General features: G+C 37.3%; 6 protein-coding genes, 8 long non-coding RNA genes and 1 other non-coding gene across 35 annotated transcripts; 6 read left to right on the plus strand and 9 right to left on the minus strand.

Annotated features, from left to right (window-relative positions):
* Positions 1-59,620: 59,620 nt before the first annotated feature.
* Positions 59,621-71,569, minus strand: LOC146405636 (uncharacterized). The gene is made up of 4 exons (XR_014838281.1): positions 66,985-71,569; positions 64,407-64,463; positions 60,607-60,659; positions 59,621-59,868 (listed from the first exon to the last, which is right to left on the minus strand). It is a non-coding gene; the product is annotated as an uncharacterized LOC146405636 (long non-coding RNA).
* Positions 71,570-93,505: 21,936 nt separating this feature from the next.
* Positions 93,506-94,163, minus strand: LOC146405637 (uncharacterized). The gene is made up of 2 exons (XR_014838375.1): positions 94,050-94,163; positions 93,506-93,553 (listed from the first exon to the last, which is right to left on the minus strand). It is a non-coding gene; the product is annotated as an uncharacterized LOC146405637 (long non-coding RNA).
* Positions 94,164-94,598: 435 nt separating this feature from the next.
* On the minus strand, positions 94,599-113,917 carry CETN3 (centrin 3). 2 transcript variants are annotated; one of them, XM_003123777.4, is made up of 5 exons: positions 113,811-113,917; positions 111,855-111,990; positions 110,190-110,304; positions 103,524-103,715; positions 94,599-95,006 (listed from the first exon to the last, which is right to left on the minus strand). In XM_003123777.4, the coding sequence occupies exons 1-5, from the start codon at positions 113,825-113,827 to the stop codon at positions 94,963-94,965; spliced, it is 504 nt and encodes a 167-aa protein (XP_003123825.1). In that variant the 5' UTR covers positions 113,828-113,917; the 3' UTR covers positions 94,599-94,962. The 2 variants fall into 2 exon arrangements, 1 of the variants encoding a protein (XP_003123825.1); XR_014838356.1 differs by lacking the exon at positions 94,599-95,006 and adding an exon at positions 98,842-101,828 and having other exon boundaries at positions 102,932-103,715.
* Positions 113,583-157,323, plus strand: LOC102167126 (uncharacterized). Its single transcript, XR_002342050.2, has 2 exons — positions 113,583-113,947; positions 150,871-157,323. It is a non-coding gene; the product is annotated as an uncharacterized LOC102167126 (long non-coding RNA).
* MBLAC2 (metallo-beta-lactamase domain containing 2) lies at positions 153,025-168,730 on the minus strand. Its single transcript, XM_003123780.5, has 2 exons — positions 167,851-168,730; positions 153,025-156,564 (listed from the first exon to the last, which is right to left on the minus strand). Exons 1-2 carry the CDS (start codon positions 168,302-168,304, stop codon positions 156,179-156,181), a joined length of 840 nt encoding a protein of 279 aa, XP_003123828.1. The 5' UTR covers positions 168,305-168,730; the 3' UTR covers positions 153,025-156,178.
* On the plus strand, positions 168,506-209,566 carry POLR3G (RNA polymerase III subunit G). 15 transcript variants are annotated; one of them, XR_014838305.1, is made up of 9 exons: positions 168,506-169,007; positions 178,768-178,872; positions 179,099-179,248; positions 182,368-182,497; positions 188,058-188,114; positions 190,495-190,574; positions 198,659-198,738; positions 203,194-203,340; positions 206,612-209,566. XR_014838305.1 is itself a non-coding variant. In XM_085014075.1 (9 exons), the coding sequence occupies exons 3-9, from the start codon at positions 179,132-179,134 to the stop codon at positions 206,696-206,698; spliced, it is 669 nt and encodes a 222-aa protein (XP_084870201.1). In that variant the 5' UTR covers positions 168,506-169,007; positions 178,768-178,876; positions 179,099-179,131; the 3' UTR covers positions 206,699-209,566. The 15 variants fall into 15 exon arrangements, 11 of the variants coding, with proteins under 11 accessions (XP_084870201.1, XP_084870195.1, XP_084870202.1 ...); XM_085014075.1 differs by having other exon boundaries at positions 178,768-178,876; positions 190,495-190,545; XM_085014069.1 differs by having other exon boundaries at positions 190,495-190,545; positions 198,656-198,738.
* Positions 174,394-175,607, minus strand: LOC146405638 (uncharacterized). The gene is made up of 2 exons (XR_014838373.1): positions 175,315-175,607; positions 174,394-174,748 (listed from the first exon to the last, which is right to left on the minus strand). It is a non-coding gene; the product is annotated as an uncharacterized LOC146405638 (long non-coding RNA).
* A 666-nt stretch (positions 209,567-210,232) lies between the features above and the next one.
* On the minus strand, positions 210,233-224,605 carry LYSMD3 (LysM domain containing 3). Its single transcript, XM_003123779.6, has 3 exons — positions 224,456-224,605; positions 219,234-219,499; positions 210,233-214,298 (listed from the first exon to the last, which is right to left on the minus strand). The coding sequence occupies exons 2-3, from the start codon at positions 219,486-219,488 to the stop codon at positions 213,633-213,635; spliced, it is 921 nt and encodes a 306-aa protein (XP_003123827.1). The 5' UTR covers positions 219,489-219,499; positions 224,456-224,605; the 3' UTR covers positions 210,233-213,632.
* On the plus strand, positions 221,104-242,510 carry LOC146405639 (uncharacterized). Its single transcript, XM_085011720.1, has 4 exons — positions 221,104-221,170; positions 223,966-224,771; positions 241,948-242,009; positions 242,335-242,510. The coding sequence occupies exons 1-4, from the start codon at positions 221,104-221,106 to the stop codon at positions 242,372-242,374; spliced, it is 975 nt and encodes a 324-aa protein (XP_084867846.1). The 3' UTR covers positions 242,375-242,510.
* A 13,384-nt stretch (positions 242,511-255,894) lies between these two features.
* On the plus strand, positions 255,895-792,574 carry ADGRV1 (adhesion G protein-coupled receptor V1). Of its 6 annotated transcripts, none has more exons than XM_085014024.1 (90): positions 255,895-256,314; positions 296,656-296,840; positions 298,825-298,974; positions 300,044-300,139; positions 304,173-304,277; positions 306,440-306,553; positions 309,479-310,044; positions 310,993-311,263; positions 311,797-312,126; positions 319,249-319,425; positions 321,930-322,153; positions 326,741-326,867; positions 327,821-328,006; positions 328,752-328,932; positions 329,908-330,071; positions 331,351-331,474; positions 332,474-332,740; positions 337,714-337,840; positions 338,793-339,010; positions 339,530-340,273; positions 341,114-341,487; positions 350,466-350,642; positions 354,417-354,597; positions 355,841-356,043; positions 364,523-364,652; positions 367,530-367,610; positions 368,982-369,121; positions 371,083-371,692; positions 375,270-375,485; positions 377,443-377,658; positions 378,351-378,595; positions 380,073-380,254; positions 381,052-381,863; positions 384,601-384,810; positions 391,543-391,673; positions 392,729-392,828; positions 393,448-393,627; positions 394,749-394,912; positions 397,827-397,920; positions 400,168-400,246; positions 400,351-400,489; positions 401,309-401,450; positions 403,137-403,399; positions 406,755-406,930; positions 407,732-407,856; positions 411,063-411,220; positions 411,311-411,457; positions 411,790-411,897; positions 415,105-415,369; positions 416,089-416,211; positions 420,402-420,624; positions 421,043-421,247; positions 426,644-426,790; positions 429,288-429,543; positions 431,029-431,231; positions 432,871-433,047; positions 433,408-433,590; positions 435,482-435,661; positions 439,219-439,383; positions 445,256-445,373; positions 446,802-446,925; positions 447,840-447,978; positions 448,174-448,359; positions 448,690-448,922; positions 451,185-451,333; positions 453,186-453,387; positions 453,883-454,102; positions 456,248-456,487; positions 458,068-458,217; positions 459,712-460,185; positions 464,841-464,984; positions 468,906-469,080; positions 469,782-469,917; positions 471,690-472,807; positions 476,155-476,272; positions 477,141-477,312; positions 484,407-484,652; positions 490,868-491,275; positions 497,729-497,913; positions 501,726-501,975; positions 502,560-502,699; positions 504,155-504,315; positions 514,606-514,706; positions 616,103-616,219; positions 631,310-631,488; positions 707,854-708,011; positions 731,037-731,158; positions 780,102-780,293; positions 782,431-782,608; positions 792,113-792,574. In XM_085014024.1, exons 2-90 carry the CDS (start codon positions 296,658-296,660, stop codon positions 792,229-792,231), a joined length of 18,918 nt encoding a protein of 6,305 aa, XP_084870150.1. In that variant the 5' UTR covers positions 255,895-256,314; positions 296,656-296,657; the 3' UTR covers positions 792,232-792,574. The 6 variants fall into 6 exon arrangements, with proteins under 6 accessions (XP_084870150.1, XP_020941035.2, XP_084870149.1 ...); XM_021085376.2 differs by having other exon boundaries at positions 255,895-256,083; XM_085014023.1 differs by lacking the exon at positions 255,895-256,314 and adding an exon at positions 287,430-287,536.
* LOC146405640 (uncharacterized) lies at positions 490,829-497,402 on the minus strand. Its single transcript, XR_014838376.1, has 2 exons — positions 497,197-497,402; positions 490,829-494,295 (listed from the first exon to the last, which is right to left on the minus strand). It is a non-coding gene; the product is annotated as an uncharacterized LOC146405640 (long non-coding RNA).
* On the plus strand, positions 761,099-761,205 carry LOC146405641 (U6 spliceosomal RNA). Its single transcript, XR_014839269.1, has one exon. It is a non-coding gene; the product is annotated as a U6 spliceosomal RNA (small nuclear RNA).
* Positions 792,575-811,557: 18,983 nt separating the features above from the next.
* Positions 811,558-830,636, plus strand: LOC106508521 (uncharacterized). Its single transcript, XR_002341817.2, has 3 exons — positions 811,558-811,707; positions 818,658-818,818; positions 827,799-830,636. It is a non-coding gene; the product is annotated as an uncharacterized LOC106508521 (long non-coding RNA).
* A 16,091-nt stretch (positions 830,637-846,727) lies between these two features.
* Positions 846,728-858,581, minus strand: LOC146405642 (uncharacterized). The gene is made up of 3 exons (XR_014838363.1): positions 858,326-858,581; positions 855,799-855,883; positions 846,728-849,269 (listed from the first exon to the last, which is right to left on the minus strand). It is a non-coding gene; the product is annotated as an uncharacterized LOC146405642 (long non-coding RNA).
* Positions 858,582-884,740: 26,159 nt separating this feature from the next.
* LOC106508640 (uncharacterized) lies at positions 884,741-889,087 on the minus strand. The gene is made up of 3 exons (XR_002341818.2): positions 888,874-889,087; positions 886,243-886,333; positions 884,741-885,270 (listed from the first exon to the last, which is right to left on the minus strand). It is a non-coding gene; the product is annotated as an uncharacterized LOC106508640 (long non-coding RNA).
* Positions 889,088-942,292: the final 53,205 nt, after the last annotated feature.

Raw genomic sequence — 942,292 nt, forward strand, 5'->3', positions numbered from 1 at the left:
CAAGGTCAGATGTATCTGAAGCAGTGAAGGAGTTCTACCTCACAAATTCTGTTGAGAAGATTAAAGAAATTAAATGAGATAATTCTGGTAAAACACATAATACCTTGTCTGACACAAAATTAAGCAGCTTGTGTTTTCTATTATTACTAACAGGAAAGATTAAATAAAATGAAGTCACTTGTGTCAAGGGGTTTTTAAATGGAGCCAGGAGCAATTAAGGAAGTGGGTATTATGCCTGTCCTCACTGGTGAAACATGAACTGCAAAACTGGGCCAAACTGCAAATATTCCAAATATTCCAAGAACTCTGTGAGAATACCTGCAACTTGTTCCAGTAAGACTTTCACTTAGTGATAGTCATAACAGCAAATCGTGTTTAGCCATGACTAGCTTTCTGTTGCCAACACCAATCAAAATTCTTTGTAAGCAAATTATGCGGACATTTCCTTTTTCACCTTTTAAAACCCATGACTTTTGTTCCCTAGAGAAACACTATTTGCATTGCTACCCAAATCTTTGTACTATGAATCGTAATTCTTTGATCCTACATAAATGCTTTTGCTTGATTATTGTCTCTTACATTGTTGAGGTGGCATTAACATCATTTGGTCTTACCATGTCCACTGTCTAATGCTAGCATCCCGGGGAGGTCAACCCAACATATACCTCGATGGCATATTGATTATTTTGAATTAAAGTTACTTTAGAAAGAGTCAATATAAGAGGGATACTCTGACTCTCCTTTCTGTCTCCCTGAAAGCAGGAAATACTTCTGCCATATGAAAAGTACACTCCCTACATCTGGAGATAGAAGGACTCTCATCACCAAAGATATGGAATTTGAGGCCAGGAAACCAATATATAAACAAGCCTTGTTACTTCTTTAATTTATTTCCCCAAGCCCAAACTCTGTTTTAGAGTCTTCACTAATTGGACATGAGAGCTTAAAAACATTTATGTTGGTAATAACATTAATTTATTTTATGGTTATTTAAAAGTATATTCAATACAGAAAATTTGGGGGGGGAAACATGAAGAAGCAAAAAGAAAATCTGAAGACATACATAAAACCTTTATTAATATTTTGATGTATTTCCTTACAGTATGCTTCTGTGTATGTGTACATGTACTGGTGTATACTTATTTAACAGCTTTATTGAGATATAATTTAAATATCAGGTAATTCACCCATTTCAAATGTACAATTCATGTTTTTTAGTAAGTTCACAGGGAGTGCAACCATTACCACGATCTAACTTCAGAACATTTTCTTCCTCCCCAACCTCCTCTCTTCCCTCCCCCAACCACCATCGTTTAATTAGCAACAACTCCCTATTTTCTCCAGTGGCTCATGCTCCAACCCCAGGTAACCACTAATCTACTTTCTGTCACTATGGATTTGCCTAGTCTAGGCATTTCATATAAATGAAATTATACAATATGTAGTTTTTGTGACTTGCTTCTCAGTATAACATTTTCAAAGTTCATCCATGTTGTAGTGTGTATTAGTACTTCAGGTCTTTTTTTTTTCTTTTTTTCTTTTTTTTTTTCTTTTTAGGGCCTAACCCATGGCATATGGAAGTTCCCAGGCTAGGGGTCCAATCAGAGTTGCGCCTGCCAGCCTACACCACAACCAAAACAGCAATGAGGGATCTGTGTGCTGCATCAGCAACCTACACCACAGATCATGGGCAACACCGGATCCTTAAGAACTGAGTGAGGCCAGAAATCAAAATCTCATCCTCGTGGATATTAGTTGGGTTCATTACCGCTGAGTCACAGCAGGAACTCCTCAAGACTTTCTATAGTTGAATAATATTTCATTGTATGGATATACCATATTTTATTTATCTATTCATCAATTGATGGATATTTGAATTTGTACTTTTTGTCTGTTAAAAATAATGCTGTTATAAACATTAATGTACAAGTTTTATGTAGATGTTTGTTTCCATTTCCCTTGGGTATATAGAGAGTAGAATTACTGAGTTATATGATAACTCAATGTTTAAAATTTTGAGCAACTGCTGAACTGTTTTCTTTTTTCATTAAAGTATAGTTGATTTCAAATGTTGTACCAATTCCTGCTGTATAGCAAAGTGACTCAGATGTGTGTGTGTGTGTGTGTGTGTGTGTGTGTGTGTGTGTGTGTTATTTTTCTCATATTATCTTCCATCATGTTCTATCCCAAGAGATTGGATATAGTCCCTGTTCTATACAGTAGGATCTCATTGCTTATTCATTCTAAATCTAATAGTTTACATCTACTAGCCCTAAACTCTCAGTCCATCCCACACCCTCCCTCTTCCCCCTTAGCAACTACAAGTCTATTCTCTGTCTGTGAGTCTGTTTCTGTTTTGTAGATAGGTTCATTTGTGCCATATTTTAGATTCCACATATAAGTGATATCATATGGTAATTGTCTTTTTCTGACTTTGAATCTCTGTTTTTGCAAATGATATTTTGTTCTTTATATGACTGAGTAGTATTCCATTGTTTATATGTACCATATCTTCTTAATCTACTCATCTGTTGATGCACATTTAGGTTGTTTCCATGTCTTGGCTATTGTGCATAGTGCTACAATGAACATAAGGGTGCATGTATCTTTGTGAATTACAGTTTTGTCCAGGTTTATGCCCAGGTGTGGGATTGCTAAATCATATGGTAATTCCATATTTAGTTTTCTGAGGAATTTCTATACTGTTTCCATAGTGGCTGTATCAATTTACATTCCCACCAACCAGGTAGGAGGGTTTCCTTTCCTTCACACCCTCTCCAGCATTTATTATTTGTAGACTTATTAATGACAGCCATTCTGACTGGTGTGAGGTGGTACCTCATTGTAGTTTTGATTCACATTTCTCTAATAATTAGTGATGTTGAGTGTGTCTTTTTGTGCGCCTACTGGCCATCTCTATGTCTTCTTTGGAGAAACGTCTATTTAGATCTTTCACCCATTTTCTGACTGGGTTGTTTGTTTTCTGTTGAACTGTTTTTGAAGTGACTATACCATTTTATATTCCCATCAGCAACATATGAGAGTTACAATTTCTCCCATACTCTTTGAATTAAGATACTAATATATTTAGTTTTGTGCAGTGCTTTACAAACTACTTTATTCTTTTTAAAGTCAGCCTTTAAAAGAATTACTTTTAATGGCTGCATTAGTCTGCTTAGGTACGATAGCAAAATACCATAGACTGAATAGCTTAAACAACAGAAATTTATTTTCTTGCAGATCTGGAAGCAGCAAAGCTTAGGCACAGTTCTGGGTTCAGTTTCTGATAAGAACTCTCTTCCTGACTTGCAAATGTCCTCCTTTCACCTTGTCCTCATGTGGTCTTTCCTCAGAGCACACAGAGAGACTTCTTTTCCTCTTTATAAGTACAACAAGCCTATCCATTTGGGACCCCACCCCTATGATCTCATTTAGCTTTATTATGCCCTTGTAAGCCTTCTGTCAAACACAGTCACACTTAGGACTTCAACATATGAATTTGGGGGAGTACAGAATTCAGTCCATAACAAAGTCTAGACAGTCTACTGAGAAATTCTATATGAAAATAATGCTCCAGAAGCAAGATGCTAAAGTTAAGAAACTTTTTCCTTAAAATATATTATTTGCAAATTTCCTTTAAAATTCATTTTGTTGTGTTAGCTACATACCCTTCACGTCCAAGTGTGGATAAAAGTGTCTTTCTGAAATTTCTCACCTGCATCTACTTGCAATCTGGAAGAACAGACTTCACACTCTTTCAAAAGATATTTAAATTTTCTGTGTAGCTCAACTGTTGTTGTCTCTAACTCCATTTCTATGCTAGAGAAAATGATGCCTTTTACACCACTGAGAGCCTGAATAATCTTGAAAGTTTTCATGTGAACTGATGAAGGAAAAGAGGCCATCCTAGAGTTAGCCTCACTGGAAGATTCTAAGCCAAAAAAAAACAAAAAACAAAACAAAACAAAAAAAAACTTTAGAATTCCAAAGAAAACTAATTGGAACCCTGAAGCAGATGGGAAAAGGAGAAATTTCAGAACACCTCTGTGACCTCATTACAAGCATAATGAAGGAGGCAACGATGGAGTTAATTAGAAAAGAGGCAAGAAAAAAGATTAAATGAGAGTACAAGAACAACAAAATGTAACTCAGAGAAAGGAAGGCATTCAGCAAGAAATAGAATATGCTGATCTCTGCAAAACTATTCAGAACCATGGGAGATGAGAGCTAGGATCAAACAAAAGGAATATAAACCAGGTGGCCACTGAGGATGAAAAGTCTGTAAAAAACACAAAGAGTAGACACCTGGGAAAGAAAGCAGAAAATACAGGCCTGGTAGCCAGAGGATTTAGCTGGTTATACAGGAGTCATTCTTAGCTGGGCAGCACTAATTGTGTGCTGTGTATGTGATGGATAAAATTCATGGCTTTCTGTCATAGTCACAAATAGACACTGGTCCAAATTTGCCCCTTGCCATTTAAGACTACCTTAAATTTTTTACACTTTTACCACTTTATAACGGGGGATATTATCCTATCAACTATGTGTAGAGACTGAAAATCACCTCTAAAGATCAATGATTATTTTCACAAGCAATATTTGTCCTCCAGATATAGGCTATAGACAGTAAATTTTAAAACTTATAAAACAGCATTTCAGACATGCAGTTTGTTCATTTATCTATGCCTCACACTTGTTTCCACAATAAAATATGGTGTCAACAAAGTTTGTGACCAAGAGTATCATGCTTTCTAATCCAAATATAATTATGCTCTTTGTATGAACTTATGGTTGAGATTATAAGAAATAAGTGAAAAGGGATCAGGAAATTATTCAGCTGATATAAATCAAATTCTAGCAACTCCAGCCCCAAATCAAGTTTCTGAACTATATAGCTGAACTAGTTACAGTAAGCACAGACTAGAAATTTTCTACAAACTTTTTTTTTTTTTGTCTATTTGTCCTTTTAGGGCCACACCAGCGGCATATGGAGGTTCCCAGGCTAGGGGTTGAATCGGAGCTGTTGCTGCTGGCCTAAAGCCACAGCCACAGCAACGCCAGATCCAAGCTGCATCTTCAGCCTACACCATAGCTCATGGCAACACCGGATCCTTAACCCACTGAGCGGGGCCAGGGATCGAATCCACAACCTCATGGTTCCTTAATCGGATTAGTTTCCACTGCCCCACAACGGGTACTCCTCCACATACTTTTTAAATTTATATTTAAAATCATCCATGTCTATATCTTGTAGTTGAATTAAATATAAAGTCATAAAATATGACTTGCTATGGTTCACATTAATACCACAATGCTGATAAATGCAGGGCTCCAATTTCCCACTCATGCCCTGCCCCAGGGATGTAACCAAGCCAGCATCAAATCAGACTGACCAGTACCTTTTGCTCTATTCACATAGCTGTCTGTGTATCAAGAATGAAAGATTTCTTCTAGCTCATGATTGTTACATGAATAATGTAGAAGGTACATTTTCCACATGTACCTTATTTTTAAACCTCTCACAGAGCTACATTACATTGTAAAGGTAAATGAAAAGTTAATGCTGCAAACTTCCTTGATGGTAAAAAGGAAGAACTGAAAAGTTGAAATAAAACAGAGGGAAGGGTCAAATTACTTTGAACGTGATTTTTGGAGGGTAGATTCCAAATGAGAGGAGGGTAGTATCTTATTAGAAGTTATTTAAGAATTTATACCATGGCAGCCTACATCATTTACCCACCTCATGAGAATTATTTTCTAGCAATTAGTCTCTCCCAGAAAGTCAGAACTTCATTTTATCAACCAAGGTCTTTCTAGTCCACTAATCTCAATTGCTCCAACTCAAACCCTTCCAGTTATCTGCCAGGACAATTTGAAAGCCTGAAATTCCTGACTGTTCTCTTCTGTTTGTTTTACCCTGAGACTATACACCATTTCTGAAAGAAGTCAGATAGCCAAGTGGGCTAGATTGTACAAACTCTTACCACACATTATTTTCCCCAGGGTTTTTTGGGGGTTTAAGGAGGGGGAGGTGTTTGTTTGTTTTAGGACCACACCCACAGAAGTTCTCAGGCTAGGGGTCCAATCAGAGCTGTAGCTGCTGGCCTACACCACAGCCACAGCAACACCAGATCTGAGCCACCCCTGCCTCTGTGACTCACACTGTGCAGCTCACAGCAACGCTGTACCCTTAACCCACTGAGCAAGGCCAGGGATGGAACCCACACCCTCAAGGATACTAGTTGGGTTCGTTACCATTGAGCCATGATAGGAACTCCCTCCTCAGTTGTTTTTAACTTCCAAGATTACTGTTAATGAGTGAAAAACAGCAGCTCTTCACCTGTCAGCAATGGAGTCATTCCTGCCCCATCTTTTTATAGCTCCCCCCCCGCCCCTCTTTCTTCATGATAATTTGTGTTTGTTAATAATCTTGACTCCTTATGTAGATTCCTTCTCTTACCTACCCATTTGGGTTTGAATTGTGTTTTGAACTGTAGCTTTTATACTTGGCCTTCCTTTTTGAAGATGCTCATTCAGTGCCAAATACAACACTACTCTTTAAGGACAAGTCTTGATCACCTTTGATTGTCACACACAAAGATACAATAGCAGCCACTCAAGTAACCTGTCCCTATCGCCTACCTAAAAGTTACTTCCTAACCAGGAACCCTTTCTTCTTGACTCCTTCCAGATACAGGTAAATTGTGAACATTTTTCAAACTTATTTAAGCCTCAGCACTGTTTGATAATCTTTTTTCTAAATCCTGGTTTAATTGTTATCATGTTTCCTTCCGTGTTCTTCCCAAAGCTTCTACAAGTCTCCAGAAAGGTGCTCAACCCTTCACACCTCATTTGCAATAGACGTTCTATTCTATCAGTCAGTCCAAAGTCATTCAACAATGTCAAAGTCCTTGAGATCTTAACATCCAGGGGCAAGTACCAGTATCTTAAGAGCTAAGTTTGGAAATTCTCTTAGTTTAAAATCTCCATCTGTAGCTCTAACACTAGAGACCACTGAAAGGATCCTTGCAAATATGGAGAGTTGTCTCCAAACCTAAGACCCCATCTGGAGATCTGATAGCTAAATTGGTTTTATTTGAAATAGATGGGAAAACTTATTAAAGAAAAGGGTATAAATATTCAAAGAGTAAAAAGGGTTACTGATATCAAATTGAGCTCACAAGGATCCTGAAAAATGTTTTAAGTACCCATCAGGAAAGGTGTACATCAAGGAAAGCCAGCATCAATCACTAGGAAAAGCATCAGCAGCAGGAAGCAGAAGGCATATACCAGGATGGCTGAGCAAATAGAGCAGGATGGTAGTGAAGACACACCTGTGCCTAGATGGAGCTGAGCTGTGGTCCACAGCAACACCATGTGATGACACAGGTAGAATGGAGGATTGACCAAGCTGAGGCCTATGCTCTCACAGAAGAGAGGAAGAGTGGAAATAACACCACGTTAATAAATCATGCTTTTCTTTTAAAACAAGTTCAGAACTTCATTGTTATAGATTGGCACACACTCTTACACACCTCATTCTTATCCTATTTTAAATAAGAACCACATGCATGGAGCAAGTATATTCTATATGAAAGTTTTCTGAGCATATCTGGCAGCAGTGGAGAAGTGTAAGAATGCAATAATAATACAAACATTTTGTCTATATTGTATTTTATCATAATGCTTTTTAACAAAATACTTAATTTTATAAAAATGAGTTGTATATAATATATAATATGCTATTATTATTATATAGTCTAATAACAGAGACTACATAATTCATAGTATAATAAAATGTAGTTATCAATACTATAAAGTGGTATTTGTCTCCAAGCCTTTTACCAAAGCACCTACTTCTTCTCTCCACTTCTGGCTAGCTCCTAATTTACTCACACTCCTCTGATCGAATTGTAAGAGTACTTTCCTTCCACCCAGTGAAGGTCTTGCTTTGTGGCTGCTCTATGCACTGCTCAGAAAAGAAGTCAAGCCTATAGCTACTGAGGGTCCTACTGCCTTTCATTTCTCCAACCCCATTATTATCCAAGCATGATTATCCTATCTTCTCATTTATCAGATCTTCTCCCAAAACTTTTCTAATAGAACTAAAGCTTCTATTTCAGAGTTTCCTGAAAGTATCCAGGTAAGTGCCAGTTCACATTTTCAACCTCAAAATTTATGGAAAGGCCAAGTAAATAGAGACTAAAGACCTGCTCACTCCAGCTCCCCCAGAGAACTATAGCAAAAAACATAGGTTTCTGAGCCACCTCCATTAAGTAACTGGGAGACGGTTCATCACAGGGGGAAATTTTGTTAAAGGGTTGTTGGCAAGCAAAGGCCATGGAATAGCCTACTGGGGGGTAGACTACCAGGATCAAACCTTGTGGAAGACAGACAAGCATGAAGATGGAGGAGGTGGTGAGAGACAAAGAGGGGCAAAGAGGAGAAAGAAACAGAAAATGGTATTCTTATTCAGAAACACAAATGATACCACCACTTTTACGAGATGAGTGCATTTGGGAAAGGACCACTGCTCAGTTAGACCTAGATAACCACTTATCTTGATGGCTTACTTCATTCCCACAGCTGTCAGTTTTCTCTGAGCCCTGGAAATCTACACTGTCAATTAGTAGATAGTGTAAGTTTACCTAGGTGTCATGTAAGCTTTCAGCCATGTAAAAATTCTTACAATGTTGTACTTCTCCTACAAGACTATACTGTTTAATTAAACTCTGTTTTTCTGAAGAAAACTGGTGTTTAACAAAAGTTCAAAGGTTAGAGTCAGTGATCCCTCAGGATCAGAAATAACACAAGTATTGTTTTTTAAATGGCTCTACCCTCCTCTGAGACTACAGAATATAATTTCACTTCTGAAAAATGTTTATAGTACATGTATATATACATACATATATAAGTTTTGAAACACAATTGCTTGCTATTTAAAATTTCCTAATACTAAGTATGAATTAATTTTAAATAATATAGTTCTTTTGTTTCGGTGACGCTTTTGTCTGTTTTTAACACCTGAGTGCAATGTAATAAGCGTAATTCAAACTGGAAAAGAGCTAGAAAACATAATATGATATAATTAGAAAACACTTGTCTCATACGGATTTGGCATCGATGTCTCTGAAGGAGTTAATATAACTTCCAAAAATACCAAACCAGGGACAATGGGAGAGCAGTGAGAAAACTGGTTCAATATGATATTGATTTTTGGAATTCTTGAGTTCAGAGCATGAGTTCCCCACTTGGTCTATAGACTAAATCTAGGTATTCCCGGAACCAATACCCATAGTTTAAGAGGAGACCTCAGGAGAGATCTAGCAATATAAATAAGGTTTGACCATATTAATTCCAAGATGGTTTAGCTACAGGGCTGCAAACAACCACGCCTATGTGCTTATGTGAACCCTTAGAACCTTCCCATATTATCCATCTTGCTGTGAAATGCCCAGCTACACTCTAGCAGCCAGGTAAATAATGGATGGCATTTAATAAAAGCAAATCAAAGTTAACATTTGAATCAATTTCTTTTCCTAATATAGCAGCAGAGATTTAAAGCAAATGCTTTAATTGTGCATTTCTTCTGGCCAATCTCATTCTATCATTAAAACAGTGCCTCCTACAAATGTGTCACTCCCACCTGCCAGTACTAATGTTGTAGTTGTGTAGGCATAACCCATGTGCATTTAGGCCCAAATTTAAAATATTCTGGAAGTTGGTGCTCCTTTTCAGTGTTCTTTTCTATATACAAACAGGAAGAAGTTAAGTCTAGGCAAAATCTGTACCTCTTAGGACATTTTGTCTTAAGCGTTTTCCTCGCACTTTTTAATCTCTACAAAACTGCTTTGTCAGATAATAGCAGTTAAAGTCTTAAACAAAAATAGCAAAGAATTGTAAATAAAGAACAGTATAAGCAGCTCCTTGCTCCAAATTAATACATTTCCCATTATTTTCTGTCAGTGTAGTTACAGCTTAAAAGATATAAAAGGAATGTCCTAGGCAGTCATGTAAACAATAAATATTATCTAAAAATGAAACACCCTTTATTAGCTTTCTAGGACTTTCTATTTCTTTTGGTTAATAAAGTGAATAATTCAAATATACATTTGAAGCTGAATCATAAATCTCTCAAAGAGTTTATTTTTCCTAGATCCCAACTTTCAAAACATATGGAAAACTGCCATAAGATAAAGAAAGTTGTTGCTTTTATCACACTGTGAATCTAAATTCCCAAGATGATTGATTTAACGAGGTTCGCGCATTAGAAGCCTTTTCCATTGTTACAATAAGAGGAAATCAGGAGAAAGATTAATGCCCTCCACATGGTGCCACTGTATTAAAATGTCTTTGAAATGTCTTCGCTCCAGGAGCACTTCCTATCGATGCCTGTGTTTAGTAAAGTTGGTCTCAGTGTAAAGAATTTATTAGTTATGGCCGATGAAGCTGTTGTGCTGGAAATAAACAGCTATGACATGCTTACTTTCAAAGAGATGTATAAGCCAGTCAGTTTGCAAACAAAATTTGATTTCATGGCTTGGTGACAAGGACTGTACATCTCCAAGGTGCTTTCAAGTGAGGCCACCTGAAAGTCTGCCTCGGTATCTAAGACCTTGTCACAACATGGCCATGTTAGCAAACTGGAAGCAAAGCTACATATCTTCCTATCACTTAGAATAATTTCTCACACTTAGAAGCTTAAGGTGTTTTGTCTAAAGTGATAGAATATTTTCTTGCCCTCACCTTCCCTACTCTCCACAAACACTGAGGAAAAGAAAACATTTCAACCCACTCTCACAAATCACTGGGCTCCTGATACCTACCTGAGTCTGTCCCTTCTTCCACCCACTCGGAGTACACAAAAGAGGTGAATTTAGAAGAATGATTTTTTTTAACCTGATTCAGCTCAGGTACATATTCTACATGCAATCAATCAAACCACTAATAACATTAACTGGGCAACAATCATATGCCTGGTAAAGAGCCACATGCTGGGATATAGCATATGAATAAAAAAAAAAATATTGGAGTTCCCATCGTGACACAGAGGAAATGAATCCGACTAGGAACCTTGAGGTTGCTGGTTCGATCCCTGGCCTCGCTCAGCAGGTTAAGGATCTGGTGTTGCCATGAGCTGTGGTGTAGGTCGCAGACATGGCTCGGATCTGGCATTGCTGTGGCTGTGGCATAGGCCAGCAGCAACAGCTCTGATTCGACCCCTAGCCTGGGAACCTCCATATACCTTGGGTGCGGCCCTAAAAAGCAAGAGAACTATGGCTGACAGATAGCAAAATGTACATGGCATAAAAAGACAATGGTAGGCACACATCAAACATTAGACCACAAGCATGGAAACAGAAATCCTCACATCAATATTAATCCTTGGGATTATGGATTTTTGCTCCTTAACCCTGACTATGTTACTGTGGTCTGAAGTGTTTTGTCTCCTTTCCATCTATCAAAGGGAGGCTTTCCATAAATACCCAAATGAAACCCCACTTCTCACCTGGCAACTCCAAACCCCAGCCTCTCATTTCTGCAAACTCTACAGTTTTGTTTCAAATCTCCATCTCAGACTTCAGCAAATACTGTTCTATAATGCTTGATATTGTTTCTTCTTGGTTACTTTTATAATTCTATCTAGCTTGCAAGCTTCCTAAGGGTAGGAAACACGTCTTCTCTAACTTCCACCTCCCCACAATACTCATTTTAGGAGTGAGCACATTGTTATTTGCACTTAATAAATACTTGACGATTTGATTTGTTCTGGGATGGACCATTTCCAAAAAGGCTTAATGTAGTTCTAAAAAAAGTTGACAAATACAGAATGTATTTATTCTCTACTTTAAAGTAAAAAATGAAAGTTATCAAAATGTATAGAAAGCAAGGACACCAGGATATAAATAACAAAACCAAAGTTTTAATTAGTTCATTAGTTTAAAAGAGTAAAGGTTAGAATCATTGGAAAATCCATAAGCAAAAATAATAGGAATAAACATTAATGTAAGAAAATTCAAAGCCTCTTTGCCTTACTCTGAAAAATCCTGGTTTTGCTTCTTCAGCATCCCCTAAATTTAAAGAGAAGATAAGGAAAAAAGCTGTTGAGGCAGTGGCTGGTGAGAGAAATAGGCATGAAAATACAGACAGGGGTCCCAGTTCTACTCAGATATTAACCAGCAGAAAGATTTGGGAAGATTATTTAAACTCTTTAAATTACAGATTTCAGGAGTTCTCATTGTGGCACAGTGGGTTGAGAATCCAGCATTGCCTCAACTATGGTGCAAGTCGCAACTGTGGCTTAGATTTGATCCCTGGCCTGGGAACTTTCACAATGCCTCAAGTGCAGCTGAAAAAAGAAAAAAAAAAAAATACAGATCTCATACCTGTACAATCAGAGTAATAAAACCTAGCACACTGGATTGTTGGGAGGATTAAGTGAGTTCTTAGCCTATGGTTAATTCTCAGTAAATGGAGTAAATGTAACTATATTATTATCCATAGGCTTTGAAATTTTTACTGATAATTAGAAGAAAAAGAGTATCATTTATCTCTACTTGAAAATATGTTTCCTCTTAGAAATTTGTATATTCATAGGCAAATTTGAAGAACTGGACTCTATAAGAGGAGATCACTAATGTAGAGACTTAACAGCCAGCTGGTAGTGCAGAGAGAGGCCAGGTAAGGCTGGCAGACAGTGAAATTTTTACATGTCTTTTCTCTCCATTTTGCACTTCACCCTTCCCCTTCTTTTGGCTATTTCTTCAAGAATGCTTGACCTCTTCCTACCAAATCCTAACTTTGCCTTTTCTTCTTTTCCTATATTTTCACAAGTTCCCTATCATCCATTCTGGTGCCTATACATATTGTTCCTGAGAACACAGAAATTTTAAAAATGAAAGCAAAAAGAAAATATTGATTCTTTCATGTGTGTAATTAGTTGAACCACATGAAATTGTCATTTTGTAGGTAAGATCTATATTCACATAAATGTACAGTATATTTGTAACAGTATATCTACCTATAAATATTACAAATATCTTCTAATGTTTTTATTGTTTTGAGTTTATAAAGAGTGAAGGTAACTTCACTTTGGTAATACTGCAAAGTCATTTTCAAAGTCTGTTGAAATTTCAATTGGTTTTGAAGAACCTTAAAAATTCCTTGCATTTGGCCAAGATATGACTACAATTTGTAAGTCAAATTCTTTTTTAAAATGAGCCATAAAACATGAAATTGTGTGTGGATATGCAGCTAGAGTTCTTTGGTTGCAAGCAATACAAGCTCTCTCTGGTTAACTTAAGCACAAAAATAATTTAATAAAATGTAAAAGATAATTCATAGAACTTTTAAAAATCTGTACAGTCAGGTCTTGGGAAAAATAGAAGGCCAACCATGAGCTGTCAAGAGCAGGAATTAATGTTATGAAAAATTAGGAAGCTCCCAAAAAATGACAAAGTTCTCTTTTAAATAAATACATACATACATATGTATGTAAAGACTATTTTTTTTTTTAGGGAACTTTTAAGTTCATAGCAAAATTGAGTAGAAGGTGAAGATATTTCCTGTATAACCCTTGTCCCAATATATGGATAGCCTCCTCCTTTATCAAGGTCTTTCACCAGAATGGTGTATTTGTTACAATTGATGAACCTACACGGACACATCATTATCACCCAAGGTATATAGTTTAGGTTCACCCTTGGTGCTACACATTCTATAGGTTTTGACAGATGTATAACATGTATCCACCATTATGTACCATACAGAGTATTTTCACTGCCCTAAAAATCCTCTGTGCTCCACTATTCATCACTTCCTCACCATAACCTCTAGAAACCACCAACTTTTTTTTACTGTGTCCACAGTTTCGCCTTCTTCAGAAAGTCATATAGTTGGAGTCTACAGTGTTTGTCCAAAAACTTATCTGAAAAAAAGTGGTAATAATACTCTTATAAGTTAATATAAGTAGAGTGCTTAGAACATGGCTTGTGTTCAATAAAAATTAGCTGGAAGTTATTCTCCCAACTTTTCTGGCATACAACTGTTATTAATTCTGCCATTACAGTCACCCCTCACTCTTCCAGCTTGTATTGATACCAGACTCTCTGGAATATGATCTTGGAAAGCCATTGAAGGAGAGGGAAGGAAATAGACTAGCCATTAAAAGTTGTAGTGGATTTTGTTAAGATTTAAAAATAAAAATTCAAAGAAACTGAAGAGTACTCAGAGTACACAGGTAAAGGGTAAGGTTTATTTTAGTAAATTCAGTTTGCTTGTTAGTGATCCAAAAATAAGGAGGTGACAATCACATGCATATACACGGTTATGTCCCCACATAGTTGACTGCCCACTAGCAATTTTTCTGCTTTTTCATTACTAACAGCACTCAATTCATTCAAATATAAGTTAGCATCTTCTTCTCAAATGACTGAGCTTGTATTCAACCCCAAGAAGGTAAGCTTGTCTGATCCAAGTCAATTATGGTAATTCTACTTCCCCTGAAAATGATTACTTTGGGAATAGACATGTGCTACAAAAGTGGCCAGTAAGAAGTAAGGGGAAATTTCTGACAGATTGATGAACAAATTTTATCATACTTAAAATAGACCAGCAGAAAATAAAAAATAAGAGAAAGGAAGTATCAAGCATTTATTCTTTTTTTCCTGTATTTTGAGTAATGAATGTTGAGGAAAAAAATTTTATTCAAAAATTCCAATTAATAAATAAAGCCCCGAAGAGAAAAATGAACAGAGGCAACAAGCATCAATAGATGCCAAAATGTTATGCAGAAATTCCTGTGGAACTTTATAAAGAATGTATCATATTGACAACTTTTGAGTCCAGATGAATCATAATATCACTAAAAGCAGAATAACCAGATACTACCTGTCTTCTGATTTGAACTTTTAGGAAGTACACAGTATCACTTAACGAACTATTCTTGTAAAATAAAACAAAAATGAATCTGAATCTGTTCAAGTCTTTGTATTTAAACATCTTAAATATATGGAAGAAAATCAAGTTTAATGCATCGCAAAGAAGCAATCAGTCAAATTCAGCATGTGGATAGTCTACAGGATAAATGATCCAGTTTTTTCAGTAAAACAAATGGAGAGAGACTGTTATAGATTAAAAGAGACTTAGAAAAATATAACAACCAAATTTAGTGTATGGATCATATTTGGATTTTTTTTCTTTAGATATTTGGGGAAAACTGAACATGGATTAGTGTGTAAATGATTTTAAGGAACTATTATTACTTTTATATGTGATAAAGGGATATGGTTACATGAAAAAGTCCATATTTGCTAAATGCAGGCTGAAATATTTATGAGTAAAATATGTGATGTTTGTTTTAATACAGTCGAGTAAAAAAAAATAAGTAGAGGCAAAGAATAAATGAAACAGACAGGCAAAATGTTGATAGTCATTGAAGCTAGGTGAAGGATGTATGCTTGAAATTTTCCAAAATTGAAAGGTTTTTTTTTGGGGGGGGTTGTTTGTTTATTTACTTGCTTGCTTGTTTTTTAGGGCTGCACCCGCAGCAAATGGAAGTTCCCAGGCTAGGGGTCAAATCTGAGCTACAGCTGCCAGCGTACACCACAGCCACAGCAACACCAGATTCCAGCCGCACCTGCCACCTACACCACAGCTCATGGCAATGCTGAATCCTTAACCCACTGAGCAAGGCCAGGGATTGAACCTGCGTCCTCATGGACACTAGTCAGGTTCGTTTCAGCTGAGCCATGAAGGGAACTCCCAAAATTGAATGATTTTAGAGACAGGAAAATTCTAACACAGAAGGATGCACCCGCTTCCTGTTTCCAGCTTCTGAGCATTATTATGACCCTGATGGGGCGCCTCTTCTTACAGCAGAGAAAGGGACAGAAATTGAGACACCGCTGGCATTATTAAGCCACTGGATGAACACCAGCCTTCACACCATCCTACTCTGTGATTTTCCTATGTCAAGTAATAAATGCTTTGTTATTTCAGCTAATTTCAAGATAGGTTTTCAATAACTTGCAGCCAAGATTATCCTAATTGACACAATGTTATATAAAATTATTTTATTGCTGTTTTTTAAATTATTTATCTTAAATTTAACAAGGCATTGCATGCTCAATGAAACAGGTTACTACACACTCATTGAAAAAGCAAATAAAAAATAGAGAAGAATACAGGACACAAAGTTATTCTTCTTCTTCACGCTTCCTCCCATTGCTCACTTCTTATCAGATACATCCACTATTAACATACTTTTATTTAACTGGATTATTTGCACCTATGTTTGCCCAAATGATACTGTTTGTGAGTATTCCTTTGTGAATCTATGTGCCTATATATCTACGTGTATCCTAATATGAGACCTAATCCTCTGGGGACAAAGAACTTGTCTTTTCATTCAGCTATGATTATCTCCCTAAGTAGCTAATGTAGCACTAAAATTTCACCAGGCACTCAGTAAACATTTGTTTGTAGGTGATAATGATGCTAAGAAGAATAACTGGGCTCACAAGAATCATTCCCAAACGGCACACAAACTGAACTCCAAGGCTGCAAATGCAATATTGTACCTCCCCCACCCCCACAGAAAAATAACAATAGATCACAACCAAAGATACCAGCAGGTGTGCAACATGCAAATGGCAAGCATGAAAACTGAAGTGACTGACATTCTGAAGACATTTTCCAGCAAGATAAATTGTCAAAGCTGAGAACATTTGAACAGCAGGGCACAGCAAAGAGGCATTACATCTTCACATTTCAAGTCATTTGGCTGTGCACAGCAGAGTTACTTATAAAACTTAGTAAAGAGAAATCTACATTAACTGTTGAGCCATCCATAGGACTGCATTTGGTAAGGAGAGAGGGCATATGTGCCCATCTGTTCCGGATCTAGCTACCTTCCCAACCTTCCCTCTCTTGTCATTTTTAGAATGTAAACATTTTGAATGTAGGGAGGAACTGGGTTCTGTGGTACGTTCTGAACAGTTTCCAGCACTTTGAGCACTTAGAACATTTTTAAGGAATAACAACATTTTGCATTGGACTGGAGGGAATAGAACTTCCCCTTCATTTGCTAAAATGAGAATATCTTTTATTCACCAAAAGCTGTTCTTTGGCTGACCAATTTAGTAAAAGAATAAAGAACTCTTCCTCTCATGCTTAGACGAGACCTGTTCTTAAACAATGAAATGGTAATTCAAGAAGACATGTAGCATCAGAGTCAGTTTGTAAAAGTAGTACTTGTCAGAACAAGAAAGATAGTTTCAGAATGTAGACGCTCAATTAGACCCAGCCAGGGGTTCTTCCTTGGGAGGCCCAGGCTCTAGAGCAGATATAGAAGAAAAGTATGCAAGATTAGGCCTGGCATTTATAAAAATGGACAGAAAACCTTTTGATTCCACATACTCGAGTTGCAAAAGAGAGGAGGAGCTAGTATCAAAATGTAGAATCTTTAAGAAACAATAGTATCCCATTTCTTAAAAAGAAAATCAAAATTTTTAAAAATCCTATTTGGAATTCTACAAATATCATTGCCCAAGTATGAAATGGGTGTGAAATTAAACTGAGTCATTTTGTACTGTAATAATGAAAGATTGGAAACAATATAAACATCCATCAACAGAGGACTAGTTAAGTCATTTATAGAATATCATTGCAATGGAATACTATGTAGCTATTAAAAAAAGAGGTGCTACATAGTTAGAAAGACCTGAGTTTTTAAAAATACAGAATAGAGGAGTTCCCACTATGGCTCAATGGAAATGAACCCGACTAGTATCCCTGAGGACTCAGGTTAGATCCCTGGTCTCTCTCAGTGGGTTAAGGATCCAACGTTGCCGTGAGCTATAGTGTAGGTCGTAGGTCACAGATGCAGCTCGGATCCCGTGTTGCTGTGGCTGTGGTGGAGGCCAGCAGCTGCAGCTCCAATTCGAGCCCTAGCCTGGGAACTTCCATATGCCTCAGATGCGGCCCTAAAAAGACAAAAATACAAAATAGTTTATATGATATAATGTCAGATTTAGAATAAATGAAAGATAAATATCTGTATTTGTAGCAAGTACAGACATAAACAAAACTCTGTAAGGGTATATCTTAAAATTTTACATTAGCTACCTAGGGAAAGTGGGAGCATGTATGAGAAGAGAATTGATGGACTGCTTTTCACTGTGTAGTTTTTCATAATTTCTATTTTGAATTAACTATTAAAAACATTTTAAATTAAATTCCCTTTAAATCTTTATTGCAACTTAAAAAAAAAGGCCAAATTTCTTCTTTAGGATGATTTTTTAAGTGTATTCTTCCAAATATTACAAAAGCAATCCTGCTGCTTGCCCTGATTGCCTCAAAAACTAAAAAATAAATAAAAAATTGGAGCAGGTAAGAAGGATATAAGTATACAACACACTATTTTTCCCTAGACAGCTGTTAACCTGAATATATAAATATTTGAAATGGTGAGTTGCTAATGCAAAATGAAAGATGTAACCTCAGGGGTAGAACTGAATGCACAGGGGAATGACTACAATTTAGAGAAAGGAAAATACAGAGAGTCAGACTAATGCTAAAACCTCAATTTTGTCCACAGAGACTGTAAACAAGAAGTCTAGGTGAATGACAAACATTATAAGATCTTCAGCAATGAATGCTAGTTTATATTCTCCACTCCATTTATGTCAATAACAGTTATATTTATGGAATATATAGATGGCCTCACCCAAAGGCCCTATTACCATAGAAAATAAAAGTGTGGATAAAGGGCAACCCTGCCCATTGCCCCTGGTGAAAATAAATTGTTAGGGATACAATCTAGTCAAAGAATGAATGCCTATAGGCCTCTGTTAAAAGTTTTAACTTAATTCCTGAAACCTTTTGTTGTATCTTTATTTTCTGTTATTTCTCAATTGTTTTGAAAATAAGCACTTAGAGATGTAGGGGAAATAAATGCTCTACTAGCTTTTCTGCCAAGGTAATATGGGTCCTTTTCCCTCAGTAATAATACAGAACAAAATAAAACAAAAAATTCAGATGCTACCATTGCTTTCATTTTAGTCTTTTTTCTTATTAAAAAAGTGTTTAAAGAAAATGGCCACTTCTTTTTAAGGTCGATTAAATGAAAACTAAGCCAATATTATTCTAAAAAATGCATGAACATAAATGATAAACAAGCTAACATTATTATATTTGCTATTTAATTTATAGATATTAATTATAAATATAAATCAATATAATATAGGCATAATGTTCTCCGATAGTGATAAACAATTCCACCTTATAATTTACAGAAAAATATTCTATTTGACAATGAAGTCACTTTTTAAAATCAGTGAAAATTCACTTGGGAAGATTGGAACCTCTCTAAACAAGCCACAGAAGCCCAAATAGGAGTTAATAATCTGAACATCACTTCAGCTCAGTGTTTGTGAAGTATCACATGTATGAAAAACTATGGTGAAAAAAACAAGAGGGAAAATATGTCTCAACAAATTATTATGTTTTATTTCTATACATGATTTTTAGGTTTGTTTTAAATCAGTTGTCTTTCCTAAAATTTAGACCGCAGTATACCATAGATGACATTATTTCATTTGTCTAACATTATTAAAATTAATACCCAAGTAGCTAACTTAAAAAAAATCATAAGAGACCCTGTTTTACAATTTGGGTATGTCATACTGTGACCAAAAATCAATCAATCAAATCAATGTAAATGCAAAAGTAAAAGTGCAGTCACTCATCTTGAAAGTTTGCCTAAGTCATTACGGATCCAAAAGTAGAAGTGAACACTCTTAAGGACTGGAAGTCCCTATGAGGCTTTTAGTAATAGAGGGGACTTCTTCCACAGCAATCCTTGACAATCCAATCCTCATTCACACTGGATAATTGGGTAAGTACAATCAGAAATGAGGAATAAATGGTGAGCGGTTACTTACTGAATAGTTCTAATTCTTACTGGAAAGGTTTTCCTTAGTCCAACAACTTTAGCCCCCATACCTTACAGCTTATTCCAAAGCAAACAAACAAACAAAAAAGTCTCTTTCCCCAACATGGCAGCCCTTCAAATAATCAAACACTGCTGCCATGTACCCAGGTCCTTTTTGGTTCCAAACCAAATATCCCCACACCGTGCAAGTGTTTTCTTATAACATACTTTCCAGACTCTCTACCTTCTACCTTTCCCAATTCTCTTTGATACTCTCATATGTCACTGGCCCTCTTGGAGTGTAACACCTAGAACTGAGTATAATACAAGCATATTCTAACCAGCAGACAGTGCCCCAGGTAAAGTCCCTCTTGATGTGAACAACGCCAAGCTTCAACTCTAACTGTTGCCTTAACAGTCACATCGCCTTTTTTATGGTCTCATTTTGCACTTAGGATTGACCATAATGCTAAGGTCTTTGTGGTATTATAATTTATGATATCTTTTATATTATTTTAATAATCTTAAGATTTGAATATCTACAACATTATATCTAACTGGTTTTATTCCATCTTTCCAATGAGTATGATTCTGTTATCTAATATATTCACTATAAAGTTCATATTAATTGTAATTTTTAGAAGCTTGAGTACAGTTTCCAAGGCATTTAAAAGAAAGTTCAATAAGGAGACTAGCTAAAGAAAGCCTTAAAAATTGACATTGGTGCATGAATTAACCAATGTCTTTGCATTTAGTTCACAGTCACACACGATTGCAGTTAATTATGTTAGCACCAGTTCTACATTTTATAACTTGTTCAAAAAGTACATGAAGAGGGGTTATCAAATGACCTAGCCATTCTGTACCATGGAATATGGCTGACCCATCAATTTTACAATTCATTTTAAAAAAAGGAAATAACATTACTTAAGAACTTTTTGCTGCCACCCAGAGATTACATGTCACATTTCCATGTAGCATGTATAAATTTATTTCCTCATCAAAATTTTTTTATTCATGTGGATGACCTTAGAATTTGGAATTATATACATATGATCCAGCAATTCCACTCCTGGGCATATAAACAGATCAAACTATAATTCAAAAAGATACATGCATCCCTATGTTCATAGCAGCACTATTTATAATAACCAAGACATGGAAAAAACCTAAGTATTCTTTAACAGAATAAAGAAGATGTGGCATACATACATACATACATACATACATACACACACACAAAGAAATATACTACTCAGCCATTAAAAAAAAAGAATGAAATAACACCATTTGCAGCAAAATGGTTGGACCTAGAGATTATCACACTAGTGTGAAATAAATCAGAAAGAGAAAGACAAATACAATATGATATCACTTATATGTAGAACCTAAAATATGACACAAATGAATTTATCTACAAAACATAAATAGACTCATAGACATAGGGAACAGATTTGTGGTTGCCAGGGAGAGGAAGATGGGAGAGGGATGGATTAGGAGTTTGGGATTAGCAGATCCACACTATTATATATACATGTATAACTGAATCACTCTGCTGTGCAACAGAAATTCACACAAACTGAAAATCAACTATACTTCAATAAAATAAATTTTTAGAAATAATAATTGTGTTGTGATGATCATTGTCCAACTATAAATGTAATTGAGTAATAAAAATGCTATAAAAATAACTGAAAAAAGAAAAATAAAAAAAATAATAAGCTACTAAATTTATTAAATTAAAAAAGAATTTGGAATTCAATTATTATGAAGTGTGAAATTTTAAAAACACAAGTGAAATTACTAAGAGTGGTAAAGGGGAAAAAATAGAAATCTGATATGATTACTTAGTACCAGGTGAATCTAGATGTTTTCTTACAGAGATGAGTTCTATCCAGTTTTACCCCCCAGTGTCGTAATAACATAAGATAGTTTGAAGAAAACGGTATTTTTTTTGGGGGGGGAAACTGAAAAAAGTCTTTTTTAAAAAATAGTCATCTTTTAAACATGACCTTATTTATTATTAATATCACCCAAAGTTACATGTGTATTTGTTTTAAACAGCTTCTCTTCTATCAACATTTGTTACCTTCTAGGCAGAGAGGAAGAGTCTAGGAACAGGATACTCCTTTGTTATTATAGTATCTAGTGTGAGAAAATGAATGAACTAATGAATAAAAGGTAGTTGAGGGAGGAGTGAGAATTTTGTCTACTAACAAATTGACCTTAAAATTCTCTTTGTTAGGGTATAAATGCTTTTCTTAAGTGACTTACATTGGGAAAGCAAATTCACTAAGTACAGGGGCACAGAAGCAGTAGCAAAGAAGTACACTAATGACTTGAGACATACAACTCAAATCTTTCACACAAGGTCCTTGAATGGACTTTGCTTACTTATTCCAAAAGAATTTTTCATTTTTAATAGGGAGAGATAAACGCCTCAAAATCCAATCTGTAGGAGTTCCCGTCATGGCGCAGTGGTTAACAAATCTGACTAGGAACCATGAGGTTGAGGGTTCGATTCCTGGCCTTGCTCAGTGGGTTAAGGATCTGGCATTGCCGTGAGCTGTGGTGTAGGTTGCGGACAAGGCTTGGATCCCTCGTTGCTGTGGCTCTGACGTAGGCCAGTGGCTACAGCTCCGATTAGACCCCTAGCCTGGGAATCTCCATATGCCTCGGATGCGGCCCTAGAAAAACCAAAAAGACAAAAAGCCAAAAAAAAAAAAAAAATCCAATCTGTAGACTAATACAGAAACACAAGCCAGTTAAGAGACTGTGGTCGGTCTATATGCAACATTTTGGAAGGCTTAATTAGAATTGTAAGAATGATATAAATTATTTCTTCAATTATTTTAAAAATATTATTTTCATAACAGATTAGTCTAATGTAAAACACTTTTTCCCCCCAAGGGAACAAAATAAACTTGAGATGAAGAGACTTCTAGAAAAAACTAATTGAGTTGATGTAACCTTAAAAGAAAACACTAATTATAATATAAATAGACTATAGAGATTAACCGATCTAAAATGCTATTAGTTGTGAAGGTAAGGAACTTGGTTTCACAAAGCAACATTAAATTTTCAGGTAATAGGGCAATCCAAAAGTTTTAAAGAATATTCTCAATTTTTGAACAGTAGTTTATTCTATGAGATTTCTCATTAATGTGCATTCTCTTCTTGGATCATTTCACTTGACATTAAGAAAATTATTTGATTTTTTTAAACTTCTACTGTTCTGCCAACTACAAATTTGAATGGCAATATTATTTGTTCTTCTTCCCTCTTATTAAAGATCGTAAGCATAAAAAAAATTTATTCCTATTTATGTTTTGTGCCAATTTGGACAAAGTGTCTAAGATGTTAATTGTGTAACAGAGAAGGGTGATTCTTCTTGGCTTAACTCTCCCCTTGACATCATGTCAGCATGATATTTTGTGGGTCCAGGGATGGCCAGGAGGCAGGCAGGTGCATGGGCATATTGAGCCACACTGGCTCTAAGCTCTCTCAATCCTCAAAGCTGGAAAAACTGCCTTTTTAATACTCTGAGCCACTTTATGTCCTCCAAGATGTGAAATCACACACCACTTTTTCTTTGGTTCTTAGAAAAATACCACAATGAGTCCTTTTGTTATACAGATATAAAGTAAGCAATGTTTGGGAAGTTGTGACTCCTAGGAGCTAAACTGTTGATTGAGATCATGGAAAGGCTGAGTTCAATCTCTGCGGACATTTTCCTTTGAAGAGGAAAAATTCCTTTTTCATATACGGTTTTCATTGCAGCATACCTCCACACTGCTGCTTTCCTTGTGGGTAAGGATGTGTCATAAATCTAATCACTGCTCACAGGATAGCAGGAACTAAGATTTAGGAATACTGAAAAGATATGTGACATTATACTGGTTTCAAGGATAGAGGAGTGAACAGGAGTCAGAATCTCTGGGGATGGAGCCTATACCTTTACATTTTAGAAAGCTCCACACATGCTTCTAAAGCTCAGTCAGGTTTGAAAAGCTTTCTACAACAAAGTATAGGAAACCCACTCATGATCTGATTTAACATTAAACAACCAGATCTTGAAAATAATCTGATGTTGGGCTATGATGTTCAAATGTGACTAGAGGAAAGACACACCAGGAATGTTCTAAGAGTGGGGGGTGGGGGTTAAGAATGAAGTGGAAATGAGAAGAAGCAGGGACAAGACTGAGAGAGTGTGTGTGGGACTAGGATAGTAAAAATTTCTCAGTTCATGTGACCTTGGATTATTGAGACATATTAGAAGGTACTCCTGGGTAAATTTAGCTTCACTTGTGGAAGCAGACTAGGAGCCAGATTAGAAAGCACATGGGTGAATGGTATTCCATTGTGTATATATACCACATCTTCCTAATCCAATCATCTATCAATGAACATTTGGGTTTATTCCATGTCTTGGCTATTGTGAACAGTACTGCAATGAACAGGCAGGTGCATGTGACTTTTTTACGGAAAGTTTTGTCTGGATCTATGCCCAAGAGTGGGATCATTGGGTCATATGGTAGTTCTATGTATAGATTTCTAAGGTACCTCCATACTGTTCTCCATAGTGGTTGTACCAGCTTACATTCCCAGCAAGAGTGCAGGAGGGTTCCCTTTTCTCCACACCCCCTCCAGCATTTGTTATTTGTGGACTTATTAGTGATGGCCATTCTGACTGGTGTGAGGTAGTATCTCATCGTAGTTTTCGTTTGCATTTCTCTAATAATCAGTCATGTTGAGCAATTTTTCATGTGCTTGTTGGCCGTCTGTACATCTTCCTTGGAAAAATGTCTATGCAGGTCTTTTGTTTGTTTTGGTTTTGGTTTTGGTTTGGTTTGGTTTGGTTTTTGGTTTTTGGTGGGGTTTTTTTGTTTTTTGTGTGTTTTTTTGTTTTGTTTTGTTTTGTTTTTGTCTTTTCAGGGCCACACCCACGGCATATGAAGGTTCCCAGGCTAGGTGTCTGATCAGAGCTGTTGCTGCCAGCCTACGCCAGAGGCATAGCAACGCCAGATCCAAGCCATGTCTGTGACCTACACCACAGCTCACAGCAACGCTGGATCCTTACTCCACTGAATGAGGCCAAGGATCGAACCTGCAACCTCATGGTTCCTAGTCGGATTTGCTTCTGCTGCGCCATAACGGGAACTCCCCTATTCAGGTCTTTTGCCCATTTTTCACTTGGGTTGTTGGCTTTTTTGCTGTTGAGTTGTATAAATTGCTTGTATATTCTAGAGATTAAGCCCTTGTCAGTTGCATCATTTGAAACTATTTTCTCCCATTTCTATAAGTTTTCTCTTTGTTTTCTTTTTGGTTTCCTTTGCTGTGCAAAAGCTTGTCAGTTTGATTAAGTCCCATTGGTTTATTTTTGCATTTATTTCTGTTGCTTTAGGAGACTGACCTGAGAAAACATTTGTAAGGTTGATGTCAGAGAATGTGTCATTTGCAGCAATATGGATGGAACTAGAAACTCTCTCCTGAGTGAAGTAAGTCAGAAAGAGAAAGACAAGTACCATATGATATCACTTATATCTGGAATCACATATACGGCACAAAGGAAACTTTCCACAGAAAAGAAAATCATGGACTTGGAGAATAAACTTGTGGTTGCCAAGGGGGAAGGGGAGGGAGAGGGAGGGACTGGGAGCTTGGGGTAAATAGATGCAGAATGTCGCCTTCAGGATGGATTAGCAATGGGATCCTGCTGTGAAGCACTGGGAACCCTGTCTAGTTACTTACGATGGAATATGTAATGTGAGAAAAAAGAATGTATACAATGTAAGTGTAACTGGGTCACCATGCTGTACAGTAGGAAAAAAATATATATACATATATATATATATATATATAAATAATAAAAAAATAAGAAAGCACATGGGAATGGCAAGTGCCAAGGGAATACAGGCAGAGCATTGACACTTTCATCTAAACTCAGGAACTAGGTTACTTATGCACCGAGTCCACACAAGATTGTCAAGTTACCCATCTCTTTCTCATTTTGCCTGTGTTGGATTTTGTTAAATTTGGTTCTGCACTGAAGTACAAAGGTCAGTCCATTTAAGATACTACAAAGTGTCACTTCTTCAAAACATCCTCTGCCTCTAGGACAAACAAATGGAGCAGAAAAGTTTTATCTGGCATTCTTGGCATGCAACTTCTCCATCAGCAGCTCAAGATGAAATCTAAATGCTAGCACATGCTCCAGGCCCTGACAGAGACAAATATGTTGCAACAACAATTGCTGCTACTATGTTCAGATTCACATGGATAATGGATATGACTTTGCAGGTTGCCTAGCATTCAGTGATGAGTCTGTATTTCATGTAAGTAAAAAGTGTAACACCATAATATCTGCATGTGGGCTCAGAAAACTAATATGTTACAATGAAACGTGCAGGACTTATATTTAATAACTTTTGTGCCATATAATGCACAAGGATCCCTGGACTCTTTTTTTTTTTTTTTTTTTTTTTTGCTGAAAGATCTCATAGCCTAACATGCTGATACTGTGGACTCTCCCATAGCTAAAGGAAGATTCTAAGAATTCATACAGACACATACACATAGGATTCCTATTGCTGGGTAAAAAGTGAAAAAAATCACCTATTATTTGGTAAAAACTCCCAAATTCCTTCCAGAGGAGGTGGGCATTTTATACTCACTTCTCCGGCAATGTAAGAAAGTGCCTATTTCCACAAACATATCAACAGGAGAATATTACCAAAATCTTGGGTGATGATAATCTGATAAATAAGAAAGACATCTGGTGGAGTTCCTGCTGTGGAGCAGCGGAAATGAATCCAATTAGTTTCCATGAGGATGTGACCCTCGCGCAGTGGGTCAGGATCCTGCTTTGCCATGAGCTGTGGTGTAGGTCACAGATATGGCTTGTATCCTGCATTGCTGCGGCTGTGGTATAGACCAGCAGCTATAGATCCGATGTAACCCCAGGCCTGGGAACTTTCATATGCCACAGGGGTGGCCCTAAAAAACAAAAGAAGTAAAAAAGAGCAGAACAGAACAGAAAAGAACTTGAGTTTGCTTTAAATGTATAGAATAACTTATAAGATTTATATATTTCTTGTTAACTTTTATCTAAGCACCATATTCTTTTGGTTACTATTGTAAATGGGGTCTTATCCTCAATTATATATTATAACTCATTTTTTTTTCCAGGGCTGCAGCCTCAGCATGTGGAAGTCCCAGGCTACGGGTTGAATTGGAGCTACAGCTGCCAGCCTACACCACAGCCACAGCAACACCATATCCCAGCTGCATCTGCAACCTACACCACAACTCACCACAATGCCGGACCCCAGATTCACTGAGCAAGGACAGTGACCGAACCCTGAATCTCATGGACACTAGTCGGATTCATTTCCACTGCACCACAATAGGGAGGGACTCCCTAACTCATTTTTTGTGTCTATAAATGCTATTTTTTGTATATGTTAATTTCATATTCTGTTACCCTTCTCAGTTTGATTGTAATCACTTTAACAGATTTTTTTTTTTTTTTTGTCTTTTTTTGCCTTTTCTAGGGCTGCTCCCATGGCATATGGAGATTCCCAGGCTAGGGGTCCAATCAGAGCTGTAGCCGCCGGCCTACACCACAGCCACAGCAACATTGGATCCAAGCCTCATCTGCAACCTACATCACAGCTCATGGCAACGCCGGATCTTTAACCCACTGAGCGAGGCCAGGGATCGAACCCGCAACCTCATGGTTCCTAGTCAGATTTGTTAACCACTGAGCCACGATGGGAACTCCTTAACAGATTTTCTTGGAATTTTCCAGTTATTCCTTCATAGATTGCCTTTTCTTTTCCTATTCTTACCATTTCAATTTTTTGTCTTATTTAACAGTGCTTGCTAACACTGCCAATATAACTTTAAATAGTATCGTTAAAAACAAGTGTCATTGTCTTATTCCTGACTTCACTGAGAATGTCTCTGACATTTGCTTTATTGTGTAGATATTGTTGGGGAGATAATGATACACAAATATGCATATATGTGTGTATGCATGTGTATATATATCTAAACACATGTGCATTTCTACATTTAGATTGATAGAGAGTTAATCTATCAATTGCTATTTTACTGTTTTTTAATAAATTAGAAATGGAGACTGAATTTTGACAAATGCCTTCTCAGCATCTACAGATATAGAAAGTGTAAAGGAGTTCTTCTGGCCTAAGGTTGGTCAGCCATGCCACCTGAGACTTGAGAAATTATTTTGCACATAAGAAGGCTAAAGTCAGAGTGTATTTGCAATGTGTAAACTGCCAAAACAACACATGATGTGTTATTTATGAAACTAGTAAGCACATTCAAGAACACCCACAAGTTTTTGTCAAGGAGAATAATAATAACAACAATGACAATAACAGTAGTAACAGCTCCCATTTCCCAGGCACTGCTCTAAGTGCTCCATATTTGTCAACTCATTCATCTCTCACAAGAACACTATGAGATGGTTACTACTCTTCTCCCTTTTTTACAGATTAGAAAACTGAGGCACAGAAAGTATGAGAAATTTACCAAAGGTCACACAGCTAGTGAATGGTAGAGGTGAAATTCAAACCCATTCTGTTCTAAATGTCATGCTCTTTACTAGTGTGTGATCTGCATCTATCACTCTTTTTGAAAACAGAAAAAAGAAAAAAAAAGCATCTTCAGAAAAGCTGATTTTTAAGGTGTCCAAAATGTAGTACTCCCTTTAGTTTCTTAAGACATATGTCCAAAGCCACCATAATTTGAGCAATAATGTCAATATGACTACATATAATCCATTAGCCAACAAAATAGGTCAGGGAAATTTTGATTTGCACATATATATTAATAACCAATACCACTCTGGTACTTTAGAAACCAATGGGCAAAAATTCAAATATGGAAGATAGTTATTAAGTGAGAAAATAAATGGTTTACTTCAAAATGGCAATGATTTGATCTGTTCCACATTTTAAATGGAAAACCCAATTAATTTTATTTCATTTTAAAATCAAATTAATATTAAAAAATAAAATTCCTTCAAATTAAAAGCCACACCTGCTCTGTATGCTAAATGATAACTTTCATTTACATTCTATGTATGGCCTAAAATCTTGTTTCCTTGAAAGTGGTCCCATGACTAAAAAAAAAGAATTTTGGAGGTTTTTTTGGCCACACCCACAGCATGTGGAAATTCCCAGGCCAGGAATCAAACCCAAGCCACGGCAGTAACCTAAGCCACAGCAGTGACAATGCTGAGTCCTTAACCACTAAGCCACCAGGGAACTTCAAAAGAGAACTTGTAACAGCCACCAGTTGTAACAAACACTACTGGGAAATTACTGTCACAATTACAAGAGAATATAGATATCACACAGACAACTCATATTCTTGATCCCAAACTGAAGTCTACCATTTTGAGAAAGAAAAGGTATTTTTATGAAAGCAGATTTTCCTGAAATATTTTACTCAGAGATGCCTAAAAATGATTATTCTGATTCATATAATAAACTGTCTGAAAAAAATTTTGAAGAGCACTCACAATCTCAAAATTTTAAATTTCTGCTCAAATGCTTTCAAAAAAATTAAGAAAAAGAATAAATAGATTAATTGACCATAGGTGTCTGGGTTTATTTCTGGGTTCTCTATTCTGTTCCATTGGTATGCATGTCTGTTTTGATAGCAGTACCACACTGTCTTGATTACAGCAGCTTTGTAATATTGTCTTAAGTTTGACAGAGTTATGCCTCCTGCTTGGTGTTTGTTCCTAGGATTGAGGAAAACAGTATAATGGAAAAAATAAAAGTCATAAAAAAGAACATGAATAAGTAAACCAATGACTAGGAAAAATATATTTACAATATGTATATCTGAAAAGGACTCAGGGTATATAAAAAGTCTGGTAAATAAACAATAAAAAGATAAGTAATCTAATAAAAAATGCACAAAGGATTTAAATACTTCACAGAAGATTTGTGAAGGGTCACTAAAAAGATTTTTTAAGTGTACAACATTTTGAATTTTTAGGCAAATGCAAGTGAAAACCACTTGCATATCATTCCAAGCATATACTAAGATGAAGGAAATTTTTTTTTAATGAAAAGAAGATGTGAGATACATACACTCACACACACATATATATAATGGAATATTAAGGGCCATAAAAAACAATGAAATCTTGCCATCTGGGACAAAATGGTAGACCATGAAGGTATTAAGTTAAATAAAATAACTTAGACACAGAAAGACAAATAACATATGATTTCACTCCTGTGTGGAATCTGAAAAAAAACCAAACCAAACAAACAGAACAAAAACAAAGCCATAGATTCAGGGAACAGATTAATGGTTACCTGAGGGGAAAGGGGTCAGTGGTGGATGAAATGGGTGAATGGGTCATTTGTATGGTGATGTATATCACTTTGGTGGTGATCACTTTGTAGTGTATACAGATGTCAAAAATAATGTTGTACACCTGAAATTTTTTAATATTACATGCCAATTTTACCCCATTAAAAAAAAAATGACAACGCAAAATGTGGCAGATATAGAGCAAGAGGAATGCTGATTCCCTGCTCAGAGGGGTGTAGATTATAGAACCACCTTGAGAAACAGGTTGATAGTTGCAGTTGCTTGCAAAAGTAAACCTACATCTATACTGTCATCCAAGGATTTCTTTCCTAGCTATTTACTCAAGGGAAATTAAAACATATGTACACAAAAAGACTTACATAGTCCCAAAATGGGAAACAAATCAAATATCCATCAACAGGAAAAGAACAAATAAATTATGTTGTATTTATACAATGGAATGCTAACATAGCAATAAAAAGGAATCATTTCTGAAGCACACCCAGCATGCATGAATCTCAAGAACATTATGTTGAACAAACGAAACAGAATACATAAGAATATCTGTTGTATAATTTCTTTTATCTGAAGTCTGAGAATAGGTAATCTGTGGTGATAATTATAAGAAAGTGATCATCTCTTAAGGTTGGGAGAGTGACTGAAAAGGGGGCAGAGGAAATTCCTGGAGATGATGGAAATTTGTGTGTGTGTGTGTGTGTGTGTGTGTGTGTGTGTGTGTTTTGTCTTTTTAGGGCTACACCTATGGCATATGGAGATTCCCAGGCTAGGGGTTGAACTGGAGCTGTAGCCACTGGCCTACACCACAGCCACAGATCCGAGCTGCATCTGTCACCTACACCACAGCTCATGGTAATGCCAGATCCTTAACCCACTGAGCAAGGCCAGGGATCGAACCAAAACCTCATAGTTCCTAGTCGGATTCATCTCTGCTGTGCCATGACAGGAACTCCGGAAATGTTTTTTTACTTATCTCTCTTTTTTTTTTTCCATCTTTTTAGGGCCGCACCCAAGGCATATAGAAGTTCCTAGGCTAGGGTCTAATTGGAGCTATAGCTGCCAGCTTTCACCACAGCCACAGTAACACAAGATCCAATCTACACCACAGCTCATAGCAAGGCCGGATGCATAATCCACTGAGCAAGGCCAGGGATCAAACCTGCGTCCTCATAGATATTAATTGGATTCGTTTCAACTGAGCCATGATGGGAACTCCTTTTTTTTTATCTTGATTATGGTGGTGTGTGTGTGAACCCAAATATCAAACTCATCAAACAAATACTTAAAATATGCATATTTAATTGTATGAGAAATATACCTCAATAAATAAAAAGGGGGAAATTAGCAATAGTCATTTTTCACCTATCTATTCAAAAACATTTCTTTAGCAAAGTTACTGTAACTATATATTTGATTTAAAATTTGGACTTGTAATGCTAAGTCCAAAGGCCATATAGCCTGCCATCAGGATCTGAAATTTCATTATTTTTTCCCTGTATAAATAAAGGAGACACGATAGCTTCTGAAGTGATCCTTGAGTTCTTTGGCTGGTAAAGAGATCTCATTCAAATTACCTCAGATAATAAGGATATTTTGTAAGCATGCACACTGACATAATCTCAAGAAAACCCAGAGTCAACCATGATGTGGACCTCTGGAATTTGAAACAAGTCAAAAATTGAAGGACTCAAAGCAGTTGGGGAGTTTATTAGCCTATCATCCCTTTAACAGAAGGACTTTGTTGATCTCCCTCTGCTTCTGCTGTAGCCGCTACAAAGCCAGCTATCTCACTCTCTGCTGTAGTATGTCTTTTGCCTTCTGCTTATGCATGATTTCTGTTTGTTCATAGCTTACTCTCTAAGTAATGACTGCTTACTCATCACTTCAGCTCATTTAACTTTAATGCTGCTGATAAATAACTCTTGTTTCTCTACATATCTTCAATAACATATACCCCAGTAGAACATCTGAGTTGGCCTAAATAAATAAAAATCCACATTCTAATAGAACTTACTTGGAAAATCACCTCCTAAGCCTTTCACTGGACAGCTTATACACCAGCCACACTGAGTCTGTTTTCCTCCCTTGAGTCAACCAACAGTGACAATAAAGATGGGATAGATGATACCATCATAGCAAGATATGTATAAGAAATTACATACGGCTCTTACTTCAACAGGGGGCTGCTTTAAGCAGAGCAATCACCCTTAGATGGTGTAATAATTGCTAAGAACTGTGACTTACTGTCCTGCATGTTATTACTCCTAAATAATCCAAAAATACACCTGAAGTCCATGGTGGATTTTTCCGAGGAGAGGAAAGCCTGGCAGGGGTACCACTCCCTCAAGATAATACTCAATTTGCATGTGTCCTAAAGCTCATGGAAGTGAAATGAAGCATAGTCATTGGTGGATCTTTACAAAAAGAATACCAGAAACCAGGCCTGAAGTGAGGCCAAAGTCACCCCATCTGAGTGCAGGGTCAGATTAACATGATAATAGTAACATAATAAAAATTACATAACATCCCTTACATATCAGAAGCTATTCTTCTAAGCACTTTGTGTTATTAACTCTTTTAATTCTCATACATACTGTGAGGTAGAGGAGACCAAGATACATATGGATTAAGTCATTTGTTCAATACCAAATATCTTGCAAATGGCAAAGGTGGGATTTAATCATAAGCAGCTTAGCTCCAGAGTCCATTTTAACCACCATATTATTTGGCCTCTTTGTGGCTATTCATCAACTTACAAAGATAGACTCTACTTTGAAAATGGAGTACTGATGCTTATTTTAAAGGAAAAAAAAATTGCTCCCAGTGGGTGACCTGCATCTATAACAGTGAGTTGATTAAACCTGGTAAGAAGCCACTAGAAGAGCTCCCTAATGAAGTCATGAGACTTCATTAATGAAGTAATGAGAGTCACTTAGTAGTCCTTAAGTGACTCTTTAGATCTAAAGGGGAAAATGCAGGCTCCAATCCTGATACTATCTGAATCACTGGTGAGAGAGAGAACCTTCATCATGAGGTAAAGGAAAAGTATGAGCCAAGAGCCACCCATCCAGCAGTGGCTGCTCAATCACCTGCAACACATGCAACCAGGAGAACACCTCTCCTTTCATCTTACCTCAACTTACATTGTTACACAGCACCTAATGATTTCCAAAGCATCACCACTCCTATTTTGAGTTCATACCAACCTGGCAAGGTAGGTAGGCCTTTACCATCCTCGTTTAACATATTAAGAGGTTCAAGTTCCAAGAGATTAAGTGATCATGCAAGGCCACACGGAAAGTCAGATGGTAAAAAGGGATGAGGACCCAGGGTTTGTGCACCCAGATTCAATGTTCTCCCCATAGCACTTCACCAATATGGACGTGTGAGGGACAATGAAGATGCTTTCAGATAATAGAGCAATGGGACAGCTTGGCCAGGCTTTCCACATTAGATCTAAGGTCAGTAGTCAGACACCCAAGAATGCTATCCCAAGTATATGGCAGCTCATGACTTCTGATTTCTTGTTCAGTAGAGAGATTATAATTCATGTGGTTTTCTTTATATTGGCCTTTTGAAGTCATCCATCCAGTCAATAATAACTGAATATTAAGAAAAGAATGTTTCAGAGTTCCCATGTGGCTCAGTGGGTTAAGGATTTGGCATTGTCACTGCAGTGGCTTGAATTGCTGCTGAGGCACAATTAAACATACACCTAAGTTTTCATGAAAGCAAATGAGAGACTTCCATGAGTTAAAATTAATTGAATTTCCATTACAAGTATATTCCAATATATTAAACTTAGTGGACCTAAACCCGCACAAATGATCCACCAACATATTTAAGTGTAATACTACATTCTATAGTCTATTTTTACAAAATATTTATTTGTTTATTTACTTTTGCTTTTTCAGGATGCACCTACAGCATATGGAAGTTATCAGGCTAGGGGTCTAATTGAAGCTACAGCCACAGCTGCTGGCCTACCACGGCCACAACAACTAGGGATCTGAGCCACATCTGTGACTTACACCACAGCTCACAGCAACACCGAATCCTTAACCCACTGAGCAAGGCCAGGGATTGAACCCGCATCCTCATGGTTACTAGCCAGATTCATTCCACTGAGCCACGACAGGAACTCCCAAAAAATTTATTTTAAAAACAAATTAAATAACTTTTTAATTTTAAATTATGAAAAAAAAATTGCTTCAATTTCTCTAGAAATGTATCACTCATTATGAAGCAATGCATTTATTTTGTGAGTCAAATTACATCAGACCAAAGCTTTATGGATTCAATCATTCATTCACAAAATATATTCCCAACATAGTTGCTTCGTATCTGGTTTGCTTTCTAAAATTCTCATTAATTCATTTATTTACTCATTCAAAAACAGTTACTAAGTGCCTACTTTGAGCCATTCTGGCTGTGAAGGACATATCAGGGAAAGGAAAAAAAAAAACAAATTTTAAAAAATCTTTGCCCTCGTGGAGATAGCACTGGGGGAGAAGGCAAAGCAATTGATAAAAAATAAGTAGATAGAATGTATAGTATAATATATGGTGATAAATGCTAAGAAAAAACAGTAAAGGAAGGGAGCCTGATAGAAAGAGCTGCAATTTAAATAGGGCAACCAAGGCATCCACATTTTCCTGGGACTGACCAGGTTTTAAAACTAGAAGTCCCATGTCCTAGGAATCTCCAGTCACAGGCAAAACAGGGTACTTTTCACTCTAAATCTAAACTGAGTGACCAGTAAAAGCATATGATGAAAATATTATTTGAGTAAAAAAAATTCCCGATAGAGTAAACAAGAAGTGCAAAGACTGAGCCAGGAACATGCCTGGCTTATTTGAGCAAAAGTAAGCACCAGTGTGATTGGAGCTGGTATGAGCAAGATGGGAGATAAAAGGATGACCCAACAAGGTGTTTCAGGGAAATGTTCAATGTCCGCAGCAGGAGGAAGGAACATCATTAATACTGCTACCCCTACCAGGAAAAAAACTGTCCCAGATGCTGGTTGCCCAGTTCTGACTTCTGGTACTTGGGAGAAACCAAGAAGCAAAAGGGGGACAAGCATAGCAGTTGGGAGAGGGAAGAGAAAGAAATGAGCCCAGCCTCAAGGAAAGGATCCCTCCCACAAAGTCATCTTCCTCAAGGAAGTTTGAGGTTAAATCCTTGGATGTGGCTGCATATTTATCCCATCTCTCCATTCCTTGCTCTCTAATCCTGTTCAGCTAGGCTCCTTCTGTTTGTTGACAACTCAGGATTTTAAAGTTAGTACTACCACCAGGCATTCCTGCTAATGGAAGAAGTCCAAATTCTATTTGGCCACGAATACAATTACACCCACAGAAGTATATTTTTGCTCCCAGCTTCAGTCTTCTTTTTGCCAGGTAGATAATTTATACAGAGCTAGAAAAAGATTGCTTGGGGGCAAATGACACAATACACTTGCCACAGACAGACACAGCCTCCGTTTCTGAGACTGAGACATTAGGCAGTTCACTTCACTTTCCAACTCCCATTTCAGCATTCTTTTTAATTTAAATGGAGTCGATATTTCTTTACCATCTACTAGCACCAGAAGGGTGTCATGAGGACACTTTTAAAATGCTTTCAACTACCCAAGATGAAAGATACTTTATGAGCTTTATGTGATGCTGTCACTGAATCTTCATTCTCTCTAGGCCTATTTATGTGTGTCTCTCTTTTATTTTCAACAAACATAATCATGCAGCACACCCATTGTCTGCATACTTGGCAAATTTGCTAACTAGGCATTCGTGTGCTCCTTCAGGTGTTTCATCCATATTTATTGTTATTCATCAAATAAGCAGTAGTAGTGATGTAACCTGTTTGCTTTTTATTTTCTGCTGCTCCAGTTGAAGACGAATTAAATTGTCTCTCAGATGTTATCTACAGCTGTCAAAAAAGCATACCTTACTCAAAGACCTATTTTGTATTCAGAAAGCACAAAATCATGCAACACAGTCACCCCAGCAGCAAACCCAATAGTTATCTATAGCTGTTTATTGAGAGGCAACTAAATGTCAATCATCAAATTCTTTTTTTTTTATTTTTTATTTTTTATTTTTAGGGCCACACCTGTAGCATATGGAGGTTCCCAGGCTAGGGGTCAAATAGGAGCTGTAGCTGCTGGCCAATACCATAGCTACAGCAATGTGGGATCTGAGCCGTGTCTGTGACCTACACCACAGTTCACGGCAACACCTGATCCTTAACCCACTGAGCAAGGCCCACTGAGCAAGGCCAGGGATCAAACCCACAACCTCATGGTTCCTACTCGGTTCTTTTCCACTGCACCCCAACAGGAACTCCAATCATCAAATTCTTAATACTGTATCTAGGAGCACTCCCAGAAATGGGTAACCACTATGTGATATTGTGATTTTAAAGACTTCCAGCAACAACCTTTCCCCTGAATGTATCTTCCTAAACAGATGCCTCTAAATAATCTGACAGGGCCCATTTATGGTCTCCAGGCTTCAAGTGGAGGTTACTCAAATAATCTGAGCCACAAACACCATAAGAGGGGTGAGTTTAGGTTTGGGGGAGTGGGAAACAAGAGAATAAGGAGATAAGCATAAAAAAAAAAAAAACTTGAGATTAAACTTGTTATGTGAGACCTCTGCCTGATATAAAAATAAAGAGCAAAAATTTAAATCCTAAAGGGTGTTTTTAAAAGTATTTTAAGTAATACAATTTTTAGAACTAATTTACAATTGCTACCTTGTAAAGAGCTCACAATCTAGCAAATGTGTATCCTTTAAAAATTGATCATTATGTATGTTTAACATAGCAAGGTTTTTTTTGTTGAACTCTCCTTTTTCCCTTTTGCTTTCCTTGTATATTTTTTGTTGTTGTTGTTCTCTTTCTTGAAGAAAAAAAGAGGGGGAGTAAAATATTTTACTAGATAACACATACACACACAAAAAAACACGCATGATAAAGAAAGAAACGTTTAAATTCCTGAACCTTATTCTTAAACTTGAGATTACTGACGATTCATTTAACCTTCATCTATGTTGATTTCCTAATCTGCAAAATGGCTATACTTTTACCATCCTTCTCTTATTACAGGGGTATTCTATTATATAAGATAACATATACAAAAACGCTCGGAAAAATATGTAACTATTCAAATGTTAGATGGAAATTATGTTTTTTCTACTTTTAACCTATTAATTTTATTCTCCCTTCTGTCCATCAAAGGTTACCCTGAAAGAACCTGCACCTGCAAAAAACAAAACAAAACAAAACACCTTTCTCATTTTCTTGTTTTGTTGCATTCTGCAACTTGCATAGGAGAATATGTTTATCTTTGCCCAGCCTCTGGCAAACACATCACTCCACCCTGTGTAGCCAGAGGGAAAGAATAGTTCTGAATAAAAAATAAGGGTCATTCAATAGACATAAACTCCTTCTGTTTCAGTTATCTATTTGTCATGATGAGAAGTCACAAAACTATACTTGCATAGAAAGTACAAAAGCAAAATAAAGGTTGTGGGGGGGGTGGTGGAGCCTGAGCAATTATCACATATTTTTCCTTTGAGGGAACATTCCTCAGTCTGTGTTTCAAGAAGGTATTTTTGTGAAGGATTTTTTTTGTAGATTTCCCAATATATAACCTTATAATGATGTAACCTGTGTCTCTATAAATTATATAGCATGTGTCAGAATCAAATGCTCTTAAAATATTATAAAAGGTTGCTAAATATATTTTGCACATTCCTTCCTAACTCTATGTTATACAGTAATTGATACACAGCCCACAAAACATCTAAAAATACTTTTACAGCAAAATAAATGCCTGCAATTTCTTTCTACTCTATGGTAAATGTGGACCACAAAAACCAATGTAGAAATTCAAAAGTACAATTCAGGAAGCAAAGGAAAGGAAAGATAAAATAGCAGTCTCCACAGCTCAACATTTACTTCATCTCTGTCTAATTACCAATCCATGCGTAGTTCAAAGAGTTAGAATCCATTAGAATCATGCCCTTTTTTTCCCAATGATATAAAAGTATTTTTTTCTTTGGTCAGGAGACTGAATTTAAATTAAACAAATATGAAGAAGCAGCAACAATTTGGACACACATTTGTTTGTTTATCCTATATCCAGTCTCCCTTCATCCTTCCTAACAATGATTTTCCTTAAGTACCTGTGTCTCCTCTCCATGACTCAGGAGAAGATCTCCTGACTCCTCAGCCTCACTAAGTATACCTCTCCACTGAGCAAATAGAAAATTGTGTAACCCTCAAAACTTCTTGGGTCTAAGGTATAATGTGTCCTAAATTACATAAAGTAGACTGAAGGAAATGATTTGATTCCACATTTGAGGTGGAGGATCTCACTCTCTCCTATTGAATATGAACAAGAAATCATGTAGCCCTGAGGGCCCTGATGGAAACCACAGGGAGAGGAAGAAGAATGGGATGAAGCTGATGTTGTGTTTGTTAGAACACAGAGGCAGAAAATACCTGGATCCTCAATGACTACACCAGCAATTGCCTGCCTTATTTTTGACTTATCAGTAACATAAAATAAATTTCACAATTTTTTAACCGATTTAGGTTGGATTTTTGTTGCTGTTGTTGTTGTTACTTGTGACCAGACACTTTGTTACTGTTAACAGCCATATTCCTTCCAGATATTCTTTCATTTTGTGCAGCTTATTAATGAGCAGACCTGTTAGGAAGGTACAAGCAAGCTCTTACATGTATACTTGCATTCACTGTTTTGTATGCAAGTGATTAGTCCAGCTATTTGCTATTACTAAGAGGGTGAGGGGGTAGTCAACAGTGAAAAGCCTTCATGCATCCCCATACAAAGGAATCAAAAGTCACTACAAAACAAGTAGTGACTCTTCCCTGCCAGTAGTTGTTTTAAAAAACATTCTCATCACTCAAAAACTATTTATGAAAAGAAAACCTTGTCAGTTTAAGAGCCTCCATGCTATCTCATCTTCCTGATGGAGTCTTTCCACTCTTCCTCTCCAGCTGATCTAGCTGATTCTTACTCTTCACAGTTCAGTTTAATGGCATCTTCTGGTTAGCCCTTTTTGACCCATGAAGACTAGACTAGATGCTTTTCTGATGTTTCCATAGCATTCTCTTTTTACCCCAATCTCATCTCTCTATGGCAATTTCTTTTCTGTTTGTACTCGCTCCTAGCATGTAAGTTCCCCTGGGGCTGGGAAGGTGTCAAATTCGCTTCTGTATTCGTAGTATCTAACACAATGCCTCCTCATCATACATGCTCAATAAACACCTGCAGAATGAATCCAAGCCCAGAATGCTTTGAATAGAATAAGACCTAGAGTTGAAGCATAAAACAGCCATTCCTTTTTGAAAATTGAATAGGAAATATTTTGGAAAAACAAAATTTCCAGAATAAGACTTTCTTTGAGGTGGATTTTGAGCGTTTGTAATTTCACATTTCAAAAAACTTGATAAACTTGCCCTGATGCAAGAAGTAGATTTTTTTTATGCTATATGATACATATAAATATGTATATTTTAAAACCATGTAAACTAGAGAAGAAAAAATGGGGGCTTACAGCAGAGACTATTATACCCTTAGCCACATTGTTCAGAGTTACCATCAATTCCTTAATGAGCAAAAACTGAACATGGAAATTAGAATTCTATGTCCTTTATCATTTATTGTTCTTAAAAACAGTTATGCAGTTCAGTCATTCTCAACAATTTTGTAGTATTCAAAAAGGTCCAGATTAAAAAGTCCTTTCAAGAAGTTTTGAAGCAGGAAAATCCTACTTGACTGTTTTCCCTAAAGATTCTGTTGCCCAGAAATGATAATTTCTACCATGTGTGAAGCTTTTAATAATTATCTTTTAACTTTAATCACTAATCATGTTATTCTGGGCACATGTAATTCCAGAGATCAATTACTATTTGAAATGGGTCTAGAGACTACCAAAATTATTTTATTATAGCAGAACTTTTTTACCTTTTTTTTTAATGGCCATACCAATGGCATATGGAAGTTCCCAGGCCAGGGATTGATTCTGAGCCACAGCTGTGAGATCCATGCTGCAGCTGCAGCAATGCCAGACAGATCCTTTAGCCCACTGCACCGGGCCAGAGGTTGAAATCACACCTCTGCAGCAACCCAGGCTGCTGGAGTAGGATTCTTACCCCACTGCACCACAGTGGAAACTCCTTATTACACCACAATTTGAGGTATCAAATAATTGCAAAATCTCAAGCTTCACTAGAACTTGGAAATATCCTCAAGCATTTTTCTAATATAGGACTTTGTTAAAAATAGAACCTGTTTTATGCCATTACAAAATGTCAAAATTTTAATAATATAAATTATAACAGAAGGCTTTCATTTTGCCTAATTAGAGGAAAGAAATTTGTTTTGTTTTTTAAAGTAATATTTTTATTCATGAATACCAACACCCCAAAGAGGCCATAAAGAGTGTGAAGAGCAGATTTTATGGGAGATAAAACAGAATAGTCACAGTATATCTCCAAAGTATTTGCATTTGGTTTTTATTTGATGTATGTTTTCACTTATTTCTAGTTTTCTGGTGATAACAGGATTTTCCAATTGCATTTCTGTTAAAAGATAGTGATTTCAGATGCATACCTCAAGACAATACCTAAGGAAGTTTTCAGATTTAATTTTTTTTTTCTTTTTAAGGCCACACCCTCTGCATATGGAGGTTCCCAGGTTAGGGGTCCAATCAGAGTTACAGCTGCCAACCTATGCTGCAGCCGCAGCAATGCTGTATCTGAGCCACATGTGTGATCCACAGCACAGCTCACAGCAATGCTGGATCCCTGACCCACTGATTGAGGCCAGGGATCTAACCCACATCATTATGGATTCTAGTCAGATTCGTTTCTGCTGCGTCACGACGGGAACTCCTCTAAGGAAGATTTTAAAGGCCAGTAAAGATGTCCCTAATAAGAATTCCCCTGGGGGGTGAGGGGAATGTGCTTGGGCTGTGGGATGGAAATCCTGTGAAATCAGATTGTTATGATCATTATACAACTACAGATGTGATAAATTCATTTGAGTAATAAAAAATAAAAATAAAAAAAAAGAATTCCGGAGTTCCCATCGTGGCGCAGTGGTTAACGAATCCGACTAGGAACCATGAGGTTGAGGGTTCGGTCCCTGCCCTTGCTCAGTGGGTTAACGATCCAGCATTGCTGTGAGCTGTGGTGTAGGTTGCAGACACGGCTCGGATCCCGCGTTGATGTGGCTCTGGCGTAGGCCGGCGGCTACAGCTCTGATTCAACCCTTATCCTGGGAACCTCCATATGCCGAGGGAGCGGCCCAAGAAATAGCAAAAAAGACAAAAAAAAAAAAAAAAGAATTCCCCAAGTATAATTCATTACAAATAAGCAAGCAAAGCAAGAATAAGACTAGGTTAACTGAATTTCTTCTCCAAGTTACAATTCCTATGTATAAATATTTTTTTGAAAATCCATTATGGCTATAACTCAGCCCCTGAAATGGTTAGAGGTAGGAAGCTGAGGAATTGGTAGTTAAAGATTTTCACTTTCCATCCCAGCATTTGGATACTTGGCTTGTGGCATTTGAAAGAAACAGTAAGAAATCTAAGGAGAGATGACAGATTTGGTGACAAAGTTAGCTTAGTAAACTCTCTGAGCTTTCTGTAACCACCATGAAGAGTCTTGGTTCACCTTTACTGAGTATGTACCTACTTAAATCCAAGCATGTTAAGTGAGACAGCCCATTCCGTTACTGCAAGGTTGGTTGGTTGACTGCGTGATTTTTGTTGATAAGGGAGGGAGTATTTCCCCATACTACTACTGCTTAGACTACTACATATACTGCCAGTTTGTTGCTTTACAAGTATTTACTATTAAATAGTGACTGTTCTTGTATGCCATATTAATGCTCCTCCCTATTTATCCTATTTGTGGAGTCCTATCATGGCTCAGTGCTACTGAGCCCGACTAGTATCCATGAGGATGGGGGTTCAATCCCTGGCCTAGCTCAGTGGGTTACAGATCCAGCAATACCTTGAGCTGTGGTATAGGTCACAGACACAGCTTGGATCCTGCATTGCTATGGCCGTGGCATAGGCTGGCAGCTGGAGCTCCAATTTGACCCCTAACCTGGGAACTTCCATAGGCTGAAAGTGTGGCCATAGAAAGCAAAAATTAAAATACATCCTATTTGTGTCTCTGTCTCGTGCTTTATCTAATTCTGTCTCTCCTCTCTACCTCAATCATACTCTCCCATAGGTAAGTCATTTAGGAAAAAAAAAAACTCTAAGAATATTAAATAACAAGTAATATAGCCTATAATTATATGCATACCATTTTAGAAAAGAAGTCCAGAAATAATAAATATTCAAAAGCAGCCAATAGATTTTACACATATAACCCAGTAGGAAGAGGAGATGTAAGATTATCAAGCTGGCCAATTTGAGAGAGAGACTATCTGTGATTCTAAGATACAACCTATTTGAAGCCTAAATATTGTAAAACTACATCTCGCAGTGCACCACACAGACTAAAAACCTCACGTTAAGAGAAAAGAATGGAAGGCGTAGAAACCTGACGGTTTTAAAGGAGAAAGGTAAAAATTGGTTACAATCCAGAGATGAACTAGGAAGAAGGTGGCATTGAGAGTAGAGGAAAAGGAATCTGAGAACTCAGAAATGCCAACAAATCCCGTCGCTTCTACAAAAGATGAATAAAGGAGAAGTGAATGGCAAAATGGGACCATAAAAAGAAGAATTTACCTTAGAAAGAAAAATGTCATCATCAAAAATAGAAACAATGAAGGGAAAAGCTAAATAGATTGGGAGTGTAAATAATAAAAATAATTGAGATTTTGAATATTTACATGTACATACATATACAAAAATGTTGATTTAACAAATTGAATTCAGAACAATGGAGAACAGGTTCACCTTGGAGCCTCTTTGTTGAGTGGAAATGAGTCTTGAGATCTCGCCTCCCTATGCTTGCTAAGATATTAATGTCAAAACCTAATATTGATATTAAATAAATCACTAAATCTTTGCTGAAGTCTATAATATGTAACTAGAAATAATTCTCTAAAGATGTGTGGATAAATGTGAAGACTCATAATAGTGTGCTGCAAGTACTACTATAAGCACTTTTTCCTTTTTTTTTTTTGATATTTCAATATCCAGCAGTGTGTAATTATATAATGTCAACCTGTTATGTTTGGAAATAATACCCCCACAGGGGTTGGCTTATATCACAAGATCTTTGAATATGAATGTGCTTATACAAATTTTCCTTTTGATTATACCTATGTTGAGGTAGTTTGTTGTTACAGGTTGTAGTAATAATACTTCACATTTTATAGCCCTTTCATCCAAGGAGTTGGAGAGATGTTACTAAAAATAGGAGAGTTAAAATTCAATAACTAGAAAGCCTAAAGTTATGGTTCTTACTCTACCTATTGTGGAGTATTTTAAAGGTAAGGTTTTTTTGGATTATTTCTCAAATTTTTCTATGGTAACATGGAGGAGGATTATGCTAATATAAATACAGAGGCAATTACAAGAAACATAGAATTGCATAATGAACTAGATATATATAATTGAAGAAACAAATTGTATCTAGAGCAAAGAAAAGACAAGCAGTTAAAGACTGCTTTGAATGCTAATGAAAACATGCTATATTTAAAAATAAGATGACATTAGTAAGCTTCTTTTTGAATTGCTTTCTTGGGAATATAACTGGACTCATGTTGGCAGAACAGCAGACTATGTCTAGCGTGTTAGGCTACTTTACCACTTAGAATGGAATCTACAACTAGTTCATAAGTATAATCCACTGAGCTAATCTATGATGCACAAAGGGAGCTCATCATCTTCAATACAAAGGGTAGACCAAAGAAAGCAAAGCCTTTGAAACCAACAGAGGAAAAATATGATCTAACCTGTCAAGACACAAAAACTACTGTACAAATGTTGGTTAGTATATTTTATTTGTAATGAAAATAATGATTTAATATTACTGCTTGAAACTTCTGTGCATCTCAGCTTGAAACTGATAATATATTTTCTTCTCTTCTCAACTATCAACCTAAAACATCTCATGTAAACCCCATATGTTGAAGGTTCTATTTTGGTGGTTGTTTTGTTTTAATAATATATTCCACTGGTAGCAAATTCAGAGTAACTCAGGGTGGTTCAAAATTGAATTTATGTTTCCAATTCCATTAACCATTCGATAAATATTTAAAGAGGCCATAATATGACCCAGCACTGGACTAACGGCTGGGGAGAAAGCCGTAGGTTGGACAGATAAAAGACCCTGCCTTCAGAGGCCTGACAGTCCAGAGGGAAAGACAGAACCCAAGAAATTAAGTACTGAAAGTGCCATGAAAAGAAGTACAGAAACTCTGAGAATATTGAACAGGATGACTGTGGGGGCAGGCTCTGTAAAATAAACCCTGAAGAATGAGTAGGAGGTAAGGCTTAGCTAGGCAGAAGAGCAAAGCAGGGGAGGAGGGAGCAAGTACCTTCCTGAGAGAGGGACTATCATTTTTAAAGGTCCTAAGGCAAGAAATAACATGGCAAATTCAAGCGAGGCCAGGAGGCTTCAAATGCATAGTCAGCAGCATAAGGCGAGAGCCACGTTTATTTTTTTTTTTTGGTTCATTGATGTATTGTCCTAGTGCCTAGCACATAGTAGTTGTTAGGGGCTACATGGGGGCTCATTGTTAACATGGCTTTTTATGCTGACCCATGACACTGACCTCCTTGCTCAAGTGACATCCTGTTTTAGCCGCTGGTAAATATTTGTTGGATGAATGTGCCTAAAGGACAGATAATCAGAAGATTAGCACAAAATGATTCTACAGAGGTAAACAAAGGCCAGGCATACAAGATATCATAGGCATGTTAAGAATGTTGGATTTTATCTTAAGGACAATGGGAGGGAGTTCCCTGGTAGCTCAGCAGGTGGGGGCCCAGCATTGTCACTGCTGTAGCTCTAGTTACTACTGTGGTGAGGGTGTGTTTCCTGGCCTGAGAACATGCCATGGTAAGGCCAAAAAAAAGGGACAATGGGAAATCATTGAAGGTTCTATATAGGACACTAGTATATCAGAAAGATGTTTTTTCCAATTATATTTCATCAACTCTAAGATGCCACTGAATGTAAACTGCACTATCATTTTATATATATATATATATTTAAAATTCTGCTAATTAAACTATAGATAATAAATCAATTGTAAGACATATCCTGATTTTAGAGAAGTTAAAACGTAAAAGAAAAAAGCATGTGTTACAGTTGATGAAATATAATATGTGTGGAGAATGAATTAAAAGTGGGAAACCATGGATACAGAGTGACTAGTTAAAAGGGTAATGTCATGGCTGCTGCTGTGACTCAGGCTATTGCAGAAGTACAAGATTAGACCATAATAATGGCAGTCAGGATGGAGGAAAGTACCAGAAAAGAAAGTGATTCAGGAACTTGAAACCAATAAATATTAGAATGAGAATGTTAGAGGCATTGGGTGGATGGGCACATTATTTACTGAGTTGGAAATATTAGTATGGAAGCTCTGACAAGAAATTTGGGCTGGAGATATAAATTTGTGATTTATCAACATACAGATGGTGAGTGAAGTCCTGGGAGCAAAGAGATTTTTTTTTCCCCCTAGGGTAGCAGTTTTTAATCAGGGGCAATGACTCTAGCTGCAGGCTAAGTAAGAGATAGCCACAATGGGAGGCAGGAAAACAAATCAAAAGCTTCCTGAAGCAGAACAAGTGAGGAAAATGAGGGACTGACAAAGGTATCAGCAAAGGTATATAAAGAGGGTTCAGATGCCATAGATACTGTAGAGGTGAAAGCCCAGGACTTGGTGACAAAATTGGCTGTGGAGGCTGTGAAAGCAGAATCATTTAGTTTCCTGAGTAGATTACTGTGCCATTAAGTATAATGAAGGAAGGAAGATGAAGGAGAAGAAGGGGAAGAGGAAGAGGAGGAGGAGAGGAAGGAGGAGGGGAGAGGAGGAAATCAGCTTTGGGCCCTTTAGTCATTAACTATGGCCTATGGAATATCCAACTAAAGATATCCCTCAGGCAATTTTACAGTGTTAAACAGCAACAAAAACTCTGTACCATGCTATAATGGAAATTAGTTCTTCCAATAAGCAACAGGGGGAACATCACGGCCTTACTCATTTTGTTCAGAGAGAAGAGGTATCATCATGGTATCTGACAGCTCAAGCTCAGTGGTTTGATGGTCTTGAATTCCGGTCATGTCTGCAGGCTGAGAGAACTTAATATCTCTAAGCCTGGTTTCCTGATCAGCAAATTGAAGATATTTAGCTTCTAAAGGTGTTTTACAAGTTAAATAAAATACAGAAATATTTAGAACAGCATTTGACATGTGAAAAGCGCTTGATAAATTGTAGCTATTTTTATTATCTGTTTTAGTATGGGAAAATTTCTTCCAATGTTCACAACTGTATTATTCTTTTCCTTTCTTACATCAAATATTTCTTGGACCCTGCTATGTGGGAGGTACTGATACCCATCTACTTCAATCATCTCTCTCCATCTCTTATTTTAATCACCTGAGTTACTAGCTGCTGATCCTCAGTTTTTCCTGTTTTCCCTGTATTCTTTGCTACCTCAACTCCAGTATGCTAGGCTAAAACGTCAGCACAGCTTCACATGCATATTAGTACAATCATCCCAGCTTTATTTCTTTCTTTTCAATTTTTTTTTTTTTTTTTTTTTTTTTTTTTTTGGCTTTTTAGGGCCATACCCATGGCATATGGAAGGTCCCAGGCTAGGGGGTTGAATCAGAGCTTCAGCTGCTGGCCTGTGCCACAGCCACAGCAAACACAGGATCCGAGCTGCATCTGCAACCTACACCACAGCTCACGGCAACACCAGATCCTTAACCCACTGAGATCAAACCCTCATCCTCATGGATACTAGTCCGGATTCATTCCCACCGCACCACAATGGGAACTCCCCAGCTTTATTTCTAATAGACCAAATAAAAGGATTTGAGGAAGGCAGACATAAGGCAAGGATGAGAGGATCTAAGTTTGAACACAAAACTTATATTTTTGCATAACTTACATGTTAAAAGAGAAAAATGATTTTTTTTTTTTTTTTTTTTTTTTTTAGGGCCGCACCCACAGCATAAGGAAGTTCCAGACAAGGGGTTGAATCAGAGCTGTAGCCGCCAGCCTGCACCACAGCCACAGCAATGTTGAATTCAAGCTGTATCTGAGACCTACGCCACAGCTCACGGCAATGCTGGATCCTTAACCTACTGAGCAAGGCCAGGAATCAAACCTGTGTCCTCATGGATCCTCAGGTTCTCTTAACTGCTGAGCCACGAAGGGAACTCCCAAAAATGATTTTTACATCAGCAAGTCAATTCCTCAAAATGATTTAAATCTCTTTTTTTCTGCTACACTTGAGGGGAAAATTGCATCATTAATTTGTGATTCTCCTTTTCTAACATTTGTAATTTCAATCTTTATTGGTACCTTTCTTCCTTTAAGAATTTTTCCTCTTTGCTGCTCTTTTGTTATCATTAAAAGGCTTTGAAACAGTAATTTTCAAGCTATTCTAGCTTACAATTTTGTTTTTTTCCACTCGGCTTTAATATTAACTTTTAAATTCTTATCCAGAGTTGCCTGTTGGAAACAGCCCTTGTTACAGAGGAGGTCCCATGATTTATAATAGATCTAAATATGTACTCTTTTTTGATTTATAGATTTCCCTTCATTGATTTGTTTTGGAAAATTCTTCAATCTGCTTCTATCTGCTAATTGATCACTTACTCAGCTAGGATTTCACTCCTTTAAACTGTTTCCCTGTCATTATTTAATTTTATCTTCCTCTGGTCTGTGTATGTCCATAGATATCTCTACCCTGGTTTGGAAAGTCTTCAGTATCAGAACCACCTGCTGCTCCCTTGCTCATGGCAAACCACTCAGGATCCACTGTGGAAATGGAGATACTTCATCAGTTTCTTCACTAAGAACACACACTACTGGATTAAAACAAACATATATCTTCTCTATCTAGGGAGACAATATTTATTGAGCATATTTTTATGTAATGTCAGTATGGCACTCCTTTGTTAACTCTAACAGTTTGCAATCTAGTTAGGAGAGACAGAAGACCATGAAATGGTTCAGGGAGCACCACAAAAAATTAATTAATTAATTAACTAATTAATTAAATATTTGGAGGAAAAGTAGATAAACTAAACATACAAATCACTCAAAGAGGATACAGAGCAAGTGAGTATTTCTTATCTAATAGGCTCAAAGATAATTCCTAAGGAGCAGAAATTTTTTTAAATAAGTGAAAATTTTTGTTAGGCATTTAACAAAGAAAGCAATTTTGTTTCTTTCAAAACAGGCAATAACATGGAGATTTCAGAATGCCAAGAGACTTAGAAACCAATAAAAGAGTTTGAGACTCAATTTATTTTAAGTTCAAACAGTATTAAGCATCAGATGCTTCCACACTGGCTTCAGTTCTTTGATTATCTGGATATTTTTCCCACAAATGTTTAGCAGATATAACTGCCCTACCTCTTGAACATATGGAAGCAAGAGCAGAAAAAGCGTTTTTGCCTGAAAGTGACAACTTCAAAATGAAAATTACACTTGACCCTTGAACAACACAGGGGTTAAGGTAGAAGTCAAATACCCGTGTATAACTTATAGTGGTGCCTCCATATCTACAGTTCCTCCAATACACAGTTCCTTTGTGTCTGTAATTCTACATCAGTGATTCAACCAACCGCAAACCATATAGTACTGCAGTATTTACTACTGAAAAAAAAAATTTGCCTGTATGTGAGCCCTTGCAGTTCAAACCCAGTTGTTCAAGAGTCACCTGTATGTTCCTCTGTAACTGCCATGGACCAAAAATGTTTGGAAGTGATGACAGCCCCTTAAAATTTAATTTCCTCACGTAAAATGTCCGATAGCCAGGGTCCTCTCCATTCTTTAGCAGAAATATTAAAGTGAAACCAGCACAATTTTTACTTATTTATTTATTTTCATTTTTGTGGCCACACCTGCAACATAAGGAAGTTCCCTGGCTAAGGGCTGAATCAGAGCTGCAGCTGATGGCCTATGCCACAGCCACAACAAACACAGGATGCGAGCCACATCTGCAACCTATGCCACAGCTTGCAGCAACCCACTGAATGAGGCCAGAGATCAAACCCACATCCTCACAGACACTATGTTGGGTGCTTAACCCAATGAGCCACAGTGGGAACTCCCAGCACAATTTCTAGATAGAGATTTCTTACAGAAACCTTCCAGACATTATATGTTCCATTCATTACAAAACTGTCTTTTGAAAAAGATCTTACAGAGTTCCTGCTGTGGCAAAGTGGCAGTGGGCTAAGAATCCAACTGCAGCAGCTTGGGTGGATGTGGAGGTAAAGGTTTGATCCCCAACACAAAGCAGAGGGTTAAAGATCTGGTATTGCCACAGTGGCAGCATAGGTTGTAGGTCAGAGCTGTAGTCCAGATTCCATCGATCTCTGGCCCAGGAACTTCCATATGCCCTAGGTGAAGCCACACAAACACACACACACACACACACACACACACACACACACTAATAATAATAATAATAATGAGGAGGAGGAGGAAAGAAAAAAGAAAAGAAAAAGATCTTAACTTATTTCCCAGAAGAAATATAAAGTATTAACTGTGTGATGAATACATGGGGAAATTTTTACCACAAGTCTTCAAGGTCAAAGACCTGCTAAGAGGAAGAAGAGTAGCCCAAAAGGAAAAGAATAAGAAACTTCCCAGAAATTTTCAGACTTTGAGAAAAATGTGAAACAATGGTTAAAAAAAAAAAAAAGAAGCTTTATTTTCTATGAAAGAAAGTAGGCATAGTCTGCTGAAGAGAATAATCTTGACTTAGAGGAAAGTCTCAATTATAGAATGATTTCTCCAGAGGTAAGTTTTACTAATTAATTTCAAGCACAAAATAAAATCTTTAATGAGAAAGATATTAGTAAAAGTACATTTGATTTTGAAAATTTATAATTCATAGTGTGATAAGAATATAAGAATTTAATGTTAAATAGAGAAGGTGAGTGCATGTTGCAAAAATCTCTTATTCATGAATCACTTGATTTCAAATAGGATTGGATTTCCTCACACTTGTGAGTAAAGTCTGAATTTCAAAGTAAAAAACAAACACAAAAATTTTTTTAATCTCATTCTAAAATAAGGGCTTTGGTGACAGACTGATTTTAACTCCAATTTTGTCACTTACTATATTCCTTCAGCACTTTCTTTATATATATTAATACCTGCTATGGAAATATGTTGTGATGTATATAAAGCACCTAAAATTTCCCAGTAAGTATGGTGGATTAAACACACCTGTTCTCTGGTCCGTCCCCAAAGCTCTAGATTTAAAAAAGAACAAGAGCAATAGAAACTAGAGCAAAAATAAAACCATGGGACCTCATCAAACTGAAAAGCTTTTGCACAGCAAAGGAAACCCAAAAGAAAACAAAAAGACAACTTACAGAATGGGAGAAAATAGTTTCAAATGATGCAACCGACAAGGGCTTAATCTCTAGAATATATAAGCAACTTATACAACTCAACAGCAAAAAAACCAATCAATCAATGGAAAAAAGGGCAAAAGACCTGAATAGACATTTCTCCAAAGAAGATATACAGATGGCCAACAAACACATGAAAAAATGCTCAACATCGCTGATTATAAGAGAAATGCAAATCAAAACCACCATGAGATACCACCTCACACCAGTCAGAATGGCCATCATTAATAAATCCACAAATAACAAGTGCTGGAGGGGCTGTGGAGAAAAGGGAACCCTCCTGCACTGCTGGTGGGAATGTCAACTGGTACAGCCACTATGGAGAACAGTTTGGAGATACCTTAGACATCTATCCATAGAACTTCCATATGACCCCGCAATCCCACTCTTGGGCATCTATCCGGACAAAGCTCTACTTAAAAGAGACACATGCACCCGCATGTTCATTGCAGCACTATTCACAATAGCCAGGACATGGAAACAACCCAAATGTCCATCGACTGGATTCGGAAGAGGTGGTATATATACACAATGGAATACTACTCAGCCATAAAAAAGGATGACATAATGCCATTTGCAGCAACATGGATGGAACTAGAGAATCTCATACTGAGTGAAATGAGCCAGAAAGACAAAGACAAATACCATATGATATCACTTATAACTGGAATCTAATATCCAGCACAAATGAACATCTCCTCAGAAAAGAAAATCATGGACTTGGAGAAGAGACTTGTGGTTGCCTGATGGGAGGGGGAGGGAGTGGGAGGGATCGGGAGCTTGGGCTTATCAGACACAACCTAGAATAGATTCACAAGGAGATCCTGCTGAATAGCATTGAGAACTATGTCTAGATACTCATGTCGCAACAGAAGAAAGGGTGGGGGAAAAAACTGTAACTGCAATGTATACATCTAAGGATAACCTGACCCCCTTGCTGTACAGTGGGAAAATAAAAAAAAAAAAGAACAAGAAAAGAAAAAAAAAAAAACTTCAAGTATAAATGCACAAGGACAACAAAAATGAGAGAAGAATATGAGACAAGATTTGACAAGATAATTTAAAAGATGGAAAGTAAATGGGTGAAAGGTAAGTATTTTAACATACCAGAGAAAGCTGAAACCTAAATCTATAATCTACTTGTGCCACAGAGCCTGGGAAGTTCAAGAATGCGCAGCACCAAGTATTTCTGAAACTACATGTAGAGTGGGACTGAAAACAAAATTATAGACAAATCTCTCCTCCATCTGTGCTAAAGATTAAAGTTTAATATCTGGAGAGGATGAACCAGAGAAGTGTGGAACCAGGGACAGAAGTTATAGCTGAAGGCATTGGCAAAGTACCAAGTTGAAAACAGAGACACTGAGTGCAAGTTTACATTTAAAACAATCTTTCTCCTTAACCCCTACTTAGATTTCAGAATACCAGTAGCCATTCTTACCCCACACTCCAAGCCATAAGAGTAAAGATTCCGCTCTGAATTAACTGACCTAAGGGAAAAGACAGAGAACTGAAAATAAGAGGGAAAGAAGTTAAAATTAAGGGATCCTTCTAGGAAGTCCAATATCAAAATGTCAGGGCTTTGGGGAGGGGAAAATAAAAAAGGAAAAATGGGAGTTTCTGTCGTGGCTCAGGGGTTAACGAATCCAACTAGGAACCATGAGGTTGTAGGTTTGATTCCTGGCCTCGCTTAGTGGGTTAAGGATCCAGTGTTGCCATGAGCTGTGGTGAAGGCCGGCAGCTACAGTTCCAATTAGACTCCTAGCCTGGGAACCTCCATATGCCACGGGTGCAGCCCTGGAAAAGACAAAAAATTAAAGAATTAAAAAATTAAAAATTAAAAATAAAAAGGAAAGATGGAAGGACATAAATTGTTATAGAACTAATACAAAAAAAAAAAAAATTGAGTTCCTGCTGTGGCACAATGGATCCGTGGTATCTTTGGAGCACCAGGACACAGGTTTAATCCCCAGCCTAGAGCAATGGGTTAAGGATCTGGTGTTGCCACAACTGCACCTCAGATCTGGGAATTCTGCATGCTGCAGGGTGGCCAAAAAATAACAATAATTTTTTTATTTTAAAAAAGGAAGCATTTCAATTAGAAAAAAAAGAAGTTAAAAAAGAAAAAAAAATTCAAGCCCTGGAAGTCATAAGTTCCAAATTAAAAGCTGGATAAAAATAGATTTTTTTTTTTGTAATGCACTAGAAAGAACTTAGGCAGCCTGGACTTGAAGAGTCAAAATCACAGAGAAAGGGGAAACTCACTGAGGTGAGCTTTATATTCAATGATGCTTTCTACCCTCAGAATATTTGCTGATTTGCATTGTGGGGCACTAAGGTTGAACAAAGGGTTGACCTAAAGTTTGCGTCATTCTCCACGGTTTGGGGAGACCCAAATTGAAGTTCAGAGATACCTAGGTTTCCAGAATTTGAAGATCTCATTTCCTAAAGAAAAGAGGATCACAGGAAGAAGTAAACCTAATATTCCTTGGAACTTTCTTTCCTCAAGGCATTTGCAGATTCTGAAGTTGTGCAAGATTAGAAGCCAAAAAACCAAGCAGAAGTCTGCAATTTGAAGCTAAAAATGAAGCAGAGTCTTCTACTGACCATAGCGTCAGGAAGACAAAAATTGGAGTTCAAAGCCTGCCAAGGATAAGAGGTCTTGGTAAACACCTCCAGACTTCACTGAGGTTCCCCGAAGAGAAGCACGGTAAGAGTAAGAAGACTGGAAATAACTACCTACAGATATATGAAGGTGATCCATCCTACCTCTAATTGTCTGCTGGGGGGTTGAGGAATCTTTCTAGAAAATAATAAAACCATCCAGAGCCTCTATAATTTTTAATTTATAATGTCCAGCATTAAGTCAATAATCAGGCAGCCAAAAGACAAAAATGACTAAAACTGAGAGGAAAAACAGAAAAAAGAATCACATTCCTACTATTACAGTTATCAATAAGAACTTCAAAATAGCTATAATAATATATTCAGGAAAATAAATGGCAAGATGAGGAATTTCATGGAAACTGCAGTCTATATGAAAAAAGAATCCAATGAAAATTCTAGAACTGAAAAAGAAAATAACAATTTAAGAAATCAATAGATGGGTGTAATAAAAGATTAGACAAGCAAAAGAAAGAAAGTATCAATGAATTGGAAAACAGTTCATTTAAAAAAAATTCCAAAACTGAAATATAAAGTGACTAAAAGAATGGAAAGTCAGAAATAGCATTAGAGTCAAATGGGGCACAGTAAAAATGTATAACAGACATATCAGTAGAACCCTCAGGATGACAGCTACGGGGTGGGCCTGAAAAGCAACCAATGCAGACTGAAACAGGAGAACAAAGGCCTCTAGAAGGGATACCTCTCACACATAATGAATGTGACAGTTACCCAAATGCTTAAGATTTCAGTTTGGTCAGAGAATTGGGGATGAATTCATGTTATTTATCTACACAGAAAAATAAGAAGCAAAAAAAGATTTTTTTTAATTTCAAAGGAAATATGTTATATCTGAAAGAAAATGAAATAAAGAATAATAAAGAATAATATATGGCTCACTATCTGTAATAACATTTACATGATCATAAAAATGTTAACAAAAATATTGACTTTAAAAATGATTACATAATTTTACTGGAAGGGTGAGGAAGGGGAAATATGTCTATATTGAAGGGATGGGCATATAAGATAGCTAAACCATAACCTTCTAGAGCAGAAAGTCAATAAATAATATTCAAAACTGATGAATTAAGAAATAGCAATAAAAGCCATTTAGATAGATGAAAACAAATATAAGAATAAATAATTTTTTTTTTTTTTTTTTTTTTTTGTCTTTTTGCTATCTCTTGGGCCGCTCCCGTGGCATACGGAGGTTCCCAGGCTAGGGGTCCAATCGGAGCTGTAGCCACCGGCCTACGCCAGAGCCACAGCAATGCGGGATCCGAGCCGCGTCTGCAACCTACACCACAGCTCACGGCAACGCCGGATCGTTAACCCACTGAGCAAGGCCAGGGATCGAACCCGCAACCTCATGGTTCTTAGTCGAATTCGTTAACCACTGCGCCACGACGGGAACTCCCAAAAATAAATAATTTAAAGTAATTGCCTCTAGAGAAGGAATTAGAAGAAGAGAAAAATGAATCAAGAACCAGGTGTTTCCTTTTTGGTTTTTTTGTTTTGTTCTGTTCTGTTTCAGTCTTTTTAGTGCCGCACTCATGGCCTATGGAAGTTCCCAGTCTGGGGTCGAACTGGAGCTGTAGCTGCTAGCCTACACCACAGCCACAGCAACGCCAGATCTGAGCGGCAGTTGTGACCTACTGCAATACAGGATCCTTAACCCACTGAGTCAGGCCAGGGATTGAACCCAAGTCATCATGGATAATAGTTGGATTCATTACCGTTGAGCCACAACGGGAACTCCCAGGAGCCAGCTATTTTTTGAATCTTGAAGTATTGTTTGATTTCTTAAACATGTGCCTATATGACTTTAATAAGAAAATAATTACATTAGGATAAAAACATAAAAATACCTAACAAAATAGTATGTGGAAACTATTCCATAAATGTTTATTATGTAAATTGTATGACTTTAGAGAATATGGTGAAAATCTACATTTGCTAAGCTCAAGATCCTTCTGGAGGAATGATGTTTTGCCTGAAATTATACTCATGTATCTTTCCTGAAGTGTTTGCTGAAGTCTCTGTTGACCACTGTCCAGCAGAACTATCCCTCCTCAGAGCAGAGTGGGTAGTTGATAACACTATTTGATAACACTAAATAGCCACATGCCTTTAGGTAATATTTCCCACTGTCCTGACATAGGTCTAGATTTATTCAATTCTTCCAAGTACACAGAGTCTGACTACTACCTAATGGTCAGGTCAGTTGGCTTTCTTCAGCTGATTGCTAAATCCTGGGGAAATTTTAAGTCTTGGTTTGATCATGTTAAGTAGTCAAGATTTTGGTGGGAGGCAATAAATCCTCTATGTCAAAAAGCTGGAATAGTTTACCCCTACTCATCCCACCACAAAAATAAACAGACAAATAAAAGTAACACTCACATTTCATCTCCAGGTAATAATCATATCTGCTTAGGTGATCATATATCTGAGAAATGACATATATAGAGAGTATGGCTATTTACAGTTTCAAATAGCACAGCAAAACTGATAAGTACCTGGAGAAACAAAGCTAATGGAGAGCAGAGGCTCAGTATTTGTTATTATCATGGATGGACAGTTGGATGGATACAATGATAAGTATTGATTCAGAACAAAATGTAATCATAGCACGCAGCAACTTAATCTTAGACATGCAGGGTCTGAAAATAAAAGAGCGAGGCTATATACCTCATGCACCCCTCTGTCACAATTTTGGGTCTAGTTAGGGTTACTGTATAAAGTCACAGATCTTAGAATTGGAAAGGATATTAGGAGATGGTTTAGTTCTCTTTATTCCAACCAATGCAGAAACAAACGCTTTAGAATTCAAGGTAGGGAGAATTTCTGGGAAGAGAGTGGTAGCAGTAGAATAGTTTTGAATCTCCCCCAAATTTTGTCATAAAATCAGAAAACAGTTATAACACCAAAACCCAAACCCACAGACCAACATCTAAAACAAAATAGGTAATAAGGTATCATGCTGAACCCCCAAATCAAGCAGATAGGAACGAAACATCAAGAGCTTCGTGACCTGTGCAGAGTTGACATTCTTGTATAAGGAGGTGGTGAGGTGCCTGACTGACCTGAGGGTGGCAAAACCCTGAATCAATGCAGTGTTGCAGGCTAAGACTTAAGGCTTCTTTCTAATAAAAATAAAATTGCTGTTTCAGAGGTAAATGTTGATATAACTGATATCACAAAAGATCAGTGAGCTATTATGCTTTGCAGATTAGGTCACAGAAATTTTGAAAATTTGAATATTGAAAAGTCATCAGGTTATAATAGTCCATTAGTTGGCAAATTTAAAAACTGGTAGGAAAATAAGATAGTTTGAATGACTCTTCATGTATGTTTGTGTGAACTTATATGAATCAATCTATCGGTATTTTTAGATAATCTTTCCTTCAAACTATTAATTTTGTACTTATTTTTTGGCACTAAAGCAAATATTCTAGAAAATTACCATATTTTAAATTTAAAATTGTTTGGAAGCAATTTTTTAATTGGCCTTTAAAAATACTATTGTTTCAGCTAAGTGTTCAAGTAACCCTTTAGCAGCAGGAATACTTGCTCTTATCTTGGGGATATCAAATTTGCTATTTTCCCCTCAAAATGCATGAGAAGACCCTCCAGTATACATTGATATGGTGCCCTGAGGATGTCTCTATTTATAAGGTGGGGTATCTCATGAACAATTCTGGTTCGAGGCAATAGTGCTCTAAGGCAGAACAGAGTGGTCTGTCCCCGGTGAGTTTCTTAGGTGGCGCCCTACAATGCAAATTGGGCTGCCCTCCAGGCACCCTATAAATTTATTATAAAAATCTAAAACACAAAATACACAAAATAACAAAAAAGTTTGCCTTACTAAAACAAAAACTGCTCCCCTGAACTAAAATGTAACTTTAAAATAGAGCAACAGTTGTCATAAGAAACAATGGAAGCTAGCTAGCTAGCACTTCAAAAAACACTCTCTTGTATATTACTTTGAAAGAAATTTTGTGGTTATTTGGGGGTTTTTTTGGGGGGCTGCACCCGCAGCCTATGGAAGTTCCCAGGCTAGGGGTCAAATTGGAGCTGTAGCGGCCAGCCTACCGTACAGCCACAGCAACACAGGATCCAAGCCATGTCTACGACCTACACTATAGCTCATGGCAACGCCAGATCCTTAACCCACTGAACAAGGCCAAGGATTGAACCCACGTCTTCATGGATGCTAATCAGTTTCCTTAACCACTGACCCACAATGGGAACTCCTAAAAGAAGTTTCTTAAAATATCTATTTAAGTTGCTGAGGTGATTATAGTGTCTTATGGGCTTTGCAACCATTACATTGTGTGTTGACAGTGAACACTAACAATTGTTACAGTTTATTGTGACCAATTCAGTATTTGTACTAATAACCTTCCTACTTTGATGTCTCCAGAAATGTATCCTAGCAAGAACTGCTGAACAAATACTTGAATAAAAATATTGAGCTACCTATTAAACTCCAGTTATTTGAGACATCACTTCTGACCATGATAGAGTAAAAGGGAAACTTCCACCTTTAACAATTAGAAAACTTGACAAAAATATAGGAAAGAATTGTTTACAGACATTAAACAATAGGTGACACAAGAGCGTGGTTCCTAAGGAAAAGGAAACTACAAGTTCTATCACCGTTTCAGCATACTACCTGAAGAGGGAAGAGAACCCAAATTGAGCCTTGTGGTCTTGCTGAGTTGAAGTGACAGAAGTTGGAATTCAGAAAGGCCAAGACAGGTAGACTTTCTCGGGCAAAGCAGCAGAGGGGAGAGAGATTTCCTGAGTTCAGTGGAGTGTTTTCCATATATCTTTGGCTGGGTACTGATCTGTATATTCAAGAGAAGATAGTACCTCTGATGTCAAATAAAGAAGCAGCACAGGAGTTCTCTTGTGGTGTAGCAGGTTAAGGATCTGGCATTGTCACTGCAGTGGCTTGGGTGGCTGTTGTGGCGCAAATTGGATCTCCGGCCCGAGAACTTGCACATGCTGGTGCAGCCAAAAAAATAAAAATAAAAATAAGCAGTAAGCTGACCAATTCTCACATCTACAGAGATGGAAATAGTCCATGTTCTTACCAGGCCGAGTGAGAAGACCTATAATACAATAAGCAAGAGAAAGAGTCTTGTGCCTTAGCCACAGGCCAAATCAGCCCTAGAATAAAGGCTATTCTGGATCAGCCAACCAAAGCTTAAAAACTCAGTCTCAAATACCAAATATGAATAACAGCAAATTAGGCACTACGGGGGGATAAAAGAGGGATTTGAAGACATGCAGTAGAAACTACCCAAAAGGAAGCACAGAGAGAAAAGGAAAGACTGGGCAAGGAAAGAATCACTGACTTCTGAAATAATATAAAGTCATCTAATTTGCATGTATTCAAAATCCAGAGGAAAGCCAAGAGAGAGGAGGGAATAAAAATATTTAAAAAAAATAATGGTTAAAAATCTCCAAAATTTGGTAAATTATAATTAGTTTTTAAATTCATAATATCTTTGAGAAAATTCCATTCTCTAGTGATTGATAAGTGTAATATTTAACTTGAGGAGACAAAAAGCCAAAAATTCACAGCTACTACTGAGAAATTCAACATCGCATCTGAACTTTTTATCAAGAGAGAGAGAGACAGAGAAAGAAAAAGAAAATAACAGCCATAGGAAGTGAATTAAGGTTGAAATGTCATGTGGTATTTTACCCTTAATTCTGAATTTCCTTGTTCTCATCTATCTAAATCAGGCCCTAATGATATTTAAATGAAGCTACTTGTAATTCCCATAATAGGCAAACAGAAGGGAGGTTAAAATAATTCTATTATTTCACAATGATGAAACAGATTGAATATTTCAATTATTCTACTTATTATAGTACACATAGAACAATGCTCTGTAATCTGCTTGGATATATATAGGCTCTTTACCCACACCACAGTGGGACTAACGCCGTCAATTTGGTTGAGCCTCACTGGCTGATTCAGTGTTGGAATAAAGTACTTCACAGATTAGCTTAGTCTGCAGCACTTAAAGGTCAGGATTTATTGTAATGTAAATCACAAAGCAATTTTATCTTGACAGAGATTACATACTGTTACAATATTTCTCGCTGAATCTAGTGATGCGTTTGCTTTTTCTTTGCAACTGCTGTGCAAATTGGACCGTAGCCCAGAAAAGAAAAGGAGATGGCAGGCTGCTTTGGCTTTTTAGAAACAACTTAATTCTCTTCATTTTTCAAAGTTCCACAAGGAAAAAAAAAATCTGAAAATACACATAAAACCATACATAAATACTTGTAAACCTTTACCAATCCTGAGCTGGAGGCTACACAGATATCTGTGAATGACCATCTCTCAAATATTTTGACGTGTTTTAGGAAAGAGTATAATTGCTAATGGCTGACCTCTTATCATTCAAACTAAAGTGTCTTGATACATTATCTGAATTGTCTCCCTCCGAAGCAAACAAACAAAAGCAGTAAGAAGCATTCATGCTTTGTATTGTCAGAAGTCCCAAACCCAAAAACTGAGTGCAAAGTAAGGTGAGTATTAGCAAGTCCACTGCTGTCAGCATCTTGGAGACAAATTCAGAAGCAGAATAGCAACATCTTCCCATTTTTTCTCTTTCTTAAGAGAATGCACTTAAAAATACAAGGGATTATGGCTAGATATCAGAAAGACCTTTTTGTTACCAGAGAATCTAATGAACTACTCAAAGAGTTTGAAGAGTATTTATTCCTGCAATTCTCAAGACAAGACCAACTAAATCCTAAATCATCTCTTTCTTAAATCATGTCTCTCAAAGAATAAACAAGAGTAAAATGTCCCCACAAAGTTTAAGCCAGTGTATGTAATAAATGTTGCCAAAATTTATCAATTCTTCATACATAGTTTACATTAATAATGTTCAAAAATAGTGGCAAGGCCCAGGACTGACTTACCTGGAAATGTAACCAAGGCTAATCTTCAGCTGCAAATACTTCATTTCTGTTCCACTCACCTGAGCCACAATGGAGTGTCTGTCTAATCTCCAACTCTTGCAAAGCACTTTTCCTGGAATGAAAGGTGATGTATTACAATACTGTTTCTTCAAATACTGAGTAGTTTATTCTTTCCTTCTACTGGCTGTATACTGTCAATCAGGGCCTTCCCCTTATCAATCATTCTATGATTCAACTGTAATATTCTTTACTTAATTGTTTTCTTTAAATAAATTCAAAATTTGGTCTAAATAAGTTTCTTTTAAAATAAAATATTTTACCTTCAAAAGTATAAGTGTGACACAATAGTTTAAAAAATTTAATGTTGGCTACATAACTCTTGAAATGGTCTCAGGTGCTACCTATTGTTCATGTAGCACACTTTGAGAAATACAAGATATACAAGGAGTTGTGAAAATAAAAATAAGTGGTACAGGTTCAACTTATATGTGGGAAATAAATTATAATCTTATTCATAAAATGAGTGCACCTCTATCCACAATAGTATATAAAATTAAGCGTAGGCACAGTCCCCCTGAAAGTTCCCTAGAGATTGATCGGACATCCTGGTTTGCTTGGGACAGTACCAGTTTCTGCCTGTTGTTGTCCAGGAGCTCCCTCTTTCACTCTCAAAAATGTCCTGGAGTTCACATCGTGGCTCAGAGTTAACGAACCCCATTAGTAACCATGCAGACACATGTTCAATCCCTGGCCTCACTCAGTGGGTTAAGGATCCAGCATTGCCATGAGCTGTGGTATAGGTCACAGAGGCAGCTCAGATTCCACATGTTTATGGCTGTGGCATATGCTGGCAGCAACAGCTCCGGTTCAACCCCTACCCTGGGAATTTCCAGATGCCATGGGTGCAGCGCTAAAAAGACAGGGAAAAAAAAAAGTCCTGGTTTAAATAATACCCAAAGAAGTGGAACAAACCACCCCCAGCAAACTGGATAGTCAAATTGTTCTGACTAACCTTATTCTTATCTGCTGGAGAGCAGTTCAGTTCTTCCATACACATTGTCTTATTTAATCTTCACAACAAACCGTAAATTAGGTAGTATGGATAAATTATAAATGGGGGGAAAGGCTCAAGGAGGTTAAACACCCCAGGGTTCATACAGCTATTCTAGAACACAGCTAGAAGTCACATCCAGTCTCTGTTCCATATCAAGAGATCTTTTCTAGGAAATTGCAAAGTGTGGGGGTTTAGGAAAGAACGGTGGAATTTGGAAGGCAGAAGTACTCTGAAAAAGAGCCCATTCCCTTTCACAGTGGATTTGGAGAGTTTAGAGCAAGAAACGGCAGGGCATATCTGCAATGTTGCCACATTCCCATGTCATAAGAACTCATTTTCCATTAAAACTGTAAGTACTGGTTAGATTGCCAGGATTATGATCAACAGGCCTTGTGAGTTATATGGATTTTTTGTTCTATTCTGAAAATCTAAACAGGGCTCTTAATCACAGTTAAATTTTATAACTCAGTCTTCTTCTTTGATGCTGAAGAGAAAAGAATTAGACGGAGAAAAAGGGGGTACCCCTGTGTGGAGATATGGAGAAAAGGAGAGGACGTATAACAAAATAGTCAGCCTGCCTTTCCCCAAGACCTTCCTTTCCTCCTGTGCCTCTATGTGCTGCCAAGCACATCTCCCCTCCCAGCTCACGTGGGGGAGGGCCAAAAGCTTTACATTACACCACTGGTTTACACCCTGAGAAACGTCGTGTGAGCTGCAAAATACACTTTGAAGCAACTTTCTAAAAGGCACATCTATATTTACCAATGTGTTCCACATGATTAAACTGTGAAATTTGCCTCCAGTTTGGCAATACCTTAGAGAGATGTTGTGAGGTTTAGAAAGAAAATGCCTGTGAAGTGCCTTAAGTTCCATGGAAGGAAAGTACTATATACATCCAAGGTGCTGATACATGCCTTGATGCTATATTGGTACAACAGCAAATAAAATAACGTAAGTTATGATGTCACAATGTTGTCACGCAACATCATCCACAGTGAGAGCAAGAAAAATCTGTTTTTCAAATGCCTCTTCTCCCCCTCCTCTTCAGCATGTTAAAGCATATGGTATCCAAAAGTAGTTCACAGTGAACTTCATTTCTGCCACTGCTGTAAATGAAGTTTCTTCTCAGGCAGATGTCAGTGCTAAAAGTTTGGTGTTCATAAATACCAAATTTACATAAAATCTATATAGCTTTTTTCAAAAGTCTTCCATGGTTGATGTAGGCTGATTGAATAGAACACACAGTTCACTTATTTATTCCTGAAGCCCTAATGCATTTCCAGATTCACTAATTTGAAAAACAATAATTATGACTGAACCACAAGTGATATTCCCTGAGACCTCTCTGTAAATGTCATATGTCAAAAAAAGAGAAAAAAACTAGAAAGGTAACACATATTCTTGAACTGTTAATTTAGACTTAAGGTTCCAAACTATGAATCATCACTTATACAAAAAGCATTTGTAGATGGAATAAGAAATAAATTCTGTATGTACTTTACTCCCTGAAAACACCACCAAAATAACCCATTAATAAAGCAAACCTGAATTCATTGCTTACCACTGTATAAGATGCCAACTATGTCTTGATAAGAATCATGATAGTGTTTCAGAAGAGGAAGGGCAAAGACAGGATATAAAGAGGACTTGAGGATTCTGGTTTAAGATGGATCTTTTGGTGTGAGAAGAAGGGCTTTGATACGATTACCCAAATTTGTGATCTCATAGTACAGGACAGGTAGATGGAAGGGAAAATTATGGGGAAAAAAAAGGGTGTCAAAGCATATTTTGAAGAGTAAATAGCTGTTCAATTCTGCTTTGAGTTGTCTAATATTGGTTTTAGTGAATTTCTAGGAATTTTCTGAAATAAACAATAGTTATTGGCAAATTTATCCCTCTGGGCAAGAATTTTCTGAAATAGTTAAGGCAAGTCATGTCAATGCAGACCATAAGCTGTTATGGGTAGAGATAGAAATTGTTGCACTTCTCAAAACATATAATTACTACTGTTATTCAGCTGGAAAAGCCCAGCATATCAACAGCAGCTCCTGTTCTGAGAAAAGGACTCACTTTAAATCACCAGAACAGACAATGGTCTCCTCTCAGATACCACTTCCCTTAAAACCTGTCATTGCTGACCAAATTCAGCTGGTCCATTCTTTCCTAGAGAAGTTACTACTTTAAAATCAGTCCGTTCTTGGCCCAGGGATCATTCCTTTTCTTTTATGTGACATAACATATCTTTATATATGCAACATAGTTTAATACTTTGAGGACAAACCTCAAATTTTTTGGAAATACTTCATTGTCATTTCCACAATAAAAATCCTGATCATATCTCTACTCTGTTTAAAACTTTTGAGCAAGTCTGTCCTGTCCTCTGGATGAAGTCTAAACTTCTCAACATGCTTCTTGAACTGTATTTCCCTCTGTTCCTCTCTCACTTCACCACATTTATTATGACTGCACACATGAATTCTACATACCAACCACAGTTACTTGCAATTCCAGGATACATTTGGCTCTCTCTTCCCTCACTGAAAGTTCTCTCCTGCACAGAGCTGTGGCTTTCTGGAAAGCTCACCAAAACTCTTTCCCTCCTCTTTCCACTGGTTAATTTCTACTCATGTTAAATATTCACTCAGCTAAGAAATTACTTTATCCAGGAAGCTTCTTGCAAATATAAAGGAAATGCTCCACTATAGTGCTCCCTAAATACTTTGTACTTACTTTTATCATCCCTCTGGATCCCCAATAATAAGGTTTTTATTACATTGTACTGTAATGGTCCATTTATTTACTTACCCCATCCTCCCTGTCAGTAGACAACTTGAGGGCAAGTACTGTGTCTTACCACATTTTCTGAAAAATAGAAGTCACTCAGGATGTTTTTTGAATAAGTAGTGAGAGAATGGATAGTTAAAACTTTATGATTATAACCAAAAAATTATAAACCTCGGCAGAATCTCAAAAAAAAATCACCTGAGAGATCCTAAAAAGTAAAAAGGGATTCTCAAAGTGTTAGTTCCAAATCAACAGAAAAGGTAAGAGAATTAAAATTTGTACAAGCCAGATTAATAAAAATTTTAAAACATGGGAATGCATTCTTGTTAGTGAGGCTGTGGGGAGGCAGGCACTTTTATATCTTATTGTTACACTCTTTTGAAGGTGAATTTGACAATACTAACAAAATGACATATGCATGTGCCTTTTGGTCCAACAACTACACTTCTAGGAATTTAACCTGAAGATTCACTTACAACAATAGAAAAATGCATATGCATAAAGTTGTTCATTGCAGTATTATTTATAATTGCAAAATATTAGAAATAACCTAAATGCTCATAAAAAGAATAATGATGAATAAATCATGCTACACCCACAACAGAAGAATTATGCAACTATAGAAAAAAAGAATAAGAAAGATCTCTATGAACTGATGTGGAGTGATTCCTAGGATATTTATTTAAGAGAAAATAGCAAAATGCAAAAGACTATCTACGGTATTCTGCAATTTGTGTTAAAAAAAGAAAAGGGAAATATAAGAAGATATACACATAACTGATAAACAAAAAAACTAATAAAATTGGCTACCAACAAAGATGAGAACAGAATAAATGGAAGGAAGAATAAGAACAGGAGAGAATGAACTCAGCAAAAGCGATCCCTACTAGTATCCATGAGGATGTGGGTTCGATTCCTGGCTCCACTCAGTGGGTTAAGGATCCAGCATTGCTGTGAGCTGTGGTTTGGGTTGCAGACACAGCTTGGATCTGGCATGGCTGGGGCTGTGGTGCAGGCCAGCAGCTGCAGCTCCAATTCAACCTTTAGCCTGGGAACTTCCATATGCCGCGGGTGGGGCCTTAAAAAGACAAAAAAAAAAAAAAAAAAGAAAAAGAAAGAAAGAAAGAAAGAAAGAACTGGAGAGAACGGATAAGAGGAAATATCTCTTAATATATCTTCTTGTATAATTCTGATTTTTAGAACAAAGACATTGTCTCACATGTAAAAAATATAAATAAATGATTAAAAGCAAACAGGATTTGGGAGTTCCTACTGTGGTGCAGAGAGTTAAGAATCTGGCATTGCCACAGCTGTGGTGTAGATTGCAACTGCAGCTTGACTTTGATCCCTGGCCCAGGAACTTCCATATGTCATGGGCACAGTTGAAAAAGAAAAAAAAAAATATATATCAACTAGGATTTGTAGAAAGCCCCAAATGGAATATAAACAGTAACAGATGAACTAACTGTATTATAAAAAGAATAACATGACCCTACTTAAGAGAAAAAAGAAGAAAAGGACTAACATAAGTAACTTTGTAAAAAAAAAAATTTTTTTTTTTTTTTTTGCTTTTTAGGGCTGCACCTACAGCATAGGAAGTTCCCAGACTAGGGAGCTGCAGCTGCCAGCCTATGCCACAGCCACAGCCACAGCAACACAGGATCTGAAACTCATCTGCAACCTACATCACAGCTCACAGCAATGTCGTATACTTTACCCACTGAGCTAGGTCCAGAACCGAACCCACATCCTCATGGATGCTAGTCAGGTTCATAACCCACTGAGCCATTACACGAACTCCCCCCCAAAATTTTTTAATATGTCTTTTAAGTCTAAAGACAAAAAACTTCATAACTACTATACCCTAAGTAATAAACTATTCTAAAACTATACACCTACTAGGATTGAGCAAGTAAATACATTATGAATAATAAAATTCAGGTATCTCTTCCTCTGTTGGATAAAGGACTTACAAATAATGAAGGGGAAGGCTAAAATGAATCCTATGCTATTGGATTGAAATTAGACAGCATGAAACTGTAGTTTCTTTTTTCATTCATTCTTTTTTTTTTTTTTTTTGGCCCCACAAGGGATTGAACCTGAGCCACAGCAGTGACTACCAAGTCCTTAACCATTATGGCACCAGGGAACTCCTCATGTAATTTTTGAAGGGTATTTAGAATCAAAGCATAAGTAATTATTTTATATTGTGTGCTCTAATACCACAAGTGAGAAAAAAATTCCACCTCTTGAGAATTTCAATCCATCTTCTCTTCACCTATTATTGTCATTAAAAAATAAAGATTAAATACTGCATACTTCAGTGCTATTCTCAAGAATAATTTCCAACACTAGGAAGAAAAGTCCACTTTTATTTCTCATGACCTTATAATAGAGGTTGATAGATAATTATAGATAGTATTTTTCTGACCTCCCTGGGTTGCCCTGGAAATAGAAAAGAGGAAAATGTAATTCTAGTTGCCAGTATCACTTCAGATGAATGCTTTCATTTCATATGAAAATTGACCATTCCTCAGAGAGTTGAATTAGCACATATTCATGCTAATCGTGAGTGTTCTGACAATTACTCAGGTACTACCTGGAGCAGCTCTTCTAAAGTTTTCAATACTATTTAAATCTTCTATTTTTGTTTACTTTTCCACTTGTTTCTGATGTCTCTCCACTGGTGAATCCAAGATACTTGAGAGCACAGATCATATCTCATAATTCTCTTCTTTACATCTCCTATGGCATGTAGCACAGCACTTGCTTAACAAAAAAAGACAGGGTTTGAGTAAGAGGGTGCTCATTACCTTGCAATTTTGATACATGCTCCCCTTTACAAAGTAAGATAATCAATATTACATACTATGAATAGAAAGGACAACCAATTAATCAGAAAAAAATACCTTTAATCATCTTCAAACTGCCTATTAGAAAAATGTAAATACAAATGTGAATTTGAAAATGATAAATATCTTTAGTCAAGTTAAATTAATTTAAGCACTTCTTTAAGTGGCCAAAAGTTCTTTCAGAAAAAGGTAAAGGAGAATTTCCATTGTGGCACAACAGATTAAGTATCCCGCGATGTCACTGCAGCAGTCTGGGTCACTGCTGGGGCATGGGTTCAATCCCTGGCCCTGGAACTTCCTCATGCCTCAGGTGCACCCCCAACTCAAAAAAAAAGAAAGAAAGAAAGTGAAAAAAGAAAAAGGTAAAGGAAATAGAAATGTAAGCATCTACTTATTTCATCCTTATAATAACCTTATAATACAGGAATTATTATCCCTATTTAACAGATGAGGAAATTGAAGCTTAGAGAACTTATTAAATTTGCTTACATTCATTCATCTAGTAATTGGCAGAACTAGAATTCACAGTTCAGTTTGATTTCAAAACAAATAATGTTTCTACCATACCACAAAAGGAAACAATTCTAGTAAAGTCCAAAAAGATAATATCAAAATAGTCAAATGAAGTTTTAATTATATTAAAACTAAAAACAGCATGAGAGGCAAAATCAATCTCAAAAAGATAAAACCAACTCAAACAGCACTGGACTATAACTAAGGAGACCTGGGTTCTAGACTTTCTCCTACTATACCTTTTTACTCTTCTAATATTAGCTGATCAAAACCAGTCATTAAATATCCATGGCTTCATGCACTGGCAAAAAGGCACAAATAAAATCCTTAAAATCAATCAACAAACTATATTATAATACATCTTCAATTAGTCAGAACAATTAGGAGATTTTCTCCTGTTTTGTTTTGGCCCTGCCTACATCATGTTTAAGTTCCCGGGCCAGGGATCAAACCTGTGCCAGAGCAGTGATCTGAGCTGCTACAGTGACAACACTGGATCCCTAACCTGCTGCACCACAAGGGAACTCCCAAGGAGACTATTAATTTTACTATAATCCTTGGTTAACTAATCATGAATGAAAAAATACTTTTTGCAGACTTAAGGTTGCTACTGAAAATCTTTCCAACTGTTTTACTAAACAGAGCAAATTTTATTGTATAGAAGAAGCACTAGAGAATTTGTTACAATGCAGATTCCCAGGTTACATTCTGGGATTAGACTCTAATTCCCAAATTATGGTCTAATTTGTTATGTGTGTCTGGAGTGATTCTTATTCACATCTTAAGATGAAACTAAGAAGCATTATGTAAAGGATAAAAAAATAATAAAACCTCTTTTGATGGCAAGACTTGACAGCACCTCAGCCATCATCCTGACCACTAATCATTTTTCCAAACCTGTGAAATTAGATGGTGAAGGCACAAAATCCTGGAAAAGAATCTAAGAGCCACTAGCCCTGGCTTTTACCTTTGTCCTCTAAGGAAACTACATTCAAAAACTTTAAATTTAGGTTAATTGTCTTCTAGTAAACTGAGATTTTGAAATTTTTATTTGATTTATGTGATGTGGAATACAAAGTGATATTTGGGATTATTTAAAACAATGTTCATGATACATCATACCTCAGGAATTATTAATATGCCAGTGTCATACCAATGGTGTGCATCAGACCTACTACTTCACACCTACCTATTTGAGTAGATCACAGGCTCAGTGTATTCATAGTTAGAACACAAAATGCATGGTCAATAGCCATGGGTTATTAATGGATATTATAGGAATTATCCTATAAGCAGCAGGACTTAAAATTTATGTTAAACAGGGAGTTCCCCTTGAGGCACAATGGAAACAAATCCGATTAGGAACCACGAGGTTATGGGTTCGATCCCTGGCCTCGCTCAGTAGGTTAAGGATCCAGCGTTGCCATGAGCTGTGGTGTAGGTCGCAGTCACGGCGGCTGGGATCTGGTGTTGCTGTGGCTGTGGTGTAGGCCAGCAGCAACAGCTCTGATTCGACCCCTAGCCTGAGAACCTCCATGTACCACAGGTGCGGCCCTAAAAAGACAAGACAAAAGCAAAAACAAAAACATTCATCTTAAATAGCTGGCACCAGAATTCTTCTTAAAGAGAGAAAGAACTATATTTGTTTAGGAAAACATCCTGATAAGCCATCTGGACGGAAAATTATAGGTCAGAAGAAAACAGAAGAACAAAGGGAGGATTAAATTGCTCTGGATGAAAAATGTAAGAAATTTGGGAAAGAAAGTATTTCTATAGAGTGGAGGAAGAATGGAGAGGGATAATGGTAAGCAGTATGGCAGGAGGCTAGAGTACAACCTGCACGAAATAGGTAAAGCTTTTCATTGTCTTTAAGCATAGCAATATTTAATACAATTTAAAATTATCTGTTTGGCTAAGAGATAAACTTGATCTAAATCTCCAAACATTCATTTAAGTTTGCTACATTCTGTGTTTACCTTATACTTTTCATTTTAATCCCTCCTGAATTATTCTATTTTTATGTATACATACATGTTTTCATAAAAATTAAATAACAATATTTGGGCACAAAGCTCTTTAACATTTATCATTTAATTTAATATTCACACCAATTCTATAAAGTATGTTATATTATCAAATCTATTTTACATATGAGAAAACTGAGTTCTAGAGAGGTTAAATAACTTACTCAAGATCACAAAGCTACCAAGTGATGGAACTGGGATTCAAACCATTACAAGATCAAACTTATATTCAGAGCTATATAGTTACATATATACATACACACGTACATACACAAAATAGACACATCCTAATATCTACATTTAAGCAAAGTATATTTTTATAAAATAGGAATATTTAATATGAGTAATATTCAAAGTATCAGCAATAATGTTATATTACTATTCTTTTCAAAATATTTTAAAACCACAAATAGTTATAATAATGAATTCTACGTATTTAACTCTGGCTATTCAGTATTTCTGCTTTATTCTTTTATCATCATATCATCTTGGAAGAGTTAATAATCACTAATTAATTGCTATGTTTAATAATCAATAACTAACAAGTGGTCAAATACTAATTATAGAGTATATTCTCACATGGGTTCTAAAAATACAATCACAGATTTTTTGACACTCCTCCCTCTAAAAGGTGGATTCTAATTCACTTTCCATTAAGTGTAAGCTGGACTCAGTGACTCACTTTTAATGAATAACATGTGGTAAAAGTGATGGTATATAACTAGGTCATAAAAGTCTGGAGCAACGAAGACACTGCTCTCTATTTTGGATCACTTGCTAGTGGGGGGAAGCCTGCCACCACGACATAAGGACACTCAAGCAGTCCAATGAAGAGATACAGATAACAAGAAATGGAGTTCTCCTGCCAACAGCCAGTGAGGAATTGAGGCTTCCTGCCAACAGTCAGGTAAGCGAGCCACATAGGAAGTGGATCCTCCAGCCCCAGGCTGGCCTTCAGATGACTGCGGCCTTGGCTGATGTCTTGAATGAAACCCTCTGAGAGATCCAAAGCCAGAACCACCCATCTAAAGTACTCCCAGAAGATCTGGGCCCACAGAAATTGTGCAAGATAATAAAAAATTGTGTTAAGACAATAAGCTTTGGACCAATTTGTTATAGCAGCAATACATTCCGTGTTAGTGATTCCCAAAGTATGTTCCCATCTCCCAGGTACTTGTTAGAAATGCAAATTCTCAGGCTCTACCCAAGACTTACTGGATTAGGTACTCTAGAGTTGCAGGGCAGCAATTTGTGTTTTATCAAGCCCTCTAGGTGATTCCAATGTACACTAAAGTTTGGGAACCAGTAAGCTAAGTCTTCAATAATTTGGCTAACAGTTAACAAACCTCAAGCCTCCTTAATACCATCCCTCACTTTTCACCTCCAGGAAAACTTGGAATGATTCCTGGAATATAGTATAATATTTCAGCATTAGATTACAGACAAGCGTCATTCTCATGACAAAATGTCAACTGTGAAAGGACAGAGGCCCTCCTTATTCCCACATTGTGCTTGGCACATAGTCAATGTTACGTAAATATTAGCTGGATAAATACATGAATGACTAAATACACAACCAATGTTTAATGAAGATTAAAATGAAGTCTTATTTTGTTTTCCTTTTCCATTTATCATCACTGGAACTTGAACTCTTCTAAAGTGACTTCGGCCAAGATCATCTGTTTGTTATGGTATCCATGGAGATGAGATGCTCCTAGTATATAAATTAGAGATTAAAATGACTAAGCCTGAGTTCACAACAGATACTCTGGTGACTTGTGGAATTGTCAAATACAAAATGAAGTCCATCAATGATAAATAATGTACAATATGTCCCCTAGGTCTTTATTATGGGTTGTTTGAACACCAAAAGTAGAGTTTGAGGAACCTGGCAAATATTAACATTTGCATGCTATTTGCTCTTATCATTTCTTTTAAAAATACACATTCTTAGACTATAACTCCAACTGACTGTGAAAGCTAACAGGTAGTGATATGAGATCCTCAAAATCAGCCAACTTGCTGAGTTTATAACACTAATTCTACAGCTTTTTTTTTTTTTTTTTTTTTTTTTGTCTTTTTGCCTTTTCTAGGGCCACTTCCCACAGCATATGGAGGTTCCCAGGCTAGGGGTTGAATCGGAGCTGTAGCTGCTTGCCTACGCCAGAGCCACAGCAACACAGAATTCGAGCCACATCTGTAACCCACACCACAGCTCACGGCAACGCCAAATCCCCAACCCACTGAGCAAGGCCAGGGATTGAACCCAAAACCTCATGGTTCCTAGTTGGATTCGTTAACCACTGCACCACGACGGGAACTCCCTAATTCTATAGCATTGTTAACTAATTAAAAAATCTGTATTGAAATAATTTGGGGTTATAAGGTTAAACAACTTTCTTTTCTAGAGGGCATATTCAGAGCCTTTGACATACTAATATAAAAATATGAAATCTTTTAGAGGAAGAACTTGTAAAGCTTACACTTTAGTAAATACCAGTGTATTGTAAACTTTTTAATTTTGAATTTGTCGTTTTGAATTTTAAGTAAATTGTTTGATTTATAAAATATATCTCTTCTAGCGATATTAAAATCATTAAATCATTGTTTCATATAATTTCTATAAATTTACCTCCATATACATTCCCTTTTCCATGTTATTATTCATGCATTACTATTATTATATACAAGTTAATTCTTTTTATAATAAAGTACTACTTATTAAAGTGATATGACCAAAATCTGATCAATATTTCTCCCCTACTGTTATTAATTTAAATAAAAACCATATAGAAATATTTTTAACAACTATAACAGCTCAAGGGAGTGATTTTTATAAACTGACTGTAATAGTCAAATCCTTTGAGAATATACTAATAATGTACATAAGTATACTGACAATACTCTAGGGCAATGATTTCCAACTATTCTATGTTCCATATGCTCTCTGCAGCATACACGTTCTAGGCTGTCAACCTCCTTCTATGAGAACAAATATTCCACCCCATTCAGAGATGGGCCCTGGTAGCCAAGTGTTACTCCCTAGTGTTGTAAACCAGAAGTAATCGGGCCAGATTCAGATACAAAATCTTGTCCATTCAAATTTTCTTTCCAGGAAGTTGTCCTTAAGAATAAGAAACTCTAGTTTGTCTCTGCTAGTGTTAAAAACAGCCCACGGACTGCCTGTCATGGCTCAGGGGTAACTAACCCGATTAGTATCTATGAGGACACAGAGTCCATCCCTTGCCTTGTTCAGTGGGTTAAGGATCTGGTGTTGCTGTGAGCTGTGGTGTAGGTCACAGCTGGGGCTCAGATCCTGTGTTGCTGTGGCTGTGGTACAGGCTGGCAGCTACAATTCTGATTTCCCTATCCTGGGAACTTCCATATGCTGTGGGTGTGGCCCTAAACACACAAAAAAATTAAAATTAAAATTAAAAAATTGAATCCATATAAATTTGAGGATTTGGGGGTAACTATTTATACAGAAAAGAAAAATCAATCTACAAAGAAAACCAATAAAACATACGCACAAAGGAAAGTGTGTATGACATTAGAAATGTGCTTCATGGAGTTCCCATCATGGCACAGTGGTTAATGAATCCGACTAGGAACCATGAGGTTGTGGGTTCAGTCCCTGCCCTTGCTCAGTGGGTTAATGATCCGGCGTTGCCCTGAGCTGTGGTGTAGGTTGCAGACACGGCTCAGATCCCACATTGCTGTGGCTCTGGCGTAGGCGGGAGGCTACAGCTCCGATTCCACCCCTAGCCTGGGAACCTCCATATGCTACGGGAGCAGCCCTAGAAATGGCAAAAAAGACAAAAAAAAAAAAAAAAAAAAGACAAAAAAAAGAAATGTGCTTCATAATTATTCATTTTGCAAAAGTATGGCATTTCTTTATAATGGATGCTTTACAGACTTAACAAAGAAAAGTCCCTGCAGTTTGTCACAACTTACCTGAAATATATACAAAAGGATGGTTATGAAATAGTGGATAAATTGTCAGTCACAGAATCACACTCAGAAACTTCTAGTTTAAGCTCCATTTTTAAAAAGAAGACAAACTAATAAAAACACTAAGCATTCTCCATTCTCCAAGGTCAAGCTTTCAAAGATTTTTAACCCACATGTAAAGCAGTAGCTCTCCCACCCTCCCACTTTTTTTAAATAAATGGCACAGGCTGCTCTCTGTTCCTCTCTCAGCATATTTGTTTCTAGGTAATAGGCCCTTGTAAGGAAAAACTTGTGTGTTTTGCCTTTGATCTCACACTAATACCACACTCTCAACACTTCTGACACCATATTTGTGGTTATTTTTCTCACACCAAGCAATTTTCTGTGACACCGGGTGGGTGTCCTACAATTCAATTTAATTATGACACTAACCAGAGTAAGTGAAGACCTCACAGGTTAAGGACTCAGTCCTACAATACCATCCCCAACTTTAGATACCAATTATAAGTAGTAGGACCTCTGGTCACCTACACCTTCTGTTCACCTTGGTATAAATTAGAGGTTCCCATGACTCTCCATCCTTGGATTCTATCATTTACTGGAACATCTCACAGAACTCAAGAAAACATTCACTGACATCTACCAGTTTACTATAAAGGAGATGATAAATGATATGGCTGAACAGTCAGATTAAAGAGACACATAGAGATCTGGGAAGATGTTAACACAGGAACTTCAGTCTCTATGGAGTTGGGATGCACCACCTTCCAGGTACATGGATGTGTTTGCCAACCCAGAAGCTCCCTAAACCCTGTACTATGCTTTATCATACAGGCATAATGGAATATTAACTCTGTTACCTGTCCCTCTCTTGTCTCTGGAGAATGCAGAGTGGGGCCGAAAGTTTCAAGCTTTTAACCATGGCTTTGTCTTTCTGCTGACTGACCTATCCAGGAGTCCACTTAGAGTCACCTCTTTAGAACAAAACACATTCCTATTACCCAGAATTTCCAAGGACCTCTCAAAGAGTTCATTGTCAGGCATTCTTTTTGGTCAGGAAATTACAAAGGTCTTAGGAGCTCTGTGTCAGGAAACATTTTTTTCTTAATTTCACAGCTGTGCTGCAACAACTTCTAGTGTCTTGTGAACCACTTACCTATGACTGACATGACCCACAGAGAAAGCTAAAGGTAAAACTCCTTGCCCAAGAAGGGGTGGGTATTGAAAATAAAAGCTATTCAATGTCTAAGATTTAAACTTTTCCTGACTCATTAGTGTATGATGGCCATCTGGTTTTAAAAGAAAAAAAAAAAAACTATTCATTTGAAAAACCAACTCTTCAGTGAATGACCTGTGGATGGAAATCTGTGTTAAGATACTGAAAAATAATATTTTTGTTTAGTTTTTTATCCATCCAACAAAACAGGACTATGATGTGATAAGAAACAGCCTCCAAAACATAGTAACTTGACAAAACCAGTTTAATTTTTTCCATGTTAAATCTTAAAGATGGATCATAGGAGATTTCAATATTGTCACTTAGAAACCCAGGCTATGGAAATTCCATCTTAACACATAACTTCATGATCATCACAGCAAGGGAATGCCAGACTATACACAGGCTCTTAACATTCCCACCTCAGGTTGACACATATCATTTCTGCTCCAATTTTATTAGCCAAAACAAATAATACAGTCCACCTAACTTCACTCCTTTCGAATGCCTAGAAGTAGGAAGTAATACTTGTGAATACATTATGACACGTTTTGTATTTGAGCAGCTGACAATTCACATTTCTGGGTAAGAAGTAGAAAACACTCCTACTCAATTCTATAGCCTCTTTTTACTTAAAGTTCAAGTCTGACCCAAACATTTCAACACTTATTTTTTATTTCATTATTTAATTTTTCTAAATGATTTTTATTTTTTCCGTTACAGCTGGTCTACAGTGTTCTGTCAATTTTCTACTATACAGCAAAGTGACCCGGTCACATCTACATATATACATTCTATCAACACTTACCTTTTTAGATTAAAAGGACCTTAAAATCATTTTAAGTTTTAAAAGCAATGGATGCTCTGAAATTTCAGAAAGAGTAGGAAAGAACCATTGCAATTAAAAGTACTCATTTTCATTAGCTAGAGATATCTATTTCTTATTATCAAGAACTTCAAAACATATTCAAAAGCATCTAGATATTTGACACATGGCATTATATTGCTGAGCATATAAGGCTTATGGCTTTCTGCATGATAAGTAGTGATGCAATAGGAATTTGTATGCATCAATCTTTGCATAACTCTCTAAGTATCAGATTAGATAAAAATATAATAACTAAATCAAAAAGTGTGGACATTTTTAAAGTTCTTAGTGTATATTGCTCACCTGTAAAATCCAGGTCAGGAATTCTTGTCTCATTTGCCTTTGGATCAGCTGAATCAGAAAAGTGACTGCCGCATAGTAGGTCTTCACTAAGAATGTGCTAAATAAATCAACCTACTGCACAGACTTTCCAAAATTGTACTTTCAAATATAATTTTTTCCACAGAAGGTTAAGTCTATCACCTGTTGCCATCTTGGTCTGATTCATTATTTACCTAGTTTATTTCTTCCTGATACTCAATAAAGGAATAGGTATATTTAATGAGAGCCATTTCCTGGGAAGTAATGGTCGAGAGAAGGATTTAAATTTACTTTTCCCTCCAATTCTCCACCCCCCCCATATTTCCATGATACCTCAGGATTTAATAATTTGATAATCTTACAGCAAGAAAAATAAATATAATCAGTAGGCTGAAAATACTTACATCTTCCTAAAGCCTGGGTGCAGAATAGATGTTTGTTTATAGGTAAATAAATATAGGTAATATAAGTTACTGAGGTTTTGTGTGTGACCGACCAAACGACATATTAACGTCAATTGCATTTTGCCTCAGTTAAAAATTGTTCATGTTCTTCAAATTAATCCACATCCAAAATGTATATACTGTTTCCCATTTCTACACAGTACTATGATTCCAGATCAGTCTTTGACAAATTATTTAGCTTGCCTGGCTCACTTTTCTCAAATAATACAAACGAAGTATACATGTAGTAGTTTGATAGAGAGCCTCTATAGATCTTTTTTTTAAGAGCTTCTACATCTTAATTCCTAAATTAAGACATTTCACATAGCTTTTAATAATACAGTCCCACACTCCTGGAATTACAAAGTTAAAATTCATTCCTTCTTTTACCTTTCAACAAATTTCAGTTCTCTCATCTGTGTGCATGTAAATTCTATTAATGCTAATGGAGGCAATGCACGTGCTTACAGAGTGGAATATATCTCTAAATCACACTTTAATCTTTAGCTACATAACTCTGGCGTCTGTTCAAATGATACATGTGCCTCAAGTACACACTGTATGTCTGTTATTTCCTGTCTGGTATTAAAATTTATTCATGTATTTTTAGTAGCTATTACAACATTTTGGCCAACAAATTTTCTTATTATTATACATGTGTTGAGTTTTAACTGGGTGCTAGATGCGACTGTAAACATTCCTGATTTATTATAATGTAATTAGAATGTAAATTCGATTCCTGACCAGGTTATATTTGTTTTAAAAAAATGGAAATTTTCTGTTGTTTTCCACCTGGTTTAACATATGTAGTAAAGAGAAAACATAATGCAAACAAAATAAATATAAGTAACCTGGTTGCTTATTTCTGTACTGAATCATGGTTATCCTTATATAATTTAAACAAACATTTTAATACATACAGTTTTAAAAATCCAGTTAAATGACATCGTATTAGGTTTACTAAAAATATTAAAAATATTTTAACAATATTAACTTTTAGGAGGAAAGTGGTTAGCTAAATAATTTTGCATTATTTTTACATAATCCTAATTGATGTTCTGTAAAACTGCTTAGCTATTTCTTAAGAGAGCCCTATGCATCTCCATTTTCACATTTCTTCTTGCCTTTTCTACTTTTTATAATGTGGCCTCAAAAGGTTAAAAAAAAGAAGATGATCCTGAAATATTTAAAATATAGCATGGCCAAAATTTATATAATTTGAGGTGAAGAAAAGTGTTAATTTTTCTCTATAACTGATCTCTATTTTAAAACCCCATTCCAGTAAGAAAAAATTCCAAATTAAATATAATTTAGTCTATTTGTGTTTTAAACTGTGAATATTCAGTCAATGCAGAATTTGAAAATCTCTGTCAGAACAGTTTTTTCCCCTTCTTTCCCCTTTCCTCTTCCAGAAAGAATACAGGGAGTGTGAAGCTTTCATACTCTCAGGCAGTGATATAGGGAATTCTCCCGTGATCCATGCAGTTTCGTCGATTCTTTTTGTTGTAGCCCAGAAACCAGAGTCTTCAGGTATAAAATTCACCTTCTCAGCAAACACATGAAAAAATGCTCAACATCGCTGATTGTAAGAGAAATGCAAATCAAAAATACTATGAGATACCACCTCACACCAGTCAGAATGGCCATCATTAATAAATCCACAAATAACAAGTGCTGGAGGGGCTGTGGAGAAAAGGGAACCCTCCTGCACTGCTGGTGGGAATGTCAACTGGTACAGCCACTATGGAGAACAGTTTGGAGATACCTTAGACATCTATCCATAGAACTTCCATATGACCCCGCAATCCCACTCTTGGGCATCTATCCGGACAAAACTCTACTTAAAAGAGACACGTGCACCCGCATGTTCATTGCAGCACTATTCACAATAGCCAGGACATGGAAACAACCTAAACGTCCATCGACAGATGATTGGATTCGGAAGAGGTGGTATATATACACAATGGAATACTACTCAGCCATAAAAAAGAATGACATAATGCCATTTGCAGCAACATGGATGGAACTAGAGAATCTCATCCTGAGTGAAATGAGCCAGAAAGACAAAGACAAATACCATATGATATCACTTATAACTGGAATTTAATATCCAGCACAAATGAACATCTCCTCAGAAAAGAAAATTATGGACTTGGAGAAAAAACTTGTGGCTGCCTGATGGGAGCGGGAGGGAATGGGAGGTATTGGGAGCTTGGGCTTATCAGACACAACTTAGAATAGATTCACAAGGAGATCCTGCTGAACAGCATTGAGAACTTTGTCTAGATACTCATATTGCAACAGAACAAAGGGTGGGGGAAAAAATGTAATTGTAATGTATACATGTAAGGATAACTTGATCCCCTTGCTGTACAGTGGGAAAAAAAAATTCACCTTCTACAGGAACTTTGGATCATATAGCACCCACACATTCTCAGACCCTTCACCTAGCCCTATTCTTCAGCCATCTAATCTCTTACATGGTGACATGTTGGATGTGGCTTTATTCCCATTTCAAGACTTCTGTTAGAGAGTTGAAATACTGGGAACTCCCTGGTGGCCTAGCAGTTAAAGGATCCAGCATCATCACTGCTGTGAGGGCAGAGCTATTAACTAATAATTTTAAAACGTTTGCAATTTCCTAAACCATGCTTAAGAAGCCAGGACTTAGGATCCCTTCACTAGAACCTGTGTGTTTTCATTACTCTTAACTTCTGCCTACAAGGCCCCTCCCCATGTTTAAACACCCAAGTGGGAAGCCAGGACATTCATCTCTAACCTTTCACTGCCTTTCTCTTTCTCCTCTTCTCAGTGAAAGAATTTTATACTTTCCCTTCCTATCTCACCAGAATTGAGGCTAAAATGTGTATTTCTTTTTTCTTTTCCATGGCATTTGCCCTCTTCCTCCCTTATTTCTTACTAACATAACCCAGACTTTTTCCAGGTATGAGTCAGAGATGTGTTTCAGAGGGGCCTGAACCCTTTCCCAACTCCAGAGTGTATAATTTGGATTAAGCCATCCATGGTAATTCCATTACTCTGGTTACTTAGTTTAGGAATGACATGTGATGCAGTTATTTTCATTGAGATATGAGAAAAGACACACTGGAGGCTTCTGGCAAAATGTTCCTTCTTTAAAGAGAGACAAGAATGTGAATGTCCTCTTCTCCCATGCAGCCTTTGGATATTATTTATGAGGACATAAGGTAGAATCAGTGAAGTCCATTATCTTGCACCAATGTTACAAGAGTAGCCACCATGCTAAGATTGGTAAACAGAATAAAGATTAAAAAAAAAAGTGGTCCTTAATAATGTCATTGAGCCATCAAGCTAGACACCCTACCTAGAATCAATCATCTCAAGATTGCCTTTTACATGAGAAAATATTTCCTTATTGTTAAACAGTTCTAGCTGGTTATTACTTGGAGCCAAATGCACACTAACTGATTATTTCTTTCTTGGGGTAAAAAAGTTGGAAGGGTCATAGGGACAGAAGTCAGAGATGAGACTGGAAAAACTATATAGAAATACATTTTTTAAAAAAGTATACCATAAGAAATACACTCTTTAAAGTGAGATGAGAGATACGGAGTATCATTTCACAATTCTCTGAGGGGGCTCAGCTGCAAAAGATTTATTGGTGAATTCAGGTTCCTACCCAGGAGCAGTGAGTCACGACTAGCTACCTGGATATTACTGAGGCTAGATTTAATTCAGCCTGCATTTTAAAAGAGTGACCAAAGTTCTACTAGTCCCTATTTGGTGGCATCTTTGACAGAGTCCCAAATGTCTACAGTACTTAAAAGAGAACTCCAGAGAGTTCTTAATAACTCAGATAAAAAAAAAAAAATACAAGTGACAACTCTTACTTATCAGATGCTGCCTTCTATTATTTTTGTTTTTTTAAGTTATAAATTCACATAGTTTATGCAGTCAATGAGTTCTTGCAAAATTTTCATTAAGAGAAAAAAAAATCAGTCTCTCTTCCTTACTATCATATTATGCTTCCAGACAATCATCTTAGCTCCTTAATATTAATCTTTTGGAATATGGTAATGTATTAGTTTGCTAGGGCTGCCATAACAAAATACCATAGATTGTGCCTTAAATAACAGAAATTTATTTTCTCACAGTTCTGGAGGCTACAAGTCTAAGAACAAAGTGTCAGCAAGTTTGGTTTCTCCCAAGGAATTTCTCCTTGGCTTTAGATGAAAACCTGTGTGCCATCTATGAAGAAGACACACTTGTCCTCCATATCCTTTTCTCTGTGCCCAGGTATTCCTGGTGTCTCTCTGTGCATCCTAGTCTTTTCTTATAAGGATACCAGTCAGATTAGATTAAGCCAACCATGGTAATTCCAACCTAATGGTGTCATTTTAATTTAATTACCTCTTTAGCAGCCCTAGCTCCAAGCACACTTGAAGGTACTGGAGGTTAAGTCTTCCAACAAATGAATTTGGTGGGGAGCACATTTCAGTTAATAAAAAAGAACTTAAATTTAAAATATGTATATAGAAGTTACTATATAGCAGTGCAGTGGTGGTTTAAGCTCACATATATATTAACCTCACAATAACCCTGTGTGATGTGTATTATCATTATCCCCCTTTTATAGATGGGCACTGATATAAAGAGAAGTCAAGTAACTTCCCCAAGGCCCAGTAGCAGAGTTATTATTCAAAACTAGTCGGTCTGGACACGAAGTTCATGGGGGTTTTTTTTGGGGGGGGGGTTCTTTTTTTTTTTTCTTTTTTGTCTTTTGCCTTTTCTAGGGCCACTCCCCCGGCATATGAAGGTTCCCAGGCCAGGGGTGGAATCGGAGCTGTAGTCACTGGCCTACGAGCCAGAGCCATAGCAACGCGGGATCCGAGCCACGTCTGCGACCTACACCACAGCTCAGGGCAACTCGGGATTCTTAACCCACCGAGCAAGGCCAGGGATCGAACCCACAACCTCCTGGTTCCTAGTTGGATTCATTAACCACTGAGCCACGACGGGAACTCCTCGAGGTTCATGTTCTTAACACTAAAGTATGCTCTATTCTTATAGTGCTACTTTTCTCTATAGAAGATAAGCAATTAGTTCTTTTTCTAACCCCGACAAATACAGACATAAGAACACATGCATATACACATCTATTTTCCCATCATTCTCTCAATATTATTGCATTAATTTTATCAGTATTCAATGTTTACCCTTTATGGTTATGTATGTGTTTTTTACAGCTAGGCAGTAAAGATAATAACTTTTTCTTTCTTTTTTTTTCTTTTTCGGGCCACACCCCATGGCATAAGGAAGTCCCCAGGCTAGGGGTCGAATCAGAGTTACAGCTGCCTGCCTAAGCCACAGCCACGGCAACAGAGAACCCAAGCCACATCTGCGACCTACACCGCAGCTCAGAGCAACACTGGATGCTTAACCTGCTGAGCCAGGCCAGGGATGGAACCCACATCCTCACAGATACTAGATTCTTAACCTACTAAACTCCTACTTTTTATTTCTTGAATAAGTTTTCATTTTCCTGAAGTTGGTAACAATCTTGTTTTTACATTTGCTTAGTTTTCAGTGTAGTTTTCACCAATTTAATTCCACACTCTGAAAATTATTAAATCTCTTCTCAATCTTTTATTCATTGTAAGGTATGATTTCATCTTGGAAATTTCTACCAGTGCTTTCAGACTTGCTCCAATCTGGATGGTTTATGCTCTGAAGCCTAGGACACAGTCAACATCTTGATATTTCCCTTAACCATTGTCATTATTTTGCTTTCCCTTTGCATTGTTCTTTCATGGATACTACATCTTGAAGTTTATTAAACAAAGATTTCATTTTGGGGAGTATATCTTCCAGGAGTTCCAAAAAAGACAAATGGGAGGTAAATAAGAGAACTTGCAGGTTTCCAAATGTCTTTATTCCATCTCACAATTAATAGTTTGGTTGGATATGGAATATTAGCTTGGAAGTAATTTTTCCACTTCCAGTGTGCTAAGAAATCATCCTGATTCTTATTACTTTGTATGTGACCTATCTATTCTCTCTGGAAATTTACAGAATCTTCTTTTTGTCCCACAGTGATCTGAAATTTTGCTGAGGTACCCTATCTTTATAATTGAGCCAAGCACTCAACCTGGAAACTCATACCCTAAAATCTAAGAATATTATTTTGCTGATGATTGCTTTCCCCTTATTCCCCCATGACACCCATTTCCTCAGCTGTTTTTTTCTGAAACATTTTTTATTCAGATGCCAGATATTTAGATTGACCTTCAGAACATCTTGTTCTTTCCTCTTCCTTTTGCTCTATTTTGAGATTTCCCAAACTTTATCTTTCAACTTATCTATTGAGTTTTTCATTTTTGCCATCATATATTTTTTTAACTTTCAGAAGCTCTTTTACATTCTTTCAAATTTTCTTCTGTGGTCTTGCTTTTTTATCATAGATGTAATGTCTTCTCATATTTATCTGAGGTTATTAATCTTTTTATTCCCACATTTTTCTATTTATTTGTTTTGGATTCTGTTGTAGATAGGGTTCCCCTAAACTCGATATTTAGAGAAGGTTATTTGGGGAATGTCTTCAGGAACAAAATATTAAAGCAAATAAGGAAGGCAGGATTGGGCCATTGAGAAGATGACTTGTGATAGTTTCAACAGCCAATCCCACAGGGAGCTCTGAAACTTGGATGGTCCTTTAGAGTTGTTTCTTTTTCATTCTCAGTGGAGGAAAGGGAACCAGGTCTTTGTGATGCCAGTTCACACCCTACATCTCAAACAGACTGGATGTTGGCTGCTCTGAGGACAGAATGCAACCATGGGCAAAGTAACACTTCTCAGCCACTCAGTAGTCAACATTATCAGCAGCTGGAGGAAGGAATGCTTCAGTCCTTGTAAGTCCAATCTGAACAGTGCAATACAGCATCCACTACAGTCTTCATTGTTCATATTAAAAGCTTTCCTGAGTTAATTAGGGATGTTTTGTTTTTCATACTTAAGAATGAGATACTAAAAAGTTGCTTGAAAACTCTAAGTTCATGCTAGGACTAGTCACCTGAGCTTTACTGTATAGTGTTTGGTCATTTCACTGGATTCCCCAATGTCTTTCCTCCTGAATAGTCAGATTTCATAAAAAAAGCATTTTCAGCCTAGACTGGATTGTCAACACTCTGGACACCAAATGAGGAAAGAGAGAGATGAGAGGAAAGGTCTTGGTATTCAGTAAGCAAATGATCAATTAATCACTTTGTTATCAGCAAGTTCCTTACCAGCTCCTACCTCTTCGGGGTACATCTTTAGTGTGTGTGTGTGTGTGTGTGTGTGTGTGTGTGTGTGTGTGTGTGTGTGTTTTAACCCATTCCTGGTACATCTTTTGTGTGTGTGTGTGTGTGTGTGTGTGTGTGTGTTTTAACCCATTCCTGGTACATCTTTTGTGTGTGTGTGTGTGTGTGTGTTTTAACCCATTCCTGGTACATCTTTTGTGTGTGTGTGTGTGTGTGTGTGTGTGTGTGTGTGTGTGTGTGTGTTTTAACCCATTCCAGACACTGAAGTCTGAAGACTGGGGAAGGGAATATACCTGGCTGTGCAATTGGGATTTAACTGCTTAAAGACATTTTCAACGCTTTTCCTATTTTTAGCCCTACCTATAATCTCATTTCCAGAGGTAAATGGAGAAGCCAATTCCTGAGCCTTTAGAATATCCTACAACGTGAAAGTTTGTTTTTCCCACTGTCAGCAAAGAATATGGCTTTCTTGGACTGCTGATTCATTACCATTCGTTCATCTGCTTTCCAGCTTCCAGAAATTTGTCTTCCTCTTCCATTTTCTCTGTCCTTGTGGGTATATGCCTTTTTAAAAATACTCCTTTACTGTCATTTTAGAAAATAAAAGTATATATGCATCTACTTAATCTGACTTACATATTCTTTTTTTCTCTTTCAAACATACACATTTTAAAAAATAGGTAGAACAGTCTCATGGTTCTACAGAAAATGTCTTTTTAACTCATCTCTCAGCTACCCAGTTGCCTCTTTTGTCTCTAATCCCAACCAAGCAATCATTTGTATTATTCCTTTGTGTATCCTCCAAGAGTTTATAAATATTTTACATATATATATGTGTATATATATACACTTACTGATTTTTACAGAAAAGTTAGCTAAGACTGTTCGGTACCTTGAAGTTTTCATTATATATTGCTTAAAGCGCTTGCATATCACTGTAAAGCTTGGTCACATTCTTTTTAACAGCTATATAGTATTCTATTCAATCAACCTATCAAGGGACATCTATTTTCAATTTTTACTATAATAAACCTATTAATAATCTTAAACACATATAATTTTGCATGTGCACAAGTATATCCATGAGCTAAATTCCAAAAAACAAGTTTCTTAGCCAAGTGATGTCTATCATTTATAATGTTGTTAGACATTATCAACTGCCCTCCATGGAGGTTGCACCAGTTTTTAATCCCAGCAGTGGAAAAATGTCTGTTTATTTACACTCCCCCAACAGAGTGCATTACAAAAATAAATGAATAAGTGAAAATAGTGTATCAGTGTACCTTGTCATTTCTCTTTGTACGAGTGTATCAGTGTATCTTGTCATTTCTCTTTGTACGTGTCTCATATATCTGAGACACGTTTTCATTTCATTTTGCTTGAGTTGCTTTCAATTCTTCATAATGCAGTGTTAAAACTTTTCTTTGGGGAGGAAAACTCTGTGTTTGCGTGTGTGTGTGTGTGTGTGTGTGTGTGTGTGTAAACAAAAATTCAAAGGCATCATGACTACACTGTTAAGCCAAATGTATTATGATAGTATACAAAAAATATCTCTTGCTTTATCTAAAACATCACATGTTGGTATTTTCTAATGACAAGAGAAGTTATCTATAGCAAGGCATTTCTCCAACAGAAGAACATATGGTCAGAAGGTACATTATATTAACTGAAATTTTGAGTTGACTAGTCTAGATTGAGGAAATATGTTTGGAAAAATAGTTAGTCCACATCTGGGATACGTTAAATCAACCATGGGTATTGCAGAGAAAATATTGGGCTTAGAATCAGAAGGCAGAGTACATTACATTAGTTAGGTAATGTAATCATTCTTAGCCTCAATTTCCTCATCTGAAAACTAGAGACAGTAATATCTGTTCCACAGAATTTGCAAACTGTTCACCTCTAAGAACCACTAATATAAATTACTTCTAATCAATAATATCAGGAAAGTGGTAAGTAACATGAGCCAGGTTAAAACATCTAGAATATAGAAACAGAATTACTTAACCCATAAAAAATTGCGGAATATTAAGAGATACAAAGTATAAACAAAAATAGTACCTGACACTCTAAGAAAGCATGTATAATCTAAAGACACAAAAGAGAATGCCCTCACAACTAGAACTGAGGCAAAAAGATTCAACAATTTTGTAGTTACAGAACTTACCTATTTTATAGTTATAAATACTATAGTACATGTGAAAATGTTTCGTAAAATCTATAAGCCTTTAAATCTCAGACAGAAGCCAGTAGAGTAGGGAATAAAATATATTGAATTGGCAAAACTCAGAAATGTGTTTTGTGGAGTTCCCGTCGTGGCACAGTGGTTAACAAATCCGACTAGGAACCATGAGGTTGCAGTTTTGATCCCTGGCCTTGCTCAGCGGGTTAAGGATCCAGCGTTGCCGTGAGCTGTGGTGTAGGTTGCAGACGTGGCTTGGATCCCGCATTGCCATGGTTCTGGCATAGGTCGGTGGCTACGGCTCTGATCAGACCCCTAGCCTGGGAATCTCCATATGCCACAAAAGCGGCCCAAGGAAAAAAGGAAAAAAGACCAAAAAAAAAAAAAAAAGTGTTTTGTGAAAAAGATTTTTTTCTGTTTTATGTAGGTCATCCTATACATATTTTAAATACAAATTATTCTCAAATAAAGACTGAATCTATATTTTCATCTTTAGATTTACTAAAAAAAAGTTTGTCCACAAATCAAGAAAACCTAGTATCTTATTTCTCTGTTCTTATATTTTAATTTAAACTTATAAGAAATACTTATATGGAATACAGAGGCTTTTAAAATGCTTCAAAAAAAATAAAAATTAATATCATGTATCTGTCATGTGAAATGCATGTTCTTCCTCAGATTTAATTCTTTAGTTGCAGCAATAGGTCCCCCTGGTGGAGGTTGAAAGTATATTTTGTCCTATTTTTCTCTCTTTCCAAATCATTACGCTAATTTGAAGTCAGATTACATACATTTACATTCTTCCTTGAAGAAATGTATAGGCGAAGGTTTAAGAGAAGAATTGGCTGGTTAAAGAAATCAGAAGACCTGTGGATCGACTGTCAACTATTGTACATGTAAATTTGTTCTTAGCATACTCAGAACGACAAGAATCAGAACCCCTTCCCCTAAAAAGTACATCCTCAAAACATAAAGATTTAGTTAATAGAGATAAACAAAAATGAATATTAAACAAGACAAAGATTTTAAAAATTAGACCCACAGATTGTAAGAATCTAGCTAAATAACTCCTCTTATTGGCTTATATCTGTTAACATATACAAGGCAAATAAATGGCTCCTTAGACACAAAAGCACAATCACTATTTACTGAAAACTCACAAAAATATTACCAAATTGAAGTACCAAGAATTACACTTTTCATCTTTAGGTTACATGGGATGATACCCTAAGTGATATAAAATGGAAGAAATAAGTATGCCAACTTCTCCTATGTATGAATGCAACAGAAGTTTTTGAAATGAAACCAGAACACCTGGTTCAGGTGTTCCCATTCAATTCCATCAGTGGACATCTACCCACCATCACCTTAGAACAGTATGTAACTTAGATTTCATTCTGTGCTCCTTTGAAAACCCAGGTCGAGTCAGTCCAGGACAAAAACAGAAATTTAGGACACTGTTTTCCATACCCTAGAAGTCCTGGAGACCCCAGAACATCAATATCAGATTGTAAATGCACAAACCAATAACTACTCAGCAGTCCTTTGCCAGCAGCATCTCTCTGCCACTTACCCTTTCCTTAAAACTGTCAGCTTCTCCCATAGTACCCTTAAATCGCTGGTTTATTTGAGGCCTATGAGCCCCTGAGCAGCTATTGAAATGGTTAGTGTATTCATCTATGCCCAATTCATCAGAATACTGAACTACTTTTTTAATCACTGGGCCATATATTATAGCAATCCTAACTGATTTTAATTTCATGTTTCTAGACTTTATTTAGAAAATAGTGTATGGGGTATGACAAAGGGCAAATAAAAGAGTCCATGAATTAACTTTCACTTCAGACACTTCTACACTGACACAGCTAAGTCTCAAACTCTCTCTTTTCTTCCACTTCGCCCACCAACCTTCAACCACAGATGCTTCTTGGTTAACTCGAGACTTCTCCAATCCCAGGGAGACAAAAGGAAGGCGAGAACAAAAGTAAGCAGCTATTTTTGACAGGAAGATAAGGCTTATGCCAGGTCTTTGCTAGCCAGTTCATTTGAAAACTCTTTCAAATTAACCCTGAATAACTGAAGTTGTCTTATATGTCTCATCTTCCTTCCATATTGTTTATAATTTATTGCTTCTAATTTAATAAACTTACTGTATTTGTGCTGGGGAAGTTTGCTATAAATCTTTCTTTGGAAAAAGATGATACAAATTATCAATAAAATAGAAACAGAGAACTCTTTTTAAAAATTGCCTTTTTCTTTCTTTTTCATATGAACTAATCCTTTAGAAGTAAAGACTCTAATAGCTGTGGAAACCAAGATTAGCATTTTTATGATAATTAAAAAAAAAAAATCTTTTGAGGAGTTCCAGTAGTGGCTCAGTAGTTAGAGAACCCAACTAGTATCCATGAGGAAGAGGCCTCGATACTTGGCCTTGCTCAATGGATTAAGGATCCGGCATTGCCATGAACTGTGGTGTGGGTTGCAGACATGGCTCAGATTCCACATTGCTGTGGCTATGGCATAGGCCGGCAGCTGCAGCTCTGATTAGACCCTTAGCCTGGGAACCTCTGTAAGCTTCAGGTGCAGCCCTAAAAAAAAAAAACAAACTTTTGATCATAATAACTTGAGTAGAAATATCAATTCTTAGGATTTTAAACTTATTTTCACCAAACGGAAATAGTTAACATTATTCCTGTTTTGACCAAATGTAAACAGTATATGATTTATATAATCCTCTTCTCTGAGATAGCCCAGTGCCCTAAGAAAATACTCTCTTCACATTGACTGAACACTTGGCTTACTTGTTACTCATTTGCTTATGAACATTCCAAAGAAAAAAACAGTAACTACTAATAACAAATGTAGGTTTAAAATTTTCCTCAGAGAAGTATCTTTGCTACCCAGGTACGGTGCATCTGAAAGTCTCCTGGAGGCTTTGGAGATCCCAGAATTTCCAGGATCAGACTATTGAACACTAAGTCACCTGTGCCCACAGACCAAAAATTCCAACTATAGTTCATGTCTAATTATGACAATTCATATTTTAATAAAATTTTGCTATTCACAAAGCATCTTTACAAGCATAATCCAATTTATTTTTTCCCAAAGCCAAATAAGGTAGTTATATAAAATTTTATTTTACATTAAAGTTTCTAGTTTTTTAAAATCTTTCCTTTTTCTTTTCATCTTTGCTATAGCAATGAAACCAACAAATTAGATTTGAACAAAGTTTTCTTTCATAACAAAAAATCTTTAGAATCTGAATCTTGCTGATTATTTTTGCCTTTGAGGTAGTTATTTTGTTTTTATCGCCAATGTTGAAAAACATCACACCATCTCTTAGGACTTAGGTTGGCAATAATTATCTCCCAGCAGTAATGGTATATAAAAAGTCTCCTGGAAAGTTTAGTTTTGGCCAGCTATTTCAGATTTAATTGAATATTGTCTTAAGAGAAAATGAAAGAGGAAAATGCAGAGCTTGCTTAAAGTATGATTAAGTCTACCAGCTTAGCAATGATTTTAAATGCCTGAATTTTCAACACAAGCAAATGCATATTTTCTAACAAAAGATTCCTCCTCAGTAGGCCAAACACAAGTTTTTAACCTGCTGTTAAATTTAAGGAGGTCATCCATGATAGAGAATGATTTGGAAATGTTTTTATCTTTTAGCATTTAGCTGATATATGCAGAATGATTTTTACTCTGAAGACATATCCATCAGGAGTAGACTTGCATCAATAAGTCACCAGAATTTATGTTCTACAACAGTACACGTTTCCTAGCTGTCAGGCTTACACAGACCTTTAGGAAGACCTTGGGGATAGACAGTCTGTAGTAATGCCATACAGAGAAAATGACTGCTTCTTTATAGAACACAGTAGTGTGTGGGCCAAATGCTACAAGCACATAAAATTAGAAATATTTAACTCCAGGGATTCTATTAAGTATCCCTGATTTCTCTTATTATGGGATAAAGAAAACCCATTTAAAAATATTTTTAATTAAGTATAAAATAGAAGTAACCATGCTGACCTTTGATTCTATAAAATATTAGTAATCTTCTTAAAATTATCATATAGTGAAAAAATATTTTAAATGTTCTCAGAACAGCACAAGACATACAGGTTGTCAAAGTCCTAAAGAAAAGTATAATTTGGATTTTTATAGATAATACTATTAATAATTGTATTTAAGATTTACGGTATACCTCACAAAGGTAACTCTGACATAAACATACTACCTCAGAAAAACCAGAGATTTCATTTCACTAGTGTTAAATTATACTTGGCAATCTTTCATTAGAGTCTTAGATAAAGTTTTCAATAAATGGTTTAACTACAGGATGACAGATAACTGAACTCAGAATCAGGAAATATAGCAAATTCCACCTATTTCAACTGAATGGGGGGAGCCTAGGCTCTTTAACTAAGATCTCCAAGACCCAACTAAGCTGCCATCCAGATGACTGCCATATTTCATCCCAAGAATTCTGTTTGTAACCCAAACACTAAACAAGCATCACTGTTACATTAAAATGCCCCTCACTGATCCCCTTCCCAAGGCACCTCCAATGAGACCTACAAGAGCTTTGCTTCAGACAATCGGTTCCATAAACCTTCCTCCCCTTCGGCTAGATGCCTCCAAAACCCTCCCACACATCTTTTTACCAAAACACTCCAAATCCAGAGGTTCCTTCATTCCCTACCAAGAATTTGATTTCTTTCTTCATTTAAGAAGCCCCTAAAAAAAAAAAAAAAATCTTCTCCACAAAGGTTAATTGGAATAAATGTTTACTAAATTTTACGCTCAAAATGAAAATCTTTTGAGTCTTTACTACTCAATATTATGCATTTTCGCAATCAGTATTTGCTTAAGTATTTGTATTTTTAATTATTTCTTTCCATTTACTTTTTCAATGTGCTATCTCTGTGATTTTATTTAAAGACATATAATCTATCTAAGCTTATTAGCTTCCAAACATCTAGCACCAGATATTAACTCACATGGAATAAGACAATGAATGTCATGCTAGATTAAGTACAATATTTAATGACTTTTGCTGCTGAGCTTCTGATTTGCAGGTCCTATCTCTTTAGTTTTGCAGTTTTTTAAAATTCTGATCTTTATACCTTGAGGTGGTCTATAAAAGTAACTGTGAGGAGACAATGTAATCTAGTGGCTATGAGTGAGCTCTGGAGTTAGAAAGCTTAGGATCAAGTTTCAATTCCAATTTGTACTACCTTAATCAAGTTACTTAAACCCTCTAAGTTTTGGTTTTCTTGTGTGTAAAATAAAGACAACCTAACAGTTATCTACCCCAGGTTATTAAATTAAGATATATAATGTATGTAAATACCCTATGTGTGCCTGGAACACAGCAGCACTAAATTTTTAAAAAGATATTTCCTTTATAAAACTTGGTTGCAGAATGGATAAAATATTCATGTGAAAAAAAACTACTTATATAATTTCATGTAAGTATAAAGGAAACAGGTTGAAAGAATCCTCTCTAAAATAACAATGGTTACTATTCCCAGAGATCAAGTGACAGTATGTCCTAGTTTGCCTAGGCTTGTTCTGAATTACACCTGTTGTCCCAATATATAGTCTCCTCCAAACTACTTCACTCTCAAATAACATGGTTCAAATGCTAAAGTATATAGTCATCTGTGCTGGTTATTAAACCAGCCACTTGCACCCCCAGCTCCAAACCACTATTCTATACTCAAATGTGTAATACTGGGGTAAACATTTCCCCTTTGCCAGCTGAATTTTTGTTAGGCTCCACTAAAAAGTGAACCAGAAGAATAGAACAGGAAGGCAGAAGGGGGAAAGAATCTTGCTATTTCCTGTTTGCCTACAGTTGCTGTCAGCATCCCCAAAACAATTCTTTCAGGAGCAGCACTCCATTCTCCAGCTTTTTCTCAAGATTCCCCAACTTAGCTTCATCATTCCCCATCAATAATAGCAACACCCACCAGTGCCCCCCTCCTCAAGAGTCTCTGAGACCCTGCTCTATAGTACCTCTCCTCTAAGCTTTTAGTTTCTAGTAACTACAATCTCTACTCTCAGCTATTTCAGTGGTCCTTTTCTAATTTTTTGGTTCTCCAGCAGCAATTTAACCTAACCCCTTATAACACTCTGAAAAATATCCAGTTGTGCTCTTCCTCCTGTCTGAAGTCCAAATGAAACTGATACTATTCAGAGGAATGGGAATGGGATTGGGGATTAAAATTTTTTTTCATTTTGCTTTCATTTCACTGTCTTTATATATTACTTATGTAATTTAATTACATACTTTATTTTTTGGCAATTATTTTGCCTTCTTTGCGTTGGTCTTGGAACATTACAAATCATTTTTTTAAGAACACATCACTAGTAATTCCTGAGAGAATTTACTTCCAGAGATCAGCATCAGATAGATGGCTTAGGGAGCTGAGGCAATCAGCAACTCAACTGGGTCTACTCATCATATTTGCTAACCCAAGGCCATTAACACTGGCACAACTAAATTTGAAAGGCTTCCATTAGAAGTGCTGTAGGAATTTTCTGTAATAAAGGATTAAATAAGCCTAGCACAGTAACTACACCACACGTTAAGTGCATTAACAAATATATTTTTGATTTCCTCCCCATCCCAACTACTTACCACCAGACCCTAATCTAGGAACTACTGATAAGACACAAAACCTTTTTAGAAAGCAGGCTTTGTTGGCTATAAGAAAAGATCTTAGCTGACACATCCCAAACTATCAAAAGTGTACCAAGACACTAGAACAGCAAATGCACTAGCTAAGCTTAGCAAAAAAGTTATTTTTTTTAATATCATGAAATGCCATTCCATAATAAATATAACTATAATGATAAATGACTGATACCTACCTTCACTTCCCTCTTTTTTAAAGCAAATTCACTCCTTTCTTCTCATTACCACCTTCACTCAATTGTATCAGCCTTTTGACTCCACAATTACTGATGATGATTATTATTTTTTTTTTTGTCTTTTTGCCATTTTCTAGGGCCGCACCCACAGCATATGGAGGTCCTCAGGCTAGGGGTCAAATCGGAGCTGTAGCTGCCGGCCTACACCAGAGCCACAGCAATGCAGGATCCGAGCTGAGTCTGCAACCTACACCACAGCTCACAGCAACCCTAATCCGAGCGAAGCCAGGGATTGAACCCGCAACCTCATGGTTCCTAGTCGGATTCATTAACCACTGAGCCACAATGGGAACTCCCATTACTGATGATTATTAACACTGGAAAAAACTTGAGAATAATCCACATTCTTCTATAGGAGAAAACTTTCATGAACATAAAGAACTGAGGTGAGCACTCTTCCCTCAACCCACAGTAAGAAGAAACAAAACTCTGGCATCCTAAGAACTGTATTAAGAATAAAAAAGTTATCTCTGTGGCAAATGTACCTTGTGTTATTTACTCCAAAAAAGTGGCAGAAGACTAGCACCTGGATTTATTTTTTTTTTGTTTTATTCTTCTTTTTCTTTATTCTTCAATTTCCTGGAAATCAAAATATTTTGTGATTGAAAAACAGAAGGCAATTCATCAGTAAAATTGATAAAAAAATTCTTCAATTTTACAGTCTATTTGTTGCTCTGAATACTGGTACTACTGTGAACACTGACATCATATTTAAAATTATATTTTAGTATGGTGAACAATTAACTTGCTTTCTAGGTAACTGTTGGAAATGTCACCAGTTATATTATTCTCTATTGATTTTTGGTAAATTTCTAGTGGATAACTCTTTCTGTTATACTCTAGGAGGCTCAGGACACTTAAAGTGCCTCAAATTATTACTATACTTTAGATTTAAAACAAGAAACTTAAAGGAAACCCACTGAAAAAGACAAATGAACTTTCTTCCTGAACAGTTCATATACAACCAGGAACCAGATTATTAGTGAAAGACTCTTCCTCCCTATGACCTGCCTCCCATAAATCAAGGGTGTCCCCCCAACACACACCTCTACAAGGAACAAAAACCCACCAATACCTGGAAAATTTGTCTCCACTGTTTCCTGGTGAATCACAGAATGTTCCTTTATACAGGTAAAACAGAGCCTTAAATGATTTCTGTGGCTTAGTTTTCTATTTTCATCACTGTGACGTTTGAGTGATGATTATCTTAACAGATCAAAATTCCAAAATTTAAACCTTTCACTTTGTCAAGAAGTTAGATGATTCAAACTGTATTCAATTAGTTTAAGAAGGAAATATCCAGATTTAACTGTCATAACTTATGTTAAGACACCCAAAGTGTTATAGAACATAATACATGAGGATAAATCAGTCTATAAGCACAATACTTTTTTCCCTCCAAAGTAAAAGACATGACTTGAAAAAGGAATCATGCCAATACTGAGTCATCATTTTGTACTGAAACATCAAATGTCAAAATTGTAATGGAAAAATGTGGTGATCTATTGCTATTTGTGCTTCAATTTTTGTTTCTGAAACCAATAGTGTAATAAAAAGACTTAATAAAGATACTGTTGAGGGTTAACAGACACTTGGAATCAAAATAAAAGAAAAAACTTACCAATTTTAAAATACTAAAAACTAACCATTTTATTAATGAACGTCTACAAAACAGGTACACCAAAAGTGACTACTAATGCTGAAAAAAAAAAACCTTCAAAAAATGTGTACCACATGATTCAATTTTTTAAAACTTTATATATATAAAAGCTATATTATAAATACAAAGCTGAACTATTAAGAGTACTAACAATACTGTTCATACAAAGAAACTTGACAGTAGTAAAATATGAATACATAAGATGCTTCTTTTTGGTCCTTTAGGGAAAAAAGAACTAATTTTTTTTTTTCTTTAACATGGCTCCAGGCACAAAAATAGAATATAAGACGATAACTTCAACATTCTTAGTGTTTATCCATGTAATTCTTTAAATGTCACCAGTCATAATAGCAATGAATTCCTCTTGATTTACTGTGGTAAGAAAGAAAAATATAAGTCAGAAATACAATTTTTTTCAGAGAACAATATTACTATTTTACAATAAGTATCTTTAAATTTCATAGTACACAAAATTTTTAATAAACCAAGATACAGTTTTTGCTTTTACTTCTTTGCTAGGAAGTTGACTATATTAATTAAACTGAACTTCATGAATAAAAAAACATATAAAATGTAATACAGTATTATATAATATTAATTAGGAAAAAGACATAATAGTAAGTTACAAAAAGTTCATCATAATCATAATATTTATACACAATAAACAGTTCTAAAAACTTGAAATCTAAAATTTCTTAGATGGTTAAACTCTCTTTATAACCTTTACTGTACTAGCACATTTGGCAAACCCTTTCTTAACAAATAAGCTTACATACATCATATATGTAGATTAGAATGCTAAAGGATAAAAAAATATTAGAATTAGAAAAAAAGTCAAATTGTTTTTTGAACTTTTATGTATTTAAAAGCCTATTTTAAAGAAACACTAATTGAAACCAGGTCACCATACCTCAAAAGTATCCAGAAAAATAGTAATTTTTAAAGATACAGATTTGATTTTCATCACCAAGGTAATAATGCAACTATAAAATAAGGACAGCAATGCAAGAAATAATCACTGATAGATTGTCAGTTTATCAAAAACATAAATAAAATTCATAAGAACCTCTAATTTATAAAGCATGTTTAAGAAAGCAATCTAGAAATAAATTAATGATAATCTTATTTAACATAATTAAAAAAAAAAAAGGAGTTCCCATTGTGGCTCAGTGGTTAACAAATCCAACTAGGAACCATGAGGTTGCGGGTTCAATCCCTGGCTTCGCTCAGTGGGTTAAGGATCTGGCATTGCTGTGAGTTGTGGTGTAGGTCGCCGATGCAGCTCAGATCCCACCATTGCTGTGGCTCTGGCGTAGGCTGGTGCTACAGCTCTGATTAGACCCCTAGCCTGGGAACCTCTACATGCCACGGTAGCGGCCCTAGAAAAGACAAAAAAATAAAATAAAATAAAATAATAAAATAAACATTTTTAAAAAACCAACATACACATGAACTGGCAATAGAAATGTTCAGAAAGGAATGCTTCAAATTTGTGAAACAGGTGAGTTCATGGGCCCAAGACTTAACACATATCTTAACAAGACACAAGTTATGAATGATAATTTTGATAATAAGAACACTATAATGAGAAAAGAGACCTGAATTCTAGTCATAGCTCTGAAACACAACAATTCTGCATCTCAGTTTTTTTCAAATGAAAATAATGAACTACGAGATGATCTTTTAGGTGTTTTTAACTCTTAAAACACCTTAGATAGTGACATATGAAAACACTCCAATGAATCAAACATTTTTGTCTAGTGAATGCCACACCATACTAAGAGTTGCATGTGAAAACACACATGGGAATTCCTATCTAGAATATCTTGAACCTGAAGTAAAGAAAATATTAGGTGATATTACAAAATTATTATCTTATGAGTAAAGATGGCATCATAGTTATGAAAAAAATACTATTTTTATTCTTAAGAGATGCATACCAAAAGTTTAGGGAGGTGTTAAGTTCACGATTTATTTTTCAAATGACTCAGAAAGAATATACACACTAAAGCAAATATAGTAAAATGCTAATTTAGTATTCATTTCACTAGTCTAACATTTTTTTCCTCCATGTCTGAGAAGATTCATAATGAAAAGTTAGAAAAAAATTAACCAATTAAAAAAGTTGAAGAGATCAAATATATATATTGTGAATGAAAAAAGTATACTGACTCCAGAAACCACTCAAAACACAAGTTTCGATAATTATATTAGCCATGTTTTATATGTGAGACAGAGAACAAATGTCTAATACAAAATATGATCTGGAAGTTCCCGTCATGGCACAGTGGTTAACAAATCCAACCAGGAACCATGAGGTTGCGGGTTCGATCCCTGGCCTTGCTCAGTGGGTTAAGAATCCGGCATTGCGTGAGTTGTGGTGTAGGTTGCAGACTCGGCTCGGATTCCGCATTGCTGTGGCTCTGGCGTAGGCCGGTGGCTACAGCTCTGATTAGACCCCTAGCCTGGGAACCTCCAAATGCTGCGGGAAACAGCCCTGGAAAAGGCAAAAAGACAAAAAAAAAAAAAAAAAAGATCTGTTTCTGGTTTTTTGTTTTTTGGGGTTTTTTTGAGGCATGCAGAAGTTCCCGGGCCAGGGATGGTACATCCACCGCAGCAGAGACCAAAGCTGCTGTAATGACAAGGCCAGATACTTAACTGGCTGCACTACAAAAGAATTCCCAAGACAAAACATGATCTATTATTAAAATAAAAGCCACATATCAGTGTTGAAAAAAAAAATCCAACAAAATGGGAAAAATTATTACTAATGAGAAAAATTTAGATAAAAATAAATCTTGATTTGGGATCCAAAATAAAAACAAAGAATTTGGTTTAACAGGAGGTGGAAGGAAGGCTAAGGTAGGAGAACACCATTGAAAACATAGTTAAAGAAAAAAATAGTGCAAAAATAAGCTATAAGGCATTAAGAATGAGCTGTCCAAAAGCCTTTAAAGACCTAAATTCATGCATTCAATATTAAACATCTACAAGACGGTATGCTAGACACAACTGAACAGAATATAAAACCTGTAGTATTCAAAATACTTTCAATGATTTTATAAGTTATAGCACTGATCTTTAACCTTTGTAGCTAAATGAATACATTTCAGTATCTTAAGAAAGGTTATGACTGCTCGCTCTCTAGTTAAAAAAAAAAAACAATCAAGATATACAACAATTTTAAACAATTGCATCTATCTGTACCTTCATTTAAAAACTCCTAATTTAATCAATCTAGAAAGAGGCATCTAGACCAAAATAGGAAACAAGAATATATTTTTAAGAAAAACAACATAAGGAAAGCAGACTTAGAATGATTTGACTACAAATCATTTTAACAGCATAACAGAACCATGATTAAAATATTCAAAATCTAAGAAGTACTTGCTTTGTTACTTAAAGATCTAAAATTTTCTTCTCTCAAATTGAAATTTCAAGACTCAAATTTCTTTTTTTTTTTTTTTTTAGAGCCTTACCTGTGGCATTTGGAGGTTCCCTAGGGGTTGAATTGGAGCTACAGCTGCTGGCCTACACTACAGCCACAGCCACAGCCACAGCCACATCAGATCCAAGCTGCGTCTGCGACCTACACCACAGCTCACAGCAAAGCTAGATCCTTAACCCACTGAGCAAGGCCAAGGATCAAACAGCAACCTCAAGGTTCCTAGTTAGATTCATTTCTGCTGTGCCTCAACAGGAACTCAAGACTCAAATTTCAAGTAAGCGTCATACAGTTCTAAAACAACAACTTAATTTTTATATTACTTGTGTATAAACACTTTAAAGTACTGTAGCATTTCAAAAGTACTTTTAACTATTTCATAATTTCACACCTAAAACCAGAATACATAAATCCAAAAAAGTGAACATAAAAGCTCACTTTTACGGAAAAAAGTGGTTACGGAAATTAACTAGTTCCTTTATCATCAGTGAGATTTTCAGACAATTACGAGAATAGGTGATGCCCTTAATCATATGGTTTTACTACCTTCCACATCAATCATATATATATATATATATATATATATATATATATTTTTTTTTTTTTTTTTTTTTGCCACACCTGCAGCAATGTGGAAGTTCCCAGGCCAGGGATCAAACCCAAACCACAGCAGCAACCTGAGCCATTGCAATGACAATGCCAGATCCTTAATCTGCTGTGCCACAAGAGACCTCCAATCATATCTTATACCAAGTTCCTATATTTAATAATGCACAATGCCTACCTTAAAATAGGCATGTGTTAAAATATAATGAAATATAATGAATCAAATAAATATGGCATTTCACTTTTTCCTACACTGTCTTTTTAAATAAAAATTTCATAAATCAATCATTAAACAGAGTAAATCGTATTATATGCCATTAAAACAAAGAATTTTAGAGAAATTAAATAGATTAAGTACCTCAGAGACCATCTGGCTCCAGAGGGGAAAAAACAAATTTTAACATTCAAAGTGCCAGTTGAATATTTTACTAATACACTGTTTCCTATAACAGTATTCAAGTTAAAAAAATTCCATGAACACAGAAATCTAATTAATATTTTACTTTATAGCACAAGAGGCAATTCAGTGTCATGGTTAAAAGTATATTCTTTGTCATTATGGAGAGATGAGTTTAACCTCTGGCTCTGCCATGTATTAGCTTTGTAATAATATCAGACAGGTTATTAAACTCTCAGAGCTTCAGTTTCCTCATCTACACTATGCAAAAATAGGTATATACATTGGTTTCACAAAAGCTATTATGAAAATCAAGTGACATAATCCATAACATGCTATGGGATTAGCATGTGATGCTTAATAACCACAACACGCTATACATAGAATCTAACATACATTAACATTCATCTCAGTTACTCAGAAGATGGTCCACTTTGGCTTTTTAAATGTTACTTCCAGAGTTCCCGTTGTGACTCAGCGGTAACAAGAACCAGACTAGTACCCATGAGGACGGAGGAGTACCCACTGGCCTCGTTCAGTGGGTTAAGGATCTGGCATTGCTGTGAGCTGCCAGGTAGGTAGCAGACACAGCTCGGATCCTGTGTTGCTGTGGCTCAGGCTGGCAGCTACAGCTCCAATTAGACCCATAGCCTGGAAACTTCCATATGCCTCAGGTACAGCCCTAAAAAGACAAAATAAATAAATATATAAATAAATAATGTTACTTCCATTTACTCAAAAAGATTTACTCTGTTTTATATATCTTGGGGGGGGATTCTTTCTATATCATTACCATAGCTTTATTTATACTTCATATTGTCTTCTTTTCCTTTAATTCTTCATTCATCACATTTATTATTCTACATATACAATAAAAACACTTTCATTGCTCTGAAAAACTGAACAGTATGAAAAATTCATAAATATAGAACAACTACTAAAGTCCACAAAAAAGGCAGCAAAGTATTATGATTATTAATAGTTTAAAATATACAAAGAAAGAGGTTCTATCTAGGCAAAACTTTGCCTGCAGCCAAAAATAGCAAACAAACAAACAAAAAGATTAAGTGATCAGATTAACATTATGATAAAATCTAACTTGTTACTTTTTCAAAACTGGGCAGATTTTCAGGTAGCTGCAGAGACCCAATATAAGTTAAGGCAGTATTCCTAGTCCCACTAAATAGATTTGAGTTGTAGTTCTCATTGTTTCTGAATATGAAAATGACCTCAGCAATAATTATCAGGACTTGCTACAACAGCTGTCTTCAGTAAATCTTGAGAAGTAGATAATGTCAAACAGGTACTATAAATTTTACACAATAAGTGTATTTATCAATCACAATAGCATTTAGATAAATAACTGAAAAATAACAGCTTAAATATGCATGTACATCAATACTATTATTCATAAGGTCTACAGACAATATTTGATGCATACATGAACTCCCAGCCCTGTGCAATACTTCAGAAGGTCCCCACCCCTAGACACCCACACCCTGTCTTGGAAACTACAAACTTAGGCTATTTTAATATGATATGACCCACTCTCTTCTCCTCCACAAAAACATGTATCTTAACAATAAAAGATTATGTGTCAGGTAGATTTTATTTGTAATCAACCACTAGGGAAAAAAGGAGAAAAAAATGTTATTTGCCTCTTAGTCATTTGAATAAAGGACAGGAGGATTGCCAAGCAATAGTTGTACAGTGACTTAAAGCAGAGTAAGACAAGCAGTGAAGATTGAAGAAATGTTTTAAGGATCCACTAAAATAAAATTTTCTAGCAATGGAGCACAGGTGTGAACTCAGACTCTAAAGCAACAGTAGGTAGAGCAGTCTAACAAGGAATACAAGAAATGGACACATTGTCTAAGCAAACACTCATATCAAGTTTGAATTTAAGAGCAGCTTCCTAATTGATATTTTCTACTAATATCAAATGAAGCTAATAACTAAAATCTGTATTGCATGTGCCTCCTACAGGAAAAAGAAACTTTATAACTCTGATCTTCTGACACGCATAGTAGCTATTATTAAAGATTTAGAAAATAGACATACCATGATTTGCTCTACCACTGAAGAAAGTACTTTTACATAAAGGACTCCTTTAAAGCTAATTTAGGGTAATAATCAACAGCTAGGGAGGATACAAGAATTTTTTAAATATGAAGGCAGTGGATGCAAAGTCCAAATATTAGAATAACAGCTAAATAAATCCTTTAAATTTTCTCAAGTTTTAATCATTTCTGTTTTAAAATATAAGTAACTATATCAGTACTCTTCATAGAGCTAGCATCAGAAAAAGAAATGTTGTATAATGCTTAAATAATAGTCACATAAATATGAGAAAGCACAATAGAGCACAATTCTAATGGACAATCTACAAACCTAAACTGATAACTAGTTGCTACAGTCTTATCTCCTTATTAAAGCATGACAGTATTTTCAAGATAATATAAGTAAAAATATATAGTTAGGACTATATCAACATGTATCTCCTGTAACACACACTCCTGCTTGCTGCTTAAGTCGGCAAACATCAAAGTACTCACCATGTTAAAAAAAAATGAAGACTACAAAGACGGAAAAAAAGGAAAATAAGCTTGTATTTAAAGCTAGGCATCTTCTGGAGTTCCTGTCGTGGCGCAGTGGAAACGAATCTGACTAGGTTTCTATCCTGGCCTCGCTCAGTGGGTTAAAGGTGTGGCCTTGCCGTGAGTTGTGGTGTAGGTCACAGACGCAGCTCGGATCTGGCATTGCTGTGGCTATGGCGTAGACCAGCAGCTACAGCTCCAATTAGACCCCTAGCCTGGGAACCTCCATGTGCTGCAGGTGCAGTCCTAAAAAGACAAAAGACAAAAAATAAATAAATAAATAAATAAAAATAAAGCTAGGTATCTTCAATTATTTTCATTTAATGCCCATAACCATCCTGGAAGGTATTACCATTCTTATTGATATAAATAGGAAAAATGAGACTCAGAAAACTTGCACAAAATTAGGGCAATTAAGTAAGTGGTAGAGATTCAATGCAAATCCAGGTCTCCCTGAGTCCAAAACCTTAGGTCTTTCACATTATATGATTGTCTGCCCTTTACAGGCTCACAATATTACTGGAGAGACACACATGTATATACCTAAGAGAAGGCAGAATATAGAAGTGTCAAAATAGCTTGTTTCTCTAAATGCTATGGGCCCTCAATGGGCTCTCATAATTTTTAAACAGAGATCACTGAGAGAGGATTTTGAGGAAAAAAAAAAAAACAGAGTTTAAAAAGAACCTCAGAATGTACATTTTAGCCAACAAATTGGCAAACAGAACATTCTAGGATTAAAGAATAGCATGAAAGGCAAAACATAAAAAGACAGGATAGAGTGTATTCTGTGACAGTGTGCATACTATATGGAGGCGAGGGTTAAAGTAGAAAGCAGAAAAATAATGTGGGGAATAAAACTAGATACTTATGGTAGGACAGATCACAGAAGGCTTTGGATTTTACTCTGTAGGCACTGAGTAATCATTTTAAGCATTAGAACAGGAAAATGAAATCACTAAAAATGTATTTTAGGGAAAAAAATGCTTTAGAATAAATTAGTAAGAGAGTAGAGGCTTACAGGCATAGAGTGCAGAGCAGGGACAACATAAGCCTTTGTCACTGGGTAGCATCAGTTAACAAACAGAACAGTGTACGCAGCAGGCATTCAAGAAAATAAGAGTTCCTGCCATGGATCAGCAGAAACGAATCTGACTAGTATCTATGAGGACGCAGGTTCAACCCCTGGCCTCAATCAGTGGGTTAAGGATTGTCTGGCATTGCCATGAGCTGTGGTGTAGGTCGCAGACACGGCTCAGATTTCCCATTGCTGTGGCTGTGGCACAGGCCAGCAGTTACAGCTACAACTCAACCCCTAGCCTAGGAATCTCCACATGCTACAGGTGTGGCCCTAAAAAGACACACACACACACAAAAAAAGGAAAAAACAAATGAAACTATGATAACATTCCAACAAAGAAATCAGAGCCTAAGTTAGGACAGCAGCAATAAAGAAATAAAACAGATTCAAAAACTCTGAAAGGTAGATGCAAAGAACTTAGTTACAATTTAGATGCACATGCAGCTTGAGGAAGAAGGTATTAAAGCTGAAATTTTACTGAGTGGCTGAAATTTTGGAGATATTTCATCCTCAAAGAAAAGTACTTTCTTAAAGTATGGAACTTCATATTATAATCTACACAGTAGATTTTAAAGGTCTGCTTCACTCTAAACTGAGTACGTGTAGTATTTATAGTAGTATTTATACAAAAAGCCCATTACAGGATAAACGACATTTACATTAAATAGTTTGCAAAGAATCTTGAAAATAATTTGGTTTTAGAAAAATTTACTATATGCATATATTAGGAATATTTGGAATATATGTTTTACTTGAAACTTACTTTCTCCATCACCATCTTTATCAAATTCTTCTATCATAGCCCGAAGTTCTTCATCACTCATGTTTTCACCCAATTCTCTGGCAACACGTCGCAAATTCCTCAAGCTTATTTTACCTGAATCATCATCATCAAATAATTTAAATGCCTTCAATATTTCTTCATGTGGATCTCTTTCCAATATCCAGTCTGTCACTATAGTTAAAAAAAGGTGAAAACCAAAACTTTATAGTCACTATAGCACTCATTTGTGAAATCAACTAAGTATTAGATAAGAATTAAAGCTGTGAATGTGTCAATATTTAGTTTGACAATAAAAATGCCATACTGGAGCCCAAAGCTCCAGAGATAAAATTATAAAGACCAAATCAATATATTAAAATTTAACCTTTATATTATTAACAATTTATCCCATTATAAGATAAACATAACTGTATCACAGAAGCAAAAATTTTAAAACTATGTACCATATTTATTTAAGATCTACTATTATCAAGAATTGTACTAGGCTACATTAGCATCAGAAACACAAGCCTAGGAGTTTAGAAATGAGTTGCAGAGATGTTATAAAAATCAAACAATAAAAACCAACTAGGTAAAAGTTGTTTGCTTAATAGTAATATTGGCTGTTCCTCAAATTTAAAAGAAAACACCTCTGACAAATTAACAAAGTAACTACCATCATTGATACAGACACACTCTTAGACAATAGATGAAAATTCCACTGGTATCTTCATGATTAGAAGAACCTCTTGGTTTCCCAAAAGCAGTTATAAAAAGGATTGAATCTGATTGCAGTGGGCGGGGGGGAAAGGTCTGGGAAGGAGACCTCTCTAAAGTCAAAGCGATTTTGTTCAGCAAGATAGTAACTCTCAGACAGCCAAATTAAAATTACACGCAATTTCAGACTTTAATAGTAATAAGTATTTTAATATACTAAATGTAATAGTAAATAAAAATTTAGTAAACTTAAACAATATTTTCATTATTACCACAGTCTTTAATCAACAATCACAATAACAAAAATTTTTAAATCTGTGGTATAAATTTTTTTAAGTTACTAGATAGAATTCTGAAAATAGCAAACATCTCTGAGTTAGTTCTATATGCTAGTCTACCACTACCACAGAAGATATTTATGACCTTCACTGTGCCATTAAAAATAAGTCAGTCCAGAGTTCCCATTGTGGCTCTGCGAAAACAAATCCGACTAGGAACCATGAGGTTGCAGGTTTGATCCCTGGCCTCGCTCAGTGGGTTAAGGATCTGGCATTGCTGTTAGCTGTGGTTTAGGTCGCAGATGTGGCGGATCCGGTGTTGCTGTGGCTCTTATGTAGGCCGGCAACAACAGCTTTGATTAGACCCCTAGCCTGGGAACCTCCATACGCCACAAGCGTGGCCCTTAAAAAAAAGAAAGAAAAAAAAAAGTCAGTCCTACTGAGGTTTATAGAATTAAAAATTTTTAAATGCTTGTAGATGGAAAGTACTAGAACGTTTAATGTACCAAAAAAGAAAAATATAATTCAAGACCCCTACAAATTGCTGTTTTACTGGTTTCATTGTATCTAGTTGAGTACCCTTTAGAATAAGCACCTATTCAAGCTAATGTTACATACATTCAATGGTTTTCTCTTATCCATTAACTTTATCCAAAAAGTCTTCCAAGTAACTAATTGAAGTATATTACTATAAGTATGCAAATCATCAAAGCTCATAAATATTCAGTTAAAAAGGAGTTGGCATATATACAGCCATAACACCAAAATAAAATACCACACTTAACTCTATGGCTCATACTCAACTTATTTTGAATTTAGTCCCAACAAAAAAGCAGGACAAGGAAAAAAAAAAGTGTTAAGAAATTTTCTTCACCAATTAAATAATTTACATGACAGGTGAACCAAAAAAGCAGCTTGCTGAAAATATTAATGTACTTAAAGAAACAACAGGGTGATCTGGAGAACAGATGGGGCTCCAAGATGTATAAATTCATATCCCACTGGTGCTTTAATTGTGTTAGTAACTTTAGACTATGTGTCTATATAATCTTTTATCAATACTTTGCCTTAGAATGCAACTTTCTTGGGAACTATAAATATCCATCATTCCGGACAACTAAAACATTACAAATTTATAGTGACTCTCCTCCAAGCTTTCATGTTCTATTCCTGTTCTACAAAGTAGAATTTAATTACAAGAAATACATTTTTTCCAATGAAAATAAATCAACTGACATACAGGCAATAAAGGTGTGTTCAATCTATTTCACAAATTTCTGTCCCTGTAGCTCTATTTCCAAATGATTTTTACACTATCAGAAATGTACTTACTCAAAAGTTAGGCCTATACCTTATAAAAATCATTAAGAACAGGGTAAATTCAAAAATAAAACTTTAAAGCAAATCAGTGATTAGATCCTAGAGTACAAAGGATACCATTTTTTTCGCTTTTAAATGTACCCCTTTTCTTTTCATTCTTAGAACCTTCAGCACAAAAAGTTTATTACAATTGTCCCTCATGGAGTTCCCATCATGGCACAGTGGAAAGGAATCCAACTAGGAACCATGAGGTTGCAGGTTCAATCCCTGGCCTCACTCAGCGGGTTAAGGATCTGGCATTGCCGTAAGCTGTGCTGTAGGTCACAGACACAGCTTGGATCCTGTGTTGCTATGGCTGTGGTGTAGGCCAACAGCTCTATCTCCGACTGGACCCCTAGCCTGGGCATCTCAGTATGCACAGGTGCGGCCCTAAAAAGCAAAAACAAACAAACAAACAAAAAAAAAAAACAAAAAAAGACAACAACAAAAAAACAGTCCCTCTGTATCCATAGGGGATTGGTTCCAGGAATCCCCCAAGGATACGTAATCGGACACACAGTATTTACATATAATCTATGCACATCCTCCTGTCATCTCTAGATTATTTACAATACCTAATACAATGTAAATGCTATGTAAATCACTGTAAAACAATCTAAATGCTATGTCAATAGTTGCCAGGCACTCGGTAAATTTAAGTTTTGCTTTTTGCAACTTTCTGAAACTTTTTCCAGTAAGACTTTCAATACACAGTTGGTACAACCCAGGGATAGAGAGGACCAACTATATCTTCTGTATATTCTGCCTGCAGTATCTCTTCCCTCCAACCCATCTTTAATACTCTCAACAGTTACCTCTTTAAAACATATCATCTCCTCTTCTTTAAAAACTGACATAGATCTGCTGTTTAGAGTACAAATTCTATTTTATACAAGATTCTATCTGTCTGGCCCAATCCTACTTTTCCAGTCATTTCCCTCTTATCCCCTAGAAGAGGAGATAAAGTGAAGTTTTCCAAACATGCTATACTTCTGCTATGTTTGTTGTTGCTGTTTTCTCTGCTCATACCTTTTGCTACTCCTCCCATAATTTTCTCCTTGAGATGAAATTCCATTCCCATCCCTAAAGCCTAAATTAAAAATCCTCTCTGCAAAGTCTTTTTTAATTGATCTAGAACAGGAACTGACAAACTTTCTTCTCAAAGGCCAGATAGTGAATATTTTAGGCTTGTTTGGAGAGAGAGGGGAGCATGAAGTCTTTGTCCCAACTACTCACTCTGCCATGGTATCACAAGAGCAGCATAAAAAAATGATATGGCAGCATAAAGACAACAGCTGAATTTAGCTCAAGGGCTGCAGTTTCCCAGTGCCTGCCCTACACAAAATTGTAATTCTCCAAAGAGCACCATGTCTTGCTGTCACCTGCATTTAAATAATAAACTCCTTGAAAGAAGAACCTCTTAGTAATTTTTGATTAATTCCCTTCTCTCATCCCAGCACAGTATCAAATGCCAAAAAAAAAAAAAAAAAAAATTCAGCAGATGTTTGCTATATAAGCAAAACAAAAAAATAACACAATATTCTATTCCACATAGACAATAAAATAATAATACTTGCCAAAAATAGATGAGTACAAATATCTGACTTAAGTAGCAATTCCTAAAATACCTATTAGTTGCTGGTCTCAGATGTTCTAAACTCTAAACTTACACTAAATATATTTTAATACTTTTTTCTAACAATGGGAAGAATTCAAAGTGCCAAACTTTATAGAGAAATACCTGTGAATATCTGTGAAACAATATCCTTAGACAGTAATAGACAGGAGATAGAATCAAATGTCCTGACTTAGAGTTATTTGTACCAAAATATAAAACATATAGTCAGGGATTTCAAGTTGTGGCTCAGTGGGTTATGAAACTGACAAGTACCCTTGAGGATGTGGGTTTCATCCCTGGCCTCACTCAATAGGTTAAGGATCTGGCATCGTAGTGAGTTGTAGTATAGGTCACACACATGGCTCAGATCCTACGTTGCTGTGGCTGTGGCACAGGCCGGCAGCTGCAGCTCCAATTTGATTTCTGGTCTGGGAACTTCCATATGCCTCAGGCGCAGCACTAAAAAGCAAAAAACAAAACACATATTCATCTGTGCTCATCTATTATATTAAAATAATCAAAAAGTGAGGATTAACAAAATTCTCGACCATGTGATTCCCAAACAGCGATATAAAGTTCTATTTGATAGTTGGTATTCTCAATAGGTAGTCATAGGATAGCTAAAGTATCTACTGAGCCTGTCAAAGGTTGATCTTTGAAAGTCAGACTGAAGTTTACTCATGGCCATTCATTCTAGAAAGAACCCAGTATTTCTGCTCTGTTAATAACAAAGAAAAGGGTCAGGAAAGGTAGAGACTCGCCAGCATGGGACTCTCGCCTCAACTGCTAATTATCAAAATTTTTAAAACTGTATTCACTTAAGATGAAACAATGTGTTGTATAAAATTATTAGAGACAATTATATAGTGCTTAAAGTAGCCAGCAACCACAGAAAAAAATGAAATTCGAAAAAATATAAATACATGGAGTGTAATACTTTTATATTCCAGTGGTATATATATGTTATTTTCCAGCTACTGAAACAAAGACTAATTTTTAAATAATAACAAAAATACTTAATATGACTTACTATATACTAAGCCCTTTGCTAAACATTTCACGTATTTTTAACTTATTTATTATTCATAAAGTATAGTACAACTATGAGATAGTAAAACTGTCCCCATTTTATAGTTGAAAATGAAGCGCAAAGAAGTAAAAGGTAGTAAGTGGCAAAACCAAGACCTAAACCCAAGCAATTGGTACCAGGATGTCCATGCTAAACCACTACACTGACCAAATGTGCCTGACTTATAGCTCTTTCCTAGTAGTATCATTTCCACTGTACTTAAACCAGGTTGAAGTTTCAATTTAAGTTGAAATTTGAAGTAAGTTTATAAACCCCAGAAAAGCTTCCATACTGGGAAAATAAAGGTGACTCTCTCTCTCAAGTAAATAATTCTACAAATTAGAGGGAAAAAAAGGATATGATCCCCAAAGGGAGAAGCTGCCTCTCTAAATATTTAGTCATCTATTAGTTCACAAACTGGGGGATCTTCTGTACTGTGCTTTTTTTCTTGTTTGGGTTTATTCTTTAATTTCCCTTTTCCTCATGTCCTCATTTGAATTTTCAGATTAGAAGAAAATTACGAATAAATCTATTTTTTCCACATATTCTAATTGCCATTTCTTTCTGTTTTTCTGTATTACTTACTGACTATTTAAAACAGTTCATGTGCATATGTGCATATAAATTTTTTCTAGATTTTTTAAATATGTAAAAATAACTAAATTATGCTTATATTATGACCCAGTCAGTTGTTCTAAAATGTTTTCTCCTGTTCCCAGTCTGTCAACTATCTCCCTTACTACAATCTTCTCCCCACCTGCAGCTTTAAAGAGATGACATTATTCTCTGAGATCAAGGTCATCCAGGGTAGGCAGCCCCTCACAAGCTCTGTAAACCTGAGGGCAGGAACTTCATCAACAGCCAAAGATACCAACTGGTGCCAATTTCCTCTCCTCTCACTGTGCCAACAAAAATCATATTTAAGAATGGTCTCAGGAAATATTTTCCAAACAAAAATACCATATTTTACCTTTTACTGTAACAAAATAATTTTTTTTTTTTTGTCTTTTTAGGGCGACGCCCACAGCAGATGGAAGTTCTCAGGCTAAGGGTTGAATCAGGCTAAGGGTTGAATCGGAGCTGTAGCTGCTGGCCTACACCATAGCCGGAGCAACTCAGGATCCGAACCACATCTGCAACCTACATCACAGCTCACCTCAATTCCAGATCCTTGACGCAGTAAGCGAGTCCAGGGATCAAACTGGTGTCCTCATGGATACTAGTCAGGTTCCTTACCACTGAACCATGACAGGAACTTGGGTTCCTTACCACTGAGCCATGAGGGAATTCCAAGAAAATAATTTTTTGATGATTTTTTTTAGTTTTATCACAAAATATAGGCACACATTACATGGAAAGATATCCTTCCATAAGAAGCTATACAATAGTTCCTTGGTTAAAATCTTCAGAACAGAACAAAAGACAAAATGATAAATCCCATTTACAATGAAGCAATAAATCTTATTTTTTTCTTTGAAAATCAGCAAAAAATACCAAAAAAAAACCCAAAATTAAGATCCATATCATATATACTCGGTAACAAAATTCCACAACCGAGAGAATTTTTAAAATAGTTAGGTAATTTTCTAACAATTGATGATTACAAAGACTATTAAAATACACACCAACTTCATTAAAATCTTCAAAGGTGATTTTCCCCGTGGCTTCTCTGTCATAATCTTTAAGAATCTTCAGTATATCAGCTTTTTTTACATCAAACCCCAAGGCTCTCATTGCCACCTTTTGGATTAAAAGAGAAAAGCAAATTATAATGCATTTTTTACAAAAGTGATTTCCCATTCTCAAATAAGTTTTTAGTACTTAAAAGTTACAATACATCAATAAAACATATATTCTTTCGCATATTTTATGTCTCTAAAATAATAGTGATAGTTTTTCTTCAGTACTAAAATTAGATGGCAATTTTTTCATCTATATATCCCTTTTTTAATATGACAAACTAATCAATGAGTTTAGACAATACACTATACAATGCACTGACTTTTGTGAAAGATAATTTTAATGGCTTATTCATTTTCAAACTATTAACAATCAAAATGGAAAGAAGGTATAATATAAATATTAAAAAGTTATACAGAAGAAGAGATTAAAAAATTAAAATAAGAATTTTCATCAGATTCTCTATGACTAGTTATCAAGTAAGTAATCTAGGACCCTGAGCTTAGAGAAAGAAGAGATCTAGATACTAGTTACAAGTAATAAGAGATGGTTAAAGAAGTCTAATTTAGAAGATTATAGTTGTTCCTTAAATGGTGCACGAATGAAGTAGAGCAGAAGGGCATTTAGAAAAAAATGACTAGTATTAAAATACACACTAAAATAAAGAATAAGCTTGAAGACAGGGAATAGAGCAGTTCACCTTACCTGAATAGGAAGAGATTAGGTAGAAGAAAACAGTTAGCAAATGAGAAAAAAAGTAGGTCGTAGCAAAAGTGTGGAGGGCATTCAATAAAAATTTTTAAAAATGTGAACTTTACGGAGTATACAAAATAAAGCTTATGAGCAATGAATAATATGATGAAAGAATTTTAGAAAGATGAATTTAATGAGAGTGTACAGGAAAAAGAGAAACCAATTAGGAAGTTTCAGATATGAACTAAGATCCCAAACCAATATAATAACAATAGCAACAAATAGAAGAAACATTATTAAAAAAAAGAATTGATCAAAACTGGGTAACTAAAAGAAACTGTGAGTACAGAGCTATAAGAATACTATCTTCCTCATTGTGCTGAGTGTAAGATCCAACCTACCTTAAATACCAATTCCCCTTGATTCTTTATAAATATTTCTAGAACCTAAAATTGACACTTTCCCCATTAGCATTGTGTCAACATCAGATATCACTTATGTTTCCTGCACCAGAGAAAACAGGATGAGACTGTTACCAACATGTTCAAATTAAAAAACGAGTAACACTCCCTCAATCTGAAAAATATGTCACCAAAAAAGAAGAAACACCAAAGTGGGAAGAGGAATACGGTAAGTATAGTTTAAATACCATAGCTTTATTTTTTTTAACTACGTGAATGAAAAATAAGCCCCTCCATAGGAATGTATTTTTACATTATACTATTCATTTTACCATATGAGAAGGAGTTTCTAAAAAGATATGCTACAAGTACTATTCAATTTTATTAAAAGCACTTAATGGTAAATGTTTAAAATGATTTCATATTTCCAAAACCAAATTAAAATATTTATAAATATATTTTTAATCAACTGTCAATATGCAAATCATTTTAACAGATAGAGGTCGAGTATATTACCTTTAATTCATGGTAATCTATTGCTTCATCTTTGTCCGTGTCAAATAGTTCAAAAGCATCTTTAATTTCTTGTTTCTGTTCTTCAGAGAGTTCTCTTCTTTTTTTCCTTTTTGTTTTGTCTACTACAAGCTCATTTCTACGAAATGAAGACAGAAAACCCTATTTATTGCACTTTAATCCCATTCTCCTATGCTTCTAAATGACTCAAATAAGAATCCAAAAATACAAAAAATTAGCCAATTAATAAATACCTAAATTTCTAAAAAGGAAGTATTTTCCTTACATGAAAGGAAGAGATTTTCCTTACATGAGTCAAAGCCCTGCTCTTCCCATCGACTAAGGTGCTATAAACTTGTGCTTCCTAAAACTGAAAAGTGTTAAGTTATTAAAGAAATGAGGACCTTACTTCCCTTCCTCCTGGCTTTTTATTTATTTCCACTAATATTACTATGGAAGAAACAAGAAATGTGAATAAGAAACATTAGTTTTATATCAGAACCCCCCCAAAAAAACAAAGCACCCATAGTTACTCGTTTTACAATGTCTGTTAAAAAAAAAAAAAGTAGAATTCACAATTGATGATCACTACATATTAGGCTTACTTTTATAGTGTTAATAACTATCAAAATTACTACAAAAAGACATCTAACTCATCAATTAACATAAACTCTTTTGGCATTGTGGATCAAAAGTGTTTTTAGATTACACATTTTTAAGTTTGGCATTTTATTTGCAATTTCTCCCACTGATATTATTAACAATCACCCAAAAAACTTAGCCTAAGCATACTATTAAACACCAGAAAAGTACATATTTGTGCTAACGCTATATAATAATGTGGAGTCAACTGTCTTGTAAATCTCACTTAACATATACATTTGGATTTAATTTTTCATAAACCCTGAAAAAGGCTGAAGAAAAAAAGGAATTTATTGTAAAAGCCAGAAATATCTTGAGATGTTCCAAATTTTCAAATAGGGTTGCAAGTTTGAAGCAGAAGAATTCTGTAAAACTTAGAAAATGTAAAAACCCAGTTGATTTTATTAGACACGTTATCTGTTTGCATTTTAAGTTGCTTTGTTCTCTGAAATCTACCACACACACACACACACACACACACACACACACACACACACACACAAAAGGCAAGAGATGACTAGAAAGTGACCAAAAGAGATATGATAAAGCTGAGGTAGATCTTGCTTTCACAGGAGACCCCACTTCACACAAGCCTGGACGTTCTGGGGGTCGGCCATTCTTTTCCCAAGATTTTGAGAGGGCAAGTTCGCAAACCACCGACAACTGACCCCAGCCAAGGATACCACGATTATGCCTTATCAGAACTCGGTACCTTTTTAGTTAGGTGTAACTCTATAGGTATTTTTACGGTAACACGCCTAGTCGGAGTTGGGAAGTAGGCAACAAATGGTAGGTTAGTGGTTGGAAATGAGCGAAAAATAAACTCAGGGAATCTAAGAGATTACCAACTAAAAGCACTAAAATGGGTCTACTATTACATAGTGAAGCAAGGAGGGCTTTACGTTATTTCTAAAATCTACGGGTTAGATGTTAGCAGGAAGGGAGCTGCGGTGGAGGCCATAAGCGAAGGAATGACGGGAACTTTACTAAGGATGCTCCAAGGCCTGGTTTCCTAGTTCACATAAACAAGAGCGTAGAAACCTCGCGATATTTCACTGCCTCCTCGAGACTATAACAACCCAGGTTGTTGGGGTCCAAAGCCCAGTGGCCTGACAGAAATGACCGTCTAACTGCACGGAGCTCACCCGGGCCCCGAAAATGAGGAGTCTGGCCCAGGAAAGGTGGCCAAGGCTCCCTTCCCTCGTCCCAAACTGCATTCCCTTCCTTGCCTCGCCCCAAGCTGCCTCCCTTCCACACACACCCACCCTGGGGCCCGCTGCGTGGTGTGGAGAGCATTGCCGCCTCCTCATTACCGACCTCAGAGCTAAACTCATTTTCTCTTCGGCCAGAGACTTTCCTCTCGAGAACGACTTTAACCCCCTACTCAAAGCCGAACGACTTCCACAAGCGGTTCAACAGACAACGACCTAAGCAGCCTCAAGACCTCCCACAAGGTAGACATTTCTGAGCTGGATTGGTTGAAATAGCTAATGCCTTGCCCATTAGGGCGGAAGCGTCACTAGTCCTCTTCTCTCATTGGGCATTTTTCGCGTCAATCAAAGAGCTCTCCCTTTCGGCTCTCTTGCTGCCCCTCCCGCCTTTTAGGTTGACCTGTAGCGTAGCCCCCACCCCCTCCAATCCTTTGCGGAGCGAGGGTCTGAGTGTCCGCTGGGCTTTTCGGACTGAGGGTGACTGACCAAAGCCTCAGGCGAGAAGGCCTGCGGCATGTGGACGACGTCTGGAAACGGCGCAGGAAGGGAAGAGACACCCCGCAGGTTGTCCTGCTAGGAGGAGGAAGTAGCTTGTGAATGAGATCTGCGAAATTTGGCTCCACTCTATTCTTAAATTTTGGATGATTTAAATACATGGGGAGTTTGTTTAAAACTCAGATTTAAGTGTCACTTTCCTTCATTCTGATTCCAGTAGATGTGAATCTGCCTTTTTTCTTTTTCCTTACAAAATCCAAATGATTCTGAGGCAGGAGCTGTTAATTATACCTTTATAATCACTGGGTTGAATTATTAGGCTATTTACGGTGAAGCTGTGCCTAGATGGCAATTGCTCCCCTATACCTCCTTTGAGGTGCTTTGGTACTTCACTACCGAACCAAGTCTCTTGAAGCTCACTGGGGTATTTAATGTGTTTACCTGTTCGTCTCTCCTACTAATCTTGAAGGCCGGGGTTTCATTTAACGCTATTCCTAAGGCCTAGTACAATGTCTGATGCATAGGTGCTCAATAAATATTGCTGTATTGAATGGAATCTTGCTATGGAAACTCACAAAGTACTGAGCTAAACTGCAAATCTCATAAAATAGCCTGAAAGTGTCCAACAGGGGAAGGGGGAAGATATATATAGAAGGGAAAGAACACAGCAGGATAGAAGAAAGACTTCTTGAAGGAGATGGCATTTATGTTAGGCCTAGAAGTTTGAACTAAATTTAGATAAGTAAAGAATGTGTTGACTTAAAAAAAAAAAATGCACAACCTAAAAGTTAAGTTTTGTTTGGGGCAAAATCGGGGCTTAAGCCCAGGAGGAAACATCTGAAGTAACCCAGAAAAAAACATTCTGCAGCGGGAGTGGGGGGGAATAAGGATATAGAGGAAGTTTTTTATTGTCATTGGGGTTTGGGGTTTTTTTTTGTTGTTGTTGTTTTTTGAACAAAGGGCAGGTAGTAGGAACAAAAGATTACGGAAAACTAGGTATCTCAAGTTACAGAATTAAGCCCTTTTCTTTGGGAAGACCCAGAGGTCTGGCCTCACTAAAATCATTCCTTTGATATGCACTTTAGCTATCTGGGCCAGTATCCCGTGTTTTCACAGCCTGAATTTCCTCACACTTTGCTGTTAGGAGTGGCTGTAGTCTGATGGCTGCAAAATGACAGGTATTCTTTCTTTCCTGAGTTCCCTCAGGGCTCAGCAGCTTAACCTTGGAGGTGGCTGCATTCACACAGCTCTAATAAATATAGCCTCAGAGAGGAAAGGGGAAATACCAGGATATAACTGGTGATAAAGGTAAAGGGGGAGGTGCATGCAGTCATGCATACAGTTTACAAAAATTTGCTACTGGCCTCATGAAGGTTACTACTAGTCATTAGAAGCAGACATCACCATGAAGGATTTCAGTGTTTTGCTTGATATGAGGAGATGCAAGAATTGGGCACATAAAATCTTTTCCTAAAAACGTTTGACTGTCTGAAGATCTGTTCTTCTGGTTTTCCCAGAGCGCAGAGTGCCTCACTTCTGGTCTCTGCCCTGAGCTCCACTCCACTGCTGGTTGGCAGCTGCAGTGGCTCATGATTTAATGCATGTAGAGGTAGACAGCAAGTGCCAAACTCCAGTTCACAGTGGTATAATGGAATAAAGCTAAAAATTAATATCTCCTCCCCCCAAAAAAGTAGAAAACTTTAAATTTTAAGGTACTTTTATAAATCACATTTGAGTGTAAAAGGACACTAATATTGCAATTACATAATTACATACAATAATGTAATGACAGGGAAAAAACTATATATTAAAATTGTAAGATATAGACTAAGCTATAGGGAAAAATTATTTTATTATTAGATAAAAACAAAAATAAGAAAAACATTTATTTGAATATTTTTACAAGTGATCAAAATTATTTGAAGTTAGGAAGAACTAAAGATAAAACAACTTTTACTAAAGATAAAAGAACAACAACAAAGGAATTAGAAAACAGGTTTTAAAAAGAAAATTGTTTAATAAATTGGTATAATATTCTCATACTGTAGTAATAAACTGGTTTTTGGCAGTACCAATAAAAATGGCAGAGTTAAGGAAGTGTAACAAGAAAGGGAATATTGCCACTAATAAGGGTAGTAGTTTAAGAGAGATTTAAAAATTATTAAAATATTTTATACAGCTCTATATTTTCAACAAATATTAATACCAAAATGAAATAGTCACTTTTCAAGGAAAACGGAGATAAAGACTCAAAGAAGGTAGAAAACTGAATTAGGTTAATAACTGTAGACAGGACTTTAAAAAATGATGCCAGAGTTCTGCATCACAAAATAAAAAGGCATTCAGCTGACTCAGACTTAGGAGTGAGTTTTAAAAATCTTTTTTTTTTTTTTTTGTCTTTTGTAGCACCGCACCCGTGGCATATGGAGGTTCCCAGGCTAGGGGTCGAATCAGAGCTGTTGCTGCTGGCCACAGCCACAGCCACAGCAATGCCAGATCCGAGTCGTGTCTTCGACCTACACCACAGCTCATGGCAACGCTGGATCCTTAAGCCACTGAGCGAGGCCAGGGATCAAACCTGAAACCTCATAGTTCCTAGTCTGATTTGTTTTCTGCGCCACAACGGGAACTCTGAGTTTTAAAAATTCTTGAAGAGCTAATTCTTGTGCTTTAAACTCAAAGCATGATGGAGACCTTCTTAGCTTAATTTTTGAAGCTAGCACAATCCTTAGCATCCTAAAAAGCATTTAAAATTACTGAATTCATGCTCTGTGATGAGAGGGTATGCATGTTGCTCACTATTGTTATGTGCCCACCTCATATTTGATACACATTAGTGAATGTATGTGCAAAAGTCCTAGACAGTGGCAAAATCGATTTGGTATTGTCTGAAGGAACATTTCATTAAAACCAAATTTGGTGAACCAAACCAAATATACTTTATTTTAAAAATTAAAGATACGGAGTTCTCTTGCGTAGGGAGTTCTCTTGTATAGAGAGAACTATACAAGAGTTCAGCGCTGTCACTGCAGGGGCCTGGACCACTGCTGTGGCACAGGTTCAGTCCCTGGCCCAGGAACTTCCACATGCCACACGGAGAAGCCAAAAATAAATAAATAAATAAAAATGTAAAGATAGTTCAAAACAATCCTGTATTAATTAATCTTAATTAATGATACTAATTATGATTAATATCATAATTCTAGGTCAAGGTGATAGTCTCAAATGTCCAAAATGGCACTGGAAAATACTCAACACCCATTCCTGATAAATATACACATTAATTAACGAAGTATAAAAGGTACTTTTTTAAAAACATGGTGCCTATTGTACCTAATAAAATGTTAGTGTTTCTCACACCTGGTCTTGAGACACCAGAATTTTGTGGAATGTTTACAGTCATTTGTGAAGAATGGATTTTTTGAGCAAATAATATGGGAAAATAGAATATGGTAATGAGAATGTAAGTCTAGAACCAGAGCCAAAAGTACATAAAACTTCAGGTTTAAGAAAATAGTGGCATTAATATTTGTTTAGTCTTCCTCCTGAAACCTTAATAAAGCAATAATGAAGAAATTAAGTTCTAATACTGAAGTGACCTGGAAATGTATTATCAGCAGACAAGTTATTTCAAAAAATATCTGAAAGAGCAAAAGAGATATGGAAGCCTGTTAACAAAATAATGCCATCAGAATGGCATCTCTGTAGGAGGTGATTTTGTAAGAGGTGACTAAAAGTTCAGAGAGAGTTCATCTCCTTGGCAGAGTCCCAGAGAGATCCTAGGATTAGTGTTACGCTGTAGAGGGTAAAAATGAGAAGCCGGCTAAATAAAAAATGTCAATTTGAAAGCTCTTTAGGGAGTTCTCTTGTGGCATAGTGGGTTAAGGGTCCAGCATTGTATCTGCAGAGCCTCAGGTCACTCCTGTGGCGTAGGTTAGATCCCTGGCCTGGGAACTTCCACCTGCTGCATCATGACCAAAAATAATAAAAATAAATAACGAGAGCAAGAGTTCCCAATATGGCACAGTGGGTTAAGAATCCAACTGCAGTGGCTTAAGTCACTACAGACATTCAGATTTCATCCCCATCCCAGCACAGAGGGTTAAAGGATCCAGCATTCCCACAGTTGTGGCTCAGATTCAATCCATGGCCCAGAAAATTTCATATGCTGCAGGGCAGGGAAAGAAAATTTAAAAAATATATAAAATAATAAAAGCTCTTTAGGAAACCACTGCACTTCAGTTTCTCCAGATTCCCCTCCTCATTTTCCCTCTCTTCACCTCTATCTAGAACCCCACTCTTAAAAATGAATGAGAAATCAAACACCGTCAGAGACATGAAGAAAATCAAAGGCATGAAAGATAAAACTAAGGAAAACAAAGCTATCTTGGAAGACTGAGATTAGGAACCAAAAGAAATTCATAATAAATTAATTATATTAAGCTTTCAAAGAAGCAGTCAAGAAAATACTGTATTGGAGTTCCCGTTGTGGCTCAGTGGTTAGCAAATCCAACTGGGAACCATGAGATTCCGGGTTCGATCCCTGGCTTTGCTCAGTGGGTTAAGGATACGGCGTTGCCCTGAGCTGTGGTGTATAGGTTGCAGATGCGGCTTGGATCCGGCATTGCTGTGGCTGTGGCGTAGGCTGGTGGCTACAGCTCCGATTCGACCCCTAGCCTGGGAACCTCCATATGTCGTGGGAGCGGCCCAAGAAATGGAAAAAAGACAAAAAAAAAAAAATACTGTATTGGAGAATAGGATATTTTGAAAAAGGAATATTATGGCGTTCCCATTATGGCTAAGCAGCTTAAGAACCCAGGTAGTATCCGTGAGGCTGTGGGTTCGATCCCTGGCCTCCTTCAATGGGTTAAAGACCTGGCATTGCTGCAAGCTGTAGTGTAGGTAGCAGATGCAGCTCAGATATGGCATTGCTGTGGCTATGGTTTAGGCTTCCAATTTGACCCCACCCCAGGAACTTCCATATGCCACAGGTGTAGCCATAAAAAGAAAAAAACAAATTTTTTTAATACGATGGTGAGTTGATTTAATTGAAATATTTCAGAACATAGAGACAAAAACAAGGAAAATTTGAAAAACAAAATGGAGGTCCATCATATGACTAATAGGAATTCTAGAAAGTAAAAGCAACAAATGAAGGAGAGGCAGAAAACTATCAAAGTAATAAATAATTGAAGAAAAATTTCAAGGAACTGAAGAGAAGCATGTCTCCAGATTGACAGATATTCCTAGTGCTAAGAAAAATAAATGGTTAAAAAAAAAAACATACATACCCACATCAAGAAGACATTTCAGAACATCAGAAAGAAAAGAAAAAGGCCTAAAAGCTTTCAGAGACAAGAATCTGATCTAGAAAAGAAAACCAATTGGGGAGTTCCCTTGTGGCACAGCAGGTTAATGATCCCTCATTGTCACAGAAGAAGAATTATTTTTTTAAATGTAATTTCTGTTGTTTGACACTTTTTTTTTTTTTTGGTCTTTTTGCTATTTCTTTGGGCCACTCCCGAGGCATATGGAGGTTCCCAGGCTAGGGGTCGAATTGGAGCCACAGCCCCCGGCCTACGCCTGAGCCACAGCAACGCGGGATCCGAGCCCCGAGCCGCGTCTGCAACCTGCACCACAGCTCACGGCAACGCCAGATCCTTAACCCACTGAGCAAGGGCAGGGACCGAACCTGCAACCTCATGGTTCCTAGTCGGATTCATTAGCCACTGCGCCACGACAGAAACTCCAGAAGAAGAATTATAATACTTGAATTAGCATTCGATTTCTTATTAGAGACATTAGATAAACAATACTTTCAAAATTGTAAGGGGAAATTATTTTGAACTTAGGATTCTATTCCCTGTCAAGACAAAAATCAAGTGTGAGAACATAAGGATTTCAGAAAATTCAATCATCATATATGCTTTTTGAGAGGTGTACTTCTGAAAAATGAGTAAAATAAAAATATAAAAGACAAGAATTATAATCTAGTGTTTTGAGGGAGAATGACTCACCAAAGCTGTCCATGCCCTAATTACTGAAACTTGTGAATATGTATATTCACATGTATGTTACATGACAAAAGGAAATTTGTGGGTGTAATTAAGGTTACCAACCTTAAAATAGGGAGATTATCCAGTAGGCTCAATCTAATCATATCAGCCCTAAAAAGCAGGGAACTTGCTCCATATTTTGTTTTTTGTTTGTCTGTTTGTTTTGGCATCACCTGCAGCATATGGAAGTTCCCAGGCCACAGTAGTGGCCCAGGCCACTGCAGTGACAATGCAGGATCCTTAACCTGCTACACCACAAGGGAACTCCAGGGAACTTGCCTGAGGCAGAAGAGGTCAGAGAGATGTGGAGAATGAGGACACAATCCACCATTGCTCACGTTAAAATGAAGAAGTCAAGGAATATGGGCAGCTTCTAGAAGTTGAGACAGTCCCCAGCCAACAAGCAGCAAGGACATAGGGACCTCAGTCCTACAAAAGCATGGGACTGACAGGAACCTGATAAACCTTGGAAGTAGATTCATCCTCAGAGCCTCCAGAAGGGAGCATATCACCACTGCAACCATGATTTAGTCCTTGTGAGATCCTAAGCAGATGTCTCACTGTACCTAGACTGCTGACCTATAAAATTTAGACATAATGAGCAAGTGTTTAAGCCATTCAATTTGTAGTAATCTGTTATGATAGGAAGAGAAAACTAATACATTTTATAATTCAATGAAAAGAGAACAAGTGAGGAGTTCTTATTGTGACTCAGTGGGTTAAAGATCCAGCATTGCCACAAGCTGTTGTGTAGGCTTCAGCTGCAGCTCCAATTCGACCCCTAGCTCAAAAAAGAACCCCTGGAACTGATACCATCAACATAGAAAAATATAAATTTCTACCATCTTTCCCTAAACACCAGTTTTTAACAATCACCCGTGGACAAGAGGGATTTTGTGGAAGTACCAGGAGAAGTCCCAGCACACCAGTGGAGAAAAAAAAAAAAAAAAATGGAGGTGGGACACATTGAAGAGGTTAAGAGGAACAGTTTCACCTTTCCCACATCACCCCTCCCTGTGGACAGTACACTTCAATGTTAAGAGAGATCTTCTCAGCCTGTGATTTCTCCTATAAGAAAAGTAAGAAAGTGTGAGCAAGCACCTGGCTTTCTAGCCCTGACCCAGGAACTTCCATATGCCACAGGTGAAAATATAAAAAAAGAAAAGAAAAAAAAAATGGAGTTCCCTCTGTGGTGCAATGGGTTCCACAGCATTTTGGGAGCGCTGGGACGCAGGTCTGATCCCCCACCCCGGCACAGTGGGTTAAGGATCTGGTATTGCCTCCCTTGCAGCTTAGGTAGCAACTGCAGCTCAGATCTGATCACTGACCGAGGAACTCCAAATGCTTTGGGGTGGCCAAAAAAGAAAAGAGAAAAGGTGAGACGCAAAAGGCTTAGAAAGCAATTAGTTAAAGTAAATAGATGGACACCTAGAATGATTTCAAGAAAAACTGAATGGATTATAAGCCATAGATAGGGGGGAAAAATATATATATACATATATAATAAAGACAAGTATAATAAAACCAATAAAGACCCCAAAATATAAAGATTAAAAAATTAAAAGGCAATTAATGAAGTAGGAAAAATATTTTCAAAATATGTGAAGGACAAGGGAGTATTATTTTTCATTAATATAACTGAAACCTGTTTATTATACAATCTCACCTTGACCTGTTCCAAACCAGAAAGAAGTTTATTGTCTTGTTCTCCATTTATTGATTTCAAGTATATTATACCCAGTCTCTCTTCTTATTGCTTTACATCTAGGGTATATCTTGATTATAAGCCCCATTCCTATAATTATGATTTCCCTTCTGGTATTAAAAGGTCCGGTCTAGTCTAGGGCAAAACTACATCTAGTTCATTGCTCCTTCCTAATAGATAAGTTGTAACAATTGAGTAGCTATATGGAAAAAAGTTAAAGGTGGGTTCATACCACATACTTAATACTAGGATAAAGTTAAATGGGTGAATAATTTAATTAAAAAACGAAGTCTAAAAAGTACTACAAGAGAGAAAGTGCTTTTATAATATTAAGAATGATGGAGTCCTGCCTAAATATGACGCAAACGTCAGCTGCTGTATAAATGCGTTATGGACTGAACTGGGTCTCCCCAAAATTCATATATTGAAGCCCTATCCCCAAATGTATCTACATTTCATGGTAGGTTCTTTAAAGTGTTAATTAAGGTTAAATGAGGGCACAAGAGTGGAGCCCTAATCCAACAGGACTGATGTCCTTATAAGAGGAAGAAAAACAACAGAGGACACAGTGAGGAGGCAGTCATTTGCAAGCCAGGAGAGAGGCCCCCAGAGAAATCAACCCTGCTAGCACCATAATCTTAAACTTCCAGTCTTCAGAACTGGGAGAAAATAAATTCCTGTTATTTAAGCCACCTAGTCTGTTGTAATTTGTTATGGCAGCCCTAGAAAACTATAATATAATAAGCAAAGATTGACAGATTCTATTATATGATAATGAAACATTTCTGTATGGCAAAAACTCCATTAAGTAAAATAAACAACCAAACATTAAAAGTATGGCATGTGAGGTAAGATAACTGCATAAAAAGATTAGTTTGTGATGGAGAACTATGTTTCCATATATTTACTTAGTAACACCACATAGATGACTTTCTGGTCCCAAGGGGAAAATAATTTTATCACAGGATGTCACCAGTCTAATCTAATGGTCTACATTAGCTTCACCAATTAGAGTATCACCAGATATCAGATATCTGCTAATATAATTCAATATGAAGTACCCAACCCAACCTCTTTCATCTTTTAGCCAATAATACTTAACTTGAATTTAATTAAACTGCAATGTCTAATTTTCCATTTATAGGAAATATAGTAAATAGAGAAACCTCTTTAAAAAAAAAAAAAAAAAAAAAGGTGCTATGAGGAAACCAATCAGACCAGCCCAGAAAGTAAAACATTCTATAAGACAGCTGGTGATTCTCTTCAACAAGTCAATGCTTGAAAAAAAGGGACCAACCTAGATGAAAGGATCTTAAAAGATATCACAACCAGATAGAACATTTTGTCCTGAATTAGATACTGGTTTGGACAAAGCAGCTATAAAAGACATTATGTAGATAACTGAGGAAATTTGAATATGGAGAAGGAATTAGATTTTATAAACAAATTATTTTGTCAGGCATTCTAATAATATTCTGTGCAACTATAAAAATGTTCCCTTTTTTAGAGATGCAAACTAAAGTGTTTAGAGGTGAAATGTTCAAAATGTTTGTAACTTTTTTTTTCACAGCCACACTCAGGGCATATGGAAGTTCCTGGGCCAGGCATTGAATCCAAGCTGCAGCTTCGCCCAACCTCAGTAATGCCGTATCCTTTAAACCACTGCACTGGGCCAGAAATCAAACCTGCATCTCTGCAGTGACCTGAGCCACTGCAATTGGATTCTTAACTACTGTACCACAGGGGGAGCTCTGTTTGTAGCTTGCTTTAAAATAGCATACATCGAGTTCCCGTCGTGGTGCAGTGGTTAACAAATCCGACTAGGAACCATGAGGTTGTGGGTTCGGTCCCTGCCCTTGCTTAGTGGGTTAACGATCCGGCGTTGCCGTGAGCTGTGGTGTAGGTTGCAGACGCGGCTTGGATCCTGCGTGGCTGCAGCTCCAATTCGACCCCTAGCCTGGGAACCTCCATGTGCCATGGGAGTGGCCCAAGAAATAGCAAAAAAAAAAAAAAAGACAAAATAGAATAAGATAAAAAAAAATAATAAAATAAAATAAAATAGCATACATAAAACACTTTAAAAAATTTTTAAGTTCCATGGTAAATTCTATGAAGAAAATAAGACAGGAGAGTGAGATAAGAGGTGAGCTGAAGGTTCAGAGGTCAAGCACTATAGATTTAAGAAGGTCTCTGAGAAAGTGATTTTCAACTTGAGATACTAAATGGATTGCCAGCTATGTCACCTTAGGTCTTCTAAAATCCAAAAGAGAAGATAGGATCAATTGTGACATCTATGAAGGGTAAAAGATGACAAGAAGAAGGCAATACCGTCTTCAAACTACAGTCTAGTTGTGACACCTGGGCAAAGAGACCAGGAAGGAAGGTTAGGTAGGAAAGTAAAATGCAGTTGTGAGAAAATCTTAGGCCAATGAGGAGCCACAAAACAAGAATTGCCCTTTCCAGGAGTCCTGTGTTAGGCAGGAGTAGCTTAACACTAGCTCTAGCATCCCTGCTATGCTCGTTGGCAGGTGCAGCTCAGGGTAAGTGTGGCCTCAGTGTTGGGGGGTCTGAAGATATGGCAGCAGGAAGGTGTTAACTGTACTCCTCACAGTAGGTTCTTTTAAAGGGAGATCTGACCAGGATGCCTTCATTACTGTCGCACAAGCCTTGTAAACGTCTGGAGGGAGAATATATCAAAAAGAGGAAATAGCAAAGGCCCTAAGATATGACAAGGTTGGAATTTGCAAGATAAAAAAGGATTCAATAAGTTTGAAGCATAATGAGAGTGTCAAAGTGGTACAAGAGGGCAGGTTGATAAACAGAGTCCTAATCACATAGAACTAACTGTGATGAGGGGATGAATTTTACTTCAGGTGCAATGAAAACCCATCGGCATGTTTTAAGCAATGAATTATTATGATCTGATTTAGGTGTTAGAGACAGACTTCCTGAAACAATCTATATTTACAGCATCCATTTCCTCATATCTCATTTTCTTCCAACCCACAGCAAATCTGACTTACATCCTTACCTCTCTACTGGAAGAGCTTTTACTAAGTCACCAAAGACTTCTTAAACGCTAAGTTCAATTGCTTCTTTTCAATTCCCGTCCTTGTTGTCCCCTGGGTCGAGTGTGTACATTGACCACTCACTCCTTAAAACTGCTCTCATGGCTGCTTTTTACTGCTCCTTCGTTGTTTTCTTTGATGGCTTTTCTTCACTCACTCCCTAAATGTTTATTTTTTACAGAATTATATCCTTAATATTTCCATGCTATCTCTAGGCCCTCTCATCTCCTAAATGCCAGCAATCACCTAACATACAAATAAATTCTCAATTTTTTTTCTCTAGTCCTGTACACTCAGTCTTCAAACCTAGATTTCCGTTTGTGTGTTATGCTTGTCCACCTTAACGGAAAAGAATAAACCAAAACAAAAATCATTTTCTCCTAAAAACCTTATGTATTCGTTACCTTGCATAATGGCATCACCAGTCACCCCGTTCACATAACTCATTGGAATAACATTTAACTCCTGACTTTTGTTAAAGTATAATTTTCAAAATTTAAAGATATGACTCTTGTACAAATGTAAAATGGTATGTCTCCAAGATATATTTAACTCTTTAATCAAGAAACCAATAGGATAATAAAGCTGGTTTACAAGAAAATTAGAGAAACTGAGTGTACACAGACGGTCACAAAAGGTGTGTTAAAATAAATATGCTAATTTAATTTACTATGTCCTTCAGGTTAATGTTTTTACAGGTCAAAATAAACTGCAGCTGGAGTTCTCATAGGGGCTTTGGATGCAATTTTTGTAGAATTAAGGAAAATAGATTGTAGAGGATTAAAGAATGATGAAGCAGTGAGGATTAATTTCACTTTGAAGAAATTTGTCAGAATTCCCATTGTGGCTCAGTGGGTTAAGAACCCAACATGGTGTCCATGAGGATGCAGGTTCAATCTCTACCCCAGCTCAGTGGGTTAAGGATACAGCGTTGTTGCAAGCTGTAGCGTAGCTTGCAGATGCGGCTTGGATCTGGTGTTGCTGTGGCTGTGGTGTGGGCCTGCAGCTGCAGCTCCAATTTGACCCCTAGCCTGAGAACTTCCATATGCCACAGTGGCCCTAAAAAGAAAAGAAAGGAAGGAAGGAACGAAGGAAGGAACGAAGGAAGGAAGGGAAGAAAGAGAAAGGGAAAAAGGTAGGCAGAAAGAAAGAAATTTGGCTCTGAAGAGGAGGAGAAAACTAAGGAATTAATAAAGATACCAAGAAGTCAAAGAAAGTTTTAAAAATTTCTTTAGAATTGGGAATACTTTACTAGTGAAGAAGCCAGATGAGAGGTACAGGTCACAAAGATAGGACTGAGGGATGAGAAGAGAATGTTAATAAGGCATGGTGTCTTGGAGTCAAAAGTAGAGGATTATCTAAATAAAGAGAAGGAAGATAGAGCAAAAATAAAAATAAAAAGGTAGGGTGAAGATATTCAGATTGTGAGGTGGAAGTAACTTAAGGACTTTCACTATATCTGTTCTTCACCTCCATTTTTTTTGTTTGTTTTCTCCTTTTTAGGGCCGTGCTCAATCTTCTTAGTAAAATAGGAAGTCAGGACAACTAAAAGTCAAGAGGTGGGGTGAAAAGATGACTGGAGGTAGAGTAGAGGTTTGATGAAGTCAGTTAGCAATTTCATTACCTGTGAAGGGCTAGTTATTTGAGTTTCTTCATCCCTACGATGGGAATTACATTTCACAGGGTTGCTATGAAAATATTAATACATATGAAGTATCCATATAGACAATCAATAGATGTTAGTTCCCCTTTAAAAAGGACCAGAGTTGCTGAAAATTATTTTCCATGAATAGTTTGAAAAACAAATCGAGGAGTTCCCGTCGTGGCGCAGTGGTTAACGAATCCGACTAGGAACCATGAGGTTGCGGGTTCGGTCCCTGCCCTTGCTCAGTGGGTTAATGATCCGGCGTTGCCGTGAGCTGTGGTGTAGGTTGCAGACGCGGCTCGGATCCCGCGTTGCTGTGGCTCTGGCGTAGGCTGGTGGCTACAGCTCCGATTCAACCCCTAGCCTGGGAACCTCCATATGCCGTGGGAGCGGCCCAAGAAATAGCAACAACAACAACAACAAAAAGACAAAAGACAAAAAAAAATAATAATAATAAAATAAACTATGATTTAAAAAAAAAAAAAACAAATCGAATAATCTGGAGTCAGGATAAAAGACCTAGTGGAGGAAAAGGGACGTGGTCCCCAGCACTTCTTTAAAATTTGTGAGGGCTAGTGCAGATGAGACTCCAAATACCTTTTTATAAATATCTTAAAGTTATAAATCAAGCCGACAAGCTGTTAAATAAAGTATGTTCTATCCTCCTACTTTGACAAATATAGCTTCTTAATGACCTGAAGTCCAGGATCAAAGTTAGAATTCCGATTCCTTAGCATTTCATACTGAATCCTGGTAATGTGGAAAGATCAGACCAACTCAACTTTTTCTTCCTTCTTCCAACTCCACCTCACACTGTGAAGGGGTGCTATTTTACCTGTGAACTTTTAACACGTTTACCCTTATGTACATGCGAGATACCCAGGGGAAAATGAGTGATTCCAAAAAGTGGCTTAGAAGTCCAGCTTACATAGCATCTTCAACAAAGAACAATAGCTTTGTAGAGAAATAATAGGATAAAGAAAAACAATTTTAAATTTTCAAGGCTAGCAAACTGGGAAAGTGACTATATGGGAGGAAACTAATGAAAGAAAGTTTATTTGCAGATTCCTCTGGTGCTGTCTCTGGACTAATAAGGGTCTATCTCCAGGAAAGGGAGAATTTGTATCCTTCTAAGGGGGAGGTTAGAGAGACCTTTTCCTGCATTTACTGTTTCTTTGTTGCCTTCAGTTCAAAATATGTTTTTTTGTTAGAGGCACATTTTAAGGTAGCATATTCTGCTATTCCTCAGATGGGTATATCTTCTTAGGCTCCTGAGACTCCTCACTTCATGTGAAATACAGCTGAAGAAAGGCCAGAGTGGGTTCCAAAGTGTAGGGCCCTGAGCGATGGCCTCTTGTGCCCAGAGCAAAGGGCAATATTTAGGCCTAATGTGACTAAAGGTCAATATTTAGTCACATTTAGGTCTAGGATTATCTACACTTCCTACTTCCAGCAGTGAATACAGGTAGATTCTAATACTATTGATTAGAAAGAACAAAACACCTAAGACAAAAATATGGCAAAAAATATAATGAGAATGAAGTAGAATATATAAATCCTTATTAAGAAGTTGCTTTCCACTTAAAAAATAAGCCATTTAGCCTTTTGAGTTATTATGATGGATTGAAAACTTCCCTATGAAGCATTGCATAAATTGAAAATGTTTTATTCATCTCAGGTTGACTCTTCAAATCAGAGTATTTAGTCTCTAGCAGTAGTCTGGTAACCAGCTTTGAGGAGTTTTGACTAAAAAGAGAAGTTTCATGTCTTCTTTGTCTGACTTTACCTTTCTTAAAACCAAATACTTTGTATTTAGATATTCTTATTTGTTAGATTCATAGAATGTCTTCAAACCCAAATGGTGTTCTTATCACAACAATCAGAAATAAAGGATTTTGCATTTTTTTGGATGAATTCTCATTAGTAACAAGGCACTAAACATGCTGCTGAATACAATATGGAGGAGATTAATAGGGTTATTTTTAGTTACCACCTCCATACTACAGGCAGACAACATTTAGAGCAGGAGGGAAATAATGGTTCTTTTAGTTTAATAAATCATAATGTTCCTGAAAAATTCTTCTCTTTCCTCCTCATCTAATTATATAAAGTGATTACTGTGGCAACAGCTAAAATATGCAGAGAAAGAAAAAAGGGGGGGAAGAGCAGGAGAAGGGAGAGAGAGAATTAGGCTATTCAACCAAAGCATGATTAAAAGAAAAAAGTATTTTGACAGAAGAGTAAAGTGTGGTAGCTAGTAACCAGAAGAGAAAGCAAACACTGAAATAATTGTTTAGGGGTTAAACCAGTCAATACCTGAGTATCAAAGTAAATTTTCTGAAAGTAGCTAAAAGAAGCCCAGAATCACAATAGTAGCTTGCAAACGATAGAGGGAGGAAATATACTCATGTCTCCAAATAAACCCTGCAAGTAAATTTTTTTATGGCAATACCTGTGGCATATGGAAGTTCCCCGACTGGGGTTGAATCAGAGCTGCAGCTGCAGGTCTACACCACAGCCACAGCAACACTGGATCAGAGCCACATCTTCGACCTACACTGCAGCTTGCAATGACACCGGATCCTTAACCCAGTGAGAGAGACCGGGGATTGAATCTGCTCCTCATGGAAACTACATCAGGTCCTTAGCCTGTTGAGCCACAACGGGAAATCCCTGTACCAAAATTTTAAATGCACATACCATTTGAACTAGCATTTATACTTCCCAGAAATTATCCTGTAGATATAATTGTGCAAAACGTATGTACAAAACTATTCATTGCAGTGTAGAAAACAATTGGAAAATCACAAAATATCCATGAATAGAAGGCAGGTTAAACATATTAATTTACATCCATAGCATGGAATTATTATGCACTTATTTAAAAGGATAAGACAGGAGTTCCCATCCTGGCTCCGCGGAAACGAATCTGACTAGTACCCATGAGGACGCAGGTTCAATCCCTGCCCTCACTCAGTGGGTTAAGGATCCAGCAGTGCTGTGAGTGGTGGTGTAGGTCACAGATGCAGCTTGGATCTGGCGTTGCTGTGGCTGAGATATAGACTGGCAGCTGCAGCTCTGTTTCAACTCCTAGCCTGAAACCTCCATATGTTTAGGGCCATGGGTACAGCCCTAAAAAGACAAAAATAAAATAAAGCAAAATAAAAAATTAAAAAGGGTAAGGCAGATCTGTGTATATTAATATGTGTTATATTTGAAATATATCCTTAAGTGAAATAAAAGAAAGTATAGACTAATGTATGTTACATAATATCATTTGAGTTAAAATAATAATAGCAATAATAATAGAGATTAAGGCCTCGTCATAATGTCAACGCTCTTCAGCCATAGATTACCAAAAATAACTATAGTTGAACTAGTAAGTTTATTTATTTGTTTATTTATTTTTGCTGCAAACATCACGAAAGAACTGTGAGTTGTCTCAGAAAAAGATTATAATAAAGGACTTCGCTCTTGTTGGGTAATTTGAGGAAGTTCAAAGAAGCAGGGGAAACTCTATGATTGAGTAGCTGAACAAATTTCATTTCTAAAGAGGAAAGCCTATAAGAGTATAAAGATATACTTGACTTTTTTTGGCATGGATAAGGATTAGGCCGTAGTTTCTTGTGTGATAAACTGATTATTTTCTAAAAGTTTCCTGTCTTGCTGGGCTGCCCTTTTCTTGTCCTTTGGCTCCAGGGAGTAGGCTTTGGCTGGGCCTTTGTCAGTGCCTATTGGCATTTTCAGGTTGCCAGCTGCTTCAGTACTCATTCTAGAATTATGTGTATCAAAAAGAACTCACCACCATGTTGTTTGTTCTTTGGATCCTGAAGTCCTTAGCCATTCAGCTTTCTCTTTAACTGTTAGAATCTTCATAAGTTGTTTTATATGTTATGCCCAGAGTTTTTTTTGCTTTGTTTTGTTTTGTTTTTTATCTTTTCTAGGGCCTCACCCACAGCATATGGAGATTCCCAGGCTAGGGGTTGCCAGAGCTGCAGCCACCGGCCTACTCCAGAGCCACGCCAACTCGGGATCCGAGCTGCGTCTGCAACCTACACCACAGCTCACGGCAACGCCAGATCCTTAACCCACTGAGCAAGGCCAGGGGTGGAACCCGCAATCTCATGGTTCCTAGTCGGATTCATAAACCACTGAGCCACGGCGGGAACTCCATACCCAGAGTTTTTAATTGTAATTGGAAAAGTACAAGTACTCTATCTTCCTAGAAGTGGAAGTCTCCTGGATATATTTTTGCACTGTTTGAACTGTGAATATGCTGAAAGCCTGCGTCCTCCATTCAAATAGTAAATACCTACGTGGATACATACCTTGCTTTTACTTTTTTTTTTTCTGGCTGTGCCTGTAGCATGCAGAAGTTCCCTGGCCAGGGATTGAACCTGCACCACAGTGGTGACAATACCAGATCCTTAATTGCTAGGCCACCAGGGAACTCCATGCCTTGCTTTTTTAGAAGTGATAATTGCTAAATCTCTATGAAGAAAATAAAGGAGAACAATATGACAGAAAGTAGATGAAGTATGTAAAGCTGCAAGGCTAGGGCAGTCAGGGAAGATCTCTCTATGACACTTGAGCTGAGATCAGAATCTAGTCTAGTGAAGAGTTGAGACAGAGCAGAGGAAGAGTCAATGCAAAAGTACTGTGGTGGAAATAAGCTTGGAATAATCCAGAAACAGAGGAATTCTAGTATCAGTGGAGTACTGGAGCTGGCTAATGTCATCTTATTGACATAATGAAAAGAATTAGTGAACATTCATATTGGAACTAAATTTGTTTATTAGTTGCAGTCATAGGTTGAATATAGATACAAATGTTTGGCAACATCAATGAGAGAATTCTGAATGAATTCGTATGCTATATAGAATTTATAATGAAAAATATTTCCTATTTTTATTAATATTTACAAATTTGTGCAACATATCCTTCCTTAATTTTTTATTATAGTTGATTTACAATCTTCTGTCAATTTCTTCTGCATAGCAAAGTGACTCATTTATACATATATATACATTCTTTTTCTTGTATTATCCCCCATCGTGTTACATCACAAGTGATTAGATATAGTTCCCTGTGCTACACAGCAGGATCTCATTGCTTATCCACTCCAAATGCACTAGTTTACATCTACTAACCCCAAACTCCCAGTCAATCCCACTCCATCCCCCTCCTCCCCCTTGGCAACCACAAGACTGTTCTCCAAGTCCATGAGTTTCTTTTCTGTAGACAGTTTCATTTGTGCCATATATTAGATTTCAGATATAAATGATATCATATGGTATTTGTCTTTCTCTTTCTGACTTCACTCAGCATGAGAGTCTCTAGTTCCATCCATGTTGCCACAAATAGCATTATTTTGTTTTTTTTTTTTAATGGCTGAGTAGTACTCCATTGTGTATATGTACCACATCTTCTTTTTTTTTTGTTTTTTTTGTTTTTTTGTCTTTTTGCCTTTTCTTGAGCCGCTCCTGCAGTATATGGAAGTTCCCAGGCTAGGGGTCGAATCAGAGCTACAGCTGCCAGCCTATGCCAGAGCCATAGCAATGTGGGCATCCAAGCCGCGTCTGCGACCTATACCACAGCTCACGGCAACACTGGATCCTTAATCCACTGAGCAAGACCAGGGGTGGAACCCGCAACCTCATGGTTCCTAGTCGGATTCGTTAACCACTGCGCCATGACGGGAACTCCTGTACCACATCTTCTTAATCCATTCATCTGTTCATGGACATTTAGGTTGTTTCCATGTCTTGGCCATTGTGCATAGTGCTGCAGTGAACATAGGGATGCATGTATCTTTTTCAATGAAAGTTTTGTCTAGATATATGCCCAAGAGTGGGATTGGGATTTCTAGATCATTCTGGTGTTTCTATATTTAGTTTTCTGAGGTTCCTCCACACTGTTTTCCATAGTTGTTGTACCAATTTACATTGCTACCAACAGTGTAGGAGGGTTCCCTTTTCTCTGCACCCTCTCCAGCATTTGATTTTTGTAGAGCATATTCTTTTTTTTTTTTTTTTTTTTTTTGGCCATGCCCACAGTACGTGAAAGTGTCCAGGCCAAGGTTCGAACCAGCACCACAGTAGTTAACACCCTAATTCCTTAACTGCTAGACCACCAGGGACCAATATAATCTTTTTTTTTTTTTTTTTTTTTTGTGTCTTTTTGCCTTTTCTTGAGCCGCTCCCACGGCATATGGAGATTCCCAGGCTAGGGGTCAAATCGGAGCTGTAGCTGCTGGCCTACACCAGAGCCACAGCAACATGGGATCCGAGCCATGTCTGCGACCTGCACCACAGCTCACAACACCAGATCCTTAACCCCCTGAGCAAGGCCAGGGACCCGAACCCACAACCTCATGGTTCCTAGTCAGATTCGGTAACCACTGAGCCACGATGGGAACTCCTAATATAATCTTTATATCAGTAAAATCTACTCTAAAATGTATGTGTGTTTGTATAAAATGTGTCTGTGTGTGTGTGTGTGTGTGTGTGTGAAGTTTCAGAAAAAAGGAAGGCTAGGAATAAATTTAAGAGTCATCAATATTTAAATTATAGTTAAAGCCATATAACTAGTCAAAATCAACTGGAAAAAGTAATGTGTTTTTTTTTTTTTTTTTTAAATAAAGTTCAAGACAAATCTAGGCATGTGAAAGGAATGGTCAATGTGAAAAAGAAGGAAAGCCAGGAGTAAATGTCATGCTGGAAACCAAGCAGGAGGAAGTGGTCAACTCAGTTGGACTTGGCTAAGTTGGTAATTTCAGCAAGATCACATTTAGTGGAAAGTTGTTGGAAGCCAGATTGTATTAATTTAAAATAGTCGTAATCTTTCTATTGTCCATCAAGATTTATGTAAAAGGTATTTATGCAAAATCAGATTCAAAATATATGTTGAAATTTTCTTCTAATTATGAGAACAATAAGGTAGAAAACTATTTAAATGCATAGGTTTACCCGGTGATTGGAGAAAGAATTTCTTCCTTTAACCTGACTCTGTCATGAGACCATCCCTTCTTGCTTGCCGTCCCCGTCATCACCAAGAATCTTTCCACAAAACCATTGTTTCTTACACATTCCTTAGAAAACTGTATAAATATTGAGGTATTTACAAATGAGGTGAAGTGATGTCTACAGGTGGCTTCAAAATAACCCAATATGTCTGTAGGGTAGGAGGGTAGGAATTTGATAAGGGTATAGATGAAACAAAACTGGTCAGGTATTGAAAATTGTTGAGATAGATAAGTACTCAGGGGTTGATTATACTATTATTTTTCTACATTTGTGTATGATTGAAGTTTTCCAGAATAAAAGGATTTTTTTAAATGTTGGTGGGGGAGGGAGCAGGAATTGGGATAGTCTTTACCATTAAAAAACTTGCACACAATTTGAGAAGCACCTTATTCAAAGAGTTAAAACTGAGACGGTCAAGGGGAAGATTGTGCACTGGCAGAAGAAGAGATAGCCCATGGGTGTTTAAAGCTATAACAAGTTGATGGAAGAAGCCAGATTGCAGTGTGGTTTGAGCATAGTAGGAACAAACATTCATGGAATGCTTATTTCTATGTGCTAGGTCTTATAAGGTGTTTTCTCCTTTAATGCTCACACATCCTGTGAGGTCAATATCATATGCAAAAAAAAATCTAATACTGCGACATGTTAAATTACTTTTCTTAGGTCACAAAGCTGTTGTAACTTCGGGATGAGTAATCTCACTGGAAACATCATAGTGAGGAAGTAATGGGCTAAGGAGGAGGTGACCAGAGACCAGAAACCACATACTAGCTAAGTAAGACCTACAGAAAGTATGTTTAAAATGTTTGATTTTGCTGCTAACATTTAAAAACTAGGAACAAAGAAAAACGTTCAATTTCCAGCTCAAAGAATCAAAGATTAGCATTACAGATGCCACACCTTTCTCACTGCCAAGGCACTGCTGCCCCCTTTGTTTGGGACTTGAGTGCTCTTCTTTTTACCAGAGACCTCCTGACTTTTTTTTATTGCAAATGAACTGCTTCACTTTGTGTGTTATGGCCTGTATAAATATTTGAGTTCATTTATATACTAATTATATTCAACCTGGAGGGTTATGACACACCAGTGTGGATCTAACTGGAATAGAGTTATAGAAACTCAATGTGATTTGTCCACGTTGAGAACTCCAGTCCAGACAACTTCTCTAGCAATTAATCCCATATTCTCTGCCACTTCTGCAATGTCTCTTGCAGAGTTTTTCTTGTGATGTAAATGGGAAGTGCCACATGAATGAGTGGTATGATAATAAATGCTTAAAGATTCAGAAGAGGGCACAATTATTCTGCAATCATTAAGGCAAATAATTTTTAAAGTTGGGTTGAAATTTTATAAGAGAAGCAAAAGCATTCTTTTTTTTTTTTTGTCTTTTTGCTATTTCTTGGGTCGCTCCTGCGGCATATGGAGGTTCCCAGGCTAGGGGTCTAATCGGAGCTGTAGCCACTGGCCTATGCCAGAGCCACAGCAATGCCGGATCCGAGCCGCGTCTGCAACCTACACCACAGCTCACGGCAACGCCAGATCCTTAACCCACTGAGCAAGGCCAGGAATCGAACCCGCAACCTCATCGTTCCTAGTCGGATTCGTTAACCACTGCGCCACGATGGGAACTCCACAAAAGCATTCTAGATGGAAGGAAAATCAAAGGGAAAAAGCATGCATTTAGGAAAGTGCGAAATATGTGGCAGGAATAGGAAAGTCGACTAACATATTTAAAGTTGAGACTCCTTCATCCAATAACTCTAGTATTCCATTAGAATTGGATAGAATCACAGAAATGTTCAAACTAGAAGCAAATTTACAGATCAGCCATACTTGAAACCCTTCTTTTTATGGATAACAACCATGATTTTGATTTGTGTGACTGGCTTAATGTCACCCAGCTAATTGGTAAAGGAATTGAAGTTAGATCTTCTAATTTCTAATATTCTTCCACCATACTTTGTTTCAATGTGGGTTGTCAGACATTATAGGCAAGAAGAGGAAAATATGAGCTTAGTTCTGGATATATCACTTTTTTAATAACTTCAAGTACCAGTTTCCCCTTTCCTTTGATCACTCACTTCCACTTCAAATACTTAACCAGGAACAAAACCATGAAAACATGGGGAACTAGAGAAATAGAGCAAAGCGTTAAGAGTAATTAATGTAGGAGTCCCCGTGTGGCTCAGTGGAAACAAACCCAACTAGTATCCATGAGGATGTAAGATTCAATTTCTGGCCTTGCTCAGTGGGTTAAGGATCTGGCATTGCCGTGAGCTTCGATGTAGGTCCCAGATACAGCTCAGACACCACATTGCTGTGGCTGTGGTATTGGCAGGCAGCTGCAGCTCCAATTTGACCCCCAGCCTGGAAACTTCCATACGCCACGGGTGTGGCCCTAAAAAGAAAAAAAAATGTGTGTAATTGATATAACATACCACTTTCTGTCATTACACTGTTACATTTACCTCATTCAAAATGAATTGCTCAGCTTCTGAATTCTACATGACTACCATTCCTAGCAAGGGAAAGAAACTATGTGATGGATTTTCAATCCTCTAAAGTGGGCATGAAGAGAGGAAATATGCTGGCAGGTAAATCTCAGGCTCAGCCTTGGTAACAGTAAGGATCAGAATCTGAAAATAGTAATCAGTCTCAATGTTGCCCATTAGAGACTGACAGGCTGCCTCTGGATTTCACTCCACAGTTGGTGATGACTGGTTTGCATCTTGGAATTAGGGACTGGCAATATAGCATAGTCTTGAGATCACAGGTTTGGGATTTGAATTCACATTCTAGCATTTACCAGCTAAATAAGGACAATTTATTTAACCTCTCCAAGCGTCAGACAGCACACATATAGAATAGCGATAGTAATAGTTGGTGGGAGGATTGAGTACCTTAGTTTGGGTCCAAGGACTTGGGTTCAAGTCATTTATTTGGGAAGTGATCCCAGGAAACATGATGAGGATGTGATAAAGTGAGACATGGAAGGGAATCCTACTAGGCATCATCCACCAAGAGGCTAGGAAGCTTGGAAGGGTACTTATCCGCAATCTCTATTCCCCATTGGTTGACAGTTGCTCCTGGGGCATTAACTGTCAGACACTTCTGACTTATCCTGAGCACAGGTCAGGCACACTCCAGGGTGAGAGAAAGCCTTCAATGAGAAATATCCAGGGTGTAAAGTAAGAAGCTTTGGGTTTTTCTAGGAACTGTTCACCAAGGTTACAGGTGACTTCTGGAGAGGTCTGAGAGGATATGGCCAGGGCCTTGACAGCATCTTCTGCAGTGAGACAGTGTGTTTGTCAGGGTAGCATTTGGACATAGCATGCAGTCACAAATGATATTAGCTACTTAGAATACAAAATACTAAAATGGCAAAGGGAATGTCTCAGCAATTAAAAAGAAAAAAACAGTATTACCAATGAGATGAGATGAATAGACTCAACCCAAAACCTTGAAGACATTCTTCATACTACCTTCTTCTTCTCATCCCATCAATTTAATCACTTTAACCCTTCTCCCTTCTCTTTTCTCTATCCCAGCAACATTCACATTTCTTGCTACAATTATCAGGTAACCTTCTAACTGGCTTATACACCACTTATTTGGTGATAAAAATAAAACTCTTTAGCTTTGGATACCACTATTTTCCTTATGCCTCACTTTTAACTCCTAAATTCCAGATACTAGAAACCTTCCTTGGTTCCTCATATGTGCCATACTTTCTCACAATTCAATGCCACTTTTCATACTCTTCACCACCTTTCTTCATCTAGAAAACGGCTAGTTTTTATTCAGGAATTCAAGTTGGTATCACTTTTTATGAAAAACTATCGCTGACATTTACCCTTCCCTCTTGGTCTAGATCAGTGACCAGATAATACTTCTGTATATCTCTTAAAATTTACCATTTGTATTATAGATGTCTGTTTACTGTGTGACTTACTAATTAGGCCAATATTCTTCATAATCAGATAGTGAGCATATGTATTCTTAACAAGCACCCAAGGTGATTTTTATTTCTACTGAAGTCTAAGAATCATTTTATTATACTAAGAACTTCCTGAGGGGAAAAACTTTCTGATTCTATTGCCTATTATAGCACCTGAAATGCAGTTGGTATTCAATAAATAACTCTTGTATTAATAAATACTACTATTTACATTTTGAGTATTTCCACTCTTTCACAGCAGTTTTATTAGGTTTCTACCTATGGTAATATGATTCATTAAAAAATTATTCCCTGTACCAATGGTATTGTAAATCAGACATCTCATTGGTGATCTGCCAGTCCTCCAGCTAAGTGGCTATTACATTTTTCCTGCTGTCCCACTTTTTCACTCTTGATTGCCTTTAGATCTTTTTAATGAAAATTATTCAGTCTCATTGGTTTTGTGGATGGCATCTAGAAGAATAGTTCTCAACTAAGATATATCATAAAGACTTGGAGAGTTTGTTAAAAATTGAGATGGCTGAGCCCCAATCTCATTGATTCTAACTCAGTAGTATTGGGGGGGGGCAAGGCTCTATATTTTTTAATAAGATCTTGAAGAAGAAACTATCCCTTATAATAAGGACATCTAGATATTATATAGACAGAGAAAAGTCTGAAATTTCTGCAAACTGACAGACACTTCTGTTTTATTTCTTCTAGACAAATAACGTGACCTGTTTCAATAAAAGTTATCAGCATACTTTACAAATGGCTCTTGAAGTTTAGCAGTGCTATAATATTTTGCCTTATTTGAATTGCCTGCTAACTTAATGTTCCTAAAGAAAATACATTGTCTAATTTTTGCCCCTCGTTCTTGGTAAATATAAAAGTAGATTTCCATGGCTTTTATTAAATAGCTGACAGGAAAATTGGGAATGTGGTCAAGAATTTGGAACGTGGCCATCCAACTTTGGCTTGTTTATAATCACATGGCTTCCTTCCTTCATGCAGCCTTCTTTCTAGATGCCAGAATCAAATCTTACTCCAAACTTTGAGTCTGTGCTTATTTTCCATAAAAACCACAAGAGGCTCTGTAGTTACCTGAACTCTGACAACAATTGTTGGGGTTGGGGTTGCTGCAGGATGAGAATGAGTATACACAGTAACACTCCTTCCCTCTCCTTACTTCTAAATACCACCCAGGGGCACATGGCCATCTGGGCCTCTGAACTATTTTCAGAACAGACTTCATCATTTCACAAGGGATCATAAATGGAGCCTATCTGTCCCTCTACCTAGTTTCTGTCTCTCTCCCTCTACATTTTTATATCTACCCCCAGAAGATGTCATGAAAAGACATTTTTTCTCTTGTTTGTCCCAGGCTGGATGGATTCCATCATGGCACTTTCCTGGCCAAGAATGAGAAGGTTGTGCTAGGTTCAGTATAAGCATTATGGTTCCCAGAGTGTAAAGTTTGCTTTAAAAGTGGAATCAGAATGCTCAGATATTTTTATTAAAAATTTTGCTTCGAAGGAATCTGGGTACATAATGATCTAAAAATCCAGTGGGAACCTGGTAAAATCCCTATCGCAGCCAGATGGAGTCAGAATATCTGCAGGAGCTACTGTCTCTCATGCTGTTATTAGAAATGAAATAGTTATATGGTAAAACAGAGTAATTCTTTTTTACGTAGGACTATAAAAATTTATATCAATGCAGAAAATAAATGATAGTATCTGTGAATTTTCTGTTTACCTCTAAATAAAATTTTGATGGACTTTTAAATATATATATATATATATATATATACACACACACACACACACACACACACATATAGGTGTATTTTGGCAGTGCCTGTAGCATGAAACCATTCCCAGGACAGGGATGGAACTTGAGCCATAGCAGTAACCTGAGCCACAGCAATGACAATGCCAGTCCTTAATCACTGGGCTATCAGGAACTCCTTAAATATACTTTTTATGTTTAAATGTCAAAATGTTGGGGTTGGAGAGTTTTATATAGATACATTTCTTATTTTATAATCACAGTGAATGATAATATTTTATTTAATGGAATATTCTTTTGTAGCCAATTTGCTGTAATGGAGCCGTTCAGTAAAAGCAAAGGATCCTGGTATAAGAGCCTAGATTTAGACCATACTTTAGAGAACTTTGCTATTATTTTTTAAAATGATTTTTATTTTTTCCATTATAGTTGGTTTACAGTGTTCTGTAAATTTTCTACTATTCAGCAAAGTGATCCAGTCACACATATAAATATATACATTCTTTTTCTCACTTTAACCTCCGTCATGCTCCATCACAAGTGACCAGATATAAGAACTTTGCTTTTATAATTGTATGTAATGTAAACCTATTTATTTCATACAGTTCCTTTTTAAAATTTGATATGAACTATTAATTTGATCATTAACTTGATTTTATATTTTGTTTAACATTATATCTGTAGTTTAACATCTGACAATTTATTCGGTGGAACATTATCTTTTATTAATATTTTCTTCAAATTATGAAAACATCTTTTCCTGTTCTAATTCATATTCTACAGAGCTTAATAGTTAGGTAATGTAAATTGAAAAAAAAGTGACAAAATCTGAAATATTAATTTTTAAAAATATATTAATAACTTCTTTGTAAAAGCAAGTTGTTTTTTAATTTAGAGCCATGTAAAGAAACTATTTATTAATATGAACCACCATGAGAAAAATTATTTCACTGAATTTCTTCGATTAAACCACTAGATGGCAATATCTTTGTTTCTTTATGAATCCAGAAGACAAATGGCTCTGGAAGAAAATGCTCAATTACCATATTTTTTAAAGCTCTGACCTCAGCTACCAAATTGCTATTCCTCATTTCTTTCTCATTTCTTTTTTTTCTCTTTTCCTTTTTTTTTTTTTTTTTTTTTTGTCTTTCTAGGGCTGCACCAGCGACATGTGGAGGTTCCCAGGCTAAGTGTCGAATCAGAGCTGTAGCAGCTGGCCTAGACCACAGGCACAGTAATGCCAGATCCGAGCCACATCGGTGACCTACACCACAGTTCTCAGCAATTCGGGCTCCTTAACCCACAGAGCAAGGCCAGGGATCAAGCCTTCATTCTCATGGATACTAGTCAGATTCGTTTCCTCTGAGCCTCCATGGGAACTCCCTATTCCTCATTTCTAAAGAAAGAAAACTACAGAGGAGAAAGCTCCAGTCCAATTAAAGAGGGCTCTATTGTACTTGGGATAGTAAATCAATGTTCTTCCATAATAATCAGAGGTGTCACTGGATCACTGAGGTGAAAACTCACTTTGGAATTTGGCTTCACTTTGAAGCACACAAATTTCTAAGACCTTAGGCCTATGAGGATACTCTATACACAAAGACAGCTGGAACAGTGTTCTTGAATTTGTCTTCATTTCTTATCACTAATTTTTTTTTGCTTTCTTATCAAATTTCACTGTTCCTAAAATTTCTTTTTCACTCTTATAGATTTAAAAATACAACCAAGGGTAGAAGAAAGGGTTTGAGAACAAATCATTTTTGTGGAATAGATCCCTTTACTACAGAAAAGTTTACATACTGCATGTAAAAACTATAGTCACTATACCCAAAATGTTCTTTTTACCTGAAGATTATTACAACTAATTTTTGTGTAATGTAGTAGGTTCAGTGGGTTACTAAACCTGCTGAGCTTCTTTTTCAGTTTGAGCTATTGAAATATAATAATCAAAACATCAGTTATTTAACTGCTAAGTTATTATGTTCAAAAAGAAAAAAATATTTTTACTTTCATACGTATATAAAATGAACACACATGAAAGATTTCATTCATAATAATGGGAGAATCAGTTTTAAAAATTTTCAAAAACATACATACATGCATACAATTAGAAATGCTGAAAAGAATCTGCTAATAGGTGCAAAACTGTTTAATAACCCACAGGGCAATAAAATTTAATGTTTGGGGTAATCTTTCCTATGTGACAGAAATAAATTTTAAATCTATGATCCAAAATTAATTAATTTGAATTGCTGTGTACAAGAATTATTTGCTTTAACATTAGTTTTGTTCAAGTTAATTTCTACAATATTGAGATGTAAAATAGCCTCAGTAGAAAGTTGATCAAGGAAACATAACCATATACAACCAGGTAATCCCCGGAAGGTCTGCTAAATTTAATCTCTTTTGCCCATTTCTAAGTAGTAGACAATTTTTCCTAATATTACTGTCTTTTAAAATAATTATGTTGAGATGAACAATATGGTTGCAGAAAAGCCTTATTCTAAATGCTGCAATATTAGGGCAAACCACAAGGAGGCAGTTTTTACACTACATTTGCTGCACAGATGGCAACCAGGACCAATGATAAAATCAGGGACACTGTCGTTAAGTTTTGAGGTATACTAAGCAGGCAGTGGACTTTCTTAGCTCTAGAAGTAGATGTCAGAGGAGGTAAGCAAAAAATTGTCACTAAAAGAGAATAGAAATTACCTGTCTCTGACTTGGCTCACTATTTGGAGTGTAATGTGGCACCACAAAATATTCTCGAATCTGGAGATGTGTCCCAGTTTCTCCAGAGGTTATATTTGGAACAGAAATAATACAGTCCATCTCATGAACTGTGAAAGATCAAGATTTGCAAACGCAAATGCCTACAAGGGCAAGGCATTTAAGTTAAGCAAAGCAGGCTGGATGTAAAATAGCACACAGTATGAGAACGGGGAATTATGACTTATTGGGAAATTCATGCCCCTGCTAAAGAGGGAGATGACTATTCAGGTCCAACTGTATGGAAATACAGATCCCAAAATGCCAGATTTTCAGATTTTTCAAGAGAAATAAGAAAACCATATTTTTATATGAATTCTCCAGATTTTTGTTGTTTGATTGTCTTTTTAAGATGTTGGCCACTTAACAAAAATAGATAAATAAATAAGTATAAGCATACTGTCTTCTCTCATGTGAAGCCTGTTGAAGAGGCAAGTTCTGAGAAGTGAGAGTGTGATTGTAGAAGTAGTAGCAAGAATTGAGCAGCAGAAATTAGCAGATCAACAATAAGTATGTGTAGACTATATACCTGTGAGTCAACTGGGAGTTACCAGAAATGGAGGGTCCTTTGGGGGTTTGGACGTTTCATAACTTAGAAAAAACTAGAAGCTCAAAAACCACTTGTATCATTTATTATCCTCCTTAACCCTCCTACCCCCATGTTGTCCAGTGCTCAGCTCACTGAAGAGAATCAATAAGTATTTCCTCATTGAATTGTCATTCAAATAACAAGTCAAGCAGAAGGATCAATATAACTGCCTTAGTTTTTTGTCAGCTGTTTTGTAACTGTGTGTGTGTGTGTGTGTGTGTGTGTGTGTGTGTGTGTTTTGTCTCAATTTCTTAAAATCAGTGGGGAGGAAAAAGTGTGAATAAGTTAACAGTAAGAGTCCAAAATGGAGCAGGGAATATTTTATCACCACAGCCCTCTTTACCCCTTAAGGATTTCACAAAACTATGGATGTGTATTTTAACTGATCACAGCCCCTGCAAGGATATAGACTAAGGCCTCCACACCCACTATAGTCTATTGCCCCACCTAGAGACCCTTGACTTAAACTGAACAAATCAAATTCTTTTTCTCAGGACTTTTGAATACAGTACTCGGCTAGTGAGTCAGAAGGTGCTAAATACTTAAACCTAAAAGGTAGGGCAAGCCATGACAAAGGATAAGTGAGAGCCAAGTACAAGATGATTTAGAGAGGAGCAGCGATGCTGCCAGTAAACCCAGAAGCACAGAGAAAAGCAGAGTCCATAACTCTCTGAGGGAGATGAAAGGAAGTTGTTGGGTGTATTAACAGTCTTTTTCCATTTTCCAGGTGGCCCAACTGTGTTTTATTCAAGTGTTTTTGAAATGACAAGTTTTATCCCTTTGATAAAGCCCCTCGTTATTGATGTTAATTTGAGTGTATGTATGTTTGTTACTTGCAACCACACAATTCCCTGTTAACTAGCTGCAGCACTGCAGATCCAAGAAACTCTCTTCCTTGGCAGAATGGAGAAACCTCATTAATGTGACCTGAGAACACTGTGTGGTCTCCATGGTGATTCTCACAGCGTTCTCAAGTGCTTTTTATCGTTTTGACTCTGAGGGTTATAGCCTTACTGAGAAGACATGAAATAGAATCACAGGGTCCAATTGAGTCTTCCTCGGCATTTCTTCTGTAACTCTCTCAACATCATATATTTCTGTTAAAAATATAATGATGACTGCTACACTTAAATTTAAAGGCTATAGTTTTTGCAGTTTTTGCCATAAGAAACATCATTTAAATAACTAAAAATTGTTCATTTTATTGTCTATTTAATGGCCAGGTATTTTTAAAAACTTGAAATAATCTAAATAAGTGAATAGAAACAAATTACCCCCAAAAATGTATTTCTCCTTGATTCCTTGACCAATGATTCAATGACTATTTTTCCCTTTCCCCATTGTGTCTCATTTTTCTCAATACCTTACCAGAATTTCTTTCTAGCTTGACAGTAGAGAATACACTCCCAATATTTTCTATTTGGTGTATTCATTTATTCCCAGAATAGTTAGTTTAGTACTATGTATCTTGTAAGTGTTAAGTGAGAATTGGCATGAATTATAGAGGATGCATATATAGGTATAAAACATAGTTCTTTAGAAACATCTTTTTTCAAGTCTTTACTGGCAAGTAGCTTTCTAATTACATCTAATTATACCAACTATTTGGACAAGTATGTTATGGATAATTAAATTTCATTATTATTACTTTTGCTGTGATTATAGTATGGCAATAGGAACAAATAGACTGCTTGGCTTCTTTACCTCTAGTAACAGGCTTCACTGCATCTTAGTTTTTACCATTTATATAAATATTAAATGGTACTGATCTGGAGAGGAGCTAGTAAAACCAGTCTCTTAGGGAATTTATTCTAATGGTAGTATGCACGATAAGAGAGATGATAGGAGCACAGTAGGAGGTTCCTGGGTAATCCATTTATTAGATGATAGAGCCTTGACATAGATGGAAGGCAAAAAGGATGAAAAGTAAGAGACCAGCTTGAGAGATATAGCTGATGGCATTTTTTTGGTAGGAAAGAGTCAGGATAACTGAGTATTTGAGTCTGAGTACCTGTGAGAGAAATGGGGAAATCAAGAGAGTTGGTTTTATGCGAACATTGTCTAAATTAGATCATCTAAGATGCAATAGCTCTTTCTCTCATGATCACTGAAACCTTTTATTATTTTCTACCCTATTAACACCATAAATATTTTATCGATTTCATGAATTTTACACATAAGAATCCAATCATTGGGAATAATCAAGTTTATCCACATTGAATAATTCCAGCCTTGAGCAAAAGTTGACCTGAAATGCCCTTCTATTTTCTTCCTCATCTATTCATTTGATAAATATATTACTGAACACATACTTTGAGCCTGTTTGTCATATTTAAAGAGCAATAAGAGGGCAGACGGGAAAGGAATTGAGTAAGATGGGGTTGAGTGGGGAAGAAATCAGAGATAAGGGGATAGAATGGTAGCCATTGAGTAAGATGGGGTTGAGTGGGGAAGAAATCAGAGATAAAGGGATAGAATGGTAGCCACTTTTTTTTTTTTTTTTTTTTTTTTTTTTGGTCTTTTTAGGGCAGCACCCATGGCACATGGAGGTTCCCAGGCTAGGGGTCTAATCGGAGCTGTTGCTGCTGGCCTACGCCACAGCCACAGCCACAGCCATGCCAGATCTGAGCCGTGTCTGCGACCTACACCACAGCTCATGGCAATGCCAGATCCTTAACCCACTGAGCGAGGCCAGGGATCAAACCCTCAACCTCATGGTTCCTAGTTGGATTTGTTAACCATTGAGCCACAATGGGAACTCCATTGGTAGCCTCTTGTAAAACTACATAGGCCATCATTAGGACCTAACTTTTCTTTCTTTCTTTCCTTCCTTCCTTTCTCCCTCCCTCCCTACCTCCCTCCCTCCTTCCTTCCTTTCTTCCTTCCTTTCTATTTTTGCTTTTTAAGGGCAGCACTCACGGCACATAGAAGTTCCTGGGCTAGGGCTCGAATTGGAGCCACAAGCACCACTCAGATCCTGGCTGCGTCTGAGACCTGTGCCACAGCTCATGACAACACCAGATCCTCAACCCTTGAGTGAGGTCAGGGATTGAACCCACAACCTCATGGACACTAGTCGGGTTTGTTACCACTGAGCCACAATGGGAATTCCCAGGACTTAACTTTCATTTGGAAAGAGAAGAAACTGTTGAAGGTTTGGGGCAGAGGAGTCATGTGATCCACCTTATGAATTTTAAAATATCACTCTGGATCCTTATTGAGAAAACACTGTGGGGAGCCAGGCAGGAGAAGGGGAAACCAGTTAGAATTTGTTACTGCAGTAATGCAGTGAAATTTGATGGGAGCTGGGACAAGGGTAACAGTAGTGGAGACAGTGAGAAGTACTCGAACTCTGAATTTGAAATTAGAATTTGAAGCAGAACCAATAAGATTTGTTAAAAAGTAGGACATATCAGTTAGAATTTAGGAATTGTTTGTATTCAGCAATTAGGAGAGGAAATCTACCTACAGTGTTTATTTTTTAATGTAAAATAATTCCAAGAGTTCCCACTGTGGTGCAATGAGTTAACAACTCGGCTGCAGCGGCTTGGGTGGCTGTGGAGGTCTGGGTTTGAATCCCAGCTGGGCTCAGTGGGTTAAGGATCTGGCATTGCTGCCGCTGCAGCTGCAGCTCAGATTCAATCTCTGACCCTGGAATTTCCATATACCACTGGTGTGGCAAATAAAAAAAAGAAAAAAAAAAGAAAATTCCAGAAGTAGGTTATCCAATGACAGTGTGGTGGCTCTCTGTGTCTTCTACCCAGCTAAGTCAGACCTTTTAAACAACCTTTCCGGAAATCCTACAAAACATTTTGACGTATAAATCCTTATCACAAAGCTATGCTTTAGTACAGGGAGTGACTGGGAAATGAAGTCTCTCAGGTGAGAATATTATCACTCCCTGCCAAAAAAGCCTGAGGTTCTGATATTAAGGAAATAGGAAGCATGGATACTGGCGGAAACTAGCACCCTCTGCCATGTGGGTATGAGATAAACTGGGAGGTCAAGGATGACCAGAAGGCAAGGGATTTTTATCCTTCCTATGCCTTGGACCCTTTAGCCCTTGTTGAAGATAATGAACTGCCCTCTCAGAACAATGTTTTATTGTATGAAATGAAATACATAAGATTACAAAGGAAGCCAATTATATAGATGTATTATTATTAAAATATTAGAAAATATGCAATAAGTCTATGTGCTTCTTCATAATTCTGCCTATGTTGAATTCATAATAACTATTAAAGATATTTTGAAATTTCTGCAACAACTATAATATGAAATAAATGTATTTATGATTTTTATTGGTGGTAGCCACTGATACTACTAACACGGTTGTGGTTTATTGCTTATGATCATAAATGGAAGAAATATTAACTTTCAGTTACAGGTTCATGGTACTATAGGTGTAAATTTTCCCCATCCAAGTTTATAGACTCTTTCACCCCTTGAACCTTCATGAGCCCAAAATTAAAGACCCCTTGGAGTTTCCTTTGTGGCCCAGCGATAACAAACCCAACTAGTATCCCTGAGGATATGGGTTTGATCCCTGGCCTTACTCAGTGGGTTAAGGATCTGGCATTGCTGTGAGCTGTAGTGTAGGTATGGGTCACAGATATGGCTTGGATCTGGTGTTGCTGTGGCTGTAGTATAGGCTGGCAACTGCAGCTCCGATTGGATCCCTAGCCTGGGAACTTTCGTATATCGTGGGTGTGGCCCTGAAAAGAAAAAAAAAATTAAAAACAAAACAAGACAAAATTAAAAATCCCTTTCCAAAAAGATTTCAGCCTGTGCCAGTGGGAGGATATAAGATAACATTACTGGGGTTTGAGAAAAAATTCAAAGTCTATTTTGGACGTATTAAATTTGAGAGGTCTATTTTATTAGTTAGGATTAGATTCAGTTAAGGTAATGAAAATTTCAAACTATCAGTGACTTACATAACATTAACATATAAAAGTCTGAGACAGGAAGTGTAGAGTTGGCATAATGGCCCCACAATATCAATAACCCAGGATCCTCTTTTAAGGTTTTTAAAGAAGAGAAATAGTTATGTGTATGTATACACATGAACATATATGTATATATAAAAGACTATGTACTTGACTCTTTCCTTAAAAATCTAATTTTTTCTACAAAAGTGTGTGTGTGTATACATTCACATGCAACACACATACATATATACACATGTGTGGAAGGGCCTGTGTTTAGAAGGGTTCTATACTCAGTTTAATGTTCTGCTTTTGCTGTCTTGAAATTCTTCATAATTTCTCAACAAGAGACCCCACATTTTCATTTTGCACTGGGCCCCATAAATTAGGTAGGTAGCTGATCCCATGAACAGACTTTTCCTTTTGCTGATTCAAAACCTTAGGTCAGTTTTGAAATTATGCTTTATCTGATGGAGAAAACAAAACCATGATCTTGAGAGAATGGTCCTAGAATATCAATGGTGAGTCACATGTTTTAATTCCCATATAAAGTCTTAATTCCCAACAATAATACCTACGCTAAGATACAAATTTAGAATTATTCAATGTAGCCAAACAAGCACATATAGTGACTTGGTGGAATTGAAAATTCATATAGCTTTACTTTACTCATAATTTGCAATACAGGACAAAGAAATTCAACTCCCTTTCTTGTCAGAAAAGCCTCTTAAGTGGAATTCCAAGTTTTGAGACTATTCAGTCTTTAATGGATGACACTAAAAAATAAAGTTAAAAAAAAAAATCTTGGCATTAGGACAAAGAGGCTAATGGCAGATAAGTTTTTAAAAAATTCTTGAGACAATATTCTCAGAAATGCAGCTGGTTCTAATCTGCATTCATCAGCAACTTTTTCATTCAAGCATAAGTTGCTCTTGGAGTTCTCTTGTGGTGCAGCAGGTTAAGAATCAGAGGGCATTGTCACTATAGCAGTGCGGGTCACATCCCTGGCCTGGGAAATTCCACATGCCATGGGTAAGGCATGGTATATAAATTATACCTCAATAATAAACATTTTTTTTAAAAAGACAGTGTGGAACAAATGCAGTCAGTTCTTCTGTTTGCCAGATGTGCAGAAACATGAGATACTCTTGGAGAATTGTCTTCCAATATTTCTCTCCAAGTACATAGTATTTTTTAAAACATTGTTTTCCCATATTGTTTTCATGTGTATGTTCAAATATATATCCCCTGTGTATGTTTCCTTGTATATTTTTACATTTGTACCTAAGGTTTTTTGGGGGTTTTTTTTTGGCCACCCTTTAGCACATGGAGTTCCTGGGCCAGGGATCAGATCTGATCCACATTGCGACCTAAGCCACAGCTGTGGCAACACTAGATTCTTGACCCACAGTGCTGGGCTGGGGATCAAACCTACATCCCAGCGCTCCAGAGACACAGACAATCCCTTTGAGCCATGGTGGGAACTCCTGTACCTAAGTGTTTTAAAATTATTTAGTATAAATACATATGTATTTTATATTATAAATTATATCTTTGGACTCATTTTTGTTTATATAAATGAAGACAATTTTGAAGACATTTTTAAGAGTAGTTTTATGATTGCAGCAAAACTGAAAGGAAGGTGTCAAGATTGCCCATAGCCTCCCCTATTACCAACATCCCCCATCAGAGTGGTGCATTTGTTACAGTTGATAAATCTATATTGACACATCATAATCATGCAAAGTTCAGAGTTTACCTTAGTGTTTCCTCTTGGTGTTGTACATTCTGCGGATTTGAACAAATGTATTATGACTTGTATCCATCATGATAGTATTATGTACAGTGCATTTTCACAATGCTAAAAATCCTTTGAGCTCCACCTATCCATCCCTGCCTCTAACCCCAACCCCAACCCCTGGCAACCACTGATCTTTTTACTGTTTCTATAGCTTTGCCTTTTCCAGAATGTGGCATAAACTGAAACCATACACTATGTTACCTTTTCAGATTGCCTTCTTTCATGAGGTAACATGCATTTGGGTTTTGTCCATATCTTTCATGGCTTGAGTTCTTCCAGTTTTATTGAGATATTGGACTTGCTGTGTGGCTCACAACAGTTTTATCGCGATATCATTGATATATAGCACTGTATATGTCTAAGGTTGTACAGTATCATGCTTTAACTTTCATACATCATGAAATGATTATCACAATAAATGTAGTGAATCCATCAATTTACATAGATTAGAAAATTAAAGAAATAGAAAAAAATTTTCCTTGTGATGAGAACTCTTAGGATTTACTTTCCTAACAACTTTGATATGTAATGTATAGCAGCATCAATTATATTTATCATGTTGTACATTACATCCCTAGTAATCACTTATCTTGTAAATGGGAGTTTGTACATTTCGACTGCCTTCATCTAATCTCCCCTCCCCCCACTCCTTGACTCTGGTAGCCATAAATCTGATCTCTTTTTCTATAAATGTTTTTGATGTATAATTGACCTAAAACACTATATTAGTTCCTGTTACACAACATGGTAATTTGATATTTCTATACATTTCAAAAGGATTATCACAATACATCTAGCCATAATACATTATCATACAAATATATTACCCAGTTGTTGACTATATTCTCCATGCTATACATTTCATACCCTTGACTCATTTATTCTAACAACTGGAAGTTTGTGCCTCAATCTCCCTCACCTATTTCTTCCCTCCCGACACGCCCCTCCTCTCTGGAAGCTCCTGTTTGTTCTCTGTATCTATGCCTGTTTCTGTTTTGTGGTTTGTTTGTTTTTGCTGTTGTTTTGCCTTTTCTAGGGCCACACCCACAGTGTATGGAGGTTCCCAGGCTAGGGGTCCAATTGGAGCTGTAGCCACTGGCCTACACCAGAGCCATAGTAACACGAAATCCAAGCCCCCTCTGGGACCCACACCACAGCTAAGGGCAACACTGGATCCTTAACCTACCAAGCGAGGCCAGGGATCAAACCCACAACCTCATGGTTCCTAGTCAGATTTGTTAACCACGGAGCTACGATGGGAACTCCCTGTTTTGTGCTTTTATTTATTTTGTTGTTTAGATTCCACATGTAAGTGAAATCATACAATATTTGTCCTTTTCTATTTTGACTTTTTCAGGTTTTGGTATCAAGGTGATGCGGGCCTCGTATAAGGAGTTCAGAAGTCTTCCTTCCTCTGCAATTTCTTGGAATGGTTTGAGAAGGATAAGTGTTAACTTTTCTTTAAATGTTTGGTAGAATTCATCTGTGAGGGCATCTGTTTCTGAATTTTTATTTGCCGGGATTTTTTTTGTTAATGATTCAATTTCATTACTGTAGTTGGTCTATTCATATTTTATGTTTCTTCCTGGTTCAGTGTTATAAGACTGTACATTTCTAGGAATTTGTACATTTCTTATAGGTTGTTCTTCTTATTGCTATATAGTTGTTTGTAGTAATCTCTTACGATCCTTAGTATTTCTATAATGTCAGTTGTTAACTTCTTTTTCATTTCTGATTTTATTTATCTGGGCCTTCTCTTTTTTCCTTGATGAGTCTGGCTGAAGAATTATATTTTCAAAGAAATAGGTCTTTGAAATATTTCCATGTGTGAAAATGCTATGGAAGGGAGGCTCAGCAATTGTGCACTGCAGTGTAGGGTGATCTCACAGGGACCTTTCTTTGGAGACTCCAGATTCAGTATCATTGTCTTTTCTTTGGGTAGTCAATTTTTAAAGAAATGGCTTTTTCAATCTACTGCCTGGAGGTTATAATTCTAGTAGTCATCATTCTTTAAACTAGGTGAGAGGAGTCTGGGAATGTGAATTTTAGTATACAAACTTCACTGTACATAAAACTTTGCTCAGTCGCTCTCTTTTCACTTAGAAGACTGTGGCTTAACAAGGTCTGGTTTCTTTTGAGTAGAGATCCTATTTTATCCTCTTCACATAATTCAAGGAAGGAGCAGATCCCAGTTTTGCAGGGCCTGAAACTCCATAAAATTTGGAGGCTTTGGGGCAGAGAATAAAAAATAACTTAGTTTTACAAATTGAAACAGAAAAAAAATGACTATTTGTGCACATTTCTTGGGCCCCTCCTAGGGCCTTGGAGGGACACATGCCAGTGCTAAGCCCGGAGGCTAAAGATTACCTAATTTCATGATAAATCTAAACTAGTCTTCAACCTATTGCTTAATAGCATAGAAAAGCAACCATGCTTTAATAAAAAAAAAAAAAATAGAATAGTATAGAATTAGAGGGGGTTTTGATGGTCTAAACTGCAAACAAAATTTGAAACTAGAAGACTTTTACTCCGAATCCTAGAGGTGCCTGCTACTATCAATTTTTAAGCCTTTTAGGAGGAAGTTGTGCTATAATGGGATTGCTTCTTTGTTTTCCTTATTCCTGTTTTCAGCTTTCTTGTGTTTGCCAAGTTCTCACTTCTCTATCAGCTTTCTGGTGTCCAAATGTTGATGCTGTTGTTTTCTTTACATTACTGTTCTTGTTTGTTTATACTATTATAAAAAAAAAATTGCCTTTCTTGTCATTTTACTGAGTTTCACAAAGGAGCAGAAGTTAAGGTGTTCTCAACCTGCCATTCTTAACCCCAAATCAGAATGCGCCATATCACACTCCAGTACTGCCCCCCAAAATGGCTGGAGAACGTTACACAAGTAGCAACAGAGCATGAAAATATCACTTACCTTACCCTTGCCAATACTCCATATTCTCAAAATTTCCCATTCTGGGAGTTCCTGTCAGGCTCAGCGGAAACGAATCTGACTAGCATCTATGAGGACGCAGGTTCAATCCCTGGCCTTGCTCAGTGGGTTAAGGATCTGATACCGCCCTGAGCTGTGGTGTAGGTCTTAGACGTGGCTCGGATCTGGTGTTGCTGTGGCTGTGGTGTTGGCTGGCAGCTACAGCTCCAATTCGACCCCTAGCCTGGGAACCTCCATGTGCTGCAGGTGCGGCCCTAAAAATAAATAAATAAAATAAAATAAAATAAAATACATTCTGAATCTTTCCCCTTTTATTAACACCTTTGTCCACTGGAAAGTTAGTATCAGAATCACCTGGAAACTTGCTGGACAGTTCTTAGGCCCCATCCCAGGTGTACTGGCTCTGACATCAGGTGGAATGGACAGAGGGAAGGCCTTAATCTGTGGTTTAACAGGCCCTCCAGTGGCTACAGCTCTGATTCCACACTAGCCTGGGAACCTCCATATGCCATGAGTGTAGCCCTAAAAAGACCAAAAAAAAAAAAAGGAAAAAAATATCAACTATACCAACTATAGGTTGAAATAAAATATTCACTTTTAATAGTTATCACACAAATGTTTACTTACACTTATCTGAAAATTAAAAGAGGACAATTTGTGCATGTCACATTCATGTTACTATCTATATAAGAACAACTACACATAATCATTTATTCAACTACATCAGAATAACACACAAGGGTTTGTTTGTTTTGGACTTCTCAGTTAAAATAAACACCAAAGAAGGAAACTGAATTTCCAAAAATTAAGTTATTAACAAAATAAATACTACAACTTATTTCTAAATGGCTTATATTTTGACAACTTTGAATTATACTTACATACTATTATTTCCCAAAACCATAAATTACAACAAGGGTCACTGTCAGGGTGAAAATACATATTTCTAAAGCTTTTTTAAAATATGCTATTATTATGCTTTAACATCACTTGATTTATTCTTGGCACATGTGGCATCTTGTAAAGTAAAAATAGACTTTGCCAATTTTATGTTATTGTGCAGGTATAAGAGAGCACAGTTTGGAAGGCAGACAGACCTGTGTTCGGTTACCAGCTTTGTCCACAGTTGTGTTGTTAGGCTGGTCAATTACTTCATGGCACTGAGGCCAGGATTAAATAAAATAATGCCTTTTTTTAAATGCGTAGCATGGGTTCTAAATGAATGATACAGCCTTTCCCCAGTTTACTCACATTGAAGCAATAACAAAATATCACAGTTTTATATTTTGGTACAATTTGAAAAAACTAGAAAATAATTAGGAAATTTAAAAATAAAATAATGCGTTTTGAAGAATCACACTTTTAAGAAATAAGGAAAGCCTTCATCAGGTTCAAATATTTTCCAATAAAACTTAGTGCCTACTATACCCTGATTAAAAAAAAAAGTCCTAAAAAATGATAAAATGGTCAGTGGTTAAGGGCTTTTGGTTTTCTTTTGTGCTATTGTTATAAAAATAATGGCTATATTTAAGGCTCATTAAGTGATTGTAGTTGCCCTGAACCAAATCTATCCTCTTGATGTTGCACCATCAATTAAAACAGACCCACTGCCTTGAGTGACTATCACAGAGAAACCCGCATGATATTCTACATTTGAACACCTTACTTATGGCCTCATTACTGCTTTTAAGTAAAGGTTCATTTGGTGACATGTGGCAGTATAGCCTGTCAGTCATTAAGGATGATTCTTACATACACAATCACAAACCCATCTTTGTCAAGCTAAATACTTGGTGTTTAGAAGACTTAAGACTCCTGAAAATTAAACTGTCACAAGGAACTGCCTACTCTAGAGAGCAATGCTTCCATCCCTACTCGTAGCACTGAAGATGCAGAAACAACCCTATTCTTGTTGCCTATCCCTATCACCAAACAAATCATCCTTCCAAATCTGACTTAAAAACTCCTCCCCCAGGAACCTTTCCCTAACCAAGCTTCACACCCCTCCATTTATGTCCTGACACTCATGTATAATTTATATTAACTTCAACCTCCATATATTATTACTCATGTTTTGCATGTCTTCTAATTCCAGCTACAACACAGTCTCTGACTTTTTAAGCTTCCACAGTGTTTAGCACAATATATGCATGTATGTATGTGATTATGTATATGCATGTGGCGGGGGGGGTTGAATGAATAAAAGACTAAAGAACCTGAGTGGGGTGTAGGGGAGAAAACATTTCATAATTTTTCAGAAATCAAACTGGACCTTCCTAATACTAAAAAATCTGATTTCCAAAGCTATCTAAGTTTGGTTTTGGACATGTCAATAATAAAAAGGCATTGAAAAATTGTTTGAAAAACCTTTATGAAATATTCCAAAAAGCTTTTTAATAAATTATTAAGAGCACCAAACCAAAACATTTTACTAAATAGTGGGATAACCTTTCCTATAACTTTATAAATGTAGACTTCTTTTCATTTAAGACAAAGAATACTGAACAGGAATAGGTGTTGTGAATCAGGATAAAAAAGGCAATTCACTCTAAGTCCATATCTAATGCACATTTTGCAATTAATTTGAAAAGCCTGCTGTGGTTCATATGTATGTTATGCTAAGTAAAAGAATGGTTTATATCAGGATGTTGTAGATCTCTGTACTTGTTTTGGTACTATAAAATATGACACATATACTGAAGCTGCTATTTAACAAAAAATTTTTGTTTATAATAGCTATTATTATTAAAATAGGATATAATTTAAAAATTATTCTCAATGTGTATATTTTCAAATTTGCCTGACAGTGTCCTTTTGAGAAATTTGACAATTCGTAGAGGACAGACATTTGAATTTCACTTTTATCATTAAAAATATTACACTTACATAACAACAAACAACAATATATAGTAGCTTTTTTACTGAAGCACTCTGCAATTTATATTTAAAGCTTTGCAATAAAACAAAACTCATTGTACTTTTTGTAAGTAAATTACACAACACATAATGTACACTATAATTACATTAAAAATAAATAAAATTAAACATGAAAATTCCGTACCATAACAATGGATTGTTTTACCTGTCATTCCAAATATTAGTTTAAATATTTGTTTTGAGTTCTAATGTATTTTAAACCCAAAGCCTTTATCTTTAAATAATATACTAAAAATATTAAGTTTGTAATATAAACATAAAACCCTTTATGCCCTTTTTCCTAGGACATCTAGGAAATAAAATAAATTAGAGGCAAGGATAGTTCTTTCTCTCTTTTTTAAATTTTTGGCCATGTCTGTGGCATGTGGACGTTCCTGGGCCAGGGATCAAACCCATACCATAGCAGCAACCCAAGTTGCTGAGTGAAAAAGCTGGATCCTTAACTTGTTGCGCCACAAGAGAACTTCTGGATGGTTCTTTCTTGTACTATAAAATGCTTCTCGTTTCCCCATATACTTCTATGTCATTTCTAGAGCAAACATTACAACATGATGTCAAATTATAAGCTTTGGCAAATTATAAGCTTATTTAAGTGGTTTCTTATTTGGAAAAAAGAAAAAAAAAATTAAACTAAGAAGTTCCTTTTTTGGCTTATTCATTCTCAACCTTTTTTCCTCTAATATACAATAGTAGTATAAAAGCACTTCTTGAAATGCTCACTACTTTAAACAACACAAAATGAACTGGATTAATTTACAGAATTAATCAAAAGGGATTACCAGTACAGATACTAGGCTGAGGTCCTAGAATTTGTTACACGTAGGGCTAAACTTGCAAGAGATCGCATGGCAAAGGTAGAAACTTTGTGACATATCCCAGCTTTTGAAATATAGTTAGAAGCCAATCGAAAAAGCCTTTCAGCACCAAAGGTATTGAAATGCCCAGGAAGCACCTTCTCTACCAGACCTCGGTCCACTAATTCTATCAGACGTTCACAGGTTCCAATATAGTCACTTATCCGGCTGTAGGGGAGCCAATCAATCAGTGATCCATCGTACACGACATCTCCACTGAAGAGAATCTTTCGGTCTTTGTCATGTAAGCAAATACTGCCCCTGGAATGACCAGGCATGTGCATAACAGTGAGTTGTCTGTCACCAAGGTTAATTACATCCCCTATAAATGGAAACAAAATTTACAGATAAACATGTTATATATTTGCCTTTAATCACTTAAATCATAGTACCCTAAATGGTTTCAAAGATGTTGGGAAGGATGATAGCTAGTGTACATTTAATATACTAATGTACATTGTGTATATACCCAAGGGAGATACGGCTGTATAGTTTCTCAAATTTATTTCACCACAAAACTTCAAAACAAAAATCTTTTCAGAATATCCACTGTACTAGTATCCTAGTGACATAATTCATGAACGGTGTGAATGGTGCTCTAGTGCACAGTATTATATTTTTGCTTTTGGGGGGGGTCACATTATGGGAATTAAGCCTTAAGGAATCAGTACAAATGATGATGCTCTAGCTACTGCTATTGCTGTAATAAACTGTTCTTCATCTCTGACCAGGAACCTCATGTCCTCTGTCAAAATCCATTAAACTGTGGCAGGCTAACTTGCTAACTTGCAAATAGGGTAAAATCTCAAACTCTTCCCAGATATTTGACAGTAGGGAGGAAACTGAGCTATATTAATACAAAATTGCTCTTTTGCTGGATTTAAAAATTAGTACTAACTTAAGTAAATCATAATAAGTTAAAAGAGTCATACTGTTATCACTAGTGCAAAAATACAAAAACAGAAAAAAAATCAATGAAATATAGCTAAAAATAGCAAAATTAAAATGTATAATGTAATAATCAGAATTTGCTAAACATAAAAAAAGACAAAAAAGGAAAAATAAAGGGATAAACAAGAAATGAGACATAGAAAACAAATAACAAAATGGCAAACCTAAATATAGTTATAGCAATAATTACATTAAATATTAAAGGGATAAACATTCTAATCAAAAGCAGAGATTGCCCAACCACCTAGAAAAGCAAGATGTATACGCAGTCTACAAAAGAGGAATTACAAAGTTAAAGACAAAAATAGGTTGAAGAGTTATACCATATATTAAATATTAATGATAAGAGATCTAGAGTGGCTATATTATCAGACAAAAATAGATTTTTATATAAGGAATATCACTAAAGAAAAGAGGTACATTTTATGATATACAGTAGGTCAATGCATGAAAAAAAATCTAAAATAAATTTGTGTATGTACCTAAAACAGAGACTAAAAATTCATAAAGTAAAATTGACAAGATTGAAAAAAGAATCAACGGTTCAACAATTATGCCTAGGGATTTAAATATTCTTCTCTGAATAATGCATAATATAAATATATAGAAAATCATTAAGGATACAGACAATCTGAACATTACTATCAACTTGACCTACCTGACATATATAAAATAGTTTACCCCGAAATAACTAAGTATACATACTTTTCAATTGCACATGAAATTTGCCAGGCTATAAGGCTAGGCCATAAAACTCAATAAATGTAAAAGGAATAAAATCATACAAGGTATGTTCGCTGATGGCAACATAATTAAATTAGAAATCAATATTTAAAAAAATAGGAAATATCCAAATAAGTAAACTCACATTTATACACTACTTATGGATCCAAGAAGAAATCATAAGGGAGATCAGAGAATCACTTGAACTAAATGAAAATTGAAACATATCAAAATATATAGACTTTAGCTAAAGCATACTTAGAAGAAAATTTTTTTTTGCTTAAAATGCTTATTTAGGGAGTTCCCTTGTGGCACAGTGAGTTAAGTATCCAGTTGTGTTACTGCAACAGCCTGGGTTGCTGCTGTGGTGTACGTTCAATCCCTGGCCTGGGAACTAGTGCATGCTACATATGTGGCCAAAATGAAAAAGGCTTATTTATAAAGCAGTAAATGTTTAAAATCAACAACTAAAGTTTCTATCTTAAGAAGTCAGTTAAAGAAGAACAAATCAATCACAAAAATAAGTATTAAGGAAAAAAAAATAATGGCCAGAGAAGAAATAAATGAAACAGAGAGCAAACATCAACAGAGAAAATCACGGAAAACAATAAATGGTTCTTTGAAAAAATCAGCAAAATTGATAAACCTTTTGCTAGACAAAGTTAGAGAAAACACAAATTGCAAAAGTCAAGAATAAAAGTGGAGATATTACTATAGACCCTAAAGAAATTAAAGGGAGTATAAAGGCATGTTAGAAATAACTTTAAGCCAAGAAACTTGACAACTTAGTTGAAACAAATTCTTAGAGACAAATGAGCAGAAATGATCAAAGAAATACACTCTAACTAGACCTATATCTAGCAATGAGACTGATCAATAATTAAATCTCCCCACAAAGAAGATCTGGGCTGAAAGATGGCTTCATTGATCGATTCTGTCAATGTTTAAGACAGAGAAAATATCAATCTTATATAAAGAATTTCAGAATATAGATGAGGAGGGGAAACTTTCTAATTCACTTTCACCCTGATAAAAGCCAGACAATGTAAAAAGAAAACTACAAACAAATACTGCTAATGAATGTAGTAACAAAATCTTAATAATTAAAATATTGGCAAATTAAATACAGCAATTTATAAACAGGATAATGACAAAATGGGGTTTATCACAGCAATGTAAGTTTGGATTGACTTCTGAAAATCTATTAATATATTATGCCATATTAAAAAAAAAAGGAGAAAAGCCATACATTCATTTCAACAGATTGAGAAAAGGTATATGACAAACATCAATCTTTATTTGTAATTTTAAAAACTTTCAGGAAACTAGAAATAGAACTGATAAAGAGCATCTAAGAAAAACCTACACCTAACCTCTCACCAAATAGAAATAGTAAATGCCTTCCTCCTAAGATATAAGATAGGAAGGCAAGGACATCAGTTCTTATCACTTCTATTTAACATTGTACTGCAGATCCTAGCCAGTGCATTAAGCCAAGAAAAAGAGAATAAAGTCACATAGATTTCCAAAGAGGTAAATCTGTCGTTATTCACAGACAATGTGATCTTTACATGCAGAAAAATTCCAAGAAATATACGAAAAAACTAGAGAATTAAAAACCAGGTTTAGTACTATCACAGGTTACAAGATCAACATAAAAAATCAATTTTATTTTTATATGCTAGCAGTAAATGATCAAAAATGAATTTAAAAAATATTCTATTTACAGTAGCAACAAAAGAATATTTAGATACTTAGGAAAAAACAAAAGATGTTTTGTTATATCTGTACACTGAAAACTATAATAACACTTTCAAGAGAAATTAAAAACCTAAGCAAAAGGAGAAATAAGCTATAATATTCATTGACTGGAAGACTCAAAATTGTTAAGATGGTAATTAAATCCAGTTTTTCCTATAGCTGCACTCTCTAATAGTACTTTCTGAGATTATGGAAATGTTCTGTATCAACGCTGTCCAGTATGGTAGCCACTAGCTACATATGGCTAATGACACTCAAAATAAAGCTAGTGCAACTAAGGAACTACCTTTTTTTTTAGGCCACACCTGCATATCAAAAATTCCCAGGCTAGGGGTCGAATTGGAGGTATAGCCACCAGCCTACACCACAGCCACAGTAACACAGGATCCAAGTGAGGCCAGGGATCGAACCTTCATCCTCATGAATACCAGTCAGGTTCTTAATCCACCAAGCCACAATGGGAACTCCAGGAACTAAATTTTTAATTTTAAAATCAGTCCTAAACTAAATTTGTATTAGATAGCTACATGTGGCTAGTGACTACTGGTTAGTAAAGATCTATAGATTCAACAATCTCAATCAAAACCATGACATGCTTTTTTTGTTTTTCGGCTGCACTTGCAGCATATGGACGTTCCCAGGCCAGGAATCAAATCTAAACTACAGCTGTGGCAACACCAGATCTTTAACCCACTGTGCTGGGCCAGGGATTAAACCCATGCTGCCAAAGAGACAACACAGGATCCTTAACCTGCTGTGCTACAACAGAACTCCAACATGCTTTTTTTATAGAATCTGAAAATATGGTTCTAAAATTTATAGGGAAATGCAAACGACCTAGAAGAGCCAAACAATTTTGAAAAACAGGTACAAGGTTGGAGGACTTACACAATCTAATTTCAAGAATTATAATAAAGTTACAATAACCAAGAGAGGGTGGTGCTAGCTAAATGACAATCAACAAAAGATACTAGAGTCCACAAGGAAACACTCACATATATAGTGGATTTTTGAGAAAGATATCAACCAACATAATTTAATGGGTAAAAGGATAGTCTCTTCAACAAATTAGACCAAATTAGACTGAGATTCTTTAGATATCTGTATGCAGAATAACCAAAAATAACCTCTCAATCCTTAATTTGCAATATTAACAAAAATGAACTCCAAAATGGATCATAAACCTAAATGTGAGAACTACAGAAGAAAATCTTTATAATTCTGAGCTATCACAGAGCTCTCAAACATGACACAAAGAGCATAAAATATAAGGAAAAATGACTAACTGGAGTATACTCAAGTTGTAAACTTTCTTGCTTGAAAAGATACCATTAAGAAAATGAAAAGGCAGGCCACACACTGGAAGAAAATATCTGCAAAATGTATATCTGATAAAGGACTTGAATTCAGAATATACGAAGAACTCCTACAACTCAATAACAATTAAACAAAAATTCAATTTTTAAAAAAAGAGAAGATTTTGATAGACCTTTTAACAAAGAAGAAATTTAAATAGCAAACAAATATCTGAAAAGATGCTCAACATCCTTAGTCATTAAGGAAATGCAAATTAAACCTCAGTAAAATATCACTACCCATTTATTAGAACATCAGTCAAAAGAACTAACAAAATCAAGCACTGGCAGAGATGTGAAGAAACTGGAAATCTTATATACTGCAGCTAGGAATATAAAATGGTTGGACACCTTCTTAAACTTTTTTACATAGATTTACCATGCAACCCAGAAAATCCATTTCTAGGTCTCTATCAAGGAAATGAAAACATGCATCCATACAAAGACTTAACATGCAAGTGTTCATGCTGCATTATTCATAACAATTCCAAAATAGAAAATCCAAATTGCCTTCAACAGGTGAATATACAAATGTGTTATATCCATAAATGAGTTATTTCTCAGTATTAGAAAAGAATTATTTATAGATAACATGGATGAATCTCCAAAACATTACGCCAAGTGGAAGAGACATAAAAGACTATGTATTATAGAATTATGTTTTTAGAAAATTTTTAGAAAAACAAAACTGTAGTAACACAAAACAGATTGGTGGGGCCCACCCAGGCTGGGAGCAGGGATTGTCCTGGTCCTGTATTGAATCCAAGTAATTACATTAAGATGCACTCAGGTGCTCCCAAATTTCCCTACATTCCAATCCTAAGAGGCCAGATTCCTTCACAGGATACTTGTTCCAGACTGAAGGTGCTTCTGGGGATCACAGACCATTGCCATTTCCTGTTGATTAGCAAGTAAGGTAAAAGAAATTTCAGCTAAGTTGGTTGATTTAATAATAGAGCTGTTGGAACCAGACTGTTTTATACCTGTACAGAGAGGAGAGGAATGAGAGAAGTCTGATGCTAAAAAAGAAGCTGTAGAGAATGACCGATGGAGAGGTAGAGGGTTACAGGTCTTTTATATTCAAGGCTGGGTGATATTAAAAATATTTAGCAATAGATAAGATATAAGCACCCCTGCATCAAAATGAACAACTATAAGCAACTGCTAAGGCCATAGTGACTGAACATTATTAGATCTGTCATTACCCTGTAGCTTTATATAAATGTGCCTTATGATAATGCTCATATGTAATTTCAAGACCTCTCTTACAAGAACCAAAACTCTATGAAATGTATCATATGTAAAAATAAATATCACATATAAATATACATAAAAGATATATATACACACAACTATCCTTCCACGCTCTCAGCCTAACCCAGCTGTCACCAGATTCCAATCATAGCAGACATCTTTTGGCTTCTCAAATACCCTTTCCCATCTTGGAATCTCTATATTTTATTTCATTTTCAATCAAAGAATTAGAGGTACAAATTTCAAATAAAATATTTCAGGAGGGCTTAAAATGTAAGAAACAGTTATTTGCCCTATTCTGGCTCTATCTCCAATCCAGCTTCCCAGAGGGGAGCTTTTAACAATTTTACCTACTTCGTCTGGTAGTTGCTTCTACTGGATATAGTTAACCTGTAAATAATATTTATAGTCCATTTCTTGGTTTGCCAATTAGATATACTCTGATTTTATTCATGCATGACCACTTCTTGGTTTTTCATTTTAGATGTTATCCATTGACTTCCACTCTGAAATATAAGGATCTTTAGTAGCTCTTTTTACTCCTCTCTCCACTTACCATCCCACAGTGTATACATTTCACATCCTCTCATCCCGTCAAGAGTAATGATTCAACTGCCCAGATCTGGAACCGTCCAAGCCTGAGGTTCTAACACTGTCAGTGTCATCCTTTGCCATCATCCTGATGATTCCTTTTAACTTTCTCTTGCATTAGAACATCTATTTACTATATTCCATGTCTTCCTCTTGGTTTATTCCCTTATTTTGAAGGAAGTAAATAGATAAAGATCTATCTAAGTAACAGAATGTGGGCAATAATACTTTGAGAACTTGATTGATAGTGGAATGGGTTCTAGAAGTCTCAGTTGGAAAAGTTTTATTCAAATAAGACACAGCTGGAGTTCCCGTCGTGGCTCAGTGGAAACAAATCTGACTAGTATCCATGAGGACTCAGGTTCAATCCCTGGCTTTGCTCAGCAGGTTAAGGATTTGATGTTGCTGCGAGCTGTGGTGGAGGCCAGCAGCTACAGCTCTGATTCGACCCCTAGCCTGGGAACCTCCATATGCCACAGGTGCGGCCCTAAAATTATAAGAAAGAAAGAAAATAAAAACAAAACAAATAAGGCACAGCTCTTCTTTTCTAGCTCCAAAGTCATTGTGATCTGTATAGATGACCCCTTCTGTTTAAATCTGTAACTGTAGACTCTTCTTTGACCCCAGTGTTCTTAAACTTTATAATAATGTGCCCTGGGTTGGATGTGTTTTCATCCATTGTACTGAGAATTCTGGGGGCTCTTTCAATCTGGAAATTTATATCCCTTAATTATGGGATATTTTCTTGAATTACCTCTACTATGCTTTCTTTTCTTCTACTTTCTCTATTTGCTCCATCTGTGCTCATACAATAATATACCAGTGTCTCATTTTTCATTCTGGTCCTTTACTGGTTCTTTCCTAGTTTTGATTTTGCATATCTGCTCCTTTTTTAAGTTTTTCAACTTTATTTTCTGGATATTCTACTGAATAATTTCTGACATTTTAAATTCCAAGAGCTCTTTTATGAGTCTGAATACTGTTCTATTGCTTATTTTTAAGGCATCCTGTTACCTCTTAGATATCTTGAATGCAATAGCTACCAATATCCCTTGATGGTATTATGACTGTCCTCTCCTCTCAAGTTGCTTTATGGTTTAGTATTTGACTTCACCTGAGAGGATTTTCTTGGATTTTTCATAATGCTTGAGTGCCTGTTTAAGAGTGCAGGAATAATAAAAAGCTTGTATGAAGCACATGCATGGAGCCTGGTGACCTAGGCTCCACTGTAAAAAGTTCAAGCAAAGGAATTCTGTTGTGGCTCAGTAGATTAAAGATGCGGCATTGTCACTCCTGTGGCCCTGGTTACTGCAGTGGCCTGGGTTTGATTCCTGGCCCAGGAACTTCATGCTGTGGTGTGGCAAAAAAAAAAAAAAAGCCAGTTTTGGTGTTCCCATGTGCCTCAGGGGGTTAAGGTTCTGGCATTGTGGCTGCAATGGCTTGGGTTGCTGCTATAGCATGGGTTCGACCCCTAGCCCAGGAACTTCCAATAACAAAAAAGTTCAAGCCAAGGATTACTTAAGAATTAGCACTTTAGTCTTTTTTTTCTAGGGCTGGGCAGATTTTCCAAAAAGATTCTTTTAATTTCCTACCTGGGGAGTAAAGGCCGGATTTTCATCCTTCCAGGAAACTAGTAAAAAACATATGCATTCTCTCTTTTTTCTTTATATACATGTACATACACTTACCCCTCCTCTATTTTCCATCTAAACCCCTGAGCTCAGTAGTACCTGGTACCCCCCTCAATCAAGAAACCCCTTTGTTTTATTCTCTCTAGAGAACAAACTAACTGGGTGGGAGATGAGAGTTTTATTAGGAAGAGTTCCAGCGTTTTATTAACAGCTTCTTAAATGGCTTTCAACCAATTCTACTTATTTTAGTATGCTTCCCTTAACCTCTACTAAAGTACCAGCTAGTGCTAATTCCTGAGCCTTTTAGGTCTCCTGCAGTGCAAACCTGAATGGTTCTGAATTTTCCATTGCCAGCATAGGATAAGACAGCTAACCCAGGAGTTCCCATTGTGGCTCAGCGGAAACGAATCCCACTAGGAACCATGAGGCTGTGGGTTTGATCCCTGGCCTCGCTCACTGACTTAAAGATCCAACTTGCTGTGAGCTGTGGTGTAGGTTGCAGACGCGGCTTGGATCTGGTGTTGCTGTGGCTCTGGTGTAGGCCGACAGGAACAGCTCTGATTAGACCCCAAGCCTGGGAACCTCCATATGCTGTGGGTACGGCCCTTAAAAAGACAAACAAACAAACACAAACCTGCTAACTCGATCACCATATTTATTCTCCAGTATCCAAAATAGAACCTCAGTCAATGTGAATTTATACATAAAATAGACAAATCATGGTTCACTTGCAGTAATCTTAGTGTGGTTTTGAGAAGGAATCACATTAGATGTGCTTGTTCAAATTGCTGCTTCCTTTCTGGAATCTGTTTTTTGTTTTTAACCTCTTCACATGATTTAAGTTCACCTGAAAAACTGTTCTAATATGTTGGTGACTCTGGGAAAATTATTTAAACATGGACAATAGAGGTCAAAATGCCTGCACTTCATATTACTTGAATATTATGAAAAATAGTCCAAATGATGTGTGCCCACTCAAGAATGTGCTGTATAACCTAAGGTTTATTGCTATCTTCTTAAAGGAAGATACAACTTTACTATTAGTAGGAAGAGTTGTTTTTTTCATTAAAGATGATTTTCCATCAAAGATGATGCACAGAATGATGATCTCTCCTTGTCCCTCACATCCAACTCAGCTTTTGGGTTAGTGAAACAGTACACAGATTTGTATCTTTCCATGACAAGAGGTCATCAAAACACTAAATGAAATGACATAAGCTGATGAATTCAGTCTTACGTTCTAACCAAAACAATAAAGATGTTATGCTGTTAGTTAGGTATGTTCTGTTCATGTATGTGGAACTGTGTATGAGTTTTTCTAGATCTCCTTCCAGACATCTGCATTAATGATAATATCAAGTTAGCAAGCCACACCATTCAGAAGAGACAGGAAATTAATATTCCTGAGAAAAGAGGAAATTAGATACTATTTGAGGGCATGAGGCATCCAGCTTCTAATGAAAAACAACTTTTAATTTACATAGAATTACCACCTTCAAAGTGTGTAGTAAATACTGAGCTTTCTTTTCACACTTTCAAAGGCTTAAAGCACTGCACAGGTGACTTGCAAGCTACTTGCAATTCCAAAATACTATAATTTTACCATCAACTGGGATTTAGGAAACCTGGATTCTAGTCCCAGTTCTTTCCTTAACTTGGCTATGTGACCCCAGGCATGATATTCAAGCTTGCTTGGATTCCATCTATAAAACAATAATTTCTATCATTCTTTCATCATTGATTTCCTATTTCTGGTAAAGGAGCAAAAAGTAAATAAATAAAAATTTATTCATTTAGATAATTTAAATATATTTTAAATACTTATGTAAAGACTTTTTGTCCTGGGTGTCAGAGTTTAGTCTGAATACCAATCAACAGCATGGAAATCCTACCTTTAAATGTGTCAGTTTAATCAAGAAATACAGTAACTAAAAGCACATTTAATGTAAATGTAGTTTTCTTTCATCTGAAATTGTCAGGTAAAGTAGGACTCCCATCTAAACCCATGGGTTTTTTTTTTTTTAATTTTTAGATTTAAAATTTTAATGAAGACTTTTTAAGCAGGGTGTGAGATATACAATCTTGCTTTCTATTTTTTATATCTCATGTGATCAAGATCTCATTTTTGTAAAATATTTCATTATTGCATACTGGTTGGTCATAAAATGAACCTTACTGTACTGCAGCAACTAGATTTTTCCACCTCTTAGAGGAAGGATTTAATAGATTAAATTGGCAAATAAAATGGTTTCACGATAGAAATGAAAGGGACTTTCACATCCTACTCAGAATTACCAGTTTTATGGAGGATTAACGTGAGAGCTGCATGCTTTGATCTTATTGCACCTGGGTTCAAATCCTAGCTCTTGTTACTATCTTGTTCTGTAAATTCTAGGCAAGCCATTTAATTAGGGGTCAGCAACCTCGCTTCCAATGAGTTGTCAGGATTAAATGAAATCATCAAAAGCATCCTAAAAAGAAAATATACAAACAGCACTGCTATGACTGGTTCAATTATTTAAGTGCCTGTGTAGAGCTGGAAGGGCAGGAACCCTATCCTATTTTATTCTTTCTGAACCCCATCTTGTTTTTTCAGAGCCAAGAAGCCCAAGGTGATTTATGCATCAGTCCACATACTTCACCATCATCGGAAACAGCCTCCTCATTCATTAATCTTTCTCAGGCCTTGCTTTCAACCAGAACAGAGAGCTGCCATACTCTAAGATTCAGACATACTCTACTTTTTATGTTCACTATCAAGCTTCTTCTCTTGTGAGGCAACATCAAGAACAGAAACCTATCTGGAAGATAAGGATGAATGAACAGTTTGAAACCACTGACTGCTCTCTAATGGCTTTCTAAGCCTACAGGTGTGAACCGGGCAGATGAAGTCAGCAGTTCTCAAAAGCATAGAGCATGACATGCACTCTCCATGAGGCGTCATTCCTTTTAAGGAAGACTTTTCGCTAGAAAAGTGCCTGAAAATGTCGGACAGATGTTTGGGGAAAGAATGGAAATCCTAGATATAAGACTCTGTTGGTGTTATTGCTGTACGTTACACAGGAAACTGACTAGGGGGTGGGGCCGGCTCTCATTTGAGTACTCTGCATTGCTACCCGGTGCCAGAGCTGGTCTCCGGTAAGGAGGACTAAGACGGCCTTCCATCGACCTGATGTCGACTGGGGTTTTGAATCAGGAAGGGTGAAACAGAAGTAGTGTTTCTGCGATGGGACAAAATAAGGCCCCTTACAGCCACGCACGTCTGCAACAAGCACTCCTCGGACAGTTTCTCCCCAATCCCTTCCCTTAATGAGAGAGCGCGCGCTCGTGAAGGGCCATTACCATCCTGCAGGATGAGGGTGGGCTGCACCGCCTGCACTCGAAACTGCCTGGCCCTCCAGCCGGGGCTCGGAGCCCGGACCACCTCACTGTCGGACAGCCAGGTCACGGTTTCAAAGTTGTCCCCGCGAGCCAGCGCCTCGGCCTCGGCGTGGTGCACTGCCACCCGGTCGAACTGGTAGAGGCCGCCGGAGTGGTCGAAATGCACGTGAGTGGCCACAGCCAGCAGTGGCCGGCATGCCGCATCCTCTTTGGCCTCGCGGTCCTGCAAAAGGCCAGAAGAGTACAGGTACTCCGGGAGGCTGCGCAGGCCCAGGCCTGTGTCGATCACAACGTCTTGCTCCGAGCCTCGCACTAGCCAGATGTTGGCGCGGTTGCCTGACTCATAGAAGCGTTCCTGAATCCAGAAGATACCGTCGCCCAGAGACTTGTGGGCGTACCACTCGAGCGCCGACATGCTGAGTAGGGATGCGGCCAGGCGGAGTGGGTGTGGGCGTGTGTGCCTCCTGCAGGCTGCCCAGACTCCGGCGCTGCGGCGGGATAGACTGGTCTGCCTGCAGTCGGGAAGAAGGCGCAGAGCAAGAAGGGGGCGGGGGATGCAAAAGGAGTGGGAGGAGAACTGGGAGGAGGAAGGACTCTCGGAGACGCTGCCTTCCGCACCCTCCCTCCCGGTCCGCAAAGAACAGAGACCTATCTCCTTGCACCCCGGTGCAGAAACAATCGCAGCATCAGAGGCCACAGCAGAAAGTAGCGTCAATTCAGTAGACAAGGGATTCAGAAAGCGACACTCTTCCTACCGCCAGGTGTTTGACTGTAGAGGGCAGGGGCCAGGTTTGGAAGGCCCCAGGGCCGCCCACACACCGCGCACCGTGATGCGCACTTCCAGCCGGCGCAGAAAGAGTCAGGCCAAGGAGGTTGGACCGGTACGGTTCCCGCCAAGGGATAAAAAGCTCTCTCCCCAGAGGGCGGGGCTTACCTAGCGAGTGGGCGGAGCTAACTGGTGCGATCGGAACGCGATTCTGAGGCCTCGTGGAGGGCGGAGCGCGTTTTTCCAGAGGTGGAACCAGCACTCGGCGTCGGAACCTTCTGTCCGCACCCCTTCCTTGCCGGCCGGCACTTCGGCCGCACAGTTTTCTCAAGCTTCGAGACTTAGTAAGCAGGTAACAGAGGAGGCAATTGAGGGGTTGGGAGGAGATGGAATGAGTAGGGGGGGGAGTTAAAGGGGCACGTGGAAAAGACCGGGGAAGGCAGGAGTGGAGATTCATTAAAGAGCCTCTGGATTGAGGGACGTAGCGAGATCTCTTAATCCCTTCACAATCTTTTGAAATCGTCGTTCCAGATTTTATCTTGTCTCCACTTATTAGGACTGTTTTCAGTGAGTTCGAAGGGAATTTATGCTTTTACTGATGGTTGATTTTCAATTCCGATGGTATGATTGCTTCAAACACGAGTCATTGCCGCAGACTTGCTGCTAAGGACGCACTATTCAGTACGTTTTTTGTTTTTTGTTTTTTACCGTTAGCACTTTACCCTGTACTGTGAGGAGAGGTGTTGTTGATAAGGTTTTACTTCTCTTCTGAAAAATTAAATTATATATTCCTTCCCCTCCCCTTCCTTGTTTTGGTTACTTTGCCCGCTGTTGGAAGAGAGCAAAGAAAGTTGGTAGAAAGGCTCAACTAAGGAAGGGTGGAGGCAGCTGCACCTTGTGAGGGCAGGAAAAGTGGATAATGATTGGGTGTGGCCCCATCAGCTGAAAAAATCATCCCTAGTATTAACATAAGGTCCCTGTCCCCATCCCTCAGCTCCTCGCTGTTGGTATATCCATTCAGACTTAAACAATTCCCTTGAGAACTCGACTAACCTCCCTATCCAGCCAGGAAAAATTATAAAGAGACCCATGAGACAGCATTATAAAAGATAATTATGAAAATCCTTATTGTCTCAGCTACTAATAAGCCTTCATAGAGGGAGAGGTGTTCTCTCCTTCCCTATAAACCTTAAGTCTTTGAGGGGGATGCAACTTTTCTGAATGTTTACCTAACCTAGTTAGAATTTATCCAGACACTCTGTTCAGGGCTATCCTTATGTACAAGTCCCTCAGCTAAATGATGTGTGAAAAACAGAATTGTGTTTTTTTTTTTTTTTTTTAAAGTCATGATCTGGGTTCTCAGGAATTTGAGGGAAGCAATATCTTCACAAAAATGTTTGCAGTAAAAAGCAAATGAGATATGTACCCCAGAGGAAGTAAAAACCAGGTGCTATGAGAATATGCATGGAAGGGACTGATGAGTAGAGGCATTTGAGCTGGCCTTAAAAGACCACTGTTGTTAGGATGTTCTCAGCACGAAAGTAGAGAGCTCTCTATAGTTTTATTTTTCCTCTAGGTAAAGGGAGGTGAATTGGAGTGATATTCTTACTAAGCCATGAGCTCAGCAATAATTCATCCAATTTTTATTGGACTTTTGCCAGGCTCTAGTTGGTGATGGGGCAGGAAGAGGTGAATAAATCTTCAAAGAGGCCTTCACACTTACAGATCCTTCTGCTTGTATTACACTTTCCCTTGTATATCCTTTCCTGATTCTCAGCATGGCCTTTTCCTTCTGTCAGTTTTGTGCTCAAATATTACAGAATACAGGACCTCTTCAACCACTCTTTCTGTAATAGCACCCATGTTTCCTGCTTTTTTTTTCCACATCACTGATCACTACCTGACATTTTCTATGAAATATTTTTTCCCTTTCCTGTAGTAGACTCTAAGCACCATGAAAACAGGGGTTTTGTTTTATTCACTATTATATTCCCAATTCATAGAAGATGGCCTGACCTAAGAGTGCTTAATTAATACTTGAAGAAGGATAACTGAAGAACTTATGGGGAGACAGACAAGAACTGATGATTACAACATGCTTTTTAAATGGTAATAAAACAGGGTAGTATTTGGGAGACAGAAAAGAGAGAGGCCTAGCTCCACTTAGGGTGGAGGAAATGGTCTCAGAGAAGTGGCATTTGCATGGTATCTTAAATGATGATGGGGCTTGCTCAGGTGGATGTGGCATCCCAGCAGAAAGAACACTACAAGCAAGAGCTGATGTAGCAGATTTGGGAGTGGTCAGGAAAGGAGAAGGTGCCAGATGCACAAAGTCAGACTCCAAAGCTCTGTTGCTTAAGAAGGAGAGTGAAACATCAAGGTTTATGTTCTAGAGGGATGTCTGGAGAGTGGTTTGAAAGAGGAAGTCTGGCTATGGGAAGGTTGGTCCGGGTCAGGGATGGTGAAGAAAGGCAGATATGTGAAAGGGGACACAGAACTGATAGTCTTCTACCATTAAATGAGGATATCAAGGGAGTCGAGGACAAGGTCAACAGGACCAGCTTCTGAATAGGGCAATTTAAGTGTCATTCATCAGGAAGGATACTGTGACCAGAGTTTCAGTGCCTCTCTCAGAATCCATACCTGCTTATATGTTTATTCACTTAGCAAATTTGTGCAAGAGACTGTGAGAAGTGGAAGACAATACATTTAAGCCACAATTATAACTCACAAGGTTAGAGCTAGGAGGAATTTCGGGCATGAGCGCAACCTCTGCCACAAGATTGTTTCCATGCTTTTGCATTTCAGCTCTTGGATGCTTGAACTGCACTTGTCAAACTATTTTAGAACACTTCTGAACAGAAATTTTCAGAAAGCATCCCAGAATGGAAGGGTGGTGCCTCTGATTTTATATTTTTAAATCCAATCCATTTGGTCATTACTATTCCACTTCATTGTAAAGATTAAAGACATCTCTGCGATTTAAAAGGTCTTCAGCTAACCTGGTAGTGTGCTGCAGGCAGCATAATATAAATGCTAAGGACAATGGAAGGGTATCCTGACACTTTAATGCAGTCTTATCTTTGTTAGGAATTAATTCTTTGTCTCTAGGCACTCAATGGACTTCGGACTTCATAGTCTCACTTTCCTCTTCTATATAACAGGAAATTTAGTCTGGAGCAGTGGTTCTTAACTTAGGTTACACGTAATCTCCTGGGATGCCTTAAAAAGTGCTAGGGAGTTCCTGTCGTGGCTCAGCATTAATGAACCCCACTGGTATCCATGAGGATGCAGGTTCGATCCCTGGCCTCGATCAGTGGGTAAAGGATCTGCTGTTGCCAGTGAACTGTGGTGTAGGTCTCAGTCACAGCTCCGATCTCAAGATGCTGTGGATCTGGCATAGGTGGGCAGCTGTAGCTCTGATTTGACCCCTAGCCTGAGAACCTCCATATGCTGCGGATGTGGCCCTAAAAAGACAAAAAAAAAAAAAAAAAAAAGGTCCTATTGCCTAAATCCTATCTTCAGAGATTCTGAGGTGAATGCGTTGTTCCAGCGTGATGCTTGAGAGCTTTTTGTTTGTTGGTTGGTTGGTTTATTTTAACTCTCCTGATGATTCTAGTGTACAGCTGGGTCCCAAACTTATTCTAGAAGTTAAAAACCAAAAACCTTAATAAGTGAGCAGACTGAATTGTATTTCTGTAGGGAGATTTGCTCATAAAATCACAATAAGTAAACAAATAAGGAAAGCTTAACATTGATTATAGAGCTGTTGCTGTATAGAGAGCACTCTTCTAGGTAGTAGGTATATGAAATCTCTGCTGTTAATACAGTGGAAGAAACAAACAAATAAACAAAAATGGAATTGAAACTCCTTCTCTTTGGAAAAGGCCCATTTCCCAAAAGGGGCATTGTCTGTATTTCTTCCAGAATTGAAGAGTGGAACAATATGTATCACCTCAATTTTTAAAAATCCATTTAATTTAACAGGAGGATCTTTCCAGGAGCAAGGTGGAATGAAATGACAGTTGTGAATGTTGAGGGACTTAAGCTGGATCTTAATGTGAAAATGGATGCAGTCAGATAGAGAAGAAGAGGTTTCTCTATTGGAGCAAATGGTAGTTAAGACATGATTACAGGCAAGTGAGTCAGGAGGATCAGTGCAGCCATTTTAAAAGGGCTCTGAATACCTGGCTACGGAGCTGGGATTTAATCTCTAGCCGAGAGGGAAAATGACAAGAGAAGCATAATCAGAATGATGCTTTAGGATGAATAATGTGAGAGAATAAATTAAATAGGAAGAACAGGAGATACCACAAAATTTGCAGCTAGTCAAAAGTGAAGTAGAGAGAGTTCCCATCGTGGTTCAGTGGTTAACAAATCCGACTAGGAACTATAAGTTGCGGGTTTGATCCCTGGCGTTGCTCAGTGGGTCAAGGACCCGGCGTTACGGTGAGTTGTGGTGTAGGTCGCAGACACGGCTCAGATCCCGCGTTGCTGTGGTTCCGGCGTAGGCCGGCAGCTTCAGCTCCGATTTGACCCCTAGCCTGGGAACCTCCATATGCTGCAAGTGCGGCCCTACAAAAAAAAAAAAAAAAAAAAAAAAAAAAAAAAAAAAGGGAAGTAGAAAAGAGCTGAACTGGATTATGGTAGAAAAAATGGAAAGGAAGAGACTTTTTTTTTTTTTGGCTTTTTGCCTTTTCTAGGGCCGCTCCAGCGGCATATGGAGGTTCCCAGGCTAGGGGTCCAATCGGAGCTGTAGCTGCCGGCCTTCGCCAGAACCACAGCAACACCAGATCCAAGCCGCCTCTGCAACCTGCACCACAGTTCACGGCAACGCCGGATCCACTGAGCAAGGGCAGGGACCAAACCCGCAACCTCATGGTTCCTAGTCGGATTCGTTAACCACTGCGCCACGACGGCAACTCCAGAAAGGAAGGGACATTTTGAAGGAACAATTAGATGATTGATTTCTTAGGAGGTGTGGAACAGAATGAGGAATCAATACTGACTCACTCCAAATCTTCAAATATTGGTCACTGGGAAAATAAAATACCATGGATAGAAATAGGGACATTATACATGAAAGGCAAGCTAGTTAGTATAGAGAGAAGATGATCTCCGTATTTTAAGTTTACGGTACTGTCCAAATATTCTTTTGGTAGTAAGAAAATGGACTAAAACTCAGGACAAAGATCACTATCATTGCTAGAGGTAATGGTGTGGGAAAGATCATCAAACCCTGAGACCGAGTGCTTTTTCCAAAGATAAAAAAAGAGCACAACCGGAGTTCCTGTCGTGGCTCAGTGGTTAACGAATCTGACTAGGAACTATGAGGTTTCGGGTTCAATCCCTAGCCTTGCTCAGTGGGTTAAGGATCTGGTGTTGCCGTGAGCTGTGGTGTAGGTTGCAGACGCGGCTCGGATCCCGCGTTGCTGTGGCTCTGGCGTAGGCCAGCGGCTACAGCTCCAATTAGACCCCCTAGCCTGGGAACCTCCATATGCCGTGGGAGTGGCCCTAGAAATGACAAAAAGACCAAAAAAAAAAAAAAAAAAAAAAGGCACAACCAAAGATTGAACCTTAAGAAATCCAGGAGTTCCCGTCCTAGCTCGGTGGTTAACGAACCCAGATAGTATCCATGAGGATGCAGGTTGGATCCCTTTTTTTTTTTTTTTGCTTTTTAGCAAAAGAGGGACCTTGCTTTTTTAATCAACTTGAAGACTATTAGCAGCCATACATACTTTGAATTTTTAATGATTTATTTACCCTAAATTTTGACTGTGAGAAAGAATCTTTGAGATCTAGTCTACTGTCCTCCTTTTAGAAATGGGAATGGGCTCAATAAGACTTTGAAGAGGTCAGAGTTCCTGTCGTGGCTCAGTGGTTAATGAACCCATCTAGTATCCATGAAGACGAAGGTTCGATCCTTGGCTTTGCTCAGTGGGTTAAGAATCCGACATTGCCATAAGCGGTGGTGTAGGTCACAGACGCAGCGTGGATATGGCATGGCTGTGGTGTGGCTGTGGCATAGGCCAGTGGTTACAGCTTCTATTGGACCCCCTAGTCTGGGAATATCCATATATCATGGGTTCAATCCTAAAAAGACCAAAAAAAAAAAAAAATCCATATTTAGGAGGTTTAACAAGAGAAGCAGACAAAAATGGTCATGGGATAGAAGACTCTGGAATTTTATTGAAGCCTGAAGACAAGACATTTGCAAAAAAGAAAGGAGGCAATAGTGAGCGGTGTCCTTTGGAAGTCCAAGAGCATGACCAAGGGAAAAAGGCTTGAGGACCTGACCATTGAGAACCATTAGAGACCTCACCCTTCAGCTTTTGCCTGAGTAGAGTTCCCATCACAAGTGAATAAAAGCCAAAGCCTTCACTATAAGCTCACACAGAACTACACAAGATCTGGTCTTAACCAGCCTTTCCTTGCTCTTTACCAGCTACGGGGGCTCCTTGTTCCTCAGACACATCCAGCTTGTGGCTTCCTTCTCTGCCTTGTCCTTCCTTCTGTCTGAAGCTACCTTCACCTCATTCTTCTGTCTTGTAGCTCACAGCCCTTCTGCAGCACACTGTTCAGATCTATCCTCCCCAGAAAGACTTACCTTGTGTGAAAAAGCCACTACCATACATCTTTGTTATTCTCTACCCACTTACCATGATTTATTTTTCTTCAGAGCTGTATTGATTTCCTAGGGCTGCCATAGCATAGCACCACAAATTGAGTGGCTTAGCACAACAGAAATTTCTTCCCTTCCAGTTCTAGAGGCCTGAAGTCTGAAGTCAAGATAGCAGCAGCGTTTGTTCCTTCTGGAGGCTCCCATCTGTTCCATGCCGATCTTCCAGCTTCTGGTGATTCCTGGCACTCCTTGTCATTTCTGGGTTGCTCCTATACCACTCCAGTCTGTGCCTCCATCTTTCCGTGGTGTTTTCCCTGTGGGTGTCTCTCTCTGTCCAAATTTTGTAAGGATACCAGTCATTAGAACAGGGCTCACCCCTATGTAATATAATCTCATCTTAATTCAGTTACATCCTCAAAGACTTTATTTCCAAATATGAAAGGTCACATTCACAGGTACCAGGGATTAGAACTTAAAACATATTTTTTTGGGGGAGGGCATAGTTCAACCCAGAATTGGAGCACATAATGTTACATACTTGTTTACTCATTTGTGTTCTTTCATCCACTGAAATATAAGCTCCGAGGGCAGGGACCTAGTTTTATTTTGGGCTTTCACTCCTACCACTGTGTCTGGAACGCCCAATATTAGTTGGATGAAGTTGGCTTACATGAAGTAGAGGAAGATTTGGATCATGTGGAAATGGAGAAAGCTGGTTTAAAAACTATTCATTCAAGAAGTTGAGCAGGGTGAAAAAGGACCAAAGTAATGGTTGAGTCAACTTAAAGGATTTCAAACAGCAAAGCTTAGGGTACACTGTGAGTTGCTTTTACCATAAGACAGTTACTAGAGTCCCAGGAGTCCTTCTCTGCAAGAGAAGAAAAAGAATTTAGCAGCTTCTTCAGGTACAGGAGAATTGATTCAGGATAACGAAGCTGAAAAGAAATAGACTTGCAGACCAGAAAGCCATGTAATGTGGGTTTTTTTTATTTTTATTTTTTGCTTTTTTTAGAGCTGCACCTTTGGCATGTGGAGGTTCCCAGGCTAGGGGTCGAATCGGAGCTACAGAGCCACAGCAATGCAGGATCCAAGCCGAGTCTGCAACCCACACCACAGCTCACAGCAACGCCGGATCCTTGACCCACTAAGCAAGGCCCGGGATCAAACCTTCCGGTTCCTAGACAGATTCATTTCTGCTGTGCCATGACAGGAACTCCCCATGTAATTATTAAGAGTGTCTGAAGAGCTAGGGTAGTGCATTCACTAATGATAATCAATTTATACACCCAAAGGTTTCTTGATAAATATGGAAGTTTAGTGTCAGCAGAGTTTGATGTTTCTCAAGGGATATTCTGTCAAGCAATGGAAGCTGATATGCTGTCTTTTTTAGGGTGAGTTTTCCAAACTTCTTCCCAGGGTTCACTTCCAGGGTTTCTATTGAAGTTTGAGGACTTGAAGATCATTTGGAATTCCTTATCTTTAGCAGGTCCTCTAGGGAGTTCTCATGAGCAGGCAAGTTTGGAAAATGTTATCTACAGTTGTCCTTAATCTTTAACTAGTGGCAAATCCTGCATTGGAATTTAGCCCAATGGTCTCAGCCATGCCTACTGAGCTTCTGCAGTTCTTTCCTTTGAGTGAAAGTGTGAACTCTTCTGCTCAGCAATTTTCATGCTTGGGAGATGTGCTTTCTGTAGGCTCAGCATGTATGCGTTAGTGACTTAGCAATTGAAATGAGGCCATTTGGATATTTTCTCACTCTTTTCTGTATGAATTGTGTTTCATAGTAACAAAGTAGTGGGTGAGGGGTTCCAGGTCATAAAGAAAGAATGATAAAATTTGTATATCACCACATTACAATCCATAATGGAATAGTGAATCTAGGCTATGATCATCAATGGCTACAATTTTATTTTATTTTATTTTTTTGTCTTTTTTTTGCCTTTTCTAGGGCCACTCCCACAGCATGTGGAGTTCCCAGGCTCGGAGTCTAATTGGAGCTGTAGCCACCGGCCTATACCAGAGCCACAGCAACACAGGATCCGAGCGGCGTCTGCAACCTACACCACAGCTCAGGGCAACGCTGGATCGTGAACCCACTGAGCAAGGCCAGGGATCGAACCCGCAACCTCATGGTTCCTAGTCGGATTCGTTAACCACTGCACCGTGATGGGAACTCCAATGGCTACAATTTTAAAACCATTAGGTGAAAACTGATAGGAACTTCGTACTGGATGAAAAAGACTGACAGCACCTGAACTCATTGACCAGAGAACATTGCTGAGAGAGACTTCATGTGCATCCAGACACCATGTCTTATGTATGTGGTTACTCAAATCCAGAATATAGAAAATTGCACATGCTTCCTATACTCAAAGTGTGGTCTCCAAACATTGATATATTCAGAGAGCTTGTTAGAAATGCAGATTATCAGGCCCCACCCTTGGCCAGCTGGTTCAGATTCTGCCTTTTAAGGAGATTCTTAGGTAATTTGCATGTGTGTTAAAGTTGGAGAAGCATTGTAAAGGACAATGACCTTGTTTTGTCAACAAATAAATGGTTAGAGAGAAAAGGGAGGGAACCGTTACAGTGGTGTGAGGGGCATATTATTACTTTTAATCTTCACTACAGTCCAGTGCAGAGTAGTAGTGAAAGAGCCCTAGTGTAGAAATCCCATTCTCACATTACAGTTGACTCTTGAACAGCATGAGTTTGAGCTGCATAGGTCTACTTGTATGTTAATTTTTTTTTCAATAATACTAAAACTATACAGTCTGAAGTTGGTTGAATCCAAGAATGAAGAATCAAAGGGCTGACTGTAAAATTATACACAGATTTTAAACTGCATACATAAGTCATGGTGTCTGGATGCATGTGCCCTAACCCCATGTTGTTCAGGTGTCAAGTGTAGGGTGTAATAATCATGTTTCAGACAATTCAGAAATTCAGTGCAGGAGAGGGACGACATTATTATCTGTAAAGAGTACAAATTTATCTCACCTTTAACTTAACTATTTCAGCTGTTTTTCTCTGAACTTGAAAACTTCTTTTTTTGCTTGGACAGACCTTCAAAGTCTTTTTTTGTCTTTTTAGGTCCACACCTGGGGCATATGGAGGTTCCTACACCACAGGCACGGTGATGCCATATCCGAGCCACATCTACAACCTACAGCACAGCTTATGGCAACACCAGATCCTTAACCCACTGAGCAAGGCATCCTTATGGATACTAGTCAGGTTCATTAACCACTGAGCCACGACGGGAGCTCTGACCTCTTCAAAGTCTTACTGAGCCCATTCCCATTTCTAAAAGGAGGACATTAGACTAGATCTTAAAGATTCTTTCTAATACTCAAAATTTAGGGTAAATAAATCATTAAAAATTGAAAATATGTATGGCTGCTAATAGTCTTCAAGTTGATTAAAAAAGCAAGGTGTCCTCTCTTCATCAGCCCAACCATTCAATTTTTTTTTTTTTTTTAATGCATCTTAGATCTTGTTGCCATGCCACAGAGAGGTGGAGAGAATTGCACCAGCTGTACTGTGTGGTTGGGGCAGCATCGCAAAGGAGACCCAGGGTCAGCCCTCTACCCAGGATGTAGGTGAAGTAGTTGAGTCCATCATCATCTTACCTACCAAACATGACTAGATGTGACAGGATCAGGGATCAGCATATCACATATTTATGCCTTTACAAGGTGTGCTTTCCAGAAATGTTTCAAATGGGCCATGCTGTTTAAGGAGTGAAGTGTATTTTGTTTTAAGATGTTGGTTTCATTTTTCATGTGATCCATCAAATCTTAATCATTGATAATGTCTTTCAGAATTTGCCTACTTTTCTGGTATAACAATTTCCAATGGCTGGGAATAAAGGAAGAGGACGTGCTGCTTATACGTTTAACATCGAGGCAGTTGGATTTAGCAGAGGTGAAAAGTTACCCGATGTTGTATTGAAACCACCTCCACTATTTCCTGTAAGTACATTAACAGCGAAATTCTCAGAATGTCTTTTCATGTTTCAGACAAAATTTAAATTGTATATAGGACTTGAATGTATATCGTTATGTTATCTTCTTACCCTCTTACAAGGAAAAGAAGAGAATATAAAAGAGTAAAGGAGGATATGTTTCACTTACCTTTGAATTTATTAACTGTTTTCTGAACCTTTCCTTTTTCTTTCTTTCTTCCTTTTTTTTTTTTTTTTAAAAGCATGCCCAGGCCAAGGATGGATCCCACACCATAGCAACAATTGAGCCATGGCAGTGACAGTGCTGAATCCTTAACCCACTAAGCCACCAGGGAACTCCTTTATTTATTGCATTTAATTTTTTTAAATTGAGGTATAGTTGATTTACAGTGTATTCTGCTGTACAGCAGAGTGATTCAGTTATACATATATGCACTCTTTTTTAGAAAATACTCTTTTCTATTATGGTTTATCATAGGACATTGAATATAGTTCTCTGTGCTCTATAGCAGGATCTTCTTGTTTATCCCCTCCATGTATAATAGTTTACATTTGCTACCACCGATCTTCCACTCCATCCTTCTCCCAGCCCCCTCCTGGCAGCCACAAGTCTACTGAACCACTTCAAATTATCAGCATGCTTTCTTAAAATACAAAAAACTGGAGTTCCCATCTTGGCTCAGTGGTTAACGAATCCGACTAGGAACCATGAGGTTGTGGGTTTGATCCCTGGCCTTCCTTAGTGGGTTCATGATCCGGCATTGGCCGTGAGCTGTGGTGTAGGTCGCAGACGCAGCTCAGATCCTGCATTGCTGTGGCTCTGGCATAGGCTGGAGGCTACAGCTCTGATTAGACCCCTAGCCTGGGAACCTCCATATGCCGCAGGAGAGGCCCTAGAAAAGGCAAAGACAAAAAAAAAAAAAAATTCAAAAACCTATATATACCTTTCCCTGAATATATTCAGTATTTTGTGAATTAAGAAAGAATTTGTTTCTCAATTCTTATATCTTCTAGTGCTATTAATGATACATTCCAATGTCAGAATATTTTTAAAAATACAGTTAGATCTTACAGTGGTCCTTACTTCCCATTATGTCTGACCTTCATTTAATGATTTTTCTTCTCATCTTGTATCCATAAATTTAACTTTGTTTCCTAGTATACCACTTGGCCTTTTTTCCCCACTGAACTTTTTTTTTTTTTCTTCCTTATTTTATTAAAGTCAGTTTGAATTTTATTACTGTTTATCAAAACATAAGCACATCTATTACATTTAGTAATGAGTATACTGCATACTTAATTGGCATCATTTTTAATCTAGTGCTTTCACTTTAGTTTAAAATGTAAGCTTACAGGGAGTTTCCTTGTGGTGCAATGGGTTAAGCATCTGACATTGTCACTGTAGCAGTTTGGGTCACTGCTATGGTGTGAGTTTGATCCCTGGCTTGGGAACTTCCACATACCATAGGCGCAGCAAAAAAAAAAGTAAGCTTATCTTATTAGATGCATATTTGCTATAGTATAAAATATGAAAAAAATCATAAATAACCCAGTACTCCCTCCAAGAATCTTTTCCCTCTTTCAAAAGGAAACATCCTTTATTGAAAGATTTATGTAAGTAGAGGACCCTGGACAAACATATTAGGGATCTAGATGTTTCACATAGGGAGTGTATACTTTTTGCTCTTGATATTTTGCCTTTTTGATATTCAGTACAGCCTAAAAACAAAGATAATTACCTCAGGTATAGACATAATGTCAGTTTACACTGACTTCTTTTAAAATAAGTTCCTTTTCATGTGGGAGATTACTTCTAAAGCCTGGGAATGTTGGTGCATATTGTCATTTTATATATGGAGTAAAATTGAAATTCCTTATTACTGGCTTAAAGGGCTTTATCTGCTCTGGCCTTTCTGATTTTTCTCTGACCCTTTTCCTACCACTGTCCTTCTCTCCTTAGCCATCCTAGTCTCTTCGTCCCCTTAGGCATTTTCCTCTGCTGGTTTCCCTGGCTGGAACCACTGGTTTCGCATTTCTTAATTTTATCCAGATCTCTGCTCGAGCATGACTTCCCCAAGAGGATGGGTGCTTACTCTGCCTAGACCAGCCTCTTCCATGTACTCTGTCAGTCGCTCTTTCCTCTTCCTGGCTTCAGTCCTTTTATGCCACTTAGCACTATCTGAAGTTATGTATGACCTCATTTGTTTACTTCCTACTGTGTTTTTCTTCCCTAGAATGTAAATTTCATGCAGGCAAGAACTTTGAGGAGTTCATCGTGGTGTCTCCTGTTGTCCAGCCATGTGTGGCTTATAGTAGGAACTCAGTAAATAATTGTAGAATGAATGAATAAATTCAGAGTGAAATTTTTAAATGTACCCTATACTTAGCCTTTAAAACCAGAAATGTTTTCATTATGTACCCTGAAGACCCACTTTTTTATGAATGTATATTATGAGTATATATACATACATGTATACATATGCGTGCATGAATGTAATTTTTTAAAATTGAAGATACAGATTCAAATTTCTCCTTTGCCATTTATGTGTTATGTGAGCTTATGGATTATTCAGTTCTCATTTTTCTCACTGTAAAAGGGGAAATATTGATGATACTTTACATGAGAACATGAATTTTGAATATTAAGTATATCCAGGTTGTAGTAACCACTGGTTAAATGGTATCTGCTACTATTTCTTTCTTTCTTTCTTTTTTTCTTTTTTTTTTAATGCTATTGCTTCTCCCAGTAGCACTACTACTGATTGAGATTAATAGGACTCTACAGCAGTTGCTCTTATTTGGGTGCCTTGATTTTTAAATATAGAAGCACAGTCAAAAGACTATATAACAGAATGGTTATTGGTGTGATCAGGAAGAAAACTAGGGGAGATAGAAAACTAAGTATCTTTCCTACTTCTAAAATAAGCAGAAAGTAGGAAATGGGTGAAAAGATTACAAAATTAAATAGATTATAGATTATAAAAGCTCAAAATCTTTTAGGTTGGCTGAAGAACTTACTACCTGTAAAATGTGATTTTTCAATAAAACTGACATTTTTTAAATATAGACAAAAGAGATATTAAAATAGTTAATTAATTTTTAAAATTTGCCTCTTCATTTAAACAGGATACAGATTATAAACCAGTGCCACTGAAAACAGGAGAGGGTGAAGATTATGTACTGGCCTTAAAACAGGAGTTGAGAGAAACAATGAAAAGAATGCCTTATTTTGTAGAAACACCTGAAGAAAAACAAGGTGTGTATTGAACTCTTTGATTATGTGGTTCACTGTCTGCAGATGAAACAGAGTTTCAGTATAAGATGTATGATGTTTAATGCTGATTGATTTGATTCAGTCAGAAGTTATCAACTACATTGAGAAAGCATATTTAATGTTGATTTAACAGAAAATGTTTTTTAAACTTCTTGATATTTTATTTTTAAAATTACCTTTCACAATAGATGTTTTATGTGTTCAGTGAAACTTATGAAAAAAAAATACTAAGAAAGTAAAAAAAATTTTTTTTTTGTCTTTTTAGGGCCACACCCATGACATATGGAGGTTCCCAGGCTGGGGTCGAATTGGAGCTGTAGCCGCCCGCCTTTGCCACAGCCACAGCAACAGCCACAGCAAAGCGGGATCTGAGCCACATCTGTGACCTTTACCACAGCTCACGACAACGCCAGATTCCTGACCCACTGAGAAAGGCCAGGGATTGAACGTGTGTACTCATGGATGCTAGTCAGAATCTCTTCTGCTGAGCCATGACGGGAACTCAAAAGAAAGTAAAAATTATCTATACTCCTTATGTTTAGAGAACAACTTATTAATGTATTATTATATATTCTAGATTTTTCTTCTGTATGTATGTTCCTTTTACAAAATTGGATTCACATTGCTTTGTATTTTCCTTTTTCACTCAATAGCATATTATTAGCATTTAATAATAATAATAACACTAGGAAGACATTCCTAGTGTCTTGGAAAACATGATTTTTAATGGCTATGTGGTATTCCATTATGTGGATATAATGTTAATTGTAACTAGTTCCCTACTATTAGATTTAAGGTGGTTTCTAGTTTTTTGCTCATATATAATACTACGATTACTGCCCTTGTACATCACTTTTTAAGTGGTTCTCTGATTAAATTTTTGTTAAAAATTTTAAAAGCCTTGACCATATTTTGGCATACCATTCATATATGTGATGTAAAATACAAAATATGTATTAATTGGTTATGCCAAGGACAGAGAGGAAAAATTGCCGTTGGAGAAGTCTTAGCAGTCTCACTAGAAGTGGGAAGTAGTCTTAGAGGAAAGGAACCCATTCCTGAGTACTTAGCTCGGTTGAGTATTGATTTTCAGTTCCTGTCCTTGAATGTTGAAATTAGAGAGGTCGATATCATCCTTGAGCTCTCAAAACAACATCATTAAAACATGAGAAATTCATATCGTATCATCTCATTCCATTAGTATTAAAAATGCATACCATTTTCCCTCTCTCTAAAAGGCTTAGAATTGGATAAGAATCAAAAAGGAAGTCTTATGTAGTAATATTACCTGTGTTTATAATTCTAAGAAGCATTTTAGACAAGTTCATTTAATTTTTCAAAACATAGCTGCTTAAAGTTATATAATAAATGGTTAGATATTTTAACCTCAAAAGTACGGAATTTTTTTACTTTTAAGATTATGTTCTATGCTTTTATCTATTCGAGTTTGAAAATGAAATTAAAGCTTTAACTAATGATAAGTGAACTAAATAAATAATCACTATTACTGGAAAAAATAATAATGTAGGATATACTTTAGTCTTCTAAAAGTTAGTCTCTTCTCTAGACTATGGGATGTACTTACTTAACTAAATGTGGTTGTTATTAAAACTCATGTCTCATTTGAAAGTTTATCATACCATGAAAGCATTTATGTTGAGTCTTTCAGATTGGGACATTTAGAACATAATTTTGTTGCTTGTTTCTGGGAATAGCTGGTTTATACCTGGATCAAGAGGCTCTTTATCTTTGGTAACTGCATAATAAAATATTTAAAAATATAAGGTATCTTTTGGGAGTTCCTTTGTGGCTTAGCAGTTAACAAACCTGACTAGTATCCATGAGGATGCAGGTTCGATCCCTGGCCTCACTCAGTGGGTTAAGGATCCAGGGTTGCCATGAGCTGTGGTGAAGGTCACAGACACAGTTCAGATCCCGCATTGCTGTGGCTGTGGTGTAGGCCGGCAGCCATAGCTCCAATTTGACCCCTAGTTTGGAAACTTCCATATGCTGCTAGTGTGGCCCTAAAAAGCAAAATAAATAAATAAATAAATAAATAAATAAATAAATAAAGGAATCTTTTGCTACTGTTTCCTTCAGAGGAAAACTTGCATAGACTTTTCCAAATTGATACAAATAAATTCTCTTTGAATATACTCATGTTTATCTCTCTTTCCAAATGGAATGTAAACACGTTCTATTTATGATTGAAAATAAAGATTTTAAAGAAAAATACAATATATATGTATGAATACAGGTTAATATAATATATACTGTTAAGTATACACTGATGTAAAGAACTAAATCCCTAGAGACTTAGACAGTATGGTGGGAAGAGGTCTTGTCCTGATAACCTGGTGGCTGGTCGCTCAGGGCATTAAGGTGTGTTGCAAAGAACTGAGGGCACAAAATAAACATATTTCCTGTTGTGATGTCTTCAAGGTTTGTTTGTAGTGTTTTCAAGTAGAATTACAGCAGTGGTTGGTATTTTCTCTACAGTAAAATTTGTTATTTTTATAATAAAGAAAAAACATCAATGAATATTATTTTCTTAATGGATTTTAGCTGCAAAGGTACACAGAGAGCATCTGGTGCACTGGTTCCCAGCTCAGGTTCCTGAACCACTGGGGTCCTCTTAGTTAGAAACAGGAGTGACAATGGTGATGGTTCTGTAAGCCATTTTCAGCACTTCTAAAGCTTAGTGGAAATCATACATTTACCTCCATTATTACCACAAGATAGTATTTTTGAAAAAATGGAGTTTGGTGTATTAACTCTTAATATACTATAAAGGTCTATAAGATCTCATTTTAATTTTTGAATTTATTTTTGAGCGGTTCTTACTATATGTAATGATTGATGTTCATAGTTCTTATTTAGAAATCTTCCAAAGAACTAAGAGAATTTACTTTAAAACAAGAGGAAAACTCATTTTATCTTAGCATTACCATATTGGCCCAATGGAGTCTTTCATAAATCTAAAATATAGTTTGGAATCTTAGTGATCTTATTTTTCTTGCATCTTGAAATATTTTTTCTGTTTTATTAACAAAGACATTATTTCATCATTTTTTAAAATTATTCCCTACTATGTTGAAAAATGTAAGATAAAGACTAAAATAGAAAAAATGAAAGAATGGTGAAATTACATAGAAAGATCATGCCATTTTGAAATAAATCATTTCTATTACATTATCCTTTAATTTTCCTATTGTGTTGCCCAAAGTATTACATTAATTTTTAAGAAGATATAAAAGTCTGGAGAGACTCTTGTCTGTGTAGGTGTTTTGTTTTTGTTTTAGCTTTTGTAGAATATAATTTAGAATTCAGAACTTTTCATTTTCTACTATATGACAAAAAAGAAGAAACTTGACAGAAAGATGTTTCACAATTACTAGACGAGTCAGAAGATGAATGCAAAAAGATAAAGATAGTAGCTCCCTGAATGCCAATGATGTTGGTGAAAATGAGTGTACAAGTGAAGTCTCAGAGTCTTCAGATGCCAGTGTCCTAGGTAAAATTTCTCAAACTCATGAATCAGTAGGGTAAACAGTACATCTCTAAGAATGAAAAGGAAATAGGACACTTTCATACAGTTAATCTTTGAAACGGACCTTATCACATAATACTTGGGATACAAACCGGGAAAATTTCACTTGCTAAAATGACATGTGACTATATTTTTTTCTTTTTTTATGGTATTTATTCACCAAATTTTATTTGATATTGTTTGTAACTGGACAAATGCTGAAAGCAAAGGCAAAGATATTCTGTTTGATTCTGTGGAAATGAAAGAATTTTTTTTTTTTTTTTCACGGCCGCACCTGCAGCATATTGAGGTTCCCAGGCTAGGGCTCGAATCGGAGCTATAGCCGCTGGTCTACACCACAGCCACAGCAAAGTGGGATCTGAGCCGTGTCTCTGACCTATACCACAGCTCACAGCAACGCCAGATCCTGAACCCACCGAGCGAGACCAGGGATCGAACCTGAGTCCTCACGGATACTAGTCAGATTTGTTTCTGTTGAGCCACAATGGGAACTCTGAAAGATTTTTTTTTCTTGCTTTTTTAGGGCCACATTCTCAGCATGGAGGTTCCCAGACTAGGGATTGAATCCGAGCTACAGCTGCCAGCCTATGCCACAGCCATAGCACTGCAGATTTTTTTTTTTTTCTTGCTTTTTTAGGGCCACATTCTCAGCATGGAGGTTCCCAGATTAGGGGTTGGATCCAAGCTACAGCTGCCAGCCTATGCCACAGCCGTAGTAGCACTGCAGGATCCGAGCCGCGTCTGCAGCTACACCACAGCTCACGGCAACACAGATCCCTAACCCACTGAGCAAGGCCAGGGATTGAACCTGCAACCTCATGGTTCCTAGTTGGATTCGTTTTCGCTGCACCACAACGGGAACTCCAGAAATGAAAGAATTTATTGGCTTTATCATGTTAATTGGTAATTTTAAATTTAATAATGAAAATGTTTACAATTATAGACCAAAGAAGATGGCTGGGCCATCCTCTCTTCAACAAAAGTGTGAGCCATAAAAATTTTTTTGAAGTGTTCCATTTTGATGGTGCAAGTAGAAAAATAATTTGTAGTAATGATAAGCTAGAATCTATTGATAGAAATGTGTTTGTAATTTAGAATCATTTGGGTGGTGCAAGTGCAAGAAGAACCAGAAGTAATGTTAGAATTTCTTAAAGATGTATCTGAAATCTGGGAGTTCCTGTCATGGCTCAGTGGTTAACAAATCCGATAGGAACCATGAAGTTGAGGGTTTGATCCCTGGCCTTGCTCAGCGGGTTAAGGATCCGGTGTGGCTGTGGCTGTGGCATAGGTCAGCGACTACAGCTCCGATTAGACCCCTGTGCCGTGGAAGTGGCCCTAGAAAAGGCAAAAAGATAAAAAGACAAAAAAAAAATGTATCTGAAATCTGGAATCAAGATTATGAAAAGCTTATATTCAGGTTTTGTATGTGACAAACCCATGATGCGTGGTTGATGTGCAGTTAGCTGCATTCAAAGGATGTTTCCCACTTGGGGTAAATATACCTTCAAAACCAGGAAAGTAATGGAATATAAATTTGAGTTTACTGTGCTTAATTTCTTATTAAAATTCCCATTAATTAATTTTCTTCCTTTTCAAATAAGAGCTTTATTGAGATAAAATTCACATATCTAAAATTTACTTTTTCAAGTATACAATTCAGCGCCCTTATGTTATGTGGTAACCTGGCTTTAGGCTTTTGTGAATATTCTCAGAGATGAGTCAGATGGTCTGATTCTAACAACCATAATTAGAGTTTGGGTCTCTGTTCACCCCCAACCATTCATACCCAGCTGCTTCTTGGCACTTCCTTGAACATGTCATACTCACTGAACCATTCATTGTGTGTCCAGGAACACACTGTGTACAAATGTGGGAAACTCTCTGTATGTGAAATAAAAGGTGTTATCTGGTGTTTCAGTTATCTTAAAGGAATGGTTTCAATTCAGATTTATTCTCAATTTCTCTAGTGAATACTTTTTTCTTTTTTTCTAGATATTGAAAGATATAGTAAAAGATATATGAAGGTGGACAAAGAAGAGTGGATACCAGGTAATTATAAAACTGAAAATGTTAAAATAATCTTTAAGGGCTATCTCTCTGCCCCATATTTTTTAAGACAAATTTTCTTTCTTCCTTCTTCCCTTCCTCCCTTTTTTCCTTTCGTCGTTTTTTTTTTTTTTTTTTTTTTTTTTTTAACTGCCAGGCTGTACCACAACTACAGCAATGCAGAATCCGAGCCATGTCTGCGACCCACACCACAGATCACGGCAATGCCGGATCCTTAACCCCCTGAGTGAGGCCAAAGATCAAACACGCATCCTTGTGGACACTAGTCAGGTTCATTACTGCTGAACCATGCCAGGAACTGCCAGGAGAAATTTTCTATTTTCACCATTTGAAACAGAGTCTGATTCTTTTCCTGTAATTAATTAGTAACATATATCTTTTGAAAACTTAGACGAAAAGATTTTTATATTGTAACAAGGAAGTGTTTTTTTGTGGCAGTTCTTAGAATACTTTTTTCCTTATAAAATAGGGCTTGCCAATCCATTGAGTCTTTGACTTTCATTGGCCACAAGCATAATTTTAACCTTTAATACCAGTAGTACTCACTTACTTGCTCCTGAGTGATTTTATAACTTCTGAGGAGAAAACACAGTTAGTTTTAAGGATATTTTAAGCCAAGCTGTGGCTTTCCAGCAGGCATAGACTACTTTTGGTTGTTAAGATGGCTTTTCAACAGAACTACACCTAAGAGAGTTTTTTCTTCAACATTCACAAAATTACCTTGGATACAGACAGTATAGAAGAGGCTGCAGAGATTTCATCCAGTTGATTCATTTTGTGGAAAAGTAACAGTTGCTATGGAAATGAAGTGACCTGTCAGGGCAACTTGGACAGGACTATTAGAACCCAGGTTTCCTCATTTTAACTCACTTTGCTTTGACACTGTCCTTGGTATGTTATAGAAGCTGTATGTAAAAGCATAAATGGCATTGCCGGCACTACTGCTTTCCCGGCTGATCATTGCTAAGGCGTGTCCCTCTGGAGACACTCTTAGGTCTCACATTTATTCTACTTCATAAACATTTGTCTCTTAAGTGATTCTCTTTAAATACTATCTCATGATAATCTGTGGATCATTTATAAAAACAAACATATTCAAAGCAAAATTTATGAGTTCAAGTAAAATAGCTTGAGAGATAAAATAGTTTTCTACAAAAGACACTGAGTTTTTTTATTAGCAGATAGCATTTTCTAATCCATTTATATGTTGCTTCATATTTCTGATTAACTCTGCTTAAAAATGTGAAGGAAGTGACAAATTAGAGGAATTGTGTAGCTAATGCAGGCAAAATCATTTATTGGAGGGAATTTACTTTTCTATAGCTATTTGTGTTTTTAATTTTAAGATTTTTATGTTACGTTTTCAGATAATTATTAGAATTGTTAAACTTTGCATGTGTTCAACTAGAGAAAACTTACAAAATATAGAGTAGTTAAATAACACTTAAGAAAAGCACTTGTAGTTTTAACACTTACAAAGAATTACCTGAAATCTTTTTTTTTTTTGGTCTTTCTGCCTTTTCTAGAGCCACTCCCGTGGCATTTGGAGGTTCCCAAGCTAGGGGTCTGATTGAGCTGTAGCCACTGGCCTACGCCAGAGCCACAGCAACACGGGATCCGAGCCGCGTCTGCAACCTACACCACAGCTCATGGCAATGCTGGATCGTGAACCCACTGAGCAAGGCCAGGGACCGAACCCGCAACCTCATGGTTCCTAGTCAGATTTGTTAACCGCGGAGCCACCATGGGAACTACTAAATCTTTTTTTAAGGTCCACACCAGAGACATAAGGAGGTTCCCAGCCTAGGGGTCGAATCAGAGCTGTAGCTTTCCAGCCTGCACCACAGCCACAGCAAACACAGAATCCGAGCCACATCTGCGAGCTATGCCTCAGCTTGCAGCAACCCACTGAGTGAGGCCAGCGATCGAACCTGCGTCCTGATGGATCCTAGATCCTAGTCAGATTTGTTTCCACTTTGCCACGACGGGAACTCCTAGGTTTATTTTTTCAAATGGGATTCTGTACATATTTTTAAGAAGCTTTTTAATTGAATAATTTGTCATAAATAATTTTTCATGTCCATAAATATTTTTCTATATTTTTCTTGTTATGAAAATTTCTGTTTTTAAAACTAATTATATGAATATAATATAGGTATTAAAAGACTATTGTGAAAATTGTGTATTTCAAAGCTCTTTTAATAAACTTAAAAATATATCAATGTTATAATTTTATTTCCAGGCAGTACAGTCAAATATTAAGAAATTTTATTTTCATTGTATAAACAGCCATCATGTTTTTTAAATTATTATATCCAGTGCCAATGATTCCTAGAGAAAATTTCTCCTTTTGTACATACAGATTGGAGAAGACTTCCCAGAGAGTTGATGCCAAGAAAAAAATGCAAAAAAGGTACATTAACTAATGTAATAATAATCCAGGTAGGAAAAGGTTATTCCTTAACTTCTATTTAATATGGAATTGTCAACCTAAAGTTACACTTATGTTCCGAATGCCTTTCCTTAAAATATGTTCGACATTTTATTTTGTTAGAGCTTTTTGTTGTTGTCTGTTTTTTTGTTTTGTTTTTGTTTATTTAGTTGCTTTTCCTTTCTTTATACGATTTGTATATGCTTAGGAAGACTTTTCAGTTATGTGAATGTTCTCATTTGCATGTTTGAAAAATTTTAAATATGTACTGGCTATATTTTAAGGGTTTTTTTTTTTTGTCTTTTTCTGTCTTTTTTTAGGGCCGCAGGTGGGGCATATGGAAGTTCCCAGGCTAGGGGTCACATCGGAGCTATAGCTGCCAGCCTATGCCACAGCCACAGCAACATGGGATCCGAGCCACATCTGTGACGTACACCACAGCTCACAACAATGCTGTATCCTAACCCACTGAGCAAGGCCAAGGATCAAACCCCCTTCCTCATGGATACTAATCAGATTTCATTTCCACTGTGGCACAATAGGAACTCCCAATATATTTTAAGTTTTTAATAAAACCTTCAGAACTGGTAATATTTGGGAACTGGTAGAGTAGAACTTTATGGTATACATAAAATACCAAAGTGAAACTTTCTGTTGTGTTGTTCTTCTACAGTTCCACTGAATAAGTAGTTGTTGAGCATCTACTGTTGCCAGACACTGTGCTAAGAGGAAGAAGATGGTGATCAGAATGGGAATAATTTTTGCCCTCACAGAGCTTACTGTCAGATGGAGTAAAAACATTAAACAAAACACACTGTCCTCTTGGGAAGGTCAGGGACGGGTTCTTTGAGGAGATGCACTTGAATTCCAGATTAAAAATGAATACAAGTTTACTACAATGAGGTTGGGAGAGAGACATTGAAGAAATTAGGAGGTTTTTTTTGGCTGCACCTGCAGCAGGCAGAAATGCCCAGATAAGGGATCAAGATCAAACCCGAGCTACAGCAATGAATGGCAGCACCAAATCGTTAATCACTAGGCTGCCAGGGAATGCTGAGAAATTGATTTTTTTAATGTGTTCTTGTTGAATTTTAAGAGTTCTTTGTATATTTTGGGTAATAGTAGGAAAAACACTTGTGCTGTGTTTCTCTTTTCCTCTTGTATTACTATCACATTCACAGCATTTCTGATGATGGATGTGAGTTTTCTCCCTGTATATCAGACAATTCTCTGAAGCACCAGCTGGATATCCTACAATTCAATTCAATTCTGACACTAAGTGGAGTTAGCACATACCTCACAGGTTAGGTGCTCGTCCCAGGAGACTACTCCCTACCACAGATGACCGTCCAAAGTATAGTATGTGCCCAGTTTACCCACAACTTCTGTCTGAGCTGGCTACAAATCTGAGGTTCCTATGACCCCCCAACCTCGCCCCCAACACACTTTGGATTTGATTTGCTGGAGCCGATTACAAAACTCGAAAATGTTTCCTTACCTTGACCAGCTTATTATATAATACAGGTTATGATAAAGGATACAGATGAGCAGTCAGATGAAGAGATACATGAAGTGTGGAAGTTTCCCAGTTCAGGAACTTCTCTGTGGAATTGAGATGTGCCACCTTCCAGTATGCGGATGTGTTCACCAACCCAGAAACTCTTGGAACCACATGCTCTGAATTTTTAATGGAGGCTTCATTATATAGACATGATCAATCAAACTCAGTTCCCAGTCCCTCTTCCCTTTTCTACGGGAGGAGAGATGGGGCCAGAAGTTCCAATCATGGCTTGATATATCTGGTGGCCAGCCCCATCCTGAAGCTACCTAGGAGCCTACCATGAGTTACCCTAGAACAAAAAAACCACTTGGTTCTAAGTTCTTTAATCACCCAGTAAATTCCAAGGGATTTAGACACTTACTAGATAAAAAAAAAAAAAAAATACTCATAACACATAGAAGTTATTAGGGTTTTAGCAGTTCTGTGCACGGAACCAGGAGCCAAGACCACTTTATATTTTTTCTATTTCACACAGTCCTTGATTAAATATGTCTTTTGCAAATATTTTCTCCTGGTCTATATCTGTCTTATTCTCTCAACACTGTTTTGCAGAGCAGGAGTTTTTAATTTTAATGTAGTCCAGCTTATCAGTTCTTTTTTGCATGGATTGTATGTATGTTTGGTTTGCATCTCAAAAGTAATCACCAAACTCAAGGTCATTTAAATTTTCTGTTATCTTTTAGGAGTTGTATAGTTTTGTGTTTTACATTTAAGTCCATGATCCATTTTCAGTTAATTTTTGTGGCAGGTGTAAAAAAAGAAATCTATGTAAATTCTTTTTTTTTTTTTTTTTTTTGCACATGGAAGTCCAATTGTTTCAGTACCATTTGTCGAAAGGACTGTCTTTTGTCCATTGTATTGCTTTTGCTCTTTTTTTCCGTATTTATGTGAGTTTTTTTTCTGGGCTATTTTGTTTCATTGATCTATATTTTTATTCTTTCACCAATAACACACTGTCTTGATTACTATAGCTTTATAGTGTGTTTTAAAGTCAGGTGGTGCAAGTCATCTAACCTTGTTATTTTTATTCAGTATTGTGTTGGCTACTCTGGGTCATTTGCCTCTCCATATAAACATTAGAGTCAGTTTTGATACCTGCAAAATAATTTACTAGGATTTTGAGTGAGATTACATTGAACATGTAAATGAAATTGGGAAAAAAAATGACATCTTGATGATATTACGTCTTCCTATCCATGAACATCGACTATCTGTCCATTTATTTAGTTCTTTGATTGAATTAATCAGAGTTCTGTAGTTTTCCTCATATAAATCATGTACATATTTTATTAGGTTTATATCTAAGTATTTCATTTTGGGAGGTGCTAATGTAAAGAGTACTGTGTTTTAAATTTCAAATTCCACTTGAATTTGAAGTGAACGTTCATATATAGGAAAGCTATTGAATTTTGTGTATTAACCTTATATCCTATAAAACTACTGTAACTACTTACTAGTTCCAGGAGTTTTTTAACCAGTTCTCTCAGATTTTCTGCATGTCATCTGTGAACAAAGAAAGTTTTATTTCTTTCTTTCAACCTATATACCTTTGAATCCTTTTCTTACCTTACTGCATTAGCTAAGACTTGCAGTACAATGTTGAAAAGCTGTGATGAGAGGGAACTTACTTGCCTTGTTTCTGATCTTAGCGGGAGAGTGTCAAATTTTTCATTATTAAGTATGACATCAAATTTTTCACCACTAAGTATGATGCACCTGTAGGGTGTTTTTTAGATATTCTTTATTAAGTTGAGGCAGCTCTCCTCTGTTCCTAATTTACTAAGAGGTTTTTTCCTGGCATAAATGACTGTTTGATTTTGTCATATGCTTTTTTTGTATCTATTATATGATCATGTGATTTTTCTTCTTTAACTTGTAGAGGTAACAGATTAATTGATTTTTAAGCCAACCTTATGTCCCTGGGATAAATCCCACTGATTGTAATGTATAATTCCTTCCATATATTGTTGGATTGGATTTAAAGTATTTTGTTGAGGATTTTTGCATCATTATTCATGAGAGAGATTGATCTTTAGTCTTCTTTCTTGTAAAATGTGTCTGACCTTGTTATTAGGGTAAATTTGACCTCATAGTATGAGTTAGAAAGTATTCCCTCTGCTTCTGTCCTCTAAAAGAGATCCCCCTCCCCTTTTTAACAGCTTTATTGAAGTATAATTGACATATAATAAAATGGGCATATTCAAAATTAAGATAAATTTTGACATATGTATTTAAAAATTTTTTATTTTAACTGTAATTGAAAAAATTAAGTATAGTTGATTTAAATGCTGTGTTAATTTCTGCTGTACAGCAAAATTTCAGTTATACATATATACACACTTATGTTTTCATGTTCTTTTCCATTATGGTTTATCACAGGATATTGAATATAGTTTCCAGTGCTACAGTAGGACCTTATTATTGTGTATCCATCCTGTATGTAGTAGTTTGCATATGCAAATCCCAAACTCCCAGTCCTTTCCTCCCCAACCCCTCTCCCCCTTGGCAAGGACAAGTCTGTTCTCTGTATCTGTGAGTCTGTTTCTGTTTTATAGATATGTTGATTTGTGGCCTGTTTGAGATTGCATATAGAAGTGATATCATGTGGTATTTGTCTTTCTTTTTCTGACTTACTTTACTTACTCTGATAATCTCTTGGTCTATCTGTGCTGCTGCAAATGGTATTATTTCATTCTTTTCATGGCTGTGTAATATTCCATTGTGTGCACATCTTCTTTATTCATTCATCTGTTGATGGACATTTAGGTTATTTCCATGTTTTGGCTATTGTAAATAGTGCTGCAGTGAACATAAGTGTGCATGTATCTTTTCAAATTATAGTTTGGTTTGGATATATGCCCAGGAGTGGGATTGTTGGATCATATGGCAACATTGTTTTTAGTTTTTTGAGGAGCCTCCATAGTATTTTCCATAGTGGCTGTACCAACTTACATTCCTACCAACATTGTAGGAGGGTTCCCTTTTCTCCACACCCCGCTCCAGTATTTGTTATTTGTAGAATGTTTATGATGGCCATTCTGACCACTGTGAGGTGGTACCTCATAGTTTTGATTTGCCTTTCTCCAGTAATTTGTGTTTATGTGTTTATTGGCCATCTGTATGTCTTTGAAGAAATATCTATTTAGGTCTTCTGCCCATTTCTCAGTTGGGTTTGTTCTTTTGTTATTGAGATATATGAGCTGTTTGTATATTTTGGAAATTAAGCATTTATTGGTTGTATCATTTGCAGATATTTTCACCCAATCTGTAGGTTGTCTTTTCATTTTGTTTATGGTTTCCTTTGCTGTGCGAAAGCTTATAAGTTTGATTAGGTTCCATTTGTTTATTTTTGGTTTTATTTTTATTTTATTTTATTATTTCCTTGCGAGACTGACCAAAGGAAACATTGGTATGGTTTATGTTAGAGAATGTTTTGCCTGTATTCTCTTTTATGGTGTCATGTCTTTTATGGTGTCATGTCTCTAAGCCATTTTGAGTTTATTTTTATGTGTGGTGTGAAGGTGTGGTCTGACTTCATTAATTTGCATGTGGCTGTCCAACTTTCCCAGCACCACTTGCTAAAAAGACTATCTTTTTTTTTTTTTTTTTTTTTTGTCTTTGTTGTTGTTGCTATTTCTTGGGCCGCTCCCGCGGTATATGGAGCTTCCCAGGCTAGGGGTCGAATCGGAGCTGTAGCCACCGGCCCACGCCAGAGCCACAGCAACTCGGGATCCGAGCCGCGGCTGTGACCTACACCACAGCTCACGGCAACGCCGGGATCGTTAACCCACTGAGCAAGGGCAGGGACCGAACCCGCAACCTCATGGTTCCTAGTCGGATTCGTTAACCACTGCGCCACGACGGGAACTCCTAAAAAGACTATCTTTTTTACATTGCATATTTTTGCTTTTGTTGTCATGGATTAATTAACTGTAGGTGTGTGGGTTTATTTCTGGGCTCCCTTTCTGGTTTCATTGATCCATATGTTTGTTTTCTGCCAATATAGTGCTATTTTGATTATGATTACTGTAGCTTTGTAGTATTGTGTGAAGCCTGGAAGAGGTGTGCCTCTTGCTTTGTTCTTTTTCCTAAGGATTGCCTTGGCAATTCTGAGTCTTTTATGGTTCCATTTATATATATTAGGATTATCTGCTCTAGTTCTGTGAAAAATGTTATGGGTAATTTGATACGGATTACATTCAATCTTTAGATGGCTTTGAGTAATATGGCCATTTTAACAATATTAATGACAAATATTTTAAATGGAAGTATTTTTATTTTATTTCAAAGACTATTTAGGTTGATTGAAAACAGAATATTGTATGTTAGATATGATAGTTTATCTACCGTCTTTTATAACCATGGCTTTTATTGAGCAAATATATTACTTTCATAATAAAATAACATTTGCATGGATGATATTGGTCATGTCCTAGTGAATCACAAATTTGTAGCAAACTTTAAAAAGCTGAAAAGAATGTATCTGATTTGGAGGAATTAATGTTCAAATATATCCCACCAACTGCTCATCTCTGGGATCACACATACATTAGTAAAAGTTTCCAGTGCATCAAGATTTTCATTTGTTGAAAACAAAACAACGAAACTTTCTTTCTCTATTCTTCTCTAACATTTTTATTGCGTATTATATAATTTTTGTGTTTCATTTTTGGTAAGCTTATACTCTCTCTTTTGTTAAAATGGCCTCCCCTGATGTACATGAAAATGAACGATACCAAAAAGAGCCAAAGACTGAAAAAGTTTGTTTCCTGAAGAACCAACTACTGGCAGGTGTTAAAAGGAAAAAATTCAAATATATGCAAATATTTGGCCAAAGATTAAAACAAAATCATATAAAGCTTTTGGAATTAAAACAGTCTTAACAAATTTTGGTAAATGGACATTTCTTTCCCAATTACAAATAAAAGATTAGCCCTTAAGAATAACTAGAATAATACATAGCAAAAATTGCTTAGTGGAGTTGAATATGCAGCTGACTTTCTTAGCTAAGAGATTAATAATTTTTATAAGCTTATTTACCCTATTGTGTTCTGTAACATCCATTTAATAAATTTGTGTTATGAAATTTAAGTAATTTGATAAAAGCTCCTTAGAGAAAAAGACTTCATGACGTGAGTAAATTAGTTTTTAAGCTGATGTTTTCTGGCATCAATATTAGAATATATATTGAGAGCTTGTTCATATATGATAGGATATTGTATATGGTACAATTCCTATTAAATAGTCTTTGATGTCAAAGGGAGTAGAGAAATTTACCCATCATTAAATCAAACTATTTTTTATAATTTTCGTTTGAGCAAAACCTTACTAATATGTATGTTTGAGAATTCTGAGCTCAGTCATTCCCTGAGGGACAATTTGGTATAACACACTAAGTTATAAATTCCATCTATTATGGGTCATGTGCCACAATCTTAAAATTTCTTCTTCTGGAGGTTAAATGTTAATCTTTAACAAAAATTACAACTTTCTGAGCCATATTTTCCTTTGTTACTAAGCAATTTCTAGGTGTTTAGTTTGACTTTGGGAAAGAACTGTAATACTTTTTGATCACAGTGGGACATCCCATAATGTTTTGGTAACAAACTAGCGGAATCTACATGTGAAACAATTCTCTATTCCCTGCAGTTTCAGAGTACCCTCAAAAGGCAGTATTTTTGATATGCCTTAAAAAATTATGTATCCCAAAACCATGAAAACATTTTACTTATATTACTTTGAGTTTTCATATTCATATGATGGGTATGTTTAGTTTAACTGTTTTACTCTTCATTCAAAAGGTGATACTGGGATGCCCTGAATATAACCTCTTTTTCTCATCTCTTGAGCCACTGGCAGATGCATATTTATTCTGCACTTGTTTGTTTTTAGTTGAAGTATAGTTGACTTACGTATCATATTAATTTCTATTGTAAAACACTGTGATTTGATATTTTTATGCATTATGAAGTGATCACCACTGTGAGTCTAGTTACCACCTATCACCATACAACGTTATTATAATATTATTGGCCCTATTCCCTACCCTGTACATTATATCTTTGTGATTACATTATTTTATAACTGGAAGTTTGTTTTTTATTTTTCCAAATCTGGTAAGACTGCCATATTTAAAATTCGTGATCAGTGAACAGAAAGCCAGTGCAAATGATAAGTTTGTGAGAGCCTTTCACTGGCCCTCTTGTGCTCCTGCCTGAAGAACATTGTTAGGCAGTTTTGGCCCTGATGACATTAATTGCCAGTTCACAATTTCAGTACTACTATCAAGATACCTGGTTGCAGCCTTAGAAAATATTCTATTAAGTAATAATCATCCCTCATAATGGAAAATTGGTGACATGTGCTGATTTATTATTTTGTTTATTCTTTAAGAAAACTAATTCAGCGTGCAAATTATGTGACTGCCTGGTATGACATACTACCATGCTAGATGGCATCTTAAAAGATGAAGAAATGTAATACACAGTTACTGTCATAGAAGAATGTGTTAATGTTGGTTTTTTGCTTCAGCAGGCCCCAAATCCAAAAAGACAAAAGATCCAGGCAAAGGCACTTCACTCACTAATACTGCAGATGTACTGAAAAAAATTGAGGTAAGATTTTCTTCTTACTAAAAGAACATACTGGAAAAATGTCATGCCTCTTTTTTGCCTTCAACCTTTCCACTTTCTCTTACTTTTTAATATCATGTGCATTTGGCAGAACCAAGACCACATAGGGTATATATGGTAATTAGAGAGATTTGCACATTGTTGGTGGAGAAATGTGGGGCTCCATCCTGTCCTTTCTCCCATTCACCTATCAGCCTGCCTCCTTTTCCACCATATTCCTCTTTCCCCTGGCTTTTTTTTTTTTTTTTTTTTTTTGCTTTTTAGGGCCGCACCTGCACCATATGGAAATTCCCAGGCTAGGGGCCAAATTGGAGTTGCAGCTGCCGGCCTGAGCCACAGCCACAGCAATGCCAGATCTGAGCCATGTCTGCAACCTACACCATGGCTCACTGCAGTGCCAGATCCTTGACCCACTGAGCAAGGACAGGGATCCTACACATATCCTCATGGTTACTAGTCGGAGTTCATTACCACCGAGCCACAATGGAAACTCCCCCCCTCACCCCCCTGCATTTGAATTATATGTGGGAAAGAAAAATGAATGTGTATCTTTTAAAAAATCTCTCATTTTTTTTTCTATTTGTGTATATATATATGTAATGCTTTTTTCCCTGTCTTATATTAAATATAGAAGATTCTATTCAGGGAAAATCCTGTTTATGGAACTTAAATATTTATATGTTTATTTTTAAATATTTCAAAAACAAAAAGATGTAAAATTCATAAGATTAATAAATTGGTAATATGCCCTCCCATCCCTGTCCCTAGTCATCCATCCAGTTCCCCTCCTGGAGACAACCAGTGTTACCGGTTTCTTATATATCCTTCCAGAAACATTTTATGCATAGAAAATAGAGATTCTTTTTTTTTTTTTAATGACACAAGGTAGACTAATATACTCCTTTGCCTTTTTATTTTATCACATAAAATATCTTGGAGATATTTCTGTCAGTCTGTATAGAGTTGCCTCATCTTTGTTTTTCTAAATCTATACTACAAGAATGAACCATAATTTGTTTAATCAATAGCCTATTGATGGACATTATGTTTCATCTAGTGTTTCACTGTCATAAACAGTGCTGCGGTAGATCCATGTTAAGTTTGTCATTTCACATGTGTAGGGTAGATTACTAGAAGTGGATTTATGAGATTGGTTGTTGTGTATACTGTATTATATGGCAAATATGGATAATATGGATAAAGATTGACAGATCATTCTTCATAAAGGTTATACCAATTTATTCCCACTGTGAATATATGTAGTACCTTGCATTGACAGTGATGATGATGATGATGATAAGGATAATAGCTAGCACTTTTGGAGAACTTTTTATATAGCAGGCTCTTCGGTGAGCTATTTACATATATTATGTCCTTAAGATTTCATAATACAAAGAGAAATGGGTATTATTATTCCTTACTTACCAATGAGGAAGTCAAGGCTTTAAAATTTTTACTTGCATAGCCAAGTTGGCATAGCTGCATGGTAACAGAAACTCATTAAATTTTATTTTTGACCAGTACTTGAGCTAGAGATGGCATGTCTGAAAATCAAGCCAGAAGGATTATTGAAGGAATAGCAATAACTCTCAGGTTTAACTGTGGTGGAATGATGGATGGGTGTGCCATTTTATATTGATTGAACACAGATTCTGATTATTCTTAAAACTTCCTGGAAAGAAGTTGCTAAGATGACATGTGCTATAAGGAAGATTGATCTGGACCATTGGATGTGGTTTCTCAGCAGAACAAATTGTGTCTCCTTATTCCTACATTAAAACACCTTATTTTCAGTATACACATTGTTAAAACTGGAATTTTTAAGTCTAGAAATCCCCAGGAGTTAGTGGCTAAAATAGAGCAAAGTTAGCTTCCAGATGACTATTATTGTTTATTTCTTCAGCAAAAGTAGTTGTAAGTTTGTTTGTTTGTTTGTTTGTTTGTTTCTTTCCTTCTTTTTATCTGCTTTTTAAAGGGTGGTACTTGTGGCATATGGAGGTTCCCAGCCTAGGGGTTAAATCAGAGCTGCAGCCACCAGCCTATGCCATAGCCACAGCAATGCCAGATCCTTAACCCACTGAGCAAGGCCAGGGATCGAACCCACATCTTCATGGTTCCTAGCTGGGTTTCTTAACCACTGAGCCACAAAGGGAACTCCCAGTTGTAAGTTTTCTTTAATAAGGCTTCTGTGAGGAGAGGGAATGACATATAGTCAGATCTCATGATTAATGTGTGAATAATCAAACAGCAGTAAACTAATATTTGAGCTTTTTATTCTGCATGATACAAATGTAGGTGGCTCTCTCTAGGGTGGTCTATAGTATTTAAACCAGAAGAACTATTTCCTATTCATAAATTAACTGTTTTTGAAGTATTTTAATATTGTATTGCTCACATTATTAGTGAAACACATGTAAAGTAGTAGCAGTAAGTAGTTACATCTATGGCGACTACTAAGTAGATGAATCAAAACTAATAGCTTGGAGTTCCATGGTTGCTCAGCAGGATCCGGCACTGCCACTGCTGTAGCTCAGGTTCTATCCGCAGCCCAGGAACTTCCACATGCCTCTAGTGGAGCCGAAAATAAAAATAAAAAACCAATAGCTTAACACAAAAAGAATGACACAATGAGACAATGTGTGTGCCTCTGCAGTCTTTTTTCTAAATTTCATAAATATGATAATTGTTAACTGATTTAGGTATTTTATTGGTTTGATTTGGAGGTATGTGGTAGTAACAAAGTTGAGGTTATTTAAAGATATTTGCGGAGATCCCGTCATGGCTCAGTGGAAATGAATCTGACCAGCATCCATGAGGACGCAGGTTCAATCCCTGGCCTTGCTCAGTGGGTTAAGGATCTGGCATTGGCATTAGCTGTGATGTAGGTGACAGACGCAGCTTGGATCCTGCATTGTTATGGCTGTGGCATAGGCTGACAGTTACAGCTCCCATTTGACCCCTAGCCAAGGAACCTCCATATACTGTGGGTGCAGCCCTAAAAAGGCAAAAAGAAAAAAGATATTTGAGGTGGCAGTAGTGGAAATAAAAATCTCCTAGTCCCTATGTAGCACTGAATGAATTCTCTATCTAAAAAATATTATACGTAACTGGTTTAAAAATCCTATTGCTAATTATGAAGTAATAGCTAATAGCATGATTTTTTAGACATAGCATATTCCTTGTACAGAGTTAAGTAAATATAGTATCATAGTTGCCTTTGAACAACACAAACTTGCAGGTTGTAGGCCTTTTTACTATAGTTTGATTAAAAAAGAAAAACGTTTTGTGTATTAATTAATGTTAACATAGCATCATTATGTGTGTATGTGTGTGTGTTTATAGACACTTCAAAAAAATCGATAAATACCATTTTGTTTACTTCCAAAGGATGGCCAGTTGGAAAAAATTGCACACAGTATATTGTAGTAATAACTTATATAAAATAATATGTGTCAGTATGAAGATAAATCATCTTATGTCTATTACTTCGGTCTCAGTTTTTCTATCTTAGTAGGGAGGGTGACAGGAAAGTGGAGTTTGAATTTTTATTAAAAATTGAGTCTTTCTGATACAGTCTTTCATTGTCTTTGATTTCCTTAAATTCAAATTTGAATGTACTTAAAGGAATTTTTAAAAAATAAATATTTAAGAATCAATAATAGAATAGTTAAATTGTAGTCACTGCAAATGCAAAATATGTTTTCTTTTTTCTTTTTACGGATGCACCCATGGCAGAAGTTCCTGGGCTAGGGGTCAAATCAGAGCTGCAGCTACAGGCCTATGCCACAGCCATGGCAACATCAGATCCTAGCCGCATCTGTGACCTAGCCCACAGCTTGTGGCAACGCCAGATCCTTAACCCACTGGGTAAGGCCAGGGATTTGACCTGCATCTTTAGGACACTATGTCAGGTTCTTAACCTGCTGAGCTGCGATGGCAACTCTTGTTTTCTCTTTATATCTAATCTACAGAGCAAATATCTTGTAGAGTATTTATAGATTTATAAAATAGTGTTCTGATTACTGATTAAGAATAGTCATATTTTAGTTAAATGTTATCATTACATTCTTTTTTTCTCTTTATGTCAGGAGGAAAACAAAATAACACTTTGAAAGTTCTTCTGTATAAACCAAATCAACTCTATTTTAGAAGGAGTTAGCATAGAAATCATAAAAATAAAGCATTGTACATCTAGAGCCAAAATCCCAGCATTACCTAAGACCCACTTTTGAAGTATCAAAATCATAGAAAGTACCAGGGTAATGACAGGCCAGTATCTCCTTTCTTGAATTAACTCACAGAGTCCTAAGTGGTGGTCTGGAGGTGTTGGGAAGGGAAGATTAGATTAAGGTGATAGGTAACTCTTTACCTGAGGTTGAGCAGGGAAATCAGAGTCTAGTGGTTTCCATTTAAATTAATTAAATGCATTTATGCCAGGAATTGGAAAAGAGAGGTGATGGTGAAAAATCAGATGAGGAAAATGAAGAAAAGGAAGGAAGCAAAGAGAAAAGTAAAGAAGGTGATGATGATGATGACGATGATGCTGCAGAAGAGGAGGAATATGATGAAGAAGAGCAAGAAGAGGTAAGGGTCTATTTGGGGAGGGTAACAAAGTTACTAGGCTTAAAGATGATCAAATACAGAATCAGATATATGGTAAATACTTAAACAAAAACCAAGTTGATGGGAATCAGGGGTACATTATCATCACTGGCATCAATCCTTGGTATCAAGAGAATTATAGCATTGGAATTGTAATGATACCAATTGAGATGTAGGAGGCATAACTTGATGGCAGCTTTGTAAGTGGAAGTCCACCAGTTAAGGAAATTGATCAGATTAGTGTAACTAAGATTTATCTACATATAATTTTAAGTGGGCAGTTCAGATAATTAAGGGTTTAGTCATGTAGTTCTGGAGGGGAATCTCTTCAGTACATCAGGTTTCAAGTCCCAAAGTGCCTAAGGACATACAGAGAACTTTTATAATTCAACCTAAAGGATCTGACTTGAGTCAGACTCAGTGTTTTGGTTTTGGGATTTCCAACCTTCAGAAACATGAAGCATTTCAAAAAATAAGTTTGTTGCTGTGGCCTCTTTGAGACTTTATAGATGCCTTTATAGACGCCTTGTGCAGTAACCCTAGGCTGAGAGTCTTCTACATTCTTGTAACCACTGTCTTCATTTCACCTGCTCACACAACACCCTGAATCTTTCCTTCCCCTGAATTGCTCCAAGAAATCTTTTTTTTCCCTTTTTTTAGGGCCGCACCCATGGCATAAGGAGGTTCCCAGGCTAGGGGTTGAATTGGAGCCACAGCTGCCAGCCTACGCTGGAACCACAGCAACGTGAGAACCGAGCCCCATCTGCGACCTATACCACAGTTCACAGCAATGCCAGATCCTTAACCCACTGAGCAAGGCTAGGGATCGAACCCGCATCATCATGGATCCTAGTTGGGTTCGTTAACTGCTGAGCCATGAAGGGAACTCCAGAAATCTTTCTTAAATGCTGCAATATCTGTGCATTAAATTTTAATTCTTGTGAAATTTATATTAGTGTGCAGGGAGGGATATAGATCCATTTTTATCAGTTTCCAAATGGCTAGCCAGTTGCCTACCTCATATACTAAGTAATGTTCTTTTTGCATTGATTGAAATTCTCCTTTATCAGCTGTTAGATTCCTACATCTGCTTAGATATATTTCTGGACTTTGTTCATCAGTCTATTTCTGAATCATCACTAAGGTATTCCAGTTAATAGAAGCATCTGGTTATTTGTTAATATTTTTAGAGCATGTTACCCTTCTTTTGGAATTTTCCTGAATATTCTTTGACTTTTGAAATGCCCTGTTTATAAAGTCTACTTGGGTTGAGCTGTGTTGAAATTAAGATCCATCCTGACAAGAACAGCAAACATCAGAATTCTGGTAACTTCAGAATTCTGTATTGGGTCTTAACAGAATCCTAAACACCACCAGTGGTATTAAATATTTCATTTAAAAAACAACTATCTACTTTAGTAAAGAAATTACATATGTTTTGAGTATGAGGCTGGGTGAGGGATGAAAAGAGGAGCTTGATTAAAGCCTTTCTAGATTTGAAGTTATTCTCTTTGCTCTTTTTAGCAATTAACTAATTAATGAAAAATTATGGCTAATTAACTCACCTGATATATTGAGGATTTGATAAGCATTTTTTTGTTTTGTTTTGAAGAATAAAATGGAGCAACTTATCTGTGTAACACCCACATGTAAAAGTGAGAAAATGTAGACTTTTTTCTTTCTTCAGTCTTTTGAATATTATAACTAAAGAAAAAAGCAGGGGCTCATATAAAAGCCAAGAACCATTTAAGCCATCAGTTTCAACAAGTTCTTACTTTGTACCTGTATCAAGATTACTAATCTCACAAAATTACCTAATGCTCTCAGCCATGCCACCTGTCCCTGGTACACTGGCCCCAGGATCCAGCCAGATTTTCAGACTGTTAGATTCCTCGGCCCCAGAGAACCCAGGCCAACTTCCTGGAAATGGGAAGGGTCTTAGCTGGGTATGGAAAACTTAAGTGTTTAGGGAGGACAAACTGTACAAGTTATCTCTCTTACTTATATAAATTTATATATAAAATCCCACCATTCAGATAGTAAAAAAGCTGATTTCCAGGAGACTTTGAGAATAGTCTGTATTTCTTACTCTATCATAATTCCTGCTATAGACAGTAGAGATGTGGAGATTAATTTTTTATGGCAAATTTCAATCATATACAAAAACTAGTGACTAGCAATATAAACACCTGTGGATTTAACACCTAGCTTTAACAATGCTCAACTCATCGCCAGTCTTCCCATCACTCTTTCATCCACCCAATTCACTCCAGTCCCCCCACTTCAATCCCCCAGCTGCCTTGGATTATTTTAAAGCAAATCCCAGGCATTGTATCCTTTCATCCATAAATATTTCAGTATGTACTCAAAAATAAGGGCTCTTTAACAAAATTACAATACCATTATCATACCTAACACAATAAAATATATAATTCTTTAATACCGTCATATTTTAAAACAGTGTTCAAATTTTGTCTGGAAGAAAATGTTTTGCTTGTTCCAGTTGGAATTCAGAAACAGGCCATACACTGCAATTTGTTAAGAACTCTATTTCTTTTCATCTATATCTAAAAAGGAGTTTTGAATTTTTGATAGAAAGCAGAGATACCTTGAGTCATTTACATGGATATTAGTCTTAGCTATAAGAATTGGAGTATTCCCAGGGGCTTAATCTCTCTTAACTTAAAGGAAGATGAGGGGCCCTAGATGGAATGTAATATGGCATCTTCTATATTTGATTTAGTATCCTGAGGTCTTTGATAGGAAGCAAAGATCTCTGTGCTTCTGCTCAGCTATGCATTCTGTGAAAATCTGTTCTGGTGTAGTTGAATGAATGAATGTTGATGTAAATTGGCTTCATTTCTTGAGTGTTTAAACATTTGTTTGGAGTAAGTGTTTAGTGGTTTAGCTAACTAAACCATGTATCCTCCCACTAGGGTGTAAAGATTTAGATACATCATTCTACTAAGGTATAATGGGCATCCGTTTTATCTTCCTTTAGCTAGATGGTGCCTGAGAATAGTTAGTAGGAGATGGTGGCCTAGAGGAAGAAAGCACCACAGGTATATGTGTGAAGTTAATATGTGTTTAAAGCATTGAAATAGCAGAGATTTCTTTTAAGCCTAGCATTATTTTCTCATTACCTAAATTTGGTATTTATAAAGTTATAGTAAAGGGACAGCCTGCAATTATGTTCTTTAATGTTACTACTCATTCTTTTAATGTGTACTGAGGAATATATTATTTCACTTAGGAAAATGACTACATTAATTCATACTTTGAAGATGGAGATGATTTTGGTGCAGACAGTGATGACAACATGGATGAAGCAACCTACTAGCTGTGAAATTCCCCCCCCCAAATTTTTATGATCAGCTTTTGAACATTTGTACAGATTTGTATTTCTGTTTTATTTCTGATAAGGAATGAGTTTTTTTGTTCGTGATTGGTTGGACAAATACTTGTTACTGAAACACTGAGAACTACTTTATGTTTACATGCTAGTTACCTTACCAATTAATCCCTGACACTGGGACATTCCTTCTTAACTCTTCTGTCATCCTTCTTGTGTATTCAAATGGATTTTTTAAATATTATTTGGATTAGAATGTGCCTAAATAGTTTTTGCATCTTTTAGTCTATGTATTCATACCTGAACAAATTATTCCTGTTTAACTGCTAGTCTTTTCTAAAACTACTACTAGTCATCAGAATGGAGTTCTCTAATCTGAAAGTCGGTTTAATACTGCACATGGAGCACTTTAAAAACAAAGAAACTTGAACATAATTTTATTGTTTACTTTTACATGGTATGTTCTGTGCTACTATGTTACGACCACATAAACCTACCTGAGCGCTTCTAAGTGTGTATTTTATGAGATTAAAAGTTTTGTGACTGGAAGCATGTGCACAAGGAAAAATGGCAATCTGAGCTAAATAAATTTCACAGCTTACATCTCAACCAGTACAAAGACCTGGGGTGAATATTAAAGATGCCTGAATTGGGAATTCCCTCTGTAGTGCAGCAGGTTAGAGATCTAGCATTGCTGCAGCTGTGGCTTAGGTCCCAGTTGCACCTTGGATTCAGTCCCTGGCCCAGGAACTTAAGTATGCCACAGGTGTGGCCAAAAAAACAAAAAACAAAAATGTGAATTGGGGCTAACTTCATACCATGTAATATATGAATTCATCATCCCACTGTAGTAAGTTTGATATTTTTGAGTAGTTGGCTTATGAAAAACTAGACTAAGACATCTTAATTTTGTACTTAAATGTGGAGTAAGTTCTAGTCATATAAATCTTATTGCAGAACTCATGTATATGAAATCTCTGAGGTGTAGTGGTCTCTGTTATGTTTCACGGGACTTAGCTGTCCAATTGATTTATATAACACCACAGGATAAAATTCAGGTCATTTTGAAACTAAGATTAATCTTTTTTTGCTACAGTTAAAAACTAGTTCCCCTGCCTTTTAGGGAGGTAGGGGAGGATAGCTAAAACTTCAGCCTCCAACGACTCACAAATGCCAAAGATTTTCAAGGAAAGTCTTATATTTAAAAATGATTTATTAACATTATCCACCAAAAGAAATAAATAATTTTTCCCTCTTGGGAAGATAACACCCATTACCCTCTAACCTGAGAGTAAGAGCCCTAGATTCCATTTCTACCTTTACTATTAAAAACTCAACCTTGAAATTGAGCTTGGCTAAGTTTTCTGTGCCTTAAAACAGTTTTCTATAAAAACAAAAACTCAAAAACTCTCACCTTGTAGAACGATCATTCTTAAATTGGTTCTCACCCTCTAAAAAGATTTTAGCTGGGAAAGTGGTTGAACACAGTTTTCTTTGCAAACACGTTTTCCTTACAAAATAACATTGTGATTTGATTTTCTTGTATTCTGGTGGGGAAAATTGGAGAAAATGTGTATTGTCTTGTGCCATTTTCTATCACGGCTTTCTCAGGAAAAAAGATCACTCTTCACTCTCAATTGTAATACCTGCTCAGATAATTCAGTATGCGTGTGAGGGCCATTTTTAGTTCAGTATTGTGTTGATCATTGATCATAAGTTGTGATTTATTTAAAGAAGCTTATCAAAAGTTTTAAAGATTCTAAATGGAAAACATGAATAAAACACTTTCAAGTAGCAATCTACTCAAGAGTAGAATCCTGTTTTCAGTTGTAATGAGCAAATAGTTATTTAGAATTGATAATTAACCTAAGTTTCTTATTCTCTCACCTTAGTACTGTAGCCAAATACCATGTAATTTATAGGAACATTATCTCTATGGTTCTGTTTACTTAATTATAAATCTGCAGATAAAACTTGAATCAGGCGAATATACCAAAGATAGAGGAATCTTTTCTCCTTGCTTTCAGTTTGTCTCCACCACTTTAGTCCTGCAGATGGTAAGGCATCTTTTCGGGCAAGGATTTGCCCAGGGAGGTCCCAGCCATCCCTATCAAGTGCACTGTCTTCTCCCATTGGAAGATCATTTTATAAGTTTAAAGTAGAATAATTGTGGGAACAGGCAGGAAGTATTTGCAGATTGTTTTACCAGCATGAATCTTGTTTTTCTGGCTTAAAATCTCAAATACTGTGAAATTATTCTATAAGAAGGTAAACTTTAATGCAGTGATTAGCTTCTTAAATACTTGGTGAAATAACTTTAAAAATTCTATATAAGATGCAAAACTGTTTTGTTGCTATAATGTTTATTTTTCTGTATTTGTTTACACATTAAATTCTTAAAAAATTGTGTCCTTTTTGTCTTATATTAAGATGTTTTATATTGACCCTGAATTATGTTTCATAGAGAAAGCTCATTTGTTAATACTAATTTTACCTGGTAAAACAACTGTTTAATTATTGAGCAGGGAAGCCAGTATCAAATGTTCTTGAGCAAACCACCATCAACAACAGAACTCCAGGTGATTAAAGTTGTGATAACAAAGTAATGGCTTTTGAGACAATGCTGAGAAATTCAGAAGACTTTGTTCACTTTTCCTTCCCCACTGCCTTCAAATGTACAGTATTGATGGTGTTGCCTTAATATGGTTAAAGACTCTGGAGTTAGTAAAAACTTTTTATAAGAAAAACTGTCAATACAATTAAGATCGATAGTTTTAAAATGAAAACAAAACAAAACAAAGATTACATCACAAATTCCTTCATTAAATAAATAAAAACTCCTCGTAACATTCTCAATTCCTTTTGTTTTGTTTTTTTTTTTTTGTTTTTTTTTTGTTTGTTTGTTTGTTTTTTGGTCTTTTGTATGGCCTCACTTGCAGCACATAGAAGTTTCCAGGGTAGGGGTCAAATCTAAGCTGTAGCTGCCGGTCTACACCACAGCCACAGCAACTTGGGATCCAGCTGTGTCTGTGACCTACACCACAGGTCAAGCAACACCAGATCCTTAACCAGCTGAGCGAGGCCAAGGATCAAGCAAGCCTTCATCCTCATGGATGTTAGTTGGGTTTATTTCCACTGCACCACCACAGGAACTCCTGCTACTGGCATTTTATAAAAATAATACTTTGAAAAGGGTTGTTTCATAATAGAATTTACATAGAAATAGAGCATACTGTTATATGACTGATGCACAACTTGCTAAGAAGGTGTGGACCATACCTCATGAGAACTTCTTCACTGAGAATGAAAATTCTGCCCCCAAAGAACATTAATCTGAAATTTGTTTTCATTTCCTTTCACTTACATACTATGAATAATCTAGTTGATTTTGTTTCAGTATAAAAAGGGGGAAATCTGAATTGGTCAGTCTTTGGCAATTCAGTCTATCCTACATAGTATCTCTATGTCAAATAGTTCTAAAAGTAAAGGTTTGCTTTATTCAATTAAATTAACCAGCTTCCATTTTAGATTGAATAATAAAATAGAAACTTTATTACAATTTGAAGATCTTTTAAAATATGAAAAATAAGGGGAAAAGTTTTAAAAACCAGTTTTACAGACGTACATGCCAACATAATGTTCTACAATTCCATGTTGCATTTGTATAAAACACATTATACAAAAATTTATATAATTTGCATACATAAAAAGAATTAAATAAAGCATTCAGATTTCTATGATCTAATGGTGCAATATGCACATACTTGGAAGAAAAATACTGATTTCCTGAGCAACACTGTTGTAATTCAAAATAAGAATGATTCCCATCATAATGTACCATTTAAATACAGACCTGTAATACAGACTTGTAAATACCTCCACCTTTACCCTGTAACACGCTAAATGGATTTTTGCTTCACGGTATTTCTTAAACTCTTAACTATATCCTTCATATTTCCAAGTAGGTAACTTTAGAAGTAGACATCTTTAAAAAGAACTAATAATTAAATAGTGGTTCATTTAAAGAACGTTTCGGGCCACTCAACAAGTAGAGTCCAGAAAAAGATAAGCTTTAAAAAAAAAAAGTCCTCTGCAGAAGTTGACTTAGCACTACAGTCTTCTCTTTTTTTTCTTTTTAGAGCTGCACCTGCTGCATATGGAAGTTCTCAGGCTAGGAATTTAAATCATTTCCACAGACTTTACATCGGGTTCCTAACCTGATGGGCCACAATAGAAACTCCGAGTCTTCGAATTCTTAATATGGCCAGCAGACTTTATAAATTGATTTTAATTTATCTCGACATAAATCTCGTCAATTTTCTAGGAGTAGGATGGCAAAAATTATTTAATTTAAATAGCACCCGTTAGTTTGAAACCACCTTAACCATTTTACCCAGACTTGAAGAAAAAAGAATCTGTCCTTTTTAAAAAGCAGATTTGTCTTCACTTGCAACTTTTTAAGTGAATTAAATACAAAGATTCACAACTTGTTACTTTTATATCAGCATATGTGTGTATCTTTTAATGTAAAGCCTCAAAGTAAATTCAATTGAGGTTTCAACACAAAAGCTACAGTATCAAATAACTTTTTTGTTTTATTAAGTTTTACAAAGTAATCTGCATTTGCTACAAATTTTGATACATTACTTAGTACTTTTTAAAAGCTAAAATTATTCTATACCATTACATGCTTTGGAAATTTTTTTTCTTTTATAAATGACACTTAAGAATTAGAATTCTATATTATAACATATAGAATTCTATATGTAGAATGTATATTGAATTACATATAATTCAAATTATATTTGATTAAGATAAAAATGTATAATTCAAATGTATGGACAAAGAAAATGCCTGATTGTATCATAAGGATATGTTATTCCTTCAAGGAATAGGACACTCTGCAAGACAGAAATGTTTTTTAATCAACAAGTATATAGTACACATCATTATTTGAAAAGTTACTTATTTTGGAAATCAGACCTCTTTATCAATTTCAAAGTACCACTAGCAAAAAGGAATGGCTGACTCTATTTCATCAGTCTGATGTAAACAAAGTTTTTCTAAGGACACCTATAGCCATTCAACACTAAAACAATCCATATTTTCATCCCCAAAACTTGATTTTCAGCAGGCTAAACAAAATGTAAACTGACCAAGTTAACACTGAGCATAAATTAGGAAGATCATACTTCTCTCAAGATGCCCAAGGCATGTTAAAACAATTTTTAAGTCTTAAACTAAAAGAGTTACTCAAATCCATTTGCTACAACTTCCATATTAATACTTTTTGGTTAACTGAGGCCCTCTAATATATTCAAGGGCTTTAATGCTTGACTTATTTGTTCTATGATAATTTTTTCCTGAAAGTAAATTAAGCCTCATTAAGCAAATAATTTTTTCACCCCACTTTGTATTAAGATTGAAGTCTGAAATATAGAACGACTGGTCAAAAAGCTGAAACATTAATAATTAGAAAATAATGCCCAGAAAATGAGGTGGTATTACATACCTTAAGGTATATACTTTATTATAGACAAAACAAGCAATCCAGACTCGACCAAATCTTGCTTATACTGAATCAGTTTGATGACATTTTAAAAACACATACTTTTTAAAAAATCAAATGACGGAATCAGTATGCAAAAGCTTATTTAGCCAGATTCTGATTCACAGTAGATCTTAAAAAGAGGCACCATTAAGCCCTTTCAACCAATCCATACACCTTTTGCTTCTGTTCCCCAATTTGATGCTCTTAGTTAAGGGGAAAAAAAGGCCTAAGTTGAACATTTTCTCTGTGAAAGGGATCAATAAATAAAACAATTTGTCTGTTACTGCTAAGGCAAAAGGTTTCTTTTCCCTTGCTTTTTTGCAACAGACCTCAGAGGCAGACAGTGAAAATCTGTTTTGATCCCATTAACTTGTGTTTGATAGTGAAGGTGGAGACAAATTTATATACCTTATGTTATGACTCCTACTGGACCATCTGAAATAATGCTTAGTTTTAATTCTAAAATTTATATTAGCTTACACAGAATAATAATATAAGGCATTAAATGTAATTAAGGCATGTTACTACATGTAACATTAACACAGCAACAACTTACCACAGTATATAACGAGATACTTCCTAAATAATGATAATCTGTACAACACTTTTCATCAAAAACAACAAAAGTGCTTTAAATATCAGAGGCAAATATAATCACCTTAAAAACAGAAGCAGAGGCAGCATTCTTTAAGAGACAAAGACTACTCTTAAGTCCTGATATAATCCAGTGTTTCAGTGACCAAACGGCAACTTCCCAACACTATCATTATTTTGGGGGCTTAACAATAATATCTCAGCCTCTTTTACAGAATTATACATTTCTTTTCTTTCCCATTTCTGTTCTACTATGTTTTCATTCCATATATACTAGAAGTGTTTTTTAAAAGTTTCAAAATGGCATATTAAGTAACTATCATAAATAATTTTAGAATCAAACAACTCTTTTGTAACTATTTTGATGCTTCACAATAAACAAATTTTCTTCAGTTGCAGAATCTGATGCTATCATTATTCTGCTTAATGAATTTAATATTAATAACCTCAAACCAAAAATAATTACTTAAAAATTTAACCAGCCCTGAAGAAAAATGATGCATTTTCCAAGAATTTCCTAGACACAAAAATTCATCTCTGCTTTAAGTATCAACACAACAGATACACAGACTTACTACTTTCAGTATCAACAAGTAGCAACAGTAGGGTTTTATGTTCAATCCAATTTAAACAGCTCCAAAAAAACAGAAAAAAGGTGAAAAACAAAGCATCTTCAATCTCCCTAACTTCTGCCTTTGAAGTGGTTATTGAATATAACTGATTGACCACAGTCCAGATGCACATGTGATTGCTAACACTGTAATTGTGAGCTAACTGCTATGTTTTGTGTTGAGCAGCAGGTAACTGAGCATCTTGACTATACAGCTTAGGGTCATCTTGTGGACCAAAGGGTATTCCTTTCGTTGGAGCAATTCCATTTTCCATTTCTCTCTGCTGCGATGGGGGTGTGACTCCTGAATGCAAATGTGAAGAATCCACTGTGGAATGGTGACTAACATCCACCTTGGCTAAAATTTCATAATATAGTAAATAAAATACTGGCGTTATTATACCTACTATCAACATTATCGCTACAGCTGTCCACCACCCTATTCCCCAGTCTGCTCCATAGTAAGGATCCTTACGTTGAATGTTTTTGTTATCAGGTTCAAAACGTACTTGTTGCGTTGTTAAGGCAGACACCACCTCATTAAGGTTCTCTCGTTTGGTGTCTGTGCATTTTACTATTTGTTCTATATCTCGATCTACTTCTTTTAAAAAGCTACCAGCTGACTCACTGGAAGAAAGAGAATCATTAGCAGACTGAAGTTCCTGTTGTTCTGGAAGGTAATGAACAGATGAAGGACGTGAAGCCTGTCTCCCTTTTGGAGGATAAAGTGTTTCAGTCAATGAACTAAACTTTTTTACTGGAATTTTAATAGACCTAAGGGCAAAAAAGTCTTGATCACTGATGAGATTGTTAACTCTCTTGATATCTGCTACCTGTTAAAAAAACAAAAAACAACAACAAAAAAAACATTGAACTAAATTTTAAAATAGAGGTAGTAATATTCATTCATCCCACTTACTTCTGGAGGGAAAAATTAAAATTGAACTTAATTATTATTAGAAGTATTAAGTTACCACACCCAGAGAGATTTTATTTGTGAATAATAGTTCTATACCACTCTTGATTTACCAGTCTTAAGAAATCACCAATTACATTCCACTCTCACACATACATCATTAATACTAATGCTGGCTATTTAAGTAGTTACTAGGACTTTTTGATATTTGTCTTTGTCATGCACAAATACGATTCTGCTGCTTGTAAACAATTTGTGAAAGAAAGGATTACAGATACTTACGTTCTTTCTTCCAATTTGGCAATTAGAGTACATGCAAATATCAATTTACCCAACTAAAACTACCATATTTTATCAAAAGCAAGATGCCATCAACTCTAAGATGCACCATTATTTTTTTGTATCAAGATTAAAAAAAAAAAAAAACCCACCAAATACTGAAGATGCCATCATTCTAATTTCAAAAATGTTAAAACTGTTTAAAAAATATATCTTAAGAGTTTGCTTATGGTGCAGTAGGTTAAGGCTCTGGCATTGTCACTGCAGTGGCTTGGGTGGCTACTGTGGCATAGGTTTGATCCCTGCCTCAGAAACTTTCACATGGTAGGAGTGAAGCAAAAAAAAAGAAAAAAGAAAAAAAAATTGAATAGAATGGAAAAAATATGGTAATTGGTCTCCACTTGTCTTCTGAAGCCATTTAGTCCCAGACTTCTCAGGGTAAATGTATTATTTAACTATCCCCAAGATGAGTCCTATTTATAAGCTTTCCTTGTATATATTTATACAGTCCTCAACCTGTCTGTATTGTAAAGGTGCAGGAGAGTGTTTCTCAGGTTACCAGTTACTATGCCAGACTTTCCAACTACTTTATTAGTCCCATTCATCACTTCCACCACTGCTGTAACCTAAGCCCTGATCATTTATCATCTGATTGATGTCAGAGAGGTAATGTGAGTCTAGGCTAAAACTTAGATTTCTGGTTTGGTCAAGTCAGTGGATAATGCTGTCATTCTCTGAGCTATGAAGACTAGAGAAGGGATAAAAGAGAATGAATACAGATTTCATACATGTTGACTTCGAGGTGCTTGAAATATAAAAGTGGAAGATGTCTAAAATGCAGTTACAGATGTCTGAAATTAGAAAAATGATCTTGGCTAGAGATATAAACCTGTGGATTACCAGCAAAATAGGTAACTGAAGTCAAAAGAGTAGATAGATTCAGTAGAAAAAGACAGAAAAAAGTCACATAGGAAAGACCCGAGGAATGCAAACATTTGAGGGATATGCTGAGTAAGAGAAATCCACAAAGAGGATTAAGAAAGAGGGCCAGGAAAGCACTATATGATGTTGGTTAAAAGCATGGACTATCTAGGTTTGAAGCATGGTCCTGACACTACCAGCTGTATATTTGGGGAGAGTAGTTTAACCTCTCTGCAATTCAGTTTCACATATGTAAGATGACAGTAATACTACCTACCACATAAGGTTGCTGTAAAGATTAATGTATTAAAATGTCCAAAGAACATTTACAATAGTGATACACAGCATCTTATGCAAATGCTGGTGGTTTAAAATTTTAATAGTAGGAAAATCAGAAACCTGCAGAATCAAGGTTGTCAAACAAGAGAGTTTTTAAGAGGTAGCCGTGGCCTGGATTAACTGCATATTATTGATCAAGTCTGATGAAAAATCAGAGCTCTTATTAGAAAAATCAATTCCTTTGAAGTATACATGTGGGGAGCTAAAGGGAGAGGGGCCTGAAGAGTAACAAGGAGATGAGAGTGTAATGATGAAGGGTGCTTTGTCATTTTATTACCTTGAGACTCTTCTTCTCAAGGCAAATGAAGATTCATCAACAAATCCCAAAACCTGACTCTAGTCTTTGGGTTTTTGTTTGGTAATATATATTTTGACTAATAACTAGTTTCTGAACCAGGGTTCAAGGTTTAGTATCTACCTAGGTTACCTCTCTAAATATCCCTATAATATTTTCTCTGTAATTCTAACTTCCTCGGTTACATTTAGGATTCCAACCTTGGACTTTTTATTCCTCTTACCACTGTTTTATAACAGGCATGTTTTCAATAACTCCCAAGATTGAATATTTATAAGTGGAATATAACACTAATTACCATATTTTTAAATGAAAATTCCACCTTTTGTGAATCTTTTTTTTGGGGGGGGGGGGCCTAGTTTAGCCCCTGTCAAAAGAGAGCACTGCTTAACTCTCTAACTCTGTTTTATCAATTTTCCCACTACTGTGGCCACTGCCATCTTTCTGCAAATATTAAGCTAAATGCCTTTTATCATTCTTCATTTTAATTAAGGAAACAGCAGATACACCCTGATTTCCCCCCAATACATTTTCTATCGTCTTCTTCTCTATCCTTATTATAAATGTCAGCCTAAGCCCTGATCATCTTCATTGGATCATCTTTCAATAACCTCTTTCTTGGATTCCCCTTAATTCACCAGCAACTTCCCCATTTTGCAGCACTCTTTGTTTTTTTTTTTGTTTTTTTTTGGCCACACCTGTGGCATGCAGAAATTCCCAGGCCATGGATGGAACCTGAGCCACAGCAGTGACAACAAGCCATAGCAGTGATAAAACCCAATCCTTAACCAAGCAGTGTTCTTGTTAAAACTTTACAATGATGTCTTCATACTATGGATCAAACTTTAGCTATCTCAAAGTACTTTATCCTGGTCTGTGTCATTCATTTCTGAAACACTAAACTTTCTCTGTTGTCCACCTTATTTATTTCCTCCTTGAAATCTTCTCCACATCACTGATATATACCTGAAATACTTTCTCCTTTTCACTTCATTGGAAATATGACCTACTTTTTCCTTTTTGCTAAGAAAACTTTCTAGGAGTTCCCTGGTGGCCTAGCACTTAAAGATTTAGTGTCGCTGCTGTGCCTCAAATTTGATCCCTGGCCCAGGAACTTCTGCATGACGCAGGTGCAGCCAGGAGGAAGGGAGGAAGGGAAAGAAGGATGGAAGGAAGGAAGGGGGGGGGGAGGGAGGGAAGGAGGGAGGAAGGAAGGAAGGAAACTTTCTAAGTTCATTAAAAGAAAACTAATGTCCTTCTCTAAAAAAGCTACCTGACCACACTCTTGTTGGATCTCCACCTTGATATTTTTAGCCTTGCCCCTAATTTTAAGATCTTGATTACTTCTCATTACCAAACTTCTGTAATTATTTCTCAGTGGTCTTATTTCTCTACAAACACACATTCACAATTTTATTTCCATTAAAGAATGGAATCAGATACTTTCTGATTGAACAATACATGGTGTTGACTTAGAGGACAAGTTACAACCTCCTCAACCCAAACCCAGTTTTTCTTACCTCATCAAGAGATTTATTTCAAAAAATACTATTTTGTTTAAATTTTGAATTAAAATTTTTAATATTTATTTAGATCATTTAATCAATAGTGAATAATTGCAATAATTATTCAGATAAAAATACATATAACCTCATGGTCACAGGCAACTTTTTTAAAATTAAATTTAATTTATATATATTTACAAATATATATGTGTATTTCTACTGCAGAGAACTATGTAACAGATAATCAATAAAAGGTTTTCAAGTATAAAAATATTTTACACTGTGAAAGATTTCAGGGGTAGAATGAAAGTATTAATTAAGGAGAAAAAGGAATGATATAAAATTTCATACTACTAAAAAAGCTCATTTATATGTATTTTAAATGAATTATTTCAGGTAGCAAATCCTGGTAGTATTTAGGATTCCATGCATATATTTAAAGAGTATTTTAATTGTCTTCTCTTTAAATGTCAAAATTGACAACATTCTGGAACTTAAACACTAACTCTCAAATACTTCCTATCTTAAAATAATTAGAAAGGATAAATCAAGGTGGATAAATTCTTTCTATTTTAAGATAGGAAGTATTTAAGAAGTTCACTTTAAAATGTGCAAGGAGGTACACCAAACATACATTTCAAAATTCTTTTGGGAGAAGGAGAATAAAAAGTTTGAAAACCAATGTTATAAACAGTTTCCATATCAGTATGTTTACATGAAAACAGATTTCATGCTATGGATACAAGATGTACACAAAACAGATATAAAATGGGTTCAAACAGAATTTAATACCTAGTTAAAAAAAATATATACTCTTCACCTATAAATCCCCACTTTTGCAAATCTATTCCACATGAATAAAGGTACCATCATTTAAAAACACAGTTGTGATGACATTCACTGCACAGTGCAAAACATGGAGAAAATCCTGACTATCCATAAGTAAGAGAATAACTTAATTATGGTACATCCACACTATGGTGTATTATATAGCTACATAAGCTAATGAGTTAGATCTATAAGGCTATGAGGGATGTCTATGATATACTATGAAATGAAAAAGTCGAAGGCAAGTTGCAGAGTGAAAGGTATAGTATAAACCAATTTAAAAAATACAAAAATCACCACACATATATTTCCCACCCCTCCCCCCAAAAAAAGTATGGAAAGAAATACACTAAAGGGCGTTATCTCAGGAAATAGGGTCAGGAAAAAACTTTTCCTTATATATTTCTATATTCTCTTGTAACTTGAACGAATAAGTAAAAAAATATATTTAAGTGTTTTGCAATCTAAAAATAGAATCATGATTTAGAAATAAACAGGAATTCAAGTATTCATATAAAAATTTTAAAAGTTAACATCCACAAACATGATACAGATTTCTATGGAAAGATGAGAAAAGAGGTAGGGGGGAGGAAAATACAAGCTAAAAGGGCACAGAATTTCAATTTGTGTTATGAACAAATAATTCATTAGGGGCTATATTATGCAAAATCAAATTAAAACTTACCGTACAACAGTACTGAAGTGCTATTGCATTTAAAGTGTCTCCTTCCTGTATATCTTTTGTTAACACTATTATGTCATCAAGTCTATCTCTTGATGTACTTCTTCGGATTTTTTCTTTTCCTCTGGATCGAAGCTCATACACTTCAGCATCCTCCTCCAATATATCACTGTCTGTACAATTTCCAAATGCATGTACTTGACCACTTGAATGAACTCCTGGAAGAGGATAACTACGATTCTGATGCCTCCCTGCCATAATGTCAAAATCTGGGGGGGAAAGAAGGCAGAGAAAACCTTGGAATGCAGCTGATTCATTTGACTGATTTACATGAATCATATTCAGGACACTTTATCTTTTGCTTTGTTTTGTTTTTAATGGTTTTAGTTATTTAAAATTTTAGGTTCAAGTTTTATAGTTACTGATGTACAATGAACATATTTGGCAATGTAGAAACTAAGATGGGAGGGAGAGCTAATCCATTCATATAGACCATATATAACAAAACATGGAGATGACTACTTTTTTTTTGGGGGGGGTCTTTTTAGTGCCACACCCAGGGTATACAGAAGTTCCCAGGCTAGGGATTGAATCAGAGCTGTAGCTGCCAGCTTATGCCACAGCCACAGCAGCTTGGACTCTGAGCTCCATCTGCAACCCATACCACAGCATGCAGTAATACCGGATCCTTAACCCACTGAATGGGGCCAGGGATCAAACCCACATCCTCATGGATATTAGTCAGGTTACCACTGAGCCACAACGGGAACTCCTGGTTACATTTTAACAAGGGCGGATTGCTATATTTTTCCCTACAAAAAATTAAATTTCCCTATTCTGAGTATGTTAAAAAAACTAGAGAAATAATTTTGTATTATGTCTTAAAAAGTGTGATCACATATACAATTTATAGATCTGATGGAAGCAAAGTATGTTTTTTATGTACACATAACACATTTATGAAACTCAAACTTTCCTGTGTTGTTCTGCATTTTAAATTCCATGGGATTAAACTATTTTTTGTTTTTGTATGGGGGGGGTGCTGTTGTTGTTGTTTTGTTTTATGGCTGCATCTGAGGCATATGGAAGTTCCTGGACCAGGGAGGTATTGTGACCTACGCAGCAGCTGCGGCAACATCAGATCCTTTAACTCCCTGTGCCAGGTGGGGATCAAACCTCTGCAGTGACCAGAGCCATTGCAGTCAGATTAAGTCACTGTGCCACAACGGGAACTCCTGAACTATCTTTTGAACCACATACCTCCTTCCCTGGATCATGCTGACGTCAGTATTTACAATCAGTACAGTATGTGCCTTCTATACAGGTCATGACTTTGCTCTCAACCAAGGACTTTTCATTCCTGGCAGCTTTTCACCAAAGCTTGAATTTACCAAAGTACTACTGAAACTCAGTTTACGGTCCATAAAGATTAACAGATTAGAAGTCACCATGTTCATTCCTACTTCAGGAAAGGCATTTAAAGACTGACTTGAGATGAGAGCTCACCTAAGTATACTATCAACTCACGTTCATCAAACTAATCTATTCTTGTTGAATAATAAGTGGGCGGAGTTCCAGTCATGGCTCAGCAGAAACGAATCTGACTAGTACCCATGAGGAAGCAGGTTCAATACCTGGCCTCGCTCAGTGGGTTAAGGATCAGGCCTTGCCGTGACCTGTGATGCAGGTCACAGACGCAGCTCGGATCTGAATGTTGCTGTGACTGTGGTGTAGGCCAGAGGCTAGAGCTCCAATTCGACTCCTAGCTTGGAAACTTCTATATGCCACCAGTGCAGGCCTAAAAAAGACAAAATAATAACAATAATCATAATAATAGAAGAAATTCTACTATGGGAAGAGCTATATGTTCCAAATGGACGGCTCTGACATGGGGTATGCCAAGATGCATGTCAATGCCACCTGCTTCATCAACCACTTCTGTGAGTCCAACTTATTCTCTGGGAGTCATCTACCTAGAGGGCCATAAGCAGCTTATCATCTTCACTGTACCCTGCACTATTGCATCCTGCATGATGAGGAGCTCACCTATGACTTACAAGTTATCACTGACGATGCCAGCTTAAAGACACCCTGCAACTGTGGTGCCAAGTACTGCTGAAGCTGTGGCTATATGCCATAGCTCCTCCTGCCAACTTGGTCCTAGCCTGGGGACTCCCTCTTCCTTCCCAGAGCATCTCATCCAACCCTCATGTTAAGAGTGAAATGCGGGCATACAGGTGGCAAGGGCGCTGCCTCCACCCCTCCAGCCTACCTACCAATCACCTGCTTCTAGCCCTGAGAGTCCAGGAAATGGATATTGTGCAAGAGTTTCTAAATCCCTTCTTTTCTATGTACTTTTTTATTTAAGGGGATGGGATCCCAGGGAGGAACCAGACCTCCCCTCCCCTATGAAGTCTGTCAACGACTTAAAAAAAAAAAAAAAAACATAAAAAATTAATTCCACATTCACAGTTTTAGCTTCATGTTAACTGCTCACACAAGAAAGGAGAGACTGTTTTCAATTATTGTGAAAGATGGAAAGAAAACAGGTAGTAAGAGGAATTTGGGGAGATAAAATACTTAGTGCTTAATAATGTGGCTCAAATATGAAGAGAAGAAATTAGCTACAGATCATACCAAGATTTCTTGTTTGCATCCCTGAGTAAATGGTGGTGCCATTCTAAGACTTGGAACACTGGAAGAACTTGGGGGTCAGCAGGAAGTCAATGACTGAAACTACAAATTCCTCTATGACAACCAAAAGGAATGTCAAGTAGTCAAGTGAGCTATATAGTCAAATTCAGAAAGGTCTGGTTTAGAGATAAAATTTCCTGACTCATTTGTACATAGGAGGAAACTGAAGCTGTATACATAAGCTTACTGAGAAAGAGAGCACAGAATAAAAAAAGAGGGTCCAAGACAGATCCTTTAAGAACTGCTACATTTAGTAACTAGATGAAGGAAAATCAGCCTGCAAAGATAGAAAAGGAGTGTTCAAAGGAGGAGGAAACCATGAAAATGTTGTGCCATGGAAGCCAAGACAAAATGACATCTCCAAGGACTTAGTTCTGATATCAATACCATGGATAAGCACCAAGTGAAAAGGAAAAAAAAATTAGAAAAGACCAACTCCGAAAGTGTGAATTTGTAATATACATGACAACGGATTACATACTCTCTATGTAGGAACATACCTGTAAAATTTGGGCAACTATTTCATATAATCGATCCAACTCCTGAAAGAAATTTCTTTCTTTTTTTGTCTTTTTAGGGCTGCACCTGCAGCACATGGAGGTTCCCAGGCTAGGGCCCACGCCACAGCAGCACCAGATCCAAGCCGCATCTGCAACCTACACCACAGTTCACGGCAATGACAAATCCTTAACCCACGGAGCAAGGCCAGGGATTGAACCTGCAACCTCATGGTTCCTAGTAGGATTCATTAACCACTGAGCCAGACAGGAACTCCCTGAAAACCAATTTCTGGCCCTGCTCTATGGCAACACTGTAACACTTTAAAAATTCAATAGTTTCTATTCAGAGAACATAAATATCTAATAGCTATATACTAAGTAGGTCATTTCACCTGCTGCCCCAAGAGCTACATTATTTATTACCATGAACTGGGATTCCTAACTGGACAGCAACCAAACTAAAGACAGCTACCCATATTTTACATGTCAAAAACAGTTTTAAAGTCACACCTATTCCCTCAAGGAATTCTAACAAGTGACAGCTCTAACAAGTTTAAAGACTAAACTTTTAACACTTTTAAATTAATATTTTAAAATTTTTATTATGTTTAATTCTAATTAACATTTAATAAACTAAGGATGCTTTGTTTTTATTTTGTTCTCAAAAAAAGCTGAAAGTATTTCACCTTCACCTAAAATGGATTAACAGTTTTATTTCCACTTACTTAACAGTCTTTTCTATCCTGTCTTTAATCAAGGGAGGCTATGAATCCTGTGGATTCCTAGGCAAAATTTTATACATATGTATATATTTCTGGGGATAAAATTTATTGTTTCCACATTCTCAGAAAGTTTAAAAAGAGCCATTAATATACAGCAATATACACATTAACTACACTGACTCAGTTATGCTTGCCCTTTAGACTTTTTCTCTGATAATTTGTTCCTGGAACAGCTGAAATGCAGCTCACTGAGCAATGCCCCAAAATCGCTTTAGATGTTTATATCAATGTCTCTCCAATAAATACTGCTAAATAATATTTAAAGACTAGGATGTCATCTGTCTCACGATCTCTTCATTCCCCTTGGACTGAAAGGCAGCAGAATACATAAACTAGGTATTCTGTTTCTAAGTAATCAAGAATTGGTTGTGTCCTTAATTCAAGTGAAAAGCCAGACTCCAGCCCAGGCATATAATAATTATCTGAGCCAACTATACAAAGTTTAGAAAATACACACTAGTCATGTGGTTCAATTTTCTTCGCCTGTCATAATTCTCTTCAGGTAGGGCAAAAAGCACAAACGGCCCCTTCAGAAAACTGAGACAAGCCCGCAGGCTAAGGAGATGACAAGAGGTGCTAAAAAGTTATTAAAATGGACACCGTGTTAAAGCACTCATCACCTCACTCTAACCGAAAATGATTTTCTAAACGCCTTCATACTATATAACACAACTGCTGCTGGGTATTTCGCTTTGACATTCTCTAAGCAGGAAGCAATAAAAAGGCCACAGGGCACAAGCTAGTTCAGCACCGGGACAGTATCACAGAGACAGTGTCGGCTAGGGCCAATTCAATTTTCAAAAACTTCCCTCCTCCTCCATTCCACACATCTAGTTGTTTCTTCCCCTTTATCCTCTGCAAGGATTAAATCTCTATGTTACAACATCTCACTTGGACGATGTGAACGAGATGCCTTCAACGAATATTCATCGCAAACACGAAGTTGTGGGAGAAATGCAGCGTGTTTATGTGGAAAATGCAATGCTCCGGGATTCAGGCAGGTAGGAATCCTTCCTCTGAGCCTTAGTTTCCCCAACAGTGTGACAAGGGGGTTCGGTGGGGCTGGTCTCAAACGTCTCCCCTGCCTCGGAGGACGCCCGGGTCCAAGCGGGCCCGGTCCAAGTCCAACTAGCCACCCCCGCCACATCTGCGGCCGAGACGACCGCGCCGCCTCTACTGACCATGCAGCTGGGGCCCAACGCCTCCGGCCGGAACCGTGGAACCCACCACCTTTCCCGGCCATCTTTACCTGTCCCGTTAGGACGGGGGACTCAACGAAGAGACCGCTACCAGGTCCGCCACCACTGCCCTCCCGGCACAGTTCATGGCCGAGGTTCTGTTTTCGGCTGCCCGGGTCCACCGTTGCCGCTGCCGCCGCCAACGTCTCCGCCTTTCGTTCCGTGCGCCGCCGCCACGTCCGCAAACCTGCCGTGCGTCATCGCGTCAAGTGGGCGGAGGTGGGAAGGGACTGGGAGAAGGGGGAGAGCGGGTGCGCAAGGGCGAGCCCAGAACCAAGTCTCCGCAACCACAGGCCTGCACGAGCGCGCAGGCGCCGGAATCCGTGGGTGAGTCCCAGCTCCAGCCCCGCCCCTGACTACTCCCCTCCGCCCCGCCCCTCCACTCCCAGTAGCTCCCCGGCCAAGTCCGCGGGCTAACCCTGCGACCCCGGCGGACCTGCAGGCTTCGCCTTTGCCTTTTGTTCTCACTGGTCTGGCAAAGAAGAAAACGTCGAAGGGGGGAGGTGCTAAGGACTTATCGAACATTTCACCTTGCTCTGCTTCTGGAAATTTCTGTGGGGTGGGGAAGGACGCCCGAAAGCATAGTATTGACATTCTCTGTTTTAGATTGGTTCTGTGCTCCTTACGCTTCATGCTGAATCCCCTAGACTCCTTCAGAAGAGACAATATAGACAAAAAAACCTTTGGGAAGGGAGGACGGTTGTTTCAGCCTTTTGTGTTTTTAGGTGAGGAAAGTGAGCCATCTAGAGTTAGGCCCAGGGAAGTAGTTGCCCTTGAGCCCTGATTCTCGGGCTTCTTATTCTCAATGAGGCTAGGCTGTCCATAAATTGTAACTTCTTTTTGTTTTGAAAATGAACTGAAAGTCTCCCGATTCACTGTTGGGGTCAATGACATATTTGTTAAATGACCAACGAATGACTTCGGATGTGGTTTTTCTCAGAAATTTTCTAAATGAGTATGATAATGTGTTTGAATTTATGTAAATGAGTGTAAAGGATTTTAATGATGTGCCCGATGTTTCCCAGTGTTGACCAGTAGAATTTGCACTTTGATAACCATGTAGTCTTATGACAATATACATTTTAGACCCAAACAGGCAGGGTGCAGAGCACTTCTTTTCCAGGCTGTCTGAAAATTTATGCATTGTGAAGTCTTTGAAGCTTTGTTTTGAATTATTTTCAAAGAGTATGTTTTCTGTTTTCTGGGAAGTGCCTCAGTAAAAATTAGGAATTCTGCATTGCAATGTTTTTCTTGTTTGAGAGGCTAGGCACTGCGCTCCCCAATGCTACAAAAAGAACTGCAGGAGAAGACTTTGAAAAAAAATGTTTTTTAAGTTTGTTGGAGCTGTTCTGTGTGCTGTTGCCCTTGTGACACCCCTGTCTGTAACCATTTATCACTGAGACATTTTCTCATCAGTAGACAAAGGATATATTCCCTACTTGATGTGTAGGGCTTCGGTTGCTCAGCCTTCATGAATGTTAATGTGAATACAACCTTCTTTCTGCATATGGGTTACTTTTCTTATTTTAATGTCAATAGGCAATGGAATCCATGTGAAAGCCCAAGTAGTAGAATTTCAAGCTTTTCTACATGACTGCTACCTGTTCCTTTGTATAAATACTTTCTCAGTGATGTGTGCATGCTCTTGAATCCTTACTTACATTTAACAAAGTGCTGTTATTGAACTTTTTTACAAAAAGAAAATAATAGAATTGTATTTTATTATTAGAATACACAAAAGAAGCAGTTAGCCATGAATTTTGGCCAAGTTCCAAAAAGCTGGCCAGTAGGACTGCGTACTTTGTGTTTGCAAAAAGGATGTCCCCAGTACCGAACGGGGCCACAAGGATTTTCAGGGGTTTTTTAGTGTCACATTTGACACAGTTTTCGTTAAAAAGCTGTAGATAAAACATTTTGCAGTTTCTAGGAATGTGTCATTAAACGTTTAGTTTTTGTGGTTTTCCCCAGAATAAAAATTATATTTCCATAGAGTGTAAATTGATGCAACCGTTTAGGAGTATTACTTGGAAATATCAAAGTTAAAAATGCAATTGACTGAACTGTTACATTGTTAAGTAATTACCTTGGATTAATTTACAGATGTATAAGCTTTACCTATTATATTCAGGAATGTTTACTACAGTAATAGGCAAAAATCTGAAAATATTCTAAATGTTCATCAGTAACAGATTGGATACTTCTGGGTCATTTAAATAATGTAAGATTATGCTTTTGTTCAAAACAAATTTTCTGTATTTTCTGATTTACTCATTCATTTACATAATATCTTTTTTCTGGAGAAAAAATGTATGTGAGACCTTTGTTCTAGGTGTTAGGAGTACAGTGCTTAAAAAGACAGAGCTTCCCTACTAATGGAGCTTCTGTGACTTGGCACACAGAAAGATCACCAAAATGTATTTTAAAAAGTAAATTGCCACATAGTAGGAATGATGTTATTCCTTTGGAATAAAACTTTAAATGCACATACCTCATCCCCCCCCACACACATTCATATATATACACACAGGAAAATGCATTTAATTTTTGTAGAAAATCACTACTAGGAGTTCCTATCATGACACAGCAGAAGCGACTAGGCAGCAGTTCCAACTAGGAACTATGAGGTTTCAGGTTTGGTCCCTGGCCTTGATCAGTGGATTAAGAATGCAGCGATGCTGTGAGCTGTGGTGTAGATCTCAGACACGTCGTGGATCCTGCATTGCTGTGGCTATGGTATAGGCCAGCAGCTGTAGCTCAGATTAGACCCCTAGCCTGGGAACCTCCATATGCTGGGGGGTGCAGCCCTAAAAAGACAAAAAGCCAAAAAAAGAAAAGAAAAGAAAAGAAAATCACTAATAGAAATTTTAGCAGTGGTTGAAAGGATTAGATGTGGCAGGAAACCTTGCCTTTTTTCTTAGCCCTCTTTATATAGATTGAATGTTTATTACCTTGTGCTTTTATTACTATTTTAAAAAGATTAAGACTGAACACATTGTTGAATAACTAAACTTGTTTTATCCAGTTAACCAATGCATAGTCAACCATGCTTCCCTTAATCATTCCTGAGTGTGTTTGTACTTAGCGTTTGAGTGGTGAGTGCCTAGAAAAGAACCAGGCTAAATCCCTTGGAAATAAAAAATGAAAGAGTAATGGAACATTGATTTCTTTTTATATTTCTTCTTTATTTCCCTCAGCCAGATTTCTTTCATCCCTGCTTTTTTACTCTCTGTTCCTTCTTGTATCATTTTATCAGCCTTTCCTTCACATTCTGCTTTCTAGAAGCAAAACTGGAAAAGACTGTTGTACACTAAGGAAATACTGAAACTCAAATGAATTTAAAACTCAATTATGGGATGAAATCTAAAAAAACCTCCCCTTATCTCTGATCTTCAAACGATCTATATATAGTAAAACTATTTTGTCTCATCGTTAGAAGTCTTGGGGAAAAAAACCAGACTGAATGATTTAGATATGTTCTGCTAGAGATAAACCAGATGAGCTTCCTAGCTGCTGTTCATCCTGTGATTTTAAAAAATAGTGATTAGCATAATCACAGCTCTGCCGTAGTGGGGATAAAGGAAGAATCAAGCATGCTTCAGGAATCCAAAGTTGCTTGTAAATCAGGGATATTTAACTGTGACTCAAAGGGCTTCCAATGTCTGTATCTAGCCTCACTAATTTTTTTTTACCTTTTATTTATTTTTTCTACTGTTCAGCGTGGTGACCCAGTTATACATACATATATATTCTTTTTTCTCACATTATTATGCTCCATCGTAAGTGACTAGACATAGTTTCCAGTGCCATAGCCTCACTAATTTTAAAATTCTTTAGCTAGGTAGTTGTTCCATATAGAACTAGTTATGTGTTTATAATTAAGTAAAGTATAACTTGAAATTCCATGTTTCCCATGATCTTTACAATTACTGTGGCCACATAAGTAAAGCCGGGCAGGTGAACGCCCTAGACCTTCTAACCTTCTTGCTATTGTGCCTACCCTTCCAAAGACCTATGATGGTCAGACAGAATTAATCAATCTACTTCACCAAAGGAAAACACGATAGACGACCCAGTCAGTGGAATTGGAGAGCAAGTCAAAATAAAGTCCAGAGAGGGAACATCCAGTTAGATTTCTTACATATTCAATAATGTGCTCATGGAGTCAGGAAAATCAGACAGACAGGAGGGAAGCATAAAGAAAAAAATGAAGGGATACATGGAAAGATCTCCAAAATGGAGACACAAAAGTGTTTTCTTATTCTTGTCTAGGTCTTTCCAGGTAGTTAGGGACGATGTCCACAACAATCCTCAGGTTAACCAATAGTATTCAAAAAAACAAGACAGAAATTCAAAGCAAAGTTTCCATGCCCAGATTAAGAAAGCATAGAACAGCAATATGTACATAAGATAGTACTTACCTGACAAAATATAGACAGAAATTAGATCTATTCATTTGACAAATATTAATTAAGCTCCTGCTGTGTTTCAGGCTCTGTTTTCAGCACTGGGGATAAGCAGTAAACAATCAGGCTCAAATCCTTGTCCTCATGGAGCTTGTATTCTTGTGGTGGAAGAGAGATAAAATAAATAAGCAAAACATAAGTATGTTAAATGATTGTAATTTAATGGAGGAAAATGAAGCAGTGAAGGAGATTGAAGTGTTTTGGGTGAGGGGAGTTTGTATTTGCAATCAGGTGGGTAAGAAAAGTCCTGATGGAAAAGTTGATGGATAGACACAGGCCTGAAAACAGTATTTGTGAGCCATGTTGGCTCTTGGGAGGAGAGTTTGCCAGGCAGAAGTAACAGCCAAATGCCAGGTCTAGAGGAATCGTGCCTAGAGTATTGAAGGGATGGCAAGAAGGCTGGCATGGCTGGAGTTGACTGCCCCAAGTAGGAGAGCAGTAAGACTCAAGGTTAGAGTCAAATCAGATAGCCTTTGTAGGTCATTAACAGGATGTGGGCTTTTACGCAGCACGATGGGAAACCCTGGGAGGGTTTTGAGCAAAGGAGGATGTTATCTACCATTTAAAATCATTCAGGAGTGCTCAAGTAGAAGCATGTAGATCAGTTAGGAGGCGATTGCAGTAACTCAGGCAGAAAAGAGATTGGCTTGAATCAGACAACATAAAATATCAGATTAATTTGTATTACAAATACTTGGTTTAAAAATATCTTTTCAGAGTTCCCATTGTGGTTCAGAGGAAATGAATCTGACTGGTGTCCATGAGGATGCAGGTTCAATCCCTGGCCTTGCTCAGTGGGTTAAGGATCTGGCATTGCTGTGAGCTGTGGTATAGGCCAGCAGCTACAGCTTCAATTTGATCCCTAGTCTAGGAACCTCAATATGCTGTGGGCGTGGCCCTAAAAAGACAAAAAATAAAAATATCTTTTCACCACATGACCCAGCAATTCCAATCCTGGGAATCTATCCAGAGAACACCATAATTCAAAGAGACAGGCACCCCAATGCTCTTTGCAGCACTATTTATGTAGGCTAGATATAAAAGCAACCAAAATGTCCCTTGACAGAGGAATGGATAAAGAAGATGTGGTACATATATACAATGGAATATTATTCAGCTATAAAAAAGAATGAAATAATGCCATTTGTATCAACATGAATGGACATAGAGATTATCCTACTAAGTCAGACAGAGAAAGGAAAATACCACATGATATCAGTTATATGTGGAATCTAGTAAAAATGAAACAAAACAACTTATTTATAGAACAAAAACAAACTCACAGATTTCAAAACCAATCTTATGGTTACCAAAACCCCTGAGAGGGAAGAATTGGGAGGGTGGAAATGACATATACCTACTACAATATAAAATAGGTGATTAATGAGAACATATTGTAGAGCACAGGAAACTCTACTCAATAGTTTGTAGTAACCTATATGGGAAAAAAGATGGCTATGTTGATGGACTGATGGACTGATTCATTTTGCTGTACACCTGAAACTAATACAACATTGTAAGTCAACCATATTCCGATAAAATTAAAAAATATATTTTTCAAAGCACCCAAATTTGTGAGGTTGCTCCCTTTTGGTTTTAAAGATATTTTTCACCAGTTCCTTCTTACGTACCTTCATTAATGAGACTCTTTCCCTTGTTCTAAATAAGCCAGATTTTCCACTGTAGCAATTATTGGAGCTAAGTAAATTTCCCTTCTCCCCCCTCACCATGTTTTCTTTAATTTACAGATAATGTTGAACTCATTTACCCCCCTTTTTTTTCAAGCTTTAATCCTATCTGGCTTCTAAATCCCTTCAGAATTATTTGAAGCAAAGAATGCCTGCTGACTTCAAAGAACATTTCACACTTGGATTTACTCGGTGGAGCATATAGCAAGAGCAGTGGAACCTTCCTTTCCACAGAACAGTATGTTTGGCAATGGTATATGTTGATCTGTGAGCAGTCTGTTAAGAAGAAACAGGCTGAAATTCTTTTTTTTTTTTTAATCTGTTATTATGAAAAGGACTTATTTTCCTTTGGAGTATTCGCCATCTAATCTCTTGCTCTATAGGAGAATCAATTTACATTAATAGAAACTTGATTAATTTCCCTTTCATTACCTTATCCTAAAGGTTACATTATAAATTTGATTACCTACAGCATAACATGATATAAATGAATACTTAGTTTGTAAAGATTTCTAAATCTTATTGCTTCAGTTGTTTCATTGAAAGATAAATGTTTTACTGCACCAGTCCTCAAAAGAAAATTCCTTGTGTGTTACTCTTGGCTTTGTGAAAGGTAATTTATATAGGCCTTATAGTTAATGCTGATGCAAAAGAAGGCAACAGCTTGAAAAAGAATGCTTTGTATAAAATATGGTTATTCATAAGACAAAAGGCATTAAAACACGTGCACCTGCATGTTCATTGCAGCACTATTCACAATAGCCAAGACATGGAAACAACCCAAATGTCCATCGACAGAGGATTGGATTCGGAAGATGTGGTATATATACACAATGGAATACTACTCAGCCATAAAAAAGAATGACATAATGCCATTTGCAGCAACATGGATGGAGCTAGAGAATCTCATACTGGGTGAAATGAGCCAGAAAGACAAAGACAAATACCATATGATATCACTTATAACTGGAATCTAATATCCAGCACAAATGAACATCTCCTCAGAAAAGAAAATCATGGACTTGGAGAAGAGACTTGTGGCTGCCTGATGGGAGGGGGAGGGAGTGGGAGGGATCGGGAGCTTGGGCTTATCAGACACAACTTAGAATAGATTTACAAGGAGATCCTGCTGAATAGCATTGAGAACTTTGTCTAGATACTCATATTGCAACAGAAAAAAAGGCTGGGGGAAAAATGTAATGTATACATGTAAGGATAACCTGACCCCCTTGCTGTACAGTGGGAAAAAAAAAAAAAGGCATTAAAACTATTAAATAATCTAGCCCGGTAAAATAGATATGCTAGCTCTTCTACTTCATTTGGTTTTAGCAACTGGATGGGAGAGAGTTTGCAGGTAAATGTGATGTGAATACACAAAAGGGTTTGTAAACCTTTTTTCTTCCTCCCATGCCTTACCTTCCATGAGCCATATTCACCTTTCTCTAAATATCTGTTCTTGACCCACTAAAATTCTAGTTTTATGACAGCTGGAAGTAGGGACTTCTATTGCTGATTGGCTGTGTGTAATGAGAGCACCCAAATACATTGCTAAGGTGCTGGAAAGCTTCAGTAAGGGTGTTATGATAAGAATGATAATATCTACTTCTTTCAATATTTGTGAAGTTAAGGCAGTCTAGGCAAAATTGACATTTCAATAGCTATACCAACTTTTGTCAAAGTTTAGTCTGCCACACTTGTTATGTAAGTGTGGTCTTGCCAATGCCCAAGACTCCTTCATAGAGTTCTCAAGGTCAACAGGATTTTTGCACTAATTCTAAGAAATTATTTGCCTTGCACACTGTGTTATCATTTGTGTTTATGTTAATTCCTAGCATGAAAAAGGCAGTGACATCAAACTATATTAGTCATTATATTGCCCACTGCTCCATATTTATTTTTTTTTAAAGTTTACTGAGAATGTTCATTATTATTAAATCTCAACCCTTGACCACATGGTTTTGTAATTATACTTTCTGATGAAATGGGAAATATGCACAAAACTCTTCTACTGCATACCAAAGTACAGTGGTCATTTGAAGGAAAATCTTTTGTGCCCTTGTTTGAATTGGGAGCTGAACAAGCCATTTTTATCATAGGACACAATTTTTTTTTTTTTTTTGTCTTTTTATTGGCCAGACCCACAGCATATGGAGGTTCCCAGGCTAGGGACTGAATTGGAGCTGTAGCCACTGGCCTATGCCACAGCTACAGCAATGCCAGATCCGAACCGCAGCTGTTATCTACACCACAGCTCACAGCAATGCCAGATCATCCTTAACACACTGAACAGGGCCAGGGATCAGACCTGCATCCTCATGGATAGTCAGGTTCATTACTACTGAGCCACAGCAAGAACTCCATCACACTTTTTTTTTTTTCTTTTTTTTTAGGGCCACACTTGGGGCACATGAAGGTTCTTAGGCTAGGGGGTCGAATCGGAGCTACAGGGGCTGGCCGACACCACAGCCACAGCAATGCCAGATCCTTAACCCACTGAGTGAGGCCAGGGATCAAACTTGAAACCTCATCATTCCTAGCTCGATTCATTTCCACTGCACCACGATGGGGACTCCCCCATCATACTTCTTAATTTCAACACCTAAAATAGAGCTACATTAATCCAGTGTTGTATTGACCTAAGAATAGACATAATCAGTGGACTACAGTTGTAAAATGTAGTGTTTCACAATTTTTAAAGGTCATACTCCACTTATAGTCATTATAAAATATTGGTTATATTACCTGTGTTGTACAATATATCCTTGTAGCTTGTTTTATACATAATAATTTGTACCTTCTAATCCCCTAGCCCTTCCTTCTCCTCACTGGTAATTATTAGTTTGTTCTCTATATCTGTATGTCTACTCTTTTTTGTTATATTTACTAATACATTATAGCTTTTAGATTACATATACGTGATGTCATACAGTATTTTTCTTTCTCTCTCTGGCTTATTTCACTCAGCATAATACCTTCCAAGTCCATCCATGTTGCTGCAAATGACAAAATTTCATTCTATTTTATGGATGAGTAGTATTCCATTGTGTGTGGATATTTGCATGTGTACCACATCTTGTTTATCCATTCATCTGTTGACAGACACTTAGGTTGTTTCCATATCTTGGCAGTTGTAAATAATGCTGCTATGAATATGGGGGTGCACATATCTCTTTGAATTTGTGCTTTTATTTTTTCTGATCAATATCCAGGAGTGGAATTGATGAATCATATAGTAGCTCTATTTTTAGTTTCTTCAGAAGCCTCCGTATTATTTTCCACAGTGGCTGTGCCAGTTTCCATTCCCAGTAACAGTGTACAGGGCTCTTTTTTCTCTACATCCTTACCAATGTTTGTTATTTGTATTCTTTTTGATGATAGCCATTCTGACAGGTATGAGGTGATATCTCATTGTAGTTCTGATTTTCCTTTCCTTGATGGTTAGTGATGTTGAACATCTTTTCATGTGCCTATTGGTCATCTGCATTTCCTGCTTGGAAAAATGTCTGTTCAGATCTTCTGCCTACTTTTAAATTGGATTGTTTTTTAAATTTATCTTGAATTGTATGAAGTGCTTTTATATTGTGGATATTAACCCCTTATCATTCATATCATTTACAAATTTTTCTCCCATTTAATAGATTGTCTTTTTATTTTCTCAATGTTTTCCTTTTGCTGTGTGAAAGAAATAAACCTACCTAAGAAGGAAAAGACCTGTACTCCAAAAACTATAAGATATTGAAGATGACACAAATAGATAGAAAGATATACCACATTCTTGGATTGGAAGAATTAACAATGTTAAAATGGCCGTACTACCCAAGGCAATTCTACAGATTTAATGCAATCCTTATCAAAATACTAATGGCATTTTTCACTGACTTAGAAAAAAATAATTTAAAAATTTGTATAAAGACACAAAAGAGCCTGAATAGCAAAAATAGTCTTGAGAAAGAAGAACGGAGCTGGAGGAATCATGTACCCTGACTTCAGACTATACTACAAAGCTACAGTTATTAGAACAATATTATACTGGCACAAAAACAGACGCATAGACCAATGGAACAGGATAGAAAGCCCAGAAGTAAACCCATATACTTATGGTCAATTAATCTACAACAAAGGAGACTAGAATGTAAAATATAGAAAGGATGGTATTGTAAAAAAATGATTCTGGGAAAACTGCAGAGCTACATGTAAAAGGATGAAATTAGAACATTCTCTAACACAAAATGGATTAAAAATCTAAATTTAAGACTAGAAACCATAAAACTCCTACAGGACAATATAGACAGAAAACTCTTTGACTTAAATCATAATTTTTTTTTGGTTCTGTCTCCTAAAGCAAAGGAAATAGGAGAAAAAATAAACAAATGAGACCTAGTTAAATTTATAATCAATTGATTTTCGACAAAGGTGTTAAGACCATTCTATAAAGAAAGAATCTCTTCATCAAATGGTGATGGGACAGCTGGATATCCATATACAAAAGAATGAAGCTATACCTTTGCCTCATACTATGTATAAAAACTAATTCGAGGAGTTCCCGTCGTGGCGCAGTGGTTAACGAATCCGACTAGGAACCATGAGGTTGCGGGTTCGGTCCCTGCCCTTGCTCAGTGGGTTAACGATCCGGCGTTGCCGTGAGCTGTGGTGTAGGTTGCAGACGCGACTCGGATCCCGCGTTGCTGTGGGTCTGGCGTAGGCCGGTGGCTACAGCTCCGATTCAACTCCTAGCCTGGGAACCTCCATATGCCGCTGGAGCGGCCCAAGAAATAGCAACAACAACAACAACAACAACAACAAAAAAGACAAAAACTAATTCGACATGGATCAATATAATGTGTAAGAGCTAAAGCAATAGAAAATCCTAGAAAAAGACATAAGCATAAATCTTCACGTTTTCAATTTGGTGATAGTTTTTAAAGATATGACACAAAAGCACAAGCAACAAAGGAAAAATAGATAAGTTGGACTTTATTAAAATTAAAAACTTTTGGGCATCAAGACACTATCAAGAGAGTGAAAAGACACCCTATAGAATAAGAGAAAATATTTGTAAATCATACAGCTGGTCTAGTATGTAAAATATATAACGAACTCTTACAGTTTAACAACAAAAAGAGAAACAGTCAATTTAAAAATGGGGATTTGAATACATATTTCTCAAAAGAAGATATACAAATAGTCAAATGCATGCGAAAAGGTGCTCAACATCGTTAGTCATTTGAGAAATGCAAGTAAAAAACCACAAGATGTACTACATAAGCACTAGGTTGGCCATGATTTTCAAAACAGAAAATAACAAATATTGGCAAAGATGCAGAGAAATTGGAATCTTCATAAATTGCTGGGGAGAATGTAAATGGAAACTCCTATGGGAAGCAATATGGTAATTCTTCAAAAAGTGAAAAATAGCGTTAATGTATGACTCAGCAATTTTACTCCTAATTATATACTCAGGAGAACTGAAAACAGGTATTCAAACAAAAACTTGTAAATGAATGTTCATTACAGCATGATTCATGATAACCAAAAGGTAGAAACAACCCATATGTCCATCAACAGGTAAATGAAGAAACAAATGTGGTATACATATACAACTGAATATTATTCAGCCAGAAAAAGAAATGAAGTACTGAATATATGCTACAACATGGATGAATCTTGAAAACATGTCTGGCTTCCATCATTTAAGCATAGTGTATGATTCTGTATGTAATATCCAAAATAGACAAATATATAGCGACATAAACAGATTGCTTGTTGTCAGGACCTAGGAGAAGCGAGTCACAGGAAGTGCCTGCTTAATGGGTATAGATTTTCCTACTGGGGTCCTCAAAATGTTCTGGAACTAGATAGTGACAATGGTTGCACAACACTGTGAAAGTACTAAATGTCACTAAATCATACACTTGAAAACATTTAAAATAGTAAATTATATGTTATGTCTATTTACCACAACAATTATTATTGTGTGTGTGTGTGTGTGTGTGTGTGTGTGTGTGTGTGGCTTTTCAGGGCCATACCCATGACATATGGATGTTCCCAGGCTAGGGGTCGAATCCGAGCTATGCCTTAGCCATAGCCACAGTGAATCTGAGCTATGCCATTGCCACAGCACCTGCAACTTATACTACAGCCCATGGCAACGCTGGATCCTTAACCTGCTTGCTGAGCAAGGCCAGGGATCAAACCCACGTCCTCAAGGAGACTAGTCAAATTCATTTCCATTGAGCCACGAGGGGAACTCCTTACCACAATTATCAAGAAAAAGAGTACAACTATCTTCTATTAAGCCAACTATTAAAGAGATAGTAAAATGGTAAATGATGCCACTGATCTCACTAAAAATTTTTTGGGTGATTTCCCTTGTGGTGCAGTGGGTTATGGCTCCAGCGTTCTCATTGCAGTAGCTCAAGTCACTGCTGTGGTATGGGTTTGACCTCTGGCCTGGGAATTTCCACACGCTGCTGGTGCAGCCAAAAAAATTTTTTTTGGTTGAACTACATTTTTCATAAAAATAAACATTTATGTTAATGTGAAATGAGTTTATTTTTAATTGAATTAATATATATTTTTAATTGTTCTTAGTTTTAATTTTTAATTTTATAAATATTTGTACCTATAATCACAATAATTAAAAGCCTGAATCCTCATTTATTCTTTCCTTTATAGGGCCACACCTGCAGCATATGGAAGTTTCTGGGCTAGGGGTCAGATTAGAGCTGCAGTTGCAGGCCTACCCCACAGCCACAGCAAAGCCTGTGGTGATGCCAATCATTAACCCACTGAGGAAGGCCAGGAATTGAATGGGCATCCTCATGGACACTGTGTCAAGTTCTTAACCTGCTGAGCCACAAGGGGAACTCCTTAAATCCTCAATTTTTAAGAGAGTAAAGGAGTTATGACTCTAAAAGATTTGAAAATCAAAAGTATCTAAGTCAAGTTACTATGTGAATTTTAAGGTACAAAGTTTTTCTAATATAAATCAGTTGTGAATCTAAATATTACAGATTAAAGCATATGGAATTCCCCTTGTGATTCAGCAGAAATGAACCCAACTAGTATCCATGAGAATCCAGGTTCAATCCCTGGTGTTGCTCAGCGGGTTAAGAATCTGGCATTGCTATGAGCTGTGTGTATGTCGAAGATGCAGCTCGGATCCCTCATTGCTGTGGCTATGGTGTAGGCTGGCAGCTATAGCTCCAATTTGACCTCTAGACTGGGAACTTCCATATGCCGAAGGTGTGGCCTGAAAAGCAAAAACAAAAAACAAAAACAGATTAAAGCATAACTGAAAAAAATTCTTCTGATTACATTAACTACCAAAACGTACTTTATATTATATTATTAGAAGTTAAGCATGGTCTGAAGAGAGAAGAGTAGTTAAAGATGACTGTTGGGCTAAGGAATAGTGAGTGGTAGGTATAGAAGGTATAAGGAAATTCACAATTCAGTACATTAATTCATTTTGATAAATGTATAATAATTTTAAATGTGATTTCTTCCTGTTGTCTAGGTATCTATGCTAATAATACATAATTTATGGATTGCTCATTAGCCAGGTATTATTCTAAGAGATTCATTATGTGTATGGCACTATTATTTTTTAATTTCAATTAATTAATTAATTAATTAATCTGGCCATGCCCTGACATGTGGAAGTTCCCAGGGCAGGGTCTGAACCCAGACCACATTTGCAGCCTGTACCACAGCTATGGCAACCTCAGATCCTTAACCTGCTTCCACAAGGGAACTTCCTATTTTTTAAAAATTTAATTTAATTATTTATTTTTTTAGGGCCACATCTGTGGCCTATGGAAATTCACAGGCTAGGAGTTGAATCAGAGCTGCAAGTGCCAGCCTACGCCACAGCCACAGCAGTGCCAAATCTAAGCTGGGTCTGTGACCTACATAGCAGTTTGTGGCAATGCCAGATCCTTACCCCACTCTGTGAGGCCAGCGATTGAACCCACATCCTCCTGGGTACTAGTTAGGTTTGTAACCTGCTGAGCCACAATGGAAACTCCCTATTATTTTTATTTTTAATATAACGTTTTGAAGAACAATTTGAGAATAAGTTACAGATTTAATGGTACTTCATCCCTTACATACCTCAGCATACGTCTCCTAAGAACAAAGATATTCTTCTGTATAACCACACCATAACTATCACTCAAGAAATCTAATACTGATACAATCTTATTCTCTAATATTCAGTTTATACTTAGACATCCAAGATTGTCCTGATTCTGTCTTTTATCTGATTTTCTTTTTGTGTTTATTTATTTATTTCAGAATGAGATCCAAGATTTAATCAAGGTTCATACTTTGCATTTAGTTCTCATGTCTCTTCTGTTTCTTTTAATTCTATGAATTCTCCGGCTCTCCTCCCCTATCTCAATTTTTTTAAATCTTACATGACTTTGATATTTTTGAAAAAAGTGAGATATAATTGTTTTACAGACTATATCGCACTTTGGATTTGTTTGATTGTTTTCTCATGATTAGATTCAGCTCAAATGTTGAGCAGTAAGGGTCCTACATGGGTGATGTTGGGTATTTCTCAGTGCATAGCATCAGAAGGCATATGATGTTGGTTTGCCTCATTATTCGTGATCAGGTACTTTTCTAAGTACTTAACACACTGAATTTTAAAACAATTTATGCTGTAGGTATTTCTTGTATTTCTTATGGGTTTCAGTACTTTGTACATAAGGATGCTGAAAGATTAAGTATTTTGTCTAAGGTCATATTGCTAGTAAATAGTAGAGCAGAGTTCCGAACTCAGTTCTAGAATCTACAAGATTAATCGCTAATTAACATTGTGACTGATTTTGTGGTTCTTATCAGGTACCTTCAGGGTATGTAAGTGGAGGCCAGGAGATGAATCTTGAGGTCTGTGGTAAGAATTCCTTTAGAGAGCACTGCTATACGTTCCACTTCTACCACCTCAGGCAAAAGTGGTAGAGAGTCAGAGAATCACTTAGAGAACTGGACATGGAGTTTGAGGGAAATAGAGACTGGTATTTGACTCATTCTGAAAAAGTCAAAAGGTGAGCTTGACCCTGGTCTGAAGTCAGAGTAATGGCAAGGGTATGGTGTTCTGAGGGCTAGTTGTGAACAGGAGAGAGTCTCCATTGTTTAAAGATACCATACCTCAGAGTTTCTGCTGTGGTGCAACTGTAATTGGCTCCCACTGTAGGGGCAGGATTTGGATGGTTCTACCAAAAAATATCATGTTGTCATGATAGTCTACTCCATCCAACAACTGAAAAAGTTCTGTTTGCAGGCCACACTGTTTGCAGTTCAGAAAACTGCTCAGCACACAGTTGTGGACATTTCCCAGGAGAAGAATAACCATTAAACAATTCCTCCTAACTTAAAGTCAAAGATCAGAGGCAGCCTGAAAGTGACTGAGAATGAAGTTGTTTTCCAGACTCCAGTGTAAGATTAACCTAAGGGGAAATACTGAAAAGGGGCTCAATACCAATATAGCCAGTTTATTGAATTAACTGAATTCTGTTCTTTCTTACCACTGAGACTTGTTAAAGCTGCACTGTTAATCATTCTTTTTGTCCCAGGATGAAATCTTGGGTGGATCCCGTTTTACATTCATTTTCAATTACTAACAAATGGTCTTATTCTCAGACAGTATAAGCAAAGCTTAACCTGCCTCTCATTTTAGCCTTGCAAGCCAATCTGTGCCTTCTTAAGTCTGGTTAAGGTTGTAAAGCCTACAATGGAGAAAGAGGGCATGGTCATTCTTTTTCCTGATTCCTCCCAACTCCCAGACTTAACCCTTTTCACTGTCCTCCTTTATGGCCCCTTGAGGGTTGAAAAGCAGACAAAGAGATATACAGAGGTAAAGAAAGTTTCTTTCAAACTGAATGAGTTCTTTGAAGATTCTCTTCTCATCTACGGGGATCCCCAGCATGGGTGGGCTGTGTTTCCCCAGGCAGGCCACTGATAATTAACCTTCCATCCTTGCCTTCTCCTATGTCATCGAAAATCGTCTTGCTAGGGGTCACTTCATCCTTCTAGCTATATCTCTTCAGTGTGGTAGCTTTTTTCCTTTTTGCCACGCATGTGCCATGTGAATGTTCCTGGCCCAGGGATCAAACTCACACCACAGCAGTGACCTGAGCTGCTTCAATGACAATGCTGGATCTTTAACCTGCTGCATCACAAGGGAACTTCCAGTGTGGTATCTTTTTTTTTTTTTTTTTTTTTTCAGCTATCGCCTGCAGCATATGGAAGTTCCCAGGCCAAAGATTGAATCTGAGCTGGAGCACCTTCACAAAGTCAAGCTGGAGTGACCAGTGGAAAATTTTAAGTATGTAGTTGAGTGTATCCTACTTTTAAAATATTTATTAATTAAAGGACGAAAGGGAACATTAATTGATTCATGTATTTAGGGAATCTTTCCATAGAAAAAGACTAAAAATGTTAAATAATTTAAAATTAAATAAATTATGTAAAATTAAATGCATGGTCCTTTATTCTCTCAAATGATGGTGATAAAGAACAGAATAAACTGCCATTTTAAAGTAGGAGGAGAACTGTGTATTAGATTGAATTATATAAAATTACTATTATGCAATGATTTTGTCATTGACTGTTTTAACATAAGAAAATATCAATTTCATGCGGTTCAGCCTAATACTGAAGCTTTAAAGACATTTGCTATTTCCCTTCTGTAAGTGAATGGTAATGTGTGTTAGTCTAAATTTTTTCTTTTATATTATTTTCAATTACTTTACACTACTAGTAGAGTGTGTTGGGTGCCTGGTGATATCAAAGGAAATTTTTATAATAAAATCGTATGCATAGACACATCTGGTTATGATTTGCTTTTCCTTTTGTCTCATTGCATAATTCAAGTTGATGCTACATAATTTTTTCTTCTTTTATTTCCTTCCATATGGTGGCAGAACAACTACCAAAAGATGAATACTTTCAGTACCTTTCATATCAAAGCTGCAGCTTTCACATTCTGTTCTATTGATACTGAATTTTGGCAGTGGATAAAGGGACACAGTTAAAGTCTCTGCTCATAATTGGTTTTATTTGGGAAAGATTTTCTTTGAACTTGTGACCACCCGTGATTTTATAATTAGCAAAAATTAACCAGCTCAGCATTTCTTGTACAAAATACTCACAATTCACTTCTTTGCTTTTATAAGAGAAAAAGAAAAGAAAAAAGAAAAGAAAGACTAAGGAGTATTAGAGACTTCCATTTTGTTTGGGAGTATTCCATGTGGGATTACTCTAATACAATGCTGAGGCTGGTTTTGTCTGCATAGTATCTTTCAAGTACAATCTTAAGAAAATTTTCTGTTTCTTTCTCAGAACCCTACAAAGAGAAAACCTCAAAAGAATTTAGAGTTTGCAAAAAGTGAGACAATTCCAGGGTAAGTTTTCTGATATGACCTGACTTACATACAAGCTACAGACAAAGCGCCGAAGCTTTCTACAGAGTATACTTTTTTAACTTTCCTTTCTTTAAAGCTGTTTCTTGAGATACAATTCACATACCATACAATCTATCCATTTAAAATATACAATTCAATGGCTTTTGATATATAACTTTATTAATGTTGAAAAGTTGTGGTAAAATAAATATAACATAAACGTTGCCATTTTAATCTTTTTGACATATATAATCCAGCAGCATTAAGTATACGCACAATGTTCCATAGCATCATGATCTACTTCAAAAACTTTTTCATTACCCAGCCAGAAACTGCAGAGAATACTCACGTGCATTTCAGGATGAGCTGAAATGCCTACGGCTATTATGAAATTGTTGAAGTTAAGAAAGCTGACTGGATGTTTGCAAGGTAAAGCACTCTAAACTTAAGTTCGAAGCTGTTAGCATCGATGTCTGTGTTAAGTAGACCAGACACCCCCACATATAGACACTTTGCAAGGCCCTGCATGATCCCCAAGCATTCCATCAGTCAAACCTCTCTTTCCCCTGGGCTTGATTTTCCCACCCATGTGGGAAGTGGACAGTGGCAGCTTTGTTTGCAGTGGCTTTGTTTGCTTGCAGCCATTGGTAAAACAAACATTACCTCAGTTTGGAGTCATCCTTGGGGGTAGAACTTGGAGGTCCTGAGAGAGCAGATCCTATGACCCATCACAGATGACTTCATCAGATTATCTGGTGTAGACTCACCCCACTGAGGATAATCACATCACAGCATCCCTTGTGGATCCTAGTGGGACTGGCCTAGGTCATAAGATGTTCAGGGGGAGACTCCTATGCCCTGGGAAGAGATGGGATAGGAGGAATAATGAAGACAAGCTTGCCCACTCTCATGTTAGCCTGCCCTATAAATCAATAAAGCCTCAGAGACATTTCGGGGTTTGCCAGGCTGATCCATACTTATAAAAATTTCTCATAATTTCATCATTAGACAGTACTGATGAGCTCTACACGGAGTTTAGCCCAGTGATAAATGAAAATGCACATGGTGAGTGTTTACATTGAGAATTCAGACTCATTTTGTGACCCTATCCACTAGAACTTAGGCAATTATAAAAAAAATGAAGAAAACTCAGTATCTTAAAATCAAAAAGATCAGTTTTATAATTTGATATTTGCTGAAGGGGAAAGTGGGCATTAGTAAATAGAAAGACTTAGTAGATAACATGCTTATCTTCGTTCTTCTTAATTATGCTTCTAGATGGGCTATATAAAAATGGAGTTTAAGGAATCTTAAATCAAAGATTTAAAGATTTTTCTAGCAAAAGAAAATCTCTCTTTCCACCCTCCTCCACCATACCACCCAGGAAATTTGCTATTTGAATTCAGCATTCGATAAGTTTACTGCAGTCCACACAATGTTTTTAGAAACTTTAAATTCTTTTTCACTGTACCATCAGGCATGTAAATGCAAGCTTATTACAAGATAATTATGCGGAGTGGAAAACTTAGTCTATCCTCATAAGTAAAGTGTCCACAAAGATCATAGTCTTGGTCCAACTAGAACTTGATATTAGGAATGAAGGATTTGTTTGCCTCGCCTGCTCCAAAACCTCAAGTAATAAATCTCAAAAGCTTCAATATTGATTCAACAAAATGAATGGCTGAGGCACTTCAGAACGACTCTGACAAGTGGACAAATGCTGCCATGGTGACATTTTGATATGCAGTGTGGTTACTGAGCTGTGCTCGTTTCTTCCCCCTGCTATTAAAGCAAAATGACAAACCACGGGAGTGCCACACACAGCGTGCCTAAACCAGAGGCAACTAGAAAAAAAGATTTAATTAGCTGTTCTTAAGGGATTAAAAATTCCATACACATTTGTATCTGATTTATGGGGAAATTCCTTTTAAAATATGAGAAAAGCTGTTCTCAGACATGCTTCTTGTTAAGAAATATAAACTATTATTAATCTTTAAAAAAGTTACAGACAGCATTTTCTGTAAATGTTTTGTAAACAGATTTCTTGGGGAAAAATACTTTTAAATTGGCAAGATAAGGATTTAAAATATTTTCCACAAGATATAAAATTGTACTTAATTTACCCCTTGCTAAATAATGTAATAGGTATTACATGTGACCATAATAAAAATAAAAACCGATATATATAGCCAAATACTACTGTGTGTATTTAGAGTTTTAAGGAGAGGAGACTATTTGTTAGAAAGTAATGTATACACTTGGCTATTGCTTGATCTTAATATTCATTTGATAGAGGGTTTTAGCAGTTACATTTATTCTTTTTTTTTCTTTCTTTTCTTTTCTTTTTTTTTTTTTTTTTTTTTTTCTATTTTAGGGCTGCACCTGCAGCATATGGAGGTTTGCAGGCTAGGGGTCCAATCAGAGCTATAGATGCTGGCCTACACCACAGTCACAGCAACTCCGGATCTGAACTGCATCTGTGACCTACACCACAGCTCATGGCAACACTGGATCCTTAACCCACTGAGTGAGGATCGAACCCACATCCTCATGGATCCTAGTTGGGTTCGCTAACTGCTGAGCCACAAAGGGAATTACTATCCTTTTCTTTATGGGTATAAAATATACCCAGATATATTAAAGAGAGATACAATTACATTATAGCAATGAAAAGAAATTATTTAAACATTTTAATGGGAAAATGCTTTTAAATATGTAATTATAATTTGTAAAATTGTTTACATATAATTACCATCATAATGTTTTCAATATTGGATTGGTTAACTCACAAGATAAACTTCCTCAAATGCATCTGAAATACAGCTAGAGTAGGAAATTGTTGTTTTATTTTATTTATTTTTTCTGTCAGTTATTGAAAACTTACTATGCACCAGACTTCACTTTCTTATTCCATCCATACACAAGTCTGTGCAGTAGGTGTTATAAAAATCTCCTCCAGATAAGGAAAGCAAACACATGAAAGATTAATAAATTTATCTGTTTGCTCAACCCAGCTATGCTACACTATCTCTTGGCATCATCTGGACCTAACTATGAGAGATGCTTTTTTGTTCTCTTATGCCTTTAGAAATAGAAACTGTGTTACTGATCTTACAAAGTTTTACATACCAGCCTCTGTAAATGGACTTTGGGGGGAAGAAGAATATTTAACTTAGGAAGATAAAGGTTTAAAAAATTCATAGCTTGAGTTGCCGTTGTGGTGCAGCAGAAATGAATCCGACTAGTAACCATGAGTTGTGGGTTTGATCTCTGGCCTCTCTCAGTGGGTTAAGGATCTGGCGTTGCTGTGAACTGTGGTGTAGGTCACCGATGCTGCTTGGATCCTGCCTTGCTGTGGCTGTGGCATCGGCTGGCAGCTGTAGCTCTGATTTGACCCCTAGCCTGGGAACCTCCATATGCTGTGGGTGAGGCCCTAAAAAGCAAAAAAAAAAAAAAATTGTAGTAGAACATAAAAATTAGACTTAATTCATCCTTTACTGTTTAGTCATTAATCTTAGAAAAATTAAATACTGAGATTATGAGAAACAGAAATGGGAGATATAAACAAGCACAGAAAAAGTGATAGATTATTTTCACATGATAAAAGAGAAAAGGTTTTGGGAGTTCCTGTCGTGGTGCAGTGGTTAACGAATCCGACTAGGAACCATGAGGTTGCAGGTTCGGTCCCTGCCCTTGCTCAGTGGGTTAACGATCTGGCCTTGCCGTGAGCTGTGGTGTACGTTGCAGACGCGGCTCAGATCCTGCGTTGCTATGGCTCTGGCGTAGGCTGGCAGCTACAGCTCCAATTCGACCCTTAGCCTGGGAACCTCCATATGCCTCAGGAGTGGCCCAAAGAAATAGCAAAAAGACAAAAAAAAAAAAAAAAAAAAAAAAAAAAGAGAGAGAGAAAAGGTTTTGATGTTTTATATATATACACAACACAACAAATATATACATATATATATATGTATTTGCAACACATTTCTGGTTTAAAATTCTAAAATGCCACCTCAACCTCTATTACCTGTGATGGTCTGGGTTCATTGCTACCTTGTCAAACATCTCAGTCCTAACAACTACCCTTTGTACATTTCGTCTATATAGGAACCAGATCATTTACAGAGAAGGCTCTGACATGGCTCATTAGAGATTTCAAAGTAATTGTGATAAATTATCACAAATTAGTCACTTCTAGACAACTGATAAATAGGTAAGAGCCAGTGTAACCAAAGGCTTTGGCAAGACAGGAAAATATGGGGACCATGGCTCCTGCTAGCTCTTTAGCCTATTGCTGTTGGCCCTCCTCAGTTGGCTATTGAGCAGTAGCTTTCAGCAGCCCCAACTTGCCCAACTAGAACCAACTAGGGCTCAAAACTCAGCCTTTGCTGAGGCCATGAACCCTTTCTGCCACACGCCTTTGTCCGGGCTCCTCTCTCATACAGCTGTACACATGTCATCTTTCCTGGGGCTCTGGTATCATTTTTGTTCCATTTTTTGTCTCGTTGACCTGAAACAGACTGCTAGATATTTTCTCCAGCAAAGATGGGTTTATTTGGGATCAGCAGAGAATTGAAATTCAAGGCCTGCAACCACGGTGAGCCTCGTGCATTCCCCCCCAACCCCCCGCAACAGAAAGGGAACAGCAATCCTTTTATAGAGAGGAAAAGGAAGTTGGGAGGACTATAGCAAACAAAGGCTCTTCTTTGGCTGAGTCCTTGCCTGCAAAGAAGAGGAGTCTTTCTTCTTCCTGTTGGGCTCTGCTATTGCCACAGTGCACGAGGGCTCCCTCTTCTGGTCACCCGACCCCATTTTAATGAAGTTTCTGTTCATTAATTTTTCAGAGCATGAAGAAATTTGATGATAGGAGGTTTTGTGTAGGGTGAGAAAGACATGAAAAATACCCCTCAGGAGCCATGGTATTGACACCTCCCACTTCTTCCAGGCTTCCAATTTTATTTTCTGATGTAAGCCTTATACTTCCAGGAGGATTCTTCAATGATACCACCAAGAGTCACACAACTCCTTCAGCCCTGGAGGGAAAGATGCAGACAGACAGAGCCCCAAACCACAAAGAACCCAGACTCAAAAGGAAGAGGTTTCTTTCCATTATCTTCCCAGCTGGCATTCATATGTCTTCACTTTTAGACTGATAGCTGGCTTTGATACTTCTTTCGAACAGAATTTTTAAAGTGTATTTTGAAGAATATTAATAGAAGTCATATTGATCAAATAAATGTATAAAACTGTGAGTTAGGCAAATTTTAACTGGCTTATTTACTATACTATTCAAATATTTTAATGCATTGTTTTTGAAGAACACTTCCCACAGTTATGGTTTGATTACAAGTTTGGGAAAAGGAAACCCACAGCACATGCTTTTGGAAATGCTGGTATTGCTCTTTTCCTGAAGAATTTTAATTCAGTGGGGTTCAAACATGAACTCCAAACATAAATACGAATAAGTATCATTGTATACTTCCCTATGTCTCTCTTTTTTTTTTTTTTTTTTTTTTTTGTCTTTTTGTCTTTTTAGGGCCATACCTGCAGCATATGGAGGCTCTCAGGCTAGGGGTCTAATTGGAGCTACGGCTGCCTGCCTACACCACAGCCACAGCAAGGTGGGATCCAAGCCGTGTCTGCAACCTACACCACAGCTCACGGCAACACCAGATCCTTAACCCACTGAGCCAGGCCAGGGATCAAACCGCAATCTCATGGTTCCTAGTTGGATTTGTTTCCACTGTGCCAAGAAGGGAACTCTACTTCCCTATGTCTTCTATGCCAAATTATTCTTTCTTATTGGATAGCAAATCTTGGGAAGTTTCCATTATTTTATTACATCCCAATCTCAGATCTTGTTCAAAGCTTTTTTCTCCTCACTACTGACTAGACCAATGACTCCAGGGGTCTGAAACAGAATGGAGAAATGATTAGTTGTTGAAGTATATGGGTGTGTGTGTGTGTGTGTGTGTGTGTGTGTGTGTGTGTGTGTGTATGTGTTGTGATTCTGGTTCTAGAATACCTCTCTTTTTATCTCTTCTTTTTCAAGGTCTAACTCTCCTTTCCTTTCCCTTCCTTTCCCTTCTTTTCCTTTCCCTCCCTTCCTTCCCTCCTTCCCTCCTCTTTCTTTCCTTCCTTCCTTCCTTCTTTCTTTCTTTCTTTCTTTCTTTCTTTCTTTCTTTCTTTCTTTCTTTCTTTCTTTCTTTACCTCCCTCCCTCCCTCCCTCCTTCCTTGCTTCCTTCCTTCCTTCCTTCTTTCTTCTTCTTCTTCTTCTTCCTCTTCTTCCTCATCTTCCTCTTCTTCCTCTTCTTCTTCTTCCTTCTTCTTCCTTTTTCTTCTTCTTTTCTCTCCCTCTCTCTTTCTTTCTTTCTTTCTTTCCTTCTGTCATGCCCAGAGCATATGGAAGTTCCTGGGCCAGGGATCACACCTGTGCCACGGCAGTGACCAGAGCCGCTGCAGTGACAATGCTTGATCCTTAATGCGATGTGCCACAATAGAACTCCAAAGTCTAACTCTTTTCATACCAAGAACTGAGAGGGCAAATAAAAGGACAAACACCTCTTTGACTACTTATCAGATGTACAGTGCCCTTCCCTAGGGTTGTGGCTGATTCTCTGGATAATACAGACTAGATGTTTTCTGTGTGACTGGCATGCTGACGTTTTCAAAGGCAGGTGGGTAAATTCTGGTGGGTTCTGTGAGCCCTCCCCATTGCATCTTTCCTTGAAGTGGGTTCTTCCTTAACTACTCCTTCAGCTACTTCCCAGAAGTGCACAGCCTTTTTGTTCCTGGGATCTTCCCACTGCAGGGGCTGTTCTCTTCGGTCAGATATTGACAAGATTTAACCAAAGCGTACCTTCCACACTATCACAGTTAATGAAGGATCTACTCATTTTTGTACAAAGTTGACAGTGGGGCTGCTCCTCTGCCCTCTTTCTCTCTGTCCTGCCATTTCCCGCTCCCCACCGCCCAATTCTCTTTCCTCTTAGTAGTAGGGTCAGAGTAAATCAACAGATCTATTGGCCTAAGCAGGCAACAGTGGAATAGTTACCAATCTTGGATCCTTAACCCACTGAGCAAGGCCAAGATCAAACCCACATCCTTTTCTACTGTGATCTCCAATCTCTACACTATTCTGAAGGAAAGATAAAAGTAAGAACTTTCCCCGTAGGCTAACTACTACTCAGGGCTGATTCTTCTTTCCCCTAGGGTGAGGGTGGAGGCAGGTGGTTGTCCTACATTTGTCTTTTCACCTCTTTTTTTTTTTTTGTCTTTTTGCCATTTCTTGGGCTGCTCCAGCGGCATATGGAGGTTCCCAGGCTAAGGGTCGAATTGGAGCTGTAGCTGCCAGCCTACGCCAGAGCCATAGCAACGCAGGATCCGAGCCGCGTCTGCAACGTACACCACAGCTCACGGCAAGGCCAGATCGTTAACCCACTGAGCAAGGGTAGGGACCGAACCCGCAACCTCATGGTTCCTAGTTGGATTCGTTAACCACTGTGCCACGATGGGAACTCCTCTTTTCACCTCTTAAAAAGCCCTGGAGGGAGACTCTGGTCTTAGAAGTTGGCAGCTCTCTTTAGAAGTCAGGTACTTGTCTCTTTAATCCTGGCTTGGGTCAAATCACCAGTTCTACAGAAGCAAGAAATTGCCCACTCAGTACATTAATTTTTTTTTTTTTTTAGCTTGCACTTGTGGCATATGGAAGTTCCCAGGCTAGGGGTTGAATCAGAGTTACAGCTGAGGCCACAGCCATAGCAACACCAGATTTGAGCCACATCTGCGACTTACGCCACAGCTTGCAGCAATACTGGATCCTTAACCCACTGAGCAAGGCCAAGATCAAACCCACATCCTCAGAGACAACATTGGGACCTTAACCCACGGAGCCATAATGGGAACTCCAGTACATTGATTTTTAATATTGTAAAATGTACATAGCAGGAGGATGAGAAGCCCCCATTGATGCATATGTGGATAATTGTTGTTAGCTGCTTTTTTTAAAGTTTCTTTTCTCTCTTTTTTTCTTTAGAGAGTGAGGAACTTGAGGCAAGGTTATTAAGGGTCAGAATTTTAGATCAAAACAAGCAAGAAGTCAGAGTTCCTGTCATGGCTCAGTGGTTAATGAACCTGACTAGCATTCATGAGGTTGCAGGTTCGATCCGTGGCCTTGCTCAGTGGGTTAAGGATCTGGTGTTGTCGTGAGCTGTGTTGTAAGTTGCAGACGTGGCTCGGATCCTGCGTTGCTGTGGCTCTGGTGCAGGCTGGCAGCTACAGCTCCGATTCGACCCCTAGCCTGGGAACCTCCATATGCCACTGGTGCGGCCCTAAAAAGACAAAAAGACAAAAAAAAAAAAAAAAAAAAAAGCTGGCCAGAATCTGCACATGGAATTGTTGTGAAGATCAGATGAAAATACTGATTAGAAACTAGGCAGAGAAAAAGGAAATAGCAGATTATAAAAATGAGGACCTAGGACAAGTAATAGTCCAGATTTTTTACAAAGACTCAGGGCTAAAATACATATAAAATGGAATATATAGAGGGATCTTGTGGAACAGGACAGCAAATTCTGCTACAGAAATCTTCTTAAGGACAGGAACCATATCTTTATTCATCTTTATATCTCTGAAACACATATCATTGGCACTCAAAAAATGTTTGTTGAGTGAATTAATCAATTTAGATATCAGCATCAAAAAGCTCCTGATAACTAAAGTAACTTTTGCTCCTGCATAGAGCAGAGGTTGGCAAATATAACTCTGGTGATTTCTGGCCACTGCCTGCTTTTGTAAATAAGTTTTATTGGAACACAGCCATGCTCATCTGCTTAAATATCATCTTTGGGTGCTGTCACACTACAATGACAGATTTGAATAGTTGGCAACAGAGACTGGATGGCCTGCAAGTCTAAAATATTTACTGTCTGGCCCTTTGTAGTAAAAGTTTTCTGACCCTTGGCACAGAGGTTTAAAATTGCTTTTATATATGTTTCCTGTTGAGTGTGACTCAATCGCAGCATGGTTAACTCAGGTCCAGAGGTCACTGCGAGCACTTGGCTGTTCTGTCAGACAGGACAACAGCAAGGCCTGGGAACCAGAGCAGGGTGGATGTGACAGATTTGTTAAAGCCAAGAGGGAAGTCATTTGGTGGAATCCAGTAATCTCGTCTCTCCCTTCTCTGAACCATCTTTTGATCTCTTTGATGGTCACATTGTACTTTCAGTTATCATGTTTTATATCTTCTTTCTTTTTTCATTTTTTTTCCCCCATGTGCATGGCATGTGGAAATTCCCAGGCCATAGATCAAACCTGAGCCACAGTAGTAACCTGAGCCATAGCAATAACCTGAGCCACAGCAGTGACAATGCTGAACCCTTAACCCCTAGGCCACCAGGGAACTCATGTCTTTTTTCTCCTATTCAATGTGGACTATATGAGGGCAGAGACTGCATTTTGTCCATATTCATATTCTGAGGGTTGAGAGATGCTTCTGGTTAAATAGGTACTCATTTAGAAGATGCATTTTAGCTAGAAGGATTATGGTGCTATCTGAAGAAGAGGAAAAGCAGGGTCTGACAGCTCAGAGGCAGAAGGCTTCTAAGTATCAGTAAGAAAGAGAATAGCAAAAGGAAAATTAGTTTGGGGTGGAGTATTTAAGGAAGCAGTTAGCAATGAAGGATAGCTCTGTGTGAGAAATAGTTCAGGGACTTGCTCAGATTTCCAAGGCCTTTTTATTTCCAAAAAGCCCAAGAGTATTTGTCTTTTTCTGACCTGGGAGCAGAACCTCATGTTTAAAGTATTCTCAATTATTGAATGGATATTCTGATTCCTTTGTGTCACAAAATGAAACTCTGGCAGTGGAGCCTTCTTCTTATGTATTTGTCCAGTCACATCACTCAGTCAACAAATATTAAATGAATTACTACCTTGTGCCAGGCCCTTTGAGAGCTTGGATTTGAGCTCTGTTTTTCCATTATGAAGTGCTACAATGATAAACAATAAAATTTATTGAGAACTTTATGACATGTTGGGGTGTAAGGAAGGAAAAATAATTGATTAGTTGCCTCAGTGGGCCTGAACCCAGGAGTGGGGAGAGAAAGAGGAGTCCAGGTGTGTAGCAACTCCGGACAAGTCTGGATTTTTTTCTTCTATCTGGGCCCAAACAGAAGAAGCCTCTGGCAGACAGACTTGGGTATTCCTGAGGTTACCGCTTACTTCTACTTTTTTGAAGGGAAGGGAAGTCGATACTGCCTAAGCTTGGTTTTGTTCCTTTGATGAAACTGCCTTATGCATAAGTAACTTAGATATCTAAACTCGGAATGCCAAGTATGACAAATACCTCTTTCAAGGAACTAAAAAGATCTTTGGAGAAGATTTATGAGGCTTACTTAGTATTTAAGACTAACTAAATCGGAGAGAGAAGAAAAATTGTGTGACATCAGTGCTTTTCTTATAGGGTTTAAGAAAACGAATTACTCTTTAATGTGTGAAATTTGGAGTTACTGATTTTATTTCATGAAGCTTACTATAGAGAAAAATGCTTATCCTCCATTCTGTTGCATTTAGGCAGAATTGGGAAATAGGCCAACTTGCCTTCAGAATTTTCAACATTCTTCTCAACGCCCTTCTCTCTCAGTAGCACCCGACATCTCCAACCTCCCACCTCCAGATGCTCAGTAATCCACTTCCTTCCTGTTTTCCTTATCAAAACATGACTTGAAGAACCATCTCTTTAAGCTGTAAATAATGGAAGAAATTTAAAATATCTCTGATTTGGGCATATTTGTATTTTAACATGGAATCAAGTCATGTTTTCCAAGATTGGATGGTGAAATACAAGGAAGTCGGCTCTGGGCATTTTTTTGGATAATAGCCTCCAGGTTCTTCACACACTCTTAGAAGATTTCCTTCCTCCCTCGGTTCCTTCCATACGTATTAACTTTCTACTATATCCCAGAGCCTATTCTAACTGCTGGGTATAGAGGAGCAAATGAGAGAGACACGAAACCTATCTTCTTGGAGCTTCATCCATATGGGCAGACAAAAAACACCAAAATAAGCAAACAAGATTTTTTTTTTAGGTATAAATAATATAAAGAAAATAAAATAAAGCAGTACATAAGAGTGCCCACAGAAGTAGTTAGGGCAGACACCTTCAAGGAAGGGACAGTTAAGCTACCCTCCAAATGAAAGATGTGATAGATGGCATCAAACTGATGAAGAGTTTTGGCAACAGTGTTCCAGGCAGAGAGGAAAGCTTGTGCAAAAGTTCTGATGCAGGAATGATTTTGCTGTGTTTGAGCCAAAAAACAAAGGCAGGTCAGTGTGATAGGAATAGAGTGAAAAGAGGGAGAATGGTACAAGTTGGGGTTCTTTTCATCCATGTGAGGAGTCTGGATTTAAGTGTAATGGATGGACATGCATTTGATAACATCTATACTACTTTGCTTAAAATATCAGCTATATTTGTTTGCTGTGGTTTTATTTTTCAGCTCTTGGGAGAAGCTTTCAGCATTCCATATAATCTCTTTCTCTTGGAGCATTGCTAGTATTCTTTGGGATGCTTGGGTGTTTTTTTTGTTTTTGTTTTTTTTGGCTTGGCATGTTTCTGCATTTTGTTTCATTAAACTTTCACCCCAGAGAAAGTGTAACCTCAATGAACTCATGGTTGTGACTTAGACATCACTGTTTTTCCCACAGTGCCTTCCAGTGTTTTCTGCTTTCTGAATGCTCAGTAATAATTGTTAATGAATTACTTAGTTCCCTGAGGTAGCTCTGAGAAAGAGAGTGGGATTAAGTTTTCATTTTGACCCATCAAGGTGCCTAGAGCAGTGTCTGGCACAGAGAGAAAATGAATGTTGAATAAGTCCAGTTGTGCAGACTATGTTAAATCACCCGACTTGGTGAAACAATTATTAAGACAAAATAGTTTGTTGATAAACATTGACTCTGTTGGGGTCTCAATAAAATAACATGTAGCAGCAAATAAAGCCTTTAAGCATTCAATAACACGACAAAACTGTGGGTTGAATATACGTTTTAGTAACTGTTTTTTTTTGTCTTTTTGTCTTTTTAGGGCCGCACCTGCACTATATGGAGGTTCCCAGGTTAGGGGTGGAATTGGAGCTATACCAACCAGCTTATGCCAGAGCCGCAGCAATGCCAGATCCGAGCCTCGTCTGCAACCTACACCACAGCTCATGGCAACACCGGATCCTTAACCCGCTGAGCGAGGCCAGGGATCAAACCTGCAACCTCATGGTTCCTAGTTGGGTTTGTTAACCACTGTGCCCCAACGGGAACTCCTAGTAAGACATTTTAAATAATTTGGAAGCTATAAGAGATTTTAAATAATTTAGAAGCTGTAAATCAATGGCATATGTTAAATAAACACATGTTTACAATAACTAATGTAAGAAAACATTCTTCTAATATTGTTTTCTGTTTCACATTATCAGTACATGGAGAATCAGTTCATTGTTTTGACCTTAATTTGTCAACAAGTTTGTTTCTCTATTGCAGGACACACTAAGCACATCTATGTTTACTTTGTTAATAATGCTCATGGATTTATAGCTTCTAAACCCAGCTCCACCTCTGTAGTTTAGCTCACAGGAAAACTGCTCAATCCCCTTGATCGTTTAGGTTGCTCTTCTCACTACCTATTGTTGAGCCTTGAAGTGCATCATTGGTATTTCCACATGGTTTCTGTATCAGACCCTTCTGTCTAAGTAAATTCTGTCTTTGATTCCATTTGTTGACTGTTGCAGTTTGAGATGAGGCATTCAGCAACAATTCATAATAAAGCTAAATTAGTACTCCTGGATAGCAGTAACTAGTAATGACAAAGTAATTACTAGTCATTACTATTTCTATCCTTAGGAAGCTTACCTACATGCTCTGTATTTGGAAATAGGAAACCTAAGACCTAGTTCTAATTCCGCCTTTAACTAAGCCACTCAATCAATTCTTTGAAAAAATTTTTTTGACCATAAAATCTGTGGCGAGGTGGTGTGGGACTGCTAATTGCTAATTTTAATCTCCCTCTTGGTTCCAAACTTCTGTGGTTTTAGGTCTGCAGCTTGTGCTTTAAAAATCTCCGATGTAGATGGCGATTTGCATGTTGCTCATGAGATGGTGTGACCTTGGGGCTTTACTTTTAAGCCTTGGGAATAACTGCCAACATTTGTTGAGGGTTTGTTTACCACATGTCAGGTGCAAAGAGTTGCACCTCACATAATCTCATTCATCTAATCCCTCCAACAGCCTTATGAGGTAAGAATTAATAATCCTATTTTATAAACGAGGTGACGGATAACCTACCCAGACGTTGACATCAGTCTCTGCTATGTAGGAGTAGATTCCTCATTTCTAATATTTCACCAATGCACGCGCAAATTCTCAGGAGATAAACATCTCAGTGCTTCAACGCTGAAAGAAATGCCTTTCTAGGAAATTAACAAGACTCAGTAAAGCGGTTTTCTCCCCGGAAAGAAAACAGGGAATTGCTTATACTGGCGTTCCCAGGGCAGAGTGCCTGCTGTCTAGGTGGTGGTGGTGGAGGTGTGGCTTCCCGGTGCCCAAGGGAACAAACTAGCTAGTTTAGTCCAAACTGACAATTATATAGCACGAACTGCTCATCAGGTCCTAGATACGCTGCAGCTGCAGGACCGCGCTCAGGCAGGTCAACTCGGGCGCCTCTCTGCTGGAAGAGTCCATTAGGGATGGCCAAGGCAGGGTGTTCCCGCCGCCGGAGCGCGGACCTGGCTGCCCGCTGCGCCGACGGGGGGCGCGCTGCCTTGGGCGGCCACCCCTGCTCCTCTGGTCAGGTGAGCGCAGCCTGAGGAACCGCTAGCCCTATTGGAGCAGACGGAGGATGGAGTGGGAGGAGGCAGGGAGGAGGGTGAGAGGGGGAGGATGGAGCCACCTTCCTGATCGGATAGTGGCAGAAAGAGCAGGCAGCCCCAGCGAAGCGTGGGGACGCAAGCGAGAGACAGAGCGAGCGAGGCTGTGCTAAGGGAGGACCAGCGGAGACCACAGGGCGTGGGCGGATGTCGGTGTCCCCGGGGCCAGGTAGGCTGTGGCTGCGGGGTGGTGTTGCGAGCATCCACGGTGCCCACGAGAGGGCTGCAGTTTCCTCGCGTTGCTCTCTCGCACCTGTTGCTGGAGGTGGGCAGCGAGCGCGCGGCTGGCTGCAGCTGACCCCGCGGCGGTGCCCGCGTCCGCTCGCGCATGACTGCAGCTAGGCGGTGAGCTTGGCGTGCCTCCCACCCTCCCTTCCAGAGGTGAGGAATCTTAAAAAAGGTGAGAAGTGGATGAACAGAGGGAAAAGTTTTTCTTCCCTTTGTGCCTGTTTGAAACACGAATTCTCGCTTTAATTAAAAAGAAAAAAACTTCCTGGAAAATAACAGATTCAGAAAGGTGCGCCATAGATAGTAATTAATAACGGGAAGGTTGAGATAAATTTTAAGGAGTCTTAGGTTCCAAAATAAGTGGTATGTCGAAGAACTTTTCAGGGAGTTGATTTCAGGCAATTTGGAATCAGCCTGGAGCTGTAGAATTATATATATCTATTTAAAATGTACATATTTTTAATATTTTAAAATTGATTTTTTTTTCTTTAAAACTAAAAGAAACTGGCAGTATTCATCGGGAAAAATGATTTTCAGGTGCAGTGTTCACTTACTCTTTGTAACTTTTGTTTTAAACCAACTTTTTACATTTCACAAAATCAACAACCTTTAAAATGTGTGTAATGTGTTTATATGTTAGCTGCAAACTCTTCTAGAGTTTACTGATAGCGAATCTTAAGGGTGCATAATTACTGACAATTAGGATAAAACTGAAAAAAGTCTCTTAACTAATACACACGGCATTATATACTAATTGTTGCTGAAGTTATTACCTTATATTACTAAAGTTCTTTTTCCTTTCCTGTGTATTGTGTATCAAAAGAGCTAGGGAAAAAAAAAAAAAAGGAAAAAGAACAATGTTTTGTGTTCTAGTCACAATACAAATGAACTCCAGCAGTGTATTTATTTTTGTGTAATTTCTGAGGCTGCAAGGAAGTCCCAAATAACACCTTGAACTGTGTTGCAATAAAACATTTAAACATATGCGTTTAGATATAACATGCTGGCTCTGCCATTAACCTAGAGTGACTTTGGACATTCACTCATCCTTCTGTGCCTTAGTCTCTTCATTTGTAAATAGATTGAAGACTTTAGTTAGAAGTGAAAGGTCTCAAGATTAAAAAGAAGTAGCCAAAATGTGTACACTAAAAATAAGTATGACTAAACCTAGCTCCATGTTCCAGTTTCTATGATGAATGGCAATAGCAACCACCCAGTATTGAATGCTTGCTATGTATTGAATTCTCTTTATATAGGTTATGTTATTTACCATTCACAACAATGCCCTAAGTTAAATAGTATTATCCCAGTTTACAGATAATGACACTGAGGCATGGGAAGTTTAAGCTCCATGTCCAAAGTTCCCCCAGTTAGTAAGCTGGATCAAAGATTTTTCCTGAGGGCTCTTAGCGTCTACGCTATACTGAATGTGATGATTAAAACCTGAAACCACCCATAAGCATCAGCTAAGAAATAATCTTAGACTAAAATGTAAGTCCACAATGGAGTAATGGTAAAATTGTGCAATAGCACCGTTTTGTTATCAGACATAGAAATGATGTATCAGTCAACATTCATTATATTTTAAAAACAACAATTATAGTTTTATGTTGTGTATATAATTTATCAAATATTGAATGCATATCCTATTCATTGTTAGAAAATAATAACATGAGGTATGTTTGGAACACAGATTCTTTTACGATAATAAAAATAACAATTAGAAATAATATGGGAAGTCAGAGGCTAGTGTTATGCAAAAGTATTTCAGATATCTTTCTACTTGAAGATGCCCGTACCTTTGCTAGAAAAAGTGTTCACAGCAGAATCGGTTGTGACTAAACCCTTTTGTACATGTTCCCACGATAAATGATAATAGTATGCCACATTTTTTGAATGTCCACTATATACTAGGAATTCTACTAGGCCCTTTAAGTAGAGTAATTTTACATTTAATCAACATATACTATTTCCTTGATTTGCAGATGAAGAAACTGAGGCAGAAAGATCTATGCTCTGGGACAGTCCACAAAAAATTACCTTTTGACTTAGACTAGGTGTGTGGTCCTTTATTGCTGAGAAATTCATAGGCTGTGAACACAACATCGAAATTCTCAAGCATTGGAAGAAGACTTGGAACCAAACTAGACCAATCACCGCCCCCCCCCCATATATATATATTTAGGTACACTGAAACTTAGAAAAGTTAAGAGACTTGGAGTTCCTGTCATGGCTCGGTGGTTAATGAATCCTACTAGGAACCACGAGGTTGCAGGTTTGACCCCTGGCCTCTCTCAGTGGGGTAAAGATCCAGCGTTGCCGTGAGCTGTGGTGTTGGTCGCAGACGCGGCTCGGATCTGGCGTTGCTCTGGCTCTGGTGAAGGCTGGCAGCTACAGCTCCGATTGGACCCCCAGCCTGGGAACCTCCATATGCCCCCGGTGTGGCCCTATGAAGACAAAAGACAAAAAAACAAAAACACAAACAAAAAAAACACAATGAAAAGTTAAGAGACTCACTTAAAGTCAGTATTCAGTTTTCCAGTTTATGGCTTTGGTCATCTGTACATTCCCGATAACTAAGTGAGAAGCATGTTAACAGATGAACTTGGTCATTAAATGTTTAGTTTATTGCCACTCAATCAAGTGCTGCCTCATGCCCATTTTTATCTTGCTGTCCTGTTACTGAAAATTTCAGGGTCGCCCCACTTAGGATACAAAATCTTTGAGAATGGTAACTGTTTTCTGCTATATTTCTGTATTATCTCTAGGGTTTAGCAAAATGGTTAACATATTGAATAAATGGCTTTGTTTCCTATTTACCCGTGACAAGGGATTAATTTATGTACTGGGTCCAGAATCTACACAGTGGAAGCACTGTGCCATTTCCACTTTGATCTCACATAAGAGGGCAACTAGACAATTTACGCATACCTATAAAACATTTTAAACTCTTTAGATGGTAACTGCTTAATTTACCTATAAAATGTAGTATGTTACTACAGAGGGATGTGGATGGGTATTCCTCTGGTTTTGTGGAGAAACAAAGTAAAACAGCTAATAAGTATTTCACGCAGTTGAGTGAACATCTCTTTCTCTGACTTGCAAATAACTTTTTTCTTCCAGTTGTAAAGCTAATATACAGAGTCATGTAGGAAATTCAAACAGTACAGAAAAATAAATAAATAAATAAAAGAAAAAGAAAAATCACCAGGAACTCCACTGCCCAAAGGTTTTGGTGAGCATCCAGACAGACGGGTATCTTTCTTCCCTTAACTCCTGCCAAATCAGGGTGAGAGCTGAATTATTTACGGAAACCGTTTACGGTTTAAAGCTCTATTTAGTCTTAGTATTCTATCTCACTCCCAGGTAGCTGAAAAGTTATATAAACAAAGGTATTTCTTGAGAAATGAAGAGAGACATACTACTAATAAACCAGACTCTCCTTCACAGGCAGAATGAAATAATACAGAAAGTTGATTTTGCCACATATGCATGCCTGTTTTTTTTTTTTTCCCCCTTCACAAGTCAAGCCTGGGGGAACTGCAGACAGCTTTGCATATATGGAGGGTTTCCTGATATGCCAGGATGTCAGGCCACACAGAAAGCCACAGCACCCGGCCTCTGTTGCTCTCATAGAGGTGTGGCAGAGGAGGAGAAGGGTGGAGCTGGGACACTGGAGGCTGTGGTAATACAAAGGCTGTGTTTTCTGATTCCACTGTGACACACTATACACTTTAAAATGTACCAGAGCAAGTCCCTCCCCCAGCTGTTGGGCAGGTGGTCCTGGGGCCCTTTCTGGTGCAGTCAGGCGTGAATCTGGCTATACCTCAGAATGAGGGAAAGATGCTGTGAGGACATTTCTCATTCATTTATTCAGGATACTGCAAACCCAGAACGGACCCTCTCTCATATGAAGGGGTAAAACTGACTGTTTGAATAGTTGTCCATAGATGAGTTTTGAACTAATACACATTTATTAGTTAAAAGAAAGGCTGGGGGTCTCTTTGAAAGAGACAGTGCTAGCTCTCCTCATATGCATTTGCATGTAAGTACATTAAAATATTCATGTTTTAAAGATTATATTATTTGAATGTTTTAATTTCATAACTTTGTTATTCAAAATTCCTTTCCCCTAGGCACATTTTCTTGATTTGTGCTCTATATTTGGAGTAGAATTCTTTCATGCTTTGCTTTATTAGGGGCTTAACGTGGCTTAAATCCAACCATCTGTTCACATCTTGGCACATCAGCACATTGGAGGTGCTGGTAGGGGCTAAATAAAATTCCCACATTTTAAAGGTTAGGGAAAGAGCTACCTTTATGAATAGATTTCAAATGATTCTCAGCAAGACAATAGTGCAGAAGTGGAGTAAAAATGCATTTCATTCTCTGAAGCACAGGGTCCCCTGTCTGTCTTTAGTTTTGCTGAAAGGCAATTAGCATTTCAACTAGCCAATTTGGTTACATGCAACGAAGTACTTGGGTTTATAATTTGCTGCTCTCTGTCTGAGGCAGTTGAGCTCCAGCTCTTGTGTAATCCTCTCCAAGTAGCCTTGTCTCCAGCGTAGTTATTGTTGCTGGTCTTAAATAACTAATCAACAGAGTTTTCCTTGCCTTCAACTGTGGGGTGCCATAGGGCAAGGAAAATGAAATACCAGGCTAATAAGGGGATGATTGTAATTATTAAATAGTCATTATTGAAATGTGGCACAGGTTGAAAGATACTGAATAGCTTCAAATCAAATGCACTTCAAAAAGGCTTTGTGAGCCACTCTTAATCGTTTATTTCTGCATGTAGTATGTGCAATAAACAGAGGGTATATATAAATATGAATTAAGATGACTCAAAATTAACAGAAGAAGCAATTCTTGATTATTTATATTGACTTTGTTCTGCAAGAAAGAATTCTGTAGGGAGTATGTGTAAAAGAGAAAAAATTTTAAGTGTTGCAACAAATGAACAAGTGCTCTGAGGCATATTGTGGAACTAATTCAAGGGTTTGTATTTGTGTGCTACTTGGAAAGAAGATTTTGTTGGCTTCTTTATGCATGAATTCTGATAATTAGGTAATATTAATATACCTCATGTATATACTCATATCTATCTGAAGGAACCACTGTACATTATGATAATCCTTTTGTTAGGATAATTGGAATGATATTCTTTAATCCATATCATAGGCCAGCAATTCAGTTTAACTCATCTTTTAATGCAATAGTTTTTGTAAGGTTGTACTTATGTAATTATTTGGAAGTAATACATTTCTCGTTTTTCAAATAATGTTTAACTGAAAGAAGGCATGTATTAGATAAAAGCTTTGCAAGTGACCATTATAATTGAAAACATATATGAAAGAATTTTATTATCTTCTATATTTCCACACTGTGATATAAAGAGAAAGCCCTATCTGCAGCTATAATGTGTCATTTGTATATCGTTCAATTAAATTCAACAGTGTTGATGGGTGGAAATGAAACAAAGAAGGCTTACCTGTTCTCTGGCAGACTAGTCAACTAAGCATGGAAAGCTGTGGAAAAAGTGGGACTTGATCTGGACTTTGATGGATGGTAGAGAAGAGGGAGTGGTGAGAGGTAGAGAGGAGAGCCTGGGGATTATCTTGGATCAAAGGTGCAGAGGTAAGAATGATCTGGCTTTTCTGACCCAGATAAACATTAGATCAACTTGACTGGAATTGTTGTCAGAACAAGATGGCTGAATGTGCAGGATGGGATACATTTTTCTGAAAGAAATTGAGATGTAATTCATTTATAAAAAAAAAAAAAAAAAAAAAAAAAGGCCCCACAAGGTAGATAATTCAGTAGTATTTAGTGTATTTACAGAGTTGCATGACTGTCACTAGTGTCTATTCCAGAACGTTTTCAGTCACCTCAAAACAACAACAACAACAACAAAATCCTCTACCTGTTAGCTTTACTCTCCATTCTCTCCTCAGCCCTAAGTCCTTTCCATTCCTATAAATGTATCTATTCTGAAACAGTCATATAAATGGAATCCTCCAATACATGGCCTTTTGTGTCCACCTTCTGTCACTATACTTTCAAGGTTCATCGTATTGTAGCATGTATCACTACTTTGTTCTTCTTTATGGCTGAATAATATTCCATTGTATTATTATACTTCTTTTTGTTTATCCACTCATCAATTGATGGACATTTGGGCTGTTGCTACTTTTGACTATTATATTATGGATATTTGTATGGACATATGTTTTCAATTTTCTTGGCTAGGAGTGGAACTGCTGGATCAATAGAGAGGAGGATAAGATAGCCAGGATGTGTTTAGAAGAAATTTATTCTTCTATACTTTCTCTTAAGCTCAAGGTCACATTATGAGGGAAATGCATCAAGTATGGCTTGAAGGTTTAGCACATAGAACTCTGCTTGCATAGATTTCTGCCAGTAATAAGACATTTAGCACAACGAAACTGTGAGAAAACAAAATAAAGGCACAATTTTCAATCAGTGACTTCTTCCTCACCATTGGCTCTAGGTTTTCCTAAGAAGGGAAATGTGGTAGTGGATGATATAATGCTTGATCTATCTGAGATGTGCCAAAATCAGAAATGTGATTGGATATTACCTGATGTACACAGAATTCAATTTTCTGATGACTTCTTTCTTTTTGGTAGGCACTCATCTAAATGATGTGGTTGAACTGACAATGTGAAATAAATTTATTTTTCCTTGTCAGGCAGATTACAGAAGCTTTAAAATGAGATTTTGTTAATGACGGCACCTGAGTCACTTGTTTGAGCCTAGGGCTTTAGGTAAAAGACAATTAAAAGACCAGTTCACTAACGTATAGTTTGTCAGATAGCACCAGTGCTGGTGTGTGTGTATGTATGTGTATGTGCATTTTTGGATTTGTTTATCTGGAACCTTAACTTATTTCCTAAAAGGGTCTGATGTACTTTATAAAATAAACTGACATTTGAACAAACCTGTCTGATTTTGGTTGAGGTAAAATATTTTATGCTCCTTTAAAAAAACCTAAAGAGTATATTTGCTTAGTGCCTTATAATTTGGAGCATATGTTTGCATAAATTTATTCATGTAATTTTATAACGGCTTCATTGTAAGTTAGCGGTTTTTACTTAATAGATGACATGATTCATAAAAGTCAACAAAATTAATTAAAAACAACAAAAAGCCCAGATCTTCAACTTAATATCCGCAAGTTGTCCACTCATTAAAAATCACAGTAGTTACCATAATGTAGTATTTTGTTATTTTGGTATCTTACAAAAATATTTATGTTAATTTTAAAGTGAACTGACTTTCTATCTTAAATCTCCCAATGTAAAAAAATCTGTTTCATTGGGTAGCATACATTGTAAACCTCACTGTAATAAGAATATTCCCAAACCTAAGCCAGGACTTTACTTCTTATGAACACATGTTGTCAGAACTATACATAATTGGAGATAATCTTTGAATATCAGCTTTAAAGCAATTTTGTCATTGTGTGGCAGTTTTAAGTAGTAGTTAAATATCTTTGTCATGGAAAGCAAAGTTTGGGAATAGTTCTTGTTTTTAGGTGATTAAAATGCTCTAGCTTTTATAAGTCAGGGATATACCTGCTACTTGAGATCTTGAAATAATGTGATTAATAGAATTTCCAGAAGCTGTTTTAGCTTTCAGGAATTTTACTACATTCTCTTTATTATTCTTACTAATATTCATGAAAGATACTGTATTGGGGGTTGGTCATTCATGTATGTATTGTTTACTAAGGCAGTCTGCCATGCCCTTGGAAAATACATGGAGCTGGTGATTTCTACTTTCACATTTTATTATATTCACTGACCTCAAAATTTATTTAGATTTTTGGTGGTTTTTAATGATGTAAAATTCCAGTGATTTCATGGCACTGTTTGTTTAGAAATTCTAACCCTACTCTTCCAGGCAGCCAACACCTTTTCCCTGTTCCCCCAGGCTCACTTCTTTCAGAACAGGAGATGAACGTAGCCATGGAAAGCATTAAGGCTGCATACATGATTCTGCTCTTATTAAAGTATTATGTCAGCTACAAATAAAATCTATACTGACACCTAATTATCTTGCAAATGGCAATCTGGGTGTGAAGTTGTGTATAATATGACCATTTTTGTTATACCATTAAGCATCAGGTATAGGGGCTATTCTGTTTACTGGACTATGCTACTGAGTAGGCTGTGAGAGACTGCATTTCATTACAGAGGGAAGAGAATGAGGATGTCCACTTTTCATTTCATGGTGTTTTTATATGATTGGATGTATGAAGCAGTGGCTTTTAAAATTATCTTCGCTATATGATTATTAGCAGGACTCTTTTGTTGAATGGAGAGCATTAATCTTGCATTTAGTTAAGAGCATAAGATCTGGACCTTGAGAGCTTGAGTTTATATTCCTTGCTTTGCATTTCCAAGGTATAGTGTTGGCAAATATATTTAATCTGTTATGTTCCTCATCTGAAAATGAGTGTAACAATAGTACGTATCTTATATTTCAAATGGTTGCTGTGAGGATCAAATGAGTTAACACATGTAAAACAATTATAATGGCAACTAGACTTAGTAAAGTTAACTGCTATTAGCTACTATTGTCATATGTGAAATCCAAATTATTGATGATTAAGGTGCCTAAGGATATCTTTTCCTTAGTTCCTTTTGCCTCCTCTAGATCCCTGAAGAGGATTTAAATTTACCTAGAATTAAATTTAATTAAAATTAATTAATTTCATTAATTTATTTTGTTTTATTTAAATTTAATTAAATAAAATTAAATTAAATTTACCTAGGACTCAAGCTCTAGCCCATAATATTTTTTTCTTTTTTACATAAGCTTATTTTGGATCCTTAGCACATTAATATTTAGCCTTTTTATTTTCTAACATAAGCATTTCCCTAAGGAAATCAAACCCTCAAATTAGGTTTTATATCATTCAGTTTCCTGTTTTCATAATCATTGCTGCTTTGACCCCCATGAGTCTTTTTTTTTTTTTTAATTTTCAAGTGATGCTGCTTTATTTTTGGTTTTTGATACTGTTCATTTTTCAATAAATTTTATTATATTCAGAGTACAAGGTCTATATGATACCCAGTTTTTGGAATTTACTGTCAATTTTTATAAACTTTTTCTGTATGTTCAAAAGAACATTGTGTTCTCTGTTTAATGGAGATGTTTCATATGCCGTAGGATCACCAGATAACCTTTGCTGTGTAGTTCAAATCTACCATGCCCTTCATAATTTTTGTATACTTGGCATATTAACTACAGAGCAGGAGGGGAGAGAGAAGAGGGAGAAAAAGAGAGATGCTAAGAATTAAGATCCCATACTTCTTTTTGGGATTCTAGCAATTTTTGCTTTATATATTTTGAAGTTGTGTCTTAGCTTATAGTATCTCTTGGTAAATTGATAGTCTTGGTATTATATAATGGCTATCTTTATCTGCAGTAGTGATTTTTGTAGTCTGTTTTGTCTGTTAGTCGCAGATACCAGTAATACTTCACTAGTATGAGTCTGTTATCTCATGAACTTCAGAAGGAAGAAAATAATCCCGAAAGAATCTAAGATATAAGGAATGTTTACTGAAGTAGAAAGCAAACATTTGGATAGATGTAGAAAATATGAATGACTAAATTCTATAATGTTAAATATTGAGAGTTAAGTTAAACAAGGTATAGCCTATGTCATGAAAAATGTTAGCTGATAGTGCAGCTTGTGTGACAGATGATTGGGTTGAAGTGTTTTAAGATTCTTTTATTGTTCAACAGTGAGTTGAAGATATTTATTTTATTTTTTGTTTTTTGTCTTTTTAGGGCCGCACCTGTGGCATATGGAGGTTCCCAGGCTAGGGGTTGAATCGGAGCTGTAGCTACCAGCCTATGCCACAGCAACACGGTATCTGAGCCGCATCTGCAACCTACACCACAGCTCACGGTAGTGCCAGATCCCCAACCCACTGAGCAAGGCCAGGGATCAAACTTGTGTCCTCATGGGTACCAGTCACATTCGTTTCTTCTAAGCCACGATGGGAACTCTGAAGATATTAAGTTTAAACCTATAAAAGTTTACAGGACAAAAATGAAATCTCTCAGAGAAAACAAATGAATAAATCCATAAGCACAGCAAAAGGAGGGAAGAGAAGAAAAATAAAACTGTGTAAGGGCAGGACAAAAAACACAAAATGATATAAGAGAAAATTTAAATGTATGGCCAGTTATAATAAACCTTATAAGAATATAAATTGAACTCTTCATTAAGAATATAGAGATTATCAGGAAATACCAAAAATATATAGAAATCAGGAATTGCTGATATAGGAACTGTGATACAGTGGGTTAAGAATCTGACTCCAGTGGCTCCAGTCGCTGAGGAGGCATGGATTTAATCTCTGGCCCCACGCAGTGGGTTAAAGAATCTAATGTTGCCTCAGCTGCAGCTTGTATTCGGTTCCTGGTTTGGGAACCTCCATACACTGTGGGTGCAGCCATAAAATTAAAAAGAAAAAATATCAATTACATGTTGTTTACAATAGACATATTAAACATAAGTCCATAGGAAGGTTAAAAGCCATAGAATGTGAAAAGAGGTAATAGTCCCTAACAGTTTGTATTTAATTTGAATCCTACTTGAAGGGGAGCCCCAATTATTTATGCTTTGGTATAAGCAACCATTCTAAAACTTCATGGCTTAAAATAACACCTAAATTACTATGAATCTGCCACTTGGGTAGGGCTTGGTGAGCACACCTTGTCTCAATTCCTCACTGTGTTTGCTGGCGCAGCTTAGTGGGGCTGGGGATCCTTTACCAAGGAAGCTGGCTCTGGTTCCTTTTCACATGTACCTCATGCTATGAGAAGACTTGGACTTCCTCAGAGCATGGCGATTAGGTTCTATGGGCAAGCATTGCTTGAGAGACAGGAAGTGGAAGCTGTCAGTGCTTTAAGGTTTAGGCTGGAAGCTAGTACAATATTCACTTCCACTGAATTTCTACGGGCAAGTGGCCACAGAGGTTTTGTTTAAGAAGAGGAGACATGTAGCCCGTCTCTCAGTGGAGGAGTGTCAAAAATTGTGGGGCCATATTTTAAAACCACTACCCTGCTGTTACAAATAAAAATAATAAGAAAAGTAGCTACCATAGCCCACTTTGTTGAGGTGATGGCAGGTTGGCAGAGGGTGTGGTTCCTGGGTTACATTAAAGGGGAAAAATCCACTTTGACCTTCTGATGGCAATATATTTTTGCATTTTTTTAAATTGGAATTTTCAACTGAAGCACCAAAAATAGGTGCATCAAATGTCAAAGTGACTTGTGAGAAATTGCTGAGACTAAGAATTCCAAAGAAGATAACAGAAACTAATTGCATAGTTTTAAAGTTTCTTCATACAAAGTAAAAAATTCAAAAGAGTGTTTTCTGAGAGGATTTTCTGAGGTGAATTTATATTACATGAACTGTGCAAGTGCTATGACTATTTCCTGTCTTGCGAATATTTTTATATAACCTTAAACGTGGTTCACCTCTTCTTGGAAGGTTTCATTTATGGTTAAGGATCATAGCAAAAGAAGTTCCTGAATAATTTCTTTCTTTCTTTTCTTTTTTTTTTTTTTTTTTTTTGTCTTTTCAGGGCCGCACCCTTGGCATATGGAGGTTCCCAGGCTAGGGGTCCAATCGGAGCTGTAGCTGCTGGCCTATGCCACAGCCACAGCCACAGCAACACAGGATCTGAGCCGCATCTGCGACCTACACTACAGCTCATGGCAAGGCTGGATCCATAACCCACTGAGCGAGACCAGGGATCGAACCCTCAACCTCATGGTTCCTAGTCAGATTTGTTTCCACTGTGCCACAATGGGAACTCCCTGAATAATTTGTGATAAAGCTCAGTGTGATGGAGGAGTGTGTTGGGGCTGAACCACATCACCTCCCACAGCAGAGCAAAGGGACATAAGCCCCATGGGCCAGCTATGTCACTCACAGTAGGGATGTCAGCTTGAGGTCGTTTTAAAGGTGTCTTGTCAGAGAGGACAACCAAGCTGGGGAGGGTTCTGGATTAGCCTAACGAAGGAGAAGAATAGCCTGCATCTTGGAGATTGAAGTTGAGGGGGTACCGCAGTGAAACCTCTTTGGAACCTGCAGAAGTATCCTCAAGAACAACTCAACCAGGCCATAGAGACAAAGTCATCTCTTGACAGTCCAACCAAGAAAGAACCTCTCTCTTCTGCCTCTTCTCAGTCTTGACTCCCACCTTGCTCTGCACTCACTGGGTATGGGAAACCAGTTGATCAACTAAGGGAGGAAGAGAACTATAGATGGGCGAAGAGAAAAGTGCAACAACCCATTCTCCAGCTGTAAGCTTCCAGTTTTTAGCAGATCTAGTTGGGATAAAAGAAGCGTTAGTGTTAAATTAATTAGAACCTTGATTGTTATATGTGTTTGCCAGTAAATAGGTATTATCATGAAAACTTTCAAACATACACATAAATAGAGTAGTAAAATGAACTCTACCCAGAAGTGGCAGTTTTCAAGATTCTGCCATACTTGTTTCATGTATCTTACCATATCATAGAAGGAAGCTGTAAAAATATGGCTGTTTTCTTACATAGTCACAAGGCTGTTATCCTACCTAATGCAATTAACAATAATTTCATAGTCTCATTCGGTAAGGAGTCCATATTCAAATTTCCTTGATTGTCTCAAAAATGACTTTGTAGAGTTTGATTCTTCTAATTAGAATGTGAATAATTCTCAGATACTTTATCTGACAGTCTCTTAAAGTCCCCTTGAATCTCTCCTCCCACCCCCATACTTTGATTTGTTGAAGAAACTTGCTAATTTGTCCCCTAAAATGTCCATATTCTAGATTTGATTCTTTCCTTTTGGGGTACTTAATGTGTTTCTTAATCCCCTGTTTTTTATTTTTTGTTTTTCCTGGTAATCTGAGAGTTAGCTTTCAGATCTCCATTGGATTCAGGTTCTATCCTTTGGGCAGGAGTGCCACATGGATGTGCTCTAAATTGTGTGTGATATCACGTCATGGCTGCTGCTCTCTTTAGTGACAGTAGGAGTCGGCAGTGGCTTGAGTGGTGAAAGTCCAGTCCCTCCATTCACAGGTTTCACATTAACCTCCCCCTCTCCGCCCCTCGCTGAGATGTAATTGACATACAACATTGTATTAGTGTAAGGTGTGCAGAATAATGATTTGATATCTGTATTATTGCAAAATAATTACTGCAATAAGTTTATAAGTGTTTTTTCTTATGAGAATTTTTAAGATTTACTGTCTTAGCAATTTTCAAATATACAACAGAGTATTGTTAACTAAAAACACCATGCTGTGCACTACGTCATCAGAATTTATTTTCTAACCGGAAGTTACTACTTTTTTGAACACCTTCACCTCTTCTCTTGTCCTCCCCCCTCCACCGGCTCCACCCCTGGCAGCCACCCATCTATTCTGTTTCTGAGTTTTTGTTTTGTTTTGATTTTTTAAGATACTGCATGCAAGTAAGACCATATAGTATTTCTTGCTGTATGACTTACTTCACTTAGCATAAAATCCTCATGGTCCATCCATGTTGTCAAAATGGCAGGATTTTCTTCTATATTCTAATACTATAGATAGTATTCCATTATCTATATCACATTTTCTTTTTTTTTCATTTTATATTATTTTGTTGTTGTTGTTGTTGTTGTTGTTGTTGTTGGTAGTGGTGGTGTTTGTTTGCTTAGGACTTAACCACAGCATATAGAAGTTCCCAGGCCAGGGATCGAACCCAAGCAACAGTTGCAATTTGTGCTGCAGCTGTGGCACTGCTGGATTCTTAGCCCCTGTACCACACAGGAACTTCCTATATCACATTTTCTTTATCCGTTCATTCATTGTTGGACAATTAGGTTGTTTCCATGTTTAGCTTTTGTAAATAATACTGCCTTGAACATGGTGGTGCACATATCTCTTTGAGACAGTGATTTTGTTTCCTTTAGATATATACCCAGAATTGGAATTGCTGGATCATATGGTGATTCTGTTTTTAGTTTTTTGAGACACTTTTATATTTTCTACAGTGGCTGCCTCAGTTTATGTTCCCACCAAGAGTGCACAACTGCTTTTCTCCACATCCTTGTCAATGCTTATCTCTGTTTTTTTTTTGATTATAGCCTTTCTAACAGTATGAGGTGATATTTGATTTGCATTTCTCTGATGATTAGTGATGAGCGTATTTTTATTTACCTTTTGGTAACTTTTATGTCTTTGTTAAAAGTCTATTTCGTTTCTCTGCCCATTTTTTAATCAAAAGGTTTTGGTATTGAGTTGTATGAGTTCTTTATATATTTTGGATATTAACTCCTTATAAGATAAATGATTTACATTTTCCCACTCCATAGGTTGCCTTTTCATTTTATTGATGGTTTCCTTTGCTGAACAGGAGCGTTTTAGTTTAACGTGGTTGCACTTGCTTATTTTTGCTTTTGTTGTGTTTGCTTTTGATGTTAAATCCAAAAAATTGTTGCCAAAACTGATGTCAAGATTACCCCTTATGCTTTCTTTTACTAGTTTTATGCTTTCAAGTCTTAATTTGAGTCTTTAATCCATTTTTTGATTTTTATCTAGTTGTTTCATCTACAAATGATCATTTCCTTAGTTAATTTTCTTAGGTGTTGCAAACAGGTGCCTTTCTAACTCTGTCACTCTTGTCACATTAGCTGGAATTCTTTAAGGAAAAACTTTCCTTTAACTAGGCTATTTGGTTACTCTGGAAAGGAATTTACGCGGGACAGACAGAATAAATATTTAATTCTTCCCCTTTAAATGTTAATTTGAGAATAAGAAGTTGATGCCCTAGTTGCTGTTATTGGTGACCACAGAGACTGACAGACTAATTGATTGATTTTAGTATCCTGATGATCATAAGGATTTATATATTATGTGTTTCGAACAATTACAGTCATTACTCTTATTTTTATTTTATTTTTTAAATTTTTTATTACTCAATGAATTTATTACATTTATAGTTGTACAACGATCATCACAATCCAATTGCATAGGATTTCCATCCCACAACCCCAGCGCATCCCCCACCCTCCAAGCTGTCTCCTTTGGAAACCATAAGTTTTTTAAAGTCTGTGAGTCAGTATCCGTTCTGCAAAGAAGTTCAGTCTGTCCTTTTTTCAGATTCCACATGTCAGTGAAAGCAGTTGATGTTGGTATCTCATTGTCTGACTGACTTCACTTAGCATGATAATTCTAAGTCCATCCATGTTGCTAAAAATGACGGTATTTCGTTCCTTTTAATGGCTGAGTAATATTCCATTGTGTATGTGTACCACATCTTCTTGATCCACTCCTCTGTCGATGGACATTTAGGTTGTTTCCATGTCTTGGCTATTGAAAATAATGCTGCAGTGAACATGGGAGTACATGTGTCTTTTCGAGTCATGATTTTCTCTGGATAGATGCTCAAGAGTGGGATTGCTGGATCAAATGGTCATTCCATTTTTAGTTTTCTGAGGTATCTCCATACTGTTTTCCACAGTGGTTGCACCAATTTCCAGTCCCACCAACAGTGTACTAGTGTTCCTTTTTCTCCACACCTTCTCCAGCACATATTGTTTGTAGACTTTTTGATGATGGCCATTCTGGCTGGTGTAAGGTGATACCTCAGAGTGGTTTTGATTTGCATTTCTCTAATAATGAGTTATGTTGAACTTCTTTTCATGTGTTTTTTGGCTATCCATATGTCTTCTTTGGAGAACTGTCTGTTTAGATCTTCTGCCCATTTATTGATGGGTTTTTTTTTTTTTTTTTTGGTATTGGGCTGCAGAAGGTGTTTATGAATTTTGGAGATTAGTCCCTTCTCAGTTGATTCATTTGCAAAGATTTTCTCCCATTCTGTGGGTTGTCTTTTTGTGTTGTTTCGGGTTTCCTTTGCTGTGCAGAAACTTTTAAGTTTAATTAGGTCCCATTTGTTTATTGTTGTTTTTATTGTCATTACTCTAAGAGGTGGATCTGAGAAGATGTTGCCATCGTTTATGTCAGAGAGTGTTTGGCCTATGTTTTCCTCTAGGAGTTTGATAGTGTCTGGTCTTATATCTAGGTCTTTAATCCATTTGGAGTTTATTTTTGTGTATGGCGTTAGGGAGTGTTCTAATTTCATTCTTCTACATGTGGCTGTCCAGTTTTCCCAGCCCCACTTATTGAACAGGCTGTCTTTTCTCCATTGTATATTCTTGCCTCCTTTATCATAGATTAGTTGGCTGTAGTTGTGTGGGTTTAATTCTGGGCTTTCTATCCTGTTCCACTGATCTATATATCTGTCTTTGTGCCAGTTCCATATGTTGTTTTTTTCTTTTTTCTTTTTTTTTTTTTTTTTTTGCCTTTTCTAGGGCCGCTCCCATGGCATATGGAGGTTCCCAGGCTAGGGGTCTAATCAGAGCTGTAGCTGCTGGCCTACGCCAGAGCCACAGCAATGCAGGATCCGAGTCGCATCTGCAACCTACACCATAGCTCACGGCAACTCTGGATCCTTAACCCACCGAGCAAGGGCAGGGATCGAACCCGCAACCTCATGGTTCCTAGTCGGATTCGTTAACCACTGCGCCACGATGGGAACTCCCAGTTCCATATGGTTTTGATGATTGTTGCTTTGTAGTATAATCTGAAGTCTGGGAGCTTGATTCCTCCAGCTCCATTTTTCTTTTTCAGGATGTCTTTGGCTATTCTGGGTCTTTGGTGCTTCCAAACAAACTGTAAAATATTTTTTTCAAGTTCTGTGAAAAATGTCCTTGGTAATTTGATAGGGATTGCATTGAATCTGTAGATTGCCTTGGGTAGTATAGTCATTTTGATAATATTGACTTTTCCAATCCAAGAGCATGGTGTGTCTTTCCATCTTTTTGTGTCATCTTTGATTTCTTTCATCACCGTCTTATAGTTTTCAGAATACAGGTCTTTTGTCTCTTTAGGTAGGTTTACTCCTAGGTATTTTATTCTTTTGGATGCTATGGTAAATGGGATTGCTTCCCTAATTTCTCTTTCTGATCTTTCATTGTTGGTGTATAGAAATGCCATCGATTTCTGTGTATTAATTTTGTATCCTGCGACTGCCAAATTCGTGGATGAGCTCTAACAGTTTTCTGGTAGAGTCTTTAGGATTCTCTAGGTATAATATGTCATCTGCAAATAGTGATAATTTTACTTCTTCCTTTCCAATTTGGATTCCTTTTATCTCTTTTACTTCTCTGATTGTTGTGGCTAGGACTTCCACAACTATGTTGAAGAGTAGTGGTAAGAGCGGACATCCTTGTCTTGTTCCAAAAATTCAGCAGGAATTTTTTCAGCTTTTCGCCATTGAGAATGGTGTTAGCTGTGGGTGTGTCGTATATGGCCCTTATTATGTTGAGGTAGGTTCCCTCTATGCCCTCTTTCTGAAGGGTTTTTATCAGAAATGGGTGTTGGATTTTGTCAAAGGCTTTTTCTGCATCTATTGAGAGGATCATATGGTTTTTATTCTTCAGTTTGTTAATGTGGTGTATCACAATGATTGATTTCTGGATATTGAAGAACGCTTGCATCCCTGGGATAAATCCCACTTGATCATGATGTACAATTCTTTTGATGTATTGTTGGATGTGGTTTGCTGGTATATTGCTGAGGATTTTTGCATTGATGTTCATCAATGAAATTGGCTTGTAGTTTTCTTTTTTTGTGGTATCTTTGTCTGGTTTTGTTATCAGGGTGATGGTGGCCTCATGGAATGAGTTTGGGAGTATCCCTTCCTCTGCAATATTTTGAAATAGTTTCAGAAGGGTAGGTATTAGCTCTTCTCTAAATGTTTGATAGAATTCTCCTGTGAAGCCATCTGGTCCTGGACTTTTGTTTGTTGGAAGTTTTTTAATCACAGTTTCAATTTCAGTACTTTTGATTGGTCCATTCATCTTTTCTATTTCATCTTGGTTTAGTCTTGGAAGATTGTACTTTTCTAAGAATTTGTCCATTTCTTCTAGGTTTTCCATTTTATTGGTGTATAGTTGCATATAGTAGTCTCTTATGGTCCTTTGTATTTCTGTGATGTCCGTTGTTACTTCTCCATTTTCATTTCCTATTTTATTGATTTGAGTCTTCTCCCTTTTTTTCTTAGTAAGTCTGGCTAAGGGTTTATCAATTTTGCTGATCTTTTCAAAGAACCAGCTTTTTGTTTCATTGTTCTTTTCTCTGGTTTTCCTTGTTTCTATGTCATTGATTTCTGCTCTGATCTTTATGACTTCTTTCCTTCTACTAACTTTAGGTCTTGTCTGTTCTTCACTCTAGCTGCTTTAGATGTAAAGTTAGGTTGTTTATTGGAGCTTTTTCTTGTTTCCCAAGGTTGGCTTGTATTGCTATGAACTTTCCTCTTAGAATGGCTTTTGCTGCACCCCATAGGCTTTGGAGTGTGTTATCTTTGTTGTCATTTGCTTCTAGGTATTTTTTAATTTCCTCTTTGATTTATTCAGTGATCCATTGGTTGTTTAGTAGCGTGTTGCTTAGTCTCCACGTGTTTGTGTTTTTTGCAGTTTTTTTCTTGTTGTTGATTTCCAGTTGTATAGTGTTGTGGTTGGAAAAGATGCTTGATAGGTTTTCAGTTTTCTTAAAGTTACCGAGATTGGATTTGTAGCCTAGGATGTGATCAATCTTAGAGAATGTTCCATGTGCACTTGAGAAGAATGTTGCTTTTGGATGGAATGTCCTATAAATATCTAATTTTTTTTTTGGTCTTTTTGCCATTTCTTGGGCCGCTCCTATGGCATATGGAGGTTCCCAGGCTAGGGGTCGAATTGGAGCTGTAGCTGCCAGCCTATGCCAGAGCCACAGCAACGCGGGATCTGAGCCGTGTCTGCAGCCTACACCACAGCTCACGGCAACACCGGATCCTTAACCCACTGCGCAAGGGAAGGGATCAAACCCACAACCTCATGGTTCCTAGTCGGATTCCTTAACCACTGCGCCACGATGGGAACTCCTCTATAAATATCTATTAAGTCCATCTGGTCTAATGCTTCATTCAGGGGCTGTGTTTCCTTATTGATTTTCTGTCTGGATGATCTGTCCATTGCTGTAAGTGGGGTGTTAAATTCTCCCACTATGATTGGCAGTCATTACTCTTTTAGATGCACAAATTTTAATCTTTGGCCAGTGAGAACCTTTTCATGTACCTCTTGTGGCCCATTGACATGATCTCATTAATCTTCAGTAGCTTCCTTGTTGGTGTAACATGTTCAGGTTCATTTTGCATATTTCCCTCCTAAGAGCTCAGTTATTATCTCTTACTCATTTAGGGAGTCCTGGGTCCTTTATTGAGAAACGGTGTTTAGAGACAAAAATCTAGGCACTAGTGATGCTTATTGTTATTGATTTGTCATTACTTCTGAAATTTTTTTCATGTTCAGGAGTCAGGAAATACCTATTTTTACCAAAAAAAAAAAAAAAAAGTACTCATGAGGTGGAGTTCCTATTGTGGTGCAGTAGAATTGGCAGTGTCTTAAAAGTGCTAGGGTGCCGGTTTGATCCCCATCCCAGCACAGTGGGTTAAGGATCTGGTGTTGCTGCAGTTGCACTGTTGGTTGAAATTGTGCCTCAGATCTGATCCCTGGCAAGGGAACTTCATATGCTTCAGAGCAGCCAGGAATGGGGTGGGGAGTGAGGGTGGCAGTGGAAGAAACTCATGAGGTGATAATCACTGTTTCCAACTTAAGTTTAACCCTGTAGAGACTCTGCATAATTTGTTTGGTTTTATTTTCATTTCTGTTTTTTTTCTTTCCTTTTTAGGGCTGAATCCATGGCGCATGGAAGTTACCAGGCTAGGGGTCAGATGGGAGCTACATCAAAGCCAGATCTGAATCACAGCTGTGACCTTTGCCCCAACTCATGGCAAGACCAGATCCTCAACCCACTGAGCGAGGCCTGAGATTGAACCTGCATCCTCACGTACAATATGTTGGGTTCTTAACTTGCTGAGGCACAATGGGAACTCCTGGTTTTATTGTCATTTTTTTTCCTCTTTTATGTAATTACTCTAACCTACAGCATATATATTTTCAAGATATTTATTCTATAACATATAAAATATTATCTTGAAATATATAGTTGACAATAGAAAAATTTAATTTAAATATAATACTGATATTATCACTGACAGTAAGAGATGTTACCACTGACAGTAAGAATATACTGAAGGAAATGTAAGCTTTCTTTGCAGTTGTTTTTTTCCTTAGAATTTATTCTACTTCAGGCAGACATTCAAAATACTATGTTCTAAAGCCACTAGAAATAGTTATTTTGTCTACGTGATTGCATTACCACTTGATAAACAGTTATTTAATTTGTTTCAGTTTGCTCCTCTGTATATAGTTATATTTGCAAAAGAAACATTGCACATAATTCCAGGGCCAGTAAAAATGGTTCCCTATGGGGAGAAGAAAGAAATAGGTGGATGGAAATGAGCACTCTCTGAATATACCTTGTTATACTATAGGTTTAAGCTTGTGATCATGTAAATGCATTATATATTTTGAAAATAAAAATTAGGTTAAAAAATTACTACACTTGGATATGTCAAATAGTCTGTTGAGTATATGAATTTAGAATTTAGGGGAGAAGTGTGCCCAGAGATGTAAATTTGGAAGACTGTGTTTAAAGCAGTGAGATGACTGAGCTCACAGTGAGAGTGAGTATGGATAGAGAAGAGGTGTGGACCTGGGGACTGGAACATTCTGTCACTCAGACCTAAGGAAGATGACAGAGATCCAGCAAAGGAGGCTGAAGGGTACCTAGTGAGTGAGAAGGAAAACCAGACGAATGTGGCATCAGGAAGCCTCATGGGAAAGTGACTCAAGAAGCATGAAGTGACCACCTTCCCTGCCAGTCACATTATGTATTGCTGTCTTTCCAGTATATCCTAAACTGAAATTGCATATTTAAAGAGTTATAGAAGGTAGTTTAACTTAGGGAAATGGGGGATATTGAGAGTGGGAAGAAATGTGTTCTGATAATGGGAAAGTTAAGTCCAAGATAGAAGAGAAATACAAGTAAGCCAATTCCTGTAAAACTTTCACTCCTAGTCTAACTACCTTCTCACAGCCTCAACCCTCTCAGTTGATTTTGTAAATTTAAACTCTGGATTTAAAATAGGATGAAGTTAAAGTTTAAAGTTGAAAGAATAAGAATGAACAAAAAAGTACTATCTTTCATGAATTGTAAAAAAAGAGAAAAATGATGTATCTTTTTTTCTTAAAAATGCCAATTCATTAGATAAATTTTATGATTGAAAGATGGGACAGTTTCCATGCTAGAAAGTTAGAGCAAAGTGGGTGGTATGACTTCAAAGTGTTCTGTACCCTGGACACATCAATGAAGTGCAAAATTTACAAAAAAAAAAAAAAAAAAAAAAGAAGCAAGTCTGGGGTCATTACATCATCAGAAAAAAACTCCCTGTATTTCAGTTCAGTTCATGACACCAGATCTCCTAAGGCAAAGTCAAGAGATGAAAGAAAGATAGCATAGTTGATACTATGAATTCTATTAAAGGCTTCCTTTTCACTTGTGAATTTTCTTCAAAGGTAAGTTTTGGGTATAGAAGATTCCATAGAAGGATGTGAACTATGTGTGTGTGTGTGTTCTCAAGTCATGTATTGCAGCTGAAAGAAGGAAATGGAGAATCAAAGATAAGGAAGAAAACAAGAATGATGCAGAGATCAGGAGAGCTTTATCTATATTCTTATTTTGATTAAATGATATTTCTGCCTTTTTTACTTTATAAAAACACTTGGGTACTAAACATCTAGAACTTCCCTGTTTGGATAATGAATCAAAAGTACATTCATTTAATTCTAAGGTTGTAGCTCTTGGATTTATATCCACAATTTAGGTGTTAGAGTGGGAGTATTAAATGATCTTGGTTTTAGGGCTTAATTTCACAGTTTTGTTTCTTTGTATTTTACTTTTCAAAAAAAGGATTAGAATGACCAAAGTTAAACGTATTCAAATGCAGTCCCTATGGAAAATATAGGAAAGCACAAAGAAACAGCAAAATTACTTCAAACTTATTCATTTAAAGTTGACCATTGTTCTTACAATACTTTTCTATATGGATACTCACTTGTATACATAAATGTATGTGTTATGTTTAGTCTTTATTTTTTATGTAAAGTATTATATTTTAGATTAACATGGCATAAAATTCATTGAAATTAGACTATAATATTTCATAGTATGTTCATTTTTTTAAATAATTATGTAATAAGAATTAAAATGATGTTATATTTGACTTAGGGAATTAATGTATGTTAAAATGGCAGGATTGTGAGCAGAGATATTCCAGTTATCAGTTGCTACCTAAATGAACCACCCCAAAACTTAGTGGCTGAAGCTAATTTATGATTACCTTCCATAGCTGTGGGGTTGAAAGGCTTTGGGATTCATCTTAGAATTTAAGCTAGATAGTGGCTGAGGATAAATCATCTGACACTTAATTACTCACATGTCTGGTCTGACTTGTGTGGTCATGTTTGGACACGACACGAGTGGACAACTAGAAGCTGTTCAGGTGCTTCTCTTTCCATGCAGCCTTTCCCTGTGACTGCCTTGGGTTTCCTTAAATCATGGTGGTCTCATGGGAGTCACATGTCCTAAACTGTGTTTGGTTTCTACTGGGACAAGCATTCCAAGAGGACTGAGCAGAAGTTTCAATACTTTCTATGAGTTACCTTCAGAAGAAACAGAATGTTGCGCTTCTGCTGCATTTTATTGATTATGCAAATCACTCAAGCCAAATTCAAGAAAAGAGGAATTAGATTTTTTCTCTCAAGGGAGGAGTAGTAAAGAATTTGCAGCTATGGAGTTCCCGTCGTGGCGCAGTGGTTAACGAATCCGACTAGGAACCATGAGGTTGCGGGTTTGGTCCCTGCCCTTGCTCAGTGGGTTAACGATCTGGCGTTGCCGTGAGCTGTGGTGTAGGTTGCAGACGCGGCTCGGATCCTGCGTTGCTGTGGCTCTGGCGTAGGCCGGTGGCTACAGCTCCGATTCAACCCCTAGCGTGGGAATCTCCATATGCCCCGGGAGTGGCCCAAAGAAATAGCAACAACAACAACAACAACAACAACAACAAAAAAAAAAAAAAAAAAAAAAAAAAAGACAAAAAAAAAAAAAAAAAGAATTTGCAGCTGTCTGTAACCTTTTGCAAGTGATCTCATACAATTTTAAAGTGGAATAATTACTTCAGTTCCAACTGGCTATGATAGTAGATGCATATCAGTCATGTTATATATTCATTTAACTACTATTTGTGAAAATGGACACTTAAAACTGCTGTCACAGTATAATATTGTATTCATCCTACCTTTTATCCTTGAATGTTTTCTCATGCTTATAAATATTTTTATAAAAGATTTTTTTTCATTTCATGTTGCTCTGATATAATACTTCTTAAAAATAAATCTGTGCAAAGATCTACTGATGTTACTATACTAATGGCAAAATGGTTTAAATTGTTCACCCTAAATTGCAAAGGGGTTTAGCAAACCAGTATAAAGGGCTGAAATAACAAGAGATCTGATAAAAGAAAGGCATAACTGCTAATGGCTTATGAACTAGCCATTTGGGAATTAGAAATGATTTAAGTCAGCTATTCAGGGACATTTAAAGTGAATTCTTGCCTTAGTTGCTAAAAATAATTTCAACCTGGTGTCCTACTTCTTGATACATCCTTGTGGAAGCTACGATTTTCTTAGTATGAATTGGCTGAATTAATAACAGTAATGCACAGTTATTGAGTAGTTACTCTAAGTTAGGCAGTGTGCTAAGAGTGTTATGTATTATTTCATTTAATCTTCACAACTGCCCTTTGAGTTATATGATTTAATATCACATATTCATGAGAAAACTGAGGTTTAGAGATACAACTGAGCTTTAGAGACGCTAAGTCGCTTGTTAAGTTAATATAGATGGTAAGGATTGAACCCGGATTGAATTCAGGCTATGTGACTTCAAAACTAGTGTTTATAAGGCTGTGTAATACACACTTATCCCTTGGTATCCCAGGAGACTGGTTCCAGCACCTACAGCAGATACCAAAATCTTTAGATACTCAAGTCCCATAGTCAGCTTTCCATATTTGGATTCTGTAGCCATGGATTCAGTCAACCACTGGTCATGTATTACTGTAGTATTTATTGAAAAAAATCACATATATGTGGATCTACACAATCTAAATCCATGTTGTGCAAGGGTTATATAGTTTCTCCTGTAAAATATAAAAATGGTATTGATCAATGATTTGGAATAAGATTAGACTCAATGCAGAGGAAGATGCAGGGATAAATAAAGCATGGCTTCCCTTCTTCTTTTTTTGGCTGTGCCCTGAGCATGCAGAAGTTTCTGGGCCAGGGATCGAACCTGCCTCATAGCTGTAACTAGAGGCACAGCAGTGACAACTCCAGATCCTTAACCCTCTGAGCCACTAGACAGCTCCTGGCTTTTCTTATTAAGGAGGCGAAATATTGGTGGATGATGGATGTAATTATAAGTCAAGAAATGATGCTATAGGTGATTTGTAAGAGAGAGATGCTCAACTCTGCTGTAGGGTTGTAGAGGCAGGGGACAGAGGAGGAGTGCAGATTGGCAAGTGTAGCACTTAGTTTTGGTTTGAGACATGTTTGAGAAACTGGTAGCTCATCTGTATAGAAATACCCAGTAGTCAGTTGAAAGTGTCTCAAGCTCAATGTGTAGGATTGGGACTTTAATAAGGAGTATTGCCTTCTATAATCAAAATAGTTTATTAGAAACTGGGGTAGCTGGATGGAAGTCTCTAGGTAGTTGACAATACGAGTCTGGTTCTACAGAATGCACATAGCTATCAATAGGGGAAAATTGTTTGGTGGTCATAAGCCTTTGGGATTCTAGGAACGTACAAATAAAGGGCCTCCAAGACAAAACTGGATTTCCTTTCGAGTAGGATTTGGTTTAACTTGGAGAAATAATTTCGTGGTTACATGTTTGCACCATAGGTGTTTTTTGACTAACTCATACTTGTTACTAAGGATTCCAAGGAATTAATTATTTTCATTATATCATAGCCATAAGAAAATTTTTTATCAACTCTTACTCTATCATCCTCCGAACACTTAGCATATTATTGAAACAGTTTGGGCTACATTTAAGACAACAGAAACAACCTATATCCTTTAAGAGGAAAGAAGAAGAGAAACATTTAACTTTGAAATTTGTGTAGGCAGTGCATCATGGCCATGAAAGACCTGAAAGAGTCAAAATTTAAGGTAAGAAGAGAAAAATATTAGATGAGCTAGAATGAATGCTTTGAGAAAAACACAGATATAGTTACGAAGCATGTTCATTATAGCAAGAGTCAAGTCAGTATATTATTAGGTTTTAGTGTCTCTAAAATGAGTTTGAATCAAACCTTACAAATACACTATTTATAATTAAAAATCAGAAGATCCTGCAAAGTGTTTTATACAGTTCAGACCCATCTCAACAATCTATTAATGATAAATTCCTAGGCTTCCCTGAACTGGAAAACTTTCACACTTTGAAATGTTCTGATGGATGCTATTAACATTTTTATCAGTCAAAATCCAGCCTGAAATGAGTTTTACTCTGGGGTTAGTGGCATTTCCAGAGGGTGCTTAGCAGTGCTTAATGAGCTCAGTGAAGAATATTGTATTTATTTATTTTTAAAAATTTTATTGAAGTTGATTTATAATATTGTATTACTTTTTACTGTTTAGCAGAGCGATTCAGTTATATATTCTTTTCCTTTATGGTTTGTCACAGAATATTATATATAGTGCCCTGTGCTATGCAGTAGGACCTTGTTGTTTATCCATTCTGTATATAATAGTTTGCATCTACTAATTCCAAACTCCCAATCCTTCCTTCTCCCACCACTCCTCCTGCTTGGCAACCACAAATCTATTTCTATTTTGTGATTATGTACATTTGTGTTATATTTTAGATTCCACACAGAAGTGGTATCTATAGTATTTATCTTTCTCTTAACTTTGCTTAGTATGATCATCTCTAGGTCTGCATGTAAGTGCACATGGCATTATTTCATTCTTTTTTATGGCTGAGCAATATTCCATTGTGTATACGTACCACAGCTTTATCCATTCATCAGTTGATGGACATTTAGGTTGTTTCCATGTCTTGGCTATTGTAAAGATGGGAAGTATTTTAGCATTTGGAAAATTTGACCTGCTGCTTAGAGATACTTTTGTAATCTTATGAAGCATTATAGAAATTTATCAAAATTGGTTTGGCTTAATTGTGATACTTTTAATTTCTAAACCACTTTATGTAGTTGGATAGTGTGAGAAATTAATCTCAGTGATTTCCCTTAGAAACATGAGTATATTGACAAAATATTGTAATGTACTGAGGTGACATTAAATCTATTTATCACAAGTTCAGTGTGTGAGACAGACAGAGGAATAAATTAATATTGAAAGGTCATTGGCTTCACACTTCCTGGGATGGAAAGTTTGTAATTCAGTTTTAGGATTTATAAATTTCATAGTTGCCGAGAACTGTAGAAATTGGGGAAAGAGTAGAAAGTGTTCAGATATTTTGGTTTCAAATTAATGCTTTTGTTTTAACCTTAACATTTTGTACAGTTCTTAAGACTCTATGAAAAATTTGAAACATGTTGATTGAAAGGATTGTGTATTTAAAAAGTAATTTGTTAGAAAAATGACTACTAGCAGTTACAACAGATTGCTTGACACATAATACCTTACTAATAGGAAAGAGGAATTACTCAGCTAGACCAGAGGTGATCTTCTAGCATTTTAACTAATTCATCTGAACATCACACATTTAGGCAGTGTAGTGACTTTAACTATTTTACCTTAACAAAATTTGGGCAAGACTAAAGAATAAAAGGGTTTTTTTTCCCCTCCACGTATTATTGTTCAGCTCACACAATTCAGTTTTGTTTCAAAGTTAATAAGTGAAAGTGATTAACAGAAAACAGAATGTTATGAACAAAGTTAAATAAAACCATACATTTTATTAAAACAAAATTAAAAACAATAATAAATTTAAAAAACCCTCTCTTTCTTTTGGAAACAAGAGAAAACCCAGCTCTTCTAAATAATCTTGTGTTATAGAGGAACTAATATCTGCAATAACAATTTTTAGTATATCATAATAGTAAGAACTTAGCTTATCAAAACCTATGAGATTTAGCAAAAGCTGTTCTCAGAGCACAACTATAGCTTTAGATGCTAAGGACTAATGAAAACTAAAATAAATTAAATTTATGAATCTTAAAACAATGCTGTAATAAGCCCCTCAGGATAGATAAATTGATAAAGATTAAAGAGAAAGTAGATGATTACAAAATCAGAACATTTGTGGACTTGGCAAATAAATCCAAGGTCAGAATAGGCAGATAAAGTCAGTAGTCTTACTGCTTCACTTTACAGATGAAGATGCCAACTTACAAGATTAAACTACTGCCTAAAGTGACTCAGCTGGCACATGGCAAAGCATTCTAAAGGCACAGCTGATAGATTCTGCTGCATTTTCTCCAGCATGAATGCTGGCACTAATCAACCAGTCTATTAGTCTGAATTTTGCTAACAGTTCAGACCCTTAATGGCTAGAAAATGGCTTGCAAGTAATATAGCCAGAGATCCTAACAATTGCTTCAAGTAACCGGTTGAGGAAGCAAAGTGAATCAGCTGTCACTTGGACATTGCTGAAGCTTGTACAGTAGGAAAGGCCCCAAAACATCACTGCAAACTAGGACAATATGATCACAAGCTTTATTTTAACAGAAGTCACGTGTATGACTTCAGAGATACTGAGCAAAATCTGAAATTGCTGGTTAACCAGTTGGCAACACATCTTTGTAATGACTCTATGTTCCATTAATTCTGTTAGACTCTCATATATATCCTTTGCTGCTTTTAACTAGTTTCCACAGCTAAGTTATACAGATTTACTGTACCACATCTAGAAAATGTTTCAGTGCTTGTTAGTTTTCTAATCAGTAGATGGATGGATGAAAGGAAGTTGGGCTTGTTTGATTTAAAGGACAGCAGTAAGATTCTTAAAAAAGGGAGAGTGGGCTGTACATAGTAACATCCTTCCAAAGAATATGGTCTGGAAAGAGGCAGAGTTGGGGAGAAGTAACTTTGCAGTAGAGAATCTGATAATTACTGTCTCAGTCAGGGGATCAAAGTTAACATCAACAGTGATAAGTCATTTTGATAGTATGTACCTTTGATATGATGTGATGAAAATGTTAGTCAACCTCTGTGGTCTTCCACTGTACCTCTTAACTCCTCCAGTGCTGTAGCTATTCTTTTTTCCTCCCTTTAACAGTTTAGGGAACTCCAGGCCCAGAAGTGAATTGATTTGTCCAAGTTTTGATTTTGTCACACATCTTGGAAGGTGACTAAGACTAGAGTGGAGCCCAAGTCTGACTCCAGAGCCACTACTCACCTGCTGCTTTAGAGGTGATGGGGCCCAGCACTTCCAAGGGCCTTGGCAGTGCTCAGCTAGAGGTTTCATAGCATCTATAGCAGAATCCCCAGGTGTGCCAGGAATGCTTTCCCGTTGTCCTATAAAATCAAATTCCTAGGACTTTACAGGAAGGCAGTCCATAAATGGTGTGTGTATGTGTGCGTGCAAGCAGGTGTATGTCTGTGTGGGCACACACTTGTGCCTGATGTTCTGCCTTTGAATGGCATAGATATAAGAAATGTTTATTTCCTCTTTGACCTTAGTCTGAGGAGGTGTTGGCAAGGGACTGGAGAGCAAATTCTCTGTCTAAATAACAACTGCTGCTCAGGTCCAGCCAATCGATGTCATGTGAAAATGTGTACTCAGATTTGTCAGTTTTATAATTTTCCAAAAGAGACTAGAAATCCATTTTTTTTAAAAAATGCAGAATATTTACATTTTCAATCTTGGCACAAGTTCTTTAAGTATTATCTTGTAAACACAGTTTAGACTAGAAGACACATCACTTGGCCTCTCTGTGTTGAAGTCCCTGGGTTTATAACATGAAACTCTCTCCTTTACATGCCATGAGTGCAGATAGTTTACTTAGAGAAACAAGCACCTAGATTCTTTATTTAATTTTTTATTTTTTTGTCTTTTTCTTTTTGCCTTTTCTCGGGCCACTTCCTGTGGCACATGGAGGTTTCCAGGCTAGGGATCTAATAGGAGCTGTAGCCGCTGGCCTATGCCAGAGCCACAGCAAAGCGGGATCCAAGCTGTGTCTGCGACCTGCACCACAGCTCATGGCAACACCAGATCCTTAACCCACTGAGCAAGGCCAGGGATCGAACCTGCAACCTCATGGTTCCTAGTCAGATTCGTTAACCATTGTGCCATGACAGGAACTCCAGGCACCTAGATTCTTAGTAAAAACAGATGATAGTTGATAAGTAAGTACAGAATAGAAAGAAACTCACAAAAAGTGGCTGAGAAGACCCCGCCCACTTCTCTTTTTAGGTAATACTGAATCTCAGAGGCAAGAAAAACTAAGATTGGTTAGAACTGTTTTCAGTGAGATCTGCATATATATAAGTTCCCAGGCCAGAGATCGAATCTGAGCCACAGCTGCAACTGATGCCACAGCTGTGGCAATGCTGGGTACTTTAAACAACCCTGCCGGGTGGGGATTGAACCTGTGCCTCCACAGTGACCTGAGCTGCTGCAGTCTGATTCTGAACCCACTGTGCCACAATAGTAACTCCTGTTTTCAGTGGGATCTTAATTTCAAGAAAATTGTTTTTGTGACTTTTACTTTTCAGTTCTATGAAGAATTGAATGTTTGCAAAGAGTTATAGATGGCAAAAATCTATCTTTAAATTTTTATGGTGTCTTTTCATAATTTCAGAATTGTTTATTGATTGTTTTTTGAAGGTGGAGCGGTGCCATATAACGATGGTTCAAGAAATCACCTTTAGACACATGGTCCTTATATTTCAAAGGAGCAGAAAGGCCAGTGTGTCTTTTCCTTGACAGAGAGATCTTTCACATACTCAGAATTGGTAGCTGTGTAAATAAATCTTGGCTTAATTTATTGCTTTTGAATTTGCCTCAAAGGATTTAGGATACTAAATTTTTGATTTTGTGCCTTGCCAAAGTGGAGCTGAGAATGTATGACTGAAGTCCATAATCTTAGCTCCCACATAGCTCTAGAACTGAAGCGTCACCTCCAAGTTTTGGATACTTATTCTTAGAAAAAAAATCAGTATCAACAAGTCTCATGTCTGTACACAGACTATGGGAATCGTAGTCCAAGTAAGGTGATTGTTTTTGGCCCTAACAAAATTAAATAAGGCAAGGGAATTTGAATAGTGTCTCTTGCTTTCCTTTACCATGTTTTTCTGCTTTCCCATTTCTCTAAGAAGATGTGTTGACTTACTGCTTCACTCATTTTTTCATTAAATAAACATGTCTTGAGGGCCCGTTATATGCAGAGCACTGTGCTAGGTGCTGGAAATGCAGAGGTATCCAATATGGGCAAGATCGTTGTCCTGAAGATGATTTTGTTCTAAGGAGAGAGTAGGAATAAATACAAATTGTGATGAGTGCAATGAAAGAGGCTGAGAGGACAAGCTTCCCTATATACAGAGAATAGAAAGGTCCTTCTGAGAATGTGGCATTTCAGCAAAAACATAAAAGATGAGAAAGGGTCATGTGAAAGGTGGGAGAGAAGAGAGTCCTAAGCCTCAAGGGCAACCAGCTGTGGCAAAATGAAGGAAAGGGCTTGACTCATTCAAGGATCTGGAACACGAGTGTGGCTCAATGCGTGGAGGAAGAGAGTGGTATTTGATAGAAAAGATACGATCTATTTATACTGGGTTTTATAGTCCACGGTAAGGAGTTTGCTAGCTCGTCCTTCCTTCCTTCCTTCCTTCCTCCCTCCTTCCCTCCCTCTCTCTCTCTTTCTCCCACAGCATATGGAGGTTCCCAGGCTAGGGGTCGAATCAGAGCTATAGCTGCTGGCCTACACCACAGCCATGGCAATGACAGATCCAAGCTGCATCTTTGGCCTATAGCACAGGTTGCGGCAACGCCGGACCCTTACCCCACCGAGCTAGGCCAGGGATTGAACCTGCATCCTCATGAATGCTAGTCAGATTCATTTGTGCTCAGCCACCATGGAAACTCCTCCTGCATTTTATTTTTAAGTGCAGTTAGGATCCTTTAAAGCTTTTTCCATGAAAGCTTTTTTTTTTTTTAATTATTATGGAAGAGTTTAAACATACACAAAAGTAGAAGAAATAATATAGTGAACCTCCATGAATCCATTGCCCAGTTAAGGACAAGATCCAAGATATGACTCCAAATGTATGATTAATGCAAAAGTGGGTGAGTGATTAAAACAAGCCAGTTGAAAATATGAAAGTGATAAAAATAAACCGTTGGGCACACCTGAAACTAACACAATTTTCTAAGTCAATTATACTCCAATAAAATTTATTTTAAAAAATGTAGTTAAGCCCAAATTTTGAACTTGGATGCAAATGACTGAGATGTTAATAATGAAACGTTTCATATGAGCTCTTTAAAGATATTTGGATGGGGAGTACAGATATAGATATGGATATAGGTATGACTGATTAAGACAAAATTATTCTCTTGGTGGTGTTCCAGAGTGCATAGTACCCCATGTTCTCCCTGATGCTGAATTTTATCTTTTCATTATTTTCCAAAAAAGGGAAGACTATCATGTTGTTAAAATGTGTATTTCTGTAACTGCTAATAAATAAATATTTGCAGCATTTGGAAAAGAAATAAAAACTGTTGGTACCACTAATGGTAGACTGCAAAGTGTTTGTAAAAACCATGGCAGACAGGATTAAAGTGACCGTGCATATTTAAGAAAATTGGGGATATAGGAAATTTAGAGGTACACTTTTATTTATTTATTTTTTTTGTCTTTTTTTTTGCTATTTCTTGGGCCGCTCCTACGGCATATGGAGGTTCCCAGGCTAGGGGTCGAATCGGAGCTGTAGCCACCAGCCTACGCCAGAGCCGCAGCAATGCGGGATCCGAGCCGCGTCTGCAACCTACACCACAGCTCACGGCAACGCCGGATCGTCAACCCACTGAGCAAGGGCAGGGACCGAACCCGCAACCTCATGGTTCCTAGTCGGATTCGTTAACCACTGCACCACGACGGGAACTCCTAGAGGTACACTTTTAATACTGAGTCACCTATACCTCCTCAAACCTTATAGCCAAGGGCTTTTTTCTTTCTGGAAAAAATTATATAAGCTCGCAAGGATAGAAGAAGAGAGGAGACAGTAGCAATTCAGTTTTTGAGCCAGAAGAAGATAGATGACTAGTCATTGGTTTAGCAGACCCATGGCAGTTTAACCCAAGCTAGCAGGCCAAGAAATAGTTAAATTTGCACAGAAGAATCCTCCGACAGTGTAGGAAATGGTAGCACCAGATATGTCTCTAACTGTGGGTGGTATTGAGTAAAACACAGGGTGAAAGCTACTTTAGGAGTAGTCAGATTCCTAGAATTACCATCCATTCCATCTGCACTGCTGCTGACTCCCTGTTAATAAATAACACTGCTATTTTTTATTACCTGGAAACAGTAAAACAAAACGAAACATGGTTTCTTAACCGGGGTTCTGAGACATGTTTGAGTGTGAGGGTCCCTATAGAAAACAGGAGATTAAATGACCATATGATTACAGCCTGCTGAGACTCCAGTGCTTTTCCTGCCCTTGGTCCCAGAAGCTTTCATAATTGTGTCTCAGTTTTCTAGAGAGGAAAGCGGAAGATGCTTCTTTGGTCACCCTGAGGGTAAAATCTTTTCTAAATATACTAAAATTGAGACTTTCTTTTTTTTGTTTGTTTTTGTTTTTTTTTCTTTTTTAGGGCTGCACCCACAACATGGAAGTTCCCAGGCTAGGGGTCTAATCAGAGATACAGCTGCCAGCCTACACCACAGCCTCAGCAACGTGGGATCCGAGCCGTGTATGTGACCTACCCCACTGCTCACAGGAATGCCAGATCCTCAACACACTTGAGTGAGACTAGGGATCAAACCCCCATCCTCATGGATGCTAGTCAGATTTGTTTTCTCTTCGCCACAATGGGAAGTCCTAAAATTGAGACTTTCTAATAAAAGGCTTACCCATTTCACCTAGTGTTGACAAGTGAAACATTCCCACACACGCTCAGTGCTTCAAATCATCGTTTTGTTCTCCCATTCTTAATCATATGCAGATATACTGATCATATATTCAGAGTATTGAGTCATCATTTTAGTCTCTGACTTTTGAATATGTGCTAATAATCAAGATTACTATACATCTGAAGAAATCTTATGTAGAAGATAGATTCCAGAATAAATAACGAAACAACTTGAGGTAACAGACTGTAAAGAGAATAGGAAATATTTAAAAGTAAGTATTTTCTGAGAGATAAAAGAATGTATACTGGATTAAGGGGAAGAGAATAGGGTACCATTAAATTCTTAGAAATTGAAAAGAGCATGGCATAAATCAAAACAATTAGTAGAAGAATTGAAATTTACTCAACTAAATTCTCTGAAAATATAGCAAAAATCAAAGGATTGTCAATTAAAAAAATTAAAGATAAGAAAATGAGAGGATTAATTTGAGAATATCAGTATTAAATAATAGTTTTAGGATGAAAGAGCAATGAAAATGGAAGGGGGGGCAGTTATTATGAATTAATACAAGAAAAATTTCCGGGTCTGAAGGGTGAATGTCAGATCGAAAGGGACTGAGTGCTCATTCAAATGGACAAAAATTAAACCCATTCCAAGAAAAATCCTGTGCTATTTCATGACGTCTGTGGACAAAGAGCAGAACCTTTCAGAGAGGACAACACAAAAAAGCAAATGCGTATAACACTTCAGAATCAAAATGATTTTGGGTGTTTTAAGAGCAGCACTGGAAGCTTGAATACAATGGAACAAGACTTTCAGAGTAATGAAAGAACAGTAATTTTACTTAAAATTCTATATCCAGAGAAAGTATTAGTTGATTAATGTCTTAATTTCTAACATGTAAGACCTAAAACATTTATCTTTACATACCTTTTATTTGAGGATGTTCTTCATTAAAACAAAAGAACAAATCAAGTAAACCAAAAAAAGAGGTAAACATGGAATCAGCAAACATAGGAAAGAATCACATGGAATCCCAGGATGATGTAAAAAGGGATCTCAGGATGAGTTTTGTGTTCTGTGCAGTCTTGATTAATATAGATTTGATGGTGTGTGGTCTCGGAAAGTGCAAGTTAGCAGATTTTGTGTCTGCATTTCCCTAGAGGGTGGATTGCTAGGTGTTGTAAGAGTCAGTGGGAACCATCATTTTATTGGTGAGATTACAATGATGATGGTGTGTAGTTGAGATGGTAAACATGATTCCATGATGAGTGTCTACAGTGAGGCCTAGTATCTATCTCTCTATTAACCACAGTTTTGAAAAAAAAAATGTATTTATTCTTGTAGTCTGTATTCAGAAGAAAACAATTTTTTGCAGGAATTTTCTCCTATAGATATACATCTTATTATATGCATAGATTCTCTCTTCAGAAACAGATGATGTTGGGAGCTGTGATGAACTATGGGGAAAAGCATATGGTTGGTGGAGGCAGGTGTGAGGGAGACTTATTTTTTATTGTTTACTTTTTTGTTCCTTTAAAGTATTGTACCACATTTATATATGTTATTTGAAGAGGCATAAAATAAAATGTATACCTTAAAATTATGAAGTAAGTAAAAAAAATAAAGGTAAGAAACTTTACTTATAATCTGAATTATATGAGGCAATTTCTTTTATCATTTAAAAATATTTAGCATTTCCTCAGTTTATAGCATTTGATTATTGTCCTTTGGCAAGTTGCACATTTAAGTTTTGTTTAGATATTGAAGAAGGGAAAGGCCAATTTTTTTTGTAGTACTTGCCAAACACAAATAATGTAGATTAAGAATTCTTAGCTGCTGAATAATTGATAATATGAATGATGAAACTTCTCTTGTTCCACAGGAGTAATTCTATAGTTTTAGAATGCCCTTTAGTAAATGTAATAGAATTCAAGTAATTCTAAACGTGAAAACCTTGCTCCATTAGGATCATATTTTCAGTGTGAATTACCTGGTGGTCACACCGTGGGAAGATGGCATTGACAAGGCAAAAGCTAAAGCTAAAAAGTCAATGTATCCCTTCGATTCTTTTTTTTTTTTTTTTGGCTTTTTGCCATTTCTTGGGCCCCTCCTGCCGCATATGGAGGTTCCCAGGCTAGGGGTCGAATCGGAGCTTTAGCTGCCAGCCTACGCTAGAGCCACAGCAATGCAGGATCCGAGCCGCGTCTGCGACCTACACCACAGCTCATGGCAACGCCTCATGGCAACGCCCGATTGTTAACCCACTGAGCAAGGGCAGGGATCGAACCCGCAACCTCATGGTTCCTAGTCGGATTCGTTAACCACTGTGCCACAACGGGAACTCCATCTCTTCAATTCTAATAATCCACCTTGTCCTGTGATTCACAGAGTTGTGCAGTTATTTATTGTGGAATTTAAAAAGACAAAGTTAACTTTAAAATTGATGAAAGGTTTGGTATAAAAGTTGGTTACTGCAAAATCAGCAAACTCTATTGAATTCTCATGGTTTTCTTTGCATTGTCATCTCTCGAGTCCTGATTCTCATTTATTTGTTGTTTTCTGTTTCTACGGACTTACTGAAACTTAAAGTAGAAGACTATTCCCAATTATTCAGAATATGTACATTTACTATACCTTTTCCAAGGTACCTGATTCATAAGGGGCAAGATGGGAGGAAGGTAATATCCTAGATAACAGGATTTGGAATTCAGTGATTATTATATTGTGTTGGCGGGTATTGTCTTATAAATGAAATTTAGTATGTTTATGTGGTAAGTGATACAAGTGAGGAATGAAATTAGCAAATACCAGTAGGTTTTCAAAAGGGAAGAAAGAGCTAGGCAAAAAAGCAAGAGGTCAGAATGAATGCCAGGCTAATTTGAAGAAGCATGATACTGGGGATTCCTTATGACACTCAAAAGGGCATTAACTTTTTCAAAATACTGAATCAATGTGGTATATACTCCTGTCCTGCTTTGTTCTATTGTGAAGCATTTTTGGTTTGTCTACGTGTCCTAAATTTTCTCATTAGTCATTGTCCATTTCAAGGTGTGGGGGGGGAGTATTGTAGATGGTAATACTTGCAGGAGAACGGGAAGGGTAGCTGGTGTGGTGTCCTTTCACAGATGTTTATGACTGTTGAGTGGAGGAGGAGGGATCTTCCACTTGATATATCCTAGCATAAGTTCATAGTGTCCCAGGTTTGAATCTAGTGGATAAATACTGATGCTGAAAGTGACTGAATATCCAGCCCAACCTGGCCAGAGCAAGAAATATGTAATTTATTGCCTCAGCAACTGAAAAGGCAAGGGTGAAGTTGGATTCAGAAACCTAAGGTTGATTATCAAGACTTGGCTCCTCTCCCCCTCTTGGCTCTGTCTTTGGCTGTACTGGCTTCATTTCTGGGCCTAAGCGAAAGCTGGCTGCAATCAGCACAATCCTGAATCCAGCAGTGGAGGGAATCTGCATCCTTATGTTTTAGCAAAAGTCTCAGACTTGTGTCTCGTTGGCTTTGATTGGGCTGATCTAAATCCTATACCTTCTCTGTGAGTACCGTGAAGCCAAGGGCCATCTCTTGTGGATCTTGTGTCCTCAGTGATTGGCACAGGTTTACACAATATATAGTAGGCGCTCAGTGTACAATTGTTATACCAGACTGTAAGCTACTCTTCTGAAAACAGCTGGTTTGCATTTTAAGGGCTCTTTTAATATATTCCTGATTTTAATTTCAGGTGTTTTTTGCAGAATTAGGTGATTTATTGCGTATGTTGAATATGATTCCTAAACTTCAAGAACCTAAGACTTTGTGCCTTCATGCTATCAGGACTCCATCAAAATTTCACAGTATAATGCAGGAAATAAAGTACCCTAAATGTCACATTGTTTTAATACAATAAGAGATCTATTAAGAGATAAGACATCTAGTGGCAGAAATAGTTTTTGTTTTTTTCGAATCATACTGAGCAAAAGTGGGAGGTGTAAGGGGATTATACTTGGAAAGAGAAGACTTGAATATTGGAATATCTTGTCATTACAGAGCAGAGGAATGATTAGAAAAAGCTAAAATTATTCTTCCACAATTGTGACAGAATATGATTTAAGCACATTATGATCTTTAAACATAAGTTGTTTGAAATTCATTTTGGTGGTCTGGTGGGTCATGTAAAACATCTATTAAGTCTAATAAGAGAAAAAGTGACCTGAAATAGATATAAGACTTATGTATTCTGTCAGTTACTAATGCCTCATCTTCTGAGTTTCATAAAGGAAATTACAAAGATTAGATTTTTAATATGATAGAGAAAATGTACCTAGTTACCCTAAAAAAGAAACTATTCAGCATTGTGTAATTATGCCTGTCTTGTAATGGGAACTTCACTTTCAAAGCTTTTTCTTCATCTTTTAACTTCCTTTGAGTGCCAACTTTGCCTCAGCAACTTTTCTTACAAGTTGAAAAGATGAAAGCAGAGGAGATTCAATTATCAGTGATGTCACAATTTGAGGCATTTCCAATCATGCTTGTTTGTTCATTTTGCATAATCTCAAAACTCACTGGTGTGCTCCAAATTAAATAATTTATTGACCTAACCACAAAATCTTGGAGCTCTAATTGCCTGGGAAGCTGCAAGAATGCACCATTTGAGCTCATTGGTCCTGACATTAAAAGATGCTGTTAAATATTTAAAGTAGTCAATAGAACCACAATTTCAGTTAAATAAATGTAGTGTTTATCAGAATAATAAGGTGCAAACTTTTAGGAGACTTGTAATTAAGCATTTTTAAGGATAATTTTTGTTGTGCGTGAGTTTAAAATACTTGAACGCTTGGAAACGTGTAGCATAAACATTCTACCGTGTTATTCAAGACAGAGATATGTGATTTATAGAAATCATATGAAAGAGGCAGTCTAGTGTGGTTATGGGTAGAGTCTGGAGGCACAGCCCTGGGTTCAACTGACTCCTAAATAACATAACTAAGCTCTCTGTGCCTTAGTTCCCTCAGCTATAAAATGGGGTTAATAATACTTGCACTTTCTTCTTCGAGACTTTGTGCAGATTAGATGTGTTACTGTATATAAAGTACCCAGAACAGTGCTATGATAAATGCTTGCTCTTATGATTACATTCTATAGGTCATTGCAATTTTTCTTTAGGATATGTAAAATATTAAAATGCTATATAGTAATATGTAGAAAAATAGATGAAAAAGTCTGCAGTAAGTTCAAGCATATCGTGTTGAAAAATTCAGACATTAACTTAAAGCTACAGAGGTGATCTATTTTCTACCTACTTTAGGACACAACTCCTCCCACTTTCTCACACCTGTGGATAGTGTATTTCAAAGGGTGTCCCAGGATCAGTTGTGTTGGAATCAATAGGGCTGCTTGGTAAATGCAGATTCTTGGGCCCTACTCTACACTCACTGAATCAGAATTTCTGGGTTTGCGAATTGGCATTTTTATTAAACGTTGGAGTTGATTGTTAGGCATAACAAATTTTGAGAGCTTACATTCCCCATTGTTTATGATTCCCTCTTCTCATACTATAACTCACTCTCCGTCTTTTTCACTTAGAACTTCACTTATTTTCCTCAGCTGAAGGTTCTATCACATCCTATGTTTAAGGAATTGAGATTTTTTCTTGCACAATAACCATAGGCCAAATTTGTTTTTTTACCTGGGTTGCTACCTCTGTATTTTCTGTATTTTCTTTCTTGGCCCTAGTTTATTTCTCTCCCATTATTTGTCTTAAGTGAGGTGTAAAATCATTCTGACTTTAGAACTTCACAGATCTTTAAATGTCTCTGGTTAAGCCCAGAACTCCCAGTTTCCTGCTTCATCTAGACATTCCCTTTTTCCTTCTTTCTCTCATCTTTTTTCTTTCTTTTTTCTCAGTACACATTCCTGGCTTAGAAGTTGGGAGAGTTTGCACTTGGTCAGCGAGAACTATTTTATTTCTTCTCTTAAATCCCTTAGCCGCATGGCAAGCTTTCTAAGAGAGAAGGCACAGGTGCAAAAAGTGCCTCAGTCCTCCAGAACCTCTGTCCCTGTTGGTCTCTCTCCTGGGCTCTGAACTCTGCATCTCTGTCTATGTCCATAAACATTTTGGACATCATTAAGCAATCTCAGACAGCATTGTTTGAACATACCGACTGAGAAAATTGCATTTTAACCCCAAAGTATATCAAGAGCTTGTGTATTTGGTGGTTCCTAAATATAAAGCTATGTGTAGCCATGTAGAAATACCAGATACATGAAAATTTTATTACTTCTTGACCACAGTAAAGATGAATAGGAAGCATTTTGGCTCATAGAGCATATAATGCAGCTCTTCTTTAAAACGCATGAACTTGTTATGTTCGTGTGACTGATCACATAATCCTTTGGAATCTTAATGATCCGTGAGATAAATTGTTCACATTTTTAGAGGTACATCTACATTACAAAACAGCAGCTCTTTCAAGAGCCATTGCACTGTTGTGCTTTTGAAAACACTTGAATCACACAATATTGGAAGTAGGAGCAATATTGATGACTCAGAAACACACACTGAACTTAGAAGAAAACAATAGACGTTATGGAAAAGAAAGAAAACATTTGGCCAAATTTGCTTAGGCCAGATTTGCTTAGTTTTTAAAGCAACATGGACATTTTCTAAGAAATGGTATTAGTATTTTAGCTAGTAAAATGGGAGAAATTTAAGTCCTGGAAATTTATCTGTTCTTTGAAAGGATTAGTGTTTCCTTGCAATAAATGTTTTAAAAAATTCTGAAGACAAACTTATAAAAAAAGAAGACACAACCAAGAAATCAATTTATTAATAAGCTTTTAGTTTTGCTTTATGAAAGTTTCAGGAGTTTGCTCATATTTATATGATGATCAAATAATTAATATTCCACTAAGATGATCGACCCATTTGGTAATTTTTAGTTTGGCTTGGGTGTTACAGTGTGATTTGGGGGATGATGGGCTTTAATTCAGCTTTCATGTTGCTGCTCAGGTTTTTCTTAGAATAAATTGGAGGAACAATTTTTTAAAATAAACTAAATTTAATAAATAACTTTAAGGCTAGTTATAACTGTTATGTTAACATGTTAAGTTGAAGAAAAAAGTGCTTAAGAACAGTATACAGAACCACAAAGGAGATGGTGATTTTTAATTTATTTCTGTGATCACATATTTGAAGTGGATGGCTTAATAGTTGATGTATATATGTCTTAGTTGCTTACTAACTCTTCACTCTGTGTTTATATATTTGTAGGTAATGCAATCTAATGAAAATATATTAGATATATTTTGTGAAAAAAAATCTTTTTTTTTTTTTTTCTATAGGGATGCCCTCTGCATCTTTATTAGTAAATCTTCTTTCAGCTTTACTCGTCCCTTTTGTGTTTGGAGAAACAGAAATAAGGTTTGCTGGACAAACAGAATTTGTAGTTAATGAAACAAGTACAACAGTTATTCGTCTTGTCATTGAAAGGATAGGAGACCCAGCAAATGTCACGGCGATTGTATCGGTAAGAAATGACGGTAGTTCCATTTTTACAGAAATAGATATGATATTTCTTAGTTTCAAGGACACATTTTTTTTTAACTGTTTGAGATTCTCAGTAGTTACATTATGATAAAAATTTGCAGATAAACTCTGTATTCCTTTCATATCTCTTAAAAGTTCACAGAGTGCTCCAAGGTAGCATGTGCATTTGATAATATCATATTTTAAAGTCATAGGCTGGTTATTTTTAAATGTTCATATGTTTATTTAAAACAGAAAATCCAAAAATATCAAGAAGTATTTCTAATACTTATGTAATTTTATGTTGGGTAATTTGGATTCTCATTATCTCTGCTTGGATTTATTATTTAATGTCAGGCTTAGAGGTTTAGAGAAAGTGTATGAAATATTTAAAAGTAGAAGAAGGGTTATTAAAAAAACCTTCACTATGTCAGAGAGCTTTTTTTGGGGAGAAATTAAGTATATTAAGTAGAAGTTAGCTCGGATTGGTTAAACTAGTGCTTTATCTTACACATGGTTTAGTTAGTGGATGAACTGTATGTGCATATATTTGTATTTGTGTTTAACCTGAGAGTCATGTCATATAACCACTAAGGATATTGCAAACTCCTTGGAATTTTCATTTTCTTAAAAAAGTTTTTAAACAGTAGGTTAAATCCTCACATTGGAAAACATTGTAAAAGGAGAGAAAGAAGAAAAACTACCTATGAAAGAAACCCAATTATTATGATTTTGTGCATTGCTTTTAGTTTTTAATTTATGGCATGTGTATATGCTAATTGAATTAATTTTTAGTTTGAGTATATATTATATTTGATAACCATCTGCATATGACTTTGATTGCATCCTAATAATTTTTTCAGGTTGCTCTGTCGTATCCACAACCTTTCTTGATAGTGGCGTCATCATTTCCCAGTCATTTCTCAACAGGTTTTCATTGAGGTTGCTTTCAGGTTTTGCTGTTGTTAAGTGCTGCTCTGGTGAATACATAGATATTAACACATACGTATCAATTTTTGCCTATTTTGGATTGTTCAATGATTTTGGGGGTTGAATTACTGTGGTTTTCTCCTTGTTTGTTTCAGTGGCTCTTGATATTTATTGCTCTCTCAAAAACTGTGCCACTTTTTATATTAAGGTATGAGTACAAGTTTTCCAACACTCTTAACAGCTTACTTGGATTTCTCAGTTATTTAAAATTAACTTTATTTTTGTAAATGAGAGCTAGAAATTGACTACTATGTCCCTGTACAAATCCTTTATTTTTTATTTACAATAAATCATAGGTTTTTTTTTTTGTTGTTGTTGTTTTGTTTTTGTTTTTGTTTTTCCTGTAGCTAAGCTGTTTTGAGTTCTTTTGGGTTTGCACAAGAAGTTGTTCCTTGGTAATTTCATAATTATTGCTTCCTTGAGAATCTTTGCAATGCTGATGTTACAGAATGTGAGCTTAAAAAGTTTTAAGGAAGAATTTATAATGACTAATAAGTTTGGAATGCTAAAAATTTGGGTCTTTTTTGGTGTTGTGGGAGAATATAAATAAAATTTCAGGTTGAAAGTTCTGTAAAGAAGTTTCGTTAACGGATTTTTTCTGATGTATTTTGGCAGGCAACTTACATCTCTTTGGGAGAGATTTAGATCGTATTTGTTTTCCTGTTAGATTTCCTGTCATCCACTTCAGATCAATCAAGAGGCAGAGAATAAAATTAACATCATTGCTTTCCTATAATCATTACTTTTCTGTGTAATGGTTCCTTTACCTTCCAGAGCATAAACACTTGTTTTTGTGTAGAATCATTTCGTTTATAGTGCTCTTTTAAGGTGATTTTTATCAGTCGTTAAATATTTGTTTTGTTTTTGCACATCTTGTTTATAAACGTGTCATTTGATGATTCATGTTTTTTTCTGTTGATTGCTCCAATTAGCATCAATTTTGCTTGTCCTGACACTACGTTATGTAAGAACTATCTATGTTTTTCATCTGGTAGCTATATGGAGATGACACTGGTGACTTTGTTGACACATACGCTGCAGCTTTTATACCTATTGGAGAAATAAATAGGACAGTGTACATAGCAGTATGTGATGATAATTTACCAGAGCCAGATGAAACTTTTATTTTTCACTTATCGTTGCAGGTAAGTCCTTCTTTGCCCCTTAAGCATAAACTCATAAAAATTTCACAATGCTTAAAAATCAGTTTTTCTAGAGATTAGCCAATTTAGGTGACTGATGGTGGTTTTCGCAGAAGCCAGAACCAATAATCTCTTTGGCAATTCCACGGTCTGGTTATTCCTCAGACAATCTTGTTTAGAAGCTTCCACAACTAGTTTTTGGTTTAATTCAGCTTATTTAGGAATTGCCATGACAGATGCTCAAGAAAACCTTGTCTTCCCTTTGGCCCTTTTTTCTTTTGTCCCTCCCCTGCTACCAGATGCAGGAAGAATGACCATGACTTCTGAGTTCAAAGGAGAAGGATACAAAAAGCAGGCATGGAAGTGGGAGGTCCCTGTGCCTTAGAATACATTTGGAGTGCCCCTGGGAAAAATGCTTGAATACTCTGAGGTTTATTTGTCCCTTATGGCTTGATCTATTAGGTTGAGGCACTGACTGCTAACACTGCTCTACTTAATTTTTCTGAAGTGGTTTGAGAATTTTTTTACAGTGATTTTGTTGGTATGATTAAAATTTTTATGAAAATGATACTTGAAGCAGTCATGGTTTGCTTTTGTAAATCACTCTTTTTCATATTCCTTTATTCTGGTATTGAATATTAAATGTAGCAAACTCTTCCCACTTGTATCAGAAAAATTGTTTTAATATTTTAGCTTTAATTTGGCTCTATGATTTATAGACTAATTCTTAAGTTTCAGCATCTTCTATAGTGTAAGAATCACCTTGGAGTAGAATTTCATGCTGTTACTTAATTCTCTGTTATATTAGTAATAACATGGAGTAATTATATTGGTAGCCAGTGTTTATAATTATAATATCTTATATTTTAATAGTCAGTGATTATTAAAACTCTTTACAAATTCTTATTTGGGACTTTACTGTGCTGACTTAGTTGGACTTATTTTCTTAATCTGTTCATTAAAAATATGCTTATAAATTCATATTTTGAATAATTAAAGACTAATTCTCTTGAAGTAATTTTTTTTCCTCTTATGTTTAATTTATTAATTTTTCTTTTGATTTTTATTTTAGAAACCTTCAGCAAATGTGAAGCTTGGATGGCCAAGGACTGTTTCTGTGACAATATTATCCAATGACAATGCATTTGGAATTATTTCATTTAATATGGTATGGTTATAGTTTGATTAATCTTGTGGTTGCTAAATAATAGTTTATTAATTTTTTTTTTTTGTCTTTTGTCTTTTTTTCTTTTCTAGGGCCGCTCCTGCGGCATATGGAGGTTCCCAGGCTAGGGGTCTAACTGTAGCTGTAGCTGTTGGCCTATGCCAGAGCCACAGCAAAGCCAGAGCCGATCCGCGTCTGCGACCTCATGGCAACACCAGATCCTTAACCCACTGAGCAAGGCCAGGGATCGAATCCACAAGCTCATGTTTCCTAGTTGGATTCATTAACCACTGAGCTACGATGGGGAACTCCTAGTTTATTAATTTTGATGACTTTTTATGTTACTTGCTATCATCTTGTCTTGATATATAAATAAAATTTGCTCTGATTCCATCTGTAGTCCATATTCTAAGACTGTCTTTTTGTTTTACCTAAGTTTTCTTCGAAATGAGGGTGCCTGTGTGATTGTAGTCATCTCTTGCCCTAATCTCCTTCTGCTGATCCTTTCACCCGACTCGTTTGTTACCTAGTTTGGTGGTCTCTAACTCGGATGTTGTTTTAGTCAGTTTGGTCTGCTATAACAAAATGGCACAGAGTGAGTGGCTTAAAAACAATAGAAGTGTATTTATTTTTTTATTTTATGATTTTATTTTTGTCATTATAGTTGATTTACAGTGTTCTGTCAGTTTCTACGGTACAGCAAAGTGACCCAGAAATTCCTTTTCTCACATTATCCTCCATCATGTTCCATCACAAGTGACTGGATATAGTTCCCTGTGCTATAGAACAGGATCTCATCGCTTATCCACTGCAAATGCAATAGTTTGCATCTATTAACCCAAACTCCTAGTCCATCCCACTCCCTCCTCCTCCTCCTTGGCAACCCCAAGTCTGTTCTCCAAGTCCACAAATTTCCAAGATCAGGCCATCAGCAGATTTGGTGTTTGGTGTGGGCCTAGTTCCTGGTTCAGAGACATCTGTCTTTTTGCTGTGTTTTCAAATGGTGAAAGAGGCAAGAGAGCTCTCTGGGGTCTCTTTTATAAGGATACTAATCCCATTCATGAGGGCTCCTGACCTAATCCCTTCCCAAAGGCCCCAGTTCCTAATGCCATCACACTGAGGGTTAGATTTCAACATGAATTTTGAGGGGGCACAAACCTTTAGTCAGTTGCAGACATTATAACTCAGTCCTTATGCTTGATGTCCCCAACTGCCACTTAAAGCGCTTTCTGTTAGCTTCCTCTGAAAGTTTGAAGTGATTTGAGACAAAAATATATTGAAAGAATATTGAAAAAACCTAAAAAGATGTGTCTAATGTATAACTTAATCACTTTGCTGTACAATAGAAATTATCACACCATTGTAAATCAACTATACTTCAATACAACTTTAAAAAATGAAGAAGGAAAAAAAAAAAAAAGAAAACAACCCACCCCAAACAAGCAAAAAGTAGATAATCAACAAGGACCTATTGTCTAGGATAGGGGACTCAGTGGTCTGTAATGGGAAACCTATATGGGAAAAGAATCTGGAAAAGAATAGATACATGTAAAAGTATAACTGAATCACTTCGCTGTTCACCTGAAATTAATACCTTGTAAATCACCAGTTCCCTGGTGGCTCAGCAAGTTAAGGATCTGTCATTGTCACTGCTATGGCACATGTTGCTGCTGTGGTGCTGGTTTGATCCTTAGAACTTCCACATGCCACGGGTGTCACCAAAAAAAAAGTATACTCCAATATAAAATGAAAATTAAATTGAAAAATGACCCTAAACTTACAATTGAATAGCAGACATTATAGCTCTTAAAAATTCTGTAGCCATTCCCTACCTACCCTGAGATTTTCTTATTAATTAATATTTCTTGACGGTTAAAACTCCATGCCATCCCTCTCAGTTTTGCCCATCAGTTAATTTTTTTTTCTCCCTTACCACCAAATTCCCGTGTCCCTGGCCAGTCCTATGTTCAGAGGGGTTTGTCTTTAGAAACAAACACAGGATAGAATCCTCCTTGAGAAAAATTATTTTCAGCTCTGAAATAAAATTTATTTCAAGTAAAATTGGATATTGCTCCTAAGTTTTAGTCTGCAATAACCTTCCTGATTTGGAGTCTTTTTGAATCATGTTACTAATCATCATTACTAAAAGATGAGGTGAGACTCTCCAGCTTTTTATTTACTTTCCAATTTAGGTTGCTATTTCAATTGTATATTATATGTTATTTTCTTAATATCTTAAATTATCTTTGAAACAAGGGGGGCTATAGATACATATGATCTTTATAGTTGCAGTATCTTGATTAAAAAATAGGATACGTTCCTGCAGTGGTTAATGAACCTGACTGGTATCTGTGAGGACTCGGGTTTGATCCCTGGCCTCATTCTGTGCATTAAGGATCTGGAGTTGCAGTGAGCTGTGATCTAGGTTGCAGATGTGGCTCGGATCCCACATTACTGTGGCTTGGTGTAGGCTGTTGGCTACAGCACCAATTGGACCCGTAGCCTGGGAACCTCCATGTGTTGCAAGTGTGGCCCTAAAAAGACAAAAAAAAAAAAAAAAAAAAAAAAAAAGAAAGAAAAAAGATACGTGGATAATGCCCATATAGAAGACCTTTTGTAACCTCCACTGTACCTATATTTACAAAAAATAATTTAATTAATGAATCACTTCTGTTTGAATGATAGGGAATTATAAATTAATTATGAACCAGGCTCCCTTCATTGCCTATGTTTCTTCCTTACTGCCTTTCCTCTATCCTCACTCCCAACCTCAGACTGATTTGTTTAAAGCTTTCTTTCCTTCTTTCTTTTTGATATTAAATATCTTAGCCTATGGGAATGAATCCTAGTCTCTGTCATTGATCTCAGGTCCCTGATTATTGTGGCCTCAGAGCTGTCAGACAGCTTCTGACAGCAAATAAACTTTAACTATTGAGCTCACAGTAGTTACTGCATAGGCTGGCTTTGATGTCTGAACTGGATGATAATTATACTGATGATGAAGAAAATGATGATGATGATGATGAAAATTGTAGCCTATCGTTGCTGGGCCCTCACTATGTCTCGTATACTAAGATAAGCATTTATAGGTGAATTATCTCATTGAAACCGCTTTACAACCCTTTGAGACAGGCATTCCTATCCCTGTTGATGTATGGGGACATTGAGACATACTCTTACCTGGAGAGATGGGCCCTGCTGCTGTAGCTAGTGTGTCCTTGGTCACTTCCCTATTCTATTTCTGCTGTTAGTCAGCCGTGCCAGCATGTTCCAACATTTGAAGTCCTGTCTCCTTCTTCCCCTCCGTGATCACACTCTTAGAAAGTCATTACAGTTGTCTGTTTTTCAGAGGCAGACTGGCTGATGAGGGAATAGTGGTTGGGAGCAAGGCTGAACTGTAGTCCCAGTGAGCTACCTAGTCTGGAGGCAAAACTCGTTTCTGTGACCTCTTGGGCCTCTGGAAGAATTTGAGTTTTTTTTTTTTTTTTTTTCGGTCTTTTGTCTTTTTAGGGCTGCACCCACGGCATATGGAAGTTCTCAGGCTAGGGGTCTAATTGGAGCTGTTGCTGCCCGCCTACACCACCGCCATAGCAATGCCAGATCTGAACCACGTCTGCAGCCTACACCACAGCACGGCAATGCTGGATCCTTAACCCACTGAGCGAGGCCAGGGATTGAACCCTCAACCTCATGGTTCTTAGTCGGATTCGTTTCCACTGCGCCAGGTCAGGAATTCCTGTGCCATTTTCCCATTAGATGACCTTTAAGATTTCTCAGCAGCACAGCTGGTTGTTGGTAGGAGCAGTACAGGAACTTCTGTCTTTTGTTTTGCTAGTTTTGTGTTCCCTTTATACTATTATTTTAACCCTTTAGGCTTTATTATTAGCTACAGTTGGTGAATGCCAGGGAAACCACATGCTTAGAGTACAGTGTGGATTAATTTGTCTGCAGCAAGTTAGTACTTCTGAGTAGCAATTTGAATGACATCCTACCTCTGCTTGATCAAGCACCTGATGGTCTTTGCTCTTCTCAATAGCCTTTCTCAATCACAGTGAGTGAACCCCGGGGCAGAAATGAATCTGTGCCTCTTACTCTCATCAGAGAAAAAGGAACCTATGGGATGGTCACTGTGACTTTTGAGGTAAGTTTACTCTGAAATCATTTTAAATAGTAGTGCTTTGGAGTTCATACCAGCTGGCTACCGTTTCACAAATCAAGGTCCTTTGTATAATAAGCATGACCTTTAAAGAAAATGAAATAAAAGTAAATACTTTCAGCTCCTGATAAATTTCATACGTAATTTAAAACTGTTTTCCTTGATGCTTGGATATACTATCCTTACATGAAACTCAACATATCATTTTCATACAGGATGATAATAAACCACAAATTTAATGGTGATAATTTTATAAAATTCATAAAACCTTTATGATAAATCTTTTCAAAGAAATGCATTTTAAAAATGTTTGTAGTTTCCTTAGGCTTATATAAAATTATTTACTATGTAGTCTCCTCCCCCACATACTAAAAAAATATACTGAAGGAGTTCCCATCGTGGCTCAGTGGAAATAAATCTTACTAGCATCCATGAGGATGTAGGTTCGATCCCTGGCCTTGCTGAGTGGGTTAAGGATCCGGCATTGCCGTGAGCTGTGGTGTATGTAGGTTGCAGATGTGGCTGTGGTTGTGGTGTAAGCTGGCAGTTGCAGCTCCGATTCGACCCCTAACTTAGGAACCTCCATAAGCCATGGGTGCAGCCCTAAAAAACAAACAAACAAACAAAAAAAACCCAAAAAAACGTAAAAATTATATACTTAAGCTTTGGTGTTAATAGCACACTCTAAAAACTGGAAAAAAAAAATTGGCTGTAGAAACTAAAAGGCATTATCAGATTACAATCTTTTCAACTGTCTATGGATGTCTGAAGTTATTTTGTTGGGTCTTGAGCCTTTCTTTTTTTTGTCTTTTCTAGGGCCCTACCCACAGCACATGGAGGTTCCCAGGCTAGGGGTCTAATCGGATTTGTAGCCCAGCAACGTGGGATCCGAGCTGTTTCTGTGACCTACACCACAGCTCATGGCAACGCCAGATCCTTAACCTACTGAGCGAGGCCAGGGATTGAACCCACAACCTCATGGTTCCTAGTTGGGTTTGTTAACCCACTGAGCCACAACAGGAACTCTGTGTTTTTTTTTTTTTTTTTTTCTCGCTGTACCCAAGGCACTTGGAAGTTCTGGGCCAGAGATCAAACTCGGGCCATAGCAGTGACAAGGCCACATCCTTAACCTGCTGTATGTACCACCAGGGAACTCGAGCCTTTTGCTTTGTTGAAATAATTACAGCTAACATTTGTGGAGTATTTAATATTGCCATATACTATTCTAAGTGCTTTGTACTGATTATTGCTGCATGTAAACTACAGCTCCTCCCAGAACTGTCTCCCTCATGCCCTTTTACATTTTTTCTCCAGAGAATTTATTATCATCAGACACATATTTGTTTATTTTCCATTTATTCTCTTTCATTAAATGTAATGTCCTGAAGGGTAGGAAGTTTGCCTCGTTCACCACTGTATCCTTAGTACCTAAAAGAGGTCAGACACAGAGTACTTTATAAATACTTTTCAAAAGGAATATGATTTTACTGTTTACATCTAGCCTGGGAAGTAGACATTACTATGCTTATTATAGAGATATACATTGTTGTTAAATAACCTTGCCTAGGGTTAAGCCTTACCAGTGGTGGAATTCGTATTTGATTCCATTACTTAAGAGAGTATACTGATTTTGAATACTTTCTGCTCAAGAAAAAGTATTTTTTCCTCAGTTTTAATTTTATGGTTGAAAAAGGAGAAAGCTTTTAGAAACCATGTAGTTTAACATAATTATAGTCCAAGATCTATAGTTTTATTATAGACCTTGACTATTAATTACAAGGGTGGACTTAATTATAGGTTAGCATTATTTTTCTTTTTATGGCCACATCTGCAGTATATGCAAGTTCCCAGGCCGAGGGGTCAGATTGGAGCTGCAGTTGCAGTCCTGTGCCATAGCCATAGCCATGCCAGATCCTAGCTGCATCTGAGACCTATTCCGAAGCTTGCGGCAATGCCAGATTCTTAAACTACTGAGCAAGGCCAGGGATCGAACCCACATTCTCATGGACACTATGTTGTGTCCTTTTCCCACTGAGCCACAGTGGGAACTCCAGTATCATTTTTCTTGCAAAACATTTTTAGGTAATTATGTCAGCTGATATTATAATATTTTGTATTTATTGATGGCACTATATATTTCTTTACAGGTAGAGGGTGGTCCAAATCCGCCTGAAGAAGATTTAAGTCCAGTTAAAGGAAATATCACTTTTCCTCCTGGTAAAGGAACAGTGGTTTATAAATTAACAGTACTTGATGATGAGGTAAGATAGTGTTAAATGCTTAAAAGAACTTTCTCTGGATTACAGATGTATTAGATAACATTATGTCAAGTGTTAAATTACATTCAGTATTTGAAATTATTCAAGAACAAAGTCCTTTGTAAGGTTAATGTACTGTGGCCAATTATGCCATAACTATAAATAGCTATTTTGGAATATATCTGGTTACTATTTACCTTATTCAATTCACATTTAGTTGTATATCTAAATGGTGATGAACTTGAATGTAACTGACAACCACACAATACAAACATTTAAGTGCTTGGTAAATCTTGGTGATTGATTTTTGCTGGTGATTTCAGTTTGGAGCAGGTATGGTACTACTTACCCAGCATAAATGTTTTACTATAAAAGCAAAGAAAATTCTGTCGCAATTGATAATCAATTTGGTTGGATTTTTTTTTCTTTGTCTTTTTTTTTTTTTTTGCCTTTTCTAGGGCCGTTCCCGTGGCATGTGGAGGTTCCCAGGCTAGGGGTCTAATCAGAGCTGTTGTTGCTGGCCTATGCCAGAGCCACAGCAACGTGGGATCCGAGCCGCGTCTGCGACCTACACCACAGCTCACGGCAACACCGGATCCTTAGCCCACTGAGCAAGGCCAGGGATTGAACCTGCAACCTCATGGTTCCTAGTCAGATTCATTAACCACTGTGCCACAACTGGAACTCCTGGTCGGATATTTTAAATGTTCACATGCATAGCAAGGCTTTCATTAATTTCAATTTCATACGGAACCTGTCAAGAATTGAGATATATGACACAGCTAGTTTAACTGGCAAGGAAAGAATGGATTTAAACAATATGTGCCAGGATGTCATCCCTGAGCTAACCAAAAGAAAACATGACTTTTAATAAAGTTTTAATAGTATTACCAGATAAAAGGTAATAGTTGAGAATTTATAATTTCCTTTACCTTCCCACAAAAAATTATGAAACCAAATCACAACAGATACCAAGAGAACGAAAAAATGAATTAGAAAACATTCTTAGAAAAGAGTATTTCTCGGAGTTCCCGTCGTGGCGCAGTGGTTAACGAATCCGACTAGGAACCATGAGGTTGCGGGTTCGGTCCCTGCCCTTGCTCAGTGGGTTAACGATCCAGCGTTGCCGTGAGCTGTGGTGTGGGTTGCAGACGCGGCTCGGATCCCGAGTTGCTGTGGCTCTGGCGTAGGCCGGTGGCTACAGCTCCGATTGGACCCCTAGCCTGGGAACCTCCATATGCCGCGGGAGCGGCCCAAGAAATAGCAACAACAGCAAAAAGACAAAAGACAAAAATAAAATAAAAAAAAAAAAAAAAAAAAAGAAAAGAGTATTTCTCTTGAAAAAATGAAATGTTAGGTAGCATTGATAACTCTAGTTTATCTGGTTCTGAACACTTAGAAAACCTTTTTGTTTTTAGATCCCAGGACATTGAACAGGTTATTTGGGGCAGTGATTAATTACACATTTTAATTGTAAATTTAAAAGATCACTTTCTGAGGATCTAATGTACAGCATGGTGACTATAGTTAATACCATGCTATTGTATACTTAAAAGTTGCTGGGAGTAGGGGTATGAACACACCACAATTTACTTATCCATTCTCCTGCTGATGAATATTTTGGTAGTTTCTAAATGATTGTTATTATAAGTGGTGTTGTGGCAATGGATAATTATGTTCTTCTATTAAAAGAATAGTTGCTGAGAGTAGGATTTAGGCATTCTACACACACACATACACACTCACAGAATTAACTTCGTAAGGTGTTGGATTGATCTTGATAATCATAGTGTGTATGTATATCAAATCATGTTATATTCCTCAAAGATATTACAGTTATATTTGTCAGTTTTTCTTCAATAAAGTTGGGAAAAAAAGATCATCAATCAAATCATTATACATATATTGTTTGGCATCAATAGCTTAACTTTTTGTATTGCTGTTGATTCCATGTAGGTACAAAAAAAAAGTTTTATTTTAGCAGTGTTATCATTTTGCCTAATAGTGACTCTTAGAGCTTATTCTCTAGTGAGGCATGATGTGTGTTTTGAAAATCATATGATTGGTATCTTATGTTTAACTCTCGAGATATAAACCATTTAGAGAGAAGCAAGAATAATTGACATGATTGTAAACTAACAATTTGTATGTGATGTTTAATGTCGTTTTCCAGATTCTTAGTTATTATTAGTACTTGCATGTTGCTTCTGACCCTATCCACCTGATGAAACTAGTAAGAATTTGTGTTCACTTTTATTGTCAAATCATTTTTTGTGTGTCTGTCTTTTTAGGGCCTCACCCATGGCATATGGAAGTTCCTAGGCTTGGCAAGAAAAGGAAAATAAGATTAAATAGAGTTTTGGAATTTAGGTTGATATTGATACTGTTGAAGGAGGAGTGTAGTTCTATCTAAATAGGTTTTAATGTTTGATGTGGTATTTAAGACACAGAGCTAGGGGTCTTCCAGGGTTGCAGCTGCAGGCCTACATCACAGCCACAGCAATGCCAGATCCAAGCTGTATCTGTGACCTACACCACAGTTTACAGCAATGAGGGACCCTTAACCCACTGAACAGGGCCAGGGATTGAACCTGTATCCTCATGGATATTAGTTGGGTTTGTTACCACTGAGCTATGAAGGGAACTCCTACTGTCAAATCTTTAATTATCTTAAGATAGATCAAGGTTGGAAGACACTGCACTGATACTTCATTACTTGTTCCCATTATTGCTGTATCTTAAACACGTTATTTACCTTTGGAGAATATTTTAGTAAATAGACATTGAATAAGCCTCTTTATTCTCTTCAGTTAAAACTTTTTATTTCCATGTAATTGCATTGAAACCTAGGGACTTTTTACACTTTGGGTTTTTTTGGCAGGTGTTTTGACTATTGATGTTTTGCCACTGTTTATATGTCTTTGACAGGTGCCAGAACATGATGAAATATTTTTGATTCAACTGAAAGGTGTCGAAGGAGGAGCTGAGATCAACACCTCCAGAAGCTCAGTTGAGATCATCATTAAGAAAAATGACAGTCCTGTGAGATTCCTTCAGAGTGTTTATTTGGTACCTGAGGAGGACCACATACTCACAATTCCAGTGGTTCGTGGAAAAGATGACAATGGAAATCTGATTGGATCTGATGAATATGAAGTTTCTATCATTTATGTTATTATAACTGGGAATTCAACAGCACATGCCCAGCAAAATGTAGACTTCATTGATCTTCAGCCAAACACAACTATTGTTTTTCCACCATTTATTTATGAATCACACCTGAAATTTCAAATAGTTGATGATACTATACCAGAAATTGCTGAATCATTTCATGTTATGTTACTAAAAGATACCTTACAGGGGGATGCTGTGCTATTAGGCCCTTCTATTGTGCAAGTCACCATTAAGCCAAATGACAAACCTTATGGCGTCCTCTCATTCAACAGTATCTTGTTTGAAAGGACAGTTATAATTGATGAAGATACAACATCAAGGTAGGATTTGTTTTAAACGTATTGCTATGTTTATTTTAATATATTATTCCAAAATTTAATATTTGTGGTGTTGGACACAATGCTGAGTTGTTAAGGTTATGTGTCATTTCCTCCACCATGGGTTCACTCTTTTCTTTCTTATTTTGTAGGGTGATATTTAAATCACATTTTTAAATATGCAAGTTAATTCAAATGATGGTAATTTCCTAGGACACATCTGCATAGTTACTCTTTCATATTAAAAATAGTATTCTTTATCATGTGGATTCTAACTTTTACCAATGTGTGATGGTCAACTTGATGTGGAAAATGCCTATTTGAGGGATATAGAGTGTATTATGTGACCTTATATATTTCTTTTTTTAATTTTTAAAAAATGATTTTTATTTTTTCCATCATAGCTAGTTTACAGTGTTCTGTCAATGTCCTACTGTATAGCAAGGTGACCCAGTCACAAATACATATATATATTCTTTTTCTCACATTATCATGCTCCATCATAAGTGACTAGATATAGTTCCAGTGGTGTACAGGAGGATCTCAATGCTTATCCACTCCAAAGACGATAGTTTAACCCCAAATTCCTAGTCTATCCCACTCCCTCCTCCTTCCCCCTTGGCAACCATAAGTCTGTTCTCCAAGTCCATGATTTTCTTTTCAGTGGAAAGGTTCGTTTGTGCCAGATATCAGATTCCAGATATAAGTAATATCATATAGTATTTGTCTTTCTCTTTCTTAGTTACTTCACTTAGTATGAGAGTCTTTACTTCCATCCATGTTCCCCCAAATGGCATTATTTTGTTCTTTTTTATGGCCGAGTAGTATTCCATCACATATATGTACCACATCTTAATCCATTCATCTGTTGATGGACATTTAGGTTGTTTCCATGTCTTGGCTATTGTGAATGGTGCTGGAATGACATGTATTTCTCTAAAAAAATTCTAGATTTGAAGAAATTACAGTGGTTAGAAATGGTGGCACTCATGGGAATATTTCTGTGAACTGGGTATTAACACGGAACAGCAGTGATCCCTCTTTGGTAACAGCAGACATCAGGCCCAGTTCTGGAGTTCTCCATTTTGCACAAGGGCAGATGTTGGCATCAATTCCGCTTACTGTTGTTAACGATGATCTTCCAGAAGAGGCAGAAGCTTATCTACTTCAGATTCTACCTCATACAGTACAAGGAGGTGCAGAAGTGAGCGAACCAGCAGAGGTAGATCTCTTGTTATGCTTTACTTGTGTGACTATTTATGCTCTGTAGAGAAGAGCCAATGAATTTGACCACACAAATCACATTTATGTTTAGTTTGATGTGCCAGGAAGAACACTGGCCTTGGAAGTGGTGGTTGCTTCCCTTGCTGAAGATTGTCCCTTCTGTAAGTCTGCTGTTAAAAAAAATTCCACAGGTTTTTCCACTGTGATGCAGTGGGTTAATGATCTGGCATTGCTGCAGCTGTGGTATAGGTCACAGCTGTGGCTCAGATTTGATCCCTGGCCGGGGAACTTCCATATGCTGCTGGGGGGTGGAGGGTCAGGGTTGGGGGCTGAAAATGAAAAAAAAAAAATTCCACAGAATTTTCAAATGTGTTCTTGATTCATCTTTTACTCTGTTACATTTAAGACGGATCATTTTTAAATGTGATACATAAATAAGTCTTAAAAATCAGAATAGCCTTGAAACCAAATCCTTTGGTAATCATAGATATGAGACTTATTCACTTTAATATTTTATTACTTTATCTGCAGCTTTTGTTCTACATTCAGGATAGTGATGATGTTTATGGCCTAATAACATTTTTTCCTATGGAAAATCAGAAGATCAGAAGCAGCCCAGGTGAACGATATTTATCCTTGAGTTTTACAAGACTAGGAGGAAGTAAAGGAGATGTGAAGATGTTTTACTCTGCACTTTATATTCCTGCTGGAGCTATGGACCCTTTGCGAGCAAAAGATGGCATCTTAAATGTGTCCAGGAGAAATAGCCTCATTTTTCCAGAACATAAAACCCAAGTCACTATACAGTTACCAATAAGAAACGATGCATTTCTTCAAAACGGGGCCCACTTCCTAGTACAGGTACTTTAATGATTAAAATAATTTCTGCCTTAGTTAAACTACAGGTATACTTACCTATGTGAGAGTTAAATAATCGTTATTTTGCCCTCATTTATATTTGGGATTCTATTGCTTACTTGAAGTTATGTAAGGAGTCCGAAGAGGGTCTTTATCTGTGCCTAAGGCGTAGAAGGATGAATAAAACAAGGGTTATACTAAAGTCAGTGCTTTAATTGTAATAGTTAAAGCAGATCAGACATGAAACATAGGTCAGAATATAATGGATGACATAATGGAGTAGCATATACACTGTTTAGCGGAGGGGGGTACTTGGGAGAAAGAGAGCGAGAGCTCTGCCGTTCTATTGAGTTAATTTGGGAAACTGACATAGGAATGTGGTTTGTACACTAAATATGTTTTTCATGCAGAGAAGGCATTCCAGAAATAAAAAAGCGTTATGAGAAAAATTGTGTAGACGCATAAATAAATCTGTCTATTAAATGTAGGTAGAATCTTTGGATTTTCATATGCTTAAGAGGAAGAAAGAAGGGCTCTATAGTATCTTAATTTTTATTCATCAAAGCATTTTTTTTTTATTGCCAAAGTTTGAAACATCTGCATTCACTTATGCTACTATGGTTAGATTTTCCATATGGTTGGTATTGATTGAGTCTGAAAATTAGAAAGCCAAAAATGGGTGCTTATCAAATTTTGGTATGTACATAAATTTAATACAGAATCAGTAAGAATGGATCAATAAAGAAAGTACAGTCTATGTCATACTACATTTTGCTAACTGAAATATGTATTAAATGAAATCTCTTTTCATAAATTTCTTTGAATCCTGCCATTTTAAAATTTGTATCCTATTTTTGCTTAGACTCTACTTTATTATTACTTTCTCCGGAGTTTCTCCTTTCTATATACCATTCTTTGCAAATTAGGTCTTCCAGCTGTCTTTTATGTGTTGAACATCGAGTTTAGCAATACTAACTGCTTTCTCCACTTGTTTTTCCTGCTCCTTGGGACTGTTTTTGCTGAACTCCTGAATTATCTTCATCTCTTGCCTTTTACTTCTCACATTGTGTTGAGTTTTGTTGTAGTATATCTGTCCTTAAGTATATGTGTAGAAAAGGTATGTGCACGTTAAAGTTTATGAGTCTTTGAGCAACTGAAAATGAAATTTTGCCCTCACGTTGATAGTCAGCTTGGTAGGAATTTCTAGATCAAAATGATTTCTTCTTCAGAACTTGAAAGGTAATTGTCTTTAAGCTTCCAGAGTTACTGATGAGAAATTTGAGGGGGAAGAAATTATTTATCTTTGTGGTTAACTTGTTCTTTATCTCTGAAAGCTTTTTTGTTTTTTTAAGATCTTTTTAGCATTCTGAATTTCAGAGGGCTGTGCTGTACCTTACTCAGCACTTGGTGCGGTGGGCCCTTTTATTCTGAAGACTCTTGTCTTTTTTTTTTTTGAGCTGGGCCGCTGCTCATGCTTATACTATTCGTGCATGAATTGAGGACTCCTAGTGGAGGTGTCTGCTGGGTGGTCCGTTGTGGGGATATATGATTTGTCACTGTGTAGGGATGCCTTTTTGCTGTATGCCTGCACATAGGGAGACCTTTTGTCAACATTCCCAAAGGCTCTGTCTCCAGTGGTGAAAGATCTGCTCTTCATCTTTATCATTTAATTTTTTTTTCTTTTTTGGCTGCACCCATGGCATATGGAAGTTCTTGAGCCAGAGACTGAATCCAAGCCACAGCTGTGACCTGCGTCATAGCTACAGCAATGCTGGATCCCTAACCTGCTGTGCTGGGCCAGGGATTGAAGCAGCACGTCACAGAGACAAGCTGGATCATTAACCTACTGCACCACAGTGGTGACTCCTCTTTATCTTATTATTACTTCTAGTATTCTCCTTTATCTTCTCAAAATGGGGAAGTTATGATATGATGCATCCTTTTGTTTATGAGGACAGCCCACTTTTTGGAGGACTCTTAAACTTCTCTTCTTGGGGTGGTGGGTGAATAGAACATGGCATCATTCACAATTGTGACTGTTCCCCATGAAGCTCGTGGAATGCTTTGTGAGATGACTGGCTGGATGTTGGGGATCTGAATCTGTGAAGTGGAATTTAGCAAGTGGTCAAGGCCATGGCCCTGGCCCTGTTGAGCAGGAAGTTAAAGTGGTTAGAATGCTGCCATTAAGGAGTTAAAGATCCACTGTTGTCACTGCTGTGGCTTTGGTTTGATTCCTGGCCCAGGAACTTCTACATGCTACAAGTGTGGCCAAAAAAGAAGAGAAGAGGGAAAAAAAAAAAAAAAACCCAACAAACTCCGCAAGAATTCTGCCATTAGAGAATTCTGCAATTAGTGATATGTTTAGAAGGTTTTAAAAAGCTTTATGTTTAGCCTCATACAAAAACATGTCATAACTTTTTAAAGTTGGTCCTTTGAATATATGGGAATACCTAGTAATTTTACCATTTTGCATTTAGGGTAGCATTTCTCAAACTTAGAAATTTTTAGGTGTCTCTAGGAGATCATAACTTGTCAAGTAGAATTTCAGAATTTATTGCAGGTTTTTATTTTTGGTGTCAGTATTCTCCCTTACCTCTGCTGTTGGTGTCCTTTGGATACAGAGCATTTTTATTAATAGATATTGTCTTAGTCAGCTTGGGCTGCTATAAAGACTACCACAGACTGAGTGGCTAAAACAACAGACATTTACTTCTCACGGTTTTGGAGGCTGGGAAGTCTGAGAAGAGGGTGCAGGAGTAGGGGGTTCTGGGGAGAGCTCTCTTCCTGGTTTCCTGCCTTTTTGATGTGTCTTCGCATGGTGGAGAGAGAGAGGATGCAAGCCCTTTGGTGTCTCTCCTTGTGAGGACACTAATCCCATCCTCAGGGCTCTGCCCTCATGACCTGATCATCTCCCTAAGGTCCCATCTCCCTGTATCATCACATTGGGTATTATTTCCCCATTTGAATTCCAGGGGAGGTAAGGAGGGGAACACAAACATTCAATTCACAGCCTATGTTTAAGGTTTTTTTTTTTTTTTATCTCAGCATTCACTTCTCTCTCTGTCTTCAATCTTACGTAGGTCACTACTCATATAAGAACCAAATTAGTAAAACAAAGGATGTGAAGCAGAAATTTCACATAGTTGCTTTCGCTTTTTTAGAGGCTGGGGCATCCTGGAATTACCTGTAGTGGCTGCAGTGATGTGAGTTTGAGAGTCGATGACGTGGAAGTGTTGATTTAAAGAGAACTTTTCTGTTTTCCACTTCTGATTTTGTTTCTTACTCTATCTCAAAACGAGTTTTTACTGTGGATAGAGACCTCCCCCTATCTATGCCAATATTACTAATTTTTATATTAAACTTGCAGTCTTTTGGAAATATCTATCTCTAGCCAAGTAGCTACGCAGAATCCCTGTGTAAAGGGATCTTAATCCCTTATTAAGAAAATTCAGCAGGTCAGCTGTTACTCTAGGTATTTGACTTTGGCATTCTGTATGAACTTGACAGAATTGATTTTTTTTGGGGGGGGGTCTTTTTAGGGCTGCACCCACAGCATATGGAAGTTCCCAGACTAGGGGTCACATTGGAGCTGCAGCTGCTGGGCTATGACACAGCCACAGCAACATGGGATCCGAGCTGCATCTGCGACGTACACCATAGCTCACGGCAACGCCAGATCCTTAACCCACTGAGCGAGGCCAGGGGTCGAACCTCATGGATGCCAGTCAGATTTGTTTCCACTGAGCCATGACTGGAACTCGGACAGAAATGATTTTTAATGACACCTGAAAAATAGGAAAAACTTGAAGCATGTAATAGCTGAATTTTGGTGATCCCAGATTAGAAATCTATGTGCACCACTAACTCCAGACTTAGTTCTTTATCTCTTTCTGTATTCAGTTCAAAAACAAAGGTCTTACAGTACAGACAGTCAATTTAACACTTTCGGAAAAAAGGGCATTATTAGTCACTGACATAATTCCTTAAGGTTCAGAACAGCTGTAGGCTCTGGAAGATTGGTTGGAACGAGAAGATTGTGTAGTTTGTATAGTACATAATGGACAAGCAACTCAAGAATAGGAGGCATCAGCCTCTGCATGGAAAACTGAATGAAAGTGAAGAAAGGAGAATCTGAGACATGAGCCCCTCATTCTGCAGCAGCCTTCTCGGCTAATACATTAGTCTGAGATACAGCTTTTGGCAGGCATGGGGTTACTAATGTGCTGTCCCAGTGCAAACTGTCTGAAAGCAAAGAACGACTCTTTATGAATGGAGTAGTTTGATTTAGCAGATGCTTAAACAACTCAGACAGAAAGGCTTAGAGACTAGGAAATAAGCCACGGAAAATTAGCATTTTCCCTTTGATTAGATCATTTCGTAGCCTTCTATATCTTCTTTCTTTATATTTCGAAAATGCTATCTTTAGAATTAATTATGTAACTGTTTTGATAAGTATAATTAGAATATGATTTTTTTCCTTTCTTTTTGAAAAGTTTTGAAGTAAAGATATATCGAGTTTTTTTTCTTGATGTTTTAAAAGGTATTATCAGTTTAGCTCTCTGTAAATTCATAGGAATGAGTGTTTACAAACATGTTTTTACACAGGAATGGTGTATTTTAAAAAAGTGTTTGGGAGTTCCCGTTGTGGCTCAGTGGTAACAAAGCTGACTAGTATCCATGAGCATGCTGATTCGCTCCCTGGCCTTGCTCAGTGGGTTAAGAATCTGACATTGCCATGAGCTGTGGCATAGGTTGCAGATATGGCTCGAATCTGGCATTGCCGTGGTTGTGGTGTAGGCCGGCAGCTGCAGCTCCGATTCAACCCCTATGTGCGACGGGTGTGGCCCTGAAAAAAAAAAAAAAATCTTTGCCTCCTACCAAAGCACTTTATATGCCATTCAAATATATATATATATATATATATATATATATATATATAATTTTTAAATTTTTTGTGCTGTTTTTAAAGAAAGTACATATATGTATATGGTATGAATATTTTTTTCTATAGAAAGAGTGACAGGTGGTTTTAACGCTCTTTACATTTTATTTATTTTGTAAAAATAAATGCAAAATCCTGGAGAACCACATGTTTTATTTTGCTAGACTTAATCTGCGTACCAATATTTGGCAAAATTGGTTAATTTCTTTTTTTTATTTTACTTAAATGAATATTTACCAAATATGGAATTTTTGATAACTTTATCTTGTATTTGATTTTCAAAGCACAGTATGTTACATTTAAAAGGCATTTACTGGAGTTCTGTTGTGGCGCAGCAGAAATGAATCCAAATGGTATCCATGAGGGTGCGGGTTTGATCCCTGGCCTTGCTCAATGTGTCGGGGATCTGGCATTGCCGTGAGCTGTGGTGTAGGCCTGCAGCTGTAGATCTTCTTCAGCCCCTAGCCTGGGAAATTACATATGCTGCAGGTGTGGCCCTAAAAAGTAAATAAATAAATGGCATTTACTTTTGTCCTTAAAATGTGTAGTGTTCATCATAAAATGTGAGCATCTGTACAAGATCAGTATCAGTCCTCTACGCCTGTGAAAACTCCACCCAAATCACAAGTCTTTACTGGTGGTTACTTAGTGGCCTCGCTTCCACATTATAAACTTTAACAGAAGGCTCTAAAGAGTGAGAGATCCATAATGTCCTATTGTGTTCACAATTGCTTTTTAATTTAAATTCTACGCTTTTTGCCATCCTGTAATGATGGTCTATTCCTACACTCATGTGAACACTGTGAGCTTTGAGAAGATGGCTTTTGAAAAGTTGAAATAGTAAGATTTCAAAGGTTTGTGATATATCAGGATTTTTATTGAGGTTAGTTTGTTTTAGAGGGATAAATCAACAAATGTTTATTGTGTAACTGCTGTACTTTCAGGACCATGTCATGTTTTAGGAAAACACTGCGAAGGACACAGACCCACAAGAATTCTTTAGTTCCATTGGGAAGTAAAAGCCTGGAGCACCCAAATACATGATAAGCAAGCAATATGTGAAATTTAAAATTAAGCTGTAAGTTTAATGAAGGTAGCAGTAGAAGTTCAGAAAGAGGAAGAAGAGGGCTGGAGAATCCCAGAGTATCTTCATGGGAGTGAGCGATAATTATCTGGTCTTTAAGAGTGAGTGCATTTTCATTTGTGAGGTAATGAACAGAGGCCATTCTACAAGAGGAGAAACCATGAAAGTTACTCTGGATGTCATGTTCATTAATTATAGAGACACTGTATGTTATATGTGTGCTATATTTCTTTAAACATAAAGACATCGTAAGTCACATTTGGAGTTCCAAATGGTCTTCTGGTAAGGAATTTTCTCTGTTAGAGGAGTGGGTGATTGGACTGGAGGTGTAGGCCAGTGGAAGAGAGGAAAGAGATGTGGGCAACTTTCTGATGCTTGACTTTACGTCGGTGTGGTTGAATATAGGCAACAAGGAGGAAAAGCAGATGGTGATTTTGTTGAAGCTCATAAGAGGACATGGAAGAGATAGTACTTTCTATTTGGTCCAGTCTGTCTGTTAGGTGTCTCTGTGACATTTGTATCATATGCAGTGGCAGTTAGTTATAAAGATTTTGCATTTGAAGGAAAGATCCAGAGATTACTAAGCAGAGGTTATGAAATTATAAGATAGAGATTTTAAGAAGAACTTTGGGGAATGATAACAACTGAGGAGATGAAAGAGCTCGAGGAGCCACTGCAGGGGGTTGAATCAAGATTGTGAATTGAGTTCTCATTGTGGTGCAGCAGAAACAAATCTGACTAGGAACCACAAGGTTGTGGGTTCGATCCCTTGCCTTGCTCAGTGGGTTAAGGATCCAGCATTGGCGTGAGCTGTGGTGTAGGTCACAGACGTGGCTCAGATCTGGCATTGCTGTATCTGTGGCATAGGCTGGCAGCTGTAGCTCCGGTTAGACCCCTAGCCTGGGAACCTCCATGTGCCATGAGTGTGGCCCTCAAAAAAAAAAAAGATGGTGAATTAGGATGAAGGAGGAGGCAGTTACCAAATTATTGAAGCCCTTTACCTATGCATGCTTTCTTATCCCATGGAATTAAGACTTCAAAAATTTTTTAAAAACTTATTTTCTTTCAACCTTTATAGTGTTTTCTTTCTTTGTTATAGTTGGAAACTGTGGAGTTGGTGAATATCATTCCCCCAATCCCACCTATAAGTCCTAGATTTGGGAAAATTCGAAACATTTCTTTAGTGGTTACCCCAGACATTGCAAATGGAGAAATTGGCTTCACTAGCAATCTTCCAATCATTTTGCATGAACCAGAAGATTTTGCTGCTGAAGTGGTAAGTAGGTTTTTTCTTATTGATGGGACCTAATGGGTTTGAGACAATGTAGAGACACTGTTTTTATGTTTTTTGTTTTTGTTTTTTTTGGTAAGGTTAGTTTATAGAGTTAACAAGTCTTGAAAAGCTTCACCATATACAGCAAGCCTTCAATAGATAATTTGACATAAGAAACTGATTTGTATGTGATTTTTCATCATCTTTGGCTACATGTGATAGAATAAAATGAGAATTAATTGCTCCCAGCAGAAATAGGATATTTTTATATGACTGCTTTCAGCTATTGGTATGACATTTGTTAGAGTGATAGTCAAATGCAATTTTTTTTAATTGGCCAGGTCATATGTAACACAAGAATCCTTGACCTTTTTCATTTCTGAGCACTTATCATGCTTGCCTTGGTCAGGACTGGGATGGCACCCTATGTTTGGTGGAGGAGGATAAAGTTGTAGAATGCCTAGTCTTAGGAATTTATTCATTTCTTTATTTGTTTTTGCTTTTTAGGGTTGCACCTGCCCTGGAAGTTCCCAGGCTAGGGGTCGAATTGCAGCTACAGCTGCTGCCCTACACCATAGCCACAGCAACATAGGATCTGAGCCGCGTCTGCGACCTACACCACAGCTCATGGCAACACTGGATCCTTAACCCACTGAGCGAGGCCAGGCATCGAACCCGCAACCTAATGGTTACTAGTCGGATTCGTTTCTGCTACTAATGAATGAGCACGGAACTCCTAATTTAATTTTTATGTATATACATTTATGTATAGTTTTATTTATATATATGTAAATTATATACTTTAAACTAGGGAATTTCTAATTACATATATGTATGTATATAGTTTTATGTCTATGTAAACTTCTGCACACACACGTACAAGCATGCTCACATATACAGCACCCCTCCTTGCACCCCACCCTGCTTGAATTTTCCTGCTGTCTGTCTAGGGGCCATGCTGACCTTTGGGCTTACTGTTCCCTGAGCCACAGTCAGTCCTTAAGACCCTCTTCAAGTCTTTCACACTTAGATTTGATTTAAATTGTGTTGCAGGTCAGATCAGGAATATGAATAGTTGTTTTTATTATCAAAGCCTCATATCAAAACATGGTGACCACAGCTTCCTTTGCATATATATTTGATTTGTAAATTGGCAGAGAAGCTCTCATTTTCCAGATGGTTTTGATTTTTTGTATTTTTCTTAATATACTCTTTTCTTCTAAGAACTAAAAACGTTTCATTTGTTCTGAAAGAATGGGTTGTTTTTATTCATTTATCTTACAAACCTGTACGTACATTTACCTTTTCATATTTTTCCCTAGAGGGAAATTAGCTTCTAGGGCATTTTGGGCTCTGTAACCTGCGTTCTTCCCTCTTGGGAAATAGCACAAAGAGTGAGAATTTCCCTTTGTTCTCTTTGTCCCATCAGCAGCCTTGGCCCTGCCCACTCTCTTGGAGTGATTTAAGGGCCCAGTCCTTTCTTACTTTTTCTGTCTTTTCTGAGAATCTTACTTTGCTCACTAGTCTCTAAGCTTGACCATTGCTAGCCAGATCAGAAGAGTTAGTGAGGAAAATGCCTTATGTTGAAGATGATCTGTGTTAAAGGGTAAAGAACAAAGGATACCTTTTATTTATAAGCTTAAAAAAATAGCATTCTTTTTAATAGGTACTATTAAAATTTGTTTATATTCTTTGAAAAAACTTCATCATGATCTTTGGTGATCATTTCATTATCTATATTTAAAGTGTAATGCAGTTAAATAAAACTACCAAATACCATTTGTTTCGGAATTGTTATAATAGCTTCCATTTATGTAGCTCATACTATGGAGAGAAACTTTTACCTTCTCCATAAACTTGCAAAGCAGGGAACTACTAGATTTGTTTCACATGTGAAAATTGAGGTCAGAGAGGTTAAGTAACTTGCCCATCATAACCCAGAGTCATGATTTGAGTATCTGATTTTTTATTGGTTAGAAACATTTCTTATTCTCATATGTATTTTTGTCTTAAAAAATTCAGATATTAGATTCCAGTTTTTCGAATGTCATTTCAGGATGCATTTTATATAACCATATGCTTTCCTCTGTTTAATCACAGAAGTCTATTTTTCAGTTTATATTGTGATATTAGTTTAATTATTTTTTTGTAGACCTTCTGATGGAAATTTAATCTTTAGCCAGATTTTTCTATGTTTTCATGGTCCTTTGGTTTTTAAAGTTAATTTTTTCTTGTTAAGATAAATCCTGGCTAAGGCATGTTTTGGGTGCAGGAAATCTTGTAGATAAAATTGATTTGGAAAAACTAATGTAAAATAGTTTAAATCTGAAATTTTTGTCATTCTTAAGAAGAACTTGTTCAATTGTATTTTTAATTTTAACAGTTCATTGTTTTTATGTATACTACATAAGCATTCACAAGATGTGATTATGCAGCAATTCAAAAGCTTATATAATATGTGAGCATATATTTCAGAAGAAATTTTTCTGTTTTCATCTTTTTATAAGATATGCATTCCCTTACATCGGGATGGAACTGAAGGCCATGCTACTGTCTATTGGAGTTTGAAGCCCTCTGGCTTTAATTCAAAAGCAGTGACCCTGGATGATATAGGACCCTTTAATGGCTCTGTTGTATTTTTATCTGGGCAAAGCGACACAACAATCAACATTACTGTCAAAGCTGATGACGTTCCGGAATTGAATGAGACGGTAACACTCTCCCTAGACAGGTAATAACCCATTTAGGTACTGTTCAGTTACATTAATAAATGTTCAAGTTCTTTGAAATAATTTTACTTTGTTTTAATTCTTTTCTCCATATAATGTAGAAAGAAAAAACTTGGACGATAATGTTATGCTGATCTTCCGACTTTTCTGCTATTTGTTGATGGCTTCTGGTTAAACTATGAATATCATGATATAGTGAACTTTTACCCTGCTATTTATTGTGAAGAAACATTAACCGAGAATTTCTGGAAAGTATTAGAAAAATCTTAAGCATTGCTAATATGTTGCTATGTTAAAAAAATAGGCAGCAACAAATCTAAAATGTTAGGTTAGACACACAGCTCTGCTGGCTTCATTTTCATCAAGAAAGAGGATTAGAGGTTTTTTGAGTAAGTCAAAAGAAAGCTTTAATCTTCAAATAATGAAATTCTGTTTTTATGTGGAATTTAAATATTGAATAGTACATATTTTACAGAGAATAAAAAATACAATCTTAAGGGGTATTTTTAAGTAATAATAAGGATTTTACTTAGCATTTCTCAGTAGATAATTTATTTTAAGAAAAATCATAATCTCTCAAAGAGAAATTTTTTCAGTAATGCAGAAATTTCTAAAAATGAAAAAATACTGTTTAATTGATGTTAATTAAAAACCAAAGCTAAGTTTATCTACTACATAGATATAGTCTATATATTAAAGTTGATATATATTAGAGAAAGTATGAATTGCAGAACTCTTATTTTAAAAACAGTAAAATTCATAGATGAGTTCGGTAGGTTTATCTTGTACTATATTAATCACGATTGAGTAGTAATAATTATTTTATGTACCCTCTGGTCCTCTCCAAATTTTACTCTCAGCCTCTTAGAGAATTTACTTTGTAGATGTATTGTGGAAACGTTTCATAAATCTTATGAGTAGTTGTTTTTATTTTTACATAAAAGAAAAATGCAGAGTGTAGGGAACAATTTGTTGAATGTCTGCTATTCACTTTGTTTTCATGATCTCATTGGGTTTTATTACTTTTTTAAAAACGTAAAAATTAATACAAAATGAAACAAAACAGGCAAATGTAAAAACCCCCCAAAGCAAAAACCAAATGTAGCACATATATATATACACACACACACACACACAAAGTTTAAATAACTTATGGTTTTAATATATATTTTACATTAAATCTTAAGGAAAAGTATTTCATATGATGAAAACAATTGATGAAACCTAACTAAATGTAAATGGAAAATTATTACTTTTTCACTTATATGCTTTTTTTCTTTAAGTTAGATTTGATTACTTATTAAATCAGTGGACAATCTTAAAAAAAAAAAACTAAAGAAAAATGGACAGCAATTATAAACCAAAGATATGGCAATCTATAGGAACTTTGTTAGCTCAGCTTAGACTTTCTGCTCTGAACTAAATATTTAAATAATGATATAAATTATATCTCTGTAAGTTTATGGAAACTATTCTTTATATTCTTTCAAAATAATTAAATTTTATGTAAACCTTTTAAATTAACTAAATATAATTTTAAGTATTTTTTTCTTTTTCCTATGAATAAAAACAGTACACAAGGAAGTACAAACCATGAGTAGATAATTTTAGAAATTATTGGTTCCTCTCTTTTCCAAATACTTCAAAGGAAAGCACTTCAAATTTATACCAAAATGTTTTAATTCAACTATTAACTAGTGCATGCTTATATTATCTCAATTGTGCGTGAACAAATTACATTTAAATGTTCTAAGACATATTTAATGAAATAAATGTGTGAATTAAATTTCCGATTTGAAATAACATTTTTGTCAAAACCACCATCTCAATTTTGCAAATTTTTTACAAAACTAAAATGAAAGAATGAATGAGTGCTAGTCTGATTATACTGTTACAATAAAATATTGCAACAAAAATAATTAACTTTATTGTGATACCATTTATAGTTTTCACTTAATGTCAAAATCAAATGAAAATTATCTGTATTTTAATGAAATATAAATAAAAATTGCCTTGGTACTAAAAAATTTTTCATACTTTAAATACTATACTAGTTAAAAATATTTTTTTGTTTTGTTTTCTCCAAATTAGAAACAATTTCATTATGCCAATTTATTTCAGAAAAATTTGTGATACATGTATAATATAATGCCTTACTTATAGTGTTGACTTTAAAAATGAAATACTAGGATCGTACATTCTGTTGTGTTTCTTAAGGCTGTTTGAAAATGCATCACATTTGGCAATTTGGAAAAGTGTTTATATTTCCCGACATAAATTATATTTTGTCATAATGAAAAATACAGTTGTATCTTTTGGCTTTTTGAATATATTCCTGTGCAAATGATGAAAGATATATTTCTCTTCTGGTAAAGTTGTATTTTTTCAAATAACCACTGGCTTTAGATCTGAGGACATGGTTTTTTTTTTTTTTGAAACCTAATTAAACCTGCCAAGTAATTATAAGTCGGACTGAATGAAATTTGCTCAGCTGCTGTGGTTTTGTGAGCATGCACAGTGCTTGGCAGGCTCCAGCGCCTTGAAACAGGTCTGGAAAGGAATGTCTTCAATGGGTCTTGACATGCTGGCTGGCCATGGGGTCATCTTCCCTAAGTGGGAACTGCCCAATCTCTTGCTGGCATTTGTCCATAGTAAAGAACCCAGTGTGCGGTTTCCTTAAAGAGAATATGGCTAGCTCTTGCAGTGAGCGGGGTGGGGGAGGTGGAGAAAGGCTTTCTTTAGCTTTATTTTTACTCTGCCATTCACATTTCCAGCAGCATTAGTGAGATTTTGGGAATAGTATCTCCTTTTATCCCCCCTCCCACATTTCTTTCTGTGTTTGACAGGGTAGAAACTGAAAGGTTTGTCGTGTATTTTGGGTAAGTGTACTGAAGAGTGTTTTGTTTTTAGTGATTCACCATTTTGCTTTGCAAGCCATTGTTTTGGACAAGGCTGCTGTTTTGTGTGACCACCAGTCTTAAGATATTTTGCTTGTCCATATGCCTGTGCATGCTGTGTGTGCCCCTTTGATTTTCTAATGATAAGGGGAGCTTATCTGGTAAAAGTTTTGAGAATTTACGTAATTATATGTTTTGAAGAACTTAAAATTTTTAATTTACCTTATAGTGTGTGTATAACCAGGAGAACAGTTTGTGTCCTTTGCATGTGAGATTCTCAATATCTTTTATGAATCCTGTGGTTTGTTTAACTAGGAATTCAGAATCAGTTCTCCGATCTCTTGCACTGCTTTTTGAGTGTATCTAAGCAATTTCTTTCCTACATTTTCTCAGTTGTTAAATAAAGAACTTTTCAAAAATTTGCCTTTTTTTCCACAAAACGGTAGTATATTTTAGGAAAGTTTAAAAATAAATTCATTTGTTTAATGGTCAGCATGGATTTTTACATTTCACATCTTGATCCTGTTTTCTTGTCTCTTAGCTTATATGGACATAGGAAATTAATTAATGATATCATTGATATAAATGTAACATGGGCAAATTTGCTATGAAAATCATATGACTGCATTAATAATATAAAAAGATAAATGTCTTATTATTTCTTATATCTTCTCTGGCCGCTAGTATGCTAGGTGTTGGTTATCAGACTCCACAAGCTGGGGAAAGATGTTAATTTCTATTATACAGAAAGTAAACTGTCCTTTCTGCATATTAATTGTGGCTGCATTGTAATTTTGAGGTCTGATCAGAGGTACTTTTTGATTCAATAGAAAGTGACATTTGGGGAAAGATTTAGAACAGCTTGCAGGATTGAGAATTCTCAAAGAGTATGCTGGCTGTATGCTGGCTTTTAAACCCTCAGAGTCTTACAGTCCCAGTTCCTTCGATCATTTTAACTATATACAAAAACCAGAAATAAAAAAATCTTGTTCTGTGTTCTTTTGAGATATGTATAGGAATTGCTATAGCATGTCATACATTTCAGATACATTCTTTGCCTTTTTTGTGTGTTTATATGCTACATTTTCTTTCCTTTTATGATAAAATGTAAAAGGTATGAAGTATGAAGTGAAAATCAAGAGTAGAATCATATTAAAGGTCACAAAAGTATTTCTAAAATCTAGTCACAATTTTTTGTTTATTTTTGGTCAGTGTATCTTGCTTTAGTCCAAATGGTTATCCAACTTGTATTCAGTTGGTATAGTCTTATGTAGTGAGTTTTTAAAGAAACTGAGGTACATGTAAAGTTAAAGCAATTTCATTTAAATTATTTTTAAACTATGCTACAAACTAAATTTTTTTAAAACTGGAAACAAATATGTAAACTGATACTCCTTTAAAAATAAATTTAAACCTTTGATTAATATATTTTTGGTATACATATGCAGTGTTTGATGTTAGTCAGTATAAAAGATAAATGAATTCAGAAATAGGAGTTCTTCCATAAATGTTCTGAGTAAAACTGTTTTGAACTTATGTGATTTTAATACACTGAAATCCAATTTAAATTTTAACTCTTAATAATGTTCATATTCTTTATCTGAAAGTGTTGTAAATATTGTAAATAAGACTTGAAAATTCAGAAGTAAGACTATAGGTAGTGGGTACCTTTTTTCCTTCTGATTTCGTCAGGGTCAATGTGGAAAACCAAGTGCTGAAATCTGGATATACCAGCCGTGACCTAATTATTTTGGAAAATGATGATCCTGGGGGAATTTTTGAATTTTCTCCTGTTTCCAGAGGACCCTATGTTATTAAGGTAAGTATGAAAGAAACTTGAATCTACTCCGTACTTACAGCTTCAGAAGAACAATCTTGAAGGATTTTACCTTCTATGGAATTCACCCCTGCCCCATGCTTTATATGCTGCTTTACTGGCCAGAAGAAGACATAATCATTGATTGTTATAGTCATTGTAGATAGCATAGAATGAGGACCTTCTATGTTCTAGTCACTGTTCTAAGCACTTTATAGTTATAACCCCTAGTCTTCACAATGACTTAAAGAGATCTGTGCTGTGTTTCACATTTTATGATTTTTTTCTGAAAAAGAAACATATTGGCATTTCTAGTTGAATCTTAGACAAACTGCTTAAAGTTGTGATGCAAATCTATTATTTTTTTAATACAATTTTGAAAGGTTACTTTTCATTTACAGTTATTACAAAATATTGGCTATAATCCTTGTGTTGTACAATACATCACTGAGACAATCTTAGACCCAATAGTTTGTCCCTCCCACACCCTCCACCCCTATATTGCCACTCCCCCCAACTGATATCCACTAGTTGGTTCTCTATATCTGAATCTACTTCTTTTTCTTATTTTCAATTTGTTGTATTTTTTAGATTTCATATATAAGTGATAGCATAAAGTATTTGTCTTTCTCTGTCTGACTTACTTCACTTAGCATAATGCCTTCCAAGTCCATCCATTTTGCTGCAAATGGCAAAATTTCATTCTTTTTAATGGCTAAGTAGTATTCCATTGTATATAGGTACCACGTCTTCTTTATCCATTCATCTGTTGATGGACACTTAGATTGCTTTCTTTTTTTTTTTTAATGATTTTTATTTTTTCCAGCTGATTTACAGTATTCTATTAATTTTCTGCTGTACAGCACATTGCTTTCATATCTTAGCTATTGTAAATAGTGCTACTATGTTAATATTGGGGCACATGTATCTCTTTGAATTTTTTGGCTTTTTTTAAGGAAGGCGAATCTGTAGAGCTCCACATCACCCGATCCAGGGGAGCTCTGGTTAAGCAGTTTCTACACTATCGAATAGAGCCGAGAGATAGCAATGAGTTCTATGGAAACACAGGGGTACTGGAATTTAAACCTTCGGAAAGGGAGATCGTAATCACCTTGTTAGCAAGATTGGATGGGATACCAGAGGTACAGGATTTTATCTTTTCCTTGTGCTTTTGTAGAAGGTTGATAATATCTAGTATGTTATCAATATAAATGTTTTGAACATTGCCAAGGAGATATAGGAAAGGAAGTGGACAAGAAAGGATTGAGAAGTACTTATGTTTGAAAAATTAAAAAAATAAGCTTAATAAAGATGCATTCTACTTTGAATTGTCCATGTTTGTCCTACAAGAAGCAATACCAAACAGTCTGGAACTTTCAGGGCATTGTCAGTTTTCGTCTTTTTAACTTTATATATATGTTAAACCTTATTTTGTATAATCTGTGTTAATTCAACTTTTAATGATACTGTTTTGAACTGAAGAAATATTTCTGGAAAATTACTCTTTTAAAGGAAATACATTTAAATTTATGTTAAAGGAAGCAGATACTGTTTCATTATGTTTGCACACCAATGCATAAGTAGCTTTTAAATTAATTTTATTTTATTTACTCTCAATAGTTTAAACGTCATCAGTGATGAGGTCTAGTTGCCATACCATTTTAGTATAATATCATGGTTTATATTTTCCTTTTTTGGGTAATTTATACCTGGGTATGATGTTGGAAAAATGTTAAAAAAAAATTTTTTTTTTAAATCAGCTTAGTCCTTTCAGTGAGTAGTATGTTTGTGAAAAATGGACAGTATTAGTATTCTTGAATGTATATTTTCTATTTGCTCTGAAAATTTCAACTTTCTCTTTTCCCTAATTTGGCATGTTTATTTCAGTTGGATGAACAGTACTGGGTGGTCCTCAGCAGCCATGGTGAACGGGAAAGCAAGTTGGGAATCGCCACAGTTGTCAACATAACGATTCTAAAAAATGATGATCCTCATGGGGTCATAGAATTTGCTTCTGATGATCTCATTGTTATGATAAATGAAAGTAAAGGAGATGATACCTATAGTGGTAATTTATTCTATTTCTTATATTCTAGTACTGTTTATGGAAGAAGAAATTAGTCATTTTTTCATTTATTTCTTTAGTAAATGGCTATTTTTAATTGTCTGTCTGCCTTTGAAATTACATGCAGTGCAGGGAGTTCCCATTGTAGCACAGCAGAAATGAATCCAACTAGTATCCATGAGGATGCAGGTTTGATCTCTGGCCTCACTCAGTGGGTCAGGGATCCGGCATTGCCGTGAGCTGTGATGTGGGTTGCAGATGCAGCTGTGTTGCTGTAGCTGTCCTGTAGGCCGGCAGCTGTACCAATGGTTTGACCCCTATCCTGGGAACTTCCACATACTACGGGTGTGGTCCTAAAATGAAAAAATTACATGTACTGCAGCAATTGATGTTTTTAAAAAAATCGTATTGAAGATTGTTCTTTTTCTCACATAGTATTGTGATGATACTAATAACTTCAGTTATTTTTTGATTTCATTTAACCATATGTGGTAGAATTCAAACACTCATTCTTTGAGTTGAGTCAAATAGGGAAGACTCGAAGAGTTACTGCTAGGAAACTCTTACAGTGGCATGAAATGAGAAGTAATTTATTTTTAGAGCTCATGAAATGAGAAGTAATTTATTTTAATAATTAAATTAAGTCATTTAATTTAATAATCACCTTCAAGTGTGCCGCTTCCTCTAGCTGCCTTTAACAGATATCCTTTGCTATAGGTATACCTAATTCATCACCATTCTCTTCCTTACACTGAATGACTTTTACAATTTCAAACTGTGATAGAAAAGATCGAGTCCATTTGTTTTATCAATTGTATATCTACAGAGGGAAGACTACATTGGTACATTTGTATTTATATGTTGAGGCAGGGCTGAACAAAAAGAGGTCTTATTTTTACTTTTATTTGAGCAATTTCTTATCATTTAAAAATTGTTTCATATGTATTCATGTATGCTATACCCATTTGTATTTCACAGCTCTTTATGGTGTAATAAGAAATCGAGGCAACTTTGGTGATGTTAATGTGTCATGGGTGGTTAGTCCGGATTTCACACAGGATGTATTTCCTGTCCAAGGGATTCTTTTCTTTGGAGATCAGGAATTTTCAAAAAATATCACCATTTACTCCCTTCCAGATGAGGTAAGTGTTACATACATAACTCTCTTTTTGATGCTTAGTCGTTATTTTTATTAAATAATTAAACATTTAGTAAATTTATTTTGTCATGAGAGTATGTGGTAAAAGAGCTCAGGTATGGTAATGTCTGACTATAAGCTGAAAAGTGTTATTTTTGGTATCCCAGAAGGCATTTTTGACTATTAGAACTGATAGTCACTGGTGACATTGCATAGGATTCCCAGTTGTGAGAGAGGTTAAGTGCTTGGTTTGTACAAAGGTAAGGGCTCCATCTGCCATGTATCCTGTGTTGCACCCTCAGAATCAGGACAGTGGACAAGATGGACAGTGGACTGAAGGTAATGAAGAGAAGCAACCTAGTTAACAATGGGGGTGGACTTTTCTGAGGGGAACTGTGCTTTGAACAGGTGTGGAAGCCTGTCCCCTTCTTTCCTTCAAACTTGTGCCTTGAGAGGCAAAATTCCAACACTCTCCCACTTAGGATGCAGAGAAGACCAGCTCACATGAATGAAGTGAAAGGAATCTCATTTTATTAGAACAGGGGAATGAGGTCTTTAGGATAGACTTCGGTAAAAAGTAAAATTTGTAAGGGGCTTTTGAGAGCTGGCCAAACTTTTGTTACTGTTATGAACTCTGTTCTGAATGTGTCAAAAGTTATTTTTCTTTTCCATTTTTTCCCCCTTTAAAACAACATATATATATATCCAGAGTTCCCTTTGTTGCTCAGCGGTTAACGAACCCAACTAGGATGCATGAGGATATGGGTTCAATCCTGGCCTCACTCAATGGGTTAAGGATCCAGTGTTGCCGTGATCTGTGGTGTAGGCAGACATGGCTTGGATCCCGTGTTGCTGTGGCTGTAGAGCAGGCTGGCAGCTGTGGTTCTGATTTGACCCCTAGCCTGGGAACTTCCATATGCCGGAGGTGCGGCCCTAAAAAACCCAAAAAACAAAAACCAACATATCTCATTTTCTTACAGAAATAATATGAACTGTGTAGTATTTCTGTTTTTAACTTATGTAAGGCAAAATATGTATATTTCCATTAAATTTGATAGTGAGTCAGAATAAAGTGGCTATTTGGATGAATGTACATTAAAATTTTGAGGGGATCTGAGTCCTCCCTGAATAATTTAGGGTGGTTCTACCTCAAAAATGGAAACGAACATTTATACTGTTATTTTAATAAAGCTGTTTTTTAAAAGAGAAAAATAATTTAGGAATATGTAATGGAATTATTTGTATAAATCATCTGACTAAAAACGTGTAACATTTTTCAAAAGATTCCGGAGGAAATGGAGGAATTTACTGTTATTCTACTTAATGCCACTGGAGGAGCTAAAATAGGAAATAAAACTACTGCAACTCTAAGGATTACAAGAAATGATGACCCCATTTATTTTGCAGGTGGTATTACTATCTTATTTGAGTTCGCATCTTTCTTGAAGAGTATAAAAATACTTTTTTTCAGTAATTATTTTAAGGGAATATTTTCAGTAAAGCAAAATTGTTGCTTATTGAAATATGATTCCATAATTTGTTTGGATGATCATTATTTAATCTCTCTGGCATTTTAACAAATATTTTTAGGGATCTTCTGAATGTACTATTTTGTTAGCTTTGTTCTTTTCCCGCTTTTAAATTCCAGGTTATTTTCTTTCCTTTGTGCAAAAAAAAAAAAAACATAAACAAAAAGAAAACAAAAATGCCCTCTTCCACATAATCTCTTCCAGTTCACAGTGCAACCAGTTCAGGGTACTTAATGAGTGCTATGATAACTATTCTTTAATGGACATATTAATTAAGATTTCCCCTTTCTTGCCACATTAATGCTTTCTTTAGAACTGCCTTTTGCTACCTGAGACATCTTTCAGTTTCATTTGGGGCACTTAATTAGTGTCTAATTCTTTCTTAAACCATTTTTTGCAAGCTGTTTAATTTAGAATTGTAGGAATCTTTTAAACCCCTTGAATTTTATTAATTTTCATTCTTAACCTTCAGTTAACACGTACTTAAGGAGTTAGTCATGTGTTCACCTTTCACCTTTCTGCTAACTGCTATGGCAAAAATAAAAGTTAAGGTATAAGCCATCTAGGCCTCTTCTCAAGGAATGTGTATGGTGCAAGTTTGGAAATGAAGTGTATGAAACAGTAGGCAGAGGATTCTAGATAGTATGCAATTGCTGACAAATTGGTCGGTGAAGATAGTGGATTCTGTAGGAATCAGGGCAGGAGGAGGGCCATTGACTGAAAGCATTCAGAGGAGACCTCATTTAGGCATTGAGTCTTTAAGTAGAGATATGATGGAGGGCATTTCTTGTGGGGGGCAGGGAGAAACTTACGTGATCTGAAAATATGTGGATAGGATCAGAAAAGCTCACACATCCCTTCTTTATGAATATTTCAGAACCTCGTGTAGTGAGGGTTCAAGAAGGTGAGACTGCCAACTTTATAGTTCTCAGAAATGGATCTGTTGACGTGGCCTGCACTGTCCGATATGCTACCATGGATGGGAAAGCTACTGCCAGAGAAGGAGACTTTGTTCCCATTGAAAAAGAAGAAATGCTTGTTTTTGCAGTTGGAAGTAGAGAGCAGAACATATCTGTATTCATTAACGAAGATGATGTCCCAGAAACAGATGAAGCCTTTTATATAATCCTCTTTAATTCAACAGGTAACTAAATTGTATTTTTGGCAGATCTGTTGTTTCAGTGCTGTCACCTGTGATTGTTTGAGAGCAAAATACTTTGTTTCATTGCTTTCTTGAGGGAAGATGTGAAGAATATATATGTGTTGAAGCTTCATGTACCTGGTATACCGTGTGTCATTATTTTTGATCTTTTTTTCAAACTATAGCACATGCAGAAAATGATGTTATATGAGCAAAAGAAATCTAGCTAAAGCTATGTTAGGTCTTTTCTAGTTACCCAACAGCTTAGGGCTTTAGTATTCTGTAGCCTCTTTCCTCCCAGCAAGGTGCTAGGAGCTGCTGGGAGCATAGTGGTTGGGGAGCTGCAGTCTATAGCTGGCTGAGCCCAACTGGTTGTTTGATAATTTTCTGTAGCTATAGCCATAGTGAATGACAGTTTACAAGGGGGAGAAGATAAGCTCTTTATTCTTCTCCATGCTATAAACGAATCAGGCTGTTTTGACCCCATTACATGGGCTGAGACTGTTTTATCCCTATCGTTAGCAAATTGAAGGGGCTATAGTTTCTTTTGATATTTTATTAAGAGTACAAAGAGTGGAGTTCCCTGGTGGCTCAAGTTAAGGACCTGATGTTATCTTTTACTGCTGTGTGTTGAGTCACTGCTGTGGCGCAGGTTTGATCCCTGGGCTGGGAACTTCCACATGTCATGGGTGTGGCCAAAAAAAAGAACAAAGAGCTATTTTTTTCTTTTAGATTGAGTTTAAGACATGATAGTCTATCATCGCTGATGATATGAGTGCTCTTTTCCTATATACAAGGACATTCTCCTACGTAACAACAGTATAAACATTACAGTCAGGAAGTTAATACAGTCATTGCCTCAGACCCCATTCACCTTTCTCCACCTGTCTCCATAATGTCATTTCTAGCAATGATCCTTTCCCATATCATGCATTTAATTTTTAGGTCTCTTTAATCTCTTCAGTCTGGAATAGTTCCTCAGTCTTTCCTTGACTTGCATGCCCTTTATAATAGAGAAGATTACAGGGTGGTTATATTGTAGAATGTCCTTCATTTTGGTTTGCTTGATGTTTCTTGTTATTAGATTCAGGCTTTGTATCCTTGGCAGGAATTTCATGGAAGCAATTTTGTGTTGTCATCGTACCCCTTCAGCTGGCACATGATTTTGTTTTGTCTCTTTATTGCCATGTTCACTTTGACCACAGTTTAGTTGGTGACTGCCAGGCTTTTCTACTGTACCTTTTGTTCCTTTATAATAAATATTTTGTGGGGAGATACTTTAAAACTATGGAAATATCCTGTTACCCATCAAACTTTCAGTTTTTTCATTGATATATTTATCACTCTGGACTCATAATTTCTATTTAATGCAGTGGGTTATATTTTACTCTTTTTATTTATTTTGATGGTCAAATTATCCCAGATTTTTCCTGTTCAAGATGACTTCTTTGTCTTTTTTGACATATCCCTATTATACTTTGAGCCTTTTCTTACTTCCTGGCACAGCAAGTTGTTCCAAACTCATTTTGCACTTTTCTTGTCACAGCCTTGAAATAGCCATTTCTTCAAGAAGCCCTGGTTCCTCTTAGTGAAGAATGTTACTTACAAACCAGGATCTTGGCACTCAGTGTGCTAATTGTTATTGATATTATGCTCTTCTTAGGCCTTCTTACAGAGATAGGGAGTGTAAGTATGTATGTATTTATGTATACATACATATATTAACACAGCAGTTATGTATACAAACACACATTAACATCCAGCTGTATACATCGAAGACCATTCATTCATACCAATGTCTCCATTTCTATCCCGTATCACAGGGTTCATTTTGGTTTTCTCCCTTTTCATTTTTATCCCACTCTCCTCCGGTATCATGAAATCCAGTTCCTGTTATCTTGAATATATTTACTTATTTGATCAGTTCTCCCTGTGTGTAACCACTTTCCCATCGCTTCCTTCACTGTCTTCCCACAGTGAGACTGCCTTTCTTAGCTCGCTGGGGTTCCAGGTTCCTGCCTGTCCCCCATGTGGATGCCCTCCCACTGCCCTCAGACTCCAGCATCACACCAAGCCTTCCTCCTTTGGAAAGGCCCTCCTTACCAGGCAAGGGCTCTGACCTTGTGCCGGGTTTCTGTGGGGCCCTGCCCCTCACGCCCAGCTTGAATGCCTACTTTGCACTTAACCTGTGCCCCTTAGACTGAAATACTCAGAAAGAAGAGGAGGAAAAGAAAGAGACCACTTAGGTTTGTGTTGTGTTTATCCTTCTCCCTGTTCCTTTGTTTCTCTCTGTGTCTTTCTTCCTATTCTTCTTCCTCTCCTTCTCATTTTTTCACAGGATTTAACTAAGAATACCAGAAAATAAAGGCTAAGAGCTATCATCTGGTGAGGACAATTTTAACTATGTAGCATAAGGAACACAAAAGAAATTTCACAGTTGCAAAGACAAAAACAAAAATAAAAAACCCCAAAACATCAGTAGTCAGATCTTAGAGGAAAAACATTTTGGTGAATCCACTCAGCCTAAAGTTTAAATGAAAGGCATCATTACAGATGAAAATAATTTCAGTGAAGTAAAAGTGCAAAACAGAAAGTTTTGCTGTGAGGTATAGGAAGTTGATGAAAAAATGACCCTGTCTTAATAGCATTTACTCTGGAAATAAGTTCCTAATGCCATCTATTAATCTGATATAATTCTGGTAAAAATTATGTCTCAAGCATGTGTGGGGTCAAAATGTCACTGGAGTTAAACTACTGTCAGGAACAAAATGTCACTATGATTAAATTGATACATCAAAACATTCTGTATCTCGGAGTTCCCGTTGTGGCCGCAGTGGTTAACGAATCCGACTAGGAACCATGAGGTTGCGGGTTCGATCCCTGCCTTTGCTCAGTGGGTTAACAATCCGGCGTTGCCATGAGCTGTGGTGTAGCCAGAGGCTACAGCTCCGATTGGACCCCTAGCCTGGGAATCTCCATATGCCACGGGAGCGGCCCAAGAAATGCCAAAAAGACAAAAAAAAAAAACCCAAAAACAAAAAAAAATTCTGTATCTCTTGTAAAGAGAATGGAAAATAATTGCAAGGAGAGGCTGAGCATATTTAATTTGTAAGATACAGCATTGTGGAAATGTATATTTGAATTTGAAAGAGAAAGAGAGCGAAAGAGTGTAAAAGCAAGGGTGATAGCAGTGTGGGTGGGGCGGCTGTCCAGTGTTTGTGTGCGTGTGTGTGTACTGCTGCTGCATCTGACCTCAGTATTTTTCTAGAAATGGTGGCCTGTGAGGAGTTAATGACTTTAGCTATGAAGACTTGGATGACAAAATTTCTCTTCTTTCTTTATGATGTTCAAACATTGAGGGCCTGAGGAGATCAATGGTGGAAGGGCTTGAGGGGCAGCATTTCCGTGTGACCTAGTGCTGGCACTTGGTGATGTGCCTGATAGTTATTGTTCATAGTGTATGCCCTGAGACTGAATTATTGCATCAGAGAATATGGAGAAGCAGAATAATTTTTTAGTACCTCCCATGACATGTCACATAACCAATGCTCATCATAGCAGAACCCTGCCAGATGTAGGCTTTATTGGTTTTATTTGTTTTTCTTAGATTTTATGCTATATTTGAAGTTATTACTCTGAATGTCAGAATTTTCTAAATAGTGATTTATTTCTGTTTTTATGTTTTTTTTCCTCTTTCCATTGGCTAATTATCAAGTCAGATTGAATACAGCTGTATATTTATGTAATTTATTTTTAACATGCTGGTTTGCTACATATTTCTGTTTATATCATTTTAGTTTTAGGTGTTATACTTATCTAATTTGTAAAGTTTTATTTGGATCGGTTTAACTAAAATTCATAAATAACTTCTCTGTACCAATTACTCAGCATTTATCCTGCTAGGGTATGGAATTGATTAAGAAGCATTTGTCCAATGACCTACAGTAAAATTGTGTGTGTGTGTGTGTTTTGTGTGTGTATGTACTAATAATGCAAAAATCGCTATGCTAGATTGCCAAAGTGCAAAGTGCTGTAGAAACACAGTGGAGATGCACTTAACATGGGAATTCAAGGGGGAATTCCTGGAAGGGTTGTTACTTAAGCTGGGTCCTGAGAAGGGATAATAGGTGAATAGAAATGGAAGACTTTTGCTCACAGAGGGAATAGGTGCAGCAAAGAGGAAGAGCTGTGGACCTCGGGGGAGTGATGAGAAGAGACCTCATTTATTGGCTGTAATGGTGCAAACATGCTGTGGGAAGAACTGGAGTAGAAAGGGATCGAGTTCAACACCATAAAGATTGTTTTGTCCTAAGTGTAACCAGATCAAATGCTGCTTCCTGAGGGCAGAGATCTAAAGGGAAATGCTCAAGCCATGATTCCAGTTCACATATCTTATGGGGTAATTCATTCATTTTTTTTTGAAGTGAAAAAATATACCTCAAAATCTTGAAAGTGATACAGTTCTGTTTTTAATTTCTTTTTTTTTCTTTTTCTCAAAAAAAGTTTTAATAATCTATCCAACAGTCTTTAAATAGTTGTCTGAAAGATGTACCAGATAATATCCATATATATTTATTTTTTTTCTTTTTCTTTTTTTCATTTTTTTATTACTCAAATGAATTTATCACATCTGTAGTGTTTTTAATTTCTAATTAAAGTGATACTCCTATTACAAAGAAAAATATCTTGTGCATTTTTTTTTTTTTATTTTCCCACTGTACAGCAAGGGGGTCAGGTCATCCTTAGATGTATACATTGCAGTTTAATAAAGTAGTTCTTCTGTAATCAAACATTTCCTTAGAAACAAGTCACATTAAACTTATTTAGACATCTCTTTCATGTATTTATTACCTTTAATGAGGAAGTTCTTGCTGGAATTTGAATCTTATAAGGTCTTTCTTAGTTTAAAAACACAAGTTTAACTGTAAGTTAAGTATTTTTTTTTTGTTATTTTGACCTTTCCATTTTTAATTTAGGTGATACAGTAGTATATCAACATGGAATAGCTACAGTGATAATTGAAGCTAATGATGACCCAAATGGTATTTTTTCTTTGGAGCCCATAGACAAAGCTGTAGAAGAAGGAAAGACTAATTCATTTTGGTAAGCATATTTGGATAATGCAAATTCAAAATTGGATAAAATAAATAACTGTGTGCAGAAATTTGAAATACTGTTAATCTTTCAAAATTAAAAAAAAATTAAGAATTTGAATAATTTTGGGAGTTCCCATGATGGTGCAGCAGAAACAAATCCAACTAGTAGCCAAGAGGATGCAGGTTTGATCCCTGGCCTCACTTGGTGTGTTGGGGATCTAGCAGCATTACCATGAGCTGTGGTGTAAGTTGTAGATGCAGCTTGGATCCTGCGTTGCTGCGACTGTGGTGTAGGCTGGCAGCTACAGCTCCAATTCTACCCCTAGCCTGGGAACTTCCATATGCCATGAGTGCAGCCTTGAAAAGTAAAACAAAAAAAAAGAAAAAAAAAAAAGAAAAAAAGAAAAAGGAATTTGAATAATTTCAAGGTTGGTAGTCTGAATGAATTTTAAACTTTGTTTATGCTGTTTCCACTTGTTAAAAAAAAAAAAAAAACAATGCCATAACACTTTAAATGGTAGGTAGAAATGGTTCTCTCCACCCTTCTTACCCAAACTTCCATTCCTCATCAGGATTGGGAGACTTGAATTATCCAGGGTCTCTGGAACTCTTAATGATATGTGACTTCCCCCACCCTGTATTTTGCTTTTGGAGAACTTTTGCCAATTCCCATCTAAATATTTTCAGTTGAATTTATTGCAGCTTTATCTTTTGGTTTAGACTTCAAAGACTATGATTTTTAAAACTGTTTCTCTTTACTACTTATAATTTGACTTTTTTCTTGCTTTTGTATGAGATTCTTCATGGTTGCTCAGTAAGAACCAGCTGACTGGTTTATATTAAAGTAGGTAAATAGATAAAAATATATTTCTGAGGTAATACAGAAAGTTTTGATTAGAGATAGATACAGTACTTATATATTTTTCATAAAAATAATTTTCTTTAATTTTTTTATATAGGATTTTGAGGCACCGTGGACACTTTGGCAATGTTTCTGTGGCTTGGCAGCTTTTTCAGAATGATTCTGCTTTGCAACTTGGACAAGAGTTCTATGAAACGTCAGGGATTGTTAACTTTATGGATGGAGAAGGAGCCAAACCAATAATTCTCCATGCTTTTCCAGACAAAATTCCTGAGTTCAATGAGTTTTATATTTTAAAGCTTGTAAATATTTCAGGTGCCGTGTTTTTTCTTCTATTTTATTTTACCACCTAAAGTTAATATTTTATGCTGAAATAATTAGAGCTATATAGAAAATGCAGTTAATGAAGAAGTTTTATGGCTGGAGACTGATCTCCATCTTCAAACTTGTAAATAGGTTTTCCTCTGCACCAAGTAGAATATCTCAAACAAAACTTTAGTGGAAGTTAGGAAGTGTAGGTTCATGTTATCTTAAAGCCTGGTCTTTGTACCATAATTTAAACAGTTTTCCCATCACTTTTGGTTTAAGGCATGGGAATTAAGCCTTTCTAATTAATATTCTCTTTTCAGGCTCAAGTGACTATTAATGAAATTATACTGAACTAGAATACCCTTGAAAATGTGGTGAAAGCCATATGGTGACACTTGTGTTTATTGATCAGCAAATAAATTCCTTAATGACAAGTTTGCTAAACAAATTCTTTTTGTCTTCATCTTATTCTAGAAAGTACTTGCAATTCTGGTTTCTCATTCCTTATAAATTATCTTATTGCAGGTGGGTCCCCAGGCTCTGGGGGCCAACTAGCAGGAACCAACCTCCATGTTGCAGTAATGATTCCCTTCAATGATGATCCCTTTGGCATTTTCGTCTTGGATCCAGAGTGCCTAGAGAGAGAAGTGGCAGAAGATGTCCTCTCAGAAGATGATATGTCTTATATCACCAACTTTACTATTTTGAGGCAGCAGGGTGTCTTTGGTGATGTCCGAGTCAGCTGGGAAATACTGTCTAGTGTGTTCCCTGCTGGTTTGCCTCCAATGATAGATTTTCTGCTGGTGGGAATTTTCCCCAGTACTGTGCATTCACAACCACACATGAGACGTCACCATAGTGGAACGGATGCTTTGTACTTCAGTGGACGAGAGGGTGCATTTGGAACTGTCAATCCAGAATACTATCCCTCAAGGAACAACTCAATTGCCAACTTTACATTTTCAGCTTGGATAATGCCCCATGCCAATACGAATGGATTTGTTATAGCAAAGGATGATGGTAATGGAGGCATCTACTATGGGGTAAAAATTCAAACAAATGAATCCCATGTAACACTTTCCCTTCATTATAAAACACTGAGTTCCAATGTTACGTATATCGCCAAGACAACAGTCATGAGATATGTAGAAGAAAATGTCTGGCTTCATCTTCTCATTGTCCTGGATGATGGTATAATTGAATTTTACCTTGATGGAAATGCCATGCCCAGAGGAATCAAGAGTCTGAAAGGAGAAGCCATTACTGATGGTGAGTGTCATCTTTACAACTAAGACCCTGAATTTTGAGTTAAAACTTTTTTTAATAAAGTTTTTTGGTGTATAGATGACTTACAGTGTTGTGTTAGTTTCAGGTGTACAGCAAAGTGAGTCAGCCATACATATATGTATATTTCCATTCTTTGCCAGAGTTTTTCTCCATAGAGGCTATCACAGAGTATTGAATAGATTTCCCTGAGTTACGTAGTAGGTCCTTGTTAACGATCGATTTTGGAGTTTTTAAAAACATTGACTTTTTTAAAAGGCTAACAAGTATTTACAAATCTGCTTGTGTATTGGTTTAATTTCTTTAAATAATTAAAAAAATGTCTAAGTTCTGTGCAGAGTGGTACAGAAATGAATGAGGCAGAGTTCTCTGGCTCAGTGGGTTAAGGATCTGGTATTTTCTCTGCGGTGGCATGGATTCAGTCCCTGGCCCAAGAACTTCCACATGATGTGGGCATTGCCAAAACAAAAGCAAAACAAAAACAACCCACCCCCAAATATTATACACACACACACACACACAAAAAAAAAACAACCCACCCCCAAATATTATATATATTATATATCTCACACACACACACACACACACAAACACACTTATGTACAAAATAACCTTTGGTGCAGAATATCTTATATCCCAGTGATCACTGAGTCATTTTCATCATAATGGAAAATAGCCCTTATTTGATTGTATTCTGGTTGTGCAAAAGCTTTACTTACCTAATAAAACTTTTTAATAAAATAGTTTCACTTTCTAAATCACACTTATGATTTAGGACAGGGTTATTGTGGATACTGTAGCATTTAAACCCATTTCTGATTTCAGGTCCAGGAACACTGAGAATTGGGGCAGGGATAAATGGCAGTGACAGATTTACAGGTCTGATGCAGGATGTGAGGTCCTATGAGCAAAAATTGACCCTTGAAGAAATTTACGAACTTCATGCCACACCAGCAAAGAATGATTTACACCCTATTTCTGGATATCTGGAGTTCAAAGAGGGAGAAACTAACAAATCATTCATTATCTCTGCAAGAGATGACAATGAAGAGGAAGGAGAAGAATTATTCATTCTTAAACTTGTCTCTGTATATGGAGGAGCTCGCATATCTGAAGAGAACACTACAGCAAGATTGGTAATACAAAAAAGTGACAATGCCAATGGCTTGTTTGGTTTCACAGGCTCCTGTATACCAGAGGTAAGGAGTGGGCTGGGTGATTTCAGAGTTAAAAGGTCAGCCTAGGTGGATTTGTTTAGGAGTGAGCTTTCTTTTCTTTGGTAAGATTGCTTGAGTCTTAACTCTAGGCCCAGAAGTATGCTACAACCTGTGGTTGCAAATGTAAATTATAAGGTCTTTCTTTGCTCTTGGAAGTTCACAGTCTGAATCAGAAGCTTGATGAGCTGAGAAAAGTACTAACAAGTAGGCAAATGAAACTTTTAAATTATCTTTAAAGTTAATGCATTTTGCAGAATGCATAATTATATTCCTTGTGTAATTTACTTTTTGGCTACCATGTAAATAAGTGAAATAATACATATTGGAAGCTTCTATGAATAATTGTAATCAAAAGTTTATCAAAATAGGATTTTTTGAGCTTTTTTCTCTCACATACTTGAAATGTTCTCAAGTAGTTACAGCGTTCTCCCATGTTGGTTGTAAGTCCCTTTCTTATCACCCTTCTTGGCCACCTTAATTCATTAGGTGGTTTTGCTGTCCTTATCAGTCCTTTCCAAGTTTTCAAAGATTTGTAATCATCTTGGTTACCTGTTCAGTAATGTGAGATCTTGTGAAACTACTTCACAGGTGTTGTGTCTGACAGCAGCAGCTCAGTGTCCTTGAAAGGATGCCAAGGAACAAGAGAGGTCTTTCCTTTGCAAGTTGATTCTTACAGGTTTAGAGGAGTATATAGGTACATTGAAGCAATTACGAAAAACATGAATGGGTAAAGCTTGAAAAAATATCTAGGTCATAGGCCTCATTGTAGCTTAGTTGGGATGCCTGGCTCTCTGGAGTGTAATATTGCCCCTCTTAGCTCTTTGGCTTGGTGATAATCCTAAGAGATCTTCAAATAGTGCTCTTTTTCTATGCCAGAAAGAGAATATCCTAGGCAGGGGGGACAAACGTCATACAGATCTGTGACTTAAAATAAGAAATATGTTTATAGTGGTAATACTGTTAGCTATTCAGTCATCAAAAAAACTACGTTACCTTTTTTATGTGCCTTTCTGATAGCTCATAATATCACTGTAACAAATATTAATTATTATTATATATGGCCACACCCACGGCACATGGAAGTTCTCTGATCAGGGATAAGATCCAGGCTGCAGCTGCAACCTATACCGCAGCTACAACCTATACCGCAGCTGCAGTGAAGCCGGGTCCTTACCCACTGCCTTGGGCTGGGGATTTAACCCACACCTCCACAGTGACCCGAGCCACTGCAATCTCATTCTTAACTCATTTCCCTGCAGTGGGAACTCCCTTTTTTAAAATGAACAAATATTAATTATTACTCTCTCCACTTCATAGGCTTAGAAACAGCAGCTTAGAGACCTGGGAAAATAACTAGTTCTGATTGGATTAAATGAAATAGGATCAAATATGTGATTCACAGTGTGGCAATTAATAAATACTGATTTTCTTTCCTCTCCCCCTCCTTTTTTCGCTCCTAAGATACAAAGGGAGGAACTGGAATTTGAGCTTATGTCTTGTAACTTCTAACCTGTTGTATTTCCTGCCCCTATATCTTTAATGTTATCATCTCTATTTTTCAAAAGATGACTTCTATCAGGTTGTGAGAGCCATTCTGGTGTAAAATCAGTTTTCCTTCTTATCGCTTCATAACTTGATACCTGCCTGTGGCTCTGACTTCTTGTGCAATTCTCTTTGGTCAGTGTTTTTAGTCAGAGTTGCTTTGTTTCAGTTCCAATCTCCGGGTATCAGCACTTCCCAGCCTCTCTATCTGGAACACTTTTATTCCAGATCTTCAGGATTAGCTATGGGAGTCTCAGCTCCAAAGACATCTTCTCAGTGAAGCCTTTTTTATTTAGGTGATCCTCCCACTTCTCCCAACTGCTTCTCTCCATCCCTTCACTTGGTTTTACTTTTTTGTAGATTTGATTACACTTGTCAATTCCCTGTGTTATTGATAAGCCTACTTATATACTGGCTATCCTTTCTACCACAAAAGTGCAAGAGCTCAGAGTATATTAAGGTTTTATTATTGTTCATTATTATATCTATAACACATAAAATGGAACAGAGTAGGTATTCAAATATTTTTTGAAGTTGTATTTTAATATCAAGACACAAAGAGGCTCATAGTTCAAAGCAACACATTTAGATTCAGCTAAGATGCATAAATAACCAAACTGAAAAAAAGGTATATAAGTTTTAAAAGCTGTCTAAAATGAGGAACAGTTTTTGAATGTTTCTTTGGCATTCTGGGTCATTATAGAAAGTTTCAAATACTGGCTTATCTCACACTTTCCACTGATAGGTGGTGTTGGTACTGGTATTTAGTTCCACCTAGGTATGCAACTTTCTGTTCTGTTCCCAGATATTTCACAATTTGAACAGGTACAGCCAAGCCTTTGATTGCAGAAGACAACTTCTCTACGTAAGCCAGAACACATATACTAGTAGAAATGCTGCAAAGAAAACTAAAACATGACTGCTTATTCTCTAGGCCCATATGAGAGAGAAATAGAATACATCTATATTGGAAAGAGTAAACTTTAGATGGTTAATACAGGAAACGTGTTGTGTTTAAAAAATCAAACTTCAGAATTTGATTGCCAGGAAGGTTACAGAATTTCCATTTTGGAGCATGTTAAGCATAGAAGTATATAACTCTTAATTTCATCTTGGGGTGATTAGAAGACAGAAGTAACATGAAATATTTTTGTGGTGGTGACCATTGTCACTATTTATTGATTGCTTACTGAACTTGTTCTCTAAGTGTAGTCCAAGGATCCCTGTGGATTCCTGAGATCTTTCAGAAGTTCTAGAAAGGTCAAATCTAATTTTCTAAAATACTATGATGTCTTTTTCGTTTTACTGACATTTGCACTGCAGAAGCAGTGGTTGTCGAAATTGCTAGCAGCTGGCAGCTTTGTTCAAATCAAGAAAGTGGTACCAAACTGTGCCAATTGTTTATGTTTTATTTGCCACCACGTAACCATAGTTTTAAAGGTGAAAAATTCACTTGAGTATCTTTAATGAAGCAGTACAAAACATTAATTTATAAAATCTCGACCCTTGAATACCTCTCTTTTAAGCATTGCATATCATGAAATGAGCAGCACAAATAAAGCACTTCTGTTACATTAACAAAATGTGATAGTTGTGAAGAAAAGCCCTTGTGCAGGTACTAGCTGCTCTTTTTGTGGAGCACCATTTTTACTTGAAAAAGTGACTGACAAAGTTTGGTTATTCAGACTTGGGTATATGGCAGATATTTTCCTGAAAATAAATGAAGTGAGCCAAAGACTAAAAAGAAAATAATTGGTAGCATTTGTTGCCAATGATAAAAAATTGAGCTTGTGAACAAAAATTAGAATTTGGAGAACATATTACTTGCCAAGTGAGCTGGACAATACTTAAAGACTTTTCAGATAAGATTGCTAATTAGCAAGTGTGATGTATTTATTTTGTATAATGAAATGTGTCAGCATTTGGAAGATCTGTGTAACTCAGTGAACTGATATTTTCCAGATAATCAGTGAACATATTGTTACAAAATCATGCATGGGTAAAAGATTGATTCAAAGTGCAGGGTATACCAATGGATTTGAATGTATTAGAGTATGATTCTACATTGCAGCTAAACTGTGAGAAACTACCACTTGTCAAATGTAAGATAAGGAGGGAGAATACTTGCAACTATCTGAAAAGACTGTTGTAATCCTCTTCCTTTTCCAGTTGTGTATATATATATATATACAGTCTTGATATAGTTCAACCAAAACAACAAGTAGCAACAGGCAAATTGATTCCAAAAGGAGATATGAGAATCTAGCTGTCTTCAATTAAGCTAGACATGGAAGAGAATTGCAAAAATGTAAAACAGTGCCCTCATCACAATTTTTTTTTTTTTTGGTACATATCAACAAATTTCACCCACATAAACAAGAAACTCCTTGGGCTTCTCAATAATGTTATGAGAGTTCAGGAGCCCTGAAACTAAAATGTTTGAGAATTGGCGATTTACTCTATGCCTGGAGTTATCTTCAGAGTTTAAATTTTATGGTTATTTGCTTCATTTTCAGAAATAAAAACTATTGTCGCTTCAACTGGTACTTCTTCATTGTGTTGTTGCGGTGATAATTGAAAAGTTAATTTTTTTCTCATCCCTTCAAAAATGCTGAGGCCAATAAATATCCTTTGATTTCTCCTGAGTTATGCTTTTGCATTTTGTATAGATTCGTATAACGTAAAGTACTGTTCAGGTTAAAATGAAAGCATATTCACATGGAATTAATGAAAATATATGGAATACGGGAGTCTAATACTTGATATATTGAAAGATATGACAGTTACTTTGTGATTTGTTTCCTCCTAGCCAGGTCCACCATGTCATGAAAAACAGCAGGTGCCTAATACATTTAACTGAAAGAATGAATAAATTTAAATGCAGATTAGAGCCCTGGAGGGAGGGGGATGGTGGTATGCCTAATAGTTCTTTGGATTCCAAGTGGGATCCATGTTGAATTGATGATATATAGCCTGGTAACCACATTCTAATGTTGCCTTCCTGTACTTTGTTATTCTGTGTATTTTTGATATTATTTTCTCTCTGCCTTATTTTTGTACTGTTTTTGTATGTCTTGCAATCTCATATACCACATAATTATGAAATTACTTTTCATACTGATTCATAAAACTTGATCTTCTTCTTATTTTACTTTTATAATTAATATTTGGATTTTGTTTTATATTTATTAACGCAAGGCTTGAGAATAAATTTAGAACTATTTTGATGGGATCTTTGAAAATATGAGAGTATTGTTTAACTTGGACTGTGTTTTTAAGTGCCTGCCATATGTTATGTGAATAGATTCCTTTAGATATAAGTGGTATTGATATAATCTGATATCACACATCATCACCCAAGCATGAAGCAAGATGAAAAATTAATTCGCTGTGTAGTTGTTTGGCTTTAATCTTCTATTTCAATAGAGAAAGCCAGTTCATGGCTTGGAACAGTGCATTATTTTTTCTAGGAAAATATATTTCTAAAACTCTTCTCACTGTTAACTTTTATATTATTTTTCTGATGATCTGAAGATGTAACCAATTCCTGACTCAAAAGAGAAAACAATAGTGGTTACTGTCATTTCTTGTGAAAAACTGAGTGATGATGATTCTAATGATTATTACTTGATGTTATGCCTCTTCACATACTGGCTTAAAATTTGCTTATATTATGATTCTAAAATTAATTAGATGAATTTTTAATAGTACAAAAGATCTTTTGTTTATTCTTCATGTCGTCTTCTTTTTTTTTTTTTTTTTTAAGGGCTGCACCTTTAGCATATGGAAGTTCCCAGGCTAGGGGTTGAATTGGAACTGCAGCCACCGGCCTTTGCCACAGCCACAGCAATGCAGGATCCAAGCTGCACTGTGACCTACACTGCAGCTCACAGCAGCTCCAGATTCTTAAGCCACTGAGTGGGGCCAGGGATGGAGCCTGAAACCTCATGGATACTAGTCAGATTCATTACTGCTGAGCAACAATGGGAACTCCTATTCTCTATGTCTTGATCACCTTCTGGTTTTACTAATTCCATCCTATGGTTCACTATTTCCTAAAGTGCTGTGCACGGACAGCCTTGGTTAGAAATATCTAATGCATATTTTTGGATACCATTCCTGAATCACAACCCCACTTCTGAGTCAGAACCTCTGGTGGGAGATGGAATGGGAAGCAAAAAGCTGAATTAAAATCTTTTCTTAAGTGGAAAATGTCATACATACACAAACATGGAAAAAAAATAAGAATAGTGCACCCTCATGGCCCATCACCTAGCTTCAGTATTTATCAGCCTTGCTCCAATCTTGTTTTTTTCATGTTTGGCTGAAGTAATTTTTAAAGCACATATCAGTTATTATATCATTTCTCTGTAAATTCATAAGTACAAAAGTCAAATTTTTATCAAGCATCCTAGGTGATTTTTTTTTTATGAACACCTGATTTTGAAACTTCTCTACTTAAAACTTTAGAGTTTATTGTATAAATTCTTATTTTCTATGAAATTTTCATATATAGCATCTATCTGCATACATTTGTATTGTATATCATCTTTTCCCCTTTCTTTTTAAAACTAAAAATAGTAGGCAATAGATTTGAAGGAAGGCTTTACTAAATAAAAATATGGTCAAATAGCTTTCCCCATGATTCCTGCAAGCAAAATGCTTAGTCCTGGATGCTGCATGGTAACATGATTGCCTTGATAAAGAGCTGTAAGGAGGAGTTCCCTCTGTGATGCAACAGGATTGGCAGCATCTCTCCAGTACCATGATGCAGGTTCAATCTCTGGCCTGGCGGTGGGTGTTAAAGGATTGGGCATTGCCACAGCTGCGATGTAGGTCACAACTGTGGCTCAGGTCTGATCCCTGGCCCAGGAATTCCATATGCTATGGAGTGACTGCTCCCCCCCCAAAAAAAAGCTGTAAGCAAACATCACATTCCTCAAGTTGTCTTTGGATCTATTTAGTCTATACCTCTTGATAAAAGGGAAAGTTTGAATAGTCACAGATTCAGATTAATGGTTTAGTGGTTTATTAATTTAACTCATTCAGAATGTTCATTCTGATTAAAATTGAGGGTGAAAAAATGGAGTAAATTTGTTTCCATTGTGATAGGAATCTAAATACATGGGGATTCGTTGCCTTTTTTTTAATATGCAAGCATGTAAGTTCTTGATAAGATGAGGGAATGTTTTTATGTAGCTTTTTTTGGCTATCGTGTATGTGTATCTGTATTTTAAGGGGAAGAAATGTAAAATTTTTTTAGCACATACTGTGTTACTAGGTAGCATATAAAGCACTTGTTTAACCTCCACCAAAATCACAATGAGACATTGTGATTGTCATTCTAAGAAGAGATCACTGAGGCTACGGATGTTTGGTAAGAGGTAGAGTGAAGACGCTCAGGACTCTGACCTTAAAGCCATGCTTTTTCCATTATGTATGTGTTTATATACCATACGTAATGACAATGCTGATGTAAATGTCTAGGTGGAAGTTAAATTAGGTGCTATATTGAGCACTTCTTTCTCTTTGCTTCTTCCTCTTCTTTCCAGCCTCTTAGGGTTGGAGAGTTGCACCTTCAGAACAGTTACTTCTGTGGTGACATGATAGGTGGGTTCCTAAAAATCTCCACACAAGGCCAAGTTGCATAATGAAAAATGTAGAACTTAATGGGAAGGGTGGTCAGGAGAACACTACCCAAAAAAATTGGTCTGTGATATATAAAAAGAAAGGCCGGGACCTGATAAAAAACATTCTTATACAATGTTTTAATTCTTAAATATGGTAATAAAGCATATACCTTGGAAAAAACCTTAAGTTTGCTTGTGGAAGTCGCATCAGAGAAACTGCAGCTTGTGTGTTACTGTGTTTCCTACTGCCATGTTTTAGGCTCCACCAGATTAGAAGTTCTGGTTTTGGTTGGGCCTGGGGGTGGGATGTGTTCCTCAGGAGACACACCAAGGGCTCTTTTGAACAACCATGTGGTCATCTTGGGCTTCTTATGCTAGTGAAGGGCAGGCAAATGAAAGAGTTAGAGCATTGTTACTACGTGCTTGATCTTGTTGACTATGAGGCATAGGGTTGCTGCTCTGCATTGGTGTACGAGTGCTGATGCTCAGTGAAACTCAGGATTTACTAGAACCTGATTTACCTGGTGCTTCCATATTTATTGGCCAGTTTATAGATAAATTTCAAATCTGCTCTCTCCAGCTCTGGCATTGGCAGCAAAATAGCTCTATTTAATGATGACCAGAGGTGATTATTGATATGAAAGATAGAGATGACATATATATTAAGACGTATTTTGAGCTCTATTTACTCAGTTTTAGTTCTTTTTTATTTATTTAATTAATTTATTTATTTTTTGTCTTTTAAGGGCAGCACCCGTGGCATATGGAGTTTCCCAGGCTGGGGGTCAAATTGGAGCTGTAGCCGCCAGCCTATGCCAGAGCCACAGCAATAGGGCATCCGAGCCACATCTGCGGCCTACACCACAGCTCATGGAAATGCCGGATTCTTAGCCTACTGAGCAAGGCCAGGGGCCGAACCTGTGTCCTCATGGATGCTAGTTGGGTTCGTGAACCATTGAGCCACGACGGGAACTGCTAGTTCTTTTTTAAATGAATTATGTTGGATAATGTAAAAATAAAATTGAATTGAGAGACTGAGAGGAGTTTGAAGATCTATTCTAAATGATATCCCAAATTCTGCTCCGTATAATTTTTAAATATTACCTTAAAGTATGTGGGTAAAATTATTTTCCATGTGGAAAAAATTGTGCAGATACATACGTATACATACATATATGGAAATAAGACAAAAATATCAAAAAGATACTAAGCATTGTGTTGGTGACCTCCTTTATCTGACTGTTGTCTCCCACCCAGAATTTCTCAAGGCTCTCCCTGCTGAACTCTTTATACCACCTGTGAAATGATTTCACCCAATCCCCTCTATTACTTCCTATGTCCATGCCTAGGAAGTTCTCTCTGATGTGTTCCACACTCTACCAGTTCCTTTGATACTGAGTTCATCATACAATTATGAGTTTGTTTTCCTTTTTAGACTTAGAGAAAGGATTGTGCTTTTTTTTTTTTTTTCCCAATCTTTTGTAACTATAGCATCCAGCACAGTGGCTGATATACAGGAGATTTCAATGAATGAATTACATATATAGTTAATTCATTTTCATGATTGTTTTTGCCTTATTATCCCTTTAGAGGACTGAGTAGGAAGATCAATGATTGTAAATACTTTTTAGCAGTCAAACATACATTTGGAGGAATGTAGAGGCCTCCTTAGAGAGGTTGAAAGTTACAGAATTAAGTTTACGGTAGAAAGATTTCAATGAAAGCCTTGTAATTTTATCACTGATTTGACTTGATATATACTTGTAAATAATTTATGTTCAATTTCAGATTGCCGAGGAGGGATCCACCATTTCTTGCGTAGTGGAGCGAACCAGAGGAGCTCTGGATTATGTGCATGTTTTTTACACCATCTCGCAGATCGAATCTGATGGTGTTAATTACCTTGTTGATGATTTTGCTAATGCCAGTGGAACTATCACATTCCTTCCTTGGCAGAGATCAGAGGTAAACCCTACCTTCTTTGTTTCTTTGAAAGCTTCCTAGAAAGCTTTTCCTCATCTATTTATTCTGTAATTTATTTGCAGCTTCTTGCTTTCCAAGCAGTTTGAAATATTTAGGCTATTAAGTCCATATTATGGTATAAAATATTTTTGTATTTATTTCTACAAAAGAAAAAATTAAGGATGTTGAATGATGTTACAGTTTTATCTGTTCTTTAATCAGTAAAACTGGTATAGCTTGAAACTTTATCATTGTGGATTTTTTGTTATTACTGATACAATGAGAAACTGTAGAATTCTGATTTATACTGTTCCAGTTAGCCAAGAGGAATTCCTCTAACTGTAATCTCAAATTATTTTTAAATTTGGAAAAATGAGGTGATGTTTCTTTGTTTTGAAGTGCATGTGATCACCAATTTTATCAAAAACTTTCCATGAGCCATATGCTGATTTCTGAATGGATACTCCAGAAATAAGTGACACTTCTTGTAAGTGAAAGTGATATGTGACCTCCTCCTATGTGAAAAATTTTTTACACTGTTTTAGTCTAGTGCATTGGAATATTCATATCAGTATAATTTTTCACTAGTAATGTAAGTAGCTTCTAGGTTATCAGTGATAAATAGTAAAATGACTTGCAAATATAATCTTTGAAGAAATTTCTAAGGAACTTGGGAGTTAATTAGGTGAAAAAGATAAAATTAGAGAAAATTTAAGATATAAGATTTCAAGAGTCAAAGCTAAGGAAGCATGACCAAATTTCTATGATAGGAGGGAAGAAGGAAACAAATTAAATAACTTGTAACAAACGCTCCCAAATAGCAGTCTGCAGATAGAGCCATGATAAATGTTTTACTGTTCTTTGGTAAAATGAGGAAATTTAGGACAACCAGTAGGTTTCCATAAGGTTGCAGTTATTCCATTTAAAGGACTTTTTTTTTATTCTGATGCTGTCATTTTCACAACTTTTTTGGATTTAAAGTGCTCTTTCTCTTATCAGGTAATGTTGATAGTATGTGGTAGTTTTTTAATGCTCCTACTAGGAAAAGAGTTGATCCTTAGAATTTCCCTTAGAAAATTTGCCAATTATAAAATAAAAATACAATGGGAACTACTGTTTTATAAAGTCAATTCATATATATTTTGAAAGAGATAGGAAAATTTTGGTCAGGAAAATAGTCGTATGTGTTCCTGCCAAGAGTCATTTAAACTATTTTCTTCTGTCAATTAAAAAGTTCTTTAAGAAAACCAGTCAACCTTTGAAGCAACAATAGCAGTGAATAATAGGATTGGTTTATAACATAATGCCTGGTGGATCTACACCAACTCCTAGTCTTACTGAGGCAGAGACTGGAAACTGAGATGTTTGCTGATGGGCCAAGATTGTGCTTTCCAGCACGAACAGCACTAAGCTGGTCTCTACTTTGCTACTGCCTTCCTAATATCCATGGAGTAGATTAATTAAATATACTTATACCACATCTAGAAATCTAGCAGCAAGAAAGCCTGGAAACTGTGTGTGTGTTTTGTTGCAGTACAGGAATGTACACTGGAAGTGCATTTTTCAAATGTTTTTATTTAGTTGTTTTTAATTTTAATTTGTTTCTTTTTAAAAATTTTCTTATTGTTTTCTGCTTGCCCTAGGAAGAAAATGCTACAGAAGTATCTTTAGGCGCCTAAGAAAACAAAACATCTTTTTAGCCTAATAGATTTGATAGACAGAAACATAAATACAATTTCATGGCATCTAAAAGATTTTCAACTTTTTTTCCAACTTGTTTTCAATTATTTGTGCTTTTAAAGGAGGAACTCTCTGGATTGACTATCTCAATATTCTAGCTGTGGAGGTAGACTGTTATCTCATGCCTGATGCTGGGTCACTGTTCTGTTATTCTTGGTGTCTGGCTCCTACTGTTGTTCAGCCTTATCACATAGGAACTGCAGGCTGGAGCCTCCCCCCCACCACTCATATGATTTCCTGTCCCTTACTCCCTCTGCTGAGTCTTTAAGGCCTAGGTTTTCCATCTCCAGAACAAATCTCAAGTCCATTCGCTTCTCTTCATCTTTGTTGTTACTGCAGTTAGTTTAGAATCAGTTATTTCTGGCCAGTCACTTCCTAACTCAACCCCTCATGTTTTCTCTTGTTCTGCTCACTCCATTTGCATCCTGCCATCCTGCTGATTCTAAAAATGGAATTCTCATTTTGTCATTCTCTTGCTTGTGATTCTTTAATTTTACTATATGGAATGAAGTTCATTTTTAAAATGAGAGCATAAAAGGTACTTATTATCTGATTTCTGACTATCTATCCAGCCCTAGTGGTCTAATTGCAGTTCCCAGAAGTCTGACTCTTTTGCGCTGTTGTTCCTTGTACTTGGAATGTCCTCCCTCATTATTACTTACAACCAGAACTAATTCATTAAGATCTGCTTTAGGAATTCCTGTTGAGGCTTAACAGGTTGAGAACCCAACATAGTGTCCATGAGAATACGGGTTTGATTCCTGGCCTCTCTCAATAGGTTAAGGATCCAGCATTGCTGTGAACTGTGGTTTAGGTTGCCGACATGGCTCAGCTCTGGCGTGGCTGTGGCATAGGCTGGCAACTGCAGCTCTGATTCCACCTCTAGCCCCAGGAGCTTCCATATGCCACAGGTGCTGCCCTAAAAAGAAAAAGGAACAAAAAAAAAAAAAAAAAAAAAAAGAAAAAAGATCTGCTTCAAATTTGTCTGTTGTAAAACCTTTACCAGATAAATTGTTTTTTTCACAATTTACTTGGTACATAACTCTGGTATGACATTTTTATATTGCATTTAAAGTGTTTTTTCACAGATCTCTCCTATGAAAGACGGTAACTCTGCCACATTGTAGATGTCAAAACATGCTTGCTCAGTTAATAAAAGAAGCAGGAATTTTTTTTTTTTATACTTCAGATTTTGACTTACATGTTGTAGAGCATGGCTGAGTTACTGCTACCTCCTTTCATAATGTATTTTGGACAGATTTTTTTATGCCAGGCTTCTAGGGCCCACTGTGAATCTGTTTTCTAGAATGCTGCTTCTGAGTATGTCAGGCTTTCCTTAGGCAGGAACTAGACATGGATACGTTGTCCTTTTGTACCACCCTGCCACATCCTGTTAAATAATGTGTAGTGGTAATACCACTGTCTTTGGTACAAAGAATATATGTATGATATTGATATATCAGTGTATCATATATGGTATATTAATACATGACTAGGATATTTTTATATAAAAATATTACTGCTCAACACCCATTATTATTTATTTATTTTATTTTATTTTATTTTTGTCTTTTTTTTTGCCATTTCTTGGGCCGCCCCTGTGGCATATGGAGGTTCCCAGGCTAGGGGTCTAATCAGAGCTGTAGCCGCCTGCCTATGCCAGAGCCACAGCAATGGGGAATCCGAGCCACATCTGTGACCACACCACAGCTCACGGCAACACTGGATCCTTAGCCCACTGAGCAAGGTCAGGGATCGAACCCGCAACCTCATGGTTCCTAGTCGGATTCGCTAACCACTGAGCCACGATGGGAACTCCACCCATTATTATTTACAGAATTAATTTCTCAAATCTCTCTTTCTGTCTCTCTCTCTTGCTTTCTGTCTTAATGATTTAAGTTTGTGTAGAAATCTGTCATGTTTAAAAGCAACTTCAATTAAAGATAGTTTAATTGGCTGTTTTATTTTCTTCTGATAAGTGGTAAATAGTTTCTACTTGCCTCATTGTTTAATGCCTCTGGATTTTTATATCTATAGGTCCTGAATATTTATGTTCTTGATGATGATATTCCTGAGCTTAACGAGTATTTCCGTGTGACGCTGGTTTCAGCAATTCCTGGAGATGGGAAATTAGGTTCAACACCCACCAGTGGTGCAAGCATAGATCCTGAAAAGGAAACGACAGATATCACCATCAAAGCTAGTGATCATCCGTATGGTAACTGAGCCCTTTTGCAAGAATAATCCTTGCTTCTTTGGGAGTACTCAATGTTGTTAAGAACTTAAAGGACCTTTGCAAATGACCAAAGTAGAACGCCTTCAAACCCTCTTAACTTTTAAGCTCTTTAACTTCTGAGATGCCATTTTGAGAGAAGGTGTTTATGAAAAAATACAAAGATCAATTTCTAAAGTTTAGTAATATATTTTGAAAAGTATATGCAGCATTATTTTAAACAGAAAAAAAGTATTTTTATTCATGGTTATCCCTTTTTATTTTATTTTATTTATTTATTTATTTTTTTGCTTTGTAGGACCATACCCTAGGCATATGGAGGTTCCCAGGCTAGGGGTCGAATCGGAGCTGTAGACACCGGCCTACGCCAGACCCACAGCAACGAGGGATCTGAGCCACATCTGTGACCTACACCACAGCTCACAGCAATGCTGGACCCCTAACCCCCTGAGCAAGGCCAGGGATTGAACCCGCATCCTCATGGTTACTGGTTGGATTCATTTCCACTGTGCCACAGTGGGAACTCCCTCAGATTTCTGTGTTAGAAATTATCCTGCTGTGGTATGGTAACACCTAATTGAAGTACTTTGTAATTTATATTTTATTAAACTTCAAGAAGTGGCATTATCACTGTCTATATATATTAATTTTTTTGCCTTATGCTGAAAAGTGATAATTTTCTTAATTGGGGAACTATCATTGATGTCTACTCTAGTAAGTTGAGACGGTTTTCTGCATTGGAAAGTAATAGTTCTTTTGTAGTAATAAAACAAAATATCTATGTAGAAAACCTGGGAGGTTCTTCCACTCTGATTTTCATACTTAAATTTTTAAGACAGTGTTGCAATTCATATAGGCTGCCATTAATCTTGTTCTGCTATAAGTTTAAGAATGAATTCTAGAGACTCAAATGTGAGTAAAGGGTTGATAACATGTATTTTAAAACTCTATCACTATTCTTTTTTTTGATGGCTTCTATTAAAAAAAAAACCATTCTTTGCATAGAGACAATTGTTTCAATTTTTAACATCTTGAAAACTTACTAACATATTCCTTGTCAAAAGCATGTTAATAGAATCTTCACTAAAGTTTTTTCTAAATTAAATGAAGGCCCTCGGAATTTTATCCTGGTGATCAAGATAATTGTGCGAGATTGTTTCAAGGAAATAAGAAATTCTTCTACAGATAATTGGGGCAAGAATGCCCTGCTTCTCTTTGTTTCTGCCAGGCTTGCTACAGTTCGCTACTGGCCTGCCTCCGCAGCCTGAGGACACAATGACCCTGCCTGCAAGCAGTGTTCCACACATCACTGTGCAGGAGGAAGATGGAGAAGTTAGGCTGCTGGTTGTCCGTGCACAAGGACTCCTGGGGAGGGTTATGGCGGAATTTAGAACAGTGTCACTGACAGCATTCAGTCCTGAGGACTACCAGGTAAATCATTTAATCCTTTTGAAGAGGTATTTGCACTTGTAAAACTTTGAGGATTGGAGGGGAATTAGCACTTACCTGAAAAATGCTTAACAAGGAAAAGACTGATGGCTTTTCAGCCTTTAAATTTCTCTAAATTAAAGTATTTCAATCCATCGAAGCCTGACACTTAAATAGCTAGCTGTCATATGGACTTCTACCTTGTGTTTGTTGAACACCGTACTTGTATTATTTAATGTTACAGGTTTTGATCATATATATTTAAAATCACAATTCTTACATATTTTAAATCCTCTTGTCTATGTCCATTGAACAAAACCAAAACTGTAAAGAATTTGCATGTCTATATCATTTCAATTTTAATTTTTTTCTCTAAATGAGAACTGGTGTGGTACTGGTAAATCAAACACAAACCAACCCAGAAAACAAACAAACTGGAATTTGGAACCAGATGGAGCTGGCTTTAAACTGGACTTCTAAATGTGTGGCCTTAGGAGGCTCCAACTTTCCTGACCTCAGTTTCACTACCTGTGAGAGAGTGAGGTATCTACTGGGCAGGATCACTCTGAGGATTGATGGCACCCTTTTAAGGGTCATGGACAGTACATTGTGCATACATAGTAACCCTCAGTAACTGTTACCTAGTCTTATTATCACCAATACTTATATCAGCCAATGCTCATAGTTTTCCTGCCCTCTCTTTCTCAGGAAGTATTTTATATCCTTCAACATTCATTTCCCTAAAAATCTTTTTCTTTAAATTTATTTATTTTTATTTTAAATGATTTTTATTTTTTTCCATTATAGCTGGTTTACAGTGTTCTATCAGTTTTCTACTGTACAGCAAGGTGACCGGGTCACACATACATGTATACATTCTTTTTTCTCACATTAGCATGCTCTATCATAATTGACTAGATCCAGTTCCCAGTGCTATACTGCAGAATCTCTTTGCTTATCCATTCCAAAGGCAATAGTTTACATTTATTAACCCCAAATTCCCAATCCATCCACTCCCTCCTCCTCCCCCTTGGAAACCATAAGTCTGTTCTCCATGTCCATGATATTTTTTTCCCCTGTGGAAAGGTTCATTTGTGCTGTATATTAGATTCCAGATATAAGTGATATCCTATGGTATTTGTCTTTCTCTTTCTGACTGACGTCACTTAGTACGAGAGTCTCTAGTTCCATCCATGTTGCTGGAAATGACATTATTTTGTTCTTTTTTATGGCTGAGTAGTATTTCATTGTGTACATAAACCACATCTTCTTAATCTGTTCATCTGCTGATTTTATTTAAATTTAATATTAATTTTCTTGTTTTTCCTGTTATTCCTGATAAGGCCTGTACAATGGTGTAATGTTCAGTAATTTGTACACAGTTCTTCCCCCTAACCCCAGAAACTTTGACTAATTGTGTTCAATTAATTGTGGCTGTATTCCATTTAGTGAAGTTTTCTCAGATTTCTTCTTCCTCAAGCTCTCCTTATTGGGCAAGTTTCATTTCTCTTGCCCTGACATCTGTTGTGTCTTTAACTAGTTTGGTATGTAGTACATTTCATAGGACAGTGTAGCTTGGGTTAGCATTATCTTCTTTGCATTCTCCTAAAGAAATACTTTAGTCTTTATATTGGTGGTCTTTATTTGTTTTTTAAAAGTTTTTTCAGCTTTATTGAGGTATAAATGACAAAGAAAAATTGTATGAATTTAAGATTTACAACTTAAGGAGTTCCCGTTGTGGCTTAGCTAGTTAAGGACCGGATGCTGTCTCTGTGAGGATGTGGGTTTAATCCCTGGCCTCGCTCAGCGGGTTGCAGATCTGGTGTTGCCACAACCTGTAGGTCACAGATGTGGCTTGGATCCAGTGTTGCTGTGGCTGTGGCATAGGCCTGCAGCACTTATTTATCTTATGTAACTGAAACTTTGCATCCTTGGATAAACGAGATATGCCCTTGTTTTCCCCTTCCCCCAGTTCCCGGTAAGCACCATTCTAGTCTCTGCTTCTATGAGTTTGGCTATTTTAGTTTCCATGTATTAGTGAGATCATGAAGTATTTGCCTTTCTGAGCTTGGTTTATTACACTTAGCATAATGTTCTCCAAATTTATCCCTGTTGTTGCAAATGGCAAGATTTCCTTCTTTTATTAAGGTTGAACAATATTCCTCCCTCCCTTCCTCCCTCCCTCTCTCTTACTAATTTTCTTTATTCATTCATTCATTCATCCACTGACAGCCATGCAGATTGTTTTCATCTTGCTCTTGTGAAAAATGCTGCAATGAACATAGGAATGCAGATAATTCTCCAAGATAGTGAATTTATTTCCTTTGGATATATATCCAGAAATGGGATTACTAGATGATGTGGAAGTTGTATTTTTAATTTTTTGAGAAATCTCTACTGTTTTCTATAATGGCTGTATGAATTTACATTTCCACCAACAGTGTACAAGCATTAACTTTAATCCACATCTTTGTTGATACTTACCATCTCTTGTCTTTTTAACAATATCCATTCTAACAGGTGTGAGGTGATACCTCATTTTGCTTTTGATTTGCACCTTTTTGTGGGCAATTTGTATGTCTTCTTTTGAGAAACATATATTCAGGTGCTTTAATTTGTATATGGGGAAAAAATGTAATTGTAGTGTATGCATGTAAGGATAACCTGACCCCCTTGCTGTACAGTGGGAAAATAAAAAATATTAAATAAAAAAAAAGAATGGGAAAATAGACAGAAAAAAAAAGTATACAATTTTTTAAAGATTACTTTCCAGTTATTACAAAATATTGGATATATTCCTCACAGTGTACCATATATCCTTGACACTTTACCTCTAGTAGTTCATACCTCCCACTCCCCCACGTCTATATTGCTCCCCCTTCTACTGGTAACCACTAGTTTGTTCTCTGTGAGTTTGCTTCTTTGTTATATTCACTAGTTTGTTGTATTTTTTAGATTCCACGTATAAGTGATATCATACAGTGTTTGTCTTTATCTGACTTATGGCACTTAGCATAATACCCTTCAAATCCATCCGTGTTGCTGGAAATGACAAAATTTCATTCTTTTTCATGGTTAAGTAGTATTCTATTGTTTATATATAGTATAAACAAGTTGTAAAAATTGTTTATATATGTGTGTCTATGTATATATATGTATACACATAGCACTTCTTCATTCAGTCACCTGTTGATGGCCATTTAGGTTGCTTCTGTGTCTTGGCAGCTGTAAATAGCGTGGCTGTGAACATTGGGAAGCATGTATCTTTTCAAATTAGTGTTTTTGTTTTTTTCAGATATGTACTCAGGAGTGGAATTGCTGGGTCATATGGTAGTTCTATTTTCAGTTTTGTGGGAAACCTTCATACTATTTTCCACAGTGGCTGAACCAGTTTACATTCTCACCAACAATATACAAGGCTTCCCCTTTCTCCAAATCCTTACCAACATTTGTTATTTGTGTTCTTTTTGATGATAGCCATTCTGACAGATTTGAGATATTGAGCATCTTTTTACGTGTCTATTAGTCATCTACATTTCCTCTTTGGAAGAATATTTATTCAGTTCTTCTGAGTATGTTTTTATGGTTTTTTTTTTTTTGATATTGAGCTGCATGTGATATTTGTGTATTTGGAGATTAATCTCTGTCAATTGCATCATTTGCAAATATTTCTCCTATTCTGTGGATCGTCTTTTCAATTTGGTTATGGTTTCCTTTGCTGTGGAAAAGGTTTTAAGTTTAATTAGATCCCATTTGTTTTATTTTTGTTTTTATTTTCATTACTCTAGGGGGTGGATCCAAAAAGATATTGCTGTGATTTATGTCAAAGAGTGTTCTGCTTATGTTTTTCTCTAAATGTTTTTATATTATTTGGTCTTACATTTAAGTCTTTTCCATTTTGAGTTATTTTATATATGGTACTAAAGAATATTTTGATTTCATTCTTTTACATGCAGCTGTCCAATTTTCCCTACTAAAGAATATTTTGATTTCATTCTTTTACATGCAGCTGTCCAATTTTCCCAACACCACTTATTGAAGAGACTGTGTTTTCTCTATTGTATGTTCTTGTCTCCTTTGCAATATAATCCTAATATTATAATCAATAATATTAATTGGTTATAAGTGTGTGGGTTTATTTCTGGGCTCTCTTCTGTTCCCTTGGTCTATATGTCAGTTTTTTTGCCAGTACCATACTGTTTTGATGACTTTTAGCTTTGTAGTATAGTCTGAAGTCAGGGAGCATGATTCCTCCAGCTCCATTCTTTCTCAAGATTGTTTTGGCTATTTGGTTTTTTTTTTTTTTTTTTTTTTGTCAATAGCATATTATAGTTTTATTTTATTTTATTTTTTTATTTATTTATTTTTTATTTTCCCACTGTACAGCAAAGGGGTCAGGTTATCCTTACATGTATACATTACAATTACAGTTTTTCCCCCACCCTTTCTTCTGTTGCAACATGAGTATCTAGACATAGTTCTCAATGCTATTCAGCAGGATCTCCTTGTAAATCTATTCTAAGTTGTGTCTGATAAGCCCAAGCTCCCGATCCCTCCCACTCCCTCCCCCTCCCATCAGGCAGCCACAAGTCTCTTCTCCAAGTCCATGATTTTCTTTTCTGAGGAGATGTTCATTTGTGCTGGATATTAGATTCCAGTTATAAGTGATATCATATGGTATTTGTCTTTGTCTTTCTGGCTCATTTCACTCAGGATGAGAGTCTCTAGTTCCATCCATGTTGCTGGTATGTTTTGGCTATTTGGGAACTTTCATATTTCCACACAAATATTTCTAGTTCTGTGAAAAATGCCCTTGGTAATTTGATAGAGATTTTGTTTGATCTGTAAATCAATAACAGTATTGATTCTTCTAATCCAAGAACTTGGACTATCTTTCTATCTATGTCACCTTCAGTATCTTTCATCAGTATCTTATAGTTTTCAGAGTACACATCTTTTGCCTCCTTAGGTGGATTTATTCCTAGGTATTTTTTTCTTTTTGATATGATGGCAAATGGAATTGTTTCCTTAATTCTCTCTTTCTGAGAGTAAATTTTCCTTAATCTCTTTGTCGTTAGGGTATAGAAATGCAACAGGTTTCTGTATATTAATTTTGTGTCCTACAACTTCACCAGATTCATTGATGTGCTCTGGTAGTTTTCTGGTGGGGTCTTTAGGATTTTCTATGTATAGCATCATGTCATCTACAAAGAGTGAACTTTACCTTTTCCTTTCCTTTGGATTCCTTTTATTTTTTTTTTCTTCTCTGATTGCTGTGGCGAGGACTTCCAAAACTATGTTGAATAAAAGTGGTGAGAGTGGGCATCCTTGTCTTGTTCCTGATCTTAGAGGAAATGCTTTCAGCTTTTCACCATTGAGTATGTTATTAGTTATGGGTTGTCATATGTGGCCATCCCCAATCTCCTGCTGAATTATCATTTTCTTTAATAGCAAAAGCTTATATTCTCACTCTTCATGAATGTCAGAAAGCTAATACCCTTGGAGACATTTCTGAGAATTTTCAGGCCAGAGTTCCCATTGTGGTGCAGTGGAAATGAATCTGACTAATATCCATGAGGATGCAGGTTTGATGCCTTGCCTTGCTCACTGGATCCAGGTTCTGGCATTGCCGTAGGCTGTGGTGTGGGTCTCAGATGCGTCCCAGATCCCTCATTGCTATGACTGTGGATGTGGCCAGCTGCTGTAGCTCTGATTCCACCCATAGCCTGGGAACTTCCATGTGCCGTGGGTGCTGCCCTAAAAAGCAAAAAAAAAAAAAAAAAAGAATTTTCAGGCCATGAGATGCAGAATGGGTATTTTGTTAGCAGGTCTGAAAACAGCATTAATCTCATTATACAGCTCCGTTAGAACTCTTGAGTGCCCATGTGCATTTTCTGTGAGCAGTAATATTTTGAAAGGAATATTTTATTTCTGAGAAGTAGGTCTTACAGTAAGCTTTAAATGTTTAATAAACTGTGTTGTCGACAGATATGCTGTCACCTCAACTTTATTGCTCTATTTATAGAGCACAGTTATAGTAGGTTGAGCATAATTATTAAGGGTCCTAGGATTTTAATAATGGTAAAGGAGCATTGGCTTCAACTTAAAGTCACCAGCTACATTAGCCCCTACTGGGCTAATAAGAAAGCCAGCCTGTCTTTTGAAGCTTTGAACCTAGGCATTGACTTTTCCTCTCTAGTTATGAAAGTCCTAGACAGCATTTTCTTCCGATATAAGGTTCTTCCATCTACATTGAAAATCTGCTCTTTTGAGTAGCCACCTTCATTCATTATCTTAGCTAGATCTCCTGATAACTTGTTACATCTTCTACATCAGCACTTGCTGTTTCACCTTGGACTTTAATGTTATGAAGATTGCTTCTTGGCTTCAACCTTATGAACTGACTTTTGCTAACATCAGACTTTTCTTTAGTAGCTTTGTCACCTCTCTCAGTCCTTATGGAATTGAAGAGAATTAGGCCCTTGCTCTGGATTAGGCTTTGGCTCAAGGGGATATTGTGTATGGTTTGATCTTCTCTCTTGACCACTGAAACTTTCTCCATATCAGCAATAAGTCTGTTTTACTTTCTCGAATTCATTGAATTCACTGAAGTAGCATTTTCATTTCCTTTAAGAACTTTTCCTTAGCGTTTAAAACTTAGCTAACTGTTCAGTTAAAGAGGCTGAGGTTTTGGCCTATCTTGGCTTTTGACATTCCTGTCTCACTAAGCTTAATAATCATTTCTAGCTTTTGATTTAAAGTGAGAGACAGACATGTGGGCTCTTCCTTTCACTTGAACACATAGAAGATATTATAGGGTTATTAATCAGTCTAAGTTCAATACTGTTGTATCTAAGGGAATAGGGAGGCACCAGGAAGGGGAGAGAGAAGGGGAATACCTAGTCAGTGGAGCAGTCAGAGAGCACACATTTATTAAATGAACTGTCTTTTACTGGTGTATAGTTCCCCATGCCCTCAAACAATTGCAATAGTAATATCAAAGATCACTGATAACAGATTACCATAACAAATATAACAGTTATGAAAAAGTTTGAAAATATTGTGAGAGTTACCAAAATGTGACACAGAGACATGAAGTGAGCAAATGCTGTTTGAAAACATAATGCAGATAGACTTGCTTTATGCAGGGTTACTACAGATCTTCACTTTGTAAAAAGTACAATATCTACAAAGTGCTGTAAAGCAATGTGCAATAAAATAAAGTATGCCTGTAGAAATTTGGCAGCTGGAAACATATAAATGACATTAAAAACCTAGAATATAATGGCCTTGTCTAGAGCTAGAGTCCAGAGAGAATCTGATAAAAAATAGTTTTTCTGGGTCACAGGAGAAGGCTAAAAAGGGCAAAGAATGCTAAAAGGATGAGTGAGCTTAAAGGGTAAGAAAAACAGGAAATGCAGTATAATGAAATACCAAAGAAAGAAGGATTGGCTAATTGTGTAAGATATTGCTAAGTTCAAGTAAGGTGGTTTCCTCAGACAGTCGAATGAGACTTGTAGAATTCCTCTTTTGATAACTGTATTCTAGGCAAGGTTCATTACTTTTTTCCCTTTTTCTATTGAGCTAACTCTATGTCTGTTATAACAGTTGTTTTCCATTCCATGTTAAACTCTTCTGGAATGTTTTCATGGAGCTAGAGATTTGTCTTGGCTGTTTTTGAATCCCAAGCATCTAAAATGGTACCATGCACATGCAATGTGTTTGAAGATACTGAAAAAAGTTAATGAGTCACTAAGTAATTTGGTTCTGTACTTGGGTTCCTCCCCTCAGTTTAGCTTTAGAATCATTAATTGTTCCACAAGATGAAATATAATTCTCCGCAGAAGCTAAACCTAGAAAACTTTAAACAGTTTTAAAATTTATTCTCACAACTTGAGGAGGAAATGCTTAACCTAAGATAATTGGGAAAAAAGGTCCCTAAGACCTAAAATAACTTTTTATATTTCTAGTCCTTATGAACTTTTCTGATGAAAGATCTATATTGTGAATTGCAATTGTGAGAATAATCAAGGAAAGATTAAGATATTTATTATTGCTAGGAAAAATTTTTGAAATGAAAATGCCATAATTATTATTCACTGAGTATTTAAATTACTCAATGATACAGTTTCAGACGCTCTAAGTATGCTTATGTGGTCAGGAAAATACCATGCATCTCATTGAATTAATTCTTTAGAAATATGCGGATGTCACCTCTTCACATTTCTCATTTGCCTTGACTACTTTTTTGATGAATAAGCAAATCAGAAAGAAGTCCATCTACTGTATTTAGTTTGAGAATATTTATGTAGAATTTATATTGAACATTATTCATATCCACTTAAATGTTTTTAGTTTTATATTTATCTTCATTTGTTTCAGTATTTATAACAATTTGGGACATAGTAAACATTCTCATTTTTATACATTCATATTCAGAATAATTATGATCTAATAGATAAATCTTTTATTTGTGTTTCAGAGTGTTGCTGGTACCTTAGAATTTCAACCAGGAGAAAGATTTAAGTACATTTCTGTTAACATCACTGATAATTCTATTCCTGAATTGGAAAAATCCTTTAAAGTTGAGTTGTTAAACTTGGAGGGAGGAGGTAAGACTGGTGACTCAAAAATACCAAATATTTACTTGTCCACTCACCATGAAAGTAGTAGATTCTATTAAGGAAATGTGTTCCTTTGGATTACTCTCTTGTGTTAGTCTTTCATTACTCATTTGTCTTTTTCTAAAGTAGGTGTGCTTTTACAATAAAATAGTTTAATTATGCTAAATCACTGTATTATAGTAGTTCTTTATAGTGGGTGCCCCTAAATCATCATTATCCCTTCTTTCTTATTTCATTGTTCATAGTGGGTCCTTTAGAGTCATCTCCAATTGCAGAATAGGTGAAAATAAGTCCTTTTAGATTATGATAGGGTGATTATTAATAAGGCAAATTAGTACTAGCTTATCCTTAATTCTGATATGCTGACAACTCTGATTATCAAAGATGTTTGGAGTCAAATCCATTTTAGGGCAGAAGTCATTTGCATTGGAGGGAGGCTTCTTATAATCGTTATTTATCCTGCTTAGATTAACTCTATATGCTTCTTTGCAGAAGTTTCACTGTATTTGATGGTCAGGTGCTACTGGGAGTATTATAGAATACATGAGATATGTACCCTATCACCTTTATAAATGTAAGAAATTGAGTGTTGGTATGGTGTTCATTAGGTCTCTTCTATTACAAAAGCTAGTAATATTATGTTTTGATGAAGAAAGTCATAGTACTATATAAGCCATTCAAATGGAGAAATTGGGTAGGACAGAAATATTAATATTGCCTTTTCATATGTAGTGAGACTGTGGCATCAGTATGACAAAATTTTCCCACAAATTTGGGGCTTTCTTCTTTTCCCAGTGCCCACATGCAAACAAAGGAAGTCAAGTTAGGGAAGTGATTATACAGTCCCACAACTTGCTTGACTACATAAAGCAGTGGAAGTATACTGGACAGTGTGTTTGGCTGGTATCAGACCAGCTTTGCTTGTCTTCCAAAGACAAGTCTTCACATTTCCAAATCATTATTTTCATGAAAGGAGTTCATTAATCAGAGGTGACTATAGGATATTAGAAAAGTTGTTCTTTGTATCACAGCCAAAAAAAAATTATGTATAGAGAAAATGTTAGTGATCAGTACCTACTATTCATTAATAAGGCACATTAAATATTCTTCAGAAATTATATTCGTGATCATAGTGATGCTTTTGATTTTATGTAGATACTTCTTCCTTTGTCTCTAGAATGTGCATTGCTGTATATTAATTTAGCATGAGAAACCAGTCTTGCAGTTTCTCAAGTGGGCAATACTGGCAGAGAATCTGGTCCTCTCTGACCCTGTTGAGTGGACATTGGAAGGAATCTAGATGCAAGCTCCCATGTAGCTGGGACTCCCTCAGAGGAGAAATAGCTTGTAGAGCTAAATTCTTCTGAGGGTAAAGGGAGAAACCCTTATACATACTGTTTTGTCTATAAAATTGATTCTGCATATAGTGGCCACCTGCATAGGTGTTTTTATGCTAGCCAGAGCACATCGGTGTTAAGTTGCACCCCTCTTTCTCACAGCTTGGAATTAATATGGAAACAAAGCCATGCACTCGGTATTTCCTGAAGTCCATTTTGCCTCTTAAGTCTCTAAAATCATTTCAGGTTTGGGAAGCCCTGAATTCTCATTTCTGGTATATCGCAGTCCTATGGAGAGGAACAAAAGAGCAGGACAGATCTTAAAAATTAACATGTCAATCAGGGATACTGGTAGTAGTACATAGGTGTGGATGTGGTCTTGCTTATCTTATTCCTTTTCCACTGCTGCTATGGCTGCCCTTCCTGTCTTTCTTGTTTGCAAATACTTGGTAAAATAATGGCATGTATGAGATGTATTGAAAGGAAAATTAAAACCTCTTTCTGTTTATTAGAGTCTTTATGTACTGCCAAGGTGCTTCATTTTCTACAATATTAATTATTTGATCTTGGCAGCAGTTCTACACAAGGCAGCAAGCACCTTTTAAAGGTGAGAAAAGTGAGGTACCAAGAGCTTTAGTGATTTTCTGAAGGTTTTACAGGCTGGTATCTCTCACAGCCAGGGATGAAGCAGAGTTTTTTAGACAACTTGTTTAGGGTTCTTTCCAAAAATGTTAGTGGCAAAAGGGTGATCAAATCTGAGAATGGTAAATATGCTGGAATTTATTTAAATGTGCAGCTGGAGGGAAATGTTTGAATTGGTTGTTTTAAGTGGTAAGATGACCGTCACAGGCATATAGGCCTAAGTGTAAACAGATATATGCATACAAATATTTTAAAAATATTTGACATGTTGTAAACAATTTACCTGGTTGTAAGTGAAAATTCAAAAATAAAACTAGTGTGGGGTTCCCATCATGGCTCAGTGGTAACTAACCTGACCAGTATCCATGAGGATGCGGGTTTGATCCCTGGCCTTGCTCAGTGGATTAAGGATCTGGCATTGCTATGAGCTGTGGTGTAGGTCACAGATGCAGCTCGGATCTGGGGTTGCTGTGGTGTAGGCCAGCAACGGCAGCTCCAATTAGACCCCTAGCCTGGGAACTTCCCTATGCTGTGGGTGTGGCCCTAAAAAGACAAAAAATGAAACAAAACAAAACAACCCCCCAACCAAAAAAAAAACAAAAAAAACAAAAAAAACAAAAAAAACCCTAGATTAAATTGACAGAAATGGGAAATACTAACTACAACCTACATGGACTATTTCCTGAAGCTATGAATGAAAGATTTATTAAATTTGTGGCTTGACTCATGTTTTACTATTCTCACTTAATCTACTTTTATGGAAGAATGAGTGTTGAATATTACTGTATTTTTCTGTTTGCTGGATATGTTTTAAGAGCTCTCAAATTTCTCATTGTGTCATTGTGTGTTGTATGGGTTGTGTCTCTGTGTGTGTCTCCTTGTGAAGTGACTGGACTCTTTAGGGTTGATGGCAGTGGTAGTGGTGATGGGGACATGGAATTCTTCCTTCCAACTACTCACAAACGTGGTAAGCAGCTGTTCCAAGGCCCTTTGACTGTTCCACATTTTCACTTTTCTTTCTAGAGACAGCAATACTAACTGCTTATTGATACCTACCATATATAGGTCCTTTAGATATTTTATCTCACTAATCAGCACAAAAACTTTGGGAAATAGTATTTGTTCCATGTTATCATCACCCAGGTAGAACATGAACAAGTAAGAATCAGGTCCTTGCCTGCCACCAAAGTCCAGATTCTCCCCCTCTTCATACCTAATGCAGTTTCCTGATACTAATTGTAAGAAAAATTTTTCTTGATATCATTTACAAAAGTGCTTATTGAAAAAGATTTTACATGACTTTGAATACCTAAAAAGGAGATAAATAGAACATTTATATTTTCAAGTAAAAGGTATCACACTAATTTGCTTTACAAAAAAAGTTTTATATGTAGCATTTAATCAAAACAAATAGGAAGGAGAAATTAAGAAGAAAATAAATGTGGATTAAGTTGCCAATTAATGGGAGGGAATATTGAAAAGGGGATGCCTTTTGAATTAGATTCATATGCAAGTATGATTCAAACATGATGTTTACATCAAACATTTCTTTATATTAAGGGAGAATACATAGAATACTTATTTTCTTTAAAGAGAACGCTTTCTATCTTTCAGAAAGTTTCCCTTTGAGGAATCCCCCCAAAAATTCCCTTTTCACAGTGTCAGATTTTATATTTTAGTTTCAGAACTCATGTTCCCACCCCTCTCATTCCTGACTTCCATCACTGCCTCATGTAACTTCTGGTATTTGATTACTCTACTAATTTGGGGATTATTTATTTTCCTGTCTGCATCCACTAATACAACATGAAAGTTGAACATACTTCTCAGGAAAACATTAAGTACTTCTTTAGATCTTGACATCTTTTTAGTTATAGGACTGGACTCTGAGACCCAGAGAGGTTGATCTATAATATCATAATATGATGAAAACATAGGCCTAGAATTAATGCATATTTGGAAACCAAGAATCTGCACAGTCAAATTGACAAAAATCATAGGGATAAGAGTCATTTTTGGCTCATGTTCTTCTGAGGTCAGGAAAGGTCGTGGGAGACTTTCTTCATATGCTCCTTGTGGAAGAATGTTCTCTTTCATAGAAAAGGAAAAGAAAAACAAGTTTGCCCTATTCATCTTCAAGTGCTTGTGCAGCACTTGTGTATCACATTGGTGCCAAGACAGAAGAAAGTCATAAAAGCATGAATATGTGTAGCAGCCATTTGTGTCTGCCTTTCTTTCTAAAACAAATTTAGGACAGACTCAGTGATGCCTTTTTCCTTTGGCTTGTAAATTAGTGACTAACATTTTTCTTGCTGTTTGTTGGAACTTATTCATGCAGCCAGTCTAGGAGTGGCTTCCCAAATTCTAGTGACAATTTCAGCCTCTGACCATGCTCATGGTGTATTTGAATTTAGCCCTGAGTCACTCTTTGTCAGTGGAACTGAACCAGAAGATGGATACAGCACTGTTGTATTAAATGTGAGTACATTTTTCTCTCTAGTCATAGATACCTTGTTTTTTTATTATTGTTTTATTGTATTATGAAGGTGTGCTTATGTTAATTTTTTTCTGTGTAAGTGGAAAGGAATGAGTGTATTGGCACAGACAATTCAAGTTGATAATTAAACAGGGATTTGGCATTTGTCTTTGTGTTTCTTCTTCTTCTTTTTTTTTTAAATGGAAGTTCCCAAGCTAAGGGTCAAATCAGAGCTATAGCTGCCAGCCTTCACCATAGCCACGGCAACTTGGGATCTGAGCTATCTCTGTGACCTACACCACAACTCATGGCAATGCTGGATCCTTAACCTACTGAGCAAGGCCATGGATTAAATCTGCATCCTCATGGTTAGTAGTCCAGGTTCATTACTGCTGAGTGACAGCGGGAACTCCTGTCTTTGTGCTTCTTTTTGCACACAGATTCATCTTATAATTCTGATGATTCTTGACTCTTTAAGGAATACCATGAAGCTGTAATACATAGATTTTTATTTTAATTCAGATAAGCTGTGGTAACAAACATCTGTAAAATCTCATAGGCTTGAACATCACTTATGGTGTGTGTCCATTTTACGCTGGCTGTCATCAGTCACTTAGGGCTGAGAATTGCAGAGTCTCCATCTCAACAGGTGCTTCTGCCTCCACTGAGTTGGGAAATGTGTATGTGGGAAGCTGTACACTTGCTCTTCAGCTTCTTTCTGGAAGGGATTCCAGCATTTCCCTTTACTTCTTTGGTCAAAGTAAGTCACATGACCATGCTAATGTAAGCAGGTAGAGAAGTGCAGTGCTGTCCTGTATCTCTGCCAAAGGGAAAGAAATCCAAAACAACTGTGAACAGCGACAGTAAGAACAACTCTGTGTGATGTGTGTGAGTATATGTTGGTGTGTGTCTATGGTGTTCCAGTAGGGATTTAGTAGGATTCTATTGTTAAATATCCCGGGGAAGCTAGAAGCATGCTCAGCCTTAGATTTTATACAAATGATGCAGGATAACTCAAAATATATCCTTTCTGTACTTTTATGGCAGATCTTCAGTAAACTGTTGTGGAAAAGATTTGGCAACTTTGGAAGGGATAACTAGTTTCTCAAGAAAGAAAACAAGGATTAAGGGAGAGATAAAGTTTTGTAAAATTCCTAATTTTATTTTGAGTCAGAATTCATATTTTAAGTTTGGGACTTAACATGATAAAAATTACTTCTAGTTGGGACTTAACATGATTTTTTTTAAGGCTTTTCAAATTCTTCTTAATATACTATTGATCAAAAAATTTCTCTTAAAATATGTTTTATATAACCATATGTCAAAATGTTTTTCGGTGAATTTGTTTTTTGTATTATATTGAATATTTAATTACAATTTGTTTTAAAAATGAGTTTTATGGCTAACTTTATGGAGAAATTATCACTCATCTGTTCCTTTGTAAGGCGTGTACCCTCCTTGCAGGAAATGTAAACATGTTCATGAATATGCTTAAATATAAGACACTGATAACTATGTTTTCATTTTTACTGATATTTGTTAAAGTTGCAGAGATGGTACAGTATAATTTAGTTAGAAGCTAAAAAACTATGGTTTAGTTAGAAGCTAAAAATGTTCAATCTATTTGTCATTTCACACAATAAGCACTTTTTAAGTGGGACTCCCTGAGGGTCTTCAAAATGGGTCGTATGTATATTGCCTTTGAGAATCTTAATTTTCTTTGAAGTTCCTATGGGGTATAGAAGCTTAAGGATACAGTGTTGTCACTGCTATGCTCAGGTTGCAGCTGTGGCTTGGGTTCAGTCCTTGGCCCAGAACTTTCACATGCCACAAGTGTGGCCAAAAAAAAAAAAAGCTTATATACAATAAAATAAAAAATTAATATCCTGTTATTCTATATTTACAAACCTCTATTCACTTGTTTTAATTCCTCTCGATATATTTAATATGAACTATTTTAAAGGTTATAAGAAGTCATGGGGCTCTGTCTCGAGTGACTTTACTTTGGAGCATAGACTCTGATCCTGATGGCGATCTGGCCTTCACCTCTGGCAACATCACATTTGAGATTGGGCAGAAGAGTGCCAACATCACAGTGGAAATACTGCCTGATGAAGATCCAGAACTGGATAAAGTGTTCCCTGTGTCAATCCTCAGTGTCTCCAGTGGCTCTTTGGGAATTCATACTAATGCAACATTAACAGTTTTGGCTAGTGATGATCCTTATGGGGTCTTCATCTTTTCTGGGAAAAATAGACCTATTAAAGTGGAGGAAGCAACCCAAAACATCACATTGTCAATAATAAGGTTAAAAGGCCTCCTTGGAAAAGTCAGAGTCACCTATGCAACACTGGATGATATGGAAAAACTGCCTTATTTTCCACCTAATTTAGCCAGAGCAACTCAAGGAAAAGATTATATACCAGCTTCTGGGTTTGCTCTTTTTAGAGCCAATCAGAGCGAGGCAACAATAACTATTTCAATTTTGGATGATGATGAACCAGAAAGATCGGAGTCTTTGTTTATTGAACTACTCAACTCTACTTTAGTGGAGAAAGTGCAGAATCGCCCAAGTAAGTAACCATTAGTGTGTTTTTATTGTTATTAAAGTTCAGAATCCTGAAACAATTAAGAATTTAGTATAGTAGAAAATTCTATAAAAATAGTAAGCTCTAACTTTGAAAGCATCCTCTTAAAAAAACTTATCTATAAGGCAGATGGAGGTGGAATTCTTGAAAACATGATATTTTAAAAGTCTATTACATTCCCAGACTACATTTTTAGACGTGTCTGTGTAAACCAGTGTAACTAACCTCTAGTACTATTGTGCTATATATTGTACCTTCCAAAAACATTCTGGAATCAATCTGGGGATTTCAGGGACAGTCCTGGTAGCAAGAACCTGAGTCTCTTTTGCCTTGATCCACTTTGAAAGATTCCTTAACCAACTGAATCGCTTTGTGTTGGTGAGGAGCATGTGGCTCTGGCCACTGAATGAGGGAAGGGGGATAAGGTTGTGCAGTAGTAAGAAATCCTGGAGATTTTGTGGGTTTCCGTGAGAGTTGAGAAGAAGGCACTGATTGGACATAAGAATGAGGAATGGAGAGTGACCCATGTTTGGCAGAGGATCTGATGCAGCAGCTTTTGTGGGGAAAGTAGCAGCCTGGCTCTGTGGCTTAGTAGCTTGGCCTGGTAGTAGAGAGCAGAGTCTGAGCTTGGGGAGCTAAAAAGAGTTAATGCATTAGAGCTTGTTCAGTAGACGCATCTCCCTAAGAAGACATTTAACTTTAGGGGTTTTTAATTAAAAACAAGAATTATTTCCTGGAATAATATAACAAGAAAAGGAAGAAAGTTTGGTGCTATTAATTGAATATCAATTTTAGGATAATATTTATAAATATATTAAATAAATACTATATATTTTTAATGCATAATGAAACCTTCTTAAAGAAACTGGAATGAAATACTCCAAAGAGTAGAATTTCAAGATCTTTGTTTTGAGTGTGTTCTGCCATATAAATTAAGGTTTCTTACAAGTAAATTTCTTCACCTTACCTTAACTCTGGGATGAACATAATGTATATTGAGCTACATTCTTGCCTACAATGTAATTGTAGTCCAGGGTTCTAGCAAGAAGATTACTTTTTAGGACAGCTGCTAACATTAAATTTTCAGTTTACAGTCAAGGTCAAAATTCTCATATGGAAACCCAACCCTTTTTTTTTATTAGTAAGAATAAGGATCAGTTATAATAACAAATACATTGAAATAAAACCAATAATTAGCCTTGTTAAATAAGAATTATGAAATATAGCCCAGTTTTCAAGGGACCCATAGTTTTTTGAGTGAGCCTAAAGTAAAGCCAGAGGGAGAATTGCATATAGCAGTGGCTAGGAGCTGTGGGTGCTGGTCTCAGGTAACGTGTTCAAAGTATAGTAATAAACTGTTGCATATAAACTTTTTAAGCCCCTGGTTCCTTAATCTATAATACAGAATTACTATAGAGCTTAAGAATGATCATTGATAATATGTGTGAAAATGAAAACAGTGCCTGGCACATGGTAATCATTCAATAAATGTGAATAATTATTATTCATAAAGTGGTATACACAGAATATCCATGTGCTGTGAGATGGGAGAAACCACAACATGTATTTCACACTTGACATGTTCCTGGAATCGTGCAGGATACTTGGGGCTGTTCAGAACTGGCATAAACTAAGATGTGAAAAAAATTAAAGAACAATTAAGTGCATTAGAAAGAAAACAATAAATGTCATTAAAAATGAAAAAAAAAAAAAGAACAATTAAGTCTAAATCTGTGTGATCCTGTCTCAGTTTTGATAGGCAAAATCAGTGTAGCACCTATAGTGTTTCTGTATTCTGCTCTGGATATAGTCATCCACTTTCAGGACAACAATGTGAGAAGGCTGGTGATGAATAGGCATAGGGCAGGATGAAAAGTCATGGACAGATGAAGGTTTTATACCTGGTTTGATGAGGAATTGTGTACGGGCGCAAGAGATTAGATAGACCCTTACGGAATAATTGTGTCCACCAGGAACTTGTGTGATGCCTTAGCTGACTTCCTCAACATCTTTGTAGTTCTGATTCCACATCTGTAAAATGTGGAGTCTTAACTACCACGTAGAGATAGTCTGGGAATTAAATGTCTGGATGCAATGAAAGTATTAGAACAATGTCTGTCAAATAGTGCGTACTTACAAAATGTAATCTGCTGCTGTAATTCTCTGTCATTGCCATTATTTTCCAGTTTAGTCAAATTATGTTATATTGATATATAGTTTGTGATTTTTAACTATGATATAATTTAGTGTGGTCTGTATCATTGAAACTAAATGGTGTTATTACTTGTTTTGAGGTTAAATTGTCTGAAAATGTTAAATTTTATTCATTATCATATAGTTTCAGATACCACTGTTTCTAGATATGAAATATGAACTCAAAGTTGTTAACTTGTAATAAGAGTCTGTTGATGCTTCATTTTTTTTTTTTTTTGTCTTTTTGCCTTTTCTAGGGCCGCTCTCGTGGCATGTGGAGGTTCCCAGGCTAGGGGTCGAATTGGGGCTGTAGCTGCCAGCCTACGCCAGAGCCACAGCAATGCGGGATCTGAGCCGCGTCTGCGACCCACACCACAGCTCACAGCAACGCCAGATCCTTAACCCACTGAGCAAGGCCAGGGACCAAACCCGCAACCTCATGGTTCCTAGTCAGATTTGTTAACCACTGAGCCACGACGGGAACTCCTGATGCTTCATTTTTGTTAAAAAATTCACTTTTTATATTGTTTTGACAAGGGTGCCAGTTGGAATTGAACCTAGAGCGTAAGTCAGGGAGAGTTTGCAGGAAGTTCTAAATGCCTTCAAAATAAGTTGTGCTCTCTCTAACATCAGTGGAAAATAAGAAGAGTCTTAAAAGTAGACTTAACAATACAGCCCTAAAGTATAGCCTTAAAAGCCCTAGCGAGCAGACCCTGTTATAGCAGTGCTGAGTTTGCAATGAAGCTAACTGTTTTCCGGAAGAGGTGGCTGAGTGGCTGCTGACTGAGATGGGGCAGGGAGAACAGGTTTGTGAGGGAGGGCAGCAGAGCAGGGAGAGAGGAAGTAATTTAATTAGAGTGTGATGATTTTCATATCATCTTTGAGGGCAAGGAACTAGATTACCTCCCTACTCAGTTTTGTAACTAGTGCCATTTAGAGAAAATTTATGGTGTGCTGGTAACCAAGTAGAAGAGCATAATTACATAGATTTCATCATTGTCTGTTATACTGTTATGCAAAGTGCTGATTAATTATGCTCTAATCAGTTTTTTTTAGCCTTTTGACAAATTTCCAATATTTACTGAAATAATACTTATAGGATAACTGTTCTTTTGCTCAGGGTTCTATAATAAAAATCTCTCTAGAAACTACAGGAGAGTAGGGGTGTTCTTTTTAATTTATTTTTGTACCCCTGGCACCTGGATTGATGCTGTTGCCTAGTAACTAATAAATGTTTTCTTTTTTATATAAATAGTGGAAAACATAAAATGATGATCCCATTTGGCTGATGGATCTTGTGGAGGCTTCTGGATGACTTTTGGCTGGTGTTTTGGGTTTTGATATATAAGCTTTTTTTTCTTTGTTTCAGTCCCAAACTCTCCACGCCTTGGTCCTAAGGTAGAAACTATTGCTCATCTAATTATCATTGCCAATGATGATGCATTTGGAACTCTTCAGCTCTCAGCACCAGTTGTTCGAGTAGCAGAAAATCATGTTGGACCCATTATCAATGTGACTAGAACAGGAGGAGCATTTGCAGATGTTTCCGTGAAGTTTAAAGCCGTGCCAATAACTGCAGTAGCTGGTGAGAAAAGACATCTGTGGAGTGGTGAAGTGTTTAAGAGGGAAGCTGCTCAAAGATGTAGTTTGAAAAGTCAAGCAGAAAACAGCCATACTCCTGTGTCTTTTTTTAAGGCACACATGTAAAGTTTTTGTTTTTTTTTTAGCTTTTCAGGGCCACACCTGCAACTTATGGAAGTTCCCAGGCTAGGGGTCAAATTGGAGCTACAGTGCTGGCCTAGTGCACAGCCACAATGACACAGGATCGGAGCCGCATCTGTGACCTACACCACAACTCATGGCAATACCAGATCCCTGACCCACTGAGCGAAGCCAGGGATTGAACCCGCATCCTCATGGATACTAGTCATATTTGTTTCCACTGTGCCCCAATGGGATCTTCGAGTTTTTATTATATATTTATGGCACTGATTTTGTAGAATTTTTGAAAAATGTTGGCAAATTTTTATGAATTTAAAAGCTGTGATAACCCAAATAGGCACAAACCAATGAAAAGTAAATTAAGGAAAGCATTGTTAGGCTTTCTCTGTGTGGACTTGTAAGTTTTTTGGAAGGCTTCATGTCTAAATGATACTGAGGGATACAGGATAAAATGTGACGCCATATGATTGCAGTGTTTGGCAACAGTCTTGTCTCTCTACTCATTTATCTTGCTAGTTTATTTATTTATGAAGGACATGGTAGAGGCAGTGATTAGCATTGATTGTTTTATAAGCAAAAGGTTTCATTGCCAAATGCAAACATTAGGAGATTGATTTGGTGGCACAGTTGCAGCATCTAGAAGGAGATTTTCCTAAGAGCTATTCAATTAGAGTCTCTCTAGTGTGCAAAGGATGTGAGTGTGAATGATTGTGAATGAATGGGAAAACATGCTCAGTTTCTTTCTTTCTTTTTTTTTTTTTAAAGTCCACACCCAGGGCATATGGAGGATCCCAGGCTAGGGGTCGAATTGAAGCTGCAGTTACCAGCCTACACCACAACCACAGCAATGTCAGATCCAAGTTCAAGCTGCATCTGCAGTCGCCAGCCTATACCGCAGCTCATGGCAACACTGGATCCTTAACCTACTGAGCTAGACCAGGGATCAAACCTGCGTCCTCCTGGATTCCAGTCAGATTCGTTTCCACTGAGCCACAATGGGAATTCCTTGGTTTCTTGAAATAAATCATCTGGTATGATACTTGCTTGAAAAGATCATAAACCAGGCATACCTAGTCCATAAATTACATGTGGGTGCACACGTACATGCACCCATACATTTGGGTGGTAGCCCAGAGGAATGCCTATTTATAAGGGGCTTTACACATTGACAGATGGTACGGATTAATCACTGTTATAGAAAATTAGCACCCAGGCTGTATAAGAAGCTTCTCTTTTTGCCTCATTCACTGTTTGGAGACAAAGCCACCCTGAGTGATATGCAGAAGTAGCAGCTTTTAATCCGACTTTGTAGAAAAGGTCATAGTTTCCAGCAGTAAGATGGATGATGCTGACGTGCCCATCTCTGTGAAACAGTGTGATTTATCTCCCCAATGAAATGAGAATTGCAATTTGGCCTTTTTTTTAAATTTTTTATTTTTTAAACTTTTGTAGGACAGGGGCCATCTTGTGGTAAAGAATGACTTGGTAATGAATCCATGTCCATATCTGTATATCTGTGTTTACATCTCTATTATCATACATGTAATGGAAATAGAATAAATTATGTGTACATCTTTCTAAAAATGAAGGAATGGACTTGAACACCCCGGATATCTTTTTCATTATTTTGTTGTTATCAAACCCACTTTTCTCTTGCAGGAGAGGTAAAATCATCTTGTTTAGAATAAATGTAAATCCTCAAAAACATCTTTCAAAGTATACCCAGGAAATGTGCTGTGTCATAGTATTTTCCTAGTATATAGGATGTTTACTATCATATACTGGAACGAGTCTTAGCATTTTGTTTTTTGTCTTTGCAGGTGAAGATTATAGCATAGCTTCATCGGATGTGGTCTTGTTAGAAGGAGAATCCAGTAAAGCTGTGCCAATATATATCATTAACGACATCTACCCTGAGCTGGAAGAATCTTTTCTTGTGCAACTGCTGAATGAAACAACAGGAGGAGCCAAACTAGGGGCATTAACAGAGGCAGTCATTATTATTGAGGCCTCTGATGACCCCTATGGATTATTTGGTAATGAGACTAGTTTGTGTCTCCCTTTTACTTGTCTATATAGATTCGTACGTTTCTTTATTTTTAGAGATTCAGAATTGATCTGATAGTTTCCTTGAAACCTGCTATTAACTGATACACAGGACACCTATATTCACTCACTAACAATGGTTAGTGGCTGTTGAAAAAGAAATAAACCTCTCAGCATAAATCTGGAAAACATATACTTTTAGGCTTCTAGGTCAGATCTGGCTCCTAGATCTGTTTGTGAATCTCAGAAAAAATTTTTAAAAAGCTAATTTAACTCACAGAAATTTATACAAAAAAGTATGAATTTTGGGGCTTTCTTTATAGTAGAAAAATCTGGAAACATCATGCCCCCTTTTCTACATAGCTTCAGTCATAGGAATTATATAGCAACTGCCAGGCTTATACCATGCAGTCAGTCCCAGAATTCACGAGATCCCCTTCACTCATGACCTTGTTGGGCAAGTGAGCTTATGATTTCTGTTTCTATCACAATGAAGAATATTTTGGAAAATTTGGCTGGCCTGACCAATTTGTATCAGAGCATATTACTCTGATTTTGTAGGAGTGAGCTTCTTAGATTGCTAAGAGGGATAAAAGGAATCAACCAGAGGATGGTAGTTGGTTAGCTCTACATTGACTTAGTTTCACTTTGTATTTGAAATTATCTCTGCTTTTCCCTTTAGGTTTTCAGATTACTAAACTTTTTGTAGAGGAACCTGAGTTTAACTCAGTGAAGGTAAACCTGCCAATAATTCGAAATTCTGGGACACTCGGCAATGTTACTGTTCAGTGGGTTGCCACCATTAATGGACAGCTTGCTACTGGCGACCTGCGAGTTGTCTCAGGTAATGTGACCTTTGCCCCTGGGGAAACCATTCAAACCTTGTTGTTAGAGGTCCTGGCTGACGACGTTCCGGAGATTGAAGAGGTGAGAGGAATGGCTAGCCTAGAATGCCACTAAATTTTATCTTGTCTTAGAGTAACTGAAACAGATGGCTGTTATTGTGACATTTGTAGAGGTGTCCAATAAGTAGAATGTTCAAAATATGGTAGTGTGAAAGTGTTTCTTACAGATAACAGAACCAAGAATATTCCAGAATATTCATATACATACACATACCAGTTTACTAGTATAAGATGGTTTTGTGGAGTTCCCGTCATGGCTCAGTGGTAACAAATCTGACTAGAAAATGAGGATGCGGGTTCGATCCCTGGCCTCGCTCAGTGGGTTAAGGATCCAGTGTTGCCGTGAGCTGTGATGCAGGTTGCAGACATGGCTCAGATCTGGTATTGCTGCGGCTGTGGTGTAGGCCAGCGGCTACAGCTCTGATTCGACCCCTTGCCTGGGAACCTCTATATGCTGTGGACGCAGCCCTAAAAAGATTTAAAAAAAAATTGTTTTGTACAATTATATTTTCAACAGTTTTGGCTAAATGATTATATATATAATCTATCATAAGTTTTGCTATATTGTTCCATATAAACTCTTAATTTGTTTGTATCCAAACTCCCTTTTGGCTTGTCAGCCAGCCAGTCAGTCTTAATTAAGTGTAGATTTTGATTTTCCACTTGTTCATTTATTCTTCAACAGTGCTGAGGATTTACTGTGTGACAAATACCATGCTAGATTTATTTGCCTGATATTTATTTTTGATGATGAAGAAGCAAGGTGGTGAATAAAGACAGTCACAGTGGGGAAGTTGATTCATCACTAACACATATTGGCTGAGGATAATTTTATTTTATTTTATGAAATTCAAGAATTATTAAAACTTTGGTCTCATAAAATTGCATTTAATAGTATTTATTCTTTAATAGCATCAAATTTTCATAGAAGGGAAGTCCATAAAATTTCATTTGAATGCTAATTATGTCATTATTCACTTGTAAAATATTAGGTATTAGTTAATACATATAAAGCTTTTTTCTTTTCTCTAAATTTAGGTGATATTATATGAGTTTTTGTTTTAAATTTTATCAGAGAATTCCCATTTATGAGAATGTGAGAAATAAAGCATAATAAATTAACTATTCATAAAGCACACATGTAATATTTTACTTTAGTGAAAAAAAAGGTATAGGAGATAAGAGTACATTATTGAAGTGGTAAACATAAACAGGCATCTTTAAATTGATTCACAAGATTTTTATAACAGTGTTAAGGAGCTTCAACAGCATATATTTCTTATGTGTAATCATGCTCAGATTATTAAAAACTGGTGATGGATTGTTCTCTTGCATGTTAGGTTTGTAAATGTAGTGGAGGATTTTCTTTAAGTCCATTTATATTACATTTCATTTTATTCTTGTACTTCTGTGGATATTTTTGATTTTTTTTTCCTGCATCTTTTTACTCTACTTTCAGAACCAGGATTCTGTTAAGGAAGTTTTCACTGTATTTTTAGGTTATTCAAGTGCAACTTACTGATGCCTCTGGTGGAGGTACTATTGGGTTAGATCGAGTGGCAAATGTTATTATTCCTGCCAATGATAATCCTTATGGTACAGTAGCCTTTGTTCAGTCGGTGTATCGTGTTCAAGAGCCTCTGGAGAGAAGTTCCTGTGCTAACATAACTGTCAGGAGAAGGTATATGAGATAGCTGCTTGTATCTGTAGGGGTGATGGGACTTGTGGGGTGGTGGGAAAGGATCTCTTGAATAATTAAATAATTTAAGTTTGGTAGTTTTATATAATGTAAATTATTTTATATGTTATATTTATTATATGAATTATATCTATTAATATAAAGAGCTCATTATATTTTTCATACCTTTTATTAGTGAAATGGATTATATATCACTGGGCTTTCTAACCCCAGTAATTATTGCTTTAATCTATGATTTGTTTGAATTAAAACTTAAATACAAGTAGTTTCCAAGTTAAGAGATACTCAGATGCCACATGAAGTGGTTGATTTTCAGGTTCAATTTTTCTGCATTTCTTTTGTGAGGCAGCATACAGTTCACTGAGTTCCTTCAGAAATAGAAAATACTTGGTCTTGTGACCTTATGGCAAGTAATTACATTTCCTTGAAATGTGCTCATGTTGGTATCTTTGTTACTTTGTTTCTGCGAAATGTAGTCATGAAGATTGATTTTCTAATTCTACTTGAAAAGCTGAAATGGATATGATTTGCATATCTTGCAAGATATTTGCATAGCTTGGTTAAAAATAAGCATTGTTTGATTGAAAGCAAGCCAAGTTTCCTTACATGAGAAAGCAATGAAAGACACATGTAATTGAGAAACATGGTTGTGTTTGTACTATTATTTTATACATTAAAAAAAGAAAAGAGAAAACCACAGTTGGTATTCTCTTCTCTATGTAATCCACAGATTGCTTTGAGAGCTTAACCTGTCTTTTAATTGTCACTCCATGTTTTAGCGGAGGGCACTTTGGTCGGCTGTTACTGTTCTACAGTACTTCTGATATTGATGTAGTGGCTCTTGCCGTTGAGGAGGGTCAAGATTTACTGTCCTACTATGAATCGCCAATTCAAGGGGTCCCTGACCCATTTTGGAGAACTTGGGTGAACGTCTCTGCAATGGGGGAACCCCAGTACACTTGTGCCACCTTGTGCCTCAAAGAACACGCATGCTCAGCATTTTCCTTTCTCAGTGCTTCTGAAGGCCCCCAGTGTTTCTGGATGACATCATGGAGCAGGCCAACTGTTAACAACTCAGACTTCTGGACCTACAAGAAGAACATGACCAGGGTAGCGTCTCTTTTTAGTGGTCAGGCTGTGGCTGGTAGTGACTATGAGCCTGTGACAAGGCAATGGGCCATGATGCTGGAAGGCGATGAATTTGCAAATCTCACAGTTTCTATTCTTCCCGATGATGTCCCAGAGATGGATGAGAGTTTCCTGATTTCTCTCCTTGAAGTTCACCTCATGAACATCACAGCCAGTTTTAAAAATCAGCCAACCATAGGACAGCCAAATACTTCTACTGTTGTCATAGCGCTAAATGGTGATGCCTTTGGAGTATTTATGATCTACAGTATTAGTCCCAATACCTCGGAAAATGGCTCATATGTCCAAGTTCAGGAGCAGCCCCAAAGCACAGTGGAGATGATGATCCATAGGACAGGGGGCAGCTTAGGTCAGGTGACAGTTGAGTGGCGTGTTGTTGGTGGAACAGCTACTGAAGGTTTGGATTTTATAGGTGCTGGAGACATTTTGACTTTTGCTGAAGGTGAGTGATGCTTCTAAATGGATTTTGGTTTCCCGGGTAAAGTCATTATTGTCAGTTTTCATGATAATGTTCTCATGAATTCTTAACTGTATACATTCTTGCTAATATGTAAAATGAATGATGGTTTTAAAAAAAAAATTGAAGTTAGTTGCCCTGTTAATGGTTGACATGATATAGGCAGGCTGATAGTGTCTGCATGTATATCTTTTCAGTTTATTACAAAGAGAAGATTTGCAGCCAATGTGTGAGTTTTATCCTCTTTATGTGTGATAGAGAGCCTTTAAGGAAAGTTAGAGGCTCTCTAAAGCAAGTTTTAATTTTGTAAGTTATAAAATGAGCCATGTATCTACAAAAAAATATGTGGGTAAGAAGTACTGGTAGCTAGGAAAATGAATATTAACTGGGAAGCTTTTTCATATGCACTAGACAAATCAGCATAAACCTCCAAAGAAAATAATTTGTAAGTGTAAATAGTATAAACTTTGATGACTTCATTCATATTAAATTAAGCCTAGTGATAGATCAATTTATAATACTGTTCTTGGATGGGATCACTATTTTAAATTTTCACAAATAATGAAATTATAAAGAAGTTGGATGATAATTAAAATTAAGGTCAGATTCACTGATTCTTTTCCAGGTCTGGTTGAATCACCTAATATTTGAAAATTTCAAAAGTTCACATATTTAAAATAGTTTTCTTTGAGTAGAGGAAATGTGTCTTTACTGAGATCATTGTTTAAATCCAGATTTGGGCAGTTATACATTCTATATGGGTTTTCTTTTTTTTTTTCTTTTTAGGGCTGTACCCGCAGCATATGGAAGTTCTCAGGCTAGTGGTTGAATCAGCGTGGCAGCTGCCAGCCTATGCCACAGCCACAGCAACATGAGATCTGAGCTGTGTCTGCAACCTATATCATAGCTCATGGCAATGCCAGATTCTTAACCCACTGAGCGAGGCCACGGATTGAACCCACATACTCATGGGTACTAGTTGGGCTCATTGCCACTGAGCCACAATGGGAACTCCCTCCATATGGCTTTTTTTTTTAACATAGTGTTTTTCTGATTGAAAAGTAATGTATATTTGTAAAAACTTCAGGTTATGCAACAAAATGAAGAAAGTAAATGTTATTCACAGTTCCGTATCTTAGAGCAATTCAGTGCATCTTTTATTGTTTAACTTTTAATGCTTATGTACTTTTTTTGAAACTAATTGGGATCATGATGCATATGGATTATAATTTTTGAAACATCTAATAAGCATTATATTTTAGAGTAAATTTTTAAAATGGTACAAAACATTTCTAGGAGTTTCTGTTATGGCTCAGCGGGTTAATAACCTGACTAATATCCATGAGGATACTCAGTGGGTTAAGGATCTGGCATTGCCGTGAGCTGTGGCTTAGGTCACAGACCTGGCTCAGATCCCGAGTTGCTTTGGCTGTGGTGTAGGTCAGCAACTGCAGGTCTGATTCAACCCCTAGCTTGGGAACTTCCATATACGGCCCCGAAAAAAAAAAAAAAATTCTGTAGTGGTTATTTCCCAGCAAATGATTTTTGGAAACAGTGAAATGATGATATGCTTGATGCGGGTGGGGGTGTGTGGATAGGTTGGTAACTGGTAACACTTCTCCCAATTTCAAAGGAAATAATAAAAATTTAATGAGGAGGGAGCGGAGATGAAAATTTATAGTTAGATTTTTCCAGTGGCTTTGGTAACTACAAAGAAAATTATCCTATCATGTAATAGCATTGTATAAATAAGTATTACTTTGAATTATAACCTAAGTATCACACAAAGTGGACTATATTTTATAGTTAACTTAAATTCTCAGATAATATACAGTTTCTCCAGCCAGTCTTGACACTGAGTTGATAAAATATACCAGTGTTATGAGAACGTGCATTCACTTCCACTTTCTCCTTTTTCCTGCCTTTTCTCATCCTTTTAACCTCTTTCTAGAAGGTGACAAAGAATCAGATGAAAAGTACTGTAGGCTGCACAGCAGAAGCTGTGTTGGGTTTAGGGGTATTCAGCTAATGGGGTCCTAGACTAAATTGCAAAGTAGGTTACCTGGCCCTTGTTCCTGTCACGCATCCCTTTGAATCCCTCTCTGTCTCCTTTCTTTGTTGCACACATCTTGGACACTAGTATTGGATGTTGTCATCTCATCTGGCTCCCCAAAGACTTAACTCATTTTGGCAGGTTCTTTCACTCAGAATTTACTATCCTTTTCTGTTTCCCATTTTGACCACTCTTCCCAAAGTGTTCCTGGTCTTTGCGGGAAGTTTGGCCTTGATTACCTGAAAATCATTCACAGTAATACCAGAATTAGAATGCAGCTCCACTGCCTAGAGGGAGCTCTTTCTAAACGGAAGATGTTTTAGAACTTCTTCCCCTAGCTAGGTCACTGTACTTGGCTAAAGGTCAGGAAGTAAAACCATGATTTCTTGAAATAATAGTACCCTTTAACTCTCCATACTTCAAAATGTCTTTTTCCAAAGGCTGTCCATATTAATGAGATTTTACAGTGTTATATATGCAAAAGAGTGTACAGATTAACATGCAACATTTGCTTATAGTGGCAGTAATATTGCTTATGATACTGAACTATTATAATTCACTCATGTATTTTTACTAGACTTTTTTTGGGAAAGAGGTTATTTTGGACAACTTTGAAAATTCCCTGTTGATGATTTTCTTACTTGGTTTTATTCCATTAATTCTTTGTAGGTGAAACCAAAAAGATAGCCATCTTAACCATTTTGGATGATTTGGAACCAGAGGATGATGAAAGCATCATAGTTAGTTTAGTATACACGGATGGCGGAAGTAGAATTTTGCCCAGCTCCGACACTGTTAGAGTGAACATTTTGGCCAATGACAATGTTGCAGGCGTTGTTAGCTTTCAGACTGCTTCCAGATCTGTCATAGGTCATGAAGGTGGGTTCCTTTTTCTGTTGAGCACATTCATTCTTTTTTCCTTGGATGTCATTTTTTGCCTAGTCTTTTAAAGTTTCCCACTTTTAAAATTCTTTCATTATTTGGTCCAGCGGCGTATGTTAATGTACGTGGGGCTTATCTGGGAGAGCGCTGGATCGTGAACTGTTGAGCTAGATGTAGAGGCCTTGCAGATTGCTGTTGTGTCCTAGCTTGCCACTAGTGTGATTTTAAGGAAATGAGTCAAATCTAGGATGCTCAGCTTTTTCATCTGTTAAATGAGGGGAAATACCATTCCTCTTATAGGTTTCTGTGTGAGGATGAAGTGAACCAATAAATGTAACATGCTTCGCAGAGTTCTGGGCAATTAGCTTAAATGTGTTCAGTGGTAGGTGTTGATGTTAAATAGTGAAACATTGGCTCTCTGTTCAAAACAAACAAGAGTTTGTAATCAGTGAGTCAATTAACCTGGATTTGATGTATATATGTCTTATGAACAAAGTGCCAAACTAGAACAAACTGTAAAATGTCATTTTTTTCTCTTAAAAAAACAAAATTTCCTTGAATCTTAATATTTTACATCATATATAGGGTTTATACTTATAGGCTAAGTTTTAATTAGTTTAGAACATTATAGCAATATTTTTGACTTTGAAGAAGACTGAGATAAAACTGGTATTTATAGTCTACGTTTTACTATAACTTGTGTTTAAAATTTAAAAACAAATTGTACCTCAGAGAGTTAAGAAATGAAAAGGACCATGCATTTGGACTTGGGTTTTTACAGATGTGAAAACCAAGACAGAGAGAATAAATGACAGGATGAAGTCATATAGTTAATTAGTGGCTGTGCTGGAAACTGAATGCATTTTAGGGTGCATCACTTTTTACCTTAGTGTGCTCCCAAGTTGCAAGTTTATTTAACTTAATGCAAATGCCTGAGACATTTTCCCAACACTCTTTCCTTTTATGAATGGTTTACAATCTCATGTTGTCATAGCAGTAGCAAGTAAAAGTGACTAACAAATTGCTATAGGTCTCATCTAAAGACAGATCATTAACTCTTGGGAAATCATTTGTAGTATAAGTAAAAAGTTACTGCAGGAGGAGTTAATCTTCATAATAATGACAACAACAATAACATTTATTGAGTGTTTTCTGCATGCCAGACATTTCACATCCATTATTTCACTTAATTTTAACCATAGAAATATGAAGTGGGTGTGATGATACACACCAGATTTTCACGTAAGGAAACTGAATTTCAGAGGGACTATCTGGCGGGCACATAGTTATTCATGATGGAGCTTAGACCTAGTCTGAATCAGAAGCTTATGCCATAGGTTACCTTGTGAGAAGAAACTTTATTTCATTTGGACTTCTGTCTACTGCAGAACCTGATACTGTAGGAACTTTGGGTAAATATTTCAAGATTCGAGTTGGAAGAATAATGAGTTTGAGTAACCGTGTCCATGTGAGAGGAGGAAATTGGTGAGAGAACCTGATTCTATCTCAAGCTAGAGATGGAAATTGGATTTTTAGAGATAATAGTTGGAATCAGGAAAATTATTAAGATCCTTATGGATTGAAGAAGAAAAGCAAGTTATCAGTGTTGGAGTTGTGGGGACCACCGGGCCAGGGTGCTGGGAAAAGCAAAAGGCAAAGGGGAGAGGGGTAAAAAGGCTCTGCCAGGGAGGAGGGAAGAGACCTCAATAAGAATGTGTTTTCTTTAGTTATCACAAGACTGTAACCAGTATGTCTCCTACTAACATGGGCCGCAAGCATCTGGCATTGCCATGAGCTGTGGTGTAGGTCGCAGACATGGCTTGGATCTGGCATTGCTGTGGCTCTAGTGTAGGCTGGCAGCAATAGCTCCGATTAGACCCCTAGCCTGGGAACCTCCACATGCCGCGGATGTGGCCGTAAAAAGGCAAAAACAACAACAACAAAACAAACATGGGCAGCAAGCTGATTCAACTCCCAGATGGGCTAGAGGGAGCAGTGGTAACTGCAGAGAAATTTTAAAGGAGAGCTTGGGACGAAAAGCAAAAATCTAAGGGTAACAAAAGACAGGACTTAGAGGCCTTGGGGGCAGTGGTCCTCAAAGTTAGTCCTCAAGCTGATGCCTGCACATAAAGCATTTGCTTCTGGTTTGTGACAAGGTAAGTTCGAAAATGGAAATAATCTTTCTAGAGACTTTTATGGCAATCTCATTCTGCTGTGATATCCAAAAGTGATATCCATAGGCTTGTATTTTGCATGTGTTTTTTTTTTTTTGCCATTTAACTTACCTAGTCATTTATTTTATTGTGTATGTGCTTTTTTAAAAGTCAGTCTTTGATCAAGGAAAACAAAACAAAAGACAAAACCCCTTGTTCTTTACTGCTATAATTGTGAGAAGCACTACCTTGGGGGATATTCTGCTTATTGGCCATGAGAGCAAGGAAAGGAGAAAAATTGGAGAAAATAGATTAAAGTGAAGGGTATTTTGGACCTGTTTTTGTTTTGTTGAAGAAATACAGGGGAGAAAGTTGCATCCAAGAAGAGAGTAAGAGTGTTAGTGTCATGAAAGTTATAAATAAGTTCAGGCACAGAGAAGGGATTAGATTGAAGAGAGTGCTTAGAGCTAGACTAGGTGTGTTATTTTCAGCAATATGATGGGATTTTTCTTTTAAGACTACAAAAATATTTAGATGTCTAGGATCACTGCAGAAGAATTTTGACTGTAAAGCAGCTAGTGTCATAAAGGCATCTTATGAGAGTCTGGGTAATGGCGGTAGTGGTGGATTGGAGGCTCTGAAGAAACTCAGGCTCACATACTGAGCACCAAGTCATCTTGGAGAAACTGTAGACACTGGCACCTATGTTCTCTTTCGCCTGAACGGACCTAACCTGAAAACCAGATTGTGGTCTCTTTAGTTTCCAGCAGCTAAATGTCTACAGGAGAAGCCAAGAGGAAAAATGATTAGTTGCTACACATGTGGTCCAACTGTGTTACTGATTTAAGAATCTGCTTCATCATATCAATCTATGAGCATGAGTTTGGTACAGAAAGTAAAACAGTGAATTGCTATTATTAATTAGTACTCCTTAGACTTTTTTACGTTTTCTAAATAAAAATTGGGAGGAATTTTTCTTTTTCTTTTTTTTTTTTTTTAGTTTTCTTTCCCTGTCCTCCTAAACCTTTTCCTCAGTCTAATTTTGCTTTCTAAGAAACATGTCATATGTCAAGAACTTAGTATTTTGTGTGTGCATTCTTTATATCACTCTGAAATTGCATAGGCAAATGTTTATCAGGCATATGTTTACAAAAATGAATTAATGAAAAACTTGCTGGTGATTCTTCAAAGATAACTGCTAAACAAATAGCGTAAAACAAATAGTGCCTTCTGGGCTTTTAACAATGTTAACAATTGCTTTTGGCCTACTGTTGGAGTTTCCTTTATGTGATTAGATTTAAAATATGGACTATGCTGAAATTCTGGCTTTAGAATACATTTTCAGTTCATGGTGAGGAATCGCCTTAGTGTTTAACAATGTGTTGAATTTTGTAGAATCCCATTTCTACATTTTTATCCTAAAGCAATTGGACAATTTCCCAATGGTAAATATTACTTTCTTTCAAATGTGGTGGGCAGAATTTAGAAATATGAGACAATAGATTTTTACTGTGGTTGCAAACTATGTATAAACATGCCCTTTATAAATCTGTGTTCTACATGAGTCCATCACACAGCTCTGCAGCATCATAATCACTAATCATTAAATGACATTGGATTTAAAATTTTTCCTTTTCTCAGAGACAACATGTACCTTTTCTAGGCAAAGATCTGAACAATAAATCTGATTCTTTAAAAAAATATTTACCGAACTGCTGTATTAGAAATGCTGTACTTTTTTCCCTTAACTGTTCTTATTGACAGTTTGTGTTTCACATTATCCATTCCCCGGTAGTTGTTTTAAATCATTTTCTGTTATTTACAGAGCACAATCAATTTGGATGGTACTTATATACCATGTATATACATGAATCTATTAAAACATGTTTCCTATATTTTAGTTTTTCCATTTTTTTTTCCATCAACCATTTCCATTGTGGTTGATGGTTGTCTTTGTAACAAGAATCCTGATTTGGCCACAAGTAGACACAACACTGGGTTATCAAAATGAATTTTATATTAATATTCTTATTTATGTTAGGCTAGACCTAGAACCCATATGCTAGATCTTTAGAGTTAAGATGTATCTCAAACTTGGGTTGGACTCTAGATTTCATACCAAGGTGGTCTTCTGAGAATTATTAGTCAGACTCTTTGGTAGGGGAGGGCCCATCTGGGCAAAAATCAGAATTCAGTGTGGTAAAATATATTATCTAAAAATTTTGCCTTCCCTCTCTAGGACCAACCCTTTTGTCCTTCCCTTACATTTAGAGGACTGAGCACTTGTTCCTAATTTTTTCTTTTTTCCTATATTCTTTGACTCCTCCTCTTGGTAGAAGCTAGCTTTCTGGTAGTTTTTTTTAAGAAGGCATCTTGAATGGGCCGGATTCTTAGCAGTCTGCCTTAAAGAGGCAGAGTCTGTACCTTTGTTTCGATTATTAGGAAAATCTTCACACTGTTTATTCTGTTGACATGGTTTTCAGTAGGATTATCAGATTATGAATTTAAGGAATACTTGGTTTACTTTTTATGTGTTTTTGTGTGTTGTGCTTCAAATTGTGTTTTTTTGCATATTTTCTTGCAAGTTACATGGTAACGTGTTACATTTTCAAAGGCAATATTAGCTGGTATTAGACTGCGTATTTTTATGTATAATAAGTTTGTAGTAAGATTTTACTTTTTGCTCTGCTTAACATTTCATTTTTAGTTTTACCCTTAATGGTGTATTTATTCCCAAATCTCTTTGTACCATCTTACAACTATAATTTTTTTTATTGTGATGTTTATAGGTTCTCCTTAAACATGGGTTTTTATTGACCTACATTTCTTTTGCCACATGTGTTCTCATTAAATTTTTAGTACTTGATCAAACTTCCATAATTTTTTTTGAAGTGTTACTAAGTTTTGTGATTTTTTAAAAAATTTGAAAACCATGACACTGTATACCTTTTTATTTACGTCACTAGACAACAGTGCAGATGAAACGGCTTAGTAACTCCAGGGTTGTTGCGTGGCTTTTAGTAATAAACCCTTGAGAAATTCTGCATGGTGATCAATAGACTCCAGGATTTCGTTGTAATGCCTCTGTTTTATTCACATGAGCTATGCAAGTAAAGCAATTTAAAATGATATGGCATTTATGGCTGATTATACCCATTCTTTCAATATATCCTAACCTTTGGACACTGATTTGTAATAGCTGTTCCTATATGTTAAAAAAAAAAAAAAATCCAAGTCATAGCCTACTAATGTAATAGCGATTAAATTTTTTTTTGTATTGAAACATTTAAAAATGTATACACTAAATAATTATTTATTTTATTTAGAAGTTTTTCTGTTGTTTTGCTTTCTTATATTTTCTGCTGTCCCCAGATAATTTATTTTATTAAAGTTATCTGTGCTTAAATTTAGTATAACATTTTTATTTTGTTTTTAATAATTAAAATTAAGATAATCTCTAAATTTATATTTTAATTTAGAAGACCTTTCCATTAGAAATAATTGCTTAATTTTATCATCTTCAAAAAATAAAATAAATTGATAGTTAAAAAATATTTGGAAAGGAATTTTATATTGTTTTATTTCTATTCTCATTTAAAAATGTCACAAGTATTTATTTGGATAGCTAAGTAAAAGTGCTATTTTTTAGTGAATATACATGGATGTCAACTATATATCTCTGCTATAAAATTTGAATAAGGATGTGTTTTTAAAATTCTTTTAAACATCAGTTCATTCATCTTTTTATAACTTTTTTAAATAATATAGTTTATTTGTATACCTTAACTTGTATTTATCTTAAAACTTTTGAATTTAGCATATTTTCAGCAAGTCAAGTGCCCATCAGCAATACTCCCTATGAGCTTACTTTCCTCAGTTTAGAGGAAATGACTACTATGATTTTATTCAATTTTACAAAGTATTACATGAGGATAAAATCCAGGAATGGAAAGTATCTAAAATGATTCAATTATCCAGGAAGGATAACTGTAGCTCTGGTGAAGTTAGAGAGGTTGATGTACACATTTGACATCTTTCCTTTGCATTTCTTTTTATAAAACAAAATCATTGATGATATATGTAAGTTACCATTTAAAGAAATGTGATTTTCAGGTATTTGCAAGCATTTTTATGCTTGCATTGTGTAAAATCACATTGCATACCAGTGTAAGGAATTTGTGTCCTTTTGAGAAGTGAAGAAAGAATTTACTTGTGTTATTACTAGTTTTGACCATGAGGACTCAGTTATTTAATTTACAGAACATTTTTGTTCTGGGGCATGTTTTGGAGTGAACAGAAGTTTGTGTTTTCCATTTTAGTGTGTGCTTTTGTAACTTTTGCATATTGACCTTCTGTTGTTCTACTAAATGGAAGTATTTAGAAGTGGGATAAACAATAATGTGTTGATAAGCAGTAAGCATGTATAAAGATTCTAGGAAATTACAAACAACAGTTTTGTAATGTTCTTGGAAAAGGTGCTATAATAGTTGCATGTTTGGGATTTGGGTTTTGTTGACTTCAGATGTCAACTTCATTTTACCTTAAACATTCATCAATCTGTACATTTCACTTGCAGGAGAAATTTTACAATTCCATGTGATAAGAACACCCCCTGGTCGAGGAAATGTTACTGTTAACTGGAAAATTACTGGGAAACACCTAGAACTCAATTTTGCTAACTTTACTGGACAGCTCTTCTTTCCTGAGGTAATACCACCAAGAAAAGCTTTACCACACGTATCTGGAAGAAACCATGTATTGTGAGGAAAATGGGAAAACTGATTATGTAATTCAGGGATTAATAGAGATTGATGATGGAGCTACTTGGTTAGAAACCTAAAAGAAGAACATTCCTCAAATAGAGAATTTCTAAGGCTTAGGAAGGGGTTTATTTTTCTATATGCACTTGAATCTCCTTTAAGGAGATAGAAAATGCTGACTTTGTATTTGAGGCAAGCCCTCTTGATGCTTTCCTGCCCTCCTGCTGTGGGTGTCAACAGTGTTATTCTGAAGATGGTGAAGTACTGCCGCCCCTCTTCTACTCTTCACTGCCTTGGAACTGTAAGTGCTCTTGGAACTTCAGATGTTTCATTGCTATGGAACAGCAAATACAGGTCTAGAAACAAATGCCTTTTTTTATCTCTTTACACAGTATCTTCTTTGAGGTTGCATTTAAAGGCTCTGCCTGAATAGTTTGAAAGAAATTAATTGGTGGAAAATAACTGTATAAAAACAGTTCTTGGACAGAAAATTTAGCACTACTTTGTAGTAAACTCTGTCATCTCTTCTCCATACTCAGTATGAATTCTTGTTTAATAACATGTTCAATTCTTTTTCTCTTCATTTCACTGCCTCAGTACTAAGCCAAAGCCCTATAACTTTCTGCTTTGTGTACTGCATTTGACTTCTAATAACTGGTTTCTGTAAACACGCCTTCTTTTTCATACCGGTGTTTCTTCCATTCACCACTGCTATAGAAAGCTTTCCAAAGTACTGCTTTGTCTGAAATTTTCAGTAGTGCTGCATTGCTCATTAAATAAGATCTACATTCATTAGCTCAGCACTTAAAATCCCCCTTGGTTGTTCCCTATCTACTTTAAGCCTGGTTTCCTATGAGTCAACAGTTTTTTATTTACTTTTAAGCCACAGAACACTTTAAGTAAAAAATATATTTGGATGCACAATTTATAAGACCAATAAAAGCAGGAGATAGTTTGTGTACAAAGACAGTAGAGGGATGAGTTTCTTTCTGTCTGACATAGGGGTCGTTGAATAAAACACTATTTGTGCATTTGTTGGACGACAACATTCCTGAGGAGAAAGAAGTGTACCAGGTCATTCTGTATGATGTCAGGACACAAGGTAATGCAGAATTTAATTAAATTATTTTCTGAAAAAATAATAGTTGTTATCTCTGTATTTAACAATTAGATACATACTGATTTTTAAAATAGTATGGTTATTTTAAATATCGTCTGTCTCATTAAAATTTAGAGCCAAAAAAAAATCAATTCAGAATGAAAATACTTATCTCTATGGATTCAGTTAAAACCCCTAATTTTTTTCTCAATAGTTCCTATGGAATAAAACATATTTCCAAAGGTAGAATTTTTCTGAAATTAATTGTATACTAACAGATAAATTTGGATTCTGGATCAGTTATATGGATAAAACAGATTTAATCATTTGGGCAAATTATCTAAGTCATTTCCACAGTTTCTACTCAACTTCTGTAATTCAGATGACCGGTATAGCAGATAAGGATGATAATAATCAAGCAAAAAATATTCATGATTTGCTATAGAAGAAGAAAACTAAAAGATAGGTTCTGTTTGTCAACCCTCAGATTTCTGTTAGAGAAGTAACAGTAACAACTTTTTGGTTACTGTTTCAGGGAAACAGTGAATGGGGTTCTATTTTAAGTATTTAGAAGGTAATGTCAAATCACTGCAAGATTTCTTATGGTCCCTGACACTCCTAGGAGTTGCACCAGCAGGAACTGCTCTGCTCGATGCTCAAGGATTTGCAGCTGTTCTGACTGTGGAAGCCAGTGATGAACCACATGGAGTTTTAAATTTTGCTCTTTCATCAAGATTTGTTTTGCTACAAGAGGCTAACATGACAGTTCAGCTTTTCATCAACAGAGAATTTGGATCTCTAGGTTTGTGTTAACTCTAGAAGGAATGGAGTTTCCTCCAGATGCTTTTAAAATATTCTATTGGATTCCAGTTATAAGTGATATCATATGATATTTGTCTTTGTCTTTCTGGCTCATTTCACTCAGTATGAGATTCTCTAGTTCCATCCATGTTGCTGCAAATGGCATTATGTCATTCTTTTTTATGGCTGAGTAGTATTCCATTGTGTATATATACCACATCTTCTGAATCCAATCCTCTGTCGATGGACATTTGGGTTGTTTCCATGTCCTGGCTATTGTGAATAGTGCTGCAATGAACATGCGGGTGTCTCTTTTAAGTAGATTTGTGTCCGGATCGGGAGCTTGGGCTTATCAGACACAACTTAGAATAGATTTACAAGGAGATCCTGCTGAATAACATTGAGAACTTTGTCGAGATACTCATGTTGCAACAGAAGAAAGGGGGGGGGGATGTAATTGTAATGTATACGTGTAAGGATAACCTGACCCCCTTGCTGTACAGTGGGAAAATAAAAAAAATTAAAAAAAAATATTCTCTTGGAATGGATGCAAGGCCTTGGGAAAATAAATCAGGGACAGGAAAAAATGGTTAATTCAGGACAGGACTTTATAACTTTATTTCTGAAAGATTAGAGAACTATTTAGTGTTACAGGATACTGTATAACAAACAATTGTAAAATCTCAGCAGCATATGATGACAGGCTGGCTCTTGGTCCTCTGACTGAGGCTGGGCTTGGCCAGGTATGACTGTTCCATATGTACCTCATTCTTTTCCTGGCAGCAGCAGAGGTACAAGAAAGCAAGCAAAAACATGTCAGGCCCCTTACGGTCTAGGCTCAGAAGAAGCACATCATCCCTCTTACTTTGTCCTAGCAGCCAAAATAAGTGAGATGGTCAAATTCAAAGTCTGGAGATAGGGCAGAAAGCAGTATGCCTTGGCCAAAGTGCAACATAACTGAGCCATTACATGGTAAAGGCCAAGGACATAGGAAGCGGTGAGGAATTGGGGTTAGTCATATAGCTGCTATAGGTGCTTTTAGGAAAGTTAAAAAGTTCGTGAGCAGATATCATATTTCAACTATAAATAATTATAAAATCTTTTCCCATCCAATTCAATTAGGAGCCATTAATGTCACATATACCACAGTTCCTGGAATGTTGAGGCCAAAGAACCAAACGGAAGGAAACCTAGCTGACCCAGATGTTGACTTTGTCCCAGTATTTGGCTTTCTGATTTTAGAAGAAGGGCAGACAGCAGCAGCCATCAACATTACTATACTTGAGGTAAAACGCTTATTTTGTTGTTGTTCCTGTATTAAACCTGAATAACCAGATAAAAAGTAGAAATTGGTTAAATACTCTGGTGCCTTTAAGTCAGTTTATTTCTTTTTGTGACTTTTTAAAAACCATACAGGGGATTCTGTTCTTGTCTAGATAGGCTGCTCTGCTGAGTATTTTCATATAGAAACATTTTGTGATAAAGAAAATTTCCTTAAGGCATTCTCCTTTAACATGACATTGGCCTATGAGATTTTTAAGGAACTTTTTGAATTCTCCAAAGGATTCATTGTATTAGCAAAGCCCTGTAGGTCAGTGTCCTAGTTGTTAGGACTGGTTCAATCTCACCGTCTGTTGGTATAAAATGTGATTTTGGTTGAACTTAAAAGTAATCGTTGGTGACCAAAATTGCATTTTAGATGGTTGTTCATATTGTGGAATCTTGTGCTGTTTGGGGATTTGATGTTTCAACTATGTAAATTCATTTCTAAAAGTGTTATGAAAATAGTATGTCTGTGGAAGGTAGGCGATGGTGTGGTGGGGAAGGAGAAAGAAAGAGAGTGAATATTGCCTTAGAAAAATAATTTCCTTTTTGTTTGTTTGTTTGTTTTTGGTCTTTTTTGCCATTTCTTGGGCCACACCCATGGCATATGGAGGTTCCCAGGCTAGGGGTCTAATCGGAGCCACAGCAACTCGAGATCTGAGCCGCGTCTGCAACCTACACCACAGCTCACGGCAACGCCGGATGGTTAACCCACTGAGCAAGGGCAGGGATTGAACCCACAACCTCATGGTTCCTAGTCAGATTCCTTAACCACCGTGCCACGATGGGAACTCCAGAAAAATAATTTTCAATTACTATATATTTTGGTCGTTCTGTTTTTAAAATTATATTTTTCAGTGGTTTTTTACTTTTAAAAATTATATGTACTATACAGCATCTACCATCTGAAGTCAGTAGTTCTTTGTTTATTCCCATGGCACTATGACCTAATATAATAGTATGAGAACTCTGAAGGTGTAAGATGAAAGGTAACACTGTGTCAGTACATGACACAGCACAAGATTTGTTTGTTTGCTTTTTTTTTGCTTTTTAGGCGCACACCCTCAACATGTGGAAGTTCCCAGGCTAGGGGTTGAATCAGAGGTACAGCTGCCAGCCTACACCACAACCACAGCAACTCGGGATCTGAGTCGCATCTGCGTTCTACATCATAGCTTACCGCAGTGCCAGATCCTTATCCCGCTGAGTGAGGCCAGGGATCGAACCTGCATCCTCATGGATCCTAGTCAGCTTTGTTAATCACTGAGCCATGAAGGGAACTCCCACAGCATAAGATTTGATAAAACTTTTTTTTTTTTTTTTTAGATTCCATGTATAAGTTGTACCATGCAGTATTTGTCTTCCTTTGTCTGGCTTATTTCACTTAGCATAATGCCATCAATGTTTATCCAGGTTGTCAAAAATGGCACGATTTCCTTCTTTCTTGAGGCTCTATATTCCACTTTATATACATACCACATATTCTTCATCCATTCATTCATTGACAGACACTTAGGTTGTTTCTGTATCTTGGCTATTGTGAATGATACTGCAGTTATCAGACTGCAGATACCTTTTTGATATCCTGTGTTCATTTCCTTTGGATAAACACCCAGGTGTGGGATTGCTGGATATTTTTAACTTTCTGAGGAACTTTCATGTTGTTTTTCACAGTGGCTGTACCAATTTACATTCCCACCAGCAGTGTGTAATGGTTCCCTTGCTCACTTATCTGTTGGCTTTTCTGTAGAAGCCAGTCTAACAGGTGTGAGATGAAATCTCATTGTGGTTTTGATGTGCATTTCTATGATGATTAGTGATGTTGAGCATTTTTTTTATGTCCAGGTTGGCCATTTGTATATCTTCCTTGGAAATTTTCTATTCTGTTCCTCTGCATTTTAAATCAGATTATTTATTGTTTTGCTATTGAGTTGCATGCCTTTTAAAATATACTTTGGATATATATATCATTTTCAAATATTGTCTCCTGTTCCATAGGTTGCCTTTTGTTGATGTTTTCTTTTACTTTTCTTCTTCTTTTTTTGTCTTTTTGTCTTTTTAGGGCTGCATCCACGGCATGTGGAGGTTCCCAGGCTAGTGGTCTAATCAGAGCTGCAGCCGCCAGCCTATGCCACAACCATAGGAACGTCAGATCTGAACCGCATCTGTGACCTACATCATAGCTCATGGCAATGCTGGATCCTTAAGTCACTGAACGAGGCCAGGATTTGAACTCGCAACCTCATAGTTCCTAGTCGGATTCACTTCCACTGCGCCATGACTGGAACTCCTGTTGATGTTTTCTTTTGCTCTGCGGAAGCTTTTCAGTTTAATATAGTCCCACTAGTTTATTTTTGATTTTGTTGCTTTGGCTGTCAAATCCAAAAAAGTCATCGCCAAGACATATGTATTTTTTTCTTTTTTTTTTTTTGTTTTTTTTTTGTCTTTTTTTTTGTTGTTGTTGTTGTTGTTGCTATTTCTTGGGCCGCTCCCGCGGCATATGGAGGTTCCCAGGCTAGGGGTTGAATCAGAGCTGTAGCCACCAGCCTACGCCAGAGCCACAGCAACGCGGGATCCGAGCCGCGTCTGCAACCTACACCACAGCTCACGGCAACGCCGGATCGTTAACCCACTGGGCAAGGGCAGGGACAGAACCCGCAACCTCATGGTTCCTAGTCGGATTCGTTAACCACTGCGCCACGACGGGAACTCCTGTATTTTTTTCTGATTTAAATTTTTTCTACTCTGTGTTTGCAATTTTATATTTTCCATGCATTGTTTAAGTATATATATTTATAAGATAAAGAAAACAACTTAGGAAAGATGATTAATTTGAGAGCATAATTATAGAAAATTTAATGGCTGTAATTTTTGCAGGACGATATACCAGAACTAGAAGAATATTTTCTCGTGAATTTAACTTATGTGGAGCTTATCATGGCTCCTTCTACTTCATTTCCTCCTAGACTAGGTATGATGGACTTTTTTGTTGGTTTGTTTCTATTTACTCTCTGCAAATGAAGTAAAGTTTCATTTTCTAGTCAGAGTAATCGTTGTGAAGTTTGTTAATCTCAGCTATATGTTAAACTATGGTGGGCTTCTAGATTTATTTTAATTTAGAGACCATCATCTACTGTAGTTTTGTACATTGGACAGTGTAAAGATGTTTAAGAATTATTGTCTGATGCTTTTAAAACATTACAACTCTTTTATAACCACATTTGTAATCTTCAGAATAGAATTAGTTCTTAAGAAGGGAATTTCCTTTTAAAATTTAATTTGTTGTTTTCATTAGATCTCCATACTACCAGATGCTTTTATTTTCTCTTAAATTAAACAGAGATTTTGTTTGTTTTTCTGTTGTGTTCTCTATTCCTTTTTTGACTTTTTATCTCTTTCTTTTCATGCTTTAGAAAAGACTCAGTTAATACATTACAGACTGAAAGGTAAAACTTGAACCTTAGTACAAAATTTATGTAGATTACTTTAAAAGGATGTATTCCTGTTATTAAAACACAGACTCCTATTTATGATTTAGATGTTTGATATTGGAAATTTTGTCTGAAACTTTTAGGTATGATGGCCTAGTTGGGGGGGGCGGTGAATAGCATTGAGGTATCCTGCTCCCCATCCCTTGATTAGAAGGTGCTCAGGGCAGAGAGGAAATTAGTCTGGCTTAAAGGAGAAGAAGCACAGCCAAGAGCGGTAGCCTAAGGAATACGTGTTCCTCATTCACTTCAGAGGCTCAAAATGCTAACTTTGAAAATAGGGAAAAGGAATAAACAGTTTTTAATATGTTATTATTATTTGAAAAGTTTCTACTTTGTTTTGCAAAGCAAATATGTGATTCCAGTGACTAAGCTGTTTACATCAAGCAATTATTACAAGGTAATTATTGCTTGTACTAAGACAACTAACAGAGTATATCACATTTCCTTATGCTCAGATTAGAGGTAATTTGATTAGTTTACCTTTTGATAGGGGCTTTCTAATGCCCCCACATTTTTTTTTTTGTCTTTTCTAGGGCTGCTCCCATAGCATATGGAGGTTCCCAGGCTGGGGGTCTAATCGGAGCTGTAGCCACTGGCCTATGCTAGAGCCATAGCAACTCGGGATCTGAGCCGCATTTTGACCTACACCACCGCTCACGGCAAGGCTGGGTCCTTAACCCACTGAGCGCGGCCAGGGATCGAACCCGCAACCTCATGGTTCCTAGTCGGATTTGTTAACCACTGCACCATGACAGGAACTCCTAATGCCCCCATATTAAATGCTTTGTATATTAGTACCATTATCCCTTATGTTTTCCTAGTTTGCAGATGAAGGAGCTTAGGCTAAGAGACACTAGGTAGCATGCCAAAGTCACACAGCTAGGACACTGTGGAGCTGACCTACTGCTCTGTAGCCTCTAGTTTGATGGGCACAAATCCTGATTTTATATTCTTTCCTCAACACTGTCTAGCCTCTTCACTCAGGGAGGATTCTCTTCTTAACCCTTCTTCACCCAGGCAGCTGTTATAAGTATTCTAGAGTAAGCTGGAGCCTCTAACATTTAAAAGATAAAGGACAAACTTATTAAAAAACAGAACAAAGAGTAAGGGTTTTGAATAATGGATATAGGTAATATACTGAAATTGGTAGAATACAGAATATAAAGGCTTAAGAGAAATTTACTTTAAGCTTAATCTTTATTCTGCCTAACCTTCCCCCGTATTTCCCACCTGTCTCAGCCTGTTCATAACCCTATCTCTCACTCTCTCTTTTGCACACCTGTATTTTTCTCTGCAGCATTTCCTGCTTTACTCGTCCCATTTTTTTTCTTCCTCTTTCTACTCCTTGTGACTATCCCCATTTTTCTTTCCTCTTGACATGTATTAAAATAATAGAAATATGGAAAAAATAAAAATCATTAAAATTAAAAAGAAATTTACTGATTACCTTTAAAATATAGAAATAAAACCATAACTTCATTTGCTTCTTTTATACTGTTTGGAGTTGATTAAATTTGTTTAAGTCAGTGGTTCCTGTTATCAAAAAGTTTCCTTGTTCAAATGTTATGAACATTTACGTGTTATTCTCTTAAACATGTTTTGAATATGTCAACAGTTTCTCTGTACTGGGAACTGTTAATACCAAAGATATGATCTTTAAATTCTGTATCAGATAGTTCTCTTTTAAATCACTTATGTTTATTTTAAAATGTCTTCATTTTTTTCAGATTCAGAGGGCTTGACTGCGCAAATTATTATTGATGCCAATGATGGTGCTCGAGGCATAATTGAGTGGCAACATAGCAGGTAAACCCAAGGCTGTGTGAGAGTCCTATTTTGAGTTTCTGATTCTTTACTCTCTAATGAATAAAAACTTACGAGGAAAAATGAATGTATCTTCTTTATTATAGGTTTGAAGTAAATGAAACCCAAGGAAGTTTAACATTGGTGGCCCAGAGGAGCAGAGGGGCTCTTGGCCAGGTTTCCTTGTTTGTGTATGCGCAGAATTTGGAAGCACAGCTGGGGCTGGATTACATCTTTACCCCAATGGTGAGTTCAATGAGAGTTATAGTGACTTAGTGAATAAATTAATTTTTCCCCCTTTTTACAGCTGCATCTCTGGCATGTGGAAGTTCCTGGGCTTGGGATCTAATTGTAGGTACATCTGAGGCCTAAACCACAGCCATGGCAATGTCGGATCCCAGTTGCATCTGTGACCTACGCTGCAGCTTGAGGCAGTGTTGGGTCCTTAACCCATTGAGCCACAACAGAAACTCCTAAATTAATCTTAAAAGAATAAACTACTATATAGTTCACAGTTAACTAGGGCAAAAGATTTCCACATGGTGGAATAGCTCTCTTCACTATTTTAGTAAAATATATAAATTGAATTTTCAGAACTGTTATAAAGATTATTCTGTATATCATTTCATTCAATCGTTACTTATTGAACTATTTGATATTCACTTTTTTATTTCAATATTCGATACTAGAGAACAAAAGTTACTGTGTTAAAGAATTTATATCATTAGATGACCTTCTCAGAGTGTTTCTTACACTCCTTGAAAATGTTAACTCTTTTATTTCTTTAATTTGCTGAAACATCTTCAGTGTTTGAAAGTGCTTTTTATTTTGTCTGTTCATGCCTTACACTAGTCAAATGTTAATTTTCTTTTCTTACTACACAACTTTTACTTTTAAACTTAATATTGTTAATCTAAATAAAAAGATCATGCAAAAAATAAGGAAAAATTCCTGTAAATAGCTCATTTCATATTCACAACTAAATTGTACATGTTGCCAAACATTTTATAAAAACTCAAAGTGTATTAAAATATAATACAAGTCTACTTTGACTTTTTTGACCAGATTCTTCATTTTGCTGATGGAGAAAGGTATAAAAACATTGACATCATGATTCTTGATGATGACATTCCAGAAGGAGCTGAAACATTTCAGCTGATTTTAACAAATCCTTCTCCTGGACTGGAGCTTGGGGAGAATATAATGGGTAATTGATGGTTTCTTACACACTTGATCACTCCTTCTGTTTTGCTAATACAGAGGCAATTGTAAAGGCTTAGAGAGACTTTTTGATGGTTTTCAGTGCTTAGAATGAAAAATATTTTAAGTTAAGCATTTTAGAATTCCATGTCAGTGTAACAGTGCTTCTAGCCTATACCTAGTTGTCTGTGAGTATATGAGTGTGTGTGTGTAAAACCAAAAAGTAGGTTGGTAGCAAAAATTATTATTACTAAGTTATTTCTGCAATTATTGTACAATTTATTTGATTTCTAAATGTCTTTCCTCTGGTATTTGAGTTCTGCTCTGATTTCCTGTTTAGCAGTAGAGGGCATGACAAATTAGCTGTTTTTACTGTCATCTAATAGAGTATTTTCACATAGAATTGAAATAAATTGATACTTCAGACAGATTGTGGGGGCCATAATTATTTGGTTGGAACAGTTTGACATTATTAGGAAAATGAACATTCTAGTTCACTGCTTAATAGTTATCATGCTGACAGCTTAGAGAAGGTACAAAAAAGGAGACAGAAGAGGAAACCTCATAGAAATATAGAACTTCAGGATTGGAAGAGCTCTGCAAAAGGACACTTACTTCAGTTCCTTTGGTGATAAATAAGTGGATTTAAAAGACTTAAGTGTTGACAGACTCTGTAGCTTCTTTTTTTTAGATAATGGCCAAGAGTTCTTTGGGATTTCTTTAATTTCACTAACTTTTATATCCCTAAATTATTGACCTTTATGAAAAAAAATCTGTTTGTAATAAAAAAAGAATTTTGATTAACCAAGAACTGGTTTTACTTTTATTGCCATATTGATAAAATTAAGTGACATTTCTGAGGCTGCCGAATTTTTTCTTGAGGCTCTGGCCATTGTTTCAAAGTCAAGGAGTATGTTGAAAATATACTTTTTTTTGTTTGTTTTTGTGTAACACAGTGGGCTGTATGTAAAGGGTTGTAGGAGTAGACACAGTGGGTTGGTTAAGAGACTTTAACCTATAAGCAACAGAAAACCCAATTCAAACTGACTTAAATGGAAGTAATTTGTTGGCTCATTTAATCTAAGGGTCGAGAGACCTGTAGCTTAAGATGAGAAAGGACTGGGACTTAACCATGTCACCAAAGACCCTATTAGTTTCTGTCTCTTCTCCTTCCTTGAGGAGTATTTGCCTCCTCCCAAGGTTAATGTTACTTGTTTTCACAAGACAGTTACCAGCATTCTTCTACATTCCATAAGAGGAAAGACAGAGTATTCAAAATTAAGCATTCCTAAAAAGTCCAGATATAATTTGGATTGGAATTATGTAGGTTCCACGCCCACTACTGTGAGTAGGAGGAAATAATATGTTGTTTGACTCTTTATGCTTGTAATTTGCTATTTTAAAATATTAAAAAAAATCCTTAGGACAGTAAATACTAGGTAATTTCTTAAACCAGGCCTCATTAATTGACCTTTATACTATTTCCAAACTTTGATGAAGTTTCAATGAATATCCTTGTATATACATTTTTGTGTATATGGGCAATTAAAATATCTGTTGAGTACAATGGATATTGTGCAAAAAGGATACCAACTACCTTCTCTAGTACCTACACTCCAAAGTGTCTGTATAAAGTGTTTAACCACATCCTCACCAGCAATTTCTTTGGTCTTTAACATTTTTAATTTGACAGCCTTCATCACCATCCTTGCTAATGATGATGGCCCTGGAATTCTATCATTTAACAACAGTGAGCACTTTTTCCTGCAAGAACCAACAGCTCTCTACATCCAGCAGAGTGTGGCAGTATTGTACATTGTTCGGGAACCTGCACAAGGACTGTTTGGAACTGTGACTGTTCAGTTCATTGTGACAGAAGTGAATTCTTCAGTGGAGTCTAAAGATCTTACTCCTTCCAAAGGATATATTGTTTTAGAAGAAGGTGTTCATTTCAAGGTACAATACGAACCTTTGATGAGAATGAGTGATTAATATTTGTAAAATATTTTTCTCTTTGAGGAGCACCCTAGATCCTAGAAAGAAAAAAAGTACAGCTTAGGTAATAGGTAACGATATGATTAGGTGTTCCTATCATGGCTCAGTGGTAACAACCCCAACTAGTATCCATGAGGATGTGCGTTCAATCCCTGGCTTTGTTCAGTGGGTTAAGAATCCGGCATTGCTGTGAGCTGTGTTGTTGGTCATAGATGTGGCTTGGATCCCATGTTGCTGTGGGTGTGATGTAGGCCAGCAGCTATAGCTCCTATTCAGTCTAGCATGGGAACATCCATATGCTGTGGTTGAGGCTCTAAAAAGACCAAAAAAAAAAAAATTAGAGTGTCATGTGAAAGTGCCGTAGTGCTGCATTGTTTGCATAGAATGTTACTAGAGAAATTTGTCCCATAAATTGATGAGTAGAATGTGGAAGTAATAAAAAAAACATGCATATTGCTGTTTTAAATGTTAAGTATATTTAAATGGCATACATTACTTTGCATTGTCTCTAAATCATATAACTAAAAGAAATACCAAGCCATTTACTGCACTCATTAAAACAGTCAGTTTTTCTTTTACCACATTTTTATTAAACAAAATAGAAATGCTTCCTTTAGACTGCTTGTTTAAGAAGTAAGTATCCTTTGTGAATAGAAATAACTTATTTCAGGAAAAATGTTAGACTTCGAACTGATCATAAATGTGAACTTGCAGAAATTTACCTTCTGAAACTTATTTTTATGTATATTAATAATTTTCTGTTCTTGCTACTAAACTATTTATTTATTTATTTATTTATTTATTTATTTATTTATTTATTTATTTTTTGTCTTTTTGTGTTTTCTTGAGCTGCTCCCGCAGCATGTGGAGGTTCCCAGGCTAGGGAGTCTAATCAGAGCTGTAGCCACCGGCCTACACCAGAGCCACAGCAACGCAGGATACGAGCTGCATCTGTAACCCACACCACAGCTCACAGCAACACCAGATCCTTAACCCACTGAGCAAGGCAAGGGGTCGAACCTGCAACCTCATGGTTCCTAGTCAGATTAGTTAACCACTGTGCCACGACGGGAACTCCTAAACTTTATTTTTAAAACAGAGTTTAAAGTAACTGATTTTTATTTTTTTATTTTTTTATTTTATTTTTTTTTCTTTTCCCACTGTACAGCAAGGGGGTCAGGTTATCCTTACATGTATACATTACAATTACAGTTTTTTCCCCCACCCTTTCTTCTGTTGCAACATGAGTATCTAGACATAGTTCTCAATGCTATTCAGCAGGATCTCCTTGTAAATCTGTTCTAAGTTGTGTCTGATAAAAGAAAAAAATTAAAAAAGAGTTTTTGTTGTTGACTCAGTGGGTTAAGAATCCAACTAGTATCTATGAGGATGTGGGTTCAAACCCTGGCCTTGCTCAGAAGGTTCAAGGATCTGGCATTGTAGTGTTGGTTGCAGACACAGTTTGGATCTGGCATTGCTGTGGCTGTGGCATAGGATGGCAGCTGCAGCTCTGATTTGACCCCTAGCCTGGGAACTTGAATATGCCGTGGGTACAGCCCTAAAAAGGCAAAAAAAATAACTGATTGTATTAGCTTCAGATATTTTTCAAGTCAACTATGTAAAATATAATAATTCTAATAAAATATGTTATATTTTAAACTGTGTCATCTAAAAACAGTTCATCTAATAGTTAAATAAGTTTATGACCATTCTGTATAAACTTCAACACATTTTTGAATTTATATTGATTTGCATGTCTGATTTTTTCATGTTTTTAGAAATTTAGAACCTTTAATTGATTTGTTCAGACACTTAGATCTTGATATAGATTTGTATCAAATTTGAAGTATTTTATGAATTTGCTGTTGCTTCATAGTCACATGCTTTTTTTTTTTTTTTTTTTTTGTCTTTTGTCTTTTTTTTGTTGTTGTTGTTGTTGCTGTTTCTTGGGCCGCTTCCACGGCATATGGAGGTTCCCAGGCTAGGGGTTGAGTCGGAGCTGTAGCCACCGGCCTACGCCAGAGCCACAGCAACGCGGGATCCGAGCCGCGTCTGCAACCTACACCACAGCTCACGGCAACGCCGGATCGTTAACCCACTGAGCAAGGGCAGGGACCGAACCCGCAACCTCATGGTTCCTAGTCGGATTCGTTAACCACTGCGCCACGACGGGAACTCCTCACATGCTTTTTAAAAAAGTTTCAAATTTTATTTTATTTAATTCTTTGTATATTTTAAATTTATTATTATTATTATATAAGTTTTTAGCTGAGCCCACAGCATGTGAAAGTTCCTGGACTAGGGATTGAACCCACACCACAGCAGTCACCTGAGCCACAGCAGTGACAATGCTGAATCCTTAACCTGCTGTGCCACCAGGGAATTCTGTATTATTATATCTTTATTGTGGCATTTTTTTTTTCTTAAAAGGCTCTTTCACAGTGTGTTTGAAGACCTTTCTGTTCATTAGGCAAATTTTAGAGCAAATTGGATTAAATACTTTTTCTCTCACCAACATAACTTTTTCCCCACATGTTTTTATTTTGAGGTATAAACAGTAAAATACAAAAATCTTGTGTGGTTTGTGTCTTACTTATGCCTCAGTGACTTTAAAAAATACGTATACACCAATGTAACAACCACTCAGATTAGTATATTAAACATTATGTCACACAGAGGTTTCCTTTTTGTCCCTTGCCCTCCCATGAGTAAAGTGTTTTCTGGTTTCTAGCACTGAAGACTCATTTTGCTGATTCTTAAACTTCTTATAAATAGAAGCATACAGTATGTATTCTGGCTTCCTTTAGTCAACATAGTTTTTGGTTGTACACATGAGTATTTGGCTCTTCTTTTATTGCTCAGTAGCATTTCATTTGATAGACCACAGGTTGTTTATCTGTTGTCCTGTTGATAAACATGTGGATAGTTTTTAATTTGTTGGTGGTATGGCCATAAGTGCTTTTAAAAGTGAATCCTATGACACATGAGACTAATGCAGTTATGTGGTTAGGGCAGGATTTAAAAAAAAAAAAGGAGCAACAATAAAGACCTAAATGTAATCTAAATGTAATTTTTTAATCTCAGTGATATTTTTGAAGGCCTTAAATATTTATTTTCAGACATTTCAGGGCAATATATCACAGAGTTGAAAATCTTAAAAGTTGAAACAATTTTAACATTACGAGGATCAGTACTAAAATAAAAAAGAGGCAATGTTTTCCAAAATATTATTTTGTTGTCAAAACTATTTAGCCCGTTACTCTAGACGTGTATTGCAAAAATACTGAATTCCAGTATCTTTTGATTATGTTTTCAGGCCCTACACATATCTGCCGTATTGGACACGGAGCCAGAGATGGATGAGCATTTTGTTTGCACCTTGTTTAATCCAACTGGAGGTGCTAGACTAGGGGCGCATATTCAAACCCTGATAACAGTTTTGCAAAACCAGGCCCCTTTGGGGCTCTTCAGTATCTCTGCAGTTGCAAATAGGTATAGTTTATTCATAAGGAAATTTTCACTTTTGAAGCTAAGTAGGAAGTATCTTTTGGTTTGAAATGCCAAAGAAAATTGATCTCTAATTATTGTGATGGGAACTTTTAAAATGAACTCTAGCAGCCAGACCCAGAGAGACCGTAACAGGGAGCATGAAAAACCTAATTCATGTCCTATAGAATGATGTTATTAGAATTTTTATTTTCTCAGAATCCATACTTTCTGGTAAAAGCACTATTCTATGTTTTCAATAATAATAAAAAGTGAGAAATAATATAAATTATGTTTAGTTGCTCAGACCACGTGAATGACTCTTCAAACATATATTAACATGTTTGTAGTTAAAAAATTCCTTCTGGAAACTGAAAACTTTTTTTAATATCCTAGAAATATTCCAATAGATCTAGTTTTATCAATATGTTAAGAGTTTTCTGATTCATTTTTTCTCTGTTAAGTATGTTTAGTTTATGTGAAGAGAAACTTAGGAATGACAAAGTTTTACTTATTTTGGAATATGTAGTGTGAAGTTAACTGAAGCTACTGTCTGTATTTTCTTACCATTATAGTATTAGATCATGATGCTTTTAAAGATCTTAATAAGTGAATATTTTTGAGCTCTAGGTTCTAATCTTCCTACTGTATAAAGTTTGTGGATGGATCTCAACTTGTTTAAAGTGTATTAAATACATAGAAGCAATGTGATAGAGATATTTAAAATGTGGAAATTATTATTAATATTAATAAAAGAATATTATTAATATTCTTTTTCTGCTTTCTGTAACCACTTGTTTCTTTTAGCGCCACCTCTATAGACATTGAAGAAGCCAACAGGACTGTGTATTTAAATGTGTCGCGTACCAATGGCATTGATTTAACCGTGAGTGTGGAGTGGGAGACAGTTTCTGAAACAGCCTTTGGCATGAGTATGTTCACTTTCTTTTAAGAACAAAATTCTATAATCAAGAAAGATTGTATGTATAAGATTGACATTTTTCCCCCTGTGAATTGTATCCTTTAGATTTGTTGAAGATGGAGAACAGATATCTCATTCTTTTATTACATTCACAAATATTTATTGAGTGCCTGTCCTGTGCCAGGCATGGCTCTGAACTCATGAAGCTTAGAATTTAGTGGGAGACAGAAATAAATCAAAAAGGAAAAATCAATGTGTAGTTTAAACTATGATAAATGTTTTGAAGGTAAGGTTCTAAGTGTTGTAAGAACATAAAGAAGTGTTTCCCAGGGGTATTGATGTTTGAACTAAGACTGAACATTGAGTTGGAGGAATATGGAAGAGAAAATGGAAAACAATCAAGGCAGAGGTCTAGAGGCATAAAAAGGCATGTAAGTGAAGAATTGAAAAGTGAACACTGGGTTTAAAAATAAGGGAGAGTGTGGAGTTTGGAGAGTGGATGACACCAGATCATTCCAGAACTTGGAGAATATGTCACATACATTAGTCTTTATTGTAGGGTTATGGAAAGTCTCTGAGTGGTCTTGGCATGAGGAAGGGTTCCCATGCATGTATGGAGGTAGTATGATCACATTTGTATTTTGAAGGTATCTTTTTCGGTACCATGTAAAGAATGGATTGGCACAGGAGAAATGACAGGATGAAAGGAGGTAAACAAAAGGACAAGTGATTATAGCTTAGACCAGTTTGTGGATTGGATGTGAAGAAGGTGCTTGCCATGTCTCATGGGTTTTGAGCTTGTGCAGTTGGATGGAGAGTCATGCCATTCAGTAAGAAAGGGAGTACTAAATGGGAATAAATGTTATTTTGGTGATGGGGGTAAAATATTTGAATTCGAGTTAACTTGTTAGAAGACATTTCTCTAGACTCAAAAGGAGATCTCTGCTGGAGAGATACATGTGTGAATCTGTAGCGTACATGTTACTTTTCAAGTCATGGAAATTGATGTAAAAACCTGGAAAATGAGAATGAAGATAGAGAAAGAATGAGGACTGGGCTCTGAGAAGGCTCACGTTGAATGGCTAGGGAGAGGAGGAAGAGACTTAGAAGACCTGGTGAGACACCCAGGGGAATGTGGGATTGTAGACAGCAGCAGAAGAGCATTTTATTTTATTTTATTGTCTTTTTAGGCCACAACCATGGCATATGAAAGTTCCCAGGCTAGGGGTCAAATTGGAGCTTTAGCTGCCGGCCTACACCAGAGCCACAGCAACGCCAGATCTGAGCCACATCTGAGACCTACTCTACAGCTCACGGCAATGCCAGATTCTTAACCCACTGAGTGGGGCTAGGATTGAACCCATGTCTACGTGGATACCAGTCCGGTTCATTAAGCCTGTGCCACCATGGGAACTCCAGAAGAGCCTTTTAAAAAGAAAGAAGTGGTGCATTGTGTCAGTTCCTGGTTAGAAGTCCAGTAAGATTAGAACTGAAAAAAAAAAAAAAACAAAACAAAAACACTCATGGTAGTTAGCAATATAGAAGACATAAAATAGCAAGAGCTCTTTGTGTAGAGGAATTAACATTTTGAATGGAGGTGAGGGAATGGAGACCTCAGATGTATACAAGTAGTTCAGGAAGTTTGGCTGAGAACATAGGACCTTGCAAAAGTAGTGATGTTATGTAGAGGCCAGGGCTTTTTATTTATTTGTTTAGTTTAATGAGACCTAAGCACATGTAAATGTTCATGAGAAAGGCCTTGTAAGTGGACAGGATTGAATATTTAGAAGAGAGAGGGGATAATTAATAATGGTACATTTGCCTAAAAGGCAGGAAAATCCAAAAAAGGTCCAGTAGGATCTAAAAGGGACCCAAAGAAGAAAGATGGTTTCTAATCCAGAGTTACCTCATTAGAGTTTGGAATCTGCATGTGTTTTGTGGAAGTGCTTGTGAGAGTATGTGTTGGAGATTCTTAAATGTCAGTAGGCATTGTTTATTCTTCATTCACCATCTTCCTGAACTACGGTAGGGAAGGATTTGACCTTATGACCAAGACTTCAGTGCAGAACACTCGGACTCTTAATGAAAAAGCTGTGGTGGCAAAACAGGACTTTAAAATACTGGATTTCTAGGAAAGGAAATCATTAGTGGCTAGTACATAAAAGGCATTGGCATTATGACTTTTTTTTTTTTTTTTTTGGTCTTTTTGCCTTATCTGGGGCTGTATCCATGGCATATGGAGGTTCCCAGGCTAGGGGTCCAATCGGAGCTGTTGTTGCCGGCCTACGCCAGAGCCACAGCAATGAGGGATCCGAGCCCCATCTGCGGCCTACACCACAGCTCACGGCAATGCTGGATCCTTAACCCACTGAGCAAGGCCAGGGATCGAACCTGCAACCTCATGGTTCCTAGTCAGATTCGTTAACTACTGAGCCACAACGGGAACTCCTGGCATTATGACTTCTTGAACTAAGTGAATTTCAGGTTTGGCAATCTAAAAATGATCATTAATTTACAAGGATCCTAGGTCTCAACCTTGACAGTTGTTTTTTGCTGTTCACGCCATTAACTCAGTTTAAAAAGAACTAACTTTCATGGGAAACTGTCATGATAATAGAACATAGAAGGTTTTTAAAAGATATTCTTCATTAGATAGGGGTTTTTGTTTTTGTCTGTTTAATTGCAGTTTAGAATTTTAGGACAAGTATCTGTTATAGCAGGCTGGTAAAACGACAGCCATTTGTAGTAGGTGAGTCTGCTTTGGCATTCTTAAAATATGTATGGGGATAGTTTCAAAATAATAGTATTAAGTTATTCAAAACCCAACATTTAGCATGTTTCCATCAAAAGTATTTATTTTTAAAATTTTCTTTATATTTTCATCATCTTTGTGAAAGCTGATTAAAATCAGGCTGAACGTATTTCCTTTTAAAGTGCATATTTAGTATTTATTTATAAATGTACTCTGGAAACCTTTTGTGGGTTTAGTGCAGGGTAGTAACAATTTTTCGTGGCTTTGTAAGTTGCTATATTAGTTACTGTTTTGAAGTTCTTTAGTTTGTCTCTTTCTCACACACATACACATGCACACACGTCATGGAAGCATTTCTATTTCTAGTAACAAACTCACTGGTTTCATTCTTTAAACAATAAACATAGAATAGATGAAGTTTGGAGAGGGTTTTACACAAGCAAATCATGATTTATGTTTTTCAGGGGGAATGGATGTTACGTTTTCTCTATTTCAAAGTTTTTTGGATACATCGGCTTCTGGCTGGTGTTTCTTTACTTTGGAAGATGCAGCTTATGGTATAATGTTAAGAAAATTGTCTTCTACTGTTTACCGTTGGCAAGGGATTTTTGTTCCACTTGAGGTAAACATCACTTATTTTACGGTACACCGAGTAAAATGTACATACAGATCTTGGATGCCTCAAGAGTGACTGTTATTCTTTTTTTCCTAGGATTTTAGTATAGAAAATCCTAAAACTTGTGAGGTCTTTAATATTGGTCTTTACCCCTATTTTGTGATTATGCATGAAGAAAGAGATCAAGAAAAGCCTTCTGTTAACAGTGTGTATACATTCACATCTGGATTCAAATTATTCCTGGTAAAAAAAAAAAGTTCACTTTTTTAAAAGATTGCTTTATTTAAAAGAAAAATCAGATTTGTGATATTGCGCTAAATAGAAGATAGTGTATGTTCTATGTTAATGTGCAAAAGGGCTTTTTGCAGGTTTGATACATATTTTAGCAAGGTGTCTTAGTCCAGTGATATTTTTGTCTTTCTTGAAATGATACCTAGATATGCATACCTAGGGATCAGAATAATTTTTCAAGTTTTGAACTTCAAATATTTATTCAGACTACTACTGTATTCACAGCTTTTCTTAATTAAATTTTTCTTTAAATTTTTATTCCCACTATTCTGTCTTCCTTGCAGGTACAAACAATCATTATTTCTGAAAGTTCTCAAGTAAGATATTTTACTTCAGACAGTCAAGATTATTTAATTGTTGCAAGTCAAAGAGATGATTCTGAATTAACTCAGGTTTGATCTTCTTTTTTTGTCTTTTGTCTTTTTAGGGCTGCACCTATGGCATATGGGGGTTTCCAGGCTAGGGGTTGAATTGGAGCTGTAGCTGCCGGTCTGTGCCAGAGCCACAGCAACACGGGATCTGAGCCATGTCTGTGACCTACACCACAGCTCATGGCAACGCTGGGTCCTTAACCCACTGAGCGTCCTCATGGATACCAGTTGGGTTCACTAGCCACTGAGCCACAACAGAAACTCCAGGTTTGATTCTTTTAAAGTGAATTTTTTTTCTTTTTAATACAATGATTGAAACACATCAAAGGTATAGTCTGTAGGTTTAGTATAAAAGAAAACCAAAACCTTTTCTTTTTCTTTTTGAGGCCACACCTGTGGCACATGGAAGTTCTGAGGCTAGTGATCTAATTCGAGTTGCAGCTGCTGGCCTGTGGCACAGCCACAGCAATGCCAGATCCTAGCCTCATCTGCAGCCTACATCACAGCTCACAGCCACACCCTATCCTTAACCCACTGAGTGAGGCCAGGGATCAATCCCACATTATCATGGATACTAGTCAGATTTGTAACCTTCTGAGCCACAATGGGAAGCCCCCCCCCTTTTTTTTTAGAAAACCAGAAGTCGATTGTGGTAAAGTAGTAAAGAAGAACATAGATGTTGATTAGTCATAATTAATTTTAAATATTAGAGTTATAAATATCATTTTGTATTCCAGAGCTAGAGCAAGTATAATAATAAGCACGAGCATTTAATTAGCCTTTATTGCATTGGAAAACATTTTGGAGAAAAATCACATGGCTAGATAATTGGTATCTTTAAAGTTTTATGATAAATATTGCCAAATGGACACACAACTTCACCCCAGATATCCCATATTTCTCTAGTAAAATGTATCTCAGAATCATAATAATATTTATTTGATAATTTCTGTCACTCCTCAGACCCGCATTCCTGTTTCTCATCTCCTCATTGTCAGCTCATGAATTTGTTGAAATGCAATCAGAAAGGAAATTATTCATCTTCCCAGCACCAAATTCAGAAACCCTTATGAAAACCAGTCTTATTCCTCCCTCCTGTTACAGAGGCAGAAGTGTTTCTTCTATAAAAGCCAGGCTTTGGATGTACATGCTCCTTGTATGGGTTAGTTAGTTATTCCCTGTAGTGCCAATGTAACTACCATCTCTCTCTCTCTCTCTGACGAATTATTACAATCAGCATAAAGGCAGGTTCTCCAAGCTTGAGAGGTAATTTCTCTCCTGGTCTCATCCTCCTTTACTTTCTGTTTCTTTTCTCTCCTTTATAGTAAGTTACCTTGAAAGAATTTTCTTCTTGCTTTGTAAACATCCTCATGGTCATTGAAGACACCTGATAGATAGAGTGGATGTTTTTTTCTGTCACTATTTTACATCGCTTCCCATCAGCACTTGATTGTTGCCTCATCTTCAAATACAAACCGTCTCTTCTCTTGATCTTTTGAAACACTACACAGATTTTCCCTTTGTCTTTCTGTGTCATCCTTCTCAGTCTCCTTTACCACTTCCTTCTTCCTTTTCTGAACTTAGAGATATTGGCGATTTTCAGGTTCAGTTTTGGCTCACATTTCTTTTTTTCCTTCTCTTCACTCACTCTGAGTCCTTTTATCAGTATTATTGCTTTAAATATCAGCTATAGGCTGCTTCCTAAATTTGTCAGTAGACTTACTTTCCTCTGTAGGCTAGTCTTCATGTCGAATTGCCTGTTAGCATATCCACTTAAATATGTTTTATGTCTCTAATATTTAACATATCCCAAACTAAAATTTGGAATTTCTCTATAAACTTGTTCCAACTGTTTGCTTTCATTTCAGGAAATAGAAACCTCATAAATACAGTTACTTAGAGTAGACTGCTGGGTTCTGTTTTTCTTGATTTTACCTGGTTAATTCATTCCCGTCTAATTTATTATTAAGTCCTTCTGATTATATCTCCTGATGCCAGTATAGATATTTCTTTCTACTCTGCTTCTTCCCTAATCCTGGTCTCCCTTACTTCTCACCACACAAACAGAGTAGCCTCCTAGCTGCTTTCTGAACTTCTCTGACCTCCTCAGATCTATGTTCCAAGTAGCTGGAGTAATCTTTAAAAATATTAATTCATATTGCTCCTCATTTTAAAATTATACAATGATTTCCAATTATGTTTGGAAGAAATTCTAAAGTATTTAATAACCCTGCTTCTTCTTTGTCCAGCACAGTACTAAGTTATGCCCATTGTCCTACAATTATTACGATTGTCTCTTTTATTCTCTAAAGGATCCCTGTGATAAATTAAATGCTAACATAACAAAAGGTACCTCATGGTCTTACCTCTCCAGTCTTACCTTCATTCCCACAGTGCTGTCAACTTCGTTCCAGCTGGACCAGTTTTCATTGAGGTTATGGCAAACTTTTTCTGCTTTAGCAACTTTTTCATGTCATTCTTTCTAACTTTATTTAGAAAGAATAAAGGTTATTTATTTAATAAATAATTTTCTCTCATACCATCCTGATTATTTCTTCAGCCTTTGCCTCATTTGGAAACTCATACATTTATTTAGTTATTGATATGTTTATTGTCTGCCTTTTCCTAGTGGTTAATAAGATCCATAAAGGGAAATTGACTCTGTCTGTAACATCTTGCATAATGCTTGACTGAATAAATACAATTCTTTATGACATTTACCAGATTGCGTAAGAAATCAGCTAGATTAGGGGTTTTCCTTTAGTTTTAAATACATGAACAGTCACCACAAACGGTATGCATTGCTACCTTCAGGACTAAAAAGTTTCAGTGTATCTCTTTATATTCTATTACTTGAGTAGTGGCTAATAACAGTACAGCATTGGAAAGTTTCTTATCCAGTTTTAAATATTCTCCTATTTTTGGCTTCCCATTCTCTTGCCATCACCCTCCCCTGCCCAAATGTGTATTTGAAATTGATTTATTTTCAGTTAACTTTTCTGCGTTCATTCTGTGTGTGTACTCAGGCACACAGACACAGACAGACACAAACACTCAAATAAAAAGCAAGAAAGCAATGATAGTGTGAGCTCTGATATTTTTTCATTTAAAAATGAAAGTATCTTCCTAACTAAAGGGTCCAGGGGAGTAAACATATGATATTGGCTATAGTCTTGCAAGTGCTGAATCCTTGGTCATAAGGGGTTTGTATTTGAACATTCCCTGCAGGTCTTCAGGTGGAATGGAGGAAGCTTTGTGGGGCACCAGACACTGCCTGTCCGAGGTGTGCTGAGCATGGCCTTGTTCACCAGAGGAGGCACTGTGTTCTTAGCCATTTCTCGGGCCACTGCCAGGTCAAGCTCCCTTTTACTCAGGTGGTCTGGCAATAAGTTTATTAACTTTCAAGAAGTACCCATCAGTGGAACAAAACAGGTGGAAGCCTTGACTTCGGGCGATGATATTTACTTAATTTTTGCCAAAACTGTCTTTCTAGGTGAGACGATATACTCTTTGCAATGCATGCATAGTTATCAAAGTTATCTTGCATTCATATAGCATGTTCATATGAAAATGCTCTTGTAATAAATTTTTAGCTAATCTGTAGATTGTTTCTTGATGGATCTAAGTATTGACTCTCAGCTCACAAATGGATTTTGGGAAAAAAGAAAAACATTTTAAATGTTATGTCCATAACTTTAAGTGTTCTGAACCACTGCTTTAAATATATTAAAATACAATCAGGGATGGGTGGGTAGAGTAGAAAGAATTATGAAGATTTTATACGCAAGGTGCAAACATGTAACTTTTTATATGACTCTGCTTGGGATAGTCTGAAGTGGTAATGAGTCATGGTAAGCAACTTCTGATGGGACCATTTAAAAATATTTTCTGAGTACAAATATGCTTTTTTCTACTGAGTAGACCTTTCACAGGTAAAATTTCAACATTCCTAAAAAAATAAAACATTTGTTTATTCTTCTTTTGATATCAGAGCAATATTAGTAGCTAAAGCATGTATATCCTTCATGTAGTAAAAGCAAAAATACTTTGGAAGGTTTCCTTCTGAGTTGTATTTTTGTTTAATTGAACGAATTCTGAGAATGTCCTCCTGTTTGTTTTTTTAATTAAATTTAATGTTTTTATTATGTAATTTTGTCATTTTTTTCCTGTAAATTTTTGTCTTCAGATTTGACTTTTATTCTATTGTTGTAGGAGATCAGAATTCAGTTGAAATTTTCATCTGGGAGACAGGACAGTCTTCTTTCAGATATTTTCAATCCCTAGATTTTGCTGCTGTTAATAAGATTCACTCCTTCACACCAGCCTCGGGAATAGGTAAGGACGTTTAAACTGCTAACCAGTCCTAAAGGCAGTGTGAAAAGCTAGAATGATTTTCATCTCTTTGAATTAGAGGTCTTCTCACGTTTCCAGACTCTAAGGATTTTAATAAGGGTATAAAATCAAGATCTCCACAATAATACTTCTAGAATTCCTAGAATTTCCAAAGGATAGATACTTTTAAAATGGGCATTGTGCTTGAGAAGAATCAGAATGACAGAAATAAGGGGGAGATAAATAAAGTAGTGAGGGATAAATGAAGGTAATACATTGCTTTTGTCTAGGGAATAGTGAAGAGTGGCATTGCATTATATTTTAAAACATGAAAGGGTTTATAAAGGGAGATAAAGTATCTGCATTTAAGATTTTTTTTTTTTAAAGTCAAAAAATGATTGTGGAGAATTCTGGTGTCCTCCTTCACACGTTCAACATTCTTTTGCAGTTGAAATCCTTTCTTGGTCCTCTATACTTCAAATCCACAGGTCAGAAATATAAGCAGTATTTTTAATCTCAGTGATTTTGGAAACAAAGTCTGTTAGTGAGAACCCAAGGAGTTAATGCTGTCTGGAGGCTGTAGGATTAATTTAGAATTGGTAAGAAATCACTTAGGGAGAGGAGCAGCTAATGACATTGAGGTGAAGAAGCCAAGGGCCTGGTGAGGTTGGGGGGTGCTTCCGAGAGCAAGTGTGAACAGCGCAGGGGGCACATGTATAAGACAGTGTATCTTCTGTTGAGGTGTCCAGAGGACCTGAGAAGCCAAGCCCGAGTGGCTCAGCAGGCACATCTGAATGAATCAGGGTTCTACTTTTCAAATAAGACTCAGCAATTCTGTGTGAATGAAACATCATCTATTAATCAGGCAGTCCATGATTAATAAGGGTTTAAAGTTAGGAAGAATTTCTCCCCTTCAGAAACTTAATGTCTGGTTGGAGAAGCAAGAAAAATAATTAATACTTCAAGGTAGAGTACGAATACCATTTGCTATGTGAGTGATAGAATTGGAGTAGTTAAGAGGTCTAAGAGGGGAGCTTGAACTATGCCTGAGTGGATTGGTAGGAAATATGGACAGAGGAAAAGGTGTGAGTGAAGGAGAGAGGCAGAAGTGTCTCTGGCATTGAGGGCACAATGAACAGACTTGGGTGGTGAGGGTAGAGGCTTAGGCTCAGAAGGTGGTGGTGGTAGGTTTGGGAACATAGGCTAGAGTCTGGCAAGAAGGTGTGGAATGTTGGGCCCAGGGCTTTGAGATGGGCCCAGGGTAGTCTAGTGGATCCCAGACATTTTGGTCTTAGAAACTTTTCACTCTCTTAAAAAATTTGAGAACCTCAAAGAGTGTTTGTTTGTGTGGACTGTGTCTATTGGTATTCACTATATGAAAAATTAAAGCTGAGAAATTTAAAAGATATTTATTGAATTCATTTAAAAATGATAGCAGTAGGAGTTCCTTTGTGGCCTAGCTGGTTAAGGATCTGGCGTTGTTGCTTCTGTGGCTCAGGTTCAGCCCCTGGCCTAGGAACTCAAAATGACAGCAATAAACTCATTACCTGTGAACATAAATAACATATATTTTAACTTTGAAAACCTAGGATTTCCAAAACAAAAACCGTTGTAAGAGTGGTGTTGCCCTTCTTTAAAAAATTTTTTTCAGGTGTCTTTAATGTTTGTTTTAACAGCTGGATTCTCGTGTCTGTGTCTAATTCAGCCTGTTGCAATAATATCAGTCATCTGGCCTTGGGAAGATCCCCCTCATGCACTCACGAGAGAATGACAATGAAGTAAACAAACAGAATCTTAGTATTATTAGGAAAATAGTTTTGAGCTCACAGGTCCTCTTAAAGTGTGCCCAGGACTCTTAGGGGTCCCTGGACTCACCTTGAGCATTCCTGAGGTAGAGATATCCTTGAAGGCATTTCAAAGGTGGTGGTGATCCAGGGTGTGTCTTATAGCGCCACCTAGCTTCCATGTGTGGAACATGCCAGGGGCAGTTTGCAGCTATCTAGGCAGCAATGGAGAAGCCCTAGTGGGTGGTTAGAGATGAGGAACCAAAATCAGGAGGAAATCTGTGACAGGACACCTTGATGTGTGGGGGTTGTTGAACTCACAAAAGTTAAAAGTCTGCAAAGGAAATACTGATGAGTAGAGGATTTGGTACAAATGCAGAAATCTGTTCTTGTGCTTTTCTCTTAGGTGCCTGACTGCTGTTTTCTTTGTCAGGTATTATTGCTTTTAAGCACTGCCACCTTTAGTCACCTCAGCTATTGACCAGGATTCAGAGGCTATTTACCTCTCATTTTCTGTAGTGGATTGTTTATATCTTTGTATTTTGTGTCCAGGTGTCCTGCTCTGTCCTCCTCAGCCAGGCATCCTTCTGGTCATGCAGGCCACTTTCTCCCTGAATTCTGGACTGCTACATCATTTTCCAGCTTCTGTACAGGTTCCCTCTGCTCTCAGAGTTCTGTATCTGTCTCTGCTCTGCTCATCCTCTTAAATAACTTCCCTTTACATTGTCAACCTCTGACAGGCCGTAAATCTGTGGTGTTACCCTATGTATACAACTCTGTGACTTATCATTCACTCAGCAGTTGATTTGATGAATAAATTAAGTGTCTTTCACCATGTGTTTGCTTAGTTTTTGTCTCCTCGTCCTTTAATTTTGTGCCCTTATTGTTTTTGCTTTTCTTATATCTCAAGTTTTCAAGTGGACTAACTATGTCTACTTGTGTCACTTATTATGATTTTTAAATAGTTGCCTAATGAATGTTTTTCGAGGATAAAGAGTGCTGCCTGAATGGGCCATTAATTGAAGTTTCCTTTAAAGTCTTAAAAAAATAGAATAGGCACAGTTTCTAAAAGAATTTGTGGAAAATTCTGCCAGAGGCTTGTTAAGGGACTCATTTGCGCTCCCTTTATCTCTTTTGTTTCTGTGATTTGAAGATGTAGAAGTATGAAAAGATTTAGAATGGCTTCTTATAGATCCCCTGAAAGCTGAAATTATGCAATAAATGATATGTAAGGACTTTCTTATTTTGAAAGTCTCAAATATTTTGTTAAAAGCATTAGATTGGAGCCATGACTGTGAGGATTGCATATTTATTCTGGTTACTGACTAGACAGATTATTGAGTGGTAACTGAATTCTTTAAATGAAAGAGGAATAATGAATATGACAAAAACCTCGAAGATATATAAACCTATATTCCTCTTCTCCCTTTTCTCCTTTATTATTTGACAGAGATTTCTTTTTTTTTTTTTTTTGCTATTTCTTTGGGCCGCTCCCATGGCATATGGAGGTTCCCAGGCTCGGGGTCGAATCGGAGCTGCAGCCACCAGCCTACGCCAGAGCCACAGCAACGCAGGATCCGAGCTGCGTCTGCAACCTACACCACAGCTCACGGCAACGCCGGATCGTTAACCCACTGAGCAAGGGCAGGGACTGAACCCGCAACCTCATGGTTCCTAGTTGGATTCGTTAACCACTCCGCCACGACGGGAACTCCTAATTAAGATTTTTTAATTTAGACTGTTTATAACTATGCCAGTTATGAATTCATATGAATGGTAACTGGACAGAAAAATAAAACTTTTAGTGGTGGGATTATGGGTATTTTTCACTTTAGTAATATCTAACTATGCTATCTAATAAATAAATATTGAAGTGAATACAAAAGAGTTCATTGGGTAATTAAGTGGATTATGGATACATGTCAGGCTGACTTGATTGTTTCACAATATTTAAAAATTATTGTTTATATCTAGAAATCAAATTATATTTATTTCAGAGGTTGAATATCTAGTTACTCCAGCAATCAAAATGGAGCTTTGAGAATGTTCCTGTTGTGGCTCAGTGATAATGAGCCCGACTAGTATCCATGAGGATGCTGGTTCAATCCCTGGCCTCTCTCAGTGGGTTAAGGATCCGCCATTGCTGTGAGCAGTGCTGTAGGTCACAGACGCAGTTGGATTCTGCATGGCTGTGGCTGTGGCGTAGGCCAGCAGCTATAGCTCCAATTTGACCCCTAGCCAGGGAACTTCCATATGCTGCAAGTGTGGCCCTAAAAAGCAAAAAAAAAAAAAAAAAAAAAAAAATCAAATCAGAGAAAGAGAAGCAAAAAGAACCCAAGAGTTTTGAGGGTACCCATGTGAAGTGACAGTCACTTTTCATTCTCATTGCCTTTTCTTTGCTTCCTGCAGTTCACATACTTCTTGTTGGCCAAGATGTGTCTGCTCTTTATTGCTGGAATTCAGAGCTAAATCAGTTCTCTTATATTCTGGAAGCACCTTCTGCTCATGACACAACTTCTGTTACAGTAAAGTCCCTTAATTCAAGCAAGAATCTAATTGCTCTCACCGGAGCCACCCACTCACACATCTATGAACTGGCCTACCTCTCAAGCCAATCTGACTTTATTCCTAGGTAGGTTCAACATTTTATACTGTGTTTTTATCTCATTGTAATTTTATTTATTATAGGCAAGAAATAAATTTATTAAGATAGGACGCTTGTGAGAGATGCAAGCGGACAGGCACGGAAGCTCTGCCTCATCATTATTTTATATGGCACTTAATTTCTAAGTCTTTGTTTAGTGATTGAAAAAATACAAATATAAGAGCTATTTATAAGCCAGAAATTTGGTTACTATCATATTTCTAATATCTATTCTACCAAGTTAATCAGAATTATATCAATATTTTGGATTAAAATTTTACTTACAAAGTGTTATAATTACTACAAACATTTAATAGTAGTACTTATGAAAGTCTTATGATTAATGTACCATTTATGTCTTTAGTTTGTTACAGCTCACTTATTTTATATGTATTTCTTATGCTAGTTCAGGTGAATTGATATTTGAACCTGGAGACAAACAAGCTGTAATAGCGGTAAATATCCTTGATGATACAGTTCCGGAGGAAGACGAATCCTTCAGAGTTCAGCTTAAAAATCCCAAAGGAGGAGCAGAGATTGGTATTAATGGTCATGTAAAAATAACTATTCTGTCTAATGATGATGCCTATGGAGTTGTTGGATTTGCTCAGGTAAAGATACTAAGAAGACAAGTGATTTATTCACTGAATTTATTTATTAGCTGCTATCAGCACTCACTGAGTCACACTCTGAGCATCTTAAGCCTCTCTTCTTTTCCTTTCCCTGCCTCACCCCCTGCTCTGTGCTATAAGGTGAATTCTACTGATGATTGAAATTTACCAGACTTAAACAATGGACTCCTGAATCAACTGGTCTTAAACCTTTTTGGGGTTCTGATCCCTTTTATAAGATAGAATTTGAAATGTTACCAGTTGGCCTCAGCCCAGGAGTTTGGCTCTTATGTTACCCTTGTATTCACAGGCTACTGGTGAGACATATTCCCAATACAGAATACACTGTGTCTTGTCACACACATCACTTACAAATGTGTTACTGTCCTATTATGCCTTTGTTATTTCTATGTACTGAGAGAAAGAAGTGAGAGAGAGAGAAAGGGAGAGAGAGAAGTTTGTAACTATATATGGTCATTGTACACATGGAGATGTTTTCTTTTGAGGGAAGAGAACTATGTAATTCTTACCAGGTCAGCTTCCGTGTCCAGGCTTCATATTCCTTTACCAATGAGCACAAGAATACCATTCATATGGAGTCATTTAGTCCTCTTTGCAAAGTGTATCTTGATTTCTTAACTGCAGTTACAGCTGCTGCTATCACGCGCCTTCCTCTGAAATATTCTGAGGGTAAGGAAGAACCTAACTGAAACTGGCTTAAACATCTAGGGCATGTCCACAGAGAAGGTGGCCCTGAGGTTGGTTGGATACTCTGCTGCATTATTATTTCTCAGATTTTTTTCCATCTCTCTCTGTTACTAACATAAAGCCAATCCTTCATTTTGTTGTTTGAAAGCTGCTGCTGTTTTTAGGGCTAATGTTTTCTTGTTCATGTCCAGTTGCAGAGAGAGAGAGAGAGGGATGTTTTATGTGACTCTTGGTGTTAGGAAGAAATTGCCCTAAAGCCTCATCTTATGTCTCATTGGCCAGAGCCCATTAACAAGCCCCCTTACCCAGTCATTTACTCATTCATGTAGTAAGTATTTAACAAACACTATCCATGTACCAGATACCATTTCAGGTACTATAGATATGTCAGCAAATAAGACGATAACCATCCCTATCCTTCATGGTCCTTAGATTCTAGGGAGGGCAAGGGGAGACAGACAATAAGCAAAGACAAAGGAAACATCTGTACTATAGCAGATGGTAATAAGTGCTGTGGAGAAACATTAAGGAGGAAGGCAGATGGAGAGTGTGGGGTTGTGTGCCAGGAAATCCAAAACTATCAGAGGGGGCTGCCCTGAGCACATAGCATAATAAAAGTGAAGGTCTGGAGGAGATGGGGGGAGGGTGTTTTGTGTTTTATCTGGGGAATGAACATTCAAGGCTTGGGGAACCATCAGCAAGGGCAAAGGCCCTAAGGGAGGCCCCACCCATCTGGTGCAGCGAGGACACTGTAGCTGAAGCCAGTTACAAGGGGAGGTGAGGCACAAGAGGTGAAGGGCCAGGGCCCTGAGTCAGGGATCTCCACCAGCACCCCCAGGTTTGATGGCTGGCTAGGGGAGACTCACCATTTAGTCATTCTCTGATTTATTAGAGTGAAAGGGTACAGAACAAAATCAGCCAAGGGAAAAGGCTCACAGGGTTCAGTCCAGGGGAAACCAGGTGCAAGTTTCCAAGTGTTTTCCCCAGTGGAGTCTTACTTAATTCCCCCAGCATCAAGTCCGGTTGTGATAACACACGTGCGTGTTGCCATACAGGGAAGCTCATTAGAGACTCAGTGTTCAAGGTTTTAACTGGGGACTGATCATGTAGGACCGCCTACCTGCCAAGTAGCAAAATTCCAGGCTCCCAGAAGGAAAATAGGTGTTGAGTATCAACTACATTGTGTGTTCAGACAGTTCAGAGACACAGGGAGCTGGTTATCACTTCTGGGAATGGTGAGAACCCTCCTGAAATCCAAGTTCCCAGACACCAGCCAAGGAGGGACTTTGCTTGTAAGCAGGCCTTTTGAAGGATAGCCTGCCTGCCTTTTGAAGGTAGCAGGTGGGGCCTGCTACCTTCAGTCTTTTCTCTGCCAGCCCTTCAGTGTTATTAGGAATTTGGGCCCTCAGTGAAATTGGGAGCTTTTGGAGAACTGGGGTAGAAGAGCAGTTTGATCTAACTTGCATTTTAAAATGACATTCTGTTCATTGCATTGAGACTAGATTGTAAGTGGAAAAGGGCAGAAAGAGACTCTTTAGGAGACCGCTGCAGTCATTCATTGGCAAATCTCTGGGGCATAAGGCAGGCCAGCTCTGCCCAATAGAAATTTAGTGTGAGCCACCAGGTAATTCTTAATTATCTGGAAGCTCCATTAAAAAAGCAAAAACAAACAAAAACAACAGATGAAGTCAATAGTTTCCATATTATATTTTATTTAACTCAGTATATTTGAAATCTTATCACTGCAGCATATGATCAATAGAAAACTGATGATGAAGTATTTTCCATCCTTTTTTTATCGTGCTTTGTCCTCAAAGCCAGTCTACATTTTTACGCTTGTGGGCTAGTCATATTTCAGGTACTCAGTATCATTTGGAATGTGGCCATTGGCTACTGTGTAGGGCAGTACAGCTCTGAGTTGTGCAGGAAGGGTTAGGGAAAAAGAGGACAATCTGTGTCCTCACCAGGTGGTCACATGGTGTGGTTCCTCACTTTGTTTCCTTCGGCTGAAATGCGGTCTTACCACAAAGGCCTTTTCTGATGGAAAATTGTGACTCCCACAATTCACCTCATTCTTTTTTCTTTTTACAGCCACACCCGCATAGGGAAGTTCCTGGGCTAGGAGTTGAATCGAAGCTGAAGCTGCTAGCCTATACCACAGCTACAGCAACACAGTTCTGAGTCACATCTGTGACCTCCGCTGCAGCTTGTGGCAACACCAGATCCTTAACCTACTGAGTGAGGCCAGGGATCGAACCCTCATCCTCCTGGACACTATGTCAGGTCCTTAACCTGCTGAGCCACAGTGTAAACTCCATTACTCTTCTATATGACCCTTACAGTGGCCTAATTTGTCTCTTGCCAGTTTCTTTTCACTAGAATTTAAGAGTGTGAGAGCCAGCATACTGCTTTCTTGGTCGCTTTCCCTGAACCAGAAATGTGCCTGGCACACAGTAGGTGCTTACTATGAACCTGTCATTATGCAGAGGAGGAAACAGAACACTCATGTGCTTCTCAGGATCTTGTACACACGTGAAAGGCAGAGCAGATGACCCTGGGGCAGGACCCTACGGGCCGTGCTGCTCAGCTTCATTTTCTCATTGTGGCCTTGCTGCAGGTGGGAAGTACATTCTACTTTTCAACTCTTTAAGCATAGATCTCTCTTAATAAAGCTTGTTTCACAGTTATTCTAAAGACATGAAATCATGGTGGTTTGATCCTTGCCAATAGATAGTACCCTAGATTCCTTCAGTCTGGCCAATAAAATTTCTCAGTACAGGCCTCTTGTGTTTGGACAGCCTCATTGCAAAATGAGATTTAGTAGATGTTGAGAGTTCCTTGAATATTCTCTGGCTGTATCAAAACCTCATTTTACTAACCCTTATTAACAGAGAGCATGAAGTCAGTGAGAGGCTTCTCTTTTTAAAAGGCATTGTCTTTTTGAACAAATTATATGCGTATTTTAAAATCAAGACATTTTCTGTAGGAATGTCTGATTGCCCTGAGCAAGATTTTATTGCAATGTAACATCTGTAACAGTGTGTTAAAATGCTGTGTAAAATATTGCTGTAGGATTGCATTCTAACTAGAGGTTTTCATAAGCTTAAATGAAGTTTCTTAATTTCATTTAAGAAGTGAATGGGGGTGGGGGGATCTCTTTTCAGAGTAAGTGAAAGTAAGTAAAAAGACAAGAAGAATCTTGTTGTAAAGATTTTAAAAATCTTTATACTCTGTATTCTCACTTTGTTGCCTGTAGAGAAACCAGGGCTCTTATAAGAAGGGATTTTCTGCAGTATTAATTCTGAGGAAGAGTTCATTAAATGGCTGGCAAGAGAAGTTGCAGGTGGTGGGCAGGGAATGTGGCAGTCACACAGAGGCAGAAATCAATTTGGAGCAAAGGAAAGAGGCTGGGAGGTATAGGTGAGAAGAAGAAGAGACTAAGGAATTCTAACATGCAGGAAAGGGTTAGTTTTAGCAGAAAAAACAGCTGTAAAGACCACGAGTTAAGAATGAAACTTCACTGTGGAAACATCACAACCTATGGAAACATTCCAGAGGATATGAATTAAGAGATGGGAACCTGCTGTATAGCACAGGGAACTGTATATCTAATCACTTGTGATGGAACATGATGGAGAATAATGTGAGAATAATATATATATTCTTTTTATATATTTTGCTATACAGCAGAAATTGACAGAACATTGTAAATCAATCATAATAAAAACTTTAAAAATGACTACATTAATAAAGCAAAATAAATTTGTAGATGATTAGAAGAGCTCCCTGATTCTCATGACATCCGTACATTTGGGTGGGACCTGGGGACCATGCAGACCAAAACTTACTTTATAAACAGGAAACAAAGACCTAGGAAGATTGCCAGAGCTTATAGCATGGGAGAACAAGGGTTCTCTGTTCCCCTCACTCTCTGTTCTGCAAGCTATTTACGTATTCTATATACTTCTTTTAAAAATGTGCATGACCTACTGAATAGCAGAGGGACTCTATCCAGTATTCTGTGATAACCTGTATGGGAACAGAATTTGAAAAAGAATGGATGTGTATATAACTGAATCACTTTGTTGGACAGCAAAAATTATCACAACATTGTAAACTAACTATACTTCAATAAAACTTCAAGAAATGAAAAAGAAAAAATACTCTAGATGACAATAATAGCATCTATATGTGGGTATATAATTAACAGAATGAATTTATCACATATCTCTAACTTTAAAATACATCGTTAAGATATAAATGATATGTTGAATCTAGGAATTAAATATTTGGATATTTACTGTAATATTCTACTGTTTCCTATATGTATAAAAATAAATAAAATTCAGAAAATATAAAAACAAGAACTGAAAACAAAAAATGTATATGCTTTGTGAGTATAAAAATAATATATGTGTATTGAAGAAAATTTGAAAAATATGGCATCTGGAAAAGAAATCCTATAACAATATTTTCATTTACTTTAACTCAGCCTTTTACTTATCCACAGATGCATATTTTTAAAATAAAAGTGTGGTCATCCTGTATTACTGTTCTGTAAATATATTTTATACTTAATATATCATGTTGTTTAGTACTGCGATGTTTATAAATACATCATATCATGAAATAAAAGTCTGCTTAGGTAATTTCACAAAACACCTCTTGACTTCCTATGTATTTTTCAGAGTTCATTATATAAGCAAGTAGAAGAAATGGAGCAAGACAGCCTAGTAACCTTGAATGTTGAACGCTTAAAAGGAACATATGGTCGAATAACTGTAGCCTGGGAAGCTGATGGAAGTATTAGTGATATATTTCCTACCTCAGGAGTGGTATGTAATTTACAGAATTATAGGAGAGTCAGTTTTAAATTATGGTTACTATTGATGCATGAGAACAAACCCTGCCTTATGGAGGAAATGTTTGAGTTTGACCCTGTCAGCACTGGATTCCAGCTAATCACCATAGAGAGGGATAAGAGTTAATGTTAGTTTTGTTGCTGTGATTCTTCTTTTTTTTCCCCTATAATACCAAAAATACCTGTAAAAATGTCATCCCTTTTGAGATTCAGCACGCTGGTTGGCCAAATTATGCATGTATTATACTGTCAGAAAGGTAAAACCAATCCAGTGAGGGCTGGAAATGTAGTTTCAAGATTTGGGGTAGAATAGAAGCAGTAAATAGGCAACAAGTTCATGCACAATAGCCAGACATTTGGAAAGGTAGACCAGAGTTTCTGAGTGATGTAGATTAAGTTTCCTATAAGCAGACTCTGAAATTGAGAGTTGTGGGCAGAAAGCTTACTAGGAAGGAGATCTATAAGGAAGTGAGGAAGGCAAGCGTGAGCAGAGGGAGAAGTTGATCCCCAGACAGTGGCCCCAAAGGTTGAGTTTATGAGGACGTCCTGGAGCTGAGTTGGTCCTTTGGGGTTTTTTCCCATTGGGGTGAGGGGACTGTGATGTTGCATCCCTGTATCCTGTATCCTACCCCAAGGTCACCTTTGGGTTGGGGCATAACCTTGGGCGAAATAATTTGCTGCAGCTGAGGGCAGTTCCCAGTGAGAAATACAGAAGCTGGTTATTCCCAGCAGCTGTGGGATGGATGCATCAACCCCAAGAAGGGGCCTGGGCAGAGGATCATATTAGCTACTGTGGGGAGATAGTAGACAGTTGTGCCACAGGTTCAAGAATGGACTCACAGTGCGCCAAAGAAGTAGATGACTTACAGAGAGGGTGTTCAAGGAGCCATTTGTTCCTAAATGGAAGATGGGTTGTCTCCTTGACTTGTCTTAAGTTTCATATAATAATCTTTGTATTTTGCCCAAATGCTTCTCTGAGGAGTGTTTCGAAAGGCTCCTCATGGAATTTTCTGTACAAAAGTCAGGTGTATGTTATAGTTTATCATTTCTAGGTTTCTGTATCATTTGAAATGTGACTGGAGCTTCAGTGTGGTAAGAATATTATGGCAAATTTTATTGCATTGAATATTTACTTATTCAAGCTACCAGCACTCTTAAGTTATATCTCTTGTGTTCTATGTTTCCCCAATTATATTTCCCCAATTAATATTCTTATATAAGCATGATAAAAATTACTTCTAATTTAAATGCATAATAATATCTTAAGTGTAGACTACTTTGGATGAATTAATTATTTTATCCAAAAGTCATTAAATTCTGTAAAGGGCCAGATAATAAATATTTTAGATATTGAGGTCTGTATGGTCTCTGTCCCAGCTATCACCTTTGTCTTCGCAGCACAATGGCAGCAATAGACAATGTGTTATCGAATGAGCTTGGCTGTGTTCCAATAAAACTTTACATATTAAAAACTGCATTTGACCAAAGGGCGGTAGTTTTCTGACTCCTGATTTTAATAATAAAGCTCTTAAATTTATATCCTCAAGTGCCTTCTCTAGGTGGAAAGATGAATGGCAGCAAAATAGGCCTGTAAACTAGTTTAAGTAGTTGTAAGCAGCTCATAGCCATGTTGCTGGAGATGGGGAACAAGAGGAAGTGTTATTTAAGAAGCAGACAGAAGCCCCATCAGGAAGGACTTCAGATGGCTTGTAGTTGTTGTTTTTGCTTTTTAGGGCCACACCCATGTCATACTGAGGATCCCAGGCTAAGGGTCTGGCCTACACCACAACCACAGCAACTCAAGATCCAAGCCGCGTCTGTGACCTATACCACAGCTCACGGCAATGCTGGATCCTTAACCCACTGAGCAAGGCCAGGGATTGAACCCACAACCTCATGGTTACTAGGTGGATTCATTTCTGCTGCGCCACGACAGGAACTCCCCAGATGAATTTTAGCAAGTTCGGATTTCCCCCTTCTAACAGTAGAGACACTAAGGAGGAGAGAAATGCTTTGATTTGTATCTGTGCCTGTCTTTCCCTTTCTACTTCTGTTTTGATTGATTCATTATGAAATAATACTTCTATTCAGAATTTAGGCAAGAAAAATAGTAACTCTAGCAGAAATTTTGTAGAGAAAAATGTTTAAGCTATATACCATCTTCCTTTATGATTTTTGTATATGGTGCTAGGATTTCGATTCCTAGGCAGAGGGTATGTATTCAATATTTTAGTAGACTGTAGGCTTCAGGCTACATGTTTCATTAGCTTAAGTGTCAGCAGTGTTTTACTTTTTCTTTTTCCTAACATTCTTCCACTTATCTTATGAAAGGCATTTGATTGGTTTATAGGATCATACTATGTTGCCTAAATGTATTTAAGACAATCAGTATTAAAAGATAACCCAACATTTTGACATTATTACTGTACAGTGATAAATAGAAAATAAATAAAATCTTCTTAAAATTTTAGATTTCGTTTTCTGAAGGCCAGGCGCTGTCTACAATTACTCTGACTATTCTTGCTGATGACCTGCCGGAGTTATCAGAGATGGTGATTGTAACACTCATCCGTATTATCACAGAAGGGGTTGAGGACCCATCAAAAGGTGCAACTATTGATCAGAAAAGAAAAAAGTCTGTGATCACCACTCTGCCCAGTGACTCACCCTATGGCTTGGTGGGCTGGCATGCTGAGTCTCTCTTCATTAGAGTAGCAGAGCCTAAAGGTAAATCTTATTAAATATTTTTATGTTCTAGTGAGTTTTATTGGATAATCCAATTCTAATAGTTACTAGGGATGTAAATTTCTTTTTATCTGATATTTTTCAGTTTGACAAGCCATATTTAATCCTTTTTACTTTTTGTCTTTATTAAGTTTTATCATCCTGTCATCAGTCAGTGATAATGCAGCATGAAATACTTCTTTTTGAGACATTACTGTCATAATAGAAATTTTAATATTTTAGTAAAGCATTGTAGTGAAATGTCTGGGTTTTATTTTACTTTCTCTTTTTCAAAAATTTTAAAAAATTTCATTTATTTTTTTCTGTTCTTAAAATTTGTTTGTTCTTTCCCTACCAGATTTCCCCCTCTATAGATTTTCAGTAGTTATAGGAAACAATGAGCAACATAGAAAAATGCATATGGTACTCAAGGTGTTAATTATTAAACCCAGTATAAATCCAGTAAAAGCAGTAATTAAAATAATAGTTCTTTCTGTGAAGTGTAAGCAATAAGCCCCTACTTCCCTATTTCCTTGGAGTTAGTATTGGCTTCTTGGCATAAATATTCTTAACTATGGAATAAATATATTTTTATAGATAAAGGTCATTTGACTTATTTGAATAAAAGGTTATATGTAGTATTTATGTATTAAGGATATGCTATGTAAGGGCTCTAAAAATTTCAGATAGGAATATGCCTATCTTTCAAGGACCTTTCATTTATAATAGCTGATGGAAAAAAGGGAAGTATAATTATGCATTTGGGTCTTTATATATCTGTATATATGGGATCAGAAATAGTAGTCTTAAAATAAAATGATCTGTTCATTTATCCATTCACCAATCACTTTTGAAGCCCCTAGTAAGTACCAGAAATTGCGCTATTTGTTCTGGAAACAAAGGCACAACATTTGGTCATTAGAAACCCAGAGACTGGTAGGGAAGATTGACAAGTATTTTTTCCATTTGTATGGCAAATTCAATTTTAAACATCTAAGAAATAAAATTAAAAATAGGTGCTGTGAAATACTTTGAGCTTTTAGAAAGCCACCTTACTATAAGAATGAAATTATTCTTCTGCCAATGATTAGGTAATTCAGTGGTGACTATGTTTAATTTTTCATTTCGAAGAATCTTCTTAGCATTTATAATTACTACCTCTGCTTAGCCTGCAGGTATGCACGTTCCTAAGCAATTTCTGTTAAAGTGCATGACATTTGCAATATAGGAGAGTGAATTAGAGAAGCAGAAATGAGGGTTTAGAGTTGAGATGTAATAATAGCAGTGTAAGGTGATTCTCAGCACAACTTTGGAGACAGGCAGATAAAGCACAAAATACTCCTTGGGGGAGTATACCTTGTTTTTGCTTTACCTCTGTTTCCTTACCCATCCAAAAGGAATAATGCAGAACATTGTACCCTAAGTGCTTGGAACAGCGTCAATGGCAAGTAGAAAAACTTACTTACTTGAGGCATGTCTGTCTCTCAGAGAACATCACCGCTCTTCAGTTAAAAATTGTTCGAGATAAAGGACTACTGGGAGACATAGCCATTCAGTTGGTAGCTAATCCCAACTTCTTACTGCACATCAATAATCAAGCTACTGAGAATGATGATTATGTGCTACAAGAAACAATGGTAATAATGAAAGAAAACGTAAAAGAAACTTATGTCAAGGTTGCCATTTTGCCGGTGAGTCTAGGCTCTAATGAATATGATGTAAAATAAAGGAAAATGCTCTTAAAGATAAAAATGTGATGTTCTTAAAGATAAAAATCTTTAAAAAGGATGCTCTTTAAATGTAAAGATGTAAGTACTCTAATGTTCCCACTCACGCTAATGCATAGTGAATGAATATTTTATAACTGAAAGATAAAAATAAGTATATTAATCATTTGCATTTATTTTTGAACTGAAATATTGTTTGAATGAACTTCATAGCATTGAATTTAGATTAATTACCTATCTGGTTGGATCCTCTATTCTGTTGGTTTGTTGCTTTCCACTAGTGACTGAATGAATAAAATTCCCAACTCAATCTGGTTGTTTTTGTTACTGGTTTCGTGGGGCAGCAGTTTCATTTCAAGCTACAACTCCTTGAGTTAAGATTAGATCTATTTTTAGTGCTCTCACTTGCTCTGTTTCTTTTATGTGTCTAAGAGAATGTGTATATACATCTGTAATGATGAACAAGAAACAAATTGGTTAATAGTATTATCAAAATATGTAATACAAAGTTACATTTATATATTATAGTACTATATATAATGTTAATTATAATCATACCATCAAATAAATATTATATAATAATATTAATGTTACTAATCGCAGTATTACTGGTATTAGGTAATAGTGGCTTATGAAGAGGACATTCTGGAAAGGTATGAGGGATGGGGCAGAACAGAAGTTCCCTTCCCTTTTCATTAGGTATTCTTTTTTGTTTTTTTTTTTTTTGTTTTTGGCCTCCTGGCAACATACAGAGTTCCAAGGCTAGGGATCAGATCTGAACTGCAGTTGCAACCTATGTCACAGCTGTGGCCATGCTGGATCATTTTAACCCACTGTGCTGGGGTGGGATTGAACCTGTGTCCTGGCATACAGAGACCCTGCCAATCCCTTTGTGCCACAGAGAGAACTCTTAGGTATTCTTTTTATCTGTTGAGAATTTTTACTACTTACTGAAAAATAAAGTAACAGTTTTTAAAAAGTAAAATATAGGATTATAGTTAGATTTACAAATCTAGAGCTTTCACGTTTAAGATGTGTATACCAGTTTCTCCTAAATTTAGGGAATATTACATATGTAAAACATATTCAGTAGGATGTGGTCAAAATTGTAGGATAGTTTTGGGGTTTTTTTTGGTTTTTTTAGGACTGCACCCAGCACATATGGAAGTCAAAGGGGGTAGAGTCAAAACAGAGTTACAGCTGCTGGCCTACGGCACAGCAGTGCCATATCTGAGCCATATCTGTGGCCTACACCACAGCTCATGGCAATGCCAGGGGATCAAACCCCTGTCCTCATGGTTACTAGTCAGGTTCTGCTGGGCCACAGAGGGAACTCCTAGGATGGAGTTTTAAAAATTATTTCACTTGCTCATGAGTATATAGTTTCCATTGAAACATCAGTGATAAACCTGACTATTCTCTAAGATTCTGAAGTTGTCAGTGAGAGTGTATTAAAACATAAAAAGGAACTTTTTTTTATATGTGTAATAGAGCTGCCCGTTCCCCTTGGACATTCTTTACTGAAAAATAGTGTATTTCCAATGAGAATTCAATATATTAAAAAAAACCCTCTTTCTCTCCCTTCCCTGGTTCTCACCCCTAGGATGATGCTCCTGAGCTGGAGGAAGGGTTTATTGTCAACATCACTGAGGTGTACTTGGTGAACTCTGACCTCTCTGCAGAACAGCCACGTGTGCAGAGGCCTGGGATGGAAATGGTTGAGATAATAATTGAAGAAAATGATGATCCCAGAGGAATTTTTAACTTTCATGTTACCAGAGTGAGATGAACTTTTACATATTTATAGTCATACAAGAGCTTGTACTTGCTGATTGGGCCACTGTCTGTATTTTCTGAAAATGAATTGACTTCTCTCGTAGCTATTTATAAAGATCTGTCTTAAAATTTATGTTATGGACTAACTCGTAGTTCTCTTTGAGCGAGACCAGAGGACTAAGCAAGTTTATTTACACGTCACTCTAAGAGTTCTGAAGACCTATTATGTAGACTTATGTGCAACTATTGATTTCTACATTGAAGAGTGAAGTATAAGAACTATACACAGAAATAATATATTTAAAAAGGGATGACTTAAGAGTTACTTTTGTTTTGATTCTTAACTTATATTCTTTACTTAAAGGATGTTGGTGGAGTTATTACTGCCCATGAGGTGCCTCCACCTCTGAACATTCTTCAGGTTCCTGTGATCCGGCTGGCTGGAAGCTTTGGGACAGTAAAGGTTTATTGGAAAGCAACACTGGACAGTGCTGACCTGAAAGACTTGACGCCATCTCACGGGATTCTTGAATTTGCAGAAAGACAAGTATGCTACTCCTGGATAAGTGAACGTTTTTGGTTGTATTTCAGACATTTTATACACATCTACCAAGTGAATATGCAGTAGTGATTACTAATATATTATACTTTAAATTTCCATGCCAGGCAAACAGAAATGTTGTTAGTTAATGTATAATGTATTAATGGATACAGGAAGAGAACACAAATAAGCAAGAATCCCTCCTTTTCTGAACTTCCCCACCTTATTCTATTTTAAATTGAAATTATAAGAGGATAATATTGGGCTTAGAGGTGCCCAAGAATATATAGCAACCTGCCTGATGAACTATAGACTATTCCTGTGAATTTTAGGTTCTTTTATTCTATTTATTTCTTAATGCTTATAAATACAGATATTTAGGATTTACACTAACAGTATGTGCATTTATTACTACTATCCAAAAAAAGGCTAAAATGATAGAAAAGGAATAAAGTAGTTAAAATTGGTAAAAAACTGAAAAGCAGTATTCTAGATTTGGACCACCCAGTCTTAAAAATTGAGTTGTAAGAACTGTAAATTTGGGAACTGAGTATTTTGCAATATGTAAGAATAATGTGTTTTCATGAATCTTTAAATTAGTAAGTAGAAAAAGCATGTGAACACCCATGAAAATGCTGGTAACTTCAAATAGCAGTTTCTGTTACCATGCAGTCTGATTTTGCTTACACAGATTTGCATAGTGTGTATCAACTGATTAGTTGCCCTTAGGGGGATCGTAAATGCTGCTAAAAGATAAGCGTGCAGATCTAAATTTTCCCACGCATAAAAGTCTGTTGTTAAAATGCGAAGTCATGAGTTTTTAACACATTTAGAACTTTAAAACATTTCCTACTTATATTAAAAGTAGAAAGAAATAAATTGATTTTTCATTGAAGTAGCCTTCCAACTTTAGTAATATCACCAGCACTTTATTCATTTCATGAAGTTAAAGTCACATCACTTATCAGCATCCTTAAAAGCATCATTATTCTTAAATTTAATATTCTCTAGGGAAAGAATTCTGTAGTCTACAGAATTTGAGGTGCAGACATTTTAATAAGCTAACACTTTAGCATTTGATTTTGTTCAGGTTTTGTTTTTCTGCATGTGATGTCCAGATTTCTTACTTTTCTCTGTTATTAAATTAAAAGTGAATTTAGGTAGTTAGGAAAACTTCATTTTTTGATAAATGTCTATGTCGTTTACTTCTGGGCTACAGAAGAGTTAAATATGGAGGTACAGCTAGGCTATTTTTATGATTTCAGTAGTGAAATCACGAGCTGGACCAAGTTTTACTTATTTATAAAGTAAGTTTCTTAAGTTATAGAAACTTTTAACACAGGCCCAGAAAAATGAATGAAATCCTTACCATAAACTTCTCTTAACAGGAAATTTGGGTTTTCTTCATGCCTGTCTTTTTCCTTATACTGTAAGAACAATAATTTGAAACCAAAGGGATTTATTCTAAATGCTGAAGACAGTAATAATTTATTTGGTACTGTTTTATATTATACTTTATTGGTACTAAATATACTAAAATTTATGTGCAATGATTATTAGAGCCTTCATGACATTTTAAATATTTTTGTTCAAGAATAAGCCTTCATTTAAAAAAATCTATAAATAATGCTCTATTTTATCACATATAAAATTTCCTTTATCTTGGAAACAATAGGCTGAAAAATTTTGAAATGCTATAAATACATATGACTTTACAATAGTATTCTGAGCATAACAGGCAAAAATTTCTGCTTTATTTTCTTTGGCATTGTGTTTCTAAGTTCAAGCTAAAGAGTTAAGATGTACGTGATCAAAACTTGCTATTACATTATGCCCTCCCTGCCTCTCTCCTGCCCTTCTTCCTTCTTTCCCCCTCCCTCTTTTCCTTCTTTTACAGGTTAGTGCAATGATAGAAATTACCATAATTGATGATGCTGAATTTGAACTCATGGAGATGTTCAGTATCTCCTTAATCAAGGTGGCTGGAGGAGGCAGGCTTGGCGATGATGTTGTGGTAACTGTTGTTATTCCACAGAATGATTCTCCATTCGGAGTATTTGGATTTGAAGAAGAGAGTGTAAGTGACATATATCAGGGAGGGGGGTGCCTTCCCCTAGGCTAATTTTTCATGTAATTTGTAGTGAAAGGTATTTTTCTTTTTTTCAAAATTCTTCATTGCTCTTCACTTACGATTCTTTTCTCAAGGCTCTTTTGGGTTGGCTGTTGAATTAGAGGCCAGTCCTCTAACCTATGCACACAGGTTGATTGTAATGAGAGCTCTTAACATCAGGCATTTGCAAAGTGGAACATACTTCTGTTATTGGGAATAACAGATCCAGAGGTCCTTTTGTCTATACTCTCTGTTCTCTGCCTGCTCTGCTGCCAGGCGACTATCCTGATTATAAACCAAGATTCTGTTATATTCTGGTTTTACACCCCAAGATGGATTTAGCTGGAAAAGGATTTATATTATCCACCTTTCAGGTCTTCTCTCATGATTTATACTGAACAAAATACCCGAGTCATCCCAGCTCATGTGTTTTTCCCTATTTCTTATTTCTCTCCCTTCTTGCTTCTCATTGGCTGCTTACTTCCAGGACCTGAAGAATGACCCCCATTACTATTGGTTTAACCCCTGATGGATAAAAAAAAGCTTAATCATTTGTGTAGTCAGATTTGGTGACTAGTACTAAATTATCTCTGTACACCTTAAATATAAAATGCAATGCTAGAAAGTATATCATAATTATTGTGGCATAATGATCGTGTCATGATTATTATGACTTTACCTTTCAAAGGAAATTCCAAGATGACAAAAATCGTACAAATCTTTAGATAGTTTTGATATACATAACAATTCCTCTGACTCCTATGTCACCATTCCATTTATTTAATCACTTATAGATAATCGGTAATTCATCATAGATCACTTAGAATAATAGCAAATTATTCTAATGCCCATTGTCTTTACTGTTCTGTAGATACAAGGCTAGACCTACAACTTGCCTGTCAGGGCTGGCCTGCTTAGATGCTCCAAAATCAATTAATTACTTAATTTTTGTCTTTTTTCTTTTTAGGGATGCTCCGATAGCATATGGAGTTTCACAGGCTAGGGGTCAAATTGGAGCTGTAGCTGCTGGCCTACGCCTCAGCCACAGCAGCGCAGGATCTGAGCCACGTCTGTGACCTACACCACAGATCACAGCAACACCAGATCCTTAATCCACTAAGCAAGGCCAGGGGTCAAACCTGCGTCCTCACGGATACTAGTCAGGTTTGTTAACCACTAGCCATGACGGGAACTCCAATGATCCGAGATTCAGGGAAACCCTAATAATTGCCCAATGATTTGATCATTGAAATTTCAACTTCATAAGAAAGTGAAAACACTGAAAGGGACAGAACACTTTCACTGCTGTAGCCTAATGATACTCTTTTTCTCCCCTGAGAAAGGAATGAGCAGAAGTAACTGTTGGTAAAGAGTGATAGATTCACAAAGAATAGCTGTGAATATTTCCCAGGCAACCTAAATGGTCTAGGAAATTAAAAAACATATTAAAGTAAAAGAACCTGTTGTATTATTCCTCTGAGATAGATATCATTAGAATTTTGTATTTCCATCCAGGCCTGCTTTCTTTACATATAAGCAAAGAAATATTTTAATATACATGAATATGTAATTTATTTTCATAAAATATATTAAATATATTAAAAGTATATTCTGTATTAGCTTCTGAGATTAAAAGTTTCATGTTCGATTGATGAAACCTTACAATAATATTTTTGCTGTTAACTTTGTCACACTTTTGGACTTAGCCTTTGGACAGCATATTTACAATTTTCTATCACTTTTTGAGAAAATGAAGTTAAACTATTCATAAATAATTTTTGTGTATTCATTTTAACTGCTATCATAAACTGTATCGCAAAAACTCTTGTGCACCCTTGGTCTGGGAGCTACTGTCTTATTGTAATAGCCTCAGATTTCCAGTTTGTCTTACAGTCACCCAAACCCTACTGTGTTATTTCTTATAACCCTTATTGTGAGGAGTAAGTGAGGTGATATATGTAAAGCACATATAACTGGACTTTACACTCAGTGGGTGTCAATTGCTATTTTAATTGTCGGTAGTATTAGTAGTAGCTTGTTGTTTATCCCTTTGTGGCTGTTTTGCTTGTATCCTATCTTTCTTATGCCAAAGGCTCTTGATAATATGGAGTTAGTCTTTTAACATATATCGAAGATACATATTATTATGCACGGAGTGAACATTCTGTTAGCATTTTTTGGGCGATACAGATTAGATGGAGAACTGAAGAACACTGAGAAAAGATTATTGGTATTAATCTGTCAAAATTAATAAGCTGCTCGCAGGGCAATGTGCTGAGTTTACCAAAACAATGGAAATAGCAGAAATTTGTGGAAAAATTTGTGAAACTGAAACTAGAATGTTATTATCTGTGGAAACAAAAAGGACTTATATATGCATTTTGTTCATAGTAGATTTTTTTTTTTTTGACTTTCCTTTTTTCTTGTTTAACATTTCTGGCCTCTGAGAAGTGATATGAGTAGCTCTGGGTGTGGAGTCTAAACATCTGAACTATATTCCAAGCTCCTTTTCCTCCAAATATATGTATGTCTGTGGCCCTCAGATTTCTTACAATTTTTGTGAAGTTTAAATAAGGTAAAATATGTGCAAGACCTGACAAAATAGAAGCTCAATAAGTATCAGTTGGCTTCAAATCTCTATTCTTGACACTAATGCAAAAATCTAATGAAAGGGGAATAACAAATAAGGTTGAATTATATGCTCATTAAGCGTTTTTCTTGAAAATGGAGAGCATTGTGTTATATTTTTGTATTTACATAGCAAGTCCATAGTATAGGCTCAGTTTGGACTTTGCTTCACCACATTAATAAATGCAGTTCAGTTGAACCAAATCTTTTACTAAGGATTTTGTGTAAAAAATAATTAGCACAGGTAAGTTAACATACTGAATTTCCTTCTCTCTTTATGTCAGGTTAATAAAGTCTTTTTTTAAAATTGAACTTATTGAAGTTGTCAAACTGCAAATAAATTCAGAGCGCAGTTTAGGTCTTTATTGTGTGGGAAGCCTGACTGCCATAAAAAGAGCCCCCAATTCTCAGTTCCTTAATATAATAAGACTTTATTTCTACATCACTGTCCCTAGTGGGGGGTCTTAAGGACACCTCTTCTCCAACTGGCATCTCAGGCGCCAGACTCTCTCCATCTGTAACGCTGTTCTTCCCTAATCTCCAGCAAATGGAGAAAGAGAGAATGTGGGAGATTGTGTGGGAAGGTGATGGTCAGACTATGATTAGCATACCTCACTTCTGCTTCTATTCCTTTGGCCAGAATTCAGTCACAAGATCCACCTAATTGCAGAAGAGGCTAGGAAATGCCAAGGAGCTGAAGTGTCTAGAACAAAAAGGGAGTGGGATTTGGTGAAACTTTTTTTTTTTTTTCATTGCCACATGATTGTAACATGCCATGAATAGTTCTAAATTCAAAAATTGCAGTTACTGTGAATAGAAATGAGATTCTGTTTGTCCTGCTCCTTCTCTCTCTCTTTCTCTCTTTTTTAAACCTTACTGGATTTTCTTTTTTTCAGGTGATGGTGGATGAATCCCTTTTGTCTGATGACCCTGATTCATATGTGACATTGACAGTTGTCCGGTCCCCAGGAGGAAAAGGAGCCGTCCGACTTCAGTGGACCATAGATGAGATGGCCAAAGATGATCTCAGTCCTTTGAATGGAACACTTCACTTTGATGAGGTATAATCATCACCAAGACTCCTGTAGTTTTTCTCTAATTTGTTTGATTTTCTTTTCCATAATATTGCTTATGAATGCATATGACAGTTTTCACTATCTCTGGACATTTTTGAAATCATATGCACTGTGGGGAAAAGTCATTAACACCACACACACACACGCGCAGACACATGCACATGCACACACACACCCACACCCCTAGATTTCTGAAACCAAGCTTAGTTCAGACATTGCCTCCATCCCACCATTAAAACTACGCTTCTCTCAATATTTCCTCCCTGGTTGAGGGCAGAAGCAGTCAACCAAGCCGATACCCAGGTGTTATTCCCATCTCCACCCATTCTGTAACTCTTGTGTGTATTTGACAACTGAGTTTGGTCAGCTTTCCCTTTTAAATACCCTTTCTGGTTCACCGACTCTGTCATAATTGTGATGATCCATGCCTCCATCATCTTTCTTTGGGTGGTCTTTTCACTAACATTCCCATCCCAAGTCTTTTCCCTTTTCTTAACATGATCCATGCCACAGATTAGGGATCTCTTTCTATAACGAGTATCTCATTAAAATGATATTCATTAGAGAAATCAATGATCCAATGGTTCATTGTACTTCAGGCTCTGCAACATGGTACACAAAGCCTCGTGGAGGGAATCCTGGCTATAGCTGTCTCCTCTTCTTTCTTATTGCTTAGTATGGTCCTTTGTGCTTCAGTAATAACAATCTACTAATATTCCAGAATATTCTGGGTAGTTTCATAGCACTCTTTTATCCAGTTGCTGTTTTCTCATCCTGCTGACCACCTTCCCTCTAAAGTCTTCTCTTCTGATGTTAAGCCAAGTTCAACACACCTTTGTGTATTACCACTATCTGTTTACATGTTGATTGAGAAGTGGACTTATCACAGGAATTATTAGATCAAACGATATGGAATTGTAGCTGTTTGACCAGTTTGCTCTGCAAAATGGCACTATCCTGTGATTAAACCTAATAGTAATTGTGTGTCTTTCTCCACACAGGAGTGAGATATCCTAAAGGCTAAGATTTACAAAGTATATATTTGAATCTCCATACTCACCTTGGGGCTTTTAATTCTTCAGCATTACACACAGCATGGGTGACTCTGATTCCTTTCTAGACTTAAATCTTGCTCTTCTGGGAATGGGTGAGGTAGTGGCATATCTCTCAAAAGCATATTATGGGGAGAGAATAGGTTGGTCCTTATGTTATTAGGATAAAGATTTCTCTGAGTTGACAAAAACAGTTCAATTTTTAGATCAGAATGACTCCACCAGTCCCAGACTAAAATATTTAAAAGATCCACAATGAAGTTTATCTTGGGGGGATTAATTTCAAGGATAATGAAAGATAGTTATAATTGTGACAGAAAAAAAAATGAAGCAAAAACGGATGACAAAATGACAAAAAATGTTTCTCTTTTGCACTGGATAAAATAAGATGTTAAAAAAAACATGATTCACTGTAATGGAGCTCCATTTGTGGCTCAGTAGATTAAAAACACAACACAGTGTCCCCAAGGATGTGGGTTCTATTCCTGGCTTAGCTCAGTGGGTTAAGGATCTGGCTTTGCTGTAAGCTGTGGGCTAGGCCAGCAGCTGCAGTTCTCATTTGACCTCTAGCCTGGGAATTTCCATATGCTGCAGGTGCAGCCGTAAAAAGAAAGAAAAGAAAAAAAAAAGAACTCTGTACAGAGTCAAAATATTTATCATATATCATAATAACAGAAAGACAATCTGTTACAAAGATGAATTTTTAACATCCATATACACTTTGAAAAAAATGATTAAATTGGAGTTCCCCTTGCAGCGCAGCAGAAACGAACCTGACTAGTATCCATGAAGAGGTGGTTCAATTCCTGGCCTCAGTGAATCAAGGATCTGGTGTTGTAGTGAGCTGTGGTGTAGGTCACAGACATGGCTCCGGTCCTATGTTTCTGTGGCTGTGGCATAGGCTGGCAGCCTCAGCTCCAATTCGACCCCTGGCCTGGGAGCTTCCATATGCTGTGGGTGTGGCCCTAAAAAAAGATTAGTGTTTCTGCCAATCGAAAGACTGAATCAAGATAAATAATTGAAGAAAGGAAAACACAGTACAGTCCATCTACATGTGTCCCAGCCTCCAGGGTATAACTTTGAAGGAGGACTATGATCTCTTTGGCCAAGCAGTTGGTTTTTATGATTCCTTAGAATGCTTTCTCTTTCCAGGGTCCTGTAGAGTTGTAAATTTTCTTTCTTTCTTTCTTTCTTTCTTTCTTTCTTTCTTTCTTTCTTTCTTTCTTTCTTTCTTTCTTTCTTTCTTTCTTTCTTTCTTTCAGGCCGCACCTGCTGCATATGGAAGTTCCCAGCTAGGGGTCCAATCAGAGCTGTAGCCGCTGGTCTACACCATAGCCACAGCAATGCCAGTTCTGAGCCATGTCTGTGACCTGCCCCACAGCCCATGGCAACGCCAGATCCTTAACCCACTGAGAGAGGCCAGGGATCGAACCTGCATCCTCATGGATACTAGTCAGTTTCGTTTCTCCGGAGCCATGATGGAAACTCCTAAATGTTGAATTTCTTTATGTCCTATTACCACTAGCCATGAGGACCTTGGTTCTAGTATCACCTGACTCCAGAATGTACCTTTGCTGGTTTCCTGTGTTATGTAGCTTTCTCCTCCATGGGCAGCTTTCATAACCCAAAGAAGCTGGGGGAAAAGCAGCATTTCATGTCCATTTAATCTGAGTTTCACTGTGAGTCCAGTCTAAGCAGAGTCAAGTGGTATTTATCAAACTCTGAACTCTTTTTCTGGAGGGAGGGTTGGAGAGGTGGAAGAGAAATGACGGGCTTATTCTAAAATACATATGGAAAAGCCAAAAACAAAGAAGAGTCAGAAACTCAAAAAGAAGACTAGAGAGTGGCTTCTCTGATAAATTTAAGATAATAATGTAGCAAAGGTAAAGAAGGCAGTATGATCTTGGCTCTGGGCTAGACAAACAGTCCTGGAGAGAAGAGAAGAAACTGGAGTATCTAGATTTATCAGTCTTTCATGGTTTTTGCTTTCATGTTTGCATGAGTCTTTCCTACATTAATAAAGATGAATGCAAAAGGAAATTAGTTAAAAACCAGAAAAACAGTAGAACTGATGAGTGGCTTTTTAAAAAGCCAACGAAAATAAGCTCACAAAATAAGAGCTAACAAGAAAGAACCTTTAAAAGAGAAATTATAAAATTTTTAGTTTACTTTGTACAAATCTAGACAATTGTAAACATCTATGAAACTGACTCTAATAGGTATATGATAGATACAGAAAGTCTAAGCAGACGAATTTCTATAAACAAAATACAATAAAAAGATTAAATAAGAGAGTCAAAGTCCCCAAGGTAGTTCTCTAAAGGAAATCTGACCAAACCTTTAAAAATAAAATAATCCCGGAGTTCCCGTCGTGGCGCAGTGGTTAACGAATCCGACTAGGATCCATGAGGTTGCGGGTTCGGTCCCTGCCCTTGCTCAGTGGGTTAACGATCCGGCGTTGCCGTGAGCTGTGGTGTAGGTTGCAGACGCGGCTCGGATCCCGCGTTGCTGTGGCTCTGGCGTAGGCCGGTGGCTACAGCTCCGATTCAGCCCCTAGCCTGGGAACCTCTATATGCCGTGGGAGCGGCCCAAAGAAATAGCAAAAAGACAAAAAAAATAAAAATAAAAATAAAATAAAATAATCCCAATGAAACATCATCAGAGTCTACTTTTTTAAAGTCTGTTGACTTTTCACCAGAGCTTTCAACATCAATACAGAAGCAAATACTTTTTCCTTTCAGTTTTCTAATGAGCAATTAAGAAATTAATTAGTGATGTACTCTTGCAATCCATTTGCCACTTAGATGTTCTGCCACCATTTTCGAAGTGTTGGTTACTCCAGTGGAATTAATGACTCCAGCTGGATGTCACAGATATTTCATCTACTCATTTCTTAGGTTCTGATATGCAGTGGCTCAAGAAACAGCTAGGTAACATGCCCTAGCCCTCTGTATACTTCTTACTTGGTATGAGAAGATTTTGGAAATTACTTTGAAGTTTCTGTAAAGATTTTCCATAGGAAAGGTTTCTTTGAAATCCAGGGTTCTGATATTACCTCATGTATCATTGTACTGTACATGCCTGAATAATTTTCTTGGCATTAAATAGAGCTCTTTCTAAAGGAATAAAGATTTTCCATAGTCATAAAGAGCAGTAATTTCCCAGTTACTCATTTCTAATTGCTAGATCTACTTCCCAGATGAATAGGAAGATTTTCTAGTGTTGAGTAGGGTATCCATACCAAAAGGGCAGTCCGATCTTTTCCCCCAGGGAATAAGGCCGTCCTTGTTCAGAGTACTGCCTCAGGAGGGGTGAGTGTGTGGATCATCTGGATTTGATCCTGTCCATCTCGTTCGTTGCCTACCAGCCTGGTACATTTCACGTTCAGCTGCACAACAGCTTTATTGTCCTTGGATGCTCAGCTCTGACACACCTGTGTCTCCATTCTAACAGATGGCTCTGTAGCCAAGCACACAGTTCAAAGCTGCTAATTCACGGTGTGCAGGGAATAAGAGGGATGACAGTGATTTGTTGCATCCTGGGAATTCTAGATCTTCCACGAGTACATTTAATAAGGTCTGAGGAAGGAAGTATATATTTTCCTAGATGCTCTTATGAATTTTTTTTTAAAGTACAGATACTATACCGTAGAAATAAGGAAAAAAAAAAAAAAAAAAAGGAGTTCCCGTCGTGGCGCAATGGTTAATGAATCCGACTAGGAACCATGAGGTTGCGGGTTCGGTCCCTGCCCTTGCTCAGTGGGTTAACGATCCAGCGTTGCCGTGAGCTGTGGTGTAGGTTGCAGACACTGCTCGGATCCAGCGTTGCTGTGTCTCTGGCATAGGCTGGTGACTACAGCTCCGATTGGACCCCTAGCCCGGGAACCTCCATATGCTGTGGGAGCGGCCCAAAGAAATAGCAAAAAGACGACAAAAAAAAAAAAAAAAAAAAAAAGAAAAGAAATAAGGAACTATGAAGAGGAAATAGTGTGAGAGAAGAGATTAAAATAATGCTTTTAATAATAAAAATCTCAAAGAAAAGATGCAGTTGCAGAACTATGGTGTACAGGAAGAGTGATATGCAGCAGAATTCAAACTGTAGAAAATTAGTCAATGACGTGTGGGGTACAAATGGGAGTTTTTTTTAAATCAGCATACAAAATCATTTAAGATAAAAATTTCTGTCTTGGTTATGTCCAGATGCATTAAGCTGGTTGTCTTCTGTATATGGTTATGTCCAGATGCATTAAGCTGGTTGTCTTCTGTATATTTGCTTTCCCTTATTCTTTCTCTTCCAGTCTACACTGAAGATTTAACATATGTTCTCAGAAATTACAGATCTAAGTCTAAGAGGGGGAAGGAATAATAGTGAACGTGCTTGAGATCAGACCTATGGAAGGAATAGGAAGGAAGCAGGAGTGGGTAGAGGGCAAGGAGTGAAAATGGGTAGTAGAATGATAACCTTTGTAAGTAGTACACTTATGGCCTGATCTATTTACGGTGTGCTGTGACCATTTAACTCTAAGTGGCTGAGTGGCTAAGCTTCCAATGGCTGAAATTTTTTTCAGTAAATTTAAAAGTCATGTTAAAATTTCCCTCTTTTTTTTCCTATTTTTAATGGGATTTATGCTCAGAGCTAATTTTTACAGAGTAATTTACTCTGGAAGAAACCCACAACTCTAGGGGACAAAAAAAAACACACTTAAAAAAATGGTTATGATCATAAATGCCATCCTAATAATGAGACCATTCAGAATTTAACTTTGGTCAATTTGGAAAATGTGTGACTCCTCTCATTTGATGCAGATGGAGTCCCAGAAAACCATTGTACTGCACACGCTTCAAGACCCCGTGTTGGAGGAGGATAGACGTTTCACAATTCAGCTGCTATCAGTTGATGAGGTAGAAATATCTCCAATAAGAGGTAAAGGAAACTGACATTTTTGGAAATTTAAAGAGTAGATTTTCAGAAAAAATGTAACCAAATCGTCTGTAGTAACAATGACAGATAGTATTAGTCTTTATATTTCTTAAAATGTTTGCTAAAGCATAAAGTTATTTCCCACTTGTATGATAATTAAAGACTCTTTTGCTTTCATTAAAAAGCAAAAGTTATAGTACCTAATTTTGGTAAGGTCATACGCCAAAGATTTCATACTACTTAGCTGAATGATTTTTTTTTTTTGAAAGAAAGGTGTTTATTTTAGCAATGTTTGTAAAGTAAAATATGAAAGCTTCTTAAATGATCCTTTGTTAGGAGACAGGTAAAATGTAACAGAATACTATGTAACTATTCAAAAAAATGTGGGAGAAAAAGCCTTAATTACATAAAGTTAAGAACATTTAACTACATGGATAACTGTTAAGTTAGTAAAACAGGCTTCGTGACAACATTTTCAGTATAATCCCATTTTTATTGTGTGCATGTCCTAAACATGTTTGGAATTATTTACTTGAAAGATTGATCATGGTTTTTGGTTACCTCTGTTTTTTACACATACTTAGAGTGATCACATGTTACTTTTGTACTGTTTCAAAACTTAAAATAGGAGTTCCTGTTGTGGCTCAGTGGTTAACGAATCCGACTAGGAACCATGAGGTTGTGGGTTCGATCCCTGGCCTTGCTCAGTGGGTTAAGGATCCGGCAGTTGCCGTGAGCCGTGGTGTAGGTTGCAGATGCTGCTAGGATCCTGCATTGCTGTGGCTCTGGTGTAGGCCAGCGGCTACAGCTCTGATTTGACCCCTGGCTTGGGAACCTCCATATGCCGCGGGAGCGGCTCAAGAAATGGCAAAAAGACAAAAAAAAAAAACCAAAAAAACTTAAAGTATTGTCTCTTTTAGCCTACATAATAGCTATTTTCATCAGAAAGTAATTACTTAGATATTTTGAAATTTCAGAAACAAGCATCATAATTCTCATTTGTCTGTGGTCCATGTGAAAATTTGTTTCTTAGATCTAGAGAGAGAAAGGATGAAGGGTGCTAAAATGGTTTCATCGTGGTATAACTAATAATAGCCATAAAAACGGCTCAACAACTTTGCTGTGAGAGCTTAGTTACTGTTACATGTCATTTTTTTGCTCTCAAGAAGTTCATCCTATCGTGTTTCATTCCTTCCATTAAAATGTGATCTTGGGCAAGTCATTTGCCTTAGTGTCTGTCTTCAATGCCTCTATGTGCTTAAATGTCTTCATTGGTAAAATGGGAATAATATTAGTACCTAACTTGTATGATTTTCACGAGGATAAATGCATACGATTAGTGTATGTAAAACACTTAGAACATCGCCAGGCATATACTAAGTGAATACCTGTCTTTTCTATGTAAGTGGTATATGTATATCTTCAACTTAGGTAGCGCATCCATAATCATTCGGGGCGATAAGGGAGCCTCAGGCGAAGTTGGAATAGCTCCGTCTTCTAGGCACATCCTCATTGGGGAACCCTCAGCAAAATACAATGGTACTGCTCTCATCAGGTAAGGGCTTCATAATTTTGGTTTGCCTGGGTGAAGGTTTTGAGGTTTTATTTACATAATTAACATTTTTATGCCCCAAATACCTTATTCTCAGTACAGACACATTCTTCAGGCATTGTCTTTTAATATCTATTAGTAAATCCTGTGGAGAGTAGAGCACATTTTTGCTAAAAACCAAAGGTATATTCTAACCTATCCTGAAGTTAGATCATGAGGAGGTTTCTGTTTCTTAAATGACGTGCACAACTCATGCCGAGGAAACCACCTTGAATAACATCAGAGATCTATGCTTTCTGCCATTTTCTGTCACTAACCATGTAATGTAAGAGTTTTCCCTTCTTCGCTACGAGCTTGTGTGTCTCAGCCACAAAATCATTCCTTAAAAATTCACCCGGGTCAAAGATTTTATAATTCTAAGTATTGTAACATTAGGGTCTCTTATATAAAGCGGTATGATCATAGACAATTTTGTTTAGTACAGTATTTATCACATGGAGTGGGATAGCAACAATCCATAAAGTAGCTAAATTTGTTTCAGAACTTCTTTTTGGTGGCTTTTCCATTAGCATTGCATGTGTGAAGTGTTTACTATTCTTTAGGCCATTCATATGGTATACCTTGTGTATTAAGTGAAATGTCTATACACACTTTTTTTTGGTTTCTTTAAACCTTCTACTTTTTGAGTTTAGCTTTTGCCAGTATTCTTGTCAAGCAGCTTTACACGAACTCAGTACTTTGGGTGTGACTGTCTTATTAGACTTCCTTTGGCTTTCTGGTTGACAGATAGAGCTATTTAAATGCATAATGTTCTTGAAATAAATGAAAATTATTTATTGTTGAAGGACACAGCGATTACTTAGGATAAGTGCCTTCAATGAAAATGCGTTGAAATGTACATTTGTGTATTGTTGTAGTCTTGTTCGTGGCCCAGCGATTTCAGGGGAGGTCACAGTCTACTGGAGGCTATTCCCTCCTTCGGAGGGGGAGTTTGCTGAGACATCAGGAAAGCTCACAATGCGAGATGGCCAGTCTGCGGCAATCGTCATGATACAGGTATCGGTGTTATGCCCTTTGCTCTGTGTGTGTGCCTGTGCTTGTGGGGTGTGTGTGTGTGTGTGTGTGTGTGTCCCTGGAGGAAGAGGTTTGGGAGGTGGTTAATATGACAGAGTTTGTTATTGTTGCTTGTGTAATACTTTTCTGTAAATGTTCCGATTCAGCTGCTCATGGCTCTTTTTTGTCCTTCTCAAGGCTTTGAATGATGACATTCCTGAGGAAAAGTGTTTCTATGAGTTTCAACTCACTGGCGTCAGTGAGGGGGCAATGCTCAGTGAATCCAGCAGCACTGCTAACATCACAGTGGTGGCCAGTGACTTTCCCTACGGCAGATTCACCTTTTCACAAGAGCAACTTCAAGTGTCAGAAGAAGTGCAAAAGGTAGATCATGGAATCCGTAAAGCTTAAATATCATTTTTATTTTTTATATTGTGAGTGAGCTTTAGAATGTGTTTCTTTGTTCATATTCCCAAGTTTTCACAAACTGGTATTGCTGATATCCTTTTAATGATAGAATTTATGCAGTATATAGGTAGTATATAAAATATACAATTATATAGAACAGTAATAGTATATAGAATTTTATAGATGTTTATAAATTTACATGTCATTTCAACATAATCCTGGTAAAGAGAATTAGAGAGACTCAGAATTAAGTCTTGTCTGGTAGTGTACTCCTCCAAATCAAATAAAAACTGCTCCTTGGCGCAGGTCAACCTCACAGTCATCCGTTCAGGTGGATCTCTCCGGCCCGTGAGGCTCTGGTATGAGGCTGTGAGTGGGACAGCTGAGGCTGGCTTGGATTTCATCCCGCCACCAGGGGAGCTCCTCTTTGAAGCACGGGAGATGGTGAAAAGCATCCTGATAGAAATCCTTGATGACAGCCTTCCTGAAGGCCCTGAGGAATTTTCTCTAGTGATTACAAAGGTGGAACTCCTGGGAAGGTAAAATCAAGAGGAGAAGAGGAAAAGGGAAACAAAACAGAAAGAGAGAAAAGAGAAGTCAAAACTAGATTGCACAGGGGTTAATACTGAAGTGTAACAAAGCCTTTCCCTGCTTTTTCTCCCATTTACATGATACTAGACCAGGACATGGTGGCAAAGACAGTTCATTATGCAATGTTCTGAACATAATTTTTATGCCTGAAAGTTGAAAGTGTGTGTTTCTGTTGTAAAGTCATTCTGGGCAGCGAGAGGCTTGAACCTGGTGTGGGCTGGTAGTAATTTGGGGGAAGAGGAAGAGAGTCCCTGCTCTCTAGGTCAAAGGTCAGCTGGTGGGACAGATTTCGGTTTCCCCATTTCTGTCTTCATGCTTGTGAAGAGATTGGAGTGAGAGATTTCTTTCCTTGGTATCTCTGAAGGCTGTCTTGTCTTCTTTGTGGGTGAATGAGGTAGATGTTGACCCAGTGGCTTTTTTTTTTTTTTTTTTTTTTTTTTTTTTTTTTTTAACTTGGGCCTCACCCTTGTCATATGGAGATTCCCAGACTAGGGGTCTAATTGGAGCTGTTGCTGCCGGCCTACGCCAGAGCCAGAGCCACAGCAACGCCAGATCCGAGCTGCGTCTGCAACCTACACCACAGCTCACAGTAACACCGGATTCTTAATCCACTGAGCAAGGCCAGGGGTCGAACCCCAGTGGTATTTTTAAAAGCAGGGAGAAAATTTGTGTCAAAGATGGTTGGTCATTAATTCACCATTCATTGAAGATCAAGAACTAACCATATCAAGACCTTCTTATTTTCTGATTTAGTGGGCGAGACCAATCTGGTGTTGCTGCAGCTATGGCTTGGGCTTAGATTCGATCCCTGACCTGGGAACTTCTATATGCCATGGGTGTGACAAAAACAAACAAACAAACAAACAAAAAACAATTCCTACTTAAGCTTAATTCTGAGGAAATAAGTTTTTCTTCCAGATAAATTTCTAGGCTTACTTTGATCTGAAAGGAAAAGTAGTATAAAATCTTTTTGCCTTCGTGCTAGAAAATTTACTGCCTTGATATTAAGTTACGGTAAGCAGCTCAACTACAGTTCATTTCAGACTACCGATAGCATTTCCTTTCATCATTTAATATTTTAATCCCAAGTTTTCTAATTTTGCCTTATGTATTATCTTACTAACCAGCTTTTATCTTTTTGACACTAGAGATGGTAGAAAGACTAGACAAATAGAATGTGGGAACTGTAGGAAGGACTAAAGTGGTTCATTGCCATTGGTTTTAGCTTGAGGAATTAAAGTGATAGAAAACCCTAGAAGTCAAAACTTTTCTTTGATGGGAATATTATCAGTCTTAAAAAAAACTTGCATAGCAGAAATATATCGGTAGAAAATAAACTACCATATCTTAAAGAATAAAGGCATTGATTTAATCGATGTCCACAGAAACTGAAAATTTTCTTCAATCTTGATGGTTGTACTCGAAATTTCTTGAGTGGCATGACGCTCACTGTATCTTTTTCTCCCCCTGTATCTTTTTTTTTATTTTTATTTTTTACTTTTTAGGGCCGCAGGTGCGGCATATGAAAGTTTCCAGGCTAGGGATTGAATCAGAGCTACACTTGCCAGCCTACACCACAGCCACAGGAACACCAGATTCAAGCCGCATCTGCGACCCACACTACAGCTCACGGCAATGCGGGATCCTTAATCCACTGAGCGAGGCCAGGGATCGAACCTGCATCCTCATGGATCCTAGCTGGGTTTGTTACTGCTAATCCACAAGGAAAACCCCCCCTCTGCCCCGTATCTCCCATAAAAAATAAAAAATAATAAAGTAACTTTCTCAGCGGAACACTGTAAATCTCCAGCCCAGCTGGTTTCTGTCTTTGAGTGTGCTACAATTTAATGTACATTCCCTCCTGTGAACGATTACTGTAGATATGTTGAGCCGTACGTTCCTAGCCCCAGAGGTTCATTTTACAACTTCTTCCTAATTGTCTAATAGTTTTTATTATCTTCCCATTGCCTGAGTTTAATAACTTGATATTAGTTTTGGTTTTATGCAGGCAGTGATAATTGGGAGCAGCACAGAAATCCATTTCAAACGTCAATTCAAAAAAGAAAAGTTACATTTTAGTGTTGGGATCTTTAAAAGGATTAAGAAGCTTAATAGGACTAAATAATAGAAGTGAAGAGGACCCTTCTTCAGTTCATGCTAAGCAATTATGTACTCAATCTATTTTTTTTATTTTTTTATGACTCTGCAAGAGGATATGATTTTACCATCCAAGAAAATGGACTTCAGCTAGATCAACCCCCTGAAATAGGAAATGTTTCTCTTGTCCGAATCATAATAATGAAAAATGATAATGCAGAGGGAATCATTGAATTTGACCCACGGTTCACTGCCTTGGAAGGTAGGTTCAGGAACCTTGTAAATTTACCAGCAATTTCTGAATTAGAATAATGACCACGACATTGTCAGTTTGAATCCCCATATGTACATTTTCTCATTTTGGGGTATGTGCATGTGCCTGGATGTGCGTGTGTACATATATACACCTTTATATGTGTTTATATATGCCTTTATATATATTTATTTTTCAAATATATTTTGAGCTACCTTTGGGTGGTCTTGAATCTCACTTGTGTATGGAAAAGCAGAATCAGTAGGAATAAGATAATTTTGAGAAATTATTTTTTAACTTTAGGATTATTGAAATGTTTACATTTTGAACACTCTTGAATATATTTCTAAGTTATGAACTGCTTCCTTTGTGATTAGAAATCAGTGAATAATCACTTTACAATGAACAATCCCCTTTGAAATATTTTACTGGACGGCAGGTGCAGATAGTGTCTGGACTCCATGCTTTCTCAAAACAGCTCTCAATAACAGCTTGCCTTGTATTGGCCACTCTCTCCTCTTGTGGGAGCGGAATGCAGAATAAATCACTGTATTTCCTCCTGGCTAGGAGGTGGCTGATTCTTATTCCATTGAAAGGCAGAATATGAATATACCTTTCAAAATCAACATGTTATCTTCTCGTTGCAATTAAGCTGTTGGCTTCATTGCCTCTGTCACAATTCTTTGGTCATCTAGCCATTTTTAAAAGTTCATCAGAGATCACTTTAAGAGTTGATTTATATTGACCTCATGGGTAAAATCATGGAAGGTAATCACCGTTTTGTGACTGTGAGTCTACAGTCAGTAAAAGGCTGCATTTTTATAGCAAGAAGAAAAATTAAACTTGGATCTTTTTTCTGTTCACTGATTTCTGTTTGGTTTACATCACTGGGGAGACTTGGGGCAATATATATTTATAATTACAATGTAAGTTCAGTGCTATTTAGCCCTGGCTACTATGAAGTCTATTGATTGATATTTTAATATACAGATGTTAACGTGACTTAAAAAGAAATGAATTTTTGAATAGAATTTTTAAGTTGAAATCAAACATTGTGGATACATTTTCAGATTCACAAGTAGATTTCATAGGAACTGAAATGTAATAGAAGCATATTTATATCGCTCATATGTGAATGAAACATATATCTTCTGAAACATTCATATGATGTAAATAAGGTCCACTTCTGTTTTATATTACTTATGTTTCAACTAAATGTGCAGAAACAGTCTAGAATGGTTTCCTTTGACTACACATATTTTAAGTGGATTTTTTTTTTCTTTTTTGGGCTGCACCTTCAGCATATGGAAGTTCCCAGGCTAGGGGTCTAATTGGAGCTACAGCTACCGGCCCACACCACAGGCAGGGCAATGCGGGATCTGAGCCACATCTGTGACCTACACCATACTCATAGCAACGCCGGATCCCTGACCCATTGAGAAAGGCCAGGGATCAAATCTGCATCCTCATTGGTCCTAGTCAGGTTCATTAACTGTTGAGCCATGAAGGGAACTCCCTTAAGTGTTTTTTGTGTTCATCTAGCATTTCCTTAAAAAGCAAGGTGTATTTCCATGTATGTGGTACACAGAGGAAGAATACCTATACTAATGATTAAACTGATTATTTAAATTCTGACTTACACTGCTCACTCTAACTTTCAACTTGGGGCACATTCCATTTCTCCTAAAAAATAATAAATCATGACGTTTTCACTAATTTTTTTAAGAGATAAGTGAACTGTGGAAAAATTGAAAGCTTGCATCATATTGCTGTAGTTAATTGTCATGTTTGCTTTGACTGAGTTGTATAAAGGTCAGTTGCTCTGTCAGGCACGCTGATTTATTCCTGACTCCTCTTATAGTGGAGGAAGATGTGGGGATGATCATGATTCCAGTGGTGAGGCTTCATGGAACTCACGGCCATGTCACAGCAGACTTCATCTCTCACAGTTCCTCTGCACTTCCTGGTGGTGTCGATTATATACTGCATGGTAGTACTGTCACCTTTCAGCATGGGCAGAACTTAAGTTTTATAAATGTTTCCATCATCGATGACAGTGAAAGGTAATACTCTTTAGTGATACCAGAACTAACATGACTATTGTGTTCCAGTTCTTACCTATATTTTGCATGGATAATAGCATTTTAGATGATACCTGTACTCATCGAGAAGCAGGTGACAAATTTAGTGGTTGCTGGAATAGGGAAAAAGGGATTGGAAGACCATTGTGATTATATGTCTTTTTTTTTACCAAATAGAAGAAATAATAATTTTTGCACTTCTAGATTTTTAAAAGTCTAATCAGAATGTGAATACATCCTGCAAGTCACTTCTTAAGCAATTAAAAAGAGAAGACAGTCTAATTTAAACTGTTGCAGGTTATATAATACTGAAGTCGATCATTCATGCTTTCGGCTCAGTACCCTCTTCTTACCACTTGGTGTGTGACTACTGTGCCTTGAATATGTATGACCAATTTGGAAAATGACTGGTTATTTAGATTTTAGAAGCATTTTAATATGTTTAGACTCACAGAATTGCTCTTTCTTGCTATGCAGTGAATTTGAGGAGCCCATTGAAATTCTGCTCATTGGAGCTACTGGTGGAGCAGTCCTTGGGCGCCACCTAGTGTGCAGAATCACAATTGCCAAGAGTGACTCTCCCTTTGGTGTAGTCAGACTTCTCAATCAAAGCAAAATTTCTATTCCTAACCCCAATTCCACAATGATTTTACCCTTGGTGCTGGAGCGGACTGGAGGACTCTTGGGAGAGATACAGGTAAATTATTCTTCCCCTGGTCTTAAAAATAATTTTGGTTGTTAGATATGGTGTTGGATTTTCTTATTTCTCAAATATAGTCATTTATTTACCCACAGTTAATAATATTTATTATTTAATTAGTAGTTATAAAGTAGCTTCCAAATCTTATGAAGTATATAAAAATGTATGAGGCATACAGCTATCTTCAGGGAACTCGAGAGCAAATTACAAAATAAATTAAGAATTCTGGTAAAATGCCTTAGGTCAACAAGTATCTGTTGAGTGCTTTCCATGTGCTTTACAGGTGCTGAGAACACACTGGTGAACAAGGCAGACTTCATGAACTTTGTTCTCATAGGGTTTTAAAAAATAATAATAAAATGATCTGATAACACTAAGTTTTTGGCAGGAGTGTAAGATCAAAGGACATAATCTCATGCGACTTTGCTGGCAACTCTTGATTGGATGGTATGGGTGTGATATTTAAGCTAAAAGTTGGATGATAAAAAAGGGGTGCTTGTGTGCTTGTTAGAAGGATAAACATTTGGACAGAGGGATTAGCTAGTGCAGGTCTACAAACCTGGCATGTTTGAGGTGTGAAGAAGCCCATGGGTGCTGGGGGTAGGGCTTAGAGGTGAGGGGATAACAGCACATGGTAAATTAGAGGGGTCAATAGATGGTTGATCACAGAGATGTTTCTAAGCTAAGTTAAAGATTAATCTAAGTACAAATAGATTGCTATTAGACAGTTTTAAGCAGGGGAATGATGTCAATATTACTGGGTTTTCAGTTCACTTACAACGGCTGTGAGGAAAACGGGTTGTCAAGGAGCTGGAATAGAAGCAGGGAGGCAGTTAGAAGACTCTTGCCCTCTGAGCCATCGTCAGCCCAGGGCATAGCTGATGATTGGTGGAGATGCAGATGGCCAGACGTGAATGAATGAACTCTGAATATGTTTTGGAGGAAAAATCCACTGGGCTGGTGGAGCCTGAGAGAAAGAGAGGAATCAAGGATAACTGCTAGAATTTTAGTTAAATAACTGGTTAAATTGTAGTACTGTTTACTGAGACACTGACGCTTGGCTGAAAAGCAGGAGTTCTGTTTTGGCCTTGTTGATTTGAGATAGCGACTAGCCACCCAGTGGAAGGTGCAGGGAGGCAGGAGATGGGTGAGTGTGGGTTGGAGGGTCAGGACTGCGGACAGAGTGAAAAGATGTTGGCACAGCTGGAGGCATTTGAAACTCTTGCGACCTAAGGAGTGTAGACAGGGTTGTCAAGGGTATATAGATAAAACCCAGGCTCCCAGCATTTAGGACTCTGAGGAGGGAGAGCCAGCCAAGAAGTTTAACAAGGAGAGAAAGAAAACTAGCAAGGTACGCATGTGTTCTTTAAATATCACATAAGCCAAGGAATGCAGGATGCAGGGTTTCAAAAGGAAGAAGTGGTTAGCTGTGTCGAATGCTGATGAAAGAAGCGAAGAGAGGCGCCCAGTTTTCTTTCTTTATGGGCATGAAAGTACCCAGTTTTAAATCACAAAAACTTTAAGAAACGCATTTATTACAATACAGAATTTTGATTCTTTTAACAATATATGAAAATTTCTGTTCCTTTTACACTAGGAATTTAACAATATTCAGAAGAGGTTGTGCACTTCAGGTGGTTTTAGTATCTGAATCAAACAACGGTTTTTTTTTTTTTTTTTTCCCCCCCCTGTGGCTGTGCTTGTGGCATATGAAAGTTTCCAGGCCAGGGATTGAATCTGAGCTGCAGCTGCAGCAATGCCTGATCCTTAACCCATAGTGTGACACTAGCAAGACAGTATGTCATATTTTTCTAAAGTTTGTATTTCTATAATATACATATTTTCAGAATACATACTTATATATTTTTATTATCCTGTGGTAATGACAAATGACAGTGTTTTCAGATTTTTCTTTACGCGTTAGACATTGTTATTCATGAAAATGGGTATTCTCTAGGTATGTAGTTTATATTTGCAAATATTAATTTAAAAAACAGGAGTTGATAACAAATGAATTTGCTGGAGATATTCTGGAATAATTTTCTCATGTGTGTGTATATATATGTATATTTAATACTACATATACTGTTAAGTGATTCTTTGCTTAAAACTTATCTCTATTAAAAAACAAACAACCTGCAGGTGAACTGGGAGATAGTAGGACCCAATTCTGAGGAAACCTTACCACCACAGAACAGAGACATCGCAGACCCAGTGAGCGGGTCCTTCTATTTTGGAGAGGGGGAAGGTGGGATGAGAAGCATAATTCTGACAGTCTATCCTCATGATGACATTGAAGTTGAAAAGACGTTCATTATTAAACTTAAACTTGTAAAAGGAGAAGCTAAATTAGACTCCAGAGCTAAAGATGTTACATTAACAGTAAGTCTATTTTTTCCATGAAATTTTGGATTTAGTGGACTGGAAATTGTGTTTACATTTGTTGAAACTTTGCAGACTTATGATGAATTGAAAGTTACAAAACCAAATGAAGTTGTAATGCCATGGGTCAGATGTTCTAGGTGTTATATTAGTTTCTTACACAGTCTGATTGTTGGGTTTTTTTTGTTTGTTTGTTTGTTTTGCTTTTTTAGAGCCACACCTGCAGCATATGGAAGTTCCCCGGCTAGGGGTCGAATTGGAACTACACACAGCCACAGCAACACTGGGATCCAAGGCACTTCTGTGACCTACATCACAGCTCATGTCAATGCCGGATCCTTAATCCACTGAGTGAGCCCTGGGATCGAACCCGTGTCCTCATGGATACTAGTTGGGTTTGTTACTGCTGAGCCACGATGGGAACTCCTGATTATTGGTAAGTTTTAAAGACTTTAAGAGAGTTATTAAAGAGAAATACTCATAATACACTTTTTAACAAAACTTGATGTTTTGGGGATATTTGGTGCTGTTGGAGAAAGGGTATTTGTCATATCATCCTAAACATTGGCTATATTTGCCATTGAAGTGTGTAAAAGTTCACAAGTCAGATTGTTGGAAAGAAGAATAGTACCTGTTCAATTAGCACAATGATGGTGTGGATCAGTTCTGAATTCAGCATACTTAGTATGAACCACCCAGTCTACTGGGGCAGAAAGTCCTGGGGACCAAGGTTAGTGGGGAAAAACAAGGCTGAAAGATGCACTTTTTTTTTTTTTTTTTAAGTTTGGTAAGTACTCTTTTCACAGGTCTATATCAGTCAGATGTCTCCAGAGAACCAGAACTAATAGGAAACATATGTGGAGAAAGATGTTTTTTAAGGAATTGGCTCGTGGGATTGTGGGTGCTAGCAAGTCCAAAATCTGTAAAGCAGACTGGCGGGCAGGGAGCTCAGGCAAGAATTGAAGTTGCAGTCTTGAGTTTGAATTTTGTGGGGCAGCCCAGCAGGCTGGAAACTCTAGCTGGATTCCTAAATGGTAGTCTGAAGGCAGAATTCCTTCTCCAGGAAACCTCAGTTTTTGCTCTTTAAGGCTTTCAGCTGTTTGAATGGGATCCATCCATATCATTGAGGATCACTCTCTTTACTTCAAGTCACCTCGTTGTAAATATGAATTTCATCTACAAAATACCTTTACAACAGCATGTTGACTAGCGTTTCACCAAATAATTGGGCACTGTAACCTGCCCAGGTTGACACATACAATTAAACATCACAGGACGTTTGCTTCTCTCCATATTTATTATAACCAGTAGAAAAAGGTTAGCCAAACTTAGCTGTTTAAAGGAAGTTTTCGAAACACTTATTCCCATTATTCTTGGGGAATAAGAACCTACTTATTTTAGATAACACTCAGTGTAGTAAAGGCTTTTAAAAATCAGGTAGCCAGGTAGATTGTATTCAAGTATCATTATTGTGTTTCTTTCATTTTCTCATCCTATCTGTATATTGATATATCAGATACTGTAATTTCATCCATAGTTGTTATATAGGTTTTCACTCTGCTCTCTATTTCTATTTTTAGATACAAAAGTTTGGTGATCCAAATGGAGTGGTTCAGTTTGCTCCTGAATCTTTATCTGAGGAGACCTATTTGGAGCCATCAGCTCTGGAAGGGCCCTTGATCATTACTTTCTTTGTCAAAAGAGTCAAGGGCACTTTGGGAGAGATTATGGTATCATTTTTCATTTGATTTTTAAACTAATCATTTGCCTAACAGTTGTGTGTGAGATGAACAAAGAAGCTGCATGTTCTGAATAAAGTTGTTTGTTTGTCTTGATATTTGGCCATGCCTGGCTTTCATTTCTTTCTTTTTAAAAATATTTTTCTATTAAAGTCCATTTGATTTACAATTTGTACCCATTTCTGCTGTACAGAATAGTGACCCTGTCATGCATATATATATACATTCCTTTTCTTATATTCTCTTCCATCATGGTTTTGGATACAGCTTTTGATAAACTGAAGTAACATGAGTTTTCAGTCACTGAAAAGGTTCATTGAAGCACCTCTGGGCTCTCTAGCCAGAACTAACCTCTAGCTGTCTTTATGAATTCAGTTACATTTAGATTTAAAAGATCTTTCTCACATTTAACCATCAAGAGTAGGACTGAACTGTTTTGTAATTTCTTGTTTGCTGTAACATGAATCTTTTCCTACTTAACAAGCTCATCCATGATTTTTTATAAATTGCTTAATATATTCTTAATCTCAGTGTAATTTTTCTATTTAGCAGCTCTATTTTAAGAGGCTGCATTTGTGTGTATTTTGATAAAGAACTTCGGGGTATGCTCTTATAAATCAGCAAGATATTCACTGAACAGATTAATGTTACCTGTTTGTTAGCGAAACATTTTGTGGAATCTCTCTATAAACTTACTTCTTTTTCTGCATTGGAGATTGTTACTTTTTGACTTGAAACTTTATGGTTTTGAGGTAAAAAAATTCTTGGAAATAATTTTTAGAGGTTTTTTGGGGGGAAGGAAATTCTTAATTCTGGAAATCTTAAATATTCTCTTTTTATTAAAAAAATTCCAATGTGAATACCAGATTATCTACTCACTTTTTACCTTCAAGTATTATCTATGCTTTACAACTGAGTGTGTTTATGGAACTGGCATTTTAAAGTTAAATTGTTTCTTTTTATCTCTTCAAATTATGTTGTTATTTCTGAAGAAGGTGAATTGAGATTTTTGTACTCCTGTCCTGCAAATTGCATACAAGAGCCTGAAAGAATTATGATACTTTCTAAATTAACTACTTGGAGAGTTTGGCTTTAAATATAATGATGTACACTTAAATTTTTTGCATGTGTATTAGAGAAAAACTAAAGATTAATTCAGGGATTTCCCTTCGTGATCACAGCAGTTAAGGAACCTGACTAGTACCCATGAGGACACGGGTTCAATCCCTGGTCTCTCTCTGTGGGTTAGGGATTGGGTATTGCCATGAGCTGTGGTGTAAGTCAGATGTGGCTTGGATCCTGTATGGCTGTGGCTGTGGTGTAGGCCAGCGACTACAGCTTTGATCTTTGATTTGACCCCTAGCCTGGGAATCTCCGTATGTCATGGGTGCAGTCATAAAAAGCCAAAAAAAAAAAAAAAAGATTAATTCATATTCAATGTACTGAATTATGTAACTTTGTTGGATTTTTCTGTTTTCATTTTAGGTTTATTGGGAATTAAGTAGTGAGTTTGACATCACTGGAGACTTTCTTTCTACGAAAGGATTTTTCACCATTGCTGATGGAGAAAGTGAGGCCAGCTTTGATGTTCATTTGCTACCAGATGATATACCTGAGATAGAGGAAATTTATGTGATCCAGCTTGTTTCTGTAAAGGGAGGAGCAGAACTGGATCCAGACAAATGCATCACACAGTTCTCTGTTTCTGCAAATGATGACCCACATGGGGTATTTGCCTTGTATTCAGACCATCAGGCAATATTTACTGCGCAGAACCTTAGCAGATTTGTGCAAATTAATATAACCCGGCTTGCTGGAATGTTTGGGGATGTGGCTGTTGGATATCAAATATCATCTGATCATAAGGAGCAGTCCATTGTTACTGAAAATGCAGAGAGGCAGCTGGTTGTCAAAGATGGCACCAGATACAAAGTGGACATGGTGCCAGTCAAGAGCCAGGTTAGTAGCATTTCTTTAGTTTCCTGATCTTTCCATTAATACTCCTTGAAGAAAACACTAGTTAATCTCATGATCAGTTAAAAAATTTTTCAGATACTTAAATGGAACCATGAAAAATGCTTTAGAAAATGCATAGTAATTATTGAATAATACATATATTATCCAATAATTGAAGTATTTGCAGATTATAAGTAAGTATATTCTTATTTGGAGTTAAAGTATTTTTGTCTAGATAGTAGTGGGCACTTATTTAGTACTTACAGAGTTCCAGGAATTGTTTCAAGACACACACACACACACACACACACACACACACACACACACACACGATGCTGGTCAAGGGGAGATGTTTGTTGTCTTCCTTGTGTTCCTACCAAAGGCAGGTGCAATGAGAGAGGCTGATAGATGTTTCCTGGAGTTTTTCAAGGCTACAAGGTATCTGCTCTTTTCTTTTTGAAATTCTCAGAGCTAGGAAATCAGCTGTGGTTTTCTGTGATTGGTACTAAGGAGAGAGGACTGTTCAGTGAGAGTGATAGAAATACATGTGTTTCCTCTGGGTCAACTATGTATCCAGCCATCTCTCTCAGTCTGAACCACAGAAAGTGATGTGAGTGACTATTTGTCTGAATCCTCCCAAGAGGAAGACTAGTATCATTCCATATGCACAGGAGAGAAGTTAATTTATTTTATACATGGGACCCATTATAGCAGTGGGAATTACCTCATGGTTGAGAAAGTCTATAGGAGAGGATAGCTGGACTGGGGTCATCGCAGCAAGAATGTGTGAGGTGAATTATGGAGTTAGGAGATAGTCAAAAAGGTCATCAGAAGAGTGTGTCGCTTCTGTGAGAGAATGGTGAAGAGTTGAATTCTGAAGTCTTTGAGGAACATCCAAATTGCATGAAAGGTCAAACATTTGTGGCCTGCCAGTGCTCAGCCAGTGCTTTTTAAGAAAGGGCTACAGCAGTGAGGCAAGATATTTGTCATTCTGTCTGAAAGCAGTGCTTCCCCTGCCCCTGGAAGTGCCAGAGGATTGGTGGAAAGATCTAAGGGGAGAATGAAGGGGTATTGAAAAATAATACCATGATCCCTTTCCCACTCTAGATCTTGAGCTGTGGATTGAGAAAGACTTGGATAAACAGAGGAGCTTTAACTGAATGTGAGATGAAAGTTTTTACTAATATAGATCTGACCTTTACCTTCCTAAAAGTCATAGGAAACTTTGAGAGGTACCCACAACGTTGTCAAAGGGTACTGCAACGAAACCCCACAAAACAGTAAGAGAAGAAAAATGAAACAGTTTCCTATTTATACTTCACTAAGTTCAGCCCACTCAGTAATTGATGATCTTAGTTTCATGTTAAGTTTCTGATCAGTAGAAAATAGGCTACCTTTAACATGTTATCCTGATTGGTACCTACTGTGCAACCTTTTGATCTTTTGTGCATCTGGGTTTTTGCTTTTTTCTGTTTAATAAAGTAGTGAAATGGAAGCTACTTTATGAGCTGTGGGTTCCGTAGTTATTCATACATCGCTTAAATTCTTGAGGAAATTGACCCAATACTGTGCCTTGTTTTTATCAGTTTCTGTATCCATATCCCATATCCCTAAATTCTCAAGAGTGGAGAATGGAGTAGATGGTACAAAGTGGGGAAATGAGAGATGAAGTGAGGTAACTAGAATACCATTGCATTAGGTGTCATTTAAAAATTAGAAGAGTTTAAAAAATACTGTGGGCTTAAATTATGTAACTTGGAACTTTTCACTGTAGATATCTGGTAACACCACCTTTGGAGCACATTCATGTTAAAAGCTCTGCTAATGACACTAGAGGGCATTTTTAAAACTTTTCTACAAAGAGATTTGTATTTTTTTATGGTGAGATTTTTATTTGACAATAAGACATGTCCCAGTGGAGATTAACTACTGTTGTATAGTATGAATAATACAAATTGTTCTCAGATTATGTAGAAGAAAACTGAAATAGGCGCTATATAGTACATAGACTAAGACCCTTAATCTGCCTAGGTTTTAGCTTATCTCTTGTGGTACCTGGGACATTTTGAAGGTTGGTAGTCCTCTTTTCATTTCACTTTGAAAGTTTAATGGTATAGTTTATAAAGATATTTTGCTTTCCTAATACTTACTTGAAATATCTGTGGATTTCTTAATATCTGTTTTGAACCTATATTAATTATTTTTATGATTTCTATCTGTTTTCAGTGAAGAGTAACAAAAGTTGACTAGCTTTTACATACATGAAATTTTCCTCTTATTTGCTTACTTTAACATCTTCCATTAATATGTTTAAAAATGGGTGGGTTCTTTCTCTCCTACATTCCAGGGTGAGTGTTGCGTATTGCACATAGATTATCTACTATACTGTGTGAATTCATCTTCCAAGGTGACTGTTTGGGGCAAGATGTGACGTATGTGTAAATTCAAAGGGAGGATTTTTACAGTGGTCCCTTTCTCCCCTCACATCCTGTGTGTAACACAAAACACGTTGCTCTTTGAAGTTTGGGATATTAGTTACAAGTTATATACAGTTCTATCTGTTCCACCCTCCTGATAAAACTAAGGACTTCAGACAGGTCAGCCACAGAGAAAGACCTTCAAGTGGGTCTTGGAACAGAATGAGTTACCATTAGGCTCTGAAAATTAAGAGACTCTTGATGTTGATTTAACAGGAGGATTAGGGAGTGAGCAGTTACCTGAGCTGGTTAACAATGGGCTTCTTATATGAAATTCTTACTGATGATAAGAAAAAATGGCACACTAAATAAACAAATTTGCCTTTAAAAAATTTTTCTTTTTTGTCTTTTTAGGTCTGCACTCACAGCATATGGTGTTCCCAGCCTAGGGGTTGAATCGGAGCGGTAGCTACTGGCTTATGCCACAGCCATAGCAATGCCAGATCCGAGCTGCGTCTGCTACCTACACCACAGCTCAGGGCAATGCTGAATCATTAACCCACTGAGCAAAGCCAGGGATTGAACCTGTGTCCTCATAGATGCTAGTCAGATTCGTTTCCAATGCACCACGGGAAATCCTGCCTTTAAAAGAATTTAAGTTGGAATGCAAGATAAGATTATATTCATGGTTGATAATTATTCACATATTTATTGAGCACTTACTACATGTCAGCCACTGTAAGAGCACAGCAGATATCAGTGATGACAAGGACACAATCCCTGTTGTCATGTTGCTTCTTGTCTAGTGCAGGAAAAGGCCCTTTAACAGCCCATTGTAAAAACAATCAGATAAGCAGTATTCAAGATGTATGCAGAATATTATGGAGCTATAAATTCTGTTTGTGCCCAAATGCCATCAGGAATAGTGGGAAGTACGTAGAATTATATTGGTAATGCCGTCCTGGACCAGGGATGTGGAAGAGCAACACAGCACATGCTCAACTTCTAAAAACTTTCAAGTTCCCCAAATCCGTTGTTCCTCCTGTTCACCTTTGCTGTTTAATTACTGCACCTTGGGGACCCACCACACCACACAAGTGCATGTGCTACGTAGGCCCTTGAACAGAGGAGCTGGGTGGGAAGGCACAGATGGTTGGGTGCTTCGAGCAGTCACCTTGCTTTTTATTCTTCAGGAAATAGGGATAAAAAATCCTTAGCTGCCCAGCCAGTGAACTGCGTGGGGAAGAGGCACCCCTTCTGAGGACAGCAGAGAGTCTATGATTGAAGTCAGGACACTGTGATTTATTTCTCTTTCCTTAGTACTTGATCTATGCTTCATGTTCAGTGAATGTCATTTTGAAAAAATGAAGATTGATTGAATGAATAAAACATCTGTTCCCCTCATGTTGCACATGTGAAACCACTCTAGTACATATTTTACACATTTGGAGGGTGTGATATATGTTTAAGTATATTATATTTTAAAAGAAGAGCAGACTTCACAGAGATGGTTATTTTTATATTTGATAAAGATGTACAGAGTCTCTAGTGATATTCCAGGTTATGGGGTAACTTGGGGGTTTATTAATTATCAATAATAAGATATCTATTAAAATATATTATAAGGGTCAAAAAAATATTTTAAAGCAGTACCAGATCTTAAATTCAGGGGTACCCTATTTTCTTGGATTCTAAAGCTTTGAAAATTGGCAGTCTTAATGTATGGTGTTAGTCATTTTGATTTATCCAAAATATTCACTTAATCAGTACACCTAAGTCATGATCTATTTTGAATAAATGTCATTAAAGTTATTAGGTCCTCCTCAGTGAAAAGGAAGGGAAAGTGAGTTTTGTTGGTTTTAGGAGCAATCGCTATTCACCAGTAAAGGCTTTCCATTCCAGTGGCCCATGATCCTATTAATACCACTCCTGGGATTCTCATCGTCCTTGTGGTCATTTGGGAACACAGAGAGAATTCACAGATGTATGTTTTTGTGTGTGTGTGTGTGTGTGTGTGTGTGTGTGTGTGTGTGTGTGTTGTTTTTAAATACTGTGTAACTGTCACTCTTAGCCCCAAAGTCCTCATGCTGGTGCTTTGTTTCATAAGATGGAACAAAGGGTGTATATCAATGAAACTGACTCAAAAGGAGGCAAGTACTAATGATCCATGTCACATGTCAGTATTTTGCTTTGAAATTTATTTTTTCCTGCTAAAAGAGTCATTGATACTGTTTTTTATAGGTCTTCCTGCCACTGGGCTCTAATTTCACCTTACAGCTGGTGACTGTGATGCTTGTTGGTGGAAATTTCTATGGCATGCCAAAAATTCTCCAGGAAGCAAAATCCGTGGTCCTTCCAGTACCCAAGAAAGCTGCCAATTCTCAGGTAATTGGCCCTGGGTGTGGTTCTACTCTGAAACCACTAGAGGGCAGCTTTTACAGGAAGGACTAAGATTCTTGAAATTTCTTAAAATTCACTATTTCCTTAAATATTTCCTAAAATTCACTATTTCCTTAAATATTTCCTAAAATTCACTATTTCCTTAAATATTTCCTAAGTATCCTATGATGTCAAAGTTGGCATTATAGATACACTACATGAAAATAATTTGTCAGTTTTTGACATGAAATAGACAAACGTATTTCCTTTTTGGAGTTTTGGAAAGTTTTTATCTTATAGACTATAAGGTGCAGAAATTTTATTTGAATATAAGGTATAGAATTCTCATTTTTATTTTTTTTTGTTCACCATATTTTTTTTTAATTGTCATTTCCCCAATACAGTTTTCTTTCAACTATACAGCATGGTAACCCAGTTACACATACATGTGTACATTCTTTTTTCTCATATTATCATGCTCCATCATAAGTGACTAGACAGAGTTCCCAGGTCCACAAAGCAGGATCTCATTGCTAATCCATTCCAAAGGCAATAGTTTGCATCTATTAACCCCAAATTCCCCGTCCATCCTGCTCCCTTCCCCTCAGCCACCACAGTCTATTCTCCAAGTCCATCATTTTCTTTTCTGTGGAAAGGTTCATTTGTGCCTTATATTAGATTCCAGATATGAGTGATATCATATGGCATTTGTCTTTCTCTTTCTGACTTACTTCACTCAGCATGAGAGTCTCTAGTTCCATCCATGTGGCTGCAAATGGCACTAAAATGACAGTTACTTAGAGTCAAAACTTCAGAATATTTCAGACTTTTTCATTTAATAACACAGTGAATATTTAATTTGGGGAGGTTTTGTTTGTTTGTTTTTGTTTTGTCTTTTTGTCTTTTTTAGGGCCTCACCCACGGCATATGGAGGTTCCCAGGCTAGGGGTCCAATCAGAGCTGTAGCTGCCAGCCTACGCCAGAGCCACAGCAATGTAGAATCTGAGCCGCATCTGCGATCTACACCACAGCTCACAACACTGGATCCTTAACTCACTGAGCGAGGCCAGGGATCGAACCCACAAGCTCATGGTTCCTACTCGGATTCAATAACCGCTGAGCCACTATGGGAACTCCTTGGGGAGTTCTTGTAACTATAGCTAGTTTGTGCTGATGAAGATGAATGCTAATGGTGAGATTCGGTGACATGGATGCATCATTTGAGTATTTGAATCTTCTACCTGAGGAAAGAGTGTTTCCTAATCACTTCATAAATTCATACAAGAACAAAACACCTTGTGGGCCTTACTTCATGTATAGACCTATTCTGTTCATATAGAAACACAATAGGCCTGCTGTCTCTGGCTATGGAAATGTGTGTATTTTTATAATTTTTTTTTTTTTTCTTTTTAGGACCACACATGTGGCAAATGGAAGTTCCCAAGCTAGGGGTCAAATTGGAATTATGCTTCCAGCCTGCACCACAGCCACAGCAACACAGTATCCGAGCTGCGTCTCTGACCTATACCACAGCTCACAGCAATGCCACTTCCTTAACCTGCTGAGCGAGGCCAGGGATTGAATCTGTGTCCTCAGGGATACTTGTCGGATTTGTTACCGCTGAGCCACAACAGGAACTCCACAGTAATGTGTGTATTTTATAAACCATGATGAGGTGTCAGCATGCATTCCACTCCTTCAGGTGGGAGTTCCTTTAGCTTGACCAAGGCAGGCCTGGCCAAGATGTGGACATGGAATCTGCAAGTGAAAGGGGAGGGATGTGGGCAGACCTGGCCAGCACCGTGAGTAACAGGGTCTCTGGCCTGAAGAGGATGCCTTCAGTTATTCCCTCCTGAGCTGCTTGTCCACAGTAACTTAACATGCTTTGTCCTCCTGAGTGGAGCCTGCCAGCATTAAAAATAACTGAGATGGGAGTTCCCATCATGGCACAGTAGAAACAAATCTGACTAGGAACCATGAGGTTGCGGGTTTGATCCCTGGCCTTGCTCAGTGGGTTAAGGATCCGTCATTGCCGAGAGCTGTGGTGTAGGTCGCATATGTGGCTCAGATCTAATGTCGCTATGGTTCTGGTGTAGGCTGGTCGCTGTGGCTCTGATTGGACCCCTAGCCTGGGAACCTCTATATGCCTGCCTCAGGTATGGCCCTAAAAAACAAAACGAAACAAAATAAACAAACAAAAAACAAAACCGAGAGGAATTTTTTTCTTTGTGCACCTCCTTTGTTCAGGAGGCAGGGAGAGTGTAGAATTAATACTTTGAATTCTGTTATCTTCTTTTTGCTCACAGGTTTTATAACAGATTCCTTTCAACCTGCACCATTCATTTGGTGTAGTGAGCAGTTTACTGTCCTTGTCCATGCATGTTGTCACAAAGTTCTTTCACCTCAGAGAGCTAGATCAGGGCTATGGTGTATTCCTAGTCTTGCTGTATCCTCTGTAATCCTTACCATTATTCTTATGTGGGGTGTGTGTGTGAGAGAGAGAGAGAGAGAGAGAGAGATGTGGCTAGGATACTTTGAAACGGCCTCTAGCCATGTAGCAAGCATGAGCTCAGGTACACCAAAGATTCTGGCAATTGCTAAGCAGAACCTGACTGTAATAGGAAATGTAGGCTGGTGTCGAATTGAATTTTTTTTTTTTTTCTTTTGTGTACCTTCAGAAGCTATTTTGTGGTACCCTCTCACACTTTTCTGCTACTTCCCAGTTCAGTTTACAATAGGGCAGGAGTTCCCTGGTGGCCTGGTGTTTAAGGATTTGGCATTGTCACTGTTGTGATGTGGGTTCAGTCCCTGGCCCAGTAATTTCTGCATGCTGCAGCTGTAGCCAAACAAAAAAGAAAAAAAAAAAAATGGGGAGAGTGAGTCTTACTATAGAATTATTGATCCTATAGTATCCTAAATTTATAGATTTCAGGACCAAAAGAGATAAATTGAGTTGTCCAAATAGCAATTCCTGTGACGCGAAGAATCTGGTTTTATTCATACTCTTTGACAGCAACTTATTTCATCTATGAATCATCTATAAATCCCAGGGTATCCTGAGAAGTTTGCCCTTAAATCAGATCTTACTTGATGGAGATGAAAACAGATCATTATTTTAAAAATTCTTTGAAGGTTTCTGATTCTCACACACTCATACACAAAAGATGTTAAATTTAATCAAAGTTCTGAAAAGAACCATAATAGAAATTCTGGTTTATGGCGCTCACTTTGTGAATGAAGGTTTTATTGTTATATCTTAGATGCCAAATTTCAATTCTAGAGAAGTCAGGTTCTATAAAAACCTGTGAAAGCAGGTTCCATAACAACCTGTAGCATATTAAAATGCCATTTATAGTATTTTGCTTTCCTTTAACCATAATTACCATTGTATTTTTAGGTATTGTTAATTCAAATGTTTATGTTTGATAAAAATAAAGCTATAAACTATAATCAGAATTATAAAATAGAATAAATTTTCAAATCTCAGATGTTATTTCTTAGGCATTACTCTTTAATTGACTATATATGTATGTATATATTTATATATATTTTTGTCTTTTGTACTCTTTAGGGCTGCACCTGTGGCATATGGAGGTTTCCAGGCTAGGGGTCTAATCAGAGCTGTAGCCACCGGCCTATGCCAGAGCCACAGCAATGCCAGATCTGAGCTGCGTCAGCAACTTACATCACAGCTAACAGCAATGCCAGATCCTTAACCCACTGAGCGAGGCCAGGGATTGAACCCACAACCTCACGGTTCCTAGTCGGACTCGTTTCTGCTGCACCGCAACAGGAACTCCTAATTGAATATATTTTAAAACAAGGAAATATATTGTATAAAAAAGAGGAAGTTGGCCTTTAACACACTCTTGAGAAACTGAGAACCTTTAGAGAGAAATAATGCACTCTAAGCATGTTTTCCATCAGGTTGGATTTGAATCTACTGCTTTTCCACTCACGGACATTTCTGCTGGAACAAGCCAAGCTGTGATTTCTAGGAGAGGCACGTACGGCTCTCTCAAAGTTTCCTGGGTGGCTGGATATATTCCAGGGTTAGAAACCCCTGAATTTGTTGTCGTTGGCAACATGACTCCCAAACTGGGTGAGTTGTGTCTTTTCTAGGATTTTCCCTAGAGCGTGGAAATGTGTAATTGACTACTAATTTCCTCGGATCTTCTTTATTCTAGACAGTGAACTGTTGGCCTTGTAATACAGTATTCTCATGTCTAAGTGATCAGAGTTGCAGAGGGTGCTTGTTGGGAATGGGAGGAGCTTTTTTCAGTCATATTAGAAACTTCATAGCTCATCTGGAAATAATTTTCGCTAAGCAGACTACTCTGTTTATACACCAGGAGTTTGTTACAAGTAGTTCTAAAAACCTGATGTGGCCCATACAGTAATCCATATGGACATACCTTTAAATCCTTTATATGTTCATTTGAATATTTCTGACAGTAGAGCAGCTGTTATTTCATCTATTTTACTCTTGAGTTATACTGTTAGCTCTCTGAGGGTCAGTGAGATGCAGATGTATCTGATTCCTGAGTTTAATCCTGGCTTTGCCACCTTATCTCTACCTTGTACAGTAAACAGGGGTTAAAGGCAATGTTTGTGTGGTCTAGGGAGCTTCCCGTTAAGTTTATTTACACGGCCCTCCCCTGCTACTGCTTGTTAAAAATGTTTTACTGTTTGAGACTGTCAGAGAATTTGGAAAAGCAAATATTTCACTGTATTTTAAGAATTGAATCCCAGCTGAAGGACTCAGAAATGAAACCCAACTTCCCTTTTCCTATGTCCTGTCAGGAAGTCTTTCATTTTCCCATGGAGAAGAAAGTAAAAGCATCTTGCTGTGGACCTTTCCTAGCCCTGGTCGGCCAGAGGCCTTTGTTCTTCACCTCTCAGGAGTGCAGAGCAGTGTCCCCGGTGGGGCCCAGCTTCGGTAAGACCAACTTGATTCTCCGTCGAGAAAGTCTCTGAGGAATAAGCTGGAGCTTACCAGCTGAAACAAACAAACAAAAGACACAACGGTCACTCTCCTTGAAGCAGATGCAAAAACACTTTCAGTGCAGAGCATCACATGGCCCGCATGACACAGGTGCCACAGAGGGAGACCAACTTGCAGAGTCACCACCAGACTCTCTGCTTGAAGAGGTTTATCACAACCTCTGACTCAAGCATGTTGGCCTTGGTGACATCCCCAGTCAGAACCATGATGGCAGAGTTGCCTGTTTTTAAAGGGGACTGTCCTCTCCAAGGCAGCTGGAAATACCTGATTTCCTCAAGGGATAAAGAGTAAGAATAAGAAATCTTAATGGGATAATAATGTAACTTCTACCAATAGTTCTTTTGAGTGTAAGTTAATCATTATTTTTGCAAATATAGCCTGGGCCAAAAGTAATTGACTTTTCTTGTACATGGAATGGGCTTGATCAGAATAGCTGAGGGCAGATCTTAGAGCCAGACTCCTGGGTTTAATCCTGGCTCTGCCACTCACTGGCTGTGTGACACTGGGAAAGCTACTTGATCTTCCTGTTCTTCAGTTTACTTATTTGGAAAATGTGAAAAATGTGTGTGTGTTCAAGTATGTTTGGGTATATGTTTATGTGTGGGAGATATTTGTTAGTGGAATTGAATATGGTTTTGGATTATACACATGCTGTTTAAAAGGTGTTTGGACACAGTGTATCTTAGGGTAACAAATTCAGATGCCTTTAGCAGCGACAGTAATAGCTAACAGTTTTATAGTGCTTTGCCGAGGCCAGCATTGCCCCTCTGTCTTTCTCTCTGTCTTTCTGTCTCTTTCTCTCAAATATATATGTTTGTTCACTCTTACTGTTCACAACAACTTTATAGAATAGATCCTATTGTTAGGCCCATTTACAGATGGAAAAAGTGAGTCACAGATAGGTTTTTATCATGGACTTAGTGTCACACAGCTAATAAGTGTTGGGGCCGTGATTTGAACCCAGGCCATCTGGCCTCTGTCTGAACTCTTAACCACTACTAAAAATAAATAGTGATGGGCTCCGAACCATCCTCGCTAAAGGCATTCAAATTTACATGTGAGAAAACTATTAGCTAGAGAAATTATGTCTGTTGTTTGGATTCAGCTGATGGGTAACCAGTATTACTTCTGATATAACTTAACTCACAACAGAATTCCATAAAAGAAAGCTAAGGATAAATCACTCAATCATGGGTGATTCTTCTAATTCATCTGTAAAATTTTGGCAACACCTGTGTGAGAGAATAGTCCTATTACTGGCCACTTGAAAGAAGCAAGGATTTTACATCTAGTAGAGGCAGCTATTTCTGTTTGCTAGGTAAGAAATCTGGCTGACATCCAAAGCATTCTAAGAGTTTTTGGTTCCCTCTGTGTGATGGTAAGAGAAAGCCTGATGTTTCAGAGCCTCCAGGGAGCTGCTGTGGGGTGACTGGAGAAACAGATCAGAGACCTTTGAGCTCTTCACTTTGCTAACACTCGTTAGGTCCTGTCACCTGCAGGATGGCTCCTGTTCTCACATTTCCTATGCTCTGGTATCTTCATCAATAAGTGAGTCGAGATTTTTGGTATTTGAAAGGGCATGTCATTTTTAAGATACCCTCATGAACATCGTCTTCAGTGTATGAAAGATGAATCTCTCCGGTGGTATTCCTAGTTTTCATCTGGTCTGTCATAGTTTAACCTTTTTTTTTTTTTTTTTTTTCCAGGTCAGGTTTCACTGTTGCTGAAATTGAACCGATGGGAGTCTTTCAATTTTCCCCCAGTTCAAGAAATATCATAGTGTCGGAGGATACACAGATGATCAGACTACATGTACAAAGACTATTTGGGTTCCACGGGGATCTTATTAAAGTTTCCTATCAGACAAGCGCAGGAAGGGCAGAGCCCCTGGAAGACTTTGAGCCTGTTCAGAATGGGGAGCTGCTTTTTCAGAAATTGCAAGCTGAGGTTTATTTTGAAATAAGTATTGTTAATGATGAGCTTCCTGAGATAGAAGAGGTTTTTTACGTTAATCTAACTTCAGTAGAAATGAAAGGGTTACAGAAATTTGGTGCTAATTGGAGACCACGCCTGAATCCTGATTTTAGGGTGGCAGTGATCACCATATTGGACAATGATGACCTGGCAGGAGTGGATATTTCTCTTCCTAAGACAACTGCGGCTGTAGCAGTAGACACGGCACTCCTTCCTCTAGAAACTGAGTCATCCACCACACACCCTGATACAACTAGGACGGCTGCCGCTTCCCAGCCGACCGAGGTCACTGCCATTGTTACTGAGGCAGCTGGTGCATCTACCATCCCTCAGAACCTTGTCACCCCTTCTGGTGCAGCTGCCACGTCTGAGGAGCTTGACATGGCTACTGTGGCCACTGTAGCTGTGAATGTTTCCATTCATGGAACATTTAGTCTTGGCCCACCTGTTGTTTATGTTGAGGAGGAGATGAAGAATGGCACGTTTAATGCTGCAGAAGTTCTTGTCCGAAGAACTGGTGGGTCTACTGGTAATGTCAGTATAACAGTTAAAACTTTTGGTGAAAGATCTGCTCTGAAAGAGCCAAATGCTTTGCCCTTTCCTGACATGCTTGGGATTTCCAACCTAACATGGGCAATTGAAGAAGAAGATTTTGAAGAACAAACTCTGATCCTTCCATTTGTAGATGGAGAGAGAGAACGGAAAGTACAGGTTCACATTGTGGATGATGATGACCCTGAGGGACCGGAATTCTTCTATGTGTTTCTCACAGACCCACAAGGGGGAGCACAGGTTGTGAAGGAAAAGGATGACAGTGGGTTCGCACCTTTTGCCGTGATCATTATTGCAGGTATATCTTTGGAGTGGTGGAGTTAAAAATGTACTTTTGTGGTGCAGAATGTGTAATAAGATCATTCTGTCTTAGATTTAATTAAAGAAGGTGAATTACTTGAATCACTCATAGTGAATCTTCAAAATTTAGTTTTTCTGTAGCATGGACCTATAACATGAACTCATGATATTGTTTTGAGGTGCTAGGTCAGAATTTAATGGACTGTAAATGTCACTTAGCTCAGAGCCAGCTAAGTAATCTTTTATTTGTACTTTTGCAATATAGGGAAAATAGTAAAAATATTTTAAATTCATGTTCTTCTGGAAAATACTTAATCATCCAAACATGAGGCCCTATCCTGTTCTGAAACCTCATTCTAATTTCCCAACCACTTTCATTATCCATCCCAAAGTTTAAGATCTCACTGACAGAAAATTTTTTATATCTTTTAGGGAATAGATGAAAACTATTTCCTTTTCTGCTTTTGAACCAATGCAGTTTATGTAATTTTTGTATTTGTGTGTGTGTGTGTGTGTGTATGTATGTATATATGTGTTATGTTACAGTAACTTAAAAATGCAGTGATTTTTAAAAAAGAGTTCCTCATGTATGTGATAAAATTTTTGGTGATAATTTGCAGTTTTCTTCTAATCATACTGTATTTCTTTAAGTGAATTAGCTCACCTTGCTTGTCACTAGTTAGAGTGTTGACAAGGCTATCTTGTGATTCTTACCTACTCTGCTCTTTTGTACAAACATTTATGAGTTTTACACAGTGTTTTAGAGTTTCAGATGATACTATGATGAAAGAGTGTGGTGGAAATAAAACTAAAAAGCATGAACCTACATTTTTGGCTCAGCTCAGCTATAATCAGAAAAATCTTGATTAAATCATTTAGTGTCTATGCTTTGTGTTTCTTTCTTAGAAAAGGAAAATTTTGGAATAAACAGGTTTATGATCTCCTTTTAGGCTTTGATACTTCCTAGAATTTTATTTTATTAGCCATTCAGTTATAATTGTCATAAGTTTGCAATTGTGTAATTTCCTTCTATACTCAGTGTTCTCCCATGCGTGTTACCCTGTAAATTTATATTGGTTAGAGTTGTCCTTTATTCCTGCTCCTCTTTGGCATTGAATATTACAAATTCTAATTCTGTTCTCCAACTTTTTTACTGATTTTGATTCATATTAGCTTAATCCAACTGTATATTTCTATTGAAATTATTTTGGCACTCAACAACCACCTTCCCATTCCGTGACATAGGTATTTTATTAGTTATTTGAATAAAACCAGAGCTGACAGTAATTATCTGGTGGCCTAGCAGTTAAGGATTTTTGGCATTGTCACTGCTGTGGCTCAGGTTAAGTCCCTGGCCTGCGAACTTCTGCATGTCATGGGTGTGGCCAAAAAAGAAATTATGTTTAAAAAAAAAAAAGACCAAAAATTTGACTAATCACAATGATTGCCAGAGGCTTTTTGCTGTTCCAGACATTACCCTATTAGTTATTGAATCATAGGGAGATCTCGTAATGAGTAGAATGGTGGCAAAGAGTTTGGGGTAGCTCAGGGCAGCAGCTGTGTTCCAGATGGGATGGAAGTGCTTCTCAGTGAGTTTGGCATACCATCATGTCCCAACATGGCATGCTGTATCCACTCTGAGACTAACTCACCAAGCAAAATCCCACGTAGCTGCTCTAAGCCTAACTCACCAGGCACTCAATTGAGCCTCAATGAAGATCTCTAATGTTTACCTTCTCTATGTAACACGTGGCATCATACACCCACAGAAAATGATTGCCACCTCTTTGTGTCATGTGGTATAATTTACCTGAAAATATCACCAACATTTTTGCATGTCATGTGCCCTAAGTTCCCTTACTCTGAATATTCTTATCATCTTCTTACCTGGTTTTTTATTTCTATACAGTATTTCTCTTTGAACTATATCATTAATTTAGCTGATTTCCTCTTTATTCCTCTTACCTTTAATCTTCATAATCTTGCTGCACTTAGATTTTAGAACAAACTTGCCGAGTAAATCAGGGGAAAATAGTTTATTTAGTTTTGTTGTCAATCATCGGCACATTAGAAGTCTTAATTCATCTTGAAATTTGACATCAAATTTATGATTGTATATGTGGCAAGGGTAGTATTATACTCATTAGAACCATGCAAGTTACTATCGCACTAGAGAAGAAAATCAAGGTTCTGCTTTTGAGAAGCTCATGGTCTATTTATTATTAATTGAGGAATCCAAATTCCCACTCAGAGGGAGAAGAAAACAGTTGCTGCTGAAGGGAAAAAGTTGAGGTCAGGTTCGGATACAGGGCTAAGAAGCAATCGTAGGATGAAGATGGACAGTCTGACTGAGACAAAACCATGAGACACTGGGACAGAAATGGTCCATCCCATGCTTTCCCCTAGACCATGGGCTGTGCATTTGCTCGCACTTGAGATGTGAGAAATTCCCCCTTTGGGACAGATCAGTGGTTTTCTGTGTCCTTACAGAAGTTCTCTCTACTTGGAACCTCAGGAGTCAGGTTTCAGGGTGATGGGTACAAGTGACATTTGGGGTCACTGCTTTTAAGATCACTTTGCAAAACTGAATCATTGAGAAATAGAAAGCAGCAGGAGCTGTTTATTGGTATTTCTCTCATCTGAGAAGCTAGCTTATAGGTCGACAAGGATTTGGAATGACTATTTCAGTGTAATGTGGGCCCTAGTTTAAGCACAATATTGTAGCATGATGGTGTCTGTGACCTCAAGAGTTGCTTGGAGGAGTTTCTTTTGCTCACTGATTCTCAAGAGTTCCTTAGTAGTTCTGTTTTTTTTCTCTGGGGGAAAATAACCCAATGTATAATATGAATGGTCTTTTGGTCAACTCCCTTATAGGCAAGTAAATCAGATGGAGTTCATTTATTCACTAAATTTCTGTTAAATACTGTTCCTGTTTACCAGGGATACAGTGGTAAATAAAACAGTTGTTCAGTAGAACTTACTGAAGATGTGCTGAACTTATATATGAGGATATGCTCACTCTAAACAACAATATCAAGGACTATCAAATAAAAAGTAGGGCCTCATGAGAGAGAGATGAGCATTTATGTCAGCATGGGGAGCTCAATTTGATGTTTTCGTTGTTTTGGAGTTCTGTTTTCAAAGTGCCAACTACCTTGACATTATCATTTTGATTCTCGTCTGTTAGTAGTAATGATCTTTAGAAGTTGTAACTCCCGCCCACTCCATGCCCCATTCACTTGTGAACTTCTCACTTCTGTACCATTGGAGCTGGAAAGATGAGTGAAGCACTGGAGATCTTTTTAAAGCCTTAAGTATGTCGTAACTCTTTCTTTTTCTTTCCAGGGAGTGATCTTCACAATGGCATCATAGGGTTCAGTGAGGAGTCCCAGAGTGGACTGGAGCTGGGTGAAGGCGCCGAGGTGAGCAGACTGCGTCTTATTGTCACACGGCAGTCAAACAGGTATGTGTTTATGTATATGTGGAAGACATCCTGTGTATCTGAGGTATCTAATTTGAATTCTTAAAATAGTAGAGGCAGGATGACATGTTGATAGAAGAAGGTGGAATGGAATTTGGTGTGTCAGTGTTCAGTTGCTTTAGTTCCTAGTCTGTAATTTCACACACTTGGTTTACGAGCATAACTTAGGGCTACGTTGAACATTTGTACTTTGTAAACGACCGTACAGTTAGTTGTCAGATCATATAAGTTATCACTTCATCATACACACCGTATGGTGTATATGATCATTCCATATACACAGCAATTTACTGTTAGGGAGACCTGGAGTACCAACTTTTTGCTTGCAACTTAATAGTGTAGAGTACACATCTTCTGAGTGTTCATCACGTGCATGTCCTGGGTAGGCACATAGGGACTTGTATATATATTTCCTTTCTATTTTGCACCTAAATATTCTCTGAAAATATAGGTCATCTCTTGGAGTTTATTTTTGCAGTAAAAATTATTTTTCACAGTAGTGCTTTTCCTTGAGAAGGATTCTTGTTAAAAGACAAATGAGGAACATTTTTTTGAAGATGAGAGTTCTCTATAATTTGTTTTCATATTTCATGATACATTGTATCTGAAATCATAGTTCAATAAATATTTAATCAGTATTGAATAGAGTAAGGTCAAAGAATGCCATGTAAACTGGCCTTAATTTCTTACGTGTAATGGGAGAATTGGTTATTTTCAGCATTATCAGTGGAAAAGGAAGTGCTGTGTTTGGATGAAGAGGTCCACGTAGGCATAACGATAACACATTCTGCATTAACTGCTGGAATAACACTCTCTGACTGCATTTGCGTGGGTTTTGCTTTGTTCACAGAGCCTTTGAAGATGTTAAGGTCTTCTGGCAAGTCACATTTAACACTACGGCCACTGTGCTCCAGAAAGATGGTGTGAACCTGATGGATGCACTTCTGTCTGTGTCAGGGGCCACGATCTGCACAGCGGGTCACACAAAGTGCTTTATCACCATTGAACTCCAACCAGGGAAAGTAAGAAATGATGAGGCAGATATTGTCAACTTTGATTATATTTCCTTAGAATCAGTCATTTTAACTCCACTTTGTTGAAACCTACACATTGTTTATGTGGCAGTCCATTGTGTCTCACTAGCCATAATGTCTAGATCTCTTTAGACAAGGGACTTTATATTTAGAGTTTATTACATCATGAAGTTTTGTAAATAAGCTCATTAGTTGACACCTAAAATTTATACAATGCTGTATGGCAGTTCTATTTCAGTAATTAAAAAAAAAAAAAAAAGCTTGGTGTTCCCATTGTGGTGCAGTGGAAATGAATCCGACTAGTAACCATGAGGTTGCGGGCTTGATCCCTGGCTTTGCTCTGTGGGATAAGGATCCAGTTTTGCCATGAGCTGTGGTGTAGGTTGCAGATGAGCTTTGGGTCTGACGTTACCATGACTGTGGCATAGGCCATTGGCGGCAGGTCTGATTAGACTCCAATCCTGGGAACCTCCATATGCCACCCAGGCGGCCCTAAAAAAGCAAATTAAAAAAAAAAAAAAGAAAAGCTCATCAGTTTTATCAGTTCTGTTTCTTGTCATTTCCAAGCTTCTTCCTGGCCCACCTGCTCAGAATATGAATAATGCCTTCAGTCATCTTCAGCCCAACTAGTAACTCTGATGATTCCGAATGTGTAGTTTTTTGCTTTTATCATATCCATAGATACAGTTATAGCATGTTATGTTCATAGATTTCATTTGTAGAGTGAAAGTTCGCTCATTCTCTATGCGTTTAGTTAGAGAGTTCAGTTTTGATTTTCTGAAGAGGTACAGAGGCTATGCTTGGTGAACTCTCGGATAAACTTCTGTTGGCTCACATTGCACAGAGGGCAAGCTTTCCTCCCTCTTTCTAAAGACATATGCATTATTCACAAGGTATTGGTCACTGATGACCTAACAGAGCTTGAGTCCTTCAGTAATCATGTGTGGCTTTTTAAATGACTGTTCTGTGATTTTTTTCAATGCTTAAGGATCACTCAATAGTATTTATTCTTTGTCTGCCACTTACATGCAAATATTTAATGCAAAAACTAGCTGTAATATTACAAAAGTTCAAAAGTATCATAGTATCTTTGAACATGCCAAATACTTTAAACAGCCGAAAGAGCCTTACGCAAATAAAATTATTTCCAAACATATAACTGTCCTTAAACCCATTCTAAATAACCCTGTAGATTTAACTCTTTTTTCACTTTTTTTCTACTTGTTTTTTTCGCCTTCTGAGAATTAATCAAGCAGTTCTGTTGATCTTCTTTAAGGTTACAATGATACATATTTTCATACCTTCCCAGAAGGGTGGTAATTTTATTGGTCCCAGAAGAGAGAGAATACTTACTTGTCTCAGATCATCTATGGTTACATGCCCTTGGTTATCACCACTTAATTCTTTGCTAGGACCACAGGTCTTGATTCTTATCTGTTTCAGATGAGAATTGCTCATCATCTGATTGGGATCTATTTTATGACTTGACTTATTAGATCAACATGTGTTTTAAGTTCATGCTTTACAAGTTAACATTTTCAACACAGTTATCATATGTTTTCCTCAGAATGATTTGTTCTTTGGAGTTCTCATTGCAGCTCAGTGGTAATGAACCCAACTAGGATCCATGAGGATGCAGGTTCGATTGCTGGCCTCACTCATTGTGTTAAGGATCTGGTGTTGCCATGAGCTGTGGTGTAGGTCACAGACGTAGCTTGGATCCTGTGTTGCTGTGGCTGTGGTGTAGGTTGGTAGCTGCAGCTCCGATTGGATCCCTAGCCTCGGAACTTCCAAGTAATGTAGGTGCAGCCCTAAAAAATAGCAAAGAAGGAAAGAGAGAGAAAGAGAGAAAGGAAGGAAGGAATAAGTTCCCATCATGGTGCAGCAGAAATGAATCCAACTAGGAATCATGAGGTTCATCTCTGGCCTTGCTCAGTGGGTTAAGGATCCAGTGTTGCCATGAGCTGTGGTGTAGGTCACAGATGTGGCTCGGATCTGGTGTTTCTGTGGCTGTGGTGTAGGCAGGCAGCTATAGCTCCAATTGGACCCCTACCTGGGAACCTCCATGTGCCACAAGTGTGGCCCTAAAAAAAGCAAAAGAAAGAAAGAGAGAGAAAGAAAAAGAACGAAAGAAAATCAGATAACAAATTTGTGATCTTAGAGCATCTCTGTAGTTCATCTTCTCTTTAGTATTTGAACAAACCCACAGTTTCATCATCTTTCATCTTGTGTGTGACAGCTGGTACTCTTTAACTTCTGACTTGTTTTCACCTTCACTTGTATGTGTTTCACAGGTCCCAATAATTTATTCCTATTTTTGGTACAATTTTCATTTTTCTGGCAACAATTGTCTTTTTTTTTTTTTTTTTTTTTTGTCTGTTTGCAATTTCTTAGGCCGCTCCTGCGGCATATGGAGGTTCCCAGGCTAGGGGTCAAATCGGAGCTGTAGCCACTGGCCTACACCAGAGCCACAACAACGCAGGATCCGAGCTGCGTCTGCAGCCCACACCACAGCTCACGACAATGCTGGATCGTCAACCCACTGAGCAAGGGCAGGGACCGAACCCGCAACCTCATGGTTCCTAGTTGGATTCGTTAACCACTGCACCACGACGGGAACTCCAACAATTGTCTTTTTAACGTTTTATTTTATAATGATTTTTATTTTTTCCATTATAGCTGTTTTACAGTGTTCTGTCAATTTTCTACTTTACAGCAAGGTGAACCAGTTACACATATATGTATACATTCTTTTTTCTCACATTATCATGCTTCATCATAAGTGACTACACATAGTTCCCAGTGCTATACAGCAGGATCTCATTGCTTAATCATTCCAAAGGCAATAGTTTGCATCTATTAACCCCAAATTCCCAATCCATCCCACTCCCTCTCCCTCCTCCTTTGCAACCACAAGTCTTTTCTCCATGTCCATGATTTTCTTTTTCTGTGGAAGGGTTTGTTTGTGCCATAAATTAGATTCCAAATATGTGATATCATATGGTATTTGTCTTTCTCTTTCTGACTCACTTCACTTAGTATGAGTGTCCCTAGTTCCATCCATGTTGCTGGAAATGGCATTATTTTGTTCTTTTTTATGGCTGAGTAGTATTCCATTATATATATAAAATCACACCTTAATCTAATCATCTGTTGATGGACATTTAGGTTGTTTCCATGTCTTGGCTATTGTGAATAGTGCTGCAGTGAATGTGCGGGTGCATGTGTCTTTTTCAAGGAAAGTTTTGTCTGGATATATGCCCAAGAGTGGGATTGCTGGGTCATATGTAGTTAGTTCTATGTATAGTTTTCTAAGGTACCTCCATACTGTTGTCCAAGTGGTTGTACCAGTTTACATTCCCATCAACAGTGCAGAAGGGTTCCCTTTTCTCCACAACCCCTCCAGCATTTGCTATTTGTGGATGTTCTGGCTGCTGTGAGGTGGTGCCTCATAGTAGTTTTGATTTGCATTTCTCTTTTAATCAGTGATATTGAGCATTTTTTCATGTGCTTGTTGGCTACTTTTTAACATTTTTATTAACCCTTTCCTAAGTATGTACAAAGAAAAAATGTTTATCATTCCTTAATAAATGAACATATACTTAATAAAAGACAAAACTCTTGATATTTTAACATTCTCCTATCATTAAAATTAATAAAATTTAAGTATACATTATACTCACTTATTTTTCATTATAACCATTTTTTAATACATTGCACTAACTTTTCTGCTTTAAGTACCGTTATAGATTCAAATTTAACTAATTTTAAATTCTGTTTTAAACGATTTTTTTTGCTATTCAAATGGTCATGTCATGGCCACTGAAAGACCTATTACACTGGCCTTTTGTCTTTTCATATTGCTTTAAAAATTTCTGGATGCTTATTTGCTTTATAGCAATAACCTGTGTTCTAGAGCCATCCTGATTTTTCCTTTTCTAAGACGTCCAAGCAACTATTGTCTAAGGACTTGATTTCTTTCATTGTAGTTTCAGAGATATGAATCTGTGTACTGAAGGTAGACATGTGAGTTGGTGGTTAACAAAGGTGCTGCTCCTATGAGCCATCTTGATAGTCATAGGGCTAGAAATTTTTTTTTTTTTTTTTTGTCTTTTTGCCATTTCTTGAGCCGCTCCCACAGCATATGGAGGTTCCTAGGCTAGGGGTCGAATTGGAGCTGTACCCACCAGCCTACACCAGAGCCACAGCAATGTGAGATCCAAGCTGCGTCTGTGACCTACACCACAGCTCACAGCAACGCCGGATCGTTAACCCACTGAGTGAGGCCAGGGATCGAACCCGCAAACCTCATGGTTCCTAGTCGGATTCGTTAACCACTGAGCCACGATGGGAACTCCCTAGAAAATACGTTTTTTAAACTATTGATTACCACTAATTTTTTTTTAACTTTGGCAATTTTAAGAATTTTATTTTTATTTTTTATTTAAGTATAGTTAATTTATAATGTGTTAGTTTCAAGTATATAGAAAAATGATTCACCTTTTATATATATATATATAAAACATTGTAAATCGACTATACTTTAATAAAACTTTAAAAGTGAAAAAAATACACTTACATATATTAAACAAAACAAAAGAAAAAAAATAAGGAAAAACTCAGTTCCAGTAGAATGTTTTTGGAGAAAAGTATCCTATTATTGTAAATCAACTATACTTCAACAGTTTTTTTCTAAAAAATAAAAAATAATTAAAAGAGCAAACCAAGATAAATACTCACCAGAAAGGATATTTGAAATCTTTTTTTTGTTTTTTCTTTTGAGGGCCACACCTGAGGCATATGGAAGTTCCTGGGCTGGGGTTGGATTGGATCTGCAGCTGAAGGCCTACGCCACAGCCACACCAATGCCACGTCCAAGCTGTGTCTGAGACCTATGCTGCAGCTTGCAGCAATGCAGGATCTTTAATCCACTGCGTGAGGCCAGGGATTGAACCCACATCCTCGTGGATACTAGAAAGATTCTTAACCTGATGAGGCACAATACTGAAATCATGTTTTAATCCTTCTTTTCTCTCTTCCATCATACAATCGTTTTACAATCCTTTAGATTTCTGGGACTTTTGTAAATGCTGTATACAATTGAATGTAATACAAGCATCTTGGCTTTTAAAAAAGACATTGTTTCATTATATTATTTCATTTTTACTTTGCTTCTAAGCACTCCACAAACCATTTTGTACTAGTTGGGCTGAAGATCGTCCTGAAATACTGCTGACTAACTAGGAAAGGAACTTGAGTTCCAGCAAAGTCTCAGGTCATATAGGTCTAGAGAGGTTCAGCTATGATATGTGAGTTTAGTTTTCCCAATATACTTGAGAAATACTGTTTAAATAGAGTGTTTTGTTGTGAGACTGGAAGGCTCCTTTTATTTCTTCTGCTGGCACCCATCTGCACTGTTCATTTTTAATCACCATCACAATGACAATAAATAATGTTTTAATCATCAGCACAATGAGAAGAAATATGCTGAAAAATAAAGACAAGAGTCTGTTTTGGAAGGCAGTATGCTGAAATCCTTAGTTAAATGAAACGGTTGTGAATTCAAGCTGTTATCCATTAGGGAATAATAGTTATTGAATATAGAGCTACCCTTACTTTTCTACTGTTTTAGTTTATTGTACTTACCAAATATAGTTTCTCAAAAATGGGAAGAGTATATTTACCTTCATTTCAATATATACTGAGAGTTGATTAGCAAAAGTAAAGAATAATATACCACAGGAAAACTGTGTTTCTTCAGACAGATAAAGAAGATTAAATTCATTTACTGTGCTACTAAGTTGCAACTCATTTTGAATATGCCTTGGTTGCAATGATTCTCATTAAAATGATCACAAAACAAATGATAAATAAGGCTCTTGCTGATAGATAAAAATGCTTTAGATCAAATTAGACAATGATATGTACAGTTTAAAATGCTTCAGCTTCGCTTCTTGGAGTTATGCTTGGAAACTGACAATGCTACTAAGATTTTTAGGTTACTGTGTAAGAGCAAATAGGTAAAAACAGATGATTGACAGTATTTTGCAAAATTGAATTCAGGCTTTAGAAAATAACTTATTTGAGATTGTTGAGAAAGTCCCAAAGTAAAACATGAGCAAACTGCAACCTATAGATTAAATTTAGATTTCTTGATACTGAATTTAGGGAATTTTTAAAGAATACAAAAATCACCAAGTTAACTGTTACCAGTATTCAGTCATATTTATGTAAAATTCTTTAAAATAAAACCTTACATAGTTGAAGCTCCCTTTTGCACCTCCCAGGTTTTTTCAGCTCCACACCTGGACATAACCACAACGCCCATCCCTCCATCTGAGAGTTACTGTCTTGGGGTTTCGTTTTCTTTTTCATTCTTTAAATATGTATCCTTTAACAAAATGTAGCTTGTTTTTTGTAATTTAAAATTTTGCATTTATTGTATCATGCCATATGTATCCTTATGCAACTTGTTTTTTTACTCATGATCATATTTTTAGATCCATCTTTGTTGAATTTTCTTTTCTTTCATTCTTTCTTCTTCTTTTTTTAATAACCACCCTTGTGGCACATGAAGTTCCTGGACCAGGGATTGAATCCGAGCCACAGCCGTGGCAACAGTGGATCCCTGAACCCACTGCACCGGGCCAGGGGTCGAACCTGTGCCTTTGCAGCTACCCAGGCTACTCCACTGCTCCACAGTGGGAACTCCTAGATCCATCCTTGTAGAAAAATATTGACATGGTTCCTTCTTTTTAACTACTAGAGAACATTTCATTGTATGAGTATATTTTATGTATTCTTTTTTTTATTGAAGTATGTATAAGTTGTCTCCTGACATTGATTTTCTGTAAGAAGCTCATCCACAAAGAGTTAAGGTATTCTCAAAGAAATACCAGAAAAACAAATCTCATGATAATTTAACATAAGAATTTAATTTTGTAAATTATACGTAACATATCTGTACATGTATATTTATTTTTATAATATATATGAATAATACTATTTCTTAATATCAGAATTGTTTTAAAATAAAAATCCATTAATAATCATCCTGTTTTTTCCTGTTTTCTCATTGTCAGATACCGCAGGTTGAAATGCATTTTTTTGTGGAACTGTATGAAGTAACTGCTGGAGCAGCCATAAATAATAGTGCCAGATTTGCACAAATTAAATTCTTACCAAAAAGGGATGAACCTCCAAGTCTTGTGTATTTCTCTGTGGGTTCTCGACTGCCAGTGGCTCATAAGAAGGCCACTTTAATCAGTCTGCAGGTGGCCAGGGACTCTGGGACAGGACTGATGATGTCTGTTAAGTTCAGTACTCAGGTAAGCATGCACCATGTATTAATACACAGTAATGTTTTCTGCTTTAACTATAGCATATGTAATGACACAGAGAATAATTAATATCTTATTTTCTAATGGATGCCCTCATAATTCACATTATGTTTATTACATTAAGCTTTATCCTTGAAACAGTTCAATTTTTTCACTTAGGTCATGTTTTAAAATGATAGCCTCGGAGTCCTTGTTGTGGGTCAGTGGTTAATGAATCCAACTGGGAACCATGAGTTTGTGGGTTGGATCCCTGGCCTTGCTCAGTGGGTTAAGGATCTGGTATTGCCGTGAGCTGTGGTGTAGGCTGCAGACACAGCTCGGATCCTGTGTTGCTATGGCTGTGGTGTAGGCCGGCGGCTACAGCTCTGATTAAACCCCTAGCCTGGGAACCTCCATATGCCGTGGGAGTGGCCCTAGAAAAGGCAAAAAGACAAAAAAAGATAATAAAAAATAAAATAAAAAATAAAATAAAATGATAGTCTCTTGTCTTTGTCAGTCAGTCAGTTATTTATTTATTTATTTATTTTTGTCTTTTGTTTTTTGAGGGCTGCACCCTTGGCATATGGAAGTTCCCAGGCTAGGGGTCTAATTGGAGCTACAGCTGCTGGCCAATGCCGCAGCCACAGCAACGCCAGATCTGAGCCACATCTGTGACCTACACCACAGCTTACGGCAATGCTGGATCCTTAACCCACTGAGCGAGGCCAGGGATAGAACCCACAACCTCATGGTTCCTAGTCGGATTCGTTTCTGCAGCGCCACAATGGGAACTCTGTCTTTGTCTTTCTTTTAGAAGAGTTGGTATACAATGCAAAGTGTCTCACATAAATCTGTTCTATAAAATCTCTAGAGAGGAATTCCCTTTGTGGCTCAGTGGTAACGAACCTGACTAGTATCCACGAGGATGTGAGTTCCATCCCTGACCTTGCTCATTGGGTTAAGGACATGATGTTGCCGTGAGCTGCACAGTGTAGGTCACAGATGTGGCTCGGATCTGGCTTTGCTATGGCTGTGGTGTAGGCCAGCAGCTGCAGCTCCAATTCGACCTTTGGCCTGGGAACTTCCACATGCTGAGAGTACAGCCCTAAAAAGACCAAAAAAAAAAAAAAAAAAAAAAAAAAAAATCTCTTGAGAGTTAAAATTACTTCAAAATGTAACTGAGACCAGAAACAAAAAGTGCAGGTCTTTTTTTTTGGCTTATACCTGAACTAGTTGAAAATATTCAGGACTTCAGACGCTTTGTTTCTTTAAATTCCTGAGCTCATGAAGTCTTCTGGCCACTTTTCATATCTATCTTATTGGGTGACATCAAGTGGAAGTGAGGGAGCGTGTAGGTACCCAGGAACTCAGAAAAGAAGTGCTATGGAACATGAAGTGTCTAGAGCCTGGGATTGGTCCACACAACACCATATACCTTTACAGAATTATGGTTTAGACTTTATTTTAGCAGTGAAACTCCAATATAGTAAAACAAATGTGTGTATCTACTCTGATTGAATCACAGTTGTGGAAATTGGAGCTTCTGCACCTGAAGCCTCTTTTTTTTTTTTTTTTTTTTCCTGGCTCATGTAACTCCAAGAAACCCACAATTTTAAAAACTACCATTTTGGACAGTGTTTTCATTTTCCCTGTTTCAAAATTCCAAACCTAGTGACATTTTAACCTCAGGGTTTCAGAGTTGCTTTTTTTGTTTTTTATACAAAGTGCTATTTAATATGTGCTTGGTTGTGTCACTATTGAGTAGCTCAGTCACATAGAATATTCTGTGCATAAAATGCAACATATGTGCAGCCAGTTTGCTGTGGCAGTTGTGTGAATCAGAGATGGGAGTTTAGGACTTGAGCTGTGGGTAGTGAGCTGTCCTGGAAGCTTGCCAGGCAGAAAAAAGTGTCTTTATGACAGAATCTGCAGCTTGGCAAGCAAGAAGATGAAACTCTCTATCATATGAGACTCTAGAAATAAATTCCATTCTAAATGGCCTTGAAATGGTATAAACACACAAAAAAAGTATTTTGATTCATGGTGGGGATATTTTAGCATTTTTTTTTTCTCTTAAGCATTTAAGATGGTAACAGAAATGAGGGAAAAAATATGTGCTTCTTCTCCCATGAAATATATATCATCATATGCTCACTGCTTTGTAGAATGGAAGAGTAGAAGAAGTGATAGAAAGATTTAAGATGCATTTTAAACTAGTTCGTACACTCAGTTGAAAGGGGAATTGAAGATGCCAAAAATAAGAATCTAAATGCCGATATCTTGATCATATTCATTTATAGTCTTTCTAGATTATTCATAAATGATTCCTTGCAAAACATATGCTGTCACTAGCATGTAACCATAGCATTTTTATAATACTATAAAAATCAACTTAGAGGTTCCCTGTGGTGATGAAAATGTATCTTGACTCTATCAATGTTGCTATCCTTGTGATATAATTATGCAAGATCTTGCCAACAAGGGATATTGGGTAAAGCGTACAGGAGACCACTCTTTATTATTTCTTATAACTGCATGTGAATCTATAATTATCTCAAAATAAAAAGTTTAATTTTTAAAATTAGAAATAAAAGTTTCACCTCCCTGGTGTGATTTTTTTTTTCCTGTCGCTTCATTGCCCCTACATTTTCTCTCTCTGAATGCTAGGCATATTTCTAAAAGAAAAAGTTATACAATTTTATTTTCCAGTAGCTGGCAAGGATGAGAAAATAATTATGGACCAAGTTTCTGGTCTGTTACAAAGATAACAGTTTAGATTTTGCTTTAAATAGATTTTAACAATGTAGCTAAAACAGTAGCTATATACCTAGCCTTTGGTAGGTCAGTGTTCCCCAGTACATAAATACTGTAGTCATAGCCTAGGTTCCCCTATATGTACATATTTGTGATATATAGTTAAGGGATATAAGGATTTGAGATAATGAAAATATCATTCATTCCAGTTATCTTTAAATTAAATAAGCATATAGCTAAGCCAAATTTGAAAACCAATTCCAGGTAATTTCATATTTATCTGTATACTAGCCCAAAGCCCACAAATTTAAGAAAGAGCATGCCTTTCCTCTAATTCTCACATTTCTTATTCTCTCGAAGGGTATTTCTGTATTGATTTTCATCATTGCTCTTTTTTAAAAAAAGAATTCTCATTTCTCTTTCATCACTGAATTTCAGCTTTTACAAATAATCTTAGGACAATTCAAATAACTAAGATTTCATGGGGAAACAGTTCTTGTACATGAAGAACTCTCATATGCTCCATTTTTCCGTAAATAACTCAATGGGCAGGATTAGCAATGTCACAGAAACACACCAAAAATGTAAAGCCATAGGACATGGCATATTTATTTACAAACAAGCTGTAAACAAACATGCATTTCTCCTTTAGTAGGAGAACTTAGGTGTTTTAACATTAAATAAATCAGTGGTGATTCCAACACATAATCTAATTCTAAGTTAAGGCTTTATATTTGTTTTGAAACCCATATTCATAGGCAACTGTAACCAAAGCAAACTTTTTATCTGTCAGGTTGAGTTCATCTGCCCAAAATATGTTATTTATCCACCACAAACAATTCTTCTGTGGAATAGGAATTAGTAGCAACACCATTGATTTACTTTAATGAATTATTAGTCCCCTCCTTAGGTTTCATTTATTTTGAGGATCTAGGCTTCAGCAGCAAAACATGTGTCCCAGAAGGAACAGAGCAATTTTTTTTTTTTTTTGTAAACTCAGAAAAATTTATAGGCTTCACTGATTTTTACTTGCCTGAAAGTTGGCCAACAATCAAGAACTCACGATCTCCTAAATGCAGAAAACAGCAAAAAGTGTACTTCATCAGGCACCCGTCTCAAAACATAAATATTCTTGGTTATTGAAGCAGGCAGTCTTCACCTCATTTTCTTCAAAGGCTGTTTGGTATTGCCCTCTCTAATCGTCGTTGCTTTTAAATTGCAAAGTGCATCTTTGTACTTGTTATATGTATTCTATAAACATGAAAACATTTTGATTGTCCCATTTCCTTTAAACATCTGAATTGTGAAATAAATTCTACCAGAAAACTGTGGATGGATGTATATATGTAGTTTATAGTAATGAAATTATCACCACCTACCTTAAGAAACCCAACTTTATCAGTATCTTAGAACTGACTGCCATAAACCCTTCTCTGATGCTATCCTGTTTTATCTTACAGAATAACCATTCCTGATCTTGCAGATAACCTCTATTCTGAATTTCATGTTGACTTATTACCTTACTTTTAGCTTTTATTTATAGTTTTACCACCTACCATATCCTGTTCAGGGTTACCTGTTTTGGAAATTTGTGCAAATGAGATTCTTCTAATTGTATTGTTTTATGGTGTGCTGTTTGTTTGTTTGGTTTTTGTTTTTTTGGTCTTTTTAGGGCCACACACTCAGCATATGGAAGTTCCCAGGCTAGGGGTCCAATTGGAGCTGTTGCTACTGGCCTACACCACAGCAACAGCAATACCCAGATCCAAGCCATGTCTGTGACCTACACCACAGCTCTAGGCAACAGTGGATCCTTAACCCACTGAGAGAGGCCAGGGATGGAATCTGCATTCAAATGGGTACTGGTGAGGTTCATTACAACTGAGCCATGAGAGGTACTCCCTATGGTGTGTTTTTTTTTTTTTCCTCAACAATGTTTATTTTGAGAAGTACCTGTGCTGATGCGTGTAGTTGTTTCATTTTTGCTGATTATATCATATTGCAGTGGATACTTAACGTATCCATGCTGAAGCCAGTAGACTTTTTAGTTGTTTCCTTTAGCAAGGCTTCTTCTTTGTTTTCCCCCTACCGCTATGCTGCAGGGATCCTTGAAAGCTCTTTATCTTTCTTTATTTCTTTACTTAAAAAAAAATTTTTTTTTGCCTTTTTTTTTAGGGCCACACCTTCAGCATATGGAAATTCCCAGGCTAGGGGTTGAATTGGGGTTACACCCAGTGGTCTACGCCACAGCCATGGCAACATGGGATCTGAGCCTCATCTGTGACCTATACCACAGCTCGTGGCAAGGCCAGATTCTTAACCCACTGTACGAGGCCAGGTATAGCACCTGTATCCTCATGGATCCTAGTCGGGTTTGTTAACTGGTGAGCCACAGAGAGAATTCCTCTTTATCTTTCTTGATTTTTCACTTTACATCACTCCTGGATGCATGTTCTTCTTCCTCCTGGATGCATTGACTTCTCCTTAGGGCATCTAGAACACCACAGGTTCCTGTACTTCACCCCTACCTCTCTCACAGCTCTTTCCTATTGCTGGTTTTGGTCTTCCTGACCAATACATACTGGGGTCCACCTAGACTCACTCTCTAGCCTAGACCATCCACACTTGTTTTCTTTCAATACCACCTATAAAATGAGAACCCCTGAATTTTTATCACTAGACCCTTCTCTGATCCTGATCTGGACTCATATATCTAATTGCTCTTACTTGATATCTTCATTTGAATTGTCTGAAAGTCATCTCAGGCTTAATATATATATAATATATAATTCTTGATTTCATTCTTAACAATATTTCCCCCAGTTTATTGCCATTCATCCAGGCAAACAGCTAGGAGTTATCCTTATTCTCCTCTTCCTCTCCATCTAACAATGAATTAAAGTCCGGCTAACTCTACATTCAAAGTGCATACCCAGTCTGAGCACTTCTCTTTTTACTTGTACAACCCAAGTTCCCCTTGTCTTTTTGCATGAACTAATGTAAACCCCCATCCCTCCTCCTTGCTTCCATCCTTATCCACTGCTATAGCCTAACTATCCACAAGCCTGGATACTCATAAAAATATGCAGTAAAATGTGTCACTCCGTTGTCTTCTTGTCATACTTTGTACAAGGGACATCTGTGATCTGACCCCTGGGCACGTACGTCTCTGAGTATCTTCACATTTTAGTAGGCTCACAACTGGAGAAATCCTGTAAGGCAGTAGTGCCATTTCTAGTTCTCTTTCTTGATCTATTCTAAGGAATCTGTCTTTCTTAACTTCATCACTGTGTGATGTGTATTTATCTGTCTAATTGTCTTAGGAGATTAGAAAAAGTGTAAACGCTCCTGCCCCCATTATAATAGTAATATTGTTGTGGTTCATCAGATTGTTTAAGAGAAATAAAATTTGTTTAGGACAAGATCTGTGGTTTGATAGTTTCACAAAAGCAGTGTTGTTTAATTTCTAGGAATTGAGGAGTGCTGAGACAATTGGCCGTACTCTCATCTCTCCAGCTCTTTCTGGGAAAGACTTTGTGAGAACTGAAGGCACATTGGTCTTTGAACCTGGCCAGAGAAACACTGTATTGGATGTCATCCTAACGCCAGACACAGGGTCTTTAAATCCATTTCCGAAACGCTTCCAGATTGTGCTTTTTGACCCAGAAGGTGGTGCCAGAATTGATAAGGTGTATGGGACTGCTAACATCACTCTTGTCTCTGACGCGGATTCGCAGGCCTTTTGGGGGCTTGCAGAGCAGCTGCAGCAGCCCCTGGATGGGGAGATTCTCATGAGGGTGCTCCACAGCATCAGCGTGAAAGTGGCCACGGAGAACACAGATGAACAACTCAGCGCCGTGATGCATTTAATAGACAAGGTAAGGAGCTCTTGCACATGTTAGCAGTTGCACCACTGCTAAAATTGCATACATTTTTAAAAGACAAAAAACCCGTATACCGTTATAATGTCTCTTATCATGAATTTAGTTATAATGTCAGATATCATGATACAGTTAAAGTTCTGAACCTAAGAATGGAATTCATCCCATCTGACACTGTGGTTTTGCTTCTTGTGACTGATGCCTGTTTGGAAACTTCCGTCTTACACTCAGAGAATGATGAGGGATTTGCTGCAGCAGTAGGAAAGACCAGTGTCTGGAAAGAGGCACCGGATGTTAGAAGCTCCAAGCTCTTTCTGATTCTCCAGCAACTAGACAAATATCTTTTGGGACTGCATCCCAGTTTTTTGAGTCCATAAAAAGAGGGCCTGGACTAGACGATGTAGCATAGTTCTTCCAGTTGAAATGCCATGGAACAGGAGGCCCTGCCCTCTGCTGGTTCCCTGCTCCTCCTGGGTACTGAAGACTTTTGCAGAAAAAGAGAACTGAGTAATGACCAAATGATTTCAGGCATTTGAATTGGAGTGGACTTACTCCACCTATGTGTTTTTTTAAACCTGTTTATCTGTTTACATTTATGTAAATCAAGAAATTAAATGGAGCTGTAAGATCCTAAGAATGTAAATGAAAGAAAATATCAAAGAGGAATTTTATTGAAGGAAAAAAATCTTGGGGTTTATTTGGGACTTTCTTATCAAGATATTTCTTATCAATATATTCAAGTGCAAGGGATAAAAAGTTTTAAATGCATACATATTGGTTTATAAATACTGCAGTTCTAACACATGACCTTTAAGCACCTAAAATGTTGACAGTGGAGTTTTAGATTATCATGTCTATTTGAATTCTTATGATATCTCGTAAAGCACAATGACTGAAATGTAGAAAAGAAAATTATACGTATACAGGCAAGAAGAGCTAGTACAGAGAAGAGAAGTGACTCCTTTTTCATGCAGAGAAAGTTCTAGAGGTAAGGATTTACCCTGTGAAATGATGTTACTTAAAATTCTAATGATGAAAGCATAGGAAAATAACAATTTAATTTTGTCTAAAAAGAGGGAAAGAATGTATGGTAACTAAGTTTTAAAAAAGAGAGCCTCTTTTTTGTGTGATTTAGAAGAGATATAAGAACATTGTTTTACCTCTTTTTTCCCTCAGCAAGTTATATAGAAAGCTATATATTATTGGTTGAGAGTCAACACTAATTTAACTAGAGTTGTTGAATAGTACATCTTGATTTTTTTCAGTTAGATTTATCATGGACAGTGACACTGAATTATGAAAGAAGCACCTATGGAAAAATTTAATTCATTTTTTTGAGTGATCATTAACAAACAGTATAATTTTTCTCATATAGTAAAGTAATTTATGTGAAATAACCTGGCAGTTATTAAAGCAATAAAATATATTTTGTGTCCTAAAATATTATAAAATTAAATAGATTGCATTATTCAAATTCTTAAAAGAAAATTATTGTATTCCAACTGAGGCTGCCTTTGCTATGATTATTGCTAAAATCATGTAACTAAAATTTTTTCAGTGTTATGGCATATTGTTTTCTTAAAGTTATTTATATATGCTATTAGTTACTGATAATTTAAGCAACTGACATCATTCAGTAATATCATATATTATAACATATAAACAAAACTGAAAAATTCTGAGTAACATGAAAGACTCTAGTGAATAGAAATCTATAATTTGTTTAACAAAAGGAAGACTCAATATCATAGAGACAGTAATTTTCTATAAATTAACCTTTAAATGGAAATAATCCATATCAAAGTACCAGTAAATTGTTTTAAATTTGTTTTACCTGGTCATATGGTGTTGTACTTCACCTGGAAGAATATATATGTGAAAAAGAGCAGAAATGAAAAAGGGGAAAATGTTAGGGACCTTACTCTACTAGAAGTGAAAATATGAAGTTACAGTGATTAAAACAGGGTGGCAATGATGCTGCCATAGACATTCAGGTTAATGGAATTAAACAGAAAGTGCAGAAATCAAGCAACTTTGAACATTTCATACATGATAAAGGGGACGTTTCAGATCAGTGGGTCGAAAATTATTATTCTCTAAGAAGAGTGTTGGTACATGTGATTTAACCATTTGAAAGAAAAATATAGCTATATCTCCATCCTAAACCCTTCTCCAAAATAAATCCCAGACAGATTGGAGATTTAACTGTAAAACCGAAACAAAATTCTAGCAGAAAACCTAGATGAAACATTTTTAATATGTAAGTTTGAAGTGGTAAAATTCTTTTTAAAGCATAAAACAAAACCCAGAAGTCATAAAGGAAATGACTGATAAACTTGACCACATAAAGTTTAAACACAATTTCTCTTTGCATATACTGCAAAGTCAAAAGACATTCTAATGATTGTGTTTCAATTATATAAAGTGGAGAGAAAAAGTAAGGAAAAAAGAGCTAATAGGTCTGGGGAATTTTTGTGCAAATAAATGTATAACAAGAATGATTATTTCAGGATTACTTGGAATAACAAAAATTGGAAAAAGATAGACATATTGATAATAACGACAAGACAGTAATGAAAGAGGCATTGAAAATGCAGGTAAACACATGGTAGGGTTGAAATTTTAATAAAATATAGGATGCTCAATTATTTTTGAATTTCAGATGAACAATGAATATATAGTTGGTATAAATATATTACAAATAAAAATATTTTTATTTGCATGCACTATTTGGGACTTACTTATATGAAGCAATTATTGGTTGTTTATCTGAAAATCAAATAGAGTCAGAGTTCCCACTGTGGTGCAGCAGAAGTGTCTCCAACTGGTATCTATGAGGATGTAGGTTCATTCCCTGGCCTTGTTCAGTGGGTTAAGGATCTGGCATTTCCTTGAGCTATGGTGTAGGTCACAGATGCGGCTTTGATTCTTCATTGCTGTGACTGTGATGTAGGCCAGCAGGTACATCTCCAATTTGATTCCTAGCCTGGGAACCTTCATATCCCATGAGTGCAGCCCTAAAAAAACCAAAACAAACAAATCAAATAGAGTCACCTGTACTTTATCTAGCAACCATTCATATGTCTTATATGTACTTCATATATATCTAAGATATCCTCAAATTCAGGGGTACTGAATAGAACTTCCAAGTCTTGTATTCTTAGTGAAATTGTTTCATATTTATAAGTTTTATTTTCCCCCAGATTGTTTTTTTTTTTTTTTTTTTTTTTTTTTTTGTCTTTTTGCTGTTTCTTTGGGCCGCTCCCGCGGCATATGGAGGTTCCCAGGCTAGGGGTCGAATCGGAGCTGTAGCCACTGGCCTACGCCAGAGCCACAGCAACGCAGGATCCGAGCCGCGTCTGCAACCTACACCACAGCTCACGGCAACGCCGGATCGTTAACCCACTGAGCAAGGGCAGGGACCGAACCCGCGACCTCATGGTTCCTAGTTGGATTCGTTAACCACTGCGCCACGACGGGAACTCCTCTCCCCCCAGATTGTTTAAAAAAGAATCTGCTTTATGTCATGTATTTCTTTATAGGAAGAGCTCAACAAATCTTAGGTATTGTTTAGTTATTAGTAGAAGTGACTTCTTATTTATATTCAGAAGAAACAAATATTGTGCTAACAAGGGCAACAGCCTTAAGTGACTCACTTTAAAGATGTTCTGGATAAAATCCAACTGTGACTTTGGGCACATTTTTTTGCTACAACATAATATTCTTTCCATTAGTTTTCTTAGACATGGCACAGTGAACATTATTTAAAATACTGTCAGGGAGTTCCTGTCGTGGTGCAGTGGTTAACGAATCTGACTAGGAACCATGAAGTTGCAGGTTCGATCCCTGGCCTTGCTCAGTGGGTTAAGGATCCGGTGTTGCTGTGAGCTGTGGTGTGGCTTGGATCCCAAGTTGCCGTGGCTCTGGTGAAGGCTGGTGGCTACAGCTCCGATTAGACCCCTCACCTGGGAACTTCCGTATGCTGCGGGAGCGGCTCAAGAAAAGGCAAAAAGACAAAAAAAAAAAAAAAAAAAAACCAAAAAACCTATCAGTTGCTTTAATACTAGTATCTGTCTTTTAAGACTGCTGTGTTTAGTATGCAAATTTTTAATTTAATTGGATTTTGGTTTCCAGGTTTTTGAAGCTTGCAAAACACAAGTCAGGAGGCATTGCTTTTAATTTTGAGTTCTAGAACACACGAAAGAGCCCAGGAATGATTTCTTCTATGACAGTTTGTTAGACCCCCCCACCCCCCAACTAAGGTTCCCTTTTTGTGTTCTTCCCTGACAGTTTTTAAAGTTTTCTCTGACTTTGTTTTTTAAAAACTATTTCAGAAGCCAGTTTGCTTATGGGGAAAGTTCTTTTTATTGTTGTTTATGTAAAATGGCCTTTTAGAGCCAGCATACTCCTTTCCATCGTGTACTTTTTAATATTGTATATCTTATATTTCAAGAATTATTTTTTTACATTTGATTTATTTTGTAATCAGACTAACAGAAAGATTTAGATTTAGCTCTGTATTTTCCTACCTGGTTTTGGGTTTCATGCTTGCAATGTATTGACTGATTGTCTACAGCCTGGGACAATCTGTGTGGTTATTTTAGAACAAGCAAATGGGGGCATGTTTGAGTTAGGGCAGGATGGCTGTCACATGTGCCTACTTGGTTTGGCAGTTCATCATCTCCATCTTCATGGAACAGTTAAGCACCCTCTTTTGCTTCAGGTGACTTATCAGGAAACAAAACAAAATAACAGTGGCACCTTCCTCACCTTGTGAGAATGAGAGAAGTTAATATAATGTGCTGAGAACAGCACCCTTACATACCAAGGGCTATATGAATGAACTTTTTGCTTTATTTTTGGTGTGCTTAAAGAAACTATCTAAGGCCTTTGAATGTGAATGAAAGGTTGTGTAGCTCTAGACTTCTTGGATCACAACTTTTAACTCTTAAAACTGCATATGTTACTCTGCTGGATTCTGGCATTTCATTTGCAAAAAAAGTCTGATGTCAGAGTTAATTTTTGTTTCTCTGTTACTAATTTCTTTCCTGATTTCTGGTAAGATTTTTTAAAAACTCTTAAAATAGTATTTAAAAGTCACCCAAATCTAGTGTTGTTTCTTTTCCTAAATTTGTCTGGAATAAAGCAAGATCTGCATCCTATCCAGGAGTATTTCTTTAGCTTATCAAGTATCTGTGTTGCTTTTTTCTTATACTTGCTATTTTGTATGCATATTATATCTTACGGTTTGTCCTATTTGTCTGCAGTATTTTCTCTGAGTTCTGAGAGCATTTCTTGGGCTCATTTTTCATTTAATATATTCAGTTTGATTGTTTTAATAGCCAGCGGTCTGTTCCCTGTCTCCATTGTAGTTTTTTCCTCTGTTAATTTTTTATTTCTACCTTTTATCTTTTCCCTGTGGATTATTCTCCTTTCTTTCATGTTGTCTTTGAGATGACTACTCTTATAAACTTAGATTTTGAGTTCAGCTCTTGGCTTGGCACTGTATACATTACAAAGCTGTAAAAACAGTATGGGGAACGTTGAACCACTTCCTCAATGAGCTCAGCTAGTACGGGTAACGGAAAAATCAGCATTGTCATAAGTTCCTTAGTAAAGGTACTTGGAAGTTACAAAGAGAGTGATCATCTATCTTGGCAAATGGGGCACAGTTTAGAAATCACAATAAAAGTGATGCCTAATTTGAATTCTGAAGAATTAATAGGTTCTTCTCAGGTATCTAAGAGCATAGTGGAATAACAAATCAGTGACTTCACACCCATGACCATAAAGATGTGGTCCCCATCATTCTGGCAAGGGGAAAAAATGAAATCATGAAGGGTGTTTTTCCTTTTAGTCTCCTTGTCCCTCAAAGAACAAATAACCCAGTCCTTTCAGGTAGGAACGCTCATGCTTACCAATAAAGGCAGGAATATCAGGAACTCTTGTCTACTCTTGGTTGGAAAAGGATTTGCTCACTTGATGTTTGAGAAATTTAGTGATATGTAGTAGCTTCTCTCCAGTGAAAAACAGATACTGAAGAATAATCTTGCTTCTATTATAGGTAGATATTCTTGTGTTTATTTCCTTAATTGTTGGTCAAAAGAAAAAGAAACGATGGTGTAGATGTAAAAGTGAGGTTAATTTTAACTCATGATGTTAATTATTGTGGTTAAAATTCAGTGACCCTTGAAGTTGTTTGGGACCTTACCTAGACATTGAGTAGAAAATATTTTGGTGATTATGCCTTTTAGTAAAAATGATGGGTTATGCTGTTCAAAGTGCAAATGTGTTTGAAATAGGATTTTGATACTACTTTAAATTCTTCATGGGTTCATCCTTATTTTGTGAATGTTAGTAACTGGAACTAAAGAACACGTTATACCATGCGTGTCATTTAAGCAGTTTATTTTCAAAGATATATTTTCATACTTGGATCTTTTTTTCTAGATAACTATTGAAGGAAAAAAACAACCACTAAGTATTGAAAGTCGAAGTCTTTTCTATGAGATTCTCTGTGCTCTTGTCAACCCAAAACGCAAGGACACTAAGGGTTTCAGTCACTTTACTGAAGTGACTGAGAATTTTGCTTTTTCTCTACTGACTGATGTTACCTGTGGCTCTCCTGGTGAAAAGTAAGTATCTTTTAATATAATAGTGGTGCCTTAGATGTATTCCTTCACAGTTTACAAAGTAATATGCAATGCAGATTGACCTAGGTGATGTAACTAAGGATTATACATTCATTCAATGCATTGTACCTAATGGGCAAGTTAAGTTAATTATTTGAAGAAAACATAGAAATTGTATCAAGAAAAATTAATTTATACCGTCAATAGTATATTCCTCTTGAAGTGTCCTTTAAAAATATAAAAAGTCTTATTGCTTACTCTTATTTATATAATGAGTAGAAGATATAAGATAACATTCTAAAATTAAAAAAAGGAAAGTGATTCCAACTTTACAGATTTTTTTGTGTGCTGTTAATTATGCTTCTCCCTGGAATTTTGGTTCAGTTTCATCCATTCGAAGGAAGTTCACTGAAAGTTGCTGAACTTCAGACTAGTTGTTTCATGGCTGAAATTTCATGGCAGAAAGCAAGCAAGAGGAAAAGGAAAAAATAAAATATAGCTCATGTTCATTATTAACTGTGTTTAATTTTGTAACTATGTGTTAATATTCTCCAGAAGTCTTGGTGTTTTAAATTACATTTATAAGATAAATTGGATCACTGTAATACAAAGACCTCAACATGTTTTAATTCTCTTTGATTAATAAATGTCTGATGATAGGAGTTACCGTTGTGGTGCAGTGGTTAACTAATCTGACTAGGAACCAAGAGGTTGCGGATTCGATCCCCGGCCTTGATCAGTAGGTTAAGAATCTGGTGTTGCCTTGAGCTGTGGTGTAGGTTACAGACTCGGCTCAGATCCCGCGTTGCTGTGGCTGTCATGTAGGCCGGTGGCTACAGCTCTGACTTGACCCCTAGCCTGGGAACCTCCATATGCTGTGGGAGTGGCCCCAGAAAAAGACCAAAAAAAAAAAAGGCTGATGATAGAACATGACTAGAAATTAAAAACTCCACCCCCCAATTTTCAAAGGGTAACATGTGTTATTTATAAAACAGTGACTGTTCTTTAATGGGACATGTCTGATTAAAAGTGTTGTTCAGTGAAGCCAAATAGTTCGTAGCTTTGCATGGTCCTAATCCTTTCTGTTTGTTTTTCCATATTTCTGCAAGATCACTAGGATATCAAGATAGTCTTAGATTAACCTATCTATCCTGCTGTGAATGTTGGTTTCCATAGCCTGTGCCCTCAAAGGCCTGGTGAGAACGCAAGAGAGTGTAAATGCACAAAAGAAATGACCTTTTCTGTCCTGTTGCCTAAAGTATTTCCAGGGCCTAGAACAGTGTCTGGTCATGGTAGATGGTATGGTATGATGAGTGAATAAAATGAATGAATGTATCAATGCATTTTGTGCCACATGCATCCTCTTTGTAGACTTACCTTTTCATCTGAGATTTTTAGGAAGAGGAAGAAGCATGTATAATGTCAGTCAGGCAAGAAGAGGATGGTGTGTCTGGGAAGATCATCACCCTTTAAAGATTGAATATAGAATAAGTTAGGTTGTGTGTGTGAATCAGACAGACTTTTAGAGCCATATGTGAGGACAGTATTAAAGACTAAAGAATAGGGTAAATCAAGAAATAAGGGATTTCCCATCTTGGCTCAGTGCAAACGAATCTGACTAGCATCCATGAGGATACAGGGTCAATCCCTGGCCTCGCTAAGTGGGTTTAGGATCCAGTGTTGCCTTGAGCTCTGTGGTGTAGGTCGTAGACATGGCTTAGATTTGATATTGCTGTGGCTCTGGCATAGGCCAGTGGCTATAGCTTTGACTCGCTCCATAGCCTGGGATCCTCCCTGTGCTGCAGGTGCAGCCCTAAAAAGACAAAAAAAAAAAAAAAAAAGGGAAATAGGAAGACTACAAAGGGGATAATTATTTAGGTAAGAGAAGATGCAGGTTGAAATTGAGGCAGGGACATGAGGAGGATGGTATCTTGAAATAATTAGGTAATAGAATTAACATATGGGGGCAAGTTGAAAATAGAAAATAAGAGAGTGGTCAAGACTAGTTTTTATTTTTTACTCAGAAAACTCTATAGATGTTGACCATTCTCATAGGCATTATTTATACATTGTCTTAAGCAGTATTCAGAGGTATCTATTGAGAAAGAAGGGTTTGGAAATAGAGATATTGAGGAGAAAGATGATGTCTAGAACAGTCATTTGAAAGCCAAGCAAAAACAATGTCAGGTGGATTAGTCTGATTGGTTTGGTCACTGCGGATTTGCAGTGATGCCAGTCTACATGTTAAGGTGTATTCTCTCCCCCCACCCCACATAAGCCTGGGTGTAAAGCAGATTTGGGGATCGATGAAAGTGAAGTCATTGGGAGGGCATGGATAGAGGAGATTAAAGTATCAGGGAGAATGTAGTCCTTGTCAGGTAAGAGGGGCCAGGAGTTTGACACACTTGTGTCGTGTCTGGATAGAGTCACTGTACATGTTGTATTGGTCTCTGAATGCCAGTGTGATGGGGACTACAATGGAGCTGATGGGCTCAACATCAGAAGATGTCAGAGGGATGGGAAGGGGGTAGGTAGGGTCCCTGGTCTCAGCAACATCGTACTTGGTCAGGGGATGGGGAGATCTGCAGCAGCAGCTTTTAGCTCAGAGTCACCAGTGAAGGTGTGGAAGGCTAGGTGGGGAGATAAAGAGATGAGTTTTTGATAAAACTGTTGAGTAGGTGTGGGTGGCCTGTATATGTTGAGGTATTTTAATAGGAGTCTGGTCACAGGGGTCTAGAGCCTGGACAATGGCTGGATTAAAGATAGATATTTAAAAGTACTGATTCAAATGTGGTAGAGTTAAATGTTTTTTGGACAGTGTATGGTTAAGGGAAAAAAAAGCCCTTTCCCTTTCCTTCTCTTTCTTAAATCTTCCCTTTAAAATTCGCAGCTTTATTTCCCAGGTTAGGGGTCTTTTTATCCATGATATAATTATGTATACTCAGCATCTCTTGTGGCCCATGTAACTTTTAAAGTTTAATACATAACTTTTTTTTAATGTCCTAATATTCTCCAGATTTTTTCAGGTCGGTTTTATATCTGATTCATCTTTGTGTCTCTTCATTGGAAACCTGATGGGTCCAGAGAAAAAAAATGTATAGGTTTTTTTGGAGGACTGGTTAAAGTCTTGTAGAACCCCAGCATACCCCAGGCAAGGATTCTGAGTTAGTAAGAATGGGATGTGATCTAGAAACCTCTATTTTTAAACATCCTTCAAAGTGATTTCAAAACACAATGAGGTTCGGAAGCAGTTTCACCAAGCACAGGATCTTGTGCCTAAGAAATGTTCAAAAAAGAATTGTTAAATGAATAAAGATTGCTGTTCAGGGCTGTTTCTTTTTTATCAGTCACATGATTAAATTCAAAATGCTCTGATGGGTTTGAAAGGGATGAGGTAAACTCAATGAAAACATGTCTTAGATGTATAAGGTTTATGATATCCTTGAATATAAATTGGAGAGTTTCAGCTTAGTGATATATTCTTCCCTTAAACTTTTCCAGCAGTGCTGATGTAGCCCTCACAGAAAAGGGCATTTTTAGCCACGGAGTCTTTCTGATATCATGGCTTTCAAAAACCCATGTTTAGGTTATAAGTGGGATCAGGCAAGAGGATGCAGAAAATTTCTGTGCGAAAAAATCATAACAACCAGAAAAGAACCGAAAGTACATTCATTTTCTTTACTGATTCTGGGTAGGTAGTGTCATGGTTATACATAAAGAACAGAGCCCTAGTGTGATGAATCTTAACAGATGTAAGTAAGCATACAAATGCAAACATGTACCATTTTAGCAGAATCTTTGCTTTTCTGTCATAGAAGCAAAACCATCCTTGACAGTTGCCCATATTTGTCCATTCTGGCTCTTCACTGGTATCCTCAGCAAATCAATGGGCACAAGTTTGAAGGAAAAGAAGGTGATTATATTCGAGTTCCAGAGAGGTTATTGGATGTTCCAGAGGCAGATGTAATGTCTGAGAAAAGTACATGTGAACTAGTGCAATTTACAGAGTATAGCAGCCAGCAGTGGTTTATAACTGGAAACAATCTTCATGCCCTGAAAAATAAGGTAATCTCTCATTTGAAGAATTAAATGGTTGGAATCTGATATTTTCCTTAGGAGACAGAGTCCTCAGAATACTTTGCTTGATCAGATTTGTGGTAAGTGCTTCACAGGGTGAGCTAATTATGAAACATGTCCCATCTTTATGAGCTATTATTGAATGTTTAGTCTCAAAAATAGTTGGAAATATTTCCTTCGTGTTATATTAAGCAATATATATATGATATATATTTTTTCTCTCTTTTATATGTGTATATATGAGATATATCTACGCTATGTACATGTGGCGAAGTGGAAAAAACATAGCTTTCACTAATGCTGTATCGTATTATATATCCCACTATGATTGAAGTCTGATGACAAAAGTGATTACAGTCAGCTGCAGTCTGCTCATAACTGAAGTGGAGGTAGAATGTTTGCAGTGGAAAAACTATCCATGCACTCTGCATTCATAAGGAAGCTAACTGTTAATAGTGATAGTAAGCAAGTGACTAGCATGACTAGAAAAATGAAGCAAAGTTAAGAATGGGAGATTCAGCCATGACATTAATTTGAAAATATTAAATTTTCTATTCTTTTTGGCATTACAGGTATTATCATTGAGTGTGAAAGGTCAGAGTTCACAAGCCCTGACCAACAACAATGAGGTTCTGTACAGGATTTATGCTGCCGAGCCTAGAATTGTTCCCCAGACGTCTCTGTGTCTCCTTTGGAATCAGGCTGCTGCGAGGTACTTGTTAATAATTCTTTAAAATCAAAATTTGGTCCTTCCCCATTCCAGTACCATTGAGCCCAGTTTTTTGTAGGTGAAATTTTAGACTGGAGATTAACCTCTACAATAAATGAGGCAAAGCAGCATAGGAAATGGGCTAACGTTGTACAGGTGGCAGATGCAGCCAAACAATGTAAACATGTGTTTAACACATTATTTACCCTTTTATTATTACTTTATCATGGGACTTAATGTGAGTTCTGCTCAATTCAGATAACCTTCCTATGGTTATTAGTTAATTTACTGAGCAGGGAAGGACTCTTGCTGTCTGACTTGTGGTTCAGGACCTGATGCTCCATGTTCAGAGAGATTAGTAGGGATTTATAATTCTAGTCCACATATGACGTGGGTACATTTTGGCATTAAAGCCACGCATGGGAATGGGAATGAATCTCCACGACCCAAGACCTCATGTTTCTGAGCACTTAGCTCATTTGGAGCTCCATCAGGGCTGTGGGTCATGCATGGCTGGCTTAGAGGGCTTAGGGTTCACATCGGTCACTAGATTATGTTTATTGCTGATTTTTAGTCACACAAACTAGAATTCTGAAAAGGTTCAACAGATTAGTTGGGTAACCAGCTATCTTCCAAATACCACAATTCTGTGTAGTCTCTTTGTGAAAAAATAAATTTCTATTGAAATTTCTAATGTCTGAGGACAGATCTTAACCTAATATATAGATACTCTATGCTCCTCAATGTATAATTAGTAATGAATGTGCCAAGCTGGACTCTGCCGTTGGGGTTAAGAAGTCTTATAACCTTGGAAAATTAAAGGGATCAAGAGGCTAGAAGGGAAGGGGCTCAACTGGGGAAAGCTCAGAAGTTCTGGCACGTGACACTGTATTTGCTATTATCACAACAAAGTTTTTGTGCAAGAACTCAAACCTTATAGAAGGAAACACCTGGAGGAACCTTGGGAAACATTTATACAACATAACTGGCTCAAAATCCAAAAACAATGAGGAAGGAAACTTAGAAAAGCACATAAGTAATTTATGGGGTTCAAAATACAGGAGTTGTGAAAAATGAGGAAGGGCGGACACCACACACTGGATGGCTCTTTTAAACTTCTGATGTCTTTGAATGCTAGGAAGGAGTGCCTGCTATTGAATACCTGGGATGTGTTTGTTTTAGGTTAGGTAGGACTGGTACTACTCTTTTGAGACGACTAACTTCTTTGGTATTGGGAATGCTCTTGCTGTTTGGTTAGTATTTAGGCTGCTTCTTAAGATGTTTGTGGGATCTGATGTGTCATGTCTTGGACAAGATGTTCCCTCTAGTGTTTCTTCTTGAAAATGCAGTCTGCCTAAATCTCAAGTACAGAACACTTAGGTTCAGTAAGATATTTTTTCTTTACAAGCCTTAAGTACTGATGACAGAGGAGTAGTGACGATTGTGTTTTTGCCCTAGCTGGTTGTCTGACAGTCAGTTTTGCAAAGTGGTTGAGGATACTTCAGACTACGTGGAATGTGCCTGTTCATACACGTCCCTATATGCGGTCTACGCCCAGACTGACAATTTGTCTTCATACAATGAAGCTTTTTTCTCTTCTGGATTTATATGTATCTCAGGTGAGTTATAGTATTTTTGAATCAATAATTTGCAATATTTATGATCTGCTTTCCCATAGTTCTTTTATATATGCAAGATGCAGGCCTACTGTAATTCATTAGCATTGGGAGAAAATAAACTTTCCCATGGTCTTATTCATTAATTCATACAACAGTTATTTATGGAGGGCCAACTTTGGACTGAGGGTAAGGAGCAAGACATAGTTCCCACTTATCAGTAATAGAAAGTACAGTGTGGAATAGAAGCTAGACAGTAAGAAAGGGTTTAGTTGATAGTATTGTGATTTAGAAGGCAGGTTCTGCAATAGAATGCCAGGATTGTGTGAGGTAATATAAACAAAGCATTGCATATTTTCATTAGAAAAATAAACCTCCTCTGTGGGTTGATTTGTATTCTGTAATCTAGAAGCTCTGAATATGCTCAACCACCATGTTAAAAAATAAATTGTCTTTTACCTTTTACATCTAGGTCCCATTTCTGGCAGGATTAGGAACTTGTATTATATTAATGTCTGTCAAACTATTTACCTATAACTTAACTTGGAAGAATTGTAGAATTACTCTCATTTGCTGACTTGATTTTATGGTTGGGAGTCTGAGTTCCTTAACCTATATTTCTCTCCCACCCTCACACATTCTGTGTCCTGAGTCCTCTCTTGTAGCCCCACTGCTGCTTCTGGGAACAACATGCTATACAAAGAACTGGGTACCAAGTAACTTTGGAGCCAAACTGCCTGGTTCAAATCCTTGTCCTGCCACTGGGGACCTGGGGCAAACACCTCAGTTTCCCCATCCACCATATATGATTTTAAATTGTGTTGACAGTGTGGTAGATATGTTAATCCAGACATTCCTCTTTAATGATGTTTTGTGTATAGATGTGATTATCATCAAATTGATGTCTTTTACTTGGTGTGTAAATAATCTTTATTAGGAAAATTTTGTGGAGGTAGAAGCATAGAATTAATTATTCTTCTTGTCCTGGTTGTTAAAATATTTCCATTAAAATTTGATTTTCTAAAGTTAAACATTTTCCTTAATGCATTTTAATCCTGAACCTAACTTAGATTCAATAGCAAAAGTTAACGTTTTCTTATCCTTAATAATCTCTTCCATAAGAATGAGTTTGTTGCTTAGTAGATTCTTCTAGGTACATATGGTTCCAAAATCAGATGGAGACGTCCTATTTCACTTTGATGCAATCTATTTACAGAAATTTCATAGACCGATGAAATAAAACCAAATATAAAATGCTGAAATAAAATCTAGGTATCACTTTATATATTTTCATAAAGACATAAATATAAGTGCTGATATGACCCACAAAATTCCCTTGCTTATTCTAAATACTGAACATCAAAACAGAGAATAAAAACCATATGATCCTCTCAATAGACGTGGAAAAAGCCTTTGACAAAATCCAACACCCATTTCTGATAAAAACCCTTCAGAAAGTGGGCATAACGGGAACCTACCTCAACATGATAAAGGCCATATACGACAAACCCATAGCAAACATCATTCTCAATGGTGAAAAGCTGAAAGAATTCCTGCTGAGATCAGGAACAAGACAAGGATGTCTGCTCTCGCCACTACTCTTCAATATAGTTCTGGAAGTCCTAGCCACAGCAATCAGAGAAGTAAAAGAAATAAAAGGAATCCAAATTGGAAAGGAAGAAGTAAAACTATCGCTATTTGCAGATGACATGATACTATACCTAGAGAATCCTAAAGACTCTACCAGAAGACTCTTAGAGCTCATCCACGAATTTGGCAAAGTTGCAGGATACAAAATCAATACACAGAAATCGATAGCATTTCTACATACTAACAATGAAAAAGCAGAAAAGGAAATTAGGGAAGCAATCCCGTTTAGCATCGCATCCAAAAGAATAAAATACCTAGGAGTAAACCTACCTAAAGAAACAAAAGACCTGTACTCTGAAAACTACAAGCCACTGATGAAAGAAATCAAAGATGACACAAATAGATGGAAAGATATACCATGCTCGTGGATTGGAAGAGTTAATATTATCAAAATGACTATACTACCCAAGGCAATCTACAGATTCAATGCAATCCGTATCAAATTACCAAGGACATTTTTCACAGAACTTGAACAAAATATTTTAAAGTTTTTTTGGAAGTGCAAAAGACCCAGAATAGCCAAAGACATCCTGAAAAAGAAATTGGAGCTGGATGAATCAGGCTCCCGGACTTCAGACTATACTACAAAGCAACAGTCATCAAAACTGCATGGTACTGGCACAAAGACAGACTTATAGATCAGTGGAACAGGATAGAAAGCCCAGAATTAAACCCATGCACTTACAGCCAACTAATCTATGACGAAGGAAGCAAGACTATACAATGGAGAAAGGACAGCTTGTTCAATAAGTGGTGCTGGGAAAACTGGACAGCCACATGTAAAAGAATGATATTAGACCACTCCCTAACACCATACACAAAAATAAACTCCAAGTGGATTAAAGACCTAGATATAAGACCAGACACTATCAAACTCCTAGAGGAAAACATAGGCCAAACACTCTCTCTGACATAAACGACAGCAACATCTTCTCAGATCCACCTATCAGAGTATTGACAATAAAAAGAAAAATAAACAAATGGGACCTACTCAAACTTCAACGTTTCTGCACAGCAAAGGAGACTCTAAACAACACAAAAAGACAACCCACAGAATGGGAGAAAATCTTTGCAAATGAATCGACTGACAAGGGATTAACCTCCAAAATTTATAAACAGCTTCTTCAGCTCCATACCAAAAAAACAAACAACCCCATCAAAAAATGGGCGGAAGATCTAAACAGGCAGTTCTCCAAAAAAGACATACAGATGGCCGAGAAACACATGAAAAGTTGTTCAGCGTCACTCATTATTAGAGAAATGCAAATCAAAACCACGCTGAGGTATCACCTTACACCAGCCAGAATGGCCATCATCCAAGAGTCTACAAACAATAAGTGCTGGAGAGGGTGTGGAGAAAAAGGAACCCTAGTACACTGTTGGTGGGATTGTAAATTGGTGCAACCACTGTGGAAAGCAGTATGGAGATTCCTCAGAAAACTAAACATAGAACTACCATGTGATCTAGCAATCCCACTCCTGGGCATCTATCCAGAGAAAACCATGACTCGCAAAGACGCATGTACTCCGATGTTCATTGCAGCACTATTTGCAATAGCCAAGACATGGAAACAACCTAAATGTCCATCGACAGAGGAGTGGATCCAGAAGATGTGATACATATACACAATGGAATATTACTCAGCTATCAAAAAGAACGAAATACCAGCATTTTTAGCAACATGGATGGACCTAGAAACTGTCATGCTAAGTGAAGTCAGCCATACAATGAGACACCAACATCCAATGTTTTCCCTGACATGTGGAATCTGAAAAAAGGACAGATGGAACTTCTCTGCGGAACAGATGCTGACTCACAGACATTGAAAAACTTATAGTCTCTGGAGGAGACAGTTTGGGGGTTGGGGGGATGTGCTTGGGCTGTGGGATGGAAATCCTGTGAAATGAAATTGTTATGATCATTATACAACTACAGATGTGGTAAATTCATTTGAGTAATAAAAAAAATGAAAAAAAAACTAATGAGAAAATGTTATCTTGGTATTTTCTAGACTAGCAGGACTACAATATATTTCCTGAAAGAATTGTTAACAAATATATATATTTTTGCAACTCACTCTTGAAAAGAATGCAGAGATTTGCTCATGTATTTGAGAATCAACACACAAATATTACCTACCTTTATTACTTAGAGAAGATACTGAGTTTTTTTCCCGTCTGTCCATGACATATTGTGACATGGGTAGCACATTCTGTGGATCGGGAGATGTAAAGTCCTCTCTGTGTTCATTTTCAGCTTCTGGGGAGAATGGCATTCTATCTCTCTGAAGGTCCCCAGGAGCTAAAGAGACTTTTTTGTTTCTTACATACATATTTTAATTTAGATCAGGCCACGCCGCATAGCCCTCTGAATTTGGAAGCAGTCTGACTCTTATGAAATGAGGTAACAAATAATTAGACAGGAATTAAACCTATTTATTTATTTATTCACTTGTTTTTTATTTTTAATTGAATTGTATATAGTTAATTTAAAATCTTGAGATAGTTTCAGGTATACAGCAAAGTGATTCAGTGTTTTATATATATATATATATATGTATATCTATGTATTATACTCATTTAATTTTTCAGATTCTTTTTTTTATATTTATATTTTTTCTATTTTAGTTGATTTACAGTGTTCTGTCAATTTCTGATGTACAGCAAAGTGACCCAGTCATACATATATATGTATATATATATACACACACATTCTTTCTCTTACATTATCCTCCATCATGTTACATCACAAGTGACTAGATATAGTTTGCTGTGACGTACAGCAGGATCTCATTGCTTATCCACTCCAAATACAATAGTTTGATCTACTAACCCCAAATGCCCAATCCATTCCCCTCCCTCCCCCACCCCCTTGGCAAGCACAAGTCTGTTCTCCAAGTTCATAGGTTTGTTTCTTTTCTGTAGATAGGTTCATTCAGGGTAGATCACAGTGAATATGTCCCAATTCTAGTAGTTTACAGTGCTGCTTACTATACTAGACCAGAACAACTACAGTGATCCAAGTGTGTAAAATAGGCATCTAGGCCAAAAAGTTTAGTAATCCTCAATTTAAAAAGGTAAAAGATTAGGGGACATACCTGTGACTTTTAAAATTGTAAACCAGTTTATCAAATTCCAAGAAATTAAGCCAAGGTTATCCCTTGAAGCTAAAAAAGTTAAAAAGAGAGGACAAGTAAATAACTGTACACATCAGTGTAAAAACAGTTTGAAGGGATGACTGCAGGTGATAAAGATGCCAGAGAGCTCAGTCTCATTCTGACATGGCATAGGAATGGTGGATCTCTCCTGCTGTGTACATAAAGGCATATGGAACTCACCTCAGCGGTGACTTGGAAGAAATACAACTTAGAATGATTTTGGACAATAATGCTGTAATTTTGTAGTTTACTTATTAAGGGACCTAAGCATAGTTTGAGGTGCTATTACTCTTTGGAGGATAATGTTGAAGAAACATATTCTGCTTCTCATGACTTGGGTTGATGTTGGTCTATCAAGGTGGACATTGGATTGGAACCATCTTGATTTTGTCTTTGAATACAAATCGTATGGCCTTATGAACTTAACGAGACTTGTAACATTCCATAATCCATTTCAGTTTTAACATCAGTTTGTGAACGAGGTCATGTTTCATGAATTTGTAGGTGAGTCTTCTTTTTGAAGTGCTTCTAAGCTGAGATTAGAGATAGACCATGGACCTCACATTTGTTTCATTTCTTCTTTTTGTTCTCTTATGGTAAAGAAATCTTTTAACACCTTAGTCAAACTAAAGCTTTCCCTTTCAAATGGCTCATATTTTTATTTGCTCTACAGATTACTAAGTGTATAAATGCCAACACAGTATCATTGTTTACTGTAAGTAACAGGAAATAATTATCTGTAAATTGCTAAATAATAAGATTAAGGATAAATAAATCAAAATCCTTTGAAGCACGGTTATTCTTTTGTTCAGGCTTTTCAAACCGCAAGAATATTCTAGTTGCACCTTTTATATTTTACAGGCTGATATTCAAATTGTTTTTCCAGAAAAAAAACCTTTATCATTTTAAATTATTTTTAAAGATGGTATATTTTCTAAATTTCTGTGTCAAATTCTTCCAAAGATATTAAATACATATTCATAGTAATCATTATCCTAAGACAGTTATTTTAATTATGAGGATGGCATATCAGAACAGTTTCAATCTATCAAATGGGGAGTTATTTACAGGAAGAATAGAAAAAAAAATGTGTAAGAACTTAAAAAAAAAAAAAGAAAAAAACAGTTTGAAGGGATGACTGCAGGTGATAAAGATGCCAGAGAGCTCAGTCTCATTCTGACATGGCATAGGAATGGTGGATCTCTCCAGCTATGTCCATAAAGGCATATTGTTTAAGGTGACCCTGGATGCAGGTAACATAAGACAAGTCAAATATCTTAAGTAAACAGATTTAGTTCCAGGGTTGATTAACTCAGCACCTCAATGGCATCATCAGAGGCCCAGGCTCTTCTCATTTTTCTCCTTTGCTCTCCTCAGAGGTTTTATTTTATTTTCTTCACCTTTCCCCTATATAGTCTTGAGCTGGCTGCAGCAGCTCTAAGCATCCCACAGCTATGTCCAGGCTTGCCAGGGGAAAGGCACTTATTTGGATCCTGTTTTAAGAGCAATGAAAACTTTCCTGAAAACCACCATACATTTTTCCCGCACATCTCTTTGACCAGAATTGTATTCTGTGGCCTTTCATAAACAGTCTCTCTCTGGGAAAAGATACAGCCGAAGCAATGGGAGAGCAGTGAGAAACTGTCTTTTGAACATTGTGTCTCCATTGCCTGTCACAGCCCCTGACATATAGTAGTTTTCCAATAGTTCTTTGTTAAATTAATAAACAAATGTATGGTGTTGGTCTGACATCCTCCAATAATGAGATGTATAGCTGTCTAAGTCAAGTTCATACTTTGACGTCCCAGACCATCTCATTTTAGCCATTTTTAATGAAAATTATTTTGAGAGATAACATAGTCTCACTTGCTTACACAGCACTCCCCAGTCGATCTTTCTTTGATGATGGAAATGTTCTATACTCTTCTTCAGTATGGTGGCTTCTTGCCACATCTGGTTAATGAGCCCTTAAAATATGGCTGGTATGATTGGGGTCTGGATTTTTAATTCCATTTGATTTGAATTAATTGAAATTTAAATAGTCATGCGTGGTTAGTGACATTGTACTGAACATCACAGGTTACGTGGAGGCTGGTTTTCTGGCCACCTCGTCCTTCTGGAGTAAATCCTTCCCTCTAATACACAGAACTTGTGTACTGTAAGATGTCTCATTCTAACTTGTGTTTAACATAGAAAACTTTTGTTTTCCTGTGTTTAGCTTGTTAGTAGCTGTAATCAAGAGGCATTGTGCTGAGTGGAGAGTTGCAAAAACGTGGGAATCAATACAGATGAGCAAAAAGTAGAAAAGGTGACATTTACAGGTAGCATTATGTGGAAGAAGAGAAACAAACCTAAGCTAACAAGTACATAACTGATTTAATAATGTAGAGATCAGAGTTCCTGTGTGGCTTAGTGAGTTAAGAGCCTAATGTAGTATCCATGAGGATGCAGGTTCAGTCTCTGGCCTTGCCCAGTGGGTTAAGGATCCGGCATTGCCATAACTGGCTCAGATCCAGTGTTGCTGTGGCTCTGGTGTAGCTCTCACCTGCAGTTCTGATTTGATCCCTACCCCTGGAACTTCTATATGCTGCAGGTTTAGCTGTGAAAAGAAAAAAAATTAATAATAATGTTGGGATCATTTGGTTTTTAGATTTATCTGCAGAAAAGACAAAGATACATGGATGGAACAATCTATAAAAATTTATAAATATTTTAAAGAAATTTTCATGGGATCAAATATTATTATTATGCTTGTAGATGGATAAACTTTAGTAATTTGGAAAGTATATCCCACTCTTAAGGGATGCCAACAATAGAGTTGATTACTGGATATGCATATTCACATAGAGGCATTACATATGCGTATACACCTATAAACATTCACATGTTATATAGATCTTCAGTCCACTTTGATAACAGCAAAAGAATCTAACTGTCCTTTAGAGTTTTTCTCATCTGAATCAAAGATTATCAATATTATGATCTTATTAAGGGTAACTTATCTTCCCTCTTACTGTCTAATCATATAGAAAAGTCATTTTGTTAGTAAACTAGTTAATTGCTTTTTTCCATTTGAATCTGTAATGTACATAGTGCTAGGGAAAAACGTAAGCAAAATTTTTCTACATAATTGCCAAGGAATTAATTTTTAAAAAACTGTTTAGAATATACCTTTAGGTAATGCCTGGAATTTTATACTTTATTTAAAAAAATTTTATTTATAATTTTATACCATGCGATTTATATATGAAGAGAATTTAAACCAAAAAAAATTACAATTTTTTTTAAAAACCGACTAGTAAATTTAAATTATGTATGCTTGCTAAATACAGCTACTCAGTATCAGATAAGAAAATACAAGATAAACTTGGTAGATGGTGTCTAGGAACTTGGTAACTGCAATATTTATTACTTTAGATCTAAGGTATTCAGTATCTTTCCCAAGTCCAGCTGAGGTTATGGTATGGCCTGCTTGAGAGTTTTAGTCCCATTCTTTTTCTCTAAATAAAAAAATGTATCTAGATAACCATCATACATTATTGTTATAGACTAACAGAATTGAGCCCATTTTCTTGCCACTGGCTTTGAATCCTGGACTGCCACCAGGTGTCATGCTAACATTTTAATTGAAACTTAACAGACTTAATTAAATATTCCTGATCTGATCAAGTTTAAATGTACTCAATTTATGTCATGACATGGAAGTATAATGGACAATTACCAAGGTAGGGGAAAAAGGCTATGAATAAGCTCTTCTTGTGAATTAGAAAAAAACAGTTGACTCATGAGTATTTTTCCTTTGCCTCAAACACTAATCCCCTTGCCTCACAGTTACCATCCCATGGCAGTAAACTTAGAACAATGCACATGTTTGTGATTGTGTGGCCTGTGATGAAATAAGTCAAGGCCCTGCTTTTAAGTCAGTATATCTCACACACACACACACACACACACACATGCATGCACGCACACACGCACACATACACTCCCCCTCCCCACTCAACTTAAACCTTCAGTTTGGGGTGGCTTTGACCATCATAGGAAATCCAAAGGGTACATTAGTGAGTTTGGAGCAACAGCTTCAGTAGTTTATAAGCTACCTAAGTAAAGCTGCAGTTCCTGGCTGTACTGTGTACCTGTGTGGGTGGATTTTGGAGGCAGCCCCAGGACCTGCACACCTGTCTTAGAACACTCTATGGCAGCCTTCCTAAGAAAGCATTACTCCAGGTTTCTTGGCCAAATTTCTAGGCTGAAAACCTTGACTAATGCAAAGCCTCACTTCCTGTGTGGAACTCTGTCTTTGTTCTTCAAACCTAAACATAATGAAAGCTTTTCCCAGATGGACTTATGGAAGGCATTTCTGTCCTGACAATTAGTCACAGACCCCATGTGGGCATTTGAAAGATGCCTGGTTCACTTGGGCCAACATGTGGTGTACTTGAGAAGTTTATCCCATAGCTTCAGAAAAGATAATGAAGAAACAAAATGTTAAATAAATGTAGTGTCTCTTGTTTGTCAGGAAGGTGTCAGTAAATGAGATAATACATGCAAAGTACAGGGTAAAGTAGCATACACCAGCCAGTTGTTTTGTTTTGATAATTCTTAGATAATAGAACCCTGTGTGAGGATGAGAGCAGAATAAAGGCTTAAGTGATAAAGCAAAGGGGTTACTTTATGCAGCACATTTAAATTTTAAAAGGTAGGAAATATTTTAAAAATATGTATACACTAAAACTTTAAAGAAATTAATGCAGATTGCAAATAAAAGATTAATGGCTTAGTGCTGAGATTCAAGTCTTCCTCTCAAGTAGTGTAGGTAGTTGAATTCAAGTAGATGTAAAGAAAATAAGAATACATTTTTCTATACCATTTAAAAATGTAGATGTTTAGGTTAAAAAGCATCTCAAGGGGAAAGAACACATTTTGCTCTTGGCTTTGGCACCCAGAGCATGAGGTTGCCTTTAAAATTCATAATTACCACTGTTGTAATTACATAACTATTCCTGGTAGATAAAAAGGGGTAATTTCCAAACCTGAGTTTTGGTAGCACCATTCACAATTTTATGTCCGAAAAACCCTATTCATCTGCCTAACATCTCTGTTTAGCCGAGCTGCCGGCTCTTGGAAAATTAGATTGAATTTGATTCTTTTAAACAGTAAAATGTGTCTAATGGAAACAGAAAACCAAAAGCTTAACAGAATTATTAATCTACTTAATTTGTGCATTCTTTTTAGGAGGGCATTGAACAAGTAGATATTTGAAATTTAAAGTTACCCTTTGGGCTTCATTGATAAGTGCGATGATTCTATGTGTCTGGTAAAGTGGAGGAGATTAAAATTGCAATGTGACAGTTTCCAGAGGTGCTGTGCTCTGCAGCAGAGGCCGGCTTCAGGCCTTACATGCTTACTTTTTCCACAGATTTTCACTGTGCTCCTGCCTGTTCCTGGATTGTAAAACCACATATGGACTTTTTTGTTCCTGCAGGTCTCTGTCTGGCTGTGCTTTCCCACATCTTCTGTGCCAGGTATTCCATGTTTGCGGCTAAACTTCTGACTCACATGATGGCAGCCAGCTTAGGTACCCAGGTAGGAGAGCTCTGGGTTTTCCTACTTTCATGAGATGTTTGTGTTTTTTCCTCTGTGATCCTTGAACTGAATGTGTAAGTAAAGTTTAATTTCAGCTCAGTTGAAATAAGCTTGTTTAATTTTGAGGTGGAGGAGGATGGGGAAGGAGAGCAGTTAAGAGGAAAGCTGAGTATCAGATCTAAACAGTATATTTCGTGAACTTTTTTCTACAGAAAATACCTTAATATTACCACTTATAAGAAAATGGCTGCTTCTTACCATGAAGCATCCTATTATCAACACATCTATGTGAAATATATTACTAATATGTGTATGTATATATTAAAATTTTTTATTTAATCTGTTTAAATAAAATATATTGTTACAGATCCTTTATATGAGGGGCATTAAAATAACACATACTTTAAGATCTCTGGATAATGTTTTGTTTCAGTTAATATTACAGAACACAGTTTGGTTGAACAATCTTTTTTGAAGAATTGTGTCTGGCAGAAGAAATAGTGTGAAAAATATTGAGTCATTCTTTAGCATGCACTTTAAAGCATTCAGTTTAAAGCCCAGAAGGCAGATCAAAAGATGAAATCAACTGCCCTTTCTGTCTATAACGTACTCACAGTCTAGGTAAATAGATGTACATACAAATCACTCTAATGCTGTGTGGTAAGTGGATAAGGGTAAACATAGACTATTTGTGAATAAAATGAGGACGTATTTTTTTCTGTGAAAGTCAAGGAAGTCTTCATGGAGGAGATGATATGTAGGGTGGCACTTGAATGAGAAGTTCATGCAGGTTGTTGATTAAGAATGAGAGAGGCATAAGATGTCTATACAAGCAAACAGGAAAAATCACTTTACATAAATGTGTTGTGCTGTACACTTGTGCACATTTTAGCTTGCTAACAGCATTTTACTGAACTCCAAATAGAACTTTTTAAAAATAATACTAGTGGAGGCACTAGTGTAATGGAATGGAAAATCATCTGTGACGTTGGACTTTCTCTTGCCTTTTTTGGTCCCAGGAGTGAAAATGACATGTGTAAATCTTATAACTCTGTTTTTTAGGGAACAATTAAGTGCTGAATTCTAAGTAGAAGATCTCAGATTGTGCTTTTCAAGTACCTATAACTATGAGAGGTAACAGCTGTTACCAAAGAGGGCTTACACTGAGTTTGACAAGGCTATTTATATTGCCTTGGTAACTATCTTCACTGTCTGATCTTGCCTTTGCTTCTTGTATTTAAGATCGTAGAAAACCCGCCTTCCATAATTAGAGTTTACTTGGCTGTATTCACCACCCACTCTGGTGATTTTTTGGCAGCAGAGTTTGTACAAGTCTTAATTATAGAACCATAGAATTACAGACAACTCTTCAGTGTCCTAGCAGACAAATTTGCTCATGTCTAGGGATGTGAAAAAAAGACTCAGGATTTATATCTTGGGACTTCTGATTCACATTGCACTTAACATTAATTTTGGAGAAGATGGTTAGTCAAATCCATGTTTTTCAGTATATTTTTAGAATAAATGAAGCAGTGTGGCATGAAAAATCCTCTAAGGTATGACTTGGGACATGAAATAACTAAACAATAACTTCCATAGATTATTTTTGGCAGGAAGAATTGTTGATAGGTTGTTGACAAAAAGTACTGTTTCCTCAATATTTTACCTATCTGCTTGGATTTTTAAATATTTTCTAAATTAAAGAGAATATTTTTTTCCCTTAAAATTGTTTGGCAAAGTGTTTTTAAAATTCTTAGACTCTCCAAAAAAAGAAATGAAGCTGCCCACGGGAACCTGGGCCCACCCTTTCATTTCTGAATTTAAAAATCATGTTTATATCTCCAGTTACAAAATCTTGCCAGTTCATCTCGGATCTCTCATCTGGGATCCTTTCATCAACACTGAGTTTGTTTCCTCTCGAGAAGCCTTAAAAAATAGTTTGGGCTGTAGTTTTTTGGCTAGGAGCATGACATTTCTCTAGCTGACCTCAAGCGTTTGAGTTGTGAATACTCTGTGGACAGGTCTGCCAAGACCATTTGGTTTTAAATCTTTATTACTGACCTAGAACTAAGCTGAGTGACTTTCGTGGGAAAGGGAAGAATGGAAATGTGATGGTCTCTGACTTCCTTTCCAGGCCATGTGTCAGTGAGGGAGGCCATGATCATCAGGAAAGTGTGCTAGGCTTTGTCTACAGCTAGAAATATGTATTGTATCTAATATTCTTGCTTTAAAAGGCAAAAGATCCTGCTTTAATCTGGAATTTATGTCATTCAAGCATCTTTGAGAACCATTGACCATAAACTACCAGCAGGTGGCAGTAAAGATTTTTGGGGTTTTTTGTTTTTTTCAAAACCAGTTTTTTAGTCTCTAGCAAAGATGGAGTTCAGTAGAAAACTTGAGATGTTTCCACAGTGCTCCTGTCACTGGGCTAGAAAGTATTCTTCTTCAGCTTAGCAAGTATGCATTTGTGATTTTCTACCTTTCTGTTTTTATCTACTTTCTTCAGAATTGAACTGAGTCTGTCAGGCTCTGAAAGAAAGCTTGCGTATCACTGGTTTGAATAGATCTTTCTATCATTTATCATTTGTAGTTAAATTCAGGGGTATAACATTATTTTCATGATATTTATGTTGTTATAAGCTTTAAAAAGTGTGTTGTTATAGAAAATATGCTTATTGAAATGCCTCAGAGGTTTTGAGATAAGATCTGTATTTTCAGTATTGTTTATATTTTTTAAGTATGTAATTTTCTTCAGTGCCAAGTTAATGTTTCTCACTTATCTAAAAGAAAATGATTAAATGGCAAGAAATTGTGAGCCCATTATCTTCAAGTATGAAGTGAAAAACAGCAAACAAATTTTCATGGCATTGGGTGATATTTCTCAGAAAAACATCTAATTATATCTTTGGAATTTTTATCTTAGAATCACATTACCAACCCATGTGTGCCCTGATAAGGTTGGTAAACAACTAGGACAAAGGACAAGTTTGCAGTTCAGGGTTCTCAGTTCTGGGGTTCTGTCTGAAAAAGCAACTCTCCAAATCTTAAAAAAAAAAAAAAAGAACAGAAATTTCTTCATAGAAAATATTATGATAAGACAACTGCATTTACTCTGATTAGTAAACTTAACCTGATGAAAATGTTTGGGGTTTTTTCCTCTTTGTTTGTTTGTTTGCATGGCTTAAACACATTTTCTGAAACTGAAGAGCAAAGTAGTCTAGAAAAAAAATGTATGTAAAAATATTATCTGAAATGACACTGAATATCTGAGAATTTGAAATACTTAAATATGAATTTTCAGTGGCTGCTGGATGTGCAGAAGTTTTAGCTTTCATAGGCCTTCTCCTTAAGAAGGGACGAGGAAATTGCCTTAAAATTCAGAGGACTGTTCTCTGGAATTCAGCAAAAGTTGGACAGCCAGTGACTTGTCCAGTTTCCTCATTCTGTAATGTTTTGGGATGTCATTTTGCAATATCCGTTTGTTTCCCAGGTAAGATCCTGCTCAGATACTCCTGCCAATAAATTCTGCTTTAATCTGCAGTTTATATCATTTTAACTCTGAATATCTAGCATCACTGAGACTCAGAATTATTGGCTGCACGTGACTGAAGCCAGAAGCTGTGACCTCTTCAATGCTGATTACTTCTGGCTGCTCCAGGACCTGATTTCTCTCCTGGCAGATGGCACTGTTTTGTTGAGACTGTCAGCTCAAGAAAGTCATTCCGTGTGTAGGGACTAAAAACATATCTAATAGGCAAAGATATGTGGATTGAAGCAAAGTAAGATAGAAATCGTGAAATGCTTATTAATCAGAACAGATTTTTCATTAGCTAGAAGTTTTGGTGAATTGCTTCTTAAGTAGGGTATCCTTATTTCTGTTTTTGTTATTTAAGGAAAAATGAATTTAGGAAATTACATACAAGGATCAAAATTGGACCTTGCTTTGAAGGTTGGGAACTTGAGATGCACAAAGTGTCATAATTCAGTACATTTATGATTATATTTAGTGCAGATATAAATGGATTGGGAAAGTGTTTCCTAAAGTTGGATATAAGCATCTTGCTAAAATTCATTATGTCTGGTTGGGTTTCTGGGTCCTGCTTGTTGAAAGATTAGGTTAGCTCTATAATGGCCCAAGTACATTTCTGCTTGTCGTTGCTGCTACTACTGTTACTGTTGTTAATGTTATTACTAAACCCATAGTATTAACCTATTTTCTTTACTATAAAAATTTTGGTTGAAGAAATTTCATTAATTAAATTTTAACTTTCACTTAAAGTGTTGTTGCCTTTAAACCCCTCCTAAATATTTAGTTTTCCTTCCTAAAGGGAAAACTTCTGCTGTTCCCCTCTGGTTTTCTTTTTCCCCCCTGGGTTACAATGAAAAGATTCTCAGACAAGGTATGATTGGGAGGACAGAAGAGGCTTTTGTTTTGGTTTTTCTCATAGCATTTCACACTTGCAAAACTTATTAGTGTTGTATTTGGACATAAACCTTTAGAGAGAAAGTACAGCCAGCTCCCCCCCCCAACCCCCACCCAATTCTTTCTTTCCTATGAAGAGCTTGTGAATGTCCCCAATTTAATATCATTGAGTACATAAGGCTTTTATTTTCAGTACAAAACAGTTTTGTGGTATTTAACTGTACCTTTTCTTCATGTAGAGATTGATGACACATGAATAAAGAGCATTCTGAACACAGGTATGAATAGACTTTTGAGTTAAACTTATTAAACTGTTTGACTATAATTTAGGTGTGCTCATTAATATGGCCAAAGTATTATCACATTCATGACTCTGAATGCCCACAGACCATCCACTAGTATAATTAAAATAAAAAAATTGAACAAACCCTACTTAACACCAAACCTGGATCATTATTATCTACAAACTCACCTGCTTACACCTGATCTACCATATGTACAGTGTTTAGCTCATGCAGTGGAAAATACCAGACAAGATATGCACACATGAATCTTGTAAATAATAGTCTGAAAATGAACCTTATGGTCAGAACTAGGTTGTATGCAGAAGGTCTGCTCCTCTCTGGTATACTAGGTCGTTCTGTGTAAGCTGGCAGCTTGAAAAGGCTCTATGGAGTGATTGGAATCTGACTTATTTGTTGAAAGATGGATAAGATTTGAAGAAATAGGATGTGGCATATTCTAGGCAAGGACAAGAACAAGAATAAAGACCTGGAGGGTATAGAGACCCTGGGAGTTCCTTTGAGGTAGGGTCTGCACTTGAGCATAGAGAACTAGATAAGCTGACAGCAAGTGAGGTAGTTGTATATTGTCTGAGAAATGGTGGGAGTCACCGATGGAGTTAGTCTAGAAGGGCACAGTATGAAAGGATTGTTCCAAAGGGTTAATCTAGCAATTGGGAATCAAATTTAAAAAAATGGATTAAAACAGAAGAAAGGCTGGATTTTGGAAGATGAGAGGCAGGGTAGGCAGCTTTTACTGTCAGCTTGTGATGGGTTGTGATTGTGGACAGTGGTAGTGGCAGTGAGAATTCAAAGGAAGGAATAAAAACTAATAAAAAACACTGTTTTGGGCTATGAAAGTCTCACTATTTCACTTTTCTATTTAAATAAATACAACGGTCTCATTGTACATTTTATTTTACCTAATAGAGGTAATATAATACCTACTAAGCATTATATGAAGTTGGTACTAGTACTCTTCCTATTTTACAGCTGAGAATACTGAGGCATAAAGAATTTTAAGTTACTTGGTCATGTGGTGATATGTGACAGAACTGTTAATTGAATACAAGCAGCCTTTAACCACCATGTATACTGACTCATAAATCATGAATTAATGAGGTTTACTTTATCACCAAAGAGGTACATAGCCTTTTCTATTAAGTCACTTGACTTGAATAGAGAAGGCCAAAAGTTTTCGTAGATGGAGAGGGATACATGCAGTGTGGGGCATCTGGGGTTTAGAGTTCCTTTATGTCACTGAACGGTACTGTAAGCGACTTACATTCATTGCTTAACTCACTTCTTATAACAACCAGATGAAATGGGTACTTTTATCACCTCTATTTTACAGATTGAAAAAATGGGACCAAGAGAAGTGACAGCTGGAAGGTCTCGAACCCATCTGTCTGGCTCCAAAACCTCTGTGTTTTAATTACTCTGCCAGGTGGAATGAGAAAGATCATTAGAAGCAACTCATAGAGTTTCTGAGGCCAAGAAAGGAAAAAAAGGTTAGAATCAGTGGGAGATTAATCCCCCAATTTGGCAAGAACAAGGTCACCAGAAACCTTGGAGAGAGATGATGAAAATAAGACATAGGAGGTTAGGGAGTTCAGTGGGTAGAGAGGAAAAGGAAGGCTGTTTCAGACCACACCTGAGAGAAGCTTGGTGTGGAAAGAAGGGGGCTGTGGGAGCACAGGAAGGGGAAACAGCCCTGAGGCCTCTGATAGAAAAGCTTGCTGAAGGGAAGCTGGATCCTGGGGCCACGAGCTGCCACCCACTAAAGGGGTGGCTCTCCTTCTCTCCCATTCCACTCCCCTTCAGTGATATTTTTCTTTTCTTGAAATAGAACTTTCTAGAGCAGTTGGATGAAAGGATAATAGGAATAAATAAATTTCTCTTTGTCCATGTTTTTATTATGTTTTGATTACTTTGAAATTTTTTGTGTCTAAGCCATGTGACTCTCTGCTTCTGTGCCCACCCTAATCATGTTACATCTAGGAAAAGGTTAAAGCTCTGGTTTGAGCTCTTCTTTTCCCCCATTTCTGGAATCTAAACTTTCTTTAACGACTTTATATTTTTTTGGTATTATTATTATTATTATTGAATTTCATGTGAACTTGCAGTCAGTCATGAAGTTTGTAACTAGTGATTATCAAATAATTTTATAATCCATTCTGCAATCAAAAGTATTACTGTTATTCACTAGTATGAGCTTTGAGGGATTAAGATGATAGTGGTATTTAAAATGGAGGAAGACTTGAATATTGATGCACATATTGAATTTCAGGAGAAGTAATATATTTTATTTTTGCTTTTTTCTTAAGAACACATTTTCTTTATGCATCAAATTTTTTATTCTTAATTCTTTTAATAATAAGATCCAGCTCTTTTTTTTTTCAGCAAGTTTTCAAAATTCAGCTCAAGCATAAACTCACTAAATTGAAAATAAGTGAACGCTGAGGATACGAAAATAGTATCATGGTCACACTACTGGGAAATTCAAACTTTCCCGAGTGCTGAAGTAGCAAAGCAACAGAAAGAGTGAGTAATATTCTGAATGAGGCTACAGTGACATTATCATGTTTGCAACATGGCTTTTGTTACTAGGAAAAATTGTGAAGCAAATCTAGGCTTTACCAGAAAATACCAGTTTGGAATCTTCTGTTACAGCCTCAAAAACATAAACTATCCTTGACTTTTAAAAGACTTCTTTTGATCTCCCGAAGTAGGGAAAATCAGCATCTGAGAAAAAAGCTGTTATGAATATTTAATGATAGCTCCAAAGAACTTTAAAAGTAACAAATAGAGAGTGTAGGAGGAAGAGTCCCCGTTTTGGAATTAGGACACATGGGGTAATATCCCCGAGTTGCATCCGAAAAATCATTGGAAACAATAATAAGAATGCCTGCTTTGCAGCGTTAAGAGGGTAAGAGTCCTGTTCAAAAAGCTCAAGGCCTGGAGCTCAAACAAGGCCAAAGGTGAGGATGACTCCTCTGCCACGAGCCTGCTAGAGGCCCAGTGGATTCTGTTCTGAGTAGAATCCTTTGTAATGCCCTCAGGAGAACGGAGACTGCTTTTCTCTTCTGGAGCTTTTCTTAAATCAACAGCGAGGGCAGTAGTGATTTTTTTTAGTCCCACCCTTTTTAAATTATCTGTCTCTATCATGTCTGTTGTCACACCACTCACTATACTGTCCCAGAAAGGCTTTTATGTTGGTCTGCGTTAGCTGTAGACACTATATGAATTTTGCTTTATTTATACTTTCCAATGAGATTTCCCCCTTAATCTTGAGTATTTTCTACTTGTTTGTGACTTCATTGTTTGTATTGAATTGTTAGAAACTCAAGAACTGGATAGATGTAGATAGATAGATCAATTGATTGATCAGTCAGTCAATCAATCTGTTTATGCCTCTTTGAAAAAGAACTATGTATGTGTGTCTGTGTGTGTATGGTGTGAACTTGTGTATGTGAGTACACTTGAAATTGTGAATAGGCATTTTTTTGTTTTTACATCTGCACCCACAGCATGTGGAAGTTCCTGGGCCTAGGATGGAATCTTAGCTGCAGCTGGGACCTACACCACAGCTATAGCATTGCTGGATCCTTAACCCACTGCCCCACAATGGGAACTCCAGGAATAGACTTCTTTTTTTTCTTTTTTTTTAGGGCTGCACATGTGGCATATGGAAGTTCCCAGGCTAAGGGTCAAATCAGAGGTATAGCTGCCAGCCTAAACCACAGCTATAGCAACAGCAACGTGGGATCCGAGCCGCGTCTGCGACCTACACCACAGCTCACGGTGATGCCAGATCCTTAACCCACTGATCGAGGCCAGGGATCGAACCTGAAAACTCATGGATACTAGTTGGGTTCGTGACCTCTGAGCCACAACAGGAACTCTCAAAATAGATGTATTTTTAACAGAGACACTTTATTGAAATAGTGCTGCTAAGGATTACCATTAATACTGACCTTCATAATTCCATGTAATCCCTACAACACTCTGTGAGGCCATCAGTACTATTATTGTTGCCTCTGCATTGTGCATGAGAAACCTGAGACTCCAAAAATTTACATCATTTGCCCCAGATCCCACTTGAAGTAAATCTATCAACTCCAAAGCCCATCTCCCTCTCTACTCTTCTGTGAAAGACACCTCGGAACCTCTCAGTGGTGCCTTTCCCCTCTACTTCCATGGAGCATAACAGCGTGGTGCCTTGCAAACAGTTTTTTTTTTTTAGTAGCCATGGTGAGATAGAATTCACATGCCATACATTTCACCCATTTAAACTGTACCATTTAATGGCTATTAGTATATTTACAGAGTTGTACACTCATTTCCACTCAATTTTATTTTTTGTAGCTTTGTGGAGGTACAGTTAACATTTTGCAACTATACTAATCTTATTAATAGGCCTCACTTTAATCGTTTTAGCTCCTTGACATCTTGCTTGCTTCTGGGGATCTTTTCCATAAGTAGCCCTTATAAAACTGGCTTTTACATTTCCATGTATGTCTATAAATCCCAAGAACTTGTGTCTGAGTTTTAGCTTTTTTGCTCTACCAACTGAGCACCATATATTTAATTGCCTATCTGCCTAACTGAGCTTTAAGTTGCTGAGCAAAGAGACTATTCTTTTTTTTACATGAAATGCTATACCAAAAAGTATCTAAGACAGCTAGAATAATAGCAATTATAAAAGTAAAGTAGCCATTTCTGTAGGCTTGTGCTATAGACTTGCTGTGTGGATCTAGAACCACCTTTTTGGCTGAACCTCATTTGGCCCCCACGCCTGAGGAACTTACATGCTGTGTTCTGCTGTTCTGCCAAAGGCGAGGAGGAATGTGCTCTCAGGCACCATGTTTTGGTTGTAAGGGTGAATATTAGTGCCAGATTGAAACATTTACATGTCACATGTCAGTAACCAAGTGCATTTCTTGGCCAATTTTCATGTGCAGAAGATGGCATGTGTAAGTGATTTCATGCGATTTAGCCTGGAAACTGTGAAATTCTGTAGCAAACCCAGACCTCACCTCTAAGCCCCACCCTAACCCAGTTTATGCCCTTGCTCCTTCTGGAATATGGAAAATCAAAGTTAAGTGAAAGTCAACTTCTAAATTCATATTTTCAGTTTTTGCATATTTTAAAAGTTTTTGTTATAGATATCCCCTTTAAAAAATATGTATAATATTAACCACATTTGGGAGTTAAATACATCTTAACTCCATCCTTCCAGGGTCATCTCGATTGTATCCTCTTCTGTCAATCTTTACCAATATCATGCTCATCTAAGCCATCTGTCTTTTATAATATCTTCCAGATTACTTCCTGTGGTTTCATTCTGGAACCTTTCTTTATGATCTGTTCTCTTCTCAGCAGCCAGACTAATCCTTTTAAAGACTAAGTCAACTCAAGTCACTCTCCCACCTAAAGGCCTTCAGCAACTTCCTGTTACTCATAGAAGAGAAACTTCTGACTTGCATCCCCGCAGATCACGAGGAGCCTCCCTGCCTGCTTTGATCTCACCTCTTCCCATCTCCACCCGTTCACCCAGTACCAGTGATAGTGGACATGCCACCTCCTTCCTGTCCTGGGTCCTGGGTTCCAGCTAATCTCTAAGCCTGAAAAGGTCTGCACTGGTGCTTTGCTCATTTATCTGTTCATTCATCCATTCTTCGTTCACATTCACCTCACATACCACTTCCTCAGATGAGCCGCCCTGAGTAGCTCTCCTGCCCTACCGTATCACATCATTGTTATCTTTACTTCATATCATCTATCAGTACTGAATTCTCTTGCTCATGTACTGTATTTCGTCCCCTTCCTCACTCCCTACTTCCCAACTCCTAGAATGTAAACCCCATTAGGAAAAAAAAATAATAATAAACCCCATTAGATCAGGAATCGCCTGTCTTACTCATTGCTGTATTTCTAGCACTTATGAAAAGTTTTAAGGAACATATTAGATTTCCAATAAAAACTAGTTAAAAAAACAACAATGAAACTTGTTAAAAAATAAAACAATGAGGTGAAAGAAAGTTGTAGAGTGGCCCCTAATGAGCATTCTTCAGCAATTTGAAACTAACCCATCACCATTTTCCCATGGAAGTAAACTTCCTACATTCTCAATTCCATAAAGAAAAATCAGAATTAAAAAAATATCATTCATATTCTTAAGGAATTATAACATTATAGTGGTCTACAACTTATAAACAAATTGCATTTAAATCTTGGTTTATAATTTAAATGTTAAATTCACAATTAGTTTTTCCATGTAAGTAGTGAAAAAGAGAAGATTCTAAGCCAGCTGCCAAAGCCCTGTAACTCATCATTTGGCTATTATGGGTTCTAATAGTAGTTTTTCTTATGTTAAAACACATTCTGGGAGTTCCTGTCATGGCTCAGTAGTGATGAACCGAACTAGTATCCATGAGGACATGGGTTTGACCCCTCACCTCCCTTGCTCAGTGGATTAAAGATCTGGCATTGCCGTGAGCTATGGTATAGGATGCAGATGCAGCTCTGATTCGACCCCTAGCCTAGGAACTTCCATCTGCTATGAGTGCAGCCCTAAAAAAACAAAAACAAACAAAAAAGCTACATTCCGATATCTGATTGAGAACTTTAAGATGACTCTTGCTGCATCCCCAGCCTCTGTTACCTGGTTCTCCTTCTTTTAGTAGCCAGAGAAGCAGACAGTAAGGGCTCAGGATGGAGTGGGGAGGGATTCAGAAAAGGAAATTAGAGGGGTGACGTAGTCTTCTTGAAACCAGCTTCCTGAGTTTGGGTAGATGCCTCTGCACGTTTGTTGGATAGCAAATCTCAAGGTTTTCTCGGCCTTTTGGACATAGTGTAGGGACAGAGATTTGGCTCGCAAAGTAGCTTTATTAACTTCTTATTGAGAAGCAAGGCTGGAGATGAGAGAAAAACATTTGAGTACACAAAAACAGTTTTTTCTGTGCCTCAGTAAAATTTCGGTATCCCCTAGGAATAACATTTTGTGTTAAGATTGCGTGTGACACTCAGGATAGATAATAACCAATGATAATAGCTACTTCTGATAAATAGGTTAACTGGTAAATGTCTCTAGTGCCAAAGGAATTAAAATGGACCATTAAAAATAAAAGTATCAAGGTTGTTGTATTGGTGATGTGTTGAAATTAGAGCTGGGATGAAATACCCCAGTATAACTGTAATATGTCTAGACTTAATGAACAATCCTGCCTTGTTTAGGTCATGTTTATATAATCGTGATGAAACCACTGTTCGTTTCTGAGCTTATTGTACATATTTGATACCACATCCCTAAAGCCTTTGAATCAATGAATAACTGAAAGCATTCATTACAATGCCTCGTCTTACAAGTGAGTTAATGAGATATCATAATCGCAAAACCCCATTCCTTCCTCCGCCCAATTTTTTTTTTTAAATTAAAGTCTTTGCATTTAAAGAGTATGATTTTTGTTCCTTAGAAATCTTTAGATAAAAAAGTAAAAGTATTGGCTAATTTTCTTTGCCCCTTTGAATCTGCCTAGGGAAGTATTCAGCAAATATTTGTCTTAGGCAATATAAGCATTTTAAATTATATAATAGAGGCGTGTAGGTATTGCTTACACAGTTTCTGCACTCTGCAGAGGTACAAAGGCCAGAGGAGTTTAAGAGATTAACCCCAGGAAGACAGAGTAGCTGGGGTTGCCACTGTTAGCTCAGATCACAGTCATCATTGCTGTTAACTCACTAGGTACTTGTGAGACTCCATAAAAAAGGTTTAATATTATACAAACAGTCCACACTTGAGCAACTTTCAACTCTAAGGATTAGGAATTGCTCTTTGAAAATGTTTGTCAGGGTTAATTATTGAAGACTTGTGTGAGTAGAGGAAAGTCAAATGAGGACAGTCAGGTCTGTCTGCTAACTCCTGTTGGAGTTTTAATCAGAGCAACAGAAAAATATATTTATTTTCTAGGTAACAAAAAGAAGAGGACCTTTTCTGCAATTTTTGTGGAAGCACAATTTAAATTTATCTCTCTGTGTATAAACAAACCATTCATTGTTCCCATTCTGCAAACATTTAGTGTCAGATACAATATGTCAAGCTCTTTGCTAGGAACTATAGTCGTAAAGATAAAAAAGACATAGTTTAGACCCTTAAGCATTTATAGTCTATTGTAAATAAATGAATGCAATACAGTGTGATAGGCATATAATAGCAGTCTGTACAGCATACAATGGGAACCAAGAAAAAGGGAGTTATTAATTCTATCCAGGGTGAGGGGTGGGGTCAGGAAAATCTTTATAGAGGTGAGAGTGCTAAAGCTGTCTTGAAAGATGAGAAGTCTTTACGACGTAGAATCTACATATAATTAAAATACAGACATTAGTAAAGGCAGAGGAATGGACTGTGTCTGGCAGGATTCTTGATACTCTATATTGGATTACATTCTGTTTATTTTGCAAGGCTTCAGGGATGGTTCCACTGGGTAAGGGTTGATGGTGAGGAAAGGAGAATTACTTCTGCTGCAGACCTGGAAGAGATGGAGTGTGACTTCAGACCTGAGCATAATTGCCATTTGGGGAAGGAATAGGAAATGAGGATATCTTACAAGTTTTTCAGAGATGAAAATCTAGGTGCCACAGATCCTTTTTTTTTTTTTTTTTTTTTTTTTTGGTTTTATGAGCATTTTTCTTAGAAATGTGCTAACTAGTCTACTCCGAAAAGGCTAACATATCCAATTCTGTACCACTGCTCATAAAAAAATATCAGAAGTCTCTATTCAGTGAGGTGTCAATAGGGTTCAGAATTTTTTTTTCGGTCTTTTATTAATGCATGAGGTAATACCTCTAAGAAATTGAAGCATTCATTATACATGGAGATAAAAAGCTATTTCATGTTTTAAAGAGAAATTTCTCAAAACAACCCCAATGAACTCTTTGTTATTAGTTTTAATGAAGAAATAGGAGAAAGCTATTCAGGTATAAAGTATTTTTTCATGTTCAAATATAATTTGCATTCATATATCAAAGACCCATAAAGGCAAAAAATCAGTGTAGTTTTATATATTGCAATATTTAAACTTATAAAAATATTAATGTAACACTACATTTTATTGTTCCCTTTAGTAAGCCCTAGGGGCAAAATTCCCAAAAAAACCACAATGAAATTGTGATAACTCCAGCTACCTAGCAGTAAGAAATACATACTATGTATATTTTCCATGATAACTACCCTCTGTGAATACGGTACTTTACTCTTGAGGTAAAGATAGAATTCAGAGCATAGAGAAAGGCAGTGAAGACACCAAAGGAAAATAGTTGAGGTGGTGGTTAAAATGGAGCCTGTGTAACTTTTTTTCACAGTTATTAATAGACTTGAGAACAATATAAGCAACTTTTCCTAAATAGAAGCTGGTCTGAGAGAATAGACTTCCGTCAGAAGTGGCTGCTGTTAGGGAGAGGGGAAGCTGAATTCAAACAGTTGTGTGAGAAACTAGGAAAAGAGGAAGCAATTCAGCTTCACACTCAGTCCCTGATATTTAATTTACTCCCATTGGAGTTTACAAGTAGCTGCCAAGTTGCGTACAACGCACACTGCCTAATCCTTGGAGGCCTCTCTTCTAGCAGATGTCTGCGTCAGTGGTGGCCAGGAGAGAGGAAGCAACTTGAAGAAAAGATTGTTTACCACTTTGATCGAACATGAAATTAGAAGGCCGGGGTAAATAGTCTAGAACACCATTGGAATACTATTTTGTATACATCTAAAAGAGGTGCTCAGCATCTAGTCCTATATGTTAATTAAGATCTCATTCTGAAGGGTGCCCTCTTACCACTTTTTTGGGGGTAATTGTGGAATGTCAAAGACATACTTTGAATAAATACTTTACTGTCATTTATAAATTCGGCATGAGATTAAACAAATAAACTGACTCACAGACCTCAAGGTAATTACAATCATGTCCTCAAGATGATTATAATCCAGAAAATACTAGGGATATTGATACAGATATGGAGCAAGAGAAAATAAAGAGAGCATGAATTTGGCCACAGGAATGAGGAGTAGCCATCACACATTCTTTGTTGCTGCACATTTACACTTTTTTCCACTTACAGATGATCATTTACTTTGAGGGCAAGAATTTTCACCACATTTGTTTGTTAAATCTCTTTCTGTGGACACTGGAACAAATGGGAAGAGAAACCATTGACTAGCTGTATGTGAGTAATTCTCTCCCTAAAATAAGCCTGTTCCAGCTTTCAAGTGGAGAATGGCTTGGGGAAGGTGTTATAGAAATAAGCCCATGTTTGAAACGAATTTCACGCTCTGGCTGCCATTCTCCTAGTCTGCAAACAGGAGGAAGGGAAGAGAGCACACTTCAGGAAAAGCAGGGTGAGGACTCCAAATTCATTTCCATGGTTCATGACCCAAGAGTGGAACCCCAAATTCCCCACCCCACTACTTCCAGAAAACATTTTGAGAGCTACAGGAGAGATGTGTCTCATACTCACAGAAAATCCACTTCATACATACATCTGAAGTGTGATCCATGTGCACACTTTGAAAACAAGACATATCACTGAACAAGATGAAATATAAGTTTGAAAGGAGATTTGAGTAGAACAGTTTTCATTCACGTAAATAAATAAGGTACGACATTATGAGAGTAAAACAATTAAAATATCTTGTTAGTTTAGGTTTAACATTTTTTTTTTACTTTTAAAATATGAGGTACTGGGTCTCCTGCCATGCCATAGTGAGTTACGAATCAGACTGTAGTGGCTCTGGTTGCTGTATAGCTGTGGGTTCCATCCCCCACCTAGTGCAGTGGGTTAAATGATCCATTGTTGCTGCAGCTGCAGCAGAGGTCTCAGCTGTGGCTCAGATTCAGTCCCTGGCCCAGAAACGTCCATATGCTGCAACTGGGGCTATTAAAAAAAAAAAAGTGATGCATAGTTGTTTTGATTGTGGAAGAACTGATTCCCCTCGTCAAAGGGAGTATGGTCTTTCCCCCACTTCCTTACTTCCTTCTGAGGGTTAGCCTTCTTTCTTGACATTTCATTTTTCTTTTTCATTGTGTTACTTTGTTTGCTTTAATCCCTTCATTTTCCCAAATGGTAAAGTGACATATTTAATTTTAAAATTTAATTCAATTAAAATGTTATTTTAAGAATCTATTTTCAAGTTTTATTTTATTTATATAACTTTTAGAGAAAGAATGGTATTGTTTTTGAGCTCCTGCTATAATCTAGAAACTTTGTGGCTACTTCTTTTTCATCTCACAATAGTGCTCTCAGTAGGTAGTATCATCTTTCCTTCATAGCTGAGTAAAATAAACTAAGTCTCAAAATGTAATTACATTTCTCCAGAAACCGTAACTATGAAGCAGGACTAAGATCTGAACCCTATATGTCTTATTCTCTTTGATCCATTAAATTACCCACAGACATGTATGCACGTGTATGTCACAAGTGCATGAATGTGTGTTGTATATAGCAGTACTTTTGCATTTTCTTGGAAATTACTAAAGGCTGTAGCCAGATAGATAAAATTTGAACAGTCAGAGGTGGAGGGTGATTTTCAGGAGGAAGAAATCATTTTGAGTAAAGAATATGTCATCAGTGATAACTTGGGGGTAAGAAAGTACAGGACATGTTTTTAACATGTCCACAATAGGATATTGTGACTGACATGCATCATCTTTGAATGAGGGTGTTGAGGGAAAAGATTGGAAAGGCAGTTCCAGATTAGTTTATGGGAGACCTCAACTTAGAAGTTGAGGCTTTACTTTCTAGACATTGGATGGGTTTTGTCAAAGAAATGACATGATCAGAAGGCCTATCCCAGAATCACCTCTTGGCTCAGCTTCTTTGAGCATATAGAATTAGTACTTAAACAGTTTGTTAGCTTTCAACAATAGCAACGACTATCCCAATATGTCAGTTTTCTGGAGACTACTGTTGCTATGTTAAGATATGGTAGTAATTTCAAGTTTCCCATTCCTTTGTAATCTCTTACCCTTCTAAGTGAGGTTACACTGAAAAGTGAACAGAGTTTAGCAGTGATCTTTGTTGATCAATGACTGCTCTATAAACCCCAAGGTTCTATGTGGCACATGTAGAGTTCTGACATCCACTGCTTTCACTTTTGGGGGAAACATAAACTCTATCTGCTCAGTGATGCACCCTTTTGTTCACAGCTGGATAATGTTTGGGACTGTGCTGCTTTTTAACAAAATCAGACTCTGAGGGTAAATACCAATGGGAGAAACTTGGTCGTGCATCTCATTCTTAGTTGATAATTGATGGAATATTTTGTTATTTCTTGAATCCTACCTCAGTACATTGCCAAGAAATTTGTGGATTCCACCTGTGCAGTTTTTAAAAGAGAAATTAAATGATGTGTTCCAGGAAGGGTTCACATTTGCTCATTATTTCTGGCTTAATCAAGTTAAGAAGAAAGTATAAAAAAGTTAAGACCTGAATACCCTAATCGGTACTGCCGGAAATTATGACCCTGTTGCTTTGACATTTTGTGTGTGTTGTGTGTGTATGTGGCAAAACGGTCTAATTATTGGACTGCTAATAATATTATTTAAGTACTCATTAAATGTGCTAGCATTTGATAGACTTGTCTGATCACAAACCTTCATTAAAAGTCTTAGAAAAAATTTTTAATCTTGTATTTTTCCATAAAGTTCATGTTGTATAATTCAATAGAAGCAGACTTTGGCCAGTGGCTCACAGTAAAGGACAAAGATAGGGTATTGTGTGTGAGGGATGCTCACCATTTGTAATATTTCCTAGATGTTCTCGTGGTATTAATGCAAATCGTGGGGGGAAAAAAGTCTGAAATCTGTAAAATGGTTAGTGATTGGAAAGAAGAGACACCAAGAATAAAATATGGGACAATTTTATCTTTACCTGTTGACTATAACCTAACTTTTACTAGGAATTGAGTCAGTGGAAGAACTTGTAAAATTCATAGTTGGGAGAAAATTGCAGATTTTCTCATAGGCACAAAGCCATCACCTTTTCCATTAATATGGTTATCTCCAAACAGAAAGCTATTTCTGGATTTTAAAATTGATGTTGATGTTTTTTGATTTAGTATAATTAGTTTAAAAGAAATATTTTTCTCCATTTCTGAGAGCAATTTTGCAGAGCCCTTTAGTGCTTCTTTGCGTCTTACTCATTTTGGAGGTGAGGATAGGAAATAACATTGAATACTCTGTTGCGCACCAGGTGTTTTACCTTTTATACATCCCCATTTTACACATGTGAAGACAGACTCACCTAATATAGCCACTTGCCTGAGTAACTGATGAAGCTGAGAGTATAACTTGTAACTGGCTCATTTCAAAGCCTATTTTTTTCCATTATAGGTATACCTGTATCTAGTTTTTTCGTGACAGACTTTTTTAAAAACTTCTGTGATAGTTCTCATTGAACATTTTCAAGAAAGCTATTGTTCTGGATGGGAAAACAACACTTGAGCCCAGACAAGCCTTTGGATGCACTCACCACTTGACCTGTTTAGACATGATAAATTGCTCACTGCGTTTGCATTTCACATCCAGAAAATAAATACCTTTCCTTTTCCTAAAGAAACTTGTATATATGGATTAAGTTCTTGAAAGATAAGATGAAACATCCCAAAATACACAGATATTTTAATTAATAAGTGCATAATTAATAAATACATAGCAAATACATTTTAACATGAATTGTGATTTCAAAATTCTAAAAATTCTGTCCATGTCCTTAAAGTCATGTTGAATTATAAAGTCTCACTTTAAAAAATATCTGTGACCATCTTATATATTATGCTGTTAGTAATTAGAGATCTGTATGTTAGGTAGATGGTTTTTGGTAGTAATATTTCCATCAAAGTAGTAGTGCTGTAAGAAAATACTCCATCTCTACTTTAAAAGGTCAGGCTTTGAACAAAATAGTGGGTATACCCCTAAAACTGCAGTTCGCCTTAATTATGTCTGAAATGATTTTGTTTGTTCAACAATAGGATTTTAAAGAATCGTGATTCTTTCAAAAATATTTTCAGATGAACCCTCTCAGATTTTTAGTGGTAGAGATATTATACTAAAAATTACATATTCATCTTTGGGAACCATAAAGAAGGCTACATCTTGCTTCTGTCTTCTAGAATAGCTGCACAGTATTTCAGGCCTTGAAGAAGAGAGGCAGCTAATATGTGCTGATTCTTAAATAGCTATCTTTTTTTTTTGTTTTGTTTTCTTTTTCACATTATTTCAATAGGTATAAAACCCAATATTGGCCTATGTAGAAAATGTTAGTCTTCAGATACCTAGTTAGTACTTGGAACATTTCATTTAAATAATGATTCCATTCCAGTAGTCCTTCTTATGATACTATGTAGTTACTTTTCACAGCTTCCAGATTTAACTGGGAGAAATTCTTATCCCACATACATTTAGAAATCATACTCATAGAATAAAAGTACTTTTCATGCCCTGTAACCTCACTGGAATTAACCAAATGGTCTTTGTAAAGATGTTATTGCCCTAAAATAAGATTTCTCAACCTCTGTACCACTGAGATTGCACCAGAAAATCTGCTGGATGGAATCTGTCCTGTACATCACAGAATGTTTAGCATTATCCTCGACCGCAACCCATTAAATGTGAGTAGCACTCTGCCACCTGACTGATAACTAAAAATGTCCTCAGGCTTTATCAAATGCCTCCTGGGGGCTAAAATTGCCCCCAGTTGAGAGCTAGTACTCTAGATAACCAGTCTACTCTGTTCATCATTTTTATCTACATGCTCTATGAAATGTATTCTGTTATTTATATTTTATTTTTTCCACCAATTTTATTGAGGTATAGTTGACATACAGTACTATATAAACTGAAGGTATATAGCAAAGTGATTTGACTTACATATAGCATGTAGTGATTACCACAGAAAGTTTAGTGAAAGCCATCATCTTATATAGATACAAAATAAAATATAGCAAAAATTTTTTTTCATGTGATGAGAATTCTTAGGATTTTTTCACTTAATAACTTTTATATATAACATAAAACAGTTTTAGTTACATTAATAATGTCACGCATTACATTGCTAGTACTTATTTGTCTTACAACTGGATGTTTATACCTTTTGACTGCCTTCAACTAGTTCCCTTCCTGCCACCTCTGGCAACCAGAAATTTGACATCTTTTTCTATGAGTTTTTGTTGTTGTTGTTGGTTGGTTGGTTGGTTTTTGAAATATAATTGACCTGCAGCACTATGGCAGTTCCTCGCGCACAATCTGGCGATTGGATATTTCTGTGTATTTCAAAATGATCACAAGATAAGTCTGGTTACCATGTTACCGCACAAAGATATTACATAATTATCGATTATGTTCCCTATACTGTACATTTCATACCTATGACTCATTTATTTTTTACGTGAAAGTTGTTTCATCTGTTTCTCTCACCGCCTGCCCCATCAGTTCTAACAACCTCCTCTTAGTTCTCTGTATTTCTAGTCTAATATGTCATTTAAGGTCATTGTTTCCTTATTGATTTTCTCTCTGGAGGATCTGTCTATTGATATGAATGGAGTGTTAAAATCCCCCACTATTACTGTATGACTGTCAGGTTCTCTCTTTCTGTTTCTTAATACTTGCTGTATGCATTTAGGTTCTCCTATGTTGGATGCATATATAATTACAATTGTAATATTCTTTTTGGATCAATCTCTTTGTTGTTATATAACTTTCTTCTTTGTCTCTTTTTATTTTTTAAATTTTTTTTCTTTTTTCAATAATGATTTTTATTTTTTCCATTATAGCTGATTTACAGTGTTCTGTCAATTTTCTCCTGTACAGTAAGGTGACGCAGTCACACTTACATTATACATGCTTTTTTCTCACATTACCATGCTTCATCCTAAGTGACTGGATATAGTTCCCAGTGCTATACAGCAGAATCTCATTGCTTATCAATTCCAAAGGAAATAATTTGCATCTCTTAACCCCAAATTCCCAGTCCATTCCACTCCCTCTTTGTCTCTTTACAGTCTTTGTTTAAATTTTCTTTACATTTCAATTTACCTGGAGTAACTTTTTCCATCACTTACTTTCAGTCAGTGTTTGTCTTTAGATCTGAAATGAATCTTTGTAGGCAGCATATATACAAATTTTGTTTTCATATCCATTCAGTCACTCTGTGCCTTTTGATTGGATCAAAATTTAAAATAATTCTTGATGGGTATGTACTTACCGCTATTTTGTGAATTATTTGGGGGTTGTTTTTATAGTCCTTTTTCACTTTTTCCATTTTTGCTCTCTTTCCTTGTAATTTGATGACTTCTTCAGTGTTATGTTTGGATTCCTTTCACTTTTTCACTTTTGTTTCTCTTCTAGATTTTCGGTTTGTGATTACTTAGGTTTATATATAGCAGTCTATATATGTACATGTGACTATTTAAAATTTTCATTTCTTAAGTTCAAGTGTTTTTAAATAGCCCTGTGTTTTTATTATCTCTCCCCTGACATTTAATGTCTTTGATGTAATATTTCACAATTTTTGATCTGTGTATTGTTTAAGTACTTATTGTAGATGGAGATGATCTTACTAATTTTGTATTTATCTTTCTTGCTGGCATTATAAGTGATTAATCTTCTCCTTTATTGTATATCTGCCTTTACCAGTGAGATTTTTCCTTTTATAATTTTCACGTTTCTGTTTGTGGCTTTGTCTTTTTTGCTTAGAGAAGTCCTTCTGACATTTCTTGTAAATTTATATTGTAGTGCTGAACTCTTTTCGCTTTTGCTTACCTGTAAAACTTTTGCTCTCTCCATCAAATCTGAATGAAATCCTTGACAGGTAGGTAGGGTTTCTTTTTTTCTCTTTAGTCACTTTAAATTTATCATACCATTCCCTTCTGCTGAAAAGTTAGTTGACTGGTAGCCTTTTGAGAATTTCTTCTTTATAACTTGTTGCTTTTCCCTTGCTGTTTTTGATATTCTCTTTTTTATCTTTAATTTTTGCCATTTGAAGTACAGTGTGTCTTGGAATGGATCTCTTTGGGTTCATCTTGTTTGTGCCTCTCTATGCTTCCTGGATCTGGATGTCTATATTCTCTTCCAGGTTGGGAAGTTTTCAGTTATTATGTCTCCAAATATGTTCTCTGTGCATTTCTTTCTCTCTTTTGTTTCTGGGACCACTGTAATGAGAATATTAATTTGCCTGATATTGTCCCAGAGGCCTCTTAAACTGTCCTCATTTTTAGTTGTTTATTTTTATATTTTCTGTTAAAATTGACTGATATCCACTACTCTGTCTTCCAGTTGGCTGATATGATTCATCTCTATTTGGTTCCTTTTTTTTTAATATTGTCTCACTCTTTGTTAAACTTCTCACTGTGTTCATCCACTCTTCTCCCAGGTTCTTTGAACATCTTTATGATCATTACCTGGGATTCTTTATCAGGCAGGTTGTTTTTCACTACTTCACTTGGTTCTTTTTCTGTGCTTTAATCTTGTTCCTTTGTTTGGAACCCATTCTTTTGTCACCTCCTTTTGACTAATTCTCTGTTTTTGTTTCTATGTATTAGGTATGCCACTTACATTTCCTGATCTTGGAGAAGTAGCCTTATGTAAGAGATATCTTATGTGGCCCAGCAACACACTTTTTTCTGATTGCCAGAGCTATATGCTCTATGTGGGTTGCATGGGGTCTTCTATGGTAAGGCTGACTACTGTGGGCACACTGGTAAGTGTGGCTGGCCCCCAGTCCCTTTGGTAGCTAGGCTGTACTTGGTGAGGAGGGTGCTAACTACTGGTGAATGAGACCAGGTCCTGGCCTGCTGGTGAGCTGAGCTTTGTTCTCATGTAGCTAGCCGATTGCCCTAGGGGTTACCAGGATTATTGACCACTGGCTGGTGAGTGAGGTCAATTTCTCCACACTAATAAGCCAAAGGGAGCACACCAAGATGGTGCTTGCTAGTCCCAATGTCCTCCTGGGATCCTCCAAATTGTTACTACTGGCATCTTTGTCCCCCGGGTGAGCCCCAGTTGCCTTCTACTTCTTCAGGAGGCTCTCCAGGATCAAATTACTGCTTCTGCCTTGGGCTTCACATATTTTTTATGCACCATTAAGAGCAGAGTTTCCATTCCTATGGTCGTCTGACTTTCCTGAAAGCAACTCCCACTGACCTTCATAGCCAACCATTCTGGAGACTCTTGTTCCTAATGCAAGATCCCCAAGCTGGGAAAGCTGATGTGGGGCTTAGACTCCTTGCTCCCTGGAAAGAACCTCCGAAACTGCAATTATCCTCATACCTGTGGATTGCCTACCAGGGGTGTGGGTCTTGTCTATATCACATCTCTATCCCTCCTACCTGACATGTTGTGGTTGCTTTTTTTTTTATATTGTTAGTTGTAGAATATCTTTTCTGTTAGTCTTCAGGTCATTCTCATTGATAGTTGCTCTGTAAATAGTTATAATTTTAGTATGCTCATAGGAGGAAGTGGACCCAGTTCTCCCTACTCCACCATCCTGGCTACTCCTCTGTATCCTGTTGTTTTTAAATTATAGAACAGTTATTTCACTAGACTTTAGGATTTTGGTTTCAGCCCTACTGGTCATTAAATTGCCTCTGATTACTTTTGTTTCTTATCATAGTCTCTGCAAGAGCTGCTAATCCATTTTCACAGTGTTGTTTTTGTGTAAGATATTGAAAAGATAATGTCAGTGAACATATACCTGGTGCCTCAGACAATTGATTGCCTTATCATTCCGGCCACTATTTGGAGAATATCTTGGTGATGACTCTGCCTTCTTCCTTATGTGCTGCCTATAAATTTTTTTCAAACCAAGCTACCCATTTCAACATTTTTGTGAAAACTAGACCCCATATTGTCATTAGGGTTTTCCTCTCCCAGACCCAAAGCACAGAGCAATAATTGTCTTCATTTAGAGCGACCAACTATCCTTGTTTGCTCAGGACTCTCCTGGTATGGAACTGAAAGTTCTGCATCCTGGTAAACACTTCAGTCCTGGGAAATCTGGGACATTTGAAAAACCATGGTGTTACCTTGGGGTTTTCTTTTATTTCCTTGGCAATTAGAGTAACTTAGTCTCCTTCTACCTTCAGTTCTTCAGGGGCATGGGGAATTTAATGCAGAGGCACTGAGATTCTGGGGATAGTTGTGGCATATGTGGTCTCACAGTGTTTCCCCAAAATTGAATTTGAATGTTTGCTGTGGACCTCTCGGCTACATGTTGTTTTATATCTGGTTCCTCTACACATTTATGTTGATTGTCTTGTATATGATTGTCTTTGGTTTGTAACCTCCATTTAAAAACTGCTTCCAGCTTTATTATTTTGTAAAGTAAATCTTTGAGTTTTTTAGATTTTTTTACAAGGCAGACTTATAGACATATTTGTTGTTCAGGATTTCTTTCACCTATCATGTAACATTAAATCAGCTTTCTGAAGTAGTTTATAATCTCTTGGCAGTCTTTTAAGTGGTTGCTTACTCCTAGGTGGAGAACTCAAAGACTTTTCAAATTGTCTGTCAAGACTTTAAAGGTAAAATAGATAGGAATCTGTGGGGTGTTGATTAAAGATTGTTAAAATTGTCTTCTTCGTATTTCATGTTTCTTCTCTATGATGACACAGGAGTGTTCCAATGTTAGCTTAACTCCTTCAAATGCAAGTTTTTATCTACAGAAGTTCCTGTTAAAATGCAAATATGTGGGCAATAACAGTTCCATTAGTGTGTAATAATCATATATATCAACTGGTTATGACACAAGCTGGGTGAAAGGTGATCAAAGGGAGTGTTCTGAGGCTTGGTTTGTCTGGAACTGCTAAGGACTGAATGATGACAGTTCTAAGCAGGTAAACTAGTTCTAAGAACTAGTTCTAAGTGGGCAGGATATATGGAGTATCAGGAAAGGAGTTAAGAAGAGAATATGAAGTTAGAAAGAGGTAGAAATGAATTTACCTCCTAATTTTTCCTGCCCAACTTATCTTAGCCTGTTATTTTAAGAAATTAATAAATACTAGGATTTAAATCTAGTTGCACACTCAAAGGAAGTAAAGGATAAAAAGTAGGAGTGTTACACATTTCCTACCCTCAGGACTATTGGAGTAGGTTGGTGAAGATCTCATTAACTCCAGCATGGCCAGTACTAGTCTCATGGTGCTGTCTCTTGATTTCACTGTAGTGGTAGTCATACTGAGAAGATGTCCTCCATATTTTCTTCTTACAGTAACAAAGCACAAACTCATTGAGCAGCACTGAGCACTTGCACTGACATGTTATTCTGGAGGCCTGCTCTTGGCATGGTTATATAGGAACTTGCTAAAAGGAACTTGGGAGTTCCCTGATGGTTCAAGGGTTAAGGATCCAGTATCATCATTGCTATGGCTTGGGTCACTGCTGTGGTGTGGGTTCCATCCCTGGCCTGGAAACTTCTGCATGCTGTGGATGTGGCCATAAATAAATAGATAAATAATAAAATAAAAGGAACTCTGACCAGACTCTTGCTAGGACTACTTAATAGATGCATTTTATTCTTCTATTGACGATGGTATAAATTGCATGAACCACTCTCTCCTGGTTAGTCTCTGTCTTCAGCTTCTCAGAGTCCTCCTCTTCTATCCAGCTGTCAGCTGCTAGTTTTTCAGCTCACTACTGGACTCACTTATTTACTGTCTCCATGGCAATATTTAACAAAATGGTATGAGAATCAGACTCACCTAGAGTTTAAAAAAAAATGCAGATTCCAAGTCCCCATGCCAAACCTACCAAGTCAGAATCTCCCAGGAAATTTTTCTGCACATGAAAATTATAGAAATATTAATCCACCTCTAACATCATTAGCTATAACTTTCAGCACTATTTTATGTCTCATGACTATTAAATTTAGTCTTCACTACCAGTTTTTGAAGCTCTGGTCTTGTATACTTTATTGTTCCTGATGTTTCCTCTTGAATGTCTCATAAGTATCTCAAATTTAACATATCTAAACAAAATGTTTGATATTCCCTCAATCCTCTTCCTCTCACAGTCTGCTATGGCTCAATAACTGGGGCCATCTTTCCCAACACATTCATTCCTCTGTGTTACCCACAGTATCTGACCTATCAGCAACTTCTATAGATTCTGCCTCCAAATTATTCAAAGACTTCATCTTCTTTTTTTCCTAATCTGTCTACTACTTCTGTCCAACCCACCACCCAACTTAGGTGACTATTGAAACTGGCTTCTAATTGGTCTGCCTACTTCAACTCTAGCTCCTTTCCAATTTGTTGTCTCTTTAGGATCCAGTGTCATCTGTTAGAAATGTCATGTTACCTTCTATTGAAATTTGAATGACTTCCCACTGCCCTTCAGATTCAACTCAACCATCTCAGTGTGGCTGGTAAGGTAGTAAATGGCCAGCTCAGTCTGCCTTATCACTCTACCCTTATCTCTTCCTCACTGGGCTCCAACACTCTGCCTGTTGCCTCTAGCCATGCTGGCTTTCCTTGGTTTCCTGAAGGTCCCCTCTGTTGGGACCTTTGTGGGTGTGGTGGCCTCTTCTTGAAAGGCTCTTTTTCCTGATCTTTGGCTCCTCACATTGCACATCCTTTCACTCACTTCAGGGATCAGGTTAAATGTCTCTTCTTGGGAGACTAGTCTCATCCTTTTACTTCATTCTGTTTAATTCTCCCTCATCTTCAGCACACAATATTCTCGCAGTTCATTATTCCTTTCCTCTATAGTACTAGGCATACTGTGGTTATTTATTTATTCATTTCTCTTTCCTTCATGAGACCATATACACCATGAAGGCAAGAATTGTGGCTGTTTCCATCATATTGTACACTCAGTACCTAGAACAGTGTCTGGCTAATAATAACTCTCAGTGCATATTTATTAAATCATTTAGTTATGATTTAGGTTTTATTTGTTTGTCTGATGTAGGGCCAAGAAATGTTAGCTAAATAGACTTTAGGTGAGTTTTTAAAAAGTTTCTGATTTCGTATTGAAAGTGGAAACCTACAGACTAATGCCTAACATGGAGTTGTAATAATTCAACTCTGTATTGTCCCATCCCTCATCTCTCCTGCTTTCATGTAGTTTATGTGTAAATATTTAACAATATTAAGTAACCAATAGTACTTCTTTTATTTGTAATAATTCACAGTAAGATTCTTGTTGTGCAGTTTTTTTACATCTGACATTCCAGACACAGTGACTAATTTCTTTCATTTATGTGGAAGAAGAACAAACACAGGGTTGACCTTAAGTACAGATAGAAAATGGCCATCTGCCTACATACTCTGACTTGAAGGAGATTATAAAAGAAAGCATAACAAGTATTCTTTAACTCTTCATTTTGGGGCCTGAAATTTTACCATTTTGAATATTGTCTTCTCTCTGGGGTTCTGTTAAAATTATGTGTACCTGAGGGATCAATACATTGTCCAAGTTTAATATACATGAAATCTATTGCATCACTTTTATTTTGACTAGTGGAACTGGATAGCACTAAAATCATTTTTTTCCCTGTAGAAGAAAGAATGAACTTTAAGAGAAAACTGATCTCCATATATAGGCATACATTGGAGATATTGTAGCTTTGGTTCCATACACTGCAGTAAAAGTGACTATTACAATAAAGCGAGTCACACAGATTTTTTTGGTCTCCCAGTGCACACAAAATTTACATTGATACTCTACTGTAGTCTGTGAAGTGCGCAATAGCATTGTGTCTTTAAAAATGCACATAGATTAATAAATGCTTTATTGCTAAAGAAGGCTAATCATCATCTGACAATGTTTGTCTAAAACCTTCAATTTGTAAGAAGAAATGCAGTATCTTCCTAGACATACCTGCTTTTACTTTGCTTCACTTTATTGCTCTTCACAAATACTGCATTTTTTACAAGTTGAAGGTTTTGGCAACCTTGCATTGAGCAAGGCTATTGACAGTGTTTTTCAGGCAGCATTTGCTCACTTCTTGTCTCTGTCACATTTTCATAATTCTTGCAACATTTAAAACATTTTCATGATTACTGTATTTGTTATAGTAGTCTTTGATCAGTGATCTTTGATGTTATTATTGCAAAAAGAGTATGACTCACCAGAGATTCAGCTTTTTTAGACATAATGCTATTTCACACTTAATAGACTAAAGTGTAATATAAACTTAACTTTGATGTGCTGGGAAATAAAAAAAAGTCGTGTGTCTCACTTTATTGTGGTGGTCTGGAACCAAATCTGCAATATCTCCAAGGTGGTCTGGAACCAAACCTGCAGTCTCTCCAAGATATGCATGGATATAATAGCAACTTCTTGTGACTGTTCAAAGTGTTTACCAAAAAAAAAGCTTGACAACCATTGGAATGGCATATTAAAATATGCATAAATATGCTTGTGGAATTTGAAGGAAGAAATGACTCTAATTGGCCTTTTTTCTAGATAGCGACTAAGGCATTTGATGTTGGATATCATATGGCAGTGACTTGGTATTTTTAATCATAGTACAAATTTGCTTAGTCAACTCTCACATTAGTAGCCTTTGTTTTCTCCTTTCTTATCTAGCCATTTTTACCAAATATGCTTGACTTATTTTTGTTAAGTGGTACAAATATTGAGTAACATTTATTGATGTTGGCAGACTTTCACACTCCCCCCCTGCCCCCGCCACTGTGTCCTTTCTCCTTGTTACCTTATCTGACACTCTTTAAGCTGTATTTTTACTGTTCTTGCACAACTGATTCAGGTGAAACTGAGAAGCCATGGTTTTTTAATCCCCTGTCTACTCTTTTTCTCACAGTCGAAGCTGTGGCTAAACCTGGGGTATCATTAGCCAGTTAAATGCTGAATATAGCATCTTGGATTTTGGCCTCTTGTGAGTCATTTGTCTTTTGAACAAGGTGTGTCCATTGTTGGAAAGAAATCATAGCAAGGTCTACACTGGAGTGCCAACAAGTTTTTCAAAAGGAGCTGCCACACCCAAACCTAAAGCACTTTTCAACAGCTAAGATTAAGGATAATTAACATATAATATACCCCTACTTATTTGTCCATTAAGTTTCCATGAAAACTAGTATTTTAAACATGTGTATCAGTGCTCGCTTTAACCTGTTGATCTTTCAAAGGTTTGTCTTTATTAGCTTGGTCTTTTCTCCAAAGAAATCTTTTCTTAAAAAAAAATATTAACTGCTGTTCCATAAAGAGTAATCCTGCTCTGTGGAGGCTGATGTCTAAATGAACTAACATCAACTTCATGGGGTCTTGACAGGCTTTCCTTGTTCACTACACCAAGCAGGCTCATTTGCCAAGTGAGGAGGAAGAGCTCAATGCTGCGACCTAGTACAGACCATTGTTTTCAGGGCTAGAATCTCTCTTAAGTACCGATTGTTAAAACAAGTGCTTTTTTTAGTTAGTAGTCTATTTCAATAGGAGGGAAATCCCTTGATAGACCTGTCATGTAAAACTTTACAGTGTAAAAACTATTAAATTTATTTTGTATCATTTGTTTATCTTTATTGGTCATGTAATAGCCAGAATTCGTTTTTAGAATTATATAATTTTCTAAGAATACATTTAGTATGTAATTTGGTATTTAAAGCCTTGCCATGTATTTGTGGAAACCGTGTCTAATGTGCCTAAAGTTGTTATACTAATAAATGTTTTGGCTTTCGCATGAAGGTAATAGTCATAAATCAAAAATATAAGCCTTATAATAACTGCGTGCCCACACATTTGATGGGAAGGCTATGGGGAAATGATAGAGAATGTTTTCCTTTCTTGCACATAAGCAGATTTGTTTGATCATTTGAAAGACTTTGCACACATGCTCCCAACAGCTGCGTGATCCTTCCCCATTCCAGCTGTTCACTCCAGAACCCAGTCTAGTTAATCTGTCTTGCTGTTCCCAGAACTGACACGTTATTCGAAGTGTTATCAGTCCTTAATGCCAAGGGAAAGAAAAGGAGTCCTTTTTTGCTTCTGATTCTATATTTTTATTAATATGTATAGCCTGAGTGCTTTAGCTACTTTATTTAGCTCTTGGAAATAAATCATAAAGATGAGTTTAGGTATTGCTCAGTACAAATCCTCTCTCCCTTCGCCTTTTCCCTCCATGCTAGGATGTTGGAATGTGTGCCAGCTGCTGTGTGCAGTCTGGCTTTTGCATCTAACTGGCTGGACTCTTCTGCTCTGTGTGAATGTGCTGCTGATTGTTCCTTCCTCTCTGATGGGCTTTTGGATGGCTTCTACTCCTTCACTCTCACATACAGTGTACTTCAGTGACCCATATGTAGTGGCTAACAGATTCCAGAACTGAATTGCTTGGGTCTGTGACTCTACCACTACTAGTTACATGACTTTGGCAAGTCATAAACCTCTGTGCTTCAGTGTACTCCTCTGTAAAGTGTGCTATGTTTCCTGTGAGGAAGGTGTACTATGAGGATCATAGAGAGAAAACATAGGAGGGACTTATAGTGCCTGGCAGAAAGGAGGCACTGTGTAATATTAGATGTAATATTTGTAAACATGGTCCTTTTACATGCCCTCAGAGGTCCAACTGTGGCTCTTTCTTATGAGTAAATGCCTAGAAGGGTGCGTTCTGGGCCATAGCATAGGACTATGTTCAGTTTTGCTTGAAAATTGTTAGATTTTTCTCTGAAGACATTGTACTGACTTAGGCTTCTACCTACATTAAGTCCCTGTTTGTCCTCATCTTCACCAACACTTTCAGTCTAGTGGGTGGCAGAGTCTCTGTTATTTTAGTTTGTACTTCCTGATGAGGAGTCAAGTTGAAAATCTTCTCTAATTGGCCTTTCTGGGAATTGCCAATTAATAGTCTTTCCCCAAAATGCAGACATGTATAATACCAGGTACAAGCATATGAAATTAAAATATATGAAAACTTCTTTTCTGTTTTTACCTCTAGGAAGTAGGAACAGAAATGGAATGAGAGACTAAAACTTAAATGTATCTGAACATTTTCTTTCTTGAACAACAAAAATCTAAAGAAAATTAGAAAAAAAATTATTCACTATGTCTGAGTTATGATAGCTGCTTATTGTTTACATTATTCATCATTTTCAATATTTTATAATTTTTAAAAGAGAAATCAGTTGAGGTTTTATTTTCAAGCCAGGTCCTGAATGTTTGTGATGTGGACTTCTTTCTGATTGGACATAATTTTGTACCTTTCTCACTTTTGGGGGCGGGAGTGAGGCATTGGTTTTCTTAGCATTTCAAGAGCAGTTAGCAATAGCTGTGTGTACAGGGGTAGTGATGCAGTGTCATGTAATACAGACTGAGAGATACTGTCTTAAAATAGCCTTTATAGGCAATCACCTTCTTATAGGTAACCACTATTTCAGTGATAGCAATATTCTAAATTTCATTGATTAAGAAAAACCAGTATGCACATGTTCCAACAATAAAAACAATTACAGTAAAATCTTAATTGTAAAAGTATAAATAGATACAACACTGTAAATCAACTTTAATAAAAATAAATAAAATCTAGGACGTTGCTAAAAAAGTATAAATAGTCAAATTAAAATGGTAACATTCACTTTATTAAAAATATAGAAAATATATCTGGAGAGTAATAGGATCAGAAAAGGGAAAATCCCATTAGCTTCTTGACAATAGAGGATGATTATGGTATAATTAAATAATAAAATATCCCATAGAATATTGTATTTTAACTCTTTCATTGAATCTGAGTTACCAAAATGAATCTGTATCACTTATTTTTCTTAAATAGCATATAAAAGTACTATTTTTAATTTTAGAATGACTTTTTCTGAAAAATTCATTAAGATAAGTTGAATGTTACTGCCAGTGTAAGGAAGCAAATCACATAAACCCACCTGTTGTTTCAGGTGGGCTCACAGAACCCACTTTAGCAGGATCCATATGCCTAATATTTATGGGCTGATTGCACAACAGTGTTACAACTTCTCGAATAATAATTTTTAAAAGCACATATTTATTTAACACTTTACTATGAGTGGTTGAAAATAACAGTGTGGCATTTACTTTAAATGCCCTCTCTATTTCAGTAACTTTTTTGTTAAATCTGACTTAGTTCATCGCTTTGTTTTGGTTAAGTCTACACCGTGTTATAAAAGAGTCTGATCCTATTATTTGTAGTTTTAATCAGAGGGATTAATAATAAATATTAAATTAGATTAGCTAATTCAATATTTATTTTTCCCAAGCCCTAATGCAGAAAAAGTTGTTCATTGTGAAGATTGTTAGTGTGGTGTTCCCAGTTTTCAATGTATTTCTTATATTTGAGGTGTAGATACATTTAAAATTCCTTTTTAGTGTTGCTTTGAAGACTGGTGTGGGGAGAAATAAAGAGGATTTGAGAGTAAAAATAAACCCCACTTAGAAATTCAGCCTGCTTTTAAAAGATCATCTAAAGTTAAATTATAGCTTGTAGTTAAATTCAAATAAAGACTCAAAATATTAATAGATGTTCTCACATATTAACAGTAATAGTGTATGGGATTCAAAATAAGCCCCAAGTGCAAACAATGAAACTAAATTGAGCACAGCATCAAAAAATCTGGCAGTAAAATCATTTTGCCCCATCCTGTAGCTCACCTGTTCCCAGGAAAGAGGCAGCAAGTTCTAAGGCTTATTTAAGCTTTGGCAAAAGTTTTTCATCATTTTCAGACTTGCTTCAGACTTCCAGATCTGTATTCAATTTCATTGTTCTTTCTACACCCTTACTCCATTTCTTCATCATCCACTCTTATTGATCATTTCATAAAACATCAGGAATACCTGCACAATTTGATATAATTTTAACTGTACCCCACATCAAAGCAGCATCTACAGTAAATAGGTGAAATAGCTTTTGCTTACTGTGTTGAAGACTCATTTGTTTGAGGGGAAAGGGTAGGAGGGAGACTGTATTTGTTGACTAACTGACAAAACTGAGAAAACTATTAAGTTTTGACTATTCTATTCCCAGAATAATTCATTATTTCACTGGTATTTTATGACTCTGCTAAGAGCACAGCAGTCACAGACTCTGCAAAGCATGTTGCTTTCCCAGACTCCAGCCAGTTCTCTGAGTGTTGGCATATAATCACCACTCAGCACACAGCAGGGCATAGGATACCCAGGGCATAGGATACCTTGAATTTCTTCAAGTTAAATTTTGATTAAGTGTCAATATTAAAGAAAAATGTTTTGTTTCCTAAATGTGGTCTCTCAGATGCTTTTATTAGACTATTTTAATCATTCATTGCATTAATCAATATTTATTAAGTTTCTAATAAGGGCCAGGCAACCATGTTCACAGTGGAGAAGAAAAAAGAGCAAAGTGTAATTGGGGTGTAATTATTTTACCATTTGAAACATACATGAAGGGGTAAATAAATACACTTTATATGAGCAAGTGTTAGGGTGAAAATCAGTTGGAGGGATGTGGAATCAAGAAGGTTTCGCTGCAGAGGTGACACATGAACTGAGAGGAAATGCAAAGATTGGGGCAAGAACATGCTTGGCAGAGAAAATAGCAAATGCAAAGAAAGACTCAGACACTAAAACAAGGTTGGCATGCTTGAGCAAAAGAAAGGACAGGGTAGCCCTTGCTTAGTGAACAAGATGGAAAGTCTTAGAAAATGTGGTTAGGAGGTAGGCAGGGCCCTGGTAGAGCATATCTTTAAGTTAATGCTTCTTTTCTTTTTTCCCAGTTTAGCAAATGCACAAACTATATGCTTCTTTTTTAGCAAATTTTACATTAGAGGACTAGCTGATGAGAATGACATTATTGTGGCTATTGAAGTTTGATATAACACTTATTTTGCTGATGTCTCCAGCTTGAGAAATTTACTGTAACATGAATCTTACAGCCAAGATTATCCCAGACACTTGTAGGTAAGCAGTCAGGAGGAGTGTATCAAAAAAGATAGTATCCACACTTTGCTTTAATTGAACACGGCATTTATCTATTCATTTTGTGCAAATAATTGAACTGAAAGTTGTTTCATCTATAGATTTGTGCCATTCATTAGAATGAAACGTGCTATGATCTGTCTAGTCTCCAGAGTGACCAAAGAGTTGCATGCAACCTGTTTATGCCAGCCTATGAGATGGTTGACTATCAAATGGTCAAGCTAAGTGGACTTTAACTGCAGTTGAAAATATAAATTGTTGGACCATATGCTTAAAAAAAACTATCGTAAATTTGTTTAAATGCAGTCGATCTGCTGTTTCTTTCTGAGATACTTCAAAGTCTAAGGAAAGGGATTTATCTCTTCATTACTTAAACTTGTAAGTTTAGCCCAAAGTGATCAAATTTAAAAACAAATCCAGTTGCATCATTTGAAATGATTTTCTTCCATTCTGTAAGTTGTATTTTTGTTTTCTTTTTGGATTCCTTTGCTGAGCAAAAGCTCGTCAGTTTGATTAGGTCCCATTGGTTTATGTTTGCTTTTATTTCTGTTGCTTTGGGAGACTGACCTGAGAAAACATTCATAATGTTGATGTCAGAGAATGTTTTGCCTATGTTCTCTTCCAGGAGTTTGATGGTGTCTTGTCTTATATTTAAGTCTTTAAGCCATTTTGAGTTTATTTTTGTGCATGGTGTGAGGGTGTGTTCTTGTTCCATTGATTTGCATGCAGCTGTCCAGGTTTCCCAGCAATACTTGCTGAAAAGACTTACCTTTTTCCCATTTTATTTTCTTTCCTCCTTTATCAAGATTAATTGGCCATAGGTGTCTGGGTTTATTTCTGGGTTCTCTATTCTGTTCCATTGGTCTGTCTGTCTGTTTTGGTACCAGTACCACACTGTTTTGATAACTGTGGCTTTGTAATATTGTCTGAAGTCTGGGAGAGTTATGCCTCCTGCTTGGTTTTTGTTCCTCAGAATTGATTTGGTAATTCTGGGTCTTTTGTGGTTCCATATAAATTTTTGGATTGATTGTTCTAGTTCTGTGAAAAATGTCCTGGGTAATTTGATAGAGATTGCATTGAGTCAGTAAATTGCTTTGGGTAGTATGGCCATTTTTACAATACTGTTTTTTCCAATCCAGGCGCATGGACTATCTTTCCATTTCTTGACGTCTTCTTTAATTTCCTTGATTAATGTTTTATAGTTCTCAGCATATGAGTCTTTTACCTCCTTGGAGGGCCTAATCTCTAAAATATACAAACAACTTACACAACTCAACAGCAAAAAAAGCCAACAACCCAATGGAAAAATGGCCAAAGACCTGAATAGACATTTCTCCAAGGAAGATATACAGATGGGCAACAAGCACATGAAAAAATGCCCAGCATCACTGATTATTAGATAAATGCAAATCAAAACCACCATGAGATACCACCTCACACCAGTCAGAATGGCCATCATTAATAAGTCCACAAATAACAAATGCTGGAGCAGGTGTAGAGAAAAGGGAACTCTCTTGCACTATTTGTGGGAATGTAAATTGGTACAACCACTATGGAGAACAGTGTGGAAGTACCTTAGAAAACCATATATAGAAATATAATATGATTTAGCAACCCCACTCTTGGGCATATATCCAGACAAAACTTTCCTTAAAAAAGACACATTCACCCACAAGTTCATTGTATCACTATTCACAATAGCCAAGACGTGGAAACAATCCAAATGTCCACTGAAAGATGTTTGGATTAGGAATATGTGGTACATATACACAATGGAATACTACTCAGCCACAATGGAATACTACCTTATGTTCTTTCCTCCTTTATCAAGATTAATTGGCCATAGGTGTCTGGGTTTATTTCTGGGTTCTCTATTCTGTTCCATTGGTCTGTCTGTTTTGGTACCAGTACCACACTGTTTTGATAACTGTTTTGATAACAAAATAATGCCATATGCAGGAACATGGATCGAACTAGAGACTCTCATACTAAGTAAAGTAAGTCAGAAAGAGAAAGACAAATACCATATGATATCACTTATATCTGGAATCTAATATATAGCACAAATGAACCTTTCCACAGAAAAGAAAATCATGGACTTTGAGAATAGACTTGTGGTTGTAAAGGGGGAACTGGTGGGAGTGGGATGGACTAGGAATTTGGAGTTAATAGGTGCAAACTATTACCTTTGGAATGGATTAGGAATGAGATCCTGCTGTGTAGCACTGGGGACTATGTCTAGTCACTTATGATGGAGCATGATATTGTGAGAAACAAGAATGTACACATGTATGTGTAACTGGATCACCATGTTATACAGGTGAAAAAAAATAATGTATTGAGGAGATTATAAAAAAAGATACAAAAAATTAAAAAAAATAAAAGCAAATCCAGTAAAATAGTGAAATATTTGTTAGTCATTGTGTAAGCATCAGAGTTTATTCTTAAGAAATAAGTAGAAAACAATTTGTATTGTTGTAGCTAATATATCTGACAGTTGCTACCCATGCAGTATGTTTGGTCCCTGACTCCTCTGTTTTATTCTTACTGTTTCAGTGTACATGCATTAGAAGTGAAATTAACATTATAAAATAAATGTTTCATGTTAGTGAAAAAGTAAGGACTATGATTTCTCAAGGAAAAAAACTATGAAAAAAAAAGTATGTCATGAAATCCTTATTACCACACGTACATAAAGCAGAATTAAATGCACAAGAAGGGACCACCAGGGCTAGATGTAGCTCTTGTTATGGTGCATTCTTGTATATGAGCAGTCCAACACAGGGTATAGACGGTGAAGTGTTGAAGCTCCTTTGTAGACAGAGAAAATAAGGGATAGCACTTTCTCTTCAGAACCAGAATGCAAGGGTCTCTGGTGACTTTCATCATTTCTCTTGGGCCAAGAAGTATGGGACCCAGCAATTCAGTTACCTTTTTGGGGTCCTCAGCGGTCATTTCATTGCCTTAAATGGTTCATGTATTTTAATTTAGCTTCTACATTTCAAATTGGTCATAGAACTTAGTTTTTCAAAGCTTGATAAACTGACAAGTTACAAGGTTTAGTTCACTTAGTCAGTCTTGAATCATTAGTGTATCTTCACTTTCATAGCCGATGTCATCATTTAGGTTTGTTACACTGAAGTACTTTTCGTTCTGAATAAAAAAATGGAGGTTTGCATTTTCACTGCATCTGGTTTCCAAGCCTGCTTGAATAAATTTAAGTGTTGGTAACCAGTGGAGAGTAACTGAATCAAAGGAACTGAGGGATGGTGTCACTGATTCTTGGAAATCAGGTATGGTTAAAGATTAGAATGGACTCTGCTGCTGCCTGTCTCTCTTAAGCAAACATAAAGTCCAAGGATCACACAGAGTATTGAAAAAAATTTCCTCACTTATGGAAAAAATTTTAATCTCTTTCTTTAAAATGTTTTCTGATCATACCCTTTTTGCAAAGTCATTGAAGCAGTTGAACTTCCTGGCTGTTGAGTTTTCGCAGAAATATCTCAGATGGTAGACTCACTGTCCTTGTTCACCTGCAATAGAGGAAGATGTGCTGCTCTGTCCCGGGTCAGTCCAGGCCTGCGGGATGGTATGTCTTACCTCCAGTCTGCTTGGGGACCAGATCACCCCATATACCTCTCTTGGGTTATGTCCTTTACCATTTTTGGCCCTTAACAGGTAAACAGCCCTCTCCTGGTGAAAAACAACAAAGTTGGAAAGACTGGCTGTATCTGGAAACCTGTTTTTAGTCTGCCTCTTACCGTTTCCCAGGGTTTGACTTTAGGCCACTGTCCTTTCTCACGGGCCTTGACCTCAGCACTCATGTAGTATATGAATTTAGACTTTCCTCCCTCTGCTTTGTTTCACCTTCTCTCTTTGTATCCTACCACTAATCTTTACACTCCAGATACTTTGGGTTTTTCTTCATCCTTAGAATGGACTTTCAGGATTCTCGTGGCTATTCCCTGCATCTTCCAGACTCTTCCTCTTCATTCTTCCTGCTCCCCAGTCTATCACACATCACCTGAACAGTGGAACCAAACATAAGTTTCTTGCATCTCTCTCTGATAGAATTTTGGCCAGCTAACATTCCCTCACCATCTAGTGGACCTCACCAAATCTTCTGTCAACCAGGGGGACAGAAGTTCTTTAGGAGAGGGTGTTCTAGCTATGGATTTATCCTAATAGATACTTGTAGTTTCCTTTCTTTGACTCATCTAGTCTAGCTCTTTTTCTCATGACGGATTTCGAGTTGGATGCATAATATAAGAAACACACACATACTTCTTTCATTTACAGTTTAGTAAAGTTTTACCGCTTTGCCCTTGTAATCGATGTCACTTCACTAATCTCTTAACATGTAGTAGAGACTTACCGACAAATAGAATGAAATAAATTTTACTAGCAGAAAATAATACTTTAGGAATGTCTTCATTAGATAGAGATGTCACTCTCCATTTAGACAGAGATTAATAGTTAGCTTAGTCTGCATACAGACTGCTGTTACTCTTTTCTTTGATCGAGAGCTGTGCTTCTCAGACTCTAATGTGAATACAGGTTTGTATATAAAACAAATACACAGTAAGTACTTTATACTTTATAGGAAAAATCACCCTTGAACCTCCCCTAAGATTTTTTGGTCCCTCATAAAGTTATATTCTTTTTAATTTAAATTATTTGTTGACATATAAAAATTAGGAAATTTCAACAAAAATCCAGATTTACAGTGTCAAAAAATTTTGCATTGTTAACACCACTGCCTGCATTCCTCTGCAGCAGCTGTGTCCTGTCACTAAGGAACAGCTGCCTCCTACAGTGGGGATATGCTTACTGGTTTAACACAATTCTCATCATGCAGACTTAAGTATATTAGCTGCTCTACCTTATAGGCATATGAGTTTGTGATCCTTGTCTTAAAAGGAGAATAAAAGTTGGAGCCAAAGAGATAGATTTCTACCCAAAAACGTTTTTGTTTTTGTTTTGTTTCGTTTGCTTTTTAGGGCCAGACTGGGGCATATGGAAGTTTCCAGGCTAAGGGCTAAATCAGAGCTGCAACTGCAGGCCTACACCATGGCCTCAGCTATGTAGGATCCTTACTTAACCCACTGAGCGAGGCCAGGGATGGAACCCACATCCACATGGAAACTAGTTGGGTTCATAACCCGCTGAGTCACAATAGGAGCGTCTCACTTTGTTTTTTAAAATAATTAAAATGTACCAAAAATTTACAAAGAATAAAGTAACTGTCTTTCATATTACCACCACCTAGAGTAAGTCACTGTAACGTTTGGGGGATTTTGCATTCAAGGTTTTTTTTTTTTCCCTCTGTCCAGCACCTTTTTTTATCCTGTAGAATATTATTATGCTATACAGGAGGTAATTATTCCCTCAAAAAGTCCCCTTATTGTTCTTAGATTTTACTACGTTTTTTTTCTCAGGAGATGCGTTAATCTCAGGTTTGCAAAGTCCATTCACTTTGTAATGAGGGCATTAGACTTTCTCCAAATCAGAGACTCTAATGGTTCCCAGTCAGAGTTCTCCCTGCCCATTAGATGGAAGAAGAAAACATGGTTGTCAGTTGATTTCACAGTGGCTTAAAGAGGAGAGCAGCACAGTTCCGAGTTCTTTTAATGGTTAATTGGTGAAGTATACATAAATGTATAGTATTTCAATGGTTAATTGGTGAGTATACATAAATGTACAATATTTCATGGCATTTGGATTCATCTTAGTCCTGACTGACCTTCACCTGTTTAGGGAGAGGTGTTTTTCAAAGATTCTGGCCAGCTTCAGGCCAGTGGAAGAAATGAGTACAATCTGGACCCAAATTGGGAAATTCAGCTCCTTTCTCCTGTGCTGTGGTATTCCCAGCCCCACTTCCCTTGCCTTCAAACCTTTGCACCCCAAGCACCCTCCCATTGGGAATGTGTGTAAACTGATTTGACCTTTGTTCAGGCTACTTAAACACTTAATCAATCTCTGATTCAGAGTTGCTATGCATTTTAGCAGTTTAGCAAACACTTTAGCTATACTGAGGTGTTTAGGAGGCAAATAATTTAAAAATAGTATTTTGACTCTTTTATTTGTTCCCCAAAGATAATTTAATCCATAGTGTGACTGTGATATATAAATACATATATATTAAGGTTATAAAGTCAGTTTTTCACTGAGTAAAAGTATAAAACTCAACACTATAGTATTTAATTGGTGCTCAGTTGATACCCATTTCTTCCTCACTGAAAGTATGCCCTGTCCCAGCAGTATAATGGATTAAATAGAATTTAGTGGTCTATTCAGGAAGCCTCACTGTCTCATAGCATGGTTTCTGTGGAAGAGTGTGCTCTGTAATAAACATGTTAGAAAAGGATGCAAAGATGCTGAAAACTTTCTTACTCAGCCAGAACCCCTGGGCATGGTGGTGTAGTGTATGTGAAAGTCACTGCCTGCTGACTCTGTGATCTTTGCTGCTCACCTTGGAATTAAGATGAGAGCCCTTTCTCCTGCAGTTATCCCAGCTCTACATGGTATGTATGGCACGTTTTGGCACCTGTATCACATCTCTCTTCCTGTTTCTCTCAGCATTTCTCTCCTGTTTGCTCTGCACATGCAGTGTTGGTGAGCATATCTTATGTGTCGGAGGAACATATGCACCCATAGTCATAGGCTTTTTCTGTGTGTATTTCTTCTTCTTCTCCTTCTCCTTCTTTTTAGGGCTATACCTGTAGCATATGGAAGTTCCCAGGCTAGGGACTGAATCAGAGCTGGAGGCCTACGCCACAGCCACAGCAACACCGGATCTGAGCCATGTCTGCGATCTACACCACAGCTCAATAGCAATGCTAGATCTTAACCCACCGAGTGAGGCCAGGAATCAAACCTGCATCCTCACAGACACTATAATATTGGATTCTTAACTCGCTGGGCCACAACAGGAACTCCTGATTATTGTTCTTATCTTAAAGATAAATTTGAAAATGCCTATATTGTATTGCTTTATTTGTTCTGGTATCAGGTAAATCACTGCTGTTATTTGTAATGCATATTTCTGCAGTTCAATTCATTTTCAAGTTCTCTTAGCTAAGAGAGGACATGTAATTAAACAATGTCTATACATGGTCAAGTTTTCATGTTGCTTGAAACAGCAGTCAACTAGGATTTTGAATCTAGTAAGCTGGAGAAAGCATGGCTGAGAAATGGAAGGAGATGAATTTAAAGGAAGAGGTAGGGTCCAGATAATCTAAGATCCCATTGCTTATGATAAACAGTGTAATGCAAAGTCATTATAAAGTTTTGGCTGTTGGGTGGAAGGGGGGGAACAGTGAAAACAAAGAGAACAGTTAGGCCTTTGTAGGGGTGCAGGTGAAAGACAGTGATGGCTTGAAATCAGGAGTCTATAGCAGGAAGAAGAGGTTTCAGGTTTCCACTATATTTTGAAGGTAAAGCCAGCAGGATTTGCTACTGGAATAGATGTTGGGTATAAGGGAAAACTAGGGGTCCAGGAAAACCCCTGATTTGAGTCATTTAATCTTTATTGATTCCTTTTCTTCAGCACACCAGTTACCCAAGTTACTGCTTCCTATGAGAAATGAACTTTGAGCCATTCTCCATTAGTCATTTGCTTCTCATCACTTCTGTCACCACTCACCTCTGGAAGCTTACCGATTGTACCCATTCTGTGAACTTTCTAACAGATTTTGAAATCCTTGCTCTTTCAGCAAACTCTTCCAGTTGACCAAAGACCAGACTATTTCCACATACTTTATTCAGTTGGAAGGAAGAATTTCCATAGCTCTTCTGTCTTCAATCCAGTTGCATTTATTGCCTCCTTGCTACAGTGCACATTCTTTGTAACTGAGAAATACTCATGCCTCATTTTCCATTCATATACTTGCTCTGTGAGTTTAATTCCATGTTTCAATATGTACACATCCGTGTAAGTGCCTATCTTTGGGTTTTGTTGTTATTGTTGTTGTTTGTTTGTTTACTTTTTAGGGCCACACCTGCAGTTCCCAGGCTAGGAACTGCAGCTACCAGCCTATACCACAGCAACACGGGATCCGAGCTGCATCTGCAGCCTATGCCACAGCTCATGGCAATGCCAGAGGCTTAACTCACTGAGTGAGGCCAGGGTTGAACTCAGCCTCATGGATACCAGAGGATTCTTAACCCATTGAGCCATGACGGGAACTCTCATCTATGGTTTTCAATATCCAGAGGGCACTTCCTGTCTTAGACTTATTACACCTGGGTTCTACATAAATATTTTTAAATGATGATAACATTTTGATTCCAATGTAATAGCTGTCTTGGTAAGACTTTTAATCACCATTGTGCCAGTAGTCTGGCTCTTTTCCCCCCAACATATTAAAGTGGTGATATACCTGGGCTTTTCAGAAGGCAGCACTCTGCTTTCAGGTTTTAAGGACTAATCTCTTTACCACACTGAGTTACCCATGCTCTTTCCATTATGCCACCATCATATATTGGCCAGTCTACACATTCACCATGTATTTGCCAATCCTGGAAAGCTACTTTTGTGTTAGAAACTGTTTGGAAAAGAATGGAAAAATCTTGTTTCATGAAAAAAAAAAAAGATACCTCATTTTCCTAATAAATCTAGTTTTTTTTTAATTGAGTTGACTTTAATAATATGTTTTTATCAACCATGTTTAGCAAAGGGAATTAATTTCCTTTGAGAATCACCATGGACTTTAGAAAACCAAGAGTGATTTATTTGCTTTGTGTCTTAGATTAACCATGTTAAGAATGGAAAAATCCAATTAGATCATAGGAGACTGTTGCCTTCCCCACACTGCAGGGTTATGCCCGACAGTATATTTCCTAATCTTTGTTCTTTTTAATAACATTCTTCCTGTATTCATTTGAAAGTCATTATCCCAAAATATTTCCATGAAATTATAATATTGTGCATGATTTCAGGTGAAGATAAATTCCTTATGTTTGTTTTATAATACACATCAAAGTTTATTTTTTAAAATATTGAGAAACATTTATCTCTTTCAAATGGGACAATTATATTAGCTTTCTACAGGTTTAAATAATAGCGGTATTTTCTTGGACTTGAGTAAATTCCACTCATTTTGGAATGGTAATATTTTGTTTGGAACATACTATGGACTATGGATCATTTGTCAGATATGTTTTTCAAAGAAATTAAAATGTACCCTAAATGGAGAGGCAAGTAGATTAAGGGTTTCTTTGTTTTTTTGGTCTCTCTTTTTGGTTTCCATTTTTTAATTTAAAAAAGGCAGACTTGGAGTTCCCGTTGTGGCGCAGCAGAAATGAATCCGACTGGGAACCATGAGGTTGTGGATTTGATGCCTGGCCTCTCTCAGTGGGTTAAGGATCTGGTGTTGCCGTGAGCTGTGGTGTAGGTCACAGACGCGGCTCGATCTGGCATTGCTGTGGCTCTGGGGTAGGCTGGCAGACTTGGTAGACTGATGATCCATTGGGACATAAATAGCTCAAATAATAAAATGGTGATGTATTATTCCATATATACAAATGTGGAAATAAATTTATACATATTACAATGTATATAAATGACTATGTACTACATATATACATATATATATATATATATGTATATATATATCTCCCCTGTGAAGATGCACACATAGCCTTCTGGATCTCTCAGTAATGATTCTCAGGCAATAGTCCAGGCAGGACTTAATTTTTGCAAAGTTAATATACATCTAGAAAATGCTAGGAAAAAGTCTAAATTAAATGTATTAGCAAATTAGTTACTGGGTATGGCATTATTAATACATTAAATGGAGTCACTGTGGACATCACTCTTTCAACCTAATGATGTGTATGTTTTGAATTTTCCTTATAATTTGGAACTCAGCTGGCTTTAAAAAAATAGCTAACTTGGAAACCAGAGAATAATCCTGAATGTTATGTATCACTTTGGCTGGATTCTCATATTATCTTAGTAAGAGCCTGCAATTAAATAATCACCTAATTAACAAATATTAATTTTTATTCACTAACCCAGATGAAATCTTCTCATTTACTACTTACAAATTGGCTATGGTTCACCAGTGGCTCCAAGATAAAGCCTAAACGCTGTGACACAGCATATGCTTAAACACTAAGCTCTGCTTTGGTCTCACCTTCCATCCCTTCTCTTTCTCACAACCCCCCTTCTGCCCCACACACATACTCTGGGTGGCTCATGTCTTTGTCCCTGTAGACTGTGCTGCTTCCTGAAACTTGTCGCCTTTTTTTGTCTAGTAAATTACTACTACTTATTCATGCCTAGTATCAAATGGCTGAGCAGCTTTTCTGGGCTTGATTGGGTAGCTCTGAAATATTCAGTATTGTCTAGGTTTTTCCAAGGCTGAGAAGATGCTTCATTCATCTCTGTATCCACCTTTTCATCTAGCATCTACCCCAGGATCTTCAAGGTACTCAATAAAAGGGTTATTGTAGATGTTTAGGGAATTTGTCAATAAATTAATAAGTGAATGTTACAATAATCTGTCCCTGGGTGGATAGTAATCAATACTTTAATGACTAGCATCTAATATTTCCTATTCTAATGTTTCGTACTTCACACAGTGAAGAAATCACTATCTATTATATTTTGGAACAGAAGCCTTTTTTTAACTTACTTACCTTTACTTTGAATTCATTGGTAGAATTTAATTATAGTTATCTCAAGCCAATTACCTGACTTCAAATAACTGTACGCTAAATATTGTGGAGATGATCCTCTCTGTATTTGTCTGGTAAAGAGTGACATCTTCTATTCAAAGAACTCTCAGGAACACTTAAGAAGCATTGACTACTCAACATCAAAGTATACCACGATGTTTGGAATAGCCTACCAGGTGTTTGGAATCTCTTTGAGGACACTGACATGTAAAATGAGAAAGGAAAGTGCAAGCCTTCATGGGGTTGTATGAAAAATCTCAGAGGATAAAATAATTGCTATAGGAATTTATAGAGTGGTGTGTTGAGATGCTTAAAGAAGGACTGTGGGAGCAGGTAAGATTTGAGCCTCATTTTAAGAATGAATAAGAGAGGGTACTCCTGGAGGATGAGAGTATCATAGCAGAGATACAAGCTTTGGAGAATATTCCCTTGGTCCCTCCTCTTTATTCCAGGTTTTTCCTCCAGACACTTGCATTTGCCTGCTGCTCTGCACAGGGTCACACTAGCCAAGTTCTGGGAAAGAATCCAGTAGGAAACGTGTAAGATACTTCCTGGCCGTAACAAAATTGCTTCAATATCAAATTGCTTTGTTGCTTGGGTCTCACATCTGTTTCCTTGTCCTTTCACCAACCCCCCTGTTAGTTAAAGTGAATCTCCTGATTCCTGACTCCTCGACCTTTTGACCATTCCCAAAGCCTTACCATTGTGCCTTGGGGTTCTCCTCTGCCTGCTTGATTTTTTTCCTGCCTTCAGTCTCTGAGTTCCTATGGCCTGTGTGTTCTAACTTCTGCCTACCTGGGGTTCCCAATTTACTGTTCTTACTCAGACCCTTGACTTATTAGTATGGTTAGCTGACTATCTGTCTAGTTGCTGACCTGTTGGGTAGAGTGCATTTCCAGCCAGAGACTGTGGTATCTCAGTTGTCTGCCCAGTTTCTTTTTCTATCATAACAACCAGCTTGCTTGCCATGAAAGATTCATTTGTGGGAACAATGAAAAATATTTGTGGAGATACTGAAAGAAAAAAAGGTTAACGTTGAGCTGTGAAGGAATTTTCAAGACAGTTTGAATTTTATATTTCATTCTCTATGCCAGTAGTCTTAAAAACCTGCAATTTTTGAGGTATTGCAGGTTATGTAGGAGTTTTGGCACCTCAAAAACATGCAGGATTATCCATTGGGGTGTGGAAAGATACTATTAGAGTGGTTAGTTCAGTGCATTTTCATCTTTACACATTTTAATGACTAGTTAATTATAATAAAGAATAAATAACAGTGAAAATCTTTAAAATAAAAATCAATCAAAAATCCAATATTTAAATTATAGAGTATCCTAAGTTACTCTGTATACTGGATAGTCACATATCAGGTCTGGTAACAGGCTTCTGGAGGGAGAGTCTAAACTCAATAACCTGGAAGGGTTGACAGTGGGGACCTTGAGTTTTGTTCACTTACAGCATTTTTGAGGTATTGCAGGTTATGTGTACCTTGATTTACAGGTTGTGTTTCTAGCTTTAACCAAAAGAGCACTCACAGAATGATCAAGTGCCTTAAAAAGATTCTTGCCAAGTAACTGCAGATTGAAGCCACTACTCGTGATGTACATGTTAAAGCTGATATTTATACTCCTGAGACAGACCCTTCCTTAACTTTACTAAGAACAAAAATCAGTGCTATTTTATGCAGGTGTAACAGAAACCCCACCAACAAAAACAGATAATTTCCAAGTAGACCCTTAGAAAAACTACACCCTAGGTGTATATTTTACTTTAGAATAGTAAGCATTGTGTAGGTATTATCATTTAGAAATAGTGTTTACTTCATGTTTACACTCAACCTTTAAAATGTCTGCTTTTTCCCATGTTTAGTAATATTTGTATTTAATTCTGAGAATAGATGTACATATTCATCCATTCATGTTTTGAATAGATATAGAGGACCAAAAAATTTTAGTGACTGGGGTTGTTTTGCGGTTAGATTAGATTGAAAATGTTTGGACCCCACAGATACTCCTAGGGAGGGGTGTTTTCAGTCTGGGAGTGAAAAGATCTGTTTAGACTTAATTGAAGTTTATTCTGAAGTGGTTGAAGAGAGAATATACCATTTATTGAATCATTAGGTTCTCATTTGAAATCATATACCAGAAGAATTCAGTTCTGTTGGAAAATTAAATTGGGTACCATTTTCTTGAATACTCAATATAGGCTTATGTGAACTAATTAATTTTTAGATAGATAGATCAGCTTTGACATGTGATTATATCATGAGTAGTAGCTTTAATCTTTGGGTTCTTAGATTCTTTTTTTTCTTTTTCTTTTTAGGGCCACACCTGTGGCATGTGGAAATTCCTGGGCTAGGGGTCAAATTGAAGCTACAGCTGCCAGCCTATGCCACAGTCACAGCCACAGCAACTCAGGATCCAAGCCACATCTGCGACCTATACAGCAGCTCATGGCAACACTGGATGCTTAACCCACTGAGCGAGGCCAGGAATCAAACCTTCTTCTTCATGGATACTAGTCAAGCTCGTTACCACTGAGTCATAATGGAAACTTCCCAGGTTCTTAGACTCACATATATATATGTATATATATGTATACACACACACACACACACATATATATGCATATATATAATTTTACAATTTTGTTGTTTTTATTTTTACGGCTGCCCCTGTGGCATATGGAAGTTCTTGAACCAGGTATTGAATCTAAGCCCCAGCTGCAACCTACTCCACAGCTGCAGCAACACCAGAACTTTTAATCCACTGTACTGAGCCAGGAATCAAACCCATACCTCTGCAGCAACCCAAGCTGCTGTATTTGGATTCTTAACCCACTGCACCACATCAGCAACTCCCTATTCTTATTTTAATAGCAATAAACTAATTATTATCTAAACATCTGATTTTTATGGGAATTAATTTTTGACAGTGGTGACGGCAAGAAGTTCTTTTGTCAGTGTTTATATTTCCCACTACAATTTTGGTCAGATATTTGAACTTTGCAACTCAAAAGAGAAAGAAGGATAACATTAACCTAGTCTGAGATGATCTTTATATTAACTGAGTAGTTGCCAAATCTTGTTTTATGTTGAAAAATAGAGTTCTAGTTAATGTGTTTTCTGTCCAGCCTGCAAATAGACCTAGTAAAGGAGTTTTAATACAGAGCTGTAATATCTTAAATGTTTGATAATGGTTTTACCAAGGAAGGTAATTATGGCTGTAAAATCAGTGTGGCTTTATTTTTAAGTGAAATTCTTCAGGAAAAGAGGATAGGCAGCATAATGAGAATTCTATTTTTAACTTAGGTCAGTTCTTTCATGTATTCACAACATGTGACCCTTTCAGACAGACAGCTCGGCATTTACCTTTTGAACTCTTTCATTTTCTGCAAACATTAGGAAGGATCAGTTTGTCTCTTGATCCAAACATTCTTATCTAGGCCTCATGTGCTGAATCTGATCAATTACCTTTGTTTATTTAAAATCTATTAAAAGATGTGATTTGGATCTGCTCTCTTAATATTTCCATAGAAACTAAAAAAATTGGTCTAAAATACTGTTTTACATACTGGCTTACATAGGAGAATAAAGTTTATTTTAGCTTGTGGAATTAATATAAAAACATATAAAATGAATCACATACCAGTTGTCCTTGAAAAGTCTTATTTGTTGAATTAATGGTTTCAATATTATTGTAGATGTTCAATATCTAATATTTCCTCCCTTTATCTGTTTATTTATTTTGGCTTCTGTCTTCTTAGCTTTCTGTATCTCCAAAAGAAAATACATTTTTTGAATCAGAAACAGTATCATGGACTTCCCCCCCTTGTCCTCTCAGGAAGTTAATTAAAGTGAGAACTGTCTCAGTTCCCACAAAAGTGCCTTCCTGTAGCTCAGGTTGAAGATACACTATACATAAGAGAACAGCTGCCAGTTCTGCTGTGGGAGCAGCCTCCTACTGCTCAGGGCCTTGAGTCTGCAGCACAGCTACCTGGGTTCATCTCTTGGCTCTGCCAATTTCTGAGCTGCATGCTGGGGGCAGCTGACTAAATGAGCCCATCCCAGGGAGTTGTTAACATAAAATTCAAAAAAACCTCCACAAGTATATAAACGCCCTTACAAGGTGCCTAATACATAAAAACTATGTCATAAATACAAGCTATTATTATTGTCAGTATGATTGTGGAGAGAAAGAAACCTTAACAGGGGTGCTTAGGAAGACACTTCTGAAAAAGACCAGTGGTGAGAAGCAGAAAGCTGATATAAAGTCCCCTTGTAATGAAGGAAGGGAGGACGAAAGGAAGAAGAGAAGCAGCTGAATGGGAGGAGTTGAGTTGACTTGAGGCTCCAGGGGCTTTTTATTATTTTAAATGACAATAGTAAGCATTTCTCTTGACCCTCTGCCTGCATTAACTTTTGCTCAGAGTTAATTAAGTCAAGTTTTCAAACCTACATTGTCCATACTTATTGCTGTATAGTTGAAATTTAGGGACTTTGGTGTTTCAATTTGGAACATATTTTCATTCTCCTTAACCCTCAGTTTATACTGTATGAAAAATAAGACTAGATAAACATAGTAGGTTTTGAAAAACTATTTTCTAGATTGAATTAAATGAGAAAAATTGTTTAGAAGCAAACCCTAACATCAAAGGGTGACCATTCCTACATTTGAAGGAGAGAATTGGAATAGTCACAAAGGTATTGTTAGAAACACATATTAATGATTTATTAATTAGGCACTGTTCAGATCCCTACACACACACACACACACACACACACACACACACACATATATCAGTGTATCTAATCTTCACAGTTATCCTGGATACTTACTGCCATTTTACAGATGAAGATATTGGGACACAAAGAATTTAAGTTTCTTTGAATCTCACTGGTATCCATGTTCAATCCCTGGCCTTGCTCAGTAGGTTAAGGATCTGGTGTTGCTGTGAGCTGTGGTGTAGGTCGCAGACAGGGCTCAGATCTGGCATTGTGGTGGCTATGGCATAGTCCATAGGCTGCAGGTCTGATTCGACCTCAAGCCTGGGAACCTCTATATGCCACAGGTGTGACCCCCCCACCAAAAAAAAGACTAAAAAAAGAGTCTGACTTTCTTGAGGTCAAACATCCATTAAATGGCTTAGTATGTTGCTCTGCTCCAGATTATAACAAAATTTTAAGAAATGTCTTCCAGGTTTTTTTTTCTTGATTGTGAGAAATGTAAATTTGATATCGAAACCTAGGTATCCTTTCTCCAGAATTTTTCAACTATGTGCCTTATAAGCCCCCTTTGTCACAATTCATGCACCTTTTCCCGTTGCAGCGTGGTTTTCTAAATATAATCATAAAGGAGAGCTTCCTTTCAAAAGAAACTCTAAAATGAGTTCCATGTGAGTGTCCACAGGGAAAACCAAATCAATGAAAAGGCACTTTCAAGATGCATGTGATCATTTTATTTGAAAATATTTGGAATTATTTGTTCATAGGTATGTGATACTTTTGTCCTTCCTCAGCATCAAATCTTTGCAGGTGAATATCATGCTATAGTGTTTTGTCACATGACATGGATTTTAAAGATTTAATAAGACCTTCTTAGCATGGTTACACTGACGGTGAAAATGTCATCTTTTATTAGGTATGTGTGGTAGTGAGTGAGACCATGGTATTGGATCCAAGCCTAGCTGAATAATACCATAACCCTACTGAGGCTTTACTTTGCTCCTCTTTCCTGGAGACCATCTGATTCTATCACAACAAATCTTTGATTGGATTACTTTCATTGTCCTTATTTAAAGAATGATGAATCTGAGGTTCAAAGAATTTATTTAGCTTGTCTAAGTGTCACACAACTATTAAGTGGCGACAAACTGCTTAGCACTTAATTCCAGACTAAAGAATTTGGATATTAAACTTGGTGAAGCATAACTATACAAATGTATTACTAAAAATTATGCACGTAAAAATTTTGTAAATATGCACATTTTATCTAATTAACCACTTTAATGAATTTTATCACATTTATAGTTGTATAATGATCATCACAACCCAATTTTATAGCATTTCCATCCCAAACCCCAGCCCATCCCCCACCCCCAACCTGTCTTATTTGAGACTGTAAGTTTTTCAAAGTCTGTGAGTCAGTATCTGTTCTGCAAAGAAGTTCATTGTGTCCTTTTTGTAGATTCGACATGTAAGTGATAGCATATGATGTTGGTGTCTCACTGTCTAACTTCATTTATTTAGCATGATAATTTCTAGGTCCATTCATGTTGCTGCAAATGCCATTATTTCTTTCCTTTTAATGGCTGAGTAATATTCCATTATCTTTATGTACCACATCTTCTTTATCCACCCCTCTTCTGATGAACGTCTAGGTTGTTTCCATGTCTTGGCTATTGTATATAGTACTGCAATGAACAGTGGACTACATGTATCTTTTTGAGTCATAGTTTTCTGGATAGATGCCCAGGAGTTGGATTGTCAGATCAAATGGTAATTCTAATTTTAGTTTTCTGAGGAACCACCATACTGTTTCCACAGTGGTTACACTAATTTACATTTCCACTAACAGTATAATAGGGTTCCCTTTTCTCCACACCCTCTTCAGCATTTATCGTTTGTGGACTTTTCGATGATGTCCACTTTGGCTGGTGTAAGGTGGCACGTCATAGTGATTTTGATTTGCATTTCTCTAATAATTAGTGATGTTGAACATCTTTTCATGTGTTTTTTGGCTATCTGTATGTCTTCTTTGGAGAATTGTTTGTTTAGATCTTCTGCTCATTTTTTGATGGGGTTTGATTTTTTGGTATTGAGCTACAGGAGGTGACAATAAAAACAAAAAAGATGGGACTTAATTAAACTTAAAAGTTTCTGCACAGCGAAGGGAACCGTATAACAAAACAAAAAGACAACTCACAAAATGGGAGAAAATATTACAAATGAAGTGACTGACAAGGATTTAAACTCCAAAATTTATAAACACCTTCTGCAGCTTAATACTAATAATTAACCTTTAATAAAAAAGATATTTCTCCCATTTCTCATTGATTTTCTTTTACCAGCAGTTGCTAGATTCTTTTCATTAAATTTATAGGTCAAGTGGTTAATAATCTTTAAACAAACCTTTAAGACTACCAAGTTTATTTATTAACAACAGCAAAAACAGCCTGTTTTCTAAGAAACCTTTTCTAACTAACAGTAGTCATATAATCATGATGTTTTAATTACTTTCAAGATCCTTAAGAGACAAATTCTCTAAGTAACTGTTGGGATATTTATGAACAAGGAGAGTTTATAATCTCTTCCTGTGTGTTCTCCTCAAAACTGAATAAGTTGTGATTTTTTTTTTTTCAGTTATGTGTGTATGTGTATACACTTGCTGACTCCTGGAGTCCTTGTCTGTTCCCTCAGTTCTCTGGCCCAGCTAATAAAACTGACACCAGTCATAATTATTAAGGAGAGGCATTGTATGGCTCTGATAGCCTGAAGAATACAAAATGATCTTTATCCTGACTATGCAATAAGTTGGGCTCTATAGACCACTACCAATATGTGATTTATTCCTATAAAAATATTCACTGTGTATTATGCATGAAATTTCTCCCCAAATTGTCATTTTGAGGTGGCAGTGCAAAAAAACCAACTAAAATTTGAGGTAAAAAAATCATGCATATATATGTGTATATATATATATATATATATATATATACACGCACACACACAGAGACACACACACTTTTTGGACTCTTTTCAACTATAGGTTATTACAAGATAATGAATATAGTTCTCTGTGCGATTCAGTAAATCCTTGTTGTTTATCTGTTTTATGTATAGCTGTGTATGTCTTTTAATCCCATACTGCTAATTTATCCCTCCCCCCTTTCCCCTTTGGTAACCATAAATTTGTTTTTGATGTCTGTGCGTGTGTTTCTGTTTTGTAAATAAGTTCATTTGTATTATTTTTTTAGATTCTGCATATAAGTGATAACATGTACTTGTCTTTCTCTGTCTGATTTACTTCATTTAGTATGGTAATCCCTAGGTCAGTCCACGTTGCTGCATGGCAGTATTTTTTCTTTTTTATGGCTGAGTAAAATTCCAGTGTGTGTGTGTGTGTGTGTGTGTATCTTCACACACACACACACACATCTTTTTATCCATTCATCTATAGATAGATACTTCATTTGCTTCCAGATTGCAATGTTTTAATATTTTCTTTTGCTTTGTTTTAATTTTGAGAAATTTAAATATAGTTAAACTTTTTTAATATTCATTGTTATTAGCTGGTGGGAATTACCTAGAAAAGACTCTCAAGACAGTATTCTTCAAGTAATCTTAGAAATTGTAATATATTCAGATGTAGTTTAGGATAACTTTTAAAAAATTATTAATTATAGGGAATTGTCATTTTTAAGCAGCAAATAAAAATTTTAAATAATCAAGATTCTGGTTTAAAAGGACCTTGATGTTAAAATATTATTTTGAAATTTGTTGCACTGAGTGACTATGGAGTTTGGCTTAAGAAGTCAGTGGTTGTTTGTAATTCCTCTGACTTTAATATTACTTATTAATCTCTGTGGCCTTTGGTCAGAAATCTCAGGAAAGAGCCACATAAACTGAGCATGATAAAGTCCATGACCTTGTTTGTTTTTTCATTGTGTCTGAAGGCTAAACTCTTTTAGGAATGCAAAAGCACTCTGCAAAAATGAATGCTGACTATGAGATTGGTAGAAAAGGGGATGGGAACAAAGTAAAAAAATACATATCAAATTCTAAAATTAGCTAGCGTTATCAGTGCACTGCCCACCAGGGGCTGTTGGCTGGCCTGTGGTTAGGAGGGCGGTACCCATCCCACGGGCATGCTCTGGGGAGGAACCCTGCCCCCTAATCATAGGCTTTGCCCTTATAAGTGTACTGTGTGGATAGGCTTCATCCTTAGGCAGAAAAATTACCAAAATCACTTCAAAAGAATAGATTGGTTCATTTTACTCAGAAATATACACATGTTAATAGTTGAGCATTTTGTAATTCACATGTGTAAACATTTGGGCTCTAATTATAGGGCTTCTGGCCATATTTAATGGGCCTTATTTGTTCATACTTTCTAGCCCTTGAATGTTTTTGATGTTCCTATATTTGGGGTGATAGGTTGTGGTTTAGCTGGGCCTGGGCTGGGAATCCTGACTTCCTTGTAGCCTTGCCAGGAGGTGTTCTCTGAGCATGGAATAGCACCAGAGCTTAGAGAGTGGGGGAGGGGATATTTGGATTTGGGATGCTTTTGGCCTCCTCCCACTGAATATTCAATGTTGCCACTTTGTTATATTTTTATGGGATTGCTTTTAGAATCTCACTCCAGGGAGGTAATTGAATGTAAAGATTATACTTAATAAGGCAGTGACAGTTTTTTTAAATGTAGATTTAATATAATAATTTTTATTTAATTTGAAATGACACCCATTAAGGTAATTTAATAACATTTAAATAACTTGAAAATATGAAGGTATTTTGAAATTGGTAACATTACTACTCTAAATAAAATCTAAAGGAAATGTAAAATTTTAGCAATTCCACCACCAATAAATCAACTGATTAGGATCTTTTTGTGGTGAAGCCTTGGCATTTAAATTTTTAGGAAGCTCTGCAGCTGGTCTCATATACACCCTGGGTAAAGAATCAGTGTTTTATACAGTTTTAGCCACAGTGTACAGGTTATTTTATATCCTATCTATATATTCTGTTTTACTTTAGTGTTATGTCAAATATTTTCAGTTTCTTCATAATCTCACATTTTTCAGTAAATTGTACATATATTTGCATATCATAATTTCTTAAAATCATCCTTATAATGTTGAATGTTTCATATGTAAGTCAGTAGGAAACAATGATGCAGTATCATTTGATTTCTGTTGGATCATTTCCAGACCAAATCAAAGAGAATGAACAAACCTTGCTGTTTGTAGTTGCCACATTGCTTTCATAAGGAATGTAGCAATCACAATACTATCAGCAGTGAGTGCTCATTTCACCACAAATTTCCTGGAATTGGGAATTACCCCTTTCTAAACACATGTTAAATCTTCACTATCTTCAGGACTCCAAAAATGGGGGTGGGGGGCAGGGCACAAATGCTTCAAATAGTTACATTTATAAACAGAGCCAGAAAGCAATTCTCTGGAAGCAGGGAGATGCATGCAGCGCTGTGACTGTAATCAGATAGATACAGGTAGAATCTTCTAATTTAAAAGTGGCTTTCTAGATTATAACCAAATTTTTTAAATGCAAATTACCTACAGTAACCCAGAATGGCTAAAAATTAACTACCATGATTTACAACAATGTTGTATTAGTAGCTGGAATGCTCAAAATAAGTAAACCAGATTGTGGTAAATCAAAACAAAATGAACACGTGAAACCAGCTTCACATTCTTAAGGTTTATATCAAGCTCTAAATCTGACATACTGCTGAGGAGATATGTTTCAAACCGGATAACCTCTGTAATTGAGAGAAAAACTTCTCTTAAAAGAAGAACCAGCTAGAAATTCTCATAGTTATTACCCTTCGACTATAGAAAGTATGCGTCCAAGCAGAAAAGGCTTATTGACTAACAAAACATAGAAATGTAGATATTCAGAGAATATCCCTGAACTTTTGAATTGGACTCCTCCTCTTCTTTCCCCTCCTCATTGTCATCCTCAATTATTTTTTATCATTATCATTTTTATAAAAGCATTTTTAAAGTACGATACTTAGGACTTTCTCTCCCTTACTTTATTTCACCTTTATCATACAGCTTTAGGGAGCTGTATTTCACTGCTTCATTTTTCAAATGAGGAAACTGAGTATGGAGAGAATAAACACCCAATTCAAAGTTATACAACCAGTAAGAACGGAAGCTGGTATACCAGAGCATTAACTGAGGTGTATCAGATTCCAGCATCTGTCCTTCCAGCCCATGCAATCAGACATCTAATGGACTTTCTAAGACTCTTTGACTTTCGCAGTTGCTTATGATTTGGGTGTTAGATTCCAATGCTGGCCAGTCATTCCAATCCAGTGACTATGGAAGGTATTAATTCTTATAGGAAGTATTCCCAGAGTTTTGCACCAGCTCTGGCTCTAATGAGCCTCTAGAAGCATTCCTTGACTTTCAAGAAGCCTGCAATAGTCTTATGACAAGCTATGTCTACTAGACCAAATGAAGGCCGAGATCCAGGGAGAAATATCTGTAAACTTCTATTCTGCAGAGGCTAGTTCTCTTTTATTAACATTCACGTCACTAGGTTTGAATCTTCAGGCTATTTTCAGTGATTTTATCTCTTGCATCTTGCACATCTATCAGTCACCAAGTTCAGCAAGAGAGCTAGGTTATGAAGACCAGTGTGGAAAGACTGTAGGTTTTGAATATAGCTGTATCTGAGTTTGAAATCCAGCTCTACTACTTACTTCTTTTGTAACCTTGGATAGCTAAGTTACTTAATGTTTCTATGCCTTGATTTTTTTTGATCTTTACAATGCATATAACAAGTTTGCAGGGTTGTTAAGGAGACTAAACAAAATATCTGTATATAAATATTTTACACAATGTCTTGTACATGTAGGCTCTTTACTCCTGGTTTTATTCACTCCACAATGATTATTTAAACCATTATTTTACATTTCCACTTCTAATATTATTAAAGCCAGGACTTCCTTCTCTTTACTTCTTAGTGGAACATATACAAATACTAGCCACTAGAATCTCGTCAATTCTTTAATCATGTCTTTCCTAAAATTAGGAATTCAGCATTCCTCTCCCAGGGTCCTAAATCAGTCTGTCTCTGAGTAATACCATTGGACCATCCTAGCTAGTGTGTCTTTCTTGGACAGGGGTTTAGGGATAATATTGTGTCTGAAATTACTAATCTCATTTTAGGCACATTTCCCAACCTAGTCACAGCTCCTTATTGTTGTATTCCATAAACTTCTTTAGATCTGTTTTTTTTTTCCCCCACAACTATTTTTTTTTTTTTTTAGTGCCATAGTACAAGCTTCTCCAAAAATTTACTATCTTTGATCTTTAAAAAAGTAGAATTTTAAAGTGAATCCTTAAGACTTTACTATTGCCTTCTGGTTCTCAGTTTCATTTTGTGCTTATTTTTTCCTTATTTATGATTGTACAGACTTTGATTCTATCTCCTCTCAGCCTTCTCTTCTTGAGTCTTAAAGACTAATTTTGTCAGGTAGTCACTATAGCGCCTCGTCTATCCCCATTAGCATTTTGTTCAATTGATTCCAGACATTATAACACATCAATTTTGTACAAGCAAAGAACTTGTCTTCTGGGTGGATTCCAATGCATAAATCTTTGCTTGAGCATTTGTCTGCAGCAGCATAGGGCTTTGAGGAAGCAACCTTCAAGAAGATAAAATTGCACATTTATTTTTTACAGCTGGCAGAAAGCGCATTGTTTCATATATAGAACTTGGGTTAAGATTCTCTAAAAGTTTGTTTTCATTGGCCTACTAAAGATCATTTCTCAGTTTTTCTGGCCACATATAAAGCATTATGAATTGCCCACCAATTTCAAGTATCAAATTGAAACCTCTTTTTCTAGTTGTAATATTTTCTAGCTACTAAAAGCAACCTTCCTGTCACCTATATTTAGAATGACAGAATCACAAAGGACCATAGAACTCATCTGGTCCAATCATTTCCTTTTTGCCCAAATCGGCACTCTTGTTCCCATTTCTCTTATGTGCTTCTCGGTACGGTCTCTATATTCCCCAAAAATAGGTGAAATAGAAAATCCTGCCCCGTCATAATAGCAATTTCTTATAATGTTTAGAGGGATGGTATTTAGATGGAGTTAGAAATTTCAAGAAGTTTTTAAGAGAAAATAATATGGGAAAGTGTAATTTATATGTATAAAATTCTGTTACTACCAATTCAAATGAGTAGTTTACTTCCTCTTAGTTTACCAGGATCTCGTGGTGATTGTTATTGTAAATAAGAAGAAAAACAGCTGGAGTTTGAAAAATTTAAATTCTTCCTGAAAGTAATCTCCTACCTTGCTGAAATATGCTACAATTATTTAATGTATTTACCTCTGATTCAGGTGAGGTTTTGTTTAGGCTTTGAGTTTATGTCCTTCCATTAGAGGAAATACAAACAAGAGCTTGAGATCTCATTACTAATAGAATAAATAGACAAAATATTTTGAAAGAGGATTATTTTGCAGTACTCGTGAAAGTTGTTTGTTTAGCTTCATGAATGAGAAAGATCTTTTTTACTCTCAGAGTTAGTTTTTACTTTGCATTTTTCAAAATTCTGTTGCCCCCTAGAATTTATATAAATTTATAAGATATTGGACTTATTTTTAATATGCTGATGGAGAATAATTTCCATGGAGAATGATTAACTACTTTATGGTTTACTCCTTTAATGAGCTAAGCTAATCAAGAAATTTATGTTTTGTCAGATGAATTGAAGTTATAATCTCATTAGTACTTTTCCTCTATTATAGGAACAAAATTTATTTATTTACATTTCTCATAAAACAGTTATATAATTTCCTCTAAACTGTAAAGCTCAACAGAAAGGGTATAGTTAATGTAGAAATGTAAAGATAGAATTTCACTCCTTAAAAAAAAAATCTAACTCAATTCTTGTGTGCTCACTAAAATTTGTCTTCTAAATGTCATTAACAAACTGCTGTCTGCCAAATCCAGTTGTTGGTTTTCCATTTTTCATCTTTTTTCGATGCTGTTTACAATGTTGCACTTTGTGAAACTTTTTTAAGCATTTTAATTAGTTTCACAATTTTATTATGAAACATGTAAACTATTAAAAATGTGCTCACTCATGTGCCTCCTCCCAGTTTGATAAATTAAGTATTATCAACAGAGTTCAAGTCCCCTGCGTGTTCCTCCCTGATAGTAATTTCCTCCCTGCCCAAATGGAAGTGTAGCCATTATCCAAGATTTGGTATTTACCATTCTCGTGCATTTTTTTATACTTCTACTGGATATGTGTGTACTCCTACTTAGTGTGTCATATATATATGTCATATTTTTATGTTGTAACCTTTATATAAATGGTATCAAAGTATGTATGTGTATGTTATTTAGCACCCCTCTGTATTTTTCACTTGACATTGTTTCATGAGATCTGTCCTCAGTTTTATTTTTTAAACTTCTGTGACTCGGTTTTCTGTTTACTCTGCTACTCCCTCACTCATTTCCTTTGGTTGGAGCCCACTCCTTCGTTGGTTTTGTTCCCAGGGCTCTGTTAACTGACAGCCTTCTCTTCTCATTGCAAAGCCTCTCCCTCTGCATTCCCCCACCTCCCGTGACTTCTGCAACACTGTTAGGTTCGCCTATAATCCAGGCCTGTTTGTCCAAAAATCTGCTGAATGTCTGCAACAGGATATCCTGCAAGTACTGTAAACTTCATTCCTCAAAAGTGAGTTTATTATCTTCTCCCTAGACCTGCAATTCCTTCTGCTATTCTTTAATTTGCATAAGGACACACCAGCAACTCTGTGGTCTGTGTTGGTAAATTCAGTTCTTCTGAAACCCCTTGTGTTCTTTTCTCCTCACGACTACTTAAATCGCTAAATCCTCTAGCTACTGAAAGCAAAAACTAAGCCACTAGAAAAGACCCATAATAATACATATACATAATTAGTAAGATTTAAGCCAGTGAAGTTTGTCTTGTTTTGTTTTTCCCTCATGCAGTCGTCTGAGGTGAATGCTCAGGTCAGCCAGCAGCTCTAGAGCATACAGTTCTTTAGAGGTTCTGACAGCAGCAGCTCACCCATCTTCAGCATATGACTTCCATTGTCACCAGTTTAGCTAATGCAAGAAGGGATAGTGGAAGCCCTGGGTCAGAAACTGACGCTCAAGCAGGACCTCAGTTGTGCAGATTATTTTCCTTCATGTTTTGTCAACTGCAGGGCATCCAAGAAACATAATCTCTAAGTGGGCAGCCGCCCTGTGGCCATAATTCTACACTGTGAAATCAAGGGAGAATGAATTTTGGTGCACAGTCCCATGTCTGTGCCACAGGTGGCTTCGTAACTGCCTTTGAGGGGATCCCCTTCCTTGTCCCATTTAAATGCCACTGCTCTAGTCCAAGGCTTCAGCATCTCTAGCTCAAACTATTTCAGATAGCCATTTGCCTGGTTATGTTTATTTCCTCCAATCCATTCCTCATGCTGATGTCCAAATTATCTTTCTGAAATGTTGATGCCTAAAGCATAGTGTAATAAGTATGGACAACAATAATGTACTGTAATTGTCAAACTTTCTTTGAAACTAAAATTTAATTATTCCAGCCACTGAAAATAAAGGATAATTATGTAATATCATAGAGGCATTAAATATCACTGTAACAGCAATTATCTTACAATATATGAATGTCTAAAATTAACATATTGTACACCCTAAATTTACATAATGTTTTATGTAAAATATATTCAGTAAAAAATTAAAGTAACACAAAAAAATGCCTGTATTACTGTGGAGTCTCTACAGTGCTATGGGATAAACTCCATGATGCGTGACAAATGTCTAGAACGGTGACAACCTGGCCTCAGGTTATTCTCTGACCTTATCTCCTGGCCCCTTTCCAGTATTCTATACTTTGAATGTTTTAGCTAGTTCACTATCACTTAACTATGTTGTATATATATTTTCATAGCTGTATGTTTTTATTTTTGAAGTTTCCTATGATCAGAGCTGTTTCTCCCTTTATCCTATACAGCTGTCACCTATCAGTGGCTTTCTTGGATAACCTTCCATTGAAGTACAGTTCATTGTTGCTTTACTTGTGTTGCTAAATATTTAAAGCTTCACTACTCAGGATGTGGTCTACAGACCGTCTGCACTGGCATCAGTGGGAAACTTGTTAGAAATGCAAAAAATTGGGCCTAGCCAGATTACTGAATCACAACTGCATTTGTAACTAGAATCTATGTGACCTGATACTGCTGGCATTCAGGCTTTATAAACAGTATATATATATTTGATACTTGATGCATTATCTCTTATAGACAGGAACTGCATTTTGTTCATTTTAGAATCCCCCCCAAACTTCTACAGAGTATCTATTACATAGTGGCTCTCCATACATTCATACTGACCAGGTTTTTATTTCATCTTGTCTCCTTTGGAGATATGCTGTCATGAGAAATCATGCTTGGGGAGTTTCCATCATGGCTGAGTAGTAATGAACACAATTAGTATCCATAAGGATGTGGGTTCGATCCCTGGGTTAAGGATCCAGTGTTGCATGAGCTGTGGTGTAGGTCACAGATGTGGCTCGGATCTTGAGGTGCTGTGACTGTGGCCTAGGCCGGCAGTAGCCCTGATTCAACCCTAGCCTCAGAACTTACATACGCTGTGGGTGTGGCCCTAAAAAGACAAACACACACACACACACACACACACGAAAAGAAAAAGGAAAAAAAGAAATTATGCTTGGAATTTGGGTGTTTTCAGCACTAAACCAAACCATATTTCTCCACAAGAAATAGAAGCACTTTTTTGCCCCTCCCAAACCACATCCTTTTAATTTTAAACTTATGAGCATTACATGTATATGTCACATAAACTGGTTCAAATAAATTGCAATTTATGCTCATAATTTTTGTTATGCCTGTAAGGGAGCCATTACCTAAAAGGATATTTTCATAAACAGATGTGAGAGTAAGATCTACTATAATGTATATAAAAGATAATTGCTTCTTATTTAATACATACCGTAAAATTCCATCACAGGTTAAAGATTTACTATAAATTCAATTTAAAAGAAATTTAAAAAAAATGGAGTATGTAATCTAAAATTTAAATATATGCTAGAATATATGTATGTATATACATACATACAAAACTTGGAAGTTGAAAGGTACTGTTAGTATTGCCTTTTTTATTTTGCTGTTTATGATTAGGCACATCTTCTCTAAATAGCTTTTAGTCATCAGCTGGTCCAATACAGATTATACTGCTTTGAGTATATTTAAGTTGTTGACTACTATATAGAAATATGTGTATCTTTTTCTGTACAGTGTTAAGGAAAGTAGGTTGATGACTATGGACTACAAAAACATTAAAAAATCTTTTTTTTTAAGTAAAGGTTTGTATTTGTGTTTACATTTTGGCTTATTCATCCATATATTGCTTTATAATAGATGAATTTCAGTTGGCCAATCCATATTTAAGCACGCACTAAATTCAGCCATTGGTTTTGGCTTTCCATTGAATGGACTGACCTTTGAAGATTTTTTTGTTATTGTTATTTGTTCTCTTTAATATGATCTGCCTAAAACTCTTTGGAAAAGAAAAATGTTTCTTTTTTTTTTTTGTTTTTGTGTTTTTTTAGGACCGCACCCATGGCATATGCAGGTTTTCAGACTAGGGGTCCGATCAGAGCTGTAGCTGTTGGCCTACAGCTAGTAAATCTTTTAAAATTGCAAATTATAAGAATAAATAACTTTTTGCAGTTATCAGTGCTTTTGCACTAAAAATTATATAAGGACTAAATTGAAGTATGGAAAGAAGTAAGTATGATTCAGCTACATGCAATTGAGAGCACAATTTCTTTAGAGAAATATTTTAAGCAGTTTGTCCATTCCTTCTTCTTTGGTTATTGCATAATTAGGTATGTTTCTTAGCTGGTGGACAGACATGAAATAACTCTCTGGACTGGCATATGCTTAAAAACCTTTGCTATATATTGACTGCGAGAAAAATCACTGGCAATTTACCGCTGATCTAAATTTGAGCACCTGAAATCTTAACGCTAAATTGAATATTTAGTGGTCATAAAGTAAGTGGTCCATAGGAGCAGAGGTACAGAGTTGGAACAGTGAGAACCATAAAGAACTCTAGCTTTATGTTTTTAATTTACACACTTGGTTTTATTTTCCTTCACCACATAAATTGTTATAAATTTTCCACTTGCTAGGAAGGATTTCTCAAGCATTGCTAGACAGTTTAGCTTATTTTTCTCCTGGATAAATTTGTATGCAATCATTTTAACAGGTGAGAGAATTCAAGGAAGTGGTGACTTGCTAGGAAATGAGTTTGCAAGGCTTTGATTTTTTTTTTTTTTTCATTACTGGTATGATTTCCCAAATACCTCATTTCATTTTCACGTAAAAGGTACTTTTCCATCTCATCACTTCTACATTGAGCAAGTCTACCCACTAGGAGGCACTCTTTCCAAACTTTATTTTTCAGTGCACCCGGAAGACTTTTCCCCAGTAAACCTTGTGGGTATTTATTCATCTTTTCTGTTTTTATTTCTAGGCTAAAGGTTTTTGCATGCAGTCTCTACTTGCCAGTGGAAACAGGCTTTTTTGTTGTGAAAACAACAAAAAAATCTTCCACATATTTTGATTGGTACCTGTTTTTCTAGGTACTGTTTTCTGGAACGGAATATTTAATTTGTTAGAAAAACACAATCTATTTGATATCAAAAGTTCAGTAAAATTCTAATACTTTCAAACCTTTTTTTTTTTTTTACTAATACCTCCCCTTAATATTTTTTTCTCTTAGGTAGAAACATATAGATCCCTAAGTTTATGTCAGTTGTGCAGAGTTGAGGATATTAAGTCACAATAGAATGCAGTGTTACAAAAAGTAAAACAGTGATTTGTGTTAGGAACAGCTTTCAGATTCAAAAAATCATCAGAGACTGGAAGATTGGTGTATACACAAACATACAGACAGATGAGAACCACCAGACCATAGAGAACGTTTTCTTAGTGGCATGTGGTACTCAGTCTCATTATTGCTGGTCATACACTGATAGATGCAGGCCCCTTGTCATAAGGATGCATGTAGAATTAAACTGGAGTTATTAGTGACATCAGAAAAAATTACAGTTGATCTGTATTTTAGAGGTAGTAATTAATACAGCTATTGAATTTTTAGATAGTTTCAAATTTCTGTTATCAAATATATAACTGAACATTTAAAGTGCATTTCAAGTGGAAATTTATTCATTTAATTAAGTAAAGCTTGATTTTTCAAATTTGTTAAAACAGGTTAGGGACCTGGTTCCATGCATCTATTAATTTATTTATTTAATGATTTTTATTTTTTCCATTATAGTTGGTTTACAGTGTTCTGTCAATTTCTGTTTATTTATCGAGTGCAGACTGTGTTAGGTTCTGTTCGTGACTTTGTTTAGAGCAGCAAACGTAAGAGCAAAATCTCTTGGCTTGTGTTTATATTTGCTTCTAATGGTGGCAGGGGACAAAGGTGCATAGCAGGTTGCAATAAAAAGGGGTAAGACAGTTGTAAAAGGGTTGAGAGTAGTATAAGCCTAGCTATTTTACATGGAGAGGCTGAGATAGGTCTCTCTGAAAAGGTGCTATTTGAGCAGAGACCTGAAGGAAATGAGAAAGAAAGTCATGCATATAAATGGGGCGGTGTTGGGGAACAGTCCAGATAAAAGGAAAAGCAAGCACAGTCCTGTAGTTTATTCTAGAATCAGTCAGATGCCCTGGGCCCGAATGTGCAGGAGAGTGGTAGCAGAGGAGGTCGGAGAGATGTGAAAGGACCTAGTAGAATTTTACTTCCAAGGAGAAAGGACATTGTTGGTAAAATTTGCGCTGATCTGACCTAACTTTTCAGAGGATCGCTCTAATGTCTGGGATGAATCCAGGAGCTGTGATAAAAGTAGGAAAAACTAGTCACTTTGCACTTGTCCAGGCAAGAGATGATGGCTTTTCATGACCTTGAGGAAGTTCCCTAACATTGTTGAGGCTGTTTCCTCATGGTTAACAGGAGATCATGAGACCAATGCATCAACTCGTTTTGAGGATTCAGTGGCAGACTATGCTGGATTCATTTGGCCATGGCTTTGTGGGACTGATTGATCCAGAGGATCATCTGAGTTCACACACACACCTTACTGTTCTCTCAGTCTCCTGTCAAATACATTTCCGCAGTAATTACATCATTTCTCAACACACTTCTGAGTATGTGTTTCTTTGCCTGCACACTCCCAATTCCCAAACCTGTGATGGTTCCCTGTAACTTTAGCATAAAGTCAGAACTTTTGAATTCAGTATTTGAAAGCCTTTTTTTTTTTTTTTTTTTTTGCTTTTTAGGGCCGCACCCATGGCATATGGAGGTTCCCAGGCTAGGGGTCAAATTGGGGCTATAGCTGCTGGCCACAGCCACAGCCATAGCAACGTGGGATCCGAGCCGCATCTGCAACCTACACGACCTACACCACAGCTCAAAGCAACTCTGGATCCTTAACTCACTGAGCGAGGCTGGGGATCGAACCCACACTCTCATGGTTACTAGTCAGATTCATTTCCACTGCACCACAGTGGGAACCCCAGAAAGCCTTTAGTATTCAGTTTCCTTCACTTGCTCTTGAAGCAACACCAGGCAGCTTGCTATTTCTTGTACATGCCCTGCTCTCCGATCCTTTGGTGTTTTATTTAGGGTCTTTCTGCCTGGAATGTCGTGGGTATGATTGTAGTCCACCCACGCAGATATGTCAGGATTATGACTCTTTCTGACCATAGCTGAATTGAGCCCGGTTCTGCTATTGGGTGGAAATTTAATCTGGCAATGCTGGTCTCCCTTGGCCTTTTCCTCTGGCTGTACAAGTTCTTGGGGTCTCTTGTAATGATACGCCATCTGTGGGAGGACGGCAGGAGCATCACTCTGGCCCCTGCTGTGATCCACTGACAATAACACTGGGGCTGGCATCCCCAAACCGTGCCTGCCATTCAGCTGCTCTGGGGTCAGAGACTAAGGTCTTCATTTCTGCTGCCTCCCAGTGAGTAGTTCTAAGCATTTCTCCTCTGGGGTGAGTAGTACTGGGGCTTGGTGTCTCCCTGCAACACTTAACTCTCAATTTCCATCCACTCTGGGATCTGAATGCCAGCAGGGGACTGAGGGGAATTGCTGTAACTTATATGGGCCCGTTTTACTCTTTAAAAAGGGGAGAGATTATGTTCTTGAAACTTGAAAATTCATAGTCTATTATGTTCAACAGGAAAACATAGGCATGTGATTTTCTAATAGTTCTTGTATTGTTTTTTTTTAAATTATTAATTCAGTAGGTACCATAGAATTTATACCTTCACCCCTAAACACACATCTATGCTAGGTGTTCAGCATCCCAGTTAGGAAGTTAAACTGAGCTTTCATAGATAAATATCCAAATGTCTTGTGTCTTAAATCAGTTTTTCTCAGAAGGCGACTTGAAGGCCAACTCTATCAGTGTCACTAGGAATGCATGTTTAAAATGAAGTTATTCCAGGAGTTCCTGCTGTGGCTCAGCAGTAACAAACACGGCTAGTATCCAGGAAGATGCGGGTTCGATCCCTGACCTAGCTCAGAAGGTTAAGGATCTGGTGTTGCCTTGAGCTGTGGTGTAAGTTGCAGACGTGGCTCTGATTCCAAGTTGCTGTGGTTGTGGTGTAGGCCGGCAGCCACAGCTTCCCTAGCCTGGGAACTTCCATATGCTGTGGGTGCGGCCCTAAAAAGACAAAAGTTGAATAAATAAATAAATAAAAAATAAATGCAATCATTCCAGAACTACTGACTTAGAATCTCCCATGATGAAGACTGATATTTTGTATTTGTAATAAATTTCCAAGATGATTGTTTTGTGCCCTAAACTTTCTGAATCATTGCTATAAGTTGGGGGGAAGACAATGGCCAAAACACTGTTTTTCCAGACAACCCGTGTGATTTCTTTTTGGCCGAGATACTTTGGATTGTGGATCAAATTTAGTTAATTTTTACTGAATTAATTATTTTATCATCTGTTTATTTATAGCCTAAATTGTAGTTTTCTTTTTTTTTTCTTAAAGGCATACACTTACATTCTATGTGGACCTAAACCTGTATTTACCTCTCCACCTTTCAAATTTGCTTCTATGAATATTTTGTATCTCTTTATGATTTTTTAAAGTGATATCAATGTACCTAGAAGCATCTTCCCCTTTTTGTACCCAATATTGTTTATTTGTGCCTCTTTCCTTGATAAGCCTTTCTCAAGGTTTATCTGTTTTATTTATAGTTTCAAAGAACAAGGTTATATGGTTTTGCTTAATGTCTCTACTTTTTTCTAGTAAATGCTTTTTCCTTTATTATGTATTTTTCTACTTAGTATACTTTTTAACCTTTATTTAGCTTTTGAATTAAATTCTCTATTTTATTTTTGCTTTTTTAGTAAATAGTACAATTAAGTCAATAAATTTACCTGTAAGTACCACTGAAGCAGCCTTGGTATAAAATTTGGAACCTTCCTTTAGTTCTAAATACTTTTTTTGTCATTTTCATTTCTTCTTTTTTTTTTTTTTGTCTTTTTGCTATTTCTTTGGGCCGCTCCCGCGGCATATGGAGGTTCCCAGACTAGGGGTCGAATTGGAGCTGTAGCCACTGGCCTACGCCAGAGCCATAGCAACGCAGGATCCGAGCAACGTCTGAACTTACACCACAGCTCACGGCAACGCCGGATCATTAACCCACTGAGCAAGGGCAGGGACCGAACCCGCAACCTCATGGTTCCCAGTCGGATTCGTCAACCACTGCGCCACGACGGGAACTCCTGTCATTTTCATTTCTTTATTTTGAGAGCACGTTTTAAAAATATTTTATTGTTATTTCTTGCTGAGTCCTAATTTAGTATTATTGAGTCTAAAATATAGTGTGTATTAATTACATCATTTAAAAAATTTGCTGAGCAGTTCCCGTCGTGGCACAGCGGAAACGAATCCGACTAGGAACCATGAGGTTGCAGGTTCGATCTCTGGCCTTGCTTAGTGGGTTAAGGATCTGGCGTTGCCGTGAGCTGTGGTGTAGATCACAGATGTGGCTTGGATCTGGTGTTGCTGTGGCTCTGGCGTAGGCGGCAGCTACAGCTCCCTTTAGACACCTAGCCTGGGAACCTCCATATGCCGCAGGTGCAGTCCTAAAAAGACAAAGGGCAGAAAAAAAAAAAAAGTTGAGATTTTCATGGGAATCTTGTAAATGGTCAGTTTTCATAAATATTTGCTGTTAACTTGTCAAATTTTTGTTTCTTTGAAACTTTTCCTTCCTTGCTAATTTTTTTTATCAGCTTGATCTGACAGTATCTGATAAAAATGTTTTATTTTGATTGGATATTGCTCATTGTCTCCTTTGAATTCTGTCAGGTTTTGCCAAATAGGTTTTAAGATTACATTGATTTTTTTCATTTATTTTGATAATTTTTCCATATAAATATCCTTTTATCCTTTTAACGTTTTTTTCTTTTAAATTACATTTTGTCTAATTTTCTTATTGCTAAGGTAACCTCAACTGTTTTTAGTGTATTTGTATGGTAATCTTTTTCATAATTTATTTTCAGCCTTTTGTGTGTTTTTATTTTAAATGAGATTCTTGTAAGCAACTAAAAGCTTGATTTTTTTTGTTAATTGATTCAGATATTCTCTCTCCTGATAACACTTTAGTTAATATGTATTTATTGTGATTACTGATACATTGGATGACTTCTACATTATTTTATATTTTATGTTTATCCTCTTTTTTTCTTCTTCATTTTTCCCTTTCTCTATGTTCTGGAGAATGGATTTTGTTTTCTTTAGCCTCTTATTTTTTTCTGATAACTTTGAACTCTTAGATTGTATTAATGTTTACTCATAAATTTTGGCCTATATGTTTTAATGTAAAAATTTCAACCATATCTGTAGTTATAATTTTGGACCTCTTTCTACTTGAAATAAATTTTTGTTTATAGGCTTTTTTCAACAAGAACCTTTTTTTTTTTTTTTTTGGAAAAAGATAAAACATTTTGGCCTATATATTTGCTGTGTTTATCATTGTTTCTTGTATATTATACCTTCTTGCTGAGTTTAATTTTCTTGTTCTGAAATAATTTATTTTAATGAGTCTTTTGGTAAACATGTTGGTGCCCAGTATCTCAGTCTTTTTATGTCTAAAATATATTTGTTTTGCCCTCAATTAAATAATAATAGTTTGAGTGCGTGTGAAATTTTAGGTTGAGTTTTATTTCCTTGGCACCTTGCAAATATCACTTCATTATTTCTTGCCATCTGTTGTAGCCAGTGAGAAGTTATTGTCAGCCTATTCATCATTCATATGTAGATAATTTATATTTTACACTCTCTGATAGTTTTTAAAGTTTTACTGTTTCATTAGAAAATATCTCTAGGTCTGTATGTACAAAGCAGAAACAGACCCATGGACAAGGGTAACAGACTTGTGGTTGCCAAGGGGGATCAGGGAAGGAGAGGGATGGACTGGAATCTTGGGGTTGTAGATCCAAACTGTGACACTGAGAATGGATAAGCAACAAGGTCCTACTGTATAGCACAGGAAACTATATGCAGGCTACCAGGATAAAGCATAATGGAAAGGAATATTTTTAAAAAGGAATGTATATAGGTCTATAACTAAGGTACTTTGTTGTGCACTTTGCACAACAGAAATTAACATAATATTGTAAATCAACTATACTTTAATAAAAAATATATCTATGTCTAGATCTATCCTTATTTATTCTACTTACGCTTTGAGTGCATGTTGCCTTATCACATCTTTTCAATTATCTTTTTCTGAAGCATATGTTAGGATACTTTCCTATATCTTACAAATTCTTTTCTAAATTTTAACCTTGTCTTTGTGTAGTGCATTCTGCATGAGTTTCTCAGTATTTCATTAATTTACTCTTTGATCCTAGCCTAAAGTTATCCCATTTATTGCATCTTTAATTTCACTAACTATATTTTTAAATTTCAAGGTTACTTTTTTTCACATTTATCTATTCTTATATCATTTCCGACTGTTTATTTTTTTGGGCCCTTGTTATTTTTATTAATAATTTTGTCTGCACTAATTCTGGCCCTTGTTAACCTTCTCTTTTAAGATCTTTGTCAGACTGTTTTATAAACTTAATTTCTTCTGGAATGTATTTATATTTAAAGAGTTGATTTTATTGATTGCCTTTTGATAGCATTAGATTTATTCTTGTGTTTCGAAATACTGGTTGGCAGATTCATTTGAGTAGCAGGTTTTTTCTTTTCTTTTCTTCTCCTCTTTTTTCCTCCTTCCACTATCTCTTTGTGTCTAATATATTACAGTGGTTTCCACTCAAAACTCAGGGCCTTCATTTTGGAGCTCAGACTTAACAATAATAAACTCATACTGACGATATGGTCTATCTAGTCTTGGAGCCAAACAATGACTTGGCTCAATTTCTGATCAGGTGACCATATCGGTGTTTTCACTTACCCTTTCCTACACCTCCACAAAATACTAACACAGGGAACAGTTGAACAGAAACTGTTTCAGTCTTTTTTTTAGGAAATTGAGGTGGGGAGGCATTAGCACATGCTATGTGCAGTCCCCCATCATCTGTGAAAGATTTTAGTTTCTTTTTATCCCAAAGGAGTACAAGTTTCTTTTCTTTTCTTTTCTTTTTTTTTTTTTTTTGTCTTTTGAGGGCCACACCTGCGGCATATGGAGGTTCCCAGGCTAGGGGTCCAATCGGAGCTGTAGCCACTGGCCTACTCCAGAGCCACAGCAACGCGGGATCCGAGCCGCGTCTGTGACCTACACCACAGCTCATGGCAACGCTGGATCCTTAACCCACTGAGCAAGGCCAGGGATCGAACCCGCAACCTCATGGTTCCTAGCTGGATTCGTTAACCACTGCGCCACAAGTTAACTACTCCAGGAGTACAAGTTCCTGATGTCTCAGCATACTTTCAGACCCACAGCCCAATAAGATCACTTCTTCAGCATCTGCCCAGTCTCTTGATTTTTTTTTTCTTTTTTCTTTTTTTTTTTTTTTTAGGGCCACACCTGCAGCATATGGAATTCCCTGGGCTAGGGGTCAAATTGTAGCTGCAGCTGCCAGCCTATTCCACAGCCATAGCAATGCCAGAACCAAGCCAAGTCTGTGACATACACCACAGCTCACGGTAATGCTGGATCCTTAATCCAATGAGCGAGGCCAGGGATGGAACCTGCATCCTCATGGATACTAGTTGGGTTTGTAACCTGCTGAGCCACAAGAGGAACTCCCCCAGTCTCTTGATTTTTGTTACATGTCTAGTTCAGTGAAATATCTGATTATATTTGACCCTGGAAGTGATTTTTACTCTTCCCACACTTTAAAAAAAATTTTTTTTTTTTTTTTTTTTGCTTTTAAGGGCCACGCCCATGGCATATGGAAACTCCCAGGCTAGAGGTCAAATTGGAGCTACAATTGCCAGCCTACACCATAGTCACAGGAATGCCAGGTCCGAGCTGTGTCTGCGACCTATACCATAGCTCACAGCAAAGCCAGATCCTTAACCCACTGAGTGCCACCAAGGATAGAACCTATATCCTCATGAATCTTAGTCAGGTTCATTAACCACTGAATCATGAAGGGAACTCCCGCACATTTGTATTTTTAAATTCCATCATTGGTCTCTATTTAGAGTACACTTTCCCATGCGAAGAAGTCATTGTGCCTCTTGAATTCCAAGTCCAAAACAGCTTCTTTAAGCAAGAGGAAGAAATAAAGAAACATTTTTGAGTTGTCATTCAGTAATATTTAATACCAATTGGGACAAAAATAATTTTTTTTATTTACTAGCCTTCATTCTAGTTGTGGAACTTGTTCTGAATAATTCACTTTGATTACCTTGGAGCTTTTCTTTTTGGAACCACTTGGCTTTGACTTGTAACCTGTTGCCCAATTTAATACACTAGTCTAAGTATTGAAGGGTATGCTTTTTGGAGGGAAAGTATAACAACAAGCCTGACAGTATTTCTGTGTAAAAAGAGACTATTTTATTAAAGGCTTCCCTACTGAAGCTTCATTAAAGCTTCCTGTGATCTACTTTGGATAATATTACTCTGCTTCCTAAGCTAGAGCCTTTGCTTAATTCCCCACTCTCTTTCACTCAACAAATATTTTATTGAGCCCATAATATATACCAGGCACTGTTCCGTGCACCACATATGGGCATATGACAGCAAACAAATCATATGAAATCTCTATCCTCTTGGAGCTTACCTTCTAGTTTGTAGTTAATAATATCTCTTAATAAGTAGTGTTTTTATTATTCACTAAACACTCAGGAGAGTTAAAATTCTGGGATTGGTTATTAGGTACAGCATTAGTAGGCAAAGTGCAGTTGGTACTTCTAGGTTCAGTTATCTTTCTACCCAGGAGCTGAGGAACTCAATCGATTCTTCTTGTCACATGCCTGTAACACTGACATTAGAAATACCTACATCTGTACATGCTTTTGTCTATATATGTTTTCTATTGTAAATCTACAGTGATAGAAGACTATCACTTATTCTAATTCTATAGTAATGGACTTAAAATAAATAAAGGTAATTTAGGAAAAGACTGATAATATATTTTGTTTGTCTATAAATTAAATGTGCTACTTTTGGAAAATCACATTCACGTCTTCTAGCTTGAAAACCAAAGTTAAAGCAAGGCAATGAAAGAAAACCATACTGTCAGTTTAAGCCTTGAAATTTTGTTTTAAAATATAGTAAACAGAGTCCCATTTTTAATGAGGTACAAGAAGTGGATTATAGTTTCTCACGTTAATTAGGTAGCTGTGTGAGGAATGACACTTAAAAGTAATTTTAGGGTATTAGTTTTCATTGACTTACTCATTTTATTCAGATTTGCTGCTGTGATTAATGAATTTTTGAGCAATGACAATTAGGTTAATTTGAATTCATTATTCAAATACCAGGGCCTAACAGATGGAACTCTAAACTGAAGGTCAGGAAATGTGGATTCCATTCTGGGCTCACTGCTTACTTTCCATGCAATTTGCATTTCTTCCTGCCTTGTGGAGATATTGTGTATTAATGTTATTGGGAATGAAATGCTTTAAAGGACAAGGATATAAAGTACTATGAAAGTACGTGTGGAAGAAAATGATAATTTAGAGAAAAAAACTTTCTTGTTCACTTAGGAATAATATTTGGAACTAATAAACAACTTTTCAGTGGAAATTTAGCTACTGTGCTCTACAGGGGGAATAATAGCTGTTTCCCCCCCACACACTTCTTTTTTTTGGGAAATAGTCATAACAGCTAACATTTGAGTAGTGATTTCTAAATTTTTTTAAGCACTTTCTCATTCTAACTTCTAATGTGATACTTACAGAAGCCCTGCAAATTAGACCATTTCTGTATGGCCTCATGAAAAGCAGACAGTAATGCTTTCTTGGAGAGCTTAAGAGAAATTGGACACATTTATCTTATCCTTTAACACTGATATTGTTTTAGCGTTTCCCAGTACAGGCAAGAGATCCTGTCATTCTCTCCTCCCCTCATGCCATTCAGGAATAACATACTTCCCAAATGTACAACTTGATATTCTTTTTTTTTTTTTTTAGGCCTTCAAAATTCCATTGTTGACTTTTTTCTCTTAAGAACTGTTTGTGTAAACAGCTCCTAGCATTTATTGCAGATGAGCGGGATGCTAAGAATCTACCACCCTGCACCCTCCTCCACGTTGTAAGGACTTGGATGTAACTCTGATCCCATCCTTCCAAAATATGAATTGTTCTTATTTTGTGACACATAGAAGCACACTCAGCATTCAGACATATCCACAAAGGGAAAATATACACATTATTTGTATCATTTTCTGCATTTCTTTAACAATCCAAGATAATTCAAAAGGCCACATTTAGTTGGCACTTACTCTGAATTTATGAGTCATCCATGGTTTTAATGATGTTACTTCTTATTCTAAGTTTGTCCATCGATGGCAAAGGGATGACACACAGGTGAGTTGACTGAGTTTCAGTACAATGCTCTGTTTAATTGTAATCATGTACACTGGGGACAGACAGATGAAGATTTTATATACACTGCCATGTCTCTTATATTTGCTTCTGAGACAAAATTCCCGAAGTAGAGAGGAAAATATGTGTCAGGAACTTGGAGGCAGGCTTTAGGATGTGGTCAGTAGAGTTGCTGGATCATAAGACTCTTCTTAGCTTCTGGAGTGGCGTCACAAACTCTAAGGCCTTCAGAGGCCAGTCACACAAATGAAGACAAATACAAGGCAATGGGGAATGTGACAGTGAGGACACAGGAGTTTAAGCCCTGCCTAGGGGCATTCACACTCATATCATTAAGAACACTGTATGGGCCAAACAAAACGTGTGCAGGTAAACGTTCACTTTCTCTTGTGTGATGCGTGCCATTAGGCAAAGGCCAGTTCTCTCAGCGGGTTTAGTTTGGTAGATCCCCTTAGATTTGTCAAGTGTCTGTTAGCATCTAAGGGAGTTCTAAAGCCTTGATGGAAAGAATCATTGACTCTATCATATTGCTCTCATCTTTTCTCTGCTCTTCCTCTTCCTCCCACAGCACACATGCACAGTCATGCACAGGCCTAGGAATCCAGGAGCCTGAGGCCCGAACTCCACTGAAAACAGGCTGGTGTATTAATTCTCAGCACTAGAAGGGAAGGTGCAGTTAATGTGGGATGGCAGCTGTTTGGTGTAACTAAATAATGCTAATTTTTATTTTATCAGAAGATAACATTTCTATGCTTTAAATTGCTTTTATTTCCTTTGAATTTGGATAATGACATATACGTATTCTAAAAACAAAAATTGCATTGAAATAGTTTCCTTCCCACAGGTATTGTGACAGAAAGGACATAGTCAGTGCTTCACATAATTGATTCTAAAACCAGTGCATTGCTTAAAATAATGCCACTGTATCAGTGACATTTTCCAGTTTTCCCTTTATTGCATGATTCAGAACTGTTCTGTTTACTCTTCCTGTCTGCCCAGTGCAAAAACAGAAAAAGTTAGAATATTTGAATATCCTTTCCTTGGATTCCTTACAAATTCTTCATATAAATATTTCTGTAGGACTTCATAACCAAGCAAATAGAACAGTTATATAGGATGACTTATGATTAGCCGAGTGTTAAAAGCTGTTTAACTACCAGAACCAGGAGAACAGATGAAATCCAAATACATGTGATAGTAAATAGTAAACATGCTGTTATATTTGCCTTAGATTAATACTGTCTTTCTAGATAATGAAGACATTCGTAGGTTATTCAGTGATATTTTTCGCTTTGTGGGTTAATTGCACAAGCTGCATGGAAGCAAAAAGCCATGCTCTGTTCTAACTCAAACAAAAGCCCAGAGAAAGGGGAAGAATGCTGCATAGACTGGAGCCAGCCAGTTTGATCCGGCACTAGTTAGTAATGACAGGGAGAGAGAGGTGGGACTCGCAAGAGGAGGAGCCCTCAGAAGGGGAATTATGTTCAGCCAGTGCCTGATTTCAGAGATTCACTGTAAAGGCCATTTAGAAGATCTCATTTGAATGTGTGGTTATGGGCATAATGTTCTCACAAAATTCTTATTTATCTGTGAAAGAAACACAGAAATAGCTATTTGTGCTACAGCAGCATTTTCTATATTTTCCTGGCCTGGGATTTGCCCTTTTCTTCCCTGTGTTTAGAGTAGAGTATGAATACTGATAAAACCTAATCCTTAGTGTTGAACATTTCCTAAGAAAAAAATAAAAACAAAGTATAAACAAAATCTACTTCTGGAGAGTTCCTAGGAAGATTGTGCCGAGTGAAAACACTTCTTTTAAATGTTGTAAGCAGATATCACCATCAAAAGCAAATGAAACTTTGCTTCACAGGGAAGTCTAATCACCATATTGTAAGATGTGCATTAGGGATGCCCATTTGCTCTAAATCAACAGAGACAGGAAATCACTTATAATCCTCCGTGAGGATTACAGTCACTAAAGATTTTCTTAAGTAAAGGAAATGAAATTGGTTAATAGTAAATGATCAGTCCTGTGAACCTAACATAAATAGCTATTTTTTAAAATGAGAATGACCTTCAGGAATGAGTTAAATTGGGTGGGCAAGAGTGTAGATATGGGGCTTCTGGTATATTTCAAACTCATCATTCTCAAATCAGTTCTGTCTCATTAATTTTGGTTTTACTACTGCTAGGCGGCAATCCAAAACCATTTAAAACCTGCTAGATGGTTTTCACCCAGGAGTCACTGCCAACCTGGTCCCCTAACGGAAAATGCAGAGACTGGAGACAGAACTGGGAGAACAGTCTAACCCAGATTCTTAGCCACATAGATATCTTAGGAATTTAAAAATTCAACTTCAAGGCCAACTCACATGCAGAACCAGGATAGTCTAAATTCAGGTGCATGTGAAATAAAACCCAGAGCTAACTTGACATTTCATTGAGTAGAAGCCATCCATGATTAACTCATAGTGTTATAATGATTTTGGAAATTAACATATGATGATGCAATTGATTTCTAATTTTCCATGGTAACTGTGATCACAAAAATCCTAATAACCTCATTTTGGCCATTGATTTCAGTCTTCTCGTAAAGCCTTATGTTAGAGCAGTCACAAGAAAATCCTACCCTTCTTTATTCTCCCCACTTTTTGGTAGCTATCCATCAAGTAACGCATTGTCTAGAAGTAAGATGGTAAAGCCAAAAGCCTAGCTAATCTAATCCAAAAGTGTGAATAATTAGAATTATTAACGAGCCAACCTTTCTTCAGTGATGACTCATTGATACCATTCATTCATCAAACATTCTGTGAAACTACCCATGAGTATTATAACTGCTGAGTCCTTAGAGAGCAGAGATATTTAGGACAACCCTATATAATCTTTGACTTAAACATATGAGGTGACAATTAACAAACAATTCAAGTCAGTGTTCAATTATGAAAACTCTAAGTAGCAGACACAGTAAGGAGTTGGTTTTGGAAAAACAGTGGGCCAGGAGTATTTGAAGAGAGTGCTATGACTTGTGTTCTCTGGAGGAGGGTTAATTTTGACTAAAGGGATGGAGAGCAGACGTGAATATGAAATATTTACAGAAGATTGAGGAGTTTCTCAGAGTTCATAGTAGGTTCTGAGTTTAAGACTAGTGAAAGGTTTAAGTGTACAGATAAAGAAGAGTCAGGTTGAAGATTTTAAAGTTAATCTTTATAGATCAAGGCTCACAAACCCAAATGCCTGCAAGAGACCAGAAAAGCTATTTAAGTGAGGCTCTAGGGACTGTGGTAACTGGTAAATGCATGCCCTTTCTAATCGGAAGCTGTTATCCAACTCTGACTAATCATTGCCTCTGGCAAGGACTTCTGACTTTTTAAGAAAAACTGAGTATCTGAACTGTTGTGTGAAATATCTAGATTTTTAAAACACCAAGCAGATCAAACAAAACCTATCTGGAAGCTGACTTCAGCCTATATCACTACAGCTATAGTTTGTGTGGGAAAAGGTGAGCTTTGCAGCTTTTCATCAGGCCAGAGACATGATGAATATTTTAGGAAGGTTTCACCATGCTTGCCTCTAGGTGATTTTGAGTAGGAAAGAGCTTCAGCCTCCAGGCAGCCTTTTCTGCCCCTACTCCAACAAGGAACTATAAAAAAACCCACCAAGAGTTGGAGACTGATTAAGCTGGTCCTCACATGTGTTTCATTAAGGTGCTTTCGTTAGGAAGGAAAATATTAGAGTAGTTCTTTAATACTAGCCTTCTCCTGCTCTCTTAAAAAAAATGTCCTTTGTCAGCAATATCTGCGCTGCTTGTCTCTAAGCCAGATTTCAGCTCTTTTTTTTTTTTTTTTTTTCTCTTCAGAGCCACACTTGCATCATATGGAAGTTCCCAGGCTAGGGGTCGAATGGGATCTGCAGCTGCCAGTCTACACCACAGCCACAGCAACACCACATTCTAGCCAGTCTGCGACCCACTCCACAGCTTGTGGCAAAGTCAGATCCTTAACCTACTGAGTGAGGCCAAGGATTGAACCCAGATCCTCGTAGAGTCAATGTTGGGTTCTTAACCTGCTGAGCCACGATGGGAACTGCCAACAGTATTTTTCGCTCTTAACTGCCAAGAAAATTGAACAGAGAGGGGTGGGTGGGTGGGTGGATTGGCAGGATTGTTGATTGGTTGTTTGGAGAATCTTCTGAGATCTGAGATGTATTATTATGAAAATTTTAACCCCAGGTCTTTGAATCAGAAGTCTCAGAACCAAATTTCAATTCTTCTACTCCCTGGCCTCATCACCTTGGATGTATCATACAGCTTCTTGAACCTAACAGATTCTTTTCTATCCTAGAACTGTGATCCATGCTGTGTTTCCTTGGCCTGCAAAACCTCTCTTCCACTTACCTGACTGTAGCTTTCTTATCTTCAAGGTGACAGCTGAAATGTCACTTACTTTTTTTTTTTCTCTTTTTAGGGCTGCACCCACAGCATATGGAGGCTAGGGGTCGAATCGGAGCTATAAATGCCAGCCTGTGCCATAGCCACAGCAATGCAGGATCCAAGCTGTGTCTGAGACCTACACCACAGTCGTGGCAATGCCAGATCCTTAACCCACTGAGCAAGGTCAGGGATCGAACCTGCATCTTCATGGATGCTAATCAGGTTCGTTTCTACTGAGCCAGGATGTGAACTCCTGAAATGTCATTTCTTTAATGAAGTCTCCCATGACCTTTCCATATAAAGTGGTGCCTCGGGAGTTCCCATCTTGGCTCAGCCGTGACAAACTCGAGTCATATCCAGGAGGACACGGGTTCAATCCCTGGCCTCACTCAATGGGTTAAGGATCTGGCATTCCCATGGCTATGTTGCAGGCCAGAAGCTGCAGCTCTGATTTGACCCCAGCCCAGAGACTTCCATATGCAGCAAGTGCATCCCTAAAAAGGAAAAAAAAAAAAAAAAAAAAGAAAAAAGTGGCACCTCTCCTTGATTCCTAGGGTTGCTGTAACAAAGTACCACAAATTGGGCAGTTAAAAAAAAAAAAAAAAAAAAACCCGAGAAATTTATTCTCTCACAGTTCTGAAGGCTATTTATCTGAAATCAGTGTCAGCAGGACCATGCTCCTTCTGAAGGTTCTAGGGAAGAATCCTTCCTTGCCTCTGTAATTTTTGGTGATTTCCAGCACTCTTTGGCATTCCTCAGCTTGCAGCTGCACTACTTCAGTTTCTGTCTTTGTTGTCAAGGGACTTCTTCCCTGTGGCATGTGAGCCTGTCTTCACATGGTCTTCTTATCAGGACACCAGTCATTGGATTTAGGGCCCAACCTAAGCCTGTATGACCTCATCTAAACTTATGACATCTGCAAAGACCCTGTCTCCAAATGAAGTCAATTTCTGATGTTCCAGGTAAATGTGAATTTGGGGTGACACTATTTAAACAAGTATAAGCCCCTCCCCATTTATTTTTTAAAACACAATTCTGGAATTCCTAAGCAAAACAATACAAGGCCTTTCCTGGCCAATGAACTGAATTTCTTCCTATTCCAAGATTTTTCTTCCTTCTTTTTATTTCATTTAGTATTCTAAAGAGGCCTTAACAGCAGTATTTGATATAAGTAGAAGGAAGAGAACGCAGAATGGGGAAGGTCATGAGTACAACTTCTCTGCCTGCAAATGTAGGTAGTCTAATTTTGTCACAGGTGCATTTCTCCCCTGGGCAAGGAGGGCAGTGTTGCAGGGTGAATTAGAACTCATAAGTCTGTCTCATCTTCCTGCATCATCAGTTATCAATATTATTTTACAGCATAATAAAATGAACATATAGTTGTAGTTAAATAAGCATGATGACATTAAGCAACATGGTAAAATGCGCATACTATTTAAGATTAAGTATGACACACCACGAAAGAAGTCTTTGTCAGCGATACAGCCCCAGACTTTCCAGGAGGAGTCAGACATGCATAGTCTTTTCCCATAGAGGTACTTGAATAAAAAAGTTTAAGATATGCTAAATGTGTTTCAGCTTCTTCACACCTACCCTACAAGATAAATATAATTAACTTGATTTTAAAGATAGAGATATTGAAGTTCAGAAAGTTTAGTTTCCCTGGCATAATTGTTAATTACTGGTAGTATTAAAATTTGAATCCAGGACTCTTTGGTTCAGAAGAAGGAAATCTCTAAATTATAATATTGGGAAGACAGGTAAGAGCAAAGCAAGTGTAAAGAAGGAGGATGTGCCAATAACAAAATATCCAACAGATAAGTTAGATGAGGACTGAAAAGTAGTCATAGCTTTTGGTCCTTTGTGAGTATGAAACCTAGAGTAAAGAAGACTGAAAAATAAATGTGAACCAGAATGATGCATAAATGTTCAGCAGCCAGAATGACTAAAATTAAGAAAAAACAAGCATGCAATACATGGTGCTACCAATGGGAGTTTCTGCTAAACATATGAACATATGCCTATTCTACAACCCATCGATATTATATTCTTAAGTATATACCCAATATATATTCACAAGTCTATGAAATATTTATTGAAGCTTTATTCATAGTATTCCCAAATTGGAAATAATCCAAATATCCACCAGAAGTAGAATGGATACATTTGGGTATATTCACTCAATGGAATACTATACAACAATTAAAAATAGAGTGAGATATTGTTACATACAACAACATGGATGAATCTCACAGCCATTTGTTAAGAGAAATAAACCAGAAATGAAATAGTTACATACTGTATGCTTTCATTTATATGAAGTTCACCTAGTGTGGTAGATGGGGGAATAAGGAGGTAATAAATAAGAAGAATGTATTTTTAAAAGAAGAAAAAAAGTCAGGACCGAAGGGCCAATTATCTGGAATAATAGGAGATTTATAAAGTAAGAAAAAAGAAAATAGAGGGGAGGAAATTATCAAAGAAATAACATAATAAAAATTCCCAGAATTGAACAATATGACTCATAAAAGCCCTTCAAATGCTTAGCAAACAAAACAAAACAAAGCACCCAACCATTGTGACATTTTAGCACACTATAAATAATAAAAAGAAGGTGTCCAGAGCACTCCTCCCCAGCAAAATGTCACATTTCAGGGATCACAACAGGCTTCTTAACAGCAATGCTGGAGGACCAAAAATGAATAACTTTAGGATCCTGACTGAATTAATTCTATACCAAAATTCTTTGCCCAGCTAAACCACCATTCAATTGAGAGGAAAAGCATAACATTTTCGGTCATACCTGACCTCAAAAAATGATCACTATGTACTCTGACATAGCTACTAGAGAAGTGCTTCCCTGAAAGGAGGGAAACAGAGGGAAATGTAGAAGCCAGAATTCCAGAAACGTATGGGTTTGGACAGCACAGTAGAGACATAAGGGGTAACTTTAAGGCAATGATAAAGAGAAGTCCCAGGATGCTAGCTGCACAGCAGGCTCTAGAGGATAGCTGGTCTAGAGGCTAGAGGATTGATCTAAAGCAATTTGATCTTAAAAACCTTGTACATGAATTCGGAGTTGCCATCATGGCGCAGCGGAGACAGATCCAACTGGGAACCATGAGGTTGCAGGTTCGATCCATGGCCTTGCTCCATGGGTTGAGGATCTGGCATTGCTGTGAGCTATGGTGTAGGTCGAAGCCACGGCTCAGATTCTGCATTGCTGTGGCTGTGGCATAGGCCAGCAGCTGTGGCTCTAATTGGACCCCTAGCCTGGGAACCTCCATATGCCACAAGTGCGGCCCTAAAAGGCAAACAAAAACTTGTATATGAATTCTTTTTAATTAATATAAAAATTAAATTTAAAATGAACTGGAAATTAGTAAGAAGCCTTATAGAGCTTAGACGGTTGAAGTAATATATGCAAGAGCAGAGTGTTAGAATAGGTTACCAGAATAGGGATTTGCTCATGAGCACAGGTGTAGAAAAGAGCAGCGACATGCCTTCCCTTGTTATAGGGAAACTCTGGGTATTCTCTGTATAATAGGGTGCACTGCACATAATGGCTGGATTTGGTTTAGCCTCTGACTCATGTATTCTGAGATGCTTTTGAATGGTCAGAATGAAGCAAAAAAAAAAAAAAAAGGTACTTTAGAGTGGTATGGTAAGGTACATTAGCTTTCATTCAGCCCAACCCTCTTAATTTTAAAATGAATTATGTTCTACTGACTGTTTGGAAGTGACTCAGTAAAGTACACGGTGCTCTGATGTGGCGTTTCTTGACAAAGGAGGGATGACTTAACTCATGTTTGATTAACCATTTCCAGAATAATGCATTGTTAAACATGAACTTTGTACAGTGGTTGGTCCTTGATTCCTGTCAGAATCTTAACAATGAAATGTTTCTGAATATAAGAGAACTGGAAATATATTCATAATTAGATAGTTATTTCAGTGAAAAATGTAGTAATGAGTAGATTTTAAAGTTTCACCTTTCTTTTCTTTACTTTTTTTTTTTTTTTTTTTTTCGTCTTTTTAGGGCATACCCATGGCGTATGGAAGTTCCCAGGCTGGGGGTCGAATTGGAGCTGAAGCCGCCAGCCTACACCACAGCCACAGCAACACCGGATCTGAGCCATGTCTGTGACCTACACCACAGCTCATGCCAACGCCAAATCCTTAACCCACTGAGCGAGGCTAGGGATCTAACATTTGTCCTCATGGATACTAGTCAGTTTCGTTACTGCTGAGCCACAATAGGAACTCCCTCATGTTTCATTTTAAACCGTATTTATCTCTTGGATCAAACTGAAATATGTATGTGTATATATATGTTATATCTTCAATAGATATGGAGAGAAAACAGAGAGAGAGCAGTATAGAGTGTATATATTGCTGTACATTAAGGTAATTACCTCGCACAGTTCACATGAAGAGGAAGTAGTCAGGTGAAAGGTAGTAATGGAAAGGAGGGAGGAACTGACATATTCAAGAGGTATTTGAAAAGTATAGCTGATAGAATTTGAGAATTGCATATGATGAAATGTAAAAGGAGTCAGGGTCTTGAGTAACAGGATTAATGTTGGAGCTGTTGACTGGGCCACAGGACACTGGAGTAGTAGGAGTACTTTTGATAGAGAGAACGAAAATTTTAGTGTGGAGTCTTGTAGGGAGAGGTTATGCCTGAGTTTATGTCTCTGATTAATTCCATAATCATAAATAATAATCTGTATCCTTTTTCCTATTGATAACATGGCTAATTGAATAAAACATTAATGCCAACTATTTCATTTTACTGAGATAAACAAAAATAAGCCTCAATATTTGTTTATATCCCTATTCCTACTTTGCAGAACAAACAGTAGAACAGAGGGAATCTGGGGTGTGACCCAGCCTTTTTCTAAATCAGCTCATCTTTGCTTCTAGATGAACCACTATTCCTAATTGGAAACACTTCTCTGTAACATCTTCATAGATCCCACCTCAGTGATGGACGTTCTCTGCCTTTATTAACCAGTTGAATTGGGTTGTAGAGAAGTAATGACGTTGCTAATTTTTCAGCATTGAGTCAGGGACAAGGCAAAATTATGAGTTATTTTTTAAAGTGACACAAAATTTTGAAGATGCCTATTCCTCTTGCTTGAGAAAAGAATGAATAAAATTTCATTAATTACTGTGGGCCCTTGAAAATAGACTGTAATTTTAAACATTTCCTTGAAATCTTATTTCATTTTTTTTTTCTTTTTTGGCCACTACATGGCATGTGGAATTCCCAGGCCACGGATCAGATCTGAGCTGCATTTGCCACCTAGGCTGCAGCTATGGCAACGAGGGATTCTTAACCCATTGTGCTGGGCCAGGGATGGAACTCGCATCCCAGCACTTCCAAGATGCTGAGATCCCATTACGCCACAGCAGGAACCCCTAATTTTTTTTTCTTTTTAGGGCTGCACCTACGGCATATGGAACTAGGGTTCAATCAGAGCTGTAGCTGCTGGCCTACACCACAGCCACAGCAACATGGGATCCAAGCCACATCTGTGATCTACACTGCAGCTCACGTGACACAGGATCCTTAACCGACTGAGAGGCCAGGGATCAAACCTGCATCCTCGTGAATACTCGTTGGGTTTGTTACCTGTGAGCCACAATAGGAACTTCAGGAACTCCTAAATTTTAAACCATTTGATCATTATTTATATCAAACAAGCCTACTAAATTTTTTTTCACTGTTTACTTATAAAAAGTAGCATTTCACTAAATGCAGTTTCTGTTTTGTTATTAAAGCAAAGGATATGAATAAACTGACAGTTAATATAAAAAAAAACTTTAAATGGTGCAAGCAATCAAATAATGTCTCCAAATTTAATTAAGTCAGATTTATAAACATTTCCAAATGATTTGATATGCTACATAAAATAATTTCAACAAAAATTCATTTAAATTAAATAACACATAATTTTAAGTTTAATTCATAAGTAATAAATTATTGATTTAAATAATAACATATAAATTAAATAATGAATATTGAACAAATATTTATAAATTCTTACTACATCTTAGCCAATATACTAAGTGTTAGAGATACCTCAACAAACAAGACAATGAGCCCTGCCCTCAAGATGCTTAAATCTGAACTGAGAATTCGTTAAATCCAATTACATGGAGTTGGAGCTATTTTTAAGGATATATATTATGCTGAATATAAAGCAGTATTAATTATTCCAGATAATGGCTTACTTGCGGTAATGCTCTTATGCACATCATTGGCAATACTGATAAAGCTCAGTCATTTGTTATTATCGAAGTAGAAATTTTCTCTAAAGATTAAGGGTTGAAATTTCTACACACACTTAAAATTAATGAAAAATGTTTATGGATATCCAAAACTCCATTATACCAAGAAGTGTTTTTTGCCCATAGTCTTTGCTGAACCTTTAAAAAATTCTCTGTCCCCAGTTTTAATACTGGCTTTCTCTGCTGCCTCCACTTCTAATTTCTGCCCTGCTGCCACCTCCTCGCCCTCCATGTTTTCTCTCTGCTCTTTTTGTTTCTTCCACTTTGCCAGAGAATCTTCACTTTCATTCAAAACAGCTGCTTTACAGACATCCTTTGACAGCTGACCTGCTCTTTTTCTTCTGACCAATCATGGGCTGCTGTTTATTCTATCTGAGCCCTTTGGTTTTTATTACTACTTTCTGTGCATCATGTTAAATCTTATTTGTGCCTGAGGGCAGGGCCATAAGATGGGCCATTCTATGGAGTGTGTAGAAACATGAGATCCTTTGAAGTTTGGAACATTCTGGATACTTGAAGCTGCCATAAGGCTGATCTTTAGATACCCAACACATATAATATGATCCATTCAGCTTCCATAAATCCTTGTCTTATTCCAAATAGTATTTTATAACCTTCTCAAGAGAATCAGATTTTCTCCTTGGGGACATGACCTCAGGTGAGCTCTCTATATGGATGACAATAAGAGGAAAACACCAACACATCCCCTCAAATGACTACCATTTAGATACAAGAGTAAACTTTTTGTAGATCTTGACTTGTTTATGTTGACGTGCCCTGTATCATTTCCTATATGCTGCTGACTTGTCTATAGAGGGAATTTTTCATTTAAAAATTTTTTTAAAAGAGAGACACTTGGTTTTATTTTGGTAATTGTATCACCTGTTGTATCAGTTCAAGACTATAAATTTTAGTATCAATATAAGTCTAAAAGCAGTTTAATACAATTTATTCACTGAACTGTTTGAATTACGTGTGCGAGTTACCATGTATATCGGTACACAGGTATTAACTGAAATAGTGTCCAAAGCTGTGTGGCAAATCTCAATTCTGTCTCCACGTTCAAAGAACTAACGGCATTCCTTGTCTGAATTTCAGCAGTTATCATGAAATAGCATAAAGGAGGCAGAGAATAGCAAAAAGAGAATGGAGTTAGTGGTCAGATAAGCCCAGTCCAAGCTCTGTCATTGGTTCCCTGAAAAGCCTTTGAATTTCTCTTGCTTTAGCCATCACACGGGGATGATAACTTTATAGGACTATTAGAAAATTAAAATGAAATAACCTATCTATAGAAACCACAGAAAGTCTGCCACACCTTAGGAACCCAATAAATGTTGATTAATTTTCTCCCTATTTATATGAGTCAAAACATTGCCCAGTGTGCCCATAATAATCAGTATTTTCAAACAGTTCTGGGATTTATATACTCTCTTCTACAATTCCAGTAATGCTGGATCTTCTTGGAGGAACTAGTTTATTTTTAGTGCAGTTTTTGGTTTTGGTTTTGTTTTAACCGACCTCAGATAATGAAGACTTGACAATTCATAAACATCCTGATGTTTCTACTTCAGAAACAATTATACAAAATTAAAACACAATTCAAATTGAGCAAAATCTGAGACACTCATAGGAAATGTGATTTCATTTATACCATGGAATCCTCCATTTCTTTAAAATATGGTTATATTAACTAAGAGGTTATTTACCATTTGGAAATAACTGGAGTCTTTAGTTGCTAGCTGTTCATCAATCTCTACAGTTTTATGCATATAATTATACCCGTTTGAACAAATTACCCATGCTTACTTTATGACAGACATTGACAGAAATTTACACTTATTACTATCTTTCATCTTCACAGCACCCCTATGAGATAGACTGTACTTATCATCCCTATTTACAGACGAGAAAATAGAGACATGGAGAGGTAATTGTCCAAGGCTCAAAAACAACTAAGGAATGGAGCCAGGACTTAAACCTTCTATCCCAGAGCTCATGATCGCAATCACTGTAAATTATGCTATTTTGGTTTTTTTCTTTTTTTTGGTGAAATAATTGGGGAATTTGAAAATTTGAGACTCTCTGTAACTTCAGTTTTTTTAAATTAATTTTCCCTGTAACTTCAAATATTAAATGTCTTTAGCAGATCTCTTTTGACAACACTTATATGAAATCTGCATTTGTGGCTTCAGTTTCTTTCAAAGATTTTATGAATTAGAAATGATAACATATGCTGGCCTAAATCCTAAAATTCTGGCCCTTTCCTAAATTTTATCGGGCAATGAGCTTTGCTTGCATTGTCCATAGCACAGCCTTGTTGGGTTTGTGGTACAGTGGAGAAACCTAGGCATGCCCACTTATTCTTCTGATTTGATTGAATAAAACGTGTAATCTTAGTTTTTGTTTTCATTGTGGGCTTATGATGGCTGACAAAAGGACACAGCTTGTTCATATTATACTCAGCTTCTCAAGTTCCTTATAGGCAAGTGATTAGATGCTTTAGCTCTTGTGGGCTAGCTAATGAGTTTATAAACTGTTCCAATGCTTCACGTACCCTCCATCCTGCATCACAGGTGCCCTGTTTTTTTCCAGAGGGCCACGTGCTCTATGTGTAAAAAGCATGCTTCATTTATGTGAGCTGTCTTTTCTAAGTAATACATATTCCTCACCAGAATTGATTCAGTCATGTCATTTTCCAGATACACAGTTGTTACTTTCAACCCCTGAAGATGTATCAGTGTTTCTACTAATGAATCTAATGACCTCTGTGAAATTATAAAGTCAAGACAACTTGCCCAGCACTTGAAGAATAACAATTCAAAATTTTTAAAGTTATGTATTGAAATTGAATGATTTGATTTGAAGTAAAAATATGAATTGAAGCTAATTAACCATGAGACTCACGTGTGCTTTTCCCTAATAATAATTGTATAACATAATTATCTTGAATAATTCTAAAAGGGGATATGGTGCAAAGAATAACAGAGAGTATGGTAATTGTTATAGGAAGTGAATTTCATTTTTTATTCCTTAAAAATGTAGATGAAAGATAAAAGAGTTTTTAAAAGTCTTCAAAGTTGTGTATAGTTTTTCTAATTGTGAATTAAATGTCTGCTATGCTCATTTAATTTTACTATGCCAATGGATAGGTAAAATAATTATCAGTAGAATTACAAAGCACTTAGTATATTTAAACAAATAATGAGGTGACAACATTAGGCTGACATAGATTTTTAAACATAACAGCATATATTAGATATTCACATACTATGTAAAATCCTATGTAAAATATAGGGCTTCTTTTTCAAAATTTTTAAAACTTTTGTTGTGCCTCAGTGTCCTCTAGAAAATGGAGGCAGTGATCTCTAAATTGCATGGATTATTTAGGAATAAGATGAATTAATGTCTTGGAGGGCATTTAGCATAGTACCTGACACATAATGACTATTCATTAAGTGGAAATTATTATTATTATTATTACTGATAAAAATAAGTTAGCATTTCTGTACCAGATGAAAAAATACTAGTCTTGGTGTTAATGAGTGATGCATAAAGATATGTTTCTCAAAGAGAGAAAGAAATAAAAATTAGAAAAATAAAAATGTAATAAAATATCTCAAAATATCTGAAATAGGGGCTAAGAGATTGTTGGGGTTTCTGTAAATTATGTCATTGCTTTTTACAGAATAGCCTTTAAAAATGTCTTTATCTCTTGGAGGTCTCTTCATGGCTCAGTGGATATGAAATTGACTAGTATCTAAGAGGATGCAGTTTTGATCCCTGGTCTCGCTCAGTGGGTTGGGGATCCAGTACTGCTGTGAGTTGTGGTGTAGGTTGCAAATGTGGCTTATATCCTGTGTTGCTTTGGCTGTGGTGTAGGCCAGCAGCTGTAGCTCTGATTGGACCCCTAGCCTGGGAACTTCTATATGCCACTGGTGTGGCCTTAAAAAGCAAAAAAAAAAAAAAGTCTTTATCTCTGGGTGACAGATATCCCAAGCAATCTACTTTACCAAAGATAACCTGGGACCAAAATTGAGGTGTGTATAGACAAGCCATAAGGTTTTTTTTTTTAATGATAATTAACATTTTATAGATTGATTTTAAATCACGTACCTAAATGGATAATATAATCTGGCTGTGACTACAATTTGAGTGAACACTTCCAACCTCCATCTGCTTCTGACTAAGAGCTACTGATTTACTTGTACGCTGACGGTACCACAGAGTATGAGTAGGAGATCTGAGCTATTTACAGCAGTTGGGACAAAGATACACTAAAGACAGGACCTGCGCAGAATGTGCCATTTGAAAACTCTAAGTATGTTGATTGATTTTTTTTAACTGTCTTTTCACTATGGCAACTATATATTATTATAAAAACCTGTTCAGACAAGTTTCTGACATACAGTGGTTGCCAAAAACTTGCGTAAAACACCTCCCTGATTCATCTAAGACATTCAGAGGCATATTTAATTTGACATTCAAGGATCTTTGATTCCATACATTTCATGTAATAACTGAAGTAAATGTAAAATATAGGGAATCGGGATTTGTTTGAGATGGATGGACTGATGGATGGATGGAAGGAAGAAAAGAAGGAAGGGAGAAGAAAGGAAGGAAAAAGGAAGGAAGGAAGAAAAAAGGAAGGAAATCCTGAGAGTGAGCATAATAAATTTTGATTCCTTGATCCACAGGAAAGCTATCCAAGAATATTTAAGTCGGAGTTCCCATTGTGGCTCAGTGGAAATGAACCTGACTAGTATCCCCGAGGATGAAAGTATAATCCCTGGCCTCACTCAATGTGTTCAGGATCCGGCGTTGCCATGAGCTCTGGTGTAGATGGCCAAAGAGGCTTGGATCTGGAGTTTCTGTGGCCGGTGGAGTAGGCCAGCAGCTGCAGCTCCAATTCAGCCTCTAGTCTGGGAACCTCCATGTGCCACCGGTGCAGCCCTAAAAAGACAAAAAAAAAAAAAAAAAAAAAAAAAGAATATTTAAGTCTTTTAGCCAATAAGGAAATGAATAGGTGTGTGAAACCAGTGAAAATAATAATGTTAAATAAGATGTTTTTAATAATAGTGGAAATTAAGATTTGGTATTGACAGAATATTCCTGACACTGAAACATCTTCTTAAAGTGTAGGATAGAGATACAAGTGGAAAAGATGCTAATCCAGAAAACAAAAATATCAGTAAGCAGACATACTGTTTGATCATAAGATAAAGAACAAAAGATACAAGAATTAAGTATGACATTATTCCAAGTGCCGTGTTTATAGGAACATGCGCTAGGCAGTCTCTTCGGGGCATAGTCAAGCGGCGGGGGCGGAAATGATAGCCTTTTCTTAGAGTTACTTTTCTATTTCTGGCTTCTGCATGGTTGCATAAGTAGTTAAAGATGATCACTAAGTTCTATTGGTTTATGTTTAATGCTGTGTTAAGAGAGTTTTAAATGTTTTTTCAAGTAATTTTAAAAATTGCACAGATAATGCCAAAAAAAATTATACAAAAAGGAGTCTGTCATCATAGAATGCATTAGTGTCATGGAAATGCCATTACACTTGTGATGACATTACACGGCACTGCCACAGTAGCCAGTACAGCAACAGCATGCAAAGATCTCTTTGTCTTTAGCTTCAGATTAAAGTTACACACAACTTTCTACTGAAAGGAATTTTGCACACAAATGATTTACATGTAGCAGAGATAATTAAAGCTCAGCATTTTATGATTTCTTTGAACTTAAAATATCTTGTTTTTGTCATTGAAACTAGTGTTTAAAATAGCTTACTTATTAACTAACTTTGAAAGAAGAAAGAATAAAACCACTTGTAGTCAAGAAAAGCTAAGCAGATTAGAAAAAGTGAACTATAAAAATTCACAAAAGAAAGTATATGGATAACTCAAATTTAAGTGCTTTTTAGTTGCGCTCAAGACAGAGCACCATAGTAATAGAAAAAATTTAACTAGAAAAAAGAATACTAACAACAGGATCAAAAGTTTTGAATACCTACAAAATTCTGCCTCAAGCTAAATTGAAATGACAGGGACTAGATTTATTTTCAACCCTGAAACAAAAATTAGAAAAATATATGAACCAATAATTTTTTTTTTTTTTTGTCTTTTTGTTGTTGTTGTTGTTGTTGCTATTTCTTGGGCCGCTCCCGCGGCATATGGAGGTTCCCAGGCTAGGGGTCGAATCGGAGCTGTAGCCACCGGCCTACGCCAGAGCCACAGCAACGCAGGATCCGAGCCGCGTCTGCAACCTACACCACAGCTCACGGCAACGCCGGATCGTTAACCCACTGAGCAAGGGCAGGGACCGAACCCGCAACCTCATGGTTCCTAGTTGGATTCGTTAACCACTGCGCCATGACGAGAACTCCTGAACCAATAATTTTAAAGAGACTAGAAATCAAGCAATGAAGTATAGTGCTTACTGAGGTATGGAAAGCAAAAGTGAAGTTCCCCTCATGGCTCAGTGGTTAACGAATCCGACTAGGAACCATGAGGTTGTGGGTTCAATCCGTGGCCTTGTTCAGTGGGTTAAGGATCTGGTGTTGCTGTGAGCTGTGGTGTAGGTCACAGACGTGGCTCGGATCTGGCATTGCTGTGGCTCTGGCGTAGGCTAGCAGCTGTAGCTCCGATTGGACCCCTATCCTGGGAACATTCATATGCTGCGAGAGCAGACCTAGAAGAGGCAAAAAAGACTAAATACATAAATAAAAGAAAACAAAAGTGAACTTAACAGTTGCCCTGAAATAGTGCCTTATGAGGTTTTTCCAGGCTGTGGCACAGGAAGAGGAAACTTGGTTCAGTCTAGCAAACTCAAAGAACTTTTTTTTTGCAATAATTTGATGAATATATATACACATGTATACATACACACACACATAGACACACACCCCACACGCCTGTGTATCAGCAGCTAAATTCACAAAGGATATTTCCAGCATCTCACGCAATATAAGAGATAAAAGTAAGAAATAAATATAATAAAATATAACATAAGAGGAAAACCCTTATCTTTTTTGTGTGTGTGATGAGCATTCTTTAGATTTTACTCTCAACAATTTTCCTACATAACATAAAGCAGTGTTGATTTTAATCATAAGTACATTGCATCACTAGTATTTATCTTTTAATTGGAAGTTGTTACCTTTTGATTGCCTTCATCCAGTTCTCCCTTCACCTGCCGCCTGCCTCTGATAACCACAAATCTGATCACTTTTTCCATAAATTTGTCTGTTTGCTTCTTTTTAAAATATAGTTAACCTTCAACTCTGTTAGTCCCCTGTTGTACAGCATAGGGATTTGATATTTCTCTACATTTCAAAAATGATCACCATGATAAGCCTAATTATGATATGTCACCAAAGATAGTGCATTGCTATTGACTATATTCCCCACACAGTGCATTTCATATGTGTGACTTATTTATTTTGAAACTGGGAGTTTGTACCTCTTCATCTCCCTCACCTACTTTTCTTCACCCTATCCCCTTTCCTCCGGCCACTATTTGTTTTCTGTATCTATAGTTTTGTTCCTGTTCCTGTTTGTTATGTTTGTTCATTTGTTTTATTTTTTACATTTCGCACACAAGTGAAATAATGTAGTATTTGCCTTCCTCTGTTTAACTTATTTCACTCGACGTAACACCTACTAGGTCCATCCATGTTGTCACACATGGCAAGATTTCATTCTTTTTATGGCTGAGTAATATTCTAATATATGTCACATATATAATCACATTTTTATCCATCCGTTTATTGAAAAGCACTTAGATTGCTTTCATATCTTAGCTATTATAAACAGTGCTGCAGTGAACAGAGGAGTGTATATATCCTTTTAAATTAGGGATTTTATTTTCTTTGGATAAATACCCAAGAGTGGAATTATGGAATCATATGGTAGTTCTATTTTTAATTTTTTGAGGAACCTCCATTCTGTTTTTTTATAGTGACTGCACCAACTTGCATTCCCATCATCAGTACACAGGGGTTCCCTTTTCTCCATATTCTCACCAACATTTGTTACTTGTGGTCTTTGATAAGCTCTTCTGACACTTGTGAGGTGATATCTCATTGTGGTTTTTATTTGCGTCTCCTTAATTATTAATGATGTTGAGCATCTTTTCATGTGCCTGTTAGCCATCTCTATGTCTTTTTTGGAAAAATGTCTTTTCAGATCCTTTCCCTATATTTTAATCAGGTTGTTTTCTTGAGGTTGAGCTATGTGAGTTCTTTGTATATTTGGGATATTAATTCCTTATTAGAGGTATCCTTTGCAAATATTTTCTCCCATTCAGTACGCAGACTTTTCATTTTGTTGGTAGTTTCCTTCGCTGTGCAAAACCTTTTCAGTTTGATGTAGTCCCATATGATTACTTATATTGTTTCCCTTGCCTGAGGAGACACATCCAAAAATATATTGCTAAGACCTGTGTCAAAGAGTTTGCCTGTGTTTTCTTCTAGAAGAATAAAGTTTTGTTTCAAGTCTTAGATTTAAATCTTTAGTCAGTTTTGATTTTATTTTTGTTTATGGTATGAGAGAGTAGTCCAGTTTTAGTCTTGCACATGTAGATGTTGGGTTTTCCCAACACCGTTTATTGAAGAGGTTATCTTTTCCTTACGTATATTCTTACTTCATTTGTCATTTCTAGGATATCTATTCTGGTCCATTGATCTATGTGCCTATTTTTGTGCCAATATTGTGCTATTTTTATGACTATATATTTGTAATATATTTTGAGATCAGGAAATGGGATGCCTCTAACTTTGTTCTTCTTTCTCATGATTGTTTTGACTATTTGGGGTCTCTTATATTTCCATACAAATTTTAGAATTCTTCTAGTTTTGTGGGAAAAAAAATGCCCTGGGTATTTCAATAAGAATTGCATGATCACTTTAACAATATTAATTCTTCTGATCCATGAACATGGTATATATTTCTGTCTGTGTCATCTTTAATTTTGGGCCTTTTACCTCCTTAGATTTGTTTCTAGGTATTTTATTATTGTGGATGAAATTATTAAGGGGTTTGTTTTCTTGATTTCTCTTTCTGATAGTTACTTGTAGTGTATAGAAATGCAACATCTTTCTGTATTTTAATTTTGTGTTCTGCATCTTCATTGAATTCACTGATGAATTCTAGTAGGTTCCTGGTGGCATCTTGAGGATTTTCCATGTATAGTTTGTGATCTTCAAACAGTGAAACTTTGAATTCTTCCTTTCCAGTTTAGATTCTTTTCATTTCTTTTTTGGATTGCTGTGTCTAGGACATCCAATACTATGTTGAACACAAGTAGTGAGAGTGGGCATCCTTGTTTGTTCCTGATCTTAGAGGAAATGCTTTCAGCTTTTCATCATTAAGATGTTGTCTGTGGGTTTGTCAAATATGGCCTTTATCATGTTGAGGCATGTTCCCTCTATACTCACTTTGTTGAGAGGTTTTATCATGTATAGATTTTTATCAAAAGCTTTTTATGTATCTATTGAAATGATCATATGTTTTACATTATTCAGTTTGTTTAATGTGATGTATCACATTAATTTAACAACTACTAAATGAACTTCTCTAGAAAAGGCCACAATTAGAAATAAGAAAATTACAAGTGAGAAAGCTCACTGGTAAATGCAAAGATAATGTAAAAATAAGAAATCACTCATTGACAAATATGATATAAAGATAACATTATCCTTTATGTAAAAAAATAATGTTTATTTTTTTTACAGAAGAGCTATTCAAACTAATAGGTATATTCAGTAAGTTTACAGAATACAAGATCAATATACAATAATTAATTGTGCCTCTGTATAATAGCAGTGAACAATCAGAAATTAAAGTTTTGTAAAATATCAATTACAAAAGAGCCAAAATATAGAATACTTAGGAATGAATCTTTTAAAAAATACATGATAGGCCTATGCATGGACAACTACCAAACAGTCCTGAAAGAAATTAAAGAAGACCTAAATAAATGGAAAGATAACTGTTCATGAGACTCAAGAGTTAATGTTGTTAATACGTCAGTTTTTGCTAGATTGAGAAATCAGAACAGTCCCAATCAGAACCCTAGTAGGCTTTTTTTTTTTTTTTTTTTTTTTTTTTTGTAAAAGTTGACTCCCTGGTTCTAAAATTCATATGAAATGCAAGTGACTTGTAATAAAAAATTGTTTTTGAAAAAGAAGGACAAATTGAGTCGAATACTACCTATTTTCAAGAATTATATCTGAAGGAATCAAGATGATATATTATGGGTGTGAACATAGACAAATTGATCATGGAAAAGTTTCAGAAATTGACCTTCATGTATACAGGCAAATATGCAAAGGTAATTAATTCACTAGAGAAAGGGTAGTGTTTTAATAAATGACATTGGAAAAATTGGATCTCCATCTGCAAAACAAAAAGCTTTGGACCGTACTTTGCATCATAGTCAAAGTAACTAAAAATTAATCATAGACCTAATTCTAAAACCTAAAACTGTAAAACTTCTAGAAAAACATAAGAGAAAACATTTGTGAATTTGAATTAGGCAAAATTTTCATAGATATGATACCAAAAGTATAATCTATAAAAGATCAAAATGTATAATCCAATATATAATTGGTTTTCATCAATGTTAAAAATATGTTCTTCAGAAGACACTGATTGGAGAATGAAAGCACAAATCACAGGCCTAGAAAAATTATTTTCAAAAATGTATCTGATGAAACATTTTTATCACAAATATAGAAAGAACTCATAAAACTGAGTAGTAAAGAAAACAAACCAATTTTAAAAGTGGGCAAAGACTAAAGTTTGCATTTCCTCAAAGAAGAGATATGGATTGCACATAAACACATGAAAAAATGATCAACATCATTGCTGGTTAGGGAAATGTAAATTAAAACCACGCTGAGAAACTCTGTGTACCTATTAGAAAGGCTAAAAATTTTAAAACTAACCATAACAAATTTTAGTGGAAATGTGAAATAACTAGACACAGACGTTTCTGATGACAATGTAAAATGTTAACATTCACTTTGGGAAAATAATTATCAGTTTTTTAAAAATATTAAATATGCATTTAACCATATGATCCAGTCATTGCTCTCCTACATATTTACTCAAGATAATTGAAACCATATGTCCATACAAAGACTTGTACATTCATAGCAGCTTGTTTATAAAAGCCAAAAGCTGGAAACACCCCAAATATCTGTCAACAGGTGAAAGGATATGTAATTAGAATACTATTCAACAATAAAAAGAGAATTGATACATTATTTAGGATAAATCTCAAAATAATTATGCTGAAAGAAATAAACTAGAGAAGAAAAGAGTACGTATGATTCCATATACATGCAATTCTAATAAATGAAACATGTGTAGTGACTGAAAACAGGTTGCCTGGGAGTGTGAGGTGGCAGTGGTTAAAGGAGGTACTACGAAGGTCATGAGGACACTTGGGGGGATGATGTATATTTTAATCATCTTGATTGTTATGGTTTCACAGACGTCTGTGTGGGTCAAAACTTATTAAATCATATACTTTAAATATATGCCATTTATTATCTGTCAATCATATTTCACGAAAACACTATGCTTAAAATTATTATAAGAATACTGAATACTTGCTGTGTTTTTCCCTTTTAAAAATGTGTTTCAAAATAATTAGATAGTATGATCAAATTGTCTTCAAAGAGTTAACAGTTTTCAAAGTGATTCAGGCTTATTTTTATCTAAGAATTGGGAGAATTGGATAGGAAAATCAGTCTTTACATTAATAAAATCCTGTTTTAAAAATTCAGAGGAGGAAATGTTTATTTGTGGTTGAAAGAAATAGCCATGTATTCATGGTAGAGTTGACATTTCAACCACACCTTGAAAAATGGTCATGATTTCAACAGAGAAAGATAAGAAACAGAGCTTCTAGCTACATGGAAGACAAAGAACCAAGGCAAAGCATTGAGAGATGATGGAACATGTTTTAGGGAATAGCAATTAATGCAGTTAGAGTAGCAGGTTTGGGGTATGAAGGATCTTGTGGAAGATAAGCTTATGAAAAGAGGGTAGAGCAGATGGCACTTTTGGGCTGCAATTCTGTTTCCTCTTTGAATATTTCTTTGACTTCCACAAGCAGAACTAATCAATCTTGACCTTGTATTCCCCTGCCACTTAACCCCATACTCTGTTACAATACCTGTGACATTTTATCACATCATGTGTGTGTGTGTGTGTGGGACTGGCTTCATGCATAGGTACTCTCCTTTAAAAAAGGACAACATTTGGGTCATTATAAATGGTCAATAACAAGTGCTGTTAACACTAAAAAAATGAAAATCTAGCTTATCATGATCAGAGAAGACAAGTGGAATTTGACCTGCTCCTATAAACAATGAGTAGGTTTGGATAAGATGAAGCATAGAGAGAAGGGCATTTCATAAAATAGAGAGCATAGAGAGAAGGGAGAATGTCTATAGTAAAGTGTGTTGGGGGATATAATAAGGAGTACTGAGAATTCAGCTTTACAGAAAAACAAGTTTTTATTGTTTGTCATCATTTAGCTCAAGCAAGAAGAGGAGACACATGCTATATGTTTAAAGTGAAAAAATAGGATATTTCCCTCCATTTTCTCCCTTGGATGTTATAGTAGTGCTCTAATCAATCAGAAGAAGAAAGAATTTTATAAGTTATTAACAAAATATATCCAATATCTGTTTTGAGAATATTTATTTTTCTTATAGTTAAGATGTATACATGTTATACCAATATAGAATTAAGAGTAATATTGTATTTGTCATGGACATTATGTTCTGCTGCCATTGTGAACCTGTGATGGTCTGTGAGTTAAAAATGATTGAGAAACAGTGACCTAGAATTTTAGTACTTTGAGACAGGACTCATGCTTAATTTAGCTTGGTAAGCAGTACCCTGGCATTCTAGAAAGAAAGCTAGCCTTACAAATCATAACACCAGGATTTGAATCCCACTTTAATTTTAAAACTTGTTCAGTGACCTTTAAACAAGGTAGTTCCCCTATCAGATCCTTTTTATCATTTGTTAAATTGGGATAAAAACAGTAATGACATCATATCATTAATATGAGAATATGTGGCTTAAATACGCCTCCATGTATGCACACCCCTCCCCCCACAAACACACACATACACACACACACACACACACCCCAGGAGAGACCAGGTAGCTTTTCTGGCACACATTTTCTGGCATCATATTCTTCATCTTGCATAGATAGATGGCATAATACTCTGTAGATAATAGGCTGACATTTGTTACTGAAAGAATCAATGGGATGATTGAGAACCACTGAAAAATTCTTTGTCTTCTATTATGGTGTTCAACTTAGTATATCTAGAGAATGGCCTGTGAAAACAACCTTTTTATCTCTATGTGTTTAAGTAAAAAAGCAAAGGTAAAACTTCATTTCTTCTTAGATTATGTGTCTTAAAGATACATAAGAGCTAAATATGCTAGGAGATTTGATTTTATCTTATAATCATTTAATTTGAATTTTAATTCCATATATTTTAATTTTAGATAGACCCTGTGACATGTAAGTGCTGGCTCTCCAAATATTGTTAGCTCATCCTGTTGTGGTATGTGTCCTGAGAGCTCAGGCTTCTCCTGCTTATCAATCTTCTCCTATAGAGACAGAAGCTTTTGTCATAATTTGGAGAACATTCTGGAGGAATGTTGATAGTTTACAAAAGTAGGTTTGTAACTGGTCTTAAGATTTAGAAAAGAAAATGAAGACGTAATAAGATATGAAGTCATATCTTAAGAATGAAATATGGGGTGTTAAAACTGTATTCTACAATTAAACACAGTTTTAAACAATAATTTGTACTAATTTGTTTCAAAGAAGAATACTCACAAGTATAAGAATTATTTAGGAGTTCTGTTGTGGCAGAGTAAGTTAATAACCCAATATAGTATCCATGAGGATGTGGGTTTGATCCCTGGCCTCACTCAGGGATTAAGGATCCTGCTTTGCCGTGAGCCGAGATGTAGGTCACAGATGTGGCGTGAATCTGGTTTGCTATGGCTGTGGCATAGGCCGGAAGCTGCAGCTCCAATTTCATCTCTAACCCAGGACCTTTCATACACTGCAAGCGTGGCCCTAAAAAGAAAAAGAAAAGAATTATTTAAATTAGCATACCATTTATAAATAGTTTCATGGAATGCTTAAAACTAAACACATTCAATTACAGTTTGGATTACACTGCTATTTCACTTAGTAAACTGTTCAAATTGATTAGAATAAAATTGTAAAATAAATTCAGCACAGTCCACATTATAGAATCTGAATTAGAGAGGCTCAAATTTATTATACATTTATAAAGACTATGAAAAGAATTAAAAAATTAAAAAAAAATGAAAATTGACATTTGAAAAAAAATTTATCTCAATATTTGATCTAGACTTACAGATGAGTTTTCCTTCCCTCTCTTTTGGAGACACTTGGAGCTCTCAACTCCTCTCATGATCATACATACCTGAGATGTCCCAAGTGGGGAAAAGAAGAACTTTTTTCCATTATAAAACCATCAAAGAGTTCTGTTTTCATGTTGGCAAGTGAAAAGCTGTGCTTTTCAGTGAAGCTTTTTAGGCCTTTCTCAAAAGAGCATTTTGAGGGAGAATGTAATGTTTAACTAATAACTAAATACTTTGAAAATAACTGTTCAGTACTATATACAATAGCCAAGACATGGAAACAACCTAAATGCCCATCAACAGAGGAGTAGATAAAGAAGATGTGGTACATATACACAATGGAATATTACTCAGCCTTTAAAAGGAAATAAATAATGGCATTTGCCAGAAACATGGATGGACCTAGATATTATCATGACAAGTGAAGTCAGTCAGACAATGAGACACCAACATCAAATGCTGTTACTTACATGTGGAATCCAAAATAGGACACAATGAACTTCTTTGCAGAGCAGATACTGACTCACAGACTATGAAAAACTTGTGGTTTCTAAATGAGATGGATTGGGGAGTAGGGGGGTGCACTGAGGGTTTGGGATGTAAATACCATAAAATTTGGTTGTAATGATTGTTGTACACCTATAAATGTAATAAAATTCATTGAGTAATTTAAAAAAAACACTTTGAAAAGATGCCACTTTGTACAAAGAAAGAACATAAAATGTTGAAATAATTTTGTTTAATTTTGGGGGGATTTTTTGGTTGAATCTCACAGTTCTATGTTTACAAGTTCTTTTAAAAGCCTGGTTTTCTGTGGTTGGTGTTCATTGTTAGATGTTCAGTGAATATTTGTGAAATTTAGGAAGGTTAAATTTATGACCTATAATATGTCAAAATTCATTATAGGAAAACCTAAACATGTCTTTAAAATATACTCTAACAATTCAAAAACTATTTGTGATGCCTTCTGGAAGGGCAAATTTGTTAACTTTTTTTTTTTTCCCCAGGGAATTCATTTGTACCAGATTGTTAGGAAATAATGACACATCCATTTCTAGTGTCTGGTTTTATTTTTTTATTGTGTGTTATAAATACTCTAGATCTAGAGTGCTTCCCATTTAAAAAATAATCCAGGAATTTTGGAGTAGAAATGGACTTGAGAGTTTATTTTTCCCAACTTCCTCCTACTATTGATAAGGGATTTTTTTTCCCAGAAGGGAAAAGTGACTTTTTTAGTGCCTGTATGTCTAAGAAGAAAAGGACAAGAATTATTTTTCTTTTCTACCTGGTACAGGAAGTACTCAATAAAAAATCCCCAAGAAGGAAGAGTCACTTCAGTGTGGTTTGAAGTACATATAATTGAAACATTAATTAGCATTTTGGTTCTTCTGTCATTGACTAAGGAGATTGGTTAAGGTGAGACTTTCCCTGTGAAATAGAGATGCTGGGAGAATGTGAGGCCCCATCCCAGACCCTGGCATTAACCACATCCTTATCGCTGGGCAGGAATTTTCAAGGAGATTTAATGTACATACCATTGGGACAAAAGAATTGGTGGTGGGCATATTTCACTTGAAAATAAAAACCAAACTTCATCCCATTGCTCTGATTTGGTTTTGAGCATGTTATTCATTTTTTAAAAAATTCAAGCAGCACTAAAGATATTTGTGTCTCCTTTTTAGAAGAGATTTTGCGGCATAAGTCAGCTAGTTTTTTCCTTCCACACTCCTCTGTCTTTTTGAAAGTCATCATTCTTTCATCCATTGTTTATTGAACATTTCTATGTTACAGGTGTAGTGGCAGCTTATTAAAATATTAAATCAAAAATACTTGGTCTCTGTCCTAAAGAAGGAGGGAGTTTATTCCTTGAGAGGTTGCAATACACCATTTTTGCTCCCAATTTTCCCATGGCATCTGTACTTTCTGTTATAAAATTTGACACAGTAGTCATATAGTAGAGAAAATACAAAATGATAGAAATCATAGGAGGGTTTCACGTCATTTGTTTATCCATTTATTCAACAAGTCTTTGTTGAGTACCTCCAGTAGGGACTTTAAGAGTACCTGCTCTATCAGAGAACCAGGCTATGTGAGTTTGGATATACCAGTGAGTAAAATACTCAATGATCCTGCCTTCATAAGATCACATTCTAGTGGGTGAGACCAATAGTGACCAAGAAACATAAATAAATTACAGAGCATGGTAGAAAGTGACAAGTGCTCTTTTAAAAGAAAATAGAAGAGTAGGGGCAATCACATGTGTGGGAAGGAGAAAAGAAAAGGGGTACAGCTTTAAATAGTGTGGTCAAGAGATGTCTCATTGTGAAGGTAACTTTTTTTTTTTTTTTGTCTTTTGAGGGCTGCAACTCTGAATATGGAGGTTCCCAGGCTAGGGGTCTAATCAGAGCTGTAGCTGCTGGCCTACACCATAGCCACAGCAAGCCAGATATGAGCCACATGTGTGACCTACACCACAGCTCATGACAACACCGGATCCTTAACCCACTGAGCGAGGCCAGGGATCAAACGTGCAACCTTATGGTTCCTAGTCGGATTTGTTTCCATTGCACCAAGACAGGAACTCCATGAAGGTTACTTTTGAACATAGTCTTGAGGGCAGTTGAAATGAAAATCCAAGAGTTAGGGTAACCATGGGGTTTGAATTTTTAAATATATTTTAAGTCTATTTAGTTACAGATATTACTTCCTGACAAGAGGATGCAGATATTGGTAAAGTCAGAGCTTTTGCTTCTCTTTCCTTTCCTTCCTATTAGAGATTTACACGAGGAATGGTATTTCCACTCTGTTTTCTCTCTTGTACTTAACTAAAGTAAATGTATTTCATATGATTTTTGTCCATCCATGATAAGAACAAAGTTTACTTTCAGAATTTCCTCTTGACACCTCAGAGCAGCATGTACCATAATTTGATATAATTCATTGTTTCTTAGAAACATAAAAATCCATGTGTTGCCATTTTTAGAGCGATTTAGTCATCTCAGGCAACAAATTCACTTATTTTGCCTTTGAGTCATGAAATCATAGATGCAGATAAGAAAATTGTTTATTTGCTTAATATTTTTATTAACTTTGACATAATTTAAAAATAAAAGTCTTCATTTCTTGTAGATTATGTTCCTGGCATCTGCTTATGCAAGTCCCCAACTCACAGACGAGAGCTGTTCAGCCATGGCTGCTGTCACACACTACCTGTATCTTTGCCAGTTCAGCTGGATGCTCATTCAGGTTGGTACCTCATTGCCTCTCTCCCCCCTTCAGCTTTCCAGTGCATCTGGATAGAATGGCCTTTGTAGCTGACCTTCTTTATACTGCAATGGAAATAATTCCATCTATCCATCACTGCATTACCCAGAAGATCAGCACAAGAAAAAAAACTTATAAGCTGTACAACATGAGAAGGCATAGTGAATTTGAGGAAATGAGAAGAAATCTAGTAGAGTTGGCAGTAAGAGAGTGGTAGAAATGAAGCTTGTGATGTGGGCCCCTCTAAGGCACAGTAAGAAATTTTAACTTTTTTCCTAGGGGAAGTCATAGAATTCCTTTTATGCAAGAGAGTGACATGAAGGGATTTGGAGGGATGAGATTTGGATTTTAAAAAGAACTCCCTGTTTGTAGTGATTGAGTTCAGGAAAGATTAACTCTTAACACAGGAGCCAGTTAAGTAGCTTTAGCTGTATTCAGGGGAAAGAATGTGGTGATGTTAACCAAGGAGCTAGCAGAAGAGGCAAAGGTAACATCTTCTGAGAATTTTTTTTTTTAATTGAACTATAAGATGTAAAGATTGGTTATAAAGAATGCAGAAGGTGGAATGAAGGATGTTACCCAAGTTTCTGGCATAAGTAAATGGGTAGATAGTGTTGCCTTGAACTGAAATAATGATTGGGGAAGATGATGAGCGTTTTTTGTTTTTTGTGTTTTATTTTTTTGTAAGACATGCTGATTGTACAGTTCTTCTGAGATCTCCAGTGGGGTCTTTGAGAGAATTGGGGTCCTCAGGGCTAAATCTCAGAACAGAGGCCAAGGCTATAGAAACACAGTAGAAAATTACTGACTTAGAGCTGGAAAATGGAGCCGCTGCTTCAGCACCTATCACTTGGGAGGGGGGAGAGTACAGAGCGAGACCCACAAAGTCCTAGCATACTCTCCTGAGGAGCTAACAAGTGTTTGGGAAAGACTTGAGCTCTTCCTTTTCTGAGTAAAATCCCGAATTCTCTCTATTGTCCAATGCTGATTTGCTTGATAAGGAGGCTAATGTGAGAGCTGGATCCACTTCAGCAGAATTAATGTCACTAATTAAATAGCTCGACTAAAATGTTGCCTGTGAAATGATTTCTCCATAATGGTATTATTCAGTCTTTCATGTGCTAGAAATAGTTTCATTATCTGTTCCTGAGCATGCATATCAACTATTGTATGTAAATAAATACATTCAGGCCCTTGCATATTCTTTTTTCTTGTTGAGTAAGAAGGAAGTGGGATTTCCATCACCTGGCAATATGGGAGAACAGTGAGGTGATACTACTATGAGAGAATAGAGACTCAAGGAAGGGATATTTTCTCAGGTATGATATTACAGTTGGCGCTGAAGAAGAAGAAAACTGAATTGTTTAGTTAATAGAATTAGCTGGAACAACTGGAGGCCTGCATCTGGGTTTGAATTCTGGCTCTGTCGTTATTTTTGTAATCTTAATCAAGTTACTAACTCTCTCTAAGGCTTGTTTCTAAATCTGCATATGAGAATAATAATTCCTACGTCATAGAATTATTGTTTTATAGCTCTTTGAGCAGCTCTAATTATGAAAAGTTCATGATGTTCTCCAACTCCCCAAACAATTATGAAGTAAATCTAAACCGTATAACATAAAACAAATATTTGCTGAAATTAGCATTTGCTAGATTCTCGATTCTTTTTATCAGTTTATCTAAGCTGAATATTTTTATGTGCACTCTGTGTATGTTGCTATTTATCTGCTTGAACTGAGGTCTGTGGTGGTTTTCTGAAGGTCTTTGTCTATGTCCCTGACCTATTCAGTTTTTGATGAATGACCTGGATGAAGATACAGGATGCTGTCTTATCAGGTACACAGATGATGCAGAGTTGAAAGGATAGCTAGACCAGCAAGCTGCCTGTGTTAAGAGCACAGGTAAAATTAATATAGAGAAAACTATACTGTGACAGATTGAGAGTAAAAGAGACACAAGCTGATGGAGGTTAAAGTAAGCAACTTGAAATTTTAATTTATCCCAAACTCAGTAGCAATCAAATGTGTGACCAGATTGCTTAAACTCTAGCAACTACAGTAACTACAAAAACCACAGCAGACCTAGGTTATATTAACAACAGTATGCAGGCAGTTGAGGCAGCTTGTTTACATTGTAATATACAAGGTTCAGACAACCTTGGGACCCTGTAACCACTTCAGCAGAAACATTAACCAGCCAATGAGAAGTTGGGAGACAGTCCTAGAAGAAATTTAACAGGGAGCTGAAGATTATTAATCTGGAAAGAAATTAGTGAGATGAGATGGTTGTATGTATACTGGGAGGGCTGCCTCAGGCAAGAAAGAATGGACTGTACAGCTTCATTTAGAAGAACCAGAACAAATGGGTCAAAAATTAGGGAAGCAAATTTGATTCACGTTAAGAAGTTTTATAGCAAATAAAAATGTGAAAGTTGAAGAAGCCGTTTCTAAAAGTAGAGGGCCTTCATTCACTGAAATATATTCAAAGAGGGGAAATGCCCAACTTTGAAATATGTTTTAGATTTCATGCTTTAGGCAGTGTTAGCAGGATGGCATATAAAATTTAACCCAATTTAATAGAAATTGGCATTTTCTGTATGTCTTCTTCACAACTTGGGTAAATATGATTGTGGCTGATGCACATTTAGTAAACTAATCAGGTTGCTATATGGCTAATGCTTTAGGAAACTATTTAAAGTACCAGTGAAATTTAATGTGATTCAGATGGTACACCACACATTTTTCATGGTTTGTGGTGTGACCACAAGGGAAAAATTCAATAACTTCTGATTCTAGGTAGGTTACTTCTGATGACTTACTTTGTGGTCAGAGGTTGTCACTTTACTAACCTGTATTTTCTCCTTTATAAAATACTGTCTGCTAAAATCTTTTTTTAAAACTATAATTTATTTTTAAAACGTTATGTGAAAGATTCTACTACTGTTAGTTCATTCTTGTTAGTTGAACAAAGTTGAAAAAATTGAAAGAATATTAACATTTTAATAATTCTACTGCATATTTTTTAGCAGTCTAGGAGAGAATTTGATATATGTATGTGTGTGCACAGCTTATAACTATAAGTTAATCACCAACTTTAAATCATTGGCCTAAGCATGTCAGAAATGTTTACTTTGATTAGATCTTCAATCTTAGAATTAATACATTTAAATGAATTTATCTTGAAAAGTTATTTTACTTTTATATCATACTTTTAATGCATTATAGTAAAATTGGATTCTATTTTAGAGTAGATAAAAGCAGTCTTGTTGGTAATATGTTACATAACTTCTCTGAGTCTAGGTTTTTCTTATCTAAATAATCAGATTTGTAATAACAGGATCTCTCTTTGACGACTGTGGAAAGATAGCATGAATGAATACATGGAAAGAACTTGGAACGGTTCCTGATACAGACTATGCTCCAGATGTATTTACTCATATTATTTGCTAAGCAAATATGTAGGATAATAATTCATAGATTTTGAAATATGTTGAATGGTCTGTTTTTGGGAAAGAGGGAACTGACTGTGAGGCAGACACTAACTAGCTGCAAAGCCTTAGCAAGCTGGTAACTTCTAACCTCTTTACTGAAGTGCATGCCTGACTCATTGTAGGCTCCAGAGCTGGTACCCCTGGCTGGTTCTTTAGGCTTCCCTCTCCTCTGACAGGGAAGTCATACCATGCATGATGGGAATGGAGCAACAATTTATTTTGCTTATTTTTTTAGAAGCATGCAACTCACAAATTCTTTTTTTGGCCATGGAAATGGAGGTATCTTCTGTTTGCCCTTCATATGAGATCACCCTGAAATTTCTGAAATAGTCTCCCACTTCCTTAATATAACAGGGTTATGTCTACTCTAAGAAAAATTGACAGTGAAAATATGAATTCTTGGAGTTCCCGTCATGGCGCAGCAGAAACAAATCTAACTAGGAACCATGAGGTTGCAGGTTCAGTCCCTGCCCTTGCTCAGTGGGTTAAGGATCTGGCGTTGCCATGAGCTGTGATGTAGGTCCAGATGCGGCTTGGATCTGGCGTTGCTGTGGCTCTGGCACAGTCAGGCGGCTATAGTTCTGATTAGACCCTTAGCCTGGAAACCTCCATATGCCACAGGTGCAACCCTAGAAGGACAAAAAGACAAAAAAAAAAGAAAATATGAACTCTTGTAGTACTTTTTATTCTATTTTCTTGTTGTTCTACTTTTATTTCTTTTTTCTGTTTTGACTTACTTTCATTTTAAAAATAGCATATACTAATTTGTGTAAAATGTAATCAAACATTATAGAGAAATATGAAATGAAAAATATATCTATTTCCCCCTATTTTATATGCTTCCCACCCTCTCCTCTACCCTCAGCCCTACCCCCAAAGGTAAACACTGTGGTTTCCTGTTTATCCCTCCAGATATATTCCACAAATATATAAATATTTATAGATATATAAAGAAGCACATATGTGTGTGTTTGAGTGTGGATATGATGTATATACATATTTATATATAGTGTAAATATATTTGTGTGTATTTAAATTTACTCCCTACAGATAGACATTTTTTCTATTCTATAATATGATTATTCCATATTTTATTTTTCTAGTCTCCCATTAATGAAATGCTGGTTATTTCCACTTATTTTTGCTATTGTAAACAGTTTTTCCTTGAACATCTGTGCACTCTGAATATTTTTTTTAATGGTTTTTATTTTTTTCCATTATAGCTAGTTTACAGTGTTCTGTCAATTTTCTACTGTACGGCAAAGTGACCCAGTCACATATACATATATACATTCTTTCTCTCACATTATCCTCTATGATGCTCCATCAGAAGTGACTAGATATAATTCCCAGTGCTATACAGCAGGATCTCATTGCTTATCCATTTCAAAAGCAATAGTTATTACCTATTATTATATCTATTAACCCAACATACCCAGTCCATCCCACTCCCTCCCCCTTCCCCTTGGCAACTGCAAATCTGTTCTCTAAGTCCATGATTTTCTTTTCTGTGGAAAGGTTCATTTGTGTCATATATTAGATTCCAGATATAAGTGATATCATATTGTATTTGTCTTTCTATTTCTGACTTACTTCATTTAGTATAAGAGTCTCTAGTTGCATCCATGTTGCTGCAAATGGCATTATCTTGTTCTTTTTTATGGCTGAGTAGTATTCCATTGTGTATATAATACCACATCTTCCTAATACAATCATCTGTAGATGGATATTTGGGATGTTTCCACGTCTTGGCTATTGTGAATAGTGATGTAATGAACATGCAGGTGCATGTGTCTTTTTCAAAGAAAATTTATCCAGATATATGCCCAAGAGTGGATTGCTGGGTCATATGGTAGTTCTGTATATAGTTTTCTGAGGTACTGTTTTCCATAGTGGTTGTACCAATTTATGTTCCCACCAAGAGTGCAGGAGGGTTCCCTTTTCTCCATACCTTCTCCAGCTTTTGTTATTTGTGTGAATATTTATTTACTTATAGAATATCCATAGAGTAAACGCCTAGAAGTAATGTCTTTACTATTAACATCTACATGAAAATGCTACCAGATGGATTGCCAGATCATGAGTTAATCCATGAAAGAGATAAATCACAAGTAAGTTATTTTAGATATTGGTATGTAATATAGATAAATAGAAACTTAATTTTGCTTGTATATTTATTTGGCCCAGTTTTAGGATCATTTCCTATCACCAAGTCAAATTAATCTGCTTCAGTTATGATCACTATTCAAGCCTGGATGATCCTTGAATTTCATGCCGAGGGACATAGCATACTCAGAAATATAATATTTTCTTTTGAAACTAAAGTTTACCTGAAGGACTTTTTTTTTTTTTTAATGGTAGAATAAAGTTAGAAATCATTTCACAACTGCACTTGGACATTCACATCTTGTGCCTTAATTTTTCCATAAAATCAGACTATGAAGAAGCAAATGTACATATTATTTATTCCTTGGTGGGAAGGCTACTTAGTGCCAGAGCATAACAACAGGAAGGGAAATGCTAATTTAGCTGTGTTTTTCCTTCGTCATTGATTTAATTTGGGGGACATCAAAGGTATTAAGGACAACAGACTGGTAATTATCAAGATAAAAATGACATACCCGGGAAATACTGAATTTTCCAATCCTCACAAAGCCTTGCAAAAATTGTTAAGAGGAAGGATAACTGGAACAAGGCTATGTGGTAACATTTCTTAGACTGTCCTCTGAAATGAATAACTGAGAACATGTGGTAATGACAGAATTAATAACATCCATGATCTCTGATTAAACTTGTTACTATACATCAGTCCAGGGTTTCTGATGACATAGTTAATAACCATATATTAAAAAACAGGCTAGATGTCAATTTTATTCCACTTGGCATGAAAATTTATTTTAGCTTAAAAAAGAAAAGGCATTTCTCCTTTATATTTTATAAGTGTCATAATATGTATTACAATACTATATATTGTATGAGCAAACTCATGAATCTGTGTTTACAAAGCATAGGAAAGCATTTATGACCCATGATAATCAAGCAGTTAAAAAAGTGTATCTTCAGTTTTTCCTCTGTGAACACTTGGAAAGTGGAGTGGGAGTCAGTGAAAATATTTCTGTAAAAATAAACAAACATGTCCACATAGGAATGTTAGTAAATATGCTTACAGACACACCATCTTTTAGTTTATTCCTAACTGTTTTTGAACTAAATTATATCTGGGTATTTCTGTTGGTTGCCTTGTATCTTAATCAGAATCAGCTTAAATTCTAAAAGCCTCAATTCCTAATTCTGGGAAATATGCTTCTCCCATCCTCATTTTCCTCCAGTGTAAAAAAATAATAATAAAACTTACGAGAGCAGTTGTCTTGATTAAATGAGATACAGCTTGGAGTTCCATCACAGCCCAGTGGTTAACGAACCTAACTAGTATCTGTGAGGACATGGGTTCCATCCCTGGCCTTGTTCAGTGGATTAAAGATCCAGCATTGCCGTGAGCTGTGTTATAGGTTGCAGATGCAGTTCAGATCCCGCATTGCTGTGGCAGTTGCAGCTCTGATTTGACCCCTAGCCTGGAAACTTCTATATGCCACAGGTGTGGCCCCCCCCACCCAAAAAAAAAGAGAGAGAGAGAGATACCTTAATGTGGTGTCTACATTTATTAGCCAACTAGTAAGTATTGGTTCCATTCTTCCTCTCTTAAACTGCTGTATTTAACATTTTTAAGTTTCCACTGGTTAACTTTGACCCTCTTCATTAGGAGTTCAATCAAATAAATTCTAAAATCCTTTCTGACAAGGTAGTATGTAAATGAATAAACTCAATAACAAAACCAAATTATGAAATTGCTGTTAAATTCAGTAAAAATTATTAAATTCTGAAATTGTGTACATCTTCACTTATTTATTTCTTAATGGAGAGTGTACGCAAAACATTTTACTGGGTACTTTAAGGGATACAAAATTTAATCTACCATAGCTCACAGATATGTTTCGGCCATTTCTTTTCTGATTAAACTTTATAAGATTTCATTTAGCGTTAGGAAAGAGTGGAGAGGGAGAGAATTAATAGGTTATTGCTCTACTTGAACTGGGAAAATTTTGCATCTCCACTGGCACATAAAGTGAGTCAGGGAAAACAAGGACAAAAAATAAGTTCTCATGAAAATGATAATATTGTCAGTATTTGTGTGTATTTCTATGGAAATAAATCTTAAGCTTAGTTTTCATAGGATGCTTTGGATTTGTGGTCTACTCCCAGTTCTATAACTAACCTGAATATGGAAAAGCTATGTTTTTCTCTCACTGCTTCAGCTTCCATATCTTTAAATAAGATATCCAAAGATAGTCCATGGATGGTTCTAACAAAATTTTTAAAGCTTAGAAATAGAAAGGTAACTAAAGATCTAGTTATTGACATTCCAATTCTCATTTAGTCTTTAGCCAGAAATAGGTAAGTATGGTAAGCTGTGCTCAGCCTGGATAAAACACATTGGTGAGAGTTACACCCTTTAATTTCTATCAAATTTTCATAATTCTTTTAGTTCTGACATTGGATAAACACAGATACTGAGACACACAGATCACATATGTTACATATCCATCAACATAAAAATATTATGCAAAAATAATTATCTCTTAATACTCTTACTTTCGATTACAAAGGAGGAACCATGATAACAGGGAAAGGAATTAGTTCAAATGCTCCAATCCCACCTTGTTGTGGAGAATGACAGTAACTGGAACTTTTAACCCAAGTGCTTCAGAATAACAACATATAACTCAGTTTTTTAGAACAGTGAAAAAAACTAAGTTAATTTAAGCAAATATTCAAATAATAAAAGGAATAATAAGTAGAGTTCCCACTGTGGTACAGCAGGTTAAGGATCTAGCATTGTCACTGCAGTGGCTTGGGTCCCTAATGTGGTGTGGGTTTGATCCCTGGCCTAGAAACCCACATGGCACAGGCACAGCCAAAATAAAGAAAAAATAATAAGCATATAGGATACTCATTGAACACAAGTACTATAAATGCAGTTGTATCTCTGGGAAATGTGAGCAGGAATAGAAGGCTCTGTCCATTCTTCTCTATAAACAACACACTTTCTTCATTCTACTTTCAGACGCCCCCATCCCTAAAATTCCTATATTTTCCTTTTGCGGTTGATCAGCTTCAACTATCACAAAATTTCAGGGAATTCAATGATAGATGATTGGTCCAGCCTTGGTCAGGCTTCTTCCAAATGAACAGCTGTGGACACAGGAGCAGGGTCATGAGCCCATTCTGCATATGTTGGCAGAGGATGGGAGAGTGGGAGTAGGGAAACAGGGTTCAGAGAAAGCAAGCTGATATCCTAGGCATATATGCCAAAATGTACCTACCAAACATTCTATATTAAAATATTTTTTAAAATATATTTTAAAATTCAAGTTAAACTTGGAGTTACTCAAAACAAATCTTAGGTTTAGGCCATATGGTATTTCTTGAATAATTAAATACTGTTTCATAACATAGTGTTTCCATTCTGTAACCAAAAGAAAAAGTATTTCCTTTAGAGTATACCCCAATGATTGGATTCTTTTAGGAAAGAAAAAAAAAGATTTTTTTTAATTGACAAAATTTTATGACATTTGGAGCTATTTTTGCTTAACTGAGTATTCAAGTATTCAACCACATTGTATGTTGAACTCTTTGGAGCAGAAACATCGTGTATAAATCTAACAAGCAATTACATTTGTCTCAGTCTTATCTGAGCCAATGGTAAAGGTCAGACAGTTGCTGAAAGGTTCAGTGATTCTAACTGATGAAACTAATGTCCATCTGTGTAAAAGTGAATATTTTGGAAATGCCCTGATCTTTATCATGATGAATCAACTTAAAAGTCATTCATCAATCTATACTCTTCTTCCTGATCCTTCCCCTGACTGCACTATTGAGTTACCATGTTACATGGGTACATACAAACATCTATTTAAAATAAATAATCAGTATTTTATTTTAGAGATGGGTTAGTCATCCTTACTTTGCATGAATTTTCATTCTCTAAAAAAGGCAGCATTGATCACCCCAGCATGAGACTCTTGATACAGGCCCACTCTTTTGGGTCATGTCTCTATAATAATTATAGAAGGGAAGAAAAAACTCTTCTTGGACCAAATAATTTTTAAAAGTAGTTAGAACAAATTTACATACACAACAACTCAAAACATGCTCCATAATTGCAGGTATAAGCAGATGTGCATAAAGATATGGAGTACTGACAGGAAATAAAATTCAGAGACAAAAATCTTAAAGTAGCTAAATGTTTTTATCCAGTCCTGGCTTAGGCCAATCAATACTAATCCCTCAAGGCTGATTTGGTCCAGTACTTGGAAGCCTCAGTATGATCTGAAGGCCTTCCCAAGAACGTTGGGCACATTGTTTTTCACATAGAAGAGTTCCCATTGTTTCACAGCTTGCTTTTGGTTTTAAACTACTTATCTTTTGTCTTTCACACTGATAGCCTAAAAGGAGGTTTAAAGGAGGTGGTAATATTTTCCAGTGGTGACTGTGTGCTTAGCACTTTGTATGCAGTGTCTCACGTAATCATATATTAACTTTGTTGTACATGTGAAGAAACTGAGGCTCTGGAGTTGTTGTCCTGTGCTCAGAGTTAGTCCACTAATGTATAAAAGTGTACATATATAATTCATCTATGCTCAGACTCTTTTTACCAGAGGAAATGGAAAAGAGAGATTATCTAGTGGATAAGTGTGATTTGGGACCAATAACAACATTTCCAGGCGTCCGGTTCCTTCTGTCCATATAAAGTCCCTTCATCGCCCTCATTCTCTATACGCTTTTATATGTTTATTTTTATAAGGTAAGAAATGACAGAAAGTATGGTATAAGTATTTTCCTTAATAATTTCTTTCCCATTTGTTTGTAAACGAAGACTCAGGAAGGTCAATGCCTCTAGTGTCTCTGTTACTGCTATTTCCTCAATGCCTGGACTGGCCTGTGAAATTCAGTACGCATTTAACAAATATTTGTCAAGTGAATGAATAAAAAGGAGAGAGTTGAAGTTCCCATTGTGGCTTAATGGTAATGAACCCGACTATTACCTGTCTCTGGCCTTGCTCAGTGGGTTAAGGATCCAGTTTTTGCCGTGAGCTGTGATGTAGGTCATAGATGCGGCTTGGATCCCACATTGCTGTGGCTGTGCTGTAGACTGGCAGCTGCAGCTCTGATTCAGAACCTAGCCTCGGAACTTCTATATTATATGCTGCAGGTGCAGCCCTAAAAAGATAAAAGAAAAAAAAAAGAAAGAGAAGAGAATGTAAATTGAGAAAGAAAAATGGCTGTAAAACCTACCCCCGTCCCAGAACATTTTTCTCTATGCAGTCATGTTCTATTTACTTGTCTGTATCTCCCACTGGGAACTGAGACTGAGGCTGTTGTAACAACTATATTGCCATTGCCTGGAACAATGTCTAGCCCCACCAGATGATAAGCCCTCAATAAGTAAAACTTGTTTAAAAGTCTGGAGCATAGGGCTGTTTGCTCATTATCCTGAAGTTGTTTCCAGGGAAGTTAGATTTGAGTATCAATCAGTCTGTGTTTCTTCAAAGACACATTTACAGGGCAATCACAGACAATTATGACTGAGAGTAAATCAAAACAAATTAAGGAAAATAAAAGGTATAATAAGTACACCTGAAATTAACACATTGTAAATCAACCATATTCAATTAAAAATTGATTAATAAAAATAAAATAATAAAATAGTAGTAATAATAAGGACTCCAATGATGGTCCACTATATTGAAGATCAAAGAATCTAGTCTACAAGTGGTATATAAAACTGAGCACTTGTTATATTTTATATTAAATTAATGTTATAAATTTGGTTTTAGCAAAATAGTATGTTATACTAAATTGATAATTAGTCTTTGTCTTGGTTTTCTAAATGTATGTATTTAACTATTACCATAATAGAATTTTAAGTCAATGCTGAAAACCCAAAGAATTTTTCCTTTGAAACAGGGCTGTGCTTTAATCCAGTTTGAGAAACCCTGAACAGAAAATATCTATATTTCTCTGTCTCTGAGCTTTTATCGATGTGTGTTTTTTCTTTATTTGTTTTTTCTATGCTTTTTATTTCTCCTTTTATTAATTTTTTAAAATTGTTATTTCCCCAATACATTTTTTTTCTACTGTACAGCATGGTGACCCAGTTACACATACATGTTTACATTCTATTTTCTCACATTATCATGCTCCATCATAAGTGAGTGCACATAGTTCCCAGTGCCACACAGCAGGATCTCATTGCTAATCCATTCCAAAGGCAATAGTCTGCATCTATCAACCCCAAGCTCCCAATCCATCCCACTCCCTCCCCCTCCCTCTTGGCAACAACAAGTCTATTCTCCAAGTCCATGATTTTCTTTTCTGTGGAAAGTGTCATTTGTACAGTACATTAGATGCCAGATATAAGTGGTATCATACGGTATTTGTCTTTCTCACTTCACTTACTATGAGAGTCTCTATTTGATCCATGTTGCTGCAAATGGCATTATTTTGTTCTTTTTATGGCTGAGTAGTATTCCACTCTGTGTATATACCACATCTTCCTAATCCAATCATCTGTCAATGGACATTTAGGTTGTTTCCATGTTTTGGCTGTTGTGAATAGTGATGCAATGAACATGTGGGTGCATGTGTCCTTTCTAAAGAAAGTTTTGTCCGGATATATGCCCAAGAGTGGGGTTGCTGGGTCATATGGGAGTTCTATGTATAGTTTTCTAATGTACCTCCGTACTGTTCTCCATAGTTGTTGTACCAGCTTACATTCCCACCAAGACTGCAGAAGGGTTCCCTTTTCTCCACATCCCCTCCAGCATTTGTTCTTTGTGGGCTTATTAATGATGGCCATTCTGACTGGTGTGAGGTGATGGTACCTCATGGTAGTTTTGATTTGCATTGCTCTAATAATCAGGGATGTTGAGTATTTTTTCATGTGCTTGTTGGCCATCTATATATCTTCCTTGGAGAATTGTCTATTCATGTCTTTTGCCCATTTTTCCATTGGGTTGTTGGCTTTTTTGTTGTTGAGTTGTATAAGTTGTTTGTATATTTTAGAGATTAAGCCCTTGTCAGTTGCATCATTTGAAACTATTGTCTTTTTGTTTTCTTTTTGGTTTCCTTTGCTGTGCAAAAGCTTGTCAGTTTGATGAGGTCCCATTGGTTTATATTTGCTTTTATTTCTGTTGCTTTGGGAGACTGACTTGAGAAAAAATTCATAAGGTTGATGTCAGAGAATGCTCTACCTATGTCCTGTTCCAGGAGTTTGATGGTGTCTTGTCTTATATTTAAGTCTTTCGGCCATTTTGAGTATTTTTGTGCATGGCGTTCCCGTTTCATTGATTTGCATGCAGCTGTCCAGGTTTCCCAGCAATACTTGCTGAAAAGACTTGTCTTTTTCCCATTTTATGTTCTTGCCTCCTTTGTCAAAGATTAATTGGCCATAGGTGTCCGGGTTTATTTCTGAGTTCTCTATTCTGTTCCATTGGTCTGTATGTCTGTTTTGATACCAGTACCACACTGTCTTGATGACTCTGGCTTTGTAATATTGCCTGAAGTCTGGGAGAATTATGCCTCCTGCTTGGCTTTTGTTCCTCAGGATTGCTTTGGCAATTCCGGATCTTTTGTGGTTCCATATAAATGTTTGGATTGTTTGTTCTAGTTCTGTGAAAAATGTCATGGGTAATTTGATAGGGATTGCATGGAATCTGTAGACTGCTTTGGGTAGTATGGCCATTTTTACAATATTAATTTTTCCAACCCAGGAGTACAGCTTTCCATTTCTTCTTTAATTTCCTTGATTAATGTTTTATAGTTTTCAGCATATAAGTCTTTTTTACCTCCTTGGTCAGGTGTATTCCCAGGTAATTGATTTTTCGGGTGCACTTTTAAAAGGTGTTGTGTTTTTGTATTGTTTGTTTGTTTTTTAACAGCTGTACCTGTGGCATATGGAAGTTCCTGGGCTAGGGGTCAAATTGGAACTGCAGCTGCTGCCTATACCACATCTACATCAGCACTACTTCTGAGCCACATCTGCCACATGTGTGGCAGCTTGCAGAAACACCAGATCCTTAAACTTTCAAGCAAGGCCAGGAATCAAACCCATATCCTCACAAGACACCATGTTGGGTCCTTCACCCCCTGAGCCACAACAGGAACTCCCACGTCTCTAACATCACCATGTACTCCATTGCCAGCCGGGTATCTTGCACAAGCATGCTGATAGTGACCATAAGCTAAAAAGAGAATGACACTAAAAAAAATCAGTCTGATATCACAACTGAGATACTATCACAAAGCAATTGATGCTGAGACTCTCAGGTCATTTTCAGATAGAAAAGAGACGACGCATACACATTGGATGGGGTCTAACTCATCTACTTCATTCCAAATGTATTATCCTAAAAAGAGCTACTTTATAAATAAGAAAAAACACAGCGAGTTTCTAAAAAGGAAAGAATTTCCAAATATTTCCAGACTTTTTATTTTATTTTTTTATTTTTATTGAAGTATAATGATTTACAGTGTCATGTTAGTTTCATGTATACAACATAGTGCTTCATATTCTTTTCATATTCTTTCTGTTATGGTTTATCAAGGATATTGAGTATAGTTCCCTCTGCTATACTGTAGGAACTTGTTTATCTATTTTGTATATAGTAATATGTATCTGTTAATCCCAAATTCTTAATTTGTTGCTTCCTCCCTTCCCCCTTTGGTAACCATAACCTTCTTTTCTATGTAGGTACTTTATTTTAAGTGTATTGTAGCAAATTGCAGTGGAATAAGTACACTGATTGAGTCTAACATTATGTATTTGGAACGTGTGGCTGTTGACCTCAATTTGCAGATGTACAAGGAACACGCAAATCAGCATTTCATGGTGGTATCCTCATGGGCAAAGACTGTGTCTTATTCCTTGTTTGTATGGGGTACCAATACAAGGCCTCACACAGGTGTGTTTGCAATGATGAGGGTTAAAGAGATGTGTTGGAACCCAGCACTAGGGAGTCAGAAACTGAGTTCTAATCCTGGTGACACCACTTTCTAATTTTATGAAACTGGAAAAGTGACTTAATCTTGAGTTATGAAAGAATGAATGTGTGAACTAACTGAAAAATCAAATAAAAACTATAATTATTGGGAGTCCCTGTTGTGGCTCAGCAGTAATGAACCCCACTAGTATCCATGAGGATGCAGGTTGGATCCCTGGTCTTGTTCAGTAGGTTAAGGATCCAGTGTTGCCATGAGCTGTGGTGTAGGTCGCAGATGAAGCTTGGATCTGGTGTTGCTGTGGCTGTGGCTAGGCCGACAGCTGCAGCCCCAATTTGACCCCTAGCCTGGGTACTTTCATGTGCCACAGGTGCAGCCCTAAAAAGCAAAAACAAACAAATTATAATTATTGAATGAATCCTGGCCCTTTATTGGTCAGTAACTTCTGCTTAAGCCAGATAAGTGTGTGTTCTGTTCTATTAGGTCAGAGCCTGTTCATTTTGTTGCTCTCTTTCTTTCTTTAGTCTGTGAATTTCTGGTACGTGCTGGTGATGAATGATGAACATACAGAAAGGCGATATCTGCTGTTTTTCTTTCTGAGTTGGGGACTTCCAGCTTTTGTGGTAATTCTCCTCATTATCATTTTGAGAGGAATCTATCATCAGAGCATGCCCCAGATCTATGGACTCATCCACGGTGACCTGTAAGTATATCCACTCGGAGCACCCTGCCTCCTCAGCCTTTCTGTACCCAAGCAGCTCTTCTGGTAGGTGGTAGAAGCAGGTGACTAAGGGGTCTGATTAAAGGAGTACTGTGAAGACCTTTGCTTTCCTGCCACACCATCTAACTTTCTACTTCCTCTAATTATCTATTTAAATAAGAAACTATTGCCCCTCTGATTCCTTAGATAGACGCAATTTCTCTGGTGAGTTGATGTATCAAACAGTTCATAGTAATTTATACTTTGTAATAATTTAGTTTGTTAGATTGAGACAAACAAAAATGCTTAGTGAAATCTGGGAACTATGAAAATTTTGGTAAAGAATAGAATCAATGAAAAACGTTGTGTGGCGCATTGTCTAATGAGTCTGATATTTGGGGGCAGGGTGAGGGCTGTGGTAGGCACCATTGATCCTAAGATCCTTCAATACCAAAAGATTATATCAGAGTGGATGTAAGGTGTCTGCAAAAGTTCATGGGAAGGAGACAAGGTAAATTGGCTCCTTCTTATATATTCTGATTAAAGTTCACTAGTGACCTTGAAATCTTTATACACACACTAATATTCATGCCTTAATGCTAAATGTGGTATCTTAAAGCTTTGAGGACCATTCAGCCCCTTTTATTGACCACACACACACAAAACCCTTTATAATAATAAAACTTAATCACCCCCTTCATGTAATGAGGATATACAGAGAAAAGTAACGTTTCTACATAAGAAAGCTTAAATCTTAAATCTTAAAGCTTCAATCAAATAGCTTAAACACAATCTTATGGGGACAATATTATCTAATTATCTCACAGGTTATTGTGAAAATAAAAGTTGGTTAATAAATGTGGAAGATCTTTTTTTTTTTTTTGCCTTTTTGTCTTTTTTTAAGGCCATACCTGCGGCATATGGAGGTTCCCAGATTAGGGGTCTAATCGGAGTTACAGCTGCCGGTCTACGCCACAGCCACGTCTGTGACCTACACCACACCTCACGGCAATGCCAGATCCTTAACCCACTGAGCGAGGCCGGGGATCGAACCCGCAACCTCATGGTTCCTAGTCAGCTTTATGTCCACTGCACCACTATGGGAATTCCAAATGTGGAAGATCTTTGACAGTAAAAGCACTATATAAGCAGAAATCATTTTAATATCATTATTGCCTCATCAATTATAATCATCCATTTTATACTTAATAAATACTTGTTTTTGATTTATGCAGATCTATTTCATACATGGACAGTTGCAGACTAATATTCCAAAGATATCAAATCGATCCAAAGAGATTAGCTGTTGTAATACGCGAACACCCATTAAGTACCATATACAGTAATTTGTATTTTTATTGAGGTTCAGGATGATTCCCTCATCCTGATTATAGTGTTACAACAATAGTATTGAAATGTAGTAAAAGCTTTTGTCCATGTAAGATTTTAAAAGCCTGATCTGGAAAGAAATGATTGTGTCTTTTCACAATTATAACATTTTACTATTCCTGGCATGAATTTAAATCTTGAGCTGCCAGATTCAACTTCAGAAAGTTCTGCATCATTCTTATGAAGTCCAGACTAACCATGAGACAAGTCGTGGTGGCCAGCAGCCTTCCCTTTCATGATGGCAAGACAGAGTTATTTGGCAGCAATTTTAGCATCACATTTATACACACCCATGCTTGAAAAATGGGCCCCAATGAAAGCGATGTTCATTAGAAGAAACTCTCTGTTGATGCTTCTAAAAGGATTTTTAAAGAGAGAAATAAAGTATTACACAACAATGTCCAAACCAAAGGGGTCTTAAAATATTTGCTTTCTGAGGCTTTTGAAGAAAGTTCTTTATCACCAGCTCAACTGTAGTAAGTAAAATGTAAAACATATTAACCTTTACCCCATTTAGTATTATAGGATTATTAAGCCAAAAATGACTAACCTTTCTAAGTAATATAGGTTACCTTTCTCCTTCATTCACATCATATGAATTTATTTCCTTTTTTAAAAAATTCTGTATGTTTAATATCACTTTAATCTCAATATAAGAATAAATTACTACATTATTTTTGTAAAATATTGCATAACTATATCATTTGAAAATGAGCCTTTTCTCTGGAGGTAATGATGGGACTTGTGGTTGTAAAATAACAAGACATCTGTTGTGTAGTAGTTGTTTGTAGTAATAAAACTTCTTTTAAGTGAAGCATTTTCTCTAAGTAGATCTCTAATGCACTCATATGTGCAAGTTGTTATTTTTACAGTGTTTTTGTCAAATTTTAGAACCAAGATTATGGTAATTTCAAAAACACAGGAAGTGATCTCTCTTTCCCTGTTAGCTAAAAAAGTTTACAAGTTTAGTGTTGTTTCTTAAAATTTTGGAAGACATCGCACATGAAAGCCAGTTAGGCCTCAAATTTTTTTTGCAATAAGACTTTTAATTACAGATTCATTTTCTTTTAAACATGTAGAACTATTCATATTTTCTACATGTGTTTATTTCTGTGTTAATTTGATAAATTGTCTTTTTTTCTAAGAATATTTCCATTCCTTCTAACTATTCAAATTTTTTTTGTTTGTAAATTGGTAGTGATGAATCTTTTTTCATTTTTGATTTTGTCTGTTTGTATCTTCTCTCACCTTTTTTTTCCTCTCTTGATCAGTCATGATGGAGGGGTTATGAATATTATTGTTCTAACTCAAATTCAGCTTTTGACTTCTTGGTATTCTCTAGTGTGCCTTTATTTTCAATTTCAGAATTTTTTCTATACTCATCTTTTTAATATACTTTTATTTTGGGATTTTGTCTGGTTTTTCTTTTTCTTCCTTTTAAAATGTATTCTATTAATCTTATTTGCTTTGGTTACTATATGCCAGGTATTATGCATTTATTTTAATGATTTAAAAAGTTTACTCAGCTTGGGAGTTCCCTTCATGGCTCAGTGGTTAACAAACCCAACTAGGGACCATGAGGATGCTAATTCAATCCCTGCCCCTTGCTCAGTGGGTCAAGGATCCAGCGTTGCCGTGAGGTGCGGTGTAGGTTGCAGACGTGGCTCAGATCCCCCATTGCTGTGTTGTAGACTGGCAGCTGTAGCTCTGATTCAACCTCTAACCTGGGAACTTCCACATGCCATAGGTACATACCTAAAAAAAATTAAGAAGAAAAAAAAAAAAAAGGTTTACCCAGCGTTTTTGACATGTAGTTCACATGCGTAATTGCATTGTTTAATGTGTACAATATGATGATTTGATACACACATCTATTGTGAACTAATTACTTCAATAGTGTAGCTCCTCTATCATCTCACACAGTTACCTGTATGTGTGGTAAGAAGTTTAAGATTTCTTCTCTTACCAGTTTACAAGTACATAATACTGTATTGTTAACTATAGTCACCTTGCTTATAGTGTATCTCCAAAACTTACTTGTCTTACAACTAGAAGCTTATACTTTTTGACCAACACGCCCCACAACCCCCCATCCTCAGGTCATGGCAACTACCATTCTAATCTCTTTTGATGAGTTCAGCTTTTTTAGATTCCTCATATAAACGAGATTGTACGATTTCTTTTTCTGGCTGAATTTTTTCACTTAGCATAATGCCTCCAGAGTCTATCCATATTGTTGCTCATGGTAGGATTTCCTTCTTTCTTTTGGCTGAATAATATTGTATTATTATATTGTATATATTGAGATATATATTTCACATCTTCTTTATCCATTCACTCATAGACAGACCCTTAGGTTGGTTCCATATCTTGGCTATTGTGAATAATGCTGCTCTGACCATGGGGTTGCAAATATCTCTTCAAGGTCTTGATTTCATTTCCTTTGTATATACTTGGAAGTGGGATTGCTGGATCATATGACAGTTCTATTTTTTTTTTTTTTTTTTTTTTTTTTTTTTTGCAGAATTACCATGCTGTTTTCTGTAGTGGCTGTAACAATTTACATTCCCACAACAGTCTGTGATCTTTATTATTTCCTTCCTCCTGCTAACCTAGCGCTTAGTTTGTTGTTTTTCTAATTCCTTGAGGTATGAACTTAGGTTGTTTATTTGAAATCTTTCTTATTTCTTAATGGTGGCTTTTATAGCTATAAACTCCATCTTAGAGCTGCTTTTGCTGAATTCCATAAGTTTTGGAATATTGTGTCCCATTTTTGTTTAAGATATTTTTATTTCCCTTTTGATTACTTCTTTGACCCACTGATTGTTCAGGAGTATATTGTTCACTTTCCATATATTTGTGAATTTTCCTGTTTCCTTCCTGTAACTGTCTTCTAGTTTCATACTATTGTAATTAAAAAAGGTATTTACTAGGATTTTAATCTTTTTTATGGTCATTATCTTTTTAATACAGTAATTGCATTACTTGTTAAAGACATGGAAATTTGGGTATTCAATATATGACTACAGTTCTGAAACCAAATAGAAAGTTTAGAATATTCAAGAGTTTGATGACTTGCCTCAATACAATAACTGGGATTGTGTGGAGAACAAAATCACAGAGGTCTCTCTCTTTTTATGAACAGGCATTTAGGGCCTTTTAATGAGAATTTACTCTTTAATATATAATTACAATGAGCAAAAATAGAGCCATTAAACTTACTTCTTTTTCTTAACCTTTTCTTTTTTTTTAAATCTTTTAAAATTTCTTAAGACTTATTTGTAGCGTAATATGTGATCTATCCCGGAAACTGTTCTGTGTGCACTTGAGAAGAATGTGTATTTTGCTACTGCTGGATGGCATGCTCTGTATGTTTGTTAGATCCATTTGGTCTAAAGAATAGTTCAAGGCCAACATTTCCTTCTTGATTATCTGACTGGGTGATATGTCCATTGTTGAAAGTGGAATGTTGAAGTCACCTATTATTGTATTCTTGTCTATTTCTCCCTTCAGATTGGTTGGTATTTGCTTAATATATTTGGGTGCTCTGATGTTAGGTACATACATATTTTTGGTTATTATATCCTCTTGATTAATTGATCCTTTATCATTATATAATGGCCTTCTTTATCTCTTATTATACCTTTTGAGTTAAAGTCTATTTGTCTGATATTAGTGTAGTGACTCTTGATGGAATATCTTTTTTTCCCTTCATTTTGAGCCCACGTGTGTCCATAAGCTCAAGTGAGTCCCTTGTAGGTAGCATATATTTGGATCTTTTTTAAAAAATCCATCCAGTCATTCTGTGCATTTATATTGGAGAATTTAATCCATTTAGAGTAATTATTGATAAGGACTTGCTAATATATCTTATCAATTATTTTTTGGCTATTTTATTGTTCCTTTGTCCTTTTTTTCCTCTCTTGCTATCTTACTTTTTGAGTGGATGGTTTTCCATAATGATATGCTTTGATTCTCTTCTCTTTATCTTTTGTGTGTTTGTTGTAGGTTTTTGCTTTGTGGGGCCATAAGGCTTGCATAAAATACCTTAGTGATATAACAGTCTATTTTATGTTGATAAAAACCTAACTTCATTTCCATACAAAAACTATTTTTTACCCTTCCTGTTTTCTTTTTGAGGTTACAATTTACCTCTTTTTAAACTGGGTATTCATTAACAAATTAATGTAGCTATAGTTATTTTTAATGCTTCTGTCCTTTAACCTTTTGTTAGAGTTAAGTGGTCAACACACTACTTAATTACTATATTAGGATATTTTGAATTTGACTATGTACTTACCTTTACCAGTATGTTGTAAATTTTCATATGTTTTCGTGTGACTAATTAGTATCTGCTCATTTCACCTTGAAGAATTCCTTTCAGTTTTTATTGTAAATCAGGGCTAGTGGTGAAGAATTCCTTTAGTGTTTGTCTGGGAAAATCTTTATTTCTCCTTAATTTCTGAAGTACAGCTATATCAGATAGGATATTGTTAGTTGGTAGGATTTTCTTTTAGTGCTTTGAATATATCATCCCACTCTCTTCTGGTGTGTAATGTTTCTGCTGAAAAATTCATGGATGGCATCATGGAGGTTCCCTTGTTAAGTTACATGGGGGTTTTTTTGTTTATGTTTTTTGTTTTTTAATTTTTATTTTTTGCTGTCTTTTAAGTTTCTTTGCCTTTGATTTTTGAGAGTTTTATTGTAATGTGTTTTTTGGAGAAGATCTCTGTGAGTTGAGTTTGTTTAGGGACCTCTGTTATTTATTCTGAAATCCAATAAACATCTTTATCAAAATGACATGCAGCTATTTTATGTTTAGCAGGTTTAAGATTAAGCTCTTAAGTGTGTGCTCTGACCTCCACTTCCTATCAAAAGTCCACCATTCATCCAGATACCCAGACTGTGAACTTGAATTTTCTGTTTTTTCTTACATTTCACATCTTATTAATCATAAATTATTTTATACCCTAACTTATAAATGTCTTCCTGATTCACTCTCATTTTCATCTTCCTCTCTTTTTTCAGCACCATTTCTTCATGTCAGCTGTGTTATCTCTGTCTGTCTCTTGGGTTGCCTTTTGTGTTCTTATCTCTTGTTTTTTTTTCCTTTTATAGTCCATCCACTAGATTTTGAAGTATTGAAATGATTATATCACTCTGATGTGTAAAACCCAGGAGTTGCTTTTCATTACTGTCAAGGTCATAGATTGTTAGGTTATCCACAGTTATGACACTAAACTCTTGAACCAGCTTCTTTTAGCATCCTTCCCACCCATCATCTCCAGTTACCCTGAATCACTCTCTATTTCCCATGGTCTTTTATGCCTATACCTTTGAATATGTCTTCTATGTCTCAAATGCTTTTCTTTCATTTCGCATGTCCCCAAAATACCTGTTCTTCCTCTAAGCATCAACTTATATGTCAATTCTTTAAAATATCTATTTTCAAATTAAAACACTACTTCTTATATATAGCCTTGGTAGACTCAGCTCCCTTCATAAATCCTATGATTATACTACACATACTATACATACTATATTATGAATACTTGATTAAGGTAGCCATGTAAATTGAAATCCAGGCTGGAGGTCAGTGATAAATTACAGAATACATGGTGAAGAGTTAATGAATTTATGATGGATGCAGGGCTTAATGCACTTTATAATGGAAATATATGAAGTGGAAAAAGAAAAGCCTCAACTAGAGGAAATTGATACAAATGTAGATTTAGAGAAAACTTTCATGCTTTCTCTATCCAGCAATATATATATAATAAAATTTTGCACAATAATATGATTAGCAAAATATATCTAAAATACCTGGAATTTACCAAATAATACTGTCTCAGTATTTTAAATATTGTCATATCTTAAGGAAAAAATTTCCTTATACATATATAAAAGATCAAATTCTAATTTACCAAGACTAATGGATTTTTTTTTCCCACTATAAAGTATGGGGAGCAAGTTACACATACATATATACATAATTTTTCCTCCCATTGTTGTGTTACAGTGTAAGTATCTAGACATAGTTCTTAGTGCTACAGAGCAGGATGAATGGATTTTTGAATCTAGATTTGAATCACACAGTGTGATTTGGAGAAAGGTTTTAAAGAACCTGTAAAATTTAAAATTTACTTTTGTCAATGAAGTAAAACACTCTATAGACTAGTTACTGCTTCTTTGTCACTGAGTGGTTTATTCCTATGAATCTATAGGAAATTATACTATAAGTTAACAAAACAAGGCTTTTTATATACCTTTAATATTTTTAAAGACATTTTCATTTTGTGATAGAAATTCTTCCAGCTTTTTTTTTATCTTAGATTGAACAGTTCTTAATAAAAGTAAAGCTAACGTAAATGAAATCTGTCCTTGATTGATTTCCATTGATTACCAGAAGTAACTCTATTGAGAGTACCAGAGGTAGTCTCTATTGAGTGGTTTATATTGAGTTTCTTTGGAAGTAGTCACCTAGTTTTCTTGGATTGGCTTCTCTGCTGCCTTAGGAAAAGAAAACAAGGGAAGGAGAATCCCTCACCTTATGATGTCAAGTGCAGAGGAAAGAGAATAACACACCAAGTCAAGAGCCAGGGTGAAAGCAGAGGGAATATGGCCCTGAGAATCACCCTAACTAGATAATATGCTGCTAATATGTGGCCACAATTATGTTACTACGGACGGATAGAGTGATTGAGAATGAGCGTCAGAGTAATGGTATATGGGGGAGGACAGTGAAGCCGACTTATCTGGATAACTTACCTCTGAGCAGTAAGGCCCTGACACATTAATAATTGTCATTAACCATAAAAGACAAAACAATGATGACAGGTTTTTACTTCCAAAATAACTTGCTTTTTTTTTATCTTTCTTGATAATTTGCATGAATACAAACTTAAAGAAAAATCAACATATTACTTATTGAATAACTATTACGTGCTAAGGCCCAAGTGAATTCTCTTCTATTTAAGCTAAGAATTTGTTTGCTTATAATGAAAAACTGTGTAACAATTTTAAAATTGATCACAGTGTTTTAATTTCTCAGTATTTTAGTTTCTTAGTATTTTAGCCTCATGTCTTACATTGGACGTTCTTAACAAATCTTCATTGTAAGCTATTCTGATTATCCTGCTTCTGAACTAAATTAGCCATTTTATAAATTACTCAATCCTCTAAAAACAATCTAATTTTGCTAGCTATATTAGGAGAAATATTAATATAGAGGACAAATCTGTGTATTCTAAATTAGAACTAAAGTAGAAGTAATAGTGTTATATGGGAAGCATGCTGTCATTTGACAGTCTTTATTTTCATTGAATTAATTAAAAAGAATCATGAAAAAATGTTTATAAGTATGAAGAATGTATTTACCTATTGTCCAAGGATTAGAGAAAATTGCTGTAAATTTATGGAAGAGAGATCTTGGCAGGATCTCTTCATGGATTTTCTTAGGTGAGTGGAATATATTACACACGGATGTGTACACACACACACACACACACACACACACACACACACGAAAAGAAGTAGCAGCTTTCGACTAGCACTTTCCAGAGCTTCAAAGTAAAGAGACAGTGAGAGTATGCTTCCTCACAAGGTTTTAGAATCACAAAATCAAAGGGTTGGAATCTATCTCATTTGCCTTAATAAAGTTCCAGGTATGTCCTCAGAAGCATATCATTATTCAAACCTCTGTTCAAAGACTCATTAGCATCTTGAACTTATTCTAAGCATACTCAGTTTATTGACCTTTTACAGCTACTAATTATACAACTCATTCTGCTCCTCTTACCTCATTCTCTTAGCTTGTGTTAGCTTTTAGCTCACTGAGCAACAGTCTCAGCTTTTCTAACTACTGCTGTATCTCTCCAAGAAAAATTCCAACTGGTGCTTTGAGTTATACCCTTCATGGCTTCTCTGAAGTCTCTGGATCCTCTTATTCACATGCAAGGTGGAACCATGGTGAAAAGAAACTTTATAAAGCATTGAATTCAGTCTCCATACAATCCTAGAGTAATCTTTACAGCATCACTGGCAAATTTCATTAACTTTATACTTGAACCCCTCTGTGAGAGGATGTGTATTTCCTCCCAGGACTTTTCACAGAGAGTAGAAATATTTTAGATGCTGGCTCAAAATTGAATTGCTGGATTCATACAAAAAACCCAAATTATTCAATTTATTAATTTTTCATTTTGTCACTGTTCTTTTGTTTCCAAGCTAAATGTTTCTGATTTGTTTAAATATTTCCATATATAACATGCTTTTGCATCTTTTTACTATCTCAGTAGCTCTCCTCTAAACTTGTTCTATCTGTCCATTTATATCAGTCTCCTCCTCCTCCTTCTTCTTATTCTTCTCCTTTTACTTTTTTTTGTTTTGTTTTGTTTTTTCTAGGGCTGTACCCACAGCACATGGAAGTTCCCAGGCTAGGGGGTCCAATCGGAGATATAGCCGCCAGCCTATGCCAGAGCCACAGCAACACGGGATCTGAGCCAGTTTGCAACCTACCCCACAGCTCACAGTAACTAACGCCAGATCCTTAACCCCCTGAGCAAGGCCAGGGATCGAACACTCAACCTCATGGTTCCTAGTTGGATTTGTTAACCACTGAGCCATGATGGGAACTCCTACATTTTTTTTTTTTGAAAGAATTTTAAATAGAAAATTTTTAAAAAATTCGGAGTTTACATATACCCTTCACCTGAGGGCACGTATATACATACTTTTATATAACCATAGTACAGTGATCAAAACCAGAAAATTAAGTATGATAAAATACTCTTAACTAAATGACAGTGTTCAAATTTCACGAGTTTTCTCAAAAATTGGTGACAAGCATATGATTTTCTTGTTATTTCAGTATACTAATATGATGTATGATATTATTAGATAGAGCATATCTACAATTCCTGGAAGGAATACCTCTTGGTCATTGTTTTATTTCTTAGTGTGGAGTTGGATTCCCTTTATTTTTGTTTCATTTAGTATTATCGTATCACTATTCATTAGTGATATTGGTCTGTGAGTTTTTTTTCCCTTGGACTGTGTTTCATTTGGTTTTACTTACTTTATAAAAACATTTATGAAGTTTCTCTTTTTTATAGCACATGAGACAGTCTGGTCTTAAGAGATTTGGTAGAGTTCCCCTGTGAAACGATCTGGGCTTGTTGCTTTTTTATGGAGTTGCCCATTAATAACTTGTCCTAGTTCTCTCTAGAAATTAGTCTGTTTAAGCTTTGTAAATCTAAATCTAAATGTTGCATAGATTTTCAAATTTACTTGCATGAAAGATTGTAAAGCCCTTGTCACTTCTTTATGATATACCCACAAACATGAAATTCTGTTCTCCACAAATGATCTCACTTTCGTGACCTGGTTTCCTTAATACCAAACAGCATGACAAAATCTTTGTTAACTGCTCCTAGCTATGGAAAATGAAGGGAAGACATATGATAGCCTTAAAAGTTGTCTCACAGGCATTTTCCATTATTCAGTTTAATTTGAAAAATAATTACATGGGCTTTTGTATTCCATAGCTGTGTACCTATGATGTGGAGTGTTACTTAAGACACACTAGCATAACATTCAAGGAAAAAAAGTTTAGAAGACAAAGATGAAAATTTCACATGATTAATTTAATATTATAAGTTAAAGGAGCCTCAGCATCTTTTACCTGTCATAATTATGGAGAAATTCATAAATAGATTACCTCCCTTGCTCCTTCTCTCCATAAAGCATTCACTGAATACTCTAATAGGCTATCTGATAAACTAATTCTACCATGTCTTGTATTTGAGTAAAAAGTATTCATTATTTAACATTCAGATACTACCTCTAATATCCTTCTATGTAAAGGAAATAGCATCATCAAATAGCACTATTCATTAAAAAGAATATCAGAGTTACCACTGTGGTGCAACTGGATCAGTGTCATTTCTGCAGCTCCAGGATGGAGGTTCAATCCCCGGCCTGGCACAGCAGGTTAAAGGATCCAGAGTTGCAACAGCTGTGGCATAGGTCAAAGCTGAAGCTTAGGTCTGATCCTTGGCCCAGGAATTCCATATGCTACAAGGCAGCCAAAAAATTTAAAAAAATTAGTATTTATTATTTATTTAGTTATTCTAGCTAATTAACATTTGTAAATAAGCACCTATGGCTAGATACAACTCTCTTATTTCTAGTACACAGGGATCCAACTCTTAAGTAAATGTGCTTAATGTTTACAACACCCAGGTCCTGAAATGTAAGGAACTGAAAAAAAAAAGAAAGCACTTCAGCAAATTAACTATGTCTAGAGAGGTGGCTATAAATGTTTTCTTGATTGGAATCTGGCAGAAGGAGCAGGGGCTTTGTGGGTGGATAGACAAGAAGTCAAGTGCTGGCTCTGAGTGTTCTAGCTCTGTGGCCCCAAGCAGGTTACTCTCTGAGAGCTTGCAGCTCCCCATCTGTGGAATAGGTACAATAAAACCTTGTCATAGGATTGTGATGTGGATTGAGTGAGATAATGCATGAAGCGAAAATGCAGGCACAGTACCTGGAGCAGAGGAAGGGTCAATTCGTGACAGCCTCATGTATGGGTCTGTGAATGTATGTCTCATATGAAGTGGTTATTACATGTAATCTGTCAGACAAGCCTGGCTAAACATTACTGACCTATGAATTCCTAATCATTTTATTACCTCCAGTTATTCTGAAACGACTTTTTAAATTATTTCTGTCCTTTTCTTTCACATTTTGACATTAGGATTACAAACAATACATTCTTTAATATTTCTGAAACCGAAAAGCTTTCATCAATCTAAGTCAGCTGTCTGGTTTTTTTTTTTTTTTTTTGTCATAAATGGGGAAAAAAAAAATGCCTCAAAGCTTGCAGTCTTCTGTAGTACTCATTTAGTTTAGGCTGGTCTAACAGAATATCCTTGATTCCTGGGTGACTTAAACAATACAACATTTCTCTCTCACAGTTCTGGAGACTGAAGTCCAGACCAGAGTTTCAGCAGGGCCAGGTTCCTGGTGAGGGCCTCTGCCTGGTCTTGTACTCACCTGGCCTTCCTTAGTGGTGCAGAGAGATAATCCCTTTTCAAGGCCCTACCCTTATGACCTAATCTAACAATTAGTATTTCCCAAAGGTGCCACCTTCAAATACATCACATTGGAGGTTAGAGTTTCAGTGTCAACATGTGAATTTAAGGGGAACAGGGGACACAAACATTCAGTCCATAGCTGGCATTTTTATGGTTTATCTAAATGTAAATACAATCTGAAGTGAAAGATTAAGTATCCATTTAGTTCCAGGGAGTTATTATTGGTAGGTCTACAAGTTGTGAAAAATAATGGAAAATTAGCTTCATTTATGTTAAAAGATGAGCAACTGTATCCTTCTGTATCCAGAAACAACTAGATTTATTCTAATATTATTCTCGGAGAGTAGTGTCAAATAAATATCATATATTGTTTATGATGACTTCAGGAGTATCAGTAATAGCTTTTTCCAAGTCTCAATATTTCTGTGATAACAATATTATAATAATATGTAGCCCCATATAACTTATTATTAAATTATTTGGCATATATTTTCTACCTTTTTTCTATGTATATTCTAATAAATTTATAAGCACATATTGCCCCCCACACACACACTCACAATAAAAACAGGATATGTACTATTTTGCAGTCTACTTTTTATTTATAGGACAGTTTTTTTTATCAGTATATATTAATCATATTTTGTGTTACAGTGTTCTATTACATTTATTTCACCACTTTACTGGTAGACTTTTGGACTATTTCCCGTTTGTCTTTATAACATTGCTGTAATGAATATCCCTACATAGACATCTTTGTATATTTGTGTTACTGTTTTCCATAGGATGAATTTTGAGCCATGAAATGACTCATTCAAAGAATACATATGTATTTTTTTTACTTTAAGAGATATCACCGAAGTGTTCCGAAAATAGACACACCTGTTTATAACCAAATCACAGAATATGACAAAAATAAAACAATTGCCCCACATTATTGATAACTCTGGGTATTGTAAGTCTTTTTTTCTGTGTTTGCCAATCTATTTGTTATGTTGTAATAGCTTCATTTATTATGTATCAGACACTACACTAAGTACCTGTCTCCTTTGTATATCTTTGCATACATTTATTTTGCATTTAATTTCTTTTGTGGATTGCTTGTTCATCTCTCTCCATTAATTTTTCTGATTTTTCTGATGTTTTCCAGTAATTTGGAGAATATTTTTTCTTTCTTTTTACTTTTTTATAGAGGTGAGGTACACTGAACTAGGGCTATTAGCTTTTGTCTCCCTTGAATTTTTATTTCTCTATTAATGCATCTTTCTCCTATTCATTTTTTAAGGAAAATTTACATTTTAATATATGAGATGAGCTTTGTGTGATATCAGAGTATTTCAAAGAATTATTTTAAGTGTTTTGTTTAGTAATTAAATTTTCCAAGTACAATAATACTAGAGTTACAATGTTGAGAACATTTAAAGTGATTTACTCCGGGTCAAAATGGTGAAAATATATTGCCACAAGAACCTCTGTCTGTGTTCATCCTAACTTATTAACTAGAGACAGCATCAGGAAGAATAATGATTACTTTTTAATGCAACGTGCTAGGAACTTCAGCATTTGAAATATCAAGCTAAATAAAGCATTAGGAAAGAGGTAATTGTAAAACTGCAGGAGGTGGAGTTATGATGAAAGAAGTTTGTGAACTGCATTTCATCTTGCTTATTTTCTTGGAAAATTTTAGGGATAAAATGAAAAAGTTGGTCGGCTCTCATTTTCAGATGTTCTGCATTATGAGGTATTTTGCAGTATATCAAAAACTCTCATTTGGAAAACTAAGAAAGTTTATTTTATACAACCACAGATGATCAAGTGTGTATTAGTTCAGGAAACAAATCTGTTACTTATAGAGGGAGTTTTGTTGAAGTCTCTAATGAAAAAGGAAATGCGCACAAATATAAACAGTTTGTCCAACAGGATATTTAGTATGACTTAAGAAAACCATTCCTGGCTCAAAAGGACTTTCTGACAGTTGATTTTAGAGTTGTATTTTCTACTTTGCAGCTTTTCAGGAGCAAGGAATCTGTTTGCCATTTCTTTTTATCTTAAAGTAATATTTTTTTCTTTGTTATTATAAAAAAATCAGTATTTGTTTTAGAAATTATATAAAATATAATTTAAAAGATAGAACTCACATATATTCCCATCACTCAAATATTAACACTTCTAATTGTTTATATGTTTCTGTATATATCTAGATTTAAAGGTTTTTATTTTTATAATGTAAAATTGAGGTCACAAAGCTTTATCTTCCCCTTTTTTCACTTAATGTTATTAGAATTTCCCATGCCATTTGGTAAAGCTCAACATTTTTTAATGTCATCACAATATCTCTTTCAAGATAAAATTTATCATAGTGTTTACCATTTCTCAGCATTAGAAATTTGTTTTCCCTTGCTCCATTTTTAATATTTAAAAAGTCTGCAGTGAGTGTGCTTTGTCATGTTTTCACAAATTTTGCTTTGTTTTGTTTTTTGTCTTTTTCTCAAGGCCATGGCATGTGGAGGTTCCCAGGCTAGGGGTCAAATCAGAGCTGCAGCCGCCAGCCTACGCCACAGCCACAGCAATGCCAGATCCGAGCCGCATCTGTGACCCACACCAGAGCTCATGGCAATGCAGGATCGTCAACCCACTGAGCGAGGCCAGGGATCCTCATGGATACTTGTCAGATTCATGTCCACTGAACCACGACAGGAACTCTCACATCACAGATTTCTTAAAATGTAATTACTGAATTGAAAATATAAAATTTTAGACATATTGCCAAATTGTCATCCAGAAAGATTAAAAATTTAGTCTTAATGATATTTCTTGAGAGTACCAGTCTCCCAGTACCAATGCTAGTCTTAATTGTGAGATTTATGGTTTTGATAGGTAACTGCAGTGTACTAGAGTTCTCCAGTGACACAGAATCAATAGGAGGAGGGAGGGAGATAGATAGAGAGGTAGGTAGATACATACATACATACATATGAACAAAGAAGGAAGGAATGGGGGAAGGAAGATAGATTGATTGATTTTGTTAATTCAGTTGCAAGCTATATTTATTTTATTTCTTATGCTCTTAAATAATTTATCATTTTTGCTTGGTGTTATTTTTTTCCCAACAGAACTCAAGAAATAATATGTGGTAATTATCTGGCATTTTTTGTGACAGAGATTAGGCTGATACTGTTTTTACATTTAGGTAAATTTACTCTTCACCTTCTTGGATGCTTGTAGACCTTTAAATTTTTATTTCTATAATGTAAAAGTTTAGGCTGCATGTGTAGAATTATGGCTATTTTTTTCCTTTGTATGTGTCTGGTACTTGAGCTTTTAACTCCAGATGTGGTGAGTTCTGCTCAGTTGAATTTTCCAATCACGTACTTCTTTGCTATTTTGCCACTGTTCTAGAATCAGTGATCTCAAAGTAACATAAGTACGTATTACTTTACCTTGTTTTCTGTGATCATAATAATCATACTTTTTTGTATCTTTTTCAACTCTTTGAATTTTCCCCATGTATCCTGACACAGCTTCTCAAGTATGTCTGCCCTGTCAGTCAGTTGGGTTTCTGCATTGTCATTCTGCTCATCACTGGTTCCAATGCAGATTTCAGTTTTTATGTGTTTTTTTCCCCATTTCTTTATTTCCTTGAGAGATGCTTAGTCAGCTTTTGTCTGGACCTTATTTTGATTCTTTTCCTTAGGTTTTTGCTTTCTTATAGTCTATTTAATTTCTAAGCAGTTAAAAAATTTTCTGGCCCATTAATAATTTTTAAAGTCATTATCTCTTTTAGGAGTTTTGGGTTTCACTGTTTCTTCTCATGTATCCTATGTCGATTTTCAAAAATTATTTACTCATTGTAGAATGAAATCTCTGTGGCACTTTGTATTGTCCAGTATATGAAGCTGTCATGATTAGCTCTGCTCTCTTTGTTCTTCGTTAGAATCTTCTTTTTAAATGTTAAAGTTGATTTAAGGTCTATGTAAGGTCTGTTGGGTCTAGTAACAGCCCAATTAATAATGATTTATAACATACATTTACTGCAGGTCTCTAGGATAGAAGTGTTTTCATCTGCCTGGATAGCCTTGTTGTCTGACAGTTTAAGCCAATAGGAATACATTGCAAATGATAGCCCCAGTAGACATTGCTGCCAGGGATTTTCTTGTCCCTGTACCCTATACCTAGGACCCATACCTTCCTAAGTACCATGCCCAGCACAGTCCCCTTTACTTCTCTTGCTCCTATGGATTTGGTGAACTCCAGCCTTGGAAACAATGGATAAAGGTCATTAATATCAGTTAGAGAGGTGGACTGCCGGGAAGAGGAAAAGAATGTGGGCTATCTCACAAGGAAATTTCTGTGAGCTGCCTATCTTTCAAGTTGGTAGAGATCCTGACTCTTTTCAGCTAAAGGAATGCCATGTGAATGCGTTAGGTAGCTTGTTTCTTCATGGGAAATTAAGATGCAAAGAGGTGAAAAGTCAGAGAAATTATAGGTAGCACAGCCAGAATTAAACCCAGTGGGTCTCACTTATCCATAGGTCCATGCTGCTCTCTCATATGCACACTGGAAATCCTGTTCTGCTTAAAACAGAACAACTGATGGTGTTTTATTTGACTATCTGACATCTTTTCAGATGGTAGAGGAAGCTATAAGGCACACTTGACATAATTCTGTTCAATTTGAGAAATAGAAACAGTAAGATCCAGCAGAAATCAACTCTTCCCAGATGGAACCCTTGATAAACAGAGAGGGAAAGCCTGAACATAATTAGATAAATATACATCCTAAAATTTAGGAAGCTCTGTTTTTGAAACACTCAGACAAAAATTGGGTAATATGTCATGACTAGAGACTCAGAAAGGAAACATAGCACCAGAGGAGTGAAAGTTTAAAAAATTAAATTCAAATGAAATGCTTGAGATAATTTTAAAGAGGGGAAAAAAGGAAGAATCATGATCAAAATCAGTGGCGTGTATGTATTCTTTTGATGGGCTCAGATATAACTAGACAGGCATAATGAAAGAAAGGAATGTATCATTAATGGAAAAAGGGTAGCTAATATTAGAAAAAAGGATGCTTAAACCTCAAATAATGTGAGATGCTAAAAAAATGATAAAATGACAGTTGCTGGAAAGAAAGATCCACTTGAAGTTATTGTTCAGATTAAAGATATACTCAACAGTGGAGAAAATTTCTATGATAGAAAGGCGTTTAATACTAGAAAAATAAAAAGTGATTTAAGGTAGACTTTGCTTTAATTTTCTCTGTTAAGCAGAAAGAATATCTAGAGGGAGAGAAAAAAAAAAGGCTACTGGTAAAATATTTGAAATTTCAAAGAAATGGAGTTCTTATTGTAGCTTAGTGGATTACAAACTCAACGTATTGTCCAGGAGGATGTGGGTTCAATACCTGGCCTTGCTCCGTGGTTTAAGGATCTGGTATTGCCGCAAGCTGTAGCTCAGATCCTGCATTGCTGTGGCTGTGGCATAAGCCTGAACCTGCAGCTCAAATCAACCCATAGCCTGGGAACTTCCATATGCTACAGATTCAACCCTAAAAAAAAAAAGAGAGAGAGAAAGAAATCTCAAGAAAGTGAACCAATTACTAAAGACCTTCACATTTCTCTTCCTGCATTAATAATAATATTCAAATATGAGAAAATCTAATAAACTGACATTGAGGAATGGATGACAGGTAACAGAAAACAAATGGAGAATAAGCACATTTCATTCCCAGGTTCATAAATTGGATTCTCAGTTTTCCTGGTCTTGGAAAAACTTCCTAAAATATCTTACTAAAGTGATTTTTGGAGTTCTGTCATGGCTCAGAAGATAATGAACCTGACTAGTATCCATGAGGATGCGGGTTCGATCCCTGGCCTCGCTCAGTGTGTCAAGGATCTGGCATTGCTGTGGCTGTGGCATGGGTCAGCAGCTGTAGCTCTGATTAAACCGCTAGCCTGGGAGCCTCCATATGCCGTGGGTGTGGCCCTAAAAAGACAAAGAAAGAAAGAAAAGGAGAGAGGGAGGGAGGAAGGAAGGAACAAAGAGATTCTTAGGAATATTTAGAGAAAAGGAAATGGTGATAAAAAGATACATGACTATTAGACCAGTTTCCTCTCTAAAGTATGTGTCAGTATTTCAGGAGAATGCTGTAAACATTGTGGTCTGTGACATATTTCCAGTGATTTTCTTAAGATGGTAGAGTATGGACTGAATATGGTTGTTTTATGCTTGATTAAATAAATGTATACAAAGAGTATCAATTCAGTAGTTCATTTTGAATTCTGAAGGTAAAGAGAAACGAGGAAAACAATGGTCTCTCAGGAGTGGAATGGTCCTGGTGGTTAAGATGATGTCACTTGATGGTGTGTAGAGCTTTATGGATACAAACGGGGCCTTACTGTAAAAGAAAAGTCGTTTTAAATTTATCTGTGCTGATTTTAGAGTAAATGCTTAATAAATTCCCAATAAATAAATTTGCCTCAAGATTCTAGGTGTTGCTAAAATATCACGTAGGATATAACTGAGAAACCCAATATTGACTTTAAGGGAAAAAGACATTGCAAGATACTCATATAAAAAAAGAAATAGAACAGTACTTTCAAAATCTGTTTTTAAAATCTATCAAAACTTTTTAAAGCAACAATTCCAGTTTGTTTGCCATTATTATTTATGTTGTGAAAATTTGCTTATGCTGCATTCTCCAATTTATTATCAGCAGTATTATTCCTCTAGGTGCTCAAGCAAGAAAATTAAAAGTCATCTTTGGCAGCTCCCTCTCACCCACTTTTCACATCCTGTTAGTCACAGGACTATTGATCTTTTTGATAACACTTAAAACCTGTTCCCTCCTGTCCCTCTTGATTTCATAGGCCTAATTCAAGTCCTTATGGTCTTGAACAAAGTCTATTGCAATAGCTTCAAAGTTGGTGATCATGTTATTTACTCACCATTTTAATTCTTTCCTTGTTCTATCACCAAAGTTCATTCTAAAACAAGATCTGCTTAAGACCCTTCAGCAACTCTCTGGAAAAAAAAAATCAAAATCCTATAAACATCAGACAACACCCTTAATACACTGGCCCTAATTTTTTTCATTCGGCCCTTCATGGCCACTTGTGTATGCCAAGCCCTGGATCTATATGTCTGTGCCCCAGAGCTGCTATCAGAGCCATAGACAAAACCTCAGGATAGACACAGCTTGGATTTCTGAAGTTTAACTTTATCTAAATATATAGAGCAAAAATAAATTAGTTTCATTGGTAAATAAGTTAAAACATTATTTTTATACTAAACTCATTATGTTTTCTGACATTTGAGTGGGAATACAGACACAGGGCCTTACAGGGGCAGATCCAGATTCCAGGCAAACTATGGAGAGACTGAAAAGGTCAGTGGTTGGAGTTCCCGTCGTGGTGCAGTGGTTATCGAATCTGACTAGGAACCATGGAGTTGCGGTTCGATCCCTGGCCTTAGTCAGTGGATTAATGATCCAGCGTTGCTGTAAGCTGTGGTGTAGGTCGCGGATGCAGCTTGGATCCCGCATTGCTGTGGCTCTGGCGTAGGCCAGGGGCTACATCTCCGATTTGACCCATAGCCTGGGAGTCTCCATATGCCATGGGAGAGGCCCTGGAAAAGGCAGAAAGATTAAAAAAAAAAAAAAAAAAAAAAAGAAAGAAAGATAAGAAAAGATCAGTGGTTGCCAGGAGTTGGGGGAGGGGACACAGAGAACAGAGGATTTCTTAAGGTGGTGAAAATATTATGTACAACACTATAATGATTGAAACATCATTGTACATGTGTCCAAACACATAGACTGTATAGCACCAAGAGCGAGCCATGATCTAAACTATGGCCTTTGGTGATGATGGTGTTGATGTCTGTGTTGGTTTGTCCATTGTAACAAATGTACCACTGCTGTGGGACAGGCTGGGCATGTGTAAGGGCAGGAAATGTATGGGGAGTCTCAGTACCATTCCCCCCATTTTGCTGTGACCCTAAAACCACTAAAAAATAAAGTCTTAGTAAAAAAAAATGTAAGTATATAGAGTTATTTTGTTCATTGAATATATTTCTGACAGGAGATAAATTGGAGTCTAATAGTAACTGGAAACATTTTCTACTGGCCAACTTCTGAGCATATACATTTTAACTTCCTTCTCCTAAGGCTGGATTCAGCTGTACGTTTTCCTATTTCTCTATAACTTCTGCCCCTGCATGTCCTTGTCACTGATGCCCAGTGAAGGGGAACAGTGGAGGACATCTAACAAAAATCTCACAATAAATGGAAGTGACTCTAAGCCACATGAATGTGTCCCACATGTTCCAGCAAAATGTAGTCCTATCTGAACTTCCCCTTAGCCACATCCCAAGTTACCAGTCATTCCAGTATCACCTAACCCAAGAGACATTGTAACAGAAGCAGAGTTAGGATTGAAAAGCTAGTAGTCTTAACTGATTACAATGAAACCATCTTGCAAAATTTTGTAAATTTTGCAAAAACTCATGACCAGGTGAACATACTGCTAGGGCTATGCCCAAGCTCTTGAAAAGAGCCTATGCCAATGAATGCCCCTGAAGCTTAAGCTTCATTAGCTTCCTGGTGCCTCCACCTCTGGTTCATTTTAAGAAAGACTACAGTATACTGAAACTTAACCACAAATATATTTGGAGTCTAGGGAATAGTTAGAAGACCTATCCCTATCGCGTAGCTTTCAGTGTTTAGAGTCATCCCGAGAACTTTCCCTTATGATCGCTCTCTACTTCCTTTTCTATCTCCTTGGCCCTGCTCTGTCCTGCCACTGCATCTTTGCCATTTCTTTCTCCATACTGGGAGGTTATTAGTAGATACTTACACCCTCAGAGCTTAGCATACACAAGATATACTAATGTTTCCCTTGATACTGTTGATTTTTCCCTCATGCCTTTAAATACTTGATGTCCTGAAAGAACTTTCCCCTCCTCATGGAGAGGTGAAGATGGAAAAAAGAAGGTGAAAATACATAAGGATAATGGAAAATTCTGGTGAATTTTAAAAGCAAAATAGTTAAAATTAAAGCAATAGCTCTTAGCGGTTAGCCTTTTCAAGCTGTAAATTCAGATTACCAGAATAACCCATTCATTCTTTGCCATTAGTGGTTCTAAGTAAAAAAAGTTTAAGAAATACTGCCCTCGACATATTCAGTGATTAGCGCTTTTCAGAACATGCCACGGCATTTCATACTTTGCCCTTTATTATTTTTTGGAAGAGCATTTCTCGTCCTCTCTGCTAATGAATTTTTACTCAGTGTTTAAGATCTGGTCAAAGGTTATTTACTCAGTGAGACTTTCTAAGAACACATTAAGCAGAATCAACTACATCTCTTTCTTTTCCTGTAACATCTTTAACTCCTATTTCATCCCTTACAGGACATCTTAGAGTTAAGTATTTACCTATCTCCCAATTAGGTCATGATTTCTGTGAAGGCAAGATCTTCTTTGTAGTTCTAGAACCTACCCTGCCAGTATGATGCAAGTAAATGTTTAACAAGTGGCTCCTGGGAGCAGGGCACAATGGATTTGTAGCATTAGTTAGTTTTCTTGTTGTAAATGCTCCTACGGTGGGTAGGTTCAAGCTACCAACATGACATCCCTGAGAACAGATGGGAAAAATAATAGCACACCATTATATGACATTTCTACCGCACAAATTTAGTAGATGCATGGGTGATAATAAAATATAGTAAAATAATTAGAAAGTGACAAGTTTTGAGTATTTCCTTTTCTTTTAATACCATTAACTTAATTGTAAGGCTGTATGCTTTCATTTTTAATAATATCTGTGTTTAACAACTGGGTTACAAAATTTTTGAAAATGCAACAGTCACTTCATTGAGCTCCTACAAGCCAGCCTCAGCACAGCACTGTTTGTAGCTCCTTAGAAGCAAATGTCAACAAGTCATTAACAATCATTTTCAGAGATTCTATTAAAAAATCATGTTGGAGGAATTACTGTTTTGGCTCAGCGGGAATGATCCCAACTAGTATCCATGAGGATGAGGGTTCGTTCCTTGGCCTTGCTCAGTGGGTTAAAGGATCTTGTGTTGCTGTGAGCTATGGTGTAAGCCGCAGATGTGGCTCAGATCCTGACTTGCCGTGGCTGTGGTGTAGGTTGGCAGCTGCAGCTCTCATTCCATCCCTCGCCTGGGAACTTACTTATGCCAGTTTCAGCCCTAAAAAGCAAAAGAAAAAAGAAAAAAGAAAAAAGTCATGTTGGGGAGTTCCTGTTGTGGTTCAGTGGGTTAAGAATCTGACTAGTATCCATGAGGATGAAGGTTTGATCCCTGGCCTCACTCAGTGGGTTAAGGATCCACCACTGCTGTGAGCTGTGACGTAGGTCACAGATGCAGCTTGCTTCTGGCATTGCTGTGACTGTGGTGTAGGTTGGCAGCTGCAGCTCCAGTTTTGACCCCTAGTCTGGGAACTTCATGGTGTCATGGATGTGGCCCTAAAAAGGCAAAAAACAAACAAACAAACAAAAAAAAAACCACACAAAAAAACATGTTGGCAGTGGAGTAGGGACTAACATTTCCAAGTTGATACTGATGTTATCGTCATAATCTATCTAATTTGTATGTGACTAGCTATCTCTTCAATTCATAAAAGTCTTCAAAATTTGTAGTCCATAGGGGCAAATCGCAGAGAAATGCAAAGACTCTTGACCACTTCCTGAGTTTCCTCTGAGTGTAACTTTCCCCCCCTCGTAGACAGATATGAGGTGAAAGAAAGCAACTATGACCATCCACTCTCAGAGTCTCTGCAAAATGATCTTTCATCAAGGAAATGTTGAAGAGAATAGGTGTGGTGTCCAGAACTGGCAGTATTTCCTCTGGTGAGGTTTTTAGTAGCCCAGCTTTGTAATCAGGCCATCCATCTTCAGGTTGTACCTCCCAGTTCTGCTGGACAGAACTGAAACAGAGGATCATACAGTCCTGACATGTCCCAAGAATGACTTACTGCTGATTTCCTTTGAGAGAAAATAAAATATTCCTAAGAGATTTCAGAAGGCTTTTTTTATTGCAAATGTTCACAACTCCCATGCTTGCTTTGTCATGTAATAGATATCTGTCTCTGACAGATACTTAGAACCCAATAATGGAAAATAATTATAATTTTCTTTTGTTAAAGCTGTAACCTTTGAGTATGATTTTAATAAAAAGAATCCTATTTAAGTGTTCCTCTTCCATTTTGTAATGGCAAAGGGGAGGCAGATCAGCCATGTCATGAACCAAAGTTATATGTTTATTAAGTTGTGCTGTAGTGCCTATGCCACTAATTTGGGTGTATTTCAAAACATTCTGTCACTTCAGCTATATTTGGAGTCAAGGAGAAAGAAACTAAGCATCAGAAAAGTAAGGCTGTACATTGAAATATGTTTCAATAATTTAGTTATGTGAATTATAAGTATATATTTCATATGTTTCTAAACACTGAACATTGCTTTTCTTTCTGAGTTCCATTAAGGTATTACAGAACCAAAAGGATGTTGACTGGATCAGGGTCACCCTAGTAATTCTGCCACTATCTTAGCATCCTATTCACAAAAATTTGTCTATGGTAGGTCACAAAGAAAATAGTCTTTAAATGTGAGTTACTGAAAGCTGGCTGGGGTAGGAAGTAGATGTTAGTAGGAGAACAAAATGAATGGGGATATATAAAAGCTAAATGCGACATGACACACGGGCTTCCTAAGTAATGAATAATGATCTCATTCAGCGTTTCTGAGAAGCGGTAGTTTCATACGCAGTTCCTAGGGTGGATCAAAGAACCACCTAAATATGAGCACACATCTGTCCATCTTCCAAAAGAAGGGGAAATGCTTGACTGAACACAAAGGCTGAGTTAAAACACCAGTCTTGTTCTCGGAGATCAGATGATCTTTGAAGCACTTTTCATTGACTCTTGTTTGCCCTTATACAGACATAGTTATGAATAGTCAGTGAAGTTGGGTTTTCCTCAAAGTCCCAAAATGTTTGAAAATAGGAAAATCAGTTCACAATTGTTCAAATGGATTGTTGATTAGGCAAAAACAAAATGAAAATCTTTAGGTCAAAGATATTTTCAGTTATTAAAATTGCTGGAAAATGAGCACTATAAGTAAAAATCACTTAAATTTTCTGAAATTTTTTTTCTTTGATTTTTGGGGCTACACCCATGGCATGTGGAAGTTCCCAGGCTAAGGGTCGAATTGGAGCTGCAGATGCCAACCTACACCACAGCCACAGCAATGATGAATCCGAGCCTCCTCTGCAGCTTATACCACAGCTCAAGGCAACCAGATCCTTAACCCACTGAGCAAGGCCAGGGATCGAACCCACACCCTCATGAATGCTAGTCAGGATCGTTAACCACTGAGCCATGAAGGGAACTCCTGAAATTTTTGAAATATTCAATAAGCATCAGACAGAATAATAATTCTTATACTTCTGAGTTCTGTATTGTAATAATTGACCTGAATCTCTGTCTTTCCCAATAGATACTAAATTCCCTGAAAACAAAATCAAGATATTATTTGACTTTGGATTCTCATCATGAGTTCAATGTGTATTACAAATATTAGAACGCATAGAACAAATATGAAACCTCTACAGCTAACCGTTAACAGTCGTTTTCTCTAGGGAATAAGATGGGGAAAGGGATCAGGAGATGTTTACTTTCTGGTTTGGATTCTTCTGATTGTGTTTATCATCAGCTTACTTTACTACTCTCATGATAAAAATGTTTAAGGCCAAAAATATATTGCACTGGAAAACTTTGTAGAAGGGAAAACTTGGCAAATATCTAACTCTCTCTTACATTTATATTTGAGTCTTTACAGAGTTTTACCACTATTTATTTTGTTTTCAAAAGAAGAAAAATTTAATTTGAAGACTTTTGTAATTCTGACATGTCACTTCTTGTTGTTTTCTGATTTCTTGGGTTCATCTTCTCTTCACAGTCTTATGGCCATTTCTACTTCTTCCAGTTTCTGCACTTAGTCACAAATACCTTAAGAAGTGGCAAAAAAAAAAAAAAAAAAAAGCCTAGATGCTAGGAGATTTCATTCCATATTTTCCCTCATTTAGAACACTATTAAATTCAAAATACTTACTTTTATGGACCCTTTATATATATTATATTGGCATATTTTGTATAGCATTGCTCATCTGAAAACTAGAAAATGATGAATTTTAAATATCTCTGTTCTTTTTCTTACTATTCCCTTATCATTATCAATTTGTCTGTTAATAATATGGTTTATGCTTTCCTTTCACAAAGGGTTTCACTGTTTGGTTCTAGTAAGGCAAGAAAAAGAGTGGTGCTAAAAACACATGGTTTCACACCTAATAAGTTACTTCATTAGCTTTGAATGGCATTCCATTGATAATAGTAGCAATCAACTGATCTATCCATTTACACTAAAACACTTTCTTCCCTGGGCAATGAGCCATGATCTCCTTCAATTCTGAGAATTCTCCCAGGTCTCTGAACTTACCTTGACTACACTCCCCTCCTTCATTCTTCACGTAGAATAAAATCTCCCCTTCTTTTTGATTCATCTTTTACAGGACATCCCCATTTGACCTTTTCTTTCCATTCCCACTACAACCACTTAAAGCCATGGCTTAACTATTGAAATAAAATCCATCTCACTAGCTTGCTGGCCCCTCCAGTCTCTCTTTACTTGGGGGCCAGGTTGGTCTACCTTCTCCTTTGCCATTCTTCCAGTGACTAGTTTCCTGCTTATTCCTGAATAAAATTTGATTTCCTTTCTTCTAATTTTCAATGTCCCTGGGCACCTTTTTAGCTTGGCCTGTAACTGTTACATTCCATTTGTTCCAGTCTAGTTGGAATATTTGTTATTCCCCATTGAACAACTTACTGTTTCCTTTCTCTACCATTTGCATATACCTTTTGTTTTAATAAATCACCTTCATTCTTCCTTTTCTGCTTCTTTCTTAAAATCTTATATATATATTTTGGGTCAAATTCCATAACCTTCTAGAAGCCTTGCTTCATTGTCATTCTAAGCAGTATCTCTCGCCTATGGGTAGCTTTCCATTTCTGTAAGCACTCTTATGGCACTTTTCACACACCATTTATGTAGTTTTTTAAATCTTTATTAATCCACTCACCTACTCTGTGTCATATAGTGATTCAGGAAAACAAGAAGCAGTTGCTTCCTGCCTGACACAATGTCAATGATAAAGTATATTCACAGATAATTAAAATATGTTTAAAATTGAGGTGGCTCAAATATATATGTTTGTAATTTTAATCAACCTTTAATTGATGTAGGCCATACTTTGCCTTTAAAATGAAAGGTAAATATTGTCTTTATTCAGCAAAGATTTATTGATTATCTGTTTGGATCTAGACACTGTGTAGTGGAACATTCTTTAGAAATTACCAGACCCTTGGGAGTTCTTGCTCTTACATAGGCCATACACCACCTCCACTCTCAGACCCCAAAGGCTTCAGACACAGACTGAGATGCATTCTCATCCACATGGATCCAGACTTGTGACCCAGGTCTCTTTCCTAGTCTCTTTTTCTCTCTGAATCTCCTTAAGCTGACTACTAATTAAAGAAGGGAAAATCTCAGGACTTTGGAGGGAGGGGAAATGCTGGCTGGTATTCCACAAAAAACATTCTCTGTCCTTGGGGATTATGTGTTGAGAAAGCACCATAAACTTGCCAAGGGCAAGGCTGATGGATTTTAGGTGTTCTATGGCAAAGGGTAAGAATGAGACAGAGATTATTTCACCACTCCAGCTGGAGTAGATGGACTGAATAAAGTGAACATGGAATAAAAGATAATGGGGCCCAAGAAAAGAAAGCCATTTAATTCATGTGTTCATTCATTTGTTCATTCATTTAAGAAGTATTTATTAAGTAATTGTATGTGCCAAGCACTCTGGTAGATATTGGAGACATGGTGAAGAAAATAGTCTTTGACATTATTCCCAGTGATAGTAAAAAGACAGAAGGTATGGGAAAGACTGTCACATAATTGTAAACCTACACATATTTAGGCTATAATTTGAGAAGTTCCAGTGGGAGAACCATTGATGAAACTGTTATCCCATTGCTTTCAATGGTACCAATCTACAAGAATTAATATGTATTTCAAACATGCCTTATTGTATGTGTGTCTTTCAACATGGAAATATGTGACTCATGAAGAGTCTAGTTTTATATGCTATTGCTAAATTTTCAATTTTATATGCTGAGTTTTCAATTTTTATGTATTTTTTTCCTCGTTAAGAGAGGTTCCCTCTTGCCACATTGCTTGACTAGCTGCTGAACCATATAAACTGCATTTAGACCACAATCTGCAGAATGTGTTCTAGTATGAACTACAAAACATCAGGTATTTTCCTATAATTCTGTGTTAAAAATTAGAATAGAAAATAAGCAACCTTCCCCGCAAAATGTTAACTTTTCAAGTTAAAGTGTAACGTGGATCCATGGGAGTCTCTGAAATGTCTTTTGCTTTGTCACCAGAAGGAGAACTGAAGCTATTTGTTTACATTGTGCTACCACTTCAGTGATGAATCAGAAATACTGTAATACTCCCATGGCATGAATACAGGAGGTAATTGTAGGCAAAATAACCAGTCAGAGCAATATTATATTCAAATTTTTAACTCTTTAGCTCTTGATAAATAAGATTTTATGCTTAAAGCACCAAGTGGAAAACATGGCACCTGTGTATGTTGCTGTTAGATTTACAAAGTGCAAATGAATGCAATATACAAATGACTGAGTGCCCTTGGGTATGAATTTACCCCCATAATAATATTTCTCAGTGTATGGTTTTCAGGTGACTTGCATCACCTGAAAATTCAGATTTCTTGGTTCTGCCCACAGTGATTCAGATTCCTCAAGGTCTGGGCTCTAGGGGTCTACACTTTGAACAAGTCCTCAGAGAGGATTTTTTTTTTTTTTTTTTTTTGCTTTTTAGGGCCTTGCCCATGGCAGATGGAAGTTCCCAGGCTAGGGGTCGAATTGGAGCTGCAGCTGCTAGCCTATGCCACAGCCATGGCAGTGCAGGATCTGAGCCGAGTCTGTGACCGCAGCTTACAGCAACACTGGATTCCCCAACCCACTGAGCAAGGCGAGTGATCAGATCCATATCCTCATGATACTAGTTGCATTTGTCTCTGCTGTGCCACAGTGGGAACTCCAGGATTCAAATCAAACTGAAATTTGAAAGCTAGGGAACTAGAAGGAAAAGACTCTCTTCCTGTCAGTCAACATAACTACATTTTTAATAGAAATAAAATATATAATAATTACGTATTTGAAGTAGAGAATATATACTATACACTGAAAGCTGATGTAAAACAAATTTAGTTTATTGAAAGTATTCATAATCAGCTCTCCCCAGTTTTTACCAAGTATATACTGAGTTTTCCATATTTACTTAGAAAAAGAAAGCAACATAGAGAAATCCAATAAAGAATCTGGTCCTGAAAGGGAAAGGAAAACCTTTCCTGTGAGTCTTTGAGCATCTCTTAGCCTTTCTGACCTTGTCTTTTTTAAGGACTGGGGTCCTGCAAGAAGTCCCTGGTGTGCTTCCTGGAATTCAGTTGCCTACTCTGCAGGGAGACCTGCCCTTAAATACTCGGAGTTAGTTGAAGCTCCAGACAGCTCTGGTAGCCAGCTGGGTTTCTCAAACAGGTCCCTCCTCAGTTCCAGGATCTGAAGAGACATTCCATGAGAGATGCCATCAGTAAACTTGATATGGGAGATTTGCATAGCAGTGTTGTAGGATGGCATTTTTGGCAGGGCCTCTTCAAGAGAGGTGTTGATAGAAAAGTTGAGATTTATGTTACTCAATATCTTGACCTCAAATAGTGTTTGCTTTGGGTTCTTAAGTATGAAAGGCAACTTTTGCCCTTCTGAAAAAGTAACAGACACTCTAAGTCTTGCATCTCATATTTGCTTTAAATCAGCAAATAGAAAGAAATGTTCTATGTATTCATGCACATAAAGAAGTGAATCCTTTTATGTAATCATCCCATCGATATTCTTTTCCAAAGCAATGTCCTAAAGCACATTGATACAAATTTAGTAAAAATCTCCTCATTTTGTGAAACAAGGTAACATTACTCAGAATTCATGTTAATACAAAAGACAGAAACCCAATGCAAACTGGCAAGGCATATGCCTTAAAGATTATGGATGTTAATTACAGTGAATGAATGGTTTCAGGCATTGCTGAATCCAGAGGTTCTAAATGTCATAGCACTGTGACCCTCACCATCCAGGGGTTGAACCCATGTCATAGCAATCAGTCTTTCAGTCATTTTGTCACTGTGAGATGCTTCCCTTTAGGTGGTAACATGATAGCTGGTGGCTTTCAGACTCTTACCCTACTAATCTAAATGGAAGAGTTTTTTCTTTTTAAGAGTTCTAGCAAAAGTCTTAAACATAAGCCTCATTGGCTCCTTGGAGTCAGTGTCCATCTCTGAGCTTTTCTCTGTGGATAAGGGAGCAGATGACATTAACTGGCCAGGTCACGGGCCCATTCTTAGAAGAAGGAAGAGTGAGGTCAGCTAAGACCAAATTGCATGGATCTCAAAGGAAGTTCTGAAGTGTTGTTACCAAAAGAAGAAGGAATAAATGCTAGGCAGACAACTGGCAAATATATGTCTTATGCAGGTCTATCATAAGTAATAGTATGTAAAAATCTACATGAAATTAGTCCTAGGAGTTAGGATATCTGAGGGAAATCACAGTGGGCTTTTTGACATCTCCTCTTCTGATTGAGGTCTGCTTTGATCTGGTATAGATGATCATTTTTAGCTAGAATACTTTTAATCATCTCTTCTTGCTTTAAACTGTTAAGATGCTTATGTTAAATAAGCATATTACACTTTAGTGTAAAATGAAACCAATCTAAGGTGACTCTTTGGTACCCCTGTTTAATGGTCATAGATGTGGTAGCATGACCATTGCTATCCCATTAATTTTCTTAGTTTTCTTTTTTTTTCCTCATTATCTGGGGGAAAATTGTAAATGATACAAATAGATCTTCACAAAAAATTCCTGGGACTCTTTGTGATAGATGTCATCCAAATAATGCGGTTGCTGGTGAAAAATACTATTGTGCAAGCACATTTTTTAATGATATTTTTAGTTCTTCACATTTTAACTCTTTAAATAACTATCTGAATATATGAAGAGAAATCCACTTATTCTCTCTCAGAGAATTCCCTTATTCATTTGTCTAGCTATTTCCTACTCTCGCATCTCTCTTACTCCCAGTCTTCAATACTTTCTCCTTGTGTAATTATCGTTTGAGCAGCTGAAACTAAAATTCCCATCAAACAATTGGGCTTGTTTAGGCCTTGGTGATCAAAATAGGTCATGTTTTAAGAGAAATTTTGAGAAAATATGATACTCTTTTAAACTATAATATCTTTATGGCTTATAGTTATGGTAGGATGACTTTGATTTCTTCCCCATAGACTTCGTATGATGCTTCTATCTGTGTAATGCTTGCTGGTTTATGTTATTTCTGGGCAGGTCCCAGTAATCATTCTTGTCAGGCTGCCATGGGTGTGTGCTTTTGTAAGCTGGCCTTGATCCTAAGGAGTGGGTCTAGGAATCCAACATGTGTCCATTTCCATTCTCAGCCCTCTAAACTATGTGACTTTCTTAAATACTGACATAGGCACTGGCCTACATAATCAGCAGATCACAGAAAAAAGAACTTGACAGGCGGCTTCCATTTGTATGTGACTTTCCATTTTAGAAACTCTTTTCATGTACATCATCCCACTTGAGTCTCATCATAGATGACGTGTCATTATCCTAAATGTTCAGGTAGACTGGCGCTTGAGGACCTTTAGTAACTTGTGCCAAGTTATATAAGTAGGAAATGACAAAGTCAGGGCTTTGACTCTGGGCTGAGTATGTATTCTTTCCATCACACCACTGCCTGGAATCCATTCTGTTATTTGTGAAACAGTGCTAAGCATGTGTGAAAGACCCTTTGCTGTTGTATATGTCCATCAGGAAGGCTGCAAGGCTAAGGAATTTTGGTAGGAAGGCATGGGGCCTTGTCAGAAATTGAGACACTGGGAAGACACTGGAAAGAGGATGAAGCAGTAGGAGACATTTTAGAGGACACTAAACCTACTCAGGGCCATTGCCTTGCCATCTAAATTTCTGAAATATTATTTAAGAAGTAGACTTTGAGTATAAGTTGTATCCCAATTTAAATAAAGGAATTATTTTCATTGAATGTCACCTAATTTGAAATTTGTAGTTTAACTTTGAATTTTTTAAGCTTATTTATCTCATTTGCTAGTATGCAAAAAGAAAAAGCATGCTTTTTAAGTCCTTTTTATATATTTTCAATTTTATTTTATTTTATTTTTGTCTTTTGTCTTTCGAGAGCTGTACCCATGGCATATGGAGGTTCCCAGGCTAGGGATCTAATCAGAGCTGCAGCTAAGAGCCTATGCCACAGCCACACCAGATCCAAGTTGTGTCTGCAACCTACACTGCAGCTCATGGCAACGCCAGATCCTTAATCCACTGAGCGAAGCCAGGGATTGAACCCGCAACCTCATGATTTCTAGTTGGATTTTTTGGATTCGTTTCTGCTACGCCACAATGGGAACTATTTTCAAATTTTAATGTAAATTTAAAGCAAATATTTCCATATCAGAAAGAGACACAAATCAATGATTTGGATTCCTGAAGGCAATTATTTTTTGTCAGTTAATTTATTATTGGGACTTTGAATTGCAAAAAGAAAGTTTTTTTTCCTAACCTCATTTTCAACTTGTTTCAAGAATGTCAGTTACAACTGTCACAACTAATTTTTTTGCAGGGCTGTCATGCAAAATGGCATAAGATTGTCTGTTTGTTACTCAGTAAGTAAGATATGACTTGAATTATAACCGAGGCCTATTGTCTTCCCCTTGGTGGTATTATTTTTCTCCCAATAGCCTCACAATGTTGTATTTACAAAGTTAAGTACATAAAATCCAATTTGAGTGGCTGGAAGCAGATCAAATGGTTTAATGAACTCAGCTTTATTTATATTAGGTGGGGAAATCAAAGCTGAGACTGATAATTTCTGTGCCCATGAAAGAATCAGAGACCTAATTAAGCCTGCACAGAGAACCAGGTTAAAGACAGCTTATCCTCCACATTTTCTGATGAAGTAGCCCTGTGCCCTCTCATCTGCTTTAATGTGAGTCTTTACCGAGGAGGTGGAAAACCGAGGTAGGCATAAATCACACAGGCTCTTGACAAAGGCTGGCAGCAGGTGGATATATTGTGGTCGTACCACCAAGTCATTACATCTGTGTGGCACAGACCCATGTTGACCCTTGTTCTGGTTTTTCAGGAAATACAGCAGCAGTTCTAAATATTATTTGAAAAGAAGAGTAGCATCTGGGTAGAAAGCATAGTGTATCTGCACCTGGAGCAACTGAAACTCTTGGAATTCAGATTTAGGTGCCTCATGTGAGCCAGAGTATCATACACACAGGGAAGTGCCAGGAAAGATCATTTTTTATATGATTGCCTACCCATGCAACTAGGTCAGCACCCTTATTAGTCTATTCTTCATCAGCAATAATGGCAATCGAGGAGGTGAATATAGTGACAGATTCTAAATTTAGCCTGTAATTCCTTCAAAACATTTTGAAATTAAAAAACAACAACAGTGGAATGGTTCATACAGTAATTCAAACCTTCAAAACAACTCCAGGAGTTCCTGTCGTGGCGCAGTGGTTAACGAATCTGACTAGGAACCATGAGGTTGCAGGTTCGGTCCCTGCCCTTGCTCAGTGGGTTAACGATCTGGCGTTGCCGTGACCTCTGGTGTAGGTTGCAGACGCGGCTCAGATCCTGCGTTGCTGTGGCTCTGGCGTAGGCCGGTGGCTACAGCTCCGATTAGACCCCTAGCCTGGGAACCTCCATATGCCGCAGAAGCGGCCCAAAGAAATAGCAAAAAGACAAAAAAAAAAAAAAAAAAAAAAAAAACAAACAAAAAAAATTCCATTCTGAAATAAAGTGGCATAATCATTACCTTTCTTCTAGCCTCATGGCCTGATTCAACTGTCCACTGTATGTATCAACCCAATCTCAGCTCAATGGTAACAGATTGTATGAGTAGAATTTATAGCCAAGTAAACATAATATTTCTGCTAAAGCTAGATTTAAGCTTGGATACATCCAACTGCTTTTAGAGTGCCCATGGAGCCCAAATGGGAAGAGCCCCTAAAACTACCACGAGGGAGAGAGAGTTGGATAGTTGAGCTACAAAATTAAACCATGAAAATAGGCAACAGGAAAAAAAAAAAATGGCTGAAAGGTTTGATTCAGATGCTCAGCATAGAATACGCTCTGTGCTTTAAGATTTATGGAAAGGAAAGCCTCTAAGCAATTTTCGAAGTCCTGCAGACATTTGGATTCTTATTTGTGTAACCCCTGTAATCAAGGCTAAATACAGACAGCTAAGAGTTTGGCTTGGCCTGGGTTTTCTTGAAATGGCTTAACATCCATTTATAGGCTTGTAAATCCTTCAAGTGTTTCCACTGTGGGGTTTGTGGAACCCCACCCCCATTTATGAGCAACTAGAATTGGGTCACAGATAAACTCCATGACTTGGGGAGATACAGTTTTGGGGCAATGAATACCATAATTTTGTTTCTCTTAATATGAGGGACTAAATTTGTTCCAGCAGGTTTGCAAGTTATGGTTTTAGACTACAGCCTTCTGTATTGCTATTTTAAGATGTTATATTTAAAGGAGACAAAAGAGCTAAAAATAACTAAATTTAGTTGTGAAATCCTGGGGCCTTTGAAAGGAAATTTGCGAGCTTAGGGATATTTCTGTCATTTTTCAAGCTCCCTGTTTTCTCAGGTCTTATTACTTCATTTCTGTATAGGTAACATTAGAAATGATTTCTTTTTTCCTATTGAAGATCTTGCAGATAAACTTAACACCTAATGATTTTAAAGGGAGGTTGATGCTTAAACAGAAACCCATACTTATAAGCAAACTTATATGTTACAGCCTTACAGTTATTGGGGCCAGTGTTTAAATATTAAAAACACTCTTGTGATAAAAACACCATAATATGTGGCTGAACTATGACTTTAACATGAGCACTACATATTTGGAGCATTACAATTAATCTGCAAATGTTCACAGGCTAAATTAAGGGGGGCACCAGAGCCCAGAGAAAAGTGTGGTAGTCTAAAGAAGTGGTCACGGTGAGATGATAAAGACCTTCCTTAGGGATGCAGTAGGAATGGGATGGAAGACAAGGACCTGACACCAAAAACGCAATTGTTGCTACATATTCCAATTAAAAGGTGTATGTTTCCTCTCCCTATCTTTTCTTTGGTTTTTGAGTTTGAATTGTTAATTGTCCTGAGCTGTTTCAGGTTTAGTTGCCTAAGCTAAGCGTAGTGAGTGAAAGGTGTTTGGAAATGTTTTCTGGTATCTGGTTCAAAAATATAAATCATATCCCCACACGTGGTTGCTATCTCATCATCTCAAAAGTATCCTAGAGCACCCCCAAGCTCTTGGGGTATCTTAGGGGGCAGGGGTCCCAGAGTCCTAGCAAGGCATTGCCTTGGAGCCCTGAGCAAGACTGTTAGAGTTATATTTCCTTTTTATTTGAAAGGGCAAGGGTTTATACTGACAGAGATGATCTGGTTTGTCACTGTAGTGTTGCTGGTTCAAGCCCCGGCCCAGCACAGTTGGTTAGGGATCCAGCATTGCTGCAGCTCTGGCTTAATTCGCAGATGTGGCATGGATTTCATCCCTGGCTGGGGGTGTGGCTGAAAAAGAAAAAAAAAGACACAGAATGTTACTTAAATGCTTATAAAATATCATTTTTATTTATTTTTAGAACCAAAATGTAATAATTAATATACACCAAATAGTAACTACTATACTAGAACTTAACAAACTAAAGTTTTATCTCCTAATGTTTTTCATCCTAGAGGCCAGTTGTTCTCAACCTTGACTACACATTAGAATCACATGTAAGCTTTTTGAAACAAGTATTAAATCAGTTTCGGCACCTAAGGCCTCGGTCCCAGATGTGAGTAGGTTCTAAAAACTCCCTTCCTGATTTGAACGAATAGCCAGAGTCGACTTCCTCCTCTCTAGATGCCCAGCCATCTAACATTTCTTTATGTAAGCTGTTTACTCTCTTGATGGTCTTAGCCATTTCCTCCATTTTATTACTAGACTTATCTACTGTGTGTGATGCTTTTGAGAACAAGACTGGCAGTGAAACTAAAGGTTTGAGCATTTTCAGTCTAGATGAAGAAAGGAAGTCCATGTTAATATCCTGTTGTACAGAGGGAAGCAATCTCTGTATTGCCTGAATTATTTAGTAGATTAATAAAACCTAAGGTAGTACTCTATTAGCTACTCTTCTTACTCTGCCAACATTTAGGATTTGAGAACAGTAAACCTTTGTTTATATCCTCTGTAGATCAACACTGATTTGCTTCTTTCCTGGGATTTAACTGAAAGCAGTGCCCAGCTACGAATAAATTTTAAAATACTGAACAACTACACACAATGATTAAAAGGTATAAAATTAAACGCTTGATCCCTAGAATATGCCTCTGAATGTGTGCATATATCATAGCAAAGGGAACTAGGTTCCACTAAAACTTTTCCTTTCTGATTAAAAAAAAAAAAAAAACAGTTTTGTTCTCAAATACACAAACTAAAGCATGAGCATTTCTGCAGGGTTTAGAATGCTGGTTATTGCACAATGGGCCAAAGGGGCTAAATCTTTCATTTAAGGAGAAAGCATGCCCTTTAAATTTCTTGCCAGGCCAAGTGACAGATGAGACGATTTACATCCACTAAGATTTCAGTCACTTGATGCAATAGCCTTGGCAACAAAATTCTACCAAATGAAAAGCGTCAAATTGCACAGAATGGTGTTCGGAGCCAGTGGGTCCCCTCATCAACTTCCCTGGGAATTGTGCCAAGATTCAAGGCTTTAAAGTTTCCATTGCTGCTTCTGAGTTCTAAACTGTAGCTTTTTAGCCTAGCAACCTCAAGACCATTCCCGATCCATTGAAGTAGGAAGCCTGTCACACATTAAGTAACGTGTCCACATTCTGCATAATCTTCCCACTTCTAATATCGCCTTGCTTTTCTGTTCTGTTTTTCCACTTAGTCCTTCTCTCCTTTACTGTTCTCCACCTCCTCCCCCATGCAGAATTTAGCTAACTTACGTAAAAATCACACAGTTAGGGATAGAATCAGGAGCTAGCATACTGCAAAAATAAAGTGGCCCACAGGCAGAAGGAAGATTTTGAAACTGTATCTTCCCTAGGCCTGACAGTTAAGCATTTTAAAGCAGTTATCCATATGGATGCATAAATACCTTTAAAAGAACTTGGGATTGATTTAGGATAAAAATGAATCTTTTGGACTCTTTGTAAACATAGAGTTGGAATAATAGAGATGATTACTTTTGAACATGCAGCATCTTTTCAGTTGTGAAAGACCTCAAGGAAAGGCAAGCCCTCGGAAAAGATAGTTTATTTAAGCTGATCTCACAATGGACTGCCACAGGCAAAGACAAAGCCAGTGGTGTCCTTTTTCCCCCTCCCGCCTGCCACGACATTCTGAATGGCAGCCCGTGAACCACTGCCATCCCCAGTCAGCAGCAGTGAGAAGAAACCACACAAACCCTTAATTTTTGTTTACTGAGAATGGAAACAACACTGTTTTAGCGCTGTCATTCCACTGTGTTGGCCCCGGGATCTCTGGATATACTGGTGAAAAATAAGGCATAATACATGGAAGAGCCCAGCAGATGACTTCGACACAGGAAAACACCTCAGTAATAAGCAAGGCAGCTATGACAAATTTGAAGAATTGGCCACATTACATTGATGAGATGGTAATCACGAAAGTGCCACCTAATAATGATAATAATACTTATTAAGTGCTTACTACAAAGTGCTGCTCTGAAGTCATTACTATTATCATTTCCGTTTAGAAATGGGAAAATTGAGGCACAAAGTAATGACATAAAACTTGTACAAGTCACACCACAAAAGAGGGCCTTAGCTGGAATATGAACCTGCTCCCAGGTCAGTGCTTTAAACCACTAAATTGCAATTCTGTTAACCTTTAGGAAACGTCCATGATTTACAAATAGGATTAAATGCTTGCAAATGCTTTAAAGCAGAATAGGTACTATGCCAGCAAATGAAATGTAAAATATTTCCCTGAATCAGAGCATAAAACAATGCCCTTTAAAATACAGCAAAGATCATTTGACCCCCTTTTTGCTTTGGAAAAGTTAACCAAACTATGATTTTAAAATCCTGCAGTTTAATTATTACATAATATATTTTTTCTGTCTTAGTACCATTCCTTTTCCTTGTATTGGAATACGAGTCTTGAAAAAATGGAAACTGTCAAGATTAAACCTCTGTGTGTGTAATATTGAGGAGTAGAAGGAAGTAAGTATATGCTATTAACTAGAGATAACTTTGGACTGGTACCTCTTTGGATTTCAGTTCATAGAAGAAATGTGTTTGGTGTTAAAGTTCTTAGGGAGGTTTAATAGAACTCTGAACATGAACGTTCCTGAACTCATAGGTGACACAGCCATCTGTGCTGTGAGTGGATTTTAGCAGCATGCCAAAAACACCTGGCAGGTGAGAGATAGGAACATTGAAAACCTTAGTAAAATGCCTCATCCACCAATAAGAATGAATGCTTTTCATAAAGACAGGTTAACCTCAGATCTTACAGTGTGATTAGGATAGAACCTCAAAGTTCATTAGAACCTCAAAGTTCATCATAGGATTAGAAACCAGTCCTCTCTTTGCCATTAACTAACTGGAGGAAAGGAACGATCTCTGTTAATTCATTTCCAATCATCAAAAAATAAGTGGACTCAGTGAGGGCCGCTAAGCTAATTGATGATCTAGTGAAAACTCAGAACTCTCTCTCTCTCTCTGAAGAAATATAAAGGCATAGATTCAGTTGTATGCGTGGGCACCTAAACCTCATCTTAGAACTCAGGTTAAAAACATACAGATCAGGGAGTTCCCATCGTGGCGCAGTGGTTAACGAATCCGACTACGAACCATGAGGTTGCGGTTCGGTCCCTGCCCTTGCTCAGTGGGTTAACGATCCGGCGTTGCCGTGAGCTGTGGTGTAGGTTGCAGACATGGCTCGCATCCCGTGTTGCTATGGCTCTGGCGTAGGCCAGTGGCTACAGCTCCGATTTGACCCCTAGCCTGGGAACCTCCATATGCCACAGGAGTGGCCCAAGAAATGGCAAAAAGACAAAAAAAAAAAAAAAAAAAAAAAATACAGATTAAACCTCTCACATTGTTTACAGTGCCTACTTTGCTGTAAAGTGGGATATGGTGGGCGTGTTTGCTTGTTTGGAAACAAGGCAAAGCCAGCCCAGAATATGGAAAGATAGGAGAAGGCAGGAGAAAGGACATTGGGAAAGTCGTTGGGTTAGTTGGGATGGGCACACAAGGAAAGAGGGAGGTCACTGAAGTGAGAAGGCTCCGCGCTGTGCTGAGGATAAACTGGAGTGATTTGATGGTTTTGCTTACAGCAGAGGAGGTGACAAAGATTTTCATTTTTCTCTACTGCTTTAGTATACTGTGTTTTCTACCTTGGTCCAGACTGTCTAATCAGGATCTCATTAAGGAAAACCTTAGCATTGTTTGAGTTCTTTTTCCCACAGCAGAGCTGAAAGTAAACAGCAGCCAAAGATAAACAGGGAGCATTGCTCTTTTCCTGTGTTGTACAATAGTAAGTCTAATTTATTGACAATATTGTTGGTGGCATAAATACTGAATCTTACAATGAACTTTTTAAAGAGGCTGCTGGTTTCTAAGCTTTACCAGGCTGGCAGACTTTCTTTTGTTGTTAATGGAATTTGTTTTCTAAATCAGGATTACTAAAATAACGGGCTTTGTGTCCTAAAGGACACTAGAGACCCACTTGCTATTCAGGTCCAGTGGTTTGTTTTGTTTTGTTTTTAATTCCTTAAACCAGTGAATGGCTGCATATCAGATTTTCTCTGCTTTTGTTTCCTGTCAAAAGAATAGAAAGACAGATTTTTGAAGAGAGAATAGAGTTTTACAAACCTGCTCTTGAATCCATCTTGAGGCTGTCTGGATCATGGTGTAGGGAAGGATTCCTACCAAAATCATTTCCCACCAAAATTCCCCTTCGCCCTTCTACCCAGTTATCTACATAAACCTGGATAGAGGGCCTGAGCCCATAGAGCTGGAGTTCTAAACAGAGCCAAGGCTGGCCTGGGTTACAGGCCTGGTTTCTGCCAGAAAATTATATTTGTCAAGGTCTGCTTCTCAATTCCTTCTTGATTGCTTGCTTATTTACTTGTGGCTATGTTTTCAAAAGAAATTAGTCTGACTTTGATATTCTTAACGTCGGTTTTGGTAACCTTTTATTTTACACTTTGTCTGTCTGACCCAGCTCATATCCTGCCCTTAAGCTGATTCTCCCAGAAATAAAGCCCACTTATACATGACTGGACTTATCTGATACACTAGAAATATTCTAATGATCTGGTGATGCATTTTCCAGCTCCAGTGTTAAGACGTTTCTCCCATCAAGGACCAGCCTCTCTAAATACAACCTGTTCCAGAGTTACCAGAACCACTGAATATGACTGAAGCAAAGTCTAGCAAGTGAAAACATTAGATTTTCTTTTCTTGGTTTTCTTATTTATTTATTTTATTTTTAGGGTCACACCTGTGGTATATGGAAGTTTCCAGGCTAGGGGAAGAGAGGGAGATACAGCTGCAGGCCTACCTATGCCACAGCCATAGCAACACCAGATTGGAGCTGCATATATGATCTACAGTGCTTGTGGCAATGCCAGATCCTTAACCCACTGAACGAGGCCAGGTTCAAACCCCACATCCTCACAGTCACTATGTTAGGTCCTTAACCTACTAAGCCCTAATGGGAACTCCTAGTTTTCTTTTTTAAAGCCATACTCCATACATACAGTTTAACTTCACTTTCTATCCTCTATTTTATGAAGCTTACTGTGTATCCTTTCTACTGATGTTTTTATGCTCTTCATGAACTACGTAGAGAATTAATTTATTTAAACGTAGGCATCCTTTTGAAGTTTGCTTGTTTAATCAATGTAATGTTTTAGAGGTTATTCCAACATAATACGTACACCTTTAGTTCACTCATTTAAACTGCTCTTCTATATGCCAAGGTGTAAATAGAATATAATTTATTTCTCTAATTTATTAGCTATGAATAGATAGATATGTAGATTTTCCCTTATTTCTTATTGTTGTAAACAGGGGTTCAGTGGACATATTTGCATATTCATAAGTGTACATATGTACAAGATAAACAGAAGTTTCTCTGGAACATAAAAGTAAAAATGAAAGTGCTGGGCTTCATGGAGACATATCTCAAACACTTGTGGACATTGACAAGTTGCTCTTGAAAATTATTTTAGAAATTTATACCCCACTAGGTATAAAGGAGCATATCCCTGCAGCTCTACTGATACCTGATGACTGGTCCTTTCAAATAAGTGCCCATTTTGCCAATAGATAGTTATCTGTTTCTTGTTGATTTGTAAAAATTTTATATTACTTTTTTCATGATAATAACAGTTTGTCAATTAAATCGCGTGCACATATCTGCTTCTAGTCTGTCCCTTTTCTTTTTAATTCTGTATATCAATGAGTATTCAAGTTGATATTGTCATATTAACACATCTTTTTTCTTTAGCACTTGTATTTTTGTACTCTGCTTAAGAAAAAAATCTATCCCGTTATCATAAAATAATCTCTCTCTCTCTTTTTTTTTTGTGGCCACACCTGTGAAAGTGTGGAAGTTCTTGGACCAGGACCAGGGATCGGATCCAAGTCATAGCTGGGACTTAGGCTGCAACTACAGCAGTGCTGGATTCTTTAACCCCCTGCCACAGCAACTTAAGCCACTGAAGTCAGATTCTTAACCCACTGCACCATGGCAGGAACTCCCCAAGTAATCTCTTATTTGTTTCCTAAGATATTTGAAGTTTTACTTTTTACATTTAGATATTTTATTTATCTGAAATGTATTTTTGTGAGTAGAATTAAGTAGGAATTCTTTTTTTTTAATTACCACCTTTCTCAATATCATTTATTGAGTAATTTATTCTTCCCCCATTTATTTGTCTTATACTAAAATTCCCCTTCAAATGTGGGTAGACTCTTTCTGTTCCTTTTGCTTAACCCTATACTCTTTTAATTGCTGTATGATATATCTCCTATAATATGTGAGTGATGTAATTACATTTATAGGTATCCTTATATTAAGGTACTTTTGAAATTCTTGGATAAATCCACTTTGTTTTGGTCCACTCTTGGATTCACATTACTAATGTTTAATTTAGATTTTTGCATGCATATTCAAAGCAAAGTTGGTTTATTATGATTCTTCTCATTTATTTCATACCTTTGGATATCCAAGTTACATAGCACCAAAAAATGAGGTGGAGAACTTCTCTTTTATATTATTATTTGTATTTGATGGAGTTATTCTTTCCATAAAAGTTTATTTAACAGCCACCTATAAAACTTTAATGACCTGAAAATTTGGGATGAATTTTTACTCTCATTTCTTTAATAGTTTTTAGTCTATTCATGTTTTGTATTTTTACGGATTCACTTTTGAAATTTTTTTCTAGAAAGCAATTTACTTCACCTAAGTATTCAAATTTGTTGGCATAAAATGCTTCACATTATTTCTTATATGTAAAATTATATCCCCCTTTTCATTTTTAACATTGTTTGGGGACCTTTCTTTTAATGATCAATAATCCCAATGACTGTTAGTATCTTTTCAAAGAAGTAGCTTTTTAAACAATTACACTTCATTAGCGTGACCAATAAACTCCATGGAATAACTGGTATATGCTAGACTCTGTTTTAAGTAATTTGGATGGGGAAAAAAAGAGAACAAAGTATTCAGATCTCTGCTCTTACGGAGTTTATGGGGCAGAGACAAAAAAACCCCATAAAACATCATTAATTATGTGGGATATCATAAGATAAGAAATGCTATGTAAAAAATGGAGCAGCATCAGCAGGATCAGGAGTGCAGGAGGGTGCAAGGGCATGTGGTTGGCAATTTTAAAGGTGGACAGGAGAGGTGTCTGTGAGAAAATGAGAATTGAACAAAGATTTAAAGGGGGCAGGGAAGTTAGCCATGTGAGTCTCTGAGAAGAAAGATTCCTGGCAGAGTGAACAGCCAGTGCCAAGGCCCTAAGGCAGGAGCATTCCTGATATGACTTGAGATTGCAAATAGACCAGTGTGGCCCAAGTAGAGAGACTGAGAGAAAGAGAAAAGGAAAGGTTAAAGAAATAGTAAGTGTAATCACTCTGGGTTTACGCTGAGAAGGCTACTGGAGGAATGACATGATCTGATCTATAGTTTCAAATGTAAATGGAAGCCAGGTGAAATTTAGGCTATTGCAATACTAGAGAGATAATGGCCACTTGGCCCAAGGTGGTAACAGTGGGGATACAGAGGTGAAGTTGAAATGATCTCTCTCTCTCTGATGTTTTTGTTTTATTTGTTCTTGTTCAGCGATGCTGGCTTCTATCTTTATTACTCTCTTCCTTCTGTTTGCTTTAGTTGAATAACCACATTTTCTCATCTATTTTATTCTAATAGTTATAATTAAATATTGTGTTTGGCCAAGGCTCTTAATTATGTAGTTTATTCATTCATTTTCTTTATTTTTTGTTTTTGTCAACTTGATCTATCTGTTTCTGAAAAAAAGTGAAATTTCTCAATATGATTGCAAATTTGTTGGTTTTACCTTATATCAGTATTTTCATTATATTTTTCTAGACAGTCTTGTTAGGTGCATTTAAGTTCACATTATTATAATCTAGGGGGAATTGCTCTTTCTATCATTAACTAATATGTATTTTTGTCTCTATCAAATAAGCTTTACCTTCTATTTGCTTTTTCACTATCCCAGTTTTCTATTTTGCTCTGGCATTCCCTGACCCCTTACTTTAAATTTCATGGGTCATTATTTTTAGGAAAACCTCATGGTGGCATATATCTGGGTTTTCTTAAATCAGATCTGAAATCCTATTAGCTGCTGGAATTAATACATTTTCTGCGGTTGTTGCTAAACTCTGAGTTGTTTCTACTATCCCATTTTATATTTTCTATGAATCTTAGCTTTTTCTTAACTTTTGTTTTTGCTGTTCTTTCATTGGTTTGTTAAGAAATTCAGTTTTTTGCCTATAAATTTGTATAATTTTAAAACATGTATACTTGGCAAATTTTTAATAATGTCTTTAACCATTTCCTAAATGGTAAAAGGACCTTTATTTCCTTGTGTGGCTTATGATTTTTTTATTTTTTTATTTTAAATTTAGCTAGACAGGGGTTGTTTTCTATAGGAATTCCCTGTGCTTAGATACAAGTCCTATACAATTAATAGTTTCCAGACAATTCTATCGTAATTTCTCAGCTCGATGTTCCTGATTATATGAATATGTAAATTTGAGTGTCACATCTGCCTGGGACAGAGGTGGGAGTTCAAATTTCTGGCTAGCAGCCATTCCCACTTCCACAGGGCAGTGAGCAAAGATTTTTCTGTTTCCTCTTTCATAATTTTTGCATCCAGTCATGGCTCCTAGATTTCTGCATGTTACTCAGTCCTGCAACTTACAGGGAGAGTGCTGCCTCCCTCACAAAGGCATTAAACCCAGATCTCTATGGTTATGATTGTTCTGTGAGTCCCAAGACTACAGCCCCCGGCACATAAGGATTTGTTGTTTTATAATGTTTAATTTTTGTATTTACATTTTTACTATTCTTGTTTATTTTTTCAGTAGTTTGTTTGGAGCAGGCAGAAATTCAGTATAGTCAACCACGTTGACTTGAAGTCCATCCTCCACATTTTTACTTTAAATTAATATTCAAAATATTAGTGATATTGCTTCATGTTTCCAGTGCTGCCTTATTCCAATATATTGTTCATTTGAAATTAATTATTTTCTTGTTCTGGGTCACCAAATATTTCAGTTCCTTTGTATAAGGGGAATGAAGTTTAGTATATAAAAATTCTCAACCAACTGCCTTCTGTGATAAATTGATTTTATATGTGAATACCAAAAGTTACCATTTTTTGAGCTTTTTAATTAGTGTTTGGTTGAGTCCCCCTAAGAATATGGGAATGGTGATTGCTTTCTTTAAATCTTCCAAAATGTAGCTGGAAGATCAAGTCCAGGGTAGGCCAGGAGGTTACCCATGCATTTTCCTGAGGCTTGTGAAAAATATTCAAGGTCTGTCTAAATACAAAACATCTATCATGTCAATCCAGTACAACCTGGATACAAATTTAAGCAGGTTAAAATTTGAATAAAACAAAACCTGTGGAAGAATAGCACAAAAACTTATAAATGACAGCACTGCTACAAGGTTTTATGAACATTTGAAGAACATTCAAGAAGAATCATGTCATTGATTTCAATTAATCTGATTTGTTTTGGAAAAAGGATTTTTTTTTTAGAACTTTGATTTATCAAGTACTCCATCCTCAGGGTCACTCATCCATATAATGGTTTTTGAGAGCTTGGCCTGATTCCCCATCACAGGGAAAGTGAGAAGTGCAGTATTCTCACCTGTATCTCTCTAAATACTGGCGCTTGCATTTCTGCATTTCTTGTATTCCACCTCTTCACTCTATGTTTAGTTTCTCTCTTTCTCTTATCAAAAAGACAAGTGTAGACTTCTTTCACTTTTTTGTGTCCTGTCAAATTCTACAAGCACAAGTCAGAGTGAAAAGGAGAAAAAAACTCTATAGAGCATCTTGCTTTACATCATTTTTAGTGCTTCGAATGTCCTCTGCACACAGAGACTTTCTCAGTGGCCCTGTTTCTTCTTCTAGCCCAGTCCTTCTTCCATCATCCAGCTTGTCATATCTTCTCTGCTCTCCAGCCTCTTTTATATCGTCTTTCTCTACCTCCCTCTTGGGCTCCCTCTCGAAAGGAATTGCTTATTTCTCACTTTCTTGGAACAGCAAATCAACCCTGCTCTCACCTTCTCTTTCTCTTGAGGCCCACGTGTTTACCTCCCAATGACCTGTTAAGAAGTTTTGCTAATAACTTAGATCCCTAAGAAGAATTCTGTTTATCAGATTTTAAAATCATATTTTTTTCTTTCCCAACATATGTTTTAGAATTTTATACTTTTTGTTTAACCTCAGTTTTCTGAAATGCTTCAGCTGACTCTGATTTTGTCAAATAATAAAAATTTTAAGAATTTAATTTTCAGGAATGTGATTAGTAAGCTATTTTTACTCTGTAGTTATATTAACTAGTCCAATTTAATTAAATCAAATTAAGTAACACACATAGGCCAATATGTAACAGCAAGAGGAACCCAAGAAGATCTTGAATTTTTCATGAAATTGAAAAGCCAGGATAGCTTGTGCATCAAGATCACAGATAAATCCATATATCTCCCCATCTGGTTTTAAATATTCCTTCACTGGCTAGGTTTGTGACTTTGGACAGACAAGTGATTTAATCTCTCTGCCTTCAGTTTTGTCATCTATAACATCTAATAATAATAATACCTGTCTCGTATGGATGCTGGAAATAATAAATGAGTTAATACACATAAAGCTCTTAGAACAATGCCAAGTGCTTATTAGCTAAGGTTCAAGTATTCACATCACACACATTATATCAAGTACTTGAAAACAAAAATGTATGAAAGAGTTCCTGTTGTGGTTCAGCAGTTTAAGGACCCAACATTGTCTCTGTGGGGATATGGATTCAATCCCTGGCCTCCCTCAGTGGGTTAGGATCCACTATTGCCATAAGCTGCAACATAGACCCTGCTGTAGCTCTGATTCAAACCCTGGCCTGGGACTTTCATATGCTGCAGGTGCAGTCTTAAAAAAAGAAGGTTAATTGATTGGGGTTTTAAATTAAGTACCACATTTGAAATATACTTAATGAAGAAACAGCTGTTTTTCAACTTATTCTAATATATCCCAAATAAATCTAAAATATTCATAAGAAAGTAAGGCATGCACTCTTAAGTGGTTCTTAATATTTTTTCTGGCCTTTTGAAAATATGATAAAAGCAATTGCTCTTTTCAAGAACTATGTAAAAATAATAGTGCTTACATATTGGATTCCTAATCCCATGAAGCCCATCCTTCCAGCTAAGCTTAAGAACTCATGGCTTAAATATTTTCTTAGATCAGTCTCCTAAGGCAAAAAAATAAAAATAAAAAAAATAAATAAATGAGATCCAATTAAACTTATATACGTTTTTTGTTTTTGTTTTGTTTTGTTTTGTTTTGCACAGCAAAGGAAATTGTTGACAAAACAAAAAGACAGCCTTTGGGATAGGAGAAAATATTTGCAAATGATGTGACCAACAATGGGTTAATATCTAAAATATACAAACAGCTCACAGCTCGTACAACTCAATATCAAAAAAAAAAAAAAAAGCAATTCAATCAAAAAATAGATGGAAGATCTGAATAGCTATTTTTCCAAAGAAGATTTAGAGATGGCCAACAGGCATGTGAAAACATGTTCAGTGTCACTAATTATTAGAGACCTGCATATCAAAACCACAGGGAGTAATCACCTTGCACCAGTCAGAATGACCATCATCAAAAAGTCTATAAATAGCAAATCTTGGAGAGGATGTGGAGAAAAGGGAACCCCCCTACACTGTTGGTGGGTGTCAGTTGGTACAGTCAGTATGGAAAGCAGTATGGAGGCACCATAAAAAAGACTAAAAATAGAACCACCAGTGGAATTATCTAGCAATTCTACTCCTACATATCTATCTGTAATAAATAAAAATCTTAACTCAAAAAGATACATACACCCAGTGTTCATAACAGCACTATTTATAATAGCCCAAATATAGAAGTTACCCAGGTGCTCATCAACAGACAGTTGGATTAAGAAGATGTAATGAGATCCTGCTGTATAGCACTGGGAACTTTGTCCAGTCACTTATGATGGAGCATGATAATGTGAGGAAAAAGAATGTATACGTGGATGTGTAACTAGGTCACCTTGCTCTGCAGTAGAAAATTGACAGAACACTGTAAACCAGCTATAATGGAAAAAATAAAAATCATTATATATGAAAAAAAGATGTGGTATGCATATATAGTGGAATATTACTCAGCTATATATATAAAAAAATGAAATACTGCCTTTGCAGCAATTTGGATGATCCTAGAGAATATTATGGTTAGTGAAATAAATCAGACAGAAAAAGACAAATACTGTAGGTTGATATCATGTACAGGTGTAATCTAAAAATAATACAAAGGAGTGATATACATAGTGTTTTCCTTTAGAAAGCTTACAGGTTTTAAACATAAATTTTAAAATGGTTAACTGCAATTTGGGTAAATATCACCAAAGAAAATTAAATTACTTTATGAATTAAGTATTAGGGGGACTTGCTCTAGGTCATAATGTCAAAGTTTGTGTCTCTAAGGAAGAATAGTAGAAAAACCAGGCCTAACCGTGTAGAAGGAATCATGAGATTAAGAGTAGGGGTGCCATGTTCTACGTAGAATGAAGATCATACTGGATAAAGGAAGGGGAAACCCAGGTTATTTGAGAACCTACAAGAAGGCCAGGATTATTAGATTAGAATAAAATAAACAGGAGGTAGATTTCATTTCAGACTTGATCCAGATGACAACTGAAGTGTTGAGACAGAAAGTGTGTTATTATATTTAAACTTTTAAAAGCCTCCTCTTCCTCCCCGCCCCCTGAAAACAGCCGTTGTTGTAGAAGTTACTTGTTGCAGGGTAATAGTCAAATGCAGACTGTGGACTTGAAAGCTTATTTCCGTAAGCCAAGCAGGAGGTGACCGTGATCTAGTCTATAGACAGTGGCAATGTACATGAAAAGAGATGAAGGATTCCAAAAATATTTTTAAAGTATAGTTGTCAGGCCTGGGTGATTGATTTGATTTAGAGGGAGAAAAATAAAGTCATGGATGATTCTCAGATTTCTGGCATGGACAACTGCACAGGCAGAATGCCTAGAAAGAATTAACTAGCCTCTTGAGGATTTATCTCATAAATTCACTTCAATTTCAGTGACAGTGAGCATTTTAGATATATATACATAAGGAACCTGATTTTCTCCAGAGCTCTAAGAACTCACTTTGGTGCAGATGAAAGATGGGCTTTAGGGAATTGAGATGTTATATATACCTCCTAACTCAATATATAGCTCTTTTTTTTTTCTCAAATTCATTGAAAAAAGTATACTCTTATGCTGTCAGTTGTTAAAAAATATTATGCTTCCAGTTTTCCTACCAGTATGATCTCTTCCAAACTTCTACAATTTAAGTTAGTGTGTAACACCATCACTGAGGCACACTAAATTCCCAGTGTGTTAATTCTGAGGCTTATGTGCTTTTCTCATGTTGTCTTATTACACACAGACATTCTGAATATGTAGTAGATATGCAACTATATCAAATATATATTGAGCCAATATATAGTGAAACTGATGTTCACAATGTGTAAGTTATTTCTTAGGAATAAGAAACTCCTAGAAGCATATTCTTAGAATATTTAAAATGTAGTTGATGAGGCTCCTGTCGTGGCTCAGTGGTAATGAGCCTGACTGTATCCATGAGGACATGGGTTCAATCTCTGGCCTTGCTCAGTGGGTTAAAGGATCTGGTGTTGCCATAAACTGTGGTATAGGTCACAGACGCAGCTCAGATACTGTGTTGCTGTAGCTATGGTGTAGACCAGCAGCTATAGCTCCAATTCTACCCCTAACCTGGAAACTACCATAGGCTACAGTTGTGGCTTAAAAAAACAAAAAAGACTAAAAAGGAATTGACAAACTCAACCCAAACTAACATAAGAAAACATATAGCTCATCTATGTAAAATCTTTCAGAGCAGAGTAGTATTCAGGCATCAGGGTTCTGCCTCACTCCATGACTCACGTGTGGGTTCCTTTGTTCCTTTAATTACTGGCAAGCTTTATCCTTGAGACAGGAAAACAAGCCACTGGCAGCTCCTAGCCTACATGGTCCTTCAGGTTTCCCAGTGGAAAAAGGTATTGTTTTCCCACTGTGAAAACAAGGAAGACTTTGTTTGAGTCACGTACTCATCTCTGAACTAATCGTTGTGGCCAGATGATACGGCAATGACTATCCAAATCAAGTCACCTGTTTGCCTTGGCCACTTTAGCCAGAAGTATCTGTAATCTCCTATCTGCAAGAAGATGGAGATGTGACCCCAGAGCATGAGGGAAGGATGATGGATGGGCATGCAAACTAACAAACAACAGATGTCATTTCAGGTAGGAAAATTGGAAAAGCCCTGAAACATCACTGAATGGTTTCAATAAAGGCAAAAGTAGAATTACAGACCCAAAAGATTAAAACAAGGAGTATAAATATAAGATGAAGAAGAGGTGCTTATGCAATAATACAAATAAAAATATGAAAAGACTGTACTGTGTTGCTTGTGAATCAGTAGGTGACAAGGTTTTAAAGTCAAGATAACAGAAGGATGAATAAAAACTATGTATGGGATACAGGAATGATGATTTAGTTTTACTGTTTGACTACCCTTAAATAAGATGCTTGTACCTAAGCTGGTACTCCTCAACCAAAAAAATAAACTGAAAACAAAATGGAAAGGATTTGGAAGAGTTCTACAAAGATATGAAATGAAGTAGAAAATGAAATTTAAAAGTCAATAAGTATGAATGTAGTGCTTTGTCTATGCAAAACAAAGCCTTTTGAGATGGATAAAAGATGTAAAATTATTGCAATAGTAAAAGAGAAATTAAATATTCTATATATGTATATGGTTCTAATTAAAAAAAAATGACTCTTTCTGTATCTATACTCAAGATCAAACAGAATACAAGAAGCTTGAGCAGAAGAATGAAACATTTGAATTTGAGATAGAGAAATTTTTAGCTGGGAATTAGCAAGTATTGGAATAAATTAGAAATGTTATCTGAATCTTTTAAAATCGAGTTCCTTCTTGTATGTTTGCTGGGTGGGGACCCTATGCTGCTCAGAATCAGGGTGAAGAGGTAGATGAACATAGACTTCAAGAGGACAGGAATCGCTTGTTATGCAAATTTGCGTCTTAGGGGTTGGTGCATAGTAGACCTTAAAACATTTGCCGAGTGAGTGTGTGTGATTCTAATTGTATAATATAAATCAATTCTTAAGTATCTCTGTATGGAATCTGTTTTGTGGATTTGTCAAACAAATATTATATTTATGCTTGTGTTGTCATCACACATAGCAGACTCCTATTCTGCCGAAGTTCTAGCTACTGTGCTTTCAGTTAATGGAAGCAAGATATGCTATTAATCCAAATAAAAGATTAATGACAGGGGGAAAAATATATAATTTCCAATTATCTGCAGCTTTGGATCATCTGGTTCAAATCTTCATCTATTATTGTCATCAATTAGGAGTTCATTTTAATAATTATGAAAAATGGAGTTTATTAATATCATAAATTATACTAAATAAAAAGCACATGGTCATAGTACCTTTATAAATAGATTCAACATTGAATCCAGGTTAAAATGGAATTGAGTGATAGATTTGGGTTCAGCAGGATTTCCCATTGTGGCTCAGTGGTAATGAACCTGACAAGCATCCACAAGGATGCAGGTTCAGTCGCTGGCCTTCCTCAGTAGGTTAAGGATCTGGCTTTACCAAGAGCTGTGGTATGGGTCGCACATGTGGCTCAGATCTGGCATAGCTGTGGCTGTGGCTGACTGCAGCTCCAGTTCAACCCCTAGTATGAGAACTTCCATGTGCTATAGGTGAGGCCCTAAAAAGCAAAAAAAAAAAAAAAAAAAAAAAAAAAAAGAAAGAAAAGAAAAAGAATCTGGGTTCAGCAAAAATACTGAAGACCAATCTTCTACCCAACTTTTCCTCCAGTAGTCATATAATTATTTAAATGATACTGGGATTGAGGCTTAACTATGGTAATAACTTGCCAAATGTGAAATAACCTCCATTTGACAGAACCTGGACCAGACCTGCTTAAAAGATGAAAACTTCCCAAAACCAGAGGAAAGTTTTCAGAAGCTATTTCCTAATAGAAATATTAATTTCAATAGGTTAATATAATCTCTACTTGAATACCATCATGAAATTTCATTGACTTGTAATTTTTTTTTCATTATTCTGAAAACAGATTCAACACATGCAGATAAATTCAGGTTTAATATGTTTTCATTTCTCTTTATATGTAAGGAATGTCTTAGATTTGAAAATTGTGTGTTTAAAATTAGCTCACCATTAGGAGGTAGTTTTAAAGATAAACAAATGAAGAAGTTATTTAACTGATTCATAGAAGTTAGAAGTTCTTAGTCAGTTTACTGATGTATCTTCGATCTGATTACTCTAATCCATATACCATTGGCCCAGGAAGACATACTGCTCATTAAATTTGAAGATCTCCCTAGGCTCTGCCTGAACTTTTCTGAAATCATTTGAGTAGTTAATGCATTATGAAAAGATTGTTCTTTGCTACAGACAATCGTTTTTATTTTGAATACTAAAGAAATCCAGTAATCAGGAGTTCCCGTCGTGGCACAGTGGTTAACGAATCCGACTAGGAACCATGAGGTTGCAGGTTCGGTCCCTGCCCTTGCTCAGTGGGTTAACGATCCGGCGTTGCCGTGAGCTGTGGTGTAGGTTGCAGACGCGGCTCGGATCCCGCGTTGCTGTGGCTCTGGCGTAGGCCGGTGGCTACAGCTCAGATTTGACCCCTAGCCTGGGAACCTCCATATGCCGCAGGAGCGGTCCAAGAAATAGCAAAAAAAAAAAAAAAAGAAATCCAGTAATCAAGCTGTTGGGAGTCACCATAAGTGATAATGGCTTATAATAAGCATTACAATATATTTTGTTGATAAAAAGTAGTACCTTTCTTACAGCCACAAAGTCAACTGTTTAATTGGGTCAGAGCTGTCCATTTCGATATCACAAGACATGTCTACCACTTTGGATAGTAAAACACATGTTACACTGCTTCAGCATGACACATTCTGATTTTTATCCAATCACATTGCAGAGAGCTAGCAGGATAATTTTTATCTGAATGAAATGTCAGAAAATATATCAGTCTTCCAAAAATAATATGCTACACATTAGCAGTCTCTGTCCTGTTTCCTTTCTGGAGTTCTGAAGTTATGTATGTCAGGGCTTTAAAAACTTGTGCTTGTAGACCCATAAATGGGACGCATCCTAGAAGGCAGCCTCTCTCGTGGTGTGGTTTTACATGGGATTCCAAGTGCTGAAAGCACTCCCTGTTCTGCTCCAGCTCTTTAATGAGATCCTTAAGACTTGATTTCTGGCTTTTTTTCCTTCCCAAGAGAACAAACAAGGTATAGTTTAAGCCAGTAGTAACCCCCAAGCATTTGTATTAATGTGTGCTCAGCAACAGTCTGAGACTTCTATAGTTGCTTTATCCACAGTCCAGTGTTTATCTGCAATTTCCTGTTCACCGTCTGGGAAAACCAGATGTAACTCTTTTGAGAGGAAGCATCAAGTCCCATCTCTGCTTCATTATTTCAGATGTAATCAAAGCAGTAAACCTATGGAGTGTTTTTGGCTGTAATACGGTAGAGTTGCCCCTAGCCTGTGCAAAACTCCATCTGTGTTCCTTATTCTTCCAGAGGAGTTTCAATTCCAGGTATTAAGAATTATGTCGATTTGAGCTGATAAATCTTAATTTTTAAAAATTTAAGCCAATAGCTTATACCTTGATGGCAATATTCTTTGAGGCTCTTGCTACAACTTTTTAAGAAGACTTCACTCAATGCCCAACCACAGCAGCCCCCTTGTTTAGAGAGGCAGTGTGGGATAGTTGTTAGAGAAGGGACTTTGGAGGCAGGCCAACTGCTTGGCTTCAAACTCTATTTCTGCTTCCCCCTAAAGTTTAACCTGGAAAAAGTTATTTAACCTCTCTCTGCTTTGATTCCCCTAATTGTAGAATGAAAGTTATGACACTCAAAACTACCTCTTAGTTGTGAACGGAGTTCCCATTGTGGCTCAGCGAGTTAAGGACCCAACATTGTCTCTGTAAGGATATGGGTTTGCTCAGTGGGTTAAAGATCTGGCATTGCTGCAAGCTGAGGCATAGGTCACAGGTGCAGCTGGGATCTGGTGTTGTCAGTGGCTGTGGTATAGGCCTGCAGCTGCAGCTCCAATTCAACCCCAGACCCAGGAAATTCCATATGCAGCCATTAGAAAAGAAAGAAGTGGGGGAGGGAGGGAGGAAGGAAGGAAGGAAGGAAGATTGTTTGAATGATTAAATAATATTTCACTTATTCTACCAATCTACTAAGAAAAGGCCTAGCATTTAGTAAAGAACACTACCTGTCATGTATTTTTATAGTTGTTCCTATCTCAAAGCCCTTGCACTTGGCATTCCTTTTTTCTGGAATGTTCTTTCAGATATTCACATGGCATGCTCTTTGACTTCAAATGTCACACCTCAGAGAAGACTTTCCTAACCATCTTTTCTACTATCTCTATTTGATGCTTTATTTTATGTTACCCTTGATCACCACCCAATTTTATATTTTATATTTATTTCATCTTTCTAACTCTTTGTTTCTTCAAAAAGAATGTAATCTCAAAAAGGTTTTTTTGTGTAGCACTACGTACCTTCAGTCTAGAGTACTATCTAGTGTACGTATATGTGTGTGTGTTTGTATATATACGTACATACTCATATATATATATGTAAACAAATATTTGGTGAATGAATAAATGAAGACATTATGATAAAAGGATATTTACATTATAGTATATTTCTATAGATATATAGATCTTCCTATCAAAACTCCCTAATGCATAAAATAATCACAACAACTTCAAAATGAACTAGATCTTGGTTTTAAGTTATGCTTGCAATGAATTGAAGAAAATTATGCTCATACCCAACACTGTAGTGTTTGTAGTGATTCACAACACGAGCCTGACCTTTTAGTTTGACTTCTCAATCAGTTTTGTTTTCAGGATACATGAAATTTAACGTACATTTGAGAGAGGAAAAGAAAATAATGCAGGTTTAAAGCATTAAGACATTTCTTCATACACGAAGATGACAATATTTTCTATCACTGGTAAAGAAAGAGTTTTTAAAGTAGTAATCACTTAGTATGCATTTTTTTCAGTATTATGATTGAAAGCACTTTCTCATTTCCAATTTTAAATAATTCCACAAAGATTTGTTGTTTTTGCTTTGCTTTGGAACAGAGTACCCAAGGCTCTTTAATCTAAGCAGGTTAAGTAAAAATGCAGATGGCAGAAAAACCCTCATGAGAATTGCACGTGCTTTCATGTTGTGATTTCACGTATTTTAAAATGAGAATAAATTGACTTTGCCTTTTGAAATCTCATTTAAGTGCAGACTGGTGGTACCATAAAGAAAAATTATTTCTTGTTTCTTGAGTCTTTATCATGTGCTATTGTGTTTAGTATTTAGTAGGATACAATACAAACTGTAGCGCTGTTTTTGGAAAACTTAAATTTGTTTAGAGAAATAAGACAAAAACAATAAGAGATCAGTACAGAGCAGAAAATTGTTAGTGACACAGAAATTCAGATGAAGGAAAGATCATCTTGGGTCAGTATGGCTGGAGAAGAAGTTGAAGAGAGGTTAATGCTTTAACCAGGCGTTAAAGGGTGAAAAAGCATTTTGCAACAAAGGAAGGAAAGATGTTCTACCCATGAATTTCAGGCTGTCCTGAGCAGAGATAAAAACAGGCAAATCAGCGTGGCCAAAAGGCCAGAGCAAATGATTTGAACCTGGGATCATCCAATGGCCAGAACATGTTTTGTCAGTTTAGTAAGCTTATAAATGTAAATATCACCTCTCTCCAATTGGATCCCAACAGGTGTCTATTTAAGTTTTCCAGTGAATGATAAGCATGGACTTTAGCAAGTCAGCAAGTATTTAACTTTAAAAAAAAATACAGTATACTTCTGCTCATATTTAGCTAGGAGTCTTTTGGTTAAAAATGAAAGACATCCAAAAAAATAAAAATAAAGAAATCCACCCCAAGGTAAAATTTCTAAGGATACAGTGTGGAACTCGGGGAAAGTAAAGGCAAGGAATCAAAAAAAAAAAAAAAAGAGTTTCCCTTGTGGCTCAGCGGGAACAAATCTGACTAGTATGCATGAGGATGTGGGTTCGATCCCTGGCCTCATGCAATGGGTTAATGATCTGGCAGAACCAAAATGCAAATGTGTCTATGGGCAAATCTCTTTTAATAGAATTCAGTGTAAGAAAGACTCGGGTTACTGCTGAGGCACAGGTTCATTCCCTGGCCCAGAACTTCCATATATTGTGGGCAGAGCTGAAAAAAAAAGCATCCAGGAATTTGTGTGGCTTATGACATGAACAAATCAACTGCAAAAGGAAGGAACGAAGGAAGGAAGGAAAGAGTGAAAGAAAGAAAAGAAAAAGAAATACAACTTCGTGAAAAAAAGAGGAAAAAAATAGTAAAAATAATGGAACACGATGGAGGATAATGTGAGAGAAAGAATATGTTTATATATATGACTGGGTCACTTTGCTGTGCAGCAGAAATTGACAGAACATTGTAAATCAACTATAATGGAAAAAATAAAAATCTTAAATAAATAAAACCTTGGCAAACTTCTTGACACTCCTAATCACGCTTAAGAAATAAAAAGTCCTGGACTTCCCAAGTGGGCTCACAGCATAACTACTTGGCATTGCTTTTACAGTGGCTGTGGCTCAACCCCTGGCTTGGGAACTTCCATATACCACAGGTGCAGCCAAAAAAATTTAAAAAAAAAAAGAAAAGAAAAGAAAAAATCCTATGGTTACTTTGAATTACAAAAAAACGGTCTTGATTCAATTATGTAAAAGTTCCAGTCGCCTGGAATGATCAAAGTTGTTAATTTTGTCCGGTTAGAATGACTGCCCTTCCATCAGCAAGAGCTTAGGGCATATGGAGGTTCCCAGGCTAGGGATCAAATCAGAGCTGTAACTACTGGCTTACACTACAGCCACAGCAATGCAGGATCCAAGCCAGGTGTGCAGCCTACACCACAGCTCACAGCAACGCCAGATCCTTAATCCACTGAGCAATGCCAGGAATTGAACCCGTGCCCTCATGGATACTAGTTGGTTCATTACTGCTGAGCCACTACGGAAACTCCTTGTTTTCTGTTTTTAATGTTTCTAAAATAATTGAGAAGACACCTTAAATAAAGGAAAGTTTGATGATTTCTTATATATTCAAAAGTAGTAATAACAGATAGTGTATAATTAATGTCTGTTATTTATTTCAAGCTTTTTTTTAAGATAATAATAAATTACTAATAATGGGAATTAGATTTTTCTAAGAAGAGAAGTACTTAGGACTTCATTTTTTCCCACTAATGTTTCCATGTGCTCAGTGTTTGCTGGGAGTGATTCTCAAGATTCAGGTCTTTGTTTATGGATTTGTCAGGCCTACTCTCATTTTAAATGCATTGTCTGATATGCAGGCTGTTTCTTCCATTGTTCTGAAGGAAATATGAAGTCTAGGCTGAATGGACTTTTCTCTCAGGTGCAAATTATTCCAGCAGTTTTTTAGGTGTCATTTTTCTTTTTCCCTCATGCTGGTCCAGTTGGAATGAGGCAGCCCATTTGGAATAAATAGGTCAAATTAAATACTTAGGTAAATACATGCATAATACATCAAATGGCCACACATGAACATTTGTTGCCCTATTTATTAATGCAGGCTTATAATAAATATTATTATTCAGTGTATTTACAGGCTAGGCTGTGTTTTGGCAGATAGAAGGATTTAAGGGATGACTATAATCAGGTGAATGGGATTCCAATAAGAGAAAAAAAAATGTTATCCTTGGGCAAATTTACAGTTTGAATCACCTATGTCTTTTGATTATTTTCTAAGGTGAATGCTTTAAGCAAAAGAAATAAACTCTGTGCAAGAAAAACACACAGTATATGAGGTCTAAAATGCTTCATATTAATCTGTAGACTTAGCAGATATCCAGTGCAATTATTTTACTGATACAGGTCATGTGCTGGCCTGCCTGGGAGAATTCCAGATGTTCTCCTCCAGATCCTGTTGATAAAGAATTAGAAAAGTAATTAACAGTACATATGGGGACAATGATGATCTTTATGTTTTAGAAATAAAGTGATAGGATTTTTTTTCTCAGTATAATGAGGTATTTATTCATTGGGTGGTATTCTGTCATTTCAATACTTCCATTATTTTTTTTTAGAGTGCACTAGCATCATTTTGTTTGGGACAACAACATTCTGGTAATATTTCTGAAATATTGTTATCTTTTCCTGTTGTTTGAAAAAGACATCTGTTGTCTACTTCACTGATTTGGTCAGAATAATCTTATATCTCAGATGTGCTTCTTCTTGGGAGACTTAATATCTCTCTGACCCTTTCATATAGTATTAGCAATTGCCAGAACCTCATAGTCACCTTATCCTATTTTATTTTCCATCATGGCATTATCACCATCAGGTGTAGTATATATTTATTTATTCTACTGTGGGTTTTTTTTTCATATTTTCTTTCAGATATCTGTGTCAGATTTCAGATGTGATCTATGAAAATTTTTGCTTTTTCATTTCTTTCTAAAAATTTAATTTCTTTCTAAAAAGACACTCAGGGCAAGATTACTTAATTTTATATAATCTAAGGCAATAAGCTTAAAATTACAGAGAATTAAGAAAAAGCAGAATCCACTGGAAAGCAAGCTTCTGGAGGGCAAGTGCTTTTGGTTGTGGTGGTTATTCACTGCTCTAGCCTTGCAGACTTGAATAGTCTCTGGCACTAAATAGATGCTCAATAAATACTCATTAAATGAAAGAATGAAGAAAACAGTGCTTATCTTATGGATTTGTCCTGAGGATTAAACTAAATATTTGTGCAGAAGTACCTAATATAACACCCAGTGTAGGAGATTGAACCCCCAAACCCCAAAAGGACTCGTATGGCACCCAGAAATGCCAAACCTGACTTTTAAATGTGTGAATGTCAACCCTTAAACCGGGATATACTGATTACATGCATATTTTAAATTTGACTTTTGAGAATTATATTCAGGAGTTCCCTGTGGCTCGGTGGGTTAAGAATCTGGTGTGGTCAGTGCTGTGGCTCAGGTCCCTGCTGTGGCGTGGGTTTGATCCCTGGCCCAGGAACTTTCACATTCTGGGGACATGGCCAAAAAAATTATACTTGGCATCCTAGTTTTTATAAGTGAAATTTTTTTTTGGTAATAATGAGAAGCTCATGATTTTCATTAGCAACTGGCTTTATGTTTGGCTTATAAAAGCTTCTTTTTTGTAAAATACAGAATAATATCCTGAACATTTTACAAAACCATAGACTTAAAACTACTGGTGACTTTATTTGACTGGTACCTTGGCACTGATTATTTGATAATGATTATGTCTAAACTGTAGGATAACCTTTCTGGCTTTGCTTTTCTTTTTCTTAAAATTTGAATCAAGGAAGGCCAGAAACAGTGCTCCACTCGGAACTCTAAGCAAATGCAAATATTAACATCAGGAGCTCTGCAGTGACTTTTTACAAGGATTAAAGAAAGGGAGTTACAAAGAATAAGGTATCTGATGTTAGCATGTGTGAGAGCCTGATAGCCTCTATTTTCTTGATCGTTTCCTCTCAAAAAGATGCATCTTGGAATCTAACTTTTAGAATTTGCACAGTAATAGCATTTATTAGATGGCTTATAATGTTTTGTACCCTGTTTGTGTTGAAAGTATTGAAATAGAGTAGAAGCTCTGCCACATTTCTTTACATGACAGCAACATGCTGACAGCTGTGCTGCTCTTAGGCTATCAGGAGAGTCTAGCTTCTAGATCTAGCATTTTAAGTACATTGTGCCTTATTAAAAATGTCTGGGTCAGATCACAGTTATAGCTTAGGAAGAATTTTTTATCAATAAAGGACAGATTTCTATTGAAAAGATAGAGTGTATAGCAGTCTCAAAGGTCTCTTCTCCCTCCAGAAATACTGCTTTTTCAATGTTTTTCAGTCTATCCAATATTAGTATATTCTTGGTTGTTAAGTTTTGATTAGTGTGAGGAAAGTGGAATTTTTCTAGGAGCAGTGAATTATCCTCTCTTCCACTCCCCAAGCCCCCTCCACTCAGCTTTGATCTCATGGATCATACCTTGCCATGTTCATGGGGTGAAGGGTCCTGAGAAGAGAGCATTGATTCAGTAACTGCTTCCTTCCGAGGCAGCTGGGGTTTCTGGATTGTCTGGGCTTCTTTTGAAATTCTTACATGGCACTCTTTTGAACTTTCCTCCATAATTATCCTTCACACAGGCTGTATTGGAGGAACAGTGAAATGATGTGTCTTTCTTTCACTCTGGGCCTTTTTTCAAAAATCAGTAAAATACACAGTTCATGTATCTTTAGACCCACCCAGCCTGTGTTTTAATTCCACGTAATTATTAATTCTGGTCCCTGCTCAAAATCATATGTCCCACATTAAGGCATATACACAAATCCTTGGCCTTGAAAGTTTTATAGCCCTAGAAGAACAATGATTAATCACCATTATGTTATCTTCCTGAAAATCTCAGACCATGCTTCCTTTTTAAGAGCACAGATGATTCCTGGAGCAACAGGAAACGAAGCTGAGAAGTTTTTGAGTGTTGCCTTTTCTTGGCCATTGTCCGGGAAAGGGAGTCCGGCTCTCCCAAGACTGTCCAGATCATTTTCCTACCAGGTTACTTAAGTAACAATGTCCTTTTCAATTCTCATCTCATTTCTTCCTTGGCAAATATGATTTCACCATCCAACTCCCCTACACATAAGAATTCACTCCTTTCTTTGAGCTCCTGCCACACTCCAGGCAGCTGTGCTGTCACACTGAACATGCTGCAGTAAGGTTTGGCATTAACCTCTCCTCTACCGTGGACTCTGATCTTCTCTAGGTCAAGAGACATGGGGTGCTGACGAGTAGCAAGGCAAACAACGTGCCTACATGTAGTTGTTGCTTAGTAGATGTATGTGGAATGAACAGCGGTCATGTAAATGTCAAATTGGATTTCCTGTGAATCACAACACAGTAACCATGTTGCTCTCTTGCTCTCATGTTGAAAAGAGTTGTACTGCTCTTGAACTATCATACTGTGTGTTTGTGTACTCTAAGGCCAAGAACATTGTCCATTGTATGATGCAGTTACCATGTTGCTCTGATATTGGAAAGCGTTGTACTTCACGTTGAATGTGTGTGTGCACGCTTGTGTGTGTGTGCACGCATGTGTGTGTGTGTGCATGCCTCTGAAACACCTGCTAGAGAAAATACACTGGGATGAATGTATGGCCTGTTTTTAGCAAATAACACTCTGTACCCCACTCCTGATTCAGTCTTAGATTGTTTTTTTGTTTGTTTGCCTCATTTCCTTGATTTTTTATTTTATTTTATGTAGAATATATGTCTTTATAAGCTACTTAAAACCTTTAGAAATAATAAAGGAGCATAAACAAGGTCTACCACTTCTTTGCTGAGGATGAAAGTAGGGGAAAAAACACTCTGAGAATGCTGTTTACTATTACCTTGATATTGAAATAATATGATAGGAAACTTTAACCAAGCTGCCTTAACTGCCAAAGAAGACGCCTTCCAAGTATAGTCACATGGCTGTGAAAATAACATCATCTTAGTTGTAGTTAAGGAGACTGCTGTGGTGGCACATGTTTTTTAACCCTTCAAAACAGGAACCGTAGGGAAAAACATCCCTGAGGAGGTAGGCAGTCTATATCCCAACATAATGACTTCATCGCACCTCACCTTTCTGTGGTTTTAAATCTAGAATTTGGAGTTCCCGTCGTGGCGCAGTGGTTAACGAATCCGACTAGGAACCATGAGGTTGCGGGTTCGATCCCTGCCCTTGCTCAGTGGGTTAACGATCCGGCGTTGCTGTGAGCTGTGGTGTAGGTTGCAGACGCGGCTCGGATCCCGCGTTGCTGTGGCTCTGGCGTAGGCCGGCGGCTACAGCTCCGATTCAACCCCTAGCCCGGGAACCTCCATATGCCGCGGGAGCGGCCCAAGAACCAAGAGATAGCAACAATAACAACAACAACAAAAAAAGACAAAAGACAAAAAAAAAAAAAAAATCTAGAATTCATTGTAGACAGTTTGGGGTTATCTTGGCAGAACCAAATGAAGACCTAAAATATATTTTTAAAGATTGTATGCGTTGCTTTCCAATGACTAAACATTGATTCAGAGCCTTAAATTTTTTTTTGTTTTACTTTTTTAATTGAAGGGTAATCGAGGTTATATTACTTTGAGATATACTACATAGTGATTAAATGTTTTATACATTTTAAAAAGATCAGCACAATAAGTCTAATAACATCTGTCACCATACAAAGTTATTACAATATCATTGACTACATTCCCTATACTGTACCTTGCATCCATGTGCCGTATTAATTTATAACTGGAGTTTGTACCTCTTAATCCCCTTCCCCTATTTCACTCACCCACTCCTGTTTCCTGGCAACTACCAGTTTGTTCTTTGTATCTATGAGTCTCTTTCTCTTATGTTACATTTGTTCATTTTATGTTGATTTTTCAATTCCCTACATGAAGGAATTATATGGTATTTGTCTTTCTCTGTCTGACTTATTTCACTTAACATAATAGCCTCTAGGTCCATTCATATTCTCGTAAACGGCAAGATTTCTTTTCATGGCTGAGTAGTATATATCACATATTCTTCATTCATCTATGGATGGATAGTTAGGTTGCTTCCATATCTTACCTATTGTAAGGAATGCTACCATTAGGGTACATTATTTTTTTGAATGACTGTTTTTAATTTTTTGGGATAAATATCCAGAAGTGGAACTGCTGGGTTATATAGTGGCACTGTTTTTAATTTTTTGATTCAAGTCACTGCTATGGGTATTAAAGGAAATGCTTGCTCTTCTGAGCAATGGATTAGAGGTGATGATGACTTTGTGGAGAAGCTTACTATTGCGAAAAAAAAATCATGATATTAACCAAATATATGAAATGGAATTTGAACCCAGTTTAATACCATGTATAATTTCCATTCACAAGTTAGTATTACAGTGTTTCAGCCAAATATTTAAACTGATTTACTTGCTACAGGGAATGGCAATGGCTGTTCTTTATGAGTCTTTACCACATGCTAGGTACTGTGCTAAGCATTTTCATGGAGTTAATCTCATTTAATTCTCACAACACATTTATGGAAAAAAAGCAGATTTTTATTTTGTATTTTCTGAACAAGATACTGAAGCTCAGAGAGGTAACTTCATTTGCCCATAGTCACACAGCTATTAAATAGCAGTGCCAAGGCTCAAAGCCAGGCCCATCTGATTGAGTCCACATCTGTTAAGCACTTCACTTTCTCACTCCCTGTTTGTGAAGTCATCACATTCTTCCTATCTTCCATTTAGAATGTCCCAGACAGTAGTGGGTTTTGATGCATATTCACCCATAAACCCAGTTAGGTTAGTCTCTGTTCTTGGTGATAACGGCCAGCAGAATCTTCAAGTCTGCATGAGTTAGAGGGGGTGGTATCTCCTGACTCCTCTCCATATGTGTGAGTAGTAGACCTTCAAATTAATTAAGAAAAATGGTCTTGACATTTGGCAAGATTTGATCATTGCAGAGTCCATGATATCCTTCCAGATGGCATGCATATCACACTTGTGAATTCTTAGCATGTTTTAAAAATTATTTACATCTTGCGGCACATGGGACTTCCATATGAAGAAAAAGAGAAAAACAAATCAAGAAAAAAACAAACTAGTGTAGCATCACAAAGGGAAGTTTCAGAGGACATGAGCTGGCCCAGTTCTACATCTAAGAAGTTTAGATACAATTTAAAAGTTAAGAACTTCAGCTAAAAAAATCTTTCCTGCACAGTCAACATGGTATTTTTTAAGTATAAGAAATTCAGCATATTCATGCAGGAGGGAGCCTTAAATTTTTTAAAGCAGGGTTTAAACTACTTGGGTTTTCCTCACACATTCATGATTATGTTCATAAATTAATGCTACTCTGCTGTTCCCATTTCATTTCACTGACCTGAAATCCTGTTGTTGAAATTGCAGGACTTGAAAATAACAGGAACATCCTGTTGTCAAAAATAAACTCCTTAGGATAGATAAAATATTAGTTCAACCAAAGCAAGAATGAGAAGAGCCTCAGTGGGAAAGGAGTTTATGAATGACAGAATGCCATTTTGGATTCACTGCCCTTTCTTTCTATCTTTGCTACATCTCTAAATGAAATGTATTCTTTTGTATGACTTTTTATACTTTGCAAAAATGTAATTTGTATATGATTAAAAACTTTCATGAGAGGAACAAATAAGGTATTACATTGCTTGGGTCATTACTACTGAGTATTATATTCAGAAATATGCATGTTTATTGATTCATTCTGTGATATATTCAGTAGCCCTCTAGCTCCTAGGAATTGATTAGCTAAATAAAAGCACTGGAGACTCTTCCTAAAAAAAGGGATTTTTAGATTATTAGCAGAAAAAGGCCCCTAAAAACATTTTGGTTTCTTTTTCTTGACTTAAGCTTCAGACCCTTAGTTTTGTTGGGGAATAGCTCGGATCATCAGTGTCGGATGACGAGACACATGAACATGGGCAGATCTTGACAAGGCTCTTTCCTTCTGCAGAAGAGGGTGGATACTCAAAAGGTGCACGCAAAGAAGAAAAGACCTCCCTATTTATCCCTAACTCAGGAGATGTACCTGTCCCCTTCCCATTGGTCAGGTCAGGGCGGACATTCTTCTTGTTTGGCTAGTTTGAAACAAATTGTTACTGGGAGAAGAGGGAAAGAGGAGGGGGTCTCAGGAGGGTGTTTCAGCCGAAACCAGAGCAAAATGGAGTAACCCAAGATTTCCTTTGATAGAAAACACATTATGTTACTTTCTGCAGTTTGAGCACTCACGTAGGAGTTTAGACAGTCAGGTTCTAGGCAAAACGCAGAAGTCCTTGGGTCTTGGGTTCTTCACCCTTAAAGCCAGAGGGAAGGTGAGATGACCTTCACTATTCCTTCTAGTTCTAATAGTCTACAAAGAAAAAATATTTTCATGGAAGGGGGAGGTATAGTTATCTTTCTCGTGGGCAACTCAGGTTGACAGGACTTAAGGGGCCTTAATTTCTAACAGCCAACTTTGGGCGTCCTCCAGCAGTCACCCCATCCAGAATTCAGGCTTCCCTGAGCCAGAATTCAGGCTCCCTTTTCTAGAAATCCATCAGCTAATTGGCTTTCTCCCTCCAGCACCCTTTGCTCACTCCTTGGAGGTTGAGGGGTGTGGCGGGAAGGACATAGGAGGTAAGAAATTTTCTGCTCCAATGCCTAGAGAAGTCCCTCTGCTGAAACTTTGGGGCCAGGCCTGCTTGTTAGACTGTAGCAGAGCCATAAAGTCATACTGGACTTCCCCGAAGATTACCTGCCTCTTTTTTGAATGACCCATAATTACCTCGACTTTTCATGTTGGAACCAAGTTTCAACAACTGGCTTTGCAGAAACACATGAGTCATGGGAAAAGCTACAAAGGGGAAAGTTTTCCTCCTTCCCCTCTTACAGCTGTCTCTGTGGACACAGGCAGATCAACTTATTTGCATGTCTAAATGACACTGAGTATCTGCTGACTGTTAAGGAATTCCAGAGGAGAAAGGCTGGAGTGAAACCCACCTCTTCCGTGAAGTCTTCCTTGCCTACCCCGTTTAAATATTGTTCTGTCTTTAAACTCACACTGTTCAGCACTTTGCCCCAACACCTAAAAAACATGGTGGAAGTTCACAGTTACCTCTCTACTGTTTGGTATCTTCTTTTTATTCAAATACAGTTAAATCTTGTATAGACATAAGAGGATCAGGGGCTTCTTAATAGATGATAATAATAATCATAAGTAACTTTACTGAGCACCTGCAGTGTGGCAGGTTCTGATCCAAAAGCTTTACATTCAGTTCTCATTCCATTCTTATGAAGCAGATGTTACTGTTCACTCCATTTTATTTTTTAAGAAACTGAGGTATGGAAAAGCTCAATACTGGCCCAAATCACAGTCATTAAAGATATACCTAGGATTGACTCAGACAGTCTGGTTCCAGAGCCTTCACTCTTAACAGTACACTTTCCACACTTTTTTTTTAATAGGTAGTATTTCCTGATCAAGTAAGAGGCTCTACCTCCTCTGTCCTTCTCAACACATATATATTATCAACAGCAACATCATTTTCTTTTTTTTTAAAAGTCTTTATGGAGTTCCCATCGTGGCTCAATGGAAATGAATCTAACTAGTATCCATGAGGATGCGGATTTGATCCCTGGCCCGTCTCAATGGGTTAAGGATCTGGCATTCCGTGAGCTGTGGTGTAGGTTGAAGATGTGGCTCGGATCCCGTGTTGCTGTGGCTGTGGTGTAGGCCAGCGGCTACAGCTCCAATTTGACCCCTAGCCTGGGAACCTCCATATGTCTAGGGTGCAGCCCTAAAACAACAACAACAACAAAAAAGTTTTTACATAAACCATAAAGGGAATCATTTTATAACTGTGTATCTGGTATCTTGTTTAGGACTTTGCAACTTGGGACTTTCAGATGTTGCTTTTACATCTGTATGATCTCATCCTTATATTTCAAAACTTCAAGGAAAATAAAGCATGTCATTTCCCATCAAAGCTGGGGATTCCCCACAGAGTGGCTAGAATTTTGGCCTCCAGATCCTTTCCAGTTTCACTTTCCTTTTCTGAAATTAATCCATGAATTCTCTCTAGTTTTCCCCAGGTATTTTGGCCTATATTTCTTCACTTTTTAAGCATTTATTAGCAATCCCTCAGTATATTATGGGATTTTATAATATTCTCTCATTGTTACATTGTACTTTTCTTGCTCCAAGATCCTTCAGGGAAGGAGTTGTGTCTTTTACATATCCTACGTTTCCATCTATAACTGCAACATTGCAGAACGTATAAAAATACTCAATAAATACTCACCAATTATAGAATCATAAACCAGCTCTAACAACCCACCTAATATGAACATATTGTTTCAGTGTCTTACAGCACATCTTTGATGTGCTGACCCATTACTCATCTTTAATGACCAACATCCTTAAATGTATATTCAGTAAAAAATTCAGGACATTAGATTGAATTGGCCTCAGCAACAGAGCTGCATACTGGAATAGAGTAGAGCTGAATATTGTAACATAACTATGTTATCTACAACTTGGCATATGACCTTGAAATCATTGACATATCCCCTCATCTACTCACATTATCCTCGTGTTCTCAATAGTTAAAAGTTAACACTATTGTTTTCAGGATTCAAGTTTCCTAAAAGTGCAAAGAGGTGAATAGTGTATTTTAAATAGAATATGACTAACTTTGATGAACAATTGCTTAGTGACTTAAAGGCAACATTTAGAAATATTGTTTATATACTGTAAAATGTTGTGAATGTAGATGATACAACATGTGGGTATGACTGAGCATTCATTCCTGTAGAGAATGCTCTAGAAGTTTTTTTCTTGGAGTACTTGCAACTTTCACATAAAGCCAGAGACATCAGTGAACTTAATCTTCAGGACAACGTAATGTGGCCGTTGTTTTGTAATATATAGTGGCTTATCAGTTGGATTATTCATCTCTCAAGTGATTTTTTTTACCCTTTGAGAAAGGATTACCATTGCTGTCAGGATTTTTTGCCACTTCAAACATCTACATGATCAATAGAGTGGCAACAGTGACACTTTGGTAAGTCTAGATCTACATGTCTACCCTTCTCACATGGGCTGTAAATCAAACACACACAAGTGTATTGCCAGGGTATTTGGGGAGGGAGCAGTACTTCAAAGCCTATAAAGTCTTCACTGGAAAAGGAGGGAATATATATATACGCACTAACATGAAACTGAACCACTAATTTCTCGTAAACTGTTCTTAAATGCTTTGAGTTTACTGAAACCTCAGATTTAAAGCACAAAGTCGTATCTCCAACGTTAACCTCAAATCAGAAAGTGCTTCATCCTACCTGTGTGACGGGGGATTAATCTTGCCTGAAGCTGTTTTCTTGTGAAAGGTCATACTCTGAGTATCATTGTGCTGTTGTAAATAAAGTGGGGGTGCAAAAAAGAAATATTTTTGGACATTAATCTTGTATTCCCACAGTTACCTCTGTAAATTTATTTTTATAAATTTAGAAATCCCTATAATTTTGTATCTTCTGATATAAGAAGGCAATAGAATTAGTCAGAAACAAACTTTTTAGCCATCCATTCAGAGGCTTCATGAGTAAGAGGTAAGGGCAAGACACCTTTGCATGCTCTAGGACAATGACATTTTCCAGTACCTAATAATTTCATTTTATGAGAACATAGAGCATTAGTACATGCAAAAAATAACAAGTCATCCTGACCTTATTCTGATTAAATTCTGCAGGGGCTTGATTCACTGGAACTTACCTTAAGTGCCTTTGGCGAGCACTGTCCACTAGACCAATTTCAATAGTATCATCAAGTTGTTCAGGGAACAGACTGCTCAGAGTTTCTTGGAAAAAGAAAAAACAAGAAAAGATCATTTGAGATATGATTTTCAGACTTTTTCATCAATTCTCTCTAACCTGTTAATACTTTGAGTTTTTAATGAGCTAAGGATGGGGGCAACCGTCTCATTCAGCAAGAGCTAATAATGTTCCATTCAAGGCTGCACTTTAGTGTATATGATATATCTGGCTACTTCAAAATTTTGTACATCTTAATATTCAATGAATCCAAATATCTGCTCTTTTTGAAGTAGACGAAGCTGTATTTCTCTGATATGTCCACATTTTTCTTTGTTCAGGTTTCTTTTTCTTTTTCCTTTTTACAGGCATACCTGCAGTATATGGAAGTTCCCAGGTTAGGGGTTGAATCCGAGCGGCATTTGTCAGCCTGCACCACAGCCATGGTAACATGGGATTTCAGCCACATCTGCAACCTATACTGAAGCTCGCAGCAACACCAGATTGTTAACCCACTGAGCGAGGCCAGGGATTGAACCCGCACCCTCACTGACACTATGTCGGGTTCTTAACCTACTGAGCCACAATGGGAACTCCTCTTTGCTCAATCTTTTCAAGTAATATAAGCATACTGTATGTGAAGTACTAAAAGGTGAGACTGATTCTTATTTTTTGGTCCTTTGGCTTCTTCTGAGGCAGCTGTCAATGCATAGAATTAGATAGCAATGCTAACCATGGTGTAGAATGAGCTCTGAAATTGGCAGGCATGGCTACATCTTCAAGAGCAATACTATTTTAAGGAACAGTAGTGTGTTCCCTCCTTCTTTCTCTAGCTCTGTTTTAAGGATGTCTATTTCTCATGCTTTAACTATGGCCATTATACTTACATGTAAAAACCCACTAAAGCTACTCCAAGTAAAAGAAGTGGGGTTTGGGAGTTCCCATTGTGGCTCAGGGAGTTATGAACCCAACTAGTATCCACGAGGATGCAGATTTAATCCCTGGCTTGCTTAGTAGGTTAAGGATCTGGTGTTGCCATGAGCTGTGGTGTAGGTTGCACACATGGCTCGGGTCTGCTGTTGCTGTGGCTCTGGAGTAGGCCAGCAGCTGCAGCTCCAATTCAACACTAGCCTGGAAACTTTCATATGCCATAACTGTGGCCCTAAAAAGCAAAAAAAAAAAAAAAAAAAAAAAAAGGAAAAAAAAAGGAAGTGGAGTTATAAAAGTATGTGTACTCCTCAGGCATTCTCATGGACATTCGAAAGCAGGAAGTGTGGTCTAATCAGACCTCAGAGAACCTGGAATTAGGATGCTGAAAACCAAGGCTATCCTGTTCATCTCTCAGGGACAGTTTCTCACTTCTAGTTGTGGGGAGCATTTCAGCACTCCTCCCAACCCTTCTCTCCTCCTCCCTCTTTTTCTGTTTTTCTCTCTGTTATAGTCATTGTGTATTTACTCCATCATGGCTGTTTGCCCTGAATTTATAACAGTTCTGGTGCCCAGGACTAACTGGCACTTATCCATGTCACATTCTCAAGAGCAATAGGCCAGTCGGCTCAGGGCCACTTTTAGAGCAGTTATAAATTGGGAGAAAGCCGGAAGAATGGCTCTCTCTGAGTCAGACGTGCATGTCTACTCTGGTCACCTGTTTCTGGGTGATCAGTGGCCAGGGTGTAAAGATAGAGGTGTATGGCACATGGGATTGCCTCTTCCAGAAACCTCGAGCAGTGTGGGTGATTCTAGAGAATTTCTGTTGTGCTCATAACTGACAGAATTCTTATTCCTTTAGAGGTTGTTTAGGTAGCGCTGGATTGAGTATTTATGTCCAGCAACACCCATCTCAGCCCAGCACACCCATTCTTGTTTCATTCTACCAATCAGCAGATAAGTTGTGTCCTCTCTCACTTGATTTGTTTGCCCTCTCTCCTCTTCTGTAATGAGAATGCTCAGGTTACTGATTCCAGGCTTCAAAAAATGACAGGCCTCTGCTTCTCTATCCCTTTTGCTTCCTGCTGCTTTTCTTTCTTTCTGGTTCTTCAGCTGCTATGACCACCATATGCTGCAAAAATCTCTGGGGCTGAGTCTCCTGGGGGTATGTAGTCCCTTGGCTTCACTGCTAGAAAAAGATAGAAAGATTAGGTGATTTGTTAATTACAGTAAGCGACTTTCTGCCTCATGTGTGCACTAGAAGAATGCTACTCAAACTTTCTATGTGCACATGAAACACCTGGGGATCTTGTTAAAATGTCGTTTCAGAAGCTTTGTTACAGGGTGGGAGATTCTGTGTGTTTAACAAGCTCCCAAGTAGTTTTGACGATGTTGATGAAACAACAACACTTTGAATAGAAGACTAGATTCCTTTATTGTAACTATAATCTTCTTGATGGGAAGGACAGTGCCTAAGGCATCTTTATATGCCCTTCCATGTCCAGCACTGTGCCTAGTACGTAATAGGTATTCAAATGTTGCTTAGGTTACAATTAAACTGAACTTACAAGAAATACATTTTTTTCTGTGCCTATTTTTTTAAGTGAGTTTGTTTCAAAGACTGCTAAAAGTCAGTGAAATTAATAAACATTTCTTAAGGGTGTGATCATACAAAGGAACAGGAAAACTGTTTTAAAAACTACAGCCCTTGTCCTCAAGGAGAACACTGTTTCCTACTAACTCTAATATGCCTTTGCTAGAATTTAAAATAACGTTAGAATCTTAAGAGTAGCAGAATGAGCCTATTTATGCTACTAGAGTTTGACCTCATATACTTTGTATCATTTTTTTGTATGTACAGTGAGTTTGATGGGACTGTTGTGATGTTTATGTGTGATAATGCATGTAAAGATTGAATTTCATGCCTGGCGCATAGTAAATGATCACTGCTAATACCCTGAGTAGTGGCAGTAGAAGTAAGAATCGTTGTAGTGATATTTAACATCATTTTCATTATCCAGCTAATTCAGTTTAGGGAAATATTTTGCTCTTCCTCTTCTCTAGGTCCATACATTGTCCTAATATGAGATTTCACTTTGTAGGGCTCATCTGGAATTTAATCTTAATATTCTTCTTGTTTAAAGCTTAAAGTTATAGGAAAATAAATTTTAGGATTCAGTTGTACGCACTGCAACAGAAGGACAGAAGGAATTTGTTTTCGTACATTGCAGCTGGTTAAAACTAAACTACTATTTTCTCTTCACTCTAATGTCTTCATAAAGTTATTCATTAGAAAAAAATTAATATGATTAAAAGGTCTTTCTAAACCTCTCTAGCCATTTTGGATAGGACACATAGAGATGGAAATGTATGCATGCATACATACATACCTACAAATATTCACAGGTGAAGTAAAAATGTGTGTTAAATAAAAACCTCATCTTTGGAAAGAAAGTAAATCAAACATTCAAGAAAAGGAATATTGAACTCATAAATATTGGCTTAGATATTATTTATAGATGATAAGCATCTACATAATGAATAACATCTGTATTCTTCAACTAATAGGGCCAATAAGCCAATGTATTGTACTTTTCATACAACATAGAAATCACTTTGCAATAAATGAGCAATTCTTGCCTAATCATACATTTAAAAATTTCTAGAATGAAAACTAACAGACCGTCTCTTTCATTCTCATATAAAGTAGGGCATCGCCATGAGTTTCCATGTGGAAAAGAAAAGTTGGTTGGAGCAGCAAATGTAACTGTGATTAGATGCCATCATTAAGGAAATCTTAAGGAGACCTACCTGGGGGCAGTTGGCAAGTGAGCCTGTGAATCATAACTGTTATCATTGTCTTGTTGAGGAGAAGTACTTATAAAGAAGACCTTAGAAACAAACATTTATGCTTCTTTCATTACCTAGTTCCTTTTTCATTACCTATGTAAGCCAGATGTAACTCACATGTCAGCTGCCTGGATTGCTTCAAGTTCTCCAGTTTGCAAGGGTCAACTTGTTCTCTAAAATGTAATTTAAATGGATTCAAATCACAGTCTCATGTACAGGGAGTTCCCAGCATCCCTTCCAATATTTTCAGCAGTTGCAAGTGAAGCTTTTGTCTGTCTTGGACTCTTTGCTTCTGAGCTCCTCCTTATGCTGATTTTAAAAATTTTTTTAAAAGAAAAAAAAAAAATTGAAATACCCCATGCCACCCACATCCTTTTTAAAATCAAGTTGGATAATGCAAGTGGAAACACTTCAATAAGTTTAAAGAGCTACCTAGGAGAGGTAATAATCTTTCTAAATTAGAAAGTGACATAAGGCATTGTGAATGCTCCAGGGGTAGACTTGAAGAGGAAAAACTGAAGATCATGAAATCTCATCTGCTTGTTTCATCTGGCTAAAAATAGAGAAAAGGATGAAGTCCTGGCAAAATTTTCAAATAAAGTCAGATTGTCTGTGGGTTATAATAAGAAAGAAAATTTACTCATGAAACTTTAAAAGGGAACAGCAAAAGTTAGTCATGTGATTACAAGAGCCCCAAAGAATTTTCAGCACCAGAGGAGAGAAGGGTCACCAGAATACTTTGAAGCTGGATGAGCTTGTAATTACAAAGAACACTGTCCTCGCCCTTTTTGAGAAAGCAAATCTGCATGGCTTTTGTCTCATTTTCTGGTAACTGCCAGATCTGTCCTTGAAGCAACAGTTGCCAGCACATTAATCAGCTGCTTCCACAGTCATGGAAGTCAGCTTGTTTCTTACATTACATTGTTTTTCCAAGAATTTGCTTCCAGCCTTATTTCAAAAACTATTTTGAACATGACATTCACAGTTTCCTAACCCCCCACATCACTTTCCTGTGGTCTTAATCCTCAAACTACCTGGATGTCCTGCACATCTGATTCACTTGAACCAAAGGAAATTCTGGTTAGTCAGGATATATATATATTTTTTCTTTTAAGGGTAGACTGTAGTTCATTTGTCTCAGAAACTTTTAAATGTATGTCACAAGTTTTATTCTACATGAATAGAAATCCCATTCGGACAAGATGGATCAGAAAATTAGAATACCTTTTAGTTTTAAAGGAAAATTTCAATGGGAATTTAAAACAAGTTCTGTATGAGATAGAATGTGGAATGACGTGGTCTGCTCCTCCTGCTTTCTGTGGCCTGAGCCATGTGAGTGGGGGCCCTGACTGTGGTCTATGCCTGTGGACTACCCTTTCAGCCCTGTCCCGTTTGCAAATGCTAGTGTTTCAGAAGAGTTTTCTGCCCTTCTAATCCCTAAGAGACATAGGACACAAGGCAGAGAGGTTTGTTTTGAAAGGAGGCTGGAGAGAAGTCACAACTGGACAGGAATGGGCGAGGGAGGCCCCTGCTAGACCGAGGTCCCTGTGGTGGAGAGGAAGGCGGGAGGGGCTGCCAACAGAGCAGGCCCACTGCGGGCCAGAGCCCTCCTCAGTCATGATCTGGCCCCACTGTGACCATGTGGAGGGCAGACTGGGGACACTTAGCAACCTGAGACTGAGAAGAGGCCATGACAGGTGAGGCTTTGAAGAAACAGAGAGGAAAGGGGTTGATCAGGATTGGATCATTTTCCTTCCCCTTTCTCTGAAAGAGCGGCCTGGCATGGCCATGTCAGCGGATGAGCAGGGACGGTCACAAATGAGATTTTGAAGAGCTGTGATGCTTAGGGAATGTTCCTCTCTTTCCAAAGCCACTGCAGACATTCCTGGTTCCTTCTAACCTCCCATAAGTCCACTTCGCCCAATTTATTTTTTTGATCAGGATGGTATGCCATTGGTGGGGGTTCTGCTTTCCAAAGCTTTCTTCCTTTTTCAGCAAAACACTGCAAATAGAGGTGAGAACCAAATGTGGCCAGCCACTGGAAAACGTAACTATTGGAGAGCCAAACTTACATACCATAGCTCTCTGCACAAAATGTTTATTACCCCCTAAAGCAGCTCACAATAGATTCAGTAATTATGCCCGTTTTACAACCTGAAATTGAATTGTGATGACATTTTTTTTCCAGTTAAAAATAAAGCACTGAAACCTGTGTGAATTCCTTCTTCAGTATCTGTATTTGTCTAAGTGCCTTTAAGCCAGTCCATGGCAGTGAATCCATAATTCACAGGAAAGCAATAAATCCTTTAAAACCGATGTGCATGAAAATTAGTAGCCAACATGACCACTATTTTTAGTGCAGAAATATATTCAAGATCAAAGCCATTAATGTTTGGCTGTCATATTTAATCATATGCCATTTACCTGGAAGATATGGGTCTTATGGCATGCAAATGAGTGTACAGGGAAGGAATCAGGCTTTATGCTGTCCAAATTAAATTCTAAAAGCCAGAAAATTCATCATTCTGACATCTCTTTCCAGATGCAGAATGTGTGTTGAAATATCTCTTGAAATGTGTCTTATTTACTTGAAGAATACATTTAGCAGATTGTGTTCATTAGAAATAATAACCTGAGTAAAGCCTTTAATAATGCATCTCTTTTTAATACAAAATCAAAGAGCGAATTTAACAAGTTGCAGGAATGGGTGTTTCCCCCAGCTACTGATATTTTGTTTTTGAATTTTTTAGTTTTTTGTTTGTTTTATGTCCGCGTCCCTGGCCTATGGAAGTTCCTGAGCCAGGGATTGAATCCAGGCCACAACCATAGCCTACACCGAAGCTGAGGCAACGCTGGATTCTTATCCCGCTGCACTAGGCCACAGATCAAACCTGAGCCTCTGAGCAGTTAGAATCTTAACCCACTGCTCCACAGCAGGAACTCCAGTTACCTATATTTTAGATTTTGAGGTTTTCCTTCTAAACAGGTTATATTTTTTCCTTGAGTTATCAGCATCTCTTATTTTTGGCTATACTGTAATCTCCAGGTTCACAGATATCATACATTAAAAATCAAGAAGTTGGGGAAAATAATTTAAAAGAGATACTCTCTACTATTAAGATTTCTTGCACTGTAAAGTATATAGGTTGTAGGAAGTGTATACTTTTTAAGAATACCTCAAAAGCACAATTTTAGATATTGAGAACCTATTTAACAGTCCTCCACTTTGAGATTTTTTTGTGTGAAAGATTTATATAAGCAAGAGGATTTTTATGACCTATGAGTGAAAACTTCCAATTACATCTCTAAAACCATTTTTCGTGGAATCTCAATGCTACCAAAATAAATAATGTTAAATTTACCTTAAACTGTCTAAATAAACTCCAGTAATAATAGATACAATTATGCAGTATAGCTTCTAATGGAAAATTGTCATCCTTTTCAAAAGAATGAATGGCTCCAGGGACATGTACAGCTTAGGGATGACAAAACTGTCATTCATTCAAAAAACAAAATTGGGGAGATGACATAGAGTTGAGCTCTAGGAATCTTCAGATTTGCCTTTAAGCAATACCTTCTTCAAACTAGCTGTTACCAGTGGGGAGAGGGAAGTGGGAGGGGCAGTATAGGGGTAGGGGAGTAAGAAGTACAAACTCTTAGGTGTAAAATAAGTGACAAGTGTGTGTTGCACAACACAAGGCATATAGCCAATATTTTATAATAACTATAAATGGAGTAGAACCATTAAAAATTGTGAATCACTATATTGTACAACTGTAATTATATGATATTGTTCAGCAATTAAACTTCAATTAAAAAAAAAGAAGGGAGTTCCCATTGCAGCTCAGCAGTACCAAACCTAACTAGTATCCATGAGGATGTGGGTTCAATCCCTGACCTCGTTCAGTGGGTTAAGGATCCAGCGTTGCCATGAGCTGTGGTTTGGATCCTGCTTTGCTGTGGCTGTGGTGTATACTGGCAGCTGTAGTTCTGATTCTGTCCCTAGTCAGGGAGCTTCCATATGCCGTAATAGCAACAACAACAACAACAACAACAACAACAACAAAAAAAAAAAAAAAAAGAAAGAAAAGAAAGAAAGAAAAAAGAAAACCTTCTCTCATGGGGTCCCTAGTAAGACCTTGGTCTTGGTCTCATTAGGCTAAGAAGACAGAGCTGGAAAAGCAAATATGCATTTTACAAATTTATTTGGCCAAAAACTTTTGGGATGTTTTCTGAGCAGCTCAGGATATGCCTGTTCCATAGAACCTACTTTGTGAAGCAGTGGGTTAGATTTAATCATGTGGCCTCCACTCAAACAGAACTCCAATTTGGCAAACCAAAAATTGGCTTTTGTCAACATTTATATACAAAGGGCCAGTATAAACTGGTGATGTAATCGATGGTGCATTTAGAGATGTTTGTGTTGAAGCTGAATTCTCTCTTCTCCTGTCTCCTGCAGGTGTTTCATCCCAAACATCTACGCAGCCCTGTTCACTGCAGCTCTTGTTCCTTTAATGTGCCTCGTGGTGGTGTTTGTGGTGTTTATTCACGCCTACCAGGTGAAGCCACAGTGGCAAGCATATGACGATGTCTTCAGAGGAAGAACAAATGCTGCAGGTTTGGAAGAAACTGTGTTTGCACTTTGGAGATGGGAAATTTTAATCGTGGGAAAATGTCACTGAATATTCTAGATTTAAAAAAAAAGAGTGAAGTTAGCTGTCAGCTCTGAAGCCATAAGTTAAGTTATTGTTCTCCCATTTCTCCTTCATCTTGAGACTTCCTGACATCTCTGTGCTTCAGGGCTCTGTAGGTTTTATTGCTGGTTTCAGTTTTGTCCCTAAGATAGGAATGTCCAAGTATATGACTCACAGCCTTTGGGAGCTGCTTCCCCAAGCATTCTTCAACTCGAGCAATAACAACTTGTGTTCAACCTGTGAAATCTATTCAGGTCTTTCAGATTCTGAGGCTTCATCATAAACCTCCCTAAAGCTGGCGAGTGCTGTATTTTGCATGTGGAGTTCTGATTGTGCTGACAGATGTTCAAAAACATATGTGACCAGACAGCTTCATAAGTGGCTGCACATGTCTGGTTACTTAAGAGTGCAAGTCTTTCCAGCTCAAATTGGCTCTCACTGCAGCTCATTTTTTCCCTTTGAATCATACTGAACACAGGTTTTTATAATCTGATTCTTTTTCTGTTGGTAGATTAGAGTCTCTTAGGAATGTTTCCTGCATACAGGAAACTTGCTCTAAAATGGTTTGAGTGACCAGAATATTCGGGAGAATCTAATGGGCTGGGGATAGGGAATCCCTCTTGGGCCAAGAGTAAGACTGGTCTCCTTTCTTCTAAGCTTTTACAAATCCAGAGCCAGATGAATTAGAGAAATTCTTCACATTTTAAATGCTTTTCAGAGTTTAAGGAAGATACCATACATGAAGTCCCTATAATAACGTCTAATACATTGCCAGAAGCTCAGTAGATATTGTCACTTATAGGATAATAAAAGGATTCATTCTAATAAAAGAAAAGCCTCTAGTTCCTAAAATTTGTCAGGGAAGATGCAGCAAGATTTTCCTCATGGTGTAATGAGAAGGGACTCTTTTATGTAAGTTTGTGGGGTTGCTATATCAGCCAACTCTCCCCTCTTCTCTCTCATTTAGCATGTAGTTATTATATGGGCATAAATATTATTTAAGGTTATGATTAATCCTAAATTCTTCAATTAAAAAAGCAATATTCAATGTAGAAATTCAACTTTCTCATGGGACGTGGAATTTATCCAGAGGCTATGCTTTTATTCAACCTCAGGTTCATTTTATTAAAGTGTATATTCTCTGTGTTTGGGTCGAGGATGCACCCATGGCATGTGGAAGTTCCAAAGCCAGGGATCAAACCCGTGCCCACCGCTGCAAGCCACATCACAGCTGTAGCAACACAGATCCTTAGCCCACCAAGCCAGAAGGGAACTTCCTGCATATTCTCTTTCAAAGGAGAAGTTTGTTTTTGTTCCCTCTAAAAACAATTATATATTTGTCTTCTATATAATATAAAAGTGCCAAAGTTTGCATGTTATAGATAATAATATCATAAAGTTCTAATCTAATGAGTTAGTATTTTTCATACCTGAATCAACCCTATGCCTTTTGGATATGATCCATCATGAATACAGAAGGTAAACAGTACTCCAATTATCTGAAAAGCATCACCCGCAAGCACTGAACATGATGCTAAAAGCTCTAGCAGACTTGTATCTCAACCAGCAAAACCTCTCTCACACTGAAATATTAATAGAAGTATTGCTTTTATTATTGCTCGTCAAATAAGAAAGCTTATGGTATTTCGGATTCCCCTATTCCCATTCAATCTAATAATCATTATCTCACTAGGACTCTTATTGTGTTTTCCTGATTGGTCATCAGTTCTAGTCTTTTTCTTCTCCACTTCTTTTTCTCACATCTCTATTTTAGAAATGTACATGGCTTCCCCTCACTCCCTTGTATAACAGTCATTCAACATCTCTCTCATTGCCCAGAAGAAAGTCCTGTCTCTTTATAATACAAGAGTCTCTATACTGGACTGTTGTCTCTATAGTCCACTCCTGGGCCATCTTTTCATCCCCAAGTTAGTTACCGTTTTTGCCATCAATTTACTCTTAACTTGTTCCTAAAATTACCTGATACTGTCATCTTCACTCATGGAAGGTACCCTCTATGAACTCCTCATTATTAGTTGCTAAAATCCATATGTTTAGTAAGTAGTGTGAGAAAACGTAGATGAAAGACAGGTAGAAGGGGCTTACTAGCCACCCACCCCCCATTACCCCAGAGCTTCCCTAAATAAACCCATCATCTAAGTAAAAATGGTGCTAAGCAAACACAAGTTAATCCTTAGGACTCCCCTTCCAAAAAGATACTGCTCTTTTATAGAAATTCTGAAAGCTCCCAATATGCTTGCTGACTCTTCTGTGAAGCCTTTGGAACTGCCTCTTGATAGAAGAACACCAAACAGGAATTACTTATTCCTTCATCTATGCCTTTAAAGCACTTTGTCCCTACAGCCATTAGAATACTTAGCTCTTATTTTAGAATGGAGTAGTGACCTGTTTTGGTGTGTGGGGCTGATTTCCTTAATAAATTATGAATTCTTTGAGGGCATGGAAAATTTATTATTCATCTCTGTCTTACCACAGCCTCGTAGGGTGCTCAGTGGATAGTAGGAGCATGGTTAGTATTTTTTGACTAAATGAATAAATTAGTAATCATCAATGTACTATAAAATCTTATAATTGTAGGAATGGATGCCTAAGCTACATAGAGCATTAAGAAAAAGAATATATCAACAAAAGTAGAAATTATAGAATTTATCCCATTGATCAGTTTGTAGGTATCCCTTTGAAAGTTATTAGGACTGTTACTTTTTCCTTGACTTCTATAATTCCTTAAATTATGTCTTCAGCTTTGACCTCTGACCTGACATTTGGTATTTTATTTGGAACTTCCTTTAACTCTACTCCACTTGAATATGTTCCACTTAACTCTAATTTAAAATCTCAAGAGAAAAAATGTTTATCTAGTCTACCAAGGAGCGTTTGATACTCTCTTTGAATCTGTCTGCTAAAATTCCATTGCATTGACCTGAAAAATATCCAGTCATTGTAAATTTATGTTTTGCCCACTTCTCTGTTCCATATACATAGTGATCAGTGACAAGATATAACATGAGAAAATCAAAAAGATGATGAACTGTGAATCAGAAATAGAGCAGAAACACAAAGTATAAACTGGGCTGCAGCCAAGGACCTGTGTTTTCTGGGTCTGCAAGCCTGTGGATACACGAGTGTCTCAACTGCTGTGGTGGTAAGATGGAAATTAAAGGTCTCATCCAAGGCAGGTCAACTGGAGCAAGCACCTGCAAGAAGGGAACTTGAGAAAGAGCTGCCATAGTAGCGGGGGCTTTGGCTTAGGAATCTGGGACCCCAAGGAGAAAGTAGATGAGCCATCTTGTCAAGTTCCTGTGCCAGGCTCTCTAGAGCTCACAGAGTTTATCTGCCATATGCATGTGTCATTATGGGAACAGAAGACACATGATATCAGACTGGTCCTCTTTGGACAGGAGGATTAAGTGGAGGCAACCACAAAACCATTAGGCAGAAAAAAATTGCCAGAGAAAAAGACAGAGTAGGGAGAGAGAGAGAAGGAAAGGGAGGCAGGAGGGAGACAGAGAGAAAAAGAAAGAAAGGGAGGGAGAAAGAGCAAAGAAACAAATGCTTTTTACTCAAGATTAGCTGCAATATAAAAGTCTTACATGTTGGAGACTAACAAAGACAGCCCTTAAAATCAGCAATCAAAAAGATGAATTTAAGGAGTTCCCGTTAAGACTCAGTGGTAACAACTCCGACTAGTATCCATGAGGATGTGGGTTTGATACCTGGCCTCATTCAATGGGTTAAGGATCCAGTATTGCTGTGAGCTGTGGGGTAGGTTGCAGACGTGGCTTGGATCCCGCATAACTGTGGCTGTGGCATAGGCTGGCATCTGCAGCTCCCAACTCAACCCCTAACCTGGGAACTTTCACATGCCACAAATGCATCCCTAAAAAGATGAATTTAAGCTAAAAATATACAGAAATAAACTATAAATAATTGTGATAAGAATTTAGACTTCTTAAAAATATAAAGCAGGAATCATCAAACTGTGGCCTTACCAGCCACTTACCTGTTCCTTATTTTATTTTTAATAGCCTCGTTGAAGTATAATTTACATGCCATGAAGTTCATCTGGTTAAATTGTACAGTTTATTGGTCTTCATTATATTTATATAGTTGTGTAACTATCACCATAGTCTAATTTTTCATCATCTCAAAAAAGAAACCCCATATTCATTAACAAACAGTCCCCATTCTCCACTTCCCTGAACCCTAGGTAGCCACTAATCAGCTTTCTTGCTCTATGTATTTGTCTATTCCAGACATTTTATATAATGGGATTATAATGGCTTCTTAGCATAGTGATTTCAAAGTTAATCCATATTATAGCATCTATCAGTAATTAGTTCTTTCTATTGCCAAATAATGTTGTACTGTGTGAATATACTACATTTTGCTGATCTGTTCATCAGTTGATAGACATTTGGTTTGTTTTCACTTTTGGTTATTATGAAGAAGACTGCTTTGAACATTCATATACCAGTTTTTGTATTAACATATGTGTTCATTTCTTTTGGGTATATACCTAGAATTGGAATTTCTGGGTGATTTGGTAGCTCTGTGTTTAACCTTTTCAGGAACTACCCAACTGTTTTCCCAAGTAGCTGCAGTGACCTGCTTCTATGAGTAAAGTTTTGTTGTTGTTGTTTTTGACACCCACCCACACCCGTTTGTTTACATATGTTCTATGGCTGCTTCCATGCAGAGTTGAATATATGTAGTTTAACAAAATCCATGTGGCTTGAAAAACCTAACATATTTAATATCTGGCCCTGAGAGTTCCTGCTATAGCACAGTAGATTAATGATCCAGCTTGTCTCTGTGGGCATTGCTCGTTCGATCCCTCGCCTGGCACAGTGGATTAAGGATCCAGCATTGCCGCAGCTGTTGTGTACGTTGGATGTGGCTTGGATTTGATCCCTGGCTTGGGAACTTTCATATGCCGTGGGTGTGGCTGAAAGAGGAAAAAAACAAAAAACAAAAACCTTGCTCTGTGTAGAAAATGTTTGACCCTCAACCCCTGACGTAAAAGAAGATATCCTCCCTCAAAGCATTTAAACATAAAAAAAAAAAAACAAAAATAGGTGAAATAAATAAAATCAGGCCTGTGTGAAAATGAATAAATGTCAAAAATATTGGCAATGAAAAATATACTAGTTGAACATTTTAAGCATCTTAATATTTGTGATAAACTATAGATGAGACAGAGAAGAGGGAACTATTAGAATCTGAAACTAGGGTTAAGGAATTCATCAGTGAAACAAACAAAAAAGAAAATGTATACATGTAAGGATAACCCGACCCCCTTGCTGTACAGTGGGAAAATAAAAAAAAGAAAAAATATGAAAACAGGGCTAAGAAGTGATAGAGTCACAGTTTCCTTGGTCCCCATCGTGGTAACAAAGCATTGGAATGGTGGGTGTTTTACAAATTTATTAAAGCAAAAGTACATTTTAGAGAGAGAGAGCTCAGGTGCACTCAGGTTAAAAAAGAGGGCCCAATAGGAGTTCCCATCGTGGCTCAGCTGTTAACGAATCCAACTAGGAACTATGAGGTTGCCAGTTTGATCCCTGGCCTTGCTCAGTGGGTGAAGGATCCGGCGTTGCCGTGAGCTGTGGTGTAGGTTGCAGATGCGGCTTGGATCCTGTGTTGCTCTGGCTCTGATGTAGGCTAGTGTCTACAGCTCCGATTCGACCCCTAGGAACCTCCATATGCAGCAGGAGCAGCCCAAGAAATGGCAAAAAAGACAAAAAAGAAAAAAAGCCCAACTCATTTTAGAGTTGTTCTTATTTACTCCCCACTCCACCCCCCTGCAGGCGGACCTGAGTGGAGGCCCAATTTCTCCTGCTCTAGCCCCCTACACTGAGCATCAAGGGCTGAGTGTTTTTTTTTTCTCTGAACGGGGCATATTTAATCTGGTTGGTTTCAGGCAGGATGCCTTATTTGCATGGGGAACAGGTTATATAGAGGCAGGGTGAGGAATGGGCAACATTCCTGCCCTACCAGGCTGTTCAAAGTGGGGGAAGGGGCATTATAATGAGATATGGCCAGAGGCTTTTATGTTTAATCTCCTTGAAGACGACTTAAAACCTATAACAGAAGTATGCGAATGCAAGGAAGAAAAGAATACAGAAATTGGAGAAAAATCAAGATTTGAAAACATAATGGTTGAGGATATTCTAGAAACATTAATGTAACTGTACATAAATTTCTGTATTGTCTTTAAAAAAGGGGGGGAGGGGAATTCCCATCGTGGCTCAGTGGTTTATGAATCTGACTAGGAACCATGAGGTTGTGGGTTTGATCACTGTCCTTGCTCAGTGGGTTAAGGATCTGGCATTGCCGTGAGTTGTGGTATAGGTCACAGACGCAGCTCAGATCCAGAGTTGCTGTGGCTCTGGCATAGGCCAGCGACTACAGCTCCCATTAGACCCCTACCTGGGATCTTCCATATGCCATGGGTGTGGCTCTAGAAAAGACAAAAAGACAAGAAAATAAATAAATAAATAAATAAATAGGGAGGAAAATGCTAAAATGTCTAGTTTATTAGTAAGGTTCCTATGTCTATATTTTTGAAAAATTGCATACTAAGCACCTTTTTATTGCTTCTAGTATTCTTTATTGTTAAAATAATTGGCACAAACCTCACTCAGGAATTCAGAGTCCATGGTGCAAGCAGATGCTATTAAGTTCTCTAAAAACCAAATTTCAAAGGCAAAACACACACTGGTACCCAGCCTCTTCTCCTCGTCCCTCTGAGATACCTGCAGTTTTTATACCCCTGTGCACACTTTATAGCTGAGAAGGAGGGAGGTTTTTAATTACAGTTTGCACTTCATATCACTAGATTTTTAATTTGCAGACTCAACCAACCATAGATCAAAAATATTGGGGGTGGGGAATATTCCAGAAAATTCTAAAAAGCGAAACTTGAGTTTACCACACACCAGCAACTATTTACATAGCATTTGCATTGTTTACAACTGTTTACATTGTATTCCGTATTGTAAGTAATCTAGAGATTGTTTTAAGTATTCAGGAGGATATGCTTAGGTTATATGCAAATACTGCCTGATTTTATATAAGGGACTCAAGCATCCTCAGATTTTGAAATCATGTAGGGTCCTGGAACTAATCTCCTATGGTTGTAGAGGAAGCACTATAGTCTCAAGAAGATCCAGTTTTGAACTATACAATTCCAAGCATGCAAAAATAGCCCCTTTTCCCAAGACAGCTGAGAATGTTAATAGTTTAGTTATATTTTGCTCTGCATTTTTTAATTGGCTGAACGTTGTTAGAGATTACAGCTGACCCTTGAACAGCACTGTGCAGATCTACTTACACATGGTTTTTTTTCAGTAGATACTTATCAGAGTATTACACCATCCACCCCTCAGATGCAGAAAATGCATATATTATATATAATAACTGTAAAGTTATAGGTGGATTTTTGACTATGAGGAGATCTAGCACCCTGGTGGTGTTCACAGGTCAACAGTATTAAATAGTATCATGAGAAATATATTCTCAAATATTAAGAGTTGAAAGTAAATCTCCTTTTCTTACAGAAGCAAAGTTTCCAGTTTTCCAAATTATGCCAAAGTTTGAGTATGTTTTGGTCAAACCTGGTCAAGGGTTTTTTGTTTATTTATAAATTACTTTTAACAATGAGTAAGATGCAATATGAGACATAAAGATCAGTTGATAGTTTTCTTATCACCAAGATTTTTTTTTTAAGTAACTAGAATGATTAGGATTATTTATTTACCTTAGAGTTTTAGGTTTGGTAAATAGGATGTGATCAGTTACCACCAGCATTAGACCTATCTGAATAATTGAAGAGCTAGCATCAATCATTTTGTTAGGCCTGGAATCTTCCATATTTCTTTAGAACTCTTCTCCAAACTCATCACTCTTGTGCAAATTAGATGTGCCTGACAACAGGAGCAATTTCACATCAACACTGTGTGTTGGTTATATCTGCTCAATATTCACCCCTTTATACTCTATACTTTGACCTTTTTGCTCCTAATATCCCTTAATTTCAGAGTTCAAATAAACTGACGGAACCCTAAAGGAAAGGGGGAGCAGAGGAAGAGCTGCTAGTAAGTAAGATACATTTTGTGCTGTCCTCTCCAAAGATGGCCACTGGCAGTCCCTCCCTTTCTGACTGAGGCTGGGACACAAATGTCAGCTTGTCTTCCTTCTGTGCACCTTTTGCTGCTCAGCTGCCCTGAGCCAAATTTTCAAAAGTTGGTGGCTCCTAATGAAATTCACTGGCCTTCAGTGGGGTGAGTGTGCAGTGAGAATGCGTCAGGATAAAGGTATGTTCCCTGGACTAAATTTCAATGTCTCAAACAGCATTTGAAACAAACCCTGTAATTTTAGGGTTTGGTTTTGATCTCTGGCAATGATAAGCTTGTCTCTCCTTCTAGGCTCATTAGAATTTACTGACTCGTTTCTGATTCATCAGCAAGTTCTTATGTGAGGAATGATTCATGGATCAGGGAAGGAAAATTAATTTGACTAAAAAGAGGAAGTAGGTGATTATAAATCTCTTTCTTCTAAAAATCCCACACTTAGGTCTCAGTATGATATATAAAAATGTAAAGGTGCCTTGATCCAGCTAGCCATGAATCAGGGGTATTTGGAATCTCCTGGTACAACAATGGCCACTTCTCTGCTTGGTAATATATTTGAAGATAAATGTTTCAGTTTCTTCTGAGGCTCTATTTTGTATTTATAGTGAACAGCAAAACTCATACAAATCAAGACTCCATTGCTATTATGAAAAATCATTAAAAACTTATAATGAGTATTACAAAGTATCATCCCTTACATTCTGAAGTTGAGTGATTTTTATTTTTCTCCTGACATCTTAGACATTTTAAAAAGAGTTCAAAGAAACTCACTGAGAGCCCAAAGTAAAAGAAGAAAAGGAAATAGCTCCCAATAAATGCAAAACACTCTGAGTTGTGTTCTCCATAAATAGCTGCCATCAGTTTTCTACCTCCCTATGCATGCTTGCTCCTCCTCACATAAAGCAGTGGAGTCTGTTTCCCCTCCCTTTAGCCCTGGGCTGACTTTGGATTTCCTTAGGCCAATAGAATCTGATGGGAGTGATACTGCCCCATAACGGGTCTAGCCTTTGAGAGGACTAGCCGTTTCAGCTTCCTTTCTCTTGGAAGCCAGCCACAGTGTAAGAGGTCCTACTAATCTGAGACCACCATGATATTAGTAATGCCAAGCTAGGCATGTGGAGTGGCCCAGGGAATAGGCACATTTGGCCAGCTTCCAGATGTGTCAGGCATCCCAGCTCTGATTCCAGACATGGGACTAAAGCAGCTTTCTTGTAGGTTCCAGCCCCAGTAGACACCACACAGAGCAGAAAGCTGCCTAGCCCAGATTATAAATTATTTTAAGCCACCAAGTTCTGTTGTGGTTTATTTTGTAGCAATCAATAGCTGAAACATTCTGGTTCTAGTATCCTTATTATTCTCACATCAGAATTCTAAGTACGTCATTGTCATTTTCAATTTTATTGCCATGTTTATTTTGTGGCATTGTTTTATTTTAAATTTTTATTACTTGTCATTTCAGATACATGTTTCTAAATTAAAAGTATGTCATTGTCATTTTCAATTTTGCATGGTTTATAAATAAAAACAGAAAAACACAGTATGATTTTTTTTTCTTAAACCAAAATTGAGGCTGCCACTAAAGTAAAGTAATCCTACCTAGTAACAGTACGTACTTGAATTGGTTCCAGAGTGACCAATATAACAGGTTTCAAATGGCCTTGGCAGTGAGCTCTTTGTTTGCAGTCTACTCCCAGTTCCAAGGATGAAAAGAAAATAAAAAACAATGCCTAGGAACCTAAGGAAAACCCCAGAGCTCCTGGACCGTGAACAGTCTCTTCCACTTGAGCTTTGTGAGCACAGCTCAGTCTTCCCACATTTTGCCAGCAGCAGTGGGGAAAATCCAAAATATTTGAGGAAACTTTATGGATGCCCATCCTCTGCTTAGATTTATATCCGTGGCCTCAGTCTTCAAAAATTCAGATCAGAAATCTTTGAGCCTGAAAGATGATGTGCAGTCATTCAGTGTGTCTTAGTTGTTTTCATTATTGTTTTTGAAAAAATTGGGGATTTGATACAGCTTATTAAAAACTCCTAGAACAATAACATCTGGAATTAGTCTCCTAAGGCTTAGAACATTGAGATAAAAAATGAAGGAAAGCTTCAATTTCTCCTTAAACTCCTGATTTGCACATGTAACCAGAGAAGGACTGGTAAGTTGTGACCGAGTTCAGGTTTTCTGAATGTCATCCATACCTGATTGACTTTTACCTGGTCTCAGTTGAAAGCTGCTTAGGACAAGGGTCCTTTCTATTGAGGCAATCTCACTACTAAACTGCTGCATTCAGTTTACACTTGTTTTTAGCTGGGCGGATGGCATAGAGCATGATGAAGTAGGATTGGAAGAGTCAAGGGCTGGACTGCATATACGTGACAGGCTGTGAATGGACTTGGGCTCTGCTGATTGGTCATCATCACCATCCTTGTCACCATTCGCCATATGCCAGACACAGTGCTAAGCACTTGGTATACGTTCCTTCAGTTTTCTCAAGAAACCTGTGAAGTAGGTATTACTGTTCTCATAGACAGGAAAATCAAGAAAATGAGAGGTTTAGAAAAGTGTCCAGATCTACAAAGCTGTTACATTGTGCAGTTGGGATTAGAATCACAGATGGCTTCTCAGCTCTCCAGAGCTTACATTATTGCCAGTACCAGTGCTTCACTATTGATCATTTTGTTATCAAAAATTTCAACTGAGAAGAATAACATGCAAACATTAAATTAAACCTAGAAAACTCTAATTCCATAAAAGTAATTGTTTAGACTCTGTTCTCCCAGAAGAATTTGAAGTGATCCAGGTTAGCATGTTAGCATATTATTCCTTCATCTTCTGATTTCCAAGAAAGACACGCCCCCCCCATTTATGGACTGAAACATGCCTAGTTTTCCTCACTATTCTCATAAATAGTGCGGTCATAATAATAGCATTTAACTTTCCAGAGCAGTCTGAGGGATTAAATATTAATTCATGTAAAGTATTTAGTACACTCTCTGAAACATAGTCAACCCCTCAGTATGCATCAGGTTTGTTTTGTTTTGTTTATGGGTTTTGTGTGTGTGTGTGTGTGTGTTTTAGGGCCACTCCCATATCATACAGAAGTTCCCAGGCTAGGGGTGAATCAGAGCTGTAGCCACCGGCCTACACCACAGCTCTCAGCAATGCCAGATCCTTTAACCCACTGAGCAAGGCCAGGGATCAAACCCAGAACTTCATGGATACTAGTTACCACTGAGGCATAATGGGAGCTCCACATCATTATTTTTATTAGCATAACTTTTTCAATATGTAATTGGTGCAGAATATAGTCAGATATATAGATACCTTGTCCTATATACTTCCTAAACATCTCTCAGATACGCCTCACTCTTCCTTTCTTCATGTTTAGGCCTGATGTATTAATTAGCTCAAGTTGCTATAACAAAATGTCGTGGACTGGGTGATTTTAGTAATAGACATTTATTCCTCATTTATTCTGGAGGCCAAATCCCATAATCCAGGTGCTGGCCAATTTGGTTCCCAGTGAGAGCCCTCTTCCTGGCTTGCAGATGGCCATCTTCATGCTGTATTCTCACACAGGGGAGAGAGGGAGAGAGAGAGAGAGAGAGAGAATGGGGGGAAGGGAGAGAAAGTTCTCTGTGTCTCTTCTTATAAAGACACTAATCCCGTCATGAGGGTTTTTACTCTCATGATTTAATTACTCCTTAAGGGCCCATTTCTAAGTACCATCATAAAGAGGGTTTAGGGCTTCAACATACAAATTTTGGAAGGACTCAGTTCAGTCCATAGCACCTGGATTATAGCCTCCATAATCTCATATCTGTCTTAAGATTGATATTCTTTGTTTCTTGTATGTCCCCATTCCACATTGATCATCTAAAGGGTGAAACTGATTACATCACTAAATTTATCTGATACCAATCCTTAGACTATAAGATAAAAGGCAAATTCCATTACTTCCCCATGTTTGTGCAGTCATACCGAACTGTGCTGTTGGCCAAAAGTGACATGAGGTCCTTTAAGTTTGGACCTAATACAACCGAATTCACTCTCACCTGAGTTCATCATTTATGGTGGTTGGGAGGAGGAAGAATGGAATTAAAACTAATTTCTTGATACCTGTCATAAATAAGCTTTAGTCGGGGGTTAGTGGAAGATCTGGTCAACTGGTCAATTGAGCATTACCTGGGCATTGCTGCTCAGGTGCATGGCACACTTTGTGACCTTCATCTCTTGTTGTAGGCATCTCTTGTCATAGGCATACCATTCCCATGCCTCAGCCTGACCCAGAGAATCAGTGAAATGTTTCCAACTATTTATAATCTGTATACATAGGCCGAGTTTCACATATATTTCCTTGGCAGTTTTCCTGCAAGTTAGTTAAAATTTAAAATTTTAATTTTCCTGGCATACTCCATTCTTCCAAGGGACTTTCCCCCCCTCAAATCCTTCCGTGGTTATTGTGGAAAAATTACCAATAAGGCATTACTTTCTACTCTTTTGAAAGCTATGTAAAATATGGAGTACCTGTTATGGTCAGTGGTAATGACCCCTCGGTGGGTTAAGGATCCGTCATTGCCCTGAACTGTGGTGTAGGTTGCAGATGCAGCTCAGATTTGATGTTGCTTAGGCTGTGGTGTAGCCTGGCAGCTGCAGATCCAATTCAACCCCTAGCCCAGAAATGTCCATATGTCACAGGTGTGGCCCTAAAAAGATGAAAGAAAGAAAAACCTCTACTGTTCTATCTTATAAATGAAGAAATCCCACTCAGGCAGCCTCAGTGCATGCTTTTTAAAAAAAGTTTATTTGGCTGAGTGCCCACATTCAAAACAGATCTTTTTTTTTTTTTAATTGAATTAACTGAAGGAAATTATTTTAGTATAAATCACCTTTGGGAAGGCAAATGATGTGATTTATAATTAGGATATATCAACTTAAAAAAAGAAGGAGAAATTGGGTCATAGGAAAGACTAAAAGTATCAAAGAACAATTTGAAGCTCTATTGTGCCGTTTTATAGGCAGTGTAAATCAATGTGGTTGTAAATAGGCAAGTAATTGAGTGAACAGTATTTGATACTTAACACTTGTTTAATTATATGGTTTCCAAGAAGTATGGTGATTGGCCCTCTCCATCATTTCCCCACTCATGCCAGAGTATTTGCCAGAGTACCATGAAAAAAGTATTTTTAAAAATGTGATTTGCAAACTTTGTACTGGAATAAATTTCACCTGGCTTAAAAAATGGGGGGAATAGGAACAAATAAGAAAAAAAATGTAGCAGGATCTGTCTAGCCTATTAAAGATGGAAATGAATAGTAAAAACAGCTCCAGGTGGGGGGCTTAGGAAGCAAAGTGACCAAAAAGCATGGCTGTTCATTCAGTAATCTTACCTACTAATGCCCAATCCATGGTACCCAGAGTTAAGTAAAATTCTAAGGCTCTCCCTGTTTAAAAAGAAAGAAAGAAAAGAAGGGAGGGAAGGAAGGTGGAAGTCTGAAGGAAGAAAGAGGGGGAGGGAGAGAGAGGAAGAAGGGAATAAAAAGAGAGAAAGGAAGGGAGGGAGGGAAGAAAAACAGTTTCGAGCTTGAGGCAGAAATAAGGGCTAGTATCCAACCATTTGCTGCTAAAATCCAACACCTGTGAAACAATCTAACCATTAAAAATTTTAATGCCACATGAAAGAGGAGAAAAAGTTAGAATTAAAATCTCACAAATTTTAAGATTTTCATGTAACATTGACAAAGACAGGAAGAAAATTTTAAAGTTTATCATTGGGTACAGATTACTTTGATAAAGTTGCTTTTATCACTAATATAGCAATATTGTCAATGTAAATATTTTTGTTGGACAGCCTCCTTCTCCCTAGATCTTACCCATGACATTTAATATGGGGATTGCCTTTCTTTCTTAATGCAGTGGTTTCTCTTTCTTTTCTCTGTAAGGGCTTGGTCCAAGGTTGTTAGTAAGAATAAGTAATAAAACATTAATTCATTCCCATATGCCTGGAAATTCCTGACACACCTGTGGGTACTGTGTTATTATTTAATGGATAATGATAAGCTTTTATATAACACAGGTGTTATACCACTTTATGGTCTGTTATTGTACATTCCTGAAAATAGCTATGTAGGTTTGATATTAGTTTTCTGTATTTACAGATATAGTTATTTAACAACAGAAATTAAGTAACATCCCCAAAGGCTTTTGGGAAATACATAACATTATTTTTTAGGAACAGACCATACCCTGACTTTCTAATATAAGAATATCTCTTTGTTGGGAGAAGAGATACAAATAACCACATTGATAGAGAGGTACAAAAGGATTTCATTAAAGTAGACTTTTTAGAATAGTGACATGGCAAGGGAAATACAAATAAAATAAAATAAAAATTTAAATTGGTGTTACAGTTTGGAAATATGATGGCCAGAGGACCAAATTAAAGAAAGGAAATAAGCATTGCAATCATCTGGCATTTATCCAGAATGAGACTCTACCAGGAAACAGCTCTGGGCACTGACATATTTAACACACTGTAAAAAGGTTTTTTGAACACAGAGTTATTTTTAGTGTTAATTTTTCTGAGGCATTGTGTCAGAATTGACTCAAGACGTCAGTGTTGAAATGAAGCCTATTAAATCTTAATGACTGCTATACGATGTACTATCAAATTATCTTTAAACATAACTGGCTCTTCATGGCCAAATTCATAGTAGCCTAATTTCCAGAACTTATGAGGCCATCTAGAAAGGTTTAAAATACAGATGTAGCAAGTTGAAAGATGCATTGTACATTTTCGTTGTATTATGAAAGCTAAGTGTGTTGGGAATTGCTGTTAGGTGTCTGAGCATGCCTGAGGATGACTGTTCTGAACTCCTTAACGGCTGAGTAACCGGTAATGTAGTTAGAAAACTAGGTTAAGCCAGTCTTCGATTGTTAGTTGGCTGAGTTCATGTTTGTTTTAGAACTCTGGTCTTCTAAAAATGTTTGACATAATGTCATTTTATGAAACTTTTGTGAAGTGTGTTGAAAATGACCATGTTGGCTGTGAAACTAAATGATAATTCTCCTTCCCATAGTTCCAAGGCATTTTCTTCACAAGAAAACAAATCATTTAACCTTCTCCTTAAGAATCACAGACCTTTTTGACCACCCCCCCACCCCGTAGGATATTTGAAGCGCATGGTTCAAATGGAATTACTCTAATAACAGTGCGTGCAAGGTCCATGTGGGTATGTCTCATCTAATTTGATTATTCTCCTTAGATTCAAAATTATAGCCTGCAAATTGAAAATTATATATAGCTTTTGCAAGGCGAGACCATAATTCTAGGCTTGTACCATTTTTTTTTCAATCCCAATAAATCATTCTCAAAGTAGGCCTGACACTCAACTGTCCTCCAGCCTCTAAGAGAGCCCTAAGTCAGCCATTGACAAAAGACTGCTATTTAGGTTCCCAGCAGACTTGAGACTCCTCCAAGAATTTGCTCACATTCCTCCTCTTTACCCCTGGAAAATATACTCTAATCCAGTGCTGACTTTTTGCTGCCTGCAGATCCAATATCTCACCTGTACAGATCCCTCCAAATTAGGCTGACCTCCTTCCATGTACCAGGAAGAGTCAGGGTAGATCTATGTTGGAATATGGTAGCTATAGGCCTCCACTATGGTTTTGCTTCCTGTACCTACCTTATGTCTAAGATCTCCTACAAGCCATTAAATTACCCTTCAGAGCAGAGGTTTATACATTGTGAGTCACAATACACTGTTTAGTCTTATTGCCAGCATTTTTATGTGAAGTGGGATGGATGGAATAGAATTAGGATAGGATAAGAGAGTAGAATAGAAGGATAGGAGAGGAAAGGATGGAATAGGATAGGATAGGATGGATAAATCGAGGGAAGGCAGAAGGGAATAGTAGACCCTGAGAGGTCCATTTTAATTAGGTTGATAAGGAGGTTCTCAGTGACAGTTTGGATGTGCTGGAACTTAGAATCCACACACTGAAAACAACCCTACTCTATGTGTTATCTTCATATACACAGAAGTCTAACACCAAAAAACTTTGTGGAAAAAAGTACAAAAAAGTTATCTTTATTACATGGTTTTTTGGTACTGTAAATATGCAAGAAAGGGCTATCTATAGCCACTAGCCACTATTTCGCTAATGACTCAAGTCGTAATGGTCTGAGGATGATGGTGATAGATGACAGCAGGTAAGGCTTTTGGAGCAAGTTCTTTGTGCCAGGCTCTGTGCTGACTGCTTTCTGTGCCTGGTTCCCCCACCCTCCTTGCATTTGGTGCAGTGTATAAGGGAATATAAGGTATGGGTAAATCCATGTGGATGGTGGTACTTATAGTCAGAAGAAAGAAAAGTTTGAGAGGAAGGATAGCATATCTAGCTTTGGATGAACCAAGTTTGAGGTCCTTTGAGGATGGCCAGGCCTGGATGCCTGGCCCTCAGGAGAGATAGAGATGCTATTTAGATATTGTTGGCCCTCACATGCTCATTGAAAAAAGGTGACCATACAGATTACGAATTTGATAAAAATGGCTAAATAAAGTGAGGAGCCCAGCACATAATAAAGTTGAGATATACAAAGCCTAGTCTGCTGCAACAAATGTTTGCAGCTGTGTCTGGAGACAAGTGCCAAAGGACTTAGCGTGGGTTCCCTGTCATCCAAATGGTTCTCAAGAACTCTTTGGGGAATGTGTTGAAGTACTGAAGCAAGAAGGAAATTCTAAAACTAGAACCAAGTATACGACTAGTGACCAAAGGTTAGGGATGCGGGCTACCCAGTTAGAGTATGGAGTGTTTCTCTGAACAGCTTAGAAAACCCAATCCGTAAGTTTGTTGTTATCTGTTCCACTCACAGTATCCTCCTGCTAACTTGGCAGTTCTGTGAAATAAGTGCCCTGTTGTCTTCCAGTACAACGTTAGGTTTTTTTGCAGAGAAGCCAGTAACTATGCAATGTGTATTAATAACCCTTGTTAAGAAAACTTAAGAACAAAGTTAATATTTTCTCACCAGAAAATGGATCAGATTGATGAAATGTCTTTGCCTTCAAGTGTGTGTTAACTTCAGGATAAAGGCCCTCATTTTAGAAATAAGACTTTTTGATGCTTTTTTTTTAATTACTTCTTTTTCCAATTTAAAAATAATGCATGCTTATTGTTGGAAATAGAGCTATAAATATCTTAAATCCACATTATTTCACAGTTGTGTTCCTTGTTTTTATGTTGATGAGTTTGTTTTAGTAGCACATCCAAATTGTTAGGTCAGTGAGGTAAAATTAAAACAAGTACTTTAGAAGATTGTAAACACAGAATAAATTTCAGTCTCATGTAAATGAGGTGTGATTTCCATAATAAAGCCATTATTGTTGTCACTGGTGCATGGCAATAAAGCCGAGGCTGCAATTACAAAGAAAAGAGATAATACAACACCATATTTTCTTCAAAAATGGCAATTAAATTCATTGAAAATCATATTTTCCACTATAAAATAAAGAGATTATGTGTATTCTCAATGGAATCTACTAACTCCCATAAGTAGACTTTCTTAATGATAGTAGTACTAATGACAGATCCACTTGCTGGGTTTTTTTTTTTTTTTTTTTTTTTTCAAAAGTAACTTTCATCACTAAAACCTTTTCAATTGACTTTATTTTTCACATTAGTGATTCCTTGCTAATGTGAGTATTTAAATTAAGCACTTTGAGTATTTCATTTCCCACCCCCTGCCTTTTTTAGCCTGGCTTTTTAAAAAAATTTCTAGTAAAGTATACATAATATACACTTTACCATTTTAACCATCTTTAAGTGTACAATTCACTGGTAATAAACACATTTACAGTGTGGTGCAACCATTGTCACCATCTACTTTCAGAACTTTTTCATCATCCCAAACATAAACTCTGTACCATTAAATAAGTCCCTCTTTACTGCCCCCACCCCCAGCCCCTTGTGATCTCTGTTCTACATCCTGCCTCTGAACTTGCCTATTCTAGGCACCTCACATAAGTGGAATCATACAATGTTTGGCCTTTTGAGTCTGGTGTATCTTACTTAACATGATGTTTTCAAGGGTCATCTATGTTGTAGCATATGTTAGAATTGCATTCCTTTTTAAAGCTGAGCAATATTCCATTGTATGTATACGTACATACATCATATTTTGTTTATCCATTCATCTGTTGAGAGATATTTATGTTATTTCCACCTTTGGGCTACTGGGAATGATGCTGCCATGAACATTGATGTACAAGTATCTGAGGCCCTCCCTACTTTCAGTTATTTTCAGTAGACACCAAGAAGTGAAATTTCTGGATTATATGGTAATTCTATATTTAACTTTTTGAGGTACCACTAAACCATTTGCCACAGAAGCTGCCCCATTTTACATTCCTACCAGCAAGGCACAAGGGTTCCAGTTTTTTCACATCTCACCCATTGCCAAAATTTGTGATTTTCCAATTTTTTGGTAATAGCCATTCTAGTGGATACAAATAATATCTCATTATGGTTTTAATTTGCCTTAGTGACCAGTGATGTTGGTCATCTTTTCATGTGCTCAGAGGCCATTGGTATATCTTCTTTAGTGAAATGTCTGCTCAGGTCCTTTGCCCATTTTTCAATTGGGTTGTTTGTCTTTTGTTAAGTTGTAAGTTTCCTTATATAATTTTGGGTAGTACAGTCTTCATGTAGATACCCTCATTCCTTGGGCCCGTAAATACTGTGATTTTGGGCCACACCTGCAGCATATGGAAGTTCCCAGGCTAGGGGTCGAATGGGAGCTGCAGCTGCTGGCCTATACCACAGCTCACGGCAATGCAGATCCTTAACCCGCTGAGCAAGGCCAGGGATTCAACCTGAGTCCTTATGGATTCAAATCAGTTTCCTTACTGCTGAGCCACAATAGGAACTCCAGTAAACATAAATTTCTAACATTGCCTATTATAAACACCTGCTTTATTAAGCAGTAGCTTATATAGCCAACGGGAAAGTTACTGGTATTTCACCAAATGTGAAAAATCAGCTTAGGAAATATGTAACTCAAATGATTTTCACTAAAAGAATGTTAATTTTCAGTTTGCCAAGTGGAATTCATTATAGCTTTTAAGGAACGGCATTCCCCCTCACTTTTATGGTCATCACTCACTCCCACATCCCTTTTCCTTTTGGTCACTGTTACTCCAGGCCTCAGAGAGTTGAATGGTGCCTCCTTAGGTAGGTTAACTATAAAGCTGATGAAGCATACATTTTAGGGCCTCTTACTTGCATGGTCCTCTTCCAAGATCTTATACCTAATTATGCCTTTGAACTTTTATTTTTTACAGAAGTCTTTCCAAGTTTTATAAACTTCAGGTCCACAAAATCCGGATGTGCCCCTGAATACGTTCCTTCCATCTGAAATCATGTCTTAATCATTGTTGCACTGCTGACAAACCGGCCTGGGATCTATTGATCAGTATACTAAGTTATTTATGGCTGGCTTTCTTGCTTTGCAGTTTCTGATCTAGGGTGCCAAGCCACCACACTTTTCTGCACAGTTCCAGAAAAACATGAGCTCTGGGTGTTTCTAGTCAGCCCTGGTATGCTCCCCTGGCTTCTGTTCCGAGCTTTGTCAGCACACAGCACTTGTCTGGCTCTGGCCACTCAGAGGAACATGCAGGCCAAAGTTTGAAAATTTGGTTCCTAGCTGTTCATGCAAAATATGCTTGTCCTTTTGTACTGTGCACAGAGCCATAAATAGAATTTTGTACTTGCATAGTGAGGGCAAAGAATGCCATTACCAGCCTAATGCCTCATCTTTGAAAACTTTCATGAGCATAGCTTAGGCAATTTCCTAACTATTAGGGTATCTTGTGAGGAGTAAAAATGAACCTTCTGTCCCTTTATCAGATTGTATGATTTCATTAAACAGAAATGAATTTTTAAAAAATTAAATAAATCTTTATATATTCGCTCCTGTCCTGCTGTAAGGCTTTAATAACAAGGAGCTCATTCATGTATATAAACTGTTTTCAATTCTTCTCCTTTTCTCTGTGCAGTTGTAATAACTCAGACAATTGACATTTTTCTATGAAGGGGATATCTGACAAGATATCAGCATGGTCTCTTTCGAAAGGCATTTTTTCTTCCTTAAAAAAAAAAGAAAAAAGAAAAAAGAAAACTCAATTCCCCCTTCCCTTCTTTCTTTTCTTTCTCTTCTTGGTCTTTCTCTTCTCTTCCAAGAACAAGTCCATCCTATAGTCATTAGTTTGTACAGAGCAAGGTGTGCACCCACTGGAAGTATGGAGTATCCCAACCCTGTCATTATGAGGGAAGCTCCAGATGAAGGGTGGGGTGTGCCCATGAAGCTCAAGAGAACTGGTGTGGCTTTGGCAGGGCATCTGTGCAAGGGAAGGATGACAACAGTGGGTGACTGGTTACAACCCAGTAGAGTTGATCAAATAGGTAAATATTTTAGGAATAATGGAAATGCATTTCTTAATAAAAGAGAAGGGAGTTACAGGTACAGAAAGAGAGAAAGTTACACTTAACCCAGTGGCATTGCATTGGAGTTGCGAGTATTGGTGTGAACAAATGATTTTCATTCTACGGAGATCGAGAATTACATGTGTAAATGTTTGTGTGCACATGTGTACAGCTATGTCTTCTCTAGCTCTGTCCATTCAGAAAACTTAGGAGCAGCAGCACCCCAAGAACAGTGACCATACCCAGCAGCCCCAGATCTTGGCTTTTAACACCATTCTATCCTAAAGGATACCAAAACCAGGGCAGGGAAAGTACAAGATGAGATTGAAACATCTCGTTGGGCCAGAAAGCAAGAAAGTGCTCATAGAATGATGAGGATGTAACAGAAGTGACAGAAACCTTCTTGAAGGGGCTTCTACTAATCAGACTTAGGATATCATGTACATCAAAATAGATGTAGTGGAGTTCCTGCTATGGCACAATGGGAACTATGGTGTCTCTGCAGCAGCAGGGATGTGGGTTCGATTCCTGGCCCAGTGCAGTGGGTTAAGTATCCAGCATTGCCACAGCTGTGGCGTAGGTTGCAAATCCAGCTCAGATTTGATCCCTGGCCCTTTGGAACTCCATAAGCCACAGGACAGCCAAAAAACAAAAAAACAAAATAAATAGTGGTAATAGATAACCCATTATACAGTAAGAGTCTCTGAGTCTTATTATAGAAATAAATGAATAAGTCAAATATTTGATAAGTGAAAGGATGTTTACCTAGTTTCAAAGTAATGCCATACAAGGTACATATTCATTACAATGGTAAAAGACTGACTTTGCAGTGGAGAATTCATACAGCCACTACCTTAATCAAAATGACCAAAAATGAATATCCCTGGTAATGGGGCAAATTGAATTCTTGTGCCAACCACTAGAAAGATGTAAAAAGAATGAACTCGGCATCATTTCTGTGATTTCTGGCAAAATTTGTCATGTAAAGCATGAGAAAAGATCAAACTCAAATTTAAGGATATTCTACAAGACAAACTGGCTGGTAACCTTCAAAAATGCCAGAGTCATGAAAGCCAAGGACACTCAAAGGAAGTGTTTTGGATTAAAGCAGACTGTAGAGAATGCCAACTGGATTCTTCTACAGAGGAAATCATTGGAATGATTGACAGATCATGAATAGGATCTGAGGATGGTCATAACATGTGTTTATTTTCTGATTTGATGGTTGTATTGTGTTTATGTGGGAGAATATCTTAGTAGAAAATGCATATTACAATGTTTAAAGGGTATGGGGGATCAGGTTGGCAACTTTCAAATGGTTCAGGAAAAAAAAATAACTTTGTTGTCATACATGCAACTCTTCTGCAAGTTTGAGATTGTTTCAAAATAAAATGTTAAATTTGATAAAGTTGTAAATAACTTCAAATTTCCACAGGGCATGTATATTTTAGGCATTAATCGATAATGGAGAGTGTGTAGGGACCTTGAAGTTTGTCATAAGAGTTAGTGATTCCATCCTGATGTCTTTCTGTAGCTTGAAAATGTGTTTATTTGTAGCTACTAAGATCTAATTCACTCTCCAGATATTATGTAGCTTGCCATTTAAATAACCCCTCTTTAAAATTTTTGCTGTGAATCCCAAATATCAAAAGGAAGTAGAAAGGGTAACGAAGTCTTTTGGCCCTGAAGAAATCTGTTCTGGAAACTGTTACAACAAATTGCATGATAAAATAAGGCATAGAAGAGGCTTGGTGTTGACAGTAGTAATCCGTTACTTCATCTTTGCTCTTAACCGTAGCTGTAAAATTTGGTGTCTACTCAGGAAAAAAAAAAAAGAGATAAATACATATTTTTCCATTATATACAAACCCGTTTTGTCATTAATGTTTTAAAATGTTGAACTGGACTACAGTAATGTTGGGAACACACTGTGCCTACTGTTTTCTAGTAGAGATCTTCTATTAAGGAGATTTATATCCTCAGTTTTCCCCAGGATTGAAATGTGATTGCCATCTCTGCAGTTGTTCATGGCACTTCCTGAACTGTCCAGCAGGTGGTAGTCTAGGAGAGGAACAGTTCTCATCCTTCTCCATCCCCCTACCTACCAGCAAAACAGAAGGAATGTGGACTCAGCAATGTGCCTTCTGTTCTCTGGCGTAAGAATGGGATTTCCAAGGTTGTTCTTTCAAAATGGGTACTTAGGTGCAGAAAGTATCTCCAGAAAGGAGCTAAAAATAATTTTTTGTATCTGTATGATTATGCAGTATTCTGAAGTTCAAAAAATCTTTTTTTCTTCCTTCTTTTTTTAAATGGTGTCTAGAAATTCCACTGGTTTTGTATCTCTTTGCCCTCATTTCGATGACATGGCTTTGGGGAGGCCTGCACATGGCTTACAGACACTTCTGGATGCTGGTCCTCTTTGTCATTTTCAACAGTCTGCAGGTAAGCCTTACTGTTTGGTTACAGCACATGTGTATCCTAATGAACACAAGGCATGGAGTTTCAACGTAAAGGAATCAAGCGTCTACATGTAGGTGAATTCTCACTTTCAAAAACAGTGTACAGCGTTGTGGAATAAAAGGATAAAGATTATGTTAAAAGTTGTTAATGCTTGAAATATGGCTGTGCTTCTACCTTACTGGTTATACAGATAGGGAAGACATAAAATATTTATTCTCCTTCATTTTGACAACACCTAAGTAACTACAAAAACATGTTTCTTTTTCAACAGAATTGATGTTTATAAACTTTGCAGATGGCAACCATCCAGGGCATATGCACATATTTGGACTGGGACTGTGTCTAGAAATTAGATCAGCTCCAGAGGAGAAAAATAACAATGATGGTCAAGCAATTCCTTAAGTCTGGTGCTTAGTGTTTTGGTTCACTGAAAAATGATTGACACCCTTCAAGTCTGGCAATGCCTAGTTTAAAATAGCTTTGTGAGCATGTTTGGGTAGCATAACTAGGAATTATATAACTGTAGCAAAAATTAAAGCTGACTTTTTTAGTCCTTTTGTTAAATGGAAAAAACTTGCACCCTGAAATTAGCACATGGAACAAATGAACTCACTTTTCTTATTTTCCAGAGTGAAAAGAGCTGTCCTAGACTAAAACAATTTCCTGACTTTGCCAAAGGTATCCCTAAACAGCCCTGGTTTGGACCACCATCTTGCAAGAAACCTCTGTATAAAAACATATGAGGGCTATAGCTCATAACTGAAATACGACTCAAAACACATTTAACTTTGCTTCTTAGGAGACAGAGTCATTAATGAGATTGTATCTAACAGCATAGTGCCTAATCAAGGCATAATATCAATTTTGGGAGGCAAAGAAAGAAGCTTAAAAGTTTGAAATCAAGTTGTTATAAGTTGATATAGAGACATCTCTCAATAATGAGTTATGTTTGGGTCCCTGCTCCTAGGGCAGTGTGCCAGTGCTGCCATGACTACAGGATGAAGATGACAGCCCTGCCCCTCTAGGAGCTGATGCTTCAAAGAGCAAGCAAACAAGTAGCTTGGGTACACTGTGGCAGTGTAAGGGTACACTGTGGCAGGCGCTGGTAAGGAAAGTATTAAGTGAGCAGAGTGAAGAACCTGTTTACTCCTGCCTGTCCTGGTATTTGAGCTGAGCCCCAAAAGTGAACCATTCAGCTCTGAGGCCTGTCTTGGTCAACTTTGAATCTCTAGGCCTAGTGGAACTAACACCAAAGTCTCCACTGACATCCTACAGATGGATTTTATTTGGTGGACACGCAGTGGTACACAGAACAGGGTTTTAAAATATCTGCCGATTTAGGGCTGCACCTGTGGCATATGGAAGTTCCCAGGCTAGGGGTCCAATTGGAGCTGCAGCTGCTGGCCTATGCCACAGCCACAGCAACACTGAATCTGAACTATGTCTGTGACCTATGCCACAGCTCATGGAAACACCAGATCTGTAACCCACTGAGCAGGGCCAGGATTCAAACCCATGTCCTCAGGGAAGCAAGTTGGATTTGTTACCCCTGAGCCACAACAGGAATGCCTCTTTTTTCACATCTTAATAATTGTGACCTAAAAACTGATACTAGGAAGTATACTATTTTGTTCATGCATTTTAGAAAAATTGTGAAAGAAGTGGTTAGTTTGATAAGGCAGTCATCATTAGGGCATGATATTGGTATAAAAAAACTAGAAAAGAAAATAAAATCAGTAACCCGATGTAGACTCAAATGTAGTTATAAACTTAAGTGTATATAATTTTATCTGGTACCAAACATTAATGAATCAAGGCTTTTGTTTTGTTTTTTTGTTTTGTTTTTGTTTTGGCTGAAGTGTATTTTGTCTTAAGAATATAAAAGTTGGTTTGGGGTAGCTGTAGGATTAAACAAATTTGAGTAGAGTTGCAAAAAAAAAAATAAAATATAAAAAAAAATAAAATATCTGCCGAAAACTTAAAAAAAAACTTTTATTGGTATGTAGTTGACTTACAATGTATTAATTTCAGTTGGTACAGCAAAGTGAATCAGTTGTATGTATACATATATCCATTCTTTTTTCCCATATAGGTTATTACAGACTATTGAGTAGATTTCCCTGTGCTATACAGCAGATCCTTGTCAATTATCTAATTTATTCCTTCCCCTGCCACAGTCTCCCCTGTGGTAACCTTAAGTTTGATTTCGAGAACTGAGAGTTTGTTTCTATTTTATAAATAAGTTCTTTTGTATCATTTTTATTAGATTCCACATGTATTTTTATTATTTTTATTTTTATTTTTATTTTTGTCTTTTTGTCTTTTGAGGGCCGTACCTGCGGCATGTGGAGATTCCCAGGCTAGGGGTCTAATCGGGGCTATTGCTGCTGTCCTATGCCAGAGCCACAGGAATGCCAGATCCGAGTCGCATCTGTGACCTATACCACAGCTCACAGCAATGCCAGATCCTTAACCCACTGAGTGAGGCCAGAGATCAAACCCACATCCTCATGGTTCCTAGTCAGATTCGTTTCCGTTGAGCCATGACAGGGAACTCCTAGATTCTACATGTAAGTGATATGATACTTATCTTCATTTGACTTAATTCACTTAATATGATAATCTCTAGATCCATCCATGTAGCTGCAAAAGGCATTGTTTCGTTCTTTTTAATGGCTGAATAATATTCCATTATATACACTGTTTGTGTGTACCACATCTTTATCCATTCCTCTGTTGATGGACATTTAGGTTGCTTCCATGTCTTGGGTATATAAATAGTGCCACAGTGAACACTGGGATGCATGTATCTTTTCAAATTATTGTTTTCTCCAGATATATACCCAGAAGTGGGCTTGCAGGATCATATGGTAGTTTTTTTAAGGAATCTCCATACAGTTCTCCATGGTGTTTGTACCAATTTACATTCCTACCAAAAGTCTGGGAGGGGGGTGTTCCCTTTTCTCCACACCCTTTCCAGCATTTACTGTTTGAATACTTTTTGATAATGGCCATTCTGACTGGTGTGAGGTGATACCTCAAGGTAGTTTTGACTTGCATTTCTCTAATAATTAGTGATATTGAGCATCTACTTTTTGGCTATGGTCTGTTGTCTTTGTTGAAATGCCTATTTAGATCTTCTGCCCATTTTTTTTTTTCTGTTTGTGCTTTTAGGGCCGTACCCACGGCATATGGAGGTTCCCAGGCTAGGGGTCTAATTGGAGCTGTAGCCGCCAGCCTGCACCAGAGCCACAGCAACTTGGGATCTGAGCTGTATCTGTGACCTACACCACAACTCATGGCAATGCTGGATCCTTAACCCACCGAGCGAGGCCAGCATTGAACCCTCAACCTCATGGTTCCTTGTCGGATTCATTAACCACTGAGCCATGACAGAAACTCCTTCTGCCCATTTTTTAATTGGCTTGTTTTTTTGTTTTTTTTTTTAATATAAAGCTGCATGAGATGTTTGTATTTTAGAGACTGATCCCTTGTTGGTTGCTTTGTTTGCAAAGATTTTCTCCCATTCTGTGGATAGTTTTTTCTTTTCTTTTTTTAACGGTTTCCTTTGCTGTGCAAAAGCTTTTAAGGTTAACTAGAATTGCAAACTTTTAAAATTGAGATATTTCACGTAAAAACCTGAATGTGTAGTTTTTCTTTAATAGCAGTACTTGCATGGCAGCAGTTTTCAAGTCCTGAGTAGATACTACCCTCTTTATTTTATTTTATTTTATTTTATTTTATTTTCCTTTTTGGGGGACACTCCTGTGGCATATGGAAGTTCCCAGGCTAGGGGTCTTATCAGAGCAGCAGTTGCTGGCCTACACCACAGCCACAGCAACAGATCTGAGCCACATCTGTGACCTATACCACAGCTTACAGGAATGCTGGATCCTTTAACCCACTGAGTAAGGCCAGGGATTGAACCCACATCCTCATGGATACTAGTTGGGTTCTTAACCCACTGAACCACATTGGGAATTCCTGATGCAGCCCTCTTTAGATGGCACATGTGACCTCATTATACTCAGTATTTTTAATTCAGTTATTTCACTTGCCTCAGAGTTTGTCAACATTAGTGTTTATTAAATAAGTGATGAGTAAATGGTTGGCGATGGGTATGTCTGGCAGAGAACACAGTGTTAGCCTAGGCTGCAAAAAGGAAGTATGATTAATCTTGCCTACGTTAAGGAAGAAACATTTTGAAGTTAGAAAGGTGGTAGTGGAGAGAAAGTGGAATGCTAAGTTGGCTTAATCTCCATATTACCATGCTCACAAGGGGATGTTAACCTTCAGCCTTTCAGTAAAAGGAAGTCATCAAAGTTGGGTTATTTTGATCTGATCTGATTTTTTAAATTTCATTATTTTTGTTTCTAATTTTTAAATTTTGGATGGGGATGACATACCCATTCCTACTTTTTAAAAGGATAATTGAAAGTGTTGAGGAGGGTATTGAAAAGAAGAGCAGCTCCAGACAGGAAGGTTATTATATTCCAGCCTACAATGTTCTGGCAGTACACCTGGGAATAGAGACTATGTGATGGGTTTAAGAACATTATAGAGATAAATATTGATGAAATGTGGTTTGCCAGTTAAATGTAGGAATGTAAGGTGCAAGAGAGCAACATCCCCTAGAGATTCTAGCTTGGGTGAATGGCTGGGCACTGACTCCTCTGGTCAACGGGGAGATCACATCAAGAGAGGGTTCTGGGACATATATAGTAGAGTTGGTGAATTGATGAGATTTGGCTCCCAATGTTTTAATAAGAAAGCTAGTGAAGGAGACTCTTAGTGAAAGAGAATCACTCTTGGAGTTGCTGGTAGAAAAGAAAACTTCAAAAGAAAACAACACCTAATTCTGTGAAGTGTAGCCAAGACGTTAAATAGGATGAGAACTGAAGGACAGTGTGGTCCAGTACATTGGACCCCAAACTGTGTTGTCATCAGGATCACACGAAGGGCTTATTAAAGCACAGATTGTAGGTCCCACACCCAGAGTTTCTGATACAGTAAATCAAGGTGGGTTCTGAAAATTTGCATTTCTAACAAGTTCCAGGTGGTGCTGATACAACTACTTTAGAAACCACAGCTTGAGAAACCCTGGTTAAAGGAAAGCATAATCGTAACCCCACCAGCCTGCTTACTATTTGGTTGACTTCAGCTGAGTCACTGATACTCAGTTCTCTTTTCTTCATCTGTGAAACAGGAATAAATACCATTTAGGATTACAATGTGATTTAACTAAATGGCATAATGAATGCAAAGCAGTTGTTCCAATAAAGAACAAGTGTTTTGTTTGTTTTATTCAAGAAGTTTAATGAAGAATGAGAAAGAGAAAGCAATAGGGTAGGAAGGAAGTTAGTTTGGTTCAAAGGAAGTTTGAGGGTTTTGTTTTCTTGTTGTGAGAATAGCCAACAGAGAAGAAGAAACTGACAACTGGAGGGAAGACTGGTTGCCTTGGCAAGATCATGGACAGGGCAGGAAGAGCAGAGGAGATAGACAGCCCGTATGAGACCAGGGGAGATATGTTTCTCTGAGGATCAGGAAAGAAGGATGGATAGATAGGTGTACACAGAAAACTACTCTGGAGCTGAAAGTGTGGAAAGTTGGAATTTGCATCTAATGCCCTCTCTCATCTCTAAAAGGCAAAAAGCAAGGACATATGTTGAGACGATGGGGTTAAAAGCTTGAGGTAAAAATAATAAAAGCTAAGGAGCAGTTTCTAGACAGAAAGTAAATAACAAATTATGGTGGGTTGGAAGATGGTAAAGAAATGACTGCTTGGAGAGAAACCGATCAGATTTGGGTTGGAAGCCTGAAATCGGTAATTGTAATTCAGCAGTAATGAAATGAATTAAGCCTTTGATTAAAATGGTAGCCAGTATAACCTATCCAAGCACATATGCATGGAAAAGGTTTATGGAGCTCTTATGGAGATGGGAGGTTTGGTAATTAAGGAGGATTATTGGGTATTAAACTATATTTCAAGGGGAGATATAAAAGGAGTCATTATGATCCCTTTCTTGGAGGAACTGAAATCAAGCTAGATGTAAATGAAAACTAAAAATATTTTAAACTCATGTTTAATGAGCTTAAGTCCATCTCTGTGGCGCTTTTGAAGCAATGACTGTTTGTATCACTAATGCCTAGTATCTGGTACACTGGCACATTCCAAGTACCAGTGCTCAGTGAGTCAGTCCTAAAAGGAATGCCTATTAAGAAACACTTGGAAACTATGATTTCTCTAGGGTTTGTTAAGGTTCATTTAATTTATAAACTACTTCATGTCTTCTACTTGGACGTTTCCATGGAATATGGCTATATAGTAAGATCTGCCAAGTATATTTCATGAAAATTTAATGTTTTTTTTTTTAAACTGGCCTTTGTATTTTCTTATTTCTTTTATCAACACCCATGATTACAAAAGTGTATTATGTATCTTATCCTTGGCTTTTATGTTTTGCTCAGAGGCAACTATTGCTTCTTTTTTTTTTTTCATTATTATGTCATAGGTGCTCTAAAAATGATGGAAAAGGATAACTTTTTATAATATTCTGATTTTTTGATATTTATTATTTTATACAATTTTTAAAAGGAAATATTTTAAATTTTTATTGAAATATAGTTGATTTACAATGGTGTATTAATTTCTGCTGTATAGCAAAGTGATTCAAATATATATACACACACATTCTTTTTCATATTTTTTCCTCATGGTTTATCACAGGATATTCAATATCATTTTTTGTGCTATACAGTAGGACCTTGTTGTTTACTTATTCCTTTTTTTTGTTTTTTGGGTTTTTTTTGTTTTTGTTTTTTTGCCATTTCTTGGGCCACTCCTGCAGCATATGGACATTCCCAGGTTAGGGGTCGAATCGGAGCTGTAGCCGCCGGCCTACGCCAGAGCCGTGGCAACATGGGATCTGAGTCGTGTCTGCAACCTACACCACAGCTCACGGCAACATCGGATCCTTAACCCACTGAGTGAGGCCAGGAATTAAACCCGCAACCTCATGGTTCCTAGTTGGATCCGTTAACCACTGCGCCACGACGGAACTCCTTGTTTATTTATTCTATATATAATAGTTTGCATCTGCTAAGCCCAACCTCCCACTCTATCCTTTTCCTACCCCCTCCACATTGACAACCACAGGTATGTTCTCTATGTGAGTTTGTTGCTGTTTTGTAGATAGGTTCATTTTTGTCATATTTTAGAGTCCACATATAAGTGATATCATATGGTATTTCTGTTTCTGACTTACTTCCCTTAGTATGATAATCTCTAGGTCTATCTATGCTGCTGAAAATGGCATTGTTTCATTCTTTTTATGACTAAGTAATATTCCATTGTGTGTATGTACACACGTGCATACTCTTGCGCACGCACACACACACACACACATACATGTGTCTTCTTTATCTACTCATCTGTCAATGGTCATTGGTCAGTGCCTATGCAACACTTTTTAAATGTTTCATGCATCAGTCCAAGCTTAACTACATTCTAAAATGCATTTCTGTTTTTAAGCAGGACCATTCAGCTTCAGACTTACATACAGCATTTATTTCAGGTTTCTATACAACTCTCTTTCATTTGCTAAGTCAAAATTTCACTGACTGTCTTCTTACATGTAGGGAATCCTATGTAAGATAATGAGGATAGCCAGCAGTAAAGAGGCGTAAGCTTTTTGAAGATGCTGAAGAATGTTTTTGGAGAAGTTTCTTATACAGAGAAGAACCTTTCCAAAAGCTAAAATGCATTCTTTTAGGAATGCATCAGTTGGCAAGGGAGCAGAGCTTTACATAGTATGGGGATATGACACTTCTCAGAATGTGAGTTATGAGATTGCATTCTTTAGAATCTTATTTGACTGTCTCTCTGAAACTGACTTGTACTTGTTCGTTCATCCAAGCATCTGGTCCCGAGATGTTCTCTGGCAGTTTTTGAATCATTCCCTATTTCGGAGAAGAGAGTTGCAACATGAAATTTGTAGCTAAAAATATATAGCCTGTGTTCAAATTTAAGGTCATCTGGTTTAAAATCATCTTCTTTCCTAGCCCCATATCTTGAACAGCTAGGGAAATTAGTGACTCAAAGGTGGAAACAGTTTCTCCTATGTTTTAAAAAATTACTGTTTTTTGGTGACTACTAGAGTGCCTTGAACACCTAAAGCATTTTTTTCTTCAACTCAAAAATAGTGCCTCTTTTCTTTTTTTCCCCTTTCTTTCTTTTTTTCCCCTTCTTTCTTTCCCTCCCTCCTTCCTTCCTTCCTTCCTTCTCTTTCTTAACTCTTTTTTCCTTTCTTTGCTTTTCATGTATCTCTTGTTGTTATATGTTGAATTTCAGCTTTTAAACTAAAACCATCTTTTATAGAGATTTTTCCCAAGGAAAATAGTCCTTAAGGTAAAAGAAATGGACTGTGTTTCCTTGCTCACGAAAAGCTACAGAGTTCATCACAAATGGAAAAAAGAAGAAAATTAATAATCCTCCTTTAATTTTCTTCTGTGAGGTGCAGGTGTCTGCTTAGATACAGTACAGATTTAGTCTTGGCTGCTTTCTTTTGAAGATAAACAGCTCTTGGGAAATACACATTGTTAAATAATCAGTTACAGAGGACTAATTGTTTCAAGGCACTCCCTTTGCAATTGCTTTCCAACAGCCAGCAGTAATAAGAAATGTCACTTTGTTTCCATTGGAGACTAGCACATGAACTATTCATGAAGAGTGGAAAAGCAGTCTTCCCAGAAATCCCTGGAATAAACATGTAGAAGCCAGGGGAGGTTGGGACTCTATCACAGATTTGTCCCAGAACCACGTCAAGTTCAGTGGAAAAAAAATCACTACACTAGTTTTGGACAGTGAAATTCAGAAACTAATGAATGCCTCCTGTGCTCTTCAAAACACACTCGAACATTGCTATAACTTTACAAGTAAATACACAGAAGCTAAGACAAGGAGATGTATTTAAACTGTCTCGATTAGGTCATGCCACTCTGTTCAATGTTCAGTAGCATCTGGGTTGGTGAACTGTGTTTTCGTGCAGTAAACTTCTCCATTTGACAATGAGTGACAGCTTCTAACATTACCTTGCCATTAGCCTCTTGATTGGCCAAGCAGGGCTCTTCAGACAGACTGCAGGATGTTTACTTTTGTTTGTACTGGGTTCTCTAAATAAAAGTATCAGGATCTGATCTGCCAGTGAATGTCTTCTCTAAATATAGGTTTAGTGATGTTGGGGTGAATAGACTATCTTTTGACACCTGCTGCCATTCTTGCAAAACAGGTGCCTACATTTCTCCTCCCCTAATCCTATCTTCTTTTCTTTTCCTGTGGTTTTCTCATTTCAGTTTTTTCTAATACCCTCTATAGCCACATTTTTTGGCCATGCCCATGGCATATGGAAGTTTCCATGCCAGGGATTGAACCCATGCCACAGCAAGGTGGCCCAAGCCACTGCAGTAACAACTCCAGGTCCTTAACTGGCTGTATCACAAGAGCATCCCTTTAACCCCCCCCCTTTTTTTGCATTTTTAAAGTCCTGGACATAATTTTTTTTGTTGTTTAGTCATAAATTAGATTCTTGAGATAAAACAAGAACCAATAGTGCAGCATTTGTGACAGGAGAGTACAAAACAAAACCTGGTTTTCTGGGGGCAGCACTGTAGCATGGCTTCTTGGGCTCTGTAGGTTTTCACCTTACCTATGAAAGGATCTAGCACACTCTGATTCTTGAAATATCAAACCTACAAGAATGAGAGTCAGCAGAATACATTTTCTCCACTGTTAAAACAGTTTTGGGAAAAGAAAGCAAACAGTAAACATTTGGGGCCAATTTTCACCCAGTCATTCACATTCCTTGTCATGGTGGTTAATTTATAATTTCACCAGGGTTTAAAACTTTATTCTTATCTCATGTATTACTCCAACACTGGGGTTGAGAGAATACATTTTTTTGTAAACACATGTACTTGCATATTTTCTGATAGCAATCTTTAATGTTGAGCCATTAGATGTAATAGAAAGAGTGTGCAGTTGTTTTGTGCAGCCTTTGTTCTACAAACAACTTGGCATCTCTGAGCTTTAGTTATCTACCTTCCAAACAGAGGTGCTGATTCTTGACCTAAGTTTTGTCCTAAGTATTATATGAAAATATATGTATAAAAGTACAATTGTAGGAGTTCCCATTGTGGCTCAGCAGGTTAAAGACCCGATGTTGCAATAAACTGTGGTGTAGGTCACAGCTGCATCTCCTGTTCGACCCCAGTCCAGGAACTTTCATCAGCTGCCAAGTGCAGCCATAAAAAGATAAAAAGAAAATATATATGTGTGTGTGTGTGTGTGTGTGTGTGTGTGTGCGTGCATGTGTGTATATATAATTGACATATATATAATTGTAAACTACATAATATTTTTTAAAGTACCATAAGTAAATAAATGAACAAAAAGAAATGTTGGTGTCAGAAGCTGTGTGAAGGTAAATGAGAGGCAATTTATAAACTCAGTCTTTAAATCCTCTCTTCAGACAGTTTTTCTGCCCCTGAGTGGTCTTACCCCGTCACAGGTGGTTCCCTCATGCTGCCCACTTGATTGCTGTCACAGTGCCTGGCTTAAAACAAAGATGTTGTCATCTTGTATCTGCTTTTAAATGTGTAGCACATGCCATCAGTTTCAAGGTAGTGACTTATGTGGGCAAAATAAGCTCATGATGAGATCATAGGGATTGGCGTGGACCTATAGATTTGGATAATGCACACTCCTTCCAAAAGCAGGCAAAGAGAAAAAGCAAACACTGGGTGAGCCAAACAAAAGCTTTGGCAGGTGAATTCTCAAATATGGCAGTCGGTATGCAACCCCCATATAAAAAATAAGTTCAAATTTCTTCCTCGCAAGAGGATTTAATTTTTTTTTTTTTTTTTTTTTGGATGCCAAATGGAATATGGGCCAATCACCATGGTCTGGTAGAAACTGAGTTTCAGGCATTGTAGTGGCTAATCTAGTTTGGTTTGCCCCCTCTCTTGATCAAACTAAAAGTTTGTTCAGAGAACCTCCGTGACTCATCTCAAAGTCTGCTGTGTTTTCTGGAACTCCTCCCCCTGGGCAGTCTCTGGACTCTCTGTTTTCTCACTCCCTGGTACTACGAGGAAACTGCTGAGTTCTCTGCTTAGCTTTTGAGCTTTTGAGCAGCTGCTTTCTACTTAGTTTTAGCCTTTCAACCTGCACGCAGACAGCTTCAGAAGTGGCAAATGCCTTTACAGTTCCCTTTTGGAGTCTTGGCCCCTCAAATCCTGGTTACTTTAGTAGATTTGAATCCTACTTTTTGTCTCCCCAACCTAGTGAGATTGCTGCAAGTCCCAGGCTGCTGCTTCTTGTTCAAACTCTAAGCACCTCACTTTGAATTGGAAAATTTCCCGAAGAAAAACAAAAACAGCAGTGAATATAGAGCTCCCCCACTCAATGGATTGTCGTTCTCTCCAGGATCTTAGCCCCTCAAATACTAGATCTTTTGATGCCTTCCCTCTGCTATTTTCTTAGTGTTTTTGTTGTTATTTTATTATTGTATATGTGCATATAAATGTATATTCTCCAGCTTGTAGAATTGTGCTCAGTGAGAGTTAATAAGGTATAAACTTGATCAGAGCCAGGAGCTAAAGTCTTTAATTTATTTTGGCAAACATCTAATAAATGTTTAACATAAACAGAATGCATGTTAATAAATGAAGATATTTAGAGCCACTGCAATTCATCAGCTATCTGGGGATACCGTTTAAAACATACGCGCTAGGCTGGAGCCCCTGGGAAACTGATAAGGAAGCCTGCTCATGCAGCTTCTTAAAGTTAACTGATCAGGCATACTTTCTGTTTTATATATCACCAAAATATGAATACTGTATTTTTAATTTTTTAAAATTTATTTTTTTGTCTTTTTAGGGCTGCACCCATGGCATATGGAAGTGCTTAGGCTAATGGTCAAATTGGAGCTGCAGCTGCCAGCATACACCACAGCCACAGCCACACAGGATCCCAGCTGTATCTGCGATCTACACCACAGCTTACAGCAAAGCCGGATCCTTATCCCATCAAGAGAGGCCAGGGATTGAACCTGAGTCCTCATGGATACCAGTCAGGTTCATTACCACAAAGCCACAAGGGGAACTCCTGGATTCTGTATTTTTTTAAATAAAAACTAAGATCTTAGAATTTGTAATCCACCAACTGAAGACTGAGATTCAGCAATGATATTCTGGCTAAAGAATAATCTCATAGCTAGTTCACAAGACTAAAATTAACCAATTAAACCACACATAACAGAGAAACAACCATGTTTCAAAAGGTTATTGCCCTAGGAAATAGATCCAGTGCTGTCTCTGCTAGTGGCTTGCGTCGCTGCTGAGGCACTAGTTTGATCCCCATCCCAGCACAATGGATCAGGGATCTGTCATTGCCACACTTGTAGTGTAGTTGGAGTTGCAGCTCAAATTCAATCCTTGGCCCATGAACTTCCATATTCCACAGGTACAGCCAAAAAAGAAAGAAAGAAAAAAAAAAGAATGTAGATTTTTTTAAAATGCCAACTAAAACCCTACTGAAAAAAATTTTTTTGGCATAAATTCAAATATAAACTGAAATTTGAAAAATTTATTTCAGATCCAGGAAGTTCTTTCTTCATACTTCAGAATAAATCAATTCAGTGTCACTGTTTTCCTTTGCAAGTATTTTAAATAATATTTTCTGTAGCTTGAGAAATAGCATGAAATAGTGAGTTTAAAATGTTTTGGAATACAAGCACTACCCTACTAATTTTTAGCTTTGTGATCTTAGACAATTTATTTAATTTCTCTGAAATAAGTTATGACTGCTTACTTTATAAGGCCTCTGTGGCATCGACCCAAAAATATTTTAAAATTTCCAGCACATAAAATCTGCATGATAACATTAGCTGCCCTTCTCCTTTCCCTAATGTGATACTGTAATTGCATACTCATTTAAGATTATTTTCATACCAATAAAAACTCTGAGCTTTGGATCGTCATAGCCAATCACTGAAATGGCTAACAGTGCTTCTGTAAGTGCGGATTATTCAGTCTGTTCAGAACTCTGATGATGCTAGAGGCCATATTCACTAAGCTATCATCGTATGATCTTACTTGGCTACAAGACCCCAGTATAGATACTTAAAAGTATGATGTAAACATAAAACCTATTAATTATAAATTATAGTGTGTCATTTGTTCATAACTAATGCCTTGGAACACTCTGGGACTTCATACTCTCTGGGAACTCTCATTATAAAGTGGTAGTATATGGAGTTGCTGTCGTGGCGCAGTGGAAACGAATCTGACTAGTATGCATGAGGTTGTGGGTTCAATCCCTGGCCTAACTCAGTGGGTTAAGGATCCAGTGTTGCCGTGAGCTGTGGGGAAGGTTGCAGACACTGCTCGGACCCCATGTTGCTATGGCATAGCCTGGCACCTGTAGCTCCGATTTGACCCCTAGCCTGGGAACTTCCGTATGCCGAGAGTGCAGCCCTAAAAAGCATATAAATAAATAAATGAAGTAGTAGTATGATAGATTACATGTATTTTACCTTATTGTTTGAGCCAATATATCATAACACTGGAAATTTTACATGCATTCATTGAAAAGCATTAGTATGTCTAGAAAGTGTTTGGGTATGTAAATGTTAGACCACGTGTCTCCATGCCTCTATGCTTAAGATAGACTTACAATAGAAATCACAAAAATATAACTAATATTTATTAAGTGCTTATTATGCAGAATTGTATTTATTTCATTTAATCCTTACAACAATCTTACAAGGTAGAGACTATTTGCCATTTTACATACAAAGAAATGGAGGCTTAGAGAAGTTAAGTAGCTTAGCCAAGGTCATATAACCAGTAACTCATGAGCTTGGAGTCGAGAAACTGTGATCAGTTCCCGTGCTAGACTCTGTGATGCTGGAAGACAGAAGAACCTCTTATTATTTACTTACTCCACAGTACCTTAGCAGAAGGTTGTATTCATGGTTAGCTATTCAACAAATGCTTGTTGAATTAAAAAGTTTTGCTTAATTAAGGTGCATGAAGAGGAAAAGTGAAATGAATAAATAAGCATAATTAACATATGCATTATTGTTTTGTTACCTTCCATTTTTAAAAGGTGATGCATTTCAACACACGTTCATCTATTTTAACATTAATGTTCACTGTAAAGTTTCATTCTCCCAAAAAACAGTCCCTTTTTGGCTTAGTTGAAGATCCTCACTGAGGGGTCTGTGGGGCAGCGGGCTTCAGATCAGACAGAAGTTTCCACAGTGACTATGCTGTCCAAAGTTATCTGACATCCTTCATTTCCCTAGTTCTGTAATTTAGCCAGTCTTAATAGAAGTGACTTAGAACATCAAGTCAGGTTAGCAGGTCAGATTCCTTTTGCTTGCTGGGGACACTTGTAAACACTGAGAAAGCTGGAACAGAAATAAAAAAACAGGATCCTTGCCCTCAAAGGCAGGAAAAGCTCTAGAAAAACATGAAATCGGTGATATGTTTTTGGCTCCCTCATAAGTCCCTTCCCATCTCTTCCCATCTCTCATCATCCCAGCCACTCTCTAGAGCCCATGCTGTTAACTGCTGCTATAATTGAACCACCTTCCACCTAGACCAGTGGTGGAATATATACATAGCCCTTACCGGGTAGGAAAAAACTTAAAAAATGAGATACAATTAGAAACTAAGACAGGCCTAAAAGAAACATGCAATGGATTGCATGGCCCAGGCTCAAAGCATCTAGGATGATGCTTCTTAAAGGAGACCCAAAAGCCATTTGCATTGAGCTAAACAGGGCAAATGGAGTGGGTTTCCCAAACCTATGGTAGCATTCTCATCCATCTATTCCACTCTTTTCTGAAATCCCTAACACATATTACTTTTAAGTGAATTTCCACTACATTTAAACATGGCAGCAATGGAGTTCCTATCATGGCTCAGTGGAAATAAATCTGACTAGCATCCAGGAGGATGAAGGTGTGATCCATGGTCTCACTCAGTGGGTTAAGGATCTGGTGTTACTGTGAGCTGTGGTGTAGGTTGTAGACACGGCTCGGATCCTGCATTGCTGTGGCTATGTCATAGGCTGATGGCTACAGCTCCGATTCGACCCCTAGCCTGAAAACCTCCACATGCCATGGCTGTGGCCCTAAATATAAACAAAACAAAACATGGCCGAGAAAGCATAGTACAGTTAATACGTTTTCTAGGAAAACACTAAGTCTTGGGCGTTATTGTTCTCCACTTGATCTTTGCTGGGAAGACAGACATAGTAAACGTAGCACTAACTGGGGCTAGGCAGGCCAACTGAAATGATGGAACTGCAAAAAAAAAAAGGAGTGGAAACTTTGGATTCACTGACTATATTCAATTCAGGGAGCAATTGTCCCAGATGTGCTTGGGTCTCTTAAAACGAAGTCAGGAAATTGGTGTTCTTCCTTCTGCTTCTCTGGTTTCTCTCCTATTAGAGTGTATGTGCAGCCTCTTGTTTGCTGATATGGTTGCAGCATTTTGTACTGAAGATGTGTTGTTTCATCACTGAGTATTCACCTCCACCCCCAGCGCAGCAAGAGATGGGCTAGTGCAGGAAGAAAGCTTACTGGAACTGTTCCACCTAATTGCTAGAGCTGTTATTACCGACCTGATTAATTGCTACAAAGAAGATTTTCAAAGCACTTTTTAAAATTTTTTCAATAAAGAATGATAGGTGCATTGAAATTGAATAAATTTACCCTGATAAATTTTTTTATCAGAAAGCCCTTGAGGGAGGTCCCATTGCGGTGCAGCAGAAATGAATCTGACTGGTATCCATAAAGATGCGGGTTTGATCCCTGGCCTTGTTTAGTGGCTGGGGAATCCAGTGTTGCTGTCAGCTCTGGTGTAGCTCACAGATGCAGCTCGGATCCTGTGTTGCTGTGGGCTGTGGCCAGCAGCTGTAGCTCTGATTCCACCCCTAGCCTGGGAATTTCCATATGCCATGAGTGCGGCAACTATAAAGCAAAAAAAAAAAAAAAAAGAAGAAGAAGAAAAGAAAGCCTTTGAAGTCTAGCAGAGCAACAGTTCTTGGAGCAACCAAAGCTACTGATAAGTGTCATCCTTGTGGACACTTTTCAATACCACATTCCTGTGAGATACTTTCAAAAAATTTAACTTTTTCTTGTAGCCTTTTGCTTTATTACAGCTAGTTGGAGGGGATTATAGTCTTACTAATGAATTTTATAACAGTTGTAAATGTCACCTGAATTACAGATGATAGACTTCTAAGTTCTCCACTTTTCATGAAGAATCACTCTAGAAATAAAAGGGAGTTTGTACAAGGATGCCTCCCTTTTTCCTTCTCATCCCAAATGTGAATATTTAGTTAGGTGTTTCTCAGTCTGTGAAGAACCTGCTTCTTTTTAATTTTTCTTATAATAATACTGTATCAGTAATAAGTTTATTCATAATAATTTTCCACATTAATAATAATGTATTTATATTTCTCAGAACCTTTTAGAAATATTCATGCTCAAAACAAATTTACGAAAAGTTGTCATCCTTGTGGACATTTTAATACCACATTCCTCTGAGATACTTTTGAGAAATTTAACTTTCTCTCGTAGCCTTTTGCTTTTCTTTTATTCAGACAATCTCATTCATCATATTTTAAAGGTTTGCTTTCTGCTAAAGAAGCGAATTAAGTAATTATTATAGAAAAAAATCTGCAAAATTTTTCACATCTTGAATTTTACCCATTTACAGATTGAGTTATTTTCAAACCAGTCTTGATATTTTGAGGAAACAACCAAGAAAATATTTTTTATTTACAAATATATACTGGACTAAGACAAAGTATTTGGATATCTCTCAACAGTGCGGTCTTCAGTAAAGCGAAATAATGTGCTACAGGTAAACAAAGACTGGCAAGTTCCTATTAACCTCAGAAACTGACTACAGGTTCTACACTAGAACTGCTTCTCAGTTCTGTTCTTTACCTGTGAGCTCCGCTTCAAAATTAAATTTTCAGAAAAATGTTAGACTAGAACAATAGAGATGGGAACTGCAAATGCAAGAGTTATCTTGAAGGTGCCTTTGAATCATTGCTGCAAATGATTTTCTGGATGTATCACCCACATTTTTAAAGGTTTTTTGATAAGATGTACTTATAAAATCCTCATTTTGTCCTCTTCTTCCATGTTTCAGTATGTTACGTATAAATAATAAAAGCCACAGTGTTTTGCAACTGGTAGGTTTCTGTTAGTACACTATAATTTAGTACTTTAGTCTTTGGACAGAGTCCACAGTGTTTGTTTTTTTTATGCCTCTAAACCATATAAATCAAACATTTTATTAGGAAAAGTAAAGTCAGAGAAACAGAAAGGTCATCTCTACCAAAACAAAACCACATTTCGCTAGTCCTTGGTGCTTAATTTCATCATGTGCTCTTTTTTCTCAAGCAGGGAATGCACATTTTTAATGAAAAGTGAATAGAAACCCAATGTAGAATCTGTTTTGAAACCTAGCTTTGTTTGAATCACCAAATGGGTTCATTAATCAGTGTGGATTAACAAAATCATATACACCCCTGATCCTGATGCTCACTAACTCTCTTCCTTTCTCCTGCCTCTCTTTGTAGACCTGAGAGAAAGAGGCTCGTTCTGTCCTGTTATGGTTATACCGTGCTCACCGCTCTCCCTGTCACTGTGAACTTTCCAAGATCCTAGTGGCTGTCGCTACTACCCCTCACAGCTGTAGGATTCATTCCCACTCATTGTTTCTTGTATGCATTACTTTTCTTTTACACAGGTTTTCTTCTCATTCCACATGTCCAGAGTTCTGGGCGATTCCTTGCGTTTCTCTTTTGTTACCAACACTGCTTATTATTTCCTTCTCTTTACAGCAGTCTTTACCCCTGCCTAACCTTCTTTGTTTTCTGCTCCTCTGGATTATTGTCTCCTATGACATCTATTGCCTTTTTTGCTCCTTTCCCTATAACAACTTGCATAATTCTTGGGCACCAAAAGTAGTTTTATCATTCTGTAAGCTTCTCACTGACTTAAAACTCTTAAATCAAAATCAACGACTTCACTTACGGATGGAGGAGCCAAGGCTGGAGAGGCTGACTTGCTAAGTTACTAAGTTTTCTTTTTAAATTTTCTACTTCTGGAGTTCCCATCGTGGCGCAGTGGTTAATGAATCAGACTAGGAACCATGAGATTGTGGGTTCGATCCCTGGCCTTGCTCAGTGGGTTAAGGATCCATCGTTGCCATGAGCTGTGGTGTAGGCTGCAGATGCGGCTCCGATCCCACGTTGCTGTGGCTCTGGCGTAGTCCAGTGGCTATGGCTCCAATTCGACCCCTAGCCTGGGAACCTCCATATGCCTTGGAAGCAGCCCTAGGGAAAAGAAAAAAAAAAAAGCAAAGGGACAAAAAATAAAAATAAAAATAAATAAATTTTCTACTTCTCTTTATTTTCATTTGGGGCTAAAATAGTGTTGGAAGAACATCATCATAAAAAGAAATTGGTTACGAGTGTATTACTATATAGCACACATATAAACAGGCATGTATGGACTTGCCTATGAAATAAGTTGTACTTATGGGTCGTGATGACCCAGGAAAACAGGTTTGAACGAAGAGATGGGAAGCACAGACATGTCACTAGCAAATTGTGTGGCTCTGGCCAAGTCATGAAGCTGAAATTTCCTCGTCTATAAAACAAATGGAATCAGACAGTATCTTATCTAGCCCTGGAACTTTATGATTCTATTCCAAAACTTTATTTTTAAAAAAAATTGATAACGAACGCTCTGCATGAGAAACCAGAAACATTTTAGAGACGTTGCTTTTGCCATTCATTCTTTCTTGTACCTTCTGCAAGTCCCTGTGCTTATCTGCCATCCTTTTGTTTCAAATTGGAAAATCCAGATCTCAGAGAGTGAGAGGAGCTCTAGAACAACAAACCTATAAGGGCTTGGGTTTCCAGCAAAAGGCCGCTGATCCCAGATGACATCCCAGTGTTCTTCTGGGCTGTCACTCTTCTTTCTTCCCTGGTAGGTGCTCTCCAAGCTTTTCTCTGCTCAATCGCCGGTATCTCAGAAGTCTCTCAGAACCCTGAAAAAGCAATCATGAGATTGAAAGAAGAGTACATTTTGTATTTGAAACCCCAGTTTCACTTCGTACTAAAACCCCTTGTCCAAACAGTACATTTGAAATAGTTCGATAACTGTGTAAATAGCAACTCAAGAGATGCAAAGTTTCATAAATTCATGCTAAATTGATGATACTGAACAAGAATTTTCTTTCACTTACTGGGTGTCATTGGAAAATGTACTTCATTTCTGTAAGCCTCAGTTCCCACCCTACCCCTCCCCGAAAAATGGGAATGATAATAGTACCTACCTTAGGATTGAATAACATGAATAACATACTGTATGTGAAGTGTGGCCAAGTTTGTGGAGATGAAGGAATGCTCAGAAATATTAGTTAGCTTTACCGTGATGGAGATGCTTATGACCTAGTCATTTGTGATCATTTTAGCAACAACAGTACTTAAAGAAGTTCATTGAAAGATCTAGAAAAGACGGAGATGGCTTCATAATAGGTGTGGTCCTAGAGCTGGGCTGCAAAGGGTTCCAAATTTGGAGTCTCTTCACGTTTTTTCAGATAGAAGAAAGGGGTGGAAAATGGCCCAGGGAGTTCCCATCATGGCTCAGTGGTTAACAAATCCGACTAGGAACCATGAGGTTGCGGGTTTGATCCCTGTCCTTGCTCAGTGGGTTAAGGATCCAGCATTGCCGTGAGCTGTGGTGTAGCTTGCAGATGTGGCTCAGATCCTGCATTGCTGTGGCTGTGGTGTAGGCCAGTGGCTACAGTTCCAATTCGACCTCTGGCCTGGGAACCTCCATATGCTTCGGGAGCAGCCCAAGCAATGGCAAAATGACAAAAAAAAAAAAAAAAGAAAGAAAGAAAATGGCACAGGATGGAAATGAACACAATTATCTTTGTCTAGCTGGAATGAGGCTTATGTAGATTAAAAGGAGATAGAGTTGAAAAGGCCCTGGGGTGGGGGTAGGGAGGTGACCTGAACAAAATCTTTTCACTATATTCTATGAAATCTATCAGAACAGTTTCAAGGATTTTTTAACAACTGCTAAAAAAAAAACAAAAACAAAAAACAAAACATTCTTTTATAAATATCTTAACCACTGCAAACATTTAGTTTTGGTCTCTTGTACTCCCTCTGTAAAGACAAATTCAGAGACAGCCACCAGGGAGTTTATTTTGCCGGAAGAGGACCCTGATCAAGATGCTCATGCTCCTACCACTGTCACTGACTCAGAGAGCCATCTCCAGGAGCATGAAAGGAATTTTCTATAAATATATAATACATAAATGCACAAAATAAAATTGTAATCCAGAGTGTCTTTCATGTTCTCCCAATCATAACCCCTCCCCCTCCCATAATGCCGAGGACCCACTGAGTCCAGAGACCACTTGCTGTTTTAGCCGCTGCACTAGCAGGCTCTGCAGTGAAAGGACCTTATCTCATTCTTAAGGCATAGAGAATGGTACCACTGAGGGGTCCTCCGAACCTAGCATCGTTGGCATCCATCTAAAACCACTGGGAGGTCTCTTTTTTCTCTTCCTCTCTCCATCTCCATTTCATCAGCTGGAATTTCTTATCATTTTTCTTTCCCTTTCAACATCTATTTTCAATTGCATCTTGTTCTTTTTGTTGTTTCTCTCTCTTGATCATTCTCACACATTTGGAGGCCCTGTCAGTAATTCCTGGATAACTATGTATGCCATCCCCTGAGACAGCAAGCCTTCCGCACGCAAGAATCCATTTCTGTGTTGAAAAAATAAAGCCCCTCAAATCCACCTAATAATGTTCAGCAGGGCCTTTCTGGTTTGTTCGTTTTAGGAGACATGATGCATTTCCCAATTCAGAAAGGGTGAGAGGAAAGAGTAAAACATCCGGATCTGTGCAATTTCATAAACCAATGCACATTCCTAGGAACAGTTAATAATGGCAGGTGCTGTGAGGAATCATAGGCAGGAAACTGGATTCCTAAAGTCAGCCAAGAGTTGATTGCTTATGTTTTTAGAACTGTGTGAAAGAGAGAAATGTAGCTGCCCTACTGCTGTGCAGTCAACGGGCGTCTTACAGCTGCTGGCCCCGAAGCACTTTGAAAATCACTCCTAATTATCTTTTGCCTCTGTGTTACCAACTTATCACCTAGCCATGCAGTGGGTTTCATGCTGTGTGTCACCAGTAGCTAGCCTCTGCTTTTTGCTAAGAAGAGAGTTGGCAACTGCCTGAATATGGAGTCTAAATGTAATCTCCATAGTCATGGGTGGAAGCAAAGAAAATATTGGAGTGCTCTTATCTTGACTTCAGACATCATGCCTTCTATTTATCAACTTTGCATTCCAATTTGGGACCCGCATTAAGAAATAAAATAAAACTACAGACACACACACACAAACACACACACACACACACACACACACACACACACACACACTTCTCCTTTGGCCCTTAGAACTCTCTCCCTTGGCACAAAGTTACATCTGTTCACTGACAAATACTTGGCTCAATTATATGAGTTATATATCTTTCTCACTCATAAGTCTTTTTCTGCCAATGCAGTTGAATTCATAGACACAGCGCCATCAGAGAGTGGTGGCATTTTGGCTTTCCTGGACTTCAGAGCCTTTGGCAAAGGCAAAGGAAAAGGGTTCTTACTAGTAAGTGCCCATGCAGCCACGGGGCAGCTCGGAAGCAGGTAGAAAGGGGATGGAAAGAGTAAGAGGAGTATAAGGCAAAGTCTTTCCAAGAAATACTGATAAGAACCTGGTGCTTCTACCAGGATCTCTCCTAGGTACCTAGGCTGCATTTGCCAGCAGCAGCAGCTGGGAAAACCAGACTGGGGCCTGCAGTCAAGAGCCAGTGTGCCTCATCTAAAGGGGCAGCAGCTACTTGGCTGCAGTGAAGTGTTTGCTACACAGGAAGCAAATCCCTTATCAGCCAGATCTTCTGATTTTTTTCTAGAGAAGCCAGAAATCTGATTTTTATGTGAAAGCGCCTAATTTGTTAATATTGGCAGCTCTTTGAAGACAACCTTTAAATAGTGAGCAGGCCAATCAAAACCTGTGGGCAGGCAGTGTTCAAGCTGCCAGCTTTGGGCCTCTGGCTTACCTAGGAGGTGCTCTCTAAAGGGTTCTCTCCCTCATAGTTCATGTGGATCAGGGAAAAGAAATTCTTTTCCGGCTTTGCTTGTCATTTACATGTTTTTTATACTGACATTTTACAAAATCAGGGTTGTTGGAAGAATTCTTAGACCCTTCTCCTGAACATAGTCTGGAACAAACCCCGACGCTCCGGGTGGCCTCTGGATGATCCATCCCCTCAAGTGACCCCCCAGTCCAAGGCTGGTCCTAGAGGAGAAGCGGGAGAAGCTGGCCATTCTGGATGTTCTTGCTGACTTCAAAACACTGGGTTCAGCCTTGCTCAGATCATCAGCTCCAGACCAGGCACAAATCCAATCATCCTTGATAGATAGGGAAAGTCACATGCCTGGCGAGCCAGGCCAGAACCTCCTCAGCTGTGCTCGGCAACTTGCAGTCTGTCCACGCAAAAGGGAATGAGATGCTGTGAAGACAGGAGAGATAAAGAAGCAATTGAATGGGGAGTGTCGGGGAATAGGGCTTATTTCTGTTCCTCACCTGGAGCTAAATACAGGCTGTGGAAATCAAAGGTAGAGGAGTTGAGTAAGCAGCCTACAGAAAATGCTTTGTGCTCCTTCCTTAATGGTTCATTGAATGTGCCCATCCATCCACCGGACTATGGGGAATTTTCACCAAAAATAGTCCAGTGGCTGGGGTGGAGACCACAGAGAGTTTTTGTTCCAAGTGGAAGAATGAGCCACGTGAGCAGATGACGTGGGGCAAAGCGAAAGAAATGTCAACCCCTGATCTCATGGGTGTATTTCTTTTTTTATGGTGTGAGAGTTGGGCCAGAAGTCTGAATAACCGAGTCAGGACCTGCAGGTTTGACTTTATCGTGCTGCACGTACGAAATACAGCTCGGCATTGAGACGGTGTCATCTGTATCTTCTGTTTCTTTTTCTTTATTTTTAATTTTTTTTTTTTTTTTTTTTTTTTTTTTTTTTGTCCCAGAGAGGAGAGGATGACATCAGCCAAAAATGTGAGGCAGGCTCATCTCATTAAAATTTTGTTTATTTACTTGTGATTTTAAAAAGAATATGAAACATGCTTGTGAGACATTTGTGTCTGGAAAGAGTTGAGCAACTCTAAAGCTCTAGCATGCGGCAACTGGTTAAAAATTGCTAAATTATGTTTCTTGATTTTCCACGAAATGTCAGATGTTGTTCTTTTGCTTCTATAAAGGTCAATATGGCTTAAAGAGGGAAAAAAGAAAAAAATGAAACTTGGACCCTTAACTTGTTGTTGAACTTCAGAAGTGTTTTATTTACCAGTAAAATTAAATCTAAAAATGTTTTCATGGCTCCGAAACAAGAGAGACTAGATTTCAATAAAGTAAACCACTTTCCTCTTCTTTCTGAGACTTTCAGTGAAAAAACAATGAGAAAACTAGTTTGACAGGAAAAGTTGTTTATGATTACTCGGTGGGTACATATATGTGGAATATATATTGTCACTTTGAGTGGGTGGGCTGTCATGATTTTTTCCTTATGCTTTTCTATCCTTTGATGTTCTTGAACAGAACGTAGTTGTGGAAATAAGTCTTTTACTGAATACACTTCATAGGCATTTACCAAATGCTAACCAGGGACTTGCTCCTCAGGCAGAGAGGTCATTTCCTTTTTTATAACTGATGACGAACAACTGAGCACGCACACAGGGCTAGAAAAAAAGAAAGCAGTATTGGTTGTAGATTATTTCCAAATAACCCTTGTTATTTATCAGCACTGTTTGATCTGGTCATGGTGTACCACCACCTCATACCTCTTTTTGGAAGAAAAAAAAATGAAAAGAGTAAAATAGCACTGTTTTACAGTGAGAAACCATAAATTTCTGCATCGCCTCTTCTAATCCTGTTACAAAGGCTGAGAGTAGTCTGGCAAAATGCAGGTCAGGAAACGATCATTGCCATCAGTGACAAAAGTCATACTAGTAACATTCAAAATAGAGTGTGCCAAAGTTAATCTTGCATAGCTCCCTACTCCACTCCCTGTGTCCTTTTCCTTTTGTTGGCTTATCTACCTTCTCCCTGTAATTGTGCTTTTTTGTTGAGCTTGGCTCACTGTCACTTCATCTCCCATGACAGTCTCAAGGTGCTAGTCTCAGGTGTGCCTGTTGCCAGGATATTGGCATCTTAAAAAGATGCAACCTCCTCCCATTTCTCTTACTCCTGAGGAGAAAGTGAACATAGTAAAACCCATTTTCCTCATTTATTGACCTTTCAGGGTGTGTAGATGGCAAGCACAAGCCCTCCACCATATTTACCAGCTTCAAATCCTGGCTTGCTATTTTCTAGTTCTGTGATTTAAGACAAGTTCCTTAATATCACTGTGCTTCAGTATCCTCATCTGTAAAGTGAGAATGAGAATGATACCTATTTCAAAGCTGTTGAGAGGTTAAATGAAACCATATATGTAAATGATTTGAGTGATAGTACAGGAGTTCCCATTGTGGCTCGGCAGGTTAAGGACCCAGCGTTGTTTCTATGAGGATGTCAGTTCAGTCTTCAGCCTCGCTCAGCTGAGGATCTGGCATTGGGCCACAAAAATTGTAATGTAGGTCACAGATGCAACTCAGATCCAGTGTCACCATGGCTGTGGGGTAGACCACGGCTGCAGCTCCAATTTGACTCCTAGCCTGGGAACTTATGCCACCGGGGTAGCCATAAAAAGAAAAAAAAAAAAAAATACTGGTAAAAATACTATGTACTAGTAGGCATGCAATAAGTGTTAATCATTTTTGTTATTCTCAATGTTACCACTACTGTTTTACAAATCTCATTTGCTGAATTGATCTGTAATCACTTCGCTGTTCCTGAGCTTTGAATTTTCTGTAGTTAGCACTAGAAGATGCTTAACTTTAATGAGTTAATTGATTAATAATTCTGTTTTGAGAGCTGTTTTATGTACTTTGGTAAATTGGTTAACAAAACAGAAACTTGAGAAACTTGCATTTGGAGGTTGGGAGAAGGGGATGTGTAGATAATATGAGTAAACACAATAAGGAAATTGTTAGAATGCGATCAAACCAAATTCAGAGGAATGAGGGGTTGGCAAATTTTGAATTAGTGGTTGAGGAAGCTCATTGAGAAGGTGAAAGATGACCACATATAAAAAGAAACAGGGGGAGTTCCCGTCGTGGCGCAGTGGTTAACGAATCCGACTAGGAAACATGAGGTTGCATGTTCGGTCCCTGCGCTTGCTCAGTGTTAACGATCCAGCGTTGCCGTGAGCAGTGGTGTAGGCTGCAGACCCGGCTCGGATCCTGCGTTGCTGTGGCTCTGGCGTAGGCCGGTGGCTACAGCTCCGATTCGACTCCTAGCCAGGGAACCTCCATGTGCCGCGGGAGCGGCCCAAGAAATAGTAAAAAGACAAAAAAAAAAAAAAAAAAGAAACAGGGAAGGTCTCATATCCTAGCCTCCATTGCTTTTACTTCCTTGTCCATGTAGTTTTAAAATCTTCCTGAATAAAGGTTTTTGTTTGCATGATTTCTGAGTAGACATCAGTGAGTTCTATTACATTATTAGAATAGTATCACTAAATGAATCTCTTAGACTAGTTCTTTTGATCTATATTTTGACCTTTATCATAAAACTTCCTATTGCATTTATTTTCTGGTGTAATTGGAGTTCATCCATCCAAAATTAAGTTTTAAAGATGTGTATCTTGGAGTTCCCTTTGTGGCTCAGTGTTTAACGGTCCTGACTTGGATCCATGAGGTTGTGGGTTCGAACCCTGGTCTCACTGAATAGGTTAAGGATCCAGCGTTGCCGTGAGCTGTGGTGTAGGTTGCAGACATGGCTCGGATCCTGTATTGTTGTGGCTGTGGTGTAGGCCAGCAGCTGTAGCTCCTATTCGACCCCTAGCCTGGGAACCTCCATATGCCGTGGGTGTGGCCCTAAAAAGCCAAAAAAAAAGGGGGTGTGTGTGTGTGTGTCTTGTTTTTCCCTCCCAGGTAAGTAGGTAAAGTTCCAGTTTCACTTAAGCCAATCTAGTATTGCTGCATCAAAAGGAAGTTAAAACGTATTTGCTTAAATTAACTTCACTTACCAAGGTAGGTGCCATGTGGGCAAAACTTGGACAAGAATATTTGATCTGGGGATTGAAGTGTTCTGGTGGTGACTTTACCATGGCTGCAGAGAGAAAATGTTCTCTCTCTAGTGCAGGTACCTGAGGTCAACTTAGTGAAGAATGGAAAAGATAGCAGATAGGAAAAAAAAGCAAACTTCCTATAAAATATAGTTTTCCTCAAAAAATCTGTTCATAACAAATTTTGGCCTGCCTGACAGTCAGGAGGAAAAATTTTAGGTTGACTGGTTTCGTTCAGGGAAATTACATTAAAAATATATAACTCTGAAGTTTTCCACAGTACTCTTATATTTGAGTCTGTATGAGTTTTCTTAAAGTACATTTATTTTAATTATTTAATATTAAAAAGAATTTTCACTTCAAATGTGAAGTTTAAAAGTCTCTGGAGCTTAGACGGTCCCTTGGGGACTTGGGGTTTCTGCAATCTTATTGTGGGCAGTACAGGCCTCAGAGTGAACAAGAGTATCTACTTTTATTTATATATATATATATGTATTTTTTGCTTTTTAGGGAGGGCCACATGTGCAGCATATGGAAGTTCCCAGGCTAGGAGTCAAAACAGAGCTGTAGCCTACACCACAGCAACAGAAACGCAGGATCCAAACCTCATCTGCAACCTACTCCACAGCTTATGGTAACCGGATCCTTAACCCACAGAGCAAGGCCAGGGATCTAACCTGCATCCTCAAGTATATTAGTCAGGTTCGTTCCCACTGAGCCATAGCAGGAACTCCAAGACTATGCAGATAAAACCAACAAGGTGGAAGAGGGAAAATCAGGCACTACTTTTCTCTCTACTTCCTATTCTGGTGTGTTCAACTCTCAAGATGTGCCTGCCCTGAATCTACAGAGGGATGAAAGAGCAACCGTTGATGCTCCCTATGTGTTTTGCTCCCAAGGCATTTTAAACTGGGGGCGGCTGATGCAAATAGGTTAACACTGGTCTTTAAATATCACTCCCTCTGCATGGGTCATGTTGTGTAATATGATTTGCCCCCAAAGAAGGCCTTACTGTGCTTCTCTGAATGGATTGGGAGTGTAGTTAGAAGATACAATGAAAGCTGTAATCCGGAGCCTCATGTCACAGCATTAGTTGGGTGAATAACCTGATCCATGAGAATGCACGGAAAATCCCTAGGGTCCAGAGACAATCCAGACAACATTGGTTGGGATAAATTACAACAGTTAGAGGTTGGAATAAGGCCTAAGTTTGAATTCCAGGTACCATGCCATCCCTAAGTCCCACTAAATGAAATAACATAAATAGCACTTAGCCCAGTGCTTTGCACATAAGTTAAACACTCAATGAAGGGTAGTTTTACTTTTTTTAAAGAAAGAGAAAAAGAAGACAGAAAGAGAAGTGTGACATGGCCTTAAATAATTCTTCAAAATTATTTTGAGTCAATACATTTTGTGCTAGAGCTTTTCCATGGGAACCATATCACCAAATCATGGAAAGAAGTATTGCTAGGACCCACTGGTGGGGATGAACAAACACAGCTATTATGGCCATTTATGATACGGAGGGGTTTTATTTCGTGCCCATCTCCTTGCCTTCGACCACCACACTGTTACATTCATGTCTAATGGTGTTCCTCTTTAACCTTGCTTTCCAAATCTTACCTTTCATAAGGATCCAGCTTTAAATGTATCACTTCCCTGAAACCTTCCGAGCCTTGGTACTTTATGGTAATCTCTTCTGATGCCAGCCCCCACATTGTGTTCTGTTTTCACTCACTTGGCACATCCTCCACCACCTGGGGCTGTTCCCCAACCAGTTCCCTGAAGACCCACTCTCCCACTTCTTTCATCCTGCCCGGAATGCTTAATTACAGGGCTGGCACATGGTCCTCAGTAAATTCTTGACGAATTAAATCTCTTATTTCAAATTTCCAAAGTCTCCACTCCCCTCCCACAAATCTCCTCAATTTAGGGAAGTCTCTTGCAGTGACTCACAAATTTTAGCACCTCATCCCAAGCTGACCTTTTCAGATTATTTACGTGCTCCATAGTTTTCCAGCATGTACTACCAAAACATTTATATCAAAAGAACGTATTTAATTAGTATACGTTGGCCCTAAGAACTGTGTGATAGCCAGCAATGCTGTACCGCTGAAGAGCTAAAATAGCTCAAGGTTACGTGCTTTGCCTCAGATAATAGACCTCGTGGTGGGGTCAGAGAAGAAGCAAGGCTAGCCTCCCAGGGCAGTCGGGTAACCTTAAGCAACCAGGAAGGTAAAGTCGGTGCCTCAGCTAAGTCACTAAGTTTACTGGAAGTGCATATTTTCCACGTGCCAAATTCAGTAAGTCATGGAGCAAATGTTTATTTTGCTGTGCTTTGAAAAGTTGCTTTGCTTCTTGTAAGTTTTCTCAGTGGAAGAATTCCAAGATATGACTTAATCTATGTTTGCAGTATTGGACTGGAAGCAGCATTTGTTATGTGACTTGGCTCTGTCACTTATGGGCCACTTCTGTAGCAAAGGTGTGTGGAAGCAACAGGAGAAATGCCTGGCATTTGAACAGTGGTGCCTCTCATGGAGGCAACAAGCAACATACCCATCTTACCAAGTTTTTGGTTTTCTAATGTCCAATGTTACAGTAGAGCCACGTGTTCATTTTATAGATGATGGTCACTTGTTTCCAGAATTACAGTAACCAGGGGGTCCTGTAATACATGGGGTCCCCTCATTGGACTTCTCAGTAACCGGGACGGAGGATGCTTTTGCACTTCCCTGTAGCTATTATGGTTTGACTCTTTCTATAAACTCCCTCAGACCAGAGATGAGCTAGCCATCTCATCTTTTACCAGGAGGAAAGCCCTCACCAATCGGGGCTATTATCATGCCCTGACCTTACTCTGCAGCTGTCCTGTAAAGCTTGTGAGACATTTTTTGTTAACTAATAATAATCTTATTAGAGATTTGATTAATTACAAAAGATATTACTGTACAGTTTATGTCTTAGATTTCTCTTTGGCTGGATAAACAGTCTATGTAGTCACACAGTAGACAAAGCAAAATAAGACCTACTGATAGCTTGACTCCTGGGTAAGAAATTGGGAGGCTAACTTTATAGGTGATACCAGCACTTGGCCTGGACCATTTCAAGTTTTTTTCTATTTTTATAATACAAATGTGGGTTGTTTTCAAGACCAATAGACTGTCTTGCTGTTTATTCACCACCTCAACAACTCTGTTAAGCCTTTTTCAAAGCCACTATGATTTTCACACTCACTAGAAGGATTCTAGTTCTATAAGGTTTTTTTGTTTTGTTTTGTTTGTTTTTGCTTTTCACTTTTAGGGCCACTTCCTGCGACATATGGAAATTCCTAGGCTAAGGGTACAATCAGAGCTGCAGCTTCTGGCCACAGCCACAGCAACACTGGATCCAAGCCATGTCTGTGACCTACACTACAGCTCATGGCAATGACGGGTCCTTAACTCAGTGAGTGAGGCCAGGGATCAAACCCATGTCCTCATGGATACTATTGAGTTTGTTACCACTGAGCCATGACAGGAACTCCCTGGCTTTACAAGTTTTTAGAATTCCTCATGCCCCCCTCAAAGAGCCCTCTACAGTGCTCGCTTCGGCAGTACATATACTAAAATTGAAACAATACAGAGAAGATTAGCATGGTCCCTGTGCAAAGATGACATGCAAATTCGTGAAGCATTTCATATTAAAAAAAAAAAAAAAAAGCCCTCTACGCAGTTTAAAATCTAACTGCCAGAAATTATCACAGCCTTGTAAATTAATTATACTCCAATAAAACAAAAAAAAATCCAATCACATCTCTTGGTACTATAATTTCGAACAATCAACAGGAATCATTTGGGGTTTGCAATGTACTTATTGGGAACCAGAAGGCCCATTTAGTAAATGTCTGTGATTCTCTTTAGTTGTAACTGAGAATAAAATGCCACATGAAGGTTTGATTCAGTTGGACCCCCGAAGCTCCACTGCCCTCCTCCACTGCCTGCGGTTGTCTGGTCCCCTTGAGCACCTTCTTCCGTCTTTTCCTCTTTCCTCCTGCCTGTTGCCTGGCTTCCTATTTATTATCTTTAAAAAAAAAGCAAACTCACTTAGAAGCCAAGTCTTGTAAGGAGTCTTCTCTGCTCCACCCTGACCACTCTGTTTGTTTGTTTTAAATTACTCAATGAATTTTATTACATTTATTCGTTGTAAACAGTCATCACCCAACCACTTTTTGATATATTTCCTCTGAGTTCCTGCAATTTGATTGTTATCCTGATTATGGCATTTGCACTCTATACCTATCATTACGTTTGTTTTTCTCTTACTCACCTGCCAGCCACTGGAAGACAAGTCTTCTGTGTTTTATCTCTTTGTTCCAAACTCTGACAATGCCTGTACCCCATAAATATTGAATAAATGAATGGATCCTTGAATGCATGAAAACTTGCTAAGTTTTGAATGAATGCTAAGAATAATGAAAGGTTTATGGTGCCTTTCCAACATATTGATCTACATGGATATATCCTAAATTTACATGACTATCTACCACCACTGCCACCCCCAATCCACCCTCACCCCCCACCATACACATATACACACACACAAACACTGGAGAAAAAATAGTAAGGGTGTGAAGGTCCGTTCTCCTGTTTTTGCAGTAAACAGGTGAGGACCACACTAATTTCAGAACAGTCTGTCTGGTATTCCCAAGACTTAGTACTGGAATCATCACCATTGTTCAGTCCTAGGTAAATGACTGGGAAATAAAAGTTCTGCTTAAGTTCCTAGAGGATTATTCTAGAAAACAATGAGGGAAACGTTCTTTAATATAAAAAAGAAAAAGAAAAAGAAAAACATGTAATTAAAACTAAAAGAGGGAGTTCCTCTTAGTTCCTGTTGTGGCTCAGTGGGTTACCAATCCTACTAATATCCATGAGGATTGGGATTTAATCCCTGGCCTCGCTCAGTGGTTTAAGGATCCAGTGTTGCTGTGAGCTGCCGCGTAGGCCAGCAGCTGTAGCTCTGATTCAGCCCCTAGCCTGGGAACTTCCATATGCCACAGGTGTGGCCCTAAATAAAACCAAAAAAAAAAAAGAAGTCCTAGTATAGATGAGGAAAAATAGCAATCAGCCTAAAATAGTAAAAGCCTGAATTTAAACTATTTATTTTTCTCTGGACTAAGAAATTGATGCAGACTGTTGTGGGTGTTTTAAGATCAAAATTATTTAGACACACATATATATATATATAGAATGTTTTGCTATTTCATTTGTGGTTTAGAACTAACTCTGAAATCCATTTCCTTTCTTTAAAAACAAATACAGTTGACATTTACTAGAGATGTTCCTTCTTCTCTGACACAAAATTGTGAGCTATGTAACAAGAGGAAAATTGCTATTAAAGATCTACTTCTTAATTTTCCCCTATTACTACTCTCAGTCATATAGGCCATGAGCCAAGCTAAGTTTGGAAAGAAGGTAGAATTCTTCCTTTCCTATGAATTCTATCATTAATTTCTATGATTGGATTCACTAGTATTTTATAATGTGTAGGATGGAGTATTATTTGGGGTTTTTTCTCCAGTATATTTTAGAGCCCCCCTCTTTCTTTGAGGACACCATCAATCAAACTTTAATCCCTAACTTTGCAGGCTCAAACACTCAAACTTGACAAGGCTCCAGAAAGGCTGATTCACTGCTCAATTATTCATGATGTATTAATTTACAATGAGATTCGTGTGTGCCTGGGAAATAGACCTGTTGTCTACAGAAAGTAAAATAGAGATTTAACTTTCTTTGCGATAAGTTCCAAGAGAAGACAAAATATCTGCAACCACGTTACATTCTGAAAAAATAAAATTCAATTCTAGAAAGACTCATATAAAATCCAGTCTACAACACACCTTGACTTGGCAGATGAGAAACTGGGACCCCAGGGTTTTAGTACTATTTAGTGACAGCAATGAGGCTAGAATCCAGGTCTCTTAGATAGAGATCTATGTACTTCTCACAGCCCCTGCTGCTTCCCTGATTTTAGAGTAAGATAGGTGGTCAGAAATTGGACCAAGAGATGTTTCAAATTCTTTAGCAACTATAAAACAGGGGGGAAATGCTCAAAAAAGAATATTTCCATTGGGCTGAAGTCATCTGATAAAGCACCTTGTCTCCACTTTGAGTGGGGGAGACTGGTAAATATCTAAATTTAAATGTGGAAGAGGACATCAAGAAACACAGTGCCTGGGTCACTGGTTCATGATGAAGAATCTGACAGATTCTTGCCTCTCACTTGCTACCTAGATGATCATCTGTTATTAGTTTCCTGACTGTTTTGCCTTTGTAGAACAAATTGTTAAATTTATGTTAACTGTTTGCTTTGTAGATCAGTGTATCTTTAGTTAGAAGGCCCTCTACTGTTTTTGATAAATTTGAGTTTTGTCAGAATTCCCTTGTGGCACAACAGGTTAATAAATATCCAGTGTTGTCATGCAGCGACTCAGGTTGTTGCCACCACACAGGTTCTATCCTGGTCCAGGAACTTCCACATGCTGTGGGTGCAGGAAAAAAAAAAAAATGAGTTTTGTCATTACCTTCATCACTAATATATTTCCAATCATATTTTAGGTTATATGTTAAAAGATTTCATCAGATAGCTTTTCTCTATCAAAGGTATTTATTGGAGTTCCCGTTGTAGTGCAGCGGAAAAGAATCCGACTAGTAACCATGAGGTTGCGGGCTTGATCTCGGGTCTTACTCAGTGGGCTAAGGATCCAGCACTGCTGTGAGCTGTGCTATAGGTCACAGATGCAGCTCGGATCTAACATTGCTGTGGCTGTGGTGTAGGCCAGCAGCTGCAGCCCAGATTTGACCCCTAGCCTGGGAACCTCCATATGCTTTGGGTGTGGCCCTAAAAAAAAAAAGATATTTATTAAGTCACTACATCAGGTTCTAAGGGTACATTGGAATGATTCCAAACAGAGTATGTAAAATCACAGTGGCTGCTGCTTCTGTAGGAGGCAGATGTTAATAAAATAATCACACAGACGTTGTTAAAAATCGTGATGAATTCTACAAGAGAACAGTATAGGGTGCTATAAAAAGCATAAACAGTCACAGACGTAAATGCAAATTTATGATTACCAAGAGGAAAAGTGGAAAGGAGGGATAATTAGGAGTTTGAGAATAACAGATACAAACTGCTGTATGTGTAATAGATAACCAACAAGGACCTACGGTATAGCACAGGGAACTATATTCAATACCTTGTAGTAATCTGTAATGGAAAAGAATCATGTTGTACACCTGAAACATTGTAAATCAACTCATCTTCAATAAAATAAAAATTAAAAGATAAAGCATAAATAAGAAAGTCATTTAATTTGGAAGATTCCTAAGGAAGTGAGATCAGGTATCTGAATAAGTGGTGCTAGGCCCAAGAGGGATTATGCATTCAAGAAGAGTTTTCCAGAAGGAGCAGCATGTGAGCAAGCAGCACTTAGAACTCTTCCTGGCCATCCTACTTGTGTAATGAGCATTCATGAATGATAGGAAAAATGACTGTGCCAAGGCCCTGAGATGAGGGACATGTAGTGTAGCTAAATGTGGAGCGGGCAGACCAGGTGGTGACAATGAGCTTGGAAAAGTAAATAGAATCCAGGTCATGCAGAGGCTTATAAAATGTCTAAGGATTGGGACCTTTCTCTTAAGAGTAGTAGTAAGTCTTTTAAAGGGTTAGAATGAGTGAAGTGACGTTTTCTATTACAGAGGATGGTTATAGCCGAGGAGGGGAAGAGACGAGGGCCAGCGAGCTTCTGTGCCCTCTCCAGGTGCACCACTCTTCCCAAGTCTTCCTCTGTTCACCAGCCTGGAAACTTCCCAAACCAGGTCTTTTTGGGTTTTATGGAGACTTCGCTACATAGGTATGATTGATAAAATCACGGCCATTGGCAACTGACTGAACCACCAGTTCCTCTCCCCTTCCTGGAGGTCAAGAAGGTGGAAATGAAAGTTCCCTCTAATCAGGAGGTTGACTCTGCCGGCATCCAGCTTCCATCCTTTGGTACTTTCTAAAAGTCACCTCATTAACCTAACAAATGACACCTCTTTCTCTCTCCTCACTAAAGAAAATTCCAAGGGTTTTAAGAGCTCTGTGCCAGAAATGGAGGTGAAGGCCAAATATATAGTGCTTATTATAAATCATAGTATCATAGACAGTAACTCCGCTTGTAGCACCAAGAGAGTGCTTGCTCCTTTCCTAAAATGTGTGTAGCTCCCATTTTTTTAAAAAAGGTAAATGCTCAGGCTGCCACTGACTTCAGCTTTCCATATTAAAGATTTAATAAAATGGAAAAGACCCAAGTAACAATATTTCAGGCCTATTATTTGCACATTTATGTATAAAATATGTAGGTATGTAAACTACAGAGGTATGTGTCCAAAATTCCTGAGGGAAAAAAATAGACAAGATTAGAGCAATCTCTTTTACCCCATGTATCATATCTTCAAGGACTAGCCTGATGTTTCTGTGTCCAAGCGTTTTTATTATTGACAGGTGATATAAGGATCACAGTTATCCTTTAGCTGTGTGGTCAAATACATAGATTTACTATATTTTACTAATAATATGGAGATAAATATTGCTAGATTGTTTTCATTAACTGTGTAAACATTTCCTTATACAAACTTAGAATTTTTAAATATTTTAAAGATAATTTTTAAGAGAATATGGGGTTCCATTTCTTTGTCTTAACTTACTTTTTCATTTGTTCCAAAAATTACAGCCTAGGTGAGAATAATGTTGTAAACTATGCATTCTCTTATAAGGGTGGTACAATTTAAAGTCAAGGTACAAACCGCTTTCTTCATTGAAAGATTGCAAAATTATGTCACGTATAAAATTTGATGTTTGGAGTTTAGTTCCTTAATTTCAGTAAATTTTCTTTTTAGACCTAGCTATTGCTTCATATGCTTAAAATTATTTTTAAAGCAATAAAATAGTATAATGTGTCATGCTTTCACATATACTCCCTAGGGCTTTAAACACACACACACACACACACACACACACACACACACACACACGGTTCATCTTTTATTGCCTTTCCCATAACATGCCTTTCATCCCCTCCCACTGTAGGTAGTTTTTATTTCAACTTAATAGCCTATAAAAATTTGTGATTACATACCCTCATACCCTCACTTACTTGGAATCTGAGTCACGGGACCAGTTGCCAAAGGGAGTACCCCAATTTGTCTAATGGCATAGATGGTACCCATTTCTTAGTTAAAAGTAAGCCCTTAAGGCATGGAAGCTGTTCATAGAGAGATCCTGGTTTTTCTTGTTCTTATTTCTCAGGGCCATAGGTAATACAGGTTTGGGTAGACTTCATATATTCGCTCATTCAACAAATATTTATGAAGAACTTGGTCTTTGATTGTGCTGGGCTGGGCTTATGGTAGTGAAGAAATCTGGTTGTCTTGTTTTAAGAGGTTTGCAGTCTACAGTGTTGATTGATGTAGGACACTAACTAGAAAACTGGCAGCGAGGATAGAGCATAATAAATGCCGTAAGGGGTGCCCAGGGTGTGGGGACAGAGTGCTGGATTACCTATCCCAGAATGGGGTGATGGAGAGGGCAAAGAAGCGTCTCAGTGGCCTGAAGGAAGCTGATACTTAAAGAATAGGGCCAGCCAGGCAAGGGGAGGAAGAGCAGCAGAGGGAACATCAAGTCCATAGGGGAACCTGAGTAAAAGCCCAGCCCATCTGAAGGAACTGAAAGTGCTCGGTGGTTCATTTTGCCTGGCATGTGGAGTCTGAGGCAGGGAGTGGTGACAGACAGGACTAAACCGCAGAAGGCTATATTAGCCAAGTTACAGATTATGTTCTCCACTTTGAAGGTACTGGGAACCCCTGAAGCATTAATCCTTCCCCTCTCCCTTCATATTTTTGTGCAATGGTTCAATAAAAATAAACAATATCAGTGAAGAAACTGATACCTATGCCTTAAGAAAGATGACTAAGAATTGTATTTGTAATCACAGTAAGGCAGAACAACACCTTGGTTTGTGTTCTCTAGCAGTTCTGGGAAAGAAGTGGTTCTGAGCCATGTAAAATATTCAACCACGAAGATCCTGCTTGGCTTTATAGTGTTACATTATTTCTCGGAACACAACCTTGTGGCAGGCCACCTCAACTAGTAGGAATGTGCCATACAAAGAAAGAAACCAACCAGGTTAAGGATGAGGCTAACTTTGTACAAAACAAATCCTTTTAGCATAAAAACCATATCACCTTATATTTATAGAGCAGATTTATGGCTTACATTTTAAGCTATAAAAGCACATTTATAGCTTGCATTTATTTTATCTAAACCTTACCGAAACCCATTGAAGTATTTATTCCCATTTTATTCATAAAGAAACTGAGGTTCAGATAAACCATAGCTGAACATAACAGTATTTAGTAAGTAACAAAGCAATTTATCATGCTAAATATACTAATTAGTATATGATTGTACTTATACTACGTATTACACATTGAATTCTGAGATATATGAGATATATGACTTTAAATCCCTTTCTCTACAAGAGAATAGGTATAACCAATAAAGAAAATTAAGTTGAGGGCTAGACTAAAATCCTTATTTAGATTTTTTGTTAACTCGTCAATCACAAGAATTGAACACTCCATTTCCTTAAAGAGTAGAAGATAATAAATATTGTTCTTGGACTCCAAATATAAAACAATATAATACCCATTTTGCTGATTTTTATATTTATTTTGGTCTAAGGAGAATAAATAAAATAATTTTTTTTGTGTGTTCTGAAAAATTGCCCATGGAATCAATAGATGAAACTAAATCTTTCTTTTCCTTTAACTTTCACACAGAGATAATACACGCCCAGGTATGAAACTTACCTACTATTGCAAAGTTGAAAAATTCTCTTGTGAAAGAAGTTTGGGAGTATGGACCTTCATCATAGGAGGCATTTTAGACACATGACTTAATTTTATTTATATCCCTCATATTTTTTTATTCTAGTGTAAGCTCACTGAAACAGGTACCACATCTTTTATATTATTTTATGAATCACAGAATTTTCCATATATCCTCGACTCTCAAAAACTTTTCAAAGGGTAATATACAACGTTATTTTGTTAAAGAAAGGTAAAATATTTGGAAGAGTATTCCAAAATTTAGGTAAGGGCCATCACTAGACCCCTTTTCCATTACATGGATTTTCCCTTCAGACAGTGATCTGAGGTTTAGGAAGCAGAGGAACTCCTGGAGGAGCCTCTAAGCATTGAACCCCAGAGTGGGCATGGAGTTACCAGGAAAGCACTGAGCCTGTCTGTTCACTGCATACCTGGAACCTAAGTGTGCTACTAGGTGGACATTTAATTGTTATGTGTTGACTTAATACATGAATCAAAGATGGTTAGGAGAGAATTTAAATTGCACACCATCCTCATGTAAAGATGGCTGGTTAGACTCTGGGTTTTTATTAGGATATACTCAGTAACTCTGCTGTTTCAAATAGTATGGCCTCCACAGGGCTGCGTCCTTCTTGAGCCTTATCTAGCTGCCCTAAGCTGCCATATAATTCACTGTCACTGATGCTTGAGGGTAAGGGGCTGATGTTAAAAAAAAAAAAAAATGCTGAGACAACAGGCCAAGCCAGGAATCCCAAGCAAACCAGTGCTGTCTCAGGCAAATCAGGATCTGAGGTTTATTCAGCTATTGCCCAACTGTAAATCCAACCTTCAGCTCCTATTCCCCAAAAATGCTTACATAGGAAAATGCACCCTTACATAATTAACGGGTTGGGGAAAATCAACCCTCTCTAGAAATTGTAGTTTTAAGAAAGTTTATACCCAAGATAGAGTGGTTATTTCTGAGTGTTAAAAGTTTGGTCTAAGTTTGGGAGTGTTTTGGCTTCTCTGTATTCCACCCCCCCCCCCCGCAATAAATATTAACAGTAAACTTGGACTGCTTTAAATTTTTGTTCTTTAAAATGTCCATGAAATTTTTTTTAGAGTTTTGTTAATTATTTATTCCATAGAGCATCCCTGGTGCTATCTTAGTGTCCTTGCAGTGTAACTAGAAAATTGTAACCAAAAGATACAAAAAGGTTTTTCCTGGCAAAGTAGCTTGTTAATCATGAGAAAAGAATATTTGAAGATAACAAGTAATATTTTGGTAATATGTAATCTGGTTCTTAATATCTAGAACTATCATTGATTTCTGGTAGCTATATTATCTCAAATCTATAAATTTGAGGATTCCCAGAAATGTGACCACTCAGAGTTTTTATCTGCTGTTGAGATGTCTCAGAATTTTCCAGTTTTGTGAATTGTAATAAGAATCTCCTTCCATCTCCTTAGTGCATGATTTATACCTGAGTATTTCAGTATAGCAAAGCATAGGATGTTGGATTCCACATTTCTGTAAAATTTACAAGGACTATATCCTTATTTTGGAATTGGTTTATCCAAGAATTTTTTTTTTTTTTTGTCTTTTTAGGACTGCACCCACAGCATATGGAGGTTCCCAGCCTAGGAGTGGAATTGGAGCTATAGCTGCTAGCCTACACCACAGCCACAACATCACCAGGTCTGAGCCCTTTCTGTGACCTACACCACAGCTCATGGCAACACCAGATCCTTAACCCAGTGAGGGAGGCCAGGGATTGAACCTGCATCTTCATGGATAGTAGTCGGATTCATTTCCACTGAACCACAATGGGAACTCCTATCCAAGAATATTTCTAAAACAAGACCATTTGGATCATCTTTGATATTCAGTCAACCACATTATGATGAAATGAATAGCTTCTTAAAAGTTTACTAAATTCTTTTTTTCCTTTCAAAAGCAATATAAAAGATGTAGAAGCCCAGGTGTAATGTGTCATTGGCTGCCTGTCTGCTTTTGGCAACCTATGGGACAGGAATAAGTCAAAAGTACAAAAATTGGGCATCTCCCAAAGGGACCTTTCTAAAATTGTCAGAAAGGCACACCCACATTAATCCGGCATTGTATCAGTGTGAAATATTCAGTGTTCATTCAGCCTCTTCAGATGAGCCGCCCGAAGTTTGTAGTTGACAGAAATTAAGTTCTGTGCTATACAGTCTTTGGCTCTGAATAAGAATAATAATGAAATAAGTAGATGAGGTCGGAGGAAGAAAGCACCCCATCCAGTGTCATGACATAGTTATCACACTGGCTGATCTCGTGTCCTGAGACAGGTCATTCCCTAAAGATACCTTTCCTTGACAACACTGTGTGTCTCATATTTCAGTCTATTCTCACCACTCTCTGGAGGGGGATGACAATAGACTGAACTATATAATATAGAGTGCTGCTGAGGAAAAGGTACCGTTCGGTGAGGGGCTCTGTTTTTCCCAAGGACATCAGTTACACCTGCAGTGAATAAATGCCTCTTTTTGCTTCTTCATGTCTGTTTGGGATGATGTGAGCCCCTTCATTCCCCTGGAACAGTCTTCTCCTAGGGTCTCCAGCATGATTGTGCCTCTTCTCACATCTGACCTCCCCGACCAGCCGGTCATTCCTTGTTTGCTTCATGGGTTCCTCTTACTGATTGTGTCTTCCAGCTGTGCTGAATCCTAAGTGCTCAGCCTGTTGCTGTCAGTAGTACCTTCCTTAAAAACTCATACACCCAGACACCTTCATTTCCCACCACTGCACAGCCGTTTCCACACTTTTGTCTCTAACCTTGCCTTCTCTCCTGACGACCTGTCTAGTACTTAAATAATCTCACTTATTTTCCTTTCCACATGGATGATATTTAATTTCATTTTCCACAGCAAAATGATTCCTTCTCCTCTCTTATTGTTATTGGCACTGGGTCATCCAATTTTCCCTTTTTGTCATCACCAGTGCTGTTCTTTGGTTACCTAACCCTGCCCAAACTGTTTAGATTCATCTGTAGAGTTCTTTATAGGTCCCTGAAAGCTATTTTTTTTTCATCTATAAATGTTGGGAAAAGAGAAAAATACTTTGTGACATGTGAAAATTGTGAAATTCATATTTCACTGTAACTTAGAGATCATATGCCTCACTAAGTCTAAAATATTTATTATGTGACTCTCTTCAGGAAAAGTATGCAGACCTTTGGTTTAAAAGATATTGTTCACTTTATTAAAACCACAAATCCAAAACCCTTGTTTGTTCTAATGTTTTTAAAATACCAGGTGTTTACACACGCATGAAACCGCAGTCAAGATACAGAACATTTCCAATCACCTGCAGAAGATTACCCAGGCCTCCCTGGAGAACATCCCTCCCTTTGCCCTTTGCCAGTCAACCACTGATCTGCTTTCTGTCATTGTGTGTGTGTGTGTGTGTGTGTGTGTGTGTGTGTGTGTGTGTGTGTAGTCTTTTTATGTTTTTAGGGCTGTACCCACGGCATATGGAGGTTCCCAGGCTAGGGTTCTAATTGGAGCTGTAGCCACAGCACAGCAATGCCAGATCTGAGCCATGTCTGCCACCTACACCACAGCTCACGGCAACACCAGATCCCTGACCCGTTGAGCAAGGCCAGGGGTCATACCATACCTGCAACCTCATGGTTCCCAGTCAGATTCGTTTCCCCTGTGCCACGATGGGAACTCCTTTTTTATTTTGTTTTGTTTTGTTTCTGTTTTGTCATTGTATATTCATTGTAGTTTCTAGAATTTTATATAAATAGAATCAAACAGAGAGTACTCCTTTGTATCTGGCTTTTGTTTTTTTTACCCAGTGTATTGATTTTGAGTTTATTCATGTTGTTTTATGTATCAGTAGTTTATCCTTTTTGTTATTTTTTTTAACTTAATTAAGGTCTAATTGACCAATGAAATTGTAAGATATTTAAAGTGTACATCATGATTTACTCTAAGTATACAAATAGAGTGTGGGGCTATTTGAACTATTGCTGCACTTTGTTCGACACAGAGCAGACTTTTTACTCTTAGATGAAACTAAAAGTGAGCTTTTGAATAATCTTTTTCACATAGAAAAACCACCCCAGAGGGTATGAAACAACTCATTTTAACTATTTCATTATTGTCATCATTATTGTCTACAGACTCCAACTAATTCCAGTGCCTGTGGCATAGATTTCTCAGAAGAAACCAAAAGTGGTTTCAATTTTTTTTTTTTTTTTTTTTTTTTTTTTGTCTTTCCTAGGGCCGCACCTGTGGCATATGGAGATTCCCAGGCTAGGGGTCGAATCGGAGCTGTAGCCGCCGGCCTGCACCAGAGCCACAGTAACACAGGATCAGAGCTGTGTCTGTGACCTACACCACAGCTCAGGGCAACGCCAGATCCTTAACCCACTGAGTGAGGCCAGGGATCAACCCGGAAACTCATGGTTCCTAGTCGGATTCGTTAACCACTGAGTCACGAAGGGAACTCCTCAAATTTTCTTAAATGATTTTTTTTCCATTATAGCTCATTTACAGTGTTATATCAAATTTTTTAAAGTATTTGTAAATATAGTAATATTTAAATAAATACTTATGATACAGCTTGGCATTTTTGTAATTTCGATTTTTTTTTCCCATTTAAAACTGAATCAACTCTCATTTCTTCTCCCACTTTTTATTAAAATGCTTAAAAAATTATCCTTGGATTCCAAACCTCTTCCATATTCTTTAGTTCCATCTCAGTACTGTCATGAACTCTTCCAGTCTTCTTTGCCTGAATTCCACCACCCATCTCATTTTGTACCTCTGAAAATGTTCTAATCTAGGAACCCTCAGACACAGAGTGTTGGTGGGGTTAGGGGTCTGTGTTATTGTAACTTTAAAACAAAAACAAAAACAAAAACCCCTTAATTTTCAGTTCCTTCTATCTTGTCAGAAATAGTCTGACTCCTCATAAATAGTATCACCACTAATTAGCACCCCATGCATTGAAACTTAACAGAAGCTTGGAGAACACCGAGAATCTCTGAACTGAAGCCAAGGTTCAAGAGGAGAGGCCGAAGGAATGAAGACCATACCATTTGGAGAGGAGATTGCTGAGGGATGACTAGTAATTGCCTTTTGATACATGAGTATTAAGCACCACGAAGACTGCTAAATGCTCCTCTTGTCCATATGACATGCAGGAAAATATGTCCTTAAAGTTCAGTTAGAAACTTTAGTTGGATAAAAGAAAAAAAAATCTTGTCTATACTCTGGATATTTATGATAAACATAAAGAATTGTCACTCCTAGGAATTACAAAATTGAGAAGAGACATCTTCCTGAGCCCAAACCTTGCAAGTGAAAGCCTGCTACCCAGATATTTTAGTCACAGACTTATCTGAAGCCAGCAGACTAAGCTACCTGAACTTCTACTGACATTCCTTGTTCCCAATAGATAGTGTCCCTTAAATTTGTAAAAAAATTTTAGAAAAACTTGACATGACCCATGGTGAATGCAAGGTCATTACCGATCCCATCCAAGTATTTTTAAGAGCATTTGAGTAACAGTTGTTCCCAAAGATTTCTAAATGTTTCGGTTGTGCTGATAATCAGTGGCCATCAAGATGACTCACTTGTTTCTTTTCTCTGTGTATTTAACCCACACATTAGATGGCTGATTCTTACTGTAAATAAGAACATTAATAAAAGCAACTTAAGCTGTGAAAAATAAGAGCAGTTAAAAAATATGAAGCAATAAAAGACAAAATTCCTACTTATCTCACACCTGAAAAAATGTACAAGTGCCTAAATACTGTTGTCTTTTTAATTCTGTCATTGGCGTGAGATCCGTCCTAAGTCACTGGTGATACAAAACAGCAGTAGGTGAGCAGCACAAGAGCAGTGTGAAGCCAGAAACAACAAATCATGGACTTCACAGGAGTGTCTGCCAAGGGAAAAGCAAAAACAAAAAGCTGTGAAGCCCTTTAAGAGAAGTAGCAGCAGCAGTACGTAAACCCAGTCCCAGCAGAAGCCAGAGACAGCCAGGAAGTCATCTGAGGGCTCAGTGCCAAGCAGGTCCACCACCAGAGAGGCAGAGACCCAGCCAAGAGTGGGTACGTCTTTCTCAAATGCATAAAGTCAAGACTGAGCTGAAACTAAATTTTATTGAGCAACTACCAAATTACCTAAAGTGAGAAAATTAGAGGACTAAAAGCAACCCATGCCTGTCCCCATCCCATTCTATTCAATCCCATTGACAATACTTAAAAACCATAATTTCTTATTTAACAAATATTTCTTAGGCCCCTCTGTGTGCCAGGGAACATGCTATAAACTAAGAAATGTGACAGTGAACTGGACATAGTCTCTTGCTTTGTGGGAGGTTATAGTTTATTTAATAAAAGATATTCTTTTCGTAATCCCAAGTTACGAAAACAAAAAGCCTGATTTTAATGAAGATTTAATTCCTCTAAGTCCTTTATCCTGCATTGTTTTTACTCTTTCTTAGGCTATCTAAAAAATAGGTGGTTTTGATTAGGTCACTTATAGGATTCCTCTGCCTATTTCTTAACCATTTTTCATAACAGAATTAATATATATCTAGAGATTTTTGAAAGTTTTTTTCCCCAATAAAATATATGAATGCTACATTCCTAGTATTTTTTTATGTTTAATTATTTCAAATGCTATATTGGCTGGGTATACATTTTATCCTCCAGAGTTAAATAGATATTGCTCCACTGTCTCTTAACATTAAAAGCTGATGTAAAGAAGCTTGAAGGCAGCCTAAAATGTACTACTTTTTTGAGAGACTGGCTTTTTTTTCTACTGAAATCTCTTAAAGTTTAAAACTTAATAAGGCTATGATGTAGTTTTAAAGAATTTGTATCAAAATTTCCCTGATACATGAAATTAAACTTTCAATCTGCAGATTAAGTTTTTTTGTCCTCCCCGCCCCCTCCCCCTGGAAACTTTTCTTGAATTAGTATTATATATATTTTTTCTTTCATTGTTATCCTTTTTTGACTGCACCTGTGGCATGTGGAAGTTCCCTAGCCAGGGACCGAATGCAAGGTGCAGCTGTGACCTACATTACAGCTGTGGCCATGCTGGATCTTTAACCCACTGCACCAGGCCGGGACAGAACCTGCACCACTGAGAGACAACACCAGATTCTTAACCTGTTGTGCCACAACAGGAATACCCATTTTTATTCCATCCTCACTTACATTCATTGGATTCCCTATTTAAAGGACAGCAATTACCATTTCCTGAGTATTTTTCGTACTATTAGCTTCTTCAATTCCTTTAATATCTCTTTTTTATCTTAATTCATTGGACCTTTATTAATATAAAGGTCCAAATTCTCTTCCTTTATTTTCACATTCTCTGAGTGAGACATGGATGATCTCCCTCATCCATACCAGTTCCAGCTACTGATAGCACAGTTATTCATCAGCTCTCATAGCATACCATGAGATATATGGTCTCTAGTTTTTTATTCCTCAAATATTTAAATTCTGGCACCACTACAAAATTTATATATTAATATTTAGGCTGATTCCATTTTTTGTGATTTAATGTCAGGCTATGCACTATCACCTGTGTTTTTTTTTATCATGTATAATAACTCTTGGCCAGAATCTAAAATAACTATTAGAAATAGAGGTCATGTGTTGTCAGTATGTCAGGATGCTGAACACATTTAGGTCAGGATTGTAGAGAGCCCTTGCTGTGTGGGTGTGTCAGTGCTTACTGGTGGAAGATGTAGTGTGAGGTCTGTCACACCAGCTCCAACTGTGTGTGCAGGCTAGCATTCAGAATGCAGACAAAATAATGAAGCAATGTTTCACTTTTTTTAGAGACAAAAAAATTAAAGGAATGAGCCTGGACAGCTGTTAAGCAGGCTCATTTAATGCATTTGATATTTTTCACCACTTGTCTATAACCTGAAGAAATTATGGGATGGGAGAGGCAGGGATAAAAAGGACTGCTAAGAGAGCACGCCTGTAGTTATGGTATGGTACCTGGTTTTACCTTCTTCTGAGATCTTTTTACAAGTCCTACAAAGCTTAATTGTTATTGTTAGTCTAATATAGACTAAGATTGTGTCTTAGTCCTTAGAGGGGACATTCATCTGAGTTTTTCAAATTGGTATGAAGCTCCATAACTTCTCTTCCTTCAGAGGCAGGCTGGTTAATCAACTTCCTGTTTTACATACTTTCTGCCACCACTTCTTGGGTAAATTTGTCAAGTAAGATGTTGATTCTTTCCTACTTCATATCGAACCAGCATAAATTATTGAGATAAGCAGCCAAAATCGCCTGTACTTATTTACTTCTTGATGATATTAAGAATATTTATTAACTCCTGTAAACCACTGTGGTCTCATCTGTGTCTCACTGAATGTTTGCTAGTAAGTTTAAACTTCTGGATCAAAAGAAATCCAAAATTGGCCAAAGTGGGTATGATCAATCAAGATACAATATAACTAAAGACTTTGGAAAGCATTTTTCATCACTGGAGTAGGAGATCTAATAAAATCACCAAAACAGCAATGCATGGAGTTCCCTGATGGCTCAGTGGGTTAAGGATCCAGTGTTGCTGCTGTAACTTAGGTTCAATTCTTGGCCCTAGAATTGAATTGCTGCAGGCACGGCCAAAAAACAAAACAAAACAAAACAAAAAACAGTAGTGCACAGTTAGAATTCCTTTCTCTGTGAACTTTCACTAAGGAAAGAATAAGAACAACAGATGAATTATATATGCCCTGCTTTTGAAACAGTGAACCTATGATTTTGTAGGGTATTGTTGCTTTTGTGAGCAACTGAGCAGTTGGAGCCAAGGGATCTGTCCTTGTATCTCATTGGCTGCTAGAGCACATAGAGGGTGGTCAGCACAGTGAATTGAATCATTGAGATTCTAGATTCTCTCTTAAAGTTCCTTGACAGGAGTTTCGGTCATGACTCAGTGGTTAACGAACCTGACTAGTATCCATGAGGACTTGGGTTCAATCCCTGGCCTTGCTCAGTGGGTTAAGGTTGCCATGATCTGTGGTGTAAGTCGAAGTCTCTGCTTGGATCCTGAGTTGCTGCAGCTGTGGTATAGACTGGCAGCTACAGCTCTGATTCAACCCCTAGCCTGGGAACCTCCATATGCCTGTGGGAGCGGCCCTAAAAAGACAAAAGACAAAAGCCAAAAGCCAAAAAAAGAAAAAAAAAATTCTTTGACAGAACACCATACAAAGGAGAGCCTGAGATTTAACATACAGAGTTTGCAATAAGGACTTGTTTTTCCTCTGAGGTCAGAAACCTCCACAGCTGAGTACTTTGGATAATGAAGGTCCTTTTTCTCTATTTGCCCAGCCTGGGCTGGACACAGGCAAATGCCAAATCTACACTGAAACATGCTTTTCTTTCCATGTTAACAGAGTTTATGTTGCCCAGTGCACATCTAAAAGATGCAAAATATTTACTCTTTATGTAAATATGCTTTTAAGAAAAAAATGCAGTTTTCACATGCAAGTTATTTTCAGCAGGCAGTTCTTTCTCTGAAGCACAAAAGGCTAGATATAAAAACAAACAAGGGAGAATGTGCTGTTTTAACAAATGGGTCCTTGGAGATGGATTTTTAGGGCATGGTTTTTGTTTCCTGATCTAGCTTTTACCCTATCACTTAGTGACACTTAGAGAAATCCTGAAATAAATCAGTGACATTCTCACAATTTTTAAGGCTGACAGTTTAATTTTTTTTTCCTGTTTTGTCTATTGCTTTAGCCAATGTAATTAGGTCATACCCATGTGAAAAATTACTTGTACAAGAAAATTTTGGATGTGTGTGTGTGTTTTCAGGAAGATTTGTTTCTACTAAGAAACATGTTCATGATATCACTTGCACGTGAAACTAATTCACTTGCCCTACGTAATTTAGAATATTAATGTTTCTAAAAAAACAAAGCAACCCTAATTCAAAAGGAACTGAATGTTTCTGTTACTAATTTTATATCATGGTTAGAGTAATTACATGTAAAAATATTTTTAGCAAATTAACACTGATTTTAAAACATATTTGTTAATTATATAAACTGGATGCCACCTTGGAAGGGGTCATTTTGGTAGAAAGAGGAGAAAAGCCTAATTTATAACAGTATTCCAGAAATGGCAACACAGATCAAAGGCTAACATTCATACCTTGCAGACTGTTCTCTAATATCATTTTACATTAAAAGTTAGTTGTGGAGTTCCCGTTGTGGTGCAGTGGAAGCAAATCTGACTAGAAACCATGAGGTTGTGGGTTCCATCCCTGGCCTCCCTTAGTGGGTTAAGGATCCGGTGTTGCCGTGAGCAGCGGTGTAGGTCACAGACTCAGCTCATATCTGGCATTGCTGTGGCTCTGGTGTAGGCCTGCGGCTACAGCTCCAATTAGACCCCTAGCCTGGGAACCTCCTTATGTTGTGGGTGTGGCCCTAAAAAGACCAAAAAAAAAGAAAGAAAGAAAAAGTTAGTTATAATTCTTGTGCTTTGAGTATTTTCTATTAGACTTTTTATTATTTATACCAGCAGATAAAAAGTTTCCAGCCCACAGTATCATTTGCTTTACTGCCTCTACACTATTAGAAATATTAGGAACTATGGGAGACTGCAAACTTCTCAAAATAATGATACTTATTTGTGTTTTATGAAGAATCTTGGCATTAACTCCTTTTTTCCTTTAGTAAGCTGAGTGTCTTGCTTTCATGTTTGTGGATTAATTTAAGACTTGTAGTAACTAAGGAGATTCTTACTTGCTTCCAAACTTAAACACCAGAATTAACAGATACAAAAGGCACATTTTAACATATTTTTTTGGCTGAGTGTAAAGGTCAAAATTACCAAGCTTTATAGAACCACCATTAGAAGTATACAGTAGATCCCTTGTAGAAATCATGAAGGAAAGCCAGTGTAGGCACTGTCTGGAGCACAATTGCAAAATGTGAGTTGTTTTCTGTGATGGAAGGAAGCAGAGCAATTGTCAAGAGTTTGACTGGTTGCAAAAGAATTTAAAGGGCCAGCCCATGTTTAAGAATGCACAAGATGGCTTTGTTGTTCTCATGTTACATTTACTGAGAAGCTACACATGCTGCATATTAAGCAATCCATAGAATTCCTCTGAGTCCCTACCCAGTGATTTTATTTGCAAATGAGATAAGTAGTTGAGATACATAGACAAAATCTGAAGGCTTGTTTAGTGTTGCTCTTCTATCAGTCTCCACGGTGGCTAGAGCATTAGTATCTCACTTTAACCATTTTGCTAAGAAAAAAATGAAAATAAGTGTAAAAGTGGGAAAAGACCATAATTTTTTTGAAAAGCCAGAGGTTTGCCCTCTAAAACAAAACGTACACAGCTTATCAGATAGACTTCTGTAATTCTGTTTCCACATATGAGTAGAGCTAGATTTCAGAGTTACTTAGGTTTTAACCAAGAAAAAAATGGCTTGTGAGCGAGAGGGCAGTTTTCTCAAATGACACCGGAGAACTTGTGTGACCTTCAGAAATTTACAATGGCGTCTTACTAGACTTCTAACATGTTCTGTAATTCTTGGTTTGCTGTAGAATTTGGAGAATACGTGTAGAATATCAGCTGTGCTTACAATCATGTTTATTATTTAGTTCTGATAGCAGAACTTCCTTTGACATGCTGATGTTCTTTCTGTTGCAGGGACTTTACGTTTTTGTGGTTTATTTCATTCTACACAACCAGACATGTTGTCCGATGAAGGCCAGCTACACAGTGGAAATGAATGGGCACCCAGGGCCCAGCACAGCCTTCTTCACACCTGGGAGCGGAATGCCTCCTGCCGGAGGGGAAATCAGCAAGTCCACACAGAATCTTATCAGTGCTATGGAGGAGGTGCCTGCCCTTGCCCTTTCTCTATCTCTCTCTCTCTTTTTTTTTTTTCTTTCTCTCTCTGAATCTCTCTCTCTCTCTCTCTTTCATATACAACCTTTCTCTTTTATAAAGGGTACAAGTTAAATGATGCCACGGAACTTGTAAATTCTTTTCCTACTGACATTCTCTGATCTCTGGTATTTGATGTGAGTACTGCAGTATCATGTCTGTTATTTAATTCTTCTTCCTCTTTGCTTAGTGAACACTACTGATCAGTGGTTTGTCAGAGCATAATTTGTCATCTCTTTCTTCAAAAGCTTCCCAGTTTGACATGGCAGTGACGGAATCTGCTTCAGAAATGGCTTTTCAAATACTCTTTCTTCCTAAAAATATTTTCGAGGCTCTCTTCCTTTATCCATCCCAGTTCACTACTTTAGTCACAGCAAACCCTCAAACAAACCTCCCGTTGTTCTCTGTCTGCATCATTTGGGGTTCCTGTGTCTAAATCACCAACCTATCGGTAGGGCCGCCATAGCAATGGCACTACTGCTCATATTTCAAAACGTAGCTGGAGACATTTGTCCAGGAAGACATGGTAATCCTATGCTTGACCATTTCTGCAGTGCCCGAGACGTGCTTGCCCACCATTTCTTACATAGCTCATGTTGCCCTCTCTCTATTAAATTGCCCAGGGGGAACAGCATTTGTGTTAGCAACCTGAAAAATAACAGGAAATCAAAGTACGTCTATCTGAGAAGAGTTTATAGACAGTTAAGTAGGTAGATAGTTAATCGATCTGCTCAGTGATACTTTTTTGTCTTCCATGTTAATGTAGAAAGTAATTTTACTTATGTTAGGTGAAAATTCAGGTAAGTAATCACAAATAAAGTACTGCATTTAAAAATTGAGATATGTGTTTAGTACCCTTACAAGTTTAGAATTCTCGTACCATTTTTATATCCTCAAAGTTCTTAAAAATGTGAAACTGAATTATTTTCACATCACAGTTGATAACAATATTTCAGGATCAGCAATTCAAAAAAAAATTTTTGTTTTTTTGTCTCTTTGCTTGGCTACCCCATCTAGCATTTGTCTAGATCTGAACTATGTATTAGCCATTAAGTCTTGTGTAGCTAAGTTTAAGCTAAACAGAATTAAATAACATTAAAATTCACTTCATCAGTCACTTCTGGCCAAGTTCAAGTGCTTAGTAGCCATGTGTGTCTGGTGGCTACTATAATAGAGAACAAAGGTATAAAGCATTTGTAGCATCCCCTTGCTGTATTGAACCATCACTGTATTGAATGTGCTAGTCCAGATGTTCAGCTTCTTAGTGAAATATTTTTAGGTTTCATCTTCTGTCAAATGTACTTTTCCAGCCCTCAAATCATTTTTTTTCCTTGTAAGGCAGCCCTACAATCTCTCAGAAAACCTTATATTGGGAGGCAGCAGCTGTGACAGCTCAATTCCTGGCCTGAGCCTAACTACTTAAACGTTCATTTTGGGTGGAGCACAATGGCAAACCCTAAAGTGTGTTTTGCATTCCTTGGAGGCTTAGAATTGGCCTTGATCCAGCGAGAGACTGGCAGAGACATTCTGGAAAGCCAAGCAGAGAAGGGAATGCATTAGGAAAGGAAGGATTGAGGGTTATTTGTCAGTATAATCTTTTCATTATAGCAGTGTCTTTTTTAATCATTTAATTTTAAAAAGGAGGAGTTCAGAATTCCATCAAGAACTTTTTTTTTTCAATTCAGTATGTCCTTATAGATAGCTACTCTACTTAAAATTCTATGTTGTATCTTAAATATTATCAGGATTCTTCTCCAGTTCTTACATGTTTAACAGTTTTCTTTGTACATTCCTATGAAAAAAATGAATGTTCCAATTGGGTTAAAAAATCATTCTCTTTCTCCACATTTGATAGCACAGAAATCTACAAGTAATCCTATTAGAGAAACGGTTTAGCATGACTAGATGCAGAGACATACTTTTCTAAGGAGCAAAGGTAAAATTAAAGGTCTTAATTCTAAACAGTTCAACAACCCTTTCATTGGTCTTTGCAGTGGGAGACAGAGATAAATGATTCCCATAGATTCTAGGATAAATATATATGTACTCATATTACGGTTTCCTTATCTCTCAATCCCAACCCAAAAAGGTGCCACCTGACTGGGAGAGAGCATCCTTCCAGCAAGGCAGTCAGGCCAGCCCTGGCTTAAAGCTGAGCCCTCAAAATGGTGCCACATTCTCTTCCTCTGGGGTCTATGGCCAAGGATCACTGATAGCCGACGAAGAGTCCCAGGAATTTGATGACTTGATATTTGCACTCAAAACAGGTATGTGTGAACTCACAAACCCCGTTAGAAGGCACCTTGCTGCAGTACAGTTTATATCGTCTTCCCATGAAGTTGCAAAAGTTCAATCTGTCACCCTTAGCACATCCTCATTCTCATGACCCATTCCTAATCCCCGCCAAATTCTAGGATATTTTGTTCTTGGCACCAAATATAAGACAACCTAAAAATAATTTATAATTTTCTTTTTAAGAAAAAGACATACTCTAACTTGATGTAAATATCTCTTCACTGGAATCTTGCTGGAATACCAGGATGTTACTAAGACAAATTCAGGGCTGTGAGAATCTGGTGGGGATCTCATGGAGAGAGCTTTGGCTCTGACCTGCCAAAGGGAAATTCTTAAGCAGTCTCTTTGAAGCAGAAACTTTCCAAGGCAACATAATGGGCCTCATATAGTTCTACAGTTCTCAAAGTGCCATCACATATAGAATTTCACTGGCTCGTCCTGTACATTTAACTTCACTCAATCTGTGATCCCAGTGGATAGTTATTTTCAAATCATATATGCACCTTTTTTTTTTTTGCCCTCATAAAAATGTTGAACTGACGTTGTTATAAGTTAAGTGAACTTTTCATTTCTAGATGTACAAACAAGCAAGAAGATTTGTCCATGCTCAGGTGAACCTATTGAAATCATTCATCAAAAGTACATGCTGCTGTATATATCCCCAGACTCAGATTAGTGCTTGCCACTTGGTAAACCTTTTGTAGATATTGGAGAATGAATGCATAATAGAAAGGGAGGGGGGAAGGAAAGAAGGAAAGGAGTCCCTACTGTGGCTCAGCCATGTTAAAAACCAACTAAGATCCATGAGGATGTGGGTTCAATCCCTGACCTCGGTCAGTGGGTTAAAGATCCAGTGTTTCTGCAAGCTTCGGCGTAGGTTGCAGATGTGGCTCGGATCTGGCTGTGGCTGTAGCTCCTATTCAACCTCTAGCCCAGGAACTTCCAAATGCCACAGGTGCAGCCCTAAAAGACAAAGAAAGAAAGAAAAGTGAAACTTAAAGGAATAGACATTTGCACACACCTGACATAAAAAAGAGTTGTGCAGAGAGTTATTAATTATTGAGGCTATCAAAGCACTTTTTTTAAAATTTTATTTTATGTTTTTAATTATTTCCCCAATACAATTTTTTTTTCTACTGTACAGCATGGTGATCCAGTTACACATGCATGTACACATTCTATTTTCAAAGCACTTTTTAAAAAAAACGCTTCTCCCTTGGCTCTTATGTAGGTTTTAAGTAAGTAAAGCATAGAGGAAAGGTGCTGCAGACCTAGCAAATAGGATTATCCAAAACCCGGGGGTGAGGGTACACTCCTGCTCAGGGAGGACAAGCATGCAGTGTGGCTGGGGTGGAGAGTGGGTGAAGCCAGGGATCAGGAGAAAAGCCTGGAGGGTAGTTTACCTGCATTATTGATACTTCAGTGTAGTTTCTCTGGGTTTCAGTGAGCACCCTCCCCGAGCTCTTTGTAGAGCTCTTTGGTGAAAGCATCAGATATATTTGGGAAACTGCAGAGAATCACAATTCACCTGAGCATTTTAGCAGCTCCAAAATGACTAGAGTAAGGAAACCCCCTTCATTTGATTGAACCTGGAGCTTCCAGAGCACATTTAGTGATAGATGCATTTGGGAGAGCAGAACACTTACTGATATCCTGCATGATATTAAAACACTCTTCAGATGCCATGATAAGGGGTGGGATTTTTATAGAACCCAGTGAGCCCTGGAGGTTTTTGAGGAGAGGAACAGCGTGTTCCCACTGGTTTTGAGGCAAAATTACTCTCATGAAAGTCTGAAGAGTAAATTTAGAAGCAAAATCAGAAAGGCTGGGAGGTGGTTACAGTGGTCCAAGGGAAGAAGATTTAGGCCTTAGATCTGGAGAGCGAAAAGAAAAAGAAGAGAAATGCTGAGGAAACGCTTAGAGGACAGTCAGCAAAAGCTCGTGCTTCCCACATCGGAGACTGAGGAAGTGTGTATAGAGCATTTGTTTTTTTGTTTTCAGGGGAAAACCGATGAGCTCAGATGTGGATAGTTTGATCGTTTGGCCTAGTGGCTCTTCAATAATCAAGTTGAGGTTTTTGGCGAGGAACGAGAGTTGAAGGCAATCTGAAATGCATCATGCAGAGAATCCAGATGAAGCTATGGGGATGAATAAGTTTAGTCTGGAAGAGTAAAAGCTAAGAGATAGAAAGAAAAGAGGTGAGGAAGGGAGGGGAGGAGGAGGAAGGGAAAACATGAGAGAGGAAAGGAAACAAAAAGAGCATTTTAGATGATACCTACTTTTAAAGGGTGAATAAGTCCAGTGTGGCTTAGTTGTAATGAACCCAACTAGGATCCATTAGGATGTGGGTTCAATCCTTGGGCTCGCTTAGTGGGCTAAGGATCCCACAATACTGTGAGCTGTAGTGTTGGTCACAGACGTGGCTCAGATCCCGAGTTGCTGAGGCTGTGGTGCAGGCTGGCAGTCAGCTCCAATTTAATCACTAGCCTGGGAACTTCCATATGCCACAGGTGCAGCTATTAACAAAAACAAAACAAAACAAAACAAAACAAAAAAGGTGAATAAAATAGCATCCCGCAGAGGACACTGTAGCACGGTTGGTTAGCACAACAACTAGAGAGACCAGAGTTTCCTGCAGAAGGGAAGGAACAATTATATAAAAATGCTCACTCAAGTTAGGACTGAAAGAGTTTTCACATTACAAAGAATTCTCATGGCAGCTTATGTCCCCAGTACTCCAAGACACTCAGTTGATTACAACTCTGGAAGCATAAAATGAATTCTTGCAACATAATTAAATTAGATCTGGGTGTGTGTGTGTATATATATATGTGTGTGTGTGTGTGTGTGTATGTATATATATATAACAAGTATTAAATGCATTCCATTCAGGAATGCATGGAATGACTCACTTACTTATAGACTGAATTTAGCATTCCTTAGAGTTCACTAAACTCTTTAGGAAGTAAAGACTTAAAAAGACCAAAATAGAAGTCTCTAACACTAAGCTTCATCTATTTTTAGAAAAAGTACTATAGTCAAGCACTACCCTCTACTTCCATCATGAAATATGGTTAAATCAAAGGACCAGGCCACCTACCCCTTCATCCACAGAGGAATGCACAATTGACACATTGGCCAGCTTAGGGCCATCAGGGAGCTTTAGGTGAACTTCACTGCACTTTAATTTTTTTTAGCCAAAATTCAAAAATTAAGAGATATAAAAACCCAGAATTTCTTTAAAAAAAAAAATCTAGCAGTAGAGTGCTTAAAATCTAGCACAATATTTCTTAATTGGAGCTGAGTAATGGATGCCCCTTAAGATAGGACATATGTTCTTCGATTTGTCCAGTGCCCAGCAGACCTGTATCACTGCATTATGTTAGCCTGCCTGGCCTCTGTGATGCCTGGGTTTGCAAACCTTGACCTGTCTCAGGTCCACTTAACTGTGGGCCACTCCCAGTCAAATAGGCGGGTCTTCCCAGTCTTTTTCATTTCAACTGCTGAACAACTTTGAAAAGCCATGTTACACTTTGCATACATGGAAACAAACAGCTGAAGGTTTTTATCATAAATTGAAATAGCATCAAGCGATGTAATATCCACTGTATTATACATTTTAGTGCTTTTTAAAAAAGTTTACATTTTTTCTTTCAAACTAATAACAAGGGAGTCTAAGTACCAGAGCAATTCAATACCCACTGTCATTCACTTTATTTTAAATCTATATGAACAGGCTTTTCTTTTACAGTTGGAAATTTTTCTACCATTCTCTTTTCTCTTTGAACTTTCTTACCTTTCCACTCCCAACACAGAATTTCATCCTAATGAATTATATTTTTTGTTTGAAATTCATTGAATTGGTATAAAATAGAAGCCCTTTTCCCAAAGCCAGTAATGGACTTCTTTTTCCATTTGAATTTTAACCATATTGAATTTCTTTAAAAACAAACACACACACAAAGAAAAAGAAAACATCATTGACCTTTTCATTTCTAAAAGAAATTATTTTTCTATGAGAAATTCGCATTTCACTCTGAAAAGAGGACAGACATTTCCTTCAATTAGTTGTTCTCAAAGTGTATCGGCCTCTTCACAAGCAAGTGAGACAGTCAGTTCTAGACAGTGGTGCCCTAGTTATTATTAGTTATTTAAATAGAACTTCCCAATGGATCATCAATGTCCCCAGCCAGGACTTTAGGAGAATGAGAACAGTGATCTTGATACAGACTTCATTGTAGGCAATGGGAGAAGGTGCTGAACTAACTAGAACAGACTCAGCCAACAGAGAGGGTGAGTCCAGGATGGGAGGGCATGCCCTCTGCTTACATCCCTAACAGGAAGCATTTTGAGTCCTGGCATATTTATGTTGATCCAAAGCTGACCAGATTCTAGAAAATGTCAATCTGGGATCATAGCAACAGGGTCTTTCTTCACAGGGGCTTCTCCCAGCAAGACTAATCTGACTCTCCAGTATCTCTGGTCCCTTAACTTCCCAATTTTACCTCAGGCCAGTGACACAAATGTCATGGTAAACATTTCCCTACTGGAAACAGCTAAATGGACTTCTTTTTGATTCAGAAGAAAATAAGTAGCATGTCCTTGTACACAAATGAAAACATTCAGAATCAAAGTCCAAATACTTGAACTCCGCAAAGAACTCATTAATAAATTTCTCTTTCAGTGACATTGCATAAAACTACAAGGACTTACTTAACTTCAAAAACTTCTGCAGCTCAGTGTACTAAACAGAGTTAGGCAGCCATCAAGGTGGAAAAGTAAAATTTGGAAAGGTTTCGATTATTTTTCCTCAAAAGTACGTTGAAGGAATAGAACCTTTGTATATCGTATATTTTAAAAGGCCATAGAAAATAAGAATGGGCTTTGGGGTCAGAGAGCCCTGTGTTAGATCCTATGGACTATTAGCTTTTTTTTTTAAGGCTTAAGTTCTATTTTTTAAATTTTATTTTATTTTGTCTTTTTAGGGCCACACCCACGGCATATGGAGGTTCCCAGGCTAGGGGTCTAATCAAAGCTACAGCTGCCAGCCTATGCCATAGCTATAGCAATGCTAGATCCAAGCCGAGTCTGCAACCTACACCACAGCTCACAGCAATGCTGGATCCTTAATCCACTGAGCAAGGCCAGGGATCAAACCTGCAACCTCATGGTTCCTAGTCAGATTTGTTTCAGTTGAGCCGTGATGGGAACGCCTATAGTCTATTATCTGTATGACTTTCAGTCTCCTCATTTATCAGATAAGGATTTTTATAATTAGTTTATGAGGTTTCGTGGAGTTTGGAGATGAGAGTCTATGTAAAGAAATTCAGTATGTGTTATAAATTTTTGTTGGATTCAATTTATTTTTATGCTTCAATACAATTTTAAATGTTTGTATGTATTCTGTAATACCTGAGTGTTTACTGCACGGTAACTATTGAGTGAAGTAGGTTGGTGATTGAATATGTGCCAGGAATTTGAAATTTAATCTATAAATTTGTATATCATTTTACATTTTAAAAGGCCATAGAAAATAAGAATGGGCTTTGAGGTCAGAGAACCCTGTGTTAGATCCTGTGGTCTATTATCTTTTTTTGATGAACACTTCAAACCTGGGGGACAAAGAAGTCACATGATTAGAGCTGCTTCCATAAGAGGCCATACTGGGTTTTGCAGACAACAGCCTACACTGGGAGCCAGAAGACCAATTGGCTATCTTCATTCTGTGACTTCCCTGCTGTGTGACATGGGCAGCTCAATGAATCTGTCTGATCCCCACTCAGTCTCTATGTCTATAAAAAGGATTAATCATCTAGCTTTCATAACTAAAGTATGTTGAGATGTTGAGGAAAGGAGAGATGCTAGATGAATGTGAATTATTACCTATCATTCCTTTGAATCTACCTGTTCAGTTTACCAAGGGGGAGAGCATTATCACAGTTGTGGGATTTCTCATGACATTTTGGCTTAAAATATAGGCACAAAAATACCTTTCAGAAAAATCAGAACATTCACTGCCAAATACTTTCCTAGACCATTGAATGAATAACAAGGAGACAAGAAACCTGGGCTACTCCCAGTCCTGCTGTGTCTTATTTGTCTGTAATATGTGTCCTTTCTGAGTCTTAGCGAGGGATTGGGATGTGAGTATTGTGCATTTATGCCACCTGGGAGGAAATTGGAAAGGAGAGTGAGGTGAGCCATACTGATGTGATGACTCAAGGGGAGGCTGGGTCTAGAACCTGCTGCCATCTCCCAGAGCTCTGGCCTACTGAACGAGCTGGTGACACCTGTTTGCTTGTGAAGCTGTACCCCACGCTGAATCTCCCAGCTCAGGGTGCTCCAATCCCTCATGGTCTGCTCAGCAGGCTCTCAGTTCAGAACTTCTTTCTCGTGTGTTTTTCCCCAATGGCGGACAAATGCTTATGCATTCCTGGTGGCATTTAGAGCAGGCCAACTGTGCAATCAGAGGGAGTTGGTGCTGGTTTTTTCATCAAGCCCCGTTCTTCCCCAGTGCTGATCCTGGGGTCCTCTCTGTTTCTCTGTAGTTGATCCCACTATTAATGAGCCCTTCAGTTCCTCCCCCAGATCAAGCTGCTCTAGGCCTTAGCAGCTTTATAAAATGGCAACCTGTCAGTGATCTACTTTGAGGTTCTTCTAAGTTAAACAGTTCTTCCACTTCCCTGACAGAGAAACATGGGCCCTTTGTCCTTCAAACTCAAGTATTACCTCAGGGCCAGACAAATACCGTAAGTGATTCAAGAGGGCCATTCAGAACAGTGACAAACCAGAAGGTCATGTCTAATCCATGTTTTTACTTTTGTTTTGGTTGTTGTTGTTTTAGACAGTCCAGAAATTCAGGCCCAGTGTTGCCTTGCCTTCTTCTCTTTGAAGAGAAACCCTAAATCTGATTTTTTTGGTCACACCCATGGCCACAGCCACAGAATGTCAATGCTGGGTTCTTAACGCACTAAGCCACCAGGGAACTCCCAGATCGGATTTTTAATGTTAAATGTATTCATTTTAAATTATGGCAAGTAATTAAATTTGTAAAAATACACTGTCATTGGTAGTGTTCTAGTTCTTAACTTCAGGGAAGAGTTCATGGGTTTGTTATACATTTTGTTTCATGACTCATGTACATTATATATAGTGGTATCATACAGTTTATCATCCACATCAGGGCAATTCGATGTAAAAAGGAGTAAAAGGGATGTGACTAATAATTTTTTCATGTATAAACTAGCACTTTTCAAATAGTACATCCTCCAGCTCTCTGATTTGAAGGACTAGTGAAAGAAGTATGAAAGGGTGTGTAAATGGGCCTTGATGGACAGGCAGGAAGATGCTCAGGATAGAATTAACATGGCACATGCAAGACCATTCTAGAGAACTGATCGCTTTGAGAAAGTGCTCCAGTCGGGGAAGGTTGGAATGTGTCTATGTGGTAAGATCCTGCCAGGTTGAAAGTGTCTTGCAACGCAATGCAGAGGGTTCCAGGCTTGATGCAGTTGGCAGTAGGAACTAATGTTTGATCCTGAGAAGGAATCAGGATGCAGACTGGATCAGAGGAACAGAACAGGCAATAAAAGTGGGAAGAGGCATTTTCAAGAACTAGGATGCAGAACAAAGTTTAATACATTCAGCAAACATTTACTGCACACCCACAATGTGCTGGGCACTGTCCTCTGAACTAGGAGACAGAATCCAATGGGATAATCATAAATTTTAAAAGAGAATCATCATGTCTTCATGGGTAGCAGAGGTGATACTGAGTTAATATTCATAGAAAGAGTGGAAGATGGGCAGAAACAGAGCATCTTAGGCATAAATGTCCACTTAATAACATGGTGGGAAAATGGAATGAGCAGCGGCTCTGGTGAAACATTAAGCTAGATAGCAGGCAAGAGTCAGGTGGATTGTGTGGACCTTGAAGTTGGGCTGAAGACAAGCTCTCCAGAGGTCAGACAGCAGGAGGAGATGCAAAAGAAAGAAAGCAGAAGAGCTTTGGAAAGAGCCAACAGATCAGAGGATGAGATGGGTCACTGCAGTGTCACAGAAGCAAAGCGAGGAAGTGAGGTTTCACCAGTCAGCCTTTAACAGAGAGAGTGTGGGAAGGACAGAGACCCGAAAGAGGGAGGGTTCGACTAGAAAGAGGTCCTTAGTGGGCTTCCGCTTTCATGTCCAAGTAGGTTAAGAAAAAGCTGATCCACCATCTTCCCATGGCTATCAGCTGCAGAATTCCCCCCCCCCCCCATCTCAGACAGAAAGAGAAGTCTCAGCTGCCCAGGCAACTGGTTTTTCACTATGCTTCTTGTTTGCAGTTTTGTGCCCAGCAGGGGGGTGGGGCTGGGAGGCATAATCTTTAGTGAGTCAGCCAACAGCAGGCCCAGTGACCACATCCCTATTCTGTGTGTGTGTGTGTGTGTGTGTGTGTGTGTGTGTGTGTTCCTCTGAACATTACAGAAGAAAATAACAAGGTGTTAGTCTAACATAGTGTCAATTTTTATGAATTATTCTGAGTTGTGAAAAAGTGGGAAATAGTGGTGCTTCCTCAAAAGAGATTCTCATCGCTATCTGTAATTAACAGCTAGCTTTGTGGGATTCTTGGGTGGATCTGTTTTGGCACTGTGTTACATAAGCATTTTTATCTTGGGGTCAGATCTGAGTCATTGAGAGCCAGTGTCTTCTGGGCACTGATATGATACCAGGTGCTGTCAATGCATGGTTTTCTTCTCAAATTCCTACCCATACTGAGTCTTAGCTCAAAGACCTTCTAGGTACAGTACATGAGGGGTTGGAGGTTATATGTTTTCTAACAGCAAATCCTCCTTCCTCCCTCCCTGCCCCCCACTGAAATATTCTAATAACCTGCCTGATTTTTTTTTTTAAATTTTAGTAAGCCCCCAATTAAGAAATGCGGCTCTTTAGAAGTTCTACCTGTCAACCATGTAGAAACAGAAAAAAAGATTGAGAACCCAAATTTGTGTCTTTAGAAATTAATTTCTACTTATAAAAACTACCAAAAGGGAGTTCCTGTCATGGCTCAGCAGAAATGAATCTGACTAGTATCCATGAGGACTCAGGTTTGATCCCTGGCCTCAGTGGGTTAAGGATCTGACATTGCCGTGTGTAGGTCGCAGATGCAGCTCAGATCTGGCATTGCTGTGACTGTGGCACAGGCCAGCGGCTACAGCTCCGATTCGATCCCTAGCCTGGGAACCTCCATGTGCTGCAGGTACAGCCCTAAAAAGACAAAAAAATAAAAAATGTAAAAAAAATAAATTTAAAAAATACCAAAAGGAATTTAAAATATAGTTTTATTTTTAAGTGTTAAGTATTAATAATATTTATTATAAATGTGTAGCCCACCTTTTAACCAATCTGCTAGCAATAAATGTAGGTTGACAATGTAACTTGACCCTAATTTGCAGGACTAATATTTGGGAGTTTTGTGTTGATTCTTTCTGTTGCAGGTGCTGGTCTCAGTGTCAGTGATAATGAATCTGGTCAAGGCAGCCAGGAGGGAGGCACCCTGACTGACTCCCAGATCGTAGAACTCAGAAGGATACCCATCGCCGACACACACCTCTAGTCCCTCGGTAACCATTAGAATGAGGGTATTTTCATATTTGTATTGGTTCTATGCTAAAACTCTATAAGGATATGCAGCTGTCTAACAGGAATATGTGAATTATACTGGATCATTAACCTAGAAGTGATTACTGTGTTTGTATATAAATTACTTATCTTTGTCCAACCTGAAAATTAACTGCTGTAATGAAAGACTGGATCAATTGATATCAGTTAATAGGATTGATTTATATCAGTTAATAGGATGTACATATTCCATGGATATTAGTTGTTTTTTTAAATCATCCTACATGGCTAACATTGTTTAACAAAATAATAATAATCAATAAAGACAATATAATCCATTTGGCATCACCCAGGCTCATTATTTATGAGGAAATATTATGGCTGAGCAGAGAAACACTCTATCTAGACGATGTCCAGCACCCCTATTTCTTCCAACATTGATACAGGTGATCCAGATTTAAGACTTTGCAATATCTAGAAGTTTTTGGGTCCTAAAAACCATAAAACATATTGACTGTTGATGATTTTGCACCAGAGTGTTGACACAATATTGTAGTTTGCATAATATTTCATCAAAAATATGTGTTTCTGCTCATTATAAAACGAAGGATCTGAACATTTTCCAGGATGAATATTTTGTTCCCAGTTAAAAATAACTCCATCAAGCATTTTAGCACAGCTAAGAACAGAATCATTCAAACAGTACAGAGTTTGTTTGAGAGAGATATTTCTTGGTTCGGATTTTTCAGTCTTTCGTTGTCTTGTAATGAGAAATCAGGAAGTCTATCCTAGAACAAACACTGTTGTGTTCAAGATGATTTCATTGACTCTGGTTCCAGAAGAATCATTAGGAACAAAACAAGTTTGTTCTGAGAAAGACTTTTTGGCCTTTTGAATTCTTAAGTATTTTGAGGAAAATCAGTATATCATTTCAAGAAAAAATTAAAATTGAAAACAATCTCAGAAAATTATGTTCTGTTAATACTTTCCATTAAAATATCCAAAGGTTCTGTCATCACTGTTTATAAAACCTCAGGTGGTATTGTTGATCTTGATGAATTATAAAATGACTCTCTCTCTCCTCTTCCTGTTGGTCCTCCCGTGCTTCCGTTTCCTTCTCGTATGATGAGTTTTGATCAGTAAATTGTCTTTTTAGGTAGAAAACAAAGCTGCACAACAAAATCAAACAGCATAAAAAACAAAGGCAGGAGTTCCCACTGTGGCGCAGCAGAAATGAATCCGACTAGGAACCATGAGGTTGTGGGTTCAATCCCTGGCCTTGCTCAGTGGGTTAAGGATCTGGCGTTGCCGTGAGCTGTGGTGTAGGTCACAGACAGGGTTCAGATCCGGCGTTGCCGTGAGCTGTGGTGTAGGTCACAGACAGGGTTCAGATCCGGCGTTGCTGTGGCTGTGGTGTAGGCCAGCGGCTACAGCTCCAATTAGACCCCTAGCCTGGGAACCTCCATGTGCCGCAGGTGTAGCCCTAAAAAGACAGAAAAGACAAAAAACAAACAAACAACAACAACAAAAAAAACAAAGGCAGCATCATTGGTGGAGTTATAACACTTTCAATGAGCCTTAAAAGTGGTAGTAATATGATTGAATTTATGTTAAGTGACAAATAAGTTAGTTGTCTCTCTCAGCCTACAGTATTGCACTATAGTCTGCTCCAAAATAAGTAGAAAAAATTGATGAAATTTGTTAAAAAATAAGAATTTAAGATGAAAAATTTGAAACTGCTAGGCATTTTTAAATTGTTCATAGGTTTTAATGAATTTGAGGCTTAGATAATGATTACAGAAATGTGAGATTTCATCAGAAATATGTTGAATCCATCAGTCATAATTACTGTAACTTTTGTTGCAGATAACTCAATTCTTATTTGTTCCTTATGGTAAATTTTATCTTATAACCAACATTTTGTAAGTTCCTATAATGATTATAACTTCACCATGATGAATTCTCTAACAAAGGCAATTGTCAAGAGCTATTTTCATTTCTACATGTTGTCAGAACTTGGGAAAATCTGAACAAAAATATGACCAATCAGGGACATCTTTGTTACTTCAGGTTAATGAATTTCTGTTGTTGTTCAAAACATCATCTTGATAAGGAATCAAAAGAACCACTTGCTGCTGATCAGCATGACACTTTAAATATTGGAAGGAAAAAGCAAGATTTCTTGAAGCCACAGTGCTAAAACAAATAAAGCTTAATATCCCACAGCAGCAATATTTTGCCATCCTCTCAGTGTTGACTAAAATGGGATATCTGCCAGGGAAGGGTAGTACAGTGTAGGGCAGAAGCAAATCAAATCAAAGTCTTAAAAATGAAAACTTGGGAGTTACCTGGTCTCGTGGTTAGAACTTTGCACTTTCACCACTGTGGCCCTGGTTTGGGAACTGAGATCCCAAATCAAGCTACTGCATGCTGTAGCCAAAGAAAAAAAAGAAAAAAGAAAAAAGAAAAGAAAAGAAAAGAAACAGAAAAAAGAAAACTTGAAGACTAGAAATATATTTAACAGTTTGACTGTGGTATTTCTCTTTTCAGGATGTTTGACACTCCTTTTCTCCATGAAAGTTAAAAAATAACTTTACTAAGTAAAATCCACATTCTATACAACTCACCCATTTGAAGTGTACAATTCAGTATTATTTGATTATATTACATTATTGTTTGTTTTAATTGTGGTAAAATATATGTAACACTAAATTTGCCATTTTACCATTTTTAAATGTAATTTTAAAATTCTGTGGTATTAGAAATTAAGTAAACAATCCCATTTACCATGGCATCAAAGAGAATAAATATCTAGGAATAAACCTACCTAAAGAGGCAAAATACCTGTACTCTATAAACCATTAAGACTCTGATAAAGGAAATCAGAGATGATACAAACGAATGGAAAGATATACCATGTTCTTGGTTTGGAAGAATCAGTATTGTCAAAATGACTCTACTACCCAAGGCAAACCGCAGATTCAGTGCAAACGCTATTTAATTATAAATGGCATTTTTCACAGAACTAAAACAAACAAAAAAAATGTTTAAATTTGGAACCACAAAAACCCCAAATAGACAAAGAAATCTTGAGAAAGTAAAATGAAGCTAGAAGAATCAGGCTCCTTGACTTCAGACTATACTGAAAAGCTATATTCATCAAAACAGTATTGTACTGGCACAAAAACAGAAATAAAGATCAGTGGAACAGCATAGAAAGCCCAGAAATAAATCCACATACATATGGTCAATTAATCTACAACAAAGGAGTCAAGAATATACAGTGGAGAAAAGATAGTCTCTTCAATATGTGGTACCAGGGAAACCGGCAAAAAGAATGAAATTAGGAATTCTCTAACACCATACAAAAATAAATTCAAAACGGATTGAAGACCTAAGCATAGGACTGGATACTATAAAACTCTTAGAGGAAAACATAAGCAGAAGAGTCTTTGGCATGAATTGCAGCAATATCTTTTTGGATCCACCTCCTAGCATAATGAAAATAGAAACAAAAATAAACAAATGGGACCTAATTAAACTTAAAAGCTTCTGCAGAGCAAAGGAAACCATAAAAAAAGAAAGAAAAGAAAAGACAACCCACAGAATAGGAGAAAATCTTTGCAAACAAAGCAACCAAGGGGTTAATCTCCAAAATAATACAAACATTTCATACAGCTTTATATCAAAAAAACAACTCAATTAGAAAATGATCAGAAGTCCTCAACAGACATTTCTCTAAAGAAGACAGATGGCCAAAAAGCATGAAAAAATGCTTATTAGAGAAATGCAGATCAAAACTACAATGAGGTATCACTTCACACCAGTCAGAATGGCCATCATCAAAAAGTCTACAAACAGTAAATGCTGGAAAGGATGTGGAGAAAAAGGGAATCCTCCTACACCATTTGTGGGACTGTAAGCAGTTGCAGCCACTATGGAGAACTGTATGGAGGTTCCTTAAAAACCTAAGACTAGAACTACCATATGATCCAGCGATCCTGCTCCTGGGCATATATCCAGAGAAAACCATAATTCGAAAAGATATATGCATCCCAATGCTCAGAGCAACACTATTTAGAATAACCAAGTCATGGAAGCAAACTAAATGTCCATCAGCAGAGGATTTGATAAAGATGTGGTACATATACACAATGGAATAATACTCAGTTATAAAAAGAATGAAAGAATGCCATTTGCAGCAACATAAATGAAACTAGAAATTATCATACTAAGTGAAGTAAATCAGAAAAAGACAAATATATGAGGTCACTAATATGTGGAATTTAATATAAAAAATGATACAGGGGAACTTGTTCACAAAACAGAAACAGACAAAAATTTTGAAAAACAAACTTGGGGTTACCAAAGGGGAATGTGGTGGGAGAAGGGATAAATTGAGGGGTTGGGATTGACATATTCATACTCCTATATGTAAAATAGATAGTTAATAAGGACCTACTGTATAGTATAGGGGAATTCACTCAATACTATATAATAATAATCTACATGGGAAAATAATCAGAAAAGGAATGGATATACATACAACTGATTTACTTTTCTGTATACCTAAAACTAACACAACTTTGTAAGTCAACTACAATAAAATTTTTGTTAAAATTCTGTGGTACTTGTAAGGATAACTTGATCCCCTTGCTGTACAGTGGGAAAATAAAAAAAAAAATTCTGTGGTACTGCACTCTCAATGTTGTATAATCATTACCTCTATTTCCAAAACATTTTTATCATCCTCACACAGAGACTCTGTACTCGCCCTATCTCCCTGACATTTTCTTCCCTCTGTCAGTAGACACCTAACATTTCCTTGGGAAATGTCTCTGCTTCTGCATTTTTCTGATTTTTTTTAAAATTTGTTTTTCTTTTTGCTTTATTTTTTTCTCAACTTTTTAAAAGATTATTTTTAAAGAGGATTTTCCTAATGTGGACTCAAATGCAGACAGGTATGCAGTTGAGGTGTGGAGTAGCGGGAGAACTGGCAAATGAAAATCTCAGTAAGCAAAACACGGGAAGAATTTCATTAGGAACTGTAGCTTTGAGTTGGTTTTCAATCCCTTGGGGAGTTTTAGTGTCTAATTAATATTTTCTATGTTTCCCAAATCTGACCAGATAATAAACACATGATGGAGGTATGACTGGGAAAAGAAAATGCCGGTCAGGAACATAGCTCCTAAACAACTCAGCCTTGTGTTTACCCACACTTAAGATCTGCTTGAGATTAGCTTTAGGTCCTCTGGGTAGATCCGTTTGAGGCTAGGTCTGAATCAGATAAGTAGGTAATGCTGAATTTTCAAAGCAGCTAGATACCAGTGGATCTCCTATAGACAGCCTGACCACAGTGGAAACAGAGAAACCAACAAGGGAAATCCTGTGTTTCATGTAGTTTTTAAATTGTTAATGGCATGAACCCAGTTCCCCAATACTTGCCTAACAGGATATAAGTCGTAGGACTTCGCCCGTAAGTAACACTTAAAGAATGGACCTAATGACTGAAGCTCAGAACTCTTCCATTATCTTGAGTATCTTCTAATCTCATTGACTGACTAGTGAAATGAAGATTAATAATATTCTCATTGGTAAGATTTAGTTGGTAAGTTTGTGTCATTAACCCAACACATCTCACCTACTGAAGCTTTTATCTCATAAAAATAATTTCAACACTAAAATAGAAAACCGAACTCATCTTTATAAAAATTTAGGAAGCTCCAGATGCTTTATTAATAACACATACTATCTAGCACATACAATGAATATGTGCATAGTATTTTTAAGAAAATATTCTTGGAGTTCCCGTCGTGGCGCAGTGGTTAACGAATCCGACTAGGAACCATGAGGTTGCGGGTTCGGTCCCTGCCCTTGCTCAGTGGGTTAACGATCCAGCGTTGCCGTGAGCTGTGGTGTAGGTTGCAGACGCGGCTTGGATCTTGCGTTGCTGTGGCTCTGGCGTAGGCTGGTGGCTACAGCTCCGATTCGACCCCTAGCCTGGGAACCTCCATATGCCGCAGGAGCGGCCCAAGAAATAGCAACAACAACAACAACAAAAAAGACAAAAAAAAGACAAAAAAAAAAAAAAAAGAAAATATTCTTGTGGGGGAGGGGGACATTATTTTTATTGTGGTCTGTAATGATTCAAATCACCCTGACAAGTTTGGCAAACCCTGTTAATTAAGAATTTACTACACTGGAGCTAAAAGAGTTTAATAATAATGGTTAATAAACATCTTTTACTTAAGTAACTTATGTGGTTTCAGGAAAAGAAGCAAATGGAGAATAACCCTGTTTCTCATCATCTTTGACAATGGGGTACAGTTATCAAGTGCTGTTACCATGGTCTTTGGGAGCGAGCACTACAGGATGCTTCAATTCATTTCCCAGCTTGGCCCCTGTTAGGGGCCCAGCAGTTGGACTCAACAGCTTAGACTGTTCTATGAGCACCAAGGTTAGAGCGGACATCCTTAAAAAAGACTCACTTCAAGGAAATTTTTAGCACTTTCAGGGCATGAAATGGAATGTTAGTTCTGTGAGAAAACATAAGTACTCACTGTTTTCTAACAGATAAAAGGACTCCAACTTAAGCAGAGTAAACTATGATTTTTCCTGTGATTAGCCTTTGGGAGTCTATGAGCAAAGTCACAAATTTGATTTTTTTTTTTTTTAATTTAGGAGTGTATTTGTTTTGCAACAAGAAGGAAGAGAGGAGAATGTGTATCATTGCTACATCACTTCTTTGATTACATTTACTTCAAAGATAAGAGAGTATATATGTGCATGTAAGAGAGAGAATAAAAGAAAGATTGAGAAAAAAAAATCTGGGCATTCAAAGCAAGGAAAGCAAGGAAAATCATGATAATAATTTCCATTATAGTTTATAATACCTGATTAAAATATATCGTGCCAGTTTATAATACCTGGTACAATATATTTTAATTGTACCACCCACAGCATATGGAAATACCCAGGCCAGGGACTGAATCTGAGCTGTAGCTGTGACCTACACCTCAGCAGCAGCAACACCAGATTATTTAACCCATTGTGCCAGGCTGGGGATCAAACCTACACCTCTACAGCAAAGTAAGCTGCTGCAGCCAGGTTCTTAACCCACTGAGCCACAGCAGGAACTCCAAAAGATATTTTGAAAGGCTGATTCAGGAAGTATTTTACATTGCCCATCATCTTGCCCCACAGTTTATGTCCTTGGTCTATGAATCCATCAAAATCATTTTGAAGACTCACCACATTATAGGACGGAAATAGTAATCTTCCAATAAAACACTTGCAAAACATGAGAACACTAAAACAGACTAGAGAAGTCCTCACAAATCATCAGGTGCATTATCATTCCTTTCCTGAATTTCTATCCTATCAATGGCACACAGGTATTATGTAGTAAGTGGGTGGTTTCTTCTTTTGAAAGATTATCTTTATCTTCACAGTTCATCCATGTGGTCACCTACTGCAGAATTTCCTTATTTCTTTAATCCAATCAATTTTATTATATTTATAGTTGTACAACCATCATCACAACCTACTTTTTTAAGGCTTAAAACTGTTTCGTATTATGTATACATCACATGTTCTTTATCCATTCATCTATTGACAGACATTTGAGTTGCTTCCATGTCTTGACTCTTGTGGACAATGCTGCAATACACATGAGAGAGCAGTATCTTCAAGATACTGATTTCAGTCCTTGTGGATAAATATCCAGAAGTGAGATTGCTGGATTATTGGTAGTTCTATTTTTAATATCTTGAGGAAACTCCATACTATTTTCCATAGTAGCTGTGCCATTTCTCATTCCCACTAACAGTGTCCAAGATTTCCTTCTCCATGTCCTTGCTAACACTTGTTGTTGTTTTGATAAAGCCATCCTGAAAGGTGTGAGGTGATATTTCATTGTGGTCTCAATTTGCTTTTTCTTGATAACTAGTGACATTAAGCATTTGTGCATATACCTGTGGCTATTTGTGTGTCTTCTTTGGAGAAATGTCTATTTAAGTCCTTAGCCCATGTTTTAATTGGGTTGGTTATTATTATTTTTTTTGATATTGAGTTGTAGAAGTTCTTTATATTTTGAAGATTAATTTCTTATCAGATAGATGGTTTATAAATATTTTCTCCTTTTTCACTGGTTGCCCTTTCACTTTCCTGATAGATGAAATAAGACAGTGACAGAGAAACAAATACTGTGTGATTCTACTTAAGATGTATCTAAAATAATCAAATTCATGGGATCAGAGTGTGGGATGGTAGTTGCCTGGGGGTGAGTGCAGGGAGAAATGGAGAGTTACAAAATCAGTGTTCATAAAAATTCAGTTAAGCAAGATGAACAAGCTCTAGATCTTGCTCTTTAATATTGTACCTCTTAACACTTAAAATTTTGTCATAAGGGTAGACTTCATGTTAGGTATTCATAGCACAATAAAATAAAACAATTTTTAAAATTGTTAACAGGACTGCTTGATCACTATTCTTTACTGCAAGTGCTGGCATTGCATGAGGAAGGAAGTTCAAAAAAATTTCATGTGTTTTCCAATCTCTTCTGGAATTCCTAGTTAACCTCTCATAGAACTCCTAATGACTTCTGCAGAACCCCAAATGAGAAACCCACACTAGATTTAAGCTCCTGAAGAGCAGAAACTAAGTTTTATTTGTTTTGGTATCCTAAGGACCTAGCACAAACCTGGAATAAAATCGATGGCCAATAAATATATATTCAACTGAAAAAAAATCATCTTTATCCCAAGAACTAAATTAGAGCATATTTTTCCTTGATCTTTTATAGTTTTAGTTAAAGATGTTTTGCCTTTAATAATCCACATGAATGGGAATTATTGCAAAATCAGATGCCATATCATCGTCATGTTACCAACAGCTTTCATTTCCAAAGCTATAATTTGTTGAATTATATATATAAAGCATCCTGTTTCCTAGTCATTCAAGGAGTCTTGAAAACCACTGAAGACCTATGAAAAACTTGTTATTTTCATTTTGGCCATAGTCTATGTGACAAGTTTCAAACTAAGATACTTTTTTTAAGGCTTGCTGGGCAAGGAGAAGGCCAAACCAAGGATAAATAGACAAAAAGAGGTGATATTTAGTCTTTATATCTCATTACTATTCCATGACTTGTTAGTCATAAGGGCTTTGTGTGGGAAATTACATGCGCATGAATATTTTGTAACCAAAGGGTTATAATCTAAAATCTTTCTCATATTTATCTGGTTCCACAGTAGGAAGTCAAAGGAGTGTGTATGTGTCATTTCATGGTTGATTCATTATGCCTGCACTAAATATATTTGAAATAACAGTCTACATTGTAACACTCAAACCTAGATAACATGTAATTTCTAATCTTAGTGAGCCAAGGGAAGAAGACTAATTGTACTCTGAAGCTAAGATGACATTGTCTACGAGACTAATTGTTAGGGTCTAAGTTCCGGAGGAACACACCATCATGTTCATAACTGAGCAATGCCTCTATTACATGCTGTTAGGAACTAATTATTGATAAGCACCAGGACCTTCCCATATCCAGCCACTTTGCGATTTCTCAAGACAACCCAAAGGATTATGTGTCAAAAGTTGTTTCTTGCCATTCTCCAAGATTGAACTGTGGAAAGTAGACCTTCTCTACTTCATTCTGGCAAAGGACAAAAATGGAAAAACAACTACAGAGTTCCCATTATGGCTCAGTGGTAACTAACCTGACTAGTATCTATGAGGATGCAAGTTCGATCCCTGGACTCACACAGTGAGTTAAGTAAGGATGTGGCGTTGCTGTTAGCTGTGGTGTAGGTCGGTCGCAGATGCAGCTCAGATCCTGCGTTGCTGTGGTGGTGGTGTAGGCTGGCAGGTACACCTCCACTCAGCCCCTAGCCCGGGAACTGCCATGTGCTTCCGGTGAGGTCCTAAAAAAAAAAAAAAGAAAAAGCAACTTATTTTTAAAAGAATAAACCTTAGAAAATATGACAAAAATAATTGATGAATTGCTCAAAAATCATGATTTGCTTATGGAAACACTACAGAGTCTATAGCAGAATTGCCAGATTGGAAGGATGAACCAGATTGGAAGGATGAACAGAAAGATGAACAAATTTTATTTCAATTTATCTTTGGTCCAGGTATTGTAAAACTCTATACACTAGAACAGTATAAACTATTTTGAAAGAGAAAAAAACATGAGTTTAATGCTACAAAAAAATCTCCTTTATCATCTTACCATATAAGACAAAAAGAAGATTGGGAATCTTTACCCTTTGTCTTCCTATTTACCATTTCCCCGTTTCCTCACACAGGCACACTTATTTTATAGATGAATGAATTTCTCAAAATTTACTTTAAAATTATGTGTTTAAATAAAATATATCACATTTTCCTCTCTATGTGGGAAAGTCTGGTTATAAATAAGGATTCTGATAAAAGATTAGCTCATATTAAGATGAGGTACATCTGCTTGTTCATCAAAAGGAAAAAAGAAACAGACAACAAATGGAGATGTGTGATGTTCAGCCAGTACTCCTCAGGGCCTAAGTCACCACCTGATAATGATTTAGCTGGAGATGCCGTGTAGGTGTAAGTGCCAGGGCATGGAGCAGAGGCCAGACAGAGCCAGACAGGGAGAGCAGAGCAATAGAAATTATGTTTCTCTTTGTGTTTTTATCTTATTATCAGGGTTTGTTTAAGACTGATAGCAGCTCTAAAACGTTACAGTGAATCCAGAGAGGCTAACCCTGAGATTGGAATAGCCACCAGATTTGAGGCACTGTTAAGAGTATTCAGTCATACCAACATAGTTGTGGAGACTAAGGTCCTCTGTCCCCAGAGAACAGGTTGAGGTTGGAGATCTGAGCACAGAAGGAGAATCTCTCCCTGCCATCCTCAGCCTGTCCGTGTGCCTCCACCTGCATTTGTGCATCAGGTGCTTGGGGGGATATCCAAGAGCAGCTGCACCCACAGCACATGGAAGTTCCTAGGCCAGGGATCAAATCGGAGGCGCAGCTGCGACCTATGCCACAGCTGTGGCAACTCGGGATCCTTAACCCACTTCACAGGGCCTGGGTGGAACCCGACCTCAGCAGCAACCTGAGCCACTGCAAAGACAATGCCAGATCCTTAACCTGCTATGCCACAGCAGAAACTCCAGTAAAGACCCACTTCTGAGTGATGATCCTGGTCAGAACATTAGTGAAGAACCAAAATGATAAGCATATTCTTCTCCCCTCACATTACTTCTACATTGTAGCTGGAAATAAGGTCATTGTTTTCCTCATACAATTCCCACCTATATCCTCCCCACTGAGTGTTGAAATATGGATTATATAGTCAATCTGTATTTTTAGAAAATATTTTAATAAATACCCACTCCATTACTGCCTTCAGGGAAGTGGAGAGCAATTGGTGTCTTTCTACCTTTTAGAATTTTCACCAACAAAATAAACATATTTTTTTTCAGCATTGATGAGGTAGAAAGATACTCAACTATAAGTGTTTTCAATGCAGTATGTATTCTTGGCAAAAAAAAAAAAAAAACCCAAATGGGAACATTTTTTATGTCTGTGGGTGAATTATTTTGATATAGAGTTAATAGGCAAGATGGGATGAAACTTTTTGCTTTGTTCTCAGCTCAGAAGGTTTTGTGACATTATCCAACTCTTCCCTCTCCTTCCTCCTACACTCCCCCCCCAACCCCATAAACACAAAGTCCTAAAAACTTTAGGTAATCTGAAGTAGTTAATGGGGTTAACAAGTCCAAACCAATTATTCATGGTTGGTTTAAGAGTAATTTCTTTAATTTACACAGTGATCAGTTGCCTCATGACATTCAGACTAGTAGACTCTGCTTGTTAGTAGCTAGGAAACTCTATAAAGGAAGTTACTTACCTGGATATGAAAAGAACTTACGCAAGTAAGTATGACTAATGCTACACTCTACAGCTAAAGAAAAATGTATAGAACATATACTGGATTTTCATAATAGAGCATACAATAAAAGGAATAAATGAAAACCTTAAGAGCAAACAGTAAAAGGAATGAATCCCAGTCAGGTGGATAAATTTATTTTTAGAAGGGTTACAAGTAGATGTAGTGAGCAGGAATTAAGTAGGAATTGAACATGCCTTTGAGACAAGAAAAACTGAATTTCTTTTGCAATACAAATATTTAAGTCAAGGAATAAAAGACATAAGCACTGTAAAATACTCAACAAATTTGGAACACAAAAGATTTATGAAGAGGTAGGAAAATGATACAACTCTAGATTAATGTCTGCCTGTTACTCACAGGTGATCTTACTAAGAAACAGAATTACTCACTAAATGATTATTCTGAAAAGCTTTGCAAATGCCCAACAACGTTTTCTAAAACTCTGTTGAATTTAGCATGCCATGATTTCATGTAAGTAAACTCAGGTTCTGCTTTATTTCTGCAAAGAGAGTAGCTTATATTTTCTATTAAAACACAATTGCATATTTTTCCTGGTTTCACAGTACCATGCTTAAGACTATATGCTCCCATCTCATCCAACCAAAAGAACTTCACAGGCAAAGTTCATTGGCTTTTGTATTTTGCTCAAATACCATCTCAAGAATACAAGGTTGTCCATTTCGAATTAAAAGTTTCCTTCATTTTCCAGCATTTAAACTATCTGATATATTTTGCTCTCCTTGGGGAACATTCTTCCCAGGATTTAGATTGCAATAAATAACTCTGAGAGCACAGATTAGAAATTCTCTGAAGATGACAAGCCTTTTAACTTCAGTGATTTGTATTTCTCTTTGCATCCACATCTTCTCCTAAGCATGGTTGCTGAAGACTTAGACCTTCAGAGTGGAAAAATGCCAATTGGATATATAATAAATTTCACGCATTTCATCAACTTGATTCCAGTTGCCATATGGTACAATCTGTAGAAACCAAGACCCTATATGGTTTTTGGAATAAACAATCATTGCTTTCTGTTTTAGGACTAAACTGTGTAATGTGAAGCAGAGTGGGGAATTGCTCACATTCTGCCTCCTTCAAGGCAAAGTAAAAATTAAGCTCAACATGTCATCACATACTTACAAGTGACTTATGTGAGCATCCTTTATAAATAGATTTTGAGAGTGCCAAGGTTTCCAACGAAATAGGAAACCATTATAATGGTTTACCGTTTATCATTTTCATTATGGGAAAAACAGACCACTGATTCCCCTCAGGCAATAACTGACCCTTCAAGGACTGTAAAAGAATCATAGACAATGACCAAAGCTATTAAATTCATAACTGAATAGTTGGACTTTTTAAAATATGGCTTCTACAATGACCCACATGGTGGTACATACATATGCTGATGGCATGCCAAAAAGTACACATAATAAAAGATTTTATAAACTTCCTTTTGATGATGTTCATGAGTTATAGTTGGCACTTTTCCCTAATAACTCCAAAGCATCATTTCAAAGAGAATATCATTTGTTTTAAAGAAAAATGTAACAATGGAAAGATTAGAAATGTACACAGTACACAGGCCCTTCTCTGGTACAGATTTTTTTGGAGAGTGAAACAAATGTAGGAAGAAAGCTCTTGTGAAGTCACTTGTGAGAGAATATCGCTAGAGTATCTTAAAAGTATTAATGAATACATAAGACAACCTTCTTAAAACAAACCAAATTTATAGTTAACAAAGTTATACACAATAAAGTTCTACGTATTTATGCAAACCTCACATAAATGTAAAAATAGGTGTATATACTATATGTATGTAAGTATATAACATACATCATATATTACATTTATAATGTAGGTATATTTACATGCATATTCACAGACATACAAATGCACACATATGTATATAAAAAGCTAACAGTGATTAGAGATTTTCCTTTTCTTTTTGGTATATTTTTCTTTTTGTATCTTTTCAAGTTTTCTACAAAGACATGTGTTATCTTTGAAATCAGAAAAAAAAAGTACAGTTTGTTGGAAATTATTTTTAGCCCTGAATTTAGCGCAGGTGGTGTTTGACACCTCTTTTTTTTTTTTTTTTTTTTTCCTTGTGAAAAAACTATAGCTAGTGAGACAACTTTTTTTTTTTTTCTTTTTTTGGCCACACCTGTGGCATGGAAATTTCCTGGGCCAGGGATTGAACCTGTGCCACAGCAGTGACAAGTCCAGATCCTTAATCCACTGAGTCTAAAGACAATTTTTAGAGCAGTTTTAGGTTTACAATATCAGTAATTGAGAGGAAGGTACAGAGATTTCCCATATATCTGCTGCCCTGACACTTGGATAGTTTTCCCATTATCAGCATCACCCCCCAGAACGTACATTTGTTAGACTTGATGAACCCGCACTGACATATCATAATTATCCAGTACCAAAAATTTACCTTAGGGTTTCCTCCTGGTGTTGTAATATATATAACAATGTAATCCATCATTATTAAATCATACACAGTATTTTTACTGCCCTCAAAATCTTCTGTGCTCTACCTATTTCTCTCTCCCCACCCACCCTACCCCTGGCTAGTAAGATTTTTAGAGTCTGACCACTTCAAACACCCTGTTCCTGATAGAAAGTCATGCTTCAGAGAAGATATTGAGCGACCACAGTGACTGACTCAGAGTGACCACCCTGAGCCTCAGGACCACAGAAGCCATTAGGCACTAGAGTCTTGGGGATCTCTATTCAAAAACACTTAGACTTCCCTCTCAGCTAAGGAAGTCTCAAATTTGGGTGTGGAAAAGAAGGGGAAAAGAAAAGGGAAGCCCTAAGTCACAGAGAAAGGCTGTCAGTGGCAGTTTATAGAAGGACCAAAGGAGTGCTTTTATCCTAATCAGTGGTGCCACAATGTTAACATATTTTAAAAATTAATGACATCTAACTGATGGTCATACACTGAAGAGTGACCATTGCGGATTTTATGGCCGACTTGAGGATTTAGTCCATGTTTGAGGAAAAAAAAAATTGCTATGTTTCAAAGGAAATGTTAGCTTTAAATTTTTTACCCTTCAGATGTTTGGAAATTGCAAATAAGTATTCGAAATCTGATTACTAAATATTCCTTTTGTTGCATAGAAACTGACTTTTAAGACACTGTATTTAAGTACTAAAAAGCAAAAGGAAAACCTAGTCCTCTCCTGCCCCTTTCTCTGGACTCCCAGGCCCAGAATGCTTTATATGCAATTGCCCGCAATAAAAATCCCCTCCACATACAGTGTCCAACCTCACACACCCTCCACTCAGCAAGCTGAGAGCTTCCAGCCTCCTCTTTTTCTCTCCTTGGTATTTTGAAGTACATGTAGCATACTTCGGTATTTTTTTAAAAATCTTTTATATGTATTTAAGAACTTTATTGTTGTTCTTTGCTTTTCCCTATTTTATATTTTTAAATAAACTTAATATATTGTGTTTCATTTACAGTTGTATTCTTTTAATTATAATTGTCAAAAATATGTCAGTCTACTTTTATACAAATTGAAGTCCATTTAGAAGTGTCCTGCTCAGTTTTAGTATTAAATCAGAACATCCACAAAATGTTTTCTGTCTTGGGAGGCCCTCCATGCCCAGTGCTACCTCTTTTCTCCCGCTCCTCATCCCCTCCCTCCAATCCCAAATATTCTCTTTTGGAGCAATGTTTTCCTGTTTCTTTATTCTTTTACTGTGATGCTATCAAAGACAATATCATAACCAAAGAGATATGATATTAATCAGGATAATCAATGCTAGCTACTGTAAGAAACAAAGACCAGTTTTTAGTGGCTTAACATCATTTAGGTTTATTTCTTGTTTTGCAAAATCTAACATACCTCCCCTCCAAGAAGGGACTCAGGAGTCCCAGCTCCTTCTATCCTGTAGCATCATCTTTAAGATCCTCAGAATTCTTCATTTCCAACAGGGCAGCCTTGGAAAGAGAGAAAGCATGGAAATCTTCCTGAAATCTGTGTGATCAGAACTAGAAGTTCACTGACCAGGACGCAGTCACATGACCCTACCTGGGTACAAGAAGGGCTAGGAAATATGTTGAATTGTGTGCTATGAAGGAGCGGATCTAGGTAAACACCAAGAGCCTATACCATATAGAGATCCTCTCAATTCTTGCTATAATCATACCATCTCTGGTGACCAATCATTATCTAGGACATGTTTTAATGTCCACCCTGCTCTTAGCATCCCAACCACCCTGTGCCCCTCTCTATCTTATCTTTCTACCATTTTAACTCACCCAAAGCTACTCTTCCCACAATCCTCGTAAATTACTTCCTGACAACCCTCACCACTGCATTTGAAATTTCAGGCAGGAATCAAATGCTTCCAAAGTAATATCCTTGCCCCAGATTGTGTTCATCCCTTCAATGTCTGTAAAGAATAAAAAATGAGGGAAAAATAAGCCAGTAGAATCATCACCAGCCACCAGAGGAAACCATCAATACTAAGAGTAAGAACCAATAAAAGTGGCTATGATGAAAATGCTAGGGCAGATAGAAGCTGAAATAAGAACCTAGGGTTTTTCTTAAAAGACTAACATAATAATGTTTGATACTCTGATTTACAATCTTTCAGAATTCCCTGAGATGAAAAGGTAAATCATCGGTGCCAGAATAGAGCGCCTAGGGGTACATACTAGAGTTATGAAAGAAGTGTTCCACACAACAAGCTGCATGAGGAAACATCTTGCACTTTTCAGACCTGAGGTCAGTGACCCAAAGATGAGTCGAAATATTCCGAAAAACAATCTCTTACACCAGACGTCACTACTAAACCAGATATTTTTCTTCCCCGAAACAAAAGAAAAAAAAAAACTCCATGATGAAAAGACCTCACAGCTCTTCTGGAATTCAGAATCATCCAAGCACTGCTAGAAAAATAAATAGAGGGTGGTACTACTGGATTTTTTCCTGGTCTTTGCTTGTATCTATCAAATGAATCATATATGGCAAAATTAAAATGTTCCTATTTGACTTAATGATAATAATCAATTTTCTTTATAGGGCATGCTCTAGTTTTTCAAATTTGTCTTGGTTTATCATATTAACTTTATCTGTATCTCCTCAATAACCCATGGGAGTACAACAGTCCTTTTGACTTAAATTGACTTACAGTTCCTATTGAAACTTTTTTTAAATCAAAATTATTCTAAAGCTGTACACCAGGTCAGATTTTTCTTGGCTTAATAGGGCAATGGTAGGTATTATAATTAAAAGTGAAGCAACAACTTAGATCAGAATAAAAAATTTTCCCTGTCTCTTTCACTTACAGGAAATCATAGATTATTCTTTTCCAAAGGTTAAAAAAAAAAAACTAGTGTGAGTAATAAGACAAATTTTTATACAAATAACCAATAACATGAGCTAGACAGATGTTGTTTATAAATTCTTTCACTCGTGCCATTTCTCTGGGAAGTTATTCAATTTAGGAAAAAGAAAATCATTTAAAGTGCAAAAGAATAGATGCTTTGCCATTAGGACCTTATTATAATATGCAACAGACAAAGTTCAAGTCATTTTTAATGTTAAGTCTAAACTGTAAAATCATGAAGACTATTCTTTTGGTGGCAGAAAGATCCACCTGAAACCAGATTTAGTGATAAGGGGAAATTGAAAATTTGTTATAAAATCACAGGTCATATTTTGGCACTCTAATCTCTCTTCCTTCAGACTAGATTTCTGTGCTTCCTGGGTAGATGTGGAAGAAAATGTGGCTGACAGCATGTAACCAACCTATCCTCTGTTTAAGAGAGCACCTCAACGGAGACCCCATTCTTAATTTCTACAAAGGAATCTCAGGTCGTTCCAGTTTGAATCAGGTTTTCAACCTCTAATTCAATCAACTTTGGCAAGGGCTGGAGCATTTCATACAAATGAGGATTAAAGGCCCACTGTTGGTACAGCTCAAGGAACACAGAATATATCGTAAGAAACCAAGGCTAGCATTAAAACCTGGAAAAGTAAGCTTTGCACAATGATTGATCAAGCACCTTAATTAAAATGTTGTGTTACTCTGTCTGATTAACTGAACTTTGGTAGCATGTTACATGCTATCTAAATGAGCTACTTAAATACCCAGGTTAATGTATTAGTTACATCACTGGCTTCCTCAGACAAATTAGAACCACGAGGAGGCTTCCCAAGGACATGGATCCTCTATCTACCCATCTGTTTGCCTATCTCTATCTATCTATTTATCTATCTATCATCTACCTATCCATGTATTTCTAATCCACTGTTCTGTGCTGCCATGTGGGCTCCAAATTGCTTTGCTTTAGGGCACTCAATTCACAAAGACTATGATGTGGCTATTATCCTCTAGTTCTACTATACAACGGTTCCCTTCATATGACAGAATATTTTGAGCCTTTCATAGTTGATGTTTTTTGTGCTATAACCGACTTCAACTGTGTTGCAAACTCGTGGAGGCTGAGGATCATGTATTACTGTAATAGTTATCTGTTGCTGTACAAGTTACGCAAAAGCTTAGAATCAATCTTAACACACATTATTATCTCATACAATTTCCGAAGGCCAGGAATCTGGGAGTGGCTTGGCTAGGAGCTTCTAGCTCAAGTGATCTCATGGGAATGCCCTCAAGCGATCAGTCAGGGATGGACCTCATAGGAAGTCATCTGAGGGGTTGACCTGACCTAGAGAATCCACTTCCAAGATGGCTGGCTCAGATCGCTGGTGACAGAAGGCCTCCATTTTTTACAACATTGGCTTTGCAGGGCTGCCCGAGTGTCCTAATGTATTTCAGCTGTTTTCCATAGAGGGCATGCTATGCACTCGAGAGATGGTAAGAGTACCACAGGGCCCTTTCACACCTCCACATTCATACTCCACACCTTCTGCTTTATTCTTTCTAGAGAATCGAGTCATTAAATCCATCCTCAAGGGGAGAGAACTTAGATTTGACCCCATGAAGGAAGGAATATCAAAGAATCTGTAAATGTGTTTTTAAATCCACCATTAGTTTGTTAATGACTTCAGACTTTACCTTTGAGCCTATACTCAATTTTTATTTTTTTGATTGATTGCATTGTATAATTCACCAGCGTGAGGTAGAGGAGTGTGATGATGTGATCTATAGTAAGAAATACATATTTGGTCTTCATCTTATTTCCAGCACAGAGCTCCTTTGGTGAGGAGAGCAACAAAAGTGTGACTTGTTATGTTAATGAGGTGACTTTGAGACCCGACTTAAGGATGAGGGCAGGGAGGGGAGAGGGTCCACAGGTTGAGTCAATCAGTAATGGCCAATGATTTAATTACTTTTGCCTGTCTGTATAAAGAAGCCTCCCTTAAAAGTCCCAAAGAAGCGTTCGAAGAGTGCCCGGGCTGGTGAACACAGGGGGATTCTGGGACAGTGATGCTCCAGGAGAGAACACGGACGTGCCACGCCTGTTCCCTGCCCCTTCTCTATATGTCTCTCCGTCTGGCTGTTCCAGAGTTATTTCCTTTTATAATAAACCTGTGACCTGGTAAGTAAACTCTTTCTCTGAGCTTTGGGAGCCACTCTGGCAAATTAATTGAAGGAAAGGAAAAAGGGTGTCATTGGAATCTCTGGGCTGTAGCCGGTTGGTCAGAAGCAGAGGTCACAACCTGGGCTTGCTAAGGAGTCTGGAACGGCGTGGTGTGTGGGGGATGTAACTGTGGAATATCTGATATTATCTCTGGGTACATAAAGTGTCAGAATGAGTTGAACTGTAGACACCCAGCTGATGTCCCCAGAGAATCGGTGGTGGTGTGGGGAAGTGCCCCACCTCATTGGAAAGAGGGTGCTCAGAACATCAAAATGAGTAAGCCAAGATCATAGCTCAAAATATTTGCTTTTGTTTCCAGCTATCCAGAAAAGTGTTAAATTTACGTGTTCTTTATTAATGCATTAAAAAAGTAAATGCATTTATGCATTTATTAATACATGTATCCTTTCCTTTAACAACTATTGTTGAGCCCAGACCCTAACCCAGAACAATTAAATCAGAATCTCTTAGGGTAGAGTTTGGTATTGGAAGTTTTTCAGAATTCCTCCAATAATTCTAATATACAGCTAGTGACAAGAACCACTGAACTAGATTATTTTGGATGTCTTTTTTGGCTCCAATTCTCCATGATTTATTCTCTTCCATGAGAGTCTTTCTGGCATTATAGCGGGCCCCTCAGGCAAGACCTACACAAGCGTGGATGCATGTAGTATGCAAGGAGGTCTAAGAGACAGGCCAGGAAAAGATAATAGATATTTCTCCATCTCCTGGCACAGGCTGTGTCTTTAGCTACTTGGGTATATGAAAAGCACATTCCTAATTGCTAACTCTTTTCTTTGATAGAGCAAATGCCCTGGATACCACTAGCATTTGCTTCTATTGTTAGCTTATGACTAAGATTCTAACTAGATGAGGCATAGAATTTCCATCAGCTGGGGTAGGAATAGGAATTCAAGAGGCCAGAGAGGACCCCTCAGAGACTGACCACAAGGGAGGAGGTGGTATGTCTTACATATGTTTCTTAGGAGTTTGCTGGTTCAACTTATAACTAGGTCATTGCCTGCTTCATGTAAAACACTGCACCCAAAGGTAAAGATAGAGGCATCAGCTTCCTTCTTCCGTGTTTGTATATGCAGAGGTTGAACAAAGTCATTTCTCTTTGGCTGGCTATAGACTTCTCTCTCCTCTGGGTGGAGCTAAGCTCACTGAAAACAAGGTTATTTTGAAAACACCACACCTATAATTGAAAAGGATTTCTTAAGGCCTTTTATGATCTATCTTTTTCTATGGCCTCTTACACCATCCAAAGTCAAACCAGCTGAATCCAGAACCCAGGTGGCAGCCAATTCGGGCTTGGCACCCAGCAACCCTTGGGATGTGGGGGCGTGACTCTTCAGTGAGATCACACATAACCCACGAGGCATCTCTGGCTACTTTCTAATTATTTCCGTTGCAAAAAGCCCCGAGTTATTTGATGAATCATGTCATTCCTGCTGAAAAGTAAACCAAGGGTGATAAAAGACCTATGGCCAAGAATCCTAGGTTCGTAATCAGTATCCAGAAGAAGGAAATCTGCATGTCTCTGTGTATTCACTGCATGTTTGGGTTTTGGATACCGAGGATGTTGACCAGAAGGCAAGGGTTGGATCATCTCTACTACACATTTCGCCGAGTAGGGATTACAGGTTTTTGTTTGTTTTGTCTTTTTTCCTGGCCACACCCATGGCATATTGAATCAGACCTGCAGCCACCGGCCTATGCCACAATGATAGCAATATCAGATCTGAGTCTCATCTGTGACCTACACCACAGCTCATGGCAACACAAATCCTTAATCCACTGAACAAGGCCAGGGATGCTGGTTAGATTTGTTTATGCTGCACCATGACAGGAACTCCTGATTTTTTTTTTTTGTTTGTTTGTTTGTTTGTTTTTTAAGGAGCTATCTTTAGCTAATGATGAACAGGCGACTTGTAAAAACTATTTCTTATGTTCCGATTCTCCTGTTATAATTACATAATATAATAATTATTGATTACTAGTAATACACCAGGCACTGATTCACGTCATTTCTATACCTAATCTTTTGACTGTGCCTGCGGCATGTGGAAGTACCCGGACCAAGGATTGAACCCCCATGCTACAACAGTGACCAGAGCTGCTAATAGTGACAACTCCAGATCCTTAACCCACTGCACTATACACAAACTCCTATGCTTAATGTTATAGAGTCCTTTCAATCTTGCTAAAAGCTATTCGATTTTTGATTATCCCATGTTATAGAAGAGGAAACCGAAACCCACAACACTTGATATCTTTATAGTAATTTCTAGCTCAACCTTTTCCTCTCTATCCTGTTTTAGCTTTCTTTCTATGCCACCTTAATGTGTGTGTGTGTGTGTGTGTTTTCCTCCTTGATTCTTCTTTTCCTTTTCATTTGCCTCTCTGGGCTTCAGCAGCAAGATTTCAGTTTGAGAAGCATAAATGTTGAACTCAAAATAAGAAGAGGTTTCAGGTTGAGGCAAAACTGCTGTGCCAAGAGAAGAAAAAAAGCCAGGTTAACAGAGTAAGAATTTACTCCTGATCCACCCCCTCCCCCAGTTTACTGTTTTCAGAAGTTGGCTAGCTCACCTGACTGCCAAAACAAATTTGCAAAGGAGGGAGAAGTGAGCACCAGAGCCTTGAAACACTAGCCCCTCCTCCCAGCCACTTACTCAGAGAACAGGAAACATCAGCTTTACTGGTGTTCTTGCAATCCAGCTCTCAATGCTGTATGTTTCTGGGGCCAGGCACCCCAAGGAATCTGGAAGACTTGGACATGTGAAATTTTAACCATAATAATGTCTTCCACTTTTATAACTTCTTTGTAGTGAATGGTCTCATATGTCATTGCATATAATCACTTACATATTTTTATTCATTAAAGGGTATATGAAGTTTGAGATGAAAGTGAGGGTATTATTCCCCCAAAATAGCTTGAGACTTTGATAAAAAAAAGAAAAAATCTTTATTATCCATTTTATTTTCTGATGCAGTTTCATGAAATAGAAAGGACTTGGAGGTGCAAACTAGAGCTATCTCTGGAGACATCTGTCTAAAGAGCTATGGGTAATTCCCCCATGTACGCAAATCATATATTCACCTTTCAGTGTTTGACTGAAGTGTTCACCTCTACTTCCCCCTATGGCCTCCAAGAAGTCTTTACTGGTTTTTCTCAATAGCTCATGAATGAGAGGGATCTTAAAGTGACAAGGACTTGGAAAAATTTATGTTTATGGAAAATCAGGAAACCAGCTTGAGAGAATTAACCTAAGGATTTAATTAATCTTCACAGTTGGCCTGTGACCTTTTAATACATTGATCTCTCTAGGACTGGAGAAGGGCATTGGGCTGAAATGCTGACATGCATACACTCCCCTTCATCCCCACCTCAAGGGGACTTGTGTTAACTTCCTGTTCCCAGCAGTCCCAGCCCTTCACACCAGTCTTTCAGAGGTGCTTTATCAAAGGGAAGGAACAAAATGGTAATTCCTACCAGGCTTTGGGACTTTGAGATCCACACAGAATTGTTATTATATATACAACAAAGTTGGGAAAAATCCCCCAAACCTCCTAGAATCAGGCCCATTTAGTTTTCATTTTTTATGGCTGCACCCTTGGCATTTGGAAGTTCCCTGGCCAGGGATTAAATCCAAGCCACAGCTCCAACCTACACCACAGTTTTGGGGCAATGCTGGATCCTTTATCCCACTGCATCAGGCTAGGGATCAAACTTGTGCCTCTGCAGTAACTGAAGCTGCTTCAGTCAGATTCTTAACCCACTTATTACAGTGGGAACTTCTCAGTGCCTGTTTAGAAAAGTGAACTGGTTTGCTTCCAACCCAAGCAGGTAGTTTCTGTTAGAGTTCTGCTTCTGCAAACCAGGCAAATAAGCACTTTAATCAGTCAAAACGTTAAGATGTGTAATACTACAAATTATATATATATACACACATATATATAATGTTTATAATTATAGAGTGAGTATAAAATTTATCATCTGCAGCAAAACACTTTGAAGATCAAAAAGGGGCCACTACCAACAATCATTCCAGGACAACAGATACAAATATGGACTGTCCAAGGGCAAAATAGGACATGGGGCCAACACACCTGTAAGTGAATATTTTAAACATTCAGTTTAGTTTTTCGCTAGTTCTCATAACATTTTTATTATGCTGGAATGTGGCAAGGATATTGTTCACTTTTTCATACTGGGAAGTGGATCTGTTCTACTTTTCTTGAAAAATAATCCTACATTTTAAATCTCAGCTAATCTGTTCTGAATCTCATTATATAATTTACTTCTCTGAAACAGCTATAGTTTTCCCACATACATAAATTTCTGTGAACCCTTCTAAAAATTAAAATACCTGCAGTCATTCCAACTATTTCAACATTGATTCAAAGATACTTGGTTTTATTTTGAACAACCTGAAGGTTTATTTTGGAAGTAAAGTGTCAGTTTTTTCCCTAAAATTCTCCAATTTTTAGTAGAGCAATGGATGCACCATTGGGAACTTTGAGTACCTAAATATATCAGGAATTTGCTGAAAATCATCAAATGTCACAAACTAATTCTTCAGCCCCTGCCCCGGGGGTCTTGCCTCCCTAATTTACTTGTAAAGAAATATAGAGACATAGCAAGGTAGGTTAAGAGATGGATTCATTTTATTGGGCCTAATTCAAACACACACGGAGAATTGGTTTGAAGGTTCTAGATTTTTTTTTTTTTTTTTTTTCGGCCATCCTGCAGGCATATGGAGTTCCCTGGCCGGGGATCAGATCCAGGCCATTGTTTCAACCTACACTGCAGCTGCAGGAACACCCGATCCTTTAACCCACTGCAGCAGGCTGGGATCGAATCTGCATCCTGGCACTGTAGAGATGCTGCCAATCCCTGTTGTGCCACAGAGGCATTCTCGTGAACATTCCAGATTTTAAGAGGGTTTATTTAGCTATACTAAAAACTTCATTTAACAGAGTGCTATGTATTTTTTCTTCTGCTGCACACATTTTTGTAAGCCTTCTCAAATTCTTTGGAACTAGGTAAAGTACAAAAAAAATTTGTATATTGGGTTGTGAGGCAGGAAGGAAATCTGGGGGATTTAGAAATGATAAATTCAGAGATTTAAGCATTAGTCAGCTTGGGGCAAAGGTGACACAGCACCTGCAAGAAAGGAGGGGATTCCTGGCACACATGTCCTCCAGGTTGGATTATGAGGTGTTTTAAATATATCTATTTCCCTCCCCTGTATTAGTATCCAAATATTAGCTTCCCTTCCTGCATTAATTGACACAGTTTCTTAAGGTAAGAGCATTATTCTAAGATTTCTGGAGTATGCATTTTCCAACAAAAAGTATCAGCCGTTTATGGACATTCTGGAATCTAACCTATTGGCATTAGGAAGCTATTCTGGATTTTTCTGAGTGGGCAGTGACATATGCAATATGCTTTAGTAAGACTGGGTGATGAATAAAATAAACTAATGTTTACATGGTGATTGCTCCGAACTAAGCACAGTAAATATTTTACATTGTTCATATCACTGAATTTTCAAAACAGTGTATGTAAAGCAGATAATTTTCAAAATATTTTTACTGAAGTATAATTGATTTACAATGTTGTACCAATTTCTGCTGCACAGCAAAGTAACCCAGTCATACATATATATATACATTCTTTTTATCATATTACCTTCCATCATGTTTTATCCCAAGAGATTGGATATGCAGATACTTTTATAGTATCCATTTTCCAGATGAAATAAAAAAGCTATTTGTGTTGAAATAACTTGTCCAAGTTGAGATAACTATGAAAAGGTGTAGGTGAATGAAAACTATGCAAGCAGTGCTAAAAACTATGCAAACAGTGCTAAATGTTGTCTGAGCACGTACTATACTATCAAGACTAGATTGGCTAGAAAAAGAAACTGAAAACAGGAAAATGAGATCACTGACTATTGCAATGGTCCAGGCACAAGAGAATGAGACAAAGCAAAGGGATTAGATGGTAAGGAAGATGTTACTAAGGGAGAAACAGAAGGACTGTGATTGTTCCTTGGATTTGACAGATTGTACAGAGGGCACTCGATATGATTAGTTTGATTAACAGGAATTAATAAACACTGATAAACTGGCAAATTGATTAACAGGAATTAATAAACACTGATAAACCGGCAAATATTGATAAAAGAGTAGTGGTTTTGTTGGATGGGGGAGGACTCCCTTTTGGATCTTTTGAATTTAAATAATATCTAGAATAAACCAAAAAAGTTGACATTGATACTGTTTCTAAAGCAAAACAAAATACCCAAATGACTGTTTGCTGGACTTCTCTCTACAATGGTCTACTTCACTGAGGAAATCCCATTGGGAGAATGTATAGGATGTCCAATAAGAACCACATAAAATAGTATAATTTTGTTGTAGAAATAAAAGGTTCTCTTAGAACTTATTCAAGATCACACAACTTGGATTTTCCTTGCAGCACAGCAGGTTAAAGATTCTGTATTGACACTTCAGTGGCTCGGGTCACTGCTGTAGTGTTGGTTCGATCCCTGGCATGAGAAATTTTACCTGCCACAGGCTCAGCCAAAAAAGAATCACCCAACTTCTAAATAACTAAAACTTTTTGCGTTTCCTTGGTGACCAATAATTCTAAGGCAGGAGTTCCTGCTGTGGCACAATGGGGTTGGCAGTGTCTCTGCAGCACCAGAATGCAGGTTTGATCCCCAGCCCGGCACAGTGGGTTCAAGGATCCAGTATTGCCACAGCTGTGCCATAGGTTGCAACTGTGGTTCAGATCTGATCCTTGGCCCCAGAACTTCATATGCCATGGGGAGGCCAAAAGAGAAAAAAAATAATAGTTTTAAGTCAGGATACTTATCATCAGTGATGATTTTCAGTCCCTTAGGCAAGGAGAGCTCAATGTGTGAAAAGGATGAGAGGTGGAATGAACAAATGACAGGCTGATGAATGAACAAATGAATGAATGAATTATTGGTATATAAATTACAAGAAGAAAGTCTCTCCACCTGGAATTTACTTTTCCTGCTTTTCTACTAAGGTAGGTTGTTTTGTTTTAAAAATTACTCCAATTTAACCTTGGTTTCTTAAAAAGTTTTTCTAAATGGAAAATGATTTGTCTCTAATACTTTTGTTGTTTAGCAATTCTTTATACACATGAGTGTAATCTCAAGATATTTCTACCTAGAGCTTATATCAATGTTGGGCTTGGTCTCCTTTAGGAACTACTGTTGTGCCAAAGGATTGGGCAGCAATTTCCGTCTTCACTTTGCTTGCAAATTCATGCTAGGCCATGTTTCATGATTCACTGGGCAAATGTATCGTGGATACTGCCTCTGAGTTTGTATGCAGGTGTGCTTATCTTTTACCTTTTAAAGCACTAGTTGTGGGAACAGAGATTTCTTTCTGCTAATTGAATCTTGACCAGTGAACTCCTCCTTGTTTAGAGGTATTTTAATCCTTTCCAAATAAATATTAATTTATCTAATTGACTGACTGGAGTTATAATTCAACTGCAGAAGGAGAGCAGCTTGTACTCTTCCTTATGACAGATTCATGCCCACTAGAGTACATCATCTTCAACACAAGATGACCAACCCATGAGGTGACTCTGAGGATTAGTGAGACTTGGTAATGTTTATACAACTTTTAAAATCTCTTATCGGAAAAGTGCTTTGGCAACCATGAAAAGTTGATCTTAATCTGTCTATGCTCAGAGTAAGAATCGTCTTTCATAAATCCAACTTATTTTCCAAAGGTAGTGCTGTTTTCTAAAAAGGTCAACCTGTGTTTGAGATCAGTTTAAATTATGGCTGATGTGAACTCAGTTATTCCCCAGAAAAACTAGTTATTCCCTGGTTTTAGCATCCCTCAGAATCACTGAGGAACCAGTCCAGGGCCCCAGAACTTCGGATTAAGCAGGTCTGGGAGGAGGCCTAAGTTTGTACAGTTCTAGAAAGATCCAAAGTGACGTGAGTTGTCCTGGTATCACTCTTTGAGAACCACTGCCCTGGGAATGTGCACTGTCACCAGGGTGACTGGGAGCAAAAACATCCAAGGGAAGTTGTGTAAACTCCTCCAGAGAGGTTCAGTGTGGTCTTTTGAAATTAGATATGATTTGTGATTGTTTTCTTACAGTTTGTGTATTATATATTACTTGTTTTGGAAGGGAGCGCTAAAGGAAAAAAAAAATGGCTTCTAGTATTTGTGTCTAGACCTAGTGTTATTTGACTAAACTATTAATGCCTGCTTCAAAATCCAGTACCTCTAATCACAACCTCTTCCTGCCTCCCAAACAAAACAAGGCTAAAATCTAAACCGAATGTTGTCCCTTACCAGCGCATAAAAAGTTAACAGTGCCAAACAGAATCGCTCAGGTCAGTGGAGGGTAAAGCCAGCATTTGGAAATGCTGTGAGAGCACAAATAGTTTAAACTGTAGACAAGTCCGGAGGAAATTACAGCGGGAAAACTTTCCATCCTGGGTTCCAGTTGCCAAGGAGTTTGTGTAGGTTGCCGGAGACCTCACCCCTTGGTGGCTCCTCTGTGACTCACTGTGTCCCTGGGAATCCTCAGATCCAGCAACAAGAGAGAATGCAGAAACTCTGCCTTTGATCTCCTGGGATGAAAATCCCCAGAACTTGGTTTCTACAACAGGGAGTTTTCTAACTAAATAGATGGTAACAGAGCTGATAACTCTGATTCTTAGATATCAGTCTGGTTCTGGCCCAGGTGCAAAGGTTGAGATTAGATAAAGCTGTGTACTGGGTCTCAATGCAGCAGCAGGAGAGTGGGAGGGCAGGGTTAGAACCCCCTTGGACCCAGTTTGGATGGCTCGTTAGATTTGAGACATCACAGTTGCTCTTGCTCTGCTCTTGGAACCCAGCTCTCAGACTCCCTTAATTTGGAGTTTGATGGACTCCTATAGATGGAAACGCCTATCCATGAAATAGCTTTTCTTTCTGGATACATCTTATTCTTTACCATTACCCTTGCAAGTTCAAATCCAGTCCTAACCAGAAGCAAATGTGATCATTTTCCTTTCCCTAATAATGAGGAAGAGTGTAACCTGATGCTGCAGTCCTTAATCAAATTTTGGGGGGGTTAGATTTAATGTGTGTTTAAATTACCTGGAGATCTTGTAAAAAGAGCAGAATGTGATTTGGTAGATTCAGTCGATCTGGATGGAGCCCGAGAGATTCTGCCTTTCTAACAAACTCTAAGTGCTGATGCTGTTGTTCTAAGACCAGGCTTTGAACAGCAAGGGGATTAGTTTTCGACTTGAGCTTCTCAATAAGATCACCTTGAGAGGCCATTTGTTCACTCTTTTTAAAAGCCCAACACTGAAGTTCCCGTCATGGATCAGCGGAAATGAATCCAACTAGTATCCTTGAGGACACAGGTTCGATCCCTGGCCTTGCTCAGTGGTTAAGGATCTGGCTTTGCCATGAGCTGTGGTGTAGGTCATAGACATGGCTTAGATCCCACGTTGCTGGGGCTGTGGTGTAGGCCAGCGGTTACAGCTCCAATTTGACCCCTAGCCTGGGAACCTCCATATGCCAAGGGGGGTGTGGCCCTAAAAAGACAAAAAAAAAAAAAAAAAAAAAAGCCCAATACCCAGGTGCCTAGAGATTTTGATTTGACTGGTCTGGACTGGGACTTGGTAGTGTTTTAAGAACTTCCTAGGTGGTTTATTATGCAACTAGGATTGAGAAAACAAATCTAAATTAATGTTTATCAAATTATAAGTAGCAGTCACTAGTGGCTCAGATTCAGAAATAACATTAGAAATATTGTTTAAATGAAATAGAATTGAGCAGAACACAGTACAGCAGATTACAATACTATAAAGATTGTTTTGTGACAATTTTCAGCTATGTATCTTTGTGCATATACAGCTCTTGATGTAAAATACATTACTGAGAATTCCAGTCAAAAATTTTGAAGCTTTCTTTGGCAACTACTTAACTGTGCTCTTACAGTGTAAAAGAAGACATTGACAAGATGTAAATGAATGGGCAGAGTTGTGTGAAATTGGTATTTCATACTGATTTTTACATATCACAAAATATTTTATGTTGTGCTTTTCAACACTTGTAGTATATGAAATCATTATTAGCCCATGAGTCCTGTGTAGACTGAGATGCTTTCTTGCTTTTGAGCCTCAACTTGATTTAATCAGTTATATAATCAATTGCCTCAGGCTTGGTCCCAGGATAGTCTTCATCTTTTGTATTTTGATTAAAAACACCTGGATTTAGAGGTGCAGCCTTTTGTGGTTGCAATAATAATGAGTTGTTAAAACAAAGTCGTATTGGGGGCTTTAAAAATCTTTGTCAAAGCCCTATGTTAAGCATGGCAAAGTCGTTTGGGGAAGAACTGAATCACTGAATAGAACGCATGTTGCCTTCACATTTTGTGTAGCAGCATTTTATTTTAATGATGATATCCCAACATGTCCCATGATAAACTGGCAGTTTATCAGGAGTTCCCTGGTGGGCAGCCCGGGTTCAATCCCTTGTCTGGAAAGAGATCCCACATCAACCTGCCACATGCTGCAAGCAAAAAAAAAAAAAAAAAAAGACAGTTTATCTGCAAATCGATAACTACTAAATGCAAGTAAGTTCCTTACCAGAGAACATGACTCTTCCATACCATTTACAGGAAACTTTTGCTCTTGAACAGAAAATGAAACAATTTTAATGAAAGCCACAGTTGAAACACCTTTTTCTCCATTACTTGACATATCATACATGCATATCATACATTTTCTCAGTGTGATTGGAAGTCGTTGGAGGGTTTTGAACAGGGGAGTGATGTTATTTGATATGTGTTTTTCAAAAATCTACTTTGAGAATAGCTTAAAGGGTCTAGGGAGGAACAGCAAGATCCCTCAAGAAACTCCTAGAGCATTCCATGCACGTATGATGTTAATGCTGTGGACTGAATTCATATGATGACGTCCTAACCCCCAATATGATGGTATTTGGGGATGGCCTTTAGGAGGCAATTAGGTTTAGATGGGGTCATGAGGGAGGGCCCTTAGAAGAGTTAGGAATTAGATGCTTCGTGAGAATAGACACCAGAGAGCTGGCTTTGTGTCTCTCACTCTGCCACATGAAGACACAGCCAGTGGGCAGCCATCTGCAAGCCAGGGAGCGGGTCCTCACAGGATCCTGCTCATGCTGGTGCCCTGATCTCAGACTTCAGCCTCCGGAACTGTGGGAAAATAAACTTCTGCTGTTTAAGCCAACAGGTCTACACTACTCGTTACGGCAACCTGAGCAGACTAATAGAACCGGAAAACAAAAAAATGATCTGTAGAGGGTGGTAGGGACCAGAAATATCCCCTTACTGAGTTAGCTAATCTGGGTTCTGTGCACAGTTCTAATTTCCAATGTGAATAAAGTAGTACGTTTGCTTGGCACGGCAACAAAATTACTGTGGTTTGGAGTAAGATTCAGCTCCTGAACAGTAGAGACAAAAGAAGAGTGTCAAAGCTCTGGCAGCTAGTTTTCCTTCTGTCAGTTTCCCTGTCATATTCATTTTCTGTCTCTGAAAAAGGCCAAGCCATAACCATAAAGAGAGCAGTTCCACAGGTTGTAGGATTAGTCAGTTCTCTGAGGAGACTTGGAACTTCATCTGCTGCAATTTATTAGATCTCTGTGAGCCACAAAAATCTACCGATGAGTGGTAGCCAATAATATGCCATTACTACAATAGAGGGAATGCCATGGCCAGGTCTGAAAATGGTTACCCATCATCAGGGTTATGTTTCATTGTTTTTCAATGCAATGAGCGCATTAAAGGGCTATATTTCTACCCACCAAACAGAATTGTGGTGCTCCAGCTCCTTGGTGACACCTGCTATGAGTGAAAGGTAATATTGTGATGATTATTTCTGCCTGGAGAGTGATTGCACAGCCAAGTGCCAGCTGCCCGTCCCTGCACTGAACCATGTAACAGAGTGGGTTTAAATCAAACTGAAAATCAAATCAGTTAACTTTAAATTATTTAAATTCCCCGAAGAAGCAAAATTGCAGGTAGACTGACTTACCCTGTCTAATTTTGTGACCATGCTTTTGAGAACAGACTGCAGTGAGGCATAGATAATTACTATTCTGCACTATTCCTAGGATACCTGATTCACAGGAGTTCATTCAATATCTGTTTTTCCTTCAGAGGAAAACAGAGACCTAGAGGAAAGAATCTCATTTTTTTGGTCAGATGTTTGAACCTGTCCAGTTTTATTTCTCAGTCGAGATCACTATAGAAAATCATTCTATCTCCACCATATTAAGTGAATGGCAACTGATTTCTAACCACTTTCTCAGGGCTGCATCAAAGCAACCCTTTGACCTCAAGAATGAGAGGTTAGCAAACCTGAGGCTGGAGTAAGGGGCTCACTGATCATAGGTCTGAGATGGCTGAGAAGCCAAGTAGCTCCAAATGTAGCATTCTACCCCAGCCTTTGCTCTCCCAGTACAATCACCACAAAGTGTGAAGGAGCCCTAAAATGCAGAGCTGCACATTCACTTCGTTGTCACCCATGATTGCACCCCCTCCCCACTGTGACTCTATTAGTTCCCACAGCTGACATCCCTACAGAAATGGAAAATGGCCCTTCCTATTACTGCTCAATCTTAAAGGAGCCTCAGGGGTCTATAGTACTCAACACATACCCATGTGTTTTCTACATTTCCCAGCCTCCCTGGCCTCTGTGACTGGCTTTGAACTTAGGATAAGGGCAGTGGAAAATAGTCATTCCCAGGCCCGGTTCCTTAAGGCACCCATCCCTCCAGCTCTTCCCTGCCTTCCCCCAAGGAGGCACTGGTACAGTGGTTTAACTGCAAGTTTGGTGGAAGCCACCAGATGTGTATCAGACCAAAAAGTGACAGAGAGGTATATATCTTTGTTGTATTAAACCACTGAGATGTTAGGAGTTTGTGTTAAACCTTCCGGCATTGGTAATCCTGACTAATACAGAGTCTTCTGGCTGCCTCACCAAATTGGCATTCGGGGGACTGTACCTTGTAGTTGGGCCATTCTGATTAAGCAGAAATAATCCTACCATGTTGAAGTAGTAGTGATTTTAATGCTTGTACTAGGAGTTCCCTTTGTGGCTCAGTGGGTTACAAACCTGACTAGTACCCATGAGGATGCAGGCTCAATTCCTGGTCTAGCTCAGTGGGTTAAAGGATCTGGCATTGCCATGAGCTGTGGTGTTGGTCACAGTCGCAGCTCAGAAGCTGAGTTGCTGTTGCTGTGGTATTGGGTGTAGACCAGCAGCTGCAGCTCCAATTCAGCTTCTAGCCCAGGAACCTCCATAGGCCTCAGGTACGGTCCTAAAAAGCAAAAAAAAAAAAAAAAAATTTTGTGCAAATGGGCAGGAAAGGTTAACTGTTTATAGTTAGATACGTAATGCATTACTGACTATACATATGAAGCAGAGAGCTGAAAATTGTGAGAAAAGGCAAAAACAAAAAAAAAACAAAAAAAAACTAAGCTATATTCAAGGAGATTATGTGAGAGGAAAGGGTAATACAATTAACTGATACAGAGTTAACTGCTGTGGTACAACAGGTTCGGAGGGATCTTTGCAGCACCAGCTTGCAGGTTCCATCCCTGGTCCAGCGCAGTGGGTTAAAGGATCCAGCATTGCCCCAGCTGAGGCATAAGTTGCAGCTGTGGATCTGATCCCTGGACTGGGAACTCATATGCCGTGGGGCCCAAACAAACAAGCAATTAACAGATAAAACAGATAACAGTGCTTCTTAGGAAAAAATTTAAAGTATGGAAAGACCAATGTGGGTTTCACTTATCTGAGGAATCTTCAGGTGTAGTCAAAGACATAGCCCCAAATGAAAAAAAACCCATACACGTACAAACAAAACAAGTGCTGGAAAGCCCGATATTGGCAGTGTGTGTCAGTATGAGCTCATTTTAGCTCAAGAAAAGATTGTCCCTAAACATAGAAACCTGGAATGATCCCTATATACTGATCTAATTTTTTTATTATAATAATCAGAGTCATTATTTAATGGAGTCGAATGCGAATATTCTAACAGAGCAAGTAAAACCGATCAAAAGTTTCATTAAGGCTTTATAATACATATTGGAGTTCACGTCGTGGCTCAGTGGTTAACAAATCCAACTAGGAACCATGAGGTTGTGGGTTCGATCCCTGCCCTTGTTCAGTGGGTTAAGCATCTGGCATTGCCGTGAGCTGTGGTGTAGGCTGCAGACGTGGCTCAGATCCCGCGTTGCTGTGGCTCTGGCGTAGGTAGGCCGGTGGCTACCGCTCTGATTCAACCCCTAGCCTGGGAACTTCCCAAGAAATGGCAAAAAAAAAAAAAAAAAAAAAAAGGATAAATAAATAAAAGCGAAACTAAGTTCAAGGCTTTATAATACATATCAAATTGCTTACAACACAGATGTTGCCTTGCCTTCTGAGAAAATAAAAACACAATATTGAGGCAGCAAAAGAAGACAGATGCTAAGTAGATAAGAATAGGTGAGCATAAGCATATATACTGTTTAAAGATCAAAGTTTAAATGAGCTCTAGAGCAGCCCATGTAATCTAGTCAAGCATTAGGTTTATATGAAAATAAAAATAAATAAAGGAATCTGAATGCTGAAGTTTTGTTTATGTAAAATATATTCATAAAAAATATAAAATACCACAAAGACACTTAATTTTGGATCAGATGTGTCAGGCTTCTATCTTTGAGCTTTAAATTCTCACTAAAATTGATAATTTATTCTGAAGAATAGAAACTATTTGTCCAGATCACTTTTTCTTATATTTGTCCGCATATTTGTAATCCCCACGGTGAACTTCCAGGAAAACTTTCTTAAAACACACTTAACCTTTGCCAGCTGATTCTATTACCTAATGAAATAATTATTATCTGTAGAAATGACCTATGAAAAACTTATTTTCATTTTGGCAGTAGTCTATATAACAAGTTTCAAGCTAAGATTGTTTGCTTACTTGTTTTGAGATTTTTTTATTTTTAGGGCCACACGGACAGCATATGGAAGTTCCTGGACCAGGGCTTGAATCTGAGCCTCAGCAGGGGCAACACCGTATCTTGAACCCACTGCACCGGGCCAGGGATTGAACTCATGCCTCCACAGCAACCTGAGCCACTGCAGTTGGATTCTTAAGCCACTGTATCACAGTAGGTACTCCCTAAGATACTTTTTTTTTGTTATTGCTTAAGGATTACTAAACAAGGACTTAGAAGTCTACATAAACTTGTATGTGTATGGTCCTTTTTCACAGATATCTCACAATGGTCAATCAGGAAGTTTACTTATTATCCCTGTGATCAAACCTGTTCACATTTGGTGTAAGAAAGAGCTGGGACTCAAACTTGAGTTCTCTGACTCTCAATCCCTTGTCACCTCCTGTTCTATGACACATTCAAAACTAGAATCCAACAATCTTCTTCAGTATCTACTTTAGCAAAGCAGGTGGTATTAACATTTTAAGCATTGAGAAACAGAGACAAAATAGAAAAAGATTTTATATTGACTTGACTGAAATGACATAAAATTAGTGGCACTGATAATACAAACTATTTCATCTTTATGAATTTAATAAAAAATCCTTAGAGAACAGGTTGAAAAGTAGGAATGAAGCAACATGTATCCACAGATGGTCTAAAAAAGAATTGTTTTTTTTCCCATGAGAAATGGCTTCTGCTCTCTGCCATGAATTCAAAAGACAAAAAAGCAAACGAAATGCACTTGATTTGTACCTTAAATACATATCTTTTGGGATTCGAAAGAATTAAAATAAAAAACCAAAACAATAACAACAACAACAAAATATTGCTATTTGGCCTCTAAAATAGTCCTTTCAACATTCATTTCTCCTCGCTAAGCTCATTTTAACTTCAAACTTTTGAAATCTTTTTTTTTTTTTTTAGATGAGTCAGGTACATCCAATAAATCAATGTTGAATGTACGTGTTGAGTTTACAGCTCTCTGCAGTGAGCATTTCCTGTCTTTCAGTTTTGTGCTGCTGGTCCTACTGGCTCTGAAGATCACACAGTGGTTAGTGCAGAAGGGACTTTCCCTGTGGAACTCTCTGTGAGAAATGGTCTCATTTCAGAGCCAAAGAACTGGAAGCTGCCAAATGATGCTGAGCAATGGAAAGAGAGGCCTCGCTTACACCTCATAGTGGAAGAGTTTGTTCCCTATCCCCAGGCTTTTTCACCTTCGGTGCCTTTACCTATTGCAACCATCCCTCATTCTTATACATATTTTCAAGTGTTTCTTCTTCCTAAGAGAATTCTTTCTTTCTGTCTTCAGCCATTTTGCAAAATTTCTGGAAAGAATAGTAACATTTGATGCTTCCACATCTTTGCACTTATCAGTCACCATAATCTGGGCTTTCCTCCATTTTTTTGTTTGTTTGTTTGTTTTTTCAGTCACACATGTTGTCATGAAATCACACTTCATGAGAATTCTTTGAGTTTAGATCATCAAGGAAGGGTACATTTAGAAATTTGAAGTGAATAACACTATTTTTGGCTCTTTCCAACAACACCTTTGTGTAACCTGCCCTGTCACAGCTCTACTGTTACTAGGAAAATGATGGCTGTAAGTGTGCCTGGTTCCGTCATTTGTGATTAAGATGACAAAGGCAGAAACCTTATGAATGAATCAACTTGGATTACTGTCTCTGCTGGTCACAGTGGAAAACAGAAGAGGGAAGAGATTTCTGAGGGACTCAGGCTGTTATTACAAGGTTTCATACTGTCAAAAATCAGATATGCACCCAGAATCCAGTACAATAAAGGAAAAGCTTTCTTGCATTCTACTAACCTTTTTCCCAAAAGGTCTCCAAGGGCCTTTTGCTAGCAATGGAAGCTTCTGGTTCCCCCTGTTGTAGCATCTTAAGTTTTTTTGTTTTCTGTTTTTGTGCTTTTTATTTTTTGCTTTTTAGGGCCTCTTCTGCTAGGGATCAAATTGGAACTGTAGCTGCTAGCCTACGCCACAGCCACAGCCACAGCCACAGCAATGCCAGATCCAAGCCACATCTGCAACCTATACCACAGGTTGTGGCAATGCCAGATCCTTAACCCACTGAGTGAGGATAGGGATTAAACCCACATCCTCATTTATACTAGTCAGGTTTGTAACCTGCTGAGCTGCAGTGGGAACTCCTAAATTCTAGGGTGGTTTTTTGTTTGTTTTGTATCTTAAGTTTTTGAATCCTTTTCCATGACTGCACTGCTCTGGGCTCAGAAGCTTGCTTCAGAGTTGCTTTCCTTCTACTCCATTTGTCTCTCCTTTTATCTAGTTGGGTGGCTGAAATGTATGTGGCCTCCATACTTGGCCCTCCTTTCTTTCTGCTCACCCTGGACAATCTCTTGCTTTCATTTAGGCTTCTACTGGGACTTCTATACACTGATGACACTCTACAGTTTAGCCTCTGCTTCCTGATCTTTGGGAGCCTCACCCTGTGCTGCTTTCCAAATGAAAGCTCAGCATTTCCACTCGGATGTACCTTGGTCACCTCAGAATCAGTCTTCCAAAAGTCAGATTTCTGTCCTCCCAATTTTTCCTTTACCTATGTCCTGGGCCCTTCTTTGGTGAATAGCATTGCCATTTCCCTGTTCATCCAACATAAAGAACTTAAGTCATCTTTGATATTTATTTCCATCTAAGGTCCCTCTATTAGTTGTTACATCTGTATCTCACATTTTCCCCCACTCTTTGCTATCTCACCAGCAACATTCTGAACACACCAATAGCTTCCTAACTTGTCCCCCCATTTCCAATCTTTCCTAATCCTGTACATCCTGATGATGATCCATGAGCACTGAAACTTTTACTTTTTATTGAATGATAAAGTAAAATTCAATGGGAAAATTCCTCTCAGTAACATTTTTGATAGGAAGACAACACTTTGTTGAAAGACCACCTAAGTGCTAATGTTTTCCACATGATTTCCTGCCTGAGAAATATTTGTAAGGTAGACATACGTTCCATGGCTTCCCTGCTTAAAACGACTTAATAGTGCTTTATTGTCTTCAAAGTCAAGTTAAGAAGAACAGGGTCTGGTCTTCATTCCAGCCTCTTCTTATCTATCTTATTTTCCATTCCTACCTTATTCCATCTCTGCCCGTTTGTGTTTAAATCTCTAGTGATCAGTATGCCCTTTAATAACTCCGGGCTTTGTATCTTCTGTTTTTTTCTGCCCAGAATGATGTTTCCTTACTTGTTCTTTACATGTTTGATGCCTCTTCAGTGGCTCTTCCTTCCTTCTGTGGGCTCCTGCATCAGCATTCGCCTTAAAGGAAGTCAGCATGTAATCCATCTCAATTGTCTTTTCATCCTTTGACGTTACTCTTTCTTGCCTATTCAAGTCTGTCTTGAACACTCATTCTCTGCTCAGCTCGCCCAACATTCACTGAGCCTTCCAAATTCAATTCAGGAGTTCTGTTGTGGTGTAATGGTAATGAAATCTGAGGAGTATCTATGAGGATGCAAGTTTGATTCCTGGCCTTGCCCAGTGGGTTAAGGATCTGGTGTTGCCCTGAGCTATGGTGTAGGCCCCAGATGTGGTTCAGATCTGACATGGTTGTGGCTGTGGTGTAGGCCGGCAGCTACAGCTCTGATTTGACCCCTAGCCTGGGAATGTCCTTATGCCTCAGGTGTGGCCCTAAAAATAAAAAGTTTTTTTTAAAAATTAAAAATTAAAAAAAACCCCAATAAAAAACCCCTACAAAATTCAGTTCAGAGGCTCCCTAGGCCAACCTCTGTTCTTTGAAGAGAGCAAGTTTGACCACTATTGGAGCACTGTGCCATATAGTGGTTTTTTTACATCTATTGTCCTGTTTGTGCTGGGGGTACAGTGTATTAATTAGGGCTCTGCTAGCTGCTGTAGGAAATAAACTCTTACCTCTAAGTAGTTTAATGTGATTGAGGTTTATTTCTTGTCCACACAAAGTCCATGACGTTGCTAATTGTCAGGTGGCTGTTCTCCAGGCTGGAGTGAGCGATCTCAAGTTCTATCTTCTGACTCAGCCTGTTTCAATGCATATTTACTTTAAGAAAGGGGAAGGGGAGTTCACTTTATGGCTCAGCAGATGAAGAACACAACTAGTACCCATGAGGATGTGAGTTCCGTCCATGCTCAGGGGGTTAAGGATCTAGCTGCAAGCTATGTCATAGGTCACAGATGTGGCTTGGATCTGGCATTGCTGTGGCATAGACTGACAGTTGCAGTTCTGATTCAACCCCTAGCCTGGGAACTTTGATATGCTGTAGGCGCAGCCCTAAAAAAAAAAAAAAAAGAAAGGGGAAGGAAGTGTGATGGGTCAGCCCTGCTAGTGTCACACATGACTTGTGCCCACAAGCCACAGGCTTGGGCCTATGGCCACACCTAATTATAGGGCTGGGGGAAAGTGGTTTAGCTGTGCACCCAGGAAGAAGAACAAATGACTTGAGGAACACTGATCAGTCTCTCCTAGAGCTAGATCTGCTTTTTTATCTCCAGTGCCTGTCATAGGCTGTCATGACAGCATAGGTTGAATGGGTGAGTGAATGGAAGGTCATAGAACTTCCAGCTCTCAGCATTGAGCCAACTAGTACAATAATCCAAAATAGAAGCCCATAGGGTCCGAGAAGAACCAGAAAAGATTACTAAGCAATTGGAAAATAAGGATATGTGGAGCAATGAAAGGTTCTGAACTGTTCTTCATGAAATAAAATAGCCTGAGAAAAACACTCATCATGTTCCTAAAAGTTACCAAAGTCTAATACAAGTACTTCAGATATTATGCTTAATAACTCCACCACCAAGCTTTGTCAGTTGGTTGAGGAATGTATTTTGGGGGTGAGGGTGGGGGTATAACTAGGATTTCTTGCCTTTTTTTTTTTTTTTTTTTTTTTTTTTTTGTCTTTTGTCTTTTTAGGGCCTCACCCGTGGCATATGGAGGTTCTCAGGCTAGGGATCTAATCGGAGCTGTAGCCACCGGCCTATGCCAGACCCACAGCCATGCAGGATCCAACTGCACCTGCGACCTTCACCACAGCTCATGGCAATGCTAGATCCTTAACCCACTGAGCAAAGCCAGGGATCGAACCCGCAACCTCATGGTTCCCAGTCGGATTTGTTAACCCTGAGCCACAACGGGAAGTCCCTAGGATTTCTAATAAGAGATAATACCCCTTTGGTAATTTTTTAAAATTGCAGGTTATATGAGCTTTACTAAAAGGAAAGTCATAATATATAAATCTTAAATAACACCTTATCTATGGATCTTTGAAAATACCAAGCAGGGAGATATCTTTTTTATTAATTGTAGAAAAATGGTTAATTTTTTGGATTAAAGAATAAAATCTGAAAGAATTCTCTCTTGTGTCTATTTATTTTTATGTAAATTTAAACAAATTTTCATTTTAGTTGATTTAAAATGTTCTGTCAATTTCTGCTGTACAACAAAGTGACGCAGTTCATATATATATACACACACACATATAAACATTCTTTTTTTTCACATTATCCTTCTTCATGTTTATCACAAGTGATTAAATATTGTTCCCTGTGCTATACAGCATGATCTCATTGCTTATCCATTCCAAATACAATAGTTTGTATCTACCAACCCCAAACTCCTAGTCTATCCCCCCTACTTCCACTTGGCAACCACAAGTTGTTCTCCATGTCCATGAGTTTGTTTCTTTTCTGTAGATATGTTCATTTGTGCCAGTCTATTAGATTCCGGATATAAGTGATATCATATGGTATTTGTCTTTTTCTTTCTTCACTTAGTGTGAGTCTCTAGTTCCATCCATGTTGCTGCAAGTGGCATTATTTTGTTCTTTTTATGGCTGAGTAGTATTCTATTGTGTTTATGTACCACCTCTTCTTAATCCATTCATTTGTCATTGGACATTTACATTGTTTCCATGTCTTGGCTATTGTGAATAGTGCTGCAATGAACATATAGGAGCATGTATCTTTTTCATTGAAAGTTTTGTCTGGATATATGCCCAGGAGTTGGATGCTGGATCATATAGTAGTTCTATATTTAGTTTTCTGAGATACCTCCATACTGTTTTCCATAGTGGTTTTACCAAAAATTTACATTCCCATCAACAGTGTAGGAAGGTTCCCTTTTCTCCACACCCTCTCCGGTACTGATTATTTGTAGAGTTACTAATGATGGCTGTTCTAACTGGTGTGAGGAGTTTTGATTTGCATTTCTCTGATAATTGGTGATGTTGAGCATTTTTTCATGTGCCTGTGGGCCACCTGTATGTCTTCTTTGGAGAAATGTCTATTCAGGACTTCTGCCCATTTTTCAATTATATTGCTTGTTTTTTTGCTGCTGAGTTGTATGAGTTATTTGTATATTTTGGAGATTAAGCCCTCGTTGGTTGCATCATTTGAAACTATTTTTTCCCATTCCATATGTTGTTTTTTTGATTTTTTTTTAATGGTTTCCTTTGCTGTGCAAAAACTTTTAAGTTTGACTAGGTCTCATTGGTTTGTTTTTGTTTTTATTTCTATTGCTTTGGGAGACTGAACTAAGAAAACATTTGTATGGTTGATGTCAGAGAACGTTTTGCCTATGTTTTCTTCTAGGAGTTTTATGGTGTTTTGTCACATCTTTAAGCCTTTAAGCCATTTTGAGTTTATTTTTGTGAATGTTGTAAAGGTGTGTTCTACTTTCATTGATTTACATGCAGCTGTCCAGTTTTCCCAACACCACTTGCTGAAGAGACTGTCTTTTTCCCATTTTATATTCTTGCCTCCTTTGTCAAAGATTAACTGACCATAGGTGTCTGGATTTATTTCTGGGTTCTCTATTTGCTTCCATTGGTTTGTATGTCTGTTTTTGTACCAATACCACAGTTTGATTGCTATAGTTTTGTAATATTATCTCAAGTCTGGGAGAGCTATGCCTCCTGCTTTGTTTTTGTTTTTCAGGATTGCTTTGGCCATTCTGGATCTTTTATGGTTCTGTATAAATTTTTGGATTGTTTGTTTTACTTCTGTGAAACATGTCATGGGTAACTTGATAGAGATTGTAATTCACGTGTAGATTGCTTTGGGTAATATGGCTATTTTAATGTTATTAATTCTTCCAATCCAGAAGCATGGCATATCTTTCCATTTCTCTGAGTCTTCTTTAATTTCCTAAGTAATATTTTATTGCTTTCAGCATATATGTCTTTCACCTCCTTGGTCAGGTTTATTCCTAGGTATTTAATTTTGGGGGGTGCAATTTTAAAAGGTATTGTATTTTTATATTCCTTTTCTAATATTTCATTGTTAGTATTCAGAAATGCAACTGATTTCTGAATATTTACCTGGTATCCTACTTTGCTGAATTTATTTGTTCATATAATTTTTGTGTAGACATATATATAGCATCATGTCATCTGCATAGAGTGACAATTTTACCTCTTTTCCAATTTGGATACCTTTTATTTATTTTGTTTGTCTGATTGCTGTGGCTAGGATTTCCAATACTATGCTGAGTAAAAGTGATGAGAACAGACAATCCTTGTCTTGTTCCAGATTTTAGTGGGAAGGCTTTCAGCTTTTCTCTGTTGAGTATTATATTGGCTGTGGGTTTGTCATAAATGGCTTTGATTAGGTTAAGGTATGTTCCCTCTCTTGGTTCTATTTAATGATTCTTTTTTTCTGCTTATATCTACCATGTGCAATACAGAGCAGAAGTGTTAGACATCGTAAAATAGGGTAGAATTTCTGTGTGATTTTCTTCTTACTAGTAGTTGAAGAAAGAATGGAAAAAAATGAAGACTGTGCTAACATTTCCATTGGTCTAATGTTCTGAGATCGAGGTCTTAGTCCCAGAAGATGTCTTTTTTCTCTCTCATTTTTTTAAGGGTTGCACCTGTGGCATATGGAGGTTCCAAGGCTAGGGGTCAGATCAGAACAGTAGCTGCTGGCCTACACCACAGCCACAGCAATGTCAGATCCAGGCCAAGATTGTGACCTACACCACAGCTCATGGCAACACCAGATCCTTAACCCACTGGAAAGGCCAGGGATTGAACCTGTGTCCCCATGGATACTAGTCAGATTCATTTCCACCGAGCCATGACAGGAACTCCGATGTCTTTTTTCAAGATCATGATCAGGGTTTTAGAAAGGAGCACTTAAAAAAAAAAATCAACCTCCTCTTAACCATGTGAATAACATCAAACTTTAACTCAGGCATTATTTTTTTGAAAATTTCTGGTGTATATAACTTCTTTAAGCATAGAGCCCAGCAATATTGCTTTAGTTTATGTCACAACTAAAACATGTGTTAAAAAGCTCTATAAATGGAAGTAGTATAATATAATGGGAAGAAAATTGGGATAGAAATCAGGACACCTGATTTCTTCAAATTCTGGCACAAGCAGTGTAACCCTAATAAGTATAAAATTAAATTCATCTAAAAGTATCATGGTTATAAATGCCATGCACTGGAATACTAGGCAACATATAGCTTTTCATGTATAAGCACTAGAACATAGTGCTTAAAAATGATGCTTTGGAATCAAATAAACTGAGTTCCCTTCCTGACCCTAACGTATACTAAATGCATGACATTGGGGAAGTTACTCATTCTCTCTGAATTTCAAGAAATGAGAGTAATGAAGACATGATAAAATGACCCACTGCCTTGCAAAGAGCATTTGAAAGTAAGATGAGATGATGGATGTAAAGCTTTAAATTCAGGGCCTGGCCCTTTGTTGACTTTCTTATACACTTAATCATATGCAGTAAAAAATTCTGCACTCATCTGGTTGTTGTTGCTAATTTGTGGGCAAATAACTTAGCATGAAACAGTCTCCAAGAGTACTGAATTGCAAACAATCTCACATGACAGAGGTGACTTGAGTCTCATTTTCTAAAAGAAAAAAAACTATCACACCAAGAAAATTGGTTATTTATATGCTAAAGAATGTCTTTTGCATTAATTATAATTGTTAAACATGAGAATGGCTTATTTAATTCTAAAGCTAACTTTACAGACATTCAGATTCTATTTCCATAGGATTGTTGACTCCACTGTTGCCAGTTTTAAAGATCTCAAATCTTATATCTGAATTGATAAAATAAGAGGATTACAGGCAAGGGAAATCCTTAGTTAATTAGGCTGTGCTAAATTGGGGAACTGGTCACACATACACAAGTTGATTATATTGCAAAAATTAATATTTCAGTTATAACCACAAACCTGCTTCAGGTAAAGTAAAATCAGTTGTATCAGACAAACCTAAATAATTAAATTCACTTATATATTTCAACTGAGATTCACTCATAAAAATTTTAAATAAGAACTTAAAATAATAAGTCCCTGGCAACAATTAGAGGTATGTGGAGTATAGTGCTCTTGATATTTCAATTTGCAGAGGAGTGATAAAATTTTGCCAGGGAGTGTGGAATAAAGCTTCTTTATGTAGGCTTTATAAGAAAGGCTGAAAGAAAACTTGTCACAGGCTAACATTACTTTTAAAATGATTAGTGGATAGAATGTAAGGAGTGAGGTGGAGAGAAATTCATATCAGTTCTCCTCTCATGAACATACAGGTCATTCACTCAACATATTTTTAATTCCCTGTGGAAGATACCATGCTTGGTACAGGGAATATCATAGAGAACAAGATAGATACAGTCTCTCCCTTCATGGAGCCTAAATTTAGCAGGACAGATGTAAGTGAAACAATGAAGTCCTCTTGGTTTGGGAGGATCAGGGGAAGTCTTTAAAAGAAGTGTCATTTAGCAGAGCTCTGAGGGGTGAGCCAGAGTTAAGTAAGAAAGGTGGAGCTGAGAGAGCAGAGGGGGGTTATGTTTCCAACTGAGAAATCGCTTTGCTCAGAGACCCAGAGAAAACCAGTATAACTGGAATCTGGCTTTACTAGGAGGGTAGGCAGGGGCCATGCTAAGATTTTGGTCTTTATCCTAATAGCTATGGCAGATCATGGAAAGGATTTAAACCGCAAAGGTAATTGATTTTGTTTGTATTTTGAAATTTAAATGTAAATATTTAGCTTATCTGGCTTTACCTAGAATGGTTTGGAGGAAGCAAGAGTTGTTGGGGGAGAAGAGACCTTTTACAGGGGTCCAGAGTGAAAGCTGGTGGTGGCTAGACAGAGGCATGCAGGAGAAACAAAAAACAGTGAATGGATTCACAAGTTTTCCTGAATCCTGGAACTTTCTTTTCTTTTTCTATGAAGTTTGCTGTGCATTTTAAGGGATATTTATTATATTTTAACCTAGCACCTTGAAACCTGGAACTTTGTCTTATTTTTAGTCAGCTATATATCTTAAAGGATATTTTACCTCAGCACCTCTAGTGGTTTTTAAACACTTAGGCCATGGTCCATTTAAAAGTCTTCTTCTATCCAACTAGCCAAAAAAAAAATGTTTTTGAAGAAAAATGTAAAGCAAATAAGACAGGTGCTATGTACTACCTTAGCAAAAGCCATGAAAAACGTTACTCAAATGACATTTAAGAAACAGCCCTCTAGAAAATTAACAATGATGGTGGTTGTATTCATTTGCTGGCACCGCCGTAGCAAAGTATTACAAACTGAGTGGCTTAACAAAAAATTGTCTCTTAGTTCTGGAGGTGAGAAGTGTAAGATGAGAGGAGAGCAGTATTGGTTCTGTTACTGAATTGGTCTGCTGGACACACACCAGGGTTCTAGCCCAGACTGAGACCCTCCGTCTTGTCCAGAGATGTTCTTTTTCCAATCAGATTCACACAGCTAATAAAAACTAGTGTTGAGACTGGAACAGCACAAGCTTTAGTCAATGGCCAAAAAATGGAGAGGCAGGAACCTACTTCGCAAATCAACTAATCAAATGCTCAGTCAATTGGGGAGGGGTAGGGGGAGACACCAAATATATAGGAGGGTTGAGGTGGAAAGGAGGCAGGAATTGGAAAGAATGGGAGGAATATTCATGAGTTATCTGAGAACAGGGGTGTGGTTTAAACCTGGTGCTTGACCACTCTCCTTTTCAGTACGCGTATGGGTTTTTCCAATTGTTGTCATGGCAATGGTCAACTGTCATCGTGTTGATGGGTGTATCATTCATCTTGCTAGTGTGTTCCAGGGAGCATATAATGAGGCTCAGTTTCAAGGAAGTCAAATCCTCCTCCATCATCGTGGGTCTAATTGGTTCTAAACAGTTCTTGGATTTTTCTCTTTGCAGCTTCCTCCTGAAACTTAGATAATTGAGTAATTGGTTTCTATTCAAGGCAGACAGAGGTAGAGTATGATTCTAGGGCAACAGCCTTGGTAACAGTTCCTCCTGAGGGTTTTGAGGGAGAATCTGTTCCACGCCTCTTTGCTAATTCCGGTGGTAGTTTGCTGGTGAACTGGAGCTGTAGCTGCCAGCCTATGCCACAGCCACAGCAACACCGGATTCTTAACCCACTGAGCAAGGTCAGGGATTGAACCCTCATCCTCACAGATACTAGTCAGGTTCGTTACTGCTGAGCCACAGCAGGAACTCATCAACTTTTTTTATGAGTATATTCTTTTGCTCTGAAATTCCGTCTAAATGCAGACATATGAGGGATATTCTCTCTTCAATAAACACACATACAAAGTGGTATCTGGCAATTAAAATGGCAGTACCAATAAAAATCTGATTTCCCACATCATCTGGTCCTTTAAATCATAAATATCATAGTCAGTCAGAGTTCCCAGGTGTCACAATGGGTTAAGGATCTGGTGTTGTCACTGCTGTGGCTTGTATTTGATCCCAAGGCCCTGGAACTTCCACATGCATAGCAAAAAAAAAAAAAAAAAAAAGGGAGAGAGAGATATTGGAATCCAAAATATATTTGAAAGTTTCCTCATGGCTCAGTGGATTAAAGATCTGGTGTTGCCACAGCTATGGCACAGGTTGTAGATGCAGCACAGGTTTGATGCCTGACCCAGGATCTTAGTGACAAACACTAAGTGGAGCAAAGGACATATTTTCTCTTCTTCTGCAGAGTTTTCATTGAAGACCTCATAAAGTTATAGAATTAATAAGCTTGAAGCAATTGCGGAGATTACTTAGTTGGGGAATTTTCAGGTATGTTCAACAGAACCCTTAGAGCTCATGGGAGGCTCTGTGGGATGGAGGCAGGTATGCAGGTGGGGGATGGGTAGAGTAGTGGGGTAATGTGAAGGGAGCCAGGGGAAAGGATTCTGGCCTTGTCAGCCCAACCCCACCCCAACTGGACCTGGGGCACTCCACCTTCATCATATCCACAAAGCACCTATTGTTGCTTTGTTTGAAGAAAGGATTTTACATTTCATAAAATGGGAAATTTTAGACCCAGAGGAACTGTGACTTATTCTGACTCTTGTAGCCAGTGAGCAGCAGAACTGAGGTAGACTCGAAGCTGTCTTCTCTGTCAACTCATATTAGGCTACATTTCTCCCATTCTCACACAAAAGCAGGGCAGGAAAGCTGCCAAAATTCCTTTTAAGGCAAATATGTTGTCTGCCTTGATCAGGTGAGTTTACGACTCAGCCCAAGGCTTCATAAAAAACAACCCAAGCCAAAACTGGAGCATTTTTAGCTTAGCCCTTGCAGCATAGTGAGGATTTTTATGAGGTAAAGTCATAAATCTTATGTATGACCTATTATATTTCAAGTTAATAACATATCTAGACCTTTATTCCTCATCTGCAATTCTTTTTCTCTCAGTGCAATGAAGACCATCTAATTTTTAAGGCTGGTTAGTGCAACTAAAGCTTATTAAGACTGAGAAGGGTTTCATCAAAGTAAAACCTTACAAAAGGTTAGATTTCAAAGAGAGGAATAGCATTTTTATTTGCTACACAAAAATACTGTCAAGCTAACCTGAAGCTGCTTCTTAAATTCAATGTACTTAACAAATGGGCTATTTTAATAAATATAGTCCAAGTATTATATTTCAGTATAAGTAGTCACTTTCTATTTGTGCCCATATGATCCTAGGAATGTCCTTCTGCCCCCTTCCTCTCTACTCTGGTCATTTATTTCTATTTAGGGCAGAAATGGTCAAGACTTGGAGACGAAGAGAGGAAAAGAGGTCCTATTCTTTGAGAGGGAGAAGCAAAGGATGTTAAAAGCAGAAAAGGAAGAGCATCAAAAAGATCAAGAGTTGGAGAAAAAGGAAATGGAGAAAAGAGGGTAGAGTAAGAAAGATGGGACAGACCAGACGAGGGAGCAGACAGAATAAAATAGGTCTCACTTTGTCCTCTCTTCTCCCAAACTCTTGGTTGTCTTCTCATCAGAAATATATCCAAATTAGCTTAAGTGAAAAAGTAAATTAATAGGAAGGACACAACAGATGGAAAGCATAACCATAGACGGGACCGGCATCTACAACAACAAATTGACAGGCTCCAAGGAAAATTCTCTCCTTTCTTTTTTCTTTTTTTGTTTGCTTTCACTCTTTTTTTCTCCCTCATCTACTTTTTCTGCCTCACCTTCCTCACCCACAAAGCATAGTTCTCATCTCTTCTTCTCTCTGTGCGTGTTTCTCATTCTTTTTCTATGTATGCTAGCCCGCCGCTTGCCCATTGCTTTGACAGGACTGGCTCCCTGTAGCTCCTGGAAATCTCTTCATTTCCAATAACCCGCAGGGGTTAATTGGTGCTTCTGTCTTCATTTGCAAACTCTTAAGTTAAAATATTTGGTTGACCTAACTTAGGTCAGGCGTCCACTCGTTCCATTAGGCTTCACCTGATTGCCAAAGTAACCACTCTTTTTGGATGTGTGGAGAAGTACCAGGTAGCAAAGAGGGCAGTCAACGTTAGCATATCTCTACCCCCCCTGGTAACCCTATCCCAGGCTTTCAGCCAGTGTCCTTGGTCTCTTGCCCTCATCACAAGACTTCCACCTCTTAAAACAGTATTTCTCACAGTATTGTTCAGACCATTTTTCATCAAAGTGTGTTTATAAAAAAAGGAAAATGCAGGTACCCTTCCCTTATGCGTTAAATACACTTTGGGGACTGGCATGAAAAACCCACTGCTAATGACTAATAGAAAGCAGGCTCTGAGTTTCAAATAACCTATAGATGAATTAACTTCTGGAATAAATGTATTCCAGATAATAAATATAAAACACTAGTGATTAAAATATATATAGTTGGAGTTCCCATTGTGGCTCAGTGGGTTAAGAACCCAACATAGTGTCCATGAGGACTGGCCCCACTTGGTGGGTTAAGGATCTGGTGTTGCTGTGAGCTATAGTGTGGGTCGAAGATGTGGCTCAGATCCCATGTTGCTGTGGCTGTGGCGTAGGCTGGTGGCTGCAGCTCTAATCTGACCCCTGGCCCAGGAGCTTCCATCTGCCACAAGTACAGCTGTAAAAAGAAAAAAATAATAAAATATAGGTATAGAATTTATAAGATTAAAATATATATATGCTTTAAACTTTCAGAAAGACAAGAGATGATACTGTAATGTGAAAATTAATATGCAGAATTTTTTTGTTTCTTTATTTGCCTTGCCATTTACTTTGTGCACCCACAACTGCTATAGGTCTATAAGGAACCTGGGAAATGTGCATTGGTTTAATAACATTTCTGCCTCTTCCCCACCCATCTTCATGGCTCTGTATGTTAAGTTTATTGTCTCTTCAACTTCAGTGCTACGTAGATACTCTTAACATCCCTATCTCATTACAACTATGCACTTTGGATCTTATCATCCAAAGCCACTATGCCCCTGTGAATGTCATCCACAGCCAAACTCGGGCTAATCCTCCTTACCAACAGATTTATCATTAACATCCATTCTTCCCCAACTAGATCCTCTCCCTCACTATTCTTAAGAGTTTGTGCTTCTCAACTTTAAATAGATATAACCCTGGGGATACACAATTTTAGATCAGGAGCCACAAGTTAATGGTGGTGTTTCTTACTGGAACATTAACTTAACTGAAGATTTAATAACTTATCTGGAAAGCAACCTACTTGTTATTTTTGACTTAAAACATGGATATGTTAAAGAGAAAGAGAAACAATTTACAGAAAATTTTAAGAAAAAGGTAAGCCTTCAAAAAATGTGTACTGTTTTCCAAGTTCCCAATCTCAGGCACATTATTAACTTGGTAATATGTTATGAGTTTATCTGGTCTTTGTGAAACACATGCTTTCAAGCTGTGAAAATACCAGCTTAAATGATGAGTAAGTATTAAAAGGCAAATCAGGTACAGCTGTCATCTCCCTTCTCTATCTAATTCTGACTGAGCCCCAAGGTTCTCTAGTGCTCAAGGGGCCAGATGGGAGCCAAAAGAAAGCAATTTCATTTTCAAGCAAGTGTATCTTTCAGCAGATCTTCAACAAAGTAAATATCCTCTGGAGCTGGTTTCATAATAAGTTCCTCTTATGAAGACTGGATCTAACCAGTTCATGGGAAATGTGCTTACAGACAGGGATTGCCCAATTGAATTCAGTAGACAAGAAAGTACATAGGGCAACAGAGGTCATGCCAATGAATGTACATCTTATGCACATATTTATGGCCATACTAATCCACCAAACAATGCCACATACTTACCTGGTAGAATTTAGATAATACCCTCTAAAAAAGCTTTAGGCATTCTTCATAAAAAACTTAAAAGTAAACAATGTTGTTTGTTCTTTTCCTGTTAGCAGAGTGAAACTTACTTCTGTGGGGTGGGGTCTGATCATATAGGCAGCTAGAGTTGACGGCTGCCCACACATTTTAATTTGAGTGGAGCCGTAAGGTTTGCCTCTTGGTAAATGTTTTTCCCCTTTGATTTCCCAGAACATGGCCTTCCCCAGATGCCTGGACTCTGTTCCCACCATTAGTCACCAATGAAATAGACTCTAGGTATAAGTGTTATCTCTATAAATTCATTGTGGAAATGTTAATTGATCTGGGAGGGGTGTTGTTTTTTTTTTCCCATTTATACAATAAAATACATTACTCATTGACATGGGTTAGTTTACCTTAATTAATTGTCAGCTTGGAAAACAAATACTAGGATTCTTACGACATATGACATAAAATAGTAAGTTCTTAATGAGAGTTGAGGTATGGGTTTCATGGGCTATTGCCCAGAATCAGAACTCCTGGTTGGAGCCCAGCAGAGGGCACCCTCGGAAACCAACACAAGGAGACTAGATGCATAGTAGTGGAGACAGATTTACTAAACCTAGACTTTTTGTCCTTTGCAATTTTTGCTGCGCCAGCCCTGATCACTACAAAGCAAACTGGACAACTTCAAGGTTAAATGGTCTTGAGTAGTATGGCCAGGAGGCAGCCAATTACTTCTGAATTCTGTAAAATGCTAAGATAACAGTCATCATCATCATCACTGCTGTGAGCGTATATAACCATTTCAATTGCCTCTGGTAGAATCAGTCATTTTCATTCCTCTGATAGGTGATATAAAGTTGCTGCCAGCCACAGAAAACACAAAGAAAGATAATTAGGAAGGCACAGAGGGAAGTCAGGACTGAAAGGCACAGTCGAGGGAAAATGTAAAAGGGTAGCTTAGATTACATCCTTGCTGATTGCTCCATCACGTAGATTGTTGGAAAGGCCATCAAATTCCTTTTCTCTCTGAGACTTGTTTGCACACATACCTGTGAGGTGTTTATAGAAATTGACAGATGAAGCCAGATTGGTTTTTCAAGAGCCAAAGGATACCTCATTCACACAGCATACTAAATTGTTTCTAGGGAAAAGTATGGAGCTCTTTACATTCGCAAAGATATTCCCCAAGTAGAATTGAGAGTGTGCTTTTGCACAATGCCAAGGAGTAGGAAACGAACTTGGAAAAATCATCAAAACAAAATTAATCCAAATCATTCCAATTGTGTGGAGCAAAACACGAGTATCCAGCATAACTTAATAGAGGCAATAACCACTTTCCTTGCTATGATCGTTTAAACAGTGATCCTATTTTGTGATATAAACAAATGTAAAAGCATTAAGCTTTGTGGAAAAAAGAGAATATAGGGATAATCAAGGTCTGGAACTGTCCCCATGAACGAACTTGTTACATCTTTTTTATCTATCTTATAAATTGCGAGTGCAGAGCCAAAGTGATTTGATTTGGCAAATGCTCCACCAATATTGATTTAATGAATAAACCCAATACATTCCCTAGAGTTGAGGCAGAACTTGGGATGATAGCCCAGTTAGATGTACTAAGCAAAAGTCTAGTCAGACTGTTAGAATTTGGTGCCCAGTATGTGTACTCAGAGACAACAGGTGTCAGTGGTATCCAGAAAGAAGTTCTGGAATATGCCAGTGGTCAGGTGGCAGGAGGCCAGAAACAAGAGATCTAGGAGAGATGGCACACAAATGTATATGTGTGTGGAAAAATAAGATCAGAATCATCTGTCAGCAGGAAGCAAACCCCAACACCAGGCTGATGTCAAGGAGAGACAGTCGTTTAGAAGGCATACATATAAACAAGGCAGAGGCCAAGTTCTAGAATATACTATGGAATATAAAGTTATCAACACAGAACACTAGATATTTTAGAAAAAGAAGCTTCCAATGCTAGAGTAAGTGGGAGAAAAGGTTTGGTAAGCAACCATAGCAGGCTGGCAAAATGTGTTATTGGTCCATTTTACAGATGAGGAAACTGAGGCTAAGTGAGAAGAGTGACATGTCTAAAGTCTTATAGCTAGTTTAAGTATCTGATTCTGGGTTTAAAAATAAAGGCTACCGAAGTCTAAAGCTAATTATCTCTTTCTTACTTCCACTGGCAACTCTAGGAGATCAGTTACTGGAACTAGTAAGTCATGCTAGCTTTGTAACTTGATTTTGACTTCTCCCCAGAGCACTGGGCTAGAACTCCTCCAATCAGCCCTTAAATGATTCCCAAGCTAGGGATGGAGCTGGGTCTGAAGTAGTGTTTCTCAGCCTTGCCTGCACAATGGAATTATCTGTAGTGGTTTTTTTTTTTTAATTTTTATATATGATTTTTATTTTTTCCATTATAACTGGTTTACAGTGTTCTGTCAATTTTCTGTTGTACAGCATGGTGACCCAGTTACACATACATGTATACATTCTTTTTTCCTCACATCATCATCCTCCATCATAAATGACTAGAAACAGTTCACAGCAGGATCTCAGTGCTAATCCATTCCAAAGGCAATACCTGCATCTATTAACCCCAAGCTCTCAATCCACCCAACTCCCTCCTCCTTCCCCTTGGCGACCACAAGTCTGTTCTCCAAGTCCATGAGTTTTTTTTCCTGTGGAAAGTTTCATTTGTGCCATATGTTAGAGTCCAAATATAAATGATATCATATGGTATTTGTCTTTCTCTTTCTGACTCACTTCACTCAGTATGAGAGTCTCTAGCTCTATCCATGTTGCTGCAAATGGCATTATTTCGTTCTTTTTTATGACTGAGTCGTATTCCATTGTGTGTATATGCCACATCTTCCCAATCCAATCATCTGTCACTGGACATTTAAGTTGTTTCCATGTCTTGGCTATTGTGAATAGTGCTGCAATGAACATGCAGGTGCATGTGTCTTTTTCAAGGAAAGTTTTGTCCGGATATATGCCCAAGAGTAGGATTGCTGGGTGATATGGTAGTTCTATGTATAGTTTTCTAAGGTACCTCCATACTGTTCTCCATAGTAGTTGTACCAGCTTACATTCCCACCAAGAGTGCAGGAGAGTTCCCTTTTCCCCACACCCTCTCCAACATTTGTTATTTGTGGACTTATTAACAATGGCCATTTTGACTGGTGTGAGGTGGTATCTCATGGTAGTTTTGATTTGCATTTCTCTAATAATCAGTAATGTTGTGCATCTTTTCATGTGCTTGTTGACCATCCGTATATTTTCTTTGGAGAAATATCTATTCATGTCTTTTGCCCATTTTTCCATTGGGTTGTCGGCTTTTTTGCTGTTGAGTTGTGTAAGTTGTTTGTATATTTTAGAGATTAAGCCCTTGTCAGTTGCATCATTTGAAACTATTTTCTCCCATTCTATAAGTTGTCTTTTTTTTTTCTTTTTGGTTTCCTTTGCTGTGCAAAAGCTTGTCAGTTTAAGTCCCATTGGTTTATCTTTGCTTTTATTTCTGGTGCTTTGAGAGACTGTAGTGTTTTTAAAATACTGATGCCTGGGTTCTATTATCAGAGATGATCATTTAATTGATCTGAGGTGTGGCCTAAGCCACAGGACTTCTAAAAAGCCCTCCAGGTAATTCTAATGTGCAGCCAAGCTGGAAACTACCAGCTACAAGCAAAAGTCAAAAGTTCTCAGTTGTCTTCAGAGGAGAGCTTTGGAGTCCAGGCTTGTATATTTCAATGAGATAGGAAAAATACTGCAAGACTCATAGCCTTTTTTTTTTGTTTTCCCTTAGACAAGTGGACCATAACTTACCCCTTGCTTTTACAGTTTTAACATCTTAGAAAATATGCCAGAAGTAAACAGGTGTACAATTAACCTTGCAAATCAAAAGGTTCCACATTTTTAGAGTCTAAGTGCTAGTTGTGTGTGACCAAAGGCAAGGTTTTACAACTTGATCTCCCAAACTGCTCGTTGTTATTCTACGCTTGGTTAAAACTCTTACATCATTCCACAGTGGAATGTGACCCAAGTCAAGAGGAAAACAAAGGCATTTGCATTGCTTTCATGATTAGTAATGATATTAGAGAGAGGCCGAGGTGTCTCAAAACAACTTGTACTTTTCCCAACCTATTTTAAGCCTGATTTGTGTTATAGTTACCAACCTTGACACTCCCAAATGATATAGCAAATGTATAATTTCTGGATGTATAATTCTAGATGTATAATTTGCTTAGACTAAATCCAAATCCTGAAACTCATTTATTATTTAAGGTATTTTTTTACATTCTTTTTTTAAAAATATTTTTTCCATCATGGTCTATCCCAGGAGATTATTTTTGAATAGAGTTCCCTGAGCTATACAGTAGGACCTCGTGGTTTATCCATTCTAAATGTAATATTTTATTTAAAGTATATTTTTAGTACAGCCAATACAACAAAGCCCATACTCCCAACTTCCATTATCAGAATTCTTGTCCACATTCCTTAATAGGAGGCAATTAACTATGGAATGAGTACACATTTGTCTATGGTGAAAATACATCCTGGTTTACCCAGGGAAGTCTTGGCTTATAACTGTTGTCCAAGCATAATTATTAATAGCATCCTCTCTCATTCTCAAAAGTTTTTCCATTTGGGTGATAAATTATCTGGTCACTCCACATATAGCTCTCTCAATCTGCATTCCCTCTGCAACTACTATAGGGGAACCTCATGACTGGACTGTAGTCCCTTTATATTTACAGTGCTCCTGTAGCTATATGAGAAAATAAGATCCTGGAAATATTTATCAGCTGATCCACACCCCTGCTTTAAAAACACAGTAATAGAGAGTTCTAAAATATTTATCTATTCAACTCCATTGACATGGAAGATAATATTAGAGATAAGTAAAAAGCCCTGTACCTTTCCAGCTTAAAACATGTGTTCTTTATCTGTTTCTGCTAGTAATTATGTGGCCTTGAACAAGTCTATTTTTGTGATCAAGTTTTCTCCTTTGTAAAAGAGTAGATTAAACCAGGTGGTCTCCATCATCTTTCTGCATGACAATTCTGAGAGTCTAGATTGCTACTTTAAGCATTTTATTTAACCAACATTTTTGCCAGTTCTACACTTCTCACTGTCTGTTATAAAATAAACTAATAGATATGTAAGACCAAATCTATTGAATTCACTTTATTCAGTATCTACTTTACCATCACAATCTATACCTGTGATAATTAAATATTTTTGAAGTTAGTTTTGACTCTAACAATATTATTTAATATTTACTATCTGTGAAACTCTGTCTTGGGCACAGGGATACTCTACTACTAGTTAAGATTCTACTAGTTACATTTCATTTATTTGGCCATTGTTCACTGTCTGTGGCATTATCTATGAAATATTCAGGCTATTTTGAAGACTATGTAGAGAACTATTTTTAAATACTTAAATATCAAAATATACCACTTGCTTTAAAGCATGCATCTGCCAGGTATATGTGTATTTTAAAGGACAGATGCAAAATTTTGTGTTTAAGCTTAACACAATATGATTAGATTTATTCATTCCCTTCTTCCACTGTGTCCCAGCACCCAGCTAAGCTCCAGGAATACAAGGTCAAATAAAACAGTCTCTCATTTAGGTCACAGCCTAGTGCACCTGAACTTGTGGAATAACCTTTTATCTGAGTGACCGATAGTTCAAAACTAGGGTGACCAACATGAGATTCTGAAAGTGAAAAGGACACCATCTCAATAGCTACACTAGTCCAGAGGTATAATTGGGGCTGTCCTAGGCCATGAAGACTATGGTCGCTCTATTTAGGACACAATATAAAGCAGCGTATTGCATCCACTTGACATCTAAATTCAAAGATTAGTATCCTAACCCAACTGAAATGCTTGTAGGAAGATGGGCCACAGTTAACAAAATGATAGTCTATATTTCATGGTATAATCTTGTTTTCCTGTTTTATTTATCCCACTCCCAAAGTATTCCTGTATAGAAGTATATTTTTATGAAACACTAGGAAAAGGAACATAGACAAAAGAGAAAATGTTTTGAGGAAAAGTGTCCAAGACAATGAAGGTGGTGGAAAATGTATCATTTGAGAAATGGCTGAGGAAGCAGTACTGGATGGGAAGCAAGATTTGTATGATACATGACCTCATGCACTTGAAAGAACACCATTTTTAAGTAGGAAGGGGCAAAGGTTATACTCCAGAGAGCAGAATGTAGACAGATTTAGGCTTTTAAAATTAAGAAGGCAAATTTTAATTCAATACGAAGAAGAACTGGGAGTTCCCATCATGGCTCAGCGGTAACAAACCCAACTAGTATCCATGAGGATGTGGGTTTGACCCCTGGCCTTGCTCAGTGGGTTAAGGATTTGTCGTTGCCATGAGCTATGGTCTAGGTCGCAGATGCAGTTTGGATCTGGTGTTGTTGTGATGTAAGCTGGCAGATGCAGCTCTGATTCGACCCCTAGCCTGGGAACTTCCATATGCTGCAAGTGCAGCCCTCAAAAGCAAATTAAAAAAAGAACAAAAATATATATAAGGAAGTACTTTTAATATGCATTGGTAGCAAAATAGTTACTGAGTGAGCAAAAACATGTGTCAACATAAGGAGTATTCAAGAGGAAGTTCAGTAGCAATCAGTGATGGCAGAGAGGAGATGATACCCGAGGTGATGCTGAGAATCCAAGGTCCTCCAGGGAAATTGCTGTGATTTGTGCCTGGCCAAGATCTCATTCCTTCTCCATCTGTTAGTAGCATCTCAGTGTTCTTGGTGGAACCCACTTCTGAGGTGAGCTGAAGTCATCTTCAGGTTCCAGCAATGGCAGTGTGATCCCGATATAGGCATTCAGTGTCCTGCAGATTTTTGGCCAAGAATGGGCCATGGATTATGCTGACAATGCTGAGTGAGTCCTAGGAGTTTTTGAAACTGTTGGGGGAAAAAAAAAAATGCCTTTTTTTGTTTGTTTGTTTTTTTGGGGGGTGGGGGCAGCACCAGAGGCACATGGAAGTTCCCAAGCTAGAGGTCGAATTAGATCGAATTAGAGTTATAGCTGCTGGCCTATGCCACAGTTCACGGCAATGCTGGATCCTTAACCCACTAAACAAGGCCAGGGATTGAACAAGCATCCTCCTGGATATGGTTGGATTCATTACCATTGAGCCATGATGGGAACTCCTTGAATTGAATTTCTTTTATTTGAAACAGAATCCTGAAAAAATACAGGTCCTGTTCAACAAAACTTGACTGTATGATTATGTAATCTATAAATCTGGCTTGGCAGATTTATAGTAATTTCTAATAGATTTTTATGATTTCTAATAAGGGCTTTGTTGGTATTTAGATGTAGTTGCTTATCATAAGTTATAAAACTACATTGCTTCAAATTATAAAACTTCAGTGATTAAAAATCAAACTTCAGTGCTTTGAAAATCATTATTTTACATTGGGAGTCCTTCCTTCTTTTTAATTTGAATTAATGAGGTTTTATTGCACAATGTTGACTTTATCTCAACCTGGTGATCTCCTCAATCTGAAAGTAGTGATGAAGGGGAGTTAACATTGTGGCTCAGCAGAAACGAACTCAACTAGTATCCATGAGAATGTGGGCTTGATCCCTGGCCCTGCTTAGTGAGTTAAAGATCTGGTGTTGCCAAGAGCTGTGGTGTAGGCCGCAGATGTGTCTTGGATCTGGCATGGCTGTGGTGTAGGCTGGAAGCTACAGCTCCAATTCAACCCCTAGCCTGGGAACTTCCATATGCCGCACTTGCAGGCCTAAAAATAAATAAATACATAAACAAACAACTAAGTAAATAAAAGTAGTAATGAAGGCATATATCTTACTTTTAGTATTTTTAAATTGATGAATGGTAATTTTATCTGAGCCAAAATTGTACAGACTTAATAAATGCATTTTTTAAACATTAAAAGTTTAAAATATGGGAGGTGTGACCAACTTTGAAAAACAGGGTTTTTTTTTTTTTAAAGGGATTGCTTTGAAGGTATTTTTAAAAAGTGATTCATAACATTGACACAATGTTGGAAACTATCTCAACAGATGTTATATTAGTTGAGATTCTTGACGTCTAACGATTCCAGCTAGAATTAAGTAGAAAAGGAATTCATTAAAAGGACATGGAAGAGTTTATAGACACACTGGAGTGGAGAGCACAATTTCAGGCTAGGAATCCAGAGGAAAACTCCAACCTAAGTCTCAGTCTTGGTTTTCAAAAAGAAGTGATTGTTGTCATTGTCAGCCACACACGTGTGCAACACCCCCACCCCTACCAGCCTCCTGTTCTTGGTTTCTTGCATCAGTAACTACTTGGTCAAAGTCCAGCTATGAATCTTAATTCTCATGAAAGCGTTCTATCTTTAAGAAAAGCTGCTAAGTATCTATCATTCTCAGCTTCTATAGCAATGGACTCCCTCTGCCCCACACCAAGACTCCTAAGTGAGAATTCTCCAAATATAGAAAGGGACTTAGTTGCTATGTAGCCAAAAGAAATCACAAATGCCTTCTCTAAGTCAAACTTTGGCAGCCTAATATCAATTTACACACTTTTCCTTGCACTTAACCTAAAGCAACTATTTTTCCCCATATAAAGGGAATGAGCTGAGGTCATTCAGATTGAAATGCAGGCTTTCTGGAAGATGTCCAATTCTTCTGGAGTTGTGCCATGGTCTTGTCTCAGTATTCTATAAATCATCTACTGAAGTTTAAGTTCAACCCCAGGAGCATACACTACATAAATCATAGGAGAAATGGACAGAAAATGGAGGAAAATGTGATAAAATATATAAATATACACCTAAAAGAATATGTACATATATGCAATCCTTACTTCTGCATCTCATCTTTGGTGCTGTATTTGTGTTGTTGATTTGGCTCCTCTGCTATCAATTTCACATTCCTTTTGCCCTCGGTCGAGAGTTTCCCTGTACTTTCATCACTGAGAAAACTGACCCCTTGGCCATCTTTCTTATACTGAGTTTTTGTGGATTTTCTTTAACCTTTATCACTGGAAATGGTGGTATTAAAGGGCACCTCAGAAGATTACTGGGTTTCCCTTAACATCTTTTGATCCCATTGTGTAATAGCAACCCTATTTTCCCATTGTAGCTAGGATCAATCATTCCTGTTGTACCATGATCTCTTTTTTGACTAGTCATCCTGTGGTTTCAGAATAGAAAATAGAGAATTGGCATTCTCAGCATCTGGTTGGATTAAACCAGTCTTTACTCGATGCCTGTGGCAGTTACCTCCCCAGCGCCTACAAAGACCCCTAAACCCATGGAACCTAGAGGGGCTGGAATAGGATGCAAAATTTTTGTGAATGAGCCGTTAGGCAAATGTGTGAGAGGCGTCACTCCCGCTTCTTCCCCTTGCTTACCAGATTCATGTACTCTGGCTGTGGAACCAAGTACCATACATGGTTATTGGTTCAGAGCATATACTATATCTTGTATACTAGCACCCCAACTTCACGAAGGTCTCCAAGCTAGTACCAGAACTGAATATTTTATGTGCTATTCCAAAATTCTGTAAGGTCGATTGCTGCTGAATAATGGGAATACCTGGTAAAGCCAGTAATTCCATAAACACTAGTCCATTTTCTTTACTCTTTCACCACAAAGTAAGTTTCTGGATTAGAAATTATGTTGTATGGTGCTTCATGATGAAGAATACATATAATAAATCTATAAATAGTGATTTTTGGAAGAATGGACAGGAAAAGCAAATGTGAACATAAAATAATTGTCTAATCATGTATTCCCAAATAACTGTTCTTTTCATTATGGAAGGAGTCCAATATAATCAATAGGCTAATATAATCACAGCAAGGCCACATCTGAATCTCACATACACTGTAGACTGCAGTAACATTGGATCCTTAACCCACTGAGTGAGGCCAAGGATCTAACCCACATCCTTATGGACACTATGTCAGGTTCTTAACCCACTGAGCAACAGTGGGAACTCCAAGAGCTGTATTTTAAACAGGTTAAGATTGAGGTGCCTATTACACAGTCTTGTTAACTTGGAGTATGCGGTTGGACGAATATTCAGTTTGTGGAATGTTGATTGATAACCAGCTTTCACAACAGCATCTTTTTCAGGAAGGTTATTTATCACTTAGTTATAAACACTGAAATTAACTTTATTTGAATTAAGTAGTTATTATAGCATGTTGGGTACCTAGAAACAGAAGTTGTCATAGGTATTCAAGGAAATCTCCTCCAGACACCTCAAAACAGAATTGGTTCTGGCAAGAAAAGTGCTAAATGCATTTTAGGATGATATTGCCCTTGCTAGGCTTGAACTAGCAATATTTCAGCTTCCATACTGTCTGGAGACCAGCCAGCCTTCTGATGGTCTGTAGATTAAAGATGTATATATATGATAAAGGTTCTGAACAGGCCATATTTGATCCCTAGCCTCCTTGCTCGGTGGGTTAAGGATCTGGGTTGGCCACAAGCTGCAGCATAGGTTGCAGACGCACCTCAGATCCGGGTTGCCATGGCTGTGACTTAGGGCTCAGCTACAGCTCTAATTCAACTCCTGGCCCCAGAACTTCCCTATGCCATAGGTGTGGCCCTAAAAAGAAAAAAAAAAAAATTCCAACTGTTGATTTTTCCACTTTTCTACCCCTAGTCCTCTTTATCTTAGGTTATGATGTCACCATGCTCCCTGATGCTCAAATCCCAAGCCATGATCTTTTTCTTCCTTGCTTCTCCTCATTCATTTACCCACCCATATCTAGCAAGTTTTTACAGCTGTGCTTTCAAAATATAATCTGCATCTACATATTGTCCCAGTTTCCACCAATGTCATCCTATTCAGAGCCTTTATCATCTCTTATCTAAACCATTGCCTAGACCTATAACTAGCCTCTCTGTTTTCACTCTTTCTCCATGTGGTTTATTCAGTACATAGCACCCAATGTGATATTTTAAAAAAAAATTGAGCCAGATATACAATTCCTGTTATGGGCTGAATGTTTGTGCCCTCCCCCACTCCTACAAATTCATATGCTAAAGCCTACTGCAGATGGTTAAATGAAATAAAAAGTAACTAAGGTTAAATGAAATCAGGACAGGAACCTGGCTCCAATGTGATTAGTGTCTTTATAAAAGGAGATACCACTCACAATAAAATATCTAATCCCATTTATAATAGCATCAAAGACAAAAAAATAATTAGGGATAAGTTTAACCAAAGAGGTGAATGCACTAAAAACTGTAGATTTTTATGAAATAAATTGCAGAAGGCACACACAAAAAAGGGAAAGATACAACATGTTCATAGATTGGAAGAATTAATATTGTTAAAATATTGATACTACTCAAAGTCATTTATAAATTCAGTATAATCCCTATCAAAATTTCAATGGCATGTTTTTGCAGAAATAGGAAAAAAATCCTAAAATCCATACAGAACCACAAAAGACCCCAGGAAAAAATAAAGCTGGAGGCATTACACTTCCTGACCTCAAACTATATCATAAAGCTATAGAAATCAAAACAGTGTGGTCCTGGCCTGAAAATAGACACAGAGACCAATAGAATAGAATCAAGAGCTCAGAAATAAACCCTTACATGTACAATCAATAAATATCTGACAAGGGAACCAAGAATACTTAATGGGGAAAAGATAGTCTCCTCAGTAAATGGAGTTGGGAACACTGGATAATCAAATGCAAAAGAATGAAATTGGATCCTTTCTTATGGCACTCACAAAAAATAACTCAAAATGGGCTAAAGACTTAAATGTAAGACCTGAAATTATAAAACATGAAAAAGAAAAGAGGGGAAAAAAGTTATTTTACATTGGTCTTGGCAGTGGTTTTTTTGGATATGACACCAAAATCACAAGCAACAAAAGCAAAAATAAACAAATGGATCTATGTCAACCCAAAAACTCTGTACAACAAAAGAAATACTGAACAAAATGAAAGTACAACCTACACAGTGGAAGAAAATATTTGCTATTCCTCTATTTGTTAGCGGGTTAATATCCAAAATATATAATGAACTCATACAGTGTAGTAACAACAACAATGAAATAATCAGATTAAGAAACTGGCAGAAGATCTGAGTAGATATTATTCCTAAGAAGATACACAAATGGCCAATAAGTACCCGAAGAATTGCTTGACATTATCAATCATGAGAAATGCAGATCAAAACCACAATGAGATGTCACCTTACATCTGTTAGAGTAGCTATTATCAAAAAGACAAGAAATAACAAGTGTCAGTGAAGATGTAAAGAGAGGGAACTTTTGTGTACTGTTGGTGAGAATGTAAATTTGTATAACCATTATGGAAAACAGCATGGATTTTCCTCAAAAAACTGAAAATAGAACTATCAGCAGTGAGCCAGCAATATCCAAAAGAAATGAAAATGGGATCTTGAAGAGACATCTGCACACCCACGTTCATTGCAGCATTATCCACAATAGCAAAGATATGGAAACAACCTAAGTGTTCATCAACAGATGGACAAAGAAGATGGGATATACATTTTATTATATATAATATTTCATTTATACATAGTATGATATATGAAATATTATATATTTCATTTTTGTATATTAGATATACAATGAAATATTATTCAGCTGTGAGAGAGAAGGAAATCATGCCATTTTCAACATCATGGATGCAACCTGAAAGCATTAAGCTAAGTAAAATAAGCCATGCAGAGAAAGACAAACACTGTATGATCTCATTTATACCCAGGATCTAAAAAAGCTGAACTCACCTAAACAGAGAATAGAATAGTGGTTGCCAGGGACTGAGGGGATGGGGAAAAGAGGTGATGTCAGTCAAAGGGAGCAAACTTCTCATTAGAAAATGAATAACCTCGGAGAGTTCCCATGGTGGCTCACTGTTAACAAACCCAACTGGCATCCGTGAGGATGTGGGTTTGATCCCTGGCCTTGCTCAGTGGGTTAAGGATCCAGTGTTTCTGTGAGCTGTGGTGTGTGTTGCAGACACGACTCGGATCTGGCTTTGCTGTGACTGTGGTGTAGGCCGGTGGCTATAGCTTGGATTGGACCCCTAGCATGGGAACTTCCATATGCCGTGGGTGCGGCCCTAAAAAGACAAAAAAAAAAAAAAAAAAAAAAAAAAAAAAAAAGAAAAAGAAAGAAAAGAAAGAAAGAAAATGAATAAACTCTGGGGATCTAATGTATACGATGATGAATGTAGTTTAACAATACTGTATTATACTCTTGAAAATTACTAAGAGAGTAGATTTTAAATATTCTCACTACAAAAAAAAATAAGGTAATTATGTGAGATGATGGAGGTGTTACCTAACCCATTAGTGATAATCATTTTGCAGTATATAAGTGGATCAAATCCTCATATTGTATACCTTAAATCCACACAATATTATATGTCAATTATATCTCAATAACGCTGGGAAAATTAAAAAGAGCAGAGCTTACCTGCATGCTGACACTCTCATAGGCTGGCTTGCTCTCTCTTCCCGATGTAAACACATATGAAGGAAAGGCTGGAGAAGGTGGCTGTCTGCAACAAAGAGAGTCCTCATAGAAACCAACTATGCTTGTACTTTGATCTCAAACGTTCAACTTCCACAAATCTCAGAAACAAAATCTTCGTTATCCTAAGCCCCCTAATTTGTAGTATTTTGCTATGGCAGCCCCAGCTGATTAACACAGCTACCCACATTTACCTGGAAAACAAAATCCAGAAGCCTCAATATTACTTGAAGAATCCAACATTATCCTAACTTGTCTGTAACCAGCCTCTCTCGCATTCATGTAGCACAGGCACACTGGCCCACTTGATATTCTTCATACACACCTTGCCACCTCATAGGCTGTGCACTTGCTTTCCCTCTGCTTGACTCAGCTTCCCCAGGCCTTCTAACATTTCAGTTCCTCACTTGGTCTCTGCCTAGTCTTCTCTTCACAAAGATCTTCTCTGATCACCTCGTCTAAAACAGCAACTCCCATTTTCATGCAAGCTCCACCATGCTGCCCTCTTTCTCTTTTCTATTCTTCTTTATAATGCTAATCCCCCACCTAAAATTATATTATACATTTATCATTTTGCTTGCTTTTCTAAACTGTCTTCTTCATTGGAAGATAAACTCCATCAGGACATGGATCTAGCCTTTCTTGTATATTACTGCATTAGAGGAATGTACATATTCCTGTTGAAAATTCTAGCTGTCTAGATGGTGGTTGTAAAAAGCCATGCGTGATTCAAAAAAAAAAAAATCCTTTTGCACATGAAACAACAGGCAAAGATTTAAAAACTACATATTCAGGAGTTCCCATCAGGCTCAGTGGTTAATGAATCTGACTAGCAATCATGAGGAAGCAGGTTTGATCCCTGGCCTCGCTCAGTGGGTTAAGGATCCGGCATTGCCATGAGCTGTGGTGTAGGTCAGAGACATGGCTTGGATCCTGCATTGCTGTGGTTGTGGAGTAGGCTGGTGGCTATAGCTCCGATTGGACCCCTAACCTGGGAACCTCCACATGCTACAGGTGCAGCCAAGGAAAACAAAAAACAAACCAAAAAACCCTACATATTCAATAGACTAACAAAAACTTTCTAGGAAAAATCAGTAACCTTTTAAGTCAAACATTGTGCCAAAAATACAACACCACAGAGTAATGCATATCATGACTTCACCAGAAATACATAGCATGGGAAAGCCCTTGGCATACTATTTATGATAGGGACACCTAAAAAATTCTTTTTAAGGAACTACTAAAAATAAGTATTCGAATATTGTTGCCTTGAACAATTTCTTAACCTTTGATTATTTGTCAAAACCACTGGTCAAAACTGGTCTCATCCCCCCAGTTTTTGTTTCTGCTAATGAAGCTATAGTTAAAGAAAAGGAAGAGGAGTTCCTGACTTGGCACATTGGGTTAAGAATCCTACTGTAGCGGCTTGAGTCACTGGAAAGGTACTGACTCATTCCCTGGCCTGGTGAAATGGGTTGAAGGACCTGGTGTTGCTGCAGCTATAGCATAGGTTGAAGCTGTGGCTCAAATCAGTCCCTGGCCTAGAAACTTCCATATGCTATGGGTGCGGCTATAGAAGGAAGGAAGGGAAAGGAAGGAAGAAATGGGTGTCAGGTACCTGTGATAACTTTAGGTTGACAGTGTAATTAAGATTAGCAACTGGAGACAAAGAAAACCCCAGCTAGAGATTTCTGTACTTTAGTAAATTCTCCCTCCTACACTCCTAACAGCACTGCCAGTAATACTGCAAGGTAGTTTGCTCACACACCCTGCTTAGCCAAGAATGGGTGGCTTGAAGCAACCAGGAAGACAGGTTTAAATTGGCAACCTCATTTTCCTGTTTTGACCCTGTGACTGGAGCATCCTCACAGGATTTGGGTCAGTGAATCAGCAGGTATTTATCCAGTGCTTACTCTGTGTCCAGATACTGTTAACTCAGCAGGGTAACACAGGCGAAGGCAAAAAGAGACAAGAAAATGAAAAGGGGAAAGAACAAAAGCTGAGAATAAAAAAAAAAATTACATTGCACTGAAGAAACATTTAGTACCACTAAAACTAGGAGATAATTATATTGACAAATATATAAAGAATCAACCACAGCTATAATCTATGGATTTAAACCAAATGTATCTATCAAACATATGCCAAAAATACTGAGTAAATATGTAAAGTGTTTTGTTTGTTATTTCCCAGTGAGAACTACAGGAACTGCATAGCTATTTATTTTGACGATAGAAAATTCCATACATCACTCCTTCACTAAAAGTTCTCATCCCTCTCAAAATGAAAGTTATTTAAAAACACTGAAAACCTCAAATTTGAGTACATTCAATCATTATTAGATAATGTCTTGAATTATAGTGACTACTAAACGCACTCTAATGATGAAAAGAAGATGGTGTCAAGGCCTATGTCAAAGAAAAATCAGTCGCTCTAACAATCTCATTTTCCCATTCAGAGGGGATCTCACCTGCTGTCCTGGATGCTTTCATATCCTTGACCTTGAAATGTCCTCTCTGGCCTCGCATTCCGATTTCTGGTCCTAAACCAGGCCATGTGCACATATCCGTAGAAATGTCATTGCCTTGAATATTTTATTTTATGTGTGCATCAAGTCCTCTCAACCATGAACCCTTGACATATAAACCCACTATGGTTTAGCACCATCAGACATATCAGTGAAGTTACTGAGATCGAGTTGCTTTCACATCCTCTGCCCTCTTAGCAGGGACCACATCGCCTATGTCACAGAGGACTGCAGCAAACATATGTGTCAGCACCCTATGACTCATTTCCCTTTTCTTCTCATCTCAGAAGTTTAAGCTCCTGCACTAAAAGTTAATTCTTCTTGTTTCAAAGGCAAATCCCTTGCTCTCTCTTGCAATATTTTGTTTCATAACTTATTTCCTCAAAAACTGTATCTCAATAACATGTTCCTTGCTCCTGTAAAAGAGATTTAGTCAAATAAATAAATAAATAATTCTCCCTCAACTTTGCACCCACTTCACAGCTAGCACTCCTGTCCTTCTAGCATTCTCCTTTCTTTCACAGCCCAGCTCCACAAAAGAAGGCCTTCATTCTCTGGCTGCATTTCTTTTTTTTTTTTAATTGAAGTATAGTTGAATTACAATGTTGCATTAGTTTCAGATGTACAGCAAAGCGGCTCAGTTATGTACGCAATACACACACACACACACACACACACATACACAATGTTCTTTTCCAGATTCTCCTCCATTGTAAGTTTTTACAAGATAGTGAATATAATAGTTCCCTATGCTATACAGTAATCCTTTCTGGTAATGTATTTTATATATAGTGGTGTGTATCTGTTAATTCCAAACTTCTAAATGATACCTCTACCCACTTTCCCTTTGGTAACTGTAAGTTTGTTTTCTGTGTCTGTGAGTCTGTTTCTGAGTTTGGCTCCATTTCTTTTCTTTCTTTTGATTTTTGTTTTTTTGGCTGTGCTCATGGCATGCAGAAGTTCCCCGGCCTGGTATCGAACCTGTGCCACAGAAGTGACCCAAGCCACATCAGTGGCAACACTGGATCCTCATCTACAAGCCACCAGGTAACTCCAGATTCATTTCTTTATATCCCAATTTCTCTTCAATCTCCATCTAGCTTACTTATGGCTCAGTTTCTCATATTTCCCTGGTAAAATTCATCAAAGATTTTCCTATTTCCAAATCATTTAATTTTCGTCCTCACCATAATCAAATGATTTCCTATGTTTCTGTGATAGGAAGTCCACCACTTCTATCTTGAAACTCTCCCCTTGCTTGTCTCCAGAGACAATTTCTCTGACTTCTCTGACTATATATATAGTCTTTTGTCTTTTGAAGGCTGCACCTGTGGCATATGGAGGTTCCCAGGCTAGGGGTTGAATTGGAGCTGTTGCTGCCAGCCTACGCCAGAGCCACAGCAGTGCAAGATCCGAGCTGTGTATGCGACCTACACCACAGCTCACGGCAATACTGAATCCTTAACCCACTGAGCAAGGCCAGGGATAGAACCTGAAACCTCATGGTTCCTAGTTGGATTCGTTTCTGCTGCACCACGATGGGAACTCCTTATCTTCTTTACCGGTGCCTGCTATTTAAATATTGGCATTTTTGTTTCTCTACATTTCCTAGGAAATGGTACATGCTGATAACTCCTGGATCTGTATATCCTTACTTGCCTTTTATGTATCCATTCACTGTTCTTCCCCACATATCCAGTTGCCTATTCTTTATTGAGCTCCATCCTGCAGTTGCTGATAAACTCAACATGTCCAAGCAGAGATCATCTATCTCTCAAAATTTCATTCTCAGTCTATTTTCTTTATTTTAACAAATGGCAGAGCTATTTCTATGCCAAATGGGGTAGAATATTTCTTGCCATCTGTATCTTTATCTAATCTGTTCCCTCTGCTACAATTCCACTTTCATCCCACATGTCTGGCTAGGAAAGCTTACTCATCTTCAAGTTTGAGAATCACCTCTGTCATGAACCCTTAACCAGCCTAGCCCAGTAAAAGTAACTACTGCCTCCTAACCCTTCAAGAGATGTCTAGGATAGTAAAGACAGTACTAAATCATGAATGAGAAGCATGTTCCATGGAGAAGGAAGAGCACAGGACAAGCCTTAAGATAAGGAGGGATTTGGGGATTTTGAAGGACCACAAGAACTCTGTGTGGCTGGAGTCAAATGGTTAGGTGCTGGAGAAACAGCTGAAGAAGGTGGAGTCCTAATCAAACAGGGCTTTGTAGGTTTTAGTAAAGATTTTTGCATTTTTTTCTAACTACAAATGCTGCAAGTGACAGGATTCAAGTTAAGTTTTAAAGTGATCTCTACAGCTTCAGTGTGAATAGATTGCAGGGAAGCAGGATTATTAAAAAGCACTATTGTGATTCAGAAATACCACTCGTTGGTATATATTAGGACAAAACTACAACTCAAAAAGATACATGCACCCCTATGTTCATAGCAGCACTATTCACACTAGCCAAGACATGAAAACAACCTAAACGTCCATCTGCAGATGAATGGATTAAGAAGATGTGATACATATATACAATGGAATACTACTCAGCCATAAAAAGAACAAAATAATGCCATTTGCAACAGCATGAATGCAGTTGGAGATTCTCATACTAAGTGAAGTAGGTTGGAAAGAGAAAGACATACCATATATCACATTATTTATATGTAGAATCTAAAATATGGCACAAATGAACCTAGCTATGAAACAGAAACAGACTTACAGACATAGAGGACAGAATTATGGTTGCCAAGGGGGAGGAGGGAGGGAGTGCGATGGACTTGGATTTTGGTGTTAGTAGATGCAAACTATTACACTTAGAATGGGTAAGTGATGACATGCTGCTGTATAGCACAGTGAACTATATCCAGTCTCTTGGGATAGACTGGGCTGGAAGATAATATAAGAGAGGGAATGTACATATATGTATGACTAGGTCACTTTGCTGTATAGCAGAAATTGGTACAACATTGTAAAGCAACTTACTCTAATAAACTTTTTTTTTTAATAAACAGAGTCATTACAAGGGTCCAGAAGAAAAACAATGGTCCTTAGCCTGGGGTGGTAGGTGGAATGATAGAGAACAGAGTTAACATTTTTGACGGATTCTCTCTTTTAAGCAAACAAATGAGACTATGTTGCTTGATTAAACTAATAATCTGTTTCAGGATGTTCCATGGTCATTACTGGCTGCATCCTGTGACCATCTGGAGATCAGAATGACCAGCCAAGCCCTGTGTCTTCACACACACACACACAAACACACACAAACAACTTTACAAAATTCATTGGCATGTTCCTCAAAGTTTGCTGTGTTCTTTGAACTCTCCTGACCTTGAGAAAATGCTTTGCCCACAGAAAACTTTTCAGTCAATGGAGCTTGGACTCTTCTTAAAGGTCACATGGTCTCTTATGTTAAAAATGCTATTTGTGCATTTCTATTTACTTTGTTGGATCCAGATTCTACTTTTCTCTCATAAGGTAAGCAAAGAATAAAGGGAGTTCAATGAAGAAAATGAGTTTTAGGGACCAAAATATCTGGTCCAGCTCTGAATTCAAAGTTAGAGGCCTGGTTGCTAAGATACTTCATTATTAAATCAGTTATGCAATGTTCATTTCATAAATATTTATTGAGAACTGATTATGTTCTCAGATCCACAGTAGATGTTAAGGATGACAAAGCCCTCCAAGGAACTCACCATCAGACTATCTGATGGAGACATTTTGTTAATAATTTAGAAATTTAAAACCCTAAAAACACACAGATAACTCAACTTTTAAAAATCTCATGTTTGAAAGAGAGATAGAAATATAGCTTTTTTCTTTAACTACTAGTTTTAAATAGTCAAATCCAAGTAAAAACAGGCTATTTTCTGATGAATTTACATATCTTGTGAATCTGGATAATCTGAACTCATCTGGGTCGGCTGTCTTCCCACTATCCAACCCATGTCTGCTAATTCATTAGCACTTTTCTGTTAACCTGCTTCTACAGTGGGTTTAAAATAATTTTCTACATTTCCTTTGTAATATAATAATGGTAAGAGTGAGTAAATATGGAAAATTGTTGAAAAGGTAAGCCTATCTATGTGGGAATAAATTTCCCTGAGACCACATTTAAATATTTTCAAAGAAACGCTCAGTGAGAATGTGGATCTCCAGCGTAAGGAAGGAAAATCATCCTATTTCATTTCATTGTTAAAAAGTGTCCTATCTTGGAGTTCACATTGTGGATCAGCGGTTAGCAAACCTGACTAGCATCCATGAGGACTCAGGTTCAATCCCTGGCCTCGCTCAGTGGGTTAAGGATGTGGCATTGCTGTGAGCTTGTGGTGAAGGTTGCAGATGATGCTTGGATCCAGTGTTGCTATGGCTCTGGGGTAGCTCTGATTGGACCCCTAGCCTGGGAACCTACATATGCTGTGGGTATGGCCCTAAAAGCCAAAAAGCCAAAAAATAAAATAAAATAGAAGTGTCCAATCTTTAGGATTTTTAGGGATGACTTTGTTCTTTGAAATCAGATTGTTTAATGATAACTTCACCTGGCTCTCTGGAAAATTATCATTTCTTATTAGCTAAAATGTTTGCAAGATATGTTCTTCATTATACTAAGTTGAGATGTGACATCTGAAACATATTTTCTGTGCTTAGTAAACTAGGTACAAATGAGTAACATTTTTGTGCCAGGTTTGTCTGTGCATCTTATCCATTTCTGATTGTAATGGTTAGTGGAATCTCAAATAGACTCGAATTCTGAAAGTTTTTAGTCACTTGGACTCCTTTACCAGTCTTTGTGCTAATTAATTCATCCAGTTATTCAGCAAAAAATTATTCTCTATCATGTGCCAAGTGATGAAAGGACATAGCAGTGGCAATAAGATAATGAACAAATAGAAAAGGCCCTTGCCTACATAGGCTTGCACATTCTCATAGATGGAAATAGGTATATAAGAACAGTCAGAAAGTTATGTAGTGTGATAAGTATGTGGAGATAAAAATAATCCAAGAAAGAGGATACAGCATGTTGATTAACAATAAAATGGTAGTTACAAGAATAGGTCTACTTTTCATCTGTGTATCATTGTGGCTTCACATACTTGAATATGTATCTGTTCATTACTTGTAAATGTTTGTAACAGCCATGATGTCCTACAGTTTCATACTATATACAAAATAACTGTTTCTATATTGTGTATATAATCAATCAAATTACTTATTCAAGATGAGCTATATGAATGAATTTTTCTTTGTAAATTTCCACTGTGGACCTCAACTGGAGTCAAATTATAACATCTTAGAACTTTTTTTTTTTTATTGCCATTAGTGAAAGCTGACTTTTGTTGACTCTACCAAGTGGAGAATGTAATTACTTTGTACCAGCCAACGTGTATGCATTCACTTTCAAGTGTACACCAAACTGCATCCTACATCTTGGTCCTCCACACCAGGTTTGGCTGAGGTTCTAGGGAAGGCGTTTTTGTTCAAATCAGGATAATCTGCAGCAGGCCAGAACCAAGGTGCTGGATAAGATAGCATTTGATCACATTGCACATCCCTTTTACAAAGATACTAGACTCCTCAGGACTTCCTATTACTTCAAATTCCTAGTAGGCTTCTTCCACATTTTACAAAACTAGTTTATCTCACCAAAGCTAAAATATTCTTCAAGTACATGACATTGTGAAAATATTTTCCAATTCTGTCTGACGAGTCACTCTCAGCTCCACTTCCAAATTCCATTACCTTCTTACAACTAATACCACACCCATGTTTCCTTTTCTTGTTTTTCCCCTAAATGATGATAAGCTGGTGAATGTTTAACAGCTGGCTCTCTAGGGTGAGAAGACCAGACTTACAGTGTTTTCCAATTTCCTTCGTATAGCTACTCCTGCCATGGCTGATTTCAAACCATCAGCCTGACGTCACTTAAAGCGGCATTGGAAAACACACCCACATTGGTTCTCAAGTGTCATTTTGCACCAGCTCTAGTGCACCATTGACATAACATACCTCATTGCATCCCACCGGGAGGTACACAGAATTTGACCAGTGACAAATTCCATATAACAGGTAGCTTTTAGGGTTTGTACCTGAGAAGACTGGGCGTAAGATATTTGGATCGGGAATCTAGTTTATAAACCAGACCACTGCCAACCTTTTTTTAATATCAATAATAATGATCATAAATGATAATTTTATACCTCAGAAGAATTTTAGATTTATTTGAATCAGAAATTCCTGATGTTTAAATCCCCCCTACATTCTTTCTTTTTTCTTTCTTTCTTTTTTTTTTTTTTTTTTTTTTGTCTTTTTAGGACCACACCCACGGCACATGGAGGTTCCCAGGCTAGGGGTCCAATTGGAGTTGTAGCCGCCGGCCCACACCACAGTAACGCAGGATCCAAGCCCCATTTGCAACCTACATCACAGCTCAAGGCAATGCCGGATGCTGGATCCTTAACCCATTGAGCAAGGCCAGGGATTGAACCCGAGTCGTCATAGATGCTAGTCAGGTTCTCTAACTGTGGAGCCATGATGGGAATTCCTACATTCTTAATTGATTAAAAAAAAATTGTTTTTTTATCATTGAGAAGTAAAGATCTTATGAAATTTTGTTTTTGGCATCCTCACTCAAAAATACTAGCCAGTTCACCATCAGCTGGCCAGCACATGATTAACATATAAAGTATTATAAACATAGCAATATTTAATTATAACAATGTTGGGTTACTTTCACTGTTGAAGAAGGAACGTGTGCTTTTCTTGAAGATAACTCAAAATGAGCCATTTTGAAATTTTATACAAAATCCCCAATAGCAAGTGTTTTGACAATTTTGGCAAACTGAGTTTAGAAATAGCAACATTTTAAACTTCCAAAATATTACACAATACATTAAGTTCCACTTCATGCTTGTAAATCACACAAACAATTTTTTTGTCACTGTGCGGATATGCATGGCCTTCCACTTACAATGTCTCTACTTGTCTGGGAGAGAGTGTCCAGTTGACAGTGGCCTTTGAACAAGTGCCCCTGATAGTAGCATGCAAATACAAGCAATGCATGCATACAAAATTTTGCATATGCTCAGCTGGTGGTGAAGAAACTATTCAGAAAGTATTTGTTAATATTGCAGTTAGTAGAAACACACGAGATATTTTCATTTCAACTACTAATTACTTGAACTATGATTGGAAATAAAACAATTTTTTTCATTACATTTTTAGATGGACATTAATCCATTTAATAATTTCCACTTACATGTTTTACAAAATTATCTAAAAATGGACATTTTATTTTCATTTTATTGACCTGTCAACCCTCAAAAATGTAGAAGTATTTCTCACAAACTAGCCAAAAATTTCCATCAAGCTCACTGGTTTAAAACTCTTCTTGGTCTTATCTCAAAGGAGACTGAGCTTAATAACAATACTTTTCACTTTAGAGATGTTTGCTACAGTGATTCTAGAATAATATACCTATTTTACAAATGTAGCAAGCTTGTGATGTGTAATGAGTTAGAAGTGCAATGCAGATTGTTTTTAACTACAAATCCAAAGCATTTTATCACACTTGTTGGAAATAGCATATATTTCAGAACTTATTACTAGAGACTTCCCCAAATTTTATGAGTACAATCTGAAATTTCCTTTGAATATTTTCCTCCTTTTCCCTTCTTAGAGGCTGATATTTTGAAGCTTCATCCGTCTTGCATTGCACTTTTTCTTGTGTGATTCTGGTAGAACTCTTACTTTGTTTTCCATATGTGTCTTAGTTACACTTGGCCTTTTTATATTTTCATGGAAATGACAGACTCAGTTTATCAGATTATACACACACACTAGAATTAGAATGGGAGACGGAAAGGCATGCTGCAGAAGGAGAATAGGAAAAGAGATCCACACCTACAGACATGGGCTACTCTGCTAAGCTGAATCAGGCAAAGGGAATAAAAGCAAAAATTAGATGCCCTTTGTTCCTCTAATAATCCAACTCTTCTATAGATAAAATTATTTCCCTACAAGTAGCTAACTCCACTACTATGCCTCCAAAGATGGTGATTCTATTCCCCACTATTTGGGGGGATCACTGAAAAAGAGATTAACGTTAGAGTTAATGGAAAGTCCATGCTTAGCACCATGAAGTTTCAAGGCTGTGTGGTAGAGGAATGCAGTTGAATAACACTGGCTGGAAAAAGGACTAATACGCTTTGCTTTTTCATTTTTCTGATGAGACATCAGACTCAGAAATGACCAAATTTCCAGAGATTTCCATTTCGGGGACTGTCAATCAGGAGGAGAATGGGAGATCTAAATGTGTGCATGTCTGGACTCTAGGCCTGCTAAAAATGTTCCAGCTACCAAACAGAGGGAGTGAATGTTTTGTCAGCATGCAACTGAGGGGTAAATGAGGACAGCCAGGCTGGGTACACTCCACAGAGTTAACTCTGTATGTTTACTTCTGCACCCCCACTCCACCCCACCCCAGTCAGCTCCATCTCTCTTTCCATTATGCTTAAATGTATTCATATATTGAAATTTAAATGTAACTTATTTGTATGTTTGTATTTAGGTTTTTTTTTTTTTAATCTCTTTTTGAGAAAAGCTTGTTAAGGTTAGAGATCATCTCTTCTTAACTCATGTGATCTGATGCACAGTAATGTGAACCATGAAATAGGGCTATGATACAGAAAAAAAAAGTTAATTTCCTCCACTCTTGGGAGAGGACAGGGTATGGCAGACTATGATCTCCTCAAGAATCTAGAGCTTTAGATGTTTTAGTTTAGTACAAGTGATAAGGATCCATTCAGTGTAGAAACTGAATTATATGAGATAATTATATAAGACCCTGCCTCAATAACAACAGATATTTGTTCCCCTCAATAGGACAAATAGGAAAAAAAGAAATAGGGAGTTCCTATTGTGGCTCAGCGGTAATGAACCTGACTAGTATCCATGAGGATGCAGGTTCAATCCCTGGCCTTGCTCAGTGGGTTAAGGATCCTGCATTGCTATGGCTGTGGTGTAGGCTGGCAACTGCAGCTCTGATTCCACCCCTAGCCTGGGAACTTCCATATGCCACAGGTGCTGCCCTAAAAAACAAATAAACAACAACAACAACAACAACAACAACAAAAAAAAACAGGAAAAGTGAAGAAACTTGCCTCTCCTGGTCTTAATCTGTATGAGGGTGGGAATTCTTCCTTGATAATGTGTAACCTCAAGGGAGTCCTCAACCTAAGTTAGGGTCAGAATTTATATTCTATGTGGCTTAAAATGCCCAACCTAAAAATTTACATCAAAGTGGTCCTAGGTTGTTGATGTTCCCATGTAGTGTTGATAGAAGAAAATGTAGATATTTTAAATCCAGGTCTCAAAGACTTCTCACAGGTAAATTTCAAAAAAAAAAAAAAAAAAAAAAAAAAAAAAAAACAGTAAAAAATGAAAAATCTCAAAACATACAATAAAACAAGCCACTCTGAGCAGAGAAAACACCAAGAAGAAAACAAAATGCCATCACCACAGAAGAATCAAAACTGCAAAGGCCAAAGCTACTGAAATTATAAGCCACAGAATATACGATAATAAGCATGCTTAGTGTGTTTAGTTATTTTTAAAAGAATTAAAGAGTCTAGGAATAAAATATATAATGACTAAAATTAGAAATTCTATATACAATTTAAGGCAGTTTATACACATAGCTGAAGGGTGGGTTAGTGGGTTGAATGATTAGTCAAAAGAAATTCCCCAGAATTGTGTATAGCTATGTGTACATAAAAACTACTAGTAGAATATTCTAGGATTGGGAAAAAATACAAATCTTCACATTCAAGGACATAAGGAATCCCAAACATGATAAATGAAATCCACATCTAAACTTGAGGTTAATTGGAAAAAGAATGGGAAGTCTAAATCAGACTCTAAAAATTAGATGAATTTAGTAGCCCTCAAGAAGCTTCCTACTCTAACGTGAAAGTAGAGAGAAAGTGCATGGGAAAAAAGCAACCCAATATATACATTCAAAGTCACTAAGATCTCAGCATTGCTAATATCTGGTAATTTTGGAAGTGGGAGTTAAGTCAGGCCTGAAAAAGGAAGAGCTAGGTACCCAGAGCCTTGCAGCTCTATGTAGCCAGGAGATTGCCATTTTCCTACACAGCAGGACCCTGGAGGTTTACAGCCTTGAGAGGACAGGACAGAGTGTTTCTTAATTGAAGGGCTCAGGGCACAGCTAATGGCAGACCTGGGTACCACCTGAAGGCAGAAGGATTAAATGAAATGTTAACAAGCTGACTATTGAGATACCACCATCCCTCTACAGCCTCCTGACTCTGAAACATATAGCAGTCAGGTTTAAAAGGTAAGAAAAGAGAAAGGAAGAATCTCTCCCAGGGGATTTTCCAGCTCTCATAAAAATACACCAATAGGCAAGATGTTAGAGATTCCCCAATAAAATGGTTTAGCTAAAACATATTAAAATAAACTTGGGATCAATAAACACTGGATATAAATATGGAACTCTGAACACCTTTTCAATGCCCCATTTTTTAATGCCAATGAGGCAAGGATCACTATGAGATAATAAAGAATATGAGAAAGAGACATCAAAACAAAGAAATGGAAAAAAAGCTTTTCTAAGAAGACAAAGACCACATAAAGAGGAGAAAAAAATTTTTATCTATATATTCAGAAAGGTAAATAATGCTTCTGTAAAAGAATCTGAAGCTTTACTAAAGAACAGATGAGACAAAGAAGCTGCATAAGAAAGATCACCCTATTTTCCTTCTGTATCTTTCTCCTTTACTATTTACATAGAACACATCTCTTCTGACATTCTGGTCACCAAGTTTGTAGAGGTTTTAACACACATCAAGCAATTCTCCGTGACTTCAACTGGGTGTCCTATACAAAATACCTTAATTCCACCTGGAGATAGGGTCAGATGCCACAGGTTAGAGCCTCAGCCCCACAAGGCTGCCCCACCCCACTTCAGATGCCAATTGGAAGTAGTACATCTCGAGGTGACCCACAACTTCTGTCGAGTTTTGCTGCAAATTGGAGGTTCCCATGAATCCTTCCTCAGGTTTGATTATTTCACAAGAGCAGCTCACAGAACTCAGGGAAACCCTTGCTTGTGTTGACCAGTTTAGGAAAGGATATAAACTGTTGACCAGTTTGGGAAAGGATATAATAAAAGATATAGATGGACAGATGCTCATATGAAGAGCATGCAGAGTCTGAGAGCAGGAGCTTTTTACCCCGTAGAGTTGGGGTATATTATGCTACTGGTGCAGATGTGTTCACTAACCTGGAAGTTCTCTGAACCCTGTATTACTAGAGTTTTTAATGGAGGCTTCTTTACATAGGCATGATCAATTATTGACTCCATTTTCAGCATCTCTCCCCTGCCCAGAGAAGTGGGGGACAGGGCTGAAAATTCCAAAGCTTGGTCTTTCCTAGAGTCACCTCATGAGAACAGAGATGTCCTAATGCTGTTATCACTTAGGAAATTACAAGGGTTTTAGGAGCTCTGCACCTGGAACCAGGGGCTGAGACTGACACATATATTTTCTAATACTTCCTAGGAGCCATTGGAAATTATAAACAAAGTAGCAAGAAATTAAGAGGACTTAATAGTAAAGTACAGCAAAAAGGCAAAGAGATTTAAACAATGAGAGGAAAAAAATGTTTTTTAATTAAGACACCAACCCATCACATCCAAAATTCAAATTAAGAGCAGGAAACATAGACAATCACCAAAAAGTAGTCTAATTACATTTCATAGAGCAGAAGTTCATGAGTTTCCAGACTGAAAGGGCTCACAGAGTGCTCAGCACATGGATAAAAATCAACCCACACCAGGAGACAGTGAAATTTCAAAACACTGGAGATAGAGCTTCCACAGAGGGTGAAAAGCAGGTTACACACAAAACATAAGGAATTAGGACATGGCATAAGGTGTCTGAACAGCAACACTAGAAGCCAGAAGGCCATGGAACACTGCCTTCAAAATCCTGAGGCAAAATTATTTCCAACCTAGAATTCTATACTCTGTTAAAGTATCAACATTAGAGAGGGAAACACAGAAACTGCTAACACAGGAGTAATGTCTTTTCTTTTAGGCTTATTGCAGCATAATGAATAGTCATTTTAATACTCTTTAAGTTATGTAGTTGTGTTCCTTATACTATTTTAACTGTCTAATCTAGCATAGAATTGAAAAGAATAATTTTTTAAAATTAGCAAGTAAAGTTCATGTTAGAACAAAATATTAGGCAAAATGTTCAAATGATGAAGTTGAATGATAGGTACGTGTATATTATGTTCTTCTCTGTACTTTTTTATACTTATTATATATTATGATAAAATATTTAAAAAATTTTTCAAAGAATAATTGTTTGGGAGAAGAGATGATGTGGATAAAGGGAGAGAGAATGAGTGGTAGCACACTAAAAGAACATTCTTTCTGTCCAGAATTATAAAAAGAACGTTCTTCCTGGTGGGCTCTGATCCTTCCTACCTTACCTTTATCACTTTATAAGTATAGTCCTCACAGTTGGACTCACCAAGTAGTCTATTCCACGTGTAAACCACATCATGACCTCTTCTATCAACTTATAGACCTCTTGGCTTTTTACATATGCCATTCAAAATCCCTTTTGCAGAGTTCCCTTGTGGTGCAGTGGAAATGAATCCAACTAGAATCCATAGTAATGCAGATTTGACCCCTGGCCTCACTCAATTGGTTGGGGATCTGGTGTTACTGTGAGCTGCCACGTAGGTTGCAGACATGGCTCAGATCCCACTTTGTCATGGCTGTGGCTTAGGCTGGCAACTGAAGTTCTGATTTAACCCCTAGCCTGGGAACTTCCATATGCTATGGGTACAGGTCTAAAAAGTAAAATAAGGAGTTCCCATCGTGGCTCAGTGGTTAATGAATCTGACTAGGAACCATGAGGATGTGGGTTTGATTCCTGTCCTTGCTCAGTGGGTTAAGGATCCAGCATTGCCATGAGCTGTGGTGTAGGTCGCAGACGCGGCTTGGATCTGGCATTGCTGTGGCTCTGGTGTAGGCCAGCGGCTACAGCTCCAATTAGACCCCTAGCCTGGGAACCTCCATATGCCGTGGGAGCAGCCCTAGAAAAGGCAAAAAGACAAAAATAAAATAAAATAAAATAAAATAAAAAGCAAAATAAAATAAAATAAATGCCTATTGATGTCTTCCTTCTTCTGGTGTTCCGCAATAGAAATGAGCAGCTGTCATGACCCATCCAATGCTGTCATTCTGTTCTTACCATTTATTACCTTATGTGGACTAGCTGGGCTCTAACTACTTAATAGTAAGTTTCTTAGCTTCCATCTTCTCTTTCAGTATCCTTATCAGTATACTGGGAATAATAATATTATCTGACTTGTAAGGGTTTTTGAGGGTTAATGTCAGCTCTTGTTATTACCACTATTTGCAAATAGCAGAATTGTATTGTAATAAACTAAAAGAGGTCATCATAGTTCTTGAGCACTGTTAAATAAATAAATGCAAAATGACCATTTTTATGTGTAAGATTAGATATAGACATAGTCTGATGCAGAGAGATAATAAAAGAATTCTGAAACAAATATAAATATGACAACACCTGACCTGGACTTCCTGTTGTGGCTCAGCAATTAATGAACCCGACTAGTATCCATGAGGATGCGGGTTCAATCCCTGGCCTTGTTCAGTGGGTTAAGGATCTGGCATTGCTGTGAGCTGTGTTATAGGTCACAGATGCGGTTCTGATCTAGTGTTGCTATGGCTGTGGTGTAGGTCAGCAGCTGTGGCTCCTATTTGACCCCTGGCCTGAGAACGTCCATATGCTGTGGGTGTGGTCCTAAAAAGATAAATAAATAAATATGACAACACTAAAGATTGGTATACTACAGTACTAAAAGTGTCTCTGAACCTTTAAAAGATCAAGTAGTAATTCCCATTATGGTTCAGCAGGTTAGGAACCCAACTAATATCCATGAGGATGCAAGTTTGATCCCTGGCCTTGTTCAGTGGGTTAAGGATCTGGCATTGGCACAAGTTGCAGTGTAGGTCATGGATATGGCTCGGAGCTGGTGTTACTATGGTTATGGCATAGGCCGGCAGCTACAGCTCTGATTTGACCCCTAGCCTGGGAACCTCCATATTCTGCAGGTGCGGCCCTAAAAAGATAAAACAAAACAAAACAAAACAAAGAAACCCACAGAAACCTTTTTTACTACATCCACAGCATACAGAAGTTCCTAGGCCAGGGATCAAATCCCTGCCACAGTAGTGATCAGAGCCACAGCAGTGAGGATGTCATATCCTTAACCTGCTGAGCCATCATGGAACTCCAAGTTTATTCATTTCTTTAATTGACTCTGAAAAAGTTCTCCTCCTATTTTCTAGGTCCTAAAACTGAATATAAATATAGTATACATATATTATACACATGTAAATAAATTTTTATGGCATGTAAACAATGAGCAAGCTCTAAAAACTGTGTTTTTCCTTCAGTCCCCATTCTATTTTTAATGATAAAAATAAATACAAGGGAGTTCCCTGGTGGATCAGTGGGTTAAGGATCTTCACTGTCACTGCTGTGACTCAGATTCATTCCCTGGTCCAGGAACTTCCACATGATATGGGCATGGCCAAAATAAAAACAAAAACAAAACAAACTAACAAAAAAATCAATATTAGTTTACTTTGACAACATTGTATTCAACAGTGCAGCTTTCAGATACATCTTAACAGTATAAATGCAACTTTATAGAATTTATGGACTTATCTCTGGTAGGCATCTGGATATCAAACATAGGTTAATGTTTATGTGTTTATTTCTTTCCATGTCTAGCAAGGAGAATTGTACCTCAAACTTGTGCAATAAATATATTATTGAAGTGCAATTTACATTCAGTGCAATGATCATGGATAAGGATTACATATGAGAAATCTAGTGGATTTAAACCAGTCTTTAGGTAATTTTCACCAAAAATTTGGCACCAAAAAATGATTATTTTTTTCCTTCTAAAATATACGAAGAAAAGAAGCAGTTTGGACCATGTAGGGATTAGGAGAGATGATTGGGCAGAATGTCCAGCAAGATTACAAAAGTAGTCAATTTTATTTTTAAGTTGTTTTCCTACAATTTAATTGCTTGGTTTAAATGCCTATCTCTTTGATGCTTTGGAAATCTGTTTCTAAATGACATCAGAGTCCTTGGTGTGCAGTTGCCCATTATCTCATGTGTTCTTTGCCAGCAGAACCAATGTTATTTTTCCTTTTTGAGGGTAAAGAAATCCTGGTCAGGACTTCTTCCACACTGAGATATTTCAAACAGGACTCACTGAATAAAATATGGACCTTATTTGAAGCAAACGCTTTCAATATTGTTTAATTACTCCATTGTATCATCTAAAAGAGTCCTGTGATTCTGACAAAATTTGATTCTTGAAAGAAGGTTATCAAGGAACACCTAAAGCTTTTATCTACCAATCTGAAGCAAAATTGTCACTAAGAACTAGGTTATAAATTCTTTGAGTGCAAAGACCTTTTCATTTTCTCTCTCATATGTCTTCGTCATTCTAAACCACTGATGGACATAAGATATATGTTCAGTGCCCTTGCTGGTTGAATAATTAACAGCAGTTTCCAAATCGGCTTATCTTTTCCAATTTTAAATGAATTTTATTGAAATTTGCTATCTGGGCAATGTTATTTTATTACTTCATTGAGGAAGAGCTATAATTCACATTTCTACTGGTTTTCCAAGTTGTTTAGCAAATGGAACTTAATGTTTAATCATCACAAAGTTTAGAAAAGTCATGCCTATTATTTTATTTATTCTGCCTCTTCTGGTGTTCCAGAATTTCATGAATCCCAAGTTTGCTTGTTTTTAGAAGCCTTCATTTTATTTGGAAAGGGTGATCCTTCCTACTAACAATCTATTCTACTCTCAATATGTACCAGTATAAAATGTGCATTCAGAAGTTCTCTATCAGCAAAAACAGCAAACATCTTTGTCAAAAGTATAGCCCAGAAACAGAGATGTTTGAAGATATCCTACTCCAGAAGACAAAAAGGAGGCCACATCAAGACCGTAGGCAGGGCAATTATGCAATATAAGCAACCCTACACCCCCCAGATGGGCAGCCCACAGACTGGAAAGTAGCTGTATCACAGAGACTCACCTACCGGAGTGAGAGTTCTGAGCCCCATATCAGGTCCCCATGCCTGGGGATCTGGTATTGGGAGAAAGAGCGCCCAGAGGATCTGGCATTGAAGGCCAGTGGGGCTTGTGTATGGGAGCTCCATAGGACTGGGGGAAACAGAGACCCCATTCTTAAAAGGCACATGCAGGCTTTCATGTGCACTGGGTCCCAGGGCAAAGCAGAGATCCATAGGAATCTGGGTTGGACCTGACTGAAGTTCTTGGGGGATCTTCTGGGAAAATAGGAGGTGACTGTGGCTTATTGTGAGGAAAGGACATTGGAGGCAAAGGTCTTGGGAATATCAATCAGCATGTATTCCTCTAGAGGTGGCCATTTTGGGAATATCTGGCTCCACCTATCAATGCTGAGAAGCCCCATGCCAAACAATAATCCAAGTGGGATCACAGCCCCACCCATCAGTAAACAGGCTGCCTAAAGACCCCCAGGCATACAGCCCCATCTAATCTCACCCAGAGACAAAGCCCCACCCACCAGAGGGACCAGCCCCACCTACCAGTGGGCAGGCAAAGTCGCTCCCATCAGGAAGCCTACAGAAAGCCCCTGTACCAACTTCAGCCACAAGAGGAGCAGACATCAGAAGTAAGAGAGGCTACAAATCTGTGGTCTGCAAAAACGAGACCACACCAAAAACCTATAAAAGTGAAAAGTCAGAGAACTATAACTCAGATAAGAGAGCAAGAAAAAAATAAGAAAAACGGTTAAGTGATCTGGAGATTATCAGCCTCCACATTTTTAGATTGATGGTAGTGAAGACGAGGCAAGACATTGGAAACAGACTGAAGGCAAAGATTATTAATTTACAGCAAACATTGAAAAAGAAATACAAAATTTAAAATGTAAGCAAGCAGAGATGCAAAATACAGTAACTGAAGTAAAAAATTCATTAGAAGCAACCAACAGCAGAATACAGCAGGCAGAAGAATGAATAAGTGAGGTGGAGGACAGACTAGTGGAAATCACTGATGCAGAAGAGAAAAGAGATAAAAGATTGAAAAGAAATGAAATCAGTCTAAGAGAATTCTGGGACAATGCTAAATGCACCAACATCCATATTATGTGGGTGCCAGAAGGAGAAGAGAGAAAGGGACAGAAAAATTTTTTGAAGAGATAATAGCCAAAACTTCCCTAACATGGGAAAGGAACCACTCACTCAAATCCAGGAAGCACAATGAGTACCATATACAATAAATCCAAGGAGGAACACCCTGAGACACATATTAATCAAACTGACCAAAATTAAAGACAAAGAAATAATATTGAAAGCAGCTAGGGAAAAGAAACAAGTAACATACAAGGGAACCCTGATAAGGTTATCAGCAAATTTTTCAGCAGAAACTCAGCAGGCTGGAAGGGAGTGGCACAATGTACTTAAAGTCATGAAAGGAAAAAAACCTCCAACCACATTACTTTACCCAGCAAGACTTTCATTCAGATTTGAAGGAGAAATCAAAAACTTTACAGACAAGCAAAAGCTAAGAGAATTCAGCAACAAATACTAAAGGAACTTCTCTAGGCATAAAAGAAAAGGCCACAACTAGAAACAAAAATGCCACAAATGACAAGGCTCACCAGTTATATATACAGTAAAGGTAGGAAATCATCCACACACAAATATGCTACCAAAATGAGAAACTGCGAAAAGAGGAGGGTACAAATGGAGGGCACTGGAGATGCACTTGCAATTAAGAGATCAAAAACTTAAAACAATTTCATACATATATAGACTCCTATATAAAAACTTCAGTGTAACAGCAAATGAAAAACCTACAGTAGATACACACATGAATAAGAAAAATCAACTCAAATACAACGCTAAAGATAGTCATCAAACCACAAGACGTGAGAAGAAAAGAAGGAAAGAAAAAAGAGCAACAAAAATCCAAAACAGTTAATAAAATGGCAATAAGAACATACATATCTATAATTACCTTAAATGTAAATGGACTAAATTCCCCAACCAAAAGACATAAACTGGCTGAATGGATACAAAAACAAGACCCAGATATATGCTGTCTTCAAGAAACCCACTGCACTTCTAGGGACACATACAAATTGAAAATGAGAGGATGGAAGAAAATATTCCATACAAATGATAATCAAAAGAAAGCTAGACTAGCAATACTCATATCAGATAAAATAGAACTTAAAGAATACTATAAGAGACAAAGAAGGACATTACATAATGATAAAAGGATCAATCCAAGAAGAAAATATAATAAATATATTTGCACCCAAAGTAGGATCACTTCAATATATATAAGGCAACTGCTTACAACCTTAAAAGGAGAAGTTGACAATAACATAATAGTAGTGGGAGACTTTAATACCCCACTTATAACAATGGACAGATCATCCAGACAGAAAATCAACAAGGAAACACAGGCCCTGAATGAAGGATTAGACCAGATGGACTAAATAGATATTTATGCAACATTCCATCCAAAAGCAGGAGAATATACATTCTTCTCAAGTGCACACAGAACATTGCCTAGGATTGATCACATTCTGGGCCACAAACCAAGCCTCAGTAACTTTAAGAAAATTGAAATCATATCAAGCATCTTTTCCGACCACATGCTATATGACTGGATATCAACAATAAGAAAAAACTGCAAAAAACACAAACACATGGAAACTAAACAAAATGCTACTAAACAATCAATGAATCACTGAAGAAATCAAAGAGGAAATTTAAAAATACCTAGAAGAAAATGACAACAATGATAAAAGACTCCAAAACCTATGGGATGCAGCAAAAGAAGTTCTAAGAGGGAAGTTTATAGCAATACAAGCCTACCTCAGGAAACAAGAAAAAGCTCAAGTAAACAACCTAACTTTACATCTAAAGCAGCTAGAGAGAGAACAGACAAGACCTAAAGTTAGCGGAAGGGAAAGAAATCATAAAGATCAGAGCAGAAATCAATGAAATAGAAATGAAGAAAACCATAGGAAAGACCAATGAAACAAAAAGTTTGTTCTTTGAAAAGAGCAACAAAATTGATAAACCCTTCTCCAGTCTTAACAATAAAAAAAGAGAGAGGACTCCAATCAATGAAAAAGGAGAAATTACAATAGATATCACAGAAATACAAAGGATCTTAAGAGACTACTACATGCAACTATATGCCAATAAAACTGAAAACCCAGAAGAAATGGACAAATTCTTAGGAAAGTACAATCTTCTAAGACTAAACCAAGATGAAATAGAAAAGATGAACAGACAAATCACAAGTACTGGAGGTGAAATTGTGATTAAAAAGCTTCCAACAAACAAAAGTCCAGAACCAGATGGCTTTGCAGGAGAATTCTATCAAACATTTAGAGAAGAGCTAACAGCTATCCTTCTGAAACTATTCCAAAAAATTGCAGAGGAAGGAATACTCCAAACTCATTCTATGAGACCACCATCATCCTGATATCAAAACCAGACAAAGATACCACAAAAAAAAAAGAAAATTACAGGCCAATTTCAGTGATGAACATAGATGCAAAAATCCTCAATGAAATACTAGTAAACCAATCCAACAATACATTAAAAGGATTGTACATCATGATCAAGTGGAATTTATCCCAGGGATTCAAGGATTCTTCAATATCTGCAAATCAATAGTGTGATACACCACATTAACAAACTGAAGAATAAAAACCATATGATCCTCTCAATAGACGCGGAAAAAGCCTTTGATGAAATCCAACACCCATTTCTGATAAAAACCCTTCAGAAAGTGGGAGAAGAACCTACCTCAATATAATAAAGGCTGCATATGACAAACCCAGACCTAACATCATTCTCAGAGGTAAAAAGCTGAAAGAATTCCTGCTGAAATCAGGAAGAAGACAAGGATGTCCATTCTTACCACTACTATTCAATATAGTTTTGGAAGTATTAGCCACAGAAATCAGAGAAGAAAAAGAAATAAAAGAAATCCAACTTGGAAAGGAAGAAGTAAAACTATCATTATTTGCAGATGACACGATACTACACCTAGAAAATCCTAAAGATGCTACCAGAAAACTGCTAGAGCTCATCAATGAATTTGGCAAAGTCACAGTATAGTAAATTAATACACAGAAATCAATCGCTTTTCTATATACTAACAACAAAAGATCAGAAAGAGAAACTAGGGAAACAATCCCACTTACCATCACATTGAAAAAAATAAAATACTTAGGAATAAACCTACCTAAAGAGACAAAAGACCTGACCTCTGAAAACCATAAGACACTGATGAAAGAAAACAAAGATGACACAAATAGTTGGAAAGACATACCATACTCTTGGGTTGAAAGAGTCAATATTATCAAAATGACTATACTACTTAAGACAATCTACAGATTCAATGCAATCCCTATCAAATTACCAAGGACATTTTTCACAGAACAAAATAAAGTTTGTTTGTTAAAGTTTTTTTGGAAGCACAAAAGACCCAGAATAGCCAAAGACATCCTGAAAAAGAAAAATGGAGCTGGAGGAATCAGGCTCCTGGACTTCAGACTATACTACAAAGCAACAATCATCAAAACCGCATGGTACTGGCACAAAGAAATATAGATCAGTGGAACAGGATAGAAAGCCCAGAATTAAACCCACATACCTACAGCCAACTAATCTATGACAAAGGAGGCAAGAATATACAATGGAGAAAGTGGTGCTGGGCAAACTGGACAGCCACATGAAAAAGAATGAAATTAGACCACTCCCTAACACCATACACAAAAATAAACTTAAAGTGGTTAAAGACCTAGATATAAGACCAGACACTATCAAACTCTTAGAGGAAAACATAGGCCAAACACTCTCTGACATTTATCACAGCAGTATCTTCTCAGATCCACCTTCCAGAGTAATGACAATAAAAACTAAAATAAAAAATGGAACCTAATTAAACATAAAAGTTTCTGCACAGCAAAGGAAACCCAAAACAAAACAAAAAGACAATTCACAGAATGGGAGAAAATATTTGCAAATGAAGCAACTGACAAGGGATTAATCTCCAAAATTTATAAATACCTTCTGCAGCTCAAGACCAACAAAACAAAACAAAACAAAAACCAATCAAAAAATGAGCAGAATATCTAAACAGACAATTCCCCAGAGAATACATACTTTGGATGGCCAAAAAACACATGAAAAGATGTTCAACATCACTCATTATTAGAGGAATGAAAATCAAAACCACTATGAGGTATCACCTTACACCAGCCAGAATGGCCATCATCAAAAAGCCTACAAACAATAAGTGCTGGAGAGGGTATGGAGAAAAAGGAACTCTACTACACTGTTGGTGGGATTGTAAATTGGTGTGACCACTGTGAAAAAGAAACAATATGGAGATTCCTTGGAAAACTAAAAACAGAATGACCATTTGATCCAGCAATCCCACTCCTGGGCCTCTATCCAGAGAAGGCCATGACTCAAAAAGATATATGTACTCCAGTGTTCATTGCAGCACTCTATACAGTAGCCAAGACATGGAAACAACCTAAGTGCCCATTGACAGAGGAGTGGATAAAGAAGATGCGGTACACATATACAGCCATTAAAAGGAAAGAAATAACAGCATTTGCAGCAATATGGATGGACCTAGAAATTATCATGCTAAGTGAAGTCAGTCATACAATGAGACACCAACATCAAATGCTTTCACTGACATGTGGAATCTTAAAAAAGGACACAGTAAACTTCTTTGCAGAACAGATACTGACTCACAGACTGAAAAACTTATGGTTTCCAAATGAGACAGGTTGGGAGGTGGGGTGATGGGCTGGGGGTTTGGGGTGGAAATGCTATAAAATAGGATTGTGATGTTCATTGTACAACTATAAATGTAATAAAATTCATTGGGTAATTTTAAGAAATTAAAAAAAGGAGTACTACACCCAGACTCATACACAAATGTACATAACAGCTTTAATCATAACACCCCCCAAATGGATACAACCCAAATGCTCATCAACAGGCAAGTGGATAAACCAAGGGTGGTATATTCATAAAATGGAATACTACTCAGAAGGAAAAAGAAAGAACAAGTTAACAGATATATGCAACAACATTGATGAGTCTCAAATAGTTTATGCTAATTTTAAAAAGCAGACCAAAAAGAATACAGGCTGTATGTAGGAAATTCTTGAAAAAGTAAAACTAATCTATCATGTAAGAATGTAAATCACTTGCCTGAGATTAACAGTGGAGAGAGGGCTGTAAAGGACATTAGAAAGGCTTTAAGGGGGCAGATGCTTCTATCTTGTAGTGATGTGCATTTGTCAAGGTTGTACATTTAGGAAGGGTATATTTTATTGTATGTAAAATATAGCTCGATATAGTTTTTTTTAAGTGACTTTCATAGGAAAAACACTGAAAACAGTATATTTAAATGTATATTTTACAAAAGGAGGGATCTGAGGGTGTATCATTGAAATTTTTTATTTTTATTTTTCACATACATGTCCACTTTTGTTACAACTTAAGATGGCTGGTAAAGGCATCCTGGTTGACAGGGTAAGAAAAGTGAAGAAGTCACCATGAAATCAAAACGATTCCTGTTAAGCTTCTGAGCTGGTACAGAAGCATTGGCCCTTGTGAACATAAAAAGCAGTGTCTTGGAGATGCAATGTCACAAAAAATAAAACCCCAAAGGCGGGGGAGGTGGTGAAAGGAGGATGGTGCTAACATTGACCTGGCTCCTTTACTGGGAATCCTCGTTATCATCTTCTGTGTTTATCCAGTGCTGTATTTAGAAAAGATTAAATCAAAACTGTGAAATTAAAACATGATGAGTGACAGTTGTGAGAGACAACAGCTGTGGCATTAGATTTTCGTCATGTCAGGCCTGAGATCTGTATTTCAGGTCACTTTTTTCCATTGGCACTGATCCCAAACGACAAGAATTGTCTTTCTATTGGCTATTTTCTAACCCACCTGTTACCTCCATGGAGTAAAAGATTAACAGGGTTTCGATAGAAAGTGAGCCATTTTGGGGTTCTGGGTTGAATAGGGTCTTCATAGAGCACTTACCCTCAGAGTTTAAGCAAAACATTATCTATTGTTATCAGCAATAATAATCATAAGTGTTGTATTCACATTTTAAGTAGAGAAAACCTTTTGAATCACAGTACATGCTTCAAATGTACATACACAGGAGTTGAACAAATATTTATGCTTTTTTTCAGTTATATGAAACATTTTTTTGAAGTAGTTCTGCATAATATATAGTCAAATAAATCTAAAGTAACTAGAGAATTCAAAGCATAAAGGGAATTTACCTTACTTTTTCCCCTTCTTGATAAATGCATAATTTCCTAGTCATGAAACCATCCTCTTTTACAAAATAATTGATAAATGGTTAAATATCAATATTTAGATAAGCTAACTGTGGTACAATGGAATATTATCAGCAATAAAAAGGAACAAACTAATGATACATGCAAGAAAATAGATGAACCTTAAATGCATTATGCTAAATGAACGAGGCTACATACTGGCTGATGACATAAGGTATTCTGGAAAAGGACAAACTGTATGTAGAGAAAATAGTTCAGTCAGTGCCAGGGCTAGGATGGGGGAGGGTAGGATTTGACTTATTTAAAAAGTTTGTGAGAGAGTTCCCATCATGGTGCAGTGGAAACGAATCCGACTAGGAACCATGAGGTTTCAGGTTCCATTCCTGGCCTCGCTCAGTGAGTTAAGGATCGGGTGTTGCCGTGAGCTCTGGTGTAGGCCACAGACGCGGCTCCAATCCCACGTTGCTATGGCTGTGGTGTAGGCCAGCAACTGTAGCTCCAAATAGACCCCTAGCTTGGGAACCTCCATATGCCATGGGTGTGGCCCTAAAAACAAAAATAAAAACGAAAAAAAAGAAAGAAAAAGAAATAAATAAGAAGTTTGAGAGTACTTTGAGGAATGATGAAATTGTTCTGTGTTTTGATTGTGACAGTGATTTTATGTCTGGATATATTTGTCAAATCTCGCAGAACTGTGCATTATAAAGGCTAAAAATTACTGCATATAAATTATACCCTAATTTTAAAAAGAAAGAAATCAATATTTTCATAGAAGTATTTACAAAGAAAACATGTTTTAATGAGAAGGAGCTGTTAGTTGTTGTCACAAGTATTGCAGATATAAAAATCCTCCTTAGACTCTCAGTATATAAAATGAGTCATCAGGCTGTTCTATTAATAGAAATTGAACTGTGTGAACAGCAATATTTTAGTAAGGATATAAATCTTATAAAGAACAGTAGATATCATTGTGAATTTTGCTTGGTTGTGGTTTTTGTGGGGTTTTTTTTTTGGTATCTGTATTTAGATATAGTAAGTATAAGAGGTATTGTATATTTGAATTTTGCTCTTTCACATTTGCAAAATTAAGACACTTGATTGAAAGGAAACCAGGAACTTTCCACAAATAAATTACTCACATTTCATTTTAGAATGCTCTATAAATGTTTTTTTTTTTTAATTTTTAAAAAATTTTTTAATTTTTTTGTCTTTTTTGCCATTTCTTGGGCCGCTTCCGTGGCATATGGAGGTTCCCAGGCTAGGGGTCCAATCGGAGCTGTAGCTGCCAGCCTACGCCAGAGCCACAGCAACGCAGGATCCGAGCCGAGTCTGCAATCTACACCACAGCTCACGGCAACGCTGGATCGTCAACCCACTGAGCAAGGGCAGGGATCGAACCCGCAACCTCATGGTTCCTAGTTGGATTCGTCAAACACTGCGCCATGACGGGAACTCCTAAATGTTTTTTAATTACCTTTATAAATTGTTTAAGGTGGATCGATTACTTTGTGCATATAAATACTGGTTCTCCAGCCTAAAAATGTATTTACACATCTATTTATTCATCCTTCTATTGTAATCTAACATCACTCTTATTAGCAATCTTTCTTCCGAAAGGATCACTTTAGTAATATTTTGTGGGGGTGCCATTTAGGACAATATCTGGAAGTAAAAATCAGGAAGAAAGTAAAACCTACTCCTCCTGATCACTTTTCCTTTTTATGCTAATGGTACTATCACTCTGAGAGCCAACTCAGGCTTAAAAACCTAGTAGACAGTTTTGATCCTTTGCTCTTTGTTCTTCCTACATCCAGTCGTTTGCCATGTTATTAGCCTCCTACATCTGCTTCATTCTTGGTGGTGCCCCAAACTGAACGTGTGCATGAGCCAAGGAAGATATTAAAAAGAAAAAATGCAGGTATCTTGGCATATCTCAAAGGTGCTGAATCAGTATCCCTAGGTAGAGCCCAGGAATTTGTACTCTTTGAGAGCTTCCCTGGAAAATGCAGAAAGCTGTGTATTTGCAGCACCTGGAGAGTCTCTCTTCTCAGACACTGAGGGATGTAAGATGGATCACAATGAAAAGTGGGACAAAAACATCCAGATAAAGTTTCTGTAGAGAGCAGTGGACCACAATGAACAGTGCTCCCCATTTCCCTACTTCTAGCCATCTAGCTCAAAACATGAGAAGAATATTCATGGCATCTTAATGTAACACAATTGTTCAAGAATTTTTTTTAGTTCAGTGTCAAACCTGAACCTCAGAATAGTTAACACAAATGTTATCAATCTCAATAAGGTAAAAGGAAACATGACGGCATTTAACAGGTACTAAGAGAAAAAAAAAAAGGTGACCAAATTCAACAGGTATTAAGAGAAAAGAAAGATGAAGAAAAGATGGGGAACATACACCCTCTTCTCACAAAGTAAATATTCATATTATCTGTGACTGATACAAAATTTTTTTGAGTCTTAAATATTTTACTTAATGTCTTAGTTTGTGTAAGAGAGCTAAATCCACCCATCATAAACAGGAAATCACTGGATAATGTAGTTCCAGGCATAAATGTCACACTTCTTTGCCTTAATCAAAAACCGTTGAAAAATTATACTTAAGTACAGAATTCTTACCACAATATTCATGATTCACTATAATTCTAAAATAGCTATTTTGGTGGCTTATTCTCCCTGTGTGCTCCCTACCCCAGCCAAACGAAACCATATTTACCATGCCACCATTGGAACAAGTGTATGATAGAAGGGGGCTGATGCACCTTGACCAAATTAAATCCCATCAGCCGAACTCAAAAGACAGACATTTAGTGTTGGCCAGTATAAAAGCTTTGGGCTAATCTTTGCTTACAAAGAAAAGAAAAGATCACATTTACAAAGAAAAGATCACATTTGCCCTGTTTCTATTGTGCCACTTAGACCCCTGGTAAAACAGCTCTAATTAGAAACTCTGGAGTACTTTTCTTTAATCTCCTTAATACTGCAAATATCATAAAAACCACAATGAGGAATTGGAGGCAACATAAAGAAGATGATTGGTGCCTGCAATTAGCATAACAAAAGTGATTGTCTCTTTTGCACCCCTTGGCAATTTGGATGGTTCAGAAGGGAAGAATGACTCAGCTTAAAATACAGAGCAATGATGAGAGCTGGAAAAATCAATTGAAATAAGTTAGAGAAGAGCCTCATTCATTACATTTCTAGAATATGTATTTTATTTATCATGAATCCAGAGTACCGTTTCAGATAGGCTTGGCAGGGCAATATGTGTCCTCTCCATCAGTCTTTTCATAGTAGTTAGGTCCTTTTGTCTGTAGGCAACAGAAAACAACTGGGGCTAACTTTAGGCTCTGTAAAAAAAAAAATTAACATTGAATTATAATAAAATAATAGAAAATGGTGATCTAAAAAGAATAAGTTAAAAACAAACATTGCAGTTTTACATTTTTAAATAATTTAATATTTAAAAAAATACTGAATAGCTCTCAGGACAAAAGGAAGAGTTAAGCAGTTGGGACTTGTGAAGACTGTAACTAGGATTACTCTGGGATTCTCAGCAGTGAAACCAATAGACAAAAACACCTGGTTGTTGTCTTCAAGCGCTACCACTGAAATGACTCAGCTTCGATCACTTTCTACATTTTGGAGACTCACCCAGATTTCAGTGTGCAGGACAGAAAGAAAAGAGTCATGTGTTTCAGCCTTGGGAGGAAGAGGGAAGGGAAACACTGTGGTTATTGCCAGTCCTGCACAAAAATGTTGGAGAGGATGACTAGGGCATTCTCTAAGGAAAGAGGGAAAATGAATGCTGAGCAAACAAAACCAGGTGCCCACTACAAACTGTCAAGGGCTTTTAAAAAGACATTACCTTCTTGGCTGCCTCTCTGGTACTATTCTTATCCTCTTCTGTGGTTATAAGGATTCCCTTCACTTTTTTGCCCTGATCTTAAGGTATTTTCAGTTTGCCTATCACTGTGGTTATACTTCTAGCTATAATTATTTTTTTCCTTTATTTTAGGGCTTAATTTTATGGTCAAGCTACTCTTTGTGGGTAGAATCTTTTCTGACCCTGTACCATCAATAGATTAAAACAAGTAAGATTTTGTATATTTGTCCAGAAGTATTTCATAGCTTGATAATCATAATTAAAATGGGATCAGGTTATAAAATCTGATCAGGTTATTTTAAAATAATACTTAATTTTTATGTTATTTTTCACATAATGCATTTCTACTTATGGAAAACAGAATTTCCCCATCTTCCTATTGTGGTTTGAATTGTGTCTTCCAAAGAGATTATGTTGAAGCCCTAACCCTTCTTACCTGTGAATATGACCTTATTTACATCTTGGTAGATGTAATTGAGTGAGCATGAGCTCTTTAGGGTGAGCCATAATCCATTTTGATAGGTGTCCTTTAAGAAAGAAATGAAAAATCAGAGACACACAGGGAGAATATGCCATGTGATGATAGGGACAAACATAGGAGAGATGCAGCTGTAAAACAAGAAACACCAAGTATCCATGGCTATCACTAAAAGCTAGGAGGGATCCTACTCAGTCTCAGGGAAATCATGGCCCTGCTAATGCTTGATTTTCTATTTCTGGCCTCCAGAGCTGCAGAAGAATAAATCAACAAATTTCTATTGTTTTAAACCACCTAGTTTGTGGTACTTTGTTACAGCAGCCCTAGGGAACCAATATATCCCACTTCTTATTTCTTCTCTTTTCCTCTACCAGCCCCCCTTTATAACCCTTATTATTATCATGACAGCACTTCCCAAATTCTAACACACATACCGATCACTTGGGGATCTTGCTAATGTGTTAATTCAGTAGTTGTGGATGTGGCCTGAGAGTCTGCATTTTTATTTTGCTTTTTGGCCACGCCTGACACATATCAAATTCCCTGGCCGGGGATCTAGTCCAAGTTGCAGCTGCAGCCTATGCCACAGACACACTGGGTGTCTCAGCAGCAACCCTAGCCACTGCAGATAAAATGCCAGATCCTTAACCTGCTGCTCCACAGAGGGAATTGCTATGCATTTCTTAACAAGTTCCCGGTGACCTCTATGCTGCTGGTCCAAAAACCACACCAGAGCAAGGCTCTATAAGAAAGTAGGCAAGGAGCTATCTCTGTCAGGTGTGTTTCAGATCTAGGCTTTTTGCCACAATGCTAATAGTGATAAGTGAAAACACTTATCTTTGTAAGATGAAAAGAAAATGAGTAAACAAAATATCCAAGAAAAAGAATAAGAACATTTTCAAAATAAACTCCCTGATTATTCTCTAGACATCTGCCATGCTCCCTACTCCTTCCCCTCAAAATACTTAAAATTTAAAGATTTCAAACTTACTTTTGGAAGAAGTGAACATATCAATATAATGGCATGTTGACATTTTATGTGGTCACTTTTAACATTCCTTTTTTTTAATGGTGATTTCAAAAGTAAACAGTGCAGACTGGGAGATAAATGAACACTGTATTAGAATAACACAGCCCAACTACCCTGCACTACCTTGCAGAAATGACATTTCTATTGTACTTGGGAATAATGGCCTTTTGCAAAGGTGCAGACTAACTTTCAGAGCTTTTCAAATTACCTGTTCTTGGGCTTCACCTTCAGAGAGTGTTTCTTTAGGCCTACCTAGTGTCTGGTCCAGGAATTAGAGTGTGTTAGGGATCTGTGGAAAACTCTGATGCAAAGTCAGGTTTGGGAAATACTGGTATGAAATAAGAAAGTTAACAGGTACTTCATTTAATCCTATACCTGAATGTCTAATTATAAAGAAAAAAATCTGTCTGTATTGATATACTGTTAAAGCAAACACAATATTATATAGAAAACTAATTTTAGAAATATGATTGCTTGACATCAGAATGTCAATATCCATTTTAGAACAAAGCGATCTTGATTGTAAGGATTTCTCCTAGTCTTCAGAGAATGTCTCCCACCTTCATCCTCTACCTAGTTTGCAAACCCTTATGCGCTGCTTAATTAAGATCGATTTCCAGGTCCTAGCCCAAAACATTCCAAGTCTGCAGCTTGGAGTGGGGTCTACGAACCTGCTTTTTTTTTTTTTTTTTTTTTTTTTTTGCCAAATATTGCCTGAACATGCAGGTGGTCCTTGGGCTACAGATGGAGAAATAATGCCTAACTATTGCTCTCTGCACTGGACCCTGCAGAGCAAGAAATTAGCATGGCCGCCCAAGAATCTGGCTATTAACAATCTAAATCTATCCCAGGACCTTGCAAAGGGTAGCCACAGACTGAAAAGGAGCATGGCATTTAATCAGCGACTGAGATGGAAGATAAGGACATCTTTTTGAAGTGTTCCCCAGTTTTTGCAGAAAGCCACTCAAGGCCCACACAAGTTCCAACCTGATTTGCGTCACCGCAGTCGTGGTTTTGTGCCAAGGCTGGTTATTAAACATATTGAAAAGATAACCTCCCAAATGCGGAACAAAATAAGACTCGAGCTTGGGACAAGAGAAGCAAAATCTGAGTGGAGTTCATCTCTAAGTCACTGTGGAAGGTCGTTAGAGAATTGTTCCAACAAACCTTTGAAAGAATTTGACCAGTGGACTATTTAACTCTTCAAGTCAAAGAAAGCAAAGCCAGTTTGTTCCCTGTTTGATCAGGATTCAAAAGCTATAAAATCTGTCCTGTTCTGATTAAAGCAGACGGTTCCACGTGCAGGGTGCAGGAAAAGACGGGAGAGCAGGCGTCTGCGAGGGCAGGCGGAGCTCTCAGACCGGGAAATCCACTGGCAGAGGGAGCGGTGAGTCAGCGCTGAGTCATGCCCGGCGCTACGTGCCGGCCAAGGCGCCCCAGCCTGATTCGCAGCAGCTCAGTCAGCGGAGCTCCGGGCTTCCTGGCAGACTCTGCCCGCGCCGCGGACGAGGCTCGTGGCCCCCAGGTCCCCACCCTGACCCCCGCGGTCACACACTCACTGGCCTGCACGCACAGCCTCCTCCTCACTCCAGCCAGGTGACAGCTAGGCTTTAGCACCGAGGTAGAGTCACAGACGACACTTGATGACAGAGCTCCGGCGGATGCTTCAATCCCATGTGTTTCCTCGAGACTGAGATTTCAGTTGCTCTGGCTTTTTAGGTGTTTGTTAGGTTTTTCATTTCTTTTCTTTTCTTTTTTTTTTTTCTTTTTTTCCTTTTTCCTGGAAGGGCAGAAACACGCTGATCTTTTTATAGTTTCCAGTATTTTAAATGAAGCACAGGAAGAATGGATTAATAAAACATGTGTTAAAAATTATGTATCAAATGGTCACACTGCTTTAGGGTCTAAAATGAGTACAGCATGACTACAGTTAGAGCTTTGAATGCTGGGTAACTGGAGAAAAAGACTAACTCATTCTGTTCTGATTTGCTTTTGGTTAAGAAATTATCTTTGCCGGTTTATCCAGTCACCTTTCTAAAAACTAAATTATGTTGAAGACTGGAGATGTAATTGATAGCAGTTTGATATGGGGTTACCAAAGAAAGGAGAGCAATGTCCTTGTGCATCCTGTTACCTAACTAATATCCCACTGTCCTAAGGTACAGATGACACTTTGTTGATCTTACAAAATATTATGGCAATGGTTACATCTATGCTGAAAGTTGATAGCAGATATTATGTCATTAACTGTAACTGGTCAATGAGATTGCCCTGGTGCAGATGGGGTAATTGTTATTTCGGGGCAGTATGAGGCTGATTTTGAAGACAGAGTTAGACTAGGTCTTTAGAAGCTGTTGTGCCAGCTGTTGCCAGTTGTTCTGCTTCTTCAGGAGAATTATATCCCTCCTTATCCCTGTGTGCGTGTGAGATGATGCAAAACATTTGAGTGTTCTTGTATTTTGACAGCTTTTCTTGCAGGGAAGGAGACTGAAGTAATTAGAGGTTGAACTGACTCACCAAGGTTACAGAGAAGCATGACAATGCAATTTTTTAAAAGGAGGGAAAAACCACCAAACTGAAAAAAATAAGGAAACATGAAAATGTGAACAATGGTGAGAGCCCAGTAAAGCAAAATGAGTAATATGGACCAAAAATGGAATCCAGTAGACTTGAACTATTCATAACCAGGGATATACTTATGTGCTAGGTTTTTTAAAAAGCACGTTAAATTATTCTTATATAAAATATCTAGGAGTTCCCTTGTGGTACAGTAGGTTAAGGATCTGGCATCACTGAAGCAGCTAAGGTGGTTGCTGTGGTGCAGGTCCCATCCATGGCCTGGGAAATTGCATATGCTGCAGGCCCAGCCCTCCCCTCACCAAAAAAAAAAAAAAAATCTAAAATTTTAACTAAGCATATACAGATCTGTCTCTGCTTACAATGGGGTTATGTCCCAAATAAACTCATTGTAAATTGAAATTATCATAAGTCAAAAAATGCATGTTATACACCTAACCTACTGCACACCATAGCTCAGCCTAGCCTACCTTAAACATGCTCAGAAAGTTTACATTAGCCTACAGTTGGGCAAAATCATATAACACAAAGTCTATTTTATAACAGTGTTGAATCTCTCATTAATGTATTACATGCTGTACGGAAGGTGAAAAATAGAATGGTTGTATAGGTTGTTCACCCTGGTGATCATGTGGTTGACTGGGAGCTATGGCTCACTACCTCCGCCCTTTGTCACAAAGGAATAGCTCACGTGCTCCGGAAAGATGAAGATTCAAAAATTTGAAGTATGGTTTCTACTGAGCATGTATTCCTTTCCCACCACTGTCAAAAAATCATTAATTTGAACCATCATAGATCAGTCTATACATCATTTAATGTTTAAAAAACTGTGTCTGGTTCTGAATTTTTTTTTTTTTTTTAGGGCTGTGCCCATGGCATATGGAGGTTCCCAGGCTAGGGGTCGAATCAGAGCTACAGCTGCCAGCCTACGCCACAGCCACAGCAATGCCAGATCCAAGCTGCGTCTGCAAACCACATGGCAACGCTGGATCCTTAACCCACCGAGCAAGGCCAGGGATGGAACCTGGAACCTCATGGTTCTTCGTCAAATTCGTTTCTGCTGCACCGTAATGGAAACTCCTGGTTCTGATTATTTTTAACTTATCCATATTGATACTACCTCGGCACTTATGGGGTCGTCCAAACTTTGAAATCCAAGTTCACTTTATAACATTGTGAACTTGGGCTATTTACTTAGCTTCACTAAATCTTAGCTTCACTTCCTCCTCTGTGAAATGGAGATTAAAATCACTACCTCATGGGCTTGTTAGGCAGGATTAAAAGATCTGATGCCTATAAAAGATTTAGCACAATACCAGGCACATAAAAAAGGAAAAAAACTGCTTCAATAAATGAATGCTTGCATCCTGTTGTCCTTATTGTTGAACTTGATTAAACTATAGATTAGGTCACAAAGAGGTTGTGTTTTATACAAATCCTAAAACTAGTAAAGGCTTTGGGAAAATGCATCACAAACCTGTTGGTTTAGTGGCCTTAGGCAAGATCTTTGAGTAAGATTGTAAAACGGCTGGATGAGGGTTTAATGTTCTTTGATTATGAGAGGAAAGTTAAAAGAGAAATAAGGCAAATCTAAAGCAAGAGAAAGCCTACAATCACCTGTTGGCCAGAAAGGTGATACAAAATAGTCAAGCTAGAGCCCTTTTCCTCTGTCCACAGAGAGAACAACTTGACAGAATAGTATAGCAGTCATTAAGCAAAGAGAATATAACATTGGTCCTTTAAATTATTAATCAACTTCTGTGACGTGGTAATTTGTTGTTTTGTGGAGACAAAAATTTGGTTCTTTCCAGGTGTAAAGTAATGGGCTTAGCTATTAATGGAGGTTATGGACCAATTAGTCACTCCAAGCCACTCTGAGTCCTCTACTCATGAGAGGCAACAGTCATTCTCTTGAAAAAAATAAGACAAATGTTTCTTTTAGAATTACCCTAAAATAAAGCAACTGTTTTGTAACTGATCATAGTCTCATATTTACAGAATCAAGAGGTGAATGTGGCCACTAAAGCTAGTGCATTTTGTGACAATTTACTCACTCTAATATATTTTCATTTACTTCCTTTATCTGAAATCTTCAGTACTAGATCCTGGAGACTAACAACAACAACAACAACAAAAGACAAAAGAGACAGACAGGGCCTAATCACAGAGGTTATATGGAAGGAAAACAGACATTTCAAAAAGTTAAAAAAAAAAAAAAAAAAAAAAACCAATTCAATAAGTATCAAAAGGTGATAAGTGCTAGAAAGGAAATTTCATAGGCTGCCATCTAGAATCCCAGAGGGAAATTATTATGTAAGATCAAAGAAGACCTTTCAGGAGTTGTCACTCTGGCACAGTGGATTATGAATCTGAATGTAGGAGTTCCCGTCGTGGCGCAGTGGTTAACGAATCCGACTAGGAACCATGAGGTTGCGGGTTCGATCCCTGCCCTTGCTCAGTGGGTTAACGATCTGGTGTTGCTGTGAGCTGTGGTGTAGGTCACAGACGCGGCTCGGATCCTGTGTTGCTGTGGCTCTGGCATAGGCCAGCAGCTACAGCTCCGATTCAACCTCTAGCTTGGGAACCTCCATATGCCGCAGGGAGCGGCCCAAGAAATGGCAAAGAGACAAAAAAAAAAAAAAAAAAAAAAAAAAAAAGAATCTGAATGTAGTGGCTTAGGTCGCTGCGGAGGTGCTTGTTCAGTCCCTGGCCTGGCACAGTGGGTTAAAGGAACCTATGTTGCCATAGCTGTGGTGTAGGTTACAGCTGTGGCTCGGATTCAATCCCTGGCCAGGTAACCTCCATATGCCATGTGTATGGCCACAAACAAAAAAAAACAAAACAAAACAAAATGAAGAAGAAGAAGACTTCTCAGAGAAGATGACATTTAAGCTGCAGTTTGAAGGGTAATAAGATTTCACAAAGTTGGGGGAATAACAGCTCAGATAGAGGGCATGGCAAGCACAAAGACCTTGTGTCTGGAAGCACTTTGTCTGGTTCAAAGAACAGCAAGGGAGAGGATGAATTGCAAGAGAACAGGTTTGAGAGGTCAGATTCTACAGCACCTTGAAGGCCATAGCAAAGAGTTTAGATTATATGCTCAGTAAAATTGGCAGCCATTGAAATGTTTTCAGCAAGGAAGAATTCCATGATGTAGTTCACTCTATCAGAAGACTGTTACAGTGGGAAATGCATCACAGGGATCAGGAATAAAATGGAGTTGCCTTTAGCATTGGTACAGCAATAGATAATAAAGACTGATATTGGGGCAATGGAAATAAAGAGAAGTGTAAGATCCCAAGATACATGCTTGAGGCAGAAGAGCCAGTAAGCTGATAGATTGGAATGAGTCAAAAGCCAAAGGAATCAGAGATGACCTGTACTTTTTGGGGTACTGAATTTGGGGTGTCACAATGTCTTGGTATTGTTTCCCTGCCAGTATTTAAAGTAGAGAATACTGAAATGTGTGTGCTCCTGTATACACACACATACACACTTGTGAAAACTCCCACTGCCACAGAAGTTCATGCTGAGAGGACTGGGTTTGACATAAGGAATGGTCGAGCCAGCTTAAGTGAATGCCCCACCCTCAATGGTGTTTGTCTCTACCTCTGCACTTTTGCCTAGGCACATAAAGTTTCAAGGCACATAATGTCCTCCCCTCCCCTCTCTGTGTATTCAAAAATCCAGTTCAAAATTCATGCACAAGTAAAGTCCTATTTTTTCTCTATGACGCCATCACTAACATTCAAGTCAAAAGGCTCTCACCATCCGAGTCCAGTCTGTACTCGAACTTTGGCCTCATTGTGTGGCTATACCATAGTTTACATGTCTCATAACTCTGTACATAAATGTCTCTCCAGCTAAACTTTAAATCCTCTAGAGACCAGAGAGATTTTCACATGCCCATTTTAACACCCACAATTTCCAGCAGCATGTTCTGAACATAGGAAGTGTTCAATAGTAATGCAATCACTGGCATTTTTCCATGGATGGAAACTTGGTGATCACCAAGTCTCATAGTCCATATTTTGGTAAATGGATTAGGTCACAAAGAGATAGTCCTCTGTCCAGATCAGAGGATTCATAGAATGTTTGGGAATATACGTCACACACATGTAGGCTCAGTGACCTGAAGAGAGATCCTTTACTTCTGGGCCTCCATTTCCAATTTAAAAAAAAAGTGAAAGAGTTTATACCTTGTGAACCCAAAAGTTCTTTCAGGATTTCTCTCTCTCTCTCTCTTTAATTATTTTTCTAACCATGTTTTACTCTTTATTGTTGTAAGCCAGATGCTGAAGTAAGCACTCTAGACTATTTTTTTCTTTAACTCTTATCAAGGCAACTTTGTGGGCTGAGGTAGTAGTATTCCCATTTTCCTATATCAGGAAACTAAGAAATAGGCAGTGTTAAGTAACTTGCCCAAGGTACTCAGCTAATAAGCAGCAGAAACAAAGTGGATTAGACTCCAGGCCTGTCCAGCTGCAGAGGATGAGATTTTCATCATAATGCTACTCTGCCTCATTTCTACAGTCTTCATTTTTACAGAGACTGAGAAAAGTTAGATATTTTACCCAGAACTTCGCATCTCAGAATTGGTGGAGCTAGGCCTGGATTCCAACAACACCGGCTCTCTTTCCTTTATATCATGCTTCAGGTATCTGTTTTATTAAAGAATGTTCAGAATGGGGTTGTTTTAGCCAATTTCAATGAACATACTGGTATCAACTATATAATTCAGCAGTGAACGTAATCAATTGTGTTTTTTGGATAAACAAATGAGTTTATCTTCTAGTTTAGAAAATTTTCCAAAGTACTGCTCTTCTTCACCAGTTCTAAGTAAAATTCAATGAAAAGGCAAGTATCTGATAGATTCCAGTAACCATTGTGGGAACCCCCTGGGGTGTGAGGAGTGGCCGTGGTCAGTATAGTACAGGCTCCAGCCTCTGTGGTGGTTTATTGAGAGAGGTAGAATATAAAGAATGTTTTCTATTAATCACATTGACAGAGAATGACCTAGTTCATATCATCTTTATCACCAATGAAAAGTACATGTGGCTCCCTGCCCTGAGTTCACATCAGGATGTGAATCACCCCAGAGTCCACTTCTCCCATGAAATGTGTAAAAGAAATAGCATGGACCCCCACCTGCAGGAGTTTTGTAATCTACTTTGGGAAACAAAGTCAAGAGGAGAGTTCTAGGGCCAAACAGGTCTATCCTTGACTATGTTTTGTCCCTTGAATAAGAGCCCTGAAATAATATTGCTGGGTGCTCTGGGAAGCCAGGCAATCCTGGACCCCACCCGGTGTCTTAGGCCTTTGGATCTCTTGGGTCTAAAGTTCATGAGGCCCACACTGAGGTGATCAAGGCCTTCTGGAAGGCCCTCTGTAAGAAAGACACAGATGTGAAGGGAAGCATCTCTATTAGAAGGATGATAATGGTGATGATCAAATCATATGTCCCAGCCAAGATATTCCTAGATCTACCCTGGGATTTTCCACAGCCAGACCAAAACATAAAGCTGGCACTTGTCCCAGTAGACCAGGGCTGGGTTCACGTCTCCTCGGCAATTCAACTAACCCCGAGGAAATTTGAGTAATGGTGAAAACACAGACTCTCCCATGGCTTCAAATGTCAGAGTGTTGCCCTTAGAGTTAAAAAAAAAAGATCCTTTGCAACTTTGTGTATGTTTTTCCCACAAGTGTACACAATATATGTTTTTATAAGTGTGACTGGAGGATGGTTCACCCATATTTCTAGAGGTGCTGTAAAGAAGACAGGAACTTCTGGGTAGCTTGAATAACATGTATATACCAAGGAACATTTACTCTTATAATAACTGTAAGAAGGCACAGTTGTGCGTATTAAAGTACTTGCCAAATGTTGACTTGCACACAAGTTTTCTTTTTAACAACATCATCAGGTGGAGTAAAAGATCTGTGCATGAGGGCAGGCCTAATTCAGGTGCCATCTGGCCACTTGCATCTGTCTTCTTTCACACGGCCAAGGCTTTGCCTCTGAACTGCACACTCTATAGGACAGAACCTCCTTTCTAATAGAAAAAGTTTGTTTTGTTGTGATTTATTTCAGGATGAGAAAGACAGAGACCCAAGTGAATTCTATGCCTGCCTTGAATAAAATCTAGAAGCCAACAGTGAAAATGCTATTATCCACACTTAACAAATATAGGGAATGGATGTAGTAAACAATAAACAAAACTGACTCACCATATGAATCAAACCAGTGCTGATTAATGATAATCACAACATTTGCATAGTGCTTTGTCCTTTAACAGTACAACAGTGCAAATTTCCAGCATACTCCATTGAGGCAAAGTGGCACAATATCATTAGCCCCCTTTTGTAAATAAACTACTGAGTCAAGAGATTGGAAGCTTTGAGGCACTCAGAGATCAAGCAAAGACTTAAAGCTGCCTCTTTTGCCAAAAATAGACTATTAGCCCCTGAGACTGTGTAGTTTTATTACCTGGGGACATAGTGATTTCTGCAGGTTTTATACTTTGATACCACTAGGGAGTGGAACTAGGCTTGCCTACCCATTCTTGGATAAGAGGTGTAGGATGATTAGGGCAGAGATGTGGAGAAGCATCCTGAATGCTTTGTCTAGTGAAATTTCCTTTCTTCAGAAGGGAGCACCAGAGACATGGCATGGATATTGCTGCATTAAAATGTTGACGTAAAAACCTGTTTACTCTAGAAGGACAATACATTAATAAAACCACTGCCTGACCAAATCTCCGAAAGGAAGCTTTAGGATGCATAAAGCAGGTCTCTTCAGTGTGTGCTGGGTTGAAGTTCAAGGACACTATGTCTCTGATGAGCTTGGCAAAGAGAAAACCAAATGTGACCATTGGGGCCTTACTTCCTGATACATGATGGGGGTGAAGATGGGGAACACTTTCTGTGTCTAAAATTTAGATTTTTGTCTTGGCCCACAAGGAATTTTACCTCTAATTTCCCCAAATCTAGAGGCACATATACTCTCCCTCAGAACAAACTCTCAGAATTAAACAATAAACACAAATATATATAGGTAGGCGCACATTAAATATCATCACTGAAAGCCTGTAAATTAATATCCCCTTTACCTCTAAGCATTTATTATCTTGGTAGCTGGATGTGCAATGCTGTGTGTACAACAGGTAATTAAATCCTACCAATCAAAAGTTCAGACTCATAGTCAAAATGAGCAAATGCACAGTGGTAATTATTATCATGGTCATAATAAATAACATTTATTAAGGGCTTACCAAATGCCAGATTTTAGAGTAACCCCAGGCCTCATTTAATCCTCATAATAAACCTACAAGATACTATCAGTCCTAGTTTCACAGAAGCAGAATCTTGGATCAAAAAATTTGCCCAAAGTCATCCAGCTATTTGTTTGCCTCTAGGATTTATGATATTACAAAAAAAGGCACAGACACAGATATTTCTTTAGTCATGCATTTATGCATTGTGTGTATACACAATGGGCATGAAATTCCAGACACAGACTAAGGTATAGCATTTCTACCAGATTTGTCCTATAGACCCTTACTTGGGCCCTAGCCTGGCAGAAGCCTACAGCCTTGACTGGGAAGGTTCCTTTTCTGTTCAGATTCACACAGCCAACAACGAAACCTATGCTGAGACTGAAACAGTACAAGCTTTACTCAGTGGCCAGAGAATGAAGAAGGAAGAACTTAGTTTGCAGATTAACTTCTCAGCCCCACTCAGGCTGAGACACAATGTATATATTGGAGGTTTCGAGGTTAAAAAGAGGGAACTGAGTAAGGACAGCGAGGAAAATTTATGATTTATCAGTCCTTGTGGACGCTCTTGCCATTGTCATGGCAGTTGTCAAGGGTCATGATGCTGATGGGTGTGTTATACAGCATGCCAATGTATTACAATGAGTATATCATAACATTCAGGGTCAACTGGAGGTCAGGTCTTCCACCATCTTGGGCCTAGTTGGTTCTAATTGGTTCTGGTGGACTCTTGTTTCTCATTTCTTCTTTATTTCATTTTTAAAAATTTAAAGTATAGTTGATTTACTTATCATATAGAAATGTGCAAATTTTGTGCTGTATAGCAAAGTGACTCAGTCATACATACATATACATTCTTTTTTTTTTCATTCTTTTTTGATATTATTTTCCATCATAGTCTATCCCAGGGGATTGGATACAGTTCCCTGTGCTATATAGTAGGACTTCGTTGATTATCCATTGTAAATGTAATTCATTTTTTGTTTCTGGTGGTTTCCTTTAAGACAAAGATAACAGTGTTCCACAGTTTGCCTGTTCCCTCAAAGAAGAGGATGAGTTAGAGCTGGAGGTTAACAGCCATGGTAACAGCATGTAGTTTTGTTTCTCTAACCCTGAACTTAGCCTAGTCCTATTTCTGCTGCCAGTGGAAAACTGCATTTTGCTAATTCGAAGTTCATTTTCTTTTGAGTAATTCTCACTTAACTCAGGATTACTCTTTATCTTTTCCCACCCCTTTTCTGGGGATGAGATATTGAAGAGAGGCATGTATATCATCCTGACATCTGGTGGTAATGGAGCCCTAGGTCTGCCATCATCTTCTATCCCTGCTGGCCTTGATTGAAGTAGAACCCAGTTGGCTTGGCCCTGATGGCCTCTGCTGCTGGTGCTCACAGTCCAAGATATAGAAGATGTCATCCCAGTATTTGGTATCCTCCTCATCCCACCCTAGGTTTCTTTGGGTCTTGTGGCTATTCTCAGCTGTCCCAGTGCTCTTCCAGAGAACCATGGGCTCTGGTGGGTCCTCCCCTGCCCTGGGTGAGGTGAGACCTCCCCTCAGTTATAACTACCCAGATCCTCCCTCATCCACTGTGCTCTGTTTCCTTGCTGGACATGACATTCCTCTGAAATATCTGGAGTCTCCTCTAGCCACACTCTAAGAATAGAGGCAAAAATCTCCCACATTCTCCATCCTCAGGCTTCCTACATCTTTATGGGACTCCTATTGCCCCCTCCCAGGGCCCAGGCACCAACCAGGTCTCCCTTTGCATGTCTGACTCCTTCCAGCTGGAAAAACATTTATCTCTTATCTTAATGTAAAGAAATTTCACAATTTTATCCACTTTTTAACAAAAGATTTGTTAAAGATTTTAAAAAAGATTTTTGGGGGAGGGCCACATTCGTGTCATATGGAAGTTTCCAGGCCAGGGATCGAATCCAAGCCACATTTGCAACCTATGCCATGTCTACAGCAATGTTAGATCCTTAACCTGATGGGTCACAGCAGGAATTCCCATTTTACCCACTCTCTGTCTTAGGATAGAAACTCTAGGGCTCTGGCTCCTTCAGGCTTTAGGTCTTATGGGGCTTAAAAGGCTCTTTATGTTCTTGAAGTGTTTGCTTTCAAGATGATTCTATCTACCTTAGTGTTTAGAAAAGTTATAGAGGACTTTAATTTAACCCTTTTACTCTAGTCTTTCTCCTCCCTCTTTCTGAGGCAGTATATTCCCCTAAACTACAGGTTGATGTAGGCAAACAAGAAAAATGCAAAAAACAAACCCTTAAAATTAAAATAGTAAATCATAATATTTCTGTACAGGGATATGTGTATTGTGTGAATAGTAATATTTTATAATTGTCTTCTATGACAGCAGTGTCTTAACCTCAACTTTCCCTGGAAATATGTGTCTTTTGTCATTTTTCAATGATATTCAGGATATATTACCTGTTACTAAAATGAAGGATGCTACGCTTTTATGATTTGAAATTTCACTTTCCTTAGCAGAAAACCAATTAAAATGTGTGAAAAGCATTATCTTCCTGTGTGTGAACAACTAATCAGCCTACCATTTTGCACATACATCCTAATTGCCTTTTGTGCCAAGAGCCATGCAAAAGTGAACCATAAAATTTTAGCCATTGGGAAGTTTCATTCCAGTTTCCTTTAAGTCATTGACATTTTCAGCTGAATCATGTTACCACAGTTGCACTCCCATGTTCCTTCCTGGCTGGTTAAATTTGGACTGATGCTGGATTCTGCTGGGCACTGAAAGACAAGTACCTGAATCCTGGCTGCGTGAGTTGTATCTGAGAACCAAATGTTCATTGTACCAGTGGCTATACCTCTGCTGCATGGCCCCAGTCCTGGACGCCACACCAGGAAGCTCTCCTCTGAGGTCATGCAGAGCCAGAGCATGGGGTAAGCCTGAGAGGGTTGGGAGGAAGACACATAGCACCTGCCCCTCCTCCAACTGCTGTCTGTGCACATGTTTGCTCAAAGAGAAGAGTGAGAGCTCATTTTTTTGTAAAAAATAAAACAAAACCAAAAAAGCACAGATTTATAGAAACAAAAATATTTATACATAGTATATATATAGTACATATATAGTGTGTGTGTTTGTGTGTGTGTGTGTGTGTAGTGTGTGTTCAGAGCAAAATTCAGAAAAATACCAAGAGAGTGAGGCCACAGAAGGACAGCAGGTGGACTTTTATTTTTAATACTTTCAGTTCATACATCTCTGTGCTCTTCTGATTTTTTTCACCATAAGTACAGCCTACATTTTAATTGTCTATATACAGTTTATGAAAGCATATCAGTGCCAGCAGTATAAGGGAACAGGTCATGCCAGGAGAGGTCACGTGGGGAAGTGTTCCCTTCCTTGGAATGCAGAGTCCACTCCAAGAAGCACTGTTGTAGAAGCAGTTAGTTATGCAAAAGGAGCAAGAGAGAAACATGAGCGCTTTACTCCGAGTAATGATGAAATGAGTTTCCGGGAGAAGCTTTCAGGTACATGGTGGAAAGATGAGTTGAAATCTATGGGCTATAGCCTGATTCTTCTCCAGTACGCAACTCCCAAAACTGAGATAATAGACTCAGCACGTAAGTCACATCTTGGTTTTGTCTCAACAGCGTCTTTCCCAGTCACCCAGAAACTCAGCATATTAATGAAATGAAGGATGTGTGGCAAGCCCAATTCCGCAGTTGGGACACAGCCCTGGCACACCTCCTGGTGACATGTGCCACTCCTGGAACACTGGGCCACTCCACCCTCTAACTTCTGGCTGAACTGGGGGTGTCCTGGATCCAGCTGAGAAGAGGCTTTAGTCCTGGTTTTCACACTTGAACTTTTGGTTCAGGAGCAAAAGCCAAAAAATGCAACCTACCCTGGGCAACAGCCAGTGTGTTGTTGCTGCCAGGCAATTCCTGGCTCCCTAGACCACCACCTCCCACTTTCTGGACCAAGAGGATACACCAGAGACCAATCTCCTGTGATTCAGGCCTTGCTGACAAATCACTGATCCAGCCGGTTTGCTTCCTTTGCTTGAGTTACTACCTGCTAATGAATTGCACATTTTGCAAAGTGTATTAATACTCTTAACACGGGCAAGATATGGAGGAAATTCATATAGCATTTATTTTAAAAAGATGGCCTTTAGGGCTAGAAGAGTTTTAGGGAAGGTGGTATTTTATTTTTACTACTATATCTGCTCTAACAGATTTAAAACTTCATGTAAGTTGTGATTGATGTGATTCATCATATTATCATCATAATTCTAGCATGGTAGTTATTTTACAGAGGTATTAAATACATGGAATTTAAAATGCTGTGATCAGGCCACAGCTGTATGGGAAGATAATTCTTAATTATGCCGGTTGACTGTGACTTGAATAAACTAAATAAACATAGCTGTGGTACCTATTAATACAATGTGGTATAGTAAAGATGAGAAAAATCTAAGAATATTGAAAGAATATGCAGTGAAGGATTCTGCAATTATAATACTGACAGTTTCTCAAAGTTTTGCTTCTGGATCTGGCAATAAGACAGAATTCGCGTTTTATTTCCATATGATGTCTTCATGCCACTTTGTATTTAATTGGCACCATTACTTTTAAAAATTACTTCACACTGTCATTTTATTTTAGCTACATTTTGAAAATTGAGTCACAAAACTTTGGCTAAAGTTTACCAAATAAATGCTCAATAGAGACAAATTCCAGTCATCTCCTGACTCCAAACTAAATATGATGCATTTTATTTGACCCACCTGTCTCCAAGGCTGTCATTTCCAGACAATTATGTTTTATTACTGCTTTTCTTAATGCTGTTTTGAAATGTTATGTTTTTTCTTTCCTCCTCATTTACCTATTATCACTGAGCCATCTATACCGTACCAGAAATGCTCAGCAGAGGTTGGAAAAACACATAGAAACTGGAGTTCCCATCGTGGCTCAGTGGAAACGAATATGACTAGTATCCATGAGGATGCAGTTTCAATCCCTGGCCTCACTTAGTGGGTTAAGGATCCAGCATTGCTGTGAGCTATGGTGTAGGTCACAGACCCAGCTCGGATCTGGTGTTGTTGTGGCTGTGGTGTAGGCCAGCTGCTGCAGCTCCAATTTGAACCCTATCCTGGGAACCTCCATATGCAGCCAGTGTGGTCCTAAAAAAAGCAAAACAAAACAAAAAACGCATAGAAACATGGGTAGTTTAACAGTTTCAGTACTAGCAAAAGTTCTTATAGGTGTTTGGAGTAGTAAAATGTAAGAAAACAAGAATTTGTTTTCTTGTTTACAATTACATTGACTTTGTCTTAACAAGGAGAGCACAGAGTTCAGACTTTAAATCTGGAAATGGAAGATGTTAATTATCTTTTTATACCTTTCCAGTTTCATCAGTTTATATTTTAGATCTGAAAATTTGCTGTATCTTTTTACTAACTATAAGAGGTTTGGCTTCTTTATGAGCACACTGACTACAAGAATGATGAATACTGTTGAGTAAAGAAAACTGAATTCCCTCTCCTTTTACCAACTTTGACCTTGGAGAAGACAGAAAGTTTTCTTACTAGGCATTGTTTATGTTTCATGGTTCGTGTGTTCAGTTGAAGCAAGCCAGAAATTTCTCAGGCAAAAATTAACATTTCTCAGAAGATCAGACATGAATGCCAGTCTCCAAACAAAGAATATGATTATATATATTGGTTTTGTCCCTCATATTTTAAGCTTCAGTTCCTGAGATTGTTGACATAGGAGAATCTTCCTTTTTGGAAGTCCAAACAGATTGAAAAACAAATTGTGAAATCAATTGACACTCAGAAATATTGCATCACTCTATTCCCACTTTCTGTCTCAAAATATTTCCTAACTTCTGAGAGCATCATCAGTGAGTAAATTGACATTTAAAAAGATGGAGGTGTTTTTTTAAAGCCCCGCAAGCATTTACTCTTAAAAGTATATAGAGGATGAATTTACCATTGGAAGTGAATCTCAAATATGCTGGTGTTTTACTCCATCTCAAGCCCATTTGAAAGAACACTTTTGTATTTAAAAAAACTTAAGAAGGCATTTCTTTTATTTTACATATCTCTTCCAGTATTTGAGTAAGTAGAAAACAAAGATGTAAACTTAGAAGAACTGGTTCCAGTAATTCAAGAAATCACAGTTTAAAAAATGTCACAGTGCTCTCAGTTCTGGTGGTTTTTGCAAGGAGAGTGAACATTAGTCCATTTTCACTGGCAGATGCATCGACAATAAGAGGCAGGTCCAATCACAGTGTCTTCCAATAGAAGCCCCAGAACTGAAAATTTTCAAAGTCGATTAGCTGACCTACAGTCAGTGGATGAAGCCCCGAAGAGAAAGCTAGTTCATACTGAGTTTTGACATTTTATTCAGCAAACTATTATTATTTATTTTATATTATTAGTACTTGCTGCATCAGCTGTAGTATTATTATTATCATCTGCTTTTGGTCATTGTTACATTTATAATACTTGACACATAAAAGCAATCTATAAGTATTGAATGAATGAATAAATGAATGACTCAATCAAGAGATAGGAGTTACAATTTAGGGTAATTTTGCCCTTGTTTGACCATGTCAAAATAATGATAATCAACTGTATTTATTTTTATCTAGATCCCTTTTTGCTAAAACTTTACACTTCTTCTGTCTCTTCTGAGAGTCCGTGAGCTTAGTCACTCAGTGTTATTGATTTTCCTGTTTGTGGATGGCAGGCACATAGATGCCTTTCCAGCCAATGTGGTCTTTCCAGAAGTTCTTGTTGACTGCAAGAGCTTAAAAGCTCTTTATTGTCGAAGGGATGAGAAGACTGATAGGCATTGTGTCTTACTTGTTGACTGAAACATGTGATACATAACCAGGCCTTTATCCTCTGTTTATCCATCTGGAAAATGAGACCAACAACACTCACTTCTCTGGTATGGATGCGACTGCCAAGGACTTTGTGATCCACGACAGGGAAGGTGACATTTGAGTTGGTACACATTATAGATGTTTCCCTTTGATTAATTGGGTGCTCAGGTACTGAACACTAGAGGTGCATCAGAGATGTTAAGCAAATGACAATAGCAAAGAGCAGAGTCTGGCTTATAGAATTTTAGTGATATTTGTATGCTTCTTTATTGTATTAACTTCATATTCAGTAATTCTTTAATATACAGTGACCGATTAGAGACAACTGAGTCTAGTGCTTCTAAACCAGGGTGTGTCCACACTCCCCTGTGGAATCTTTAAGTCTGCAGATGCCCCATCTCCACCTTATTTTCCTCTGGTTAACAATCCAGGATCCAATCTCTTTTATGAAATAGCGCACTAAGGACCAGCTGGTGTAACATCCGGATTAAAATCCTCATCTTCTAACTTCTGATGGGTTCTTATTCCTGTACACACAAGGTCTCTAAGTTTGCATTGTCATACATATGACCCCAGACCCTTGAGCAACACAGATTTAAACTGTGAGGAGTCACTTCTATACATTTTTTTTTAATAGTAGTAAATACTACACAATCCTGTGTTAGTTGAATCTGATGATGTGGAATCATGTTTCTGGAGGGCCAAATACAAGTTAAATCCAGATCTTTGTGCATAGGGTCAGTGTCTCTAACCGACACATTGTTCAAAGGTCAACTGTATTTTAATTTAACTTTCTAGATAGAAGTTGGCTGTAATCAAAGGAAGTTTAATTTTCTCTACCGCTTTTAGTTCATAGCTATTTTTCCCCTTTGCATTTCTTATCTATATTATAAATCCTTCTGAGATTCATCTTGTTAGAAATAAATTCAACCCCTTATTCTTTCAGAGTGAACTAAACCTGTATTAGAGCACTCATCTAACAGTAGGTCCTAGAGTTCCCTGGTGGTCTAGTGGTTAAGGATTTGGCATTGTCACTGCTGTGGCTTGGGTTTGATCCCTGGCCTTGGAACTTCTCCACACCTTGGCCAAAAACAAACAAACAAACAAACAGTATGGTCCTATTTTAAAGATCTTAAAATAACTTTGTATTTCCGTAGATTGCAAACTCTTGGAGATAGAAGTCAATGTATTCATTGTCATCAGAGCAATAAAAACTTAGGCACTGGGCAATGTGTTAGACCATCAGTTCTGAGATTTTAGCAACCATCACAATTACCTGGAGGGCTTGTGAAAGTATTGCTGGACCTCATCCCCTCATCAGCTTCTGATTCTGATCTAGGGTAGGGCAGAGAATTTGCATTTCAAACAAGCTCCCAAGTGATGCTACTCTTCTACATGGTTTCTATTTGAAAGTTTGCCACTGCTCAAATTATATTGTTCTCGTTTCCAAAGAAGTTATCTAGCTAGTAACTGGGGGAAGCAAGATCCTAATCTCATCTCTTGATGCTTAATGCTGTGGTCTTTCCTTTAATTCTTCCTATATCATAAGCTTTCAAAAAAAATGCACACAGAAGATAATTTAAGTCTTAGAGTACAGATACATGTTTAAGATTCAGTTATGATCTTGGGCAAATTACTTAACCTTCCTCCCCTAGGCCTCAGTTTTCTCATCTGTAAATTGGGAATTAGCAGTATTTACCTATAATGCGCATCGTAGTTGGTTCCCCCAAATTTGCTCTATTCCTCTTCCATAGTATAGGATGCAACGTGGTTCAGAGATTTGCCCCAGCTCCAGGAGTAAATTATAATTCAACCAAATCTATCAGAATAGTTGGATGCAGGATGATTAGTTAATTATACCATAATATTCCTCCTTCCCCTGACTTCCATCTTCAGTAGCTACTGTTTCAGAGCTAAGCAGGTCACTAAAGTTAGGTAGATCATGAGGAGGAGAAGGTAATTTTTTCACTTTTTTCATTGTTTATGGGGGTCCTTTCTCACCTCTGCTAGATATAAATAAGGAAGCAGGTTTCCTGTTGACGGCCATCCTATAGAGGGAAATTGGTGTTAGGAGGAATCCAACACTGGATGTCAGGACAGTGACATATCCTGGGGACCTGGTGACAATGTGAAGCCACCATAAAACAACCTTGAAGCTGCCCTCTCTATAGACTAGAAGTTATGTGAGCCAACAAATGCCCTTATTAACTCAGTTGGAAATTTTTTTTTCTGTAACTTAGAGTCAAACACCTTGATGTCCTATCTCAAAGGATTACTGTAAGAATTAAATGAAGGGATACATTTTTTTTAAAAAAGCTTAGATTAATAAGGACATAAAAATATGAGCTAAATATCATTATCAAGGAAGTTACTAGGTCCAAATTAAAAAATATATTATTGGTGGTTAAATCCTCGTTCCCTTTCAAATTCTCCTATTCCACCAAGAGCACAAGTGACCTTAAATGCCATTGTCAGTTCCTGAGCAAAAGCTCCCTTGGAGGTGTTCTCACCAGCAGGATTAGAGAAGCCAAAATAACCAGGTGAAGATCTCTGTTAATGATAGAGAATGTGGCTGTAACAGGAAAAGTTTATTCTGAGAATTGAAGACTCAAGGAACAAAAGACACAGTTAACTGGAGTAAGGAGAATTACAAAATAAGTAGACAAGGGTATCAGCACTTTAGTCATAGCTGAAGAAATAAGGCTCATATTAAGTGAACTGTCTCTAGTCTCATTGCAGAGATGAGTCTTATCCAAACCTGGCTCTCATATTACTGGTAGTAGACGTGTGTTCCTTTGGCTGTCCAGGGTGCCACTCTTTCCTTTAGGGCACTGTCCCTCCTCTATATTGCTTGTTTAATAACATACGATTATTGGGAGGGGTACTGTCAAATATTGTGTTCCTTTTTTCTTCGGTTAAAACAAATGATTGTTTCTTCAAGAATTACATTTATAGTCATTGATTCACTCCTGAGCATATTAAAATCCAAGTTTTCAAGGGAAGCAAGAAAGGATAAGGAAAGGACACATTATCTTTGGTCAATAGATGATTTCATTATGATATATTTTACAGTCTGGAATACCCTGACCAGTGTATGCGACAAAAAATTGCATAAGAATTGGCTAGAGAGAGAAAGAGGAGATATTTAAAGGTATGGTTTTGTCAGAGTTCACATTGTGGATCAGCAGTAACAAACCCAATTAGTAACCATGAAGACTCGGGTTCGATCCTGGGCCCCAGTGGGTTAAGGATCTCATTGCCGTGAGCTGTGGTATAGGTCACAGATACAACTTGGATCCTGCATTGCTGTAGTGGGGTGTAGGCCGGCAGGTGAAGTTCCAATTTGACCCCTAGCCTGGGAATCTCCATATGTCGTGAGTGCAGCCCTAAAAAGACACAAATAAATAAATAAATAAATAAATAAATAAAAGTATGGTTTTGAGAGCAAATTTTAGGGTGATATGCTTGCAGTTCACCAGAACATGCCCTGAACTCTGTGTCTATGCGTCTGTCTCAGTAGTGAGGTTGTGTCATTGCCTCATTCTTGGCGCTTGGTATGTACTCAAGAAAACCAGATTGAAAATTTGGAATCCGTGCCTTAGTGGATTGAAACTGACCTCCAGTCACTAAGGAAAAATCAAAACAAAACACAAAAGAATTTAGTGAGGACATTTTTTTCTGCCAAAAAATAACTTTTCCTTGATGTTATTTCTTAGTTGGGCCAATATTCCAATGGAAAAAATAGAGTGGTTAAGTGTTCAATATAATTTTCTGTCACACTTGACTGAAAGTGACATAAAAAAATTAATTACAGAGAATTGTATCCTTTGCTGTGGATGCAGGTGTGACAACTTGTCTCATACACATTAAGATTAAAAAAATAGATAATCTTATGGTATTTTGTTTTACTTGAAATGTTAACTCTCTAATGAATTTATTCAATAAATATTTATGCTCAGTGTTCTTATAGGCACTTGGGATACATCAGTGAGCAGAACAAAAACAGGAACAAAACAAAGTTCCGTTGTGGCTCAGTGGTCATGAACCTGGCTAGTATTCATGAGGCTGCGGGTTCAATGCCTGGCCTCGTTCAGTGGGTTAAGGATCCAGCTTTGCCATGAGCCATGGTATAGTTGATAGATGCCATTCAGATTTGGCATTGCTGTGGCTGTGGTGTAGGCCAGCAGCTGGAGCTCCAGTTCAACCCCTAGCCTGGGAACTTCCATATGCTGCAGGTGTGGCCCTAAAGCAAAACAAAAACAAAAAAAACAGAAACAAAACTGTACATAGAAATAAGGGCTTAAATTATTGTTGGGCTTCTGAGACTCTTGTGAAGGAAATTGCTGCTGTAATTGCTATAATAATTGTTGGCTCCATAACATCTCAATACTGTGAAAACTTCGCTTCAGACCTAACTTCCTGTTCTTTGCTGAGTCAAAGGACATGAGAGGTGAGAGAGACCAGGGGGGCTGAGACGCAGTTAAGTTGATCTTTGTGCAAACAGAGGGGCAAACTCTGGGATAATTTGGAGGAAACAGGGAAGGAAATTGTCATTCACGTAAGAAAGAACCTATAGAAGGGAAATGGGATTTCCTCAGAAAGAGAAACTCTGAGTGAAACTGGTCAAGGTTTCAGTAAGATATCAGTTATTGTTGTGATATGAGGGACAGGACAAATGCTTCAGCAATACCTAAGAAACTTCACTTAAAACCTCCATTTCTCTTCAACATTTGGGGTGGGGACATTCCCCCCACCCCCCTGCACCTTTGTGTCTCTTCTTACTCTTCCTCCTTTTCTTTTTCTTCTTCCTCTTCTTTTATGTCAAACATGTAGAGATAGACTTTAGAGCAGGGACAAAGCCACCTACCTTGATTAAATTAGGAGGGCATTAGTGTGGGGTGGTTCTAAGGCTTCAGCAGACTAGTAAGCGAACCCAGACTTAAGCCTGTAAATGCCTCAAGGTCAGGAAATAAAAACCTAAGGGCACCAAATCACAAACAGCTAATGAACCTTTTCCAAATAATGCAACCACTTAAGCCATAGCCAATAATTTCCTTCCCTTCTTCCCACCTCCCTCACCCCCCGCCCCCTACCCTTTTCTATAAAAGTCTTCACTCTGGTGCCTGTTGATGGAGCACTCCTAACCACTTCTGGTTTGGTGCTGTCCCATTTAATGCAATCTTTGCTCAAATAAATTCTTAAAAATTTTAATATGCTTCTTTTTTTAAATAATAGTGCTCTGTTGGTGATTTTTTTTTTGCCTTTTTAACTTTTTTTATGAAAGTATAGTTGATTTATGGACAAAAAACACACAGAAAAGATGTTCAACATCACTAATTATTGGAGAAATGCAAGTCAAAACCACTATGGGGTACCACCTTACATTGGCCACAATGGCCATCTTCAAAAAGTCTACAAATGATAAATGCTGGAGAGGGTGTAGAGAAAAGGGACCCTATTACACTGTTGGTGGGAATGTAATTTGGTGCAACCACTGTGGAAAACAGTATGATGATTCCTCAGAAAACTAAAAATAGAATTACAATTTGATCCGGCAATCCCACTCCTGGGCATCTATCCAGAGAAGGCCATGACTCAAAAAGATACATGTTCTCCTTCCATATGACCCCGCAATCCCACTCTTGGGCATCTATCCGGACAAAACTCTACTTAAAAGAGACACGTGCACCAGCATATTCATTGCAGCACTATTCACAATAGCCAGGACATGGAAACAACCCAAATGTCCATTCACAGATGATTGGATTCGGAAGATGTGGTATATATACACAATGGAATACTACTCAGCCATAAAAAAGAATGACATAATGCCATTTGCAGCAACATGGATGGAACTAGAGAATCTCATACTGAGTGAAATGAGCCAGAAAGACAAAGACAAATACCATATGATATCACTTATAACTGGAATCTAATATCCAGCACAAATGAACATCTCAGAAAAGAAAATCATGGACCTGGAGAAGAGACTTGTGGCTACCTGATGGGAGGGGGAGGGGATGGGAGGGATCGGGAGCTTGGGCTTATCAGACACAACTTAGAATAGATTTACAACGAGATCCTGCTGAATAGCATTGAGAACTTTGTCTAGATACTCATGTTGCAACAGAAGAAAGGGTGGGGGAAAAATGTAATTGTAATGTATACATGTAAGGATAACCTGACCCCCTTGCTGTACAGTGGGAAAATTAAAAAAAATTATTTAAAAAATAAATAAATAAATAAATAAAAGATACATGTTCTCTAGTGTTAATTGCAGCACTATACACAATAGCCAAGACATGGAAACAACCTAAATGCCCATCGACAGAGGAGTGGATAAAGAAGATGCGGTACACAAATACAGCCATTAAAAGGAAAGAAATAACAGCATTTGTAGCAACATGGATGGACTAGAAATTATCATGCTAAGTGAAGTTGACAGTGAGACACCAACATCATATGCTATCACTTACATGTGGAATATAAAAAAAAAGACACAATGAACTTTGCCAAACATATACTGATTCACAGACTTTGAAAAACTTACGGTTTCCAAATGAGACAGGTTGGGGGGTGGGGGATGCACTGGGGGTTTGGGATGGAAATGCTATAAACTTTGGTTGTGATGATGGTTATACAACTATAAATGTAACAAAATTCATAAAGTAATAAAAAATGATAAAATATTTGTTGGCAAAAAAAGTATAGTTGATTTATAATGTTGTGCCAAAATTTAAAATATCTTTTAATACTACTTTAATTTATCTTTTAACACTACTTATATTTGAGTTATGTATAATTTTTAAAAGCGTTCATGGTGCAGGGGGTTAATAACCTGACTTTGTGGCTCTGGTTGCAGCAGAGATGTGGGTTCAATGTCCAGCCTGGTGGGTTAAAGGATCCAGTGTTTCTCCAGGTGTGGCATAGGTCACAGCTGGGGCTCAGACTCAATCCCTTGCCCAGGACCTTCCATATGCCATAGGTACGGCCATAAAATATATTGTTCTCATAAAGGAAAAATGGTGAGTAATTTAGACAGTACCATCTTGACAGGGATTTTAAACTGGAAGTTCAGTTTAAGGTTTTTATGATTGTTCAAAGAAGACTATGGGTTTAGAAAGGATGAGACATGCTGAACCATAAAGTTCTGTCATTAAACATAAGGCCACAGGTCATACCCTGGAAAAGCTGCTGGCTTTATAGGTACAACCTAAATAATGATAGTAGAGGTAACGATAATGATGATAAGAGAAATTGCATCTATGATGGCTTCTATTTATAAGAAGCCTACTGTGTGCTAAGTGTCATTCTAGACATTGTTTCTCTTGAGTTCTCACACTCATCTGTGAAGCGGGTAAATAACTGATCTAGTGTTACACAGGTTTGCAACCATTCTTTGACACATCCAATGAACATAGACCACCAGAAGAATGATAGATTTCCTATCATTAGAGATTCTGACCTAATGAGGAGGAGAACAAAGAGCCTCTTACTCTCAGATGGTATTCTCAGAACTTCAAGTGTTGACCTGATCTCAGAATGGGCCTCCTTCATTCCAGAACTTCCCTGATTAAGAGCCCACATGTGTCCTGAGGCACTGTAGAATCTCCAGATCCACCTAAGAGCAGAAATCCATAGTCTCTTCGAAATTCTCATTATAGAAGAAAGACAAAAAAAAAACCCAAAACTGGATGTTTTCATATCTTCACATCTAAATAAAACCAAAAATAATATGAAGTTTTTTCTCTCTTCCTTCTCTTTCTTCCTTCTTTCTTTCTTCTTTCAAATATTTACTCAGCTAACAAGTATTGAGGGGGCTCCTTCATGCAAGGCCCAGTGCTGGGTGCTGAGATTGCATAATCATGATATAATAAGAAATAGGGATTTTGGTTTTCTTCCCTGTTTTCTGGCATAGAGCTCCTAAAACTCTTGGAATTTCCTGAGTGATAGTGGTGATAGGAGCATCTTTTGCTATTCATGATAAGACCCTTTCAACCATCCTTGAGTTTATGATAATAAGGTAGTTCTTGGAGGATGGGGGCTGGTTGCCAGGGGATCCAGACATGTGATTAGAGGGCTGGAGATCTCAGACCCCATCCCCAGGCCTCCAGGGGTGGAGGGTGCTAGAGATGGACTTAATCACCACAGGCCAATAGTCAAGCATGCCCATGTGATGGAGTCTCCATAAATATTCTAAACTGTGGAGTTCAGAGTTTCCAGGTTGGTGAGGTACTGAGAGGATGATGGGTCCAGAGAAGACATGAAGGCTCCGTTGCTCACCCCTCCACTCCCCAAATCGTGCCCTATGTAACTCTCCATTCTTGCTGTTCCTGAGTTTTATTCTCTGTAATAAACTAGTAAACATGAGTAAAGTGTTTATTCTGAGTTCTGTGAGCCATTTTAGCAAATTATCAAAACTGAGGAGGGGAGGGAGTTTCCATTGTGGCTCAATGGGTTAAGAACCCGACATAGTATCCATGAGGATGTTGTTTCGATTCTTGGCCTCCCTCAGTGGGTTAAGGATCCAGCATTGCCCCAAGCCGTGGTGTAGGTTGCATATGTGGCTCAGATCTGGCATTGCTGTGGCTGTGGCATAGGCCAGCAGCTGCAGCTCCAATTTGACACCTAGCCTAGGAACTTCCATATGCCATGGGTGTGACCCTAAAAAGAAAGAAACAAACCAAAAAAACAAACAAACCCTGAGGAGGGGATGGTGGGAACACTTAGTTAGATAGACATTTGTCAAAAGTACAGGTGACAACTGGGACTTGGTGCTTGAAGTGGGGGGTAGTCCTATGGGACTGAGCACTTGAGAGGTCTCTGCTAACACCAGGCAGTTAGTGTCAGGACTGAGTTAAATTGTAGGATACCCAATGAATGTGTGCCAAGAAGTGGAGTATTCTCAGTGTGGAAAAACACACGCTTCTTGGTATCAGAAATGTTCTGTGGGTAGAGAGGAAATAGCAGTTTTCCCTTAGCTGGTGTGCCTTTTAATGGTGTACAAAACACAGCCCCTGCTTCTAGAAGGGAGATTATCATTTCCATACAGCATACACTATCAGCATCCCAAGGTCAGGCACTAGAAAGACTTATCTGCCACTGAATCCTCCGCACCAGCCAGCAGGGTGCATGGCAGTGAACCTGTGAAACATGTAGAATGAATGACTACAAGTCCAGTGTTGCCTCACTGATAAAAGGGTACCCTTGCAGCTTCATTTGGTTTATGCTACACCATCGCCTGCCCAAGCTGCTCTCAGGAAAAACGGAACCAGTGTATTTTCAGATCTTGAGAACGGTCATCCAGAATCCATACCTTATGAAAGAGTGAGGATATTTGGGTTGAGTAATGGTACACTTGGTTTGCAAATAACACATGTTCGTTTTCATGTTGCTGAAGCCTCCTCGCTAGGAAACAAAACACTTGTAATTTAATATGTAATGTTCTCAGAGTCTGAGTCCAAACCACCTCAAGCTGTGAACGCCTTGGCTCTGAAGAGCCAGTCAGGGTCAGGGCAGGGCAGTACTTGGCCTGATGCCCCTCCAGAATAAACCAAACAGCTACAGGAAGTGGTTTCCATGATTCAGTAGGTGGCATACTTCCTTTTGAGTCAGAACTGAATCACGGCTCTGAGAGGCAAAAAAGACATTTCTTTATCCCATACTTTTTCCCTATTCCCAATAGTAAATTTATCACAGTCGGTCATACGATATATCCTGTTTAGTTTAATGTGTTTCACTGAAAAGAAAGAAAACAAAACAAAACAAATCATCTCTGAGGAAGCAAGAAGGGAGTGAGAAACCTGGCAGATTATAATGAATCCAAGCATTTATTATTGTATGCCATATTCTCTGAGGAGATTGGAAGAAAAGCCATCATCCGATTTAACCAGGTTTTCTTGACACGAATCTGACCCATTTCCAGTGGAAGCAATTAGATCACACTTACATAAACCGTGTTGCTTTAAATGGCCTTGCTTGCCTCTTCACTGACTGACCCTGGCTTACTCCCTGGCACGTCTCTTGGAAGGCTCTTCTCTGTGCTGTCCCAGGCATGGCCCTTGTTCAGCTGTGGGTGAAATGATCCTGTTCTGAATGTACTGAATGCTGCTGGCAATGCTGTAAATTGTTTTGGGGCTTAAGGAAAAACCCCATAGATATCAACAAGTCATAAAAACGGACATGTTTTCCCCTTATCTCTTTCCCAGTGTGTCTTTTATTCTTCAATATTAAAATTTCTATGAATGTAAATGTATTTATCCATATTTTCATCTGATGAACTATATTTTACTCTATGATCATTGCTTCCTTCTACTCCTATTTGTTCCAACTGCTTTCATGTTTCAGAGCAAAGATTCAGAAATGTATGCTATACATCCTATATATATCACTCTTAGAAGACTGATAATCAGATTGGAATCAGAAATCTTATTGCCATGTTAATATTCCGCAGCTCCTTCTGTGAACTAGTCCAGCAGTTTAAAGAACAAAAGATTCAAATGATATATATCTGTGTTCAAATTCACACAAAAAGTTAAAGAGCTGTGTGACCTGAGATAAGTCTCTTAACCTCTCTGAGCCATAATTTCCTCGGTCTATTGTATGGGACACTCTTACTCCAAGAAATAAATAAAGCTTTTACACAGCGCCCAGGATAGCACCTAGCTCATATTTGGCGTTTAAAATAAGGTAGTGCCCTTTCCCTTTATTTACAGTACATTTCCATCAAGAGGTCAGAACAGCTTTTGGACACAACAACTACATGGGTACACTGTCTCGTCCTTCCCAAAGACGTCAGTCACATCCAGCAACTTTAGCACTTTCATCAACAGCACCTGCAGCACATGTGATACCAAATGGTATCCTTAATGGAGTGGCAGAAAAGCCAGCCAGGAAGCAGACTTGAAAGCCAAAGCCAGCGCTTCTGGGCAGGACAGTTGTGGCGGATAGATGACAGCCAACCATGAAGAGAGTCCTCATCTGACACACTGAAGGAAGCACCTAGAGGATGGGCAAGGAAAAGAACCTTTCACAGTATTCACAGCCAGACAGAGCAGCCACGAGGACCCAGGTCAAACAGGGCAACGGCTGGCTGGCAGACAGGTGGAAATGCAAACACACTCTTAGATTTGAAAAGCCCTTCTAAAACATCCATCCTCCTGTATGCCTTTGAAGCCTCCCACATCCCTTCAATTCCTCCCAGAAAGCCAGACCCAAAGGATGATGGCTTTTAGAAAAGAGTAGAGGTGCCCTCCCCCACCCCAAATTCAGGTCTGAAATATCATCTTGTACTTACCTGTCTTGGAGCCATTACCTCACCTATTGCAGTTATCTGTCTCTTCCACTAGACTATTAGCCTCTCAAAACAAGGAATGTGTTTCCTTTATCCTTTAACCAGCCCTTACCTGTAGGTCAGTGCCTAACCCATAACAGGTGCTCAACCAGTGTTTGCTGACTTGACAGAAATACCAGAAAGACTGTGAGAAAACTGGAAACAGAAATTGATGGCCTCTGGGGCCAAGGTACTATTGCAGGATCTGCTGGATAGGCTCCTTTTTGAGGAAAGGAACCAGAAGTCAGAACCCCCTAGAGTGACAGTACCGGGAAAAGTGGACAGAAACTGTTTTTGAAAACTGTACTTGTCTTGGACAATCCAAGCTAGATACGGTTTCTGGAGGTCTGGGCACTGTCTGAGTGGAGTGTTGATTGTGTGTGTGTTGGAGGCTTCTGTTTAGATAGCTACCAGAGTAGGATGACTCAGCAGCCGGCCCAGGACGGGACACTCTTAGGCTGCCTCCTCTTCTAAGTGACAAATTACATTGCCCCGGCTGTCTGTGGCGGTCTCTGATATGACACACGATCGCTCCTTTCTTGCCAACCCATCAGCCCAGGGGCCAAGGCACCCCACAATTTCTGGGGACTGACAGAAATTGTTGGACTGGCCTGATCTCATGCTTCAAGTGGGAAGATACCTTTTTAGAAGAAACGCTTATCGATGGATTCCATTTCTGAAATTTAGGGGCTGCTTAAAACTTTTTGTTCTATCTCCCTATCAGGGACCTTTGATTTTCTTCAGGATAAAGTCAGAATTCCACATCCTGGAATGGAGATCCCGCAGAAAATGATCTACTCCTGCTTTTCAGCACCATAGACCCGCACTGCATTAGGTTTGTTGTTAAACCCTGGCTTGCTGCTTTTCATTTCTTTGTTTTCATTTCTGGCTGATAAGCAGAAGCAAGACAAAGCTTTAAGGAAGAGGTCTGGGCGGAAATCCTACCTAGTAATTATTCCCTGAGAATTGTGAGAGTTAGTATTATGAAAATTTGAAAGCATGACACCTTCATGCTGATCATTAAAGTCAGTGTTCTCTGGATTTTTTTGTTTGACCAGTGTTGATCAGCTTTCAGATAGGGATCCATGAATAGCTCAGATACAGGGATCAAAGACTATAACTGTAGGACCCCGTAAGTTAAACTTTTGAATCAGACTACCTGCAAAGTATTATGCAAACTTTTGAATCAGACTACCTGCAAAGTACTATGCCTGGAAAAAAACTAAATAAAATTTCAAATTTTGTTTTTAAGCACTCTAGGTATTTAAAATACCTGCAGGGCTGAGTCACCTTTTAAATCACATTTGTGCAACTCCTGGCTCAGTTTAGGGAAGCAACATACACTGTCCATAACTCCACTCTTCATCTCTAACACTATCCTTCCCACACATGCAAACCAGCCTTCTTGATCAGAACGTTCTCGGGCTGAATAAGCATAGTCTTTGGTCACCCAAGCACCTTGCAGCACGCATTCTGTGTTTCTCGGGGCCTCAATGGGTCTAGTGCAGTTTACTACCATTTATTTGATTTGAATTTGAAAGAGGACATCTTCACTAACCTCTGCAGATTCCACTCAAGGATAATAGAGAATGGTGGCTTTTGTATTAACCCACCAGGGTTTTCAATATTAACCTAATTATTGTTTGCAATAATCATTTCTGCTGGCAGATGGAGGTGGCGGTAATTCTACAAATCCCTTTTGGAGCCCAGAGAGAAATGTTTTTCCATTTGACATAAATGTTGGATAGCAGAAATAGAGAAAATACTCAGACATTTTTGTGATTTTAATTCACTGGAACATTTTATTTTTACCACTTTGAGTTATGCTGTAGTTGCAGTTTTCCTTAGGAAATCCATTATGGATTGCTTATAATAATTTTTAATGCTATTGAAAAATGAAATAAAATAAAACAATCCTTTGTTTCAAGTCTTTATTGCAGATATTTTAAAATGTGTGGATAAGCACACAGAGAAACACTGAAACATCTATAATCTTGTAATCCAGAAATAACCACAATTAATATTCTGGAGTTTCCAAAGATTTCCACATATAAGCAATTAGGCTCTACGTGCTGCTTTGCTACTTTTAAAATTTAATAGTATGTGATATACCTCTTTCAATGGAAATTTAATTCCTATAATGATTTATTTTTCTTTGGCCTTTGAAAAGATATTTAACATGTGTGCATGTATGTGTGTGTGTGTGAATTAATAAATATCGAGACTTCTCCTCAGTGCCAGTCTCAGACAGCATAAATTTTATTGATTGCACAGAACAGTAAGCAAATAATATAACTTCAGGCTGTGATATGTGGTGTTAAGAAGAGTAAAGCTTTGTTTGTATATTTTTGTGTGAAAGTGGGAAGAGGGAGAGGGAATCACTATTTTAGATAGACAGCCAAGTAAACCCAATCTAAGGGTGCAGTACCAAAATAGAAACTGTTTCTAAAACTAATAACCTGATTTATCAGAAAACTTTGAATGTGGAGTTCCTGTTGTGGTACAGTGGAAACAAATCCAACTAGCATCCCTGAAGATGTGGGTTCAGTCCTGGCCTTACTCTGTGGATTAAGGATCCATCGTTGCCATGAGCTGTAATGTAGGTCTCAGATTAGGCTTGGATCCCCTGTTGCTGTGGCTGTGGCTGTAGCTTGATTTGACCCCCTAGCCTGGGAACTTCCATATGTCATAGGTATGGCCCTAAAAAGCAGAAAAAGCAAACAAACAAAAACTTAGAATGTGGATAAATATAAAGAGAAAATTTTAAATCACTTATAATCTTAGGAATTTGTTTTTTATCTTCAAGGTCTTGGTTCACCATACCTGTGCATGCATCTGTATATTATTGAGACATAAAGGAATAAACTGTGCCTATTCTCTCAGCATATGTAGGCAGAAGTTTGTATGGCCAGTGGCTCAGATGAGAAGATTCAGTGGTCAGAAACTTAGGGTTTTATGCTATGGGATAGTAAAACCAAACGTTTTACAATTAAAACATCCCTTGGTAATTTGGTTCAAAATATTCCTTTTCCTCCCTTTTCCTAAAAAGGCTGTGTGGCATATATCCAGGTTTGCTTTTTTAATTGAAGTGGGTTAAAATTCATCCCCTCGGGTGGGAATATCTGCAACAGTTGGAGAAACCACAGAAGGCCTCAGGATAGGCTCTAGGAATAACAGTTTTGAGATGATCACTACCAATAGGAAAAAACTTGCTTAAGCAATCTTGCAAATTCTTGGAGGATATTGTCCCACCTCTGAAAAGAACCAGTCAATTTCCTCTCCATCAGGCCTCTAAATAGCACCATTCTGTTGCACAGAATGTTGAGTCTTTTCTGAAGTTTTTTTCTCTTAGAGCCTTTTTGGATGCATCAGCAAATTCTGTTTGTTTTACTGTCAAATGAATTCTGAACTCAACCATTTCTCACTCTATATGACATCCCTCCCATGATGCCCAGCACCAACCTCTCTCACCTGGATTGTTGCAATCAACTCCTAACAGATCTGCTTTTATACTTGCCTTCTCCTCTGGTACCCTCTACCCCCAGCCAAATAATCATTTCCCCACAAAACAGCCAGAACAATTCTATCTTGATGGTAACAGGGTCTTAGCAGGAAACAGATGGCATGCACAAACTTAGCAGTTTGAAGAGTTTAGTAAAGGAACGATTTACAAAGTTAAGGACAGGTTTGAGGGAAATCCGAAAGGAATCGGTCTGGTATCTCACAGCACAGGAAGTGGTTACCGGAATGCAGAAAGGGAGGGTATTCCCAGCCTGAGCTATTTGATGCCCCACCCCCCACCCCCCTTGCAGTCCTATTCCATCCACCCTGGAGCACTGAGCCAGAGGAGGAGGGAGAAGTGGGGATCTGGAAGGGCAAATAGAAGGAATCTTTGCAAAATGTAAATCAGAAAATGGCCTTCCCTGGTCCAGATCTTCAAGGGTGTGTTTATCTCAGTCAGTTGTTTTCCCTCTCCTCTTTTTTCCTGAGGAGGGAGTATTACTAAGCACATTCCTGGCTTCTGTCCCCTGACACTGCTCCTGGGAAGCTGGACTGACTTATCTCGTAAGTGTAGGGTGAGAAACTAGGACTGGTATTTCACCCCCTCAGGCACCGTCCTCAGCTCGGCCTTCCCAGAGCTCTTCTGGTCCTCTCAGTTAATGCGCTGATCAATGGTCCTTTCTGCCTAATATTGGGATTCACTATTAGCACATCTACTTGGCTAATGAATCCAAAGCAGCATCTAACAGCTTCACCTCTATCAGTAATCAAGCTGATGTGTTGATTACCATCTTTATTTTAAAACAGAATTTCTTCATTCACTCATCAAGTACTTGTTGAGAGCCTACTATATGCCAGGTACTGTTCTGCTGCTTGGGATACATTAGGGAAGGGAAGAAAAAGAAAATCAGGTTAAAAATCCCTTGCTTTCTGGAATTCCCATCGTGGCCTGGCAGAAACAAATCTGACTAGTATCTATCAGGTGGTGGTTCAACCCTGGCCTTGCTCAGTGAGTTAAGGATCCTGCGTTGCTGTGAGCTGTGGTGTAGGTTGCAAACATAGATAGCTCAGATCTGGCATTGCCGTAGCTGTGGTGTAGGCTGGCAACTTTCAGCTCCGATTGGACCCCTAGCCTGGGAACTTCCATATGCTGTGGGTGTGGCCCTAAAAAGGCAAAGAAAAAAAAATCCCTTGCTTTATTTACCAATTATTTAAAACCTGGGTGTGGAAGAGGGGTATTATTGTGGATCTCATATGAAGCCTCTCGCTTTATTCAGAATGAAGCTCTGATTAAACTAGAAAGTTCTTATAGTCTACAAACCTCTTCCTGATCACAGTCCTTACTTCCTTCTGTCCTCATCTCCCACACACTCCCTTTCTCAGTTGTGTTACTTTCTTGCTATTCTTTAAACACGCCACACCTTCCTCTGTGCTTTACAGGTGCGGTTCCCTCTACCCAGACCTTTCCTGACCCAGGCTCTCACTTCTGTCAGTGATGCTTTTCCTATTCACCTGTATAAAATCAACCTGACCCCGCCTCCAATCTGTTTCTAGTCTATTTTCCATACCAAGTTTTATTTTATTTTATAGTTATTAACTCATTAATATTATACCATATCACTTCATATCAGCCTTCCAAGGAAGGAACTATTATCCTCTATATTTTACAGATAAAGCAGTTTAGGCACAGAGAGATTATGTAATCTGCCCAAAGGTCACAGAGCTTGTAACAGGTGAAGCACGGATTTGAACATAGACAGACTTGTACTCTGATGAGAATTATTGACTGTAGCAGAACAGGGACTTTCTTTTGTTCATGTTCTACCCCCAGGGCATAGCATAGTGCTAGGCACTTAGTATAAATGTATTAAGAAATGAAAGAATGATATTGGCTTCTTGGAGTTTGGAAGATTAAAAATGTTAATACACGTAAAGGGTTTAAATCAGTGCCTAGCATGTAGTTAAGTGCTCAATAAAGATTTAAAAAAAAAAAAGGGAGCTGCCCATAGCTGCCTTCCAGTTAACCTTGGACTATATTAATACCTTGTCTCTATCTTCTGAGCAGCAATTAGATGTTATAATGCACTCTTAAAGTTAAAGAAATAGTTCTCAAGCTATACTCAAATCTATCGATGCTAGGCTAATGTCTTTAGTGCTAAAATCAAATAATGGAATTTCCCCAACTCAGAAAAATCTCAAATAAGTGAAACGCATCTTTAAAACTTTACTTATTTATTTATTGCTTTTTAGGGCCACACTCGAGGCATATGGAGGTTCCCAGGCTAGGGGTGGAATCAGAACTACAGCTGCCAGCCTCTACCACAGCCACAACAATGGCAGATCTGAGCCACATCTGCAACCCGTACAAGAGTTCACAGCAACACTGGATTCCTGACCCACTGAGTGAGGCCAGGGATCGAACCCACATCCTCATGAATACTAGTCGGATTCATTTCTGCTACACCATGATGGGAACTCCAATAACCTTTAAAACTTTATATTTTTCTCTATTTTTTTTTCTCAAAACACCAGCTATTGCATCTTATTTGCTAGATATGAAAGTGAGTGAACATATAACAAAAAAGTTCTTACAGAAAACATTGGAAATGACCCTTATGGAAACCTAGAACAGCCTTGTTTTATTTATAAATATAAGATCAAGGGAATATTGTTTACAACAGCAAGATTGAATAAGTTGAAAAACAAGTAAAGTAAATACATAATTTTTTATATATCTATATAGCTATCTGTCTCTACATAGAGATACACAGTTAAGTCTTTTTATACTAAATCATAATAAATAGATCTGTATTTCATCATGTGACACGAAGAGCACCTTGACCTCCAGAATATTCTGCTTCCTGAACAAATTAGAAAACCACTGAACTTGGAAAGCAAGAGTAAAGAAAAAATAAAAGCCTGGCAAACCTAATATCAGAGGATTTCCTCCTGGCTCACTCATCACTTAAATGAGGAAACCCACAAGGACTTCAGCAGAACTGTATTTTCAGTGTAAATTTTGGTCTGAAGTTTCTTTTCCACCCACATGAAACTGATTCAAGTGTTCACAGTGCCAAGAAACGCAGTTCTACAATGTTACTCAGACCCTTATAGATGATTTAAAAATAGTTGTAACTAATCAAGAAAATGATGATTTTGTTTTCCTTTGGGAAAGCTTATCAAAGAACAGGACAAATACATTTTTTAGACGTTATCCTATAACCTTGTATTTTCTTGCTTAATTATTTTTGCAAAGGAATAATCTCGGTGCAGGCATGGGATGGCAAGAAAAAGTTTACAGCTTCAGAGTAAAAACGTGAAAATAATATGTCATTTGAAGGGCCTAATTATGCTTCTGGAAAGAGCACTGAATTGTAGCTATTTTCATTAGTGGGCATTGACTGTGCAAATTCCCACATCAATCGGGCCTTGCCATTGCCCCAAACCATGCCCTTCGTGTAAATATTAGCGCAGTTTCCACCGCAGGCATAAATCATGGTGATATTAACCAGATCTCTTTGAACAGTTCCACTGAGTTCCTCCTGGCTATAATGAATCTCACCCAGCAGTCAGCTGAAACATGTTTATTTTAAAATATTTAAACATTTACTTGGTGCAAAATAAGGGAGTAGCAGCGGCATGTTCAACGGCAATTTTCTTAGCAGAAAGAGGAGAAAGAGACGTGAGCATTTACAGTAACCCCTCCTTGCCTCATGGAAAGACACATTCCAAATCTAAAAAAGAGGAAGACAGAAAATCCCCCCTGCCAAAGTTACAAAATCATTTCTCCAAAAGAACCAGAACAAAAGAAAACCTCAAAACTTGGAATGCCCCCTTTGCCTGATGTCCCTTTCCTCATTGATGTTGGTGCTCCTTTTCTCTCTCCGCTGTATCCTTCATCTTGATACATGCCCTTAGATACTTACTATATTAAATTTTTAAAAAAAGTTCTTCCCCCAAGGAAGTGCTGTTGAAAGCAACTGGTCTCCTCTCTAGGGCTAGGCAACCCTCAGAGTCGCCAGTCACTCCAGCCCAATGACTCCTGCTTACTTAGGAACCAGCCCAGCTCTCACAGGCAAACAGCAAAGCAGGTTAGCAGGTCTTTGGATCAGACAGGGCCCCAGCTCTTTCTTCCTGGGACGGTTTCCACATCTAAGAAAGCTGGGTATAAAGTGCTTCAGAAAAAATGAACATAGAACTTGGACTGAGAATCCCTTCTTAAATATGGGAAAAGAGACTACAGCAAGCAGCCTCTTCTTATGAACCCTGTCTCCTAACCACACCATGCAGCTGTTCCTCACCAACACTTAGCCTCATGGAAGATGTGACTCAGCTTCTGTTGCATTTTAAACACATCTGGTCACATAACACAATAAAATAAACAGATCATTCCATATCTCTACTTCAACCTCATCTTGTAAGATTTGTGGCTCATCCAGCGTTCAGCCCGTTCTGTTGCAACTCAGCCTGTCTGGAACATAACATGAATATAAACTTCAATATATCTGAGGAGCTAATTCTTAAATTTTATTTTTGCATACATCTCTGTTCATTAAAAGATGTGATTGTTTTGTCAAAATGTTATGTGAAAATAACTTCTGTGTTTCTATAAAGAATGTAAAAGGACAGAAGGCTGAAGTTCGCATTTCTTAAAAAAAATAAAGGTTAGGAACATTATTCTTACAGTGTAATTACAAAGCCACCAATGATTATAGTCAGTTAGGAAACTGTTTTGTAGCCTGTGATTGGCATTGACAGCAAATATAGACATTTGTAAAATTCAATTGCTGTACTAATACTTGGACCACACCAGGCCGTCATAGACTAACTTCTAGAAAACTTTCAATACAAATTCACATTCTGCAGTTGTGTGCCCTGAGTTATGAAATATATATTAAAAACCAAACTCAATAATAGTTTGTATTTTTTTTAAAGATGACCATTGGCTTGACAAGGTCTATTAAGTCTATTTTATTTTCAAGTAAAAATTGGTCTCCTTAGAGTTCCCATTGTGGATCAGCAGGTTAAGAACCTGACTGGTATCCATGAGGACATGGGTTTGATCCCTGGCCTCCCTCGGTGGGTTAAGGACCCCGCATTGCTGAAAACTGCAGCATGTGTATTGCTGTGGCTGTGGTGTGGGCCAGCAGCTGCAGCTCCGATTTGACCCGTAGCCTGGGAACTTCCAAATGTCTCAGATGAAGTACTTAAAAAAAAAAAAAAAAAAATTGGACGCCTCTACTTTATCCCATACAGTTCATAACATTTTGCAGTGAAAGACATAGTATAGCATATACTCTGGCATCCTCACGTTTATGGATGAAAATAAGAATAGAAAGAAAAAAACGAGTATCTGGCACTATTTACTGGTGAAGGTTTTCTCTATTTTGCATCCAATCTACCGCAAAGTCCTGTCTCTTCTACATTCAGGATCTAACTTTGGAGTTCCCATCATGGCTCAGCAGTTAAAAAATCTGACTAGCATCCACGAGGACACAGGTTTAACCCTGAACTCACTCAGTGCATTAAGAATTTGGTGTTGCTGTGGGCTGTGGTGTAGGTCACAGACGCAGCTCGGGTCCTGTGTTTATGTGGCTGTGGCTGGCATAGGCCAGCAGCTACAGCTCCACTTCGACCCCTAGCCTGGGAACCTCCAAATGCTGCAGGTGCTGCCCTAAAAAAAAACAAAAATCTACCTTCATCTTCTTTGTTCCCTCCCTCCAGGCCTTGTTACCATCCTCTCTCACCTGTAGAGTTCGGTGACTGTCTTTCAACCTTTTTACTCACTGCCCCCTCCACCCCGGCCCCAACCTCAATCTATTCTTCACCCAACAGCCAAAGAGATATTTTAAAAAGTTAAGTCAAATTATCTGACTCTCCTTGCAACCAAAGTCTTCCCATTGCACTGAGAGGAAACTCCCTCCCATTGCTTGAACCTCCTCCAACTCTGCCTGTCCCACTGCACTGCTTCTCTTTCCTCTGTCCCAGCCATGCTCTGGCCTTTTCCCTGTTCCCTTAATGTGCCAAACATTTCCCCTCCCTCTGCCTGGAACAATTGTCCTGATTTTTCAAGCCACACTAAATACTAAATGTAATTGTATTTTCAAGCAGCAAAGTAATTGTTGAGCCATTTCCTTTTATTTGAGCAACTGGGTAGCTACTGCTGGTGCACCATAATCTGTCATCCACTCCTTCCCAGCACACAGGAGACTCAACTACCCAGCCCACTTGGAGTCAGTTTCGGTCGTGTGAACAGTGTAGCCAGTGAAATGTGAGCAGAAGGAAGGTGTGTTACTCCTGGGCTGAGGTAGAGGGCCCTCTGATTTTACCTGAAAATTTTGCCCTCATAATTCAGGTCTTGGTTCAAATGTCACCCACTCAGGGAATCCCCTCACCTCCAGCCCAGTCACTCTGCCCACAATGACCTTGACTTTTTTTTTCTGTCTCCATTACACTATTTACTATTTGAAGACATTTATGTGTTTAATTATTTGATGTTTTCCCTTCCACAAAAATATTAAAATATTAAGTTTTATAAGACAAAGACTTTTTTAATCTTTTGTTCTAAGTTACCTCTGATGCCTAGGGCAGTGACCAGCACCTAAGTGGCTCAAGAATTAAGTGCTAATGTGTAAACAAACTGGCAATAAAAGACATTCCACCCAGTCTCACTGTTTAAGACCTCACATATGGTGACAGGGAAACCTTATGGTCAATTATGAATACATTCATCCATCCATCCATTCAAGAATTCACTCCACAACTTTCACTGGACACTTACTATGAGTCAAGCACTGTACTAGACAATGCAAAAGTGAGGAAAATTGGGTCCTAGACATTGAGGAGCATGTATCATGATGGGACAGTCAGACATGAGAGCATATAATTACAATACTACATAGAGAGATCAGTGCAAAGTGTTGTGGGAGTGACATGGCAATTCCTCATGTCCATTTGTTCTGTAACATTTAATGAACAATTTCACTAGCAATTCTATTATATGTTATCCAATATTTTTATATAATAAAAGCACTAAATTGTAAAGCTTATGTTCTGCTACAATTACAATGATCCTTCACATATCCTCAGAAAGACATTATCCAATCTAATAAGATGTTAGGAATAGTCTGGCAAATTCAAATTTAAATGACATGCCAATTATTTTAGTGGATATTCCATTCTGTTTCTATCCAGAGTCCGATTGTCATTATGTCTGGGCTCTGCCATTGGATGTTGAAACTCCTGTTCTTTAAAATTGACTTTGTGAGCCTGGCTAGTAATTTAATGTCTTTGTGCTTTGATTTTTCCCATTGATATAAGGTAATGTCAGAAAAATTCCTTTATTAACTTCAAACTAATGATGTTTAAATTAAGGTTTTAAATGTAAAAGAAAGAAAAAGTCAAACCTCATGTATGTTTTGAAAGAATATTTAAGTGGTCTTAAAAATAAATCTTGAGTTCTTGACTCCTGCTTTGATATTTATAGTGCTGTGATCTTGAGACAATAATCTTGTTAAATTCCAATTTCTTAGATAAGTTTGTGTTAAGAATTGAGTGAATTGCAGTTCCCGTTGTGGCTCAGTGGAAACGAATCTGACTAGTATCCATGAGGATGAAGGTTCACTCCCTGGCCTCAGTCAGTGGGTTAAGGATCCAGCATTGCCGTGAGCTGTGGTGTAGGTCACAGACAAGGCTCAGATCTGGCTTTGCTATGGCTGTGGCGTAGGCCATCAGCTACAGCTCCGATTTGACCCTTGGCCTGGGAACCTCCATGTGCCATGGGTGCAGCTCTAAAAAGAGAAAAAAAAATTAAGTGAATTAATAAATGTGCTTGGCATAACATACTCAAATAAGTGGTAGCTATACTATCATTATTGGTATTTTATTTTGGATATAATGTCAATTCTTAATTATTTGTGCATTCCACATTTATGAATTTTCCTATTTGCTACAGTTTATTTGTAACCCTAAAATCAATACTTGTGGTATCCACAGTTATTTGCAGACATGTGTATGCATAGAGCAGTGAAAATTTTGAGTTACCTGACTAAAGTGAAACAAGGTGACCTTATGCCTTCTCGTTTGAGCTCTCACAGTGTAAACAAATGTCCTTTTTATGGTCTGTTTAGTGCTGTGGTTTTCTCACTTTTGTGCTTTTTGTTGGTAATATTACTGTTTATCTTGGCCACCAAGTACTGTGCGGTAGTGCTTGTTCCTAAGAGCAAGAAGGCTGTGATGTATCTTACAGACAATATGTATGTGTTGGATAAGCTTCAATCAGGCATGAATTGGGGGGCTCATGACTATGACATTATTACTAAATAAGTTGTGTTTAAATAGGAAAACACATAAACATAATTATATATCGATAATTTGACAAAAATATTGTGACCCAAGTCTTGTAGGAACCTAACCCTGTATTCCCCTTAAGAGCAATGGTTCAGTGTTCACTAATTCAGTGCTTGTGATGACTTTATAGAATGTATTCTCATGAATAATGAGAATCAACTATATTAAATTGGACTCTTGCTTTCAAAGCACCTGCTATTTAGTGGAATTCTACATAAACAAGACTATTGGAATTCTCAGAATAACTTCATTCTTAAAAACACCAGAAGTACCTACTTTCGAATAGCAATATTTGTTATAACCCAGCAAACATTAAGGATCAAGGCCTAATTTAATTTATGCCATTCTCCCTAGGGTTCCCCTGGTTTTGTCTAGGTCAACCTGGTAGCTGTGTAAAAAAAAAAAAAAATGCAAGCATGGTATACAAGGAAATAATTTTTATTTCCAAATATATGACTTCAATGAAGAGATATTTTGGAAAGAAAAATATTATTTCTTACAGAGAAAAGCATCCTTCCCTTCAGTCAAATCATTCAGGCAAAATATTAGGCAGGAAAACTTTTCTTGAATGGGATAGGTGTCAAAAATTCTCTCCCTTCCTAAGCCCATGAGGATGCAGACAGACCCTGGCATTGGTTACTAGTTTGCATGCAAGAATCGAATGCAGTTGTGGAAAGGAGGTCTTGAGAATTAACACAGTAAAACGTTATCTATAATTATTGCCTGAATATCTCTTGGGAGATTAATCTTGGCAGTGAATCGGGCACAAGGAAGTAAGAATCACGAAGGGCAGATTTACACCTGGGAGAAAGATCAGGAAAAGTCTAGACTAGGACAGTGGTTCTTAAACATCAGTGGAATTTAGTAATCACACTAGAATGAAGCTAAAATGCAATGTTCAGCCCCACTTCTTGGGATTCTAAATCAGTCCTGGGGTTGCAGGAATCCTGATGTGGATTTTCCTGGACCACATTGGTTGCTGATGGGATTGGCATCCAGCTTGGAGGAGGAAAGATACCTGCTTCCTCTGCATTATCCTGAGAGTATGATGCACAAATGGAGTGATTCCATGGGAGAAGAAAACTTATAAGAATGGGCTGAGCAAACTGGGAGGACAAAGTATTCTGGGGGAAAAAAAAAAAAGCCTGTGTATAATTTTTCTGTAACTGTTCCTGTTCCTTTTGGGGACCCTGTAAGGTGACTAGAAAGAGAATATTTGGGTATTTGCTGGAATGAGGCATGTCATGATTAAAGTGGTAAGATTTATTACTTGTAAATTTGTATTTTAATGTTGGAAACTTATGGGAAAAAATTTAGGTCCCTAAAAATCCAAATGCTTATGTTTGCATATCAAACAACTGATGTAGCCAATGGTAATATGCTCCACCTGCTTCCATAGACAATTTCTTGACTTAAAAAACCAGCTGTGCTCGTTCCTTAGGGTCACTATGACCACACATAGTCTTTCATTCATTTGACAAATCTGTATGGCCTTTAGATACATTGGTGTTGGAGTTCCTGCTGTGGGGCAGTGGTTAACGAATCTGACTAAGAACAATGAGGTTGCGGGTTCGATCCTGGGCCATGCTCAGTGGGTTAAGGATCCAGCGTTGCTGTGAGCTGTGGTGTAGATCGCAGATGTGGCTTGGATCCTGCATTGCTGTGGCTGTGGTATAGGCTGGTGCCTATAGCTCCAATGAGACCCCTAGCCTGGGAACCTCCACATGCCGCGGGAAGCGGCCCTAGAAAAGGCAAAAAAAGACAAAAAAAAAAAAAAAAGGCACATTGGTGTTGACAAGCTGAAATTCTGATAGAGAAGACAAACAATAAATAAGGAGTAAATTAGAAATTATATCAGGAAGTGGTGCCATAGGCAAACAGAAAGAGAGAGAGAGAAAGAGATGGGATTTAGCAGGACCATGGGTAGTAGCCGTGTATAATTTTAAATAGGGTTTTCAGGACAGGCCTATGATTTGTGTAATGACTTGCAGGAAGTGAAGATAATGACCACGCATAATTTCTGGTGGAGGGACTGGCTAGTGCCAAAGCCCTAAGGGTAGAGAGTCTGTATGAGTAATCAGGAGAGGAAGAGCAGGTGGTCCAGTGTCACTGGTTGGCTGTGTGCATGGGAGGGGATGTAGTACATATAGGCCTTTGTAACAATCTTGGCTTTCACTTGGAATAAAAGAGGAAGCCACTGAATGATTATGAGCAGAGAGATAATTTCATCTGATTTTTGTTTGTAAGGATCCTTCTTGACTACTATATTGAGAATAACGTGTTGGAAGGCAAGCCTAGAAAATATTTGGGAGGTTAGAGCAGTAATCCAGTGGGGAGATGAGAGTGATTTAGAACAGGATGGTAGGAGTGAAGATGATGAGAAGCAGTTGGAGTCTGGGTTTGTTGTTGTTGCTGTTATTGTTGTTGTTTGTTGTTTTTGTTTTTGGCCATGCTTGCGGCATGTGGAATTTCTTGGGCCAGGGATCGAAACTACACTGTGGCACTGACCGGAGTCCGGTCTATATTTTGAAGGTAAAGCTGTGGATATTACCTGACAAATTGGATGTAGAATGTTAGAGAAAGAAAGAACTCAAAGATGTTTTTCTGGATTGAGCAAACGAAGGACAGAGGTGGCATTAATAGGGATGTCATTCTCTGTCTTACTCAGCACTGCACTATACTCAAAAGCCCACCAATCAGGATGAACTTAATCAAATTGAGGTATGAGTGCACATTGGTTTAGTGTGAGCTCTGGAGGCTGACTACCTAGGTTCTAACCTTGGCTCACCAGTTACTAGCTGTGTGAGCTGGTGCAAGTTACTTAACTTTTCTATGCCTCAAATGTTTTTTTCTGTGAAATAGGGATAATGATATTATCTACCTCATAGAGTTGATAAGATTCAGTGAATTAATATATGAAAGCTCTTAAAGACAGAAACTGGCACACATATGTCAGCAAACAGTATCCTGGCTGTGAAGAAGTTGCAATTCCTTTTCCCACACCTCATTAGAGCTGGTTTTTCCCATTTCTTTCCATAATGAGTCACTTGGTATCTTTTAGATAGGAAGTTGTAAACCTTTCTGGGAAATTGAGAATAAAGGGTAAGTCTGATTTCCATTTGGCAATTTGTGAGATGAGAGTTCAAGAAACAAAAGAAATAATACTTGGACAAGCCAGAGAAAAAGTATACACATTCAAATATTAAAATTAAAAGCAATTATTCTCAGGTTCATGCTTCGCCCTTTCTATTAGAAAGAATAAAGGGGAAATGTTTGAAAAAGGGACCTTAGATATCATCTGGCTTAGCCCTTCCTTTTTTTTTTTTTTATCTTTAGCCCCACATTGTTATGTAGCACAGATTCCACTTCCCATGTGTCACCTGCTTGCGAGCAATGAGACCCCTAATATTAAAGATTGACTCAAGCTCTTTTATAAAAATGGAAGAAACCCAGCACCTATCTCAATATCTTCAGAGGGGTGAACCTCGAGGGGTTCACATTTCTCATCATTCCAATTTGCTGTTATCTGCTGAGATCTCAGGCCCCGCCCCTGTCTGATGTCTTTTTTCCATCCTGTTCCCACCATTAAACACAGCCTGCATTACTCCCAGTTCAGAAAGCACCACTAATACAAGGTCAGAGTGCAAAGTTTTTACTGGAATTCATATTAATACTAAAGAATTATGGAGCTGCACAGTATAGGAAATAACTTCAAAGTCATTACCATAACTCTCTTGAAATCTAGCAGTTAGTCCCTGTCATGGAGAATTTCTCTGTCTCCTGAATGTACTTCTACACCCCCAGGTCTCTCCTCTCTCAAGTCACCTGCCACCTCCAAACCTTCTAATTCATACAAAGCAGTTCAATACTTTCTTCCCATCTAAATCATGCCTTTCAATGTTTCCCCTACCACAGGATGCAGATGCATTGGAGTATTTTAATAAACCTAAGAGACGATGTATTCTAGCCCCGTCAGTGGTGTTAATTATCCAAGAAGGCAAAACCTGAGATTCATCCTTTCAATAGTATAATTGAGCTACTGTATCAGGTACCTTGTTGGGCTTTGGAGACAAAACAATGGGCAAATTGGGTAGTGGCTCTGCATGCACAAACTTACAGTCAACTAGCAGAGATAGTTTACATGAGTGTATAATGTAAATGATGTAGTGTATTAATAAAAAAGTACAGGGAGCTGGCTATGAGACTTTACAGCAGATTGACTTTATCTAGTAAAGATGGATTAAAGAAGGCTTCTTGGAATTGAAAGTGGATCTGAAAGATAAAAAAGGAATAAAGAGGCAGTGGAGGCAAAACCGAAAGGCTCTGAGGGCAAGGTATCAAGGTGATAGGAGCAATTAGGAGGCCAGTGTGCCTTGAGGATAGAGGGGGCAGGAAGGAAACCCTACAGGGTCTCATAGGATATTGACTTAAATATGGTCTATAGTAAGCCCCCCCCCCCCCTTATTTAAGACATTCTGGCTGCTCTGGAGGAGGCTGGAATCTGGAATAGAGGGAGCAGAAGTAGAAACAGGGAGGCCAGTGGGAAAGCTACAGAAGTAATCCATGCAATTTATGGTGGAATAGTCTAAGGGTTGGGAGTGCATGTGGCAAAAAGAATGTGTGTTAAAATTGTTTGCTCTCCCTGTGCACTAAATTCCATCCCATGGACCCTGTGGCATGTTGCTGTTCAAACAAAGAGACATGTCTAGATCAAGGTCAGCCATCCTTAGCACTCTCACAATTCCAGGGGCTGTGCTGTGCATTGCAGGATGCTTGGCAGTTTCCTTGACCTCTACCCACTAGATGCCAGTAGCACCTCCTCCTCTTCCCAAGTTATGACAACCAAAAATGTATCTAAACATTGCCACATTTCCCCTAAGGTTTGGTAAGAGCTGGGAGTTGGAGGAGGCAAAGATGTCTCTGTTGCAAACCACTGGTCTATATGAACATAGATATTTATTTGAAGTTATCCAAGAAATGTTTCTTTCTTTTTTTTTCTTTTTATTGTCTTTTTAGGGCTGCACCTGCAGCATATGGAGATTCCCAGGCTAGGGGTCTAATCAGAGCTGTAGCTGCTGGCCTACACCACAGCCATAGCAATGTGGAATCCGAGCCATGTCTGTGACCCACAGCACAGCTCATGGCAACGCTGGATCCTTAACCCACTGAGCGAGGCCAGGGAATGAACCTGCAATCTCATGGTTCCTAGTCGGATTCGTTTCTGCTCTGCAACAAGGGGAACTCCAACCCCAGAAATGTTAAAAAATGGCTCCTCTGAAAATAATTGAGATGAAAATCATAGCAAAGCAGAATGGAAGCATTCAACAATAAAATCTCCTTTTGCGTAAATTGTAGGGGAAAAAAGAAGCTGATTTGAAAAAGGAGTTTTGTCCATTATCAAATTTTATGTTTTATTTTTTGAACAAAATTTTCTACATGCTTTCTATTACTACAGAAAAAAAATACCAAAGAAACGTTTTTTGCCTAAACTTTATAAGAAGGTAATGCTCAAGGTTTTCTTCTTTCAGCTTTGACATAATATCCTGGAATGATGGACACGTACTCCTGGTTATTTACACATTTCCTTAAGAGGAAGCAGGCACTTTGCAAACACAGATAAAGATGGTAGCTTAGAAGAGTTTTTGCTGCTGATGATTATTTCCCCTTCTTGAACACAGGGCCTGGATATTTTAGATCTGCATGAAAAATAATTGAGGTTTAAGACCACTGAAGTTTCCACTGAACTCTTTTTAATTGTGGAACGGAAAAAAAATGTACTGAATAAATTACTATCTGAAAATCTCTAAATTTGACAAGCTTTTTAGTTTGCGTTGATGGAAAAAAAAATGGAGCCCTAAATTACTTTTTATGTTTTTATTTATTTATTTATTTTGCTTTTTTGGAGGGGGGAGCGCCCTTGCGGCATATGGAGTTTCCCAGGCTAGGGATCAAATCAGAGGTACAGCTGCCGGCCTATGCCACAGCCACAGCAAAACAGGATCTGAGCCTCGCCTGTGACCTCTACCACAGCTCACGGCAATGCCAGATCCTTAACCCACTGGGCAAAGCCAGGGATCGATCCTGCAACCTCATGGTTCCTAGTCAGATTCTTTTCCACTGTGCCACAACAGAAACTCCCTAAATGACTTTTTTAAATGGTTTATAATTTGCTTTAACAAAGGTAAAATTAAATTAGTGTAAGGACTTTAATATCATTGGTCTGAAGAGAGTGACTCTGTTAGGGTTCTTGTAATACATAAGATTTTCTGCTCTCCCTGCCCCCCAAGTCAGCACAGCCATAAAACTGTCCATTTGGCAAACTGCTCTCAAAGGCTTCATAGCAGGAAAAATTCCCTTGGATTTTGTCCTTCCCCTTCCACAGATCTGCTTGAATGATCTGTGCTTCAGTTTCCAAATCATTACTGGCAGATAACCGGAGTTTAGATTTATTGTTTTTAATTTAAAGCATTGCATTCTGAATATTGTATACATTGCATTGCATTCTGAACATTTGCATTGCATATGAAGTATAATCTTTGATAGGCCTCCCTCTCAAACCCCGAGCGCTTCAGTACCATCCTACAGTCCAGAAGCTCCTGCATGGTTTCTACCTTCTCTCCCAGGGCCTGTTTTTCTTTCAAAGAAATGTTTACTTGTGGGCCAGCAGGGGCTTGGAAGACTCTGAGCTTACAAACACTGTGGGATCAAACTAGAATTCCCTCTAGGTCCTTTCAGATTTTAAACTTTGGGGAGATCTTGATCACTCCTTTATATCGTTGATCACTGAAGCTAAACTCTGAAACATAATCTAGAGATCATCAGAACATTTTGCACTCTGTGTTTTGCATGTCAACCTAGCAAACGCGTGTCACTCTCTCCAGGGGCTGACAGGCTCTGAGGTAATATAACAATGATAGCAGCAGAGCATGTGTCTACAATGTGTCTTTCCCCTTAACATATGTAGTCTGTGTCTCATGTGACTGCAGTCCCTGCCTGCAGTCTGGACAATTAATTGCTTCCTTCACAATGATTTCACAAGGAAGAGAACACATGATCCTTGCTATGTCATTTTTCATTTCTTATGCCCTGGGTCTTAGAGAAAACATACACATAACATTCCATGGGTGGCAAATAATGTCTCTAAATTAAATCCTTGGATTAGCAGAAATCTTTGAAATCTGGTTCATACTCAAATGCTCAACAAAGGAGAGGCAAAATATTGCATTGCATAGAAAGGACCTGTCTTCTAGTCCTGTAGAAACTGTGTGTGTGTGTGTGTGTGTAAGTCTAAGTCATTTACACTTTCTGATTGTGTTTGCTCTTCCCTGAATAGTATCATATTCACAGACTTCAAATTGTCATTGATGTGAAGATGCATCACAAGTTTAGGTATCGTTAAGAAAAAAAAATGATGCCAATTTAATTGACAGTTCTTTTTATCACTTAGAGTTAGTATTTATTTCTATAGTTGAGTTCTTTTAGAATCGGAGATTTTTTGTCCTATTTTACTCCTGTGTATAGAAAAAGGAAAATAGAAGCCAGATAACCAGTTGAGGTAGTCCTAAAATTTCTTTGGAGTTAGCTTTTCAGATTCACTCTTGAATCAGATTTATCAATGCCTGTGGGTGTTAATGCAACATTTTCAAAAAGACTTTTCACTGTTGTCATTATACTTTGCCCCCTCCAAGTTTCTGACACCTATTTACAAGTTTTTCTGTCATGACGTTCTTCAGCTTACCAAAAGATATCAACAGAAGGTTTTTATTTTATTTTTCTTTTTAGGGCCTCAGCTGTGGCATATGGAGGTTCCCAGGCTAGGAGTCGAATTGGAGCTACAGCCGTCGGCCTACGCCACAGCCACAGCAATGCCAGATCTGAGCCATATCTGTGAACTACACCACAGCTCACAGCAACACCGGAACCTTAACCCACTGAGTGAGGCCAGGGATTGAACCTGCAACCTCGTGGTTTCTAGTCAGATTCGTTTCCACTGTGCCATGATGGGAACTCCAACAGAAAGTTTTTAGATAACAACCACAACTCAAGTGGATCTAAAATGACACAAGTTTAGAATTTTTCAGTCTTGCTGCAAGAAATAACTAAAAGTTTGTGCCGAGTCAATGGCAACTGCATCTTGGTTTCTGCCTGGCCAACAAAAGTTGCAAGATACTATCTGACTTCAGAGATGCTAAAGTGTTAAATGATAGTGTGTTTCTTAAAAATCAAAATATTGGGAGTTCCCGTCGTGGCGCAGTGATTAATGAATCTGACTAGGAACCATGAGGTTGTGGGTTCGATCCCTGCCCTTGCTCAGTGGGCTAAGGATACGGCATTGCCGTGAGCTGTGGTGTGGGTCGCAGATGCGGCTCGGATCCCGAGTTGCTGCGGCTCTGGCATAGGCTGGCAGCTACAGCTCTGATTAGACCCCTAGACTGGGAACCTCCATATGCTGGAGGAGCGGCCCAAGAAATGGCAAAAAGACAAAAAAAAAAAAATCAAAATATTGATTTCAAAAACCAGGTGATGTTGTTATGAGTTTATAAAATGACTTAGTAAATTTTAAACATCATACCTGTGTAAAACTTTCATTTAGGAATTCCTGTGTCCACTGGATTAATAGAGAGGTTGCCATAAAGAATATTATGACTGCTATATTTTAGAAAAGAAATGTCAGACCCTCCTAAAGGGGTGTTACTTTTAGGGGTCAGTGTGGTCACCTCATCCCCTAAATATCACTTATATCCTTGCTAGAGTCTCTGAAATTCCAAAGTATTAAAATTCATTTAGGGAAGATGTATGTTAAAAGCATAAACCTTTAACTGGGAAACTGGGATGTGTTAATGTATTATTAGTCAATAACGCCTTGGGTTAAGGTTGTTTATAGGATAATTACAAAATTGACAGCCTGGTTAGAGAGAAACTAATCCATAGACATGTAATAAGGAGAAAAAAGGCCAAGTAATGAACATGTATCCAGTGGCGGAGTGCAGCACAAAGTAAATACTACATGCTATGCATAGTAACAGGATCCCAACCTACCTGCCCCCTGGCAAATGATCATCTCAACCCACCTTAACCATCTTGTGATGGACAACTGATTCTGGAAATGTTTTCCATAGATATCAATTCATATCTTCAGGGCATTTGAAGAACATAATTATGCATTCTTTTAAAATGGGAGTATGGTAGCCTAGTGGATAAAGAATTGTTGACTTCCTTAGTGTGATTTTTGGAAACGTTCTATACTTGCTTCATCCTCACCTTCCACACCAGCAGTAGAGATGATAACCATATCTACTGGGTCCACAGGCATGACTCTCCCTTTGTTCTCTCTGGCTTCCCTCATGGTTTGCAAACAAATGCTACCATTCCTGGCATCACATCTGGACATAATAACATCCAGTGCAAGAAGATTGGATGTTCCTTTCTTCTGCCTTACTTTAAGGGAGTGGGAACATCTCCCAGATACCTCCCAGAGCTGAATCATATGCTCTTTCTTAACTCATCACTGGCCTGGGAGGAAGGTTTATTGTGATCACTTTACCAACCAGAACTCACTTCTGAATCACTTGGGAGGGATGGATGCCCTGAGTAAATAGGAATTCTGTCAATAAAGACATGGGTGGGATCGCCTAACCCATGGGATTATTGGAAAGGTAAATGATACCACTCCTACAAGGTACTAAGCAATAGTGATGACAATGACAAACATTTCTATGACACTTGCTGTGTGCAATACATTGTCCTCTGCACATATATCTTTATATATACAGCAATCGTCACAAAAGCCCCATGAGGCATTTGTATTATTGTTATCTCTGCTTTACAAATATGGAAACTGGGCACAGACAGATTAAGTAACTTGCCCAGTTATCACAGCTGTGCTAGGATTAGAATCCTGCAGTCTGGTCTGGCAGCACAAGTGCTTGCTTAATCAAACGCCTAAAAAATAGGCGTGCTCAACCCCTGTCAGTTATTACTATCATCTCTGCTGATCTACATTCCTCCAGCAACATTTAGAGGGGTTTTGCTTCTTGTTCTGTCTTTGAAGAGTTAGAAAAATACATTTTAAAAAATGTAACAGAATGGTTTTGAATACAAATTTAATGGAAGTATTTTTCAAGCTTTACATCATCACTTATAAATGGTTAAAAACTCAGAAAAACTCTTTAATAAGTACTGACTAATATTTGAGAAAGATAGACTACAATAGGACAAGATAAAAACAGTAGAATTGTATAAAAAAATCAAGTTACATTCCATCTAATAACTTTTGTTTCTATTTCAGTCGTATGTCTATTTTGTGTATGTGTTTTAGGTTGCCAAGTAAAATGTATTTTTTTTATTTTTGTGGTCAAAAGAGACTGGAAAAACCTACTCTAAATTCTTGCTACTCAAAGTGTGAACCACCAGCTTTGTAACATCTGGGAGCTCCTTAGAAATGTGTATCTCAGTCTTAGACCGGGCTGAGTCAGAATCTGCATTTTAACAGGACCCCCGGTTAAAAGAAGTCCTGTTCTGAGGCTGGCCATTTTCTGCCCAATGATATAATTTAGTGCACAGGGAGAGAAAATAATTAACACACACTCTTTCTGCCATGTGCACTGTCGGAACCTTGGGGCTTTTCTCAGGTGTGGAGGAGAGGAGATGTAAGTACAGTTTGAACAATGATCTATTCCACAGGCTCCTTGAAGATGACTTCTCTAAAGCATAACTCAGAGAAATGGCTCATTGACTTTCTTTTTTCTTCTTTCTTCTTTTCTCCTTCTTTCCTTTTTTTTTTTTTTTTTTTTTGGACTGAACAGTGATTTTTTTTTCAGATTAATCTTATACACATTCACACACATATGCACACACTCTATATATACACATTTTCAGGTTCTCTTGAAAAAATTGTAAAATCTGATGACAGGAGGGTAATATTTCTATAGGGAAAAAATGATCTAGAGCCGAGAAGCCCCTGTGCACTGGGGACAGAGCACTGATCCCCAGTCCTCTCCACTCCCCACCCACAAGCTGTACCTGCCTGAACACTGACAGCATTTGATTTTGTGATCTCCCAGCTACAGTAACCTGGTTTGAAACTTACCTTCATAGACCTTAATCTGCAGGCATTAGATCCTCTTTGGACTTTCCCACTGAAAATTATTCTTAACAAATTAAGGTTTTGACCCCTGAGTCAGCAGGAGAGTTTAGCTAGATTGTATTGTCGCAACCATGACAAAAATATAAGGCTCTGGATCTCTGAGCTTACATTTGGCCTTCACTGTTTTTACACTGCCGACTCCCATTCTGCTGCTGAGAAAGTGGGACCCAGACTTTTCTCAGTGGTTATACAATTCTTTCTCAGTTCTTCTCAGTGGATTTTTTGTCCTCGTAATATATGCCTTTGCAGTGCTTCTGCAATTGTTCATTCTGTTGTTCTATTTATTTTATCAGAGACTTTAGTTTGTTCTGAGAGGACAAATATATGTAATTTACATTTAGTGTACTCAGAGTAAAGTGCCTCAGACTATAGGATGGGCCAGCATTGATAAAGATATATACTGGAGGGTAAGGACAAATGTTCTTACAAAGCATTTGTGGGATGAATCCAGCCAGATTGAGATATAGAGTGAGAAGATCTGAATTTTCTCCTGGGAATAATAATTTCCTCATTGTGGTCCTGCTGTATAGCACAGGGAACTATATCCAATCACTTGTGATGAAACATGGTGGAATATGAGAAAAAGAATGTATATATATGTACAGCTGGGTCACTTTGCTATACAGCAGAAATTGTCAGAACATTGTAAATCAACTGTAATGAAATAATTTTAAAAATACAATAGGGAAGCAAAATAATAACTTCCTCATTGTAATGGGCTTAACTATCTTTTCTATAAGAAAGATGTTTCTGGTTGCATGTAATTGAAGGCCAGAATCACATTTACAAGGAAGGAAATTTACTAGCTCACAGAACCAAAAGTGTGGGGGGGAGGACATGCTTCAGGCATCATCTGATCAAGTCTCCAGCTCTACCTCTCTTCTCTCTCTCAGCTCTGCCCCTCTCTCTGTGTCCGCTTCGTTTTCAGTTTGCCTTCCTACTCAGTAAATAAGCAGTCAAATAATTCCACACAATAACTTTCTGTGGAAGAGAGAATATATATCCTGACAATTACTTGCTGAGAGCAAGGAAGTTTCTCAGAAATTCTCACAAAATAAAAGGTAGCAAAACTAAGCTGAGATTTACTCTTTATTAGCTCTTTCATACCTCATGGCTAAAAGGCATGGGGTAACAAAAATTTTGTTTAAGACTTGGTGGCTTGCACAAGAGAAATTTACTTTCTCACAATTCTGGATGTTGGAAAGTCCAAGATCAGGGTGTAAGCCTGGTTGAGTTCTAGTGAAAGCTTTCTTTCTCTCTCGCAGAAGACTACCTTTATGCTATGTCCTCACATGGCACAGAGAGAGAGAAAAATAGAGAGACAGGAAGACAGACAGTCAGGAAGCAATCTCTCATCCTCTTTTTATAAGGTCATAGTCCTATCAGAGTAGGGCCCCACCATTATAGCATTATTTATCCTTAATTCCATTCTGAAGACACTATCTTCTATAATGAACTTGAATGTTGGGGCTTCAGCGTACAAATTGGAGAGGGTAGGGTACATTCAATATATAGCGGTACCCAAAGATTAATCATTGTCTAGTATTTTTTGAGCACCTGTCCTGAACCAGGATGGACCAGGGATTGTGGTGGTTGGGAGTGGGGGAGGGTAAGATGAAATACTCCCTGGGGAGGTGAGACCAGTAAGTCATAAAGTTAGAATGAATGGTGAGGGAACTCCATAGTAGCAGGGATCAATGAGGGTTTGGTATAGTCCAAAAAACTTTATGGAGGAGATGAAGCTTAAGCTAGGATTTAAACTTGGGTGGAAGGAAGTAAGAAGTGTGTGACAGGATAAAAACCTAGACCAGGAAGACAGCAATGGGAATGGAGGGACAGGGACAAAGACCATAGAAGTTTATAGAGAAGACAGAGGGAAACTTCAGTAACTGAGGCATGGAATGAATGGGCGAGGGGAGTAGATTAATAGAGATCAGACATCCCAGAAAAAGGGAAGGTATGGGGAGAGGGAGTTAGGTACATGAGGAAAGATGAATTCATTTTAGAAAATATCAGTTTTTAGAAACTGAAGAATTTATCAAGCAAATTACCTGTAATGCCATTCAGAATAAGGGCAAAGAGATGAGAAAAACTAGGACCAAAGATAACTATTATTTGAATCATTATTATAGAGTTGATTGTTGAAGCTAAAGAAATGAAAGATTTCTTTGAGAAAATATGTAGAGAAATGTATGGAAAGCAAGGAGCTAAGGGCCATCATCATCACCCTGAAGGATCTAGCAATAACAAATGGCATAGTGGTATAATTCTACTGAAAACTGAATGAATTTTGTTCTGATTTTCTCAGGATATACACAGCCCTTAGTGCTATATACAATCAGCATCTTTTGGTTGGCTCGATGACTGAAGGAGTGAATGTGAGGAGTTTAAAATCCATGACGCCATGTATGCATCAGGGATGTTTTGAGGTCGAGCCCTTCCTCCATGGAACTGAGCGTTGTGAGGATTATTTATTGCTCGTACACTGAAGAAATGATTAGTTAAAATGGTTCTGCCATCACATGAAGGGATTAATGAGCTCAGTTTTCAGAGGAGTCATCTGACTGTCAGCCTAGTCCAGGTACATTCACTCAGGCATTCCCAGTGGGCAGGGAGCCTGGGAAAGAACGGCACTGTGCTGTGACCTAGTTTTCCCCTTGGAATCAGGTCCTGTCTCCTGAGCCTACCTTGGCCTCTCCCCTTGGCAGTTCCGCTCTCACTGACCTTTCTCCCTAGACCAACAGCTGCTGCTGACAGTCGGGGCCCTGGTTACCTCTGTGAAGACAAAGTGCTATGGTCTTTTAACTTCCTACTTCTCTCCTAGGAGCTCAGGGCTGCTCACATTTGCACCCAGTATTTTAACTCCTCCAACCTCTTCTGCCCTCCTACTGGCATTACCAACCATTCTAGTGTCTAGTTCTGGAGGGTTCCTGGTGTGGATGAATGCATTTTATGCTAACTGGGGGCTTTCTGGAAACAAAGCCTTGGCTGTGATAATTATAATTATTAATTCATAATAGATGTAGTGTTGTGGTAAAATGCCAAGGCATTAAATCCAGCCAATAGTGGATATGAGTCATTAGTCTTTAATGTGACAGGTGTGTGAGTTGCTCAAATTTCTTGAAAAAGGTTTCCCCAACTAAAAATCACTATAGGTAATAACTACCTTGGAAAGTGGCTCCAAGAATAAATAATATACATAAAGGGACCTTGCACAGTACCTGATACAGTGTAGGAGTCTCTTAGGATGGTATTTAGAAGACAGGCCAAAGGAAAATATACATATGCCATTTCTATGCTTGGCAAATCATTCTATGTGCTACAGGCCCTTAGGAAAAAGAAGATGAAAGCAGATAGACATATAATCTTTCCCCTAATTTAGGAATACAGACTCTAGGTCCTACATGGTCAGAACCTTTTTGATTTCTATGATGTTATTTTGTAAGCTAGTACTTCAGCATTCAGAAGAATAGTACCTTGGAGAACTAAACCAGTTAATAGATTTTCCTTAAATTGGAGCAATTTTCTTCTCCCTTATTGAATCAAGAAAGCTAACTGTCAAGGAGACATAGAATGGTGCAGATAATACCCTCAGGTAACAAAACTCTATTATGTTGTACTCCATTAGCACCGAGCCAAGGGTGTTTTAGAAGGAAATTTCGCTGTGCAGGAAGAGGGGATTGTAGCTAAAACTCTATACTGTGTTTTTCTAGATTTTTCTGCTTTGTATCCTAGTAGCCTTGTCCCAGATGGGACTATCCCAGGTTCATTTTTTCCTCTTGAAAGAATCTAGTGTTAACACTAAATGGGAGATTATCTGTGAAGTAAACAACATTAAAGTGAACAGGGAAATATTCAATTTCCCTTAGAAGGAATGTTTCAACTTGTCATCTTCTTCCTTTCTTTTATGGACGTCAGGGTCCC

The sequence above is a fragment of the Sus scrofa genome, chromosome 2 (genome assembly GCF_054392235.1).
Source record: "Sus scrofa isolate SSC_HxYL_T2T_F1_AM1 chromosome 2, Sscrofa_HxYL_maternal_Yorkshire_Landrace_v2.0, whole genome shotgun sequence".
Lineage (NCBI taxonomy): Eukaryota > Metazoa > Chordata > Mammalia > Artiodactyla > Suidae > Sus > Sus scrofa.

What these genes read in the sequence shown, in the direction of transcription:
- ADGRV1 (XM_021085376.2), top strand. Translation starts at nt 256,062, where the DNA reads ATGTCGGTGTCCCCGGGGCCAG. An exon ending in GTTAAACTTGGAGGGAGGAG is followed by an intron (nt 364,653 to 367,529) that starts GTAAGACTGGTG and finishes CTCCTTGTGAAG; the next exon opens with TGACTGGACTCTTTAGGGTT. An exon ending in ATTACATCTTTACCCCAATG is followed by an intron (nt 400,490 to 401,308) that starts GTGAGTTCAATG and finishes TTTTTTGACCAG; the next exon opens with ATTCTTCATTTTGCTGATGG.
- CETN3 (XM_003123777.4), bottom strand. An exon ending in TGAAGATTTTAATGAAGTTG is followed by an intron (nt 103,716 to 110,189) that starts GTGTGTATTTTA and finishes TTTTAACTATAG; the next exon opens with TGACAGACTGGATATTGGAA. An exon ending in TAAAGATGGTGATGGAGAAA is followed by an intron (nt 95,007 to 103,523) that starts GTAAGTTTCAAG and finishes TTCTTACCACAG; the next exon opens with TAAATCAAGAGGAATTCATT.
- LOC146405639 (XM_085011720.1), top strand. Translation starts at nt 221,104, where the DNA reads ATGGACGGCTCTGACATGGGGTATGCCAAGATGCATGTCAATGCCACC. An exon ending in CTGCTTCATCAACCACTTCT is followed by an intron (nt 221,171 to 223,965) that starts GTGAGTCCAACT and finishes GCACCGGGACAG; the next exon opens with TATCACAGAGACAGTGTCGG. An exon ending in AAAAGTGAGACAATTCCAGG is followed by an intron (nt 242,010 to 242,334) that starts GTAAGTTTTCTG and finishes TTCATTACCCAG; the next exon opens with CCAGAAACTGCAGAGAATAC.
- LYSMD3 (XM_003123779.6), bottom strand. Translation starts at nt 219,488, where the DNA reads ATGGCAGGGAGGCATCAGAATCGTAGTTATCCTCTTCCAGGAGTTCAT. An exon ending in CACTTCAGTACTGTTGTACG is followed by an intron (nt 214,299 to 219,233) that starts GTAAGTTTTAAT and finishes TTTTTTTAACAG; the next exon opens with GTAGCAGATATCAAGAGAGT.
- POLR3G (XM_085014069.1), top strand. Translation starts at nt 179,132, where the DNA reads ATGGCTGGGAATAAAGGAAGAGGACGTGCTGCTTATACGTTTAACATC. An exon ending in AACCACCTCCACTATTTCCT is followed by an intron (nt 179,249 to 182,367) that starts GTAAGTACATTA and finishes TCATTTAAACAG; the next exon opens with GATACAGATTATAAACCAGT. An exon ending in ATGTACTGAAAAAAATTGAG is followed by an intron (nt 198,739 to 203,193) that starts GTAAGATTTTCT and finishes CATTTATGCCAG; the next exon opens with GAATTGGAAAAGAGAGGTGA.
- MBLAC2 (XM_003123780.5), bottom strand. Translation starts at nt 168,304, where the DNA reads ATGTCGGCGCTCGAGTGGTACGCCCACAAGTCTCTGGGCGACGGTATC. An exon ending in CACCCTCATCCTGCAGGATG is followed by an intron (nt 156,565 to 167,850) that starts GTAATGGCCCTT and finishes TTCCATTTATAG; the next exon opens with GGGATGTAATTAACCTTGGT.